Raw genomic sequence first — 1,153,433 nt, forward strand, 5'->3', positions numbered from 1 at the left:
TCGCTGGGGGCTCTGGCTACCATCATTTGGACTTTATCTGGGACCTCCCACTCCCATTTCCTAAGCATTTCCCCATGGTGCCCCTCCCATGGCCCGGGAGGCTGTCTTTGTCACCCTCACTTTGTTTTATTGTACAGGAGATGGAGGTGAGGCCCAGGAAGAGCGCCTGGCAGTGGGCTCATGGGGCAGCCGGTGTGCGTCCCCTCCGCTGGGGGGCCCTGTCCGTGTGCAGAGCCTCATGGTTGGCTCTGTCTCCACGACCTCATGTCATCCAGGCTCCCCTTAATCTGTTCACCTCAGCACTAAGCAGACTGAGGCAACAGTAAATCATGGGGTGGGGGGAGGAGGGAGTGGATGAGCCACAGGATGGTCTATGCCAATGGCTAGTCTTCAAGATGAAGGAAAGAAACTCCTTAGGAAAGAATCGCTTTACTAGATTGAAATACAAGGTGACTAGGCTAGTACTTAGTTTCTGAATAGGGATTCCAAAGATATCAAATCAGCTAACATGCTCCCACTTTAGGGTCCACGGTTACTTGAAGAGGCATTTGCACACACTACGGTGGGTCACTGCCCAGGTGCGTGGTAGAGGGACACAGGGAGCTTTGAAAAGCACCCATGGCCATCCCACTGCCCACCCAGCCAGCTGAGTTGGCTCCTTGGAGGGGGTCCTAGGCCTCAGGGTTCTTAAAATTTCCCTACAGTGCTTCTACCACTCAGGCCAAGACTGACAACCATGATTGAACATTGCCTTGTTTATGTTCTACAGAAATCTTTTGAGGAAGGTGTTATCAACAAGAGCTTGCTGGTTTGCAGATAAGAAGAGGCTACCCCAGCTGTTTAGCTGGTGTCCATGCTAGTTTTTCTGTCAGTAAAGCACATGTCCTACACCTTGGCATATATCATGCCACCTGGACAGCTTTGGAAAATCAGATACCCAACCTTGCCCCACACAGTCACAGAGAATCTCTGGGGGGGACTGAAACATCAGGAGCCTTGAAAGCTCCCCAGGTGAAGCCCCAACCCTATCTTCCTGCATGCTGGGCTGAATGGCGGGTCTATCCTCAGAGTCTTCTTTGTGTTCAGGACAGACCAAAAGTGAAGGAAGGTACAGCCCAGCAAGGCCACCAGGTGTAACTTACCAAGGTTCTTTCCCAGGAGAATAGTTGAGTTGAGGGAAGGCACAGAGTATGATGACATGGGCATTGGTTGGGGAGGAGACACCAGAAAGGACAAACAAGAAATGCTGAGGCCCTCACCCCTCTTGTAGGGCTCCTGGGACTGGCCAATTGGGGCTGTGCGGAATCACAGCATCACTGCAGCGTCACGGTGCTTAGGACATCTGTGTGTGTGTCTGTCTCTGTGCCCAAATTTCCCCTTTATATAAGGACACCAGCCATTTTGGATTTGCACCCACCCTAATGACCTCACTTTAACTTAATGAGCTCTGTAAAGACCCTATCTCCATATAAGCCACTGGGGGTTAGGGCTCTAACATGTCTTTTTGGAAGGAACACAATTCAACCCATAACAATTATAAACCAAGCTCACAGCTGGACTGATTAATTAAGGTCCCCAACCCAGGGCCTTCTCCACTGTCCAAGACAATTTAGAATAAGCGAGCTCTCTGAGGAATGCCCATGATAGCTGGGCCATTGAAGCAGGGCCTCTTCCCTCCATCTAGCCCCCTTGAGCATCGAGTGACCTGGAAGCTGGATTTTGTTTCTTTCAGCTCGAAAACACTCTAAAGTGGGCATGTAGGAGAGCCTTAGCCCCTGGCTAGTCTACATTCTTTTGGGCAAAACCTGCAAAGTACTACTCCACAATTCCCTGGGAGGGGCTGGGGTTGTCCCTGAAACTGTATTAGACATGGACCCTTCAAGGATCACACCTCCCAACAGAGAAAGAAGACCAGCAAAAAGATTTTTTTTTCTCCCTTTGTGAACTGGGGAAGAGCAGAATTATTAACACAGTATGATGAACACTGAGTGTTAAGAGAAGCAGCTTTCTGTGGGGTTACTGGATACTCAGGTTCTCTGCTAACTAGCATGCATAATGTAGAAATCCTTAAAATAGTCTTACAGCATTTGCACTATTACTAAGCCCATTTCCTAGATGAGCAAACTCATTCACCAGTGCACAGCTAGCAACTGGGAGGACTGAAACTCCAACCGAAATCCATCTGACTGCACACGTCTGAATTGGGCGACTGGGAAAAGATAGGATGGCAGCTACAGTGGGGGAGGTTTTGCTGAAGGACAGGGATGCCCAGAATTCCAGGGTTTCCCACAACGTCTACCCTAGCCATTCATGAGATGTCAGGGCATCTGTCCAGGAAGCTCATAAATCACACGAGGCACAGCCCACACCATAGTGGAGATCCCCCATCCTCATCCCACATGAAGAAACAGACCCCTGAGCAGGCCAGGCAAAGGCAGCGGGACTTCCAGGGCTCCTACCCTTTCCCTTAGGGCCAGGTGAGAACCCGCTACACGGAGACAGACCCCAGAGCTCACACCATTGATGGAAGCATGGTTCTCTGGGATCCCACACTGAGCAGTCTGATCTGCCCTCGGACCAACTTCCCACCCTGGGGGTATAAGCTGGTTCTGCCCAGAAGAAAGTAGGATTCCCAGTCCTGGAGAGAGGTGAGTTGGGAGTTGGGAGATGTGTCCCAGTCTGAAAAGGGACTTCAGGGAAGCATGGAGAAGAGGAGAGCCAGCCTTCAATGTCTAGGAGGAGTCTGAGCCAGACTGTGACATAAGGATTCAAAGTCTATTCCCACAGGCTCATTGCCACCAACATGTCCTCCAGCGAAATGAAAGGTCCCCTAAAGTCTTGGGGGACACAAGACCTGCCCTCAGAGGGAGCCCTGGGAGAGGGAGCATAGCCCAGTGCTTGCGGGGATGGCAGTTTCCTGTCCTCCCATCTGCCTTCTGAAGCCCAGATACTCTCTCAAGCTAGCTCTCCTGATGGTTCTTTGTTTCTCAGACCATAGCGGAGGCTGAGTCACTGAGGGATTTTAATTTGGAAAACAAGATTACAAAAGAAAGAAAGAAACCACGATTCTATTAACAATTATGTGCAGAACAAGACCAAAGTTACAACTTTCATTTTTTTTTCCCCTCCAAATTCAGTGCTGACATTAGATGAGGCTTTTCAGAATTTCAAAGCAGGCTCAATTCTCATGGAACAAGAGGTGACTGCAAGAGGAGCAGAAGGTTTGGTTCTAGGACTTTTATTTCCTTTAACGTCAAAGCCCAGATGAAAATGTGAAATTTGATTTAACTCTTGGGGGCAGGAGAGAGCAGGAGGAGGCTTTTTAGAAGGACCCGGGGCACAGGGATACTCTGCAAAAAAGGCACAGAAAACCTGAAAGCCAGTGTCTGTGTATGGGGCGGGGGGGGGGGGGGGGGGGGGGGAAGAACCTGATAGGCTTGTTCAAACCCTCAAGGCCACCCTGGCTTGTTATTTTGGACCCTGGAGGAAGGGTGGGAGATCGGGACCCTCATCCAACTGTGACTTGAAGACCACCCTGCATTCTTACCTCTGCAGTTTTTAAAAGCAGCCTCTGCATCTCAGGGCAGAAGCTCAGCACGGGGCAAGCTTTGTTGTCCTGTCTTCCTGCCAGTCCTCTTCCGAGCCATGGAGCTGCCTCTGTCACTGCCTTGTTTGATATTTTCAAATCCGGCCTGAGGCAGATGATGGGGCCACAGGAGGAGAATCCTTCAGGGTGTCTTGTTTGGTTTGGAAATATTTAAATGTCTGCTGCATTTCCTCAGAGAGGGGAAAAGTCAGGGCCTGTGGGAGAGCCTTGCACTCTGGCCGCAGCCCTGCAGGGACCCCAGCTCCTCTGCCCCTGACCTGGGACTGAAACCCCGGGGGCCCCCCCTCCCTACGCTCCCACCCTGAGCACCATGAGAAACTCAAGACCGTCCAGACATCCCCCACAACCTGTTTACAGTCAAGTGACTCAGCCCGTCACTCTTTTCAAGCCAATGTAGCAATTGTCCATGATTACAGAAACCTTCTCGGCTCCTGGAAAAATCGCCAACACATTATTAACCTCCGCAATGAGACACATGTTTTCCATAGATTTAACTGCTAGTGGCCACCGCAGATGAACAGAGCCTTTTAGAATGAAGAGCGTGTAATTAAGACATAATCTATTCTGCTTTGTAATATACGAAGCAGTAAATGGCTACGAAGATTGATTAAATTCTTCAGCTTCCCTTTGGCACATAAGCACCGTCAAAGCTGGTGGAACCCCGTGTGCTGTGAAGGCAGGGCTGTCTTTACAGCCTCTGGGGGTGAACTTCCAGCAACATGCCTGCCTCTTGCAGTTCTGGGAGCACAGTAGTGGTCCATCTGAGATTCATACGAACGCCCATCTCTGAACACAGCTAGATTGACAGAGGAACGTGGGAAAGCAGGATATGATACTGATTAACTGATACGGAGTGGGCTTTGCTCAGTCAAAATATTGATGGAGGCAAGGACTTGTGGTAAAAGGAGATTTGATTGTGTAAACACACAGCTCACCATCAAGGCTCCCTGCATTAGGCGCATTGCCTGCCTTTCAGGGATAAAAAAGCACAGCATGGTTTTTTTCATGTTGTCACGAGTCTACCAAGGCCTGCCTTTGACAGGTTAAAAAAACTGAACACTTTTTACTTTGTACCACTCCACATGAGGGAAAATCCAATCATTTCACGTGGCTCTGTGCAGGGATTTGACGTGGCCTGTGGCTGATTGTCCAGGTAGATGGGTCTGCCCAGCATGGGCAATGTAGAGTCTGCACCAAGGTTCTTGCCAGAGAATCTAACCTTAATCTCTGCTGTTCAAGTCTTATCGAAAGCTCTTTTTTAAGAAATAACATTCATGAGAGATTACCCAAAGATATGCAGTCCATCTGATCTACATTCCATCCTAAGTGCACCAGCCCAGCAGAGAGCTAAGGATTTAGGAAAGAACGTGGGACCCCCATTGAGTTGCCCCCGTGAATAGCGCTTGGGTGTTAGCCTGAAGCCCACAACGGGGGATGTTAGAGCAAACGACGATTTGCTTCTCACTGGTGTATTTACGGGGAGGGTTGTTAAGGACACGTTCTGTTCCTTCTGGGCATCCCATAAACACCCATTTGCTTCTAACCTATGGACTTCAAATCACGTAAGTGATCATATCTCACTCTTGGCTCTGGTCACAGAAAACTTTCCGAACTCAGCCCCCACCCCCTCACCCCACCATGACTCTAGAGCTCTCCTTGGTACGCTTCTTGCATACTGGCCCTGCATGCCTTCCCTCGCCCCCGACTTCCTCTTTTCTGTTAAATATATCTCTGCAAGCTGCCTCAACCTTTCTTTTTTTCCCTTCTTATCTTGGAATGCTTTTGATTCAATTTTTAGTTTTTTGGTTTGTTATTTTATATTTTAAATTTTACTCTATTTTTTAACGACCACATGCACATTTCAGACGTGCAATAAGGCCACTAGTCTAGAGACAGAAAACTAACCTCCCTCCTTCCACTGCCCGTCCATGGCAGAAGCAGTCTGTCTTCAGTCTCTGTGTGTCTCAGAGATAGATTACACATATACAAGCATGCATGTGTGAATGAATTTTTTTTTTTTTAGCCATGGAATTTTTTTAGTTTTTTTTTTTAATTTAATTTTATTATGTTATGTTAATCACCATACATTACATCATTAGTTTTTGATGTAGTGTTCCATGATTCATTGTTTGCGTATAAAACCCAGTGAATGAATTTAACATCTTCATTATAATTTTGATATGTACTGAAACTAAGCAAAATTTTCTTTAACTTCCCAATTGGTTATTTCCTTTTTATTGGTTGCATAAGCACTTCCTGATAAGACCTTAGAGGTCTTGCTGAAAAAAGCTGCAAATTTCCTTAAAAACACACACACATGTGCACACAAATTGCTTTTTTAGTGTGCAGAAATGGGTAAAAGAAATTTCTCCCTGAACTGTTACCAAGCAAGATTCAAAATCTAGAAGGAGAGGAGAGGACCATGAAGCCAGGGAATCCCAACAGCCGGTGTAGCCTACTGCAGGTGAAGGCAGATCACAAAGCAATTCCATCTCAGAAGGCTTAGTGAGGTTTCCAGCCCTGGCAGAGGAAGTACAAGGACCTTTGCAGCCTGGTGTGTCCCCTCGGGCTGCGGGCTCTCATCCTCAGGGACCCACCAAGAACAGTGCAGTGATCTGTATAGCTGCCTGCGTCCATGTGGTCCAGGGGGAATGCGCTATGGGAGGGAAACCTCAAGTCATTGGTTTTGGAACTTCAAACACAATCTTGTGGCTTTGGGTTTTCTTACAAGAATCAGAAAAGTAAATATACTTTATTTATATGTAGATGCAGAAACCATCGAACTGCATTATAAAATGGCAATCTTGGGAGGGTGTGTGTGTGTTGGGGGGTAACAACAAGCATCCTTCCTGTGCTGAGCGGCCGCTGGGGTTGAGCTCTGATTCATCACAGTGACCATTCAGGTGAGCCCAGGCAGCAGTCCTCTCTCTACCCTTATTTTTTATTTTATTATGTTATGTTAATCACCATACATTACATCATTAGTTTTTGATGTAGTGTTCCATGATTCATTGTTTGCATATAACACCCAGTGCTCCATTCAGTACGTGCCCTCCTTAATACCCATCACCAGGCTAACCCATCCCCTCACCCCCTTCCCCTCTAGAACCCTCAGTTTGTTTCTCAGAGTCCATAGTCTCTCATGGTTTGTCTCCCCCTCCAATATCCCCCTCTTCATTCTTCCCTTCCTGCTATCTTCTTTTTTTTTTTTAACATATAATGTATGATTTGTTTCAAAGGTACAGGTCTGTGATTCAACAGTCTTACACAATTCACAGTGCTCACAATAGCACATACCCTCCCCAATGTCTATCACCCAGCCACCCCATCCCTCCCACCCCCCACCACTCCAGCAACCCTCAGTTTGTTTCCTGAGATTAAAGAATTCCTCATATCAGTGAGATCATATGATACATGTCTTTCTCTGATTGACTTATTTCGCTCAGCATAATGCCTCCAGTTCCATCCATGGTGTTGCAAATGGCAAGATTTCATTCCTTTTGATGGCTGCATAATATTCCTATATATATATATATATATATATATATACTGCATCTTCTTTATCCATTCATCTGTCAATGGACATCTTGGCTCTTTCCACAGTTTGGCTATTGTGGACCTTGCTGCTATAAGCATCGGGGTGTGCATACCCCTTTGGATCCCTACATTTGTATCTTTGGGGTAAATACCCAGTAGTGCAAATGCTGGGTCGTATGGTAGCTCTATTTCCAACATTCTGAGGAACCTCTCTACCTTTTTAGAGAATAACAAACAAATCCTCCCAGGCTTGAGGAGAGAAGAGCCCCAGGGCCAACCAAGTAAGCCGAGGTCCCAGGCAAGTTGACTGCCTCCAAGTGGAGACAGGACACTGTTGTTCTAACTGTTGTGCTTTAGGTAAAACAGACGATCCTGTGCAGGAGCTGACCGAGGGTTGTGTAAGGGCAGTATGACAAGAGCCCAAGCACCTACGATATAGCAGTCAGTTCACATAGATTATCTCATTTGGCCCTCAGTTAGCCTTCGGAGACAGGCCTCCTGCTATTTTAATAAAAGGACATGAGGCTAACATGGATAAAGTGACCCATCTGAGGCCACAGGGCAGGACACTAGAGGAACAGAAGAGGAAACCAGGCCCTGTGCTTGGATTTTGAAAGTTGCCCATTGCCCTTCAGGCATCCAGAAAGGGAACACACTTTTCCCGACTTATGAGTCCCTTCTGAGATCTTTGAAGACAAAATCTGAACCCTCTGGCAAAATTCAGAGATCTTGGGAGGTCTACAGCAGTGGTTCTCAACCAGGAACAATTTGAGGCCCCAGGGCACAGTTGGCCATCTTTGAAGATGGTTTTGGTTGTCGGGATGCCTGGATGGCTTAGTCGGTTAAGGGTCTGCCTTAGGCTCAGGTCATGATCCCGGGGTCCTGGGGTTGAGTCTCAAGTTGGGCTTCCTGCTCAGCGGGGAGCCTGCTTCTCCATTTGCCTGCCACTCTCCCTGCTTGTGCTTATTCTCTCTCTCTGACAAATAAATAAAATCTTAAAAAAAAAAAAAGTTTGGTTGTCACCATGCAGGGGACGGTAGTTGCTACTGTTGTCTAGTAGGTAGAGGCCAGGGATGCTGCAAAATATCCTGTGTACGCAGGCCAGCCCCACAGCAAGGAATTATTTGCCCCAAGATATCATACAGATTGACAGAAGCTGAGAAATGCTGGTCTATTGGCATAAAAGAGTCAAACCTTGTAACTGACCCAACACTTTTTAAAAAGTGTTATAGATCTTTAAGGAGTGCATGCGTCTCTGTAGCCATATTGTATCCCCCTAATTAAATTTTTTGTGTCTTTAGCTCCTATCATTGAATAGTGTTAGCTCCTATCATTGAAGATCTTATTGCCCAATAAGTGTATTCCCAATAAAATCTACCTAAAGAAACATTCCATTTTGCTACAGATTTATACAATACAATGAAGATGAGGCTTCACATTAATCTGGATGCCAACTGGACGGGATCCACACTATACAGCAAGAGAAAGGATGGGATACTTAAGCAAGACAACAGGGCACTTTTTAAAAGTATAATTGACATGTAAGATTATATTAGTTTCAAGTATACAACATAATGATTTGATATTTGCATACCTTATGAAATGATCGCCACTATAAGTCTAGCTACCATCTATCACCATAGAAAATTTTTGCAGTATTTTGACTATATTCCCTATGCTGTACTTTACATCCCCATGTCTTATTTATTTTACAACTGGAAGATTGTACCTCTTAATCCCCTTCACGAATTTTGCCCATCCCCTCCACTCTGGAAACCACCCACCTTGTTTTCAGTATTTGTGAGTCTTTCTGTTTGGGGTTTTTTGTTCTTTCATTTTGCTTTTTAGATTCTACATATAAGTGAAATCATATGGTTATTTCTCTTTCTCTGTCAGACTTATTTCAATCAGCAATTATACTCTCTAGGTCTATCCATGTTGTCACAAATGGCAAGATTTGATTCTCTTATGGCTGAGTAATATTCCTGTGTGTGTGTGTGTGTATCGCATCTTCTTTATCCATTCATCTATAGATGAACACCTAGGTTGCTTCCATATCTTCACTATTGTAAATGATGCTGCAATGAACATAAGGTTACATGTATCTTTTCAAATTAGTGTTTTCATTTTCTTTGGATACATACCCAGAAATGGAATTGCTAGATCATACGGTAGTTCCATTTTAAGTTTTAAAGGAATCTCCATACCATTTTCCAGAGTGGCTGCACCAATTTACACTCCCACCAACAGTGCCCCAACATTCCCTTTTCTCCACATCCTTACCAACATTTGCTATTTTTTGTCTTTTTTTGGTAATAGCCATTCTTACAGGTGTGAGGTGACATCTCCTTGTGGTTTTCATTTGGTCCTCTCCTTATTTGGGTTTTTTAATAGTGGGTCATGTGATTTTTTATAGGTTTTGAATGTTAACCCTTATCAGATATATTATATCTTATATCTTCTACCATATTGCAATATCTTCTACCATTCAGTTGGTTGCTTTTCTGTTCTGTTGATGATTTCCTTCACTATTCAGAAGATTTTTAGTCAGGGCACTTCTTGTGCAGGAAGCATATTGACTTTGAATACATCAAAACCTCAAATGATAGCAGTTGTTAGGGACTCTTGGTGAAATGATTTTCCCAGAGTTCCCTGAGTCTACTGTGGATTTTAACATCACTTCCATGGCAGCTAGTTTATCGTCATTCCACATCTATCTCAGACACAGATGCAGCTCCAGCAAAACAACCCAACAGAGGAGCAAGAGGAGTCCCAGCACAGTGACGGCTCATCCTCCCCCAGATGAAAAAGGAGATGTTTGTAACGTGGCTGCTTCCCCGCCTCTTCACTCCAGGGCATTCTTACATCTGGCAGGACTAGAAACCACAAGTCAAACACAGAATAACTCAACTAACTAACAAAGAGATGATCAAGAAACCCTTTGGCAATCTCAATTGCTATCATTTCACTTCTATTCTTCCTTTTCCATTCTAAAATTTTTAGTAATTCTGGAAACACCATTTGACTAGAAAGAATATACATATACAGATTAATTCTTAGACCAATAACATAAGTTCCTCAAAAGCTATTTTTTTATATTCATTGTAACAAAAAAATGAAACAACTTTAACTAATATTTGAAAAAAAGAAAACAAATCATCTATAGTCCCACACTTCCAGAAATTTAAGCAATAGGCACAGAGGGAGCAAGGAAGGCAGAAGTGGACCCACAAACTGCAGTAGGCATGACCTATGAAAAGCCATATGCTGCTGTAGCCAGTTGTGAACAGAGAGGGTATGTTGATTTCCCACAAACCCAGATTATTATGTAAAATCTCTCAATTTTTAAATATTGACTCATATTTTTTTAAACATTGTGCCAGCTAAACAAAACACGTCTACAAGTTAAAATTCAAAGACAGGCCATCAGTTTGAAATCTTGGGTATATAATTTTGTATCCAAACAAGGGTGAATAGAAGAAACTAGTGTGAGTTTACATATTTTTATAATTTTAATAATCGTATTATTAAATGTACATGGAAGTATATTCTCAATAATATTAATGGGCTTTAGGCCTCTGAACTTGAGAAAATAATGAAATACTAATGTAGCAAAAGAAAGATGTTGACAAAACTTCTGATTTTTATCAGGAAAACATGTCTTGGTCCACCATAGTTGCACGCATATAACTTAGAACTAATCTTCACTGAGAGAAATCTACTAGTAATATGAATGTGTAGCAATTGAGGATGGAACTGAGAAGATTCTAGGACAAGCAATGAAGTCACTCTGAGACCAGTCACTCTGTGCCCAGCACAACTGGAAGGAACACCTTTGAAAGATTATTAAATTATTAAGAATATGAAAAAGTTCCTTCTCAATGCCCAATCCAAATGAGTTAATTTGTAGCCCATATCATAAGTGGATGTAAGTGTGGAGCATTGCACACCCACTTCTGCAAAGAGATTTCCATCTTTACAGGGTGGGAGGGGAATGTTGGCCATTTCAAGCACAGACATCAGAACGTATCTGCCATAACTTGGAATTAGAGTTTATTTATTCGTAAGTCAGGTTCACTCAGGTGCTAATGTTTATCTACTGATCACTCTTGGAGCATTCTAGACCCTGGGAATATAGAGATAAACAAAACTGATATCATCCCTGCCCTCATAGAGCACATGGACTGATGGAGGGGACATAAAATAAACACAAGTATCCAAATGCTCGTATAATTGTTAAAAAAGTGGCAAGTGCAATGAAGGCATTAAACAGCCTCTGGAGAAATGCCCATGTGTCTTGTCTTGTGTAAGCAATCTGAAAATCAATGAGGGGGGCAAGACAACCACCTATCGGGGCTGTGATGGGCACCCAATCCACAGCCCAGAATTCTCGCCAGAAGCTGTTAAAGGCATAACGGTTCTTCAGGGAGCAAACCTTGAAGGTATGGAGGTGAAAAGTATTATTTGAATTGCTTAGATGCTGTCATTAAACTCATAACCTTATGCCTTTGAAAGAAGTAACTCATTACCACAGGGACACAGAACTAGGGTACCCTAATCAGATCATATCAAGGACAATCATTTTTCATAGCAATAAGCTTGCACATCGAAGGCTGGAGGCAGAGTCACTCTTACGTTGGGTAAACCCAAATGTAGACTGGTATTTTACCACTGGTCCTTGAAGGAGACCTTAGAGACCATCCCCCACCCCTATACTCACTCCAGGATGAGGAAACCTCGATCCAACCCCCAGACGATTTATTAAGTATCTGCTCTTCTGAAGCAATTTCCTCTTGAGCTTATGACCCACCATCACCAAAAATGATTTGCTATTGAGGACATACAGACAACCAACCCTTGACTGTAAGACAGGAGCATCGCCAAACAAAGATTTATTTTTGTTTCCTGCTGTGCAAGCTTTAAGGAAGAGATTGCCAATGAAGTGCTGCAGAGTGTGGGACCAGTGAAGAGTCCCAACACTAACTCCAGTCATGAGAAGGACTAAAATTCAAACTTCTTTCTATAATTCCCTTCCATCTACTTTATGACTGGAGGTGAGAATCAGACTGTGTGGTTTTCACAGGCAACACGGATCTTAAATAAGAATCTGGCTATGCTTCCTCCCTCCACAGTTTGATTGCCAATCACAATATGGTTCTAGCAAGGCTGCCAGAAAACATGCAAATTACCACTTCTTGGTGCTCCTTCTCAAGACCCACAGTCCAGCTGATGGAGCAAGAGGGCTGAGCGTAAGAGTAAAACACTAACAGTTGCCATTGATGTGCATGCGTGTCTTGAACATCTACAGTGTGTGGGTCCTTTCCACGAAGCTGCATGGAGGTGGGTGTTGGAAACCAAAGACTCGAGTGTCCTTATTTCCTCATCAGTACAATGGGGGTAAGACAAGCTTTGTGAAGATTAAATAAGATCATTCAGGTCAAATGTTTCAAACAGATCCTGGCACATAGTAAATGCTAAATAAATTTAGCCCTGAGTATTATTTCCTGTTCACCTTCCACTGGCTGGTCATTTACCCCCTCCTCCTCAAAAACAGAAATTGGGCCAGGTGACCTAAATTTCTTCCTGGCTTTAAAACTCAGTAATATCAGAAAACAAGAGCCTATTTCAATGGTTTTCAGAACAGAAATCTCTTGAAATCCCAAGAAAGGATCTCAAGTTCCAGAATAAAAAGGGGGAGTGTGGTTCAAACAACCTCACATGAACGCCAAGATGTGTATAACCCCAGACTCCTGTGGAATCATAAAGTGTCTTGGCTGACGGAGATGACAAAAAGTGTCTGCTGGTCCTACATTCACCAGGGAAGAGAAAATGAACAATTCACAAGTTGTCACATTTATATAGAAAATATTTATATGTACTAGGTCCCATAGTAGGTGTTTTATATACATTTTCTTTGATCTTCCCATTGACCCCATCAGGTAGATTTTTATAAGTAAGAAAAATAAGTCTCAAAATGGGCAAGTAACCTGCTCAAGGACACAGAGCTATTATCTCCATTCTCAATGGTGCAACCTGGAATTGCACCCACGTGTATGAGGCTTTGAAGCCCACTCTCTTTTCACCATGTTATGCGCCCCAAGTAATTGCTGAATGTTTTTACAGGAGGAACTTTTATTAGTGTGCGTAAAACAACAGTACTCCGGCATGTTCATTGGCCGAACTTGGGGAATGCGTGTGGGTGAGGGGATGCTGCAGGAACAGCGTGAGCTGCACAGTCTCCCTGGACCAGGTCAGAGAGGCAGCCGGGGTCAGCAGGGACACGGCAGTTTTGGGGGTAGTTATTGTCCATTGCAGTAAACAGGAAGGCTGCTGATGCTGACTGTACAGTGAAGAAAAAGCCACTCTCAAATTTCTACCCCATGTGGCTTCTCATGGTTGGAAAAAACCAAGCCTGCCAATATCATCCACAACCAAAGAGAAAGGAGCCCCGAGGCCTGGGAAGATGGACCACCCGTGAGAAGTCTAATCAGGATCAGGCTTCCCAGCACTGAGGAGGACGGGGTGCATCTCGATGAGAAAGTCACCACCGTGAAATGCCTTCCAAACCTCCCCTCTATGTAAAGCCCAAGTCAGCCACTCGAGCAGGGAGAGGGCTGTCTGAGGGCATTCCACCCGGGTCTCACCCCAGTTACACTCAGGGAACCTCCACCCAAGACACAAAGCATTATGTCTTCTCTTCACTCAGAATACAGCTTTCCTTCTCAAACCCTCAGCTTCCAGCTCCGCACCACCATTACTCATTTTCCCAGCCCAGAGTCATCAGTCGACTCTTCTACAAACACCTAAACAACCATTAGAGAGCACCAAGTCTGTAGCTGACACTGTTTCCACACAGAGGCTAGTGTTAACAGCTGGTTTTTACAGATAACCTAAGTGACGTTCAGAGAAGTAACTAATCTGCACATGGCCACAGAGCAAGTCTGTGGTAGGATTAGGCTTCCAGGTCATGTTCTGCTGTCTCACTTTTATACCAAGGGAGAACAGATACAAACATGTGAAAAGCTAAGCAAACAAAAAAAGAATCCAAAAGTAAAGATATGCTGATGGTCTAACCCAGTGCTTCTCTGAAATGCCCATGAGGCTAAGCACCCAGTATCAGATGGGATCTGGGGACTGGGGTGGCAGCCGGGTCATTTCAAGGGTTTGCTTTTCAGAAAAGGGATCTTCATCTGCTCTTTGTTCTTTCTTATCCCCATTAGTCCTGTGGACAGCCTTCTAGGGCTCCTTCCAATACTGCCTACCCTGTCCACTCCCAGCAATGTCCTCCAATGCTCAAGGATCCAGCACCTCTGCCTTCTATGGGGGCCTCCATGGTTTCACTCTCTGCACCCCTGCTTTATCTTCTTATTGTCATTTCTCACCCTTTGCTCACCAGCTCCTCTCTTTCCTCAAGCTCCTCTCTACCTCCAACCTCACATGGATACTTCCCCTTGGATATTTCCCTCATGAGCCTCAAGCATCCATGTGGCAGTTAAGTTTTATTTTCTATGTGCCATGCATCACACAGGTTAGTGTGTGAATCCTCCCTAATGGTTTCTCCCATGACAATTTGGTCTCAGCTAGCCTGGTAAGCAAGTTGATTGCAGAAAACATATCTTACATTTTAAAGATGCTCCCTCTACAGCACTCAGTGCCTAATAACTACTCAAGCCATTGCATCAAACTACTTTAAACCAGCTTCTACCAAATTCTTTCCCCAACACAGCATTTATTAGCAAGTCTCTTTGAGTTTGCTCTAAGCTTGGTGAGGTTCCCACTGTCTGTCCTTTGGGATACCTAGGAAGCACACCGAATGGAAGGTGTGCTCTGAGACCAAGACAACAACACCCTGGTTACAAGTCAGCTCACTTTCTGGTGGTATCAGAAAACAGAATCCTCCATGGGTGTGGGGTTATGGGGACACAGGGCCACCCAGAGCCTAGAGCAAACGTGTCAGCCTCCGGGCTCACCTTATACTCATAGTCCTTTGCTGCATGCCTTATAGTCCTTCCAGTTAACACATATCTTGACCACCCTTCATTTATTCAAGAACCTCAATTTTAGCTTTTATTCCCCCTAAATACAAACTTTTGAGCACAGATTTAAATGGTATCATTTGAAGGGCTTGTCTGCTTCTAGAGCAAGGGTTGGCAAACTTTTTGTGTAAAGGGCCCAATAGTAAGTATTTTAGCTTTGCTAGACATATGGTCTCTGTCACAACTACCCAACTCTGCTACTGGAGAAGAAAAGCAGGCTTATATAATATGTAAATGAACAGCATGGCTGTGTTCCAGTAAAACTTTATTTACAAAAGTGAGCTGTAGTTCTCCTACCTCTGCTCAGGGGTGTAGATCCTTGATTGGGATCCTTCAGATGTGGATTGCTCATCAGGACACTTGCAATGTTAACTCACAGTCCATCAAGACATAGTTTTCAGGTGTACATACACATATTACAACATAGTGAAGTATATTAAGGATATAACAGATAGTATGACAATACTTAGGCTATTAAAAGCTAACATCTATTGAGCATTTGTCATATGCTAGGGAGAGCACTTTCGAGTATTTGTTGTTTTAAGCCACACAAGAACCATGTAAAATAAGCACTACTATTGTTACTCCTATTTTTTGGATGAGAAAGCTGAAGCTGAAGAGGGGACAACTAACTAACCCAGGGTTATAAGAGGGGTCACATTGGGTAGATGGGCTCCAGAACCCACACTTAGGCTGTCTCCAAATGGCAGATTAAAGACCGGGGTCTGACTCTCTGTCTCACTGCACAGCAGCTGTGTGACTCTGGGCACAGCACACTGAGCCTCAGTTTCCTTATCTTCAAAATTGGGATGATCATTGCTCCTTTGGGGGAGTTTTGAGTATATTTTTTTAAAGATTTTATTTATTTATTTGACAGAGAGAGAGCACAAGCAGGGGGAGCAGCAGAAGGAGAGGGAGAAACAGGCTCCCCACTGAGCAGAGAGCCTGCTATGGGGCTCCATCCCAGGACCCCAGGGTTCATGACCTGAGCCAAAGGCAGACGCTTAACTGAATGAGCCACCCAGGCGTCCCCTGGCTTTTGAGTGTATTATGTAATATATGTGAAAATGTCCATTACAGAGCCAGGCAGCTGGTGCAAAGTACAACCTAACTGAAATGAAATTAAGAGCTTTATTGAGATATAATTTACCTGCCACACAAAGTAAGCAACTCAATGGCTTTTAGTATATTCACAGAGTTGTGCAACCATCACTATAATCAATGTAGAACATTGTCATCACCCCAGATAGAAACCTTGTACCCATTAGCGGTCACTCCTTATTCTACCCCAATACCCCCACAATAGCCCGAGGTAACCACTAAGATACTTTCTGTCTCTATGAACTTGTCTATTCTAGACCATTTCACTTAAATGGAGTCATACAATATAAAGAATTTTGTGTCTGCCTTCTCTTAGTTAGCATAATATTTTCAAGACTCATCTATGTTGTCAACCTGTATCAGTACTTCATTTCTTTTATTGCTGAATAATATTTTATTATGTGTATTAATACTATATTAATTTACCCATTCATCAGTTAGACATTTGGGTTATTTCCACTTTATTGGCCAATGTGAATAATGCTGCTATGAATATTCATGCGTAGGGTTTTTTGTGGGCATACATTTTTATTTCTCTTGGGTATATGCCCAGGAGTGGAATTTCTGGGTCATGTGGTTATTCTGTGTTTAACCTTTTAGGGAACTGCCAAAGGTTTTTTTTCAAAAGACGCCACACCATGTTACATTCTCACCAGCAATGTATGAGGCACCAATTTCTCCACATCCTTGTCAACACTTGTCATGTGTATCTTGATTTATAGCCATCCTACTGGGTGTGAAGTATTATCTCATTGTGCTTTTGACTTGCATTTCCCTAATGGCTAATGATGTTGAGCATGTGCTTGTTGGATATTGGCATATCTTCTTTAGCAAGTACCTATTCAGGTCTTCTGTGCATTTTCAACTGAGTTATCTTTTTTTTTTTATTATGTTATGTTAATCACCATACAGTACATCATTAGTTTTGGATGCAGTGTTCCATGATTCATTGTTTGTGCATAACACCCAGTGCTCCACGCAGAACGTGCCCTCCTTAATACCCATCACCACGCTAGCCCATCCCCCACCCCCCTCCCCTCTAGAACCCTCAGTTTGTTTCTCAGAGTCCATCGTCTCTCATGGTTCGTCTCCCCCTCTGATTCCCCCCTTTCATTTTTCCCTTCCTGCTATCTTCTTCAACTGAGTAACCTTATTATTAAGTTGTTTTTTATATTTTCTGGTTATAAGATCCTTATTAGGTACATGGTTTGAAGATATTTTCTCCCATTCTGTGGATCGTCTTTTTACTTTCTTGAGGTTATCATTTGCAGCACAAAAGTTTTACATTTTAATGAAGTCTAATTATTTTACCTTTTCTCACTTGTGCTTTTGGTGTCATGTCTAAAAAGGGTTTGCCTAACCCCAAAATGAAAGGATTTTATAATTCTAATTCTTACGTTTAGCTCTTTGATCCATTTGGACTTTATTTTTGTATATGGTGTTAAGTAGGGGGGTCTAACTTCAATCTTCCGCACATTTAATGCAGGCTATTAAATGGCTATTATTATTATTTATTATTATTAAATTTATTTATTATTATTATTATTAAATATATTATTATTATTATTATTAAAAGGCTATTCTTTCCCTCATCGAACTATCTTGGTGCCCTTGTTGAAAATCAGTTGCCACAAATGTAAGGATTGGTTTCTGGATTCTCAGCTCTGTTCCATTGATCTACATGTTTGTCCTCCTACCAGTACCACATTGCTCTGATTATTGTAGCTTTCTACTAAGTTTTGAAATCAGGAAATGTGAATCCTCCAACTTTGTTCTTATTTTTCAAGAATGTTTGACCATCCAAAGTCAGTCCTTGTATTTCCATATGATGTTTAGGATCAGCTTGTCAATTTCTGTAACAAAACCAGCGGTATTTTGATACAGATTACATTTAAGGAGAGTATTATCACCTTAACAATATTAAGTCTTTCAACCCATGAACATGGGGTGACTTTCCAGATTTAGATCTTTTTAAATTTCTTTCAACAACGCATTGTAGTTTTCAGATGCAAATCTTGCATTTCTTTTGCTAAATTATTTCTAAGAATCATATTATTTGGATGTTCTTGTAAATGAAACTTTTATTAATCTCATTTTCAGAGTAATTGCTAGTACATAGAAATACAATTGACTTTTGCATACTGCTCTTGTACCCTACAATATTGTTTGAAATTTAGTTAAAAAAAAAAAGCCAAAGGTGGGGGGAAGATTGTCATACCAGAAGGCTAGGAACAATTTCATTTTTTTAAAAAATTTTATTTATGTATTTGTCAGGGAGAGAGGGAACACAAGCAGGGGGAGTGGCAGGCAGAGGAAGAAGCAGGCTCCCCTCTGAGCAAGGAGCCCGATGCAGGACTTGATCCCAGTTCTGTGGGATCATGACTTGAGCCGAGGGCAGACACTTAACCGACTGAGCCATGCAGGCGTCCCATAATTTCATTTTTATAAATGAAGAAAGAAGGGCTACTAGCACGGAGGTGGCCTGTACTGAGGGGGCCCTGCTGCAGCAGGACAATTAGGAAATTCATTCATTCATTCATTCAGTCATTTATTAAAGAGTACCATCTATGAGCCAATCTGCCTAGGTTTAATTTCCAGCTCTGTCGCTGGGCAGAGTTACTGAACCTGACCATGACTCCATTCCCTCAGCTATAAGATGGGTAGAATAGCACCTATTTCATAAGTTTTTTGTAAAGAGTAAGTGAAGCCCTTAAATAGTGCCTAGCTGAGTATAAGAACCTTGTAGGTCTCAGCTATTATTTTTATTATGACCAGACACTGGACATTAAAGTCAACAAAGACAAAAGCCCTACACTCATGGAGCTTACATTTTAATGGCTGGGAAGCGTGAGCAAGAGAGGAAACAGAGAGAGAAATAAAGCAATAATGATGTCAAGTGGTGATGAATACTATGGAGAAAAATAAAGCAGGGGAAGAGGAAGAGACAAGGGAGTCCATAGGGGAAGGGGGCCCAGTCATTTCAGGTGGAGGCAGGTTAGGCTCCTTGGGCAAAGTGACTGAGATCAGGGAAGTGTGAAGGGTGAGGGAGCCAGCCCAGGAGCAGGACATTCCAGAGGAAAGAGCAGACAGTGCAAAGCCCTGAACAAGGGCACACTTGCCTTGGGTCAGGGGTGGGGGCTTATGTATTCTAAGAACAGAGGTAGGGCCAGGGGAACTGAAGGGTAAAAGAGTGAGGCAAAGAGGGGGCCCTACTTAAACCACGTTGGACTTGCGGGGCAGGGAAACAACTTTACCTTTTATATACACTAAGCAGAGATTCTTATTAGGAAGGTGGGTCAGTTATCTTGATAGATAAACCGCAGTAAATGAAGTGGCTTACACCAAAAACCTATTATTCACCATGGCCAAGGCAGGCCTACTGTCCTTACTTCCTGGCTTAGGGCCTTGCGTTGGACCCCTTCTCCACAAGGGCTCTCATGACTCTGTCTAAGCCAGGGCTTCCTCTATGGTGGCAGGAGAATTCTGGGAGGGAAGTGCAGGGCCCCCAATTGCCTAGGCTTTAAAATTTACACATCACTTGTGCTACAATCCATCATCAAAGGAGGCCTCAGGGCCAGCCCAGATTCTGGAGGTGGGAGAACAGGAGGGGCTGCGATCTACCATAGAAGGTGTGTCAGACATTGGACAATCCGCAGTTGGAAGTGGTAGAATTACTGTTCTAGAGATCTTTAAGAGCAATCTGGGGGTAGATTAAATGTACCAGTGTGATCTGAATTCAGGCCATATTTTCACCTAGGGGTCAATCATTACCATGTGTCTTCTTATGGCAAATTCTACCCAGGACCTTTTTTTTTTTTTTTTTTAGCCTTTCATGGATTAAAAAGGCACTCTTTGGTTCTCCTTGAAGAACTGCTGTTTTCCTAAATCTACTCTGCAGGTTTTGACATCTTGCATTTTACTATTTTTCCCCTGAGTGTGGTGGCCTAAATTGTGACACAGAAATAATTCTGAATGTTTGAGTTGGAAGTCTAGAGACATCTTCACTCCTAAGACAGACATCTGGGTTGTGTGATTTCTGGAAGGCTTCGGCTACTTCCTAATGGACAGGATTCGCTGATACTTCTCTTTGATCTGCTTTAACACAGCCTACAAGGAGAACAGACCTGGTGTCTTGACTGCCATCTAGTGGTTGTGCCCATAGATGGTGGGATTAAATTTAGATTGGTATAATCCAAATTAGAATATGGAAATGGGGTTTAGAATTTTAATTTAGTTTTAATTTAGAGGTGGTAAAGAATAGTGGTTGAACAATTGTCAAAATATGGAAAGAGCCCAGATGTCCATAGACAGATGAATGGATAAAGAAGATGTGGTATGTGTATATGTGTGTGTGTGTGTGTGTGTGTGTGTGTGTGTGTGTAATGGAATATTACTCAGCCATCAAAAAGAATGAAATCTTTCCATTTGCAACAATGTGGATGGAATTAGAGGGTACTATGCTAAGCAAAATAAGTCAGTCAGAGAAAGACAAATATCATATGATCTCACTCATATGTGGAATTTTTTTTTTCAGTTGTGGAATTTAAGAAACAAAACAGATGAACATAGGGGACAGGAAGGAAAAATAAAATGAGATGAAAACAGAGAGGGAGACAAACATAAGAGACTCTTAACTATAGGAAAAAAACAGGGTTGCTGGAGGGGAGGTGGGTGGGGAGACAGGCTAAATGGGTGATGAGCATTAAGGAGGGCACTTGATGTAATGAGCATTGGGTGTTAAATGCAACTGATGAATCACTAAATTCTACCTCTGAAACTAAAAATACACTTTGAGATTAATTAAATTGAATTTAAATAAAAAAAATTTTTTTAAAGAATAGTGGTTGAGAACCTGGGTTCTAGAGTCTGAGTACTGGTTTGAGTCCCAGTTCTGGAACTTAACAGCTATATAACTTAACCTCACTGTGCCTCAGTATCCTCATCTATCAAGTGGGTTGGTAAGAGTACCTGCTTCATGGGTAGCTGTGCAGATTAATAACTTAATACACATTAAAGCACTTATGACCCTGTTGGCACAAAGTGCTATACAAGTGTTGGCAATTATTGTCAATGGTCTTGAAAGTCCAGAAAGAGCTTCTGGGTAAAATACAAAACTTTGACAGTCATATTCCAGAGATCGTCATCAAGGTGTGGTGCACATGGAAGGCATTTCAGTGCATAATAGCTGGAGTTAGGTCCAACAAATCTGGGGAAGCAAGGAGAGAAACAAAGACATTAGAATCACATAGGAAGAGTAAAAGTCATATTTTTATGTTTGTGGTCTTGAAAAACCATTTTATGTACATTATCACCATTAGTGAGGAGGGGGGAAAAGAAAAGTGGCTTATGACTAAGGCAGATCTGAGTTGAAGGGATGTCATTTTCCTGAGTGCCTTCCCTTCCTTTTAAGATTGTTGTATGTGAGCTAATGTATTTGTCAATTGTAATGGATGTGGGAGTAAATAATGGTGTTAGAGATCCTGTGTGGCCATGGACCCTTGTGTTCCCAGGGAAGACCAGATGATGTGTAATCCTGAATCCTTGAAACTAAGCAGAGTTGACATCTGTTAATCCATCCGATTCCCCCTTTTTCCTTACCTGCTCAAACGTCTACTTTTTGTAAACAAATGAAAAAACACAGTTTTAATTGTATATGGGTAGTTGTTGTTATGGTTTGGGGGATTATGTTTCTTCAAATGGTTGTAGATATAAGATTGGCTTTTCTCTTTTTGGCCAGAACACTAGTTCTACTACATAATTAAAGCAAAATAGAGTTCTTTAATATAGAAATAAGATACCTCCCTTGTGTCTCGACTAACCAGATCCACTCTTTTTTAAAATGTTTTTTAATTTTACTTTTTTTTTTTAGAGAGGGAGAGAGAAGCAGGGTGGAGAGGGGCAGAGGAAGAAGGAGAGACAGAATCTTAAGCAGGTTCCACGCCTAGCGCAGAGACCAATGCAGGGCTTGATCTCACAACCCTGAGATCATGACCTGAGCTGAAGTCAGGAGTCAAATGCTCAACCAACTGAGCCCCCCAGGCACCCCACCAACTTCATTCTTTAAAGCATTTGCATCTGCTATCTTAGATTTAACTGTTTTAATTTGTCTCTACCTTTTAAATGCCTATGTAATAAATCTGTAGGAAAACTGTCTTGAATCATTCACATCTATTGCTACAAATGTTTGCTACAGATTACTACAAAGAAGAGTTGTTCACTGCCCATTTGGCCAAGAACAAAAGGCCCTTGCTTACATCAATCTCAGTACATAAGATTGAATGTTGTTCTTTGCATGGAACCCACCCGAAAATGGATTCACTGCTTGTGAACAGTGAGGAAAATGTCTCAGACCCCTACCTGCCCTATGTAGCTCTTTCTTCAGAACATGCTAAGAAACAGACCCCCACAACTCTTCAGCAAGGACCCTTCTGGAAACTGCCAATGGTAGGGAGACAAGAGAATCTCTCCATTTCTTTCCCACCTGAGTAATAACACTTTAGGAATTAAGGAATGCCTGATGATCATGGACAACCACACTCTACTGCTATGGCCCACTCCCTCAGGATAGTAATACCCTTGCCCTCCAGGTAGAATATTAAGTACACTCTATCATCAAAGACTTTGCACACATTATTTCACGTAATCTTCACCTCACATCTCGGCTTAAAAATCACAGAAAGTAGAGGCAAATGTAAAGTTGCACAGTTGGTGAATGGAACGGCCAGAATTCCAAGCTTTTCACCATTTGAGAAAAGTCTCTGAAGAAAATTTTGAGGAAAAGTAGCTCAGACGTTCCTTCCAGGTAAAGGGAGGGCCTGTTACCTGAAAATATTCCTTTTTCTATCACGCATAATTTAGTGAGTGTAGAAAGGTACTTATACTCCTTTTGGCCATGCCTTTCTCAGCATGTCTTTACCAGAGCATGGAGTCTTGACTGTGGACACACAGCATTTCAAGAGTGAGATATGGAGAAACTGAGGGCCAGGACCATTTACCTGAATAAAAAATTCCTATTAACCTGCACATAGTCACACACAATTCACTGAAACATCTTTTATACATGCTGTGCCTATATGTGTGTATATATCATATAAATATATATGCACAGATAAAAGAGATGTACTTTAGAATTACAGATTTTAACTTAGGGCTTTTTTAATTTAAATTCAATTAGCCAACATACAGTAAGTACATCATTAGTTTCTGATGTAGTGTTCAATGATTCATCAGTTGCGTGTAACACCCAGTGCTCCTCACATCACATGCCCTCCTCAACACCCATCACCCAGTTACCCCATCCCCCCACCCACCTCCCCTTCTGTGACCCTCAGTTTGTTTCCCAGACTCAAGAGTCTTTCATAGTTTGTCTCCCTCTCTGATTTCTTCCCAGTTTTCACTCCTCTGCACTATTTCTTATGTTCCACATTTGAGTGAAACCATATGATCATTGACTTTCTCTGTTTGACTTATTTCACTTAGCATAATCTCCTCCAGTCCCCCATGATGTAAAAGTTGAGTATTCATCCTTTCTGATGGCTGAGTATATTCCATTGTATATATGGACCACATCTTCTTTATCCATTCATCTGTTGAAGGGCATCTCAGCTCCTTCCAGTTTGGCTATTGTAACTTAGGGCTTTAAAAAAGTGTTTTATAATACCCAGGACTTAGCATTTTATTCTTATGGACAAAACGGAAAGAGTTTATGCCAGTATGCATCTTATTTTTAAATAATGTGTCACTTGATGCCATCTCTGGGTGCTTGTATATAGAGAACAAGACGCCAAAAGAGTTTGTGGAGAGCAAGTGGCTGTGCCTTGAGCATGTGCACAGGAATGTGGGCCCAGCCAAGCACACTGGTGAAATACTTGCTCTAGACTAGAAGTCACCCATGTGAGGAGGCCTCATGAATCTTAAAGTAAGCAGCTGGCTAACTCTACAGTTGACACTGCACAAAACATTATTTCAGAAATGCTATTTGTCCCCCATAGAATTCTTGTAATGGGGGAAAAAAACAAAAGTAAAGTAAAAATTCAGAGCATTTTTTTTTTATATCATAGATGAAACACTGTCTATGTCAATCTTCTGTAATTCATATTTGGTACTTAACTAAAATTTAAGAAATGGAAGTTTGGGATAGATATCTGCATCTTAAATGTCAACTATGAATACTGGGTTGGGACCTTGGGGTCAGCCAGTGTGAGTTCAAACCCCATCTCCGCTTCCTCTACCTGTGAGACCACGCGCCTTAACCTCTCTGGACTTCCTTCTCTTTGTCAGAAAAACTGGAACTGTGATACTGACCTCACCATTTAGCTAGAGAATCAGTAAGATAACATTTTGAAGTTATTCCTTCATATACCTCATTTGCTTTCAAGAATAAATCTAAACAGCTCTACAGTATTTTCCTGAGAAGAAAAAGGTTAGTGTAATTTTATTTAAAATGACTTGTGGGGCGTGTGGGTGGCACAGTTGGTAGAGTGTCCAACTCTTGGTTTTGGTTCAGGTTGTGATCTCAGGGTTGTGAGTTCGAGCCCACATCCAGCTCCCCGCTCAGTGCAGAGTTACTTGAGTTTCTCTCTCCTGCTCCCTCTGCCCCTTCCCTCCAGGTGCTTCTGTGCTCATATGCTTTCTCTTTCTCTAAAATAAAGAAATAAATCTTTAATATGACCATCTTGCAAATCGGGAAGTGAAAGGAGAACTGATTAAGAGAAATAATCTGCAAGGTGTCTGGAAAATACAAGTGTCTGCAGGTATTCTATTAAGAAATACACATCACGGGCAGCCTGGGTGGCTCAGTTGGTTAAGCATCTGCCTTTGGCTCAGGTCACGATCTCAGGGTCCTGGGATCGAGTTCCTCGTTGGGCTCCTTGCTCAGCGGGGAGCCTGCTTCTCCCTCTCCCTCTGCTCCTCCCCCCTGCTCGTGCTTGTTCTCTCTCTCTCTCAATAAATAAATTAAAAATCTTAAAAAAAAGAAATACACATCACTAATTCTGAGTAAGGAACTGTTAGGTAACCAATTCTTCCATGTTAGGTTAGGTTTAAAAAAAAAAAAGAAGCACAGCAGTGCTTAAAAGAATGATCTGAATGAGTATTGGTGAGGATGTGGAGAAATTGGTACCGTCACGTATTGCCTGTGGGAGTGTAAAATGGTGCAGGAGCTGTGGAAAACTGCATGGTAATCACTCAAAAATTTAAAAATAGAATTACCATATTACCATCAATTCCACCCGAGCCCATAGCAACATTAGTCACAACAGTCAAAAGGTGGGAACAACCTGAGTGTCCATGACAGATGAATGTCTAAACAAAATGTGGCATGCACATACAATGGAATATCTACTCAGCCTTAAAAAAGAAGGAAATTTGGACATGTGCTACAACATGGATGAATCGTGAAGACATTATGCCAAAGTGAAATAAGCCAGCCACAAAAGGCCATATATTGTATGATTTCATTTATAATGAGGTAAATAGAGTAGTCAAATTCATAGACACAGAAAGTAGAATGACGGTTTTAAGGGTTAGGAGAAGGGAGTATGAAGAATTAGGGTTCATTGGGGACAGGGTTTCAGTCTGTAAGGATGAAAAGTTCTGGAGGTGGATGGAGGTGATGGTTCCACAGCAACATGACTATAGTTAAAGTCCCTGAACGGTACACTTAAAAATGGTTAAAATGATAAATTTTATAAAATATATTTTGCCACAATCAGAAAAGAAGAAGAGAAAGAAAGAAAAAGAAAGAAGAAAGAAAGAAAGAAAGAAAGAAAGAAAGAAAGAAAGAAAGAAAGAAAGAAAGAAAGAAAGAAAGAAAGAAATTTATCTGATCTGTGGAGCAGCAGAGGGAATGCCCCTCCTTCTCAGAGCCCTGCCATGAGAGAACTAGTTCTTCTTGCTCCTGCCTTGGCCAAGAGGACAACCTTCTCTGTTGTCAGCCAAATGGGCACTGAGGTTCAATGGAAGTCTGCAGCTCTAGATACTGTGGCAACACCCCTGTCCCCTCCCCATCATTCTAGAATTATTTTCATGAGGGCAGATAGACAAGATTAGCCTCAAAAACAAAACAGCCCCAGATAAGACATTGAGAAAATGGTAGGAACACACACTTTGCAAACAATTGGATTCAAGGGAATGTGTGCAGTATAAACGTTGGAAGAAAGCCATTTGCCTGCTCAAAACATAGAAGACAAAAGAAGCAGTCTCCTGATTTTATGGAAAAATAAGTGTGTTGTGGGAGGGGAAAGGGTGACCTCTCTTTTTTCTCCAGCTTTACTGAGATATAATTGACATATAACGTCGTGTAAGCTTAAGGTGTACACTGTGTTGATTTGATACACTTATATATTGTGAACTGATTGCCATAGTAGTGTGAGCTAATACTTCTATCACGTGACAGACTTACCATTTCTTTTTTGTGGTGAAAACATTTAAGATCTACTCTTTCAGCAACCCAAGTATATAATACAGTGTTGTTAACTATAATCACCACGCTGTACATTAGATCCCCAGAACCTAGTCATCTTACTGGCATTTCTCCTTTTTCAGAAGTGTTCTTAGGGTTTTCAGAGCTATAGGAAAAAGGGAGTTTCTTTTCGTAGCCCAACAGCGCCATCTCATGGACAAAACTTATATGACGCAAAGTTTCTCTACTCTTCAAGAGAACATTTCCTTAAAGTCTCTGCCAGGGGCTTCTTGCATTGATCCAAACAGTTCAACTCTCTAGTATTTTCAGAGGAAGTCCAGAGAGGATGGTTTCAGTTTTTCAAGTCAAGTATTTGAGGCAAAAATAAGAATCTCATATTATCTCCTCTTTGCTTTTAAGATTAAAAATCTTAAAAAAAATAATCTTTTCTGGGGAGTAAACCAGGAAGATGGAAGAGTAAGAGGACCCTAAGCTTACCTTGTCCCACAGATACAACTACACAACACTCACATCAGTGTAAATAACCCCAAAAATAATCCAAAGACTGACAGAACAAACTCCACAACTAAATGTAGAAAAAAGGCCACATTGAAGAGGGTAGGAAGGGTGGAAATGTGGTAGAGAGCTAAAGAGACCCACAGGAACTGCCCACAGGAGGGAGAGGCCCACAGGCATGGAAAGGCGGGAGAAACAGACTATCACACCTGGGAACCTGCCCAGGGAAGATGAATCCTCATACCATTTGCTTTCAAAACCAGAGGGGCCAAATTTCATGAGTTCTTACAATAAGTGGGGCTTAAAACCTAGAATTTTAAAAATAAATGGAATCAGCTCTGGGAGAGCTGAGAGGGCTAGAGGAAACAGTCCCTGCTTTTAAAGAGATAGCACAATGAACAGCCCACAGAAATACAGTTTAGAAGCAGCAGTTTGAAAAACATTTGGGGCATATAGGAGGGAAAGTTGTTTAACAATCTCAGAATGTCTCAGAGGGACAAAAGATCTAGGAACAAAGGAGATGGCAGGTGCTATTTCCCTTCCCCTACCCCTGGACACATGGAAACCTGCAGGAACCAGCTTGGTGCCAACACTTGCTACCTAACTTGCTAACACCACCACCCTCCCCCAGGGCTGTGCTTCGGCAGATCCACCCCTTCAAGCCAGGCCTGCCTCAGTCCCTGTGCTGCAGGTCTGCTCCCCCAGAGGACCAGGGCACAAACCTTTGTAAACCCTGTGCATCCCACCCCCACTCACATGGCAGATCTGCCCCCTCCAATATGCTTTTAGCCAAAGCCCATCCAAAGCATTGCCACAATCCTGGCAGTGTGCAAGCAGCCCCAACAGGAGCCAGCACCACTTCAAAGTGACCCTTACCCCACAGACAGAGAAGGATAACCACATATATGAGTCTGACTGTGGCCCTAGCAGTGGGCTGGGGGCAGACAACTTGTCTGACTACAGGCCCCAGCCACCATTGAAAGCTTCTCATAGCACAACACAGGGAAAACATGCTGCTGTTGGGTGCTACTGCATCTCTGGCAAATGCCTGGTCTGACTCAACTTAAGCCCCAGACAGCCCCATATTGGCCCACTAACACCACGGGAACCAAACACTGCCCACAACAGGTAAAGAGAACCATGGCAGATGACTGGATTGAAGGAAAAAGCAACATAGCCAAAATAGGAGGCAACACACAAAACACACAGGAGACACTCCTGAAATGCCAGGTTCTGGTGAAGAGGGAACAATGCACTGCAGCGTATTCAGGACCTCTTCTTCATAAATCCACTACTTTCAAAAGCAGGAGATATAGTTGACTTTCCCAACACAGAGAAACAGACACAGAGAGTGAGACAAATTGAGGAGACAGAGGAATATGTCCCAAATAAAAGAATAGAACAAAACCAAAGCAAGAGACTTAAGTGAAATGGAGATAAGTCATTTGCCTGACAGAGAATTTAAAGTAATAATCATAAAGATACTCATTGGACTTGAGAAAAGAGTGAAGAACATCAATGAAACACTTAACAGAGAGATAAAAAAAACAATCAGAGAGAAAGAACACAATAGGTGAAGTAAAAAATACACTACATGGAATAAATAGACTTGAGGAAGAAGAAGAACAATTCAGTGACCTGGAGGACAAAGTAATGGAAAGTAACCAAGTTGAGCAGGTGAGAGAGAAAAAAATATGCAAAATGAGAATAGACTTAGGGAACCCAGAGACATTATGAAGCATAATAACATTTGCATTATAAGAAACCCAGAAGGAGAAGAGAGAGTAAAGGGGGGTGGAAATTTATTTGAAGAAATAATAGCTAAAACCTTCCCAAATCTGGGGAAGGAAACAGAAAACCAGATACAGGAGGCACAGAGATCCCCCAACAAAATCAACTGAAGGAGGTCCACACCAAGACACAGAGTAATTAAAATGGCAAAAAGTAGTGATAAAAAGAGAATTTTAAAAGCAGCAAGAGAAAAACAACCAGTCACATACAAGGAAAACCCCAAAAGTCTATCAGGGGATTTTTCAGTAGAAACTTTGCAGGCCAAAAGGGAGAGGTAGGATATAATAAAAGTGCTGAAAGGGAAAAATCTGCAGCCAAGAATACTCCATCCAGCAAGGCTATCATTCAGAATAGAAAGAGAGATATAGTTTCCCAGACCAAAAAAAAAAAAGGGGGGGGGAATTCATGAAATTCATGACCACTAAACCAGCTTTACAAAGGACTTTTTGAGTAGAAACGAAAGACCTTAAGTAAGAGTGAGAAAAGTAGGAAGCACAAAAGCAGTAAAAATAAGCATATTTGTAAAAATCAGTCAAGGTACTCACAAAATATAAGGATGTAAAGTATGATACCATATACTTGAAACATGGTGGGGAGAGGAATAAAGAATGGGTTCAGGGGCGCCTGGGTGGCTCAGTCGTTAAGCGTCTGCCTTCAGCTCGGGTCCTGATCCCAGGGTCCTGGGATTGAGCCCCACATCAGGCCCCCTGCTCTGCACGAAGCCTGCTTCTCCCTCTCCCACTCCCTCTGCTCGTGTTCCCTCTCTCGCTGGGTCTCTCTGTCAAATAAATAAATAAAATCTTTTTTAAAAAATGCGTTCAAACCTAAGCAACTATCAACTTAATATACAGACTGCTACATGCAGAAGAAGTTAAGTACAAACCTAATTATAACCACAAATGAAAAACCAGTAATAGATATGCAAAAAATAAAGAGAAGGAATCCAAGTATATCACTACAGATAGCCAACTAATCATGACAGAAGAGAGCAAGGGAAGAAAGAAACAGAGAAGAAATACAAAAGCAACCACAAAACAGGTAACAAAAAGGCAATAAATACATACCTATCAATAATTACTTTGAATGTAAATGGACTAAATGCTCTAATCAAAAGACATAAAATCACAGAGGCGATTAAAAAAAAAAAAGACCCATCTATATGCTGCCTACAAGAGACTTGTTTTAGACCTAAAGACACCTGTAGATTGAAAGTAGAGGATGGAGAAGCATTTGTCATGCAAATGGATGTCAAAAGAAAGCCAGGGTAGCAACCAGACTTTAAAGATTGTAACAAGAGACAAAGAAGATCACTAAATAATAACAAAGGGAACAATCCAACAAGAAGATATAACAATTGTAAATATTTACACATCCACCATGAGAGCACCCAAATACATAAAACAGTTAATCACAAACATAAAGGAACTAATCAATAGTAATACAATAACAGTAGGGGTCTTTAACACCTCACTTATATGATGGACAGATGATCCAAACAGAAAATCAACAAAGAAAGAGTGGCTTTGAATGACACATTGTACCAGATGGATTTAACAAACATATTCAGAATATCCCATCCTAAAACAGTAGAACACATTCTTTTCAAGTACATTAGGAACATTATCCAGAATAGATCACATATTAGGCCACAAAACAAATCTCAACAAATTCAAAAAGATCAAAGTCATACCATGTATCTTTTCTGACCACAACACCATGAAACGAGAAATCAACCACAAGAAAAAAATCTGGGAAGACTATAAATACATGGAGGTTGAATAACATGCTACTAAACAATGAATGGGTCTATCAAGAAATCAAGGAGGAAATCAAAAAATACATGGAGACTAGTGAAAATGAAAATGCAATAGTCCAAAATCTTAGAGATGCATCAAAAGCTGTTCTCAGAGGGAATTTCATATCAGTACAGGCCTACCTCAAGAAGCAAGAAAAATCTCAAGTAAACAACCTAACCTTACACCTAAAGGAGCTAGAAAAAGAACAAAAAACAAAACCCAGTAGAAGGAAGAAAATAATAAAGATAAGAGCAAAAATAAACAAAACAGAAACTAAAAAACAGTAGAACAGATCAACGAAGCTAGGAACTGGTTCTTTGAAAAGATCGATAAAATTGATGAACCTTTAGCCAGAATTATTTAAAAAGAGGGAGAGAGAGGGAATGAAAGGGAGAGAACCCAAATAAACAAAATCAGAAATGAAAGAGGAAAAATAACAACCAGCACCACAGAAATACAAAGGATTATAAGAGAGTATTATGAAAAATATATGCCAACAAATTGGACAACCTAGAAAAATGGATAAATTCCTAGAAACATATAACCTACCAAAACTGAATCAGGAAGAAATAGAAAACTTGAACAGATAGATTTCCAGCAATGAAATTGAATCAGTAATCAAAAAATTCTCAATAAGCAAAAGTCCCGGACCAGATGGCTTCACAGGTGAATTCTACCAAACATATAAAGAAGAGTTACCTATTCTTCTCAAGCTATTCCAAAGAATAGAAGAGGAAAGTAAACTTCCTAATTCATTCTACGAGGACAGCATTACCCTGAAACTCACACCAGTTAAGGACACCACTAAAAAGAGAACTACAGACCAATATCTCTGATGAACATAGATGCAAAAATCCTCAACACAATACTAGCAAACAGAATTCAACAATACATTAAAAAATTATTCACCATGATCAAGTGGGATCTACTCCCAGGATACAAGGATGGTTTATATTCACAAATCAGTCACTGTGATAGATCACATCAATAAAACAAAGGATAAAAAAACATATGATAATTTCAATAGATGCAAAAAAACATTTGACAAAACATCATGATAAAAATCCTCAATGAAGTAGGTTTAGAGGGACCATACCACAACATAATAAAGGCCATATGTAAAAAACCCACAGCAAACATCATACTCAATGGGGAAAAGCTTGGAGATTTTCCCTTAAGGTCAGGAAGAAGACAAGGATGTCCACTCTCATGGCTTTTATTCAACATAGTATTTAACGTTCTACCACAGCAATCAGATAAGAAAAAGAAATAAAAGGCATCCAGATTGGTAAGAGAAGAAGTAAAGTAAATCTTTCACTATTTACAGATGACATGATACTATATATAGACCACCCAAAAGACTTCACCGAAAAGCTACTAGAACTGATAAATGAATTCAGTAAGGTCACAGATACAAAATCAATATATGGAAATCTGTTGCATTTATGTACACTAAAAATGAAGCAGCAGAAAGAGAAAATAGGAAAACAATCCCATTTACAATTGCACCAGAAACAATAAAATACCTAGGAATAAACTTAATTCAAAAAAGTGAAAGCCTTGTATTCTGAAAACAATAAACACTGATGAAAGAAATTGAAGATGACACAAAGAAATGGAAAGATATTCTATGTTCATGAATTGGAAGAACAAATGTTCTTAAAATGCCCATACTACTCAAAGTGATTTACAGATTTAATGCAATCCTCATCAAAATACCAACAGGGTTTTTCACAGAACTAGAACAATCCTAAAATTTGTATGGAACTACAAAAGACTCCGAACAGCCAAAGCAATGTTGAAAAAGAAAAACAAAGCTAGAGGTATCACAATTCCAGGTTTCAAGTCATACTACAAAGCTGTTACAAAACAGTATGGTACTGGCACAAAAATGAACACATAAATCAATGGAATGGAATAGAGATCCCAAAAATAAATGCACAGTTGTATGGTTAATTAATCTATGAAAAAGAAGACAAGAATATGCAATGGGAAAAAGACAGTCTTTCTAACAAATGGTGTTGCAGCTACATGCAAAAGAATGAAACTGGACCACTTTCTTACACCACACACAAAAATAAATTCAAAGTGGATTAAGAACCTAAATGTGAGACCTGAAACTGTAAAAATCCTAGAAGAGAGTACAGGCAGTAATTTCTCTGACATGGGCCATAGCAACATTTTTCTAAATCTGTCTCCTGAGGCAAGGGAAATAAAGGCAAAAATAAACTACTGGAACTACTACTAAAATAAAAATCTTCTGCACAGCAAAGGAAACTATCAACAAAACTAAGACAACCTACTAAATGGGAGAAGATATTTACAAATGATGTATATGATAAAGGATTAGTATCCAGAATATATAAAGAACTTAAACACTAAACAAACAAATAATCCAATTAAAATGGGCAGAAAAGATTAGTAGATATTTCTCCAAAGAAGACATCCAGATGACCAACAGACACATGAAAAGTTGTCAACTCACTAATCATCAGGGAAATGCAAATCAAAACCATAATGAGGTATCACCACACACCTGTCAAATGACTAAAATAAAAAACACAAAAACAATAAATGTTGGTGAGGATGTGGAGAAAAAGGAACCCTTATGCACAGTTGGTGGGACACAAACTGCTGCAGCCACTGTGGAAAAGAGTATGGAAGTTTCTCAAAAAATTAAAAATAGAACTACCATATGATCTAGCAATCTTTGGATATATACCCAAAGAATAGAAAAACACTAATTTGAAATGATATATGCACCCCTACATTTATTGAGGCATTATTTACAACAGTTAAATTATGGAAGCAGCCCAACTGTCCATCAACAGATGAGTGGGTAAAGAAGAAGTGATATATATATATATATGTATGTATGTATGTATTTCAGCCAAAAAAAGAATGAAATCTTTTGTCATTTGCAATAGAGAGTATAATGCTAAGTGAAATAAGTCATTCAGAGAAAGACAATGCCATATGATTTCACTCATATGGAGAATTTAAGAAACAAAAGAGCAAAGAAAAAGAAAAGACAAACCAAAAAACTGACTCTTAACTATAGAGAACAAACATATGGTTACTAGAGGGGAGGTGGATGGGGGATGGGGGAAATAGGTGAAGGGGATTAAGAGTACTCTTATCTTGATGAGCATTGAGTAATATATGAAATTGTTGAATCACTATATTGTACACCTGAAACTAATTTAATACTCTATGTTAACTACACTGTAATAAAATAAAATCTTTTTTTGGCATTTGAATTTCAGATGAGGGTCAATGCCTAGCTTTGGTTTCACATTGAAAACTCCCACTGAAGTATCCTCCACAGAAACAATCAGTCCTGTTGTTTATAGGAAAAAGCAAAGTAACCTGTACCACAGCCAGCAAGATGAAACACAGTGAAGAAAAAAATGCTCCTTCAGTCCTCATCACCCTTATACATCAAATAGGAGTTCTCTCATTTTCCAATTTAAATTTTTTTAGGTTTCCAGTAGGCTCTGGTGTGTCACCATGCTGTTGTTGTTCTGCACTTTATTTTTAAATATCTGAGAAAACTTATTTTGAAAGTGTGTGATATCCTGGTCGTATTTGTCCAAATCAAAGCTTAAATGGAGAAGGTATTTTTGTAATAAAAATTATATATATTTAAGGTGTACAACATAATGATTTGACATACATAACATTGTAAAATGATTACTACAGTCAAGCTAATTAACATATCTTTTCCTCACATAGCTATCCTTTTTGTGTGTGGTGAGAGTCCCTGAAATCAACCCTCTTAGCAGATTTCCAAAATTCAATACAGTATTATTAACTGTAGTCATAATGCTGTTCAGTAGATCTCTACACATAGTTATCCTGCAAAACTGCAACTTTGTACTTTTTGACCAACATATTCTCATTTCCCCCACCTCCCCATCCCTTGTAACCACTGTTCTACTCTCTGCTCACGGAGTAGTTGTCTTTCTGTGTCTGGCTTATTTCATTTACCACAATGTCCTCCAGATTCATCCATGTTGTCACAAATGGTAGGACTTCCTTTTATTTTAAGCTAGGTAATATTCTGTTACATGTATATCTGCATATATATATAACAGAGTATTAATATATATAAGGAAATATATATAATGGAATATTATGTAATTTATTATAAAAATTTATGTTTATTAAAATAAACATTTTAATTAAATATTTATTAAATAAATATTCATTTGTTATATAAATATAATTATATATATGTGTATCTCACAACACATTTTTTTTTTAATCTTTGGTGGACACTTAGGTTGTTTCCATGTCTTGGCTATTGTGAATAATGCTGCCAATAAACATGGAACCACAATCTCTCTTCAAGGTACTGATTTCATTTCCTTTGGATATATACCCAGAAATGGGATTGCTGGATCATAAGGTAGTTATATTTTAATTTTTTTGAGGAACTTCTACACTCTTTTCCAGAATGATTGCACCAATTCAGTCTTGGCATTCATTCAGCAAAGATTGTTGAATTCCTATCACAGACAGCACACTGTAAGCTACTAGAGATACAAATGTGAGCAAAAAACACAGACCTCTGTCTTGCCATTAGGAACAAGAATGTGAAAGATTTGCTTTATAAACTAAATCCACCCCATAATAATTTTCTTCTTAAATTGAAAGACGCGTCCAAGCTGGAAATGTAGTGTCCTGTAAAGATCTGGTCTTACAGGACCTCAGATATGCCGGGTCCCGGTGGACAGGGCAAAATTATCTGAGCTACTGGGGGATAACTTGATGTCTTTGAATTACTTCAGTGTTTCCCATATTCTAACTGGGTTTGTATCCAGTCTCTCACTCCATGCCTTCTTGGACCTAGAGAAGTGAGTACAGGTTGGAAAGAACCTTATTATTTCTGCCACTCCGGTGGCTGAAATAGTGAAGCATCAGGGCTCCCTTCAGGATCATCAGTCCCTCCTCTTTTGGAGATCATTCCCATCAACATACAAACATGCTATAATTTCTCTCATTAAAAAAAAAAAAAAGTCGGCTCTCTCTTCCCCATTTTCCTCATCACCTGTCACAATTCTCTGCTCATCTCTGCAGAATTCTCAGCTGAGCTGTTTATAATCTCTGTTCCTACTTCCTCTTTTGAAGTCCTTCACCACCCCCTGGGACGGCTCCTGTGAAGTCCCCCTGCCTTCCCAGTTCTCAGCAACTTCCCCTTCTCAGCAGCACCTGACACAACCATCAGTCACTCCCTTCCTGAAACCCTTTCCTCACTGGCCTCCAGGACTCAGCCTTCTTGCTTGGTTTCCCTCCCACCTCACTGGCTCCTTCTTCAGGACCTTCTTTGCTTTTCATCCTCCTAACTGAAATGTTGGAGTGGAGAACACCAAGGAGCAGGCTTCTCCCCTATCTCACTCAGACCTAGGTCTTTAAATATAAGCTACATGCTAATGACACCCAAACTTGTACCTCTTGCCCAGACAATCCCTCCTAAACACCAGCTGCCTCCATGCACCTCTATTCATCTGCCTAATAGACAACCCATAGTGTAGCTTGCCCAAAACTAAACTTCTGGTCTCCCCCACAACCCCTACTCAGAGTACAGCAACTCCACACTCCCACTTGGCCAGGCCAAATGCCTTGGAGTTGACTTCAACTGTTCTTTCTTTCACATGCCACATCTAATCCAGCAGAAAATTCTTTTGATTTTACTTTCAAAATAGATCTAAATCTAACCACTTTTCACCACCAACACCCTGGCCCAAGCACCGTGATCTCTCACCTGGATTACCACCAAGACCTTCCTCCTGGTCGCCCAATTTTTTACCATTCTATTCTCCATACGGCAGCCAGAGCCTATCTTCTCCCTGTAACAGCTTTCTTTGGAAGAGCCCCAAACTGCAAAAACAATGTAAATGTCTGTCAGTGGGTAGATGGATAAACCAAACATCACTTATTCATCCAGTAGGATACTACTTGGCAATAAAAAGGAATGAACTATTGATATTTGCTATAACATAGGTAAATCTCCAAATAGTTACAATAAGTGAGAAAAGCCAGACAAAAATAAAAAGAGTACATACTATTTGTTTCCATTAATACAAAATTTTAGAAAATGCAAACTAATCCACAGTGAAAGAAAGCAGATCAGTGGTTCCCTGGTATTGGGAGGAGAGTGAGGGGCTGGAAAGGAAGGATTAGAGATCACAAGGGGGCCCTGGCAGATGCTCGTTTGTCACCTAGATTGTGGTGATGGTTTCACTGGTATGTGCATGGGTCAGAAATGCTGAATTTTACACTTTAAACATATGCAGTTTATTGTATGTTGACTATACCTCAATAAAGCTGTTAAAAATAAAATAGTAATAGTAAATTAATAAAATGTGGGTGAAAAAATAAGTAAGAGAATTTTAAAATGTGTATCATATTGTCCTATATACTAGCAACTATAGCTCAAAAATTTAACTCTGAGGTTTCTAGCAGCAAAAGCAAAGAAGAAAACATGACGTTCTAGGCTTAGAAAATAAAATCATGCTAATTGCTTTAAAATACCACTTTTCTGAGATTCTAAGAAAGCTTTCAGAGAATTGCCCTACAGGTCCTCAGGGAGAATTCTATCATATTATGAGTAACAGCCTTGGTAACACTAACATTCCCCTCCCAAGCTCCTCTTTCTTACATCATTGCTCAGAGACATCAGAATGTGGGAACACAGTGCAGTCCAGCATCCACACGTCTTTGAGAGGTCTAATAGATGTAGCACAGATGTGCCCCTTCAGATTGCCAAGCTCCTTCAAGGGTGACCAGTTAGTGGAAGAAGGGATGTGCAATGGTGGCATGGTGGTGGATGACCGGAACACTCATCCCATAAATGGCAGTGCTTCAACAAATTTAAGGTAAAATGTGTCAGGACTTAAACCAGCATTTGAAGATCTCTGAGGAAGTCTCATGAAGGCTTGACTGGGAGATTCACACAGAAGGAATCCAAGCATGCTCTTCTTCCAGGAGCCAGCCCTAACCCACCAATGAAGTAGCCTTGCCCACTTGGACCTGCCCCAGGCTACAGTCACCTCCCCTCCCCACTCAGAACCCGGCTGCATCTCTGTTCACTGAGGCAATCCTTAACCAATGGTAACTTCAGCAGCCAAGCTTTTGGGAAGTGAGCAGCAGAGTTCAAGTTTCTAACCACTGGTGAGAATCTGAAGTTATCAAAATTTTATTAAGGTTTTGAGGATGAAAATCCCTGCTCTATCCCACGGTCCTTCAGGGGTGGATTTACTCTGTGCACAGCTCTCTGTAATCTTAAACATTCCCCAAAGCAGGATCAGCAGCTTCATGGGCAGGTCTCCCAGGGAACTCCACAGTGCCCGGCACCTCCACCTCATGCTCCATTCAAAGCTCTACTGTCATGTCTCCAAATTCTTAATATATTTTGAACATGCAAATTTTTATTTTGCGCTCCACACCACAAATTACATAGCTGGGGGCCTACCTCTAAGTGTGCACCACAGACCATCAGTTCATTTGTGTCAATTCGTGTTGTGAAAAAGGAATGATTTAGGAAATTGAATTAAACAAAGTAATAACTTTCTGCTCTGCAGGACAACTTGTAGCAACCGTTTAGATCAGAAACTCATATTTAGTCTTCTTACAGCCAATTGCAAAGTTCTATTCATTATTACACAGATTTGTACACACTGTAGATTAGACTCTGTCCCATAAAATAATGCTTCTCAAACATTGATATGCAGTGATTCACTTGGGGTATCTTGTTTAAGCACAAGTCCCATTTCAGTAAGTCAGGCCCCGACTCAGCATCTCTCAAGTGGTTGTGATGCTGCTGGTCAGCAGACCACACTTTGAGTAGCAAAGCTCAAAAATAGGCCTATGGACAGAGGAGGGTTGGTTCGTCCAGTTTATATGTTGCTCCATCATTTATTGACTGAGTGATCCAGGAGAGAGTTACTTCATCTCTCCGAGCCTCAAATTCTTCAAGGTACCCAACGTAACTTTTCCTAAAATTTTTTTTTTTTTTAAGAATTATTTATTTGAGAGAGAGTGGGGGGGGCGGTAGAGAGAGAGAGTGAGAGAGAGAGAATCCCAAGCAGACTCCCCACTGAGCACAGAGCCTGATTGGGCTTGATCTCACCACCCCGAGATCACAACCTGAGCCAAAATCAAAAGTGGGATGCTTAACAGACTGAGTCACTCAGGCACCCCAACGTTTCCTCAAGGATGAATCATTTGAGCTAAAAGCAAAAGAGGGGAGGTTTCCTTTGGTCAAATAGTTTTGAGAACTGTCTGTAGGTCACCTGAAGGTCACAGAGAACATTAGCATTTTAAAAGCTCATAAAACTGGCAGTGAAAAAAATTGACATTATAAACAATGCTGCAACAAGTATTTTGAAGTTATAAGTTTGTTTGTTTTTTAATAGTGTTAGTATTTTCTTAGGGAAATGAGGTATTCATATTGCCCTACCCAAAAGCTACAGGAATTTACACTCCCACAAATTGTTCATGAGAGCCCCATTTTCTAAACGCTACTGCTAATGGATTTTTTCAACCCCTTTGGCCTTCATTAATCTATACACAGACAAAATTAATTGTTTTTGTTTCTTTCTTTGATCATTAAGGAGGTTGAATACCTTTTCTTATGTTCATTAGTTAATTTGTAAATTGCTCGTTCCTGTTCTTTCAAATTTTTATTTGGGTTTCTTTTATTTTATTTTTCGTTTTTTGAGTTCTTTAATAAAAAAATAATCTGTTAATATGTGGGTTGCAAGTATTTTCACCAGTTTAGTTTTAAACATGCTTATTTTATTTCATTTTTTTTAATTTATGTAGTTTTAAATTTGTATACCATCACATACATAGGTTTGGGGAATTTCTGACATGACTATTTAAAAGACCTCTACCAATCAAGATTGTAAAAATATTCACCATGTTTTCTTGTAACATTTTATAATTTCTATATTCACAATGAAACTCTCAATCCACCTGGACTTTATTCTTATGTGAGCAGTAAGGAAAAGATCTACCCCAATTTTCTCTAAATCACTAGCCTATGACCACTTCCTAAATATTAGATATTTACTCATAGATGATTTTTTATTTAATTGTATTTGACATATAATACTGTATAAATTTAAGGTGTACATGTTAATTTAACACATTTATATATCATAAGATATATTGTAACATGATTGCCATTATAGTGAGAGCACCTCACATCACATAATTATCGTGTCTTTTTTATAGTTGGTATTATTAACATCTAGTCTCTTAGCAAAAAAAAAAAATCTAGTCTCTTGGCAAGTATGATGATTATAATATAATATTGTTGTTTATATTCCCCACACTGTGCACTGTCTTTTTAAATTTATTTTATATATATATGGGATGCCTCGGTGGCTCAGTCGGTTGAGTGTCTGTCTTCGGCCCAGGTCATGATCCCAGGGCCCTGGGATCAAGTCCTGCATAGGGCTCTGACCAGGGAGGCTGCTTCTCCCTCTCCCTCTGCTGCTCCCCCTGCTTATGTGTGTGCACTTGCTCTCTCTGACACATAAATAAATAAAATCTAAATTTATTTTATATTTTACATTCAGTAGCATTCACTTTTGGTGTGTAGTTGCATGAGTTTTGACAAATGTGTAGAGTTACACAATCACTATCACACACAAGATACAGAACAGTTCCAACACCCAGCAAAATTCCCTCACTGACCCTTTGTAGAGAAACCCCACCCCATCTCTAACCCTTGGTGACGCGCTGATCTTTTCTGAATCCCTATAGCTTTGCTTTTTCCAGAAGGCCATATAAAAGGGATTTTATACAGTTTGTAGCCTCTATGGCTTCTTTTATTTAGCATAATGCATTGGAGTTCCACCCATTTGTTGTGTGCTTATCAATAGTTCATTGCTTTTTATTACAGAGTAGTATTCTGTGTAGTATTCCGTAGTACCACAGTTTATCCATTTACCAGTTGAAGGACATTTGGGATGTTTTCCATTTTTTGTGATTATGAATAAAGTTGTTATGGACTGAATGCTCATACCCACCCCCCAAATTTATATATTAAAATTCTAACTCCCAATATGATGGTATAAGGAGGTGGGGTGTTTGGGTATAGTATTCTGTTACATTAACCCAGATGGACAAAGACAGTTGTTATGAAACTTTACCCACAGGTTTTTCTGAAAACATACATTTTCATTTCTCTTAGGTAAATACCTAGCAATGGGATTACTAGATCACGTGGTTAATGTTCCTTAACTTTATAAGAGACTGCCTCCCTGTTTTCCAAAGTGGCTATTGTGCCATTTTGCCTTCACTAACAGTGTGGGGGTCCTGGTGGTTCCGCATCCTCATCAGTACTTTCAGTTTTATTTTTTAATCCATTCCAATAGGTGTATAATGGCAGTCTCCTTGTGATTTTATTTTCAATTTTTCTAATGTTAATGATGTTGAGCATCTTTTTCATGTGTTTGCCATTTGTATATCTTCTTTGGTGAAATGCTTTCTTGAATTTTGTGCCAAGTTTTTTATTAGGTTGTTTATTTTCTTATTTTTGAGTTGACATGGTAACTTTCTTATGCACTGCCTTTTCATATCTATGTAAGTCTATTTCTGGACCCTCTATTCCAGTCCATTAATCTACCTGTCTGTTCCTGGGCCAGGACCACATTTTTTATTACTCTAACTGTTTTATTACTGTAAGAACGTATTTCATTCATATAAGACAAGTCCTGCTTTATTATTTTTTTCAAAATATTCTCAGTTATTTTCAAAATATTTATTACCAGATTAACTTTAGAATAATTTTGTCCGAGTTCTCCCCAAATTCTGTTGAGATGTTTACCTGAGATGATATTGAATAAAATAAAACAATTTAGGAAAAATAACCCTTTATAGCACTATCTTCCAAGCCAAAAAGAGACAGATCTTTTCCTTTATTAAAATCTTTATTTGTGCCTGATGGGTTGATTTTTTTCAGATATTTGTATTTAGTCTGCTTTCATATTCATCATGCACAGTCAGGAATAAAATCAGAAATGAAAACAGGACACAGAACACTTTTTGGCAGAGCTTTGGTTCAGTCCCAAACCGGACAGGCTTGAGTCTGGACCATGACAATGATGTTTTTTACATCTGTCCTATTTTAGCTATTTGTAAAACTTAGAGCATTAAATTTGAGGATTAGAAAAGCAAATAACCCCAGTTACAGTTAAGACGCCACCTCTTTATGCAGCCCATAACTCTTTTCAGTGAATGAAAACTCAGTTCTTTTTTCACCCAAGGGAAAGCTGACCTTTTACTGAGACATTCCAGAAGGAATCTACATTGCCACTGTGGATTGCAGCAACTCATATGTAGCTACACATTTGTGACATTAAAAATGCCACTTTCCTACTTTTTAGTATAAACATAATCCCATGTGAACACTTTTTAATTTTCTTTTGAAAAGAGCTATTTACCTGATGTACAAAAGAATTCTTATAGGGGCGCCTGGGTGGCTCAGTTGTTTAAGCATGACTCTTGATTTTGGCTCAGGTCATGATCTCAGGGTTGTGAGATCGAGCCCCACATCAGGTTCCACACTGGGCGAGGCCTGCTTAAGATTCTGTCTCTCCCTCTCACTTTGTCCCTACCCCCACTCTGTAAAATAAATAAATCTTTGAAAAAAAAAAAGATTCTGGATTGCCTAGGTGCCTCAGTCATTAAGCGTCTGCTTTCGGCTCAGGTTGTGATGCTGGGGTCCTGGGATCAAGCCCCACATCGGGCTCTCTGCTGAGTGGGGAGCCTGCTTCTCCCTCTCCCTCTGCTTGCCGCTCTGCCTACTTATGCTCTCGCTCTCTCTCTATCAAATAAATTTTAAAAGTCTTAAAAAAAAATTCTCTCTCCCGCTCCCTATTTCTCTGCCCCTCCCCCACTCAAAAAAGAATTCTTGTAAATAAGAATGCAAAACGTTGGCCTGCCTGCCAAGCTGCCTGAACTCTCCCTCTTAGTAATCAATTGATCAAAGTGGTCAATTCCATTCCCAGCTTCCTCTTGCTGACATTACTACATCTAACCTTTGCTTCATTTTCAAGAGACCAGTTTCTATAATCTATAATTCTGAAAAAAGAAAATGGCTGCTTTATATCTGACTTCAAGTTTCTTTTTATTATGTTCAGTTAGCCATCATATAATACATCATTAGTTTTTGGTGTAGTGTTCAATAATTCATTAGTTGTGTATAACACCCAGTGCTCATCACAACATGTGTCCTCCTTAATACCCATCACCAAGGGGCACCTGGTGACTCAGTGGGTTAAGCGTCTGCCTTCGGCTCCAGTCATGATCCAGGGTCCTGGGATCAAGCCCCACGTCAGGCTCCCTGCTCAGCGGGAGCCTGCTTCTCCCTCTCCTTCCCGCTTGTTCTCTCTCTCGTTATCTCTGTCACCATCTGTCTCTCTCTCTCAAATAAATAAATAAAATCTAAAAAAAAAAATACCCATCACCCAGCTACCCCATCCCCCACCCCCTCCCCTCTGCAACCCCTAGTTTGTTTCCCCGAGTCCATAGTCTCTCATGGTTTGTCTCCCTCTCTGATTTCCTCCCCTTCAGTTTTCCCTCCCTTCCTCTATGGTCTTCCGTGCTATTCTTTATGTTCCATGTATGAGTGAAACCATATGATAATTGTCTTTCTCTGCCTCACTTACTTCACTCAGCATAATCCCCTCCAGTTCCATCCATGTCGATGCGAATGGTGGATATTCACCCTTTCTGATGGCTGACTAATATTCCATTGTATATATGACCCACATCTTCTTTATCCATTTGTCTGTTGAAGGGCCTCTTGGCTCTTTCCACAGTTTGGCTATTGTGGACATTGCTGCTATGAACATTGGGGTCCATGTGCCCCTTCTTTTCATTACATCTGTATCTTTGGGGCAAATACCTAGTAGTGCAATTGCTGGGTGGTAGGTAGCTGACGTCAAGTTTCTTAATAAACTTGTAATAATATGACTGTTCCCAGCTTCTATAAACAAGTTTGGTCCCAAAACATTTTGCTTCCTGGAGCTTTCCCATTTTACAGAATTCAAGTAAACATTTTAGTTATGATAAAGGCTTAGCTTCCCTACAAGAGATCCCAAATTGCAATGGTTTCAATGAGAAAGAAGCTTGTTTATTTCTCTCTTATGTAAAAGTATGATCTAGTATGACTATTCATCTTCATGAAATTATCAGGGGTCCGGGCTCCTGCCTTACTGCTCTGTCATAGTTCAGGTATGCCTGTTATGTACATGGTCCAGTGACATTCCACAATAACATTCTAGCCATTAGGCAAACAAATATGGGGAAAAGGAGGTGTCCCTTCCCTTTAATGACATAAATATGGAGATTGCACATGCGACTTCCATGCATATCCCTTTGGCCAGTGTATTAGTTATCTGTTGTTGCATTAATAAATTGCCCCCAAAATGTAGTGGTTGAAACATCAAACATTTATTATTTTACAGTTTCTATGGGTTGAGAATCTAGATATGGCTTCCCTGGGTGTCTCTAGCTCAAGGGTTCTCATGAAGTTAAGCTGTCAACAGCGGTTGTGGTCTCCCCTAAAGCTTTGACTGGGGGAGAACCCTCTTCCAGCTCACTCACATTGTTGTGGGCAGGACTCAGTTCCTTGTGGGCTGTTGGACGTATGCCCCCAGTTCCTTACCACATTGACATCTCCAGACAGTAGCTCACAATATGGAAGTTGGCTTCCCTTGGAGAGAGTAAGTGAGAGAACAAAAGAGGGCACCCAGAATGGAAGACACTGTCTTTTTATAACCTAATCTTGGAAGTTAGAGTTCCTTTCTATTCTAACACAAGCAGAGTGCAAATGGGGACAGCCCAGTTTCCCCTAATCAGTTTGCTTTTTGCTCAATAAAACAATGAAGAAGAAGAAAGATAGAAACCTTGGTTATCTAGGACACAGCAGACCACCACAGCCAGGACTCAGTTACTCAGTCACATCCCAGCTATGAGGAAGATCAAGAAATTTTACTTCTATTTTATGCACCTGTATTCCCAGCTAAAAATTCTCTATTAATCTAAGAGGAAAAGATATTGAGGAATAAGTAGCAACCTCTGCCCCCATAAGCATTAAGAGACATTTTACAGGGCTCCATTAGCTTCAGTCAGAATGGGCAAGGTTAGGCAGTAACATAAGAACCTCGAAACCTCTGTGACCAACTAAACAAAAGGTGAGCTCTTACAAAGTTCATTGCAGGCTAGGGCATGTCCTCAGACAACAGCCTCCCTGGGGGCAACTCCGTATTCTAGGTTACTTCACTTACACCCATATGTGCTTCATCATTTCATTACCAGGGGAAGAGACAGCAGGACGAACAGGCACTGGCTCCTAAATGCTTCCACTCAGAGTGCCCAGTATGAGCATGTCTGCTCAGATTTCCCTGGCCAACATAAGTCATGGCCACACCTAACTTCAAAGGGGCAGGAAAGCACAATGCCCCTATGAACTTGGAAGGAGAAGAGAACCAAAAGAATGGTAAGCAAAACTATCTATGATATCTTGAGGGGTATCAAGTTAACCATGGTGCAAGAGACCAGTCTTAGAGAGGCCGAGGGACAGTTTGGTGCCTGCTGATGGCTACAGACCTGGGCTCCCATTCCAGCCTGCCACTCTGTGCCAGTGGGATCCCAGGTTTGGATGACAGAACATTAATTCATTTACAGCCAAGAACAGTTTTCAGTTTTAGCTCTGAATGAACTTGTGAACTTGGAACTCATTCCAACAGCAGGAACTAAAAAGACCACAGATAAATTATATTGTTTACTTGTCAAACATAGACCACCCACCTCTTAATTACTCGGGTGCTTTGGTGACTTATTAAGTAACTTAGTCAGAAAACATTACACACAATACATTTAACATGAAAAGTCCAAACAGTGGAAGCCAACATAAACATGAAATTTCTGTATTTTCTACAACAGCTGTTTGTTTATGAGAATGGGACCCATAGTTTTTCTAAATGAGAATCATTTACCCGTTTTCTGGTCCCAGATCATGTATCTTTCTTGTGGCATTATGTGGCTTTAGCATGAGCTTCCTCTCACCCCTAGAATCATATGGTAATTAATGAGGTATTTGGGTTACTTTACATCACCTTTTCCAGGCTACCCTAGAGTGCTCCGTGGCTAAAGAGAACAATACCTGACATTGCCGATGCTTCTGCTCTTTTTCTAGATGTGACCATCTGTCTCCCTTCATCCACTATGATTCTTCCTCCATTTGGGGAAGGTAATTCTAGCTGTTGTAATAAATAAACCTCAAAACCTCCATGGCTTCCTGGGGGGGCAGAGCAAGATGGCGGAGGAGTAGGAGACCTAGATTTCGTCTGGTCTCAGGAATTCAGCTGAATAGGGATCAAACCATTCTGAACACCTACGAACTCAACAGGAGATCAAAGAGGAGAGTAGCAAAAACTCTTTGAACAGAGAAGCGACCACTTATTGGAAGGCTTTTTCTGATTTGTATACAGTATATTTGCTGGGGACGTTGTAAACCTGTTAGCATTTTGTTCTCTCATTCATCTATTCTCCTCTGGACAAAATGACAAGACGAAAAAAATCACCTCAGCAAAAAGAACAAGAGGTAGTACCGTCAGCCAGAGACCTACTCAATACGGACATTAGTACGATGTCGGACCTAGAGTTCAGAATCATGACTTTAAAGATACTAGCTGGGCTTGAAAAAAGCGTGGAAGTTATTAGAGAAACCCTTTCTGGAGAAATAAAAGAACTAAAATCTAACCAAGTCGAAATCAAAAAGGCTATTGATGAGGTGCAATCAAAAATGGGGGCACCAATTGCTAGGATAAATGAGGCAGAAGAGAGAATCAGTGATATAGAAAACCAAATGACGGAAAGTAAAGAGGCTGAGAAAAAGAGGGAGAAACAACTACAGGATCACGAGGGCAGAATTCGAGAGATAAGTGATATGATAAGACGAAACAACATTAGAATAATTGGGATCCCAGAAGAAGAAGAAAGAGAGAGAGGGGCAGAAGGTATATTGGAGCAAATTATAGCAGAGAACTTCCCTAAAGTGAGGAAGGAAACAGGCATCAAAATCCAGGAGGCACACAGAACCCCTCTCAAAATCAATAAAAATAGGTCAAAACCCCGACATCTAATAGTAAAACTTACGAGTCTCAGAGACAAAGAGAAAATCCTGAAAGCAGCTCGGGAGAAGAGATATGTAACCTACAATGGTAAAAATATTAGATTGGCAACAGACCTATCCACAGAGACCTGGCAGGCCAGAAAGGACTGGCAAGATATCTTCAGAGCACTAAACGAGAAAAATATGCAGCCAAGAATACTATATCCAGCTAGGCTGTCATTGAAAATAGAAAGAGATAAAAAGCTTCCAGAACAAACAAAAACTAAAGGAATTTGCAAACACGAAACCAGCCCTCCAAGAAATATTGAAAGGGGTCCTCTAAGCAAAGAGAGAGCCTAAAAGCAGCAAAGATCAGAAAGGAACACAGACAACATACAGTCACAGTCACCTTACAGGCAATACAATGGCACTAAATTCATACCTTTCAATAGTTACCCTGAATGTAAATGGGCTCAATGCCCCAATCAAAAGACACAGGCTATCAGATTGGATTAAAAAACAAGACCCATCCATATGCTGTCTGCAAGAGACTCATTTGAGACCCAAAGACACCCCCACATTGAAAGTGAGGGGGTGGAAAACCATTTACCATGCTAATGGACACCAAAAGAAAGCTGGGGTGGCAATCCTTATATCAGACAAACTAGATTTTAAAACAAAGACTGTAATAAGAGATGAGGAAGGACACTATATCCTACTTAAAGGGTCTATCCAACAAGAAGATCTAACAATTGTAAATATCTATGCCCCGAACATGGGAGCAGCCAATTATATAAGGCAATTAATAACAAAAGCAAAGAAACACATTAACAACAATACAATAATAGTGGGGGACTTTAACACCCCCCTGACTGAAATGGACAGATCATCTAAGCAAAAGATCAACAAGGATATAAAGACTTTAAATGACACACTGGACCAAATGGACTTCACAGACATATTCAGAACATTCCATCCCAAAGCAACGGAATACACATTCTTCTCTAGTGCCCATGGAACATTCTCCAGAATTGATCACATCCTAGGTCACAAATCAGGTCTCAATCGGTACCAAAAGATTGGGATCATTCCCTGCATATTTTCAGACCACAATGCTTTGAAACTAGAACTCAATCACAAGAGGAAAGTCGGAAAGAACTCAAATACATGGAGGCTAAAGAGCATCCTACTAAAGAATGAATGGGTCAACCAGGAAATTAAAGAAGAATTAAAAAAATTCATGGAAACCAATGAAAATGAAAACACAACTGTCCAAAATCTTTGGGCTACAGCAAAGGCAGTCCTGAGAGGAAAGTATATAGCAATACAAGCCTTTCTCAAGAAACAAGAAAGGTCTCAAATACCCAATCTAACCCTACACCTAAAGGAGCTGGAGAAAGAACAGCAAATAAAGCCTAAACCCAGCAGGAGAAGAGAAATCATAAAGATCAGAGCAGAAATCAATGAAATAGAAACCAAAAGAACAGTAAAACAGATCAACGAAACTAGGAGCTGGTTCTTTGAAAGAATTAACAAGATTGATAAACCCCTGGCCAGACTGATCAAAAACAAAAGAGAAAGGACCCAAATCAACAAAATCATGAATGAAAGAGGAGAGATCACAACCAACACCAAAGAAATACAAACAATTATAAGAACATATTATGAGCAACTCTATGCCAGCAAATTAGATAACCTGGAAGAAATGGGTGCATTCCTAGAGATGGATCAACTACCAAAACTGAACCAGGAAGAAATAGAAAACCTGAACAGACCTATAACCACTAAGGAAATTGAAGCAGTCATCAAAAATCTCCCAACAAACAAAAGCCCAGGGCCAGATGGCTTCCCAGGGGAATTCTATCAGACATTTAAAGAAGAATTAATACCTATTCTCCTGAAACTGTTCCAAAAAAGAGAAATGGAAGGAACACTTCCAAATTCATTTTATGAGGCCACCATTACCTTGATCCCAAAACCAGACACAGATCCCATCAAAAAGGAGAATTACAGACCAATATCCTTGATGAACATGGATGCAAAAATTCTCACCAAAATACTAGCCAATAGGATCCAACAGTACATTAAAAGGATTATTCACCACGACCAAGTGGGATTTATCCCTGGGCTGCAAGGCTGGTTCAACATCCGCAAATCAATCAACGTGATACAATACATTAACAAAAGAAAGAACAAGAATCATATGATCCTCTCAATAGATGCAGAAAAAGCATTTGACAAAGTACAGCATCCTTTCTTGATCAAAACTCTTCAGAGTATAGGGATAGAGGGTACATACCTCAATATCATAAAAGCCATCTATGAAAAACCTACAGCGAATATCATTCTCAATGGGGAAAAGCTGAGAGCTTTTCCCCTAAGGTCAGGAACGCGGCAGGGATGTCCACTCTCACCACTGCTATTCAACATAGTATTAGAAGTCCTAGCCACAGCAATCAGACAACAAAAAGAAATCAAAAGCATCCAAATTGGCAACGAGGAAGTCAAACTCTCACTCTTTGCAGATGATATGATACTGTATGTGGAAAACCCAAAAGACTCCACCCCAAAACTGCTAGAACTCATACAGGAATTCAGTCAAGTAGCAGGCTATAAAATCAATGCACAGAAATCAGTGGCATTCCTATACACCAACAACAAGACAGAAGAGAGACAAATCAAGGAGTCGATCCCATTCACAATTGCACCCAAAACCATAAGATACCTAGGAATAAATTTAACCAAAGAGACAAAGGATCTGTACTCAGAAAACTATAAAATACTCAGGAAAGAAATTGAAGAAGACACAAAGAAATGGAAAAACATTCCATGCTCATGGATTGGAAGAACGAACATTGTGAAGATGTCAATGCTACCTAGAGCAATCTACACATTCAATGCAATCCCCATCAAAATACCATCCCCTTTTTTCAAAGAAATGGAACAAATAATCCTAAAATTTGTATGGAACCAGAAGAGACCCCGAATAGCCAGAGGAATATTGAAAAAGAAAAGCAAAGCTGGCGGCATCACAATTCCGGACTTCAGCTCTATTACAAAGCTGTCATCATCAAGACAGTATGGTACTGGCACAAAAACAGACACATCGATCAATGGAACAGAATCGAGAGCCCAGAAATGGACCCTCAACTCTATGGTCAACTTATCTTTGACAAAGCAGGAAAGAATGTCCAGTGGAAAAAAGACAGTCTCTTCAGCAAATGGTGTTGGGAAAATTGGACAGCCACATGCAGAAGAATGAAACTGGACCATTTCCTTACACCACACACAAAAATAGACTCCAAATGGTTGAAAGACCTAAACGTGAGACAGGAGTCCATCCAAATCCTAAAGGAGAACACAGGTAGCAACCTCTTCGACCTCAGCCACAGCAACTTCTTCCTAGAAACCTCACCAAAGGCACAGGAAGCCAGGGCAAAAATGAACTATTGGGATTTCATCAAGATAAAAAGCTTTTGCACAGCAAAAGAAACAGTCCACAAAACCAAAAGACAACCGACAGAATGGGAGAAAATATTTGCAAATGATGCATCAGATAAACGGCTAGTATCCAAAATCTATAAAGAACTTATCAAACTCAACACCCAAAGAACAAATAATCCAATCAAGAAATGGGCAGAATACATGCACAGACATTTTTCCAAAGAAGACATCCAAATGGCCAACAGACACATGAAAAAGTGTTCAACATCGCTTGGCATCAGGGAAATCCAAATCAAAACCTCTATGAGATACCACCTCACACCCGTCAGAATGGCTAAAATTAACAAGTCAGGGAACGACAGATGTTGGCGGGGATGTGGAGAAAGGGGAACCCTCCTACACTGTTGGTGGGAATGCAAGCTGTTGCAACGCCTCTGGAAAACAGTATGGAGGTTCCTCAAACAGTTGAAATTAGAGCTACCGTTCGATCCAGCAATTGCACTGCTGGGTATTTACCCCAAAGATACAAATGTAGGGACCCGAAGGGGTACGTGCACCCCAATGTTTATAGCAGCAATGTCCACAATAGCCAAACGGTGGAAAGAGCCAAGATGTCCATCGACAGATGAATGGATAAAGAAGAAGTGGTATATATACACAATGGAATATTATGCAGCCATCCAAAGGAATGAGATCTTGCCATTTGCAACGACGTGGATGGAACTGGAGGGTGTTATGCTGAGTGAAATAAGTCAATCAGAGAAAGACATGTATCATATGACCTCACTGATATGAGGAATTCTTAATCTCAGGAACAAACTGAGGGTTGCTGGAGTGGTCGGGGGTGGGAGGGATGGGGTGGCTGGGTGATGGACATTGGGGAAGATATGTGCTACAGTGAGCGCTGTGAATTGTGCAAGACTGTTGAATCACAGATCTGTACTTCTGAAACAAATAACGCAACATATTTTAAGAAAAAAGAAGATTGCAGGAGAGGAAGAATGAAGGGGAGTAAGTCAGAGGGGGAAACGAACCAGGAGAGATGATGGACTCTGAAAAACAAACTGAGGGTTCTAGAGGGGAGGCCATGGGGGGATGGGTTAGCCTGGTGATGGGTATTAAAGAGGGCACATTCTGCATGGAGCACTGGGTGTTATGAACAAACAATGAATCATGGAACACTACATCAAAACAAATTATGTAATATATGGTGATTAACATAACAATAAAAAATGAAAAAAAAAAACCCTCCATGGCTTCCTATAATACTAGTTTATTTCTCATTTACTTAAAATCTCAACTGGATATTCCTGATCATCACCAATAGCAGGCTCCAACTCACAGAGGTATTTGGAGACCAGACTAATAGAGAGCTCACCATCTTCAACAAGTCTTCCAAGTTTGCCCTAGGCACCCACATCCCACCCAGAGAAGATAGAAAGAAAGAAATCAGAGAAAACACATCCCATCTGTATTAGTCTTCTAGGGATGTCATAACTAACTATCACAGGCTGGATGGCTTAAACAACAGTTTTTTTCTTATAGCTCTGGAGACTGGAAATCCAAGATCAAGGTGTTAACAGGGTTGATTTCTTCTGAGGCTTCTTTCCTTGGCTTGGAGGCAGCCATGTTCTCCCTGTACCTTCATATGGTCATCTCTCTATGTGTCTGTGTCCTACGTTATCCCTCTTATAAGGACAGCAGTCATTTTTGATTAAAGTCTAGCCTTTCACCTCATTTAACCTTAATTACCTTCCAAAAGGCTCTTATCTCTAAATACAGTTACATTCTGAGGTACTGAGCATTAAGACTTCAACAGAAGAATTTTAGAGGGAGACAGTTCAGTTCATAACATATTATGAATCACATTAGACTAAGAAATGGTCTTGGTCAAAGTAACTGACCAAAGCCCATCACAGAGCCCCACCTGGAAGGAAGGGCAGTGGGGAAGTGCACTGTGTGCCTGACGGTGCTTCCCAGCAACTGCTCTCCACAATGGCCCAGGAAGCATGAGTCATAGGTGGACCACTAGCCAGCTCTTCCACAGCAGGAATGCTCTCCTGGGGGTCTCCTTCTCCTAACTGCCCCAAACATCATATTCAGATTGTCCAGCACAGGGAACCAAAGCTCCAGAGGATTCTCATAGAATGCTAAAGTCAGTCAGTTCACTGCATGCACTTCTACACTTATGTGATGAAGATGACAGTTTTTTTGCATTGCATACCTAATGCAGATTAGACTTTTTAAATTCTTAGTTACACACTGAGATAGTAATTACTATACTCACTGCCATCATCCAAAAAGAGTAAATGGTGTAGCTTAAAGGGAGAGAGAGATGGGAGAGCTAGGGATGCTGAAAAAGACCATCCATAATCCATAGTCAGTGCAAGAATGTTTCAGGTGCCTGTCATAATCTTAATCCTTATATTCCAAACCCTCAAAAATGTCATCCCTCACAGAATTCTGACTTTCCAGATGTCTATACAACACTAGCTGATGTCAAGATCCATCCTGATGAATCACAGCTTAACTATCAGTTGATAGGCCTCAGATATCTACAAGCTCCTATTCAAGCTAACAGCTAATAAATGGAGACTTTTGGAAGTTATACAATATATTCAAATGCATATATTGCATTCGTAAATGTAACAAAGCAAGCAGAGATTTCATCTTTCTACATGAACATTTTCCTTATTTTAGGGCATTACATTTCTACCCAAGGATTCCCTCAAATGCTGTAAATGTTGTGTCCTCTTGGACTATAATACTCCAACCATCCATATTATATCCTGAGCCATCACTGTTGTTTTGGGTTTTTTTTTGGTGGGGGGGAGGGCTGCCCTTTCTTTTGAATGTCTTCAAGCTTGTCAAGCTCTAAGCTTCCCAAATAAAATTCATTTTAACTTCTCTGATCCCAAAGATTTCCATTATTGAATTCTAATAAAATTGTTGCATTCCAAAAAGTATCTGGAACAGTAATTCTGAAATGAAATTGTGGGACTCTGGGAAAGTTTGTATTTTTCACAAAACAGACCCTTGAGGAAAGGGTAGGGGATTCATCAAAATCTTGGGTGCAGGAGGGGCAAAGACAACATGTACAATTTGAAAATGCTCTTAACTGAGAATGGACACCCAAGAACAACCAACATAAAAGTATGTTCCTTAGTTCATCTGTCTCCTTTCCACATGAAAAATGGGGAATGCCTTCACAGGTGGCCTTCTTTCTCCAGGGAGGGGGCAGTATTTCCCTCAATGCAGAGTGGTCTTCCCTGCCCATTTACAATGGGTTTAGCTGGAACTCATCACCACCAAGCTGCCAAATCACTTTCCCCAGTCACCCTGTTACTGCACGATGGGCTCATGAACAAAGTGGCCATTGGGGCCGGGATGGAAGTTATGCATGGTCTCAGCAACATGGACCTGTACTCGCCAAGGCTGATCTGGCTATGGCCACTGCTGAGCACCCAATCTTCTAACAACAGAGACTAACCCTGAGTCCCTCGTATGGCACAATTACCCGGGGTAATCTGCTAACTACTTGCTGGTAGGTTAATCACATTAGATTGCTCCTCTGGTGGAAGGGGCATTATTTATTGGAATAAACACTCACTCTGATATAGATTTGCCTTCCTTGCACGAAATGTATCTGTCCAAATACCTTATCTAATGTCATGGTATTCCACATAATATTGCTTCTGATCAAAGAATTCTCACAGCAAATGAAGTGTGTCAGTAGGCCAGTCCTCATGGAATTCACTTGTCTCACCATGTTCTCCATCAGCCTGAAGCAGCTGGCTTATTAGAAAGGTAAAATGACCTTTTGAAGACTCAGTTACCATGTTAGCTGGGTAGCAGTACTTGCAGGGCTGGGGCCAGGTTTTCCAGAATTCTGGCTACATATGCTCTGAATCAGTGTCCAATATATAGTACTGTTTCTCCCATAACCAGGATTCATGGATCCAGGAATTAAGGGGTGGAAATTGGAGTATTATTGTTCACTATTACATCTAGCGATTCACCAGCAAAATTTTTGCTTCCTGTTTCTGTGACCTTATGTCCTGCTGGCCTAGAGATCTTAATTACGTAGGGAGAAATGCTTCCACCAGGAGACACAACAACGATCCCATTGCACTGGAAGTTAAGACTGCCACCCAGCCACTGTAAGCTTCTTATGTCTCTGATTCAACAGGAAAAGAAAGTAGTTACTTGTGCTGGCTGGGGTGATTGATCCTAGCTAATACAGACTCTGATGTTTGGCTTCAGCCATTGGGTGAAAACCGGTGTCATTTACCACAGGAGGCACAAGTCTAGACAGAAGTTGGAATGGAATTAAGAATTCTCTCTTGAGGCCTGCCCTACCGAAGCCTGCGAGGGAGGGTGGTGACAGTTGCCCGGTCCCATTGTCCCAATGCCCAGCGCCAGCACCAGCTGCAAGAGTAAGAAGAAGCCGCAGGAGATCATGGATGTGGCAGAAGATTATGCTAAAGAAAGATATGGAGTATCTTCAATGATACCATCACAAGAAAAACCAGATCATGTTTTGGTTCGGATTAGTGACTTGACAGTACACAAAGCTGAAGAATTTGTTTGGGTGCGTGCAAGAGTTCATACAAGTACACCTAAAGGTAAGTAGTGTTTCTTAGTCCTACATCAGCAACAGTTTAATGTCCAGGCGCTCGTGGCGGTGGGAGACCATGCAAGCAAGCAGATGGTTAAATTTGCTGCCAACATTAACAAAGAGAGCATCGTAGATGTAGAAGGTGTAGTGAGAAAAGTGAATCAGAAAATTGGAAGCTGTACACGGCCAGACGCAGTTACATGTTCAAAAGATTTATATGATCAGTTTGAACCCTTCCTGCCCCTGCCGCTGGATGATGCTGTTCGGCCTGAAGCGGAAGGAGAAGAGGAAGGAAGAGCTACTGTTAAGTAGGATACAGGATTAGACAACAGAGTCATTGATCTTAGGACATCAGCTAGTCAGGCCGTCTTCCGTCTCCAGTCTGGCATCCGCCATCTTTTCTGAGAGAGTTTAATTAACAAGGATTTTGTGGAGATCCAAACTCCTAAAATTATCTCAGTTGCCAGTGAAGGAAGAGCCAATGTATTTACTGTGTCATATTTTAAAAATAATGCGTACCTGGCCCAGTCCCCACAGCTGTACAAGCAAATGTGTATTTGTGCTGATTTTGAGAAGGTTTTCTGTATTGGACCAGTATTCAGAGCTGAAGACTCGAATACCCACAGACATCTAACTGAATTTGTTGGTTTGGACATTGAAACGGCTTTTAATTACCATTACCATGACGTTGTGGAAGAAATTTGCTGGCACCTTAGTAAAGATATTCAAAGGACTCCAAGAAAGGTTTCAACCGAAATTCAGACAATAAATAAAACAATTCCTGTGTGAGTCATTCAAATTTTTGGAGCCAACTTTAAGACTCAAGTATTGTGAAGTATTGACTATGCTTAGGGAAGCTGGAATCGAAATGGGAGATTAAGAAGATCTGAGTACACCCAATGAAAACTGTTGGGTCGTTTGGTAAAAGAAAGGTATGATACAGACTTTTATATTCTTGATAAATATCCTGTAAGGCTGTAAGACCTTTTTATACCATGCCTGACCCAAGAAATCCTAAGTTTCTAACTTAGGATTTGTTCATGAGAAGAGAAGAAATACTATCAGGAACTCAAAGAATACATGATCCTCAGCTGCTAACAGAGCGATCCCTACATCATGGAATTGATTTGGAGAAAATTAAGGCATACATTGATTCCTTCCGCTTTGGAGCCCCTTCTCATGCCAGCAGAGGCATTGGGTTGGAATGAGTGACAATGTTTTTTTGGGGCTTGCACAATGTTCATGAGACCTCAATGTTCCCCGGTGATCCCAAATGACTCCCTCCTTAAAGAAAGCCATGCTTTTTAAATTCTTTCCAGTAACCGGCTATTGACCAGGCTATCCCTTAGCTACTTAAAATATACAGTGTAGTAAATGTTTTATCTAAAGTGCCACAATTACTTTGGATTAATTCACTATAGGTTACTTTAAAAGAGAGGATTTTTATAACTTTGGACATGCTTCAGTAGGAAATGATTGAACATTTTAATAATAATTCATATGGTTATGTTAAAAATTCATATTGCATTACTACAATAGATGTTAACAATTTTAAACAGTTCAAAAAAAAAAAAAAAAAGAAAGAAAGAAAGAACTCTCTCTCGGACATGTTATAACCCAGAAGAAATATCAAGTGTGGATGTGTGTTTGGAGTCCACAGATCAAGCTTCTAGATACAGTTCTGCAAGTCACTGACATACAGATGATTTTGAAAGCTGTGGGACTGGATGGGATCATGTAAGGAAAGAAAGATAGTAAGGATTACCCAGAACTAAGCCCCAGGACTCCAACATTCTGAGATAGAGGAAAGGAGGAGAAGGAGCCAGAGAAAGATAAAGAAACAGCAGGTATTATTGCAGAAAGAAAATGAAAGAAGTGTGGGACGTAGAAGTCGAAAGGGGAAAGAATTTTAGGAAGTAAAACTGTCACCCAAAGATGGATTCAGATAAGGAAAGAGAAGTGACTTGTAACTGGAGGACAAATTGGAGAACATTGCACACCTTGACAGGTGTGGGCTTAGCAGAGTGGTGGAGGCAGAAGATGAATTGGAGTGTATTAATTATTTCTTGCTGTGTAACGTACTGCCACAAATTGATCATTAAAACAATGCACATTTATTATCTCACAGTTTCCATGGTTTAGGAGTTGGTAGAGGCTGGCTGGGTTTTCTGCCCAGTGTCTCACCAAGTTGCATTCAGATGTCAGCCAGGGCTGTAACCTCATCCAGAGCTTAGTTCCTCTTCCAAACTCAAGGCTTGTAGGTAGAATTGCATTTCTTGCAATTGTAGGTCTGAGACTCAACTCCTAGAGTCTGCCCACTGTTCCCTACCATGCTGCATTCTTCACAACATGGACTTTGCTTCTTCTAGGCCAGCAGAAGATTCTGGCTTTGAATCTCTGACTTCAAGAAAGGCCCAGTCCTCCTTTACAGACCGCTCTTATTGGCCCAGACCCACCCTGAATAATCTTACCTTTTAATTAATTCGAAATCAATTGATTAGTGACCCAATCACAGGAGTGAAATACCACCATATTCACAGTTCCACCTACACTCGCAGGAAGGAACTATGAGGGTGTGTGCACCATGGGGTGGAATTTTGCTGGGCCATATTAGAACTCTGCCTAGGACAAAGAAGGATTGAGAGGTTTGGAAGACACTGATTTAATAAACTGATGATACCTCTGCTCCATCCTGAGTACCTTCCTTACCAAGCACCCAACCCTCATTATTGCTGATCTCTAGAACAACCCTATGGGGCAGGTCCTGTTGTTAGTCCCATTTTACAAATGAGGAATTTGGGATTCAGAGGATTTGATGACTTCCCAAGGTCATGCTACTATAAGAACATCAGGGTTCAAATTACATCCATCCTCCACCAAAGTTCCCTTGTATGGTGTTGTCTTATTGAAAACAGTTATTAATAAGGATAATGAAGTAAGTCTATGGCCAGGGCTCTTTAGGAATACAGTCACAAGTGACATGTAAGATCCTCCACATTCAAATATTGGCCTCAACTTTGCTCCACCCTCCTTCTTTGGTCCCCTCTTCATCCTTCACGGCTGTACCTCTCAGTTCTTCAACTCCTGCCACATCTCTGGGATCAGCCTCTCTTTGTCACCTCCCCACTAGCCTAGGCCCTCTCTCTCACACATGGGTTACTATGACAGCCATGAAAAGATTTCCCCTTTTTAAAAGGTCTTTTTAAAACCCAGCTGGACCAAAGAATCTTCTCTGAATACCATTTGGATTCCTTTTCCATCCTATCCAACATGCTTGCTCTGTCTGCCTCCAGAGCTACCATTCCTTCCTGCCTGGCTGCTCTGGGACATGTTTTATGCCTCAACCACCCACAGCCTTTGACCAGGTACCATTCCAGAACCTGAATAGAGTAATTGTTAGTTGACCAGACAAACTAAGGGGAGCTAAATCATTCTGAGAAGAATCTGTAAATGCTTGTGCTCAAGCTTCCAGGGCCAATGTAAATTCAGATCTGGGACCTCTGTCCCCCCCATTATGGCTCCATTCTGAGACTGCATTGAGAATGTTCTTTGCTCTTCTTCCCCATGAAGCCCCTTCATTTGAACCAGCTCAAGGGGGAATAAACACCTACTCCAGGTCTCCCAACACCCAGAAAGAGGACTCATGCTTAATTGTTAGCTCAAAACTAAACCTCTCTTGACTAAACCTCTCTTGATGGGGTAAGGAGAAATGGGGGGATATTGTTTAATAGGCACAGAGTTTCAGTATGGGGAGATAAAAAAGTCCTGGAGATGGATGGTAGTAATGGTTTCACAACAATATGAATGTATTTAATGCACTGACCTATACATTTAAAAATGGTTAAAATGATAAATTTTATGTTATGTATATTTTACACAGTTTATAAACAAACAAACAAACAAACAAACAAATGTTAATCCTTGCTTTTTACATCCTTTCTCAACCAGCCCCTTCCTATCCTGTGCCATTCCTTACCACTTGCTCACAGTGGCCCTCTCATCCCTGGCCTCCCCTCTAAACCTATGGGCCTTCAAGCCTTTTCTTCTGCTCCTTCATCCACCTTGAAGCCAGACACATTCTACTCTAATCACTAACATAGTCTTTAAGGCTCAGTTTAAGACATTTATTCCATGACACCCTCCTAAGCTGTTCCACCTTGAATAGTGACTTCCCTTACTTAGAATTATTACCTTAGCCTTCATGCAGAGCCTCTTTTACACTATCACACACTTTCTTCTGTCTCATCTTGGATTTACAGGTTCCACGCATATCTGTGTGTACGAGAAAACACTACAGTAAGAGTGTAAGCTTGCTGAGGGCAAGGATTTATTCCTGAATAATCTGCCAATACCCACTCACTGAAGGTTTGCATATGGCTCACTCTGAGGAAACCCAAAAAAACATGACCATGGTCTCAGCACTCAAGGAACTTAATAAAATTATTGTGATACAATCTACAAAACAAAATTTACCCTTTTAATCATTTTTAAGTGTACATTTCTATCGCATTAAGTAATTCACCACTATCTATCTCCAGAATTTATTCATCTTCCCAAACTGAAACTCTATACCCATCAAGCAAAAATTCTGCACCCCTTCTTCCTCATTCTATTTTCTGTCTCTATGAATTTGGCTAGGTACCTTATGTAAGTGGAGTCATACAATACTTGTCCTTTTGTGACTGGCTTATTTCATTTAGCATAATGTCCTCAAGGTTCAGCCATGTTGTAGCCTGTGTCAGAATTTTCTTTCTTTAAAAGGACAAATAATGTCCCAATGTATGGAAATACATTTCATTTTCCATTCATCACCAGTGGACATTGGATTCTTTCTACGTTGTCTTATTGTGAGTAATGCTGCTACAAATATGTACAAATATCTGTTAGAGTCCCTGCTTTCAATTCTTAGAAGTAGAATTGCTGGATCCTATGTTAATACTACAATTAGTTTTTTTGAGGTCAAGAATCCTCTAAGTACCCAAGGAGACAGAACCTGCATGTATGAAACCTTCAAAACTAAATAGCAGTCATTAAAAACTAATGATTTATTGTACGGTGACTAACGTAACATAATAAAATAAACTAAATTAAAAAACAACAACAACAACAACAACAAAAACTAAATAGCAGAAAGAGCTTTCTAATTGGTCCCAGAACCTAGTAGCCATGCCAACCCTGACTCTACCACAGGGGTGATCTTGAGCACATACCTTAAACATGAACCCATCATTACAAGTGCAGTCTATATAAAATATTCTTTTTTCCATTCCAAGATTCATATTGCCCTCACATTTCAGCATCTCTAAAATCAGCATGTGTTATATTTGGTGGTATACCATATTTTAATGGTAACATTTTTCCCTTAGTGGGACATAAAAGAACAGTGCATTCTTCTTACAAATGGTGGATCCTTAGGCTCCAAACACAGCACCAGAGAGATGAAAACAGAGAGTACCCTAAGCATGGATAACTTTTGCTTTCCTTCATTATGTTATACAGTAATGACTATATAAATGTAACCAAAGGTCAAGAAAAGAGAGACCATGAAGTGTTTGACCCACTAGGGAAGGTTTCTTGGAGGAGAAAGGATTTGAGCTAACCATTCAGGATGGATAACTCAGGATAAACTAAGGATAGAGGGGAAAGCATTTGTTAGAGGACAGCCTAGCAGATCAAAGGCAAGGAGAAAGAAACTATTAAACCCTAATTAAGGGTGAGTAGAGGAAGGAATATTTTTTTCATGGTTATTGGCTTAATCAGATTTCTGAAGTGAGATAAATGAAATAAGTCAAACAGAGAAAGGCAAATACTATATGATCTCTCTTATATGTAGAATTTTAAAAAAAGATGAAAATGAGCTCATAGATACCAAGACTAGATTGGTGATTATCAGAGGTGACAGATGGAGGTGGGTGAAATAGATGAAGGGGATCAAAAGTTACAAACTTCCAGTTATAAAATAAATAAGTCACAGGATGTAATGTACAGAATGTAAATATAATTAATAATAATGTCCTACACATTTGGAAATTGCTAAAAGAATAGATTTAAAAGTCCTCACCACAAGAAAAATAAATTTGCTGGGCGCCTGGGTGGCTCAGATGGTTAAGCGTCTGCCTTCGGCTCAGGTCATGATCCCGGGGTCCTGGGATCGAGTCCCGCATCGGGCTCCCTGCTCCTTGGGAGCCTGCTTCTCCCTCTGCTTCTCTCTCTCTCTCTCTCTCCCTCCCTCTCTCTCCTCCTCTGTCTCTCATGAATAAATAAATAAAATTTATTTATTTATTTAAAAAAAAAAAAGAAAAATAAATTTATTTATTTATTTAAAAAAAAAAAGAAAAATAAATTTGCAACTATATATGGCAGCAGATGTTAACTAGACTTTTGTGGCAATCATTTCACAATAAAACAAAAATTTTTTTCTTTCTTTTCTTTTTTTAGAGAGAGAGAGCTGGGGAGAGGGGCAGGGAGAGACAGAATCTTAAGCACACTACACTCTCAGCATGGAGCCCAAAGTGGGGCTTGATCTCATGATCCTGAGATCATGACCTGAGTGAAATCAAGAATCAGACACTTAACCAACTGAGCCACCCAGGTGCCCCAACAAAATTTATGAAAAAAAGAAAAAGGAATCAGCAGTAAATAAATAATTCAATTAGAAAATAGAAAAGACTTGAACAGACATTTCGCCAAAGAATATATATAGATGTATATAGATGACAAGTAAGTATGTGAAAAGTTGTTCAACATTATTAGTCATTCGGGAAATGCAAAATAAAACCACAATGAGATATTTGAGATAATACTATACATTAATTAAAACAACTAAAATTTAAAAAATAATGAAAATACAAAATGCTGGCAAGCAGGTGGAGATACTGGATCTCTCAGATATTTCTGGTAGAAATGTAGAATGGTGAAGCCTCTCTGGAAAACAACTTTGCACTTTCTTATAAAATAAAACTTACACTTACCATAGGGTTCAGCAACTGCACTCATCAGCATTTATCCCAGAGCAATGAAAACATGCCCACACACAAACCTGAACACAAATGTTCACAGTAACCTTATTTGTGATAACTAAACCTGGAAACAACCCAAATGTCCTTGGAAGCATGAATAGCTAGATTAAAGTACATCTGTACACTGGGACATTATTTGGCAATAAAAAGGAATGAGCAATTGATACATACTACAGCTTGAGTGAATCACATAGGCTTTATGCTAAATGAAAAAAAGCCAGTCTTAGATTACATTACATACTGCATGATTCCATTTATATAACCTTATGGAGATGACCAAAGTGTGTGTGTGTATATATATATATATATATATATATATATATATATATATATATATAGTGGTTTCTAGGGAACAAGGATAGGGAGGGTATGCAGGTAATATGACTATAAAGAGGTAGGATGAGAGAGTTGCTTTGTGGGGATAAAACAGTTCAGAATGTTCTTATGGTAGTGGTTACACGAATCTATACATGAGATAAAAATGCATAGAATTATACACACACACACACACACACACATGAACATACATAAATGAGTACAGGTGAAAATTGGTGACATCTGCTAAGATCTCTAGTCTAGTTAACCATATAATGTCAATTTCCTGGCTTTGTTATCACACTATAGTCATGCAAGATGTTTCTATTGGGGGAAGATAGGACAAGAGTACTAGGACTCTATGATTTTTGCAACTTCCTGTGAGTCTATAATTATTTCAAAATAAAGTTTTCTCTTTTTAATGATTTTATTTGTAAATAATCTCTACACTCCACACAACCTTAAGATCAAGAGTCGCATGCTTTACTGAGCCAGCCAGGCATCCCCAAAATAAAATTTTTTGAAAGAAAATCTAGAAGCTAATTACTAGATAATCAAGAATCTATAAAGTATACCAAGATCCTTTGAGTCAAGGACTATCTCATGAAGAAGTGATATCTTCTCTGAAACTCCAGAGAAAAGATTGCTCTTCATGTAAGCTCCATCAGTTTCTGCTGAAACAATGCCTTCTGAGTTGGTCCCAAAGTCCTCCCCCCGGAAGTAGGAACTTCCTACCTACCAATCCTAGTATTGGTAAGAGTCATTGACAATAGGCCTTGAGAGGCTAAAAGAAGAGAAAGTCAGGACCTGGAGATGTGTGGATGGGGATGTGGCTGTGTAAGTGTATGTGCATGTGTGTTCATGCATGAATCTGTGGAGGTTATGGGGGAGGGAGTTGCTGAGAAAGAAGTTACCAGTTACTTATCTTCCTCAGAGTTGGCTCCAGATAGATAATAGCTGGACTGATCCAAGATTACAAATTCAGTCCCTTGGAGCTGACTTAGTTTTTGTTCCAAAGCTATGAATATGCTCTCACCCCACTGGATCCAAAGGGGGCTGGGAATAGAATTAGAGTGGATCCATACAAGTCCTTTGATAACCCACAATATAGGTATGTGATCTACTATCACAGGGGAACATTCCTGGTAAGATGGAAAATTGGATTTCTGAGTCATATAGGACTAGACTTGAATTCTGGCCTTAATGCTCACTAGGGGGCCAGGAGCACTTGATTCAACTTCTCTGGGGTAGAGCATTATGCTAGTTAAAATCAGTTCATATTTTTTTAACACTTTCTATATGTAAGGCTCTAGGCAAAGCACTCATCTACCTCATAACTTTCTTGTTTTTTTTAAGATTTTATTTATTTATTTGACAGAGAGAGAGAGAGCACAAGCAGGGGGAGCAGCAGAGGGAGAGGGAAGAGCAGGCTCCCCACTGAGCAGGGAGCCATATGCAGGGTGCAGGGCTCGCTCCCAGAACCCTGGGATCATGATCTGAGCTGAAGGCAAATGCTTAACTGACTGAGCCACCCAGGTACCCCCTCATAACTTTCTTGAATAATGTAAATGACGTTATAAATCTTAAACTGCCTGGCAGAATACACATATCAAGAAAGCAATTGATAAACTCTGCACTTAAATATTATCTCTATTATTACAGTAACAAAGATGAAAAAGGAAGAACACATCTCATTTGAGATTAGTACAATCTCTGAAAATAGATTTTCACATGCTGATTTTCAAATGGTGAAACAAGCCCAACTAACACCGAGAATCATTAAGTGTGCTCTGCATTGGACATTAGTCATGATCCCTGAAAATTTCAGCACAAAGAATCCATGTGTTTTCTGGCACATGTATTAAAGTTGGATCTCTTCTTAAGATACTCAAAAGAAAAAGTGGTTCCCTTAGTGTTAGCAACTTAGAAAACACAGAGCTATTCCCTTTCATCTAACTATGCAATGATATATCAGTCAAAGTAAATACAAAGAATACAGTTAAGTAAAAATGCAAGGAACATCAGTGAGATGTAGACCTGAAATAAGTTAAATTACTTAAATAAAGGTTTGGCTGAATCATGGAGTAAAATGCCAAATAAGATCTGATGCTGATGCAGGATCTATGACATAGGAGGAGGGCTGATTTGGAGGAGTTTTGTAACAGATGGCTGTTAACTTAGGATTTTAATCCTCCTCAGACTTGGTAAATATGAATCCAGGGTATTCTGACTACTGCATGCTAATGTTTTGTCCTTGCTTTTAGCCTGGGGACTGGGGTGTGTCTTCAAACATTGAGGGGTGATGGTGTGTTGGTGAAGGTGATGGTGATGGTGATGGTGGTGGTGATGGTGATGGTGGTGGTGGTGATAGTGGCCTGTGTGTGTGTGTGTATGTGTGTGTGTATTAGTTATAACCAGCACCTTACATTGAGACAAATGACATGCTTAACTCTCATTAAAAAGGACTCCAATAGACAACTACAAAATACCAGTGTAAACAGACAAAATTCAGAGAGTTTCAAGAAGGTCTTCTCCTTCAAATGTTCTATCCCTTCCCCTACCATCTTCTTCCCTGGAGCTCAATGAAATCTTTGGATTTCCAAGCTTAATTTTGCATTATAGTTTTTATGAAATTCAACATATGTTTTCAAAGGCCATTTGCAGCCATCTTGACTTGGGCCTGACTGTTTCTCCATCTGGAGGGAAATAAGATAAATGCATAATTACATAAGGACCCCCATTTTCCACTTTGCCCCATATCACTTTATTCTGTGGAGGTACAGACATGGTTTTTTGGGAGAACATTTGAAATCAAATACATCTGTTTGAATTCATCTTGCATATAGAAGTTCTAAGCCTTAAGTAAAATGGAAAAACTAATTTTTTTGTGGTTTTCAAAGCAAGTAAAATGGCCCAAATCACTTATATTTCTTAATCCCTAGTGTGACCACTAGGTTTTCGATGTTCCATGGGAGTCTTTTCCAAATCAGTTACTTCCATAATTTGGTCTTTTAATCTTCTTCCTCAGCTTTTCCTTCAGCATAGTTGTTGGATCTCAGATGTCTGGATACATCTTAAATCTCTGATTCCAACTAACTCTATTGGCAAGTATCTGCTTCCCAATTTGTTTTTTAAGTTACATTTTAAACCCTTTAGCCCAAAGAGAAATACCTGGAAAGCAAGCAAGTCTTAGAAATTCATTGAGAGAAAAAAAAATTCATTGAGAAGCTTAAAAAATAATTCAAATGAGCTTTATTCCCGAGCTGAGGTTTAATTTACCAATGTTAATTCTCAAAAAAAAAAAATGCATTCCATCAATACAGGGTGCAAGTGCTCTGAGGTTTACATATCAAATGCTTGAAAGACACTTTGAATTACAACTGCTTTTCCCTCTCTGCTTTTAGGAAAGACAAAACAAACAAATAAACAAAAAACCCAGAGGAAAATTATGTAATTGTTGGGATTTTGTAAGGGGAATTAGGAAGAAAAAAATACACTTTCAGGGAATTTTCTATCATCCATACATGATAAGCCCAATCTCTTGTACCTTCTACTGTTTTATTCATAGAGCTTTATAAAGAGAGCCACTGATCAGAACAAGAACCACCAAGGAATCACAAAAATCTTCAAACATGAAAACAAAAGTCTACTGCTGTGTAGCAAATCAATCCTCATTGATTCATTTAATATATGACTCTTGAATGGCTCCTAAGTTCCAGGCCAAAGACTAGGTGCTCAGGATAGAGAGGTCCTTTTCTTTGGGGCCTGGTTCTGCGTAATACTGCTAAGCACTTGTCTGCTCTCAGGTCTAGTCCTGAGATGATTACTGGACAGCTCTATTTTGGTACTGCAAACTCAGGATGTTTTATTTATTTTTTATTATTATGCTATGTTGATCAGCATATATTACATCATTAGTTTTTGATGTAGTGTTCCATGATTCATTGTTGGCATATAACACCCAGTGCTCCATGAAGTACATGCCCTCTTTAATACCCATCACCAGGCTAACGCATCCCCCCACCCCCTCCCCTCTAAAACCCCCAGTTTGTTTTTCAGAGTTCATCGTCTCTCATGGTTTGTCTCCCACACTGATATCCCCCCCTTCATTCTTCCCTTCCTGCGATCTTCCTTTTTTTTTTAACATATAATGTATTATTTGTTTCAGAGATACAGGTCTGTGATTCAACAGTCTTACACAATTCACAGCGCTCACCATAGCACATACCCTCCCCAATGTCTATCACCCAGCCACCCCATCCCTCCCACCCCCCACCACTCCAGCAACCCTCAGTTTCTTTCCTGAGATTAAGAATTCCTCATATCAGTGAGGTCATATGATACATGTCTTTCTCTGATTGACTTATTTCACTCAGCATAATACCCTCCAGTTCCATCCACATCATTGCACATGGCAAGATTTCTTTCCTTTTGATGGGTGCATAATATTCCATTGTATATGTATACCACATCTTCTTTACCCATTCATGTGCCAATGGACATCTTGGCTCTTTCCACAGTTTGGCTACTGTGGACATTGCTGCTATAAACATTGGGATGAACATACCCCTACGGATCCCTACATTTGTATCTGTGGGGTAAATACCCAGTAGTGCAATTGCTGGATCGTATGGTAGCTCTATTTTCAACTTTTTGAAGAATCTCCATACTGTTTTCCAGAGTGACTGCACCAGCTTGCATTCCCACCAACAGTGTAGGAGGGTTCCCCTTTCTCCACATCCCCGCCAACATCTGTCATTTCCTGACTTGTTAATTTTAGGCATTCTGACTGGTGTGAGGTGGTATCTCATTGAGGTTTTGATTTGGATTACCCTGATCCTGAGCGATGTTGAGCACTTTTTCATGTGTCTGTTGGCCATTTGGATGTCTTCTTTGGAAAAATGTCTGTTCATGTCTTCTGTCCATTTCTTGATTGGATCATTTGTTCTTTGGGTGTTGAGTTTAAGAAGTTCTTTATAGATTTTGGATACTAGCCCTTTATCTGATATGTCATTTGCAAATATCTTCTCCCATTCTGTCGGTTGTCTTTTGGTTTTGTGGACTGTTTCTTTTGCTGTGCAAAGCTTTTTATCTTGATGAATTCCCAATAGTTCATTTTTGCCCTTGCTTCCCTTGCCTTTGGCGATGTTTCTTGGAAGAAGTTGCTGTGGCTGAGGTCAAAGAGGTTTCTACCTGTGTTCTCCTTTAGGATTCTGATAGACTCCTGTCTCACACTGAGATCTTTAAACCATTTGGAGTCTATTTTTGTGTGTGGTGTAAGGAAATGTTGAGTTTCATTCTTCTACATGTGGCTGTTCAATTTTCCCAGCACAATTTGTTGAAGAGACTGTCTTTTTCCATTGGATACTCTTTCCTGCTTTGTTGAAGATTAGTTGATCATAGAGTTGAGGGTCCATTTCTAGGCTTGCTATTCTGTTCCATTGATCTCTGTTTTTGTGCCAGGACCATACCGTCTTGATGATGACAGCTTTGTAATAGAGCTGGAAGTCCGGAATTGTGATGCCGCCAGCTTTGCTTTTCTTTTTCAACATTCCTCTGGCTATTCGGGGTCTTTTCCGGTTCCATACAAATTTTAGGATTATTTGTTTCATTTATTCGAAAAAAGTGGATGGTCTTTTGGTAGGGATTGCACTGAATGTGTAGATTGCTCTAGGTAGCATTGACATCTTCACAATATTTGTTCTTCCAATCCATTAGCATGGAATGTTTTTCCATTTCTTTGTGTCCTCCATAATTTCTTTCACGAATATTTTATAGTTTTCTGAGTACAGATTCTTTGCCTCTTTGCTTATATTTATTCCTAGGTATCTTATGGTTTTGGGTGCAATTACAAATGGGATCGACTCTTTAATTTCTCTTTCTTCTGTCTTGTTGTTGGTGTATAGGAATGCCACTGATTTCTGTGCATTGATTTTATATCCTGACGCTTGACTGAATTCCTGTATGAGTTCTAGCAATTTTGGGGTGGAGTCTTTTGGGTTTTGCACATAAAGTATTACATCATCTGCAAAGAGTGAGAGTTTGACTTCTTCTTTGCTGATTCGGATGCCTTTTATTTCTTTTTGTTGTCTGATTGCTTGGCTAGGACCTCTAATACCATGTTGAATAGCAGTGGTGATACTGGACATCACTGCCGTGTTCCTGACCTTAGAGGGAAGTTTCTCAGTTTTTCCCCATTGAGAATGATATTTGCTGTGGGTTTTTCATAGATGGCTTTTAGGATATTGAGATATGTACCCTCTATCCTTATACTCTGAAGAGTTTTAATCAAGAAAGGATGCTGTACTTTGTCAAATGCTTTTTCTGCATCTATTGAAAGGATCATATGGTTCTTGTTCTTTCTTTCATTAATGTATTGTATCACATTGATTGATTTGTGGATGTTGAACCAACCTTGTAGCCCAGCGATAAATCCCACTTGGTCGTGGTGAATAACCCTTTTAATGTACTGTTGGATCCTATTGGCTAGTATTTTGGTGAGAATTTTTGCATCCATGTTCATCAAGGGTATTGGTCTGTAATTCTCCTTTTTGATGGGGTCTTTGTCTGGTTTGTGGATCAAGGTAATGGTGGCCTCATAAAACGAGTTTGGAAGTTTTCCTTCCATTTCTATTTTTTGGAACAGTTTCAGAAGAATAGGTATTAAATCTTTTTGAAATGTTTGATAGAATTCCCCTGGGAAGCCATCTGGCGCTGGGCTTTGTTTTTTGGGAGATTTTTAATGACTGCTTCAACTTCCTTAGTGGTTATAGGTCTGTTCAGGTTTTCTATTTCTTCCTGGTTCAATTTTGGTAGTTGATACATCTCTAGGAATGCATCCATTTCTTCCAGGTTATCTAATTTGTTGGCATAGAGTTGCTTGCAATATGTTCTTAGAATTGTTTGTATTTCTTTGGTGTTGGTTGTGATCTCTCCTCTTTCATTCATGATTTTGTTGATTTGGGTCATTTCTCTTTTCTTTTTGATAAGTCTGGCCAGGGTTTATCAATCTTGTTAATTCTTTCAAAGAACGAGCTCCTAGTTTCGTTGATCTGTGCTACTATTCTTTTGGTTTCTACTTCATTGATTTCTGCTCTGATCTTTCTTATTTCTCTTCTCCTGCTGGGTTTAGGCTTTATTTGCAGTTCTCTCCAGCTCCTTTAGGTGTAGGGTTAGGTTGTGTATTTGAGACCTTTCTTGTTTCTTGAGAAAGGCTTGTATTGCTATATACTTTCCTTTTAGGACTGCCTTTGCTGCATTCCAAAGATTTTGAACAGTTGTGTTTTCATTTTCATTTGTTTCCATGAATTTTTAAAATTCTTCTTTAATTTCTTGGCTGACCCATTCATTCTTTAGTAGGATGCTCTTTAGCCTCTATGTATTTGAGTTCTTTCCGACTTTCCTCTTGTGATTGAGTTCTAGTTCCAAAGCATTGTGGTCTGAAAATACGCAGGGAATGATCCCAATCTTTTGGTACCAGTTGAGACCTGATTTGTGACCTAGGATGTGATCTATTCCGGAGAATGTTCCATGGGCACTAGAGAAGAATGTGTATTCTTTTGCCTTGGAATGGAATGTTCTGAATATATCTGTGAAGTCCATTTGGTTCAGTGTGTCCTTTAAAGTCTCTATTTTCTTGTTGATCTTTTGCTTAGGTGATCTGTCCATTTCAGTCAGGGGGTGTTAAATATTGTATTGTTGTCAATGTATTTCTTTGCTTTTGTTATTAATTGCCTTATATAATTGGCTGCTTCCATGTTAGGGGCATAGAGATTTACAATTGTTAGATATTCTTGTTGGATAGACCCTTTAAGTAGGATATGGTGTCCTTCCTCCTCTCTTATTATAGTCTTTGGTTTTAAAATCTAAATTTGTCTAATACAAGAATTGCCACCCCAGCTTTCTTTTGATCTCCATTAGCATGGTAAATAGTTTTCCACCCGTTCACTTTCAATCTGGGGGTGTCTTTGGGTCTAAAATGAGTCTCTTGCAGACAGCATATGGATAGGTCTTGTTTTTTAATCCAATCTGATAGCCTGTGTCTTTTGTTTGGGGCATTTAGCCCATTTACATTCAGGGTAACTATTGAAAGATATGAATTTAGTGCCATTGTATTGCCTGTAAGGTGACTGTTACTGTATGTTGTCTGTGTTCCTTTCTGATCTATGCTGCTTTAGGCTCTCTCTTTGCTTTGAGGACCCCATTCAATATTTCTTGGAGGGCTGGTTTCGTGTTTGCAAATTCCTTTAGTGTTTGTTTGTCCTGGTAGCTTTTTATCTCTCCTTCTATTTTCAATGACAGCCTAGCTGGATATAGTATTCTTGGCTGCATATTTTTCTCTTTCTGGCCTGCTAGGTCTTGTGGATAGGTCTGTTGCCAATCTAATATTTCTACCATTGTAGGTTACAGATCTCTCCTTCCGAGTTGCTTTCAGGATTTTCTCTTTGTCTCTGAGACTTGTAAGTTTTACTATTAGATGTTGGGGTGTTGACCTATTTTTATTGATTTTGAGAGGGGTTCTCTGTGCCTCCTGAATTTTGATGGCTGTTTCCTTCCCCAAATTAGGGAAGTTCTCTGCTATAATTTGCTCCAATATACCTTCTGCCCCTCTCTCTCTTTCTTCTTCTTCTGGGATCCCAATTATTCTAATGTTGTTTCATCTTATCATATCGCTTATCTCTCAAATTCTGCCCTCGTGATCCAGTAGTATATCTCTCTTTTTCTTAGCTTCTTTATTTTCCTTCATTTGGTCTTCTATATCACTAATTCTCTCTTCTGCCTCATTTATCCTAGCAGTTACAGCCTCTATTTTTTATTGCACCTCATTAATAGCCTTTTTTATTTCAACTTGGTTAGATTTTAGTTATTTTATTTCTCCAGAAAGGGTTTCTCCAATAACTTCCATGCGTTTTTCAAGCCCAGGTAGTATCTTTAAAATCATCATTCTGAACTCTAGTTCCAACATCTTACTAATGTCTGTATTGATTAGGTCCCTGGTAGTCGGTACTGCCGCTCGTTCTTTTTGTTGAGGTGATTTTTCCTGTCTTGTCATTTTGTCCAGAGGAGAATAGATGAATTAGAGAACAAAATGCTAACATGGTAACAATGTCCCCAGAAAATATACACTAAACAAATGAGAAAAGACCTAAAACTCGGGAAAAGAAAGGGAAAGAAAGAAAAAAGAAAAAGATAAAGATAAAAACAAACAAACAAAAAACAGAATATGATCAAATATGATCTGGCTGGTGCATAGATCAGTGCCACACCCTAGATTTTGGGTGTATTTTTGTATGTTAGAAGAAAGTGCCTCCCAAAATTTTAAAGAAAGAAAAATTTATATATGTACAAAAATAAGGGTTAATACGATGAAGGGATGGAATATGACTGTAAAGATGAAAATTATAAAAGACTTTATAAAAGGAATTGATAAGAAGTTGTTTGAAAGAAGAAAGAAGAGGATTTTAAAAAAGGGGGGGTAGAGAATGTGATCAGGCAGGAGACTAGAACAAAGCCATACACTAGAGATTTAGGGTATTATTCGATCTGTTAGAAGAAAGTGTATCTCAAAATTTTAAAGAGAAAAAACTTGTGTGTGTATATATATATATATATATATATATACCAAAAATAAGGTTAACTACTATGAAGGATAGAATATGACTCTAAAAATGAAAAATAAAAAAGATTTTTTAAAAAAGGAATTGATAAGATGTTGGTTGAAAAAGGGAAAAAATTCAAAAAAAGTTAAAAAAATTAACTTTTAAAGACTAAGGAATCATGGGGAAAAAGCCATGAATTCTATGTGCTATATTCCCCTAGCGCTGGAGTTCTGCCGTTCTCATTGATGAGTAAACTTGGTCTTGGCTGGGGCTTCTTGCTGATCTTCTGGGGGAAGGGCCTGTTGCCATGGCTTCCAAATGTCTTTGCCGAAGGTGGAATTGCCCTGCCCTTGCTGGTATGGGCTAAGTAATCAGCTCGGGTTTGCTCTCAGGAGCTTTTGTTCCCTGCAAGCTTTCCATACAGCTTTGGAGGACGAGAGTGAAAATGGCTGCCTCCCAATCTCTCCACCCCTGAGGAGCTGAGAATTCCGGGCCTCATTCCTCAGTGTGCCTCCAGAGAAAAGCAGTCAATCACTCCCCTATCCCCGTCTCTGCTGCACTCCATGCTCACCCGGCCTGTGACTGAACATTTCTATCTCTGGCACCCGACCCCACACAGAGTCTCCAAACCCAGCAGATCCCTGCGGTGCACTCCCACGCCGCTCCTCCCGGGGGAAGAAGGGGAGTCTCCCCAGATCCACCGCTTGTTGGGTCCCTGCTGGGAAAGCAGTGGCCTGACTGTGCTGCATATCACAGTTTATGGCAACCCCGAGCTGAGAGCCCACTCCTCAGCTCCATCTCTGCAGCCGGCTTCCCTGCTCCGATACCTGGGAGTTCTGTCACACTCAGGCACCCCCGGTCTTTCTGTGACCCCAAGGGTCCTGAGACCACACTGTCCCAGTGAGGGTTCCACCCCTCGCTTAGCCACTGGAGCGACGTCCCTCAGCGGAGCTGACTTCTAAAAATTCTGATTTTGTCCTCCGCTGCTCTATCACTTGCCAGAAGCGGCTGACGGAGGCCCCCTCCCCGCCATCTATCCTCCCAAATATCGCCTCGGATTCACTTCTCCGCACATCCTACCTTCCAGAAAGTGGTCGCTTTTCTGTTCAGAGAGTTGTTGCTATTCCTTTTTTCAATCTCCTGTTGAGTTCATAGGTGTTCAGAATGGTTTGATCCCTATCCAGCTGAATTCCTGGGACCAGATGAAATCCAGGTCTCCTACTTCTCTGTTATCTTGCTCCACCTCCCATAATTGATTATTTAAAGCAAAAAATAATAATGTATTGTGAGGTCTATAACATAATATGGCAGTAAAATATATGACAATAATAGCACAAAGAAATTAAGTGAAATTATTCTGTTATATGATTCCTATTTTATACTTGAAGTAGTATATATTATTTGAAACTAGACTGTGAAAAGTTAAAAATCCATCCTATAATCCATAAATAACCAAAAATATAGAGTTATAAAGCTAATAAAGGAGGCAGAACAAAATACTAAAAAATACTCAACTCAAAGGGGGAAAAAAGAGGAACAGAAAAGAACACAGGAGATAGATAGAAAACAAATAGTAACATGGTAGAATTAAACCCAAACATACCAATAATTTTATTAAATATAAACGGACTATGCATGCCGATTAAAAAGCACAGATTGCCACACAGGATAAGAATCAAGTACTGGGGTGCCTGGGTGGCTCAGTCGGTAAAACATCTGACTTCAGCTCAGTTCATGATCTAGATCCTGGGATCAAGCCCCTATCAAGCTCTGCATTCAGGGGGGAGTCTGCCTATCCCATTGCTTCCTGTGTGTTTCCCTTTAAGAATTAAAGAAATCTTTCCTAGAAATACCTCTGCAGATTTCTATTTATTCTGCATTGGCCAGAATTGCATCAAAGTCCATGCTTAAATCATGACTTGGACCAATCTTGGTTTTCCCCATGGAGCTAGGGCCTAGCTCCTTGCAAGCACAGAGAATGTGTGAAAACTAAACCAGATCAGTCTTTTAGTGAGGGAGAAGAGGAGGACCAACTTTTGGGTAGAAACCAACAATATCTGCTACTCTGTATTATACCATTAAATATTGCACCAGTCTGGAGCAGCTCAGAAATGTTACTTTTAAAGTATTTTATGTAATTGTATTGGATGGTGTGTCATAGGGTTTTAAGAAGTTGATGTGTGCATTAAGAAGGGATTTTTATTAGGTGGATGTTAGGGGTGAAGAAAGAAGAATCCAGGACAAGGAACAGTGTGTGTAAAGGCACAGAGACATAAAACAGAAAAGCATGTTCAGGGAATTTCAAGTATTATAATTTAGCATGCCTGCAGTAAAGAATGCAAGCAGAGAGCAGGGGTAGATATGGCTAGTTAGGTAGGCAGGGGCTAGATCACTCTGCTAAAGAGTTTGGACTTCGTTCTATGGGAATGAGAGTGCCATGTTGGATTGGTATTTTAGAAAACTCAACTGGTAGTCATGTGGAATAGGAGTGAGTCTGAAGGATGGGTGGTCAGTGAGGAAGCCCTCCCAACAGCCCAGGAAGGAGGTGGGGAGTGAAGTATTTGAGTAAAGAGGTGTGGACAGTTGAAGGATATCTAGTAGGTAGAATCAACAGAACTTAATGGCCAATGAAGTTAAAATGGCCTAGAGCTACCTGACGTGGGAAGCAGAGGTTTCATAAAAAAAAAAAAAGTAGTGGGATTTTATTTTAACTATATTTTTTATTCTAATAAGATGAACTAAAAGCATTTGTTTGAGTTTGTGCTCAGTAAAGGATTACATCATGACTGGCAGAGTTGACCTTAACATCATGGGACTGGGGACAAAACTCTTGACAAAATTGTGAAGTTTAACTTCCAATGTCTTTAATGTCCTTTTCCTGTTTTGTGGCATTCCCAGGAAGCACCTATATAACCAGCCAATTACTATTTTTTGAGCATTTATTCAGTGTCATCTTATAAAAGAGAACTTACCATAAAACACCAGTATCTCAAGTCGGGAGATATGGTACAGTATCTGCAAAGACCATGGCCCCAAATTCCCCCTACCTCTGATTGTACATGCCATTACTCCCATCAAGAGGGGGAGTCTATTTCCTGTCCTCTGGCATTATAACTTGTTATGACCAATAAAATGCAACAGAAATGGCACATGAGCTCTGAAGCCTAGACCTCCAGAAGCCTTACTCTCTTGGATTTCTGAGCTATTGTGTTAAGAAGTCTGATAAAACTGCTGGAGAGACCACATAGAGAGACAAAGTCCCAGCCAGGCCCAAGCTGTTCTAGCTATCCCACCAGAGGTACTAGCCATGGAGGTGAGACTAACTTGGATCATCCAACCCAGTCAACCCTCCAGATGACTGTTACTTATGAATAACCCCAAGTGAGACCAAAAAAAGTACTGTCCAGCTTAGCCAGGACCATATTTCAGAATTGTAAGTAAATAAATAGTGATTATTTTAAGGTACTAAATTTTGGTGTGGCTTATTAACTTCTATAAATAATTGATAAAGGAAGTAAAGAAATTAATTTTAAAGGTAACAAAGCTAAGATTTTAAGAACTAAATACAGATCTGGTCACTTTTTTTTCCTAAGGAGAATCAGAATGAGGGCTTTATCTATACAAATGAATTGGTCCATTAGCTAGCAGTAATCTCTCTGTTGCCAAGTATGTGATGGTTTCTACATGGAGCACAAAAAGTAGAAGGCATAGAGCTTGCAACTTAGTAAAAGAAACCATATTCATACAAGAAGATAGAACACCATATAATAATTTGTGATAGTGAAATCTAGGCATTGGAACAAGTCAGTGTGGTATATATCTCCGGGAAATACCCCCCAGTGTTTCAAGCAGGTAATCAGGGAAGACACAAAACTATTAGAGAGTTGAGGGATGAGCCTTCTGGGTTTTACTTTTTTTTTTAAGATTTATTTATTTATTTTTAAAGAGAGAAAGATAGAGAGCAAAGGAGGGGCAGAAGGGGAGGGAAAGAGAGAAACCTAAGCAGACGCCTGGCTGAGTGCAGAGCCCAAAGTGGGGTTTGATCTCACAACCCTGAGATCATGACTTGAGCCAAAATCAAGAGTCAGACACTCAACCAACTGAGCCACTCAGGCACCCATGGGTCTTACTTATTTAAACCACACTAGAATCAGATCTGGCCTGTGCCATCCTTTGTAAATGAAACTGTGGTGGACAGTGATTCCCCCAGAATGACTAAAATACATGGTTTGGAAGATCCTTGCCATTTTTCCTGGCAAGTTTCCTCTTCTATATACGAGTTTATCTAAGGTTAATGATTCTTATAAGGAAGTTTAAGCTTGAAGAAAGTAAGGCCATAAGTAACCTGTAGCTAGACTCAATTCCAGAGGGTGAGCAAAGGAGCATGAACAAATGTATCTCATCAAACAGAGCCTCTGCCTGTTTTCAAAAATATAAAGCTACAATTAATACAGTGATCAAGACAGTGTAAAATTAATGTAAGGATTCACATGCATCAATAAAACAGAATGGAAAGTCAAGAAATAAACTCTTACATTTTTGGGCAAAGTTGCCAAAGTAATTCAATGGTGAAAGGATACTTTTTCAACAAATATTGCTGGGACAGCTAGATATGTCTATGCCAAAAAATTAAATTAAACCCTTACACCATGCACAAACATCAACTCAAAATGGAATACTGACCTAAATGTAAAAGTTAAAAGTATAAAACTTCTAGAGAAAAACATAGGAGGAAATCTTTGTGACCTTGAGTTAGACAAAGACTACTTAGATATGACACAAAAGTATGATCACAATTTATTTCATATATTAAACTTTGTAAAAATTAATAACTTTTGCTTTCAAAAGACAGCATCAAGAAAATGAAAATATAAGACACGGACTGGGAGATGAGAATTACAAATCATATATATAATAAAAGACTTCTATCTGGAATATATAAAGAATCTTACAACTCAATAGTAAGAAAACAAACAACACAATTTTAAAATAGGTAACATACTTCAGTTGATATTTTACCAAAGAAGAAATATAAGTAGGAATAAACCCATGAAAAGACCTACAAGCCCACTAAAATGTTTATAATTTTAAAAGGAGAGCCAATACCATAGGTCCATAATACAACTTAGATGAATCTCAGAAACTTATGCTAAGTGAAAGAAAAGTCCAGATGGGGTGGTGCTACTGGTATGAAATATCTAGAAATGGCAAACCTATAAAGTCAGAAAGATTATCCATCGTCCAGGGCTGGGGCTGGAGCAAGCACTGACTGTAGATGAGCACAAGAGGACTTTGTGGAGTGATGGAAACATTCCAAAACTGGATTATAGTGACAGCTGCACAACTTTATAACTTTACAAAAATAAAACAAAACAAAACATTGAGTTGGGTGAATAATTGGGTCAATAATGCTATTTTTAAATAGGAAAAAATAATGATAAGAAGGGGAAAAAAAAGAAACTCTGAGCAATAGGTACATGAAATTTCATGAGATAGGCCATGTGAAAAGTGCACTGTGAAGTTTTAAGCCAGATGTGAATTGTAGCAATAATAATGAGGATGATATGGGATGTTGTGATTTCAGAAAACAAATTTTTAAGTGTATCAATTTGAGGTGAATTTAGCAACCAAAAGAATTTAAGTTAGACATAAAGAGGACATTAAAAAGTTTTTTACTTTTTAATAGTTGTTAAATCCTACAGAGTTTTAAAAAAATATCCCAATCACCATCTAGTGCCACCTTAAAATGGTTTTAACTTCATCTTGACTTCTCAGATTCCAGAGAGGATGAAAGAAGTGAGAGCCACCAAGTCTGTTTTCCTTCTTTATGATTTTAGAGTCCTTCAGCCATCATCAGAAACAGATGGCTTCAAATATGTTGCTTTTCCTTCCTCTTTGCACTTATTTCCATTTCCCAGATTTCTGCATTACTAGTGTATTTGGTGTGTTTTTTTATGCTTGTTATTCATTTTTATTTCTTGCTCAGCTAGTCTGGGGTGCAGTCTAATTGCAGAGGAAACTGATAAAGCTTCCTCTATATGGTGGGCATTCTGGAAAGCAGGAGGATGCAGTGCAGGGCAAGGAAAAGGCAGGAAGCAGGCAGGGAAATTCCCAAGCCCAGCTCCCAGCCCTTTTTCTGGGGTCTGGCTATTACCTTTCCCTGGGAAATTTACTTTTTTACCCAGAATCTTCTCCTCAGTCATCGTACTTAGAGACACTCAAGGATGACTGACAGAGGGACTTCAGTTGAATCCTTCACCTTCTGTCAAATGGAACAAGTATCTAAGGACAAAGAAAAATTGTTAGTGCCCATATATCACTTTTAAAATAAAATAGCAGACTGAATGCTTCCAGCTATATGGCATTTTGGAAAAGGTAAAACTATGGAGTCAGTAAAAAGATCAGTGGTTGCCAGGGTTGGGGGAGGGTGGAATGAATAGGTGGAGCACAGAGGATTTTCAAGGCAGTGAAACTGCTCTGTATGATATTATAATGAAGGATACATGTCATGATACATTTGTCCAAACCCATAGAAGGTACAATACCAAGAGTGAACTCTACTATGAACTATTGATTTTGGGTGATCATGATATGTCAATGTAGGTTCATCAATTATATCAAATGCACCACATGGTAGGGGATGTTGATAGTGAGGATGCTGTATATAGGCAAGGGCAAGGGGAACATAGGAAATTTTTGTACTTCCTTCTCAATTTTGTTGTAAGTAAAAATGAGTAAAACTACTTTAAAAACTACTACTAAACTACTCTAAAAAATAAAGCATATTAAAAACTTTTTAATAAAAGGAAAGAGCAGAATTGATAGGTGGAAAAAATACCAACATCCTGGGGCTGTCGTTTTGCTCCTGAATGGTAGTCACCAGAATTGTATGAGATCATTCTCTTGATCTAACCTGCAAAAGCAGGTGCTCAATGATGGTGACCATGGTTACTATTATTTGTGATTAGTCTTCACTGACTTCTTTGCTTACTGCATGCAACATCAGCCTACTCCACAGATGCACGGAGCAACCTCAAGACTGTATATCATTTTTAGAATTCAAAAAATTACTAGACCTACAAGTAGCCCACCACTGATACATTTGTTCCCCAACATCCATGCTCAGAATTCCTCCTGGATCCCAAAACAGACCTTTCATTCTCCTTGCCAGTTAGATTGGCAGAAGGCAGAAGTACAGCCACTTTGGAATAATGGCATTAAGACAGCTATTGACAAGAAAATGTTAAATTATATTATTTTGCTTTCTTGTTTGTGTATGAAACACTATATGGCAATATAATATAATAGAATTTGGGTTTTGTTCTCCCTGTATTTTTATCAAGACTCCACTGCAAGCAGGTCACCAAGGCCATATGCCTCCTTGCCTGGCAGAGGTCCGTATCAGAAGCTGAATGGTTTCCTGAAGACAACTTCTCTTCTTGCCTTTGTGTAAACATACTCTGGATGGTCAATTCAAAAAATTACAGGGGTGTTGGCATTAAGGAGGGCATGTACTGCATGGAGCACTGGGTGTTATAGGAAAACAGTGAATCATGGATCACTACATCAAAAACTAATGATGTATTGTATGGTGACTAACATAACATAATAAAATAAAATAAAAAAAACACAAATAATTACAGGGGTGATCTGTAATTTAAAAAAGGAAAAAAAGGAAGGAACTAGAAGACCTGGTCCATAGGGTGTAGAAGCTACCTAGCACCAACCAGCCAACTAGGGGTCATCAGCAAAGACAATGCAGGATGCTCAGCTGTCCCTTCATCTAACTTCTGGTTCATGGTTTACCTTTTACTGTAGAGAGATTTTAATTAAAACAAGAGCTAAATTCCATGTAAGCCAACCAAACATGTTGGTTAACTGCCTCCAGTCCCAGAGCCCAGTTTGTGACCTCTGGCCTGGACTCATTGAGGAAATTATGTGCCATGTCCAAGAAGAGCAAGGGAGAGCCCCCAACACCAAAAAGGGACCAGTTCTTTACATGACCATGCTTCAGGATGATAGCAGACCTTCTGGGATGGCTTCATGATATACTTAAAGAGGCCTCATGTTTCCAGTCCTTGGAGATATTCCCATGTTTTGATGGCAATAAGGCCACTGGACTCCCAGAACCCATGGCCCTCTGGTGTTGACCAGAACAGTCTCTCTGATGCTTTGAGGCTCTGTAAAATCCTGTCACCTTTGCAAAGTCCTTGGTGGTAGTCCCATTAATGACTGAGATGGATTTTCCACCAGTTAAGCAGAATAAGGGCCTATGGTCGTATTTTTTCAATTTGAAAGGAATAAATAAAGGTAACATTTTACTAGCTGCATTTATATTGTTAGTTCATACTTGTTACAAAAATAAAGCTCCCAATAGACATTCCTGATCTTGTACCCTTGACCTTGTACCCCTCCAGGGGTACCTGGTCTGAACCCACTCTCATCTTTACTCCCTAGGGGTGGGGCACATTGGCATAAGAGGCAGGAAGGGTAGAAGGATATCTTGTTCGTTCATTAAATGTAAAGTTTTTGTGAGGCTGATAGCTTAATGATTTGTTTTCTAGGTCACCCCACTATGTTCCCAAGTCATTACTGAAACTGTAATAAAGGTCATTCTTTTTACAAAGTATATTAGTTTACTAGGGCTGCTATAACAAAATACCACAGACTGGGTGGCTTAAACAGCAGAAATTAATTGTTTTGCAGTTCTGGAATCTAGAAGTTTGAGATCAAGGTGTTGATAGGTTGGTTTCTACTGAGGCCTCTCTCCTTGTCTTATAGGTGAACATCTCCTTGTGTCATTCCTCTGTGTATCTGTGTTCTAATCTCCTTATTTTATAAGGACTCCAGTCATATTGGATTAGGGTCTACCCTAAAGATCTCATTTTAACTTAATTACTGCTATAAAGATCCTATCTCAAATGTAGTCACATCTGAAGTACTGGGGGTTGAGACTTCCACAAATGGAAAGGAGGAGGGGGGAAGGCCACAATTTAGCCCATAACACAAAGAAAGGGGTCACGTTATCCAAGATCCTTAAAGTCTGTCACTTCACATAAATACAGATCTAATCATATCAAAACCCATACCAGCTAAGTCTTTCAAATTTTAGCCTTCTGAACTTACTCCCCAGACTTCTGCACAATGGAGGGAAATCTTCAAAACTTATGGCATATTCAAAACAAAACTCTTTCTAGTTTTCCCAGTGAAATTTTTATAGTTCTAAGGCTGATCTTATCAAAAGGCTTTGTCAGCACAAAGCCCTCTGGATTTACATACAGGACTCTTGAGAAAGCCACATGGTGTCAAGGAGAAGCTGGACTGTAGCTTTCTCTTTTGGTAACCAGATTGATATATAATACCCTTTATAGTCTTGTTTTGCAGCTTAAATTGTATATTCCCCAAGTCCCTGGCTGAATAAATAAATTGAATTAGAGGTGGGGGTGTTCAACTTTGAATAACGCTGGCTCTAGTCTGTGAAATTCTATATGGCTTTGTCTGAAACCTAGACCACTTGTTCTTGCCTGGCAATAATGATTTGATTCTCACGTTAAACTTATTAGTTTGATAAAAGGCCAAAAAGTGCAGACTCAAGAATCTGAAATGACCCATTTTCTAAGCAAGGCTCTGGCAAAGCCAACTGTCTGTGGGAGATGGGAAAGGGCCTTGGCTTCCATTTTTGTGGTCTCCCCAAGGAACAAATATTTCTTTCATGTATACTTTGATGTGGAAATAAAAGAGTACTTATATATCATTGATGCTTTAGTATGAACATTTTATAGGGAACATCTGCCCAGGTATTCCCAAACTTTGATGCTGTTACAAGTCAAGAAAATGGCTGATACAGTCAAGGAATTCCTGGGCAGGAATCTAACCTTTCTCTCATGGGCTGTACATATGGAGCCCACCACATCAGGTCCAGAGTACTTTTGCAGCAAAGTCTCACTAAATATAGAACTCCTTAGGCCATCATTCCACCAAGAGGCATTGTGAGAGCAGAGCCTGAGGCATAATCTCCAGGAAAACAGGAAGGATATCTTTCCTGTGAACTGCAGGCCTGAGCTTTCTCTGGGTCCATTCTCATGTGTTTCTGTGAATTAAGGTGGGACCTGGAGGAAAGGACAGAAAATCTATTCAGGCCAAGGGCCAAGACTGAGTAAGTATCTTTTGTTTGCAGGTTGAACAATGCCTTGTGAGGGGCCATGTCAACAACCACAAAGATGTCCATGCCTCCTAGCCTGTTCACCTGGGCCCTGGATGTAGTTCTTGTCAGATAACCACAATTTGGGGGAAGGGACAGAAGGCAGTGCAGTGCAGGCCAAGAGGTCAAAGACTGGGGTGAGGAAGCCTTGACCTTCTCACCTCCTCAGAGCCTTCTAGCCAGGTATTATTTTCCTTTCGTGTTCCTCCCTTCCTTGGGATTAGCCACAGCCCCCTAACCACAGGCAACTTCAAAATCCTCTAGACCTGAACTCAAATACTAACTCTGCCATTTACTAGCTGTGGGATCTTGGACAGCATGCAATATATTCACTTTCTTCATCTTTAAAACTGGACTCATCAAAACTTCCTCCCAGCATTGTTCTGTAGATTAGAAAAAGTACTAAAAAAGCCTGAGGCATAGAATTCTTATTATTGCACTTTCTGAGGCTGAGGTACTGCTCTTCTTGTGATAAGCTCATTGGAAAAGAAAAGCAAATGCCTTGAAGAGCAAACTCATCTTGTCTCTCCCTGAATGGCCTTAAGAACCTGGCCCACCTGAGGGCACTGCCCTGATGGCCATGCCTCAGAAAAGAGTGCCCAGAAGCCCTCTTGCCTCCTTCCCAGTGCATCTTACATGGCCACTGACCTCTGTCTGAACACAGGAACCACAAAAGAGGAGCATTTTGGCAAAAGGAGAGGGAGGAATCTTCCTGCACCATGCTTGTGTCCCAGAGAGAAGGGTGGGAGTTCTAAATTGGTGGCCCCAGAATTGGAGATTTTTCATTTAGTTTGTGGAAACTCAGCCAATGCCAATAGAACACTAATTTGTTCAACAAATGAAGGTCAGCTTTCCCAAAGTGATGTTCTGGAAACTGAGGGGGCGTCAGAGCAAGTATCCCCAGAATGTGCCACTTCAGCATGTGGACTATTTGGGGCTGAAGGCCATCAAGAACCTCTGGGCTCAAGAAAAACTTTTGTTCCTCCCTTAACTGCCTAGAAAGATCTAACTGGGGTTCTTTCCAAGAATGAGAGTTATTACCAGAGATAAATTTCATCTGACTGACCCACCTGTATGGCAGGTCAAACATCTGTTCTTCTTATTGTCCTGTGAATTGTCTTCCTACCCACTGAAACCCCAGTTCCCTATCCCATTCCTTAGCTCAGGATGACATGTATATTTCATTTTACCTTTCTGTCTTGGAACTTCTCATATAGGTGGGGTTCCTTTACATAAAAATTAAATTTGATTTTCTCCTGTTAATCTGTCTTATGTCAATTTAATTCTTAGACCAACCAGAAGAAACTTTTGAAGTGTAAAGAAAAAAATTTTCCTTTCCAATAGAACCCTAGGAAAAGAGTTTAATCTTGAATTGGTTCTCATCTCCGAGTCTGTAAGCTCCTTCAAGAGAGAGATTTGGGGATACAAATGTTTGTAGCCATAGAGTCTAGCAGTGTCTGGCACACAGTAACCACAGTAACGGTGACAGTGGGAAAAAAAAGTGTTTGTTGAATAAAATGCATAAATACATACAAAATACATAAATCTCAGCTTATTGGATCTCATTTCTCTCAGTAATATTGACAGCCTTGATAGCTTTTGGCAGGCTGATTAGAAGTCCCAAGACCTCCCTCCTTCTGTTCAGTTCAGACATAGTCAGGCCCAGGTTGTCACCTGTGCTTTTGACTAACTGGCTATAAGTCTGAGGTTCTAATGTTAGAGCAGCTCACTGAACCCAGGAAACATGTTACCCACCAAATTACCAGTTTATTAAAAAAGATATTAGAAAATAGAAATCAATAGCCAGATAAAAAGATACATAGGGCAAGATCCTGAACAAAGGAGTTCCTGTCCTCATGGAGTTTGGGGCCTGCCATGGTGGTAAATGGAAGCTCTGGTTTCCCATCCTGGAAGCTCTCTGAACCTTGTATACAACTCAGGACCATCCAGATGGAAGAAATGGACAAGATATGGGCAAAGGGCATGGGACTTCCATGCTCTCCTAGCACACCACTCTCCCCTACCCCCCATTTCCACATATTCACCGACACAAAAGTTCTCCAAACCCTGTTCTTTGGGGGTTTTATGAAGGCTTCATTTCATGGGTATGGCTGATTGAATCATTGGCCATTGGTGACTGATTCAACCTCCAGCCCCTCTCCCCTCCTTATATATCAGGGGGTGGGACTGAAAGTTCCAACCCTCTACTCATCGTTAGTTCCCCTGGCAAGCAACCTCCATTCTTAGGTGCTTTCCAAAATCATTTCATTCACATAAACCCAAGTTGTGTTGGAAAGGGGCTTGTTATGAATAACAAGACACCCATTTGACTTTGATGACTCTAAAGTGACTTCAGGAACTGAGGATAAGAGACCAAATATTATGACAAAAGATGCTCCCATTGCTCTTATTGTTCAGGAAATTCCAAGGGTTTTAGGAGCTGTGAGTCAGGAACCATGGACAAAGATCAAATATATATTTTTTATTATAAATCACAATATCATAACCTCTTTAAAAGGAAGAATGGTCTGTATACAATTTGCACCTCAAGCTCTCAGTTCTCACTGCTCTAATACTAATATAGACAAACTACATATTCTTGCCTAGATCACTCAATAATAATATGTCTGAAACTGAGGTTGAAATAATATACACAGACAAGAAGGAAAATCAGCTATGATTATGTGAGCTCTTTCCTTTGTACAGTGGGAAAACCAGAGCCTGCCTCCTATGATGGTGAGAACAGGAAAAGCCTCAGTACCATGATAACAACTGGTCAAGGAAGCTGGAGTCCTTGGTCACATCTGTGCTTTGTGGTCCCAGGGCCAGTGAGATCGAAAGCCAGGCCACTTCGGCAGAGTACTATGGGAGAGAGCTGAGTCTACTGGGGTTTTTTCAGGCACCAACACAAATAATTCCCCTGTGAGCCTGGCTCCAGCAATCAGGCTGTTAGGTTAGGCATGAGTCCTACCTGCTGCAAACACAGACAAACAGGACACTCAGTGTTCCATTAAGGAACTCATATTTTATTCACTGCTCTACAAGCTCTTGTCATTAATTATGTGTGATGCTGTGCCTGGGAGTGGGGTGGGTAGCAGATTGGTGTGCTAACCTTTCACCTCTCCAGAGTGTGGATTCAGGCCCTAGCTCCCAACTTCACATGCAAATATGGACTTGGCAAGCAGAACCCGAGTCTGGTTTATGTAGAGCAAGGACACCACTGGCAAGCGGCTCTCTTGGCCCAGGCTTCAGGACACAACCCAGGCCCAGATTGCAAATGTGTCCAGGATTAGCCATGAGGGATTCTACAGCAGCCTGCAGGAAGAGAGCCTTTCCTTGGAATAGGAATGAAGACAGTGTTCCTGTCAACAGAACTGAATTCTTCCCTTCCCTGGCTCATCTTTTTCTATAAAAGCTCTGCTTCCTCTGTCAGACCACCTCACAGCATCCTCCCTACCTACCTGGTTGTTTTCTTTTCTTTTTTTTGCTATGAGTAGTTTGTTTTTTAATGTTATGTTAATCACCATACATTATATCATTAGTTTTTGATGTAGTGTTCCATGATTCATTGTTTGCATATAACATCCAGTGCTCCATGCAGAACTTTAATACCCATCACCAGGCTAACCTAGCCTACCACCCCCTCCCCTCTAGAACCCTCAGTTTGTTTTTCAGAGTCCATCATCTCTCATGGTTCATCTCCCCCTCCCATTTCCCCACTTCATTCTTCCCCTCCTGCTATCTTCTTCTTTTTTTTTTTAATGTATAATGTATTATTTGTTTCAGAAGTACAGATCTGTGATTCAACAGTCTTGCACACTTCACAGTGCTCACCATAGCACATACCCTCCCCAATGTCTATCACCTAGTCACCACCTCCCTCCCACCCCCCACCACTCTGGCAACCCTCAGTTTGTTTCCTGAGATTAAGAATTCCTCATATCAGTGAGATCATATGATACATGTCTTTCTCTGACTGACTTATTTCGCTCAGCATAATACCCTCCAGTTCCATCCATGTCATTGGAAATGGCAAGATTTCATTCTTTTTGATTGCTGCATGATATTCCATTGTATATATATCCCACATCTTCTTTATCCATTCATGTGTCGATGGACATCTTGGCTCTTTCCAGTTTGGCTATTGTGGACATTGCTGCTATAAACATCGGGGTGCACTTTGGATCCTTACATTTGTATCTTTGGGGTAAATACCCAGTAGTGAAATTGCTGGATCATATGGTAGCTCTATTTTCAATTTTTTGAAGAATCTCCATACTGTTTTCCAGAGTGGCTGAACCAGCTTGCAATCCCACCAACAGTGTAGGAGGGTTCCTCTTTCTCTGCACCCCACCCAACATCTGTCATTTCCTGACTTCTTAATTTTAGCGATTCTGACTGGTGTGAGGTGGTATCTCATTGAGGTTTTGATTTGGATTTCCCTGATGCTGAGTGATGTTGAACACTTTTTCATGTGTCTGTTGGCTGTTTGGATGTCTTCTTTGGAAAAATGTCTGTTCATGTCTTCTGTCCATTTCTTGATTGGATCATTTGTTCTTTGGGTATTGAGTTTAAGAAGGTCTTTATAGATTTTGGATACTAGCCTTTTATCTGATATGTCATTTGCAAATATCTTCTCCCATTCTGTCGGTTGTCTTTTGGTTTTGTGGACTATTTCTTTTGCTGTGCAAAGCTTTTCATCTTGATGAAGTCCCAATAGTTCATTTTTGCCCTTGCTTCCCTTGCCTTTGGCGATGTTTCTAGGAAGAAGTTGCTGTGGCTGAGGTCGAAGAGGTTGCTGCCTGTGTTCTCCTTTAGGATTTTGATGAACTCCTATCTCACATTGAGGTCTTTCAACCATTTGGAGTCTATTTTTGTGTGTGGTGTAAGGAAATGGTCCAGTTTCATTCTTCTGCATGTGGCTGTCCAATTTTCCCAACACCATTTGTTGAAGAGACTGTTTTTTTTCCATTGGACATTCTTTCCTGCTTTGTCGAAGACGAGTTGACCATAGAGTTGAGGGTCCATTTCTGGGTTCTCTATTCTGTTCCATTGATCCATGGTGTCTGTTTCTGTGCCAGTCCCAGACTGTCTTGATGATGACAGCTTTGTAATAGAGCTTGAAGTCCGGAATTGTGATGCCACCAGCTTTGCTTTTCTTTTTCAACATTCCTCTGGCTATTCGGGGTCTTTTCTGATTCCATGCAAATTTTAGGAGTATTTGTTACATTTCTTTGAAAAAAGTGGATGGTCTTTCAATAGGGATTACATTAAATGTGTAGATTGGTCTAGGTAGCATTGACATCTTCACAATATTTGTTCTTCCAATCCATGAGCATGGAACGTTTTTCATTTTTCTTTGGGTCTTCCTCAATTTCTTTCATGAGTATTTTATAGTTTTCTGAGTGCAGATTCTTTGCCTCTTTGGTTAGATTTATTCCTAGGTATCTTATGATTTTGGGTGCAGTTGTAAATGGGATCGACTCCTTGATTTGTCTCTCTTCTGTCTTGTTGTTGGTGTATAGGAATGTCACTGATTTCTGTGCATTGATTTTATATGCTGCCACTTTACTGAATTCTTGTATGAGTTTTAGCAGTTTTGGGGTGGAGTCTTTTGGGTTTTCCACATAGAGTATCATATCATCTGCAAAAGTAAGAGTTTGACTTCTTCTTTGCCGATCTGGATGCCTTTTATTTCTTTTTGTTGTCTGATTGCTATGGCTAGGAATTTTAGTACTTCATTGAATAGCAGTGGTGAGAGTGGACATCCCTGCCATGTTCCTGACCTTAGGGGGAAAGCTCTCAGTTTTTCCCCATTGAGAATGATATTTGCTGTGGGTTTTTCATAGATGGCTTTTAGGATATTGAGATATGTACCCTCTATCCCTATACTCTGAAGAGTTTTAATCAAGAAAGGATGCTGTACTTTGTCAAATGCTTTTTCTGCATCTATTGAGAGGATCATATGGTTCTTGTTCTTTCTCTCATTAATGTATTGTATCACATTGATTGATTTGCGGTTGTTGAACCAACCTTTTAGCCCAGGGATAAATCCCACTTGGTCATGGTGAATAATCCTTTTAATGTACTGTTGGATCCTATTGGCTAGTATTTTGGTGAGAATTTTTGCATCCATGTTCATCAAGGACATTGGCCTGAAATTCTCCTTTTTCATGGGGTCTTTGTCTGGTTTGCGGATCAAGGTAATGGTGGCCTCATAAAATGAGTTTAGAAGTTTTCCTTCCATTTCTATTTTTGGAACAGTTTCAGAAGAATACATATTAATTCTTCTTGAAATGTTGGTAGAATTCCCCTGAGAAGCCATATGGCCCTGGGCTTTTGTTTGTTGGGAGATTTTTGATGACTGCTTCAATTTCCTTAGTGGTTATAGGTCTGTTCAGGTTTTCTATTTCTTCCTGGTTCAGCTTTGGTAGTTGATACATCTCTAGGAATGCACCCATTTCTTCCAGATTATCTAATTTGTTGGCATAGTGTTGCTTGCAATATGTTCTTAGAATTGTTTGTATTTCTTTGGTGTTGGTTGTGATCTCTCCTCTTTCATTCATGATTTTGTTGAATTGGGTCATTTCTCTTTTCTTTTTGATAAGTCTGACCAGGGGTTTATCAATCTTGTTAATTCTTTCAAAGAACCAGCTCCTTGTTTCGTTGATCTGTCCTACTGTTCTTTTGGTTTCTATTTCAATGATTTCTGCTCTGATCTTTATTATTTCTCTTCTCCTGCTGGGTTTAGGCTTTATTTGCTGTTCTATCTCCAGCTCCTTTAGGTGTAGGGTTAGGCTGTGTATTTGAGACCTTTCTTGTTTCTTGAGAAAGGCTTGTATTGCTCTATACTTTCCTCTTAGGACTGCCTTTGCTGTATTCCAAAGATTTTGAACAGTTGTGTTCTTATTTTCATTGGTTTCCATGAATTTTTTTAATTCTTCTTTAATTCCCTGGTTGACCCATTCATTCTTTAGTAGGATGATTTTTAGCCTCTATGTATTTGAGTTCTTTGCGACTTTCCTCTTCTGATTGAGTTATAGTTTCAAAGCATTGTGGTCTGAAAATATGCAGGGAATGATCCCAGTCTTTTGGTACCAGTTGAGACCTGATTTGCGACGTAGGATCTGATCTATTCTGGAGAATGTTCCATGGGCACTAGGGAAGAATGTGTATTCTTTTGCTTTGGGATGGAATGTTCTGAATATACCTATAAAGTCTATTTGGTCCAGTGTGTCCTTTAAAGTCTTTATTTCCTTGTTGATCTTTTGCTTAGATGATCTGTCCATTTCAGTCAGGGGGTGTTAAAGTCCCCCACTATTATTGTATTGTTGTTGATGTGTTTCTTTGCTTTTGTTATTAATTGTCTTATATAATTGGCTGCTCCCATGTTAGGGGCATAGAGATTTACAATTGTTAGATCTTCTTGTTGGATAGACCCTTTAAGTAGGATATAGTGTCCTTCCTCCTCTCTTATTATAGTCTTTGGTTTTAAAATCTATTTTGTCTGATATAAGGATTGCCACCCCAGCTTTCTTTTGATCTCCATTAGCATGGTAAATAGCTTTCCACCCGTTTACTTTCAACCTGGGGGTGTCTTTGGGTCTAAAATGAGTCTCTTGCAGACAGCATATGGATGGGTCTTGTTTTTTTATCCAATCTGATAGCCTGTGTCTTTTGATTGGGGCATTGAGCCCATTTACATTCAGGGTAACTATTGAAAGGTATGAATTTAGTGCCATTATATTGCCTGTAAGGTAACTGTTACTTTATATTATCTGTGTTCCTTTCTGGCTCTGTTACTTTTAGCTCTCTCTTTGCTTAGAGGACCCCGTTCAATATTTCTTGTAGGGCTGGTTTCGTGTTTGCAAATTCCTTTAGTTTTTGTTTGTCCTGGAAGCTTTTATCTCTCTTATTTTCAATGACAGCCTAGCTGGATATAGTATTCTTGGCTGCATATTTTTCTCATCTAGTGCTCTGAAGATATCATGCCAGTCTTTTCTGGCCTGCCAGGTCTCTGTGGATAGGTCTGTTGCCAATCTAATATTTCTACCACTGTAGATTACAGATTTCTTCTCCCGAGCTGCTTTCAGGATTTTCTTTTTGTCTCTGAGACTCATAAGTTTTACTATTAGATGTTGGGGTGTTGACCTATTTTTATTGATTTTGAGAGGGGTTCTCTGTGCCTCCTGAATTTTGATGCCTGTTTCCTTCCCCACATCAGGGAAGTTCTTTGCTATAATTTGCTCCAATATACCTTCTGGCCCTCTCTCTCTCTTTCTTCTTCTTCTGGGATCCCAATTATTCTAATGTTGTTTCATCTTATGGTATGGCTTATCTCTCAAATTCTGCCCTGGTGATCCAGTAGTTGTTTATCTCTCTTTTTCTCAGCTTCTTTATTTTCCTTCATTTGGTCTTCTATATCGCTAATTCTCTCTTCTGCCTCATTTATCCTTGCAGTTAGATCCCCCATTTTTTATTGTACCTCATTAATAGCCTTTTTGATTTTGACTTGGTTAGATTTTAGTTCTTTTATTTCTCCAGAAAGGGTTTCTCTAATATCTTCCACGCTTTTTTCCAGCCCAGGTATTATCTTTAAAATCATCACTCTGAACTCTAGTTTCGACATCGTACTAATGTCCATATTGTGTAGGTCCCTGGCAGGCGGTACTGCCTCTTGTTATTTTTGTTGAGGTGATTTTTTCCGTCTTGTCATTTTGTCCAGAGGAGAATAGATGAATGAGAGAACAAAATGCTAACAGGGTAACAATGTCCCCAGAAAATATACTCTAAACCAATCAGAAAAGACCTGAAACTGGGGATAAAGAAAGAGGAAGAAAGAAAAAGAAAAAGATAAAGATAAAAAGAAACAAAAACAGAAGAAAACAAAAAAAAAACCAGAATATGATCAAATATGATCAGGCTGGTGCATAGATCAGTGCCACACATCAGATTTTGGGTGTATTTTGGTCTGTTAGAAGAAAGTGCCTCCCAAAATTTTAAAGAAAGAAAAACTTATATATGTACAAAAATAAGTGTTAATATGAAGAAGGGATGGAATATGACTGTAAAGATGAAAATTATAAAAGACTTTATAAAAGGAATTGATAAGAAGTTGTTTGAAAGAAGAAAGAAGAGGATTTAAAAAAAAAAAAGGAAAAAAAGGGAGAGAATGTGATCAGGCAGGAGACTAGAACAAAGCCATACACCAGAGATTTAGGGTATATTTTGATCTGTTAGAAGAAACTGTATCTCAAAATTTTAAAGAGATAACAACTTATATATATATGCCAAAAATAAGGGTAACTACTATGAAAGGATAGAATATGACTCTAAAAATGAAAAATAAAAATGTTTTTTTAAAAAAGGGATTGATAAGATGTTGGTTGAAAAAGGGAAAAAGAAAAATTCAAAAAAAAAAAAGGCAGTTAAAAAAAATTTAACTTTGAAGGACTAAAGAACCATGGTAAAAAAGCCATGAAATCTAAGTGCAGTATTCCCCTAGCGCTGGAGTTCTGCCGTTCTCATTGATCAGTAAACTTGGTCTTGGCTGGGGGTACTTGCTGATCTTCTGGGGGAGGGGCCTGTTGCTGTGGTTCCAAATGCCTTTGCCGCAGGCGGATTGCCCGGCCCTTGCCTGTCCGGGCTAAGTGATCTGCTTGGGTTTGCTCTTGGGAGCTTTTGTTCCCTGCAAGCTTTCCGTTTGGCTTTGGAGGACGAGAGTGAAACTGGCGGCCTCCCAATATCCACCCCAGAGGAGCCGAGAACTTGGGGCCCCACTCTTCAGTGCGCCCCCAGAGAAAAGCCGTCAATCATTCCCATCTCCTTGGTCTCCACCGCAGTCTGTGCTCACCTGGCCTATGACCGAGCATTTCTATCTCTGGCGCATAACCCCATGTGGAGTCTCCAAACTCAGCAGATTCCTGTGGTGCTCTCCGGCGCCGCTCCTCCCGGGGGAGTAGGGAGAGTTTCCCTGGATCTGCCACTTGTTGGGTCCCTGCTGGAAGAGCAGTGGCCCGACTGTGCTGCAGATCACAGTTTATGGCAATCCCAAGCTGAGAGCCCACTCCTCAGCTCCTCTCTGTAGCCGGCTTCCCTGCTCTGATACCTGGGAGCTCTGCCACACTCAGGCACCCCCGGTCTTTCTGTGACCCCGAGGGTCCTGAGACCACACTGCCCCAGAGAGGGTTCCACCCCCTGCTTAGCCACTGGAACGACGTCCCTCAGCGGAGCCAACTTCTAAAAGTTCTGATTTTGTGCTCCGCAGCTCTATCACTTGCCAGAAGTGGCTGATGGAGGCCCCTTCCCCCGCCGTCTATCCTCCTGAGTATCGCCTCGGATTCACTTCTCCGCATGTCCTACTTTCCAGAAAGTGGTCGCTTTTCTCTTCAGAGTTGTTCCTATTCTTTTCTCAATCTGTTGAGTTCGTAGGTGTTCAGAATGGTCTGATCCCTATCAGCTGAATTCCTGGGACCAGATGAAATCCAGGTTTCTTACTCCTCTGCTATCTTGCTCCTCCCCCCCACCTGGTTGTTTTCAATACCCAACCCTCCCCACGTGGTTCCTTTGCCTCTGAGCTTTCTGCCATGCCTTCACCATGGTACCAAACTCTTCAAAAAGAAGTGAACTTGTTGACTCTATTCTCAACTCCATTTTCCATGCCATGGCTTCAGGCTCCTCCTGCCATATTGCTAGTCCCACCATGGGGGCCTGGAGACTTCCTTGTCATAGCTGTGGTTTGGATTGTACTTTATTTACTGTCAAGGACTCCAAGGCTGCTTCATTCAAAGTAGGCAAGATCTTGATTCCCGGTCTCTACCCTTCTCGAAGCCTGCATCCCTGCCAGGAATCTGTTAGGCACAGAGCAAGAATACTTTGGTGTACCTGGGAGAGTTCGAGTCATAAGGCACACATTATGACTGCTGCTATTTGCAGCAGTTTGGAGGGTATTTTACTAAATGAAATAAGTCATTCAGAGAAAGTCAGAGAAAGACAAATACCATATGATTTCACTCATATGTGGAATATAAGAAACAAAACAGATGAACATAGGGGAAGGGAAGAAAAAATAAAATAAGATGAAAATTGAGAAGGGGGCAAACCATAAGAGACTCTTAACTATAGGAAACAAACTGAGGGTTGCTGGAGGGGAGGTGGGTGGGGAAATGGGGTAACTGGGTGATGGGCATTAAGGAGGGCATGTGATATAATGAGCACTGGGTGTTGTATACAACTGATGAATCACTAAATTCTACTTCTGAAACTAATAAAATAAATGAAATTACTTTATTTAATATATTAAGGGTTTTTCTCTAACATAGGCTTTTCCTCAGAATCAGGAAGCCATCCATCAACACCAGCCACCCTAAAAAGAAGGCAGTAGTATACGAGTGGTAAACAATCAAAGGAGCAGCTCATACCTGCATATTCTTGCTATCTCATGTGACACTTATGGTTACCTGGGACTTAGGCAGAACAGAAGTTCTCCTCATTTTACAGAGGTCAAGTACTTGGCTACTCCAAAGTCATCAAGCTGGATGTGAGGTAGCCAGCATGAAGCAAGGGAGAATACATAATCCAGTATTCTTTCCCTAACATATGCCCCCAGAGGTCTGTAAGTCACATGACTCTCACTGACTGCCACGCTGGGGCAACTATGCCTCATGTTCCTTCCTGTGGATGTCTGCTCACCCCATATACTTCCCTCCTTCCCAGAGTATTCACAACTCAATATGACTTGGGCTTAGCAGAAAGCAGAGATAAGGGGCAACAGCAGGGATGTCATCATGGCATAACAAGTCACCTGTAAATCAAGCTACCTGTGATCACTGTCAATTTATCAAGAGCTCCAAATTCATTCTTCATGAATTGCCTATGTGAGGCTTTAGGGAGGTGGGCCTATTAAAGGTCTCCTTACCAGCTCACATAATGTCAAGCTTCCTCAGTAGAGGGCACTGAAGAACCACTGCAAGAAGGAACCTACTTCCTGGTTTCAGGATGCTCTCTTGTTAGGCTCCTGCAACACACATAGTTCCTACAGCACAGGTCTGGCAGCCCCCCATGGCTAGGAGTTCCCTGCCAGCCCCCATTTTGACAGAGCTTCTCTGTTGAGATGCCCCACTGTGAACAGCTTTCTCAGGCTGCTGGAGGGCAGATCTCCAGTAAGTTCTGAAGGATAGATTTCCAGGATGTTCTTTATGTGTGGTTCTGCCATTCAGGGAGCCATGTCCGTTACCTTCCCAACAGGGTCTAGCCCTCAGGTCAGGGACTAGGAGCCCTTTCACAGGTGTTCTATCTCAGCCCTAGGGGTGGTGGCCGTTCCTTAGAAATCTGTTATGTCTTCATTCTTTAGAATTCTCTCTACTTCTAACTAGCTAATCCTTCATGACTCCAATCCACTGTTATAGTTAATAATTCCTTATATTAAACATTCCCTGTTCAAATTACTAAGTGGTTTCTGTCTCCTAATTGGATCCTGGCTGATACATTGTCTAAGCAGTTATCTTTTGTCCCCTGAAAAACCACATTGGCTTTCTCCAGAAGAGGCAGACCAAACTAGTTAAGAATGTGGCAATCATGCCATATTAGGGTTAATCATGTAAAGTCAAGGGCAGTGGAAGGAAATGTTGGTCAATGTGATTTGCTGCCTTCAAATGCCTGATAAGCTGGCTGTGAAAATGGACTTGGGATTTGTTCTGTTGGACCCAGAAGTCAGATAGAGACAGTACCAACAGGGAGGGCTCTGGGAGTAGAGTGGAGACAGATTCCAACTCAACATAAGTAAGAACCTTCAATCGCACTAGCTGTTTAGACATGAAATGCACTGCTCCCACAAGCCCTGAGTCTACCATAGTACATGTGCTGAATGAGGGAGGTATAAATTGGACAGTCACTTGCGGAGGCATTAAGAGGGATTTGGGGTACAATAGAGAGGATTTCCAACAATTTCTGAGAGATTTTAACAAATAAAATGTAGAGCAGAGCACTGCAAAGAAAACAATAAGGAAAAGCTAAATAATAAAATTAGATATCTTTGACTTAAAACCTGGGTCTCCATGTCATTCTAACATGGTTGTAACTAATAAGGTCATTTAAAAAAAGTTTCTTGCCAGTTTTTAATATTTTGTTATGACACATCTATCTAGATAGATAAAGGCAATGTATCAATAATAGCACTAAAAACATACTTATGTTGAAACTCTAAATATATTTAATGATATGAGCAAAATACATTTTCAACTAAGGTAAAAATAGTATTGCCAGCATATATATATATTTATATATATATGTATGTATATATATATACACACACATATATATTGTTGAGTTCTATAATTTTAAATTTCAATTTGATCATAAAATCTCATTTGCTGTTTTTTTTTTATCTTAGGTACCCAAGGGCTGTTTAACTTAGACATTTATGATGTACTAAAGTTACTGTGAGACTATTTAAATAGTCAGCATTAAGTGCACATGAATTTATGGTTCTATAAATGCCCTCTTGAACTATATAAGATATAGTTCTCCTGGAAAACTTGCTGAGAAATTCAAACCTAATTTCGTCATTATTTCCCAATCAAGAAGCAATACTTTTATGTTCACCAATGTAAGTTATGAGCATGACCGTGACATAGAAAAGGTCTGACTCATCAATCTGGTAATTTAACAAATATTTTGCCAAGCACTCTGAATACATTGGTGGGAAAGACATATATGGCCGCTGCCCTCACAGAGTAAAGAAATCACGTTTCATTATATAAGTGGTACACAGTACTCCGAAAGTTCGTGGGGTGTGGGGTAACCTGCCCTAAGGCCTGTGAGGGAATGCATGTCAGGCAAGCCTCATTGATGAAGGGACATTTAGGCTGAGCCCTCAAGATTGGGGGCAAGAAGCAAGCAGGTGGTGAAGGGGATGGGTCTTTTTCTAGGGGGAAGAAACATTACCTACTTGTGTAAGAACATAGCAGGTTGAGGAATCTGAAAACTACCCAGATCTGCCTAGTGGGAGGCCAGAGCTGGGGAAGGGTCCAGGGAGGAAGACAGGAACCAGATCCCCAGGGGTCTCACAAGCTATGTTCTAGATGTGGAGCATTATTCTGTATTTTACTTACCTTTATCCTACCTATCTTTATTCTTGATCTTAGTGCCATAACCCACTAAAGTGTGTGTGTATCTATGTGTGTGTTATGCATGCACATGCACACATGCATGAGTGAGTATGTTTACTGGATCTAGATGTAACAAGTATTTCTTACCATTCATCCTAGCCAAAAAAAAGGTGGAAAATAGTAATATGTCATCATACACTGAGAAATCACTGAAGGCTTTTAGTCACAATGATATGACCAGATTACATTTTAGAAGTTCCACCCTGGCTGCAGAGAAGAAAACTGACTAGTGAGGAGTAAGACTAGAAGCAAGGGGGGAGGCAACTACATTTGAGAGAGTTATTGTTGCCATAGATCTGGGTAGTGCCAACAGAGATGGAGAGAAGTAGACAAATCTGATAAATATTTAGGAAAGAGAAACACTAAGATTTGGTGAGATGTTAAATGTGCAAAGTGAGGTAATGGGAAGAGTGGAGTCTGTCTTCCAGAATTATGGCTTGAATAACGGCTTGTACAGTGGGGCTATTTTCTACAAAAGGGAACCATGGAGAGGAAGCACATTGGCCTGGGGAATGAGGCTCCCTCTGGGAAATGTCAAGTTTGAAGTTTGTGCAGGACATCAACTTGGAGATGTTGAGTAAGTGATTGGAGACATGGGTGTGGGGATTAGGAGAGAGGTCAGCACGAGAAATACAGATTGATTCAGACATTTATTCAGTAGAGATTTCTTGAGCTCCTATCATGTACCAGGTGCCATACATGATGTCTTAGACCTTCATTGCTAAACAGACATTATCACTTAGAACTTAGAGCAATTGCCATCTAAATGAAATTTTAAGCCATGGGAGTGGATACATTTGCTGAGGGTAAGAATTTTAAATACGATGAATGGGTTTAGAACTTCAACATCTAAGACTGAAATACAAGAAGAGTAGAGTAGTTGGCAGAACAGACCAAACACAGAAAAACTAATAGTATTTTCTGCCCTAAAGGAAGAGTTGCAAAGAGGAGGATATGAGGGTCAGAGTCAATGCAAATCAAATTGAAATGACACAGATGTCTCCTGCTGGGCACTGGTGCTCTACTCTCTTACTCCCCACATACGCTCTTAGAATGAACAAAGGAATAGACAATAAAGGCCTTATGACTTCTAGGATGCAAAATTGCTTGTAAAATATGAGTTGTCATCATCATTATAACAGTAATGTCAAAGGCAAATGCCAGGAACCACAGAAGCAAAAATTCAAAGTGTCACCATCCAGAATTATCTCCATTTCAGAGATTAGAAACAGGACAAGGGCTTTACCACAAAAAAACACATAAAAAATAGTAAAATATGAAAAAGAGGAAACTAAAAAATAAAGTAGATGCATGTTTCTTGGCATTCCTAGTAAACTGTAGATATTTATTTGTTGATGTGTTTATTTGCTAATTTCCATATGAAAATGTACAGAATGCAATTGGTGCTTTTCTGATATTGAATAACTTCACAAATTGGAGAAATTCCACTCTCTCCTGATAATTGGCAAGCCTCACTAATATAGGGAAGTTATCAAAAGCTTCATGCCAGAAAGTTTACCTCTCAGAGCTTTGACTTCTGAGATGACCCACTGAAGCACTGTGAAAATGTAAAGTGTCATTACTGTCATTGAGAAATGGCAATGTGGGGGAGCCTGGATTGCATCCTGGAACAAAAAGGAAAAAGGACATTAATAGAAAAACAATTAAGTCTGTACTTTAGCTAACAGTATTGGATTGATGTTAAGTCCCTGGTTTTGATCATTAGAATATGGATGCGCCGGATGTTAACATTAGGGGAAGCTGAATGAAAGGTATACAGGAATTCTCTTTACTTTTTTTCCTGTAATTTTACTCTAAGTCTAAAATTATTTCAAAATGAGCAGCTTCTGCTCAAATTCAAACAAATATTTAAAACCACTCAGTAAAACCCTTATTACTTGAGACTCTCTTTGAATCCTCAAAGCAGGTTTTGGAATCTGCATTTCTTGTAACTGTTGTCTAATAGATTTTCTTTGTTTTGGTTCCTGTGATAAGCTTAGGTGAGAATAACTTCATGTCTCTGACATCAGCATTGAAGTCTTTGAAATATTTTGACACTTAATTGACTTTGTTTCTTCAAGTTTTTCTGCACCAAAGCATAACAAATCACCTTAATTAGACCCACCACTCTAGAAAACAATAGGACTCCACACAGAAGCTTATAACGGCAAGCAAAACAGCTTCAATTGCTCCTGAAAAAATGTGAATCTATCTTTCTTTAATTTTATTATTTTAAATGTAATGCCTATTAATCCAATAAAATATTTTTGTATGCTTGTTTTTTAATATCTTTATCAAACTATTCTCTGCATTTAACCACTTTCTTTCTATCAACTTTCAAATGGTCCAGTTTAGTGTATAAACCATCTTAATTCACAAAGCATTTATAAATGCAGACACCCACACCCATGTAACACCCATCCCCATGTGCTACTAATTCATTTGGCAAAAACATGTTATTGAAACAATGCACGGTGTGCAAAACATTGGATTATCTCTTATTGTGGTGGTATCTTAAACAATGAAATCTGACGATATCATCAGGAAACACTTGCTCTTCTGTCCCAATTCACTCTATTATTTGTAAATGCACTAAGTGTTATAAGTGGAGGAGTTTGCCAAAATCAGCAAAGTCAGCTTAAAAAAAAAAAAAAGCCTGGATATTTGGCTCTGAAAATCTTTTCTGGCTGGATCCTTACATCTCTTTCCCAACTCAGAACTTGAATGATAACCACAGAGGATCTGCGTGAAACTTGATGTCTGGGGATTCCAGGAGCAACAGTGGAGCCCCTCAGCAGCAGGGAGGCCCTTTTATCTAATCTCTCTTAATGTAAATGCAGTTGGTCAGTGCATAATACACTTCAACATCTCATTTAGATACAGTAAAATGAATTCCACAGGAAAAAGCATTATTCAGAGTGGCTTTGATTTACCAAGAATGGTTTCATTAAATAAGCACTGACCCATCCATCTAAAGGAAAATTTGCCCAAAGAACCCACAAGTGAAGGGCTGTTCCATTCAGAACACTAATGAAGTAAAAAGAGAGGACTGTGTCTTCTGGGACTATGAATGTGCCGAACTCTATAGCACTGCTGCTGGGAGACCACGCCTTCCATCTGAATCCCCGTTAGTGCTGACGCATGTGGCATTTATCAGCATGTCCAAGCCAGAAATGAAGACGGCCTCCAAGGAGGATATCAACTGACCTGTAAACTATAACATGTGGTTTTCTTTACAAGGCTTTCCGCTGCTGAATTCTCAGTTTTCTACTTAGCAGAAAGTGTCCATGCTGCATATTTTCCAGGGTGCACAGGGTGGGCTAATCCCACCCATTCACCAAAAACATGGAGTTTATTTTTCACTGAGACTAAGAGGAGAGAAACGTTCTCAGCAAGACCATTTTTAACAGCATGGCACCCCTCCGTGTACAGGTAAAGTACTCCAGGATCGTAGGGGAAAAGCATCGGTGAAGAAAGTGTTAGAAACTGAAAGATGGAATTGTGTTTAAGCATGTCATGGAGAAACTATTAAAGCCAGTAATTCATATTTGAGTTCCTGAAAGAATTTAGTTCTGCTAGCTCTATAAAGACAGTCTCTTTAGAATACAAGTGTGTTGCATTTGTCAAAAATATCAACTAATTACACTGTCAGAAATGGAAAATAGGGCGCTAACTTCATAATATCCCCTCCTAGACATCCAGCCTCGCTAGGTGTGGAAGAGCAATGTTACCTGGCTCTTTTGGATCAGACTTGGGGGACAGGAGAGCCCAAAAGGTCCCGGGCAGTGCTGGGACAGCAGGGGGCGATATTAGCTCATGCTGGTGAACTCCCCCAGCCACCTGCAGGCTGCTAAGGGAGTTTTCTGATCCTCTAGCCCCCATGACCTGGAAATGAGCAGACAGAACGACTAGAACAGAAACTGGACACACACACACAAAAAAAAGACAATAGAACAACATCTTTAGGGGCCTCTGGGTGGCTCAGTCATTAAACGTCTGCCTTTGGCTCAGGTCATGATCCCAGGGTCCTGGGACTGAGCCCTGCGTCAGGCTCCCTGTTCAGCAGGAAGCCTGCTTCTCCCTCTCCCACTCCCCCTGCTTGTGTTCCCTTTCTCACTGTCTCTCTCTGTCAAATAAATAAATAAAATCTTTAAAAAAAAAAAAAAACAGCAGGGGAGTTTCCCTTCTGTTCAGACACGAAGCAGGGAACAAGTGAGGACATATTCTATTTCCCCCAATCAGTTTGCTTTTGCTCAGATTAAAAAAAGAAGAAAGAAGTCACAGTTATCTAGGACAGATGCAGGTCACTCAGCAGTCCAAGGTCACGCATAGACACCCTCAGAGTGGTCAGTAACATGAGATTTAGGGACAAAGGAGGACATCCACCCCACACATCTATTCCTTTGCCTGCCAGAATCATAGCTTTTCTCCCTACTTTTTTTTTTTTTTAGGGATCTGGAATTCTGGTCTTCCAGATATTATCTGTTTTAATTAAGTGTCTCCCTCAGCCTCTACCAGCTAAAATTATATTTAATGGGTTTATTATTGTCTCTTTTGCTCAGTCCACCCCAGCCCTTCTATCCTTGCTACTCTTTGAACTTTCCAGGTATGGTCTCACCTCAGGGCCTTTGCACTTGCTGTTCCTTCTACCTATAAGGCTCTTCCCCAACATATTTTCATGGCTTATTCCTCAAGCTTCATGTTGGGCTCTGCACTCAATGTGAAGTCTGCTTAAGACTCTCTCTGCCCCCCCCAAATAAAATAAATAAATCTTTAAAAGTTTTTTGAGAAATAAAATGAAATGTTTTAAATTAGTGCAAGTTACATAAAATAACAATAAGTATTATTTTATGAACTTTAAGTTTCCAATGCTTGTGTGTGCATATGTGCTAGATTATTGCATTGGAAAATGTATCATTCATCATAAATCTCAGTCAAATAAGTTTGAAAACACTGTTACAGATAACACCCCCTAAGGGGCTAAATTAATCCTGTTTTATCAGTTATACAGAGAAAGATCTTCTACAGCCTTTTTGAAGCTCTCATTACATGCATGTTGGTGTGTGCTTACAAGTCCAACATTTTTCTGAGGCTCTATTCATTTTCTCTACTCTTTTTCTCTGTGTTCTTCAGGTTGCATAATTTCCATCAGTCTTCAGAGTTTGCTGGTTCTTTCTTCTGTCAACACAAATCTACTCTTGAATCTCTAGCGAACTTTCATTTTTATTTTTGCACTTTTCAAGTCCAAAATTCCCATTTGATTCTTTTTTTTTAAAGATTTGATTTATTATTTATTTGAGAGAGAGAAAGCATGAGCACGTGGAGGGAGAGGGAAAAGCAGGCTCCCCACTGAGCAGGGAGCCCGATGCAGGACTCGATCCCAGGACCCTAGGATCATGACCCGAGCCGAAGGCAGACGCCTAACCGACTTCTCTGTTTATGAGTCATTTTATCATACCCTCCTTTAATTCTTTAAATATGGTTTTCTAAGTTCTTTGAACATATTTATAATCCCTGCTTTGAAGTATTTACCTACTTAGTCCAAATCCATGGGCCTCCTCCATGGATTTTCTATTGCCTTTTTTTTCCCTATGTATCAGCCACACTTTCTGGTTGCTTTGTGTAGCTCAGAATTTTTTGTTGAAAATTGGACATTTAGATAGTATACTGTTCTAACTCTGGATACTGATTCCCCATTTGGGGGCTTGATTTTCTCGTTAATTTGTTTGTTAATTGTTTATTTGGCTGGGCTAAATTTGTGGAATTTATTTCTCTTGCAGGGTGCAGACTCATGTCCCTCCTCAGATATTTTTTCCTTGCTTATGTCTTTTAGGCTGATTTCCGAGGGGTCACCTGGGTCTGTCTAAACCACTTATTGATCAAAGGTTGTGCTTAAGGCCATTAGCCACTTAGATTTTTATCCTTTACCATTCGTTCTGTATATGGCTTGGGAATAAATGTGATTGTATTTTTACATCTGTCTTCCTAGAAGTCACTTCTTTTGTTAAGCCAGGGTCTGGTCAGATGTTGTGCTTAAGCCCCTTGCTAATGGGTCTGTTTGTGGTGTGGGGAATGTTTTCAGGTTCATCCCACAGCCCAGAGGGACACCTCCACACTATGAGCGGGCACTTGAGAGGGATGGTGGCCCCTGGTCTTCTCAGCTTACTTCTTCCTGTATGGAAGCTCTACTCCTCAAAGAAGCTGGAGTAGGGCAATGAGGCTCCAGTATTCTTGCCTGTTACACCTGGATAATACCCTCACCCTAAAAGCAGGGGCTGTGTAGGGAAGGGGACCCAGTCCTCCAGCCATGCCAACTTAAAGTAGCATGTGTACAACAGAGGCTAAAGGGAATGAGAAATGCAGATGACCTGTCCCATCCACTTTGCTTCACCTGCCATCACACAGTAGAGCTGACATCACACAGAGCTAGGGATGGGGGTTAGGGGAGCAAGCCATGGTTCAAATGCCACAGACTCTTGCTGTTCTTGTCAAGATTAGTAGATCTTTTCAAATGATTCTTCCTTTGCTGTGTGCCCTTCGAATAATAACTAGAGGCCTTAAATGGTTATTGGGTTGTGTTTTATCTTTTTAAATAATTTTCACCAGTTAAATGGTTGCTGAGGACAGAGATTTCCTAGTTCCTCACACTGCCATTCTAGATGTCCTGCCTCTGGACCCTTTGTGTAATCCACACCAAGACCTTCATCTAGGAAGGTAGCTTTATGAAATTCAAAGGCTCATGTGCATGGGACCATCCTGCTACCTTTCAGCTGGTACCCAGAGAATGGGATCCCTGCAATCTAAAATCTTTCAGGCCTGACTCAAAGAAGAGCCAGTGGAGAATAGGGAGGAATGTAGGCACAGAGCTCTTGCTGGAGTGATGGGGGTAATTCAGTTCAAGACAAGAAATATTTACTGATAGAGTTCTTACATTACAGTTCCCATGAAGTATTTGTTACTATCCACCAGAATGTGAGGACCAAGAGGGCTTGGATTTTTGTTTATCTTACCCAGGGCTATATCCCCACATCCTAAAACAGTACCTGTTACACCCATTGCAAGACACCTATTGTCTGGATGAAGTTTACGGCCACCATCCAGCTGTGTTTGGGACAAGATGGTGATAAGGCCAGGATTCTTCAAGAGTATCTTAAACTCACGTGATATGATGAGCACTGGGTGTTATACTCAACTAATGAATCATTGAACATTATATCAAAAACTAATGATGTACTATACCTTGGCTAATTGAATTTAAATTTAAAAAAAAGAATATCTTGAACTTCCAGAGACATAGCTGTTCAGCTCACTCTCTGATCCTATCATCCATCATAACCCCCAGCTGCAGACTAAGATGGCTTCCACCTAACCCCTGGGCAAGTGGGACTGAGTACTAGAGCTGTAGCTACATACATCACCAAAATCTGGCAAAGCTGCCGCTTGAGAAAGATGCTTCCTCATCCCTCTGCCACCCTTACCTTAGTGCCCCACCTCTAAGAGGAAAAAAGTTAGGTGGAGACTTCTGCTTTTATCCCAGGAGACAAGAGGACATGAACATGTCCACCATGTTCTTAAAAATAATCATTGGGAAATATATTTTGTTTCACATGCATTGGGTGAACTGTAGAAGAGCTCTTTATATTTAAGTTCATTTGGGCCTCACTGCTACCCCATAAAATAAGGAATATCAGACCATTTTTGAGACAAGGAAATGAACTTAGGGGGGAAATAATTTTAATGTCATATGACCAGGGAGTGACAGACCCAGGATTGGAATCCAGGTATATCTGACTGCAAAGCTCATATTCTACTACATATGCTATATCTTCCAGTTAGAAAAATGTTGAATAAAGTGTCCTAAAAGGTCTTCATAGCTGGAAAGGGACTGATGGGTAATCCAGAAGAAACCTCTGTCTTTTTGCATTAGATTATATAAAGTCTTAACTTTAACTGAATTAAGGCTGTATTGCGTTGACTGAACAAAATGACCCATTGTATGATCCAAGATGGTCATGGTGGTCCTTGCATCTTGCTGGGCTCAGCAGCAGACCTTTGCAGCCCCTCTCTCAACCCCAGAGCACCTCTAATCATCATATGGCTCATGAACTTCTTTTTACAAGTGTTAATTGTGTAGTCTCTCCTATGACTGATGTGCAAAAGCATTCATCAGAAGCAGCTGAAATTCATTATTATCATTTAGTACTAACAGTACAAAAGTTGGAAGCTGTTCTTTTTAATTCAGATGATTAGGATCTAAATGTCAGATCCCCTTTTGATCAAAACTCTGTTGAAACAAAGGTATTTCTAAATGACCATTGACCTGGCAATCCCTCTAGTCAAAGATGGTTTTGTAGTTTTTAATTATTTCAACATCTATGAAACATTTTGCCCAAAACAAGCTCCTCAGAGGCTTCTGAGTGCTGAGTTCCAACTGAGCAGGAGGAGATTTTAACAATTTGGCATGTTTTCTATGATCCTAGGAGCATCCCTTCAGCTCAGGGAAGAAAGTTAACTCCTTCTGCAGCCATACAAGGGGCCCACCAGCCTCATGGCACAGATGTGGCAAGAACATATTTATATGCTCAGGTCTGGTGCTTTGGCCAGAAGCAGAGGCTGCTAACGGTATGTACCATACTTAATTAAGTAGGAGTTTTATGAGGTGGACGGCAATACCCCAGGGGCCAACTCAAGGCCACAGGATTTATTGAGCTCTAACTGCAAACTGACAGCCCCCAGCATGCACATGACAGAGCCTATATTACAAGAAAGTTAATGTTGCAAGAGAACTCTTTAGAGGCAAAAAGCAAGGTATGCATTCTCTAGTCGGGGTCACTTCTCCATGACACCAGCACTTCTAGCAGGAGCTTAGGGTGCACACCCACACCCATGCAGAATATGGGGGGAGCTGTGACCCAAAAGCATGGTTAGGGCCTGCCCAAAGATCAAAGGCAACAGGTAGCAGAGTTCTGAAAGGTTGGGTTCCTTTTATCAGGAACACCAAGAGCAATGGAATTATAATTCAACCATTTTCTAGGGATAAGACAGGCCAAACGTGTATGATAAGAGGACCAGAGTCAGTCGCCTATTCCAAAGTATCATTGCAACTTCACCCCTCCATTGGCAGCATAAACAGAAGAAATCAGGAATGTGTAATGCAGTCAACTGAAGAGGGGCCTCTCACCTCAGGATCATCCATGTCTAGCTTTGATGAAAGTTTCTGAGTGTGGATTTTGAGACACTCAAAATACTCTGCTGAAAATAAAAAGAAACACACTGTAGACTTATAAGTCCACATGTTTTAGCCCATAAATGAGTCAGCAAGTACATTAGTTTTGGGGAGCATCTGCCTTTTGAGATTTTATACTTCATATTACATGCCATTGCCCTGAGCAGTCTGCAAGATCAGAGGAAGCAAGGGTAAACTTGAGGTAAGCATTTGTTTTCTTGGAACATTTGGTAAAACAAGATTTTGTATGTTCTTTTTATTAACCCATAACAATGCAAATTGATTCGAAGCAAACTTGTAAAAATCGGGGGGCCAGTATGTAAGGAAAAATCCTTAGAGAAGCTCACACAGTTAAGCCCATGTATCAGGGCAGATATTCTCAAGGCCATTCTGGGAACAGTAGTGTAGAGTAGGCTGACCATCCAACCTAGTTTTCCCACGGGAGTTTGATTGTATCCTGTTGCCCCAGGATAATCATTAATATTGTCCCCCCTTCATTCTGAAAGTCATCCCAGTTTGGACAATAAATTATGCAGTGACCTGGAATCCTAGAGCTCTGACAGCTTCTCATCCTTCAGGTGAAAATTCCCATAACTACTACAGAACTTGTGTCCTACTGGCTCTGGTTCCAAAGTGGGCAGTGGTGATTAATAAGGCACACCCAAGACGAGAAGTCAGTGCTCCCCTGGAGTAGCCAGTTTGCTCCTGCACTGATGGCCATGCTTCACCTTGTCTGATCTGCCCCAGGCCCAGTTCTAGGTTGATGGCATCATACTGACAGCAGGAAGCATTTCTCCAGCTTTGTGGTATGAAGTTGTCCATGAAAGTCCATGAAAGGAGAACTGTATGCAAAACAATCTCTAAAAGTGGAAGAAACTTTAAGACCAATGAAAAAGGCTGACAAGTCCAGTTTAATAAGAAATGCTTTATTGAGGGGACTTACAGACAGAATCATGTCTTGGGCCACCTCAAGATGAGTAGATCTCTCAACCCCACCTCTCATAAGACCTGCTTTTATAGCCCTAGAGACCACCCAGAAGGAAATGTTTGAAAATCATAGTCATATCTCCAGAACAAATCAAGATCCTTACACTTCAAGGGTATACTTAAGGGTGTGGTTAAACGAAAAGAAAACAAAGTGGGTTGGGGGGCAGGGAGCTGTGCTCAAGAAGGCTTTAGGTCACAGTGCAGTCCATATTGGCAGATTTGTCCAAGATGGTGTTAGTCTGGTTCACAGAGAATGTCAAGACGCTCTTTCCAGCCCAGGCAAGGAGTCCTTTTTAAATTCGTAACAGTTCTTTGCCTCTCTATTTAGTTGTCATGGAAACCAAAACCAAAGATCTTCTTTCTCATTGGGATTTCATAACATTTCAGACATCTTAAAGAGAGATTTTGGGAATCAAGTTCCCCAGAAATTCTGAAGAACTGAGTATGACTCATATGGAAGATGAAAGAGCTCACTGGCCATGACCCTTACCAGGTCTCCCTTCTATATGTAATATAGGCACAAAGCAACACAATTCCCACATTTCCTTTGTAGTTATGAGAAAGACCTCCATCTTTTCCACAAAGTTTCTCTGGGATATGAGTTGTACAAACCACATATTCTTCAATTTTCTCTACCAAATGGCAATATTTTCTGCTGGCTGTGCTCACTGACCTACCATAAGGCTGGCTCTGAACTGGGGACTCATATATATCCAAGCTCTAGTCTACTTCTCAATCTTTATTGGCCTGAGGTAATGAATGGCTCAAGGTATTGGAATTAGATGGAACAGTGTTAGGGTCCTAGCTCTGTGCACTTGGGTATCTTAATTTCTCCAAACATTCATAAAATGATCCTATTAGATGACAAAATAAACTGCTGTAACAGAGCAAAAAATTCAGGAGCTTAAAGAACAAAGGAGTTGATTGCTCTCATATAATAGTCCAAAGTGAGTATTCTAGTTTGGCAGGTGGCTCAGTCCTATGCAGTTATCCAGGAACCTGGCTGAGAACACCTCTGCCATCTTTAGCCCATGGCTTCCAAGGCAACTGTGGTCATCATCATTTTTGTCAGTAGAGAGGAGTTAGAGAGCATGGCTGATACACACCATTGTCTCATGTGCCCCAGTCTGAAAGTGACCCACATCATTTCTATTAACACTCTGTGGGAAGACCTTAATTATCTTGACCCATGTACTGCAAGGAGGGCTGGGAGATGTAGCACCTGGCTGGTATATAAACCCCAGCTAAAATTTATTTCTATGAATGAAGGGAAGCATGGATTTTGGCTTGTGACTAGCATTTTTCATCTCAATGGTAATATGGTAATACTACCTCCTTCTTAGGGTTGTTGCTACAAGTAAGTTAGTTTAAATGTGCCCAGTACTTGCCAATATTCAAGAAATGGGGGTTATTCCTACTTCTGTTATGCTCTTGACTGATCTTACATCTGTAAATAGCATCTATATGCTAGTAATTTCCAAAATTACTAGCTCCAAAATCTCCCCTGAATTTCAGATCCAAATATCCAACTGACCTTTTGTCACATCCACTTGTATACTTGATAGACATCTTATGATTCTGACATCAATATATTTCCCCAAAACCAAGCAATTCTCCAATACCAGCTGGGTGTCCTACCATTCAACTCAATTCTAACACTATTTACCTGGAGATAGTTTCAGATCCCACAGGTTAAGGGCTCAGTCCCACAGACTACCTCACTCCCCACTTTAGATGCCCATTACAAGTCCACATCGTCAAACCCTTCCTTGGGTTTGGTTAATTTGCTAAAACAGCTCACAGAACTCAGAGAAACATTTTACTTACAAGATTACCCATTTATTACAAAGTATATAAGTCAGGAACAGCCTGATGGTAGAGATGCATAGGTCAAGGTATGGAAAAAGGGTGCAGAGCTTCCATGCCCTCTCCAGGTGCATCTCTCTCGCTGAATTTCCACATGTTCACTAACCTGGAAGCTCTTCAAACTCTGTCGTTTTGTGGTTTAATGGAGGCTTCATTACGTAGGCATGGCTGATTAAATCATTGAGCATTGGTGATTAATTCAGCCCTCCAGAGATTGAGGAAAGATACTGACAGTTCCAATCCTCTATCACGTGGTTTGGTTCCCCAGGCAACCACCCCCATCCTAAGGTGTCTTCCAAAAGTCACCTCACCAACATTAAAAAAAAAAAAAAAACCTTTATCACTCTTACTTTGGGAAATTCCAAGGGTTTTAGGAGCTCTGTGCCAGGAAGCCAGGGAACAAAGACCAAATATATATTCTTATTATAAATTACAACATCACTCGTCTCAAATTTGGTATATACATATATCAAAACCTGTCAAATCATACATTTTATATATATGTCATTCATTGTGTGTCAATTATCCCTCATGAAGTGTTTTTTTTTAATAATGTCTATGTGTACCAAAAGAAACACTTGCTTTTTTCCTGAATATGTTCCTTCCCCAGTTGCCACCATTTTAGCAAATGGTACCACATAGTTCCCCAAATCAAAAACTTAGACGAGTCTTGTCCCTTCCTCACCCCCACATGTAATCCTCCCAATTCTGTGTCTCAAATCCATTCACTTTTCTGCTGTGCACTGAGCCATCATCATGTGCCTGCAGCAGCCTGCCCATTGGTTCCGGTTTCCACTCCTGCAGCTCTATAATCTTATCTTGCTCATATAGGTGTGGTCAAAAATATAATACATAAAATTTACCATTTCGACTGTTTTTAATGTGCTGTCCATTGGCATTAAGTACATTCACATTATTGTGCTCCCATAACCACCATCCATCTCAAGAAAATTGTTATCTTCCCAAACTGAAACCCTGTACCCAGTAAACAATAACTGCCCTCTTCACTGCAGGCCCTGACAACTTCCAATCTTCTATCTATCTCTATGAATTTGATTGTTCTATGTGCCTCATACAAGTGCAATCACAGTATTTTTCCTTTTGTGCCTGGCTTATTTTACTTAAGATAATGTTCAACATTCATCCATATTATAACATGACACAGGATTTCCTCTCTCTTTTTAAGGTTGACTGATAGTTTATGGTATAATGCCACATTTTATTTATCCATTCACCTGTTAACAGACACTGGAGTTGTTTCTACCTTTTAGCTATTGTGAATAATGTTGCTGCTATGCACATGGATGTGCAAATATCTGTTGGAGTGACTTCTTTCAATTATTTTGGATATAAATACCTAGAAGTGGAATTGTGGAATCAAATGGTAATTCAGCGTTTAATTTGTCAAGGACCCTCCATACTGTTTTCCACAGTGGTTGCACCATTTTACATTCCCATCAGCAGTGCACAAGAGTTCCAATTTCTGCCCATCCTTGCCAGTACTTGTTATTTTCCATTTTTTCTTTTCTTTTCTTTTCTTTTGGTAATAGCCATTCTAATGGCTATGAAGTAGCGTTTCATCATGGTTTTGATTTCCATTTTCCTAATGATTAGTGATAGTGAGGATCTTTCATATGCTTGATGGCTATCTATATATCTTCTTTGGAGAAATGTTTATTCACGTTCTTTTCCATTTTTTAATTGATAACTTTTGGGGGTTTTTTGTTTGTTTGCTTATTGAGTTTTAGGTCACTTTTTATTTATTTTTATTTATTTATTTATTTTTTTGCTGCATCATATGGTAGTTTTACTTTTAATTTTTTTGAGGAGCCTCCATACTGTTTTCTAAGTGGCTGTACCAATTTACATCCCCACCAACAGTGCATGAGGATTCCCTCTTCCCACATCCTCACCAACCCTTATTATTTCTTGCCTTTTTTTTACTTTAAATTTTTTATTATGTTAATCACCATACATTACATCATTAGTTTTTGATGTAGTGTTCCATGATTCATTGTTTGTGCATAACACCCAGTGCTCCACACAGAATGTGCCCTCTTTAATACCCTTCACCAGGCTAACCCATCCCCCCACTCCCCTCCCCTCTAGAAACCTCAGTTTGTTTTTCAGAGTCCATCATCTCTCATGGTTCATCTCCCCCTCCGATTTATTCCCCTTCATTCTTCCCCTCTTGCTATCTTCTTCTTCTTTTTTTTTTTCCCTTAACATATATTGCATTATTTGTTTCAGAGGTACAGATCTGTGATTCAACAGTTTTGCACAATTCACAGCGCTCACCATAGCACATACCCTCCCCAATGTCTATCACCCAGCCACCCTGTCCCTCCCACCCCCCACCACTCCAGCAACCCTCAGTTTGTTTCCTGAGATTAAGAATTCCTCATATCAGTGAGATCATATGATACATGTCTTTCTCTGATTGACTTATTTCACTCAGCATAACACCCTCCAGTTCCATCCACGTCATTGCAAATGGCAAGATCTCATTCCTTTTGATGGCTGCATAATATTCCATTGTGTATATATACCACATCTTCTTTATCCATTCATCTGTCGATGGACATCTTGGCTTTTTCCACAGTTTGGCTATTTAGGACACCTTTCAAAACATAGATCATGTCCTCTCCTACTTCAATCCCTTGTAACAAGTTTTCACTGCATTTAGAATAAAATCCAGACTCCTCTGGTTGCCGATTACTTCCAAACCATCTCAGACCACTTACCTGCTGGCTCACTGAACTGAAACCCTGGGGCCTTTTTTCTGTTCTCAAATACACCAAACTCTCCTTGATGTCTTCTCATCTCAGTTCAGAGAAGCCTTCCCTGACTGCCTCACCTGAGATAACTGCTTTGGGTTATTCTCAATGCATCATCTTGTTCATTACAACCTGAAGTTATCTTGCTTATTCATTTTGATTTTCCATATATCTCCTCCTTCACATAGCTTCCCAATGCATGGATCTCGTCCATGTTGCCTACAATATCCTTAACACCTAGGCTGGAGCCAGGTTCACAGCAAGCAACAGTAAGCATTTGTTAGATAAATAAATCTTCCAGTACTCTCTTGCTAGTATTACCTCTATTTCTACTTCTACCATTTCTACTATTTATTAAGAATCTATTATATGCCAGCACTGTGCCATGTACTTTAAATACATTAATACTCTCAAAAATCTGAAAATCAGGTATTACTATAACCATTGCATAGGACAGAAATTTGTGTCTCAAGTTAGTAAGAAATATGTCCAAGCTTACAAAGTATAAAATAGTAGACCTGGAATCACAATGCAGATCTTCACAACTTCAGAGCTCATGACATTTCTTGATACCACAGTTAAAACTGCCTTTCTGGGGTGCCTGGGTGGCTCAGTCGTTAAGCATCTGCTTCCAGCTCAGGTCATGATCCCAAGGTCCTGGGATCGAGTCCCACATAAGGCTCCCTTCTCAGCGGGAAGCCTGCTTCTCCCTCTCCCACTCCCACTAATTGTGTTCCTGCTCTCACTATGTCTGTCTCTGTCAAATAAATAAATAAAAATCTTTGCCTTTCTGCCATTCCATGTAAAAGTGAGGTAGCAGAAAGGTCACTTTGAAACTGCTTATTTCAGAAAGGTCTGAGAAATAAATACTCTTGCTTGCAAGGACAGCTTGGTGCCTCCCTCATGGCTGTTCTCTCCCCAACTACTCTTCAGATCCTCTTCCTCCAGCTTGAGCCCTGCTGCCTCCTCCAGGAAGCCCACCTGGCTCATGGCCTTGCCCTCAGCCCATGGTGCTTTATCCCTTCTTGGGATAAGCCTGAAGCCCTAATGGCCTGTCCTGCTTGCCTGGCATTATCCCATCCTGCCTACTTGCCACATAGGTGAGCTTCATTCCCCTGCCTAGATTATGGTCCTGAAAAGCAGAGAAGTGCAAAGCCAAGCAGAGACCAAAAAGCAGAAGTATCAGACAAGATTTGCCTGGCTGACTTCTCTAACAGATCCACAATATGCTAAAACTTCCTCAGTGATATCTTTACAATGGGATACTATTCCGCTTTAAAAAGGAAGGAAATTCTGATGTGTGTCACAACATGGATGAGCCTTGAGGACGTTTTGTTCAGCGAAATAAGCCAGTTACAAAAAGGACAAACACTGGATGATTCCACTTATATGAGCCACCTACAGTAGTCAAATTCACAGAGACGGAAAATAGAATGGCTATTGCTGGGGTGGAGGGAATGGAGAATTGGAGTTTAATGGGAACAGGGTTTCAGTTTTGCAAGGAAAAATGAGTTCTGAGACAGATGGTGGTGAGGGTGCACGACAATGGAATGTCCTTAATGCCAGTGAACCATACACCTAAAAGTGGTTAAAATGGTAAATTTTACCATGCAAAAGATATATATACTAAAAATAATAAATAAAATAAAATAAAATAATAAAATAATAAAATAAAATAAAATAATAAAATAAAACAAAGATAAAAACTTTCCGTGGTGAAGCAGGGCCCAGCTGGCCGAGACGTTTCCCTCCCTGCCTGTCATGATTTCAGGGTCTGAGCCAGGAGCAGAACAGGACACTTCTGTTGGGTCCTTTAAATTTGAGGCCTAAAGGACCTAACTGGTCCCCATGCAGGGCCCTGTCAGAGAGTCCCTTCCCAGGGGCATGGAGGCTCAGCCATGTGCGCTCAGGCCACACTGAGCCCCTACAGGAGCATGGCCTTCTCAGCAGAGTGCTCATACTGCATGCATTTCCAAGCACCAGCTTCCTGCCTGTTCTTCAGGAACAAATGAAAGTGTTCTTTCCCAAGATTATAGGCTCTAGGAGGAGACCTCACCTCCTCTTCCCCCAGTATCTTCCATATCAGGAATTGCACCCTCAGGCTTTATGCGTCTGTGAGTGCAGATAGGGAAATGGTCCTGGTTACCCCATTTCTCTTGCTTTTGACCTGTCTTGCAGCTAATTTAGGACTGGGAACCCTCCTTCCCCCTGCTCCCACCCAGGCCCATTTCTCTGACAGTTTCACTCAGTTATTTCTGGGAATCTCCGGACACACACAGTGTGTCTCATGTGAAAACGAAAAAAGGAATCTTCTGAATGGCCAGGCCAGGGTGCTCCCAGGCCAGCACTGGAAGCTGCCAGCACCACACACACCGCCTTTCTGCAGGGCCCTTTACCGTGCAGGCATCCTTGCGCCAGGCTGCACTAGCAAAGTCCAGCAGACAGACAAGCATTGTCAAATCCTGGCCTTAGGTGCCCATATAAAACTATTTTCTCTAAAATGCTTAATGTTAACTTATGAAAAACACAGAAAATATGTTTAAAGCCACACCAGATTTCTAAATCTTAGGGGAGGGTGTGAAAATCCCTACCCTCGGTAGCTTTTTCATTTCCCTATCCCAGAGGCTGTGTTCTCCTTCCTGCCCCAATACAGTAAAAGAAGAGAACTCCTGAGGGATCTCTGGCTAACCAACCCAGCGCAAGACTGCAGTCAAGGGCAAAGAGCTCCAGAAACCCAGCGCCAGGCAAGTAGAGAGAAAGCAGAAAGGTGGTTTCCAGCACCTGGGAGGTGGGGGTGATGGGGAGTTGTTAAAGGAGTACAGAGCCCCAGTTTTGATGAGAAGAGTTCTGGAGATGGATGGTGTGATGACTGTACTTGTCACTGAACTGTCCCCTTAACAGTGGTTAAAATGGTAAATTTTATGTTATGAGTATTTTACCACAATAACAAAATTTGAAGGTGGCTGATTCCCAGTCTCGCCTGCCCCATTTCAGAGTAACAGACAGGCCAAGACAAGGGAGGGGCTGCTCTCTGCCCTGCCTTGGCCCTGCTGCCTTCCAGAGCTTGGGTACCAGAGCTCTTTCTAGCCACAGTTCACAGGCCCATGCCTGGGCCCACCTGGACTGCCACAGGGGGAAACGGTTGTGGGGAGAGCCAGCACATGGGCAGGAGAACTCAGCACACAGAATGATGACCTGCCCTTTCTCCATTTCCCTCCAGTTTATCTCCCTTGCCTACAGTACGCAGTGTGTTTGCACGCAGTGTTTTATATTCACACTCTGTAGAGCACTTCACCCAACTCCTCAGTCTTGAGGACAGCCCTGACCTCCAGGACCTGCAGGGAGGTGGGGTAGAAAGAGCTCCACGGCCCAGCTCTCAGGTCCCTGTGTCGCCCTCGGCAAGTCTCTCAACCTCTCTGAACCTCAGTTTCCTCGTTGGTAAAATGAGGGAGTAAGAAAAGAGAATCCCCGAGAGCCCTCTCAGAAAGCAGCCTTCTGAGAATTGGCCTGGCACAGCCTGCCACTATTAGCACACACGAAACCAGAGGGGACTCTCCGAGGGAGGAGGAAAGCTGGCCCAGGACACAATTCTTAGAAAAGGATACAGTCAATGACAAGGGGCCCCATGACTTTCTGAAATGCCAAAAGGGCACAGAGTTCTGCAAACTCCTGCACTCTCATAGAACATCTCACTCTCCCCAGGAAGAATACTTAGGAAGTAGCTAAATATTCCAGACCTGGCCGGCTTCCTCAGCTCCTAACAGGATTCTAGCAGCTCCCATCGGCCTGGGGATGGCCAATCCCAGCCTGCAACACTGCAGCGGTCATCTGGGCCCAGCCCTCCCCTCTTTTCCTGGTGGCTTGGTAGGTGAAGGGGCAGGCCCATGGGGACTTTGCTTGCACTATCTTTGCCTACCTCCTCAGCTTGACCGTCAGGGCCGCTGTCGAACCGTGCAGGCCTCCAAGCCTGCAGGGCCGCCTACTCCGGAACTACTCTGCCTTTAATTAAGCAGCAATATTATGAGGTGGACGTGAGCGCCAGATTTATGGAGACCTCCCTCTGACCCAGGCCCAGCTGGCTTTCCCAGGGGTTCCCCCAACCCGGGAGACAGGAGCCCCAAGGCCTTTTTTAGCCTGCCCTGCCTCTCTGGGCTGAGACTGGCGTGATGAACACCTGAATTAGCTCACAAGGAGGAGGAGAGAACAAGAAGCAAGCAAACGGGCACCTGGAAGGCCCAGGACTCTAATTCTCCATGCCATTTTACCCATCATGGAATAAACCTTTAGAAACTGGAAACCTGTGAGCAGACTAATTCTGCTGGAAACTTTAAGGGCTTTGTCACGACTGGGCCCAAAATTCACTGCGGTTTCTAAATGAATGACAGTGGTCTTCATTTACCAACAGAATAAAAAAGGTAATTTGTTTTCTTAGAAGCTTCAAGCCTGTTGCCCTGCTCAGAACCAGTCCAAGCAGCCATTCCAAGTACAGCCTTTAGCCCATGCCAAACTTAGATCAAGTGCAGACTCATAGCTTTCTGAGGAGAGACTGGAAATATGTGTGCTGTGGGTAGCACTGCCTGTGTACCCGTATTGTGTAGGTATTTATATATACTCCAAATGCTCATGCACACACGTTTATTTGTGCCACCTACTAACACTTTGGGAGGTGGTAGGCTCTCCTGACTCACAGGATGGAAAAATCATCACATTTATTGTCTGCCCTTGTGTGGTATTCAAAATACAACTTTGAATGTGTGCAGATTTTTAAATGTTATTTGACCACTTGGGTTTTGTTGTTGGTTTTTTGTTGTTGTTGTTGTTGTTGTTTTTGAAACCAGGCTGACTCTGAGCCAGACTGCATCTGTCTACATTGAAAGGGACCATTCTTTCCTTCAAGCTCCCAGCCCTGGCCTCCGTCCTCACACACCCTCCTTCCAGTGAAACCTGAGCATTTCCTTTCCCGTAAGGCTCAGCCAGCCCGGCTTCTTCTAGAAGCCTGTGCTCAGCTCAGAGGCCAAGCCCTGCGGCTCAAGCAGACCCACGTGATTCTTGAACTGTGAACCCAAGTCCCAGGGTGGGAAACCGTTTGTCAACAGCCCGCTTATTTACGACCACAAGGCCAGGCCCGTCTCTGGGTGCAAAGCTAGTGTTCAGACCAACCAATCATGTCAAAGAGTTCCTAGATCTGTGGTTTTCTCCTCCAGAAGTCTCTCTTCAGCTTTGAAGAACATGATCTTTCCTCCATTCATGTTTTCAGTCTGATGATCATTCTGATTTGGGGATTCCAGTAAGGGGGAGGGCCACAGCATACGTTCTCTTGCTTGAAGAGGCATCCCTGAAGGCACCCAGAATTTTTCATGGTTCTCACGACTGTGATCCTAAGCTGGAGATATCTTTTTGGTAGATGGGTCTGTCCTCTATCTTCTCCATGGGCTGTATTTCCTAAAGCACACTTTTTCAATCTTTCATTTCACTGTAAAACAATTTAGCATCATATATAACCCAAAATACAACTCTGTCAGTGCTGTGATTTTCATCTGTTTATATACTTTTCGATCCTGATCATATGAATATTTTTTCGAGTTTCAACCAGACATCCCATGTTTTCATTTAGTATATTTTGGGTTTTTTTTTTATTTTTTTATTTTTTTATTATTTAAATTCAATTAGCCAACATATAGAACATCATTAATTTCAGATGTAGTGTTCAGTAATTTATCAGTTGCATATAACACCCAGTGCTCATCACATCACGTGCCCTCCTTAATGCCCATCACCCAATTACCCCATCCCCCCAACCATCTCCCCTCCAGCAACCCTCAGTTTGTTCCCTATAGTTAAGAGCCTCTCATGGTTTTTCTCCCTCTATGATGACTTCTCAATTAATGTATTATTTAAAGCCACTTACATTTGTGATATAGTCTACACAATTATAATTTCTCTTGCTTGGATACTTTTCCATTCAGTGAACACTGGGGTTTAGTCTGTCATTCCCCTATTCCTGGACATGTAGGTGCACAATGGTATAGACCAGTTGTTTCTTCCATTGAATTATTTCCTTAGGATGAATTTCCATGAGTGAAACATGAGTATATCCACTGGTATAATCATTTCCAGGACTCAGTGTATTCCAACTTGTTTCCTGAAAACTTTTAACAACTTAGAATGTCAGTTAGAACAAGTATAACTTTTTTTTAACTGCAACTTTGCCAGGTAGTAAATTAGTTTTTGCTGACTTAGCTAAAAATTGATAAACTCTAAAGGTGATTTTAATTCACATTTCTTTGATGATTAGTGAAGTTTTTCCCCCCACTAAACTCCATGCATTTTTTAAATAGCCTAAAGCTACACATTCATTCTTCTCTAGACTCCCTTCAAAGGAGAGGATGCAAATGAGGCCCAAAGGGGGAAAGGGAGCAGGGATCATTAGGATAGCCTGTATATTGAGTTTCCAGTACAAAGTACACACTTAGATCTTGCCAACTAGAACAGAATGGGAGATTGAGCTAGGAGACGGGAATGCAAAGAAGAAATTTCCAGGGAGAGGGACAGGTATGTGTCATTACCCTCCCTTTCCTGGGTGATGATGGACTTCCCTGTTGACATCTGCTGCCTCCCTGAGGCCTGTTCTCTTCTATGGGGTTCTGAAGGTGCCCTCAGCTTAGTTACCTTTCCTAACTGCATGACTCAGAACATAAGCTCGCTCTACACAGCTCTTTGGTACTCAAAGACAATACTTCTAGCAAAATACTCTCCCAGTGTTTATCCAGTAGAGGTGATAGGCATGCAAAGTCTTCTTTTCCCAGGGTTTACTGAGATATAATTAACATATAATATTGTGTAAGTTCAGATGCACAACGTGTTGATTTGAAACTGTTATACATTGCAATATGACGGCCACCATAGCATTAGATAATACCTCCATCACATTATACCATTTCTTTTTTGTGGTGAGAACATCTATTGCCTTAGCAATTTTCAGGTATATAGTACAGTATTTTCAGCTATATTCATAATGCTGTGTATTAGATCGCCAGGATCTATTCATCTGATAACTGGAGGTTTTACTCTTTGACCAACATCTGCTCATTTTCCTCACGTCCCACACTAGTAACCACAGTTCTACTCTCTGTTTCTATAAGTTCAGCTTTTTTAGTTCCATATATGAGATCATACAGTATTTGTCTTTCTCTGTGATTTATCTCACTTAGGATAATGCCCTCAAGGTCCATCTACATTGTCAATGGCAAGATTTCCTTCTTTCTCATGGCTGAATACTATTTTACTCTTTTTTTTTTTAAGATTTTATTTATTTTCTTGGGGCACCTGGGTGGCTCAGATGGTTAAGCATCTGCCTTCAGCTCAGGTCATGATCCCAGGGTCCTGGGATCTAGCCCCACATCGGGCTCCTTGCTCAGCGGGAAGCCTCCTTCTCCCTCTCCTTCTACTGCTCCCTCTGCTTATGCTCTCTTGCTCTCTCTGTCAAATAAATAAATAAATAAAATCTTTAAAAAAAAGATTTTATTTATTTTCTTGCTAGACACAACTCCAAAGACAGGGGCAACAAGAGCAAAAATGAACTACTGGGACTTCATCAAGATAAAAAAATTTTGCATAGCAAAGGAAACAGTCAACAAAACCAAAAGACAACCGACAGAATAGGAGAAGATATTTGCAAATGTCTTGTCAGATAAAGGGCTAGTATCCAAGATCTATAATGAACTTATCAAGCTCAACACCCAAAAACAAAATAATCCAAATAACAAATAATCCAGTCAAGAAATGGGCAGAAAGACATTTGTGTATCTAAAGAAGACACACAAATGGCCAACAGACACATGAAAAAATGCTCAACATCACTCGGCATCAGGGAAATACAGATAAAAACCACAGTGAGATACCACCTCACACCTGTCAGAATATCTAAAATTAACAAGTCAGGAAACGACAAATGTAGGCATGAATGCAGAGAAAGGGGAACCCTCTTACATTGCAAGCTGGTACAACCACTCTGGAAAACAGTATGGAGGTTCCTCAAAAAGTTAAAAATAGAGCTACCCTACGACCCAGCAATTGTACTACTAGGTATTTACCCAAAGGATTCAAACATAGTGATCTGAAGGAGCACCTGCACCCCAGTGTTTATAGCAGCAATGTCCACAATAGCCAAACTATGGAAAGAGCCCAGAAGCCCTTTGACAGGTGAATGGATAAAGAAGAAGTGGTATATATGTACAAAGGAATATTACTCAGCCATCAAAAAAGGAAATCTTATAATTTGCAATGACATGGATGGAACTAGAGGGTATTATGCTAAGCAAAATAAGTCAATCGGAGAAAGACTATTATCATATAATTTCACTCATATGTGGAATTTAAGAAACAAAACCGAGGATCATAGGGGAAGGGAGGGAAAAATAAAATAAGACAAAATCAGAGAAGGAGACAAACCATAAGACACTCTTAACTATAGGAAACAAACTGAGTGTTGCTGGAAGGGAGTTGGGTGGAAGGATGGGGTAACTGGGTGATGGGCATTAAAGAGGGCATGTGATGTAATGAGCACTGGGTGTTATATGCAACTGATGAATCACTGAACTCTACCTCTGAAACTAATAATACACTATATGTTAATTAATTGAATTTAAATGAAATAAAATAGAAAATAAAATAAAGATTTTATTTATTTATTTGAGAGTGAGAGAGAGCACAAACAGGGGGAGGGACAGAGGGAGAAGCAGACTCTCCACTGAGCAAGGAGCCTGATGTGGGGCTCGATCCCAGGACCCCGGGATCATGTCCTGAGTGGAAGGCAGCCGCTTAACTGGCTGAGCCACCCAGGAGCCCCCTATTTCATTCTTTTTTTTTTTTTAGATTTTATTTATTTATTTGAGAGAGAGAATGAGATAGAGAGAGAGCATGAGAGGGGAGAGGGTCAGAGGGAGAAGCAGACTCCCTGCTGAGCAGGGAGCCCGATGCGGGACTTCATCCTGGGACTCCAGGATCATGACCTGAGCCGAAGGCAGTTGCTTAACAAACTGAGCCACCGAGGCGCCCCCCCCATTTCATTCTTAATGTATACCGCATCCTTATCCATTCATCCACTGGAAGACACTTAGATTATTTCCATATCTTGGCTATTATGAATAGTGCTGCCATAAACATGGAAGTGCACATATAGTTTCAAGATCCTATTTTCATTTCCTCTGGATATATACTCAGAAGTGAGATTGCTGAATCATATGGTAGTTCTATTTTTAATTTTTTGAGGAACCTCCATACTGTTTTCCATAGTGACTGAATCAATTTACATTCCCACCAACAGTGCACAAGGGCTCCCTTTTCTCCATATCCTCACCAGCATTTGTTCTATCTTGTCTTTTTGATAATAGCTACTCTTACAGGTGTGTGGTGATATCTCTTCGTGGTTATGATTTGCATTTCCCTGATGATTAGTGATGCTGAGCATATTTTCATGTGCCTGCTAACAATTTATATGTCTTCTTCTTTGGAAAGTCTTTTCCTCAGGACCATGGACTGAAGATTCCCGGGGTTAAGCCAAATTAGCAGCTAGGAGCACTGCTTTTTTAAACCCAGGCCACTTTGTGAATCTGACAGAAACAGGGACTACAGCCTCACAAATTCATGACACATACCTACCATATCAGCAGTCTCAGAGCTCCTGCAACATCCACCAACTCCAGGTTAAGAATTAAGTCCCTCTTGAGCTACCAGACACTTCTGCAGGGCACTTCCATCTTGAGCTGGTATTTGACCATAGGCTCTTCCTCAGGCCATCAGAGACATGCTGTGATCGTTTGAAGAAGTTAAGGGGCAGTTTTGGGTGATAAGAAAGAGAAACTTGGGAAGAAATTAGGGCAAGGTATCTGGGCATTTGCCATGTTTCCCGATGTTGGGCATCTAAGACTTCTACTTGCAAGGATCAAGGCCTTATCTTGATTCAAACATTCAATACTCTCATTCTGATATTAAACAGCTCTCCCCAAAAAAGCTTTCTCACTGTCTTAGAAAGATATTTCTCTTTATAAACCATGAGATGTGGCTTCTGGGATAATCTCATTCCTGAACCTCCTGGTTTATCTGTCTCCCCCACTAGATAGTCCAGTTCTGAAAAACGACAGCATCTCTTTCTCTTATTCCCAGCATGTGTCACATGGTAAAAATGTTAAATAAATGAATGGCTTTGGGTAGGATGAACCTAAACCTGACCTTTCCTGAGTAAGCAGAAAAGGACTGGGACTTTATTAAAACAAGCTTCTCTGAGGATCCTAGCCCAGTCCTTCTATGTGGGTGTTGTGGGGGCTATCCATTTTTATTTGGTTTCAGGATTTGTTCATTTGTTTGTTTTTTACTATTCCTCCTTTTAACTATACACATCATTATCTGTACTCAGTGATTTGCTTCTGCTTTACCCAATTTGTGTGAGAGCCTACTCTGTGTTTACCAAACCCTCCACAAATTTTCAAGGTATTTTTTCACATATATAATATAGACATGTATATAGCTTTTATTTTTCACATGTGATAGCACAATATCACTTGCTCTTTTCACTTAGCATTATGAGTTTTTTCGTTGTAATATTTTAAAATTTTTATTAAGTTTTTAACTTTAATTCCAGTATAGTTAACATACAGTGCTATATTAGCATCCAATTCTATACATTACTCAGTGCTCATCATGATAAGTGTACTCTTTAATCCCCATCCCCTATTTCACTCATCCACCATGCCCTCACCTCCCCTCTGGTAACCATCAGTTTGTTCTCTACAGTTAAGTGTCTGTTTTTTGGTTTCTTTCTTTTTTCCTTTTGTTCATTTGTTTGTTTCTTAAATTCCATATAAGTGGCATCATATGGTATTTGTCTTTCTCTGACTGACTTATTTCACTAGCTTTATCCATGTCATCACAAATGGCAAGATTTCAATCTTTTTTATGACTGAATAACATTCCATTATATATATATATATATACCACATCTTTTTTATCCATTCATCTGTTGATGGACACTTGGACTGCTTCCATAAGTTGGCTATTGTAAATAATGCTGCAATAAACATAGGGGTGCATGAATTACTTTGAATTAGTTCTTTATATATGTTGGATAGTAACCCTTTATCAGATATGTCATTTGCAAATATCTTCTCCCATTCAGTACATTGTCTTTTAGTTTTATTGATTGTGAAGAAGTTTTTATTTTGATGTAGTCCTAATAGTTTATTTTTGCTTTTGTTTCCCTTGTCTCAGAAGGCATATCTAGAAAGAAGTTGCCATAGCCAATGTCAGAGAAATTACTGCTTGTCTCTCTTCTAGGATTTTTATGGTTTCATGTCTCACATTTAGGTCCTTAAACCATGTTGAGTTTATTTTTGTGTATGGTGTAAAAAGTGGTCCAGATTCATTCTTTTGAATGTTGTTGTCCAGCTTACCAACACCATTTGTTGAAGAGAATTTTCCCATTGCATACTCTTTCCTCCTTTGTCAAAGATTAATTGACCACATAATTGTGGGTTTATTTCTGGATTTTCTGTTCTGTTCTATTGATCTATGGGTCTCTCTTTGTGCCATTACTGTAGTGTTTTGATTACTACAGCTTTATAATATAACTTGAAGTCTGGAATTGTGATGCCTCCAGGTTTGCTTTTCTTTTTCAAGATTGTTTTGGTTATCTGGGGTCTTTTGTGCTTCCATAAAAATTTTAGGATTGTTTTAATTCTGTGAAAAATGTTGGTATTTTGATAAGGATTGCATCAAATGTGTAGATTGCTTTGGGTAATAGACATTTTAAAAATATTAATTCTTCCGATCCATAAGCATGAAATGTCTCCATTTCTTTGCGTCATCTTCAATTTATTTCATCAATGTTTTTTAGTTTTCAGAGTACAGGTCTTTCACTTCCTTGGTTAAGTTTATTCCTAGGCATTTTATCTGTTTTGGTTCAGTTGTAAATGGGATTGTTTGTTTAATTTCTCTTTCTGTCATCAGGGTATAGAAATGCAACAGGTTTCTGTACATTGATTTTGTATCCTAAGACTTTACTGAATTCATGTATCAGTTCTAATAGTATTTTGGGGAGTCTTCAGGGTTTTCTGTATAGAGTATGATGTCATCTGCAAATAGTGAAAATTTTACTTCTTCCTTATCAACTTGGAGCCTTTTATTTATTTTTGTTGTCTGATTACTGTGCTTAGGACTTCCAGTACTCTGTTGAATAAAAGTGGTGAGAATGTACATACTTGTCTTGCTCCTATCCTCAGCGGAAAAGCTCTCAGTTTTTCCCCATTGAGTATGATGTTAGTTGTGACATTTTCATGTAAGATCTATATTATGTTGAGTTATGTTCCCTCTAAAACTACTTTGTTGAGGGTTTTTATCATGAATGGATGTTGTACTTTGTCAAATGATTTTTCTGCATCTTTTGAGATGATCATATGGTTCTTATCCTTTCTCTTACTGATGTGATGTATCATGTTGATTGATCTGTTAATATTGAACCACACTTGCCTCCTGGGAATAAATCCCACTTGCCAGTGGTGAATGATTTTTTTAATGTATCGTTGGATTTGGTTTGCTAGTATTTTGTTGAGAATTTTTACATCTATGTTTATCAGAGATATTGGCGTGTAGTTCTCTTTTATTGTGGAGTCTATATCTGGTTTTGTATCAGGGTAATGCTAGCCTCATAGAATGAATTTAGATTTCCTTCCTCTTCTATTTTTTTGAATAAAATTTTTTTGAGAAAAGTAGGTATTAACTCTTTAAATGTTTAGTAAATTTGCCTGTGAAGCTATCTGGCCTGGGATTTCTATTTGTTGGCAGTTTTTTTATTACTGATGCAATTTCATTGCTGGTAATTGATCTCTTCAAATTTTTTATTTCTTCCTGTTTTGGTTTTAGTAGGTTATGTGTTTCTAGGAATTTATTCATTTTTCTAGGTTGTCCAATTTGTTGGCATATATTTTTATAATATTCTCTTATAATCTTTTGTATTTCTGTGGTGTCAGTTGTTATTTCTCCTCTTTCATTTTTCTGATTTTGTTTATTTGAATCCTCTCAATCTCTTTTTCTTGTTTTTTTTTTTTTTGGTGGGGGACTGACTAGAGGTTTACCAATTTTGTTGATCTTTTCAAAAAACCAGTTCCTGGTTTCACTGATCTGTTCAATTTTTTTTTTTTAGTTTCTCTTTTTTTCCCCTTGAGGTTTTTTTTTTTTACTTTTTAAATTTAATTTTATTTTATGGTATGTTACTCACCATACAATACATCATTAGTTTTTGATGTAGTGATCCATGATTCACTGTTTCCGTATAACACCCAGTCCTCCATGCAGCATGTGCCCTCCTTAGTACCCATCACTGGGCTAACCCATCCCCCCATGCCCCTCCCCTCTAAAACCCTCAGTTTGTTTCTCTGAGTCCATAGTCTCTCATGGTTTGTCTCCCCCTCCAATTCCCCACCTTCAATTTTCCCTTCCTTCTCCTAATGTCCTCCATGCTATTCCTTATGTTCCACAAATAAGTGAAACCATATGATAATTGATTTTCTCTGCTTGACTTATTTCACTCAGCATAATCCCCTCCAGTTCCATCCGTGTTGAAGCAAAATTTGGGTATTCATCCTTTCTGATGGCTGAGTAATATTCCATTGTATATATGGACCACCTCTTCTTTATCCATTCATCTCTTGAAGGGCATCTCAGCTCTTTCCACAGTTTGGCTATTGTGGACATTGCTGCCATGAACACTGGGGTTCATGTGCCCCTTCTTTTCAGTATATGTGTATCTTTGGGGTAAACACCCAGTAGTGCAATTGCTGGGTCATAAGGTAGCTTTATTTTTAATTTTTTGAGGAACCTCCACACTGTTTTCCAAAGTGGCTGTACCAACTTGCATTCCCACCAAGAGTGTAAGAGGGTTCCCCTTTTTCCACAACCTCTCCAACATTTGTTTTTTCTTGCCTTGTCAATTTTTGCCATTCTAACTGGTAGAAGTTGGTATCTCAATGTGGTTTTGATTTGTATTTCCCTGATGGCTAATGATGTTGAACATTTTTTCATGTGTCTGTTAGCCATTTGTATGTCTTCTTCCGAGAAGTGTCTGTTCATGTCTTCTGCCCATTTTTTTGACTGGATTATTTGATTTTTGGGGGTTGAGTTTGAGAAGTTCTTTATAGATCTTGGATACCAGCTTTTTATCTGTAGTGTTATTTGCAACTATCTTCTCCCATTCTGTGGGTTGCCTCTTAGTTTTGTGACTGTTTCCTTTGCTGTGCAGAAGCTTTTTATCTTGATGAAGTCCCAAAAATTCATTTTTTGCTTTTGCTTCCCTTGCCTTTGGAGACATGTCATGAAAGAAGTTGCTGTGTCCGATGTCGAAGAGGTTATTGCCTATGTTCTCCTCTAGGATTTTGATGGATTCCTGTCTCACATTGAGGTCTTTCAACCATTTTGAGTTTATCTTTGTGTATGGTGTTAGAGAATGGTTGAGTTTCATTCTTCTGCATGTGGCTGTCCAATTTTCCCAGCACCATTTATTGAAGAGACTGTCTTTTTTCCATTGCATATTTTTTCCTGATTTGTCAAAGATTAAGTGAACATATAGTTGAGGGTCCATTTTGGAGACTCTAATCTGTTCCAGTGATCTATGCCTCTGTTTTTGTGCCAATATCACACTGTCGTGGTGATCACAGTTTTTTAATATAGACTGAAATCAGGCACCGTGATGCCCCCAGCTTTGTTTTTCTTTTTCAACATTTCCTTGGAGATTTGGGGACTTTTCTGGTTCCATACAAATTTTAGGACTGTTTGTTCAATCTCTTTGAAAAAATGCCAATGGTATTTTGATAAGGATGGCGTTGAAAGTGTAGATTGCTCTGGACAGCATAGACATTTTAACAATGTTTATTCTTCCAATCCATGAATATGGAATGTTTTTCTTTTTATGTCTTATTTATTTTCTTTCATACGTGTTCTGTACTTCCTAGAGTATAGATCCTTTACCTCTTTTGTTAAGTTTATTCCTAGGTATCTTATAGTTTTTGGTGTTATTGTAAATGGAATTGATTCCCTAATTTCTCCTTCTACAGTTACATTGTTAGTATATAGAAAAACAACTGATTTCTGTGCACTGATTTTGTATCCTGCCACATTACTGAATTGCTGTATGAGTTCTATTAGTTTGGGGGTGGAGTCTTTTGGTTTTTCCACATAAAGTATAATGTCATGGGCAAAGGGAAAGAGTTTGACTTCTTTGCCAATTTGAATGCCTTTTATTTCTTTTTGTTGTCTGATTGCTGATTCTAGGACTTCTAGTACTATGTTGAACAATAGTGGCGAGAGTGGGCATCTTTGTAGTTTTCCTGATCTTAAGGGAAAAGCTCTCAGCTTTTCCCCATTGAGAATGATATTCATTGTAGGCTTTTCAAAGATGGATTTTATGAAATTGAGGACTGTTCCCTCTATCCCTACACTCTGAAGAGTTTTTTTTTTAAGATTTTATTTATTCATTTGACAGAGAAATAGAGAGCACAAGCAGGCAGAGCAGCAAGAAGAGGTAGAGGGAGAAGCAGACTTCCCACATAGCAGGGAACCAGACGTGGGGCTCAATCCCAGGACCCCGGGACCATGACCCAAGCCGAAGGCAGCCGCCCAACCGACTGAGCCACCCAGGCGCCCCTGAAGAGTTTTAATAGGAAAGGATGCTGTATTTTGTCAAAAGCTTTTTCTGCATCAATTGAGAGGATCATATGGTTCTCGTCTTTTCTTTTATTAATGTGTTCTATCACATTGATTGATTTGTGAATTTTGAAGCACCTGTGCATTCCAGAAATAAATCCCACTTGGTGTGGTAGGTGATCCTTTTAAAGATTTTATTTATTTATTTATTTATTTATTTATTTATTTATTTATTTGAGAGAGAGAATGAGAGACAGAGAGCATGAGAGGGAGGAGGGTGAGAAGGAGAAGCAGACTCTCTGCTGAGCAGGGAGCCCGATGTGGGACTCGATTCCGGGACTCCAGGATCATGACCTGAGCTGAAGGCAGTCGCTTAACCAACTGAGCCACCCAGGCGCCCTGGATGATCCTTTTAATGTACTGTTGGATCCTATTGGCTAGGATCTTGTTGAGTATTTTAGCATCCATATTTTTCAGGGATATTGGTTTGTAACTCTCCTTTTTGATGGGGTCTTTGCCTGGTTTGGGAATCATAGTAATGCTGGCTTCATAAAAAGAGTTTGGAAGTTTTCCTTCTGTTTCTATTTTTGAAATAGCTTCAGAAGAATAGGTATTATTTCTTCTTTAAATGTTTGGTAGAATTCCCCTGAGAAGCCATCTGGCCCTGGACTCTTGTTTTTTGGGAGGTTTTTGATAACTGCTTCAATTTCATTACTGGTTATTGGTCTATTCAGATTGTCTATTTCTTCCTGTTTCAGACTTAGTAGTTTATAAGTTTCCAGGAAGGCATCCATTTCTTCGAGGTTGCTTAATGTATTGGCATATAGTCACTGATAATAATTTCTCATAATTGTTTCTATTTCTTTGGTGTTAGTTGTGATCTCTCTCCTTTCATTCATAATTTATTAATTTGGGTCCTTTCTCTTTTCTTTTGGTTAAGTCTTGCCGGTCGTTTATCAATCTTATTAATTCTTTCAAAGAACCAGCTTCTAGTTTCCTTGATCTGCTCTACTGCTTTTCTGGTTTCTATGTCATTGACCTCTGCTCTAATCTTTATTATTTCTCTACTTCTGCTTGATTGAGGTTTTATTTGCTGTTCTTTCTCCAATTCCTTTAGGTATAAGTTTAGCTTGTGCATTTGGGATTTTTCTACTTTTTTTGCGTGAGGCTTGGATGGCTATGTATTTCCTCCTTAGGGCTGCCTTTGCAATATCCCATAGGTTTTGGACCGATGTGTTTTCACTTTCATTGGTTTCCATGAATTGTTTAAGTTCTTTAATTTCCTGGTTGACCCGAACATTCTTTAGCAGGATGGTCTTTAGCTTCCAAGTGTTTGAATTCCTTCCAAATTTTTTCTTGTGATTGAGTTCCAGTTTCAAAGTATTGTGGTCTGAGAATATGCAGGGAATAATCTCAATCTTTTGGTATCAGTTGAGATCTGATTTGTGACCTAGTATGTGGTCTATTCTGGAGACAGTTCCATGTGTGTTTGAGAAGAATGAGTATTTTATTGTTTTAGGGTAGAATATTCTGTATATATCTATGAAGTTCATCTGGTCCAATGTGACATTCAAAGCTCTTGTTTCTTTGTTGATCTTATGCTTAGATCATCTGTCTATTGCTGAGAGTGGAGTGTTGAGGTCTCCTACAATTAGTGTATTGTTATCTATATGTCTCTTTATTTTGGTTAACAGTTGGCTTATGTAGTTTGCTACTCCCATGTTGGGGACATAGATATTAACAATTGTTAGATCTTCTTGTTGGATAGACCCTTTAAGAATGATAAATTGTCCCTCTGTATCTCTTACTAGAGTCTTTAGCTTAAAATCTAATTTGTCTGATATGAGAATTGTTATTCCAGCTTTCTTTTGAGGTCCGTTGGCATGGGAAATGGTTCTCCATCCCCTCACTTTCAGTCTGGATGTATCTTTAGGTTCAAAATGAGTCTCTTGTAGACAGCATATGGATGGGTCCTGTCTTTTTATCCAGTCTGCAACCCTGTGATGTTTCATGGGAGCATTTAGGCCATTCACATTGAGAGTGACTATTGAAACATATGATTTTAGTGCCAACATGTTGCCTGTGAGGTCCCTGTTTCTATAGATTGTCTCTGTAAATTTCTGGTCTATATTACTCTTGGGGTCTTTCTTCTTTTATAGAACCCTCCTTAATATTTCTTGCAGGGCTGGCTTGGTGGTCACATAGTCTTTCAGTTTCTGCCAGTCCTGGAAGCTCTTGTCTCTCCATTCATTCTGAATGACTGCCTTGCAAGATAAAATATCCTTGGCTGCATGTTCTTCTCATTTAGTACCCTGAATATGTCTTACCAGACCTTTCTGGCTTGCCAGGTCTCTGTGGATAGGTCTGACATTATTCTGATGTTCTTCCCTCCATACATAAGAAATCTCTTCCCCCTAGCTGCTTTCAAGATTGCTTCCTTTGTTCTAAGATTTGCAAGTTGTACTATTATATGTTGGGGTGTTGATCTGTTCTCATTGATCTTGGGAGGGGTCCTCTCTGCCTCTTGGACCACAAATCAGCATTATGTTTTGAGGTTTATTATATATCAGTACATTTAGAATTGCCTTTTTTTTAAATGGCTGGATAGTATTCCCTTGTATAGATTTATCATGATTTGTTTAACCTGTCCCCAGCTGATGTGTATTTAAGTTATTCATGACCTTCTGCTATTATAGGTAATGTTACATATTCTTTTTTTTAACTTTATTATGTTATGTTAATCACCATAAAATACATCATTAGTTTTTGATGTGGTGATCCACGATCCATTGTTTTCGATAGCACCCAGCGCTGCATGCAATACGTGCCCTCCTTAATACCCATCCCTGGGCTAACCAATCCCCCCGCTCCACTCTAAAACCCTGTTTGTTTTTCAGAGTCCATAGTCTCTCATGGTTCATTTCTCCCTCCAATTCCTCCCCCCTTCATTTTTCCCTTCCTTCTCCTAAAGTCCTCCATGCTATTCCTTATGTTCCACAAATAAGTGAAACCATGTGATAATTGACTTTCTCTGCTTGACTTATTTCACTTAGCATAATCTCTTCCAGTCCCATCCAGTTGATGTATTCATCCTTTCTGATGGCTGAGTAATACTCCATTGTATATATGGACCACATCTTCTTTATCCATTCATCTGTTGAAGCGTATCCTGGCTCAAAAGAAAGCTGGGGTAGCAATTCTTATATCAGACAATTAGATTTTAAGCTAAAGACTGCAGTTAGAGATGCAGAAGGACACTATATCATTCTTAAAGGGTCTTATCCAACAAGAAGATTTAACAATTGTAAATATCTATGCCCCCAACATGGGAGCAGCCATCTACATAAGCCAACTGTTAACCAAAATAAAGAGTCATATTGATAACAATACGTTAATTGTAGGAGACCTCAATACTCCACTCTCAGCAATAGACAGATCATCTAAGCAGAAAATCAACAAAGAAACAAGAGCTTTGAATGACACACTGGACCAGATGGACTTCATAGATAGATACAGAACATTCCACCCTAAAACAACAGAATACTCATTCTTCTCGAGTGCACATGGAACTTTCTCCAAAATAGACCACATACTGGGTCACAAATCAGGTCTCAACCGATCCCAAAAGATTGAGATTATTCCCTGCATATTCTCAGACCATAGTGCTTTAAAACTGGAACTCAATCACAAGAAAAAATTTGGCAGAAATTCAAACACTTGGAAGCTAAAGACCACTCTGCTCAAGAATGTTTGGGTCAACCAGGAAATCAAAGAAGAACTTAAACAATTCATGGAAATCAATGAGAATGAAAACACATCAGTGCAAAACCTATGGGATACTGCAAAGGCGGTCCTAAGGGGGAAATACATAGCCATCCAAGCCTCACTCAAAAAAATAGAAAAATCCTGAATTCACCAACTAACTCTACACCTTAAAGAACTAGAGAAAAAGCAACAAACAATGCCTAAGCCACGCATTAGAAGAGAAATAATTAAAATTAGAGCAGAGATCAATGAATTAGAAACCAGAAACACAGTAGATCAGATCAATGAAACTAGAAGCTGGTTCTTTGAAAGAATTAATAAGGTCGATAAACCACTGGCCACACTTATCCAAAAGAAAAGAGAAAGGACCCAAATTAATAAAATTATGAATGGAAGGGGAGAGATCACAACTAACACCAAGGAAATAGAAACAATTATTAGAAATTATTATCAACAACTATATGCCAATAAACTGAGCAATCTGGATGAAATGGATGCCTTCCTGGAAACTTATAAGCTGCCAAGACTGAAAAAGGAAGAAATTGAAAACCTGAATAGGCCAATAACCAGTAGCGAGATTGAAGCAGTGATCAAAAACCTCCCAAAAAACAAGACTCCAGGGCCTGATGGATTCCCTGGGGAATTCTACCAAACATTCAAAGAAGAAATAATACATATTCTACTGAAGCTGTTTCAAAAAATAGAAACAGAAGGAAAATTTTCAAACTCATTCTATGAGGCCAGCATTACCTTAATCCCCAAACCAGGCAAAGACCCCATCAAAAAGGAGAATTTCAGACTGATATCCCTGATGAATATGGATTCCAAAATCCTCAACAAAATCCTAGCTAGTAAGATCCAACAATACATTAAAAGGATCATCCACCACGACCAACTGGACTTTATCCCTGGGATGGAAGGGTGATTCAACATTTGCAAATCAATCAATGTGATAGAACACATTAATAAGAGGAGGGAGAAGAACTATATGATCCTCTCAATTGATGCAGAAAAAGCATTTGACAAAATACAGCATCCTTTCCTGATTAAAACTCTTGAGAGTATAAGGATAGAGGGAACATTCCTCAAGTTCATAAAATCCATCTGTGAAAAACTAAAGCGAATATCATCCTCAATGGGGAAAAGCTGAGAGCCTTTCCCTTAAGATAAGGAACACGTCAAGGATGCCCACTCTTGCCACTATTGTTCAACATAGTACTAGAAGGCCTAGCAACAGCAATCAGACAACAAAAAGAAATAAAACGTATTCAAATTGACAAAGAAGAAGTCAAACTCTCTCTTTTCACAGACAACATGATACTTTATGTGGAAAACTCAAAAGACTCTACCCCCAAATTATTAGAACACATACAGCAATTCAGTAATGTGGCAGGATACAAAATCAATGCACAGAAATCAGTTGCTTTCTTATACACTAACAATGCAACTGTAGAAAGAGAAATTAGAGAAATGATTCCATTTACAATAGCACCAAAACCTATAAGATACCTCGGAATAAACCTAACCAAAGAGGTAAAGGATCTATACTCTAGGAACTACAGAACACTCATGAAAGAAATTGAAGAAGACACAAAAAGGTGGAAAAATATTCCATGCTCATGGATCAGAAGAATAAACATTGCTAAAATGTCTATGCTGCCTAGAGCAACCTATACCTTCAATGCCATCCCGATCAAAATTCCAATGACATTTTCAAAGTGCTGGAACAAACAATCCTAAAATTTGTATGGAATCAGAAAAGACCCCGAATTGCCAAGGAAATGTTGAAAAAGAAAAACAAAGCTGGGGGCATCACGTTGCCCGATTTCAAGATATATTACAAAGCTGTGATCACCAAGACAGCATGGTACTGGCACAAAAACAGACATATAGACCAATGGAACAAAATAGAGAACCCAGATATGGACCCTCAACTCTATGGTCAAATAATCTTTGACAAAGCAGGAAAAAACATGCAATGGAAAAAAGTCTCTTCAATAAATGGTGCTGGGAAAAATTGGACAGCCACATGCAGAAGAATGAAACTCAACCATTCTCTAACACCATACACAAAGATAAACTCAAAATGGATGAAAAACCTCAATGTGAGACAGGAATCCATCAAAATCCTAGAGGAGAACATAGGCAGTAAACTCTTTGACATCGCCCACAGCAACTTCTTTCAAGAGACATCTCCAAAAGCTAGTGAAACAAAAGGAAAAATTAATTTTTGGGACTTCATCAAGATAAAAAGCTTCTGCACAGCAAAGGAAACAGTCAACAAAACAAAGAGGCAACCCACAGAATGGGAGAAGATAGTTGCAAATAACACTACAGATAAAGGGCTGGTATCCAAGATCTATAAAGAACTTCTCAAAGCCAACACCCAAAAAACAAATAATTAAGTCAAAAAATGGGCAGAAGATATGAAAGACACTTCTCTGAAGAAGACATACAAATGGCTAACAGACACATGAAAAAATGTTCAACATCATTAGCCATCAGGGAAATTAAAATCAAAACCACATTGAGATGCCACCTTACACCAGTTAGAATGGCAAAAATGGACAGGGAAAGAAACAACAAATGTTGGAGAGGTTGTGAAGAAAGGGGAACCCTCTTACACTGTTGGTGGGAATGCAAGTTGGTACAGCCACTTTAAAAAACAGAGTGGAGGTTCCTCAAAAAATTAAAAATAGAGCTACCCTATGACCCAGCAATTGCACTCCTGGGTATTTACCCCAAAGACACAGATGTAGTGAAAAGAAGGGCCCAATGTTCATAGCAGCAATGTCTGCAATAGCCAAACTATGGAAAGAGCTGAGATGCCCTTCAACAGATGAATGGATAAAGAAGAGGTGGTCCATATATACAATGGAATATTACTCAGCCATCAGAAAGGATGAATACCCAACTTTTACATCAACATGGATGGGACTGGAGGAGATTATGCTAAGTGAAATTGTCAAGCAGAGAAAGTCAATTATCATATGGTTTCACTTATTTGTGGAACATAAGGAACAGCATGGAGGACATTAGGAGAAAGAAGGGGAAAATGCAGGGAGGGAAATTGGAGGGAGAGATGAACCATGAGAGACTATGGACTCTGAGAAACAAACAGCGTTTTAGAGGGGAGGGGGGTGGGGGGATAGGTTAGCCTGGTGATGGGTATTAAGGAGGGCACGTATTGCATGGAGCATTGGGTGTTATATGAAAACAATGGATCGTGGATCACTACATCAAAAACTAATGATGTATTGTATGGTGATTAACATAACATCATAAAATTTTTTTGAAAAGTTAATAGAACTATCCTACTACTCAGCAATTGCACTACTAAGTATTTACCCAAAAGATACAAAAATAGAGAATTAAATAGATACATGCACTCTGCTGTTTATAAAAGCATTATCAACAATAGTGAAACTATGGAAAGAGCCTAAGTGTCCATCGACTGATGAATGGATAAAGATGTGGTATGGACTATTACTCAGCCATTATAAAGAGTGAAATCTTGCCATTTGCAACAGCATGGATGGAGCTAGAGTATATTATGCTAAGTGAAATAAGTCAGTCAGAGAAACACAAATACCACACGATTTCACTCACATGTGGAATTTAGGAAACAAAACAAATGAACAAAGGGGAAGGGAAGGAAAAATAAAATAAGATAAAAACAGAGAGTGAGGCAAACCATAAGAGACTCTTTTTTTTAAAAGATTTTATTTATTTGTTTGACAGAGAGAGAGATAGCGAGAGAGGGAATACAAGCAGGGGGAGTGGGAGAAGGAGAAGCAGGCTTCCCGCTGAGCAGGGACCCCAATGTGGGACTCAATCCCAGGACCCTGGGATCATGACCTGAGCCGAAGGCAGACACTTAATGACTGAGCCACCCAGGTGCCCAAAACTATAAAAGACTCAACTATAGAAAACAAAATGGTTACCAGAGGGGAGGTGGGTAGGGGAATGGGGTAACTGGGTGATGGGTATTAAGGAGGGTACTTGTTGTGATGAGTACTGTGTATTATATGTAAGTGATGAATCACTAAATTCTACTTCTAAAACCAATACTACACTATATGTTAACTAACTTGAATTTAAATAAAAACTTGGGGGGAGCTTGGGTGGCTCAGTTGGTTAAGCATCCAACTCTTGATTTTGGCTCAGGTCATGATCTCAGGATCCTGAGATCAAGCCCCACATCAGGCTCTAAGCTCAGCATGCAGCCTTCGTAGGATTCTCTCTCTCTCTCCCTCTGCCCCTCCCCCTGACCACACTTTCTCTCTCTCTCTCCTTCTCTCTCTCTCAAAAAATATTTAAATAAAAACTTGGGGGAAAAGAGTAAAAGAAATTAAAATAAAAATAAATGTATCAGCAATAAATAAATAAATTAATTAATATAGTGGTTTCCCACAGGCAGTTGAAAGACTGGAGCTAATCCTCTTGTATTAGAATTTTATCCTGTTTACTAAAATTTCCAAAAATATAATCAGTTGGCCTTTAATACATCCATATCAGTAAAAAGTGTGCTATCATCTCATTGTGTTATTTTTTAGTTTTATTCAGTATTAGACCCAGATATTTTCCCATATTACCAGTATTTTCTAGCTTTATTCTTACTGCTTACCTTGTGATTTTGATCATGACTCTTTTAAAAATAAAAAGCAAAACTATCTAGGAAGTTTGAGATGAGCCAGGATCAGAGACCCCATTAGCTTTCACCATCTCCTCATGTATGACTCGTTTCTCCAGAGGCCGGCAGCCCAGGACTGCCTCTATGGACAAGTCTGATGTTCCCACAGGATCTCTCCTCAACACTGCTCACCTCCTGGGGCTCCATGCCTACTACTTGTTGCCCAAAGTTTCCAAAATACTCCTGTGTTAACACTGTCCACATGCATGCAGAAATATGCACACATACCCTATTACTTTGAAAGCTGTAAAATAGGTAGGCACAAGGACATTTGACCTTCCCTTGCAGTGCCATTGCAATCGTCATAAATAATTGACCAAAGAACTCTCCAACTTTTCAGATGCCTTGCTTTCAGAGAAACCAACTCTCTTTCCAGCTTCAACATTCCTAGCACAGGCAAGCTGTAAGTAAGGGCTCTTAGATTTATTTCCTACAGCTGCTTTTATTACATAGTGTGGACCCTACTCCCCAAAGACACCTCAAATAGATTGTGTCCGGTTTGTTTTAGTAACAGTGGTGTCAAGATCAAGTCCCAGAACTGCCTTATAACCTAGAGGGAGCCTAATCCTTCCAGGTAGGGGAAATCAGCCTATATAAGCCACTTACACAACACTTAAAAATAAATAAACCAAGAAATAGTAAATACTGCCAAATAAATAACCCTTTTTTAAAGAATAGCTTTCAGTGGTCTGAGAGGAATGAAAGCTTGCCTTAAAAAAGAAAGAAATGATATAATTTGGCTCTCCTCTCAGTACCAACTGTGCCATTTGTAAAAACAACAGAAACCTCAAAATTGTTCTGAGTTCATTCCTCTAAGCCACAGAGGCAGGATTCCAGACACTTGGGTGGTCAGAGTCCCATGAAGAGGAGTGAAGGAAACCAAGGGAAATCATGAGAGGAAGTACTTCATCCAGACCAAGGGAGTATTATTTGGGAACATTATTAGGGGTTACATGGTGATAATAGGTTGCATTTAAACCAGGGCATGTTTCTAGGGGAGTTCACGTATACTCCAAAGATCATGAGCTTGTATATGAAGCAAGTAAATGTTTTTGGGCCCATTTTACAGTAGAAATTACCAATTTTCCTATTGTCTGCAAATGCACAGAGTAGGTTTGACAATTACCTGTTTTACTCGATTAGTCTGTAGCTACAAGACTGTTCACTTGAACAAAATCTATTCGTGGTCTAATGGATCAAAATTATGGATCAAAAATGGTGATCTCTGCCAAGTTTTATTTTGTTTTTTGGTTTTTCTTTTATGCTCAGTGATCATGACTTTGGAAAATTGCATGTGCATGTGTGCGTCTGCTCCATGATAGAGCAAGAGTAATTTTTAAACCTAATAATAACACACCTTAGCAATTGCCTTAATTTGCAAAAGCAATGAATAAACAAAGAATAAAGGAAAATCAAGGGCCATGATGGGGAATGCACCTTGCACCCTGCCCTCACCTCTGTTGTCCTGCCTGCCTTGTCTTTCATGTGCTGATCTGGCCTCTGACTATAAATGCAGTCTCAATCGCCTGAGGGCAGAGACTGCTGCAGTATGTATGTTGTGTCTGATACCAGATGGGGCTTTTAGCAGGACCTTAGTAGACATCAGGGACTAATTTCTAAGATGAGTTTCCCTTTGTTGGTGGAACACTGAAGCAAATGCCCAAGATGATCTCCTCAGAGCCTCCATTGGCCAGATCCATCCCATGGCATCAACAATCCCACTGGACAGCATCTCCCAAAGTAATGTGGGCTTAAATCTTCTTTTTCCCAATTTCCAGCACCACTGGGACCTTTAATTTTTCTGATAGGGATGGCTAATTTCCATGCAGTTGGTGCTGTGTGGATCTGCTGTGGGAAATGCTGCTCTCAGCTGCGCTGCAACCTAGGAGCCATGTGGATGCAGGCTCTGAGCACAGGCATCTGGGCCAGCCTGGGGAAGTTTTTGTGCTGATGCACTTATTTTTGTACTCAGTGTTTTAGGGCCTCTGGATAAGATCCTTGCTGGATCCACACACTCAGAACCAAATAGTTGGAAGGCCCAACCATGGTCCCTTTTCCAGAATGATAGGCTGGGCTATAATGCGAACAGGTAACAAGCCCAGAACAGGCAGCCTGCTGTGTCTCAGCTTCCTGGCTGATGTCCATTGAACCAGAAAGATGGCCAAGCAAAAGCTCTGATCAGTCCATGGAGAAAGCAAGACTGCTTCAGTTTCTTTCATTCCCCCAATGTTGAAACCACCTGAATTTGAAGGTTTGAAGAGCTTCTAGACACCTAAATAAAAGACACATTCTCATCACTGTGTGCATCTGTTGATGTGTGCATGCACACAGGAGTGATCCCAGGTGCAGACAAATACACCACAGCCACACCAAAAGGTAAAGATATTTCCCTACTTGTCATACTGGAGTAAGAAATATTGCTCAAAGTCCTCAAGGCCACATGTTGTTCAGAGATCCCCTACTATTATTACAGGATCAACCCTAAAGAATTCACTTAACTTCTCTGAAGGTCAGTCTACACAGTGTCAAACTCTCCAGATATTCCCAAACATAAAGACTTAAACTATGTCAACACAGTGTACTCTCCATATCCAGATGTTTTACTATATTGAAAATATAGTGTTGAAAATATAACTTACAAAATGTTTTAATGGTTTCAGGTACTATTTGTTGAGGACCTACTAAATTCTAAGAACTATACTAGGTGGTTGGCTTAAGTATTATTTCTAATCTTTACAACAACCTTGTAAGGCAAACATGATTACCTCCATTTCACTTTTCCTTTCCTTATGCAATCTTATGGATTAAAGAGGTCACATACCATTTTATGGAGACAAAACTGAAGTCAGAAGGTCACGTTACCAGCCTTGGGTCACACATCTGATAATGGACAAGAGTGGGAATTGGAAAGAAAAGTTTGCCCCACTTCAACACCCACTCTGCCTTCCTCTCTCTGAACCTATTTCCTCATCAATAACATGGGAATAATGCTGTCTTTGGAAGGTTGTTAAGAAAATAAAATAGTATAGGTGGAGTAGGCCACAAACACAAGGCCTCTTGGCCAGTTTAGCAAGAATGTATTTAATTTGACCAACACAGTGCCTTAAAATTCTTTAATCTGAATGAAATAGACAGGGGATGTTCTCTTCAGTTAAGCACAAATCTATGTCCTGTTCTCCCCACCCAGCTGACTCACTAATTGGCTTTCCCCTACTGGCCCCTAAAATAATGTGAGTTTGTGACACCACTCCAGTTTGGAGGGCAAGGAGAAGTTGAGCGGTCACATTCTGTTGCAGTGATCCAAAAGGAGCGAGAAACACAGGTGGATGATGGTGACAAGGAAGAAATCCATTTCCAGATCCTCAGCCCACACGTGTTTTCCCCAAGAGCATCCCAGAGTTGAGAGTTCGCAACCACCCTCTTTCACTTCACAAAAGAGAACATCCTCCTCACCCTTCCCACAGGACTCGAGGGAGACAAAGCACAGGAGTCTTCATTAACAATAAAACAGGCCTAGGAGTTTTTATCTTTCCCAGGACTTCCCACGTGATGCTCCGTCTGTGAAGGTGAGGCTGGGGGTTTGACAAACAAAGTGTTTGGCCTGTGTAGGAAGGTTCTATATCCAGATATGTGATAGAGAGGGGTGAGAATTTTTGTTTAATAATGACTTCTTACATTTTGCAACTAGTGTTGACAATGTACCACTGTCAAGTGGAAGGGTTCTGGGACCCAAACTCCCAGGATGAGAGTCTGAGAAATAACAGTCTGAGATGGGAAAGGAGGAGAAAACAAATGGCAGGAAGCCCTACTCCATCATGTGGTGGGTTCACCATATTTTCTTATTTTCTGTATTTCTGATGATCTGACATCTGGGGCTTCACTGAAAGAGAGAGATTGTCTCTCCCAGAGTTAGCCAGTCTTTAGGAGATGGCAAAAGGTTTACCGGTGAGCATGCCTTTCAATACAAGCCAACTAATCCCTTGGATGTGGAGCTCTCATACTCCAGCCCTAATCCCCCTACCCTAAACACTTCAAGGCCAGGTATTAAATCTTCAGGGGCAGCCCCTGTGCCCCAGAGCCCACTGATATTATTCAAAATAGCCAATCCTAAACCTGCTTACTCTGCCTTGCCCATTCCTTCCTGTTGAAACCACAAGAAAGGCCCTGGCCTGTGCCTTCCTCGAACTCCGCCTGCCTTCTGACCAATGTTGCTGTTTCCCCTTATGGCCCTGCATGGCATGTCATTCCCTCCTCTTAGGATTTGTGGCTAATATACTATTTTCTCCATGGCAATTGTCTCCTGATCTCTTGGCTTCACCATACCTAAACCATAATAAAACTTACATTTTAAAACGCATGGAATCTAATCCATTTTTGATCATAGGGCAAAAATTCTCTATTTCTGGGTCCCCAATTAAATGATTATAGCCACCCAATTAATTAAGCACCAATTAGCAAATATATTGAGATTGCTTGCAGCATACAAGCAATATTCTAAGCAATACGTAGGGTAAAAAGAAATAGAAGACCTAGTCTCAGTCCTTAGAAGCTTACCACCTCATCATTTCTAATCATGTCGTTAGAAGAGGAACATTGAGATGTCCTCCCCAGGGCATTGTAATCTACAAGGGCATTTCAGAAAGTGTATTCCATGGAAGTGTAATTCCAAAGAATGCCCGGGTAGGGGCGGTGGGGGGAGGAAATCTCAGTTGTCAAATGATTTGGGGAACCATTCTTTCTGGAGAGTCACAACGCACGCTGGCATATTAAAGTCTTGGAGAAATCAGTTTAAACTTAATTTGTTGCTGAAACTTTTTCTCAAATTGTATTTATGACAACTATTGGCAACTATCGACAGCCCAGTTTATAATGAACAATCACTTAACAACTGTTCCTTATTTAAGTTATATGAGAAATTTCAGAATTTAGGGCCAATACAAAAATTTCTCAACTGATACTTTAGTATGTTTTACTATTTCTGAATCTATAACGGGTCTCAATAACCTTCTATTTCACAGACAAAAGATGGAAAAATAATGTGACAGAAACCATTAGTTGCCTCATAATAGCCGTTCTCCCCTTACTTAGTCACAGAACCCTGTTTTTATTGGGAGTAGCAACATGCCCAAATGACAGACTGTTTTTCGCAGCCTCCCTTACAGTTAGGGATTGCCAAGTAACTACTGTCAATGAGGCCATGATGGTGGGACTTCTGGAAAGATTTCTCTTTTTTTTATAATTTTTTATTCTTATGTTAATCACCATACATTACATCATTAGTTCTTGACGTAGTGTTCCATGATTCATTGTTTGTACATAACACCCAGTGCTCCACGCAGAACGTGCCCTCTTTAATACCCATCACCAGGCTAACCCATCCCCCCACCGCCCTCCCCTCTAGAACCCTCAGTTTGTTTTTCAGAGTCTATCGTCTCTCATGGTTCGTCTCCCCCTCCGACTTACTCCCCTTCATTCTTCCCCTCCTGCTAGCTTCTTCTTTTTTTTTCCCTTAACATACATTGCATTATTTGTTTCAGAGGTACAGATCTGTGATTCAACAGTCTTGCACAATTCACAGCGCTCACCATAGCACATACCCTACCCAATGTCTATCACCCAGCCACCCCATCCCTCCCACCCCTCACCACTCCAGCAACCCTCAGTTTGTTTCCTGAGATTAAGAATTCCTCATATCAGTGAGGTCATATGATACATGTCTTTCTCTGATTGACTTATTTCACTCAGCATAACACCCTCCAGTTCCATCCACGTCATTGCAAATGGCAAGATCTCATTCCTTTTGATGGCTGCATAATATTCCATTGTGTATATATACCACTTCTTCTTTATCCATTCATCTGTCGATGGACATCTTGTCTCTTTCCACAGTTTGGCTATTGTGGACATTTCTGCTATAAACATTGGGGTGCACGTACCCCTTTGGATCCCTACATTTATATCTTTGGGGTAAATACCCAGTAGTGCAATTGCTGGGTCATAGGGTAGCTCTATTTTCAACTGTTTGAGGAACCTCCATACTGTGTTCCAGAGTGGTTGCAACAGCTTGCATTCCCACCAACAGTGTAGGAGGGTTCCCCTTTCTCCACAACCCCGCCAACATCTGTCGTTTCCTGACTTGTTAATTCTAGCCATTCTGACTGGTGTGAGGTGGTATCTCATTGAGGTTTTGATTTGGATTTCCCTGATGCCGAGCGTTGTTGAGCACTTTTTCATGTGTCTGTTGGCCATTTGGATGTCTTCTTTGGAAAAATGTCTGTGCATGTATTCTGCCCATTTCTTGATTGGATTATTTGTTCTTTGGGTGTTGAGTTTGATAAGTTCTTTATAGATTTTGGATACTAGCCCTTTATCTGATATCTCATTTGCAAATATTTTCTCCCATTCTGTCGGTTGTCTTTTGGTTTTGTGGACTGTTTCTTTTGCTGTGCAAAAGCTTTTTATCTTGATGAAATCCCAATAGTTCATTTTTGCCCTGGCTTTCCTTGCCTTTGGCGATGTTTCTAGGAAGAAGTTGCTGCAGCTGAGGTCGAAGAGGTTGCTGCCTGTGTTCTCCTTTAGGATTTTGATAGACTCCTGTCTCACATTGAGGTCTTTCAACCATTTGGAGTCTATTTTTGTGTGTGGTGTAAGGAAATCATCCAGTTTCATTCTTCTGCATGTGGCTGTCCAATTTTCCCAACACCATTTGTGGAAGAGACTGTCTTTTTTCCATTGGACATTCTTTCCTGCTTTGTCAAAGATTAGTTGACCATAGAGTTGAGGGTCCATTTCTGGGCTCTCGATTCTGTTCCATTGATCTATGTGTCTGTTTTTGTGCCAGTACCATCCTGTCTTGATGATGACAGCTTTGTAATAGAGCTGGAAGTCCGGAATTGTGATGCCGCCAGCTTTGCTTTTCTTTTTCAACATTCCTCTGGCTATTCGGGGTCTCTTCTGGTTCCATACAAATTTTAGGATTATTTGTTCCATTTCTTTGAAAAAAGTGGATGGTATTTTGATGGGGATTACATTGAATGTGTAGATTGTTCTAGGTAGCATTGACATCTTCACAATGTTTGTTCTTCCAATCCATGAGCATGGAACGTTTTTCCATTTCTTTGTGTCTTCTTCAATTTCTTTCATGAGCATTTTATAGTTTTCTGAGTACAGATCCTTTGCCTCTGGTTAAATTTATTCCTAGGTATTTTATGGTTTTGGGTGCAATTGTAAATGGGATTGACTCCTTGATTTGTCTCTTTTCCTTCTTGTTGTTGGTGTATAGGAATGCCACTGATTTCTGTGCATTGATTTTATATCCTGCTATTTTACTTAATTCCTGTATGAGTTCTAGCAGTTTTGGGGTGGAGTCTTTTGGGTTTTCCGCATACAGTATCATATCATCTGCAAAGAGTGAGAGTTTGACTTCCTCTTTGCCGATTTGGATGCTTTTGATTTCTTTTTGTTGTCTGATTGCTGTGGCTAGGACTTTTAATACTATGTTGAACAGCAGTGGTGATAGTGTATATCCCTGCCGCGTTCCTGACCTTAGGGGAAAAGCTCTCAGCTTTTCCCCATTGAGAATTATATTCGCTGTGGGTTTTTCATAGATGGCTTTTAGGATATTGAGGTATGTATCCTCTATCCCTATACTCTGAAGAGTTTTGATCAAGAAAGGTTGCTGTACTTTGTCAAATGCTTTTTCTGCATCTATTGAGAGGATCATATGACTCTTGTTCTTTCTCTTGTTAATGTATTGTATCACGTTGATTGATTTGCGGATGTTGAACCAACCTTGCAGCCCAGGGATAAATCCCACTTGGTTGTGGTGAATAATCCTTTTAATTACTGTTGGATCCTATTGGCTAGTATTTTGGTGAGAATTTTTGCATCCATGTTCATCAAGGATATTGGTCTGTCATTCTCCTTTTTGATGGGGTCTTTGTCTGGTTTGGGGATCAAGGTAATGGTGGCCTCATAAAATGAGTTTGGAAGTTTTCCTTTCATTTCTATTTTTTGGAACAGTTTCAGGAGAATAGGTATTAATTCTTCTTTAAATGTTCGATAGAATTCCCCTGGGAAGCCGTCTGGCCCTGGCCTTTTGTTTGTTGGGAGATTTTTGATGACTGCTTCAATTTCCTTAGTGGTTATAGGTCTGTTCAGGTTTTCTATTTCTTCCTGCTTCGGTTTTGGTAGTTGATACATCCCTAGGAATGCACCCATTTCTTCCAGGTTATGTAATTTGCTGGCATAGAGTTGCTCATAATATGTTCTTAGAATTGTTTGTATTTCTTTGGTGTTGGTTGTGATCTCTCCTCTTTCATTCATGATTTTGTTGATTTGGGTCATTTCTCTTTTCTTTTTGATAAGTCTGGCCAGGGGTTTACCAATCTTGTTAATTCTTTCAAAGAACCAGCTCCCTGTTTCGTTGATCTGTTCTACTGTTTTTTTGGTTTCTATTTCATTGATTTCTGCTCTGATCTTTATTATTTCTCTTCTCCTGTGGGGTTTAGGCTTTATTTGCTGTTTTTTCTCTAGCTCCTTTAGGTGTAGGGTTAGGTTGTGAATTTGAGACCTTTCTTGTTTCTTGAGAAAACCTTGTATTGCTATATACTTTCCTCTTAGGACTGCCTTTGCTGTATCCCAAAGATTTTGAACAGTTGTGTTTTCATTTTCATTGGTTTCCATGAATTTTTTTAATTCTTCTTTAATTCCCTGGTTGACCCATTCATTCTTTGGTAGGATGCTCTTTAGCCTCCATGTATTTGAGTTCTTTCCGACTTTCCTCTTGTGATTGAGTTCTAGTTTCAAAGCATTGTGGTCTGAATATATGCAGGGAATAATCCCAACCTTTTGGTATTGGTTGAGACCTGATTTGTGACCTAGGATGTGATCAATTCTGGAGAATGTTCCATGGGCACTAGAGAAGAATGTGTATTCCGTTGCTTTGGGATGGAATGTTCTGAATATCTGTGAAGTCCATTTGGTCCGGTGTTTCATTTAAAGTCTTTATTTCCTTGTTGATCTTTTGCTAGATGATCTGTCCATTTCAGTGAGGGGGGTGTTAAAGTCCCCCACTATGATTGTATTGTTGTCAATGTGTTTCTTTGCTTTTGTTATTAATTGCCTTATATAAATGGCTGCTCCCATGTTAGGGGCATAGAGATTTACAATTGTTAGATCTTCTTGTTGGATAGACCCTTTAAGTAGGATATAGTGTCCTTCTTCATCTCTTATTACAGTCTTTGTTTTAAAATCTAGTTTGTCTGATATAAAGATTGCCACCCCAGCTTTCTTTTGGTGTCCATTAGCATGGTAAATCGTTTTCCACCCCATCACTTTCAATCTGGGGGTGTCTTTGGGTCTAAAATAAGTCTCTTGCAGATAGCATATGGATGGGTCTTGTTTTTTAATCCAATCTGATAGCCTGTGTCTTTTGATTGGGGCATTGAGCCCATTTACATTCAGGGTAACTATTGAAAGGTATGAATTCAGTGCCATTGTATTGCCTGTAAGGTGACTGTTACTGTATATTGTCTGTGTTCCTTTCTGATCTATGCTGCTTTAGGCTCTCTCTTTGCTCAGAGGCCCCCGTTCAATATTTCTTGTAGGGCTGGTTTCGTGTTTGCAAATTCCTTTAGTTTTTGTTTATCCTGGAAGCTTTTTATCTCTCCTTCTATTTTCAATGACAGCCTAGCTGGATATAGTGTTCTTGGCTGCATATTTTTCTCATTTAGTGCTCTGAAGATACCATGCCAGTCCTCTCTGGCCTGCCAGGTCTCTGTGGATAGGTCTGTTGCCAATCTAATGTTTCTACCATTGTAGGTTACATATCTCTTCTCCCGAGCTGCTTTCAGGATTTTCTCTTTGTCTCTGAGACTCGTAAGTTTTACTATTAGATGTCGGGGTGTTGGCCTATTTTTATTGATTTTGAGAGGGGTTCTGTGCCTCCTGGATTTTGATGCCTGTTTCCTTCCCCACATTAGGGAAGTTCTCTGCTATTATTTGCTCCAATATACCTTCTGCCCCTCTCTCTCTTTCTTCTTCTTCTGGGATCTCAATTATTCTAATGTTGTTTCGTCTTATCATATCGCTTATCTCTCGAATTCTGCCCTCGTGATCCTGTAGTTGTTTCTATTTTTCTCAGCCTCTTTATTTTCCATCATTTGGTCTTCTATATCGCTGATTCTCTCTTCTGCCTCACTTATCCTAGCAGTTAGTGCCCCCATTTTTGATTGCACTTCATTAATAGCCTTTTTGATTTCGACTTGGTTAGATTTTAGTTCTTTTATTTCTCCAGAAAGGGTTTCTCTAATAACTTCCACGCTTTTTTCAAGCCCAGCTAGTATCTTGAAAGTCATGATTCTGAACTCTAGGTCCGACATCGTACTAATGTCCATATTGAGTAGGTCCCTGGCTGACGGTACTACCTTTTGTTCTTTTTGCTGAGGTGATTTTTTTCGTCTTGTCATTTTGTCCAGAGGAGAACAGATGAATGAGAGAACAAAATGCTAACAGGTTAACAACGTCCCCAGCAAATATACTCTGTACAAGTCACAAAATACCTCAAACCAAGGGAAAAGAAAGGGAAAGAAAGAAAAAAGAAAGAGGAAAGAAAAACAAACAAGAAGAAAAAGAAAAAGATAAAAACAAACAAAAACAGAACAAAACAAAACAAAACAGAATATGATCAAATATGATCAGACTAGTGCATAGATCAGTGCCACACAGTAGATTTTGGGTATATTTTTGTCTGTTAGAAGAAAGTGCCTCCTAAAATTTTAAAGGAAGAAAGACTTATATATGTACAAAATAAGGGTTGATACAATGAAGGGATGGAAGATGACTGTAAAGATGAAAATTATAAAAGTTTTTATAAATGGAATTGATAAGTTGTTTGAAAAAAGAAAGAAAATTTAAAAAAAACAAAGAAAGAAAAGAAAAAAAAAGGGAGAGACTGTGATCAGGCAGGAGACTAGAACAAGGCCATACACTAGTGATTTAGGGTATATTTTGATCTGTTAGAAGAAACTGTCTCTCAAAATGTTAAAGAGAGAACAACTTATATATATATGCCAAAAATAAGGGTAACTACTATGAAGGGAAAAAAATATGACTCTAAAAATGAAAAATAAAAAATGTTTTTTAAAAAAGAGATTGATAAGATGTTGGTTGAAAAAGGGAAAAAGAAAAATTAAAAAAAAACAGTTAAAAAATTAACTTGAAAAGCTAATGAATCATGGTAAAAAAGCCATGAATTCTATGTGCCATATTCCCCTAGCGCTGGAGTTCTCCAGTTCTCCTTGATCGGTAAACTTGGTCTTGGCTTCCTGGCTGTTCCTGCTGACCTCCTGGGGGAGGGGCCTGTTGCCGTGGTTCCCAAATGTCTTTGCAGGAGGCGGAATTGCCCCGCCCTTGTCGGTCTCGGCTAAGCAAGCTGCTGGGGTTTGCTCTCGGGAGTTTTGTTCCCTGCAAGCTCTTGGTACAGCTTTGGAGGACCAGGGTGAAAATGGTGGCCTCCCAATCTCCGCCCAGAGGAGCTGAGAACTCAGGGCCTCACTCCTCAGTGCGCCCCCAGAGAAAAGCAGTCACTCCTGTCTCCCCGGTCTCTGGCCGCACTCCGTGCTCACCGGGCCTGTGACCGAGTGTTTCTATCTCTGGCACCTGACCCCGTGTGGAGTCTCCAAACCCAGCAGATCCCTGCGGTGTGCTCCTGCCCCACTCCTCCCGGGGGAGGAAGGGGAGCCTCCCCGGATCTTCCGCTTGTTGGATCCCTGCTGGAGGAGCAGTGGCTTGACTGCGCTGCGGATCACAGTTTATGGCAACCCCGAGCTGAGAGGCCGCGCCTTGGCTCCGTCTCTGCAGCCGGCTTCCCCGCTCCGATACCTGGGAGCTCTGCCACACTCAGGCACCCCCGGTCTTTCTGTGACCCCGAGGGTCCTGAAACCACACTGTCCCATGAGGGTTCCAACCCCGCTTAGCCACTGGAGCGACGTCCCTCAGCGGAGCCGACTTCTCAAAGTTCCAATTTTGTGCTCCGCGGCTCTAGCACTTGCCAGAAGCGGCCGACGGAGGCCCCCTCTCCCGCCGTCTATCCTCCCAAATATCGCCTCAGATTCACTTCTCCGCACATCCTACCTTCCAGTAAGTGGTCGCTTCTCTGTTCAGAGAGTTGTTGCTACTCTCTTCTTTGATCTCCTGTTGAGTTCGTAGGTGTTCAGAATGGTTTGCTCCCTATTCAGCTGAATTCCTGAGACCAGAGGAAATCCAGGTCTCCTACTCCTCCGCCATCTTGCTCCACCCCCTGGAAAGATTTCTTAAAGAGAACTAACTCTGGTAGTGAAACTAGTTTGCCCACTCATGGCTCTTTTTCCCTGCTGGCTGGAAAGCAGATGTAATTGCAGGAGCTCTATCTGCCATTTTGGACGACAAGGTTACCCTGAAAATGGGAGCTAAGCACTGATTTGAAAGTGGAAAGGCAGAAGAGGACTGTGTCCCTGCTGACATTGTGAAGCTACCACATCAGCCCCAAAATGTCTTTATCTGGACCTGCTTTACATGACAAAATAAACACTTATATGTTTAAATCACGTTATTTGAGGTTTTCTTCTATAAACAACAGAGCCAAATCTCAACCAAAGAAAAGAGAGTAACTATTTGGGGCGCCTGGGTGGCTCAGTCAGTTCAGCGTCTGCCTTCGGCTCAGGTCATGATCTCAGGGTCCTGAGATGGAGTCCCACGTTGGGCTTTCTGCTCAGTGGGGAGTCTGCTTCTCCCTCTCCCTCTGCTCTTCTGCCCCCCTGCTTGTGCTTTCTCTCTCTCTCTCTCTCAAATAAATAAATAAATAATCTTAAATTTAAAAAAAGAGAGAGTAACCATTTGAAAGAGTTTATTGATACTTCTGGTGCAGGAGTTTATTGACCAACTTTCCAATAAACTTCCACATTCCCAGCTGTTATTCCAAACAAAGCATGATCTATTACCTGATAACCAACAGTAAAGTTCTCCTTCCATCTAGGGATTCCTCCTCACCCTAGAATCTTAGCCTGTGGCCCTATGTCCTTTCTGCAGAATAGGAGTCATATTTTCCTTTCCAGATTCCTTACAGAGTTACACAACATGATTTTTCACTGATGGTTGCTTTTCACAATGTACATTTCTCCTGTAAATCTTATTCTCATTTTCTTGAGTGCATCTCCCTTTTGGATGGAGCCTCTCACCACAAGGTTGCCATGTCACTTGGTTGTGATATTTTCTCCAGGTTTTTACCTCTTTTCCTCCATTTGTCAGGAACTGAGTTTCCAGTAAGAGGAATTTTCTTCTTGATTCAGTAAATTGATGTAAAAAGAGGAGAAAACTATTTTGATTAGAATATGCTTGCTCAGATACCTTTTCCATCTGTCTAATCCAAATTCAAGGTTTCCTTATTTAATTCTGTGTGCAAAACAAAAGTGATGCGAGGCCTTGCAAAGAAACAAAAGCCTTTTCAGAGTGAAAATGTTTTTCTTCTTCATCTCAGAAATCATGTCATCTAAGGAAAAGTCAGGGACAAGGTTTAAGTTAACTTTTATATAGAATGGTAAGTGGAATATAAGAGTTGGATTTTGTGAAAATTATCTTAGTCCTTTTGAGCTCCTATAATAAGATACCACAAACTTGGTGTCTTATAAGTAACAGAAGCTTATTTCCCTCAGTTCTGGAGGTTAGAAGTCCAAGATTGGGTGCCACCATGCACGGGTCTCTTTTATAAGAACACTTGGGGCACCTGGGTGGCTCAGTCATTCAGCTCAGGTCATGATCCCAGCATCCTGGGATCGAGCCCCACATCAAGCCTCACATTGGGCTCCCTGCTCAGTGGGAAACCTGCTTCTCCCTCTCCCACTCCTCCTCTTGTGTTCCTGCTCTCGCTATCTCTCTCTCTCTCTCTGTCAAATAAATAAATAAATAAAATCTTAAAAAATAAAGAACACTAATCCCATTCATGTGGGCTCCACCTTCATGATGTAATCACCTCCCAAAAAGTGTCATTACCATTACCTTGGGCATTAGGTTTTCAACATGAATTTTAGAGGGACACAAATGTTCAGAGCAAAAATATCATGGTTTACTAAGTAATTAACTTTAGGCTCTAGAATAGGGTTAGATGGATGGGAAGAGAGGGAAAAAGAAGGAGAGAGAGAGGACAATTACAATAAGAAGATGACTTAGAGAAGATCTAGTTCAATTTGCTTTGTCTATTGATGAGGAAACTAAATCCCAGAGAACCTGAGCCCATGGTTTCCCCAGGGACACCTATAATCCAAGACCCCTGACTCCCAGTCTAGAGGTCTATTATTGCTACATTGCCTCATTCACAGTGGAATTAGTCAGTTTAAGTTATGCTACAATAAGAAGTAATCCTCAAGGGGCACCTGGGTGGCTCAGTTGTTTAAGTGTCTACCTTAGGATCAGGTCATGATCCCAGGGTCCTGGGATGGAGCCCAGCACCATCGGGCTCCCTGCTCAGTGGTGAGTCTGCTTCTCCCTCTCTTTCTGCCCCTCCCCCGAACCCCTCTCAGGCTCTCTCTCGCTATCTCTGCCTCTCTGTCTCTCTCAAATAAGTAAATAAAAAAAAAAAAAGAAGAAGACGCAACCCTCAAATCTCCATGGCTTGAAACAACAAAGGTTGATTTCTCTCTCATATCGCATGTCTGCAGCTGGTCTGCAGGATGGCTCTGCTCATCTTAGTTAGTCAGGCCATGGGCTGACAGAGTTCCACCATCCTAGGTCACAGCCTTTTTAGCAGGGCTCAAGTTCACTGCTTCAGGGAAAGACAGGGTCTTTCACCGGGGTGAAAGGGAGGGTCTCACACCAGCCCTTCCCAGCTCCATCTAGAAGTGCCCTGGGTCACTCTCTCTCACATTTCATTACCAGAGCAAGTCTTGTGGAGGATGGGGAATGGTCTATACCTGCCTTGCTGTGTTTTACAAAGGCCGGGCTAGGGGGCAGGGGGACAAAGGCAAGTTTAACCTGCCAAATCTTTTCAAGGTGACAGAATTGACCTCCAGTGGGCAGCGTGAAAAATTACAACCCAAAGACATGAGGAATGTTCTGTGTCTCAAATTCTGGCTATCTCCAAATCTGAGAACAGGGAAATGAAGATTTTAAGGCCTTAAGCACACCATATGGTGGCCATGAAGAAAACTTTTTAAAGCATGCTATTTTGCTAAGCTAAATATTCTTTGGAGAATGTTAGGCATGGATGGAACTGTTGGCTCCTTTAACTCTCCCCACACAGCTGTCTTGTAGATATTATTATTACTCTTTTGCAGATGATAAAACTGAGACTCGGGGGTGCTTGCGTGGCTCAGTCATTAAGCATCTGTCTTTGGCTCAGGTCATGATCCCAAGAGCCTGGGATCAAGCCCCATGTCAGGCTCCCTGCTCAGCGGGGAGTCTGCTTGTCCCTCTTGTTCTGCCCTTCCCCCTGCTCATACTCTTGCTCTCTCAAATAAATAAATTTTTTAAAAATCTTAAAAAAAAAAACTAACACTCGGGATGAAGGATTGTTGACCAAGAGTAATGGTCAGAATGAGCTGGGTTATCCCATGATAACAAACATCCTTAAAATCCCACGTGTGTTCTCACTCACAGGGTGTGTCCAACATGGGTGGTCAGGGGGCTCTGCTCTATAAAATCACTGGAATCAAGGGTGGTGGAAGCCCCGCCATGTTGCAGCTGCAGGACTGGGAACACACATCCTCTTTAGTCACAATGGCAGAAGAGAGAAACCAAAGATCGCAATGCTTCCACCAGCAACTGATACAAGTCATTTCTGCTCACCACTCATTGGTGGGGTTAGCCATAGGGCCCAATCTCACCAGCAATGGCTGGGAAGGATAGATCTGTGAGTGTGCAGGACAAGCATGAGGCTGTGATGTCCACCAAACCAAGGTACTCAGCAGCAGAATTGGGTCTGGAAGCAAGTCATGTAAGTTTCCCTTCAGTGTTCCTATTCAGAAAGCAGAGTAAATGGCTTCAAGTAAAAATTAGATTCTAAGCCAATGACCTTGGCTCAATTGCTTTATCTGAGACTCGGTTTGCTCATTTATAAATAGGAATAATAAACTTTATCTCGAGGGTGTATATGAGGACTGCATGAGATAACGAATATTAAGTACCTGGTAGATCATCTAGCTCTTAGTAAGCACTCATTAAATTGTTGCTGTTGAAGTTGTAGTTTTAAAGCCATATGATATGGGTGTGCCTTTTACTTTGACATCAGGATCAGATGGTGTTGGCCAGTTAATCCAGACACCTTACTCTGCTCTCTAGATCTGAGACTTGGTTAAAATGACCCTCCAATGCAAACTTTTATTGAAATTGGCAATTTGTTACTCAGACACTGAGAAAAACCTTTTCACAAACCTACTAATGAGTGTGGGCTTTTTCTGAACTCATTACTTTATCCATTAATTCAGTAAAATTCTATCAAGCACATCCTCTTTACAAGGTACTCTTTTATCTATGTGCCAGGAATACAGTGGTGGAAAAAACAAAAGTCCTGCCCTTCCAGTGCTTATAGTCTTTGAAGAAACATAAAGTTACACCACAGGGTCTTTGGAAATACAAAGGGAGAGAAAATACCCTTACATGTGAAGGGAATTGGAGGCTGTCAGGCACACACTGATACCATAGTCTGTATCCATACACATAGCTTTGGGCACATTGAATTTGCATTATCTTGATGGGTAAAAATGAGTATCCTGAGTCCTGGGGTGGCAGTTAACTGCCCACAGCCCTTAGGAAGCCTCACTCCCTCCTTCCTCTGATTGAGTTTCTTCCACAAACCAAGCAAGCCTCAAGACACTTACCCTTTTCTCTTAGTCCATCCTACTTACCACATTCACTTAATGTGATAAATCCAATAAATGTTATCAAAGTAATAAATCTTGGCGTCTTCTCAGAGGACTCAGCAAGTTGTGGCTGTCTGTTGCTGAGATTGGATTTCTTGGTTATGGCCCTGATGCCTTTTCCTTTCCTTCTCCACTAGGCAACTTTCCCCACCAACTCCATGTTATCACCATTTTGTTATTGTGCATATGCACTCTGGTGCTCCATCTCTTTCATCCTTTTCTTGAGCATGCCTTCTTTTATTCAGTGGCTAGAAATCTAAACCCCACCTGGTTCATGGCAATGGCCATATTGTTGGAGCAGCAGCTAATGCAGCAGCTTCCCAGAGTGTCAGACTGACAGCTCATGCTCTATGAAAGAGCCACAAGCCTCCTTGCTACATGGGACCATGGGAGTCATTTCTGAGAGTTTGGTCTAGAGCCTGTTTGTTCACCTTCCCTAGTGATTTTATGAGCCATTTAATATCCTGTAAGAAATCCCTTTCTGCTCAAACTACTGAGGGTAGATTCTGTTCTGTAACCAAACCCTAACCAATACAATGACTGGTACCAGGAGGGGTTGCAGAAACTATTGGGACCCTTAGGAATGAAAATCAAAGATCCCTTATCTCAGTGGTTTTCCAATCCCTGGGTCCAACTGGTACACAGATCATTTTAAAGGACTCTATTTCCATATCCTCATCTTTCATATATACACTTGCTCCAAGGACATGTTAAATGCACTATCATCCTTCACCCAGTTTATGACAAAAAATAATAGCCCTCAGCTCTCCCAGACTTAATCAGGTGATTGTCCTGGGCTTAGCAACCAAACACAAGGAAAGTCTTCCCTGATAACTCACCAAGGCACCAAAACCCTCCTGCCTTTCCATCTTCCCCTATCTTATGTTATCTTCTGTTAAGGGTGAGGCTTGGCTTTGGTAACTGAGTATTTTGACCTGTGCTGGAACATTTGGAATTCAGGTGTGTGATGAAGTGAAGCTGTGAGAGTAATGACAAGTTTTGTTTAATAACTTACCTCTTACATCTTTCAACTACTGTCAAAGAACACATCATTTTGGAGGGAGAGTCCTGTGAGAGAAAGGAAAGAGAACTTGGGTAAGAAATACTATGTGATTTTGGAAATACTGCTAGGAAGGAATTGGAAAAACTGATTGATTGATAGAACTATCACAAACCCTTCTCCATTCCTATCAGCATTATTTTGTGATCAGGCGTTTCTAGCAGTTACATCTATAAACACAAAAAGTGGAAAAGAATTGATGCAAAGAATAGATCTTAAGATCTTAAGCATTTTCACCACAAAAAGAAAAAAAAGTTAACTATCTGAAGTGATGGATATGTTAATTATGTTGATCTTGATACCATCTTTCCACAATGTATATGTATACAAAACTATCCCATTGCACATGTGGTCTATTTCTGGGTGTTCTTTCTTGTACTGAGATGTTGTCATCTTCCACTAACTTGCATGATTGGACAGACACACTCAGCTGTGATTTTCCTTGTGCTTCTGCGAGCACCATTAGTATCTTGATCTACTATTGACACTTCAAATACTATTAGACTTGTTGTAGGCCCAAGTGGTAGAGCTTCTTGCTCTTGGCCTGAATAATTTTCCCTGGATTCTTCTCAAATCCAGGGTGGTCTAATAGGTTATTCAGAAAATGAGTCAGAACTGTTCTCATATTTAGTAAATATTAATTCCCAAATCCAGAGTCCCATCAAGTTCTGTGGCTATTTAATAGCAGTAGGTATGCAAGGTAGAGCAAGTTGCCTTTTGCTTTGCAGAGAAATATCCCATCACTCTGCAGATCTAAATATATATATATAATCCTCCCTTCCATTTATCTGTTGATGAATATGTAAGTTGTTCCCATATCTTGACTTGTGAATAATGTTACAATGAATATGGGAATGCAGATATCTCACTAAGATCTTATATTCATTTTCTTTAGATATATACCCAGAAGTGAGGTTGCTGGATTGGATGGTAGTTCTAACTTTAATTTTTTGAGACTCTCCTTACTTGTTTTCCATAATGGTTGAATCAGCTTGCACTCCCACCAACAGAGCACAGGGTTCCCTTTTCTCCACATCCTCATCAACATTTATCTCCTGTGTTTTTCATGTTAGCTGTTCTAACAGGATGAGGTGATATCCCATTGTGATTTTGATTTGCATTTCCCTGATCATTAGTGATGTTGAGCACCTTTTCTTATACCTGTTGGCCATATGTACATCTTTTTTGGAAAAATATCTATTCAGTTCTTCTTTCCTTTTTTCAATCAGATTGCTTGTTTTGTTTTGTTTGTTTGTTTGGGTTTTTTTGGTGATGGTCCTGGTGGGTTTTCTTTTTTTTTGTTGACTTGTATGAGTTCTTTAGATATTTTGGTATTAACCCCTTATCAGATATGTGATTTGCAAATATTTTCTCCCACCCCATAAGTTGTCTTTTCATTTGGTCGATGGTTTCCTTTGTTGTGCAGAAGCTTTTTAATTTCATGTAATCCCATGTGTTTATTTTGCTTTTGTTGCTTTTGCCATTGGTCCTGAATCCAAAAAATCATTGCCAAGACAAATGTCAAGAAGTTTATCTACTATGTTTTCTTCTAGAAGTCTATGGTTTCAGTTCTTATGTTCAAGTCTTCAGACCATTTTGAATTGACTTTTGTGTATGGTGTAAAAGTCTACTTATTTATTTATTTATTTATTTATTTATTTATTTACTTGCATGTGGCTATCTAGTTTTCAGCTATACAAGACTAGTACTTTGTGCTAAGTTAATTACTGAAAATGCATGGGTTTGTTTCTAGGTTCTCTATTCTCTATTCTATGTGTCTGCTTTTATACCAATACCATACTGTTTTGATTAGTAAGATAGTTTGAAAACAGGAAATGTGATACCTACAACTTTGTTCTTATTTCTTAAGATCAATTTGGCTCTTTGGCATCTTTTGTGGATCCATACAAATTTTAGAATCTTTTTTTCCTGTAGAAAATGCCATTGGAATTTTGATAGGGTTTGCATTGGATCTGTAGATCATTTGGGGGTAGTTTGGAGGTTTTAATAATATTAATTCTTATAATCCACAAACATGGAATATTTTTTCATTTATTTGTGGCTTCTTCCATTTCGTTCATCAATGTCATAGCTTTTTGTGTATTGATCTTTCACCTCCTTGGTTAAATTTATTCCTAAGTATTTTATTCTTTTTGATGCTAGTGTAAATAAGACCATTTTACTATTTTCTCTTTCTTTATAGTTCATCTTTAGTGTATAGAAACACAACTGATTTTTGTTTATTGATTTTGTATCTTGCAATGTTAATGAATTTGTTTATTAGTTCTAACTGTTTGTTTTTGTTGAATCTTTAGGGAATTCTATATATAATATCATGTCATCTGCAAATGGAGACCATTTTTCTTCTTCCTTTCTGATTTGGATGTTTGGTCTTCCTTCCTTCTTTCTTTCCTTTCTTCCTTCTGTCGTTCCTTCCTTCCAGCTAATTCCTCCATCTAGGACTTAAGTGGTGAGAGTGGACATCCTTGTCTTCCTCCTGTACTTAGAGGAAAAGCTTTCAGTTTTTACCATTAAGTATGATGGTGGATGGGGGTTTGTCATATACAACCTTTATTATGTTGAGATACATTCACTGTATGCCCAGTTTGTTGAGAGTTTTATCATAAAAGATGTTGAATTTTGTCAAATGCTTTCTTGCATCTTTAGAAAAATATCATATGATTTTTATCCTTCCTTTTGTTAATGTGGTGTATCAGATTGATTTGCAAGTGTTAAACCATCTTTGCATCCCAGGGACAAATCCCACTTGATCATGATGTATGATCCCTTTAATGTATTGTTGAATTTGCTTTGCTAATATTTTGTTGAGGATATCTACATCTAAGTCCATTTGGGATATTGGCCCATAAATTTTTTTCTTGTAATGTCCTTTTCTGGTTTTGATAGAAGAGGAATGCTGGCTTCATAAAGTGATTTTGGAAGTGTTCCCTCCTCTTCTATTTTTTGGAATAGTTTGAGAAGTAGTGGTATTAATTTTTCTTTAAATGTTTGGTAGAATTCAGCAGTGAAATCATCTGGCCCTGAACTTTTGCTTGTTGGGAAGTTTCTGATTAATGATTCAACTTTTTTACTAGTATTCAGTCTGTTCAGATGTCCTATTTATTCATGATTCAGTCTTGCCTGGTTGTATGTTTCTAGGAATTTATCCACTTCTTCTGTCATACAACTTGTTGGTATATAATTGTTGATAGTAGTCTTTTATGAACTTTGTATTTTTGCAGTATCAATTGTAATATCTTCTCTTTTGTTTATAATTTTGAGTCCTCTATCTTTTTTTCTTGGTGAGTCCAACTAAAGTTGTGTCTATTTTGTTTACCTTTAAAAAAAAACAGCTCATAGTTTCACTGGTCTTTTCTATTGCCTTTTTAGTCTCTATTTCATTTATTTCTGCTCTTATCTTTGTTATTTCTGTCCTTCTGCTAATTTGGGGCTTAGCTTGTTCTTCTTTTCCAAATTCCTCAAGGTGTAAAGCTAGGCCATTTATGTGAGACTTTTATTTTTCTTAATGTAGACATTTATTCCTATAAATTTCCCATTTATATTTTAGGCATAGGGTGAGGAAGATGGCAGTGGAATAAGAGGACCCTAGGCTCACCTCATCCCACAAACACAACTAGATAACTATCAAGTCATCCTAAAGACACCAGAAATTGACCTGAAGACTGACATAAACTCCACAACTAAAGGGAGAGAAGAGGCCACATTGAAGAAGGTAAGAAGTACGGAGACATTGTTTAGGGGGGAAACAGATTGTGATTGTGGTAGAGGGGAGGGAGCCATGGTCTTGTGTATGTGTATGTGTGCTCTCTCTCTCTTTCTTTCTCAAATAAATAAAATCGAAAGAAAGAAAGAAAGAAGGAAAGAAAGAAAGAAAGAAAGAAAGAAAGAAAGAAAGAAAGAAAGAAAAAGAAAGAAAGAAAGAAAGAAAGAAAGAAAGAAAGAAAGAAAGAAAGAAAGAAACATATTCATGCAATGAACAGTAGGCTAGAAGAAGTAGAGGAATGAATTAGTGACCAAGAAGACAAAATAATGGAAAATAATGAATCTGAACAAAAGAGAGAAAGAAGAATTATGCAACACAAGAATATACTTAGGGAAGTCAGTGACTCCATCAACTCTAATAACATTTGTGTTTTAGGAGTCCCAAAAGAAGAAGAGAGAGAAAAAGGGGCAGAAAATATATTTGAAGAACTAATAGCTGAAAAAAAAATGAAAATGTCCCTAATCTGGGGAAGGAAACAGACATTCAGATCCAGGAAGCACAGAGAACTCCCATCAAAATCAAGAAAAACAGGCCAACACCAAGACATATTGTAATTAAATGTGCAAAATATACTGATAAAGAAAAAATTCATAAAAGCAGCAAGACAAAAGGAGTCCTGAACTTTCAAGGCAAAACCCATAGGCTATCTGGAGATTTCTCAACAGAAATTTTGATATGATATATTCAAAGTGCTGAATGGAGAAAATATGCAGCCCTAAATACTCTATCCAGCAAGGTTATCAGTCAGAATAGAAGGAGAGATAGTTTCCTAGAGAAACAAAAACTAAAGAGTTAGTGGCCACTAAACCAGCCCAGCAAAAAATATTAAAGGAGATTCTTTGAATTGAAAGGATAGACCAAGGGTGATAAAGACAAGAAAGGATCAGAGAAAATCTCCAGAAAAAAAAGACAAAACAAATAATAAAATGACTATAAATATGTATCTATCAATAATTACTTGGAATGTAAATGAACTAAATGTTCCAATCAAAAGACAAAAGGTGTCAGAATGGATAAGAAAACAAGACCCATCTATATGCTGCCTGCAAGAGACTCATTTTAGACCTAAAGACACCTGCAGGTTTAAAGTGAGGGGATGGAGAAATATTTATCATACCAATGGATGTCAAAAGAAAGCAGGAGTAGCAATACTTACATCAGACAAATTAGACTTTAAAACAAAGACTGTAACGAGAACACAGGAACAACAGATGTTGGCAAGAATGAAGAGAAAGGGGAACCCTCTTACACTGTTGGTGGGAATGCAAACTGGTGCAGCCACTCTAGAAAACAGTACGGAGGTTTCCCAAAAAGTTAAAAATAGAACTTCCCTATGATCCAGCAATTGCACTATTAGGTATTTACCCAAAGGGTACAAAAATATTGATTCAAAGGGGCACATGCACTCTGATGTTTATAGCAGCATTATCTAAAAAAGCCAAATTATGGAAAGAGCCCAAATGTCCATCAACTGATGAATGGATAAAGAAGTGGTATATAATGGAATATTAATCAGCCATAAAAAATAATGAAATCTTGCCATTTGCAATGACATGGATGGAGTTAGAGTGTATTATGTTAAGCAAATAAGTAGTCAGAGAAAGACAAATACTATATGATTTCACTCATATGTGGAATTTAAGAACCAAAAGAGATGAACATAGGGGAAGAGCAAAAAAAGACAGAGAGGGAAGCAAGCTATAGAAGATTCTTAACTATAGGGAACAAACTGAGGGTTGCTAGAAGGGAGTTGGGTGGGGGGATGGACTAAATGGGTGATGGGTATTAAGGACGGCACTTGTGATGAGCACTGGGTGTTATATGTAAGTGATGAATCACTAAATTCTACACTGAAATCAATATTATATTATATGTTAACTAACTAGAATTTAAATAAAAACTTGATAAATTAAATAAATAAATAAAGGAAGGAAGGACACTATATAATGAAAAAGGGGACAATCCAGGGGCTTAGATGGTTCAGTCAGTTGAGCAGCTGTCTTGGTTTAGGCTCAGGTCATGATTTTGCGGTCATGAGATCAAGCCCCATATGGGGCTCCATGCTCAGTGCAGAGTCTGCTTGTCCTTCTTCCAACCCCTCTCTCTCCTCTCTCACTCTCTCTCTCTCTAAAATAAATAAATAAAATCTTTTTTTAAAAAGGGGGGACAATCCAACAAGAAAATGTAACAATTGTAAATATTTATGCACCAAACATAAGAAAAATGAAAAATTAATAACAAACATAAAGGAACTAATAATACAACAATAGTAGGGTCTTTAAAAGCCCACTTATATCAATGAACAGATCATCTAAACAGAAATTAAACAAGGAAGCAATGGGGCTTTAAAAGACACACGGGACCAGATGGATTTAACAGATATATTCAGAACATAAAAAAAGAAAAATACTCCTTCTTTTCAAGGGCTCATGGGACATTCTCTAGAATAGATCACATATTAGGTCACAAAATAGGCCTCAACAAATGCAGAAAGAATGAAGTCATACCATGCACCTTTTCTGACGAGAAGATATTTGCAAATGACATATCTAATAAAGAGTTAGTACCCAAAACATATAAAGAACTTATATAACTCAACATCCAAAAAATGAATAATCCAATTAAAAGATGAACAGAAGACATGACTAGACATTTTTCCAAAGAAGACATCCAGATAGTCAACAGATACATGAAAAGATGCTCAACATTACTTATCATCAGGGAAATTCAAATCAGAACCACCATGAGAAATCACCTCATACCTGTCAGAAGGCTAAAATTGTTGGTGAGGATATGGAGAACAAGGAACCCCGGTGCACTATTGGTGAGAATGCAAACTGGTGTAGCCATTCTAGAAAGCAGTATGGAGGTTCCTTAAAAAGTTAAAAATACAACTACCCACAATCCAGCAATTACACTACCAGGTATTTACCCAAAGAACACAAAAACTCTAATTCAAAGGGACACGTGCACCCGATGTTTATAGCAGCATTATCTACAATAGTGAAATTATGGAAACAGGCCAAATGTCCATTAACAAAGAAGAAAAGAAGCTGTGGTGTATATATATATATATGTGTATATATGTGTGTGTGTACATACATATATGTATATACACACATGCATATACAGATGAATATTACTCAGCCATAAAAAGGAATGAGATCTTGTCATTTGCAAGGACATGGATGCTAAGTGAAATAAGTCAGTCAGAAAAAAGACAAATACCATATGATTTCACTCATATATGGAATTTAAGAAATAAAACAAATAAACAAAGGGAAAAAAGTGAGAAAGAGAGGCAAACCAAGAAACAGACTCTTAACTATAGCGACCAAACTGATAGTTACCAGAGTGGGGGATGGGCTAAATAGGTGATGGGGATTAAGAAATGCACTTGTTGTGATGAGTGGAACAGGTGTTATATGGAAATGTTAAATCACTATATTGTACACCTGAAACTAATATTACACTGTTGTTAACTAACTGCAATCTAAATAAAAACTTTAAAAAAATAAACTTCTCTTTTAGAATTGTTTCTGTGACATCCTCTAAGTTTTGGCATGTGTGTTTTCTAATTGTCTCAGAATAGTCTTTAATTTTCCCTTTGATTTCTTCTTTGACCATTGGTTGTTCAGGAGTATGTTCTTAATCTCAACATATTTGTGAATTTTTCAGGTTTCTTCCTGTAACTGATTTCTAGTTTCAAACCATTGTCATCAGAAAAGATGCTTGATATAATTTGTCTTTTTAAATTGATTAAAATTTGTTTTGTGGCCCAACATGTGATTTATCTTGGAGAATGTTCCATGTGCAGTTGAGAACAATGTACATATTGATATCTATCTTGTGCTGCTGTTGGATAGAATGGTCTGTAAATGTTTGTCAAATCCATCTGCTACAATGCTATGTTTAAGTCCACTGTTTCCTTCTTAATTTTCTGCCTGGATGATCTATCCATTATTGAAAGTGGGGTATTGAATTTCCCTACTACTAATGTATTGCTGTCTATTTCTCTCATCAGTTCTGTTAATATTTGTTTTATATATTTCAGTGCTCCTATGTTGAGTGTATAAATATTTACCAATGTTAGAAAACAGTGTAGGGGTTCCTCAAAAAAATAAAAACAGAAATACCATATGATTTAATAATTCCACTATTGGGTATTTACCCAAAGAATATGAAAAGATATGAAAGATAGATGCATCCTTATGCTTACTGCAGCATTATTTAAAATAGCCAAGATATGAAACCAACCTAAATGTCCATCAATAGACAAATGAAAAAAGAAAATGTGATATGTACACACACACAAACACAAACACACAGGAATATTATACAGCCATAAAAAATGATGAGTTTGTGTCATTTGAGATAATACAGATGGACTTACAGGGTATTATGTTAAGTGAGATAAGTCTGACTGAGACGACAAACACCATTGACTTTATATGTGGACTCTAAAATAAATAAATAAATAAATAAATAAATAAATAAATAAATAAATAAATAAATAAACGGGGCACCTGGGTGGCTCTGTTGGATAAGTGACTGCCTTTGGCTCAGGTCAGGATCCTGGAGTCCTGGGATCGAGTCCCACATCGGGCTCCCTGCTCAGCAGAGAGTCTGCTTCTCCCTCTGACCCTCTTCCCTCTTGTGCTCTCTATCTCTCATTCTTTCTCTCAAATAAATAAATAAAATCTTTTAAAAATAAATAAATAAATTAATTAATTAATTTAAAAAATAAAAAAATAAATAAACTAACAAAAGGCAGAATCAGACTTATAAATACAGAGAACAAACCGATGGTTGCCAGAGAGGAAGAATGGAGTGGAGGGTTGGGCAAAATGGGTGAAGAGGAGTGGGAGATGCAGACTTCAGTTATGGAATGACTAAATCGCAGGAATAAAAGCCACAGCATGAGGAATACAGTCAATGATATTGTAATAATGATGTATGAAGATAGATGGTAGGTCCACTTTTGGTGAGCATCATATGATGTATAGAATTTTCAAATAATTATGTTGTACACGTGAAACTAATGTAACATTGTGTGTCAGCTATACTAACAAAAAACATTACAAATGTTATATCCTCTTGATTAAGTGACCCCTTTATCATTATATAATAACCTTCTTTGTCTCTTGTGTCAGTCTTTGGCCTAAAGTCTATTTTGTCTCCTATAAATATAACTACTCCTGCTTTCTTTTGGTTTCCCTTTGCATAGAATATCTTTTTCCATCCTTTCATTTTCAGTCTTTGTGTGTCCTTAACAATATATGGTTGGGTCTTATTTTTTTTATCCATTCACCCACTCTATATGTTTTGATTGGGGAATTTAGTTTCTTTTCTCTTCTTGCTTTTAACATTCTTTTTCTTTAATTTTTTGATAATTTAATTATAACATATCTCAGCATAGGTCTTTTTAGATTTATCTTGATTGGAACACTATGGGCTTCCTGTATCTAGATTTCTGTTTCTTTCTTCAGGACAGAAAATTTTCAGCCATTACTTCTTCAAAAAGCTTTCTGCTCCTTTCTCTCTCTGTTCTCCTTGTAGGATCCCTATGATCTATACATTGGTCTATTTGTGGTGTCTCATAAGTCCTCTAAGCTATCTTCACTTTTTTCCTTTTTGCTTTTTGCTCCTTTGATTGAGTAAATTCCACTGCCTTGTCTTCAAGTTCATGGATCCTTTCTTCCACTTGATCTGGGTGCTGCTGAACACACTATTGAGTTTTTCAGTTCAATTATTGGATTTTTCATCTCTATGATTTATTTGGTACTTTTTAATATTTTCTGTCTCATTCTTGAAATTCTCACTCATGCATTGTTCTCCTGAATTTGTTGAGTATCTTCATAATCATTATATTGAGGGGGCAGAGAAAGATGGCGGAGGAGTAGGAGACCTGGATTTCGTCTGGTCTCAGGAATTCAGCTGAGTAGGGATCAAACCATTCTGAACATCTATGAACTCAACAGGAGATCGAAGAAGAGAGTAGCAACAACTCTCTGAACAGAGAAGTGACCACTTACTGGAAGGTAGGATGTGCGGAGAAGTGAATCCGAGGCAATATTCGGGAGGGTAGACGGCGGAGGAGGGGGCCTCCGTCGGCCACTTCTGGCAAGTGCTAGAGCCGTGGAGCACAAAATTAGAACTTTTAGAGGTCGGTTCCGCTGAGGGATATCACTCCAGTGGCTAAGCGGGAGGTGGAAACCTTGCGGGACAGTGCGGAATCAGGACCCTTGGGGTCACAGAAAGAAAGGGGGTGCCTGAGTGCAGCAGACATCCCAGGCATCGGAGCGGGGAAGCCGGCTGCAGAGACGGAGATGAAGCATGGGCTTTCAGATCGGGGTGGCCATAAACTGTGATCCATGGCCCAGTTGGGCCACTGCACCTGCAGCAGGGACCCAACAAGCAGCAGAGACGGGGAGACTCCCCTTCCTCCCCCAGGAGGAGTGGCGCGGGAGTGCACCGCAGGGATCTGCTGGGTTTGGAGACTCCACACGGGGTCGGGTGCCAGAGACAGAAATGCTCAGTCACAGGCCAGGTGAGCACGGAGTGCGGCCAAAGACCTGGGAGATGTGAGTGATTGACTGCTTTTCACTGGAGGCGCACTGAGGAGTGGGGCCCCGAGTTCTCAGCTCCTCCGGGCAGAGAGTGGGAGGCCACCATTTTCACCCTGGTCCTCCAAAGCTATACCAAGAGCTTGCAGGGAACAAAAGCTCCTGAGAGCTAACCCCAGCAGCTTGCTCAGCCAGGACCGACAAGGGCGGGGCAATTCCGCCTCCTGCAAAGACATTTGGGAACCACGGCAACAGACCGCTCCCCCAGAAGATCAGCACGAACAGCCAGGAAGCCAAGACCAAGTTTACCGATCAAGGAGAACGGGAGAACTCCAGCGCTAGGGGAATATGGCACATAGAATTCATGGCTTTTTTGCCATGATTCATTAGTTTTTCAAAGTTAATTTTTTTAACTGGTTTTTTTTTTTAATTTTTCTTTTTCCCTTTTTCAACCAACATCTTATCAATCTCTTTTTAAAAAAAAACATTTTTTATTTTTCATTTTTAGAGTCATATTTGATCCCTTCATAGTAGTTACCCTTATTTTGGGCATATATATATAAGTTCTTCTCTCTTTAACATTTTGAGATACAGTTTCTTCTAACAGATCAAAATATACCCGAAATCACTAGTGTATGGCTTTGTTCTAGTCTACTGCCTGATCACAGTCTCTCCCTTTTTTTTCTTTTCTTTTTTTTTAAATCTTCTTCTTTCTTCTTTCAAACAACTTCTTATCTTACCAATTCCGTTTATAAAACCTTTTATAATTTTCATCTTTATAATTATCTTCCATCCCTTCATTGTATCAACCCCTATTTTGTACATATATAAGTCTTTCTTCCTTTAAAATTTTAGAAGGCACTTTCTTCTAACAGACCAAAATACACCCAAAATCTACTGTGTGGCACTGATCTATGCACTAGCCTGATCATATTTGATCATATTCTGGTTTTTTTTTGTTTTGTTCTGTTCTGTTTTTGTTTGTTTTTATCTTTTTCTTTTTCTTTTTGTTTGTTTTTTTTTTTTCCTCTTTCTTTTTTCTTTCTTTCCCTTTCTTTTCCCCTGGTTTCAGGTATTTTCTGATTTGCATAGAGTATATTTGCTGGGGACGTTGTTAACCTGTTAGCATTTTGTTCTCTCATTCATCTATTCTCCTCTGGACAAAATGACAAGACGAAAAAAATCACCTCAGCAAAAAGAACAAAAGGTAGTACCATCTGCCAGGGACCTACTCAATACGGACATTAATACGATGTCGGACCTAGAGTTCAGAATTATGACTTTAAAGATACTAGCTAGCTTGAGACAAGCGTGGAAGTTATTAGAGAAACACTTTCTGGAGAAATAAAAGAACTAAAATCTAACCAAGTCGAAATCAAAAGGGTTATTAATGACGTGCAATCAAAAATGGGGGCACTAACTGCTAGGATAAGTGAGGCAGAAGAGAGAATCAGCGATATAGAAGACCAAATGATGGAAAATAAAGAGGCTGAGAAAAATAGAGAGAAACAACTACAGGATCACGAGGGCAGAATTCGAGAGATAAGCGATATGATAAGACGAAACAACATTAGAATAATTGGGATCCCAGAAGAAGAAGAAAGAGAGAGAGGGGCAGAAGGTATATTGGAGCAAATAATAGCAGAGAACTTCCCTAATGTGGGGAAGGAAACAGGCATCAAAATCCAGGAGGCACAGAACCCCTCTCAAAATCAATAAAAATAGGCCAACACCCCGACATCTAATAGTAAAACTACGAGTCTCAGAGACAAAGAGAAAATCCTGAAAGCAGCTCGGGAGAAGAGATATGTAACCTACAATGGTAGAAACATTAGATTGGCAACAGACCTATCCACAGAGACCTGGCAGGCCAGAAAGGACTGGCATGATATCTTCAGAGCACTAAATGAGAAAAATATGCAGCCAAGAACACTATATCCAGCTAGGCTGTCATTGAAAATAGAAGGAGAGATAAAAAGCTTCCAGGACAAACAAAAACTAAAGGAATTTGCAAACACGAAACCAGCCCTACAAGAAATATTGAACGGGGTCCTCTGAGCAAAGAGAGAGCCTAAAGCAGCATAGATCAGAAAGGAACACAGACAGTATACAGTAACAGTCACCTTACAGGCAATACAATGGCACTGAATTCATACCTTTCAATAGTTACCCTGAATGTAAATGGGCTCAATACCCCAATCAAAAGACACAGGCTATCAGATTGGATTAAAAAACAAGACCCATCCATATGCTGTCTGCAAGAGACTCATTTTAGACCCAAAGACACCCCCAGATTGAAAGTGATGGGGTGGAAAACGATTTACCATGCTAATGGACACCAAAAGAAAGCTGGGGTGGCAATCTTTATATCAGACAAACTAGATTTTAAAACAAAGACTGTAATAAGAGATGAAGAAGGACACTATATCCTACTTAAAGCGTCTATCCAACAAGAAGATCTAACAATTGTAAATCTCTATGCCCCTAACATGGGAGCAGCCAATTATATAAGGCAATTAATAACAAAAGCAAAGAAACACATTGACAACAACACAATCATAGTGGGGGAATTTAACAGCCCCCTCACTGAAATGGACAGATCATCTAAGCAAAAGATCAACAAGGAAATAAAGACTTTAAATGAAACACCAGACCAAATGGACTTCACAGACATATTCAGAACATTCCATCCCAAAGCAACGGAATACACATTCTTCTCTAGTGCCCATGGAACATTCTCCAGAATTGATCACATCCTAGGTCACAAATCAGGTCTCAACAGATACCAAAAGGTTGGGATTATTCCCTGCATATATTCAGACCACAATGCTTTGAAACTAGAACTCAATCACAAGAGAAAAGTCGGAAAGAACTCAAATACATGGAGGCTAAAGAGCATCCTACCAAAGAATGAATGGGTCAACCAGGGAATTAAAGAAGAATTAAAAAAATTCATGGAAACCAATGAAAATGAAAACACAACTGTTCAAAATCTTTGGGATACAGCAAAGGCAGTCCTAAGAGGAAAGTATATAGCAATACAAGGCTTTCTCAAGAAACAAGAAAGGTCTCAAATTCACAACCTAACCGTACACCTAAAGGAGCTAGAGAAAAAACAGCAAATAAAGCCTAAACCCCACAGGAGAAGAGAAATAATAAAGATCAGAGCAGAAATCAATGAAATAGAAACCAAAAAAACAGTAGAACAGATCAACGAAACAGGGAGCTGGTTCTTTGAAAGAATTAACAAGATTGGTAAACCCCTGGCCAGACTTATCAAAAAGAAAAGAGAAATGACCCAAATCAACAAAATCATGAATGAAAGAGGAGAGGTCACAACCAACACCAAAGAAATACAAACAATTCTAAGAACATATTATGAGCAACTCTATGCCAGCAAATTACATAACCTGGAAGAAATGGGTGCATTCCTAGAGATGTATCAACTACCAAAACTGAAGCAGGAAGAAATAGAAAACCTGAATAAACCTATAACCACTAAGGAAATTGAAGCAGTCATCAAAAATCTCCCAAGAAACAAAAGCCCAGGGCCAGACGGCTTCCCAGGGGAATTCTATCAGACATTTAAAGAAGAATTAATACCTATTCTCCTGAAACTGTTCCAAAAAATAGAAATGAAAGGAAAATTTCCAAACTCATTTTATGAGGCCACCATTACCTTGATCCCCAAACCAGACAAAGACCCCATCAAAAAGGAGAATGACAGACCAATATCCTTGATGAACATGGATGCAAAAATTCTCACCAAAATACTAGCCAATAGGATCCAACAGTAATTAAAAGGATTATTCACCACGACCAAGTGGGATTTATCCCTGGGCTGCAAGGTTGGTTCAACATCCGCAAATCAAACAACGTGATACAATACATTAATGAAAGAAAGAACATGAGTCATATGATCCTCTCAATAGATGCAGAAAAAGCATTTGACAAAGTACAGCATCCTTTCTTGATCAAAACTCTTCAGAGTATAGGGATAGAGGGTACATACCTCAATATCATAAAAGCCATCTATGAAAAACCTACAGCAAATATCATTCTCAATGGGGAAAAACTGAGAGCTTTTCCCCTAAGGTCAGGAAAGCGGCAGGGATGTCCACTATCACCACTGCTATTCAACATAGTATTAGAAGTCCTAGCCACAGCAATCAGACAACAAAAAGAAATCAAAGGCATCCAAATTGGCAAAGAAGTCAAACTCTCACTCTTTGCAGATGATATGATACTCTATGTGGAAAACCCAAAAGACTCCACCCCAAAACTGTTAGAACTCATACAGGAATTCAGTAAAGTGGCATGGTATAAAATCAATTCACAGAAATCAGTGGCATTCCTATACACCAACAACAAGACAGAAGAGAGACAAATCAAGGAGTCGATCCCATTTACAATTGCACCCAAAACCATAAAATACCTAGGAATAAGTTTAACCAAAGTGGCAAAGAATCTGTACTCAGAAAACTATAAAATACTCATGAAAGAAATTGAAGAAGACACAAAGAAATGGAAAAATGTTCCATGCTCATGGATTGGAAGAACAAACATTGTGAAGATGTCAATGCTACCTAGAGCAATCTACACATTCAATGCAATCCCCATCAAAATACCAACGACTTTTTTCAAAGAAATGGAACAAATAATCCTAAAATTTGTATGGAACCAGAAGAGACCCCGAATAGCCAGAGGAATGTTGAAAAAGAAAAGCAAAGCTGGCGGCATCACAATTCCGGACTTCCAGCTCTATTACAAAGCTGTCATCATCAAGACAGTATGGTACTGGCACAAAAACAGACACATAGATCAATGGAACAGAATCGAGAGTCCAGAAATGGATCCTCAACTCTATGGTCAACTCATCTTTGACAAAGCAGGAAAGAATGTCCAATGGAAAAAAGACAGTCCCTTCCACAAATGGTGTTGGGAAAATTGGACAGCCTCATGCAGAAGAATGAAACTGGACGATTTCCTTACACCACACACAAAAATAGACTCCAAATGGTTGAAAGACCTAAACGTGAGACAGGAGTCCATCAAAATCCTAAAGGAGAACACAGGTAGCAACCTCTTCGACCTCAGCCACAGCAACTTCTTCTTAGAAACATCACCAAAGGCAAGGAAAGCCAGGGCAAAAATGAACTATTGGGATTTCATCAAGATAAAAAGCTTTTGCACAGCAAAAGAAACAGTCCACAAAACCAAAAGACAACCGACAGAATGGGAGAAAATATTTGCAAATGACATATCAGATAAAGGGCTAGTATCCAAAATCTATAAATAACTTATCAGACTCAACACCCAAAGAACAAATAATCCAATCAAGAAATGGGCAGAAGACATGCACAGACATTTTTCCAAAGAAGACATCCAAATGGCCAACAGACACATGAAAAAGTGCTCAACATCACTCGGCATCAGGGAAATCCAAATCAAAACCTCAATGAGATACCACCTCACACCAATCAGAATGCCTAGAATTAACAAGTCAGGAAACGACAGATGTTGGCGGGGATGTGGAGAAAGGGGAACCCTCCTACACTGTTGGTGGGAATGCAAACTGTTGCAACCACTCTGGAACACAGTATGGAGGTTCCTCAAACAGTTGAAAATGATCCAGCAATTGCACTACTGGGTATTTACCCCAAAGGTACAAATGTAGGGATCCGAAGGGGTACGTGCACCCCAATGTTTATAGCAGCAATGTCCGCAATAGCCAAACTGTGGAAAGAGAGAAGACGTCCATCGACAGATGAATGGATAAAGAGGAAATGGTATATATACACAATGGAATATTATGCAGCCATCCAAAGGAATGAGATCTTGCCATTTGCAACGACATGGATGGAACTGGAGGGTGTTATGCTGAGTGAAATAAGTCAATCAGAGAAAGACATGTATCATATGACCTCGCTGATATGAGGAATTTTTAACTTCAGGAAACAAACTGAGCATTGCTGGAGTGGTGGGGGGTCAGAGGGATGGGGTGGCTGGGTAATAGACATTGGGGAGGGTATGTGCTATGGTGAGCACTGTGAATTGTGCAAGACTGTTGAATCACAGATCTGTACTTCTGAAACAAATAATGCAATATATGTTAAGAAAAAAAAAAGAAGAAGATAGCAGGAGGGGAAGAATGAAGGGGAATAAGTCGGAGGGGGAGACGAACCATGAGAGACGATGGACTCTGAAAAACAAACTGAGGTTTCTAGAGGGGAGGGAGGTTGGTGGATGTGTTAGCCTGGTGATGGGTATTAAAGAGGGCACGTTCTGCGTGGAGCACTGGGTGTTATGCACAAACAATGAATCATGGAACACTACATCAAAAACTAATGATGTAATGTATGGTGATTAACATAACAATAAAAAATTTAAAAAAACACAAAAAACAAAAAACATAATCATTATATTGAACTCTATCAGGTAAATCACCATATCCTTTCTATTAAGGTCTGTTTCTAGTTTCATCTTGTTCTTTTGTTTGGAGTATGTATTCCTCTATTTCTTCATTCTCCTTGCTTCTCTGTGTTGGTTTCTGTGCATTAGATATAACAGCCACCTCCTCCAGTCTTGTCAGACTGGTTTCAGGTAGGAAATGAAACTTATCAATCAGCCTGGCTTGAAGTCTTGGTTGTCTCTCAAACCTCTGTAATTGTCCAAGTTTCTTTCTTTGACCTTGGTGCCTCCCAGTAGTTGAGGGTATGCCAAAGGGGAAAATCACAATCAGCATCTAGATGTAGGTTGATTAGAAGTCATGCCCTCAGCTCAGCATTAGAATGAGGAACATCCCTAAGTCAAAGGAATCAGATAATAAGATGGTTCCAGAACTAATTTGTGAATCTACCACATGACAATCTTAACTGGGCAGCTTCAGGGACATACAGATGCCTATGGGAAGGGCAAGCATGTCTCTCAAATAAACCTTATATTTTGTAGTCCTACAATGTCTCCACTTCCCAGGATTTAGTAAAGGCCATGAGAAAAAAGTATTTTCACAACATGCTTCTTTTTGTTCTCTATACATAATGGTCTCTTTAATTGAAAGCAGGCTCATGGGTTTAACCTTCCAGTTAGCCAAGCAGAGAATGCCACAGGGGAGGGAAATGGTGAGGCTGCATGAGATTGCCGAGTGCTCAGCCCACAGCTTCCAGAGGGGAAAATGCTTCAACGGCAGGATTCAGGGGAACTTTGTCACTGTTTCCTTCAGCCCAGGGCCCAGGGCAATCGACACATGTGGATTAAAACAGCTTTGAAGTATCTTCCTTGTACAACTAAAGTAGCAAAAGGAAAGGAAACTATACCCATGTGAACACTAGCAATAACATGGATGGACCTTGAGGACATCCTAAATGAAAAAGTTAGACAGAAAAAGACAAATACAGTATGATATCATTTATATGCAAAATCTAAACAAACAAACAAAATAAAACTTATAGAGAAGGGGATCAAATTTTTGACTACCAGAAGCAGGGGTAAGGAGGAGGGGGAACTGGATAAAGATGGTCAGAAGGTACAAACTTCCAGTAATCAGATAAATAAGTAGTGGTGACAGATGGTAGCTATAATTCTGGTGAGCATAGCATAAATTATAAACTTGTTGAATCACTATGGTGTACACCTGAAACTGTTACATTGTATATCAAATATACTCAAATAAAAAAATAGATAAGTAGTGGGGATGTAATGTATAACATAATTACTAGCGTTAACACTGCTCTATGGTATATCTGAAAGCTATTAAGAGAATAGATCCTTAGAGTTTTCATCACAAGGAAAAAACTTTTTTTTTCTTTTTTTGTATATCTGTATGAGATGGTGGATGTTAACTAAACTTATTGTAATCATTTCACAATATATATAAGTCAAATCATTAAACCCATACAGTGCTATATGTCAATTATATCTTAATAAAACTAGAAAAAAAATTTTAAAGTCATGCCCTCAGACAGCAGCTGGGAAAGTATGTAATTAGGCCCTTTCCAGGGAAAAACTGGGAGATGGGTTTTTTCCTGCTCCTTCTGCATTTGGCTTAGGTGTCAAGTTTGGGGGAGAGGGGAATCCTGAGCCCATTAAAAACTTTTTCTTTGTTTGCTACACTCTTATGGGACTCATGAATGCAAGCCCCATGACTAAGAGCCAGGAGATCAGATCCAGGGAGCCATCCCCTGGGTGGCAGGTGCAAAAGCTAGGATGCCAGATGTATCTATAAGCTCCTTCTAGGAAGATATTGACAATTTGCAGCAGAGTATAGGAAAAAGTCAGTGGAGCTTCCCTGATCTCCAGGGAGGACCTCAGTCAGCCCCTACTTGCATGCCAAAGTAGAAGCTTAACTCTCAGGCAGCAGCTTTGACAGTATGCAAATAGACTTCTTTCAGGGAAAGACTGGGAGATGGGTGTTTCTTTTTGTTCCCTCTGTTCTGAGTCCTGGGAATATACTCAGTAAGTAACTGCTACTTTGTTTGCTACAGTGCGGTGGGACTCATGAACATAAGGTTCGTAGGCTATTAGAGCCATGTAATCCAGGGACCTGTCTCTTAGATGGCAGCAACCAAAGCCGGGGTGCTAACATGTGTATAATAAACTCCTTCCAGGAAGATACCAATTATTTGGAATGACCTAGAGGGAAAAGACTAAGGAAGTATCTCAGGGGAAGATGGCAGGATCCCTTAGATGCGTGCTAAATTAGAAGCCTGATCCTAAAATGGCAGCTCTTAACGTATGCAAATAGACCCTTTTTGGGGGAAGACTGGAAGGTGGGCATTGTGTCTGTTCCTTTTGTACTGAGCCTTGGGGCAAGAGCCATGCGGAGTCCTTGAGAGTCTGTTAAGAACTGTTTCTTTGTTTGCTATATAGTCTTGTGGGTCTTGTGGATACAAGGTCCATTAGCTTTCAGAGTTAGGTGTTTTGGGGGCCCATCTCTTAGGTGGGAGTTTTAAAAGTTAGGGTTCTAGATGTTGGGTCCAAATCTTTCACTTCTCAGGGAGAAGCTGGGAGTTAGCAGTTCCATCCCAATTGTATAGCCCTGTGCCAGGGGTGGGGTTTATAGCAAGAGTGTGTCTTAGCATTTCCTATCCATTTCCATGTGGGTATTTTCTCATTTTCCCAATTTGTAGGAGTCACTCAACTAGTTTCTGGATTTCTTTCAGAGGAAATTGCTTGGTGAATAGCTGCCCATTCAGGGTACCCATTGGAGTAGGGGAGTACAAGAGTCTTCTCTGTCACCATCTTGATGAATCCAAAATGAGTTCTAAAGTTTATTTCACAAGGAATTATTGAAGCGTTGAAGTTTAAATATGGGGAAAAGGGGAGAACTGCGACATGCACTGTGAACAGATTCAACCAGCATCCATGCCAATATCCTTCCAGTGTGCTTTTATGTATTTCAGAGACTAGAAAACTAGGGTTTTTACAGCAGTTTCTCAATTCTCTTGCATCTAGAGTTCTATAATGATTTAGATTTCACTATTTAGAAACATAAATGCAAGGGTTGGAAGGTATCTTTCTAATATTTCTGCTGAGAAGCACCATAACGGAGGCATCTGTTTCTCTGTGAAAACAGTGTCTATTTACTGGCTTCATTGGGTAACTAAAGGCACTGCCCACAGTAACTATTTTGTTGGTGTGTTTTCCATAAGGCTTAGCATGGTTTTGGAGTCAGCTGCTTTCTATGCCAACTACCTGTCAGGATAGCTTTCCTGATCGTGGTGGATGGTATGACTTTGGGGCTAGAAGCTGTGGCCACCATTTCCCAATGTGGTTGATGTCGGCTGAATTAGAGGAGAAGCAATAGCTTCTCTTGTTCTGAGGACGGCTGTAGGCAGTGCTCTTAAAAGACCAATCTGCAAGCTGTTTCTTCAGTCTTCCCAACAAGCATCCTGTAATAAATCCCTTCTGCTTAAACTAACTAGAAGAACTCTATTGCCTGTAAGCAAACATGGGCCATACACTCTCCTTGCTATTCCATTCCTTATGTATCCTTTTTTTTTCCCCCCAAACCAAGTCACCACACATGGATCTAGAATATATAATCCATTCTTTTTGGCCAAACCACAGACTTTCCCTTTTTTAAAATGCAACTTGAGATTTACCCTCCATGAAGCCATTTTAGATGGGTTCAAAAACACATCCCATTTCCTCTGAAACTGTAACTTAGACACTTAGTAATGGCTCTTCAGGGACACTAAGAGCATTAATCAGATTCAGACAGAGAGTCAGAGTACTTCCCCTGGGAAACATTTTTCACGTGAAGTAAAAAGTACTTTGACCTAGCAAGGCAGATGAAGACTTAAAAGAAAAGCTATAGTTTTAAGGCTGGGATGGTGAAAGATGTGAAAACTTAACTCCTCTAGTTGTTCAAGCTATTTTTCTTCCAGTTTCCTTATCTCTCCCCTTCCCACCACACCTGGGAGCTGCCAGCAAAACTAGATGGCAGTTAATCATGTCAATGACAACATTCTTTCCAGAAACAGTCCAAATCTGTCAGCAAAACATCATCACCTTTCAGGAGGCCCTGGAACCTAGATCCATCCTCCTGTGTGCTTGAATTTGCTAAAGTGCTGAGTGGAGGACACACACCACCTCCTGGAGACACGTCCTGGCACCGCTTCCTGCTTTCCCACCACATCTCTGTTCCACTTCTCACTGTAGTCTCACTGTAGACTTTTCAGTTGGCCCAGAGAAGTGGCAGAGAAAGACACAGAAATAAACTCCCTGTAAGTTTTAAAGACAAACACCAAAGGAAAATTAAACGAAGAGAGGTCATTTCCATTAATATAATGTGTGATGACTCAAATATGTGAGAAACCATTAGAAAATGCATAAATTGTATTTTTCATTAACTGTGATTCCTGACGTCACTACTTTTTGGGTTTTTTGTTTTGTTTTGTTTTTTTAACCTGTAAGTGCCTCATTCAGAAGTGGTATCATGAATCTTCAATTACCCATACTATCAGACTTTGGCAACAGCACCAAACAATTTAGAAAATCAAAAGAGATAGCAATTGGCAGTTAACAATGTCATCTACATTTTGATGTATTTTACAAAACTAAAAAATGCAAGGAAAGCTGATTAGTTAATCCTATGTGTTTGTGTATCACTTCCAAAACTCAATATTCTTTGAATAATAAAGTCAACACTTTCTCTAGCAACTCAAGAGGCAAAGTTGTAAAATGTCACTGAATCAACATTTAGGATTTAGAACTAAAACTTAAGTCAAAGAGATTCCCTCATTGGAAAGCTGGCTTCCTTGCTACAGACATTGGCCTGTTCCTATTTTAATTATTCTTTCATTTAATGAATGGATTATGTTACATGTTTTTTTGTTTACACATATATAAAATGCTTGTCTCACCAGGAATCAACCAGTTATTAAAAGAATTTAAATCTATCCTGGCCATAAGTCTCATTTGGGGACATTCTGAACATTTTTATTATTTGCCACCTGTCATGTTACAAACATTGAAGAACAGAAAGGCTCTAGGGCACCTTTGTGAATTCCCAAGTCCCCAACTACATGGAAAAGCTGATGAGCCCTAAAAAGTTGGAACATCATAGAAATTGACCCTCTGAGGTATCTGTAACTTCATCTTTAAAAAGTTTTCAGTTCCTGAAAACTCTTTAAAAGATATGCATAATTCTATATAAATGTCATATGGGATTAGGGAGCAGTGCTCTTGATTAGGTTTACTTAAAGGCGATGATCCAGATACATTTTTTTGTATCCTCTTTTTAAAAAGCTTAAGTCCTCTTTATTAAAAAGAAAATTTGGTAGCAAACACAAGTATATATTACTAAAAGTGTCTTAACTGCTTCCAAAAATGTGTGAGCACATACATGTTTGAAAACCTTCCTTTTCATCATTGTCAGAGACAAACTTTTAATTTCCTGCTCTGAAACATGTGGAATATCATTTTAAGCAGAAGTCTGCTTTGATGGGTGTTCAAGTTTGGTGTGGCTGTTCAGTGCTAGAGAACATCCAGGACGTGGTTTCTCTCATCACAAGAGGGAGACCAAACACAGCATCTCCATGCATAGTAATCACTTGCTTCTCAACCAGATGATAAGCCAGAGGACAGTGGCCCATGTCTTGCATAGTTTCTGTAACTGTTTCTGGTGCCTGTATTATATTTACTATACCCATAGGGATCCCAGGAATGAACTGTAAGAGCTAGTATTTGCAGGGCATATTCTATGTGCCAAGCATGCATTATCACATGGAAATCTCACACCTTCATTTTCTGCCTGAGCATACTGAGACTTAAAGATAATTATTAACATGTCCAAGGTAAAAGAGCCCAGGGTCCAACCCAGGTCTGTCTGGTGCCAGCACCTTGTACTTAAGCATCACATTGTTACTTTTTCATAACTGCCTTTACTTAATTAATCAGCCACATTATTCTTCCATTAGACCTATATGCAATCAGCATTTGGAAGATGCAAAATAAGAAGGCTGGCTACAAAGACAAGTAATACCAACATGCTAAAATAAAAGAGTTTTTAACATTTAGTTCATACTCAAGACTTCTATAGCGTTTTATCTCTAAAAAGCTCTATAATTAACTTATGAATGAAGACTATCTATCAACTTAACTAATAAACATTTCAACATTTATTTCAGGTTAAATTAAGTCTAAATGTGTCACGAAATATTTAAGCTTCCCCTACAAATGACAAAAAATTAATTTTACACTTGAATTATTGAAGCATATGCCATATAATAAAAAATCTCCCAGGCCAAGACAATATTGCCAGGAAAATTAGGCTTTCCTTTTTCCACCATAAGTATTTATTTAAAAAAACCCCACTAAATTCTGAAGAAAAAAAATATTTTAAAAAAAGGGGAAGAATGGATGAGTTCACACTTTATGTAACTGACATTACACAGAAAGGTTTCAAGCATCAGTGAGAAAATTGGATGAGATCATCTTTGTTGATTCCTCACTTTTTCTAGGTTTACTGAAAAGTATTTTAAATAGACACATAAAAGTAGAGAGAATATTGTAATGACCTTTCTGTATCCTTTGGTCAATTCAATAATTATCAATACATATCTTATTTATATATACCCACACCTAATACCTATTTCCTCCAATTACTTTGAAGTAATACTAGATATATTGTTTCATTTAAAAATATTTCCATAGGCATTTCAAAATAAAATTACTGTTTTGGGGAAAAATACACTATAATTATCACACATAAAAAAGTGTAACAGCAATTCTTTAATATCAAATATCCAATCAGAGTTCACATTTCTGTAACAATTTCATGATTTTTTTGTTGTTGTCTATTCAAATCAGATTGAAAGTCAATGCATCGTACTTGGCTGATATATCTTTCAGTTCCTTTTTAATCTATTTATTTATTTTTTTAATTAATTTATTTGACAGAGAGAGTGTACAAGCAGGGGGAGTGGCAGGCAGTGGGAGAAGCAGACTCCCTGCTGAGCAGGGAGTCTGACACAGGGCTCAATCCCAGAACCCTGGGATCATGACCTGAGCCGAAGGCAGAAGCTTAACCAACTGAGCCACCCAGGTGCCCCTGGTCCTTTTTAATCTATAGTTTTCCTCTCTTTTTCCCTGAAATATATTTGTTAAAGAAACCAGGTCATTTGTCCTACAGCATTTGAGCGTTTTCCATGTTCTGAATTTGCTGATTGCATACTGGTGTGTTATTTACACGTCCCTTATACTTTTTGTAAATTGGTAATTAGATCTAGATCCTTGAGGTTTAGTGTTGCCTCTTCTGGGATTGTTCTGCTTTGTGATTTCCTCTTCCCCTAAAAAAAAAAAATGTATATCATGACTTCAATTTTATACAGATCATAACTATTGTAGATGAGGACTTTTCTCTGTGGCATTCTTTTTTTTTCCTGTGAAATTCTTTGGTGGGGAGGATACATAATGTCTTGCATGGTCAAATGGAAAGAAAAAACCCTGGAGCCCAACAGACCTTAGTGGAGGACCCACCATCTACATGTTATGTGGTCTTGAGCAAGCTCTTTTAATTTCAGCTATTTCCTTTATAAAATAAGGACAATAACGACTTCCTTAAAAGGCTGTTGTAAAGATTAGAGAGAGCAACACATATAAAGCATCAAGCACATCATAAGTTTTTAATTGTAGGTGTTATTACCCTAACAGTCTAGAGGTCTTGAGGATGTCTCTGCTCTATGCCTGGAATGTTCTTTCCCACTGTATCCCCTACCCCTATATTGCTTTTCACCACTCCAATCAACCATTACCTTTCCAGGAGATGCTCCCAAAACCCTGGTCTGAGCTATCAGCTGCTCCTTTACATCCCCACTGTCTCTTAGGTTATGAGCATTCATCAAACCACTATTAGTTTCTTGTTTTGCTTCCTCACTAAACTGTTGAGCTACTATAGATAATTCCTCTGTGTTTTTTATTTAAATGTTGTTTTAATTATAAAACATGTCATACCATAAAATACAGATGAAACATATAATTGACAATTATTTACCTTCTACTAAAATTAAGCAAGGGTTAATGTTTTATCTAATTGGTTTCATATATCTCTCTTTAAAAAATAATAATGGTCTTACTGACCATTATTGGTCAGTAAAGCCTCACCCTTATACTTCTATTCTTTCCTTTCCAAAGGAAATGCCCATCTGAAGGATATTTTTATACATTGATTTCATATGTACAAGATATACTATTGCATACTTTGGGTCTGTAAGGTTTTACAAGTAGGATCAAGCTGTATGTATGCTTTTTGCTTACTAATTGTTACACTTTTGAGGTTTATCCATAGTATAATATGTACCATTTTTCATTAATTTGAATTACTGTATAGTATTCCATTGTATGAATGAATTAAAATTTATTTAACTATTTTCTTACTGAGAAACAGTTGGACTGGTTCCACCCTTTTGTTATTACAAACAGTGCTCCAATGGACAACCAGAAACATTTGTCCTTGTGCTCACATGTGAGTGCTTCTTGGGTGGGGGAGCACATGTAAGATGTCCCAAATCCTAAAATAGTGCCTGAAATATTAAGTGCTCAATCAGTGTCTATTGAAGAAAAGGAAGAAAATATGACATTTTTCATTCATTCAAAAATGAAATGCTGATGGGCATAAAACCAAGCTATCACTAGGGCCCAGTTATTAAAGATATGAAGTTATCCAGGAGGCTTTATAAATGTGAATGGGCTGCTATTACTTGCCTTAAGCCACAGAAATTCTGGTTCAAGTGAATTACAGGGGAAATAAAAACATAATGCCAAAGAAAATCAGTCATTCCCTGGGTTGACATTAGCTATGTATTCAGTTCAGTTTTAAGGACAGAGCTTCAGTTTTTACAATGGACAGAACTGAAATGCCAAGGCAACCACAGGGTTCTGATTTATGGCACCATGAGTTGCAAAATGATCTAACACCCCACATCACAATGAGGCCTTATTCACTTTCATGGGAATGATCAAACACTAGGTCGGAGTATGAAATAGATGCACTTTGCCCTTAAGAGCCTACTTGGGTCACATTCTGTCACATGCTGGAAACCAACATCAAAATCACTGAACTGTTTAAAGAGCTTGATAATTGATGCTCTTTGAGGGGGAGAAAACCCATTATTCAGTTTCTGATATTACTTTGGAGACTATATTAGAAAACCTCGTGTAACTCTCTCATTTTCCAAATTTCCCAGCTATAAACCTCCCACATGCAAAGGCAATGTCAAGGATCTATCTATCCAAACCGTGCAACCACCTATTTCTTCCTTAATCAAATCACTGGCAATAGAGATACAATTACCTCTAGACCAATTAGATCCACTCCCTGGAGCTGAGGATGGAATTAGCTTCCCTGAGGCATCAGTCGCACACAGGAAGGTAGATGCCTGAATGAACTTAAGGTCCTGTTAAGAAGAAAGAGGCAGGAAATAAATCCTGAGTAGACAACCAACAGTGTCAGCAACAGTCCACCCCTTTAACCTCCCAATATCCACCCACATTCCTCTTGCCGTGCAAGACACTGATGCCTACATGAAATATATTCACTCCAACTCCAAATCTATGATCTCTAAGTGATGCACAGGTTTTGTCTTCAAGCAGCTCCTCATGTTCAAGCAATGGACAGGAAAAAATAAAAAACCAAGAGAGTTGCAATTAAAAACAAAAGAGACTGGAAGCCGTATAGACTGGAAACCCACTAGTCACTGGCTAGTGCTAAGATGGTATAGAAGGTTGGGGAACTTGGCCAGAAAGCTAGAGTAAAATTCACCATCCCACCCCCAGTCTCACAGTGCTCTGAAGATAAAGTCCAGCTAAGAATGAGCCTAAAATGAACAACAGGTTTCCACCTCAAGATAGTTGTTAGATTTTGCAGCTGCTGTGTAGCAGCTGATTTAAAGAACTAAGCTAACACCTCTGAGTAGCAAAACATCCAAGACTGAAGAGACCAAGAATTCAAAGCCAAGAAGGGCCACACCCTGGGGACAGGGATAAACCAGAACCAAGCCAAATTTCACAGATACTGGAAACCAGCCCCTGTTCAGCCTGATCCTTGCTTTCATTGAAGAAATCGTCCCTTTACTCTATATGTTACTAGAAGAAAACGAAGACCCTTGCTGAGGAAGAATATTATTTGGAGTGCTATAGTTCTTTTTTTACATAGTGTCAGGCATATAACAACAGAGAGGCAGGAAGATGTGTCCAATAATCAAAATGAAAACAAATAATAAAAACAGATGAACAGAAAATCCAGATTTTGGAAATAGCAGAGAAGAATTAAATTAATTAATGCATTAAAGAAAATAGAGAAAAAGGTGGACAAATATCAATGAAAAAATGGTTAATTCAACATAGAATACAAAACAAATGGACATTATAAAACTGAAATACACAATGTAAAAATTAAGACTCCATTGGAGAGATATAAAAGCAGGCTGGAAACAAGAAAAGTGAAATTAAAGACAAGTCAGTAGAAAATATATAAACAGAAGCATAGAGAGAAAAAAGAATAGTATAGGAGACAGTAGGGCACATAGTCAAAAAACATATAGTGATCAAAGTCTTAGATGGAGAGGAAAGAGAGATTGGAGCAATATATGGGGAAGAGGAAATAATAGCCAAGAATGTTCCAAAATTGGTGAAAGACATCAAACCACTGTTTTGGAAATCTCAAGAACCCCAAACAGGATAAATCAAAGACAACCATACTTAACCATATTATAGTCAAACTACTGAGGAACCAGAGAAAACCTAAAAATCTGAGAAGTAGCCACAGGAAAAAAGACACACTATCTTCAAAGAAGCAACAATAAAAACCAATGGCTGACTTTTTGACAGAAACTTCGGAAACCAGAAAAATTACATATTTAAAATGCTGAAAACCAACCTAGAATTCTATATTCAGTAAAACTGTTCTTTGAAAATTAATGGAATAGAGACACCACAAAAAAAAGAAAAAAAGCTGGGGGAATTCATCACCAGCATACTGACACTATAAGAAATACTAAAGGAAGTTCTCTGGGTTGAAGGAAAATTGTCATAGATGGAAATATGAAACTGCAGAGTGAGCACTACAGGATTAGAACTACCTGCTGGAGACCAGCTTTGATGGAATAACCCTGGTGTACAAGCTATAAGCATGAAGAGGCACTTCACTGCTGATGAACTGAACTAACCTCTCAGGAAAACGGTGATTGTTTCCTCCCACCCCTCAGCCCCTCTGCATTCCAGAACCTTGAGCAAAAGCAGAATCAGACCTTTCTTTCCATCACAGGTCTCAGGAACCCTGCCGACATTGTCCCAGGAACTTTATCCAATGTACCAGATTATTTTCTTGGGGAAAAAAAATCATTTTAAGATTCCTAAGTGCACGCTCATTTTTTTAAGTTTATTTCTTAAAATTTAATATGGTAACTTCGTTGAGATATAATTTATATGCCACATAATTCATTCATTTAAAGTGTACAATTCAAAAGTTTCAGTTTATTAACAGTTCTAAAAACATCACCAAAAAAATGTTAGAACTTTTCATCACTCCAAAAAGAAACTCAATAGCCAATTAGCAGTCACTGCTTATTTTCCTGCTGTACTTCCTATCCCCAGCCTAAACACCACTACCAATCTGCTTTCTGTCTCCATAGATTTACCTCTAATGGACATTTCATATAAATGGAATCATACAATAGGTGTTATTTCATGACTGCCTTCTTACATTTAGCATAATGTTTTCAGGGTACCATGTACCAATAGTATTTTTTTTAATTGTGGTAAAATACATGTAACAAAATTCACAATGCTAATCATTTTGAAGTGTACCGTTCAGTAGAGTATTGCTTTGCAATCAATCTCCAGAACCTTTTCATCTTGCAATACTGAAACTCTACATCCATGATACAACCTCTCCGCATTGCCCTTTGCTAGCCCTTAGTAACCACCATTCTACTTCTTGTTTCCATGAATTTGACTATTCTGGATACCTCATATAAGTGTCATCACACAGTATTCATTTTTTTGTGACTGGTTTGTGTCACTTAGTATAATGTCCTCAAGGTCCATGCACATTATAGTATGTGTCAGAATTTTCTTTCTTCTTTTTTAAACCTGAATAATATTCCATTAAGTATTCATCTATCTGTTGATGGACACTTGGGTTATTTTCACCTTTTGGCTATTGTGAATAATGCTGCTATGCACATAGATGTACTAATATCTCTTTCAGACCTGCTTTCAGTTCTTTCAGACATATATCCAGAAGTGGAATTACTGGATCATGTGGTCTTGATTTTTAATTTTTTTGAGGAACTGCCATACAGTTTTCCATAGAGGCTGCGCCATTTTACATTCCCAACAAGAGTGCATAAAGATTCCAATTTCTCCTCATCCTCACCAACACTTGTCATTTTCTGTGTTGTTGTTTTTTTTTAAGAGTAGCCATTTTAACGTGTGTTAGGTGAATAAGGGGCCCAACTTCATCCTTCTGCTTGTGGATATCCAGTATTATCCCAGCACCACTTGTTCAAAAGACTATTCTTTCCTCCCTTGAATTGTCTTGACACTTGTTGAAAATCAATTCACTGTAAATGTGATGGTTTATTTCTAGATTCTCAATCCTATTCTATTGATCTATAGGTCTAGCCAAATGCCAACGCCACACTGTCTTGATTACTATAGTGTTGTAGTAAGTTTTGAAATCAAAAAGTGAGAGCTTTCAACTTTGTTCTTTTTGAAGAATGGTTTGGTTATTCTGGGTCCTTTGAATTTTCATATGAATTTGAGAATCAAATCGTCAGTTTCTTCAAACAAATCAGCTGGTGTTATGATATAAATTTCTTTGACTCTGTAGGTCAGTTGTTGGGGGGATGCTACCATTTGAACAATATTAAGCCTTCCAATCCATAAACATGGAATGTCTTTCCATTTATTCAGGTCTTTTTTAATTTCTTTCTTTCTTTTTAAGATTTATTTATTTATTTTTAGAGAGAGAGAGAGAAAGAGCATGAGCAGGGGGAGGGGAAAAGGGAGGGAAACTCAAGCAGATTCCCCATTGAGCACCAAGCCCAATGGGGCTAGATCTCATGACCCCAAGATCATGACCTGAGCCGAAATCAAGAGTTGGATGCTCAACCAACTGAGCCACCGAGGTACCCCACTTTAATTTTTTTCAGCAGTGTTTTATAGTTTCATCATGTAAGTTTTTCACTTCTTTTGTTAAATTTATTCCTAAGTATTTATTCTTTTTGAAGCTATTGTATGTGGAATTGTTTTTTTTTATGTTTTTATTTAAATTCCAGTTAGTTAACATACAATGTAATATTAGTTTCGGGTGTACAATATGGTGATTCAACATTTGGGGACTGTTTCTAGTGTACAGAAATACAATTGATTTTGTGTATTGATCTTGTATTTGGCAACTTGCTGAACTAGTTTATTAGTTCGAGCAGATTTTAGTGTAGTCCTTAGGATTTTTTTATATATATGATCATGTCACCCCCAAATAGGCATAGTTTCACTTTTTTTTTTCAATATGGATATCTTTCTTTCTTGTTTAATTTTCCAGATTAGAATTTCTAGCATAATTTTGAATAGAAGTGACGACAACAAACATCTTTGCCTTATTCCTGATCTTAGGGAAAAAACACTGTCTTTCACCATTAACTATGATTTGGCCTGTGGGTTTTTTTATAGATCTCCTTTATCAAATTGAGGAAGTTCCCTTCCATTACTAATTTTTGAGTATTTTTATCATGAAGGGGTTTTAGATTTTATCAAATGCTTTTTCTAAATTTATTGAGATGATGATGTGGTTTTTGTCCTCATTGCATTGATATGGTATACCATATTAATAGATTTTTTTTATGTTAAACCAAAATTTTTTGGATAAATCCACGTGTCATGCTGTGCAATCTTTTTTATATGTTGCTGAATTCAATTTCCAAGTATTTGTTAAGGATTTTCATATCTATATTCATAAGAGATGTTTTCTTTTATGTGTGTGTGTGTGTGTGCAATGACTGTCAAGTTTTGGTATCAGGGTAATAAAGACCTCATACAATGGGTTGGTAAATGTTCCTTCTTTTTTTTTTGGAAAAATTTATATTAACTCTATTTTATTTTATTCATTTCAATTCCAGTATAGTTAACATACAGTGTTATAGTTTCAGGTGTACAATATAGTGATTCAACAATTCTTTTTTTTATTTTTTTATTGTTATGTTAATCACCATACATTACATTAGTTTTTGATGTAGTGTTCCATGATTCATCGTTTGTGCATAACACCCAGTGCTCTATTCAGTACATGCCCTCTTTAATACCCATCACCAGGCTAACCCATTCCCCCACCCCCCTCCCCTCTAGAACCTTCAGTTTGTTTTCCAGAGTCCATCGTCTCTCATGGTTCATCTCCCCCTCCGATTTACTCCCCTTCATTCTTCTCCTCCTGCTATCTTCTTCTTCTTTTTTTTTTTTTAACATATATTGCATTATTTGTTTCAGAGGTACAGATCTGTGATTCAACAGTCTTGCATGATTCAACAATTCTATACATTACTCAGTGCTCATAATGATAAGTGTCCTCTTAATTCTCTCCACCTATTTCACCCATCCCCCCCACCCACCTCCCCTCTGGTAACCAATGTTTGTTCTCTTAGTTAAGAGTCTATTTCTTGGTTTGTCTCTTTTTTTGTTGTTGTTCATTTGTTTTGGTTCTTAAATTTCACATATGAATGAAATCATATGGTATTTTTCTTTCTCTGACTGACTTATTTCACTTAGCATTATATTCTCTAGATCCACCCATGTCATTACAAATGGCAAGATTTCATTATTTTTTATGGTTGAATAATATTCCTGTGTGTGTGTGTGTGTGTGTGTGTGTGTGTGTGTGTGTGTGTGTCTACCATATCTTTTTTATCCATTCATCTGTAGATGGACGCTTGGGTTGCTTCCATAATTTGGCTACTGTAAATAAGGCTGCACTAAACACAGAGACACATGTACCCCTTTGAATTGGTGTTTTTGTATTTTGGGGATAAATACCCATTAGTGTAATGACTGGATCATAGGATAGTTCTATTTTTAACTTTTTGAGGAACCTCCGTATTACTTTCCACAGTGGCTGCACCAGTTTGTATTCCTACCAACAGTGCACAAAAGTTCTTTTTTTTCCATCCTCACCAACACTTGTTGTTTCTTGTGTTTTTGGTATTAGCCATTCAGAGGTGTGAGGTTTTGATTTGCATTTCCCTGATGATGAGTGATGTTGAGCATCTTGTCATGTGTCTGTTGTCCATCTGTATGTCTTTGAAGAAATATCTGTTCATGTCTTCTGCCATTTTTTAATTGGACTATTTGGTTTTTGGTGGGCTTTTTTTGTTTGTTTGTTTTTTAGTTTTATGAGTTCTTTATATATTTTCGATACTAACCCTTTGTTGGATATGTTATTTGGAAATACCTTGTCTCATTCAGTAGGTTGCCTTCTAGTTTTCTTGATTGTTTCCTTTGTTGTGCAAAAGCTTTTTATTTTGATGTAGTTCCAATAGTTTATTTTTGCTTTTTTTCCCCTTGCCTCAGGAGACATATCTAGAAAAATGTTGCTATGGCTGATGTCAGAAAAATTACTGCCTGTGCTCTTTTCTAGGTTTTCTACGATTTCATGTGGCACATTTAAGTCCTTAATCCATTTTAAGTTGTTTTTGTGTGTGGTGTAAGAAGGTGGTAAAATTTCACTGTCTTACATGTTGCTATCCAGTTTTCCCAGCACCAAATGTTGAAGAGACTGTCTTTATCCCAGTGCATATTCTTGCCTCTATTAACTCTATTTTAAATGTTTAGACAGTTCAGGAGTAAAGTCTGGACCTGAGCTTTTCTTCGTGGGGAATTTCTAAATTACTAATTCAATCTTTTTGCTTTTTATAGGTCGGTTCAAATTTTTATTTCTTTTGAGTCCGTTTTAGTAGTTTGAGCCTCCTAGGAATTTGTCCATTTCATCTAGGTTATCAAATTTGTTGGCATACAATTGTTCATAGTATTCCCTTATAATCCCTTTTATTTCTGCAAGGTTGAGATATATATATCAAACCAAAGAATACATTGTTATAATTATTAGGTTATATAATGTCTTTTAAAGAAGTTGAGTGGAAAGGAAAGCAAGTTTTTATTTGTAGAGTCTGTTATATTAACTTTTTATTTGCCATTTATGGCTTTCTTCATGTGTTCCTATGGATTCCAGTTACCGTCTGGCATAATTTCGTTACACTAATGTAGCTTTTCTCACAATCACCTCCTTTGTGTGTTCTTGTCAGATATATCACATCTTTATATGTCATTAGCTCAGTAATACAATTACAGTTTACCCTAGAATAATGTGGGTTTGAACTGCACAGGTCCACTTATACATTTTCTTTAATAAATGCAATACAGTACTATGAATACTGTGAATTTTCTCTTATAACTTTCTTAAAAACATCTTTTCTCTAGCTTACTTTATTGTAAGAATACCGTATATAATATGTATCGCATACAAAATATGTGTTAATCAACTGTTTATGTTATTGGTGAGTCTTCAGGTCAACAGCTATTAGTAGTTAAGTTTCGGTGAAGTCAAAAGTTATACGTGAAATTTTTACTGTGTGGAGAGTCAGCTACCCTAACCTGTATGTTGTTCAAGGGTCAACTGTATATACATATTGTTTTATAAAATTTGTTTTTAAATAATGAAAAGAAAAATATGCATTGTTAGTGTCTTTTATGATTACTTAATTACCTTTACAAGTGCTTTTTGATTTCTCAGGTGAATTCAAAATCCCATGTGGGTCACTTGTTGTCTACCTAAAAAATTTCCTTTTAGTATTTTTTGTGAAGCAGGTCTGCTAGCAATAAGATCTCTTAATTTTTGTTTATCTGTATTCTTATCTTATCTTCTTTTCTGAGAGATAGTTTTGCTGGATATAAGATTTTTTAACTTTTTTCTTTTAGCACTTTGAATATGACATCCCATTGCCTTCTGGCGTCCACTGTTACTAGTGAGAAGTCAATTATTAATCCTTTTAGGGTTCAGCACTTTTAATATGATGTATCTAGGTGTGAATCTGTTTGTATTTGCTCTACTTGGAATTTATCAATGTTCTTGGATGTATAGATTAATGTTTTCTATCACCTCTGGGGAATTTCAGCCATTATTTTTTTGAATATTTTTTCTGCTCCTCTCCCTCCTCTCCTACTTGTACAATCATTACATGTGTGTTGGTGCACTTTATGGTGTCCTGTGTTTCTCTGATGCTCTGTTCATTTTTGTACATTTTTTGTCTGTTTTTCAGATTGCATAATCTTTATCTTCAAGTTTTCAGATTCTTTTTTCTGGCAGTTCAAATCTATGATTGAGCCCTTCTAGTGAATTAGTCATTTTAGTTATCATAATTTTCAACTCCAGAATTTCCATTTGGATCTTTTTTACAATTTCCATCTCTTTACTAATATTCTTTATTTGATGAGATTATCATCACACTCTTTTACTTCCTTTAGCATGGCTCCCTCTAGGTCTAGGAATATATTTGCAATGGCTGTATTGAAGTCTTTATTAAATCTAATGTCTAGGCTCTCTCACAAGCAATTTCTGTTTTTTCCTGCTTTCCCCCCATGCAGAAGTCTCACTGTCCCATTTTTTTGAATGGCTTGTTTGTTTTTTTTTTATTAAAAACTGGACATTTTAGATAATATAGCAACTCAGGATACTGATTACCCCCTCCCTCTGGGGTTTATTGTTGTTTTTGTTGTTGTCATTTGCTTGTGCATTCCTTTAGTGATTTGGCAGGTCTAAAACAGGAAAGTCCATTTCCCCTGTGCAGTCTGTGATACTGCAAAGCACAGCCTTGGGCATTTGAATAGTCACCCTGGGATGTCAGTGGTTTCAGTAGGTCTTTCTTTTACTGTTTCTCTCCTTGATCTATCCGTTAGGCTGTCTCTGTTAATACCACATTCAGCTGTTAGGCTCTGTTAATTGCCTGCTGATTGCTCTATTGTGAATAAATTGCTCCATAGTTTCAATGAAATACAGACCTCTTTCCAGGAGAAGTTTTTGAGTCTAGTCTTCAAGATTTGTTTTACTCCCCCAGAGCGCTCTTCTGAGCTGTTTCTTTCCCTGGTTGTCTCTGCTAAACTAGCTGTCCCACAGTTTAAGTCACTCTTATGGAGCTACCAGCCTTCTGTTAATTGCTTACCACCAGAATTTCCATTGTTTTTGAGAACTCTCTTAGAATTGAACTTCCCACACTCTGTCATAAATAAAGCCAATTCATTTGGGGAGAACTTTAGAACTCTCTGTTCTTAAGGCCCACCTCTCCTGTCTGCCAAAATCTCTCAAAATGCTCCAAAGCTGGCGGCAAGGATAATGACTTGCTTCTCTCTGAGCAGCATGCAGGGCAGGGACAGTAGCCTCTGCTCTTCTCACCGTGCGCCTCCCAGCATGAAAACTCCACCTATGAATAAGCTGAAATGAGGACAATTGGAGCCCCAGTACTCTTGGCCTGCCCCTTAGAACAGAGTTTCCATTCTATGACTAGAGTCTTTTCCCTCAATCCTCAACTTCAATCATCAACCTCAGCCACACTTATCTGGAATTCAGCCTATTTAACATAGAACCAGGGGAGATGAGAACTGCTGGCCATCCTCCCTGCCTAGAAACACAAAATAGCTCTTGATTGAAAGCTGGTGGGACAGGAAAGCTTATGTTCTTGGGCACATGCACATGAAGTGTAGCTTCCATCATGCTGAGCTGATAGAGTGAGCATGTTGTGGCTTGAATGCCACAGAATCTTCCTTTTCTTACCAAGATTTAGTAGATTTTCTTGAATTAATATTTCTTCACTGACTGTATGCTCTTAGGACAATTTCCAGAGAGTTTAAAGAGTTAGGAGCTTTAAAAAATAATTTTCACCAATTATGGTTTTTATGCTGAGAAACAGGTCCTCAGAGTTTCTCACACCACCTTTCCAGATGTGACTCAACTGTATGTGGTCATGTAAGCATAGTTACTGCTAGGGAAGAATATTGAAGAAATTGTGTGTAAAACGGTAAAGGGAAATATAAAATTACTTTCATTTAATACCAATCTGTATTGGAATATGTTATTTTTCTTTAAAAATAAACAATAAAAATAAGCAATTTCAAAGCTGGATCATCAGAGATTATGCAGATTCTGCCTTGTTCACTAAATACTTGCTCTAGGAGCCTTATGCCATCTTGTAGCCTTAACTATCCCAAGGCTGCCATGCTGTGAGGAAGCCCAAGCTACAGGGAAAGATGCTGGTGAACTCAGCCATCAAGTTATCTCAGTCCAGGTGCCAGCTTCAGTCATGTCATTCCCAGCTATTCAAATCTTCCCAAACAAGGCATCAGATATTGCAACAAATACAAGCTGTCCTTGCTCTGCCCTGTCCAAAATCTGACACATGGAATCTGACAGCATAATAAAATGACTGTTTTACACTACTAACTTTTGGGGTAGTTTATCACACAGTAATAAATAACTGGAACAAAAGAAAAACAATCAGGATGTGTTCCAACAATAGTCTCTACTTGGATTTATTTCTTTTTTTATACATCTTGATCAGCAGGTAGAAATTAACAAGAGCATTTTAAGATATAGGTAAGAATTGGGACCACCTGCCATCCTACTGGGGACTCTCCTGACCCAGTGAGATCACACAAGTCACAGCAGTTCTTTCCAATGGCCTCAGGTTGGGCCCCTGAATCCCTTGACAGTCACCAGCTTCTAGAGTTATGGACCCCAAAAAGCAGGGATACAATGAAGTAGAGCACTGAAGATTCCACCAGGTAGAGTTTATCTGGTTGAGTGCACCACGGTCCAAGAATTTGGTGCCCAGCTCAGCAGGTTCACAAACCTGACTTGTCAACACTCACCAAGCCCATTGAGATAGATCAATGATCAAAGGGCCATTTATTGACTTAAAATGAAAAACATCACTGTATGCTTTCTTTCATTCTAGGTGGTGTGATGTTGAAGCTGAAAAGTAATTAGAGGTTTGTTTGGTAACCAAAGGATCAAAGCAAAGGGTATTATTAAATAATACAAATATTTACCTGGGATTAGATTCAAATAGGCTGGCAGATCCACCTCACACAGAGGTAAAGGTGAGCAGAGTAGGGACAGGAATTTCTATGTGCTGCCCCCTTTCTGATGGACACATAATCTTTAGATGCGTTAAACCCTTCATTAGGTAATAGGAGCTTCCCACCACTGACTCTTTGGAAATGCAGGCACAGTTTTACCAGATCTTCTACCTTTTGGAAGAGAAGCAAGAAATTCAGATTTTATTTTTTTTAATTCCTGACTTCTTAAAATAATGACTCAGAATATTTGGAAACACCATATGGATCCAACAACACATCTGCAGAATGAATCTGACCTGCTGGCTGCCAGGTTACAATCTCTGGGTGGAAAAGTCAAGTCTCCTTACGGCACGTGGGCATGGCCAGGCCTGCTCATGGAAAGCCTCTTGTGGACATCAGAGGAGAACCCCTGGGCCCAGATAAAGGGAGACAGGCCTAGCCCTGGCACGCAGACATCTCAGCACCCCTCCTACCAGGCTTAAGAGGCATGCCCACTGAGGAGCTGAATTGTTGCCTCTCGTGGTCATACCTGCTGTTTCTGGTGCTGATGAGGCTGGGAATGTAAAAGGCAGTGAGCACACAGATCATTGTTCCCCCAAATTGGCAGATAACCCACACCAAGCAGCCTGCCAGGGCCAGGGAACTCTGTGCTGAGAGATATGCAGGGGCCAGGGAGAACCACAGCCACTGCCTGCATCCCAGTCTTGTTTATATTCTTTCCACTGCTTATTTCCTCCTTTGAGAGGAAACCAGAGTAAAGTAAACTTGGACTAACTAAGTCCTAGTCTCAATTATGGCTCATCCTCAAACTGAAGCCAAATTTCACAGCCTGGAACAGAAGAAAGAGAGTTGGCATAATCCTCACTCTGACTGTTTACCTCCCATCAAAGGCCCGTCACTGTGGCCCAGAGTGGCCCACTCCCAACATGACCCACCATGGGCCTTGCACACATAGGGGGCCCTCTACTTTACCCATAATCAGCTGATGACCACAGCCTTGGTTTTCTGGAGCTGTCTCAATTATGAATGATATTTCCTTCATTAGATCATGATAGATTTCCTATTCCAAAAGTTTCATCACTAGCTATAGGAAGGCAGTTCCTGGGGGAAGGAGCAAGATGGTGGAGGAGTAGGAGACCTAAATTTCATCTGGTCCCAGGAATTCAGCTAGATAGGGATCAAACCATTCTGAACACCTACAAACTCAACAGGAGATCAAAGAAAAGAATAGCAGCAACTCTCCAAACAGAAAAGGGACCACTTTCTGGAAGGTAGGACGTGCAGAGAAGTGAATCAGAGGCGATATTTGGGAGGATATACAGCGGAGGAGGGGGCCTCCGTCAGCCACTACCGACAAGTGATAGAGCAGCTGAGCACAAAATCGGACCTTTTAGAAGTCGGCTCCGCTGAGGGACGTCGCTCCAGTGGAAAAGCGGGGGGTGGAAACCTCGAGGGACAGTGTGGTCTCAGTACCCTCGGGGTCACAGAAAAACCGGGGGTGCCTGAGGGCGGCAGAGCTCCCAGGTATCAGAGCAGGGAGGCCGGCTGCAGAGAAGAAGCCGAGGCGCGGGCTCTCAGCTCGGGGTTGCCATAAACCATGATCTGCGGCGCAGTCGGGCCACTGCTCCTCCAGCAGGGACCCAACAAGTAGCAGATCCAGGGATACTCCCCTTCCTCCCAGAGGTCGGAAGGAGGAGGAGGAGGAACGGCGTGGAAGCACACTGCAGTGATCTGCTGGGATTGGAGACTCCACACCAAGTCGGGTGCCAGAGATAGAAATGCTCGGTCACAGGCCGGATGAGCATGGAATGCGGCCTGGGAGACCAGGAAGATGGGAGTGACTGACAGCTTTTCTCTGGGGGCTCACTGAGGACTGGAGCCCTGAGTTCTCTGCTTCTCTGGGGCGGAGATTGGGAGGCCACCATTTTCACTCTCGTCCTCCAAAGCTGTACAGAAAGCTCACAGGGAACAAAAGCTCCTGAGAGCAAACCCAATCAGATTACTTAGCCCAAACTGGCAAGGGAGGGGCAATTCTGCCTCAAGCAAAGACATTTGGGAAGCACGGCAACAGGACCCTCCCCCCAGAAGATCGGTAAGAACAGCCAGCCAAGACCAAATTTACCAATCAATGAGAACTGCAGAACTCCCATGCTGGGGGAATACTGCACATAGAATCCATGGCTTTTTTACCATGATTCTTTGGTCTTTCAAAGTTAATTTTTTTAACTTTCTTTTTCTGTTTTTTTTTTAATTTTTTTTGAATTTTTCTTTTTCCCTTTTTCAACCAACATCTTATCAATCCCTTTTTAAAAAAATCTTTTTTATTTTTCATTTTTAGAGATATATTCTATCCTTCATAGTAGTTAACCTTATTTTTGGTTCTCTCTCTCTATTGTTCTCTCTTCAAAATTTTGGGATACAGTTTCTTCTAACAGACCAAAATATACCCTAAATACTAGTGTACAGCTTTCTTCGAGTCTCCTGCCTGATCACATTCTCTCCTTTTTTTTTTGAATCCTCTTCTTTCTTTTTCTAACCTACTTCTTAATTCCTTTTATAAAATCTTTTATAATTTTCATCTTTACAGTCATTTTCCACCCCTTCATCATATTTACCCTTATTTTTGTACATATATAAGTTTTTCTTTTTAAAATTTTGGGAGACACTTTCATCTAACAGACCAAAATATGCCCAAAATCTACTGTGTTGCACTGATCTATGCACTAGCCTGATCATATTTGATCATATTCTGGTTTTTTGTTTGTTTGTTTTTATCTTTATCTTTTTCTTTCTTTCTTTTTCTTTCTTTTTTCTTTCTTTCCCTTTCTTTTCCCCCGGTTTCAGGCCTCTTCTGATTTGTTTAGTGTATATTTTTCTGGGGTCGTTGTTACCCTGTTAGCATTTTGTTCTCTCATTCATCTATTCTCCTCTGGACAAAATGACAAGATGGAAAAAAATCATCTCAGAAAAAAGAACAAGAGGCAGTACTGACTGCCAGGGGCCTAATCAATACAGACATTAGTAAGATGTCAGAACTAGAGTTCAGAATGGTGATTTTAAAGATACTAGTGGGCTTGAAAAAAGCATGGAAGATATTAGAGAAACCCTTTCTGGAGAAATAAAAGAACTAAAATCTAACCAAGTCAAAATCAAAAAGGCTATTAATGAGGTGCAATAAAAAATGGAGGCTCTAACTGCTAGGATAAATGAGGCAGAAGAGAAAATTAGTGGTATAGAAGACCAAATGATGGAAAAATAAAGAAGCTGAGAAAAGGAGAGATAAACAACTATGGATCACGAGGGCAGAATTCGAGAGATAAGTGATAGCATAAGATGAAACAATATTAGAATATTTGAGATCCCAAAAGAATAGAGAGAGGGGCAGAAGGTATATTGGAGCAAATTATAGCAGAGAACTTCCCTAATGTGGGGAAGGAAACAGGCATCAAAATCCAGGAGGCACAGAGAACCACTCTCAAAATCAATAAAAATAGATCAATACCCCAACATCTAAGAGTAAAACCTACGAGTCTCAGAGACAAAGAGAAAATCCTGAAAGCAGCTCGGGAGAAGAGATCTGTAACCTACAGTGGTAGAAACATTAGATTGGCAACAGACCTAACCACAGAGACCTGGCAGGCCAGAAAGGACTGACATGATAGCTTCGGAGCACTAAATGAGAAAAATAGGCAGCCAAGAATACTATATCCAGCTAGGCTGTCATTGAAAATAGGAGAGATAAAAAGCTTCCAGGACAAACAAAAACTAAAGGAATTTGCAAACACGAAACCAGCCCTACAAGAAATATTGAAAGGGGTCCTCTAAACAAAGAGAGAGCCTAAAAGTAACAGAGCCAGAAAGGAACACAGAGTATACAGAGTAATAGTAACAGAGTATATAGAGTAACAATCACCTTACGGGCAATACAATGGCACTAAATTCATATCTTTCAATAGTTACCCTGAATGTAAATGGGCTCAATGCTCCAAACAAAAGACACAGGCTATCAGATTGGATAAAAAAAAACAAGACCCATCGATATGCTGTCTGCAAGAGACTCATTTTAGACCTAAAGACACCTCCAGATTGAAAGTGAGGGGGTGGAAAACCATTTACCATGCAAATGGACACCAAAAGAAAGCTGGGGTGCTAATCCTTATATCAGACAAATTAGATTTCAAACAAAAGACTGTAATAAGAGATGAGGAAGGACACTATATCCTACTTAAAGGGTCTATCCAACAAGAAGATCTAACAATTATAAATATCTATGCCCCTAACATGGGAGCAGCCAATTATATAAGCCAGTTAATAACAAAGCAAAGAAACACATTGACAACAATACAATAATAGTGGGGGACTTTAACACCCCCCTCACTGAAATGGACACATCATCTAAGCAAAAGATCAACAAGGAAATAAAGACTTTAAAAGACACACTGGACCAAATGGACTTCACAGATATATTCAGAACATTCCATCCCAAAGCAACGCAATGCACATCCTTCTCTAGTGCCCATGGCACATTCTCCAGAATAGATCACATCCTAGGCCACAAATCAGGTCTCAACCGGTACCAAAAGATTAGGATCATTCCCTGCATATATTCAGACCACAGTGCTTTGAAACTAGAACTCAATCACAAGAGGAAAGTTGGAAGAACTCAAATACATGGAGGCTAAAGAGCATCCTACCAAAGAATGAATGGGTCAATCAGGAAATTAAAGAAGAATTTAAAAAATTCATGGAAACCAATGAAAATGAAAACACAACTGTTCAAAATTTTGGGATACAGCAAAGGCAGTCCTAAGAGGAAAGTATAGAGCAATACAAGGCTTTTTCAAGAAACAAGAAAGGTCTCAAATACACAACCTAACCCTACACCTAAAGGAGCTGGAGAAAGAACAGCAAATAAAGCCTAAACCCCGCAGGAGAAGAGAAATAATAAAGATCAGAGCAGAAATCAATGAAGCAGAAACCAAAAGAACAGTAGCACAGATCAATGAAACAAGGAGCTGGTTCTTTGAAAGAATTAACAAGATTGATAAACCCCTGGCCAGACTGATCAAAAAGAAAAGAGAAATGACCCAAATAAATAAAATCATGAATGAAAGAGGAGAGATGACAACCAACACAAAATACAAACAATTCTAAGAACATATTACAAGCAACTCTGCCAGCAAATTAGATAATCTGGAAGAGATGGATGCATTCCTAGAGATGCATCAACTACCAAAATTGAACCAGGAAGAAATAGAAAACCTGAACAGACATTTAACCATTAAGGAAATTGAAGCAGTCATCAAAAATCTCCCAACAAACAAAAGCTCAGGGCCAGATGGCTTCCCAGGGGAATTCTACCAAACATTGAAAGAAGAAATAATACCTATTCTTCTGAAACTGTTCCAAAAAATAGAAATGGAGGGAAAACTTCCAAACTCATTTTATGAGACCACCATTACCTTGATCCCTAAACCAGACAAAGGCCCTACCAAAAAGGAGAATGACAGACCAATATCCTTGATGAACATGGATGCAAAAATTCTCACCAAAATACTAGCCAATAGGATCCAACAGTACATTAAAATGTTTATTCACCATGGCCAAGTGGGATTTATCCCTGAGCTGCAAGGTTGGTTCAACATCCGCAAATCAATCAATGTGATACAATACATGAATAAAAGAAAGAACAAGAACCATATGATCCTCTCAATAGATGCAGAAAAAGCATTTGACAAAGTACAGCATCCTTTCTTGATCAAAACTCTTCAGAGTATAGGGATAGAGGGTACATATCTCAATATCATAAAAGCCATCTATGAAAAACCCACAGTGAATATCATTCTCAATGAGGAAAAATTGAGAGTTTTTCCCATAAGGTCAGGAACACAGCAGGGATGTCCACTATCGCCTCTGCTATTCAACACAGTATTAGAAGTCCTAGCCACAGCAATCAGACAACAAAAAGAAATCAAAGGCATCCAAATCGTCAAAGAAGAAGTCAAAATTTCACTCTTTGCTGATGATATGATACTGTATGTGGAAAACCCAAAAGACTCCACCCCAAAACTGCTAGAACTCATACAGGAATTCAGTAAAGTGGCAGCATATAAAATCAATGCACAGAAATCAGTGGCATTCCTATACACCAACAGGACAGAAGAAAGAGAAACTAAGGAGTCGATCCCATTTACAATTGCACCTAAAATCATAAGATACCTAGGAATAAATCTAACCAAAGAGGCAAAGAATCTGTACTCAGAAAACTATAAAATACTCATGAAAGAAATTAAGGAAGACAAAGAAATGGAAAAACGTTCCATGCTCATGGATTGGAAGACCAAATATTGTGGAGATGTCAATGCTATCTAGACCAATCTACACATTTAATGTAATCCCTATCGAAGGACCATCCACTTTTTTCAAAGAAATGGAACAAATAATCCTAAAATTTGTATGGAACCAGAAAAGACCCCGAATAGCCAGAGGAATGTTGAGAAAGAAAAGCAAAGCTGGTGTCATCACAATTCCGGACTTCAAGCTCTATTACAAAGCTGTCATCATCAAGACAGTATGGTACTGGCACAAAAACAGACACACAGATCAATGGAACAGAATCGAGAGCCCAGAAATGGACCCTCAACTCTATGGTCAACTCATCTTTGACAAAGCAGGAAAGACTGTCCAATGTAAAAAAGACAGTCTCTTCCACAAATGGTGTTGGGAAAATTGGACAGCCACATGCAGAAGAATGAAACTGGACCATTTCCTTATACCACACACAAAAATAGACTGCAAATGGTTGAAAGACCTCCATGTGAGACAGGAGTCCATCCAAATCCTAAAGGAGAACACAGGTAGCAACCTCTTCGACCTCAGCTGCAGCAACTTCTTCCTAGAAACATTGCCAAAGGCAAGGGAAGGAAGGGCAAAAATGAACCATTGGGACTTCATCAAGATAAAAAGCTTTTGCACAGCAAAAGAAACAGTCAACAAAACCAAAAGACAACCGACAGAATTGGAGAAGATATTTGCAAATGACATATCAGATAAAGGGCTAGTATCCAAAAATCTATAAAGAACTTCTTAAACTCAACACCCAAAGAACAAATGATCCAATCAAGAAATGGGCAGAAGACGTGAACAGACATTTTTCCAAAGAAGACATCCAAATGGCCAACAGACACATGAAAAAGTGCTCAACATCGCTCGGCATCAGGGAAATCCAGATCAAAACCTCAATGAGATACCACCTCACACCAGTCAGAATGGCTAAAATTAACAAGTCAGGAAACGACAGATGTTGGCAGGGATGCGGAGAAGGGGAAGCCTCCTACACTGTTGGTGGGAATGCAAGCTGGTGCAACCACTCTGGAAAACAGTATGGAAGTTCCTCAAAAAGTTGAAAATAGAGCTACCTTACGACCGAGAAATTGCACTACTGGGTATTTACCCCAAAGATACAAATGTGGGGATCCGAAGGGGTATGTGCACCCTGATGTTTATAGCAGCAATGTCCACAATAGCCAAACTGTGGAAAGAGCCAAGATGTCCATCAACAGATGAATGGATAAAGAAGATGTGATATAAATGTGGTATATATACACAATGGAATATTATGCAACCATCAAAAGGAATGAGATCTTGCCATTTGCAACAATGTGGATGGAACTGTAGGGTGTTATGCTGAGCGAAATAAGTCAATCAGAGAAAGACATGTATCATATGACCTCACTGATATGAGGAACTCTTAATCTCAGGAAACAAACTGAGGGTTGCTGGAGTGGTGGGGGGGTGGGATGGATGGGGTGGCTGGGTGATAGACATTGGGGGGGGTATGTGCTATGGTGAGCGCTGTGAATTGTGTAAGACTATTGAATCACAGAACTGTTCCTCTGAAACAAATAATACACTATACGTTAAAAAGAAGAAGAAGAAGAAGATAGCAGGAAGGGAAAAATGAAGGGGGATGAATCGGAGGGAAGACGAATCATGAGAGACTATGGACTCTGAAAAACAAACTGAGGGTTCTAGAGGGGAGGAGGATGGGGGAATGGTTTAGCCTGGTGATGGGTATTAAAGAGGGCATGAACTGAATGGAGCACTGGGTGTTATACGCAAACAATGAATCATGGAACACTACATCAAAAACTAATGATGTAATGTATGGTGATTAACATAACATTATTAAAAAAAGAAAAAGAAAGGCAGTTCCTAAGGCAGAAAACGTGGCCCACAAATGTGTGCCAAGTCCCAACCTTTACCAGCTGTGTCCTGCACTTCTCTTGAGTTTCAGGTTTCTCATCTGTGGAAAAGATAGCGCAATCTCTTCCCAGGGTCTTTTAAGTGTCTGGAAAATGCCAGGAGGGATGACTTAGCATTTGAGCTTGGTAGGTATCTTCTCTCTGTACCTTGAAGTGTTAATCATGGTCTCTGGTTAGGAACTCCAATAAACATGAGTTCCCTTCCTCCTAACCCCCATCACCAGATTTTTTGTCTCAACATGAACCCCCACTACTCACTCAAGGCAGAGCTTGTGTTAAGGCCCTGAGCTTGCCCTGTGGTGTCAGGGTGACAACCACCCACCCACACCAAGGAGCCTGGAGTCCTCTCTGGGGCTGCACGCCCCCTCTCTGAGCCCCCTCCCCTTGTCTGCCCCCTCGCTGTAGGTGTGGGAACCCAGGCCCTTAATAGACCCGAGGGTTTCAGGGAAGGAGCAGAACTGGGACTATAAAACTCACAACCTCCAAGTTCCCAGGCTCTTTGTCAACCCACCACACCATGTCACCTCACAGCTAATGCAGACTGTGGCCCAGCATTCCCCTGGGAAATGTTTAAAAGTACAAATCTGGTTTTTAGAAAACACAAGAAGCTGTCAGTTCCCCTACAGTTTAAAGCTGTGAGCAGCAAAGAGAAAGGAAAATGGGGAAAGAGCCCCTTGAGTGACATTCTCACAGGAGATATCATTTTTACCTGGGAAACTAGAAGATTCAGGCAATAATTTTGCTCTATCAGGAAGGGAGCCAAAATCCCCACAGCATCCCGAAGTTGGGACCTCAGCCCAGTCATAACACTGACTCCCCCACAGGCCCTCAGAGGCCACAGTCTCCGGGTTTCAGCCTTCATATTCTCGCTTTCAAAAAGCAAGGGATTCCAGAAGCACCAGAAGTTCTCTTTCCAAAAATGGTAAACCCGGATACCCTATTTTGAAACCTTTCTTCACACCCAGACCTCAGCCCATGGGGAGAAGACAGCACGGTCCAAGTCCAGCTCGTGATTGGGAATAAAATGGTAGCCTTGTTCTGGTGGGAAAGCCTGTTCAGGCTGTGGCTCCCCACAGTTGGAAAATGCAGTTCTGATGATTAACGTGTGCATTTCAACAGGCTTTGTGAAAGATGTTTCTGGGCGAGGCCTGAGAGGAGGCTGCCAGTGAACCATCTGCCAGCTTCGTATTCTCTGAACTCCTGGCCCCAGTGGGAAAGGAAATTAAAACTTCATTTTTAATTTTTAGTTATGATCCACAATGCTGAAGGGTCACAGCCTAGGGTTTAGGAACCCTAGCTATGAAAAAGATAGGAAATGCTATATTCAAAGTCAGTCTACCAGCCTATGATTCCTTCTACAGCAAATGCACCAAAGGCACAATCCAGGGATGGCAAAATTATTCTATATCATAGCAGCATCATACAGTTAGGAAAATCCTGTGAAACACCCCTAAAGTCTTGTGTTTCTATCAATTACCTAATTATTTGTACAACACTTTCACACCTGGACATTTAAGTCCTGACCTGATGAACTTCCATCTCTCAAATTCTTCCATGCTATTGCCTTAAGAACAAGCCTGGTGCTTTGCTGTGTATTTCTTTGAGGTCAGTTTATGAAATATATGCAGAACAACCAGTCCTGACAATAAATGAAAGAGGGGTAGTCGGAGAAACAGACAGCCAGGCTCAGAATCGATCATTTCTCAATGGGTAACTTAACTAGCAGTAACTTAAGAAAAAAAAAAAAAAAAACTCTCCAGGAATAAAAATCTACTCTGTCTCATTGGCACCATGGAGGGATTCTAGAGAGAACTGGCAAAAAACCAAACAGATCCCAAATGGTCTTGTTTCACTCTCAGAGCTTTTTTTTTTTTTTTTTTAATTTGAGTTACCACCTATATGAGGTAGCCAAATTCATAGTGACAGCAGAGTGGTGGTTTCCAGGGCCTGGGAAGAAAGGGTAAATGGGGAGTTGTTTAGTGGTACAAAGTTGCAGTTTTCCAAGGTGAAGAGTTCTGGAGATCTGTTGTACAACTATGAATACACGTTACACACCTGAACTGTACCCTTAAAAATAGTTAAGATGGTAGACCTTATGTTACGTATATTTTGCCCCAATAAAAAAAAATGAGAATAAAATTTTTTAAAAGGAGTTGAACTAGTTGCCAACATTTAAAAGTCAAGACATCACACTTACAAATCTCAGTTTCTTTTCTCCCATAACTGGAAGATGAAGCTACACTGGGCCCACCATCCAGCATGGCAACGGCCTGTTAGGCTGAGTGCAGCTCCCTCCTAGGTAAGCTGTATGGTCTCCACAGCCACCATGCCAGGCCTCCAGAAGCTCTGGGGTTTGGGAAACCCATGCTGGAGACAATGGAACATACACTACAGTTTTCCAGAGCAATTAAGATGCAAAAGTATTGGGCACCTGGGTGGCTCAGTCAGTTAGTCATCTGCCTTTGACTCAACTCACGATCTCAGGGTCCTGGGATCAAGTCCTGCATTGGGCTCCCTGCTTAGTGGGGAGTCTGCTTCCCCCTCTCCCTCTGCTCCTCCCCGCCACTCACGCTTGCTCTCTTTCTCTCTCTCTTTCTCAAATAAATAAATAAAATCTTTTTTTTAAAAGAGATGCAAAAGTGTTAAATATACTTGAGAGTCTTTGAGAAAATCCTTTAAAATGCATTTTTAGGAGACGCCTGGGTGGCTCAGTCATTAAGCGTCTGCCTTTGCTCAGGTCATGATCCTAGGGTCCTGGGATTGAGCCCCACATTGGGCTCCCTGCTCTGCGGGAAGCCTGCTTCTCCCTCTTCCACTCTCCCTGCTTATGTTCCCTCTCTCTTTGTGTCTCTCCCTGTCAAACAAATAAATAAAATCTTTTTAAAAATGCATTTTTAGCCATGCTTAACAAATTAGGCAAATGGCAAACAGAAGAGACAGGGTCCAGTGATGGGGATACACCTGATGACCCCCACCCCCACTCAGCGGCGCTCTGCTTTACTGCTTTGGCCCAGCATTCCCTCTAGCGCTGCTCTGAACCAGCTGTTCTACCAGTTTCCACCAAGTACTCAGTGCTATGGAACATCTCCTGAAGGGATGAAGGGTCACTCGACTCCTCCCAGGACACCCGCCACCCTGGCCTCCCCCAGCCTACAGACAGGGCCCTGAATGGGGACAGTGTATGATATCAGAGTGCCCATTTGTCCACTCCTGGACTGCAGGAACCCCTTACTACTGCAGGCCAAATTTGGGAAAGATTTGTGATGTGGAAATTTGTGCCCTGGAAATGAAGTTGAGCCCTTTGGCTAGTTGTGTGCCATTAATCATGGACTATCAAGCAGACTCACAGGGTGACAGCAATCTGAGGCAGCTAGTGCCCTACCCCAGACAGCCTTGCAACCAGGAGCTGCCACACACTCACTTCCTTCTCCTGGGTCTGGAGCCTTACCAACAGCATGCAGTGTTTGCAAGGATCCCCCCTGGATCAGGGGGAAATGTGTCAAATAAGGAAGAATATTTTAAAATAGGCACCAGAGGGAGAGAAACAAAAAGGTTATAAAATCGAGTATAGCTGTCAAAGCATTCGGAAACACCCCAAAATCTAACAGTTTTTCAAATTGTGGTCTTTAAAGTTAGAAACAACTGTACTAGAAAGGACAAAGAGAATCTTGGATACCATTTGTGTCAAGATGTCTCTGGAAAATAGGAGCAGTGAGTCCCAAGAGCAAATGCAGGAAAGAACACTCCAAGATTCTAGACCCAGACAAGTCTAGATGCTCCGCACCCAGCAATGATGTCCAGCTTTTAGAAGGGAATCCAGCACTTGGGCACAGAACAACCTAACTTTAAAAGCCATTGGTGGGATTTATTTTTACATTTATGTTTTATTAGTTTGTGTAGAAAAATCACAACTCAAGGAACCACAAAGAAAAAATGGGTGGGACGTGAGGAGGGCAGGAGGGATTAAAGCACCATCCAACATTTTCAAGAAGAAAACCTACCATTCTGTTTTCTGCATTTCTTTGCTGGAATTTATTACTCATCCAAGCACAACAGATAATTGAGTGGGGTATTCCATCATCTCTCCAAAAACAATAATTCCACATGTCCAAAATTCCACCATTTCAAAAACCTCATAGCCAACAAATTGTAGAGTCCCTCTATGGTAACCACCTCGTACCAAATAAATCCTGCTGTTCATGGCCACGATTCTTTCCATTTCCTACATGGGCTTTGAACAGACCATAAATCCATTGATGAATTAGTCAGATTTTGACCACAGTTCTTTCCACAAAGGCTAGGCAAGGTATGATGAATTCAAGCCTAGTAGCCATGCACAGGAAAAATCATACAAATTTCCCTCCCCATAAATTGAGAATGAGACTTGGGGAAAATACCCAGAGAGCTCCTGCTGACATCCAGACTCATTGGCCATTTATTCACCAGTTGGATAAACAGCAAGGAAAGCTCACCCTTCCTGGGCTCTGGTCAGTCTGCTTATAATTAACCATGATTGTGGTTGAGTTGCAACTCTTCTGGGGCTTAGGTGTCTGTTCCCTGAAATTAATCCCTATAGGCTTCCTGCTCTGAGACTCCATGATTTTACTTTGTAATCTGAAAGAGGCAGGGGAGAAAACTCAGATAATATATTGGAAGAAGTGGGCAAAATAGACAGAGGAAGAATTAATAATAAGGGTAGCATACAGCCCTATCACCCATAACTGGAGGGAGAGGGATCTCTCTTTGCTGTGAAATCAGAATTCAGTTTTTCTAACTTCTAGAGAGATGTTGCAGCCTGAATTTAGCAGCCCCGCTAGGCAAAGAGAACTTGGTCTGAAGTGCATCCATCCCCATGCTGAAAAGAGAGCCCATGTTAGACATGCCCTTACCTGAGAAGAGTGTATCTTATCACCACATTAAAGTCCTTGGAAAGAAGAGTGGCCACATTATTATTAGTTAATTTCTGCTCTTGTGACAGATACTATAGAGAAACAATAGAAAGATGATGTGGGAAAAGCAAAGATTCCAGGAAAGGTCTAGGTGTATCAATGAATAGTGAAGTACTTATAAATATATGATGTAATATAGTCACAAAAAGGACTTTAAAAAAAAAAAACTTATGATACACTGGGTGTATACAAAGAGGCCAGACACTGTGTGCCTGAGATGTAACAAGGCTTTCTTTATTCTGCAGATCCCAACCTTAGCTCAGCCTTTAAGAAGACCGCAGACAGTTTGGAGCACCCCAAGTTCAGAAGAGCATTGAGACATTGGAAGTCTTCCAGAAAAGAGCCACAAAGTTGAGTTACAGGCTGCTAAGGGTTGAGCAATGCAGGGAGGGTCAATAGCATGCAACATTGAGTAAGTGCAGCGGCTATAAGTCAACCAGGGCAAGAACAACCTAAAAATAATCACGAGGCCTCCCCCATGAAGAAGGTTTCCATTCTCCCCAGGAGTGGGACCTGGGCAGCTGCAGACCACACCCGGGCTCTTGGCCAATGAGCCAACAATATATTTATAACCTGCAGCTTCCAGGGACTGTGGTTGCTGGCCTGCCTGTACTGGGATTAACAAAGTCAGCTGTCAGGGAGATGGTCCCACAGAGGGTGACAAACTCAAGCAGAAGCAGCCCCAGGAACAGTGTGCAAGAGCTCCCACTAATGTGGGTGTGCTCTCTCCATCTCTCCTCTCTGAGCTCTTTTCCTCTCTTACTCCTCTTTTTCATCTTCCTTGCACCTTCCTTCCTCCTCTGCTCCCCACTGCACTGATCCTTAGTGACCTTTTGCTAGATTAGCATCTCCAGTCCAGGAAGAAAATGAGATGGCTGAACAAACCCTCTTGAGGTGTGAGTGATTCTGCAGATTAGTCTCTAAGACAAGAGGATCTGCAAAGATAGAAAGTACAGCAGAAAAAAAGGGGTCATGGATGACACCAGGGGGGTCCCTGAAGCTGTCCTCTCTCTTGGTGTTGCCCCACTAGAAGCTTCTCACCCAGCCTCAAGCTCTAAGAGCACTGCAGTCAGAGTCAAGGGCTGTACTCTTCAGGCATGGTATGTCTGTCCTCCTCTTCTACTCAACCAGCCTGAACCTATCCTTCCCTGAAACACATAACCTCTTATTCTAAATTAAAAAAAAAAAAGATGCAAGAATATATGGGAAAGTTACTTGCCATGTTCTATCTTTCAAATCAATGATCTGAGAAAAATAAATGATTTTTAGGTATACTAATATGACCATTACTTGGAGCAACTTAGAAATGGGTAATTCATGTTTCAGCTGGGAAAAGCTCTCCTCAGTCTCCTTTTTTTTTTTTTCTTTAATATATAGTACTATGTTGACTGAGAACAACAAGCTACAATTTTATATTAGGTGATGAAACCAGTGAAGAGAGAACTCCCTTATCCAGCATACTTGGAAGAAGAGGCTTTGGTGACATGGGGTTCTGCTTGGCTTGAAGTGTGCCCTTTAAGCACTGTCATGCTTTGTTGATAAAACCAGGGACCATTATAGGAATCTCACCCTGGTAAGCTAAGATTCTACCAGAATCTTGCTAACCAATGTCCACTTTTCTGCCTTAGAAAGAAATCTTCATAAACATGATAATTGTTCAATAATTCAGATTTGGTTAGGGTTGCATGTCCATCTGTGATTTGTGCTCATCTGTGATGTAAGGATGAAAGACACAGGACAAAATATCTGCTGACTCTCAGTCATGAAATGGAAATAAGTGAAAGATCAAGCACAATTCAATATTTAGTTGGACTGTGTGTGAGTCTGCTTTAGCAAAATTTAAGTTGCCTCTACTTCTTTGCTTTCTTCTATCTGTCCTGAAGCTCCCCGCAAAATTCCCAGAGTTCCTGTCCTCCTTTTGTCACCCAAGCCTCTTAATCGTATAGGCTCTGGGCCTGTAACGTGAGTCTTCACCAGGGCCTCCCACTCACCCTTGTGTTAAAGAAGCAGGGCAGACAATATTGGAGAAGTTTCTGGAGAAATTCAGGCACAGAGTGTGAAATTCAAGGCTAGTGTTCTATGAGATCATGGAAAGGAGATAAAGGACCCCCAAGGACCTAGAGAGGGCACTATCTGTCTGGAGGTGCCAGGACACCTGAGAAGGCAAAGTTCAGATAGACTAAAGACTCCAAGCAGAAGACTATGGGCAGTAAGCCTCCAGAGTGATCCCTCAATCAGGGGTTAATCCATCCCATGATACAGCCACATGGGGGCAGGGAGGGGTGGCAAAGCCTGACATGGAAAATACTTTAAAACAAATAAATAAACAATAAAGAAAAGCAAGCATTGCCCCAGCCTGGCTCAGTCTCCAAGCTCACTGAAAGTCTCCACAGACATCTTTACTGCTCTGGTCTTCTTAGACATATCCCACCTCAGTGACCACATTCTTCAAATGATGCTGCATGCCTAGGCCAATGGCTAAAGTGCTGCTGCCTCCCTGAGGATGTAGCTTTTTGGCTGATGGAAAGCATGAGGGTGTTTAGCACCCCAAACCAGAAGAGGGGTCATCTAAAGAAGGAGAAAGGATCCAGGAGATGGGAGCTGAGACCCACTTTGAGTCCAGGGAAACAGAGCTGTCACTTGAGAAGGATTTGGGCCATCGGAGCTCTCCCACACTGCCAGGGGTCATAGGCCACTAGGACTCAATCACTCCATACCTAGGGGTAATTTAACAGAAATTCATGCACATGGACATTGGGATTCACACACAGGAATTTCACAGAATACTGGTCCTAAGATTCACCAAGTGAAAACAACCTAGACATCCAGCAGTAATAAAATGAATCAGTAGTGAGCACAAAGGAGTATTATGGGAAATGAGAACAACAAACTACAACATATAAGAAGCATCAGTCTCATGAACATAATGTTGGAGAAGTGTGACCAAAGGAAATAGGCAATATAGTTGCATTTATATAAAATTCAAACACAGGCCAAAACCCACACACAATCTATATTGTTTAGGGGGTATATCCAGGTGGTAAAACTATGAAAAGAGAAAGAGAAATCTCCAGAGAAGTGGGACAAAGATGTAAGTGGAAGAGCCCATAGTACCCTCTCCCAGGGTTCTGGGGTGTTGGAATGTTTCATTTCTTGATCCTGGGAGTGGTTTCACCAAACTATACACACACAGGGAGGCATTTTCTGAATTTATGTTCTACTTCATCATAAAAGAAGTGGGGAGGAAAGAAAGATTATTGAACTTAGACACAAATCCATAGATTTTGTTCCCACCTTGCACTTATTAAACCCTTAAGCTGGTCATATAATCTTCCTAAGCCTCTATTTTCTTACCTATGCAATATACAAATGGCAAAATATGGGCTATAATTCTTACCTCAAAGGGCTATTGTGTAGCTAAAATGAGTATATTTTTGAGGAAAGAGAAAAGATGGCAGAGGAGTTGGGGAGACCCTATTCGAACCAGTCCCAGAATTGAGCTATCTACCAGACCACCCTAAACACCCACAAAATCAGCCTGAGATGTAAGAAGATAGATCAGGATCTCTACAAACAGAATATCACAGGCGGTTGGTTTCGAGGTATGAAGTGGGGAGCCGTGATTCTGCAGGGAGATATCAGAGGATAAATAGCAGCGGGAGGGAGCCTGGCTGTGCGGATCCTACACTGTGAGCGATAACCTCCTGTGCTGGGGACGGGGCACAAACTCGCAGACCAGTAGCAGCGGGGAAAGGACTTTAGGGCAGCCCCTTGGATGGAAACCCAGAGCGGCGGGGCCAGGCATGGAAACTGGGGGCCGCTGGCAGTTTTAGAAGCACAAAGGCAAAGATGAGACCAACCTGGAGGCAAGGACTGGGAGCACTGCTGAGGGGCGCACAACCCAGGACACTGCAGTTTACAGCAGCATAGACAGAAACGGAGATAGTGTGGCCTGGAGAGCTCACTGAAGAACAGACTGCAATCTCTCTGCTCTGAGGCAGAGGGTTGGAAATGGTCTCTTCTGCTCTGACTCTTGGAAGAGACGTGGAAAGCTGCCAGGGAAAGCAGCCAGAGAACAAAAGCCCCCCAAAAATGGTTTTCATTGAGCCCATCCCCACCCACGGGGGGCACAGCAACTCTGCCCAAACAGGGTTGCCTGAGTAACAGCGCGGCAGGCCCCTCCCCCCAGAAGACAGGCTGGAAGAACAAGAGGCCACAACTCTAAGGTCCCTATAAAACAGATACTTCTTGCTTGGGTTGTGGTCAATAATTTGTACTCTGTACATTCCCTCAACCACCCCTCAACAGAATGACTAAGAGGAAGAACCCCCAAAATAGGAAAGACTCAGAGACTGTGACTTCTGCCACAGATTTACAAAGGGATATAGATATAAGCAAGATGTTGGAAATAGATTTCAGAGTAACAATTATAAAGACAACAGCTAGAATGGAGAAATCAATTAATGGCAACATAGAGTCTCTAAGGGCAGAAATGAGAGCTGATCTGGCAGGATTTAAAAATGTTATGAGATCCAATCTAATCTAGATACTCCTAACAGCTAGAGTAAATGAGGCAGAAGAATGAATTAGTGACCTAGAAGACAAACTGATAGAAAAGAAGTAAAAGTGGGATGCCTGGAACAAACAACTTAAAATCCAAAAAACAGAATTAGAGAAATAAGTGACGCCATGAAACGTTCCAGTGTCAGAATTATTGGGATCCCTGAGGGGGTGGAAATAGAGAGAGGACTAGAAGATATATTTGAGCAAATCATAGCTGAGAACTTCCCTACACTGGGGAATTAAACAAATATTTGTGTGGTAGAGGCAGAGAGGACGCCTCCCAAGATCAAAGAAAACAGGTCAATGCCACGGCATGTAATAATAAAACTCGCAAACCTTAGAAGCAAGGAAACCATCTTAAGGGCAGTTAGGGGGAAGAGATTCCTTACCTACAGAGGGAGGAATGTCAGAATAACGTCAGACCTATCCACAGAGACCTGGCAAACCAGAAAGGGCTGGCAAGATATATTCAGGGTACTGAAGGAGAAGAACATGCAGCCAAGAATACTTTATCTGGCAAGGCTGTCATTTAGAATGGATGGAGAGATGCAGAGCTCCCAGGACCAGCAGAAACTGAAAGAATATGTGATCACTAAGCCAGCCCTGCAAGAAATATTAAGGGGGATTCGATGAAAGGAGAAAGACCCCAAGAGTGATATAGAACAGAAATTTAGAGAGACAATCTATAGAAACAAAGTCTTCACAGGCAACATGACAATAATAAATTCATATCTTTCAATTATCACTCTCAACGTGAACAGCCTAAATACTCTCATAAAACAGCACAGGGTTGCAGATTGGATTAAAGACAGGACCCATCCATATGCTGTCTACAAGAGACTCATTTTGAACCTAAATATACATCCAGACTGAAAGTGAAGGGAGATCATCTTCCATGCCAACGGATTTCAAAAGAAAGCTGGGGTAGCAATTTTCAAATCACACAAATCAGATTTTAAGCTAAAGACTGTATAGTTAGAGACACAGAAGGACACTATATCATTCTTAAAGGCTCTATCCAACAAGAAGATCTAACAATTGTAAATATCTATGCCCCCAACATGAAAGCAGCCATCTACATAAGCCAACTGTTAACCAAAATAAAGAGTCATAATGATAATAATACATTAATTGTACGAGACCTCAATACTCCACTCTCAGCAATAGACAGATCATCTAAGCAGAGAATCAACAAAGAAACAAGAGCTTTGAATGACACACTGGACCAGATGGACCTCATAGATATATACAGAACATTCCACCCTAAAACAACAGAATACTCATTCTTCTCGAGCGCACATGGAACTTTCTCCAGAATAGACCACATACTGGGTCACAAATCAGGTCTCAACCGATCCCAAAAGATTGAGATTATTCCCTGCATATTCTCAGACCATAGTGCTTTAAAACTGGAACTCAATCACAAGAAAAAATTTGGCAGAAATTCAAACACTTGGAAGCTAAAGACCACTCTGCTCAAGAATGTTTGGGTCAACCAGGAAATCAAAGAAGAACTTAAACAATTCATGGAAATCAATGAGAATGAAAACACATCAGTGCAAAACCTATGGGATACTGCAAAGGCGGTCCTAAGGGGAAATACATAGCCATCCAAGCCTCACTCAAATAAATAGAAAGATCCTGAATTCACCAACTAACTCTACACCTTAAAGAACTAGAGAAAAAGCAACAAACGATGCCTAAGCCACACATTAGAAGAGAAATAATTAAAATTAGAGCAGAGATCAATGAATTAGAAACCAGAAATACAGTAGAGCAGATCAACAAAACTAGAAGCTGGTTCTTTGAAAGAATTAATAAGATCGATAAACCACGGGCCAGACTTATCCAAAAGAAAAGAGAAAAGACCCAAATTAATAAAATTATGAATGAAAGGGGAGAGATCATGACTAACACCAAGGAAATAGAAACAATTATTAGAAATTATTATCAACAACTATATGCCAATAAATCAAGCAATCTGGAAGAAATGGATGCCTTTCTGGAAACATAAACTACCAAGACTGAAACAGGAAGAAATTGACAACATGAATAGACCAATAGAGATTGAAGCAGTGATCAAAAACCTCCCAAAAAACAAGAGTCCAGGGCCTGATGTATTCCCTGGGGAATTCTACCAAACATTCAAAGAAGAAATAATACCTATTCTTCTGAAGCTGTTTCAAAAATAGAAACAGAAGGAAAGCTTCCAGACTAATTCTATGAGGCCAGCATTACCTTGATCCCAAAACCAGGCAAAAACCCCATTATAAAGGAGAATTTCAGACTGATATCCCTGATGAATATGGATGCCAAAATTCTCAACAAACTCCTAGCTAATAGGATCCAACAGTACATTAAAAGGATCATCCACCACGACCAGGTGGGATTTATCCTTGGGATGCAAGCATGGTTCAAGATTCACAAATCAATCAATGTGATAGAACACATTAATAAGAGAAGAGAGAAGAACCATATGTCCTCTCAACTGATGCAGAAAAAGTTTTTGACAAAATATAGCATCCTGATTAAAACTCTTCAGAGTGTAGGGATAGAGGGAACATTCCTCAATTTCATAAAACCTATCTATGAAAAACTTACAGTGAATATCATTCTCAATGGGGAAAAGCTGAGAGCTTTTCCCTTAAGATCAGGAAAACTACAAAGATGCCCACTCTCACCACTATTGTTCAACATACTACTAGAAGTCCTAGCAACAGCAATCAGACAACAAAAAGAAATAAAATGTATTCAAATTGACAAAGAAAAAGTCAAACTCTCTTTGACTGGCCACAGCAGCTTCAAAACACATCTCCAAAGGCAAGAGAAACAAAAGTGAAAATGAACTTTTGGGACTTTATCAAGATAAAAACTTTTGCACAGGAAAGGAAACAGTCAACAAAACAAAGAGGCAACCCACGGAATGGGAGAAGATTTTTGCAAATGACACTACAGACAAAGGGCTGATATCCAAGATCTATAAAGATCTTCTCAAACTCAACACCCAAAAACAAATAATCAAGTCAAAAAATGGGCAGAAGACATGAACAGACACTTCTCTGAAGAAGACATACAAATGGCTAACAGACACATGAAAAAATGTTCATCATCATTAGCCATCAGGGAAATTCAAATCAAAACCACACTGAGATACCACCTTGCACCAGTTAGAATGGCAAAAATTGACAAGACAAGAAACAACAAATGTTGGAGGGTTGTGGAGAAAGGGGAACGCTCTTACACTGTTGGTAGGAATGCAAGTTGCTACAGCCACTTTGGAAAACAGTGTGGAGGTGCCACAAAAAATTAAAAATAGAGCTACCCTATGACCCAGCAAGTGCACCACTGGGTATTACCCCAAAGACACAGATGTAGTGAAAAGAAGGGCCATAGGCACCCCAATGTTGATAGCAGCAATGTCCACAATAGCCAGACTGTGGAAAGAGTCGAGGTGCCTTTCAACAGATGAATGGATAAAGAAGATGTGGTCCATATATACAATGGAATATTACTCAGCCATCAGAAAGGATGAATACTCAACTTTTACATCATGGGGGACTGGAGGAGATTATGCTAAGTGAAATGTCAAGCAGAGAAAGTCAATTATCATATGGTTTCACTTATTTGTGGAACATCAGGAATAGCATGGAGGACATTAGGAGAAGGAAGGGAAAAATGAAGGGGGGAAATCGGAGGGAGAGATGAACCATAAGAGACTATGGACTCTGAGAAACAAACTGAGGGTTTTAGAGGGGAGGGGGGTGGGGGGATGAGTTAGCCCGGTGACGCATATTAAGGAGGGCACATATTGCATGGAGCATCAGGTATTATATGCAAACAATGAATCATGGAATACTACTTCAAAAACTAATGATGTACTGTATGGTGACTAACATAACATAATAAATAATAAATAAATAAATAAATAAATAAATAAATAAATAAATAGAATGAGAATATTTTTTAAATGCTTTAAATCTCAAAAAGCAGCACACACATAGAAGAAGTAACTTTTATAAATTCCCATTTCATAATTTTATATTATGAAATATATATAAAATATATATATATAGCTGGATATTGATTTGCTATCTATTCACTCAGTAAACATCTATTTTGTGCTTGCTAGGCACCTGACACTGTGCTAGGTGCTGTGCAAACCACAGGTAGCAAGAGCAGACATTTCATTGAGGACATTTGCATCAATATTCAAAAGTGAAACTGGGGTTCCTTTAAGAATGAATAGCTAAAGAAAATGTGGTATATCCATACAATGGGATATGACTGAGCCATACAAGGAAGGGAGCTCTGACACATGCTATGACATGGATGTACCTGAATGACATTACACTGAGTGAAATAAGCCAGTCACAAAGGACGAATACTGACTGCATGGATCCACTCACATGAGGTTACTAGAGTACTCAGATTCATAGAGACAGAGAGTATAATGGTGGTTTCCAGAAGCTAGGGGAGAGAGAAAATGAGGAGTTAATATTTAATGGGTACAGAGTTTCAGATTTGCTAGATGAAAAAAGTTCCAGAGAGAGATATGGTGGTTATGGTTGCACAACAATACCTTGTACATTCATGTACTTAATGTTACTAAATAGTACACTTAAAAATGGTTAAAATGGGGGGGGTGGTGCCTGGGTAGCACAGTCGTTTAAGAGTCTGACTCTTGGTTTTGGCTTAGGTTATGATCTCAGGGTCATGAGATCAAGCCCCATGTCAGGCTCCATGCTCAGCACAGAGTCTGCTTGAAATTCTCTCTGCCCCTCCCATTTATGCTCTCATGGTCTCTCTCCCCCCTGCAAAAAAATAAACAAATAAATCTTTTTAAAAGTGGTTAAAATGATAAATTTTATGTTATGTGTAGTTTACCATATTTTTTTATTTTTATTTAAATTTTATTCAGTTAATATACAGTGAAATATTGGTTTCTGGATACTATCATTTTTTAAATGGTAAGATAGTTTGTTTTTTTTTTTAAGTGAACCTGGGGAGACACTAGAGGTATTCTTACTAACATCAGTAACAAAACAAAGATGTCCACCATCATCACAACCATTTATACTTGTGATGCTAGCCAAAGCAATTAGATATGGAAATCAGATATATAAAAATTGAGAGAGAGGTAAGACTATCACTGATAATGGATGGTATCACAGCAACCGGGAAATCATGAGAGAATCAACAAAAATTGCTACTACAAACAATAGTTCAGAAAGGTAGAAGCAAGATTGACATTAGACTTTTCCATGCCTTGTTCAGCTAAGGAAAATATGTCCCATCTGGGAAGATGTTTAGAAAAGTCACCTCTTTCTGGTGGTCATAGCCCCATGAGCATGCTGCCTGACCAGGAAAGGGCAAGCTGAGTTCAACTCTCACTTAACAGATAGCAGGAAAGGCAACATCATTTATAGAAGCAATAAAAAAGACAAAACATCTAGGAAAAACTTAACAAGAAATGTGTAAACCTTCAGAATAAAACTTCAAGATGCTCCTGAAGAATACAATGGTAGACTTTTTTAAATGGAAGGACATACCATGTTCCTGACAGGAAGACTCAACATCAGAAGATGTCAACTCTCTTTAAGTTCATTTAATTAAAGATGAATACCATCTCAAATTAAAAGAAGAGATTTTTCTGGAGAAATAATTCTAAATTCTATATGAAAAACAGGAAGAACCAAGAAATTATGGAAAGAAAGAAGAATGAGGAAGGGCCAACTTTAAGAGGTATTAAATGCACTCTAAAGATCCAATACTTAGACATCCAAAAATTAAAACTGAATGGAAGACACACTAGTGGAAAAGGGTTAGAAAACCCAGAAATAGAGTCAAATATATATGTGAAACAAATGTCTTACTAAAGCTACATCTTAAATCTGTAGCAACAAAGATGGACTTTATAATAAAGGAGGGTAGTGCAACCAGGTAGCCATCTGGAAAAAGATAAACTGGATCCATCCCTCACAGAAAATACCAGAATAACCTCCAAATGTGTCAGAGATTTAAATGTAAGAAAATGAAACCATCAAAAATACTAGAAAAATTCAAGAACAGAAAAAAATCCAAGGCTATTATAACATTGAATAGGAAGATCTTTCTTACGCAAAAGTTTTTTAAGACTCCAAAATTCAGTACCCATAAAAAAATTGAGAGATTAGTTCATCTAAAGATGTCAAAGTCAAAAACATTTGTATGACAAAGATATCATATGCAATATAGATATTACATGATATTAGGGAATTATGGTTAATTTTCTTAGATGTAATAATGGTATACTTGTGTAAGAAAATGTTCTTTTATGAGGCGCTTGCTGAAGGGCTTAGCTTTAAAGAGACGTGCTGTATGCACCTTATGTTTATATGCACAACTCACACATTTGTACACTCATGTCTGCATGTGCCCACACACATGCATTCACAGAGGCACACGTTCAAACACACAGTAAGGCAAAGGTGGTAACTGCTATCAATTGTTGAATTTAGAGGGTAGACATACAGGTGATTGTTACACTGTTCTTTTCATGATTTATTTATTCATAACAGAAAGTTGAAAAACATACATCCTAAACAAAGTCAAAAGACAAATGACAAACCATTTGTAACAAACATCATAAAGAAGGGTTAATCTTCCTAATGCATAAAGAAATTCTATAAGTCAAAAAGAAAAACTCCAATAACCCAACAGAAAAGGGGGTAAAGGAAGAAACAGGTCACAGGAAAGGAGATACAAAACATGAAAACGTGCTTGATCTCATTCAAAATAAATTCAGATCAAAACTAAACTGAGGTCACATGTCTCACTTTATCAGATAGGCAAAAATTCCAACATTTGACAACACGTGAGGATTCAAGGAAATGATGCTCTCAGACTTTGCTGGTAGGAGGGCAAAATGCCAAAATGACAGTGGGTAAGGATTTCATATCTATTAAGATTATAAATGCATTTTCTTTTCACCCAGCAATCTGACCTCTGGGAATTTCCCTATGGATACTCCTGCATACATATAGAACGTCAGATTTCCAAGTTGACTCTTTGAATCATTCTTTGTTATAGCAAAAGACTGACACCAACACAAGTATCCATTTATGTGGGGCTGGGTAAGTAAATCTTGGCACATCCACCCCAAAGAACACCAGGCGGTTCTAAGAGAGAAGCTTCCTATGTACTAAGGACAGATCTGCAGTATCCAGTGTTACGTGGAAAGAGCAAAAAGAAGAAAAATAAGTACACATATTTTTAATATATTTATATTTCCACAATAAACTACTAAAAGGACACAGCATATATATGCTTCCCCCCTATACACACACACACGCAACTAATAAAAGTAGTTACACTGGGAGCTGGGGTTTGGAAACAGCCACCTGGATGAAAGAAAGACTTGTCAATGTCTACCTTTCTATATCCTTTTTCTGTTTAAACCATGTTCTTGTACTGCCTGTTAAAACATTAAAATTTAAAAGAAAGAGGAAAAAGTCCTCAAACACTTCTGATTTTCAAACAAAAATTTCTTAAATGTTGGTGATACTTTGAAGATTATTCTATGAGCTTTTTAGTCAGCACTTTGATTTCAACATTCTGTATAACCTCTGTCATCTCTTTTAAATTGTGCAAAATAAAGATCCAACTGCTTACCTGGTGAGTTTGGTTCCTATAGATAACTAACCTCAACAGTTCAGAACAACAAAAAAAAAAAATTCCTTTCTTCAGTAACTAGAAACATGGGATTTGCTCTCAATTATCCCATAAGCTGTCTCACAGGGCTCTGCTTGTGTAGACACAGACTTTCTCCCAGGTGTCTCTAGGTACTATCCATCTCAATAAACTCAAACAATCTTCTTTCCAGATAATTCATAAACAAATACGGAGGTGAGAAAATCAGCAATGTGTAAGACAGTTGGTTGCTGCTCAAGGAGGGTGAGGAGAAGTACTGCTCCTCATGCGTCTCATCCAAAAAACCAACCCAAAACACATCCCCACCCTTCTGAGCCACCCAGATGCCAAAAGGCCACACCTACTGACTTTTTTCATTCTAGTCCATTCTTTAGACCAAATAGCCCGAGTGTTTGAACTGCCTGTACGTTGTGCAGGGAGCTCCAGGATCCTTTGAAGCCCACCCCCTTCCCCCAGAACCAGTGGCTCAGCATGAAAGAAGAATATGTTGCAGAATGTAGTGTCCGTTGAGAGGATGTTCCTGGTCTGCCATACTGCCCAGAGCGGTGATGCCATGGGACAGAGGCTCAGGCAATTTTGCATCTCTCAGCCTCCCTGCATCCTGACACCCTACTGTGTGCTCTTGTGCAGGTTAAATCAGCTTGGAAGAGAAATAAATATTCACTGAAAAACACATGCCGCCTGAAGCATGAGTAGAAAGGAGGGCGTACATTTCCTTGGGGACACAGTGGGTTCATAGGCTATTTATAGGATTTCATAGCTGCCAAAGCAAGTCAACACTGACAATGACCTTGGGCTTCTGCCCAGTGCCCACAGAAGAGGGCCTTCCAAGCACATTATTCCGGGCCAGAAGCCTGATTTGCCAACCCCCTGGCCAGCTTGGGGAAAGCCATCCTCTGCAGTCAGTTCCCAACCAGGGGCCAGAAAGGCACAGGCTCCCTGAGGGTGAGCACCTGCTCTTACAGCCACGTGTCTCCTGGAACAATCTCCAACTTACCTCCTACATCCTTTGGCATTTTCCCTCCTGTGGCTTTAGGTTTTTCTGTTTTCCTTTTGCAAAACAAAATTGCAGAGGGCAATAAAATATTCAAATACGTAAAATTAGAGACTTCAGTTTTTCCAAATCAGATAACGTCAAATTATCACTCAGAGCCTTTCTGAAGAGAGCTACGGCTAGTAAAAAGGCTGTCAAAAAAAAAAAAAAAAGTTGTTAGGTTTTTTTAAGATTTTATTTATTTATTTGAGAGAGAGAGAGAGAGTGCACAGGAGAGCGAGTGAGAGAGCACCAGCAGTGAGAGGGGCAGTGGGAGAGGGAGAAGCAGGCTCCCCGCTGAGTGCAGGGTTCGTCCCAGGACCCCAGGATCATGACCTGAGCTGAAGGCAGATGCTTAACTGACTGAGCCACTCAGGCGCCCCTAAAAAGTTGTTACTTCTGATTCTAGCTCTCCCAGAGCTAGAGCTCTCACTGACTGGTGGTCACTTACTGCATCAAAGCCAATCATTTTTTCCCCAAAAACTGGAGATTGCAATTGCTACCGACTATAGCTGTTGACAAGCAGTGTTAAACAAATGGAATATTGAATGTGTGCAGAAAACTGAGAGCAGTACCCAGGCAGGGTGTCGCTCCCCTTTGTGACTTTGTGTGGCCACAGCTATCTGCCTCCTTCCTTTTGTTTCCGGGAATGATGGCTTTCCCCCAATGTATGTAAACACTGGTTCTTTGTGACTAGAAAGGTCAGGATCAGGGAGACACGGGAAGGACATCATTCATGGTAAAGGAGCAAGCCCTGGTGGGTCAAGGGGTACATGCTTCTCCCCTCCACCAGCCATTGTGACAAAAATGTAGCATTAACAGGAGCGCCTACATTAGCAATGCCTGATTCATAGTTTACGCTCCTAATTCTGATGCGGCAGGCAAATGAGTGCATTTGTTTGTGCTTGTAAACTGCCAAGGTCTGGTGAGTCCGTCTGCGGCTCCGTCTTCCTTCCTTTCCTGTTACATAGAACCAGGCAGAGAGAGCCAGGGTCTTTGTTTCCCCCAAGGGAAAAAACGACCCCTTGGTTCAGGGTTTGTGTCAGCTAGACTGAGTGTGGTGTGTGTGGGTGTGTGTGTGTGTGTGTGTGTGTGTGTGTGTAGTGCCCGAGTATGCGTTGGGTGTGTGTGTGTGTTGGGTGGGTGAGTATGCATGTGAGTCAGTATGTGTGGGTATGTGGTGCATGGGTGTGAGTGTATGTTGGGTGTGTGTGGGTGTATGGGGGTGAGAAGGAGAGGGAGGACATCTCTTGTGTGACTGGGTTAAACTTCGAATTACTGGTGAACTGAAGCCAACCAATTGAAATGAAGAATTTCTTTTTTCATTGACTCAAGAAAGGCTTAATAGCTCTGGCAGAAACTCTCCAAAAAAATCTACCTTTGGGCAGACATGGCCCAGCACCAGGCAAGAGGTTTCAGCCCCAAAGAATTTGGCAGAAAGTTATGAGCAAGTGAATAAAGGAGCTGAGAAATGTGACTCCACCCTCCCTGTAACCAGCTTGCTCGCTCCTGTTAACACCAGGAAGGTACCTGGCAGCCTTTATCCAGGCCCAGTCCCTGGGGCAGCCCCGCTTGGCTCACCTGGCTTGGCAGCTGCAGAATTAAGTCCCATGAAGGCATTTGTGAGCTCATGTAAAGCGCGACCCTTATGGAAAGAGCAAACACTGTAGACTCTGCAGAAAAATCTACGTACATATCCTAAAGCCATTTCCTTTACAGAGAACCTTACATGCTCAGAATACCATGATAATCCTTCCTATAAAACACCAACACACCATATGAGAGAGCTTTTGTCATTAAGTTCGTGGTAAGAGTGTGTAATGTTCCAGAACGTCTGCCAATACCCAGTGTGAAATGGAGAGGTGAGGCCATTTTTCAGATACCACACAATCCCAAAATACTTGCTCCTGAATTATCTAGATAAAGCACAGAAATACATGCTACTGGCTCTATTAATCTGATGAATCAACTGAATTCTCCATGACAATTTAGTTCTCTGAATGATCAAAAAGGAAAATTCTTCTAAAACTAAGAGTACAAAGTGACCTCATATCTATCCTGTTTTGCTAAGTAGCCAGTTGTCATTTCGTCTTGAAATTGTCATCACTATTTGTTTAACAAACATCTACAGAGCAACAGTTATGAACCAGGCACTGAGGGGACAAAGGTGAATAAGAAGCAGCTGCTGTCCTGACAATTACAGAGCGCAACAGAGGCAACTTTTCCTACAGTCCCCGCTCTAGTCAGTGCCCTCGATGCTTTGCCATCGCTTCCAATTAATCCCCAACAACAATAGTCCATTCGATTTAAAAACTCTCTAGGAGTGTTCCAAACACCCCTAACAATATCACAGGTATTGTTCAGAGCAAACGTGGAAAATTCCAACCTTGGTCACAGACTGGGGACTTGAGAACTGGTAGCTGTAATTGTTACAATTTAATTATAAAGGCAAGACCTTCTTTCAGTAAGGACAGGAACTAAATCTCATTTATGCTGTTACCTAGTACCTAGCACAACACCTGTCACGTATTACTCAGTAATAATGCTTTTGTGCTTTTCTTACACACGGAGATGACCAATATCAAGCTTCAAATTATACAAAAGGGGAACATTGAGAACCCATGAGACTCCTCGATTGACTCTCCTTCAAAAGTCCACTTTGGGATGATTTTTTAAGGATATTGCCATTATCCAGTTGTTCTGCATGTCACACTGTCTACATGAGAAATGCAAAAGGAGAAAGAAAAGCCACAGTATATCAACCATAGTCATTACAAGGCTGGTATCAGTTCCACTGCGTTCAGTGGGGTTCAAAGAGCAGGAACACCTGAGCCTCCTCCTGAAATACTTGTATTTGGTAACTGAGGTTGAGATCATTATTAATTGAGCATGAAAAACAAGATCAAAGGCAAGTCACCATAGTTTCTCTCTTTGGGGCAACTCTATCGTCCCATTCATCTTTGCGATACCCGCACTTAGCACAGTGCTTGTTCATAGTCAGTGATCAATAGATGCTTCTTGCAAAATCACCTAGAGAGAGGAGTGTGTCCACTTGGGTACCTAAAAGCCAGGAAACAATCTCCCCAATAGTGAAAGGAAAAGGAGGGAGAGCATCACTTCATTTACCCAGGACAATGGGAGAGACTGTGTTCACGCCCCATCGTGGTCTACTTCCCACATGCTGCCATCTGTCCCTTGGAAGCTGCACCTAAACCCAAACACCAGCAGCAGCTCCACCACTGCAGACCTGCTCTGTCCGTGTTGTGCACCATCCAGCCTCTACAGTGTTTCCCAAGAGGGAACCCAGGGAGCAATGGTCTGGGAGAGAATTCCATGGTCAACACTGGGTGAGACACACTACGTATCTCACTGGAATTTCAAAATGCACATTAGCAGCTGAATGTTCTCAGAAGGCCTGCAATAGAAAAACAAGTTTGACTTTGCTCAGAATTTCTCAAATTTGTCCAATTGCATAATCCACATTACTAATGCTTCATGGAACACACTTCAGGGATAGCTTCGTAATCTGAAACTATCAGAAAACTGATAATCTGAAACTATCAGAAAACTGATAAGCCTTCCTTGTCATGAAAATGTGGGAAGGACACCTGAAAGAGATCTTTCACTTGAAATATTTTTCCCAGTATAGCCTCAAAAGGCAAAAGCATCATCTCCAAGTGAAAGAATTTACTCCTTCTAGTACACTGACACGCTCTCATACAATATTTCAACAATGATGAAATTCTGGTCTTTAAGACATCTCCAAGTTCTATCATTGATGACTGGCAAATGAGGCTAATAGCAAGGCCCAATCATACCCAGAAATGCAGAGGGTGTTTGATGAGCAATTTTTGATGGGTGTGGAAAGATGAGACAGAAGAAGGATTGTTGACTTCAAGGGGAGAAAAGGGTAAAGAGCTATTTTCAAAATCATGTCTTTATTAACAAAATGCTGTATAAATGCAGTTAATTTTTAAAATGTGAGTTATATTTGCTTTGACATTAAATAATACCAAAAATTAACTTACTAGATAGTAACCATTACCCAGAATCAACAGATCTTAAAAATGTATGTTGGTTTTATCAACATACAGTTGACCCTATTATTCACAGATTCTGTATTTGTAAATTCTCCTACTCACTAACATTTATTTGTAACCCCAGAATCAATGCTGTCAGTGTTTTCATGGTCATTCACGGACATGCACAGAACAGTAAAAAAATTCAGTTGCCCAACACATTCCCAGCTGAGGTCAAACAGTTGACTCTCCACCTCCTTGGTTCAGCTCTCACACTGTAAAGAAGTGTTCTTTTCCCAGTCTATTTAGTGCCCCTACTTTCACATTTTTGTGGCTTTCATTGGTGATTTTGCTGTTTAACATGGTCCCCAGAGTGTTTAAGTGCAGTCTAGTGTCTCTATGGGCAAGGAGGCTATGATGTGCCTCAAGGAGGAAGCACCTGTGATAGATGGGCTTCGTTCAGACTTGAGTTACAGTGCTGTGGGCCAAAGGTCCAGTGTCAATGAATCAACAATATAAAGACCTTCCTCAACTTACAATGGGGTTTCATCCCAATAAACCCATCATAAGTTGAAAATATTGTCAGTCGAAAATGCATTTAATACACCTAACCTACTGAACATCACAGCTTAGCCCAGCTTACTGTAAACATGCTCAGAACACTTGCATTAGCTTACCATTAGACAAAATCATCTAACAGAAAGTCTAGTTTACAATAAAGTTTCAATATCTCATAATCTATCAAATGCCGTACTGAAAGTGAAGACAGAATGGCTGTATGGGTACAGAATGGTTTTAAGTGTGTAGGTTGTTGAACCTTGCAATTGCATGGTGGCCTGGGGGCTGAGTCTTGCTGCTATGGCTGCCTAGCATCACAAGGGACCATCATCCTCCATATTGCTAGACCAGAAAAAGATTAAAATTGAAAGTACAATTTCTACTGAATCAAAAAGTTGAAAAATAATTCGAACCATTGTAAGTTGGGGACCATCTGTATGATAAATAAGAATGTCTTCGAACAGAAGCACACATAAAACAAGGTTATATCTTGACCAGTTGACAAAAGTGCTCTAACTCCAGAGGAACCCAACCCTGTGCTTCCCCCAGGAGCAATGGTCCAGTATTCATTAATTCAGAGCACATGGTAACGTTATAGAGCTTAACAACTGAGAGTTGTGAGAATTGACTGTATATTATATTTGGACAGCAATGCGCAGCTTCCTTCAAGAAAAAGTCTTGCAGAAGTTGGAGACTGCTTCAGGAAGGTGAACAAGCTGCCAGTGAGTGTGGATACTGCAGATGCCAAAACTTTGGGTGAAACTACTCAGTCAGCAACCGGGTGTTCGTGGTCCTTTCTGACAGAGTACGCAGATATTGTGCTGTTTAAATGAAATCTGCAGCCAGTTTGTTGACTCAGTCCTATGTGTGAGTCTCTTCTACTACAACCTTAAGCAAGATTTTCTTTCAACTCCTGGTTAAAACCACCAAATGATGCCCTAGAAGGCATAATTTTAGTCATGTCTCAAGTCTGCTGTGCTTATCTGGCTGGGCTCATTTTAAGTTGAGATCTTGACAGGGGCTCCTGGGTGGGTTAACTGTCTGCCTTCAACTCAGGTCATGATCCCAGGGTCCTGGGATCAAGTCCTGCATTGGGCTCCTGGCTCAACGGAGATCTTGCTACTCCCTCTCCCTCTGCTACTCCCCCTGCTTGTGTTTTCTCTCTCTCTCTGTCTCCCCTCTCCGCCCCGTCAAATACATAAATACATAAAATCTTTTACAAAATTAAAAAAGAAAACATCATGACAACCAAGTGCAACTGTAATTTCAAACAATCTCACGAAGATCTGCTGAGCTGACATCATCAAACATTTTTTTTTGTCAGACATTGTAACTTCACTTTTTCTCTAAAGAATCTAGAAGATTGGGGTGCCTGGGTGGCTCAGTCATTAAGTGTCTGCCTTTGGCTCAGGTCATGATCCCAGGGTCCTGGGATCGAGCCCCGCATCAGGGCTCCCTGCTCAGTGGGAAGCCTGCTTCTCCCTCTCCCACTCCCCCTGCTTATGTTCCCTCTCTTGCTGTGTCTCTCTGTCAAATAAATAAATAAAATCTTTAAAAAAATGATAAAGGAAGAAAAGTTCAAAATCCACACTCCTGCTTCCTTCTAACACACTCTCTTGTACCCCCTCTGCACCAACACACACACAAAACCCTCAGCAAAATTAATTTTGTTCAGTCTCAAAAAAAAAAATACATACTTCTAGACTCAGGCTATGAATGGAAGGTTAAAGCCAAATAAATCTCATTTTAAAGTGTATTTGGTGGAAAATATGCTACCAAAAAAAAAAAAGCCCTTAATGATCAGACATCCCACCCCCACCCCCAGGTGCAGCATGCTTACTCCATGACGTGATAGTTCTATAGCTATAAGGAGATATGCTCGTGGACTAAAATAGCACATTTTTCCTTTGAACTGATGAAAAGATCCTTGGGCGATTTTGAGAGCTACGCCGAACGTTTGTGAGCAGCAAAGTGATTCACAAGGGGTTTTGCTCAGCTTGTGCAAGCACACAATGGGCGCCAGGAAAACAGGGACAAAATCTGTCTCCTCAGCTTCATCAGTCTCCAAAGGAGCCTTTCCTTCTTGGATGTGTTTTCTAGAAGCCTGAGGAGGTTGCTCCTACCTTATGAACACATCTAATGAACCGGGTACCTGTGGTAAGCTGCTGTGTTTCTATACACCTTGTCACGAAACCAAAGGAAGCTAATCCCGTCATCTTTGTCCAGAGGAGCTGGTCTCTGAGAGCACGGAGGAGCCCAACTCCTGCTTCCCAGGAAGGACGCCCCAGGTAGGTGCATCACCAGCCCCTGTCAACCCTCCCTATCTGCCCACTTGCTGGCCAGGGACGCCGTGCTGGCTTTTTCTCCAGAGGACGAAAAGGGGACGATGGCAAAAAAAATGAAAAGTCTTTCCTTTGAGGAAGAAGCAAATAAGGCAGTTACCAAGTGGTTTTCTTTCTTCCTTTGAAGTTTTAACCAAAGCAGATTCCTGGGTACTGGGGTACAGTGGTAGGGGAAAAAAGCATCCCCTGAGTTGATTGGTCTTCATTTTGCCATCACTTGATCCTGCTTGGTAGCTGAGGGCCATAAAGTGTGTGTAGTTTCCATAGGTGAATCCAGTGTGTGCGTGTGTAATATATTTTTTTAAAGTTTTCATGTTGCTGTCTTCAAAAAAAGAAAAAAGCCAGACAAAGGCACAAAAAATGATTGTCTGGCCAAGAAAGAAATTGCTGGCAAGTGTAGGTTAACCCAGCTACTAGCTTTCTCGCAGCTGCTTAACTTGCTGCAGAACACTTAGCTAGTCCACAAGAGCTAGCCTTCTGGCAGAGGACTCTCCCCACTAAGATGTCAGCTGACCCTGCAAGTTACAAGTCTGTCAAGGTGAAAGCCACGAGGATGGAGTTGACAAAGTGCCCACATTTACGGGCTCTGTTCAAACACGACTGAACACTTCTGATCTGAAAATAGATTTTCAGGTTGTATTATGAATTCTGTATGACTCGAAATGGCAAGGAAACAAGGAAACTTGTCCAGAGTTAATCCTTAAGAAAACCCCTTTTTAAAAATCGTGGGAATGAGAGAAAGCCCTATTTTCTCTCTCACTGCTAAAGGACTAGAATTCTGTTTTCTAAAAACTGCCTCACTCACTGAAACCCGTGGAAAATTTGCCCATGGAAATGAGACAAAGTAGTGAGCATTCTTAATAGACAAATTGAGGGAGAGTAAGCCACAGCCGAAGGAAAACAATGAACTTTATGTTCTTCCAGAACAAATTACACACTTTCCCAGCTCATAAAGCCTTTTTATATAACTTCAGTCAGGCAATACCTGGGCAGGGAGAGTCTGCAGGAAGATAACCACGTCCCTGGGGCGGCAGATGCCCTTGGAGCCGGTTCACACTGCCTCACAATACCCAGGAGTGTCTCAGCCTGAGACGGCCACACCTCAGCGGCCGCTTCTCTTGTCCCAGAGGCTCCTTCCCACCAGCCTCGCCTCCAGCCGCTCTTCCCCATTTGTAATCAGACCTTAATGCCACTGGGGTCCATCAGGGCCACAGGCGGAGCAAGGAGAGAGGGGCAGCAGCCAGATACCTCGGCCTGATGGAACACAGTCTACAAGCCCACTAACCCCGTGAGAGGCTTCCTCACACAACACAGTTTAATAACCCACAGGTGCTTTTGTGACTAGGATAATTCGGTCACTGTGCCAACGGCATAGACAACTATAAGGGCTGAAGCAAGCTTTGGCACTTAGAAATTAAAATTCAAAATGTGTACCCTGAAAACCTTCCACCAGAAGTCCTTCTTTGTCCTCGGAGAGATAAATCAGTCACATTCTATCCTCAGTCAATGCAGAGATTTTCTTCACCATTACTACCGCCCCCTGCGAGCCCTTCCTGCTCACTGGCTGAATCATGAGGCAGAAAGTCTCTCTTCTCTCTCCCCTATAGTGTTTCTGCATTTGGCAAAGCAGAGGAGAAAAGGAAAGATGGTGCCATGCACAGTGGTGACCCACCAAGCCAGCACATTAGTGTGGAACCTTGAGAAGCATCATGAGGATGACGTGTCACATGAACCAATGGCCACCTCATAGATGAAGGTGAGCTCTAGATAATCCCAGGGGATCATTCAAGACAGTTACAAATGTCATGTTTTATTTAAGTTAATCATATTTTATGACTATATTAACATTAATCATTTATTATTATCAAATACTATTCATTATATTAAATATTTATATCAATCAACCTGGCCACCAGGGCCCATCATGTGAACCACAGTTAAGGTTTTCCCAAGGGCTAGATTTTTAGTTGGCACATCAGCTGCCAGGATGGTCAGAAACTTTCAGCCAGCTGTGTTGTGGGGATGCCCAAGGAGCACCCATCAGCCTGTGGCTCATTCCCAGGAGGGCTTGGGGCTGCCCTTGGGGGCGTGGTCGAGTCTCAGGCCTGCCCCCTCCACAGCAGAGCCTCCTGCCCCAGGTAGGCTTTGAATTCAGAAAGGTGAGATGCTAATGGCTGTGACCCCTCTCAGATACCCTCTCTGACAGCTTGATGTGGTGAGGGTTTGTTCTCCAAAGACTTTCCAGCAGATGCCTCGGGATGGAGAGTTTTAGGAAACACAACATCTGGCTCCTTCACCTCCATATATATTCTTCCCTTAAATGAATCTGTCTGGGACCACTCCTCAGAGCCCCAGCTCTCCTCCTCCCTCACCTCCTCTCCTGCCCTCCCTTTCCCCTACACATACAACACAGGGATAGCCTGGTTTAGGGAGTCTTCTTAAGGAGGGGCTGCAATGCTTTCAAAATCAGTTTAGGAAATAATGTGAGCAGGAGAGCAGGAGGCCCTCAGCTCTGTCAGCAGAGCTGTGTGACCAAGCATTCATTTTGAACCTTTCTGGGCCTCAGTTTACCTCTCATGGGTACATTTGGATTTGAAGACGGATGGACCAAAGTAGAAAGCAAACAAATTCCAGTTCGTTTGTGGCTTCTTTTTGCCCATGGTAGGGGAATAGCCACCAAAACAGACCCCAATTTGACACCATGAAATTCAGTCGCTCCTTCTCCCTAATGAGCTGAATGGAGCTTACTTAAAGCGCATGTGATATATTGCCATCCCAAATCCATTGTGAAGGCTCTTGACTTGCAAATATTTACCCATAAACCTCAAGGACTTTACTTGGTAAACTCATCTCCTCACCAGACTGGTGTGAAACTTCGTGGCTTTTCAGAGGCTCTGAAGTGCACTTCTCCATTGCTGACACTAGATGGCGGTAGAGCTCCATCACAGTCCCTGCAGACCCGCACGTTAAAAAGACCCACAGCCTGGACTCCAGGGGGAAAAAAGAAAAGAAAAGGAAAAGAAAGGGCCTGGGGGTGGGGTGGGAAATATCTTTTTTTTTTTTAGTACATTCTTATGGAGTCAAGAAATAACTAAAAACATCGGTTCCAGTCTTCAAAACTGAAGTCCCATTCTAATTTATTGAGATTCACACACAAGAGAACACTTAACATCAAAACATAAAAACCCAGAGCAACTAAATTCGCAACAAATAAGTGCAAAATATGGAACTTACCTCTAGTTTTACCTCTCTTCTGTTGAAGGCTGACATCACGTAAGAACTTGGGCTTTTTTTTCCCCCGGTAGCAGCACACAGGGTGAAGCTCCAATCGTTGGCTTGCCCAGAGACTGAGTCCTTGTGAAAATTTTTCTCTCGTGGGAAGCTAGAGCCATTTGCCCTGGAGGCCCCCAGGCACGCACGCTGGAGCAGCGCACTTGTGCATACACACACACACACACACACACACACACCCCACCCAGAAAAACCAGAAGAACAGCCCACAAGCCATCACGTCTCTCCCCCAGCAGCCCCCTCATCTTCCACAACACCCAGACTTCTCCCCCTTCCCTGCCTCCAGATAAAATTTGTGCAAAACAAGAGGGAAATCAGTGCTCCCCAAAGTTTCGTTCCCCCTGAACTGCCCTGCTCTCTCTTCATGTTAATTTGTAGCACCTTCATTTTGTGAATCAGCAATCCTTATATAAACGATTTACCATTTTAAGGTGAGATAACATCAGAGCAGAGGAAGATAAAGAGCTTTGTGTGAAACTCAATGCCCACGGTATTGGGAGTAGCTGCTGGCTTTCCTTCTTTGCCTTCCCAGAGGCTTTAGACCCCTTGTTTATCTCTTCCTCTCACCAGATTACTTGGGGCCATTTACACCTCTTCTTCCCCCACTTCTTTCTCTTCCCACACCTCCCCAGGAGGCCCTCTGCCTGTCCCACACTTGTTCACCAGGGAATTTCCAGTCCCAGCCACCAGCTGGAGGACTTTCCAGAGAAGCTTCTCTTGATATGATTGTGTATCTCCAATCACAAAAGGTGCTTTTCCAAATCCATTTTCCACTTTGTAATATAAAAACCCATATAACCATACATTAAAGAAATGTTTAGATGGGAGAAAGCATCATCCTTCTACCCTATCGATCATTTTCACTTGGCATTGTCTTTGATATTCTGTTATCCAAAGGAATCCATCTTGGGTTCACTTTCACACTTTGCAAGGTCCTCATAATTACCATTGTGTGTGAGCTCACCGAGTTGATTTCTCATTAATGGACATCTAGTTTGATTCAAAAAATTTCTTCAAAAAGGTTTTCCTTCAAAGTTTGCACTATCAAAAACCTCACTGTTTAACCCCCAATTCACCCTGGAGTAGACTGTGTCATTTATGTGTATTTACAAATAGAAATATCTGTTGCAATGCATACATGACTTTCCCCCTGGACCTCACATGGCCTCCTTTGTCTGGCGCTGTAACACACTTTCTTCTGCAGCTCGGTATGGCGGTTCGTACACAAACCATTGCTAGCAATAAAATCTGGGCAGGGCCTCTGAGGATAAGCCTCTGCTTGGGCCCCTCTGATCCGTCCTGCTCTTCCTGATGCTGTGACTTCCTTATTTGCAGCTTTCTTTCTCAGCGCGGTCAGACTTGAACACACAACTCCCGTCAGCATGCGCCGATCAGGGTAGAAACGTGCCTCCAGAGACGCTCGCTAACTGGAGCTTCAGAGGGCGAGTACACTCTTACGTTCACTATGTACAATCAGCGTTCTTTAATTTCCTGTATTTACAATTTCTTTTTCCAAAGGCATTCCAAAGGTTCTCTACCGAGATCATGTCATAAAAATCCCTCTTTTTAACTTGCAAGCTAAACCTTTTTCAGTTAAAACTTTTCAGTTAAAAGAGACAGAGATTATTCTCTCCTTTGAAACAAGGTAAACTGAGGCACCGCTCAGCACCTCGTGCTAGACGCCCCACGCCTGCTTGGAGCGGCTGGGCCTTGCGGGGTGTAGCCAAATGCTGTGGCAGCTGAGCCCCCAGCCCGTCCCTCCCGCCTCCACCCTGCGGCTAGTGCCTGGACCTGAATGGGGCAAGGTTTCATTTCTCTGTCAGATTTTGCTTGCCATGGCCCGACCATTCCGTTCCATTGAAATAATTGGGAGAAGTTATTTTTTTCCACAGGCGTCCTGCCTGCACTTCATCATGTGTATTATTTTGGATCTGCTTCAAAAAGAAAAATGGCCTTTCATGGTGTCTACCGAATGTGGGCAGAAATTGGACCAGGCAGACATAGAACTCCACATAGAGATGGAAAATATTCACGGAGAACACCCAGACTCCGTGCAGAGAGAGGGCGAGGGCAGCGGGCAGCACCGCTGGGCCCAGCAAACAGAATGCACAAGCGACCTCTCCCCCTGCTTCCAGCAGCTTCCAGATAGACCCCACCCCACCAGGAAGGGGAGGGCAAGGTAGGCCAGGCAGGAGGGCTCGAGGCTCCTGGCCCCACCTGGCTTCTCCCTGCCGGGACCACTGCTTTTCCCCCTCCCTTTGGGGGCCACAGTAAGAAGGCCCCCAGAGTTTCCTAACGTTGATACAAATACAGCTTCCTGTCAGATGTAAGCATTTGCTCTGTGAGCCTGTTTGGCAGAGCAGCTAGGTGCACGCACCTCCTGCCCTGTGATTCTCTTCTGCTCCTCGCAAGAAGTTCGGTTTCTCACTGCTTTCAACTTCTTGTAACACTTCCAGGGGTGTCCACCGCCAGGGCACTGATCTCTCAGGGGCCCCTCTGGGCTGGGACTGCGGTAGGAAAAGGGGGAGAGGGGAGGATCTCTCCAGTACTCCTCTCTCCATCTGTTCCTTCTCTTTGCCACCACCGCCCCCCCCCCATTTCCCTTTCCCTCCTCGGGGACACAATGGAGGAAAATGAATGATATAGAAGCAGTTTGCACTGAACTGTTAGAGAGTTCATGTACCTTAAAGAGAAAAAAAGGAGCTGTGCTTGAACGAAAATTACCCTCCTCCTGCAAATAATAATTATAATAATAAAATACAAAGCAAAACCCAGTCAGCAGACAGGGGACCCTATGTCTTCCTAGGCTATGGGCTCCCAGTGGGGTCTCAGACTGAATCACCAGACAAGAGGGCTCCCCTGCAGCATCCACATGACCCCATATGATGATTAACAAGCCCCTCAGAATTTGAGAGAATTCATAAGCACAGTCATTATGCTTCCTAAGAGAAGGTGGTATCAATAAAATACCCATCGAAATTTTTCTTCAAAATTTTGCTTCTTGGTTTGATCTCTCTTCTGACCTCACCTCCACTCTCTCCTCCCACGCCCCCACACCCAGCTAACTTCAAATTTTAAGTATAATATTAAATGGCCAGAAATGAAGCACAGTGGGGAGGGGAAATGAATTGAATTTCTCCAGACATACATTGGAGAGAGCTATTAAAAATTCAAACTCGTCCTAAGAGAAAGAACAAATTATGCATCCATCATTTTCTTTTTCCACCAAATGTACACACTTAAAATATTTGTCTGGTGGATAAAACTGAAAGTTATGCTAATATTGGAAAAGCAGATCTAGGCATATCAGAGAAATTTGTTTTTAAAAGGACATTGCCAAGAACTTTGAATCCAGCACTTGACCTGTATTTAATATTACTTCGATCTGCTAGGGGATGCTTTCTGGGTTCTAAATACCTACTTGGAAAAAGTTTAGCACAGTCAGAAAATAAAGTACAACTCTCTTTTTATGAGATTTACAACAGACTGTCAACACCATCTGATAATTGAATCTCCTTGAAATCAGCAAAGATATATAGATATATCATCAGGAACCACTGACGTACAAACCAGCAAGAGAAGGGAAAAAGTAAGAAAAACTTGTTTATGTTACTCCATTTAATCCATAATCGAGGGAAATTCAAAATTTGCCAACCTAAGGAGAAATCTGAAACACAGATTTTTCAAAATTCATTTGAAAATAAAAGGAAATGTTATTGCCGTGCATTAGCCCTCTCTTTTAAAATATCCAAAGACGGACCAGAACGGACAAAGCATCGTGATCTGAGTAAGTCAGACTGTTCCAGGAAAAAAAAAAAAAAAAAGTTGACATCAATGATAGTGATGTTTACTAGAAAACTAACCTACTTCCAGCAGATAGTAGACAGTGTGACTGATATTAAACAAAATATGTGACTGCCTTGATGTGAGGAGGGCGGGGCCCCGTTTGTTTTCCTATTATGTAAAACCCCTGCGCGACTCCTGCCAAAACATTTTCCCAGTGACACGTCTGCCTGCCTTTGGACGTGTTCCTTACTAAAACAAATACACCTAACAAATAATCTTTGATAGCAAATACTCATAAAGGCAAACAATGAAAACTACTATGGGGTGTTTCTTAAGATGGCACTGAGCACTATGAAGAATTACCACACACAAAAACAAAACAATCCTGCCTTGCTGACTGGGCCAGTTCCCAGAAGTCAGCAACGGGAGCAACTTGCTCTCTCTTGGCAAGGAGCTAATTTTCCCCCCTTGGGGCAGTGAGTGGTCCTCGCCCTAATAAGTCACAGTGTGTGTATATATGTTGTGTACTTGGGAATAGAGATAAGTATGAAAACAAACTGGTATTATAAGCGCACACTCACAAATAAAAGGAGAATGTCTCCCAAGACCGTACTGGCACCTTATAAAAGTGTAATTTAACCTTATCTAATCTGGAGCCTGTTTCATCATAAGGAGAGCCAATAATGTAAAGCTTTGTGTGAAAGGAAGGAGGAAAAGCACATGTGGGGTGGGTGGCGATCAGCGTCGCCTATGACAGCCTGCCGGTGGGACTCTGGGGCCGCCAGTGCCCGCCGCGTCCTGGAGACGCTAGGCGAGAAAATGACGGATGGGCCGGGGTACTGCGAAGGCAAAAATGGCCAAGAGAATCGTTTCCTCTTCCCATCTGTTCAGGAAGGACGTCAGCGAGATAGACTAAACACAGGCCCTGGTTCGGGATTACGTGCGTGCGCCTGTGTGAACACAACAGCCTGGCCTTTAAAAGAACCTTCCTCCGCTCTTCAGGGACAGACAAAGGGAGACCAGACGCCCACACTGGCTGGCCTTGAAGAGAAGCAGGGCAGTCGCAGACTGTCGTGGCAGCCGGCGGGGGCCGGGGCGGTCCCGGGGGAGTCTGGCCCTGGTGCCCAGCGCCTGCTGAGGCCACCAGATGATGGGGTGCACCCAGCAGTGCTGGACACACCAGCTGCTGGGGCTGGGCACGCCCCGCTCTTCCCGGGAAGACACGGGAAATCCTGGTGCAGAGGGGCCCTTGGGCACCGCTAGGTCCAGCACACAGTCGGCCTCATTCCCTGGGAGAGCAGAGCCCCTCACTCCCAGATGCTCCGGAGATGAGATGCCAGGGGCAGTGCTCTCCCCCTAAAGCCTAGCCGAGGTCTTGGGGCCTCCTCTGGCTCTGCTACAAGGTGAACCTCTTCCTACCCTCACTATTGGCCTTTGGATCAATCTTCCAGGCCCAGGCGAGGTCCAAGTTGGGCAGGAGAGGAATTCTTTCCCAGAAAGGGTAAAAAGGCCCTCTTGCCTATTTTTTCCCCTGCCCCCCACTTCTCAGGCTTTCCCTGCTGCTATCTCCACCCTGCCCCCTGAAGCCCCACATGGCCAAAGGCCTCCACTGTATTAGACTCCAGGGCCTGGTGCAACTTAAGGCTGGGGTGACGGGCTGAGGGAAGGCTGCCCTGGACTTTGCAAACACTGGGTAGGACCCCTGCCTCACCCACTTCAGAAGCATCTCTAGAACATCTGTGTGCAGACATGCTACCTCTGTGCAAGTCAAGTAAGCTTACACACATACAACAGATTCAAGCATGGATGTGGATCAACGTTTCCCCACAGTTATTACTATTTACCTTCACAAAGGTGTCCAGAAAAGGGTATTGTGTTATACATGAGCTGCTAGAATCATGCTGAACACAAAGAAAGCCTCCATATATCTGCTAATTAAATGGATCCGTCAATATATCCTTGATCTGAAATGCACATTTTAACATCCAAAATAGAGATGAGACTTAATCCACTGGTGATGGTCACTGGTTTAATTTTTCTTCTCTTAGTAGCACATAAAATGATGTACCTTCTCAGAAATGGCGTGTTAGATCCAAGGAGACACACAAAGTAAAATTGTGAGGGCGTTGTAATTTCGGCCAGGTAACTTACTCTCTCTGAGACTCAGTTCCCTCCCATATAAGATGCAGATAATAGCGTCCACATTCTTGCGAAGATTAAAGGAAAGGATTCCTTGAAGCCCTCAGCAGAATGACAACATAAGAAATGCTCTGTACATCTTACTATCGTTGTCTAAGGGTCTGTGGTTGAGACTAGAGAAGTGACACAGCAAACAAATTTACCCTTCGATAGTACCTACCCCCTCTGCCCCAAACCAAGTGTCTAAAGGAACAGTCAAACGTTGGGGAAAATGAAGAGCTGTCCCATTTTTTCCAGTTCTGACTGGGGTTGTTGCGACCCCAAGCCAAAAGGGACCTCAGTAAAAGCAAATTCTGGACTTCTTTTTCTGTTGCCCCTAACTTAGAGTTTAACCCTAGTCAACTACTGGCCTTAAAAAATACTAGGGCAAATTTAGGAGTAGCTAAATACTTGGGGCAAGTGCCTCTTTTCCTTTCATACATTTATTTTTATTTAATATTCTGTGGAAATTTGCCTCTTTATTTGCCATAGTTTATCTTTTCTTATATCTTTGCTTCCAAACTAAATAGCACTAATCCGAATGCATACTTCTCTGCAAGCCAGCGTCTAGCCTTGTGTCTGTGTCTACTGTGTATGTAAATACTGGCAAGTCTCTCCGTGGGTAAAGCTGCAGTGTGCATGGTCTGTGTTGTCATACGGTGTCTCTGGGGTGTGTAAATGTGTGTGGGGGTGTGAGACCGCACGAGTAGCCACTGTCACTGCCACTCACTAGTCCTGTTCTCTAAACAGGTTCTTTGGAGGTTCAATTTTTCATAATTAAGACTAAGGTGTGGTTAGAAAACAGAAGTACATTTTCCTGGAAACCAGCAGTCTTCATTTGCAACTTTTATTGGCAAACCTGGCTGCCAGTAAATACATTCCTTGGCATCTCCCAGAATGTAATTCATTTGATGTAGCGGCCTTGCTTTTTTTCTGTAACGTGCACATCAATTAAAAGTGGCCGCCTGGAAGGAATGTAGCCGGTGGCTGCAAGCCCCAGGACCAGGTCATCTCGGGCTCCAGGAACAAAAACCTCCCTGGTCCGTGCCTTGGAGTCTGAGATGTTCTCCTCATGGGACTTCAGACTACTCTCGCCTGGACCCTGGGTAGGTCTCAGGGTGAGAAAACAAGGAGCCCGACACCTCGCGGTCCCACTCCAGCAGCGTGGCCACCCCCAGGGACCCCTTCCTCAGGAGACCCTTTCCCCAGGAAAGGCTCCGGAAGTGATGGGCCCGAGCGGGGCAGTGGAGCCTCACGCCCGCGCGGCCGAAGCGCCGCGGAGACAAAGCTGCGGACCGCAGGGGGCGCTCGGAGCACGCTCAGTGCCCGGGTGAGGGAGCCCAGAGCGGTCGGCGAGTCCCGGGCCCCAGGCCGTGGGACTTGGCTGGGGACCTGCGCCGCCAGCTGGGGAGCCCCAGTCCAGTGCGACCGAGCGGCCTTGGGACTTCCCACACCTCTTCTTCCCTGCTCTGCATTCGCGGGGAAAAGGCGGGAAGCCTGTGCAGGGCGAAAGGGGACCCCGACCACCGGGTCACCTCTTCCAGCCGCAGGCGCTCGCGAGGACGGCTGCCCTTCGGGAGAGGCCTGTTGCACCTAGCCAGGTGTCGGCCGTGTCCCGGCCCTGAACGGTGCAAACAGCCGGCTCAGGTCGAGGGCCCCGCGGCTGCTCCCCGCAAGGTCTGGGGTTCGAAGCTGGCCGCGCTTTTCGCACACCAGGCCCAGCCTTGCGTCCGCGCGGTGGGACGCCCCAGGGGCAGCGTGAGGGACGTTGGGAGGGTAGTCCCAGAGCTCAGGCCCTCCAGGCAAGCGAAGGCCCCGGGGCGTCGAGGCTCAGGCTCTGCGACGGTCGCTTTCCGGCGGGAGGAAGGGTGGCAGCCCCGGCTCGAGGTCCGCCGCGGGGCGGTGCTGGAGACCCGGGAAGTACCCGCCGCCCGCGGGACACAGGCCCAGCCGCCAGCAAGGTACAACCGACCTCCCCCGGCCTGCGGCTCTGTGGGTCTGTCCGCGGATCCGTAGCCAGGGCGCGGCCGTGCAGGAGCGCGCACTTTTCACTCCAGCCCCCCGGAAGGCGCCTTCGCCCCGCGGTTTTCGGATCGCTGCGCCCCCCCGCACCCTGCAATCCCGGCGCTGCGCTACCGCCTCTGGGGCTGGAGGACCGCTGGGCCCTGCGCTGCGCGCGCCCCAAATGAGCCGGTGTCACGAAGCTGCGAGGAAGCGGGGCCTCTACCCTTTCAGGACCTGGCTTGCGGCAGCCGTCCTGAGTCTGCTGGGGACCAGGATGCGAGGCCACACAGGTGCGCGCATGCACCCGCGTGCACCTAGTCCTTTCCGATCACCCACCCCGTCACAGATTTTATTCTCGTCCTGGATTGTTAATGAAAGACGACAGTTCGGGTGTCCATCTATCTCTGCCTGGACGAAGGAAGCCCTCTGTCTTTCGGAGCCAGGCACTAAAGTTAAAGATTCACTTCCCTCAATGCTCCGTGCCTGCTATTCAACTCGGCTCTGAGGTTACAGGTGGGCCGACCCGACGGGGTAACCAAGAGCAGGTGTGGCACGCATTCTCCTGTGTAAGTAATTAGTGGGATGGCCCATCTTGGGGACTTGGGGTATGACATTAAATTGTCCCATCACATAAACTTCCTGTGGAGATCTGCTCCTACGAGGGCAACTATCCAATTAGTTCAATCGTGTAGACAGGCAATGTGGATCACTTTGTCTTTAAAACCTAATCGAAAAACAAACGCTCTTTTTATTTATTGTAGGAATTATTTTTCTGCTGAGGAGGGGACTGAATTACAGGAACTGCGTTAACAGAACCTCTACTCAGAAACCCCCCAACCTGCAGAGGGAAAGAGGAAAGAAGAAAGCAGCCCTCTGAGTCTCGGCCACCCAAACGTTGGGTCCCCGCCTCCTCGCTCCGCTGACAAGTCACACTGAAGACAAACTCTACCTTCCGGGCTGACGGTTTGATAACGAATAACGGTTATTGACACCGAAATACCCTCCCCTACCTTTGGGTTCCTGGTCTACCCAAACGAGGCCATATGTAGAACTACGGGCATTTATTTAAATAGCTCAAAGACACCCCCCCCACACACACACACACGGACTTTGCTGCGGTTGTTTGTGATTTCGGTCTAGTGGGGAGTTTCCAAATCTCATTGGCGGGATAATTGCCTTAATCTTCCAATTTGTCTCCTGGCAGCGGATGGAGATGGTAGGACGGCTGTAGACGTGCAGCCTCCCTCCTGGGTTTTCAGAACCCTCTGGATTCGACGCACCGTCTAGAGCAGAAGTCCCTTCCCTCATCTTCTAAGCCTGCCTTTCCTGTTTTCCCAGCTCCTGGACCAAGTGGGGGCCCCCCCGGGAACCCGCAGGAAGGCGGCCTAGACCCCCGACGGGCCGGCTTCCTGGGCATAACGGAGAGCCAAAAGCTGGATACGCCGGAACTGCGGACTGGGAGGGGGTCTGGGCAGGTCCTAGGGACGATTGGGCTGCTGGGGCTGGAAAGTTCCAGAGGGGTCTCTGACGCAGAGGACAATCTGTGTCCCCTGGGCTGGGCTCAAACCGCTGGAGAGTCATTTCTTGAACTCGGGGCTCTCCCCGACCCTTATTCCCTCTACTTGACTTGAATAAAAAGGAAAGAGAAAGAGCTCTTTCTGGCTCCTGGTGACCTGCGTTAGGGCACCATCTCCTCCCTCCCTCCCCCACCCTCCCCCCACTACCCCCAACACACACATTCCTGTGGTGTCACCACGTTCCTGAATCTAGGCATTTCCTGGAGTGCTCGCCACATCTCCCCGGTGCTTTTCTACAGTAGGGGCCCTGGGGAGGCCTTGTTTTAAATATCGCTGTGATGTCACGCCCCCTCCTCAGAGCTAAGAATCCCTCAGTGGGCCCTGGGAATTGTAACCCCACCTGGCAGGTCAAGGATGGGCTGGGGATTGCGGGGCGGGCCAAGCGACAGTTCCACCAAACATCCATTACCGCTGTCGCCTGCAGGACCTTCAGGCTGCAAGGACGGGAGGTGTCAGAAAAGAAGCCCAAGGTTTCCTGCGGGGGCATTTCTGCCAATTGAGTCAAGGGTTTTTCGAGAGACTGACAATTGAACTACCTCAAGGAGGAGGGGAAAAGGGCATCAAAAACTTTAAACTGAAAATAAAAACTGTAACCCATTCCCCCAAAAAACTTCATTTCTTTGCCTTAACGTTAAAATAACACCACTAACAACAATAATAAAATAAGCAAAGTACTTTAAATATGATCAAGCCGTTTACTGAAGGTTTGCTTCCGAATAAGCTTATAAAACACAAATGCAAATATCTTTTCCTGGCGAATATCCAGAACTAAACCAGTGGAAAGTTGATCTCTATAAAACTGCATCCCTCCATTTTTTCTCGCATGCCAGATACTAATTTCACAACGGTAACTTTTATATCCGAAGCGGGGAGCCCAGAACACCACCGCGATTCGATTTGCAATTTACATAACAAGCTTTTTACCCTTCTCTGGGCTGGCGGAGGAAGAAAGCGAGGGGAGGACAGGAGACGGTGTGCTGGGAAGAGATGACGGAGCACAACTGTCCATTGCAAAACCCGGGGGCCCGCTGGCGTTTCCCACATTAGGAAAACAAACGAGTCGCTATTGCTGCTTTCCTGTCCATGCACCGCGAGCGAACAGTGGAGATGCAGTTTAAAGTTCAAATTCACCAAATGCTGGGGTGTTTAGGGAGACCACTTAATTGGCCTCCAGGCTGAAGCCAGAGTGCTCCATTAAGCCTCAGCCAAAGGGGCTGATTATGTCAGCGTACAGGGATGGGGGCTGGACATGAATTCATTTTTCAGGTCGGGGGGTCTTCTCCCCCCTTCTTCCCTCTGCAAGTGTTTAGGAACCATCAAGTACTGAGCCTCCTGCTGATAAATCAAGGGTTTCTCCCAATCCGAGCCCCCGGCCTTGCAAACACCCTGGACAAGGAGTTTCAAGTGCCCCAAGAGCACAGCAGGCCAAGAGGCAGCTGCCTCAGGAATGGGAACTTCCGGGCAACCCCCCCACCCCCAGGCTAGTTCTAGAAGCAGCAGGTCCTCTTCTCTCCATGTAAATGTCCATTCTGAAACACGCTATTTTTTAAATGTTCAAGTGACACGGAGCTGAGCCTGTTACACAAGTCAGCTCCTTTGGTATCTAACAACTAAAGCGACAATGAGAATTTTTTGTGCAGTGAAAAAGCCGGGATTCCAGCTGGGAAGCCAAAAGGGGCTCCCAACACGTCCTTGCAGTTAAAGATTGTCAGAAATTGGGGGAGTGGAGGTGTTAAATGCGTCACACTACTCTTCCTCACAGTTTCCTAAGTTTGCCAGTGCCCCCCGCCCCCGGCTTCTGGTAAAGGATCTAGTGTTCAGTCTTCAGGAGGGTCTTTTCTAGAGTTGCCAAGATGCAGAATTGCGCTGCAGGCGGAGGGTGGCCAATTTTTTTCCTGCTTCTTCGTTTCTTTCCTTCTCTCCTCTTCCCATCCAATTCCAGTCGTTCAGAAACGCCTGAAACGTGTACAAGGATACGCCTTCTGCGCTTATCCCCCCAGAATCCTTGAGCCCTTCTGCAGGTGCGATTCTGAACAACCCGCCCCCCCCGCCCAACACACCCGTTATCTGCAAGCCGGCAGCCCCGCGCGTGTGGAGATGGAGGTTGAACTGAGGCGCGTTAAGTTCTTGGACGTGTTTATTTGCTTCTTGTCATCACACCTGCTAATGTCACTGAGCCCGAAGCGTGACCCCTCCTCTGAGCCGAAACATGCCTGACCAGGCAAAGACCCGGCGGCGTGTGGAGAACTTTAGGGATCACGTATGCCCCTCACCCTCCCCGCCACGGGGGAGCGCAGGGAAGCCTCCTGGCCTCTGCAGCTAGAGCCTCAAGCACCCTCAGGGCGCCAAGTGCCCTGGGGGGGGGGGGGGACGAGGAGCAAGGTGGCCTGAAACGGGGGGGCGGAGCCTACCTGGGCAGCGATCCCGGCAAGGCCCCATATCCCCTCTCCCTTATTTCTACTGTGTAGGGGTCACGAGGAAGCCGAGGTGGGGGCGACAACTCCTGCCCCACCGGGAAAAGCATGGCTGTGACTGAGCCTTTAAAACCCTGTCCTTTGTAATCCAGCCCCGTCCGGGCAAGCTCCGGGCAAGAGGATCTCCAGGTGGGGGGCGGGGGGCAAAAGAACACATCTGTGAACCGAGTGAGACTGGCGACGAGAGGGAAGGAAGAGGTGGAAAGAGAGGAAAGGTGAGGGGGAAAGGAGGGGAAGAGAGACCCAGGAAATCCCGGCACTGGAGTCAGCCAGATCGACCAGGGAATGGGAGAGAGCCAGACCGATTTGGGGTTCGCGGATTCGGTGACATCTGGGAGAGGTGGACGGAGGAAGGGTCTGCGTGGGGGCCCAGGAGGACCCAGGAAGTCTGCGAGAACAATGGACGTCTGTGCGGAGGGCCGGGGGTGGGAGACAGTGCGGGTGGCGACGGCGGGCGGCTGGGGCTCGGGGGCTGATCTTACTGCGGGTGCAGGCCTGGCACGGCCAGGGCAGGGGTAGGGGCGCCGGCTCCGAGCGGCCGGCGCGCGTGTGGTCAGCCCCGCGGTCCTCCCGCGGCTGGGCGCGGGCCGCCAGGGCTCGGCCTCCGGCTCATTCAGAGGCGGTTCTCGCCGACCATTGGCTGCTGCTGCTGTGGTGGGGCGGGGCTCCGCTGCCCGGAAAAAAATGTAACTGCGTAAAAAAGTCCTCGCCTGGGTGACGGATGCTCAAAAGTTCAGAAGTTTTCCCAATGCTTCCTTAAGCGGCCGGCGCGCGAGAGACTGAAAAAAAGGTGACGCGGGGCCCGGGAAGGCGGCCGGCGCGCTGCCCCCCGCCCCTGGTTATTTGGCCGCCTTCGCCGGCGGCTCAGGGCAGAGTCTTCTGGAAGGCGCAGGCAGTGTGGCGAGAAGGACGCCTTCTTGTTTTTTAGTTTTGGCTCTGTTCTGCCGTTCTCGCCTGGAAGTTGCTCCGCGGGTTCCTTCAAGGCCGTCTGCCGCGTCCTCGTCCGGTCCTCTCCCCTAGCACCGACCCCGAAGTGGCCCGAGGCGCCCCAAAAGCCCGAGCGAGCGCAGGGAGAGGCCGCGCGCGGCCGGCGGCTTCGGGAGGCGGCGGCGGCGGCCGAGCTGTACTCAGCGCGGCGGCCCGGCACCAGCTCTGTGGGGCCCGGACTCGGACTGGGCAGCCGGCGCGGCGTGGCCGGCCTAGGGAGGGTGGGGGGCGGTGGGAGGCGCGGGGCGGCGGCGGCGGCGGCGGCGAGCGGGGGCCATGCAGGCGCGCTACTCCGTGTCCAGCCCCAACTCCCTGGGAGTGGTGCCCTACCTCGGCGGAGAGCAGAGCTACTACCGCGCGGCGGCGGCGGCGGCCGGGGGCGGCTACACCGCCATGCCGGCCCCCATGAGCGTGTACTCGCACCCGGCGCACGCCGAGCAGTACCCGGGCGGCATGGCCCGCGCCTACGGGCCCTACACGCCGCAGCCGCAGCCCAAGGACATGGTGAAGCCTCCCTACAGCTACATCGCGCTCATCACCATGGCCATCCAGAACGCCCCGGACAAGAAGATCACCCTCAACGGCATCTACCAGTTCATCATGGACCGCTTCCCTTTCTATCGGGACAATAAACAAGGCTGGCAGAACAGTATCCGCCACAACCTCTCGCTGAACGAGTGCTTCGTCAAGGTGCCCCGCGACGACAAGAAACCGGGCAAGGGCAGCTACTGGACGCTGGACCCGGACTCGTACAACATGTTCGAGAACGGCAGCTTCCTGCGGCGGCGGCGGCGCTTCAAAAAGAAGGACGCGGTGAAGGACAAGGAGGAGAAGGACCGGCTGCACCTCAAGGAGCCGCCGCCGCCGCCGCCCGGCCGCCAGCCCCCGCCTGCGCCGCCGGAGCAGGCCGACGGCGCCGCGCCCGGACCGCAGCCGCCGCCAGTGCGCATCCAGGACATCAAAACCGAGAACGGTACGTGCCCCTCGCCGCCCCAGCCCCTGTCCCCGGCCGCCGCCCTGGGCAGCGGCAGCGCCGCCGCGGTGCCCAAAATCGAAAGCCCTGACAGCAGTAGCAGCAGCCTGTCGAGTGGGAGCAGCCCCCCGGGCAGCCTGCCTTCCGCGCGGCCGCTGAGCCTGGACGGCGCGGAGCCCGCGCAGCCGCCGCCGCCGACCGCCCAGCCCGCGCCGCCGCCGCCGCACCACAGCCAGGGCTTCAGCGTGGACAACATCATGACGTCGCTTCGGGGGTCGCCGCAGGGCGCGGCCGCGGAGCTCAGCTCAGGCCTCCTGGCCTCGGCGGCCGGGTCCTCGCGCTCGGGCATCGCACCCCCGCTGGCGCTCGGCGCCTACTCGCCTGGCCAGAGCTCTCTCTACAGCTCCCCCTGCAGCCAGAGCTCCAGCGCCGGCAGCTCGGGCGGGGGCAGCGGCGGAGGGGGCGGCGGCGGCGGCGGCGGCGCGGCGGGCGCCGGGACCTACCACTGCAACCTGCAGGCCATGAGTCTGTACGCGGCCGGAGAGCGCAGCGGCCACTTGCAGGGCGCGCCGGGGGGCGCGGGGGGCTCGGCGGTGGACGACCCCCTGCCCGACTACTCTCTGCCCCCAGTCACCAGCAGCAGCTCCTCGTCCCTGAGTCATGGCGGCGGTGGCCAGGAGACCGGCCACCACCCTGCGGCCCACCAAGGCCGCCTCACCTCGTGGTACCTGAACCAGGCGGGCGGAGACCTGGGCCACTTGGCGAGCGCGGCGGCGGCGGCGGCAGCCGCGGGCTACCCGGGCCAGCAGCAGAACTTCCACTCTGTGCGGGAGATGTTCGAGTCGCAGAGGATCGGCTTGAACAACTCTCCGGTGAACGGGAACAGTAGCTGTCAGATGGCCTTCCCTTCCAGCCAGTCTCTGTACCGCACGTCCGGGGCTTTCGTCTACGACTGTAGCAAGTTTTGACACCCCCGCCCCCCCCCAAAGTCGAACTGAATCGAACCCTAAAGCAGGAACAGAAAAGAACCATCAATGCAAAATCGAAACCAAAAAGAAAGAAAAAGAAATCCAATTAAAAAAAACAGAAAACCTCGAAAAACGTTCACCAAACCAGCGAACAGAATCCCTCCAAAAATTCAACTCACCAGCACAAAGAAAACTATTTTCTTAAAAGATTCAGAGCCACCTTCACTTTGCCTTATCTAAATAAACAAAACGGTAAACTATTTTGTACAGAGACAGCAAAATCATGGTTTATTAAAGGACAGTGTTACTCCAGATAACACGTAAGTTTCTTCTTGCTTTTCAGAGATCACGCTTTCCTCCTTTCTCTCCCATTCCCCTGCCCTTCTCTTTCCTCCACCTCTCACCTGTAAGATATTTTATCCTATGTTGAAAGGAGGGGGAAAGTCCCCGTATATGAAAATCGCTTTCTTTTTATTCATGGACTTGTTTTAAAATGTAAATTGCAATATAGTAATTTATTTTTAATTTGTAGTTGGATGTCGTGGACCAAACGCCAGAAAGTGTTTCCAAAACCTGACGTTAAATTGCCTGAAACTTTAAATTGTGCTTTTTTTCATTATAAAAAGGGAAACTGTATTAATCTTATTCTACCATCTTTTTTTTCTTTTTGTTGAACATATTCATTGTTTTGTTTATTAATAAATTACCATTCAGTTTGAATGAGATCTATATGTCTGGATACTTTAATACAACCTTAATTATTATAAAAAAAAGATTTCAGATTAAAACACGAGAAATGACCTATTCTCCTCCTAAATAGCTGAAAAATGGAGAAACCCTCCGACTATTCCTTGTCAAATTTCACATAAAAGTCTCTTTTTGTTTAGATTTTTTTTTTCCCTGCAGCATCTTCTGCAAAATGTACTATATAGTCAGCTTGCTTTATGGCTAGTCAAAAGATACTTTCCTAAACAGATCTGAGTTGGCATATACACAAATATATTTTTTTTCAGTAAGGACAGAACATGATCTGGAAATTCTAAGCCCATGAATCAGCAGCAGTGTTACCACAGTGATACCTGTGTGTAGAGATATGTGAATGTGCCTCCAGATATACACAAATGAATATTTGGCTTGTGTGTTACATTAAAAATCGTGATGTCTGTTATACATACATCCCTGTGAGCCAAATGCTGGATAGATATTTTGCCTATTAATTTCACTACTTTGTAAGAAGAAAAATAAACCAGTTTTTAAATGTATGTATATAACTCATCCACATTTACAATCCTTCATGTATTACATAGAAGGGTTGACTTAAAAAATATATATATATATATACTGTGGGTTGGAAAGGGATATTTAATCTCTGGGAAACTATTTTAGAAGATATGTTTGTAGAACAATTATTTTTTAAAAAAGATTTAAAGCAATAAGGAAGGAGAGAAGAGCAGAACATTTTAGTCTAGGGTGGTTTCTTTTCAATCCATTTTTTCTTGTTAATTTACAGTTAAACCTAGGGGGCAACCCAGATTGGCCCTCCCCCTTTGTAAATAACCCAGGAAATGTAATAAATTCATTATCTTAGGGTGATCTGCCCTGTCAATCAGACTTTGGAGAGATGGCGATTTGATTACAGACATTCAGGGCCTTTCAGTTTGTTTTCGAGATAATACAGTTTCCTGCTATCTGCCGCTCCTATCTAGAGGCAACACTTAGCAGTAATTGCTATTGCTTGTTGTCAAAATTTGATCATTGTTAAAGGATTGCTGCAAATAAATACACTCTAATTTCAGTCAAAAACTGCTTTACGTGGCCTCTGATTTGCTGGGTCTCCTCCCTGAGTCGTAACCTAATAGCTAGGGAAGATCGCAGGGGCCCAGGGCGCGGGTGTCTCTCCGGGTCAGGCCGGCTGGGACTCGCCTGACTGCCGCGTTTAAAACCTCTTGGCTGTTCTCAGCCCGTGGCCCTGGAGCTGCCTCGGGTTATCCCCCTTGGGGTGGGCGGTGAAGGGAATCCATTGCCAGACCTCGTAGTTTGTGCGTTGTTGGTCCACTTTTGGGAGCCGACCCTGGAGCCAGGACTTGCGGACAAAGGGTCCGGTGGCTGGAGCTGGGTTGTCTAGGCCCGGATGGGAAGCGGCAGCAGGTGACCAACGGAATGGCCCGGTCCGCTGGGACGGGTGACCTATCCCAAGGCCGGGCAGCTCCAGCAGCCAGAGACCGTATCTTTCTCGACTTGCCTGATGCAACGTTTTGGGATGGGGACTTGGCGAGGCTAGACCTGTGGCCCACTCGGGGCTTTCCTGCTGGGGCGTTTCTCTGCGGCCTGGGTCCTGTGGGTCGCTCCTGGCCGGACGCCGGCCTCCGGGACGCCGCTCCCGGACGGGAACGCTCTGCAGCTAATTAGCTGTAATTACCCGCCGCGGCCTGGCCCCGGCTTCTGTTTGTGTTTAGAGCTCCTTCCTCTAGCCCCCCCCACCCCCAACGCTTGCCCTCCCCACCCCTCCACCCCCGCCCCGCCGCCTCCCCTCCCCGGGTTCTCGCTTTCCTCGCCGCTGCCTGCCCCCCTCCGAAATCAGTTGTTTGGGGAGAAAAGAGTCCGAGGAGACCTCTTGTTAGGTGTGATGGATTAACCTCAGGTTGGGTCGTGGGTGCCGGAAAGACCAGGCTGAGCAGAAAATGGCAAAGAGCAGGGCTGTGTGTGGAGGGACGAGGGTCGCGGAGCCAGGAGGAGCGCTTTGGGGCCCTCGCCGCCTGGGCCGGCGGAGCCGCGGGAAAAGTAGCTTGTCCCGCTCCTATCCCGCACCTCCGCCTCGCGCCACCTGGCCCACGGTGCTCCCTTTTTATACACCTCGCGGGCCGCCTTTGTTTTGAAGACACAAGCGTGTTTAGGTGCTCAGCCGGGGTGGAAAGGTCACAGGCACTCCATTGCTTTCGGGTGACAACGCGAGCCGCGCCAGCCCGCAGCCTCGGCAGCCGCACGATTTGCAGGACAACCCCCAGCCCGCCCCGCCTGGGCCTGGTAGCGCCGGACCTGCCTGGGCCAGCGCGTGGGCCCCAGGCGGCCTCCCTGGCTGGGCTGCGTCCTCGCGCGGCGTGTGGGGTCGGTTTCCAGAGGCCACAAATCACTTGGAGGTGGTCGGCGCGGGGAGTCGCTCGGCCTAAGGGACGCGAGAGATATGCAAAGCGGGCAGGGGGTTTGGCGTGGTCGGGGTCCACGTGCTTGTACCCCTCTACCCCTCCCTGGGCCTGGGCTTTGCGGCTGGAGTACGTCGCGGCGGCTGCCAGCCCCGGGCCTACCCCAGCCTGGCTCTCGAGAGCTCGACTGCGCCGCTCCGAGAGGTGGGCTGCGGGACGGTGAGGCAGGCAATGTGGGCCGGAGGCGCGGCCCGGGGCTACCTCTGCCCTCGCACCCCGAGGGAGCGCACGCGGCCTGCTCTAGAGCGAGCGGCCTTGCAGGGGTGAGCGCGGCGGGGGAAAGAACCCGCTCGCTCCCGGCTGGGGACCCTTCCCGCCCACGCCAGAATTCGGCGTGGGCATTGGACACCCCCCGCTTTTCCTTCCTTGGGGCCCGAGTTCCTGAGGCTAGAGAAGGCGCCCTGCATAAGTGCTGTGCTGGGGCTTCTGCGGCCCGCAAAGAGCTCCTCTCCTAAACTCCTGGGAGTGTTTACACACTTGCCCGGGACAAACTTCTTAGCAATCATTCTTGCCCTCTTCTATTGCAACGTTTGAAAATTTAGGCATGGAAGACATGAGTCTAGGAAGGTGTTTGTGTTATTCATATATACTGATTTCTACATGAGTTGCCTAAGTAATAGTTCAGAAGCTATGTTTGAGTGGAAGGTCAGAAGTTCTGCTCATTATTCCGATTTTTAAAACCATATAGGTAACGTTTTCTACTCTCAATACATGTGCTTTTGGACTCATCCAATTTAAGAAAAAAACATCTACTGCTGACCTTATTGAATCTGGGAGAACCACTTATTCCTTAGTGGTTTGCACGTCTGATATGCACTTTTTCAGCAATAAGGCTATTTTTTCTGTAAAATATTCTAGGAGAAACTTCTTGCTATTTTAACTAACAGACAGTACATTTTGAAATTAGCCTTGGACACAAGGCAGGATCTAGTGGTCGGGACTTGGCTAATTTTGAAGTGAGCTTCTGTAGAAAGCTTTGGGATAGTAAGTATTTTGTCCTTTCTGTAGCACTGGGTGCATTTATTTGCTTAGCAATTTATACAGTGAGCAAGTAAATGCCAGCATGTTACATGCCATATAAAAACTTGCATTTTGGCATATTGCACGTGTGGTCGGAACGCCTGCTGTTTTCCAGGGCTATATAGTTAGCAGAGCTTTTTTCACCAGCCTGCATGCAAACAAGCATGCATTTTACAATTTATCATTCTGCACAGTTTGTGTCATTAATAATCGATGTTTGCAGAGGAATAAGGCTCAATTGTGCTGGTGGTCTGTAAGCTCTTGGCTATTTCCTGCGGGGGTCAGAAATAAGGGTCAGGAAACAAGAGTGCCTTATAGCCCTATCAGGCTCCCCTGAACTTTGATAGGTAAAGAAGAGACATAGTGGACCTTTTCTCTCCCACCCTGTTCTCTAGGAAGGGGGTCTCAGTTTTAGGATGGAGGGCCGTTAGTTTTGTTCTTCATGGTCCAAATTCCATAGAGGCCCTGAACCCTCCACAGGTCCAGGCTGCTTGGCCAGGCTGCCCAGGAGGGAGAGGAGGCATCCATTATGGAGCCAGGTCCCGGACACCCACATCCGTGTTCTCCCCAGCTGTTTGTGGTACTGGAAACAACGGTGGTGGGAGCAACCCTTTCTTTCTACCCGCACTCCACATCTTACAGCTCCTGGAGAGAGGCCCCCTTTGCTTCTGAGCCCAGTTCTCACTACTGGATCCCGCCTACTCTCTCAGGGCTTTCTCTTTAGACTCCTCTCAGCTTATTTCAGAGTGGGTTCATGAAGCCATTAGCCCTTCCCATCGGGTCATAAACAAATGTCGCGTTAAGGGCAAGATCGATAGTGGCCATGTAATAAAGCTGGCCAGGCAGGTTAGATTCTGTGCGGACATTCTTTAGCTAAGCAGGGAGCTTTGGAGGGAGTCAGGGAGAAAAGGAACCACGAGACAATGTCATAGTCCTCACCCCCCCCCAAGTTGTGGGGTGTGGGGGAGCAGAGAATGGAGAAGCCTTAAGCTCAGGAGAGCTCCCAAAAAGCAAGACCTAGTTTATTCAGACAGTGGTCACAACGCATGGGGGGAAACAAACAAACAAACAAACAAACTGCTGAGATTTGCTATGGGGCCCTAAATGTCATCTTCAGACACCTACTTTCCTGAAGGCTCCTATTTCAATTTATAAGGAGGTTAAGAGGTTCCTTGAAATGAGCTTTTATTAATGGCATTTTCACTCACACTTAAACAGAAAGTCTTCCTTTACTATTTGGGTTCTACATTCATAGCTGGACTTTTGTGACCTGATACCTCCTTTACTCTGTCTCTCCCTTTTTGAGTGTGATTCCAACGTAGTCACAACGTTCTATGTGTCTTCGTACCTCTGTCCCTCTATCCCTCTCTTCGTCACTTTCTTTCCCCCCCACCCTTCCTCCCAGGCCCTTTTAAAAGTCCTGGGGGCCCCAAAGTTTCTCCCAGATGTCTCCCAGCTTGAGCTACCTACCCAGTGGCAAGTATGCTCAGGCTCTGAGCCCTCTGGGTGATGGGCCACATGGGGTCCTGACCTGGAGGGTACACTCAGGCCTCAGACAGAGCTGAGGCCACATGTGAGCAGGACTGGCAGGTTCCAGGTCTGAGTCCAGTTGGAAAAGGAGCAATACTTAATTAAATGAATTCCAGCTCCAAAATCCATCCAGAAGAATGAAAGCCCCTTCTCCACGACATTCTCAACATGATTAGGAGTGGAAAATTGAGCAAAATGTACCATGTCCGCCTTATTGGAAACCAAAATACGGCACAGAGAGCATAAGGCCTGACTTAAGACCTTTGTTGTGCTCCTTTGCCATCTTACCATAGCTCCAAAGAAACCCTCTGTTTTATATTATTTTTTTATTGTTTACTTGATTTTTTCCCTCACTGATTTTAAATTTGTGGCATATTGAGCATATTATAGGAGATGCAGTAGGATCTGGAATTTCCTTGCATATAGGCCTGAGTCTGTCTTCAAGACAGGAGAGAGGGGTGGAGCGCCCATAGGGAGGCAGCCTGAGAAGAGAGACTGGTCTGAGTGGTCCTCAGAGAGGGCCTGACATTGCTTCCTGCTCAGAGTCTACCCACCTGGAGTCTGAAGGGTGACTCCGAAAACCTGAGGGGCTCTTCCATAGGCCTCTTTGCTCTTCCAGATGGCACCTGCCTCTGTTCTCCCAATGAACATCTTCTCTTTTCACTGGTCTGCCCTTGGGTTCCTCCAGGCCCACTGGTCAGCACTGCTGGTCACTTGTACTAAACTGCCCATCTTCATCCCTTAGCTGTCCCTGTTCCCAAGAAGGAGACTGGGTGGGCTGCTCATTTATCCCCTAAGTCAACACAGCTCAGTGCTACTTGGGTGGGCATGGAAGTGCAATTTGTGAGCCCATGGAGTGAGCAGCGGGCTGGCAGCCAGGGCCAGGTGGTGGGGCCTCTCCATTGACCTGGGTGGTGGGACCCCAGGCAGGGCCTAGGGACAGGGCTTGGAGGGGTCTCAGAACTCGAGGTTGGGGAATGAAGAGGTCAGAGGTAGGACTCTGAGGGTGATTTAGATTGAGAGATGAGAGACAGAGATATAGACAGATGGAAGGAGAGGGGAGAGGGAGAGAATAAGAAAGGGAAGACAGGCACCCTCCCTCCCCCATTACCTACCCTAGGGAAAGAGCAGGAAAACCAACACATTTAGCGCCATTAACTCTTAAGGACTCCGCGTTTCCTTCGGTATAAAATCAGGTCATTGGTCCCGGAGGTGTACCGGGGTCTTGTTAATGGTACAGATGTGCAAACAGGACAGAGTTGAGGAGCAAGTGTTTAGGTGGCAATGGGATTCTTAAAAACCTGCCATTGGAGGAAAAACGAAAACTGTCCTCTGAACTGAGCAAACTCTGCATCCCGGAAGGTGCTCAGGGCAGCTCCTTGTCCTCGGAGCCCGGTGCGCCAGGACCGTGTTGAGGGGTGCCATCGTCCCCCAAGTCGGGCTGGTTCCGAAGCGCCAGGGCTCGCGTTCCGGTCGGGCCGGCCACCGGGGCCTCTCTGCAGCACGGGCACCCCCGACAACAGAAGGGGGGCTTCCTTGCCGTTCCAAAGAGGATGTCTACTGTCACCCACGGAGGACTCACACGGACAGTGGACGACGGGCTTCGCAGCTGGCCGCTCGGGGAGTGCGGTGGGCTAACCTGGGGTGGAAGGGTGCCACCCGAGCCTCTGCCGGAAGTGTCCCGGGGAGAGCCCGAAGGGGGGCTGGGAGGGGAGGGAGGCCCCGTCGTTGTTCCCAGAGCCAGGGGCTGCCTAGGTGCTAGAAATTCCCTGAGGGAACTGGAGGGGCTGATGTCCTAGGTCACCTGTCCCGGGTCCTTAAGGGGGCTTCCTGCGCGTCCACTTCCACTCTGATTCCACGGAATATCCAGGAGGTGCAGGGCAGTTGTTTACAGTGCATTTGCCGACCGAGAAACAATGTGCCATTGCTCTGCGTTTGCGGGCCGCCTCCCGGGCCGGCCCATCCACCGGCTCAGTCCCCAGGAGAGGGTCCGTGGAGCCAGGGGCCCCAGGGTGCCGCCGGGATTAGGCCTCCCCTCTCCTTCCCTCCCTCCCTCCCGGGCGCTGCGGGGGGTGGTGTGTGTGTGTGTGTGTGTGTGTGTGTGTGTGTGTGTGTGTGTGTGTGTGGTGGTGGGGGGGAAAGTGGCACAACAGGAAAGCCTCGCCAGAAGGCCCTTCCCAGGCGGCTTCCTCGCCATAAAAAGCCAGACTCCAGCCGAGGTCCTGACCCCTTCCAAATATACATTCCCTTGCCCGCGGCCCGCCACTCCGGCCCAGGCCTCGGGCTGCGCGGCTTCCTCACAGGCTGGCCCACGCCCAGCTCCTCGCCTCAGAGTGGCGGGGTCAGCGGAGCCCCAATTTCGGTTGCCTCTCCCGGTTCACCAACCCGCGTGCTCTCGCCCTTTGGGTCTTAGGCTTCCGAGCGCCCGTCTCCGCGTGCACGCTGGCGCATTAGCGAAGCCAGGGCTGCGACGGGGAGGGTTTTCTTCTAAGGACAGCTCTCCCTCACCTCAGCTCCCACGGGTGCTCACGTGTTGGGGAGCGCGAGGTCGCGGGCCCCCGGACACGTGCGCGGAACCGAGCCCGCCGGGGTCTGGGCGGAGGGAGGCGGCCGGCGCATGCGCACGCGCGCGGCGCCATTTGGTCCCGAGGTCCGCCACCCCAGCAACCCGCCCGGCTCTGTCCTGGCCGAAGCTTGGAGGTCCGGAGTTAGAGCGTTGCCCGAGGTTGCAGAGCTAGTGAGCGGGGTACGCGGGCCAGCCTAGGCCTCAGCATCTGCCGTCGGGGTCCTTCAGTACCTTGCATACAGAGTGCGCACATAGACGGGCACATCGGCCCCGAATTCATAGATCAAAGGGGGCAGCTGAGACGGGGCGTCCGCTGTGTGTGATCCCTGACCCTGGAGGAAGGGCGGGAGCTGGGGAGTAGGCGGCGGGGCCGGGGTCAGGCCGCGGTCGTCGGCCTCCCAGCAGAGAGAGACACTCTAGCCGAGGAAACGGGTGAGGGTGGGGTGGGGCCGTGCCGTCGTATTTGTAACGGAGGCCTCAGAAAAGTCTCTGGGGACAGAGCGCACTCCGGGCGGGCCAGGCGGGGGCGAGGGTGAGCCCCAGGCGGCCGGCGGGAAGCATCGTGGGTCGGGCCTGGGGGAGGCAGTGGCAGCCTCACAGGCCGGGGAAAGCGACGTGACTAGAGACCCAGTGACGAGTAATAACACTGATGGCACAGCCCCCGAAAATGTGCTCGACACTCCCGGGGTGTTCGCGGGGCAGAGAGCGAGGCTGGGAGGTCGCTGGAAGCCCTGGCCTGGGGCCTGCTTGGGGCAGGGCAGTAGCGCCCCCTGTGTCTCCCCGAAGAAATCAGCTACCGGGTGAGCTCCAAAGGGACGCAGTGGATGGTGGGAAACCCCCCCGACTGCGAAGGGTGGGCCAACACCCACAGCAGCTTTGTGTCCCAGTTGTGAAGCTTCGTGGCACCACCAGTTATTAAAGCCCACGATTTTTGGAGAGGTGTAGGTGGCATGTTGGGACTTGTTGATCTGTTTGTAAGGCGCGTGCGCGCACACACGATCTTTTTGTAAAAGCCGGGTGGGAGTTCTCCACACCCCTTTCCCGCATACCATACACACAGATCGATCGCGCAAGGCTGCAGCACAGGTTGTGAAAAATAGATGACATGTGAGCTTGGATTTATGGGGATCCATGTTAAAACTGAGAGTACCCGGTTGGAATTCCCAAATACAAACAAGACGCTTTCTTGGGGTTTAGAAAGTTATTTGTAAACCGTCCGTTTAAGGTTAATTTGAAATGAAAATTTAAAGTGTTGCTTCCCGCTGGGAGCTTTAAGAACGCCAAGGAAAGTTTCATTTGTCAGCAGTCGACCAACCGGCGAGCAGGAGTTCTATGGAATCTTGGTGGTTGGTGTTGGTAAGGGGATTAAAGACCAAGAGGAGCCTGGTGCATTTTTGCGCTGGTTTACTGGCGCACAGTGGTAGACCTGAAATCGAGCTTTCTGAGGAGCCATCTTGCGGGGAACTTTATCTTCCCAAGCGTTTCAGCACTTCCCTTAGAGGTCCCACAGCCGGCACTGAAGGCCTTCACCCCTAAACAGCTGGAGGGGTGTGTCAGGTTAATATGCGGGGGCCCAGCTGCCTCCTAATTCCTTAAAGACCAAGGGCAGCCGACACAGCCCCCGGGAGAGCCTGGCAGGCTGGTCCGATGGAAAGGGAGGTCCTGGCTGGCCCAGGTATCCATGCACCTTGCTGTTCATCTGGGGCACAAATGTGGTGTTTGCGTTCGTATTATGTTTGTACTGAAAGTTTGACTTTCTTAGTTTTTACTAAAAAAAAAATCAAGGTGGAAGATACTTTATCACAAACTGAAAAGCCAAAGCTGGCAGAGCAGGAGAAAGGGGAGGAAAATAAGTTCAGTGAAATTGAATTGAGATTTAAGATGGAAGACACTTTTTAATGATTGTCTTGAAGGATGTCCAAGTGAAATTCAGAGCACAGAAAGAACAGAGGTACTCAAGCAAATCTGTTCTCTTGTTCACCTTTTAAACAGCAGGAGACCAGGAAGCCAAATGAGCAAATTCCCTCCCCCGCCCCAGTTGAGGATTCAGGAATAGAGAGAAGATTGCGACCAAAAATACTCTTGTGTTCTTCAAAAACTGATGCTCCAGGCCATTTTGAGAAGAATAATTTAACATTATAACTCTACCGCAGTCCCATTAAGCCCCTGCCTAGAATCTCTCATGATCCTTATTAAGGAGTTTATTATGGTTTTGGGCTAACAAGCCTCAAAATACTGAATTATATAGGGTCACTGCAAGCCGGAAGGAATGGCCTCTATGCCTGGGTGTGGGAGGAGGTGAAGGTTCAGGGGGTCAGAGGAGGAGAAGAGGGGGGTGCCTGTCCCTCAGGGTCAAGGCTAAGGGGAGTGTGTGCTAATGTGTTTATTTGTGAGATTTGTGAGTATGTGTGTGGCCGTGTGTTGGTGATAGCAGGTTTGTGTTGTGTTTTCAAGTGTTTGTGAGTGAATGCGTGTTTGTGAGACTGTTGTAGGTATCTGTATTTGTGTGCATGTGCGGGTTTGGATGTGTGGCAACATGTGTGACTGCGTACTAGTGTGTGTGTGCCCACCAGCCGTCTCAGTCCTGGAGCCCAGCCTTCCAGAGCCATCTGTTTCCAATTAGCAGCATCCCGATTGGGAGAAGGCCTGTCCTGGGGCAGCTTCTGAGAACCGGGTGGGCCGCTCAAGCCGCCCCAGTTCTGCTCCATCGAAGCCGAGGCTGCCCCTGGCCAGCATACTCTCGTAGCAACTCAGGCAGCCACACAAAGAGCCCTCTCTCCTGCCGCCAGCCGTTGGAGCCTGGGTCCTCCCCCAGATCATAAACCTGCGGGTGAAGACATTCAGAAATAGTTCACCCGCATTCACGCGAGCATGTGTAAAGGCTGGAATTCCATTCGCTATAAAGTTTTATTTTATTTTCCTTGGAGGGGGAGTGAGGGGGGAAAAGAAGAGTCCTGACCTAATTTATTCTAGGGCAAAATACTGTATTTCATGCAGAAGTATACACCTGTACCCAAATCTTTGCTTGCTGCTTGTGGGTTCCATACATTTGTGTGTCCACCTGCCTTAGCCTGCCTTAATACACTTAGTACAGCCATGAGTCCACGGCTCAGGAGTACATACCTGCAGTGAAAGCCAGGCCACCTAAATGATGCACTCAGTGAAAATGGATCCAGTGATCTGAGGCCCAGATTCAATCTCTTTATTATAATTTTTAATTAACACCGATGTAACTTCAAGTGTACAATGTCTGACATATATTAAGCACTTCATATAAATTGGTTCAGTGATTAAATCAAAATTAGACTTAAAAAAGTGATCTAGTACCGAGAAGTGGTTGGAAGTAAGTATTATGTGAAAGATTCTAGACCACAAGGAAAGGCATGGGCTCAGAGACCTCTGGGTAACTCAGGGGCTTTGGCATGGAATGTTCCAACAATATTTACTTACCTTCAAGTTTCTTCTTCTGGCCCCCCTCTATTTCTCAAGACTTCTTTTGAGATGGTGGGAGCCCCGTGGGTTCTAATTATAGTCAGCAGAGACCGGAGGGGGTGTGAATGCCTCCTTTCTTCAGGAACTGGGTTTCCAGATCGGCTGGATAGAGTGGCTTATTGTCACCGGAAGGGGGAAAGAAATGTCCCAGGCAGAGACTTAGGAGAAGGCTCGGCAAAAGCCAGGCTCAGGCCCAGCAGGGGTCTACCTGCAGGGGCTCCCTCAAAAGGGAGGAAGGCCTAAAGGAAGCTATTTCACTCCAAGGCAAGAATTTGGGTGTTTTTGTTTGGGGGCCCTTAGAGCTGCTTTTATACCTCAGGAAAAACACCGACATCGACTCTGTTAATGCTAGTTCATAGAAAGGCCATTTTTAATAAGAAAAGAGAAAAACAATTTGAAAGCCCCACAATTTCAGTTGTCTAATGACACAATTTCAAGTACAGTGAACATGTGATTAAAACATCTTGTTGATTTCACAAAACCGTTCAGAAAAGGCCTCGACAAAAGGAAATTGGGCCGAACCCCGGAGTGCTGCGTCCCGGCTGCTACAAACCTCAGCGGCCCCAGATCCTAACGGCGGGGACAAGGCGCAGTGGCAGCGAGGGTCCGCAGGGAACCCGCCGGATTCTCGCGCCCCTCCAGGGATCACACCTGCGACCCCGCACTAGCTGATTCCAAGCGGGGACCACAGGCCGGCAGGGGCGGCGCGGCCCTCCGCGGCAGCGCTCAAGCGTTGGGGTTGTTTCTCATGAGCTCCACGTCGGCGTCCACCATCTCCCTCACCAGCTCCTGGGACCCGAGACACAGGGAGTGGGCGGTGAGGGAGGAGTTTCTGCCACTCTCGCCGGGTGACACCCCCACCCCCTGTGGCGCGCCCGGAGAGGCCTCCGCCACCCTCTCTCCACCCCACCCGCCCCCACCCGCCCCCTCCTCGCCCTCCAGGCCTGGGGCACCTCGGGCGCCAAGCCGGGCCCAAGCGCTGCTGCTCCGGGCGCCTCGCTGCCTCGCCGGGCCGACCACCCCTCCCGCAGCGCGCGGGCCAGCGGATTCCACCCGTAGAGAAAGGCACTTACATCAAAAGCGACCCGGGGTTTCCAGCTCAGCTTCTGTTTCGCTTTGGTGCAATCTCCTTGCAGAAAGTCCTGCGGGGGGGTGGGGAGGGAAAGATAAAGCAGACGTGGGTCGGGGGCGGCGGGGGCCCGAGTCGCAGGGAACCCCCCGCCCCACCCCCTCCGCTGCTGTCGGCGGGCGAACTCTCGAGGCACAAGGCTCCCGTTTCCCTCCTTTTGGAACCCGCCAGGCACGCTCAGTCGCGGCTCCCTGAGCAGTAAATCTTGCGAAGGTCGCGTTTAAGAATGCGCCACACAGACCAGTGAGGACGGTGACAGCGGTGCCGTCTTCAGCTCACCCACTCACCTCCTCCTGTCCACCCCTCCCCTGCACCGCGTCCCACTGACGCTTAATGACTTTTTTTTTTTTTTTTTTTTAAATACTAAGTTGTCAGGGACGCTACTGTGAGAACTGTTTCGAGTTACCGCACTTCTCCGGCAAGGAGAGGAGTAAATGAGCAGACGCCCCCTGGCCGCCCCTGCGCTCCGCGCCGCCGCCGCGTCGCTCTCCCGCCGCGGGGCGGACGGCCGAGTGCCGGACGCTGGCGCGCTCCGACTCTCCCCGGAGGCTCCGCGATGCGGGGGTGCCGGGCCCGCAGCGTGCAGGCGAGCGGGGCTGGCGGACCCGGTCCTCCGCGGCGGGGAGCTGGGTGCCCCCTAACAGGGCCCTGGCTAACTCGGGGCCCGCAGAGCAGTTCTTTCCGGGCGGTGGCCTCGAGCTTTCCCGACCCACGGTAAAGACGGACGGCTCACACTGCCATCCAGCACACCCACATGCGCGTAAAACGAAACTGAACTTTCACGAAGCGATCCTCGCCCTTACTGTCCAGGGCCACGACATACCGTATTTTCTATTCTGTTCTGTTCCATCCCATTCCTTAGAAAATAATGATCTTGACCCGCTTACTTCACCTCACGATCCACTAATCCGTTGCAACCAGCAGTTTGAAAATACAGCTCCAAAGAGCAAGCACCCTGCAGCTTCTTCAGCTCGGTAGCATTCCTTGTCTGCCCAGTGTTCCCTAACCGCTCTGATGGAAGATCAAGTTAATTTTTAAACGAACCTCCAGCTCCTGTACAGGAAGCTCAAGCTGTCATTTGCTTGATCCTTGAGTTTCTCATCCCATCTGACAGGGCCTTTGTCAAAATATAAATATATATATCCCATTTGACAGGGCCTTTGTCAAAAATAAATATAAATCATATATATATATGACGCCAATGATTCAGGTAGAGTCTGCTCTGCTGCATGGAACTGCTTCAGAAGAGTTTCCATCCATTTTAAGAGACTTCCTTAAGAAGGAAACTGTCTAAAAGAAAAACTACAGGAGAATATTAACCCTGCACCTCAACCCTCACTAACCCATTTCTTATTACAGATCTCGGAAGCCTGATTTAGAAGAAAATTGAGATGAGAATTTCAAGATGATTTGAAGAAAGAAAGGGAGAAAGGAGGGAGAGAGGGAGGAAAAAAAGAAAGAAGAAAGGAAGGAAGAAAAAGGAAAGACACATACTTTGAAACAGACCATTTGGGGGGGTGAGATAAACATTTAGCTTTTCCCTGTACAAATGTATTCATCAAATAGTACCTAAGATGAGTCCTTAAAACGGAAGAAGGTGAAGGCAGTACGACAGACAGCTGAACTTTAAACACGATAAATACCCCATTGAGAAGCTATTCGAGTTACACACGATATTGAAGAACAACCTAAAACCAGTTACATCAAGTGAAAGGAACAGATAATGAAGCTACAGCTGAAAGCCTGCCCCAGTGATTTTCTTCAGATTCCCTGAAAGGTGGCAGGCGTAGGGGATTCATGCTGGGAAAGGCCATCAGGCGCTGGACAGGACCGGGTGCTCACCATCACTTTCATATCAAAGGGTGTCTGGGTGCTACTTCTGAATGAATGTCCAGTAGTCCTGCCTTATCCTCAGTGTGACTTCCCGAGGTTTCAGTTACAGGCGTTCCGCTGAGTCCAGAGCAGGCAACTGGTCAGAAGGTCAGCAGTAGCCTAACCCTAGGCCTACCTCGCGCACCTCACTTCCTCTCGTCACTAGGCATTTTATCATCTCACATCTTCACAAAGGAAAAGGGTGAGTACCGTACAGTAAGATATTTTGAGAGAGCGACACCACATAACTTTTATTATGGTATGTTGTTATAATTGTTCTATTTTATTATTAGTTATTGTTGTTAATCTCTTATGTGTCCAATTTATAAATCAAACCTTATCACAAGTATGTACATATAGGAAGAAACATAGTATATATAGGGTTGGGTGCTATGGTAGTTTCAGGCATCCACTGGAGGTGGGGCTTGGAATGGACCCGCCTCGAATTGAGGGGGGCTCCTGTACTGTATGCTTCGCGTCATTCTCTAACAGGGTGCATTCAACAGCCCTCATTCTCCATCATCCATCATTACTTTTGAGGCTTGACTAAATCAAACTCCCAAAGGCTTTGCATTTCACAATACACCGAAGTACTGATTTCCTCTCCAGGGTGTTAATAATAGTAAAACAAGTTATTTCTGTTGGTCTGAACAGTCCATATACAGATTCTTCTGGAAAAGTAGGATACAAAAATTAATAACTAGCAATTCAACATTGCATGGAGCTGGAAATAGAAGTGGAAAAACAAAATTAATTTACTTCTCTTTCCTTTCCCTAAATAAACTTGTATATACTTCCACAATACTTCTCTATTTTACTGTAAGAGTCACACAGAGATATTCATTCTTTTTCCCCAGAGAGCTGTGAAATGTGGCGTCATGAAGCAACACAGCCCTCCCTCAATTCTATAGCAGTTGCATAGCTCGAAGAAACGTGGTTATTGTTTAATCACACACTTGCTGTAAATCAACCAGCATTGCATAGGATGCAATTCATGGCTCTGAACTTATAGTTAGCAAAACCCTAAAACCCAGTTTGGCTTCAAGTGATCTCAGTAGGCTTGGGAAAGGGAGCTTTGTATTGTAATTATGTTTCCTGTATTTTTCTACAAGTAGCTCATAATATAAAAACAACTAGGGAACTACAATTAAGGAAGAAGAAAAATGGTTTTCAAAAGCTTAGAAACAGACATTGCTACCATACACTGTAAAAGTATTTCATTGAAACCAGAGACGCACCCAGTTAAACTTCCCAATTTAGTTTTGAGCCCAACTCCTACATTCCAGTCTAGCAGCTTACTTTAACCTTCTGCCAAGGCTCTGTCTCCCTGAAATTTAATTAGACCAAGAGACCTTGTGAAGGAAAAGGATGAGGTTCCATCAAAACAAAGCAGCTGCTCTCTACGTCAGCTGCTAGTGAGCTAACCTCTAGACTAGTCCATGTGCCTGTGCCCCAAGCAACTCTGAGGGAAAAATTGGGGACATCCCAGCTTGGTTTACACTTCACTTCTCCTGAAGGACTTTCTTACTTCTTTCTGTTGTGTCCTTTCAAGGAAAGAGACAATAAATGGTTTAGGCTGCAGGGTTTGGGGAGCACAGGGCGGACAGACTTCGAGGGTGGTGGGGGGAACGTGTGGCACGGGAGTACACAGGACCCTGGAATGACAGCAAGGACATGGGAACACTTCTTTAAATAAAGCTTCTGCCAGCATGAAGAGAAATGGGACTATGGAAGCTGGATTCTTACAAGGACATCAGGAATTAACTGCTCTGCTCACAGGACCTTGTAGAGCAATGGAAGGGGGCAGATAAGGTCACACTATAGTTTCCTTTTACATTTCACAAATCCTCTCCACTAGGGCGTGATCAGCTCCTAAGGATGAGAGAGAAGAATGATTCATCTATTTTGTTCTTTTCTTCCTTTTTGACAGTTCAGTTCCTTCTTTATTTATAGGCTTAAAGTCATAGTATGACAACAGGGGCAAGAACTGATTAAAGAGACGATTTTATGTACAGTTTCCAAAATGGACTTTGTGCACTGGGTGGTCTGGAGCTTTCCTTTAAAAAAAGAGACAATAAAGCTCTGGGAAAAATTTAAAGCATTTCTATGTGAATATGACATTTCCTGAACTCTGGCTTCTGGTGTCTTCACTGTTTCCATAGCTATTCCTTAGGTGAGCTATACAGTTTCAACATGTGATTTATTATTGTCAAATTCAATTAGGTTTAGCTGAGCATTTTACAGCAGCAAAACAGCATGAGCAAAGAGAAAACGTGCATGTCCGGATGCCTAGAGCCCCCTTAATTTTTCTCGGACTCCGTGACTACCGTTGACTGGTCAGACCTTTCAGAGTTGTCCTCTGACGGCGGCTCTGTCCAGGCATAAACCCTACAGGCCCAATGCCAATGGCCAGGGTTGCAAACAGCAGCACGGTAGGAGGGCATGTTTCGCTGCAGCAATTTTTCAGGCTTTCCTGGCTTATGTTCTCGTTATAGTGAACTGATAAAGGGCCAGACCAAATCCTGGAAAAGTCATTAAGCCAGTTCCTGAGCCCACAGTAGTTAACATAAAATCCAGAAAAGTAGAGACCATGCTGTGCCATTATCTGTTACTCTAACTATAGTTCCCTTTCCTCAAATCTCCCGGGTGCCTTTTTTTTTTTTTATCTCGATCAAGATAACAACACATCTTTAAATTACACTGCTTAGTCTTTCCTCCCCTCCCTGCACCCCAATCTTTTTTTAATTTTGGTCATTATTTAACACATTAAATGCCTTTAACACCCACCCACCTTCCCTAAAATCACCATGGGGAATGCTATTAAATATATTGATAGCATAGGATAACTTTTCAAAGGTCATAGAATCATGTTCTTTCTCTCCCCTTTTTCACTGTGGTTGTGTTGGGAAAATTTTAATATTTATTTCAAATTACGTGTTGGATACTGTGTTTCTCAACAGGTCAGCTGTGAGGTTTGCAAAGGACATCTGTTTAGGTGGCGAAACATTTTGAAAGTGTGAGCTCTTTTGGCAGGATGTTGTTAAATTTCTAATGTGCATATTGAAATAAACTGATTCTTGAGTGCTATAAATAAGGAGAAGATGTATGGACAGGGGATGTTAATAAGGAAAACTAAGACGGGTGAAAGCCCTGGTTAAACATCTTCAAGAATTTAAAATATGGAACTGTGAGTAACACTGGGTATTCATTTCTTTCCTTCTACTTTTCAAAAAAAAAAAAAAGTAAAATTGAGGAATAGCTCAGGTTCCAAGGGAATAAAAGAATGAAACAAATTTGGTTCTTGATCTAACTTTATGCTAATGTGGAGTGAGCAGGAAAACTTTACTCTTGGGGAAAAGCTTCTTTTTAGAGAGAAAGAAATGCTAAAAACAAAACAAAACAAAAAACCAAACCAAAACAAACCAAACTTCAGTAAAATGGAAAAGCTTTAAAGTTGCACAGAATATCCCAGTCAAGACTCAAGACGACGAGCAGTTGGGAATTGGTAAGAATGGGAAAAAACAGAAACCGAAGAGTTCCTCCAGAAAGTTTGCAATAGAGGATGTCTCTCCCAGGCAGTTTAAACTCTTACGTGCTCACAAATACATCATTTGGTTGAAACCTTCCCGGAGAGGGAGTGAATCTCAGAGCAGTAAGAAAGGCAACAAGCATTTCCCCCTCTCTTCCCTTTTACTGCTGTGTATCAGCACAAATTGAAGTTGAAGCCAGGCCTCTCCTTTAACGACAGGGGTGATAAGAGACAAGAAGAAAACAGCAGGCTGTCTCGTCTGCGCAGGAAGCTGGACTCAGTGGGACTGTCCATCAGCAGGGGCTGACAGAATGCCGTCAGACCCCAAACAATGCTCGGGCTCAACCTCGGGGAAATTGAGTCAGTCAGCACCGGCTCCGACAAGCGTCCTGACAGTGGAGATAAAGTGGCAAAGGGAGCAAAACAGTGTGAGCAGGCCCTGCATTGTGTCCCTGTCCTCAGTTACCCGGGCGGAGGCTGCTGGGAGGCACTTGGCACAGGGTGACACGTACGTACCCTGGACTGGAAGCCCTCACATCATCACCGCTGTCACCTCCACTGGTGGCCTGGCATGTGAGCCCTGCCTGTTAGTTATGGCTCAGGATGTGCTAGAGCGACCTCCTGGATGGGGCCTGAGGACGTCTCCAGGATCCTGCGACCCCTCACTGATCCCATTTTTCTGGGTTGGGGTCCCCTTATTTTCAATCAATAGCATTTGGCATTCGGAATCAGGAACTATTAGGAGCGACCAAACAAAGGGAAAGAAATACATCTGTCCACGTGTATGCCCCAGACACTACCGAAAAAGCCTACCTGGCATGGCAGAGTGAATGAGAACACTGTCTTCCTTAGGCGTCCTCTTGTATGTCAGTAAAGAAAGTATTCACTGTATTAAGGGAGAACCCAATTGATGGCATTTAGAGTGCAGCAGGTATGTATAGATGCATCTTTTCTACATGTACTCCAAAAATACGGTTAGCATAAAAAGAGAAATGTCGTGAGGCAGAAAGGGTTCTATAAGACACACTGACAACACAATCGTGTGGGGGAAATACAGGACTTACACACACCGATTTCCTTTTAAATACTTTTAAAAAATGCTGTGGAGAAAGTCCCTTCAGGCAGACATGCTTGAGATGTGTAGAGAAGAGGACAGAGGTCCATTCTTCATGGAATGGACACACGGATCCCTACAATTCACGCCACGCTGAGGCCCAGCTTCTCCTGTTGCCTCTGATGGGGTCCCAAGCACCGTCCAGCCGTCTGCACCCTCCGGCCCTGGGGGCCTGTGTGGCCTGTCCTGTTCAGTCAGGCTCTGAGTGAGCTGAGCAAAGGAAAGCATTTCTTAGAAGCTGTGCCTTGTAGTTTTGCGGGAGCTGTCTACTCATAGGTCGGTGTTTAATAGGTTGCTTTAAATAAAACAAGCAATATGATTTTGGGAATGTAGTCTTGCATCACACGCATTGGTGAGGTACTCTGGCTTTTTGTACCGGTTCTACATCTATAATTGTAATCTCAGAGTTCATTTTTGTTGTTGTTGTTAGCTTTATTTCTTGATCCCTGGTGCTTACAGGAGTATCAGGCTAGGGAAAGCTAGATTAAGAACTGTAACTGGAGCCCTCTTGGTTCCGATTTCTTCACTGATTTTCACTCTAAGCAGCTGATATGGGGGGCTGACTCACAGTTGTGATGCAGAGCCAGTTAATGAAAGGGAGATAAGATTGTTAGTGACCTCAGCATTCCAGGCTTCAAAGCCAGCACCATCTTCCCTGGAAATTACTGGTTACTGTTAATAACTGGATCTAGGGTGTAAAGATTTACCCATGCTGGTAGGAGGTGACACAAACCCTGAGGAAAGGAGATAAAGCACCTTTAAGTGGACCGATTAAAGATTGTTGTGGCCTAATTGGCAAGTGGCACTCTGGAGCACGAGAAGCAGGCTGCCTTGCTTTGGCCACTTAGTACTTTTTACCCTCAAAGCACTTTACACACATCAGCTAATTAAATCTCCAGACAATCACATTCAAAATGCAACTCAAGAGATCTTGTATCTGTTTCAGGTGGCTATTTCCTAGGGATGAAAGCACCGTACAAAGTATCTGTGGGGGTTAAACCCCAACTCTGTCCTGCAGCTTATCTTCAGCCTGCATGTGGAGAGGAGGCACCTTGTCACTCGGGGAAGGCCAACTAGGGCCACAGGAGACCCCGGATAGCACCAGGGGAAGGTGATTTTCCATCAGCTTGTTGTTATGTTATGTTTCCATCAGCTTCCAGTATGTTAGGAAATATGCCCCACCCCATAGAAAGGGCTCTGCCCTCCCTTGGAATATTAGTACTAAAGAATATGATAAGTAATACGAATGCCTCAATATAGATATTTTTTCCTTTGGGATTTTTCTCAATTTATATTGTACCACAGGTCACTCAAATTCAAGAAACTCACTTCAGTAATCCTTCCTTCCTTCTTTCAATTCATCCATCCATCCATTCATCGTTCTCTCAACCAAAATAAAAATTATATGACAGGGACATTCAAATGTACACCCCTAGATTCCTTCAAACATTCATTCCCTCAGTAACTTGTTAAGAAACTCTAGGACTAACCAGGCAGCTGACTACATCCAAGTTCTTGTTTTTTGGTTGTTTCTCTGGGGACTTTCATATTTGAGGAGAAATTAAGACAACTATGAGGACATTTGTTAATAATGTTTTTGAGAGGCATGGAGAAGAGTATTAAGACAAATATTTAGCTTTTCTATGATTTTTATCTATCCATTCATTTGGTTTCCTGTTATCATGGTTAATAGAGAGTTTACCATGCTGCTGGGTATCTATACTATATGTTACCTGGCAGTCTTTCTTTTGTATTTTTATAAGAGCAACAGAATCCTATACCTGAACACATCTATAGAGATATTTAAACAAATAACTTGATTAATGTCACAAAGCCATCTAGTGGTAGGGTTTTGGACTAAAAGCCAGGATTTCTGATTCTTAGTCCAGCACTCACAATGCTCAGTAGCACAAACTTTCCCTAAAAAGCACTATGAGCAATATACTTTATGCTGCATTAATTTGAGCGGCACAAAGGTCCCTGAAGAATAAATACTCTATCAACATATGGAAATATCAACATACTCCAATGCTCGATGAAAGAGATGAACAGAGAAGAGTAGATACAGTATGATTCAGTGTGTAGGAAATGCCGGTACCAGCAATGTAACTGACGGTGATAGATACTAGATCAGTGGTTATAGGGGACAGGGATCAACAGGGAAGGTGTGTGAAGAAACTCTTGGGTGATATTCTCTTTACTGATAGGAGCGTAGCACACATGAGTGCATGCATTTGTCAAAGTGGAACAAAATATATACTGAAGATCTGTGCATTTCACTGTATATAACTTATTATCTCACTAACAAAAGATTCTCAGGCACCCAACAACACACAGATATCTCTGGAGAGACCTGGCTTCATATCATAGCTCAACCACATAGCTGTGTGAACTTGGGGGCAAGTTTCTCAGTGTTTCTGAGCCTCAGGTTTTAAATTAGGTATAAAATGGGGAAAACATCACCTGTCTTGCAGGGTCGTGAGAGTTCAAGATGACACATGGAATGTAGCTAGTTCTATTTCTAATTTATTTTATACTGTTAAGGCTAACTATTGTTGCTTTTATCACTAAGGTATACGGAACACTATCCTTTTAATTTATTTTTTTAAAGATTTTTATTTATTTGACAGAGAAAGATACAGCGAGAAAGGGAACACAAGCAGGGGGAGTGGGAGAGGGAGAAGCAGGCTCCCCGCTGAGCAGGGAACCCATGGGGAGCCCTAAGTGGGGCTCAATCCCAGGACCCCAGGATCATGACCTGAGCCAAAGGCAGAGGTTTAACGACTGAGCCACCCAGGCGCCCTCATCCTTTTAATTTCTTTCTTAGTCACATCACAGATGAAAATGTAATCTTCTTTTAAAAGATTTAATTAATTAATTAATTTATTTATTTAGAGTGCATTGGGGGAGGGACAGAGGGAGATGGAGAGAGAGAATCCCAAGCAGACACTGTGCTGAGCGTGGAGCCCAATGCAGGGCTCGATCTCATGACCCTGAGATCATGACCTGAGCCAAAATCAAGAGTCTGACACTCAACTGATTGAGCCACCCAGGTGCCCCAAAAATGTAATCTTTTTAAGTGGGTTGTCTTCTAGTTTTTCTTTCATGCTTTTACGTTACTTTAACCTGGCATGTAACCTGACTTCTCCTATTTTTAGATCATTTTTTGAATATTTGTAACCAGAATATACAGGATTTGTAATCTACTTTTCCCCAATTATTGTAAACATTTCATATGCTCTTGGTTGTTTGCTGCCAAATGTTTATAGTGTTAGAGCTGGGGAAGTAGCTGTGGACAAGCTGTTGTCATGAGCTTATGTTCTAGTCGGGAGAGATGGTCTAGAGTACAGGAGATGTGAGTAAGACCATGTCTACTACTGAGAGTGCTAGACAAAGACCTAAGAGGAAGCCAGCTGGATAAAGAGTGGGGAGGCTGGGTGGGGAAGGCCTTCCCAAAGAGGTGACATATGATCCAAGATTTGAATGACAAGAAAAAGCCAGTCACAGAAGTTCTGAGGCAGGAGGGTCTCTCGGGGACACCACAGGTACACGGACCTTAGGGAACAACCCTCTGGTCTGAGGGGCAGAGAGAAGGTCACTGAGTATGGACAGAATGAATGAGGGGGATCAGAGCCCAATATGAAGTTGGAGGAGTAAAAAAGGCCAGACCATGCCTGGCCTGCTGGGTGATTCCTCCCATGAGGCCCAGGCCTTTCCCAGCAAAGTCATATTTTTGCAAGACTTTACTCTCTAGTCTTAGAGTATCTGCAGCCTGTCGGCCACAATTATATAGCTGGCTAACTCAACTAGTTCAGAAGTCTGATTTTCAGATGCCAGTGAAATTTTTCAAAGTGAGTACGGGACTTTTAGCTAAACGTTTAAAAGGGTGGCTGAGGGACTTTTGCCTGGCATGCTCCAACCCCTTTCCCTCCTAAAAAAGCTGCCACTCTGATGTGTTTGTGCCACCCAGCCTAGAAGCATCTGGCCACCCTTGAAGGGATTAGGTCCGGGCTACTGCAGTTAGGAGTCAGGACTCTGCCCCCTGGCCCTGTAGGACACAGGGCCCAAGGGACCTCCTGGGGCCAGGGGGCAGGAGCCTGGCCTGCTCTGCTGGCACCCAGGGGGGTGTGGTAGAAGGGCCGGACCTCTTCTGGCCGAAGGAGGGCATGTTCAAGCTCCCAAGGGCGGTGGAGATGGTGCCCCACCCTTCACTTCCTCCTGCGTGAGCAGAATCCTGGTCAGAGTGAAACTGTCACTACCAACTCCCCTTGTTGGAAGCTGCCTTCTTCTTCGTCACTAGTTCTCGAGAGAATGGGACACAGCGCTGAAATTTGCTGGAATTTTCAATTTTTTACCAAATTCTATGTATATAAAGGTTCACTCATCTACAGAGAAAGAACCTGGCTTCGCTTTAAAATGCATAGTCCTTTAGCAGCCTGCTACCTGCAATACGGAGTTTGGGTTGTGTTCTGAGCCACCAGAGGCTCCGGGCGCCGGGGGCACCTGCCCCGTGGGATGTTTTCACGGGCGCCATGCTAGACGGGAGCGGGCAGGAGGAGAGGCCGCGAGAGAGGCGAGCTCGCGGAGGCGAGCCGAAGGAAGACTCACCGAAGGACTGGATTTGGAGGAAAGAGGATTCACAGGGGACTCCTAAGATTTGGGCTTGAATGAGGACCTTTCCATGGCTTTCAGAGATCTTATATGAATTTACAAATGCTACCAGCAAAGTATGAGTGTAACTTTTTATCACAACCCCACCGGCATTAGATTTTATCTCCTTTTCAAGGAAACCTCTCATTTTCGTGATTATGAAACAGAGACTCTTTGAAAAGATTCCTTTTGTAAAATTACCTGTGTTCTCTAATATCATTCCATGGAACACACTGTCTTGTTTTGGATCTTGATTCGATGCCAAAGCCTCTCAGCTGAGGAAGTCTGGTTAACTCCGAGAAAGGAGCTCGGTTTCCACAGGCCCCAGCTGGGTTCGTGTGAAAGGAAGAAGAGGGGAAGGCAGCTCACCTTCCATGACCCCTAGCTAGCGGACAGCTTCAGCCATGCCTTAGGACGCGCAAGGAAAGGGTTAAGCCACCCTGTGTCTACTCTGCCCTACCAACACGGCCCTGCTTTTAATCTATGGCTTGTGGCAGGAGGAAGTCCGAGAGGTGGCCTTTCACATGACATCATAAAAGCCTGATTTATCGCCAGCCACCAAACATCTAGAAAATCATAACATCCTTTCAGGAAAATGCAGTGGAAAATAATCAGGTTGGCTTTGATGAAAGCTTTGGTGGGGACTCCAAGTGTGACATTCTGCACAGTAACCCTTGGCAGGTGCTCTGTTTGCAGTCTGAGCGGACTTCACGACAAAGCCCAGAGTCTGAGCTGCACGGCTGCCCACAGCAGAGCAGGGCTTTAAAGTCTGCAGATAAAACAAGAGTTTGGTTCGCACTCTGCCAGTTTGCCTAAAATAACACTTGAGTGTATGTGAAAATGCTTTGGAAATAACAGCTCTATCCAGATGTGAAGAATTCTTGATTATAGAAATATGAAGATCCTACCCCTTTCCCAAACCTGCTGCCACAGCAGCAATGCCAAACGATGCTGCTTCCTCTGCTGCTTCTGTTGATTTGCTCTTCTCTCCTTTCCTAGGACTGTCTTTAGGACGTGACTCTGCAGTAAGAACCTTTGCCTATGTAGTATTTCCAGAGCAGTGTCCACTGTGGTGTCATTCTTAATAACTAAGGGGGCTAAGTGATGACAGAGATGACACCCTCCAAAATGTCAGAGGAAATCAAGGGGTGAATTCCTCAAGCCACAAGGAATTGGTCCCAGGAATGTTTACATCTCTGTGTTGTTTCTCCTGCTCAGTAAGTTGATAAAAGCACCAAGCAGGAACCTCATTTTCTTTGGTGTACATGATGTACTCTGCAAATAAAGGAAAGAGGGACAAAGACTAGAGTATTGGATGGTTCTAGAATTCTGGCCACATCAAGTCTACAAAAGCTCATTGGCGTAGAAAGTAGGCCTATCTTTGCAGATTGACACCAACTGAGAAGGTCCCGGGATTCCTGAGCTGTGGGGAAGAGAGGTGTTCTAAAGATTGGGCCAGAACTGAAAAGGGGCTAGTCAGGGTTGGAAGGCTGGCAAAAATGAAGACTGGGACCCATTTCAAAGTTATGTTCACTTTGTTTTACTGCGATATCTCAATTGTGTCGTACGGAGACTTCATAGGATCAAAGACTCACATAAGTAGACAGAGCCCTGTGAAGGTTCCTAGAAGGTTGGTGCTTGGTGGAGGGAAGAGCCCCCAGTTTGGAGGAGCTCAGAGCCCGGGCCTCAACACTATCACCCTGAGAATGGGCTTCCGACTACCACATCAGGCAGCTCTCACCGCACCACTGTCAATTCCTTCGGAGTTTGATTTCGGAACTGGAAAGGCCTGCCCAAACCTGATCATCCCAGGATTTTGTACGGGGGAAGCAGGATGATGTGGGAGCGAGCAGAGCGGTGAGGCCTAGCCCTGGCCCAGCCACATGAGTTCCGTCACTCGAGCTTTCCTCAAATGTCAATGAGGGAAGGGAGGGACTGGAAGAATTTTCAAGGTCCCTTCTCTAAGCTCCTGCTTGCTCCTGGGCTTGGATTGCTGGTGCCTGCACAGCACTGCATTCCTTGCATCAATCCTTACGGACGCTGTGGGCATCTCCTTGCCTAACGACAGCTCACTGATGCACAATGGTCGTGGCAGCAGAAGGGGTGGCTCACAAGTTCTGCTCCAGCGGGGCTGGGTCTGGCTTAGCCTCAGCACTGCACTTCGTGTTTTGCTCCTGTAAAGCCAGGAGGTGGGGGGAGCTGGTGACTTAGTGCACAGTCAGGTGGCAGGGGCCTCTGCAGCCCAGGGAGGCTGGAAGGCTCCGCGTAGAGGGCACTGGTTTGGAGGCAAGTGACCCAAGGGTGGAGGCATGAGTTTGGGTGGTGGTGCGCGGCACGAGGCCCAGAGGGAACTAGGGCTTCAAAGTCTCCTCAGGAAAGCAGCCGTGGACATTTGGGGAGCTTTCCATATAACCTTGCCAGGCTACGTGCTTTCAGCTATCTTGTGGCTGTAAAGTGGACACGTGCAGTATCTTATTGCCTAGAGCTGTGCATGTCACTGCGGCACCTGCAGGATAGATAAATAGTGGGGAAAGTATGGGAATACATTTCCCACGGACGCAAATCATCATCAAATATATGGAGTGTTGCCGGGTCAGGAAGCCTCTACTCAGGGGGCTCTCAAGGGAGGTCCCCTCTTCAGTGGGCCAGGGAGCCGCCCCCGCTCCCCAGCCCCGGCCATTCGGGACTCAGATGTGGAGCGCTTCTGGCTGCCCTTCACTCCAGAATGGCTCTGGGCCCAGTGACTAGTTTAGGGCTGGGGGACTTGGGGAACCCTCTGAGCTGACAGTAACCCTCGTCCGAGCTATGCGCTAAGCACTTTACATACCTCGTACTGTTAAAGCTTCTAAGAGTCCTGTGAGCTCCATGAGGGAAGGGAGGCTCTGGTAGGTGAAGTGACATGCCCAGCGTCCATTTGTGGTAGAGCCTGGATTCAAAGCCCCGTCTCTCCGACTCCGGACCAGGTAATTAGCCCATTTTTCTAGACTCCCTCCCTTCTTCTCCATTTAGTAAGTGGGCTGACAGCTGATGTGTACCACAAGTCACACATTCCCATCAAGCAGAGGCCCTTGTTGGGGATGAAGTCGCACCCTGGAGAACTTGTTGAAGACATAACGGAAGGGGACTATACTTGCACTCGATAGAGGTCCAGAAACACTAAAACTGTTGGTTAGCCTGCCTCTGTAGGTTGTACATTAGAGCAGATTTGGGAGCGGAAACCCGGGTCAGAACAAAAAGGGGGCATATCAGGAGATACCACACTGCCATAAGCACATGGCACTTGAGGTCAAAACAGCACACTGTGAAAAGTTTGATGCAGCCATGGATTTTAGAGCAAAAGTGAATTCAGTGTTCTTTTCCAGCTGGGGGTGAAAGGTTTTATAAGAGGTTTGAAGATAAAGTATCTTGTTTTGGATCCTATGAAAAAATGTCATTTTCTAAAAAACACAACTCTGGGCTCCATCAAGCACCATCAGGAACGGTCAGGATCATGGACTTTGTAAGCAGCTGAAACACAGACCAGTGGGCAATTTGCCTGTGGAAGGATTCTTTCCACTCTGTGCCCCCCTGACATTACTAGGCTGTGAGACTCCCGGTGGACGTCCCCCGGTAGACCCAGGCTTTGGGGTGGAATCTTCTAGGAACTGTTGGCTTTCTAGGACCACAAGGAATAGTAAGAGACGCCTGACATGGGAACTCTGTGAGTTTGGGAAACTTCCAAATGGCCTTTGCTCAGTATCTGACCCCCTCAGAATACCCTTTTCTATGAAAAGACTTCAACTCACAGAATTCAAAAGAGTTGTCTGGTCTTATTTATGCCACCACCATGACCGTGACTAACAGAAATACAACTGTTCCTCAGGGTGCATACCTTTTCATTTTCAGGGTCTGGGTAGTGAAGGCGAGAGCGGGTCTGGAGAACACGTGTATCTAAAGACTTTATCCAAATTGACTTAGTTTTGGAGTTTGGACAGTGAGAGCTCAGAAAGAAAGGGGGGCGTCTAATTATCACCATCTTGGTAATAGTAATAACAACAGTAATATTTCTCACGAAACAACAGCTGTGTAGCGCTTTACTAGGACCTTTTGGTCTATTTTCTCATGTAATCCTGGCAGCATTCAGCCATCCATGCACTCAGTAGCCATAATCACCTGGCCTTCGAGAAGCTCAAGGCCCTGTGGTGGAGACCAGCGAGCTCGTGGCGTATCATCTGATGCGTGCCACAGCACAGAGTGGGTGACAGGGCAGGTGCACAGAGAGGGAGGCCACATGAGTGCAGGGAGTAGGGACAGGCTTGAGACCTGAAGAGGGACGAGAAAGGGGCGGACAATGAGCATAGTGGTGGCCTTAAAAGTGCCCTGGGGTAAGCCTGTCACTGAGGCACCTGCACAAATCAATAATGGGAGGGCTTGTCTTAGCATTGTCCCTCTGGAACCAGGATGAGCTACCTTCACAGTGGGCTAGAGGAGGGGGCCGCAGCCCTGCGCGGACCAAGAGTAAACAGGGTAAACAGAGTAACAGAGTAACAGAGTAAACAGAGTAACAGAGTAACAGAGTAAACAGGGTAAACAGAGTAACAGAGTAAACGCTCCCTGAGCTGGGTTGTGAACAATGAGTGGGAGGGAGGACAGCAAAGGGCAAAGGTAGACAGTGTAGGTGTTGGATCAGGAGCTGAGGGCGCAAAGGTGTTACAGAATCTTCTGCGACTTGCAGTTTGGGATGGCTGGGGGCATGTGGAATGGGGCTCCCACCTAGTGCTGGCTGTGGACCCCGGGCGCACAGTCGGCGGGGCTGGTTTAGCGTGACGTGTGGAGCTGGCCTCAGCTGAATCCCAGCACTGTCACTCAGTACCCGAGCCTCAGTTTTATAATTTATAAACCTGTTATATTCTATCTGCCAGTAATAAGGATTATACTTAAGTGCTTAGAACAGTGTCTGATGTTGAGCAGGCCCTCCACAAATTGTGGCTACTGTCAGGGTATAACTTGAAGGCTCCATCGGGGCCTAGAGGCTTAGCAAGATGCACTGGAGGCCATTCCAGGCCTCAGGGCTGGTTCTTTAAAGCCCCCACCGAAACCTCTAACTGGAGCGATGGGCTGCCCCCTTTCATCATACCGTTAGTTCCCCATAGCCTGTCAGATTCTTGCTCTTCCTCTTCATTTATTTAAACCATTACCCCTGTAAAAGCACATGGGACTTGGGGGCAGAAAGACTTAGGCTGAAAACCTAGATTCACCATTCGCTAGATGAGTCTCCGTCTCCTCATTTGTACCACACCCTGGAGCTGCGGTAAGGATGTGAGGGCTCGAATGCTTGTCACATAAGGCCCTCCACACGTGCTCATTCTCCTCCCCTCTTCAAGTCCCGGCTGCCTCCCTACGCCCCGAACTCATTCCCACCTTCTTCCCTGTTACCCCGAATCCACCTTTGTGTCCCCACAGCACCTCCCACAGCCGCCAACGAGATGGCCGGCAGCTCGGGCTCCACCATGGGGCTGCTGGCCGGGAGCAAACCAGCAGGGAGGAAAGTGGGACCAGGATGAAAATAATGTTGAGTAAGGGGGTCGGGGTGCTGACCAGGTGACGTTCCGGCAGAGCGCTGACTGGCAAGGGGGAGCCGGCTACGGGAGACCCCGGGGAAGCAATCCAAGTGGGGGAGGCAGCTCGGGCTGGGGCCCTGTGGTGGTAGGGAGCTGGCTGGTCAGAGACCCCTGAGGGTGGGGTGAGGGGAGCTGCTACACGTGGCAGTGGATCGGAGATGTAAGGATTTATAGCTTTGTCAAGAAAGATCCCTGGATACATTTCTTCCTCTGGGTACGTGTCAGACCCTCTGCCTGGGGGTGGCCTCAGGGATCCACTTGGGGAGTGTGTTGACCACCTAGGGGCTGGTGATCAGATTGGACTCATTTTAGGGCATCCTGGGAAAGGGCTGGAGGCCAGAGCAGCACAGACAGCCTCTGTCAGCAGTTCCGGAGCCCAGAGGCCATGGAGGAACCCCTGGGCTCCCTCGGGTCCTCATCCACTTGTAGTCACCCGGGAGTTTCTGAAGGACGAGAGTGGGACCAGATACAGTAAGTTCCCGCGGGATAACCTAAATCACTGTCACCAAGCTGGCAAAAATAAATGGAGGCCAATTAATGGCACACAGCAAGTGCCGCAGGGGCATGGAACAGAGGAGGTCTTTTAGGAGAGAAGATTTACCTTCTCCCTCTCAGAGGAGCTAGATACTTCACCCATGGTCAGGGCACCTCACAGCCCAATGAGTGCCTGCCTGACTCGAGCCTGTGGCAGAACCTGAAGGGCCACTTTGATGTTTATCAGGTTGACTCAGTGCTTCTTGCGCCACCATCCCTCTGACTGGAGCCCCGGCAAGGGCGTAGCATCCAAGGAGGCACAGAGGGTAGAGGAGGAAAAGACGCATTAGCCATCCTGGCAGATGAGCTCAGGCCTGAAGACTGAGAGCATCACGCTCCAGTGGCCCGGTGCTCACAGCTCATTTCTCCCAAACAGCTTCTCTCTCCTTTCCTTCTGAAGGAGCCACTCACAGCAAAGGCTTCTAAATATTGGCCAACCTTCTGTTTAATATTTTATATATGTCATGGGGGCTCCTTGCATTTCTCTGGCTTACCTTCATGAAGGGGAAATAGAAATGCTGCCAACAACCCAACATATCTTTCCCCCCCAAATGATGCAAAACACGTTAGAAAGTTCCTCAGCGCCCGCCCACAAGAAGGCCCTGACCCCGCCTACCCCTTTGGGATTTCCTGTCCTCTCTGGCTGGTTACCTGCTAAGGAGGGCCGGCCCTGGCGCTCTGCGCCCCGCTGCTCTCTGCGTGGCTACCGGCGGACAGCGGCAGGCTGCATGTCTCTGAATCTGGCTCATTTCAGCTTATTTCCTTGTCATCAGTTCTGTAACTGTTCTTCTGGCCTGTCTGAAATGCTTGGCTTTGTGGGGGAAGAAAATAACTTTCTCCTTTTATACCTTCAAAATACTCCCCTCTCCTCAGGTTAGGGCCAACCTGGCCTTGTGCTCTGGGCCGGAGAACTGGGTTTCCTGGCGACCATAATCTCGAGTTATAAATGAAGTGTGTTTATTCATCCTTATGAGGAGAAACACTGTAATATTTCGACTTCATAGAAGCTGCCTTCATGACCTGCTGGTGGTGTAACTGTGCCAGTCCCGTCAGGAGGTGGATGAGCAGGGGCCCGGCAGGGGCTGTCCCTAGAGCCCCATAGGAAGTCAGTGGCACTCGGTGGTGCTTGGACAGGATGACTCTGATCCTAATGCACACCTCAGGAACAGCCAGCCACACACAACCCCGCACCTTTGTTCCTCACAGAACACCCCTCCTCACTCTGAGCTTTTTCTTCTCTTTTTGTTATTTTTTTTTCCTGTTTTGGAATAGCTGCTTATGGGGACTCCTCAGGGGCTTTTAACCACCACCTCTGGCCCTGAAAGAGTGGGCACAGCTACATCCTCGGGGTGTCTGCTGAGGAGGCGGCATCAGGCAGATCAAGTCGGTAATTTCTTCCCTTTTCTTATCTGGTTACCTTTCTTGATCTTTGTCTCCTCAGAGAAATCAAGTGTTCCTCGGCAAATTTGTGGATTTTGTTAAAAGTGGAGTTGGCGGGATCCTTAATCAGGTCGAAGGAATCAGAATTTCTGAGGGGGGTCCTCAGAAAAGCTATCCTAGAATCACTCCCTCAGACTCATATGCATTTTGAAGTCTTCGTTTGGTGTCGCTGGGACCAAGCCCACTTCTGGGTACACAATAGGTATTATAAGGAAAAATGGCCTCTCTCCTTAAAATGCAGCCCTGCCTGTCCAGTTTAGCTGGACGCTTTCAGGTCTGCCCTTCCCCTTGAGGTTCTCTTGCTTCAATTACTCCCATCACCAAGTGGCTCCCAAGCTGTTTAAACGAGGCAAGTGGAGCCTGCAAAAGTCCTTTTAAAACCCTGAAGAGCACAAAGGAGAACCCCCTGAAGGTGAGCACTCCCTGGAGACCACCTCCGGATTCTGCCTCAGCGGCCCGCTCCCAGGGCTCACAGCCCCCCTCGAGCCCCCAGCTTCCCCGTAGGCCTATCCTCCCAGCCCCGAGGCCCAGCCCCATGGCAGGCATCCTGCTGGGTCCTGACTCCGTATTTCCTGCCTGCTCCCCTGGCAACCTCGAGCTCCTCCCTGGACACCCTCCAGCTGTGCAGGCCAGGCGTGGCAGGCTCACGCCCACAGCACCAACATTTAGCCTGCAGACTCTAGGCTGATGATATGCTGCCTTTCCCCCAGGGACCAGCTCCAGGAAGACCCTCACCTGCCACCTGGGACCCCTGGTCCCACCTTGAGGCAACATGCGAGTTACAGCATGCATCCACGTGTATGCTGTATTCGGCCCCAGGTGCCCCCACTATAGCTGTGACTGGGGGCCTGTCAGTGGCACTGGTAAATGACCACTGTGAGACCCCCTGCCTGGCTTCCAACTCTCCCCTCAACATGGCCCCCAAGCCTCCTGCTTCTCCTCTCAATTTCCAGAAAAGGGCCAAAGAGCAGCTAAGCTGAACTCCCCGATCAGCTCAAGACCTGTCACTGACTGCCCTTTGCTCCTGCTTTTCTCACCGCCTTGTACTTCATCGTCCCGCGCTCAGTGTGTTTTCAAGGTACCACTGCTGCGTCGGTGCAAGCCTCAGGGATGCTGCACCCACGTGTGGGCACGGCCCCCTGCACCGCTTGGCATGACAGCTGCCTCCGCGCCCTGGGCCACCACGTTCTCCGCAGCGACCACTCCTGCACACTCACTCTGTGGTTTCCATCCATTACAGCAGCTCATTCTTCCAGTCACTTCAGGGGCTAGATATGCTCTCCATTTTGCAGATGAGGAAACTGGGAGTCAGTAAGTGGCCTAAAGTCACAGAGGGGTGAGTGGGGGTGGAGGGCGGTGAGTTTCAACTTCCGGCCTGCTTTACTCCTAAGCCCTTTGCTTTTAACCATTGAGCTTCTTTCCCCCAGTGGAATCAGAGAAAGCTGCACGTGGGCAGAAAGTGTTCCTTGCCCGTTTGCAGGGACCCGTGCACTGTGAGGATGGCCTCCAGAGCACAGCCCCCCCTCCCGCCCCAGAAGTCGTCCCCTGCTTCTTGCCGTCACAGCGTCCCCTCTTGATGTCCCTCTTCACAGCTTTTTCACGGTCTGTACTTACTTTGTCAATTAGTTTCTTGTTCTGTCAGCCTCCCTAAAATGTAAGCTCCATGAGGGACACAAGTGTGCCTTTCTCAGCCGTCTCTATCTTCAGGATCTAGCACTGTGCCTGGCAGCTGCTGAATGGATACAGGAATGCTTAAAATGAAGTCAATATATGCCCCCTACTAAATACACCTGTTCCCTTTCCTCTTGTACCAGAACCATTATTAGCCTCTCCCGCCCTTAAAATTCTGGTCAACTTTAGTTCTTTCTTCTATATTTTGCCCACATCATTCATTTTCAAATCTTTTACTCTCAGATTTTCCTTCCACAGCCTTCACATCCCATGTACTTGGATGACGACAGTCCCCTCCTCCTTCAAAGACCAGTGTCTCCCAGGCTCATGTCCCTTCTCTCCCTGGGATGCTACTCATTCTTTCAGAAGCTCTTTGTGACATTCCCTCAGTTAGAGAACTCTATTAGTTGCCAAATAAAATCCAAATTCTTCCTCTGACTTCCAGTGTCTTTGACAGTTTGATTCCAACCTACTTCTCCAGGTTTATTCCCTGTATTCAGGAGAGGTTGGACCAACCAGGAAGCACACACATACTCAGGACTCCACCACCTTCCCGAATCTAGAAATCCAATGAAGAAGCATTAATCGTATGCCCACCACATTCCACATACGGCACACTGAACGTACACAGCTAAACGCCTCGAGGCTGGAGTGGGGAGGTTACTTCACAAGCTAGGTCAGCGAGAGCCTGTGGGTCTCAATCAGCCTGCCTCCCAAGCAGATCACTTTGATGGTTCCTGTGGGCATGGGAGGTCAGGCCTCCTGCCCCTTCCCTGGCCTGGCTAGGCAGGAGTTGAGTAAGAAAGGACTTTGCAGGGGCGCCTGGGTGGCTCAGTCGGTTGAACATCCGACTCTTGGTTTCGGCTCAGGTCATGATCTCCCAGTTGTGGGATCGAGCCCCAACTTGGGCTTTGTGCTCAGTGCGGGGTCTGTTTCAGTTTCTCTCTCCCTCTGCCTTTCACCCACACTCTCGCTCTCTCAAATAAATAAAATCTTTTTTTTTTAAAGACTTTGGGGGTGTCTGGGTGGCTCAGTCGTTAGGCATCTGCCTTTGGCTCAGGTCCATGGTCCCGGGGTCCTGGGATCAAGCCCCGCATCGGGCTCCCTGCTCGGCAGGAGGCCTGCTTCTCCCTCTCCCACTCCCCCTGCTTGTGTTCCCTCTCTCACTGTGTCTCTCACTGTCAAATAAATAAATAAAATCTTTTAAAAAATAAAAAATAAATAAAAAAAAGACTTTATATAAAGGTAACAAGACCTGGTCAGGGAGCTGAGCAGGTGCCAGAGGGACAGAAGCTTGATCCCTCTCCCGAGAGAACTAGTGTTCCACAGGGAGCAATGACCAGGGACTTGCGAGAACCAGCCTATCCAAGATACGATTTTAAACTGTCTTATTCATTAAGATAGAGCCTGTCTGCCACATCCCTGAAATTACAGATGTCTTATTTGCTATAGATGTGGGAAATGGCAGATGCAGGAGATCCAGACAAGGATGGAGAGCCCCGCGGAAGCATGAGATTCCCTGAAGCCAGGTAATTCACACAACTGCTCTGAGAAACACCAAGTTGCCTTCGGCATGCAGGGACAGGAATTTGAGCCGGTTTTTTTTTTTTTTTTTAATTTTAAAAACAGTCCCCAGTAGGCTGAAGGGTTTGGAAGCATCCATGTGGCTGAGACTCCGGTTATTGAGACAAACCGCAGTGCCTTTAGCTGCACACAGAATGGTTAGGGAGACAGGCCTGGAAGCCAATCACAGTAGATCAGTGACCGGGGTTGTTTGTGGGGACAGTGGAGGAAAAAAGGGAGGGGAGGTGGGTACCCACTCTTTCATGTCATGGGACAGACAGGCTTTGCAGAGGAGAGGGTGTCTGGGCTGAGTCCTGCAGAGTCATGGAAACCTTCTCAGGCCAGGGTGGGAAGGACAAGCCATTCCTTCTTCTTGGGATGTCCATCTGGACCTACTCACATCATCCCATTCCTCAGGAACCAGCTTAGATGCCATCTCTTCCCAGAGCATGCTGATCCTAAGTGACCCGGTCTTCCCTCGACCTCGGGCAGCTCTATGCTCTTCCCACTGACCCGGCTCCGTCCCCTGCACCCCTGATGCGCGGGGGCTCATTGCCACACTATCCATGCTGCACGTGAATGCCAAATATTCCGCCTACAGTGAGTGCTCAAGATCTATTTCCTGAAAGGGGGATTAGATTCCTTGTTTTAAGGAAGAAAAGACTGATTTGATGAGAACGGGCCCGGAGCTTGATAATTTGGGCAATGGTATCCTCTCTTCTCAGGATTTTCCTACTATTATTCTTTCAAAGTGACGATGTAAGCAATGTGGTTATTCTGTGTGAAAGGATATCACAGGAAGTCCCATCTCCTAACATACCTGCACATCTCAACATCTAGTTTGATCTGAAGAAAACCTTTCTCTCCAATGCCATGCTTTCCGAGTTCCTTACTTATTTGAAACTGTCTACGGAGCTGCATTCAGTAACATGGGAGGCTCTACGGCTTGTTTTTATATCACTGTTGAGGGCTGCTCCATAAGGTACGGCTCAATTTGGTAACTAGCAACACAATGTTACTGAATATATGTGAGAAAAACATACAAAAAGCATCACTTCTGCTAAACTCTTATACCTTGCTATTCTAGTTAAGAAAGTTTTGAACAAATGTTAAAAATATACAGTTTAACTTTCCTCTATACAAGGAAAAGTATGGTTCTTGCTTCCTCAACAAAAATGCAAAGCTGTTTTGCATAGAGAATTTTCAGATCTGTTAGTTTCATAATCCTTTAATGCACAGGTAGCTTAGCTAATTACCACTCCCAAATAATGAAACACTGCAACTCTGAACAATTTTAAATGAAATCATTCTTGTAACGTAGCTGCATTTTATTGGTCTAAATGTAAAAATATTGTGGTGATCACTGGCTGCTGCCTCCTGGTTCAATATTTCTGCTGGTTGAGGCAGAGTCCTTGCCGATAAAGGATCTAAAACATAGATGGTTTTCTCCCTAGAGCTCTTCTTTGAATTTATTGCTTTGAATTTATTTATTTCCAGATATAATGGCTATAAAGGCAACACTATACAGAATCAGAACTAGAGGGAACACGAGCTTTTTTTAAGACAAGCTTTTAAAATACACAAATGTAATTACAATTCCTGTTTTTAAAAGAAGTGTTAACTTAGGATATTGCTACAAAATACTATTCACATGCTAGGTTTCAGATTATGCTAAAAATCACTTGCCATAAAATTGGGCTTCACTGGCACAGGTGTGCACTAATCCTTTCTGGCCTTTAGGGTCCTGTTTTGGAATTCTGTGATGCAGCTCTCAGCAAATAAACCTGGGTACTAGGAAGAAATGACACTATCGCGCTGTGGGGTTTTTCTATAGTCTTGCTATGGCTAACCTCAACCCATGTTTCAAGTATGCATCATTCACTTCTTAACAATGAGAAAACTCAGTCTCAGAGGTCAGTTTGGGAGATCAGACTATCTGATAATTTCTCAGTCTCAGTTTAACACATTATACTCATGTGCCAACATTAAAAATGTTTGTTAACAGTGTACCTAGCTTCTTGTAGAGCACAAGTAACAATACATTTTAATTTTCCTAATAATGCATTCATTAAACTAAGATTCCTAGAGGAACTGAAATCCTCTATTATTGCACCTTGAAAGATGAAAGGGTGTTACACAAGGTACAAACGCAAGAGATCCAAATGTTCTTGCCCTAATTACTACATCTTGTTTATGTGCAGGCCAAAGGGCATTTTTTTTTCTCTTTTGCTACATTCCAACTCATTCTCAAACAAAAGGCCAGTTACCATAGTAGGTTCTTCTTTCCAAACCATCTCCTCTTTATTCCTAGAGGAAAGTTTATTGCATCCTTCTCTAATAAAGACATTTTTACTGTGCTTCAAAGGTACCTCTTAGATGTTACGGTCCTAATGCCTCTTTAAGAAAATAGTTCTAACGTGTTTTATTTCTTTATGTGGGTGACCAGTTCCTGGCTTCATCGTTCCCCAAATTCATCTTTCAGAGACCCCTAAAAAGAACACAGTGAACTTTCCAGCACACCTCCTGGCCAGCGAATCTGAACCTCACCTTATGAAAAAGGTCCGAAGTAAGTAACTGCCCAGTGGTCTGACGGGTGTGAGTAACGAAGCACTTATGTGTGGCCTCAGGGTCTTCAGCTGTGAAGGAGCAGGGGCTGGAGCTGGAGCCTGTAGCCTCTCTGGGCTCTCCAGCTCCAACACTGCAGCCTCTTCCTTCCCTTGCCTCAGTGTGTAGAGACGGCTGACGACTGCACTCGGAGCCCAAAGAGTTTTAACCGTCAGGGCAGCTGTGAGCCCACAAAAACGGGAAGGATGAACTTCCGCACTCGCCTCTAACACCTGCCTTTTGACAGCATTCTTAATGACCAAGCACCATGCCAGGAAAAAACAACTAGTAATTCTACGTTAATTTCTTTCTTTACAGATGGGAAGAGGCTCCTGGAAGTGCTGTCACACTCCCCCCATGGGCCGTGATGGCTGGGGACGGTGGCACCTATCTAAGAACATGTGAGGGGCACCCAGGTAGCTCAGTCGGTCAAGCATTGCCTTCGGCTCAGGTCATGATGTTGGGGTCCTGGGATTGAGTCCCGCATCGGGCTCCCTGCTCCGCGGGAAGCCTGCTTCTCCCTCTGCTGCTCCCCCTCCGCTTGTGCTCTTTTCCTTGTTCTCTCTCTCAAATAAATAAATAAAATCTTTAAAAAAAGAAAAAGAATATGTGAGATATCCATTAGTAACCAGGTAGAACCAGAAAGGCTCCAAGGAGCCTGCCAATTCTTATTTCATTTTAATCACCAAGCAGGATAAAATACAAGGACAGAGGGAAAAACCCCTCTGAACTCACTGCCTATTGATTACATGTTTTAGAGAATGATGGCAGTCTTGTTAGATTGGGAACAAAATGAACAAATGAAACAGAAAAGCAGCTGGCGACCTTGCCAGGCCCCCTGGGGAGGCAGGACCAGCTCCACTGCCTGTGACAGAACCAGATCGACCTTGAAAATTGGTGAGCGGCTTTCCTGGACCCTTCTTGGGATGAAAACAAGGCTTGGCATTCAACAGGTACATGTTTCCCTCTGAGCACCTTATCTCAATAATTACGGCCATGCTGGGTTTCACCACCATTAACAGTGTGCACACTCCCCTTAGATCTAATCAGGCAAGGAGCCACTTTGGGGCTGGCCGACTTGGGCCTGCCGTGGCACGTAGGCAGCAGTCCACACTCACCCCCATGGCTTGTTCTCATCATGTCCTAGCTCACTCCTGTCATGTGGGTTAGGAGCACTCAGTGACGAGTTCAAAGAGTCAGGCTGATCTAAGGGAGCGCTCTGGAGCTAACTGCTAAGGCCCGGTGTACTTTTCTCACGGGCTGTCCTTTGCTGTCCCGACGCTCAAGTTCTTGGGTTCGCATTTCTGATCTTTGGGGAAGAAGACATTCTCCTGGAACTAACTCCCTTCCAGGATGCTCCATGAGCCTCAATTTCTGGGCCTTATGTCACAAAGGCTCTGACTATGCTGTGTGCACAACCTCCTTTAAGTTAAACAGTAGCTGCTCATGTCTGTGATCGGGGATTAGAACACACGTGGGTCTCTTGCCCAGGAGATCTGAAGCCTAGGTTCCTCGGAGGCCAGACTTGTTACTCCTGCCCCATTTCTGACCTCAGAGAAAGTGGATGTGGCTGTGGCCTTTAGGTAGTGTTATACAGGTAGTGTTAGAGAGGTGTGACTGCTCAGCGCTCCATGTTTCTGGGACAGTCTCTCTGCACCTCCCTGTTCGTCTTTATTTGTTTAAAAGATTCTATTTATTTATTTTAGAGGAGAGAGAGAGACGGAGAGAGAGGGAAACTCAAGCAGATTCACCACTGAGTGCAGAGCCTGACTGGGGGGGGGGGGGTCTCGTCGTGGGGCTGGATCTCACAACCCTGCGATCGTGACCTGAGTCCAAACCAAGAGTCAGATGCTTAACCGACTGAGCCCCCCAGGTGCCCCAATCTCTGTTCGTCTTTAGAATGAAGCCATGATCTCTGCCCCACAGAGCTGTAAGGAGGACTAGATGAGATAACAGAAGAGAAAATCTGTAGAGCCGGGCACTTCATAATCATAAGGACAGAACCATTCCTCCTTCCTGTCCTAAACAAACAACTGCACAGATGCCTTTTTTCCAAGCCTGCATTGGCACAAAAACCCCATGAACTTCAACATCACATGCTCAACTCGCTATCCTCTGCACTGTACATGCCCAGAGCCAAAAGTTCCTTGGTTTATGTTCTTTTTACTAATAGTGATACAGAACTCTGAGACATTAATCTGAGCATATTCTTGGTCGAACTGGCAGATCTGAGATCAGTGGTAAGTTTCCTAAGAAACTGGTTTTTGTTTGTTTGCCAGCTCAGAAACGGTTTACGGTCTCCTTCTATCTCTATTTTGCTGTTTGTCCTTGCCCTGCTTGTCGGATGTGCAAAGGCTGCTTCACACACATACACACACAGGGTGCTGCTTTGGCCTTCTGCCCCATCTCTGCCAGGTTATCCATTTCTGCGTAAGCTTCCCCTTGATCTCTCAGGCTTGCTTACTTTTTATTTTACCTTTCCAGTCCACTTTTGATCATTCAGATCACCAACCCATTGGATCCCTGGCTTTACTGCTTCTTTCCTCAGTTTGTGCCACTCTTGTCAGTCGCCCAGGGGTCCTCATGCTGGTCAGTCTTTCCTCCTCTGACCTTCATGGCATCACCTTGATGCACTCAAATGGTGTCATTTCTCATCTATGCTCTTTTACTTTTTTAAAAAAATTTATTTAAATTCAATTAATCAACATACAGTGAGTGTATTATTAATTTCAGAGGTAGAGTCACTGATTCATTAGTTGCATATAATCTCCAGTGTTCATTACATCACATACCCCCCTTAATGCCCATCACCCAGTTACCCATTCCCTCCACCCACCTCCCCTCTAGCAGCCCTCAGTTTGTTTCCTAGAGTTAAGAGTCTCTTACGGTTTGTCTCCCTCTCTGATTTCGGTGCTCTTGACTTATTCTATCATTTGTCTTATTCAAATTGGACTGTAAGCTGCTCTAGGAAAAATATTAAGTTTTTCCTTTTCCCACGATCAAAGATGGTGCTGTGCTTATAATGGGACTTCAAAAACAAGTGCAAAAGACATAAATAAATGGAAAGACATCCCGTGTTCATTGATTGGAAGACTTAATATTGTTAAGATGACAACATTAGCCAAAGAAATCTATACATTTAATGCAATCCTTATTAAAATCCTAATGGGTTTTTTTTTTCAGAAATAGAAATCCATACTAAAATTCACATAGAATCTCAAGGGACTGAGAGTAGATAAAAGAATCTTTAAAAAGAGGAACAAAGCTGGAGGTCTCACACTTTCTGACTTCAAAACTTATTACTAAGCTATGGTAATCAAAACAGAGTGGTATTGGCATAAAGACACATGAACAGACCAAGGGAATAGAATAGAGATCCCAGAAAGAAACCTTCACATATATGGTCAAATGATTTTTGACAAGAGTATCAAGACCATTCAATAGGGGAAAGGATGGTCTTAAACAAATGATGTTGGGAAAGCTGGATATTCACACGCAAAAGAATGAAGTTACACCATGCACAAAAATTGACTCAAAATGGATGAAAGACCTAAACTTAAGAGCTAAGATTATAAAACCACCAGAAGAAAACAGGGGAAGAGTTTTAGACATCAGATCTGGTAATAATTTCTTGACTAGAACACCAAAAGCACAGGCAATAAAAATAAAAATAGATAAACTGGACTACATCAAAATTTAAGAATTTTGTGCATCAAAGGACACAGTAAACAGAGTGGAAAGGCAGCCTACAGAATGAGAGAAAATATTTGTAAATCATATATCTGATGTGGGATAATATTCAGAATGTATGAAGAACCCCTACAACTCAACAACAACAAAATAACCCAATTAAAAAAAATGGGCAAAAGACTTGAATAGACATTTCTTCAACAAAGATATACAAATAGCCAATAAGCTCTGAAAAGATACTCAACACTGCTAATCGTTATGGAAACACAAATCAAAACCATAATAAGATACTACCTCACACCCATTTAGGATGGCTACTACTTAAAACAACAACAACAACAACAAAACCCAGAAACTAACTGTTGGTGAGGATGTGGAGAGACTGGAATCCTTGAGCACTGCTGGTGGTAATGTCAAATGGCGCAGCTGCTATGGAAAACAGGAGGGAGGGTCCTCAAAAATTTAAAACAGAATTAGTACAGGTGTTGCCAAAGCGAGCACTTAAAAATAGAATTAATATAAGATTCATCAATTCTGCTTCTAGGTATCTTTTTTTTTTGAGATTTTATTTATTTATTTATTTGAGAGAGAGAGAATGAGAGAGAGAGCGCACATGAGGGGGGAGAGTCAGAGGGAGAAGCAGACTCCCCGCTGAGCAGGGAGCCCGATGTGGGACTCGATCCCGGGACTCCAGGATCATGACCTGAGCTGAAGGCAGTCGCTTAACCAACTGAGCCACCCAGGCGCCCTCTGCTTCTAGGTATCTATCCAAAAGAATTAAAAGCAGAGTCTCTAAGAGATATTTGCTTTTGTTTTAAATTTAAATTCCATTAATTAACATATAGTGTATTATTAGTTTCAGAGGTAGAGTTTAGTGATTCATCAGTTGCATATAACACCCAGTGCTCATCACATCACGTGCCCTTCCCAATGTCCATCACCCAGTTACCCCATCCCTCCACTGACCTCCCTTCCAGAAACCCTCTTTGTTTCCTATGGTTAAGAGTCTCTTGTTTTGTCTCCCTCTCTGTTTCCACCTTGTTTTATTTTTCCCTCACTTCCCCCATGATCCTGTTTTGTTTCTTAGATTCCACATATAAATGAGATCATACGATAATTCTTTCTCTGATGACTTATTTCACTTAGCATAATACCCTCTAGTTCCATCCACATTGTTGCAAACCGCAAGATTTCATTTTTTTGATGGCTGAGTAGTATTCCATTGTACATATATACCACATCTTCTCTATCCATTCATCTGTTGATGGACATCTGGGCTCTTTCCATAATTTGGTTATTGTGGACATTGCTGCTATAAACATTGGGGTGCAGGTGCCCCTTCGGATCACTACACTTGTATCTTTGGGGTAAATACCCAGTAGTGCAATTGCTGGGTCATAGGGTAGCTCTATTTGCAACTTTTTGAGGAACCTCCATACTGTCTTCCAGAGTGGCTGCACCAGCTTGCACTCCCACCGACAGTGTAAGAGGGTTCCCCTTTCTCTGCATCCTTGCCAACATCTGTCGTTTCCTGACTTACTAATTTTAGCCATTCAAAGAGATATTTGTACATCCATGTGCAAAACAGCATTATTCACAACTCCTAAAAAGTTGGTATCAACAGAAGTGTCCATTAACATATGAATGGATAAACAAATGTGGTAGGTGCATACAGTGGAATATTATTTAGCTTTAAAAAGAAAGGAAATTCTGACGCATGCTACATGGATGAACCTTGAAGATATTATGCTGAGTGAAATAAACTGGAAACAAAAAGACAAATATTGTAAGATTCCACTTGTATGAGGTACCCAGACTAGTAGTAAGATTCCCAGAGACAGAAAGTAGAAGGGTGCCTGCCAGGGACTGGGGGGCGGCAAGAATGGGGAATTATTATTTAATGGGGACAGAGTTTCAGTGCCGAGAGATGAAAGAGCTCCGGAGATGGATGGTGGTGATGGTTTCACAATAATGTGAATGTAGGCAATACCACTGATCTGTATACTGGAAAATGATTATCATAGTAAATTTTGTTATGTACATTTATCACAATTAAAAAATACTCCATTAATACTCAACTGAAAAATAGTCATTACTATACCAAATCTCTAACTCTCCTTTATCTTTCAAAAAGTGTCACACCAGAACTACTCCTTTAGGTGGTATCAGAGCTTTAATTTTTGTATCATTAGCACTTAGCACAGTGCTAGTTACATCATGGGAACTCAATACACTGGTTTAAAAAAAGTACAGGGGTGAATACATGGACTCTGATAATTTCTTTCCTAAATTTCTCTTTACAAAATTATTTAGTTATTTTAACGTATAGTGTTATATTAGTTTCAGGTGTACAATATAGTGATTCAACAATTCCATATATCACCCAGCCTTTCTTTAATTTCTAAAGATGCTCACTAAACTACTTCATGTTCAACTGACTTATATATATTATATAATATATATAAGTTGATATATATCATGTATATTTCTTTTTTTAGGTGAAGAATTTTCCATTTATATAAAATATTTATATTAGGTTTTTTTAAAAGTCAAAAGCCTTTAACATTTTTAACACAAAACTACAAAGAAGAATATAATGGATGTTCACACATATCACCCAGAATCCACAATTCAGAGCTTTGTTTTTGGCAATGATATATGTTACTATGGTAAAAGATAATGTCCTCAGAGTCAAGGTCACATCTTTTTGTCAAGTACATCCCCGTGCCCAGTGTACATGTGAGGAGACGGAGATAGAGAAGTGAAGTGACTGGCCAAGATCACACAGATGGTAAATGGTGGACGTAGGACGTCTAACTCCATAACCCCAGGTATACGACAACATCTGCCAAATCCATTAGGTTGAATCTCTTTATTTTCACTTATTTATGCTAAGTGAATTATCTTAACTAATAAGATTAATTTTCCAACATGACTTGGCCAATTTTTCAGATATGGTGAATTAAAATTTTCTTAAAAAGAAACAAATGTCAGTGTTTTCCTGTCACTGGTATTTGAGTTTTGGAAATGTCCTCACCACTCTCTCTAAGTGCTCAGTTTTGCTTCTTGAGCCCTGACTGTTGGAAGCACGTGCTTAGACCCGTGGGGTCCGATGGCAACAGGGCCTCACAGCTGCGCAATTCAGGAGAGAAAGTTACTACCTCCACAGTCAGTTACTACTTAAGTTGCTAAATTAGACCCAGATTTACCCTTTTTTTGTCAATGAGGAAGCAATTTATTCATTTCAGAAAAATGTTTTTTGCCCTACTCTTTTCTTTTCCTCTGTTCCCCAGGCAGATTTATCACCATGAATCACAAGTTCAGGCTCAAACGAGGTAGCATCTGCAAAGAGCTCTGTACGTGGTGAATCAGTACACACAGTAAGGTAGACTGACTTGATTGTTAGAAAATGTAACTTTATATTCTCCGATGCAGGTTTGGCTCCTGGCTGCACACCGTGGCCTTTTCCCTCTGTATAACTGAGCTGAGCGAAGGACTGAAGGTCTATGACATACAGTAGTCTGTGTTGCAGAAGGGCCGAGCGTTCCTTCCAGTGGTCCCTCACCAGGAAATAATCTACAATTATGTTCACAAGGCACAAAGAAAGACTGAGGTCTGGCCTCCCAGAAGACCATGCTGGAGGCTTTCTCAAGGGGGAAACAGGGGCAGGCGTGTGTGGCCAGACACATTTCACCAGGACCCTCTGCTCAAGCCAGCACCCCATCTCACTGAAGTCAAACTTCCGTTCTACACCAGTCCGATCACAGAGAAGAAACTTGTTCTGCTGGGGGTTATGAAAGACCCTGATCTATTATGGCCTATGGTCATGACCATGACATTGCAAGGGATCTGAATGATTAAAAATGCTGAATTAATTCTTTCATGCAATGATGTGTCACGGTAAGATGGTGGATTCGGCAGCATCGCCATCTCTCTCACGGAGCATGTGAGAAGTGTTTCAGCCTGCAGGGAGTGGCCATCGAACCCTTCATCGACCCAATTAGGTCCCGGGAAAGCGGCTCATCAATGGTGATGTGAGTCATCCAGCCACACCGCACTCCTTTGGTGAAGAGGACTCGAGAGGGTTTGCTTTGCCACAGGAGGGGAATCAGCAGCCTGACTCGCAGGGATCTGACATCTGAGCAGGATGCCATCAGATTCCTGATGAGATGTAGGCCAGATGATGCAGCTGTGAGCACGGTGGTGTCTCTGTCTCATGGCTGTTTTCTCCCACAGAGCTGAGAGTGAGGTGGGAAGGGAGACGGAGCCAGGACTGAGCTCGTCTGGCACAGCCCTGCAGACAGAGTCCATTAGGCTCTGTGCTGGAAGTGGTGCTCATGCACTTAGGCAGGTGCTGAAACGAGAGCCTGAGCCTGGAGATGCTGCTCAAGTCTTGATATGACAGCTACACCGCGGATCATAAAAACCAGATGAGCCAGCAGATAACTGCTATATGGTAACTTGTGTCACAATGAAAATGTCAGTTTTCTGTATTATTTTACAACATTGACTCGCTTAGGAATGCTTTCAAGCAGGACACTGATACCCTCCATTGTTAAAAACAGACCTAGGCATTTATTAACTGGTATTCACACGGCTCTTTCACTACCTGAGTTTGTGAAGCAAGACCCGATTTCCTGCCCCGAGTAGTCCTTCAGGAGCAGCATTTGGGTGCTGTAAAATGTTTCCATCAAAAGTGATAGTCCAGGGGCGCCTGGGTGGCTCAGTCGTTAAGTGTCTGCCTCCGGCTCAGGTCATGATCCCAGCGTCCTGGGATCGAGTCCCACGTCAGGCTCCCTGCTCAGCGGGAAGCCTGCTTCTCCCTCTCCCACTCCCCCTGCTTGTGTTCCTGCTCTCCCTGTGTCTGTCTCTTTCAAATAAATAAATAAAATCTTAAAAAAAAAAAGTGATAGTCCAGGACAGGCACCCTTGGCTCCTCGTTCCTACCCACTCACTTTCTCTCTCCTTTGAGAGTTAAGCAAAATTCTCTTTCATTAATTTTATTTTTTACTCCTTAAAAAGATTCCTGTAACAAAGAACTCAAGTGAAAAACCTGCATAATAGTTATAAGTAAATTCCACCCCCTGCTCCCAAGTATGAGATGAGCTCTGTGGATGTTGTCATGGTGGCCTGGGCCTAGAAACTGGGCTCCTCTTTTCAATTGTGCCTTACACAGCACTGGGGTCCAATACTTCTGGAGTGTTCTCATGGAACAATTCAAGGCTGGGAGTGGGGAGGGCATGTGTTTGCAAATAGATATCCAAATGATGATCTAGAAAACGTGGCCCTGAATTCTAAACTGAAAGACATTATTTTGAAGGTTGTCTTCTCTTCAAATGGGGTGGTTCATCATGAACTGACTTTATAAGTATTGCTATGCTTCATAACGAAGATTTACGTGACCCTATCTCTTTACAGGGGCTTAGGGGAAAATATCAGTTATTAGCCAACAGTTGTTTCTCTAATAAGCACATTTCAGCTCGTTCACTGTTTCAAAGCTGAAGTCACAATTCATGAAATCTCGTTTTATTTAGAGTTTTTCCACCTGGACTGAAGAGCATAGTTCTGCTGACTGCTGGCCAGGACACCCTCAGCCCTCTGGCAGAGCCCAGAGATATAATCTCCTTGTGTGAAGGTGGGAATCCGGCATAGGCATCATGCGTCAGGTAGACTTGCTTTCCATTTTTAAAAATTCTTTATTTAAATTCAATGTAGTTAACATATACTGTATTATTGGTTTCAGGGGTAGAATGTAGTGATTCATCAGTTGCATGTAACACCCAGTGCTCATTACATCACATGCCCTCCTTAATGCCCATCATCCAGTTACCCCATCCACCCACCTCCCCTCCAGCAACCCTCAATCTGTTTCCTAGAGTTCAGCATCTCTTATGGTTTGCTTCCCTCTCTGTTTTCACCTTATTTTATTTTTCGTTCCCTCCCCCATGTTCATCTGTTTTGTTTTTTAAATTCCACATATGAGTGAAATCATATGGTATTTGTCTCTCTGACTGATTTATTTCACTTATTTTTATTCCATGCTTCATGTACTTTATGAAATAATCATATCAAGTCCACTGATCATGAAGAAAAAAGTAATTTCTTTGATTAATTTTTTAAAGAATAAAAGAGATTAATTTTTTAAAGACTAGAAGAGCAAGATTTAAAAATCTAGCCTATATGTTCATAATACTTCATCTCAAAACCATAGAATCTGGAACACTTAAAGCACCTGAGAGATTACTTAGCTCAACTTCCCTCTGATAGAACAGCAACTGAGGCACCCTACCCACCCCGCCCCGCAGGGGAGGTCAATGTCTTGACCAAAGTCACCTTGGCAGCATGGTGGTGTTACCTAGCCACGTCTGTTGTTAAAAATGTCCAAGGAACGAGGAAGGTGAGGTGCAATTAGGGTTTGCTTAGAGACGAGAACTTCGGTCGGGAGTGAGGAAGGCCTGAGAGTTGTCCTCTAATATCTGAAAGACTCACATGGGTGAGGAATTGGCATTGTTTGGGGTAGATAAATATAGAAGTTATATAGAGGCAGGTTTTAGTTTAATAGTGAAAACAGCTTTAATGGAAAAAAAATAACAACAGCTTTCTGACAGTAGAAAGGGCCACCTCGTGAGCTAGTGACCAACTCTTCAGCACTGAGCAAAACAGACCCTGCCTGGCATCTGTGGGGATACGTGAGGATTTGTGCATCGGGTGGCAGAATGGAAAATCCTACTGCTGGTTAGGTAGGAACATGGGAAGTTGCATGCTGGGAGTAACTTTGGGGCAGGCTTTTTTTTTTTTATAACTTTATTGTCACATATTTTACATATCATATAATTCACCCATTTCAATTGTACAACTTACTGATCTTTGTTACTCGAACAGTTTAAGCAACCATTACCATACATCAGTATTAGAACATTGTCACCCCAAAAAGAAGATCTCACAGGGTTAGCTGTTTTAACTAAAGTGCCATCTCTTGGGGCAAGGCTATCTAGTGAGGGGCCGCCTCATCCACACCAAATCGTGGTGGCGTGCACCGCAATCTGAGCATCTTGCTGTGGGTGGATCAGAGGTTGCATCGAAGAACAAAGGCAGGAAGGAAGGGCTGGAAGGTGAGGAGGAGATTGGCAGGCAGGTGAGAGCCCTGGGGAGGTCAATGTCAGCTCATGGGGAACCAGAGGGCTAGTGTTGTGAGGTGGCCACAAGATAACAGCACGATCCTTTTCCACTGGTTCTCAACCCCTTCTAAGATCCTCATTATAATAAAGAATAAATCTGTTTAAAGTAGTGGACACTCTTACTCTGACAGTTTACCATAGCAAACTTTAGAGGACCTTCAAGAATAATCACTTGAGGGGCGCCTGGGTGGCTCAGTCGTTAAGCGTCTGCCTTAGGTTCAGGTCCTGATCCCAGGGTCCTGGGATCGAGCCCCGCATCAGGCTCCCTGCTCCGCGAGAAGCCTGCTTCTCCCTCTCCCACTCCCCCTGCTTGTGTTCCCTCTCTCGCTGTGTGTCTCTCTTTCAAATAGATAAATAAAATCTTTAAAAAAAAAGAATAATCACTTGAAAAAGACTTATTCAGGAAACTAAAGCTAGCTGCTAGCAAGAAGATGATAATTATAATGTCTATTTTTTTAAACAGCAACATCTATTTTCAACCCACTTTATATCCCTAACAAGTTAACATATGTTCATCAGAAAAAGGGAGTCCTCTTTAAACTCAGGCTCCTTGTGATGCACCCCCCCCCCCCCCCCCCCGCCGCCGCCAAAGTATCAACGGCTTGGACACAGACATTCTGTGAGAGCAGAGCATGCTTGGCCCCATGCCTTAACTGTGTGTCACATTGCTCCTCCATCCCAAAGGACCTGCTTGGGTTCTTAAAGCAGGTACTTAAGTAGCACCTTGAAGAAAATAACATGCATGCTGTTTTATGTACATGCTCACACTTCCTTGCTTAAGCGTGCCTGGAAAGGCCCTGATAATCATATCTGGAGCAATCATGAGAAGGGCAAAGTAAAGCCACCAATCCATGTGCAATTAAAATTCAAGGGGATAATTTTTTTTTTAAGGTAAAGCCTAGGATTTCAGCTTTAGGAGTTTTGAAGCTCTTGCGAGTTAATTCTTCATACAAAACTTGGAAGAGTGGGGCTCATAGTATCTTTAAGCTTATAGTGCCCAACATCTAAAAAAAAAGAGAGAGAGAGAGAAAAGAAAAGAAAAGAACACTGACTATCCAGAAAAACCAAGAAAGCCATTTCAGCTCTCGGAAATTTTGAAAATACTGCACACATAGCATGTATTGGTCTGGAAAGGATGATGCAGAAAAGAATGTAAGGGGTCATGAGTGGTACTTCTAGCAGAAGAAAATGAAGATGAATGTTAATTAATGAAAAATATGCAGGAATTACATTTTTTGTTAGAGTCATCAGGCACAGAGTGTGATCAAAGCTGTAAGTTGTGGGACATAGTCTGTTCTGTTCATGTCTTCGATCAGATGAATAAGAGCCACATCTCTAACAAGGCTGGGGATAGATTATTCTGATTATTAGTAGCCTAGTACCTGAATTCAAGCTACCTAATTGGTTTGTGATGCAATGGGGCATTACAGAAGATAGTGGCAAATCTAAAATCCAAATCCCACTATAAAAATTTTTAAAAATAGACATGACCACAAAAGAGGGGTGCAAAAAATATTCACGTGCAGCACCTGGAATCTTTCAGAGAGCTGCCTGGAAGACAAGTATATTAGGAACCCTCATTCCTTCCAGCACAGTTCCATGGATTTGTAAATAAATCAGTGCTGGCCACACCATATGGCCTCCATTTTCTCCCATCTTGACCTTGAGATATGGCCTGAGGAGACTGCAAGTCCCAGCAAAGAGTTTTCAATCTATATCTGAGCAGCACCACATAAAAGATGAAAGCAATTACAACAAGCACCATTTGCAGCAAATACCACGATGCAGTCCTCTTGGCTTCTGGAAAATTGCTAGGGAGCCCGGTAACTGGTCCAACATTTGGGCATAGGCCTCACTGACATCTTTTTCAAATTATAAATCCATTTGGGCTAAATTCTCATGGGTTGTGCCTTAGATCCCCCAGTGGATTGCACAGCAGGTGCTATTAGAACCTAGTCGTAATCAGTGAGTGATGGTCCAAGAACCTGGGAAGGTTCTAATAATAAGCAAGGACTATCATCAGAATACTTAAACACTTAACCAGCTTTGCATCTTCAAAGCACTTTACAAACATTAATTAATTAATATACACTATCCACCCCTGTGATGTAGTTAAGTATTATTATCTCCATTTGACATATAAGGAAACAGACAGGTTAAGTGGCTTGCTTGAGGCCACACAACAAGCCCAGAGTGGGTCTGGGAACGTAAATTAGAAGCACCTGATCCACACTCGCACCCAGGTGTGCTGGTGGTGTAGTCAGCCGGCTCACCGCACGCCTGAGCCCTTCCCGCCCAGGAGCAAAGAAGCGCCTCTGTCCGAGGGCGGGCACTTGCCGCAGAGCTGCTGACAAGCCGGCAGAGGAGGCAAGCCCACAGGCTGTCTGTGGGACCCTGTCCTCTCCACAAGCTGATGCCACCCCTTGATCACTTTCCGACCCAGACTAGAGTTTGCCCGAGAGAGCGGGCCAAGAGAGCGACAGCCACGCTCTGGCTGATCCACTGCTTTGTCCAGCGACAGCCGGCGGGCGGAGGCAGGGCCGTTGGCTTTCGCATGCCCTCCCGGCGTGGCTCTGGCTGGGGAAGGCGCAGGCAGGCCGGCTAGCTGGGGAAGGGAGCTGTGCTATCCTGAGGGTGGACTACCGAGGGAGGAAAAACTGGAGGTAAAGAGAAAGCAGGGGCAGGAAGAGCCTGTCATCTCACAGTCACCCAAGACAACAGCAACAACACAAACCGACACTGGGAACGTGGCGGAGGGGACCGCGAACCCAGTAAAATACTGCAGCAGGAGGAATCGGGAATCCTGAGTGGCCCGTGCCCCGGGCCGAAGGCAGAGGAATTGGGGGGAGGGGGTGCTGGGAAAGGAAGAGAGAGGACCAGCACTTCTGGCATGACTTCTGTGTGCCAGGAACTACGTTCACTTACTTAATCCTCAAATCGAAGCCATCACGTGAAAACAGCACTTGATTTTTAGCTCCAGTTTAGAAATGGGAGATCGAGGTACCGACAGTCAAATTTTCCGGCGGAGTTGTAATTCAAACCGGGTCTCGATAACAGTGATGACCCTGCACCGTCCCAGACAAGGAAGGACTCTGGGCACTTCAATGCGTGCAAGGGCCGGACGCCTCCCCGAACAACTGGGGAATGGTGGAGCCTGGGGAGCAACTGTAAAGGCCACCGTGGCATGGTGCTGGGGGCCCCAACTTTGAATTCTGCAATCCTGCAGCTGGGGGTGACTTGAGAACAGTCTGAGGGAAGTGGGGAGGGCCGGGGTAAGCTCTTTCGGGGTAACTCACCACCATATCTAGAGACTCATTCAAGTGGATGTCACATGGGCTGGCTTATGTTGACTTACACACACTGTCATGAAGGCCAAGGAAAATGCCTTGCCTTTTTAAGTGAATGAAGTCAATCCAACGTTTCTCTGGTTATTTGATGAAAATGTAAATTTGGGGATTACTCCAGAATAACATTTGTGTTGTCTCCTACCAAGGTGCTGAGGGCACTGTGGAATGCTACTTTGGGGATGAATGGCTGTTTGTGGAATGAATGACTGAACGAGGACTCAGAAGCAAAACTTCCACAGTCTACAAATCCTCACGAGACTGTCAGAATGAGGACGGAGGTTTGCATTTATTTATTTTACTAAAAACTTCCTACTTCCCCCCTTTCTGGATATTGTGAGAAGTCTGGCACTTTCCTCTCAAAAATGACATTTCCTTCTATGAACCCTTTCACGGAGATGTAAAATTTCTTATTTTCATAGAGCTCACTGCTCAAATATGGTATTGAAGGCCAGACTGTAGCTTTTCTTAGCATCTTACAGCTTTTCTAGAGGGTGCACTGGAAAAGGAAAGAAAGAGGAATTCAACTTGAGATGTCTTTGAAATCTTCGTGAGGGCTACTGGGAAATGATGGGAATCACGGGTGTGGAAACTGTGCAGGCAGAACACACCAAAGTAGAGTTGAGGGTGTTAGCTCAGAAAAGCTGGCCGCTGCTTCCCTTTATGAACCCAGCCCAAGCTATGGAACGCCCTCCGCCAAAGCACCCTCAAATTCCCTCGTTCTGACCTATTGAAACCCCCGTTTCCTAGAGCAGTAGAAAACGAAGTCACTTTCTCCCTGCTTCCACTAGTGCCTCCTACAGAGTTCTTCCCACAGCAACTAGATGTTTTCATGAACGTAAGCCGCACTGAGGCATTCCTCCTGCCAAAACAACCCCACGACTAGACACTAGAACCCCAAATGCTAACAGTGGCCTGCGTTGCCTTGTGTGACTGGCTCTTGGATATTTCCCTAACCTCCTCTCCTCCTCCAGCCCTTGCTCAGTCTCTCAGGAACGCTGGCCCCCCTGCTGTTCCTTCAACTGCCAAAACACACACCTGCCACAGGGCCTTTGCACTCACAGAGCACCCTTCCTCTGAAGATCTGTGTGGCTTGTTCCCTCACTTCCTTTATGGCTCTGCTCAAATGTCTTATTTTTAGGGAGGCCTTCTTTGATCACCGTTCACCCTGCTTTATTTTCTTCATAGCACATATCTCCCCTGACATATTCAATGATTTTTGGTCTGTGCCTCCCATTAGTATGTAAACATCCTATGAGTAGGTACCTTGCACCCCCAGGGCCTACAGCAATGCTTGGCACCCAGTAAGAATTTGTTGGATAAGTGTTTAATATCTGTATGTATCACCTATTATAGTTTCTTTGCAATAATTAGGCTAAAACTTGCTTACAAATAAAAAAAATCCATAAAATTTTGGGTTTTCTTCTTTGTTTTGTTCTTTACTTTGGTGATTCTTTCTCTCAAACTGATTCTAAAATGTTACTCCTAGGGACACCTGGATGGCTCAGTCGGTTAAGCGGCTGCCTTCGGCCTGGGTCATGGGTCCTGGGATTGAGTCCCACATCGGGCTCCTTGCTCAGCAGGGAGCCTGCTTTTCCCTCTCTCTCCCTCTGCTTGTGCTCTGTCAAATAAATAAAATCTTAAAAAAAAAATGTTACTCCTACTCCAAAAAAACAACTTTGGATCTTAATAATTGATTTTTGAGACCAAGAATCTGCTCTTTGTTTCTTGAATCTTGTATCAGCTTTCGGTCAAAACCAATAAAAGTTTGGGCCACCTCTGACCGCAGAGATTTCTGAGCCATGCATGCATCTCCTTTATCCCTCCAACCCACGCCTCACCTGCCGGCTCGCCCATCAAATCCCATTGCTCTGGGCCATCCAGAGTGATGTTGAGGTAAGCTCTTAAGACTTCACGGTTCACTCATATGGAAGACTCAGAGTTTTCTCCCCTGGTGAAGAGGCATCATTTGTCCTTAAAGGGGCCTTAGATGAATGAGGGTCCCATTCCCCTTAGAATTCTCACTCCACTATGTCTGGCCCTACTTTTGCATTTACAACACAGACAACCACATAAACCTGGAAGTGATGCTCTTTTGAGTGTAAGCCAGACGAATAAAAAGGAATTCAATATGTGACTCTGCCTGTATTGAAGGGTTCGAGCCTCATGTAAACTCTTCCCTGATTAGCTGCAGTTCTGGTCTAATAATTAAGAGGAAAAATGTTAATATTTAATATTTAAACATAATATTTAATTTGGAAAATCCCAGTACAGCAGTAAAGAGGCTGCACATATGGGTAGAGTTTTCTTTACCTTATTGATATCGAAGGAACAGGGCAGTAAAAACATTTTGAAATTGAAGTTAAAATGGTCCTAACTGCAGAATTAACATGTTTTAATTCAATAGTGTTCATCAGGCTCACTTACACATGACATATGTGCTGTGTAAATATATATATCCTTCTACATATACAGTTGGCTTTCCACATGTAGAACTCCCTTGGACAGAGCATGATTCATGGAATTGGCAGTTGGGAGTTTATCTTTTTCCTCTGTATTCAAAGGTGGCTTATGCTTTTAAGGGCCCAGAGTATATAATCACAATTACTTTAAAGGGTTTCAATTCTGTGTGTGAGAGAGGTAATGGGCCGGCCTAGGAATTGAAAGTGATAATGAAATATTAATATAAAAGGGAAAGGGAGGTAGACCCTTGGCTTGTTAGTGCAAAGAAGATAGAGACTTATCTCAGGCTCACTCTATACATTACTTTCTCCCATTTTTCTAGGGCAGAAATGAGTATCTGATAGGAATAAGTATGGTTTTGCTATTTCTTTCGGTCTGGGTTTTCCTCTTTTCCTGGAACTACAGCAGGCCTCCCTTCCTCTTTGGTGGCCGTATAGTCCTGTTTAGCATTTCGTCTGCAGATGTGCTTTGTCAATGGTTATTGAGTTTCAGCTGGAATAGAGCAAAATAAAGAAGGCAATGACAGGATGATGGAGAAGGGAGAGAAGAATATGCATGCGTCTTGTTTCACACAATGGCTACAGCACTAGAAAAATAGAACTTCTGTACATATACTCGTGTCTTTAATGAGGAAGGCTGCTCTCTGAAAAAGATGCCACTGAGCTAAAATGAAAACTGTTTTCTAAATATCATCCTTAATTTATTTGGTAATTTTGGATTTGTTATATCAAGCTGAGTCATGTAATAGGTAGAATATTTCCTTCTGGGGACCTTATTTCTAATTTCTAATGTGGCCCAGAGGAGTTAAACTTGACCTCTGGTCACATTAACAGGAATCAGCCATTTGGGAGGAAATGATAATGACACTTCCGTTCAGGTAGGACTTGGCGTCCCCAGAAGGGCTTTTGTGTATATCACTTTTGATTCTCATAAAGCCACAGGGGTAAGTATGTTGTAGGTTAAGTAGATTAGGCATCTGTCCCATATTATTGATAAAAAAACCAAAGGCTGCGTGAACCCCGCCTAAGGTCAGACAGCTATGAGGTCCTACAAGTGGGAATCACATGCTGGCCAAGGTCTTCTCACCTGCACCACAGGTATGCATTTCCTTTGCTACCCTCTTCATTTCATGCTGTGTGTCTGGTGGGCTAGGTCTCTTCTCCTAGTGGTCCTGAAGATGCATCAACACCAAGAACATTGCACATTTGTGGAGCACATATGGGAAATGCGAAGCATCAGAGAACAGCTCTTCCCACTCTCACAGCCTTATTGTACTACAGAGGTAAATCTCTGCCATCGTTTACTTAAGTTTTTGTCTAAATATTTGTTTATATTAAAAAAGTTCTTGCAAATTTGAAAAGTTATACACCCAATAATCCAAAGGTACAGTCAAGAAGACTTTAAAAGACCTTAAGCAACATGAATTTATACTTAATAAATAAGCTTTTATGTTATGGGGTTGTGATTGATAACAGAGTGATTTGGGTATCCTCAGAACACACAAGACCCTTGGGGTACTGGGGTACAATCTGAATCAGTACCTTGCTGGAGGACTTACGTAGTAGGTATCTCCTATAACATCTATAGCTGATTTATGACACATTTACATTTTTGGTCCCCAGTGTCATGGTGTCTTTGTAACCTAAGCACGAAGCAGCTAACTGGAACGATGGTGGAGATATGGACCTAACTTCACCTCTTCTTTGACAACATGAACTCGGCTAGGCCCCTTCTGTCTAGCAGTCGAATCTCCTAGCTGGTTAGCAGCCATTTATGGAGCACCGTCTAGGGGGAGGGTGCTGTGTTTTCTGTTGAGGCACAAGTACCCTTAGAGTCCTCACAGAACAAGAAGTCAAAGCCTGGCTAGATGAGCAACACCAAAGAGTCACCCTTGTTCACAGACTATCATGAGCCTATTTGCAGCAGTGCACACACTGGGCCTCTGCCATTGACTCAGCAAGGATGGTTGTCCTACAGGGGGCCAGAGGCGGGGTAGAGATGGAAGAAGCAAGTCTGCTCAACAAACTGCTAGATGGCTGGACTCAGATTGATCAAAGCCTGCCATTTTCCCTTGTCCATCTGGAACCATAATTCAAGAATGAAATTGCCCTAGGTTTTCTCCTCCCCACCATTAAATTCCATTCAATCATAGTAGGCAAAACGCAGTCACGCTCAAGCAGCCAGATGTTATCATTACAGACCTTTCTTTATAAACCGATGCTGAAACTTGAGTGGTTGATGAGACCAGCTAAGCAGTTGTACCTTTGACCCTGCTGCATTAAACTTGCCCTATCAATTTAAGCTTAGTATAAACACCATTTCCCAGAGCCCCTCATGAAGTCAGCGGTGAGAAGAAGCTGACTAAGCCTAAACATTTTTTAACAGCAATCTTGTCTTACAACACCAAGGGGATTTGCTGGGTATCTGGGGCTTTATAAAACCATATGAACATGCTGAAAGAATTAAAGTCCTTTAAAAATGAAAAATTGATGGTGACAGTCCTTTCTGAAGACCAGTTGGTATAATGGCAGCCTAGGAATGGGTAGAGAGTTGGTCTGAAATACCTCTGCATTTTTTTAAGTGACATATTTTTATGAGTTTTTCTTCTTTCCCAAAGGTTTACTCTAAGGTGACCATTCCAATAAAAAATGAAAAAGTGCGTCCCAGTTATCAGTAACCTGGACATTTTAAGAAACACTGAACATATTTATTGTCCTGGTTAAGTTTCTTTCTAATGAAGATTGGGACCCTCTTTCCATGCAAGCCTCATTAGGTCATGAGATCATAATTTTCCCCAAATCTGCATGCAGCTGACATTCTAGTCAAGTCACACCCATATCGATGTCCAGGAAGAATTAAAGTAGTGACCATTATTACATTGTTATTTATTTACTAATATATGAATGAAACTTAGATGTTCTATAAAATACAAGAATATGATCTGTAAATAAATAAAATTTGTAAATAAAGAATATATTTATTATTTGTAAATAAATACTCAAGGCTATTTCAAAAAAGATCAACCTTGGCAGTGTTTAATTTTTTTTTTTTTTTGGTATAAAAAGAGCATCTAGTCAGTTTATGGCATAGCTTCCAAATAAGTAGAATACCATCACGTTCTGTTAAAATGCTAAAATTGTACACTGACAAACAAAATACATGCATGATTCTAAGATTTATTATAAACACTAATGGAAATTACCTTGAAAAATGTTTTATCAATAAGATAAAAAATCTTGGAATTGTAAGTTTTAAAAAATAGGCAAGAAATGTAAATATTTTCAAAGGCACGGGAAAAAAGGAACCTAAACATCAAAACAGAACATTCTCAATTAAGGGGAAAAATACTATCACCTTAGAAATAGGGTGTTTTGGAGTAGGTGTTGCTTTGAGGAACACATCATGTGATTCTTGCTAAATCAAACAAGCAGCAGGGCATCAGCTCAGGACAACAAAGCCAGTGAGTTATCAAAAAGGATTGTCATGTGGACCTCATATACACCGGAATTAGTGAAGAGTCCCAGATTTGAAGGGAACATATGTCTAACTCAAATCCATACTATGAAGAGATCAAATAGTGAAGGAAGAACTCTTATACGGAGGTCAAAGAAAATTTTGTCAAATGTCTTGCTAGCTTGATTGAAAGAGTCATTATAATTATTTTCTTCAGAAGGAGAAGACAGAAGAGGCCTTTATTTCATGGGATAAAGGGATGAAGCACTGAAGTCGGCCTTGGGAGGGTTGGGATCTAGGCTTGGTGCGGTCACAGGCAGTTTTTGGAAATTTCACGGGCCTCTTAAGGACCTCACCTGCTCATCTGAGACTGTGCACTTCAGAGGAGATGGCATCTCGTCTTTCCCCAGGCTCTTCAATTCTATGCTTCCCAGGTACATGTTTCTCTGGGACACAATTCAGAATTCTGTGACCTTTTTTTTTTTTAAGATCTTATTTATTTATTTGCCAGAAAGATATGAGAGAGAGCGAGCACAAGCAGGGGGAGTGGCAGACAGAGGGAGAAGCAGACTCCTTGCTGAGCAAGGAGCCCGACGTGGGGCTTGATCCCAGGACCCCAGGATCATAACTTGAGCTGAAGGCAGATGCTTAACCGACTGAACCACACAGGTGTCCTAGAATTCTATGATCTTTAGGACTGTTCTCATCTTTAGGATTCAGCAAATGTACGAAATGTTTGTTTAGAGAGAAAAATGGGCTTCGTGAATAACACCTTCCTCCTCACTTAAATAAAAAGAAACAATATGCATTGTGTGTTTTGCTATTTAAATGGGGGTGTTGAAAAATGATGTCATCACCTTCCAGAGTACTCCACAGTGAATGCATGAGGCCTCCGCTTAGAAGCAGAGGATTGCCATCAGGAGCTGTCACGACCTGTCCAATGCTGGCGAGGTGATGGCAGAGACCACAAAAGCCCCCCCACAGAAGGCTTGGTGGGCTTCTCAGGAATATCCCCTCAGCTTTACAAAGGAGCGGAAAGATTGAATAGTGTTTTTAGACCCATCAAATCTTCAGGAAGAATCCAATGCACAATTTCAACCCCAGCTGAGCTGGGATGAGAATGAGGGAGCCTCGCTGTGGTGTTGGGCAGCCTTCTGGGGTTATAGGGCGAAAGGGTGACGTCTTGGAAAGGAGAGGGTGTGAAATGTTTGAAATGAGGACCAGAGGCAGGAAGGGATGCCTGTGCACAGGCGTTGTACACAGTTTTCAGACGCAACACTTCTTTTGCTTTGATTTAAAAGGGCCATTGCAGTACGAAGGGTTTCTGTTGGTTTGCTTTCTTCCCCTGCACTAAAAGTGAAAGGAGAATGCCTGGGGAAACTTTCTGGTCATTAGCAAGCCTTTCCCACTTAATGTATCATGGGCTGGAATGAGGGATTTATAAGTTTCTGAGGCATCATGACTGGTGACTGATGCTTAGTTTTTCTTAATTAATGAGCAGGTCAGATATTTAAATGGCATTGGTTTATCCATAGGGGGATAAGACAGAAAAAAGTACATTAACATGAAAAGCTAGAATATTTTCTAAGTTGGTTTGTAATTAAAAAGGACATTTAAAATGAAGAAAATTAAATAGATTTCTATTCTCTAAACATAATCTTCCTCAGGTAACAGTTCAGTAGTAAGAGAGATAATCATCTCTTGTGTCTTTTGTCTTCAGCTATATTTTTAGTTTTCATTCTGCATTCCATGATTCAAAAAGCTGAAGTCAGCTGCAGGTCAAACCATGGCCTGGGGTGAGTACCTAGTACTTCTTAAAAAAATGCATCTTCTTTCTGAAAACATGAAAACTCTTGCTCTGAGGCTGGATTCAATGAACCACGCCTCTTACAAGTTGTTCATCTTTCCTCGCTCAGCCAGGCGCACTTTTGTTCAGTTTTGCTGTCACCACATCGCTGCAGGGCTTTTCGAAATTTGAGGCAATGACGCTCATTCCCATGTTGCTCATCTCCCAGCAACTATGAGGGCCTCCCGAAGGCGTGAGTCTAAGGACGGCAGGGGGCGGGGGGTGGGGAAGATCTGATGGCAGTGTCCTGCACACCACAGTAACCCACAGAGGCCCCAGCACATAAAACTTGTCCAAGGTGTTAATCAGCCTCACGAAACTCACCCTTTCTAAGCAACCTGTGACCTACAAAGATGCCAGCCTGTCGGAGCCTGGTGGCAGGCTTATCACTCTCGTTTATGAGTTTTCAGACACATTCATGTTGGTACATGTGTTTAAAAGGCTGTCTCTCCACTCTCTGCCCTGTGCAGAGTAAGTAAGCGACTGAAAACAGCTTTTCTGTTAGGTTGCTCTTCTGTGAAGTGCCACAGTGACGAGGTGGATGGCTTGCCCCTGGGATCAGGCCAAAAGCAACACCACCAACACTCCACACCACCACAAAGACTGCTGATAAAGGGCATTATTATTTTCTAGGCTCATAGTCACCAATGTATAGACACGTCAACCACTGAGTAAATAGAGACACTGAATGAATGACCTCATTCTGATGATTTAAGAGGTAAGCATTTTGTGCATTCCTATGTATAAGATAAATTAAAAAAGGTGAAATCACAGATCCAACACCACTCATACTTCCTTATTGTATTTCTACAAAAGAGTGTTCTGTCCTGGATTGGACAATGCCTAGTAGTCACCCAGTAAAACCACACTTGGGTCTGGCTTCACAGGTGATGGGTGGGGGTTAATTTGAGAGGTCCGGGCAAATTTGAGGCCGTTGCTAAGTTGTGTTTTCCAAAATGATGAAGGTGGTTTGGTGCCCACATCATGATGAAAGGATGAGAGTAGATGGAATGGTGAGAGAATGGGAGAGCCCGGGGGGGCAGGGATGGTGGGTGGTTAGGATAAAAATGGAAGAGAGGGAGAGATTAGTGGAAAAGCAGGGTGATGTGATAGAACGTGAGGAATTCATTAGGTGGCTTGTGTGTGTGTGTGTGTGTGTGTGTGTGTAGGCATGCATAAATATAAAGAGACATAGAGTTTTAATTCCTGCAGCAGAGTGATAATTCTTAGAAACAGAAATCTCTCTGGAATTTCCAGTTTCATGTCAAACATTCTCTGTCATTATTTAAGTCTTTAAGATTAGTGTAAAAAGAGGCATTTCAGAATGCCTGGTCTCCTTAATAAGCAAATCAGATGCTGAGCGGTTAATTCTGAGATTGGTTAAGAGGATCCCAAGAAATGACAGACTGCAGAGGTTTCCCAGGCAGTGTAGAGAGAAGACCTATTTTGCCACTGGACTGAAAATCTTCCAGAAAGTGAAAAGAGCCTCAAGAGGATCTAAACACCTCACGAGGCAATGGAACTGCAGTGATGCAAATTTCTGGGGGGTTGGGGGGGTATTTATTTATGGGTTATGTGGCTTGTCTCATGCTGTACTCTTCTGACCCTGTCTTAGGAGGCTCTCTGAGCCCTGCTGGTCAGAAGCCAGAGACATCACTGGGCTGCAGAGAACTCTGTTCCCTAGTGTCCTTTCTGGGCATGTTGGGAAAGACAACTTATTGCTGGCTCTGCACTCCCCACCACGCCCAGCCAGACATTTCAGCAGGGATTCAGAACGTACCACCCAATTCCTAATTCCATATTTTTAAACACAGCATGAAACAAACCATCGATCGGCCAACAGCAGCGGGCAGAGGATCAAGCAGGCCCACCATGGTTTGAACTTTCGTGAAAACAAATGAGGTTTGGGATTTCAGAGGACCTCTCCAGTTTCAGGCCATCCCTAATACCGACTATTTTCTCTCTAACATCGCAGGCTGTCTGGTCTGCTCACCCTCGGCAGAATGATGCCTGTGCAAATCCACAGGCTGCCTGGTTGCCGGAAACTATAGCGCCAAGTGATCAGTGCATCGCCATATCCCATATTCCCTCCCACCACTTTTTGGGCACGATTAGCCTACAAGTTTCTCACGATGACCTCTCTTCAGTTGAGTTGTCAAAGGGGCTTCCTTTTTTTTTTTTAATAGTCTTTATTTTTTAGAACAGTTTTAGCTTTACAGAAAAAGTACACAGAAAGTATAGAGAGTTCCCATGTACCCTCTCCTCCTCCATTTCCTGCACCATTTCCCCTATTATTAATATACTGCATTAGAGTGGTATATTTATTACAACTGATGAACCAATATCGATGCATCGACTAAAGTCCATAGTCTGCACTAGGTTCCCTCTTTGTATCCTATAGTCTCTGGGTGCTGATGAACATAAAGTGGCATATATCTGCCTAGCATCACAGTGTGGTACAGAAGAATTTTGCTGGCTTAAAGAATCCCTGTACCCCACCTCTTTCCCCCCCCTCTCTCTCCCCTTCAGGCTGTGTCTTTTGCCTTTTAGCATATCTTATAGGTGAAAGGCAGATTTGGTGTATTGGATAAAAGAAACTAAGGTCAACAAGCCACTGGTGTGTGGTTTATATTTATCTGGATATGAGTTAGGCTGTGTTTGTTACTTGCTGTAACTGTGTCAGAAGCTAAAATTTCCTCCAGCGTCCTTGTTTTGGTTTCCCCTTCTGTCTTTGGGTTTCCCTAGAGACTCCTTCTTAAATGGAGTCTGACCCTTGTAGTTCTTTCAGTTGTAATCCCCCATTATTATACAGGAACCTGGTGATGTGGTGTTAAAATGTGGGAGAAGAGGAAACATCCTATAATCCTATGGTTAGTTCTCATTCTATTGCTGGGTCTGTGTCCCTGGGCTGTGACCTTCATAAGTTCTTCTCAGTTTTCCTCCTCCCCATCTTAAGTGATGCAAGAGGGCTAGAGGGGGCTGGAGGTGAGTATTTGCCTTTCCTCACATCAACTAGGCTCTGGTAAAATACTTTCCCTTGAGGGAAAGCCTTTGTTAAGGAGAACCAATCTCTCTGGGCATATTTCAAAATGGTTACTTTTCTCCTCCTCCTGACAAAAGCATGAGGGATTTTTCCTCCAATCTTTTTCCAATTCTCTGATCTTCACTCTGAGAACCAGTAAAACTCATGAGGTAAAACTCATGAAAGTGTGGGGTCTCCCTAATACTGGGGCCCCAAGAGTTTTGATCTCTCAAGCTAGTTCATACTCAACCTCCAATAATTAATCACCCTTGATGTGTTCCTACCTGATGCTGGCCCAATGGAAGTTCCTGCTCCTGATGAGCTTTGATTCTCTGTATTCACCTCTCTCTCCAAAATTTTGGGGCAGCACTTTGCCATGTGACCTCAATTCTCTGCATGATCTAAGAAGAACTGTTGATTTTTAGTTTGTTCAGTTTTCTTCTTGTTGTGAGGACAGGAATGATGACTTCTCCACTTCTTATATGTTGGAGTGGAGACCAGAAGTGAGTTCAATGGACTTTTCTTTTTCTCCTCAACTAAATGCAACTCAGATCAAATGTGAAAAGGCAACACATAAGGCAGGGGCAGTGGTAAAAACCAGACAGGTAGAACATTTTAACTTAAGACTCAGTCAGAGGTAACAGATTAAAATAGATTTTATAATTATTTTTCCATGTGACATATTTAAAAGTTCCTGTAAAGAGGGATTTCTCTGTGCCAAAATATATTTTCAGCATTTCTTTTGATTATTTAAAATTATCATAAAAATCACTTTAAATATTTTCGTTTACACAAGCGATGGAACAGAGCCCAGTCAGCAAAGTCACTCAACACTACGGGGATTTCATTATTTGTTTAAAACAAGCACCCACCACAGCACATTCTACGACCCAGAATATGATGCTGATAGCAAAGTAACACATAGCCTAAATGAGTGCTCTCCAGACTTGCTGATATTGACCTTGCAGGGTCAATACAGAACCTTAAGGTCCATGAATGGCCTATGGAGTAATGACTGAGCACTAAATGGATGTAGAAGAAGGCATACCTTTATTTGCTATGTGCTCCACTCATGCAAAACACTTGCAAGGAGAGTTTGGCTACTGCAAGTTGCTACAGTTCAGTGTGCGCCATATTTTGATAATGTACAGAGTGTTTTATTGCAATCAAATAATATCTTCAGCTCTCACAACAGCAAAATGCAGGAACTTCAAAGGGATTCCAGTCCAACTGGAACCATCATTACAAAACAAATTTTAGCTTTATTGTTAGCCAGACCACAAAAGGGCAGAGACCGTGCCAAAGTAAATGCTCTTGAAATCTCCTCTATATATTACCTTTGAACAATTAATTGGTCTCCTGGAGACAAGGGAAAAAAAAGGAAAGAAAACAAAATAAAAGGTTGACAATGGAATATATTGTTCTTGGATGTTGTACCATGGATAAACTATAGTCATATTGCACAAATACCTGCCAAATTGATCATTAATTTCAACTAGTCTGTAATTTTACACATTAGGCTAGGTGTTGTAAACTGAAATCATACTTGCTTTGTAGATTATATTTTCGGTTGGCCACAGAGAGGAGATTCTACTTCCTAAGAGAATCGATCATATTTAACATCCAGATGTTCAACAGACCATCGTCATTGTCACCAAGTTTCAGAGGTGACCTTCACTCACAAAGCCTTTCTCTGTAACTAACACAAATTTCTAACACGTGGGCCCTTCACTAATCTGACTTCTTCCAGAATCCTCCAGAGTGATAAGACATAGTTCTACGTAGCTGGGTTAGTGAGCAGGACAGGTAGGAGGTGAGTTACAGTGAATAAATGGGGGCCTGACCCAAATAAGGACTGAAATGTTTTGGGGCTCCAGTCAGACTCCCTTTGCCTATGATACTGATTTCTCTTCTTAAATCTTCTGTCTTCTGAAATACTGTACAACATAAAGCTCAGCTCAGATTTTAGCTCTAATTCTTTACTGTGGTTCAATCTTTTATGTTAGGAATGGTGCCTGTCTTTGGCTTCCTTCCCTTGGGAGCTGTATCAGAATGTGTAATGTCACGTTGATAATGTTCTTTTAGATCCTCATGTTAAAGGGAATTATAAAGGCAAAGTGTCATTGATGGCATATATTCTAGATGCAACATCTGAGCTATAAGAATCACAGAGCAGTTTCCCCTATGCCTTTGCTCAGAGTGTTCCCAACCAGGCAAACTACAGAACTAAGTCTGTGAGGACGTCTAACCAGGGTGAGTGCTCAAGAGTGCTTGTCATTTCTCAAACTGATAAAAGTGACCTAAAAGGCTGCTTTTCATGACAAATCACTCTGGAAGATGTTTCCTAAAGAAGAGGCACATAAGTGGGCCAAAGATAATATAACTTAATTCTTGGTCTTTTCCTTCTGACAGTTTACGCTTATTGCTACCTCCCTAGGAGGGTGGCTAAAAAGAAAGCAACACACACACACACACACACACACACACACACACACACACACACGTACACACATGCCCCAGAGAGGTGATGGGCACAGGGTGTATGTCAGGGCAGGGAGAGGTACGTGTCTGCTCAGTTGCCTCTTGGTGGTATCCTGCCACTTGGACGTGGTGGCACTTGTCTGAATGTGAAAAAGCCTCTGCTTGACTGACATGTATGACATCACATTGCAAATTCTGTCACATTGTTGGAGAAGTCACTTATTTTTCAGCTGGCTGTGTTGTAGCATGCATGGGAACGTTCCAAAATGGCACAGAAAAAAGTAGCCCTATAGTGTTCAGAATCTGAAGTTTGGGAAATTATAAAAGGCTCCCTGCTCAGCACGGAGTGTGGCAGACCTAGGTGCACAGCATGGGCTGCCTGACTGACAAAAAGGGCTTTCACCAAAGGCGGTTACCAATCAAATCCCACCAGCCCTCTGGTCTCCTTGAACACCCTAATAAAGTGCTGGAAGTTGCATAAAAAGATCGCTGTGGACCTGCAGTTAGCATATTCATATGGAAATTTCTCTGTTTTTTTTTTCAAGATTTTATTTTTAAGCAATCTCTACACCCAATGTGGGACTCGAACTTACAACCCCAAGATCAAGAGTTGCATGCTCTTCCAAAAGAAGTCAGCCAGGCACCTGACCTCCCTTTTTTTAATGGAAAGATGATGGGATTTAGACTTAGAAGATCTGGCTCCAAATTATGGACCTTTCACTTAACAAGTCTTTCAGCCTTCAGTATTTGATAATGTTCTAGGTTTGTGCAATGCTCTTTTCTTCCAAAATGTGGATGCTTTCTGAACACCTACATTTTACCTTCCCAATTGCAGATGTAACTGTGAGTGATCTGAGTGATTTTACAGTACTTCAGAAACTGTGAGTGAGATTTATTTACTATATTCTGTAACTTATTCTAGGGCAAATACAAAGAAAAGAGAAAAAGGAGTCTACACCCCTGTCCCCAAAGATTTAGCACACTTTAAACATGTCACACTTTTAGATAGGAAAAAGCCAGTATTGTCTTAAGCCCAAAGAAGTTCTCCTGGAGCTCCCCTCTCCAGCCCTCTACCCCCACCAAAGTGACAACCAACATTAGGCAAACTGTTAGCATTTCTCATCAGCTTCACAAAGACTCCCCAACTAAAGGGATTCAGGTTTTTGTTCCTTGACTATGCTGGTATTTTTGCCACTTGTGTGGACCAGGGTTGCAACATGCCCACTAGGCCCGGCCAGCAGGCAGACAACATCAGCGAGGGACCGTGCACCCAGGGTTCAAAGTCTTCTGACTTCTCAGACAGAGGAATCTGAATTTTCCTGCAAAATCTTCTGACATTTAAATTCAAATAAAGAAAGCACCATAGGACACCTGGGTGGCTCAGCCGGTGAAGCCTCTGCCTTCGGCTCAGGTCATGATCCCAGGGTCCTGGGATCAAGTCCTGCATCGGGCTCCTTGCTCATTGGGGAGCCTGCTTCTCTCTCTGCCTGCCACTTTCCCTGCTTCTGCTCTCTCTCCCTCTCACTGATAAATCAATCAATCTTAAAAAAAAAAAAGAAGAAAGCACCACTATTGGTCCGGTTGTTCCTTAGAGGTTCTCTGCATGCACAATGCAGAGGAGGGAAAGAAAACACATGTGCGACGAGTACATAGGAACCTCACCCTGCTGAGTTCACTAACTTCTTTTCCATTTGGGACTGGTTCCTAGAATATGCATTTTACCCCACTGATGGCTCTAGTTTTAAAGGTTTTAGGATATCAGCTTTAAGCCCTGTCACAAAGGACAAATTATTTTAACCCCCAAAACTGGCTGAAAGGCTGATGTTGGGAGACCCAGAAAGCCTGGCTTCAGTGCTCGCTTTTCTCTTAATTTCAGCAAATAGGATGTGAGCATTTACCCCCATGGGTTCCAACGAGTGGGTGGGTGGGTATCATTTAGAAATGACAGGATATGCCTATTTGGGGGAATAAAAGCTTTAGACATGAGAAGTGTTTTCATCTCACTTGTGTTTTCCCTAAATTTGTTTCTCAAATAGTTAAAAATTATTTGCACACCCTTAACTTTGTATTTAGGACTCATGAGATGAAGTAGTAGGCTCTTGACTTTTGACATGTAACTAACCATATTTCATCTGTCCTAAAATCCTGTAGATTACCAACACAAGTTTTTCTGAAATTAAGTAAAGTACATTTCGTAATTCAAAGAGAGGTGGTTTTTGGCATCAACAGACCCGGCTTCACATGCACGGGATCTGCCATCTCTTAGCTATGTACCTTACACAAGTCCCTTGGGCTCTTCAGGTCTGTTTCCTCATTTGTAAAATGGGAATAACAAAAATAATACTTAACTTCTAGTGTTGTTCTGGGGAGTAACTGAAATAATCTATAAATACGAGGATGTGGAGCAACTGGAACTCTCAGACATTACTGGTGGGAAGGCAAAAGGGCAGAGCAACTTTGGAAAACAGTTTGGTAGTATCCCATAAAGTTAAAAATATACTTCCCATATGAACCAGCGATCCCATTCACAAGTATTTACCCAAGAGAAATAAAAACACGTCTACACAAACCTTGTATGTGAATGTTCTTAGCAGCAACATTCCTATCATTCCAAAAGAAAACAACCCAGTGGCCCTCAGTGGCTGAATGGGTAAACTGTACGTAGCCACATTGTGGGATACTACTCAGCAATATCAAGGGATGGACTACTGACGTACTAAGAATGTGGGTGAATCTCATAGCCATTAGATTTGGTGAAAGAAGTCAAACAAAAGACTCCAAATGAATGGTTCCCCTTACATGACATCCTAAAGAGGAAAAACTACAGTGACAAAAAGTGGAGTGAGGGATTAGCTGCAAAGGATCAGGAGAGAACTTTCTGGGGACAGGTTCTCTATCTTGGCTGTAGTGATGGTTACACAACTGTATATATTGTCAAAACTCATCAAATTGTACATTGAAAGTGAATAATTTTTATTTTAAACAAATTATACCTCATTAAAGCTGGTGTGGGAGAAGGAAAAGCCAAGCCTGGTGCCTGACACCAAGTAAATACCCTGAGCAAATTGTTAATCCTCTTCCTGTTTAGTTGTCATTTAGAATGATAACCCTGCATCCGTCTGTGTTAATGTTGCCTTTCACCAAAGCCATGCTGATCTGAGGCTTAAGTGTTGCTTTTCCCCTTCAAGTACTTCTGACACAAAACTGCCTTTTCTCTCTCCCTTCCATTTCTTTCTTTCTTTTCTCTTTCTTTCTTTCTTTCTTTCTTTCTTTCTTTCTTTCTTTCTTTCTTTCTTCTTTCTTTCTTTCTTTTCTTTCTTTCTCTTTCTTTCCTTCCTTCCTTTTCTTCTCTTTCTTTCTTACTTTCTTTCTTTCTTCTTTCTCTCTTTCTTTCTTAACCTATCTTACAAAGAAGAAGGTAGTGAGGAGACCAAGCTTGATGTTTGCAAAGCACCTTGGGACATCTGGATAAAAAGTGGTATCGGAATGCCAAGTGTTGTTATTACTCTTCTGTTTTCAACTATACAGATAGTAAAGTTCTTTGTTTGCTAAGTGGTCTTATTAATAAAGTAAGAACAAAAAAAACACATACTTGTTTAACCTTAAAAGGTAATTAAAAGGTCAGTTGGTGATATATTCCTCATCTCCTCCTATGGTGACAGATCACTGACGTTCATGTTGCCAGGCTTATGTCGACAGGCTCCTGAATTCTGAGAGCGGGGGAGGCCTTGCAGGGGCCCATTCACCTTTACCCACAGCTCAATCTCACTGAGCTCTTGGGCTGGGCAGGTATGTAGTAGGAACATTCAACAGGAAGAGTAAGGAAGGTGAAAAGGGTCCAGAAGGGCACAGAATGGAAATTTTAGGCTTGGGTTGAAGGAAAAATTATGGCTGTTTCACTCAACATTTCTTGGCTTTACTAATTAATAATGTTGGTAGGTTTTTAAAAGCTGTTAGTGACAACCTTCTTAATCTTAGTAGTAAGTTCTTAAATATCACATATTGAAGGCTTCTTTTGGCACATACCTGAATCTTAACTTCCCCTGCCCATTCTGGGTAATCATGCCATAAAGCAGAGGAAAAAGAGCTATTCTCGGAGACAAATGTCACTCCAGGTTGGGGACTTCTTGATGGTTCTCGATGACTGTGGGTCTTGTCTCGAGGTGGCAGCAGAATAGGAGCCTGCAACTCTAATTACGAGCCCTTTCCTGGCTGGAGGCACATGGCTGTAAGGGGAGAGCAGAACCAAAGCGAGTTTCTCATACTCTGCACTCTGAAACCCGAGATGACGCGGTTCTTTCCTGCACAACAGCGTGGAGCGTTCAGTGGTGTTATGACTTGTCTGGTTCCCACAGAAGGAGGAATCCTGCCAAATATTTGTAATCTGCGCTGAAGTATGCAATCAGGGAAACCACACCCAGAAGCAAGTGCATGGCTGCGTAATTAAAATGATCTTGCTTGAAGACCAGATGGAAACATTGGTCAGGGGTGGAAGAAGCTGATGAATGAGTGTAAACGACATCTCTAACATGTTGACTATGGTTCTGTGAAAAACATTTTCTCCTTGGGCTCTAGTAGACACGGATCTTTCTCTATGCCTACTGATTCATCACAGTATATTCTCTGCACATGTGTCATCATTTAAGACAAAATTGTATCTATTTAAAATCTCTACATAGATCTCCCTCATTGGTTTGTATTTATGTCATAAGCCAAAATGGACTGCACTTCTGTGAAAATGATCTTCTCTTTTCCTCCAAGTAAGGCATTTTGTCATATTTTCTATGACACCACGGAGTAAAAGTGCATGATATATTAATGTAGGGCAACTTTGGGGACTGAACTATTCCATGTGTCGGGGCCGGCTTCACTATACAAAACGGTTAAAACTACTCATTTTTCTGAAGTATTGGTGAGATAAAAGGCTTAACAAATTAATGTATCTTCCCAGGATGCAATAAAATTTTTTAAAAAATGAGATTATTTAAGTTAGTAAAGCTGAAATCTATTTTTTATAGTCCTATAATAGCTATCAGCAGCGCCATCTGTTGAAATGTTGTAAAACTTCATTTCCTCTACCCCAAATAATACCCGCTTTAAGCAAAGGAAGACAAAAGTATTTGGTATCACAGGTAGAACTGGAAATTTATGGAGTTTTAGCCCACCCCCAGTTTTAGGCAAAATCACAACCGTGATACTTTCCAAGACAAGAGGGAAAGAGCTATTTGCAAAGCCCTTACCTACCTCAGTAACCTCCCCGGCGCTTACTAAACTCCTCACAGATTTTCTCCTAGAACACAAAGCTAAATAGCTCATGCTTCGACTCCCATGCATTTCCCGAGCCGTTCCCACAGGCAAGATGAGAGGATGGGAACAGTTGGGCAGCATACATTACACACAGTCTCTCTGACATGTCACAGGATAACTGGGGCTCAGAGCTGCAAGAGGCCCAGGCTTCCATTTTCCTGGGAAGAACAAGGCCCATGTTCTAGATCTAGGTCTTGTCCAAGGTCAGACAGGTGGTGAGTATCAAGGTCAGGACCTGAATTCAGGCCCCAGGTGTTCTGAATTTCAGCCCAGCACGCTTGCTATTGCATTCCTCTATTGGCTTAGGGGCCAGTATTACTCATCCATCCAACGAGTAGTCATGGAGCAGCTGTGTTCCATACACTGTCGTAGGCACTGGGCAGACAGCCGTGAGCACAAGGAGCGGGATCTCAGTCTCACAGGACATTCTAATGGGAAGAGAGATTCGACAAGGTAGAGGGTAGGCTGTGATAGGGGTTGCTGTTTTACAGAGGCTCCTCTGAGTGACATTTATACAGAGACAGAAGGAGGGAGGGAGCCCCTATGCTCTCTAGCTTTCTGGAGGAAGAGCAGGTCTGCGCACACTTAGGTGAAGGGTCACTGTGGTTGAAGAGAGGTGAGTGGTGGTGAGGGCAGGAGCTAAGCCCAGTGAGGTGGGGGGAGGGGCAGATCAGAGAGAGCCTGGTAGGTTGAGGGAGGAGTTAGGACTTCATTTTTTTTTTTAAGATTTTATTTATTTATTTGACAGAAAGAGACACAGCAAGAGAGGGAACACAAGCAAGGGGAGTGGGAGAGGGAGAAGCAGGCTTCCCGCCGAGCAGGGAGCCCAATGCGGGGCTCGATCTCAGGACCCTGGGATCATGACCTGAGCCAAAGGCAGACCCTTAACGACTGAGCCACCCAGGCGCCCCGGGACTTCATTTTGAGTGAGATGGAAAGCCACAGGAAGGGTTTTGAGGGCGAAGTAACATGATCTCTCTTCATTGTAAAAGTGTCAGGCTGGTGGTTGTCATGAGAATAAGCTGTAGGGGGATGCGGTGTAAGTTGTGAGGCCGCTCCTGGAAGAATTCATGGTGGAGAGCATGGTGGCTTAGTTGAAAGAGGTGGTGAGATGTGGTTGGGTTCTGGATGTGCATTTCCAAAGGAGAGGTCACAGTTTGCTGAAGGATAAGAGGGGTGGGGGGTAGGGGGGTGGGAGCACATAGGAGAAAGACAGGAGTCACAGGTGACTCAGAGGCTTTGGGAATCAGTAAAAATAACCACTGTATTTGTTGAGTACCTACTATGCGTATGGCATATCATCTCTACTAGTCTCAGAAACTCTGAAAGGTGGGTATTCTCCCCCCATACAGATGGGGAAAAAAGGCTTATAGAAATTCAGTAGCTTGCTAAGGCCACACAGGTGGGGCGTGCTGAATGGAGTATAGGTCTGACTCCAAAGCTCTTTTTTTTTCTTCCACTTAAATCCGCCTACAGCAATCAAGCAATTCCAGTTCCCTCTACCTTCTAAAATTATATGTGTTTCCACTTTAAATCCTCTCTGCGATTATTTCCTGAACCTGTCTACGATCTTCATGCCCATCTTTAGTTGCTGAGTCACAAATCTACCACAGCTCTTATAAGGTCTCCATTGTAAATACTAGCACAAATTAGAAAATTTATCTGAGGACTTTATACTCCTGTGTAGAGTTTAGTTTATTTTTAAGATATGGCCGTAGTAGTCTTCATTAGGGACATAGTTATCAAATAAAGCAGCAATTCTATAAAGATGGCTAATTAACTTTTTTGAGGCATAGGCAGGTTTTTGGGGGTAGTGCTTCTTCCAACTTTTGGCATCTATCAAGGCACATGCGTTTATGGGGGGGTCAGCTTTCCATATACAGATGTAAGCTTTAGAAGGGAAATAAATGATAGGACTTTAACATAATGTCATTTGCACTGGAGATCACCTAAAACCAGTTAGAAAATATGTATTTATATGGTCATTGTTGTAAAGATTACTTTCTTATAAAATGGTCTTGTTATGAGAGTTGTGTTGGAAAATGATGCGCTGAAACTATAACTTCTCTGCCATCACTGGCACTAGTAGCCTATTACATAGGCAAACAAGCACTTGGTTTTTACTTATTTATATTTATATCCATCCGTCCATCCGTCCGTCCGTCCATCCATCCATCCGTCCATCCATCCATCCATTTAACCACTTAAGAGATACAGGATGAATGACTTGTGTGGGATCTCATATTTCCGGGTAATCATGGAACGATTCATCTACCACTTCCTTCTTTCTCTTCATTTGACTTTGCCCCACACCCAAGACTGCAAACATTAGCCAAGAGAGCCCATAAAATTACTTTTAAGTGTAGGCTTTTAAAAGTACTTTGCAATGAGTGCTTAAAAGCTTTCACTAGCTATTATAAAGTAACTTTTTATTCTCTGAATGAAATGTCTCATAACTAATGTCATCTAGCAATGTAGCAATCTTGGGATACTCCCCCTGAGTCACAACTAGTGTAGAATTGAATAGAGGTATAATTTAACAAACTACACCCACATTTTTGAATCAGATACATTTGTATCTTCTGATATAGATACTGGATATTAGGAGTAAACATGTTCCCGGCAACCCTGTGCAGGTAAACTTGTAGCTCCCGCGTAGATTCCATCACTCACTGACACAGAAATCATCCTTTTCTTTTGTGTCCCCAGACAATTTAACATTCCCAGAGATTCTGTCTAAATTTCCTTTCCATTGACTATAAGACCAACTTGAGGGCCATCTCGGACTGTAAGCTACTGGAACATATATAGTGTCATGCAAATGAGGACTTCCTGAACGCTTCTGAAAAATTACAATGAAGTTCAAGAAGAGCCATGATTTCCTTAAGTCAAGTGGACCCCACCTAGCCTAATCTTAAGTAAACATTCAAATTGGCTTTCAACAGTACAGAAAGCAGATTGAAATACGTGGAATTATATACAAAACATGACCAAGTAATCAGATTGCTTTTGTTAAGCAAAATGAAACTGTTGTACATTTACATATACAAATAAACTGAGCATTGTTTCTTCTAAAGAAGGCATCTTGGAAGTCTAATACTACTTATATCAGTCTTGGTTCAAAATATTTCTGGAGTGTTTCTTTGGGAACTGCCCTAACAGTGAGTCTACAAGTCACATTGGAGAACCAGTTTCATGTGGTATAGTTACAGTATTTCAAATTTGTTTTGCTTTCACAGCTTTAAGGTTCATAATTAGCATGCACTGAAGAGCTGCCATCCTTGTCTTTGTTCCCATATGTGTCCTGTGTCCTCTTTTGGACATTTTCTCTTTGTCACTGGTTTTGTGCAATTTGATTCTGAGGCACCTCGGTGCCCGTTTCTTCCTGTTCCTTGTGCTTGGGGTTGGTTGAGCTTCTTGAATCTCTGTGTTTATAGTTTTCATGAAATTTGGAAAAAATTTTAGTCATTATTTCTTCAGATACCTCTATGTTCTCCCCTCTTTCCAGGGACTCCAGTGACACGTACATGAGGGCCCTTGAAGTTGTCCTCTGGAACTGATACTCTGTTCATCTTCTGGAAATTATTATTTTCTGTGTTTCATTTTAGATAGTTCTTTATTGCTATGTCTTTAAGGTCACCAATCTTTTCTTTTGCAGTGTCTAATATACCATTAATTCTATCCAATGTAATTTTCATGTCAGAGAGTATAGATTTCGTCTCTACAAGTTCAATTTGGATGTCTTCTTTCTATCTTCCTTCTGCCTAACTTTTTAAACTATGTGAGTACCATTCTAAACATTGGCTTAATGTCCCTGCCATCAATTTAAACATCTAGGTTGGTTTTGATTGATTCTTTTTTTTCTTCATTCTGGGACATATTTTCCTGCTTCTTTGCAAACTTGGTAATTTTTGATTAGACGCCATACATTGTGAAATTTACTTTGTGGGTGGTAGATATTTTTGTATTCTTATAAATAATCTTTAACTCTGTTCTGGGACACAGTTAACTTACTTGGAAAGAGTGTGGTCCGTTTGCGTCTTCCTTTTAAACTTTGCTAGGCAGGTCTAGAGCAGTGCCCAATCTAAGGCTAATGAATCCCCACTACAGAGGCAAGACCCTTCTAAACACTCCAACTAATGCTTCTGGATTGTGAACTTTTCCATTCTGGCCGGTGGGAACAGGCCAGCCTGTGTGAATGCTTGGTACTGTTCCCTGTAATCCTTCCAGGTTGTTCTTCCCCAGACTTAGTTTCCTCATATACATGAACTGATGGGTACTTTCCTAATTTCTCCGGGGGCCCCCTGCACTCTGCAGTCATCTGTGCAGTTCTCTCCTCTGTGGTACTCTGTCCTATGGACTCTTGCCAGGCTGGCCTCCCCGAACTCTCATCTCTGTCCTTTCAACTTAGGGAGTCTGCTGGGCTCTGGCTAACTCTTGTCCCGAGGCTAGACCTTGGAAACTCTTGCAAGGGCTCATTTCATTTGTTTCCCATTTTCAGGGATCACTATCCTCTGCTGCCTGATATCCAGAGAACTGAAAATCATTTCCCCATATATTTTGTCATTTTTGTTTTGTCTTGTTCTGGACAGGAGGGTAAATATGGTCCCTGTCACTCCATCTTGGTTGGAAGTGAATGTCCCCCATGCTCAATTTTTGCTGTCACTTGACATGCCCATCAACTTGACGAGGGTTGACTTCAGAAGACTTTTGCCTACCTCAGAAAAAAATCAAATAAAACTGCAAAGGATAAAGGTCTGTCACCAGCAAGCATGGTTACTAGTTTGTTTTCCCCTTCATCATTCACTGAGCATGTACTACATACCCCCAAGTATGCTGTATTTTAGGTACCTTATCTCATTTCAATCTTTAAAACAACTTCATAAAGTAAATACTATTGTTCCCATTTTAAATATGAGGAAACTGAGACTTGGAAGGTAAACAACTTGTCCAAGTTTACAGAGCTAGTAAGTGACAGGCTGAGAGCGGAAACCAAGTTTGTCTGATTCCAAAGTCTGTGCTTATTCACTGCACTTCTGAACACAGTAAAGGGAAGATCCTAGGCCACCACAATGTGGAACAAGGATAGCATTCTTAACACATCTAAGTGTCCAGCACCTTCCCTGATGACTTGAAAAAGCATAAGGATAACAATTACTCTGTTTCACTGGCTCTAAGATGCAACTGACTGTAAGAGGTACCATTATTTTATCTACGCCAAAGAGGAAACTCTGCCCATTAAACCATGACATAGTGTTTTAAATGCCATTAATTTTAGGATTCCAAAATGAAAATTTAAAAATTACATTTAGGTAAAATTTAGACCCAGATTTAATGTTTCCTTTTTTTTAAGATTTTATTTATTTATTTGACAAAGAGAGACACAGTGAGAGAGGGAACACAAGCAGGGGGAGTGGGAGAGGGAGAAGCAGGCTTCCCACTGAGCAGGGAGCCCGATGCGGGGCTTGATCCCAGGACCCTGGGATCATAACCTGAGCTGATGGCAGATGCTTAATGACTGAGCCACCCAGGCGCCCCTAGATTTAATGTTTCTAAGGGTCATTTGTACAGTCATATGGATCTCAATTTGAGAGCTGTTGAACTGAAAAAATATATATATGTTAAAATCCATACAATAGTATAGTTATCATTTACTGGTACCTCCTTTGAACAATTATTGTATTTGATTCAGCAAAATTTAAAGATAGACATTACACTCTGCATTTCATAGAAGTAGAAACTGAGGCTCAGATAAGTCAGTTAATATGTCCAAGGTCACATAGCTAGCAAGTGGTGGTGCTGGGCTTTTGCTATTTCTTATTATACTTGTTTTTTTTTTTTTAATCAACCTTATTGCATTATATGTTTTATAATGGCATGTTGATCCTGTGTATCTGTGTATACATGTGTCTGCATGCATATGTGTTCCTGAGAACATCCTGGGAATTAGATCTGCTGTAGCAGATGGTGAGAGGTGGAAATAGGATCAGTGAATGTTAGCAGAATGAAATTTCTCTTCTGCCCACAATCTAGTGATTGAACGATCATGCCATAAATGTACATAAACTTAGAAAAAGCTTAAAGATCACTTACGGTGGCAATAAATCAATTTGTAAATTAAAATATACATCTGTTCAAATGAAAAATATCAATCGCTTTTATAGATGCCTACTCTATAGTGGTACATTACAGCCTCAAGACAAACTCTTGTCTGGTGAGTCTGTCTAAAGCTCTTAGGTTAAGGACCGCCTCTTTACCATGCTACACAAGGAAGATTCTGCTCCAAGTAGAACTTCCTTTTGTTTCCTTGTTACTCCCGTCCCTGTCTGGTGTTACAATCAGAAAACAGATTCATTCATTTTCTACGAACACGTTCAAACAAACAAAACAAGCCTTCCTGAAGGTAAGAGTGACCCCTCAGGTGAGTCATTTACTGTGACTGACAAACATAGCCCACAATGAAACATCCAAAGACAGCTAATTTCCATGTCATCACTAATACAATATGCAATGTGGAGAATGCTAAAAAGCTAGGCTGCTGTTTGGAATCATCATTGCTGATATGGGTTATAAATCTCCACATTGAGTTAATATTAGAAATAAATGGGTGTCCGAGTCTTCAGTAAAAGTGTGAAACCAGGGGCGCCTCAGTGGCTCAGTCCAACTCTTGGTTTCGGCTCAGGTCATGATCTTGGGGTCGTGGAATCAAACCCTGTGAGAACAAGACAGTGCTCCTCTCCTGGCTCAAAGTCTGAGCTCAGCGGGGAGTTTGCTTGGGATTCTCTCTCGCCCTCTGCTCCTCCCCAGCTCATGCACTTGTGTTCTCTCTCTCTCTCTCAAATAAATAAATAAGTCTTCTAAAAAATGCTGAACCAATGAATGGTTTTGAAACAGTAGAACAAAATGTGACTCCCTTTGAGACTTCACATCAGTAATATTTCCTATGAAATTCTAGGTATGTTAATGCAAAGTCAGCCACAGTCCAGGCCTAGCAATTCAATACTTTAAATATGAACAATTTAAATGTTTCCTATTTCAGAAGAGTAAGGGGTGACAGTGACATACAGGAAACAGATGTTCTAAATGCTAGACACTAGTAATCATGGAGGGTTCTCTCATGAAGTAGTGGACAATGTCTAAGATGTCCATCCTTCCTCGAAGTCTACATCCACACATTTCGCCATGACAGATGGAGTGTGGAAGTAGCTCAACAGAACTCGCAGGGTTATGAGCAGTAGACACGTGCTTTTCCCTGGAAGGTCCCTGTGCTAGGGAACCTGCCCTGTCACTCTGAGATTCCCATGCCTCCCCTCAGGGTCCCATGTGCTCCTCTCCAGGTTCAAATCCAGTACCTGGCACCCAGTGACCCAAGAGTGCCGAGGAGAAGCCCATGACTCTGTAGGCAAGCTGAACCTGACCGAGAAACAATCATGCACCTTTTTTTGTTTTTTGTGTTTTTTTTTTTTTTTTCTGGAAAAAGACACCACCACCACCACCACCAATGCTGGAGGAAATGAGAGGACACAGTTTAACCCAGGTATATTAACTCAGATAACGAAGTGATAGGCAGCCACATCTACACACACAGAGAACCAGGAAAGAGAACAGAAAAGTAGGAGAGGCAGAAACAGACACATTGACAAAAGGATGATCCTATTCCACGATCTTGGTTCAGTGCTCTAGAGTTCTTTATGTTTTAAGCAAAAAAGAAAATAACCACAGTGAAATGTAACGAGATCCTTTAACCCTGAAGGAGTGATGACAGCTCATGCCTGGCCTACTTCTGCACACCTGTAATCTGCATCTTCAAAAGAATGTTTCACAAAGACAGCAGTCTGCCCCTCTCACTGTGCCCCTTCTGGCGTCCCCCCACTGGCCTGGGTGTCCCCGAATGGGGGCTCTGGAATGGGTCATATGAGTTGCTAATCCTTATAAAACCAGCTGAAGAACTATGCTCCCCCTGAGAATTTTCTTCTGTTCTTTGCTAACGATGGCTACTTTAGTTTGCTTTGTTTCTTCTTCGCTTAAGTAAATATTCCTCAAGTTGTTGCACTAAATCTTTCTTTAAGAACAACAGAAGGTTTAAGAAGTGTACACACATTTGTTTAGCACTTTGTTGGGTTACCAACAGCTTCCCAAACAGTATTTCTATGGCTTTTCAAGGCAAGTTAAGATGGAAGGCAAGGCAGGCCTTATTATCCCCATTTCACAGATAAGGAAAGTGGAGCTCAGAGGGGTTAAAAGGTGACTTGGTTCAAGTTATACAGCCAGTAGTAGAAGAAGCTGGACCCAAAGACCAGGCATCTTGATGCTAAGTCCAACGGCAGAATGGGTTTATCGCCAATAAAGTAAAAGAATGTGACTGGTTGGAAGGACGGCGGTTACTATAAAAAGACTTGGATTTAATGCTCTTTAAGGTCATGAGGTAAAAGAACAAGTGTTTGACCTGTGGCTTGGCCTCTTACGAGATCTGTGACCCTGGGGTAAAAATGGCCCCTTTAAGTATCCACTTTCGGAAGACAGAAATAATGACAGTTCCCTGCTAGGGCTGCAGTGAGAATGGAACAAGCAGCACGTAGGAGACATGTACTAGTGTGTCTGTCACACTACTAGTAGGTGCCCAGCAACACAGGTGTTGTTCATGACCATAATGGCTGTTTTGCTGTGTGAGCCTACAAGCCAACATATTTAAAGTGTCTGTCATTTCTGCAAAGTCCCCGTGAGGTTTAATGAATATCACTAAGAACATCACTGTGCTTTACGGTGGCGGGTGTCACTCAAGTTTTCTGTGTCATTAACTTCTGCCACCTTGCCCGTGAGATACCTGGGTGGCACATTCACAGCCCTCTCAGTGGGAGGAGGGACCCATTGGAAATGGACCTCTCTGTGTAAGTACCCTAGCCGAGGTGTTCTGGGAAGCATTTTGGGAAGCTGATCAGTCACTGAGATGGCCAACCTCTCCCAGTTTGCCCAGAACTTTCCCAGTTTCAGCATTACAAGTCCTGCGTCACAAGAACCCCCTCAGTTCTGCGCAAACTGCGGTAGCTGGTCATCTTATCAATCATGGAGACTGAACTATTAATGAAATTTAAAAAAAACCCCTAAAATCTACTTCTTATAAGACACTTCTAAACAGAGAACAGTGCAAAAGCCATAGACCTCTGTGACCCCATGTTCTAAACCAGTGGTTTCCAAAGTGTGGTCCCCAGACCAACATCAGTATCGCCCAAGAGCATGTTAGAAGAACAATTTCTGGGGCACCCTGCCAGAGCTAGTGTGTCACAAGCTTTGGGGATGAGGCCTAGGACTCTGAGTTTTAACACGCCTTCTGGGTGATTCTGATGGTCATTCAAGTTGGAAAACAACCACCGGTCTAGACCATAAGCAGGAGTGCAACTAGATGCTATGAAAAATGGAATCGATGGAAGCTCATGAGAGACAACTTTTTTCCTTTGCATGTTATCATTATTTCCATCTTTGATTATTCAAATTGAATGGGGAAAATACTGGGAAAGCACCTCCCGCTTCCTCGTTCCATAATAATCTAGCGTTACTTGGAGATTATCAAGTGGAAAGTATCTCCACAAAGTCACACACTGACAAGAAAGGCATCTTTAGGGACAAGTCATACCTATGACATCATCCGTGGCCACATGTGAACGCTATTTATGCATGTGTTCTAAAAAGAAAAGGGGAGACAAAGAGATACTCCTCCCAGGCCCTGCACACTAGAATCTAGTTTCCTCTCCTCAGCTGGTGCTCCAGGGCCTGACTCCAGGAATAACAGCCTCCTGGGGAGATTAAAGCCCTGGCAGCCACAGCTTATCTTGGTTAATGTATACTTTAGCTTTGTGTATATATGCGTAGATACATACGCTGCAGTATTTATAGACGATATACATGTGAAAGGTTACAGGAGATGAGGTGGGGGACAGGTGGGCAACACCTACGAAGTTAGGACGGAGATCTTTTCCATGCAAACTCGGTTTCCCTGAACTGCCCTCTGCCCCTGGGTGGTAAATACACACATGCGTCTGTATCAGGAAGAACATCCTCCTCCCTGCAAACAAGTTCAGCAGAGTCTTTCTTCTGTTTCCAGAAGGAGTTGAGTATTTTGTGGGGGGCCTCTTTTATCTCTGGGGATTTTGCTTATTAGAAAAATACAGGGAATCACCGATCTCCTGACGAAGGAAATGAGATGGTCAGGAGATGAGCTGACTCAGGACTGCTGCTTTAAGTCAGGTCCACAAAGTGGGGCGGAATTGGAAAAACAATTAGCACAAGAGCGCCTAGCACGGAGAAGGGCAGGATGCTGGCGCCTTGCAGGCCTCCTCTCTCCCCGTGTGCACGACCTGGGGACACGGGGAAGTGAGCTGGTGGAGGTGCGGCCTCTGTGGCAGCCTGGGGCCTGGTTTCCTTTTTTTGTGGTAGGGGTGCATATTTCCTCAGGAAGGAGCAGATAAATTACTCCTTAGGATTGTGAATGCTTTTTTGTCACCTGGCCAAATGGAAATTCCAAAAGTATTCTGAGTAGACAGTGCCACTAGGATTCCTGGGCATACATTGATAACAGCCTATAATCCCAGAATGACAAAAGTGCTCAATCCCCATTTTAATGCAAAACTAATTGGGACCTCAGAGTAAGGACCTTTAAAAACCTTCAACCCCATGTGCTCTATAACTATCTATTCTGCCTTTATCTCTATGTATTACTGAAAAGCACAGATCCAGAGTGTGTTAAGAGAAGTTGCCCTAAGTGTTAGAGAAGTGTAACATGCTCTGCTGCTCTTCTATTAAGAAGCTAGTCAAGGAAGAAACAGAAGAGAGAAAAGAAAGATTCCACATCAGGCTGGAAAAATAAGCCTGAGGGTTTGTATTTTGAGAATGGAAAGACCAGTGAAGAAAATGGGAGCTGGGAAAAGTAAAAGAAGTCAGCGGGGAGAGGCTGCAGAGGGACTCACAGGAGACAGGGCCCCGGCAGTGTATGTGGGGGGGCATTCAGAAAGGGCCGGACCCTGAGGGGTGTGCTGGGGGGCCCAGAAAGGCAATACTGCAGCCAGGGAAGTGCTATGCGCTTCCCAGGGCTGCCTAACAAATTCCCCCAGAGCAGGGGCTTGAAATGACACATCCTCTTCCAGTTCTGGGTGTGGGCAGCGCTGGTTCCTTCTGGAGGTTTCAGGGGAGAATTGGTTCCCTGGCCTCTTCTGGCTCCCAGAGGCCCCCTGCATTCCTTGGGCCACGGCCCCTTCCTCACGTCGCTCTGAGCCCTGCTTCTATCGTCACAGCTCCTTCCCTGCTCTGACCCCCATCTTCCCTCTTACAAGGACCTTGTGATTACAGTGAGTGCACCTGGATAATCCAGGATATGCTCCCCCATTCACGACACTTGACAGGATCACGTCTGCATGTGCCATGTAAGGTGGTACGGTCAGAGGTTCCAGAATGAGGACAGGACCTCTTTGGAAGGCGTGACTCTGGGAACCACACAGACCTCGGCACAGTGTGCATTCGCTGTGCCTCCTGTCCTCCCTGTAGCAGCTGAGGAGCACACGCACCTGCTTTAGGCACAGAACCAGGCTGGCCTGAGGCAACGAGGCCCGGGTGGGGTCCAGAACAGTACAGATGTGGTCCTACACATCTGCAGACAACTTCCAACAGTTAGTTATTTTTGCATTCTTTTCTACAAGGGAGGTCCCCACATGTATAAACTGCCACAAAAAATGGATCTGCCCCCATTTGTCTATTTTGTCCATATATTCAAAGACTCTCAATAGGAAGCTGTTTAATTTGAAATACAGCTGACCCTTGAACCATGCCTAACCAGGGGTTAGGGATGCCAAGCCCCCATGCAGTGGAAAATCCAAATGTAACCTTTGACTCTGCCCCAACTTACCTACTAATAGCCTACTGTTGACTGGAGGGTCTTACCAATAATATAAATAGTCGATTAACACCTATATTGTATGTTATATGTATTATAAACTGTATTCTTACAATAAAGTAAGCTAGACAAGAAAAAATGTTGTTAAGAAAGTCATAAAGAAGAGAAAGTACATTGACGATATTGGGCTCTCTTCATACAAAAAGATCTGTGCATAAGTGGACCTGCGCAGTTCAAACCCATGTTGTTCAAGGGTCAACTGTACCGTGTATTTAATAATGTGGCAGAAATTTTAGAATGTACAGAAATTCAGGAAAAGAAATATTTCTTTAAGGAAAAATCTTCATGCTCCTACTAATTTATCTGAGTATAATTTTTTTTTTTATTTTAAGGAAACTTCTCACTTTTATTCTCAACTACTCTTGGAAAGTTTTTATTTTTATTTCTGAATTTAATTATTACGCTTGCTGGAAGAACATCAGCAATTCCTTCGTTTCATTTTCATATACTCACAAGAGTCATCAAAAGAAAACTGAAAACTGAAAATCTGATGTTTAGATTAAATGAAATGGAGCTCCCTGGTACTTCTTAAAGCAGGAGGGAAAGGGAGAGCCTGGAGTAAGTTTCATTAACTCTAATTATTCGTTTTTCCCTGGGGGTAGGGGAAGAAAAAAAGCCTGTTTATAGTTTTTTTAGCTCCTAGTACTCTGAACAGTCAGAAGCTGTACAGGAAAGATTCTACATCACATTTTAAATTCCAATCGGTGGCTGAAAAAGGATGAATTAAAGACTGGATATCAGGGATGTTGATTCGAGGAGAAAGACAGCGACATCATAGGACAACAGTGTCTATTTTCGGGGTTTCACAGACCTGAGCTCTTTTGTCTGATGCATGTTCTATGGGACAGACGAAGGTGCTAGCACGGAACTCGCCGAGGCCACTCCTCTCCACCTATGGGCAGTGACCTGCAGGAGTCACTGTCTGTCAGTGGGCTCCAGGCACACATGTGCCCTGGACGCAAGCATCCACCCAGCCCCTCAGTTCTGGAAATCTGAGACTATTACTGTATTTTAAAAGATAATTGACAAACAGCGGCAGGAGTCAAGGAGAGGGGTCAGCCGTAACTTATCCTATTCATAAATCAGAATAGCAAAGTGCAGGGTCCGGGGTGGACTCTGGTGACACTCACTGCAGGGAAACTGACGGCAGCCCGTGAAAAGGAGGAGTGATGTCTAGCTTCAGGGAGCTTCAGCTGATCAAGTCTGCCATGACTAGAGATGCCCCTCCACACATTGCCGGTCCATTTTCCCTTCCTTTTCTCCCTCCCTCCCTCCGCATAGTGGAGTACATCATTCTGTCCAAAGGGATGAACTATGTTTGCTCAGCTTTGAGTTATAATGAACTAAGTGACCCCAATTCTTCACAGAAATTGTATTTATTATTCAAAAACACAGGGCACCCTTCTTTCATTGTGAATGTTTCAGGTATTTTCTTCCCATGGAAAATGAAATAAAAATGACAAAAGTCCTGTCTTTCAAGCCTGACTTCTCAATGAAGCACTCCTTCCCTGCTTGATTAAATACTCCCTGCTGATGGGCTTTCAGGTATAAAACCCACATCTACTTTGACAGTCTTTCCTTCATCGACAGAGCAACTTCTTCCCTTAACTAAGGTAATTTTTTGAATTAAAGACAAGTCTGTACAATTTAAAGGATATATATTCAAATTTATGAGAAATTAATCTTACTTTCTCTTATGCTCTTTGTGATGACAAAATAAAAAATAAAATAATTTATTTCCATTCCATTTTCTTACATTAGGCCAACAAATTTAAGGTCACTGGAGTAGAAGTCTTATTACTTCTACATTATATGTAAATTTATACAAATACTTATAAATAAGTTTCTTCCTTTCCACACCTCTATAAATATTTCTATAAGCTTAAAGCAATTCCTTAAAATGAATTAGTTTTACTTACCTATGATGGATAGGACAAATAATTTTATTTGAGCAAAACCTGTTCTGATTCAAAGAGAAACAGTTTTTCCAAAGTGGCTAAAAGCAGATTCACAACGTAGGAGTTTGACTTTTATAGGGAGACACGATGTTACGAAATGTCAGATATCCAAGACTTTTGAGATGGGGGTGTGAGAGATTCTTTTTAAATGACACATAGCTCTCTGGGGTATTACTGAACTTGAAATTGGACTCTCCCCTTTAAGACCAGATAGATACTGAAGAAAGGGACCACAACATGACATGGTCAGAGCTATTTCCTAAGCAATGCCTGACAAAACCTCATGTTTTAACCAGAGTAGTGGGCCCGACTCTCTGTAAAGGGATAAGTTAAGGCAGGTACTGCTGGAGGATCTTGGATAGAATCAAAGCCATGTAGGGCAGTAGGAACTCCTGGTCTGGCTCCTTGGTTTGACAGATGACACTGAGGCAGAGCAAAGTTAGAAAAACACACGCTTCGCTGGTAGCAGAGCCAGGACTAAAACATCATATACTTTCCACTCTTTTCCCAAAAGTTTGATTAAAAGCTTGACCCCATTCCTGACAACATTGGCCCTGGTGATGTTTTAAAATTATATGTGGGGGGTGGGCCAGTAGTAAGGAGCACTAGAAAGGGTAACAACACAGGATGTACTGAATCTCGCTCCTTAGGGAAGAAGACAAAAGTGCCTCTGAGAGAAGGCACAATGAAGACACACACCTGTGTGTTCACTGTCATTCCCTGTCCCCTCTCCCGGTCCCCGAGCCATGGTGTTAGTAAGGGCACTGTCAGTCAGGGTGGCATCAGCCTGTGGTGTGGGGAATGATGTTGAGAGCTTCCAGGGGTAAGTTTCTGCAGGTTTCCAGGCTGATGCCTTTAAGCCATAAGCACTTAGGGTCTTAGAGCTCAAGAACACTGAGCTGCAGATAACCACGCAGCCTCACTGTCCCACTCGTGACGCTGGGGGAAATCACTTCTCTATGAAGGATAATTTCTTCTCTGTGACAACACCAGCCCGATCCACACTGAGAAAAGATCAATTGTGTTGACTTATGACTGCTGGTTTTTGTGTTCGAGATCACTGTCCACGGAGGATTTCCTAATGCAGTTGGACAGGAGCCCACATATGCAAAGACAAGTAGAGCTGATGAACAAAATGCATGCCCCAAGTTACAGCTGCAGCAGCGTATTTTGGTTGAGAAAGCTGGAATCTTTCCTAAGCACAACAAGGATAATGTATGTGTCCTGGGTTCCTTCTGTGATAACTCCTCTTGAATGACAAAGCTGGTGCATGCGCAGGGCATGGCGGGGGGGGGGGGGGGGGGGGGGGGAGTGCAAGCAAGCACAGAGTACTGTTTACTTCGTTCAGTCTCCCCCCCCCCCCCCCGCCTCTTCCCCTCCCTCCCCCTCTCCCTCGGTCTCTCTCCAGCTCTCCCTCACTCTGCTCTCTCCCTCCCTCTCTCCCTCCCTCCCTCCCTCTCTCTTCCTTGGGGAGAGCAGATGTTTTAACTGAGTTTGTAAATAGACTTAAGGCAGGCAGTTGCTACCTGAGTTCACCTTTCTTATCTCCAGTTCCACCCTAAAGTGATAATGCAACATATCCAAACATGTCTGGTCATACCAAAGAGGAGTCTGCAGCTCAAGTATTTAGGAGCTCTCATTCAAAATTTTCTTAAAAGTTGCTTTGTATGTGACTTTTTCTGTACAGGGTAGAAGTCCATTAAAAGCTGTTCTGTATAAAGACACACAACCCCCTCTCCCACAACCAGTAAATCAGTGGGCAGCATGCCAGCCAGGCTCCCTGGGTGTGTCTGTCAGCACCTCAGTGGCTGTGCTCTGCCCCAGCAGGGAGAAGAACAGGGGACACCGAGGCTCCTCCTGAGCATCACACCACCACTGAAGTGGTCCAAGACACAGCTGCAGTTTTGAAGATCCCGTAACACTCCCTTGGTTCACACTGAGCACATGGACAGCTACAAGGCCAAGGCTTTTTTCATTTGTGGTGCCGTTCCGTTGTGACTCTTCCATAATTTGATATTTAGATCCAGGTTTAGGACTTGAGGTATCACATTTCTCTTCTCCTTTTTTAAAAAATATTTTATTTATTTGAGAGACAGAGTGAGCAAGAGAGAGAGAGAGAGCACACACAAACCAGGGAAGAGACATAGGGAATGGGAGAAGCAGGCTCCCCACTGAGCAGAGAGCCCGACATGGGGCTCGATCCCAGGACCCTCTTCTCCTTTTCTTTTCACCTCTGATATAGGCTTCTTGTAAAAACGAGTTTAAGAACATGGTTCTTAAACTGGGTGGCTCAGCCAGTTCAGCGTCTACCTTTGGCTCAGGTCATGATCTCGGGGTCCTGGGCTTGAGCCCTACATATGGCTCCCTGCCCAGCAGGGAGTCGCTTCTCCCTCTCCCTCTGCCCATTTGTGCTCTCTCTCTCTCTGTCAAATAAATAAACAAAATCTTAAAAAAAAAAAAAAGAAGAACATGGTTCTCCCATGTAAGAGATATTTCTGGATGTTGGCGCACCCTGATTTTCTAAGGCCCATCCCCCACAGTATTAATCACCATCGTTTGTCTGTCACAGTGGCAGGTGCTGTGGAAGATACAATAGCAAGACAAGACATGGTTCTTGACTCTAACAAGTTGACATTTTTGCTAAGGGGACAAGATCAACACTGATGATATAATCAGCCAACAACACAAGGCTGTCTACAAGGATTAAATTCTGTGCCTCTCCATCAAAAGGAGAATGAGCATTGCAGGGGAGAGGATGAGCCTGAGCCAAGGCACAGAAAGATTCCAGGAGGTGGCACGTGTGGGGAGTGGAGGGACCGCCCTGCCTGGCACAGAGGATATGTGTGCCAACAGGGCACTCTGACGGGGGCCGGAGCAGCACGGGTTCCGTGAGACCGGCGGTTGGGAACCACTGCAGGTGACAGGTAAGAATGTGCTTGTGAAGAAGGAACATCGATGTGGTGCTTCTATTCAAGATGGTTTGCTGAAGGAAGAGGGTGAGGCAGTGAGACGAGCTAGAAAGAGACTCAGGAAATCACAGGAACACCCCAGAGGGGCAAAGGGCCTGGACAGATGAATGGGCAGGATAAAAATATGTGCTCCATGATGTTCATGATGTTACTGAAGAGATTCCATGAGAAATGCACTAGGCGTGCTGGGCACCGTGCCTACTATATAGTATGTGCCCAGCAAACGCTACACTAGAACTATGGTCTTTGTTATTACTTCCATGTGTGAGAAGAGAAATAAACAAACAGAAAGTGAATAAATAAAACCCAGCCCTGCCTGCATGCTTTGTGCACTAATATTAGGGCTCTCTGGCTATGAGAACCATTCTTCTATTTTTTGAGAGTGGTTGATACACACATTTGTTCTGCCTAAAAATTATCTTTAAAACTGCATTATTAGGGGTGCCTGGTGGTTCAGTTGGTTAAGCGACTGCCTTCGGCTCAGTTCATGATCCTGGAGTCCCAGGATCAAGTCCTGCATTGGGCTCCTTGCTCAGCAGGGAGTCTGCTTCTCCCTCTGCCCCTCCCCCCGTCATGCTCTCTCTCTCTCTCTCTCAAATAAATAAATAAAATCTTAAAAAAAACCCTACATTATTAAATGGCTCTGGTATTAAAACACTTAATGATAAAACTCATGGTTAAAATGCTGAACAAAGCCCATGCAGAAGTTTTCTACAGCAATAGCTCAATGACTTGATAATGAGATGCTAGTTCTACAATTATCAAATACCATTAAAAGGCAAAGTGATGAATATTTAAATCCCATTCAACCAATAAGTATTGGTAGCTTATTATGTGTCTGGCAAGGCACTGGGGATACAAATGGAACAAAACACCTTCCCTATACTTACAGAGCTTAAAATACTGTGGCGGAAAGAGATGCAGAAACCAGCAATTAGGACCCAGGTGTGCAATCCCTTCAGCGAAAGCCTTGGAGAGCACTGTGGAATTGAGATTGTTTGGCTTCCAGAAAGACAATGTGACAGACTGTAGCACGCACAGGTGAGTATCTGCCCCGGTCAGTCTGGGCCAGCCCCCTTTATAGCTGTCCCGGTGTTGCATCTGGTCAGTGCCCCTTTCTTACTCCCAGAAGTTAGACGGTGAATGTGGTTACTCCAATTCCACCTTTCTAAACGCCCGCCAGCAATGTCTGGGCAGCATCCCATAATCAAATATACTCATGTTTCTTCAGCAAATTCAAAATTTCTTCAGCAAAAAAGGTGTGAAATTATGAATATTCACACCAAATGACATAAAGACAGACTGTAAATAGTCTGTGTCCCTTCAGGCCAGACTGTGCTGCCAGATGAGTTATGAGAAACATCTGATTTTTCCAGAGAATCCTGGGTAAGAGGCTGTGGACTGCTTAGGGTGGTAGGCAGCACCTGAGAAGTATAGGTGTTACAGGAGAATGGAAGAGGGAACACTTTGCTCAGTCTTGGGAATTTGGGGGAGCTTCTCAGAAGAACTTCCAGTGGACCTGAGAGCCGAGGGAGGAGGAGAGTTAGCTGAAGGAGAATTTGGGAATTAAGAATAAGAATAAATAAATACATTGGCTGGTGGAAGGAGCAAATGTCATGTCAGAGTCCTGGGAGGTGGCAAGGCATCCCCAGGCACCCCACGGCTGGGGCCAGACAGCAACAGAAGGGTGGGCAGTGAGGCAGGATGGCCACTGTGAGCAAACGGGTGCATCTGGAGGGCCTGAGGCTGGGAAGAGCACGGTCAGATTTGCACTTGCAAAAGAGGTTGATGACTCTGAGGAGGGGGTCAAGGGAAGGGATGCAAGTGGGAGGTAGGGCTGACTGCACTGCAGGGGATGATACCTGCAGGAACATTCAGGAAGCAGAATCAAAGGCTCGGGCACGGACTAGAGGTAGGGGGCCATGAAGAAAAGGGTGAAGCCCAGGGAAACATCTAGGTTTTTCTATCCACTGTTCTAAGCTGAGGCCTATGAAAAATACTTGTCTCTTTCCTCATGCTTTTCTTTATGTTAACTGATGAGAACAAATCTGAGATCTGTGACTAACATATTTTTTTCCTGTCCATTGTAAGGTAATATATGTTCATCAGCAAATGACATAAAGCCCCCTTATAGGTCCATCATCAAAACAAAATCAATGTTAACATTTGTGCTGGAATGCGGCCTGAACACAAGAGATGTCTATAGAATGTGGCTGAATGATCATTTCCTTCTAACTTTTTCTTATGTGTATGCAGGTTTTCCTATACGGTTGTGATCATACTGTTTGTACATTTTTTAATACAGCTTTTCTCACTCAACACTTTATGTCAAACATTTTCCTGAGTTACTCCATGGTCTGAATGAATACAACTTTTAAAAGCTTTGGTGCATTATGTCAACGTGAAGTATCTTGCACAATCACCTTTTATGATTGAACATTATGCTGTCCAACAGATCTCTAAGCCCTAAGGAAATTATTTTAAAGGCAAACTCTCAAGACAATATTTTAGGGAAGGTGAGGAAGCATTTGGCATCTCTTACTAGGTCCTAGCTTCTAACTTTCCAAATTCTCTTGCTGTCAGCTGAACCGGGCATGGAAACATTTATAACTGGTGGTTTGTGGATAACAGAGTAGTATTTTAGCAGTTAAGTGAATCTCAAGTTTCAGTACCTCTCAAATGTTGTTTACCCAAAATTTCAATATTATTATTGGTTGGGAATAGAAGGAATTAAAATTACATCTCCATTGTGCCCACCAGAACCACGTCTCTGCTAACCATACTTTTTATGTGACTTTAAGAAAGCAAAACCAACCCATAAGGTTTCGAGGTCAAAACATGGGCCAAAAAGATTGTGATTTTTAAAAATATCTATCTTTCCATCCATCTCTCTATCTACTGCTGAAAAATACTCTGGGTTTGGTAGAAGGGGGAGAAAAAGCTTTAAGGATAGACTGAACAGCCATTTGGTTGAGAAAAGGAGATGGCAACTTTCTCAAAGGCTCAGTTCTAGAGTGCTCTTACCTCATCCAGGAGGGAGGCACTGGATGGAAGGGGCCTTTGTGTCCCCCAGGGCAGCCCCCAAACAGAGTGACCACACCAAGCTCTGGCTAGAGAACCTCTGATGGGCATCATCCTTCCCTACCCACCCCACTCTTCCTGAAAGACTCCTGTTATTAGCACCCATGTTTGGAATTCAGAACGTGTGCCTCCATAGAAGAGACAATGTTATATATGGTAACTAGGCATGATTCAAATATTTTTATTAGTATTTTAGATACATTATTGGGAAAATAGGTTTTGTTGGGCAGGGCTGGGGCCCTAATATTTAAAACAGGCTTTATGGGAGAAAAATGCTTTTGAGGATGAACTTTGCTATTACACTGAAGCTTTCATAAAATAGGCTATGCCCTTAGTACTCACACAGATAATTATATTTTCTTAGACATTTTCTGGAATAAGATAAGGTATAAATAAGTGAAATAAGAATAAACAAACATATTGTCCATCCCATTTTAATGGCAGAGAGAGGAAACAACCAGGAGCACCAAGTGGGAAAGGTGCCCATCCATACCCTCCTAAGGCCTGAAGGGCCATAAAGAGGGAGCCATTTGTTCACCATTCACAGAAAGTGTGTGAAACACAACATGGCATCTTTATGTATCTCACAGGTAGGAAGGAAACAACTAGAAGGCCATAACTCTGTATATGCTGGAAATGTCACTCCTTTGCATTCCTAGCAAGCTGTGAGGCATGTTCAGAGAAGCAGAAAGGTGGAGGAAGGGGGAGGGGGCCTGAAGAGTGGGCTTACAGTCAGAACCCCTCTGGGGGCATTGTCAGTACGGTGACAGCCACAAGGACAAACATGCCACATGCGGTGGGTCCAAATCTGGACTGCTCAGGTATAAACAAGTAGCTGTGCAACAAAGTATGATATTCACAATAATACAGTTCAGATATGAAGAAGGTGTTGGGGAGAGAGTCCCACTGCATCTGATAAGTGGTCCATAAAATGGTTTAGATAGGGATCCCTGGCTCAGTCGGTTAAGCGGCTACCTTCGGCTCAGGTCCCACATCGGGCTCCCTGCTTAGCGGAGAGCCTGCTTCTCTCTCTGCCCCTCCCTCCTGCTCTGCTCTCTCTCTCAAATAAATAAGTAAAATCTTTAAAGAAAATGGTTTGGATATTGGTAAAAGCAGGCTTGGTTCCCCCCACCCCCAACCTGTGCCTATCATAAATGCTTTGGTAGAATAGTCCTTGTCAGTTAAAATCTAGTAGTCTACTTTAAGGATTCCAAGGGCACATGGAAGAAAGAACAGTGACTGCCAGGTAGGCCTCTGGGCCTTACTAACATCCCCTGCAGCCACAGGGGAAGAGTACTTGTTACCTGAAAAAGCAAAAAGCCACCAGGGTCACATCTTATTATGCTGTAGCTCGCTGGCTTTGATTTTTCTGTTCAACCTAAACCAGAAGTGCTCCTCAAAAAGACTTTTTTCTGTGCTAAGTAAAATGCCAGCCGGTCACACACTGAAAGGACAAAGAGCCATTGTCAGGTGATACGGTGATGCACTTGAGCTGGGCCACGGCCCCTCCCACTTCTCAATGACTCTTCCAGGACCATGGGGGCAAGCGGCCAATGAATCATGTCCTCTGACGGCCTGTGAGCCATTCACAGTGCTCAACCCTGTAGGTAGACAGGACAGGTTTATGTGCTCCAAACACATCACCGGACTCTGCCTGCTGGGTTTATAGTTTCAGACCATTAAGTAGGTGCAAACACACTCACTGCAACAAAGAAAAGCTGTGCTGAGAAAAGGCCAGGGAATATCTTCACAGAGTCACGGTGCCGGCCAGCCCTCCTGGTGCCACAGCTGATGGCACCTTGGCTGGAAACGGGTCGAGAGCAGGTGTCCCTGAAGGCCAAGGGGAAGAATGCAAAGTTTTTGGGTGACCTGGAACACATGATCCTGGAGGAAAGGGAGGGAGGCTTAATGGGGAACCACAGCCTGGAAACTGGCTGGGCCAGTACCACACGGCATGATCTTAGGCAAGTCACTCAGCCTCCTGGTGCCCTAGTTTCCCCATCTGAAATGATGATGGAGAAGATAATGCTTCCCCGGGCACCTGGAAGAAATAACAATGAGGTTCTGTGCTGGAGAAATCACAGAGATGCAAGGCAGCAGAGATCTGGCACACCTTCAAAATGGCAGCAAAGGCCAACACCAAGGCAAGGCGATTTGCTGCCTGCTTCCCGACCACCACCCCCTCCCCCCACCCCAGGACCTGCGGTTTTTAGCTGATTTTCACAAGAGCAGACAGAAATGAATGAGTGATGTGACTCCTCTCTGTTTCCTAAGGCGAGAACTTGATTCTCTGAGCTGCCCTTACACGGCTTTGAGACACCACTTATGTCAGAGAAGAATGGGAAAGAGAGGACTTTATCAGGAATTTATGCTCTAACTAGGATTTAAAGTTGGGACTGAGAGTTATGTTTCAAAACCAGAACCTGAAGTTTAGGGGGAAGGAAAATGTCTCTTCTCTCAATGAATAATCGTCTTTTAGTTCAACTGGGTCAGAGCACCCAAGAATGAAGAGTGCATCCCAAGCAACAGCTTGTGGCTTAACTGCAGAATTATTTCTGGAAATAGTCAATAAAAATTACATATATATAAAATGATAAAACCCCAACCCACATAAGGGTGCATCACCCAATTACATTAAGTGAGCTTAATGTAAATGATTTCAGATCTTAAAAAATTGTTTTTATAATTGCCTAAATCCCTGAAGTCTGAGCCCATGATGTAGCTGGAAGTTTCCCAAGACTCACTGCTTGTCAATACTGTTCCTGCAGAAGTCAGGCTGTTTACCTCCACCATGCCAGTCAAACTGACTTTGTTTCTAAATACTCCACTTTATATTCCCACCCTCCACCATAAGGGAAAAGCATTTGTATATGTGCATACTCCTGAGAAGCTGATCCACATTATGGCTGAGAATACCGTAGATATATTCATCAACTTGGTAAAGAAAATTGATTAAAAAGCCGGTCTGATTCTGCCAGTATAGACCCCTGTTGGCCACATGGGTTGAGTTGGGTAGAGGGACTGTTAATCTGGCATGATAAAGGCCACCATGAGCATTCAAAGCCAACGTGATGTGGTAGCCAGCAAGCACCTGATGGGTGGCTGGGCTGGATAGTCACCAGCAGAAGGTGGCTTGCAAACCTCGTCCAGTCCTTCACCTGAGTGTTTACTAATACCTGACACATTTCCTCTGTTTACAATTCCGTGACCATGATCTAGTCTCCAGTCCTCTCCTACACCTAGAAACAGACTCCAGGATCAAGAGAGAAAGCTCCAAGAGATCAGAGGTTTGGGACTTCGCAGCAGATACAGAGAGTGTTGATTAATTCAGCTAAACAAATCCAGACTCCTTGTTTGAGGAGTGTTCGTTGATAAAAACCACATCAATTTTCCCTAAGATGGTATCTTTGGTCATAAAAATCTCAACATGTTTCACAAACATTAACTTAGTCTCCCAGTACCTCTGTGTAGGTTAGCACAATCACCCTTCATTTAAGAGACAGGGAAACCGAGACGATGTGTCAAGTAGAAGATGTAGATAGCTAAACGTACCTAAACGTACAACCTTCTAATGATGCATTCTATCTTAACTCCCAATTATCTAATGGAAGTGTTTTTCCTTGTTCTTTCCTTTGGGCGAATAAACTAATATTGCCAGTGGTCTCCACAAACGACAGTAACTGCAAAAACCACATTCTAATCTATTGTTTAGAGTGAAAGTGGAAGCACAAAATGTCAGCCACACAAATAGAAGGTGCAGAAGAAATAATGAGTTATCAACTCATGTTTAAAAACAAATACATGCTTTCCTTTAAATCTGTGATGTAGATCACAAAGTATAAGCGAATCAGAAATGAAGTTCTGCTGCCTGGAAAAATTATAAAGATGAAGGAAGGAAAAAAAGAAAAGAGGTTGAATTATTTTTTAAAAAAGAGCAACATCATGAAAATGTAGAAAAAGAGAGGAGAGTATTTCTAGGAAGTGATAGGTGATTTAGTTTGGATTTCAATATTGGTTGGTAGCAGAACGATATAAACATTTAGCTGGGGGAGGGTTGAGGAGAGAATGATCTGAATCAAACAGACTGACAGATGTACATTCACATATGGGGACAATGTTGCAGATGTGTAAAGTTCTTTCTGTTGTAGAAAGCAATGACCATATTGTATCCATGGGACGAAACAGTAAACACAAGACTATGTAGAACCAAGTCACAAATGTAAAACTGATAAATAAGAAGACATATACCCATAGTGGATGCTCTAAATGGACAACCACCTAAATTTTGTTTTATATTTTGCCAGATAAACCCAAATGACAGGAGGTTAAGTGCCAACCTTTTCATAAATATGCTATGGAAAACCATGATTAAAACCATTCCCTTACCCACCACTATCCTTATGGGATAAGAAATATCCTAGTTTTACTAATGGACTCCAGCATTTTATCTTTTTTGTTTCCTTGCTGGATCAGTTGGTGGTTGCTCAGCAGCACATGTGCGCTGGGGTGCGAGTCCTTGCCGCTCCTGGGCCCCTACCACTCGCCCACATGAGGATCGGATGCATGGGCATTATTTGTCCAGTGTCTCCTCCCTTTGGCTGCACTGCTTCCCATTGCCCTCCCTCACCAGCTGAAAGAGGAGACAATGCATTGGTATCAACAGCCATCCCACCTTCAGGGCAAGTGGGAGGTGCTGATTCATGAAGAGAGTATTTCATATCACCCATAGAAAAACAGGCTTTAGATCCATGGACTTCCCTTCCCCCTACCCTCACACTACATTTTACAGATGTGCCAAACTGTGTACAAATGGCTTCTCTCTCATCTCAATTTGATGAATTGAGCACAAAACAAAGTCCTCAAAAAAAAAAATAGCAAATGTTTTGATCCACATTCTCCCTCTTTTCTTTTTCCTATTCATCTGATTCATGGATCCATTAGAATTATTTCTTCACATCCTCAGTATAACTTAATATTTTTAGCAAGAGAGCCATACTCAATCAGGCTACTTCTCTTCATTTGGGAAACACAATATTAAGAAAACTATATGGGGCGTGTATTTGTACACACACACACATGCATGTGTGTGCACAATGGAATATTACTCAGCCATCAAAAAGAATGAAATCTTGCCATATGCAGTGACGCGGATGGAGCTAGACTGTATTAAGCTAGGTGAAGTAAATCAGTCAGAGAAAGACACATACCATATGATTTCACTCATATGTGGAATTGAAGAAACAAAACAGATGAACATATGGGAAGGGGGGAAAAAGAGAGAGGGAAACAAGTATAAGAGTCTCTTAACAATAGAGAACGAACTGAGGGTTGATGGAGGGAGGGGGTGGAGGATGGGCATGAAAGAGGGCACTTGTTATGATGAGCACTGGATATTGTATGTAAGTGATGAATCACTAAATTCTACTCCTGAAACCAATATAAGACTGTATGTTAACTAGAATTTAAATAAAAATTAAAAAAAAACCCTATATTTTATTTTATTTTATTTTTTTGGGGGGGAAGGGCAGAGGGAGAGGGAGAATCTTAAGCAGGCTCCACCCCCAGCGTGGAGCCTGACCCGGGGCTCCATCTCACAACCAGGTCACAATCATGACCTGATCTCAGGGTTGTGAGATGGACGCTTAACCAACTGAGTCTACCCAGGATGCTTAACAAAGTCACCCAGGCACCCCCAAAACTGTGTTTTAGAAAGTAGGTCCAAAGCTTATTCCAGTGCATTTGACTGTATTTTTCACCAAAATAGCTGCACAAAGAGGAAGACATTACAAGCCTTACTAGGAAAATATTTTCTCCAAGTCTAACGCTTATTTCAGAAATTAAAAGAATATTGTCCTAAATGACTATCACTTTTCTTACATAATCATACATTTACATTTTAATCTGTACTTATAAAAAACAGAAGAAAAACACTGAAGATTCTAAGTGAGGAAAGGAAGCGATACCATGCCATTAGGTGCCTGGCAGACTTTGACTCTGCAGTAAAAATACCAGTCAGTGTAGCTATTCACAGATCTATACCCCTCACCTTTTTATTCAGAGTTTTGGAGATGAAGTAGCAGAGGAACATGTACAATGGACAAAGCAAAAGAACAATTAAGTGTCTCTTATGCTGTATGATACTTTGCTCCACAAATACAGTCTTAGGGTAGGTAAAAGAAAGATGGTAGCTGCCACCGGGACATTTCTTATTAGCAGCTCGAAGTTGAAAATGCCTCCGTTTGGCAGGTGTACTTTTCTTAGACAGAAGCAACCTCGCAGGCTTTTTGCATATGTGATGCTAACAGTGCACTCCTTCCAAGACTTCAGAGACAATGTAAGGATTCTCACATGGGCAGTGCACAACAGTGTACCCATTATACATCATGTGGATGCCAAAGGCACCTTGCTCTAGAGTCAGGATGTAATATCCCCGTGACCAGCTCTTCCTATACGGAGGCACCCATAAACGACTCTGGTGTGTCGTTATTGACTAAAAGCTTATTTGAGATGGTTGGAATCGCTTAAGAAAGAGTTGCACGGAGGGGAATGGGGAAACAATCAGAACCTGTGGAAAAAAGAATTTCAGAAAAGACGAAGAAAAAGAGAAGAGAATATCAACAAAAACATGAGAAGACAAGAAAGGGACAGAAAGGAAAAATAGAACTCATGAAAACGGGGTATACAGAGACAGAGGGATATAAATGGAATATGAATTTTGTTTAAAGGTTGGATGTACAGATGTAAGTTGTGAATAAACTCAATACTCATCTTGCAATAGAATTTCAAAAAGAAAGAAAAAGAGGAAAATATATATATTTTTTACTTCTTTGCTATCTGGAATTTAACTACAATTTATTAGAGTGGTTTGAGCAATTTTTTTTATGCCAGAGCTGGCTGTAAAGCAGAAGAATGATTCTTTGATGTGGCATACATACATTCATTAGTCATTAATCATTCATTAATCAATTCATTAATTGATCCCCTACTATATACCACGTACTCTCCAAGGCCATCAGATGTCATTCCTGCCTCCAAGGTCCCAGGTGGAAATGACACATCACAAAACAATGGGACAAGTGCTTCAAACGAGTTAAGTGCTAACTGCCTGAGGGAATAAAAGAAGGCTTCACCAATGGGCTGACATTTGTTCAGGGCCTTGAAACTAATAATTCATCAGTTTTTCAACATGCCCTTTGAGACTGTGGGAAAATATTCATTGTTTTGTTACAGTGGAACATAACATAAGGGTCTGGTTGGCAGAAGTAAAGAGAAGTTAGAAGCTTTAAGGTTTATAAAAGTCAGGGTTGGGAATAAAAAGTGTTGAGACTTACACTTTTTAAATTTATAATGCTGGCCAGTAGAACATGTTCAAATTACCACTACACTTTCTTTTAAATTTTAGAATATCAATAAGGTAATAGAGCACTCTCTAATCTTCCCACGCCAAAACTAATCAGAAACAGATTATTTCTCTTCAATATCTTGACTTAGAGAACAGGTGACGCGTTCCCAAAATTTCAACACGTGATTTTAGATAATCATTTAGGTGCGTTTTCTCTGCTAACCTTTTTTTCCAAAAATAATAGAAACAACTTGAATCTAAAATGTAGTGTCTGATACCACTTCCACATAGAATTAATTTCATTCTCAGGGCACCTGGGTGGCTCAGTTGGTTAAGCATCTGCCTTCAGCTCAGGTCATGGTCCTGGAGTCCTGGGATCAAGCCCCGCATGAGGCTCCCTGCTCAGTGGGGAGCCTGTGTCTCCCTCTCCCTTGGCCTGTTTGTGTTCTCTCTGTGTCAAATAAATAAAATCTTAAAAACAAAAAAAAAGACTCATGATAGCAAGAAAAGAGAAGGTGAAGTACAGGAAGAAAAATACAGGAAGGTAAAAATATAGGAAGAAACAAGACAGGCTGGAGACCCAGTGCCAGGGACCAGAGGATGCGGTGGAGAACAAGAGGAAGCTGGGAAGGAAAATCATTACAACCCTGCTGGACAGACTCGATCCACAGGACGGGTTCCTTGCCTTTTGTCTCTGCCGGCCCCACTCGTTCATTCCCAGGACACCTCCTGCCCCAACCTGGAATGCACTCTCTCTCTCTTAAACCACAAGTCTTTCCAAAACCTTAATCTAAAGCTCCCATTCCTTTCTTGTTCCTTTGCCTGGTGTTCCCTCAGATTTAAGGATGGTGTCTCCTCATTTACAGCTGTTCAAGTACATGTTAGTGGGTTTTTTTGAGTGTGTACATTATGAAACTTTAAACTGACAATGAACCAGAGTCCTCCATCTCTACTTCTTTTTTCCTCAAAGTGCTTAATAATGTGCTTTCCAAACAACAGAAAGCACTGTGATCCAGCAATGGTTCAAAGTGATTAAGTGTTCTCTGCCCATAGAATACCCCACAGCCCAAGAACCCTTGAGCCTCCAGAAGGGACACAGCTCCGTCAACACCTTGATTTTAATTCAGTGAAACTCAATTTAGACTTCTGATATTGAGAGCTATAAGATAATAAATACGTGTAGTTTTAAGCTGCTAAGTCTGTGATAATTTGTTATAGCAGTAATAGGAAACCAACACAGATTCTAGACCATAAAAGTGATATCTAGCTGGTTCTAAGAAGCAAGCACAAAGATAGGTTTTTGCAGGAAGATTTCTTGGGCGGAGTGAAGGCTCTGGTTGGCAGGTAAATATGAACATGAATGATGGCGTGATGTGTTCTCTTTGGTGGCTGCTCTCTAGCATGTTAGGGATCTGAGGGTCTGTTATGGCTTCTAGGAATTCACAATTTAGGCGGAGTCAGAAGTGAGGGTCACTAACTCAACTTCCTTACTCTCACTATGATCATTGTTTCTGCCATTGGATCAAGAAGTACAGCGCTGGCAAGGAGCAAATAACCTTTTCTGCATGAAGTTATAGATACAAAACAAAATAAATATTTAAATAAAAGAGAATCTCTGGAGTCGAAGAGCTCAAAGTGTCCTTTCAGATGTCTCTCGATAACTAATGACTTCACAGCAGTGGAAGATGATCATAATTAATGATGATGACAGTAATAAAACTGGTAATATGCAGCACAAAGTACCTTATACTTACACGAGCTCTTTCATCTTTCAGAATTCTAAAAGGCAACCTGACCTCTAGGACATATCAATTTGAAATTATATCTGAATTACATCTGCTTACACCTGAAATTCAGTTTTGCCTGGATTGAGATGTAGTAATCATCTGCCAGTTACTGTAAACTTGTTGGTATCAGCCCTTTAAATCCGTAGGGAGCCTCAAAGGCAGGGGATGCTTATCCAGGGTGGAAGACACTTTAGTCTGGCTCTGAGGCTTTTGGATACAAATGCTTGATTTGTGAATTCTGTGAATTCTTAACCCACTGTTTCAAAATATGCTTCTGAGACTGATCTCCTGGAATTCAAACTTGCCTGGCTTTGTGACTAGCTCCCCGTTCATGCTCTTCTTGCCTGCCACCTGCTGTGCTCTCTCAGGGCTTTAACTCTGACTTTTGCACAGCTAGCCCTAAACCTGACCTCTTTGCTTTCCACCAGGCCTCCAGCTCCAGCTTCTGCTTGATATGGCCATGGGGGTGTCCCCAGGGCAGCATGAATGTAACAGAACTCCTCAACACCTCCTCCTGCACACTCAGTCCTCTGGCTACGTCTCTGATGTGGGTTCTGGCATCATGGTCTCCCACCTGCCTTCACTGCTCAGCCTCTATGCCAGGAAGCCACCCTCAGTTCCTGTCTGTCATCCATATGTTACCATTCAATCCATACCTAGCCCTGTGGTCACCATCTCTGCAGTGCCCTGGCATCTGTCACTGCTTTTCTCACCTCTGTCCCAGCAGCTTCCTAGCTGCTCTCCCTCATCTGTCTGAGCATTACCATTGGACAGGCACCTTCTTTCATCCATCTTCATATTTCTCACAGTGCTGCTAGGACTCACCTCCATGGTAGAAATTCAATAAACATTCTTCTTGAATTGAATCTCTAAGACCTCAATCCTATAAGGATATTTTATTTTGTATATACTGATATATTTTGGAGATGCTAAAGGTAGATAGAGTTGTATTTTAAATGTACATGATGAGCATACAATTTTTAAAGGATTCCTGTAATAAATCCTAAAATTAGGGAATCATTTAGTACCTAGAATCCTATCTATTTCTAAGTTTAGAGATTCTTACACCTTTCCTTTAGAGATTTTGACACTCTTCTTTTCATGAAGCAGTGCACATCTGACTTATCCCAGGAACTAGCAACTTTATCACAGTAGTACAAAAGGTACAAACTGGATTTTGCTACTAAGGACAGTGCCTATACTGGACGGCAGCTGAATGGAACTAGGTATCTACCAGCAGACCAACCACATTAAGTATAATTGTCTAGGAGGTAGATCAGAGCTGCTGAGTTAGACCATCAGCTGTGGATATCAGCTTGGAGGTTTCTGACCAAAGCAGTCAAATGAGCTCTCAACTTTGCGAACAGATGTGACAGTGAGTGAAGAAACCAGTCTGCCACGAGCCAAGGGCATGGGGAGTGAGGCAACAGGATGCCTCTAGGGTAACATAAAGATAGACAGGAGCCCAAAGTAGATGTACACGGACTAAATTTTGGTAGACCTGGAATATTTGGTGTCTGCTAGTGAACAAAGTACTGGGGGGAAAAAATAACCAAACTTGATAAGGAATAATTAACCTTACTGGGAGGATAAAGCAGAACAGGGTGGAGGAATGAAACCACAGATAGTGCTATCTATGAAATCTCCATGAATAAAGATTTTTGAATTATAGTTATTTTAGAAGATAAATATGGCTTGAAAGAACAGGAGGAACAGTGTCAATTTGTTTAAAAAATAAACAAACAACAAATGGGGATTTCTAAAATTCCAGAATCCAGATCTTACCGGCTAGATGAAAATAAGGAGGGAACAGGTGATCGCATCAGTGATGGATGGGCCTCGTATAAGTAATTCTATGCTGTGAGTGAGCTATGTGCCAGCACTCAAGTGCTAATTGTTCTTCCTGAGACAAGGGACTGCAGAGGCTAAAGAGAAGTTCTGAGATTTTGGAATTTATTTTGTAGATGTCAAGAGATCAACAATGTAATTATAAAGGGGGTAGTCATTAGCTGGACAGCTTTTTTAGGGAAAAAAAGTACAGATTTTATAGGAATTCCTTACCGGTGCAGAGAATAAAACCATCTATGTAAGGATATGAGAACGTTTTCAGGACAAATACAAAAAATATTTTTAAATAAGAGAAAGTATATGGTCATGTCCTTCATATAGATTTTATGCATTTTAATTACATTCCTCTAATTAGGATCTAAGCATGAGAACTTTCAAGGAAAAATAGGGCATTGGGGGCATTATAAGTAAGTACACAATTACTATTTCATTAGATATGAAACGCTCTTGAGTGGGGTAGCAACCAAGGAAAGAGGAAGGCTTTAAGAGGAATGTTATATGCCCCTGGGGGTTCTGTATGGGATCCTATGAAGTATGGAAAACATACAGTGGAATATTTGAGAATCAACTGAAGAGACTGAAATTTAAAGCTCCTTTGGTTAAGTCCAAGGAAGGAAAAGGGCAGGAAAGGCCAATGTGATTAAGGAAGGATATAAAGATTAGTATGAGGAGCCTAAGAGGGAGGCTTAAAATATATAAACAGTGATTTAGAGATATAAACTATTTATAAAATACAAGTAGTAAGAAGTTGAGAGGAAACATTATGATGGGACATTACTGCTAGCGTCCCACTCCATTGTAGTAGTTGTAAAAGCAGAGAATGCTAGGATATGGAAATTGGAAGGGATCTTACAGAGCCGTCTTCCCTTTTACAGGTCCAGGAACACAGAAAGGGACTCACCCTTAATTTGCTCTCTCTGCACCTTCTTAGCCTGGCTCCCACCAGTCAAAACAAGGAACAAAGAAAAGGAGGAGTGGAGGGGTAGGATTAGAGCTCTGGAGGGCAGGGGATCAGGACAGGGGAAGATCAACTGGCTCTAACAGTGCCGGACAAAATGAAGGGCTGGAGTTGGGAGGGTCTAACTTCCTGCTCTCGGAGGGGAAGTGTGAGAAGGCGACAGTTTCAAGACACCCAGTACCCAGAGATGGGGCTGAGGGAGGCACCACATCCTCTGGTGACAGATCAGATTCCTGAGGTCTGGAAAGTGTTACGTAGCATTATTCTAAACAGGGCTATGAGATAGAGCAAGCAATTATGGGCCATTTAACTTAACATCATTTACAGAAAAATATTAGGAGAAGTTTGCAGAGGGGACAACTCGACAAGCATATGGTAATTTGATTAGAAACAGGCCACATGTTTTTACTGAAGGAAGGTGTTGTTTTAACTAGCTTGTTGGACTTCTTTGAAGTTACTGCTTTCTCAAATCTGGATTTTAACTCATGATTTTTCTAATATCTATAAAGAATGGGAATGAACATAAAGTATCTAAGTAAATAGAACAAAAAACAATCACAATCGAGGACATTAGAAATACAATGGTAAGGAAAATGAATGTTAAGACAAATAATATAGCAAGGAAAAACTTGAATTCACATCCTCTAGTAGTGTAAGATATTTCTCAGGAAAGATATGGAATTCGAATTTTGGTCTATGAATGTGTCTCCTATGCCATTTCCTAAAATGCTCTGCAGAAAAAAATGATTTTGGTTAGTTTCACCCCCACACACACAAAACCTAGCTTTTTTTTGTTTCCCCCCCTTAAGTGGACTGACCTTTTGGTGTGGTTAAAAATTTGTCACATTAGGATGAATTTCTCATTAATCCAACCTTTGCACATTTTCCAAGTGCAAAATTCTCAAACAAAACAAAGACATCTTCACGGTTATTTTAAATAAAGTAATAAATCAATATACATTTTCTCATATTTGCATATTTTCATATCACTGAATAACTACTGAATCTTCAGAAAGAGAATCAGAAAGAATGAAAATCAGGTTAAAGCAAGAATAAAAATATCAAAGTATTTATTAATGTTTGCCTGAAGCCTTTATTATACCTTCTTATCTGTTTTTTACTGGTTAATCTGTACAATTCACGATGTGTCATTCTACTTTTCAAAAGGTACTAGATTTAAGTAACTGATGCATACCTCTGTCTGTACAATCTCCACAAGGGGAGGGGGGTTGTGTCTGTTTTGTTCATACTGTATTCCCAGGGCCACAAAGTGTGTGGTAAATATTTGGTGAATGAATGAAGAAATAAATAACAATGACAGCATCGATACTGGGTATTTTACCGTGTGCCAGATACTGTGTTAATAAGCGTTTTATATAATTGACTGTTAATTCTTCAACACTTCTTTAAACTTCTTGCCCTTCTATTAATCCCATTTTTAAAGACAAGGAAACAGAGGCACTGAGAAGTTGAGTAACTTGCCTAAGGTCACGCAGCTACTCATTGACTGTTTTTGAACTCAGGCAGTCTGACCCTAGGGCCTGCATGTAAGCACTACACCACTACTTCTCTGCGATCGCAATGCCTGTGTATAAACGGCGGCATATATAGGAAATTACATACAAGATGGGAGTTTTCAGAGGCATGGAACTCAATTGTTAATGTCGCCATCACCAAATACTAGAATTCAGGGGGCAATGGGAGATTTAAAGTCTAATTTCCAGGATCAAGATCTTCACAGAAGCAAAACTCCTAAACATTTAAAGGAGACACAGAGATTTATAGGTAAAGAACCAAAAGAATGTGACTCCATTCAGCTCTAATTGGACGCTAAAGTCCTTAGCTCAGAACAAAAACTTTCAAGACTTTCCATGTTGGTAACAGAAGCAAGATTTAAGGTTTTGTGGTGGCTAAATCAATGAGGACAAAAATTACTGGTGTGTGTGGAAATATGTTCTCTATGGAATCATTGGTGGCCTCTTTTGGGTTAGTGCTGCCCCATGCTGGGTAAAGAGCCTTTTTAAAAACTACCCTGAATCTTATTAAAAACAACAACAACAACAACATAAAGTTCTATGTTCCTTTAATTGCATTAGGATATTGATGTTCTTATTACTTGATGGTATTTTTTCCCCCCTATCAATCATTCTGGAACCATTTCACTCTAAGATTTCGTTTATGCCTTTTGGCTTTGAAGTGCCTTGTGTGCTGAAAATCTTGGTGGGTACATGATTCAGGCTGATCAGGAGATCAGACTTATAAAAGAATTCAAGAAAGAAAGAAAAAAAGCCTCTGTCATTTGCAAGATAGATTTAAGACACTGAAATGGGAAGGATCTAATTAAGACATGGGAGAATTCCATGTCCATCCTACACTGAGTACTGACAAAACTCAGAGAAGCTGGGTGCTTTTCAGGACTCATGCTCAATGACTCTAGATGTGTTGGCCACACCTAAGTGAAAGCTCATTTACAAGTCGGTCTCCAGTTCTGGTCACCTTTCAACTGGGAGAGTACTATCCCCCTAAGGCAATTCAACATGAGTCTGTCAAGCTGGCCCAAGTTTTGGGAAAACTCGTTGTTCTGAGCAATGAGGTTGAAAGTTTAGTCTCACCATACAAGAAAAGCCTGTCCAACAGAATACTAAGTTGAAGTAGGTTGAACGAAAATAACGCAGCCTAAAGGCTTAGAAAGATGAAATGCAGTTAGAAATCCCAAATCAAGCCAGGAATTCCGAATCAAAAGGGAATCTGGGGTGAGAGCTCCAGCAGTGAAAAACTAAAGCAAGCATATGCAATAAGATGCCGCGCTGACGTTCAAACAACATCAGTGTAAACAGAATTGCAGAGCAGGTATGATGATGGCATTTGCATGAATAAAAGAAATGAGAGGAGGGATGCAGTGTTGGGGCAGGAAAGAGGGGTCGATACAGACTCCAAGAACCGTCTTGTTAGTCCAAGGGTCCTTTTCCTGTTCAGCAAATTCTTTTGTTCCGTGCCCTTATCAATCCCACACCTTGCCTAAGTAAGAAAGACAGACAAGCCATTCTTAATGACTTCCTAGCTTTTGAAACTATTTTGGTGTTGGAGAGAGAAAGAACCATGTTTAAATTGTTACAAGGATTGAGGTTTCTGTTGGCTCAGTAAATTTTCCACTCTGAGATGACAATGTTTGTCAGTGAGGACAGAAACAAATTTGTCCATTTATGTAATCTGTGCCATGCTGCAGAAAAATGACACCCTTGTGGCACCTCTTTGGGACAGGGGAGCGAAGGCAGGGTGGCTCGGGGGCTCCACAGACAGGCATCCCTGGCTGTGTCAGCAGGAGTGTGCTGGTATCTTCCTCCCCCAGAGACGAAGCACATCCTCTCCCTCGCACACCCACTCGCCAGTAGCACAGGGAGCCATTGTTCACTGTGTGTCAAAGACCCAGCCACACCCTGTGCCAGGACAATGCTCGGACTCTACAGCCCTAGTCTCTGAGCACTGCTGATTTCCTTTCCTTTTTATTTCCCCCTGTGTGGAAGAGTCCACAAAATGAAGTTTTTTCTTTTGTTTAAAACAGGACATTTTAAAGGGTGGTTACTGATGACACACTCACTTTCAGTCTCTCTTCACTGGGGTTTTCCTAGTCTCTGAAACGTTGTACAACAGATAGGAATTTGGTTCAAAGCACAGATAAAATGGGTTCTAATTTCACAGCAAATGTATATTTCATTAGGTAACATCTGAACATTTCTCTCTGAAGATGCTGCTTTCTCTTATCTTTAGATATATTTAACATGTTGGGTTTTGTCACCACAGTGTGAAAGTAGACCACATGAAAATGATTAAGACCAAGCTTGAAATTTTTATACATTTAGGAAAGGAGGATGTTATATCCTAACAACCTATAGGTCATTTCTTAATACAGACAACTTTTGTATTCATCCGCTCATCAGTCAATATTTATGAAGCACCTATGTTTTATAGCCTAAGATATTAAAAGAAAAGTCCTTATCGTCAAAGAATTTGCAGTTTGGTAAAGAGAAGGTCATGTAAACAAATGAGTACAATAACTTATAATAGGTGTTATAGCATAATTATGTATAGTGTATAACGTAGATACAAATGAAGGAGGAGAAATTTTAGTGGTAGCAGTATATTGACCAGAAAAGGATTCATAGACAGGACACTATGTGATCGAAATCTTAAAAAATGTACAGGGTATCCTTTATGGCTTAGGTTTGTGTGAGTGTGTGTGGGTGCCTATGAGTGTGTGTACATGTGTGAGTGCATGTGTGTAAGGAAAGGGAAACCGCCCTCCTGATCTCGAGGTCCTGCCGGTCATGGAGGGCCTTGTAAGTCAGCCATCCTGTCCTGGAGGTATCAGGGATCAGCTATCAAAGCTAATAATGTGAGGAGACCTGCCTTTGATAGAAGTCTCCATTTCTCAAATCAACTATTTCCTTGGCTTAGGAAAGAAGGACGTTATGTTCTAATGATCTATATGTCATTTCTTAATACTTTTGTGTTCATCCACTCATCAGTCAATATTTGTCTTCCTTTATAAAGCAATGGCTTATGTGGTGAGGATAACATCTCAAATTCAATTCACTGTATTCTGGTTTGGGAACTGCTCACTGAAGGATGTCAGAGAACCCAAGGGAAAGCTTTGAAAGCTGGCTGTGGATATTCAGTGAGAACATCTTCCCAGCCAGCCAGCCAGCCAAATGTGGCCATGCCCTGGGTGGCCAGGGAGTCCTTACCACTTCGGTTGGTCGGTAGTATTTGAGATCCACAGTCACGTGAACTTTGCCGGTCTCTTTACATCTGCCCACTTCATTTTCATTCTTTCCTTCCCACCTGTAAAGGAGATAAATACTTAATCAGGCTCTAATTGCTTGGGAGCATTTGTCACATTGTAGTCCCTCGGGAAGGCTCAGCCTTCTCCCTGCAGGAGTGTATAAGCTCATTAACTACAGGAATAAAAGCTGATGTGTAACCACATTATCCGGGCAACAGTGACTTTCAAAGCCTTTCCAGACCTGTTTCGAAAGGGCAGGTTTTATTTTCTTTCTTTTTAAGAAAATCATGATGGGTTCAGAAGTGAGACTTTAGAAATGAACAGATTAGCCAGAATAAGGAATTAGACAACAACTGTCTAATTTCGACAAAATTAGACAACAGGGAGTTCAAAGATCTGTACTCCTTTAGACTACTCTTGATAACTATCAATTATTATGAATTAATTAATGTCTTCTGTGTCCCCTTTATTTTTTTTTATTTTGTAGTTATGTTTTAGGGATATTTATTGTAACTTCAATGCATTCCAGTTTGGAATAAGTTTCACACCCTAAATTAACCATTCATCTCATCTTTGTATTATATATAAGTTCCCTGGCTCTACCCAGTCAGCAGTAGGCCTCATTAATAAATCTCAGATGATTAAACCTCCAAAAAGTTTATGCCTGTTAAAAGAGTGTGTATTAGCATCTCTGATTCAGCTACAATGTTCTTTGGACTTAGGTTTTTCTTCCTTAAACATCCACAGTTGGAAAGAGTACCCCCCTCAAGTCTATATGGTGAATTGTGCAGCATATGCTCATAAGCTTCAAGACCAGCTTGCTGGGATTCCATTTTATATTCTCATTTTTAAAGAAATGAAGGTACTGTTAACCTCTGGATCTCTACAATCTAATATCCAAGCAACAGATGATACACAATTAAAATTATTTTTACAAATGAATCTTTTCAGGAAAGAAAGAAAAGAAATTACAAAGTAATGTTTGACTTCAATGCTTATTTTAGAACTAGTTTGCTTTATCAGTTGGAAATGAATCCTATGACAACAGGACAATTTTGTGTGCTCCCTGGATCAGAGTCATAGTGGGGATCAAGGGAAAGAACAGAGCATTAAATTAGTTACTTGACTATGTCATTCACATGTGTTATTGAAGATGAACATTAACAGTTGATCATGGTTATACTTTGGACATAGGTTGGGTATTAGAGATATAAACTACCCTTATAAGCTTTATTCCCCCAAAATCATCTGAATGTTCTAGCCTCAGTTACTCTTTTATAGCAGAGGGATAATATTTCATTGTTGGAAAAAATCAGTTTAGAAGTACACTGAATTGGTCAATGGACTCAAGGCAAATACGAAGAACATCCCATAACACACAAAGAATTAACAGTGTACATTGAACAATGTAGAACTGTATAACTGGCATTTTTCTATGACTTTTATATTAATTAGTTGCCTCAAAAAGGGTGTTTGGTAATTTACTTATTTGGTTTAATTTCTTACTATTGATTAGACTAATTTGGCAGGATGAGAGCTATGTTTTTGGAAAAATCACCTGGAAATGGTATGTGGATGCTTTAGAGCACACAGACTAAAAATACTGTAAAATTAGAAAACCTAAATGGTGATAAACCCTGTACATCTCTTTTTTAAAAAGATTTATTTATTTTTAGAGAGAGAGAGAAAGAGGGTCTGAGCGTGTAAGAGCAGGGGAGGGGTATGGGGAGGGGCAGAGGGAGAGAGAGAAAGTCTCCAGCAGGCTCCCCGCTAAGCATGGAGACCCACGGGGGGCTCGATCTCACGACTCAATCCCACGACCCTGAGATCATGACCTGAGCCAAAATCAAGAGTCAGACACTCAACCAACTGAGCCACCCAGGCGCCCCATCCTTGTACATCTCTTAAGGAAAAGACCAAATCCTGGCAAATATCTACAGTAAGGGAAAATAACTGGTAAAATCATTTTTTTTTTTTTAAATTACCTATCTAATTCCGAAGTTAATAGTTTAAGTGGAGGCTTCTCTTTGGTTAGGCTTTCAGTAAATGAAAGGATATTTGTACCTCATAAGCATCTTTGTATTTTTGTTCCTATTTTATACTCATCCAAGAGAAACCAGTTCAGCCTATGTCTTCCTGACAGTTATCTCCCACTAAGCCAAAAGGGTTAACAAAATTACTGCTCATGGTTTTGCTGTTTTCCCCCAAGGCAGCTAGGCATGTAATCTATCACGGGTCAGGCTGACTCGTGTGCACACGTACATATTGGTAACACTGTCCTTCTTATTGATAAATCTACTCAGATGTCACAGACTTGAGAACTGGAGATTCAAATCTATTTTTAATTGTTTTCTGGAAACCACACATGAACACACACACATTTAAGTTGCTGAAGGCCTGGTAAAGACCTGGAGAGCTTTGCCTGACTGGGGAGGGAGCGCGCGGGGCAGGAAAGGAATGAGGCAGAGCCAGCTCTAGAGCAGGGGCTGACAAACTGTTTCGGTGAAGAAGCAGAAAGTAAATATTTTAGGCTTTACAGACACACACAGTCTCTGTTACATATTCCTCCCTTTTCTCCTCCCCCTTGTTTTGTTCCTCCTCCTTTTCTTCCTCATCATTTTTTTTTAAACTACCCTTTAAAAACTGTAAAAACATCCTTACAGGACAGTAGAAAACAGGTGGGGTTTTGGCCTATAGGCCATGGGTTGCTCACCCCTGCTTTAGGGGATGAGTTAATGGTATATCCTCACCCTCAACTAAAAGAAAACATTTAATTCCCTTTCATACCAACCAGTTGCATTGCTGGACCAGCTTGAATTTTCCTGTTTACCACTGATTCCCTTTGACTGCTCTGCAGCCATATGCTAACCTCTGGGATCGGTAAAGAGTAGCTGAAATGGGAAAAGACTGATGGAAGGAATCTGCAAGTTAGATTTGAGTTTGATGCCGCTTGGGCACCTGTGGGGACGAGCTGTGGGCACACAGGCCTTCTTGGTCTCTGTCTGAATACTGTCTGCTGGGCGGCCATCTTGCAAATGCTGTCTACAGTCCAAACCATCTGTAGGGGCACAGCATTGCCCCTACAATTAATCTAGTTGCATTGAATGATCAGCTGTAACCAGGAAATGGCTCAAAGCAGAACGGAGTTGGCAAAAAACACTTTGCAATTTGCACTAGGTCTGCATGAGGGCAGTAAGCAAAAGTTTCGGCCAAGGGCCAAAAAACTTTCAGTTACAACAATACACAAAACACTTGTATTAACAAGTAAAAGGTAACAGCTAACTTGTCCTAACAAGCAATGTTGTGACTCAAGGCAGAACTGGGATGTTAAGAAAGGAAGGTGGCTTGACAGGGAGTCAAGGATTCAGCTAATTAACAGGAATTGTTACCCTCCAATTTAGATCAGCAGCTCTCTGAGCAGAGGCCCTGTATAATCCAATTTTAAAAATACATTGTTGGTTCCTGATAAGCATTAAATTGCAATAGAAAGCATTCAAGAATAATGGAATCAAGCACAATAAGGCAAGATGAGGTGCTATTAAAATCTACTCCATTAGGGATTCCTTTAACGAACAATAAAAGCAAAGTCAGCTGTATAAAGTTTAGGAGACAGAGCTAAAGTAAGGGAGGGGACGATGGACTCCTTATAGCAACCTCAATATCACCAAAGCACTCAGGAATTATTTTTAAAACTACTATTTTATTAGGACACAGATATGGAAATAGGGGGCTGCCAGAGGCTACAATTTAGAAAATGACATAAATTTGTCCTAGAAGAATTATTAGGTTCTGGACAAAGGTGGTGGTTTGTACACTTTTGCTCCTTCCCCAGACCCCTTTCAAGAGGGGAATGAACTCACAAGGGCTAAAAGAACAAGAAAGAGACAAGAGAAACCAAATTCTGGAAGCTGGAAAGCCAGATGGATGAGTGTTAAAGGACTTAACAGAAGCCCTAGAAAACAGACTCCTAAGCCAGCAGTGGGGAAGCTGAGAATGAACCCAATTTACACTTGCAGAAGCCCTCAGATGTCAGGAAGTGAGGGCGGATTACTTACGACTCTCCCTGAGAAGCAGTGTGTTGCCTAGTCCCCTCCCAGATTCCACATCACTTGGCAACTGCCTCACCCTCCCTGGAGAACAAGGTCCCAGGACTGAAGGTCACTGGGCTTGCGAAGGGTGGGGTCACCATGCTGAAAAGAAGGAAAAATTCAGGGAAGTCTGTGTGCTGAATGCAGAGACTCCCCAGGGCTCTGGCAGTCAGGCGTATCTCCTTCCAGGCAGGAGATTCTCCTCTGGGCATCAGAGATTCTCCAACTAAATGGTCCTGTTACATCTCCCTATCGTGACACAGTCAGCAAGCTCTAACCATCTTCTCAAAAACTCCCAATTAGCCTCTTAGGCTCCCCCTTCAAAAAGAAAAATTATTTTACTTTTTTAATTTGAAGAGCTATTTATTTATCTATCTATTTATTTATTTAGTTTCAGGGGTAGAATTTAGTGATTCATCAGTTGCAAATAACACCAGTGCTCATTACATCAAATGCCCTCCTTAATGCCCATCACCCAGTTACCCCAACCCCCTCCCACCACCGCCTCCAGCAACCCTCAGTTTGTTTTCTAGTTGAGTCTCTTATGGTTTGCCTCCTTCTCTATTGTCATCTTCTTATCTTTTTCCTTCCCTTCTATGATCATCTGTTTTGTTTCTTAAATTCCACATATGAGTGAAATCATATGATGTTTGTCTTTCTCTGACTTATTTCACATAATACTCTCTAGTTTATCCACATTGTTGCAAATGGTAAGATTTCATTCTTTTTGATGGCTGAGTAATATTCCATTTTGTGTGTTTGTGTATATACACCCATACATATGTATACCACCTCTTCTTTATCCATTCATCCGTCAATGACATCTAGGCTCTTTCCATATTTTGGCAATTGTGGACATTGTTGCTATAAACATTGGGGTGCATGTGCCCCTTCGAATCACTATGTTTGTATCCTTTGGATAAATACCTATCAGTGTAATTTTTGGGTAGTAGGGTAGCTCTATTTTTAACTTTTTGAAGAACCTCCATACCGTTTTCTAGAGTGACTACACTAGTTTGCATTCCCACCAACAGTGTAGAAGGGTTCCCCTTTCTCTGCATCCTCGCCAACGTCTGTTGTTTCCTGTGTTGTTAATTTTAGCCATTCTGACCCATATGAGGTGGCATCTCATTGTGGTTTTGATTTGTATTTCCTTGATGCCGAGTGACGTGGAACATTTTTCATGTGTCTGATGGCCATTTCTATGTCTTCTTTGGAGAAATGTCTGTTCATGTCTTCTGCCCATTTCTTGACTGGATTATTTTTTCTTTGAGTGTTGAGTTAGATAAGTTCTTTATAGATTTTGGATACTAGCCCTTTATCTGATAAGACATTTGCAATTTTTTTCTCCCATTCCGTAGGTTGCCTTTTAGTTTTGTTGACTGTTTCCTTTGCCATGCAAAAGCTTTTTATCTTTTTTTAATAAAGATTTCATAAAAATAAAAAAAGATTTTATTTTTATTTATTTGACAGAGAGAGACAGCGAGAGAGGGAACACAAGCAGGGGGAGAGGGAGAGGGAGAAGCAGGTCTCCCGCTGAGCAGGGAGCCTGATGCGGGGCTCAATCCCAGAACCCTGGGATCATGACCTGAGCCGAAGGCAGACACTTAACGACTGAGCCACCCAGGCGCCCCCAAAAGTTTTTATCTTGATGAAGTCCCAATAGTTCATTTTTGCTTTTGTTTCTCTTGCCTCTGGAAATGTGTCTAGCAAGATATTTCTACAGCAGAGGTCACAGAGGTTGCTGCCTGTGTTCTTTAGGATTCTGATGGATTCCTGTCTCACATTAGGTCTTTCATCCATTCTGAGTTTATTTTTGTGTACGGTGTAAGAAAGTGGTCGAGTTTCATTCTTCTGCATGTGGCTGTCCAATTTTCCCAACACCATTTGTTGAAGAGACTGTCTTTTTTCCATTGGACATTCTTTCCTGCTTTGTCGAAGAGCAGTTGACTATAGAGTTGAGGGTCCATTTCTGTATTCTCTATTCAGTTCCATTGATCTATGTGTCTGTTTTTGTGCCAGTACCATACTGTCTTGATGATGACAGCTTTGTAATACAGCTTGAAGTCCAGAATTGTGATGACTCTGGCTTTGGTTTTCTTTTTCAACATTATTTTGGCTATTTGGGGTCTTTTTTGGTTCCATGCAAATTTTAGAGTTGTTTGTTCCAGCTCTGTGAAAAATGCTGATAAAATTTTGATAGGGATTGCACTGAATGTGTAGATTATTTTGGGTAGCATAGACATTTTAACAATATTTGTTCTTCTAATCCATGAGCATGGAATATTTTTCCACTTCTTTGTGTCATCCTGAATTTCTTTCATAAGTGTTGTACAGTTTTCAGAGTACAGATCTTACACCTCTTTAGTTAGGTTTATTCCTAGGTATCTTATGGCTGGATCAATTCCTTGATTTCTCTTTCTTTTTCTTCACTGTTAATATATAGAAATGCAACTGACTTCTGGCATTGATTTTATATCCTGCGACTGAATTTCTGTATCAGTTCTAGCAATTTTTTGGTGGAGTCTTTTGGGTTTTCTCCAGAGTGTCATGTCGTTTGCAAAGAGTGCAAGTTTGACTTCTTCTTTGCTGATTTGCATGCCTTTTATTTCTTTTTGTTGTCTGACTGCTGAGGCCTAGGACTTCCAGTACTATGTTGAATACAGTGGTGAGAGTGTAGGCCCCCACTTTTAAACATGAGCAGAAAACCAAGGACTACCAGATAGATGTGTGAGGAAAACCACATTTTTGAAAGAGAAATAATAACAAATGAATTGAAAAACAGCAACTTGGGGGAAATAGAACAAACAGGAAAGGTAACTGAAAAATAAAATAAGACAAACAAAACTCATATATTCCACCATTAATATCTTCAGAGATAAGAAAAGATACCGAAGAAACAAAAATAAGATACTATATAACAGAGGACAATCTGAAAAAAAGAAAAGAGATTTGAGAAATTGAAAGAAATTGAAAAGTTAAAAATTCAAGAGAAGATTTTAGAGATAAATTGAGGAAATCTCCCAGAAAGTAGAGCAAAAAGAGGGGATATGAAAAACTAGAAGGAAGATAAGAAAATCAGAAGATGGCCTCAAGAGGTCAGTATAATAGGATTTCCAGAAAAGTACAGGAAAAAAAAAAAAAAATGAAGCAGAGCAGAGCAGAGCAGATAATTAAGTTAAATCAAGAAAATTGATCAGAGCAGAAGAACATGCATTTCCAGACTGAAAGGACACAAGAGAGTGTCCCAAATAATGGATGGGACCCACGTCCCATGAAATTTCAGAAGATTAGGACAAAGAGAAAGACTGACAGACTTCGACAGAGAACACACAGGGACAGGGAGTAAGAATGGCCCTCAGCCTCCCACAGTAACACTGCAAATTAAAAGGTAAGAGGGCAAGGCCTTCAGAATTCTGAGGGAAAAGTATTTCCAACCGAAAAATATAGATCAGCTACCTTCTTAATTCTGAAGACAGAAAAAAGGTATTTTCAGATATACTTGGTCAAAAATATTTGCTTTCCATGCACTATTCTTACTAGATGTCAAGAATTGGAGAATTGAAATGGGTCCATTGGAGTTAGTACCATGCAGGTCTCTGGGAATGGTAGAAAGAGCTGCTCTGATGGTGTGATGGGGCAGAAGGTCGACTAAGGTGTAGTAGAGGGAAGGGAGGGAAGGAAAGAGGTGGCAAGAAGAGGCAACTCTTTGCTATCTTTTGATGGAGCAGGGAAAAGAAAGGAAGAGCAGAGTCTGAAGGGAATGCGTGTTTTCAGGGGTGCATTTTTTAAAGATGTAAGGATTCGAGAATGTCAAGATGTTGATGGGAAGGAGCCATGAAGAACAGCTGAAGGGAGAGATAACTGAGTTTCTTAAGGAGGCAAGATGGCTGAAGCCCCAGGCCAGGGGGAGGGACTGTTCCTGGAAAGGAGTAAGGGGCGACTGGTTAGTGGAACAGGAGAGGAAGACAGAGTATAATTTTTGTGTTCAGGGGACCATTGTTTTAATCACAAAATCTACTCTAATTTCTAAAAGACAACACTAGTGTAAAGGTTGTACCATGTATGAGAACTTAAGTTGTGCACAGAAAGACGACATTGCTATTGAAATGCAGACTCCATTCATGCTGTCTTATTCCATTTTATTTATATTAATAATGGTAATTGTTATTAAACAAGGAGGTTCCAGCTATTACATGCCATTAATGAATAATCAACTATACCAAAAAGTATGAAATTTAAATCCATTACACAGCTGTTCCTGTTACTTGTTAGAGTAATGACTACCTTTATTTTGTGCTTTCCATATCATGGGCCTCTTGTGAATGCCAACAGATGAATCCCCACACCGAGAGTCAGGCAGACAGTATAATCTGCAGTTTACATGTGGAGAGAAAGGAGTTTAGGGGGCTGAACAATTTCAGGAAGGCCATCAGACAACACCTCTATCTCACACAGTTGGAATAAGCAGACGGGTGTGGTGCCCTCTTAAAAGGTCACTGTCATTTTCCTGGGGATGCCCCTCCCAGGCATTATTACCAGTAAGAGTTGTTGATTGGTCAATGTTTTTCTTGCTTTCTTCTTTTTATCAGGATTACTGAGAGACTTAAATTGTACTTTCAAAGTGTCTTTCCTTATGCTTTATCTTTAAGAAATCACGTTGGTATGATTAACTCAATGAAAAAAAGGCTTTGTGTGGTCATGATGTCTAATGAAGGTAGCTCAAGAGATCAAATAGGAAAAAGCCCAGAGATTGTTCTTCTCAGCTGTAAAAATGGCAGTGAAGGGAAGTTCAAATGCGCAGCTAGTTTTTAAGTGAGCCTTGGTGTTTCTATGCTATCTTTGCCTGGATTGCTAACCAGGCTCTAAACCACCTGCTTTATTTTTTATTTATTTTAACTCAGCTGGGGCATCCTGTCTACCCCCAAAGAATGTAGGTGGAGTTTCTTCTGTTTTACAGGAGTAAGCAAAATTAATGGAGGTCTTACTAAGGGGCTGTGGTGAGAAGGTGCAATTTAAGGATGGCGGCTTGAGTTCTGTATGAATCTCAGCCATAGCTTAGGGCCTCTGTCATCTGTACCTCCTCTATTAGCCCAACCTTATCTATCCATCTCCTCTCCTCCCACCTCCTAACAATCTTTGCTGAATACCTATTAAGTGCCTACTAAGAGCACTTACTAAGCTAAGCCAGGTGCGAAAGACACAGGTAAGAGTAAGCTAGATGGGTCTTTGTCATGAAGGGGCTTGAAGCCTTGCTGTCACCATAATATAGTGTATGAATGATGGTAGAAGGTAAAGAGTGCTATTAGAGGACCGGGAGGGCACCTAGCAAGACCTGGTTGAGTGTAGGATGCTGGGCTAGGAAGGATGTCTAAGCTAAGACCTAGAGAATGAGTGGGAAGTGCAGTGAAGCAGAGGGAGTAGTAGGTGTGAGTATCTCTCAATATGCCCCAATGTGGTCAGGCTGGTCCAACCCAGTTTATCAGCTTGCCCATCGCCCACATACAATTTACTAACTCCTGCCTTCATGCCTTTTCTCATTCCATTCCACCCACTTGGAATGCTTTCCCTCTTCTTAACTACCATCCATATCTCCCACTTTGGCCAAGAGCCCGCTTAAATCCACCTTTCTGCAGACATTGCTCCAATTGTGATCATGGTGATACTACTTTAGTACTGATACTCTAAATTTGCACAATACCAACATCTATTTGTGTATATTTGTAAGTAACATGTTCTTATTGTCAGGCAATTAGAGCCTACACTACTCAAAGGCAAGGAAATGTCTTCTGATTCTCTGAGGTGAGTTTCACTTTGAGAGAAAATAAAGTAGAAGAAATGAGCACATTTATTGAGTATCTACTATGTTTTAGGAACTATGCTGGCCACTTAAGTAACTTACAGAGGAAGGAGTGATTTTGAGGAGCGCTTACGGTAGACAAACCAGTCACAGGGGTAAAAGATTCACACCCTACCCTCCATCCACAGGCCTTCCACTTTTTACAGGCCTCCTCACCCCTCATTCTCAAGGCCCAGGGGCCAGAAATCCCACCCACCAGGGAACAATTCCCAATTAGGGGAAGAATATGCATGAGCACAAAATGACTTGTTATCTCAGCCAGGAGGATTTTGGAAATGGGTTTCTTTTTAAATGTATAGAAAACAACCCCAACAACGCACCCTCCTCCAAATACACAAACACCCTGTAATGTTCTTGGAAGAACACATTTGTTGTCATAAGGGTGCCTTCTCAATACAAGTGACCAAATGTGAACTTAATTGCCCAACGCATTACCTGAAATTTTATCAGGATCGCACTTGGTACCGATCTGTTCCTGAGTGTCTTCTACTCACCCACACTGAAATGGATGTGCTATTTTCTAATAAATTCAAAGCAAAACTCACTCAAAATGATATCAAAAACACAAGAGTAAATATTGGTACCAAGTCTAAACATACAGATGGCAACACATTTTCCAAGCTTTTTCAGTGAAAATTACAAGATAATTTCAAAACAATAACAGAATTGGAGAGTGATAACAGATCTTAAAACAGCTAAAATGAGAACACTCCAGATACCGATTGGTGTGTCTGATATGACAGTCCTGTAATAAGGAGGTTAAAGAAAAATTTCAGTTTAGAGAAAATATCTGTAACTTTTCTTTAAGCACATAAAGCACAGCAGGTAAAAACTGTGAGCGGGCAGAAAGCTTTTTATCTTAACTGATGGCACCACTAATCAAGCTCTCCCTCACCTTCTATAGCTAGTTGTTCACCAAACCTTACTGATGCTGTCTTTCTCAGGTCAGCCCACATGCTCCATCTCCACACCCTTGTGTAAAGTAAGGTCCTTATCATCCCTCCTTAGTAGCTCCCGGGGGTAAGAAGCACAGTGGCTTCTCTATAGCTGTCACCACCATGAGCGACTGACCCATGACGAACCTAACTTGGGGAAGTCAGGGTGATAAGGAGCATTCTTGGAAGGCTTTTCTGGACAAGGTGGCTTTTGGATATCCATTTGGGCTCAAGTGAGAAGGTACCATAGAGTAACCTACTATAGGCCAGCTGTTGTAAGCACTGAGGACAATGGTGACTGAGACAGATGCCCGGCCTGTCTCATTCGCTTACAACTGCAGATCTCAAAGGACAGGATGTGCTCAAGGAACTACGAGCGGTGCTATAGGTTAGGGGAGATTTGCTTCTAGTGACAGAGCTTAGAAACAAAACTGCAGTGAAGTGAGTGAAGATTATCTTTGGAAGAGCCTTCAAATCTTGCTTTTTTCATCAGAACTTGGGTTCTTGAGGGCTCAAAAGCCAAGATTTAACTTCTTTGGCTCCCTTGGCATTCTGTTCGGGGCTTCCCTTTCAAAGAGGCATGTGGGCCTGGATCTGGTTTTTCAAGCTGTTTGCTTATGATGTGACTCCACTGTTAGCATGCAACCATCACATTTTAGAGTACTTTTGAAGGATGGAAATGAGTAGGAGGAAAAGTGCAATATAAAGAAAGGGCCTTTTGAGTCAGAAAATACTCAGCTTACACCGTGGTTCTACCCCTCACTTAGCTGGGTAACCTTTGGAGGATACTTAACTTCACTGTGCCTCAGTTTCCTTCTCAGTGAAAACAGTGCCCCCAGCCCTGGAAATAAACTGAGTAAGTGGGTAGCTCAGAGCACACTTTTGGGCTTATACTAAATGATCATTAAATGCTACGTGAACATGCTGTTTTTGTCTGCTTAGCACCATTTTCTGCCTTTCTTCTAGAAATAACATCCCCCTATTGGGGAAGGACCTTGATCCTCTCCCTGTTAGACCAGGGACTTCTATGGGGCTGCCAAGCACAGAATTCTCTCTCCCTAACAACAGGACAGGAACTAGGAACTGGCCCCATACTCTGGCTTCTGTGAATGGTCTGGAGGTTACCATGGGCCCACTGGGGCCAGGCAGATTCCTTCCTCAGGAGTTTTCTACCTGGGTAACTATCGAAAAGGTTCTATTCATCATTCACTGTTAGTCTATGTCCCCAGAAATGCAATCAGTGATGTCCTCTGCCCTAGGGGCATGCTGAGGGAATGAAGGAAGCATTCTAAGAAGCAGAGAGAGCCCTGATAGACTAGCCAGTCCTAGACCCAAGTGTCTCCAAGGATATTTTGAGTTCAGTTTCACTTCCTTAAAAACAAAAAAAATTCTGACTACTAAAAATGCTCATTCACTTGTCTCTCCTTCCTAGTATAAATACTTTCATTATGTTTAAAGCTTTATTAGCATGGATATTTAACACACCAAAAAAAAAAAGAATTTATTTTATATCATCCTTCATAACTTTTAGAGCTCAGTAGAACACCCCTAAAAATAAAATGTCATGTGTGATTCCTTAAGAAAACACGAACACAAAGTGCACATATTTTTACAGATTAAGATGTTAACTTGCCTCCACTGTATAGTGGAGGATATTGATTTCTTCTAAAGTATACATTATTAATAAAGCCTTCAGAGGGTTGTTTAAAAGCAACATGAATTCTATATTTAAAAGGTGCAAAAAACCCCCTCAATCCCAACATAAGTAATCCACAATACATTGTTAAGTCCACAAAAGAATATGGAAAATCTTCTTGAAACATGAAATATCTTCTGTAAAATAGGAAATTGAGGGCAAAAAGATAATCCATATGACAAAATTACACTGCAAAGGTACACATCTAATTTTTGTTTAAATTTTCAACTTGCAACATTGAATGTAAAACAAAAATGGCCGTATCTTTGCCTTCACCTTCTTTAATTTCTCTAACTAATATAAATTAGTTTCCTGCAAAATATTTTTTTATGGAAAACAAATTTATAAGTCAGCTGGCAAGTAAGGAAGAAAATGCAAGTGAATGAAAAATGATTTATCCAAAGTAATTCGAATTAAAATTTTTTGCTCTATATATTAAAATTCAGAAACAAAATTACCTTAAGAATACTAGAAACAAGGATGTTGGTCATGGGTTTAAGGACTTTCATGTACTCTTGGGATTTAAGCAATGTCAAATGCTTTAAAATATAAAATGTTATAGGAAAGCATGTTACATTTTTCCAGAAAGATAAGCTCTTGGACATTCTCCAATTTTCAGGTTATTTTTGACAGATTGCTACTATAATATTTTTGAAGTAAGCAAACTACTTTATAAAGTAAATGATTAGTTCATTTGTAAGAACTTGATTCATCAAGAACTGGTGGGATTGGGTATCTAATGATTAATAAATAAACCAAAGTTCCTTAGTTTCTGAGGTAACTTGTATTACAAAAGCGTAGCATCTCATCTCATATTAGGGCTTGGTTTAGTCAGGGTAGGACCAGAAGCAATTTCCAGAAACTTTGGCTTTATTCTTTGGAGGTTCCAGTCATCTCTTGGTCTACCTCTTTCAAGCCATATGAAGAAAAAGAGGTGTGTATGACTCTTGGGTTTTAGATTTCTTCATCTCATCTTAGCACATTCCTGAATTTAGTAATGGCAGAAATGGAAAGTCCAGAGAACTCTTTTTACCCTAATTTATCAGATGATAAATTCAATCCAATTGCAATTAAATTCAACTGACACTTAAGCAATCTCGTGAATACCAGATGCGAGGGACGGGATAGAAAAAGAAGGAACAAACCAGTTGCAGGTCCTCACTGAACCGTTCTCATGGAAAGCCTTGGAATTTTTAAGTCTTTCATTTTTAAGCAAGTACTCCTTCCCACCTCCAAAAAACCCTAAAGTCAAATCCCCCAATTTCCAAAAATTATTTTTCCATAATTGACCCATTAAAATGTTGATTTATTTACCAAATGCCTGACAGTATGCTGGGCAGAATGAAAGATACAGAAGGGAACTGGAATTAGATTATGCCCTGAAGGAGCCTACCATCTGGTCTACCAGGGAAGGCAGAGTCACAGATGACTAAAAACAAGGTAGAAAGTGATAAGGGATTGGACTCAATGATTATCAAGGTTCATGTCAAACCCGATATTCCATAATTCTCTCAGGCTTTGCTACTCAAAGCGTGCTCCGTGGACCAGCAGCACGGGCATCAGTTGGGATCTTGTTAGAGATTCAGAATCTCAGGCCCTGCCCTGACCTACTGATTCCAAATCTGCATTTTAAAAGAACTCCAAGGGATTCATAGAACGTTAAATTTTGAGAATCTCTGCTCTACAGGAGACAGATTCAGCAAAAAGGTGTCCCAATTCTGATAAATGGCCGATTACTTCTCAGAAGGGGTCAGGAGTTAGAAATGAAGAAGAGATGTCTCATTACATCCATAACCTCTATCCACCTACAAGTGGGCAAGCGTGTTCTTCCCTTGCAGTGGCCTTTCTCTGCTGAGTGTGCTCAGTTCTGTCTGGCCACACCAACATGAAACATTGCTTGACTCCAACATACAATCAGTTGCCTAATGTTACTGTTTCCACATTTTACTTATCCCTTGTTTTCACTGCTGACAAATGTTTTCAATGAATTACCCATTTATTAATCGCAAATACTTATATAGAGCTTCAAAGCATCAAGCACTGTTTTAGGGGCTTCACATATATTTAACCCATTTACTCTTTACGCCATCCCTGTGAGGTAGGTACTCTTATTTTCCCCACTTTACAGTTGGGAAATGGAGACACAGGGATGATAAATGACTCTCTTTGGAAGTTGCGGGGCCGGGATTCAAGCTCAGGGGATACGGCACCTGTACTGTGCCTTTACAACACAATAGTATGCCATGCTGTGTACACATTAAGGACAAATGTCTTAGGAATGAAAGCGAGCAAGTCTGAAATAAAGAAATTAAAACAGCATCCTTGGGAGAAAGAGGTCTGCACTTCTGAAGGGTCTAGAAAAGCACGTTTCCCCAAATTATAATAAAACTATGAGTTACTGAGGTACAATACTCTCCCTGGTCTTCCCAGCTTTGTTCAGATCTCAGTGTGTTTTCTTTGCTCCTTTCTGCCTGGTTTCTGACAGTGTGGACACCGTTCCCAAGAAGGACTTGCTGGCCCGTCGAAGCTCACAGCTGCACGGGGACTGTGAAGCCCAAGGAGCAGCCTTGGCCCTAGCACATGAAATTGCCTGTGGCTTCCCTGCTCTTCTTCCAGCTGAGATTGGTATGCTGATGCATGGGGCCAAAGAAGATCCAGAGGAAGGAAATTGAAAAAAAAAAACAAACAATAGAACATAACTTGCAGACAGCATTCACAAAGCCATCATGATTTTATTATCTAGCCCTGAGAAGGAATTTTATATTTTCAGACAAACTATGAAGAATATGCACTGTAAGCATTCTGTTCCCACAACTCCAGTGGTATGACACAGAAAGACGTGGAGCAGGTCCTGCGCGCTGGGCAGGTAGGTGCGGCCAGTGTGATGCGCAGCCACCCAGAAGACTCATCAAAACGACAAAGTGATTAGCACCTCACATCAATCTCTCTTTTCTGGAAGAATTTGGAAAAAGCTTTTTATTTTACCAAAATGTTATATACCACTCAGGTAATTTTTAATAACCACTAAAAGCTTGATTTGTGGTTAGTCTGCCTTTTGAAACAAAATGAAGGCCACTGCCTGAAATTTGAAATAGATTTTAGTGAAAGCGACTCAACTGCTTTACTGGGCCTTCTCGGAGAAACTGCCAATGGCAAGCACTACTTCTAAAGACAGGGAAGCAGTCAGACATAATAGGTATCTGCTATTCAGGTTTGAATGACAGAAGAACACTTCCCAGTGGGTGATCCACAGAACTCTTGTTTGTGTAAGCTTTTAATATAAACTTAAAAATTAAGCTTGGAAAATGTTGGGTTAAACAAAGTTAAACAGTTTCTTTACTGGCAATTCTCCATGGGGGGTTTATAATATTCAGTATTTTCTAAATGAACTAGACATGGAATGCTTTCATCAACATCTCCTGGAGCAGCATCCTACTTTGTGAGAGACCGTGCTAGGTCAGAAAATAGGCATTCAGCTCATGGGAGTACAGGTCAAAGAATGGCCTGGTGACGAAAACAACATTATCTCCAAGTTGGGAGAATGGCCAAGTCTCATCCACTTTTCAAAAGAGAGTCTTCTTTGGGGATTCATTTGTAATACTACCCTTAATTAAAAAAAAAAAATGGCGTAAGGTGATTTCTCACTAAAAAAGGATACAAGCTCCTCACAGACAATTTGGATACAGAGCAATATATACAGTAGAATTCCAAAGTTGCCTGTAATTCCACAACGTAAAAACTGCCATTGTTAAATTTTTGGCGTGTTTTCTTCTAATCTTTTGTAGGCATAGTTTTAGGGAGTTTAGATCATACAACAGATCTAAACTTGTATCCTCTTTTTAACTTAACATTGTCATAATCATCCTTCATGTTATTCAAAGTCCTCTTAAGGATTATTTTTAATAGTGTGATAACACTTGATTAAATTCACTTAAATATTCCTTGATGATCCTTGTTTTCGATTCCTTTTATTAAAAAATCAACTATATTGAGGTATAATTTACAAATACTAAAATATCTAACAAGTGTATCGTTTGATGAGGTTTGAAAAATGCATACGTTCACGCAGCCACCACACAGTCACGATATGAGACATTTCTACCACCTCAAAAGATTCCCTGTTCTTTTTCCCAGTCACCACCCCAAACTCAGCCCGTCATGCTCAAGCAACCACTGATCGGCTTTCTATCGGTCCACATTATTCCTTCCTAGAATATCAGGAAAATAGAATTGTACAGCATGTACTCTTCTGTGGCTGACTTCTTTCACCAAGCAATTATGCTTAGATTTTAAAATCACTAGATTTTAAGATTCATCCTAGTCCACTCCTTTCTGTAACTAAATAGCATTCCACTGTACAGATGCATAACATTTGTTTATTCATTTACTTGTTGATTGAATGTTAGGAAAGGCAATGCTTTATTAGGAATAAAGCCGTTATACATACTCATGTATAAGTCTCTATGTGGATATACATTTTCATTTTTCTTTGGTAAATGTCGAGGAAAATTGCTGGTCATACGCAAAATATAGATTTGATTTTATAAGAAAGCCAAACTGTTTTCCAAAGTGGTTGTACCATTTATACTTTCATCACTAATGTATGAGAGCTCTAGCTATTTCAACATCCTCGTCAATACCTGGGCAGCGTGGCATTATGGTCATTCTACTGAGGGTGTAGTGGTATTACTTTGTGCTTTTAATGAGCATTTCCCAGTTGACTAGTCTTGTTGAGCATCTTTTCATGTGCTAAATAAGCTATTTGTATATTTTCTTGTGTGAAGTAATCTGTTCAGATACTGAACCCATTTCTTTAATTGAGTCATTTATCTTCTTATTTTTGAGTTATAGGTGATCTTTGCATGTCCAGATAGAAGTCCTTTTTCCTATATAAGTATTACACTTATTTTCTCCCAGACCATGCTTGCCTTTTCATTTTCTTAATGGTCGCTTTCAAAGAGCCCGGGTTTTTAATTGTGATATTCAGTTTGTCAATTTTTTCCTTTTATGGCTCTTGTTTTTGGTGTCCTAAGAAATCCTTGGCTTCACCCCAAATTGATATAAACATTCACTGCAAACACACACAGAAACCAAAAAGCCATAAAGAATAATAAATTGCATTACACGAATCTGTAAAATTTTTGCTACTTGAAAGTCACTGTTGAGAAACTGAAAAGGCAGTCGTGGACTGAGAGAATATATTTGCAAAACATAAAAACTCTTATAACTCAACCTAGTAGAAAAACAACTTAAGATATCTTTGCCTACCTTGAAGTTGCAAAGCCATTCCCCTATGCTTTCATCTAATGGTTTTTTAGTTTTAACTCTTACATTTATAGCTATGATCCTTTTTCTTTCTTTTTTTTTTTTAAAGATTTTATTTATTCATTTGAGACACAGAGATACAGAGAAAGAGCATGAGCCGGGGGCGAGATAGAGGGAGAGGGAGAAGCAGGCTCCCCGCTGAGCCAGGAGCCTGATATGGGGCTCGATCTCAGGACCCTGGGATCAGGACCTGAGCCGAAGGCAGACGCTTAATGACTGAGCCACCCAGGCGCCCCGGCTATGATCCTTTTTCAATTAATTTCTGTGTGGGGTGATTTATGGATTGAGTTTCACTCCCCACCCCATATGGGATGACTATTCATGATTCCAGCACGATTTGTTAAAAAAACTATCCTGCCCCAATTAATTACCTTGACATCTTTGTAAAAATTCAATTGGTGGCACAAGTGTGAGTCTATTTCTGGGCTTTATATTCTGTTTCATTGATCTATAAATCTATCCTTATGTCAATATCATGCAGATTAAGTGTTTAAGGAAGTTTGATCTTCTTTTTCAAAATGATTCTAGATCCTTTGCAGTTCCATATAAATTTTAGAATCAGCCTGTCAATTTTTATCAAAAAAGACTGTGATTTTGATTGGGACTACACTGAATCTATAGATTCATTTGAAGAGAATCTACATCTTATCAACATTGAGTCCTCTAATCCAAGAACACGGTATATCCCTTTATTTATTTAGGGCTATTTTAGTTTCTCTCATCAATGTTTTTTTTCAGGTTGTAGTGTACAAATCTTTCATATAGTTTATTAAATTCATCTCTTAAGTATTTCATATTTTTCCGATTCTATTACAAGTGGTATTGTGCTTTTTAAAAAATTTCAGTTTCCAATTGTTCATTGGCAGTACATAGGAATAAAATTGATTTTTATGTATAGATTTTGTACCTTATGACATTGCTAAATACATCTGTTAGTTTCAGTAGTTGTTTCAATGGCAGAACACTTAAAGTTTTTTATGTACTCCATCATGCTATCAGTGAATAAAGACAGATATACTTCTTCCTTTCATTTATTTTTGTTTTATTTTTGGCTAGGATCTTCAAGACAATTTTGAAAAGGAATAATAAAAGGAGACATCCTTGCCTTGATCCTGATTTTTAGGAGAAAAGCATTCAGTCTGTCAACATTAAGTATGATGTTAATTGTGGGGTATTCTCAGAGGCTATTTATCAACTTGAGGAAATTTCCTTCAGTTCCTGGCGTGTTGAAAGTTATTTTTTCTTTAATAATAAATAGTCATTGAATTTTTTTCAAATGCTTTTTCTGCAACTATTGAAACAAATCACATGGTTTCTCTTTTCTGTTTTTAAAAATATAGTGAATTACATTGATTTTTAAATGTTAAACTCATTTTACATTCCTAGGATAAGTCCCACTTGGTCATGGTATATCAACTTTTTATATATTGTTAGATTAAATTTGCTAATATTAATGATTTTTTGTTTCGATGTTCATGTGGAATACTAGTCTGTACACTTCTTTTCTTGTAAACAGTTTCTGTTTCTAGTATTAGGGTAATGTTGGCCTCATAAAATGAGTTAGGAAGTATTCTCTCTTCTAAGTGTTTATAGGAAGGGTATTATTTTCTTCCTTAAATGCTCAAATGTAAGTTCTCTAACAGAGATAGAACCAAGATTTCTATTTTTTCTTGAGTCAGTTTTGGCAATGTGTCTTTTACAGAATTTGTCCATTCCTCTAGTTTGAAAAGGTCACTGGCAAAAGTTGTTCATAATATATCCTTATTATTCTGTTAATATCTGCAGGATCTGTAGTGATGTTCCTTCCTTTATTTCTAACATATATAATTTGTGTCTTCTCTTTTTTCCCTGATCAGTCTGGATAAAGGTTTATCCAGGTTGGGGTTGCGCTGATTTTCTCCACTGTTTTTCTGCTTTCTATTTCATCAATCTCTGTTCTTACATTTATGATTTCTTCTTTCTGTTTGTTTTGGGTTTAATTTGCTCTTCTTCTGGCTTCTTACAATGGAAGCTTCTTATTAGAATGGATAACTAGTTTGGGATCTTTCTTCTTCTTTTTTTAATACTAGTGTTCAAAGCCACAAACTTCTCTTTAAGCATTGCTTTAGCTGGATCCCACAAATTTTGGCATGCTGTTCCCATTTTCATTTAGTTTAAAATATATTCTAATTTTTCTTGTGATTTCTTTAGCCTGTGACTTATTTAGAAGTGTGTTGTTTATTTAGTTTCCAAATGTTTGGGGATCTTTGTTTTTGTTACTCATTTCTAATTGAATTTCATTTTGGTCAGAAAACATATTCTTGCAATTTTAATACTTTAAAATTTATAAACTTCTTTGTGGCACTGAATATGGTCTATATTGGTGAATGTTACAAGTGCATTTGCATATATATGTTTTCTGCTGCTCTGGGCTAGGTGGGTGGTATGTTCTACAAATGTCATTTGGTCAAATAGATTTATTATGTTGTTTTGGTCTTTTCTATCCTCAAAGATTTTCTGTTTACTTGTTCTGTCAATTATGGAGAGAAGAGTGTTGAAGTACTCAAATATAAGTTTTGTCTATTTTTCCTCAGTTCTGTCAGATTTTGAACTAACGGTAATGGGGTATATATACATTTAAAACTGTTATGTCTTCATGATGAATTGATCCTTTTAAAATTATGAAATGACTCATTCCTTCTAATTAAATGAAGTCTAATTTGTCACATATAAATATAGCCACTCCAGGTCTCTTATGATCAGTGTATTTTTTCTCTTTTCATCTTTTTACTTTTAACCTATATGTTTATATTTAATGCGTGTCTCTTGTAGATGGCATATTGCTTTTTTATCAAGTGCAATAAATCTCCCTTTAGAGCATTTAATGGATGTAATCATCAATACAGTTACTATTTGTTTTATATTTGTCCCAACTGTTATTTGTTCCCATTGTCTCTTCTCCTTCTTTATTTTAGACTAAACACTTTTTAGGATTCCATTTTAACTTCACTATTGCCTTATTGATATTTTTTATTTTGTTTGTAATAGTTTCTCTGGAGTTTGTAGTATGCACTTCAACTTACTGCAGACTATCTCTGAATAATTTTATATCAATTTGCATCTAGTATAAGAATCTTAAAAACAATATAATAATGAAATGCTTCCATCCTACCCCATACTTTATGCAACTGTTGTCATACAATTGATTTATGCATATTAGAAATTTCATTATATATTGTTATGATTTTTACTTGCAACCAATTTTTTTAAAGAGATTTTAAAATGAGGAAAAAAAACTTTTATGTTTTTCCACATACTTACTGTTTCTTTGATCTTCATTCCCCCCTAGAGATCCACACTTTGAATTAGTATCATTTTCCTCTTGTCTAAATGTCTGCTAACCATATACTATTTCAGCCTTTGTTTGTCTGAAAATAGTCTTTAATTCGCCTCCATTTTTGAAAAAGTTTCTCTGGGTATAGAATTCTAGGTTGTAGGTTTCCTTCAGCAGTTTAAAGATGTTACTGCATTGTCTTTTATCTTACATAGTTTTTGATAACAAAACTTTATTTTAATTTGTTCCTCTGTAAATAATTATCTTTTTTCTTTGGCTGCCTTTAAGATTTTCTCTTTAGCATTTATTTTCAGTAATTTGATTATGATGTATCCTGGTGAAATTTTCTTTGTGTTAATCCTGTTTGGTATATATTAAGTCTCTTAAGCATCTGTGATTTTATTGTTTTCACCAAATTTGGGGAAATTTTGGCCAACATTTAATTCTTTCTCTGTGTTCTACTCTCTCTTTCCCCTGGGACTCCAATTACACATGCTATGTTGTTTGATATTGTTCCACAGGTCACTGAGACTCTTTTTGTCTTTTCCTTCTCCAGTCTTTTTTTTTTTCTATGTTTCATCTTGGATCATTTCTATTATTATACTTCTATATACTTATAGTTCAACAATCCTTTCTTCTGCAGCATCTAATCTGTTCTTGATGCCAACAGTGAATTTTTCATTTCAGATATTTAATTTTCCATCTCTAGAAACTCCATCTAGCTATTTTTAAATATATATTTCCCTCTCTTCTCACTAAACCCATTTTTTTAAAGAGTTGAGCATAGTTATAATAGTTTTTTAATATCCCTGAGTGCTTATAACATCATCCCTATTATTCCTCAGACTGTTTTTACTAATTGATTTTTCTCTTGGTTATAGGTCATGTTTTCCTACTTCTTGACACTCTAATTTTTTATTGAATCCTGAATGTTAAGAATTTTATGTTGTTGAGTCTAAATTTTACAGTCTTCTTTTGAAGAACGTTGGGCTTTGTTATGGTAGGGATTTGTTCCTTGTGTCCAGTTTGATCCTTTTGAAGTTTGTACTTAAACTTTGTTAGCCTAAGTCTGGAGTAGCCATTATTTTCAGGATTAGCCACAATACTGAGACATAGCCCTCTAGAATCTGTATTACTTCTCTGAGTGGTGAATAAGGTCTCTCCATTGAGGCTGGCTGAAATGCAAATGCCTCCCAGACTTGAGTAAGCTCTGAGGAATGTCCATTTCCCAGGTAGTTCTTCATCTAAGCTTATGGAATTTCTTCTAGTACTTCTACATCTTATTATTCAATACAAACTGAATGGGGTCCTTATGCAGATTTCTGGAGTTCTTTTTTCTTTGTAGAGCCCACCTTTCTAGAACTCTGCCCCTTAATGTTAGGTGCCTCAGACTCTCTAAATTCTGACCTCTACCTCCTCAACTCAGCAAAAACAGTTGTTTTCTATTGGAGTGCCTCTTTCATGTTCCGTGGTTGAGACTGTGCCTCCAGGAAGAGGCCCAGAGTGATTGCAGGGCTCACCTCATTTGTTTCTTTTCAATCAGGGATCACATACCTGCACTACCTATTGCCAATGTCTAAAACAATTATTTCATATGTTTTATGTAGTTTAATTTTTTTAAAGATAGAAGGTTTAATCTGATTTTTATCATTCTATCATAGCTCAAAGTAGAAGTCCTTTCTTAAATTTCAAAAATGAATCTTGGAAAACAGTTTGGCAGCTCCTCAAAAAGTTAAACATAATCATATGACCCAGGAATTCTACTACTAAGAATATATTCAAAAGAATTGAAAGGAAGGACTCAAATGAATATTTGTATATCCATGTTCACAGTAGCATGATTTGCAATAGCCGAACTTTGGAAGGGACACAGTGTGCAACAAAAGATGAGTGGATAAACAAAATGTAGCATATACATATAATGGAATATTATTCAACCTTAAAAAGGAATGAAATGCTGAGACAGGCTACAACATGGATCAATCCTGAACATATTAAGTTTTGTGAAATAAGCCAAACACTAAGGACAGACACTGTATGATTCAATTTGTATGAGGTACCAAGAGTAGGCAAATTCTTTGAGACATAAAAGTAGAGGCTGGGGGAAGGGATGGATGGCAAGTTACTGTTTAATGAGTACAGAGTTTTACTTGGGGAAGATTAAAAAGTTCTGGAGATGGATGGTGGTGATGGTTACATAACATTTGACTATACCTAATGTCACTGAAATGTATACTTAAAAATGGTTAAGATAGCAAATTGCATGCGTGTGTGTGTGTGTGTGTGTATTTTGCCACAATAAAAAAATTACCAAAAAAGAAAAGTTTTCCATCTACAATAAAGGATTTCTGACAAATCTTTCAAACATTCCAATAAAAATCTGACTCCAACACAAAACATAAATGCAACACGTAATTATAAACTAGATCATTTTGCTATAAAGTATAGCATTGCCCAACTGGCAAAACTCAAAGGAGATCTGAGGATTAGACAGTAGTAACTTATCATTGTGAATTCCTGATTTTGATGATTGTACTGTGTTTATGAAGGAGAATATTTATAGGAAATATGCACAGAAGTCCAGACTGATGGGGCATCAGGTTGGCAACCTACTTTCATTTGTTCAAAGAAAACAAGACTGTTTATAATGGATTTGAAATTTTTCTCTTAAGTTTTTTGTGGTTTTAAAATTTTAAAACATAGATGAAAATATTAAAAACAATTGTATAATATTATCACATTGATCTGGTAAGAGCAGAATTACCTACAGTAAAATCACAGTAAACCATGTGTTAGCTATAGTAAAAAGTTTAAAATTAAAACAATTAAAAACCTTTAAAAAATAAAAAAAGGTAAAATATAACTGAGATTGGATTCAGTGAAGAACAAAGTCCCTGTTTCATACTGAAACTCCATATGTTGTTTTACAAGAGAGTAAAAGGGGAAAATGACAAAACCAAGGAGGAATAGCAAGCACATATACAAACTTGCCAGCAAATGTCTGATAAATGGCCAGAAACCAATTCATACTTACACGATGGTTTTTCCAATGTGCAAAAATGATTTCTCTACAAATTCCCGAACACTATGGACTTCCCCAGTAGCTATGACAAAATCCTCTGGCTCATCATTCTGCAACATCAGCCACATAGCCTAGAAAGAGAGAGAGGCAAATCCAAGTCAAAGTGCATCCAGCTGTCACTTGAGAAACATAATGGTATCAGAAACATGTAAGTGGAGGGGCGCTTGGGAGGCATGGTCGGTTAAGCGACCAACTCTTGGTTTTGGCTCAGGTCATGATCACAGGGTCTTGAGATCAAGTCCCATGTCGGGGCTCTGCTCTCAGAGTGCAGTCTGCTTAAATTCTCTCTCCCTCTCCCTCGCACGCCCTCCCCCACAACCACATGTGCACTCTCTCTGTCTAAAATGAATAAATAAATCTGTAAAAAAAAATAATTGGAGATGGACATTGCTAAAAGGAAAACTGAGGCACATTAAATTTTTTCTTTTTCTTTTCTTTTTTTTTGCCAAGAGTTTATTGGAGCATACATCAATTCGAATAAGGCAGCACTAAACCAAGGGTGATTAGGAGCACTACACCAACAGAAACTAGGAGCAGGGTTTTCATAGAGTAGACACTGAAGCAAAGTAAACAAATTTTGTGACTGACTATAGTTTACACAGTTGCCTTATTTGAAAATGCAGAGGTAGCTGTTTGTGACTCGTTGTTCTTAAGGTTCATTTTGTTGGATTTGAGTGCATTGACTCTGGCTTAGGTTTTGGTTCACCTACATAGACTGTTAAGGCATTAAAAGTCACCTCAATCTAAGGCCACCTTGTTTTAATACTCTGACATGCACAGCTAGAAAATGACCATGAATTTAACACACTATTCTCAACATCACAGTAGTGGTTCTCAAACTTTAATGTGCATCAGAATCATCAAGGGAACATCTTAGCACAGATGCCTGGGACACAGAAGTTCAGACTCAGACTGGAAGGACATGTTTTAGGCATCCTGATTCTCACACAGCAGGTCCTTGGGCTATAATTTAAAGGAACAAGATGTTCAAGGGCATTTGTGGCAAAGAAACTTTCTATAGTATATTTAAAGAAAAGAAGAGTTTAAAAAGAATCGCCCAATTTTCCTTGATATCATGGACAGAGGGTAAGAAAAAGTGATTTAAAGACAGATGAGCTTCCTCAAAAATGGAACCAAATTTCCTAACAATAAAGTTGGAAATTTTCCAGCGTGTTGACATCAAAAAGCCAAGTAAGTCAGGAATCATTAAAGGGAAAACAATTATGTAACGAACAGTACTGCCACTTCTAAAAAGTTATTTGAGTGGCAATAAGAATGCACCAGAGTTCAGGATTCATCAGGACATGTTTCAAGGTCAAGTGCTCAGTGCGTGCATCACACCGGTGTACTTTTTCAACAGGAACAAGAAGTCTAGTTGGGCAACAGTGCAGCGGTGCATCTCAGACACAAACTGGTAGCAACAGTCACGGCCCTGCTCCACTCGGTTATAACAACTTTTATCAGCCACACACAGGCCTATTGTTTTGACAGTTGGAACTGTACATTAATTTTAATGATTTTGTTACACAGATTGAAGGCGCAGATTAAAAAACACAAAAGTATAGCTCGTGTGTGACTGCAGTATGCCTCTTTAAGAAAATCCAAGCCAACAACAATGACAAATGTTTTTTTATCATTCTCACCCACTTTTCAAAATAAAATAGGTAAAAATAATAGACACTTCATTAGAACACAGTCCCCAATATTATGTGTATTACACTCTGGTTCTAACATTTAAAGGAAACTGTGCTGGTTGGTGTCTCCCTCATTGCTATTGGATAAGCTGAAAAATAAGTTGCTGAAGCCAATGGAGCAGCTTCTTTTTTCTCAGAGGATACAACCCAAAAAAGTTTAATTCCTCTTTATTCATTTGAATTTGTGGCATCCTTCTAAAAAATAAAAAAAATAGATATTTATCTTTTACTTGAAGTTATTTCTTGTGAATATTTTGTATTTTTGGTCTATTATAAGACTTTTCAATCCTATTTTTGTTCTACGGAGGATGAGACTTTTGGCGGTTTTATGTGCCTTGGAGGTGGGCACCACTGGGTGGGACAATGGCAGTAGCTTCAGGTCAGTGACACACTGAGAAGTAACCAATGAAAGTGTCTTGGCTAGGAGACAGTTTTGCTGGCATTCATGAAATACCTCCAAGTGTCATTTTGCATTAAGATATCACAGATGATGAATTTAGTCACTACACTTTAAAAATTCACACTAGTTAGATTAGTATTAATAATAAAACTTGATCCATTTTTAAAAGGCACAAAACGCAAGATGTTCTCTTTATTGGGATAGTCCACGCAGCACAGAGTCTCCAAAATCTTTGTACCTCTGAGACCTCAGGGCCATTTCACACTATTAAAAATGCTGTGGGCTGAGAGGAGGAGTGGGGTCTGAAATGCAGCCCAGCTCTGCTGGCCAAGCTCTGTGCCCAGCACCGTCTGTTGTTAAGGTCCCCACAGAGGTGTCTTTTGTTATGGGCACCGAGGCACATGTGCATTATCAGAGGCCCAGTGGGGGGGCTAGCTCCTTGTGTCTCTGTGTCTTGCACGTGCAGTTCCCGTGGCCTAGAATGCCCTCTTCTCTCCTCTGTCTGGAAACTCTGACCTCTCCTTCCAGATCCCACACAAGAGCCCCAGGTCTAGTCCTTGGAATGAATTCATATTATCTCACTGAGTTTCCATGTGACCAATGGCACACAGTATGGTTGACTTCACTGGGACTGAGCCTGCCCTTTGGCCACCCTTCCCCAGCTAAGCTGACCCTCCCACCTCCCCTGAGTGCATACACGCACACACATGCGCGCGCACACACACTTGTTTTGGCTTTCCTCAAAAATACTTTCAAAGTTTTTAGGAAAAACTAAATTATGCTTCTGGCTAGAATTCCTATTTGAACATTTTCCTGAGGGATTTGTGTATACACTTACATGTGTTGTACTCAAATTTCCATTCTAAAAATAACATTTAAAATAGGTCTTTCAGGACTGCTTAGCTTATTTTATTTCTTTTGAAACACTATGTTGTGCTAGAATGGTTTTGAAAAGAATTATATTTTTAGTCATGTGAAAGAAAGCAAGGGCTTGCTAAAAATAAAAGGAGAAAATATGATTACTGGTTAATGGTGGATTACTTTAAACACTGGGCAAGTTCCCTGGTACTTGTTTTGTTCCCTGACAGGAATCTTGGGATCAGTAGGAGCCTCTCACTTTCACTAAAGTGAGTGCCAAGAATCTGCTCTTTTCTTTTCCATCAGACTATCTGCGGCCTTTGACCTATCAATTTCTAGGCATTTCCTCTAAAGTTCATATTGTACCAGACTCCAGTCTGGGAATGGGAAGGGAAAGGATATACAACTCCAGATTTATTTGTTATTACTGAATAGTTTACTGGTTTTAACAGAGGGAAAGGGCTTTGTTTAAATTTCCACTGAGCATAATTAATGGTTATTGACTGGTAAATGAAGAACAGGTGACATTCTGGATTAGAAGATAAATGATCTTGTGTTCTGGTGTGATAATGGGTTAGTAATTTGCCACAAAGCCGAGGCCCAGTGCATCCCATCATAATGCTAGATCATGTCCAGGACACAAAGGCCCCTGTGTGAGAAGTACTCAGCCATTCACCTCCTTATACAGCTGCACACGTTGATTTGGTCCATTTATTCTCTGATGGATGGCACAACTGAGGCAAAAGCTCACCACTTCTCACCTTCCTGTTCACATGCTGAACATATGACCCATGACACAGCCAGGCCACAATCTGTGATCAAATCACCACTCGGCTTTGGCTTCCGACTATAGAAAAAATTTTGAGGTTACATGTTTTAGATGTCAATCCTCTCTCTTTGTCTCTCAAGGAATGAAGGAGAAAAAAGAGAGTCTTCCCACATTCTTTCAGTGCCCTTTAAGGATATGACTGACTTATCCACTTCCTCAGATACTTATTTACTTTCAGCCGTGACCTGATCACCAGTGCAAACAAAAAAAATCTCCTGCTTTTTAATCCATCCCACAGGGAGGAAAGACAATCAGTTAAGGAATGTACCAAGGCTTCAGATTCTTTGACATAAAAATGTCCCTTAACAGCAAATGAAGAGTGCAGTCTTCAAATCATGTCTCACATTCATTTTGCTTTTAAGGTACATGAAGTAGAAAAGAAATCTGATGCCATACCATTGACATCTGAAGGCAGAATGTAGATGATAAGCATTAGTTAAATTTGGACATGCGTTATCTTGTAGCTGTATAATTACAGATAGAAGCTATCAGTTCTGTAAATCTGACTTAGAGAAGTCAAAATAAAACTGTAGAAAATTTGAGCGAAAACACTGCCTCCCACAATCTACTCTTTGGCCATTCAAGTCATGAACGCGGAAGTAGGCAGTGAAGGATCATTCCTCTTTCCTTGATTTGGTAGCTCTGGAGGCTGTTCACAGCTGGACCAGTGAAGGAGAACACCCAAAGTACATCACCACAGCTGACTAACTACACCTGATTCCATGCATGCCTTTTGGGGTGTGATGTGTGTTTGTCTTAAAAATCTGGATTCTACAATTGCTTCCACCTCGCCATTAACCTCCGGTTCAGTATCCAAGCCACAAACACTTATTAACTGAGCTGTCATCCATGAATAACAAGATTTGTTAATCAAGGTTATGTTTAACTATATTTATTTGACTGCTGCTTTTTTAGTCCTGTGCTTTGTGCTTTATGTGCTACTGTCATAAAATAATCTTAAAACAGAACTAAATATATATATATATATATTTTTTTTTCCAGGGGAGAAAGTCTATGAAATAATGCTAATAAAAATCATAGGAATTTGAACAAATGGATATTTAAATTCCTAATTAAAAAAATGCCAACTGGGGCTCCATTCACATATATTTTGTCTTTAAACCTTGTTCAGTAGCTGTTTTCATGATAACAGCCTGGTATTCACAGTTTGGGTCAGGACTTCAAGTAGTCTTGTGCTAGGTCAGGCCTTATGCTTTGCGGTACTCACATCAGTAGGTCTGAGGGTTAGCATGGGAGATTCCCTCCTACTATGACATAGTTGGGAAACAGGTACTACATGATTATATAAATAAAATGATATCAAGAAAATCATCTAGTATAAAACCAGAGGCTGGCCTTAAGGACTTCTCAATCTATTAGTTTTCTTCATGGACAAAAATACTGTGGTTTGTGGATTCCTTTGATAAAGAGGCCTTCAGACATTTTTAAGATACTAAGTTACTGAAGAGGAAAAGAATCGTTAGATAATAAATAAAAACAACAAAAACAACAGAACACAATTTAGAAAGCAATAGAGCTCTTCTTACTTTTGCTGTGAACCTATTATTCTAGGTTGATGCACCACAAGAAAAAGGCTGTGTCAAAATCTGCCTTGCCCTTTCTGCTTTCATTCCAACCACTTACACCGATCTACAAATTCCAAGGCTGAGGGTTAGTTTTTCTCATCCCTGGATGAGAACTGAAAACGTAAAAGCTCCTAGTTTTGCGTTAATCATTCTGAAATCAATTTTTCTGGGATACCATATGCAGATTCAAGTTATGTATTTATTTCTTCTATGAATCTTTGAGTATTTTTCACTCTTATATTTGTTCCATTTCTTTTTCAGGCGCACCAATTATGCTCATGTTGTATCTCTTTTCTTCTGTCTTCTATGCCTATTATACCCTATCTAATCATTTTCACGCTTGGTCTTTTCCATATTATTTTATGTGGTTTCTTCCTGACACTGATTGTTTTCAGTAACATTTATTTTAAATTCCGTTGCTAAGGTGGCTTCAGTTTCTGGACTGATTTTCTTTTTCTCTTCCATATCTTTCCTGATTATTTCCAGCTTCACTCTTTCATTTATTTTCTTTAAGTCAGGGGTCAGCTAACTTTTTCTTAAAGGGCAAGGTAGTAAATATTTTAGGTTCCTGACACAAGTACTCAACACTGCTGTGTGGTGCAAGAAGAGCCACAGACAGAGCAGAAACAAATGGGCACGGATGTGTTTCAATAAAACATTATTTACAAGCACAGTCAACTGGCCCATGGACTGTAATAGTTTTTAGCAAACTGAACACAAACATGTTGCCTATAATTTTCTGAAATCTATGGAGGACAATGAACTGAGCTACTGTGATGTATTTTTCTTTGAATAATATTCTTTAGAATATGGGCTATTCATCTGTTTTGCTCCTTTTCTTCTCCTTGCAATCCTTTCTTCACTCCCACCTCTGGTATAGATCCTGGGATGGTGCCTTTCCAATTATTAATACTATTTGAACAAGGTGGGATAGTTGCTGAAGAATCGTATGAGGAGGCACAGGAAAACACACTGAGGGCGGCCTGCTGCTGCATTTCAAACTTCTCTCAAAACCCTCTCATCAAACCCCCTACATTCTCTGCCCCAGGACAAGGCTGCCTTCCTTTATCAGCCCTTGCATGTTCGTGTGGCTCACAGAATAGTCTGTCAATCACCAGGCTGCTATGGAGCTGTGTGCAGTACTACCTCCTCTCTGCCCCTCCCCCAGATCATAGCCTGCATTGTCTCTCAGTTAGGAGGCTATGGCACAGATGGTAAAACCGGCTCCTCCTTCAGCAGCATCTCCTTGCCACTCAGCAGTATGGACGCGGGTATCCATAAAGATGGTCTCCTTTCCTCTGTAATACCATTTTGTGGCCGTTTAGGACTGAAAATTAATTTGAGCAAAATCTACAGCTTGTATGTATGTTTAGCATAACATATTCTGAGTGAGTGCATAAGGAATTATTTTAAGCAATTATGTACATCCCAAAATTATGTGACCATATAATATATGAAAAGGCTTTAATGAAAAATCCACATATAAATAAATCCACTTGTCTAATGCTGCTTAATAAGCCATCCTAAAACTTAGTGGTTTAAACCTTTTTATTGCTCAGGATTCTGTGAGCTAGGAATTTAGGAGGGCTCGGGGCAGATGGCTCATCTCTGCTCCCTGTGGCTGAGGTGATCTGAATGGCCCCCCTCACAGGTCTGGGTCCCTTGGTGCTAAATGTACTTCAGTTCTCCTTCACGTGTCCCCCAACCCTGTGGTCTCTCATCATCTAGCTCAAGCTTATTTGCAGAAGCTGCAAGGGCAGAGTCACTTCCTCTACATATGGCTGGTTATAGGGTCAGCCCAAATTTCAACAAAGGGGAAAGAGACCTCCCCCTTTGTGAGAAGAGTGGTAGAGTCACGGAGCAAATGGGCCTGCCAAATGGGGGGGATTATTGCAGCCATCTCTAGAAAAAATCTATTGCAAAGGGCTATCTTGTGATGACTATAACATAAACTGATTGTTTCAATATAGTAATGAAATGACTATGTTTGCCTTTGATATAAGCATTACTGCATCAGCCTGTAGTTTCTATACAGAGAGCTCTGTCTATCTTTAACATCGTGCAGCATTAGGTTTATATGAGGGCAACAGTAATTCGCAGACTAACACCTGGAATATGGAAACTCACTTTCAGGTCACTGTAATTTAACAAATGCTCTAACTTGGCCCTCACACCATTACTGTCACAACATACTTCCCAGAAGTGGTTGTTTCCTGGAGCGTGCCCAGCCACCTACCTCAACCAGGTGTTTCCAATTACCTGTTCCCACTCGCATACCCAGGTAAGCCATTCTAGAATTAGTTCCTGGCTCGGCAGGAACAATATAAAAGCTGTGGGCATGCAGCAGGAAGTTACTTTATACTCATGACCACCTGATTGTCCATCTCCCTGCTCATGGTTCCTGGCCGAAACATGTTCTTGGGAAGCCAGCTCTGACTTTCCTGTGACCTTATCCCTCAAGCCCGTCCTGACCACCTGGTTCTGCCTCTCAGTCTGACTCTGACCTTTGGAATCCCACTTCTGGGCTGGTTCCGGGCTCCCTGAATAACAGGTCCTAGCATTGCCATAGCTCTCTCTCAGTTCCAGGTTTGATAATCATGGTTACCAGTAAATCAAAACTATAGACACACTATATTATATGAACTAAGGGAGATGTAGATAGGACTTTACAAGCTTAGTCTAAAACAATGTTGCCCAATAGAAATACAATGCAAGCCACCTATTGAATTTAAAAATTTCAAGTAGCCACATTAAAAAAGTAAAAAGGTAAAACTAATTTCAATGTTTTATTTAACCCAATATATAAAGTACGGTATCATTTCAATAGAAAATATCATCAAGATAGTCTACATTATTTTTCTGTGCACTAAGTCTTTGAAGTCCAGCGTGTAGTTTGCAATTATAGCCCATCTCAGTTCAGACTGAGCACCTTGTGAGTGCTCAGTAAACACATGCAGCTAGTGGACCCTGCATGGGACGGGTCAGGGCTGAAGAGTCAGTCGCCCTCTTGTAGGGAAGGAGAGTCCACATACTATGTGATGCACTGCCCTAATTCTGTTTGCTCTACCTGTCAAAGATTGTATTAGGGCTTCATGGAGGAGGCCTCCTCATCTCTGCAGCAGAGATGGAGGAATAATCTTCCTCTCCTCCCTCCTTTGTAATTGTCTCCACCGCCTGACTTTTCCTGTACTGATTTCATCAGTCATGGCAACTAGGAGACAGAGAACTTGAAAAGCAGTATAACTAGCTCCTAACTTATGATCACCTATATTTGAATGTATGCCTTGTCCACATACAAATGCACAACAATACCACATTTCTAGGTATTTATTCCCCAATTAGCATACCTGGGGAGTAAATACTTAGAGAACCACTTACAGGTATGTTGAAAGGCAGTGTTGAAGAGAAGAAGCAGGAACTCTCAAATTTTAGTGTGCATTAGAATCATCCGTAAGATTAAAACACAGATTGCTGGCTTCCTTCAGCCCAAGAGTTTCTCACTCAATAGCCCTGGGGTGGGACCTGAAGATTGTATTTCTAAGAAGTTCCAGGGCTAAGCTGAGGCTGCTTATCTGGGGACCACACTGAGAAACACTGCTTGTCGTGGCTGGAGCTCAAACTTGGAATTGGACCACCTGTGTTTAAACCCCAGCTCCAGGACTTAACCTGGTAACTTCTGGCAAGTTCCTTAATCTTCCAGTTCCTCAGACAAATGAGAACAGTAACAGTACTTACCTCACAGGGCAGTTTTTAGGATTAAATAGGTTAATATAGGTAAAGTGCCTGGAACAGTGCCTGGGATACAGTGAGTGTTTAAAGACTATTATTTATCATGATGATGATGATGACAACGATAATTATGTAGCCTGTGAAGGTTATTGGTGCCTGGGAGGATCTAGTTTCTCTCCATGATCAAATTCTTACTCCCATATATGGCATGGGGAGGGAAGACTGAAAGGGTGGAGTGAACTTAATCCTGATTCTGTTAGTCAGAGCCATAGAATTTTATAGCTGGAAGGGGCTGCAGAGATGTTCTCATCCAATTCAATTCATTTTAGAGGTGAAGCAACTGAAACCAGGGAGACCATGTGACTGGCTTAAAGTCACATACCTAGTTAGTACCAGAGCTGGGAGTAGACCCTCAGTTCCTCTTTTAGTATTCTTTTTAGTGCATTAGGCGAACATGCATTTTCATGTAAAAATTTTATTAGAAATGGTTGTTAGGAATAGCTGCATGGACTTCTGTGGGCTTACCTCATACTGTTAGTCAATATTCACGGAAAATTTGCGCGCCAGATGCCAGGCACTCTGCTAGACTCTGACTGTATATCAGGGAGGGATAAACAAGGTAGATGCTGTGCCTGACTTATGGATTGCCAACATTTATATACGAAAAGTGTTTTAAAAGTTCGACATTTGATTTAAGAAAGAACTTCTGAGACATAAACTCCAGGTAGTAGCCAGAAGACACTAGGCATGGAAACTTTCTAAAACCTTTCTCCTAAGCAAGATATCCTTACCCACAGCTCTTGTTGAGGGAGTGAATCAGGCAGCCATATTTAAGCCAGGTGACCTGTCTCTATACCTGCCCTCCTTTCCAACTCTCTTATCATGGATGGAGACCTGACATATTCTGGGTCAGTCAGTCTCAAAAGAGTCTGTATAAGAGACCCAGAGACTGAATGAGCAGTACAGCACTGAACACTGGGGCTGGATGACTGCCACACAGAGTCAGCCAGCCCCGCTGAAGCCAAGGGGAGGCCTACAGAAGAAGCAGAGCCGAGCACTGAGACATATTTGGGTAGAGGAGTGGGAAAAGACAGACTACAAGGCTTGGGGGGCAGTGAGGGGAGAGATGCACAGACAAACAGGAAAGCAGATTTCACTTCCCAGTTCCTGTAAAGTATCCCGACACTCTTCATGATAAATCCCTTTTTACTTGAATTTCTCTGAGTTGGTTCCTGCTCCTTGTGCCAATAAATTCAGATGATGACAGCTGCAGATGGAACAAGACTTTCAGAACTTTGCTGAGTCTGAGTTCGTGGGACCAATCATGTATCCGGCTCTGTACTCAGTGTGAGAAGGCAGTTCCAAAGGTGATAAGGCACCATTAGAGATCTTAGAATCCACACAGAAGACTGCCAAGTGCCCGACAGCAACCAAAATAACAAAAGGCCAATGAGATAAATGCTAGCAGGAAAGGAGGTATAGGAGCACAAAGAGGAGACAATTACTGCACAGGAGAGGAGTAGGAGAGATCCAGAGAATTCTTAGTCTGTTTTTTAATCCCAGCGAACACTGTTCACTGCTCAGGCTTGAGCTCCCCTAAAGACTGCAGGCTAGGACAGATGTACCATATTTCTAAATGGGAATTAGTGTCCCATTTAACTTGTTCATTTAAACTCATTTCAAATGTGTTTCCCCACAATGTCCTCATTCACAAAAATCAGGATTTCAAATTAAGTCACTCTCCCACTCAATACTCTTAAAACTATATTTGAATGGATTTAGACTTAATCATTATGCCTTTAATTTTTGGTTGCTAAATATAAAAATATCCCAACATCAACAATGTTGTTCTTCTGGGAGGTCAAATTACCCTTATGGACTTGGTCTTATCCATGAGCATAACGTTTCTGTTATCATAATTATTTCCTCGATGCTGACTCTGTAATGTCCTTGATTGAAAGAGAAGAAAAGGGAAGCATTACATTTAAGACAACATTTATTATAGCAGCAATATTGGAGCCTAGTGATATAGGAGGAAAGAAATTCTACTATATATAAGAAGCAATAATTTAGGGACAACTTCCCCTCCAAAAAGGTCCCCTCCACACTACTGAAAATTGAACAAAAAGCCTCTTTGTGTTCTCCAAATAAAAAAAAAAATCAAGAGAGCTCCTAAAAGTTCAATTATTTTGAAAACACCTAGATGGTGACAGGAGATTTTTTGGGGGAGTATTTATAAATCTAGATGAAATCTAGAAAAATAAGCCTTTAATACATTGAATTAACATTTTCAAAATATTTAACTTATCAAGTATTTGGAAATTCCAAACTGTCCAAAGAACATTTTTAAAAAATCTTTAACAAAGCTTACCTCAAATTACCACCCTGGAGAATAAACATTTATTTTTGGTGACTAAAATTTCCAGTAGCCTAACAAGTATCAGTGACTGCTCGAGATCCGTTATTAACAATAAAAAATTGTCTATTACTACACAACACCATAAGTAATGTCATTTAGCAAACACTAAAGGTCAAGAGCTGAGGAGCAATCTTTTCTGTTAATATAACACAACATTTTTCACATTCATTTCATATGAATGAACAATGTCTTCATTGTTTTCCTGAACACTAATTTAGTGTTGTATTTTTTGCTTGTGTCAATGAGTGTCAAAATATTGTTCTTTAAATACATGAAAGTATTTGCATAGAACTTTATTACTGATCTTTAGATGTTAGCCAGGGGCAAAATAAAACAGAGAAGCTCCAGTTGAGAAATCTCACTAGCAATGAAAAGCAAGAGTCTTTAACATATTCTGCTTTTCTGCCAATTTTTTTCCCCAAGTACACAATGGTTTATTTACCCCACAACTGGTGAAATTAAAAGTAATGTTGAGCACAATAAAACTATACTTCAACTACAAGATGTAAGGATTCCAGTTCCCTAAAAATGAAACAGAAAGTTTGCAAGGAAGAATACAAAAACTCTTAAGAGGAAGTTCTAAGATCCTGACATGAATTAAAATACAATACCATATAAACCAAATACAGAAAAGCCAAGAAACACAGTGTATTTCAACAAGGAATTGAGAAACGGATAATTTTTATTAAGTTATGTCTTTCTGCATCATCTCATCATTAAATGCTCAATTACCTGTAATGGTTTGCATTTATCCTAGTTATTAAAAAAAATAAAGCCACCACATTTTCTGTCTCTTCAAAGGTGGAGAGTCCACAACCAGGTATCTGATGCGGTTTTCGATTCTGTTTTTTCCCTCCCTCACACTAATTATCTTGCCTTCGTGGTACTGCCCTACAAGACAAAATGCCCTTTCACAGAAGTGCAGGTTCCAGCTGATAGGTTACTCACTACGAAACTGCAGGGCTGTACCCTGGTTGCGGTCAGGAAAGAGCAGTCCCAGAACTCGGTGCCAGGACAGGCTAGTAAAGGCCACGCTTGCACCGCGAGAAACCAGACCAGCCTTTCAAGTCAAGTGTTGGCTTGTAGACATATAAGTTAATCAGCTATGAAATAACCACCACAATGTTCTTATTGATCACGAAGGGCTTATGACGCAACTCTTGGCCTGGAGAGGATCTGTGCTTCATTCTTTCAGTCTCCAACTTTCAGAGAAAGAGCACTTTGGGAGCAGTGTTTACAAAAGCAGATGCTAACTTCACGATTTGAACCTTCCTAGGAAGATGTGCAATGTACTGGGTCTTCAAAATGGAATGTACCAAAACCCCTCACATTCACATTCCTATTACACTTTTTCAAAGAACATGATAGTGTTTCCATTTTGTTGCACTTACGAAGAGTTAAATGGTATTTAGAAAACCTCAAACTGATAACATTTCCAAACTAAATTTTAAATGTGTTCCTGGAAGTCTTTTTTCTTCACCAGGAGACACTAGGTAATATTGTAAATTTTGTTTTAAAAGCAATGTTATTGAACATTAATTTAAGAAGCTGGTAATTTTAAAGGACTAAGATGTGTGCAGGCAGAATATTTTGCAGCATACTTTGCTCTTGAAAATGAGCAAATGTTCAGTTCCCATTTCTACTAAATTCTTTCTAAAATCATAGAGGGAAAAACTAAAGTGGGTGAGGGTGATCTGTGCCATCAGAGCTTTAGGACATATTCTAAGACGTTGCTAACGGTGGGCCATTGGGTCATCCACAGACCTGACGATAAAATAAGGAGTCCTTTCCCATTAGGCCAGCTCCATCATTCAGGGGGTGTCTTCTGGAATAAATCCTCTTGCACAAAATTAAAAAAGAACAAACTCAGTACAAAGTCTAGTGAGAAGACTATGTAATAAGTGGGCTGAAGAATCAGTGAATTAAGTCTTTAAGAGAGACATTCAGTAAAGCAATTCTCCAAGGGCATGGAGATAAATTCCCAGTGTCTCCCTACAAGTAAACCGGCTGCCAAGTGATAAATCCTCTACTCCCAGTGCACTGTCCTCACTATCTGGTTAGGCCTCCAGAAGCATGTGTCCACAGACATTAAAGAGCTTGGTCAGTGAGAGAATGAACATGCTTGGCTGTAATGACAGTTACACAATTGTTCCTGCCTTTCTTTTTTCTTTCAGATAGGTTGCCTATGTGTGACTGACTCCAGAATAAACAGGGATGGAAAAAAAAAATCAAGCATTGTATTTCCAACAGTGAAATGGACTGCAGGTTTACCCTCGAGGGAACATCCCAGTCATCCTGCTGGCATGATGACCTACAAAGCAATGAGAACCAGTTTGTCAGTTTGCATGACTCACTTTTGTCTCCAACTCTATATCAGATTGGTTCAAAACTTTGCTAGGACCATTGAGAAAAAAGGACAAGTACTGGATATTTGCTAGTAACGGTGAACAGTGCCTCTTGGCTGGGGTGGGGGTGGGGGGGCATACATGTCCTGCTCGCTTGGAGGAAACAGCGCCACCTGCTGAAATTCCAATCTACTTTAGCTGAGACATCCACTCTTCCCCAGCACCCCACCTGCCAGTTTGGAGGGTCTGTAGGAGAACGAAACCAGGCATCACAGAACTGCCTGCTTCTCACCTGACTTAGCTCCTCATAGTGCTACTAGAGGTGGAGGTTAAGGCTGAAGGAATGAAAAAAAAAAGGTTTTGTTTTGTTTTTTAAATGATCTTACTCACAGCAGTAAACAGTGCTGGGATCTTAGGAACTCTTTCTCCGAGCACTTGTGTACTTTCATACAAGATAGGAGACAATTACTGAAAGTTGGGCCTGTGGTGTGAGACTGAATACAAAAAAACACACACTCCAAATGAAGCTCTGAACCTGAATGTGAGAGCCGAGAAAATCGCAGGGGCAAGGGATGAAGGCCTTATGTTTATTCGTCTTTGCAAATGAAGTGTTTTTACAGGAAAACAGGCAGTCATAAAGGACAGTCTTAATGTTATGTAGTGAAAAGAACTCGGACAGAAGTCCTAAGACTCTGGGCTTGTCACTTTAGGTAAGCCACTTATTTCACTCTCGATTTTCTTACACAGGTTACAGGGTTTTGGGTATCCTATTAGATAATCTATTGAAAGCACTTTGTGATCTACCCAATGTTATTGCTATTACAAACGATAATATTATTGGAGAAAATTCCTGGGTTAATGCCTAAGAGATCAGTGTTCCATAACGATCACTGAGATATGATGTGATAATTCCATAGACTGTTATTATACTTAAAACACAGCATTTTTCAGTGCACTAATTCTTTTAAAAAAATGTGTTTTAGAATGGAATCTGGGGTTTCAACATTTCCATTCTTAAGAATTTCTGATTCCTTGCCCAAAATAGGTCAGTTATATTCAAGTTTTGAAAGAGCACAAAAATCCTGGCCACTTATATATTTGTCTTATATGTGGGTTTCTGCTATTTCAAGAGAGTGGATTTGTGTTACAAAGGTAGATGTTTCAGAGGGGCTTTAATTTTTTTTTTCCTGAATAGTTAGCTTCATTAATTGTTGTTAGACAGTGTTTAAGTGTTCCTAAATAGTAAACAGCTGTTGATTGAAGTTTTTTCCAATATAATTCTCAATGAAGAAGAAAACCCATTAGTAGAGCCTAAAGGGAGGAGTGATCAGATGATTTAAATAAAAGAAATCTTTAAAGAAACAAAATAAGACCTTTTAAAAGAGATTAGTTAACTGGAGATTGTGCTTTCTGGAACTGGATTCTAACTTAAGCATAATAATAGGTCTAATGCCATCTTTTTATTCAACATCATTTCCCTAATTATCTTGGTCTAAGTGTTTCCAAACTTTATTGTTTGTTTTGGCATCAAGAGCTTCTACCTCCACTGGCTCTCTTCCTAGAGCGGGAGATGGTGTCAACATGAAGGTTAGGTGGGAACACAACCCATTAATAGGTAGCAAGAAGGCTGTGGTCTGAAAAATTCCTCCAAACGGATCAGAGGGCACTAGAGAAGAGTGAATTAAAGGATGGACGAAGGCAGGGCCTCCATGAAAAGCTTCCTTTGCCCATAGTTTCGATGAAAATCATCAGAAGAGCTTCCTAACATTCCTGATAAAGAACGTTCGTGTCATCGTCTTATTTTACAGATGGAGAAACTGAGACATGCTGGGGGAATGACCTGCAAACGGGTCACGCGGCGGCAGAATGAGGAACAGAAGGCAGATTTCCTGATCCCCGTGCCAGTTTTCCACCCAATCCACCCCGTCTAAATGAAACGGCAGAAGCTTAGTTTTGATAAGCAGTTCCATGAAAACACGTCCCGTGCCAGATCCTCTCCAGTGCCCAAGACACTCCCCGATGGTGGGTTAAGGCTCAGGGCCCTTTAACTCTTTCGGCACACCCTGGCTTAGGAAATGGCAAGACGGTGATGGGGCCTGGGGTAGGCATTTCCAAAACCCAACACGGGACCCTCCTCCCTTCCCCACTTTTCAGCCTTAACACCAAAGGATTTTGAAACCTTCAGCCTGGGTTCTTTGAACATCCCCGAGTCCAATTATTAAGAACTCTACTTCAGAGTAGAGGGCAAGGGTCCTCAGACTGGCCCTACAGCCTGACTGATTGCACTTTCAGAAAACTAGAGAGGTAAAATGGGAGGGGGATTATTGGAATGATTCTTATCTTTACGAAGGGATTCTCTGCACAGTGTGTTGTACATAATACTCCCTCAGAGCCCCGACATGTTTGAGTGGATGGTAAATTATTATTATGATTTTTTTGACAGAAAAAGTAAGGCAATTAGGAAACCTATGCTAATGTGTGCTGAATTACTGGAAACCGAACAGTGGCAAAGATTACGGAGCCCTGGAGAGTCGGCAGGTTCATTTGGGTTTTAGAGATAAGAAAACGGGTCCAACGAGGTACTGCAGATGCCCAAAGACAGACCTAGCCCTGGAACCCACACCTTCCATCTTCCAACCCTCTTTTTAGGTCACCGTGTAGGAGATAAAAGCATATGAGAATCATATTGTGAGCCAGTGAGGAAATGAGTATATTTATATATCAGCATTTATCCAAAAATTAGGAATAACTTTCCAGTGAACAAAATATTTTACTTTGAAAAATCATTTCTCTTTTTGACGGGGCACTGGAAAAGGGGTCTAAGACAGAGTCCCCAACTCCAATGCCTTCAAGTCCACCTAGCTGGGTCATCCCTGGTGTTCTGGAGAGTACTGCCTTCCTTCTAGAAAGGACAATAACTTCACTCCAGCAGACAGTTCCCATAAAGGGATGTAGAACCAGTCTTGCCAGATCTTCTGGTTACATAAAAGAAGTTGCAAATCTGAAATGCTAAAAACTGAGAGTTAAAAAAAAAAAAAACCCTCTCAAATTCTGTTAGCTTAAAAAATTTAATACATCACCTGGACTAAACAAGGCATACCAGTGAAGCCAGATCTGAGGTCTGCCTGTTGAGTAATCTGGCCTAAAGGAGTACCCCAATAAGGTTTTTGTTTGTTTATTTTTTCATTGAGAATCTGACTTGAGTGTGAAATCGAGCAAGGATCTCCAAACCTTCTTCTCACACCACTACTGCAGGGCACAATGAACTTTATTCAATTTATTAGAAAATAAAACTATCCCAGAAAATAAACTATAAGATGTAGCTCCTTAGTTTATATAGACACCACATTTAAGAATACTCTTCTTTTCCTACTTTTCTGAAATTCTTCATATAGGAAATATACGCCACAAAGAGAATATGATTTTAAAACTGGAAGCATATTTTCCAGTCCCCCCTTCACCCCAAATTTCATTAAATGCACAAGAGAAAACATCCTTTGTAAAATAGCTAATATAATAACAAAATAATCAGTTGCAGAGGTCCTATATAACAAAAACAACAACAACCCTTAAATTAAACTCCATTCATCAAAAATACCAGTTTACCTAAAGTAAATTTGGGGTTAAGAAGAAAGACAAAAAAAAAGAGCCAAGCAAAATTCAGCACAGTTCCATCCCCTTCTCTGTCCACCTTTTTGAATATACTTCAGATAACAACAAATGACCAAGACACAAAGTGCTATTGCTAGACCTCCCTTGAATTCTTCTCAGAGCTGCCACCTCTCCCGGTCCCCAGACTGACCTCTGAGTCAAGCCAGATGGGACTGAGAGAGACATCAAGCAAGCGCTGAAAAGGTGACTTGAGTATCTGGCAGCTGAGTCTGGAGCGAGTTTCTCTGCAAATTCTCTGGGGGTTGCTGTTTTCCAATTTCTCAGGAATGTTTAATTCTCCTCATCCCTTCACCGAATCTCTCTCTGGAGAGGTCAGGGAAGCCTGTGACATCCCCGGAGGGCACTGCCTGACTAAATTAGCATGAGATAACTTTGGACTCTCTTCCAAACATGAAAATACAAGGGAGAGAATTTCATTAAAAGCAGAAGACTAGGTGATCCAAGTTAATCCCAGCTCTAAGCTGCTGTAGAAATGCTCAGTGTTTATGTTTGACTCTCCTCTCTGTGATAGAGTTCACCAACTTTAATGTCAGTGATGCTAAGTGTCCAACTTGACCTCAGCTGACAAATCTTAGTTTCATACTAAAGGTAAAATGTGGGTTTGCTGGTGTTAAAATGAGTATTTAGCCTGTTTATGGGTTACTGTATGAAGCAGTAAGATCCCAAGGTCAAAAATAAACATTTCAGTACTTCGGTCTTTAAATATCTTTTAAATTAGGAAACAGGAAACTTTAATAGGTAACATGAGTCATTAACCATATGTAGGTGTGTAAACATGGGAATATCTAATGTCAATTCAGTAAGGCACATAATGTCATAGGGACATGCTTTCTATTCTATCTACAAATATTTGAGAGAACACATTGTAAATATTTAGAATGATAGTATAATTAATAAGATCTGTTCGAAAAGTGCAAGGATAGCCATTTTATCATTTGCTTCTTAAAAATTTAATTAGGAGAGTAGCTCTAAAAAGAGCTATCAATGCAGCCTGTCTATGAAATAGAACCAACACACTATTAAAGAATTCAGACTTGGATATATATCTTGGAGCACTTCTGCTTCAATCAAAGAAATACTATGTTTACCAATTCTTTGATGAATAAATGTTTCTTGTTAGCTACTACACCATCATGTTATTGTTTTGCTTTGATTTAAAAAAAATCTTTTGTGTCTTCTGAATATTCATAATTTATTCATCTATTGACATTTTGCAGAATAAAAGTGATTGATGCTGTACACTTTTGAATATTTTGTGCACGTACTTTTAGACATTTTTGACTTTGGATTACTTTTAATATTCCTTGACCATTGTAAGAGATAAAAGGTATAGAATAATATGGCCCTGGATGAGGGATAATGGCTTACTTTGTCTGATTATACTACTTTCTACTACAGACAGCAAAGTACTCACTGATAAAAATTATTTGCTAGTATATTATACTTTACATTAGGTTATCTACTGCTGTAATTTGTTCCTAGAAAAGTCCTCTGTTTTGACCTAGTGATTCTGTGTAATATGCCCCTAATTGTTTCACTAAAGCCTCACAACAATGACTGACGCTAACCGAATACATAGCCAAGGCATCTTATATTTACGGAGATAAAAAGGAAATGGCCTCTACCCTTAAGAAGCACCCACAGTAACAGAAGGTATATAATGTCTTATGAGGAAATAAGGTTCTTGAGTGTCAAAAGTTGGGTTAGGAAACTCTCTCAAAGCTGGGGGTAATTTTTTTTTTTTTAGCTTGTGTTTAGTCACTTCTCAGCTGAAGTACCAAGCTAAATTCGGACTGAAGCAATGCACATATGAATACAGGAAACAGGGATGGAATTGACTGGCACATGCCTGCCCTTTTTTAAATCCACCATGGGCATTTTCAAGATGGCTGATGTGACTCAGTGAAATCAGTGGCCATAGAACTATGCTGTTAATTAGGAAATAGGAAGACTGAAGCCCAAGCTTCAACCTCACTTGTTTTAAGCTGTAACAAACCAAAATCAATTAACTCAGACATAAAACGTTGACAGCCTTTAAGTCACACAAAGGTTAAACCTAACTTTCTGGTGATTTCAATCTTTTGTTACAAATGCTAAATAAAATCTTGAGATATTTTGTGGCTATCTGTTTAATTTTTTAAAGCAGTAATTATTAACATGACTCATTATTTGGGTCATGGAATCCTCTGAGAATTGAAAAATAAGATGGATTCTTCCTTCACTGAAAAACATGTATATGTGTGAGCCTACGAATGAGCACATTTTTGCCTAAGCTTTCAGGAGATTCACAGATTTTCCCTGAAGACCATCTCTGGACCCTAGGTTAGAAAACAATACAATTTCCACTGATTGTTCACTCATTCATGCTTCCACCTAGTACACATTTACTGAAGGTCAGGTTTAAGGCACTACACTAAAGCTGTGTAGGACACAAAGAAATTTAGCATACAGTCCTTGCAGTAGAGAATAGGACCATGAACCAGATATGGGATGAAACTGTAGACATTGTCAATACAACTGCTCGAAAGCATTCCTAGGATGGCAATTTCCTCATTTGTGATTTGGAGTCCTATGACTGTGACCCCCAGCACTGGGAGTGAGACAAAAGGAGTGAACAGTGCTTTCTTTGTAAATGGTAAACCACTGTGCAAATGTTAGTTGTTGGTTTTATGAAGTCAAACTTGCCTTCCTGTTCCGAGAGCCAACCACTGAATAGTAAAGCAAAAACTTATACCAGGAAAGTAGAAGTGAGGAGGAGGAGAATTCGTCAGAAGCATCCATAATGGTCTTCCTAACGAGGGCAGATCATTTAACCAAAAGCATACAGTCAACCGTTTTGAAAGGGTTTTTAAAATGATGATTCTTTAAAAAATAAAGCTGCCAACATAATAAATACAGAAGCATCTGCTAGAGTGTGTATAGTAGCAAAGGGCTCTGACTTAATGCATTCTTCATTTGGTTCATGAGATACATAAATTAGATAAATTAAACTAAAATTAAATAAGTATAGTAAGTAAAAGGTGTGTAAGACGGAGTCACTTTTGAAATTCACTTATTTCTCATACATTATATGCCAAAACACCTGCACCTCCTCCGGCACTCAAACATTATACTCTTTTGGAGCTAAGATACCTAAGCTTGAAAGTATGATTAACCTGGAGCATGTCAGCTGCAAGATATTCAAACAAATCATATTCACGTTCAACTATATTCCACTGAGGATGGCTTTGATGGTGACTTTTTTTGTCTCCCCTTCCTCCTAACTTAGAATTCAGAGAGAAACCATGAGGAAAGCCTGGGCATTGGACAGACCCTAGTTAGAATCCCAGCTCTGTTACTTAATGTCTAGGAGGCTCAGCAAGTCACTGCAACTCTAAAATAAGGGTAACAATACCTTTTGGGCAGGCTTTAAAAAAAAATAAATCGGAAAATGAGTGTAAAGTGCTTATAACAATGGCCAGTACACAGTAGTAGATCAATAAAATGGCCACTACCATTAATTAGCACAGTTATAATCCTAGTTATACAGCACTACATGTTTTATAAAACACCCTCAGAGTATGTAATTTGATCCTCACAACAAACTTGGAATTAAATAGGAGGCATTATTGTTTTTCTTTTACCCATGAGAAAACCATGGATGAGAGCTGTTAATTGATTTGCAAAGTTCCACAGCAGTAGAAGTAAGAAGTGGTCCGATTGAAAACCGACAGTTTTACAACATCTGATATGTCCAGCCAGGAGAACATCCTAGGTCACCAGCATCTATTGGTACGGTATGATATTTGAGCCCAGCTCTATTACTATCATAAATATTCAACAGAAGGAAAAAGAGAGGAGCTCTCTGGGAAGTGTGAACAAATAATATGGAGACAATCAGTCTCAAGAGAAACTTAAGAGTGTAGGAAAGAAAAGGGAGATCAGGCAAAGAGGCTTTTGCTGGCTTCCAAGAGCAACAGAAAGAACAGCCTTGCAAGCAGAAACCTGCACTTACTGAGGTTTACATTTTGATGGACTAGAAGAATGATATTTACGAAAACAGCACAACTGTGTGTCCAAGTACACACTGCCCTTTTGTAATCTCTAGAATCTCATGCTATTTTCAGTTACTGCTACAAGGAAATAAGGCAGAAGGAGACAATGAAGAACAAAATCAAAACCCAATGCTCTCTCTCTCTCTCTCTTTTAAATTCCTGAGGCTGGGGCAAGGAAGGAATATCCTAAGGAAAAAGGGAAACATGTTCTTTATAATTGCGAAGCACCTGTACGTTCATCTTTGAACAATGCAGGGCTTAGGGGTGCTGACCAACCATGCAGGTAAGAATCTGCATCTAACTTTTGACTCCTCGAGAACTTAACTATGAATAGTCTATTGTCCAGCAGAAGCCTTACTGATAACAAAAACAACACATATTCCGTATGCTATATATATTATACACTGTATTCTTATAATAAAGTAAGCTAAAGAAAATGTTAAGAAAAGCACAAGGAAAATACATTTACAGTGTGGTACTGTATTCAAAAAAAGTCCCTGTGTAAGTGGACCCACACAGTTCAAATTTATGTTGCTCAAGGGTCAAGTGTACTTATTTGCACTAAGCCATTTCACGAAGGGGTTCTGGGTGTTGGAGGACCACAATAACTAGAGCTGTGCAGATGAAAAAAGAGGGCTGCCACTGGGACAGGCGTGTGTGGCATCAGAGGAAAATCCAAGTGTCCGTGGTATGACGGCTTCACAGCATGGGCAACAGAAGAAAGCAATTCACTTTGAAAGAGATCAACTATCAGTTAAGAACTCACAGGAAGCAGTTCCAACTGCTACTGGATGGGCTGGCTCAGTTCTCAATTAGTAATGTCTAGCTAACATATGAATTCTACATGGTCAATTCCTCTTGACAGAATGTGGAGAAGAAACTCTATTGAAGGAGTCATATCTTATTCCAAGAATGAGTTAATCAAGACTTTAGTTTCCTTGGAAAGGATGGAGGAGATTTTAACATAAAAGGGTGCAGCTTGTTTTTAAAAAAAATATCAACTCCATTAACAGTTTATGAGTATCTTTGAGTTCAAATATTTATTATTGGGGTCATAAGTTCAAACCACTATACATGATACATTTTTGAAAATAGATTAGATTGAATTTTTGAATAGTAGCTTAAACTCAAAGCACAGGAATGACTACAACTATTTAAAATCAACAATACAATACCATTTAAAAATTAAAGAAAGTCGTGAAAGAGGAAGGACTTGACCATGGTTTTTTTTTTTGCAAAATTCTCAAAGAGCACTGAATACACTGGCGACAAGGCCTTATAAATAAATGAATTAAAAACATAAGTCTATTTCCCTCATCTCTCCTCTTAGCTACATTGTTAATATAAATATAGCTGCAGAATAAAGGACAGTATATTATCTGGTGTGGAGAGATATACTGTCTTCTTAATTCACTTGTGCCTCATCACTCCTGTGTCACAGGGTTTAGCCTCCCCCTCTTGTGGAAATAACATCCTTGTACAGCATCTATCATGTGGTCTTTCTGCATACATGGAGGATACACAGAGTAATAAGTTGATATGAGATATGGAGTAGATCCCACAAGTAAGAGAGGCAGGCTCTCAGATGAATTATGAGGGTTATTCCTTCACAGCTGCAGATAGTTTTCATATTTTCTAAAACAAAACATGATGCAATCTCTCACTAGGCTATTAAAGTGGATTAGGGCCCATCAGCATCCCAAAATGATGACCGTGTGTAAATGTGCAGACACAGACAAACACAGGCATAAACACACACTCTGTCCTGTCTCACCAAAAATCGAGGAAAGATGTTTCAAGCTATGGCTCACATTGAAAACATATGTGTGCAAGTTATAGCTCAGAAAAGCATGGTAACTCATGTCAGGGTAGAAATTATTCGACCCAGACTAAAAAAGGAATAGCTTCCAAAGTTTTCTTTTGTGCTTATAAACAAATTTTCATATTTAATTATTGCAGTAATCCTTACCAGCCACTCTGAATCATAGATGTATATAACGTTAGAGTATCACAAGACCTCAGATGACCTTAGATTAAGAAAAGGGAACTGAGCTTCAGAGAGTTGAAGGTGGAGGCAGGACAGACTAAGGAGAAATTTCTTTTGGACCCAGCAAATAATTGCCCATTCCAGGGGCAAGGGCAGGGGAGGGTACTGGGGATTTCCAAGATAAGGCCACTCAATGGCCCCTTGTCTTTGGCTTCCTCCAAAGGAACACCTCTGTTAGAGTAAACCACTTAATTGAAATCCATAACACCTAATGTGATTATTAAAAATAAATAAATAAAACTCAGGGATCCAGGAGCAAGGAGTAATACCGAGTCTTCGAGAGAAGAGCTGAATTCTGCTAGCAAGTTAATGCCCCAGCTGAAAGTAAGGAGTTTGACAGGCAATCGCAGTAAGACTCAGGAAGACCCCATGGCTCCTCTTTGCGTTTCCATTTTCTTGAGCATATGGAGAGAAATTCACTGACCAGACTGATGCCCTGCTCCAGAAATCCAGGGATGAGTGGAGGCAGAGCCTTGTCAAATATTCTTCCTATTGCCATCAAGTGGCTGGCCCATTTTTTAAAAAAATTTTATTTATTTATTTGAGAGAGAGAGTGAGAGAGAGAGAGCACATCAGAGGGGGAAGGGTCAGAGGGAGAAGCAGACTCCCCGCTGAGCAGGGAGCCCGATGCGGGACTCGATCCCAGGACTCCAGGATCATGACCTGAGCCGAAGGCAGTCGCTTAACCAACTGAGCCACCCAGGCGCCCTGGCCCATTTTTTTTCCCTCTAAAAACTTATGTTGCTTACAACTCAAAATATTGTTCTCCAGAATACAGAGAAATTATCCTATAATTTAAAAAAAAATGAGTGATAGGTGGTTGTTTCTAAGTGTCGGGTGTTTTTGTCCTTAAATTTTCTAAATTTTCTAAAATGGATGTTTCTTCTTCTCTGTCTTTATAACAAAAAGAACAGTTTGTTTTTAAGAAATAAAAAACGGGACCCAGGAGGTATGTGGGGGTTTATGGCCAGTATTCTACTGAGCAATCTACTGCATGTTTTGTCACCCCCTTTGCTAAGTGTGGACAGGCATTTGCATTGCCACAAGCCTGGAATCATGTGGGCAGCCAGAGAAGTAAATCTGCTAGGTTCAGAGACTCAGTACCTCCATCAGTCTGTGTACTGAAAACCATGCATAATGTGGAATTGACAATGCAACGTGATTAAGAAGATACTGACTTTTCTTAACCAGTCATGGGAAGACAGTGAATAAATACCATTTCTCTATTTCCTTTGAGTTTGGAGTCATGGGAGAGTGTTGCCTTTCTTTTAAACCGATTATGTTAAATTACACAGATTTACATTTAAATCTAAGGTAGCTGTTGTTACAAAGCCTTACATCCTACACAGCATTTGAGGAATCTTAGATCCCTGATACTCAAAGAATAGTCTGTGGCTTTAGCAGCAACTTGCACCGCCTGAGAGTCACATATATGGAGTCTCACTGAGATATGAGACACATATCTCAGTCACATATATGGATCCAGATTTACTGGATCGAAACCCACATTTAACCAAATCCCCAGAGCCCGCTTTAGCTCTTTTCTATCTGGGCACTCAACTGCCTACCCTGGAGAGCCTGTTAACACAGGAAATAATCAAATATAAGGGTGAAGATCAACACTCTACTCCATCAACATCTGCAAAGTCATGGGGGACGTGGCCCGAGGCTCATCAACCAAGGAAACAACAACACGGAACATTTGTAGGTGGCCATTGGACAAAGGGTCACAGATGATAGGTGTCAGACAGTCACTAGTGTGAAAACAAATGGTTTAGACACAAATTCTAGTCACCTCTTACTCTGGATAATTGGGCATAATAATAAAGCCCATGATGACCACCTTCCATGTGCCAGGCACCATACAAAGGCAAAAGTGACAACATAGGCCCCAATCCTCACAGCGCCTTTTAATTAGGGTGTGTTGCCCCTATTTGATGGCAGAAGAAACAGAGGTCAGATGTATTATTGTGCTCACCTCATACAACTCCTAATTAGTCTGAGACTTTGTCTACTGTCTGCTTGCTTCAAAGGCGATGTTCTTTTTCACTACTCTACACTGCTTCCTTAAAGTTCACGGGAAATGTGTGAAACTTAAAGAAAATTTTTTTTTGATGTGGCAATTCTAATAAGAAAAAGAAGTTTGTTTGCATTTTTATATTTTGATGTAGTTCAAAACAATGTAGTTCAAATGTGCTGTTGAAGGCTGAGTCATCTTGTTTTGAGAAATTTAAAAACAGATATAGACACACACATACATACATGTACAAAGACACACACCTATGCACACATATATGTTGTGTATACAAACATGCACACACACATGCATATCTACCTAGAAATATACAAATGCACACACATATATCCACTCCATCTGGGAGACCTGGCTCTGACAGTGGGTGTTATACCATCAGTCTTATAAGAGTTTGCTAAGATTATAGTAATATTAATATTTCTAGGAAAAAGGGGAATGTTGAGCGAGTCTCTGCTCCTGAAATGCAATCATACGCAGTCAGCTGCTATGGGTAGAGGATAGAACTGGAGTTTAATTAGATGTTTTTCTGGACGAAATTCACATTTGTAGAACACATTTTCTTTAGTGGGTGAGGAAGGGACAGCAAGAAGGTATAAAATGCCTTCCTCATTTTAAAACACAAACAGTTCTCTTCAGACTACTCACCGTGAATAATGAACCAGGGAATTAAAAGCTTTAAACCTGTTAAAGAAGCAATATTAAGTTTGGTATAAATATAGCTGAAATAATCCAGGCAGTTTTATGACCTTACACCCCAAATAAAGGTGAAATGCTGAATTCTTTCCCTAGAAATAGTGGTAAACACAGCTAACAGATGGAAGAGCTGAATGGAAATTTCAATAAAGAAGGCCACAAAGAAGCATTTGTAAGCTCAGGGGTGCACGCTTTAAAAAAAGAAGCTGAAAAATGGAACTTTGTTTTATTTTGATAGAGTGCCAAAACAGTACTGCATTCCTTAAAGAGCTGAATAAAGGATCGAGTTAGACTGGCCTTCTCAACACCTCTCAAAAAGCCCCCTTGGGTCTCATTTTGCTGGGATGACTATTTATATGACAGGTAAGGGAATAATTTTGCTGGATTCAGTTACACTTGGGCCCCTGTGACCCCTAGGTCAAAAGAGCAAAGGCAAAAGTGACAATGTAGATAATTGCCTGTTTAGGATAATGGAATACTGATTGAAGTCAATGATTATAACACCTGAAAGATAAATGAGCTGATGTGAAAGGTTCAGTGGAGATAGCAAAGTGGAACAGCATGCCCTGCACCAGGAGTGGCCGAGGAGCTGTGGAATTCAAGGGGAGGGGCAAGTTTCCTGACCTGGAACTCACTCCAGCCTGGAGTGTTCCAACATCTAAAATGGGTTAGTTTGTAAAACATGCCATAAAACAGAAATTTAGCCCAACACCCCAAACTGCAGGATTAGAGCAACATTAGCTAACGGGGCCCTCCATTAATTTTCACTGTAACCTCGGAAGGCCTCGATTTGCCCCAAATCCATTATTTTTGTCTGTCACTGGAGGGAACTTTCCCTTCCTGCCAGCCAGGAAAAAGCCTGCTGACGTTTGCAGTTCAGACCTCAAAGCGCGTCGACAGCAGAGGCCTGACCAGTGTGGGCCAGGGCTGTACCAGCTCCACCGTCAGAGCGCAGCCCCTTGGATTTTCTTTCTTTCTTTCTTTTCTTTTTTTTTTTTTTCTTTTCCTTTAAGGCAGAAGTATGCCTGAAAATGTTTTTCCAACCCCAACAGCCCCTCTGTCCTCCTGGTTCAGGTTTCTTATTGCTGTGCCTGCTCCTTCCAAGGGCTTGTCTTGTCACCTTCTAGGAGCCGGCATGCCCTCCCGGCTGCTCCCTGGGTCAGGCCTGGCTACAGAAAAACCCTCCACTCTGTTTACAAGTTAGGCCGGAGGTGGGTTGCCACAGTCCGCAGGCCTCCTCCGGATGCGGGGGTGGCCCTTCTCTGGCAGGTCTCTCTTGCGGTCAATGCCAGGCGCTTTTCTGCCCAGACCCAAGATGCCACTTGCTGAGAAACTTCAAAGATGGGCCTCTCTCATTCCCCTCAGTGCTCCTCTCTGACCTCTAGGCCCAGGTCTGTTCCTTCTGACACAGCCCCAATGACAGTCTCTTGACCAATGCTTTTGGAGCTGGATGTATTCTCTTGGCTTCTAGATGAATTCACTGAGGCCCAAAGTCATATATCTGGGGAGTTAACAGCCTGGAATTCTACCCAGGCTTTCTTCCTCCAAATCCTCTTCAAAAGTGACCAAAGAACCATGAGTGACTTGAGAAGCTTCTAGAGACTATGACTGTGGAAGGAAACTTCTGACCCAGCCTCCGATTTTCCAGTGAGAGACCGTGCATCTGACCCCAGTGGAGACATCCGTCTTCTTCTTGATGAGTACATGTCTGTGTAAATAGGAATGTCCTTTAACAGGAAATGTCCTGAAAATGCTCTTTTGTTGCTCTCCCCCACTGCCCTGAAGAATAGTATATAAGCAGCTGGAAAGCAGAATTCAATATTGTGTGTTAATCAGTCCCTCTAATCAATAGAGGTCAAAGAAAAACGCCACTGATCAATTTCTTTTTTCATTTATTGAGGGTCATGGATGAATTAAACAAAGTGTCTTTCTTTAATTGCTCAGGACTCTAAGAGGGAGCCAGCCCTCTAGCTGCAGGATCAGGTACATTTTAGTGAACAACAGGCACAAGCAGGCAATTATGGAACCCCCCTGACAGAATCACTTCTTCCTCAGTCTTGCCTCCATTGCTGAGTCCAGTTCTGAGTTTAGTCTTTTGAGGACACCTCCTACCACAGAGCTCCCTCAGGCCACACACAAATAACCATGCTTTCCAAAGAGCTGGTGAGGGACTCCAAGTATAAAAAGAGAAACATATTTAATCCAGGTTTTCCACCTGCAGCCTATTGTTCACAGATATGAAAAAAAAATACATTTTGGTAACTGCATTTGAGGATATAGGACTAAAAGTTTTATTTCTAAATAACTATTTCTCATCTTTTGGGCAAACTTACTTCTCAAGTCCCAGTTCCTCACCTGCACAATGATGGTGATAATATGTAGTAACACAGAGGTTCTTATGAGGACTAAATTATAGTACTTAGCATGGCGGAAGACACATGGAATATATTCCACAAATGGAAACAATGACCATTCTTTGAAGAGCTTGTACCGTGGCAAAGGTGGCCCTGAGGCTTCCTGAGGGTTCTCTCCATTGGTCTGTGAGAGGGGAGGGGCCGAAAGGTCTGCACACCTGTGTGTCAAAGCTCCCTGAGTAGTCCCTCCTTGGCACGAGGAGCCTGTAGCCATCAGACATAAACCATCTCCTTGTCCTCCCCGTTCCCCAGCCTGTGGGGCTGGATGTCCCGGTTAGGGAGGCCTCCCCACCTGCCTGCCTGGCAAGAGCCAGTGATGCCAGGCTGCCAGGCCCACGGAGTCAGGAGCTTCTCTGCTCTGTTTGCTCTTCTGTGAGGATCAACACTGTCCAGCTGTCTGTCACTTCCCAAGCCACATGTGTCACTCCTGTCACAACAGTAGCTCAAGTGCCTTTTGGGATGTGACTTAGAGAAAGACCTTGCTGTCCTGTTTTGCATTATTATACTTGACAGTGATTTTTCTTTTTAACCAGAGAGACTGAATTGCAACCAGAGATTTACAAGTGCAAAGTCCATGGAGAGATGTCACCTGCTATAGGCCTTATGATGCAGCATCAACTCGCCACATCATTTTTTTCACATATAAATTTAAAGCCATCATATCAAAGAACCCAACTTTAAATTTTAAAAATTAGAGCCAGATTTTTCTTTTTCTGTCATATCCCATGATGCACACAATTTGAGTTTGAAGAATTACCTGTGGGAAGTAAATTTCTCTCTGCAACTGTTACAACTGTTGAAGTCGGACAAAAACCCATCTGTGCTATATGATCACCAAGGTCATAGGTATGGACTTAGTGGGCAGTCCCTGATCCATGAAGATGCAGAAATCACTGAAGGCCCAGGACAAAGAGCCGGTTAGAGAAAGCTCTTTGCTAACTAAGCACAGTGAGAAAATGACCTTTGTTTAAGGGATATGAGGCAGGACCCCCACAAAGGAAGCCCCCGCCTTCCTGGTCTTCCAGGTGTCCCTGCTGCTGACTCCGGGTCCCCACTGAGGGACTGAAGCTGTGAGGGAGCTCTACTCCTGCTGCTGTCTTGTTGCTTGTTCTCTCTGGTGTGGGTTTCTGATACTGTATTTCTCTGAGCTGTGGTGTGAGCTCCCAGCCCCTTGCTGCTCAAGCTGACTCTGGAGCCTTCTGACTGCTTCCTTGATGGCCTCGCTCCGAATCAACCTTAGGTGGGTTTCAGCTCCCAAGTGTGGAGGTCAAGCTCTTGGGCCTGGTTCCCTCCACTGTCCTCTGCCACCTTTATTCCCAGGCTGGGCCACCTCGAGTGAGGGACAGTGGCAGCTCTACCACGTGGACTTGAGCCTTACTGCATTGTCAGTTTGGAGAATAATGTCCCACCGTGAATATCCTCTGGAATGAACCCTGCTGGTCATAACTTCCTTTCCTTTCAACTTCATACTGAAAGATGAGTCACCAGGTTCCAATATTCTTAATGGTTGTGGAGCCTTTTATAATTTTATAGTATTGTAGGAATAATAACTTAGAAGTAGCACAATCCTCTCAAACCAACTCCCCCTCCCCCCGTTTTTGGCAAAACTTGATTTTCGGAGAATCCCAGCTGTCCTGAAATATTGATGAGCAGGGGTACAATGGGCTAACTTCAAACACAAACCCCTGTCCCAACCTCACAGCCAAGTTCAACAGACTGCACAGCAACAGGCTGTTGTGCTTGGATCAAAAGGATCTGAGAGTCTGGAGGCAGGCTTGAAATACAACTGATTTTATTATGAGTAAAATTAATTCAATGGAATTCTATTGAAACTGCATGGGGGTGGGGGGGAAGAGAATTTGGCCGGGTTTAGTCCAGACTCACAGAATTTGGTCCAAATCTTTCATTTATTTCCTTACTCCAGCTTAGCCCCAAAGAAATTCCTAGCAAAAGACCTAGTTACATGCACTTAAAAAGCAAGAGGAAAAAACAAAACATCCAAACCAACCCACCCAAACCTAGGTGTGTTCTGAGAGTCACTCTTTCTAGATACACATAACCAAACACAATAATCTTCAATTCAAACTTTGTGAGCATTCATTTTTCTTAGTTATTTTGAGTAAGGGCAATTAGATAACTTAAAAAAAAAAATCTCACCAGAGGCCACAAAATGCTTCAAAACCTTAATCTTCTAATAATATCTTTCCAGGCCAAGCCTTAAGACAACTTTGTTAGGATGAATAAAAACCCGAATTTAGGAAAAACAAACAAACAACCTGAATTTACAGCAACTGGGACCATCATCAAATGCACAGAAGGATCAATGCTCTGTACTAAGGGCTTTGGATAAAAATGCCTCATGGCTAAATACCTCATTCTTAAAGCTTACTGATTTTATTTTTTTATTTTTTATTTTTTTTAAAGATTTTATTTATTTATTCATGAGAGACAGAGAGAGAGAGAGAGAGAGAGAGAGAAGCAGAGGGAGAAACAGGCCCCCAAGGAGCAGGGAGCCTGATGCGGGACTCGATCCCAGGACCCCGGGATCATGACCTGAGCCGAAGGCAGACGCTTAACCATCTGAGCCACCCAGGCGCCCCTAAAGCTTACTGATTTTAATCAGTCTTGGCAAAGAGAAATATTAGGAATTGCTAGGAAGGCATGAGTAAGGGTTAAATGGTAATATTCCTAAATGCCTACAATGTACCAGGCACCATGCATAGCCATGTTTTAACTTGGCTAATTCTCAGAACAACACTGAGAAGGCGGCACGACTATCTCCCTGTCAAAAACTGAGGATCGGAAAGGTTCAGAAAGTGGCTTTACTGGGGATAAACTGGGGACTTGATCACTCAACTCAAAGCATGTTATTAGCTCAGACACTCCTGACATCCCTTCTGTTGGAAAGTCCTGCTGAGGTCGGATGGGGTGCTGGCACATGGGGTGTAGAGTCTTTCTGGACTCTGATATTTTAACTGTGTGCTTGTGTGTTCCTCACAAAACGATACATGTCCCGAGGGTGCTTCCCTCACTACTGTATCCCTGGGACCTGACTTAATAAATGTCAGATGAATCTTAAATATTGCTCAGAATCCAAACGTCCAAAGAATCCAAAGGAGGGGCATAGTTCTCTTAGTCTTTGGAATATAAAATCTGAATAAAGTTGTGAACTGAAATAATGAAATGCATATTGCATAAAGTTAACTTTTCTTTTCTCCTTAAGAAGAACTGTGATGTTTTACACAGGTAATGATAATGCTGTTGGAATAAACACAGCTTTGCTATCTTAAGAAGTGGCAATTGAATTACTACTGCATATACTTAAAAGGGAGAAATGTGAAAACATCAGTACCAGCTCTCTGATAATGCAGCTTATTCATTCATATTAATGAACTTCAAATATGCACACGACAAGGACAGGAGGCATTCTGGTACTTAGTGACAGAAAAGATGTTAACATGTTAAGGTTAGTGTGGGTGGCTTATAAAGTCCTGCCCCTTTGCCCTGGGTCTATGGCTGGCCCGGGATATGTGATAATTGCATAGGTGGTCATGATAGATGGGCTGGTCTTAAAAAATATAAAAACATAAAAACTTTTCAACTTTAGTTGACACCAGTAAAATATTAGGAAGTTAAATCTGCTGTAACAAAAGTTACATTTCGGATGTTACAGGTAGGCTATTTTTGATTGCCAATTAAAAAGAAAAATTCTGAGTGTAATAGTACGTGACAAAGACCAGAAAAGTTCATTTGTAAGTTTTCACAAAACTTCTTCCTTTATTCCTGCCTGAGGATGTTCAGTGTTTGTTTGATCCTAGGACTATCTGGTGCTCGAAGGGATACCGGCTAAAGGGGACAATAAAGAGGCCAGAGACAGAAGGAAAGAGGAGAGTCAGATTCCGTGGAATTCTAGAGCAGAGAGTTTGGGGCAGAGAGAGGTTAGAAACCGGGCACATTTGGGTGGATGGGTGAAGAGGAACTTTAGACTCACTGCTTTGCAGAAAAGAATAAGACCACTTTTCAGTGCTTCTACAGAGTTGGATTTTTGCTTCTTTTGGATGTGACTGACCATACAGCAGCCTATTTTTTTTTTTTTTTTGCATTGGATTTATCAGAGCTGTGCCTCTGCAGATCTGAATAATCAATCACAGTAACATACCAACACAAATTAAAATTGTGCAACTATATTTCAAACATTATAATCCAGAAAGCACGCAGAGAGAAAAAGAGAGTCTCCCAGAGTAGTTTTGATAGAGAAGTAATCTATGTTATAGCATAAATTTTTTCTCTAAAAAAACATACAGGATGACTTAGTCTGATGAGACAAGTAAAATAAAAATGTGCTAGATAAAGGGGCAATAATACCTCAAAGTCCTAGGAAGTTGACCCATTATTTTCTAGCAGAGACTTGTATTAGCTAAACAGGATTAGGAGTATAATTCATGAAGTTCTTTGGCCATAACAAATCCAGATGGCTTATAATTGAAAAACAGGATTAAAAACATGTTTTTATGTGTACTCTTAATAAATCTTTGGAATGAAGTATAAAAAATAAGAAAAATTCTAACAATTAGCAAGAAAAAATAGTTTTATCAGATTAAAGTCATAATGATATATACAATTTTCATGTGTTATATTATTAGGCCTCATTTCCCTAAAGATAGTAATTTAACCATGATTATGGCAACTGAATGCCATGATGGTATTTTGTAGAACTCTCTTATTTCTAAATGACAGGACAGAAAAACAAGATTCTCAAGATAACTCTTACAAATTAAAAAATACTTAGTTTTAAGTTTTAAGAATGTGGATAACATCTCACTCTGGAGAAACCAATTTCTTTTTTTTTTTTTTTAAAGATTTATTTTTTTAATTGAGAAAGAGAGAGCGCACACAGAGGGAGAATTTTAATATGTTACTTAATCTAATATATCCAAAATATTGTCATTTCTACTTGTAATTCATATACAAACTGAGATATTTTATTTTTTTTGTACTTTGGAAATCTAGTATCTAGTTTACACGTAAAACAATCTTAGTTCAGACTAGCCTTGTTTCAAGGGCTTAACAGGAACATGTGGCTAGAAGCTATAGTACTGGATGGCAAAGTTTTAACACAAGAGAATCCCCTCTCCATCCATGCTGCCTTTGATTCATTTGGGTATTTAATGGTAGTCTTCTGTATATTGATTCAAGGACCAGTGTCCTTCCATCTTGTGGATGTCTCCATCCCCTTGGGGCTCAGAGCTTCACTTCTAGTCAGTATCAGGAGAAGAGAGGAAGAAGGCCCAGGAGTGACATGGCATTCTGCTCTGAAATAGTCACCTGACCCACCTGGGTGCAAGGGGGCATTAGGAGACGGCATTTTGGGCTGAGTGGCTGCTTTCCAGCAAGAACTCAAGAGAGGGAACATGGATCTACAGAAAACTGACAAAGTCTAAACCTCCATTTTGTTTTTTTTTCTCTCAAGCAGAGCAAACTGCATGCTCATTTTGAAGTTTCTTTATGTTCCTAACACTGAGACTGGCTGGCTTTATCAGAAAGGAGGAGATCACACTCTGGCTCAGTGTTCACATGGTGCAGGGTCAACAGTCTGGGTGGTTACAGAGGCAAGCACTTCCACTATTGGTGAGGAGCCGCGGGGCCTTGATGTGATGACCATGGAGGTGTGCCAAGGTATGAATCTGAACTATACTCTCTGAGGCTGGTCTGTCTGAACTAGTCCTCTAGTGAATGTTATGGTCACTATAGCTGAGTAACAAATTTTCCCAAAATTTAGTGTCCTAAAACAATGATTTATTATGCTTATGGATTCTTTGGGTCAGCAATCTGGACAGAGTTGTTGTCTGGGGCCCAGGCAGAAGATGCCCATGTTTGAACGATGGTTCCAGGGGAGAAAACTGAGGCTCCGCCTCTTGATAGGGGAGAGGTGAGGTTCTGGAAGAACATGTGGAACTGCAAATATTGCTATGGCCATTTCTAGAAATATAATTGGCCACACTGAGTGACCATGCTGAGCAGCTCTGTGAGTTTCAGAAGGGCTCTGGCCTCTGCTTACCATTCAATACGGAGTTACTCCCATGAAGAGGTGAAAACTTCCCTTGTGAGATATGTTCTTAGAAATTAAATGCTGGTGCTGGTGAAGGAAATGAAGAGGTCCAGCAGAGATGGTTCTCAGCCAGAAAGTTGAAATATTAGATAAAAGAGTGAGATGTTAAATAGAACAGTGGTTAAGGGGAAAAAAATCCACCTAACACGTGTGCTACTATTTCAGAATGAAGTTATATGTTGTCTGAGGATTTGGAGACTGTGAAGGTCTTGGAAAGTCTGTCTAGTGATGTTCAAGGTCAACTATTTATCCCATACAGAATGATGTTATTTCAGTAACTCTATGGAAATGGTGAAACAATGAAGCAATAGTGCAGTTAAATTCAGTTCACCAGAATTCATTAAATCACAGCCATCAATAAGGTTGATAACTATAATTCAGAAAGATGGAAATGACGAATAGCATGCAGTTGGTATAGAACCTCAGCTGAGGGTGAGGAGTATAGGGAGAGGAGTCCTCTGGGGGCAGGCACCAGTAAGAACCCTAGGCCAGCAGGATAGGGTAAAGAGCAGGGCGCTGGGCTCTGGGAAGGAGAATGCAAAGGTCCAAGACAGAGGCTCCATCACACAGCCTGGGCAAGCACAGTAGAGTCTAGAGGAAGACTATGGGTTCAAGGGCAGGAGGGAGACCTTAGTATCCCAGGCTCATGGTCCATGCACTGGGCTTTAGCAAACCGAGTCCTAGCCTGCTAGTGAGCATGCAAATTGCTTAGGTGTTGCTGGGATTGCGACTGCGCAGTCCTGTGCCTACACAATGAGCACACTGAGGCTGAAAGGCACTCAGAGCAATGCTACTCACCCTCACGAGAGATCGGTTTTTGTTGGAAGCACAAGAGGTCTGGCATCTCCCAAATAAAACAGTTACATATTTAAATTATTACAATTAAGGCAATTTATCAATAATTTGTGGCATGTTTATAATTCTGAAAATTATAATTATTTTGGAAAGAATGAAAAACCACTACTGATTACTAAAAAATAATAAATTGAGTCAACTGTCTTCTTATGACATATCAGTTATAGATACATTAAGATTAAATTATTTCATCTGCTCAAGGACCCACAGCAATGTGCCACCCCCCCCAGCAAATAACAATCTTGCAGTTATTCATGACTCTCCAAATTCATTTGTGTCAAAACAAAACTAAAGTTTCCCACTTAATAAAAATGAAAGGCTAATAGACTTGAACATTTACTGCATGTTTTTTGGGTATGCCTTAATCTCCCCCTTGGCTAAGTTGCCATCATATAAATCAGGTCCTTAAGTTATCATTGTTATAGTAGCAATAAAAATAATAATAAAAGTACTGTGAGGTCAGAAAATGTCAAGAACAGTCAGAAAAATGAGAAAGACATAAAACAAAGTATAAAAGACTAGCTAGGATTGGAAAAATTCAGGTACTGTACCTCCAAGTGTATTCCAGCAGGAGGTAGCTGCCACTGCTGTTTTATTTAATGAGCCTCCACATAAATCCCAGCTGCTAACCATGTGATAAGTCCATCTCTGCAAACAAGAGACCCCATTCTCTATCGGTGTTCAGTCCTGGCTGCCACTAATGGGAATTTCACTTACAATAAGGGAAAAAACAGATCTTGAAATGCTCCTTTGGATTTGTGTAGGTGTTTTTTTTTTTCTTTTTAAACATTTAAACATTAATTGGTTTGACACCATTTTTTTTTTTTTTGGAACAAAATTAATACTTAAAGTCTCTAGATCCAAACACATGAACACATGAAAAAAGCAAGAGAGCAGGCTCTGGATACTTGAAATATTTTTAACGTGAAGAAGGTATAAAGACATTTTCCTGGATTACCCAAAAGAGAATTTAGACTGTAAAGTAGAAATAAAGCCTAACTAAATTTCATAAGCTTCTGATAATGAGTGGATAGAGAAAAGAGAGGAAATGGTTTGGAATTTTTTCTGTAGGACATGCATACTTCTGTCACCTTCTTGACGCTAAGGTTTTGGGGCTGACCCACCGTTTTCAAAGAGGAGTGCCTGTAGGACATGGGGGCACACGCCTGGTAACGGAGGCTCAGCTGGTGGGGACCAGCGCGGGAGAATGGAGAACACAGCCCTCAGGCAGACAGGCTGTGAGCCCAGCCCTGCCACGTGCTCACCGTGCAGCCTTGGCAGGTGACCTACCCTCTCTGTCTCAGTCGCCCAGATGTCAAATTGGAATATTAATATCCAGAGGTTAGAGCAGGCAATGAGGAAAGGCTCGGCAAACCAGCCAGAAGCAGGCACGGAGAGGAAACCATGAGTCATGAGGCAGGGACCAGGAGACTACTACCACAGCACGGCAGTCAGAAGGGCGAGCCAGAGTTCAGCCCAGGGGGTGAAGGAACCGAGGGGATGAGAGGGAGACTCACAGGATCCAGGGAGAAATAGTATAGGTAAAGAATGCCTTTCACAGTGTACTCCTTGTCCACAAAATTAAAAAGGAGAGTGTGTGTGTGGGGGGGCAGAGCACACAAATGGATTTATTTGGGGGCTTTTGTAGTGGTTTCTAAGAGGCATGGATCAGTTAACTCAGGGGTATGGGGTGACGCTGTTGGGGTCTCTCGGCAGAAGTACCTGAGAAGGTTTCATGGGAACAGTAGAGGAAAGAAAGGGGCCATCTGTGATACTTAACCAGCAGCAATGGAGAAGGAATGATAAGGGCTGCAGGTGATGACATCATGACTTTAGGGAAGAGAGTAAGAGCTTCTGTCCGAACTCTACAGACCTCTCATTTTAGGCCAAACTTCACTTCAGCTAGTTAAGAAATATCAAAGCTCTATTTGGCTCAAATGCTGCTGATGTAACTTAGCACTCTATATTTTAGGTCAAATAATTTTAACTCTTTCAAAAGCCACATGTTTGATTTAATTAACTGTGTTGGATTTCTGGGTTTTCTTTCATTCTCCCTCAATCTATTGGTGCAATATTGCAACACAATGCTGACACTAAGCATTCGGAGTCAGACTCCACAGATCAAAGGGCGTAGCCCCCAACAAGAATGCCCTCACTTCTGAACACAGCCACAGTTTGGGGGTCCCCAAGCCACTGTACTTCTCACCAGCTGGCTATAAATTCAAGGTGTCTCCATGACTCCCTTTAGGTTCGATACTTTGTTGGACTGACTCACAGAACTCAGCAAAGTGCTACTCTGATACGTGTATGTAAAGGATACAAATTGAAACCAGCCAAATAAAGGGACACAGGGAATGGTCCAGGATAGTCCCAAACTTGAAGCTTCTGTGTCCTCATGACACGAAACCCTGCCAGCACATCACCAACCAAGAAGCTTCACTGAGCCTTGAGTCCAGAGTTTTTATTGGGTGTTCATTATGTGCACCCAACTGATTGATCAAATTACTGGCTGTGTGGTTGAACTTAATCTCTAGCCCCCTTTTTCCCAGAGTCCAGGAGGCTGGGCTGACCTCACATGGCCCAAAGCTTCTATCAATCATGTGGTTGGCCTTGGTCAGGCCCTGTCCTCAAGCTATCTGAGGGCCCACCACAAGTCATCTCATTAGCATAAACTCAGATGGTTCAAGGGGCCCATTATGAATAACAAAGATACTCTTATCACTCCAGAAAGTCCAAGGATTTAGTCTTCCTTCCAGGAACGAGGGAAAAGAGGCCAGTCAAATTCTTAAATATACAAGTTAGATATAACTGAACAACACATCTTATTTTATCTTACTGTTGGCACCATAGCTAAATATTACACTAGCATTCAAAAGAGTGGCATCTAATCTCACTCCTGTTTTAATAATATAATACTCACATTTATTAGCTTCTATAATTAAAATCCTTTGTAATCACTCTGATATATTTTATTTTTCTCCTTTTTATATCCATAAAGATACATTTTTTGTTCTTAAATATATGGTGTTACATTTATTGCTTTTGAAGTTCTTATTATTTTCATGAAATGCTTGTCCCATTTTCAAGGCCACACTGAAAACCTCACACTTTCTGTTAATAATCTTATTAATCCCATTCATTTGTTGATCAATCCAGACACAAACAGGATCACTCCAGTATGACAGCTCAGGAATAAACTTTCAGGGTTTAGGGTTTATTAGTTAGACAAGCCCCTTTTGTGAAGAAGAAGATAAACCAATGATTAATAATGAGACTTAACAAGAATTCATATTTACTGAAACTGAATGTCTTCAATGTGTTAGGCACAGCACTTTGTCAAAACTTATACAGAAAGTGATCAAGTTGGGTTTAAACTCAGTTGTTTGACTCAAGCATCTGATTACATATCTTGTTTTAATGGACACAATTTGATAATTCCACAAGGCAAATTCCCAAATTTGTCAAAATAGCAAGGTTTTCAATAGTTGCAGTTATAACTGAAATTAAATTTGAATTTTCATCTATACCTGAATATAAAAAGGAACATGTGGTTCTTAACAAATTTCAATTCACTAATAACAATCATGCTTTTTGGGGATTAAGTGTAAAGAAGTTCTGTTTGCTTATACCTGCTGGCTCCCTTTACCTCTTGTGTTAGGTTGAATACTAGTTCCCCAGAGAGTAAATACCTAAGTCCCCTAACTTGTGAATAGGTTACTTTACATGGCAAAAGTGATTTGAATATGTGATTAGGATCTTGAGTCTGGGAGATTATCCTGGTTATCTGGGTGAGCCCAATGTAATCACAAGGTCCTTAATAAGGTAGACAAGAGGCTGGGAAAAGGCAGAGATGGTGCTGTGAGGATGAAGCAGAGGTGGATGTGATATGCTGTGAAGACGAAGGAAGGGGGCACAAGCCAAGGAATACAGGCAGCCTGCAGAAGCTCCAAGAGACAAGGAACAGAATCTCCCCAGAGCCTCCAGAAAGCACACAGCTCTGTTGAAACCTTGATTTTAGTCCATCAGACCCATCCAGACTTCTGAACTCCAGAACTGTAAGATAATAAATGTGCGTTTTGTCTTAGTTGACTCAGGCTGCCCCAACAAAACACCATAGATTCAGTGGCTTAAACAATAGACAGTTATTTTCTTTTTGCCCAGGTCTGGAAGCGAGAAGTCTGAGATCAGCGTGGCATGTTCAGTTCCTGGTTCAGTTCTCTTCTTGGCTTGTAGCTGGTAGCCTTCTCACTGTGCCTTCACATGGTGGAGAGAGCTCGAGTGAACCCTGGTGTCTCTTCCTCTTCTTAACAGGGCACTAATCCTATCATGAGGGGCCCACCCTCATGACTTTATCTAAGTCTAATTATCTCCCCAAAGCCCCATCTCCAAATGTCATTACATTGGGGTTAGCTCCTTGAGCACATGAATTTTTGGAGGACACACGTCAGTCCACAGTAGAGTTGTTCTAAGCTACTAAGTGTGGTAACGTGTAACAATAGCAAAAGACATTAATACACTCCTTTTCCTTCTTTTTTGAGATAAATGAAACATTTTACTTTATTAGTTATAATTTTACATTGTTAATTATAATTAACTACAGTTAATTGTATATTTGAAAATTGCTTAAAAGTTCTCATCACAAGAAAAAAATTTGTGAGTATGTGCGGTCATGGATGTTAACTAGACATTCTGTGATCATTTCAAAATATATACAAATACTGAGTGACTGGACACCTGAAACTAATGTAATGGTATATGTCCATTATATCTCAATTCCTGTTCTTAGAATATTGTGTGTATTTTGGTATATTTAATAAAGATGGAAACTGAACATATTCTTTAATTTTAATACTATGTATAACATAGAGCCAAATTGTACTTTTTTAAAAATCAGTTTTTAAATGGATCAAAATATTACATGTAAACAATATAAAAGATAAATAGTGCTAAAAGACTTACATTAAAAAGCAGAATTCCCTTATTTCCTGCTTCTCCCAACTTGTCAGACCCTCCACAGCCCCTTTTAACACTTATAATAGTTTGCCAATAATGTGTCTGTTCTGTTATTTCCTGATTAATCCATTTAAGGCATTAACTTTTGACTTCCTATTATAGCTGCAGGAGATTTTAATATATTCACACACTTTTCCACCTTACTTTCCATCTATAATTAGTTGTCATTTTTTTGTTAAGTCTATATCCACATAGCCATTATTGATTTCTAAATAAATGTTACTTCTGAATGACCCAGTGGATTATGATTTCAACTCCTTTCTTAAAAACCCCTTCCCTCTCTCTACCATACTTATAGCTGGTTTTTTTTTTTTCATTTGATTGGTTTACTTTGATCGCTGAGTTTTCTCATACCCTTCAACTTTCTATAAAATACATCTCGATTTAATTTTCCATGCCCTCAAACCCGTCAGAGTACTTTTTAATTTTTTTCCTAGAGACATACTTCCTTGTGCCCTCCACCTTCAATTACTAATTGTTTGCTCTAGACCCGCTGCTGTTGTCTTCCTCGGACTTCCTTTGTTGTCATCTTGAGAACTCCCTACTCCCCTCTTTGTGTTAGATCCCCTACCTCCTGAATCCTATGCCCCTCTCTCTCTTGGTTTACTTCCTTATTTCAGTGGAGTATATCCTCCAGTAGTTTTCTCAAAAAAGTGCACAGAGGATAAATCTTTAAAAATGTTGCATATTTGAAAATGTCTATAATATTTTGACCAGATTTAGAATTTCAGATTAAAAATCATTTCCAAAATTTAAAAGGCTTTGCTTCATTGACTTCTCATTTCAATGTTGGAACATACATTCAGTGCCATTTTTACTCCTGATTTTACCCTTGATCATTTGTATGAAACCTGTTTGTACTGCCGGAAGCTTTAGGATCTTCTCTGATCCCAATGTTGAACGTTCACAGGAATGGTCTTTTGTGTGGGATCTTTCTTCATTCATTAAGCTTTTGCAATCTCAAAATTCACATTCTTCATTTCTGGGAAATTTTCTTCAAATAGTCATTTGATAATTCCCTTCTATTTTCCATCTTCTCTCAGCTTGAAATTCTTTTTTTTCTTAAGATTTTATTTATTTGAGAGAGAGAGAAAGAGAGTACAAGTGAGGAAGGGGGAGGGGCAGAGAGAGAGAGAGAAGCAGACTCCCCGCAGGGAGCCCAACACAAGGCTCAATCCAGGACCCCGAGATCATGACCTGAGCTGAAGGCAGGCGCCTAACCCACTGAACCACTTAGGTACCCCTGTCAGCTTGAAATTCTTATTAAATGCTTTCACTTTTCAATATATCCTTTAGTTCTCATATGTTTAATCTTCATGTGGGTATGTTCCAGGGCTTGGTTCTTGATCCCTCTCTCTATACTCACTCTAATAGTGATCTCTTCCATTCTCAACAAATGACTTCTTGAGGTTTCCTTGGGGCACTATGGGGTATTTTCTTGGGCCATTATAAATTCCCAGATGCCCCATCTTCTTTGGTAGTCTCAGAACCCATGATAAAATGACTATGAATTTATGATGCACTTCTCTACTCTAGAATGAGTTTAGGAATCTATGGGGTTGTTGTAGGGGTATACATATGGGTTAAGGTGAGTGAGCCTAAGAGCTCCAGCTAATTTCAGAACAGTTACAAGAAATTCCTATAAATTTTCTCATACCCTTCAACTCTTTATAGAATACATTTCAATTTAATTGATAAATTCCTATGTTCCTTTAAAGTAGGTCTGAAATCAGCATGGGAAATCATAAATGATCTCTTTCCAGAAATTCAAGAAATGAAAGCCTCATGTATGCCCTTAAGATGTCCATTTACTTGATGAGTTTGTCCTTGAGTTACGTGAATGTAGTCAATTCCAGGAAACCTGGATGCTTCTAAACCACCCCAGGTGAAGGCTGAGGGTACCTCACATGCAGTGGTGATATAGTATATTGTGAAGGCCGCTATCTTCCTCCATTAAAATGCCAAAGGAAGTTAAAAGCCCTTTGGGGTATAATTACTATTCTTTCCCATCCTGCACTGCAATTTTATGGTCACCTGGAATTGTGGGTACTCATTTTGCTTAGTATTCCTAAATGTACACAAATTCTCTGCCTCAAGGCTGAGAGCTTTTCCCAAATGTTCAAGACTTAACAGAAAGTTTGACAGTTCAGGGCCAAAAATGAAGAGATGTTTGTACTTAGCTTAAAGTACAGTATGCCTGGGTCTTGCAGGACAAGGAATCCACCAGGATGGCAGAAAGAGAAGTGATGGAAAGGTCTTTGTATGCTTATGTGGGAATGACTTATGTTTTAAATGGACAGATGGAGAAAAATACTGCTAAACAAAGGATGGGGAAATGATGTTCCCCAGGAGGGCATGTTTTAATAAGAAAGAAAATGAAACAAAACAACAACAAAACCAACAAAGAATGGTGTTTAGATCTATATGAGAAGTTTATTCTAACCTTCTGAAGTGAATTTCCAAGTCACTTTTCCAATGCCATAACCAACACTAGTGAGTTCTTTCTTCTTTTATGATAAACCCATGGAGATTCCCATAGTTAAATAACTACACTCCAAATCCTATTTCTTTGTCTCTACTCTATGGGTTTCTCAATCTAAAATATTCCCTAAAAAATATTGAGAAAAAAAACCTTGGAAAAATGTAGCATCACTCTGGTAGTGCAAACATGTGGATAAACACAGATACATGTATATCAGCAAAAATCACAGGGAAAGGAAATTGTGGCATTTTATGGAGAGCTTGGTGTTCGGTGGTTGAAACCATGGAATCACCAGTTACGAGGTTTTATGCCTAAGGTCAGGGTGAGAGTTAAGCTACTGGAAATATACTAGCCTTGGGAGAGCTTGTCCTCAGCTTGACTTCATGAAAAAGTAGAGTTAGTTGTCTCAGGATAAAGGAAAGATTAAATATCATTTTCAAAGCTTCCTATCAACTCTGAATATTAACAGTAGTACCCAAATAATTTTACAGATTGGTTAAAAGCTATGTGTATTTAATGAAAGGACTTTCATATGTGTATTATATAGGACATACTTTCATTCTTACCCTAGGGATATGAAATCCATTTGGAATCTTTGAAAAGAAGATAGAAATGTCCCATTCCAGACCAAATGTATTTAGATGTTAATAACATCCTAAACATTATTAGTGAATGTATTTTTATATAAAGATTTCTATATGCAAAGACTCTGAGGTAGTGACTTTTAAGATTTATTCACCTACTTTAGAGAGAGAGAGAGAGTGCACAGAGGGGCAGAGGGAGAGGGAGAAGGAGAGAAGCAGACTCCCCTCTGAGCGCAGAGCATGATGTGGGGCTTGATCCCACAACCCATGAAATCATGACCTGAGCAAAAATCAAGAGTTGAACGCCTAACCGACTGAGCCACCCAGGCTCCCTCTCCCCCCTTTTTTTAAGGAACTATCAGCTGTACCTAAAATCCACAAGGTATCAAACTTACACAAATGCATACAATGCCAATCTAACTGCTTAAATGATAGTGTGGAATTGAACTGATTTTCCTTCCAAATATTCCAATCTCTTTTTCCATATGAATATCTTTTAAATCAGCTATTAGAAAGACAATCTAGGTAATATAGTTCCTCATAGAGAACAATTAAAAGCTAAAAGAAAACTTTCAGATTTAAAAATAATAATCACACGGTGACAAATGGACACATTTGTAGAAATTATGCCTTGAATTCAAATAAAATTTGGAGATCAATTACTTCTAAACTTGAAGTCCACATGAAATGCATCAATAGTAGAATGGCCTTTGCAATATAAAGAACATGTAAATAGATGTTCTTTTCTGAAAACAGTTCATTCACATTAAAACAGTTATTCACATTTTATGACACTCAAGTTAAACAGCTCTTTGATTTAAAAATATGCAAGAAACATTTGCAACTTGACCCTACAGAAGCACTTGAAGGAGTTTTGATAATTTATCATAAGTATGCATAATCCATATTTACAATGACCCTCTTTCCAATAGCCAGTGGAGTGAAGGGGTGGGAAGAAGGTAGGGCCTGGCCAGTTCTCTTTTTTCTATGCCACATCAGCAAGATGCCTATAGCCAAAGAGAAAATGGTAACCAGAGCTGTGACCTCAGGCTGAGTTCCTTTCTGAGTATATGCACAGGGATGTGTGTATACCTCTCCATTAAGCACCGCAGGTCCCAAGAGGGCTCTGCAGCCAGGAACCATGGACAGGGCCCTGGGGAGAGATCCTGGCAATGTTAGTTCCAGAAATCAGCCCACCTTCAAATTTTCTCCTTGAGGCTTACAGGGAACTGGGGTCCTTCTATCTTAATTTAGGAAGACATGTAGAAAAAAATATATAAAATTTGTTGTTTTTCACTAAGATAGTACTCCAAAAACTAGGATGAAAAAACAAAGCTGGTTCAAGGTTATAAACTACGCTCTTACCATGTGTATTTCAAATCACTTGGGGTGCTTTAAAAAAATACAAATTCTCAGGCTTCACTCCTGCAGATTGCAATTAGGTAAGTTGGTGAGGGGCCTGGGAATTCTAATTTTATAAAGCTCCCCAAGTGCTCTTAACAATTAAGCCATGTTTGGAATCTCAAATTTGATGCTGTTTTGGAAATTTTCCTTGGGATATTAACTTATCAAATCATAACCCTCAAATTTTAGATAAATTTGGAATACTGAACTACTATATATATTTGCTCCTTTAGCAACACAAAAATTCACTGATTTATGTCCTCATTTCATTTAAAAACAACCACAAAATATTAATTTGCTGTATTTTCCATTGTTTGAGTAGCAAAAAGCTTGAGGAAGCAGGGAATAAGATTTTCCCTTCCTCAGTACTTACTAAACAGCTCATTCATCAAACTCTAATGATTTTTACTCATTTAACATGTTCATAGGGGTTCTTTTCCCATTCCCTAATAATCAGTCAGAGAAAAGTTATTTTGCCTCTGATGAGACATGGTTTATTCAAATGGCTCAAGAAAGTGAAAAGAATGGTGTTACTATACCCACATCACATGACCACTAGATGATAATTTTTTTGTGCTGAGGATAATTTACATTTTATAGCTGGCGTGATAAAAGCACAGGTGTACCTGGTAAAAGGAATTCTCACACTTTCTTCTTTAGGTAATAAATATATAATAGACTTGTTTCTATCTTTTAAAGATTTTATTATTTATTTATTTATTTGAGAGAGAGAGAGAGTGTGAGCAAGGGGAGAGGCAGAGGGAGAGAGAGAGAGTCTCAAGCAGACATCCTGCTGAGCACGGAGCCCAACGTGGGGCTCAATCTCACAACCCCAAGACTGTGACCTGAGCCAAAATCAAGACTCGGATGCCTAACCGACTGAGGCATCCAGGCACCCCTAGACTTGTTTCTATCTATGCCCACTTTCTATGAGATGGAAAAATTCCTCCTCAAGAAACATTTTTGATATCCTGATTTGTGTGATGCAAAACACAGTGGCAAGTGCATGTCAATACCATCATGACTATCAACATCATAGTTATTAACATTTTAAAATATTCAGTTTCATGGACTTTGCATTGTATTTAATCCCCTATCAGAGTCCTATGAAGGAAGGACTATTATTATGTTCCTTTTACAAATGGAAAAACTGAAGCACAAAGAACTTAAGAGATCCACCCAACATCTCACAGCTAGGCAGTGACAAAGCTGGTACCCTAACCCAGGAGGTCTGGCTCTGAACCGATGCCGGGGAATTAGGCTCCATGGGACATCGTTCACATAGAACATAGGATAAGTTGTGCACTTGTAGTTCCCAGTGGCTGCTGTCTCCAGGACCTGTCCATAATTATCAGACCCCAGGACTTTGGGGGTCTACCAGGATAGGCGTGGGAACATGTCAAAATGCATGTTCTTTGATGACAGGCAGGGCACTGTAGTTTTCTGTTTCAACTTTATCTCTGGCTCATTTTGGGGTATTGATGCCAGGAATGTCACACAGTTATTTCCTGGTTTTATACACTCAAAAGTACTCCTGGAAAACGCTGTCCTGCAATTCTTTCACAAAGAAGTCAGAGGACACAAAGTTTTCACATTTTTCCAGTTTTGGTTTTGATCTCAATTTATGCCACTTCAGAAAAGCACTCATTCCAGTCCATAGTTCTAGAAATTTCATCAACTATGATGGCATACTGAAGGAGGCCAATCTTGCCCAAATTCTGATCTAAGAGACACAGCATGAGACAAACACACATATACACACCTTAAGGGAAAAATTTTAAGGATTTCAAAAGCTACTATTGAAAATGCAACTCCATACAACCATGTTACAACTTTCAAGTAAGTGATTGTACTAGATCATTTTGAAAGAAACTGGATTTTAAAGGATGTATTCAGTAAACCTTCCTGTACTCAGTTCTTCTCAGGTAAGAGCAGAACCTGTAGAACCATGGAGTCTTGTGCAAACCCTTTGTGTGGGAGGCTCTGGAATAGCACCAGGCTTTCTGGAAGCTGGTATGTGAGTGAGGAGCATGTGGTGGGTAGTAATGAGAGTCTCTTTTTGATCAGAAGGGCTTTATAATTCTCCCTGCAGCCAGCAACCCACCGAATCTTCAAGAGAAAGCATTCCTCCTCTTGGCGCCTTACGTGTTTGGGAGTCCTCCAAGTGAATGTCCCTTAAATGTCAAACAGAACCAGGCACTATAAAGTTCTGTTTTGCCAGCGCCTTCCTTGCAACCAGATCCTACATTTTGGTTTTGGCACCACGTACCTTGGAGAGTAAGAGACAGCTTTGTTGACACCTACACTGGGAGTGTGAACTGCAGGCTATGACACATCGATGGCAGCACAAACCTGCATTTTGCTTGCTTCAAAACATGCTTCTTCCTTATGGGAAGTAGCCAAATAAATTTAGGAAGGCAGGAAGCTGGACACAAATAACATAGAAACCCCCAATTTTACTTCTGTTTCATGTATGGTGTTCTAGACTCAGTCTTCACGAGCCAGTAAAGAGGCATTTCAATCACCACTACTTATTTTTAAATACAAACTTTCTAAACCTTTATTCCTAACAATCCCCAGGATATCATTTAGCTCAAAGATGAGTGAGGGAAAGGCCTCAGAGCCGGGCAGCTGGAGCCAAGGAGGGGAATGAATGGGCACATGGAAGCAAGGGAGGGTAGGCTCCTTATGTTCGGTACACATCCTGAGCTTCCCACTGGCAGAAGAGTCAGCCATCCCCTCCTTATTGCCCTCAAATTCAGATAATAAAAAATAGGTTCTCTTTCAAATATCAAATTGCTCAGGATTTAATTTCCAATGATACAAGTGAGTGATCTGGATGTGTTGGATCAGACGGCATATACTGATAAGGCCAAAGCTTTAGCAAGGTGGTGTCTTTTAACAAAGCATGAGGTGTCTGTCTGTCCAGATGCACTTAAATTAAGTATCTTTGGTCTTGTTTTCATTTTCAAATTGTGATCTCTCTGATGGGTATACAGGAAAACCATGACCAAGATAACTTTCATTTTAAGTCTGAAGGTCTTCATTATTGTCAAAGGAGGCTGAGGAGAGCAAGAATATAGAGCTCAGGTTCACGTTCCATACTTGCTCACATTTTAGAATAAAGAGATGTCACATGACCCTAACATGGAAATGAAAAGGATCATGAAGGAGGGAAAGTCAAGAGAAATTGGCTAAGGAGCTGGGGAGTGAGGGAGAATTAAAATCAGAGAGAGACTCTGGAGAAGACAACTTGTAGATACATGCATCTGCTCTTCACTCAGTGTTGTACCTTATCATTACCATACAACTGACTCCAGAGTTACATCCTACCAAACAAACCCCATGGACTTCATTCCTAGATACAATAGTTTGGGGACTGCCTCTTTGAATAGAGAAGAAAATCCACCCACTACGTCAAATACCTCCCACACATTGATATCATTTAGAGATTTATTTGAATTAACAAACTCTGCAAGGGTTAAGCTAATAGATCATTCACACCTTAGTGTTGATTTTTCTTTCATAATTAAAATCACAGTGCGGTAAGATAGTCTCAGCAATTCAGAGTTTTGCTGTGTGGAAGGAGCAGGAGGTCAGGAGAATGCAGTAGAAACGGTCACATATTCACGTGCTCAGAGCTGGCCTTCACCTCTCTCCCCTGGCTGTGTGGCCCTCTCTCCCTTCCATCTTAACGAGGGCTGCTTGATGACGCCCATATGGGGGCTGACTTCTGGAAACCATTCCTTCTGAACAACATAGTCTCCTAACTAGGTTTTCAAAGTAAATAAGGTGTAGTTTAAGTAATATGATATATGGAAATAAAGAAATTTCTGATTCTGAGAACTCTGGGAGTGAATCCTAGCAACTCCACATACCAGTTGTACTGATATTGATAGAGTTTTGGTTTACGCATTTGTAAAAAGTGGATAATCTGTCCGGTCTATCTTAGAGGGGCCACTGTGAGGCCAAATGGCTATGGCATCTGTAAAGGGTTAGCACAGTGTGCTAACGGCTCCCATAAAGTTCATTTCTTTCTAGTACTGCACAATAATTATCAACTCCTGGGGACCTGGGTAAAGCAGACACAGCCTTGTCACAGAGCTGCCCTAGATGGATGTTACTTTGCATCTGAACGCACAGATGTGGGCTTGGGCCTCCAACAACAAGAGTCACACCAGAAGCTGTTGAAGTATGGGAGCAAACTTTTGGGGAGAACTTCTGCAGGAGGGAGCTCTGGAGACTGGTAATTCCTGAAAGGGTATGTCCTGGTTTAGGGCCATGGATCTGACAGATCTGAGCAGCAGGAAGACACCAGCTGATCCCTGCTCCTGAAAAAGTATGCTCCAAGGACACAGTGCCTGGAGCACTCTATAGAGTGCTCCAGGCACTCTTTAGAACACAGTCCCGACCATGACATCCTGCAGTCAGTACAGACTGCCTTAAGTTTAGAAACCAAAGTTCTCTGTAAAAATTTCCCCATTCTTCAAGACCCATGTTAAAATTACCTTTCAGAAGGAAGGAATACACTTTCTGTTTAAAAAGCTAAGCATGGTGGCCTTTATGGAGGGCACAAGTCTCCATTTCTGGTTTGTTCTTTTGAGTTTTAAAAATGCAAGCCATGCTATTTATGGGAAGGAGAATGTTCCCTTGTTGGGAGAATACTAAGTACGTAGATTATTGTTGTTGTTGTTCAAGTTGCCAATCCCAGTAGCTATTGAGTAGATAAGTAATTAGTAACAGTTTTGTTGGACCATGAATATCAGAGATTCATACCCTTTGAATAGAACCTTAATACAGCAGTAAAGGTTTATAGCTGTATAAAGCTGTCCAGCTGGAGTGGAAGCAACCCACAACATTTTCCATGCAAAACCCACTCACATGATGCATTCCCCACCTCCTCTTGCTCCTGTTGGAGATGCAGGACAGATGAAGCAGATGTTTGCACAGGGATTTTCCCAGGGCTTAATTCAAGAAGCTAAAACAGTGAGCACACCTGACCAAATGAGGCCTGAGTCCGGCAGGTAGCCCTGGGCCGTAGCTCCACATTTCTCTAAGACTATGGTTTACAAACACAGAGAGCCACAGAGTAGGAAAAACAAAGGCATTTTTGATGTGTAAGGTTGGAATTCTAGCCACTTGCTGTAGTAATGTTTAATCTTACCAGCTTTCCAGAGGGGACAGTGGAGGGCAATAGTATTTTTAGCTTGTTGAATTTTTCAGTGTGTTTAAATGTATCACAGAGAAAACACCTCATCTAATGCTATACCTCCTCCCCATATATAAATGACACAGGATACTCTAATGCTGAAATAGGCAGTGACCTTAAAAAGCAATGTCTCAAGCACTGCTGGTAACAAACTTTAGATATGGACATTTACCCAACTGTGTTAAATCAAAGGCCCATATTTGCTTGAATAAAAAAACTGAGATGTGAGGTAAGTGAAAAAAAAAATTGCAACGATTTCACTTCATTATTCCAATGTAAAATAAAATCTACTTCCCAAAATATTGTAACAAAAGTACAAGTCTTCATTTGAGAATCTGAATGGTACCTATGTTAATATCACCTTAATGAATGTTTAAGTATCAGAGACACCAGTTAGCTCAGGGCCTTGTATACAGTCGGTACTCGATTAACGTTACTTCACTTGAACTGAAGGACAAGACAGAATTCTGTGTGAGTGATTAAAAAGAAAAAAGAAAGTTTCTACAAAGCCAGCATTTTCTATAATAGGCATATCTCAAACTAATAGGCAGGAAGTATATTTAAAAAAATGTTTTTGCTTTAGGTCTAAAAGATTTTCCTTTCCAGCTATAAAACAGCTGAAATCATGTATCCTCAGCCCAGCGTAATTTCACGCCTAATTTATGGAAACAGAATACCAAAGGGCTCTGAAAGGGAGAGGGCAGGCAGGAGGGAAAGGATAGTGTGACATTAACACAGGGACCTGCTACTCTGTTGTTTGGCAGGGAGAGGCCTGGGCCATTCTACCCTACCGGGCGGCACAGTAAGATTCTAGCAAAAACATGTGTTATGAGGGGAGGAGGGGGGTACTCAGCTGAATGAACTTACTGTTACCTTTTTCCCCCCCTAACATAAGTCTTCTTTTTCCTGATACTGTCTGAATTTGAAACATCTAATTTAATCCGTTGGAGGGCCAGTCTTCCTTTTATTTCCTGTCTGTACTGAAGCAGTCGCCTGTTTCAATTACGACTTTCTCCAGCTCCTACATCGCTTGTGCTCCAGCTGGCTCAAAGTGCACTTCCTTGGAAGGTAAAATGCACTAACTGTGCTGATCGGAGACTGATAGCTGGAGAGCCACAATATTTAATAGCGGCACTGATAAGGAGGTTTAAAAAAATCCATTTTTGAGCCTAAACAAAAGGATATTATGTAGCTGTATGTTCAATTAAGATCTAGTTAAATTCTTTTTTCCCATTATGTGGAACTTCATGCAGGCAGCCGACATAATTCATAGTGTTATGGCAAATTTCATCGGCACTGTATGTTTGAGAAATGTTTCCCTCCTGCTTTTCAGTTAGTTACTGCTGATTTGGGACCAGCTTGGTGCAATTATTTCAAAGAACAGAACTGTGGGATTGATACGGCATTCTTGCAAAACCTTGGCTGGCTAAAAATAAGACTGTTTTGTAGTCGCAAAGGCAAAAAACGTCTCTGGGCTGTAAACACCAGTCAATGTATTTCTTTTCTGCTTTATGAAAACCACAGGTTTTTTTTTTTCTTTTTTCCGTCCCTCCTTACTCATAGTGCAGGTTAATTACAGTCTAATCTCTTTCAGTGAGGAGCTCTGGAGACCCTGTTGTTCAACCACAATATTATCGAGGCTACGGCTACAATTTATGGCAAAAGGTAGAGACTCCCCTTAGAAAATCCAAAATTCACCCCCTGAAATGAATGAATGAATGAATGAATGAATGAATAAATAAATAAAATAGTTACTTTATTACTAACTCACATTGCAAATTTTTATGAGGCTCTAGAGATGCCAGCCCAATAATTAAAGAAATACCTGAGAGGTGTTGATCAACACTTACCCTGTTTAACTCTGCTGGGTCAATAAATCTGAAGGAAAACTTTCAAGTTAACAAGATTGTTTGGGCCTCCAGTTGCTGAAAGTATTCGGTTACACTGAGGGAAAATGAGGTGGGAGAGAGTGGTGGAGAGGTTCAGAAGTAAAAAAAGGAACTCTCCACACTCGAGATACAGGAAGTATACAGTACAGCTTGCTGCAATTGGAGGGGTGAATAAGGACACTAAATTATTTGTGCTGCTTTAAGCTCACAGGTGTAATTTAGTGTCTGATTTTTAGTACGTATTTTTAAAGAGTTGCTACAATCCTAGCGGTTTCAATAAAAGGAAAGGTATATCTTGCCTTTCACCAGAACAGAACAGATGGCAAGGATAAGGCCACTCCTCAAGTTCGAGATGAAATCTGAACCATTGTCAGTTGCTTCCTTTACTGTCTTCATGCTTTAAAAGGTCAGTTTGATTCATAAATTTGTTTTCTCTAAAGAAGCAGGAACAATAAGAACCTTTTATTCAGTTTGCCAGTGCAAGCTGGCTACGTGGAGGGCTTTCACACATCAACTTGGTTCTAACAGAAGCCATTCCAACCACATGGCCTTCCCTTCAGTGGGGCTATGACATCCACAAGGCTGAAGTCAACTGTGCCCAGGGAAGGTCCCTGGCCTGGTGTGCCCGGGGTCACCTGAGCCACCACCAGTAATCGTCGCCTCTGCCACCTAGACTTCCACTGCCACTCTGCTTTTCTCTGTCACTTCTGGGATTTTGTGCCCGAAGTGCTGCTTTTGCTAACTGCCAATGAATCAGAACTTCGGGCTTGCTGGTCCTTTCCATTGATCACACTATGCTGACTAGTTGCCCTGCTACCAGAGAACACTTATACCTCTTATTTATCATGAATTGTACATACTACCATTTGAAATGATAGAAATTCATAATATGCTACACTTTGCTCCCCCAAAGAAGCCATTAACAGAAAATTCTGAAAACCTACTAGAAATTTACCTCTAATCCTTATCAATAGACACTTCTACATGGCAGAATTGTGTTTATTCTATTTTGTGTTTTTCTAAAACACTTCAACATCATATGTTCATTTTCATTGGTAGCTGAAATATACAGCTATTAATATTTTCTAGGCAAAAGTCATCTCTGCCAAACCTTAAGGTACAGAACTAGGATATCAATGGAATATTTTTCTAAGTGCTTCAACAAAATTAGAGCTTTCGTTTCAGAAAAAAATTGGCCTCCAAGTATCCTGTATCCATCCTTCTAAAGAAGTGGAGTGGCTTTCTGTTTCAAAGAGAAATTAAGACAGAATATGTCTATTAACAGTGTCAGCTTTCCTGCCTGTTTTATCTCATTTTTGGAAATGATGGGTCTCTCTTCTGTCACACAGAACTTGTAGTTCTAGCTGTCTATCCTTAGATTTCTGTAAGGTAACTTATTCGTTTTTTTGTTTTTTTTTTTTTTTTAGGTTTTTTGAGATGGTTCATTGTTAAGCTGTTTGATTTTATTAAGTACAATTGACCCTTGAACAACAAAGGTTTGAACTATGCAGGTCCACTTATATGTGGATTTTTTCCAATAAATACAGTATAGTACTCTAAATGTATTTTCTCTTTCTTACAATTTTCTTAACATTTTCTTTTCTCTGGCTTACTTCATTATAAGATTACTGTATATAATACATAGAACATATAAAATAGGTGTTAATCAACTATTTATGTTATTGGTAAGGTTTCCAGTCATCAGTAGGCTATTAGTTAAGGTTCTGGGTAGTCAAAAATTATATGCAATTTTTGACTATGTGATGGGTTGCCGCCCCTAACCTCTGTTGTTCCAGGATCAACTGTGCTGATACAAGAAGTGGTCTAAACTGTATGTTTTCTCTTTATTTTTCCTGTTGTGTTCTATATGCATTTAAATATTATAAAATACATTTTGTTTTCTAAGTGGGGGAGTACATATTATTAAAAATGTATCATTAAAAGTGGATTTAAAGCATCCACATGTGTGCCATTTTATAAGGCTATATGGTAGCCTGATGTACTGCTCTACTGTAGCTGCATAAACATTCCAATCACACAGGGCCTCACAGTTCTCAAAGTAGGGTCTGGGGACCCCTCCAGGTCCCTGGGACCCTTTCATTTGTTCTTAAGGGCAAAATTATTTTTCTAATAATACAAAGACATTTTATTATTTATTTCTATTATTTATATTACCATGTTACTTTTTAAAGAATTAATAAATATCTCTTAACTATCACAATTTTATTTTCTAATATGGTAAATGTTGGTAGATGTAACCCACATAAGCAAAAACAGCTTGAGGACTTCAATAATTTTTAAGACTGTAAAGAAGGCAGGTGAGATTCTGAGACAAAAAAAGTTCGAGAAACTCTGATATAGGGTATTTAGATTGTTTCCAATTTGGGGCTACTCTATTATGGAGCTTTAATTTATGTGGAAATATGGATATATACATATAATTGTGGTCTGTAGGTAAAAATGTGTTTAGATAACCAACCTCGCTCCAAGTCCAAATTAGTCCCTTCTTTTGAAGATGTATTTAACTATTCAAAAATCAACTTTAGAAACTGGAAGACAGTTATTCCCACTTATAAAATAGTTCCTGGATTTGTTTATTATGCCTACTTAAAATACCAAATATGACTAAAAGTCCTTAGAAATTTAGAACTCTGTTCTTATAAATTGTAACTTTAGGTTTGAATTCGAGAGGCAGATTCCTTTGGATTAGAGTGTATGTTGTCAATGTAATCCAAGTCAGAAAAAGGCTTTGAATTTGGGCATGGGCACTCCATCCATTGTTAAAAGAAACTACAAATGCATTTACTATCTTATTAAGACCTGAGTCTGGTAGGCCCAATTGTAACTTAACATATTAAGCCTTTGGAAACACTATTTCTAATGCTATCAATTTTATTTTTTGGTACTAAAGCCTTCTTCTATTATAGCCATTAATTTGTTAGTGATACATAATGGATTTGAATTTGTCTTGGTGAAAATTTAAGTATTCTTACATTTTAAAACAGGAAGAGTCTCTGTTGATATTTTCACACACTGGTATCTAGAATTGAAGCACAGGGCTTTATATAAGCAATAGTGATCTTTCAAAAATAGAACCATAAATACCACTGAGATTCACAAATCAGCTCATGATTCTCCACTGGAGTTGACAGCCAATGTTCAGTCTCTATGTATCTGTCAGGCTCAGGACAAAAGATAGCTCGTTGTTCAGCTCCTCAAGTTTTGTCAATTACTGATGTATTCAGTCATGATGTTATACATATAATCTGCATATTTGGTCTTTATTTAGACCAGTGAATCTCAATAGTGGGTGAGGGTAGAGGGGAGCAGAGGCAATTTGTGTGCTGTGGGAAAGTATTTTTAGCATTGTAATTGTTTCATTTTAGTCACAGTATTTTTAAAATTCAAAGAACAGGTTAGAGGAAATGGGATTTATTGACAAGGCTCTTGTGCTGACAATGACAGATTTTTAAATTTCCTATACAATCCTTTCCCTCTGCAATGTAAAGCAAAGGGTAGAACAATGGTCTGTGAACCCTGTGAGAGTAGGAACCATGTCTGTTTTTCACTCCTGTCATGACACTGGCCATAACATGAATTCATTTAAATTCACTGAAAGAAGCTATGGATGAAAGAATGAATATTTAAAAATCATTCTAATTTTTAACAAAGACACCAAAGCAAATTTTTAGCAAAGGCACCCAAACAATTCAATGGGAGAAGGGAAGATGTTTTCAACAGAGTTCCAGAGCAACCAGATATCCATCTCTAAAAGAATGAATCTGTACCCCTACCTCACACCATATACAAAATTAGGGGAACGTTGCCTAAATATAAAAGCTAGAACTGCAAAGCTTCTTGAGGAATCATAAAATATCTTCATGACCATGGAGAGAAGCAAAGATTTCTTAAGAAAGACACAAAAGCATTATCCATAAAAGAAAAAAAATGATAAACTGGACTTGATTCAAAAGAAATCACTAAAAAAGTGAAAAGGCAACCCATAGAGTGGGAAAAAATATTCATATTTTACATAACTGACAGGGGACTTTATTTCTAGAGTCTATAAGGAACTCCCACAAATTAATAAAGAAAAGCCAAGAGCCCAATAATTTTCCAAAGAACACCATCATTTGTCTGGGGAAGCAGGATCAAAACAACCAGTAGGGAGGTAATTTGTGTATTCATTCAAGCATGTTCCTGCTACTTGATCCTGTGTTAGAAATTGTACACACACACAGTTGATAAAATAAATGGCAATGGAATATTATGCAGCCATCAAAAGGAATGAGATCTTGCCATTTGCAACGACGTGGATGGAACTGGAGGGTGTTATGCTTAGTGAAATAAGTCAATCAGAGAAAGACATGTATCATATGACCCCACTGATATGAGGAAATCTTAATCTCAGGAACAAACTGAGTGTTACTGGAGTGGTTGGGGGTGGGAGGGATGGGGTGGCTGGGTGATAGACATTGGGGAGGGTATGTGCTACGGTGAGCGCTGTGAATTGTGCAAGACTGTTGAATCACAGATCTGTACTTCTGAAACAAATAACGCAACATATTTTAAGAAAAAAGAAAAAGAAGAAGATAGCAGGAGAGGAAGAATGAAGGGGAGTAAGTCAGAGGGGGAGACGAACCAGGAGAGATGATGGACTCTGAAAAACAAACTGAGGGTTCCAGAGGGGAGGGGGGTGGGGGGATGGGTTGGTCTGGTGATGGGTATTAAAGAGGGCACATTCTGCATGGAGCACTGGGTGTTACGAACAAACAGTGGATCATGGAACACTACACCAAAACAAATGATGTAATATATGGTGATTAACATAACAATAAAAAAATTAAAAAAAATGGCAAGAAGCTTTCAGTTTAATCAGGGAGGCAGAAAAGTGAACGGGAAATTATAACACAGTGTGAAATGGCAGTGAAAGCCTAGATGGTGCGTGGCTAAATTCAAGGGCAGCCCTGAAGGTCACATGACTGGTTTCATTTCCTTGTATTCCCATTTTATTAGTGCCTCTTCTACCATACATACTTAAGTCTCACTTGTCCATCTCTATTTTATACCAAGATATGAGGCAATGACCATGGTGAGGTTTAATTAATTACTTGCAGAACGGAAAGACAGATGCAAAATTTCAAATGGAGGGACATTCTTGGAATTTTCTTGTTGATCACTGTTGGGTGTGTGGCTTTAGACCCAACTTCTTGAGAGTGTTTCATGCCCTTAAGTATATAACTGAATCTCTCTAATCCTAGATGTGGTTGGATATACATGTCTAACAATTACACTAAAGGAAAGACATTTCCAGCTTAAAAATAAAAAAAAAATAGAAAGTAAGTACTGCTGAATGTCACTATTTAGAAAAAGATCAACTTACTTTGTTGAGGCTTTCAAGATTATACTTTTCTCCAAATGTATTTAAAGGCAAGGGTGGCAGGAATTACACTGAAGCCAACATTACACAATAACTACTGATATAAATGAATAATTTCAAAACACAAGCCCTAATCATGCTCACTGACACTTGTTTATGCTGGGGCACCCTCTCTCCCTGTCTGTGTGTCTGTGCGTCTGTACACGTACATACGTGTGTCTACCTATCTCTGTGTCTAGGTCTATGTATGTCTCTCCTTTAGGTATATTTAGTTAAGTTTAGGTCCCTGTCTTTTTTCTTTTTCCAAGATGATTTTACATCAGTAATTTTATGAACACATCTGGTGTTTCTTTACAGTCTAAATTTACTAAATGTTATATCTCATGAAGGAAGGATTTATGCTTTTTAAACATAAATTCATTTTATTTTCTCTAGGCTCCTCCCTCTCTACTCAAAGCTAACGATTTCTTAAACCAAAATGGTTGGTCAGAATCCAATCGAGAATATAACGGCAACTGAGTAAATAAAACCATGAAGTAAGTGTAAAATATTAGTGTCCAGACATCTGAGATGTATGTGGCTACTATGAACCTTCCACAGCTGTACCGACCTGGAGCTCACATGGTTCCCCAGATTTAACAGGACCCATTACCAGTAAGAGTTTTATTTGCTTAATAAATTATATTCTAAAGCACAATAGCCTAGGTTCATAGCTGTAAAATTGCCAAATATTGTCAATGACCACTCTCTGGTCATAAATAACAAAATAATCTATGACTCATTGGATTTTTGATTCCCAGGGCAATTCTTTCTCGCCATTACTCAAAAATGTAAAAAAGTGCCTCTGCGTGGCATTTTATGGAGGTTATAAATTACTCAAAGGAGATGACATAGGACAGATTTGTAGGCCGAGTAACAGGAACCAGCCAACCAAATGTGTAAATTAAAGAACTAGTGACAAAGAAGAGGGCTAGTGAAAGAATTCTGAAATCCTAATAGATCAGGATTAACTATGAAAAGAGAAGAGGAGAATGGAAGGAAAGTGATGCAAAAACCACTCATGGAACATTTGTGCTAATGGTTCGGGGCAATGCATTAAAATAATTGAACTGTCACCTGGTGACTTCAAAGGGTTTACCTTGAAATGTATTTTATATTTGCAGTCTTATGTGAATATATCAAGGGTAGTGATATCTAACAGGTGCCACACAGATCAATCTTGGAAGATTATTTTTAATAACTAATATCAATTTTCAAATGTGGTTAGTAGTTCCTTCATTTAGGCCTCTACCATGTACTGAACAGTTGCTGTGTGCTCTCCTCATGAGGCCAGTGGCTCAGGTATTGAAATTAACAAGGCACATCCCTGCCACCCCCTGGAAATCTAGTGGTTGGGGTAAGAGGGAGATGGTTAAATCAGCCATCACACATACAAGCCCTGAGGTGTCACACAGGAGGCCCCTGCATGGGATGGTGTAGACTAAGGGCACCTAACCTAACTGGGCTGGAGATGGGGAAGGCAGGCTCTGGAGAAGGTTGTGCGAGGAAGTTGGGGGGATAAGGACAGAGAAACGGTTTTCTGGCAGATGGAACAGGGTAAATAAAGAGGCATGAAGAGCCTGTCCAGGGAACAGACGGGGAGAAGTGAGGGGTGGGGAAGGTAAGGGGGCAATCACGATGGGATCTCCTCTGCCAAAGAGGAGGGCTGGCATTATCCTGCAGGCAAGCAGGGCAATGACAAGATCAGATCGGCATCTAGAAAGATTATTCTTTCAGCACCATGGCTAATTTCATTATAACACCATTTAATCAGTCAAGCATTTTTAGCTTTTAAACAGAACAATCTTGGAAACTAAAAATTCATCTTTGTGAAAATTAATTGTGAAAACCAGAACAGAACAGATTTGATTATATTCTTCTTATATGTACTGAACACATGTAGGAGGAGTCCAGTGATTTTCTGTGGAAATGGAAGGTGTCCATTTCACAATGATAGCTTAGGCACCCACAGAGATGTGTTGCTTTTTATATGTCTTGATTGCTCCCTCTCCTTTCATTATGTTTTTTACTTTTTTTCTCTCAGTATTCTACAGAATGATTTGTAATGGTTTTAGGAGGATTCTGACACATGAAGCAGAATCATGCTGCACAGTTTGTCTTGTGTTAAGAAGATATAGTTTTAAAATCTTTTTTTGGTCTCTTGATTACTTTGGCTACAAAGACATTGCTCTGCTGGGTAAACTCTCATGCCCCACTGAGGTTGAAATGATGAAGTAATTATTTAAAAACTGCCACCCTTGTCAAAGAGAAACATGTCCTATTTCATAGCAGCCATCTAAGCATATAGTCTTGAGGTCTTCTCTAATATTCAGCATGACGCTATGAAGGTCATGTAAACAATATCAGCTAAGTTTTATTCACATTTTTGTTTCTTACAACTTGGTGATATTTTACACATAGTAGATGATTCAAAACATCTTGAATAAATGAAGGAAATGAGTACTGCTCTTCCTTACAGATCATTACATTTTAATATAGCTTTAATGTAAATTTTTATGTGTATAATAATTGCCAATATTTTGATTATCTTTTAACTAAAGACCTCCATAATATTTTGGGGGCTTTAGTGGAAAGAGGTGTCTTGCCGCCTGTTACAATAAGCATGGGAACATCCACAGGCATAATCTTTGTGCCTCATTGTAAGATGCAATATTGCTAATCCTCCACTGTCACTATATATAGTAGGAAGTCAATGTTTGATGAGAGTGACATACTGGTTTATATTCCTATTCTGCTATCTGCCATTCTTTGAATACGTTTGATGGTCCATTAAACTAAGGGCTATGCCTAGAGGATTCGCTTTGAATATCTAATACAAACCCACTGGAAATTAGGTACCTAGCTATAAAATGCTTTGCTTCTGTAATTTTAATTAGAAGTTCTGATATTCATTCATCTTATTCATCCAACTAATGTTCACTAAGCACCTATGTTTCAGGTGCAATGTTGGATATATAAAAATAATGATACCTTCCTACTGTCATGGGAATTACAGTCAAGTAGGAGAAGAGAATTATAATTAAGATATGATAAATACTAAAATACAGGTCAGTACACCATGCTATGGAAGCACAATGGAGGAAGAAAGGATTCTGAATAGGATAAAAGGTGGGTTGGAGCAAAATTCAGAGAGGAAAAATTTTAGCTGAGGCCCTGGTAGAATGAAAAAGAGCTCAGGAGCCAGAGAGGCTGTGTTGCCCAGCACAGTAAAGGTACAAGGGACTGAAAGCGCAGAGAAGTTAAGGGAATGCTCAGTGCTCCTTGTGATGGAGGTAAAGAGCACATGAAAAGAAAGATTTGAGTCAATAAATTGGGCTCAGATGATTATTTACTGTGGACTTAAGAGAAGAGAAGAAGGAAAACAGGTCAGAGGGGAGCATAACTAGATTCCCAGTCCGTAGATCCAGGTGGGCCGACCCTGAAGCTAAAGGTGAGGGGCCCAGCCCTGCAGTTCTAATGTGGGTGAGCAGCCAGGTTTGGGATCCTGGTGTGAATTCTCAGACTCACTGGGAGGGAGGCAGGCACTATTTTTTTTTTAATCTGTTTCTGAAACAAATAAAGTTCCAGTTGGATATAAACTTCTTAGACTCCAGGGCAAAAAGAATGTACCCTGGGAAGGGAATTTTTTGGCTGGAGCTTTCCTTGCTTTATCTCTTTGATAATTCTCTGTAACTTTGTACTTCTAAAATGAGGTATCAAGTATCACTTTGTTTCCAAGAATCTCAAGAAAGAATAAAAACTAATATGTACCTAATAAATGATCATTTTAAAGGGTTCTTTACACAAAAGTTCATAAGAGAAACCCAGAACTCAACAGCCAAATGAAGTTATTTTAGGAACCACTATTCCTAAGTAATTCCTATCTATTGTCATCTGACTTGAGAAAAAGAAAGAACTCTTATGGGCTTCCTTTTTCATTTGAAAACTTTACATGATGTCCCAGGAGACAGACAGAATCATAAAATCCCTAAAGAGGGGCCTTGGGGGTAATTAGTTCTAGATAGCTAATAATGTATGCTTGAGAAAACAGAGACAGCTCCAGAGGTTTTAATAAGAGCATCTTTCCAAGGATTACAACATTCCCACAGGACACTTAAGATCCTTAAATAAGAGAGAAGAAGCAATTCACTGACTTTTTCTTTAGTCATGAAGTCTCTACTAACTTATGCTCTTCATGTATGATTTAAAACAGAGTCCTGGGGCGCCTGGGTGGCTCAGTCGTTAAGCGTCTGCCTTCAGTTCAGGTCATGGTCCCAGGGTCCTGGGATCGAGCCCCACATCGGGCTCCCTGCTCTGTGGGAAGCCTGCTTCTCCCTCTCCCTCTACCTACTTGTGTTCCTCTCTCCTTGTGTCTCTCTCTGTCAAATAAATAAATAAAATTAAAAAAAAAACAAAGAGTCCTTTTAAAATTTTTCTTAGCGCAATTCAACTAAATACAGAATTGTTCATCTTATTGTTTGATAACTGGAAACTGAAATATCAGGGGGAAAGACACAGAATCAATTCCATGCACTGTTTAATATAGACAGTAATATTCACCTTCATATAAAGCAATGTAGAGATGGAATAATAAAACACAACTGCTTCACATGAGCAAATTTTGAAAAGCCAGCGTAATGGACGCTGCACCCTACTCCAAAGGGAGCTGCGTGCCCGACAGCAACCTGAAACCCATTCATCCTTTTTGTGCTTCCATTTTCATTTCAGCAGGGTCCCATGTATTGATGAGAAAAACTAATACCGACCACATAATTTTATACCAAATTAGAGTATCAATTTAGCGTTAGAATCTGATTAAATCTACCTTGGCCGCCAAAGGGTTTTTAGCTAGCGTCACGACTGGGGAGGTGTTCATTCTTCTCAGTCATAGGACAGTCTGGAGCTTTTTCTTTCTACAAAGGAAAAGCATCCCACTTTCAAAGGACTGAGGCTAGAATGGCTTTTTCCTTTTTTTTCCTTTCTAGAAGTGTACATTTTGGGACTAGAGAGACTATTGGAGCATTATGAAAAGTCTTATAATGTTTTCAACATTAATACCCAAGATAAGGGTACCCAGAGAAAAAAAAAGTGCAGCTGCCTTTGGAACATTCAGGACCACCCAAGCTGTGTTCTCTAAGTTTGGTGATGTGCTATATGAGGCGAAAGAGCAATTTCAACATGAGGGATATTATGAAGACTTAAATACTGTAAGATTTAATAATATAAAGCAGCCACTTAATGTCCGTAGTTTTAAATAACTCTCAAGTGGAAGAAGAGCAGATTTAATTTGAAGGCATTTTATGTTTTTATAAAAAAACACGAGTGTGTATGGTGTGTACATGTTTATATATATATTCAGAGTTCACTTATATGAAACAACTCTGCTTTCCAATTCAGTCTCTACACTTGTTTATACAAAACCAATTAAACTACTGGCATTTATTTTATGATTCTGTAAAACTTCCTGATGTTTCAGTTTCTAATTAAAAAAATGATAGGATTAACAGTTCTGTACTTAGTTGAATTTTACTAAGAAAAGAAAAGTATTTATTTTAAATCCAATATGAGAAGAACACATCACATTTGGGGACAACAGAAGGCACGCAATAAAATATCATAAATTCTAAGACAAAACATACATGACTACGTCATGAAATAGCCCTCTACTGTGGGTCAAATCCCCCATGTACATAGTACATCTCACACATAAAAAGGTGGGACTTTTCTGTATGTTGGAATACTTTAGATAATTTCAGACAATTTTTTTCCAGTGCATGAATTGTCTGCAATAAAAAAGCAATTCATTTAACAACAAGAAAAATCAGCAATTTACCTTAGGTTAAAGTGTTAGTCAACACTATAAACACATTTCAACCCAACAAGTTATACATGCAAACAAGTACAGAATAAGGAATATTTTCACAAAGTCAACATTAGATAACTTAATTACTTTTGGTAGAAAATCTCAGTGTCTTTGTTTTTGCTATTAAATTCTAAATGAAGGCTGCCTGTGGTCCTGGCCTTATTGATCACACATGAAAAGGTGCCTGGACATAGGCAATAGCCCTATATACATATATGGGCTTGAAAGGAAACATTAATTCACCTTGGTGAATAAAGCCATGGAATAATCTATTTCTTGGAAAAGTAAGAGAAAATTAGTCTGATTTTTTGTTTTTCTCTTTTGTGATGGCCCACATGCTTTCAAACATCTTTTATTAAAAAGGTCAATAAAGACCTTTCAAGTGAGATTTAAAAATAAACCCATTCCCATTCACACAAGGCAAGGAATAAGCCTTTCAGTTCCTCAACTCCTCTATTTTCTTTCTTTCCTTCTTTTTTTTTTTAATAAATAAAAAGTACATGAGTAGTAAAAAGGCCAAGGTAAGTTCTACAGATAACTTACTATTTAGTTAGTGCAACTGTTTTTGATGGCCCTCTGCCTGTTTATACCTTACATTGATGTCCAGCTTTGTTTTTATTCTTCCAGATTTCTTTCCCAAAAAACCTCAGTCTGACAGAATATTGCAAAATAAAGAGGAAATGAAAACTTCAGCTGGAAAAAAAAGTCTTTGTTCATGACACCAAATACATCTCCTATCTCTAATATAGTAATAATGCTAATAATGCCGGCTACTTGCAATGAGCAATAAATGAGTAAGAGTGCTTACTGTCCCACAGGTGGGGGCACAGAACTGAGAGGGAGGCTTGCACCCCTGGCCTTGATCTAACATTGACTTGATGGGCAAGAGGAGAGAGAGTAAGTCAAAAAGTAATCATTTATTCATTTATCCATTTGTTCAGTATTTGTGAGAGCCTACCATGTGCTTGGCAATGCTCTAGATGGCATTTACGGAAGCTCTGCTCTGGGCTAGCAGTTTTATCTGCATTCATCTTTGTACCATCTTAACAGAAATAAATATTTTTATGATTTACTTTAGATGGGGAAACTGAGATTCAAAAAGCCTATTTAGCTATCTTAAATCACATCAACCAAGGACTGAGTTATGACTGCATCCCAATTTGGTCTCATTTCCAAGCCCAGGAGCTGCTGATGACCATACTGTGGTGATTCTACAAACCCCCACTGTTAGATGTATTCATGTACAATAACAGCACCCTCTTCTGAAATATAGGTATCATCTGGGGAGGTAATATGCCCAACTGCTATTGGTAATTCAGAGTATATTGTAAAACACGTTGTTGTGTCTTCTACTTTTCTATAAACTTCAATATAAAATACATTCTCATTGTAATAAATCAAAGGACACAGAAGTGTCTAAAGAGTTAACAGGCTTTTTCCTCTTCTCTCAAAGTTGAATTCAACTAATTAACCAATGTTCAAAGTTTGGTATTTTTCTGTTCATACCTTTTTCTCTGCTTATGCTAACTGCAACAAATAAACACAGACATGGTTTTTTATAAAGCAGTAACAATTTTTCTTTTTCTCTTTTGATCATAGATGCTGCTTCAATGGGAAATTCAATGGAGGGGTGGTGATAGAGTTTTGGAAGACCAGGGAAACTGCTAGAGGAAAGTAGGTCTGGGTGGAGTTATCAGAGTTTAACATTTCATCAAGAAAACATATTTTTCCTTTCTTCTCAGCATTATCTAGAAAATTAGTCATTAGTAAATTAGCAGTGACTATACATAATAGCAGCGTGACTATATATAAGCTGGTGTCTACACACATATATTTAATAAATTGCTCTCCCTCATATATAAATACACATGATGGTACTGATAGATTGCAATCTAGAACATGCCTTCCTGTTCCAATACAAATGGGTCTGCGTTTTCTTTTAACTTGGCAGGGTTAAAAAACAGACTCGTCATAAGTGTGTAATGTCTTGAACTAAAATAGACTTCCTTAATGATTTGTTTTCTCCAATTTCACCACAAAATGTAATGCAGCCAACAAAAGAACTATTCTTCCCCCACGTATAATAACATGTTATTCAACAATCATGTAAGAAAGCCTATACATAAGACTGCCAAGGATCTGAAATTGAGTTTCTAACTGAAATGTTTGGGAAGAAATTTTTTTTTTTTGAAGTTTCACTCCAAGTCCTTGAGTGAAGTGATGTAAATATCTAGGAATATACAGTTTGCTTTACTACTGTAACATGCTTACAGAAGTAGTTATGGTTTACTTTATAACATGGGTCACTGAAAACATTAACCATAAAAATATATAAAAATACAAACAAGTTCTTAGTAGCCCATTTACTTTGTAGCAGAACAAACAATTTAATTGCTCCTATCCCTGTAGGGGCGAACAGCTCCTGATGAAGGTGGGTCAGGCGCACCCCTTGGCTCTCATGGAGCTTATAATCTGCATGCCATTCACCCCGACTCTCTTAAGACATCAAAGGACCTGCAACTCAGCAAGTAGGTAAAACCCTGGGTAAGAGAAGAAAAGGCAACCCTGGCCCAGTATACCCTAAAGGAAATGATAATGAAATTAAGTATTTTCTTTCCTTCTTTCTTTTTTTTAAGGAGAACTGAAAAAGAAAGGAAGATCACAGTGTTATAAAAGCTAAGAAAAGAGAGAAAAAGTGAATCCACTAGTTAGTTTTCTAAAAGGTAGACTTAGTCTTATAATTTACCTGATAATCACAAGCCCAACAGAAAATCATAAAACTACAGAATTGAAGCATATAGATACATCATCTGAATGCACATCAACGCATGTTTATGGTATAAATATGACAATGGATATCAAAATTCCCAAAAATGTATGTATCTCCTGAATCTGTTATATATCTGGAAAACATAACTGGGTAAATTAAAATGTAACAGCCAAGAACATAGCTAATGAATTTTAAACTTGGAATATCAAGGACAGATTATTATAAAGACTGAAAGGCAGGTTTCTCTAAGTGAAAGTTTTCTCCCAAGTGGGGAAAAAAAATGCTACCCGGTGTGGTAGTGGTGGGGGGGGACTGGTACAACACACACACATTTATATCATATATGTAACGCACATATAATGGAGGTAGCACACATACACATACGCACTGGTCTAAAAAATAAGTGCATTTTGCATTTTGGAGTTAGGTGGGAGCCTGGGTTTAAATCTCAGATCCATTATTTACCACGTATATGGTCTTAGGTAAGTCACTTCACCCTTTGCCTCATGGAAGATGTCTGCTCCTTGAAAGATATTTCCTTATATTCATTTTACAGTCTGTACTTTGGGTTAGGTTTCTCACAGAGACAAGAACATGACAGGTAGAAGCTTTGGGGGTAATGTTAAAGAAAATAAAATAGCATGGTACAAATTAGGAATCCTCATGCTAAGTGAAAACTACTGCTGCAATTTTGAGTATTTATTTTGGCAATGTGCACAATAATAAATACATATGTCATACAAAAACTTCTGTCTGGTACTAATATAAAAGCCCTCTGATAATATAACCATTATTTGGTGAAATTGCATATTTCCTAATCTGTTGTTATAGTTTATTAGCTATGTACCTTTGACTCAGCATTGATGAGATGAAACTTATAAGCTTGAAAACATTTAGCATAAAGTGTAAATGGGCAAAAAGAACTTGGGGCAGTTACCTGCTATCCATGTGTTACTGAAAGACGAGGCATGAGATTTATTAGGAAAAAAATAAAATGTGGATAAAGAATCTTTCATAATAAAAACATACAGATAAAAAGTATTGGGTTTCACAATCAAAATCCAATGAGAATTCTCCCCCTTTGGCAGTCAATCAAAAATTCTAGGTTTAAAATAGTTTAAATTCCCTTCACAAAGTTCAAATGAAGCTATTAGTTATTAACTTGCAAATATAAGAACTAATACTTTGGTATAGATATCTGACCAATGCTTGCTTGCGTGCCTTATAAAACTCAGAATGCTTTTTGCATTTAATATAGTTAACATGCAATTATGATTAGAGCGTCTAACATCTATTTACTTAAAGTAATTTCATACAGATGTATTATAATCTCCTAGAATTCTATTTAAACTTTAATACAAACAATTCACCTAGAGTGATAAGTGGTATTCATGATTATTTTTGAGAGAAGAATGTTTTAAAGAAGGGGATAACTTGATAATGAATTAAAGAATAAGTCTATTTAATTTCTAAAATTCTGATAAGCATAACTTACATAATGCTTTATAATATAAAGTGTGCAGCTTTAAAAAAAATCGTGCATTCCCCAAATTCATATTTTAAAAATGTAAATGATCAATTAGGATTTGTCTGCCTGTAAGCCTTAAGAACCCTCCGTGGCTGGTCAATAGGTCGCTCTGCACATGTGGGTCGGGGCCTCAGCTGGGAACCTGACCCTGGGGTTCTAGCTCAGACCCCACTGTCATTAATCCGCTCTGTGACTTCAGTGAAGCTGCAGGGCCAATACCTGCCACGCATAAGTTTACAAAAACAGTCACGCAAAGTACTGAAGAATGTCACTTCATTGCATCTTACATACATGGATTCTATATACGGATGCGTATATTATAGCCAATTATAGCCATCCCAAAATGGAAAGATCTTTTGAGAAAGGCAATTATTAAAGCAAATGAAACAGGAAACATTCTTTTTCATTGCTCAAGGAAACACGGACATTTGTTTCTTGTCTCCTGGCAAAAATAGAAAAACTCTCCAGTATTTCAGAAGTTAGTGGGTCTCCCCAGAGGTTCTGAGAAGAGCCTACGCTGAATACTGCTAAGCTGAGGCAACCTTCCTGGTTCCTTCCTGGAGGCTCCATTCAGCCTGAGCCGAATGCACTGCCAGAAGTCGCTGCTGGTGGACAGCCGGGCGGGTGGGCACCACAGCGAGTGTGCCTGGCAAGGTCAGGATGGCTGGGGACGAGGAGGGGGAGGCTGACGTTTCTTTGGTAATAAAAATGCAATTTATATAAACTATAGGAGACTTGGTGAGAAAGTAAAAGAGGTGATTGTTCACATTCCAAACGTTCTAATATATAAACTGTGTAACCATCACTCATGAATAGTGCAGCTGCTAACAATTTCTGGGTTTTTTTTCCCCAGGATAAAAATGATGCTGAAGCCAAGAGATGTTTCTCTAGCAAATGGTATTTTGAAACTCTGGTCAAAACATAATTGTGACATAATAAATTTTTAAGAAGTCAGGAAAGCTTGTAGACTGAAATTTGAAAGAAGACCCAGTTTTTACCCCAATTAGGAAGGACCACATTTCAGCCTTCACTACAGTGGCAGGCTCAGTCTTTGGAGGGGGGAAAAAAGGCCAATTTTGCATGCACATCTGTTTCCAGTGTGATGCTGGTATGCAAACTATTGTCTATTGGAAGTGTGTTGTGGTAACGTTTGCCAGGGTTAAAGGCTGGGTCAATTTGATCAAGAAGCTAAAATTAGCTTCTGTGTGTTTTCCTGAAAAGAAAAAAAAAATACTGTAAAGCTCTTTGTTTTCCTTCAAGTGCCGTTCTCAGATTTCAGTTTCTGGTGTGTAAACTACCAGGAAACAGACGGCTATGACAAGTGACTTCTTGTTCATTGCATTCTGCATAATGAAATGGTGCAACACGTTACCTGAACTGAAGGACACAGGGAAAAAGCAAGCATTCGGACCCAATTCAAATTTTCCCGTTTAAAAATATTAATATTATATAATTATTTAAAGTGAATGCATTTGGAAATTCAAAACCATAGCTATATTTTAAAGTATGTGATGGTTTGGCAAAGCCCAAACACATTAAGAAACTCATCATTCTGAGAAGTATTGGGGTAAGTTTTAGGTCACATATTCCTGGTAGTCTTGACAGTGCTCCGATTATTTTCATAGGAAGTGAGTTTCTTAAGACTAAAAAGAGTGGGAAAATTTCATATAAAAACATCAAACCAGTAATAATTTGACAAATTCAAAGAGCAGAAAAGAATCACAGAAAAAAAATGCAGTCATGAGATGATTCAAGAAAAATATTAATATACTTCTAGATAAGCAAAATTACTTAGATAATTACTTAATAGTTAACATTCAGATAGATGAGAGAGAAGAAGAAAGGAGAAATAAAATGATCTGTTATGGTTTAAAACTGTGTGATGAGTGTACAAATAAACCAAAAACAGATGCATGTTTGAGACTTATTTATACTCTCAGAATATAAACTTTTTCTTACATTAGATGCTAAGATAGATTACAGTGATCTACTTTTACTTCAGTAAAATGCCTCTTTAATATTTTAACCACTTAAACATTGTTAATTTTCAAAATGACCTGACATAATGACAGATAATTTAAAAAGATTCTTAATGTAACAAGTATTTTTTAATTTTTCTGTTTTACTATAGTTAAATAGTGCCTAATAAAGAGCAGTCTGAGAGAAGAAATACATTATATGTTAAAAAAAAAAAGAAGAAGAAGAGAGCAGGAAGGGAAGAATGAAGGGGGGGAAACTGGAGGGGGAGATGAAACATGCGAGACTAGGGACTCTGAGACACAAACTGAGGGTTCTAGAGGGGAGGGGGGTGGGGGGATGGGTCAGCCTGGTGATGGGTATTAAAGAGGGCACATACTGCATGGAGCACTGGGTGTTATACGCAAACAATGAATCATGGAACACTACATCAAAAACCAATGATGTAATGTATGGTGATTAACATAACAATAAAAAAAGCTTTTCCTCAAAATAAAAAATGTGATAGCAAAGTATTTCAGCCTAGTTCCACCAACATGAAAATACTGTGTATTTGGGTCATTCATACCACAGGATTTCCTTTTTTCTAAACATCTTCTCAATTTCAGTGACAAATTCAGAGCTCTTTAAAAAGATTTTGTATGCATACTTGAAATATGTAAGGTATTTGGCAAAATTCTTTTACATATAACATCTAACTCATTTGTAAACAATTCACAAAATCACCTAATTTCTACATTTAAATGCATGCTTCAGCTTAACACAGAACAGTAGGTACTGACTAAATGTTTGATTATTTTTTCTTGGGTGAGAAATTACTGAAAATAATACCCATTATATATTTGGACATCAAATTAATAAAATTCTATATTATCTCTAATTTCTCACCACGCACCCTTCAGTTTAAAATCCACCCTCACTCACACAGTTGTTTCAAAAAATGGTAATAACACTATTAAAGAAAAATAACTGTCTATTCATCAAGTCTAAAGTTTTTCAGATATTATCTTCCTAATTGTATCTTCAACACAGCTGACTACCTTTTTTCTTTGAAGAGATTCCCTGGGGTTTTTAAGACACCCTATTAGCCAAGTGCTTTTCTCTCCCTCTCCTGCACACGCCCTGATCATCCCCTCCCTACTCCTCCTCTTCCTGGCACCTGAATTTAGGCACTTCCTAGAGTTGTGACCTTATCTTCCTTCCTTTTCCTTTAACGTACTGTTTTCCGGTAAATTCGTCCACCAATATGGCTTCAAATATCTCTGTTTCTAGCATAAGAATCTTTAACCTAGCTTCAGAAGGTCCAAGGATGGACTTCAGGGAGTCTGTTAGACTACTGAAATTATGATAGAATGTATGACTAAATATGTGCATTTTTGTTGACAATCTAAAAAATTTCATTGAAAGTTGTTCATGATTTAAAAACAAGACAAAACAAAGACTAAAAATAGCCTTTTCCAGACCAGCGTGGCCATTTCTAGTAGTCCAGCATCACCAATACTTCACATGTAAGCCCATCTCCCCGTCTGCCAGCTCCTGATCAAGTCGCTTCTCTGACGTCCCTTATTTGGCTATGGGACTGCCAAATGCTAACCTTCAGACTTCCTTTCTTTCTCCCACGCCCAACGACTTCAATCAGCTACAGGTCCACATGCTCTCTGCAATGTTCTGTTCGCAACACCACCCCATCAGTCTGTGACTCTTAAACTATGTGATGATTTTGCCTCCTGTCTCCCAGTCCAGGATGGCCAATGTTGCACAACTCCTGGGGGCTGCAACTCATGTTATAATCTGTGTAAATGCAATACATGCCCATGCAACATGAAGGGAGCCTCCTGGAGCTGGGCACATAGCCCAAAGAATCCAAGTATGCATTTCTATGCCCTCTGCACCATCTTTCTCACTTCCCTCTGCAGTCTTGTATTCTACTATACCTGCTTTTCCTTCCACAATTAACTAGTCACAGCCTCTGAATATGTCCACATTTTTTTTTTAAAGCCTTTGTGCCACAACCTCTGATTTCTCTGTTCTGGGAAAAAAAAACACCCAAATCTTCGCCTCTCAAAATGCCTGGCAACCTTGCTTCTGTGGGTCTGTCTCTTGAAGCTCTCAGGAAAGTATAGTGTTTGCAGTAATAAGGGTGTGGGCATCACATCATCTCCAAAACTCAGCTCCAGCAGAGGCTGTCCAAGTAGCCTTCTATCAACTACCTAAGCTCTCCACACTCAGAGCCTCATTCTAAAATGAAGATATTGGGGCGCCTGGGTGGCTCAGTCGTTAAGTGTCTGCCTTCAGCTCAGGTCGTGATCCCAGGATCCTGGGATCGAGTCCCACATTGGGCTCCCTGCTCAGTGGGAAGCCTGCTTCTCCCTCTCCCACTCCCCCTGCTTTGTTCCTGTTCTCGCTCTCTCTGTCAAATAAATAAATAAAATCTTAAAATAAATAAAGTGAAGATATTATTTAACATGCAGGATGTTGGAATGGAATAATGCATGCTATATGTCTGGTACCTTTTAAGTGCTCAATATTTTGTAGCTATTATTTTAATAGCCTCACTCCCAAGAAGTGATTTTGCTTTCTTCTATCCTCTTCCCTGGATCCTAGCACTGCACATTTGTTGTTTCCTTAGGTCCTAAATATTATTTTAGATGTTGAGGGCATGAATTATTACATTTAAATCACCTTGAGCACCTAGCATAGTGCTTTATGCATCACAGGTACTTACTAAATATTTGATTATTTTTATGAAATTTTTCCTATGCCAGAAATTACAGAAGTGGAGAAGGGGGGAGAGGAAGCACAGAAAGTTTTTTTAAACTTTCTTTTTTAACATCTAAATCCTTTACTTGCAAATAAATATGGAGTCAATCACCATTTCAAAGTTGCATATGGTGGGGCACCTGGGTGGCTCTGCCGGTTAAGCACCTGACTCTTGATTTCGGCTCAAGTCATGATCTCAAGGTTGTGAGATGGAGCCCAGGGTTGGGCTCCTTGCTGGGCATGGGGCCTGCTTCAGATTCTCTCTCTACCTCTCCCTCCACCCCTCCCCCTTCCCTCTCTAAAAAAAAAAAGGTTGCATATGGGACACAGTGCCTGACATTTACATGTAACAAGCATCAGGTGAGACTATTCCTGATGAAGTTTAACTTGTATAAGGTCCTTTAAAATATCTCACTCTTGTGAGAACATAGGAGATACAGAAAACTTAAAATTTCCATAAAACACACATTTTCTTAACTGTTAAAAAATGTACTAGACAAAATATATTACATAATTTCAGACTTGCAAAATAGCAGAAAAATAAATTAAAAGTTTGATTAATTAAGCTATGTCAAATAAATGAAGCCAGTCTAATTTGAAGAACTAGTTTGAATAACTGTAACAAGAGGATCATAGAATATTTCTAAGGAGAGAGTCTATGAAATCTACATACAAGATTTATATTAGCAATTTTTTTCATGTAAATAGAGGCTCCTAAAATTATGTTAAATGATTAAAACTTTTTTGTAGGTAGGCACCATTTTCACTCTGTTTAAGCTATTAATATGCTTCCCACAGATATTGTAAAGATATAGTTATAAACGCAAAATTAAAAGATTATGAGTCAATTTCTCATCCAAAATCTTGGAGGCCAGAAGGGCCACTGGTTGGTATATACAGAGTGCTGAGAGGAAAAACCTTGCCAACTAAGAATTCTATATCCAGCAAAACTGGCCTTCAAAGATGAGAGAGAAATTAAGACTTTTCCAGATAAACAAAAGCTAAGAAAGTTCATTACCACTAGACTTGTTCTGCAACACATGCTAAAGGAATGTCATCCAGTTTGAAATAAAAGGAAGCTTACACAGTAACTCAAAGTCATATGAAGACACAAAGATCCCCAGTAAAGGTATATACAGAGTCATTATAAAAGCTAGTATTGTAATTTTGGCTTGTAACGCTACTTTTATTTTTTACCTTATTTAAAAGGAAAGTACATAAAAATAATTATTAATCTATGTTACTGGACACAAAATGTATAAGGATGTAATCTGTGACATCACTGACAGAAAGGGGTAGTGATAAAGCTGTAGTGAAGTCAAATTGGTATGAATTCAATTAGACTGTTATAACTTTAGGATGTTAAATATAATCCCCATGATAACCACAAAGAAAATATCTATAGGCTATATACAAAAGGAAATGAAAAGGAAAAAGATAAATATTTAGTAGTAGCTCTGCCATTTACTAACCATGTAGTCCAAGGTTGGTCACTTAACCTTTTGGAATCTTGGTTTCCTTGTTTATAATTAGGGTTAATACCACCTGCCATGACTATTTCACAAAGGGAGAATAAAGACCAAGTGATCTAATATAAGTAAAATGCTTAGAAAACAGTAACTTTCCATAAAGAATTTGGGTGACGAGAAAATACACTTTATTTGAATTGACATTGTTCTACTTGAACCTGCATTTCTGATGTCTATAATATCTATGCTCACGCTCCTCCATTCTCTTCATACATATAAAAAGAGGATGGTATGTAAGCCTTAACCTCTTTTGCTCAATGCTACAAATAGTAGTATTCCATGAAGAGAAAATATTCTGGTGTTCTGAATTCAAAATGACATATTCCATTTTTAATTGTGTGGATCTCCTGGTACTAACTTAGGAATATCCATGTATTAGTACTAATAGTCTTTGAACATATATCTTAAAAAAAGATAAAGTATTAATTTACCTTTCTCTTAGTTACAGCCTTTGGCACAACAATGTCATATTGGAGTGCACCTCAGAAAAACCATTTTCAACCAAGGAGATATGTGCCTCCAGTGGGATCCAATTAGTTCTTAGATGACTCTGTTACCATTAATAGCACAAAAGCTTGCAAATGATTAAAAAACAAAGATCAAGAAATTGCAGCAATTCAGTCATATGTTCAGGATCCACTTCTAATTCTAGTTTTCCTGCTATTTCCACTACATCTTCAGTTACTTCCTCCAATGAAGTCCTGAACCCTTCAAAGTCATCCATGAGGGTTGGAATCAACTTCTTTCAAAGCCCTGTTGATGGTGATATTTTGATCTCTTTCCACGAATGTTCCTAATGGCATCTAGAATGGTGAATCCTTTCCAGAAGGTTTTCAATTTAGTTTGCCCCAATGCATCAGAGGAATCACTATCTATGGCAGCCACAGCCTCACGAAATGTATTTCTTAAATAATAAGACTTGAAAGTCAAAATGACTTGTTGAGCCATGGGGTGCAGAATGGATGTTGTGTTAGCAGGCATGAAAGTAACATTAATCTTGTACACCTTGATCTGAGCTCTTGGGTGACCAGGTGCACTGTCAATGAGCAGGAATATTTTGAAAGAAATCTTTTTTTCTAAGTAGGTCTCAAAGGTGGGCTTCAAGTATTCAGTAAACCATGTTGTAAACAGATGTGCAGTCATCCAGGCTTTGTTATTTTATTTAGAGAGCACATGCAGAATGGATTTAGCATAATTCTTAAGGGCTCTGGGATTTTAGGAATGGTAAATAAGCATTGGCTTCAACTTCAAGTCACCAGCTGCATTAGGCCCTACTAGGAGAGTCAGCCTGTCCTTTGAAGCTTAGAGGTCAGGCACTGACTTCTCTCTAGCTATGAAAGTCCTAGATGGCATCTTCTTCCAATAGAAGGCTGATTCCCCCACATTAAAAATCTGTTCTTAGGGGAAGCCACCTTCATTAATGACCTTAGCCAGATCTTCTGGATAGTTTGCTGAAGCTTCCACATTAGCACTTGCTGCTTCACCTTGCACTTTGATGTAACGGAGGTTCTTAAACCTCATGAACCAGCTTCTGCTAGCTTCACACATTTTTCCTGCAGCTTCTTTATCTCTCTCAATCTTCATAGAATTGAAGAGAGTTGGGGCGTTTCTCTGCAATAGGCTTTGTCTTAAGGGAACGTCGTGGTTTGATCTTCTACCCAGACCACTAAAACTTTCTAAATATCAACAATCAGGCTGTTTTGCTTTTGTATCATTCACGTGTTCACTGGAGTAGCACTTTTAAGAATTCAGGAACTTTTTCTTTGCATCACAACCTGGCTGTGTAGTGCTTTTGGCCTGTCTTGGCTTTCAACATGCATTCCTCCCTCAGCTTAATCATTTCTAGCTTATTTATAGTGAGAGATGTGCGACTTTTTCTTTCACTTAATACTCAGAAACCTCTACAGGGTGATAATTTGGCCTAATTTCAATAACATTGTGTCTCCAGGACTAGACAGGCCCGAGGAGAGGGAGAGAATGGTGAAGGGACAATCAGTGGACCAGTCAGGTACATAAAATACTAATCAGTTAAGTCTTCCGTCTTATCTGGGTGCAGTTTGTGGCATCCAAAAACAATCACAATAGCAACATCAAAGATTATTGACCACAGATCACCCTAACAAATAAAATAGTAATGAAAAAGTTTGAAATATTACCAAAATGTGACCCAGAGTCATGAAGTGAACAAATGTTTGAAAAAATGGCACTGGTAGATTTGCTCAACACAGGGTTGCCACATACATCCAATTTGTGAAAAACAAAACAAAACAAACAAACAAAAAAAACCACGGTGTCTACAAAGCATAACAAAGTAAAGCACAATAACACGAAGTCTCCCTGTACAGAACCTTAGTTAATCCCCCTGATTTCGGACCTGTAAGTGACTTTTGCCCTCCGTGATTTGTGTCAACTCCTACTGTAAAGTTTTTCTGGGTTTGCTGGGCAGATAGGCTCCCTCCCCAAGTCTTAGGGCCCTGGGTCCTCAATGTGTGGTCCCTCACAGCAGCAGCGTCTGTGTCACTGGGAGCCTTGTCAGCAATAGAGAATCTCAGCCCCAGGTGGGAGCCACCTAAGATGGGCTCAGGGCAATTCACATGCATGTTAAAGTTTGAGAAGTGCTATTCAGAAGAAGCTAACTTCTATTCTGCTTAGCTCATTAATATTCTCCAATCTGCTCTGTGTTCAGAAATTAGATGAGATCTCTCATCTGCTCCTTTTTTTGATGTTGTGAGCATACTGTCTTTTATTCTTTTACTATCTTTTTAAGGGGGCCTTCGGCAATAGAAGAAACAAGTACTTGTGTCAATTCCACTTTCTTGAACTGCAGTCCTACCTCTCACATTATGGGGCTTTCTCTCAGTCACTTTATTTGGAACACCAAGATACTCTTTCAGGAAGATTCAATAGCTTGAAAACGGCTCAGTCACTGTCACTTCTGAACGCCACTATAGAGGTTGACGGAGAGAAAAAATAACACAGGAGGCACATTTGATGATGATGTAGTTTGTATTCCTGAAGATAAGGCCTCATTATTGCAAATGGTAGATGTTCAAAACAAGCCTTTTAAAGATTGGCTTAAAAAGAAGTGCAGAAGTTAGTTATCTTGAGGATTTCAAGAATATACACATAAAGGATAAAAGGAAAAAAAAAACTAACCCAATGTTATGTAAGCAGGTACCTGTAATAGGAAATAAATTATCCAAGGGCAGATTTTTAAAGTGCTGTACACACAGATTTTATTTATTTGAGAGAGAGAGCGAGCAGGAGTGGGAAGGATGGGGAGAGGGAGAAGCAGACTCCCCACTGAGCAGGAAGCCTGGCATGGGACTTGACCCCAAGACCCCAGGATCATGGCCTGAGCTGAAGGTAGACATTTAACCGACTGAGCCACCCAGGCGCACCTGTACACACAGATTTTATAAGTGCTGTATCACAAACAGCTTGGATGGAAGTGAGACAGTGTGTTCTGGGACAATGTGTAGATAACACAGGGGCTCTAGCGATGAGTAGCAACTCTACAACAGAGATGAAACTGAAGAGCTGGAAAAAACAGTACTTCACAAAATGTGAAACTGGAAAAAAACATAGCATATATATTGCGAAGTATACTTCGCAATATACTGCGATATATATACCGCAACACATATATATCAACAGATATGTGTGTGTATATATATATCTGATTCTAAATGTTTATATAATGAAATGGAAAACCATTAGATTTTACAAGTAGACATTTTCCCCTAAAAAGTTATTCATGTTATCTCCCTAAACTATTTTTTAAGTGAATCTTCTCATTAGATAGATGGGAATATTACTTTATATTCAAGTCACTTTATATGTGGGCATGTTTCATACTTTTCAATTTTTCAACATTCAGTTTAAGAGAAAGTGACTCTTGCCCAGGTCTAACTCAGATTTCTTCCTTCCGTGTTCCCGTGACACCTCTTAGGAGCTTGGTTTTAAGAGTCATCTCACACAGAGCTGTCATCACCAGTTAATGCATTAATCTCTTCTTTTAGACTTTCACTGTCCAAGACAGTAGCCACTAGCCACAAGCAGCTTTTGCATCTAAATTTAAAAACAAAAAAATTAAATAAAATTTAAAATTCAGTTCCTCAGTCACACTGGTCACATTTCAAGTGCTCAGAATCCACATGTGGCTAGCGGCAACCGTACAGGACAGTGCGGATATAGAATAATTTCATCTTCTGAGGCAGTTCTGCTGAAGAGAGCTGCTCTGGATCAGGGTTTCTGAACCTCAGCACTCCCGACATTTTGTGTCAGCTATTGCTTTGTCTTGGGGGTCTGTCCTACGCATTATAGAATGCTTAGCAGCTTCCACCCACTAGGTGTCAACAGCATTCCCCCAGTAGTGACAACCAAAAATGTCTCCAGAAATGGCCCCTGATTGAGAACCAGTATTCTAGACTCAATGTCTTGACAAGAAGAAATCTGTTTGTTTAGCTTTGTGTTCCATGTAACTGAGCACAGTGCCTGGTGTAACACAGGACCTCAATGTATGTTTAAGCATGAAGAAAAGAAGGGAGAGAGAAAAAGTCTAAGACATGGGTGTTTTCTACTCTAACAATGGTAAAACACTTCTCTAGTTTAAAAGAAAAAAGCCAACAATAAATACATTTTGATATAGTTATCTTTGCCTAAAAGATAAATGAAGGATAACCTATGCCTGGCATCTGTTCAGAAATCTACACTTCATAATTATTATCAAAAAGATGTTAATGATGCCTGACACTGAAATAAAATTAAATCCCCTGCACTATAGCAAGGCATCTCAAAGACAACAAATGAAGATAACAATTAGAGCCTCTTTGAGACTATGCTTGGTCTTACACTGGCATGTGAAAATTTATGCAAGCACTCCAGAAAATGTAACCCCTTCACTCATATCTAGAAAATTATTTGTCAAAAGTATTTTTTTAAAGATTTTATTTATTTGAGAGAGAGAATGAGAGAGAGAGCACATGAGGGGGGGCGGTCAGAGGGAGAAGCAGACTCCCTGCTGAGCAGGGAGCCCGATGCGGGACTTGATCCCGGGACTCCAGGATCATGACCTGAGCCGAAGGCAGTTGCTTAACCAACTGAGCCACCCAGGTGCCATATTTGCCAAAAGTATTATAATTTTTTAAATTATTCTTCAACAGCAATTCCACAAACATGAATGTAGTGATCTTGTTGGCTTTATTTTGCTCATATAGATACAGGTTTAGTGTTTCCAAATCAGAACAAACCAGCAGAGTTATTGTGGCAAGGTAAGGCCTTTTGTAAACTGTTTCCTGACCAGCTACAAAGGTTACTACCACCACCACAGGATTAGAAGAAGTCAGATGGCTTTTTCCCCTGGCCACACTGGCCTCCTTACCATTAGGTCAAATCCCTCCCATTCTGAAACCAAAGGAGAAACCAGTGGCTGTGTCCTTGCTGCCATTTGTGACAGGCAATATGAGCAAGAAGGCCTTCACTCTAGCCCTGCCACTTAGCCAATGGCGCTAACCAGTTTCTTTAGTAAAATGATGAATCACAGTGATCCTGCTTTATGGGGTTGGGGGAAGGGAATGTCTTTATAAACTGCAAAGCACCAAACAGATGCCAGGTTCACTTTTATTTAAGTATTTTAGGAAAGGTGACAAAGTTTTTAGCAGAGGAACTAGGGAAGAGCACACACTGAAGAGAACTGTGAATCCCAGAGGCAGGTTTTAGGGGAAGCATGATTTAATAAAGTAAAAACAGTTTAGAATGGCATGTCACTCAGGGGACAGTTAGTCTTTTATTCTACCTTTCTGAGGATTCAACTGAACAAAGGTGTTCCTACTCTTTTTAGATTTTTGATGAAATCCTGAAAGCTCTTCAAGCACTGGTAGGGATTATTTATTTGAAGAGTTGAAACTCACTTCTGGAGGTATTTGTCAGGGCAAATTAGCATATTAAAAACATGAGATGTACCATAAGTGAAAGCGTAGTTCAGGTACATTCCATCCACTGGTCCTGGTTCTCTATGAAGCCAGGGAGCAAGCACCACAGTTAAGTTCTGGTGACTTATTCTCACCACGTCTATCTCTGTGCATGACAGTTTTTGTAAATTAATAATTCTAAGGATGAGCTTCTTTATGGTCACAGGTGATCTGTCCTAAAACACATAACCAGAAGGTGGTTTTGCAAATAACCTCAGAAATTTCATAAATTTGATTAAACTACTATGTTGCATGATTTGATTGGAGCTGAGCGAAGCCTGGGGTGCAGAAGAGAAAAACTCCTTAGAGGTTCATTTTTACTTGTAGCATTCTGATCCTTGGGTTGAAATGATGACTTTTTTTTGTCCGGAAGGACATACAAATGACAGCACTGCTTACCACACAGATAACACAAGCAACAAGTTGGCTGCCATGACTCCCTGGAAGCTCTGGAAGAAAAAGTGGCAAGTGGGAAAGGCAAGGCAAGGTAAGAGAGAGCCAGACACTTGGGTCTTAAAAATAGTCTGCCACGCGAATCATTAGCTTGACTGTAAACATTCAGTAAGAAAAGGAACTAACAAAGTGAGCCTTCGCATTTTAGAAAGCACATCTGCAAAAACCCTTTAGCATAAGAGTTAACTTTCCATTTCTCTCTTTTAAGTTGAACTTCATCTAATGCAGATCCCAAGAGCTCCAGGGAACGTGTGACGCCTACAATGAACTTTATCAGGTTGTGTCTCTGTGGCCACTTTCCAAATCACACATTCACCCAGCAAAACGTTCAGGCCACACGAGGAAGGAAGTCTTCGGCTACTGAAGATCATTAGTAGCACTGAGCGAAACCACTGTCAGTTTCTTGGGGTTGGCCTCTGATCACTCATACAAAGGACGGAAAATTGTTGGCGCCACTGGACCTCTGCCCAGCTCAGCCGGCAGCGGAGCATATGAAAGGCTCCTTCTTTAAAACCAACACGTTGGAAGGGGGCAAAGTGTGGCAGGGACCCTCAGGCACATTAATCAGCAGGGGAATCAGCCTGATGTCACCTCCTGCTGGGCTTCACTGCCCAAACTACATGTGTCAGCGACTCCCAGAAAAGGGGAGGCCCCAGAATAACACTGGAAGCATCAAATGTCCTCCCTTCTCTTCATATGGAAAGCTCATCTCAGAGGTGTCAGGATAAAACATGAGAACGACATTTGTCCTCAGAGACAAACACGAGTGATTCACTGTTTCACGACACAAGGAGAGGAGGACACTGTAGTAAAAACTTTATAAGGTGAAATCTAAATCCTGAATGCAGTACACATTTAAAAAACTTTTTTTTTTTTTTGAGTTTTCTTCCTTTCTCTTCTCCTCCCCTTCCTGAGGGAACATAACACAATGTAATTAAACGGTAAATTACTTGAGAGAGAAATGTTTAGACTCATGACAAATCTTTGTGCAGAAAACAAAACTTCACATCCCACACATATTTTGGATGACCCAGTTCTCCCAGCAAAATAGAAAACTATAACCAAGGTTGTTTAAAAAACAATTTTCAGATGGGAAGTGCAGTGAGTTGAAAATCTTCATTATTTAAAAGTAAGGTAATTTATGAAGGCAGAAATTAACACAAACTCAAGTTGCTCATTAAATAAATAAAGTAAATTAAGAGGTGGCTGATTAGCTTTTCTCTATTTCTAGTCAAGGTCTAAATGGGAAAATATGCTCTCCTTAAAATCACAATGTGCACATTCCTTCAAATCCTTAGAACAATTCCAGATTCCTGTTCATTAGAAAATGAACACTTGTATATACAAACATAATTGAATCATCAAGGCAGAACTTGGGTTTTGGCTAAAATTTATTTTAAAAAATTAAAGAAATTATTAAGGGTTAATATTTTAAAATCAAGTAGTTAAGATTGAAAAGGAAAGGTTACTGATTTGCAGGTTAACATGTTTGGCATGCTTTGAAATTAAACCAGCTGACATTAATTTTATCAAGTAGCAAGAAAATGAAAGATACTTTACAAGGTTTCATTAAGGGTCCACCAAAGGTTAAAAAACATTAAATCTAAGAGAGATTCCATTTAAAATGTTCTCAGTGGTGGAAAAAAAAAGTTGGTCTATTTTAAGATACTAATTTCCATCTGGCAGAACAGACCCAGACCTACAATGCTGCATTTCCCTGAGCAATTGCACTGAGGTCCTGGGGCTCCTGGGGGTTACTGAGTGTCAGAGGCACCATGATACATCTTCCCTCCGTTGTCCCCAGTTGGGATCCATCTTTTCTTAGCGCATGACATCTGTGTGGAGAGTCAGCAACTCCCTCTTTCGTTAAATAATAAAACACAGCAAAACCCTTTATTTACAATGTTTTTGTGAGGTTTGATTTAAGCACCAGCATTTGGTTTTTAATATACTTCTAATCTGAATACAGGATTATTCTGCTCTTATAGAAAAGGGATTGAAAAAGGTTTCTGATTAAGCTACATCATATGCGAGAATTCCAGAAAATTTAATTTTTAAAAAATCAGATATTGCATTCATATGGCTAAAATCTCAAAAATTAACAAGGGATATACTGTATTGTCTCCATTCAGTCCCTGAGCACTCTCCTGCCCAGTGCCCACCCCGCCACGGCCTCCCTCAACCAGGCAACCACAGTAACATTCAGATCTCCCTCACCCACCTTTTAAATACTACACAATACACGCTCTTCTGACCTTACTTTGTCATCTTATCCTATCTTAGACGTGTTCCTGTTTCATGAAGAATGTTCTTGTTCTCTCCTATGGCTGCAAGCAAATCATATTATAGAATTATCATAATTTATTTAACTGTTTTAATTTAGGCATTAATTAGTTCTCTATTAATGGACATAGATCCCCCCTTCCCTTAAAAAAAAAAAAGGAAAAAGATAAAACATCTGATTACTCAGGTTTAATTTTTTGGTCCTTGAGTTTCATCCAAAATTTAAGTCTGTCATCTGTCTGTTGTAAACAATACAGTGTTCTACCTTTAATTTTCACATTTTCAAGAAGTATTTATTAAACATCTACTATTATATGTCTAGCTCTTGATACCCCTAGGTAGCAAGTAGAGGTAGGGGTGGCGGTAGGGGGAGATGGTTTTAAAAAGTATCCAGCGTCCATTAGGGGTTCATAATGTTATTAATGAGACAAGTCATACAGACAACTCAAAAAGGGTCCAAAGCACTATATAATCAGGTGTCAAAGTAACAGCTGCATGAGTTTAGATATTCCTAGGTAAGTCAGTAAAAAATAATTTTTAGAAATTGTTTAAGATAGCAGGTGTTTTAGTCAGAAACCTTTGAATTCAAATGTATACTCTGCCATTTACTATCTGCATGATCTTGGGCAGGTTCTTTTCAACTTCTCTAATCCTCAGTGTCTCTGAGTCTGTGAAGGGGATTTTCCTCTTACTTCACAGGTTTCCTAAGGGGAGTGAATAAGATCACACATATCAACCTCCCAAAAGATAATGGTCCCCCAATATGTCACAGAGCCTTCCTGATCTCTGACAGTTAGATGACCTCTTACACACCAAGGATGAAAGTTCTTTTTGGCATATATCTTTCACTGATTGAGAGAGAGAGAATTACAAGTGTGAAGTGCTAAAATGAGATGATATATGACACAGGTGTGAGCAGGAGGAACATGGACCCTTGTTCTCCTCCCTAGGGGGAGACTGTCAGAGAAGCTTTCCCTGAGGACATGATGTCTAAACCTACTGAAGGAGATGAGGAGTCAGACCGGTACTGAGCACACAGGGACACACTGCTGGGGACAGGGTGGAAGTGGCAGATGCTGGAGCAGGTTCTGGGTCCGCACAATATTTTACCTTCTCTGTCCTTGCAGCAGTGCAAATGAAATTCCTACCTGAGAGTACAGTTCCATTCTTTGCGGGAAGCTGTTATGTCCAATTCGGGCATTTTTATCCTGCTTTTATAGAAATAATGTGTAACAAAGGTTAAGAAAAGGGAGCTATGTCACAGTGAAATGATAATAATCACCTGAGTAATATTCACACTTAAATCACTAAATTAAGTTTATGTCTATTTAGGTTTGATAAATCAACTATTTTATAAGTTCTCAGACTTTTTTGTATTTGTAACTCACATAGTAAGTGCAGGTAGGTGGGCATAAATATCAACTGCATAGTTGACTGTGCTTTTTGATTATATTTCTTTATGATAGCAATTTGGTTACATGGTAAAAAAAAAATCCCTGTTGTGACAAGGAAAGAAGAGGTTAATCAATTTAATGTTCCCAGAGAGTCATTAGGGAATTTTTTCATTTGCTTTTTTTTAATTTATTTTTTGATTCCCTAGTGTCTTGTCATCTCCAAGAGATACAAGTCTCTTTTCCCAGTGGTTCTGTTGTATCGTTAAAGAAAACTGCCTAAACGTGAACTCAGATTTTGACATATGAAAGCCAGTAGAGACCAAATTAAATGCTCACAAATTGGTGTGTGTATGTTACCACATCACCACCAACTTAATGACTATGACACCATTTCACTAAACTCAGAAAGGCATCGGCATTGCTTGCTCTAATTTGTGTTTATGGTTAGATGTCTGACGGTATTTTCTGTTACATTGCTTAAGTAAAGACATTTTAATGTTTCACTGAATCTGAAAGCATTTGGAGAATACTGCTGTGTATTTTATGATGAAGTAGCTAATGTTCTTGCATTAGTAGAATAAAATCTAGCTATTCCAGTTTGCAGAAAAATATTCTTATTATGCAAATAACCTATAAAAGAGAGTGTGGGTAAAGTGGTTGATGAACTGGTTATGTTAACATGTGTTTCTTCACTGAATTCTGTCAGGTTCTCCCTTTCTTTTTATAAAATTCTACGGATTTTTGCAAATCCCTTTTTTCTGCAGCCAAGCTCTCACTCAGAATAGAGGACACCTGAATTACATAAATCTCTATCACAAAGTTACATTTTCTGTGCAGAGCAAGAGCTTGTCAGGAAAAAGGTAATGAAGAAGAATAGCTTAGACAGGGGGATTTAATGATATCCAGCTGCTACTCTATGTTACTTGCTGATAAGACTTTGTTTTAAGTTTACAATAGAGAAAGTTTGGGAAAAGGCTAAAAATTCATATACAGGAAGTGGAAGTCTTTATATTTCATTTGTTCAATTTCCGCTAACTCTTGCAATTATGTTCAGACAAGGTTTAATTTTCAGAATGTTCAAATGTGTGATTGTAAGGCTTTAAAAATAAAATTTAAATTGCATCCAAAAGTGCAGAAATATTGCACCTTAGGGAAAAGACACTTAACCTATTTGGGCTCACCACATGTTTAGATGATAAGATAAACCTGAGAAAGCACAGATTGTTCAATGTTTACTATAATTGTATGTCATTATTGTGGTGATGTTTCTGCACTTAAAAAACAGCAGGGGGTGGGTGGAGGGGGGAGAGAGAGGGAGAGAGAGGGAGCTTTTCTCTACTGCAGGGGATGCAGTCATTGCTTCAAAACATATAGTAAGTTGCCATAAAATTAGACAAACGCAACCGTTGAAGAATGGGAAAATCCTAAACAAATCACACTTTACTGAAGATTCAAATTCTAATATAATCCGAATTTTAGATTCCCAATCTGTTACTTGAATACCTGCTGCTAAAATGGCATTGCTTACAGTGCTGACCAGTGTGACGGACCCCACTACCAAAGCCTGGACTTTCTATGGGCAGGAATGCATTATGATTAACTCTTGTCTGGTAAAGGAAATAACTAGGAAAAATCTCTGTGGGAGCAAAGCCATTATAATTCTCTCAAGAAAGAACTTCAATATCTAAAATGTGAATACTGCCCTCAACGGATTTACTGCCATAGGAGCCAAAGAGTTAAAACGAAGGAGCGATGTTCTTTCAGGCTAATGAAACCTTCCTGTCTGGAGTCCCTTTCCCAGTGAGTGGGAAAGGAACAGTTTGAATAGCTGGTGCTCTGTGCACTTTCCCACAGGTCTGGACAGGATCTCCAGCTCAGCATCTACTGCTCAGAGAGGAAGAGGCGCACGGAGGGCAGCCGCTGGAGACCCAGGCCTCCCAGGGAGGAGGAGACAGGAGGACTGCACAGACATAACTCAGGCGCTCCCATATGGCTCAGCTGCCCACCACAGGCTCTGAGAGGCTTGACAAAGAAAAGCACTGCTTCTTCTTTTTTCTTAAAGGGCAAAAGGTACATGAAGGTCAGTGGCAGGTACCTATCTGGAGGCATTTTATGCTATTGGTGCAAACCTCCCACAAGCTGAACTTAAAGGAATGTTCCATCCTTGCAGGAAGTCTCCAGATACAGGAAAAGCTAATAAAATGAAAAGGGAGGAGGCTCTGCTTCCCTTCCCAAACTCAGCTCCTACAACATCTCATGTTACAAATTTGCAAACTAATTACTTAGAGCCAGACATATTAAAAAATTTCCCCTTACAACTAAGTGAATATAGAGAGATTCAAAATAGAGGACTTGGCTCCAGACTTAGGGCTCTGAATTTAAAAGTCTAATTAAGGCGAATTGTGTTTGCTATGTAGTTCTCCCAAACACTAGCATTATTGAAATTACTCCTAACGACTTAATTGATTTAACCAATACCTCAAGTTAAAGATTAGGCAATAATTAGTTCAGCCTGCAGAAGCCGCAGTATTAGGAATGACAAGGTTTTCCATAATGGCTTTGGCTATTTTTTCTACAACATCAACTTATCTCTATGAAATTTTACATTAGATAATTTTACTTTAAACAGACATTTCAACGGAAGTCAATATGGAAAATAGCTGAAATACAAACGTAAATGGGATGATTTTTTGATTAGCATTAAGATTAGTATGGGGAGTGGAGGAATTCTTTTTCTCTTTCCCTTGGAGCTCTCTTTTGAAAGGAGAAAGGGGAAATGTCAGTATTTTGTGACTCATCCTTTGGAGCAGCATTCCAAGTGTGATTTACTTAATATAGCCCTATAAATCACCTAATGCAGAAATAATCTCAAGATCTGCATGTAAACATAGCTATTAAAATATTACAATTACTCTGTTTGCTTAGTGCTCAAGGTATAGCTCATCTTAAGGTAAACAGCTTTTTCCCAAGGTGGGGCATCTAAAGTAGCGTCCAAATTATACGCCCATCTAAGAATGCTGAATTTAAGTAAAATATCTTATCATCTAAGTGTAACAAGTGTGTGACCAGGAAAGGGACTATTATACCTTTGGCTGATATTTTTCTGCTTTCAATTTGCTGTACTGGTTTGGAAATCAAATTTGCTAATTCATAGCTGGCTATTGTACTGGCTGGTAATTACTAATCACAGAAAAAAATTTTCAGCTCAGAAAAAGAAAAAAAAGTGAGCATGTCTTTTGACTCCATTTGTTTTAGGGATTTGCTCTGAAACCGCCATAGGGCATTTATTTTTAAACAAAAAGTAAGCCAGGGGGCCTAGATATATCTGCCTTTTGGTAATACTTATTTTTGACTCACAAGACTTAACTTTGTTTAGTGTGGTAATCTGTAACTGTAAGCAATCATCCTCCCGATTACTATTGGGTTAAAAACTGTAAACCATCTACAATTACTAGCATGATCCCTAACCTCTGTAAGGTGGTAATCCAGTATTGGTTGTTAGCTGTCAAATTTATTTCCCTTTGGTGAAATATACCCTGGATTTAATTAGCAGTCATTCTTAATACTTTATGGAGCTGAGCCCAAGCTCTGTGGCTTTGACATTTAACCCCTGACCCTTAAATATTTACCAGCTTTTAAACTGGTTGTGTACAATTATCCCTTCAAGTATATCTCAGATCCATCATTTTGACCACTCTGGTCAATTCCAAGTCAGATGTACTATTCCAACTGATGTTGTAATTCTCGCCCAGAAACTGGAAATAAAATCTTGTTGTTCCACAATAAGCTCTGTCAGGCAAAGCCAAAAGCACTTGTCACTAGAAGCTACCTATGGAAGGAGCAGGATGGGCTACTGGTCACGCTGACAGTGTGACAAGCAGGCGGCAGCTGTGGGCAGATCTTTTGGCTCTTGTGAACGTTGAGCCTTTGTGGGGATGTTTTGGGATCAGTTGCATCTTTAACTCACAATCATGAGAGGAATACTTTGGGAACGGTTTTCGTTTGTTTGTGTGAACTCAACTTTATTGAGGTATGCTTTGGGAAGTATTATTTTTTAAACTCCTCCCACATTTGCGAGGCAGCAGACACCTGGCGGGAAGCACCCGTGAGGCAGGGACTGCATTTTTCCTCCCCTCATTTAAAGCCCTTGCAGCAACTAATATACAAAACAAGTGCTCTTCAGATGTTAGAATTTTAGGAACATATTTTAATCCAAAAGATTGGGAAAGGAAAAGCCCTCATTAGGCAATAGCAAATGTTAAAAGATAAAACGGATGTTGTTCTATGGAGACATTTCAAGATCTCACACCTGGAAGGTGCAGTTAGGCCATCACCTCAGGAATGACAACACTGCTCACATGTTCCACTTGCCTTAGACACACTTCCAGAACACACACATCGTGCCTGGCAGGTTCTCGATAGCAGGTTCTCAATAACTGGTTTGGAATGGGCATTAAATAAAGATGGCAGTCACAACAACAGCTTTGCCAAGGCAAAGGTGACAACCAGAAATGCCAAATAGGTTTGTGCAAGTAGAAAGAAGAAGGTTCCTGGAAGTGAGAGTTCAGCAAGAAAAATAGAAGCATGTATTACTGATCTCCTCTCCCCAACCCGGTGCCCCGTCCAAGTGAGAGAGGAAAGAGAGTGAGAGAAGTATTTGCTGCTGCTAGTGGGGAGCCCATAAGCTGAGTCTAAATTAGGGCCAGATGCTAGTTTTTGGCTACGTTAAGAAACCAAAGTCTGGGTCAGCCGCACTTCCAAGTAGAACATTGAGTAGAGACTCTAGGCTCTGGTGTCCAGCTGATCCAGAAGAAATGTTTTCTGTAAGGAGCCAAAACAGGCAAGTGAACAGGCTGGACTTTTAAAAGGTCTGTAGAATAGCCATAATGTGTGGTCTCCAGTATTGTCTCAGTAAACGGCGTTTGGGTTGGGTAAAATGCCTCAGTGGCAGTTTGGTGCTTACCGGATCTGGCAGCCACTAGCTTTGTGTGGGTGGACTGCTGCATAATCAAGCTCCACTGTATGCATAATACAAATTAAAAATAAATAGCACAGACTGAAATTTATGAGTCAAGCTTCTTTCATGTTTCCCCGATGTTGACACATGGACAAAGAGTATACAGAATTTAGGTATCAGAGACTGAACAAGCTGTACATTTTAAATTCTCTAGAAATTGTTTTCAAGTTTTGTTAACTAATGCTTTAGCAATGTAAAAAGATCCTAAGAATTAAAAGAATATGGCCAATAAGTGTTGGGCATTTATCTTTAGGGAGTGCCAAAGGGCTGGAAGTGCTAAAAATAAAATGGACGCCTTCTCTATAATCCCTTGCTTTCAGAACATCCCCAAGTATTTCAAGGCATTCCTTGTTTCCAGTTGGTCTTTAGTTCAAAGGTGAACTTTATTCAGGGAGGAGGTTGACTAAGCATATTTCAGTCATTTGTAAGAAACATGATACTGGAAAATAGTATGTTTCCTCCCAAACTCTAACTACATAATGAAACTTACATGTAACCCAGCAAATTCACAAGTAGCTCATAACCAAATACTGAGGGTTGAAATGACTGATTCTCTCTAAAAATCAGCTAATTAGAAATCACCAAATCTTTCTTAAAAGAATTACTTTTTGTATCCTCAAACAAATGAAATCATTCTGTTAAAATATTTCTAAAAACCGAGAAGGGGAAAGCCATTAATATTACAATGGGGAAGAGAACACATAAAAATTAATATTTTGTATGCATGTCCCTACTTCTCCTGTAATGTCACTGCCATAGAAATTTCTGTGTGTGTCTGTGTACGTCTGTGTGTGTGCATGTATGCAAAGAGACACTATCAGAAATGATGCTAAGGGCGCCTGGGTGGCTCAGTTGGTTAAGCGACTGCCTTCGGCTCAGGTCATGATCCTGGAGTCCCAGGATCGAGTCCCGCATCGGGCTCCCTGCTCGGCAGGGAGTCTGCTTCTCCCTCTGACCCTATCCCCTCTGATGTGCTCTCTCTCTCTCATTCTCTCTCTCTCAATAAATAAAATCTTAAAAAAAAAAAAAAGAAATGATGCTAATACGGGTGACTGTGGAGCCTGAAGGACCTGGGACTTGTCCCGTCCATCACTTGGCTCCTTTCTCTTCATTCTCTTATAGCCCACTGGCCAGGAACTCCTGCAACCCTACCTCTGAAGTATTTCTCTAAAGATCACTTCCTCTCCATTTCCCCAACCTTAGTCTTAGTGCAGAATCTTCCCCATATCTAGTCTGCATATCCTATAATTCGGAGTGGCATTCAAGCTTGACCATGATAAAAAGACCTCTCCCTCAGGCTCATATCTCATTATTCTCATTCTCTATAGTCATGTACTTATGGTTCCCTCCAAAACACCATGTTATTTCAGACATCTGAACTTTCTGTACGTGTTCTTCCCATCTACTTAAAATTTCTTCCTTATGTTCTAACACTATCTTTCAAAACTCAGCACAAAGATCCCCTCCTCCAGGAAGTATTCTGTGGTGGCTTTGTTGTAATGGTTTGAGTGATTTCCTACCTTCTCCCTTCCTAAGAGAACCCCAGTATAGTTTGGGTATCCTTGAACCTCAGGGAAGCAGATCACAGCTCTAGTATAAGATTTATCAGAGCAATCCCACTCATTTGACTAGCAGAGGGCCAGGAATGGTATATGATTCAGAGACACTAGCCAATGAGATAGGAGAGGTCTGCTGGGGAATTCTGGGAAAGCCATTGGACATCATCTCTGTTTCTCTAGATGGGAAAGAATGTGGTCCTCACTGCTATTGGCTGCTGGCCTATGGTCATCTTCAGGGACCAGCCTGGGGATGAAGCTTATACTATGGACAGCAGAGAGGACACAGCCTGGGTCCTGGGCAACTATGGATCAGCCAACAGTAAAGCCCAGCCCACTGGATGTCAGGTGATGTGTGACAATATATTTCCTTACAGTTAAGGCAAATTTGATTCGAATTGTTCTGCTACTTCTGAAGCTATAAGTATCCTAATTTGGGAGAAGGGGCTGGGTGGAAGAAGACAAACCGCCTTCAAAGGTTGTAATGAGATACAGAGGCTCAAATTGTATATTTTTAGTCAAAGAATATCAAACTCTGCTACATGGTTGGGTTCTGCCTAGGTGGAAGGTAATGGAAGGTACGGATTATGAGTCACATGCTGATGTGCCAGTGCCACCGCCCACCCAAGTGGGTGGCCTCAGAGTGGCAGGAGGTGCACGCTGAGCAGGCAGGCAGGTCCACTGAAGCCCCAAGCAGGCCATGACCATGTGGATCAAAAGGAGACACCCATCAATCCTTCTGGGTCTCCTGACCCCTATTTAGAAAAGAACCTACGTCAATGTACAGTTAAGGTGGAAAAACAACCAAACCACAATGACTGGGGCCCTATAGTGGCTCTCTCCAATGCAAGGCCCATGTTGTTAAAGCCTATCCTGGCTGAACATGGGGCAGGCCCTGACACTACTGTGCCCTACACCATCGGGCCCTTCCAAAAGAAGAATGGGTGGCGGGACAGATGCCACCATGCCCACACAGCCTGTCTGAGATGCTGGTGAGTGATGATGCCAGCCTTCTATTCAGACTTCCACTCCAGAGCCTTTTTCCTTATCTTGTTCATAGGTTTTACTTTCAACATAAATCTACAGGTGATCACAACAGTAACAAATATATTTATTGAATATCTACCACATGCTGGGCACCATATTAGTAGCTTTATATATGCTACCAGATTTAATTCTCACAATGATCCTACTCACATGGCTTATTACCCCCATGTTCACAACTGGTTAAGTGGTAGAGGTGGGGTTTAAACACAAGTTTGCCTCTAAACCTTACATTTTTCAAGTGTAGAAATTTGCCTAAATAAAAACATCCTTAAAAAAAAAAGAGAGACTCCAAGTAGAATGAATTTTTTTCAGTTCAAAAGACTAGGGTGAGTCCTTGCTGAATCCTTGCTGAATGGATTATGTGTACTTGAACCATATGATGATAAATGTTGCACATTGGTCTCTAAAACAGTTAACATCACAGCAAACCTACTCCGAAGAGTTTTTACCTATTTCAGGATTAAACTTAAAATTCTTGGCATACCATCCTTTTTGCATTTAACTTGCATCTTAAAACTTAAATGCTTGGCATATTTTTTACATTTAGTTTGAATTTTTCTGAAATCACTGATAGTCTTCCTTATCATAGAAAATTTTTCAAAACTTTACATCAAGAAATATAACAATCTACACCTTTTCTCTGGAGGGATCTGAAAAAAAAATCAGATTTGAGCAGTGTCTTTTTTGTTGTTTAAAATATTTTGGTTGGAAATTATGGCAAAGATAATGAATGTACATGCAGCCTATACTATATCCAACAACTTTTAGTAGCATTACTATATGAAAATACATTTCAAAATAACTTTTGGTCCAAGTCCAGATACATACTTTTTATGAACAGATTGACTTCCCTCTTAGATAACTTCATTTAATTAGGAATTAATAATAGAGAATTGCATTTGTAATCTTAAGGTAACATTTTTTTAATGTGAATGGATAATGACTAAATTAAATGGCTCTCTCTAAATGAAATGGAAATTTGGTCTTAGAAGAAATCTTTAGGTTTTACTGCACTGCTCAGTAAATGCTGCTATAGCTCAATGCATTTAAATCATGTATTCTTAATATTTTGCTCATGTTCAGACTGATTATGAAATTGACTCTGGTTACCGAGGAAAAGTAGGACATTTGAAATAATGGCAAGACAAATTGTTTTCACATTGCTTGGCATTTTAAATCTAAGATTGAGGTAATTTGTCAATATCATCATCTGACTCCCTAATGATTTCTATATTACACATTAAAAGTAAAATAAGTGGCTTAGACGGAGCTAATGGCAGAAAGTATGATGGATCTCATATTCACAGTTTATTATACCATGCTCAAGATTCTGTTTATGTTTTTCGTGGAAGAAAAGTATATCTAAATTCTCTTTACACCATTTATCAATGGTGAACATAGATGTACACACGTACACACACCACACACACACATATACAAACATAGTTCTCATATAAAATGCACATAGATTATATCAGAATAATATGCTGGCCCATAATTTTGTTTATTAGCCAGCCACTTCACTGCTTGCAAATTTTAACTGGGTATCTAACATAATTGAGACCTTCTCAGAATGCTCTTTATTATTTTGGTCTGTTCACAGGGCGCCCTTCTAAGTTCTCACAGCAATATTCATTCATGATAACACAGTGGGGCAGGTTTGAACCCCAGGCCTACAGCGTGGGCCTCTGAGAAAGCCACTCACCCTGTGGCTTCCTTGGTAATATACAGTGGGGAACTGAAGGAGGGGGCTAGACAACATGACTTCTACTGTCTTTTTATCTCTAAAATCCTCAAAGCCAATAAAAAGAAACAAAATTACTTCAACACTGGGTTAAAGTGAACCACAGTTTATTTAAAAAACAAAAATGACTGGGTTTTTCTTCAGAGAGAGCAGGAAAGATGGGAAAACTAAGAGTCTGGTTGGAATGGAGAAACCGAGTTTGGAAGGCATGGGAAACACAGAGAGAAGATATTCTTTACATCTTTTGAAATCCTGCATTACAAACTTCTATCTCCTACATTGGAGATTATCATATTGCAACCTATATTCTGGAAAACTAGGGTTGGGCCAAGGGAGCAGGTGATGAGAGTAAGTGAAAGGTGGAGATGTGGCCAGAGGCCGGGGCACATTTGCCACACGACAAAGCCCAAGGAGAGTGTCTGAGCAGATATTTTTTAACATTTAGAAGTTTTACAACCCATATCTTTCAGGATGTAGCAAATTTGACTCTACTGATCCAAGAAGGCAAAAACGCTGGCAAAACAAATGGTTATAGTGGAAAAGACTCTAGGGGAAAAAGAGTAGCTGACATCATTCCTGACCCGTTAGATGTACTTAATAAGCACTACTGTATATCTTTTATTGGAGAGAGGGTACGTGTTCCTGAAGAATTCTGGAAGATGCCAAGAAAGACAATGGGGGCAGTGGTGAAATTGCCATTCTGAGCAATGTTCAAAAGATCAAAATAGCAGAAGCCTACTCAGTCTGTCTCGGGTTTTGAAATGCCACTAATGTAACTCACTTTCACATCCGAACCTGCAAGCCCAGTTCTCTTCACATTTCCCATACCTGCTAAATCTCTCCACACTAACACTGACTCAGCTTGTGCAACATGGAACTAACCTTCTTTTCTGCTGGATGTGTGTCAACCCATTTGTTTCCTACCCCTATTAATGCACCACATGCCCCCTGTTAGGCCTGCTTAGAACCCTAGAGTCATCCTTGATTCATCCTTCTACTCTACCCCAATAGTGATTAGTTGGTAAAGTCTACCAGGTCGGCCTATGCAACATCTCTGTCAACCAGGGCTGAAATTCTGATCTGTGCTGGTCTGAGCATTTGGATAGACCAAGACAGACAAAGTCCCTGACTTGAGAGTTCACAGTCTAAGGGGACAATAAGCACCGTAGGAGGAGGAAAGAGAGTGACAAGATTTATACAAGACAAGTAGAAGATACCACGAGAGCGGGACAGCAAGGGCATTAAGCCAAGCCTTGGGAGCCAGGGAAGACTCTGAGGAAGTGACATTGAAACTGAAACTTGAAGGATGAGAGGTGAAAAGCAGTGGGTGGTCCAGGCACTGAGATTAGTTTAATCTTCCTGAAATCCGCCTCAAATCATGTCTATTTCCAATCTTCACGGCTCCACGCTGCCTACCGAGTATAGCAGACTTCTCAGCTTTGCATTTAAATTCTCCATGATCAGGCACCAACTAATCTTTCTATTTTCATTATCTAGTGCTTCCCTTCAGTATGCAATGCTCTAAACAGAGCATTCCATCACATATTCCTTGGTCACAGTCCTACTTTCTAGTCTCTATATCTTTGTTCATCTATTTCCTCCACCCAGAATGCCACCTTCCCTGTACAATATCCATGGATCTCTGCTCCACCAACTCCCCTCCAAGTCCTCACTGCCCTTAAAGCGGAAAGCACTTCATCTGTACCCTGAACTCTCACTGATACCTTCTCTTGACACTTACTACTCTCTGCCTTGGGCCACTCTTGCAGTTTGAATTAACAAAGCATTTTCTTTTTTGAGTGCCAACCATGTGCTTAGCAGAGTGCTGTAAGCAAATGTTTGGAGGGAAGATGGTGAATTGTCTAGAGGGCAGGCTGACCAGGGCTGGGTACAGGGAGAAATCTGGAGTGGAGACAAAACTTTGGAATTAGAGTGCACATGGCTGTTGAAACCCAAGGAATGGAAGAATCACCCTGGGAGGATGTGTCAAGTCTGGTGAAGAAGGCGGGCAGGTGGGAATGGCTGTGTGTATGTTTTCTCTTCTACTAGAACAGAGTTTTTCAGCTAGATAGTTCTTTGCTGGGGGGCTGCCCTGTGCACTGCAGGACATGCAGTGGCATTCCTGGCTTCTCCCCACTAGATGCTAGCAGTTCTGCCCCTCAGTTAAAACGATCAAAATTGTGTCCAGATACTGCAAGCCATCCTCTAGGGGACGCGATCACCACTGGTTGAGAAATACTAGCCTAGACCTGTAAGTGTACGCTCTAAGTACATTTCTTTCTTCCTGTGATTTAGTCACTTGATTAAATTGTTAAGCAAATACTGTGTATCTATTATGCATAAGGCATTTGTGAGAGCACTGAAAGCCTGTGCTAGATGCTCGATACATATTTAGTAAATAGATGAAAAATGCTACATTTCAGGAAAAAATCTAGCAAGGATTTTCATAAAGGAATATGACCACCAGAAGCATATAGATCAAATGGTTTAATGTTCATGCCTCCATGGGCTACATATTCTAATGAACAGACAACACAGGGAAGCAGGAATATAGTGACTTGATGTATATGATCTTTCTTAAAGCAGATAACATAGTAAAGAACCAAGATGACGTTCTTTTACTCTCCAGATGTAGAAAAGTTTGTCAACTTGTTAATAAGCACAAAATAGGCACAAAACAGGAAAGCTTCTTATTTGTGAATACCCAACAAATGTCCTCAGGTTATGCCGACTAAGATAATTTTGTCATTGCAAAACCAAATCCTAGAATTGCTGTTGCTGTAGCTTTTCCCTGAATCAGACTTTCCAAAATCTTTATCATAACCTCCTCATTCTAAAAATATACCATAAGAATTACCCTATTATTTCTAGAGAATCAGAAGTTCAGATTGAAGCTCTTTGTCATATTATATAAAACAGCAACACCGTTGCTATTATGATAGTTTTGCAATCCCTTCTTTCTATCTAACAAAGAACTTTTCAAAACCCTTTTCGTGGAGCCAGAATTGCTCAGAAAAAGTGAGTGTTCTTTGCAAAATATGAAGTTTGTTTTTCACAATAAGGAAGTTAGGTCTTAAAGAGCTTTTGTACCTGAAGACATTTGCTGCATATAAAATACCATTTGTTTCCCTGTAAGTGATCCTTACATGCTCCAGTGCAGAATATCAGAGACATCCTATTTCTCCTGGTGTGTTTTCTTCCTAATTCTCCGCATTTATACATATGCAGCTTCATGGTCCTTCTGCTCCCAATAAAGTATCTCCAAATAAAGGCACAAACTGGCAGCAAACAGGTGGCAAACTTCTGAATAGTTTCTTCCTTGCGCCAAGTTGCTATCGGATGTAAATACATTCCCAGACTGTGTTAAAAATGCCCCCTCCCTTTTGGTCCAGCTTCAGTTTCTATTACCCAAGTTCATTAGAAACTCCTTATTATGGACCTAAGTGTCAAAATACGTGTTGTCGTAAGGCTCTTCTGCACGCACATGGTAAAACTTTCATCTTGGCCTCTAAATAAGGCTTTTCATCTCTGTCAGTTTTCAATTAATTTACAATGCTGGTTTGTTTATCACAACTGGAATTGGGCCAGGCCCTCAGTGTATTTGATGAGTCCTACAATAACCCTGAATGCACCTGTTAATTTTGCCTCTGGGTAAATAGTTGAAAACTCCTCAGCTATTTCCTCAAATTGGGTGGAAACAAAGAAACATGAGATTAAAAAAAATGTCTAGATTAGGGAATTGGAGATGCATTAATTTAAAAAGGGAACAGGGTCAAACTAGGGGCTAGGAGGCTAATAAGCACAGAGCACACAGCAAAAAAGCTCCCAGCAGGGTAAGAGTTCACTTAATTTATCCAGGCGATCTATTCCAGACGCAGTCAATGATACATTATTGGATCCAGACCTGCAACTGCTTCCTAAGACCAACCTCACGTAAGTGTCATTGCCCTCCCTTTTAGAAATATCGCTATTACCCAAACCTGTTCACAGGGAGGGCTTTACTCAGCTGGCAACCCACTAACTTTTGTTCTTTATGATGCTCCCTCTAATTCCCTTCTCTGCTGTGGGAATTAGGCATAACAACCACCATGCAAACCGCAGAACACCCAAGTTGATCCTACTCTACGAGATTTTTAGTACTTTATTACACGGAAAGCCAATCCCAGGGATAACAGACTATAAACAACAGCAAATGCTCTATCAAGCAGGCTGCACAAGGTTAAGGACTTTGAGAGATTTACTGGAGGGGTTGTGGAAGGGGATGTTCCATCAATCAAACACTCTTTCTTACACGTTAGATTAAAAAAAGAAGAATGGATTATGAGACAGCCCAGTTAAGACATTTAGAAAACACTTGTTTGCTCCAAACAATGAGGGGAAAGGCTGAGTGATTACTGTAATTGAGACTGTCTTCTAACCTTTTAATTATTATTAATGTGGAGAGCTATAAGACTGAAAAAATATATTTTATTGCAACAGGAAATAAGTTTTAGGAGTTTGCTGATGTCATTTAAACATTTAAATATTTAAATGCATTTGGTGAACAATAATATAATCCTATACTCATATTAAAGGGGTTTACTAGAAATAACATACTTTATTAAACTTAGGAGCTTCAGGGCAGGAATTTGTTTCTTGCTTGTGCTATCTAATTGTTTCAGAACATACATACTATACAGCAGAGCCCCCAACTGAATGGCAGAATTTAATACGGGGAATGTGTTTGTAGGGCTATAAATACAGGCCAACTAATAAGGAAGTGATCACCAATAGTGAAGTGTTAGGGAGCTTTCCCTTACCCTGGTGTTTACCACTAAACACTGTATTTTTAAAAAGTGATAATGAAAAAAGCTGAAATTGAGAACTATCCACAGAAACATGAACTGCTTTTAATGACAGTCTGAGGTGACTCTTCTGTCATTTCTGTAGCAAGGGGATCTCCCTCTCCCAAGTGTCTCTTCTGTTTCTTATTCAGAACAAGATTAACCCTTTCAGCAGACACCGCTGTGCTGTTTCTGTAACAGACCCAGCCAGTGTCTCCTGCCCTTGCCAACAGCAGATGGGAAAGACGGAGAGAAGCTCCACAGACATGAAATCACACGGACTCTCAGAAAGGAGTGAGAGGGCGACACGGAGTACACGCTTCTCAATAGAAAGCAAAGTATCTTCTCTTCCCTGGCCACAGAGGATGCTCTGAAATACGTCTCTTCCATAACTGTCACTCCAATCACCATGATCTTGGAGGCAACTGGAATGCAAGTTACCCTTTGAAGCAGGAGCAGCTGATGGAAACTCAGGGGTATTTGCACTCCCTCAAGAGGTCGCAAACACCCGTGAATGAAGGCGTGGACACAAATGTGCAGTATGTGAGCCAAGAACTTAAAATCAAACACTAAATTAAATTTACTAGGGCTTCTTTTTGGTCAAAATCTTTCAAGTACTTTTTCTATAACAATAAAAGGTTTTTGCTTAATGACAACTCAAAAATGGAAGGCAACATGCATATTTTGAATCTTTAGTACCCTTTCCATTCTAGACACAGTGATACATTTTCTGCCCTGTGCTCTACAGCAAACCAGTTTAAGAGCATATTTCATTATGCTCTTAAATATTCCAGTATTTTCCACAAGTTTTCCCCTTCATTAAAAGACGTTTTTCCTCATAACTCACGCTTTGATAATTTTGCATTTTATCTTTCCCATTCTCACTTCTTTCTCTTGACTTTCATTATTAACTACCCTCAACTCTTTTTTCCATTCCTGGGGATGGTGAAAGGACAGTAAGAAGGGGCCATCAGTCATGAAGCCTGTGTATCACTTGGAGAATGTTCTCATTTCTGTCCTTGTTGAGAGGAAGAAGAAATGCAGGTGGGCCTTAGCTAGAAGTCCTTCCATTTCTTTTCTTCCCTCCCCCACCAAGTGCACATAGGAAACTTCTGAAAAGTATTCGGGAACTGCAATATTGCCAACACCAAGCACAAAGCATAGTCTTTTTGTAAAAAGTTGTCTCAAGATTACACAAGGAGATAAGAGGGGTGTGTGTGTGTGTGTGTGTGTGTGTGTGTGTGCGTGCACTTTGACAGTCATGTGTATGGAACAAGACAAAAAATATTATTTCAAGCTGTCCACATCTGCTATGTTTAGAGCTACAGAGTCTACCAGGAAATTAAAATATTAGGTTAGACTAAAGAGAAGTGAAGTCTATTAGACAGAATACTTATCATTGGGCAATCATCTTAGCAGGTTCAAGACTCAGTTAAGATAGTCTGAAAGATGGAACCAGAAGGCATTATCATCAGTTTGATATACCATGGGTGGTGAAATATACAAATCCTATGTGGATCAAGCCTAGTTATTCATTTTAGCAAATCCCCCGAGTTGAATGAATGAGTCATGCACGTAAAGTGTATTTTTTATTTTAAATTATTTCCCCCACTCTGATATCAGTGCCAAATCCTTCCCCTCCGTAGTCCTTTAGCACCATTCAGAGGCAGACAATGCCACCACTGTTTTCAGAGCACAGACATGGTCAGGAGTGGAATAATATAATGCTGCCATTCGAAGCAGGGCACCTAAGGTTGTGTCAGCATTTCCATTATAAAAATCTCTTTTCAAGGATTAATATCTCAGTTGTAAAAATACACACCCAGGTAAAATTTGGTAGCAGAAACAATTTCATTTTGTAAAATTGGAAAATTCACTTGCTCACAAAGTCATATTTTTAACACACACCAAATTCTCACATAAGGATATGTGAGCAGAGAACTTAAAGATGAATATATGTGTCTGTGTGTGGACGAGGCCACTGGCATTGAGGCCGACCTTGGTGGCTTTATTTTACTGAAATTAAGGGCAAAAATACTATGTACTGAATTGGCATTTCAGTTCTAGAAATTCAGATTTTGTTGTTATTTTTTTGAAGATTTTATTTATTTATTTGAGAGAGCAAGTGCATGAGCAGGGGTAGGGACAGAGGTGGGGAAGAAGCAGACTCCCTGCTGAGCAGGGAAGCCCGACTCAGGGCTTGATCCCAGGACCCTGGGATCATGACCCCAGTCGAACACTGACGCTTAACTGACTGAGCCACCCAGGCATCCCTCAGATTTTGTTGTTATAAATACCAAAACACACTAAGTCTGATGACAGATTTCTAATATTTTCTGTTAGTGCCATCCTCCAGCACTATCTAACCCCCATCCATCCTTACAGAACAGTGGTTCTCAACTGGGGGAGATTTTGCCCCCAAAGGGAATTTGGCAATGTCAGGAGATACTTGTGGTTATCACAATTGGGGTTGTGGGTGCTACTAATGGGTAGAAGCCAGGGATGTTGCTAAACACAAAAGACTGAATTATATGCCCTGAAATAACACCAGTGGCAGTGGCAAGGCTGAGACCATTCTGAAGTTATTGCCGAGAACCCTACTGGAGAGCCATCCTCTTTCAGTACATGAGCACATTAGGTGCGAAGCTGTCCACAGCTCCATTCCCTGCTCTTAGGAAACTCGATAATCTAATAGGGAAGTTGGCACCATTCACAAATAACCTTATTCCCAATGTCCTGAAATGATTGTTTATGTCTTTTCTTTTTCTTTTTTAAAGATTTATTTATTTATTTGAGAGTGAGAGAGAGCACGAGAGGGAGGAGGGGCAGAGGGAAAGAATCCTCAGACTCCTCGCTGAGCACGGAGACCGACATGGGGCTTGATCCTAGCACCCCGACCAAGATCATGATCTGAGCCGAAATCAAGAGTCAGACGCTTAACCAACTGAGCCACCCAGGCGCCCCTGTGTGTGTCCACTCCCTCAAAACACCATGGGCAGGACAGCGTATGATCTCTTTTCTCTGTTCTCTTGATAGTTGTCATGAGGGCGTGGCAAATGATCTCAAACAGCAGAGGAAAAAGAACTGAAGGGATAATATGTTAAGCAAAATATTCAACTGGACCAAGCAGTAAAAATATTACCTTTGTTAACCAAAATACAGTGTGCTAACAGGAGGCCAAATAGCAGATTGAAAGGAAACCAATATTTTTCAGGGGAAAATATACACAAGTTCACCATTCCAGAATTTGAAACATTTAAAAAGGAATTTAAATTTACCTTTCTAACAAATTTTAGGCATGGTACCATACATTCCTTTCCCTTCTCTCTCCTACTACGGTTACTACTACTGTAACACCCCCCCCCCCCCCCCGCACGTATCCATGTGTGGACACTGTGGGGAGAGTCTGGAGTTGTGAGAATGGATTTACAAACTAATATTCATAGACACTAGGTGTGTCTGAGTATCCAATCTCTCAACTCCAAAATTTCTCCACAATAGTTTCAACATCCCCCAGAATTCCGGACGGCTGAACAATGAACACTTGAACACTTACTGGAAATCCAAACCTCCCTGTAAGTGCACAGACAGCCACAGGGAATAAGGCTTGTATTTCGGAGTATGGTTAGTGAGGATCAAACATGTTAGTTGTTGGTGGTAGTGATAATGGTGGTATATGTGTGTTTAAAATACCTTAACTATTTTCATCCCTTGATTCTAGTGAATAAGGTTGCTGAAAATGAAAACCTTCTTGATAATTCACCTGGGCCTGCTGCCATGTCACAGAAAGCTGCCCTCTAACCCACCTGCTAAAGTTGCCTGTATCTATGCCTACTTACAACTCAGCACCTCCACTCTCTCCCTTTACTTCCATAAATCAGAAAACTCCTCCTGGCCCTAAAAACATTATTAGCTACCATATGGAGTGCCAAACTTTGCCACTGATGTAGACATTAGCTCTTCAAATGGCTGAGAGCGAACCTATCTGCACAATTTGCATTTTAATAGTCTGCAGCTGCAGCTGACTTGCTCACTTTATGATGGGGATGCCCCAGCTTTGCTCAAGACAGGCTACACTGGCACACTGCCCGGAGCATGACAGCTGTAGCTCATTTGGACACACACAACAGGGTAGAGCCTCTTATTTTCAGCAGGGTTCAACATGTAGGGGGCTCCACCCCAACAGCTAGCCTAAAAGATCTTCATCTAGAAGAGCTCCTTTTTGGCTCAGCAGTTTTGATATGCCCTTCCACACATCTCACCCTTGTGACCAACCACGTCATTCCTGACAGACCACGTGGAAGTGGACAGACTCATTCCTGATCTTGGAGATGAGCAATGGAGAGATGGAGCAAAAATATTAAATACTATTTATGAGTTTTTAATCACACTCATGGCCTGAGAAATGAAAGGAAATCAGTCCTAGAATGCATACAGTTGTCCCACATGCTAGTGAATCTGACACTCTCCAGAGTTCACCGTGCTTTTCAGAGGCAATGACCAGGCCATGCATACACACCGGCAGCACCAATGCTCAGCACTCAAATCTATCCTCTTGACTCATGCCTGAGGCTTTCGTCTTAGACAATACTGACTTCTCTAGTAAGTTATAAAGTATGAAAAGGACCAGGTCTTAGTAGGAGAAAACAGATACATGGCATTCACAGTAGCAAATGTGACTGGGTCTTGCTGTTTTGCATTTCGAGAACTCACATGACAGTCGTATGTGCTGAGTTTGGTTCCAGACATCATCATAGGAAGCACAGGGTTACTAACAACAGCTTCCAAAGCCCATGAACAATAAATAAGGCTTGGGGACACACACGGTAGCCGACTCTGCCATGTGCTTATGCTGTGGAGGGATGCCCATTCCAGTCTCTCCAGGTCTTCACACTCTGGAAATTGCGGTTTGGCCCTGGCTAATAGTTGGTTGTTTGGGGTTGGAGTACGGGCTAATTTGGAAAGTGATCCCAACCTTATTTTTTATCAGGAATAGCCTCTTAAGGTTGAATGCACTGGCTTCCCATTTGTGAGTATAAGAACTACCAAGCAGAATGCAAATGTCCCAAAGCCTTGAGAAGATGATGTCTCTACTTTTTTTTATATATATTACCAGGAATATAAAATATATTTGTATTATTCATTGTATTTTATAACAGGACTGAGCCACGCTCCATGTTCAGAACTCTTGCTTTTGCTTAAGTCACAAATATGGCTGCAATCATTTTGATAATCTAGAAGTTGCCACTGTTAGGAGTCACATATGTGTAATTACGAGATGGTACACTGAGGCAGTTGTCTATAAACATCTTGGAAAATTCAAGATATACCACCTCCACATCCGCCACAAGCCTGGGCTGTATTTATGAACATATGTCACACCATAAGGGTAAAGTGTGTATATTTATTAGAGTAAATTGTGTATTATATTTATGAAGATCTATGTCATACACATAGGAGTAAAGTTATAGAACTCAGAGTTGGGAGTCCTACATCTAATTAACCTATAACTCCAAATATCTCAGGATGTTGGATAAAACATATAAAAACAGACAAAAAGGAGGCATAATGTAAAATCTTCAAACCATAATGAAACCTAGAGAAAATTGCTTAGACGTTACCCCTCATTTCTTGCAAAGTAAGCTCATATTTAAGTTCAGATGGACCGGGTTAACAATCACTATTTTTACTGTTAAAATGCCCCAGGGAAGTTATAAACGCACCAAATATGCTGTTAACCTTCCTTTATATTGTGTGCAGCTGTATGGCTTCGTACCAGGGACCAAACTTCCTAACTGGGCCAGCAACGTGAAAGAGGCTTTTTTCCAAAACCTTTCAATAACAATGCTTTGCTTGTCACTAGATTTCCAATTCGTTTTCTCTACTACTTCATACTAGTATTTGGTTTAGATTTTACTTATTCCAACTACTTTCTTTGGTTGTCATTTTCACCGAGGAGTGTAATGTATATTACCAAACCGGGGTAAAAACAGGCAAAGAAACGCAATGCAGAGAGAGAAGAGTAAATTCAAGTGCTTATTTCTGACACCCAGAGTCAATACTTTTTTAACTCACAATCATTGTCACTGACAAGTTTTAAGATACATTTGTAACAATTCTGTTCCTTCCTGGGATCATTAATATTAAGGATTATCAATTGATCTTATGAGAATTTAATAAAGATGATGACTTTTATTCTTTTTTTTCCTTACTGTCTACATGGGAGGTTAAAATCTATTCAGCTTTTTAAAAGAGAATTTTAATGGTTTTAGATCATTTACAAGCTTTGGCAGGCTACATTAAAGGAGAAAATGTCAGCCATATTTCAGGGTTTTTTTTTTTTTTTCTTTTTAACATAGGACTAAGATGACATCAGAAGCACTGTGGAGATATTCTTTGGTCTTAGGAGACATATTCTGCTCTACTGGTTTATACTTTATGAACTTTGTACTCAGACCTATATAAAAAACAGTGATTCAGTTTGAGCCCTGGCAGTGATTAACTGACTAGGATACTGTCACATGATTGATTGATTTTGACATCTAGACCCAGCACTTCAGGAGATCAACAGTAAACACTGATACCTCATCAGAAAACAGAAATCCAACTAGGATCTCTTGTGCCACTTCAGCTCTATTGATGGAAATGCTTTCTTCAAATGCTTGCTTATACAAAGGCCATCTACAAACTACCAAAATGAATCTCATGACACACAGAAAAAACACAAACTTTCTTAGGTAGAAGGTCAAATTGGGCTAGGCTGTAGTATGTTGGATGAAAAAAATTAATACAATAAATGAATTCAATTTAGTTGAAAATCACATCTTAGCTACAACGGCCACCAAAAGTACAATGAAATGAGTCTAACTGCCTTAACATGTCCATACCTCACCATGATACTGAACTTCAAACTTTTGCTTTTTAAGTAAGGAAAAATTATCCTAAAGTCCTTATTTCTGAATGGTATGTCAAAAGACCACAAGCCTCAGAGGGAGAGTTGGGAGTACTGGAGTCCACCAACCCTGCCTTCCTACTGAGTGGACCCAGAACCTTCTGAGATTCCCTAGTGCAAAATCAGGGAGCCTGCCCAGATGATTTCTACAGCCCTTTTAATAGTCACATTTGAATTGTGAACTGTAACACTTGGTTGTATCCAAAGAGCAAACATCATAATTTATTTATTAAATGCCTTCAAATATATTCAACCTTTATTTTAAGAAAATACTATTTAAGTACAAATTTTAAGAGATTAGAAAATCTTGTTTAGAATGAAGTGGACGAGAAGCCTATAACATGGATTGACCTATACTGACCAGAAGATTGTCTTGTTCCCCACTGGTGTTCTAGACATCATATTCTAGTTAGAAGAGAGACTAAGTAAGCAAATAAAAGTTAAAAAAAAAAAAAGCACAAAAAAACATCTACCAGTAGTGGGTTAAAAAAAAGGAATACATGAATTCAACACAAATTGTTGGCCTCAGAATTTAATTATATATACTTAAAAATGTTGGGACTACATGTAATATAAATCTGATATAGAGTTAAAATGTTATCATGAAATTCTATAATTTTTTTCAGTTAAAAATAGGTGATCCATACAATGGACTACTACTCAGCAATAAAAAAGGAAAAACTATGGATATAAACAATAACAGGGATGAATCTCAAATGTATATGCCGAATAAAAGAATCTAGACTGCAAAGGCTATCTGCTGTAGAATTACATTTATATGGCATTCTGTAAAAGGAGAGACTACGGGGCAGACAACATATCTGTGATTACAAGTAGTTATGAGTGGGAGGAGAGGAGGAACAGTTTTTAGGTGATGGACTGTTCTGTATCTTGACTATCTTAATCTTGATTATGGCACTGGTTACATGATTATATGCAGTTTCAAAAATCACAGAATTACACTGAAGAGGGCATAAGTAAGTTACATCTCAACAAACTTGACTCAAAAGAAGCTGTTATTTTTCACTAATATATGTATATTGTCCCTCACCAAAAAGGGACAAGAAGAGTCTAAGATCTTACGTTGTAAAGCTGTAAAAAAGAGGTTGGATTTTTAGGAAGGTAAAATCCAACCGTACTTTCAGAAGGTTAAAGTTAAGCTCTTTAATTTGCTGAGTTACACAGCAACAAAACACTGATGGGAAGAAGATAAGAATCTTAATGTTTCTGCTTTTATTATGATTACACCACCTGGGCAAGGTGCTTTTCCTCATCCTGCCGGAGTAGCTGCTGGTCAGTGAGCAGCACACTGGCATTTATGCATCTTGGCTCAGAGCCCACCAGCAGGGCAATGAAATCTCAGGTCTCTCAATTCAAGAATGTAATTTACAGAAACAAGATCTGTCTTTCCTCTGCCTTCCAGTTAGTGTACTGTTAAACTAAATAAGACATCTGCTTTTGAGCTGGATTGCTGGAGGGAAGTTTTATGAAATACCTGCAGGGTTAAATGCACACAAGGTAAAAACACCCTCAGGATGTGAAGGACCATAAAACCAGACTGACATCTCTGAAGTTCTGGGCTCATCATTCATGTGTTGAGTTAATGTTCTTTCTAGGAGGATAGATACATGTGTATAAGAATGGGAAAAGATGAAACATATTTAAACAAAAGTTTGTATAATGAACAAATAGGACTGACAATTCAAGGGTTCTAGAACTAGAAGATTAGCACTAGGCCACTGCTTTCCCTGCACCTGAATTAGCCCTTGCCATTAGCAACAACTCCGGATGTTAAAAGTTTGCCTTACACACACACACACACACACACACACACACACACACACAAATGCACAATATTATTTTGATCTCTGGAACAATAAAGATGATTTCCATTTTCTCAAATAACAGCCTTTCAAATGTGAAAATGTAGCTTTCTGTTCCTACTTTCGGCCAAAGCACATATTGAAATAGTTTCCAAGCAATATTTAAAATTGCCAACTAAATGATGCTGATTCCTTGACCACAAGTGTCATTCTTTGTCCATGTCTCTCTGGTGGCCAGCAAATCAGGCTTGCATCATTCAAAAGCCCTAGGAGCTGAAAGGTTGAATGGTCTCACAAACAGATGCTAGAAGGCTCAGATTGTTATCCCAGGCAATGGTATTGTCCCATCTCAGAGATGTGCACTCCTCAGGGAATAGGAACCAGGAAAGACCACTCCAGTTTCGTGCACCTGGGGAACCTCCGGGAGACTTAATTTGGCCACATAGCCAGCGGGGTAAGCATCTTGGGCCTTGCATGAGGGAAATCAGGAGAACCTGGTTCCTGTGAAAAGAGCAGCCTACGGGGCTGGATTGCCAGCCCTAAACAGGCTGATCCAATTCCTCTGATTTCAGGGAATGAAGCAGAAATGTTAGTGGCTAAAGGTCATCACTGCAAACCTCCCCTCCCCCGAAAAAGTGAAAAAATCAAGAAGTACTCATAGGTCACAGGGAAACTGGCTAATGGGCTGTGAGTGGTCTGGCACTACATTAGCCCTCTGACTGGCTGCCATAGCCCTCTGTGAAAAGAATGGTGTGAGAGAATCTGGACAGAGGCTGTCTGTTGAGTCCCTGATCACAAGTAAGTCTAAGGGTTTATAAACACCCTTGGTCCCATTTGACTTTTCTTCTGAAAACATTAGTCTAGATTACAAGGACACAATACATTTTCCCTATTCTGCTGAAAATTATTTTTGTTAAAATTTAAACTGAAAAGCAGATATTGTTGAATGAATTTAAGAACAGAGAACGTAAAAATTACACAGACCTTAAAATAAGAGTAGCAGAGAGAACACTTGCTTCAAACACTTTCCCAGCAATTCAAATTTTAGTTCTACTTTAAACCTTTGAGTATTTTACTGGGATTTACAGAAAATAACTTGAAGGGGAAGGGAGATGATGATGAAAGAACAGATATTTCTACATTAGGACTTCTTCATAAACCAGATGATAAAAAGGTTTTGTTTGATGAGTTAAACTCATTTATTTATTTTAGAGGCTGCGGGTGATCCATTGGTATTGAAACAGAAGTAAAAGTTATTTTGTTTAATATTTCAAACTAAAATAGTGGTTCCCCCTTTACATAAACATACCTTGAACAGAAGACAATAGAAAAAAGAGTCCTGCTCTGAATGCAACGTCACTGACGTGCGTTAACAACACACACGGCTGCTGCACTAAGTGCTGGGTGCGATACACCAAGCTATTAAAAAGAATTTGCTGACTGTAACAAATGGTATCTCAGAAAAGTTCTTTGCATTATCTAGAACAAGGTTAACAAATATTGAAAGTTTTCATAAAAGGAGTTTATAATTAATACATTTCCACAAGTTGCTACAGCTTGTGCTGATTAGTTCTTGACAAACAATCCTTCCCAGCTGCACCCAACAAAATCCTCAAGTGACAACAATGTCAAATTAACGTGAGAACATCTAATGTTTTATTCATATGTATTTTCCTACATAAATAATTCTGGACTTAGGGTACAATAATGGGCATAATATAAAATCTACTGGAGAAGAGAGAATTCTTATGCATACAATGTTTATGATATTGTTAAGAATAAGTATTTCTAAGGAGCATTCTCTCTTCCAATATAAGACCTGCATAAACAACTTACACAAAACACTGGTAAGAGGAAACATCTCTCAAATTAGAGAAGTTAAATATTGAAGCTATAGGCAATTTATTATGAGTAGTAACTGCTTAGATGCTAGACTAATTACGTTATTCTACTTTTTTTTTAAAGATTTTATTTATTTATTTGAGAGAGAGAGAATGAGAGATAGAGAGCACGAGAGGGAAGAGGGTCAGAGGGAGAAGCAGACTCCCCGCCGAGCAGGGAGCCCAATGTGGGACTCGATTCCGGGACTCCAGGATCATGACCCGAGCTGAAGGCAGTCGCTTAACCAACTGAGCCACCCAGGCGCCCACGTTATTCTACTTTTTAACATATAGGAAATGATGCTTGTATATTGACTCTGCAGAATGGGAAGAAAAATGTTTTAGGGAATCTTATTTTAGACATTAAATTCCAAAGCTTCTTCCTGTTATCTGTTGCTTGACCTTTATTACCTGTATGATTGTAAAGGAGGTGGCACAGACCTCAGCAATGGGTTGAATATACCAGTGAGCTCTTATGAGGTGTTAGAATCACATATAAGTGTTAGGTTTTTGTTTTTTGTTTTTTTACATACTGAGGAAAACTCATGATAAGAAAAGTTCTAGCAAATCAACTAAAAAATGTTTTTAGAATTTTGCCTTAGAGGGAATATTTTGCCTATTTGGTTTAGTAGATTTTTGTGTATAAGGAGAGTGGGCTGGAAATAGGACCCATAAGCTCTTGACTATACAACTCTAAACTATCATGTAATGTGTCTACATATTAATTCCTTATCTAGTATTTCTAAAGACAGGAAAACATTTTGTGTGAGTGTGTGTGTGTGTGTGTGTGTGTGTGTGCATGTTTTCCAATATAAACAAGGGAGGGAGGGAAAAGCTTTTGGTAATTTTATTCAACACCTCTAAATTTACATAAAGTATCTGGATAGCTTTTTTTTTTTTACTTTTAAACAGCATGAGAATGGGCTATTTTATTAGTAGTAATTTAAAGGTTCTGACACCTCCTAAAATCTTTTAAATATTATAAATTAAATTCACTCTAAAGCTGCAGTCATGTTTACATATTTGCTTTAGCTTACATAATAAGAATATCTTAATATATATGTTTAAACTGTGCAGTAGCTTGATATCTATACACTTTATCTTTGTCATTATTGTAAAGTATATATTTATCAATAAAATGCAAGCATCCCACAACATGTACATTCCTTCATATCTGCACATTTTAACAACATCACAAATCACTAACCTGTGAGGTTATCACAAAATTTAAAAATGAGTTTGAGACCTTATTTTCTAGTTGTATCCTTTAAAAAGACATTAACCAATTTCAAACAAATTAGCCTATAAGCCAGCAGAAGAAAAAGGGGTCATTTTCAATTGATAAAAAATTAAGTTATCTAAGAAGGATAGATCATTATCCTCTATTTATAAAAATTTTAAGTCACTTTTTATGAAAATAAGAAATGTGCTTTTTACTTTATTGTCAATTCAAAAACAATCTGAGGATAAGACACATAGAAATCAGAGAAATCCTAAACTTTTCTTATTATTTATTGGTATTACTACATAGGAATGCTACTTGGAGTAATCTTTCAAAGCACGGATTTGAGAAGCTATTATTAATTTCTGTATTAGAAAAAAGATAGGGAATTTCAATACCATGTATTTTTACATAATATAGTTCCTCACAGCACTTTTAAAAATAGAAGTATAAATTTAAAGAACTATGATGAAGGAAAAATAATAAATTAATAAAATAGCATTCAATTCTTATTTTCAAACGTTAGAAGTAAATTATTTTTACTATAAATGAGAAATGTTAACTGAACATTTTAATTATTAGACTACTTAGTCAAAACTATGAAGCAATGGGTCAATGAGCAATGACACGAATTTTTCTTTTTATCTGGTGTATGTTAGCACATAACAGGGGTGGAAACAAATCTGTGATCCCCCTTCCTGGTTTTCATTCATTTAGTAGTGTGTACTAAATGTGGCAAAGGCAGATTTGCTGGTGATGAACTCAGGATAAAATGAAAAAAATGTGAACCTTGACCTTTTTAACACTACTTAAAAATCAGAACCAGACCCATCAGCACACAACCCCATTGCCTTCAGCCTAACAAACTGGAAACCTGATCTCCCCCTCATCCGCCGTAGAAAGTACCCTTGTCAAACTGAAGCTAAGCGGCAAACCCCTGATGCCTCTTTTGCCTGCTCCCTCCAGACCAAAAGCACAGAAAGATTCTAAGTCAAGTCAAACTTCACACGGTATCTAGAGTCTACAACAATGTTGTATGTAAGAAACATTTCTGAACTCACTATTTCCTTCGCCTTGTTTTCAAATTTCATTTGTAAGACAAAATATAAAGAATATAATTTTGACTGAACAAGAGAGAACGCTTAAATTTTTATTGCTGGACCACAGAAATGCCATCATCTGTGCTCACCACATCCACACTCTTCAGTACCTCTTTCTTCATAGTATTATCATGTGAAACTGACCGAAATATCTTAACTTAATCAACCTGTACTTACATTGACATAAATTTCTTTCTGTAAGAAATATTTCTCAACTATGGGTTTCTTTTTAACCTTTTCTTCCCTGTTTTGTCCTTGATTACAGAACCCTTCTTACTTCTCCAACCTGGTAGATTTGTAATAGTAGAAAAAGTAGTAGGAAGATGACAACTATTTGGTATAATGTCTAGTACACAACTGAGTTTGCATTTATTTCAAGGAGAAACAAAGATGACTGAAAATACCTGTTGTCCTCTATTTTTTCAAATCGGAAAACATGGAACCAGGCAAAAATGAGATGAAATTTTGCAACAAATTAAGCGAGGGTGATAAAATCCATGGGGGAAGAGGAGGAGATTAAATGACATTAAAAAATATCCAAGACTTCATTTGATTAACTGTAATCTAATTATAAAAAGTCACTGCTCAGTTCCCAACCAAACAAGGAGGACCTCAGAAGGTTTAAATAAGGAAAAAAAGAAAGAAAGAAAGAAAGAAAGAAAGAAAGAAAGAAAGAAAGAAAGAAAGAAAGAAAGAAAGAAAGAAAGAAAAAAGAAAAAAAAGGTTGGTTAGAGAAGCAAAAATAATGCTGAATTAAAGCACTTGGAGGCCAATGGCTTTGAACCTGGGCTTCACCAGTCATTCCAACCAGCGAGGCCGTCTGCAGAGGTTTGGGCTCTTGTTAACAGAGCCCTCATTGTTTCCAAGGCAGTTAGAAAAATGCTGCTTTATATCTCCTCACACCACAGGCTCCGTGCACAGCCCCAAGAAAAGGCGGCTGAGAGTGTACAATCCACAGGAAGAAAAAAAATGCATGGATATATACACAACCCCTAACCTCCTCACCACCACCCCCACCCATACAGAAAAACACATTTTTCTCCTATAAACTACCTCAAACTCAATTCCTGGCTCACAAACTGTGGTAAAGGATGTTATGGTGGTGCATAATTTATAACTGGAAATTTCTGATTCATGTGGGATTTGGGGCATTTCTTTGCCCTTTACCCACTGCCTCTCCGTTTCCACCTCAAGCATGGGGAGGTGAAAGCCATCAGGCAGTGAGGAGATAAACACTGCATTTTTGAGAGTGCAGTTATTCCACACCTGTTTAAAATGTTTATACAGTAATTAAAGATTAATGCTTATTCCAGACCAGATAAATATTAGACAGTGCATGTGTGTATATACATATATGAATCCGCAATGCTGCAGAGAACAAAGGTTTTATTGTATCAAGCTTACTTAGAGAAGGGTATACGCTTTAAAAAAAGCCTGAGCTTCACAGAGTTTACATTACAGAAGGGAAAAAAGGCTTAAAAATGTAAGTGGTTGGAGCTACTGAGTGCCATACAGAAAGCAGGTTGTTAGTCGTGAGTATGAGCTAATTCTGCTGCTAATCGTTCAGTTTTCTATTTATTAAAGAGGGGGCCTCAGTTTATTCCCGACCAGCTGTCAATTCAATGGGTCTACTCTAACTTGCTTACTAAAGTTCAACAATTAAAATCTGTTGAGACCATGACAAGGAAAACATTTTTTTTTTTAATTACTAACTCTATGATACAGGCTTTATTCTTAATTTTGAAAGAGCAAAGCAACAAACTGGTTTTGGTTAAGAGCTCTGGGCCACACTACAGCAGCATCATTCCCCAAAAAGAGCGGGAAGCCAGTATAAACAGAGACTGCAGAACCTGGTGTCCTTGGCCCCAGTGCCCCAAGTCCCTCTGGGTAGTACATATTGCATGGTTAGGATGGTGTGCTAATGTCCTTTTCAGGAAGAAAAAAGCACCCAGGACACCACCTCATGGAATGATAACATAAATATATTTTTTAGTTTTTAATACATTGATAGTTTTTGTTAACTTTTTAATTAACACCAAAAAAATTAGTAAAAAAAAAAAATCAGTGTTGTCTTTCAGTTTATGCCAAAATATGCTTCTGACAAATTGTATGGATGTACTCAGCCACATTTACGAATTTATTTGCAACAACTTTATAGAGACCCTATGTGTTTCCTTCTGATGATTTTCTGGTGAATCTTTAATGCATGGAAAAGTCACTTCGAACTCAAAAGAGTTGTAATTTGTGACAATTTTTTAAAGTTAAAATATTCACACATTGCATTTTCTTAAAGGGCACACTAATAGAGTCAAAATAAGGATTACATCAAAAAGTGGTTAAATAAGTCTCATAAAATAATCATAATGTTTCCTCTAAAAGAAAAAGGTTTTCTTCCCTCTGAAATGTTAACAAAGATACATTTTATTTATACTATAATAGGGTAATACAAGCAATTAGGCAAGATTTAAAGGTAATAATAGGATTATATCTGACAGATTTGGTAGACTGCGTGGGCAAATATAGACAGAAATAATTTTGACCAACCTAGAATCCATTCATCTGGATTTTACAACACTGTGCACTCAGACCACCAGAACACTGTGCATTCTAACACCAGCCAACTTACTGACACCCACCCCTCCTAAAAATGCAAACCTGAAAGGCTTCTCTAAGCACTGCACAAGAAGGTCCCTACCATAAAGATCCCTAGAAGCACATGGACACGTTTCTTGGAGAATAAAGAGATAAGAGGAAATTTCGCTCTATTGTTTGAGTAATTTTGAATTACAAAAAAGTATGGCTTTAAGATGTTTAATAAATATAAGTCAGCAAACCAAGGAGAATTCTGAGAAGACAAATTAGAATAAAAGCTAAAATTGGTTATGAAAATTTTAAGAAAACACACCTTTAGGAATACTGATAACGGAAGGCAGAATGGAGGTGGGAGAAACACGCTACCACCAATCAGCCACTGTTGTAGGCATCCCTGCACACCTGTGGGTAGGTGTTTTCTTCCCCCTGAGAAGGTAAAGGAAGTAGGGTCCTAAATATTAACTTTACCTCTCAATCGTTGTTCTGCAATCAGGAGATATTTACCCACAAATTGATTCACCCAACTCTTCTAAGTGGGTAATCAGGTAACCTGGGAAATAGTTTTCTATATTAATAAACATGAGGGCAATATACAGTTAACCCAAGGGAGACAGCAGTCATTTCAGTTGAATTAGTTTCATAAACTGAATATATTCATCGCAAGATTGTCTCAAACTCAGGGAACAAAAAAGGATGGAAGGAAATCTAGAACACTATTTTGCAGAGTACTGAGATAGGCATCGTTATAGTCCTTACTTCTTTTAATAATTTTAAAGATTCTTTGAGTAAGAGAATTTTCTAGATGATGAAATTTACCTCAGAGTTGTCAAAAGTGGCAGAGTTGGGATTCATTCCTAAATCTCTGAATTAATTTTAGGCCTCCTCTTTCTAGTACCCTCTGCTACAAAGGTTACCCAGAATCTTAAAAAGCAATATTTGTATGTTACTTGACATCAGGAGTACAAAGTGACAACCTTCCAGTTATAAGATAAATAAGTATAGGGATGAAATACACAACATGATGACTAGAGGTAACAGTGCTGCTTGGTATATTTGAAAGTTGTAAAGAAAAGTAAATCCTAAAAGTTCTCATCACACACACCCACATTTTTTTTCTTTTTTCTTTTAATGTCTATATGAAATAATAGATGTTAAATTTCTTGTGGTAATCATTTTGCAATATACAATATATATGACCCAAGTCATCATGCTGTACACCTTAAACCTACACAGTGCTGTATGTCAATTATATTTCAATAAAATAAAAAACAAAAAAGAAATAAGGAATAGGATCTTTATGTAATTTTAAGTTTAAAATGTTCACTTAAAATCAACAACTCATTGATTTTATCTACTTTCCTCCCAAAAATGTTTCAGACATCTTAAAATGCCTAAATTGAAATAATAACCTGAAAAGGAAATATTAAATTAGGGATCTGAAACCACACTGTGACAGTAGGAAGAAAACACAGGACGTCAAGCTTCCCTTAGTCTCTAAGCGGATAATGCGACTGAAGCAAGAAGGGAGCCCCACTGGGTTACATAGTTCATACTGTTTGAATAAAATACTACTTCTTCAGGAATGCTTTTCTCTGGCAAGAGGTGCATGAATTCTTATACACGGATACTGAGTAACACAACAGGGAATGTTTTCAAAGGTGTCTTTGGAGATGGTAAATTGTTTCTTTAGTTTTTGTCTTTCGTTTCTCTAAATAGCACCCTTAAATAAAAGGCAAAGGCATCCATACATCTTAACGTAGGGCAGGCCACTCAGGTGGAGGGAGAGAATGAAAATGTGGTTCAGGTATGTTTCTCTAGGGTGATCTAATTTGAGGCAGATAGAGGGTTTATAAAGCAAAAAAGAGGTTGGCATGGTGTCATGCTTTTAACAGCAATGATTTCAGACTTGCTTTTGGCAGAAGCTGGGGAGGGCTGTCAAGATCTTACTCCCTGGTGAATGTCTGGTATGTGGGTATTCTGAATTGTCGATCTGTGTGAGAGCCATAGCTTTTAGATGTTCACGCAGTAACATTTCTGACATGGCTAGGAATGCTGAAAAACCTGGGACCATCTTACCCGTTTGTTGGCAGGGCAGGAAAGTTGACTGAAATGCTTATAGGCAGAAAATAAATTTTAATGTTGGAAAAATAAAAAGCTGAGAATCTGCAGAAAAAGAAATCATAGGACCCAATGTTTAGAACCACACTGTGGGATAGAGACAATCTTCTCTTGGAACATTTAGTGGGCTATTTCCCCTTTCATACTCTGGAGGACACCTGCCAATGACAAGAGGGGTCTTCCCCCAACTACCTCCTGTGCTTCCTCCTGGTATGCTACCGTCATAAGCACAGGCAGACTGATTTCTTGGGGTGTTTCCATAAACCATGGCAGTCACTGGCACTTGTATGCCCTGGAGGAGGTCCTTCTACTACCAACCAGGTGCTGTAGGTTATGGTAGTCTCTGATTATGCTTGTCTACCATGGGCTGCCTCCAGAGGAAGTGGCGCCTACTCTCTCTTGCAGGTGGGGAGGAGCAGATCACACCTGGTGCTTGCTTTTCTGGGTAGAGGGGAGAACAAGGCCATGACAAGCAGCCAGACACCACTGTGTTGGCCAACATGCTGTCTTTGGCACTTGACTTGATTTAATTCAGGGGCCACTTTAGAGTGGTTTTTCTTTAGAAATAAGCAGTAAATCAATGCTCGTTTCTTTCAGCTCCTCTTTGCTCATTACCGGATGACAACCCTGTGACTGGTATGACAGACTTGTATATAAAGCCAAGACATACCTGCCATTGTACATGACTGAGAAGAGCTAAGGATGAGCACTGCATCCACCTTGTACTTTCAGCAGTGACTATGCACTCAACTCTTAGAAGCAGAACATACATCGGTGCTAATCAGTCCACAATCTCAATCTTCACCCCCCACCCCCATGTGTACACAGCACAGTTGCCAAGCAATCCAAGCCAAATCATCATTGTGGCTCTTTGCTTGTCAAAGGGGAAGCCTCAGATTGGCCTTGTGTGTACAACCTCAGCACCTTTTGTCTTTTAAGAGGAGGAAATACAGTCCAGTGCGTTACCTTGAGATAAATATTTTTAAATACCCCTTTTCTTACACATACTCCTTTTAATAGAATCATTATTTTTGTTATACCCAAGACATACCTACGAAATTTAGGAAGTCATTTAGGAATAGTATTCAAAACAAATGTGAAACATACATAATTAAATTAAGCTATATCGATAGTTTTATTTTCCTATATATCACTTCTCATGGAAGGCACACATGATAAAATTTACCAATGGATTTATGTAAGCAAAAATAAACATGAATAGGACTCGGGGAATTGATAATGTCACCTATGCCATATACTGCAATAATAAATGTCAGGGTCAGCCGCAGACATTTACTATTTTGCATACGAAACAAATCCAGGTTTGGGTGGCTTCCCCTTATGAGAGAGCGAATACCTAATCTTCTCCAAACTGAACACAGCCATTCATAACCCTATCCCCCACCCCCCATACTTAAACCATTATCTAATTACACTGTGAACATCCAGAAGGAGAGTCACCAATACCATGGGTTAAGAAAGGGCTGGCCAGGAAAGGGGTGGAGGGAAAGGGGAGAACAAACTGGAAATCCTCCAGCTGGGGCCTGTTTGTGACTTCTTGGCCTCACTGTTTGAGACTTTCTGGCATTTTTATTGCCTGTTGTCCCAGTGATAATGTGCAAGCATACAGATATATTAAAACCGTAAGTAAATATATTCAAAGAGAGAAAAAGAATAGGTCATTAGAGAAAAGAGCAGAAGAACGTTAATTTTGAAGTAACACATATAGAGAATGCAATATTTTAATTTTTAAAATTGCCATAAAAGTGTAAGTCAAGGCTATTATTATTTCAATTGAGGGCTTTGGGGAGCACAGGCAAGTAAATTATAAATGACATTCCATGAAATGAAATGCTGAAAGAAACCTTTGGTAAGCTGGACTTCTCTTATCCTTATTGCAGAAATTACTTCTTCATGAAATTGGGAAAGGACCAATCTACCAATTTTATAAAAGAAAAGCATAACTTCCCTCATTTCAGATATATTTGTTCTATGCTAAATACAACAAAATTGCTGTTCTAAGCTGCTGTTGCTAATAATAAGGAAAGCCAATTATGATGTATTCTTGTAAGGATTTTTAAAAAATAGTTACAAAACAGCTCAATTCTTTTCTTATTAGTCACATAATACTTTCTACAAGAACATAGTCCAGACTAAGATTAACAACATGGCAAGCTGCTTGCCCTTTTTTTCATTTTTTCCTGAATGGGAACAAATATATGATATTGTTATCACAGCCAGGCAGTCCAGATGTGCTGGCAATTTAGTCTGTCTGTGTGGTGCAGGGAGCACCTTTAGGTACCAGATTATTTATTGGGCAAAAGAAGTACTTAATTCTAACTGCTAGGTAGCAGAGCATACTCCCGCCCCTATGACTGGACAATTAATTATCTTCCCATATCCCCTTTTACAAAATAATCTTTCCCTTGCCCATCGTTCGATCTTTTCCACTTCTTACCCTCTGTCTTCTAACAGTGGACAACAATGTCCTTGGTGTGGCCCACAGCATCCAGCCCAACGTTTGCCCACAGCATAAATGCTGGCCTGAATGCAGTGTTGAGCTACTGAGGACATCCACTGGGCTGTTAGCAGGAATATCTTATTTTTACAAAAGCAATAGATTATATTTTAACTATAAAGATTCGATCCGTATGAATGATAATAATTCAATACTTTTATTTATATTCTTTCGCCTATGACTTGCATGATGTGTGATATATATGCCTAATAACCAGGAGAAGTGATGATTAATGCTTTATGGAAAGGCTGAAGATGAAATGAACACAGTGGTTTGTAACCAGACTCTTAAATTTTTTTTTTCCCCCATTGCTCTGTCAGAACTTACTCTTTATGCAGGGATATGATAGTCCTATGAATAAAACAGCCTGGCTATATGTGACAACATCCAAAAGGGATACAATATATCACCAAAACAGCTCACAAACTGGCTAGTCACATTATTTATTACGAGCCACACATGTGACAAATTATTTAACTCAGTTGATCCTAATAAGTCAAAGAGCAAGCAATTAGCTAACTCAGTCAGAGGGCTGTTTGTGGCAATTTATAGATGCGCTCAAGCTGTCCCAGCACTTCAAAGCCCCATTAAGGGGAAACCTTTTAATGACTCACTTGAGATGACAAGTATTACACAGCACATATGGCAGCCAAGAATTTGGCAGCCTATTCTGTTACACTCGGCCTCCCCGCTGGCCCGCCCCTAGCCCCCAACAGCTGTTTACGTGTTTTCAGGCTGTGCTTTTGCTGTTGTAAGCAGACATGGTGCTGCAGAATAGGGCAACAGTGTTTTCAAGAGCAAGCGGCATTGGATTATTGCATCACACAGGTTTCTGGGAACGGCTACTATCTCCACATTTCTATGGGTCTGGAGTGAGTTATTTCCAGGGGAGGAAGGACACAGAAACACGACCGACAGTGAGGGACAGCCCTGGTGACTTTAGGCAAGTCGCTTATTCCAACCCCGTGTCTTTATATGATAACTGGAGGTAATAAAACCCTACCTTCTGGAGGTGTGGGGGGAAGGAGCTAAGTGAAGGCTAGTATGGCGCTCTGAAGATGAAAGGGGCAGTTGTCAGGATGGTTCTTATCTATTGCCACGTGAACTGTGTGGGTCCGAGGGTGTTCTGTATCCTGACCCACTCACACCCCTTCTCCTTAAGACGGTGTTCACTTGGGCTACATCCACATCCGCATCCTTAACCCCATCACCAGGCCCCCCTTTGGAAGGAGAGTGCAATGCCACAACTCAACCGTTCAATAAAGGAATGGAATTTTGAGCCACAACTTCTCAGAGGGACGCCTGCATTGGGGCCGCTTGTTCCCTGGAAACGGGGCCCACAACAATTTTAGACAGTTAGAAACGAAATACCAACTGCCACTCTCACTATTCGGGCAGCACTGAAGAAACAAGCGCGGTGGGAACAAGACTGAAAAGGCTGAAGATGCTGACTATGTACAAAGCTGAGAGACCACAACACCGAAGCAGTGTACTTCTTTTTAACGTGATAAGGGTCCTACTTCTTTATCTGGTTTCAAGTACCTCCGTCAGGTCAGCCTGGTGGAGGACAAGCTGAATGCATCAGGGCAGCTAGTGAGCGCAGGAGAACACAACAGCCTCTCGTACCTGTGGAGGGGCCACAGGGTACGAAGAAAAGGCAAGCGTCAACCTCTTTGGAAGTACCGGCAGCCATGAGAACTCATGAAATCCTTTGACACCATACCCTCACTCTACCCCTAGGAAACAATCCACTGATTGTGCTTTCGTGCTCCCCACCGACCACAGCTGCATCGGAGCCATGCTGTAATTACAGCTTGCCGGAGGCAAGCGCGCCAACAGGAGGAAGGGGCACCATGCTCTTTCACAGGGCACAGAAGTGTGCCGCCCCACGGGGGACAGGACAGCCACCCGGCCTGTAGTGCTAGGACTCACTCTGTCCCTGACTCTAGTTGTTCACTTCGGCCTGCTGGGAGTTCAAGTTTGCTATTTTGGTTACATAGGAAAAGCTCAACAGAAGAAATGTGAAGTTTAAGAGGTGATACAGAAAGAATAGTGAGGAGGTGGACATTTCTTTCATAGTTGCAGTTTAAACTTTCCAATCTTCCTGCTAATACCCCTGAGCAAAATGGGAGTCACCTCGGGAGCACCTGGGTGGCTCACTGGGTTAAGCATCCAACTGGCTCTGGTCATGATCTCAAAGTCCGAGCTCAGAGAGGAGTCTGCTGAAGTTTTCCTCTGCCTCTCCCCGTGCTCTCTTGAATTCTCTCTAAAATAAATAAATCTTTAAAAAAAGGGGGGGGTCACCTCATACTTGAGTCCTAGCAAAACCTTGCTTATTATGGGGCAGCCTCTCAATTATATAATTTTGAACCACTAAGTACTGTGTTGGGGTGGCTGAGCGAGAGGGAAGACACATTAATTAAACATCAATCAATCCTAGTTGCCATGCTTCAAGGGGCCATGAAACAATCTGTTTTAAAAAAGAGGTTAAAAAAAATAGCTGTAATTATTGCGAGTATGATCTCATAATTATAAGAGTTTGATGTCAACAATACTTTAGAAAGCACTTTAGAAAGCAATATATTAGGGATGGAAGGCATGACTATATATATCCATGTGATGAATGAAATAGCAGATGTCCTCATGTTATGCACTGAAGACCTGTAGCTTTGGACAGACCTTCCTGTGGCAGCACCAGCAATGGATTCAAAAGCCCTGGATGAACATGATGTACTCTAAGAAACAGATGACTCAGGGAGGTATCAGAGATGTGTCTAAGGATATTGAATAAAAATTGTTTTATAAAATATGAGTAGAAAGAACCCCTACTATTTCTAAATATCCTAATGTTATTTAAAGTATGTACAGATACTTAATCTTGTAAATTAAACACTTACAATCATTTGACCATTTGTCCACATTCCTCAATGTTTAATTATTCAGTTGGCTTAGAACATTTTTGGTTTCTTTGCTTTGGAAAATATGTGATTACCTCATATCTGAGGTCCCTTATTCTTGAGCACATATAATCCAAAATAAAAAGAATATAAAAGTATAAGATAGTATAAGAAAAATCCAAAAAAATTCAATTGAAAGAGCTATTTCAAACTAATGAACTTGAAATAATTTAAAAGAATATCAATTTTGATGTTTGTGACTCAGATTTTAGTTACAGAAAATATTGGTATACCTTTTGTTTAACTATGTTTAGTTTCTTCTATTTGCATATGTATACATAAAGTCTAGAAGGATATGTACCAATGCAATCTCTGAGTGTCAGAATTAAAATAATTTTTAAATGTATATAAATGCCGTGAGATACATTATAAAAAAGATTTTAGTTAACACACACACACACACGTGTGCGCATGCACACGAAGTAAAACCCATGGCCCCCTGTTAGTGACTCAAAACTACTAAAAACCAGTACATTGGTATATTAGAAATCTTATGAATTTTTAAGAGTACAGATTTTTTAAGATTATTCTTAAAGTAACTATATTATATCACAAGATACTCAATGTATTGTTCCTTGCAGTATTGCCAAATATTTTCACAATTTCTATTTGCCAAATATTATGCCAAAGTAAACTTGACAAAGTAAAATTTGCTCAAAATAAGAATAACACACTGTTAATCTCATGTTTTAAAATATGTACTCAAAATAACCTTATGCAATCTTTTATTGTATCTTCATTTAAAAAAATAAAGATAATGTGGTGTTAGTAAGGCTGAAGATATGGTTTGACTGTGTTTTCTGTTATGCTCTGGAGCTGATGGTGATGAGAAAAAAAAAGAGGTTTTTGAAATGAAACATAAGAGATCATTTACTGATTTATATAATCTTTAAACTAAGGATGTAATCCTCAGGATGTAATAAATAGACTCTGAAAATGAGTGTGATAATTTGTTAAAGAAACAAAGCCATGCCCAGGGTAAGGGAAGTGTCAGGCTGGTAGAAAGCGGAGGTTGGGAGTAGAAGACCTATGTTAACACCTGGCTTTTGGACAATTCCTGAACTTCTGTGATCTTTATCTCTCTCACTTAACATGGGAATAATAGTACTAATGGAGCTATCTTCAGGACTGATGAAATGAGGTTACTCACAGGAGAGCTCTCCAAAAACTCTGACATAAAATATAAACATTAGGTATTAGTACTCTTATTCCTGTTTGTTTGTTCAACAAACTTTTACTTAGAATATACCATGAGATCAAAATTCTTCCCTTCCTTCTTTATTTCTGGTGAAAAATTAGCTCATTAATTCTCATATATACCGATGTTCTCTAATCATCTGTATTACCCCTTCCCATGGTTAGCAAACCAGGAAAAAGAGACCTTGTAGTAATGAACATGTTGGGGAACACCATGGCTAAAATGCCAGCGAAATACAATTTTCTGCTACTCCTCTGCAGCGGAGCCATGGTCCTCAGAATAACAGAAAAGAGTAGCTAGCCTCAAGCTTTGGTTTTCTGACATACTGATGACCAGCAGGGCGAGTCTTCTCTCTTCCCATCAGGGTCACCTCAGAGAGGTCCCACTGCTGGAACTGAATGCCGTCGACCCTGTGGTGGGAGGAACTGCATACACATAACTTCCCTGAAGTCTCACAGTCAGATCCACAGAAGAGTGGTCTCAGTTTGCAGCATATTCCCAGATGTTCAGCAGAACTGATGGGAAAAATTAAGGGGACTAAAAAAGGGTAAGGATTGAAGGCACACCTTCTTTTGTCAAGTTGTCCATTATCCTCTTTTGACTTTGGATATCTATAGAAAAGCACATTTTGGAGGGGAAGATGCATTTTAGACACATCCAACATGGGTATTCTGTAATATACTGAGATTGTGGCTGGCAGGTGCACTGTTCCGTTGGCCACCTGGCACAACAGATCTTTACCATGTAGACCCCAGGATGTGGATTTTAGAGCAATTTCACATTTTTTTGAGTAATGCTCCCCTAGGGAGTAAAATTATGCAAGCTATAAGATCTATATGCAAACTTTTTTGCTCTTTGAAGCAAACTTTCACAATTTAGAGGTCAGCCACACCTATTCGCACTCTCAGCTCACTGGATCATGTGACTGGCTCACGTCCTGTTCCCAATATCTGTACTACATAATTGTCTGCAGATTTATCATCTCTTTAAAAAGACCTCAGTTAGTCCTTAGTTAGTAAAACAATCTACATTAGTTTATTGCTCAGGGATATCCTTCCATTTTTACAATCATGGGTGTTCTAAGGGAGGTTGTGATGTGTTAACCCTCAAGAACGTAACCAGCAAGCATGGGGGAATTCTTGGCTCTGCAGAGGTATTCCGTTTTGTGTAGATGCGGACGTGTGACATCCAGTCCTGTGGGGCTATGCTCCAACATTTCTACTGGCCACACAGAGCATCATGTGAAAAAAGAAAGTTACACTCACAGAAGTGTGAGAAGGGTGAGATGAAAAAGGCCAATGTACATATTATTGCTCTTAACAGACATGATTTAACCCCTAGAAATGTGAATTGAAGTCTAAACAAACCCAGGGCACTTTCCACAGAATCTAGTGGAGAAACAGGTTAAATACTGAGATATGTGGAAAATAGCATTTAAAGATACAATTAATAAGACTCTAAAAGAGTGAATATTTTCCCAGTAGATCAGTATGCAAGAGTGCAAATGATAGAAAGTAGGGTATGAAACAGTTCTAACTTTTTCTCAACATCCCCAGGGCCAGGGCTGTCATCACACTCACCACCGCTTACTGTAACTGATCTCACTGAGCATGAACGGTGACTACGCAAGGTCAGAGGCCACACTCTATTCATTTCGTTACCCATCCCTGGCAAAACAATGAATTCTCAATAAATGGGTGGCATTCAGTAAACATTTGCTAAATAAAATATTACAAAAAGTTGTGAATAAAGAAAAAGGAAAAATGAATTCAAGGGTTTTTTTTAAGATTTATTTATTCATTTGAGAGAGAGAGAGAGAGAGACAGCATGAGCAGGAGGGGCAGAGGGAGAGGGAGACGGAATCCTAAGCAAACCCCACAACCAGAGCAGAGCCCGATGTGTGGCTCAATCCCAGGACCCCAAGGATCACGACCTAAGCCAAAACCAATAGTCGGATGCTCAACCGACTGTGCCACCCGGGTACCCCAAAGATTATTTCTAAAATCTAGTTATGGACATGGAAAAGATAATATTTCACTGGGTTTTTCTATTTACAAAGGTATTAGGTACAAAAACAGAAAATTATTTAGCTATAAGTATAGGGAAGGACCAACTTGACTGTAAGAGGGGCTAACCACTAAAAAGGTGACTAAGGAAAGTAGAGTTTCTCAGAGTTCTTAGAAATCTTTCAAATGCATACCTGCAGAGTTTGGATATTGACCTGATAATAAGGAAGCAAGCTGGCTGGGTAAGGAAACTTCAAGTGAACTTACAATTATGAATCAATATAGGCATTTTTATGTTAAATAAAAAACTAAGTATTTCTTGAAGACAGAAATTTATTCTTCTTTCTCATCATGTTACCCAAGTTTTTTATATTAGATAATATATTGAGATAATATAATATTGAACATTCCTTTCACTATAGATTTTCTCTCATTTTACTTGTTTGTGTTTAAGTAGCAGAAAACCCACTTTATGGAAAATACCCTGGCAGATTGATCCACTAACTTGCCAGGGTTCAGGTGGTCAATTTGGAGATGTGCTGTATTTCTAAGACATCTCAAAAACTTCCTTGATGTAGTGAGTTCTGATCTAGATGTTGTGCATGAGACACAGAAGAGTGTTCCGAGAGGGGGCAAGTTCTATAGGCGCTAGCAGGATAGTCCTCCTATAAGACAACACTGTTGACCCTGGTCTGTAACAAAAGGACCTCGGGAGGCACTATTCATTTTGCTTCATGAACATATGACCTCATTCCACATCGGTGATGTAGAAAGCTCTTTGATAAACATGAAGAGGGAGATAATGAATTAGTTTTATTATTCAACAAATATTTGAGCTGCTATGTGGGAAAGTGAACAACAATAAGTGATGATATATTTTCTTCAGTAGAGCTTGTATTATAGGGGTAGTAAGGCAAGCCTGAAAATGAAAAGGAAGGGAAGGAAAATTTATAAAAGTATTTTACTGTTACAAGAAAATTTTAAAAATTAACTGGGCTAAGTTGGGGCTTACTATTCTTGTTTTACCCAATATTGCTTAGTACTCTTGCTTTACCTAGTATTATAAGTACACTGTTTTGGATCCTAGCTATTTTGGTTAATGTCCAAACAGCTGCTATGGTTGGTTAATTCTGCCAGGGTAACTAGAAAGTAGGCATGGTAGATAATATATATATATATATAATACATGGTATTTTTCAAAGCAGATATTAAAGGCAATATGGTTGGGGCAGTATTTTCCTAATGACAACCAAATTCCATTAATATACTTTGACAATCATTAGAAACAAAGATAATTCCAGCAACAGAAACAATGCCCCACATCCAGTTGGAAATCTCAGTCACTGACTACCCATGACAAGGTCTTCGTCTGTATTCTGGTGGACAATGAAATTAAAAAAGTAAGTATATATCCCTATTAGACAGTGATAGTACGTGGTAGAAAAACTGAACTAGGGCATCTGGGTGGCTCAGTTGGTTAAATGTCTGCCTTCGGCTCAGGTCATGATCCAAGAGTCCTGGTACTGAGTCCCATGTTGGGCTCCCAGCTCAGTGAGGAGTCTTCTTCTCCCTCTCCCTCTGCCCTTCCCCCAAGCTCATGCTTCTCTTTCTCTCTCTGTCTCAAATGAATAGATAAAATCTTTAATAAAAACTGAACTAGTAAGGAAAGATAAAGATTGTTGATGAGATATGATAGTAGAAATCAAAGAGGAACAAAACAAGAACATCCTATTATCTTGGAAAATTTTAGACTGAACCAAAGGTAAAATAATTCCTGAAGTATATTTCCTAGATGTAAAATGATGAAATTTTGGAAATGGATGTTCCTCTCAGTAAAGAAGGCATTCATCTATTAAAGAGGAAACAGGCAGGAGGAAAAGAAGGGCATTGAGAAACCAAGTAGACTGAACATATTGGAGAAGCAGCCTTTTCCTGCGGAACTAGAACCAGCGATACAGGCAATAAACTTGGGACGTAGATCCAAAACATGAAAGAAATGAGTACGGAGATCAAACAAACAAACAAACAACAAAAAAAGGAGAAACTATACTATTCTACATTTTAACCTATTTGCAGCCAAGCCGCTGTTTTGGAAATCAAACTTGAAAGACCAGAAATTTAAAAAAATCATTAAGTGATTTAAAAAACCAAACAACTGAGATTGGAAATTAAGATGGCTTATACTTTCTAGGCAAAAAGCAGGCTGAATATAGGTTTAAGTAATTCTGAATACATTCCTAAAATGCATCATCATAAATCTCTGCCACACAGCCTTGCAAGGGCAACAGTGACTCGCCAAAAGAAGTGAATCTGAAGAAACGTGTTTTACTTAAAAACGCAAAAATGCGATTAAAGTAAGAGCAACGTAAATGAGACAAATTTATCTATCAAAAAATGCCTGTTCTGTTTTTCAGCAAACCTCTCATCTCTCATCTCAGTGTTTCAGTGGGACTGCTCCAACTCTCATCCCAGAAATCCTACTGAGTTTACTGGAAATAACAGGATTCAGATTACTCAAATGGTCAAGAGCATCTGCTTTCCTGCAAGACGCACAGCAGGATGAAGCAAAAGACATCACTCAAGATCTGGCAAGTCGACCAACAGTCAGACAGAGATCTGGCAAGGATTGTAAGTAGAAGGAAGCCTACATAACATTCGAGAATCACAGAGAAAGAGCAGTGTGATTCCAAGTCTTGCAGCCACAGAAAAAGTTAATAGAGTCTTTTCCCAGATAGGTCCTATGTCAAGGAACCTTCATCCACAAAAGATAATCCAAATGATTATTTTTGAACACACATATAAGTAGGTTTATTTATGGTGAGTATTTTATTTTTAGAACTTCTTTTCTAAATCAACCAAGGAAGGCACGAGTTTAAAAACATGGGGTGGCATTTTCAAACTGGAACATACAGTTTATGCTGTCTAAATAAAGCATATTTACCAGGCAGCAGGGGTCTGAGAATTCTTTACAGTTCTTGGTCCCTCAAAACTGGAGGAAGAGAAAATTCATGCACAGTTCTCTCACTGAGGTTGACCAAAGAGCTATTAAATTTTTGTTGTTGTTTTATAGAGATACAAGATTACTTAGAGATACAAATAATGGTTATAATATAAATAAAATCATCCCCCATTTATTCGAGCATGTATGAGGATGTACATATATGTGTGCACATGTGTCAAATATTAATAAAAGGCTGGAATGAAATAAACAAAAATGTAATCAGAAGTGCTCTTTTGGTGCTCTTACAAGAGGATGACTAGTTGACTAAAAAGTTTCATATTTTGCAATTACAATGATCGTGACTTAGGATCACTAAGAGAGAGAAACAGTGAAATGAAAAGGCTCCACATATGGACTTAGGAAAGAAATAAAAACTCTAAAATTCAATCTTAAACTCAATGCCATTAGCAACACCTGGCAAGTGACCCACAGTCAGCATCAGTGATCAAGAGAATCCTAACACAGTTTTTGTTGCTGATTATTTGGTAAGTGTGGCTTATAAACATAGCTACAGATAGGATCTTAAAATTCTGCGGCTCTTGAATTCATTACCTGATGATATTCAAGAATGGACTTATAAGGATAAGGCAATATGATGTAATAGAAAAAAGCATGGGTTATCCAATTCAGAATTCCCTTGTCTTTACAGTTATATACCTTTGGGCTTAGCTCCAGTTTTTTGATCTGTAAAAAACAGAGTTAATAACATATATCGTGCATGTAGTTGTGAGGATTAAACAAAATAGGATAATGTCACTGAGCCTGGTTCACAGTAGCTCATAAAATAGCAGTTATGCTATACCAGTAGCAGCACAAGCCATTACCAAGAGAAAAGGTCACTCTTTCTACACATATGCAATCTATGACATTAAAAATAAATACACATTAGGTCTTTTTAAAAAAAATTTATGGAATTAATCACAATTTTTCATTGGTCTCTTTTTAATACATTGATCAATGGATTTTTAAAAGTAATAAAAAGAAAAATGAAACAAATTAAATATCTTAAAGACTAATCTAAATAATAAAAAGATCTTTCTACATATATTACAAAATAGATTTTGAAAGCCAGAAAGGCTCTCAGATACATCATCTCTCTACTCTAAAACCCTGTCTTACTGAAAAAATTTAGGTGAGTCTTTAACTTGCATAGACACACACACAGATAAAGGAACAGAGATGCAACTAAAAGTCAGCATGCCTGGTACCTAGAGACTTTTCTTCCTACCTAACTATGTACAAATTATTTTGTATATTAAGCCAAGTGATTTAAAAAGTTCCATCATTAAAATATTAATATTTAAAGTTTAATGTTAATTTAATTTAGATATAAAATATACCGAAAAGCGATTTTGATCTCATGTTTTGTTGCCTTATTAACCAAATAAAATTTATAATACTCAAGTACATCATTGCATGTTTATTTATAAGTCAAAACCATTTTTCAATTATTAAAAACTGTTAATCGAGTTGTACTTGTAGTTCATTTAGAATTTATAAACGAGACAGTACCTATGTAATATTTACCATACAATTTTTAACTAAGGAAGATTTTGATATAATGGAATTATAATTAGAGCAAGAGCCTCAATTTAAGGAAAAGACCATGATCAACCTGCCCACGGGAACTTGAATTACTCAGTCATTGTCCTTCTACCCCCTGCATTTTACTTTTCTCACCAACTGGTCCCAAGTACCCAATCAAATATCTTTGTGAAAATCAGATCCAGTTGAGAGCTTCCTTTATGAGAATTATAAAGATCAAAAGAATACTGCCAGCAAAGGAAAATGTGATATAGGAGGGCGATTTATATATAACTCAAATCGTCAACATTTAATAAAAAGCACAAATCCCAGAGTAATAGGAAGGAAATGATGCAGCGTCAACCAGGGAAAGCCTACAAATAGGACTGGTAGTCAGTTATGTCTTCACCAAACTGGCATTTTTGCCAACAAGACTCTTGGCAGCCCTTAGGGGGCTAAGCTAGTACAATTTACCAAATATGGTGGGGAATGTGAAAACATCACAGATATTAGCATTTATTTTTGAGACTAACATAATGCAGTCCACAGGCTTGCCATCGGAGCCTGCAGCCACTAAGTGATAACTGAAGCAGTGGAATGCAAATAATCCATTGGTTCACATTAGTGTCACGCTCATTTGTAAATGTTCTCAGTCCCCTTCTGGCCCTTAGGGTACCTCACTTGCTTTTTAGGGGCATAACTCATGGGCAGTATATTTAAAAAGGAGTTAAATTGTGAGAGCACCAGTTAGCAATGATTTACTCATTAAAAAGTGCATTAGGCTGCAGTGCCCTGAGCTGCTCGACCTTGTAGCTGATCACTTCTAAATTGCTTGAATAGAAGTTAGTTATTTACCTACTGGCAGTGGCCCAAGATTTATCTATTTAAGCTACAAAGTTCTATCATTTATCTGTAAGCTCCCTACTCAATGTTAAATTCTGAAAAGCTGATTTAACTATAGGAGGAAACTATGTTGAAACAAGTGAAAAATGAATACAGAACTCTGATAAAACAGGAAATATTTAAGCAATCTGGCACCTCTCCTCAGAGAAGTTAAGGATGTTTCAGATAATTTATGGATTTAAGGGGATAAAGCCCTTGTTATAAAGAAATAGGGTCAGAAGGCCCAGAGCACTTGACCCAGAAACGCCATATTGGACTTCTGATTCTGGAAAAGAGCAAAACTCTGTAATTTATTAGAAAAACCTGCATGGAAATTAATTTACAGCCTAGTTATCTCCATACTACAGAGATAAATATAATTATTTCTCATTTTGAAGTTGAAAAAGGAAAGCTATCTTAGAATAAGTGGATTCTCCCACTCATTCTCTTTCTGCTTGTTTATCTTCGTCATATATCAAATTAATGTGTCCGCAAATCCAAGTAAAGAAGTCAAGTGTTTAATCTGAACTTTATGTCACTTTCTCATACCAAGGAAAAGTAGGAGAAATGGTGGAATATATCTAAACTGACACTGGCTAGAGACTACAAAGGCAAAGGGACAAAGCAGTGTTTTCATAGTATTAAAAACAACCTTGTGTTTTTAGTTTATAAAAATCACAGTGGAAAGTGACGAGGTAAAATCATGATTGTTTCTTGGCCTCTGGGCTCCCTAGGTGTCAAGGGGCAAGCAGAGTCCATTCTGCCAGTCTGTGGGCTGTCTGCTTCCTCTCCGACCTTTTCCATCCTCCTATGTTGCCGCCCACCTGCCATTCTCTAAGAGACACCCGTCCTTTGGTCTGGAGAAGGAAGGCCACAGACTTTGTTTAAACCACTCCAATGGTGGCCCAGCCAGGCCACTGCATGGCCATCCAGCCCCAAGCAGAGGGGCCAGCTTTGCCCTCTCCTCTTGTTCTACACCCCCAAACAGAGGAGACTTCTGAACTCCTGGGGCTACACTGACAAATCAGACTGTGCGTGGCTCCCATGCTGCTTTGATTACTGCTGTCTGCAGAAATGCAAAGGACAGGGTGAACCAAAGTGACTTAGCCGGGAATCACAGCATGCTATTCAAAGTGAATGTTTTTGTAATTTATAAAAAATTTCCTGCTTGGTCATTTGTCTGAGAAAAGAAGAAAAGTTATGATATTCCTCCTTCCCTCCTCCCAAAAGGTAAAAGCAATGCCAAGAATGTCCCCTAAAAATATAACATTAATTTCCAACTTCAAGAACTTAACATACTGCCATCAAGTTCAATCTCCATCAGAAATCCATTAGGGTATATACTTTTAGGGCCTATCAAATCATTCTTTCTCGGTTGTGTAATTCTGTTGGAATTTTACTGTAACAAGCACTAAAATATCAATGGAAAAAGGATAATGACCAGAAATGGCACAGATTTTATTCTGCAATAAATCAAAAAACTTCGTCACACATCAGAGACGAAAAGGTAAACATAAGTTAGAGACCCTGTTGTGAACACAAATAGGCTTTGTATTAAGACATTTCACTTACAGTGGCATATAAATCTGATAGGAGCTTCATTAATAGCATCCTAAGTAAGAAAATGTACTGTTAGGATGACTTGTCAGTGCTTCTTACTCTGACCCAGGAATTTCACAGTGAACAAGGACCATTTCACATTGGTGCCTTATCTACTTCATTACAATTAATTATGTTTTTTTTAAATCAAGAACAAAAACAGTATTTTTTATTACACTTATCAACACCAATGACAGGGGGAAAAGAAGACTAAAGTGTGCCTGTCAGAAGTAGTACTGTGTGGTTATTGTAATAAAAGATGAGATTTGACTCTTTTAGCAAATGGTAAACTTTATCACAGCAGCTTCAGACTTTAATTTGAATAAATGATTAAATCAGCAGAGTTCATTCTTATTAGCTCTCATTAACAACTGGAGAAAACTTTTCTTCTTTCTTCTGTTTGTTCTTAGATTTCCACTCTGAGTTGTGGTAATATCAGCAGCTGCTGCCCCCACTTTAAATGACTGAGCACTTAATGATGCCCCAGGCCCTGGACTTACATGCGTGTTCTCATTTTCTCATCGTAGCAACCACATGAGGTAAGTAGCCCTATCTTACCCATTTCACAGATGAAAAAACAGAGGCATGGTGAGACTGCCCTAGATTGGAACCCATGACAAGTCTATTCTAGGGCTTTATTCTTTACCAGTTATTTACCAGCTATATTTTTCAATAATACTTTTCCAATAATTCTATCAAAATCCTTGCAAGCAGACATTATTATTACCATTTTAGAACTGAGACCACATATTTAGAGACGTCTACAACATTGTGCCCAAGCTCTGAAGAGGCAGTGCTGGACCCTGAGTTTACCAAACCACCAGCCTCTAACTGGTAAGAGTCCAGCCACTGTTAGAAAGAGCACGGATTTTGGAAACATTTTACAAAATGACAGGCTATCAACAGCTGAGGTATATTTTTCATTCAGTTAAAAAAAAAAAAAAAGACACTATAGCTTATGCCTACCACCAAAATGGAAAGAAGGGGCTAGGGGGGTAGAGGTGGGGTACTAAGGGTTTATAGTGCTTAGATCCAGAGCTTTACTTTGTAATGAGTTTTTTTCTGTTTTGTACTAATTATCAGTCATTACCCTCTCTGGCTTCTTTCCCTCTACCTCTAAATCTTCTTAAGATTTTCCTTTTTAAACAATGTCATTATCATTATCAACAGCAGAACCTTCCTTTAACCTCAGTAATTTCTTCTTTCTTTTTCCACCCAAACTCCTTGAAAACCTACTCTATACTACCTTCTTTAAGCCTCATTCATTAAAACTTTGGATCTGGGTTTCACCTCCACTGCACTTAACTGTAAAATTACAATCTCCCCAACATCAAAGTCAATTGCATATCTGGTCATTCCAAACTTACCTTTGTAAACTACTTCCTCTGTGAATCCACCTCTCTCCTTGCCTTCAATTATTCTGTACTATTCACTGTTCCCTCATTATCTCTCAGACCATTCTTCTGACTTCTGTCCTTAAAAAAATAGCTGTGTCCCCGGGTTCTGCATCCCCACAACTGCACTATTTGTACTCCGTGTTCTCCCTGGGTACTTGATTCACTTCCCCAGCTTCATCCACTCCTCTACACAGAGCTAAATGTGTTTCTCTTTGGCCCAGACCTCTCTCCCAGGTTCCACTGGACTTCTCCCTTATATATACTTCTGGTTTCTTAAGATTAACATTTTTATTTCTTTTAAAAAAAACAGCTTCTGGGGGGCCTGGGTGGCTCAGTTGGTTAAGCAACTGCCTTCGGCTCAGGTCATGATCCTGGAGTCCCAGGATCGAATCCCGCATCGGGCTCCCTGCTCAGCAGGGAGTCTGCTTCTCCCTCTGACCTTCTTCCCTCTCATGCTCTCTCTCTACCATATTCTCTCTCTCAATAAATAAAAATCTTAAAAAAATAATAAATAAAACAGCTTCATTGAAAAATAATTCACCCACCACACAATCCACCCATTTAAAGTGTATAATTCAAGGGACTGGAGTATAATCCCAGAGCTGTACAACCACCACCACAATTCAAGTTCAGAACATTTATCATCCCCAAAGAAATCCCATACCTGTTAGCAGTCATTCTTTATCCTTGGTCCCTGTCCTAGGCAACCACTCACCTACTTTACATCTCTACAGCCTTGCCTCTTCCGGAAGTTCCATATAAACGGAATCCTACAACATGTTGCCTTTTAGGTCTCTCTTCTGTTACTCAGCATAATCTTTTCAAGGTTCACCCAGCTGTCACCTGTACCAGGGCTTCATTCTTTTTATGGCGGAATACTATGCTTTCACATAGAGGCACAGCAGTCCAGCATTATCCACAGTTTTCGCTTTCCACAATTTCCGTTAAGATGGCCCAGAAGATGACCCTCCTTCTGATGTCTAGCCAGAAGGTTAACAGTAGCCTAGTGCTACATCTCAGTGCCCATGTCATTCCTCCAGCTTCATCTCATCACGTGGGCATTTTACCATCTCATGTCATCACAAGAAGAAGGGCAAGTACAGTACAATAAGATATTTTGAAAGAGATGGAGACCACATTCACATGAGTTCTTTCACAGTACATTGTTATAATTATTCTAGTGTATTATTAGCTATTGTTAATTTCTTGTGTGCCCAATTTATAAAGTAAACTGTGTTTCATATTTTGAGGAACTGCCAAACTGTTTTAAAAAGTGGCTGAACCGGGGTGCCTGGGTGGCTCAGTCGTTAAGCGTCTGCCTTCAGCTCAGGTCATGATCCCGGGGTCCTGGGATGGAGCCCGGCATCAGGCTCTCTGCTCGGTGGAGAGCCTGCTTCTCCCTCTCCCACTCCCCCTGCTTGCGTTCCCTCTCTTGCTGTGTCTCTGTCAAATAAATAAATAAAATCTTAAAAAAAAAAGTGGCTGAACCATTCTACATTCCCACCAGTGATGAATGAGGGTTCTAATTTCTCTACATCCTCACTAACGCTTGTTATGGGTCTGTCATTTTGATTACAGCCATTCTAGTGGGTGTGAAGTGGTTTCTCACTGTGGTTTTGATTTGCATATCCTTAATGACTAATGATGCATCTTGTCATGTGCTTATAAGTCATGTGAATACCTTCTTTGGAGAACTTTTTAAATCCTTTATCTATTTTTAATTGGGTTATTTGCCTTTATTATTGAGTTATAAGAGTTATTTATATATTCTGGTTCCTTATCAGACATACGACTTGCAAGTATTTTCTCCCATTTGGTAGGTTGCTTTTTCACTTTCTTGACGGTGTCGTATGAAACATAAAAGCTTTTCATTTTGATGAGGTCCAATTTAACTACTTTTCCTTTCGTTGCTTGTGCTTTAGATGCCATATTTAAGAAGGCTCTGCCTGACTCAGGGTTGGAAAGATCTTCTCCTATGTTTTCTCCTAAGAATATGATAGTTTTGCACTTACATTTATGTCTACAATCCATTTTTGAGTTAATTTTTGTGTATGGTACAAGGTTCTTTCCACATGAATTGTCTTGGTACCCTTGTTGAAAACCAATTGATCATAAATGCATGGACTATTACTCTAGAAATCAAGCCTTGCTTTCTTTCCCAAAGCAAACACCTGACTTTACTTTTTTTTTTGTCAAGACACATAGTTTCTATTTTTGCAAGTCATTTTCATTTATTTATTCTTTTCTTTACATTCTCATATATTCCTAAATCAAGTGTTCAACTACTGTTGGCTTCTAGACAGTTGAGAAATAAATCCATACCTAACCTGGTATACTAACTGAGCTGTTCCAAATCAAAGCTATCACACCTTTGATGGTCAAAGCAGAGGAGTCTAATGTGCTGGGTTGTGGAATAAACTGGTGCTGTGAATGGCTGTGTCAGAGCAAGGGCCTACTCATGTTCTTAGCCTAACCCCCAAACTTCTAGAATAGATTATGCCTATTTAGAAAAATGTTAGGGGTTGTCCTGAATGACTAGAAAATGTCTGACCTATTTTAAAGCAGTTACTAACTTAATAAATATTTGAGCTCCTAATTTAGCCAGACAGGCTCATTTTTTTTTTCAGCTTTATATGACTACATCAATACCTCTTCTAGATGCTGAAATGGTAAGTGAGATCACAGATTTCCACAAATTCAAATGACTACCCACATTTAGTAGATATGTCAAAATGATATAACTAAATGTATAAATTGTTATAGTCAATGGTTAACTTCTGAAGGTATTAGACTTCTGAAATTATTCAAAATTAGTGTTCTCTGCAGGAAAAGTGATTGCTTATTTTTTTGATATCACAAATTCTTTATATATAGCATAAACGACATTAGTAGAGATCTAAATAGCACCTATTAAACGATGCTCATATTTAAATACGACATTTATTTTCTCTTGGAAGAGATGGAAGTATATACCCAAAGAGAAAAACAATAACACACACACAACTTTTACCTAGAAGAACATCCTTCCTAGGCTTGGAAATCAATCAGGCTTTGGAATCTACAATCTGCTTGTGTGAATTTCAATCACATACCTTTTTACCAAAGCCTACAATAAATCCACTTTTAATTAACCATTTAACATCCCATATGAATTACTTAAAAATAACTTTTGGATCTAATAGACAGACTCAAATTTAGCAGGGTGGCTGGCTTTAAGTTCAATGGTGTTTGTAAAAGGGAAGTGTTACTATTTTTTAACCCCAGCCGTGTAAATGTGAACATTTGATGCCTTGGCCTACTTTGATTAGATATGCATTCTCACTTACAGCTGCACACTGTTTCCCCTTCCTATGGCTGCTCCCAGATAAGACCATGCAATTTTGCCTGGGCTCTAAACCTCATCCTGGGTACTGCTGCCCATTCCCCTCCAGCTGCCAGTAGAGAGCCCCATGTTTATACCAGTGGTGCAATTAAACCAAAGTCAAGAAGAGAAGCCCCAAGGAGAGTGACAAAAGTGCAAGGCTCAAAACTGATTTTCAGCTTCAGCTGCCCCCCACCCCATCTCCTCCCCATCCTACCTCAATTGAAGAATATGGAACCAGAGGCCGGGTAGGGGAGAAGGAAGGAACACCAGGAAGAGAATTATAAGGGGTTCTCATCTCCTTGCTCTGACTGTCTACCCTTGTCCCAACATTCTCCGTCCTCTTCATTTTCATTAGCCATTTTGGGTTTTCTTCACAAATTGAATCCTGTTTTCTAAATTCGCCAGTGAAAAGTTTTTGCCATGTTGAAATCATTTCCAGAGCTAAATCGGGAAACCTGAGGCAGCCGGGCAATCTTACAGCTGGCTGGAATGTGGCTTGCAATAAAAGGCAGTGTGAATAAGGTGCATTGAAGCTAAATTGGATTCATGTGAAGGGCCGTTTATTCAGAGGGGGGTGGAGATGGAAGGAGAGGAATTAATGAATATACGAAATTAAATTAGCTCAAGCAACCCTTTAAAAAATATACTGAAAAATATCTGACCCGCCATGAACCTTTTTACAAACCTGGGACCTTTGGGTTTAGACCATGGGAGCTCAATGATATTCCTCCCCAAAGAAAGCCCTCTGGATGGAAGGTACTTCTGAGTTAGATAAGACGGAGCCTGAAGGTGGCTGAGCAGAATCTGATTTCTCCTGACTGCAATCAGAAGGATGGAAGGCACGGTTGTGAAAGTCAATACATAGCTGAGAGACAAGAGGTCACCCTAACCGATGAAAATATTTAATTAACTAATCACAGAATACCTAACACAAAAATAAACCTGTCTTTTCATCTTAGCTATCACATTTTTCTTCAATGAAATGAAAAGAAATCATGACCTATCATGTTCTTGAAAAATTATTGATCAATTTATGAGCCTAATGCTTTAATTGTTTGCAATAATATTTTACTCACACTTCTAATCTGATCTGACTGCCACTCTGAGAAAAGCCATGGGGAATTCCACTGGAAGAATGATAGTGCCATTACAAGCAAAAGGATTTACAGACATACATTAATATTGTCCTATGAAAATAATCTCGTTGCAGAAAAATTTTCCTTCCCTAAATAACCATCTGATTTTGATATTAAAACACTTAATAACATCAAAACATTAACAGAACAGGAGGGAATAATGATATTAAATATCTTAAAGACTGCTTAGTGTTTTCTTTATACTGAAACATACATTTATCTCATTTTCACTTAAATGTTATATAGAAAGTAAGATATTACATCTATTGTTTTATTTCCATAATGAGATATCTAGTAAGGGAAAAAACATACATAAAATACTACTACTCGGCTACTTTGCCAAAAGCATTAGAAAGAAATAGTATAGAAACAAACAAACAAAAAATCCTGTTTTTAGATATCAAATTTTTATGCAAAAGATTCTGAGCTCCATGGAGTTTGAGATTATAGCAATGGACATTCAAAATATATTTGCTGGTTGGGCTATGGGATTTCACTTATTTTATTCATTAATAAAAAACTTATTTTTTTAAAAATTACATCCTCTCAAAGTAAATTCCAAATAAAAAGCATTCTTTTCTCTCCATTAGGCTCTATAATTTATTAACAAATTTGATCTCTTCTAGAATTAATTTATATTCATCCCCATCTGAAGGTGGCACATTCTGAACCTGTACAAGGGTCAGAGAGGCTCTAGGAGTCCTTCCAGCACATCATGTGGTGCAGTTTGGCAGTGAGAATACTTTTATCCCATGGGCTCTGAATCTGGGAAGGTGTGAGGCTGGTGGTGCCTGGCTTGCCTGTCATGTTTTTTGACTCCTGACCAGCTGAGCCTGGCTTCCATTGGCCACACACTGAAGAAGTGACTCTAGAAAAATGGACTGTTTTCCCCCACTGTACTGTTTTTTCATTTTTTAGAACTTTGTGTCACTTATCATTCTTCCCTGCCCAAGATCAACCATACAATTAACAAAATGATCCCAAGACCACCCTGTGTGGTGGGCAGCCTCAAACAGATGTCAGAGCTGCATCGTCCATTACAGTAAGCACAGACCACAGGTGACATTTAAGTTTAATTAAAACGAACAGGATTGGAAAGTGAGCTCCTGGGTTGCAGTTGCCACACTTGAGGCTGGTGGCTATTGGACTGGACACTGCAGACAGAGAACATTTCTAACACTGCAGAACCCTCTATTGGGCAGCAGTGCTTTCCATTTTATTTCTTCCACCGTCTCCTATATGACTTCTAGCTAATACAGAGTAGAAATGACTATCAAAATGAGCCTGAGTGCCAATCACCTAGAGTTGTTTCGGCACTAGTGTCCTGGCCAGGGGGCTTCTGCATAGTTCACCATTCGCGCTCCACCTGGCCCCTCTCTGCATTTCCAGTCATAACCACCAGATACAGAGATGCACAGCTGGTGTAAATTTAAAATGCAGAGGCAAAATTGGCATTAGTATCTTTTACCATTCATTTCTCTCTTCATGCTAACTCAGTTATTATTTCCTCAGCCACGGGTCAGGCACTGAAGGCACAAAAGGTTCCCAGCCTCAAGGAACACAATCTAGGAAGGATATGGAAAAGTAAAGCCACAATCAGGGAGTAATTTCCTAAGAGCCACGACAAAACCCCAAGCAGAGGGGTGGGGGCGCATGGAGCTTGGCCTGGAAGGACAGCTCCCTAAGGGACAGAAGCTAAGGCAGAGTTTCTCAAATCGGCACTACTGACATGTTGGGTTAGATAACTTTTTGTTACCCCATGCGTGGTAGGATGTTTAGCAGCATCCCTGGCCTTGAGCCAGCAGAGGTAATAATCAAAAATGTCTCCAGACATTACCAAATATTCCCTAGGGGGACAAAATCACCCTCTTTTTGAGACCCACTCAGCTAAGGCCTTTAGGACACATTCACTATTCACCCCAACAAAATTCATTGGGCAACTACTGAAAACTAATTGGTGAGGATAAGATGAGAGGACAAAGTCTTTATATTAAGCAGCTTAAAGTCTAGTAGAAACTAGAGTGAACAGGCGGGGTGAATTTCAAATGGGGAAACCGCATGTATAGAAGTACAGAAGGATGGGGCACCTTAGAAGGTGGGGGTGGCTCAGTGGGTTAAGCATCTGCCTTCAGCTCAGGCCATAATCTCAGGGTCCTGGGATCAAGCCCTGCATCCGGCTCCACGTTCAGCAGGGAGTTTGCTTGCTCCTCTCTCCCTTCCCCCTGCTCATGCTCTCTCTCTCTCTCAAATAAATGAACAAAATCTTTAAAAATATATATATTTTTAAAATATATATTTAATGTAATATATATTAAAAATATATGTATTTGAAGTACAGAAGGATGACAAAACACAGGAACTTCACACAATGGGAAATAGGTTGGTGGTCTGAGGACACAGCAGTGTGAATGACAGGAGACAATGGGAAATAGGGAGGCAGGGCCGGATTGTAAAGGTGTCTGTATATTGCATGCACTTGCATCAAATTTAGGATTTATTTTCAGGCCATTTGAACAAGGGAATAACATGATCCAGATTATATTTTGAATGGTGGTAAAAACTTTGTGCCATCAGTGTAACATACAAACCACAAGTGCCATCAAATACCTACACTGCAGACGGGTTAAAAACCATTTTCTAAATAACAATAATGAAGTTCCAAATTATAGGTGACTCTAATAGGGATGGACATGGAAACAGGGATTTGACTGATGTCTCTGGAAGTGGAACAGCTAGTTCTAGACTCACTGTGGGGGTGGGGGCGAGGAGGAGGAGGAGGACGACGAGGGAAGATCTCGAGGATGACTTCCAGTTTGGGGTAAGGACAACTATATACATGGGAGGGAGGCGGTCCTGTGAACGAAGGCAGTAGATTCACGAGGAGGAGCAGGGTGGTGTGTGGGAGAGGCCTGTACCAGTCTGGACAGACGTAGGGCTCACTGGTACTGTGCTGGCTGAAGCCATGGGTTTGGGCTTTGTACAAGGAGAGTGGACAGGACAAGAAGGCTGTGTGAATTGGCTAAGGCCACCACAACAAAGTTCCACAGACAAGATGGCTTAAACAACAGACATTTATTCTCTTAAGATTCTGGAGGCCAGAAGTCCAAGACCAAGGTGTCAGCAGGGTTGGTTTCCGGCGAGGCCTCTGTCCTTGACTACCAGACCGCCATCTCCTCCCTGTGTCTTCCATGGACTATAGTATTCTCCTCCAAATTTACTTTGTCCCAGAAACTATGGCTTGTTTCCTATTCCTCAAATGAGTCAAGCCCATGCCTGTCTCATGACGTTTGCACTTGCAAACCTCTCTGCAAAGTGCTTGCCCTGGCTCTTTGCTTTGCTGGTTCTGTCTCACCATCCAGCTGTCAGCTCAGATGGCACCGCTTTCACTGTCCCAGCCACCCCCTCACAGCACTGTGCTTGGCTTCCTCCAAAGCTGGGACAGCACTTTGTCTTTGAGTACAAGTCTCCTTTCATTCAATGGTTAAGTTCATGGAAAGCAGCAACCTTGGCAACTCCTTCACTGCAGTGCCCCCAATACTGGAAGCAGAGCTTACACATTCTAGAGGCTCTAATGTACTTGTGGAAGGGAGGGAAGAGGGGAGGGAGGGAAAGAAGGAAGAGAGCGAGAGAGAGGAGAAAGGAAAGATAATGCATGAAAGGAGGGGTCCAATGCAAATAAGTAAGGTGAGTCCTAGGAAGTGTTCATGGATGTGGCACTTCGGACTCCACTGGTGACATTAATCTGAGCTGTGGTCAGGAAGTATTAGATGCTCAGTGAAGGTGGTAAGGAGGTGGAGGCTGCTCTCAAAGCAACACAGTCTAAAGAGAATGAGTGACCCAGAAGCAGGAGACAGAGGTTCAAGGAAACTTAATTTGAGACACTGGGCTTTAATTTCATCCCCACAGAAAATATCCACCTATCTTTGTCTCTTGCCTTAACCTGGGCCACCATCAGCTTTTTAAGTGAACTGCAATGGGTTTCTTCCACCTCCTCAAATGAGCTACAACCACAGGCCTCAAAACACAAGGCCTGAAAATCTCAATTCAGACACCCCCTTGGGGGATCCAAAAGGCTAGATCAGGCTGCCCAGGGACAAGCTGTAACTTCTCTTCAGGTGCTCACCACACCTCACCATTGTGCCTCTGATGTCTGACTGTTTTCCTTGGAATGTGGCCTCTCACCAAGAGGCCGAGACACCTCCTTTATTACGCTTTCCATGTGACTGGCACAGTGCTCAGGACCAGGTGTGGTGTGACTTCTGCCACAATTATGTATATCTTAAGGAAACATCATACATTGGAAGTCTATGACCAAATGGAGGGGTGACATTTTTGGAGAGCTGAATGAGCCCTGATGCCACTTTGGCCAAGGGAAAAAAGTAGGAGTGCCAGATAAATGCAAAGTGTCTGGTTAAATTTGAATTTCATGTAAACAATGAATAATGTCTTAGTATAAATATTTTCATGCAGTATTTCAGACACATTTAAACAAAAATTATTTGCCATTTATCTGAAATTAAACTTAACTGGATTCTATTTGCTGAATCTGGCAACATATACCATGAAGGGACTGCCTATCATTTTATACACACTTCAGGGCAGTTCTGATCATTCACCAGCAATAGGTAATTAATTAAGGCTGGAAGAGGACACACACAGCCACTCTTCAAACTCCACTAGGCATCACTGTGTACAAAAGCCTGGTAGGCACTATCAAGGCATATGATCGTTCTTCTAGAACCAAGCCTACAAGAGGACATAAAGCAAGCAAGTGAAAATGAGTACTTGTTGAAAATGGTAACTTGTTACACAAGCCTAGAAGAGGAAAACCCTGTCCTCAGGGATCACGATGTTCTCCTGGGCAAGAACCGAAATGAAGAGGCTAAGTAGTGAAGTTAGGGCAGGCCATACAGGGCCATGACATTCAGGCCAAGGAGTGTGGGCTTTATCTTACAGACCAGAAGCCAGTGCCCTGAGGTGGGGGTCTGCATCTTGCAGTTGTAGAACCATCACCAGGGCTGCAAAATCCTGATTTGACAAAGCTAGCCTGAGCCCACCTTCCCAGTCTGATATACCTCAGAGGTCCAAGCTCAAAATTCCCCACTGAAATCTTAGATTATTTGGTCACAAACCATACGTGTGCCATGGATTCAAGGTCCATTTGAACATGTGCCCTGTGCAAGCACATGAGCTTCCAAAATCTTAGGGTGACAACTTCTTGGATTCTGGAGAAGGAAGGCAAGCTAGGACCCAGCTGGGGGCAACATGGAGGAGAACACAAGCTCGGAGGCCTTTCTTGGCTTCTCATAGAATTCAGAAGATAATTATCTGAAGAGGGAGAAAAAACCCTCCTGGGGTGAACCATTATGAAAGAGAGGGGTATGAGAGAAACTCCAGAAAGTATTTCTTCAATCAGGGTTGACTAGGACTAGTAATGCAAATGCCCAAAGGTGTGCAATTATAATGCATTCACCCAACACTGTATCAAAGTCACTCCACAATTCCATCCACAGGACAGATGATAGTATATGTTGAATAAAAACTTTTAAGTCAATTTTAATTATGTTCTTTCAAATACTGCTGCATTTAAAATGCTCATGAAAGTAATCTGGCAGGAAAAACCCAAGTATACTTTCCCTACTCTTCCGTTAATAACTTACCTACTACTGAGATACTTGAAATTTGAAAGCTTTCTTATATGAATTCAAGTACCAAAAATCAAAAAGAAACTGAGAAACTGTTTTCATAGTTTAATTTTTAAATTGAGCTTGGACATTTTCTTTGCCTCTAGAGAAAATATTTATGCCACATATAGTATACATTAAAAAGGTATTATAAAAATTAACATAAAAATTACAAAGAGTTGTGAGTAGTTTAATTTTAAAAAACATGTATAGAAGATGATTTAGTAAAAAGTATCTTACTCTTTAACTTGACTTCTGAATTTTCACAAAACTGTATGCATTTCATCTAATGTATATGGCTTAGAATGGAATATGAATGTAATGTGCTTGACTTCAGACATAGTTATCCATATTAAATGTTTGAGGCTTTACAGGTATGATTAAAGTGCCTAAAAACACAGCATATATGGGCTCAAAGGGTAATTGTATTGTATCTAGAATACAATGAAAAAACATGCTCAAGTTGTTAAAATATATATATTATATATTTATATAACCAAACACCAGTATTAAAAATGGAAGTCTCAGAAAAACCTAACATCCAAAATCTCAAACATGAATGGGAAGCTGTTTGAATCATGTACAGGCACACCTCAATTTATTGCACTTTGCAGATATTGCAGGGTTTTTTTTTTTTTTACAAATTAAAGGTTTATGGCAACGCTGAGTCGAGCAAGTCTTTCAGTGCCATTTTTCCAACATTTGCTCACTTTGTGTCTCTGGGTCATATTTTGGTAATATTTGCAATATTTCAAAAGTTTTCATTTTCTATATTTCTTATGATGATCTGTGATCAGTGATCTTTGATGTTACTCTTGTAATTGTTTGAAACCCCATGAACTGCAACCATCTAAGACAGCTAACTTAATTGATAAATGTGTATGTTTGGACTCTTCCACTGACCAGGCAGTCTCTTCCTCTCTTGGAGCCTCTGTAGTCACTGAGACACAACAATATTGAAATTAGGCCACTTAGTAACCCTACAATGGCCTCTAGGTGTTCAAGTGAAAGGAAGAGTTAGTTACATGTCTCCCACTTTAAATCAAAAGCTAAAAATGATTAAGCTTAATGAGGAAGGCACATTGAATGCTAAGACAGGCAAAAGGCTAGGCCACTCGCACCAAACAGTTAGTCAAGCTGTGAATGCAAAGGAAAAATTCTTGAAGGAAATTAAAAGTGCTACTCCAGTGACTACATGAATGATAAGAAAGCAAAACAGCTTGATTGTTGATATTTAGAAAGTTTTAGTGGTCTGGGTAGAAGATCAAACCACAACCTTCCCTTAAGACAAAGCCTCATCCAGAGAAAGGCCCTAACTCTCTTCAATTCTAAGAAAACCGAGAGACATAAAGAAACTGCAGAAGAAAAGTGTGAAGCTAGCAGAGGCTGGTTCATGAGGTTTAAGAAAAGAAGCCATCTCCATTACGTAAAAGTACAAGGTGAAGCAGCAAGTGCTGATGTGGAAGCTTCAGCAAACTATCCAGAAGATCTGGCTAAGGTCATTAATGAAGGTGGCTACACTAAACAAAATTTTCAATGTAGTGGGAACCAGCCTTCTATTGGAAGAAGATGCTATCTAGGACTTTCATAGCTAAAGAGGAGAAGTCAATGTCTGACCTCAAAGTTTCAAAGGACAGGCTGACTCTCCTGGTAAAGGCTAATGCAGCTGGTGACTTGAAGTTGAAGCCAATGCCTTTTTTCCATTCTGAAAATCCCAGGGCCCTTAAAAATTATGCTGAACCCACTCTGCCTATGCTCTAAGAATGGAAAAACAAAGCCTGGATGGTAGCACATCTGTTGACAACATGGTTTATTGAATATTTGAAGCCTACCGTTGAGACCTACTGCTCAGAAAAAAAGATTCCTTTCAAAATATTCCTGCTTACTGACAGTGCACCAGGTCACCTAAGAGCTCTGATGGAGATGTCCAGTGAGATGAATGTTGTCTACATGCCTGCTAACACAGCACCCATTCTGCAGCTTATAGATCAAGATGTCATTTTGACTTTTAAGTCTTAGTATTTAAGAAATACATTTCGTGAGGCGGTGACTGCCATACGTAGTGATTCCTCTGATGGATCTGGACCAAGTAAATTGAAAATATTCTGCAAAGGATTCACCATAGACACCATTAAGAACACTTGATTCATGGAGAGAGGTCAAAATATCAACATGAACAGGACATTGGGAGAAGTTGATTCCCACCTCATGGATGACCTTGAGGGGTTCAGGACCTCAGTGGAGGAAGTAACTGCAGACGTGGTAGATATAATGAGAGGACTACGATTAGGAGTGCAGCCTGAAGATGTTACTGAACTCCTATAATCTCATGATAAAACTTGAATGGATAAGGAGTTGCTTGTCATGGATGGGCAGAGAAAGTGGTTTCTTGAGATGGAATCTACTCCTAGTGAAGACTGTTGAAATGACAACAAAGGATTTAGAATATTAGATAAACTTTGTTGATAAGGCAGCAGAAGATTGACTTTCAATTTTGAAAGAAGTTCTACTGTGGGTAAAATGCTATCAAACAGCATCACATGCTATTAGAGAAATTCTTTCTGAAAGGAAGAGTTAATTGATGCAGCAAACTTCATTGTTGTCTTAGTTTCAGGAATTGCCACAGCCCCCCCAATTCAGCCACCACTACCCTGATCAGTCAGCAGCCATCAACATCGAGCTAAGACCCTCCACCTCCATGACTTGCTGAATCATAGATGATGATTAGCATTTCTTAGCAATGAAGTATTTTTTAATTAAGGTATATGTGTGTGTGTATATATATGTATATATACACATAGGGTTTTTTAGACATAATGGTTTTTGTATACATATATAATATATACATATATAAAAATATATATAAATCCTATGTGTATATATATAGAGAGAGAAAGGATTTTTTAGACATAATGCTATTGCTAGTTAATCGATTTAAGTATAGTGTAAGCATTATTTTTATATACTTTGGGAAATCAAAAAATTCATTTAATTTGCTTTATTGCAATATTTGCTTTATTGTGGTAGTCTGGAACTGAACCTGTAATATCTCAGATGTATGCCTGTACGAAGTGCCTGTGCTACTGACTAAATTACCTTTAATGAAGGCCATGAGTGTATATGTATAAACTTTTTGTAACTATTGTGATTTATCAAAATCACTCATCTAAAAAAAGGTATATAACCAAACCTAGACTGATTACTGTATAATCTGTATATGTAAACACAACATAAAATTTGCCATAAATACCAATAAGACCTCCTTCATGGTCCCAGTTTTGCATCTTTAATGCTTATCTTCTGACAAGCATTAAAGAAACATACATTTTCAGAAATTCATTGGGCGGTATCTTTAGGTTGCTAGAATGAGGCTGCCTTCCTGGCCATATCATTATTTTTGGAATGAGAATTTAGATGCATTTTTGCTGTAGGACAAAAATGGCAAAAACAGGTTGCTAGTAGATGGCACAACTTTGGGAGACAAAGGTTCAAGAAGACAGCTGAGTTTCAGCTGAAGCTTTAAAACCACTAGCATAGGCAAAGAAGAAAAGAACATGTGTACTGCTGCAGAAGTAGAGCCCAGAGCCATCCACTGCCATGGGAAGCCAGGGCAGCACACAGCGTTGGTGTGCTGAAAAGTGCAGGGGAGTTTCATGTTCACAGAAGGCTTGATCACAGCTACACTGGAGTCTTTTCAGGGCAGTAAGTCCCTAATTACTGATGTGGGATGTTTTCTGCCAACTACCATATTAGAAGATATGTTTGGTAAGCCATAGGAATTCTATGGCCTGATGCTTTCTTTTTTTAGGCAACTACATGTTTTTACACCAAAATGGGGTGCTTTTCATTTCATAAAAGTCTGACACATCATATGAGGCACACAGAGAGGCAAAGGATGTGTACAAATCAAAAAGATATGGCTTTATATTTTTACTCTACTAGGAGATCTCATGACTCAAAGCAGCCTGTAGGGGGTCCTTTTGTGAAATGAACTTTTCCCTAGTTTAGAAGTACTCATTTTTGTAAATCAACTTGTTGCAAATCCTCCCCTTTCCCCCCACCTGGCTAGGACACAATTCTAAATCTATACAAATAATTCACACATCCTAAAAAGAAAGACGTTTTGAAGTTTTAACTCTAATGTGACTAAACAGTGCTGTCATATGACAATCTCAAGCTTCTTTCTGGAAAAACACTGATGAACTCATGAACCAAAAGTGCACAACTACCAGAGCTAGACAAGGACCCTGGCACTGATACCCCATTCTCTGGACCAGTGTTCTCCACCTGTCTAATACTGAATGATTCCCATACAGTTTTGCACCAAAAAGAAGCTCCTTAAAACCTGAGGATACCTGATACCTTGTGAAAGCTGGATTCCTATCAAGGCCACTCCCTGCTCACCCAAGGCACAGTATACTCTCTGATGCTTCCTTTATCTGTCAGGGCTCAGACTGGATAGCAGGTCCACCCCTCCCTCCCAACCCCCTGCTGCCGGAGATCCCAAAGGCCTTTCCTCTCACTTCTGCCCACAATAAAACTTGCTAAAGAAAAAAAACCTTCTGAATTAAATTATTTGGGTTTTAAAAAAAAATTAGAATTGCAAGATACTTTAGAAACTATCTAGTTCAGTCTCTGTACCGACACCATCAACAATTATCCTCCCAGATGCTAAGCTACTGAAGGTGGGAATTATTTTTTACAGAGTAGATCACCTATGAGTGGGGAATAAATGAATGAATGGATAACTATTGCTTGAAGGTTCCAGCGGTAGCTGTAGTATGGGTAAGCATAGCATGTTAATAAAAAGTCTCTTTTTTTTTCCAAGGAAGAATCACCTGACCATGTGACTATTTTCTGCAGGTGGTATTTACTGATCCTGAGGGATTATAACAGCCAGGGAGCACAATCCCTCCAGGAACTATGAGGAAGAAATCTTTTTCTGAGGTGGATGGATTTTGGGGTATGGGCATATGCCCCTAAATATTATGTCTATGCACAACAGCTTCACCTTAGGGAGAAAAGAAGAGACTGCCTTAGATTTCCTCAAGGAGGGTTTCATTAGAGAATTCCTGAAAGGAACCCAAGCCACCCTGGAAGTCCTAAGGGGAGGTGCACCTCCGTCTTACTGGAGACAACTGGGAGAGGCACGGCAGCCTGATCAGGCAAACTCACACTTGGTCCCTGAAGGAGATATGGAAGGCATCAGCCATTACTCCTAGACTTCATTTTCAGATCCCCTTCCTCGAGGCTGCAGCTGTGTCTCTCAGGACCTGGAAACTGTCTTCTTCAGAGAGCATCATGAGGTGGATTTCACACAAATGAGTCAGTGTGGTGCAGTGGAAAAACATGAGACATAAAGCCAGGAGACCAGCAAGTAATAGTTCCAGCACATACCATCTGACCCAAGTCAAGCCATTCACCCTCTCAGGTCCAACTCCCTTTTCTATAAAGCCCCAAAACAGTGGTGTCCACCCTCCCTATTTGGGGGTTCCTTATTGTTTATTCATTCAACAAACATGGACTAAGCATCAACACATGCTCAGCACTGTGCTAGGCCCTAGGGACTTGGCAATGAAGAATCACACACACGGGCCAAGCCCTCCTGAGCTTGACAGTCTAGCATGGAAGAAAAGTCTCTGAACAACTAACTACAAGTGTTCTGTGGTTTCAAAATAAAGAACAAGATGCACTGGGAGCTTGTGAACAGATTCTTAGACTGGGGGTTCAAAATAACCTCCTAGGGGAGTCACATTTAAGGTGAGGGTGCTCTAAGAATCCATTCATTTAGTCAATACTTCCGTCTAGACTATCATGGGCCAGGAAGTGGGCATGTGGCTGGGGATTTAGGAGTAAACAGGACAGACGCAGCCACGCCCTAATGGAGCATACAATACAGTGGAGGAGAAAGATCATCACAGGTTACACAAATAATGAATCAATTACTATTGTGATAAACGCCGTGAAAGAACTGAGATAAAGCATATAAAAGTGCTTTATGAACTGTCACATCCTTTATAAATGTTCCTCTCTGTTAAGAAGGCTGTAAGTGGCAATAGAAGAATAAAATTAGAAGGGAAGCTTCTTCTCTCCCTCTTTTCTTTTCTCTTTATTCCTTTTTTCTCCATCCATCCTCCCTGTTTATAGAGCTGGCAAGACAACTAGTGTGAATAACAATTAAAGTATCAGATTTAAATGTGACTAATGTTATTTCTTCTGAATTCTTTGATCTAATACTTATGAACTGGAATAATGAACACTAACTTTATTACCAGGAGAAAATTTAAAACCACTGTTTCCATGCATCATGGCTACATGGAGAAGGGGTAAAGTGCAGAGGGGTTATGATACTCTGTGGGCTAAAGTGGGATAAAGGTGATCTAAGATTTTTAAAGAGGAGTGTCCATTAAAGAGAGAAGACCTTCACTAGGAAAACCCAGTGCTCAGGCTGCACAGAACCAAGACAGAAAAAACCCTCAGGCCATTCCAGGAAATGATGGAAAAAAGCAGAACTTTTAATAAGTTTACTATAAAAAATATTAAATTTCAAAGCCAAAAAACAATCTCCTAAGGCTTCAGGAAAACCTTAGCTCAGACAATTTTGTAAACATGACCTAATCTTTATGGAAGACAGCATCAGTTGTGGTCTGACTGCAAAGAAGCTGGGCAAAAAGAACCCGGTCACCAGTGGCAGGACACCCTGTCGTCAGTCCCCAACGAAGGTCCACGTAGACACCCACACGTTTTTAGCGAATGTTTAAGTCACTTGATTTTCTACAAGAACTGTCCCTTCTCCAGGAAGGACAGCTTTGAGAAGCAGGAAGCCCAATTTGTGCCAAAGGAGTGGCTTAGAAGCCCTCCCCAGCAGTCAGGGCCTCCCACCGGGCCAAGCAGGAGAGAGAGTACAATTGTGGGGGTGACCTCCTTGGGGTCTAACACGGGGGGGGATGACCACCCAAGTGGAGGCGGTTCCCGAGCAGATACAGATAACCGCTGAAATGTAACAATCTAATACTTTTATCATGTGGAGTCTACAGCAAACACTGCCAACAATGCATGAAGGAAAAAGCTGTCTGATACTTTAGCACGGAGCACACAGCAGCCATCAAATTCATCTCTCTGTAACTATCCCCTCAACTTCAAGAGCTAAGCATACATTACCACTAAAAATATGTTCATAAAGACCTCATGCTGCTAAGTATGATGTCAGATTTCATAAATGATGACATTTTTAAGATAACATATTGAAGTAGAATATAAAATAAAAAAGTACATGCATGAGGAGCATATGGCTAGATGTATTTTCAGAAACTAGTCATGAAGCTTTATGGTCAACTTCCACCAATCTTTAAAATAATGTGACAATATGAGACAATAGTGGAGAGAAAAAAACAGGAGCCAAAAGGCTGAGAGGTTGTTTTATTCTTTCAGCTCTGGCTGTACAACACTGAATAAATCATTGACTTCTTTTGGTCTTCGTTTCCACATCTAATCAGAACAGACGGCTTCTAAGTGAACCTTCTAGTCTAAAATGTTATTCATTGAAAAAAGAAAGTTATACATTGAAAAAGTAGCCCACCCTAAATTCAAAAAAGTGCTTCTGGATGGTATCACTTCAAGAGTGTTTCAGGCAATTCATTTATCCCAATATGCTATACTAACATACTAATACACTAGGGAGGCAAGTTATGCTGTAACCTTTTCTTCCCTCACTAGACCAATTCCTCGTACATCTAACCAGCAAGAAACGTATGTCTTCAGCAACAATCAAAACTAGAGAGAGGCAGAGTGCTGGCAGCAGAGCCCAAGCAGACCTCTGGAACCATGTTTTCTGGAGGAGCTGAAGAATCAGAGCTGCAGGCTCCTTGATCCCTCTGTGCCTAGTCTTAGCCCCAGAGGGCAAGCAGGCCTGAATCACCCCCCAGGCCCAATACCTTGGGCTATGGACAGTCTGTGTTAATTAAGGTATATTTTCCACCTCAATGTATAACATAATTCTGACTTTTGACTACAGCAAGCTCTTAAAATCAGTCTTTTCTGAATAGTGTGTTAATACCATTAACACAACAGTGTGTTAATACTTGGGCTTGGTAATAAGATGTCCTTGCTGGCACAGGTAGTGTTATTTTTAAGTGTGCAAACGCTCACACTTATCAAAACTACATTAGGTCCATTAAGTCAGCTTTTCACCTCAATGTGATTAAAAACACATAAGGAAAAATATATAATGAAAAAGACTATTCTAGGAGCCAGGCCACTTTTTAGGGAATTGTAGTAACTTGAATCTGTTGAGGATCATATATTACTGTTTCTAGAAACTAAAAGTCCCTCAAATAGAAAAAGTTAATGCACCTTCTCCAAATACTTTATGTACTAAGAGATTTCTGTTGTTCTTTCTCTCAGAGCAGGAACATTTTTAGGTAGTAGTTTTGAAGGGCTGTCATAGCAATCTGCTGTGTCCTCTGGCATGCCATGGCAATGATGTATCAAAGTGCCCCTTCCTAGTCTCCTGTCTATTCAGTCATCAGCAGATACTGCGTTCATCCTATGTGCTTGTTCCTGAGTTTGACACTAAAGAAACCAAATCAAACACAGCACTGTTGCCCTCAAGGGATTTGTAATCTGTCTGGATAGACAAACACATAAACAACTAAGTAATAAATCACTACTATTTAGGAGGCTGCATGAACTAATAGGCTAGACAGTAGAGAAGGCCTATTGTAGGTGCTGGGAAGATTACTGTCCAAAGATAAAAGGGTACAATTTTATTTAAAGGTGAAAATACTTCAAACTGAAATATAAAACCTTAAGGGATTAGAAAAATCTGGAAGTTCCTTTACAGTACCACAGGTTACATCATATATCAATTGCCAATTGGCTCAAAGTTCTTGATGTGTGTAAATTAAGTTTGCTGAGAGTTGAGTATGCAAGAGTATTTAAAGTGGGCAGTAGGAAAGGTCTATTTCTCTAAATTTCCTGACTCTGAAAACCCAATCTTCACTCTAGAGACACACTGACCTGGGCTCTTCAGCTTCACATAGTGTTAGTGAAATTTAAATGTAGAATAAAAAGCAATGGTAAATATGAAATTTACTTATGGACTAAGCAATAAAGCATGAAATGGCAAAACTACTGAAAATATCAATTATCTGTACTAATGGAAATGTAAGTTTGCAGTAATTTTTTTTCTAGATAACTGACTAAAATAAGAGGACGCTCTTGAGAAAGGCCTTAGAAAGCCAAATACTGTGCCACTAGACCCTTAACAATCCCAAATGATCTACCAATCTTCAGTAATCTCAACAGAATATGCAGTTTGATCATCTGGAAAACAGCTGAAATTGTTATTTCTGATAAACTGCGAAGGTATGTTAAAAGTCTATTTAAATTGCTACTTTAACCACAAGATATTCAGATTATAGGACAAAAAAATTACTAAGAAGCTATATATAATCACTTATAATGTGGCTATTAAAAGTTGAGTAGTTTTAAAAAACCCTTACAACTGGATATGGTCATATATTTAAATTGCTGGGTCAAATAATAGATATAAAAACATTCAGATCACTTCAGTTGAAACCACAGTGTTTTTCTGAAATCTGTTGAATTTACATGCCATTTCATTATTTAAGTTCATAGGAAACAAAAGTTTCATGTCTAGAATGTGAACATCAACATAACAGTGAGAAAATATATCATTCTGGGAAAAACTGAAGTTTCCATTGATGAAAGCTTAATGTTCATATAAACACATGCTATATAAAATAGCAAACTCTCCTAGTCACAAATAGCCTTATTTTTTCCTATCAAAGTATTCTAATTATTAGCACCAACTGTCTACTATAGATTGTTTAGCAATCAGGAGATTCACTGTTTTATTTATAAAGTTTCTAAATAGCCGATTTTCAGATATTCGGTATACATATTACCACAGAAAAAGATTGCAGATGTATTTTTAATCTTTGATGGTGCCCCCTCTTTTTTTTTTTTAATCCAACTTCAGAATCAAATGTCTACAGTGGTAAATATTAAGTTTAAAGTTATGTAAAAACATGGCCACTATGTAAGGTTTTAAATTATATGTTATATTTTGTTTTCTGTTTCAAATGCAGTATTTTGTTTGTACATACAGAGAATTAGTCCATCTTGCATAGTCTCTTTCATATAAACATGTTCCATGGGAATTTAATCTACTGCCCTTTTTTGGATGGTTATGTGGAATCATGTAGAACTAAAGAAAAAACTGGGAGGAAATCCTAATCCAAAAGCTATCCCTGTCTAATTGAGCCTTCTGTGAAAAAAACCACCTCAAAAGTGTTTTATCTGCAGAGCTTCTTTGGGCTAAAAAATTTACAGGTTCACTATGAACTAGGCATTAATTTTATAACAATTTTTTTTTAAACTCCTTTACTTGGTTCATTTTGTCTCCTCAATTAAAACACAATTTCTGAGCTATTATATTTTCCTTCCGTTTAAATACTGTATACGCATAGGCTGACATAGATAGAATTTTTCCCTTGTTGGAGAGCTTGTTCTATTTCCTCCAAACTAGATAAAGTCCATTCAGATGCGTTGATGGGAGCCTCCCTCCCCCTTTGTGCCCTCCCAACCCTGGATGCCTTTCCTGTCCTCCTCCAGCATATTCTTGGGTGGGCAGAAACCTGGGGAGACGCAGCCACCAGGCAGCTTGCTACTCTCCTAAAGCACATCTGGGCTTTATATCAGGCCTTTAATTAATCCTCAGTGAAAGCCAAGCTATGACATTTTGACTGGGCAGGCTCCAGTTCTGGACAGGTCTTGATTTATTGCGACTGAGTCTCAACCAACTTTGATTTATTTCAGCTTTGGGGAGGAGGGCAAGCTCAGAACAGAAAAGTGCTGTTGAATGTAGAGCACGTGATGTCAGCACAGGCCCTCCAGACTTCCGAGGGCTGCAGGACAAATGGTTCAGAAGAGAATGGCCTCTGAGAAAGGCATTTAAAAAAAAGATTGAAGATTTAAATAACCTAAAATTGTACATAACAAAATAAATGCAATCATGGATGAGAGAAAATGGCTCCTGGCGTAGCTGGCTGATTGCACAGCAGGGTAGGAGCCTTGGCCTTATCTCTTCCAAAAGGACAAATCCCAGTGGGGCCTTAGTGTTAATCAGGGCTCTCATTTGCATGCAGCGAGCAGTGGCCCTGCCAAGCCTCTCCTTCCTAGCTGTGGGGAAAATTCTCCAGGACCCATTTCCTGGTTAACAACACCAAACATCTTTTGGCTGATTAAATAAGGTCAGATTTCCCATGCTGATTTTTTTTTCTTTTTAGACAGAACAAGCCAAAAGAAGTTATAGTTATTTGATCAAAGACAAGAGTAAAGTTAACTAATGAATTTGTTTCTGTCATGGGAAGGCTATCTGTAATACCCTTCCCTGACTTAAGCTTTGACAATGTGCTGAGCTCACTGCCAACTTGAGCAGAGCCATATCAGAATGGTGACCCCCAAGTGCCAAATGAGCATCCACAGATGGAAGTCCAGCTAATGCTTCTCTACAGTGTCACCTGGCCTAGCATGATGCCCAGCACACAGCAGGGGCTTCTACTGCAGGATCTTTGACTACTGACAAGCCCTCTCCCCTCCCTGGAGGGCAAAAGCTGGTGCACATGGTCCCGGCCTAGTGTCACAAGGTACACATGGGTGATAAAAGAAAAGTGTCAAAAATCACTGCAGGCAAAGTGAACAAGTTCCCCAAAGGGAGATAATGGTAGGAAAAATGTTTTGCAAAAAAGAAGAGGTGGAGTACAGGAAAGGGAATAAGGGCATCAGAGATAGAGAGAGGTGGCATGGCCTAAGAGTAGAAAGCACATTCAAACTCCATTAGAACTACTACCCACACATGCTCTGAGCAAGTTACTTCACCAAGCTGAGCCTCCTTTCTCCATGGGCAAAATGGGGATAAAAACACCTATTCAAGCAGAGGACAGGCTTGGAAAGCTCCTACCACCTTCGACATGGACACTCTAGTAGCTGACCACACAGGTACAGTGTTATGACAGGGACAGAAAAAAAAAGGTACTGGTGTTTACCTGTGTATCTGTCCATAGTACCAACATGCAGCTAGGGGCTTTGGCGGGTGAGCATGACCCTAAAGGGTGTCTGGGAACATGTGTGTAGGAGTCTCTGAGAAGGAATGCCCAGGTGGCTGTGAGTGTGTGCCACTCACCATACTGTAGTATTCATTGACTCTTTCTTCACAGAGCCACCCAAAAAGGCTGTTCCTAAAGATACAATCATCTTTACCTAAAACTACTGAATGAGTTGACGCTTGTGACAAGGATTAATAGAACTGTTGCTCTGTGATTAGACTTGAGGTTGAAGCTACTAAGCACAACTGTCAGGTAAGCCGCACATTAGAGACCTTTCGGAGGGCTATCACATTTCAGAGCTGGCTTTTCATAACAACATGCATATGTAGAGGAACCATCTTGTGGGTGGTCAGTCCGCCATTCCTGCGAGTGGGCAGTCACCAGCTCCGAGGCACAGCGTGCCAGGATTTAGTAGGTAAGTGCCTAGCATGGCATGAGACACTGCACTTTGATTGATATCCACTGAATGCCTGAGATTCTTAGGCACTATTCAGGCTACACCAACACACTAATTGCTGCAAATTAAATAACCAGGGTTGAAGTGAACACAGCACAATGAAGGGCAATTGTGTCACTGAAGCCAGGGTGTTGTAATTCTTACGGCCCTTCCTTTTTTTCACCTAAAGTGAAAGTTATCTGAATATAGTTATTCACTGATTTTGGAAATTAAACTCTTCACATCTCTGTGTTCTCTAGTTTCTCAAAGAGATTTTGAAGTTGGGAGGTTACAGAGCCTTGGCTGAGAAATGCTGTACATCTACAAAACCTATTTAATGTAGGGGACCTAGGTCTGCAAACCAGTCTTGCAGCTCCCAGAGCATTCTGTGCTACAGACGAGGGGGAGGGCTCTGTCCCTTGGGAGCTGCCTTCTTATCACAGTGAGCCAGTGGGGCTGAAGGGGTCTGCAGAGTGCTCCCTGTTCTCTGCAGGTCCAAGGCTACCTACACCACAGCTTGCAAGGTCCTTTTCACCAGTTATCGTCTGCCCAATAACACTGAGAGAGTAGGAAGGGGTAGTCCCAGATGCTGCAAGGAGGCAGGAGTCGGATGGCACTTGTCCCGTCTGCCTGACCACAGAGGGTGAGTGCTTAGGCACACAGAAAAGCTCCATCATTTCCTTTGTCAATTTGTGAACAGGATGATGAAGACTGAGGGTAATATTTCCATATGTTTGTACCTGCAATCTCACCCTTAACATCATTTCTTGTTTTCACATATGTGGTTTCTCTCCCATTTGATTCTTGGCTTCTAGGGGAAGATGGCCATACACGCATGGGTGTGAGTGTGCATTTGTGTGTTTGTGTGTGCATCTACATTAACTTTAACTCCCCCCCTACACACACTCAGATATTTTAAAACTCCATATAATGCAGAGGAAGAAGATGACAAACCAGTGGATAAGTCTCACAAATCAAGGGCCACACAGTTCTGTGTACCAATTTTCAGAGCAGAACTTTAGTAGAATTTAAACAAACAAACCTGGCACAAAGCAATAATTGTGACCTATGAATAGAGGTAACTTTCTAAAAGTATTTATAAAGAAGTTTCATTTAAGTAATCAAAGACCAGATACCTGCTTTGGGCCAGTACAATGAAATAAGAAAAGTAATATGAATACTCCTAGGAATGTCCTAACTTCAAGGGGGTCTTTTAACTGAAACAGGTGTACCCTTTTCTTATAGGACATAGTGTATTTATTTTCCCAGATAAGTAGGCCAATAATTTCATAAAGCAAATATCAGTGATTTGTTCACTGTAACAAAGCAAAGCTGTCATAGAACAAACATAAAAGCTTTTCTCACTCTGAGTGAGTTTGGCCTCTGTGAGGACACACGTTTTACAAAAACACAAAGAAAAATTTTAAGTTAATGTGCAGTTATAAATAAGACAGTGAATGGTTATATATTAGAGATAATACCTGATTAATAAATGAGCTATACCATTTGTTGTACATTCCTTTTCTTACATTTTTCACTTAAAAGCTTCACCTCAGGTTTCTCTTTGAAAAGGAGTTTTTGAGTATTGACCAGTTTTGTTCTGAACTTCTTTAGGGAAAAAATATTTATTGGAATCAAAAATTTTCTTTGAGATGCATATAATTTGGTTTGTGATATAAACCTCAATAAAGATGGTATCACTTTAATGTCATCCATCCCAACTAAGAGAACTATTCAGAAAGGAACAAAGAGGTCACGGAAAGTAAATCACTTCGTTCAGCCAAAGTTCTTTCCTCTTCTTCATTTACTTCTTCTGATCATCACTCTGATCCTCAAACAAACTCGTGGCAATCTAAAGCATAAATTGTTTACTCTCAGCTCAAAGACTAAAAAGAGAGACTGAGAAGTACAGACTTTGTTGTGGCTCTTTGCTCACACACAAGTGGACAAGTATTGGAATGGTCTCTAATACCATTTTCCTTCATGTTTTTAAATAACAATGACAGCAGAAGTCCAAGAATCAGGAGTCCCAGGCTAAAAATGGCAGGTTTGCCCCGGACCCATGGTTGACCCTAAAGGCAAGCCATTTTAGCCTCTAGGGGTGTTAAAACATCCATATCTCTGTAGTTAGGAAAGCTACACCAACTTGTTCAGAAAAAAATAGTTTGAAATCCTTGGGAAAGAAGTTGCTATGTAAATGGAAGAATAACAAGGATTCACCTGAAACCTTAGTATATTAGTCATACCGATAAAGTTATAGATGTTCAATTTATTTGTCTTGCTGTCCGTAAGAATAAAAAGAACACACCATGAGACTTGATGAAGTTCCTTTTAAACAAAGAGTTTTGGGTTTTTGTAACTAGTGAAGTTTGGCAGTCTTCAAAATTGAGTGGAATAAATCATACAGAAAGATGCAGCTAAATTGTTCCCCCAAATTAAATACATTCGTAGTCTGAAGTTAAAGCACTTAATTAAATTTAGTCCAGAATTCCACTTGAACCTGAGATTCTGTCTACCTCTGAATCACAACAGTCACAATGAATCTATCTAGTCTAAATCAGACACCCAAAGATATATACATACCCTGTCCTTCATGGTTAATCCTATGTTAACAACTACATGCTTTCTAAGGTCCTTTACTTTAAAAATTCTGGGATTCTCTGGATTGCAAAAGGATCTTGCTCTAAGGTTTAAGTTCCTTTCTTTAACTGGTATCCACTGACTCACAGTGATTCTTGTATGACTGCTTTTCCCCAAGGGTAAATCTGTATTCCAGACCATCGAAGATATCCACTTGAGCATGGTGCTGGCTACAGCCCTCCAAAACCTCCATGAAAACTCTCTCTGGGAAAAAACTGGGAAGAAAGTCTTCTGCCTGGTCCTTTGAGCATGCAGGGACAGCCAGGCTGTGGTCTTCATGCATTACTAGTGGGACAAGGGGAGGGCCACTGACATCAAGTCACATATTACGACAGAGAAAAATGACAAATTGCTTATCCAAAACATGGCATCATACAAGCATCCACAGATGAATCCATTTTCTTGCAGATGCCCTTCCCCAGGATCCCATAACTACATGTATGAATGCTGGTGTTAAAATATGCAACTCTGTACATAAAGAAAGCAAACTCAAAATCTACAAATATACAGAATTTCACTGCAGTGTTCACTATAGTAGGGGCTAGTTTGAAATGAGACTTGGAATGTGGCTAATCCTAATTAAGATTTGCTGTAAAGCATAAAATACATTATTACATAGATTGTAAAAACTTAGAGAAAAAAACAAAGAATACAAAATGTCTTCTTAATATTTTATATTTTTTACATACATTTTAGATATATAAATTCGGTTAAATAAAATATAATATTAAAACTAATTTCACCTGGTTCATTTTACTTTTTTAAAATGTGTCTCCTAGGAAATTTAAAATTATATAAAATTAAATCATTCGTTTATGTGGCTTGAATGAATATTTCTATTGGATAGTGATGTTCTATAGAACTTTTTAGCCTGATAAGGAAAAGGAAATAAATGTTAAAGCTTGTTAAGAGCAAAAGCTTAAATTATTCAGGAATAAGTGATGAAAATTGGAAAAAAAAAGATGACATTGGGCTGTATAAATGATTTGTTTCACTTAGGAATTTTACAGTGTCAAAACATGAAAGCATACTCTGCATCACTGAAAACAAAACATTTTATACTAGATGGTCAATAAGCCTTTTATGGAAAAAGTGTTTCTTAAACTAGAATCGTATTCTCAGATTATGACTCTTAACACTACGTAGGACTCTAGCTCCCTCACTTTGAAGAGGAGAAAGTTAAAATACAGGATGATAAAGTGATTTGCCTGAAGCTCCACAGCTAGTGGGCAGCAGAGCCTGAGGACCTGAAACGGCAGGAGGCACGCTCTTCACCATGGCATAGGCGTTTTTGTGTCAGGCCATGCAGTCAACTGTCTTCACCACAAAAATTTCTCAAGACGAGAAAACAGTAGGCACAAACCAGCAAGATTTCATGTCCTATTTGGAGAGAAGTTCCACAAACATGTATTTTATTCTAATAAAACCAGCTCATGAGGTTAATGCCCTCTAGGAAATACATGATAAAAGAATTTTCCTGGGTGAGTTGAGTATTAACTCTTAAAAATTGCTACTAAAAAGTTGGTTTTGTGCTTTTAAGAAAAATCACTGCTAACTCAGGAGAAAGGGCATTTAATTTTATCACAAAAAGTTCACTGCATTAACCATCACTTAGAATTGTTCTATAACATTTGTGACTGTTGCAATGATTTCTGCATGAAGACTGTCTGGCTTATTTATTCATCCTAATTACTGAAGTACCTGTTTCAAGGTGGGCTGATATGGGATAGGTTCCCATAGTCTGGACTCTGCAGTCAAGGATACAGTGAGGATCTAGTTCATTTCTAACATAAAGAAAACAGCAATATATACCATATATTTGATCTGAGTAACAGGGCCATCCAAGAGTAATGTTTCTGAAAGTAATAAGCTTTCTCTACATACTGATTCGAGTAACCAGAGCTAGGGAAACTGTCTCCAGGGACATGCTAATGTCTCCCAAAGAAGGCCAGTCAGAAAGTTCAGCTGTTCTATCTTTGGACCATTAATACTGGATGTTGAGTCAGGCTACATCCCAAAACACCTACAACTGAAAAGTAATTCTTCTCAAATGAAAACTGGCATATTAAGTGTACCCTCTGGGTTTGGGGAATGTTTCCCATCCCAAAATAAATTTTTAAGCACAAAGAGACAGTTAGAAATGGTCACTCCACTGATAACTATGTTTTATTCAGTAATCTGTGAAATAAGAGGAAAATGGCAAAAAAAGAGAAAAAACCCAAAAGCAGAACTTTATATTTTAATTTCCTTGTCCCTGTTCTTTCTCCCATTTAAAAAAATTATGGAGTTTGTCAAAAGAATGAACAGAAATCACAAGAGTATGATAGGCCTTCCATGTCGCATTGGCTCATTTTCAAGGGAAAAGAATTATAGCAGAGAAAGGATGTTGCCATATGTATACAATAATAGCATTAACCATTCTGACTTGCAACATAAAGTGAACCATTAAAGGATTTAAATGCTCCTCATTAACTTTTATTAGCCTCAATTTTTAACTTGTTCTCTTCCTCTTAAAATTAAAAATGAGCATTCCCTTCAATTTTGTACATCTTCAAGCAGCATTCAGGCTAAGCAAGGTCTTGGAGGGACAAAGACTAATATAGGAGGAAAAACACCACAAATAGCTGAATCCTCTGGTGCAGAGTGTTTTTCAGTGTCTCCCAACATAAAAAATAGTAAGTCTGAGCTCATAGTTTTTAAACTTCATGGAAGAATCAGAGATTTCATAGTCCTATACTTTTTAGCATTTATCATTCCTAATCACCAAAAAGATGTGACCTAATTAAGTAATTTTGGAGGGGGCTTTTTATTTTTTTTCTTAGTCCTTCCTATGTGTAGGTGTTAGGTTAAGCACTTTAATTTTATTATCTTATGTAGTAAAATTTGTCCCCAAATATAATGCCTACTGCTTGATGAACATGAAACCTATTTTAAAAAGAGAGAAAGAGAGAAAAAAATACCATGAGGGTCTTCCTCTCTCCATAGCTTATGTATCTGAGTTCCACATAATATCGGATGGATGGATGGATAGAAGGAAGGAAGGAAGGAAGGAAGGAAGGAAGGAAGGAAGGAAGGAAGGAAGGAAAGAAGGAAGGTAGGCAGGCAGTCACATACACAAATAAAAACCTTTTGATTCCATGTTACATTAAAAAGCAGCATTTCAGAAAAGAGAAAATAAGGGCATATATGGTGAGAAATTTTTCAAAATCTGTGGAATGTTACAACATAAAAATACACAGTTTCACCTCCTTATACACATACCTCTGTGGGAATATATCCAATTCTCAGATGATCTCTGAGTGCACTAAAAGGCCAAAGCAGCATTACAAATCACCTGTCAAAAGCAGATTTACCTTCCCTTCGGTCACACAAAATACAAAGTAGAGAGAATCCTTCAGTTACAAAATTGGCTTGCTGTTACTGCTAATTTGATCCTTTAAGAAAACTACAAAAACACACATACAAATACTATTTTGCAATAAAAAAAAGAAGGAAATCTTGCTGTTTGGGACAACATAAATGACCTTGAGGGCACTATGCTAAGTGAAATAAGTCAGAAAGAGAAAGACAAATACTGTATGATCTCACTTACATGTGGAATCTAAACAAAAACAAAAACAAAAACACTGAGCTCATAGATACAGAGAACAGATTGGTGGTTGCCAGAGGCAGGGGTTGGTGGCTGGTGAAATGGGTGAAGGTGGTCAAAAAGTTCCATTATAAAGTCATTATAACTTACAAGTAAGTCATGGGATGTCATGTATGGTATGGTGATTATAGTTTTAATGCTATATTGTATATTTCAAAGTTGCTAAGAGAGTACATCTTAAAAGTTCTCCCCAAAAGAAAAAAATTTGTAACTATATATATGGTAATGGATGTTAACTAAACTAGACTCACTGTCATGATCAATTTACAATATATACAAATATTGAAAAATTATGCTGTATACCTGACACTGACATACAGTGGACCCTTGAACAATGCAGGGGTTAGGGGCACTGATACCTCTGCACAGTCAAAGATTCATGTATAACTTTTGACTCGCCCAAAACTTAACTACTGACAGCTTACTGTTAACTAGAAGCCTTACCGATAACATATACAGTTGATTAACACATATTTTGTCTATATATTATATACTGTATTCTTACAATAAAGTAAGCGAGAGAAAAGAAAATGTTATTAAGAAAATCATAAGGAAGACACATTTATGGGTGCTGTACTGTATTTATTTAAAAAAAGAAAATCTCTGAAAAAGTGGATCCACACAGTTCCAACCTATGCTGTTTCAGGGTCAACTATAAGTTACATGTCAATTATATCTCAATTTAAGGAAAAAAAAAACTAGTTACTGTTAACTGACTCTTTAAGAAAACCTGCATATTATAAGCATGTCTCAATTATATTTTCAGTCACCTCAGCTTGCTGGCATGCAAATTTGGTAGCCCATTATCTAAAAGACATTTTAGAAGCATTTTCTTCCTCAAAGAATAGAATGGTGTAATTCTTTTTAAAAGACTATATTTCAGTCACAGAAAAAAAATAATGCTATGTCAAAATGACAATAATATGCATTTTTTTCCACCTTGGAAACTTTAGACTTGAAAGAAGCCTATAGTGTAACTTTTCCATCACTCCTGTTGAATTCTAAGACCACCAGTGTAACAGCACCACTCGGAAAACCACAGGGCTGGCCTTGTTAGAATACACATAGAGTTGCTGAGGAACAGGAAACGAAGCCAGATGGTTCTGCTGAGGGAAGCACTTTTTTTTCTTTATAAAACCAAAAAAGCATTAATAGGTCAAACTCAAACACAGATATGGTAAAATGGAAAGCTAACAGGGAGATTTATGTAAATAAGACAAGTACAGTTTTGCATTATGTTCCCATCCATAACAGTAAATAGATATTGTTGGGGGGGGGGAGGAAGGAAAACACAGTAGATCTATACCATAGATCTGAATGGTTTTCTTGATGGGGAGAAAAGCTACTAGCAATCTTTAAACAGGCACTGCTGCAAAAATTTGGAAGCCAATAGCATATGATTTGTGTTAGACTGAGCACCTATGAATTATCACAAAAATGATTTGAAAAAAATAAACCTTTAAATACAAAGTCTAAAGTAACTATAGTCTATACTCTGGCTTCTTGAACATCCAATTTAATGTGGTTGTTCACAATCACATGAAGGTCAACTGTGGTACAGCACTCAACACAAGCTTCTGGGGTGAGGCCAGGAGAAGAGCCTGGTGCTTCAGGTCCCCTTCTGTCCCTCACTCACCGTGGCTAGTGCAGAACCATACCATTTGCAAATGTACACTTGGACACAGGTAGGTGTCTCCTGCAGCACCCAGTCTCTTGTCTTCTTTGACCAGAAAGAGAGGCTGAGAGACTAAAAACGTGGCATCATGATCTCCCTTACCAAGCAGGTTGGTCATGGGCCATGGCTCTGGCTAACAGAATGCTAGAGCTGGTTACCCAGAGATTTGCAGCCTTCTCTTCCTTAACATAGTCCTAGGGGATTTATTTGCACAGGACAGCTGGGACTGCTGCCACCCTGGAGTCATGAGAGAAGGAATGATCAGAGATTTGGCCCTGCCATCTATGAATTGTGCAGCGGCTTGCACCCCCTCTGGACATTTCATGGTGAATAAAGTAACCCCTAGTAAGCCGCCACTTGTAATTGAGCTGTCACTTGTAACTGAGTGTAATTACACTGAGTGTAATTCCTAACTGATGCATGAACCACCTAGATGATGAGTCTCCACAACTATGACAAAATGCATCCTGTAGCCCTTTTGTTGGTCATGTGATCTGACAGACGCTATAGTGGAAAGAGCACAAAAGACTGCAGTTATGTTCAGACTCTGAACCAGCCGTGTTTTGTTTTTGTTTTTAAAGACTTTATTTATTTATTTGTCAGAGAGAAAGAGAGCATAAGCAGGGGGAGTGGCAGGCAGAGGGAGAAGCAGGCTCCCTGCAGAGCAGGGAGCTCAACACAGGGCTCGATCCCAGAACCCTGGGATCATGACCTGAGCCGAAGGCAGACACCTGAGCTGAAGGCAGACGCCTAACAGACTGAGCCACCCAGGTGTCCCTGAACCAGCTGTTTTATCTCAAGTCAGTGACTATCTCCGAAAAATGAGTTACTTCACCTGTTAGACGAGGGCACAGGATCAGAAGATGTATCAAGTTGTTTCAGTCTTTAAATTAAATGAATCAATGAAGTTAATCTGGTTTTAGGTCTATTCCTTCTCAGGTATTCATTCATTCCATAAAAACACACTGAGCACATCCTGTTTCAGATGCTCTGAAGGGCACTGGGGTCTACAAAAGAAGGTCAGCATGGGGATGAGACGTGGAGAGTTTTGTGTGTAAGAAGGCTGCCCAACCAACTTGGGATAAGGGCTCTGGCAGCAGGGACTCAGAGGGCTCTGAATAAAGGGTCACAGGACTACAGGGAAAATGGTCAATCCTTGTGGTTAAGCAGCTGGGGAAGAGTAAACAAAAGGAGGCAGCTCAGAGTGACCCCCAAAGTAGAGCAGAATTTTGAGAAGAAATGAGCAGACTGGTGAACCACCTCTCAAACATGCTACAAAGATGGAAATGGAAGGTAAGCTATACTTGAAGATGTTAAAATTCTTGCTGGTGTGATATCAGCAAGATAGCAGCATGATATCACAAAAACTCATGTGATATCATACAAACTCATGTGATAATCATGGTTTTCATGTAATTAGCCTTTTATTATCATGATGTTTTTGCTACTCTATTCTATATGGAAAACACAGCTGTAGGAAAAAGAGAGGAAGCCCACTAGTCACCTATTCACAATATAATGCTGTTCACACAGTGCCCAGTGCACAAATAAACGAGGGCGTGCCAGCTGTAGTTTATCAGGCTTTAAGAAAGCTTTCATTGAGCAAAGCTGGGTGGTTAATATTCAAAACTCTGAGCCCTATCAAAGATGCTCTGAAGTAAGAGTTTTTGACACCGTCTCCCCCAAACCCACAAAGAGAAAAAGAGAGAGAGAGAGAGAGAGAGAGAGAGAGCATGCGTGAGATGGAGGCAGGGGTGGGAGGATGGAGAGGAGAGGGACGGGAAGGAGGAGAAAAGGAGGGATGGGCACAAAAGGAAGGGGTGAGGGAAGGAGAGGGAGGGGGAGGGAGGGAATATCAGTGCAGTGTGAGTTAGGAAAGATCCTACTGACACGCTTAACTAAGCCAACACAATTTCTTTGAGTCTCACTAGACTTCTAACATCCTGGAGCCCTATATCACGTGCAATTAAATAAGCAAACCGGTAATTCATTAGGGATAATTTTAATAGATGACTCATTTGGCCCAGCCAGTCAATGATGCTTTGGTTTCCCAAAGGCTCTAGCAGATAGTTAACTACAATGAAGCTTTCAGCTGCCACTGACAAAAGGCAATGGAATTTAAACCGCCTATGCCATTTCTTCAAACTTCTTCAGTCTTTTTTGAAGATAAAGATCAAATGAAATGATTTCTGTTAAACCTGTATTTCCTGTACAGAGTTGATATCTTCTTCAAATTATATGATTGTACAACTATTAAGTTAACACTGCAGAGGAAGTCTCCCATTTAGAATACATGACCTGGCCCTTTAACTTTTGGCTCTTCATATGTTTTAGAGTTTCTTTCTAACTCAATTTCTCTTATTTGTGCTCTTTGTTTCACAGAATGGGTAGAAGGCCAGTAGTAAAAATGCTAGTTCATTTGTAATTCCTAGTGAGGTAATACTTGTTAGATGGTCAACTTCTGAAGTTAGTGAAAAAAAATGGTTTTAAAATCTCACAGGAATGACTCAATATATCAAGAATCAACCCAGAAACGCTGTGCTGTTTCACCCTAAGGGGCTGCGCTGAAGAGCCAGTGGGGCCAGGCTGGAACCCACTGTACAATACGAGGCCAGGGCATCTCTTTTCAAAGCCAGCTTTTTCATATGGAAAATGCAAATAATAATTCCTGCTCTCCTAATCACTGAGTAAGATTTGTTGGGAGAATCGAATCCAAAGATGTAAATGATAAAACACTACACAAATACAAGAGGATAACCTTCGGGGGGGTTTAAAAAAAAAGTCTGGTGAAAGCTCTTTGTATTTTGTTTTCAAACCTGAAATTTAAGATCCAGTGAAAATTAGCAAGTAATTCTTGACCTAAAGGAGATACTATAAGAAAAAACATATGAAACCGCGAAGCCTCTGGGAGTCTGATCTTTGCAAGGAGAAAGAAGCCAGTGCCACACCCAGGATGAGTATTTGTATTGTGTGGACATGGTGACAGAATGGCAAGAGGCAAGGGCCTCGGTCACCTTCCTGGAATGCAACCTGCCTCCTCCAGGCTCCACCCAGGCAACCCACACACCATTGCCCCTGGGGCGGAAGCACACCACTCCACTTCGTGAGTCAGAAGCTGGAGGATGGACCTGGGAACAGGGATCTGCAAGACCAGGGGAGGAAATGAAATTACACACTCAGAGAACCCAAAAAGATACTGTGGAATACTTCTCTTTTCTGCTAGCTGCACAGTTTATGTAGGTTTTCTACAGCTGCTATCATAGAACTCCATATAAGAATCTTTCATTTTTACATATATTTAAAAACAAAGTCCTATTATTAGAAAGTGACCTGCTGTGTGTGGGGGGGGGGTGGGGGGGGATACAATAGACTGGGAGGCAGGACAGGAAGGGAGAAGGAATGGAAAAGTGAAAGTTTTCCAAGACAATAGAATCTGTGATGGAAATCTTGCTTTATCTAGAAGAATCCTCTATCAAATGAGAGTCTTGAAAACTGAGAAGAAATACAGTGAGGACCACACAAGTAAAGAGGTTTCTGAATGAGCAGATGTCAGTGTTACCAGTCATGCTGGGGGGCACTTATCTTGTAAGCTAATGCCACTTTTGTGATTATTAAGATTCTGTTTGGTAAATCAGGACCAGTATATCATTCTTTCATTCTACTTTTTCCATCTGCTCATATATCCTTCTTTTACAAATAGGAATAGAGTCTAATGATAGTAGAGTCTGCAGATAATTGAGAAACCTACCACAGTATGAGAACATATGGGCACTATTCAGTTTTCCTTTACGGTCTGCATGCAGCAAGAGAGAAAACTGCTTGAAAACATTACTTCCTGGAGTCAAGTAAATCCATCACAACTGAAACCTAAATGTGGTAAGATCATATTCAGTAGGGAATATCTTCTGCTATGTTTAAAAAATAATCTTTTAATAATGAGAGGAATAAAACACATTTTATATATAGTCATTTTTATAAGTTGTATAAAGAAATGGTCAAATAGAGTATTTATTGGGCATCTGCCATTCTGTACCAAGCATGTTGGGAGGCACAATTATAATAATGAGGAATAATATCCAGTTCCTGCCTTCGAGGAGCTTCCTTGAGAGACTGATACTAGACAACTAACCACTTCGTATCCTATGTTTGTGGAGGAATGCTTTGGTTCTCAGAGATCTCAATCTACTTGGATTCTTCAGAAAGTAATAAACAGTAATGAGTTAAACACAATCATTCTCCTCATAACATGAGGAAAAAATAGCAGAAGTGATCTCAAATATTTTACATGACTTTGAAAGAAAGCTGGGGAAGCTATACTAAGGAGTAATTCCATCTCTTTCTTTAGGAGCTTGACTAATTATTTCCATGGGAGACTCAAATCAATAATGCATAGACAGTTTTGCAAGGGTTTCTCAATTTTGCCTTTAAGTAATACTGCTTTTATAAAACTACCCTTGTAAATTAACTAGGCATGGTGGAAGCCCCAGTCTATTTTTTCTAAAATGAAAAAGGGATCTCACTTAATGGTATCCCAAATTTGTCCATTTGGGGCATATTTTAGCTTACATGTGTGATACCTTCAGTTTCTGAAACAACTGTAAAAGCTACATGGGAAAACCCTTTGGAAATCTGACCGCAAGAGGATGGTGGTGGCTTTTGAATATTCTTGAACCACAAAAAGGCACAGAGTAAAGAACATAGAACAAAGCCAATCACCTATTTTAAAGCTATTTAACTGGCAAGTAAAAGTGGCAGATATTTCATTCCTGCACAGCATCTATTTCCAAAAAGAGTCCAAAAAGGTGTCTGTCTCTTGATCTTAAAATCGCTGCCCTGGGTGAACAATCCATGGGACAGATCAAGGTATCCAACACAGAGACTGCCCCTGAGTTCAGATCTAATTGCTCTATAAAGCCATCAGCTATCCCAGCTTTACTAAACTCAGTAGGTAGAAAAAGAAATAACTGATCTTACAAATGCAAATGATTCAATACTCACAGAGCGGATCAAAATTTTTTCCTTACCTAGAAAGAAAAGATGAGAATCTTTGAGACTTCACTGTTATGATTCTATGGCAGAAAATAAGCAGAGATGTCTTCTACATGATACACAGAAGCAGAAAATAAAATGCATGTCTTTGCCTTATAGAACATTCTATTTGGAAGAGGTTTTTTGCTCTGTGGCTTTGGATGTAAAGGCAAAATTAACACACTTGTATTAAAGGGTCCCCTAAGGCTAAGCCTGGGATCCTGGAGCCTAGGCTCCTGATGGCAGCAAGAGGCCCGTAAGTGGTCTGAGAAAGTCACAGAAAAGGGCCACAGGCCCAGGTTCTGTGAGGACAAAACATGTCATTTTAGTAAATGATTTCCTGTGAATAAAGCAGGTAAGTGGGATAAAACCAAACAGTACTTTAGAATGAATGTAAAAATGAGGGTTTTGACTCTGTGTGTGTGTGTAGTGGGGTATGTGTGTGTATGAGAGAGATAGTAATTTATGGGCGTTTCTGGGCATGGGACACACGAAAGTAGGAAATACTTGCAAATACTTTGTCCTTTCCAGAGACCACTAATGTAAAAATGAAGCATTTAATATTAAAGATATATACCTTCTACAGGCAAAATCATCATTAAATTTAGGTGATGTCATATTTTATAAGAGGCAATTACGTCTATATCACATGAATAGTCTTGTTATTGAAGTTAAAGAGTCAGTTTTCATTTGTGGGCAGAGGCAGATGTGAAGTGGGAGGCACCAAGGAAAGGAGAGACAACAGAGAGAAGCAGGAAGGACAGAGGACGCGTGAGGAAGGGCAGCTCAGCCAGGATGAGGAACAGCACACAGGCACTGGGCAGGCCCCACTGAGGGTAGAAGGAGAAAGCTCCCGAACCTCATGGTACACTTTAGACGTAGGTAAATGAGTGTGATCATCTAAGAGTAACAGGAGGCTTTTCACACGGTTTTCCTAAGACTATTCTCAAGAACAGAGCCATGACTTTCTTTGGTACAAGCAGTCATTTCATGATCTACAGTGGTATGATGACACTTAGCATCAGTGGGAGTGAGTAAAGGGTGGAGTACAAGCTTCTACCTTAATGTGGTTAATTGCTACCCATTAGAACTTAAATGGCATTTACACGAAGTTTCATAATCCGTTTCCACGGGCACTATATCTACTGAATATGCAACTCCACTCCATATTCATTTTCATTTTTTCTCTCCACGTAAATGCACTTATACACATTTGCCAAGAACTACTTTTCTAACTTAATGTCAGATGCTCAATTTTAAATTTTTTAAATACAACTGAAAATATGATCTAAAAATGCATCCACCTCCTTGTTTCTTAACTATCTGTGGATGAAAACTTGATGAATAATCCATCCTAGAAATTCCGCTGGTATAGTCTCCATTCACTGAGACAACAATTTAAACAGAGCCTAGTGTTCCTGGGATTTGGGGTCTTGGCCACTCCTGTGATGTCATCCCCAATCACTGAAGACCTGGCCAGTGGAAATAGGGCAACTATGACTTTCTGCATTTCTGTTAAGTGAGGCCTTACCTAAAGAACAGATTCTGGCTCCATGAACACTTCAGAGAATTCAAACACAACAAGAAATCAAGCTACTTTTCTGAACAAAAAAAAAAAAATAGAAGCAAACAGTTTGTTAACATTGTTGCAACAAGTAAGCGTTCCCTTAAATAAAATTTCAGAAAGTTTAAATGGCATCCTTTTCTTCCAGATTTGTGTGAATTAACACAGGATGCAAAATGAGAGCGGCAGACGGCCAGATAAGGAAGAAGGGAGGGGGAAACACTGGTTAATTCTCCCCAGCTCTGTCAACGGTCTACCTGCCCCCTGCCAGAGGCTCCCTGGCTTTGCCCCAGGTCTCTGGTATCAACGGAGAACTGAAAGCTGTAAGGAAAGTTAACTCATGTAGACTTTGGACAAGAGACAAGGGACAGCTAGGGAAGGACACCTAACTACCCATTTTCCCCAAACGTATCCTCTGCATCTTTGCCTAATACAGTCAATATAATGGGTTCAGCAAGATCTGATCGCTGCCTCAGCCACATGCTGTCCTCCAGATACTTCTCTTCCCCTTGGACTATAAATGGCATAAAGAGAAAAGGGAGAGAAGCTCAAGGTCTTGTCTCTCTGGGAAATGGAAAATTAGCCAGACCCCACTGCTTATGTCTCTGCTCCCCTCAAGTCAAAGTGAATCAGTGGTTATGAGAATGGCTGAGGTATCAGGCCTGGGCTGGAGTTTGGGGTTCATTCACCTCTTTTGGCCATGGCTTTGGGCAAATCATCCCCTGAACTCTCCAAACCTTAATTTCTTCATCTGTAAAGGACTGTTGTATGTATCATATAAGATAACATATGTAAAGTCCTAAGTAAAGTTTCTGACACATAATGAGTGTCCAACATTTGGCAATTTTTATTATTTTTTTTTTAAAGATTTTATTTATTTGACAGAGAGAGAGAGTGAGAGAGGGAACACAAGCGGGGGAGTGGGAGAGGGAGAAGCAGGCTTCCTGCTGAGCAGGGAGCCCGATGCGGGGCTCAATCCCAGGACTTTGGGATCATGACATGAGCCGAAGGCAGACACTTAATGACTGAGCCACCCAGGTGCCCCTATTATTTTTTTTCTAAAACTAGCTTTTTAAAAATTAATCTATGATCCCAGCCAAAAAAAAAAAAAAAAAAAACAGGAGGAGGGGAAAGAAAGGAAAGAAAGAAGAAAGAAAGAGGGGAGGGAGGGAGAAAAAGGTATGTGTGAGAGACCATTATATTAAAAATTCAGATGAATCTCAAAAATCCTCCCCTAATAATTTGAATGTGCCCTGGATTCCCTTTGGGCCAGGAGAACTCTTCAAGAGCACCTGTATGGTCAGTTGTTGGCAGTAAAACCTCATGATATTTTTTAAATGGCTTTTTGCTGAGTCTTGGAAAAAGCTCAGACTTAGGTCACTTGATTATCCATGTACCCCAAGAGCAAGGACCCTCTTGTGAGTGGTAAAAACTTAAAGATACTTCCAGTCCAGCCCTTGTCAATTAGCTCACCTCTCAATATTTTCCAGCTATAGTTGTGTTCTAACTAGCTTCATCAAGGTGGGATCACACTGGGACCTTGTTAACCAAACTGTTACCATTAATTTTAAACATATGGTGCCATTTTCTACCTCTGCACTGCTAGATGTTTATATTTTTTATTAAAAGGGTGGCAAAATTAAGTAAGTTTGAGAAACCTTTATTAATCTTAGCAGGCCACGGTGCATTCATATATCCTAAGTTTGGAGAAGTCAGTCCTACGATAAAGAAATCTGCTTACCTTTGTGCAATTTAGCATTGTGTAGGCTTATTGGGCTTTATACAAAGTTTAAAAGACTGTCATGTGTAGCAACTAGAACCATGACCATGGTAGGTACTGAACAGAAGATATGTGGAAAGACCAGTGCCCCCTAGAGAAGTTAGAGGTCCTCTCCTTTGCAGTTGACCATGCAGTTAAAATGTTGACCACCTGAATTTGCTTGGATGTGGTATACAACAGCCCCCAGTGTGTTCTCATGAATACAAGGAGTTACTTCAATGTATGTTGAGGGCAGCAGGCATGAAAACAGAGCGAGATGGTGTCATATAATTATGTAAGAAGATAAAAATATTTTAAAAGTTTGAATTGTCAACTGACTATATGCCATAAGAAGTGCAAATTCTTGGTAATCTGTTTGTGTAAACTGAGTATTTAGAGCTCTGACCCATCAAGCACTACAGAAGTCTTTAAACAGTAATATTTTTTCTCAAATTGCAACAATAATTGTTAGTTGTTAATTATAGAATCTGGGTGGAGGGTATATGGCTGCTCATGGTAAAATTAATTCAACAATCCTGTAAGTTTAGAATAAAATATTGGAAAAGATATAACTGCATATAACTTGTTTATCCTGAAGTACAATAAAATTTAATATAGGTTTTATATTCTTCACTTCAAGTTGAAATACTGCTTACCCACTCAAATTAAGTTTTAAATCATTTTGATCTAGGAAACAAGACTATAAATGGAGATTAATGAACCTGAATCAGCAACAGGAAATGGCTTTGTATAAACTGTTGCAAAAATGTTTATAAGACAGAGGTAGATTCTAATCATGAATGTACAGCACATTAATGCTAATTTTTTACAGGGTTATTATTATGCCCTTTTCACAGATGGGTAAACTGAGATATAAAACCCTAAGCAAATCACTGACACAGCTAGGATCCCTACACTCTTTGTCAAACGCTCTCTACTCCTCATCGTGGAAGTTCATCCATAACTAAAAAAGTACATCACTTAATCTAAAGATTCACCAGTACAATATGTTTGTGTATAAATGAGAAAGATTATATAATTAAAACGAGTGTAAATAAGATGCTATTATGACTTGCTTGATCTGTACTTGCCAAGGCTTCTTTATTCTAAAGCTGATTATAGCGCCAGGATGCAGATATACTCTAAACAAACAATGCTTCTCTTTTTTCATTCTTAATGCTTGTTGACTTTAATTCTGGCAACATCTACTTTTAGTCACAAGTCTGTGAAGTGACTTCATTTTAATACATTTAGAAATGCAAAGGATGGTGATATTTCTTAAAATGGAAATAGCAAACAATGAATTCTTAATAATGGCATTTTTTTTTAGAAATCAAGAAATTCAGACGTCTTTCAGGACCCATAAATGAGAACTATACAATGCTTCTTACATCATCAACATGTGTTACTGTCTGAATCCCAGGGGAATCCTTCATAGCAAAACCTATTTGTATTGTGGAACAAATCAGGTCTTGAATGCCAATGAGAATGACTTAATTTTGTCTCTTAATGTCTGTTTCTCCATAAAATCTGAAAATTTTACATTCTTACTGAAAGGTCAGAACATTTTACTTTTGCATGGATGGTTTGGCTTCTTGGGCTCACTCTACTGACACCATCCAGTCAAGGAATCTTCAAAACAGCATTTGGGAAGACCTTTTTGAAGTCTTTGAGCCAAAATGTATATAAAATGCTTTTATTTTAAATGAAAACAACTGTGGCCCCTTTGTTTCAAAGTTTGAGCTACACCCAGGACCAGTGCTAGGCTCGGCATTTTGGGAGTGAGATGATAGCACAGTTCTTCTTCCAGCTCCACCAAGCTCACAAAAGACTTACTCATTACTTACGTATTTATTTAATAGTGTTGTGCATTTTTTTTTCTGGCCTACTTTTAAAATGTCATTAATTTTTTTTTCTGACTGAAAAAGTTTACATTCATTTCAAATATATGGAAAATACAGAAATATAAAGAGGAAAATAAACATAACCAGTAATAAGCATTATTAACATTTGGTATGCTGTTTCACTATCAAAATCTATTTCTGAGACTCACCACTGAGCATGGAACCTGATGTGAGGATCGATCTCATGACCCTGAGACCATGACCTGAGCAGAAACCAAAAGTTGGATGCTCAGCTGACTGAGCCACCCAGGCACCCCTATTTCTGAGTTCTAAGAAAAACTTCATTTTTTACCCTGGTGCAAAAAAATAAAATTAAATGGAATGAAATTTGATCTATTTGGTTCTGATTTTGGAGAACAAGAGTTTGGAAAAGAAGGTACCTATATCGCTCTCTATCGCTCTAAGTATATACAGATAGCTAGAATGATATTTTTGAAAAAGTAATGTATTCATTTTTATAAAACTTACCTCATATTTTTAAGTAGGTTAGGCCATATAGGTTAGACAAAACAGTTTCAGCATCTATTGATAACCTCTCCTTTCTCCTACTTCTTAAAATTTCTGAAAGTGTGGCCTTATATATTTTTTAATGTAATGTTCTTAAAATGTATCTAATGTCTACTGTCATAAAATAAATGCCTCTTTGTAATGACAGCTTAGAAGAACATACTGAAATGATCTAAATGTTACACTGTTTAAAATTTAAAATTAGAGCTAATTTTTTGTCCATAATATAAATCAGTATTAGGTGTTCAAGTATACATTTTTAATTGTTATAAACAAAAATAATAACACTGCCGAGACTAACCTGTGTTAACAAATAAACTACTTGTTTGCTTTCTTTCGTAAATGTTCAAGTTTCTTTTTGAATCGCATCAATGAACAAGGAAGCCAAATCCGGTTTCCCAGAGAGGAATCATTAAGGACAGAAATAGTTTCCTGAACACAGGAAATCTGTAAGCACCTAAACAAGGACAAGCGGACTCCAGGGAAAAAGACAATGTTACCAACATGCTCCTTCATGTCTGGCCACAGAAACCACCACCGATATTTAAAAGCATACTGATCAGGGAAAGGTAAAATATAACCATTTGCTTAAAGAAAAATCACACTACTTATACATGTAACATATCTAACCCAAACCAAAATTTAATGTGTATCTAAGTCCCAAGAATGAAAATTTGAATTTTCCTTTAACTATATCCAGTATTATGCAATAACATCACTTTAGCAATTCTCTTTTTAATGAACAAAATTCACTGGTGTGCAAAGTCATACTTTAAGAAATGTGTAAGGTAATAACCAGAAACCAAAAGCTCCGTAAGAATATTACTCTTAGAGTACCTTAGTAGCATAATGTAAATCTGAAAGTCTTGGATTATACAAATTGAAATTAAGTAGTATTTCTTGAAGCTCTGAGAACTGCACCTTTATACCTAAAAATTCTTTCACAGTTAGTTATATGTATATTGGGCAGGCAGGAGGGAGAAGGTGCAAGAAACAAGGAGAAAGAAGCTTTAGAAAGAAAAGAATACTACTCAAACATTTTTTTCATCCATCATCCAGATGAATGCCCAACACCTTCATTTTAAATAACAAAAAGAACAATTGTGAGAGGTTTCCACATTCAAGAAACACTCAGTGCAATCTACAAGTAAAGTTGAACTGTGGGGCCTTAAATTGAAAGTAATAAGTTTACACATATCTGCATTAGCAAAATTTTATATGCTACCACCTCTTGTAGGTCACGCTTTTCCACTAGAGGCCCAGCATTGAAAACACCAACTGATGCAGGTATTTTTAAGAACATAATGAGTCAGTTCCTACCTCTACATAGTCCTTGGCATGGCCCCAATCTCTTTTGGCATCCAGATTTCCCAAGCTGAAACATTCCAGTTGTCCAAGGTAAATCTTAGCCACTGACCTGCTAATTTTTCGAGTAACAAAATTAGCTCCTAAAAAGAGATAAAAAGGTGTATTATCAGTATAGTACATTTGACATTTAACAGTTTGGTGAAGCAAACCCAATCTCAGCCTCTGGGCATTTCTTTCATTTTTATCCCCCCTTCTTTAAAATAAGAATAAAAGAAACCCATCATTAACTGTCATTTAGATAAGTTAAGAAGCTCTAATTCTAAGTGTCACATCAGCTCTACTTTCATAACAAACATTTTTCTTTGGGGGACGTCTTAACATTCCTAATTTGCTGCTGCTATATGTGACCCAGGCATTAGGCCAAAGAAAAGCTATTGGAATGCCAGTTTTTAAACAGAAAATTCAAAAGGGTTGTATAAAGGGAAATGCCAGAATGGAAGACAGACATCTAAGACCACCCTGATTTTTTTTAAGAACATAAACAGCATATGTTCCTATTAATAAAGCTGTTTTGGGCCTCATGGGGAACGGGAGAGGAGAGTAACTTAGTACACAGGGTATAACTAGTTAAAGGAAACAAACAAATGCATTTGGGTTGCCAATAAGTGGTGATCTTTTTTCTTTAGAAACCTGCAAAGCTATCCAATTATAAATTATGACACAGTTCCAAGTCAAAAGTTTCTCTGTACTATACTTACTGAAATGCCACCTTCCAAATTCACTTCAGTGCTACGTACAGAAATGGTCTCCTGAATTGTGCATAAATATTTTGAAACAATTGATGAAAGGCACCATAAATTGAAGAAAGAAGTGAAATTGTTTTATATTCTTGGGTCTTTAATGAAAGCCTCTACTTTTAAAAAGATTACAGAGAAGGACAAAATTAAAAGACACTTCTGAGATGATTTTACCCATGCCTCTGTTTCTAGGTAAGGTTATCACAAGCACCAGGTAATGCCAAATTCTCAAGGTAGTAACACACATAAAGTCAATAATGGCTGCATACAGTTTAGATAGATTACTATCATAATTTATCACATTTCAATAACTTTAGCTTTGTTCTTTTGCAGATTAAGCAGGGAGGTGAGTTATGATGAAAGCTTTTGGCTTCTAGAGAAACTGGCACAGGGATAAGGGGAATTTTTCTAAAGAGGTTTACTAAATTTTGGCAAGAACCACAGCCCAGGGCAAGTACAAACAGATACTAGATCACTTACTACAAAAATTTGGTATACTCATCTATACCAATGCCATCATTAAAAATGACAATGTGATTTCCATGGAAATCTAAAATTTTCAGTTTCTCTTAGCAGCTGATGGAGTATGCTCTGCTTCCTCCATGGCAGTTTATAAAACACAGAACTCCTTCAAAAAAAGAGCCTTTCGAAATGAAAAAAATATTTAATGAGAGCAATCCTTCTCAATCTGCTACCCATTAGCAATCTTTTATTCTCTACCAACTTGTAACAAATAAATTTAAATTTATAATTAAATGTAGATTTCTTGATGTCTATCTTTCTATTTTAATAACAGGACTATACTATCATTCCAAATATACTAGATAAATGAGCAATGCCATATAATTAGATGAAGTTCCCAACATAAAACAGTTCAGATTATTCTCTTTATTGGTAAGCAGATGCTTAGGGCTCCTATGGAAGCATGTGACCATGTTCCAACAATCTATCTAGGCCCTACCCTTACTGTTCAGTCCTTCAAACAGTATTAACTGAGCACCTACCAAGCACAGAGCCCTGAGCTGGGAAACTTGGGAGTGAGGCAGCAGCCCCTACTCTCAAGTAGCACCCAGACGGTAAGACAGACAAATAAATCAGGGCTGCCAGAAGTGAGATGACAGATTTGCAAGAACTGAAACAGTCAAGCCTGATAACTCAGTGGCTGGATGTGGTCAGTAAACACCCACCGGAGAAGCAGCCTGCCCTGCGGTCATGAAGGGTTTAATTAAACTGTGAGACAGGGACGGTGCTCCAGGCACATGCAAAAGCAGTGCCGGGGCTTATGAGCAGGCCTTTGTCTTTAAGTCTTTATCACAACCCTGCAATGATCATGACCTCAACACCTCTGACAATGGCTATCACTGTTAGCACTGTGCTAAGTGCTACTCCACTGATCTCTATATCCATCCTCATGAGAGTATCACACATTCTTGATTACTTAAGTTTTAAAATCAGGAAGTGTGAGTTTTCTGACTTTGCTCTTTTTTAAAGATTGTTTTAGCTATTCTCAGTCCCTCGAATTTCTGTATGATTTTTAGGTTCAGTTGGTTAACTTCTGCAAAAAAGCCAACTGTGATTTTGATAGGGATTGTGTTGAATCTGTAGGACAATATGAAGAATACTATCATCTTAACCATATCCTGTCTTCCAGTTTATGAACACAGGATGTCTTTCCATTTACTTAGGTCTTTTGAAATTTCTCTCAGCAATGTTTTGAAATTCCCAGAAAATAAGTTTTGCTTTTGTTTTGTTAAATTTGTTCCTAAGTACTTTATTCTCTTTGATGTTATTATAAATGGAATTGTTTTCCAAATTCCATTTTCAGATTAATTTTAAACATTATTGCTATCGTTTTTTTCACTAATTTTTCGAGAGGCTTAAAGTTACTATTTTTTAAAATTTGCTCCTTTCATTTTTAAACCTTATCACACAAGACTGAGGTTTTTAGGAGAGAACTATATAAAATCATTATATATTGGAGTGAGGCTTAGAGGCAACTTTGCCCAACCATCCCAAGTGTACAGGTGGAGAGAGAGAGGCAGAGAGGCTCAGCAAAACTGCCCAACAGTCAGGACCTGTAGGTGAGCCTGATCCAAGTCTGTCTTGCTTGCTTTCCCACCTGTGCTGTTTTCACTAAGCCACAGTGCAATGCAGGAGGTGTCCTTCCTCAGATTAGGTTTAAGTGGTTGTGCATTATTAACACATTGATAAATGGACCTCTCGCAATTATTTTAAATGCATACTTCATTTCTAAGAGCCTTAAACTAGAAGACCTTACCTAGGAAGAAAACCAAGAAATGAAAAGTTAGCCCAATGACCAAAGGCCAGCTCTGTTAGCTACTGGCTATAGTATTTTGCACCAACCATTTAAAAGTTCTGAAGTTAGAGTCTCTTCTATATAATAATACTTGCCATGTCAAATCACAGGATATGTTAATGTAGGTGAAACAATGCTGTAGAACATAAATCATTACTGAAATGTAAGGAATTAGTATCATCACATCCTCTTGTAAAACAGGATAGTAACAAGTACTTACCATGTAGATTTGATGTTTAAGTGAGAAAATCTAGGTAGTATGATTAACAAGTTCTCAGTAAATGTTAGCTATTATAATTATTACATTACAATGTTAATGGTATCTATAATCAAGCCTCAATGAAAAGTTCAGGCTTCTTAGTTCTTTTATGACTAGGTCTCTTAATTCTCTGATTTTGAAAATCTGAGGTTGAGAACAAATCTAAATAAAGAGTCAATTTCAAATGTACAGACTCACACACTGAAAGCACTAATCAACATTTCTTAAACCATTGCAGGTAAATTTTTCAATATAATCTCATTAACATAGAAAAAAAAAGAGTGGCCACATAAATATATATCCATAAGAAAAAGATAAATTACGATGAATTTTAATTCAAATCTTAGTTCTAAGACTGAGATCACGAGTTTTGCTAGGATTGACAGAATGAAAAAAACAGAATTTCCATTTTGACAAAACAGTATACAAGAAAAACTGCCACATTAAAAAACACCAAGATATGCTGTATAAAATATTTGTATTATTTATTTAAACTCAAAGCTGAGTCTCCAAGAAGTACTCAAGGGAGGGGAAAGCTCCAGAGCACAGGTCTGGGTGGGTACTGAGGGTTCTGAGCTAAGAACATGACTGGAGCACTGTCTCAGGACCTCGAAACAGGCTTCAGCTTTAATACTGAAGCTGAGGCAAAGGATATGGCCTTGGAGGTAGAACTCCAGAAGTAGGGTTATACACTATGTGAGTTATTAATAATTCTCTTCCTTTTATAAGTGCCATTATCTTAAATAAGCATTTTAACTTTTCAGTTGCCTTACCTATAAAATGGGATAATTCATAATAAGGACCTAATAAGATACTATAGTTCAAAGGCTGTAGAACACTCTATCATTGTAAAGTAATTCTATGAGTTACAAATGCTTATTGTCTTGGATATTTTTACTGTGATCAATCTTTTAAAACAGTAAGGCCTTTTTCTTTCACATTTGTCTTTATGTGACCTTCTCCACAGTTAGCCCAAGTCTGGGAAAAGATTAGGAGAGCTACTTCAGATAGTCAAAAATAAAGTTAATATTCACCCCTATCATTCAAAATAGGATTCTGTACCAAGATACTTAAGTTTGAAAACAAGTTTTCATGGAAAAGTAATTTTCCAAATAATTTTATTGTATCAAAAGCCAAGAGTGGTCACAACCCAAAGTTTCTCCCAGGTTCTGATGGGCAGGCATGTGGACTGCGGTTCTTGTGGAAAGGACCAGAAGAAGTGGCAGGAGGGGTTCCCAGGCCACCCTGGGCAGTGGAGAAGCACAGGAGCAGAGGCGGGAGAGGTGAGTCTTTGGTGTACCAACCCAGCTCCTTGGGATAACAAGTAAAGGATATTGAAGAAATCATTGAGAGGAGGAGCCTGCACTGTACTTCATGCTGGAGAGTCTGGAGAAATCTCCTTAGGATGCCCCCTGGGATCTGAGCTGGGGCAGCTGCATCATGATACACTGAGCAGGGCATGAGGTCTCTCATGCGGTATGAGTGGTGCTGTGAGGGCCAACAGACATATCCTGCAACCCTGAATGGGCTTGAGGTGGTGAGGGAGGATGCCCTGTAGTTGAGTCTTGGCGGTAAGACCATGTAGGCCATGGACTACATGTAGGATGAGACAGTGGGTCTATAGTCCGTAATGCCAAGGAGGGGTGGAGGGAGGCTAACTCACCCTAGGAGCCTACCGGAAAGAGAAACCCCTGAATTTGATTAGCAGCAGACACCAAACAGAGCCAAGCCTGGAGCTAGCACCACCTCCTTGGCCCATAGGCGAGGGAATAGCTTATACCAGCACCACTGCAGCTGAGATGAGCAGTGTGCAGAGAGTACCATTGGGTCTGAGGGTACCAGCTGCCTTCGTGCCAACGCCAAGTCAAATAAGCCACATCTGTGTCCCATATAACTCGATGTCATCTCAAAGAGAAACAAGGGAAGAAAATGGCATGCCTAGAGAAACCAGCTTCAACACGGTATTACAGCAGACACGTCATTACATTTTTTAATTGAATTTGGTTTGTTTTTGTTTTTGTTTTGAGAAAAGTATAAATTTAACCGTTAGGGACTGTATGAATTTCCTGTGGTCGCCATAACAAATTACTACAAACTAGGGGGCTTAAAACAACTGAAATTTATTCTCTCACAGTTCTGGAAACCACAAGTCTGAAATTCAACAGGGCCATGTTCCTTCTGGGAGGTCTAGGGGAGAAACCTTCCTTGAACCCCTCTTTCTGCATCTGACGGTCCCAGGCATTCCTGACTCTGACCTTACCACTGCATCACTCCCAGCTCTGCCTCCACCTTCACACCATCTTCTCTGTGTGCTTGTATCTCCACCCCTTCAGTTTCTCAGAAGGACACTTACCAACGTATTTAAGGTCTACCCTGGTAATCCACGATGATCTCTTCATCTCAAGATCCTTAATTACACCGGTAAAGACCCTTTTTCCAAATAAGGTCACATTCACAGATTCCCAGAATTAGGAAGTAGGCATATCTTTTGGTGGCCACTCAATCCACGAAAAGGATCAAGGATTAGAATATTTGAGAAAATATGATAAATCAAGCATTGTTATATTTTAGTATTGTCTTAAGGTAATGATGTATCTTTCATGAGCACAATAGAGTCTCCAGTTGTAAAAGATTAATTTAAAGTGATAAAATAAGTTTCCTCTCTATTTTAACTCTGCAAGTTTGCCTCAGTTAATCTGAATAGCTCCCTGGATCTCTCCTTCAGATAATACACATGTATTTATGGTTTTGGACTAGAAATTCTGTGCAAATTCTGTCCTTCTTGAGTCTTCTGGCATAATTTCCTTTCTTCTGAAAATGCATTCATTAGAAATTCCTTTAATGTGGAGAAATTGATTCGTATTTGAAAGATAATTTTGTTAATTACACAACTGCAGGGTGCAAATTGTTTTCTCTTAGCATGCTGAAGCTATTATTCCACTGTCTTCTGGTTTCCATTTTTTGCTACTGATAAGTGTGAGGCCATTCTGTTATTCCTTGGTAGGTCATTTTTCTTCCTCCTGTTAGTTTAAAGAGTCTCTCTTTGTCTTTGGTATTCTGGAGTTTCAATTCCATGCATCCAGATAGGGTTTTCTGCACAGTACACCTGGTGCTTCTCTATCAGTGTCTCGTACAGCACATCTGGAAATCTCCCAGTAACCATTTCTTCTAATACTGGCTCTTCTTCACTCTCTTTTGTTTTGTTTTCTCTTACTATTTCCTTCTGGAAAGGAATGTTAGACCTTCTCATTTCACCTTCCAATGTCTTAATTTCTTTCTTCCTTTCTTTCTCTCTCTCCTTCCTCCCTTTTTTTTTCATTTCTTTGCCCTTCTCTGCAATGTGCTGGGTAACCTCCTTAGATCCATCTAATTTTCCTTCAGCACTCTAATATTTTTAAGTCAGCCATTTAATTATTTTGAAAATTATTTTTTTATATCTAAAGTTCTCTTTGGTTCATTTTCAAATCTTCCTGGACATTTTTATATTCTGTTGTTGCTTATTTTTTTATGATTTATCATTTTATTTACGTAAAGATGTCTTAGTGATTTTATATTCTGCATTTGATTAATTCCAATATTTAAAGTTCTTGGGGACTAATTTCTTATTTTTTTTCCTGCTGACTTTGACTGATGGTAGTTTGTTTCCTTGTGCATTTGATGACACTAGGAGTTCATATTAGGCATCTTAATCTGCTGGAAACTAGAGGACATGTCTGAGAATGATTGTTTCCTCCTGAGAGTGTCTGCATTTGTTTCTGATGGAAGCCAGGAATACTAACCCCTGCAACCTTTCGTCCCCAGGTTAATACTGTTACGCTTTTCCACTTTGTTACTGTCTAAGGCCAAAATCTGAGCCTTCTAATTAAAGAGGCTGGGCATTACCTAAAGGTCTATTAAAATCACTGCATCAGGGGCACCTGGGTGGCTCAGTTGGTTAAGCATCTGACTCTTGGTTTCAGCTTGGGTCATGATCTTGGGGTCCTGAGATCAAGCCCCGAGTGGGGTTCTGCACTCAGTGTGGAGTCTGCTTCTCTCCCTCTCTCTCTCCCTCTGTCCCTCCCCCAACTCTTGCACATGCATGTGCTCTCTCTCAAATAAATAAATGAAATCACTGCATCACACTAAGTACGCAGGATTAGATACCACTTTGGGGTCCCTAGAGGTCCCCACCTACTGGTGGGAGGGAATTGCCAGGGAGATGAAGACAGATTTAGAGAAATAAAGATATTAAAAGAAATGATTCGCTCTGCATATATGGATTCAATGCAAATAATTGTGCCACCCCACACATATTTATTTTTATTTTCATACTAGACATTCAGAAAAATTCAATTTTTATGTTTTTTTCAATGGAATATGCCTATTCAATGTGTATGTGTATACACACATGCACGCACATATATGCATATGTATATATATGTATATAAACATCTAAACCTGAAATTTGTCTCACTGATTTGCTTGTACTCTTTCTCTGGCTCAAATACAATTACTTTTAATGATTTTTTTCACATACCAGGCAAATATACGTTTTTTTTTTCCTCATGAAATCCTGAACCAGAAGATCATCTTGTCTTGTGGTTCTTCCCCTTTACACTGGGCCTCACTTCCTGTGAGAACAGATGATTGTGGCCTGCTGTGAGATCATTCCAGCACCAACACACAGGAGGCAGCTCAGATAAACAACTAAAGCCAAATTCCTAATTTCCTGGCTTTGTTCTTACATCTAATCCTTACATCAATCTGTGTGTGCATATATATACATATTCCTTGTTAAACTTTCTAGTATAAATCATAAAATATACCAAGATAATATTCCCATAGTCAGGTATCTTCTAAAACAAAAATTTAAGAAAAAGAAGAACAAAATTTATAAAACTTACACCGCAAATTAACAGCATTTAACTTGAAGAAATGAATAGCAGCACGCTTATTAAAATTAAAGATTTAGATCATCTGTTAAATCACAATCTTTACCACAATGTATTACCCTTCAATAGAGGCTTTGTTTTTGTTTTACAACATACAAAATGCAAGAATGGACATCTTATAATGATCAAGTAGAACTAGGGGAAGAAACATGGGGGAGATACAGTAAGTCTTACTAGGGAGAATTCTGCTTATCACAGTAAACAAAATTGCTTCTTTTTCCAACATATATTTCATTATGGCCTTGTCGTTATACTAACTCCTAAGAAGCAAAGTAGCTAAGAGTGTGTGGTAATATTCATTGTAGGTATACATGTACACACAACTGTGTATGCGTGAACACATACATATAAAACATATGCAAAATGTATCCCTGTCAGCATCCAAATAGTATTTGAAGTAACCAAAATTTCTCTAAGAAAAGTTCTAGTTCATTGCTCAGTACTTCATCCAAAAGCTTTAGATTTAAAGATTTTTGGGAGTTAAAGTACAAAGCCAGTTTGGATGATATTCATTGCAAAACAGAAATCATTCCAATTTATCCTGAACCCCACGTGAACCTCCGCCCTGGGGCCCTGCATTCCCCCACTGTGGTAGTCTCTGGCCACCCCACTGGGAACTGCCTGGGCCATGGCTCGCTGCAGACAGGGTGTAGAAAGAAGAGACACTGGGAAGGTCATGGCTGACGGAGCAGACTGCAGAGATCAGAGAGCTCATACCTCATTTGCTCACCAAGTCCTGCCAAGAGCAACACTATTTAACTGCAGGTACTCAAAATCCAACAGGCATGCTTAAAGGAATCTCAGGCTTACAAGAGGACCATTCACAATGCGTATTTGTTGGGGATAGCTACCACCTTTTGGCAATTATTCATAAATATGTGTTTAAAAGAGAAAGATTCAAACTACTTTGCTCTTTGCATCAATGCTCAATGTCTTTTCTACTGAGAGTTAAGATGATTCAAATTCACAAATCCTTATTTCAAGGTTTCCCAGCTTTGGCACTATTGACATTTGGGGCTGTCCTGTGCATTGCAGAGGGTTAGCAGCATCCCTGGCTATCACCCAATAGATGCCAGTAGCACCCCCTCCACGGCACTGGCAACCAAAAATGTCTCCAGACATTGCCAAATTTCCCCTGGGGAAACTAACTGCCGCCCCGCCCCACCCCCCAACCACTGCCTTAGTCAAACAAACTAATGCTGACAAAGACAAAATCCCACAAAATTAAAACAAATTTATATATAAACGCTAACCTTACCCACAGATACACTGTGTTATTTTAAGTCTCTATTCATTTGATACACTGACGAAACTATCAGAGAACTAATAAACATGAAATATTTAAATCATGATGAGACAGGGTGAGTCTTCATCTAGAGTCAAAGTGAATATATGAGTCTGGCCTCCTGAGGAGGGTGTAGGTGAAAGCACACATTTGGGAACCATTGATGTCTGGATGGTATTTCAAGTCCTGAAACAGGCTGAGACCACCAAGAGAGGGAAGTGAGCAAGAAAACAGAAATGGTCCAAGAACCGAATCCACTGACACAACGTTTAGAGGTCAAACAGATGAGGAGGAAGCAGTGAGGCTAAAGGAAAACAAGAGCATGGAAGAATCCGGAAAGTCTGGAAAGCGCGTGCCCGGGAGGTTGTTAATCACCACGACTGTAGGTCAGGGAGGAAGACAGGGGACAGATGGAAAAACGACCACTGGGTATGGCAGAATCAAGGTGATTGGCGACCCTGATTGGAGCGCTTCAGAGGAATGTAGACAGAAGTCTGATGGGTGAGGGGGTACAAGAGACAATGGAGAAGAGACTGAGAAAATTTCATTTCAAGATGGGAGAAAAGGCAGCATCTTTGCGTGCTGGAGGGAGAGATCCAGTGATGAGGGAGAAATGATCCAGGAGAGAGGCGAAAATTGCTGGTGTCGTGTCTCTGAGTTGGTGATTATAAACAAGGCCTAGTGGACAACTGTTGAGCTCCCCAGACAGCTCATCCACGGGCACAGGAGAGAGGGTACAGAGAACAAAAATTCAGATAAAAAAATGTGCAGATGTTCCCGCTGAGGGCTTCTATTTCCCCCTCAGATCTTACGCAAACACTCCCCTCTGCTACATGATTTATCCTCCTGCCCATGATGTCCATCTCCACAGCGGCACTATACCTATTCTCCAAGCACACAGAACCCCCAGCCTCTTGCTCATGCAGATCCCCCAGTCTTTAGTTCCTTCCTTTTCGTATTATGATCCATCACTTTGACCATTTTCTTGCTAATGCCCTTAATTCCTTTGCTCTCCTAGCTGTTCCACTTCACATACTCTGCAAAACCTCAAATCAATATCAATGTCTTTCCCCCCGTGCTGCGGCCTGAGTGCTATGGGAGAATATACCTATTCTAATTAGGCTCCCCAACTCAAGCTAAGCTCCTGCTGCCTGGAAATCATTTTATATGACCTGCAAGTTCCCATCAGGTTTTCTTCCTGCTCACCCCAGGGGATATAACCTTTACCTTATTCATGTCTCCTTTACTTCAGCTGACATGACTTTTTCTATGTCACTGCTTGATGAATGGGTTTACCATTCTACGTAGCTGCCTGGAAGTCCCCTTTGACTCTTTCTCATTCACATCCTCAAGTCAACTGTCCAACACCTACTGCCGTGACTTCTCAGACATTCCTACAGAACTCCCAAATCCAGCCTCTACCAGGCCATGACAGTGGTGGCTGCCTACTTTATAGATTCCCCCAAAGGACATTTTTGTGTTCCTTCGTGCTTTGCGTGGTCCTAATAGCAAAAGCCCAAGTCTACCTTTCTGGCTGCACTGATTTATTCAAGAGCAGGAACCAAACCCACATTGACCCAAAGAAGCACAGTTATTGGTTAAGGGATGGACACCTGATCATGGCAGGCCAGTTAGAGCCCTTCCCCAGGTCTTCTCCTAGTGAGAAAACCTTCTTCCCTCAGCACAGTGAGACTTAAAGATGTTAGTGACGTTAGTTCCGGCTTCACATAAGAAAGCGGTTTAGGGCGCCTGGGTGGCTCAGTCGGTTAAGTGTCTGCCTTCGGCTCAGGTCAGGATCCCAGGGTCGTGGAATCGAGCCCCGCATCGGGCTCCCTGCTCGGCAGGGAGTATGCCTTTCCCTCTCGTCCCCGCTTGTGCTCTCTCTCGCCATCTCTGTTGCTATCTCTGTCTCTCTCTCTCGAATAAAATCTTAAAAAAAATAAAAATTGGTTTAAAAAGACACCAAGACAGAAAGAGGAAATGGAGACAAGAGAGAGAGAGAGAGGAGGGAGAGAGAGAGAGAGAGAGAGAGAGAGAGAGAGAGAGCGCACCCTCAAGATATCAGAGTTCTGGTTCCAGTTGTCACTCTGGTCAGGCCAGCTACATCTCTGTTATTCTCACACTTGAGTAACATCCATCCAAACTGCTCTCTAACTTTATTTCGCTGAAGCCTAGGGTAAGTTTTGACATTTCTAAACCTAGATTCCTCACGGATGCACAAGTCCAACTCAGTGAACGACTTCATTGGGTCCCTGCCCTATCATTTTTTCTTCTGGATTACTGTCACTGCTACCAGATGCTCTTCTCACTTTGAGAGAAATCTGGTCTAAAAACTAGGGTTTCTCAGTGCAAATCTGATGAAAACCCCCTGGAGAAAGTCTTCAGTGGTAGCAGTATTCCTGTGTGATTTGTCATCTGTCACCTTCCAGCTTCTCCTCCTTCCCCTCACCGTTCTCTCCAGCAACATCCAACTGTGTACAGGTTCCTCAGCAAGGTCCCTTCTCCTTTTCTGCATATCTCCTCCTCTGTGAGAAACATCTTTATCCACATTTTGCTCCCCAACTGTCATACTTCAAGTATCACCTCGATAAAAGGATTTCCTGAGTCCTCCCCTCACCGAGGGGTGAGCCGCCCCTCCTCCACACTCCTCAATCACCCCTTGCATATGCCCACCTGCTTGTATTACACTTCATCGTAATTTTAAGTTTACTTATCTCCACTGTGAGATTTTGAAAGACAAGTATTATATTGTTCATCTCTTTCACCAGAGTCTGGTGTAGGGCTTATCACATGATAGGTGTTCAATAAACATTTTCTGAACAGGAAAAGAAGGAAGTAGGGGTATTCAACAGTTTAAAGAGTAAGATATCTTTTCGTCGGTAAATTTGGTACATCATGAAGTTAGTTCTTTTATTTCTTTTGCCACAATTCCAGATTCTCAGGAATGATTAAACTTTTAAACCAGTATGTTTGTTTTACAGGGATATGTATACCAGTAAGCATAAAGATAGCATTACAGAGATCAGTAAATGATGAAGAAATTATCTGGTCATACTAGGCAATTTATCTCTCTTCTGACACATTGTAGTCATAGCTTCTTCTCACCCTCCATGTTTGTCAGAACCTCTCTAGACTACTTTTACCTCTATCTACAGGAATTGGCAGGGAGTGGGGAGAGGTATGGGATTGATGCGGAAGAATCAAATTTTCTGTTATGGGAAAATACATTCAATTTATATAAGAATGAAATAATAGACATGGATATCATTTTTTGAAATCAACTCATTTTTATAGAAATGACTTATTAACATTAAAAATGACTTATCCCACATCATTCTATATTATGTTTGAGCTGCATTTCAGAATTGACATACAGAGCTCTTTCACAGAAGGACAATGTTCGTACTTCTATTTGACATTGCTCATACTTGAACATCTTGGATTAAGTTTCTTCTTTGGCTTCCATCTTGACTCAGAATTGTAGTGACATTTGAGAAGTAAAGCAGGGCTGCTTCATATAAATTTCATGTTCAAAGTAGCTTTAAAAAAAACAGTATTGGCTTATAGCCATTCCAGTGTAGAGACTGCAAAGTAAGAAAATCTTCAAAAGGGCTTTGATTCAAATTCTTCATCTGATAGGAAATGGGGACAAGACAAATATCTATTAAGATGAAGCAATTATGTCTCCTTCCACAAGAATCTGATTTGGCACTCATGATTCAGTTTGTTATTCTCTCCTGACAGAGAAAAGTAAAGATACGCAGTGCCCTAGAAACAAATGAGTACAAATGATATTTTCTCACCCAAGGCAAGCTCATTTCCCAAATGAGCTTTATTCTAGTCACATCTCTTCCTCTGCATTAACTGTTGCTAATACTTGGTTTGGACTTCAGTTTATGAAATATTTTTCAGAAAAGGTCAGACTCCAAGGGCAAGACAATCAGAAATAAAGGATGAGTTCTAAGTATCAGTTACCAGTCAATAAATGCCACTTTAATTGTTGATATGGTATAAATGCATAATATTAAGGAATGAAAAACATAGGGAAGGGTATGACTTTCTTATTTGTTATATAGTCCCTCCCGACTACTACCATCTATGCTTTCTTGATATTTCCTGTGTATTTGGGGTTCTCAAGTAAAGGCCTAGGGAGTCTGATGAGCACATAGATGGCAGCAGCATATCTAAGGCACACCAGAGCAGTGACAGAAACTGTGTCTGAATGACTATAGAGATTTAAAAAAAAGAAAAAAAAAAAGCATTCAGTTAGTATGATGATAATGTGTCAACTTTACCAGACCAATGGGTGCCCAGATATTTGGCTAAACATTATTTCTGGGTGTGTCTGTGAGGCTGTTCCTCTTAGATTAGCATTTGATTGAATCCACAGACTGAGTAAAGCACATTGCCGTCTTTACTGATGGTGGGTCTCATTTCATCCCTCAGAGGCCTGAAGAGAACAAAAAGGTGGAGGAAAGGAGAATTCCTCCTCTCTGCCTGAATGCTTGAGCTGAGGCATTGGTCTTCTCCTGCCTTCTCCTCCAAACACTACAAGTCTAAGACCCAGTCCAAGGGCATTTGGACTCAGACTGGAACTACACCTGGATCTCCAACTTGCTGATGTCAGATAATGGGACTTCTCAGCCTCCATAATCATGAGCCAATTCCATATAAAAAATCTCATATATGTACAGATATCTCCTATTTGTTCTGTTTCTTTGGGGAACCTAATAATCAGTGTTAGTTAAGACATTTTAACACATGCTGACACTAGACAATAATGTGCAAAGACATAAACTGCTACACAATTTTTTTTTTTTTTTGGTTCATGGAGTCTTGCCTTGAATTTTCAAGTCTGCACATACTGCTCTTGAGGTCTAAAGATTTAGACCTCATTTGATTTGCATGAAAGCAATGTCTCTGAGCTACAAAACCCAATATTCTTCAAATCAGTTTTTAAGAATATTGTTATCAACAAAAAAGCAAATTTAATAATCATTTAGCAGTATATAAACAATATAAAGAATTCTAATAAATGAGGGTGGCTATCATTTAGCAGTATCATTGATTCCCTATTATAGAGACTATAAATTAAAACCCATGAAACATAGTTTTTGAAAGTTTAAATAGACTTAGTTTCAAAATAGCTAAGCTTAGTCTCATATTGCCCCAGTTTTTATGTCAACTACATGACAAAATTCAGGAAAAATAATTTGTTTCCATAACTTGTTTTATCATTCCACATTTTCACTAATTAAATTTAGGATTTTGCAAAACTAAATAAGAAAAACCAGGAAAGTGGGGCACCTGGGTGGCTCAGTCGTTAAGCGTCTGCCTTCGGTTCAGGGTATGATCCCAGAGTCCTGGGATCAGCAGGAAGCCTGCTTCTCCCTCTCCCATTCCCCCTGCTTGTGTTCCCTCTCTCGCTGTCTCTGTCTGTCAAATAGGTAATAAATATAGGTAAATAAATAAAATCTTAAGAAAAACCAGGAAAGTAAAGAAGAAACAAAATATTAAACAGGAATAAAGGTCCTGAGGAAAAACTTGAGGGTCAAAAAAAGGAGCTAACGTGACTAGAATAAAGCTCATTTGGGAAATGAAGTATGACTGAAGAGACAGGCCATTTTAGGAGCCAGCATAATATAATGGATAATCGCAGGGGTTCTGGAGTCAGGCTGCCTGGGTTCAAATCCTGGATCCTTTGCTTACTACAGGAAACTAATCCGTTTCTTCACCTATAAAATGGACAAAACCATACCTACTTAATAGTTTTATTATGAGGATTAAAAGAAGTGAAAAACACAGTACGGTCTACATGGTAAGGGCTAAGTGTTAGCTGCTATGTTACCATTATCATCATTAATATCACTAATAGTCCCCAAAGGTAAAACTTCTTGAAAATACAAGCTATTAGCTCAGGAGCCTTCCATAGTTCTCAAGAATGATTTGTGCTTAAAAATTCCAGTCTTAGAAGCACTTAGAATCCAGCCAAGGAAAAAGGGAATATGCTAAACACATCAAGCTAGAGTCAGAGACCTTGGGGGAAAGTGGCCACAGAGCGTGTTCATCCCATCAGCTGGAGGAAAGGAGTGTGCGGGAGGGCAGCCACCTTGGATGCTCACTAGGTAAGGCTTCAAAGTGAACAGTAACCACCCCTTTCCTCCTGATAGAGGTACCAGATCCTGAAGCACAGCTCATGTGGAGCACTCAACTCCTGCAATCCCCACCCCCAAATCCATTCTAGAGAAGCAATTCATTTTCATAACCACCAACTGTAATTAACACAGTAGTATTCAACTGTGTCTACAAAGTTCTATTTCTGTTAAAAGATACATATACATGTCATTTTTTTCATATATGGTACATTAGCTCATTTTAGTGCTGAGCGTAGAAGAATAGATTATATTCATTTTTTAAAATATTTTAATTCTCTTGCCTTCTATTTACTTCCTATAAGGAATATTTCCCTTTGTTTGCAGGTTAAGGAAACATCCCCAAATGCCTAGAACTTCAGATTAAATACTTATCATAGATTTCTGAGCGTATACAGTCCAATGGCCGTCTACATGAGAATATATTAGTATTAAGGTTCTTAACAATATTCATTTTATCTTCCTCCAATAAAATTAATCAGCGCTCCTCTGAGAAATTCCTTTCTCTTCTTTAAAAAAGGGTTTTGCTTCTTTTGTACAAATTCATTGTTAGGATTTTAAGAGGCACCTGGGCTAGGGTAGAGACATTTCCTGTGTACTTCAACCCAGCCTTCTTTAACATCTTGTGGGCACTGGGGCTTCCCCTATTCCATTGATAAAATTATGCTGCATGCCTACCTTTTTCATGGCCAGGAAGTGCCTCTTTGTGATCAGATTGTATTTTCACTTCCTTAATTGCATCGCATTATGGGCTACTTATCCTCATGTACATCCTGCTTTAGCACCTTTTAAGAAATCTTAAACATACTAGACATTTAAAAAGTTTTATTATAATGACCTGCCTATTCTGGCAGAAATAAGCCTTCTTTAACATAAATTTTGCTCACTCCAGGAATTTTTATTCTACTCATCATTAGGGTCTGTCCAGAGCAGGAATGTCTCTATAACAATACTGGAAGTGTTCATTAAACCAGGAGTGTATAAAGATGGCAAAAGGATTTGTTGAGAATGGTTGAGCCCACATGCTAATAAGATCCAACTACAATTTATTAAGTATATTTTGGCAACTGCATGCCCCAGGATTCCGTGAGCCTGTAACTATAAAGGAGGTCAGAGTAGCATTAGGGTCCAATTCTTGCTGAGTCAGTACCCCTACCTGCTGAATCCCCAGCAATTCTAGGAGTTCCTGGGATACTTCAAATATTCTCAAAACCAGTTGTTTAACGTTCTCACCCTTCTGGCATTAAACTAATTTAGGGAGGAATCACAGTCACCAGCATCCTCCATGAGAACTCTAGTTGCTACATGGTTCCCGATCCTCTGACAGTCCAGAGCTGCACAGGTCCTGAGGTTCCACAGGGCAATGCATCTCCCTCAACGAGCTGTGCTTCACATGGAAGTGGGGGAGATGCCACCTTCCTACCTCATGGCCTCAGTTCATAATCTGATCCCCAAAGGAGTATTTCTGGCATTCCTATGTCTCTAGTGTCACAAATTTCATTTCAAAAAAAACAAAAACAAAAACAAAATAAAAGGCTCTGCTGCCCTCTCTTTGTACCATATCTCCTTTCTCAGACCTAGTTATATGTCTCAACTTTGAGGGACTGCCTATCCCACTCTTAATCCTAGGTCAGGCTAAGTTTAGATTACGCTTGTTATAAGTGTATTTGTAAGTATCTAACAAACTATAGAAGATATTCAGTGGTTCTGGTAAAAATGTCCAATGCCTCCTCACCCCCCAACATAGACACACAATGATCCTGACCTAAGGAACTGTTCTGTTCCAGGCAGATTCTCTTTATCGTGCCTGTTGCAGGCTGGTTTGTCCTGCTGGGTTTGTTCCCAGAAGTTTATCATTATGTTTTAGTATTGGCTTATACACTGGCCAAACACTGTCTTTAAGCACTGAAGCATTATCAACTGGTTTTTATGCGAGGTTTCAGTTCCTCCATTGAGCTTCCCAGAATGCTGATTATGGATCTGGAGTGCTGTGTGACTCTTCTCTGATCTTTCTCTTTCTTTGCAACCAGTATTTTCTTATAGCACAAGTTTTCTTCGGCAAAGGTAAGCATAGGAAAGGAATATAGATTTTAAATCCTCTATCTAGAAGAATCTTTTCTGCTCAGAGTTTAGTCTTTAAATGTACTCTGGGAATTAAACATCCCATAAACAACAGAAGTTCAGAACTTATTCTTAACTTCATGTTCAATATTCTGTGGATTACATTATCATATCTTGTCTACCTTAATTACCAGTTACCAAGCTCTGAAAGCTTAACTTCTTTACTTGCTCAGAAAAGACAAGTTGTCTATCGCTTTATTAATTTCCTTTTTGCTATTCCTTTTTATTATTATTACATTTTAAATTGTGAGATGGTGCAGACTGACTCTCCTTCTCCAGATGCAACATTACTAGTAGTGGTGGAAATAATAATAATGTGCTAGTAACTTTACTTACATTATTTCCTTTAATGCTCACAACAATCCTAAGTGACAACTTTATTATCGCATTTTATGGATGAAAAAACTGAGGCTGAGAGAGACTTAGAAACTTGCCAAAAGTCACTCATTTAGTAAGTGATGGAACCTGGAGTGAAACAGTTGGATTCTTCTGTATCCTTCCCTGAGCCTGATTCAATTAGAAGGGAAAACAAAGTTCCATAATAAATAATGAAAAAGAAAGCTTTGATTCAAACTAAATTTGGGGGAAAATGCTATTTTGAAAAGAATTGCAATTTCTCTTATAATTGATAAAATTTAAATAATTATACTGATGTGTTTTTTCTTAGTACAGCCAAAAAGGAAAAAAAATAAAAACAAAAAACATCCTGGTTTGTAATTTTTTTTTTTTTTTTTTTACAAAACAGCATTTTGTATTTCATTTAAGATTCTCACAGGACCATTAATAAAAATGTCTGAATCATTTTAAAAAATACTTGAAGGTTTTACTAATTTTCCCAAGGGTCTTTCATAGGTGTTTGATGTTTACCATAATCCTTCCATATTCATCATCTTTTTTGACTTCCCTAATTTAAATGTTCACTGGTTTAACTGCCAGAATCTCATTTGAAAATGGCCTTTCCTGTGATTCCAGCAATTCTCCAATACTACTTAAAATTTTTTTCTTTTTGCAATTCATGGATGTCTCAGTGACTAATTCATCTGTAAACATCATTAATATATTCTGTTTTTGGTTCAAAACCATCTCTAATTTGCAGGCCCTGCGGGATTCATATTTCTTACTGTCTTAGTCTTATGCCAATAGCCACTAGAATCCCACAAACAAGTTTGGCTCCAACACAGTATTTCACCTTAGAAGGGGAGGAATAAAGAGATACTCTAGGCTCAGTACTGAAAATACACTAAGAAGGGAGAAGAGAGGAGGGAAAAAGAAATACACACATGTTCCAAATCTACCCGGCACTGTGTTAATCCTTTTCACATATGCTCTCTTAGCTTACCTTTATATGGGACCCACAGGTAAGTAACCAGTACGGCACCCTTGACCCTCACAGTGCACCCACCGATTAGGCAGGCCCTATTAGCAGTACAGAAGAGGAAACTGCGGTCTGAGTACGTAGTGCAGCCAGGCAGACTCCATCCAGGTCTGGCTCTGAGTGGCTTAATGCACTCTTAACCACTGTGTACCCTGCCTGCTTATACTGGGGGAGATACATTACGTGAGATCAGACAGTTGTTAGTTTGGTTTCCAATGTAAATGTCACAGAAATTACAAGACATTAAAAAAATCAATTTAACAGTCTCAGAAGTCTCACCTCAGTAGGTGGGAAGGACCTGACTTTGTTTAGTGGTAACAACCACCGCAGTTAGACCAACTGTTGCTTCAAAAGTCTTTCATGTTTAAGCAATTACACCTCATCTCCCCACAGAGAATAATATTGGCAGACAGCTCTGTGATCTCCAAGTACAGATGTCACCTGTGAAGTATCACAGTCTACAAATGTAATAGTAAGCTAGATGATGTCACTTTGTGCCCAACTGGAAAGGCCACCTAGAATCTGGTGGGTCCAAGATGAGTGGCCAACAATCTAACCATTTACACACAGACAAAATGGTATTGTGTGAAACCCATTAATGCTCTGCTGAACTTTAGCATGAGATTAATTCATCAACTCATTTCAGAATGGGCGGCCGAATTTTTTTTTTTAATACATTAAGGCTATGATGCTCATCTAAAAGAACCACAGAAGAGCTTTAATAGATAGAAATACAAATAAAATATTGGGCTGTTGGATATTGGTTTGCTTGTTTCTTGATATTTCTATAATTGTATGATTTAAATTGCTACTCAGGCAAATAACTTTGTAATTTTTAAAGACTGTTTTATTTACACACACACACACACACACACACACAAAGATGAAGGCTTTGGCATGTTGAAATTAAATAAAAACAAGTTCCAGTCATTTAAGTTATATCCTGCATTCTATTATTCCCTAAAGCACTAAAATATTTATGAATTCAAGTAATTTTTAAGGAAAATTTTCAAATAAAGTGAACATCTCACACTAATATTACTGTAATCCTATATATTGAGAAGTTATCTCGAATCCATTTTATTATCTTATATCAAAGCCAGAACAAGAATCTACAGCTTATTCCCAAAGGAAAGCTTTGTTCTTGTTATAATGTACAACAAAAGATAAATATGCTCATTTATTTTGAAGGTGGAAGGAAGGTCGTCATGGACCTACTTTGATGTGGTTCTGCAGACCAGTGGGTCACGAAAGTAAGAATTGAGCCCCAAATGATTAGGAGAGCCCTGCAATAACAACTGTGTTCTCTGGGCTTCCCTGACTGGCATTTGACCTGTAGTAGACCAGAATACTTAAGGCCTAAATGGTTTCACATGGAGCTACTTATTAAATCAGGGTTTTTGGTTTTTCTTTCTCCTGTGTTTAGGCAATTGCTTGCTAAAGCTCAAAGGATTTACTGCAAAATAAAAGTGATATGTAAAGAAAGAGAAGATCCCAGTCTTATAGATGACATTTATCTAGATTTGGTGATAACATTCAAGGGTGAAATTCTAGAGCAGGCTTTCTCACCCTTAGCACTATCAACATTTGGGGGCTGGATAATTCTTTGCTGTTGGGGTATTGTAGATGTTTAAGAACATCCCTGCAGCTACCCTCACCTCCAGTTGTGACAACCAAAAACACCTCCAGACATTGTCACAAGAACTCTGGGGGGTAAAGTCATACTCTCCCCACTCTCATTCCTTCACCCCTAATCCTTGAGAATTAGTTTATCTTCCATCAATGAATAAAGAGCAATCTTCAGAAAAAATGGCGAAAATTTTCCAAAATTTTACTGTGACTTAATCAGCTAATTTTTACAGGAATTACAGTTTAAAATATGAAGATGAATTTATAGTAATAAATATAGTTAGACATTTTAAAAAGCAAAACACTTGGCAGCTAAAAAAAACCAAAAAACAAAAACCTCAAGTTTAAGACTTGAAACCACAAGTTCATGAACCTTAAAAATGTCAGATTCTCTCAGTCATGTGAATACTGTGTTTAGACTGATATATATGATTTCTTATGAAGTCCATATTTAGAGGAATGTGCTAGATCATCTAAAAATGGCTCAATATCTAAACAGTAGTAGTACACCATCCATTTGTGGTAGCCTTAAACTGTTAATTACAGGTATATTTAAAGTACTTTATATCTTCTTATTGCCACACGATTTTTAACTTTGCATTACTCTGCATTAGTTCTATTTCCTCTCATTGCCAACTTCTTGGTGATACTCAAGATAAGTCATTGGCTTCATATCATATTTATATTTTAACATTATAAAACTAATGTTTTATTATTATTATTATTCTGCTAAATATCCGAAAGGAATATTGTCTTTAACCAAATTAATTAATGTCTTTTACAAAAGATAAGAGCAATTGAGATAAATTTCCAACTTCTTCACTTGCTTCTTTCCATAGTATAAGTCCCAGCTCTGCTTCATGGGGGTTGATTTGCTCACTTCTAACTCACAGTTCATATACATGCTATTTCTGCAAATATGAACAATGTTTATGTCATTCTCTCTTCAGGATTATTTCTAGCTTTAGTGTTGACAACATGTTAGTTTTGTCACCTTGGACAACTCAACATCATACTGCTTCAGTTTCTTCATTGATGAAATAAATGGGATGGAATGATCTTTAAATTCCTTTCTAGCTCATAAGTTCTGAGGGTTTTGGGGGGAGAATACATACAAGTGAATATCAACTGTTTGTTCCCTAAAAATAAAGAGTATTATCTAATGGGTTATTATACACTTTTAAATTAAAGAATTAGAAAAAACTAGGTGTATGAATTCCCACATACAAATAAAGAAATGTGTAAGTTAAACAAGGTTAGTCAAAATATCTCTAAAAGTACCTTTAGAGTATTAACTCACAATGTTAAATGCAACAAAACAGCTCATGAATATAATATTTTTCATTGTTATTATGTTTCACGATGATGTATGATGACGGCCAAACTACTCTGATTCCCTCAGCTGGGAAATGATAAAAAGTTCTTCTTAAGAAATACAGAAAAAAGTAAGAACATAAATGCACCCCATCTTCTTAGTCGTATTTATTAGGCTCTCTTGGAGTTCTGGAGAAAACAGGAGTCCAGCAACTGAAGAGCTCCTGGAGGGAGCAGTCTTTAGAAGGCTCCATGGTCACAGAGAAGGTAGCATAGTTATACACTATATGTGGAAGACAGCATTATTTAGGGGTCAAACATGGAAGGAGAAAGAAAAGGAGAATATCTACTGAGAAAAAGTTATACCTTCTGTAGAGCTGAGTAAATGTTCCAGTTTTAAACAGTTAAAAAAGAAGAAGAATGGGAAGAAAATGAAGAAATAGTACTGTTGACATGGACCATGATTTCAGGTTAAAGGGATCCAAGGGATGGATCCAATCACTGCATGTGACTCATTGCTAGTAAATTAATGGCGATGAGGTAGGTTCATTAGCCAAACTTGACTTCTTTAGTTGATTCTGGAAGTAGTAGTTACTGTATTGTCCAGACGGACCTGATGATCTATAGATTGAGATGAGTCAATATAAGAAAAATATCCTCATGAAAAGACTCGAACTATTTTTTTTTAATATTTTATTTATTTATTTGTCAGAGAGGGAGAGAGAGAGAGAGCACAAGTAGGGGGGAGTGGCAGGCAGAGCAAGAAGCAGGCTCCCCGCCAAGCAGGGAGCCCGATGTGGGACTCAATCCCAGGACCCTGGGATCATGACCTGAGCTGAAGGCAGATGCTTAACCAACTAAGCCACCCAGGTGTCCCAAAGACTGCAACTCTTAAACTGACCTCCTTCTGTAACACCAGTGGCATCCAAGTGAGAGTCAAAAATCCCTCTTCAGGATTATTTCTAGCTTTAGTGTTGACAACATGTTAGTTTTGTCACCTTGGACAACTCAACATCATACTGCTTCAGTTTCCCCCATAGGCCCCACTGTGAACCAGCAGACACTTGAGCCCCACCTGCGGATAGCAGACAGCAGAGAACTTTCGCCAACACACTCCTGGTGCGGGCTTTCACCTCAAGGACATAGCTCTGGGAAGTCTCTCAGAAACCTACACCATTACCTAGCTATAGGAGAGTAGACATTATTTCTACAGTCATACTGAAAATGGAAAAGTCACATGGTTACAGTCATTAAAGTCAGGAAATCAAGTTTAATCATTTGACTTTTTAATCTTCTGAAACTAGAAGATAGGATATCTCTCTTTGTTCATTCTTGATGATCACACAGAATATGAGGATTTTTTCAATATATTATTTTATATAAGATATTAATGTTATTTATAATTCTTAAAGGTCAGCAAATTTGTATTTGTGACATGCTAATATAAGAATAAAATATAATTAGTAAAATGGTTTAATTATCCAGGTGATGAAGAGCAGGAATTCCTGTTACTTTATCTTCTAAATTAATAAACTATCAATAGGGTGCCTGGGTGGCTCAGTGTGGTAAGCATCTGCTTTCAGCTCAGGTCATGATCCCGGGGTCCTGGGATCTAACCCCGAGTCGGGCTCACCCCTGAGCAGGGAGACCACTTCTCCCTCTCCCTATGCCCTTTCCCCCTACTTGTACTCACTCTCTCTCATGCTTTCTGTCTCTCTAAAATAAATAAATAAAATCTCTTTAAAAAATTAATTAATAAACAATCAAAACTACAAATATTATTTTTAGCTTTACAAATGGGCTTGTTTTAATGTTCTGGTTTGTAGAATAATCTTTAAGAGATTTTATAACTGATAAATGATATATTTGAAAAGAAACTCTGTCTTTATTCACAAAATACTTTAAAGCAATTAAAAAACTTCTCAATATTTTCCATAGTTTATATAGTCAATAGCTTTATAACATCAGTCTCATTAACTGATTACCCTTTCAAAAATACTTAGCAACAAAAGCTAAAAGATTTTCCACACATGACATTTTCCTCACAGAAATTTAATAGCTCTGGACAATAAACAGAGCCTTTATTTCCTAAATAGAAAATATGTGAATCTAGGAGCACCTGGGTGGCTCAGTCAATTAAAGCGTCTGCCTTGGGCTCCGGTCATGATCTCAGAGTCCTGGGATCGAGCCCCACATTAGGCTCCTTGCTCAGCAGGGAGCCTGCTTCTCCCTCTCCCTCTACCTGCCACTCACCCTGCTGTGCTCTCTCTCTCTCTCCCTGTCAAATAAATAAAATATAAAAAAAGAAAATATATAAATCTGTATTTCCAAAAGATAGGTGTCACTATAGCCACATTTGCCACATTTGTGGCAAACAGAACACTGTATTTATGTACATATAGCTATAGAGATATGTAAATGAAACATACAAAATTTCAAGTTTGAAGAAACTTGAAATATGAAAGGAAAAAGCTTTTCAGATATATGTGCAATTTTGTACAATTTACTCATAAAGCAACTATCACTTTAATTTAAAAAATAGTACATTTATTTAAAAAAGTTGAGTGCTTATGAATAAAAGCACCTTGGGAATATCGGTGAATATTGTTATATAATACATAGTATTCACAGAACATGATACACATCATACATTTTCATCCCTTTATGGACATGTAAGTCAAGAATTTTATTTTACTTATTTTTTAAATAATTTTTTATTATGTTATGTTAGTCACCATACAGTACATCATTAGTTTATGATGTAGTGTTCCATGATTCATTGTTTGCATTTAACATGCAGTGCTCCATGCAGTATGTGCCCTCTTTAATACCCATCACAGCAACTTCTTTCAAAACACGTCTCCAAAGGCAAGGGAAACAAAAGTGAAAATGAACTTTTGGGACTTCATCAAGATAAAAAGCTTCTACACAGGAAAGGAAACAGTCAACAAAACAGAGAGGCAACTCACGGAATGGGAGAAGATATTTGCAAATGACACTACAGATAAACGGCTGGTATCCAAGTTCTATAAAGAACTTCTCAAACTCAACACCCAAAAAACAAATAATCAAGTCAAAAATGGGCAGAAGACATGAACAGACACTTTTCCAAAGAAGACATACAAATGGCTAATGACACATGAAAAAATGTTCAACATCATTAGCCATCAGGGAAATTCAAATAAGTCAAGAATTTTAACTATTGTTCATTATTAATTTGTAGTAAATATTACTCAAGTGCCTCCATTTTATAAAAAAGCAAACCTAAGGCACGAGCATATCAACCATCTTGCCTTAACTGAAAGAATGACTGCATGGCTGAATGGGAAACAGCCCAAGTCTTTGGATTATTGGTTTTATTCTCTACAACAATAATCTCCAATGGTTAATTCTGTGCCAAACACAGGTGATCCCAACTATCTTTAGAGGCATTATAATCTCATAACAAAGCAAAATAAGTACACTTAAAAAGAAAACCATAAAGGGGAAGCGTGGGTGGCACAGTCAGTTGAGCGTCCGACTCTTAGTTTAGGCTCAGGTCATGATCTCAGGGTCATGAGATCGAGTCCCAAGTTGGGCTCCATGCTCAGTGGGAAGTCTGCTTGAGATTCTCTCTCTCCCTCTCTTTTTTCCTCTGCTCCTTCCCCTGCTCGCACATGCTCTCTCCCAAATAAAGAAAAAAAAAAAAGAAAACCATAAAGTATTTGGAATAGAGAAAAGACATATAATACAGTCAAAAATGTAATGAACAATGTCAAACTCAGGAGGTAGGGTTGCTGTAATGAACCATGCTCCTGATCTTCAGTCAGTTCCTAGTTTATTTGGTTCTATACCTCAGTCCTTCAATAGAGCATAACAGAACCCCAACGGACCCAAACACTTCAGAAATTCTGTTTATGGATGTCTTAACTATTGATTCTCCTTGACTTTAATATTTATTGGAAATCCCTTGCATAAGACTATCTTGCTACCCTGGGGGAAATATTAAACCTAACTGAAAGTTTCTTGATGTTGAGGAACTAATTATTCTATAGGTGAGGCTAGCAAATGTTTTCTTAAAGGGCCAGACAGAAAATATTTTAGGCTTTGCAGGCCACAGGACTCTACTGTGAAAGCAGCCGTAGACAATATGCAAACAGATGGATATGTCTGTGCTCCAATAAAATTTTATTTACAAAAATAGGCTGGTGGGTTGGATTTGGCCTATGAGCCACTATTTGTCAACCTCTGGTCTAGAATACCTTTATGTTGAAAAATCCTTCTTCCATACTTTTTAAAGTTAGAAATTCTCATGGAATGCTATTCCTGCAGTCAAAAGGGGCCTTGTCCAACATTTTTTTTAGAGAAAAAGTACACATCCCAAAAAGGCTGCATCATTGGGCTCTACTAATTGGACTTTTGTGATAATATACCTTAGAACTAGATTGAGGTTTATCACTGCACTATCTAAAAAGAGCATTTGCTCACTGTGATAACAGGGCAAAAGAAGACTGATGTATAAATGTTCGACCTACTTAAGAAAATAAACGAACTTAAAGTACCACAGCAATTATAGGTCTATAGACTAAGATTATTAATTTGAAATGCATTTTATCTATTTATTGAAGTATATCAGGGTGAATCTTTACTTCAAAATAGCTTGCCTTCAGCTACACCCTTATTCATGAAATCAGCAAAACAACATTTATTTAAAACTTTTATATAACTCCTAATTCAGACTGCCTACCTTTCAAGTCAGTAACATTTTACTAAACATGAGAGATACATTCATTCACTCATTTAAAAATATTTATTGAATGTTTATTAGCAGATAGGTATTGTTTTATAAGCTGACGATTCAAAAATATAATACAGACCTATCATTAAGGAATTCTCAGTCTGGCAGAGAATCTCTTTGGAAAATAGTAACTGTGACAAAACAATAGTATTATGGTAGGATTAAGTTAATATGAAAATTAATTTCCAACTTCCAAAAAATGCTCTATGTATTAAGTATTAGATATCTTAACAAATAAATATTACATCGTTTCCACATATACTATTATTTTTCATTATTCGATATTAAATGAAATAAAAAATTAAATATTGATTTTCAGATCTAAAAACAAAACAGAATGGTGTATGCTACAAGGTCAAGTTTTTTAACAAACATTTAACAAAAGCCCTTGATGTAGAATATTGTGTATAGAATAACCCTGTCTGTATGTTTAAGATAAAGACACTTGGAGTGTTTTTGAAGGAGTTTTAGTGGGTCTGAGGACAGAGCTGGGAGTAAGAGGGAGTGAGAGGGAAGAAAGAAGTATTAATTTTAAAATAATTATTTTATTTTTTTTAAAGATTTTATTTATTTGACAGAGAGAGCACAAGCAGAGGGAAAGAGAGGGAGAAGCAGGCTCCCTGCTGAGCAGAGAGCCCGATGTGGGACTCGATCCCAGGACCCTGGGATCAGGACCCAGGCCGAAGGCAGCCGCTTAACTGACTGAGCTACCAAGGCGTCCCTAAAATAATTTTTTAAAGAAGTGTTTAACACTGACAAAGACAAAAATTAGTCCTCATTACAACATATGCAAATAGAGGATTTTTTTTTTTGAGAGAAGGTCATATTTTAATGTATGTTTTCCTCCTGCAACTAAGAATGCTTTTCCCTATCCTAACCTGATCCAAAACAATTGACTTTTACTTATTTATTTTGTTTTGCAGGTAGAGAAGTTGAGAGGGGAAAAGCACAGAAACCCAAACAATGGGTATAAACATGTTTATGAGGAAAGAAGCAGAGACTATCATTCACTGAACAGGTGCCTTGAGCATCCTGCATACCAAATGCTGTGGGCAAGGAGAGCTAAGGTCTTGCTTTTTCCTTTTCCCTCTACTAAGGACACCCAGAACCACAAAATTAATTAAAGAAATCTTTCTGGCGGTTTGTTAAGTTGTTTTCTTTTGGGACAACAGGCATGACAGACTGGGTTCTTATGCTTTAACAGCGTATCATGGGAATTTTTAACTTATGCAATTATAAAATAAAAATGTATTGACATTAAAGATACCTTTATAAATCTGTCACTTTACTCTTTCCTCATGACTTGTAGGTTAATTATGTAGCTATATAGTCACATAAAATTTCATTGAAAAAGTTATAAGCATTACTAGTTGTTGGACATGAAACAACTTATAACATTGGACTTTTTATTGATTCTCCAGCTAAAAGGCTAAATGATAGTGAAATTTCATAAAACATCTTAGAATTAGGTTGTAGAGATAATTTTCATTTTGTGAAGAGTACACATGTTTTGGAAAGATTTCTCATGCTTCAACAAATCAGAAATAATGATAAGAATACATTTTCTTATTTGGAACAGAAAAGCTCACATGTTGCTAACAGTCTCAACAGCAACTCTGCAAAGCAAACAAGCCAATACAAACAAAATATGGTTTTCTGAAAAAAAAAAGTGATAATGATTCTAAATATAAGCACTGATTTCAAATTTAACATATACTCTAGAAGCACAGTAATATCTGGATGTCTCTTTAAATGGAATATAAAGAAAGAATACTGAATATCTAACAGAGTCAAAGTAAAAAAAAATATATAAATTCTACAAGTTGAGTCTACATGTATAAGAGTGACTTCTGGAAACGAGCATTAGTATACTACTTATTCCTTTCCATTCATTTGGAAACTTCCTAATACTTAGGTTGAAAACGTGCTTGATAAGACCTACCAATGAAAATGGTAAAATAAGAACAGTATTTAGTTTTCATGTTGGATAAAAAACCTAGCAAACATACTAATTAAATCTGGATTTACATTTCTTTGTTTACCACTTCTGACATTCATAATATAGCTGACCCTTGAACAATATGGATGGGTAAGAAGTGGTGACCCTCCATGCAGTAGAAAATATGCATATAACTTTGACTCCCCCAAATTTAACTACTAATAGCCTACTGTTGACTAGAAGCCTTACCGATAACATAGTTGATCAACACATATTTTGTATATGTATTATATACTGTATGCTCACAATAAACAGCTAGAAAAAAGAAAATATTAAAAAAATCGTAAGGGAAAATGCATGTATAGTACTGTACTAAAAAAATCCGTGTATAAGTGAACCTATGCAGTTCAAACTCCCGTTGTTCAAGGGCCAACTGTAGTTAAAAGTAGATGTGACGTTTTCCCCAGTCTATACAGTACATATGCAGAATGTAACATACAACTTTTTTAGTTATTGTTAAAGTCTAAATTGTCTTGTCCATTAACATATTTACTGACCTCTTCTGGGACTTTCATGATTGAAGAGAATGCCATTAACTGCAAAGAGATTATATGCCTCTCGGAAGTTCACCACAATCCAATAGGCATAGAGTTTAGCAGCCCCTGTTGGAATAATTTTTTTAAAAGCAAATAAAAGACAGTTATTATTATAAAAGGTGGTATCTTATTATAAAAGACAGTGATTTTCACTCATCTTAAACAATAACAACTTGCAAAAATTAATGTGTAATATATTAAGTTACAAAAAGATATGAGTCAAAGCCAAAGACTAAAGATTCCTTTGCCGTTAATCATGTGCACAAGAAAATATTTAAGATTATTTTTACTTTTGTAATACCCACAGTTCTGTCTTCCACAATCTAACTGATTTGATGATAGCATGTGCAATGTATCAAGTTGACCTAAGGTCTTATTTCCTTTTTCCTAGTTTTAAGGAACTAGAAAGTGAAAAAAAAATACGAAATCTTAAGATTCTAGATGCTTATAAGTTTGATCACTTAAGTCTTTCAAGAGTACTCTTTTTACAAATACATAAGATGTAATAGAACCCCCCCTTTTTTAAAAATATTTGAACCCAGAGAAACTTCCACTGGGGAAATAAAAAACATGAAACCTATCACTTCAGCAAATCTCACGACAGTTACATAAAAAAAGTCATGTGGGTCTAATTTTCCTTTCAAAGTGATGTGTATGGAAGGGCTGGATGAACATGGATCACTGAAGTGAAGTGGTAATTTCACCCTGGAGGCAATGGCAGCAAATATTTATAGAGTGAGCAGTGTATAACATTATGCTTCCCAATGTCTAGTCATTTTAGTCCAATCTTAATGTTAATCTCGCAGTCAAATGACTTTAGATGAGAGACAGGAATGGAATTAAAGCAGAAGTACATGAATGACCCATGCCAAGAGAACATGGCACATACACAAGGTTGTACCCATGCATTCTCACCGTACGGTGACCGAGGATAAAAAGGAGTAGTCTCCTTCTGGGGTATTTCTTGCACTTTCCCATAGAGTTCACTTGTTGAGGCTTGGTAGAACTTCACAGAGTTGATAAGGCCACAGGTTTTAACTGCATCCAAAAGCCGTAAAGTGCCAACTCCATCAACATCTGCAGTATATTCAGCGAGGTCAAAAGAAATCTGCAAATAACAGGTGAAGACAGTACCACATTAATGGGTAGCAGCAACAAAGATGCTGACAGTGGAAACAAACACATCTTACATTTCACATACTTAGAAATGTTATGCTTGTGACAAAATATTATTTTCTAATAGCAGAATAAGAGCGTGAATGTCATCTATTTCTAACATCAAATAGCCGAAAATATCTAAAGAAATACCTATTATCTATGTTAAAATGAAGACAATTCTTTTTTTAAAAAAAGGTTTTATTTATTTATTTGAGAGAGAGAGCGAGCAAGAGAGAACACAAGCGGGGTGAGGAGCAGAGGGAGAAGCAAATTCCTCTGAGCAAGGAGCCCGATGCAGGGCCCCATCCTGGGACTCCAGGATCATGACCTGAGCCGAAGGCAGATGCTTAACCAACTGAGCCACCCAGGTGCCCCAATGAAGAACAATTCTAGGCTGAAGTCTCTAAGGCAGTGTTTCTCAAAGTGCAAACCCTGCTCCTTAGAATCATCTGGGGGGTTTCTAAAAATTCAGATTGAACCAATCTCTTGGGGATGGAAGCCTAGAAAACCACATTTATAATGAGTCTCATTTGACTTTTACTCTTGGAGAAGTTTGAGAACATGTGCTTTAGACACAGTTGATTTTTTAAAAGATTGTTTTATTTTCTATTTATAACTAAAATACAAGAATTACTTTTTAGTATATGTATATATAATTGTTTAATTATGAGACACACTGAATATGTAAGATGCTAATGTATAAAACTGAATGATTTCCAAAAAGAAGGTGTTAAGGAATAATTCAGTATTTTGCAGTTTCTTAACATATTCCTTAAAAATAAATGTGACTGATATGTTTGTTTCTTAAATTATGTCTAAACATAATAAACAAGTTAACCTAATATTAAAATGTCCCAAAATAGTAAGGCTAAAAATCTTTGTTGCTGGTTTATTTATAGGCCAAATGCAGCTGGGCACAATGCAGAGATGCTTCCCTGCTGCCTGGTGAATGACCTCAATCCCCACCAGGAAAAACCTGGCTCTGGGGTGTGGAGGTTACTGGCCTACACTGCTGCTAGTCCTGAGTGTCACCTGTGCACAAGCTGCAGCCTTGTCTATGTACAGGGTATTTAGGGAACTTAGCTGACAGCTGACCATGGACCTGACTCAAGACCACTACACCCTTGTCATCTAAGCCTGTCAGTAAAACTCACAGCAGTTGTGAGATAAAACAGGATAGAAGTATGTTTCATCCCCTATCTTTTAAGCCAAGAACACAATTTGGGGTTACTTTATTCTTTTCAAATAATGGTTTACTGCAATAAAATTTACATACCATAAAATTCACCCTTTTAAAGTTTATGACTCACTGGCTTTTAGTATATTTACAGCATTGTGCAATCATCACCACCAACTAATTCCAGAATGTGTTCATCATCCCCAGAGGAAACTCGGTACCCATTAGCAGTCACTTGCTATCTTCCCATCAAACCCCTCAGCCACTAACCTACTTCCTGTATCTATGCAGTGACCTATTCTGGACATTTCATATTTATGGAATCATAATATGTGGCCTTTTGTGACTGATTTCATATTTTCATTTCTCTTGGACATGTACCTAGGAGAGTCATTTGTATAAAACATGTAACATTTTGAGGAACTGCCACACTCTTGAAAGTGGCTGGACCATTTCACATTCTCACCAGCAGTAAATAAGTGTTCTAACTGTTCCACCCCTACTCAATACTTACTGTGGTCTTTTTAATTTTAGACATCTGAGGGAGTGTGAAACTGTATATCACTGGGGTTTTCTTTTGTATTATTAAGGTATAATTGACATATAATATTATCTTTGTTTCAAGTGTATGTAATGATTTATGTATATATCATGAATGTATATATCATGTATATTTATGTATATATCATGAATCACCACAATAAGTCAAGTTAACATCCATCACGACACAGTTACAAAAATTTTTTTTAAAGATTTTATTTATTTGAGAGAGAGAGAATGAGAGACAGAGAGCACAAGAGGGAAGAGGGTCAGAGGGAGAAGCAGACTCCCCGCTGAGCAGGGAGCCTGATACGGGACTCGATCCCGGGACTCCAGGATCATGACCTGAGCTGAAGGCAGTCGCTTAACCAACTGAGCCACCCAGAAGATCTACTCTCTTAGCAACTTGCAAATAATACAATACAGTATTAACTACAGTCACCATACTATACATGTCCATGACTTAATCACTTTACAAGTTGTACCTTTTGACCACCTTCACCCATTTCACCTACTGTCCACCACCTCCACTCCCTTGTTTCTGGCAACTCTATCTATGAGCATGTTTGTTTCCTCCATTCCTTTTTCAGATTCCACATATAGGTAAAATCATACAATAACTGTCTTTCTCTGTCTGACCTTTTTCACTTATAATAATGCCCTCAAAATTCTTACATGTTGTTGCAAATGGCAGACCTTCTTTCTTCCCTATAACTAATATTCCATTGTGTATATATAAACAGTGGTACACACACACACACACACATATACATACCACATCTGCTTTGTCCCTTTAGCCATTGGTGGACACTTGGTTTGCTTGCGTATCTTGGCTACTATAAGTAATGCTGCCATGAACATGAGGATGCAGCTATCTTTTCCAGTTAGTGTTCTCATTTCCTTAGGAATTGCTGGATCTTATGGTAGTTCCATTTTTAATTTTTTGAGGACACTCCATACTGTTTTCCATAGTAGCTGCACCAGTGCATTCCTGTATTCCCACCAACAGTGCACAAGGGTCCCCTATTCTCTACATCCTCACCAACACTTGCTCTCTCTTGACTTTTTGATAATAGCTATCCTAACAGGTGTAAGGTTGTGGCTTTGGTTTGCATTTCCCGAATGGTTAATGATGTTGAGCACCTTTTTGTGTACCTCTTGGCCATGTGTATGTCCAACATACATTTGGAAAATGTCTATTCAGATCTTTTACCCATGTTTAAATTAGATTGATTTGGGGCTTTTTGTTTGTTTTGCTATTGAGTTGTATGAATTCTTTATATATTTTGGATATTAGCCCCTTGCGAGATATGTGATTTACAAATATTTTCTCCCACTGAGTAGGTTGTCTTTCCATTTTGTTTAGAGTTTCCTTCACTGTGCAGAAGCTTTTTAGTTTAATGTAGTCCCACTTGTTTATTTTTGCTCTTGTAGCCTTTGCTTTCGGTGTGAGATCCAAAAAATCATCACCAACGCCAATGTCAAGGACCTTACCACCTGTGTTTTCTTCCAGGAGTTTTATGGTTTCAGTTCTTGCATTTAAGTCTTTAATCTATTTTGGGTAAGTTTTTGTGTTTGGTGTAAGATAGTGGTCCAGTTTAATTCTTTTGCATCTGGCTGTCCAGTTTTCCCAATACCATTTATTGGAGAGACTGTCCTTTTGCCATTGTATATTCTTGAATCCTTTATCATAAATTATCAATCATCTATTTATGCGTTTATTTCAGTGGTCTCTATTCTGTTCATCTGGTCTATGTGTCTGTTTTTATGCTGATACCATACTGTTTTGATTGCTATAACTTTATAATACAGCCTGAAATCAGGAAGCATGATGCCTCCAGTTTTGTTCTTTCTCAAGATTTTGCTTTGGTTATTAGGATTCTTTCATGGTTCCACACAAATTTCTCATTGTGGTTTTGATTTGCATTTCCCTGATGACTAATGATGTTAAGCATATTTTCATGTGCTTATTGGCCATTGGTATATCTTATTTGGAAAGATGTCTATGCAGATGTTTTACCCATTTTTAAGATTGGTTATTTGTCTTTTTATTATTGAGTTATGAAAGTTCTTTATATATTCTGGATAAAAACCTCTTACCGGATACATGGCTTGCAATTTTCTCCTGTTACGAGAGTTGTCTTTTTATTTTTTCCCCCCAGCTTTATTGAGATATAACTAATATATAACATGGTATAAATTTAAGGTGTACAAACAGTTTTCACTTTCTTAATGGTGTCCTATGAAGTAAAAAAGTCCAATTCATCTAATTTTTTGTTTGTTGTTTATACTTTTGGTGCAATATTTTAGAATGCTTTGCTTAACTCAAGAACATGAAGATTTACTCCTATGTTTTATTCTAAGAGTTTTATAGGTTTATTTCTTATGTTTAGGTCTTCCATCCAGTTTTGGCTAATTTTTATGTATGTTATGGGTTAGAGGTCTGAATTAGTTGTTTGCACATGGATGTCAGGTTACCCCAGCACCACTTGTTGAAAAGGCTATGCTTTTTCCACTGAATGGTCTTGGTATGGGGCCATTTTGTTCTCAAAAAAAGCTGTGGCCCCTTATTGAGGGGCCAGTGCACTGAGTGGGCCTTGGGAGATGGGGGTGTCAGGGCTCTGCTGTCAGCTCTCAAGCAGACCACTCAAGCACCCTGCCTAGCTGCAGTTTTTTTACAGTTCAGTGCCACAGCTGTACATTTAGAGGACACTTTATGATCCAAAAGTGCTTTTGTTGGGGCTTTATAACAATTCTAGAAGAAATAAAAAGCAGGCCTGAGGTTCAGAGAGAAGGATTTGATAAAAGTCACACTAGAAGTCAGGAGCAGCAAATCTGGGGTTCTGTTCATGGAATGGTACTCACCACCAGCAGGGCTTGGCCTTTCTGAGACTCAGACTCTGTGAGGGTGTCATGAAAGCCTCAGACTCTCTGATAAGAAGCAGAAATACACATATGTGCAAGTGTACATGCACCCAGAGAATTGCCGTGTTGCTTACATTTTCTAAGGATTCATGAACTGCAGATGAGAAAACTTTGAACTAGATGACTCTGAAGATCCTTTCTAACACTAAGGATCTGCCAAGCCAGTATTTTAAATCTTTTTTATGTATAAATTCATATCCAATCACATTTGGAGTCTTTTTGATGGAATCAGTGAAGTTTCAACAGCAAGGAGAATGTTGGGTTTTCTTCCTTTTGTTCGGCTATTTTTTCATTTAGATACATAACTATCTAAAGAGCTACATGAAAAGAAAAGGTAGCATATGTTGAGTACTCAATATTGAGCAGATACCTTCTAAGCATTTTGCATATACATATTATTTAATCCCAACAACAATTAAGCACTAGAACTGAAGGCACAGAAGGCTGCAGGCAAGTGTTGAAGCCACATACTAAACTTATACTGAAAGTTACATATATTATACAATTGTATGTTATATTCACAGTGAAGCAAAAGTTCTTGTATAAATGCCCCATCATTTATACAAGCTGGAACACAGCATAAGAAGATTTTGCACAACTTGAAAGCTTTTACTTGTGCTAAAATATCCAATTTAGACAATTAATAGGTCCTTATTCAGAGGATATAAATCATGGAAAATAACTGAAAGCAGTTAGGCTGAAGAAAGTAAATGAGGCAGGGGAATGGGAATTGTAGGCCAGGATGGATGCATGTGTGCAGATTTTTAGGTAAGTTCATCAAGAATTAAGCATATGTTTGATGTTCAAAATGCTGGAGAACACGATTGGCTAATAAAATGTAATTGCTCACAAGGTTTTATAATATAGAGCAACAAATTCACAGACTTCCATTTAAAAAAAATCAGACTAGTACTCTGTAGCTTGATAAACTTAACATAGTTACAAATAGGATTCTGAACTACATCAAAACATCAGGTGTCTGGAAAGTTACAAACAGCCTATGGGCCAAATCTGTTCCCATGCCTGGTTTTGTAATAAAGTTTTATAAGAACACAGCCACACGCATTCATTTGTGTTTTCTATGATGGCATTCACGTTATAACAATAGAGTTGAGTAGTTGTGACACAGAATATATTTTCCACAAAAATGAAAATATTTACTATCTGGCCCTTTATGGAAAGAGCTTTCTGAGCCCTGAACTAAACCATAGTTTTATTCTGGAGCCAAGATTAAATAATTTTAAAAAGGTTTGTCATTTTTTTCTTCCATATTTTCTCACTATGACAGGATGAATATGGAGTATGTTTCTGATCATGAACAGAGCTGCTTTTACAGGGGCATGCAGACTCAGTTAACCATAAGGACTTATTACCTAAGAGGGAGAACAAAAAAATAAGACTGATAAAAAACCCACGCCTACACAATCATTCCCTATCTTCCCCTTCTAGAAATATTTTCTTCACCTGGCTTCTGGAACCCTACCTTCTTCTAATTCTCTTCCACTTCACTGGCAGCAACTTTCCAGGCTCTTATGCTATCCTGTCAACTCTACCCCAGCCCTGCAGCTCGGTGTTGGACCTTTTCTCCTTCCCATCCACCATGAGGTGTCTCACTCCAGGGCCTCGCATCAGTATCACTGTGCCTGTGACCACAAAGGTCCATCTCCAGGTCTGCCTTGCCCTGGGCAGCAGCCCCCCATTTCTTCTTATCTACTTGACATTCTTTATATCATTTCACACTGAATTGGCTCAAAACAGAATTCTGGATGTTGTCACCAAAGTTCTTCCCTTAGCTCTCCTTCTCTGTAAATGATCCCCATTTAACCTACTGTTCAAAACAAAAACGTGGGCTTTATGGCTGACTCCCCATCCTTCAGCATTCACAGAAATCACCCTTCTCCCCACTTTATCTGCAGCATCCTTATGTAAGCTGCCATCACCTTTCACCAGGCCTACAGCAGTAGCCTAGAGATTACTAGTTCAACTACAGTCCTCCTCCCACCCGGCCTCCAGGTACTTCTCCATCTCATCACCCACACTTTTTTCTCTCACTAATGACCCTACTTCTCTGGCCATTCTGCTGTCCCCAGACTAGTGACAACTCTTGCCTCAAGCTTTTACATTTGTGTCCCCTCTATTTTTGCACGCTCTTCCTGCTTCAACATCTCTCTTCTTCCTTCCCTATTTCTGTTCAAATATCACCCCTCAAAAAAGCATTCTTTGCCTTTCTCTCTATCTACAACACCAATGCTTTGTCATTACGTAGCATTTACGTAGCAGCTAGGACTCAGAGACCATATATTTTAATAGAGCCACATTAAGGGTTGGATCCAGAAGAACTGCAGATCAGTGGGCAGGAAGGGCTTCCTCAAGGGGATCTAGAGAGGGTGCATCCCTCTTTTAGAAGCACCTTCCCTAAGTAGCAGGGCATCATGTCCTGATTATAGGAAATACAAAGGTGAAAAGAAAGAGACCCCTGTCTCCCTCACCTGCTTTACAGGTAATAGATGCAGTCAGGTGGGGGGCAGGGACTAAAAGGAGGCAAGATGACAAGGACAAATCAAAGAAGGGATCAGGGAGGAGATGGCCTAGATAAGCAAGTGCAAATAGAGGGATGTGAAGCATTCTAATGGATGGGCCAGCACAAGCAAAGGGAGGGAAAATGCACTGGCCATGTTTGGGAAATAACAAATCTCCAGTTTCGATGGAGAAAAGGACAAGAAACAGAAGGTACTAATTTTGTACACATCAGTAGAGGCCTTTCTGGAATAGGCTTTCTATGTGGGTCTGTAGTTTGGTTAGCAGGCACTGAAGAGGGAACAATGGTTCCAGAACAGAAGAGCAGCATGATTTCTATCAGGGCTTCTCACTGTGCATGACGGTCCCAGTCTCAGCTCTATTTGCTCCCAGCCCAGCCAAGGCCCAGCTCACAAAGTTTTATTCCTCACATTTATAAACCTGATTTTATATGATTTTTCCTTATTCTACTGTACTTATATTTTTATTCAAAACCTTTTATAACTACAAATTGGAGCATCAAATAATCATAAGGTTATTACTTCACTGAAGTGATAAACTCCTGCCAGACTAAACAAATGTGACATCTTTGTTTACCTTTGTATGCTCAATGTAAATTAATATGTACTTTCCATTAATTTTTTTGAAATCCTCTGAGTAAGGACTCCCATAGGGAATCAGAACTTTCATTATACAGAACAAGGGAACAATCCCTAGACACACCATGCTCTGTAACAACTCTGATGAGAGTCAACTGCAACACCACACTGTTTTTGTCTGTGTCCACTTCCCACACTGTAGGGATCAGAGTTTTCCATATGTCATCCTTATTGCTTACTACCAAAGTAGGGTATGAAAAGATCTGTTGAACAAACGAATGACTAACGTTAATTTTTTTCATGTTAACATTTTTACCCATAAAGGCAAATTGAAACTTCCACTAATCAGAGTAGAAAAAATATATGGTACTCTACACTTGGAGTTTTCTTAAGTTTTTGCTTTCTTGAAGAGCACAACTCCTTTTGTGGAAGGTCAACCACACTGTAATGCCTTAATAAATCTTATAAATCCTCCCATTTACTAATACCAAAAGGAAGCTCAGCTATCCCAAGGTCATATCTTCAGTTTGAAAATCTTCATTTCTGAAACGGGTTTCTTCCCCCACTTCAGCAATAACACCTCAATCACAATGCTTTGCCATATTCTGTATCCTCTAAGAATATCTGGTCCCATTCCTTCAAACTTTTCTTGATTTCTCATTTAAGAAAGGCCACAACTTGATAAAAAGAAAACAATTAAACTAAATCTCTTAGTTTTGTAGAAATCTTAATTTAAAAATACTTTGTGACTCCAATTGTCACAAATCAGCTATATCAGACATCTTTTCTTTTCCAGTTTACAGAGTTTATCAGCTGGTGATAAACACAGAAAAACCTGTAGTGATTTTTATATGAGAAAACAGAATCAGAAATAATTATCCAATTTTTCAAGATCAAAACTTGCAGAGATTCTTTATAGATAAGCAAAATAAACAGCAAGCTTACTTCATGAAATTCGTTACATTGGGATGCTTAACCAAGGTCCACAAGGTCTATGGCTAGAATTCAAGGAGGCACATATTAACTTGGATAAAAAAAATACACACTATCATTTTTATCAAATTCTTTCTGAAATTTAGAATTTCTCTCAATTTTGAATAAGAAAAATCCTTGGTAGTAATAATAACACCACATGTGACTTTTTCACCAATGGATATGACAGATATTTTTATACTACAGCATAGTTGCTACAAAGGTCTAAAGTATCACTTGTGCCCACCACTGCTTTGAAGTCACACTGGTGACTTCAGGTCTTGTTATATAATGTATCACATCACATTATTACATCACAAGCCTGGCTTTTAAATATTATAATATTAATATATGAATATAATTAGTTTCCTTTGTTATCTTAAGTGTTTTGCTTTATACTTTTCAAAAACATTACTCTGAGAGTATCTGTAGGCTTCACCAGACTATTGAAGGAGTCATGGCATAAGAAAAGTTAAGAATGTCTGCTGTATACCCATTGGTATCACAGAGTATTACTATTTCAGAATGTGGTTAAAGAAGAAAAACTCCATCTAAGAGAGATCCTCTGCTAGGCCAGAAAACAAATTTAAGAGGACTGAAATCATATCAAACACCTTTTCTGACCACAAAGGAATGAAACTAGAAATTAATTACACCAAGAAAATTGAAAAATGTGGCAAATCAACAACATGCTACTGAATAACCAATGGGTAAAAGGAGATATTAAAAGAGAAACAAAAAATACCTGAGACAAACAAAAATGGAAATGTAACATACCAAAATTTATGGGATGCAGCAAAAACAGTTCTAAAAGGTAAGTTCATTTATCACTATTCATAGTGATAAATGCCTATCTCAGGAAATACGAAAAGTTTCAAAGAACCTAACTTCAGCCTTAAGGAACTAGAAAAAGAAGAGCAAACAAAAGACAAAGTTAGTAGAAGAAAGGAAATAACAAATATTAGAGTAGAAATAAATGAAATAGAGATTAAAAAGTCAAGAAGACAATATTAAAGATCAATGAAACTAAGGGCTGGTTCTTTGTTAAAGATAAACAAAATTGACAAACCTTTACCTGGATTCACCAAGAGAAAAAGAGAGGGCTCAAATAAATAAAATAAAAAATGAAAGAGATGTTAAAACTGAAACCACAGAAATGAAAAAGAATTGTAAGAGACTACTATCACTAATTAAACAACAACAAGCTAGACAACTTAGAAGAAATGAATAAATTCCTAAAAACATATAACCCACCAAGACTGAATCATGAAACAGAAAATCTGAACAAACTAATTATAAAAGGAAATTGAATCAGTAATCAAAAACCTCCTAAAACACAAAAGTCCAATACCAAATGGCTTCACTGGTTAATTCTGCCAAACACTCAAAGAAGAAAACCAGTATTCTCAAACATTTCCAGAAAACAGAAGCAGGGAAAACTTTTCCAAACACATTTTAGGAGGCCAGCATTACCCATACCAAAATCAGATAATGATGCCACCAAAATAAATAAATAAATAAAAGGCTAATGATGAACATAGATGCAAGCAAACCAAATTAGCAAACTGAATTGTAATGATCATTAAAAAAACATATACACCATGATCAAGTGGGATTTATTCCAGAGATGCAGAGACACAAGGATAATTCAACAGTGGCATATCAGTCAATGTGACACATCAAAGTAACAAAATGCAGGATAAAAATCATATGATCATCTCAAAAGATGTAGAGAATCAATTGACAAAATTCAACACCCATTTATGATAAAAACTCAACAAAGCGAGTAAAGAGGAAATGTACTTCAACAATAATAAAGACCATATATAACAAGCTTATAGCTAAAATCATAGTCAGTAGCGAAAGGCTGAAAGCATTTCTTCTAATATTAGGAATAATACAAAGATGACCACTTTCACCATTTTATACAACATAATATTAGAAGTCCTAGCCAGAGTAGTTAGGCAAGAAAAAAAAATAAAAGTCATCCAAATTGGAAAGGAAAAAGTAAAACTATCACTATTTGCAGATGATATGGTATTACCAAAAAAAAAAAAACTGTTAGAACTAATAAAGTCAGTAACGATGGAGGATATAAAATCAATACACAAAAATTTATTTTGTTTCTGTACACTAATAACATACTGTTAGAAAGAGTAATTAAGAAAACAATGTCATTTATAGTTGCATCAAAAAGAAGAAAAAAACCTAAAAATAAATTTGACCAAAGAGATGAAAGACCTATATATTGAAAATTACTAGTCATTGATGAAAGAAATTAAAGAAGACACAAATAAATAGAAAGATATTCCACGTTCATAGATTGGAAGAACTAATATTGTTAAAATGTCCACACTACCCAAAGCAATATACAAATCTAATATAATCCCTATCAAAATTACACTGGCATTTTTCACAGAAATAGAACAAACAATCCTAAAATCTGTATGTAATCACAAAAGACCCTGAATAAACAAAGCAAATTCTTGAGAAAGAACAAAACTGGAGGCATAATGCTTCCTGATTTCAAGCTGTATTATAAAGTTATAGCAATAAAAACAGTATGGTTATCACTTCCAGAGCAGCATAAAAACAGACACAGATCAGTGGAGCAGAACAGAAACCGCTGAAATAAATCAACACACATATGATGGATTAATTTATGATAAAGAATTCAAGAATATACAATGGCGAAAGGACAGTTATTGGGAAAAAAACTGGACAGCCAGATGCAAAAGAATTAAACTGGACCACTATCTTACACCAAACACAAAAACTTACCCAAAATAGATTAAAGACTTAAACACAAGAACTGAAACCATAAAACTCCTGGAAGAAAACACAGGTGGTAAGATCCTTGACATTGGTGTTGGTGATGATTTTTTGCATCTCACACCAAAAGCAAAGGCAACAAGAGCAAAAATAAACAAGTGGGACTACATTAAACTAAAAAGCTTCTGCACAGCAAAGGAAACCATCAACAAAATGGAAAGACAACCTACTCAGTGGGAGAAAATATTTGTAAATCACATATCTGGCAAGGGGCTAATATCCAAAATATATAAGAATTCATACAACTCAACAGCAAAACAAACAAACAAACAAATCCCAAATCAATCTAATTTAAACATGGGTAAAAGATCTGAATAAACATTTTTCCAAAGAAGACATACACATGGCCAAGAGGTACACAAAAAGGTGCTCAACATCATTAACCATCAGGGAAATACAAACCAAAACCACAATGAGATATCACCTCACACCTGTTAGAATAGCTATTATCAAAACGTCACGAGAGAGCAAGTGTTGGTGAGGATGTAGAGAATAGGGGACCCTTGTGCACTGTTGGTGGGAATACAGGAATGCACTGGTGCAGCTACTATGGAAAACAGTACGGAGTGTCCTCAAAAAATTAAAAACAGAACTACCACATGATCGAACAATTCCGCTCTGGGTATTTATCCAAAGAAAACAAAAACATAGGGGTGCCTGGGTGGCTCACTTGGTTAAGCAGCTGCCTCTGGCTCTGGTCATGATCCCGGGTTCCTGGGATCGAGCTCCAGGTAGGGCTCCTTGCTCAGGAGGGAGTCTGCTTCTCCCTCTCCCTCTGCCCCTCCCCCCCGCTCATGTGCTCGCTCACTCTCTCTCTCTCAAATAAATAAAATCTTTAAAAAAATAAAAAGAAAAAAAAGAAGACAAAAACACAATTTTAAAAACATCTATGCACTCCTAAGTCATTGCAGCATTACTTACAATAGCCAAGATATGGAAACAACCGAAGTATATATCAATGATTGAACAGATAAAGAAATTATGGTACATATACACAGAGGATTATTCAGCCATAAAAAAGAATGCAATCTTGCCATTTGTGACAATACGGATGGACCTCAAGGGCACTATGCTAAGTGAAATAACAGAAAGAGGAAGACAAATACTGTATGATCTCACTTATATGTGGAATCTAAAACAATAAAAATAGCAACAAAAACCAAGCTCATAGATATGGAAGACAGACAGGTGGCTGTAAGAGGACAGGGCAGGGAGGTGAGGGGATAGGGAGGGCTAGAGGGCGTTTGAGGGGCGGGAGAAATTGATGAATTGTTTGGGGGTATTTTGGTTAAATAAACTGAATTTCAAAAAACAAGAAGAAAAGCCCCTAAATCTCTCAGAATACCTATCTAGTCCATTAATAAGTTCTAATGAGCCATTCTGGATTCTAAATTCTAAAGCATTACTATTACATCCTTTTATCCTATGGTCTGAAATATTCAATAGATTCCTGACCTTGATGACTAAGTATCAAAACTATGTGAGTACACTAAGGTATTAATGCAACATTAGATTTGTAGATGCAAATCAAAATGACTAATCTAATTAGCATTGATATCTATTTTACAATTTTTATAACTTTAATCTTCTGAATTATTTGGATCACACATAAACAAAATGATCTAATGTTCCCCAAGCTCTCTGTTGACAAAAGGTGATGGCACAGGAGTGAATAGAGATATTATTTAAATCAGAGGTACTTAACCAAGAGCCTTAAAATATTAAACCAAGGGATTAAATATATTTGTTGAAGATAATCTAGAGATGACTAGTGTATTTAATGCTTGCTACTCATTGTTACTACTCAGATTGCAGTAACGGGGTGTTCTCCATACAGACAAAATAATGAATAGTTCTTCGTTGTGTATAAGGGGACTGAAGCACAGCAAATACCTTATAGTCTTCATTATTATTATAAAGCATTACTTGTTTTCTGACTACTATAATTACACTGGGAATGACCCTACTACTAACATTAAAGTAGGAACAAAGCATTTACCCTTATACCTAAACAGCTAATCATTCTTTAATTTATAGATCACCTGAACAAAAAAAAAAAAAAAAGGAGGCCTTGCTGAAGTGGTTAAGTGAGTCTGAGAACCTAGAACCTGGCCTTAGGTGGCAATAACAGAGGTCTCAATATCCACGGGAACAGTTCATTAAGACAAGAAGTACGGCTAAAGCTTCTAGAACAAATAACTAGGTAAGGAGGTTTTAACCTCACTTGCAACTGACAAATGCAATGTTTGTAAGTCACAATACAAGAGAGACCAAAGCAACATGCTATTTGGGTAAATAAACTGTTTTCTGTCCTTCCTTGTCTCCATTTCTCTTGTCTATTCTCTCTCCCATGAATAGCATATACTCTATCAGTTTTGGAAGGAATAAAACAAAAAAAAAAATCTAAGCCATGGGAGAAATGAACAAAAGTCTTGTTTTAATAAGTAACTCCTCATAAGAGACCTAGAGGTTTTGTTGAAAATATTTTATTGAAATTCCTGTGAAAATGAATTAGGAAATCAAAACAAACAAGAACTGGGTGGCAAACTGGCAAACAAAACAGAGAGAACAGGGGAAAAGATGCATTTGTTAAAACTAGAATAAAATAAAAATAATGCTCAAGAAAGAGATGAGGTTCAAAGAGAAGTCAAAAGAGGTGCACGAGGAGACAGAGAGGGCTGCTGGGAGATGCAGGCAAGGTAGGAATGCAGGGGTCCCAGGAAGAGACAGCTGAGGAAATTTTCTATTACTGTGGGAGACACAGGGTGGGTTCTGCTGTTTGAAGCCAGTAGGAAGGAACAATGTCAAATACTGAGCTGTTCTAGATCTAAGAGACAAACTAAAATGCCAGCAAATCACTAAGACTGCTGGCCATTCAAGAAGCCCTGAATGATCTTATAAAACTATATGCACTATGATGAAAATGCCAGTAGATTTCTAATAGGACTTTAATGCATAAAAAAGTTAACTTGATGGTCACACTGGAGGGGAACTCAAATCACCAGGCTGCTGGATGTTGTTTTCATAGTGAAATATCTAGCAAAGTGTATGGTAATGGGCAGAATCAATGAATAGTTAAAGATATGTCACAGCAGAAAATAACAGTGGCTTTGTGAGAGTAGATACTGCCTCATTAGTTTTGCAAAATTTTTTAAGGGAATAAATAACCACACAGGCAAGGAAGAGTATGGGGAGAAACTATGGATACAATCCACCTAGATTGTCAAAGGCCTTGACAAATAGCATAACAAAGTGCATTTAACAAAGAAATCACAATAACTCTGCCACTAGGAGAATATCCCAGTGTCTTTTAGGCACCAACAGTGAGCACAGTGCTCTATCCCCAGTACTCTGCACTCCCAATCAGGAGCTTCTAGACAGAACGGTAAAAGTAAGAATAGAAACATACAAGCAAGGGGCACGTGGGTGGCTCAGTGGGTTAAGCTGCTGCCTTCGACTCAGGTCATGATCCCCGTTCAGCAGGAACCCTGCTTCTCCCTTTCCCTCTGCTTGCCACTCCCCCTGGGAAATAAATAAATGAAATCTTAAAAAAAAATATGGAACCAAAAAAGACCCCAGATAGCCAGAAGAATGTTGAAAAAGAAAAGTAAAGCTGGTGGCATCACAATTCCAGACTTCAAGCTCTATTACAAAGCTGTAATCATCAAGACAGTATGGTATTGGCACAAAAACAGACACATTGATCAATGGAACAGAAGAGAGCCCAGAAATGGACCCTCAACTCTATGGTCAACTAATCTTTGACAAAGCAGGAAAGAATGTCCAATGGAAAAAAGTCTCTTCAACAAACGGTCTTGGGAAAATTGGACAGCTACATGCAGAAGAATGAAACTGGACCATTTCCTTATACCACACACAAAAGTAGACTCAAAATGGTTGAAAGACCTAAACATGAGACAGGAATCCATCAAAATCCTTGAGGAGAACATAGGCAGCAACCTCTTCAACCTCAGCCGCAGCAACTTCTTCCTAGAAACATCGCCAAAGGGAAGGGATGCAAGGGGAAAAATGAACTATTGAGACTTCATCAAGATAAAAAGCTTTTGCACAGACAAAGAAACAGAACAACAAAACCAAAAGACAACGGACAGAATGGGAGAAGGTATTTGCGAATGACATATCAGATAAAGGGCTAGTATCCAAAATCTATAAAGAACTTATCAAACTTAACACCCAAAGAACAAATAATTCAGTCAAGAAATGGGCAGAAGACATGAACAGACATTTTTCCAAAGAAGACATCCAAATGGACAACAGACACATGAAAAACTGCTCAACATCACTTGACATCAGGGAAATCCAAATCAAAACCTCAATGAGATACCACCTCACACCAGTCAGAATGGCTAAAATTAACAAGTCAGGAAATGACAGATGTTGGCAAGGATGTGGAGACAGGGGAACCCTCCTACACTGTTGGTGGGAATGCAAGCTGGTGCAGCCACTCTGGAACACAGTATGGAGGTTCCTCAAAAATAGAACTACCCTACAACCCAGCAACTGCACTCCTGGGTATTTACCCCAAAATACAAATGTAGTGATCCAAAGGGGCATGTGCACCCCAATGTTTATAGCAGCAATGTCCACGACAGCCAAACTATGGAAAGAGCCTAGATGTCCATCATCTGATGAATGGATAAAGAAGATGTGGGATATATACACAATGGAATATTATGCAGTCATCAAAAAATGAAATCTTGCCATTTGCAATGATGTGGATGGAACCAGAGGATACACAAAATAAGTCAGTCAGAGAAAGAAATTATATGATCTCACTGATATGAGGAATTTGAGAAACAAGACAGAAAATCATAGGGGAAAGGAGGGAAAAATGAAACAAGACGAAACCAGAGAGGAAGACAAACCATAAGAGACTCTTAATCTCAGGAAACAAACTGAGGGTTGCTGGAGTGGAGGGGGTGGGAGGGATGGGGTGGCTGGGTGATGGACACTGGGGAAGGTATGTACCCCTGAAACAAATAATACATTATATGTTAATAAAAAAATTAAGAAAAATAAAAGCAGGAAGAGCAAAAGATAAAAAGTAGATCCTTGTCAGTAGCTAGTTTAGGGACTGCCCTTATTTAATGTTTTGAAACAGTCTGGCAGAGGAGGTACACTATAAAAATCTCCAAAGCTTCTGTTGTTTTTCCAGAAAAGTGGAAAGTCACACTAGGAATAATAAATTGCAAGATTTCACGGGGCTGCCTAAAGGAGCTGAAAAATGGCAAAACACTTCAAAATGAACCATATGAAGATAATGCATTTAATACAGGAAGGAGAAAAAGAATGATTGGACCCATGTCCTCCAGAGTTCGAAGTATTTCCTGAAGACATGAGGCTTTGGTTTGACACTAAATGGTCAATAAAGTGTGGAGTCTCACTAAAAAAGAGCAGAGCCAACACAGTAGAAAGCAGTGTCCTTTGTTGAAGACCATGCTTCTTGCACCCCTGGGAGGCCATGAAGTCCTGGTAATCATATTTTACGAAAGTCCTCTGGAACTCAGAGAATATCTAGAGCACTAGGAAAATAATTAAAGGAAACAGAGCAGCTATCACATGAAGAGAGGGTTAAAAAAAAGTTAGAGTTCTTTGGTTTGTGAACTCTCAGCCAGGAAGTGGGTACAATGACTAAGGCTTTGTAGAATAAAGGATATGAATAGAAAGACCATAAACCAGCTCATTAGGAGTCCAGAAGGCTTGAATGAGGCACACCCTTCACTTAAGTCTGATTAAGCGCTAAATTAACAAAATAGAAGTCTGTCTTCAACTGAGTGATATTTGAAGAACAATTTACTTAATCTTCATTTGGAGCAACTCATTCTATTGAGAAGCATATTATGCATAAAAGAAACCACAAATTTTAGAGGCAAAGTTAGTAACAGTGATATGTGCCCAGCTTAGTGCTTTGCACATAATTGGCCTTCAGTGAATTTCTTGAGGGAATGAATAAATAAGAGCAGAGTATTTCCATTTCTTCAAATATGGCAGAGATGCTCAGAAAAGACAGTGATTTCAAAATTATTCCTTGCTCTGTAGATGCCTTTTTCTAAATTCATGTGTTCATTTCTTGTAAATTTTCTAAATTCATGAAGAATCATTTCCAGAATAACAAAATGATGAAACAAACCTGATGTAAGCATAAGAGTAAGGTAATTCAGTAAGATGTATTAAAGTATTCTCTGGGAGGAAAACATTATTAATACCAGTATTACCATTGTTAATGCTCTTAGTGTTTGCTTAGTGGTATTAAACATTATTTTTAAAGTAGTATCTTTCTAAAACAAAAAAGGCATACAAGAAGGTATTAGTCACATACTTTCAAAATGAGAAAAAAAAGTAAGTGTTGTGTTTTCAGGTTCTTTCCACACTGAAAATGCTGGGCCATACAAAATTTAGATTTTGCAGGAAAACAAAGGTTACACTGAACAGGATCTATGTCTCACTTGCTTCTGAACATTGTCCATGAGGATACTGGCTGCAGTGTGGGTGGACCTCCACATCACTGAGCTCCATAAACTGATACAAGAATAGCAGGGACACTGAGGCAGGAGAGAGAGAATGATGGAAGAGAATGGAAGAGAGTGAGGACTATACCTACAATACTTCAGGCAAAAAGAGGAAATGAGAACAAGAGGAAATGAAAACAAAAGGAAACGGACTACAAAGTAAAAGGGGAAAATAATCATTATTCAATTTATAGTTTCGTGAAAACAACAACAACAAAGTCAAAGAATTAGAACTTGTGAGTTCTCAGAGGCAGTGAAATACTAATTTGTGATGACAGTAATTCCCTTGTGTTTGAGTGATCGGTACAAGAGAAACCAGAAGAAAATGACACAAGAAGTTACTGATGACAATTAATTAAAATGCTAGGGCTTTAGTCCTTATTTTGTCAAGAACCAAATCAACCCCATTAAGCCTCAGTTTCCTTCTCCTAAATAAAGTCTTTTCTAGCCCTTTCTCTTTCATATAATTCAGGATACCAACACGTATCCAGCAAACATCAATTTGACTAATATGAAGATTAGAAGAAGCAAGGGAAAAGAATGTTCAAGCTTCTATTCCAAATAGCTGATGAGTAATGTAATCAGGAGACAAGGCTAGATCTGAAGGTCAGTGCCATCCAGGCACCACGCTATAGTGCTCACAATTCTATACATTACTCAGTGCTCATCACAGTAAGTATACTCTTATTCCCTTCACCTATTTCATTCTCTCCCCACACTAAGAAAGGAGTCTTAAGCCAAGCATGCTGCTTAAAACAAAGGACTGGGGTAGAATTTCTGGCCCATAAAAGGAAAATGAAAAATACTTGCTTCTGACAGCCTGAAACTATGAAGTTTTTTTTTTTTTTTTAATATAAAGCTAACTGTCTAAAAAGAGAGGCACATGGCAGCACACAAAGCTTGATGTGAGGATCTCCTGCAAGAGATGCCAAATAGGTTTGTCACTGAATAGACCTACTGAATTTCCAATATCAGAGCTGGATGGAAACTCTAAGCCACCAATATAGAAGTGGTTCTGCACTAGAATATTCTAGAGGCTGCGTGGTGGCCACCACAAAACCATTAACAATAAGGGATAAGGACAGAAAGAGAGGTCCTGTTTAATATGGACCAGCATAATAAGGTTAAAAGTACCACTAAGATCTAAAATTAAAGGAAGAATTAACTCTGGAGGAAATGAAAACAATATCACATTCTGAAAATGATTTTTAAATACATCTCTTTAAGGGTGCCAAGGTGGCTCCGTCGTTAAGCGGCTGCCTTCAGCTCAGGTCAGGATCCCAGCGTCCTGTATTGAGCCCCGCATCTGGCTCCCTGCTCAGCGGGGAGCCTGCTTCTCCCTCTGCCTTGCTGCAGCTTCCTCTACTTGTTCTCCCTCTCTCTGTGTCAAACAAATAAATAAAATCTTTAAAAAAAAATAAATATATTTCTTTAATATTTAACATTGACTTTAAAATATATCTTAAAGAGATGATAATAAAATAACATCAGCTAAAAACAAGAAATAATTTTTTAAAGCAGGCAAAATTAAACAAGAACAATTTGAAAAAGATGCCAAATCTGGAAATAAAACATATAGTCAGCAAAACCCAAAACATGAAGATTGAAGAAAGGAACAAGTCTTCAAAAAAAAATTATTTACTTATTTGAGAGAAGAGAGCAAGCAGGGGGAGGGGGAGAGCTAGAGCGAGAGAGAATCTCAAGCAGACTCCCTCCCTGACACGGGGCTCAATCCCATGACCCTGAGATCATGACCTCAGCCAAAATCAAGTTTTGGATGCTTAACTGACTCTGCCACCCAGGTGCCCCAGAAAGGAACGAATCTTTAGAAAATACACCTAGACGCATCACAGCAAGAAGAGATGACAAAAAAAATGGGTACATTTTTGTGAAGACTTAGCTTTCCTCAAACCTCAATATCCAGCACCAAGTCAGGAATGTAGCCAGAAAACATACAAGTTTCATCACAAGAGAGAGAGGTAAGGAAGGATGATCAATAATGACACAGGAAGAGTTGGATTACCAAGACTGGGATCTTCAAGAATGGAAAGGCAACAGAGGGTTTCCAGTTTTGAAACCTACCTTGGAGGAATGTGGGCAAGTCAGATTTTGCACATGGTAGAGGTGGTATTTGGGAAATGGTGTTCTTCTTTATAATAAGTAGAACCACTCTGTTCCTCCATGACTTCATGATGCACAAAGCTTATCTGGGGACAGTGGCATATTTATGATGATTTGACAATTGGACAACCTAGAACTAGGGAGTGCCAATTATTTCAAGTTTTAGCATTTCTTTTAGTCAAAAGAACATCACTTTCTTTTAAGATTTATTACAACAAGACAAGGTCTTAAACCACAGGTAATTCGTAAATGACATTCTTTGTGTTCTTAAAAATATCCCAGGAAAGGACCTTTGCTGGGAGTTCTCTAAGTTAAATGAGATATTGCCACCTACTTTACATACCTGAAATTATAATGGTTGCTTTCAAGATTAAGTACCCAGGGAAGCACAAATACAATCTGGAACAGGTGTACCTCCATCTATGCCAGACACTGGCACTGCTATGACACTCCTCAACTTACAACTGTCAATGGCTCAGAACTGTCACTTGTGAAAAGCTTCAACTACTTGTGTTAGTGTTCCCTATGAAACCTAGTCTTTCACTACCTTACAGAGAGCCGAAAATACAGTAAGAATTGAATAACAAAGAAAGATGCCCGAAGTTCCTAAAAATGAGGTGCTACATAACCACAAAGTCTTATTAATAGTTTGTTTACCTTCAAACTTCTATATGAAGGTAGGTTTTACATAAATGACTACTAATCTGAAAACAAAATGAGGGGTGAAGGAGTGACCTCATGAGACCATAAGAATCATGATGACTCTAAACCCCCATCACAAAACTTTAAACTTGCCGTTAGTTTTACTTATCTCTCCATTTGTTGCTAATATTTAAGAATCTGGGGGGCTGTCAGATATTTGGTAAAAGCAATTGGTCTTTCAAGATAACCTCAAACCCACTATTGAAGACTTTTTTAGCGTTAAACCACACAGTGTTTGAGAGTAAAGAGGGCAGCAATATGCCACACTTTTGCGAAGGAAATTGTTTAGGCCCTACTCTCTTTATTTCACACTGTAAAAGTGACCAACAGTGGAGCCCACAGTTTTGCTGTCTGAAGCAATGTTGTACCCGCCATGGTGAGTGACACAGCAATGCTCTGTGAGTTTGTGTACACAAGCCAGATCCAGCTGTGCTAGCAGCTTAACTGCTACTCAGAAGTTAAGGGGCAGACAAGGGACTTGAGAAATCACCAGAGAATATTACTATGAAGATGTAAAAAGATAGCCCATTCATTTTTCCTTATTTGTGTCAAGGGAAAAAAGAATGAGCCTAAATGTGGGAAAGGAATTTTTAAAACCGTTTTAAAACTATTTTCCCTTGTTTTCTATTTATAGACGTACATTTAAAATATACTCAAAATTTAAAATCCATCTAAAGTTTAGTGTCTCTTTGACATGGAAGTTTCTATTTTATTTTACTTTCATTTTTTGCTTCAGATACAGTGAGTCATAATACTTGTAAAATTATCATTTGATTGTTTTTAAATATTCTTGTTCATTGAGTAGGTATTTATAGAGCAACTCATGAGGCTCTGGCACTGTTCTAAGCACCAAGAATACAGTAGTGAACAGAACAAGCAAAAATACCTGTCTTTATACAGCTTACTTTCTAGTGAGAGGCAAAGAAAATAGACAATATAAAGAAGTAAAATCTATAGTAAGTTCAATGTTGAGAGGGGGTACAGAGAAAAAGAAAGCAGGGAATGGAGACAGGGAATGTTGGGTTGCATTTTTAAAGAAGGTGAGGCTTCACTGAGCAAAAGGGTAATGTAAATGTGGTGCCTACAGAAGTAGTAGTTGTAGTAGAAGTCATAGTAATAAGTGTTTGAAACTTGCCATGCGCCAGGCACGGAGCCAAGCATCTTACCAGCACTCTGTCATTTAGGCATCATGACAAATATATGAGTCAGGGACTACTATTATATCTATTTAACATCTGGAAAAAATGAAGCTTAGAGCAATTAACGAGCTTGCCTAAGTCACAGTCAATAAGTAGTGGAGGTGGGATTAACACTAGGGAAAAAAATATGAGGGAAACAACCAAACCACCACTACAACCACCACCATACACACACACACACACACACACACACACACACACACACACACACACACACACCAAGATACAGAGCATCAAAAACATACACACACATCCATGTATTCTTTTTTTTTTAATTTTTACTGTTATGTTAATAACCATACATTACATCATTAGCTTTTGATGTAGTGTTCCGTGATTCATTGTTTGTGCATAACACCCAGTGCTCCACGCAGAATGTGCCCTCTTTAATACCCATCACCAGGCTAACCCATTCCCCCACCCTCTCCCCTCTAAAACCCTCAGTTTGTTTTTCAGAGTCCATCGTCTCTCATGGTTCGTCTCCCCCTCCGACTTACTCACCTTCATTCTTCCCCTCCTGCTATCTTCTTCTTTTTTTTTTCTTAACATATATTGCATTACTACTTTCAGAGGTACAGATCTGTGATTCAACAGTCTTGCACAATTCACAATGCTCACCATAGCACATACCCTCCCCAATGTCTATCACCCAGCCACCCCATCCCTCCCACCCCCCACCACTCCAGCAACCCTCAGTTTGTGTCCTGAGATTAAGAATTCCTCGTATCAGTGAGGTCATATGATACATGTCTTTCTCTGACTGACTTATTTCACTCAGCATAACACCCCCCAGTTCCATCCATGCCGTTGCAAATGGCGAGATTTCATTCCTTTTGATGGATGCATAATATTCCATTGTGTAAATATACCACATCTTTCTATCCATTCATCTGTGGATGGACATCTTGACTCTTTCCACAGTTTGCCTATGGTGGACATTGCAGCTATAAACATTGGGATGCACGAACCCCTTCGGATCCCTACATTTGTATCTTTGGGGTACATACCCAGTAGTGCAATTGCTGGATCGTATGGTAGCTCTATTGTCAACTGTTTCAGGAACCTCCATACTGTTTTCCAGAGTGGCTGCACCAGCTTGCATTTCACCAACACTGTAGGAGGGTTCCCCTTTCTCCGCATCCCCGCCAACATCTGTCGTTTCCTGACTTGTTAATTTTAGCCATTCTGACTGGTGTGAGGTGGTATCTCATTGAGGTTTTGATTTGGATTTCCCTGATGCCGAGCGATGTTGAGCACATTTTCATGTGTCTCTTGGCCATTTGGATGTCTTCTCTGGAAAAATGTCTGTGCATGTCTTCTGCCCATTTCTTGATTGGATTATTTGTTCTTTGGGTATTGAGTTGGATAAGTTCTTTATAGATTTTGGATACTAGCCCTTTATCTGATATGTCATTTGCAAATATTTTCTCCAATTCTGTCAGTTGTGTTGTGGTTTTGTGAACCGTTTCTTTTGCTGTGCAAAAGCTTTTTATCTTGAGGAAATCCCAATAGTTCATTTTTGCCCTTGCTTCCCTTGACTTTGGTGATGTTTCTAGGAAGAAGTTGCTGTGGCGGGAGGTCGAAGAGGTTGCTTCCTGTGTTCTCCTTTAGGATTTTGATGGACTCCTGTCTCACGTTTGGGTCTTTCAACCATTTGGAGTCTATTTTTGTGTGTGGTGTAAGGAAATGGTCCAGTTTCATTCTTCTGCATGTGGCTGTCCCATTTGCCCAACACCATTTGTTGAAGAGACTGTCTTTTTTCCATTGGACATTCTTTCCTGCTTTGTCCAAGATGAGTTGACCATAGAGTTGAGGGTCCATTTCTGGGCTCTCTATTCTGTTCCACTGATCTATGTGTCTGTTTTTGTGACAGTACCATACTGTCTTGATGATGACAGCTTTGTAACAGAGCTGGAACTCCGGAATTGTGATGCTGCCAGCTTTCCTTTTTTTCAAGATTCCTCTCGCTATTCGGGGTCTCTTCTGGTTCCATACAAATTTTAGGATTCTTTGTTCCATTTCTTTGAAAAAAGGGGATGGTATTTTGATGGGGATTGCATTGAATGTGTAGACTGCTCTAGGTAGCATTGACATCTTCACAATGTCGGTTCTTCCAATCCATGAGCATGGAACGTTTTCCATTTCTTTGTGTCTTCTTCAATTTCTTTCCTGAGTATTTTATAGTTTTCTGAGTACAGATCCTTTGCCTCTTTGGTTAAATTTATTCCTAGGTATCTTATGGTTTTGGGTGCAATTGTAAATGGGATCGACTCCTTGATTTGTCTCTCTTCTCCCTTGTTGTTGGTGTATAGGAATGCCACTGATTTCTGTGCATTGATTTTATAGCCTGCTACTTGACTGAATTCCTGTATGAGTTCTAGCACTTTTGGGGTGGAGTCTTTTGGGTTTTCCACACACAGTATCATATCATCTGCAAAGAGTGAGAGTTTTACTTCCTCTTTGCCGATTTGGATGCCTTTGATTTCTTTTCGTTGTCTGATTGCTGTGGCTAGGACTCCTAATACTATGTTGAATAGCAGTGGTGATAGTGGACATCCCTGCCGTGTTCCTGACCTTAGGGGAAAAGCTCTCAGCTTTTCCCCATTGAGAATGATCTTCGCTGTAGGTTTTTCATAGATGGCTTTTAGGATATTGAGATATGTACCCTCTATCCCTATACTCTGAAGAGTTTTGATCAAGAAAGGATGCTGTACTTTGTCAAATGCTTTCTCTGCATCTATTGAGAGGATCCTATGATTCTTGTTCTTTCTTTTGTTAATGTATTGTTCCACGTTGATTGATTTGCGGATGTTGAACCAACCTTGCAGCCCAGGGATAAATCCCACTTGGTCATGGTGAATAATCCTTTTAATGTACTGTTGGATCCTACTGGCTAGTATTTTGGTGAGAATTTTTGCATCCATGTTCATCAAGGATATTGGTCTGTATTTCTCCTTTTTTTTTTTTTTAAGATTTATTTATTTATTTTGAGAGAGTGAGAATGAGAGAGAGAGAGAGAGAGCACAGGAGAGGAGGGAGGGCCAAAGGGAGAAGCAGGTTCCTCGCCGAGCATGGAGCCCGATGCGGAACTCGATCCCGGGACTCCAGGATCATGACCTCAGCAGAAGGCAGTCGCCCAAACAACTGAGCCACCCAGGCGCCCTGTAATTCTCCTTTTTGATGGGGTCTTTGTCTGGTTTTGGGATCAAGGTAATGGTGGCCTCCTAAAATGAGTTTGGAAGTTTTCCTTCCATTTCTATTTTTTGGAACAGTTTCAGGAGAATAGGTATTAATTCTTCTTTAAATGTTCGGTAGAATTCCCCTGGGAAGCCATCTGGCCCCAGGCTTTTGTTTCTTGGGAGATTTTTGATGACTGCTTCAATTTCCTTAGTGGTTATAGGTCTGTTCAGGTTTTCTATTTCTTCCTGGTTCAATTTTGGTAGTTGATACATCTCTAGGAATGCACCCATTTCTTCCAGGGTATCTAATTTGCTGGCATAGAGTTGCTCATAATATGTTCTTATAATTGTTTGTATTTCTTTGGTGTTGGTTGTGATCTCTCCTCTTTCATTCATGATTTTGTTGATTTGGGTCCTTTCTCTTTTCTTTTTGATAAGTCTGGCCAGGGGTTTATCAATCTTGTTAATTCTTTCAAAGAACCAGCTCCTAGTTTCGTTGATCTGTTCTACTGTTCTTTTGGTTTCTATTTCATTGATTTCTGCTCTGATCTTTATTATTTCTCTTCTCCTGTTGGGTTTAGGCTTTCTTTGTTGTTTTCTATCTAGCTCCTTTAGGTGTAGGGTTAGGTTGTGTATTTGAGACCTTTCTTGTTTCTTGAGAAAGACTTGTATTGCTATATACTTTCCTCTTAGGACTGCCTTTGCTGCATCCCAAAGATTTTGAACAGTTGTGTTTTCATTTTCATTGGTTTCCATGAATTTTTTTAATTCTTCTTTAATTTCCTGGTTGACCCATTCATTTTTTATAGAATGCTCTTTAGCCTCCATGTATTTGAGTGCTTTCCGACTTACCTCTTGTAATTGAGTTCTAGTTTCAAAGCATTGTGGTCTGAAAATATGCAAGGAATAATCCCAATCTTTTGGTACCAGTTGAGACCTGATTTGTGACCTAGGATGTGATCTATTCTGGAGAATGTTCCATGGGCACTAGAGAAGAATGTGTATTCTGTTGCTTTGGGATGGAATGTTCTGAATATGTCTGTGAAGTCCATTTGGTCCAGTGTGTCATTTAAAGTCTTTATTTCCTTGTTGATCTTTTGCTTAGATGATCTGTCCATTTCAGTCAGGGCGTTGTTAAAGTCCCGCACTATTATTGTATTGTTGTCAATGTGTTCCTTTGCTTTTGTTATTAATTTCCTTATAAAATTGGCTGCTCCCATGTTATGGGCATAGATATTTACAATTGTTAGATCTTCTTGTTGGATAGACCCTTTAAGTAGGATATAGTGTCCTTCCTCATCTCTTATTACAGTCTTTGTTTTAAAATCTAATTTGTCTGATATAAGGATTGCCACCCCAGCTTTCTTTTGGTGTCCATTAGCATGGTAAATGCTTTTCCACCCCCTCACTTTCAATCTGGGGGTGTCTTTGGTGCTAAAATGAGTCTCTTGCAGACAGCATATGGATGGTCTTGTTTTTTAATCCAATCTGATAGCCTGTGTCTATGATTGGGGCATTTAGCCAATTTACATTCAGGGTAACTATTGAAAGATATGAATTTAGTGCCATTGCCTGTAAGGTGACTGTTACTGTATATTGTCTGTGTTCCTTTCTGATCTATGCTGCTTTTAGGCTCTCTCTTTGCTTAGAGGACCCCTTTCAATATTTCTTGGAGGGCTGGTTTCGTGTTTGCAAATTCCTTTAGTTTTTGTTTCTCCTGGAAGCTTTTTATCTCTCCTTTTATCTTCAATGACAGCCTAGCTGGATATAGTATTCTTGGCTGCATATTTTTCTCGTTTAGTGCTCTAAAGATATCATGCCAGTCCTTTCTGGCCTGCCAGGTCTCTGTGGATAGGTCTGTTGCCAATCTAATGTTTCTATCATTGTAGGTTACATATCTCTTCTCCCGAGCTGCTTTCAGGATTTTCTCTTTGTCTCTGAGACTCGTAAGTTTTACTATTAGATGTCGGGGTGTTGACCTATTTTTATTGATTTTGAGAGGGGTTCTCTGTGCCTCCTGGATTTTGGTGCCTGTTTCCTTCCCCACATTAGGGAAGTTCTCTGCTATAATTTGCTCCAATATACCTTCTGCTCCTCTCTCTCTTTCTTCTTCTTCTCGGATCCCAATTATTCTAATGTTGTTTCATCTTATCGTATCGCTTATCTCTCGAATTCTGCCCTCGTGATCCGTAGTTGTTTCTCTTTTTCTCAGCGTCTTTATTTTCCATCATTTGGTCTTCTATATCACTGATTCTCTCTTCTGCCTCATTTATCCTAGCAATTAGTGCCCCCATTTTTGATTGCACCTCATTAATACTTTTTTGATTTCGACTTGGTTAGATTTTAGTTCTTTTATTTCTCCAGAAAGTGTTTCTCTAATAGCTTCCACTCTTTTTTCAAGCCCAGCTAGTATCTTTAAAGTCATGATTCTGAACTCTAGGTCTGACAGCATACTAATCTCTGTATTGAGGAGGTCCCTGGCAGACGGGACTACCTCTTGTTCTTTTTGCTGAGGTGATTTTTTTCATCTTGTCATTTTGTCCAGAGGAGAATAGATGAATGAGAGAACAAAATGCTAACAGGTTAACAACGTCCCCAGCAAATATACTCTATACAAATCAGAAAAGACCTGAAACCAGGGGAAAAGAAAGGGAAAGAAAGGAAAAAGAAAGAGGAAAAAAAAAAAAGATAAAAACAAACAAAAACAGAACAAAACAAAACAAAAAAAGAATATGATCAGATATGATCAGGCTAGTGCATAGATCAGTGCCACACACTAGATTTTGGGCGTATTTTGGTCTGTTAGAAGAAAGTGCCTCCTAAAATTTTAACGGAAGAGTGATTTATATATGTACAAAATAAAGGTTGATACAATGAAGGGATGGAAGATGACTGTAAAGATGAAAATTATAAAAGATTTTATAAAAGGAATTCATAAGTTGTTTGAACAAAGAAAGAAGAAGATTTAAAAAAAAAGAGAAAAGACAAAAAAAAGGGAGAAAATGTTATCAGGCAAGAGACTAGAACAAAGCCATACACTAGTGATTTAGGGTATATTTTGATCTGTTAGAAGAAACTGTACCTCAAAATGTTAAAGAGAGAACAACTTATATATATATGCCAAAAATAAGGGTAACTACTATGAAAGGATAAAATATGACTCTAAAAATGAAAAATAAAAAATGTTTTTTTTAAAAAAGGGATTGATAAGATGTTGGTTGAAAAAGGGAAAAAGAAAAATTAAAAAAAAAACAGTTAAAAAAATTAACTTTGAAAAACTAATGAATCATGGTAAAAAAGCTATGAATTGTATCTGCAGTATTCCCCTAGCACCGGAATTCTCCTGTTCTCCTTGATCGGTAAACTTGGTCTTGGCTTGCTGGCTGTTCGTGCTCATCTTCTGCGGGAGGGGTCTGTTGCCGTGGTTCCCAAATGTCTTTGCCTGAGGCGGAAATGCCCTGCCCTTGTCGTCCGGGCTAAGCAATCTGCTCGGGTTTGCTCTCAGGAGATTTTGTTCCCTGCAAGCTCTCGGTACAGCTTTGGAGGACCAGGGCAAAAATGGTGGCCTCCCAATCTCTGCCTGGAGGAGCCGAGAACTCGGGGCCCCGCTCCTCAGTGTGCCCCCAGAGAAAAGCAGTCACTCCCGTCTCCCCGGTCTCCGGCCGCAGTCCGTGCTCACCTGGCCTGTGACCGAGTGTTTCTATCTCTGGCTCCCGACCCCGCGTGGAGTCTCCAAACCCAGCCGATCCCTGCGGTGCGCTCATGCGCGGATCCTCCCCGGGGAGGAAGGGGAGTGTCCCCAGCTCTGCCACTTGTTGGGTCCCTGCTGGAGGAGCAGTGGCCCGACTGGGCCATGGATCACAGTTTATGGCAACCCTGAGCCAAGAGCCCGTGCCTCGGCTCCATCTCTGCAGCCAGCTTCCCCGCTCTGATACCTGGGAGCTCTGCTGCACTCAGGCAACCCCGGTCTTTCTGTGACCCCAAGGGTCCTGAGACCACACTGTCTCACAAGGGTTCCACCCCCGGCTTAGCCACTGGAGCGACGTCCCTCAGTGGAGCTGACTTCTAAATGTTCCGATTTTGTGCTCCGCGCTCTATCACTTGCCAGAAGCAGCCGACAGAGGCCCCCTCCCCCGCCGTCTATCCTCCTGAATATCGCCTCGGATTCACTTCTCCGCACGTCCTACCTTCCAGTAAGTGGTCGCTTCTCTGTTCAGAGAGTTGTTGCTACTCTCTTCTTTGGTCTCCTGTTGAGTTCATAGCTGTTCAGAATGGTCTGATCCCTATTCAGCTTAATTCCTGAGACCAGACAAAATCTAGGTCTGCTACTCCTCCACCATCTTGCTCCGCCACATCCATGGATTCTTTACATTAACATTTACCATAATACATAACATTTTCTATAATCACAAAGTAGACACATAGAATTAGTGACCTAACTTTTCTGTGCAATTCAATACTAGGTTGATGCTTCCCTTTTTCTAAAAGCAGGGTGGCTGTGACTGACAATCAGGTTGCCTATAATAGTATATTTTTAGGATTTTTTTCCCCCAGAGATTGATTGATTGATTGATTGATTATTTATCGGGAGTAGGGGGAGAGGCAGGCAGAGGGAGAAGGAGGCTCCCTACTGAGCAGGGAGCCCAATGTGGGACTCGATCCCAGGACCCTGGGATCATGACCTGAGCTGAAGGTAGATGCTTAACCAACTGAGCCATCCAGGCATTCCTAGGATGTTTTTATGTAATTCAGAATATACTTTCCCATAGATGCACTATTATAAACAGTGGACTGGTTTTCACATAAGCCTATTTGATTCAGCTTAAAGAAGAAATTCAATTTAAAAAAAAGAAAGGATGCAATTACCCAAAACCGTAAGATACCTAGGAATGAATCTAACCAAAGAGGCAAAGGATCTGTACTCAGAAAATTATAAAATACTCATGAAAGAAATTGAGGAAGACACAAAGAAATGGAAAAATGTTCCATGCTCATGGATTGGAAGAACAAATATTGTGAAGATGCCAATGCTACCTAGAGCAATCTACACATTCAAAGCAATCCCCATCAAAATACCATCAACTTAAATTAAAAAAAAAACAAACAAAAAAACAAAATACCATCAACTTTTTTCAAAGAGATGGAACAAATAATCCTAAAATTTGTATGGAACCAGAAAAGACCCCAAATAGCCAGAGGAATGTTGAAAAAGAAAAGCAAAGCTGGCAGCATCACAATTCTGGACTTCAAGGTCTACTACAAAGCTGTCATCATTAAGACAGTATGGTCCTGGCACAAAAACAGACACATAGATCAGTGGAACAGAATAGAGAGCCCAGAAATGGACCCTCAACTCTATGGTCAACTCATCTTGGACAAAGCAGGAAAGAATGTCCAATGGAAAAAAGACAGTCTCTTCAACAAATGGTGTTGGGCAAATGGGACAGCCACATGCAGAAGAATGAAACTGGACCATTTCCTTACACCACACACAAAAATAGACTCCAAATGGTTGAAAGACCCAAACGTGAGACAGGAGTCCATCAAAATCCTAAAGGAGAACACAGGAAGCAACCTCTTCGACCTCAGCCGCAGCAACTTCTTCCTAGAAACATCACCAAAGTCAAGGGAAGCAAGGGCAAAAATGAACTATTGGGATTTCCTCAAGATAAAAAGCTTTTGCACAGCAAAAGAAACAGTCCACAAAACCACAACACAACTGACAGAATGGGAGAAAATATTTGCAAATGACATATCAGATAAAGGGCTAGTATCCAAAATCTATAAAGAACTTATCCAACTCAATACCCAAAGAACAAATAATCCAATCAAGAAATGGGCAGAAGACATGAACAGACATTTTTCCAAAGAAGCCATTCAAACGGCCAACAGACAGATGAAAAAGTGCTCAACATCGCTCGGCATCAGGGAAATCCAAATCAAAACCTCAATGAGATACCACCTCACACCAGTTAGAATGGCTAAAATTAACAAGTCAGGAAATGACAGATGTTGGCGGGGATGTGGAGAAAGGGGAACCCTCCTACAGTGCTGGTGGGAATGCAAGTTGGTGCAACCACTCTGGAACAGTGTATGGAGGTTCCTCAAATAGTTGAAAATAGATCTACCATATGATCCAGCAATTGCACTACCGGGTATTTACCCCAAAGATACAAATGTAGGGATCCGAAGGGGTAAGTGCACCCCAATGTTTATAGCAGCAATGTCCACAATAGCCAAACTGTGGAAAGAGCCAAGATGTCCATCGACAGATGAAAGGATAAAGAAGATGTGGTATATATACACAATGGAATATTATGTAGGCATCAAAAGGAATGAGATCTTGCCATTTGCAACGACGTGGATGGAACTGGAGGGTGTTATGCTGAGTGAAATAAGTCAATCAGAGAAAGACATGTATCATATGACCTCACTGATATGAGGAATTCTTAATCTCAGGACACAAACTGAGGGTTGCTGGAGTGGTGGGGGGTGGGAGGGATGGGGTGGCTGGGTGATAGACATTGGGGAGGGTATGTGCTATGGTGAGTGCTGTGAATCGTGCAAGACTGTTGAATCACAGATCTGTACCTCTGAAACAAATAATGCAATATATGTTAAGAAAAAAAAAAGAAGATAGCAGGAGGGGAAGAATGAAGGGGGGAAAACTGGAGGGGGAGACAAACCATGAGAGATGATGGACTCTGAAAAACAAACTAAGGGTTCTAGAGGGGAGGGGGTGGGGGAATGGGTTAGCCTGGTGATGGGTATTAAGGAGGGCACGTTCTGCATGGAGCACTGGGTGTTATGCACAAACAATGAATCATGGAGTACTACATCAAAAATTAATGATGTAATATATGGTGATTAACATAAGAATAAAAATTTAAAGAAAAAAAAGAAAGGATGCAATTAATATGTCCTCACTGCAACTACTTCCCACTTCTTCCACCCAAACCTACCATTGCCACCTCTGTTTAGGGCTCTATCCCTTTGGGACAAAAGCCACTCCCTCTATGTGGGCTCCAAGCCAAAGGAGCAGAGTATGCTCCAATTTGGGCTCCCTATCCATCTCACCCTGAAAGCATGTTCTTCACTGGTGGAGCACCCCTTCATATGAATTTTAGGAGCACATATGCCATCTGCAACAATGAATTTAACAACAAAGAATTATCTCATACTTAGTGAATATGCAGAGTAAAATGACCGTAGTCATTCAGTGAAATTGTCAATGTTTAAAAACATATTACAATAAAACCAATGTTTTAAAATGAGGAATAGATCTTTAAATATTAAAAAAAATTAGATCTAGCTTTGAAGGAGGGATGGATGTAGATAAATGGCATGGAAAGGAAAAAATAATACATATGAAGAGAAACACAAAGCTTCAGGAAACTGCCAAGCAGACTCGGGCAAGCTGCACTTACACAGACAAGTTCTGCCTAAAGTAGAGTGATGCTGGCGTAGTGGGCAATGAGGATGGAAATGGTGGTCTTCCTACATCAGACTTCAGAATTTTCTTACAATAACATCCCTGAGAGTAGGAATGGAGAAAGTTTATGTGAGTTTATTCCACATGACAGAACTGGAGGATCAAGGGGGAAGGGGATCTTAGCAAAATCCTACAGGTTATAATCTAGTAGTTGAATGTAGTACATTTTAGGAATTCAAGCCAGAATCACCAGAAAAGGGCAAAAGAAGAAGTGGATAAAGCTGAATAATTAGAATCCTGGAGCTAAGAAATGGACATACTCTTGGTGTGGGGAGGGGTCAGAAACAGATAGAGAGGCTGTGAGGGAGAAAAAATGTGCAAATCCCTAGGGAACAGTGCTGCCTTATACCAGAATGGCCAGGCTGGTATGTGGTCAAGGTTAGGGAAAGAAGGAAGACACCAAGGGCTTGTACTACGGTAACCATGGAACCCAGAGACTCCCAAAGAAGAAAGGCTCTGCTTTCACACATGAGTATTTTTCACCCAGAGTGACAATTTAAGTTTAAATTAAAGAGAAAGAAAATTGACTCTGAAAACTTGAAAGGGTCCAAGAAACCTTGTCTAGTCTCTGAAAAATTATGCTCTGAGTGCCCAGAGCACTGTGGGCATTGGATGATGACTCACTTCTTCCCGTGGCCCCTGCCACAACAGACTGGGGAGGGAAGATGTGGTAGACAGAGGTCCAAGGGTACCCGCTTTCACAGAGGAAGAACAAAGGTGATCATGTTATGTGTGATGAAGAAAGGCTGCTCTTCATTCTCAGGCTTTCCTCCCCGTTTCTCTTAGAATATGTGTACAAGGGAGATTTCACAAAATAAGTTCTAGCTCTCCAACAATTAGAAACACTTATTTCAGCAGTAAGGTATTTTGTGAGGAAGTAAGTTTCTTTTCTGGAAAACCAAAGATTAGCAATACAAGTAAGTATCTTTTAATTCTTTATATTTCTAAAATGCTCCCCAGCATTTAAAACACACCAGAAAGAATATAATTTAACTGTTCTTAATATGCCAAAGCTAGGACTATAAACATAAATGACTCTTGAAAACTATAGGGCACTTATGAAAGTTTTCTTCTATACCAAGTACGCTTCATACTCTGTGCTGAACCAGGATAAAGCACAAACCTAGTAATAGCCCCTGTGTTCCTCTGCCTGTAGGCTGAACACCTGGCCTGCTGCCCTAACCTGTCCTCACAGACATAACAGGCCAAATGCTCAGACCCACTATGGGCTCAGAGCCTCCTGGGTGTGGCACACGGTTACAGGCACAGCAAATGTTTAGTGAATGAGAAATAAAGAAGACTGTTCGCAATGGACAAAGTACCACAAAAGAAAGTTACAGAAGGAATGATAAAGTTTTAAAGAACAAAAGGAAATAACAAAAAATAAATGGAACGACCCATAGTATGCTGTTTAGAAATCTATTCAAAGGTGTCCAAAGTTGATGCTATGCTGATTTTTAAACCAGAAATGGAGGTGTCAAGATTACTCAGAGAAACAAAACAAGCCTCCGTTTTGGAAGTTAGATACAAAATACTAATCCCAAACATTTCAGTGTATTTGAAGCTAACCCTTCCATATTGATACTGCTTGAATAGGCAAAATCAGAAACTTTAAAAACATATAACACATAGAGTTAAAATTGTTTATTATATTTTTAAGACAAATAAAGACCAGATATGAATTAAAATACCATACATGTTGTGTATACAATTATTCTTTCTCTCCGTTAATTAGTTTAGTCTTAAACCCAAAGTGGCAGGAAATGCCAAAGAGACCAATCAACATAGTATTCAAATAGTTATCCGTAATTTTTATTATTCACAAATTTTCTCCTTTGGGACTATTCTTTATTTTCCTATTACGTATAAATTAACAGCTCTTAAGAAGCTTTAAGGTTCTGAATATTTAAAAAATATGTTACCCTTTAGAAAGAATGCATAAATTCTGACAAGATAAAAAGAGCTTAAACGCAAAGTCCTGCACATGGAGTACATGCCTGTAAATGAGGGTGCACGCAGAAGGCTACGGTTCAGAAATAGGAACTCAAGTTTTCCCTGTACAGTAGAGACTCAATGGTTGGACTCTCTACACATCTGTGGTTCTATATCAGCAGGGAAAAGCGTGTTTGGAATTCATCCTTGCAGTGTTTTCCACCAAGTGGAGGAAGTGGGCCTTCGCAGTCACATGAGCACTGCTCTCCTTCCTCTGACAACAGTAATCCTCTATAAACTGTTAGGGTTCCAGGTGGGGCCCCTTACAAAACTGTATGCTAATGGAAGAATAAATGATTGTAAATGCACTTAATAATAAAAGGATTAGCTGAACATAGTGACTTCACACTAGAGTTGGAACGAAGTGTGATGGAGCCGTTTCTCCTTCGGACTTAACACCTCGATGTCATTTTTTCCTGCTGTAAAATGGGGCTAACAGCATTTTTCTGTCCTCTAAATCTGTATCAGAGCCTAACGACTTATGGAGGTATTTGAGATTTTTTATATAAGTACAGTAAGAATGAAAAGAAATAGTTTTTTCATACACATCTTATCTCGCACAATGTTACATGATAGTTAACTAGAGAGGAAAGTACACAAATCAAGTTTTCAGGAGTGAAACTGCTGCCATCCTAAAATTCATTGCCTCAGAACTAACTTAGGCAAAGGTCTCCTGAGTTTTCTCTTGGCACTCCATTTTTTCCCCATCCAATTAAAAATGTACCTTACCCACAAACTGTTGCTAAGTCACTGTTTTGTCTAAAAGCTACTAGAACCTTCATATAGATAGATTTCAAGATAAATTTTTATTCACCGTGAATTCCAAGGTTTTCCGTCATTTGACTCCATCCCACTTGTCGAATCTTACCTGTTCAGTGTTGGGATCATGCCTCATGGACAAGAGGTCAAAGGGGTGCCTCCAGTACTAGTCCATGGAGGGCAAGGAGTACACAGATAAACAGGCCTTACTTATCATATCTGGAAATCTGAAGAAATGAGTGTCTGTTTTTTTCACTCTCTTGGCAAAATCAACACAAAGTGCATTTGTTGATTTTAAGAGGTATCTTCCCCCCTTAAATTTAATTGGGATATATAAAAACTGTATCTAAAACTCATGTTTACCTAAGTAGTGGGCAACTATTTAAAGCTGATTCAGAAGTTGCATGACCAGAGATATGCCAGGCAGGACTCCAGCTACCAGGCAGAGCCTTAGGTTTCTCATGACACCTCTGATCTTACTGGAACATTCCCTTCACATCACTCTTCTCCTCAGCGCCTCAGTTTCTCATGATACACCTTTCTGGTCAGTTGCCCTTTCATATCCCTGTCCAGGCATGTCCTGCCTTCCATGGTCTGGAGAGGATAAGAGGTGGCAGACTGAGAATGCAGGGTGTGCCCATGGGGCCAGAATGCCTAATCTGGAGTCCCAGCTCTACTTTTTAGCAGTAGTGCAATTTTAGACATGTTGCCAAAACTTTTTGTGACTCAGTTTCCTCATCTGTCAAAGAAGGGATATTAACATTACCTACCCTGTGAGGCGACTGTGAAGATTCACAATAAGTACCAAGAAAAGTCAGTCACTCTTCTCACCATCCTGCCCTCCTGAGTCCCCTTCCCCTTTTGGCCTTCCACTGTGACCCCTGTAGGCCACATTCTGGGGTGAAGAAAATTCTCCATTGATCAACCTTTTGCTCACATGTTGTCTCTATTTCCTTTTGGAAATCTAGCTGGTTCCTCATTGGTCAACTAATTAATCTATATTCTTACTAATACTGGAATACACACACCCCTGACATCTCCCAATTTCTCCTTGTTTTTTGTTTGTTTGTTTGTTTTCTCTTTCTATTCTAACTCCTTGGCTGCCAAAGAACAGCGTAAGTGAACAGGGCACGAACACTGTAAACTTATGGATATCAATGTGAGCAATCATTCTATGCAGCCTGTAGTCAATTCACATGCTATGAATTAGGTCCCTTTTAGGTTCCCTACTACTCCTCTCAAAAGTCCTACCCTTTCCTGTTTCTCTCATTCTCCAGCACACTAGCTCTCTATTTTACCCAGAAAACAGAAGAGTCATTGGGGAATAAGTTTTTTCAAATATTTTACTCTAAGATGATAAACTTCATTAGTCTTTCCTTCTCTGATACTGTGGTTTATAATAGTTTATATTTGGATGTGGTTTATATATGGTTTTCAACACCGCCCCGCCCCCCCCCCCCCCCCCCCACTTTCTGGCACAGAGCTCCTAAGACCTTTGGATAATGGAACTGATAAAGACCTTTTGTTATGTTACTAAGGTGAGGAAGGATGGGGAGGACTAAGGAGAGCCAATGGTGTTCTTGGAGGGTTGGAGCTTTCAGTCCTACCCAGGGAGGGTGGGAAGCAGCCCAGAGGTTGAATCAGTCACTAATGGTCAATGATTTAATCAATCGTACCTCTATAATGAAGCCTCCATAAAAACACCAAAGGATGGGCTTCAGAGAACTTCCTGGGTTGGTGAAAACCTAGAGATTCTGGGATAGAGGCACATCAGGGGAGGGCACAAAAGCTCCATGCCCTTTCCCCATACCCTGCCCTATGCATCTCTTCCACCTAGCTGTTCCTGAGTTACATCCATTTATAATAAACCAGTGATCTAGTAATATGTTTCTCTGAGTCCTGCAAGCAGCTCTAGCAAATTAATCAAACCGGAGAAGGTGGTCTAATTAATTTATGATTAATCTGCTTTTACATACTAACTAATTTATAGCCAGTTGGTCAGAAGTACAGATACTGGACTTGTGACCAGCAACTATATAGTCCAAGGAGGGGGTCATTGGGACCCCCAATCTGTAGACAGTCAGTGGGAAGCATAGGTAACAAGCTGAGCTTGCAAATGGTATCTTAAGTGGGGGGGGGGGGGGGGCGGGGTGAGATTTCCATCTACCTTGAAGACCATCATTGACACTGCTTTCCTTTTCTGAAGCCTAAAATGGCATCTCCTTCCGGTTCCTGTTGCTATTTTCCCAGGCCAAGCCCACAACCATTCACCTACATTGGCCTCCATGCTACTCCTTGAATCTGTCATGGAAATTCCTGATTTAAGGGCTTTGCATTGCCTATTGCTTGTTACCTAAAATACTTTTCCTTTAGAAATCTGCATGGCTGAACCCTTCTACGTTATTCAAGTTTTTACTCAAATGTTACCTTCTAAATGAGGTCCCAATCACCCATGTTCCATTCTACCTCTGTCCCTAGTACTCCTGATTCCCTTGGCCCACAGTATTTATTGGTCACCTTCTAAAATAACATATAATCTGTTTGCCTTTCTGCTTATTTAGTATTCCTGTTTAGTATTACATTAACGTCCACCTCACTAGGGCTTACATTGTTCCCCCATGGGTCCCAAACACCTAGAACAGTGCCTGGCACAGAGAAGGTGCTCAATAATTGTCTGCTAAGTTACAATCTAAAGGAGACTAACAGGCTTCTTTAGAGCATCCAGTCTTCAGCTTCTGTCCCACCCAAAAGATCCCACATACCGCCCACAAAAACTAGAGATTTTTCAATAGACCTTTATCTGAAATAGTTCATGAATAAAAAAAGGAAGAACTATTAAAAGGAAAACAATCCAGCACCACAGATATAAGCAGATAATCCAACTGCTTTTCCTGCAGAATAAAGTCCAGATTCTCTCCCGGGACAGTCAGAGCCCCTTAACCTGGATGTCTACACTTGTTACCACTGTGACCTCTTTTCTTACCCTTGCCCAGACCCACACACTACTCACTGTACATTTAGTCACTAAACTACTCTTCATTTTCCAAATGGGCCATGGATATTCTCATTTCTAGGATTTTTGGTTTCTTTTGTTTGTTTCATTGCATAGAATGCTGCCTTACTTATACAATGAATTCCTGAGCATCTCATCCCTTTTTTGGTAATTCCTAAATCCCAGGAACTGAATTAGAGATTTCTTCCTCTATTACTTTTGATATTACATTATCAATTTAATATATGGCCCTACCACACTGATTTGCTGACTCCCTGAGGGCAGGGACCATTTTGTGTTCCAGCATCTCTGCAGAGGACCTGGCAAATAGATGTTCAATAAACTTTTGTTGTAGGCAGATGATGAAATAAAAAAGAAAATCTTACCACAAAGCAAAGGATTATCATCAAGAAAGAAACAAAAATATATTAAGAGATTTTCTTTATCTATCTCTTTTGAACTGTATTTCATTATTTATTTGTTCTTCATTCTCCAATGTTATCAGAGAACTCTATTTATTAAATGTTTACACAGTTTTAAGTTAAAGCTAACATTAGAAAATTTCTTTGAATTTATTCTCCAGACCTCAATCTTTAATGGCTCCTTCTCTAAAAGGAAAAGAGCAAAAAGGGAAAAGAGGTTTGTATAAGTTCAAAAGAATTTTTTTTTAAATACAGACAAAGACTTATCGTTAGTCATGTCTGGAATTTAAGTGGATTCTTTTTTAAAAAGCTAGCTCTAGCTGCCAATTTCCTGTGTTCTCCCCGTGCCAACAGGGCTGTGGTGACAAGAATCACTGCTCCATGAAACTCTGCCCACCTCTGATCACCCACACCATACTTTCCATACTGACCTGATACATGTCATGGTAACCCTTAGTTCTGGGCTTAAATCTTTTTTTTTTCTTTTTCTCTTTCTTTCTCTTTTTTTTTTTTTTTGTATTTGGAGGAAATGACGATAGTAATAAACTTTAGCATATTCCACTATAGCAATTGCTATTAGTGATATAAAGGGAATCTTATACAAAAGAAATATAATAACTGGTTTCATACGTATACATTACAGTTAGAATGTAAATAATTTTCTTATTCATTCAATTTGTACTTATATTCTTTGGCTCCCAAGACATATAAACCCATACTGTCGACTTTATTTGCTTGGTCTTTATACACTAAAAAACATTTGATTTATTCTCCCTACACACACACATACCTTTCCAACTATCACACCTCAACCAAAACAAATATGGATACAATCATGACACAAAGTTAGTACATAAAAGCAGAAGACTAAACTTGTAGGATAATTTACATCAGTTCTAAAATTCTTAGTGTTTCTTTCCCAGGAGGGAAAGAATATGCTATATTCCATAACCTGTAGCTTATTAATTTTCACAAAGCATCAAGAAGGCAAACCATAAATAACTCTTCAACAAATATGTGTGACATATTACTAGGGCCAGGCATGTGTACAGTTTGGGAACAGAAAGAGGAATGAAGAACAAACTCTGTCATTAAGGAACCCACGATGTAGGAGGGACACATATACGCAAATAAAGAATATATTAAAACCTACTTAATGCACAATCAGAATGATGGCAAGTGTTAATAGCACAGAAGAGGGAGGGAGCAAGTAAATATGCCCTGGGGAGTCTGGGCCTTGAGAGATTACAGGTCTTCACTGGACAATCTGGGGGAAAGGGCACAGAGAGCAAACGGAGTGCTCAAAGGCCCCCAAACCCCTTCTTCTTTTAAAGAAAATATCATATTGAAATCACCAAAGCAACCTAAAACTAAGAAAAATATCAATGGCAGTCTAGAACACAGAGAAGGGCACATTCAACAAACGAAAACTTAAGAATTGTTGAACACCATAAAGAAGGTATGATCAGAATTGATCGGGCAAAAGTAATCCATGTTGAGTTACAAGTACCAGGACAGAAAGAGACAAAAGCCTTTTAAGTCACCCCACAAACCAGAGAAACCTCTATGCCCATAAAAGCAGCAATATGACTTACAACACAGTTAGGAAAAATGGGGCCACAGAAACTGAATGGCCACCACTGTGATGACCCTAGGTTTCTCCTGGAGAGGACAACTCACTATATAATAGGGGACTGTGCCACAGAGAGTTCACAGTGAGAGACAGGGGACCACAGTGACAAAGAAAGAATGCAGAAATCCCCTTCTGCACCTACCTCCACATGCCTCTGGGCAGACTCCCCACTATCTACAGCTCTAGATGAGGCAGCCTGTAACCCCCACCGTATCCATAGATGCTACCAACACAGGAAAGGAAAGGGAACAGAAGGTGGGAACAAACAGACTAAGGGAATATCAGAACCCCCAAAGAGTGGCTTGCCAAGTGTTCCATTGTCATTTTGTCTTGAGAAAGATCAATCAATCAATCAACTCCCACCCCCACTAATATTTCTACAGGTACCTACATAACTAGTTTATTGTAGATTCTGCACTTGGGAAAATACAAACATGAAATGTTTAAAATTGTTCTCCCACCACTGTCCCCAACTGCACAACTTTAAATATTCTTTTCCTTAAGCAAAACTCTCAACCACATGTGGGCAGATCTTAGAACTTGATGGTTACTCTCAAATGTCATCATTCTATTTCCTAACTGCTCTTCCAATGCAGGCCAGTCTTGTGCCCAGCACACATGACTTAGCAAGACCATGCTCTGCTCTGATCCTTCCCCTTCCAATCCAGCACCTCTAACTGGAGAGAGGAACAATACCTGGTGCAGGGATACCTCTTCAGTCTGGCGTCACCACTTGGGGTTAGTTTTCCATTTTTTGGTAATCTCTGCTTCTTTGCCTAACACAGCTGCGTCATTGGGTGGTGGGTGCACATATGCTAGCTAATTCAGGCATAATTTGCTGGAGTGAATTCCTGCAGCAGGAAGTAGCTGCCCCACTACGCAGTTCCCTGAGGGATATATCTGGCTTTGGAACATCATTCTCTGATATGCTCTCCACCCCTAACAGCTGCCTCCAGTAGCACATCCTACAGACTCTCCTTGCTGGGGTTTCCTTCCTGAAGGTCCAGTATTCCAGACCAGCAAGAAGGTGGCTATTCCACTGTTTTCTTTCCTTTCTGCCCTACCATTTCTCTTTAATTCTCCTCTCCTCTGATCAAGTAGAATGCCTCTATTAGTTAGGGCTGGGCTCACATGAAAGTGATAGAAAAGCCAGAAAAGAGAAGCTTATATAAGATGAAGGTTTAATTCTTTTACTAACATAAGTCCACTAGTTGTTAGAAAAGATGAAGGATGCAATTTCTTTATATTGCTCCACTATCCACATCATATGACTTCCAATCTTGGGACCAAAATGGCTACAAGAATTCCTGTCATTACATCCACTTTCCCATCAAGAGGATTCTATCTCTTCCCCTTTATGGACTCATAAATACACACACACACACACACACACACACACACACACACACACACACACGATTATAGCATATTACATGTCATTTCTACATGAAAGCAATTTCTTGGAGTGTAGTCACATGTGCACACCTAGATATAAAGGGAGGTAGAAATGTCGTTATTATAGGACATGTACTCAGGATAAAAATTCAGGATTCTATGACTAAGAAGGGGAGAAAAGAAACTGGGGGACAACCTACAGCTTCTACCATACCACCTAAACAAAATTCCAACCAAGGAATGAGATATGAGTAATTTTCTTAGAGCATCACCAATTTTCCCAAGTAATTCTTTTGATGCCCATCCCCCTCTTAGCTTGGTCAGAAGAAGAAACAGCCACAGCATTCTCCATTAGGCCTAATGATTCTTTACCCTCTTCCTACTAAATCTATTTTGATGGATGGGGAGGAGGTTATGGGATTGACAAAGAAAGTTCTGGCAGACAAAAAAGCTGGTTCTGATGCAGCTTCTTAAGACCTGACAAAGGAATGAGGTCCCAACTGTTGATGGTTCTCTTAAAAATGTGAGGACTTCATGGCTCTAGGATCTCTAGAGACAAATCACCAGTTGTGCAGAAACAGAAAATGTCCCACTCAACATCCTGTGATGTCCTCCTAAAAGGGGCTGTGACCTTCTTGTCCGTTCCCAGGCGACACACCTGGAAGGGAAGGCCACCTTTTGGCCTGTGAACCCCCTGGAGCTCAACCCCACTGACCATTTGGTGGGAAGAGGCCCCTCGGAGAGAGCAAAAAGAGATTTCCACAACTGCTAAGGGGCGCTTGCCAACCACTGACACTGATCAGTTCACACCTTCCTTCATCAAAATGAGTAGGCAATGAAAAATCACACAGCACTGGGATAGGATCAGTATCCAAAAACAGGAGGGAGGGGGAGCAAGTGGAATAAGCAGAGGAAAAAAAGCCCTTAATCACGATCTTCAGGGAGATCTGAAGAAATGCCTTGTCAGAAGCAGGATAAGGCTGCTATGAAAAAATAAAGAACTAAGGACTAAGAAATAGTAGGAAATTAAAAACACAACAGCTTAGGTGAGATACTTGTTGGGGACTTCAGGTAACCAAATAAAATACTGAAGAAAACCGAATTCTTGATTTAGAATATGAACTCAGTAATCTTCCAGAAGGTAGAGGGAAGAATGATGAGAGAGTAAGAAACCTAAGTGTTGTATCAAGGAGATTCCATTGCTATGAAACTGAATGGGTGAAAGAGAAGAAATAATCCATGAAATGAAAAACTTCCCTGAGGATAAAGGACCTTTTAAGTGCTGGGCCAGAATATTGACAGATCACATACACCCGAACTCTTGGTGGAATTTCTAAAGATAAAGAGAAAATCACTCTGAGCTCCCTAGTAAGAAATAAGGAAGGAATGGGAAAAGGAGAAAATGGAAAAGAAGGGAAAGCTAGGAGGAGTGGGTAAGGGAGGAGAGAGGAAGGAAGAAGAAAGACAATTCTAAAGTCTAAACATAGTAGAGCAATAATTATACAAATCTGAAAGAAAGGACTATAATTCCAGAGTTGAAACGAGATATAATACTAAATGTGAAGATAAAAGAAAACCATTTTTGAAAATGATAAGTCTTGGGAAGTATACTACCAATGCATTCTTGAGGCCAAGTACTACTTGAGAAAGTACCTAAAAAAAAAAAATCCAGATAACTTAGTCAAGCAATGTGTGCCAAACAATAAAAATAATAAAGACTACAGTTAGCCCAAACCATGTGTTAATAATTAATGCTGTTGTGGAATTAACTGCAATTATTCAGAAAAATTAAAATAGAAAAGATATAACATAAAAAATCTGAATATTTTAAATATATATTATTTCTACAAACCTAGGATTCAAGTAGGAAAGAGTAGATAAACAAAAACCATTCACAAGATTTCCTTTTATCCTTGGCAAGGATGTAGAGAGATGCAGATACTATTAAATTCTTGGAATTCATAGTTTCAAATATTCTTATGAGAAACCACCAACAAAATATAGTTGGAATGTAGAACTTCAAAATAACTGGAGGTGGAATATAGCTTCAAGAAAAATTAGGTAAATATGAGAATCAGAAACAGAAGAAAATAAATAAAAAGCATAACAAGTTTTTAAAAACATAAAATACAATAGCAAGAATTAGGACAAACAGATCAACACTCAAAATAGATGTGAATGTCTTGAATTCTTCTATTAAGACTGAAAAGTTCTTTGAGTATTAAAAAAATTAATTAGATGCTATTTTCAAGATACACACCCAAAACAGGAAGAAGAAAGTCTGAAAACAAAAGGACAAAAAATGCTAATATAAAATAAAGTAGGGGCCCCTGGGTGGCTCAGTCCCTTAAGTGTCTGCCTTCAGCTCAGGGTCACGATCCTGAGGTCCTGGGATCCAGCCCTTTGTTGGGCTCCCTGCTCAGCAGGGGAGCCTGCTTCTCCCTCTCCCTCTGCCCCTCCCTGCTGCTTGTGCTCTCTCTCTCTCTCTCTCTCTCCTGCTCACTCTCTCTTGTGCTCTCTCAAATAAATAAAATCTTTTAAAAAAATAAAGTAAAAGTGGCAATACTAACATCAAATAAAGTGTAATTCCAGAAAACAGCGTTAATCAGGAAAAGATATTTTATTTAAATATAACACATATTTATATTTATATATGTTATATATAAATATAAAATATGAAAAAGATATTTAAGAATATATAGAAAGAATAAAACTTTTAGATCACAAATCAACATAATAGTTTCCAAATGTATAAAGCAAAAATAATCAGAAATTCAAGCAGAATTAGACAATAGAGTTTTATATGCAGGATTTCTATGTAAATCTTAGAATGTAAAAGATTAAGTAGTCAAAAATAAATAAATGAAAGGAGTTGAGGAGGAACAGAGAAAGGAATGAGAGAGCTGGAGAAGGTATTTTCAGGGCTTTCATTTTCCAATGTCCTATACTACGTATGTATGTTCTACCAGCATTAAAAAAGTGAGAAGCAAGCCAACTATATGTAGCTATGGAAGAGCAGCCATGATCAGGACATAGGGTGTCACTTGGCAAATCAAGAATAGAGACATCATGGCATGGAATGAGACACAAGGAGCTTAAAAGTTGGTTGGGACCAGATCAAAAAGCTTTGGATGTCAGGGTAGGTAGTTTGAGTCTCTGCTAATAAATGTGACACACCCAGATGTCTCTGTTGGATACACTCTGAAAGTGGGACCGAGAATGGAGTCATGTAGGAAAGCAGAAGAGTGGCAGGAAGGTGAGTAGGGAGACAATTGCAATTGCCCAGGAAAGCCAGGAGGACCAGATTCTGGGAAGAGCAAAACTAATGAGACACCGAGTTCTGCACTGGCATTCACTTCTGCTTACAAACTGAATGTGAAATCTCAAGCCTCCTAATCAAGTAACAGGAATACACATGCCATTTGTCTTAAATTACCTCAAGGCCACCACAAAGGCACACAGTTTTAGTTAAAGGACACAACAATGTTAGGAAGGGAAAATCCACTGTGTGTTTTTATATTTATACATGAAAATTAAATGCTTTCAGATATGCATTGATAATCTAGCACTTTTCATATGCATATTTTTATAAGCAGAAAAATTTATTTGTGTTTAATATTTGTTACTAAATTCCTATTATCTTTTGTTTTACTTCTCTTTGAGGTCTGCTTCCTACAGCCTCTGCCATCTCATTCCCTCCAGTCTAAACACAGGTCTTCCTAATGGTTATCTCTGCTTGGTCCATGTCTTCGCTCACTCAAAAACCCTCAAAGGCTTCCCATAGCCACTGAATGCACTTTAATGTACTAGTATAGTCATAGATATGTGTAGCCATCACCAGAGTCAATTCTAGGGGATTTTAGTAATCTCAAAAGAAGCCTGTACCCATTAGCAGTCACCTCCATAAAACAATTCCCCCACTTCAAATAACCACTAATCTATTTGATGTCTCTATTTCCTATTTTAAACATTTCCCACACAAATGTGATCTTGCTTCTTTCACTTAGTATGTTTTCAAGGTCCATCCATTGTAGCATGTATCACTTCATCCCTTTTTATGGACAAATAATATTCCATTGTTTGGCTACATCACATTTTATTTAGCATTCATTCACCAGTGGGGTAGACATTTGGGTTGTGGCTACTATAAACAGTGGTTGCTATAAACATTATTGTACAAGTTTTACATGGGCGTATGTTTCATTTCTCTTGGGTACATACTGAGGAGTGGAATTGCTGGATCATATGGTAACTGTTAAACCATTTGTGATCGCATACTATTTTCCAAAATAGCTACACCATTTTATGTTCCCACCAGTATAGTACAAGGTTCCCAATTCTCCAATTTCTGTACCAACATTTGTCATTATTTTTGATTCCAGACATCCTAATGAATATAAAGTGGTATCTCACCATGGTTTTTTTGTTTGTTTTTTCTTGTTATGGTTTTGAATTGCATTTGCATTTCCCTGATGGCTAATGACATCCAGTATCTTTCCATGTGCTTATTGGTCATTTGGGTTTTTTTTTTGTGTGTCTATTCAGATTCTTTCCCCATTTCTTAATTGGATTTTCATGTTTTTATTGTTGTGTTGTAAAAGTTTTTACATATTCTAAATATGCATGCCTTATTAGATAGATGATTTGCAAATATTTTCTCCCATTCTGTGGATTGCTCTTCACCTTCCTGAAGGTATCCTTTGAAGCATAAAAGTTAATTTTTATGAAGTCTGATTTATCAGTTTTTTCTTGTTATTTGTGCTTTGGTGTCATATCTAAAAATCCATTGACAAATTCAAGGTTATGAAGACTTATTCCTATGTTTTCTTCTAAAAGTTTTGTAGTTTTAGTTCTTGCCTTTAGGTGTTTGGAACTGACAAGGTGATTCTAAAATTCATACAGAATTACAAAGGATCCAGAAGAATAAAATAATCTTTAAAGAATAAAGAATAAATCAATCTTGAAAAATAACACAGTTGGAGAACTCAGACTTCCCAAGTCCTAAATGTATTATATAAGCAATAGTAATTAAGAAAACATTGTACTGGCATAAAGAGACATACAAATCAATGGAATGGAATTTAGACTCTAGAAATAAACTCAGGGGTCTATGATCAACTGATTTTCAAAAAGGGTGCCAAGACCATTCAATGAGGAAAGAACAAACTTTCCAACAAGTGGTACTGGGACAACTAGATAAACACATGCAGAGGAATGAAGTTGAACCTTTATTACATACCATATACAAAACTCTAAATGGATCAAAGACCTGAATGTAGTAGCCTTATTTTTATATTTAAATTGATTCACTCTTTACCACCAACTTCTTCTTCTTCTTTTTTTAAGATTTTACCTATTTATTTGAGAGAAAGAGAAAGCATGAGTGGGAGGAGGGGCAGGGAGAGAAGCAGGCTCCCCACTGAGCAGGGAGCCTGACCCAGGACTGGGTCCCAGGACCCTGAGATCGTGATTTGAGCCGAAGTCAGATACTTAACCAACTGAGACACCCAGACCTCCCCCACCAATTTCTTTTACTATGTTTTTTACCATTCCAATTTTCTTTATTTTGATTCATCAATTTGTTGGCTGAACTATATTCTCAAGTGGTTTTCCAAGAAAAGTCACTGGATGTTGTATAACCCATGTTCTGTTTAAAATTTGTTTTAAATGTTTGTTCTAAAATAGTCATGAAAGGAAAAATGGGTTTATACAAAGTTTTTGGATCGCACTTTTTTTGCTTCACCATCTTCTGGAACCAAGGGTTGGTTCATTCATTCAACGAGTACTGTCGAGTGCCTACCATATGTTAAATAGTAGTACGAAAAACAGAGAGTGTCCCTACCTTCATGACTTGTCCATCCTACTGGGGAGAGATAAACTATCAACAAAAATTCAATATTAGTTGGTGACAACACCATGGAGATAAGGCAGGAGAATGAGGGATATACATAGATATTGAATTAAAAACAAAACCATATTGTCAAAAAAATATTCCCACTTCAGTGTTTTTCATAATCTTTTTTTTAACTTTTAAGGGTTTTTTTAGGAACTGATGTTGAATATAATAAAAAAGCATTAATCTGAAGATGAACTGTTCTTTCAATTTCACTATTATTCCTTAAATTGAAAATGTCTTGTTATGAAATCCTATCCTATACTAATATGAGGGACTTAATGTCAAAGAAGGTTCTAGGCTATCAAGATCTATTTCATAACAATTTCAAAGTACATTAGAAACAAACATTAGAGACTTCTGGCTCCAAGGTCTATACAGGAAATTATTTTTAAACACTGTAACAGAAATCACAAATACTAATACAGCTGAACTCAACAACTACTTGTTACCTAGTTGTTAGTACCTTCGAGGCACTGCACCTAAACAAGGAATCCAAACTCAACAGTTTTCTTGTCTTCACAAATTAGATGGTACTTTAAAATAATTCCATAAAAATCGATTCATCTTACTTGGTTGTGGAAAAGCTCTTGGTATACAGGTTATTTTGAAAAGTTGGAATTCTTTTGAACCTACTTTACAACTAACAAAAGTCGTGAAAAAAAATAAAAATGCATGAAGAGTCCCTGTCTGAATATGTAAAAAATCATCTTCTGCACTAGCATTTGATAATAAAAACACGTATTTCCTCAGTTAACATACCCGTAAAGGAATACAAGAATAAAAATCCGAATCCATACACAGGATGACTTACTGGTTAGTCATAATTAATCTAAGTACAGAGAAAGCCATGTGATAATGTTGTTGATAGATGCTGATTATGATATCACACATTTATGTGGCATTAGGGCCCCACTGAGGTTTTAGGATGCTATCTCATGAATACCCCTTATATCCCTCTGAATATGGACAGAACACGTATTATTTCAATTTTGCAAACTGGGAAACTAAATAAAATAGTTTACTTAAAATTCCAAGGAGTCAAAGCACTGCCAAGCTAAATGACCAGCAAGCAAACTGTCCATTAAGCAATAAATTTAGGAAGCACTTATCACTTATACCCCACCCACTCCCCAAAAGAATCTGTGACAAAATTAGAGCAAAAATTTTCAAGTGGCAGCAGCAGCAAATTCTGAGAGCACTTCTAAGAGTAAGACTTGCTAGGAACGAGGAGCTACTTAGGACCTACTATTTCCCTCGATCTAAAATACTTGCCTTACAGTCTCAGAATAGTCAAACTGGAACACAAGAGAATTTAGCAACTTACTGATTTTGAAACCTGCCTTGCACTAAGCAGGGATAACATCATCTCAGGACTAAGTTGACACCTTTCAAGCTAAGGGAAAGCACTGCCCCAGATTAGTGCCCGAGCCCATTATTTTAAGTGGCTACTACACTAAGAATCCTGTTTATTATGAATTCTTTTCCAATACTATGTTTGCCTCAAAAGATTATTTTACCCTAAATTTCTGGTAAAGATGCAATGTAGGTTTTTTTATATTTTGACATTTAGACATCTACCACATGTTAAATTAAGATCCAGTGATACATTCATATAATACCCTGCACTATATACATTATTAAATCTTCTATTGTTACAATTCAGCTTGCAACAAAAAGGCCCTTCTCTTTGAAAGAGTACAAAGTGTTCAGAGGTCACTGAAATAAAAATTAATCTGGACGTATATCTCTACATTTTATTTGTTAGCCCTTTTTAGAGAATGTCCATTGCTAAAAGGCTACAGGGTAATCCCCTTCCATGAGATCAACAATTTGGAAAATATTTAATAGTCATACCACATCTACTCCCTAAAAGGATATAGATTTAAAGCAGCAAAATTTCCAAAGGACTTTTTCTTGGTATAGTGGAAATCAGGAACTATGGAGGCCATCAAGAAGCCACTATTCATTATCCATCACATAAAATAGCTACCTGTTATGACTTCAAAACAACTCAAATTTTAGTACAGAATTTAGCCATTTTTTAAATGTTACATAAACAGTAATTTACTATAATATTAGCTAATTTTAAAAATTAAGGTTTTTCTTAAGTCCTTCCAAATCATAACAGATTTTATATTAGGGAACTCTCATAGGCCATGAGCTGCTAGAACCAAGAATTGATATAAAGACTTCACTTCCTGGGGTTCGTCCAATATTGATATTGACCAAGGCTTTCTGAAATATCACTCGGCCTCAAGACTGTCACCAAAATTCTAAACTTCTGGTACTTCAATCACGAAACAGGAAAAGAAATCCTGAACACTTCGTCCATCGACATTTTGTAAAATTGTGCAGGGAAAGTGCAGGAGTGATGAAAATAGGACTGTGGGATAAAACAGCAAGGGTACAAAGACCCTAATTTTAAGCAACTTTTAAATGGGCTTTGGTGTTTGGATTTAATGCTACTCTTTAGAAAATTATTGAGCTAATGTTTGACATTAGCTGCTGAAAACTGTATAAAATACAGCAACTGGAATTAAACTAATAAAATCTTATATAGCATCAATCCATAGATTTAATAACTAGATAGGGTGATTTGCAATGAGTGTACAGATAGTTTATAAGCAAGTGAGAGCTTCTAAAGTATTTAAGAAGTACTTATAGGTGCTTATAAACAAAGTCCTGTTTTAAGTAGTTTGAACATTCTTGCTAAAATCTTGTTTGCACGATTAGTTTGCTTAGTGGAACTTTTTTCAGAGACTGTTACAGTGAGTTTTAATAAGCCTTGTGTCTGGAATGGCTCAAATCCTGACTCAATGGGGCCTGGATTAATAAGGTTTTAAATTACCTCAAAACACAAGGCCTGTGCAAGATGTTAAGTATCGTTAGGACTCAGGGAGTTCAACAGTATGGTCCAAGCTAGAGGCAAGAAAATTCTAGTCACTTCGTCTACCAGGGCCATTTACCCCACAGAAAACAATTAGCCCTCTATGATTCTAACACCATAAAGGAAAGAAAAGAGACAAATTTATATGGCTTGGAATACACAGCGACAGGAGATAATATCCTAAAATCAACTGGCATTTTGACATGTGATACTGAGTTTAACAGTTTTCATTTTTGTCAGCTTATTATCTATCAGAAATTTTGGTAAGAGTGAGGAAAGCCTAAATCCCATAGCCTGTCATTTCACTCTATCAGGACCCATACCTCACCTTCTTGATTTTCCATTAATCCAATTAAAACATAACCATTTGTCTTCTCCATTCCATGAACCAAAGTAGAGAGCTACACTTCCAACAGATGGCTTCCAAATTCAGCTGGATCCTCAACACATGGCAATCTTTCTGAATGCATTTCACTCAATGGAACTGTACCATGCCTCTTGAAATACACCACTTCCCTTGGTTTCTGAAACCACCAGCTCAAATTCTCCTCTTGCTTCTCTTAACACTCCTAACTAGGCTCCTACCATCTAAGACACGTCTATTTCTTGGTACCCCCAGAAGCCATCTTTTCATAGAGCTCACTTTTTCCAACTTTCTTCACAGTCAGTTACCACTCAATACGCTAACAACCTCTAAATCCTCACCTCTGATTCAACTATCTTCTGAGGTCCAGACAAGCATGTCCAAGCTGCCATCAGAATAGCTCTGCTTGGACTTCTTCTACCACCATTCACCCAGCTACACTGACAGAAATGTAGAAACCATCAAACCCATTCACTGGCTTCAGGGGCAAAAAAACGAAGAATTGGGTTCTAAATCTCTGCTTATAGCAATATATTTCTTAACAATTGCCACAAAATAAAATTTGTATTTATTAATAGGTAAACTTAAAAATGAGTACTTTATGTAGCATTTTATTGTTTTATTTATGTATATTCTCTGTATTATCTGAAAACATACTTTTCAACATCATTCCACTGTGACTACACACCAATAATTTTCCACCATCTTTTCCATTCTGTAACCAAAAAATTAGCAAGGTATTTAACTTTCCCTCAAATAAATCAATCATCACAAAATTACTTTACATCACTTTGACCTATAAATTCATTTACATGAATCCACAATACATGAAGTTTTCTGAGTGTTCAAAGCAGTTAGGAGAGCCATTTCCAGAGCATACTGCAAATATTGTACCTTCAAATATGCACATGTTTTGAGCAATATGCTTACTGCAAGTTCTGCTGTTATATAACTTCCTGGGGTTTATCCTAGGGATAAATAAAAAGTGACAAAAGATAAAAGAAAGTTTCACAAAGAGTATTCTTTGTACTCTTAAAAATATGATAGAAAATAAATAAATTACTTTAAAATTTAAAATTATTTTGAGCAAGTTTTTGTTGGGTGGAGTAATTATGTAAAAACCTCCCCCATTTATAGCTTCAAAGTATGGATATACACATTAGATAATATATGGTATTTTCCCCCTCAACCATCTGATTTTCCAAAAATCATCTTTAATTTTTTCATGAATTAAAAAATAAAACTGTTTCATTCTATAGTCCATAGTGACTTTAAAATCATCTCGGCTACAGAAACTGGCATTTCTAGTCAACTTGTCTATATATATATATATATAAACACAAAACATCACCATTAAAGAAAAAAGGTAATCACCAGACTCCAAAGATGAATAAGATATAGAAAAACAGAGTGCATCACCTCAGTAAGTTTTCAAATGTTCTGAATGATTTTAAGAAACATATTGGGGAATTTCATTGTATTAAGAAATGAGGTGAAGGTAAATGTATGTATTAGTCAGACCCTGCAGTAGAAGAAAATCATGAGCAGGACAATTCAAATCAGAGTAATTACCGGCCTATATCCAAATAATGACAACACATAGACATCCAGGTAGAAAGAGAGATGTGTCATTGAGTATAGGAAGTTTTATAGTTTGAAATAACAGCATGACAAGTTATTTTTCTACCTTTTACATTCAAGAAAAGGACAAACAGCTCACAGGTATGGAAGGTTCAAGGGAATTTCTGCTCTAATATTCCAAAAGCAATTCTAATTTTTGTATTCTTAAAAAAAGAACAATCAATGAAGGAAATAGGCCATATAGGGGCCCCTGGGTGGCTCAATCTGTTAAGCGTCTGCCTTAGCTCAGGTCATGATCTCAGGGTCCTGGGATCAAGCCCCATGTTGGGCAGCCTACTCAGTGGGGAGTCTGCTTCTCCCTCTCCCTCTGCCTCTTCCCCCTACTCATGCTCTCTCTCTCTCTCTCTCAGGCTCTCTCTCTCAAATAAATAAATAAAATCTTAAAAAAAGAAAAAAATAGGCCATATAAGATTTGAAAAGCAGAAAAAATAAATAAATAAAGTAAAAAATAAGTAACCAAAACTCTACCCAAAGCCTCTTCTTTCAATAAAAGTGTCAACTCTAAACCAACTGAAGGGATCCTAAGGAAAAGCAATGGAGGGAATAAGAATAGGAGAGGAGAGAAGAAATACAGTTTAATGGAATTTTAAAAGAACCAGAAGTTAAGCCTGGAAATCTTGGATTTAATTTGAAGAACACTGAAGTTCTTATAAAAGACACTGACACATTCAAAGCAGCAGATAGGTCAAGGTGGGATAAGGCAGGTCTAAGAGAGGGAGGGATAAATCTAGCAATGGAAACTTAATCTGTACCAAAAAAGTCAGAAATGAAGGGGATAAAAACTGGTAAAGAAAAGATACTACAAATGGAAAGAAAAAAATAAATATTAAAATGTGATCAAAGCCACTAATCTCAATTAGAAATAGAAAATTAAGAAAGCAGTTCTCATATCTTAATCAGCAAAATTCTACAAAGAATCGATCAAAAAATAAATGTTATGGTACTCACCAAAAGAGATGGCTTAGACTTATTTTGAACAGAGCCTCAGTGACAGATGGGAAAATATAAGTGGTCTAATATAGATGTTATTAAAATACAAGAACAATATTTCTAGATAAAATGGCTGAAAAATCATCACAGTTTAATTTGAATCTTTCAGATCCAAGAAACCTAATGAACCCCTAGCAGGATAACTACTTAGAAAAACCATACAGCACATTATAATAATATTATTGTAAACTGGTGATACAGAGAAAATTAAACTGATAAGAACAGATACTACACTTGATCTTAGCCAAAAGGCCGAGAAGCGATACAGAGAAAATTAAAGCAGAGAAAAGATTTGAAGGGAAGCAAAGACAAGAATGACTGGAGATTACTTGTCAGAAGATGTAAAATAGAATATAATGGAAAAAAGATCTTTAAAGTGTTGAAAGTCACTAGTATTTAACAGAATCTTAAAAGAATGATACACTGTGATCAGTGGGATTTATTCCAGAGATGAAAGAATGATCCAATATCTGCAAATGAATCAGTACACCACATTAACAAAAACAAAACACATGATAAAAATCATGATTGTCTCAAGAGATCCAGAAAAGGTTGCTGTGTAAAGGGTTCTAATTTCTCTACATTTTCACTAACACTTGGTATTTGTCTTTCTGATTGCAGACATTTTCTAGTGGGTGTAAAGTGGCATTTCACTGTGGTTTTGATTCGAATTTCCCTGATGGTTTAATGATGTTTTCATGTGCTTACTGGCCACTGACAAGGTATGGAAATACAAATGATTTCTGTATATCAATCTGATATCCTGTAACTTTCCTGAACTCACCTATTAGTGCTAATAATTTTTTCTTGTATTCCTTAGGATTATCTAATACAACATAACATCATATCATCTGCTAATAGAGAAGTATTACTTCTTTCTTTCCTATCTGGATACATTTTATTTCTTTTACCCGCCCAATTATTCTGTCTAGAACTTCCAGTGAAACACTGAACAGAAGTGAAGAGAGCCCACAATCTTCTCTTATCTCTTATCTTAAAGGGAAAGCATCCAGCCTTTCATATTAAGTACTATGTTAGCTGTGGGATTTTTGTAGATGCCCTTCTTCAGGTTGAGAAAGTTCTCTTCTACTCCTAAGTAGAATGAAAGAGAGCAGAATTTTTCAAATGTCACGTTTTCTGTTTGTCTTTTGAGGTGATTATGTGTTTCTTTGTCTTTATTGGATAGGTTGTATAACATTAGTCAAATTTTGTTAAACCAGGGGCGCCTGGGTGGCTCAGTCGGTTAAGCCACTGCCTTCAGCTCAGGTCATGATCCTGGAGTCCCGGGATCGAGTCCCGCATCGGGCTCCCTGCTCGGCAGGGAGTCTGCTTCTCCCTCTGACCCTCCCCTCTCTCATGTTCTCTCTCTCTATCTCATTCTCTCTCTCAAATAAATAAATAAATCTTTAAAAAAAAAAATTTTTGTTAAACCAATTTTGCATTCCTGTGATAAATCCCACTTGGTCATGATATAGAATCCTTTTTATACGTTGCTGGATTCAGTCTATGAGTATTTGTTCAGGATTTTTGCATCTATTCAAGAGATATTGGTATGTGTTTTCTTATGATGGCTTTATCTGGTTCTTGATATTTTAAAGTACATGTACACGTAAAATTTTAAACTGGCATTATGTCTAGAAAACTGCTATGAGTCTTAGGAATTTTTTTATCTAACTGATGCTGTACACATATTTATCCCAAGAAAATGGTATTTTGAGAAATATATATTGGGAATAATACATACTTAAAAATGATTTGTCATGTTTTATAGACAGTACATATGTGTGTGTATGTGTGTGTGTTTATATACATCAACACTCAATATGTATGCCTAAAGGTTATAATTTAGGGGTACATAAGTACAACATATATATATGACTTATCAGAGATGCAGATTATTAAATGGCAAGATTTAAAATAATATAAAAATAATCTTACCTTTTTAATACTTTTTCAATTCTACTATTTAAATTAGGATAGGTATAATGCTTCCAAGTTTTTTAAAATGCATTTTCTGGCAAGCAGAGTTTTACCTTAACTTTATAAAAACATTAAAATAACTACAGATAATATATTTTGCAATGCTTTCATAATCATGAGAAAATTCTACAGTGAATTCAGATGTATACATTTTTTTAAAAAATCAAAATCATCAGAGAGCTCCTTAATGAGAAAAATGCTTAGTAACACAGAAATTCAATGGGGAAAATCATTACTGTTTAATACACATGAAGCCAAGTGACTGTTTTCATAGCTAGAATAATGCCTAATGAGAAAACACGCAGGATTAGGATGATAAGAGAATTACCTGGAAATCACACATCTTGCACGGGAAGGAACCTTATTTAAACCATACCTAGATAGATTTGTTTTCCTTAAATTATAGATGGAATGTTAACTGAAAAAAAGCAAAGCCTGAGACTGAATCTGTGCTTATCTACTGAGCATATCTGAAAAAATAAAACAAATGTGGGAGGTTTTTGAAAAATAATTTTTCCTCTAAATTTCTTTAGCTCTCCGACCCCCAGCTGAGACGGTCTTGTGCTTCCTCCTTTGCCCAGCTGTTCCTTGTGCATTTGGCTTTAATCAGGTGCAGAGCAGGAACTCAACATCCTGTTGCCTTACTCTGATTAGGAGGAGTCAGATTCTACAAATTGGCAGGTTTCTGCTTTTAGTGATTCTATTTGATGAATCATTTGCTTTTAAGTATTTGAAAAGGGCCATTAGTGAAGCAGCAGCCCAGCCTGTTGCTATTTTCCGGTCTATTTATAACGAGCGACTCCAAGGATCCAAATGCTGACCCTCTTTATCCACTAAACCTAAAATTTAGGAATACAGCAAAAAAGAATGAATAAATGCCTACTATCTGAAATAATAACAGTAGTGATCAACAGCTGAGATGCTAGCTGTCGTGGTCTTAAAACAATTAAAATATTAAACTAGCAGACTAAGAGACCAAGGTGCCCTTTTCTTAAGAAGCAAGAGACATAAAATGAGTATGTAAAGGCTGAGTCCAAAAACTCAAGAATTTGGTCTAGAAATACAGTAAATATAAAATTATTTTTAAATGAGTTTAAAAATAATAAATATAGAATTAAAGATATAAAGAGAAAAAGAGCCAAAAATTAATATAAATAAAATATTTATGACTCTCTTAGTCTCCAGATCTTAACTTCAATTTCCAAAACTCTAGTCCTAGATATAAGATACTGAAGATACTACCATCTTGAAGGGATAGAACACTGTAGCTATATCCACAAATGACAATGTTCCAAGTCAGTTTCCCTCCCCACCCATTCATGGAAACAGCTCCCCACCACATCACACACCATACAGCCCGCACGCTGAAGCTCCAGTCAAGCTGTAAGGTGATACTAACAATGCATATACCACCCAGCTGGTAGGGTGGCAAGGAGCCAGACTTCCTCAGCTGTATGTCTTGATTTAGAGGTTGTGAAATAGCAAAGTCTCATTAAGACTTGGCCACTGTCTCTTTCTCAACATCATTAAATTGCTAACACAGCAGGCCTAACATCAAATGGCCTTTGTGTAATCCTATTAAGCCAAAGGATGAGAAAAGCTGGACTTGACGATGAGGGAATGCTTTTCATGGAAACCTGAGTTTCATATCTACTTTATAGCCTGGCAGCCTCCCTAAGCCTACCAAGGCAACAGGGTATGGAAAGACGACACAGATAACACATATAAGTTATGCCAAAACCAGGAAGAGGCAATGCCAAAAGGACAAGAAATGGGGTCTAAAGAAACCAAAGTGGAGCAATTTTTGTTTATTTAATGGCACGGCGGGGGGGTGGGGAGCGGAGAGGAAAAATATAAAGCAAATAGATCAGCCAGAGTATGAAGGGCAAAACCATTAAGGTACTAAATGTAAACGGGCGGATGGAAGACACATGCGCAGCAAGAGTAGTCCCTGATCCCTGATGAGCAGCAACTCATGTTTTGATAGCCAAGTGATAATTCTGTGGCATTTTTCTGGTATTCTTTTGCATTTGTGAGATTCATAAGATAAAAAGAAGTACAGTGATGCTACACATTACTTAAAACAATAGAGTTTAAATGAGTTTTGAAATTTAAATTTTAAGAGGAAAAAAATCACATATCAGATAACTTGTTAAATTTACTAGCAATTATGCAGATTACAAAATGAAAATCACCACCACATTTAACACAATATAAAACTGAACTTCTTAGGAACACAGTATCTGTTATTTATATGCCACTGATGCTGGTGCACAAAACACTTTAGACTGGAGTATGTGTTTTTGAATTTCACTGTGCGTTTGTTTTTTTTTTTTATAGTAAGAGGTGTTTTTTTTTTTAAGATTTTATTTATTTATTTGAGAGAGAGAGAATGAGAGAGAGCACAAGAGGGAAGAGGGTCAGAGGGAGAAGAAGACTCCCCGCTGAGCAGGGAGCCCGATGCGGGACTCAATCCCTGGACTCCAGGATCATGACCTGAGCCGAAGGCAGTCGCTTAACCAACTGAGCCACCCAGGCGCCCCTTCACTGTGCATTTGAAAATATATGGGAACATTGTTCCAAGAAAAGATAAGATTTTGCTAATATGTAAATAGTTTGGAAATCAGTCAATTAGAAAGGATTCCAGGCAAATATTTTTTTTTTAGAACACACTAGGCCGGTAGCTGAGAGAACCCCCTAAAACTAACCAGCTTTCCTTCTGAGGAATAACAGACCTATCCAGGCACTTGTCTTCCAAAAACTGTGTGTCCTTAACACACAATTAAGTGATTTTTAAAAAATTATTTATAATTGGCTTTGATCATTTATTTCTTTACACACACGGATCCTAGGTCGACATAGCAAACATCAGGCAACACTGATGGGGGTCCTAGAATCTAAGTGAATGACTGTAAAACTGTGTTCCCAGAGGTGTTTCAAATAGTCAATTTGAATTTCACTTAAATTATATTGAAAATTATACTCACATTTATATGTAAATTACATTAACATTTAAAATAGTGGCAACTACCTAAATATGTACTTATGTTGTCAAGTTAAACTCATTTTTAAAAGATTTATTTATTTGAGAGAGAAAGAGAGCACACACAGAGGGAGAGGGAGAAGCAGGCTCCCCGCTGAGCAGGGAGCCCAATGCGGGGCTCTGTCCCAGGACCCTGGGATCATGGCCTCAGCCGAAGGCAGATGCTTAACTGACTGAGCCACCCAGACGCCCCAAGTTAAACTCATTTTTATTTAGACTTCAGAATAAAGCTTCTCCTGTCTTTTATAAAGTGTCATTAACTGAGATGGTTAAAAGCAACAAAGGGATCACTCTGTCTCTTCCTCATAATAACCATTTGTTGGCTAAAACTCTGTGCTATCATTTTCAGAATTCAAACATGAAAACTTGGTTGAAACTGATGGAACCTGTAGAGCATGGCAGATGCAAAGGTGTCACCCCTCTTTCTGGGACCCCTTCCACAGGCCAGGTTACACAGACACTGCACAGAAAGCAAAGAGGTAACACCCAGAAGAATTTTCACTCCTAGAAGAAAATAAGAGAAAATTAAAGACTCTCCAAAGTAAGCATATTTAAAATATTCAAAGAGATAAGAGATGTAAGTAAAGCAACAAAATAAGAATTGAAGAAAACACCAAACGGAAATTCCATATAATTAGTAAAATAGCAACAAAAGTCAAAGGGTAGGTTGAATGGAAGACAAAACATTCAAGACTACAGGCAAAATCAAGATATTTTCAGACAAAGGCAGAGAGCATATACGTCATATGCCTTCACTAAAACTACCACTAAAGAACCCACTTTAACCAGAAGGAAATTAAACTCAAGAAGCAGGAGCAGGATGGAAGAAGTAAGGGTGAGCAAATAAACTGGTAAACATATGGATAAATATAAATTACAAGCTATATTTAAAAACAAGAAAAATAACAATGATTGATTTCAAAGATATACAAACTGGACAGCAAAAAATTAGAATATGGAAGGCATCAGATCAAAGTGTTTGGAGTACACAATGAGAACTATTATTCAGATTCGGATTTTATAAAGTACGTGTGTTAAAATTAAGCGTAACAGCAAAAAGAATACAAATGAAAAGTATAACTTCTGAACCAGTAGCTGAGGGAAAAAAAATTCAAAGATTCATCAAACTAACAAAAAGGAAGAAACATGAAAAAAGAAAAACAAAGAAAAAGTTGAAAATACATATTAACAAGATAAAAATAAGTACCTATACATCAGTAATAATAAATGTAAACACATTAAATACTCCATAAAAGTGACAAATAAAATTGAAGTTACAAAAGAGAAATGCCTAATTACTTTTCATAAACATATACTTAAATGGACACTGGATGGTTGAAAACATAAGGAACAGAAAAAGAAATCCCAAGCAACTACTTAGAAAAAAAAGTTGATTCAGTAATAGTAATCCATTTTGCTTTAAATCCCAGTATTAACAAGAATAATGAGGTATACTGTTCATACTGGTAAAACCATACACCAAGAAGATATAATAATCATAAACAAAGGAAAACAGATAAATCCACAATGATAGTAAGAGATTAATACTTTATGAGAATATTATAATCTTCAATGTAATCATTTAGGAAAAAAAACAGACTAAAATAAATGAGCTTGAATGTCAATGTAAGAAACAGAATAATGTACCCAAAGAAAGCAGAGGATATTAAAGTTGAATTTTTGTTGAGATTCTGAAATCTAATTTCTTTCCATTTGTGTTCACATGTTGCCGAAACCATAAACTAAGGTCTGACATATAAAGATACTACAGCCTACTAAAAATAAATATTTAGAACTCTTGATGTGTGCATATACCCATATACACACATAAACAAGGGTTTCTTTCTTTTGGTACTTGAATTATTTTCCAAATCAAGCATTTACTTAAATTTATATGTGCTGTTATTAATCGGGTAAATTCAACTAACATATTGCATGAATAATGACTATGCTGGCTCAAAACAAAGTACTTTCCACCTTATACTATAACCTTTGGATCTATAAATGAATGAATGAATGATCACTCAGAATGAATAAAGATGTATTCCATGCAGCTAGTTGCCAGATCAAGATGTTCTCTGGCAATGTGAACACACTTCAGGGTGAAGTCAGTATTTGGAAAACGCAAAATGAAGAAAATTAGGCATGTTCTTTCTTAATCCTTGACAAACCTACACAGAAAATAATTCTTGCTCAAATGAATAATCAGCTCTGTAAAGAAGATGACTTCACTGGTCACGTGTTAAATTATCAAGTCTCCCTTACTCTAAGATGTTATCTTTAAAAAAAAAAAAAAGTTTTTAAAACACTGCCTGGCCCTTAGAATTTTTCTGACACGACAAAATAAATTAAAATTAATTTTAAGATTGCTTAGAACATTTTGTTCAAATGCTCACATTTTACTATTATTTTTCAATGTAAAAGGTTTAACCCTCCTCAGAACAATCACTTTAGTTCAATTAGCACCATTTAGCTGCCAAATAAATAAACAAACAAACAAACCAACCAATGCTCAAAAGGCAAAGGGAGGTCAAAGGGCCACCACCTGGTCCTGGGCCACAGACCCCCCTGGGCTTTCTGGCCATGTGGCTCTCTTTATCTCAGCGTGTAGAAAACCTCCTGACTTCTCTCAGTTCAAACTCAGAAGGCTCCAGACTTGGTTCTCAAGCATGCACTTCACTCTCCATTCACTAGGCTCCATTTGTTCCTTTGCCGATCCCCGGCATCACTTGTCCAGCCCTAACACAAACATCTTCAGCATGCATCATGGGTTTAATGAAGTGGAAAATAAGGATCATAAGGACTTTTCAAACACAAAGGCGAGCAAAAAGACCTTTGCAAGTTATACATGAAACATGATAAGAAGGTTTAATATTAATGCATAGACCATTTCTGTTGGCAAATGAGAGTATGCTATTCAAAACCACCAGCATCTAGAGTAGTAACTTTTGTTTTTTTAACCTCCCTGGCTACAGGTACAACCTTGTCAGTTTTGTCCTTTGTAAGATTTCAACATGTTATCAGCAAAATGTATAATTTTAGCATTCACATGTCCTAAACTGCTTACAACCAATCTCAATTATTTCCTAGAAATTCTTCACAAGGACCGGTTTTATGATGACTATAGATACATCACAAAGCGAACTTCATGGAACCTAGTGTTGATGGATGAGGCCGTCAACTATCTGGCCACCAGATTAAGTGGGATGTTGGTATATATTAATCAAGCCTAAATTAAGCTACTTTATAAAATAAATGTAATATCTTCATTAATTTATTGAGTGTTGCCTATGGAAGAGCTTTGTACTAATCCTGAGATGTTATCAAAAAATAGGAAATGAGCCAATAAATTTTTCTAATGAATATACAGAACATATAAGAAATAAGACAATAGATAGCAGGAGGGGAAGAATGAAGGGGAGTAAGTCGGAGGGGGAGACGAACCATGAGAGACGATGGACTCTGAAAAACAAACTGAGGGTTCTAGAGGGGAGGGGGGTAGGGGGATGGGTAGCCTGGTGATGGGTATTAAAGAGGGCACGTTCTGCGTGGAGCACTGGGTGTTATGCACAGTGAACCATGGAACACTACATCAAAAACTAATGATGTAATGTATGGGGATTAACATAACAATAAAAAATTAAAAAAAAAGAAATAAGACAATAATAAAAAGAAATAAGACAATAATAAGGTCAAAGAAGAAGAGACAAAAATTAAATAAAAACTCCAGAAACTATGGAGTACATATTAACATGCATAGAAGCAAAAATATTGTAAACTAGAAGCTGAAACCAGAGAATATACAATAAGAGTATAAAACAAAAGAACTCTGTCTAAAATGGCTTCATGAAGAGATGATCCTTGCTGGTCCTTTTGAATTTGAGACTTTCTGATTAAATGAAGAGAAGGCGTGGTTTTCATGAGGAGAATGTGGGGCACTAGCCAAGGCTGAGACAGGAGTGGGCAAATTTTGCGCTAGGAGTTTATCTGGGGAGAGCAAGTGAAGGTGTAGGGAAAAACAAAAGGCAGTTCAGTATGGTGAGTTTCACAGGTAGAGAACTCTGAGACACAGGACTTACTCTTTTTTCTTTTCCTTTGATTTCCAGTATGCTCAGAAGGGGGCTTTGGTGATTTTTCTTAAAGTGGGAGATTGAGAAAGATGATTTTTATTTGGATATATATAAAATATGTGGAAATGGGGTGGGGGTGGAATTCTTTTAAGAAAAAGAATATCCAGGAGAAAAGTGTTAGGGTTTAGAGTAAGAAGGATCAACATAATGCCAATAAGATTGGGCTTATTAGTAAGAACAAATAACAGAATTTACTGATGTCTGAATGGCAAATAGAAGACAAAGGATACTTCCAGAAACAAAGGTAAGGAAATCCAGAGGACCAGTCGAGTACATGATAGTTACTGGAAAACAAGGTTAAAATGGTATGACATAATACAGACTTAACAAGAAGTTATAAATATATGTTTCATAAAGCTTATAAGAAGTCCTTTTAATAAAAAATAGATTTATAAATGAAATGTGAAAACTTGAAGAAATTATCTATGTAATTAATTGTACAATACTATTGTATCATACATATTTTATAAGTTCTGCAGTAAATCTCCATTTTACCTTCCTTTAACCAATATCTTTAAATGCAAAAAGACTACTCTCAGTAAAGCAGTCTTAGTCCGTTCAGCATAATCAGTAAGAATAAGTTAGCTCAGTACATGACAGGGATCTGAACGCCCTCACAAGCTGAAAGCAGCACAGACAAGAAGATGACTTAATTGAAGTTAAATGTTTCAGTTTTTCTGAGTGGAGAAAAGGCACACATATTTTTAAATCCTAAATCATTTACCCTCTGCAATTATCTCATCTACCAGAACTCCAAAATCAATTTTAGTGGACTTTCATTTATGCTTTATAATAGGAAAAAATGACACATTTCCAAATGTAATTAACCAAAACAAAAATTCCTAGGACACCCCATGTAATTCTGAGTGGACTAAACAATACATCTTAGTTGCTCAGGACAAAAGGTCATTTGGAAGGGATGTGCCTTTAAGGGTTTACAAAGGCTTGGTCTTCAGTCCTATAATAAAAGAGGAAGCACATCTCAGTAAAGGAAGGATGCCCACTTTAAATAAGGAAATGGGTTTGCAGGATGCACACATGCTGCTTTCTATTAATGATAAGCACAGTCTACAAAAAGAGCCTCAGACTGCTTTAACTTTCATGTAGAATACCTGCAGAGAATGCCTAACATAAACAAAATGACAAGTAATGTGTCCACTCACCATTTATTAAATGATTTATGTGTTCATAATAGAGGCTAGTAAATACTGATGACTATATTCCAGTTAAGAGCTGTAATTACTGGTGTGATGATTGTATACCAGGATCAACGCCAATAATGTTTTGGGAGAGAAGCATACTTTAGAGGTTTATGAGGATAATTATACAAGATAGATGGCTTTGCTTGGCGATTTTTTTTTTTTTAAGCCAGAGGGAATAAGAAGGCAGAGATTTCTTAGGACCTTTAACATAACTTTAAAAAATACTTTATTGTATATATTTAAGGAATGTAAAACATTGTTAAAGTTTGCGCTCCTTCAAGACAAAGTAAATCTAATCAAAATCCTAACAAATGTTAACATAAGTTTAATTTTTGGTCATCACTTTTGCTTCTCTCTCTCTCTCTGCCTCTGTCTCCTTCTGTCTCTCATGTGTGTGAGACACACACACTAATCAGACATTTTTCAACTACAATAAAATATGTTACAACCCTTATTTAATTACTCAGTTGGTGACTGTCCAACTTGTCAACTTGCCCTGCCTCTGATCCCCTCATATTCCTTCTCACCATCTACCGATAATCCTTGGGACATTTTCCTATTTCTCAGCACCTCAACTAAGAGGTATGCAATGGTAGATAAATTACCTACCTAGCCAAAACTCATTACAAGTTGCCTAGGGTATTGGTGACTTCCAAGAATTGCCTCGATGATGAAGGGAGACCAGATTACAAATTGCACCGACAATCCAGCCCAACCTCTCCATACAGTGTTAAGCGGCAAATTTTGTAAGACTGGGAGACTACTTGCTCATAAGTACTATAAGATCTGTATCAATCATCATTCTATTAGGAAATATACTTGAGTTGTGTTCTGGCAAAATCTGAGGCTGAATATGTATATGCTTGCGGATCCACATATCACCCCTAAATAGAAAAAGTTTATCTGCAGTAAAGTTATCTAGAATTTTGACATTGAAATATTTCTTTGAAATATTAAAAATAAAAAATTAAAATTGCTTCTTCAAAATACTTCTTTGAAATAAAAGAAGCAATTTTAATTTAAGCATGAATTTAAGTCTTGTGTCATGAGAATTATATATTGGGGTATGGAGAAGGCAGCATGAAATACTATTTTCCATGCTTCGGGTCCCTTCAGGATTTTAATCTGATCCTGGTCAAACCTCTATTATAAAACAGATTGCACACATTTTATCTAACTGTTGAGCTGTGTTTCTCCCCCTGAGATAAGAAGCACCATAAGTACAGTCCAGACAGGTGGACAGGTTGAAGGAGGAGGGAAATGCAGGGCCTCGACAGGGACCATGACACAGTCCAGGTCACTCTCCACAGTGCATTGTGTATATCAGGCCAGAGTTCTCTGTTACCGACTGGTTACTGTCCATCTCCTCCACAAAAGTTTGTGCTTTTGGTCAGGACTTTTTAAGATTATTTTAAAATAGAGAGTGAACAAGAGTAAATACATACCCACATTTTCTTAAAATGTTTGTGGACGTGGTACACGGGAATGCCTGTCAAGTTTCGTGAGGCTGGAGAGCTGAAAGATAACTGAGGCAAACCTTACTTTGGTGTTTGTAAAGCACCTAAATGATATTTTGCTATTCTTATTTCAGCATCTGAGAATTTCTAGGGAGAAGAGAGGACACACAACTTCAAATGTTGTCCCAGTTTCTATTTTACACAGACTTGCTTTATACAGCAATATAAAATGCTTTCTTATCTAAAATTTCCCCAAGGATCTGCAGTGAACAGAGTTTATACAACAGACTTGACCACAATAAGTCTCAAAGGCGCTAATACTCTCCAGGGATCAATGACATGTGTGCAGAGAAGAATTTATAAGACTCACTATAACAGTTCCCTTGGAACTATTACTTTCTGATGGAGGAAAGTAATAGATATTTTTAAAAAGTAACACACTTGCCAAAATACGTACTGGCTCCAAAGAAGGCTGTGTGCATTAAGCAAACATAGTAAAACCGTTGTAAAGTGCTAACACTAAAATGTGGATATGCTGCAGGTCAAAACATATTTCTGCAAACAGTAATATACAGCCCATGTTTCACTAAAATGTGAAAAGCCTAGAACATGAATATTATCCTTGTGACTCAGTATCAATACAATAAAAAGGCTTTTCTCCAATTCCTTTATTATAAACAAAATCAATTATTACCGTGTCAACTCTCTCATACGTAAAAATGATCATATTACTTTCTACAGCAGGGTCACAAATTCAAATGCCTAGAGGGGCAAACATGTAATATAAATAAGCGAAGCAGGGCAGGTGCAGGCTGTGGTAAACTCAGGCAATATTCCTCAAACGTGAATGTGCATAAAGGAATCACCTACCTTGTTTCAGTGTATAGCCTGATGTAGTAGTTCTGGGGTGATGCCCAAGATTCTGTATTTCTAATAAGCTCCTTGAGAAGCAATGAACTAGGAGGCTATTTTTCCTTTCTGCTAATTTGCCTCAGATGACAGTCTCCATGCAGGAATGCAACTGGGCTCAGTGCTGACCAATTTCTCAAAAGCAGCCAGAAATCCATTCATTCAACAAATATGCCAACCTCATCTGTGTTCCAGGTACTCTAGGCACTGAAGATACAATAATGAGCCAGACAGACAAAGCTGTATGCCCTCATAGTTAACTTGATAATAGGAGGAGAGAGACACCCAACAACATAAGTAAGTAAAATGTACAAATAGCAGCTTAGGAAAAATAAATAAAGTGGAAGAGGAAGCAGAAGAGGGATAGTGTGTTTGGGGAGTGGCAGTTACAGTTTTAGACAAACAGTAGACAAACATTTAGACAAACGTTTAGACAAACATTTCTGAGACCAGAAATGGTCTCACTGAAAACATGACATTTGAGTCCCTTAAAAAAGATGAAGAAAGCTATGAGGATATCTGGGGCAAGACAAAGCCAAGTTGTGAAAGCTGGAGCTAGAGCTTTCCTGGTGTGCTAAACTGAACTAGTATGGAAGCCAGGTGGCTGAGAAGCAAAGTGAGCATGGGAAAGGACTGGGAGGTCATCTAAAGCCTTTACATATTCTCCTCTAACTTTTAAATGCTAAAAACTAGAAAACATTAAGCCAATGACCATCACTTCTTAGCTTCTATAATTCCAAGACTTTGAAAACACAATTAACATTTTAGAACTATGCTTTATTAAGAATTACTTTATTGCCTAATTTCTTCTAAATTCTTCAACTATAATGAAAATATATAATTTAATAATCAGAATGTATTATTCAACATGTGTGTACACAAAGATTCACAAAGAATAAGTGCAGATGTTAGGATCTCTCAGTGATCAAAGGGTGAAATAAAATCCCAGCAAAAGACAATATTCAGTTGTCCTTCATCTATGAATTTGCTGCCTCTCTTCCATCATCTAGAAGACAGATACTCTGGTGGTGGTGGTAGGTTTGTACTGGAGACCTCCGTCTCTTCTTCAGCCTCTCTGTAATCAATGTCAAGTATTTGAAAGGAGAGCAGCCCAGGTCAGGGAGACAGTAAATCTAATTTGCCTTTTATCTTCCTGATATAGAATCCTGTACAGCTGGAAATCACAAAGCCAAATCTACAACCCTTCTCTGGGAAGTCTATAGAGTTTCATTATGTAATCTTTACACTAATCTTATTCTTGGTACTATCTTACTTTGTTACCTATCCTTTCCCATTGTCTCAGTTTCTTCCTACCAATATTAAATTCATTTTCTCTTGGCATATTGTATGTATCATCAAACTCCTTAAGTTTCCTTAAATCCTTTTCAAAATAAGATGTGGAATCCATCATTTATTAACTATTTATTGAGTGATAGATCTTATTTTGGGTGCTCAGCCTACATCAGAGAACAAAACAAAGATCCCTGCCCTTAGGGAGCTTACAAAAGTAAAAATATATATACAGGCAAACAAGAAAAAAGCAACTTGCTCACAAAGAGTCCAATTTAACCAACAACATAATTAGTAGTAGCATCTCCACTCTTCATTGTAAAACTGCTAATTCACTGCTAGTTAAAATGTCTTCCACAAGGTCACAGTAAAAACAGTGCCAGCATTTAGATTATAACCCATCTTGAGAAACATGAAATAGTTCCTCTTACTGATTTGCTATATAATTCACTGACTCCTAGAGGAAGAGAGTGCAAAGAAAATTTTTACACAAATTTGGGGTTCTTCAAATTTCATTTTTAAAAATTCTATATTAAAAGTCATAAAAATGGAAGTAAAAAAATGTAACGTGGTTAAACTAAGTTACTGGTATTTATTCAAAGGAAAGAATATATTAAATCTTGCAATCAGATGAATAAATAATCATGTAAGAAAAGAAAGATTCATGTCTTTGCAATTCAAGTCATTTCCATTACTAGATTTTTAATTGATATTCTCTTCATTTTTAATTTGAGCCAAATAATATGACCATGAAATAATAATCATTGAGTCAATGATTTATTTATGCTGAAAGAAACCATGAACCCAAGCATGAGATTAATAGTAAAGAACTCAGCGAGATATTCTCAAAGTATCACATTATACTGCTCTTAAACTGATAAACTAAAGCAATATTTATTTCCCTCAAAAATTATCAATAGGTTTGATGAGAAGTGGTGGGGTTGGGGGAAGTGGTGGGTGAAGGGAGCTCCATTATCTTTGTTCTGGGGCCCAAGGAAACCTTTACAGCCTTCCTAGAAAAGATGTACATTGAAACTGGTCAGGCGTGGAAAAAAATTCTTTATCACTGAACCAAATGTTATTCTCTTTCCTTAAACCTTCTTTAGAGTAATTCCCACAGAGCAAGTGGCAACGTTTGATTCATAAGAAGAAATTCATTTCCTGAAAGAATGGTCTCACAATATAAGGAGGTTTCTGGAAATTAATTTCTTAAGGGATTAAATTGTCAGATGTTGGCTGCCATTGTCTTTTATTGTACTGTTTGCCTCACAGTATGTCTGTACATGGTACCTTAGATCCTAAAGATACAGAGCAGTGGTACTTAAACCAGGTTGCACATGGTAATCAGCTGGGTGTACTTATTAAAATGCAGATCCTTGAATTCAACCTCTAAGGAATCTGTCTTAGTAGCTCTGAGGTGGAGGTCTAGATGCTGTATTTTTGATAAATGCCAAGATGCTTCTAATATAGCCTCCTTATAAATAAATATTTTCAAATCACTTATCCTCAGCAGAATGTGTACCCCTTGAGAGAGATATATAATGGCCACAGGGATACAGAAAAATATTAAAGCTTTTATATTTATTTTTACCTCTTTCAATTTTTGAGTTGAATAATTTATAACATACAAATATGTTAGTACAGGATTAAGAGTATACAATTTATATGTGCACATATAAATGCATATATGTGTATAAATAAGGGCTTCATGTTCAGAAATAACTTTCTGATCAAAAATATATATACTGATTCAAAAGGATACATACACCCTGATGTTTACAGCAGCATTATCAACAATAGCCAAACTATGGAAAGAGCCCAAATGTCCATCAACTGATGAATGGATAAAGAAGATGTGGTGTGTATGTGTGTGTGCGTGTATATATATATATATATATATATATATATATAAAATGGAGTATTATATTATAATATATATATAATGGAGTATTAGTCATAAAAAAAGAATGAAATCTTGCCATTTGCAATGATGGAGCTAAAGAATATTACTCTGAATGAAATAAATCAGTCAGAGAAAGACAAATACCAAATGATTTCACTCATGTGGAATTTAAGAAACAAAACAAATAAACATGGGGTGGGGGGAAGAGAGAAAAAAACAAGAAACAGAATCTTGGGGCATCTGGGTGGTTCAGTCAGTTAAGTGCCCGACTCTTCATTTTGGCTCAAGTCATGAGATCAAGCCCCATGTTGGGCTCTACACTTAGCGCAGAGTCTACTTGTCCCTCTCCTTCTGCTCCTCCCCCTGCTCTCTCTCTCTCTCAATCACACACACACACACACACACACACACACACACACACACACACACACAAATAAATAAAATTTAAAAAAAAAAGGAAAGAAAGAAACAGACTCTTAACTACAGAGAACAAACTGATGATTATCAGAGGGAAGGTCGGTGGGGAGATGAGTGAAAGAGGTGATGGGGATTAAGAAGGGCACTTGTAGTGATGAGCACCAGGTGCTGTACATAAGTGTTAGATCACTAACCTCTACACCTGAAACTAATACTACACTGAATGTTAACTGTTAAATTAAAAAGTAATAATAAAGAGTATTTAGAGATACACACACACAAAATGTACATTGATCTAAGGGTACAAACTTCCAGTTATAAGATGAATAAATTCTAGGAATCTAATGTAAAGAATGATGATTACAGTTAGTAATACTGTATCATACACTGGAAGTTGCTAAGAGAGTAGCAGATCGTCAATGTTCTTGCTACAAAAAAGAAATGGTACTTATGTGAGGGAACGGAGGTACTAGCAAATGCTATGGTAGAAATGATTTTGCAATATCAAAACAACACCTTTTACACCTTAAACTTACACAAAATTATATGGCAGTATCTCAATAAAGCTGGGGGAAAATTTTTAAAAATAAAAAGTACCAAAAAATGTACATTGATCTTCTATAATAGGAGTCAGCGACTTTCCTGCTAAGAATCAGATGGAAAATATTTTAAGCTTTGTAGGCCATATCCAATCTCTGTTGTATATTCTTTGTGTTTTTCTTTTACAACCTTTTTAAAGTATAATAACTGCCAGTTACAAAAGACTGCATATTTCATAATCCATTTGTTTGAAATGCCCAGAATAGGCAAATCTACAGAGACAGAAAGTACATTAGTAGTTGCCAGGGGTTGGAAGGGTTTGGAGAGAAATGAAGAGTGACAGCTAACAGGTATGGGGGTTCTTTTTGGGGTGATGATATTGTTCTAAAATTGATTATGATGATGGTTGCACAACTCTGAATTTTATACTTTAAATAAGTGAACTATATGGTATGTGAATTATATCTCAATAACGCTGTTATTAAAAAATATAACACCATTCTTATCTCAGGACTGCATTTGGCCACAGGGTCATAGTTTGCCCACTGTTGATCTATAGCAACAGTTCTCCAAGTGTGGTCTGGGAACCCCTGAGACTGCCCGAGACACTACAAAGGGAGCTGCAAGTCAAAAATATTATCAAAAAATACTAAGATGTTATTTGTCTTTTTCAGTCTTATATTCTCACATGTATACATCAGAGTCTTCCAGAGGCTACCTGACATGTGGTATCAAAACAGACCAAATGCAGAGGCAGATATGAGAATCCAACCAATCTTTCTTCCTGCCTGGAATGTAAGCATAATAATACCCAAGGTGAAGTCATCACCAGGAGACCATGAGGAAGAAAGTCCAGGTTAAGGATAGTTGAGAGGAAAACCGAAAAAGATGGCACCCTGATAGTGCTGCACAATGGCTATATCTTCTCTAGTCTACCTTCTTAAAACTTCCTGCTACATGGGGAAAATAAATTCATTTAAGCTATTTTCAAAGATTCTGTAACGTGAAGCTGAATAAATTCTTTATGTATACAGCATCATACCTCGCTAAAAGTCAGTATCTAGAACACTGTCTAGCCTCAGCAGGCCTCATGCCGGTCACTCACTGAGGAGGGCAGGTCTCACTGTGAAACAGCAAAGAGGTCAAATCAACTCTTCTGTCTTCAGATGCCATGCTTTCTTTTCCCAGTGCTCTGAATGCTTTGTTTGATCTGTGTGGATGCCCTTCTCCTCATCTTCCAAGTTTAAAGCTTATCCATTTTTCAAGGCTGAAACCCAACTAACAAGTCAGCTCCTCAAAAAGAGGTCTTCCTTGGGGCACCTGGGTGGCTCAGTCAGTTGGGCAGCCAACTCTTGATTTCGGCTCAGGACATGATTTCAGGTCCTACGACCCAGCTCCGTGGTCAGTCAGGTTCTGCGCTCAGCAGGGAGTCTGCCTGAAATTCTCTCTCCCTCTTCCCCTCCTCCCACTCACATACACATAAGCTTGCTCCTTCTCTAATAAATAAATCTTTAAAAAAAAAGTCTTCCTTCATTTCCCAAAGAATCACCCACTATTCTTACCTCCCACACCTGTGCCTCAAATGCATTTAACACTTTCTACTTTACATTATTCATTTCTCTTATAATTCCACTAAACCACCCTATTCACTTCTGTACCCCCACTTCTGTCATAATTAGCACAGGACTTTGCACTAAATAAAAGCTCAAATTAGTCAATTACATCAATGTTACTACTCCTAACCAAGTTTTTTAGGAAAGAGAAAACACACAGGACAAAGCAAAAAAGTATTCAAAAATCCCGTCTCCATGAGTAATCTCATGTCTTAGGCTAGTCTGGACTACTGGAGCATCTCAGCCTTCAATTTATTGTGCCATTAAGAGTTAAAGAACAGTGTTCTCCTTTCAGCCAACTTTAATTTAATATAAGTATTTTTGTGCTTAATGAAAATCAACTCAACCCTTAACTCCCTTTTAAAGTCAATGAAGGAAATCAGGGAGACTTAATTAAATGGTGAAATAAAGCCCTATTAAGGAGGATTTATGACCCTTCTGTGTAAAGTGTTTAAGATAACAAGGTGTTGGTAAATTAGGTTTTAGCTGGATAAAGATCTAAATATATCAGTGTAACAGATTATGAAGTTGTCTTTTATAAATGCACATCTCAGGAATAGACTAGCTTGTTGATTCTTTAATATGTTTGCTAACTGGAAACAAAATCATTGCTTTTCAGTGCCTTATTGCTAGATGTGAGGCTGGTTAGCTAGTGACACCTAGAAATCCAAAAAGCCATGTTCAACATGTGAGGGTCTGTCTCAGGGACCCCTTAGTATTTCTACTGCTCTAGGCTTTAGCTGTCCATACTAAGCATATAGATATTCCTGGCATCATCCATTATAGTACTTGTCTATTTCAAATAAGCAGGGCTCCAGGCAAAATGCCAAGAATTTTAAACAATAGAATCATATATGCTGATCAATGATAATTATCTTCCTATATATGTTAGGAAGTAAATATAGGATATACTGAGGGTAAGGAGTTATCCTCATGAAGATATTCTATAGGAAAAATAAACCCTCAAATAGGTTAAAAAAAAACTGCATCATGGAAAGACTTCAGAGCCTTTAGTATGCTAATGTATCCTGTCAAACTTGCAAGGGAAGTAGTATTCCCCCAAATTAATATGGCCACAGATCCCTTATGGCATCTTGAGCCATAAATTACACTTTCAGAAGTAAGGTTTAAAATAAATACTCAATAGATGCCTAATTTCCACTTCTGTTCTACCTGGAATTATTTTCTGGAGGCAAAAAGATACTGAGGTAAAAACATGAACTCATAAAATAAAAGGAAAGAACCATCAGTAGCATTATGATTAGCAACAACATTTCTCTAATGAAAGGCATCTCCACTTACAGAGCTGGGAAAATGGTTCAAACACACTGTCTGCTTATCAACACTTAATAGGCTTGGAGCTCTTATATTAACTGTGTCACTCCCAATCCCCTGCAATACACATCTTCTGAGTGCTATTTTTTTTTTTAAGATTTTATTTATTTGAGACAGAGAGCATGAGTAGTGAGGAAGAGCAGAGGGGGAGGGAGAAGCAGACTCCCCGCTGAGTAGGGAGGCCGATGCGGGGCTGGATCCCAGGACCCTGAGATCCTGACCTGAGCCTAAGGCAGACGTTTAACGGACTCACCTAGGTGCCCTGAGTGTTATGTTTTTTTTTTAAATAAGAAGGTAGGAGAGAGATGAAAATCCTAGGAGAGATCTATAAATGGCCCAAAAGGTAGGGAAACCAGATTTTTTTCTACAATCTGGAATCAGTCAAAATCTATGTTATGCTGCAGTAACAGGAGCCTTCAAATAAAACATTCCCCCTGAAATATGTACCTTCCCACCTCAAGGCCCTCACAAGTCAGCACACCACGAGGGCTCAGCTCTTCCAGGGACAAAGAGCCTGCATCCTGACAGTGCTTCCATAACAATGGGGGCCCAGGGGGGATGAGACAGCAAAGGAAACTGCCTTCAGAAAAGTCAGAAATCAGATGGGCTGAGAGGCTGGATCCTACCTTGTATCCAGAATGAGAAAACTGAACATCTGTCACAGCATCACTGTTCAACTACATTTTTAAGAAATTTCTAGAAATTAAGTTGTGAGGTGACAGAGTGCCTGGATTTCTTGACTAGGAGAATCTGATTGTCTTGGGATTTGGTTCTGCTGCTCTCTAGTGTTTACAAACACTAAAGCTGGTACTCCCTTACCACCAAGATCTAAAAGTTGCTAACTTGCACATTATTTTTAATGTAGTCTGAAATGAAGACAGAAAGATAACAAGTAAATGAAGACAGGGGAGAATGGGAAAGACAGAAGAGGGAAAAGAGTGGTGGTTAAAAGCTACCATAAGCAGTCCAACAGTGGTTACAAAAATAAATGTTTTAACCACTCCTTGCCACAATGTATCTACAGATTACCTGCCTTGGTAAACCATACTTTCAAAGTTAACCTTGAACCTTAAAATAAAGAGGAGGGAAAAAACTGGCTCACCAAAGAAACCCCTTATAAATTAAACCCTGAAGTTGGACTCAGCCACTTTTCACTGAAGATCAACCTCCTTCCCTCCCCCCACCTCCTGACACAATGATGTTTTTGTCCCCACTCCTGCATCAGCTGCGCAGTTCAGGGCGTACATGTTGAAAAGCAGCTGTTTGCTGACAGACTGTGAGCTGGGAAGCTAAAGCTAAGTGAAGTGGTTAACCCACATCCCTTCTCCACCGATAAAGTGCTTTGATAAGCAAGCTACATTGGCAAAAAGCTAGAAAGGCTGCCAGAACAGCCACTCTTAGGAATGAATGCTGGCTTGTTTGGTGGACGCTTGATGCTTTCACATCCTCAGCATTCACTTATGGTTCCCAACCTACACTAAGCTGGTATGCTTCACAGTGTTCTTTCAGCTGGCAGCAAGACCAAGTCTTTGATATGTCAGAGCAATATCCTGTTCATATGGGGAAAACACACACACACACACACACATACACCCTGCAAGAAAACACCTCCAGAAAACAAATATAGCTTTTTCTCAAAACTATTTTTCCTAATCCAAACTCCTAACTCAAACTCTTATTAGAAACACAGCATTAAAGAAAACATTCCCACAGAAATATGCTCATCAGGTCAATGACTGCTCAGTAACACAGGGCCATAAATTTTTCTCCAACTTTTATTATCAAAATGAAATTCAAAGTTAAAAAGTATGATTAATTTGTAATTCAACTACAAGTATCTTTGGACATACAGACTTGCTAATTAAACGCAGAAAGCACGGAAGATATGATTCCACACTAACCTTAATGAATAATCCCTTCAAAAATATGTCCCTCATTTAATTTTGTAGACTGGAGGGCTTTAATTCCATTCATGTACATTCTCTGAGTCAAATGGTTTCTTTCTACCTGAGTAAGAGGACACACTAGACCACAGTTCTCTCTCTCCACAGAGAAGAAGAAACCTAGATGATGGCAAGGCCTAGCCATCATGTCCATTGGAAAGGATTAAATTAAAGGCTCAATAGTGATGGCAGTCCGATATGGAAATTTATCAACATTAATTAATATCAAGTCATGTGCATTTCATCCATTAGGCTGAAATCCAGCTTATTAAGTAAACAGAATTTTACAAGCATGTTATTTAAAAACAGAATCAGTGCAGATGTGAAAATAGAAACTGGTTACCATTCAGAACACATACTAGGAAACAATTATATGATCTATTTGACTTACCTACTATCAGGAAGGACTGTTCTTTACAGCAAACATAATATTATCTTTGTATTCAGTACTACCACAGATGTACATTAATTTTTCAAGTAAAATAAATCCCCCTAAGAGCTGTAGAAGACTCCATGAACCAAAGGTAACAGGAGGCAACTTTACTTTCAGAATTCTGGCTCCCTGGATCTAAGGTGGAAAACTGACAAATGCTCAAAAGGATACTGTACTAGGTACAAATGCACATACACTTATATATAAAAAAGTACATATACATGTGTGCCTATACAGACAGAATTTCTAGTAACTGCAGAGCCTGTTATAAAAGGTGAAAAAAGTTAGAGAAATAAATGCTTAAGAGAGTGCTACAATGTATACCCCCCCACACAAAAGTCATGAATGAAAAAAAAATGAAGCATAAGAGAAAATGACTATTTCAGCTACTTGGAGAGTATGATATATTAAGAAAAGGACTACAGGTAAAAATAACAGTATCCATAACACTTATCTCAGACCATTTAATTAAGCTATCTTGCCTGGGACATTTTTACAGAGCCATTTTGACACCAAGGCCATTTTGACTGGGCTTAAAGAAAACAAACCATTGAACTTTCAACTTTTAAAACATTATCCGCTAGCATGTGCTACAGACAGTTGATCCAGTCCCTGATCCTCACCTTCCTATCCTTGGGCCTGAAGGACAGGTGGGAGCAGGGAGAGGTGGGGTCCAGAAGGACAAGTGGGGCTCAGGGGTATCTATTGAACACAGTAATGAATACATTTTTGTAAACATCAATTTTACATCTTAATAAGACTTTGTAAAAATATATAGATTTGGAAACTATTAGGAAAGTTTCAGGTAAGAAGGGTAAAAAGTATGCTACAACTAATAGTGGGGAGAGAGTGTAGACCAAGAAAGTAAAGAATACCTTTAAAAAAAAAAAGTGTCTATCCATTCATCTTGGCTAAAAAAAAAAAAAAGTGTCTAAAAGCAGAGGTTATCATGTCACCTGTAAATGTGATCATTTGTCCACATGGTACATCCACATATATCACACTTAGAATGTTTTATCCCAACCAAATCACTTTAATGGAAGAGAGAGTCCTGAAAATTTGGATGAAACATCCTGATCAACTAGTGAGATCTTTTTCTGACAGACATAACAGTAGAAATCATGCCAGAATGACTTTGAATTTTAGAAGCGGTAGTAGAAGGAAAATCAAAAAAGTTAACTTGTTTGAATGCCACATATGCTTACATTTAAGTGTTCCCATCTGTTCTACTTAACTTTAACAATCATTACCCTGATTAATAAACACTTTATTTAATAGTAAAGAAAATACGAAAATGTCAGTAATTATCTACAATGGATAGGGAATCATCCCAGACCCCTTTGTTCTTAACACCCAAAAGCTGACCTATCACGAGTCCTCTCGGTTATAGCTCCCCAATATCTTTCAAATCCACTCCTTCCTCCCTACCCTCCCCAATCTGAACACTTGCCGTCTCCCTCAATCCATCCGCCATACACAAAGGTAGCCAGTTACCTTTACAGGATGTACATCTCTTCCCTACAGCCTATAGCATAAGAATTACATGGGAAATTTGTTCCACTTTGTCTTCAGGCCACTCTTTTTCATCTGTGAGACTTGATCAAACCCAGAGAGCTCCAAAAATTCTATCCTCACCATAATACTATTCTTATTAGTACTTTAGTGAACCAAGAGAACTTTGGAAAGCATTATATGAGTGATTGATTTAGCAAAGTGAAGGATGATTACTATCTGAACGTTTTGGGGGGTGTGTATGTATGTGTTTGTGTGTATTCCCATCATTTGTATAGTGTCTTAATATAAGGAACACACTCCAAGTGAAAACAAATAATTAAAATTGCTCGCAGGCCTTATTGCCACTAGCTTTTAAGAAAATATAATAAATTCCCTATGTTTATGAGTTGTTTTGAACATGAGGAGGGATTTGAATCTCATAGGTGAGCACTTCTCAAAGTAGGTTCTGAGTACCACCTATTCAGAATTATCTGGGGTTCATATTCAAAATTTAGGTTCCTATATTCTAAAGCCCTAATAGAATCTAAATTGGCAAGCCGGTCTGGCAGTCCTCTTTAGATTATCTTGCATAGTGTGAATTGTATTAAAATTTGAGCACAAAGATCTTGCAGTATCCTTGTAAACTCAACCAATCTAGCTTTAAAAAACAATGAACTGGACGAATGGGGAAGAAGGCATGATTACTCAGGTCTCAGAGGAATCTTTGCCTTTGTAAAGCAAATTAAGAATGAAGTTCCGCTAGAATAGCAAACTGCCTGGTATGATTTTAACTGAATTATATCCAAGTCATCCACATAATTTTTAAGAATAAAATCACACAAAATAAGATTATACATATTAAAGATTTTAAAAACACATTGTCTTCCTGTAACGAATATTCCATCTGGCAAACTACATCTAGTTTTAGAAAACTAGGTATCAAGTTTGATAGCTGGACTTCCATTCCAGATACTTTTAGATAAAACTATATTAATGTTTCCTAAATGTTTCTACCATTGTGTTTATACTGAATAACAACACTAAATTTGTACAGTACAAAAACTCTTACAACTAGTATCCAAGAAGTCAGGGATCATTCTTCGGGTTTACATATTCTCCCTTACTAACATTCTCTGATGGCCAACATTGAAGAACTAATTCAAACTGCAAAGACCAAACAACTAATGTGGTAAGCTTTTTATGTCTTATACAAGAAATATTTCCCTAACTTGAGGTTATAAAAACCTTCTACTATATGATGTTCTAGAAGATTACTTATTTTGCCTTTCACATTCAGATCTATAATCCATCTACAATTGTTTCATGTGGTGTAAGGTTTTTTTCCCATATGACAGGCAATTGACAGACCATTTAGCAAAAAGATGAGTCAGTCCCCAGGGCACTGCACAAACTCTGTAATACTATGTTCCACTGATCTATTTGTTATACTCAGGCTAAGTGTTTAAATTGATGTGACTTAAATCTTAATAACCAACTAAGCAATTCCTCACACCATGCTGTTTTCTTTCAAGTAGTATTGGCTCTTCCTGTTCCTTTGCATTCCATATAAATTTTAGAATCATTTGCCAGTTTACACACACACACACACCCCTACTGGGATTATAAATCTGTCCATGAATTATGGGACAATCTACATTTTTATGACACTGCTTCATCCTACTTATGGTAGGGAGTATGGTATTATCTCCTTTTGATTAGTTAGGTCTTCTGTAATTTCCTCTCAAAAATGTTTTCTCCTGGTATGATATTATACATTTTTTACTGTATTTGATATTTTTCTACTATTATAAACAAAATATTTTTAATATTGTTTTCTGTTTGTTACTGTTGTATAGAAATTGATTTCATTCACTGTATTGACTTTCCATCAAGTAATATCCAGTTATAGACTGATTGCATACCCCCAAAATTCATGTGTTAAAGCCCTAACCACCAATATGGTGGTATTTGGAAGTGGTACCTTAGAAGGTAATTAGGTTTAGATGAGGTCATGTGGGATCCTCATGATGAGAGTAGTATCCTTATAAGAAGAGACACTAAGAGCTTGTTTTCTCTGTCACCTTGCCATGTGAGGAACTCAGCAAGAAGGCAGCTATCAGCAAGCCAGGAAGAGTCCTCACCAAGAACCACTTGTTCTTAGACTTGATCTTAGACTTCCCAGCCTCCAGAACTATGAGGAAAAGTATTTCTGTTGTTTAAGGCACTCAGTCTATAGTATTTTGTGATGGCAGCATGAACTGAGTAAGACAGGTTTGGGTACTAAAAGTGGAGTTCGGGGCGCCTGGGTGGCTCAGTCGTTAAGTGTCTGCCTTCGGCTCAGGTCATGATCCCAGGGTCCTGGGATCGAGCCCCGCATCGGGCTCCCTGCTCAGAGGGAAGCCTGCTTCTCCCTCTCCCACTCCCCCTGCTTGTGTACCCTCTCTCGCTGTGTCTCTCTCTGTCATATAAATAAATGAAATCTTTAAAAAAAAAAATAAAAGTGGAGTTCTGCTCTAACAAATCGCTAAACATATGTGAGTGGCTTTGTAACAGGTGGCTATTACAGGTAACAGGTAGGGGCAGGGTAACAGGCAGGATATCAGGTAGGAGCTAGAAGAGTTTTGAAATACATGCCAGAAATATGGACATTAAGGGTGAATCTGCTCAAGTCTCAGAAATGAGGATCATGCTATTGGAAATTGGAGAAAAGATGATCCTTGTTCTAAAACGGTAAAGAATTCATATAAAAAGTGTCCTGGTGCTTTCTGGGAGGTAGAATGTGCTAGTGATGAAATTTAATAATTAACAGTATATGTCGAAGCAAAGTGTTGAGGGAGCAACAAGGTTCTTCCTGACTGCTTATAATAAAATGCCAGAAGACAGAAATGAAGAAGAAATTGTTAAGCAAAAAAGAATCAGAATTTTAAGATTTGGAAAATTCTCAACTTATCCACATTGCAAACACTCAAAAAATTATGTTCTGAAGAGCTGGACTACATCTGATAGTTTATGGGATTATATAAGCAGAAACACTGCCAGTTTGAACTGAAGGGGATGGAGAGAGGACAAAATGAAGGCTGTGGGACTTTTGATTTGACAGAATAGGAAGATAGTGCTATTCGGTTGTTAATGTCTACTATTCTTGAAGGAGGAGGAAAAATGATACTGAAGGAGATTCAAAGATCATCAGGACCACCATGCTGGTTTCAACAGGCCTTAGGGACAGGGCCGCTCAAGAGCCAAGGGGGTGGAGCTGCCCAAAGCCTTGAGGGCGGGAACCAGGCCAAGCAGAGCTGTGACGGCAAGACCCCTCCTACAGCCTTCAGATGATACTGCCACCCCAGTGGACCCGGAGGACACACGGTCAAACAAAAAAGAATTATTCTTGAGCCTTCAGATCTATGGAACTTGCCTTGCTAGGTTTTGGACTTGCTTGGGACCCATCACCTCTTTCTTCTTCCAATTTCTTTTTTGGAACTGTAATGTCTATACTATACCTCTCCTACCACTGTATTTTGGAAGCACATAGTTTGTCTTGTTTCACTCATTCACAGCTGGAGAGGAAATGTGCCACAGGACGAATCATTCCTCAAGGCTCATTCATATCTGATTTCAATGATATTTAGAGGAAACTTTGGATTTTAGACTTTAACACTGACACTGAAATGAGTTAGTACTTTTGAGGCTGTCAAAATGGAATGAATGTATTTTGCAATGAGAAGCACATGAATTTGGGGGCATCAGGGACAGAATGTTATGGACTAAATGTTTGTGTCCTCCCAAAACTCATACACTGAAGTCTTAACCCCCAATGTGATGGTGTTTAGAGATGAAGCTTTTGGGAGTTAATTAGGGTTAGATGAGGTCATAGAGTGGGACACTCATGATGGGATTAGTGCCCTTACAAGAAGAGATAGCACAAAGACTGCTCTCTTCCTACTACGTGACACACAGTGAAAAATCAGTCACCTACAAGCCAAGAAGAGAACTCTCACCAAAAACTGACCAAGCTAGCACTTTAATCTTGGATTTCTAGCCTTCAGAACTTTGAGAAAATAAATCTCTGTTGTTTATTAAAGCCACCCAAACTATAGTATTTTGTTATGAGAAGCCAAGCTATTTTTTAAATTACTTTTTAAAATTTTTTAAATAATTTTTTAAAATTCCAATAATTTATAGATTCCTTTGGATTTTCCATTGTCCATGATTATATTCATCTGCAAATAATAAGGGAGATTTCTTGTTTTCCAAACTTACATTTTACTTGTTTGGTCTTTGTTTTTTGGTTTTGTTTATTTTACTTGTATGCCTAACTGCACCAGATATGTCTTCTATTACAATGTCAAATAGACATTGTGTTAGTGTCAGCCTTATCTCATTTCCTGTATCAGAAGGATTTTCATAATTAAGTATAATGTTATTTGTGTACATTTTTAGTTACACTATGCTAGGTAGACTAATGTCCCTCAGAATCCGAGAAGGAGATGCGACAGCAGAACCAGAGGTTGCAGTGATGCAGGGCCACAGGCCAAGGAATACAGGCTGTCTCTAGAAACTGGAAGGCATTAAAACAAATTCTGTCCTACAATTTCTCTCCTCCAGAAGAAACATAGCTTTGTTGACCCATTTTGGACTTCTGACCTCCAGAACCATAAGGTAATAAGTTTGTGTTGTTTAAAGTCATTCAGTTAATAATTGTTAAAGCAGTGGTAGAAAACTAATATATACTAAAACAGATTTTTAAAATTCTATTATCAAATAATTTTCTGCTCTTGTTAAGAAAATATATAATTTTTCTTCTTTATTTAAATAATGTGGTGACATACATCACTGATTGAAATATTAAATATTTGCATTCCTGGAATAAACTCAATTGGCTAATGTATCATCTTTACTATATATTGCCAGTTTTGGTGTGCAGTTATTTTGTTTACAAATTTTTGTATGAAAGTTCGCAAGTAAGATTGGTCTGTAATGTCCCTTTTTCTTAATATTCTTGTAAAATTATGTCTATTGAAGTTATGCTGCTTCATAAATTGGGGAATATTCCCTCTTTTTATATTCCCTGGAAGAGTATGTGTAAGACATATTACAAAACTTGACCTAAGTATATATCAAGCCACATGACATATTACTTAACTCAAATAAGTTAACCACATTGTTCAATTATTTGGTATTTATAGATATTTTTGTCTGCTTCTAGCAGTTATAAGGAAAGTGGGTTAAAATCTCCTACTATGATTATAATTTTTCTACTTCTCCTTTCATTTTGGTCAACTTCTGCTCTATAGAGTTTGATACTACATTGCTAAATGCAGACATATGCCCAGTTCTTCTGGGAATTAAACCTTCATTATTATAAAGCTAATGTATCTGCAGCAGTGCTTTTTGCCTTAAAGTCTCCTTTTTTTCTTATATTTAGAAAGACTTAAGTTACAGTTAAGCTGAGAGTTAAAGGATGAGAAGGAATCTGTTAGGTATAGAAGAAAATAATCCAGACAGCAATGAGAAGGTCCTAGAAAAAAGAGAGAATATGGCTCTTTCAAGGAACTGAAAAATCTTTGTTGTCTAAAGTCTGTTCATAAGAACAAGTTTCCATCCTACTCTCCTTCCTTGCTGGCAGCCATTCTGCTGTGTGGTATTCACTCTTCTATGTGATCAGGAAACACATGGTCTAGCCTGAGAAGGTAAATTATGATTGCTGCAAATCAATTATAATAATTCTATTCCCCTGGCCAAGAAGACATGAGGAAACACCAGGAAAAGGTTTTCTCCTCTAATAATACATTCCTAGAAGAAAACCTGGATGTCTGGAGCTATAGCAACTATTTTGTGATAATGAGGAAACTAACCCTAGAACCAAGCTAACACGATAATCCTACCAGGCCAAAAAGATGGAAGGAGCCTCTGCCCATGTTGACACCACTGACCTGGCCCTGTGCCCAGACTTCCTGTTATGCAAGTTTATAAACTATTCATTGTTTACAGGACTTTTACTTGGGTTTTCTGTTCCTTGCAGCTGATGCATCCTGTTATACCACTTCTTCATTTTCTTTTATCCCCAGTTTTAAAAGACAAGAGATTGCTGAAGAATAATTTCTAAAATGGAATAATCTCTGCAAGAAAATGTTTTTTACTTTTTCCCAAAACAATGATATACATATTTATTTTATGACAGTTCAAAACCTTAAGAAATTTAATTTTAAAAATATTATAAAAACATAATACTACTCTATAATGTTTAAAAAGTAATTGTCTAACAGGAAATTATTTTTGAAAATAAAGTTTCCACATCAGGTCATGATAAAGTAAAAATACAAAGAATTAAGAAACGATACATAAAAATGAATATAATTAAATCCCAGGAACACATATACATACACACACAAATGATGTAGGCTAGCATGAGGCATTTCATAAGAGTTAGGGCTTTTATGGACTTTTCTGTGATTTTCAACAATTAGCAAGTACAGAAACAAATCTAAGTTTAATTTTTTATGATAATTTTCCACATCCTCACTTACACCTATTAACTTTTTATACTTGTTCTATCAAATACTTGTATCATAATAGTTCAAATTTGAGAAAATTATAGAAAAGTGAGGCACACATTTCTAATTCAATAACATACTCAACAGACTAAAATTTCATGGCACATAATTTTAAGAAATAAGAGATTAAACACAGAGAAAATTTATTTTTTCAGTCCAATATGATAAACAAAAAAATCTTGATTTTGTAACTATAATCACAGAATAATTCAATATAAATATAATTAATTATAATATAAATATTCAAAATAAAATATTGATGAATATCATTGCTAATTATGTTAACATTATGTAAATCAAGTTAGGCAATTATCAAGGTGAATTAATCAGAGTTCTCTTCTCTTATAATTATATATACAATTTACACAAGAGTAAATTACTTATAAATATGTCCTTCCTCCATGGAATTGCCTGAATAATCAAAGCTTTTCACAACTTATTTGTGAAAACTAGTATCTTTTTATTTATTAGCAAATCAAATGTTTCCATATCTTAAAACATTTTAATTTCTACAACAAACACATCAAATGTACTCATTCATAATTCAGAATAAATTATACTCATAAAAGACGAAAGTGTCAAAAGAGTACATTCAGTTCTCATGAAAAATGAAATGAACTGTAAACCTCCATTCTAACATTCTGAGAAGCAGAAATTTCATGATCTTTCAACACAAAATGTAACCTTTAACATAGCTCTATCAGAAGAAACACTTGCAGGTTTTAAAAAGGAAGCAACCCAGAAGAATACTCTTCCAAAGGAAGAAAAAAATGCCTCTTTTTTTTTTTTTTAACTACCCACAGGTTATAACTATAAACTGTGGACAACATCAACAAAACAAAACAAACAAAAAACAACTGCTTAAAGGTATTTGAGAGTAAGGATATTCTGGAGGGGAGCTGACACCGGAAATAAAGATAAGGGAATGACTCCACATGAATTTCCTATTTTTCATGAATTTTAGCCTTAGGACAGGCTCTCATTTGCACCACAAAGAGTCAGTAAAACCTCCTACAGAAAACCCACTGCCTGACTTGAAGAACCAAAGGACAAAGTTTAGGGCAACCACAGCTACTGGAAATGAGGTTGGCAGGGACAGGCAATCCTAGTAAAGAGACATATAAGAAAATATACAATTCTGTGTACAAACTTTGCCCAAATCTCTGGCTGAACTATAACGCAGAATAAGACTAAAAGAAATTAACTGTGATTTTAATTACTGCCCAAAGACACAGTTTGCAGTTTGAGTCATCCAAATTAAATTCTTGTGAAAACAAAAACAAAATCAAAAACAAAAACAAAACAAAAACCAACACCGTTAGGAAGAATATAACAGAATCCAGAAAGGAAAATCTGGCCTATTCTCAAAGATAAGATAATCAACAAAGATTACCCCTGAGGGGCGCCTGGGTGGCTCAGTGGGTTAAGCGGCTGCCTTCGGCTCGGGTCATGATCCCAGGGTCCTGGGATCGAGCCCGGCGTCGGGCTCCCTGCTCGGCAGGCGGGGAGCCTGCTTCTCCCTCTCCCTCTGCCTGCCTCTCTGCCTACTTGTGCTCTCTCTCTCTCTGTCAAATAAATAAATAAAATCTTAAAAAAAAAAAAAAAAGATTACCCCTGAGATGATCCCAGATGTTGACACTAGCAGACAAGGGTTTTCAAGCAGCTAATTATCAAGATATATAGGAAAATAAACTCATTTTGAATGAAGAGAAACCTCAGCATAATAAATGAAAAATCATCATAAAAACAGAACTTATTTAAAAAAGGGAGAGAACCAAATAAAAATTCCATAATTAAAAAGCATCATATTGAAATGAAATGGAATTTGTTATGTAGCAAATGAGCTTAGCACGCAGATGGGTGAAGACAAAGGAAAAAGTAGGTAAAGTTGAAAGTAGAGCAAGAAACTATGGAATCTAGGAATGAAGTGAAAAAATACTGAACAAAATGAAAAGACTTGAGGTACCTGCAGGACAATATTGAAACAGCCCCATAATTGGGTTCCCAGAGAGAGAGGGAGAGAAAAAAGAGAGAGAGAGAGAATAGGACAAAAGAAAATTTTCCTCAGTAGGGTTAAAGTCATTAATTTACAGATTCATAAAGTATAGCAAACACCAAGCAGGATAAATACAAAGAAAACCACACCTAGGCATGTCAGTCTAAATATTAAAAACCAATGATAAAAAGATATTTACCTAATTGTCACTTGATTCACTGTTTATTATGATACTCACGGTCTTCCTACATGTTGTCATGTCTGAGTTTGATGACTCTAGTATTTGCACTGTCCAGAATCCTGCCTCAAGGATGTCAAATTATTTTCTCTCTTTCTCAACCATCTCATCCCTCAACCCCACAGATAATCACGTTAGTTAGCATGCAGCACTAAACAGCTGATGGAGTGGGAACATTAATTTGGATTTCCTTTAGTTCATATGTTTCTTGCCCCATTACCTAAAAAGAACCAACCAACTCTGAGGATTACACACAGATCTGTAGATTAAGTAAGAAGGAGTCAATACAGCACAGTGGTTAAGTTAATAGGCTGGACTTTGGAGTAAAACATGTGTTTGAGTCTTAGTTTTATAACTTTCTAGCCGCTGTGAAATCATCACCTAAAAAAACACCATTACTACTCTGTTATGCAGATCAAATGCTTATTAGCACCATCCCTGACACATAGAAAATGCCCAATAATTGTTTGAAATTATAATCATCACAATCAAGTGTAAAGAAGAGACCAAGATATTGTACTTTATTAAAACAAAAATTAACTTATCTAGTTATTTTCATTCATAAAGTAAATGTATCTAAGCCATCATCAATTGTAAGATACACTCTTATTTTATGTAGTACACAGAAAGAAGTAATGTTCCCAAGTAAACTAAAACATTATATTGCTTGTATGTCTCCTGATTTCAGAGATGATAATATGTACATCTTAGATACAATGAAATAAAGCACAAATATTAGCTTGTTTAAACCTTACAAAGTCCTACCAGATAAATACTATTATCCACATTCTTCAGATGAAGAAATTAAAGCCCACAAAATTAAGTCACTTGTCCAAAGTCACAGAGTTGGAAAATGGTGAGGTAAAATTCAAAGACTGGTAACCTGGCTTCAGACTTCTTGCTGTTAGCCACTGTATATTAATGCCCCTGTTTTCCTTGGATTCTGTCATTTTATTAACCTTAGATGTTCAACAATACAAAAGGGTTCAAATTTGCACAGGCAGAATGTCAGGTTATGACTGTGGAAGAAAAAAAAAAGGGCCATTCCATGTCACAGAAAGATACAATGTGGCATCTACTATTACAAAATTCCACACAAGACCAGTGGTTTTCAACCCTGGCTGCCCATGTGAATCACTTCAGGTCCTTAAAAAACCACAGGTGCCAAGAAATAACCTCAGACTGACTTGAGTCAGAATCTCCAGGATTGGAATACAGGGATCTGTACTTCTTTTGCTCCGAAAGTGACTCTGCTGTATGGCCAGCTTAAGGACCAGTCCACCTAATTTTGGTTATTTAATTTTTCCACCAACACATTCTCCATTACTCTTACCACCAGTGATCTACACCTAGGTAGGTGTAGGTAATAAAACATTAACTGTATACCAACCGAAAGTATTCTGATGTTAATATGATCTTAATTTAACCTCACTGTATTTTTAAAATGAAAAACGTATTCCATGTACATTTGGACCCACTGAGCATAGGAATCTCTGTTTCTGCATAAAGGCAGCATTACCTAGAACATTTACTATGTGTTGAGATGATGGAAATGCAGCAGTGCCTAGAGTGACTGGGAAAATGGAACAAAGTGCTTTTGAAGGAAACGACATCAGTGTCTTTGTCAAGCTTCCACCTCAAGTGGCAAATGCTGAACTTACCCACTGGGTAACACATTCCCAGACCAGTGGCCTTGCTTTCTAAGGACATCATGCCTAGCTCAACCACAGCACATAGCAAATTGCAGTGACCTGCTTCTGTTTGTGTCTCCCACACTGATCTGTGAGCCCCTACAGGGGAGAGACCTCATGATGGTATCCTCTCTATATAGGTCAGTGCCAGGACAAAGTAGGAACTCAACAATTGCTGACCAAATGAGTGAACAAATAAACATTCTTTTCCTCCAGTTCATACTTCATACTTAGGTCAGTGTTTGATATATGCAGTAGACCCTTGAACAATATGGGTGTGAACTGCACAGGAACACTTAGAGATTTTTTCCAAAAATACAGGACAGTATTGTAAATGTATTTTCTCTTATGATTTTAATATTTTTTTTCCAGCATATATATGACATACAAAATATGTGTTAATCAACTGTTTTATGTTCTCAGTAAGGCTTCCAGTCAACAGTACACTATTAGTAGTTAGGTTTTTGGGAGTCGAAAGTTGTATGTAGATTTTCAACTGTGAGAGGGAGGGTGATATTATGCCTCCTGAGCCCTGCATTGTTTAAGGGTCAACTGTATACACACATAGATATATTTATTTTTTACATATGTTAACATAATGTGATCATGCCCCCACAAATCTTAATCTCCAAGAATGTTGAACTATCCATGTCTATCTGTATTACCCAGTTTCCCCAAGAAACTAACAATTCCACTAATATCTACTCCCAAAATCATAGTCATCCTTTAAAATACAAATTGTATTAAATCTTTCATTAAAAAACCTGCCTGATGCCTTCAAATATAAAGTGCTATTTTATTAATCTATAATAGTAAAATTAAAGGCATCAGTGTGGGAAAATATGGAAACATGATTCATGGAATTATTCATAATTCATGAAAAATAATTCATAAAAAATAACAATTTTATGTTTCATGGTGTTTATTAATGGATCAATATCAGGGTAGAGAATCACCATCCAGGAGAACTTTCTATGATAATAAAAATATTCTGTATCATTGCTGTCCAACAGCCATATGTGGCAAGTGCAGCTTTGGAACTAAATTTCTAATTTCATTTAATATTTGCTAGAATTTAAATGTAAATAGTCATCATAGCTAACATATTAGGCAATGCAGGGTGAGAGGTATGCTGGGGTATACCTCAGTACCCCAGAACTGGCATTATCTTCAGCCTTATCCTGGTCAATCTTCATATTAAGCCCTCAGATCAAGTATGTCAGTGACAAACAGCTGGAAAGAAAGGTTAATTAGCTTAGGCAGAATAATATCCCTAAAAAAGAAATCAAAGCATTGGTACCAGTGTCTCTACCTAGCACATTTAATGAAAATGAATATTAAGAGACTAAAACACCAAACCAAAACCAGAAACAAAAAGCCTTACGAAGAGAGGATGACGATTAGATTCACTAGTATACAAGCAGGAAGAAGAAAGCAAAACAGATTTTAATTAACTGAAGCTCACCATCTCAACAGTATGACATTGACTATCCAAAGAAGCTAATGTCATCATAGCTATATATAGATGGAAGCAGTTTCCAAATGAGGGAGAATAGCCACTCCACCCTCTCCAGGCTGGCAAGTTGTGTCTGGTTTATGGATTAAGTCAGGGTGCCACACCAAAAGCCAGGCCTGCTACATCAAAAGCCAGGCCTGCTCCTACTACAGCAGGTCTCATGGAGAGTGACCATAGATCTTCCAACCCTTCATCCATTCTGTCCATGAGAAAAGGGGTAGTCACATATTTTAAAGTTGTTTTAAGAGTTCTTAATTTCATCTCAAACTGCTGATGTCCATTAAACACGTTCTCATGTCCAGAGTTTCTTTATGAGAATAGAGAGCTACCATTGAGAATACATAATTTAATAGAACTACTATATTCCTTTAAAGCAGATTGAAAATCAGATCATTAATAGATATAAAATATTTCATAATTTTATTTATAGAATTCATTATTCCCTTTCTTAAGTGATGTTCTAGAAAATTATTCATTTATTTATGAAACCTTAAAATGCACCACTGTTCAAATCCTAAAAAAACACTGGATTTCATCCTCGAATATTTTTTATCAACCTCAAGTACATAATTCTGAAAGAACAAAAGCTCAGAGGTATTGACCTGAAAATTTCTGTAGAGTAAAAAACATGAATTAAAAAAAAATGGAGGGGCGCCTGGGTGGCTCAGTTGTTAAGCATCTGCCTTCAGCTCAGGTCATGATCCTAAGGTCCTGGGATCGAGCCCTGCATCGGGCTCCCTGCTCTGCGGAAGCCTGCTTCTCCCTCTCCCACTCCCCCTGCTTATGTTCCCTCTTTCGCTGTGTCTCTCTCTGTCAAATAAATAAATAAAAATCTTAAAAAAAAAAATGGAAATAGAATGGCTCCATTTTCAACATTGATATTAGAGTCTGGCTCTTGATTTTTTAAAAATTTATAAAATAAGCTTTATAGCTGAAATGACAATGAATAATACAACCACATTTTCAAAATAAAAGAACAAAATAATGTATCAATAAATGTAAACCTCCCTCACTTTTTCAATAGACTATGCTCTTGATTTTTTTAAACTGTTCTTTCTACTCAATAAACCACAGAAGTGATTTTAGTAACAAAAACACCCTCTTTTTATTTTTTTATTTAGATTCGATTATTCAATTAACATATAGTGTATCATTAGTTTCAGAGGTAGAGTTTAGTGATTTATCAGTTGCATATAACACCCAGTGCTCATCACATCACATGCCCTCCTTAATGCCCATCACCCAGTTACCCCATCCCACTGACCTCCCCTCCAGAAACTCTCAGTTTGTTTCCTAGAGTTAAGAGTCTCTTATGGTTTGTTTCCCTTTTGATTTCATCTTATTTTTCCCTCCCTTCCCCTATAATCCTGTTTTGTTTCTTAAATTCCACATATGAGTGAAATCATATAATTATCTTTCTCTGATTGACTTATTTCGCTTAGCATAATACCCTCTAGTTCCATCCACATCCTTGCAAATGGTAAGATTTCAATTTTTTTGATGGCTGAGTAATAGTCCATTGTGTGTGTGTGCATATATATATATATATATATATCTTCTTTTTCCATTCATCTGTCAATGGACATCTTTATCCATTCATTTGTCAATGGACAAAGGGCTCTTTCCATAGTTTGGCTATTGTGGACATTGCTGCTACACCCAAGCAAGTGACACCCTTGCTTGGGGGGCTAGTTGGGTGACCTTCATTTTACAGATGAAAAACTGAGGTCACCCAACTAGCCCCCCAAGCAAGGGTGTCACTTGGCATCCCACCTCCCAGACCCCAAAACTCTCTGTCTCTCTGTTCCTTAGCTGTTCATCACAATTGCCCCAAACCTAGGTAGGAGGTTTCCACAATGATAAGTTTTTCCCTTAAATATCCAACAGAAAGCACATCTTAAATATTTTTATCTTATTTTCAGATTCTTAATAAATAGTGGTAAAAAATTAACAGCAAAATAAAGTTAAGTCAGTTTCTAAGTTCTGTGAATATATAAAAAATCTTCAGGGGCGCATGGGTGGCTCAGATGGTTAAGTGTTTGCCTTCGGCTCAAGTCATGATCCCAGGGTCCTGGGATTGAGCCCCACATGGGGCTCCCTGATGAGCTGGGAGTCTGCTTCTCCCTCTCCCTCTGCATCTCCCCCTGCTTGTGCTCTGTCTCTCTCTCTCAAATGAATAAAATCTTTAAAAAAAAATCTTCATATATTCATTCAAAAAATATCGATTGAAGGATGCCTCAGTGGGTTAAGCATCTGACTCTTGGTTTTGGCTCAGGTTGTGACTTTGGGTCATGGATTGGACTCTGCTCAGTGTGGAGCCTGCTTGAGATTCTCTCTCTCACTCTCCCTCTGCCCCACCCCCACCACTCGCATGTGCTCTCTCATGCTCTCACTCTCTCTCAAGGATAAATAAAATCTTTAAAAAAATTATTTTAGGGGCACCTGGGTGGCTCAGTCGTTAAGCGTCTGCCTTTGGCTCAGGTCATGATCCTGGGGTCTTGGGATCGAGCCCCATGTCCAGCTCCCTGCTTAGCGGACAGCCTGCTTCTCCCTCTCCATCTGTCTGCCACTCTGCCTACTTGTGCTTTCTCTCTGTCAAATAAATAAATAAAATCTTAAAAAAAATTACTTTAAAAAGTGTATTGATTGAGCACCCATAATGAGTCACCACCACTATAGGCTCCATTCTAGTATAATCCATCCTAGAAAGTGCTACAGAGACAAAATCTCTGTCTTCATGGATCTAATACTTTAGTGAGGGAAGGACAATAAACAAAATAAATATGTCAAATATATACAGTATGTTTTAAGTGACACGCGCTGTGAAAGAAAAACCAAAGGGAGCAAGGTATGGGAAGACTGTACATTGTAATCAAAGAAAGAGAACACTTCACCGAGATGATGACATCTAAGGAAGCCCCAAGAGAAGGAACAAGCCCTGAAGGCATTTGACAGCAGAAGGAACAGCAGGAGAAGCTTGACAGGCATGTCTATCTAGCATCAGCAAGGTCAGTGTAGCTGGCGCTGAGGGACTGAGGAGGAATGGCAGGAAATGAGGATAGAGCCAGGTCCTGTAGAACCTTGCTAGAACCAATCAACTGCCTGTCCACTGCCTTCCACATCTACTCACACCTTACTAGCTCCCATCCTGAACCTCACAACTTTGAGTCTAAAGGGTATCAAATAAGAAATGATCATGGCATTTTGAAAATTGAGGGGGAAAAAAAAATTAAGGGGGGGGGAAATGTTTCTGTGGATTGGCAGTTTCCCAAAATCTATCTTCAACTACAGTTATGTTGTTACTCTGGAGAATAAAAATGATGTTATTTATTGATCAGTATTACATATCACAGATCTTAGGTGGTTACCAACCCACATTATTAAAACTTCCTCTGTTGCAAATGCTTACTACCGATACTTATTGCAGCTCCAAATTCAACAACAGGAGACAAGAGGATAGAGGAAGAAATATGTGTTCATTTAAATTCTCTATCATTAGTCATTCTTTATCTTCACAGTACCTTAAAAGCTTTCAATGTTTTTATAGCTATGAATTTTGACTTTTAACACCTGGAACCCTAAGCCAGCACAAGGTGGTGGGCTTGGGCTATTTCCTAGTGCTAAGAATTTGGCAGCTGAATAAAATTGAGAATGTTAATCAATGTTAATCATTCACTCAATATTTTCTTGACCACAATATGCCTAGATCAGCACAAGAAACCAGAGAAAGCACTCTGCCAGGAACACTCCCTGCGGCTGGCCCTGAGGCAGTTTCACAAATGCAGTCACCTTAAGCACAGGATGCAAAAGAAGTATCACCAGAGCCCTGCAGAAGCACCCGCCTCATACCCTGCAAGGAACAGGAGCATGGTGGGCAGCCTGAGAGAACCAAATGAGCGTACACAGCAGAAATCCTTCTGGGTCAATTTTTTGCCTTCGGTAAATACAACCTATATATTAGAAAATCTCACAGGACCATACAAGTAGGTCCAATTCAAAAATAAAATGGCAAATACGCTGTGTGTTGTCTTGCATTGTTAGCCTAGAACACTTGTTGTTTTGGGCAAAAATTAGGAAGATCCTTATGCTTAGGGTCATGGGGATTCATGGATGTTCCCAAAGACCCAAAGAAGAACTGTGATATGTGATATGTGACATACTATGGGATAACCATATTATCAGTCTGCACTAAAACAAGAAAAAATATGTTTTTGCTTTAGTGGATTTACATAAAGCATATTTAAAACTATGTGGCTGGTAAAAATGTTAAGGCTAATCATCTGAAAACCAAAACCCAAAACTAAAAACCAAAAATGAAATTACAAAAATAGCAATTTTCTTTGTTAATGACCTAAATCACCAAGTTTTAAATTGCAATGCATTGATTTCATCTTTTTTTTTAAAGATTTTATTTATTTATTTGAGAGAGAGAGAATGAGAGCTAGAGAGCACGAGAGGGAAGAGGGTCAGAGGGAGAAGCAGACTCCCTGCTGAGCAAGGAGCCCGATGTGGGACTCGATCCCGGGACTCCAGGATCATGACCTGAGCCAAAGGCAGTCGCTTAACCAACTGAGCCACCCAGGCGCCCTTCATTGATTTCATCTTAAAAACAAGTTAGCAGCATTAGTCTAAAACCTATAATGAGAGATAATGAGACTTAATAGAAGGGATCATCTGGCAACAGATTATAGTTTTAAAATTACCAACACTGTGATGTGGAGCCAATTAATCAATCAATTTTTCTGAGTCTTACCTATGAAGTTTACTTCAATGAGTTCACTTAGCTATAATATGAAAATACTAATAGCTCCTTCTCAGTTGTAAGGATTAGAGATATAATATACAAAATCTGTAGCTCTGAATAAATTGTATTATTACTACTGGTTTGTTTTAGAATTTGTCTGTGGTCCGATCCTAGGAATAGCATTTGCCCCAATGAGCCATGGATGCAAGCTATTACACACAAGCCCAGGGCCAAAATCTCAGGATAAAGATTTTGTCTGTCTGATTCACTGCTATCTCCCCCATGCATAGTTCACAGGGCCTGGAATTTAAAGGGTCCTGAATATATATCTTTCTGATTAGAAAAAAAGGAAGAGTATTTTAATATACCTTAGAGTTGGAATCCCCTAAACTCTTGTACCACTTCCTGCTCTAATAATAGATTTTGATAATTCTGATATTCAAGATATCCAATAAATAAAAGGAAGAGCTATAATTTCTTAAGGAATTCATTTGTCTAAAGTCATAGAAATCTCATGTATTTTTTCAAATTGCAAATAAACACATGTCAAGACATTTCATACTTAAGACTTAAAAGACCAAGGAATCAGAAAGCACAAATTTGTATGGAACCAGAAAAGACCCCGAATAGCCAGAGGAATGTTGAAAACGAAAAGCAAAGCTGGTGGCATCACAATTCCAGACTTCAACCTCTATTACAAAGCTGTAATCATCAAGACAGTATGGTACTGGCACAAAAACAGACACACAGATCAATGGAACAGAATAGAGAGCCCAGAAATGGACCCTCAACTCTATGGTCAACTCATCTTTGACAAAGCAGGAAAGAATGTCCAATGGAAACAAGACAGTCTCTTCAACAAATGGTGTTGGGCAAATGGGACAGCCACATGCAGAAGAATGAAACTGGACCATTTCCTTACACCACACACAAAAATAGACTCCAAATGGTTGAAAGACCTAAATGTGAGACAGGAGTCCATCAAAATCCTAAAGAAGAACACAGGCAGCAATCTCTTCGACCTCAGCCACAGCAACTTCTTCCTAGAAACATCAACAAAGGCAAGGGAAGCAAGGGGAAAAACGAACTACTGGAATTGCATCAAGATAAAAAGCTTTTGCACAGCAAAAGAAACAGTCCACAAAACCAAAAGACAACCGACAGAATGGGAGAAGATATTTGCAAATGACATATCAGATAAAGGGCTAGTATCCAAAATCTATAAAGAACTTATCAAACTCAACACCCAAAGAACAAATGATCCAATCAAGAAATGGGCAGAAGACATGAACAGACATTTTTCCAAAGAAGACATCCAAATGGAAAACAGACACATGAAAAAGTGCTCACCATCGCTCGGCATCAGGGAAATCCAAATCAACACCTCAATGAGATACCACCTCACACCAGTCAGAATGGCTAAAATTAACAGGTCAGGAAATGACAGATGTTGGCGGGTATGTGGAGAAAGGGGAACCCTCCTACAGTGTTGGTGGGAATGCAAGATGGTGAAGGACTCTGGAAAACAGTATGGAGGTTCCTCAAAAAGTTGAAAATAGAGTTACCCTATGACCCAGCAATTGCACTACTGGGTATTTACCCCAAAGATACAAATGTAGGGATCCGAAGGGGTACGTGCACCCCGATGTTTATAGCAGCAATGTCCACAATAGCCAAACTGTGGAAAGAGCCAAGATGTCCATCGACAGATGAATGGATAAAGAAGAAGTGGTATATATATACAATGGAATATCATGCAGCCATCAAAAGGAATGAGATCTTGCCATTTGCAATGACGTGGATGGAACTGGAGGGTATTATGCTGAGCGAAATAAGTCAATCAGAGAAAGACATGTATCATATGACCTCACTGATATGAGAAATTCTTAGTCTCAGGAAACAAACTGAGGGTTGTTGGAGTAGTGGGGGGGTGGGACGGATGGGGTGGCTGAGTGATAGACATTGGGCAGGGTATGTGCTATGTTGAGTGCTGTGAATTGTGTAAGACTTGAATCACAGACCTGTACCTCTGAAACAAATAATACATTATATGTTAAAAAAATGAAGGTAGTAGGAAGGGAAAAATGAAGGGGGGAAATCAGAGGGGGAGATGAACCTTGAGAGATTATGGACTCTGAGAAACAAATTGAGGGTTCTAGAGGGGAGGTGGGTGGGGGATGGGTTAGCCTGGTGATGGGTATTAAAGAGGGCACATACTGAATGGAGCACTGGGTGTTATATGCAAACAATGAATCATGGAACACTGCATCAAAAACTAATGATGTAATGTATGGTGATTAACATAACATAAAAAAAGAAAAAAATAGGCTAACCTTCTACCATGTAATATTTACACTATTATAAGAAATTAAATTGCTTTTTTACTATCCTGGTTCATTCTGTTAACATTCTGTCCATAATAAAATTGTGGCTCTCAAAAAAATTATCAATATCTCATATCATTTATCACAAAGTTACAGGAAAGTGATTATCAAAAATGACTATGTTGGACCTTATGTAGGCATGCCCCTGTGCCTTGAACATTTCTTCTTTCTAACGTCTATCTCTGAAAGCCCATTTGCCTCTGTTGTATCTATTGATATTCTATATCCTTGTTTTGTAGGCAGAATAATGACCTCCAGAGATCTCCACATTTTAATCCCTGGAAACTGTGATAACGTTGCCTTCCATGGCAAAAGGGACTTGGAAGATATAATTAAGGGTACAGATCTGAATTAGGGAGATTATCTTGGATTATTCAGATGGATCCAGTGGAAAACCTTTCTGGGCTGTGGTTAGAGAGAGAGGTGACACCAGGAGGAAGGTCAGAGAGAAGCAACAGTTAGCGTTTTAAAAAGAGAGGAAAGGGAGATGGAAGATCAAACTAAGGAATGTAGACAGCCAGCCTGATGCTCAACATCACTCGGCATCAGGGAAATCCAAGTCAAAACCTCAACGAGATACCACCTCACACCAGTCAGAATGGCTAGAATTAACAAGTCAGGAAACGACAGATGTTGGCGGGGATGTGGAGAAAGGGGAACCCTCCTACACTGTTGGTGGGAATGCAAGCTGGTGCAGCCACTCTGGAAAACAGTATGGAGGTTCCTCAAAAAGTGAAAATAAGGCTACCATTCAACCCAGCAATCGCACTACTGGGTATTACCCCAAAGATATAAATGTAGGGATCCGAAGGGGTACATGCACCCTGATGTTTATAGTAGCAATGTCCACAATAGCCAAACTGTGGAAAGAGCCAAGATGTCCATCAACAGATGAATGGATAAAGATGTGGTATATATATACAATGGAATATTATGCAGCCATCAAAAGGAATGAGATCTTGCCATTTGCAATGACATGGATGGAACTAGAGGGTATTATGCTGAGCAAAATGAGTCAACCAGAGAAAGACATGTATCATATGACCTGAGTGTTATGAGGAATTCTTAATCTCAGGAAACAAACTGAGGGTTGCTGGAGTGGTGGGAGGTGGGAGGGATGGGGTGGCTGGGTGATAGACATTGGAAGAAAAAAAAAAGAAAGCACAAATATCCACAACCATAAACAATGCTTGTGTTTCCCATAATAGGAAACTATGTAAAAACAATCAAAACCAAACCATAAATGCTATGTATAATTCTAGTACTAATAAAATCAAACTATAATAAATACTAATGTATAAGACATTTAAGAAAATGCTAACTTTCTAGTTAAAACCTTTATAAGGCTGGCTCTTGCAGGCATGTTCCAAATTCAGTAAAGGAGGTTGATGCCACAAAGGCTGTCAGAAATATGCAAGTCAAAACACAATCCAGAGGGAACAAAGCACCCGTGGAACCCAATGTTTCAGCAGCCCTAAATAATATCCCACCTGTCGTCATGTCAAACAGTTTGGCCCACTTCCATAACAATACAAAAGTCACTTTTGTTGCATGTCAAATGTGCTGAGAGAACAAGTCGGGAAAAGCTGTTTGAAGGTTAGAAGTACTCTGAGCAGTTTAAAAAGAACAGCAATAAATAAAACTCGTTAATGCCCCTAACATTACTGGTCAAAAATAGTCATGAGTTAATAGATGTTACTAGTACAGCTACATGCCCAGGTGATAGACAAACTGAGTTATATAAATAGGTGACCTACAAATAAAGATATCAAGAATGAATAATTAATTACAGTCCATGTGGAAAAGATATCTCACAAATTTAAAAATCAACAAATGGTACCTAATGAAATGGTTTTCAAAACACAAAAAACAGAGCTCATATTTTCCATCACCTGAAAAGTAGACCTTGTCATAAATTATGTTTGCATACACCAAGCTGATACTGAAAGGTAATTCAATCTTAGGGAATGACATTAGTTTTCTGTTTAAAAAAATCAAATTGTTATTAGTTAATAATCACAACCGTATAAATGTAGTTACTTTATTTTTCAGTTTATAAAAATTTAGTCAAAGTATTTTTGAAAATGAGTAGAAGAAATACCAAGACCAAGAGAAGGTTTAAAAGCAACCTAAGAGTAGAGGAGGAGAGGGCAAAGGAGAGAGGGATGGAGAAAGAAAAAGAAAAACATATTTTGACGAACCACACTTACACACTCAAGCTGATTAACTCTTTGCTGCATACTTTCCCATTATTTTCCTCCCCAGGGCTAGCTGACAGAGAATTTTGTACACATGTCGGGGAACGTCTGTTTTTCCCCCCTTTCCTATGGTCCCGAGGACTCCTCCCACCCACCCTCTGCCCTCCCTTCGCCACAAACAATTTCTTCTAGCTTTATTATCCCTCCCCCTCCTGATGTAGGACTCTGGCCAAGTTGTTCAGGTTCCTCCAGTCTTGCTGCACACATTCACACTTCTTTACCATAAGTTCTGATACTGAAATGAGGGTACTAGGCTGGTCAGTGAAGCTGGTATGGGAAGAAAGAAGTAGTCTGGCCTCACCAGGTTTTAGAATAGCTAAGCTAGTTTCACATCAGGTAATTCTTTAGGAAATCCACAATATTCCATTTATAGAGTGGAATATTTGCAGGGGCGGGGAGGGGTGGTGAGGAGTCATCCTAAGCACTAATATTTCTATAAACTTCATAATAACCCTATGAAGTAAATACAATTATTATCTCTGTGTTAGAGATAAGAAAACAGGGGCACAGAATGATTAAATGATTTGTCCAAGGTCTAGCTCCAAACCCCAAGCTCTGACATACTACGCCTGATTACCCTGAAACTCTCTTCACTAAAATTCTATTTAGAGTACAGAAGCAGCAAACCAAAAAAGAAAGCATAACAAATACAATTTGGTGATAAATGATTTTCTATTAAAATTTTTATGATATTTAATTAGTTTGATACTGAGGGATGGCAGAATATATCACCCCAAAATATGCCATCTTAGCATAAGGATTACTTTCAGCTAGAGACACTTGAAAAACAACAGATATAAGAAGAGTACTCTGACCTCCCCTTTCCTTCCTGAAAGCAGGAGGAAAAGTCCCATATAAAAGATGCCCTCCCTATACTAGGAGGAAAGGAACATTCTTATCACCAGAGATGTAGAGTAGAGGCCAATGAACATCTGTATAAACAGACCTTGTTAAAATCACTCTTATCTTCCTTGAGTGTCCCCATATATTTTAGTTATTTTTCCACAAATGCCTCTCTCCATTCAGCCTCGCACAGAAACATTTAGGCCTAACCACTTCTTTGGGTCTTCATTTTCTATGGGGGCTCCTGTTTGCATGGAAAAATCTGTATGCTTCTCGTGTTAATCTGTCTTATGTCAATTTAATTCTCAGGCCCAGTCAGAGACCCTAAGGAGGTTGAGGGAAAGTTTTGCTTCTCCTATAATGCAAATCTTATAATAAATATATGACAGAAAAGCAAAACAAATCAAAATAAAATTATAAATGCATGAAAATCTAGGCTCTCGAGGAGAAGGTGGTTGTGATGTTGTTTTACCTCTTTGGGTTTCAGAGTAGGCAGGGAAACCAATCAATTAAACAATTTCCAATGCTTTTGGATCAAAACAAAAAAGTGAAAATATAACATCTGACATTCATAATTATATAAATTTCCATGTCTAGGAAAAGACAGACAAGATTTGATAGCAGTTAACCAGTTAATGTGTTAAAGACCAGAAAACTTGTCTTTTCAGGGTGGTATAAAAATTTCAAAAGCTAAAAAGATGTCAGGCCACACAAGTAGAGGAGTATTTGCTGGATTAGGGAAGGCAATGGCATTGCTGGGTCTTCAGAACCCATCCTGCCTAAGCACAAGTACATGAGCATGGCAAGAAGCAAGAGAAGCATGCTAGGTGAGGAGATTCTGCAACATGGTCAGAAACAGATGAAGGAAGGGGATATGTTTATATATGGGAGGAAGAAAGATTTATGTTAAAAGGAGAAAGTTTATTCTGTGTTACTCCAGAATTAAGACTATGAATAAGTGTCCCAGGCACACCTAAGTCTAAAACATGTAAAAAATTCCCACCAAATAAGAAATACCTAATAATATCAAAGGCTGCATGCAAAGCAGAAACCATGTAACTGGAAATATTCTATCATACAAAAATAATTCACTCAAAAGCTAATAAATGCCCTCCATATAAAAAGCACTGAAGGAACCTTTGAGGATAAAACTTTATCTCCCCAATTTACGTGTAACAAGAAGCTCACATTCTATCTTTTAAATTAATAATTTATAAACAATCATAATACAACATTTTAATTGCTATAATCATGGTATGAATAAAGTGTTACAGGTACTCAAAGCAAGACTTCTATAGAGGCCCTCATATATTAAGATACACCTTGAACTAGGTGAATGAGATTATATGTAAGGTCCTTTTAATGTTTCCCTTTCAATTACATAATCTCTGAAGAAAAAGATTATTATGAAGTATATCCTTATTTTAATAAGTGGTGAGCAATTTTTCCCAAGTTACCATCTCACACTTCTTCAAAATAAAGTTAGATCTTAGCAAGTCAATCCATTCAAGTTATGGTTTTAACTCTATTGTCAACAATTCAACAAGAGGCAGTCTTCTATATCTGACATACATTTTAAATGCTATAAAACTAAGAGATTTTATAGAGAAAACAGAGAGAAGTATTAATACAGATTCTTGCTCATAATGTGTCTACGATTTTTATATGCTTTTCTATTACCGTTCTATTTTACAGAAAATTTAAATCCAAAAATCTTGTCCAAGTACACTGATCGAGACAATAACAGAGTTAGGTTTTGAGTCTGCCAGTCTGGCTTGAGAGCCATGCTCCTCCCCCTACCCTACACTGCATTTCAAGGATAAAAAGAACCCAGAGCTAGGGAGATTCAGGTGGACCCCAGCTCAAACTGTCTACTCATTACTGGAATGAGACTGTAACTAGGAGAGTTGAAACTTAACTGTGTTACATCTTTCCTGTTGAAGAGGAAGGTTCTATGTGTTTATTCATACACCATTCCTTAGCTATTCATCAGATACCTATTTCGTAGCTACATGAAGCCACTGTGCTAGTGACTCAGACATTCAAGATGCACAGACAGTTTCCACGGCAGTGTCATTCACTGTTTTTGTGCCGTGGACCACTTTGACAATCTAGAATGCCTATGGACATTTTCTCAGCATAATGTTTTTAAAATACAAAATAAAACACAAAAGTTTACAAAGGAAGCAAATTATATTGAAATACCATTGTCAAAACATTTTGAAATGCAAATTTATGACCCAGTAATGTCTTTTATTTAAGATATAGCAATTTGATGGAGGAAGACACAGTGCTGAGGCTGGAAAGCTAATAAAATATACTAACCAACAATACATGTTGGTTAGTATATTTTATATAAACATTTAATATATGTTTATAAACATTTTTAATACTACAGATCTTTTACAATAAATTAACAAAAGGAAGACAAAATATATGCAAAATTTGGATGATCTCAAAAAGTCAGCACTAAGCACACCCCAATGGCTGTCTAATCTGAGCACTTTATTTAGTCCCAGTTTTCTTGACCTCATGGATCTTCAGGACTTCCTGGACCTGGGTTTCTAAGACCCCACACTTACCTGTATCTCCTCCTACCCATCTCAGTACTTCTTCTCTGCTCCTTCCACTAATTCATCTTCTAACTTCTGAACAGAGACATGTCCAAAGGTTTCTTATCAGAGTATGCTCATAGAAACAGTGCTTCATCAAACACCGTTTGGTAACTTCTTACTCAGCTTTCTTGATACTCCCACTACCACATACACTGTAGTTAGTCTTATGTAATGCTTCCTCACTCTTGCCTAGCCACAGAAGCCATGCCCTTGTTTCAGAAATGACTCCATTGGCCCCAAAATAACAGATTCCCAGAGAGCAGAGGCAAAGGTCACTCACCATCTTTTCCCAATGCCTTCCTCTTTTCATTGTCCACATATACAGAGCTGCTCTTAAGAATGTGATTTTCCAGCAAGGGTACCCCAACAACCCTACATCTCAGATATTAACTGGGTCAAATCAAAATTATAAACCTCAAATCCTAAATTCCCACTCAACTTCCTACAATAGCCAAATTGGAAATTTCTGAGATGTAGTGCACAGCAAATACGAGCTGTCTTTCTTTCCCTACATATATTTCTTAGGCTGATTAATTGAACTTAACTAAGAAATCTTAAGGGTCCCTTATCATTCCTTTAGCATAAGTGCAAGGAGAGTCAAGCCTGCGTGATGCACTCTGTGATTCCTTTCCCTGAATTCATCCGCCCTCATAATGAATTTCTTGAGGACAAAAACAATGCTTTATATTTATGTATCCCACACAGCTGCCTCGTACATAATAGAAGCTCACTAAATGTTGAATGAGTAAAAGAACGAAGTAAATAAGGAGACTACAGATGTGCCAGAGGCTGGATTTCTAACAAAGAATAAACATTCCATTTTCCTTAACAACTAAATTGAAGACTTAAAAAGCTGAGAAAAACAATGACACATGGGATAGTTTATTTTAAAAATAAAGAAGGGGGGCACCTGTATGGCTCAGTCGGTTAAGGGTATACCTTCAGCTCAGGTCATGATCTTAGGCTCCTGGGATCAAGCCCCTGCATCTGGCTCCCTGCTCAGTGGCGTGTCTGCTTCTCCCTCCCCCCTGTCCTTCCCTTCTGCTTGGACCCCACCCCTCAAGCTCTCTCTCAAATAAATAAATAAAACCTTAAAAAAAATAAAAATAAAGGAACTAAAATTCTAAACCCTCAAACCCCAAATTCCCATTCAGCCACCTACACTGCCATATTTGAAATTTCTAAAATAGTAAAACAGCAAGTGATATGATAAAGACTGAATATTAATCCCAAGACGGTTCAATTAAGCTATGCCTGTATTTCTTTTTTTTTTTTTTAGATTTTATTTATTTGACAGAGAGAGAGGTAAAGGGAACACAAGGAGAGGGAGAGGGAGAAGCAGACTCTCTGCTGAGCAGGGAGCCCAACATGGGGCTCGATCCCAGAACCCCAGGATCATGACCTAAGCTGAAGGCAGACACTTAACCAACTGGGCCACCCAGACACCCCTCTATGCCTGTATTTTGTATTTTTAATGTGATCTTGGGCAGTTCAAACCACAGACCTAGGCCTTATTTTCTTCATCTTTAAATGCAAACACTACCATTAAGGCCCCAAAGGGAAAAAAAATCGGTAAAAATGACAGTAAGGCCTTCTGTCAATTTGTAGAACAACCCTGTATTAATGAAGAAATCAACAGGTGAGTCGGAGGGTTCATGTCAGGCAGGGGGATATGTGCGGTGCGGGGGGTGGGGGAGGTCTTGGTGGGTGGATGGTGTGTGTGTGTGTGTGTGTGTGTGTGTGTGTACCTTCTCCAGGTTTAACTTTTCCTTTACACAATAGAAAATGCATGTCATAGGGGAAAGATGGTATTAATTTATTTAAAAAGCACAATTCAGAGCCCCTAAAATGTTTAAAATCTAAAAGAAGGAAAAAGCCTCCTCTATCCCTAAACCTCAACACCATAACTCTCCCAAGTTCCAGCAGTTGTTCTCCATGACACATTTGAAGAAAAGTAAGATATCCAGGAAATCTGGGAACGTCTAAAGGCCTAAACTTTTTTTTTTTTTAATAGAACTGATCAAACATGGAAGTGTTACTGCTCCAAAATAGGCTGGAATTTCCAATTCTCTCAAAGCTATTAAGCACGTGAGCTGTAAATTTTGGTTTCATAGTAGTGGGGAGTTGATTGTGGGAGTTATGGTTTTGTTTTTGAGTGACCAATTTCTGCAAACTGAAGTTTAAGGAAAGATACTGGAAGTCATCCAAAATCAATCTTCTCTCAATTTCATTATTTTAGGACAAGCAGCAGATCCTTCACACTGCATGGAACAAAATCAATAAAAGCCAAGAACAACAGGCATCACTCTTTCAAGATCATTTCATCAGGATTTAGCAGAGGCAAATACAATGAAGTATCTGTAAGCTTCTAGAATAACAACATTTTCACTTTGTTATTCACTGTGCTCTAATCTGAACCCTATCTTCCTGTTCCAAATGCCATTTCAATATTTGAAATCTCTATAGCTGGTAAAATCACAAACACATCTGTGAATTTCTATCCCTTTAAATTAGATGAGTGTGTGACCTTTCTCTATCTCAGGTTCAGATATTCTGCATTAACATACTGTTTTCTTTTTGCATATATTCTTTTTATCCATCTGAGGCTCAATGACCCTTCCCTAGAAATATCAACTGTCGGTTTTGTTTTCAACATTGGAATGTTTACATTAGACAGTCAGTGCACAGGGAAAATTAATACAGCTCCCACCTGCCACAATTCATGTTAACTTCTGCATATGCCACTTCTGTGCTGAATGCACAAGAGCATTCGGGAATAGCTCTGGGCTTGGGGGGAGGCATCTTTTCTAAACATATCCAGTTACTCTTCATCATCATGGCATCCTGGGAGGACAGAACGCCAATCTCTAGAACGTGAAGAAGTCACTCAGCAGATACATGGGAAAAGAATATATTTAGTATTGAAGAAATGGTATTCTGCTTCAGATTTCAAGCCTATAAATAAGCTCACCTTCAGTAAATAAATGAACTTAGAAATAATTATACCGGGAATCCTAAAATCGGCCTTCCCTGCAAAATCCTTAATAGTCACTTATGCAAAACAATAGCAGACAACCTGTCCCTTTTGATCTTCACTTTTCCATTTTCTGGTGCCAACCTAGAACATGCTCTCAGGCTTTTGCATCATGATGGGACAACATCTTCTGCTTTTTACACTATTTACTTGGTGAATTTTTAAAATGTGGAAAAGTCCAAATAAAAAGCGGTAAAGAATAGTGCAGAAAAATGAAGATGGGCTTTGAGATCATGAGAGCTGAATTAGAATGCTTCCTGGACATTTGATAATCTGTAAGTTATTAGGTTGAACAATCCAATACTGTTGATTTTTTAACTATTTGGGGGTGACAAAATGGCAGGTTCATATGGCTCAACTAATTAATAGGATCCTCAATTTTCTGTGAAATTGAGATAATATCCCTAATTTAATAGGATTATTATATAAGGAAGTATCAGAATGCTAACCAAAAAATTGCAATATTTTTACTAAAGCTTTGTTTAAAAGTATATTAGTAAATGTTAGATGTCAGATTCTCAATGAGAAACCCACATTTTTCTTTAAACTTCCGAAGGAAGAAAAGAAGATCATGGTAAAATCAAGACTTGTCAAGGAAAGGAGGAGGAGGAAGAAGGGGAGGAGAAGAAGGAAAAAAAAAAAAACTCAGGAGAAATGTGGCCTAGAAATTACATAAAGGCTCCCTCTGGCTACATGCAAAGTTTGCAGACTGATGAGGGCTTAGTTCCAGTGGGCTGCTAGGTGCCCTCTCTCTGCTGCAGCTCAGTAGAATGGCCCTGCCCTACCTGAATGCCCAGATAACCTTATGAAGCAAGCACTCCACAAAGAGCCCCCACAGGCATCAGCACTTCCTTCCCTGGATTCCTCCAGACCACCCCCTCTTTGTCTGTCCATCCATATCCCTCAGCCCCACCCTCCTAACCCCCAATCATTTGGATTTATCAATCATTTCTGCAGCTCACTCCTCGGCCCTTGGCAGTCCTCAAGGGCCAAAAATGTTAGTGTTTCATTGATAAAACTAACCACGATCTCAAACGGCACAGGCTACTACCTCCACACTTCCATGATGTACCCACTCAATCTTACAGGTCTCTTAAGAGTATACAAGTTGGAAGTGGAGCCCTCTTCTCTTTTTTAGAAGATATTTACCATGAACAATCCAGGTAGGGTAGTGACCACCCTCCCATTTCCTTCTGTTCTCATGAGATCTTTGGAAGTCCAGAACCAATGTGCTTGTTCCTAAAATCTCCTCTCTCCCTCCCCAGAGCAAAATGATATCCACATATCTAGAAAGGTGTGCTCTTGAACGTACTACCTAGTTCAAAAGTGTCTGACTCCCAGCAGAAGAACAACTGAGCAGGATATGGTATAACCACTAAACCAATACCCAGCTCCATCTCAACTCTGCCACAAATTTCAGATTTAGCCACAATAGGAAACCACCTCATTGTTCTAACATGATTGAAAACTCTTTCTATTGTTCATGCCACCTATGAAAAAGAATAACTATAGTAATAACATTCAGAATGTAATAACATTTAAAATGAAAAAAGAAGATCAAAAGACACAGGATACATGTGTTCCCTACTTTACACACACACAGGCAGACAGACTCTAGCAGAGAAAATACACATTCCAAAAACCCACTGCTTGAACAGCATTGACCACAGGATTCATTCACTTGCCACTTCTTCCGATGGACTTCAGATACTTTCTTTTCACAATCAGGGAAAGTAAGGTAGCACTAGTGTAAATGCTTCACACCTCTAATTTTGTCTCATTCATCTACTATTCAAATCTTGATTCCTAAGTGCTGACGACCTCTGATGACAATAAGGCACAACCACCACAAGAGGACAGAATGCAGAAGTCACGGATGCTGGCCCAGTCAGGGCCTGGACGCCCGGCATGACAGGTACCACAGCAATCCCAGAGAGCTCCTTCTATCTGCCAGTTCTGCTCACACAAACACAGGACACATTTTTCCCCACCACATCCCCTCCACAGTATGATGAGGAAGAGTCTGTCATTGCCAAAAACTCAACTCTCATTTTTGGTTGAAAAATTGTAAAATTGATTCCTACAATTCAATTTTGAATCCTAAAATTGAAAGGGCTAAGAGCATATAATCCAGTGTTCTTCCAAACTGAAAGTGATGATTGTGGGTCATGAAATCAGTTTAATGAATGGCATAAAAAAAAAAAAAAGAAAATACTGCTACTGGGAGGATATATGTATTTCCTATGTAACACTTTTGTTTTTAATACACACATATGTACTAGAATGCTTTATAAAATATATTTCTTACTGTGGGTTACAGTAAAAAAAAAGTTTGGAAACATTGATCTAACCCAACATCCTTATTTCACAAATAATAAAATTGAGCCCTAAAATGGTTAAAAGACTTATCCACAATTATACAATTTGTTACTAGCAAGTACTCAAACCTAATTATCCTTTATGCCTTTTTAAAAAGATCCCATTTTCTGTAATTTTTTAAGTCCCATTAAACTTCAGCATTTGTCTTAAACCTAAAATGCAGATATTCACAAATTTTTCAGATAATTGAGCATAAACAATTTAAACAATTTCTCCAAATCACTCAGCAAATCTGGACTCCAAAGATAACATCAGACTGATGTTAGAAACCAGACACTATGGTTTGTAATCAACACAAGATTAGATCTATTTAACATACAAAGTCTTCAACCCAACGTCAGGGACTTAACAAATGCCAATATCTTCCTTAGTAAGACCTACTTTACTTTTCCATTGCAGTTTGAACCTAGACTGAGCCCAGATCACCCAAGACACCCAGAATATCTCCCACGACATCTAAACTAACTGCCCAAAAGCCATAGCTGGCATTGCTAGACAACCTGGAACTCTTCAAGTCTCTGTGACAGCCCTAAGAAAACAAACAAACAAAACCGGAGAAACACCTTCAGTTGTTCTAATGAGCTATAAAATTAAATGAAATGGACAGAAAAAACACAATCCAAAACAACTATTTAGAAAGTAAGAATCCAATCATATATATTCAAACTGAAATGTTACTTCAGAGTATTAACTATTTATCTCTTCTGACACTTAGGTTAATTTTAACTGTTTTGAAATACTGGCCTCAACACCTTCTAGATTAGGAGTTCAAGGTCACGTCTATGCCCTCTGAAAGCTAACTTTGCCTTGATTTTACAAGAAGGTCTCAGATTTCTCATAAGTCTTCAGGCCATTTTGAGTATTCTTAAATATAACTACTGTTTCTTGGACAAGTCCATCATCAAGTAGTTTTTATATTATGGTATATTTATCATTTGCTTAGTGATTCTTGACAGATATACTCAAGTGGAGTTCTATTTTTACCAAAACATTCCAGTTAATTGAGGAGTAAGTATTACAATATGCCACATTAACAGAAATTATTTCAACTTGCATAGAAAGAAGCAACTAACACTAAAATAAACAATATTCAAGATATAATGAATCAGAAGTTAGTCAGTCAAAATTATGTCTCAAGGACATACATGCAGGTAACTCACTTTTTCTGACCAAAGTCACAAGTCAGATGATAAAGTTTTATACTTCATCATGTAACTTTAAAATTTTCCTTCATCCTCATGGGTTTCACATACACCTATGTATTTCCAAGGACTTCTACCTATAATGTAGAGGTTTGGGGGTATTTCTGGGTTTGGGAGTTTTGAGGGAGGGGAAAGGTTTTCTAAGTCATATAGGCCATAATAAACCAGTGAACAAGAGGCAGACCTGTGAATACACCATTTGGTTTTTTTTGTTTGTTTTTTTTAAGATTTTATTTATTTATTTGACAGAGAGAGAGACACAGCGAGAGAGGAAACACAAGCAAGGGGAGTGGGAGAGGGAGAAGCAGGCTTCCTGCGGAGCAGGGAGTCCAATGCGGGACTCGATCCCAGGACTCTGGGATCATGACCTGAGCTGAAGACAGATGCTTAATGACTGAGCCACCCAGGCGCCCCTGAATACACCATTTGAATAAGCTGGTTGGATGTACATTTGAGAAGCTGCTTATTTGTTCAAGCGGCAGATGGAGATCCAATTTTCCAATCTCTAAAATTGCTACCAGATCCTAGATTAGTCAATTACCCTTCATTTTACAGCAAGTAACTATAATAAAATAATCCAAATAAAATTCTTGAATTCAACTTTCCAGAAGTAAGAGGGTTGGTTTACATATAGTTTGAGCAAACCAGAGAGGGCCATTCCCTTCATCAGAAAACCTTCCCTAACACTACTAAAGTGAAAGAACCAGCATTGCAATTAGTCATATAAAACCATAACCAAATTCAGCAGTCAGTACAAAATCTAGCAATCCAATCATTTTTCAAGGTTACACCAGCTTTTACGAGGCAAAGCAAATAAAGCCTAGGAAAATATCCTGAACTAACACATTCACATTTAGAAAAGTTTGCCTCTTCTACAACAATGTTTAACCAACATCATGAGATCCTAAAATTTCTGAAAGTATTTTCTCTTTCTTGAAAGATGCAAAAATTATTTTTCTTGCCTTAAAAATCTTTAAGATAACCCAGGCTCACTCCCATATCTCCATCTTTTTCTCTTTCCCTTCTACCCATCTCCCCAGGTATCCATAATATGAATCATACTATTTTCATTTTTCTCTCACTTTTTTTCTTTCATCTATAGTTTCTTAACCTAGCAAATCAATCAAGCTCGTATTCTAAGTAAATAAAAGGATGATGTTCTTACTTCATGATGAGATCATAACATTTCATCATGGATTAACATCATCCTTCAATTAACTGTTTATGCATCTAGATTTTTAGCAGTCATATGTTCTTACTTCTAACTTCTCTTATTTTTTCACATGCTAATCTCATCAGAAGAGGAAAAAACTCTACCATGGAACTCAGACATTTTTGTAGTCAAACAGACACCTGTATTCAAATCTGGGATCTCTGCTACTTAACAGGCTTTGGTTGATCTACCCAGGTGAAAACCGATGTTGTCCCAAAGACATGCTTTCTTTTCTTCAAGGGTTGACACCCAGAAGAACACTACTGACAAAGGGTCTAACACTATCTGTGTAGGCCTATTTACCCAGCAATTGTGCATCTTGAAGCAAAAATGCTTTCTGTCTGAGCAATGACCCTCCTGCCTGCTGGCAGAAACTATAAAAACCCTACCTGAATTCCCTTTCCTCTTTGTACCCCTCTCCTAGAATCAACACTTCTTTTATTCTAAGATATAATTCAAAGAAGCATCTGGTCCCACACAACAGAAAATCACGCCTCACATGTCTTGGGTTCCCATCATACTAGAGTAAAGAGATTCTTTACTAAGAGCCAGACCTTTCAAGGCACACTGGCAAGGTAGTTCCTCCATTTACGTCACAAGAGAAAAACCAATCAAGAGTAATCACAGTAATGTGTTCCTCCCCAAAGCTGCTGTTCTTTAGCTACCTCAGGGACTTTGAAACTTCTTTTCAGTAGTGATGAGGGCTGCTTCCCAGCATTTACATACTTTTCAATTCATATAATAGACATTTTAAAGAAAGTTGTTGATAGACTTCATTCTGCTGGTGCACATCAGTTAAATGTGTTTTATTTCCCTTCTGGGCTGTGTGCTGGCAGAGAATAACACAATGAAGAGGTGGTAGTGTGCATTTCCAGGCTCTTTATGGTCAAGATTATGAAAGAAGGGCTTTGACAAAGAATGTTCAGGCTGACTATAATAGTTTTCCTTTTAGTACATTATTGTTGCCATGTGTTTGCTGCTGTCTGGAGCAATAAAAAAGCTCTGAAATATTTGTCTGTGTTCTTCATGTACTCAAGAGTTTCCATAAGAGAAATCACTTGGAAAATCACAATATTGCTCCAAATAAAATATTAACATAAAAAACTTGTTGAAATGTTGAGCTAAAATACTAAAGAATTATTACCACAGATGTAATTTATGAGGATCTGAGTGCCTTAGCCTCATAAAGCCTTTTCCATTCCCACTACAAGCACATGTTTGGTATTGTTCTTCATACAACACTGATGCCGCCAACCAGAATGATTTCGTTTAGGGGATCCTGGGAAGTTCTGACAGAACAGATGAGAATGACAAAGAAAGAGCGTTATATGATTCAATCCTGAATAAAAGCACATTTAATAAACCAATAGCCAGCCCTTATAATTTTATGTAAAGAAATTAAAATTATTTCTTTTGTGTATGAAAAATGTAGGCACTTTTTCCTTCTTTCCATCATAGATATTGACAGATAATTGTAGATTGATTTCCTCAAGTTGAAGGATTTGGCCTTGCAACTGTAACAAGTTACCAGTAGTAGTAATTACCTATAGGAGAGGAGGTTAGCTCAACATTGGTAAAATAAATAATCCTTTGGTATCCATGAATTCTCTCCAAACTTACTTAGCAGAAATCTTCTCACTAAGGAAATCTCCAATAGAAGAGACTGAATTTGATTTAGGGCCTATTTCATCTTCAGTTTTCAAATTTAAGCACAGATTGCTATACTAATCCTCAATTCCTGGAAATCACAGGAACTCAATAATAATAATTGTAACTATAATGAACTATATTCATTAACACTTAACCGCATGTGACTTTACATTGTTCCCTGAATGCTACTGCCTCTCATATGGAACTGAAAATAAGTTCTGTATCTTGAACTTTTAATGATCCCAAGACCTAATACAGTTTGACTCTTTGTTCTTAAATATCAACATCAAAGTTTTATTTTTGCCAAAATTTAGGTTGAGTGAAGTCTCTATAATCAAGGTGGATCATCTATATCATCCAGGTTCTGTGTCCTAAGATTCTTACTGGCATTATTATATATACTCTGTTGGCATATTTGTTTACTTAAGTAAGCTCTTTGTTCTTCCTAATCCCACAATGGCTGAAAAAGGAGCTATGGATTTAACAATTAATTCAGGGTTTATCTACTCTACGTGTCTGCAAAGAAATACAATCTACTCATACACTGGAGTGGAGAAAAGAAGATGATTAAAAAGAAGGTCAAAATGAGAAAGTTATAATTAAACACTCTGATATGGAGTACTAATTTTACAAATGATAATGCTATGGAAGAAAAAGGTCAAGCGTCTTGTCAAGGCTACAAGCCTAAATTAGTGATAGCAGGGATCAGGAAAAAAATGCAGCTGAGATCTGAAAAACAACAACAACAAAACACATAGTCAAGAACAGAGTGTGAGGAATATGCTAAGTGTTTCATTAATGCTTCTGGACTAATCTAAGTGACCCATTTGTAAAAGGGAAGGCTGGCTAGAAGTTAACTTTCCTGTAAAATGGCAATAATAGGAATCTGCTTTGCCTGTATCATAAGGTTGTCATAAAGATAAAAACAGATAGATAATACATGGGAAAATGTTCTACAAACCATAATGCACCAATGAAAGCAGTGTTCCTTCTATCATCCTTAACCTGCCTAGTTACTCACAATTACCTTCAGCAAAGTTACCTGCTTTCCCAGTCTTACTTCACTCAGACATCATTTATTGAACAACCATGATGTATAAATCTCTATATGAAGAGCCAGTGCAAATACTAAAACAAAATAAAAGAACCCTCATTCTTCAAAGAGCTTATAGCGTCATTTGTGATATAGCAATCTAGTATGGGAATGAATCATACGAGTAAATGACTCTCAACCATTTTCCAGGTCCCAATACCTCTGCCCTACATTTATTATCACAGGGAAATCAAATGGAATTTTCAGAGCAACCACTGAAGGATTGTGAGAAGGGTCTAAATTAGCCTGAAAATGATTTACTATTGGATTTGGAAAGAGAAGGTGAAATTAAAGTCAACTAGAAGGTTCTAACAATGGCCTCTTTGTAAGATGGTGAGGAAAGATTTAACCAGAGCAATAGCACCAGAAATGAAAAACTAATGCTTTGAGAATCCACCAAGCAGAGGATAATTTTCAGTGAAAATATTCTAAGCTGCTACAAAACTGAAGGGAAAGTAGATAGCAAGAAAGAGAGAAAAGAGGAGAAAGGAAAAGGGAAGCAATACATGATGCAGAAGAAAAATGAGAACATATGAGAAGAGGGGTTTCATTAGAAATTACTTTTTTTCCTTGAGTGCCTAGTTATTTTTTACTATGTGCTGCTCATTGCCTTTGTAAAATTATTTGTGAGGCTTATCTGTGGTAACTTCTTCCAGAAACGAATTCTGTTAGCTTCTGTCAGGAGCCTAAGGATTCTACAAGTTTACAAAACCCTAAACCTAAATCCTAGGCTTAAAGTTTTCTGAACCAGCCAGGTGATGTGATTTCAGATTCTCAGCAATCTCTCCTCACCTATGCTCTTCTTAGCACCAAAGCAATTTTCCTGTACAATCCCCTAGTGGTAAAGGCAGGGTTTATATTTAATTCATGGTAAACCTAAGGATGTAGTCCTTTGGTTTCTAGCTCTCTCATCACACACAAGACGGTCAAAACTAAGTTCCCATTTGCCAAATGGGCAAATGCTCAGGATTAAAACAGCCTGAATATGTGATTTACCCACCCTACTTTACCATAAGTATTAGCCTGACAATTACTTACTATCTTGTTTGTTCAATTATTTTAAGGGGATTTAAGACATATTTTAGCATATATTTTCTGTATATTTTACATAGAAGATTTGATCCAAATAATCTAGCCTACAATATCCCTGAATATTGAACAAAACAATTAATTCAAATCTCTATACACAAAAAATACTGTAGTAAACTAAAGAAATATCTGGTCCAAATCTGCTGGCAATTAGAAAGAAACAAATATATGAAATTCCTACACGTAGAAAAGAATAAGTATTTGCAAAACTGAGATTAACATATTCATTTGATAGTTACAAAGTTATTTACCACTAAAAACTAAATTATTTTAATAGGCCAACAACCAACAAATACAAAGAAAATACTCCTAATGATGTACATCCCAAATATCAACAAATCTCTTGAATTTTCAAAGCAACATTCAACCTGAATAAACAAGAATAGATTTTAAAAAATCATAAGTTTATAAAATAACCTGTTTTACTTTGCTTTCTAGGATTTCAGTCACAAGCTAGAACAACAAAACTGAAAAATCTTGTTTCTTAATCTTAATTACAGAGGTATAAAAACAAAAAGGTTTGGAATGGTACTTTGATTTATACTGATACTAGTTCAAATTAAAACAAATATTTTAAAATATTTGAACTCTTACTATGTTTATAATGGCATAAAATAATTTGAACTCCTCCACAACCAAAGTGGAATATACGCTTTAGAGCATCAAAGAAGGCTTTAGCTGAAGTTTCAAGGTCTCATCACTTATTAGTTCAAACTATCAGCCTAATAGAACTAAAAGGAAAATGACACTATATCCATTATGTGATTTAAGTATAAAACACTGCCATGATAAATATTTGGAAATTCCAACCTTTTATAAAGCATACTTTATGTACAATATCAGCATTCATCCCTTTAGGGTGTACGACGTGGACTGCCTCTGGGGGGAATTTATCTCATTTCATTTTCATTCTACATTCCACTTTGGAGTTGCCAACTAAATTGCTTCTTGGTTTATAGTATAGAAAACTTCATAATGTTTAGCTGGAATTGCTTACTTTTAAAGTATGCTGATAGAAAACCCAATGTGGTCTGAAATATCCTCACCAGATGTTTGGATGGATGTGAAACCAACACATATCAAAAGGAGATCCAAAATACCATTAGCTGTACAACACATAGCCTCATACATTTAACAAGTTCCACTGATCAAAACACATTAAAACGTTTTCAGTGAAACTGAAGTTAGTACATTTTCCATTGGAAGTATTCAAATTCTACCCGGTTTTTGTTTTTCTTTTGTTTGTTTGTTTGTTTGTTACTATCAGGATGTCTATAAATGTCAAGTGATAATGAGCTACAAGTACAATTTAAGTACATTTAATATGACTGGACAATGGGACAATCTAAAATAGGCTTTCCCAATCTTGGTCTGAAAAACAGAAATTTAGTCACTAGAACAAAGAAAATGATAGTCTTATTTCTTTCCACACCAGCCAAGCTATAATCTGGTATAAGGTATTTAATTCTGAGCATTATTATACGTTCAGAAAAATAAAGATAAATGGGGGGATGTACTAAGCAGACAAGAAAAAGGACAGTTATGGGAACTTGGACCCACATAAGAAGAAAAACTACAGGAAATAATATTTATGTCCATGAAAAGAGGTCAGGGCCTTAGTAGTGGGGAAGGGTGTCTACATGGAAAAACCCTTTCCAAATTAAGAGTAGAATTGTAACAAAATAATTGGATTTGTTTTGCATGAATTCCTAAGGAAAAATCTAAAAACAATGGATGTAAAATAGGCTACACGAGGAGAAGTTTTCAAATAGAATTGTCTGAGGATGAAATGGATTGCCATGACAAGTAGTAACAGTCAAGTAGTTACTCTCTCCGGCTGAACAACACAGGTTTGAACTGCTTGTGTCCATTTACCCACGGAATTTTTTCAATACAGTGCAGGAGTGTAAATGTATTTATTCTTCCTTGGTTTTCTTAATAACATTTTCTTTTCTCTAGCTTACTTTATTGTAAGAATACAGTATATAATACATACGATGTACAAACATGTGTTAATCAACTGTTTATGTTATTGGTAAGGCTTCTAGTCAACAGGTTATTAGTAGTTAAGATTTGGGGAAGTCAAAAGTTGCATGTCTATTTTTGGCTGCATGGGGGGTCAGTACCCCTATCCTCTGTGTTGTTGAAGGGTCAACAGTACTTGTTAATCTTACTGAATATCCCATGCATGCACCATCACACAATCAAGCTTCAACTTGTTCTGTTCTCCCTAAACCAGTTCCTTTCTTTGACTACCTGGCAAAATACAACTTCAATCATTCTAGCTTAAATGTGGCCTCCATTCTGCAATTTTCCCCGACATCACCCTTTCTACCAAAGCCCTCCCATCCTGAGAATTAATCATTCCCTCATCCAAGATCATGCAGCACTTTTTGTGTTCTTCTATTGCAATATCTGCCTATACTGAAGTGTGATAATAAAAGATAAGGACTACCACATTTATTTTCCTGGCACCTATGTAGTACCTGGTATAGTTTTAGCCTGTCATGCTGCAGGTAATAGATATGTTCTGAAATGCAGATAATAGTCAAATACCAGATATAGAGTCAGGCTAGATAACTTTTTAAGACACTGAGATTCTATAGTTCTAGGAAACATAGAGACATGTGTAGGCCTTTAACCAGTCATACAGATGATGTTCTATCACTGATACCCCTATCAGTGAGCATGGAAGAAAAAACTATTGTAAACATACCCTTAACAATGAAAGGGAGAGACTCAGAACTAACTGCATTCCTCCTGACAGTAAAAACAAAAAGCTCACCCAGAACTCCTAAGTAGAAGTTAGCACTTTAGACATCCCCGAAAAAAGAAAAACTTTATATATAAATTGATATCCTAAATAATGCAGAATGTTTGATGGATAAGGAAAGATAGTGAAAGGTTGTCAGGAAATATAGGGATATGTGTATTAAACCAATATTTATCAATTATACACAACTATATTATTTGTATTATTATTTCTTATTTCTTATCCTATATCTAGGCTACATCTTAAACTTGTTGACTGATATATGCCAAAACTATAAAAGTAAGGCAAAGCAGGAAAACTAGAGTCTCACCACCATCTCCAAAATGACCAATCTTTCCAAATGTAACTAAATGGACTGAAATTTAAGTTCAAACATATTTAGCCTATGCTATTCCTACTGGGCATTTATAAATCTCTATTTTAAAAGAAAAATGAGCCTACAAAGACCACAAAACATTCTTTAATATTTAAAAAAGACAAGGAAACACTGGGAAAAAAATAAAGACAAAAAAATGGGGGTTTTTTGCATTATATATTCTATTTTTTTGTAAAGTAAGTCAGAAAAAAAACAATGAAAAAATAAAAACATTGATTTGTCTTAAAAAGTAATATCCAAGGCATTTCAGATGGTCAACACAGATTCAACTTAATCCCACAACTAGAGCTAGTAGTTAATGAGCATAACAGTACCTACTATAGACATTCAGTGATAGGATCCAAATAATAAAAATGCATAAGAAACGATTTTAATTATAATGCTCAATATAAAGTTAAAAAAACCATTCTGCATGATTCTTAAAACTGAAAGACTCCTGTAAATTTATGCAGTCACTGAATGCTTACTGTGAAAAACAAAAAGGATCATTTTAGAAAGTTTTAATTCTAAGAAAGATGTGAGGTGCCTGGCAGTCTTAGTCAAAAGATCATGCTCTTGATCTCGGGGTCATGGGTTTGAGCCCCACCTTGGGTGTAAAGAGTACTAAAAAAAAAGCAAACTAACTTAAAAAATAATTAAAAAAATAAAAAAGTTAAAGAAATGCAAAATTGAATGCATATTATGATTCCATGTAAGTGAATTAAGAATAAAAACAGAAAAAAAAAAAAACCCACAAACAGCAAAATGTAGGTTCTAGTGTTAAGATTTTAGGTAACTTTTTCTGTTTTCCAAATTTGCTCTAAAGCTGTTACTTTTGTAACTTAAAAAGAATTTTTCATTCAAAAAAACTTAAAAGACCTGTATAATGGAAAAACAGTACTTAAGGTAGAAGACAGATTTCTCAGGAAACAATCCTGTGGTAATTCCCAACAATATTCAAGGCTCGATGAACTTCTTCATGATACTCAAGTAGACAGGATAATGAAAAGCAGGCCCTTGTTTTGAGAAAATAGGGCTATTCTAAACTGGCTGAGTACTCTCGGAGGCAGCTAAAGACCAACGTCAACATACATCTACACAGGGAGGATTCAGTGGGATGTAGCAAGGGCTCTCTGCTCGTGTCTGTTCAACATACACATCAGTGAGGTCACATGCTTAGAGAACATGCTGAGCACATTAGAGAATGACTGCTAGAAATGATCACAACTATAATGGACACTGTAAAACAGAATACGGCTTTTAATTTGGTTAATCACCATAGACCGGATAAATTTAACTTAGATCTACAAGATGGGAACTGAATAAAGACAAATCTGAAATCCTCCAATAGGTCCAAATATTAAAGTATAAAAATAAGGCAGAAGGAAACATGACCGAATGGGCCAAATATCTGAAACAAACTTGGCCATTTTAATTTGTGGCTCAACAGCACAATATGACTGCCAATAAAGCAAATATGATTCTAAACTGCATAAAAAGGGAAGGTGGTAGCCCCGGAGTGCCATATACTTTACTAAACCCACATTCTACAAGGGACATCAATAAACCAAACGCTAAGAGAAAAAGGGCAGTTTTAAAAGCTACATCCAAAATTTTAAGTGGAAGTTTATAAAAAGAGGGATAGACACTTTGATGTTGTTTGGGGTCACAAAGAACTAGAATCAATGGCATGGAGAATCAGCAAGAAGCACATTTGGGTTTAATATAGAGACTGTTCTGACAAGAAAGCAGTCCAAACATAGAGCAGGGTGCTGGTGAAGGCAGCCAGCTCCATGAATGGGAGTGTTCAGACAGAAGCATAAATGAGCTCATGTATAGTCAGGGAAGCTACAGAAAAGATACCTGCACTGTATAAAAGACAATAGACTACCTGTATAATCTCCTCCAACTGCTAGACTCCATGATTTGTTAAGCCAACGAAGATATGGTACCAGCACCACAACTATACCAACACTGAAAATAAGAGAATCCCACAAGGAATTTTTCTCATTAAAAATAAGACAAATGGTGATTTGCTCCAGTAATTTGGAAACTGTGAAACAGATGGCACACTCCCTCAAAGCACTGACCACATGCACCTAGCTTTACAACACAGCACAGAATGTCATACATTCTACAGAGGACATTTTTCACATTTTAATATCTCTACAACCAGGCTGCACCTTACAATCTAGGGCACGGGACAACTGTGGTAAGCCAGGTGCTGAGCCATAGCTGTCAGTGCCTAAATCCATGCACAGCTAGTCATCGCTGTTCATGCAGTCGTTACCTCAGTTAAACAGTGAGCACTGCAGGGATTATGTACCTTATCTTTAATTACACTATCATTCAGCATTAAAACAAAAAGTTATACATAGAAAGGAACTAAAATACGTATAGTGACAAAAATTTGGTACTAACTTAAGCAGACATTTTTGTCAATGGAGCAATGTCTACAATTCCATGGTTTTTTCAAAGTAATTTATTTTACTTATACTTTATTTTTGATACATGCACAAGAGTAAAATATGATACAAATCTGTCTCAATAAATCTGAATAAGCTTTGCAATGAGTGGAAGATAAAAGAATTTTAGGTGGTAAGAAAGAACTGTGTCATAGTTTAATTAGAAAAGCTTATCTTTTCCAATGGTACATAAAATAACGATACATTTCAAATCAGTAGTGTCTTAGATTCAATGAAATACAATGTGTTTCTTGCAAATTTGGTGTGTATTTTACACTACACAACCTTTTATTTTTAATCCATCTGTAATATAAATGAATTTTAGAATTGTAGAGTTGGAAGGAAACTTAGAAGTCCTTTGGTCTAACTCAATCGAGTGTATGAATCCTTTCAACATTATACTTAATGTAGTAGATGACAACTTTTAAAGATGCTGAAAATTTCCCGCATTCGACTTCAAAAACATTTAAGATTTATGTTCCGGGAAGGAACCACAAAGTTAGCATGGAAGTGACAAACTGGAAGAATGTATTTGCAACATACATAATTGATAAAAAGATCTGTAGGAATTCCTGTATATCAGCAATAAAAATGGTAGATAGACTGAAGGGACAAGAAAAGGCATTTCACAGAAAGAACACCAGAATATCTAATAACCATATAGAGAGTTTGACTCTATTATTAATCAGAGATATAGCCATATTATATATTCTCTCTTTACAGATTAAAAGGATACACTTTAGTATTTAGTAAAGTAATATAGCTTATTAAAAAGATCCCTGAAATAAATTATTTTGTAAAGTAAATACTCATTTTATAGTTAAAAAGGATAGTTGTAATCTGTTCTCTAAGTTAAGACTTTTACACATCAGGTTGTCTTGAAGCAGCGTAATATCTGTATAGAGAAAGAAAGTGTATTTTATGATTTCCAAATAAAAAAATATATATTTAACTTATTTTTCTTTTATTACTAGAATTTGCTTACATTTTAAGAAAACACAACATACTTGTAAACTTGAGCACGGTTTTAGCACAACCCAGTAAGGGAAACATTCACAGTGTCTGTTTCAGAAATAAAAATCTTAATGTTAACTGATGTAGCGGAAACCACTACATCAATGGTTTGCCATTTTATGGAAAAAGACAAGTTAGGGAACAGCTGTTACTAGGTCAAGTGCAATTCAAAATCATTAAGAGCAATGTATGGTTAGTTCTAAAATATACTTCAATGGGTTTTCTAGTTGTGAAGTCCACATGTTGCTCAATAATTCTAGAACTAATCAAAAGCAAAGGAAATAAAGAATTCTCACTAGCCTGGGAACAGTGAAAACCTATTTCAGATTCCCAATTCAAGCAGATGGGTAACAGTTCTAAAGTACACTTATCTCATGAAAATCCCAATCAAGTCACAATGAACACATGCCACAAAAAGCTAAAATCAAGTTTATATTCTATTTGGAGACCATTTAAATTAGTGACTGCAAGTTCCATATTTTAAAATGTCCATATATTTAAAAATCAAAAATAAGTTTGTCTTTTTTTAAAAAGCTAGTTACTAAAGACATACATAATTGTATGTACTGATAGACAATGTGGATCTATTTAACAAGTTTCATCTTAATGCTATCATGCTGTGTGAAAATAATGCTATCTGAAAGGAAAAGAAAAAAATAAACCATACAAGTTCACTAGTTCCAGTTCGTAAATGGACAAAAGAATTGCAAGAATATTCAGAAGTCCAAAAGAGGCTGTTCACAGATCACTAGATTTTTAGAATCTGAAAATTTTGTTATATTTTACATTGTGTTATTATAGATAAGTATACACATAAACCCCCCATGGAATAATGCCTCGTCTGCTGTGTTTCGGAGAAAGCAAAACAGATGGTTCTAGTCAAAGCACTTTAACAACCCCCAGCTTTCCCACCTATCTATGAAGGGGTGGCAGTGTGGGAGATGGCTAGGAGGAGGAGGAATGTTGCCTGGACGAGAAAGAGGGTGGCAGTTTAAATCAAAAATAGACAGGTAGAGCAGTGAGGGGTAAAACGGAATGTAAATTATGTTTGGCTTTAAATATAAGAGTTTTAATGTTTTATTAGTAATAAATCCACCTTTTCCCCCTTAAACTGCTGTCACAACATGTATTAGTGGCCCCTGACAAATGCTTGAAATCTTTGCCATCATTATTACACAGGAAAGGCTTTGAAAGAATTCCAAGCAATCCATCCATGTCATACTTTGACAAAGCAAGTGAGAGGCAATGGGTAGAGAAGATTTAGCTCTGAATAAGAAGTGAGAAAGCTTTAACTCTAGTCCCAGTTCTGCCCCACAAAAGCTAGCTGTATTTGACCTAGGGCAACTTAAGGCAAGGAGCTTCATTTCTCTGAGATTCCGTTGTCTAACATGTAAAATGAAGGTATTAGACTAGGATTCCAATTAGGAGAAGGCAGTCAGCAGTCTAGATGCTGAGGATAGTGACAACAAAAGAAATGTCAAATAAATAAATTGTTGCCATTAAGTATCAACTATAATTAATTTTTAGGTATATTTCTAAATTTTGTACCATAGCTAAAAAAAAAAAAAAAACATGCACACACACAAAAAAACTTCAATAAGCTACCAAAAGTACGAGAAAATACAGTATAAAGCTGATAAATATTTCCCTATATTAGTAAAAACAAAAAAGCTAGGACATTAAGAAAATTACAAAGAAGTCATTTTTGTAATTGTTCTTCAAATAACGGAAATTTAGTCACAAAGAAAGTATCCACTTGAAAATTTTTAAGCTTTTATTGTAAATAGCAAAAAAAGACCAATCTAAGAATTTGTATGTAATTTATAACTTCATTTAGAAACAAATTCTTAAATCCTCACGGTAATTGTATAGAAGAAAGGGGGGAAATCTAATTTTTACATGATTATTTGAGTTACACGTATAGCAATCACTGCACAAAACTTTTAAGACTTCCACTAGTCATATAAGGAAGCTAATAAAAAGCTCAGAGTAAATATTTTAGGAATGCCCTAATTGGGGTTAATATAAGATTGATAAAAGCTTGAAAAACCAACCTAAAAACAAGTCTGCCACCTTAAAGGCATAAAATGCCCGTAAGTGGAAAACAAATCTGGATAATTAAAACTAACTGAATCTATGCTAGTTAAAATGTTGGCATCTTTCACTTGGGAAGACAGTATTTAATACGATGATAGCTAAGAGAAGACCTGCTTTTATCAGTATGTAGTATTTTTCTCTGTATTTTATAAACCCTAGAAATAAATTCAAATAAAAATTAATAAAAAATGAACACCTTGGAAATTAAAACTTATTTTTTTCCGCCAGATGATGAATTTGGACTGTGCTACTGAAATTAGGTTATCTTTTAAAGATACTTTTTAAACTTTCACTTTTTGTTTTCTAAATTCATTGTCTAAATTTAACCACTACATTTTGCATTATAAACTCCCATTTACCATACATTTAGTAGAGCCCCAAATACTGATAAGTGGCAAACTCTATTATCCCAAAAACCAAACATACTTTAAACTTAACTACTCTAACCAAAATCCTTCCCCTCCCCCCAAAAGCAACAATTCATCAAATAGAAATTTATGGAAAGTTGTACTTTAATGAAATTTACTTATAATATTTTGAAGCTTAGCTTCCATAATCTGCATATTCAATAGAGTCAGGGCATGAAAATAGTTTGGTTGGTTTTTCCCTGATGAACAAATCTGGGGCACAACAGATTCTACTGCAATTGTCTAGAAATTTCAAGAAATAAAGCATAACTACTAAAGCTAAATATAGAAACAAATTAACAATGGCACCTAAATTTATTTATATAGCTCAGAATTAATTTATGGAAATGCACGCATTACATGTAAGAAAAATTAGCATGTGCTATTCAGAAAACTAACTTATTTTATTTACTCAAATTTCTATTTCACAGAAAATATTCACATACTAATTTTTTCACAATAGCATACACACAGACACACTGGTAAAAGTGTGATCAACGACTTACAGAGCATTCAACTTTAGTCTGTACTTTCCAACAAAATGGACTATAATGCTTTTTCCATCCTAGAGTTTCCACTATTCTGTATTAAATTTTTAAAAAGGCATAAGCCCATTTTAAATTATGTCAAGTATTTCTTGAGAAAACCATTATATACTAAAATCTGTCAATTGATTCTTCCCAAAACTACAGTTTTTAAAAGAGACTGAACTTTTCATCCTTAATTTTTATTAATGTTTACATTTATATTAACAAGACATAAAATTTATATCGATAAGTATAATACCACTGCAAAAGTAAATCATATAATCATAAGATTTTAGGGCTGAAAGACATCTTGGAGAGCACATAACCTAACTCTTTCCTACTTCCCAAAGTCTCACACCCCTTTTACAGATGAGGAAAATCGAGGTGCAGGGAATTTACATGTCTTGTTCAGAAGTTTTGCTTTTACACGACTAAAAACATTCTGACAAGTCTAATTCCTTTTACTTCTCTTCATAAAGAAAAAATACCCTGTACCAGTATTTAGAATGTTTTACATTTCAATATATCAATAACATATATGGTCAATGAGGCTTAAATCAGAGAATAATTATATAATTAAAATGAGGTAAATATATAATATCAATTGTCAATATAGTGAAATTCTAGTTCATGTGTCAACCATGTAATTATCTTTCAGATTTATTATAAATATCTAAGACAATTTGCAGACGTTAGTCGGGTTTAACTATGGGTTTTCTTAATGTCTTCAATGTTCCAACAATCAATATTTTCATCGTTGTAGTGATGTTTCATTAAGATATCTGTATATGAAAGAAACTATTTTATTTTTAATTTTGTGAAGTTCTATACGTGAAGGTCTGAAGTCACAACTCAATTTAAATAAACTACAAGACTATTCAGTGAGGGATATGGTATGTGGCAACAAACCTATGTCTTTACCTAATACAGATGGAAGACTGGAAATATAAACTAAATGACAGCCACAAATCTATATAACTGAGAAATCAAGATACCACATATAGCATCAGGTCACAGAGCTATTAAAAAAAAATACTCAAACAAACATGTGATTAGGACACTAACAAATGCCATGCTAACATCTGGAATTAAGATTACTACAGTAGAGAAAATCAAATGCCCCTAAAAAGTAAAGGCAAGCATTACATCTCTGAACTTGCTGTTTTACACAAAGAAATGTAAATCTTAACCAGAAAATTGATTTCACTAAAAGTTTTCAATGAATGTAAGGAAATGAGTAAGATGAGTCACTCTTTGTAAGCAACTATTTTACTATAAAAGAAGATAAAATTAAACTGCAATGTTTCTATTAAATATTTCATGAGCATATGAACTGACACGGGGACTTCTTTTTGAAAAAAGTAACAGTGTTCAATGTCAAAAAAATTCACTAACAAGTTTTTACTGAAAATACAAAGTGTAATTTATGTAATTCATTCAAAAGAATGAATTTTTACTGGTTTTCAATTTAAAATCTCCAACCAGATAACTGTGTAACTGTAATATTTATGTTGTCAGTTAAAATACATCTTTTCCCATATGACACATCTATAAATTCTTCCAGAATTAGTACGGCAGAAAACATACAAAACAAGAAAAAGAAAAATCAATGAAGCTTGTCAAAAGAGAAAACTCAAAATGACAAGTTAATATTTTACACTTTGGAGACTTGTGTAACTGTGTTTTATGGATTAGTCTCTGGATCTTATGCCAATAAAGTCGCACCACCAAGACTCATCATCATGAAAGATGTCCAATATGATAAGTAGAATCCTCAAGAAGAAACAGAAAGAAAGAAACAGGGGGGAGAGAGAACACTAGAGATATAAAAGAATCTTCCACAAAATGACAGAGCACATCACATCAATGTGAAATCATCCCTCAAAGAATACAAACTATGGGCAATACATTTATGAACTTAAGTGTTCAATCCAAAAATAAAGATGCAACCTATAAAAAAAGAAAAAGGAATTTTTAAAAGGATAAATTTGGTGCCAAAATTGGACTTTCGGGCATTTATATTAATTTTTCCACTGATTATTAATACTTCATAAAATATAATGGTTACATGAGAAAATATGCTTTGGGATTATAGTCTCATCTATCAATTTAAATAACTTTTTGAATATTTATAATACTTTAAAATATTTTATCAGATTTTTTTTTAAAAAGCACAATTTGGATATAATAAGAATGAGAAACTAAGAACTATAAACACAAATATTTTGACTGTATAATTTCAAATGATAGAGTGCACGTTTTTTGATCAACTTAAATCCTACTTAATTACAGTTAACACAATTAAGAAAAAGAAATCCTCAAGACAAGTATTACATAAGCTGTTGTTATTTGCAAGTATCTAAAATTTTATAGGATTTAGTTATTTTACAAATGTAAAGCCATCACAAATTATAATTGGTTATAAGATGCCATAAATTTTGAAAGACCTATATAACTCATATAAAGTCTATTTTTCTAGTTTAAAAAGTATATCAAAAATATTTATAAAGTACATCCTTTCTAAAATCCATTTAAAAGGTTATAAGCAAACTGAAAATTTTAATAATTTAACATTTAATTATTTATGAAAAATATTTATAACATTTTATAAAAAAATTGATGTGCCAATGCTAATATTAAAAAAAATCAATATATTGGTTTAAAAAAAGTTTTAAAACAATGTTCTTCTGTTAGATTTGCCTACTTTAGACATGATTCTTTGAAACCAAGCAGTTGAAGGAAGTGGTGTTGCAATACTGCCCTTTTTATGAAAACTGCAGCAGTGAAAAGGTCACATAAATAATCTGCATGATACTATCCCATTAAGAAAAAGCACACAGTCTAAATCTAATACTGCCAAAAAGGGACAAAAAGTATGAAAGAAAAAGTATGCTGTCACCTGCAAAACATATTATATTCTGGTTAAAAATTGTTTCCAAACAGCAGATGTCAGTCTAAAACAAATTATATTTATATCCAAATCTAAAACAAATATATTTGATATTTTGATAATGATTTATAAAGAAATTTACATATAATTGTGATTAATTTGAATATTCCTGACTTTGGTTTTAAGAACTGTATGACTGCGAAAGTTCATCTTATAAAATTCCATTTAATTAATTTGAAAGCCCACAAAATTATTAAAAAATTACCTTTAGAACCAAATTAATGCAAAATTTTTAGTTCTTGTATTTATACAACCCACAACTAAGAAAGAAATCAGAGTAACACAGACCTATCTGTGTATACAAATTGAAGTTAACAAAAAAGATTTTTTTTAAAAAAGAGACTATATATACAGGGCTATCTTCTTTTTCTACTGATATGACAGAATATAACCATTTAATCATTAATAAGTAACAAGCAGCAGCCGGAATATGTTTTATGCTTCATTAAAACAACATTGAGTCCCATTACAGTGCACAGCAAATGGGGCTGGAAACCACCGCACACCCTGGCAAACCACATTCCCTTCTAACCTCGTTTGCTTGAAGCAGCTAGAGAGTGAATGGCAATATACTCTCAAGTAAGCCTTTATTAAGTATGAGAAATAAATTATATTAAGTGTTATTTTTTGAACCCAGAAATAAGGGGAAGGGTTGTTAAGATATCAAATTTACTAAAAAAATAATTATGTGAGAAATAAGTTGCTGTCACAAGAGAGACTTGCCAGACACTGCATTTGAGCAAGTTGTTATACACACCTTTGGAATCAATTTTGTGACACAGAGATTAGTCTGTGGTACTAAATTGCATGAGAGTAGATCAGAAAAAAACTAAAGGGTACGGAAATGTTTTCTTGAACAACATTACCATTACATTAAAGGTATTAAGGAGCCCTTATTATGTTTATAACTAGTAAGATACTGACATGATTCGATAGTTCAGGACATGTTACAAATTGCTTTTTTATAACTTGCCTCCATATCTCAGGTTTCTAATAAATACGATTTTACTTCATTAGATCCTCATGTCTGTGATTTTACCAATTCAATTCTACAACTTGAAAATTACCTTGGAAATTTGTGGGAAGCCACAGAAAGGTCCTCAGCAACAGACACATATTAAATATTAATTATAATGATGACTGTCATCTTTTATAGTGATTATGTCATTATTTAGGAATGCTAATTAAGACATAAAATGACTTAATTGCAAACGCATTCTGAAGAAATATATATTTGCACTTGTGTGTTTAATAGCAAATCCAGCATGGGGACCAGACCATAACAGACTGCAGTTCTATTTTCTAAAATGCTGACATTTGAGCAAATGTTCCCATGGAATGTTTGTCTGATTCGTGGACTGACATTTCCTCTTTGTAACTTGCTTAACTAAGAAGGAGACATGCAGGCCAAACTCTACAGTACCCTCAGGCAGCAGGCCATTACTTGCCGCTGCAACTTGTGTATGGTTTCTCTTTTACTTCCCTCTTTCCCTACCGCCCCTCAGCCCTTAGCAGTCTCTTTATTTTGACATGCATATTATCTTAGCTGATTTCTATCATCTTACAGGAGTGGATGACATACCTTAAAAGATTAAGCCTTCCCACCTGGGATTTGTCCAGAAATTCAGTGTATTATAACTTCTCATAGCCTTCTTCATTCTCCTATATTCTTGTGTTATCAATAGTGGCTTTCTTTCTTATTTTATGTGTAACTACAGGACATAGGCAGCTACTTGATATAAGTCAGTTTATACTGTCATTCATCTTTCATTATAAGAACAAGGTTGACTTCCGCTGTCTGTAACACTTTGCTGCCATCTATGTGTAGAAAAGAGCACAACACTCTTCCATGCACCAGAAACCTCCTGTTCCAAAAAGAATCAGGGCTCTAATCTAGAGAGATGACAAGTGAAGCTTCAGGAATAATTTGCTTCCCCACAAAAATGCCGAAGCTTACCAGGAATTTCTATAAACAACTTTCTAACACTGAAAGAGTAAGTGAGGATGCATTATTTAACATAAACCAAAGCCAATAGTCTTTTTCATTATTGCTGTTGATAAATTTTAGCTAATATGGCAACTTCTACAGAGTTAGGTTTGGAAAAGAAACAGTGACAAGAAAAGGTGAAGTTTTGAGTCACTTAAATAATTACAATAAAATGAATTAATTTTTGCAAAAGTGTAATCTAAATAATATTGCCAAATATAATGAAAAAGATCATTTAGCCAAAACAATTTCACAATATTTAATATGAAGCAAATGTATGAAGCGACCAGAAAAAAAAGTATTTATTCAAATTATTTAAACTACCAATAACTCAAATACTGTGATCTAATAATTAACCACACTCAAATATTCTTTTCTAGAGAAGACAGAGAAATACATCAGAACACTGAAGAGCCTCTCAACCTCCCCCTCAGTAGTGCCTATATTGGTTCTGAATTGTCCTGACAAATGTCAGTTCAAAAAAACAAACGAAATCACTCCAGTGTGAGCCATACGGGAAACATAAGCAAAACAAACAAACAAGCAAAACTTTCCTCTACTAAATCATTTAACAACCCACACAGTTAAGGTAAAAATTGATATTTCCAATCAGGACTAACGATACGTGTTAATAGTCCTAAACAATGTTCCTTAAATGTTTGTCAATACTATTGATTTCTAAAAGACATTTTACTGTTAAAAAAAAAAAACAAACTGGTACAGATATGTAAGCATATGGGGGTGGGAGTAGAAAGGAGACTCAGGAAAAGGTTTTACCCTGATTTTACTATACAGAATGAAAAGTTGACCCTGACTGCCTCGCCTCAGCCAGTCTGCCATTTACAATAACTGCATAACTGCTATCGACACAATATTTGTCATCTGGAGAACACTTCATTTTAATCATCAACACATTTTATTTTAATCATCAACACTAGAATCATAGAGAAGTTGAGCTCATCATTTAAAATTCAACATTTTTTGAAGAATTTTTGGTCTAAGTTATTCTAATGACAAATTTAACAGAGTTTAGCAAGCCAAACCAAGCCTTTGTGCATATTTACCTGTAAATAAAGCAAATTTAAGCTCATCATGGATGATTTTTTAATAACATCCATAAATAATGTACATATTATGTGAATGTTACTAAAGAAGGTAACATAATGAAGTCTACTAATCTTTCATGTTAGACGTTTTTCAAAAAACTAAATTATGGCTATTTTCTTAGAATTTATTTCTCTTTGGCACTGGTATCTAATACTTAATAACTTAAGTAGAAATTACAAAAGAGATTTTATGCATTCAACTTATTGAAATACAAAAGTTTCATTTTATTTTATTATACCAATTTTAAGGATCTATCTTTAACAAAGAGAATTTTATAAACTCCACTTGTATTAAAAGAATATAGTAGGAATCATATTTGATACCAAGCCATATGAGGTGTTTAAAAGAGCAGTTAAGTTTAAATTCTTAAATTTACACACAAGTGTTTTGTGGGTTTTTTTTTTTTTTTTGGAGGGGTGACTACAGATACATCTAACTGTGATATTAAACAAAGCATAATCTATGTCTACATCTTAATTTATACAAATTACATATTCCAATCTAATTGGGAATCCAAAAAGTTTTCATCATTAAAAATCCAAAACAAAATGTTTCACTCATAGAACCTACAATGTTTACTATTTGTGTTTATAAATACATGTAGAAATTGATATTAAGATTTAGCTATTTGCATTAATTTTGGCTTAATTGTTGCAAAACTAAAAGAATACTTAAGATTTTATTTAATAGTAAGTGGATTAAGAGTGCAAAACCCAACAAACATACCTTTGTGTGGTCCACTAATTATAAGCAAAATTCCAAACGTTATTAGCTGTTATCAAAATTACAATACCACCTAGATCTAATAAAACAGAACAATCTGTTTGAACAGGGAGAGGAGAACTTTCATAGAGTGTTCTCTCTCATATAAATTCTTAATGGACTATAAAGGACTTTTTAAGTGGTTTTAGATTTGAATTCAATTGCTCAAATCCGTAACAGGCTTCCAAGAAGAATTTGAGCCAGATGACATACAGGGACCCACAAGCATTATAAAGTCCTGCTCTACCCTCATGAATGTAAGATTAAAAAAATGCTAAACTTCTTCCTAAGAACCATAGGAACTGATGAGCCATATTTACATTAGTGGAGTTGATGCATTGTAAGCATAAACGTTAAATTATAAAATGAAAAGGTTTTGTACTATAATTTCCTTGTAACAAACTAAAGTTGTTACCAAATTTATTAAAAATCATGGGGACTGTGCCCACACAGGTGATGAACCCTGAATCAATCAGAAAGAAATGGAGGCTTAGAGAAAAAAAACAAGCAAAACTGCAACTTTACTTGACCATAGAGGTTTATAATCACCCAAGCTATCTGTCTACGGAGAGTAAAAGCAACCAGTAGTTGCTCTATTCATCTGGCTCACTTCACTTGTAAGAGAGCTAATTTTTCCAGAAACAGACACACTGTAGTATGCGTGGATATTATATCTAATTGCAAACACACCTTATTAATACTCAGATTCTCAAAGTTGCACTCACTGCTGTTTACGAAGTAAAGCCTTCCGCCCATTAGCTACCTTCATAATTTCAATATTAATAACTTGCTAACAACTAGGGTGATTTTATGCTGCTCTGAGCACACACAAGAATTACATATAAAAAAAGAATTACATATGAAAATATAAGACTAATTTTAAGCCTCATAAAATACATAAGCCTATATCAATTTATTTATCTGCTAACAAAAGAAGTTCTCTTCAGAGACCAAACAAGGAGTTATAATTTGTGTATACGAGTATATGAACAAAAATAAATTAGCAATATTTAAAAGGAAACATTTACTTTTAAATCTTAAAAAACAGATTAATTGATAATCTAATAGTCAAATAACTGAGTTGGCAATTTATTTTTTTAAAAAGTACCCAAATAGGAAAGAATCATTCATTTTGGTTATCAAACTATTGATTCTTCTGCTTCTATAAGCAGCAAATATTATTAGCTTCCTATAGCTTTTAGGGAAACTTACACACCAGCACAGTATAGGCACTCAATATAAAAATTTTTATTGAACTATCCTAGCCAAAAAGATCGTAATTATTTCTGATGACTTAGTACTGTAGATATCTATTTTCCTTCTATACTAATTTTATTTTAGTATTACTTATTGCTAACATTTCACCTCGCATTGTTGTATTTAGGGATCTTCTTTGCTATGCAAACACTACTCATATGGTATTAATTACAACCAGTTTCCTCCATCAAGGAAGAAACAATGCTTTTAACTCAAACCTATTGCATCAAAACTTTGTTTCGTTGTAATAAGTGGTGGGAATAAGAAGAAAGGTGAAACTTCAAACATCAGAGTCTTATGTTCTCTTCCCCTGGTATTTCAGAGACACTTTCCCCACCTCAGTCTTCTTAGATTAGCTGTGTGACAAGAAAACCAAGTGGCCTCAGCTCTGAGTTCCACCCTAGACAGTTGGCTCTGATGCTCATCAAATGGAAGTCCCAAGCTGCGTTTTGTAAAATAAGGGCTTGAGCTGGCTCAGCGCCAAGATCTCTTCCACCTCAAAATACTATGGCCCATTTCATAAAAATCAAAGGGCCCAAAACATCACTTTCTCCTTTATAATATGGCATAACAAGTTAACATTTCAGTGGCAGGAACTACAGGCATCTGAGTGAGGAAAACATTCTTACATAAAATTTCAAACAGCCAGTGTGGCAAAGGGCAGGCCTCTATCACAAGCAGGTGAAACAATGAATGGTATGTAGATTCCCTGTGTTACCTTAGTGGGCTCATTTCTTTGAATAGTTTGCCTCATGTTAGCCTAAATTATGATAGCACACTGGGATTGGAGGTAGGGAAGCAGAATAGCCACTTTGCCTTTCCTGGCCCCTCTCCCTTGTTCCTACCACATTTATTTGGTAGCCTTCCCCCTCAGGATGGACTGTGCCACCATTCCCAGAAGTTACTACTGTAAACAGCATGGTCAGGAGGGCCTTGCTGAGAAGCTGACATTTGAGTAAAGGCTGAGAGTAGTTAAGGGAATGAGTAGGTAGGTATCTAGGAAAGACTATCACAATCCAAAGCAAGTGCGAAGGCCCATAGGTAGAAGCATGTCATAAGGATCCACAACCTAAGGTAGGTGCTCATTTTATAGATGAGTAAATGGAGGCTTAAAAATGCTGAGCACTCTGCCAAAGTCACATATCTAACACATACCATGGCCACAGTCTGAAGCCAGAGAAAACACTAAGGCCCAGGGTCTAGGGTAGGCCTGGATCTAAAGTTTTAGAATGTGTCCTGGGAATTCTATCTGCACCCCTGATTTGAGAACCCTTTCCTATATCACAGTGTCTCATGAAAACCTCGCTCCTTTCTGCCCCATGACAGTCATCTACAGGTTTCCCCCACTATCCAAAAGTAGACCATCTAGGAAAACTTTCATAAGCCAAAATGGCATAAAGCAAAGAAACAATTCCCATTAATTTATATGGAATAGTTTTGAGCATTCCCAGACCCAAAAAATAACTTCTCTTAGGCTTCCCTGATTCCTTAGGACACATCCTGCTTAACAGATGCACAAAAGTCGAGATAAAGCACAGATGCTCACAATCACTTTTCGAAGCTATGTTGTCTTGATGCTGAGCTACTGAATGTAGTTCCTGGGGAAGAAGCATGATGCGACCACTCTCCCTGCTCAGGGTGCATGCTGCTTCACTGCAAAACAAGCGCTGAACACTATTTTTGCTATTCACCTATTTTTTTTTTTAAAGATTTTATTTATTTGACAGAGAGAGACATAGCGAGAGAGGGAACACAAACAGGGGGAGTGGTAGAGGGAGAAGCAGGCCTCCCATGGAGCAGGGAGCCCAACGTGGGGCTTGATCCCAGGACCCTGGGATCATGACCTGAGCTGAAGGCAGACACTTAATGACTGAGCTACCCAGGTGCCCCGATATTCACCTATTTTCATAAAAGTGAAAATTTTCTTCAGATTTCTTTTGATTAGTGGTAACAGGTACTAATACAGGTCTTTCATAAAAGCAGAGTGGTAGAATGGGATCTTTCAAAAAGTGGGGTTGGGGGATGGGGATACTCGTTCTAACACTAACAATGGTTTGCATCTGTGAGCCTCGTCCTGCATCATCATGCTGGCATTGGGCCTGATAAAAGGCAGCAACCAGAAGAGGCGCTGAATATCTGTAGTCCACACAATTTGATTTAATGAAATCTAACATGCAGTTATGTGGGACATGGAGCTCTACCCTCACCCACAATTAAGGATGTTCTCACTGTTCCCTTCCTAACAGCAATAGTTATGCCCCCCTGCTTACTCCTCATTTTCCTGCTCTACTCACACCTCCTTGTCAGCCTCCTCAGGATCCCCTCCCCCCCAAAAAAGGAATGAATGATCAAGGACACAGAAGAACAGTGCTCTCTGCCCTTTGCTCTGGGTTTTTAATAGGCCACCTCTTACCCTTGCTATGATTACACAGCAAAAGGCCACACTGCTGCAATTTTATTTTGTTCTATAACTGGGTTAGTCAGGCAGTAACCAGATGTTCAACCTAGGCACCCGCCCTTTCCTATCATAATGCAATTCTCCAATGCATTTAGTCACCTGTCCCCCTCCCTCAGTGAGAGAAGCCACAAGAGGTTTAGGCTTCCTGGAGATAAATATGGGGGTCAGCTCTCCAGCTATAAATTTCAACTCCTAGGACCAGCCAGGAAAAAGCCACTGGAGATGACAGTCTTTACCTCGGGTAATTAAATTGCTCAGTCCCCTTCCCAGGGGCCACTTGTCTAATTCCTGTGCCTTTTTTTAATTCCCAGCTTCATTGCCAGGCCTGGTTTTTCTCTCATCTCTCCCTGATTCTAACTTGGTGCCTGGCTACTACACTAGCCACTTGGTTCACAATCAACTCTGCTTCTTGCCTAACTTCCTGGGCTAGAAGTCCACAATAAGGACAATTTAGATTCAGCCCTTTTGTGCTTCCATGTCCACAATCTGCTAACTGGTCCACACAACCAGACAAGGAAATTCCACTCCCACTCCTGCTCCCACTCACTCAGCCCTGCCCCAGTTTACCTTCTAGGCACTCAGGTCTCCCAGCTGTCATGAAACAAAATTAAACAAATAGCTTACAGAGAATTGAAAAGGAAAATAATAAAGGTCATTAAAGGGTTAGAAATTAATGAAAAGTATGGAGTTATTCAATTTGAATAAGACAAAATTAAAGAATAAGATAGAATTAAAGATAAAGAATTTTCTTAAATAAAAAAAAAAGACTTAATAAATGGTCTTCAACACTGAAAATCCTTCTCAAAACTGAAAAGAGAAAACAACTTTCTATCTCCACTGATGACACAAGGAAAAAAAAATAAGCTTAAGAAGAAACTTAGGTATGTGGGGAAAGAAAAATTTAAGGTGAGAACTATTTTACATTACAATTGCAATCATTCTCTTGAATGGTCTTTCAAATAAATTATAGAATACAAACATCTGAGTTCCAATCTTGGATTGGCCAGCGATTGGGTGGGTGACTTTGAGTAGATAATTTCATTTATAAAATGAAAATCATATGAAGTCATTTCTGAAGTTCCTTTTAGCTGTAACATTCCAAGACTGCATAATTTTCATTTCTTTGGGAAAAAAAAATAAAGGCAATTCCAACATAACACTGTGAGACAAAAGGGAGTAATGCTGGACTAGATTTACTGTAGAAAGATTTCGTCCAACACTATGGTTTCAAGAATGACATGAGATTACCAAAGAAGCTTGAGGAATGGTGGAAAAATCCAAAATCATGACAGTAATGAACACAGAACAGATAAGAAGCTGAAGACAGAAATTACTGAAAAACTATTATTTACACAGTTAAAAAAAAAAAAGAACAATAAAGCAGGCTCTTGAAACATTTTCCCCATCAAAATGGGCAGGACTAAATGTTGGATAATTTGTTCCTACTTGGATGATGTCATCATGCTAGGTTTAACTACTTTTAATAACTAGTACATTTCCGTCATCTCTCACTTTCTCCCACATAAGATCAAATCAGCCTCTCAATGACCCACACTTCATGAGTCATAATTTTTCTGTTTATGATTCAGAAAAATGTCTTCAGTCAGTATTTCCCAGACTGCTGTGGGTTTATTCCAAGAACCAATTTCATCTTCATTGGTTTCCTACAGGAAACCAGACCAACTTCCTATTATTTTATTTTCCTTACTTTTAGCATACCATAGCCCACAGCAAATTAACTGGAAGTGAGAGTGATAGAAGACTTTATCCTGCACAAAGAGAAGCCAACATAAACAACGCCCAGTCTAGAAGTCACGGATTCAAAATTAAATATAAAATGTGCTAATATTAGAACCTTCCTTCAAAAAAGCTCCAAACCAAATAATAAAAATGTATTTTAATTAACCTTACTGTAAGTATTCCACTGTCAGAAAGAACTTTTGTTTAAGAACTACTGTCTAAGAATACAATAAATCCTACAAAGCTGATTAACACTAAGAAACCAATTATATATATATATATATATATGCTTGTATGTGTTTTCCAACCTAATCCCCTAGCAAGCTGCTAAGAGAACAGGGAGACAACTAAAGCCCAATACAGAGCCTTGGAGTGGTCAGGAAACAGAGCAACATCCCCCTAGCAACATGGCAGTCTGTCATCCCCAGCTGCCATCACTCCAGCCCCTGCCCCACACCCACTCTTTCTATGATTAAGAATAAATCTGACACTAGATCACAGCAGAAATAGTGACATGGAACATGGATTTTTAAGGAACATTTTATCAGTGGTTTGTACTCATACTATTCCTCTAAAATACTAGTATTTCTCATGGACTACACAGAAAAAGATTTGTGAATGTGAAGAATTTTGGTATAAACATATATCAGATTCTCCTTAGACTCTTTCCATTCTCATCACTCCTGATAACAGGTATAGTTTTAGGCTTTAAAAGTTCACAAGGTCACTAACTGGCAAGGAGCAGGATAATTTTATATCAAATTCAAAAGTTGATACGTTAAAAAAAAAAGGCCTAAAAAGAATGCATTTAAGGCACATATTAAATATGGATAAGCCAAGGGACTTGAAACACTAAAGCAATGGTTCTCAAAGTGAAATTCCCAGACCAGAGTCAGCATTACCTGAACATGTCCTAAAATGGAAGTTCTCACCCTATTCTAGACCTAATGAATCAGAAATTCTGGGGAAGGGCCCTGCAACCTGCAGCTGATGCTAAAGTGAGTCTTATCTATCATATTCTTTCTTCCTTCTTACACCAGGAAATTTCTAGAAAAGAATCCACTCAGTTTGCATTTCCCTCATTAACCCCTCAACTTCTAAACCCTCTGTGCCCTGGCGAACTCCTCTATCATATGCTAAAACGCTCTTTTTAGAAGTATCTAGCACTGCTGATATTCCCTCCTGCTTGAAATGGCCTGATTTTTTACTTCCGTGACACAATTCCACTCTCCTGGCTGTCCCTCTCCTACTTTCCTGTCATCAGTGACTACTCTTCCTCCTCCCATTCTAAATGCACTCATGTCCTGTAGGTTCAAGCTTCAGTCCTCTACTCCTCTTTCTCTATCTGCCTCCTTGCTATCTCAAGAATTCCCAGAGCGGACTTTACATCTCTGCACCCCAAATCTCTCCGAAACCTCACAACATATTTTAAACTACCTTATGACCTACTTCACCTGAATGTACTTCAAGTACTGCCAGTAGAATATATCTAAGAGGGAATTTTTCATTTACCCTGCCTGACTCCAACAGTCCCTCCAGGAATGCCTGCTTCTACTATTGGTACCATTAGTCATCTGGTCCCCTGGGCACTGCATTGCTTCTCCTCTTCCCTGGCTCCCATATCTTATCAGCAGAGAGGTCAACCCTACCAGGCATCCCATGTCATCCACCCCATTCCCACCAACTTCCAACAGTTTCCTATATGTCTTCTGAGACCTACCACTAGAACTTACCTGTAAAACTCATCTCTCAATCTGTTTTCCCCATAGTCAAAAATATGCAGAGGCTGCCCAAAGGTAGCCCAACTTCCTACACAGCCTTACGTCACATTTCTTTTCAACAATTTTTTTGTTCAGCTAATCTAGAATGCTCATCATGTTACAGACATACCCAAAGTTTTCTCACTTCTGACTCTGGGCCTTACATCACTACCTCCATTTCAACTAGCAGTTCCCAGTGACTATGTCTGCAAATTTCTTCCATAAACCTCCTCCCTGACACCATCATAATGCCCTCAGACTGAAGTTCTCTCTCACCCTTCTCTAAAGACCCATAGATATTAGCGCCAGCCTCACTTGCCACAAATCATCCCTACACCAGTTCAGAACCTCCACAACAGAAGTGGGTTTTATACATCTTTGTGTCTTCCATTCCACCACACATGCAAATATTTGTTGGAGGGCTAAATGATCTTACAAGTCAAAATTCATATTCAATTAAGCACCATTTCTGCCAATTAGCTGGCCTTCAGGAGAAGGAGGCAAAACACAATAAAAACAGATAAACGTCACATACACAGCAACTTGAATGAAATGACTCAATTTCCTAAGCTTTCTACACTTACAGTGCAACCAGCCTAGAATGATACCCAGACAGTAATAGGCTCACTTCAAGTAAGATAAGTACAACAGACTTTTTGAATTACAAAAACTTTTTGGAAAAAGAAGAAGATTGGTTCATTTAACACTAAAGTGACAGGGGAGACCTTCTATAAATAAATCTTCATAAAATTTCCCACATCTTTCCCACCATGCCAGTTTATAGCTCCAGGGGTAGTAAACTATCTATAATCACAAAGGAAAGTTCTTAATCTAAAGGAAATTGAATAACAGAGCATTCATACCAAAACATTCAAATTTTGCCTGGAAGATACTCTCACGTTGATCAAGAAGACCAAGAAGTGACTAGATAAATTATAATGTGGAAGATGGACTGATTGCTCCAGTTAGGGATAAATAGTCTTTACACCTGGAGTAATAGAGTGACTACTTCTCTACAGAAAAGAGGTGGTAATCTCTCCTGGCATAGTATGCATAAGATACCCTATAAAATGAGAAAAGATATTCATAATCATTTAGAAAAACAGCTCTGCTCTAACTGAAAGACCCTGATAACTTTCACAGCCCAAAGGTTAACACTGGATACTGAACAGAATCATCACAGATTAAGAAAGGGGAAAAATTTTTTTCCAAGACAGCACAGATAAGAAGTATCTTTATTGATATGTAGCTATCCTTCAAGGATAACATTTTAGAGAAAAGTGTAAATTATGAGGATTTATATACTATTTTTAAATTTAATATTATAAGACTGGGTTAACCACTATATTTCTCTCACTATATTCCACACCTGGTTTCATTTTATTTAGTTTATAGTTTCTCCCTTAAACTAGCAGAGATAAAAAACAGGCATATAGATTCCATTCCTTCTAAAGTTGCGGATATGGAGGAATACAAATCACCTTAAGTATTTCTGAAATAACACTGCTGAATTCGTTCATTAAACAGCAAAAACAAAAAAACAAACAACAAAAAACTGATAGATTCTTCGGACTTTTTTTGGCAGGATGGCAGGGGACTCTTTTAACTTAGAGTTATTTGCTTTTATTTCTCAGCTCCACTATTCTGATTGAATAAGTGTCTAAATAGAACTTGTATCATTCCTGGCTTCAGGTTTCACTCACTCAAGTGAACACTGGGATATAGCAACAAAAATGGAAATTTGAAATAAGCAGATTGCTAGAGCCCTAGGGATGGGCTTCTCAGGTTTACTGCAATTTGTTCCAGAAAGAAAAACTAAAGAGAGGTAGGTGGACTACCAGAGTATCTGAATTAAGGGAAAGAAATCAACATTAGCTGTATCATACTGAGGAGAAAAGAAGCTAAAAACAGTTTTCCTTCCCATGATTTTTACTACTTACAATAAAAAGTTAATTCAGTTAATTTTAACATATTATTGAACTCAAAAAATATTATTTTTTCAGCCAATAATATAACCACTACCAAAAATTAATATTAAAGTAGAAGTTTTATTGCATTACATTTTCCAACATTTTAACAAAACACTTCATTCACAATATGATTTGAAATGGCAGAAAACAGACTACAAGATTAACCCAAAATAAATGAATACTGCTATTTTAATGTTAGCAGTAAGATTTTATATTGCTCAGTAACAGAGAATACACTTTTAAAAAGTATTAGTATTTCTATTAGATTCATTAATTAAACTCGAAGACCAGGAGTAGTGCCTATATTAAGAAACAACAACAACAAAAGGAACAGAAAAAAGTAAAATGCGGAACAACTCAGGAACACAGCCAGAGAAATCGGACCATAAAAATGGCTTACTTTAACGTGGCTCTGGGCTCCAAGGTTGTAGATCTCTGTAGGCTTTACTTCATTAATGATCTTCACAAGGCAGGTACTGTCAGTGAGGTCACCATAGTGCAACTTCATGTCTTTAGAATTCAAAAGCATACCATTAGATAGAAGAAAACATCAGCCCATTTTTTTAAAAATATCAAAATTGAAAGGCATATTTTCAAAGTCTGAAAACCACACTGGTTTCAGAGCAGCAGAGTATAACTGTCATCTTTAAAGAACCTAAATGGTAGAAAGATACATTTGTTGCCTGTGTCTGTTTACAAATGCTACAAAGAGGATTTGTAAAAACTCAAATGAACTTTTTTTTTTAAATCTTATCAAGACAGATGTTATACAGTTAATGTATCTTATGGTTCCCAGCTAGTTTGTAAGATGTGTTACATAACAGTGAGATTCAGACCCCCCCCCAAAAAAAAAACTCACAAAAATGCATATATTGTCTAAAGAACTCTGTAATACACCAGTAATAGTGAATCAGATACTTTTATCTAGCAATTTTAAAGTACTTCATAAACATCAATCCTTAAGCCAACCACGAAATGCCTGATGTAGAGACATAACTGATTAGGACAACTAGCCTATTCTAACCCTAAATCTCAGCATATCCTTACACTGATACATGTAGATAGGCAATTAGCTAGCTTGATATTTTGTTATTTTTACATAAAATTGATCTATGTCTAGACCCAATGGAACTACCATTCTGCACTTTGCACAAAAATGATAATAATTTTCAAGAAGGATGTACTGAATAACCTGAATATTAAGGTAAAGGGCCTTTAGTGGAGACAACTACATTAACCTGCAAATATTTGGTGCTCTGAAATGAATACAGAATGATTTATGCTTTACATGCTGACTGAATCATCCCTGCTAGCTGGAAAAACTGGACAAGCAAAGCAGGCTGAACTTAGGAGTTAAAAACCCAGGGTCCTGGTCCTAGCTCTGTCTTTTACATGGTATGTGACCTCAATAAAGTTACCACCTCTCTCTGCCTCTATTTCCTCATCTGTAAAATGGTTTCACTCACAAGCTTAGGAGCTGCTATAAAGGGCAAATGAGAAAACACTGTGACTGGGCTATGTAGACTATCTGGCTACATTCAGGCAACTTTATTAAAAATAACATGCAACTGCAAACACTGACAGTGATCTGTAAAGCAATTAAATATAGTTTTGATTGCCACCTGTTTTTGGACCTGTCTTCACAAATTATTTTAAAAATTAAATAAATGTACAAAGATCGCTTAGCTTGATTACATTAGACCAAACATAAAAAGCAAAGGAGTGTTCTGTGAATATGGACCTGATCTTACTTGAGGGGATAAGGACACCTGGAGAAGGGTGATCAAAGAGATGTCTACTCTTGGTTTCTTGAGCAGCATCACCTGACCAATAACCTGTAACAGCCTAACCAAGATGACACTGTGGCCCAGGGGCAGCAAGCAATGGAAAGGTTTTCAAAGCATGCAGATAGCATTCAATGTAGGCAATTCATGGGTAAATAATTGCAACTTGATGGGCTTTGAGAAAAATGACATTTGAAAATAACTTATCATAATATAGGAAGCTACAGAAAGAAATTTTAGTAAAGAAAATGACTTACTTCCTTCAATATGAGCCTGGGGGTTCTTATACAGATGTTCAATTCGACCTGTATTGAACGAACTGGATCGCCGCACAATTCCGTGGACCTGCATTTTTTATAATGTGGAAAGATAAGAAATTATAAATGTGCAATGAGGATTAATAAGCAACTCAGAGGTTCTTTTGTTAATGCTTACCTTGTGAAAAAATGACTATAACTTATAAGCCTATAACTTATGAACATTATCTTTAAATTATTAAAAATAGTTCCACTGCTTACTTTCTCCCCTACCACTGCCCACCAGCCACCAGCATTGTACCTCCATCTCTCTGCCATGTTTTCACTGCCAATCTCAACAAAAGTAACTAGATAATTATGTGACTTCACAGCAAATGCTTAGTTACAGATACTCAAATGTCTCCTTTTCCAAACACACACACACTTAGAGCCCTGCTGCTGACAAAATATCTCTTCAGTTTGAAACTGAAGACAGACCATGTGAGGCCATATCGGTAAAACTGCCTTGCAGCCTCTGTAACACAAAAGCATGAGGCCGAGAGGCTCTGATGCCACCACATCCTTCCAGTGTCCTCAGAGCTGTGCATCGTGCACCTATTACATATATATATAAATATACCTGCATCCACAAATATAAACAAACAGCAGCTGCTATTATCCAGCTTTGCAGAAAAGAAATAGCATAGATTAGGGACAAGACTTATACTCTACTAGATTTAAGATATCAAGAAAACTCAAATGAAGAAAGGATTTTTTATTTTTTCAATTTTTATCTTTATCTTAACCATTATTAGTATGAGGGGGAAGAAAGTCCTTGGAACAAGAATGCATACCTGTCTGATACCAAAGAAAAGACTATTTGTGTCTGACACATAAGAGAAATTGTTCAAGACCTGGTCTCACGTCCTCCTTATGTCAAGATTACTCCCTTTGTGTTGCCAATGCTAATACAAGTTTATGTCACCAGCTGCCCAAGTTCCAGTTCTACTGGGGGCAGTTTTAATCCTTCACTTATTTTAGAAGTGTTCCTTCGAATGTTGGGCAGTTTCATTTGCAGCTGAATACACTTCTATATTTTAACTCAATCGTTTTCTGTCTATTTCAAACCGAAATTAATCCTTGGCATGACTCAAATATTCCAAATGCTGGGGGGGGGGCAGAATTATAAGCACATAAGACTTTCTTTCAAATAGAAAGACATCTCATCGTCATTTTATATGGCATACATGAGAAATTAACTTCTGCAAAGGATACAACACACCCACAATTAGTAATTCTTTTGGTTAGCTGCTTTAGCAAAGAAAAAAGCACTCATCCACACTATGTTCCAAAAGAACTAAGCCCAAGAAAATGTGGTAAAAATGGAAATATTTTTAAGAAGGGAACATCACAAACTTCGTTAACTAAAATTTTAGGAGGCAAACTGTAAAATCTAGGAAATATTAAACTGAGATTTGAGTATACATCTCCATTCCTTAATTTAGAAGTGGATAAAATAACATATCAAGCTTAGAATTTATTCTACTTCATGGTCTCCAATTTTTTAAGTTCTTACTTAATTTTAAAGTTGAACTGCTCTACAAACAATAATTTTGTTTAACAATTTTTTGTTTAATAAAAACCAAGTTCACATACTTATATATAGCAAAATTGGTGTTTGCCACCAAGTTATTTCTGAAATATAGCTCTCTCAGATGTAAGCAGAGCTTTATTTCATTGGATATAAAGGAATCTCTATGTTCTAAAAAACAGATCATTTAATTTTGACAATGAAAATAATAATAATAATATGATTTAGTCTCTCTTTTCTCTTAATTGCTGGATTCCGGGTAAGTCACATATTCCAACAACCTGAAAAAAGAGAAACTCCATATACATACACCTTGCATATAAACATTAAAGGCTCTGATAAAAATATTAAATGATATTGATGGATTCAATTAAAATCAGACAACTACACAAAGTCACAGCAAATAAATAACGTAGGACTTTTTGTCACACTTATAACGAAAAGCATTAAGCCATAGGTTTTTTTTTTAATATGAAAAAATGTGTTTTAATTTCCCCTCACTCCCAACTTTTGGTATGTGTATACAGGGAAAGAAAGAACTGCCAAATGCTTAATCCATGACAGCAAGTATTATTCTAAGAACTAATGAAAGCTGGGTCTGTCTGCCTCAGAGACAGGTGAAATACAAACTTTAAGACAAGCCAAAATGTGTGCAAACTGGATAATCTAGTTAAGAATTTGAGATTAACAGCTTTCTCTTCACAGAAGGGATGTATGTAAGGTTACTGTTTGTTTTTATAAGGATTTGGTTGGGGGGGTAAAGAGATGAGTTAGGAAACCAAAGCGAAAAGATAAATGAGCTGAATATGACTCCATGTAAACTTAATCAAAATCACTATTATGTTGTAGCAGTTCAAAAAGAAAATATAATTCTGAAACACTGAAGTCTTAAACAGAAAGGAGTATTTTGACAAACAAATTTCATGTCCCATTTAACTAAGTTGATGAAAAGGAAAATTTCAAGTTCTCTCAACGTCAGAACAAAGTTTGATTTCAAAACCTAGAGTCAGATTAGGCAATATAACAGAGAAATGCTTGCTCATGTATTTGTTTACTTATTACAATCACGAAAACAGAAAATTGTTACCACTGGATTTCATATCCTTCAGTATCTGTTTGTTATTTCAATCAAGAAAGAAAATTATTACCACTAGATTTCAAATTCTTCAATGTCTAGATTTCTCTTGGAAGCAAGGATAACTCCCCAGGGATGTTTAATGCCACTTGCCTTTTGAAAAGCACAGATTATAGAGGTAACATCAATAGCTAACATGTACATGGCAATGACCATATGCTAGACACTGCTCTTCATAGACACTAAATCACTTATCCTCACAACACCCTTCCTTATATTACTCCCATTCTACAGGTGAGGACACTGCCTGAGATCACAAAGCCAGTGGAAGTGGTCAAGCTAAACTGTACACATGGTCCATCCTACCAACACTCAGTATGTTTCCAATGAAATACATAAAACTTTTGCCTTTTTTCACCAAGGCTTCTACGGTATTCGACAACCCAGAAAAAATATCTTCCAGATTCTCACAGATCATGAATGGATGCATGGGAACTCCAGGTTCTAACAAATAATCTCCCAGAGATAACTGGACAATCCTTATATGTCATTTCCTTTCTGTTCTCCTTATATTCCCTAGTCATAATTCCTCTCTTAGAAGAAAACCCACAATTTACCTATTCTTTATTTTAAATTCTGATATGCTGTGGTGTATTTGTTGCCATGTTATTTAATATTTAATATAAATTTTTCATTTATTCCCAGACATATTTTTGCTTTTTAAAAAAATTAGTCTTTTGTTTTTCTGGTTTCTGGTTTCTCTGTGTTTTAGGGTACAAAATGGGTACAAAAGTATGTGTTGTTGTCTTATCTGCTAACAGTGATGCTAGGAAGGCACTTTAAACTTTCATAAGAAGCTTCACTTCTATTAATGTTCCTTTTCCCCTCATGCCCAGAAGGAATGCACACAGGGCCAAGATCCTAGGAAATGTAACAGGTCTGCCTTTACTAATGCTAATTAATAAACTGGACTAAGGAGCCTTCTATAAAATCTATAGCCCTAGGCTTGTCAGCATCAAGTACTGTGTCATCTTGTCACTCTTGTATCAGTTAAAGCCCCACAAATCCTACAGAACTTCTCTGGACTGTTTTCCACATACTGTCTCACCTAATCTTCAAGACAACCTTAGGAAACAGGTACATTTATCATCCCCTTTTACCTGAGAAACTAAGTCTCAGAAAGGCCCAGCGACCTGCCCAAGGCCACAGAGCCAGCCAGTGGCAAAGGAGGATTAGAACACAGACTGTCTAGCACCCGAGCCTAGGGGTCTCCTTGCCACAGTGAGCTAGATGGCCTCTTTCACCTTTGTTGCTCTGAAGATGGTTGACGGGTGCTTAAGGGAGAATTATCCTTTGCACTTCAACAACTGTAGAATTAACTATTTGAAGTTTTAAAGGGCAATTTTTTAAAAAGATTTTATGTATTCATTTGCGTGAGAAAGACACAGAGAGCACAAACAGGGGGAGAGGCAGAGGAAGAAGCATATTCCCTGCTGAACCGGGAGCCCAGTGCAGGGCTTGATCTCAGGATCCCAGGATCATGACCTGAGCCGAAGGCAGACGCTTAACCGACTGAGCCACCCAGGCACCCCTAAAGGGCAATCTTTTTTAAAAAAATCTGATAATTCTTAGTTTTCCTCTTCATGAGATGACACCTATATTCTATAAATAATAAGTGTTAGATTTATTCTCTTTGTGCTCTCCTTAATGATTAATGTTAAGCAAAATTCAAGAAACAAGCAACATTAAAAACTATAACTTTAAACCTTTTAGAGTCTCTTCTCAGTGAGAACTGGACCAGGAATAAAGCAACCCTTCACTTTCTCATATTAAATAGTTCATTCAGGGATGCGTGGGTGGCTCAGCAGGGAGTCTGTTTCTCTCTCTCCCTCTGCCCCTCCCCACTGCTCATGCTCTGTCTCTGTCTCTCTCTCAAATAAATAATAAAATCTTTAAAAATAAATAGATAGATAGCTAGATCATTCAAAACACGACCAGATGCATGGATTTCAGTGGCCACATTAGAAGGCCCCACAGCTTCAGGAATCTAATGTGTAAGGTCATACAAAGTATTTAACCATAACTAATCGGTCTATTCATACATATGATATTCCTTTTCAAGTCATATGCAAATGTCTATTTTCGCTTTAAAGTTAGCCAAGCTTTTTATACCTTTACTCTGCTTTTTTGACTAAAGAAAAAGTAAAGGAATCTATGTAACTATGCTATGCTAATTCTGTAGAGAGTGTTTGTCTTTGCCTATGCGGCCACCTCATCACTACCCCACCAACCTATCTCTGCTCTTCAATTTGCGCCCCCAACTGACTACTGCTTGTCCGTACAGTCCATGCCTTCCCACCTTCACAATGAAAGGCTGACTTTGCCATTGCTAGACAATTAAAGTTTGCCCCTTTCTGTTCTAGGAAGAACTCAGCCTCATTATCAAGCCTATTCACAGAATCTGTAGCTCTTCTTCCCAGTGTTCATTTGTTCCTGGTTTGTACTCTGCTACCCCAAAGTATATTGTTTCCAGGTATTTCTTAGCCTAGTGATATTCCTTATACAAAGACTAAATCCAAAATAGTGTAAGAGCTCAGAGAAGGAAAACCCCACCAATTAAGATACCTTAAGAAATTCTGTTCATCTTCACCTTATGATTAAATGATCTTATTTGAACCTATAGTAGTACTGGCTCTCAAACTGTAAGATCCAGGAGAGTGGCATCAGCAACAACTGGGGGCTTGTTCGAAAGGCTGATTCCCAGACCCCAGAACCAGCCATCCTCATCTTTATGGGGCCTCTGGGTGGCTCTGATGCACACTGCAGGTTGAGAACCTGCTGAGTTCCTGATGTTGACCCTCTGGATTCAGGTACAGACAGGTGTCTCCTCTTACCCTACTGAATGCAATTTACTAACCCTATTATCTTCCTCATGGTCTTGAGCAACCAGGGACTGCTGGCTGATAATTCTGGAAAATTTCCAATATAGCCTCTTCAAAAAATTTATTTCAACTCAAGCTCAAAAAAGATGAAGTCCGTGCCACCATTATATTTCCCTTAATAGCTTATCCTCCAATTACAGCCATCTCTTAAAATGGAAGACAGCAGCCTATTAAAACTGAATACAATATGGATAAACACCTTTTCGCTCCCCTATTCCTACAAAGCTCATATTTCCTCTGGACTATGAGAAGGAATCATTTCTGATTATGCTTTGTAGTTCTATACCTTCCTCCTGTATTGTCTATATTATCTCCTTCTATCAATTTATGGATCTCACTCCTAAACCTCTCTTTGCTTGCCAATCATTGTTTCAATGATTCATTTCTCCCATTAACTGTGATTTGCCAAGTGGGCCTTCTGTTGTATTTATCAGAATCAAATCTGCTCTTATGATTTCAAATGCCAATGGAACAAAAACATTTGTAGCTCATCTGGCAGTCCTAGGTTCTCATTACATTTATTTCTAAGTCTGTCATCCATTTGGGAACATTACTACCCATCTTCTGAAGTCTGCTAGTTCCTTAACAAGCCACCCAAGTGGAGCTTTGAATGTCTCTGTGCATGCCTTCTTCCTAGCCATTCCAGTAACACTAAGAGCACCATCATGTTAACTGAGGCTATTCACCGTCTACCATATAGACATTAACCCTAGGCCCTATCACTAGTCCACCGCATTATCACAGTGACTACTCCACCTTATACCACCATACCTGCTCCGTTTTCCTCCGGACTAGCTGCAGACACTACTTGTTGCCACCATCCTCATCTCATGTCTTAGTCCCCCATGCCCTCCTTGGAAGTAAATTTCAACATCCATGCAGCTTAAGCACTCCTTCTGACATACCACCTCACTCTTCAAAACTGCAATGACCATGATGGGGTTCAGGACATGCTACCCCAAAATATGGCACCGTGGTGTATGGAATATTTTAAGCTGAAGGAATTTGACAAAACAATAGAACCAGGGAAGTCGCTCTAACTTTCCCCCTGCTCTTCTCCCTTAAAATAGTCATGAAATGCTCCAGTGAGAGGTGCCCTCCACCATAACTGGAAAAAAGGAACATCCATATCTCTGAAGACAAGGGGATGCCAAAAAGAATCCAAACAAACAGATCTTGTTAAGTTTCCCATACTTACCTCATACTCCTTGACCTGTCATATTTCTCCAAGACCATCCATTCTTCATTGAACCTAACATAAAAATACTTAGCCTTAATGGTTTCTTTGGATCTTCATTTCCTTATAAAGGTTCCCAGTCACATAAAACTTAATATTAAATAAACTTGTATGCTTTTCAGTTTAATTTTCAGACCCAGCCAGGGACCCTAAGAGGGTTGAGGAAAACTATTTTCCTCCTCCACATTAAACCAACAAAGATTAACAGGAGAAATTTCTACGGTTTTCTCAAACTCCTTCTATTTTCTCAAACTCCTTCAGCTTAAAATATCCAATACGCTAAAGTACCACTTCTTGGGGTGGCACGTCCTGAACCCCATCAGTTGTTGCTAAGTTCCTTCTCCACTAACTCCTCTCTAGCTACCAAACACCTCTCAGCCAGTGCCAACACCTGAAACAAAGTAATTTATCTGCCAATCCTTCCCTTTTAGATTTATTGAAGCACTAAATTAATGTAGTCTGAATAAATTATCAGTCTTTATCTAAAACCAACTCTTCTGTACTATATATGATCTACTCTAAAATTCTCTGCTCTGCAGAATATGAATGTATCACTCAATTATAGCAATCTGTATATGAACATAAGTGCACATGTATGCTTTCATAATTACATTTGTCTTATTTTCATATTTTTGCAAGATATAAAACTGGCTGGTTAGGTAAGGGAACAGAAGGTGCTAAACATATCTCCTATTCTTAAAGTCTAAAAGTCAAGGCTCTCAAAAGATTATGAGTTATAGTAAGAAAATTCATTTCCTTTTCTTCAAATCCTGTTGGCATTTAGATGCCAAATTCCTTGTTTTTCCATCTGCCCACAGTGCACATTTTTTTTAAACAGTATACCTGCAAACAGAATAATCCAGAGAATCCAAATTTATTAATATAAACACTCCCAAATCAGGCCAGAGCATATGGGTCACTGTATAGGTTTTTGTTCTCTGTACAGCATGAACTTATATACAGAAAACTATTCTTAAAAAAGGTAACATGCACACATGAAGTTACATCAAATTTAATATGAAAACCTGTTTCCTTTAAACAAAGCAGAAAATGTTCGAGGAGAGGACAAAAGAGGAGAAAAAGAAGACGACGGTGATGACGCCAGCAGCAAACCCAGAAGTTTCAGCTTCCATAAAATATATGGCTGCCTATTAGAACGAAAAAAATCTCTGAGTGTAAATGTTTCATTCAGGCTTGCCAAAGATCAGCTTAGTTTTTATTGCTCTGTGCAATTTCCGAATTAAGTGACTTCACTGTGAGTGGGACTTTTTTATGTAACACATTACATCATAAATTAACCCTAATAATGTTATAGCTTTTAGCTTACCCAGGCTGCTTTATCTGAGAATGTGGGAAGCGTGCAAAGCAGTTAAACACTAAGGAACAGGGGGAAGCCACCAGTGCTCACCAGCAGATAAATAGCACAATGAACTGGCATGGTTACAAGCCAAGCGGCACATTCTTCCCCTGATTTTGATTTGTTATCGGAGTTTCAGTGGAAAACACACACAGGAGGACGGCGGCAGAGGAAGCAGGAGGCCACTGTGTCCAAGTGATTCCACCAGCCTGTGCTTGCTCACTGAGTCACTCACCTCGTAGCCTTTCTCCAGCAGGAACTCAGCCAAGTATGAACCATCCTGGGAAGAGAAGGAAAATTGACAATTGTCAGATCCATCATGGCTAGCGTAGAAGGCAGCCAAGACTGAGAGCTTTGAGAAATGCACTGAAGGGGCTATATGAACATAAATTAAGGATCATGGCAACCAGAATAAAAATAATACAGCTAATGATGTTAAAAACAAAATAGTATTCCTCTTTCCACTGTTCACTAAGCATTTTCATAGACACTATTTCACTTGAGCACCACAGAAGTACGGCAAAGTGTTAGCATTGTCCAATTTACTGGGTAAGAAACAAAATCCAGGGACATAATATGGGGCAACAGAGAGAACATGACATTTCGACAGATGTGGGTTTGGTTAGGTTTTGCCACTTACTAGCTGTGTGAAATATGCAAAATATGTGTAGCAAAGCAGAAGGCCTTGGTACTACAGGAACATAAAACAGGAATCAGACTAATTCTGGGTGGTTGTGAAAAAGGAATCGCAGGTAAAGGAATGAGATGGGAGCTGTGAGGACTTGGGGAGAACACAGGTGAGTGTAAGCAGGAGGCAGGGAACACCAGAGCGTTATTAACATTGCTGAAAAAAGACACTATGGCAGAGAGGAGGTAGGTGAGCGCCTTTGTGGAGGAAGACCTTCTAGGCACTGGTGGGAGTTGGCTTCTAACTCAAGCGTTCTGGAAAGTCACTGAAAAAAGAGTTTTGGGGGTACGGGTGCTAAACACGATCAGATTTGTATTATTATCACTGAATATATATGCATAACACACACACTCATAAACTTTAAATAAAAGGATATTTATTTTTTGTAAAGTAGGAAGGATGCATCTTTTTTTCAAAGATTTTATTTATTTGAAAGCAAGAGAGAGCACAAGCAGGGTGAAGGGCAGAGAGAGAAGTAGACTCCCCACTGAGCAGGGAGCCTGATATGGGACTCAATCCTGGGACTCCAGAATCATGACCTGAGCCGAAGGCAGACACTTAACCAACTGAGCCACCCAGGTGCCCCGGAAGGATGCATCTTAAATTGTGCAGTTATTCCCTATATTAAGATGAAGGTATCTGACTAAACACAGATTCTCAAATGGCTTTTAATAACTCTTGTAAAAATTTATAGGGTACCTGGGTGGATCAGTCGTAAAGCATCTGCCTTCAGCTCAGGTCATGATCCCAGCGTCCTGGGATCAAGCCCCGCATCGGGCTCCCTGCTCAGCGGGAAGCCTGCTTCTCCCTCTCCCACTCCCCCTGCTTGTGTTCCCTCTCTTGCTGTGTCTCTCTCTGTCAAATAAATAAATAAAATCTTTAAAAAAAAATTCTACATGGGGGGAATGCTATTTAAACTAAAATATTTCATGTGCCACTTTTAGGGAAAGAAAGTATGAGAGTCATCTAATAAAACTATTAAGAGGCCAAAAGCTGAGAAATCACTGTTCTAGAGGAACTATAAAAGCTACCAGCCTTGCTCAAAATATGAATTGGGTAGACATTTTGCAATCAATCCTGTTAACTGCCCACCTGTTTTCAGCCCGGGTCGGTCCCCTCCATCCCATCCAGACTTAAACGTAAAAATGGGAGGCTCCAACTACTGGAAATTTGTGTATTCAAAAGTAGCTGGGACTATTTGGGAGTATCTGGGTTTTCTTTGGTTTCCTCAGTTTGAAAAAGTTTAAAATATCCCTCTGAGTTTCAAAAGTTCCTACCAGATATTCCAGGAAAAAGAAAAATGAAACAAGCCTTATTATTGTCACTAGTTGACTTAAACCTGGAAATGGAGACACCCTATGGGTCCTGAAAATGACAGGGCTGCCAAGAGAGTGTTTACTACATTAATGCAGAAGTCACACATAAATTCAGGCAGGATGACAAGGCAAGGTATACAAGGGACACATTTTGTGGTTCATTAAAACCTCCAACAGATTTTCTTCTGACTTCTTGACATAAATATTCTGGTTTATAGACTCATGTAGAGAAAAAGAGAAATGGTTTGGCATATTCCTTCTCCTCTCCATCTTATGATATACACACAATTGCATGGTTTTTAAAATATCCAACATGCAAACTAAATCAGATAAGAGGGCTGAGCAATACAGACTAGGACAGGGCAGGTCAGTCTACATGACCATCGGAAATGTGAGAATAATGGGTAGTCTTATAAATCAATCAGTGAGAAAGCAGCTTAATAGAAAAAGTATTTACAATCAGAAGAATAATTTTACAGCAGTTTGGAAAGCCCTAGAATGTATCAAGTTTTGTTTCATTGTTAGTATTAGTGTTGTCATTTTGAAGCAGGCAACACCATACTTTTCATGTTCCATAATTTCTCTTGGAATAAAAAGTTAAAATGCTTTGTGTTCTCCCATGGCTGCATACAATGTTTAAAAAAAAAAAAGGCAGAGGTGAAAGTGCTAGAGATCCATGGGGGCAGGGAAAGCTGTGATTATTCAGAAAGCTGATGTGAAACAGACCTGACCAGGCCTGAACCCTGTCAATAAGGTCTTGTTCTTCTCACCCAGGGCCCTTCTCAAACTTTCCAACCGCACTGGAACATTCTGAACCAGCAGGGCACTCACTTCCTCCTGACTTCCTTGCCAGGTCTCTCAAGTGATAGGGCCTGAGCTGCACAATGAGTGGGAAATGGCGCAGAGCGAAGGCTCCTGGTCTCTGGCCTAGGGAGCCCAGCTGGCCTCCCCTTGTCCTCTCCCTGAGCCCCTGAGGGGACTCCACAGGGAGACACAGTATCTAAGCAGGCAGGCGTCAGCCAAGCCAACAAGATCATTGTTTCTGCCTCCTCTAGAAGAACAGGGTTGTTGGAGAAAGCTTCAATCAGACTAATAACTGAAATGTCATGGCAACTGAGAACCTACAACTGACATTAAAAATTCTGATACTTAATTCCTTGGAACACAAGGAACTAAATGAACTTAAATTTCCAACTCATTTGCTATGAACACAATTAATCTGGTACAAATTCCAGCCTGGGTTCAATCCTTGTTACAGAAAACTTTTAACTGAGGAGATAATGTCCCAATTGTGACTCTTAAATTTAATTTTGTACATGGTTATTAAGGGTATCCATTTCATATTAAATGCTGTGCAGATTTAAGGAATCACCATGGCTGTAACATTTTCTATCTTATTCTTGCAAGAACTCGGCCCAGAAGGCAAGGAGCCACTGGCATCTGAGGTCAACAAGGCACACGACAGTAGCCAATTTGCATATTATCACACTTCAGGGGTAAAGCCAGAACTGGAATCCAAGTTGCACATTATTCTGACCTAGAAAATCAACCTCCTTCCTCACCCTCCTCCACCTGGGACCTACCAAAACATGTCAAAACTCAACAAAATAATAAAAAACCATAACAGATTTCATTTTTAAACCAAATTGACTTAGTCATTTCCCATTACGGAGTGTTTTGTGAATTAATCAGTGCTTCTAGTTTTAATTAAGTGACATCATGTAATTTTAGAACACTCCAGAGCTCAGAGGAAGGAGACAGTAAACAGCACCTGAGATTCCTCAGGTCGTGTTTGGGCCCTACTCAGGAAGCAGTACAGTATTGTTTGAAGGTGGACTTGGACTGACTGTGGCTGTATTATTTGGAGGCTCTAGAGCCAAGGAGGGCACTACCCAAGGACCAAAAGTGCCAGATTTAGGTATGCCGGATGCCTACAGTCCCTATATTTGGGTATCTCTATTTTTCACCTTCCATGAAATACTCAGAAATGTTCTAGATCAACACCCATAAAAATAAAGAATAATTCCAAAAATTAGTTCAATCATATCTTGACTATAGTATTAAAATTACGTAAAATTACACATCTATAAAAAGCTAAGGAAGTACAGAAAGTTTACCCTTCTCCCGATGACCACAGAAGGCTTTATTAAGCACTGACTGATCCTCCAGCCCACATCCAAATACATATGTGCCAGGGAGTCTACCTTCCTGCAGAGGAGACTAGCATTTCTCTTCTCCCTTCAAACATGGATGCACTTACAGCCCAGAAGGATAAATGAAAAGGACACTTTCTTATATGCAATTTGAGAACCTGGCTCCTCTGAAATGCATGCTAAATTATACTGTGTGTTTCTGCCTAAGCACCATTTGGCAGCTTCTTTGCATAAGATAAGTAGTATTGGGCTAAAGAAATCATGCCACTAATAAATGAATTTCTTTGTTTAGATCATCTCAAGCATCAGGAAATAGAATGTCCCTCCTGTAAGGAGAGAAAGCACCAATTTACACTGCCCTTTATGTTCTATAACTCTACAAATTCTAATTACTCTAAAATAAGCATCTTTTCAGCTAATAGCAATTACAGTATCAAAGTAATCTGTACCTCCCCATGAGAGAAATGCAAAAACCTCAATGACTAACACAGAATGCAGTTCTGAATTAGAATGAAAACCTCCAATGGGAAGACTGGCAATGTAGTGTGAAGAATACAGAAGCAGAATAATATTTGAAAAGTATTTTCACCTGGCTCATGTTTGTAACACAAAACACTACATAAAATCTTTTTTAAACTCACAGAATTCAAAAGACCATAGGGATTAATTAATCTAACCCTCTCATTTTATAGATCAGGAAATTGAGATTCAAAACAGTTAAATGTTTAGTGTACAGTCACACAGTTTGGAAGTAGCAGAATCTGCTCTCCCCCTCAAAAAAAGTCTTCAGACTCTCAGACCTCAGAATTTTTCACTATAAAATACTGCAAAAAAAAAATCCAAGATGAAGAGACTGGACTAATACCTACAGTTGACACATTAATGCATTACCAAGTGAAGAACAAGAATACAGCCAACAATTATCAGTGGAGTGAAAACTAGCTGACCAAGTGGTAGACAAGAAACCAGGATATCATCAATATTTAAAACATAAATAATTTCCAATTCCTGTAGTCTTTTAAAGTTAACAATTATTTCCCCATAAAAGCTGCTGCCGCGGAAAAACAGACTTTCACTTACTTTGATTTACTTCCTGGTAGAGAGGAGCACTGTAATCCAGAAATGTTATCAACAAACTCTGAATAATAAAGACTTAATTGTGCCCAGCAGCTAAGATATTCTTTCTGTAACCACCCCTTCCCTCTGACTATTTGCCAGGGAACAAGCCCTTCAAACAGGTGGAAGTGACAGGGGCTCTGTCACTAAACATAAGACTTTCTTTTTTTTTTAAGATTTTATTTATTTATTTGACAGAGAGAAACACAGCAAGAGAGGGAACACAAGCAGGGGGAGTGGGAGAGGGAGAAGCAGGCTTCCCGCCGAGCAGGGAGCCTGATGCGGGGCTTGATCCCAGGACTCTGGGATCATGACCTGAGCTGAAGGCAGACGCTTAACGACAGAGCCACCCAGGCGCCCCCAAACATAAGACTTTCCAGTAAATCATCATGAGTTGGAAGGTTGAAAGAAACATTTTAAAAAGAAGCCAGATACCTCCAGTCATCCTACATATGATTGTAATATTGAGTCTTGTGTCCATGGTAAATTTTTTTAAAAAGATTTACTTATGAAAAAATATCAGAGAGAAGCAATGACCTAAAAGGTTAATTTTAAAAAACTTTTTTTTCCAATTTTACAGGTTAAAAAATGATGTTTTTTTTTTTTTTCCATTTTTTGGCTGGTATTAAGACTGGAGAGTTTTTTGTTTGTGACCATATATACTATTTCTTCTAGGAATTATTTATTTTTATCTTTTCTATTTTTTGTCCACTTTTCTAGTATGCTGTATTTTGCCAACTGGCTTGTTCTTGTATCTAGAACATAAATAAAACTGATTGATTTTTCTAATATAAGCTACTCAAAAAATATTTTGAAACAGTTTAGCAGATTTTCAGTGGCACAACTCCCATAATTAGTTGGTTTAAAATACATGTTCCTTTCAAATTGCAAATGATTATTGTACATTCTTAGTTTAATGAGCAAGAAAGAATGCAAACACCAAAACTTGAATTCGAGCTACATTTGCTCAACCCAGCATTTGTAATATTGTTAATCTCAACAGAGTAAAATAAACTTCTGTAATTAGACAAATGCTTTAAGGAAAATGGGATTAAAGGGTTAACATAAGGGGGTAGAAAGGAAACAGTTATTAGTAAGGTGTAGAGAGACAATTTTTAATTATGTAATTAGAAAGGCAACACACACACATAACACTAACACAGCCCCAGAAATGCTTAAAAAGCCTCGAAAGGAAATCCAAAGGCATTTATTAACAGCCTGCAAGTGTGCTGGGCGTACATACTACATAGACACATCAAGGGTGAGCCAACCTTTCATGTCTTCATGCATATAAGTATGCCCAAAGAATACTGTATCACACTGATTTGCTTTCCTTTTTTTAATGTGTAAGGTCCTTTAGTTTGAACGTCTGTGTTTCTTTCTCTCCTGCTCTCCCATTCTTCACTCAGGCTGAAGCTTTTATTCTTCTGAGATTAAAAAAAAAAAAGTCTTCATATGATCTACTATTACTACAAATGATAATAGTATTAATAACAATAATAAGCATATATATAGCACTTACGGTATGCCAGGCATGTACTAAATGCTTCACATTCATTAACTGTAAATCTTCATAATAACCCTGTGTAGTAGACACTATTATCTCCATTTTACAAATGAGCAAACTGATGTGAACTGAGACCAAGTAACCTGCCCAAGATGTTGGTATGGTAAACAGAGCAAGGATGTGAAATACACACACACACACACACATACACACACACACACACACACACACAATTTATGTATATATATTTGTAACAAATTATTTATATGACAATTTGCTTTACTAATAGGATCAATCATTCCGTAATGATAGGCCTACCAATGTTTTAACATAAAATTTGGTCTCCGTAGAATTCATTAACAATACAAAGTGTCCCAGATTAGTGAATATCAAACATCCACTTGGGCCATAGGTGTTATGAAATAAAGGACAGGAAGGAAATAAGAGATTTAGTCCCTGCCCTATTGCTCTGAGAAGTATCTGGGAAGCCAGGCATTTCCTGGCCTAGATAGGATTATGCTCCAACACTGGCTCAGACCTCCACATTTCACACACATCAGCAAACCTACACGTGGACAGATTGAGAATAGTAACCAGGTAACCTGTCCAGCTAATCAAAATGTTCTGCTATCAGGAACACCAGTAGATGCATGAGTCATGGACAGAGGGTGGCAAGGCTGTGTAGATAAAAGAAAAGCTATGAAATACTACCATATTGACCTCTTCTATACTGGATGGCACAGTGCCCTGGAGAAATAAATCACCACACTTGAGCATGAAATCAAGGTGGAAAAAAACAGAGGAAATACAAGAAACATATCCCTGTCAAAATCCTTTTAAATATCTGCCTAACTGGCTAGTTCAGTGCTGGTGTGAATAACTCCTTTCAAGTTTAGAACAATATACTACCTCAAAGTTTTTATAACTCAGGGTTCCAGACACATTGATAAAGACTTGTATAGATCTGTAGGGAAGTTAATAATAAATTACCAGTAAACTTCATGCTTAAATAATAATCACTTTGTGGTAAATACATATATATACAAATTTTGAAAACAGAGTTCCTCTCTCTTTCCTTTTCCCTTTCTCATTATCTCTCAAAGTGACAGTCCATACAATTAAAGCCTGTTTCTTTGCAAAGTATATGCTTACGTAGTTCTATTCATCCAAGTGATTTATGCAGGAAATGATTTTTTACAGGTACTCAAAACTGAAACAGTGCTACACTTTGTCCAGTGTTCAAGGCCATGTTTAATGAAAAACTTCAAATTTAGAAGGAAAAAAAAAAACCTTTGTACTGAAAAAAGAAGAATTATGAAATTTTAGTATTTACCTGATTTATTAACTCTTCCTTGTACATTTTTTTATAATTTGTGTCCTGGCTAAGGGAGGAAGACAAAACAAATGTCCTTTTGTTTACACCTTTAAAAAGGTCATAAATAACAAAAGAATACACATATATTGATGACTCTATCTTTCCCCATCCACATTCATTTAACAGGTTGCCACTAAAATGTCACTGTTGGTAACAAACAGAGTTTAACTATTTACAAATGTTCTTTTAACCCAGTTTCTCTCAGGGATAAGTAATTGGTACAATCCAGTTGAGACTTTTTCTAAAATATGTGCATACTATGACAGAAATGTCACTTACAGGCTCCCTGATGCATTTCAAATCTGCTCTGCAATGTGGAATATCCATCACCCTGGAGACACTGTACATCACTGAAGAATGAAACAAAATAAGAACAGTGATTTACAGAACTTGAAATCACTGAAACAGATAAAACTCAAACATATATATGCAAGTGCAAACGGAGAAATTTGTAAGCAACTACCCAGAAAGCTGCTTATCATAAAACTAATAAAGCTAACTAACTTTTAGAGCCAGAGAACAAAGTGTTGTAGGAATGACTGTACATCACAGAGGCCCTAACGCAAATAATGTTGATTCTCCTGGAGTGCCCTGTCCGTGGGTAGGTTCAACTGATAAAACTCAATTTGTGGGCTAGGAAATCTCTCCAGTTATTTACTGTGTTATATTGTACATTTGGGTTCTACCACTCAGAGAAGTTTTCAAAAACCATTTTGGAGTGGGGGGAAATCACATATTTAAAAATAGGTGTCTCCATCATACTAGCAACTTTCTTTCCAGTGTCACTGCCTTTTAGGCCACACAATCCAGGTATGTTTCTAGATAGCTCAGCCCTAACATAGAAACAGAGGGAGTAAAAGGAGTTATTTGTGAGATACTTAGATGACAATTCGAACTTCTTATCATTTTGTTTTCTCTCACCAACAGCAAAGAAGCTTGGCTCTTATTCAACCCTACACTTTTAAAAATCTTGACTTACAGGACAAAACACTGTCAAGATCACACTCCACTGAAGACCAGAGTTTTGTAAGGGCACACGGGGGCGAGGGTGAGGAGGAGGGGTAAAGATTCTCCAAATGAAAATAATGTCCGCCCTAACAGGGATTGGACACAACTCCCCATCTTAGTCATAGCAGCACCAAAGTCTAAATTCCCAATTTTTCCAGAGTCTTAGACTGAAAACCAGGTGTCTCTAATTCAGTCTAACCTGATCATATGTACCTTTTAATCTAATCTTACAATACTGAAATATCTAACTACTGCTTTCATTCCCAGCTAGTCTCTCCCCTAATATTTATGACTTATTTGGGATATTTGACTACATTTTGTAGATTTAGGTCATACATGTGGAAAAATTGAGAGCATTTTTTATATACCACAGCACTATGCTTAAAATTCACATAAGCTATCACATTTTAATAGATATGGTTAACTCAGCCTTACATTATTTTCTTCAAAATATATTATTTTGATCAAAATAATAATAGTCTACATGTCTATAATTCCTATGGCTGCTAAGTACTCTAAGATATTTTTCCCATTTTTATCTCTCACAACATCCTGGTGAGGTAACTGATATTATCCCCATTCTTCCAGATTAGAAAACTGACATTCAGAAAGCTTAAATCCCTTGTTCAAGGTCATAGAGCTAGTTAGAGAACTTGGCAGTGTATGAAACCAATTTATCTAATCCTAACTGTAGTATTATTTCCATAATAATTCTCCTTCAATCAAAACAAAAGTGTTTCAACTAAAACAAGATGCCAGTGCCACAGTTTTTAAAACTTTTCAATTACCTAAAAAACATATATATAAAAACTCAAAGTTTACTGAAAAATAATTAAAATAAGTACCAATTACTTTTGCAATAATCCACTATTATGAATGCTTAAATAACCCCCCCTTCAAGTACACTAAACAAAATGCTCGTGTGTGTGTGTACATGCACATACGTGTACAGACTCAAAGGGATATCTATGCCATTATCCTGAGGATTAAAACAACAACAACAACACAGCTCTGCACATGGAATGTTAAAAGCAGATCCTGAGACAATCAATCCACTGATAACCTCTAAAATATAAAGGACTACAAAATGTGATATGGCAAATAAAAATAAGGATAAGATGTATTTCCTACTCTTATGGAATTTATAATCTAGTGAGAGGACAAGGAATCAATACATCATCATCATCATTTTAGTGATCATATTAATGTTAACATTCATTCACTGTACACCTATGATGTGTTAAAGATTTTTATTTATTTATTTATTTGAGAGAGAGAGAATGAGAGATAGAGAGCACGAGAGGGAAGAGGGTCAGAGGGAGAAGCAGACTCCCTGCTGAGCAGGGAGCCTGATGTGGGACTCGATCCCGGGACTCCAGGATCATGACCTGAGCCGAAGGCAGTTGCTTAACCAACTGAGCCACCCAGGCGCCCTACACCTATGATGTGTTAAGCCAGTGCTGGCCAAAAGAAATGTATTTGAGCCATATGTGTAATTTTAAATATTTTAGTAGCCAAGTTTTAAAAAGTTAAAAAGAAATAGGCAAAAGTTAATTTTAATAAATTTATTTAACCAAATTATCCAAAATGTTATATGTTAATAAAAATTATGAGATGTTGCACATTCTTTTTTGTATTAAAGTCTTCAAAATCTGTTATTTTACACTTACAACACATCTCAAATCAAACCTAAATTTTCTTCAGAAGCATCTGATCTGTATTTAGATTTCATAAAATTGATAACTGAAAAAGGAGATTTACATATCTAGGTTGTATCAAATATACTTAAAAGGCTTCCAAGAACTGAATACCAAAAAAAAAAAAAAAATCATTTCCTTTTAATATTCACTACATAGATAGGGGCACCTGGACGGCTCAGTCAGTTGAGCATCTGACTCTTGATTTCAGCTCAGGTCATGATCTCTTGGGGTCCTGGGATCAAGCCCCACACTGGGCTCCTCGCTCAGTGGGAAGTCTGCTTGAGGACTCTCTCTCCCTCTCCCTCTTCCTCTGCCCTTCCCCCTGCTCACATTCTCTCTCTCTCAAATAAATAAAAAATCTTTTAAAAAATAAAATAAAATATATTCATCATATACATTGGCACAACTGGTTCAATTTTTTTCTTTTTTTCTCAAGAAAAACTGATTTGACTTTGGAGCAAAAGGTTATTCGGTTAAAATCCATATATGTTCAAGTTAACTCACTCTTATGTCATGTATTAATAGTGAATCCAAATGAGTATTTGCATACACTGGAAAGCAACTCTACTAGTGTTCTTCAAATTTTTTTTCTAGTTTTTATAGCCAGTTTACATAATGCTATTGATAATTAAAACCTTCTTCATATTGATTCATGTTAATACATGTATAAAGTCATTATTATTGACTTAAGTATAAAGTGAATTCTCACACCTCCCTAGCTAGGTCACAAATAAACTTTTCCTTTCCTTAGAGCTTCAAATTTAGCTCATTCATAAGCAGTGTGATAAGACTGAGAAAACATAAATCACACTGCCATGTTTTCTTTATAATTACTGGATATTTGGCAAGCACCCCTTTTGTTTCAAGAAAGAAAAAAATCTTATATTGGAGTAAATATTATAGAAATCTTTGTAAAACTCATCCATGATTCCACGACGAGTGCTAGCAAAAAGCACAAGATCACTGCCTTCATTGTCTTCTACTTCCTTCAACAGGTCTATAAAACTGGCAATGATTCATATATTTGAATGTATAGACTGAAAAATTTTAACTATGGTAGGACAACTTTTAAGTCTACTTCAGAATATAGGGGAATGAAGCAATAAAAGAAACATCAGTCTTTTATTTTAAAATTCTAATAAATGCAAATATTTCACCTACCATAGCTGGAGTCCTACCTATTGTGATAGAAATTAAAATTTTTTCATATCCATCTGAAATTCATCTTTGATATATAGAACATTCAAAAATATCTATGTATCTATGTTACAAATTTGGTATTTCTCACCACAAATTTACATCATTTCTTTGTAAATTTTTAAATCCTTTGAGAAAAAGGATATCTAAAGTAGTAACTAGGCAGTAACTCATATATCATACAACTTGTCTAAAGACAAAGAAAAGCACTTGAAATTTTTCAAATTTCAAATCAATTGATCTTTCATACTATCAGAAAGACCTTGCACTCTATAGGCAACTGGTGATTTAATTAAATATCATGAAAGTTTTATATATATTTTTTGTCTTTCTCATAATTTTCTAATAAAACTTCTGTAATAATTTATTTTGTCATCTCTCCATCTAAAATTGGTTTCCTCTTTTGTGAATTAACCCAAGCCATTTTATAAGCATCCAAAGTGACAAGTTTACAGCCTGTTAAAATTTTAAATGTACTGGATATTTAATTCAGATTTCAGACAATATTAATTCTTTTTTGATCTTTGAGAGGAAACTTCAAATCTTCTATGGATTTTAGATATCTCTTTATATTATCCACTTTATTTTCTTTAAATTTTTTTACACAACAAACAGTTTTTCTGTTTTGCTCCAGTGGAGCATATTGCAAGTTAATCATGGAATTTCCAGTCTCTTTATGTCTTCATTGCTCTGATCATAGTACAAGTTTCTGTGTCTGCATTCAATTCTGTGGCAGTAATGTGCCTTTGTTTTAAATTCTAAAATTGGCCTATACTTATTTTAACTGGAAAAAAATTTTATTTTAGTTAAAAATTATAAACATTTCAACTTAATTACCAATGATGAGGTACATGTATCCCTGTAAGTCCTGCTGTCTGCATAAAATACTCCAATAAATGCACTACAATGTTAGATAGAGCACAGGAAAAAATCATTCTGAGTGAAAAATTAGTTGACATCAACAAAACCGGTGATATGTTTAAATGAGAAATACACCGGTTAAACTGAAATGTAATCCTACCAAAACAAGAGAGTTGTGTTTAATAGAAATGTTTTATATTGCTTCCATTTTAAAAATTAATTTCCTCAGTCCTGTTATCCACACCTTAATTGTTCAATAGCCACAGATGGCTTATGGCTACAATTTTGGACAGTATAGTGATAGGTTGTGTTTTCAGCAGTTTACATTTATTAACTTATGTAATTCCCACAACAACTCTTTAAAGTATTTACTCTAATTATCCCCCATTACAGACAATGAAACTCAAGCAGAAGCAATTAAGTAACTTACCCAAAGTCACACAGCTATTAACCAGGGAGCCTGAGATTTAGACCCAGACAGTCTGACTCCAGAGACTCTTGCCCACTATCCCACACTGTCCAAAGTTCAACAGAGGCACAGAATTTAATGAGAGATGACACAAGAGGTGCAAGGTGTTTTAAAAATACAAAGGAAACTACTTAGCAATTAGAAGTAGGGAGCCAAGACAGATAGGAAGGCACTGTGAACAGGAGAAAGACCTGAGCTTAAAGATACATATCGACAAAAAGGAAAAGCAATTTGGTGTAGGAGGTGTGGCTGAGAAGTGTGAGCATAAGGCTACTTGTCCTGAGTGGAGAAAAGATGAGCAACTGCAGTAGATCAACAATGACTCCCAAAGGCATAGCCCTGTCCTAATCACTGCAATCTAGGAATGTTAGTTACCTTCTATCAAAAAAGTCATGGCAAATGTGATTAAGGACCCCGAGATGGGAAGGTTATTTTGGATTATCTGGGTGGGCCCTAAGTCACAAGCATCCCTGTATGAGGCAGGCACAGAAAGATGTCACACAGACAGAAGAGGAGGAGGCCCTGTGACCAGAGGAACGGATTGAAATGATGCAGTCACAAGTCAAGGGATGCCAGCAGCTGCCAGAAGCTATAGCAGCAAGGAATGAATTCTCCTCTGTAGCCTCTGGAGGGAACACAGCCCTACCCACACCTGATTTTGGAATTCTGGCCTCCAAAACTATGAGAGGATAAATCTGTTGCTTTAAGCCACCCAGTTTGCAATATGCTACAGCAATCCCTAGGAAGTTACTTCAGGGTTTCTCAAAACCTGGAGCATGCAAAGGTACCTTATGAATCAGCAAGAAGGGAATCTAGGAAGCAGTATTTCCCAATTTATTCATGACAGAATCCCCACTCCCTCTGAGGGGAGGAATGGTGGTAAAAGAGAGAGAACCTGTTAACATTTGGCAGGCCTAGCATTCTACTAACAAGGTCTAGGAAATCCTGAGCCAAGACACATTCTAGAAGGCATGTAATTTAGGCAAGTAAGTATGAACTATAGTCAAGCAACAATACAAAAATTTAAAGGTTCTTGAGAAATGTTGCAAAAGCCAACCATTTAGGGTGAGGAAATCTAACACATTATGAACCTGGGTTACAGGTGACTTCAAGGTGGCTGAACACATGGCTTTGGGAGACAGAACAGGTAACCCAGCTGAGCTAACCGGCTCAGTTAACAATACAGTAAGCTGTATTGCACTCTACATGAAACCACCACCTCCAGGAAGTGTTTCAAGTCTTATGGGGGACACCAATAAGCTAAGGTAGCTTCAGAGGGTGATAAATGAGAAATGGCATTAAAGAACAAAAGAAGTGTTGTTCCCAGAAAACAACAGTCAAAGGAGAAGCAAAATAGCAGTAACTTCAAGTAACTAAAGGGCTAAAATGAACGAGAAAAAAATGCACCACAAAGGGGTCAGTAAAAGCCAAAAATCAAATACCCAAGAGGAGTGAGATCAGGCTCAGCATGAAGCCCTCCATGGATGCTGGCATTAAAAAGCTCCTGGTTGATCTGGATACTCTTGAAGAGACTGGATGGCTGGTTATTTGACTGCTGTAGGAGGACAAAATCCACAGGGGTAGGAAGTTGGCCCACAAAGTCGATAAGCTTCCTCCAACTCTAAGATTCTATGCCCCAAACTGGCCAAAGACCTGTTTGTCACACCCACAGGTATAGCTGGAATAATAAGTGAATTAAAAAAAAAATACTGTGTTAAGCTTGGGGTGAAATTCAAAGTATTTCATAACTTGCAGCACAGGCACTAACCCACCAGAATGGTTGCTAGCTTATGTGACTGTAAGTGAGTACCCATCAGATGAATTTTAGCCTTCATAAAACTTTGACTAATGCCCTAGAGTTGAATATGGATTTTGAACAGGCAGGATTGCAGAGGGAAGAGGAAAAAATTAACACAACTTAAAAACTGTTAATTTGAATTGACAATAGGATGGAATGGAAAGGTGACCAGGTAGGCTGGAAGCCACTCTCTATCTACTGGACATCTGACCACAAGCTCCCGGCAGCTGCACTCAGGACCCAGCAGCCACACACTTGGCACCACAGCCTCCAAGTGTCCTCTTGGCACCTTCTGCAAACTCTACTCCCATGCCAAGAAGTCTGGGTTTAGTTTTGGTTCCATTCTCTGTCTCCCTCTCTGTTCTTTTCCTCTACCCCCCCTAGCATAAATGTGGGTCCCACTGGGTTCAGGCTAATAATATCCACTCAGCAGCAACTGTCTAATAGGTTAACGCCCAACAATGGGCACTTGTATTTTCTTATAAGGTGGAGGTAAATTATGGCACTTGAACAAAGACCTTATTATCTAAATTTTACTGCATGTTTACTACAAACCAGTTTCAATTTTATGTTTTCGTCTCTAGGCCCTATGACAAAGGGGAGAGAAAGTTCATTTTCATATTTGAAGGAATTGTTTTCTAAATATATAACAACGTCAGGCTAAAAACAGGACTTGTTACAGTTTGAATTGTGTCCCCCTAAAAATTCACATATGAAAGTCCTCAACCCCTAGTACTTCAGAATGTGATTTTATTTGGAAACAGGGTCATTACAGATGAAATTAGTTAAGATAGGGTCACACCAGAGGAGGGTGGGCCCTAATCTGACTGGTGTTCTTTATAAAAAGGAGAATTTTAGACAGAGATGCACACAAGGAAAACATCATGTGAAGATGAAGGCAGAGGATCGGGGTGATGCTCACACAAGCCAAAGGATACCAAATATACCAAGAAACCACCAAAAGTAAGGAGAGAGGCCTGGAATAGATTCTCCCTCACGGTTCTCAGAAGGAACCAACTACCTTGCTGACACCTCAATCTTGGACGGCTAACTTCCGGAACTATGAGAAAATAAATTTCTGTTGTTTAAGTCATCTGACCTATGGTACTTTGTTATAACAGCCCTAGGAAACTAATCTAGGACTCAAAAGTATTAAGGAGTGCACACAAAAGATCAGGCAGGGCCAGGAGAAAAGGTCAGAGGAAAGTTTCTGCTCTTTGTGCTTCTAGCTGACTGTCAGGAACTACCAGGTTTGAAGCCAACGCAGTCCTCCCTCCCAGTGCTCTGCCTGCCACCCACACTGAACTTCCTTGGGCTCCATAAGCTGTACTTCCTGAGCTTCACAGACTGCTCCCTCTTCCTCAACTCCCCTGACTACCCTGTCGCTCATTGTCCACCGATTAGGACTCCCATAATTCTAGATGTCGGTTTGACCATTGTTTCTTCAGAAAATCCTTCCTGATGTGCTCCACCCTGACTGAATCAGAACCTCCACTGTTTGAAACACTCAAAGCTCACAGCTCTTTCCTTCATAGCTCCTGTCGCATGTCTCATTATATGTCAGTGACAATGGATTATGTGCCTTCCCCACTGGACTGCAGGATCCATGAAGACAGGACCACAACCACTTTGCTCATCATGACCCAGGATACTGATAGGTAGTTGGAACACAACTATTTGCTCAATAAAGTAAAATTCAACGTCCTTGGGTTTCTAATCCCACAGGATATGCCAATGCCCTGTCTGCAACTTACATATCAAAAGTTGTCTTATCCATCAGCCTGGACTTCTTGTCTTAAAACATGAAATACAAATACATTCTCAGCTCCCACACTGCCGTGGAGGAGCACTACTGACTATTTCTACAGTGCTGCATGAGCCCTCCCTCAGTGTATGTCTCAAATTCTCAGCTGCCATCCACTTCTCCCCAGCACATTGGGCACTGCTGTGGTCTTCCTAACCCCCAATTCCTAAGCCATCGTACACCCAGCACACCAAGGTAAAGGGGCTGTGCTACTCCCACAACTAAACTTTTCCAATGAAACCTAAGCAGAAATCCAATACATAACATGAAATGGATTACCACAAAACTATCTGGTTTCAAGATCAGGGGAGTTATGGAGGGATGTGGAAAAGGAGAGAGTCCCTCCATATACTTTGCCTCCCACTCCTCTCTGTGTCACACCCCCTACCTCCAGATAAACTTGAGGCACCTCCAGGCAACCTGAGTCTCTTCAAAACCAGTTTAGAAACCACTAGTCCATCTGATTAAACTTAAATTTTCTAAGAAGTCAAAGCTCTCAATTAACTATCACCTCCATTCCCAAAATTCTAACCAAATAGAAGTATATACTTTTAATGTGCGCATTTCATATCCTGGCTTCAATCTTCCTTGTCATATGTATTTTTTCATTCATTCATTCGTTCGTTCGTTCGTCAAGCATATGCTGATGTTCCAAAAGAAAGGTTATAGAGACCAGCCTTGCCTTTCAAGACATGAAAATATGGTATATGAGAGAGTTGGGTCTATCAATGCATGTCATAATAGTAACAGTAATAATAAAAATAACAGGTGATATTTATCATGGGGGCAGAATTGGTAGAAATATTCTATAAGCATTAGCCTTCTGAGCAACCCTATTGGTAGGGTCTGGTTATTACCCCAGTTTTAAGAATGAGGAAACTGAGTCTTGAGGAGGTGAGGTCAGGTCCTACAGCTAGAAAGAAGCAAAGTGTAGATTAAAAATCAGATATTTTTGACTATGTTGAAGAGGGATATCTGTATCCCCATGTTCATAGCAACATTATTTATCATAGCCATGACATGTAAACAACCTAAGTGTCCACGGACAGATGAATGGATAAAAAGTTGTGATATGTGAATATTATGAATATTGAATATTATTGATAGAAATGAATATTTCTATGAATAATATTGTGAATATATGAATATTATTCATAGAAAAGAAGGAAATCCTGCCATTGTGACAACATGAATGGACCTTAAGGGTACAGGCTAAGTGAAATAACTCGAACAGAAATATAAACACTGTATGATTTCAGTCATCTGTGGAATTAAAAAAAAAAAAAAGCTCATCAAGAAAGAGATGAGAGGGACACCTGGGTGGCTCAGTCAGTTAAGCATCTACCTTTAGCTCAGGTCATGATCCCAGGGTCCGGGGATCAAGTCCCACATCAGGCTCCTTGCTCATCAAGGAGCCTGCTTCTCCCTCTGCCTGCCACTCCCCCTTGCTTGCGTTCTCTCTCTCTGACAAATAAATAAATAAAATCAAGAAAGGAAAGAAAGGAAAGAAAAGGAAAGAAAAGGAAAGGAAAGGAAAGGAAAGGAAAGGAAAGGAAAGGAAAGGAAAGGAAAGGAGGAAGGAAGGAAGGAAGGAAGGAAGGAAGGAAGGAAGGAAGGAAGGAAGGAAGGAAGGAAGAAAGAAAGAAAGAAAGAAAGAAAGAAAGAAAGAAAGAAAGAGAACAGAAGGAAGGAAGGAAGGAAGGAAGGCAGGCAGGAAATGAGATTTATGGTTCCCAAAGGCGGGGGAGAGGAAATGATTAGAGGAAGGTGGTCAAAAGGTAGAAACTTCCAGTTATGAGATAAATAGGTACTAGGAATGTAATGTACAATATAATGACTATAGTTAACACCGCCACATGGTATATATAAAAGTTGTTAAGAAAATAAATCCTAAGGCTTCTCATCACAAAGGAAAAAAAACATTTTTGTATATATATGAGATGATGGATGTTAACTAAACTTATTGCAGTAATTACTTCACAATATAACTCAAATCATTATGTTGTACACTTTAAACTTATACAGTGCTGTATATGAATTATATCTCAATAAAATGGGAAAAAAATCAGATGTTTTGTAATCTTTTATGTGATGATCAGTTAGGTGCAACCATGGGAGAGGCTCAGAAAAAAAAGTTTATTATATTCACAAGTCCTAGAAACAAGGAGGCACAGCATACCACGTAAAGCCATAATGGGGAAACCTCAGGGTGGTAAGGTGGCAGAAACCAAAAGCAAGGGAAAAGACAAGGTCAGAGCCTTTACTGGGGTTTCCAAGGGAAAGGCAAGGCAGGAGGGCAGGGCAGTTTTAGTTTGGTAGTCTGAATAATTTGGGCAGGCTCTAAGCTATAGGAGTGGTCCCTAGATGTCTGACACCTAGCCCTGGGATGACTAAGGCAGAGGAATATTGTCTCCTGTGGTATAAGGGCCCAGATAGAGGAGGTATGGCTCTGGATTGGTTAGTATGATATCAAAGGTATGCTCCCAGCTGGGCCCTTTGCTATCTCTATTGGCTGGCCCCAGGAGAGGCAGCTTGTCCCAAGCCAGAAAGATTTTTAAGATACTGAAACATCATAACATACAGAAAATTCCAAATATGAACAATTAACCAAATTATGTGACTTCAAAACTTCCAACCCCTGTGCCTACTGCATCCCCAATGCAGCAATGGTGTGACACTAAGACCAGGGACAAAGTATAGGCCCTAGTAAGGAATATGATGACATACCTAGAAGGTTAGAAAAAGCTCCACAAAGAAGGCAGTGCTTAAAGTGGGTAGTAAAGGAGGAGCAGGAACTTGCAAGAGGATAAAAATGGAAGACAGGCTTTCTAATAAAAGGGACTAACCCATGAAAAGACAAGCTGGCCAATTCAGTCAGCTAAAAGTGCCTGGCTGTTTGTTGCTAGAGCAGGGTCCTCGGAAGAGCCCAGCAGGCAGAGGGTAGTGATGAGGGCAAGGACCTGTCTGAAAGGGCCACTAGCACCAGGGCAAGAATCCTCAATTTTCAACTAGGGGTATAATGATAAGAAATACGAGTAGATTTGCATTTTAGTTCAACTTCTCAAAAGTTTGTTAAGTACAATTATAGTCTAAGCACATATATAATAGAAAATTTTAATGCGTAGAATATATCAAGAAGTCCTAAATATCATATTAGAAAAGACAACCCAATAAAAATACTGGCAAATGCATGAACTAGTATATTCTAGAAGAAACACAAATTGCCAGTAATCACATGAAAGATGCTCAGTCTTCAATCGTAATCAGGGAAAAGCAAATTAAAACCATAATGAGATAATATTCTACACCCACTAGATTAGCCAAAATTTAAAAATTTACCAAAATCAATTATTAGCAAAGATATGTTAGCAAGACATATTTGTATACACTGCTAGTGGGAATAAAAATCAGTAAAACCCTTTACAAGATAGCAGGCAATTATATTCCAATGTTGGAATTGCTCATACTCTAAGATGTAGGATACACCCTAGAGAGAATCCTGTTCATGACACATAAAAAATCTTCACAGAAGCATTATTTGTAAAAGCAAGATATGGAAATAATTCAGATGACCAGTAACAGGAAAACTGATAATTGTGGCATACTCAGAAAAATGAATCTTACACAGTAGTGGAAATGAATCAAGTGTATTTATTCACCTCAAAGTTGATAAATCTTATAAACAATGTTGAATGAAAAATATATACAATATATAGCATGATATACTCTTTATAAATTAAAAAATACACAAAACTAAACAATATAATATTGTTTAGTTTTGGCATGTATGATAAAACCCTAAAGAAAAGCAAGAGATTAGGCAACTGTCATGATCCTGGTTACCTCTGCGGCTTAACAGAAAAGAACAGACAGGGAGCTTTCATTAGGATTCCACTATTTTTGTAAGTTAAGTGGTAGATTCATTTCCTTACTATGCTTCAAAAATTACTGAGATATTACATATTATTTTGCATAATATAAATGTTTCCTAATTAAAAATAAATAACAATAAAGTACATGGCATAGAACAGGCCCTTAAGAACTTATAAAGATTATTCCTTAGATGGAAGGGCTTAGAATATGTAAACAGGCTAAGGCAGGGAGCTAATGGAGAGAGATGGATGAATGAACAGAAAGGAAGAATAACTGGCATGCCCAGGAAGGGAACAGGCTCAAGAGCAAATAGAGAGGGTCTGGTCTAAACAGGAAGGACAATGGCTCCTTGGGTGAGGAAGGATGGGTGCAGATGGAGATAATTTAGTACTGGAAAGAGAAAGATCTTTCAAGAACTAAAAAGAGTCAAAGGCAGTATTTTAGAATAAAAAGAAAAGTAAGACACTCAAAAAAATCTTTAGATTTGATGAAACCTAATAAAAGTTACCAGTTGGCCAAACTGCAAAAGTGATGCTCTGAAACAAATCAAGAAGATAATCAAAAGAGTAATCCTTTAACCTCTGATAGAGCCGATTCTGCCAAGATTAGAAAACCAATCTCTCTCACACACACATTCAGAGTCCCTAATTCCAGGGGCACATGACACTGGTTGCTAGCCCAGAAGAGATGCATGAGATACTGAACCTAAAGTTTCCAATGACTTGGTCCAAAAGTATTAGGATATTTTGATAATATTCCAAAGAGAGGAGGAAAGACCTAGACATCAGATTGCTATAACTGTAAAACCCTAGAATTAATTATCTTAATCTTACGTTAAAACCGTGAAAACCTCTGCATCATTCTCAGGTAATCACTTTGGAGTCACCTACATTTATAAGTTATCCTTCCCCTCTCCACATAGATGCATGCTTTCACCATCTACGTAGTGAAGAATATCAAAGATCTGGTACTCTTCACAGACATTCAGTTCCTAACGAGATGCTTACAAAGAAGATCATGCTACAAAACACAGAACTTTCCTCTAAGATTTTCAAAAACTATAAAGACATATCCAAGCCTAGTAAATCTTCAGAGAAATTCCCCTGAGTATACTAGATAATTCAGCAACTTAGAAACTAAAAGTAGTTGCATTTCATGCATAATGAAATAGATGTGTTGCTGACAAGACGTCTTAACAAAATATTTATGTATTGACTCACATTTGGGAAATATGTTAGTAGTAGTCCCTATTTAAAAGAATCCTGTGCAAAAGCCTCTGTAAATGTTGTTGTAAATTAGACATTCTCAAAGTGGGGCACCCATACCATAGAACGAAGCTCCCTGTTTTGGTTCAGTGTTTTGAAACACATTTTTACTATTCCTGGAAGCACTTGCACATTTTTGTCAGATGTTGAGTGAGCAACAGGGTAAATAATGTTTCAAAGCATTTTTAGAGCAATAAAACCTTAAGTTCCTTGCTAAAGGGGCTGATCCAAAATAAATTAAATGCTGGTGTGACTAAGCCGAGTGTGGTAAATTCTGATTTGTAGTGTGAAAACCTCCAGTTAATAGATCTATTCAGTGACTCAACACACACTTCGAAGTCATAAGTAGGGCAGCAGAGTATAAATACAAGACTTAAAAGCATCCTCTGGGTCTGTGTTCACATCTAAGGAGCTGGTGGTTGAAAGCAGGGTTTCTCAAAGATCTGCTGTCACACTTTGGCATGCTGCATCAGTTTTGTGAAAGAGGAAGACTTTAGAGAGCTGTGCTTCACACAAAAAACCCAAAGCTGACTAAGTCCTGGGGGCGACATTCGTGGGTGTGTAGAAATACAGGGGAAAAGAAGGTAAGACATTACTCTTGTGGGTTACACCAAAACCCACAGATGCAACACGGAAGGTACTGCTGGCACACTGGCTCCCACAGCACCATCAAAACAGTTACAAATCATAAAATTAGACTTGGAGAGGGCCTTACTGATCAATTAAATCTAATTACTTCACATCAGTGAGGACCTTAATAATATAAAATACAGAAAGCTTTAAAAAACAAGAAAACAATACTGTTCTTTTGCTTGCCCAAGGTTGTCTCAGGCAGTTTAAGGAGGTAACCTGATTTTATCTTGGAGTAATTAACAGAGAAAGGGTAAATAATTATTTTCTTATTAATTGGGAGAAATCAGGGAAGAGCCAACCAGTGGTTTGGTTTGAAGAGATAATCAGTTTAGGTGACTTCATTAAAATGGATTAAGAACAAGAAACTGCTACCAAGTTTTGGATCACTTACGCGTTTCCTTCTGTTTGGAAATCTAATAGATGGACGACATAATCGCCACAAAACTCCGATGAAGAGGCATGCACAATGAATGTACATAAGGATTATGTAAGGTGTGTACCACAAAATGGCTTTTTCAGTCACCTGAATTTAGGTCCATTAAAGAAAATAGGGAGTGCAGAGTACAGCAGCTGTCCCAACACAAGCAGAAATGGAGCTGAAAATATTCCCACGCCAGTTCTCCTGAATCCAGTCTATTTTATGCTCTTGCGTGGATTCAAGGAAACAGAACTACTATTTAAGAGTACATTTACAAAGAAGCCTTTAAAAAGCGTCAAAATAAATTACTTTGAAGTGTTTTTCACCAACACGCCTCCAGCTTTCCCTTCTTTTCCTATTTGCCGTTCCACAGAACCCAACTGTGACTATATTTAACTGACTTTACAAGCTGTGGGGAGATTGAGTACACAAGGCAGGTCCCAACTGGAGCTGTGTGCATTAACTAGGTCTCAAGGTTTTTTGGCTTGGGAGTTTTCTTTTTCTTTTCTTTTTTTTTTTTTAGGTGTCTTAAAATTACCTTATATCCTGGAAACAAGAAGAAATACTTAGAAGACCCTCTTCTCGGTTTGCTATGTAGACCCAGCCCTGAAATTTATTTTTTAATAATAAGAACAAGATGCTCAAGGCACATGCTGTCACAACACAGTATTCCTCATTAAAAGTTTGTATTTTATTATTTCTGCCAGAAAAGCCCATTCCATCTAGTACATATCACTATCACTGGGGAGAATAAATACTTCTCAGATGATTTTCTTTTAGAAACAGGTATATAAAGATTAACAGTATTAGGAAGTACTAGGATGACAACAAAATCAAAACTTCCCACAGAGGTGAAGTAAATTAATAATTTCACTGAGTTGGATCCCTCTAGCTCTAAAGTCTACTTCTCCCAACAACACAAACGATCGCCACAGAATTCTAGACATGGATTCCAGCATGCAACTGCCTCTACCAGTTATTATATTGTCCTATGGGAAAATCACTTACTGCTTTTGGCTTTAGTATTATCTGTAAAATTAGAACTTGAACTTCAAAATAATCTCTGATGTTATTTCCACTTACAAGAAGTTTCAGGCTGTTTCTGCAAAATTGGTAGATATTTGGCCGTATCTTGAGTTCTAATCACTCAGTAAGTTTACAAGTACTATATTTAGTTGATACTTCTAAGTGTATCAATACCCCTTTAATTATTATGTGAAACCTAATATAAGTTATCTCCTTCCATTGCACAAAAATTATACAGACCACAGTTAAAGTTCACAGCTTCCAACTAGTTTGAATACTTAGCAGTTTTGAATATGAATATAATTGGACTACCTTTACACTGTCAAATTCCCCTGAGAGATGCCTGAATTATTAGTGATACATTATGATGTACTGAGACAATTTATTTTTATGTTTTTGTCTATAAGGAATATTTAGCTTAAAAATATTTAATTTTATTTTTATTGAAGATCCCCAAAGGGAAGTGTAACTTTTTTTTTTTAAGATTTTATTTATTTATTTGAGAGAGAGAATGAGAGAGAGAGAGAGAGAGCATGAGAGGGGGGAGGGTCAGAGGGAGAAGCAGACTCCCTGCTCAGCAGGGACCCCAATGCAGGACTCGATCCTGGAACTCCAGGATCATGACCTGAGCCGAAGGCAGTTGCTCAACCAACTGAGGCACCCAGGCGCCCCAAGGGAAGTGTAACTTTCAAAAATAGTTCTGTCATGTAAATATGAATGAGTCAGAGTGAATTGTGAGTAAAGAGAGTTTATAGTAAATGTACAGGATAACCTTTTGTTGGCTATATAACCTTGTGCAAGTAAGCTGCATTTGTTTGAGACTATAAAACTTGGAGGATGAATTCTTACAAACAATATATAAGATAATGTATAAAGCTCTTATTGTAATCTCTTGCTTACAATAATCTTCAGTATTATTACCTGTATTATTAATAAGAATTGCTAATAACAAAATACATAGAAAACCACTTGTGATCTATGAAAATGTATGTATATTATTAATCTAAAACTGAATTTTCCAAATATCAATCTCTCAATTCTTTAAAAGCTTCATGACATTTATGTACTGTTCTTTACTTTTTTCTGTAAATCATTTGATATGTCTTTTTTGTTTTCTGTTTTGTGCTTTTGTGCATTTTGCCGTGTCTTTAACCTCAATATAAGCAAATGTCAACAATGGAATCACATATTAGAAATGGGGTAAATAATTTTTTCCTAAGATAAATATAAACTATTCATTTCAAATGTACTCCTTAAAATATTTCATGTTATCTTACCAACAGTTTTGAGAAACACGGATCTAAACTGTCATTTATCTATGCTAGATTTCCAAATTAAAGTTTACATATTCTGATAGGAACTCCACCATTCTTAAGGGTCATACACAAGCTGACAGATCAATGTCATAAACATAGATGGTTCTCTAACACGAAAATATTAATGTTGTAAACAAATACCTAAGTTCCTATTTTTATCTCCTTAAAATTTGTCCTTATTTCTTTAAGAATGGTATTTAAAAGTCCCTTTATTAAACAGAAAACTCTATTTAAGAGTACCTTCCTAAAAATGCTGTTTTTAATCAAATTAAATGCATTACGAGATTTATTGGTCAATTTGCTTCCTGCTACTAGCGAATGCAACTAAATGAGAAAACAGATTAAAAATTATCATTTTGCAGATGATATAATTATATAACTAAAAAACAAGGATCTATTAAGCTACCTGGTTACAAAATTATTGTTCAAAATCAACAGTTTTCCAATTTAAAAATAATAGTATGTAAGAAAATTACACTAGGGAAATAAATCCTACTTACACTAGCAACAAAATTTAAATACCTAAAAACAGGATTAACAGAATATTAATAGAAATCACATAAAGAAAACTTTAAGCTATTCAAAGCTGTAAAAACAGAAGTATTTTAAAATACTAAAAGACAATCTTTGCTCTTGGATTAGAAGATTCAACCTTATGAAGACAATCCATTGTACCCTAATTAACCTTAAATTTGATTCAATGCCAAGTGACAGGGTTTTAGATAGAAGGTGACAAAGTTATATGCTACTCAAATAAATATGTAAGAATAACCTAGAAATCCTGCAAGAGACTAGTCAGAGGGATGGAATCCTGTTAGCCATTAAAATTATGTATTATGAAAACATGATAAAGCAGAGAGAAAGCGAAGATGCAACCAAAATCTAGACACAGTCCCAAATACATACAGAAATGTAACACAGGATAAACACAGCATATTTCAACCAATAGAAAAAAGATGGATTATTAAATAAATGGTGCTAGGAAACAGCATTTTATAAAAAATAAAGTTAAGCCCTATCTCATTCCTTAGACCAAAATAAATTTCAGACACAATAAACAAAAGTTAAAAATGAAATCTTAAAAGTACTAGAAAAAGTATGGGTAAATATATTTATAATCTTTGACCAGGGGATATATTAAGCAGGACACAAACTCAAGATCATGAAGAAAAAGACTGATAACTTAACTGACTACAGATTGATAACTTGACTGATTAAAAATTTCTGTAGCACCAAAAACTACCAAATAATTAAAAAGCAAATGAGAAACTGGAGGAAAAATTATCTTCAATATGGCAAAAAGTTAATGTCTGCATATACAAAGAAGATGTCTAAGAAGAAAAACAAACAGTCCAGTAGGAAAAAGACATAGTTATGAACAGGCAATCAGCAGATACCGTATGTATAAATTGACAACAAATATATATATACAAAGATGTTGACCCCTAATTAAAATGAAATAAATATAAACCAAAATGATATTAATATACTTTTTTATGTTACATTTATGTGCATAAATAAGAATGTATATTCCAGCAAAGGGCAGAATTGTAGGCAGAATATAACATTTATGCAAATTTTAAAAGAATATGTATTGACATGTACATAAAAATATTTCTGAAAAGATGCAACAAAAAACTCTGAGGGGAGAATAGAACAGTAAGGATAAATGTGATGACAGAGGCTTTCTATACGGTTTCTCGCCTTGTCCATAAAACACTTTTGTATAAAAAGTAAGAAAGCACTTATTAAGGATGCTTTTATTTTTATAACGTAAGTATTCTCTAACTATTCTTCCTAGTGACGCAGACAACTCCACATCACAATCCCACTTACTGAAAATTTAAATGAAAATATTCGGTATCTCAAGGTAGATTTTAGACACAAAAATGGAAAAAGCCATGAAGTATATTTAGTCTTTCTTCTTGAACAGTTGGCAAGTTCATATTTTTCTGGACTTAAAAGAAAAATGGCTTATGAATACATACAATGATCCTATTTGGAAAATCTTCACCTCTATTTCAGAAATTCTGTTCCACATCAAAATGGCACATTAAATAAATTTTCTTTTCTGTTCAGATTGTTGTTAATTTTCATTAACTAATACACAAAAATAATATGTAAAAGCACTCAGACTCAGAATTAAATTAAGATACTGGGAAGTGGTTAGAATCTATAATTCTGATTTTGGCACATAAAATAGGAAAGAAAGTCAGTGACCACAAGTATGCACCAACTCTTTTTCCAACTCAAATTCAGTAAAAGATTTTTTCCACCTAAACTTAGGCCACTCAACTTCCAGACATTCATTGTCTGGTGCCACCCAAAACTTGTTCTCTTGACTAATTCTGAGTTTATATTATTAGACTAATAATTATAACATATCAATAAATGTAGGCACTGAAATGCCATTATATGAATGATCAGAATAAAAAGCTGAATTTTTCAAACTACTTATCACTAAGAACCTGAACCTGAACTTCTGGCCAGACCCAACGCTGTGTTGAATTTTATCTGGCTAAAGGCAAATTCAATAAAAGCCTCTTACTGAGGAGATTTAAAACAACAACAACAACAACAAAAACACTTTAGCTAGCCCAAACCAGTCAATTCTAAAAGAGTACTGTAATAGGTAGAACCATATAAAATGTATTCAACAGTTTACCTATAGCTTTTTACCTATTTCATATGGTTCAATCTAATATTAAATCTTAAAGAGGCTGATTACTTTCACTGATTCTTTAATAGCTTTTATTTACTTTTTTCAACTCATAATACATGTAGCATACTTTATTTTTGAAATACGTTTCCCAAACCAGAAGTGAGGCTATTCCTTTTGGGATGCTTAGTCTTAAGTCCTTCCACAATACTGGCATGAGTTCATAAATGCTGAAAGCTTAAAAAAAAAAATCTTTACTTGAGACTTTATTTGTCCAATATGATACAATGCAGATGATTCAAATCATAAGGATACTTGTTATTACCAATTAAAAGTTTACATACAACCAGGGCGCCTGGGTGGCTCAGTCGGTTAGGCATCCGACTCTTGATTTCAGCTCAGGTCATGGCCTCAGGGTTGTGAGACTGAGGCCCACTTTGGGCTCCATGTTCAGCAGGAAGTCTGTTTGAGATTCCTTCCCTCTCCCTCTCCTGCTTGCAGTCTCTCTCTCCAAAATAAATAAATAAAACTTTAAAAAAAAAGGTCACATATAACCAAGTTTATCTTTACTATTTCCCAGTAACTGTATTTAATGGACAAACACAAAAAGAGATGAGAAAGTACAAAAAGGACAATGATTTTTTTCTAATTTGAAAATTAATAAAGAAATCAGAAAATTGGACAGTTCCCCAAAATTAAGCCAATTCATAGACTGATTTGAAAGGTAATTATCATTTGGGTGGATGTCTTTGTGGCGAAACCTTGTGACCAAATGCTCAAAATTTATTTTGGACCTCTATCATAAATGGTTCCCCCATTTAAAAGAAAACATTTGACTTCCTTACCACCAATATATGACAGCTTAACATTTCAACCTAATTGTATCTGACTGACAGGAGATGATTAGTGTGTCCCAAGCAGGAGATAAAAAGAACATAATTGTTTTAAATTTTTCAAATTCAGGCACCATGTTCATAGGAGCTTCCTATTAATGGAGCATTGGGGGATACCATATCTTTAAGAAAAATGAAGTGTGAGAAGAAAAGCCATAATGCCAATTTCCTCTTTAGCAAAAGCTCCATCAGTTGTTTTCTCTTCCTTGTAGTGGAGAGTGAGAACCAGTGTTTCTGCTGAAAGGTGTTTTTTAATCAGGTTATGAAGATTTTACAAATGTGAGTTGAAATTTATGTATATAAAACCAAACACAATGGCCATAAGTAGAAAAGTTCTGAAAAGATATTTTAAACCAACCAACTTACAAAATCAAACTAAACTATAAAGAAATAAATGAAACACAAAGGAAAAATTAAAATTATTTTTGGCATCTATGAGGAGTAAAAAAAAAAAGGAGTAGTAGGATTACTTTTTTTTTTTAAAGATTTAAGGAAGATAGGATACTTACAGGTTGTTAAATATTAAGAATCTAAATAGATGGTATAGTGTTTTCTTTCTTTAAATCTTTTCAGTCAATACTACTTTCAGCCCCAGGGCTTAGAAAATCAAATACATTATTTAGTACCTTAAAAACTGGTTCCCTCATATTTGTAAGCTGTGTGTCATAATTTCTAGGCAAAAGTATGAAGGATAAATACTAGGGGCAGAGAAATTTTCAATCACTTGAAAAACATCTTTCTGAAGTAATTCAACTATATGTCTGTTCCTTTTTTTGTGATTAATTTTTTTTATTATGTTCAACTAGCCAACATATAATACATCATTAGTTTTTGATGTAGTGTTCAACAATGCATTAGTTGCATCGAACACCCAGTGCTCATCACCACACATTTTCCTATTACTATAAATCTGAAGAAAAAAAGAGTCCTACTAAAAAAATTTATTTTTTTTAAATTAAGAAAACCTAATGAAAACTTCTAAATCCTAGAAGGGAGAGGGCCATGCTTTGTAGTGTCATTCCATAGCATATGCTCAATAAACAAATGAAATAAATGAATAAAATGAGAATTAGGCACATAACCAAAGACTGACTTTCACAACAAACTAAAAAGGATTTTTTTTTTGTGTGTGTGTGTGTGTGTGTGTGTGTGTGTGTGTGTGTGTTGTTTTTTGAAATATAGTCTTAGAGGAACACCTGGGTGGCTCAGTTGGTCAAACATCCAACCTTGATCTCGGCTCAGGTCATGGTCTCAGGGTCCTAAGATCAAGCCCTGAGTCAGGCTCTGCACTGAGTGTGGAGCCTGCTTGAGATTCTCTCTCTCTTCCTCTTCCCCTCCCCATGCTTTTTCACTCTCTCTCAAAAAAATAAAAATAAAAATATAAAATATAGACTTAGAACATGCCTTTGATACATATTCAAATAAGATTGTACTGATACGTTACGGGGTTTTTTCATCAAAAAATCTTTAATTTCATAATGTGACCAACAAAATAAGTAACTTTCTTCTTATAAGCCTAGTGTCAGGTAAGAAACAGAACGATTCAAAACATCATTGTTATAAAAAGATAAACACGTTTGAGGGTAGATACTAGTTTTGTCTCTGTGCATGAGAGCTTTCTAATTTCTACTTTGAATATGCTTCTATTTTCTTTGCACACACCAAATATCAACCCCAAACTTTGTTCAATGTCCTATTAAAAGGAGAAGAGAACAAAAAGCACCCAGGGTTTTAAGTATGAGGGCCAAGTACCACAGCTTCGAGCATGCTGCTAACCTTGTAGAAGAGAACATAAGACTATAACCAAGTTGTTATTATTAAAGAAAAAACAGAACTTACTCAGATTTTTTTCTCCATCTGTGCACACATTAAACTTTTATTTCTTCGTATTTCAGAGAAATTTAATTTTTGTGGAAAGTACAAAAATGAGTGATAAAACTACTAACAACTCCATTTGTAACAGCAGTACAGCATAGATTATCTTTATAGACTCAGTACATTCCAGAGTAGAGCTTCTCAAACTACTGTGCATCCAAAAAATGTGACATCTTGTTAAAATGCAAAGTCTGATTCCATCTAACTGGGGCAGGGCCAGAGACTGCATGTCTAACAGGCTCCCAGGGAAACTGCTCATCTGTGAACCACACTTTGGGCAGCAAGGTTCTAGAAAGACCTCCCCTAAGACAATTGCTCAAGTGGTCAAGTGCATTCAAATTTGTTGTCTTCTTTTTGAATGTGGACATTATGATGTGGTAATTTTTGTGGTGGAATGGGAGCTACCAGTCTCAGATACATTTTAAGTTGAGCTAGGAAACAAGCAAGTGGTAAGAGCTCTTTGTATGTCTCAATCCAATTGACCAAGGATGGCTAATCTGCTGCTTTGAATAAAAAAGAACACATCCTATGGAGAATCTCAGCACACTGATGTTGTTTCAACCAAAGATTCCAGTGCTCATCTTGTCATGTAGTAAATATTTTCACTGCCAAAAGGAAATCTACAGAGGACAGACTTGCCAAAGAAATTAGGGCTTCAGTAATTAGCAAACCACAAGCCACTATGCATCTTGCATCAGTCGGAGATGAATGGGCACAGTTGGAAAAGTATTTCACCATTTGCCTGTTCTGTGAAAAAGAACCACAGGGGTGGAGGGAACAGGAATTTTTAAATTCCTTTATTACCCAATACAATTATGTGTTTCAGCCTAAACTAATGTTGGCACTATTCAACAAGATTCTTTCATTCCACAAGGGTAAAATGAGAAGCAGAACAAATAGACTGTCTATGTTAGCTTTTCCCAGTGTATCTAAGAGAGACATCTCTGTTTGGAAATCGGCATTAAAACCTGCCTGCCTGATACAGTTTGATTCACTATTGTCTCTAAGATGGTAGCTGAAACAAAAACAAACCTGAGCCCCCAAACCACATCAATCCCTCCCTCCTCTTGAAAGCACCATTCTTTCATGTTCAACTTCCACAGTGGCCTTTTCATCACCTTGCTGGTTCCAAATTTTATTTTTCTCCATAGTACTAGTAATGTTAAAACACACACACACACACACACACATGGCTTATATGTACACAGAATGGAAATACAGACCAAAAGATTGTCTCATTCACATTCAAGTAATTCCTCCGATAGGTAGTCAACTTATAGTAAGAAAACACTGTCTAAAGTATGGTGAGACCAGAATACAAAAGTAAAGCATTAATATGTCCTATGATGTTTGTTTGTCTCCTGAAAAAATGGAGTGTAAAGCAACCTCAAATATATAATACCTAGATGCCAAAACAAAATGATGCTTCCCACATAATTACACTTCAGAGGACCCTAACAAAGGAACTTCCAACCTTGGTAAGAATCACAGATCACAACTGCTTGCTCCTTAGTAAAAATCCCCATTGGATACCAGCTGACCATTTGGTACTAAGATCACTGTTCTGACTTCCCTTCACTGCTGGGGGAAAAAGGCAGGGATGAATGCTTAGCAAAATCCCTTCTGATTACTCCTCCTAACTTTCACTCAAACCAGTACACCCAGATATGGTTACTATGGCTTTTCCTTCTCCAACGGCATTAATGGGTGCTTCTTTTCCTCACTGTGTCCATCTTAATTAATTCCCTATACTTCCAGAGGTAGTGAGGTGGTCCTTCCCAAGTCCTTAGTTGTTTGTGAAAATTCTAGCTGCTTATATCAAGAAACTTCAAAGCTAACTCTGCAGGAAAAGAAATCATCAAAAATAAGCATATGGGACAAGATCAAATATTACATGCTTTGGGTAAGCAATAACAAACATAGGTAACTTGGCCATAAAATTTTTTAAATGGATTGAGTTTTCCCTCAATATTTTAGAACTTTACAAAATCTCTCTACCACCTGTTAAGTTAAACCAAGCCCAACTTTGGGAATATGTATTAAATGTAGGGCAAAAAGTTATTTTAAAAATCTTTGTTAAGTAATATGCAAAAATATGCACTTTTATGGTCACAGATATATTAATATCGTGCATAGGAGTATATAAATGAACAAGGAAGCCAACAAAAAATTCTTTGACTACAAATATAATTAAATCCTTTTAGGAGACAACTATGAACTAGTTAAGCCTAAATAGTAACATATATTTAAATAAATTTTAAAAGACAAATGTAAACCTCTCCACCAATAAAAAACAAGTAGTAGCATATTTTCCAAGAGATTTTTACGGTAGTTTTTATCTTTATAATTTGCAACTTATGCCAAAATGCTGCATCTGAACTCTGAGTAAATTTAGGACACTGACTCTAAACCAGAAGAAAAATGACAATGGCAGCTGACATTTATGGACAGTGTCCAGTTACTGTGTGAGCATGTAATAAGCACAACTTCTTTCATTTAATCTTCATTAAGATGAGATGAGTGAGCACTATTATGATTCCTTTTAAAGAGGTGAAAACCATGCCAGAGAGAAAGAACTCAATCCAGGTCTGATGCCAAACTCCAAATTTATTAATTCTTTTACATATTTTTGAGATTAATTCTTTAAAAATAATTCAATTTACCAAACCAACACAGATTACAAATTTTCTAATAAATATCATTTCCCTAAATATATACTGCTAGTTATTCTTACAACCGGAATAAACAAAGACTACATCTTATGCTCTTTGAAACATTTTTAATAAACTTTGTTAAAAGTATTGTTATTTTTAGGGACACCTGGGTGGCTCAGTTGGTTAAGGGTCTACCTTCAGCTCAAGTCATGAGCTTGAGGTCCTGGGATCGAGTCCCACATCAGGCTCCCTGTTCAGCGGGGAGTCAGCTTCTTCCTCTCCCTCTGCTCCTCCCCCTGCTCGTTCTCTCTCTCTCTCTCAAATAAATAAATAATCTTTTTAAAAAGTGAATCCTTTAAAAAAACTATTATGCTAATTTTAGAGTATAATTAATCTTTAATTCTCTGTATACATTCATTTCACTTATGGACTGAAACAAGCTATTTAAATAGTAATGAATGACTGATAACAGATGCTCACAGAGCACATACTGTATCCACTATCCTTCACATTATGTATGAGTTCTGGGACAAAATTTATGAGTAGAGCAGAGGCTGGAATAGTATCCTCAGGGAACTAACATGTTTCTTTGAGGATTTTGTTTCCATTTGGGTGTACCTGAGGATCTGGAAATTCATTTTCAACATCAACAAAGTTGTGCTATGAAGCGCTGACCCAGAGGCAACTGGGAAGACCCCTGCTCCCCACCATGACCCTTGAGCACCAATTTTTCTAGGACAGAACAGGAACCCACCTCAGGCTGGTGAACAGAGGAAGGACCTCAATGAAGAAACCAAAGTATCCTTTTAAGCAGAGTTAGCATTTCCCAAACTCTCCCTGAAACACAAAGAAGGGCTAAGAGTTTGGTTTCAAAGAACTTCCTGGCTGTGACTCAGGCTGCTAAAAGTCAGAATAAGAAGAAAGCCAAGACCTCAACCAAGCAAGTCACTAATGACAGGAGTCACTGTCAATAAACTTAAAAGCAAGATTTGCCACAGATAAGCTACGATACAGCTAATTCATTCAGGAAAAATAGAGACCTGGCTCTGTGCGCATGTTTTACACCACAATATATTCACCAAGAAAAATAATATTCTGCCAAGGAACATCTTAATGACACAGGAAATTGTCTATGCCTGATAAGGTCACTGCCCTCAGAGGCAAAATCTCTTGAGACTAAGTTGGCCCCAGAGCCACACCAGGATATATAGTCTAGTGTCGATTAAAAAAAATAATAATAATAAATGAGGCCCATTTTCCAAGGGTGGAGAGCATACCTGACTAACAGTGTGGGTGCCTGGGCTCTAGTCATGATTCTGCCTGCAGCTATGTGCCCTTGAAATCTTGAGTAAGTCACAGTGTATAGAGGACAGTTTTTGCACTGGTAAAAAGGAACCGATTAGACAAGTTTAGTGGTTCTCAAATTTTCCTCCCATGGAACACCAGTATTCCACAATTTCAGAGTGTGGTTTTTCTGTAGCTCAAATAAAATAATAGGCCATCTGTCTGCAAAGTTCTTTCTCATGATTGTTATACTTCTGGGGTTTGAAACTACTGGTCAGTTATGAGCAAGCAGAAATTGATTACTAACAGAAAAGAGTACATTTGTTTTTGTTTTCCAGTCTCGTGTGTTAGGGGTTGGAATTTTGAACTTCATACTTAAAACAGTTTTTTCTATTGCTAATAAAAGTATTCCTGATACAAATGATAGAATCAAAGACACAAAGTTTTCATGTTCCAACACACACACACACACACACACACACACACACACACACACACACACACACACACCCCTTCCTGGTGCTTTGCTAGTGACCAGATTTGAGATTCACCAGATTAGTAACATCTAAAAAGTAGCCCTGGGTTGAAAGGAGAACATATATGTAATGTTAAGTGAGGTGCTGCATATGTCCTCCTCACTTGCATGCTTTCCAGGGGCATGGAGTTCCCTCTTAATGTCCAGGGTCCCTGCTGCCATCCTGTGTGCCTGCAGCCATCTTTCTCTAGGAATTCCTATATCTAGGAATAAAGAATTAGAGAAACAACAGCCCATCGATCTAGTCAACTCTTGTAACTTTCTCACTGATCACAGCACTACAATGCTGATGTGAAACTGTCGTAAGGAAAGTATGGGCAAGTTCTTAAGATGTCCAATCGGAATGATTCAGGCTAGGTTTATAATAACGAATGCTGATGAGTGTGTGGCCTAGATGACAATAGGAAACTATCCTAACAATTAACAGGAACTAGAAAAACCACCAGGAGAAGGATATGAAATCATATCATCTGCCTTCTCAGGTAGAAAAAGAATCACAAGTGAAAAGTCAGATTTCTAAACCTAACCAAGTAATGTAGAATTTTTAAGCCCCAGAGAAGCAAACACTAAATAGCTTATATCCGAGTTCTTCAGAGAAACAGAACCAATTGGATATATGTGTACGTACATGTAGACTTATTTAAAAAAACTGGCTCACATAATTACGGAGGCTGAGAAGTTCCAAAATCTATAATCAGAAAGCTGGAAACAGGAGAGTCAATGGTGTAGTTCTAGTCTAACAGCCTGTAGGTTTAAGACTCAAGAAGAGCTGATGTTTCAGTTTGAGTCCAAAGTTAGGGAAAGATTGCTGTTCCAGTTCAAGGCATTCAGGCAGGAGGAGGTCCCTCTTACTTACAGGAGGGTCAACTTTTTGTTCTATTCAGGACTTACACCCACCCTCATAAAGGAGGGCCACATTACTCAGTCTAGAGATTCAAATCTCATCCAGAAATACCCTCACAGATGCACCTAGAATGTTTGACCACATGTCTGAGCTTCCTGTAGCCCAGCTGAGTTTAACACATAAAATTTACCATCACAAGTGCAGTCCTTCTCAAGGTGGTACCCATATTCCTCATATCTCCTTAAATCTCCAAATAAATAATAACAAATACATAATTCAGCCTAACATGATACAACTATCCTATGTACAACTGAAAATGCATTAACTCCTTCCCCAGAAGAGGAGGTAAACTCCTTGAATGACGTTTGTTCTCCTTAATAACCCACTTAAGTTATTTAAGGTTATATAGAATAAATAATATTTAAATAAACATTATGATATAAAGTCAATACATCTTGAGTTACATGATAAGGGAATAAAAGAGGGAAGAAAACAGAGATATTTGCTGTATATACAATATAATATATATATAGTGTATGTGTGTGTATATATATACATACTGTGTGTGTATACACACATACACACAAACACATGTATATGCATAACAAAATAAAGAGGAAATTACTCGTAACAATTACAGTCCTTGTTTCTGTAAGGGTCATGTCACTATAGCTAGTATTTATAACTACCTTCTTTCATTATCCATTCTGTATTCTTTTGCCTTCAGCAAGCCTCTTAGCTCATCATGGTTTTTTACCAGGTGGGGTAACCCAAACCTTCATTCCTGCAGGTCCAGGCTATTTATAGTCTTGCCTGGACTGGGTTGTTGTCGTTTTCCAATGCCCTTAATACAGGGCATAGTAATACTAAGAAACACCCTGAGGGATCTCCTGTATTCAAGAGAAACTTCCTTGCCTCCACTGTGGAGCAATAGTATGATTTCCTCTTAGTAGTCAGGATCAATCAGTCCAGCTAACACTGTAACACCTTTCTTTGCCTGCTGAATCAGAGGCATGAAGAGCCTGAAGTGGCAGGTGGCAATCTTAACTTCCAGTTCAATGGGATCATTGTTGTGTCTCCTGGTGGAAACATTCTTCCTTCTGGAACTAAGATTTCTAGGCTGCAGAGCATAAAGTCATGGGAAGAGGAATTAAAAGTTTTCCTAGTAAGTCACTAGGGGTAATAGTGAGTGGTGCCACTCCCATTTCCATCTCTTGATTCCTGGACCTATGAATCCTAGCTATGGGAGAAACAACTGATTGAGCACATATACAGCCTTCTAGGGAACCCGGCTCCAATCCCACAAGGTAATGGCACCTAGCTGGCACTGTAACTGAGATTTCAAAAGACCATTCCACTGTTCAATCAACCAGCTGCTTCAGGGTGTTGGGAAACATGTTAAAATAGGTGAATTCTATTGACCCAATGATACACTTCATTTGCTGTGAAGGCAGTTCCTTGATCAGATGCAATGTAGTGTGGAATACCATGACAGCAGATAAGACATTCTATAACTCCATGGCGGGCAGCTTTGGAAGAAACATTGCATAGAGGAAATGCAAATCTATATCCAGTGTGTCTATTCCGGTAAATACTGCCTGCCCCTACCAAGAGGGAATCAGTCCAATGTAAATAACTTCAATCAACCTCAGTCTCTGGTAGCTGGCTAATGACCCTAAGGAGTGGTGCCATATAAAGGGGCTCAATGTTAGTCTCTGTTGCTGGCAAATTTGGGCGGTCAACAGCACCCATTTCCAGGTCAGTCTTGGTGAATACAAATCCATGTTACTAGGAACATGATGTATAACCCCACTGCTGCCACCACGGCCACTTTGTTCATGAGCCCACTGGGTGATGACAGGGGTGGCTGGGAAAGAGGCTGAATGGCATCCACAGAATAGATCATCCTAACCACTTGATATTAAAATCTTCCTCTGCTGAGGTCACCTTTGGTGAACATTCACATGGGACACAAATATCTTCATGATTTTTGCCCATCAGAGAGATCTACTCACACAACTCTTCCTGAAATTCCTTCATCACCAATTTTCCTATCATGTTCCCTCCAACTCCCTGACCATTGAGCCAAACCACTGGCCCGATGAATCGCACATCTGGCCATTTCTCCTTCCAAGCAAAGTGAACAACCAGATATACTGCTCAAAGTTCTGCTCATTGGGGTGATTTCCCTTCAGCAATGTCTTTCAGGTATATCCCAAAAAGGGGTTATAGTGCTGGAGCTGTCCACTTTCAGGTGGACTTACAGAACTCTCTCTAAAGGAGGCCCAAGTCTTCTCTTCCTCTATGAAGTAATCATAGAGAACTCCTTTCAAAACCATAGCTGCAAGCTAGGAGAGCGAAGGCAGTGTAATGAAAGTAGCGCCATGGGCACTAGGGTTACTTCTTCTTGTAACATTTTCTTTTCCTTTAAATTTTTTTATTGTTATCGTAATCACCATACATTACATCATTAGTTTTTGACGTAGTGTTCTATGATTCCTTGTTTCTGTATAACACCCAGTGCTCCATGCAGAATGTGCCCTCTTTAATACCCATCACCAGGCTAACCCATCCTACCACCCCCCTCCCCTCTAGAACCCTCAGTTTGTTTTTCAGAGTCCATTGTCTCTCATGGTTCGTCTCTCCCTCTGATTTTCCCCCCTTCATTCTTCCCATCCTGCTAACTTTTTTTTTCTTCACATATATTGCATTATTTGTTTCAGAGGTACAGATCTGTGATTCAACAGTCTTGCACAATTCACAACGCTCACCATAGCACATACCCTCCCCAATGTCTATCACCCAGCAAACCCATCCCTCCCAACCCACCCCCATTCCAGCAACCCTCAGTTTGTTTCTTGAGATTAAGATTTCCTCATATCACTGAGGTCATATGATATATGTCATTCTCTGATTGACTTATTTCGCTCAGCATAACACCCTCCAGTTCCATCCACGTCATCGCAAATGGCAAGATTTCATTGCTTTTGATGGCTGCATAATGTTCCATTGTATATATATACCACATCTTCTTTATCCATTCATCTGTCGACGGACATCTTGGCTCTTTCCACAGATTGGGTTTTGAGGACAATGCTGCTATAAACATCGGGGTGCGTGTCACCCGTCGGATCCCTACATTTGTATCTTTGGGGCAAATACCCAGTAGTGCAATTGCTGGGTTGTATGGTATCTCTATTTTGAACTTTTTGAGGAAACTCCATACTGTTTTCCAGAGGGGTTGCACAAGCTTGCATTCTCACCAACAGTGGAGGAGGGTTCCCCTTTCTCCCCATCCCTGCCAACATCTGTCATTTCCTGACTTGTTAATTTTAGCCATTCTGACTGGTGTGAGGTGGTATCTCATTGAGGTTTTGATTTGGATTTCCCTGATGCCGAGCGATGTTGAGCACTTTTTCATGTGCCTGTTGGCCATTTGGATGTCTTCTTTGGAAAAATGTCTGTTCACGTCTTCTGCCCACTTCCTGATTGGATTATTTGTTCTTTGGGTGTTGAGTTTGATAAGTTCTTTATAAATTTTGGATACTAGCCCTTTATCTGATGTCATTTGCAAATATCTTCTCCCATTCTGTTGGTTGTCTTTTGGTTTTGTTGACTGTTCCTTTGCTGTGCAAAAGCTTTTTATCTTGATGAAATCCCAATAGATCATTTTTGCCCTTGTTTCCCTTGCCTTTGGCGATGTTTCTAGGAAGAAGTTGCTCCGGCTGAGGTCGAAGAGGTTGCTGCCTGTGTTCTCCTATAGGAATTCGATGGACTCCTGTCTCACGTTTAGGTCTTTCAACCATTTGGAGTCTATTTTTGTGTGTGGTGTAAGGAAATGGTCCAGTTTCATTCTTCTGCATGTGGCTGTCCAATTTTCCCAACACCATTTGTTGAAGAGACTGTTTTTTTTCCATTGGACATTCTTTCCTGCTTTGTCAAAGATTAGTTGACCATAGAGTTGAGGGTCTATTTCTCGGCTCTCTATTCTGTTCCATTGATTGATGTGTCTGTTTTTGTGCCAGTACCAGACTGTCTTGATGATGACAGCTTTGTAATAGAGCTGGAAGTCTGGAATTGTGATGCCACCAGTTTTGCATTTCTTTTTTAACATTCCTCTGGCTACTCAGGGTCTTTTCTGGTTCCATACAAATTTTAGGATTAGTTCTTCCATTTCTTTAAAAAAGTGGATGGTCTTTTGATGGGGATTGCATGGAATGTGTAGATTGCTCAGGGTAGCATTGACATCTTCACAATATTTGTTCTTCCAATCCATGAGCATGGAACGTTTTTCCATTTCTTTGTGTCTTCCTCAATTTCTTTCATGAGTATTTTACAGTTTTCTGACTAAAGATCCTTTGCCTCTTTGGTTAGATTTATTCATAGGTATCTTATGGTTTTGGGTGCAATTGTAAATGGGATCAACTTCTTAATTTCTCTCTCTTCTGTCTTGTTGTTGGTGTATAGGAATGCCACTGATTTCTGTGCATTGATTTTATATCCTGACACTTTACTGAATTCCTATATGAGTTCTAGCAGTTTTGGGGTGGAGTCTTTTGGGGTTTTCGACATAAAGTATCAGATCATCTGCAAAGAGTGAGAGTTTGACTTTTTCTTTGCCGATTTGGATGCCTTTATTTTTGTTGTCTGATTGCTGTGGCTAGGCTTCTAATACTGTGTTGAATAGCAGTGGTGAGAGTGGACATCCCTGCCGCGTTCCTGACCTTAAGGAGAAAGCTCTCAGTTTTTCCCCATTGAGAATGATATTTGCTCTAGGTTCTTCATAGATGGCTTTTAAGATATTGAGGTATGTACCCTCTATCCCTATACTCTGAAGAGTTTTGATCAAGAGAGGATGCTGTACTTTGTCAGATGCTTTTTCTGCATCTATTGAGAGAATCCTATGGTTCTTGTTCTTTCTTTGATTAATGTATTGTATTACATTGATTGATTTCTAGATGTTGAACCAACCTTGCAGCCCAGGGATAAATCCCACTTGGTGGTGGTGAATAATCCTTTAACTGTACTGTTGGATCCTATTGGCTAGTATTTTGGTGAGAATTTTTGCATCCATGTTCATACAGGATATTGGTCTGCAATTCTCCTTTTTGATGGGGTCTTGGTCTGGTTTGGGGATCAAGGAAGTGGTGGCCTCATAAAATGACTTTGTAAGTTTTCTTTCCATTTCTATTTTTTGGAACAGTTTCAGGAGAATAGGTATTAATTCTTCTTTAAATGTTTGGTATAATTTGCCTGGGAAGACATTTGACCCTGGGCTTTTGTTTGTTAGGAGATTTTTGATGACTGCTTCAATTTCCTTAGTGGTTATAGGTCTGTTCAGGTTTTCTATTTCTTCCTGGTTCAGTTTTGGCAGTTGATACATCTCTAGGAATGCATCCATTTTTCCAGGTTATCTAATTTGTGGGCATATAGTTGCTCATAATATGTTCCTAGAATTGTTTGTATTTCTTTGGTGTTGGTTGTGATCTCTCCTCTTTCATTCATGATTTTGTTGATTTGGGTCCTTTCTCTTTTCTTTTTGATAAATCTGGCCAGGGGTTTATCAATCTTGTTAATTCCTTCGAAGAATCAGCTCCCAGTTTCGTTAATCTGTTCTACTGTTCTTTTGGTTTCTATTTCATTGATTTCTGATCTGATCTTTGTTATTTCTCTTCTCTTGCTGGGTTTAGGCTTTCTTTGCTGTTTTTTCTCTAGCTCCTTTAGGTGTAGGGTTAGGTTGTGTATTTGAGACCTTTCTTGTTTCTTGAGAAAGACTTGTATTACTATATACTTTCCTCTTAGGACTGCGTTTGCTGCAACCCAAAGATTTTGAAGAGTTGTGTTTTCATTTTCATTGGTTTCCATGAATTTTTAAAATTCTTCTTTAATTTCCTGGTTGACCCATTCATTCTCTAGTAGGATGCTCTTTACCCTCCATGTATTTGAGTTCCTTCCGACTTTCCTTTTGTGATTGAGTTCTAGTTTCAAAGCATTGTGGTCTGAAAATAGGCAGGGAATAATCCCAATCTTTTGGTACCAGTTGAGACCTGATTTGTGACCTAGGATGTGATCTATTCTGGAGAATGTTCCATGGGCACTAGAAAAGAATGTGTATTCTGTTGCTTTGGGATGGAATTTCTGAATATGTCTGTGAAGTCCATTTGGTGCAGTGTGTCATTTAAAGTCTTTATTTCCTTGTTGATCTTTTGCTTAGATGATCTGTCCATTTTAGTCAGGGGGGGTGTTAAAGTCCTCCACTATTATTGTATCGTTCTCAATGTGTTTCTTTGCTTTTGTTATTAATTGCCTTATATAACTCGTTGTTCCCATGTTAGGGGCATAGACATTTACAATTGTTAGATCTTCTTGTTGGATAGACCCTTTAAGTAGGATATTGTGTCCTTCCTCATCTCTTATTAGAGTCTTTGTTTTAAAATCTAATTTGTCTGATATAAGGATTGCCACCCCAGCTTTCTTTTGGTGTCCATTAGCATGGTAAATGCTTTTCCACCCCCTCACTTTCAATCTGGGGGTGTCTTTGGGGCTAAAATGAGTCTCTTGCAGACAGCATATGGATGGGTCTTGTTTTTAATCCAATCTGATAGCCTGTGTCTTTTGATTGGGGCATTTAGCCCATTTACATTCAGGGTAACTATTGAAAGATAGGAATTTAGTGCCATTGTATTGCTTGTAAGGTGACTGTTACTGTATACTGTCTGTGTTCCTTTCTGATCTATGCTGCTTTTAGGCTCTCTCTTTGCTTAGAGGACCCCTTTCAATATTTCTTGGAGGGCTGGTTTCGTGTTTGCAAATTCCTTTAGTTTTTGTTTCTCCTGGAAGCTTTTTATTTCTTCTTCTATTTTCAGTGACAGCCTAGCTGGATATAGTATTCTTGGCTGCATATTTTTCTCCTTTAGTGCTCTGAAGATATCATGCCAGTCCTTTCTGGCCTGCCAGGTCTCTGTGGATAGGTCTCTTGCCAATCTAATGTTTCTACCATTGTAGGTTACATATCTCTTCTCCCGAGCTGCTTTCAGGATTTTCTCTTTGTCTCTGAGACTCTTAAGTTTTACTATTAGATGTCGGGGTGTTGACATATTTTTATTGATTTTGAGGGGGGTTCTCTGTGCCTCCTGGATTTTGATGTGTTCCCTTCCATACATTAGGGAAGTTCTCTGCTATAATTTGTTTCAATATATCTTCTGCCACTCTCTCTTTCTTCTTCTGGGATCCCAATTATTCTAATATTGTTTCATCTTATGGTATCGCTTATCTCTCCAATTCTGCCCTCGTGATCCAGTAGTTGTTTATCTCTTTTTCTCAGCTTCTTTATTTTCCATCATTTGGTCTTCTATATTGCTGATTCTCTCTTCTGCCTCATTTATCCTAGCAGTTAGTGCCCCCATTTTTTATTGCATCTCATTAATATCCTTTTTGATTTCGACTTGGTTAGATTTTAGTTCTTTTATTTCTCCAGAAAGGGTTTCTCTAATAACTTCCATGCTTTTTTCAAGCCCAGCTAGTATCTTTAAAATCATGATTCTGAACTCTAGGTCCTACATCGTACTAATGTCCCTATTGAGTAGGTCCCTGGCAGTCAGGACTACCTCTTGTTCTTTTTGTTGAGGTGATTTTTTCCATCTTGTCATTTTGTCCAGAGGAGAATAGATGAATGAGAGAACAAAATGCTAACAGCATAACAACGTCCCCAGAAAATATACTCTAAACAAATCAGAAAAGACCTAAAACCAGGGGAAAAGAAAGGGAAAGAAAGAAAAAAGAAAGAGAAAAAAAAGATAAAAACAAACAAAAAGAGAACAAAACAAACAGAATATGATCAAATATGATCAGGCTGGTGCATAGATCAGTGCCACACACTAGATTTTGGGTGTATTTTGGTCTGTTAGAAGAAAGTGCCCCCCAAAATTTTAAAGAAAGACTTATATATGTACAAAATAAGGGTTGATACGATGAAGGGACAGAATATGACTGTAAAGATGAAAATTATAAAAAATTTTATAAATGGAATTGATAAGTTGTTTGAAATATGAAAGAAGAGGATTTAAAAAAAAAGAAAAAAAGGGGGGGAGAGAATGTGATTAGGCAGGAGAGTAAAACAAAGCCATACACTAGAGATTTAAGGTATATTTTGATCTGTTAGAAGAAACTGTATCTCAAATTTTTAAGGAGAGAACCACTTATATATATATATGGCAAAAATAAGGGTAACTACTATGAAGGGATAGAGTATGACTCTAAAAATGAAAAATAAAAAATTTTTTTAAGAAAAGGATTGATGTTGGTTGAAAAAGGGAAAAAGAAAAAGTAAAAAAAAATTAACTTTGAAAGACTAAAGAATCATGGTAGAAAAGCCATGAATTCTATGTGCAATATTCCCCTAGCACTGGAGTTCTGCCATTCTCATTGATCGGTAAACTTGGTCTTGGTTGGCTGTTCTTGCTGATCTGGGGGAGGGGCCTGTTGCCATGGTTCCCAAATGTCTTTGCAGGAGGCGGAATTGCCCTGTTCTGGTCGGTCTGGGCTAAGTAATCTGCTCAGTTTTGCTCTCGGGAGCTTTTGTTCCCTGCAAGCTTTCCGTACAGCTTTGGAGGACGAGAGTGAGAATGGTGGAGTCCCAATCTCCACCCCGGAGGAGCTGAGAACTCGGGGCCCTGCTCCTCAGTGCGCCCCAGAGAAAAGCAGTCAATCACTCTTGTCTCCCTGGTCTCCAGTCACACTCTGTGCTCCCCGGCCTGTGACCGAGCGTTTCTATCTCTGGCACCCAACTCAGTGTGGAGTCTCCAAACCCAGCAGATCCCTGTGGTGTGCTCCCGTGCCGCTCCTCCCAGGGGAGGAAGGGGTGTCTCCCCAGATCTGCCACTTGTTGGGTCCCTGCTGGAGGAGCAGTGGCCTGACTGTGTCACCGATCAGTTTATGGCAACCCCGAGCTGAGAGCCCGTGCCTCGGCTCCATCTCTGCAGCCGGCTTCCCCACTCTGATACCCAGGAGCTCTGCCGCACTCAGGCAACCCTGGTCTTTCTGTGACCCAGAGAGTCCTGAGACCACAGTGTCCCGTGAGGGTTCCACCCCCCGCTTAGCCACTGGAGCAACGTCCCTCAGCGGAGCCGACTTTTTTTTTTTTTTTTAAAGATTTTATTTATTTATTTGACAGAGAGAGACATAGCAAGAGAGGGAACACAAGCAGGGGGAGCTGGAGAAGCAGGCTTCCCACAGAGCAGGGAGCCCGATGCAGGGCTCAATCCCAGGACCCTGGGATCATGACCTGAGCCGAAGGCAGACGCTTAAGGACTGACCCACCCAGGTGCCCCAGCAGAGCCGACTTCTGAAGGTTCCGATTTTGTGCTCCGCTGCTCTATCACTTGCCAGAAGCGGCCAACGGAGGCCCCCTCCCCCACCATCTATCCTCCTGAATTTGGCCTCAGATTCCCTTCTCCGCACATCCTACCTTCCAGAAAGTGGTCACTTTTCCATTCAGAGAGTTGTTGCTCTTCTTTTCTTCGATCTCTTGTTGAGTTCATAGGTGTTCAGAATGGTTTGATCCCTATCCAGCTGAATTCCTGAGACCAGACGAAATCCAGGTCTCCTACTCCTCTGCCATCTTGCTCCGCCCCCCTCTTCTTGTAACTTCTTTGTGCCCTCTGGGCCTTCTCAAGCTGATCTTATATATTCTGCTTCCATCTGATGATAGGGTTTTGTTGAGTACACCCAACTTTATGGCTTGGTGGGTCAGATAACATCCAGCTCAGACTGCAAGGTTTATGGTTGTGTTCGGTCTCTACAGACCAAAAAAGCTGTTTCTCATGTTTCTCAAGAGGATGGTATTTATCAGCGGACAATGGCAGGGCTTTGCTCCAAAATCCTAAGTGCCTATGTTGCAATTTACCTATACATGTCAGCCAAAGGCTCCAGGCAGCATCCCTATCTTTCACTGATACTTCAAGTGCCATTGGATCCACTGGATCATATGGCCCACCTGGCAGAGCAGCCTGCATGAAAGCCTGGACCTGTTGCAGAGCCTTCTCTTTTTCTGGGCCCCACTCAAAACTAGCAACTTTTCCAGTCACTCAGTAAATGGGCCAGAGTAACACACCCAAATGAAGAATATGTTACCTACAAAATTCAAAGAGGTCCAATAGGTTGTAAGAGGGACCAGATGCAACAACTTACCCTTCACCATAGAAGGAATATCTTGACATGCCCCACACACCTCTGAAATTTCACTGAGGTAATAAAGGCCTCTGAATTTTATTTGGATTTAATTCCCACCCTCTGGCAAGCAAATATTGTATCAGTAAGTCCAAAGCAGTTGCCACTCCTTACTCACTAGGTCCAATCAACATAATATCTCAACATAATGGGCAGTGTGATATACTGTGGAAGGGAAAGGTGATCAAGATCCCTGCCAACTAAAATGTGTCATAGGACTGGAGAGCTGATATATCCCTGAGATAGGACAGTGAAGGTGTCTTGCTGGCCTTGCCAACTGAAAGCAAAATGCTTCTGGTGATCCTTATTCAAAGGTATGAAGAAAAAGCATTTGCCAGACTAATAGCAGAATACCAGGGAATGTGTTGATTTGCTCAAACAATGAAACTACACTTATACAGTAGCTGCAGTTAGACTCACCACTTGGTTAAGCCTACAATAATCCACTTCATTCTCCAAATCCATCTGTCTTCTGCACATGACAAAGAGGCAAACTGAATCACTAGCTCTGCATCTTTCAAGTTCTTGATAGTGGCACTAATCTATATAATCCCTCCAGGAATGCATTATTTGTTTTGGCTTACCATTTTCCTAGGTAGAAACAGTTCTAGTGGTTTCCACTAGATTTTTCCCACAATAGCCCTCACTCCAGAGGTCAAAGAACCAATGTGGGGATTCTACCAGCTGGTGAATATATCTACTCTAAGTATGCATTCTGAAACTGGGGAAACAGCCACAGGATAGGTTAAGGGACCCAATGGGCCCACTATGAGATGGACCAAAGATAAAATTCCATTGATCCTCTGACTTCTATAAGCCCCTACCCTGACTAAAGGACCACAGTGACATTTTGGGTCTCCCAGAATTAGTGTCAGTTCAGAGCCTGAAAATCTGATTATTTTCTTTTCCCCAATACACAGTTACCCTAGTAAAAGGCCATAGATCCCTTTGGGGAAGACTGGGAGAAAAATTAACAGTACAAAGTTTTGGCAGTGTACATGGGTTCTTCCTTAAGGGGTCTTAGCCTCTCTTTCATCTGAGGGGTTCAGGATGTGTAAACTGGTTCAAGTCTAGTAACTGATTAAGGGGATGTGACTCTCTATTACTATGATTCAGGTTAGACTTCTGTTCATTGACCTAGAACATTTCTGCTTATACAGACCAAGTAAGAATTTAGTAGGCTTCTTATCTATTTCACTTCTAGGAACACCACAATCAACTAGCCAATGCCACAGGTCTGCTTTAACTCTGCTGTCCATGACAGTAGTCATGCCCACCTTGCCTTTAGTGGCTGAGTGCTGCCACTTGGCCCCTGTTACCCCAGGATCCAGTTACTCCCACTGCAATTAGGTTCCCCTGTTCAGTGAACACAGTTCCCACTATAAGGTCTGGCCTACAAGAGAAGGGAGATTGCAAAGTTCTTCATGGTTTCTGGGGCTCCCCTCACAAACATATTTCTCACAGTAATGGTGAAAGGTATGTCTTCTGGACCCTCCCAGGGTGGGTGAGTAAGTCTTAAATGAAATATCTGTTCTACTATTTCAATCTCCCTAAGCTTTTTAATCCCTTCCTCTACACTAAACAAAGGCCAATCCAGCGTTTCAAACTCACTCACTGCGGGCCACTCTGGAAAACACAGAAATTCCAGAAATGAAAATAAATACTCATAAAGATTAAAAACTCAAAGATGGGTAGAACAGTAGACCTGACAAAGGTAAAAATATAATAATGATAATTAGCAAACTAGAAGGCATCCGCAATGATTCATAAAAAGACAGACTGAAAATATGTAAGACAAATTAAGAAACATTAATGATAGACTGGGTAACCCCAATAAACACTCAATAGGTATATTGAGAAATAGAAGTAAAGAAAAGAAGGAAATGAATATTCAAATAAACACTGCCATAACATTATCTAGAACTGAAGACAGACAGTCCTCAGACTGAAAACGCAGATCATGTATCAAGAAGAATAAATAAGGACAAGTCCATTTCTATACATATCTTACTGAAACTCCATAAAAGTAATACACAAATTCTCAGGGAAAGTCCCAACAGTTCCCAGTAAAATAATAACAGTAAATATAATAGCAACATTATTATTGTTTTAGCTGCCAATTTCTACGCTCTTACTCTGTGCCAGACCCTCTAAAAAAAAATTACAACTATTATTATTTTTTTTAGTTTTAACCTTCAAAACAGCCTGTGAGATAACTCATATTCTCATTTTACGGATGAAGAAACACTATATTATAACTAAATATATACAAATACATAAACTATACACATATATAATAAAATAGTAGTTTTCTTACTGATCTTTCCACCTATAGTCTCATTCCCTACTCTGATTCATTGTTCACCAGAATGTGACCTACTACAATGATCTTTTAAAATTCAAACCAGTCAGAATCAATCCCTCTTCAAATTTACCATCCAACTATACCAACAGAAAACTAATTCTATGGGAAGATATTCAAGATCCTTACTATTCCACCTAATCTCTTGCTATACCACCCTCCGGTACTCTCCACACACATATAATATGCACTTTCGTATCTTTGCATGATCCTCTACCTACTAGGTCCACTCCCAGCTAGCCAGCCTGGAATGACTAAGTCCAAGGCATTCTCCCTCTGAGAACTGGTAAATATTAGCCAATGGTGATGTAGGAAGTAAGTCTATAGCATGATTATACTTCCTGAGCATCATTTCACACCTCTGCCCTGAGCAAGTACAAACTTTTCTAAGGTGTCTCTCTCATCTTTGTTTTTTCTACATTTTTCCTCCTTTCTTTCCTTCCTCAGAAGGATAGATGTATTAGCAATATTGATGTTCCAATTCTTTCCATTTCCCCACTTCAGCTCTCTGAGGTTCTGCAAACTATAGAGATGGGAGAGTACAGAAGTTGTTATTTACCATAACAGTATCTAAGATCAAAACTACCTTCTTACTTGACAGCTTCACTTGTACCATTTCAAGTCTTAAGGTTTCTGAGTAGAAGAAACTGGGAGAGAGGCAAAGGCTCACTTCACTAGTTAACAAAATGTGAGCCTCAGAATGTGGAGCCAGAACATTTTACATAATTTGAATGTTTCATCTGCTGTCAGCTTTTAGCCTGTGAAAATACAAATAAGTGTTCAACAACTACCATGTTGTATTTGTATGTTGTTCAGAGAGAAGTCTCTGTAGAAAAAGCCCTAACTCTACTTTCATTTCATGTAGCACAAATTTAGATTTCTACTACACCTTGTCTTTTTTTCTTTGCTGTATTTTCTGAAGTTGAATGTATCAGTTATATTCTTCAAATACTAGCCAGAACACATCAACTACTTATTTCAAAGTAAAATAATGGGACAAAGTTGATGCCAAATAAAAACTTTATTTCTAAATATAAATGTAATGTAACCACTGTAAGCAAGATCAAAATTATGAAACTCTGCTGAATATGTAGAGGAATAATGTTCAATCTTGATTTTCATGGATTTATGGTCAATAAAGGAATAAAAATAATAATTGAAATTTTTAATTCTATATGAATATACTATGTTGGCAAGACATAATGGGACTATACCGTGTGAATACTGAATTTTTAAGTCATAGAGAGAAACAGTATTTGAAAAAGATACTAAGATTCAGAGAGAATTTGCAGATAACATTTTAGACTCCACAATCAACTTTCCAGGGAGAAAAAACTAAAAATCATTCACTTTCTTAATATCGGGGGCAATGCCAAACATAGGTAATCACCAGACATAAATCAGCTACAAGAAACTGGAAGGCACTTTAGGAAACGGAAGAGTGAAACTGAAGTTACCATTATTATAAAAATAGTTAACCAAAAGTCCAGTTGATATAAAAAACAGCTTAAAAATCCTCACAAGAAATAGCTCATTAAATAACAGTACACGTAAAAATTTAAAGCAACCAGGCAGCCAAAAAAAAGTCAATATAGTTTTAAATCTTCTGGGAAAACAGAGGCACCAAGTAATGATCACAACTGCAATTCAATGAGGCCATTAGGAGTAACTTATTTTTCCCTTTACTTTCATAAAATAGTTGCCAAGACCTGTGGTTCTTAACTTACACCATCCTGAAGCAGAACATCATCCTTAAATACAGACTTGGGAAACAGACTCAGAGAGAGCTGAGTCATGAGCACTTGGGTCAGCAACACAGTCTCCCAACTATAGCCTGGATAGTCCTCGGCTAGTTTAGAATGTGCTCTCTAGTGGAATAATAGAAAAACCCATTTCTCAATGTAATTGTAAGAAAATCTTGTCATTTCTAGACTGCTTTAAGTCCTTTATCCTGTTACAAGCCCTTTATCCTGTTACTGTATATTCTAAACTAAGTTAAAAAAAACACCATTTGTCCAGTTACCTTTTTGGGAAGACTTAAAACTCTAAAAACCAATACATATCAGACTGACAAAAATTACTACTATTAAGTATCTATCAATCAAAATGACAACATTAAAAATTACAAATACACATTGGTAAGGAAATTCAGAAACTCATGAACCTGCTTTAAGGAGTCTGTCTTTTCAATCTGAGGAGTAAAGTATATGACTGTCACATAACTTTCAAGGGTCTCATGAGCTTCATAAAATGGGGCGATGAGCAGGTGAATTCTACCAAATATTTAAAGAAGAGTTAATACCTGTTCTCTTCAAACTATTCCAAAAAATAGAAGGAAAGCTTCCAAATACGTTCTACAAGACCCACAGACCCAATATCTCTAATGAACACAAGAGGAGAAATCCTCAACAAAATACTAGCAAGCTGCATTTAACAATACAGTAAAAGGATCATTCACCACAATCAAGTGGAATTCTTTTCAGGGATGCTTGGATGATTCAATACTTGCAAATCGATCGAAGTGATACACCATTTTAACAAAACAAAGGATAAAAGTCACACGACCACCTCAATAGATCCAGAAAAAGCATTTGACAAAATTCAACATCCATTCATGGTAAAAACTCTGAACACAGTAGGTGTAGAGGGAACATACCTCAACATAACAAAGGTCTTATATGAAAAATCCATAACTCACACACCATACTCATTGGGGAAAAATTGAGAGCGTTTCCTCTAAGTTCAGGAACAACACAAAGATATCCACCCTCACCACTTTTATTCAACACAGTACTGGAAGTTCCAGCCACAGTAATAAGACAACAAAAGGAAATAAAAGGCACCCATTTGGTAAGGAAGAAATTAAGCAGTCACTATTTACAGTTGACAAGATACTATACAGAGAAATCCGAAAAGAGGGGGAGGAGCAAGATGGCGGAGGAGTAGGCGACCTAAATTTCGTGTGGTCCCAGCAATTCAGCCAGATAGGAATCAAACCATTCTAAGCACCTATGACCTCAATAGGAGATCAAAGAAAAGAATAGCAGCAACTCTCTGAATAGAAAAGTAACCACTTTCTGGAAGGTAGGATGTGCTGAGAAGTGAATCCAAGGGGATATTCGGGAGGATAGATGGTGGGGGAGGGGGCCTCCGTCAGCCGCTTCTGGCAAGTGATAAAGGAGTGGAGCACAAAATCGGAACTTTTAGAAGTCTGCTCCTCTGAGAGACGTCGCTCCAGTGGCTGGGGGGGGGGGGGGGTGGAACCCTTGCGGGGACAGGGTGGTCTCAGGACCCTCGGGGTCACAGGAAGGTGACTCCGGGGGTGCCTGAGTGCGGCAGAGCTCCCAGGAAATGAAGCAGGGAAGCTGGCTGCAAAGACAGCCGAGGTGGGCTCTCAGCTCGGGGTTGTCACAAACCGTGATCCGTGGCACAGTCAGGCCACTGTGCTTCCAGTAGGGACCCAACAAACGGCAGATCCGGGAAGTCTCCCCTTCCTCCCCGGGGAGGAGCAGCGCGGGAGCGCACCACAGGAATCTGCTAGGATTGGAAACTCCAGACAGAATCGGGTGCCAGAGATAGAAACGCTTGGATCACTCCAGGGAGACAGGAGTGATTGCTTTTTTCTGGGGGCACACTGAAGAGTGTGGCCCCAAGTTCTTGGCTCTTCCGGGGTGGAGACTGGGAGGCTGCCATTCTCACTCTCGTCCTCCAAAGCTGTACGGAAAGCTTGCAGGGAACAAAAGTTCCTGAGAGCAAACCTGAGCAGATTACTTAGTCCGGACAGGGCAGGGGTGGCGCAATTCTGCCTCCCACAAAGACATTTGGGAACCATGGCAAGAGGCCCCTCCCCCAAAAGATCAGCAAGAACAGCCAGCCAAGACCAAGTTTATCGATCAATGAGAACGGCAGAACGCTAGCACTAGGGGAATACAGCACATAGAATTCATGGCTTTTTTTCCCCCTGATTCTTTAGTCTTTCAAAGTTAATTTTTTTAAGTTTTTTTTTAACTGAATTTTTCTTTTTCCCTTTTTCAAACACCATCTTATCAATCCCTTATTTAAAAATCTTTTATATTTTTCATTTTTAGAGTCATACTCTATCCCTTCATAGTAGTTAACATTATTTTTGATATATATAAAAGTTGTTCCCTCTTTAAAATTTTGGGATACAGTTTCTTCTAACATACCAAAATGTACCCTAAATCTCTATGGTATGGCTTTGTTCTAGTCTCCTGCCTGATCACATTCCTTCTTTTTTCTTTTTTTTTATTAATTTCTCTTTCTTTTTTCAACCAACTTCTTATCAATTCCTTTTATAAAATCTTTTATAATTTTCATCGTTACACTCATATTCCATCCCTTCATCGTATTTACCCTTATTTTTATACATATATAAGCTTTTCTTTCATTAAAATTTTCGAAGGCAGTTTCTTCTAACAGACCATACTACGCCCAAAATCTAGTGTGTGACATTGATCTACTCACCAACCTGATCATATTTGATCACATTCTTTTTTACCTTTTTCTTTTTTTTTCTTTCCTTTCCTTTTCCCCCGGTTTCAGGTCTCTTCTGATTTGTTTAGTGCATATTTTTGGGGGGTCGTTGTTACCTGTTAGCATTTTGTTCTCTCATTCATCTATTCTCCTCTGGACAAAATGACAAGATGGAAAAAATCACCTCAAAAAGAAAAGAACAAGAGCCAGTACTGATTGCCAGGGACCTAATCAAAATGGACATTAGTAAGATGTTGGAACTGGAGTTCAGAATGATGATTATAAAGATACTAGCTGGGCTTGAAAGAACCATGGAATATACTAGAGAAACCCTTTCTGGAGAACAAAAAGAACTAAAATTAACCAAGACAAAATCAAAAAGGCTATTAATGATGTGCAATAAAAAATGGAGGCTCTAACTGCTAGGATAAATGAGGCAGAAGAGAAAATTAGTGATATAGAAGACCAAATGATAGAAAATAAAGAAGCTGAGAAAAAGAGAGATAAACAACTACTGGATCACGAGGGCAGAATTTGAGACATAAGGGATACCATGAGACGAAACAATATTAGAATAATTGGGATCCCAGAAGGAGGAGAGACAGGGGCAGAAGGTATATTGGAGCAAATTATAGGAAAGAACATCCCTAATTTGGAGAAGAAAACGGGTATCAAAATCCAGGAGGCACAGAGAAACCCCCTCAAAATCAATAAAAATAGGTCAACACCCCAACATCTAAGGGTAAAACTTACAAGTCTCAGAGACAAAGAGAAAGTCCTGAAAGCACCTCGGGACAAGAGATCTGTAAGCTACAATGGCAGAAAAATTAGATTGGCAACAGACCTATCCACAGAGACCTGGCAGGCGAGAAAGGACTGGCACGATATCTTCAGAGCACTAAATGAGAAAAATATGCAGCCAAGAACACTATATCCAGCTAGGTTTTCACTGAAAATAGGAGAAATAAAAAGCTTCCAGGACAAACAAAAACTAAAGGAATGTGCAAACATGAAACCATACCTACAAGAAATATTGAAAGGGGTCCTCTAAGCAGAGAGAGAGCCTAAAAGTAACATAGACCAAAAAGGAACACAGACAATATACAATAACAGTCACCTTACAGGCAATACAATGGCACTAAATCCATATCATTCAATACTTACTCTGAATGTAAATGGCATAAATGCCCCAATCAAAAGACACAGGTTATGAGACTGGATAAAAAAACAAGACCCATCGATATGCTGTGTGCAAGAGACTCATTTTAGACCCAAAGACGCCTCCAGATTGAAAGTGGGCAGGAGAAAACGATTTACCATGCTAATGGACACCAAAAGAAAGCTGGGGGGGGATCCTTATATCAGACAAATTAGATTTAAAACAAAGACTATAATAAGAGATGAGGAAGGAGACTATATATATTAAAGGGTCTATCCAACAAGACGATCTAACAATTGTAAATATCTATACCCCTAACATGGGAGCAGAAAATTATATGAGCCAATTAATAACAAAAGCAAAGAAACACATCAACAATACAATAATAGTAGGGGACTTTAACACCCCCCACCCACTGAAATGGACAGATCATCTAAGCAATATATCAACAAGGAAATAAAGACATTAAATGACACACTGAACCAAATAGACTTCACAGATATAGTCAGAACATTTCATCCCAAAGCAACAGAATACACACTCTTCTCTAGTGCCCATGGAATATTCTCCAGAATAGATCACATCCTAGGTCACAAATCAGGTCACAACCAGTACCAAAAGACTGGGATCATTCCCTGCATATTTCTGGACCACAATGCTCTGAAAATAGAACTCAATCACAAGAGGAAAGTCAGAAAGAACTCAAATACATGGAGGCTAAAGAGCATCCTACTAAAGAATGAATGGGTCAACCAGGAAATTAAGGAAGAATTTTAAAAAATCATGGAAACAAATGAAATTGAAAACACAACTGTTCAAAATCTTTGGGATGCAATAAAGGTGGTCCTAAGAGTATATAACAATAAGCCTTTCTGAAGAAAAAAGAAAGGTCTCAAATACACAACCTAACCCTAAACGTAAAGGAGCTGGAGAAAGAACATCAAATAAAGCCTAAACCCAACAGGAGAAGAGAAATAACAAAGATCAGAGCAGAAATCAATGAAACAGAAACCAAAAGAACAGTAGAACCTATCAACAAAACTAGGAGCTCGTTGTTTGAAAGAATTAATAAGACTGATAAACCCCTGGCCAGACTTATCAAAAAGAAAAGAGAAAGAACCCAAATAAATAAAAACATGAATGAAAGAGGAGAGATCACAACCAACACCAAAGAAATACAAACAGTTATAAGAACATATTATGAGCAACTCTATGCCAGCAAATTAGATAACCTGGAAGAAATGGATGCATTCCTAGAGATGCATCAACTACCAAAACTGAACCAGGAAGAAACAGAAAACCTGAACAGACCTATAACCACAAGGAAATTGAAGCAGTCATCAAAAATCTCCCAACAAGAGCCCAGGGCCAGATGGCTTCCCAGGGGAATTCTACCAAACATTTAAAGAATTAATACCTATTTTTCTGAAACTGTTCCAAAAAATAGAAATGGAAGGAAAACTTCCAAACTCATTTTATGAGGCCACCACTTCCTTGATCCCCAAACCAGACCAAGACCCCATCAAAAAGGAGAATTGCAGACCAATATCCTGGATGAACATGGATGCAAAAATTCTCACCAAAATACTAGCCAATAGGATCCAACAGTATATTAAAAGGATTATTCACCATGACCAAGTGGAATTTATCCCTGGGCTGCAAGGTTGGTTCAACATCCAGAAATCAATGTAATACAATACATGAATCAAAGAAAGAACAAGAACCATAGGATCCTCTCAATAGATGCAGAAAAAGCATCTGACAAAGTACTGCATCCTCTCTTGATCAAAACTCTTCAGAGTGTAGGGAGAGGGTACATACCTCAATATCATAAAAGCCATCTATGAAAAACCTAGAGCAAATATCATTCTCAATGGGGAAAAACTGAGAGCTTTCCCCCTAAGGTCAGGAATGCGGCAGGGATGTCCACTATCACCACTGCTATTCAACATAGTATTAGAAGTCCTAGCCATAGCAATCAGACAACAAAGAAATCAAATGCATCCAAATCAGCAAAGAAGTCAAATTCTCACTCTTTGCAGATGATCTGATACTTTATGTGGAAAACCCAAAAGATTCCACCCCAAAACTGCTAGAACTCATATAGGAATTCAGTAAAGTGGCAGGATATAAAATCAATGCACAGAAATCAGTGGCATTCCTATACACCAACAACAAGACAGATGACAGAGAAATTAAGGAGTCGATCCCATTTACAATTGCACCCAAAACCATAAGATACCTAGGAATAAATCTAACCAAAGAGGCAAAGGATCTGTACTCAGAAAACTATAAAATACTCATGAAAGAAATTGAGGAAGACACAAAGAAATAGGAAAACGTTCCATGCTCATGGATTAGAAGAACAAATATTGTGAAGATGTCAATGCTATCTAGAGCAATCTACACATTCAAAGCAATCCCCATCAAAATACCATCCACTTTTTCCAAAGAAATGGAACAAATAATCCTAAAATTTGTATGGAACCAGAAAAGACCCCAAAAGGCCAGAGGAATGTTGAAAAAGAAAAGCAAAGCTGGTGACATCACAATTCCGGACTTCCAGCTCTATTACAAAGCTGTCATCATCAAGACAGTCTGGTACTGGCACAAAAACAGACACATCGATCAATGGAACAGAAGAGAGAGCCCAGAAATGGACCCTCAACTCTATGGTCAACTAATCTTTGACAAAGCAGGAAAGAATGTCCAATGGAAACAAGACAGTCTCTTCAACAAATGGTGTCGGAAAAACTGGACAGCCACATGCAGAAAAATGAAACTGGACCATTTCCTTACACTGCACACAAAAATAGACTCAAAATTGATGAAAGACCTAAATGTGAGACAGGAATCCTTCAAAATCCTTGAGGAAAACAGAGGCAGCAACCTCTTCAACCTCAGTCGCAGCAACTTCTTCCTAGAAACATTACCAAAGGCAAGGGAAGCAAGGGCAAAAATGAACTATTGGGACTTCATCAAGATAAAAAGCTTTTGCACAGCAAAAGAAACAGTCCACAAAACCAAAAGACAACTGATAGAATGGGAGAAGATATTTGCAAATGACATATCAGATATAGGGCTAGTATCCAAAATCTATAAAGAACTTATCAAACTCAACACCCAAAGAACAAATAATCCAATCAAGAAATGGGCAGAAGACATGCACAGACATTTTTCCAGAGAAGACATCCAAATGACCAACAGACAGATGAAAAAGTGCTCAACATCGCTCGGCATCAGGGAAATCCAAATCAAAACCTCAATGAGATACCACCTCACACCAGTCAGAATGGCTAAAATTAACAAGTCAGGAAACGATAGATGTTGGTGGTGATTTGGAGAAAGGGGAACCCTCCTACACTGTTGGTAGGAATGCAAGCTGGTGCAGCGACTCTGGAAAACAGTATGGAGGTTCCTCAAAAAGTTGAAAATAGAGATACCATACGACCCAGCAATTGCACTACTGGGTATTTACCCCAAAGACACAAATGTAGGGATCTGAAAGGGTACGTGCACCCTGATGTTTATAGCAGAAATGTCCACAAGAGCCAAACTGTGGAAAGAGCCAAGACGTCCATCAACAGATGAATGGATAAAGAAGAGGTGGTATATATATACAATGGAATATTATGCAGCCATCAAAAGCAATGAAATCTTGCCATTTGCAACGATGTGGATGGAACTGGAGGGTGTTATGCTGAGCGAAATAAGTCAATCAGAGAATGACATGTATCATATGACCTGAGTGTTATGAGGAATTCTTAATCTCAGGAAACAAACTGAGGGTTGCTGGAATGGTGGAGGGTGGGAGGGATGGGTTGGCTGGGTGATAGACATTGGGGAGCGTATGTGCTATGGTGAGCCACTGTGAATTGTGTAAGACTGTTGAATCACAGACCTGTACCTCTGAAGCAAATAATACGTTATATGTTTAAAAAAAAAAGAAGAGAGCAGGAAGGTAAAAATGAAGGGGGGGGAATCGGAGGGGCAGTCGAACCATGGGAGAATATGGACTCTGAGAAACAAACCGAGGGTTCTAGAGGGGAGGGGGATGGGGGGATGGGTTAGCCTGGTGATGGGTATTAAAGAGGGCACATATTGAATGGAGCACTGGGTGTTATACACAAACAATGAATAATGGAACACTACATCCAAAACTAATGATGTAATGTATGGTGATTAACATAACAATAAAAGAAAAAGAAAACCCTAAAGACTCCACCAAAAAACTATTAGAAGTAATAAGTGAATGAAGTTATAAATGAATGCGATGAATTGCAGGATACAAGATTAATATGCAGAAACTGCTTGCTTTTCCCTACACTAATAACAAAGTAGCAGAAAGAGAAATTAAGAACACAATTTCATTTAGGGGCACCTGGATGGCTCAGTCCTTAAGCATCCAACTCTTGATTTCAGCTCAGGTCATGATTTCGGTGTGGTGAAATAGAGCCCTGTTTCGGGCTCTGAGCTGCGTATGGATCCTGCTTAATATTCTCTCTCTCTCCCTCTCCCTCAGTCCCTCCTCCCCCTCACCCCACACTCACTCTAAAACAAACAAACAAAAAACAACAAACTAAATAAAAAGAAAGAAAATTTCATTTACAATTGCACCAAAAAGAATAAAATACCTAGGAATAAACTTAACAAAGGAGGTGAAAGACCTGTACTCTGAAAACTGTAAAACATTGATGAAAGAAATTGAACATGACACATATAAGTGGAAAAATATTCCATGCTCATGGATTGGGGAACAAATATTATTAGAATGTCCATGTTACCCAAAGCAATGTAAAGATTCGATGCAATCCCTATCAGAATACCAACAGCATTTTTCACAGAACTAGAACAATACTAAAATTTGTATGGAACCACAAAAGACCCCAAAATGGCCAAAGCAATCTAAGAAGAATAAAGCTGGAGGTATCACAACTCCAAATTTCAAGATGTACTACAAAGTTGTAGTAATCAAAACAGTATGGTATTGGCACAAAAACAGACACACAGATCAATACAACAGAAGAGAGAACCCAGAAAGAAACCCATAAATATATGGTCAATTAATCTATAACAAAAGAGCCAATATAGAATATACAATAGCGAAAGGACAGTCTCTTAAATAAACGGTTCTGGGGAAATTGGACAGCCACATGCTGAACCACTTTGTTACACCTTGTACAAAAATAAACTCAAAATAAATTAAAGACCTAAATGTGAGACCTGAATCCATAAAACTCATGGAAGAAAATACAGCCAGAAATTAATTTGACAAAAGTCATAGCAATATTTTTCCAATGTCATATATCTACTAAGTTAAGGGAAGCAAACATTAACTATTGAGACTTCATCAAAATAAAAAGCTTTTGCACAGCAAAAGAAATCATCAACAAAATAAAAAGGCAACCTACTGAATGGGAGAAGATATTTGCAAATGACATACCCAATAAGGTGTTAATATCCCAAATATATTAAAAAAAAAAAACTTATAGAACACCAAAAAAACAATCATTAAAAAGTGGTCAGAGTAGGGGCACCTGGTTGGCTCAGTCAATTAAGAGCCTCACTCTTGATTTTGACTCAAGTCATGATCTCACGGTAGTGAGATCAAGCCCCACATCAGACCTGTGCTCAGCGTGGAGTTGGCTGGGATTTTCTCTCTCCTGCTCCCTCTGCCCCTCCCCCTACTCACACTCTTGCAATCAATCTTTTTTTAAAAAACATAAGCAGAGTTACCTGAATTGCCATTTTTTAAGAAGACATACAGATGGCAGACACATGAAAAAATGCTCAATATCACTAATCATCAGGGAAATGCAAATCAAAATCACAATGAGGTATCACCTTACACTTACAGAAAGGCTAGAGTTTTAAAAAAAGCAAGAAATAACGAATATTGGGACACCTGGGTGGCTCAGTGGGTTAAGCATCTGCCTTCAGCTCAGGTCATGCATGATCCCAGGATTGTGGGATCGATCTCAGCATATGGTTCCCTGCTCAGAGGGTAGTCTGCTTCTCCCTCTCCCTTTGCCCCTCCCCCCACCACTCAGGCTCTCTCACTCTGCTCTCTCTCTCTCAAATAAATAACAGCTTTTTAAAAACAAAGAAATAACAAGTATTGGCAAGGATATAATGAAAAAGGGGCACTTGTGCACTGTTGACGGGAATGTAAATTGGTATAGCCACTGTGCAAAACAGTATGGAGATTCCTCAAAAAGCTAAAAATAGAAATACCATAGGATCCAGTAATTCCACTACTGGGTATTTACCCAAAGGGGAAAAAAAAACACTGATTCAAAAAGATATATGTATATGCACCCCTATGTTTACTGCAGTATTACAATAGCCAAGATATGGAAGGAACCCAAGTGTTCATGGATAGATGAATGGATAAAGAAGATGTCGTACATATGTACAATGGAATATTACTCAGCCATAAAAAAAGAATGAGCTCTTGCCATTTGCAATAACATGAATGGACCTAGAGGGTATAATGCTAAATGAAACAGGTCAGAGAAAGACAAATACCATGTGATTTCACTTATATGTGTAATCTAAAAAACAAAACAAAGAACAGAAAAAGACCCATAAATACAGAGAATAAATTGATGATTGCGGGGGGAGGGCAGAGATACAGGGGTGGGGGCTGGGCAAAATAGGTGAAGGGGAGTGGAAAATATAGGCTTCCAGTTATGGAATAAATAAATCATAGGAATAAAAGGTACAGACAGGGGGCGCCTGGGTGGCTCAGTTGTTAAGCATCTGCCTTCAGCTCAGGTCATGGTCCCAGGGTCCTGGGATCGAGCCACGCATCAGGGCTCCCTGCTCCGCGGGAAGCTGCTTCTCCTTCTCCCACTCCCCCTGCTTGTGTTCCCTCTCTTGTGTCTCTCTCTGTCAAATAAATAAATAAAATCTTAAAAAAAAAAAAAGGTACAGACAGCATAGGGAATTCAGTCAGTGATATTATAATAGCATTATATGATGACAGATGGTAGCCACATTTGTGGAAAAGACAGTATAATCTTGTCAAATTGTTACAGAACCTGGACTAGATCGCCCAACGGAAGAAGTGAGCGGCACTTGGAGATCTTGGAGGATATGAGGTTTATTTAATGCCGGCGGGCTCAGAGGAGAGTGGTCTCCAAAGGTCTGAGCCCCAAGCACAAACAAAGAGGGCAATTTATACACTTCTACTTCTGCATACTTGGCACTTTAGGCGTGTGCACGAAGCAGGGCAGGGAGAAGAACCCGGATGAGACCCGGGGCAAGGACTGGGACTCTCTCGCTGGCTCAGTTAGCCATCTTAGGACACAGATTTTCCTTATCATCCCCCCCCCCCTTTGATGCCCCTTTAAACACCTAGTATAGAGGGCATCATTTTCATCTTCTAAGCAATGGGAGGGGGCTGACGAGGGGGGCGAACCAAGGGAACCATTGTGAAAGGGTATCCTACCAAGTTGTCTGCTGGAGTGATTCCCACTGGCGATGTATACAGTGATTGTTAGGGCAAGAGGATGGGGTGGCGCTGCGTGACAAGAAAATCCAGATGTCACTGTGCTGTTTGAGGCTCTACCACCAATTAGACCATTGTTTCATTCCCAGCCAAGCTGCCCCCCAGGACTCACATCCCCAGGCTTGTGAGCAGAACTGAGGGCAGGTGTTTGGCTGTTGAGGTATAGGGCCCCCACAGATGTAGATATCTACCAGCCAGTAACTTGAATGAGGGCCATGGTAGGAACACCATCTATGAGGTTCCCAGGAGGTATCAAGAAGCTGGCATCCATCAAAACAGAGGTCAACCTTTGGTGGTGTCCATCCCAGGTGGAAGAAGTCAGTGGGGCACCAGTGTGAGATTGAGGGGGATAAGCTGGAAAGTCCATTTGTCAGTAACGGTGATACGAGAGTTTGCCCCCTTGCCTGGCCGGGCAGCTAGAGGCAGTGAGAAGGAACAGCACATCAGGCAGCAGAAGACCGAGACTGACTGGGGCCAGGAAAACCATGGTGAAATGCGCTCAGGAGTAGAGAACAGAAGGCCAGTAAAAGTGGGATCTATGACCTTAGGGAGAGGGAGACATTGTGGCTAACCCATCAGCAGATGAAACCTGTGGACAAGTAAATGCAGTAATATACCCTAGGGACACCAATAAGCAATGACAATAGTAAGCCTCTGGGGGAAAGTCCAGTCAGGAGGGGCAACAGTGTACAGTCCGACTCCCAAGATGAGGGAAATCATGCCGATGAGAACCAGGGACCATGGTGAGCAGGTGTCCATCAGTTGGTGGGGTCTCGTCGAAGGTGAAGCCGGAATGGGTTCATGAAGTCTGGCTGGACTCTCCACTGGCGCGGCTTCTCGTCCGAATGATGAGCTTTCTTCACTCTGAAGTGGTGGAGCCACGGAGTGACAACTGAGACCTTAAGGGCAGTAGGTGTGGTTAGAACAACAGTGTGGGGCCCTGTCCACTGCAGTTTGAGGGGGTCTTTCTTCCAATCTTTCACCCAAACTGAGTCCCCTGTCTGGAAGGAATGTACCTGAGACCCTAAGGAGATTGGGGCCCTCTCAATGGTGTACTTTTGTAATTTACTTAGGGTGGCCCCCAGAGCCTGAAGCTGCTCCTTTATCCCTTTATCTCCAACCTCATGCAAGTTTCCTGGAAGGCTTCCCAAACACAAGGGTGGCCATCCATATATTAATTCAAATGGGGAGAAACCTGATGTTCCGGGCATACAGCGAGCACGCAGGAGAGCTAGGCGTAGCAGATCCAGCCATGGGAGGTTAGTCTCCTGACAAAACTTTGCTAAGTTTCCCTTGAGGGTAGGATTCATTTGCTCTACTTTCCCTGAACTTTGGGGCCAGTAAGCGGTGTTAAGTTTTCCGCTGATGTTGAGAGATTTGGTCAAGACCTGTACAATGTCTGCCGCAAATGCGGGTCCATTGTCACTATGGATTGTTAATGGCCGGCTGAACCTGGGCACGATCTCCCGCAAGAGGACTTTAGCTACTTCCCGGCTTTGCTCCGTCCTGGTCAGGAAGGCTTCGACCCACCCAGAGTATGTGCATACTATTACTAGGAGATATCTAAACCCCCTGCTCCGTTGCACATCTGTGAAGTCTACCTCTAGATCCTCGAAGGGGGTTGCTCCCACTTTCTGGACATCTGGTGGGGGCCACAGTGCAGTCCGAGCATTATTTTTTGTTCGGCATAGTGCTGGCAGCTGATGTTTTCCCAGATGAGTGAGTTGGTGGTATTCCTTGACTAGACGCCCTCCAGTTGCTGCTGGAACAAAGATGCGCCCATCTGGCATCATCCACCATTCCTTTTCAGTCAGGGTGGCCCCCTCAGCCATGGCCCATTCCTTTTCCTTTTTTAGTGTAACTGGGCGGAGGGACTTCTTCCGGGGGTGTTAGGGCCATGGTGAGGGAAGGGGCTCTGTCTATGTCCTCACTGGGCCTCATCTGCCAGACGATTTCCCTGCGCTATGAGGTCGTCTCCCTTCTGGTGTCCCTTACAATGCAGGATTGCTACTTCCTTTGGAAGCCAGACAGCTTCGAGGAGTCTCAGCATCTCCTCTTTGTTCTTGATAGCTTTTCCTGCGGCGGTTAGGAGGCCCCTTTCCTTGTAGATGGCTCCATGTATATGTACAGTAGCAAAGGCATACGGAAAGTCAGTATAGATGTTGACTCGCTTGCCTTCACTGAGGGTGAGGGCTCGGACTAAGGCATATAATTCAGCCCATTGAGCTGACCATCCAGCCGGTAATGCCTTAGCTTCTAGGACTTCATTGGTTGTGGTTACTGCATAACCCACTTTCCGGGCACCCTCCTGTAGGTAACTGCTGCCATTGCTGAACAGCGTGAGCTCTGGATTCTTTATTCCTCTCTGGCCCTAGTTCTCTTTTCCCTTGGGTGAGGAGGAAACCAAGGTATCGGACCTGTTGTTGGCAGATCTGTGCCTTTTTCCATAAGGCTCGGTATCCCGAGTCTGACAGGAGCTGTGGGAGGGCCTTTGTGCCTTTTGTGCAGTTTTCTTGTGTGTCACTGGCGAGGAGGAGGTCAACCACATACTGGAGGAGGGTACATCACATGGCCTCTCTTGGGAAGCTGGTGAGGTCCGTGGCCAGCGCTTCCCCAAAGAAGGTTGGTGAGTTTTTAAACCCCTGAGGGAGGTGCATCCAAGTCAGTTGCATCTGGCGCCCTATATCAGGTTCAGTCCATTCAAAGGCAAACAGTGGCGGACTCTGGGGAGCTGCATGGAGGCAGAAGAAGGCATCTTTCAAATCTAGGCAAGTGGACCATCTGGCTGACCCTGGGATTTGGCCGAGGAGGGTGTATGGATTCGGGACCACTGGGTGCAGAGAGATGGTCACCTTGTTGACAGCCCACAGGTCTTGAACTGGTCGGTATCCCCCTCCTGGCTTCCTGACTGGCAGGAGTCGGGTATTCCAGGCCGACTGGCACTCGACTAGCATACCTGCTTCTTTCAGTTTGGTCAGATGTTCTCAGATGCCTATCTTAGCTTGTTGCCTTTGCCTCTGAGGTTGGGCTCCTGGGATCAGTTCAACAATGATAGGGGCCCAATTCTGGGCTAGTCCAGGTGGGTTGTTTTCAGCCCATACTGAAGGGAAGGTGAGTCTGAACTCCAGCGGGCTGCTCGGTTGGGCCTGGGCACAGAATAGCCTCCATTCTTCCCTTGGCGTGGTAATTGCTGGTACTAGAGACCCTGTCTCCTCTTGCTTTGGGTTCAGTCACAGGCTAGTGTGTCCACTGGCCTCAAAGATTATCTGAGCCCTAAGCTTGGAGAGTATGTCTCAGCCCAGGAGAGGGATGGGGCAATCAGGCAGATAAAGGAATTCATGTCAGACCTTGTGGCCCCCGAGTTCGCACTGGCAACCCTGGCAAAAGGGCTGCTGTATCACCCACATCCTGGTGGCCCCAAGGATGATCACAGTCTTTTTGCTGAAAGGGGCCACTGGGGAGGTGACAACAGAGTGCTCGGCCCCAGTATCAACCATAAAAGTCAGTGGTTGGCCCCCCCTCCTTCATTCTGACCATGGGCTCATGGGGGCCAAAGAGGAAAGAGCCTGGTCCCCCCAGGTCTGAGTCCATTTCTGCAAGGTCTATGAGGTCCTCCTCTCAAGGTTATTCCTTGTAGTGGCCAGGCTTTTGAGCCTTTCCCCGGTTGGGACACTTGTTTTTCCAATGCCCTTTCTCTTTACAGTATGCACATTGATCCCTTGCCAAGGGGGTTCTGGGCTTCCCCCCTTTCAGTGGTTGGGGTCTCCCTGTCTTTGTGTTGTCCTTTTCTTTCAGGGCGGTGGCAAGGAGGCTGACTTTCGTTTTCATCTTGTCGGCTTCCCGTTGGGCTGCGATCTCCCTGTTCATGTAGACCTTACTGGCAATCTCTATTAGCTGGGTGATGTTCATCCCAGCGAAACCCTCTAATTTCTGAAGTTTTTTTTCTGATGTCTGGGGCACCCTGACCCACAAAGGAGGTGTTTGCAACCTGTTGGCTTTCCTGTGCCTCAGGGTCAAATGGAGTGTATATCCTGTAGGCTTCACATAGTCTTTTGTAGTAGTCCCCGGGGGACTCCCCTGGTTGTTGAGTGACTGAAGATACCTTAGTCATGTTCATGGGTTTCTTAGCTCCTGCCCAGATTCCCCGGAGGGCCTCCTGGTACCGGGGGATGTGGGCCTTTCCCTCAGTTGTGGTGATGGGTGCTCTTTGGGTCTGGCTGTATTAGCTCAGGCAGCAGGGTCAAAGACTCCCGCTGGTGCGCACTCTTCCAGGTACTGCCATGCACCTTTCATTATTCTCCTCCTTTCCTCTTGTGTTAAACAGGGTGCGGAATAACTGTTGGCAGTCTTCCCAGGTTGGTCAATGAGTCTGGAAGTGGGATTCCATGAGGTCTACCATGGCCTGTGGTTTCTCAGAGTAGAATGGGGTGTTATATTTCCAGTTGAGGACGTTGGTGGTATAGAAGGGCTGATAATACATCATGGAAGGCAAGGTTGGACCGTCCCATCTTCATCATGCCTCTCGGGTTCCCGCGTCTCTCGTACCAGCATTTGGAAGGTGCTTGCGCCCAGCCTGGGGCGCAGCCTGGCTGCTCCTCCTGGAGAAAGTGAATCTTTGGGACTGGGGGCACCAGTGAAACTGATGGCAGCGGAGTATCTGGAGCTGAAGGGCCAGGTGTAGGTGGTCTTGGGGGTATATAGGTGGGGGCAGGATCGGTTCGTCCTCGGGATCTCCAGCTAGGATTTGTGGAGACTGGAGCTTTTGCTGATTTTCTTTAGGTCGCTTGGATGAGGCAATTAAGACCCTGGCCTGTCCCTGCCTATTGCAAGCAAATCGCACCCAGAGGGGGAGGGTCTGAGCAATTCCTAGCCAGGAGTCAATGTACAGAAACTGGTCAGGGTGTCCTGGTTCTCCTGTTATGACTTGCCATACTTGACGAATCGTTGGGACATCCAATGTCCCTTCTGAAGGCCACCCAACATCAAAGGTGGGCCATTCCAATTCACATAGGGTTCTCAACTTGCCAGGGTTTGTCCTGACTCCATAGTCTCCTGAAAACCCCTTCCTGAAATTTTTGATCATGGTCTCTAGAACCGTAGGTTTACTCTGCCCTGACCCCATGGTGATGTCCCTGTGTGTGGTGGCACAGAGACAGACAAAGGGGGGATGCCTCCTGAGGTGAGGAGACCAATCAGATGCCCATCTGGCCGTGTCCTGAAGGAACTTAGGTGAAGCTTAGCCATAGTGGTCTCAGCGTTGTGACTTACAATCGGAAACTATTTCGATGCTGCCAGACTGTATGCCGTTCACCATAGAACCAGAGATGGGCCCAGTCAGACTCTGTAGGCTTCTGGGGACCTTAAGGGTGCCCGCCCATGGAGTCAAAGAATCAGTCCACTTGAGCAAGCCAAGTCGGACTGTACATTCACTCACACATTCACACTCCAGAAGTTATTACATTCCCTCCCTGGGAATTCCTACCCATGAGACCTCTAAGAGATCTCTGGAAGGTGATCAGGCTCCCCTTCCACCCCAAAGAGGGTGGGCCTGTCTGGGTCCTGAGGCCCCAGGCCTTACCAGAATCCGACATCGGGACCAGGTCTTCACCTGCCAAGTCTCCTCGAGTCTGGGGGGAACAGCAGAGAGGGGCCCAGCCTGAGGCAACTGGGGCAGGAAAATTAGGCAGGGCGCACCTTCTCCCTTGCGATCCCTCGTTCCATCACTACCCCGCCATTGCCCCCAAACCGGTGGCAACAATGGGCCGGCGTGGTTGGGTTTCTCGGTCAGGGAACCAAATGTTATGGAACCTGGACTGGATCGCCCGATGGAAGAACCAAGCAGCACTCAGAGATCTTGGAGGATAGGAGCTTTATTTAACACTGGCGGGCTCGGAGGAGAGTGGTCTCCAAAGGTCTGAGCCCTGAGGACAAAGGGGGCAATTTATACACTTCTACTTCTGCATACTTGGCACTTTTGGCATGAAACAGGGCAGGGAGAAGAACCCGGATGAGCCCCGAGGCAAGGACTGGGACTCTTTCGCTGGCTCGTTCAGCCATCTTAGGACACAGATTTTCCTTATCAAAATCACTATGTTGTATACCTGAAACTAATGTAACAATGTGTATCAACCATACTGCGATAAAAAATTAAAATAAATAAAAAATAAGACTGATGAGCTCTTATACATATTCAAAAGATAATAACAACAAAAGGGAAAGAGGAGATGGAAAGAATTTAAGTAATTTGTTCGATATGGAGCCCCCCTGGCAAGATAAAATTACATTTCTAATACAATCTACCAATCAGATAATTCCACTACAACCTTGTAAGAAAGAAAGAAATGTAGGTATGTAGAAAGATGACATGCTCAGCCATACCCAAACAAGACCAAAAATATAATACAGAGAGGATTACTATAAAAGGCCATGATTTTTAAAAACACAACAACAACAAAACAGAAACAAAAACAGCTTAAAATAAGCAATCAAAATTAACAAATAAAATTATGGTGAATGTATCAGAAATCACATAATACCCTTCCCGGAGTCTTGCAATGGAAGATGAAAGACAAGGATTAAATAAGGATTAGATTAAGGCAGCAAGAAGAAACCTTATGTTCAAGTTGGGAAATGAACATAAGGCAATCACCAGCAATACCATCATGGTCAGTATATACTGACTACCTATATCAAAGCTATTTGTTGGGAAACACAGATTAAATAAGGATTAGATTAAGGTAATAAGGAGAAACCTTATGTTCAGGTTGGGAAATGAGCATAAGGAAATCATCAACAATATCATCATGACCACTATTTACTGACTACATATAGCAATGCTATTTGTTGGGAAACAAGGATTAAATAAGGATCAGGTTAAGGAGGCAAGAAAAAAATCTTATCTTCAGGTTGGAAAATGAGAGAAGGTAATCATCACCAATAGTATCATGATCAATTATACTGACTACATCTATCAATGCTATTTGTTGAAAAACAACTGTCCATGGGTCTCTCATGTTTCTGCACATCTTATAAGCAGAGGTATTTGAAAGTCCTCTTGTCCCATACTATCTTTTCGTCTGTATAGTGAACAGCTTAAAAAGATAAAGTGTCTTCTTCCAGAACATGTTTGCCACTGTCCATCATAAAAGATTCAGGTTCCCTAAAATCAGGGTTTCTCTCCTGTAACATAGCCCATTGTATATACAGATCTCACCTTGCCATCTTCATATCATCCCGTAAAAACTAGGGCCCAGTAAATGAGAGCAAGAAAATGTGACACTTTGGTTACCGCTATGGCTATGAGTGATAAAGCCCTTTGTCTCCAACCCAAGAGTTTTATGTCTTCTGTCAGTACCCATGAAACTGGCAGGGTAACTTGTTGGCTTGCAAATAGGACCTTTCACAGTTCTTGACAACCATAAGCATTTTATAAATATTATCCCCTAAGTATCCCATTATCCTATAAGGAGAGTATTCCTACCATTTTCATTTCATAGATATATTCATTGAACAAATGTTGATCAAGTGCCAATTATGTGCCAGGTACTATTTGAGGTACTGAAGATAGAGCTGTGAAAAATAGAGAAAATCATTGTCTTTGTGGAGCTTTACAGATGATGAAATGAGTATGATGATGAAATTAAGACCCAGAAAAGTATGTCCTTTGGTCTGTGTTTATTCCCTAATGCCTTCTTAAAAGGACACAAGTCATATTGGGTTAGGACTCACCCATATGACCTCATTTAACCTTAATTACCTTTCTAAAGATGCTGTCTCCAAATACACAATCCTGGGATACTGGGCTTCAACATATGAATGCTGAGGTCTGATAAGTTTATTAGGTCTGATTAACTGATAATGCAGTTCATCCCTTTAAACTTAGCATTCTGAAAATGGAATTTTTTTTAAAGTATCATAATGAATATATTTTTAAAGTATTATAATGAACACATTTCATATGTTTCATATATACAAGACACATTTCATATGTTTCATATATACAAGACCCCTTGCCTAGGGTCAAGTAAGTAATACTTTTAAGTAATGCAGCCAGGTTGCATCTGAGCAATAGGACTCTCTGAGCCTGAACTCTTAACCACTATACTATAATGCCTCCCACACTGTGGTGATAAAAAGGCCTAGTCATGAGATTCCAAAGATTACTGTACTTAGAATTATCTGGCACTATATTCCACTAAAAGAAACCAGGACTCCCAGAAGAAATATCCTTGCAAGTCTGGAGCAGTAAAAAAGGCCTAGCACATTTTGCTCTAGAAAAATACAAAAAAGTCAGAAAGCTAAGCAAGAATACTGGGATTATATCTAAGGAACAACCTGAGTCTTGCTCAGGCTTCCAAGAGCCCAAATTTGAGCATTACTGAAGGTAACTGCAATGGATTGAAACATATGAAATGTGTTCATTATAATACTTTAAAAATATATTCATTATGATACTTTAAAAAAAATTCCATTTTCAGAATGCTAAGTTTAAAGGGATGAACTGCATTATCAGTTAATCAGACCTAATAAACTTATCAGACCTCAGCATTCATATGTTGAAGCCCAGTATCCCAGGATTGTGTATTTGGAGACAGCATCTTTAGAAAGGTAATTAAGGTTAAATGAGGTCATATGGGTGAGTCCTAACCCAATATGACTTGTGTCCTTTTAAGAAGGCATTAGGGAATAAACACAGACCAAAGGACAACTATGTAAAGACAAAAAGAAAAGACAGCCATCTAAAAGCCAAGGAGAGAATCCTCAGAATGAAATTAACCCTGCCAACACCTTGATCTCAGACTTCTAGTCACCAGAACTGTGAGACAATAAATCTTAATCTATGTTATTTGTTATGACAGCTCTAGCAAACTAATGCACTAGGAAACCACCTCCTTAATTTGAAGGCTGGTAAGTAAAGAATCAAGCCATTATTCTATCTTTCCTATATGATCTGTGATTTAGAGTAACCAAACAGTTGATAAGGTAAGTTCCTTTTTGTTTTTTGTTTTTTTTAAAGATTTTATGTATTTGAAAGAGAGAGAGAGCGAGAGGGAGAACACAAGCAGGGGGAGTGGGAGAGGGAGAAGCAGGCTTCCTGCGGAGCAGGGAGCCCGACATGGGACTCGATCCCAGGACCCTGAGATCATGACCTGAGCCGAAGGCAGACACTTAACAACTGAGCCACCCAGGCGCCCTCCTTTTTGTTTTTATAAAAGAATTATAGCTAATCAAGAAAGACGGAATAACAGAACTAGAATATCACCATTTGTAACACTTAATGAATAGATTTAGACAGTGAACATCAATGGGTGAAAAAATGACACAAAGAGAAAAGACTAAACATTATGTACCTTTCTGATAGAAGTATAAAACACTACCTTTGAAGTTTCTTGGATGGGGGGAAGAACCCAAATCTGATCAAGCCTCTAGATTTAACTAGCAATGTATAGGAAATACAGGAACACGTTAGATGACACTGTAGGTCCGCAATCAGTGCAATCCAGATGTAGAAAACCCTTTAAGACAATAGATCTGATTTCTGCAACAACAACAAAATCCTCAAGAGACAAAACAACAAACAAAAAGAAATGGAGGGAAAACCAATCTCAGTGCACAGATCTTATTTAGACACAAAATTCAAACAAGCTGTCGCAGAGATAGAGATAATTGGAAAAATGCAAACACTGACTGGATATTTGATATTAAGGAATTTTTATTCTTTTTAATTTTTTAATTTTTAGTTTTTAATTTTTTAGGCATGACAAATGATATTGGGTTTTTTTTTAGAGCCATTATCTTTTAGAGATATATATTGAGTATTTACAAATGAAATAAATGACATGATGCCTGAGATTATTTTCAAAATTATCAGGATAAAGAAACAGGAGTAGGGCGCCTGGGTGGCTCAGTTGGTTAAGCAACTACCTTCGGCTCAGGTCATGATCCTGGAGTCCCGGGATCGAGTCCCACATCGGGCTCCCTGCTCAGCAGGGAGTCTGCATCTCCCTCTGACCCAACTCCCTCTCATGCTCTCTCTCTCTCTCTCATTCTTTCAAATAAATAAATAAAATTAAAAAAAAGAAAAGAAACAGGAGTAGATACAGATGAAATAAGATTAGCCATATACTGATAATTAACGAAGCTCCATAGATAATCGATATGAGGAGTTCATAATGCTGTTCTCTCTACTTTTATATATCCATAACTTCCATTATGAAAAGATAAAAAGATCTGGGGTGCTTGTTAAGAATACAAAGTATAGGCCCTCCCACTTCCCAAGATTCTTATTGTGGGTTTAGGCCTAGTTATGTGGATGATAACCAACTTATCTAGTCATTTTAACACAGGTGTGGAAGAAACACCAGCCTAGAGGTTTACACACTTGAGAGCAAGAAGGCTCTAGGTACTAGGAAATGCTTACACCAAAAGCACACACAGGCTCCTTGGCCCCCCAACAGCAATGAGGATCGTCTACAATAGCCAACACTGATCCATTTTGTCCTCTCCAGGAAAAGGACCAAGGATTGGATTGACCAACAACCCACTGAAATTAGCCTGAAAGGATTAATCCAGTTTTCTTTCACAACACACCACACATGTCTACTGTCTTTTCGGGGGTGTCTTTTCAGGACAAAATGTGGTCCCAGAGACACAGTCCCCCAGCTTTCCATGATCTCTGAAGATAAAAGAAAATGACAAAAACTTACAACTACTCAGACAGACAAGCAAATGCCAGAAAATGGCAGACATGTAAGAAAACAGATGGAAGTAGCTAGATTGAGAAAAACCAAAATCCAGGCTTTAACTCAGAGAAGAGTCTAATTTATCTCTGCATCTCCAGCAGGCACTCAATAAATGCACTGGGTTAATGAAAAAAATTAATAAAACTAATGAAACAGTGCTCCCACAATGGGTAGGGGGGAGGGATATGACTAACACAGGAAAGGAAAATATGATCATCATCCTAAAGACTTAGAAATATAGCATCTACAACCTACCAGAGGAGTCAGCAGAAAGTACTGAAAAACTCTTTAATATTCTCATTAGAATGCAACAAGACTTTTATGAAAAAGGTACAAAAAGCCATAATGAAAGAAGCAGCTAAGTGAAAAATGAGATAAAGTAAAAAGGAAGGTGAATGAAATAAGGAAGGAAACTAAAATTGCAAAAAGAGAACTTAAATCCCCACTAAAAGCAGTGAAGGGCAAACGTGAAGTAAAAATAGATTCCAAACTGTAGAAGACACCAAAGAAAAGATGGTATATATAATAAAAACAAGTCTTCCAACTCCATGCAAGGCATGAATACATTAAAAATAAAAAACAAGAAGGCAGAAATATGTCCAAACTTATCTGTTATGATGATTGTTATAAATGAATTTAACTCCCCTTTATTAAAGATAAAGTCTCTCAGATTAAGGGAAAAAAATAGGATACTACCTGTCAAAATAACCAGATCAAGTATATATCAAGCAGATGAAAATAAAAAAAAGAGGGCAGCTGGCTGGCTCAGTCAGCAAAGCAGGAGACTCTTGATCTCAGGGTCATGAGTTCCAGCCCCACATTAGGTGCAGAGATTACATAAGGAAAAAAAATTTAATAAATAAAAATAAATAGAAGAAAAAGGGAAGGGCAATTTTAACATAAGACAAAGTAGATTTCAAGGCAACAGCACTAAGCAGAACAGTGATTAAGATTCAACAGTCATGAATTTCTATGTGTAAAATACCACTGCATTGAAAAAAATAGAAAGAATGAAAAGAATAAAAAGCAAAAGTTATTACAAGCACAAGGGAAGTTGAGCCTACAAAATCTAACACCATTAAAAGAGCACACACCTCTCAATCTGATGTAATCTGTAGAAAAAAATTAAAAGCACAGAGGGCTGGAATAACGTAATTGATAAAGTTAATGGGTTTGTATCAGACTTTGTAACTCACCTAAAATACATCTTCCTGTTAAGCATCAATGGAACTTTTATTAAAAATGATAATGCAACTGGGGCGGAGCAAGATGGCGGAGGAGTAGGAGACCTAGATTTCGTCTGGTCTCAGGAATTCAGCTGAATAGGGATCAAACCATTCTGAACACCTACAAACTCAACAGGAGATCGAAGAAAAGAAGAGCAACAACGCTCTGAACAGAGAAGCGACCACTTACTGGAAGGTAAGACGTGCGGAGAAGTGAATCCGAGGAGATATTCGGGAGGATAGACGGCGGGGGAGGGGCCTCCACCGGCCGCGGCTGGCAAGTGCTAGAGCTGCGGAGCACAAAATCGGACCTTTTAGAAGTCGGCTCCGCTGAGGGACGTCGCTCCAGTGGCTAAGCGGGGGTGGAACCCTCACGGGACAGTGGGGTCTCAGGACCCTTGGGGTCACAGAAAGACGGGGGAGCCTGAGTGCGCCAGAGCTCCCAGGTTTCGGAGCGGGCAAGCCGACTGCAGAGACGGAGCTGAGGCGCGGGCTCTGAGCTCAGGGTGGCCATAAACTGTGATCCGCGACCCAGTCGGGCCACTGCTCCTGCAGCAGGGACCCAACAAGCGGCAAATCCGGGGAGACTCCCCTTCCTTCCCGGGGAGGAGCGGCGCGGGAACGTACCGCAGGGATCTGCTGGGTTTGGAGACTCCACACGGGGTCGGGTGCCAGAGATATAAACGCTCGGTCACAGGCCGGGTGAGCACGGAGACCGGCCAGAGACCAGGGACAAGGGAGTGACTGCTTTTCTCTGGGGGCGCACTGAGGAGCGGGGCCCGAGTTCTCAGCTCCTCCAGGCGGAGATTGGGAGGCCACCATTTTTGCCCTGGTCCTCCAAGGCTGTACGGAGAGCTTGCAGGGAACAAAAGCTCCTGAGATCAAACCCGAGCAGCTTGCTTAGCCCGGACCGACAAGGGCGGGGCAATTCAGCCTCCGCAAAGACATCTGGAAACCACAGCAACAAGCCCCTCCCCCAGAAGATCAGCACGAACAGTCAGCAAGCCAAGACCAAGTTTACCGATCAAGGAGAACGGGAGAACTCCAGCGCTAGGGGAATACTGCACATAGAATTCATGGCTTTTTTTTACCATGATTCATTAGTTCATCAAAGTTAATTTTTGTTAACTGTTTTTTTTTCTTTTTCTTTTTCCCTTTTTCAACCAACATCTTATCAATCTCTTTTTAAAAAAAAAAAAAACATTTTTTATTTTTCATTTCTAGAGTCATATTTTATCCCTTCATAGAAGTTACCCTTATTTTTGGCATATATATATATATATATATATATATATATATAAGTTGTTCTCTCTTTAAAATTTTGAGATACAGTTTCTTCTAACAGATAAAAATATACCCTAAATCACTAGTGTATGGTTCTGTTCTAGTCTCCTGCCTGATCATATTCTCTCCCTTTTTTCTTTTCTTTTTTTTTAAATCTTCTTTCTTTTTTCAAACAACTTCTTATCTTATCAAGTCCTTTTATAAAATCTTTTACAATTTTCATCTTTACAGTCATCTTCTATCCCTTCATTGTATCAACCCTTATTTTGTACATATATGTCTTTCTTCCTTTAAAATTTTAGGAGGCACTTTTTTCTAACAGACCAAAATACGCCCAAAATCTAGTGTGTGACACTGATCTATGCACTAGCCTGATCATATTTGATCACATTCTGCTTTTTTTGTATTGTTCTGTTTTTGTTTTTATCTTTTTTTTTTCTTTTCCTTTTTTTTTTCTCTTTCTTTTTTCTTTCTTTCCCTTTCTTTTCCCCTGGTTTCAGGTCTTTTCTGATTTGTATACAGTATATTTGCTGGGGACGTTGTAAACCTGTTAGCATTTTGTCCTCTCATTCATCTATTCTCCTCTGGACAAAATGACAAGACGAAAAAAATCACCTCAGCAAAAAGAACAAGAGGTAGTCCCGACTGCCAGGGACCTACTCAATAGGGACATTAGTACAATGTCGGACCTAGAGTTCAGAATCATGACTTTAAAGATACTAGCTGGGCTTGAAAAAAGCGTGGAAGTTATTAGAGAAACCCTTTCTAGAGAAATAAAAGAACTAAAATCTAACCAAGTCGAAATCAAAAAGGCTACTGATGAGGTGCAATCAAAAATGGGGGCACTAACTGCTAGGATAAATGAGGCAGAAGAGAGAATCAGTGATATAGAAGACCAAATGATGGAAAGTAAAGAGGCTGAGAAAAAGAGGGAGAAACAACTACAGGATCACGAGGGCAGAATTCGAGAGATAAGTGATTCGATAAGACAAAACAACATTAGAATCATTGGGATCCCAGAAGAAGAAGAAAGAGACAGAGGGGCAGAAGGTATATTGGAGCAAATAATAGCAGAGAACTTCCCTAAAGTGAGAAAGGAAACAGGCATCAAAATCCAGGAGGCACACAGAACCCCTCTCAAAATCAATAAAAATAGGTCAACACCCCGACATCTAATAGTAAAACTTACGAGTCTCAGAGACAAAGAGAAAATCCTGAAAGCAGCTCCGGAGAAGAGATAGGTAACAGAAACATTAGATTGGCAACAGACCTATCCACAGAGACCTGGCAGGCCAGAAAGGACTGGCAAGATATCTTCAGAGCACTAAACGAGAAAAATATGCAGCCAAGAATACTATATCCAGCTAGGCTGTCATTGAAAATTGAAGGAGAGATAAAAAGCTTCCAGAACAAACAAAAACTAAAGGAATTTGCAAACACGAAACAAGCCTTACAAGAAATATTGAAAGGGGTCCTCTAAGCAAAGAGAGAGCCTAAAAGCAGCAAAGATCAGAAAGGAACACAGACAACATACAGTAACAGTCACCCTACAGGCAATACAATGGCACTAAATTCATACCTTTCAATAGTTACCCTGAATGTAAATGGGCTAAATGCCCCAATCAAAAGACACAGGCTATCAGATTGGATTAAAAAACAAGACCCATCCATATGCTGTCTGCAAGAGACTCATTTGAGACCCAAAGACACGCCCAGATTGAAAGTGAGGGGGTGGAAAACCATTTACCATGCTAATGGACACCAAAAGAAAGCTGGGGTGGCAATCCTTATATCAGACAAACTAGATTTTAAAACAAAGACTGTAATAAGAGATGAGGAAGGACACTATATCCTACTTAAAGGGTCTATCCAACAAGAAGATCTCACAATTGTAAATATCTATGCCCCGAACATGGGAGCAGCCAATTATATAAGGCAATTAATAACAAAAGCAAAGAAACACATTGACAACGATACAATAATAGTGGGGGACTTTAACACCCCCCTCACTGAAATGGACAGATCATCTAAGCAAAAGATCAACAAGGAAATAAAGACTTTAAATGACACACTGCACCAAATGGACTTCACAGACATATTCAGAACATTCCATCCCAAAGCAACGGAATACACATTCTTCTCTAGTGCCCATGGAACATTGATCACATCCTAGGTCACAAATCAGGTCTCAACTGGTACCAAAAGATTGGTATTATTCCCTGCATATTTTCAGACCACAATGCTTTGAAACTAGAACTCAATCACAAGAGGAAAGTCGGAAAGAACTCAAATACATGGAGGCTAAAGAGCATCCTACTAAAGAATGAATGGGTCAACCAGGAAATTAAAGAAGAATTTTAAAAATTCATGGAAACCAATGAAAATGAAAACACAACTCTTCAAAATCTTTGGGATACAGCAAAGGCAGTCCTGAGAGGAAAGTATATAGCAATACAAGCCTTTCTCAAGAAACAAGAAAGGTCTCAAATACACAACCTAACCCTACACCTAAAGGAGCTGGAGAAAGAACAGCAAATAAAGCCTAAACTCAGCAGGAGAAGAGAAATAATAAAGATCAGAGCGGAAATCAATGAAATAGAAACCAAAAGAACAGTAGAACAGATCAACGAAACTAGGAGCTGGTTCTTTTAAAGAATTAACAAGATTGATAAACCCCTGGCCAGAATGATCAAAAAGAAAAGAGAAATGACGCAAATCAACAAAATCATGAATGAAAGAGGAGAGATCACAACCAACACCAAAGAAATACAAACAATTATAAGAACATATTATGAGCAACTCTATGCCAGCAAATTAGATAACCTGGAAGAAATGCGTGCATTCCTAGAGATGTATCAACTACCAAAACTGAACCAGGAGGAAATAGAAAACCTGAACAGACCTATAACCACTAAGGAAATTGAAGCAGTCATCAAAAATCTCCCAACAAACAAAAGCCCAGGGCCAGATGACTTCCCAGGGAATTCTATCAGACATTTAAAGAATTAATACCTATTCTCCTGAAACTGTTCCAAAAAATAGAAATGGAAAGAAAACTTCCAAATTCATTTTATGAAGCCACCATTACCTTGATCCCAAAACCAGACAAAGATCCCATCAAAAAGGAGAATTACAGACCAATACCCTTGATGAACATGGATGCAAAAATTCTCACCAAAATACTATCCAATAGGATCCAACAGTACATTAAAAGGATTATTCACCACGACCAAGTGGGATTTATCCCTGGGCTGCAAGGCTGGTTCAACATCCGCAAATCAATCAACGTGATACAATACATTAACAAAAGAAAGAACAAGAATCATATGATCCTCTCAATAGATGCAGAAAAAGCATTTGACAAAGTACAGCATCCTTTCTTGATCAAAACTCTTCAGAGTATAGGGATAGAGGGTACATACCTCAATATCATAAAAGCCATCTACGAAAAACCTACAGCGAATATCATTCTCAATGGGGAAAAGCTGAGAGCTTTTCCCCTAAGGTCAGGAACGCAGCAGGGATGTCCACTATCACCACTGCTATTCAACATAGTATTAGAAGTCCTAGCCACAGCAATCAGACAACAAAAAGAAATCAAAGGCATCCAAATCGGCAAAGAGGAAGTCAAACTCTCACTCTTTGCAGATGATATGATACTTTATGTGGAAAACCCAAAAGACTCCACCCCAAAACTGCTAGAACTCATACAGGAATTCAGTCAAGTAGCAGGCTATAAAATCAATGCACAGAAATCAGTGGCATTCCTACACACCAACAACAAGACAGAAGAGAGACAAATCAAGGAGTCGATCCCATTCACAATTGCACCCAAAACCATAAGATACCTAGGAATAAATTTAACCAAAGAGGCAAAGGATCTGTACTCAGAAAACTATAAAATACTCATGAAAGAAATTGAAGAAGACACAAAGAAATGGAAAAACGTTCCATGCTCATGGATTGGAAGAACCAACATTGTGAAGATGTCAATGCTACCTAGAGCAATCTACACATTCAATGCAATCCCCATCAAAATACCATCCACTTTTTTCAAAGAAATGGAACAAATAATCCTAAAATTTGTATGGAACCAGAAGAGACCCCGAATAGCCAGAGGAATATTGAAAAAGAAAAGCAAAGCTGGCGGCATCACAATTCCGGACTTCCAGCTCTATTACAAAGCTGTCAGTCATCATCAAGACAGTATGGTACTGGCACAAAAACAGACACATAGATCAATGGAACAGAATCGAGAGCCCAGAAATGGACCCTCAACTCTATGGTCAACTTATCTTTGACAAAGCAGGAAAGAATGTCCAGTGGAAAAAAGACAGTCTCTTCAACAAATGGTGTTGGGAAAATTGGACAGCCACATGCAGAAGAATGAAACTGGACCATTTCCTTACACCACACACAAAAATAGACTCCAAATGGTTGAAAGACCTAAACGTGAGACAGGAGTCCATCCAAATCCTAAAGGAGAACACAGGTAGCAACCTCTTCGACCTCAGCCACAGCAACTTCTTCCTAGAAACATCACCAAAGGCACAGGAAGCCAGGGCAAAAATGAACTATTGGGATTTCATCAAGATAAAAAGCTTTTGCACAGCAAAAGAAACAGTCCACAAAACCAAAAGACAACCGACAGAATGGGAAAAAATATTTGCAAATGACATATCAGATAAAGGGCTAGTATCCAAAATCTATAAAGAACTTATCAAACTCAACACCCAAAGAACAAATAATCCAATCAAGAAATGGGCAGAAGACATGAACAGACATTTTTCCAGAGAAGACATCCAAATGGCCAACAGGCACATGAAAAAGTGCTCAACATCGCTCGGCATCAGGGAAATCCAAATCAAAACCTCAATGAGATACCACCTCACACCCGTCAGAATGGCTAGAATTAACAAGTCAGGGAATGACAGATGTTGGCGGGGATGTGGAGAAAGGGGAACCCTCCTACACTGTTGGTGGGAATGCAAGCTGGTGCAACCCCTCTGGAAAACAGTATGGAGGTTCCTCAAACAGTTGAAATTAGAGCTACCGTTCGATCCAGCAATTGCACTACTGGGTATTTACCCCAAAGATACAAATGTAGGGACCCAAAGGGGTACGGGCACCCCAGTGTTTATAGCAGCAATGTCCACAATAGCCAAACTGTGGAAAGAGCCAAGATGTCCATTGACAGATGAATGGATAAAGAAGATGTGGTATATATACACAATGGAATATTATACAGCCATCAAAAGGAATGAGATCTTGCCATTTGCAACGACATGGATGGAACTGGAGGGTGTTATGCTGAGTGAAATAAGTCAATCAGAGAAAGACATGTATCATATGACCTCACTGATATGAGGAATTCTTAATCTCAGGAACAAACTGAGGGTTGCTGGAGTGGTTGGGGGTGGGAGGGATGGGGTGGCTGGGTGATAGACATTGGGGAAGATATGTGCTACAGTGAGCGCTGTGAACTGTGTAAGACTGTTGAATCATAGATCTGTACTTCTGAAACAAATAACGCAACATATTTTGAGAAAAAAAAAAGAAAAAGAAGAAGATAACAGGAGAGGAAGAATGAAGGGGAGTAAGTCAGAGGGGGAGACGAACCAGGAGAGATGATGGACTCTGAAAAACAAACAGGTTTCTAGAGGGGAGGAGGGTAGGGGGATGGGTTAGCCTGGTGATGGGTATTAAAGAGGGCACATTCTGCATGGTGCACTGGGTGTTATGAACAAACAATGAATCATGGAACACTACACCAAAACAAATTATGTAATATATGGTGATTAACATAACAATAAAAAAATTTTAAAAAATGATAATGCAACTAATGATGTACTGTATGGTGACTAACATAACATAATAAAATTTTAAAAAGAAACAAAAAAATAAAAAAATAATAAAAATAAAAATGATAATGCATCAGGGCACAAAGAAAACCTCAGAAAGTTAAGTATAAATGACACAAAGCCATAGTCTTGGTTCCCAAAGCAATAAAATTTTAAACAATAAAAAATACTAGAAATTTTAAAATATTATACTAAGTAATGCATAGGACAAAAAAAAAAAAAATCTGCCATTACAGGTTAAGTTTAAAAATAACAGGACTACCACTTATAAATACTTAGGAAATAAAATCAGGTATACTCCAAAGAACATATATAGCGTTAAAGCCTTTCAGTATTAGACAAACAAACATCCTCCTGTTTACTTACGGATACCTACAGTTTCTTCCCAAAAAAGTGTGTGGGGGGGGAGGAATGGAAATTTTTCATTTACAGTAAGAAATTAAAGTCCATAGTTTAAGATAACACACTTCAAAATGAACCAGTTTTAGGCCACCTGCACCCAGCTGATGGGTTGATAAAATATAACTAATACCAGATGCTTCCATGTTTTTATAGGGCATAGAGGTAAAGAGAGCTGGAAGGCAGAGAGAGTCACAAGTTTAGAAGGGTTCAAAAAGTAGACACTGAGGACACAGAGAAGAGTTTAATATGTATCCATTTTTCTTAGTGTAAGTGCTTTAATTCTAACATAAATTGAATCTATACAGACAAGTAGTGCAAGCAGGAAGTTCTATTTTACATCAGTTATGTTGAGAAAATGAACTGACTTGATTGCATATAAAGGTTGCAGTTGCAAATAGTTCCAATAATCAAGAATAAAGGATAATATCTAGGTTTGTGAACTACTGCAGTAACAGCTTTCATTAGGGAAATAAACCCTGTATTCTGATTACAAAATGGACAGTTTCCATATCTGCTGAGTATTAGGCTAACATTTCATTACATTAGTTTTAGGAATAGCTACATTCCTCAAGCACCTGAGTGTGTGAGGAACTGTGTAACACTTCCTGTCAACCTAAACACCAAAAGAGACAGGTTGGCATCACCAATTTACCTCGGAGCCAACCAAGTTCCATAAGGGCCAAAGACCATATAACTAGCAAAGGTGCAAGCCGGGAATCCAACCTCAGAGCTCAATACATTATAATTATTAAACAGAACTATGTGGCTTAGTATCAGGTTATAGACAAATTATAGGCTCCCAGCTAACACAAATTAGTCACGTGACCTTGGACACTCTCAGTTATTCAATAAATATTTACTGGGCATCTTCTGTGTACAAGTTTCTGTGTTTAGATATGAAGGCTCAAAGTTCTCAAATCTCAAAAACTGTGAATATACTATCCACCTCATAAAAGTCCTTTTTTGTAAATAGAGAAGTTTCTCTCCATTCAACTATAGCACACCCAAGCATCTCATTCATTATCACAGTCACCTGGGGGCTAGTAATGTGAAAAACAACACAATACGATCATTTCGAAGACCTCCCCCAGCATTCCCATGGTTGGACAGATTTAGGAACCTGAAAAATAACTGCGTTTTTGCTTCTTAAAAAAGATGTACTACTTATTAACATAAGTTAATTTAAAAAGCGTGAACTCAAAAAGAGAACATTACATCTTAAGTAGTATTAGTATAGCACATTTAGAGTGACTAAAATATTATTAACCTTTAGAAAAGCTCAGCAAATTTAAGCAGTTTAAGAATAACAAAAACATGGTTTCTGAGCTTGGGAGAACTAAATCAAAGCACTGTTGAATACAAAGAGAAAATTCTTTGCCATAGAGACATGCCACCTTGGCCTTGAGGAAGAAGATCGGTTTCCATGTAAAGAATGTTAAGCAAGAGACATCAGATCCACTCTTCTGCAAATATTCCTGAAGGAAACAGCATGGATAGAAAAAAAAAGAGGGAGGCATTACCATACAACAGCTCCATGAAAAACTGAAGACAGTGGCTGCATCATTTCCCTCAATGAACTGCCCACTCAAAAGCAACCTCCCTATCACACTCACACAGTAATTACCCAACCCTGGAGAATAGAACTCCTGAGAAATGAAACAGATGCTCCTGAGAATTGAACCTACTTTTGTTTTAACACACACAGTCAGGCACACTGCCCTCAAAAGGCCATAAACAAAATATCCAGTAACAGTCTCTATTAACAATAATAGTAATGATTACATTTTATCTAAAACTTATAGAGCCCTTAAAATGCTTTCTAAGCACTTTATACTTACTAGCTCACAAGTCCATATGAACAACCTTGTAAGGTTTGTAGTACTATTCTCTCCATCTAACAGGGTAGTCGCGTCTTTACCCCATTTTACAGATGAGGAAATAGAGGCAACAGCCATGTTTCCACCAAGCTGCCTATGTAGATAACAATTATACAACGATCATACAAAAGTGCCTTTACAAGCAAAGATGCTGCTTCCATTTGTCCTTAAGCAGCTGAAGGCAATAGATAGGACTCCAGGCAGAATGTGACATTAGCAACTTTTGAGTCCAGTGTCACAGGCCTCCCCAGCGACTACCTCCCCACATCAGCCACCTAGGATAAAATTCTATTTCTGCTAATTAACAAAAAGTATCAAAACAGAGTAGATTCTGATTCACTATATTTGTTCACAAATTACATATTGACAGTTTTCCTAAGCATACTATCCAAATTTTTGGTTATAATTTTATCTCACATCAAGTGAATTTTAGCTGTTAGCTAGAATTTTAGCTTTTTCATCCTCCCTTCTTCCAGCCACATGCTCCCCAGTGCCCCTCCATAGCCATGCCTTGCAGAATGGACAAAATCAAGGACTTCTTGCTCTCAGCCAGGTGAAAGGATGCAAATCCATCAAGATCAAGAAAAAGAAGGATAATATGAGGTAAGTTCGATGCAGCAGATACCTTTATACCCTGGGCTTCACAGACAAAGAGAAGGCAGAGACACTGAAAGCAGTCCCTGCCCCCAGGTTTGGCAGTAAAGGAGGTGAAATGAACCTGGCACACTCATTTGAACTGTATTAAAATTTTAAAAATTAAAAAAATAAAAAAGAATTTTAAACACTAGAAAGCTACAATAAGGTAATGCAACAATGGTTAAAAACACACACTCAGTCAGAAGTTTGGGCTCTTACTAGCTGTGTGACTTAAGCTAAGTCATCTCACTTTTCTACACTTCATCTGTGAAATGGGTACAGGCCTTCATGAAGTGGGGCCAAAATTAAAGCATGAAGTTTCCTAAAGAGTGTCAGGTAGAACAACTTAGTTTAGAGGAAATGAGGGTGTGGGGTGGTAGGGAACAGACCAGGGAGGAAATAGGGGAACATTCACAGAAACCATATAATGGCTTACCTTAGGGCCAGGTGTAGAGATAACCCTGATCTGCCTCGTTTAGGATGGGGAGAGGGGACACTGAGAGTGCCAATGGAGGCAAGACAGATGGAAGAGAATTATCTTAAGGAAATTCTTCTTCTCTTACCCTCCCTCCTCAGAAGTCCACCTCCTGCAATCTAGGGAGTAAAGTGGGAGATGGCCTGGAAGCAATTGCCAAAGTCCCTTCCCCAGGACTGGTACAACCCAGCACTAGGGCTTCATGCAGCTCTGTGCACAGGCTATAGCACATACACGGTTCAGGAGTAAGGGATGTCCAGGAGAAAGGCCAACCACAGAGGGGATATCTTAAAAAGGTATGGCCATCAAGGTAAGCAGAGGAGCAGAAAAGCAACATAAGAAGAGATTTTATTTTAGAAGATGGACAATCTCAGAAAGCTTGTAGACAGGTGGGGAAAAGAGCAACAGGAAAGAGTGCAAAATAAGTGGAGCCAGACTCAGAGAGAACAGTATTTGGTAGAAATAAAACAGCTAGTAGGGCCAACCTTGGTAAAGAAGAGGAATGTCTTCCTCTTCTAAGACCAGAGAAGAGCGGGACGATCAAACTACAATAAGATTTTAAAGGGATGAGTGTGATTCGCCTAAGGATGGGCTTGATCTCAATAAAGTAGGAAAAAGATACTTTGCTAAAAGGGATGGGTCTGTGGTAAAACCTGGAGAGATCAGGAAATGGGTTTGGAGTACTGGCTATGAAGAATAACTCTGGACAATGACAGGGACAAAAGCACAGCTGGCTCTGTAAGTCAAGATTTAATACAATTTTTCTATAATTCCCCTTTCCAATGTCTGAACATCCATATGCCCTGACATCCCCCTGCCCTGATAATGATGTTCTGTGGCAAAACATAACCTTGGAAATATAGTCTTTGTTAAAAATCTATACCATGACTACATATAGAAAAACAGAGATGCCATTATCATAACAGCATAATTTGAAATCTCCAAATTCTTTCCCTGAATAACTACTTTGTACAACAATTTACTCTTTAAAATGTAACAATGAATAAAAATGCCTTCAAGAACACTACCATCTAATCCCAGAGATGAGAAATGCAAACCACCACAGTACACATAGAAAACTGAACAACTCGAGCTTACGTCCAAGATAACTCACTTGTAAAAAGAGGCAGTCGGTCTTCATAAGAAATTTAAAGGTATCTTTAAAACGTGATTTCAAGAAATTGCAGTATCAAAGTCCACAGACAGTACAAAAGGTTTACGCCAAGAAAAAAAAAGACATATATATTTCTTTTTTATTTTAAGGTTCTCTATTTTGAAACTGATTAAATGCCAAAGTAAATAAATTAAGTTCTTACTTAAAAACAGAAATGAAGTTTAAGGTGATACACTCATCTGATCGTACTGAAAGATGCAATACAACAGTGGCACAATTTCTTGACAAGGGCCAGTCATGAAGTATAGGTTAAATGCAGGTAGATTAAGCAATTCTTCTCATTCTGTGGTCTGAATGACAGCAACCACAGCACTCCAGGACTGCTGAGAGGTGCAGGACTGAATCAATGAAAGCCAGAGAATTGGCAAAACTGGTGACCAACAGAAGCAGAGATGCCAGAGGTTGGGCAATGTCAAGGCATATTTCAAAATATCAAAGAAACTCTCTCAGGGAAATAAAAGAAGAATAATGTCAGAATCTCACCTTACAGAGCCCAGACCAAATAAAAAACACCTGGATCTTTCTGGCGAGACTCTAATGCTTCAGAGAAAGGTATATAGCAGAACTAATCTGTTTTCTCAGTTGTTCTTCTGGCCAGGGGCTAGGTCCAATACAGTAACCCCAAATTTGGTAATAAATCTTGATCTTTTCATCATTTAAATTTTCGAAGAAAAAAAGGTATCAGCAAACACAAAAATGGCTTGGCAAAGTTCAGGACTCAAAAGCTAATGTGAAAGTCTAATTTTTTCACTTTTTTCTCATTGCCTTAAAAAAGGCAACTGTGCGATAAAGCTATATGACTGGACTGTGACAGTGTCTTTACTTCACTGAGTAACTTGTTCCTTATAAACATAAACATAAACAAATACCAATTAAATAAATACAGAGCAGGATGCCACTTTGGAATAAATAAAAGCCAGTGTGGACAAATCCTCCCAGTAATTCCTAAGAATTTTTTTGAGATTTCCAAAATATTTGATAAACAAAAAGATTTCTTTCTCCAATGTTTTTAGACCATTAGAACCACTAGAGACTCCAACAAGCATACTTCATTAGGTATTTCCTCTCCAAGACATGTGTAACAATACTATGCAAGACAGATCTATGAAATTCCACTTTTATTTATTTTTGTGAGATAGAGAGCACGCATCCATGAGTGGGGAGGGGGGAGCAGAGGGAAGAAGCAGACTCCCCGCTGAGCAGGGAGCCCAATGCGGGACTTGATCCCAGGACCCTGGGATCATGACCTGAGCTGAAGGCAGATGCTTAACCGAATGAGCCACCCCGGTGCCCTGAAATTCCACTTTTTAAAAGGATTTGTAAAAAAGGTACATATCAACAAGGATGATAACTATCACTTCTCAGTTCTTAATTCCCACCTCACTTCTCTCCAAAAAAGTATCTTTCCATTCAATAAGTGGAATCTCTCTATTCATCCAAATGATCAAGAAAAACACTTTGGATTCATCCTTGACTCTTCCCCTTCTTTTCATTCCCCAAATCTAATCCATCAGTAAATCCTATCAGTTCAACTTCAAAATATCACACAGATTAGTCTACTTTTCTCCATCTCCCCTGCCAGTACTCCTATCCAACCCACCAGCACCTCTTGCCTAGACTACTATACCAGACTTCTAACTGGTACATTCTTTTCCATGCTTGACCATTGTAATCCATGTTGCAAAAGTGATAATGAACCATAAATGAGTTCACACCACTTTCTTGACAAAAACCATCCAACAACTGGCACTCAGAATAAAACCCAACCTTATTATCAAGGTCAAGAAGCCCTGAGAGGATCTGACCCTTGCCCACCTCCTAACTACCCTCATCACTCTCTAACTCATTATGCTCCTGGCCTCTTTATGTTCCTAAACATACTAACTAGGCTTCTTGCACCTTGGGGCCTTTGCATTTCTGCTTGTTCTGTCTAGAAGGATATTCTCCAATATCTTTAGAATTCAACACAATTCTCATTTTCAGAGAGACCATCCCTGACCTAAACCATCTTGTTAACTCTCCAGCACAGTGCTTCTCAAACTAACTGTGAGGAAAGGAGGCTTTCTTTTTTTTTTTTTTTTAATTTCTGATCTATCATGTAACTATTCTTTTTTTTTAAGATTTTATTTATTTGAGATAGAGAGAGACAGAGAGAAAGAGAGAGAGCACAAGCAGGGGGAAAAGCAGGCAAAGGGAGAGGGAGAAGCCGACTCCCCGCTGAGCAGAAAGCCAGAAGCAGGACTCGATCCCAGGACCCTGGGATCATGACCCGAACTGAAGGCAGCCCAGCCAAAGGCAGTCAGCTTAACCGACTGAGCCACCCAAGCAACCCTATCATGTAACTATTCTTTTGTAAAATACAGTAAAAATTATTTTCTTTTTTAAATTGATTTTAAAAAGTCATAAAACAGTTTAAATTTTCAATTATTAATAGTGTCGATGGTCAAAAATTTTCTCTATCACATTACGATGAGTCTCTCTCTCTCACTTTCCGTGCTTATCCCATTGTGAACTGGCACAACTGTGAGCAGGTTAGACTATGATGCTTTTCCACCACTTAGCACACTCTAGAACCATTTACTTGTGTGTCTGTCTGTACGAGCCACTATTCTCAGCACTGGAGTTGCAGCAACGAAAGAAAGAGACAAGATCCCTGCTTTCTCAGACCTTATGTTCTATGGGGAGGCCCAGGGAGGGTTACTGGTCAAGACCACAAGGCAAAAATCTGATTTGAACTCGGGCCTGCCTCCATGGTTTTTCCTGGGTTCCGAAAAATGCTCAGCACGCAGCTAAGCAGTGAAGCGTGCAAGTTCATATGCATCATCATCTGTTCTTGAAAATATTACACTTATAATTGTATATTCTTCACATTACTTCTAAATAAGTGTCCATTCAGATATCAACTTTTGGACCCATCAATGTAGAAGAATTAAACTACATCTTCAATCAGTGTCTGGAGACAATAATGATACTCTAACAGTCACTTTAGTCATTTCCATGACTTAACTATAAAGATTTGTACTATCTCTCCTGCTAGTGTTCTTCCACCCTACATGCAAGTTTCTTCACCCACTTCCCAGATCAGTAGTAATGATATTTAGGATTTCTCACAAAACATAATCAGTGCCTCAGCAGAAAATTCCAGCTGCCACCCTAGGGCCATTTTTAGAGAACTGGGGCCATGATGATGTTATACCTATTAAATATATAACTCAATTTTCTTAGACTTCACTGGCTTGCAATTAAAAATAAAGTCCGTCCAAAACACATTGGCCAATATCTATATAATGAGCAGATCCTGAAACATGGAGGAGTATCTCCTATGCTCACATTCTTGCCACTCCTGTTCAACCAACCTACCATCTCCCCAAAACTCTCTATATTGTTATTATTCCCAATTTTCAGATGAGAAAACTGAGAACTAGATATATTTAGTAAATCTGTCAAAAAATAATTACTGTATATTTGTTAAAACTTTATTCTATTAAATACAATGTTATATCCTTACAAATAATTCCCAAAATTGCCTAGGCTTCAAATCACCCCAAAGCTACCATTATCAAAGCTGCCAGTGTGGTTCTAATACAGCCCAATTAGCACTGAGAACCAATGTACTTCACCATGAAAAACCAAGAGCCTAGGGACAAAAACTTTTAAAAGAAATAGGAAAATCAAAGGTGTTCGTTCTTGATATTTAAGGGACTGTTGTAATGTTTTATGTACCATGTTATTAGAATATTATTTGCATAGCAATTAAAAATCACTTGTTTATGTTGTTGCCATGTAGGACTGAGCCTATCCCTAAAAATACAAAGTGCCAATTAATGGATCCTGGCATAAGTCTACCTATTCAGTTTAGTTGATTTCCAAAATAAAGCCAAGGGCACTATTTAAAGATTTCCATTAAAGCATCTGAATATCTAGAACAACCTGGATGGAGGGGATCTGTAACAAACCCCAACAGTTACTTCTGCATAAACAATGTGCTAGCTAGCCTGCCTATAATAAACATTCTAGAAAAACTTCTGCTCTATATTTGGTGTCCCCTCCAGCTGCCTTCAAGCATTTACTCTAAGACCAGTCTACACATTGAAGACCATTGTTTAATTTTGTTCACTAATTTAAAGGAAAAAAAATCCATTCCATCAAGCAAGGACTAGAAACCACACAACCGCCTACATATATTCACTTATCAAGATCTGACTAATCAAGGTGTGGGGCTTAAATCACTAGTGGCTATGTACTAATATTCACTAACTGCTGGTGTTCTAAAGCAAATGGGCACCTAAAAAAAGTCTTTACTTAGGTATCTGCTACAATTCACAAATAAATATATATACCTGTATATATTTATTATATATGTAATGTTATATTTGTGATAAATTTGAAACCTTCAACTAAAAGTGAAGGCTACTATTAACCATTACTGATACTCTATGTTTAAAAACAATGCCTTAAAAACTTGCCAGATGATTAGATTATCCTAAAATATTCTTGCTCTTTGGGTAATCACACTTTATATCTTACTACATATCATGTCTGCTTTATTGATTTTGTACGGCATCATTTAAGACCTGGATGTTCTTCATTCACAAGTCAAGTTCACAAAACAAACAAGTAAGTTGGTTTCACCAGTCCTTTCTGCACTGGGGCAGGAGAGAAGGTGCCACCAGTTGGTAAAGCACTCCTGACACAGGCCAAGGACAGACCTGTACATGGACCTTCAGATTCTGCTTCAGCTCCCACCATATTGGTCTGGGACAAAGTCACAGAGACCAGCAAGACCTATAACATGCTGGGAAACAAATTTCATTCTTCTATTCATCACCAAACAAGCATTCACAGTTCTCTGGATTTGATTTACCTGTGGCCCCATTAGTCACAACCACAAGACTGACTTTCATCCAAGCAGACCTAAGCTACTCCTCGGAGAGGTACCAAGCTCTTAGACAAAATACAAAATGGAAGAAGCACAAAAATGCCTCACAGTCTTCCACGATGAAAACATTCATATCATGAGAGATACAGTGCTAAGTGCTTATGATTCATCATTTCATTTAATCCACCCACAAGCCCAGGAGAACAGTACCATCACTATTTCCATTTTTCAGAAGAGAATATTAAGGTCTAAAATGAAGCTAAGAAGCTTTTGCCTAAAATAACATGTCAAGCAAGTAAAGCAGTGAAGATGTGAATCCTGGGCTGTGACTTTTTTCTATCTTTCTTTCACTATAATAGATAATATAAAATGGCATCCATATTAGGAGGGAACAAGTAATGATTTTCGAGCTGAAATTACTTTATTCAAAGGGATTGTCACTTACAAATGTTTTCAATATAGTCAATTACTAAAGAGCAGAAAATTACAGATTTAAACCAGCACTCTCATTTCAGAATCAGCGAATTGAATTCTTGCCACTAAAACATAGAAAACAATACTCACAAGTAACTTGCCCAGGAAAGCAGAGCAGGCTCCTTGCAGAGCTTCCAGCTTAGTATCGACACGATCAGCACTTCTAGTCCAGACCCATTAATAACTGATAAATTAACTACCTATACACTCAAGCTGGTTTCTCTTCAGGCTGACAGCTTGCCACATTCTTAGAGGAAACACACCCACTTCCACAGAGGAGGGAGGGCTTAAAATAAGGGGGTAATTAGGGTGCACAAGGGCTCCTACACTGCACACAACTGGAATATGGATTTTATTATCTTCCCTAAATGGTCAGAATTCTCTTAGACATAAAGTCCAATTTAGCTAAATTCATCAATGGTCAAATAGAAGTAATTTTAGCTTTTCCATATTTAATACTTCTATATTCAAAGGTAATTTAAAGCTGCCTATAAAAACAGTATCAAGAACCTTCTTTTAGTCTCTCCAGCTGCCTCATTGAAATGTCTGAAACTATTCTGTAATGGTCACATAACCAACCTCCCCCTTGAATTCCAAAATAAAATGCTCTATGTGGATACAGATTGAGTTCATTACTGAGGTAGGAAAAGGTAGTAAGAGGTTTTAATTCTTATTCTTTGCAGCAATGAGGTATTTTCCAGGTAACTTCAATTCTAAAGAATTCAACAAATAGTTATTGCCTCATCTACAATGACTGAGGTTCTTTACTAAGTGCCGCAGGGGTATCAAGATAAGTAAGCCTCAGTTCTCAGGCAGCTTAATGTCCAATAATAAGGATAAGCCAATAATCAATGAACTGTAACATGCTGCAGAGGATTCAGAGGCAGCTGAGGGCACATCTGGTAAAGGAGGGGCCAGGAAGCCTTCCTCAAGTACCTGACACTTGAGCTGGGTCATGATGAACAGCAGGAAAGCAACAGAGCAAGACCCCACACAGGAGGATGCCATTCCCAGAAGCAATAATGTGGGTACATGCGAAAGGTGAGGCAGGGTAAAAAAACAGTCAATCATCCATTACGGCCAAACTTGTGATACACGTAAGAGATAAAATTGTGATGATTTGTGAAAAGGCTAGAAAGCTAGTCTAAAGCATTTAAGTTAATTCACAGTATCAGTACAGAAGAAAATGGACCTCGTATTTATACAAACTGGTAGGGAAGCCTGAACACAGCACAATCAATGAGACTGCAAAATCCCAGATGAGAGTTAATGAAAACACAGACAGGGGCAGTGGTAATGAGAAGGGACAAGGATAGATCAGAAAAATAAAAGAGAACACACAGTGATAAAGTGGTATGAAGGGAAAAAACGTAGCAGAAAACTATTCAAAGGGAACTGGTATTCTGAGCCTGGGTAACAGGAGACAAATCAAGCTAATAACAACTAGGAGTTGAAGTGAATGGGGGAGGAAGGGGTATGGAGGTCAGGAGTGTGGATTTTTTTTTAACCTGTGTCCATTTTGAGATTTAGGGAGAACATCCAGGTAGAGATATCAAATGGACAAGAAACTCAGGCTGATTTAATCTTTGGAAGGTTAATTTTCCAATCCATAATGATGATTCCCAAATCTATATGATTTGTCAGAATCAACTGGGGAGCCTATTCAAAGCAAAGACCCCAGGCCCCACCTTAAAAAAATCCTGACTAAACAGATCTCCATGGGGCCCAGGAATACACAGTGTTCAAAAGCCAAGAATGGAGCCATTGCTCCACATGACTCTGCTCACTCTGCTGTTCATAATCTCCTGCTTTATGGTTCTGAATATACGTCCAGAACACACTCACTTGGATGGCATTTGCAGAATGTGAAACTAGTACACCTCTCTGGAGGATTGGAAACATACTTTCACATCTGAAAATAATTATTTCTCAGTCTGTATCCCACTGGTTATGGGGAATGGCTTTGATATTATACTACATAACTGATGGTTTAGGTCTAGAAGTACCAACCACTACAACACAAAGATCAATTCTGCTCAAACTTTCTGTGACCAAGATAACTAATGATTCCATGACCACTAGATTAATGACACATACAGCAAGCAGTTCTCTCTTTAAATGATGGACGAAAGGATAATTTGCATAATCCAACATAAATCTTTCATAGATTTCAATAACTTTCCTTCATATTTCAACAGCTTTCTCACTCTGAATCCTCTCAATACTCCTATCTCCTTTTCTCCTCAGGTTCAAGACAGAAGTGAGGTCACTAAGCTTAAGGAGGCAACTCAGCCAACTGAAAACATTCAACCTACCACTTTTACCAAAAGTAGAAAATGTTTTGTTATATTTTGTTTCTAAAAAAATAATCAGGGAGGGGGGGGAAAAGATCAAGTATGGAATGAAAATCTGATATTACCAACCACGGGAATTTTTTTTAATGTTTGTAATAAAAGAGCAAACATAGTTTAGTAATAGAATAACCCTAACCCAATTTATTGCCTGTTTTCTCCCTTTTGTTAAAAAAAAAAAATAGTAAAAGGGGCGCCTGGGTGGCTCAATCAATTAAGCATCTGACTCTTGATTTCGGCTCAGGTCATGATCTCAGGGTTGTGAGATCGAGCCCTGTGTCTGGCTCCGCACTCAGCGTGGAGTCTGCTTGTCCCTCTCCCTCTGCTCCTCCCCACCACTTGCACTCTCTCTCTCTCTCTCTGCCTCCCTCTCTCTCTCAAATATATAAATAAAATCTTTTTAAAAAAATAGTAAGAGACAACCTTTTTTACACACTCATTACCGATAACTGTGCTACCTTTACACGACATTTCTTCTATAATTCTTACAGTTGTCTCATGTAGATAATCTCATTATCCTCATTCTGAGGAGAAAGCCACACTTGGGCGAGTTGTTTCTGTTCAAGGTCTCACTTCTTTTAAGGGGCTCAGCTAGAATTCCCACCCAGTGCTTCCTAATGGCAGTGTCCTTTTGGCTATGATCCTAAGGGCCTACCACAATACAGGAGAGAATGTAAAGTGGAAGGAAAACAGCTTATCTTTGAAATGCTCCATTCATGATTTTTTTCTGGATCCCACCTGTGATTAAATTACCTCACTTTCCCTCACACGATATATATGTGTGTTTTCTCACACACAAGACTGAGCTCTCTCAGGAAGGAAAACAAGTGTCATTCACCCTGGACGCTACAGCATGTATCACTGCCTGACAAAGAAGATTCTTAACAGTGTTGTTGAATGAACATGACCAAGTAATTTGCTAGGGCTTTACCACTGGCTCTCACAGCCCACATTCCCATAGCCCTAAAGGACTGAAATCAATGACTGTATATTCCAAACCAATCTAAAAGGCTCTTTCCTTTTGGTGTGGGTTGGGTTTTGTTATTAATTTTGAAATACACTTTTGAACACTGGGATCTCTGGAACTACTAGGTCTCTAGAACTGTTATTGAAAATGGAACTTGCTTATGGCTTTAACAATGAGAAACTCTCCCCAAATAAAACCTGTCTTCAAGTGTGGAAAAAAAGGAAAGAAGGGGGCTGGAAATCACTGGGGGATGCTACTGGTTTAGAGGATGGAGATCAGGAATGTTAGTGGTACTGCAATGCCTAAAACAGTCCTGCACAGCCAAAGATCATGCTATGTCCCTCACAACTTTCAAAAGTCCTGTGCATTAAAAAAAAAAAAAAAACTGTTTTCTAATTATCTGAGCATAGATCCTAACTAGGTTTTTACGTGGGCACACAGAGTACATGTTAAGGAAAAGTACTATTTTATTCCAAATTTACCCAAATTGGACTATTTTTAAAAATGAGGATACCATGCCACGGCCACTAGTGCTTGTAGAGCTGCCACTGCCATTCACAGGTGCCACAGTTTGGATTTATAGTCATCACATCTGGGATTCTATGTTAGGTACACACATCTGAGCATGTCATCAAATGTTCTAATGCAACGGCATCTACATATTTATATACAGAAACACAAATTCTCCTTACACACTACTTTCATTTCTCTTTTTAGTTGTAGTAAAAACATTATATAGATGTTTTTTAATGTGTGTAGTTATGTTATCCATGAATTTAAGATTGTAAAGGCACCAAATACACATGAAATGGCCCCATAGACCCCTGAAATAGTGGAAGCTTAGTAAAAGTGCTATTTAAAAAATGGCATATAAATATTACCTGTCTTTCTCAATTCAACATGATGGAAGTCAAGCTAGGTAGTTCCCAAGCCTCAGGAAATCCTGACTTAATCTCAGCTTTGTCAGCAGTTTGGACTATGTATGTACGAGGAGAGGCACCACCTGATCAAGGCAATTTTGTATTGTATACTAAAGTTCCTTTCATATCGAAGCTTAATTTTTAAATTTATTGTCATTTCTGAAGCAATATACAAGTAAAACTAATTTAAAAGAATTTTAAGCCAGGAGGAATGGCATTAAAATATTCAAAATGCAAAAAATTTTTAAAGCCTTGTAAAGAAATATGAAAAATAAAGTTACGAGAAAATATGCTTCACTATTCTTTTTTTTGCTTATTTTTTATTTTTATTTAAATTCAATTCATTAACATATAGTGTATTATTAGCTTCACTAATAATGAAACTATTATTTCATAATTTAATATGAACTATGAACTCTAGTGTTCAGTGATTCATCAGTTGCATATAACACCCATTCATTATGCTTCACTATTCCTAAAGGTCAATTCCTCATGCGATACACATATATAGTTGCTTAAACCCAGTAAATAAGTATTATGTCTAGAACTATTACAACACTATATATTTAAGCATCTTCTACCAATTTTACTTCCTTATCAATCAACTTGCTTTACATCTCTAATTCCTTTATCATTATGACAAAAAAGATTCCATTTTTATACTAAGTCACCAGCATAAATAAGAGACAAGTAGGATTAAAAAGTGCCACACACACACACATACACTTTTTTGTTGTTTTATTTTCCTAATCATGGGGGAGGAGGAAATGCAAACAGCTTCCTCTACACTGTTCCCATACAGTGACGGTTTTTAAAAACCACATCAGGGGTACCTGGTGGCTCAGTCGCTTAAATGTCTGCCTTCAGCTCAGGTAATGATCTTAGGGTCCTGGTATCCAGCCCTCCCCAGTCCCTGCTCAGCAGGGAGCCTGCTAGTCCCTCTCCCTCTGCCCCTGCCCCCCACTTGTGCTCCAGCGACCCCACGCGCGCACATGTGCTCCTCTCTCTCTCTAATAAAAAATTAAAATCTTTAAAAAACAACACACACATCAATTTCTTTGACAAAAATTAATACCTTAACAAAAATGCACTGTTTAAGATTCTTGATTCTTGATTACCACATGGCTAGTGTGTATAAAAGGGGAAAATTAGTATAGTCAATAGAACATAAATCAAGAGTTTCAGACACAGTAACACTGCCTCTGAGCAGTTACAGTAGAGCAATGTTCAATAAATGCTATTTTGTTAGTCACATTCACTCCTTCAACTATCCTTGGAATTATCGGCCTTCACTTCACTAAATAGAACACGAAAACATTATGTTTATTAATATCAATAAATATTTTGGTTTCTTTTCTGAAGTAATTATACTACATGGAGTTAACAAAAGTAAATAAAATCACGGCAATTTTATAACATGTTTTTAAAAACTTATTGCATCTTTTCAACAGCAAAAGCTGTAACGAGAGGGACACCTGGGTGGCTCAGTCGGTTAAGCGTCTGCCTTCGGCTCAGGTCATGATCCCGGGGTCCTGGGGTCGAGCCCCACATCGGGCTCCTTGCTCAGCGGAAGCATCCTTCTCCCTCTCCCTCTGCTTCTCACCCTGCTTATGTGCGCTCTCTCTCTGACAAATAAATAAAATCTTTAAAAAAAAGTTGTAACCAGAATTAGTACAAAGGAAAAAAAAACCTGATCTGAATTTCACCTCCTTTTCCCTTTTCCTATTTTATAATAAAGTAATAGTCTAATGATTGCCCAAAAATTCTGAAGTAAAAGACCTAGATAAAACAGGAAACTGGACATTAAATCTTTAAAGAAGTGTTTTATTTTCTAATATGCCTTAAACTTATCAGAAAAAAAAAACTTAATTCCAGGAAATCTGTGATTGAAAAATAAAAAGCATGGGTGCCTGGGTGGCTCAGTCGGTTAAGCGTCTGCCTTCAGCTCAGGTCATGATCCCAGGGTCTAGGGATCAAGCCCACATGGGGCTCCGGGCTCAGTGGAGAGCCTGCTTCTCCCTCTCCCTCTACCTGCCACTCTGCCTGCTTGTGTGTGCTCTCTGTCAAATAAATAAATAAAATCTTTAAAAAAATATATCTAAAAAGTAGTAAGAACCAAAATTAAGACGCTATGTCTTGGACTGCTAAAAAAAAGGCAGAATCTCAAGGGTTAATTTTACTTTAACTTTATTGTATATATATATTCTAAAAGTAAGCAAATATTTTGGCATTTTAAATCCTTTTCATCTATATTGGTGGGAACTTATAAAGCAACTTCTCATGTAATAAAATTGGTTTCTTTAATTCTTCTTGTGCAATAAATCCATAAAAATTATGTGTTGATTTCTTAGGTTTTGTGTCTCTTCATTTTCTAAAGAATGGAAGCATAAAATAAGACAATATAAACTGCTAACAGTTTAAATTTCAAAAGTGAAATTATATATCTACTAATTTTATTTGCAACTCTGGAAAGTATATGTAAAAATAAATAGATAAACAAATTATCATACCATTCTAAGATGACAATATGGGAGCACTTACTTTGGGAGCCAAAAAGAAATAATGTTCAAACTTTTCCATAAATCTAAGCAAAATATAGTGTTTGGGTCCAAAAACTTATAAATCCTAGTCAGTGGCACAATTCAAAAAAGCAAACTTCTGCTTCAACATTTTAAGATTGTGTGAAAAAAATCAATTCTCACAACGGTTTTTTATTAAATGCAGTCTCTGAAGTGCAAAGCAACTGCAAAACTTTAAGTATAGGATCAGGGACTAAGAAGTGAAGATGCTATCTACTTGAGCCACCTGGTGGTTTATTTCCTTCACTGCATGGATAAACACCTTGTGCTATGCGCACAACCTTGAATCGCATACTACATTATGTTTTACTTTTGGTGCCAAGACCAAAAAGAATTTACACTTACCAAAATTTAGTAACAGTGTAGGTCACAAGGCACAATTCCACTCAGAAGCACTTAAAAAAATTCACAAGGCTAAGCATAGAATCCACACCTGAAAATTTACCATAGCAGACGTCTATAATTGTTTTTGTCTTCTCAACGGTGTTTGACGCCTACACTAAGTGTTGAATCCAAAACAAATTCAAAGTAACTGTAGATCACACAGCAGGCTTGCCTGTGGTTTATTTACCTCTTGCCCAGGTCTGGGCAGTTCAGAACACAGCAAATTTAACTTCTAACAGGGCACTGTCCTAACTATCAGCAAGGTGGCAATAGGTGCTCAGAGACAACATTTAAAAAACAGAGAAAAAAGTTAAACAAGGTATACTCCGTCAACAAGAGGAAAGTTGCAGAATGCCAATCTTTACAACTCTCTGTTTGACATCAAGTTATGTCAACCAAAAGAATTCCCAAAGAGATTCTTCTGGTGCTCAAATTTTTTAAGAGCAGAGTATGTCCAAGTATCCCTTTATCTTAAAATATAATAGCCTAGCAGCTAGAGTGCATAAGACAATAGCCATGACAATCCTAATGATGAGGATTACATAAAACTTGACTCTAAATGGATACATGGGGGGGAGGGGGAAACAGTAACAATTTGAGTCTTTCAATTACGTCAGTGAGGTGAACTGGGTACAGCAGCAGTCCCACACCCTTCCTTGGAGAGGTAACTTCCTCACTCTAAGTTTCAGTGATCTCTTCAATGGAGAACCAATAAAACTCAGCAGTAAAGAAGAGCTATTAGCAAACTCACACATACATTATAACCACTACTCTCCATTACTGATTTTATTGGGAGGTTACTAAGCACAGCTGCACCCTCTTGTCAAAGTGCTCTGCGCTCCTGACTCATCTCAGTGATTCAAGGCCGCACAACTTGCCCAGTGGAAACACTGACTGGATAGGAAGCTCTCAAACGATGGCTCTATTCATCTTCCAGCCCAGGTTCTTGGTGGAGGCTAGGCTGCTATTGAAAGACTAGTTTCCTGAGGAAGGCAGATAGTTTTAGGAAAAGACCACTTGGCTGCAAGGCAGACACTCCTTGGCCAGCTGTTTCTCCAGCTCTCTGTGTGGTCTTGAGCTAAGTTGCTAAACCTGACCACGTCAATGCCAGGTCTACAAAAATGACCATGTTTCCCGTAAAAAGGCCTCCCTGGTTCTGTACCATTCGCCTTCATGGGCGAGCACCACAGCTTGAGAAGCTCTGGCTCTGCTGTGAGCACATCAAAAAGTGAGACACACGCTCAGGACATTGTCATGGGGCACTTCCCTCAGTGCCAATCGAAGGGTCTCATTTCCTTGAAATGCTCTAACACGATAATATGGCTTTAATTTTCAAAACTTCCTAATTCTAGGTGCTACTATGAAATACACAGCATTGTGCAAAAAACAATGGCACCTCTGATGTAAGGTCTGCAGCAAAGCAGGAATGACAAAGGAAAAATTTTCCTTAAAGAAGCAGTCCTACTCGGGGCACCTGGATGGCTCAGTCGGTTGGGCAGCAGCCTTTGGCTCGGGTCATGATCCCAGGATCCTGGGATCGAGTCCCGCATCGGGCTCCCTGCTCAGCGGGGAGCCTGCTTCTCCCTCTCCCTCTGCCTGCCTCTCTGCCTGCCTGTGCTCTCTATCTCTCTGGCAAATAAATAAATAAAATCTTTAAAAAAAAAAAAAGAAGAAGAAGCAATCCTACTCTTAGTCTCTTCTCCATCTGCAGGGCCAAAAGGCAGATTTGTTTCAGTCTTTCATTCCTTCAAGAAATCATTATTAAGAAACAACAAGGGTATCAGTGGAAAGACATGAGCTTTAGAGTCAGAAGGCCTGGGCTCAAATCCCAGCTGTCATCTACCATCGGGGGGATGCTACACAATTATTCTTGTCTCCATCTACACCAAGGAAATAATGCACATCGTCCCACAGGCTCATCACCCCATAGCAAGTGTGTGGAATTCGCTAAATTAAGCAGCCACTGGAAGCTGAGAATAAAACTAGCTGATAAAAGAAGGAACAAAGAATGCAGAACGTGCACCAAGAGCGAGAGGGTTAATTTCCTTCATCATGATGAGAAATCTGGATCTGTACATGTATATGTAATATACATATATAATATACATATACACATATATGTAATTCCTAAGGGATTATGTATTTCCTGAAAAAGGTCTTGTTAACAGGTGTCTCATCACTGCCTGCCTAATAAAAGAAAAACTCAGTTGTTAGAAAATGAAATATGTCCAAAATACTAAGAGAGGCTTTGAGGGCCCTGCCATTAACTAACACACTTTGTTTCTCCTTTGGTGACACAGCTTTCCATCTGTTTATTTTTCTTTTCTACAATGTGAAAGCATGCTAGGACTCTTCAATGACTAGAAGGTCCAAGGTTATATCAATTGTTAATCAGGTCCCAGAAATCACTGGATTAGAAACAAAGAATGAGGAAAGCGAGCATGAAAACAAGTGGAGCTACAAAAAATAATTTTATTTTACTGATACAAGGTATTTTACAGAATCAGAAAATTATGATTGACCTTGTGAAAGTAGCAAAGATTAGAACTGTTTATGAAGCTGATAATTCAGGTGAGGCGAACGTTTGCCACTGCTACTTTAGGGAGAGAATATAGTATTCTATTTCATAAAGTTAAGTCTCTGATTTCTAACCATCTATTCATTTGGAAGTTAATTTGAATATTTTAAATATTCAGAAATGCAATTTCAAAATGTAACTTCCTATAATATATAAAAGACTTCATAATCCAATATTGTTTATTTCTTACCTGGTGGTAATGGTATAAATATTTAATCTAATTTAGTTTGTGTTTTTAGCTTTCATATCCACAATACATGATGTTGTTTATTTAATAATTGAGATTTTCCTAGAACTCATTTAATAAAAAAATTCTAGTTCTAGGGGCGCCTGGGTGGCTCAGTCGGTTAAGTGTCTGCCTTCGGCTCAGGTCGTGACCCCACGGTCCTGGGATCGAGCCCCACGTCGGACTCCCTGCTCAGCGGGGAGCCTGCTCCTCTCTCTTGCTCTCTCTCACTCCCTCTCGCTATCTCTCTCTCTCTCAAATAAGTAAAATCTTAAAAAAAATTCTAGGTCTATGAATGCAAATAAAAATGAAGATTTATACAGAAAGCCCACTGGGAACCCCAAAAAAGTTAACTGACATAACTCACCAGCAGCTAGAAATCTTTATAAAATGTAAATCAGATATCTTTCCATTGGCTTCCCATTTCAACCGGAATATAATGTAAACTTGATACTATGGCCTACAAACTGCATCCAACCCAATCCATCCCCCTCTTCCTTCCTGCCTCCACAGGGCCCCCTTCTCTCTCCCGCTTCCACGGGTCCTACTCCCTGCCCCCTCCCTAACACCTCCTCCAAGCTGCTGGCTCCTTCTCTCCATTTTCAGCTCCTGTGATACCTCTTCAAAAGATCTTCTTACAACAATCTAATGCAGTACCTCAGCCACAGCCCAATTCATTTTCTATTCCTAAAATAGTTTTCATGGTATTTATCATTTGGGGAAATTATCTTCATTTATTTCAGTCTGCTTCATTCAAGCATAAACTCCTTAACAACAGGACTCTTATCTGCCTGTTAACTACTTTTCAGCAGTACCTAGACACAGTACAGAGCAGATCCAGGAAATATTTGTGGAAGAAAAAAAAAAAGTAGAAAGTCTGAGAATTAAGGAGTTCTAAAAGATAAAGGGTAAAAAAAATCCCAAGCAATATACTAAAGGCTATTCCAGCTCAACAGATTAGAAATATTATGCACTTGAATCCTATACATATGAATGTTGTCATTGGGAAACCTTACTCCAGGTATAAATAGCACTAGAATACATTCAAATTTATTAAGCAAATATTTATTGCACACCTACCATGTGTCAGACAGTATTCTAGGCAGTAGGGATTCCAGCAGGAAATATAATCAAAGTGCCTGAACTTAGAAAGTTTACAATCTAAACAAGGGAGATGGACGATCAACAAATGCACACATCAGGTGATGGAAAGTAGAGAGAAAAATAAAGCAAAGTAAAGGAGTAAGGAAGCAGGGGACTGATAATTAAAATAGAATTTAGGAATGTCTTCACGAGAAAATGGCACTAAGAAAGAGAACAAACCATATGGATATCTGTGGTAGAATGATCGAGGGAGTGCAAAGAGCAAGTGCAAAGGCCCTGAGCTGGGGGTGTGCTTAATGTACCCAAAGAACAGCAAGGATGTCAGTGTGACTGAGGCCTGCAGGGGAAAAGTGGTAGAAAATAAAGTCAAAGAAGTAGCAGGAAATATTTCCTAAAAGGCTTTAACAGACCACACCAAGGCCTTTGGCTTTTTCTGAGTAAGATGAGAAGACCCTGGAGGGTTTTGGGGAGAGGATGACATGGCCTGACTTAAAGGGTCACTGATCCCTACACTGAAGACAGATTACAGAGAGCAGGGGTGGGAGCAGGGAGGCCAGTAACGAATCACTTCAGAAGAAGTAAGGGTCTTTGCCGAGGACTAAGTGCTTGGGACTTACGACGCTTATTTTAATGACTCAAAAAGTTTTGTTTTTTCTAAAAACAAAAGCTATTTTCCAAATAACTAAGATTTCCAGGAGTATAACCTCTAAATAAACAGAGTAGGTTATTAGTGTGTATTAATCTCAACAATAAACATTCTTAGATACACAATACAAACACTAACCATAAGAAAACTGAGTAGCTAATTAATATTAGACAAAGTAGACTTCAAAACAAGGAATATTACCAGGGATAAAGATGGATATTTCAAAATGATGAGCAGGGACTTCATCAAAAAAACATAGCAATCTTTCATAAAGCTTTGAGTATGAACCCAATGACAGGGCTTCAAAAACACTAAGAAAAAAAATTGCATGAATTCATGCATGATATATAAATGTGGGAATAGGAACATTCCTCTCAAAGGCACCCCTGTAGTATGTCTGTCAGTGTAGCCTATTTGGGGTAAGAACCCCCTATTTGGAGGAACCCAGAGGCACAGGCTATTGCTTGTTATATTCTAAGCTGGGGAGGGACCACTTCAAGACTCACAGGTCTGCTGCCTTATTCAGATTCCATGAGGCTCTGCAGTTAAATACTTCTATGTTCTATGTGTTTAGCTTGTTCTCAGGCCAGTGGCAGGCCTGGCCATGGCACACCTCAGCATACTGAATTAAAGGATGGGCAAATTCTTAAATGACTGAACATAAGAGCAACCACCTGCAATCTTGAAACTAAATTTTATCTTGAGCCATACAAAATTTGTTTTTTGGGTCAAAATGGTTGAATGTTGGTAATTTTGTATGGCTTAACCCAGTTTGTTGAAAAGAACAACATAAATCATCTCAATGGTCACGACTTCATTTTTACCTGCAAATACTCAGCCTAACGTTTGGTGTAACAATTTAGCAGTACTGATCTCACATAACTATTCCTCAGGAGAGGGGTGCCTGCCTTTGGCTCAGGTCATGATCCCAGGGTCCTGGGATCGAGCCCTACATCAGGGAGCCCCGCATCTTCTCCCTCTCCCTCTGCCTGCCACTCCCCCCTGCTTGTGGGCTCTCTCACTCTCTGTCAAATAAATAGTCTTAAAAAAAAAAAAAAAAAAAAAAACTATTCCTCAGGAGATGTCCTTAGCTTCATGTAGTCTGTGCATGGGGCCCAAGCTTTTTTTGTGTATTCTTTAAGTTTCAGGTTAACCTTTTGTGTAGATGTTCATTGCTGTAACTAGAAAAATGTCAGACTAGTGCACGGGTGCCTGGGTGGCTCAGTCGGTTAAGTGTCTGCCGTCGGCTCAGGTCATGATCTTGGGGTCATGGGATCGAGCCCTGGGTCAGGCTCCCTGCTTAGCAGGGAGTCTGCTTCTCCCTCTTCCTCTGCCCCTCCTGACCACTCGTGCTCTCTCTCTCAAATAAATAAATAAAACCTTGAAAAAAAAATGTTAGGCTAGTACAGAAAATAAAGTATTCTGAGTATGAGAAAGATGTAATTTTTTTAAACTATTAAGCCTTATAGAGTATTTTAGGGGGAAAAAAACTTTTAAAAATAGCAGTATTTGTTTGCACTTACTCAGTAGCTATTACAGAGTATTTTCCAGTGCCATTTATGTCAGCCATTATTATTGTTGTTAACTAACATAACCTATAGTAGATAATCACAATATGGCAAAATGGGAGTTGTACCTGGCTGGCTGTGGGCAACTTAAATGTGGACTTCACACACATGTAAGACTACTGCCATAATCTCAGTTTCTCTCTCTTTGACAGATACAATTTCCTCTGATACTGGTGTGCTTTGAATGTCTGGTTTCAACTCAAATGTTTGTTTGACTACCTCCTAATTCTCTCTGTGCCCTTTGGCTGGGAGGAGGGGCCTAGCTGTATGCATGGTAATGGAGTTAACTGATGAAAACCAGGTAAGGCAGGAACAGTTGTGATAGCCTACAGGCTCAGAGACTAGACTTGGGACCTGAATCCTGGCAAAGAAAGGGAGGCCCAGAAGGAGCTATTGAATTGAACATGGCGCCAAGTTTATCTCAAGAGCATATATGACTTCTAACGTGAAATTCCTCTTACTCTAATAAAGGTGAACTGTGCCCTTGGTTCTGGACCACAGTATATAGAATGGTTGCAGCAGAGGAGGAAATAAAGAAGGTCCCCCAGATCATGTGCATGGTCCTAAAGCCTTTTTACACTTGACAAGTTCTGCAGAAAGTCAGCATGAGTCAAGTAGCAAAGGCACCTTGATAGAAGCTGTGCACCCCGTTTTGCCATGAGTATTCCGCTGTATTTTCATTTGAAAGGTTTCTAAGAACTTTTCTTGGTGTGTCTTGAATGGTTCATACTTGTTAACTTTATAGGAATGTGTGTGCATAGGAAGCCTGTTAATCAAACTGCCAACATGAATTACTTTTCCTCATTTCTGAAGGCTTGGCCAATTAATAAAAGGCTGATGCTTATGTACTGAAGTTATTTGAGGCCACTGGGGGAGGGAGGGAGTTACGTCTATTGATTCAATGTAGTCTTTCCTGTCACTTTGAGAACATTTATTCAATTTTGAAATGAATAACGATGGTAAAATTGGAAAAGAATATGTAAGAAAAGAAATTTATGAAAAACAATTCCCCAATTTAAAAATAATACTGCCTTCCCTGTCAGGCTTTGCTGCCAGCTCTTATTTAAACTTGTGTGCTCCTGCCCAGTGCAAGTCAGCAGCAGAGCGTCCTATATTAGCAGGAAACCGGCGCATTTATGATTGAGTTCCTGTTATTGACTTGTTCTTAGACAAAATGCCAAGTTTCTTCAGACATACTACAGTAGGCCCACTGTGGAAGCCCTGGGTAAATGCTATTGTGACATTTAAGCTGCAATTTTTGTTTTATGTGTCAATATTTTTTTTAATGACTTTAAAAACACTCCTACAATGTTTTTGGTAATGATTTGGAGAAAGTGTTGGACTCCAGAATGAATTTTTTTGTGTCTTTAAAATAGCATCTAAATGGTACACCAAAGAAATGTAAGTAGTTTAGGTTGATCCCAATGCTTCTGCCATGTTTTTCATCCTAGGTGGTGCATTTCGATAGAAAACACTGTAGTGGCCCTTTTAGGTAGAAGGAGGAAGTGTGGAAGGTTGAGAGGGAGGGTGGGGAAACATCTTCACAATAGTAGAAGAAACGGAGATCTTAAACAGTTACATAATATCTTAGGAAAACAAATTCATTTTGTAAGAATAAAAATTATCAGTAAGATAAAATTAGTGTGGACCAACACATACAAGCATTTAATATTTTTCTTAAGGGAGGGGGGTGAGGGTGGTGTAATCTCCCTTGAAGTGAAGAGATATCGCTAAACAACATGCCTTTCAAACTTCCTTAATTTGGGTGACATGCATTCTTAAAGTTTTTTCAGGAAACAACAAAGCTAGTACTTTAGGTTGCCTTTCTTTCAATAGGCTTATCCTTCCTAGCATTTTCTCTAAGTGCCCAGCATGCTTCATGTATTAAATTCCTATCACTACAGCTGTGGACTCGCCTATAACAAAGGTCATTTTCTTGTTGTCTTTATGTTAGCCTTTCTGCAAGTGCAGGTAATTTCTGTATTGATGGTTTGGGATCAAGTTAGAAAACCAGGGATCATCATATAATCCGTCTCATTATACTACTGCCAAAATGTGATGAACTACTTAGACCATTCTACAACTTGACTGGAGCACTCTTCCTTAGCTCATGCTCATGTCAGGGGCTGTCTGTTATCTCCTACATAGTTAGTACAAGACCTAAAACCATCATGACCATTTGTTTCGATGACAAAAAACAATCTACAGTATGTGTATTTTGACAAAGAGCTTTTTCTAATATTGACATTTTTGTGTGTAAATTTTACAAAGGAAAACAATAATGACTATTATATATTGACCATTTACTATGAGACAGGTATTGTTCTAAATATTCTAACATACTTTTTCTCATTTAATTCTCCCAAAGATCTCCAAGGATCTCCATTTTGTAAATGAGGAAGTTGAAGATACAGCATACCTTGACCAAAGTCACTCTGATAAAAAGTGACAGAGCTAAAGCAACCAACTCGGAGTTGTATATTTGATGGTCTAAAACACTGTATTGTTCATCCTCTGCCTAAGTCACCATCAGTTGCATATAAAATGCCCTCACTGAAAAGTTTATCTCCTAATGTCCAATCCTGTAGCAAATTCCATGTATCCTGCCTCTAAAATATACAGATCTACCTTGTTTTATTGTGTTTCACTTTATTGCCTTCAAAGACATTGAGTTTTTTACAAATTGAAGGTTTGTGGCAACTCTGCATTGAGCAGGTCTATCAGCACCATTTTTCCAACAGCATTTACTCACTTCCTGTCTCTGGGTCACATTTTGGTAATTCTCGCAATATTTCAAATTTTTTCAGTATTGTTATATTTATTATGGTGATCAGTGATCACCATCAGTTTTGGGGCACCATGAACCATGCCCATATAAGATGGTGAACTTAATAAGTAAATGTTATGTAAGTCCTGGCTGCTCCATTGACCAGCCATTCCCCCATTACTCTCCTTCTCCTCAGGCCTGCCAATTCCCTGAGACACAACAATATTGAAATTAGGCCAATTAATAACCCTACATGGCCTCTAAATATTGAATTCAAGTGAAAGGAAGAGTCACATGTCTCTCACTTTAAATCAAAAGCTAGAAATGATTAAGCTTAGTGGGGAAGGCATGTCAAAAGCTGAGACAGGCCAAAAGCTAGGCCTCTTGCACCAAAGAGCCAAGCTGTGAAAACAAAGGAAAAGTTCTTGAAGGAAATTAAAAGTGCTACTTCAGTGATCACACAAATGATAAGAAAGCAAAAGAGCCTTATACTGCTGATATGGAGAAAGTTCTAATAGTCTGAATAGAAGATCAAACCAGATACAATATTCCCTTAAGACAAAGCCTAATCCAGGGAAGGCCCTAATTCTATTTCTATGATGGCTGAGAGAGGTGTGGACGCTGCAGAAGAAAAGTGTGAAGCTAGCAGATGCTGCTTCATAAGGTTTAAGAAGCCACAAAAGTGCAAGGTGAAGAAGCAAGTGCTGATGTAGAAGCTACAACAAGTTATCTAAAAGAACTAGCAAAGATTGTTAATGAAGGTGGCTACACTAAAGAACAGATTTTCAGTGTAGATGGAAACAGGCTTCTGTTGGAAGATGCCATCTCAGACTCTCACAGCTAGAGAGGAGAGTCAATGCCTGACCTCAAAGCTTCAAAGGACAGGCTGACTCTCTTGTCAGGGGCTAATACTGCTGGCAACTTAAAATTGGAGCCAATGCTCACTTAACCATTCCTAAAATCCTAGAGCCTTTAAAAATTATGCTAAATCTATTCTGCCTATACTCTATAAATAGAACAACAAGGCCTGCATGACAGCACATCTGTTGACAACATAGTTTACTGAGTATTTTAAGCCTACTACTGAGACCTACTGCTCAGAAAAAAAGATTTCTTTCAAAATATTCCTGCTCACTGACAGTGCACCTGGCCACCCAAGAGCTCTGATGGAGAGGTACAATGTGATTAATGTTGTTTTCATGCCTGCTAACACAACATCTATTCTATAGCCCATGGATCAGGAGTCATTTTGACTGTCAAGTCTTATTATTTAAGAAACACATTTCGTAAGGCTGTAACTGCCATAGTGATTCTTCTGATGGAGCTGAGCAAAGTAAATTGAAAATACTCTGTAAAGGATTCACCAATCTAGACGTCATTAAGAACATTCATGATTCATGGGAAAAGTCAAAATATCAACATGAATCAGACTTTGTAAAAAGTTGATTCCAACCCTCATAGATGACTTTGAAGGGTTCAAGACTTCAGTGGAGGAAGTAACTGCAGATGTAGCAGAAACAGCAAAAGAACTAGGATTAGAAGTGGAGCCTGAAGATGTGACTGAATTGCCACAATATCATCATAAAACCTGAATCGATAAATTGTTTCTTCTGGATGAGCAAAGTGGTTTGCTACAGATAGAATCTACTCCTGGTGAAGATGCCATTGACACCACAGGATTTAGAATGTTACATAAACTTAGATGATAAAGCAGCAGCAGGCCTGGAGAGGACTGACTCCAGTTTTGAAAGAAGTTCTACGGTGGGTAAAATGCTAGCAAACAGCATTGCATGCTACAGTAAAATTGCTTGTGAAAGGAGGACTCAAAGTGGCAAACTTCATTATTGTCTTATTTTAAGAAATTGCCACAGCCACCCCACCTTCAGCAGCCACCACCCTGATCAGTCAGCAGCCACCAACATCAAGGCAAGACCCTCCACCAAATTACAACTCACTGAAAGCTCAGATGATAGTTAGCATTTTTCAGTAATAAAGTACTTTTAAATTAAGGTATGTACAGCACACTTAACAGACTATAGTACAGCATAAACCTAACTTTTATATGCACTGGGAAAACAAAAAATTCATGTGACTCTTATTACAATATACCTCTATTGTAGTGGTCTGGAACTAAACCTACAATATCTCTGAACCATGACTGTCTTCCAAATCTGACCTCTTCCCACCATGCCCCCTAGTTTAAGTCACAATTTTCTTGCGTCCACGTTTTTCTAACAGCATGCTAACTGCTCTCCCTTCTTCCACTGTGGCCCTCTATAGCCTATCTTCCATGCAGCAGCCAGAACAAACTTATCAAATCTCAAATCAGATCATAAGTCTTTTAGGTAATACCTTCCATTTATTCCCAATTTCAATTAGAAGAAAACCCAAACGTTCTGTCAAGTTCTTACAGGTCCTGAATGATGTGGTCCTTGTACATATCAGAAACCTCACCTAAGAAGTTCTTAGATTGGTGCCTCTGCTCTTGCCGATCCTTCCTCCTGCGGACTGCACCCCCAGAACACTTCATGGCTTGCTCCTTTTCACCGTTCAGCCTAAGCTTTCAGGGTTTTGGTTTGGGAGGGCTTTTGCATTGTGAGTGAGAGAGAAGGATTTTGGTAATGATACCAATTTCCTTAATAAACATACTACTATGCACATCTCGGTTTCCTCTGAGTCAGTTTTGGTAGGTTGTCTTTTCTAAGTAATTTATCCATTTTTCACTGAATAGTTTGATGGTGTAATAGGGAACATAAAAAGCACAGATATCCAAATCTGAAACCAGATTTCTCACTCAAAGAAAGTTATCTTTCTCTCTGCTATTGGATGGCTCTACATTCTTACCTCAGGTGGGCTACACTGACTGGCAAACTCCAGGGGTGACTCTGGAAGCACCTGAAAGTACTAGAGCAGTGCTGACTCCTTCAAAGAGTATACTTATCTCTTGCATTAATTCATGCATCTTTTTAAGTGCTCGTTTGTCAGTTCCCCATAGTTAAATAAGGGAAAACAAAAGTTGAGTGGAGTCCAAATGGTCATTTTCAACAATTTCAAACCCAACTAGCCCACTGTTGCCTGGCCAACCTCATCTGGAAACATCTGAGCGACAAGGTGCATAAAATCATAAAGCAGTGGTTCTCAAAGTTTAGCCTGTATCAGTCACCCATTAAAATAGACTGTTGGGTCTCATCCTCCGGAATTCTATTCACAAGTCTAGGGTGTGGCCTTGAGATTATAAACGAAGTCCCAGGTTGCTACCAGTGTTGCTGATCTGGAGAGCATACTTTAAGAACATCTGTTTATTTTTCCAGGCATATCTGTTCAGGAACAGTGCAGTTGATATTCCTTAATCTGAGGATTTCCTTACTTGCAACCTGGAATGACTTGTCAGCAGCAGCCGTGAAGGGAGGATAAGCACACTGGTGAACCCCCAGAAGTCTGCTCAGTGATAGGGGTGTTGTAATTATAATCACGCTGCTAAAGTAGAAAATGACCATGAAAACATGAGTTACTCAATAAGGATTAGGTACAGCTGCATACAAGTTTAAACCTAACACATGTGTATCAGCTAAAAGAAGCCTGGTGGTTGTCAGTCCTTGGTTGATGTAGCTACTGATTATCAGGTCAACAATAAAGAGGGACCTAGGCTCCTTCTATCTTTCCTCAAGTTTACCTCATCATCCAAAAATTGCTGTCGGAGCTCCATACATCACATCCACATACCAGGTAGCAGGAAAGAGGAAGGTAAATGCTAAGGGGGCCCAACTCTCTTTAACCAGCCATTCCAGAAGACCCATAGGACTTCCTCTTATATTCAACGGCCAGAACTCAGTCAAAGAATCAGTGACTGCTAAGGAAGCTGGAAAATGTCATCCTTTAACTAAGTAGAGAGCTGAATCCAAATAATACAGTGATTGTGTCTGTAAGGAAGAAGAAAAGAATGGTAAACAACTAACTGGTTGTCTATGCCACAATGAGAATGAAATATTGAGCTTATAATGACAGAGTTTGGAATTACAGAGTTACAAAATTTGTATCAGATTCAAGTTGCCTATTAGCTTATCTGCATTGTTCCTAGAACTATTTCACTCCTAGCAGATGTACAATAAATATTTGTTGAAGGAATGAATATTATCTATAAGAGCAATTTATATGCCATCATTAAATAAAAAGTGGTTCTCATATTAGATCCTTCCTTCTCTTCTGTGATGAAAGGCCTTCCCTTTGAAGATTCTCCTGGGAAGACTGCAATATTAACATTGCCAGAAACCATTTTCTTAAGTACTAAGGGGAATTACACAAGTAAATTCCTCTGGGTAGCAGCAAAAAAAAAAAAAAAAAAAAAAAAAAATTGAGAACATTTCTCTAAAATGAGATCTTGAGAACCAAGAAGCACATATACATTTACCAATTTAGTAGCATTTTTCCAGGGCTGGGGGAAAGGGAGGGGGAGATGAGCTGGTAAAGGTGGACAAGTATTCCCTTTCCCAGATTAGAAAGAATCCATCCATCATCTTAAAAATATGGCCTGTTCTGTGTCCAGCTGTATCACAACTGACCAGTGTGGCTAATTTATCAGCATTCACTATTCCCAGCTTTATGGATGACAAACTTGCCACAAAGAAAGGCTGAGCAACTCACCCAGGGATAAATATTAAACTCACAGCAAAGCTGAAAAGGGAAGCTACTATTCCTGAACCCCAGTCCATATACCTTGCAGGCACAGAATAACTACCTAGAGTGTCATACAGAGGATATACATACTACCTTCCCACTGCGTTACAGGGCCACAAAGAGGCAGTACCGATCGCAGTCCACATCTTAGATGCTTACAGGAAACTGTCTACATGATTACTCAAAACATTTTCCCATAGGCTGATGGCAGCCAGACTGTAGAAGAGCTCAGTGTAGCTGAAATACCTAACGGGAAGTAAAAGTACTGTAGAAAATAGCATGCCCAAAATATGGTAATTTGAAAACCCATAATTTTAGAAAGACCATTCTTTTACTATTTTCTTCAAATAATATCTGTACATGTTTGTTAAATAACTATCACTAACTGAATTATAAGGCCTGCCGAGTGAAATACTATTAAGAAAGCTGTGAAACATCCATCTGAACACTATCACCATCCTCATTTAAGGAAAAATAATGGTGTCTTGGGTCAAAGTGACCTAACTTCCTCAATAGCACTGGTAATAAACATCCCTTCCATCACTTCAAGATTACCATCACTTTTGGACCTCCTTCTTTACCGTGCAGATCCCTAAGGATTCACCAAGCTATCACAAAGCAAAGCAAAGCAAAGCAGAGCAAAGCAAGAAAGCAAGCAAGCAAGAAAACAAGAAAGCAAGCAAGCAAGAAAGCAAGAAAGAAAAGAAAGAAATGAGATGTCAGACAAGCCCACAGCTCAATATCCAAACTTCTTATAAAATCTTCTGTCCTTGAGATTACTTCCTAACTATTCCATTGTTAAAATATCCTTTATTTTATTTTTTTTAAGATTTTATTTGTTTATTTGAGAGAGTGAGAGAGCATGAGAGGGGGGAGGGTCAGAAGGAGAAGCAGACTCCCCGTTGAGTAGGGGGCCTGATGCGGGGCTTGATCCCAGGACCCTGGGGCCATGACCTGAGCCAAAGGCAGATGCTTAACCGACTGAGCCACCCAGGTACCCCAAAATATCCTTCATTTTAAATGATGCCAATATTTAGTATGAGTATATGGGAGGGTTTTTGGTTTTGGTTTTATTTTAAATATCCTGGGTGACAAAATAAGAGCACTGGCTGATCCATATTAAACCCAGAATAATATTTATTGCAGGGTGGATGCTGTTAACCGTTCCCTTCCAGATGTAATGTTCCACATTTCCTCAGCTCAATGACTAATTACTGAATTTCTTCCTCCTCTAGGGGGAGCAGTGCCTACACAACAGGCTGGCATCCTTAGCCAACACCTCTTCAGTAACAGGCAGGCACCCACACACCTGTAGCCTGAGACTTTACAACTGCCAAGTAAAAAGATAAAAGCCATACTCAAATCCTAAAGTATACTGTATCTCTAACACACACAAACACACACACACACACACACACACTCTCTCTCTCTCTCTCTCTCTCTCAAAGAACAGAAGGGGAGAAAAACTTATACTGCTTATATTTAGCATTATCCCAAACGTGCATTTATTAAAACCTCTAAAAATCAGATAAGTGGTCCTAAAAAAAAAAAGACAAAGTAAGATAAAATAATTTTAACATTAAGGGCAAACTCTCTCTTGGGAATTTTAACACATGACTTATCATAATGTTTAACATGAGGCTTAAGGCAGATTCTTAAGCTGTTTCAGTAAAATAAGGGCTCAATGAGCTAAGTGCCTAGCTCAGCACTATGGTGTGAGTTACACACAGACAGACAGAATATATGCTCCTTACCCATGAGGACCCAAAAATCTAGCTGATGTACGTGAAAGGGTTCCTGAATATGATAGTCTGAACATACACAAAGGTGACATATTATGTTATATACACAGTTAGTGAAGAAAAAAAAAAACAGTAATTGTTCCACATTGCAAAGAAACAAAAAGCTTCATATAAATGAGTTTTCTAGCTGCTGAAGGTTAACCAATTCAGATTCTCAATTATTTTTTATTATAATTAACAGATCTGTGTGGAATATTTCAAAAACATACCTCCTACTTTCCACAGATGGCATTTTGAGAATGCTGGATCTGGGACTGGGGTGCTCAGTTATTATCCCAGTTCTACAATGCAACACTGCCCAAGTTTATCTCATACACCTCAGTTTCTGCACCTACCTTAGCATACTGGTAAAAGAACTAAATGAAATAATGCATATAAAGTATTGAGGACATACAGCCTGGCACACAGTAAGTGCTCAATACATTTTAGCTATTATTAAGCAAAACTGTAGTGGTTGGTGTTTATTAACTACCAAGTTTTCTAATGAAATCCCAAAAGTATTTAGTCATCCCTTCCCAGTTCAACTCAGCTCCAGAAGTGAGCCAATGGATGAATGGACGGGTTAGGAGTACACGTGCGTTTCAGTAGACACCAATGAGATAGAAAAGAAAATCAGCTGGGGGCTTCAGGGAAAGGTTTTCTTATTCCTAAGAGAGAAAGAGACAGAAAGTGACAGGGACAAAGGAATCTCCTTCTTCTAAACCTTCATCTCTAGACACAGCACCTGGAAATGCTGTAACCACTTTGCAATCTCTCATACCACATGGGGTTAATCACTGTCATGGTACTTAATGACTACCTAAAATAGTTCTGTTTACTTGTTTATTGTATGTCTACCCTCCCTGCACCATCCCAGAAGTGAAAGGAAAGCTGTCTTTTGGGATGCATATGTAATGCCCCTTGCTAGAGTACTTACTTATTAAGGCCAGCAGTCTCCCACTGGCTCCCACCTCCAGTCCTTAGCACTAGGCCTGAACGTGGGGACTGTTCCACAAATATTTGTTGAAGAAGTAATTAAAATAATCTTATTCCATGGCAAGGTATCTTTGACAAAGTATGTGTTTTTCAAATAACATCTGATTGTTTATCATTCTTTCTCCTACAATTCTGTAATTTGCATTTTAAACTTCAGACAAGACCAATTCAGTAGTAATACCTGTCCTACACGTTTTTTAAATAGGGCTTATGTCCCAAAATGCTTTTTCAGTGAAAGCCCTCTCCTCAAAAAAGCAGTAGGCAATTTTTTAAAAAATTCCCAAAGGACATGTAAGATGCACACACACAAAAAAAGTTTCACGTTAATATTCTTAAAATCATCTGTCCTATAGAATCAGGATCAGTAGTAATGAGGAGTCCAGAAAATTGCTACAGAATTCTAAATTCCCATTAAATAGTTATTCCCTTTGAAAATAAGATTACCAAGTTAACGACTTCTAATTTTTTCAGTAAGTCCAAGTAGGAACTAAAATCAAGTACTCTTATAAGATAGAACACAGAAGCAGTCCGAAAGTACAACTTTCCTATCATTTTTTCCAGTTTAATCATCTAAAAATTTAATTAAACTTTTAACAATTGATCATTTAACCCATCCCTTTTGAATTATAGTTTGTGCAATTAAACAAATATAGAATTGTGTAGGGAATTTAGTGTTGTTTTTCATTTAGAACCTATTTCATTTCTCTGTAATTCAACTGATTAAAAAGCCAACTAGATGTGACATTTTGTGATGTGATAAAGAAAAGTTATACTACCTCTGACATGAACTTTTTTTAGCATCTGAATTCAATTACAAAATAGCAATACCTCAACTAACTCCTTAAGTGGTTCAAATGTTATTTTCTACTTGGGAAAGTTAGAGTTCAAGAATGTCTTTCTCAGGGGTGCCTGGGTGGCTCAGTTGGTTGGGCGTCTGCCTTCGGCTCTGGTCGTGATCTTGGGGGCCTGGGATTGAGCCCCACATGGGGTTCCAGCCCCACATTGGACTCCCTGCTCTGTGGAGAGTCTGCTTCTCCTTCTCCCTCTGCCTGACATTCCCCTTGTTTGTTCTCTCAATCTCTCTCTCTCTCTCAAATAAATAAAAACTGTTGAAAAAAAAATGTCTTTCTCAATGACTTAGTAGGACAGCATATAAACATGTTCACAATTTGTAATGTTCCCAAACCTAGGCAAAATATTGCTTTAGCAGCAAGTATTTGCAGGACTACCATTTCAAAGAGTTTTGCCTAACAGAAAAAGAAATGAAAATCAAGGGAACAAAATTTCAAAAACGTTACAACAATTTTTAGATAATAATACAAGTTATAGGATACTCCCTATTACACTTAAAATTTACACTTAAACATACATAGTCTGTGAAAATTGCGCAGCCCCAAACTCATGCTTGGCAAGGGAATAAAAATGATAAAATTGCTATAAAGATAATCACTAGAGAAAAATATCGCTGGTAGTCTTTGCATCAGAAAGATGCACCTTTTAGTTGTCACCTTTTTCATCATACTGAAGTTATATTAACCTTTTGAAAAACTAAATTAGAAACACTCAGTTTACCACTTGAGAATAATCTTAAAATAATTTTGTATTCATACAGCCTGACATGGACTCTAATCTCAGATCATAAGAGCACACTGTCCTCTTCTTGAAAAGTAAAAAAGGGCAGTTATTTTCTGAATTGTTGTTTTTTAAAAAAATCACTGTTTAAAAGGTTTTTTTTAAGGATTACTTCTTATAATATCTTCTGTATGCTCACAGCATTTTTTACTTAACGTCTCTTCCCAAAGGTTATTCTCTCTCCACGTGACTTAAGGGACAGGGAAGTAAAAAGTCCTCTTTACTGTCCATTATTTCTCAACATTTTTGAACTCAGTAAAGGGAACATGATCTTCCACTGCAAAGTTCTGTTCACTACTTTAGAAACCAGAAAAGTAAAATAAAATGCAAAGTAAAAGTTCATCATAATGGGGCAAATTTCACTCAGGAAAGCCATTTTAGACCATCTTAACTCAAGAATGCCTCAAAGGATTTTGCAAGGAGTCCCTTGATTTATGGTAGCCCATGAAGCATAGTGAAAAACCTCTATAGCTCTAAATTCTAATTCCAGCTGCCCATTAATCTGTCATTTACTAATGGTGGCATCTTAGACCCAACAAGATTTGGGCTTCCATTTCTTTACTCATAAAATGAAAATAATACAGACTCAGTAGTCCTAACAGGGCAGTTGTAGGAATTAAATGAGATACTTAATGTGAACTCACTTTGAAAAAAGAAAGCAAATAAAATACAAATTAATTTTGTCATTAAGGTACACAAAAATGTTCTATTATGTTGAGTGAAGGTACAGGGGCTAGGGCACATGCAGAGTGAAAAAAACAAAGCAAAACAATGACAGGCCTACCAGAGATTGCTGGGCCACACTCAAGCAGGGTCACAGTGCAGGGGAAAAGCACCATTTAATAAGCAACCCTAAGAAGCTGCACCTCAGAAGACTACTTACTGGTCAGAGAGAGTTAGGAAAGAGGAATGAGGCTTCCTGGAGGCCACAGGAAGACTAAATGCAAGGGGCTATCTCCGAGTTTGTTTTCATACATATGGGAGCAATCCCATCAGCTGGGACACGGAGTAAGGAGTATTAGGCCAGGATCAGGGATAGTTTCAAAAGCTGTACAAAATGCAGATATGAAAGCATTCTGAGATGAAGGAGAAGCCGCTAGATGTGGGAGCTCTAATAGGCTCAGCAATCTCAGATAAGGCATGTGGGTCATCACTGAGAATAAAGATGCGAGAGACTAAAACTCAAGCTTAAAGGGGAAGAAAGACTAAACTACTACTACTCAGTTTTTGGTCAAATAAAACAATCCATACAATGATTTGGCAAATATTTATTAAGCTCCTACTATGTCTAAAACACTGCTTTAAATGTCCTGACAAAGAGGTGAACAGATAATGTTCCCTACACTGCAAAGCTTCAACCAAAATTAGTGCTTTAGCAGCTGCAGCATCATAAACAAAGTATTGTTATTTTTTATTTAAAGACTTTCAAAATTAAAATAAACCTGCTCCTGAGGTCCTTGAAAAAATACTGATTCCAGATTTGAAGCAGGAAAAATATATGGATCATCTTTTTCAACCAAAAAGCAATGAGGCAAAGACTACCAAGGCTGCATCGAAAGGATGCAGAGGCCAAATGAAAAGGTTTCCCACAGCCATGGATGAGGCAATTATGAGGATCAACAAGTTTCAATGGACTGAAACACAAAATACAATTCCATGAGTTTATGACACCAAAAGAAAAAAAAAAAAATGGTCACCATTGTAGGTTGGTAAAGACCAACTCATAAATATGGGTAAAGAAAAGACATCATTTATTTTGCCTTTCCTATATCCCAAGGTAACCAAATACAAGATTCTCCTTTTAGAATTATTTCAGCTAATCAATGCAGAAGGAATTACAGAATTCAGTTATCACCCCTTTGCAACACCTAATGAAATAATGGATCCTAACCACGGATATTCAATGGCTGCTATTACAAGATATTATATGCCTCCTAGTGGAAAAACACAAGATCAATTATGGGGTACTCTTAGCCTCACCACCCCGCTCAGAAAAACCAAGACTGAACATGATCAAGCCTTAAACCTAAATACCAATTTACAGGAAATGCAAGGGATGAAAAAACACTTCAGGAATAAAATTAGCCTGAGTCAAACTATGGAAACAAGACTGCAAATGGTCCAGTGTCTTCAAGAAATACATTATAACAGAGAAACAGAAAGAGGCAGAGAGAGAGAGAGAGAGAGAGAGAAAGAGGAGAGAGAGCAGGGACGGGAAAAGGACAGAGGAAGGGGGAGGGGAGAAGAGGGAAAGGGAGAAAGAGAGGGAGAAAGAAAAGAAGAAAGGACAGAAAGGGAACGAGGGAGGGAGGAAGGAAGGAAGGAAGAGGGAAAAGTGGGGGAAAGAGGAAATTAAAAGACTTAAGGGACATCAGCCAATTGTATTTGGACCCTGATTCCAACAAACAAACAATTATGAGGCAACTGGGGAAACTTAAAGACAGGTAGATATCTGATTATATTAATTATTAACTTATTAAGTACAATAATGGCAGTATAGTTATTTAAGAGAATTATTTAGAGACATATAATACATATATATGTAATGATATGATGCCCACAATCTACTGTAAAAAACTTGGGGAGAGGGGATCATGGAAAAATATAGAGCTACACATGAAATAAATTTTGCTACAACTTAATAATTGTAGCACCTGATAGTATGTAGAGACTCCTTATACAATGATTTCTATATATTTGAAAACTTCCTTTATAAAAAGTTTAAACTAATACACAAAACTGCCTTGAATTATTTTTGGGATAAGACAGAATATAAATAAAAATTTTAAAGATTTAGGATTATTAAAATGCTTTTTTAAAGAAGACAATATATGCTACTTTAGAGAACTCATATCATGAAATAATTTTAATTTCTAATTTTATAGGATTTAAGGTTCAGAAATATGTGGGTAATTCTGTTGTGGGTAATGTTTTTAAAGTCTGTAAAGCAAATAATAGACAATCTCTTTTCATAATTCCTAAATTTATGATAAATTATTTTGAACATTTTAAGAAAAATAATCTCCATTGGCTCAAGTTAGCATAAAATGGGTTCTAATTTAATCGGAGTAATATGCACATACTTTAGTAAGAGAACTGTGAACCTCCAGGATTATATGAAGGGGTACATGAGTATGTGTGCATCTTTGTGTGGACGTGTTTATGTATAAGCATGCACCTGCATGGACATTATTACACTCATGCTTTCTGTGAGTAAAGATCCAGGCTTTAGTCAAAAAGGTCTGTAACTCAAGAAGAGTTTAAAAAAAAAAACAAAACTGGCTCACTTAGAACTGCTGTCAATGCTCATACATAAAACCTTTATTTCTAAAAATAAAACAGAATCAATAAAATCGCAGATATCCTCCCACAAGAGGCCTTTTCACACTGTATTTAACACATGCTCCAAATACACTTAAAAGTGCTTTAAGTTGAACAAACCACAGCTGTTTCTTAGCTCGTCTGTCCTTTCCTCATGCAGGTGTGTCTATCTGGCATGACCCCCAACCATTCCCTCCTCCTGGTCATCTAATTCCTACTCCTCTTTAAAGAAACTGAACTCAGCTATTACCTGCTCCAGAATGCCCGCCCTTCCTACCACTGTGCCCAAGGCCCAAGTTCGGTATTCACCACCAATCTTACTGTGCACAAGGACCTACACAGTGTGGCTCCCCTACGAGACTGGAGGACCCAAAGGACACACCTGTCTTTGGTTGTTCACTGAGTCCTGAGGGCCAGGCAGTGCCCCCACCCACTGCAGAGGGATGTGGATTAGAGCTGTCACTCTTGTCCCACTTGGAGGGCGCCTCTGAGTAAGTAGTAAGTAGGTAAGCAGCTCAACCAGAGAGAGGGATTAAAGATCATTAGAAAGGCAGTTTCTCTGAAGCCCAAGCTGTGACACCTCTTAATCTGCTTAAAAGGCTTCTAAGTCTCTCTGCTTCACCCCCCTCCCACCTGACTCTACCCTTTGCTTCCATCCCATTTTGCCAACCACCCCAATCCCGTTAGGAAACATGCCCTTAACCAGCCCCCCTGCTTTTTCCCCTCTTTGGGTTTTTCCCCCCCTCACCTTAAACTCTACTGCACCAAGAGCTGTGGAGTGTTGTTACTTGTGCCATCTCATAATATAGGCCTGTGGTACATTTCTAATATACTGTAATGTTTTTATAGTATAATATAATATTCATATAATAAAACATAATAGTGTATTGTATGTAATATAATATTTTAATATTAAGTGAAGGTATGTATTTGTGGTTTCTTAATTTTAAAGGGGCTATATATAATTTCACTAACTTGCTTTTGAACTAAGCCTTTTTACGGGGGTAAGGTAGGAGAAAGTTCTCCCAACTCTGTTTTAAATAGTAAACATCAAACTATGCTCATAATAATTTTGCAAATGGCTAATACAGTGACGGTACCCTAGTGAGGATTAAACATGTGAAGATCCTGACACACGCAGGGTCTGGCACATAGAAGCACTCAGTACGTTTTAGCTGCTGTTATTATTCCTAATGATAGTTAAATTATAAGCAAAATGGCTTTCGGTGTTAATAACTGACATTTCAGGGCATTTTAATACAAATAAGTGAGCTCCTGCAGGGCAAAGTAGCTCTTAACTCTTCTCAGAACTCCCCAGCCCCACCAGGGCCCTGGACACCTAGGCTGCTGGGGAACATTTACTTCATGAATGGAGTCACCTGGAGCCAAAGTCTACCAAGAAACAAGAGCTCTGCATGTCCTTCTTTGAAAAGAGGGAAGACATAATTAGCTTTATTCCAGAAAATAAAAAGCCAAGCAATATATTCAAGTTCACTTAGACTGCAATTAGTCTAGCTGTATCTGAAAGACAAGCTGACTGAAAGCAAATGCTCTCAGGTTCCAAAGGACCTGAGAAATGGTTTGTAAAACAGTATTTATTTACATCAGGGCAAGTAGCCTTAATTTTAAAGGCAAGTAGCCTGTGGGCATGCCCCTAAGTCTCCTCACCAACCTTTTCCTAGAACACCCTTCTCAATGGCCCTACAATCACACCATCCCAAGCCTGATAAGTCATTTTCCTCACTTACCCCTTGTCTTTAAAAAAAAATCTGCAGAGTTGGAATAAAACCCTCAAGGAAAAACAAGAAGAGAAAGTTACAGGGTTAGAAGGAATTTATCTGAATAGCAAGATATCCAGAACCCATCCTCAGGAAATTTGGAGGTTACATGACAAAAAACAAATCCCACCTTTCTGTAAATCGATGTAAGTTCCCTCTCCTCACAGATATAATGAGGAAAAACAGGGGATGGAAAAGTCTTCACCCACAGGAAGTGCAGGATAAGGGCAAACTAGTTAGGTCAGACATTCAGGAATTACAAGATATTCAAGTTTATACACTGTTTCTTAGATTAAGAGTCCGTCTTTGCCAGAAATTAATGATTCACTTTTGCACCATACTTTCACATCCTGGAATGAAAAATAGGGGCTTTTTTTATCTACCTCAGAGAGTACAGGACATTAACATTACCTTAATTTTTATCCTTCCCACATGATAATCTTCAGTATATTTAAATATGTCATTTATAATTTTGAATCTTTTATATATATTTAATGTGTGTATATCTTAAAGTGTTTCAGATTACAACTGTCCTACCATTTATTACTATGTGTCAATAACCCTGCCAATAAAGTGTTAACTATCCTCATTCAATAGACTGAGAAACTAAGGTTCACAGAGGGTAAAGTTTATTGAAGGTCACAAGGTCCCAAACTTGGATCTAAAGCCTGTGCTCTTTATACCATACCATGCTGCTTTCCATTCCATTTTCTCTATCTGTACACTCTTCATTTGCACAGATTTTCTGTTAACCAATCACCACAGTTCTTAGAATAACTACCTTGTTTTTAAAAGAAGGTTTAACTCCCCTATATAACAAGTCCATGCCCTTGGGTACACAGGCTACATACTGGGACATTCTGGGACACAGCTAAGAAGATGAACAAATACTTAAATTGCTCAGAATTAAATGCTCTTTGGGTGTTTGCTGAGATTATTTTATAGCCAAGATTATGTAATGTCCACTTTAATACTCCTCTAGACTAAAATTACTATAGCTATATGAGGTAAAAGAGCTTTTGAGACCAGTTTTTCCCTTGCCACAGTGGAGCCTCCCTGAGAACCTCGGACTGACCTTAAATCCAACTCCATGCAGAGGGGAGATGCCCTCCTACTCTGTTGCTTGCCCCTGGCAGCCTGGCATCTTTAAGGGTCTCCATGCTCACCTCTAGGGTAAGTCAGTAAACATAAAAGACTGTACTTTCTTTCTTCTCATCACTTACTTAAAAGACAGCTGTTTATTGAAAGCAAAAGAAAATGTTCTGCACCTAATCAGCAACATAGAAAAGCTGACTCTGGGTCTATACTGCTGCCATATTTATCCAGAACTTAAAAATTCTCACAGAGGATTATCTGAAGGAAGTGGAGTAATTCACTCTGACACTGAAAGACGATTAACAGGAGACACAGGCTACAGGTGGCTCCCCTGAGAAGAGGAAATGGCCAGGTGAGGGGTAGGGGTGGGAAGGAGACTCACTTGAAAATCCATTTGCATTTTTTGTATTTTAAATTAAAGTATTACCTACTCAAAGAAAAAAAAGTAAAAATTCTTAATAAAGCAAAATTTCACTAAAAGCCAGACTATCAGAGAGCTGCAAACTTGAGTCCCTACAGAACTGCTTTAACTACAGAGCATGCGAACCATGCCAACAGCATAGTATGTCCTGTGAGAAGGCCGCGTTGCAAAGCCCCTGACACAGGCTCCCCTAAACCAGTGCCTCTCAACTAGCTGCAGTGAAGACTGTCATCTAGCCATCGTTTTAAATTTCTAGTCCATTATGAACTGGTTCTTTTGTAAATACATTCAAAGAGAATTAAGAGGAAAATGACCATACATGTGAATGTCAAAGGAATGTCAACTTGCTATACAAGCTTCTAAAGTTACTATCCTCTTCTGTATTTATCTTAGTCACACACACTAACAGCTCAAGGACCACACCTGTGGACAGACCACACCCCCTGGACACTGACTTAACCAGGGAACTATAAAAAAAATTCACTCTGATTTCTGAACAATGAATACTGCTCCTAAGCAGCCCAGTTGCTTTCTTTTCTTTTTTTTTTTTTTTAGATATGTTAACATAAGTTATAGAAGTAATTATATTTCCTTCTGTGTTTTGGTTACAGTAATGCCTCAAGATAAAACTATGGCCTTCTTTCTAAGAACAGATGTACAGAATTGTGGCACACAGTTAATCTCCCAGCTTTATGTCTGGCTTCACTTTAGAATTCTGGTTCCCACTTTTAATGTCACAATTACCCAACCATTTGACTTCAATTGCATTGTATCTTGTTATATTCATCAGGCTCGCTTAAATACAGTATTACATTATTTCAAAAAGCATCACCTAAAATGTTATTTTAACAAAATAACCTTAGTGAATTTTACAACACAAGTAAAAGAATTAGTTGGAAACTCTTACTCAACATTATAGTCCCAAATAAAAACAAAACAAAAAATTACATCAGAATGTGCCATAGAGTATAAGAGGAAAAAAAAGAAACCACAATGAGTGGCTACTGCCAACAGGGCAAGCAGGAAATTGGTTCTGCCCCTTTAAGAGGCAGCCAGGTCATTATGAAGAAAAAAAAGAAAATGAACATTAAAGGCTATAAAAGGATAGGCTTTCTTATATAAAAAATAAAATATTATGCAGTAATTCCACCTAAATTATTCTCCAAGATAATGAAAAACAAAGGCATTTTTCCAACAGGGCTCAGTTGCTGGGAGTTGATGAGCAAGAAGCATATAATAAATACGCTGAAGTTTGATAAAGGACTGCTCTTGGTGGTTGTCACAGAGTCCTAGTATGGGAGCTGTAGATTCTCAGGAAATCATCCGACCAGCACTGACTGAAGTCCTGTCTGTATTACTGAAGTAATGCTCTGGTATTGAGTTTTGCAGTTTCTCAGAGTTTCACTCTAATCCTCTTTTAATTTGACTGCAGACCTAATTTCCCTTGGCACCTTTAACAGCTCCCCTGGGGGTTATGGATCTCACCCTAGTGTTGTGACTAATGATTCCTGAATTTCAAGATGGTTCCAAAACCAATGACAAGTGCTTCCATTATCACTGCTTATCTCAGATCCTTTGGCCCAAACTTCCTCCATTTATTCACTGAGTCATTACACCATTACTAGGCACACACACCAGCAGTTTAAGCCATGGAGTGTGTGTGAAGAGAACAGAGGCTTAGTCCTTGAGGCATTTTCATTGTGTTAGGGAAGACAAGCAAGTAAAGAGGACACACTGCAAGGGAATGGTACTGTAAAAGAGGTGATTACCAGCCAATTAGGAACAAAAAGAGGAAATGCTGTACTGCTTGGGAGAGTCAGAGCAGGCAGAAAGTTGAGTACATGAGTAGTAGAAGTTTTCTTCCTGATCAGTGGGCACCACAGTGGGTGTAGGGAGCAATCTGGACAGAGATAAGAACATGAGAGAAGTTGATAAAGATACTGTGATGGTTAATTCTTTGTGTCAACTTAGCTAGGCGAAGGTACTCAGATATAGTCAAACACCAGTCTACATATTGCCATGAAGGTATTTTTTTAATGAGATCAACACTCAAATCAGTAGACTTTATTAAATTATCCTCCATAATGTGGACTGGCTCCACCCACTCAAACAGGAAGAAGGAATTCTGCTTCGAAACAACCTTCAGACTCAAACTGCAACAACTGCTCCCTTAGGTCTACAGCCTGCCTGCCCTGCAAAGTTCAGATTTACCAGACTCCACAATCACGTGAGTCAGCCAATTCCTTAAAATACATCTCTCTTTCTGTATACATGCAAGTAAACAGTTCTGTTTTTCTGGATACCCTGACTAATACAGATAGACTGAGTTCCCATATGTCAGCATACAAAATGAATGGATTACAAGGTGAACAGACAGAGAGGAGGGGCATTGTTACAAAGGCAGGAAAGTCCTGGTCACAAAAATCCTGGACACTGGGAGTTCATACTACCCCTTGGGGCAAGAGAGAGCCACAGAAGGTTTTAAGCAGAGGCGTGACATGATCAGATGGTCATTTCGGCCAGCCAATGAATGGAAAAGGGATAGACCAGAGGTCAAAAGACCAGGTAGGAGGTGACAATAGCCCAGGCAGGACAAGGTGACCTACCTGGGCAGTAAGAGGACCAGAGGAAGTAACTACAAAAGTTATGTTAATGGGATAAAACCAACAGGACCTGCTGGTAAAGACAGGAGCAGTGAAGGAAGAGAACAGGATGACTGCACAATTTCTGACTGACTCCTAAATGAACTGTGGTGCTGCTCTGGATTAGGATGGGAACAAACAGAGAAATGAGTAGGAGGAAGTAAGGGGATGAATTCATCTTTGGACCATATGGAGTATTTCCATGAAATACCTACATGGAAATGTTGAGGCATCTGGAATTAAGGGTCTAGAACTCAGGAAATCAATCTGAGTTCGAGAAAGCAGGCACAGAAAGTGGGCAGAGTAGAAAAGCCAGAAATGGGATCTTAAAATGCACCAACCTTCAAAGGTGGGGGGAAGACAAGGAGGAGAAGGAGGAGGAGGAGGAGGAGGAGGAGGAGGAGGAGGAGGAGGAGGAGGAGGAGGAGGAGGAGACACCAAAAGTGAGGTAAAAGGAAAGCCAGCAGAAGGGAAAAGGTCAAGAGAAAGAGTCTCAAAATCACAGCAGGTGCCATGAAAACAAGTAAGACAAGGAATGAAGTTACACCGGTTTAGCAATGAAAAGGTCTTTGATGACCTTAGATCATAGTAATAATGTTTTGGGGTATGATGGGAAAGTGACCAAATACGGAGAGTTGAACAGTACTTACAAGAGACAAAAGTGAACCTAGGTGACAGAAGACACTTAGCTATGAAACAAGCGCTATGGGAATAGTCACAGGGGTAGCTTTCCTGACAGCCCCTTGTGGAACTTGTAGAAATTGTCTGTTCCTGCCGACACAGGTGCTGGATTATGTATTTCATCCTCATGCAGCTCTCACTGCAGGGGTCTCTGAGGCAGACCACTGACCACAGGGCAACAACAACCTCTGGCCATTAGACAACCAGGCATTTTCGGCTGAGGTATGATGTTGGAAACCCTGGCAATATGCCAAAAACTTGGAAACTATTTTCAATATGCAACCAATTGCTTTTTTTTTTTTAATTTTATTTATTTGACAGAGAGAGCACAAGCAGGCAGAAGGAAAGGGAGAAGGAAAAGCAGGCTCCACAATGAGCAGGGAGCCTGACGTGGACTCGATCCCAGGGCCCTGGGATCATGACCTGAGCAGAAGGCAGATGCTTAACGACTGAGCCACCCAGGTGCTCCAACCAATTGCTTCCTGATGAAAAGATCTCAATGATGCTTCTTATAGAAGAAATACATTTAGTAAAAGCGATCAATGAACAGAAATATTTTGTGTACAAGTTTGGTATTGTGTCTCAGAATGATACTGATAAAGACAAAATCATGAGTACAGCATTTGTTGACTAATATCTAGTACCTTTATAAAAACATGTTTATTTGGGGGTACCTGGGGGGCTCAGCTGGTTAAACGTCTGCCTTCGGCTCAGATCATGATCTGGGGGTCTTGGTATCAAGACCCAGATCAGGCTCCCTGCTCACTGGAGAGTCTACTTCTCCCTCTCCTACTCCCCCTGCTTGTGTGCTTGCTCTCACTCTGTCACTCTCTCTCTCAATCTCTCAAATAAAATAAATAAAATCTTAAAAAAAAAAGTCTATTTGGTCATGAAGAGTTGGTGGAGTATTCCTGTCAAAATTATAGCATATCTTCAGGAAAAGAATTCTGGGGCAAGGTAGACTATTGTTCAGGATGGTTAATAGTAAAAAATTCATGCCTACTTATTATATGCCAGGCACTGTGTCCTTAACACGCATTATCTCATCTACCCCTCACTATATGAGATAGGTGGTGTTATTATTCCCATTTTACAAAAGAGAAAACAGAGGCGCAGAGAGAATGAATAACTACCTCAAAGCCACAGAACTAAAAATTAAGAAAGAGGCCATCTGCTGTGTCTGCACAATTTCAGATACTGGCTGAGGTTAACTATGAGCCTTTATCCTACTGACTTTATGAAAGACAGAGGGGTAGAGCAAACCGCCCCTCTAACTTATACTTTCTCCTATTCCTGAAGGCCCTGCTCCTATACCACCGCTCTCTTCTGCAGTTCATTCTGATTCGTTCCACGTCACTCTGTGTGAATAATGACTCATTTGCTAACCCTTAGATTTTCCAGCCTGGCATCTGGATCACTGTGTTTGCTATAAATCAACACTCATGATCAATATCACAGCAAAAAGGAAGCAGAAAAGCATCTGTAATTACATATCAAGCTAGGGATCAGAAGAGAGTGATTGCAAAATCCCCAACATGGAATAGAATAAGGAAATGCTTCAAGGATAAAATGAGAGGGGTAGATTCAGAAAAGTGCCAGCTTCCGTCTGGACCATGACTTGCAAACATCATTAATGCTCCTTCCAGAAATATTTAAGTAAGAGTCTACTGTTTGTTTCCAAAACTCTCCTAGAGCACAATTACCAACCAGAAGGCAATCAGTTGAGTCCACAGGAAGACAAGGGCTGCCATTACAGCTCTCCTGCCATTTTTACTTCCTGCCATGTGAACTCTGTCCCCACATGATAAGCTATCACTAGAAGGCCTAATGTGAAGAAGGGGGGAAAAGTAGGGGGAGTGGGGCAGAATAGAGGGAAAAAACACAACTGTAAACAGGAAGAAATAGGAGGAGAAAAAACAAATAATTATGCAAGGGGGCTAGTTTCTAAAAGATGACACTCCGCCAGGTTAGCAGTCAAGATTTACACACTGTGCTTTTATTTAACTGGTATTTTACAACATTTCACCATGCCTACATAACACAAGACCAACTGTCAAAAAGAAAACCAACTAAGAAAATCCAGATAGAACCTCGCCCTCTGGGATGCCTGGGTGGCTCAGTCGGTTAAGCATCTGCCTTCAGCTCAGGTCATGATCCTTGGGATCCAGTCCCACATGGAGCTCCTTGCTCAGCAGGGAACCTGCTTCTCCCTCTGCCCGCCGCTCCCCCTGCTTGTGCTCATACTCTCTCTCTCTCTGACAAATAAATAAATAAAATCTTAAAAAAAAAAAAGTACCCTGTCTTCTAGCCATGTGAGGACTCTTTGTCTCCATTCACCTAGGATAAGGAGCCATCCCAGTGTGACCCTGTTCTGGACACTCACCAAAGACATACTTGACTTTTCTCAAAACTAGCCTTGGATGCAGAATCCTGCTTCTTGGGTAGAAATGATATAAAATCTGTGAAGTTAGAGTCTCCTCTACAGTAGTGGCCAAAAACACAGTCCACAAACTCGGGAAGAAAATGTCAGAGCAGTTAGGAGGCCTATGGGATGGTGGTCATTATCTGGATCTAAGAGGAGGATTTATATATGATAACTGTCCATGAGAATAAAAGTATAAGCAAATTGTGGCATTCCTGCATGTTATAATAAATTTAAACATTAATAAGTCACATTATTAAAGTGCTTTCACACAGTATGTCATTAACAAAAATTAACTAAAAAATACACAAAGAGCAATATTCCCAAACAACAAAGGTATCATAACCATCCTATCAAGCATCAACAGTAATGGAATATGAATATCTGTAATTGTAATCTTCAATAAACAGAACAGGATTCTTTTTTAATTGTTGCATATACCATGTCAAAAATTAATGAAACTCTGAATCTATTTGCATTTATTCCCCTAAATCACATCATCTCATTCAAAATATAAAACCAATAAAAACAACTAACACTTGAGCTAAAATACACAAGCAGATATCTGTGACAACTGTAATAGAGGCCAAGGAAGTATGATGTGGATTACATGAGAAATCCTGAAGATGGGATTTTTCTCATCCCTGAACCCCCAGGTGTGCTCCACAGTCTGCTACAGGCCCTTACACTCCATCAGTACTTGCTGACTCCTAAAGAAGTATTCGGGAAAGAGTCCACATCCACTATAAGATCCATATTCTATTCTAGGCCAATAGAATTTGCTGAAAAGCACTGAAGCAAATCAGAAACAGTTTAGTCAAAACAGTGAAAAAAAGATAATAATAGTATTACCAATGATTACTTCTGGCCAGTATGATTATAGGAGTTGGTGGTGGTGGTTGTTTTTTTTTCTGACATTTTATACCCTCCCATACTTTTCTAATTTTCTATACTAAAATGCATTTTTTTAATAATTGGGAAAATGTTAAGGAAAAAAATCAGTTAATCTTCAAGTCACTATCACAATCACCTTAGATGAGGGCTTCTCTGCCCAAGCTCACTTTTTTTTCCCCCAAGTTCACTTTTGAATCACTGGGAATGTCTTTTAAAATAGCCAAGTTGTAGTCCCACCCTAACCCCACCAAACTGAAGAGGGGAAGAGCCAAGATTTTTCAAGGTTATGTAGTGATTCAACTGTGCCACCAACAACTATGCTTTATAGATGGTTCCTACTTCATCTACAAAAGGTGAATTTCTTTGGAGAGGATTGAAATTGAGGAATAAAACATCAAAAAGAAAAATTATTCTTTTGGAATGAATTCCAAATCTAGAGACACAGCTGATTCTAGGGAGAATTTCAGTAATTCCTAGAGAGTGAATGGGGAAAAACGAAACCTCAGCAGGAAATACCAAGATGGATACAGTGAATGAGGTAACAGATTAATCATGGCTGGAGCTAAAGAACTGAGTCAACAGCGCAGGGCTTGTTTCTTTGGGATTCCATAATAAAGAGCTGTTCTGCACAGGTGAACCATGGGTCACAATGGCAGCTGGATTTCAGTGGCCACACAAGTGAGAAAAAGGCAGGGCCTGATCCCTCTGGACATGGCCGTATGTATATGGATGCTCAGAATCTGCCCGCAGCTCCCCAAACACGGGTCTGTTTCCATCTTCTCAGTTCTGGACAGCATTTCCAGGCAACTTGGGAAATCAACACACTCCTATAGCCAAGGCATTGCCATGCAAACCCTTCTCTCCAGCACATGGGCTAGGTTTGTGCAGTGCCCACACTGGGTAGACAACATAAAAGGAAAGCAAGCAGCAACTTAAACCTGCCAGAGCTGAATGTGGATAAATGTACCCCACTTAGCAGCAGAGGCACAATTCACCTTTAACAACTTTCCCTAAAGAAACAAGGGCAAAATATAAAGACTGAAATCTTGCCATTGGCAACAATATGGATGGAACTAAAGGGTATTATATAAGCAAAATAAGTCAGAGAAAGGCATACTATATGATTTCACTCATATGTGGAATTTAAGAAACAAAACAGATGAACATAGCAGGGGGGAAAAAAGAGAGGCAAACCAAGAAACAGACTCTTAACTACAAACTGATGGCTACTGGAGGGGAGGTGGGCAGGGAGGAATGGGTTAAACAGGTGATGGGTATTAAGGAGGGCACCTGCAATGAGCACTGGGTGTTACAAGTGATGAGTCACTAAATTCTACATTTGAAATTAATATTGCAATGTATGTTCACTAGATGAAATTAAAAAAAAACAGTAAAATAAAAATAAACATAAGTGTAAATACAAAAAAAAGAAACTACACTATGTACATTGCATCCTTCAAATAACATCTTCCTTCATTAAGATGTAAGAGTTTCCACATATATGTGTAGAAGCATGTGGGAATAGCTGTATGCTTACCTCACTGAAATGACAGTTATGTACAAACTGTTGCTCAAGTAATATTCTTTTACTGATATATATGTTTTTGTAAATGTATGTGTAGAAGCATGTGGGAATAGACCTTTGCTTACTTAAAAGAAAAGAAAAAGAAACAAGAGCAGATACCTGCCGGAATGTACTTGGCTTTTCTTGGATATAAACAGCAAGGCTTTATCACTGTGAATGTCCCTCAGCATTAAATGTTTATGATATCTCATCACTGATTTAAATGATCTATTCACAGTGGGAAATGACTTAAAAGTTGAGAGGCTCAGAACGAAAAGCCACTACTACCCTCCTTTGCTTCTCAGCAATTCTATGGCCCACTGCCTCTCCCCTTCCCCTCTTCTACTTTATAAGCTCTCCCTGTTTCTTCACTATCCGGTCCAACCCCTCTCCACCCCCATGTTAAATGGTGTGCCTTGAGCAGAAAAAATAAAGCCATTTTGAACAGAGAAAGGAACCACTTGTTGCAGAGTGCAATCAGGAAAGTAGCCTTTCCCATCCCCACAGCTGTCATGTTTCAACCTGTTTGGCTTTTAGACTGGTAGTACCAACTGGCCAAAAGGGTATGCTTTAACAATTCCTTACAAAAATACACTTACTATGTGAAACATAAACCCCAGTTCTCCATAGGAAGAGCACTAAGCTGGGACGCCTGGGTGGCTCAGTCTGCCTTCGTTCGGCTCAAGTCATGATCCCATGACCCTGGGATCAAGCCCCGTCGGGCTCCTTGCTCAGCGGGGAGCCTGCTTCTCCCCCTGCTTGCGCTCACTTGCTCTCTCTCTGGCATATAAATAAATAAAATATTTTTAAAAAACTTATTTTTAAAAAAAGAAAAAGGGAAGAACACTAAGGTGAACACAAATTTAGTTTCTGAAGCTCATAATACATAGTATTGAGTAACCCTCAATAATGCTTTTTCTACACAGAATGGCTTTCTTGGTTCCAACTGGATAGTGTTGCAGAGCTCCCTCTCTGCCCCACACTCTCTGTTGACATCTTCATCATGTGGGAGTCCAGGTATGATGTCTAAGAAATGGGGTAAAAATGAGGCTCCAGGCAACAATGAGGACTGGATGGGGGCAGCCAGGCTCTTGGCAGCAACAACAACCTGAGGCTCCTGAGGAAAAGTCTACAGCTCTGTGCATTAGGGGAGGAGGAGGCAAGGAGAACAGTGGCGGGACTCTCTGAAGCCGACTGCCAATCCCCCTCTCCTTCGGGTGGCTCCACCCCCACCCAGGGCTCCGCTGCAAAGGGTGTGGGGAAGCAGAAGGGGGTGGGGGAGACATGGAGCAGTGTCAATCCAGAGCCTGGAGATAAGGGACTACCTGAATCCTCTCTGGCATACAGGGAAAACCAAAATGATCCTCTAGGATAACAATGCTCCCATCTCCTGAATGCCACTGTGCAAAGCACTTTCTTACAATTCAATCCTCATAGCTCTCAGAGGTAGGTGTACTACTTCTTAGCACAGGTAAGGATGATAAACAGAGAGATGTGGAAATTTGCCCATGGCACCCAGTAAATACTGAGGTCAGGATTTAAACCCATGTTCATCTGGCTCTCCTCTTCCTTTAGGAACAGATTTCTCTCAATTCCAAGGCCAGAAATGGGAACTTTGCCAAAATCATTCCTGACAAAAATATTTGCATATTAACACAATCTTACTGCAACTAAATAAGGAAAAAAAAAACAAAAACCTGTCGAGTTACAAAGAGAAATTAAACTTTCAAAGCACACTTCGTTGTTCTATCTGAAGAAGGCAAAACTGCAACCCAGTGGGTCCTACATATGTCTCTACCTCGTAAACCTCGAGGGCTCAATCCTTCCCAGAGTCCCGAGGAACAGCCTCTGCCACTACATTTACTGTGGCCAAGTTCCAAGGCTGCCTCTTCCATGACAGCCTCTGTGACACTGCAAGACGCCTCTGAAGAGCCGAAGCTGACTTCCTCTACAGGGTCCTGCAGTGGGCTAATTCCTAAATTCCTTCCCAAACTCAAAATTAAAATCATCCACATTAATGTCCTACTAAGTTCTAGTTTCCATTATATATGCTGTAAATGTTAATCTAGGAAAGCAAAAAGTAAATTTAGATGTCCTTATATGTATACTTACATCTATTTCCTGAAATGTATATTTAAAGAGAAGAAAAGCCAAAGCCCATAAAGGTTAAGTGATTCTGCACTGTTCAAAGAGCTAAGTAGTAATTTCAGGTTTCCTGAACCCTACCCTAAGCCCTCCACAGCAGTTCTGTGCCTTACACAGAGAATCTTCTAAGATTTCCTGTTGGGATCCCAATGATTTGCCTTTTAAAAGAATTCCTTTCAAAATAATTCCTTTTAAAACACTCCCTTGTTTTTAGCCATTATCAAAATTCCCACAGTAACAGTATGGCAGTAGTATAAACTTTTAATTATGCTTAAATATTTAAAAATCTATATGTTCAAAAAAATAAAAAATAAAGTTTATATGTTCAAACATCAGTAAACAAAAAGACAAAAGAAAATACTATATATGTTAAAATAACTCAAAACTTTCTAAACTAGTCAAAATAGAAAAATGGGTGGGAGTGAAATAAAAAGCCACAATAGGCCACAAAAAGCTGAGAGAAAAAAGAAACAATACAGGCAGTTCAATATTTATTCCAATTTCTATGCCTCTGTTTCAAGGTTTACATTTAAATGGAGAAAAGCAAAACTCTCTGAAAAATCCATTATGTATTATGTATTACCATTTCCCCTCAAAAACAACCCCTAAAATCTTTCCATTCACCCTTGAGAAATTCACTCAATACTTTTTTTCCCCAATATACCTGGGGTTGACCAACCTCAAAAACAAAGTCGAAAGGACTCAGAAGCTCCCCAAAACTTGATTTCAGTTTCAGGTCCCCAAGTTAAAGTAGAAACAACACAACAATAATTTGAATATTCTTCCCAAGCACAATGAGAAACTTGAGACAGCCGCAAACACAGCTGTGGGGGTTAACTGGGGATCCTGACTCTACTGTAGCTGCTGCTGGTATTCTTTATGAAGTAGGAAAATTGCCTAAGGAGTCTGCCCAGAATGCCAAAGGAAATGTTAAAAAATGAAATCTCAATCAACCAACTAACAATGCTTACCAAGCACCTCTTATGGTGCTCAATATCAAATGGGTACCAGGAAGGAAAAGTATTATAAAGTACAGTAACTCCATATTCTCCCAGACAGCCCTAATTTCCAATATTCAGCCCCACTCTAAATCATATAGGCATGAGATCATGTGTCCTACTCTGGAGTCCAGAAAAAAATGATCACTGCAAGCCAGGAAATTTATATTTGAGTTGAGAATCAGACAAGTGAATTTTTTTTTTTTTAATAAAACAGTATTCCAGGGCGCCTGGGTGGCTCAGTCGTTAAGCATCTGCCTTCGGCTCAGGTCATGGTCCCAGGGTCCTGGGATCTAGTCCTACATAGGGCTCTCTGCTTGGCGGGAAGCCTGCTTCTCCCTCTCCCACTCCCCCTGCTTGTGTTCCCTCTTTCACTGTTTCTCTGTCAAATAAATAAATAAAAAACCTTAAAAAAAAAAAACAAACAAGCCAGTATTCAATGGTAGTTCCCAAATGCAGTCAACAGACTAATGCTAATCCATGGCACATTTTTAACCCTTTCTTTGACAAAATGAGCAAGATGATCATACTAAAGTAGGTCACATAGCCAATAATCTATAATTTGATGACTGTTCTTTATTCTGACAGCATACCCTTCTTACATTTTAGTGTGTAAAATGTCTTTTTTAATTAAATGACTGGTGGCAAGTAGGAATTTGCTATTCTTGAGGTTCTTACTTTTAAAATAAAAACCTGGCCACCATATATCAATCTCAAGTTTTTATCAGTCTATAAAATCTTAAAATCTGGAAGCTGCTGACATTCAGGACTCTAGTCACTCATTCCTCTAGATGCAAAAGAGGATAAAACACCTTATCCTTGATTCCTGATGCCACTTCTGAAACAAACCACAACATTCTCTTCACTTCTCAGCACTTCTCACGAAGAAATGTACTTACACCACCCTAATCAACCCACAGCGACCTCACTGGAGTGATCTACTCACATGCATTCTTGTGTTCTTAGAGGACTTCAAAACCTGGTTGTTCTTTTCCAGTCCACACCCTCACCCACCATCATATACTATCACTTTCCACCCCGGAATCATTTATGGATCTTACTGGACACCATACATATAAACCATTCGGCAGCCAACCGAATCAGAAATATACTAAGGCTACTGCACAGACCAAAGTTGCTGAGAAGCTTCACAACCCAAACACCACCGAAAATCACATTGCAGAACAGGTCCCACAAGGACAGCACTGCTGCAGGCAGAGAGGGCAGCCTGGGCCACTAGCACCCTGTGCAGGACGACCTCCTGCTCTTACCACTCAGGCCTGTCTGTGCCTGGCACCCACCTTGCTCTAGCTTCTTCCATAACCACACTCTCTTTTACTCCACTGGCTCCACTCTGACTGAAAAGAACCTGTTTCCCTTCTATCAGAAAAAAAACAAAAACCTTCACTGACCTGGATGCCCTCAATAGGTAAGAAACTATGTCTAGTTCTTCTCAGACAAATCTAACAAACATGTAACCTACACCTGCAGTCCCCACCTCCAACCCCACCTTGCAGTAACTCCTGTAATGTGATTGCTGCTGGCTTCTTAACTCTATTGAAAATTGCAAAATGACTTCTTGTTACTAAAATCAAAAAGCCCTTTCTCAGCCTTAATTCTTCCTGACCTCCTTTGAAGCTTTTGCAATACTAAGCCTCCTTATTCAAAATTGAGCTCTGCAAGCTCACTCCACGAAATACACCCAAGAGAATTAACAATAGGTGCCCAAGAGATCTTGTCCATGAATGTTCAATGCAGCATTATTTGCAGAAGCCACCTGTTTTCAAAAGGTGAAAACAGTCCAAATGTCCTAGAATAGATGAGCGGATAAACAATATATAGTGTATCCATATAATGGAATATTACCCAGCCATAAAAAAGAATGGCATTCTGATTCATGCTACAACATGGATGAACTGTAAAAACACCATGCCAAGTCAAAGAAGCCAAATACAAAAGGACACAAGTTGTATGATCCATTAATATGCAATATCCAGAGTAGGAAACCCACAGAGACAGAATGGAGGGCTGGAGAAAGAGAGAAAATAATTAATGGGTACTGGGTTTCCTTCTGGGGTGATAAAAATGTGGTACTAGTGGTAATGGTTGCACAGCACTGTGAATGTACTGAATGTCACTAATGGTAAATTTTATGATATCTGTGTTTTACCACCACCAACAAACACCTCTGTCCTTCCCCCAGTTTCATCCTATGACTCTGTACCTGCTCTCTGTCCTCTCTCCCTCAGTACCTCTTCCCCATCTTCTAATCCTGAGGTGTAAACATTTCTCCACCATACCCTCATTCCTTCTGTCTCCACATTCTCCCATTTAGGAGACCATATCTATAGCCATAGCAATTCAACTGTCTACTCTAAGAAAATAACGACAGCAAGGTTGGCAAACTTCTTCAGAATAAAGCCAGACAGTAAACATCTTAGGCTCTGCAAGCCACACAGTCTCTGTTGCAGCTATTCAACTCTATGTGGAAGCAACCACAGACAGTAAGTAAAGAAATAGATGTGGTAGTGTTCCAGTGAAACTTTATTTACAAAAACAGGCAGCACCTGCCCTTGGCCCACAGACTGTCCTTTGTCAACCCTCACTCTACAGTATGACATACTGAACCCCCACATTCCCAGCACTCCTTTTATGCAGTAAATATTTCATATTTACAAAAGAGATGTTAACTCCAGACATCGCTCAATAAATATTTACTGAGAGCCCATCATGTTCCAGGCACTGTGCTAGGGACATGGCAGTGAAATATAGTCCTCCTTATGGACACAGACTAATTGAATGTCACTGGCACCAACCCCAGAAACAATTGCTTCTCCCCGGTCCCCCCAATCCAACAACCCAATCAGTAGCTAAGTCCTTTGATTCTCCTCTCACAATCTTTCTTACTGTCTCCTTACTATCTATTGCATGCTGGCTTCATGTTAAGTGCTCAGTTAATATTTCTTGAGTGAATGAATAACTATTACTTTAGTTCAGATTCTTATCTCCCCACACCTGTACTAAGAAAATAAGTGGTCCTTCTTCTTCTAGCTACATTTCCAACTGTTTGTCTACCACCTCCTACCCCAATCAATATCCTAAAACAAATTCTGTAATATCACTTCTCTATTCAAAAACTTTTTATGGCTTCTTACTACTTAATGGATGAAGATCAAATCCTAGGGTTTAACCTACAAGGTTCACCATAATCTCATCCATCCAATCTTGGTAGACTATCATCCACTATTTTCACATGACCTCTATATGTCAGTCAAATAATGTGATCAACATACCTGGGACAAGTTTATGCCTTCCTCCCGACACCTTTGACCATGTCCCTCTGTCCAGAAAAGTCTATCATCTCAAAGTCCTGCCATATTGTAGAGGTTCAGAAGCACCTCCTCAATGAGATTCCCCTTTATTTCCCCAACCATAGTCATGCCCCCTGGATAAACATAACACATATTTACACTGCTCATGTGGCTTTTATGCTACACTTTTTTTAAAAAGATTTTATTTATTTATTTGACAGAGAGAGAGAGAGAGAGAGAACACACAAGCAGGGCTAGCAGCAGGAGAGGGAGAAGCACTGAGCAGGGAGCCCTATGCGGGGCTCAGTCCCAGCACCCTGGGATTATGACCCAAGCTGAAGGCAGACGCTTACCCAACTGAGCCACCCAGGTGCCCCTATGCTACCCTGTCTTATAGCTATTTCAGCATGTGCTGTGCCAATATGTTAGTTCTTCTCATTTTAGTTATCTAATGCTGCTTAACAATTTTATCAAAAATTCAGTGCCTTAAAGCACCACATATTAGCTGACATTTTCTATGGGTCTAAAGCCTGGCACATTTAGCTGGGTCCTCTGCAAGGCTACAAGCCAGGTCTCAGTCCCATCTAAAGCCTGAGTGGATCTAAGGATCTGCTCCATCTGTGGCAGAATTCAATTATGGGCAGAACTCTAGGATCAAAGGTTTTAGATTTCTTGCTGGCTATCACACAGAGACTCCCCTTATCTAGATGTCACCCACAGTTCCCTGACAACATGGCTACTTGCATCATCAAAGCCAACAAAGGACAATTCTGTTTTTATATAATAATAATGATGATGATAGAACAGCTTTATCATTAGGAACATATTAGTATAAATTTCATACACATCCTTACCACAAAGCGCAGTACTCAAATATTTGCTGAAATGATACATTAATGCTCCTTGTTAGATTAAGTTCCTTGAAAACAGGGACATTTTGTATTTTCCATAATACCAAAGGACAGAATATCATACTTACCAGCAGAAGACACTCAAATATATTTGTTGGAGGAACAAAACAGGGACGTCTACTCTCACCATTGTTATTTAACATAGTACTGGAAGTTCTAACACCTCAGCAATCAGACAACAAAAATAAATAAAAGGCATCCAAATCAGCAAGGATGAAGTCAAACTTTCACTATTCACAGACATGATAATCTATGTAGAAAACCTGAAAGACTCCACCAAAACATTGCTAGAACTGATACACGAATTCAGTAAAGTGGCAGGATACAAAATCAACCTACAGCAATCTGTCGCATTTTTATACACCATAATGAAGCAGCAGAAAGAGAAATCAAGGAATCCATCCCATTTATAACTGCAACAAAAACCATAAGATACCTAAGGAATAAACCTAATCAAAGAGGTAAAAGATCTGTGATCTGAAAACTATAGAACACTTATGAAACTGAAGATGACACAAAGAAATGGAAGATGACACAAAGAAATGGAAAAATATTTCACACTCATGGATTGGAAGAATAAACATTGTTAAAATGTCTATACTACCCAAAGCAATCTACACATTTAATGCAATTCCTACCAAAATACCACCAGCATTTTTCACAGAGCTAGAACAAACACTCCTAAAATTTGTATGGAACCACAAAGGACCCCAAACAGCCAAAGCAATCTTGAAAAAAAAAAGCAAAGCTGGAAGCATCACAATTCCAGACTTCAAGCTACATTACAAAGCTGTAGTCATCAAGACAGCATGGTACTGGCACAAAAACAGACACATAGTCCAATGGAACAGAATAGAGAACCCAGAAACGGACCCTAAACTCTATGGTCAACTAATCTTCGACAAAGCAGGAAAGAATACCCAATAAGAAAAAGACAGTCTCTTCAACAAATGGTGTTGGGAAAACTGGACAGCTACATGCAGAAGAATGAAACTGGACCACTTTCTTATACCATACACAAAAATAAATTCAAAATGGATGAAAGACCTAGATGTAATACAGGAAACCATCAAAATCCTAGAGAACACAGGCAGCAACCTCTTTAACCTTAGCTATAGCACCTTCTAACTAGACATGTCTCCAGAGGCAAGGGAAACAAAAGCAAAAATGAACTTTTGGGACTTCATCAAGGTAAAAAGTTTCTGCACAGCAAAGGAAACAGTCGACAAAACCAAAAGACAACCGACAGAATGGGAGAAGATATTTGCAAATGACATATCTGATACAGGGTTAGAATCCAAAACCTATAAAGAACTTATCAGACTCAACAGCCAAAAAACAAATAATCCAGTTAAGAAATGGACAGAAGACATGAATAGGCATTTTTCCGAAGACATACAGATGGCTAACAGACACATGAAAAGATGGTCAATGTCACACATCATCAGGGAAATACAAATCAAAACCACAATGAGATACCACCTCACACCTGTCAGAATGGCTAAAATCAACAGAGGAAACAACAGGTATTGGTGAGGATGTGGAGAAATGGGAACCCTATTGCACTGTTGGTGGGAATGCAAACGTGTGTGTCACTCTGGGAAACAGTATGGCTGTTCTTCAAGAAGTAAAAACAGAACTATCCTAGGATCCAGTAATCATACTACTGGGTATTTACCCAAAGAATAAAGAAACACTAATTCAAAGGGATACATGCACCCCTATGTTTATAGCAGCATTATTTACAATAGCCAAGATATGGAAACAGCCCAAGTGTCCATTACTTGATGAATGGATAAAGAAGATGTGATGAGAGAGGCGGAGCAAGATGGCGGAGGAGTAGGAGAACTGGATTTCGTCTGGTCTCAGGAATTCAGCTGAATAGGGATCAAACCATTCTGAACACCTACGAACTCAACAGGAGATCGAAGAATAGAGTAGCAACAACTCTCTGAGCAGAGAAGCGACCACTTATTGGAAGGTAGGACGTGCAGAGAAGTGAATCCAAGGCAATATTCGGGAGGATAGACGGCGGGGGAGGGGGCCTCCGCCGCTTCTGGCAAGTGATAGAGCAACGGAGCACAAAATCGGAACTTTTAGAAGTCGGCTCCGCTGAGGGACGTCACTCCAGTGACTAAGTGGGAGGTGGAACCCTCACAGGACAGTGTAGTCTCAGGACCCTCGGGGTCACAGAAAGACCGGGGGTGCCTGAGTGCAGCAGAGCTCCCAGGTATCGGAGCGGGGAAGCCAGCTGAAGAGACGGAGCTGAGGCGCGAGCTCTCAGCTCGGGGTGGCCATAAACTGTGATCCACGGCACAGTCGGGCCACTGCTTCTCCAGCAGGAACCCAACAAGCAGCAGAGCCGGGGACACTCCCCTTCCTCCCCCGGGAGGAGTGGCATAGGAGCGAACCGTAGGGATCTGCTGGGTTTGGAGACTCCACACGGGGTCGGGTGCCAGAGATAGAAACACTCGGTCACAGGCCGGGTGAGCACTGAGTGCGGCCAGAGACCGGGGAGACGGGAGTGATTGACTGCTTTTCTCTGGGGGCGCACTGAGGAGCGGGGCCCCGAGCACTAGGCTCCTCCGGGAAGAGGAGTCTCCTCCGTCTCTTCAGGTGGCTTCCCTGCTCATCCTCCAAAGCTGTACCGAGAGCTGGCAGGGAACAAAAGCTCCGAGAGCAAACTCAAGCAGATTGCTTAGCCTGGACTCACAAGGGTGGGGCAATTCCACCTCCAACAAAGACATTTGGAAACCAAGGCAACAGTCCCCTCCCCCAGAAGATCAGCCGAACAGCCAGCCAAGACGAAGTTTACCATCAAGGAGAATGTGAGAACTCCAGAGCTAGGGGAATACTGCACATAGAATTCATGGCTTTTTTACCATGATTCATTAGTTTTTGAAAGTTAATTTTTTTAATTTTTTTTTAATTTTTTTTTCCCTTTTTCAACCAACATCTTATCAATCCCTTTAAAAAAATTTTTTTATTTTTCATTTTTAGAGTCATGTTCTATCCCTTCATATTAGTTACCCTGATTTTTGGCATATATATATATATATAAGTTGTTCTCTCTTTAAAATTTTGAGATACAGTTTCTTCTAAGAGATCAAAATATACCCTAAATGTCTAGTGTATGGCTCTGTTCTAGTCTCCTGCCTGAGCACACTCTCTCCTTTTTTTTTAAAATCTTCTTCTTTCTTTTTTCAAACAACTTCTTATCAATTCCTTTTATAAAATCTTTTATAATTTTCATCTTTACAATCATCTTCCATCCCTTCATTGTGTCAACCCTTATTTTGTACATACATAAGTCTTTCTTTCTTTAAAATTTTAGCAGGCACTATCGTCTCACAGACCAAAATACACCCAGAATCTAGTGTGTGGCAGTGATCTATGCACTAGCCTGATCATATTTGATCATATTCTGGGTTTTTTTGTTTTGTTCTGTTTTTGTTTGTTTTTATCTTTTTCTTTTTCTTTTTTCTTTCTTTCCCTTTCTTTTCCCCTGGTTTCAGGTCTTTTCTGATTTGTTTAGAGTATATTTTCTGGGGACATTGTTAACCTGTAAGCATTTTGTTCTCTCATTCATCTATTCTCCTCTGGACAAAATGACAAGACAAAAGAAATGACCTCAACAAAAAGAACAAGAGGTAGTACCGTGTGCCAGGGACCTACTCAATATGGACATTAGTACAATGTCGGAACTAGAGTTCAGAATCATGATTTTAAAGATACTAGCTGGGCTTGAAAAAAGCATGGAAGTTATTAGAGACACACTTCCTAGAGAAATAAAAGAACTAAAATCTAACCAAGTCAAAATGAAAAAGGCTATTAATGAGGTGCAATCAAAAATGGGGGCACTAACTGCTAGGATAAATGAGGCAGAAGAGAGAATGAGCGATATAGACCAAATGATGGAAAATAAAGAAGCTGAGAAAAAGAGAGATAAATAACTACAGGATCACAAGGGCAGAATTTGAGAGATAAGCGATACCATAAGACGAAACATTAGAATAATTGGGATCCCAGAAGAAGAAGAAAGAGAGAGAGGGGCAGAATGTATATGCGAGCAATTACAGCAGAGAACTTCCCTAATGTGGGGAAGGAAACAGGCATCAAAATCCAGGAGGCACAGAGCACCCATCTCAAAATAAATAATAATAGGTCAACACCCCGACATCTAATAGTAAAACTTATGAGTCTCAGAGACAAAGAGAAAATCTTGAAAGTAGCTCCGGAGAAGAGATATGCAACCTATAATGGTGGAAACATTAGATTGGCAACAGACCTATCCACAGAGACAAGGTAGGCCAGAAAGGTCTGGCATGATATCTTCAGAGCACTAAACTAGAAAATATGCAGCCAAGAACACTATATCCAGCTAGGCTGTCATTGAAAACTGAAGGAGAGATAAAAAGCTTCCAGGACAAACAAAAACTAAAGGAATTTGCAAACACGAAACCAGCCCTCCAAGAAATATTGAAAGGGGTCCTCTAAGCAAAGAGAGAGCTTAAAGCAGCATAGACCAAAAAGGAACACAGACATATACAGTAACAGTCACCTTACAGGCAATACAAGGGCACTAAATTCATATCCTTCAATAGTAACCCTGAATGTAAATGGGCTCAATGCCCCAATCAAAAGACACAGGCTCTCAGACTGGATTAAAAAACAAGACCCATCGATATGCTGTCTGCAAGAGACTCATTTTAGACCCAAAGACAGCCCCACATTGAAAGTGAGGGGGTGGAAAACCATTTACCATGCTAATGGAAACCAAAAGAAAGCTGGGGTGGCAATCCTTATATCAGACAAATTAGATTTTAAAACAAAGACTGTAATAAGAGATGAGGAAGGACACTATATCCTACTTAAAGGGTCTATCCAACAAGAAGATCTAACAATTGTAAATATCTATGCCCCTAACATGGGAACAGCCAGTTATATAAGGCAATTAATAAGAAAAGTAAAGAAACACACTGACAACAATACAATAATAGTGGGGGACTTTAACACCCCCCTCACTGAAATGGACAGATCATCTAAGCAAAAGATCAACAAGGAAATAAAGACTTTAAATGACACACTGGACCAAATGGACTTCACAGTCATATTAAGAACATTCGATCCCAAAGCAACAGAATACACATTTCTCTCTAGTGCCCATGGAACATTCTCCAGAATACATCACATCCTAGGTTACAAATCAGGTCTCAACCGCTACCAAAAGATTGGGATTATTCCCTGCATATTTTTGGACCACAATGCTTTGAAACTAGAACTCAATCAACAAGAGGAAAGTCGGAAAAAACTCAAATACATGGAGGCTAAGGAGCATCCTACTAAAGAATGAATGGGTCAACCAGGAAATTAAAGAATTAAAAAAATTCATGGAAACCAATGAAAATGAAAACACAACTCTTCAAAATCTTTGGGATACAGCAAAGGCAGTCCTAAGAGGAAAGTATATAGCAATACAAGCCTTTCTCAAGAAACAAGAAAGATCTCAAATACACAACCTAACCCTACACCTAAAGGAGCTAGAGAAAAAACAGCAAAGAAAGCCTAAACCCAGCAGGAGAAGAGAAATAATAAAGAACAGAGCAGAAATCAATGAAATAGAAACCAAAAGAACCGTAGAACAGATCAATGCAACTAGGAGCTGGTTCTTTGAAAGAATTAACAAGATTGATAAACTCCTGACCAGACTTATCAAAAAGAAAAGAGAAATGACGCAAATCAACAAAATCATGAATGAAAGAGGAGAGATCACAACCAACACCAAAGAAATACAATTATAAGAACATATTATGAGCAACTCTATGCCAGCAAATTAGATAACCTGGAAGAAATGGATGCACTCCTAGAGTTGTATCAACTACCAAAATTGAACGAGGAAGCAATAGAAAACCACTAAGGAAATTGAAGCAGTCATCAAAAATCTCCCAACAAACAAAATCCCAGGGCCAGACGGCTTCCCAGGGGATTTCTACCAAACATTTAAAGAAGAATTAATACCTATTCTCCAGAAACTGTTCCAAAAAATAGAAACGGAAGGAAAACTTCCAAACTCATTTTATGAGGCCACCATTACCTTGATCCCAAAACCAGACAAACATCCCATCAAAAAGAATTACAGAACAATATCCTTGATGAACATGGATGCAAAAATTCTCACCAAAATACTAGCCAAGAGGATCCAACAGTACAGTTAAAGGATTATTCATCATGACCAAGTGGGATTTATCCCTGGGCTGCAAGGTTGGTTCAACATCTGTAAATCAATCAATGTAATATAATACATTAATCAAAGAAAGAACAAGAACCATAGGATCCTCTCAATAGATGCAGAAAAAGCATTTGACAAAGTACAGCATCCTTTCTTAATCAAAACTCTTCAGAGTATAGGGATAGAGGGTACATACCTCAATATCATAAAAGCCATCTATGAAAAACCTACAGCGAATATCATTCTTAATGGGGAAAAGCTGAGAGCTTTCCCCCTAAGATCAAGAACATGGCGGGGATGTCCACTATCACCACTGGTATTCAACATAGTATTAGAAGTCCTAGCCACAGCAATCAGACAACAAAACGAAATCAAAGGCATCCAAATCGGCAAAGAGGAAGTCAAACTCTCACTCTTTGCAGATGATCTAATACTTTATGTGGAAAACCCAAAAGACTCCACCCCAAAACTGCTAGAACTCATAAAGAAATTCAGTAAATTGGCAGGATATAAAATCAATGCACAGAAATCAGTGGCATTCCTATACATCAACAAGACAGAAGAGAGACAAATTAAGGAGTTGATCCCATTTATAACTGCACCCAAAACCATAAGATACCTAGGAATAAATTTAACCAGAGGCAAAGGATCTGTACTCAGAAAACTATAAAATACTCAGGAAAGAAATTGAAGAAGACACAAAGAAATGGAAAAACATTCCAAGCTCATGGATTAGAAGAACAAATATTGTGAAGATGTCAATGCTACCTAGAGCAATCTACAAATTCAATGCAATCCCCATCAAAATACCAACCACTTTTTTCAAAGAAATGGAACAAATAATCCTAAAATTTGTATGGAACCAGAAGAGACCCCGAAGAGCCAGAGGAATGTTGAAAAAGAAAAGCAAAGCTGGCGGCATCACAATTCCGGACTTCCAGCTCTATTACAAAGCTGTCATCATCAAGACAGTATGGTACTGGCACAAAAACAGACACATAGATCAATGCAACAGAACAGAGAGCCCAGAAATGGACCCTCAACTCTATGGTCAAATAATCTTGGACAAAGCAGGAAAGAATGTCCAATGGAAACAAGACAGTCTCTTCAACAAATGGTGTTGGGCAAATGGGACAGCCACATGCAGAAGAATGAAACTGGACAATTTCCTTACACCACACACAAAAATAGACTCCAAATGGTTGAAAGACCCAAACGTGAGACAGGAGTCCATCAAAATCCTAAAGGAGAACACAGGTAGCAACCTCTTCGACCTCAGCCGCAGCAACTTCTTCCTAGAAACATCACCAAAGGCACGGGAAGCCAGGGCAAAAATGAACTATTGGGATTTCATCAAGATAAAAAGCTTTTGCATAGCAAAAGAAACAGTCCACAAAACCAAAAGACAACCGACAGAATGGGAGAAAATATTTGCAAATGACATATCAGATAAAGGGCTAGTATCCAAAATCTATAAAGAACTTATCAAACTCAACACCCAAAGAACAAATAATCCAATCAAGAAATGGGCAGAAGACATGAACAGACATTTTTCCAGAGAAGACATCCAAATGGCCAACAGGCACATGAAAAAGTGCTCAACATCGCTCGGCATCAGGGAAATCCAAATCAAAACCTCAATGAGATACCACCTCACACCCGTCAGAATGGCTAAAATTAACAAGTCAGGGAACGACAGATGTTGGCGGGGATGTGGAGAAAGGGGAACCCTCCTACACTGTTGGTTGGAATGCAAGCTGGTGCAACCCCTCTGGAAAACAGTATGGAGGTTCCTCAAAAAGTTGAAATTAGAGCTACCATTCGATCCAGCAATTGCACTACTGGGTATTTACCCCAAAGATACAAATGTAGGGACCCGAAGGGGTATGTGCACCCCAATGTTTATAGCAGCAATGTCCACAATAGCCAAACTGTGGAAAGAGCCAAGATGCCCATCGACAGATGAATGGATAAAGAAGATGTGGTATATATACACAATGGAATATTATGCAGCCATCAAAATAATCTTGCCATTTGCAACAACTTGGATGGAACTAGAGGGTATTATGCTAAGCAAAATAAGTCAATCAGTGAAAGACGTGTATCATACGATCTCACTGATATGAGGAATTCTTAATCTCAGGAAACAAACTGAGGGTTGCTAGAGTGGTGGGGGGTGGGAGGGATGGGGTGGCTGGGTGATGGACAATGGGGAGGGTATGTGCTATGGTGAGCGTATGAATTGTGTAGGACTAATGAATTACAGCCCCGTACCTCGGAAACAAATAATACATTCTATGTTTAAAAAAAAAAAAAAAAAGAAGATAGCAGGAAGGGAAAAAATGAAGGTTGGGAAATTGGAAGGGGAGACGAACCATGAGAAACAAACTGAGGGTTCTAGAGGGGAGGGGGGTGGGGGAATGAATTAGCCTGGTGATGGCTATTAAAAAGGGCACACATTGAATAGAGCACTGGGTGTTATACGCAGAAAATGAATCATGGAACACTACATCCAAAACTAATGATGTAATGTATGGTGATTAACATGACATAATAAAATAAAATTCAAAAAAAATTGAGGAAGACACAAATGGAAAAACGTTCCATGCTCATGGAATGGAAAAACAAATATTGTTAAATTGTCCATGCAACCTAAAGCAATCTACACATTCAATGCAATCCCTATCAAAATACCATCAGTAGTTTTCACAGAACTGGAACAAATAATCCTAAAATTTGTATGGAACCACAAAGACACCAAAGAGCCAAAGGAATGTTGAAAAAGAAAACCAAAGCAGGGGCATCACAATTCCAGACTTGAAGCTCTATTACAAAGCTGTGATCATCAAGACTATATGGTACTGGCACAAAAACAGACATACAGTCCAACGGAACAGAATAGAGAGCCCAGAAATGGACCCTCTACTACTCTTCGACAAAGCAGGAACAAATATCCAAAGGAAAAAAGACAGTCTCTTCAAGAAATGGTGTTCGGAAAATTGGACAGCTACATGCAGAAGAATGAAACTGGACCATTTCCTTATACCATACACAAAAACAGATTCAAAATGGATGAACGACCTAAATGTAAGACAGGAACCCATCAAAATCCTTGAGGAGAACACAGGCAGCAACCTCTTGACCTCAGCCGCAGCAACTTCTTGCTAGACACGTCTCCAAAGGCAAGGGAAACAAAGGCAAAAATGAACGATTGGGACTTCATCAAGATAAAAAGCTTTTGCACAGCAAAGGAAACAGTCAACAAAACCAGAAGACAACTGACAGAATGGGAGAAGATATTTGCAAATGACTTACCAGATAAAGGGCTAGTATCCAAAATCTATAAAGAACTTATCAAACTCAACACCCAAAGAATAATCTAATCAAGAAATGGACAGAAGACATGAACAGACATTTCTGCGAAGAAGACATACAAATGGCCAACAGAGACATGAATAAAAATGCCCCACATCACTTAGCATCACGGAAATACAAATCAAAACCACAGTGAGGGGTGCGTGGGTGGCTCAGTCGATTGAGCAACTGCCTTCAGGTCAGGTCATGATCCTGGGGTCCTGGGATGGAGCCCCGCATCAGGCTCCCTGCTCAGTGGGAAGCCTGTTTCTCCCTCTGCCTGCCACTCCCCTGGCTTACGTGCTTTCTCTCTGACAGATAAATAAATAAAATCTTTAAAAAAAAGACCACAATGAGATACCACCTCACACCAGTCAGAATGGCTAAAATTAACAAGTCAGGAAATGACAGATTTTAGCAAAGATGCGGAGAAAGCAGAACTCTCCTACACTGTTAGTGGGAATGTAAGCTGGTGCAGCCACTCTGGATAACAGTATGGAGGTTCCTCAAAAAGTTGAAAATAGAGCTACCCTACAACCCAGCAATTGCACTACTGGGTATTTACCCCAAAGATACAAATGTAGTGATCCGAAGGGGCACCTGCACCCCAATGTTTATAGAGCAGTGTCCACAATAGCCAAACTATGGAAAAGAGCCCAGATGTCCACTGACAGATGAATGGATAAAGATGTGGTATACATACATACACACACACACACTGGAATATTACACAGCCATCAGAAAAATGAAATCTTGCCATTTGCAACACCACGGATAGAACTAGAAGGTATTATGCTAAGCAAAATAAGTCAATCAGAGAAAGACAATTATCTCACTGTAATTTTCTAAAAAGTGACAATGATCTCACTGATATGTGGAATTTTAGACACAAGGCAGAGGATCATAGCTAAGAGGAATAAATGAAACAAAAAGAAACCAGAGAGGGAAACAAACCATAAGAGACTCTTAATCTTAGGAAACAAACTGAGGGTTGCTGGAGGGGAGGGCGGTAGTTAGATGGGGTGACTGGGTGATGGACACTGGGGAGGGTATGTGTTGTAATGAGCACTGGATATTATATAAAACTGATGAATCACAGATCTGGACCCCTGAAACAAATAATACGTTATATGTTAATTAAAAATAATAATAATTAAAAAGAAAAGACTGCTAGAGGTACAAATGCAAGGCTTTTTCACTCTGCATTAAGGAACATGCTTCCATTATATGTGACTGAGCAATTCACTTCAGCATTATAATCAAATCCAATATTCAAGCATATAAACATATAACTAAGCTCTCATGGCACAATTTTCAAGTATAATTATGAAGTGTAAACACTTTCTATAAATAATAAATCCTTATTTTCTTCATCCTTGAAGTTAAAAATAAATCATATGAAAGTCAGAGAAAGGATCCTCTAAAATTTACATGTAGTGAAAATCTTAAAAGGCACAGCATGAACAGTCTGATAAAGGCAAACACACCCCTCAGCAAAATCCCTTCATATAAAAATTATCTAACTTCAATTCCATGTAACACGGTTCTATGTAACTGAACACCAAAACAACATCCTAAAAGCAGTCATTTCAGTGAATGGATTTCTATACACAATTGTGTTACTACTTATGGTAAGTCACAAGATTTGGCAGGAAAACCACTTACTGGCTTGCCAAAAGCTAAGTTTGGCACACTGGTGCCCCACTGCCAAGAACACTACCGATAATTGGCTTTCTATCCCACATAATTATCTTCCAAGTATGCTTCACTCAGTCACTCCCCACGTACTAAGCTCCTATGGAAATGGTTAATGGAACTGAGCACCTTGTTTCCAATTCATCTGGAAGCATGGGATTCCCAAAGTTCTTTATAGAAGGAATAAAGGGACAAGCTGAAAGTTGGAGGAATCTTGCATAAGAACATGACATTGGGGAGGGTATGTACTGTGGTGAGCGCTGTGAACTGTGTAAGACTGATGAATCAGACCTGTACCCCTGAAACAAATAACAGATTATATGTTAATAAAAAAAAAGATAAAAAGCTTCTGCACAGTGGAGGAAACAATCAACAAAACTAAAAGGTAACCTACAGAATGGGAAGAGATTTTTGCAAAAGTCATATCTGAAAAGGGTTAGTATCCAAAATCTATAAGGAACTTATCAAACTCAACACCCAAAAAACAAATAATCCAGCTAAGAAATGGGCAGACAACATGAATAGACATTTTTCTATAGAAGACATACAGATGGCCAACAGACACATGAAAAGATGCTCAACATCACGCATCATCAGGGAAACACAAATCAAAACCATGGTGAGATATCACCTCACACCTGTCAGAATGGCTCAAATTAACAACACAAGAAACAACCGATGTTGGCAAGGATTTGGAGAGAGGGACCCTCGTGCACAGTTGGTGGGAATGCAAACTGGTGCAGCCACTGTGGAAAACAGTGTGGAGGTTCCTCAAAAAGTTAAAAATATAACTACACTATGATCCAGCAATTGCACTACTAGGTATTTACTGAAAGGACACAAAAATACTGATTCGAAGAGATACATGCACCTTGATGTTTATAGCAGCATTATCAATAAAGCCAAACTATGGAGAGGGCCCAAATGTCCATCAACTGATAAATGGGTAAAGAAGATGTGGTGTATATACACACAGTGGAATATTACTTAGCCATCAGAATGATATCTTGCCATTTTCAACAACATGGATAGAGCTAGAGTGTATTATGCTAGGCAAAATGAGTCAGAGAAAGAAAAAACCATATGGTTTCACTCATGCGGAATTTGAGAAATGAAACAGGTGAACATGGGGGGAATAAAAGAGAGATGCAAACCATAAAACGGACTGAGAACAGACTGAGGGCTGCTGGAGGAGAGGTTGGTGGGGGTATGGGTTAAATAGGTGATGGGTATTAAGGACAGTACTTGTGATGAGCACTGGGTGTTGTATGTAAGTGATGAATCACTAAATTCTACTCCTGAAACTAATATTATACTATGTGTTAACTGGAATTTAAATAAAAACTTGAAACAAAAAATGAACAAAAAAATAACATGACATTAGTAAAATTTAAATAGTAAGATAAAGAGGGAGGGAGAGCTGAAGTATACTGGGATAACCTACTTCAATCATGAAACTAAAAGGACAAATGTTAGTTTTGATACCAGATAAGTGGGAGCCACAGAAAATTCTGGGGGATGAGCAAGAGGACTGGTGATGAGCACCGTACAGCAGCATGGACACACCTAGGGCTTTCCCACTCCACAGCTGCTGTCCAGGTTGTTACAAGAGACTATGTGGCCATGATCTTTCACCTGCATCCCAAGCTTATATTTTAAATAGATTACAGATTATTTGAATTTGAATGTCATGCTCTCACCTCAAATTCAAAAGGAGGAAAACTGAATTTAGTATCTTCCCCAGAAAACTGGCTTTCTTTCCCAATGACTGCATTTCTGGCCATGGTAATTCCATCCAGCCAGTCTCCAAAATTAAAATAGCCTTGAGATTTCTAACCCCTGCCCTGTCGCATTCCCTACACCTAACTGATCACAAAGTCCCGTTGTCCCTTTGATTACCTTTCCTTCTCCACAACCAATACTGTTTGCATCTGTATCTTCATAATTACAAGAGGCTCCTAGCAGGTCTTCCTGCCTCTGTTGTTTTGCTACTCAAATTCATTCTGTATTACCTACACCAAACTGCATTCTCAGAACACTTCTCTATCCTTCTCTCACACCTCCCAATCTTGAGACGTTATTACACATAATTTATTATATATAGTGAATTATTTATTATACATAATAAATAGCACTATCATTTCAGAAAATGTGTGTGGGGTATTGTGTGAGGTATTATTATAATCATAATATGTAATCCACATATCAATTTGTAATGTGAGTATAATTAATTGCATTTTAAAGAGGAAACTAAGGTTCAAGTTTATTAAGTAACTCACTTAGGGACACTCAGCCAGTAAATGGCAGACACTGAAGAGAAGGTCCATTCTAGTAATGGGGCAAAGGTCCCTATTATGTACCAGAATTATTTTCTACTTGGTAAAATTACTCTTCCAACCTGACAGCAAAGGTAAATAACTTGCCCAAAGTCATGCAGCTCATGCAGCTCCTAAGTAACTAATCAGTAATTCAAACCTAAATCGGGCTAAAAATCTAACTCATTCTCCTCCACTTGTGCTAACACAGAGCCCCAGCCTTCAGAGTTTGCAAGATTAGTCGTCAATATAAGCCCGCCAATGAACTAATTAAAGATATGACCCACATGACACAGCTAATAAAATGAGAGGCATTTAATGTAGTGATTAGTACAAGCTTATTTCACTACTATAATCCACCTCTCCACAACTGCAAAAAACTCTTGAATATGCTGTTTTTGAAACTTAATAATTTATTTATCTCTCCTTAGAATTTATTTGTTGATACTAATTACAAACTTCATAGAAAATTAATGGGATTTACATTTCAGATCTGACTTTGCAAACAATGACTGGAGTGACCTTTGGATGACAATATATTTAACCTCCATATTCCTTGAGGATAATAAGAAAACTGCATCACAGAAGGCTCTTTTGCTTCAGTAATGAGCATAAACCCTTTGAACAGTGCCCAGCACAAAGTAAATGCTCAGTACGTGTTAATTATTGTAACTACCATAATTATCATCACCATCATCACTACCTAGAACATTAATGTTATAATGTTACCAGAACATGATGTTACCAGAACATCAAAATTATAAGGATGGTCATTTTTGTCATTATGTTCACTGTTGTATCCCCAGCGCCTGACACATAACTGGCACTCAAACATTTCTTAAGTGCATTATGATTACTAGTACTTCTATTACTAAGTAGAGGATGACTCACACCAAAATATAATTCCCTCTGTGAGAAAAGATAAATTAAGCATGAAAAAAATTGCTACCTGGAAATTTAGAAGAGGTATGAAATAGAGAATTGCTAGTAGCCCAAATACAGTGCTATTGGAAGAGAGAAGAGGGGAGGCTACTCTCAAGTCAAGGAAGCATCTATTCAGATTAAACTGGCCCACCAGAATAAAAGTCGAGTCAAAAGTACTTGGTAAGATCATTTTGAAGGCCAAAACATTTTCAGGCTTAGACCAGGCTTCCCTGTTCATTACAGGGTACGAGAACCTAGAATAGAGGACTTCTGAGTCTCCTAAGGAGAATCTAATTAGACCTTGACAGCAAGGACAAACCCCACCATATAGAAAGGAAAAGTAGCATTAGAGAAAGATAAAAAAAATGTCCCTAAGGGCACAGCACACAAACGGGGAGCTCTAAGTCTCGATCCACTCACCGGTGGAAGGATCCTGGGAACGAGGACCCTTACAAGCAGCTATACAAGCAACAGCGCAGCCTCTCACCTGCCCCTCTCTACCACACTGAAAACGCAGACTATCCATGTGCTCATTAGAGCTTATGGGCAACCTCTCCAGGCACAATTTTCATCTAGACAACCCATCACCCAAGCTGCAGGCCCAGGGACCTACCCACATCTGAGTATCCTATTAATTGGCTCTTGGCTCCTGGTCCTCCACTAGAAGGTTTATGGGCAGGGAGAAGCAAAGTTTTCATCTTTTACTGAAAAATCCCTTGGAGAACTGAAAAAAACAGTGGGGAAAGGAGCCACCAGAAGCTTTCAAAAGGTCTCAGAGAACGTAGTGCTCTACCTCCATTCCCCACCCCATTCCAGACTTCTACTAAGACACACAAACGTACATGTTAACATCACCTAATGGGCATGGTAAGGTACCAATCAAAATATGTAACAGCCTTTAAAAACAACTTCTTGAGAGCTGTGAACTTCTGCAGTTTGTTGACAAACTGTCCAAGTAAGCTAGTCTGACGAGACAGGAGAGAAGGTCCTGAGAAAAAAACTAGTGCATTAAGACTTCTTAGGCAAGTCTGAAATTCTCCAAGTCTCAGTTTCCTTGTTTGATATAAAGTGGACAGTAAAAATTTGTACCACCTGGGGTGAAATGAGATAATTTGGTGTGGTTTTTTTTTTTTAAAGATGTATTTATTTATTTTAGAGGTGGGAAGGGGCAGAGGGAGAGGGAGAGAGAAATTTAAGCAGACTCACGCTGAGCACAGAGCCCAGAGTGGGGCTGGATCTCATGACCCTGAGATCACCACCTGAGCCAAAACCAACAGGCAGACACTTAACCAACTGCAGCACTTAGGAGCCCCAAAATGAGATAATTTATAGAGGGTGTTTGGTACATTGCATGGCACACAGTAATCATTCTATCAATGTCAGTAATTTTTTTCTGTACCCTCGCCCCATATAATTATCTACTAAGTATCCAGAAGGCAAACATTTTGCCTCACTCCTTAAACCTGATTCATAGCCAAATAATTCTCGTTTAGTGGTAACTTTTACTTAACAAAAGTTCAGGAGAGGATGCTTCAAAGGACAGGCAAATTGAGAACTCTATACCTCCAAGAACCATTCAGGATCACAAGAACAATTAAGAGTACTTTCAGTTCATCTAGAAATCAAGTCAGTAACTAACAAAAGTCACTCTCAATTTCAGCCTTGGGGTCCTGAAGCCAAACATGGAGACGTGCAGCACTGGCTTTTCCCATGTTGTGAGTAGATAAGGTAGCACTCAATAAGTCTGGGGGCACTGGAGGCAAACTACCAACTCAGGACAGTATACGACCCTGAACGAACAGTGAATGTCTAAGGTCTCTAAAGAATGTGTTGTCTAACATGAAAAGATGCTCAGCATCTCTCATCATAGGGGAAATGCAAATCAAAACCACAATGAGATATCAACTCATACCTGTGAGAATGCCTAAAATCAAAAAGACAAGAAATAGCAAGTGTTGGCAAGGATGTGGAGAAAAAAGAACTCTTATGCACTGTTGGTGCAAACGTAAATTGGTACAGCCACTGTGAAAAACAGTGTGGAGGTTCTTCAAAAGAGAAATACCATATGATCCAATAATTCCACTAATGGGTATTTACCAAAGAAAACAAAGACACTAATTTGAAAAGATATATGCACCCTATGTTTATTGCAGCATTGTTTACAATAGCCAAGATATGGAAGCAACCTAGTATCCATAAATAGACAAATGGATAAGGAAGATGTAGTGTACACACACACACACACACAGGAATATTATGCAGCTATTAAAAAGGATGAGCTTACCATTTACGACAACATGAATGGACCTAGAGGGTATAATGCTAAGTGAAATAAGTCAGAGAAAGACAAATTCCATATGACTTCACTCATATGTGGAATCTGAAAAACAGGACAAATGAAAAAACAAAAAGTAGAATCAGACCTATAAATATAGGGAACTAAATGATGGTTGCTAGAGGGAAGGGGGTAGGAGGATGAGCAAAATGGTTGAAGGGGATACAGATACAGGCTTCCAGTTATGAAATGAGTAAGTCACAGGAATAAAAGGCACAGCATAGGGAATATAGTCAAAGGTACTGTAACAGTTGTTCTGTAGTGACAGATGGCAGCTACCCTTGTGGTGAACACAGCATAAAGTAGAGAGAAGTTTAATCACTAAGTTGTACACCTGAAACTAATGTAACACTGTGTGTCAATTACACTCAAATAAAAAAATTGAAAGAATGTGTTGTCTAAAGTTAACCTTTCTTTAGTCCCTACAATCTTAATTTTCCTTTATAGATCCAATACTAAAGATTCCTATTTAATTACCCTAAGCCTCTCAATCTTTGCAGAGTGCAAATATTTTGTTAAAATAAGATGTTAAATGTTACACAAAATTACTTTTACCTTACATATTGAAACAGATTTGATTACTTATTATGTTTATTATTATTCAACTTTCTAGAACACTACAATATACATTACTACATATAGTTTTTACTCCAATTGTCCTGTCTTAAAGCAGTCTCTCTTTCTTGTTAAGGGAAAAGACTGTTGACAAGTCCTAAGTCAATGATGGAAAGAGAAGAGTCTGGGGTTCTATCCCTAACACTACCATTAATTTGCTGTGTGACCTGGGGAAATCACACTTTCTCAATCTTCTTTCCTCCTCTACATTATAATGTTAATTTAACTCCAGTTCTAAAATCCCAACATGTATGCCAAAGGAATATGTTTCAAATTTAGTGGTAAATATGAATACAAAAACAGTAGGAAATCTATCACACAAAACTGGACATGTTACCTTTTTTCCCTGAAATGAATATATTCATATCCTTTAAATCTTAAGTTATAACAAATCATTTCATCTCTTAAACTGCAATTTGTCTGTCAAGTATATACAGTCCAATTCTGCCCAGTACCCTGCTGATGTCTTACTTCTACCCAACCAAAAAGGAACGCATCATAACATTTTATTCTCATTTCTACAGTCAGCTGCAAGACAATAAACATCAGTAACTGAAGATTAATTTGTTTATCAAACATTTTGAGTACCTAACCTGTACCAGTTATACCAGACATAGGGGATAAATGATTAAGATACTTTTTCCTATCCTCATGGAGTCACAATCCTGTAAAGACATAACACACGTGCCATCACTCCCTTTCCCAGGCAGATATCACTAACCAATCATGGGCCTCTCCCTTGAACTGGAAAAAGCCTTGGCTCCAGGATTCCATGTAGCCATTACCAATCAAATGGGCTAGTTTTAATAGAACACATCACATTTCACTAAATCTCCATCTACATAAGTGATGATTCTGATACCTACATTGGAATGTAGAAGTTTGTAGGAAACTGAATATGGATTAGAAAGTAAAACCAAAAGAGGTAATGAGCCAGTTATCTATTATAAATCAATTGAAGCATAATTTAAAAGGGGATAAGGAAAACTGTGGGAAGAATGGTACTTCCTGCCAATTCTCAATTACCATTTTCTTATATGTTAAATTAACTCTTAAATGAAGAACATGAAGCCTGCAAGAGCCACCTGAGTCTAGGGAATTAGGTCATCCATTTTACATGTTTTCTTTAAAGACCAGAAACTAATAAAGTAGTGAAAATTAAAAATAAGACCATAAAAACAAAATTCTGAAACAAAATAATATGACTTAAAGAATCTGACCTTGATAACTCAAAGTGTCCATCTCTTTCATCTTTGCAAGACTTAGCAAAAGTTTGTTGTCTTCCAACCACAGACAAGTTAAGTCTTCTTGACTGTAACTATTTAAAGATAAATGCTTTGTCTTCCATGTGTCATGAAGCAGAAATCTGGAGCACTGGATTGGTACTTGCTTAAATGTTTGGCCAGATCTAAACCACTTCCCAAGGAAAATCTAGGCCAACTTACAGGTAAGAAGGACCTCACCCTGTCAAACACTTCCACTTTTAAAACACCAATATTAACCTTAAAATCAACACACCTGACAAAGTAATCTACAGTTCAAACCTGCCTACTCTCTCGGCAGTGACCAGCCTGAAATAACAGATATTAGAAAAACATCTGTTTAACAAAGGAAAAAATCCACAAACACTAACCATTCAATTATCTGTCTCTATCTACCAAAAAGTGTGCTTTTGCCATCCATTAGGGAATAATAAAAGTGTCCTAAGGAGATGACTGTCTTCTTTAAAAAACTACTATCAAGCATATTGTGCATGATGTTGTTTTGTTGTTTAAAGTTATTTCTCTAAGAGTGTAGTACTAATAAAAAGTCTGACTTACCTTTCCACTTTGTCTTGACTCACAGGAAAGTCAAAGCTGAATTTTATGTCCACCTTGACAGCAGCTATCCTTAACTTTGGGTTTTGTTTGGTACACTACCTCCACCTTTCTACTGCCTTCACTGCAGACCCCTGTTTTTTTGGTTTGGAGTTGTTGGTTGGTTTGTTGTTGTTGTTTTTCATTCTTTTTAAGACGGTCCAATGATGTTTTTTATTGATGCCACTTCAGAAACTTTTTGGAAATGAGCAAGAGGTATAAATAATTTATTAAATTCCCTCCATTATTATTACAGTGTCCTCACTGTCCCCAAAACTGTCCCCTCTCTTCACTCTTGTACATGCTGTTCAACCCAATACAGTCCCTGCTATTTCTAGAATTCAGTGACTTATCCAAGAGTCCTGGATGTTGGATAAACCATTCATTTGGCCTCTAACATACTTTTACAATACTACTTCACTACTTAACAATACTATACTACTACTTCACTACTTGTACAAGACTACAATACTACGTCACTTGTACAATACAAGTTTCCTACTTCACTACCATGCTTGAACAATACTACTTTTTTCATGTGCGTGGTCTTAAGTTCCTCAAAGACTGTAAGATCCTAGTGGGCAATGAGTACATCTTACATATCGTTATATTCCCACCAGCATCAAAACAGCCTTGTACCCTGCAGAAACAGAGTAAAGCTGTGTTGTTAATGAGAAAAGTCAACATTTTTGAAAGCCCACTAAGCAAAACTATGTGGGAGATAATATGCTGAAAGGTTTCTATCTTAAAGCAGTTTACAAACCAAAGAACTAAGACGTGCAAATTACCTATATAGCCAACAGAGATTGCATATATGTAAATACAAAGAAAGTTCCTGGAATGGCTGCATTTGGCAGGATTAGTTGTAGTAATACAGAGGCTTTAGTTGAGTGAAAAGGAGTAAGACCTGTGAGGGCATTCAGCCACAAAATGACTCCAATGGGGGTACAAAGAGATAGTATTCAAAGAAAAGCAAGAACAGTTCCATATGTGTAGTAAAGAACCACAAGCACATTAAGACAGTGGAGGTGAGCTCTGGGGATGGCTGGTAGAGGGCCTAGAGGCAGCAAAGCCAAGCCTGAGCGTGGTTTTCTTTAAGGTGATTTCATAAGGTAAAAACTTTAGAAAACGATTCACAATTACTGTATCAAGAACAGACAGGAGGGAGGGACGCCTGGGTGGCTCAGTCGTTAAGCATCTGCCTTCGGCTCAGGTCATGATCCCAGGGTCCTGGGATCGAGTCCCACATCGGGCTCCTTGCTCAGTGAGGAGCCTGCTTCTCCCTCTCCCTCTGCTGCTCCTCCTGCTTGTGCTCTCTCTGACAAATAAATAAAAATCTTAAAAAAAAAAAAGAATAGACAGGAGGGAGAAAGCTAGTATATGAAACCTGACAGTAAGTACTAGAGATGCATAGCAGACAGGGCACCAGGGCTATCTGCATGCATTCTCAAGTGGGAATTAGGGACAACCCATTTAAGAGCCCATCATAGCACAATTGCCATGAATACCCTAAGGGCAATGGTGTCTACCTCACCTTCTTGAATCTGAGATCTCTTCTTAGAGTAAAACAGGCACGCGCTCTCTCTCTCTCTCTCTCTCTCTCTCTCTCTCACACACACACACACACACACACACACACACACACACACACAAAGCTGTATTGTAATGTGTATAGCTTACCACAGAAGCAGCATTAACAAAATTGCTCTAAGCAACTCCTTGGTTCAGATCTCAGCTCTGACACTCACTGGGTGTGCACTCCCAGGGAACATACTTAACCTTACTTAGCCACGTATAAATTGGGAATAAAAATTGTACCTGCCTCTAAGGTAGGGATATATAAAGTGTTTAGCAGAGTGAGTAGTTCAGTAAGCTCTCACCAAATATTATTTTAAAAATGGACAATAATGTATGGATTTTCAGATCTCTTGTATTAACTTCAGAGTCCTCTGAAGATCCTTGATACTCAGGTTAGAAGTCACTGTCCTAGAAGATAAATGCAAAGCATAGCAGAGCAGTAAATTCCATAAGCAAGGATTTATGTGCAGCTACAGAGTTTAGCACTCTGCCAGGGGTATAGAAGCCAACACAAGAACCCAACATGGAAAAGGACAATGCAAAGGGTGAATGTGGGAGGAAAGAGGAAAATATTGGTGCTGAAAGTAAAAGGAGACTGAAACTCAAGGAGTTTAAAGTTGGAAGTGAAGTGGTGAGCCAAAATGAAGTGGTGAGCCAAAAATGTCTGGTTAGGGCATAGCACGCTGAACATGTGCTTAAAGAAGACTCCCTGCAGCAGCCTATTGGACAAACTACAATGGGGGCCACTTCTGCACCTTCCTTGCCACTCAGTACCAAACAAATGACTGTGTTCAAAGCTCTAAACAAGGTCCCATGTCTAATCTGCGCTAATTGATAGTGCTAGTCACTTAAATTGGTATAAGCCATACCAACAGTTACATTAACAGCTTAACTAATTTCTTAAAGGTACTTAAAAAAATCTCTATCTTCAAGAGTTCATAGAAGCTTAGTAAACGTTTGAGCTTCAGATCCAGTCTAAGAAATTGGAAAAGGGGAAACCATCTACAGAAGAGTCCTCAGCATTAGGGAAAAACAAAAAAAGTATGTAGGCCATGACCTGAAAGCATATAGGCCCTTCCTTAAATTTAATGGTTCACTTCCTCAATCTCAAATCCTTGTCCTATCCACCTCTTCCACCAGTTTTCAAACAGTTTTTTATTGTAATAACCTTAAACAAAGTAAGATGAAGAACCAGAAACTAATTTGATATCTAGTAGTTAAAACCATCTAATATTCTTGCACTGTACATCGGGCCAGTTCCAATTTCTTTTCTCATGCTAGAGTGCTATGAGAGCAGAGTTTGAATCCCAACTGGACACTTCTAGTTGTTTGACTTCAGACAAATCAAACTCCCGTGCCTCACTTTCCACATCTGTAAAGTGGAGGTAAAAAAAAAAAAAAAAAAAAAGTAACCCTTCAAAGAGTACTTGTAAAAACTAAATGAGTTAATATTAGTCAAGTGACCAATACACAACATTCATTAGCTATCATCTCCATTAGAGTAATATTAGCCACAACCAAGAGATCTCCAGAAGCACACATACAACACTTTGTCTACAAAAATAATGAGCAAAGTCATTCCATCATCAATGAATCTAAAGCAGCACAGCTTGGTTAGATCCAGTGGTGAGGTCCTACCTGTTCCAATGTCTCTTAAGAGGTGACTGTCAGGAAAGAGCCATGCTCAGTCTGCACATGGGGTTCCAACATGCAGGACAGCTCCTCAGGATTATATCACTTAAGGAACTCCTTTTGTTTGGAAATAGAACCGTAGCCTAACTTCGGACCAGTCTGTTAGATACACTTCCAATGTATTAACATGAATTTCAGGAGTTTGTGTGTTTAAAAAGTTTTTGTGAGGTGTGCTTTTTTAAGCAAAAAATATTTCCTGGTCTATGACTCCTTGGCACTACTTTCTTTTGTTTTTTCTGTCTGGAAATCTGGTGAGGGGGAACCAAAACAGCAAAAATTCCCCTGCGTCCCAAGCATTAGCAGGTAAGTGGCCTTGGCCCTTACACGGAAATACAGCAAGCTGACTATACACACACACACACACACACGCTTACACGGAAATACAGCAAGTTGACTCCACACACACACACACACACACACACACACACACACACACACACACACACACACACACACTCACAGAAAACCAGTCGTTTTTCCCTCCCCCAGCACTAGGATCTGCAAAGAACTAAATTGAAGTGCACCCTAGAGGGCTTGGAGAAACAAGCACTGCAGTCGCCGGCTGGACAGGTGAGAGAGTCTTACTCAGGTGTGAGGACCACAATCCAAGTAGAACACACGCTCCCACGCCCCAAGGGAAGCCTAGAAACATTCCATGCATTCAGCACACTCCCCACAAGGCACATCTTGTCATCGACCTCTACAACAAGCCACATCGGAAACCTTCCGGGATGCCCAGAAGGCTGTTCCTGGTAACGCAGGCAGCCCCGAGCGCGGGGCGCACACGTGCCCCAGCAGCAGCAGGCCCGGCTCGAACCCCCACCTCGGCACTCACCTGGCCCGTGATGCCAGTGATGAGCGCCACTTTTCTGGGCTTGCCCATCTCTCCGTCCCCGGAGCCCCGAGCGCTGGGGCAGCGTACCGCCGCGTGTGCCATGTCGCTACCGGCGTGTGGCGGAGGGCTGGGTGGAGCGGAGGCCAGTGGAGCAGAGGCAGCGGCGCCGAAGGGACGTGGGGGTGTGCCTGAACACAAGCCTCCTCGCCCAGGCAGTAGGGAAGGAGCGCACCGCGCGGCCAGCCGCCACAATCTGACAGGGGCGCTCGGGAGGCCGGGCCGGGAGGGCCGGGGGCGGGCCGAGGCGGGCCCCACTGCGGGGCGGCGGGGCTGCGGCCTGGCGGGCGCCGCGTCATTCGCGTCAGCCCGCGACGCTCTCGTGGCGCCCGCGGCAGGCCCCGCCCCCCGCCGACGATCGCCCCGCCACGCCACGCCTCCTCCGCCGCTGGCCGCGAGGGCAGGGCGGAGCGCCGGAGGGGCGCGTGCCGCCGGGCTCTGCTGCCTCTGGCCCGGGCTGTTACGCAGCTTCAGGAAGGGAAATGTTACCCGGTCTTTATGCCCAGCCAGTCCTTTGGCAAGGCCTGGTGTGGAGGGGGCGGGCCGTCGGCGGCCTGGACTTCACCATCTTACCCTCCTTGGAACCCCTGTCTCCTGTCCTCCGCCCCTCTGGATTTCCCAGGAATGCTAATAGTACCTGAAGATGCTGAGAGGAAGTATGGCCTGACCTTTTCATTAAGAGAAAGCTTTGAGTGCCAAATCTAGGCGTCACGGGGCCTGGGTCATCAGCTTTGATAATAATTCCTGGAAACCTATCGCAGTGCCTTTTGATGAGTTTGGTTTTATGTTTCCTGAGGGGCACTAGCGTTACAAGGCCCCTAAATGGGGTCACAGATGTGGAGAATAACCAACCTCACCTGTAGCCTGGCTTAATGGCTCTTCTCACATTTCCCTGAAGCTTGGAACCAGGCACAAGGTTCCAGGTAACTAGATTCAAAGTATCCTAGTTCAGAGGAGTGGCAGAGTACAAGAAAGCCTGGCCCCACTCACGTGCAACTTAAGGAAATGTTGAAAAGACTGCACAGTCGGATAAACCTGGACATGGCCAACTTCAAAAAAAGTAAATCAAATGCAAGGTGGGGTCGGGGTCCTAAACTGACGTCTCCTGAGCTGGCTTCCATGTGGCAGCTGCACATTGGGCAGAGAGAAGGCCAGGGGTGACTCACTGGGAGGATGACAGATGTGTGTACCTAAGGAGTTGGCCAGAATCCATGGAAGAGACAAAAAATCCCTATTTCCACTCCTCTATCAATCTGTACATTTTCCTCTCTGGAGTAGATCACCTCAGATCATCACTTCAAGTCACAAATTGAGTGACTAGGAGAGTGCCCAACCTATCATGCAAGTTGTTACAGACCTCAAATCCCCGAATCAGAAAAACTCAGTATTAAGTTAAAAATCTTTTTGTCCCCTAAGCTTCTCAGGAATACTCCTTAGCTTTATATATATATATAGACTTGTCTTTGGTTTCACACCTTGGCTCTCATTGTCCATTCAGAGAATGACTGAATAAATGCAGTAACAGAAGGCTCTGGGCACCTGGGTGGCTCAGTTCGTGAAGCATCCGCCTTCAGCTCAGGTCATGATCTCAGCTTCCTGGGATAGAGCCAGGCATCAGGCTCCCAGCTCAGTGGGGAGTCTGCTTCTCCCTCTGCCTCTGCTCCTCTCCCCGCCCCCAACTCATGCTCTCATGCTGTCTCTCAAATAAATAAATAATGTTTAAATAAATAAATAAAAATTTTTTAAAGTAGCAGAAGGCTACCTCTGAATGGTAAATGAAGAGGCCCTAATGCAGAGGATGGTGGGAACACTTTTATTTAGGGGAACTCACTATAAGCAAGAAATGTCTTTGAAATCTACTAGATTATATTAAAAACTTATGTTTGTTTTAACATAAATATGATTTGAATTAATTTTCAAATACATTATTTAACATTTTCCCAAAAATTCTGGGAAACTGATTACTGGGAGAGGACATACCAAGTTTATCCTGCAGCTGTGAGACCTCCTATCACACTACTGAATACTGGACATTTGCCTTTCCTAGTAAGAAATATGACAGTAGAAGACCCATAGAAAGAAAACTGATGAGGGGTGCCTGGGTGGCTCAGTCGGTTAAGCATCTGCCTTCAGCTCAGGTCATGACCCCAGGGTCCTGGGATTGAGCCCCGTATCGGATTCCCTGCTCAGCAGAGAGCCTGCTTCTCCCTCTCCCTCTACCTGCCGCTCTGCCTACTTGTGCTATCTCTCTGTCAAATAAATAAATAAAATCTTTAAAAAAAAAACTGATGATATTGTAGGGCCTGTAAATGAAATAATTACAAAATGTTGAGAGAAATGGTAGTTCTGAAACAGAGTGGAAGGTTGAGAAAAAATGAAGGCTATTTTTCTAGAAAACTTCTCTGAAGAAAGGCGGTAGGGCCATATATTGGTTTGCTAGGGCTGCCACAACAAAGTACCACAGACTGGGTGGCTCAAACAATAGAAACTTATTTCCTCACAGTTCTGAAAATCCAAAATCAAGGTGTTGTCATGGTTAGTTTCCTCTGCAGGCTCTCTTTTTGACTTATAATGGCCATCTTCATGTTCACATAGCATTCTCCCTCTACCTGTATCTCAGCCTGAATTTCCTCTTCTTATAAGGACACCACTCATATTGGATTAGGGCCCACTCACTATGACCTCATGTTGGCTTAACTACCTCTGCTATGACCCTATTTCTAAATAAAGTCATATGCTAAATTACTGGTGGGGGAGTTGACTTCAACATAGGAATTTTGGGGGGTGGGGACACAATCAACCCATAACAGGTCCAGTAAACTCAAAACAAGCCTTGAGAAGGATGTGCTACTTGGCCAATGCTAATATCCCTGAGTTCAAAGGAAGTGTCCATTGGCTTATTTGGTTCCTTGTGAGAGCTCTCTATCTGGGTTACAGAGGGCCATCTTGTGTGTCCTTACATGGTGAAGAGAGAAGACATCTCTTCTCATAAGAGTAATAATCTGGGTGCCTGGGTGGCTCAGTTGGTTAAGTGTCTGCCTTCAGCTCAGGTCATGGTCCCAGGGTCCTGGGATCAAGCCCCAAGTCGAGCTCCCTGCTCAGTGGGGAGCCTGCTTCTCCCTCTCCCTCTGCCTGCTCCTCCCCCTGCTTGTGCTCTCTCTCTCTCTCTTTCTCTCTCTCTGTGTCAAATAAGTAAATAAAATCTTAAAACAAATAAGGGTAATAATCTCTGCCCTCATGATCTCATTACCTCCCAAAGGCCCCCATCTTCACATACCATCATATGATGGGTTAGGGCTTCAACATATGAATTTGGGGAGGATACAATTCAGTTCACAGCATCAACCATTCTATACAATACTCAATATGTTGAGTAAGTTTTTTCACATCCTTATTTCTTGACATTGATTAGATACCAAGTATTCAAGAATAATGCCTCTGTTTTTCCCTCCAAATTTTCTCTTCTCTTCATTTTTAATCTTTCTTTCCTTTGCTTTTAATATGGAACATTTGTAATACTCTTTCGCTGTACATCAGTTTAAGAAAACAATAATGACTAGCATGTATTAAGTGAGCAAGTAAGGTGTGCCAAGCACTATGCCATATCTCATTTAATTCTACGAGGTAATTATAATGATGATCTCTATTTAGTAGAAACTGGGGACCAGAAAGGTTAATAAACTTGCCTAAGGTCACATAGCTAGTGGCTACTTATGGTAGATATCATGATTGGCTCTTTCAATTCCCATTCCATATTCTATTTGTAAAAATTGAAGTGCTAAAACCCACATTTTCCAGATCATTTTGCAGCTAATGTTTTGGAAGCAAATTGAGTTCTGCCAGTCAGATGTGTCCCTCCTCCTTCTGGTAGGTAGAAGTGAAACAAAAGCCACCTTTCTACTCCTGGTCAGACTAACCCGAGAGTTGTGGCAACTAGACTCCAAGTTTGGGTCTAGTCACCCAAGTTTCATGAGTACAACAGCCAGTTGGGGTGGGGGCAGCAGCAGTTTCCTAAATTCTGGTTTAGAGCTATGCTGGCCCAGCAATGGCCCTCTGGCTTCTGTTCTTCCATCCCTTACAAAAAAATTTTTAACTGAAGTTTCTACTGAGATAATTGTAGAATTCACATGTATTTGTAAGAAATAGTACAGTGATATCCCATGTACCCTTTACCCAATTTCTCCCTTGGTCACATCCTCAGAAATTACAGTGCTGTATTACAAGCAGGATATTGACATTTATACAATTCACTGATCTTATTCAGATTTCCCCCTTTTCACTTCTACTCATTTGTGTGTGTGTGTGTGTGTGTTAGTGTGTGTGTGTTTATACAATGCCTTTTATCATACATGAGGGTTCATTCATCTACCACCAAAGTAAAAATACTGAGTAGTTCTGACATGGATGCCTCATGTTACCCTTTTACACAGCACCCCTAACCCCTGAAAACTACTCTGTCCTCCACTTCCAAAATTTTGTCATTTCAAGAAACATTATAAGTGGAATCATACATCTTGTAATCATTAGGGATTGGCTTTTTTCACTCAGTTTAAGTCTCCTGGAGGTGCATCCAAGCTGTGTGGATCAATAGTTGGTTCGGTGTTTTATTATTTCATGGCGTGGAGTATTATTTCATGGTGTGGATGTACCATAGCTTGTTTAGCCATTTACCTATTGAAGGATATCTGGGCTATTTCCAGTGTGGGGCTGCTACATATAAAGCTGCTGTGAACATTCATGTACAGGTTTCTGTGTGAATATAGTTTCCATTTTGCCTAAGAGTGCAATTGCTGGGCTGTATGATAATTGCATGTTTACTTTTTCTATAAGGTGTCAAACTGTTTTTTTGCAAAGAGTTTGTAAACAGAATTTCTTGCACTAAATCTTTTTCTGCTCAGAATGTCTATGGTGGTTTCCATGTCCCACTCCACACCCTGGCTGACACAGCAGTAAAGACAAGACACTAACTCCAGGCTCAGGGCTTTTAACCATAACTGAAAGGCCAATGAAATGGTTACTTGTGTGTGTGAGTATGATTGAGAGGAAGCATTGTATTAGGGAAAACACATACAAGGGGGAAGTAGACACCATTTCCTTTTTACTTTACCTCCGCTTCAGGATTTATACCAGTTTTCCAGTTCAGGAAATAAGCAGGATAGAAGAAGCGACTTTGTGACCAACTCTATTGAAGATGGGATAACTTAGATCCCTGTTTTTTACTACGTTTCTCTTGGAATAATACTAAATTGGGTGAGTCTCCTTTCTTAGAATTCATGGCAAAAGCAGCAGAGTTTTAGAAACAGAATTGGAAGGTGACAAGGTAACTCTGAAACTTGTAAGGACTTCCTGAAATCTGTCACCTCAGCTTTGGGCTATCCCCATTCTACTAATGAGATCACACCATGGCAAGTTTTTAGACTATGTTCTTAGGAAAGAGAAAGTGTTCAAAATAATTGAAGATGTGTATTTCTCATATCCTCATTCATGAAATTTTCTGTCGGACAGTTCTCTGTCTTCAGGCAAATGAGCATTAGAAGTATGAGTTCTGGGCCCCATATATACCTCTATCTCTAGTAGAGCATGTGTGCTTAAAGTCATGCTGCCTCTCCATCTTCTGATTTTTAATTTCCAATTTTTTTAGCTGGACTAATAGTTTTCAACCTAGAAGAGCTATTTTATTGAGAAAGTTTTCCACTCTGGTAATCTGAGTTTCCTAATTCACAAAACCTCAGGGATCAGAGCATTGGGATCATTGCTGTGCTGTCTAATTAGAATCTCCACTTGATGCCTACAACATTGTTTTTCCATTAGAGGCATCAAACCCCAGGGAGGAAAGTACGTGAAGCTTTAAGTCTTCTTTGGCTCCTATTTTCAGCATTCTCCTTTCTGGATTTGAGAATGCAAACATGTTCACTCCTCTCTTTGTGATATTTCCTAAAGACTTGCTCAATACAAAGTGAATCTCAAAACACTAAAGATGAAATAATACATTATTCTTTAAATTAGATCAGTTAATAAAACACCTTTGCTGGCCTATGGAAAATTTCCAGTTCCTGGCTACGAATCTGATCCTTATGTCAAAATTACTTCAAGGTTAAGACATAGGTCTGATTTTTAATTCTAAACATTCTAATTCTAGAGAAACTTTACCGTTTTGTACTAACATGTTTAACATATTCAAGATGCTGTTATAAATATCAAACTCCTTCAGGCAGAGGCCACTTCAACTAGTAATGACTTCTCATCTTCCTTCTACTACCTGTATGCCTAGTAAAGTTCCTGGCTATATGCCTAATATATATAGGTAACAGAGGAATGCTAGGATTATAAAGGCAAGCACCACAAATCCTGTGCATTAGAGAATTTGCTATACCTCCTTAGAGAAATGGCAAAGAGAATTTTGATCCTAATGAATTTTTTAAATGGCCCTCTCTTTCCCACCAAGAGAGAAATTCCTTCAACCTCTGGGAGGCAAGCCTTAAGGATACCTCACTCTAGGATAGAAGGAGAGTTGAAGAATATCTGCACTCTATCCCACACTGTGTCCTAATAATTATTGAGAAGACTCATTTTGATGTTATCGTAGATGAAACCATTAAATAATCCTCAGATACAGCTCAGGGGTAATTTGTCCCAAGTTCTTAAGCTCCCCAAAGGTCAGCTGCGCCTCACTGAAGATCAGTAAGCACTGGTGGGGATGGAGTATTCAGCTGCCAGCAAGCGGTGAGATAGTAGAGGCAAAATCAGGGTCAGCCGAGCTCCTGGCATGATGATGACAGTGACAGCAGATTATCATCATGGCAGATACTATGGCTTGACTTCAAACACAAGAGGTATTCAACAAGTGTTCAGGGAAAGGAGCACCAGGGGGTGCATGTTGACTAATCTGAACTTATCAAAATCCCATTCTCCTTGTTAGTTAAGGACTGACACAGACAAGTGATAAAACTCCATCCAACGAGATGTGACGGGTGAAATTGTTCTGCTGTTGAGTCCCCCTCCCTCCACCATCCATGGGAGATATCCTCAGGTTGGTATTGATGGTATTCTGCCTTTCCTGGAAGAGTGGAAGAGACCCAACCAAATCCTGCCTGATTACTCTGTGTAACAAACTGCTCATGGTTCTATGGGTCAGTAATTTGAGCAGGGTTCTTCTGGGCAGTCCTTCTGCTTTTCATGACATCATCTGGGATTACTCTCTAGTGTTCAGATGATGGCTGGCTAGTATGGGCTAAAGAGTCCAAAAGTCTTCACCAACAGTCTGGTGCCTTAGCAGGGAAGGTTGGAAGGCTGAGCTCAGCTGAGAGTTCAGATGGTCATCCCTCTCTCTCCATCTGGTCTCTCTATGTAATCTCTATACATGGTCCTTCCAGCATGGTAAACAACCCTCACAGTGGGTCAGGACTACCAAGTGTAAGGGCTCTAAAGACCTAGGAAGAAACCTCAAGACTCATTATGATAGCCTTAAAGTCTCAGAACATCACTTCCATCACATTCTATTGGCCAAAGCAAAAAACTGAGTAAGACCAGCCCAGAGTCAAGAGGAGGGAGTTAGATTCCACCTTTGATATGAGGAGCAGCATGAATGTGGAAAGAGGAATTCATGGTGGACCTCTTTGGAGACTGTCTACCTCAGGTCATCCCTGAGCCATTCAATTCACATCCCTTCCTCATGCAAAATATACTCACCCTGTATGTTAGTTTTCTAATGCTGTGTAGCAAATTACCACAAATGTAGCAGCTGAAAACACACATTTACCATCTCACAGATTCTGTGCATAGGAGTCTGGGGACAGCTTGACTGGGGTCCTCTGCTCCCCTTTAGCAGAGTCCAGTGTTCTCATCTGGAGAACAGGGGAAGAATCTGCTTCCAAATGTATTGTGTGGGTAGCAGAATTCACTTACTTGTGGATGAATGACTGACAACCCTGGCATTTTGCTGGCTGTCAGCCCTAGAGATGTCCTACAGTTCCTTGCTTTGTGGGCTTCCTCAGTGTGGACTCCTCACTTCATTAAGCCAGCAAGAAGAAATCTCTCACTCCAATATGCCAAGATGGAGTCTTATTTAAATATAATCTAAACAAGGTAGTGACATCTCATCACCTTTGCCATAGTCTGTTGATTAGAAGCAAGTCACAGATCCCATCCTCACTCAAGGGGAGGAAATCCCATGAAGACATAAATATCAGGGGATAGAAATTATTGACCCTAGGGGCTGTTCACAACCCTTCTTCTTTGGAGGTCTCCAAATTTGGTGGCTTAAACAAAAATAAAAGTTATTATACTGCTTATATTTCTATGTATTGACTGGGCTCAGATAGAAAGTTTTTACTTAAGATCACTTTTCTTGTTGTAGTCAAATGGGACCTGGGGCTGGAATCATCTGAAGGCCTAACTGGTCTAGAAGTCCAAGATGCTTCTTCGATCACGTTTCATGCCTGCATTGGGGTAACTAGCATGCTAGAGCCTGGCTGGGCATTTCTGTCTCTCCATGCAGCCTCTCTATGTGGCTAGCTTGAGCTTCCTCTGAGTGTGGGAGTCTCAGAATAGTCAGACTTATTGCATGGTAGCTGGCTTCACAAAAATCAACATTTCAAAAGTCCCAGTTAGAAGTTTCAAGGCTTTGTATGACCTAGGCTCATGCAGGAGTCATGCAGTGTGACTTTCGTCACATTTTATTGATGAAAAGCAAGTTATAAGAGTTATAAGGCCAGTCCAGATTCAAGGCATAGGGACTACACCAGAGCATGAATACTCCAGAGTCATGGCTCAGTGGGGGAGCCATTTGTGGAGATTAACTATTAAAACCTAAAATATGGCAACCTGGAAAATCAGCATAATTATGTCATAGTGTTTCAAAAACTTTATTTCACAGGCATATTACCTAGATCCGTATCCAGATTCCAGATGTAATTTTGACTAAGCAAATACTGTTATGTTGGTGCATTATCCACTAGTTATTTAATAACCAGGCATCAAACACACCTAGTCACCCTGAAACTGTATAACTATGGCAAGCCATGCACATGCATCACCCATTATCTCGGATAGCTTGACAGGGCCTTACACAAGACTAAGAAGTCAGGACTTACCACAAAAAGGTCTGCTGAGAACTTCTGGAAAGGGTTTTCCTCCCTGAAAGAAATAGGCAAGGAAAAACTCATCTTTCTGTTTCTTGGTGTTGTTATGTGAAGGTCTCATGCCTGGAGTTGCAGTAACCATCTTGTGATGATGAGAGGAAGTCAAAAATTGTAGAGAAGTAGGTGCCTGTGTGGCTCAGTCAGTTAAGCATCCAACTCTTGATTTCAGCTCAGGTCATGATCTCAGGTTTGTAAGATTGAGCCCTGTGTCAGGCTCCAAGCTCAGTGCGAAGTCTGCTTGTCCCTCTCCCTCTGTTCTCTCTTTCTCTCAAATAAATGAATGAATAAATAAATAAATAAATAAACAAACAAATAAATAAATAAAATCTTTTAAAAAATTGTAGAGAAGCAACTGAAAACTGCTGAGCAGCTATAGTAACCAATCCTGAAACTTCTTACCTCCAAATTTATTATGTGAGATAGTAAGTTCCTTATTTTGTAAACTGTTTTAACTGAGTGTTCTGTTACTTACAACTTAATATATTCTCATTGATACATATCTCCAGACCACCAAGCTGTGGAAAGAAAAGGAACGTGGCACAGAGGGACTTTAATGGCCACTAGGAACATATAATCATCTGGCATACTGCCAAGGAAAGTTGAGGCCTTTGGGACTCACTGGCTGGGAATCACCCCCTTAACTATTCTTTCTGAGGCCAGGTGTCCTGAGACAACGAGTTTGTTGTTTTGTTTCCTTAGAGATTGTTTTAAACCCTTTCTAATCCTTAAATATTCTCCCCCTTTTCTAAGGCTGGTTTCATGTTGGAAAACCAAGATTATATTTTATGGAATTTATCCATAATTATAAAAAATCCTGGTGTTGCCTCCATCTCTTCCACAGATTATTACTAAACCCAGAATTAAAGTCAAATGACCTTTTGTGGGGCAGTATATCTCCTAGTGCCTTAACCAAGTACCACAAACTTAGTGACTTAATACAAATTTATTTTCTCATAGTTCTAGAGGCTAGAAGTCTGAACCTAAGATGTCATCAGGGCCATGCTCACTCTGAAGGCTCTAGAAGAGGATCTTTCCTTGTTTCTCCCTAGCTTCTGGTAGTCACTAGCAGTCCTTGGGGGTCCTTGGCTTGAAGATGCCTTACCCCAGTATCTGCCTCCATGATCACATGATGTTCTTCCCATGTGTGTCTGTGTCCAAATTTCTTTTTTTTTTATAAGGACACCAGTTATATCAGATTTAAGGCCCATTCTATTCCAGTTCGACCTCCTCTTAACTAGATTATATCTGCAAAGACCCTATTCCAAATAAGGTCACATGCACTTTTTGGGGGGCTACAATTCAATCCACAAAAGGCACTGGTGATGAGTGTATTAAAGGACTCATGTGATACTGAATATCATCCTTAATTGGAAGATTCTAATGAACTCTTGGCAGCAAAAAAGGTAAGAGCTTAAGAGCAGATTTGGACAGGCTGAATTTAAATAGAGAGGTGACTGGATGGTAAGGAAGGAGAACGTAGAAGAGCCTGGATAAAGTTAACTCTAGAAATAGAATTCTCTTGGGTAGCCAGAAAAATTATGTGGGAGCAAATAAAGTCTTTCATTTATCCAGCACTTACAACTTGGAAGCCATGGCTAAAACACTACATGTATTGTTTCATTATTTCTCACAACTCTAAAAAGTAAGAAGTATCTCCATTTTCTAGAAAAGGAAGTTGGAACATAAGGAAGTTAAATAAATTGCTTAAAGTTTACTTAGTAAATAAGTGGCAGGGCCAGGAATAAAATTCAGTTTTGTTTGACAGCCAAGTCCATGCTCTTTCCATTCACAAAAGTCATCCTGCATTAAGTCAACAAATACTTACTGCATGCCTACCATATGCCATATACTGGACCAGAGAGTACATGTCAACAGATGCTGCCAAACTGCCTTCAATGAAAGTAATCATAGTTTACATTTCCACTCACAGAGCATAAAGTACCTGATTCTCCAGCTCATTTCCCAAATGGAATATTCAATCTGGAATTCTTCAAAATTTGATAGTATAAGTGGTACCTTATTTTAATTGGCATGTTATTGAGTATTAGTGAAGTTGAACATCTCTTCAAATGATTGTTTTACCATTTTTATTCATTTTTCTCTAAATTGCTTTGTCACACATTTTGTCTTTTGTCCATCCATTTTCTTCTTTTTTATTTTTTCTTTTGTTTTTCTTCCTCTTTTTTTTTTTTAAGAAAGAGAGAGGGCGAGAGAGAGCATGCAAGGGGTGAGGAAAGGCAGAGGGAGAGGGGGAGGGAGAATCTTAAGCAGGCTCCGCACCCAGCTCACGGAGCCCTATGCGGGAGGTCAATCTCACAACCCTGAGACCATGACCTGAGCTGAAATCAAGAGTCTGACGCTTAACTGACTAAGCCATCCAGGTGCCCCTTGTCCATCCATTTTCTGTTGGGTTTATGTTCTTACAGATTTATGAAAGATTTTGATGTATGATAGATTTTAACACTCTGTTATTTTACATGTTACAAATATATTACTTTCATGACATTGCTTTTCATTTCCCTTTGTTTTCAGTGAGTTATTTACAAAATTATTCTTCACAGTAAGATTATGGAACTGTTCCCCTATTTTTTTCTGTGTTTATACTGTTATGTAAAATGTAATAAAATACATTTTTTCTCAAATAGCCTACTATCTCAAAGCCATCTATTGATTATTCTATTTTTCCTTTATTATATCTTAAATTACAATTTATATATGAATCTTATACTAGAATCTCATTTGTTTCATTGATTTAATTATCAATTACTTTGTCAATGCCAAACTCTTTTAATATAATAGCTTTATATTTGACATAATATTTTTCTCTTTATGAGTCCTTATTTACAAAATTTATTTCTTATTCCTACACATTTTCTCTTCTGAAAAATATCAGAATTATCTTGTCAAATTCTTTCCACTGAGACTTCTGGGGGGAATAACATTAAATTTATAGATTAATATAAAATATTTATATCTTTACAAAATTTTTTCCCACCCTTTAATTTAGGACTTTAAATTTAAAGTTTTATGGTTTTTGTCACATAGTTCAGATACTTCTCTTGTTAGATTTATACCAAGATTTTATACTTTTATATTGGGAGTGGGAGTTTATTTTTCCCTATATTTCCTAATTGGATACTGCTAGAAAATAGAAAACCAACACACAATTTCTATATCTTGATTTTTGTTTTTCTTCATACTTTAAGGTTTTGCCACAATCTGCATAGTCATACATTTATATGAAAATAAGAAAAACAAATGCAGGGCGCCTGGGTGGCTCAGTTGGTTAAGTGACTGCCTTCAGCTCAGGTTATGATCCTAGAGTCCTGGGATCGAGTCCCTCATCAGGCTCCCAGCTCAGTGGGGAGCCTGTTTCTCCCTCTGACCCTCTCCCCTCTCATGCTGTTTCTCTCTCTCTCTCTCTAATAAATAAATAAATAAAATCTTAAAAAAAAAAAAAGAAGAGCAAATGCAAATGTCAAGGGATCATGAAAGGGAAGAAGTCCAAGTTATCTGGACTGAGCTCTAATAGCGCCATTAGGCCTTGAATGCTAATGTAGACAAACATCTACCATATTAAAGCAGTTTTATGATTAAGAGCTTTGGTAAAGCAGGCATGCCAGCCATGTAATGAAGCCTGTAAGGTACATATATCTGCAATGTTCTCACTCTTATAAGAAGTTGACTATATGTAGGTAGAACAAAGAGACAGATTCCCCACTAGTGATTAAGGAACCAGTGTGCTTTAGGGAGGTATGAAGGTGGTGGAAGAGCTTGAATCTTGGGATTCTAGAAATCCTTATGTAAATGATTGGAGTCCAGGGGCGCATGGGTGGCTCAGATGATTAAGCATCTGCCTTTGGCTCAGGTCATGATCTCCAGGTCCTGGGATCAAGCCCTGCGTCAGACTCTTAGCTCAGTGAGGAGTCCGTTTCTCCCTCTCTCTCTGCCTCTACCCCTGCTTGTGCTTGCTCTCTTTCTCTCTCCTCTCTCTCAAATGAATAAATAAAATCTTAAAATAAAATAATAAATAAATAAATAAATAAATAAATAAATACAGTCCAAATGAAAAGGTTAGAGCCCCCACTCATGCATGGGATCTATGCACAAGAGAACATGAAGTATAGAGTCTTTATCTGCTAATAGGCCTACCCTTCACACCTGTCTGAACATGGTTAGAGCTTGGATAAGACTATCCTGAGAAAGTCCAGGAAGAAAACTGTCCCTACTGAACTGAAACTGGGATTGATGGAAACTATGAGTTGGTCAAGATATTTCTGTGCCAAACACTTACTCACTGTGTGCCAAACTAATGGTGAATAAAACCACACCCGAGGAGGCTTGGTAAAGACTCTGGAGGTAGGACCATTTATCTAGCTCATGAATCTTCAAGCCAACTTCTCTCCCCCAAGGCAGTATAAGAGTAGGGCCTTTAGGAGGATGACAAAAGTCCTGTACTTTCTCTTTTTTAATACCCCGTGTGTTGTTAAAGGTAACTTTAGCTAGGCCTAGTAACCAGAGGGAAAAGAATCTCAAGATGGTGAAGGAAGCAGGCAGACATGGAAGGGGTACAGAGGTGGGAGGTGGATTGAGGTGAGTGGAAGATGGAGGTGGGAGGAAGGAAATCATGTCCCCAAAATGGAAAAAAAGCAATCCATCTCATAACTCAGTGAAATATATTGTATCTTTTTCTGGAGGAAATATAAGATGCACATACAGTCACCATTTTGGACCTATTTCTTCCAAGTCTTAGGAGATACTGGGTTCTTTTTTTGCAGACTTAAGATGTTACCATAATTGGGATAAGAGTGCTGACTTAGCAAGGGCTACATACAGAAGGATCTTGTGTCTGCCCCAAGAATAAGACATTGATTTGCTTTAGGATTGTAGATCATGTTTCATTTAAGACATCAGAAGTAAGATACTTGAAATAAGAGGGGACACAAAGGCAGTCACTACCCTTACCTCTGAGGGAAGTGCCCCAGGTGAATGAGGTGTCATATGGGAAAAAGCAGAGATATCCACTACTGGTCCTGGCACTGGCTCATCATTGGCAAGGAGGAACACTTCTAAGTGTGAGAGTTGGTGAAGCTATTCAAATATGTCCTCACCCTGCCTCCTCATCAGTTCTCTCCCAAGTTCAAAGAAAAAGGGGGCAATAAGAATTCAAAGAACAATACCAATCCAAGGGATCCAAATAAAAAAAAAATACCTCATAGGGGAGCCTGGGTGGCTCAGTTGGTTAAACAACTGCCTTCAGCTCAAGTCAGGATCTCAGGGTCCTGGGTTTGAGCCCCACATGGGGCTCCCTGCTCATGGAGGGTCTGCTTCTCCCTCTCCTCTGCCCCCTCCCCTGCTCATGCTCTCTCTCTCTCAAATAAATAAATAAAATCTTTTTTTAAGGCAGCAGAAGAGATGATTTATTGTAAACATGTTACATTCAGCCACAAATGAAAACAGAATTATTCCTGAAAGTCACAGGTCCAGGGCAAAGGACCAAAAGGGACTGTTTTGGTATGAACAAAGTGGGTGTCTCAAAGGTGGCTGCTGTGATCAGATGGCAATGGATGTTCTAGATCCATTGAATCAAGCTCTAGAAAGTAGGCATGCAGTCCAACAATTGGTACCAACATCCTTGGCCTCTGGCTTTCCTTATTTCTGCTCCTGTGGCTCCATGGGTGCACAAGCTATCTGTTTACTTGGACCTCTGCCACATCTTTCTTCTTTTACGCTTCAGCCTGTGCATTTGCTTCTTCCTCAACTGCGCTGTCATGGCACAGAGCTTTCCAAGAAGATGGCACTAAGGCCAAGAGAGCCAAATAAATAAAATCTTAAAAAAAAAGGATACCTCACAAATCTAAAAAATAATAATAAATAAATAAAAATAACAAGTTTAAAAAAGGAGCCTCATACTGAAGCTAGAATAGTGCATTCACAAGAACAGCAGTGACCACAGTGAGATTAGCAATAGCAACATCAATTACAGCAACAATAATGACAAAAAGTCATTATTGGTAACCTCTATCAGAAATGACAGATCCAGCAAGCAGAAAATCAGTAAGGACATAGTTGACCTCACCAGCACCATCAATTAACTGCATATAATTGACATCTATAGACTACTTTATCCAACAACAGCAGAATGCACATTCTTTTCCAGGTCACTTGAAACATTCACCAATATAGACTATATTGTGTGTCATAAAATACACCTTAACAAATGTGAAAGAGTAGAAATCATACAATACCTGCTCTCAGACCACAATAGAATTAAACAAGAGATCAGTAACAGAAAAATAACTGGAAAATCCCAAAACATGTAGAGATTAAACAACACACTTCTAAATAACAAGTGAGTCACAGACGAAATCTCAAAGGAAATTTTTAAATATTTTAAACTAAATGAAAATGAAAGCACAATTTATCAAAATTTGTAAGATGAGGCAAAAGCAGTGCTTAGAAGGAAATGTATAGCATTGAATGCATATATTAGGAAAGAAGAGATCTAAAAATCAAAAATCTAAATTTCTTCCTTAGGAAACTAGAAAAAGAATAAGAAATTAAATCCAAAGTAAGCAGAAGAAAAAGTAATAAGAATTAGAGAAGAAATAAATGAAATTGAAACAGGAAATCAGTAGAGAAAATCAATGAAACCAAAAGTTGGTTCTTTGAAAAGGTGAATAAAATTGATAAGCCTGTAGCCAGGTTAACTAAGAGAAGAAAAAGAAAGGACACAAAGTACTAATATCGGAAATGAAAGAAAGAACATCACTACAGATTCCATGGTTATTAAAAGCATAATAAAGGAGTACTATATACAACTCTATTTCAACAGATTTGATAACCTAGATGAAATGGATCGATTCCTTGTAAGTCAAAATCTGTCAAAAGTTACACAATAAAAGATAGATATTTTGGATAGCTTCATATCTATTAAAGAAATTGAATCAATAATTAATAATCTTCCCAAACAGATAGCACCAAGCTCAGATGGGTTCATTGGTGAATTCTACCAAACATTTAAGGAAGAAATTATACTGATTCTCTACAATCTCTTTCAGAGGACAGAAGCAGAAGGAATACTTCCTAACTCATTCTATGAGGCCAACATTATTCTAACAATAGTATGAAAAGAATTATATGCCACAATCAAGTATGATTTATCTTAGGTATGCAAGGCTGACTCAACACTTGAAAATCAATTAACATAATCCATCACCTCAGCAGGCTAAAAAAGAAAAATCACATGATTATATCAATAGGTACAGAAAAAGCATTTGCAATAAAGTAAGCTAATGCAATAGGAGAAGGAAAAGAAATAAAATGTATACAGATTGGGAAAGAAGACATAAAACTGTCCTCATTCATAGATGACATGATTATGTAGAAAATCCAAAAAAAAATTTGACAAAAAGCAAAAAAACAAAAGCAAAAACAAAAAAGCAATTATAGAAAGATTACAGAACACAAAACTAATATGCAAAATGTAGGAAATAGAAATATCTTTCCTAAATACCATCTATGAATGAGTGGAATTTGAAGTTAAAACATGATACCTTTTACATTAGCACCCCCTAAAATAAAATACTTAGGTACAAATCTATCCAAATGTATATAAGAACTATACAGGAAAACTATATAACTCTGATGAAAGAAGTCAAGGAAGAACTAAATAAATGAGATATATCCCATAATAATGGAATAGAAGACTCAATATTGCCAACATGTCTGTTCTCCCTAACTTGGTCCATAGATTCAATGCAATACCAATCAAAATCCCAGCAAGTTGCATTGTTGATATTGACAAATCAATCCTAAAGTTTATATGGAGAAGTAAAATACACCAAATTGCCAACACAATATTGAAAAAGAAAAACAAAGTTGGAAGACTAACACTACCTAACTTCAAGACATACTATAAATCTATAGTAATCAAGACAGTGTGGTATTGGCAAAAGAAGAATCAGATCAATGGAACAGAATAGAAAGCCCAGAAATCAATGACATTAATAGAGTCAACTCATCTTTCACAAAGAAGAAAAGACAAGACAACTTGTCTTTTCAACAAATAGTGCTGGAATAGTCACATGCAAAAAAAAAAAAAAAGTCTAAATCTAAACACAGTCCTTATACCTTTCCCCCAAATTAACTCAAAATGGATCATAGACCCCTAAATCTAAAATACAAAACTATAAACCTCCTAGATGATAGAGAAAACCTAGATAGCCCTGGGCATGGTGATGACTTTTTACATACAATACTAAAGGCACAATCCACGAAAGAAATAATTGATAAGCTGGACTTCATTAATATTAAAAAAAAAAACTTCTGCTCTGTGAAAGATAATGTCAAGAGAATGAGAACACAAGCCACAGACTGGTAGAAAATATTTACAAAAGACATATCTGATTGAGGACTGTTTTCCAAAATATACAAAGAATGCTTTAGACTTCAGCAATAAGGAAACAAACAACCCACTTAAAGAATAAGCCAAAGATCTTAACAGAAAGGTCACCAAAAAGGACATACAAATCACAATAAACATATGAAAATATGTTCCACATTATAGGTCACTAGGGAAATGCAAATTAAAACAGTGAGATGCCACTACACATCTGTTAGAATAGCCCAAATTCAGAACACTGACAACACCAAATGCTGATGAGGATGTGGAGCAACAGGAGCTCTCATTCACTGCTGATGGGAATGCAAAATAGTACAACCACTTTGGAAGACCGTTTGGCAGTTTCTTACAAAACTATATGTACTCCTACTGTATAATCCACAAGTCACACTCCTTGCTGTTTACCCAAATGAGTCGAAAACTTATGTCCACACAAAAACTGTACATGGATGTTTACAGCAACTTTATTCACAACTTCCAAAGCTTAGAAGTGACTGAGATGTCCCGTGGTAGGTGAATGGGTAAATAAACTGTGGTATATACAGAAAATATAATCTTGTATGATTCCAACCATATGACATTCTGGGAAAAGCAAAACTATGGTGATAATAAAAAGATCAGCGTTGCCAGGGGTTGTAAAGAGATGGGTGAATAGACAGAACACAGATTTTTGGGACAGTGAAACCACTCTATATGATACTGTAATGGTGGATACATGTCATTATACATTTGTCTAACCCCATAGAATATACAACACCAAGAGTGAACCCTAATGTAAATTATGGACTTGGGGTGATTATGATATGTCAATGTAGGTTCTCATCGATTATGACAACTATACCACTCTGGTGGGGGATATTAGTAATGTGGTAAGCCATGCATGTGAGGGCAGGAAGTATATGGGAAATCTCTGTACTTTTCTCTCAATTTTGCTGTGAACCTAAAAAATTGTCTTTAACAAAAAGCCTATACTGATACAAATAGCAGCAGAGACAGCAACTGCCCCTCAAGGTCTCAAAGTGGCAGAAGAACATCTCTGACCATGGTAAGAAAAATATAGAGAATGACAAAAACAATGCATGAATCACCCAGAACCCTCTCAGAGCAAGGAGAGTGACAAGGAAGGCTTGGGATCTCCTTGCTGCTATTGGATGGGAGCCAAGGGGAACAAGAGTCACACTGATGTTATTATTGTCTCGTTGTTATTGTTAACCCCAAGTGTTAACTACCATCCATCCCTGGCTGTGTGGCCTCAGAAAGTAAAAGCTACATGCAGGGAGCACTTGTCATTTAGGAAAAAGATTTCAGTGGATTAACAGATGTAGAAGTTATTGACTGTGAGTGCATAGTTGTTGGGGTTGGTGAATGAGTACATGGGAATTTATTAAAACGATTCTGTCTGCTTTTGTAGATGGTGAAATTCTCCGCACTACATAGTTAAAAACAACAACAACAATAAACAACTCTTCTGACATGGTGAGAACTTTTATGTTGGAGTGGCCCATCTCTGCCTTCTGATCTTCCAGGCTTTGCTACTGACAGAGCACTCAAACAAGGATAACAACTGACTGAAAGTCCAATGCAGTGCATCACATTTGTATTGGTGCACAGCACAACCCCTTTTCAGGTAACTGTTAGAGAACTTGGCTCACTTCTGAAACCTAGTGGTTTCCTACTACCTTCCTCCTTATTTGGAGACACCTGGCCTAAAATGGAGACCTGTCCGACTTAATGCAGCCAGGGATTGGCGACAAAGCTGGAACCAAGAAGTGATGGTGGAGCCCTCTGCTGCCCTGAGAAGTTGTATTTATCACCTTCTTTGCCAGGTGAACTCATCATATGGGAGCTGGAAACAGGCAAGACCCTGAAGAGCCCAAGCATGGAGTGAAAGAAGTAAGAAGCCTCGTTCCTGCTTTTCGGCACAATAACCCAGCAACTCATCACCAATCATGATCAGATTTATCACACTTCCTCCCTTGGCATGGACTGAAGAAAAAGGTAGAGGTATAAGTCAAAAGTTTCCTTCAAATATTTCCCCAAGGAAGAAAAAGGAAGAAGACAGAGGGTTGGACTAAATCTCTGTTCATCCCTTGGACAGAGGCAGAAACGTGGGACAATTAGTTTGCCTAAGAAGAAATACTACCAGAAAAAAACATGGTCCTAGTAGTAAGCAGCTTAACAGAGCAAAATGTGTTTTATGAGGATGCAGAAAATCTGAGATTGCAACCCTGCCTGGTTATATAATCTGAGGAAATTTCCTGGTCCTCAATTGCTTTACAATTAAATAAAGAGTTCCCTTCTCCTTCCACTCCTTCCTCTTTATTTTGCAAGCACATAGAGACTAAGACACAGGCCTTTCCCTCAAGGAGCTAAAGTCTTAGGGGGCTGGGGAAAAATCACTGCTTTTCGTCTGTTCTAAAATCTGAAATCTGTGATTATTAAGAAATATGACCTACCTCCTGATAAAGCCAGCTTTCCCTTTCAGTTATAATGAGTGTTGGGGAGGAAGAATTTCCTGGCCCCTTCAAGGTCCTTCTAGTCTAAATAAGAACCAAACTGACATGAGAAAGGTGAATCAGAGAAAATCAAATGTAATTTCATACATAGAGGGAATCCACACTTGGAAATTCCATAGACAGTCTGGCAAAATGAGGTATATCCATTATCCTGAATTAAGGAGAAGGGGGTTGGGGTCTGGGACTTCCAAGGCAAGAAATGCAAGTCACAGGGAAATGTAAAAGAGTAAATGTTTGATAAACAAATGTTTGCAGGGCCACTCAGAAACAATAGGACATAGGGTTCAAACAGGCCATGCTAGGTTCCTCCCTGTCTACCATATGTAGTACATAGTATAATCTAGTTATCTCTGGTGATAGCTCTCTTCCTAGAGCTGGTCCTCTATCTAAATTCTTTTTAGGCAGTTGTGGAGGACATAAAAAGCTTTTCCTGAATCTGCTGGGTTTTGATGGTTTTTTTAATTCAAAATAATCTTTATGTCAAAGTGGTCCCTACATTAGCATGAATTTAAATCGACCAAGGCATAAATTGTACCAAACATTACTACTATTTGTTGATAATTATATATCTTCCAAGTCAGTGCTCAATCCTGTATTTAAACAACAGAATTTCAAATAAACAATATTATTGAATGAATAACAGTAGCTAGTAATAAATCTGATCTAAAATATGAAAAATGGATACTTTAATAATGTCTTTATTTTATGTTTCTGGTTAAATGTGTCAATTTTGTGATTAATAATAAATACAAATTTGGTCATTGACCAAAATATATTTCTCATATGTATTTGGTCTTGGTTCCATGGTTTCCTGGCACAGAGCTCCCAAAACCATTGGAATTTTTTGAGCAACAAGAGCAATGGGAGTACCTATTGAAATCCACTTCAGAGCCATAAAAATGAAACGGGTGCCATATTATTCATAACCACAGCAGGGCTTATATTAATGAGGTGACTTTGGAAATCACCTATGGATGAAGGCTGGGCCAGCAGAACCAACTTGAATAGAGGTTGGAACTTTCAGTCCCACCCCTTGATTTCCAGGGAGAGGAGCAGGGCTGGAGATTAAATCAGTCACCAATGGTGAATCAATTGTGCCTGTGTAATGAAGCTTCCATAAAAACCCAAAAGGACAAATTTGGAGATCTTCCAGTTTGGTGAATACATGGAAATTCAGAGAGAGTGATGCACTTGAAGAGAGCATGAAAGGTCCCCATACCTTGCCCTACGCATCTCTTCCATCAGGCTGTTCCTGAGTTATACCTTTTTATAACAAACCAGTAATCTAATAAATAAAATGTTTTCCTGAGTTCTGTGAGCTGCTCTAGCAAATTGATCAAACCCAAGGTGGGGATCGCAGGAACCCTCAATCTAAAGCAGGTTGGTCAAAAGCATAAGTGACAACTTGGACTGGTGACTGGTATCTGAAGTCCTTAGAGAGTGTGCCCAAGTTGCTTGGTGGTGTGGGAAAAACCCTCCACGTCCACACTTTGGAATTGGTGACCAGAACCTTTTGTTGGTGTCAGAGAAATGGGATTTGCTAGAACAGCCCTGGTTCACAGAAACATGTGGTTTGTTGAGAGAAAAGATAAAATGTGGTGGGATGAGGAACCTTTGATCCCTGGATGGTTACCCTATGGTATGAACACCCATGGTATAAAAACTGCTGCTATTGCTTACTAATCCAGTAAGTAAATAGGTTTCCTGAGTTCTGTGAGCCATTCTAGCAAACTAATCAAACCCAAGGAAGGTTTGGTAACCTCCAATCTGTAGTCAGTCAATCAGAAGCAGGGCTTACATTTGGCATCTGAAGTGGAGGGCAGTCTTGTGGACTAAGCCCTTAGACTGTGGAATCTGATGCTATCTCTGGATTATTAGTGTCAGAATTGAGTTGAATTGCAGGACCACCAGTTGGTGTCAGAGAGTTGCTCCATAAAGGTGTGGGAAACCCCCCAACATCCCCATGCCCACCTCACACACATTGAAATTGGGTCCAGACCTTTTAAAGTCTCCTCTAAGAGAGACAGTGCTTGAAGCAGTGGGTGTGCCAACATGTTCCGTGGTTCCAGCGCTGGTTTTGACCACCACATTACCATTTTTTCACCCGAGGGCCGGCTCTACCAAGTAGAATATGATTTTAAGGCTATTAACCAGGGTGGCCTTACATTGGTAGCTGTCAGAGGGAAAGACTGTGCAGTAATTGTCACACAGAAGAAAGTACCTGACAAATTATTGGATTCTAGCACAGTGACTCACTTATTCAAGATAACTGAAAACATTGGCTGTGTGATGACAGGAATGACAGCTGACAGCAGATCCCAGGTACAGAGGGCATGCTATGAGGCAGCTAACTGGAAATACAAGTATGGCTATGAGATTCCTGTGGACATGCTGTGCAAAAGAATTGCTGATATTTCTCAGGTCTACACACAGAATGCTGAAATGAGGCCTCTTGGTTGTTGTATGATTTTAATTGGTATCGATGAAGAACAAGGCCCTCAGGTGTACAAGTGTGATCCTGCAGGTTACTACTGTGGGTTTAAAGCCACTGCAGCAGGAGTTAAACAAACGGAGTCAACCAGCTTCCTTGAAAAAAAAGTGAAGAAGAAATTTGATTGGACATTTGAACAGAGAGTGGAAACTGCAATTACATGCCTATCTACTGTTCTATCAATTGATTTCAAACCTTCAGAAATAGAAGTTGGAGTAGTTACAGTTGAAAATCCTAAATTCAGGATTCTTTCAGAAGCAGAGATTGATGCTCACCTTGTTGCTCTAGCCAAGAGAGACTAAACATTGTAGTTAGTTTACCAAATCCATGACGCCACTTGCCTGTGTGTTTGGTAGCAACAGACCAACATTATGGAGGCCCCTGGATTGAAAAAGGAACCTCTCCCAATCCTGCCCTGCTGCCGAAGTGGTTAGGACTCTGTATAAATAAAAACAGTGCTTTTGGAAATAAATAAATAAATAAATAAATAAACAAACATCTAAGAATGGTTATTACAACTTGTAAAAAGCTGCTGCCTGTCTTTTTAAAAATCCTTGCAAAAAAAATTCACATAAAGGGCTAATTCATGGGTGTAAAGGGCAAAGAGAATAAGTAAAAGGAAAATGTTATAAAACATTTACTCTCACTAGCATACATTCCACTCTGTTATGCAGGGAATTCCTTGTATGCAAAGTTCATATGAACTTTGGAATCCAGCATAAACCTTTGATAGTGTTCAGAAAAAAAGAGGGGGGAAAAAAACATGAAATAACGAAATGGAGAGAATCAAAGTGAATGGAAACTCTTGGTCAGTTAAAAAATTTCACACCTCCCTGTCTTTTTCTGACTCTTGATTCAAAGCTCTAAGGCATGTAAACACTAGAAATTAGTGTTTCCTGCAAAAGCCTTCTTGGATTATACTAAATCAAAACAGGGTTCTTAATGAACTAAGAAACTGTTGAGAAAGTAGAGCACCTCTGAAGTTACCAGCTCTTCAAAAGCAGGACTGCACATTCTACTTTTTTGAACACACCCAAAATACACTGAACGGATATTCAATAAATGCTTACTGAATTGAATCTTGATGACAAACAGACAATGCTGTTCTTCTATTCTATTTTATGGGGGTAGCTTAAAAATTAATCCAATTATATTATGACATTCCAGGTCAAGAATGTTCTCCTTCCTTCTTTCTCACTCTATTTGTGGAAGCCTAAGCTTACTGTTTTCAGTATTCCACTCTGCACAAAATACAGAGACTAGCAACCAGAACTACCATAAAAAATTAAAAGCAAAAACAAGTGCTCCTATTAAAAGTTTTAAAAACTCCTTTTGTCAAGAGGAAAGGCTTTTTTAGTGTTCTCTTCAAGTCCAATAAAGGGCTTTGAGAAAAATGTTGAGCTGTTTTCTTTTTGCTGAAGTCCAAGACCTAACTTTAAACTTTGATTAAACATCTTATTTATTCAATATTCACTCAGAAAATATTTATAAGTGCATATAGCATACCAGGCACTGTGATAACTAGTGTTAATGCTGGCTTAGCTGCTGGAGTGAGCTACTAAAGGAAGTAACATAATATGAATCATTGCAGATATTTGATAAGAAGTGATATGCTCTCTATCTTGGAAGATTAACAGGAAAACAGGAAATGGAGCTAGGTAAAACTCAAGGTGCCCCCATCTCTCTCTCTCTCTTTCTCTCTCTCTCTTTTTTTTTTTTTTTTTTTTTTTGAGGTAGGGGAAAGGCAGAGGGAGAGGGACAGAGAGAATCTTAAGAGGCTCCATGCCCAATGCAGATCCCCACCTGGGGCTCGATCTCACGACCCTGAGATCGAAATCAAGACTCGGATGCTTAATGGACTGAGCTAACCAGGCGCCCAGGTTCTGATTTATAAGCTATTAAAAGATAATAAAATTTGATAGTGCCAAATAAAGCTACGGGCACCATTTTGTTATCTAACCTTCCAATAATGTAAATAAGTGAAATAAAACCAAGCATTTAGTGAAGAATAACATAATTTGGTTTAGTGAATCAGCAATTAGCTGTAACTCCACATCATAATGAACTTAATGGTGAAACTTTTCTACCACTTAAAAACGTGTGATGTAGATTAAGTGCAATCCATTGTAGAGCAACTATGACAGTCTGATTGAGAGGCATAGCTAGACGCTAGACGTTTCTTTAAGGATCTCTAGATGTTTAGATTCTTTCAGAGACCCCATGTAGATCACCAGAGTGGATGTAAAGGACCATTCTCAGGAATGGCTTTAGGAATTATACTAGGTAGGTATAAATATTCTTTATCCTTTCTGCCATTCTGAATTGGAATGGCACAATTAAGAGCTAAAAACAAACAAAAATGACATCCAAAAGTAAAACAAGGAATTAAACCAAACAAGGCAAGTTGGGAATGAGAGTGGAGAGAAAATTTGAAAATAGACAGTGATATGTCTTATTTCCCATAATAAGGAAACAGACTGTGTTATTGACATTTTTGGGAGAGACAATTTATCATTGCGTTGTACTGTCCATGCATTTTAAGACACAAAGCACATCTGGCTTCCCGATCCCTGGTTGCTGTGACACCAATACCCTGTTTGGGTTAGGATTTTTTTGTAAGCAGATATTGACACAGGATTTGAATGTAAGTATTATTTGGGAGGTGCAGGAAATACTAGTAGGGGAATGAGAAAATGATATAAACAATGGAGGACAACCAGAAAGGGTGTGTTATTAAGCTAGCTACTGCTGTGGATGACTGAGCATCATCATGTAAGATAACTTGGAAGTAGTATAGAATGCACTTTGTAGTATCTCCCCAGGAAAGGGAGCAGAGGTATTTATACTCCAACTTCTGTCAGTCTTGTTTGAAATCTACTGCTATGTTTGGGGTGTGTAGAATATTTCTTCAAAATATTAAAAAATAGATGGACTTGGAAGGGCCGGGGCATACTGAAGTGTTAAGTCCCAAAGGATATATGGGCAGAGAACCAACATAATCTGCTACAACCCATTGATTTCTAAATGTCTTTCTGGAGGTCAGTACCAAACCTAGCCTAGTCTTGTCCCGACAAGGTAACTGCCTCAGGCTATCAAGTGTCACTGAAGAATTTTAGCCTATGAAGCAATAATTATTAGATTTGCCTTGTTACTAGAATACTCATTTGGTTATAGAAGAAATTCGTGATTAAAGCCAAAATGCCAGTTAAGATAATGTTGCTGTGGTGAGAGGAGTTAGAAAACAAGCTAAATAAATAAATAAATAAAACATGTTAGATAACAATAAGAAAAACAGAAAAATAGAGAAAGTGGTCGAGGGCTGTGATTCTAAATTGTATGGTTAGAGAAGATCTCATTGTGAAGGTGACATTTCAACAGAAATCTTAAGCAAGTGAGGGAGTAAGTCATGAGAATATCTGGTGGGGAAGTGCTCAAGGCAGAGGGAAAGCAAAGGCAAAAGCTCTGAGCTGAGCACATGCTTGGATTCCTAGAGAACAGAAAAGAAACCAGAGAGATTGGAGCACTGTGAGCTGGTGAGGGGAAGGGGAGCATGAATATTACTGTGGTGGGCAGTCTCCAAGGTGGCCTCAAAAATCCCCAACTCCTGGGGTTCCCTTTTTTGTGTGATTGTTCCCTTTGAGAGTGGCTACACTTACTAACTTGCTTCTACCAAATAGGAAATGGTACAAGTGATGGGATGTGACTTCTGAGACTGCAGCTTCCATCTTGTACATTATGTGTGTGTGTGTGTGTGTGTGTGTGTGTGTGTGTGTATCTTGAATCATTTGTACTCTAGGAAACCAACTTCCATGCTAGGAGTTGTCCCTATGGAGAGGACCACATGGCATGACTGGGAGCTGAGGCCGTTAGTCCAGCATCTTGTAAGGAACTGTAACCTGTCAATAATTACATGAGTGGCCTTGGAAGTGGATCCTTTAGCCCTAGTAGAGGTTTGAGATGATTCTTAAATCACCAGGTCATGTTGGAATGATAGACAGGAATGAGGATGCGTGACCTGGGGGTTTAGTGAATGACAGCAATAATGAGAGCAAGTGTATGGTAGAATCTGCTGACATGAGATCCAAAGCTATGAGAGCTTAGTGAGGTGGGAAGAAGAATGGCCACAAGGGGCAAAGAGGAAGAGAGAGGACATCCATCCCGCCTAAAGGCCCATGGTACAAAGGCGTGGCAGAGAAAACAGGAACCACCTGTGAGAGCCACAGGGGAAGCAGTGCCCACAGGTCAAAGCTAACTTTCAGGAAGGCCAGGTAGATGGAAGGTATGGGGGATTTTACTGAGGACTTACTGTGTCTTCCAAACCAGAGTTTCTCAAACTTTCATGTGCAACTATATCATCTGGGGTCTTATTAAAATGCAGCTTTCAATTCAATAAGCCTTGAACAGACTCAGAGATTCTCTATTTCTAGCAAGGTCTCAGGTGACACTGCCACTGCTGGTCTGTGGACCACACTTTGAGTACAGAGGTTCTGGGGCTAATCTGTTCTGTCCAATAGGGTAGTCACTAACCATATACGGCTATTGAGCACTTGAGATGTGCTGTAAGAGTAAAATAAACATAAAATTTTGAGGACTTAGTATTAAAAAAAGAATATAACACATCTCAAGAATTTCTATGTTGATTACATAGTAAAATGATGAAATTATGGATATATCAAATTAAATATACATATATATTTTTTAAATTTATTTTTTGACAGAGATAGAGACAGTGAGAAAGGGAACACAGGAGGGGGAATGGGAGAGGGAGAAGCAGGTTCCCCACTGAGCAGAGTGGGGAGCCCGATGTGGGGCTTAATCCCAGGACCCCGGGATCATAACCTGAGCCGAAGGCAGACACTTAATGACTAAGCCACCCAGGTGCCCCTCAAATCTAAATATATTAAAAGTAATTTTACCTGTTTCTTTTTACTTTTTTAATGTGGAGACTGGAAAATTTGAAGTTACTTATATGACTCCAATATCTTTCTCTTGCATAGTACTGCTCTAGAAAGAACATGGGAAAAGTTGGAGGAGCTGGAAGGAAGGAGAATCACAGTCAGATGAAAGGATGTGTAGGGAAGGATGGAGACCAGATTCCAAGGGAGTTCTGGGCCTGGTGACATTAGACTTGATCTCAAGGCTCATGGTAGAGTGAAGCCTGTAAAGCTGGGGGCAGAGACAAAAGGTAATGCCTAGGAACATGTACACATTTTAATACCAAAATAACTAGAAATAGTTACACATTTCAACACCAAATACTTAGATATTTCAATACCAAAATAACTAGAATTTAAGAATAGCCACGGTTTGCAGAATTTGCTTGGAGCTTACCATGTACCTTAGGTCTCATGGAGAGAGCACTTTCTCAATTAGAAGTAGTATGATTGACTGAGAAGGTCAACTGAAGGAGTCAAAAAGCTCTCAAAAGTGTTAACCACAAAATGTCACTTTGAAGAAGGGTACAAGCAACTTTTGTGAAAAAATAATTAATAATAATAATACCAAATGAAACTCTTCACAGAAATATCATTGGCCAGTAGTATTAGAGACAGTTATAGCTAAGAAACTGATCAAAATGTGTGAAAACATACCAAGATATATACCAAGATATTTTGCTTATATTATTTTTATGCACAGATAATTCACACAAATGAAAATACATTCTTCTTCTTCTCCTTTTCCTCCGCCTCCTCCTCCTCCTCCTCCTTCTTCTTCTTCTCCTTTCAAGCTCTTGGTTGCAAATTCTCTGCTTTGTTTCATATGTCAACTTCAGGGTCTCCCAAATTTGGCAGTTATTTCCCAATAATCTGACCAAATCTTTTCCCAACATTTAGGACCTCATGGTTCCTGCCTGGATCTTGTCTTTGCCTCCTACGTTGGTATTTGCCTCGACTGCCCTCAGTTATGGTAAAGCTCCAGACTGGTGCTCCAGAGAGCCTTACCCTGGCCCTTCCTTCCTTCCTAAAAATGGGCAAAAAAAAAAAAAAAATAGAATGTGCCCCCCAAAAGATGAGTTAAGTTTAAAATAAACAGAGCTACACATGACTACTAAGAGAAGCTGTGATTTACCCAATTTTTAATGTTGGTATAAAGAGATTAAGTTTGCTGTTATGAGAAAGATCTCAGATGAAGTTTATGCTAGCAGCAAAATCACAGATTAGCTGAACAAGTCTTAAATAATACATGTATTTTTGTTTTCCTGCTGCTTCTATAATTTTCTTCAAAAGTTTTTCAGCCTGTGTTAGTGGCTGTGGCATAACCCATGCAATGGAATGTGACAAGACCATTTTCAGCTAAGACCCGAAGACCCTTGACACTAAATCCCAGAGTGGATCATGAGACATACAGATGCAGAAGACATGCAGAAAAGAGGGGACAGAAAGCCAGTTAAATGACTTCTCAATCCCTCACCCTATACCAAGGGCACAAAGGGACTAAGAGTGGAGACTGAAAGAAAATTTGAGGTATTTTTGAGAAAGAATTTCTGGTGTCTTGAAGTCACACCCTTTTTCTGAGGGGAAATCTCATTCCCAGGGTGGTGATATTGTTTAAATTATCCTGAAACCCAGAAAGGGGTTTCACTGGGACAAGAGATGCTTGGAAGACACAGAGAACTGGCATCTGCCTCTTGTCTGGATAATGGGAGAGATGGGAGCTGAGTTGGTAAGCTGCTCCTTAGGGAAAGGAAGTCAAAGAAAGATTTCTAGTGAAATGGGATGTGCCTGCACTCCCAGATTTGTTCGGGACAAAGCATGCATGTATGGACTCCACAGACCAGATGTGGGTCTTGTGCAAGAGTGAAATAGAGAACCTGATGTAATACCCAAAGATTGCCAGAGGGACGAAAGGAACTCAGCAGAAGAAGCCTGGAAGTGAACCACCAAAGACTCAGGGCCTGAGGTAATATCTTAATGTTTTATCACCCACAACAAGGGAAATATAGTTGAGAAAACCCCAGCTTTAAATATCTGCCAGATCCAGAGATTAATGCAACTTGGACAGTAGCATGCAAGGTATCATTTTCCTATCCTTACTTTTCTTTCTTCTACCTTCATTTCAGAGAGGGTTCAGAAACCAGAGTTGGCAAGATGAGAGAGGAAGAATAGAAGCCAAACTGCAAAGGGAGAGAAGAAACCAACTACCTCTTGCCTTTCCCAGATGGACTTCCCATCTACAACAGGCCTGACCTGTCACAGGTGAGAAAAGAATGGGAAGCATCAGGCTCCAGATGCAAAAGTAGTTCAAAGTTGTGGCTTATAAGGACAGAAAAATTATAAGGGCTATGTGAAAATATATATTACCATCTACTGATAAAATTTAAGGAAACAAAGCAAAATTTCAACCTTCAAAAAATGAGGTACAATGAAGTTCACTAATGATGTTTAGTGATATTATAGTTTCAATCCTTCAACAAAAATATTGAAGGTAATACAGTGACAGATATAATAGAGAGTATGCTTCAAGAAAAGTCATTATTATTTTGTAAAACTTGATATAAAAAGGTTTAAGTGGAATGGAAACCCACTATATTATGATTTAACATTTGAATTTTTAATAATAGATTCAAACTCAGAAGAAGAGAAGCTAGACTGAAGAAGTATATGATTTAAAGGGACTGAATTATCTGAATTCTAGATAATGACAGAAAAGGGATTTCCCTCAATTGCAGAAGAATACTCTTCCATGGTGACAGGGTGTTGAAAGCAACCCAATATATCCATCCTTGAGAAAGTGGGTGAGTGAAAGGGGTATATGCACTCCATGGACCACCGGACAGCAATTAGAAGCAATGGGTTAAAAATATACAGAACAATATGGGTAGGGCTTAGAAAAGAGTGGTTACTGAAAACAAAGAAAGGAAATAAAATTTTATATATAATATAATGCCATTTACAGAAGTTAAAAGTACATCATACAAAGCAACAAAGCACATTTTTAAGAGCACACAGAAAAATATTCTTTAAACAGAACAAAGTTATGAGAGGGGAGGAGGAGCAGGGCAGAGTGTATGAAAGTGGCATAAGGGAAAAACACCCCTTGCAGGGACCAATCATATAACTGAAGGGTATATAAAACCCACTGGTGTTCAAAGAGAAATGAATTATGCTGAAGAAACCATTTCAATTCTCTCATTAAAACTTTAATGAAATTTTTATTTGGAAATTTTAAATAAATTGAATATTCAGTATTTTCTTGCATACTTAGCATTTTATTTTTCTTTTAGTCATATGATACAAAGAAAATGTAGCAATGTTTTCATTAGGTCCAATACAAATGCCTTCTTATCCATCCCCTCCAGTTTACCCAGTGTATGGATAATTATACAACTTTCCATTACCACCATGAAGTGAAAAGGTTGAGGACCGCTGATGACCTTTGGTTGTTAGATAGAAACTTGACAGGCACATTCTGCTCCCAACACTTCCAAAAGCCAGGCCCCAACTCTAAATTGGAAATACAATATATGGAGGTCTTCTGGTTACATATTTTTAAAGGTATAATGGTTATTTTTGCCTATAAGCAAAATACAGTCCCTGCCCTTCTGGTCATTTCTCAAGTGATTGAGCTGCCCATCCTCATGGCTTCTCCCTGGGAACAACCTGAAGCAATTGGGCTTGCATGAGTCTTACTATTGATGTGATTCCTGCCTGGCAGCTGCTGACCTACTCTTCTAGTTCTAAGAGTAAGGGCCCGGCTTTCTGGAAACCTGTAGCTCTTGGAAAAAAAACATTCTTTTTCATGGTGCACACATGCCCTACTTTGCCAGGAGTAGTGAAAAACTAATACCACTAATTCTCCTCTTTGCTTAGGAATTTCCTCTTTCCTTTCCCACTGAGTCTCTGGAGGGAGAGGAGGTGGCAGTAAATTCGCTTGTGTATTTATCATTGGTTGTGAGGCTGAGTCTCTGTGTAAAGACCATTCATCTAGCAGTGATGACTACACATTAAAATCACATGGGGAACTTTAAAAACATACCAGTGCCTGGGCTGAACCCCAGATAAATGGAATTAGAATATCTCAGGGTGGAGCCTGGGCATCAGGAGATTTTAAAAGCTCTCCTGATACTTCTAATATACAGCCAAGGGTGAGATCCATGGCTCTAAGCTCTACGTTTGAAATTAGAAAATTAGTCTTTAGTTGACAATATGGGACCTAACTTAGAAAAATCAAAATTTCAATCTCCACATCAGTGGCTTGAGATTATACTCTAGAATCCTAATAAAAATTTTTCAAAGGACCCCCCCTTCTTGCCCACTGTTTCTTTTTCTTCAGCTCTAAATCTTGTAGGTTTCCGTGGGGACTTTTTTGCATGCCTTCCTTACCACATTTTTACAAGATAGATGTAGTAAATATAACTAACCTAAGTTAATACCAGGATAGTGTCAGAAAGTTAAAGACATTCACTTTTCCAATTTGATTCATTCCTTTTTTCAAATTTGTCATCAGTTCATCCCATGAATATCTATTGACTGCTGATTATGTGCAAGTAAATATTCTCACATATTGTGTGATAAAAAAAATACTTGGGACATTGCTGTCATCTTCAAGATGCTTTTGGTCTGGCTTTCCACAATTAACTAAACCTAAGACAGTGTATAATACCTTGAGAGAGTTTCAAAAGTTTTATACTTCAGGAATGGTGGAGAAGAAGCTGAAAATAGCCTGGGGCCATCCTGGGGAAGGTGTTATATTGGCAGCTTGCACGTCACAGGCAATGGGGAATTTATGAAATGAGTGGATGCTGTTGTGACATGACAAAGTGTGCTTCAGGAGATTATTTTAGCTTCTGGGTAAGCAGTGAACTGTGATAGGTAAAGAGTAATTGTAGTTGAGGCAAGGAACCAATTAGAAGACTATTTAATAGCTTAGGTTGGTGTGAGTTAAAAAGAGCCTAAAAAACTCATCTATGGTGCAAAAAAATCAAAACAGTGGTTGCTTTGGGGAGGAAAAACGGGGGATGATTAGGAAGGGGCATGAGGAAACTCTTCAGGGTGATAGTAGTATTCTCTATCTTGATAGAGATTTGGGTTAAAAAGGTATATTCATTTGTAAAAATCAGTGAATGTACACATAAGATTTGTACATTACATCATATGTAAGTTTTATCGCAGAAGAAAAACTGTCAACAAATATAAAACTCTGGTTAATGACATGCATACTTGAAGTACTTAGAGGGAAGTGTACTGATATCTGTAACTTATTTGGACATGTATCAAAAATTAATATAAATTGATGGATGGAGAGATATGTAATAAAGCAAGTATAGTAACATGTTCACAGTAGAAGCTAGATGGTAGACATAAGGATGCTTGCTATAAAATTCTTTCAACTTTGCTATAAGTTTAAAATTTTTCATAATAAAATGTGGGAGAAAAAAGGGTCTGAAGCAGAGAATGAGGCCAGATATTGCTATGATGCAATCCCCATTGCTGTCTCATGGTCAAAATTGTAGTGGCATTGCTCATCATTCAGCAGATCACATCCAGGTATATTTTGACCATTTACCCTTTGAATTCTCTTTCATTCCCACACAATTTAATATAAAGGAAGTGGAGGTAAAAGAGTGCCAGAATGGTGTATTGTCACAAGTTGAGGGAAGAGATTTAAAGAATATGAAGATCAGCAGTCTTAGCTCATACAAAGGAGCCATAGAGGGAAGGTACTGAAGTAAGACCTTTAAGGATGGCCTTTATTTGTTGTCTTACTAAGTGTAAGACCTTCTGATATAAATATCTACAAAATTTCAACTAGGAGTTTTTAACAGTCTATCAGAGAAACAAAGTATATACAAATGATTTTTTAATTGATTTTAATTGAGATATAATTGACATATATCACATTATGATTTGATATATGTATATATTATGAGATGATTACCACAATGTTTAGTTAACATCTGTAACTACACATAGTTACAAATTTTTTCTTGTAATGAGAACTTTTAAGATTTACTCTCTTGGCAGCTTTAAAATATATAATATAGTATTATTAACTATAGTCACCATGTTGTACATTACACCCCCATGTGTGTTCCTTTTGACCACCTTTACTCATTTTGCCCACCTGCATCTAGCAACCATCAATCTGTTCTCTGTATCTATGAGTTTGATTTTTTAAAAAATTCTCCATCTAAGTGAGATCATACAGTATTTGTCTTTAATTGTTTGACTTATATCACTTAGCATAACACCTTCAGGGTCCATCCATGTTCTTACAAATGGCAGAATTTCCATATGCTTGAAATATACATACACACACACATACACACAACTTCTTTATCCATTTATCCACCAACAGACAATTAGTTTGTTTATATGTCTTGACTGTTGTAAATGATGCTGCAATGAAGAGAGTGGTACAGATATTTTTTTGAGTTAGCGATTTCATTTTCCTTTGGATAAATACCCAGAAGTAGAATAGCTAGATAATATGGTAGTTATATTTTTAATTTTTTTGAGGAAACTTCATACTGTTTTCCATATAGGCTGCATCAATTTACATTCCCACCAACTGCGTCTAAGTGTTCCCTTCCTTGGCAACACTTGTTATATTTTTCTCTCTTTGATAATAGTCATTCTTATAGGTGAGAAGTGATATCTCATTGTGATTTTGATTATCATTTCTCCAATGATTAGTGATGTTGGACAACTTTTTGGGTACCTGTTAGCCATTTGTATATCTCTCACACAAATTATTTTAAAACAAGATATGTAATAAGAGGGAAAATTATTGGGGGTTTCAAGAGTGTCATTTCTGTAAAGTAGTGAAAGCATTCCAGATTTTGGTAGAAGAGGAAATATTGGATGATGGAGAAATTAAGGTAATTACTATGGAGTTGTAGGCCATTGTGGAGAAAGTTTGGCTGTGATAGGCAAGAGGGTAAATAGAATGGTTAGAATGATAGATATTAAAAAGATCAAGGGCTTTTGGTGAAAAAATATTAAACAAAGTCTCCTAAACCTAAGTTTATTATAATGCGAACCACTACACTAGTCATTGAAGATTCAAGCAATCATATCACACACTTGCCTTCAAGTTTCTCAAGTCTGTTGGATAAGATAGAAAAGATAGACACATTAACAGATATTATTTTTAAAAAGAGTATTTAAATGGAAACATCAACATGAGTATATAAAGGAAGGAACATCTAACTTTGTCTTGCAGCATTGGCAAAGGCTTCACAGAGGAAGTGGCATTTAAGATGAGCCTTAATTATCAGTAGTAACTTAAGAAGAGTTATGAAGGGAAACTAAATTTATAGCAAGAGATACAGCACATGAAAAGGTTTAAAAAATGTGGAAGAGCATCACGTATGTGATGAGTGATGAACAGCTCAATCTGACTGAGTTATAGGGTGAATAAAAGGGAACACCAGGATATGAGGCTAGAACAATACACTAGCACCAGATGGTGAGAATAAACTTGTCCAACCCGGTAAGAAGTTTGAATTTTATGCTATAGGCAATAAGGAACTCAAGCTGAGGAGAATATAATAAAACTTGTGTTTAAAAAAGATAACCGGCTTCCAGGATGACAGAATAGATTAGATCAAACAATACTTCCTCTAAGAATAGTTAGAAAAATCAATTAAATATGTAGTTTAGAAATACATTTGAAAGCATGAAAGTGCTGCTGAGGAAAATAGGAATTAAAGGGACAAAATCTGGGGAAGGAGGAACTGTGTAGAGAATTGAGCTGACAGTACACTTTTTTCTTCAGGGCATTTGTTGACTCTGGGTGTAGAGCAACAGGTCAAGAATTCAGGCAGAAGGATTAAGGAAGGGGCACCTGGGTGACTCAGTTGGTTAAGCATCTGCCTTCGGCTTGGGTCATGATCCTGGGGTCCTGGGATCGAGTCCCGCGTCGGGCTCCCTGCTCAGCCAGAAGCCTGCTTCTCCCTCTCCCTCTGCCTGCTACTCCCCCTGCTTGTGCTTTCTCTCTCTGTCAAATAAATAAAATCTTTAAAAAAAAAAAGATTAAGGGAATGATTGCTAGTAAGAATAGAAAAATCAATAGAGTGTTTCACAGTCTATACTAAAGAAACAGAATTAGAGACTTAGAAGCTAGATTTTTATGAGAGAAGAGAGGTAGGCAACTAATCTTCATAGTCTATTGGATTTTACTGAAGGCATTTGCTAAATTTTGAAGTTGAGAAGAGAGGTAGGCAACTAATCTTCATAGTCTATTGGATTTTACTGAAGGTATTGGCTAAATTTTGAAGTTGAGAAGAGAGGTAGGCAACTAATCTTCAAAGTCTATTGGATTTTACTGAAGGCATTTGCTAAATTTTGAAGTTGTGCTAGGATGGAGGCTAGAGGCCAGATAAAAATATCTGAAAGTAGAGCAAATGTTTTGGCAATATCTCAGTGCTAAGAAAAGAAGTGTTAGAGTTCAGGCCCCCACAGGTTCTCAGATGGAACACGTGGAAGCTATGACTAAACAGCACCAGTTGAACTAGAAGTAGATTGAGCCTAATTAGAACAGAATATTAATTGCCCATTTTATCTGCCAGCAAAGGAAAGACTAAATATTCTTCGAAGAAAGATAACATATTTTCAAACCTTAAAAAATTTTCATACACAATGCCCAACATTTGATAAAAAATAATTAGGTATGACATACCATATGATTAAAAACAAGAGGAAAAAAGGACAAAAAAAACAATCCCAAGGAAACTCAGATATTGGAATTATTGGAAAAGGAATTTAAGATAGCTATGGTTAATATGTCAAGATACTGAAGAAAAAATGGAGAATTTGACAAGAAAATTTGAATTCATAAAAAAGAAAGCAAATAGAAATACTAGAACAAAAACATACAATATCTGCAATTAAGAACTCAATAAACCGGTTTAAAGCAGATTAGCTACACAAGATCAAAAGTTTAGTGAACTAGAAGAAAGGTCAACAAAATATGCAGATGGAAGCATAGTGAATAACAAAGGATGGGTAATACAGAAAAGAGTATTATGTATTATTGAAATTGAAGTATTCAAAAGAGAAAAGTACAAGAATGGGTCAGAAAGAATATTTTAATAAACAATGGCTGCAAATTATCTGAAACTAATGAAAGATAAAGACAACAAAGAAATCTCAGATGCAAGTTTACAAACACAAGGCAGAATATTAATTAAAATACACCTAACCATGTTATAGTCAAACTGCTAAAACCAAAGACCAAATGAAAATCTTTAAAGCAACTAGATGAAAAAAAGCACTATAATGGCAAGAGCAACAAAAAGACTGATAACTGATTTCTCAGTTGAAATGAGAGAAGTTGGAAGACTTGTGGGATGACATTTAAAAGTACTGAAAGAAATCAGGGCACCTGGGTGGCTCAGTCAGTTGAGTATCCAACTCTTGATTTGGGCATTGGGCTCTGTGCTGGGCATGGAGCCTGCTTAAGATTCTTTCTCTCCTTCTCCCTTGCACCCTCTGCCCTGCTCATAATCTCTCTCTCTCTCTCTCTCCCTAAAGGAAAAAAAAATTAAAAGTGCTGAAAGAAAATAATTGCTCATCTAGAACTTCACCAAATAAAAATATTCTTCAAAAATGAGGGCAAACTGAGTATATTTTCAAACAAAATGAAAACATTTATCACTAGCGGATGTGCACTAAAAGAAATACTAAAGGGAATTCTGCAGAAAGAAGAAAAATAGTCTCATATAGAAGCATGGAAACACCGGACAGTAATTAAAGAAAATGGAAAAAGATAATATGAGAGTAAATGTAATTAAGTATTGGACATATAAAGCAATAATTTATTATCTTATGAAGATAAAATATATGCGGAATTAAAAATGCTGAAATAAATAAAAGAGCAGAGATTTATAAAACAGAAAACAAATGTTTGATAGAGAAAATAAGCAAAACAAAAAGTATTATTTGAAAAGAATGATATAATTGGCAGAGCTTTTTGCATGCTCTCATGAATTGCCAATATGAAGAGAAAAAAAATGGGACATCCCTGAAATTCTGCAGATACTGAAAAGATGATAAGGAACATAGTGAATAATTATATGTTATTAAAAATTTTGGTGAAATTTAAAAATCCCTAGGAATGCATAGTTTACCAAATTGGATACAAGAAGAAATTAAAAATTCATATAACTATTCTAAAATCTGAATCTAGGGTGCCTGGGTGGCTCAGATGGTTAAGTGTCTGCCTTTGGCTCAGGTCATGATTCCAGGGTCCTGGGATTGAATCCCACATCGGGCTCCCTGCTCCTTGGGAACCTGCTTCTCCCTCTGCCTCTCTCTCTCTCTCTCTCTCTCTGTCTCTCATGAATAAATAAAATCTTAAAAAAATAAAATAAAATCTGAATCTATCACATTGAAACTCAGTGGTTTCACTGATGAATTCTAATCATCTAATAAAGAAACAGCAGCGATCTTTTATAAACCCTTTCAAAGAATAGAGAAAGAGAGAATACTTCCCAACTCTTTTTTAAGGTCAGTATGATCCTAATTCCAAAACATACAAGAAAAGAAAATTACAGGCCAATTTCTACAAAAAAATTCTAAAAAAATAGAGCAAATAGAAAAAACAAATATACCATAAACAAGTGGGGTTGACTTCAGGAATGCAAGGTTAGTTCACCACTTGAGTATCAATCAACATAATTTGCCACATTAACAGAGAAAAGGTGAAAGAAATCTTCACTCAACAAGATGTTGTACTTATAATATGCAAAAGACTCCAAAGAAAAACTATTAGAATTCATAAATAAATCTCACAAGTTCTTGAAATTAGGCCAACAAAAATGAATTGTACTTTTTTATGGTAGCAACAAAACAAAAAAATGAATTTTAAAAGATGATGGCTCACAACTTCAAAAAAAATGGAAAAAAACTCTTGCAATAAATCTAACAAAAAATGTATAAGAACTGTACATCAAAAACTACAAAATATTATTGAAGGAAATTAAAGTGGCTCTGAACAAATTGTGGTGGGGGTGTTGTAGCATGCTAATGGATTGGAAGACTCAATATTGTAATAATTTGAGTTCTCCCTAAATTGATAAGTAGATTTAACTTCAGCCCAATCAAAAATCCCACCTGGTTTTAGAGAAATAGTTAAGCTAATTCTAAAAAATATATGAGAACAAATGGACCAAGTATAGCAAAGTTGTTCTTTAAGAAGAACAAAGTTGGTGGATATTGCTACTAGACACCAAGACTTAGATAGTAATTAAGATGTGCTATTGGTACAAGGATAGAAAATGGACCAACTGAACAGAATAGAAAGTCCAGAAACAGACTACCTTTGATTTATTATAAAGATGGTATAAGGGGGTTTAGATGGCCTTTTTAATAAATGCTATTGTGTCAACTGGATATCTGTAAATAAAATAAATATGTCTAGAACCCCTATTCATGTTCTGTGCAAAAATAAATTCAGGAAAGATTATAGATCTAAATGTAAAAATTTAAAGTAACAAAGCTTTTGCTTTGAGATACAATTGACATACATCACTATGAATTTCAGGTGTATAGCTAAAGGTTTGGCTTATGTATATTGTGAAATAACTGCTGTAATAAGCTTAGTTAACAACCATCATTTACATAGATAACAATAAAAAGAAATTGGAAAAAAAATTTCTCCTTGTAATGAGAACTCTTAGGATTTACTCTCTTATACATCACATAGCAGTGTTTGTTATAGTCATCATGTTGTACCCCTACTATTTATTTATAACTGGAAGTTTGTACCTTTTGACCATCTTCCTCTAATTCTACTTCCCCTTATCTCCTGCCACTGGTAACCAAAGTCTGACTTCTTTTTCTGTTTGTTTTGTTGTTTTAATATTCCACATCTAAGGTCATACAGTATTTGTCTTTTCCTGTCTGACTTATTTCACTTAGATAGCACTCTCAAAGCCCATCCGTGTTGTCACAAATGGTTGGATTTCCTCATTTTTTATGGCTGAATAATATGAATAGTATTCATATTATACATATATATATCACATGTATCACAAACTACTCTGTCCATTTATCCATCAATGCACACTTTGGTTGTTTGCACATCTTGGCTATTGTAAATAATGCTGCTATAAACATGGCAGTGCAGATATCTCCCTGAGTTAGTGTTTTTTGTTTCCTAACAAAGCTGATAGAAGAAAGCATGTGAGAATATCTTCCTGACGTTGAGGTTGGCAAAGACTTCATAAAAAAACACTAACCATAAAGGAAAAAAGTGATACATTGATAAGTTGGGCTATATTAAAAGTACGAGCTTCAGTCCCTCAGAAGATACCAATACAAGAGTGAAAGGCAAGACACAGACTTGATGTAGATATTTGCAGAGTATATACCTGGCAACGGACTTGTTAACTGTAAGAGATATAAAGATTCATAAAATCAATAAGGTAGGGGCACCTGGATGGCTCAGTCGTTAAGCGTCTGCCTTTGGCTCAGGTCATGATCCCAGGGTCCTGGGATCAAGCCTTGCATCGGGCTCCCTGCTTAGCGGGAAGCCTGCTTCTCCCTCTTCCATTCCCCCTGCTTGTGTTCCTGATGTCACTATCTCTCTCTCTGTCAAATAAATAAATAAAATCTTTTTAAAAAATCAATAAGGTAATGTAATGAAAAGTTCAAATGAAAGCTGAGGGCAAAGCTGATTTTGAAAGCTGTTGAAATAAATTTGTTGAAAGCCCTAGATGGAGCTACTTCTGCTTGGGGTGCTACGTCAACAAACTAAAATTTAGATAATTTCCATGTCCCTGAAAATGCTCCCCTTGACTAGAAATGTACTCTATTTAGTCAGCCATTCCCCAAAGCCAAGACAGCTCTGGGCCTTCTCCCCCTAAACAAGGTTGACAATATGGCCCCAGCCAATCAGGTATTTTCTTTGTCTTTTTCTTGTTCTTTATTCTGTTAAAAAGAAAGCCACGGGCACCAAATGGCCTCACTTAGATTGAGTTTCCAAACTGAGGTTTAATACCTAAACTAAGTGCAGTTTCAACATCCCCCAGAAACCTATCCTTAACCAGTCAGTCGGGAAATTTTTCTATCCACCAGCACCAATGAATCTGTTACCTGGTCCTCTCCATCCACTGAAGGAAGATGAGGTAAGCTGTGTGAGGAGATATCCTGCTCTTCCCCCTAGCAAACAGCCTCTTCTGGAACACTCCTTTTCTTTGCTAATAACTTTCTTGCCACCCTCCCACCTATAAAAACCTTCCATTTTGTAGAATGCCTCAGAGTGTCCCTCTACATGCTAGCTGGGGTGCCGCCCCATTCATGAGTCATTTAATAAAGATGATACCAAAACATCTTTATTATTAGATGGAAAGGGAAAGAAGCCCTGGTTCTTTTCACTGCCACAGTAAAGAATTACAATAAGCTTTAGCTAACATCCATCATTTATATAGATACAATAAAAAGAAATTGGAAAATGAAAGTAAAGTGAGCAAAGTATGCTCTGATGGAGGAGTGGGCCAATCATGAGAGACAAAGGCCCTGGAAACTCTTGGGTTGGGTTTATATCAATTTTTTTCTTTTGCATGAGTCCTAAGGTGGCAACATTTGAATGACAGGCTTAGATTTATACAATAACTAGCCAACGATGCACATCCTTTCCCAAGATGTTTTCAAAATGTGGCTCGGGGTAAGAAACTGCAATATTATTTCTATTCTAGAGACATAGGTCAAAGAAGGACAAGGGGCTGTTTTCGGCAGGAGCACAACAAGCACAATAAACTTCAGTCTTCCTCTGTTGTAACCACAAACCAAACCACCTGCTAGATGGGTGGCATGGGGTTGACCCCAGGTGGTCCTCTGTTGGGGCTCTCCATCAGGATGTCTAAGGTCCATCCTTCTGTTGCTCATGACTAGCTCCCTGCCTAACAAAGCCAATTAGAACTTCAAGTTGATTTGGTCAAATTTTGTTTTTCAATAATTCCTTATCCTATAAAAACTTACTGCCTTTGCCCCATTTTGCAATTCTCTAAAAAGAGACTGTCCACTTCATGAAGTGTTAAATAAAGTTTTGCTTGTATCACCTAAATTATTTTCTTGAATCATTTGTTAACACAGCCAAGGGCCTGGGACCACAGAGAACAGAGGAGCTGATGAGAAGCCTGGAAAGGGTCCCTGGGGCACCAGTGGGAGGGGAGGAGCCATTTACTTCAGGGAATCTGTTCAGGATTTGGAGCTGGCTAGAAGAGGAACTTCAATTTAGTGTAATCAAGTGTCAGGCTTGATGTAGGAAAGATGTTAGTGTTCGAAGCCTACGGCCAAGAAAGAATTCTTGAGACGTCTTTGGTGCCAAAAGGTGGTTTTATTAAAGCACAGGGACAGGCCCCGTGGGCAGAAAGAGCTGCACCGGGGTCATGAGGAGTGGCCCGTTATTATAGACTTTCAAGTTGGGAGGGGGTTAGGGATAATGTAAGCCTGCCAGGTATTTTGGAAACAAGGTTTCCAGAATCCTGAGGGGACTAGCTATTGTTAGGAAAGTCATTTATTGCTGTTAAGTAAAAACTCAGTCATGAGACACTTCAGATGTAAATTGGTGGGTCATATGCTTGGGGGATGTTTGCCAATGTATCTTGGGAAGTAGAGATAAAGGAAGTTTCCAAAGGAATTTTTATATGTGAAAGTAGACTTACAGTGTCCTGGGGGTTGGGCTAAGATTGCCTTTTGCCCTTAGCAAAGTATTAACATCCAGGCAGCTGAGTCCCTAGAGGCAAAGGTCCCTCTGCCAGTTTCAAGGACTTGTCAGTGAGCTGTAGGTAGTAAGGAAATTTAATAATTTTTCCTTTGACTTTGTTTCCCACATCAAGGCTCTCAAACAACTCCAGCTGGCCTGGTCTATGTGGGCCCACTGTACATTAATGTGACGTGAGATTGGACGGAGCTCCATCTCCACACTCGCGGGAAGTCTCCTGGTCATTGCCCTTTGTTCCTTGAGCCTCTCCAAAACTCTCCACCTCTCCCGTCTTCCCTCCTGTGTCCAGACTTCTTCCCCACGAATGTGGAACACAGCCGGTTTGGGTGCTGTTGTCACTGTTTACAAACTATGATGGATGCAGGGCAGATGGGTAGAGCAGCCTTTTACCACAGGTCTTTTCTGGGCAATGGGTGGTGGAGGTAACAAGGGGAATTATCGTCAATGCTACTCAAACTCCTCATTCTTCAGTTATTTGACTCTTATCTCTCCAGCCCCCATTCTCCAGGAGGGTTCCAGCCTTCTGGGCTGCAAGATCCTAGGTTTTCTCTGAAGGTTTTCTCAGAAACTCCAGATTCTTTATGAGGTAGACTAGACCATTTAGCTCTTCCTGTATCACTCCTCTGCCCTTCCAATCATACCCTGGGGCTTGTCTGTCAAACTCAACTGAAGTGTTTTCCCAGGCAAAAGAGAGTCTTCTGGGGCAAGCTTAAAAGAATTCTTTAAAATCCCAAACTGAACTCATTAATGTAGGACACATCCTCCTCTCTTCCCAGCCCAGTTCTCACACCAAGTTCTGTGTTTCCTTCTTCCTTAAAATTTCTCCAGGGAGCTTACATTGCATTGCCTAGGCTCAAGCTCTCTTGGTTAGTTTCCCCTAATGAGTCTCTGCCCCTTCAGTAATGCATTTCTACCTGTGAGGGAAGAGCAGAGGGCATGGGTTTAACGGTTGAGGACAGAGTGGAAATTTAAGCAGAAGGTAGTAGTAGGGAGGCTGAATGAAGGCCGACACCACAACTCTAGTCCACTGCTCTGAATGCTGCCGAGGCTGCTCCTAGAGAGAGTAGCCACCCACCAGGACTTAGAGTCAACCATGCTGGTAGGGCCCACCCATGGTGATAATTTGTGCACTGAAACTGCAGTAGATGACTGATGGCAGCCTCCTGTGACTGTCTCAAGTGACCTCAAGGAGAAACCAAAAACAAGAAGAATGGAAAAAAGCAGTTAAATGGAAGCATGCAAGCAATATTTTAAACAATCAGATAAGATAGAGACGTGACATATTAAGATGATCTAAGGTCTTTCACATGCTATGTGGAAATCAGTAAACCTTGATTCTTATAACTGAACAAATTCTACCTGGGACATGCAATTATACCTTGGAGAGCTGCTTGCAAGCATGTGTACCCCTTCCCCTTTTTATATATAATCCCCTGCATACTGACAAGCTTTAGAGCCGTTCTTTCAGAGCAATCTGAACTACTATCTCTCAGGCTATAGTCCTCAGTAAGACAACAGATAAAGCATTTACTAACCTATTTTGAAGTTGGCTTTTTTTTTTCCCCAGTAGACACGTTCCTCTCCTTCCTCTAAAATGCTTACGATGAGATGAAGCTCTCTTTGTGACTATTATACAGCAGTTGCCTTGCTCACCAGCCCATCGAGTCACTGCAGGGGAGGCAAGGAGCACAGGAGAAAATGGAAAAAATTTTCCACATCAGGCCAAAGCTGTTAGCCAGATACGTAACTTACTCTGTAAGCATGAACAAATGCATTTTATACTTTCAAGTCTACATTTTTTTGTCCCCATTTTTTTTGTCAACATGTGTCTTTGTAAGTAGAATAACCTTAGAACTTTGGGTGGTGTTGGGACGAAGTCCTTTCTTCTACCATCTTAGATTTGAATGGCTGGGGGTGGTGATAATAAGAAGATTAATAAAAGACAAAGTTCGGGTACACACGCACTTGATAGTTTCTTAGCAATAAGTAACTCACTGAATAGCCAGAATAAAGGTTTATATACCAACGTAACAAGAGGGCATTGAAGGCTTCGGGGGAAAAGTAGAGAAGGTTCTGTTGGGCTTTTCAATGCTCACAAAAATGGGGAGTCTGTCTCCATGGAAATCTGAATTTGCAGGAACTCCCTCAAAGGGAGATTTGTGAGAGTTGTATTTTTTGGAGGCTCTGCTTTAGCCAGATATGGGAAGTTCAGACAAGATTTCTTTCTGCATCTTCTGTAACTCAAATATTTTCACTTTAAAATAATCTTTATACCAACTTTTGGGGTCTTAATGAGTCCCCACAATAGTAAGGTAAGTGTGGCTTAGTCACATCTTACAACCTACACATTCAAATTATTAAGGAAAGAAAATGATTTTATTTCATGTCTCTCTAAAAAGTAAAACAGGATATATTCTCCACAAGTATAATATTCCATTCTTTATAAGCATACATTTTATTACTTGTCTGAAATTCAGATAAAAGCTTTTTACAGCTGTATGTCTCATTTTTGCCTCGAATAATGAGGTATGCATCACCAGACAGGATTGGAATGTCTTTTACTTCTTTCTTTATAATTCCTTGTAGCCTACCTATCATCAAGTTGTTGATGGTTGAGAATCACTACTGGATCAGGGACTAGATTATCCTTAATAATCTAATCATCAGCCTGTTTAAAAAGTTTTAGTTTTACTCACTAGGGAGGGAGCTCTTAGAGATCCCCAGACTATTGTGAGAAAATCTTTTCCTTGAGTACTAATCCTAATGCTTGTGAGATAGGATATCATCCTGGGCATCTAAAAAATGTTTCTTTCAATTTTACTGTTTTAAAGATTTATTGAGTGCCATCGAAGCAGAGACCTCTGGAAAGGTCTATTACAAAAAGAGCCTCAGGGCGGAGTAAGCCTTTCCCAGGATCCAGAAAATTAAGGATGATGAGAATTCAAGAAAAAGTATACATGAGTATACATACAAACATCAGCCCACTTTTATTTCAGTCCCAAGCTGGTACCACTGAAACATCTTACTGACATTTATGCAAAATATCATTTATCTTTGGTCTTTGAAAATTCGATTTTAATATTTCCACTCCATTTTTAATGATGTAAGGGCTCCTTCGGGGTTCTTATACCAATATTATATTGGTTTTGAAGTTTTATGGCATAAGGCTTGCCATTTTCCATACCAGAAGTCACTTTATTTGAATACCATGGTGTATTTCTGTTTGCGTACTGGCAAAGACAGTTGGAAAAAAAAAGTGTGGTATTTTATTTTATTGCTACCAGAAAATAGTAGCCATAAGGTGGAAATGTGAGGAGCCTCCCACTTTGTAAGAGGAATCCTTTGTACCAGGACTCTGGGCTCTATTGAAATGCGTGATGAATTTTTAGAACTTTACACCTAATGCAGAAAATCATTTAGCTAGTTACTATCATGACAAGAGAGAGGTATGCTGTTCATCCTTTCCTCCTCTCTGTTGGCTGGAATGTGGCTATCATGGCTGGACTCAAGGAGCAAGCAGGAATGATGAGGTGGAAAGCCATGTGTTGAAGATAGCAGAGCGAAAAGGTGGAAGGACTCTGGATCCTTAATGGTCACGGTTCTGCCAATCTAGCCCAGGACTAAGTGAGAGGGAAAGAAAGAAATTTCTAATTTTTTTTTATTATGTTATGTTGGTCACCATACAATACATCATTAGTTTTTGATGTGGTGATCCACGATTCATTGTTTTCATATAACACCCAGTGCTCCATGCAGTATGTGCCCTCCTTAATACCCATCAATTTTTTTAAGCCAGGTGGCTCTTATACTGAGGAAGACATTGAAGGGGATCAGAATATGCGACCTGAAAATATGCCATTTTGACATGACTACTTTGAAGTGAAAGCAATTGAGAAAATGCAGACACACCTCTCTCTCCTTGTCTGCCTAAAAGCAGGACACACATTTCCCCTGTGAAGGTATTCTCTCTTTTTCCAGGAAGAGAAGAGCAGTCTTTATCACAGAAGATGGAGATAGGATTGAGTTGCATCTGCATAAACAAACCTTACTAACTCATCTTTATATTCCATTAGTTTCTCCCATATATTTACCTTCCCTAATGTACTGCCCCTAAAATCCTCAAACCCTTTTCCTTTGTCTTATAACTTCTGTGCAAATTTTTTTGTTTGTTTCAAGTTCTTATTTAAATTCTAGTTAGTTAACATATAGTGTAATACTGGTTTCAGGAGTAGAATTTAGTGATTCATCACTTACATATAACACCCAGTGCTCATCACAAATGCCCTCCTTAATACCCATTACCCATCTAGCCCATCCCCCTGCCCACTTCCCCTCCAGCAACCCGCAGTTTGTTCTCTATAGTTAGTCATTTACAGTTTGTCTCCCTTGTTTTTTCCCCCCCCTTCTCCTATGTTCATCTGTTTTGTTTGTTCAATTCCACATAGGAGTGAAATCATATGGTATTTGTCTTTCTCCGACTGACTTACTTTGCTTAGCATAATACACTCTATTTCTGTAAAAATTTATTACCCTTTGTTAAAATGGCTAAAATTAACAAGTCAGGAAATGACAGATGTTGGCAGGGATGCGGAGAAAGGGGAACCCTCCTACACTGTTGGTGGGAATGCAAGCTGGTGCAGCCACAATGGAAAACAGTATGGAGGTTCCTCAAAAAGTTGAAAATAGAGATACCATATGACCCAGCAATTGCACTACTGGGTATGTACCCCAAAGATACAAATGTAGGGATCCAAAGGGGTACATGCACCCCGATGTTTATAGCAGCAATGTCCACAATAGCCAAACGATGGAAAGAGCCAAGATGCCCATCGACAGATGAATGGATAAAGAAGATGTTGTATATATATACAATGGAATATTATGCAGCCATAAAAAGGAATGAAATCTTGCCATTTGCAATGACATGGATGGAACTGGAGGGTATTATGCTGAGCGAAATAAGTCAATCAGAGAAAGGCATGTAGCATATGATCTCACTGATATGAGGAATTCTTAATCTCAGGAAACAAACTGAGGGTTGCTGGAGTGGTGGGAGGTGGGAGGGATGGGGTGGCTGGGTGATAGACGTTGGGGAGGGTATGTGCTATGGTGAGCGCTGTGAATTGTGCAAGACTGTTGAATCACAGATCTGTACCTCTGAAACAAATAATGCAACATATGTTAAAAAAAAAAAAAAAGAAGATAGCAGGAAGGGAAAAATGAAGGCGGGGAAATCGGAGGGGGAGATGAACCAGGAGAGACTATGGACTCTGAGAAACAAACTGAGGGTTCTAGAGGGGAGAGGGGTTGGGGGGATGGGTTAGCCTGGTGGTGGGTATTAAAGAGGGCACGTTCTGCGTGGAGCACTGGGTGTTATATGCAAACAATGAATCATGGAACACTACATCAAAAACTAATGATGTAATGTATGGTGATTAACATAATAAAATAAAAAAAATAAAAAATAAATTAAATAAAATACTATATAAGCCTCTGGGTCTGACCTCCTCTTTGGGATTTTCATTTCATTTCTGTGAGGGTCCCCATAAGCATATACGATAAACCTATTTCTTCTACTAATCTGTCTTTGTCAGTTTGGTTCACAAACCCCAGCCACTGAATTTGAAAAGGTAGAAGAAAATGGTTTTTTTCCTCTGCCAAAACATCAGGGGAACCAAGGTACATGAATTTGCTTATTCTTTGGAAGACTGTGCTAGGTAATCTTCTTCTTATGTACAAAGATAAGTAGATTAGTATAATGAACTCAGTTTCAATGATCACCCATGGCTAACCTTGTATCATCTGTACCCTTGCTTATTCCTTCCCCTCTGTATTTTTTGAAGAAAACCCAAGATACTCTATTATTGCTTCCATAAATGTTTTAGTATGTATCTCTAGATATCCTCTTTTTATAAGGATAGTAAATCCCATCATGGGGTCCCACCCTCATGACCTTATCTAAACCTAATTATCTCCCCAAAGAGATACCATACTGAGGTTTAGTGTTGCAACTATGAATTCCAGGGGGCACAAATGTTCAGTCCATATTCAGCCCATAACAATGGAGATATTTCTCACTCCTTTTTAATGCTGCATGGTACTTTATTATGTTTTTGATATTAGTATTACAAATAGCCTTACACAGAATAGGTTTTTTTTAAAGATTTTATTCATTTATTTGACAGAGAGACAGCCCGAGAGAGGAAACACAAGCAGTGGGGAGTGGGAGAGGGAGACGCAGGCTTCCCGCAGAGCAGGGAGCCAGATGCTGGACTGGATCCCAGGACCCTGGGATCATGACCTGAGCCAAAAGCAGACACTTAACTACTGAGCCACCCAGGTGCCCTTGCACAGAATAGTTTTGCGCATTTATCTTATTATATCTTTGCCAGCGTATCTGTGGGACAGATTCTTAGAATTAGGATTGCCAGGTCAAAGGATTTCTGGAGGACATTCAGATGTAATATTGTCAAATAACGCCAAGCTCCATAAAGGTTGTTTAATTTTGCATTCCTATCAGCAATGTATGAGAGTATTTATTTCCCCATAGCCTTGTCAACAGTTAGTCGTAGTTTTGAATGTTTGCCATTAAAATAGTTAAATTATTAATTAATTAATTTATTTATTTATTTATTTTTATTTTTTAAGTAGGCTCCATGCCCACTGTGGGGCTTGAACTCACGACCCTGAGATGAGTCACATGCTCTACTGACTGAGCCAGCCAGGTACCCCTAAATTATTTTTTATTGTGGTAAAAAAACACACGAGATCTATCCTCTTAACAAATTTTTAAGTGAATAGTACAGTATTGTTAACCATATGCACATTGTAACAGCAGATCTCTAGAGCTTTTTCATCTTGCACTACTGAAACTCAATAGCCATTGAACAACACCTCCCTGTTTCCCTTAGCCAGTGGCTGGGGAACAGCCATTCTTCCTTCTGCCTCTATGAATGTGACCATTTTAGATACTTTATTTAAGTGAAATCATGCAGTATTTGTCCTGCTATAATGGTTTATCTCACTTAGTATAATGTCCTCTTCGTTCACCCATGTTATATGACAGAATTTCCTTCTTTTGTAGGGCTGGATAATATTCTATTATATATATATATCACATTTCCTTATCCATTCGTAAATTGATGGACATTTAGATTGTTTCCTCATCTTGGCTATTGTGAATAATGCTGTAATGAACCTGGGAGTGCAAGTATCTTTTTGAGATCCTGTTTTCAATTCTTTTGGACAAGTAACTGGAAGTGGGAGTGTTGGATCATATGATAGTTCTATTCTTAATTTTTTGAAGAAACGCCACACCATTTTCCATATTCCATTGTCATCTTTGGCCTCTGAATCTGTCTTCTGGGGTGCTATGGTCTATTGTCATCTACATCACACCTCAAGTACAGGTGATAGAGAAACACATTAAATCCTACCACAGGGATGTAACCAAGATGTTTATTGTCTAAGCCCATGTTGTCTGTTGGAATATCAGCAACTCTGCTCCTCAAGGTGTCCATCTGCTTTGTGAGTTACACTTTTAGAGTGGTCCCATGTGTCAACACCATCAGAGGTCCTGATACTTCCTGGGGGCACTGTGAGAAGCAGTGCTTTCATCTTTATCCCTCACAGTTTGTACTAGCCTTAAATTAACATTCTTTCACTGGGATTTGGGTTTTCTCCCCACATTCTTTCAAACTAATGAATTCCTTCATAGAACAATGAAGTACTTTTTCTCCTATTAGTGTGTTAGCTTTCTGGGGATGCTATAACAAAGTACCACAAACTCGGTGGCTTAAAATAGCAGAAATTTAGGGTGCCTGGGTGGCGCAATAGGCTAAGCATCCAACTCTTGGCTTCAACTCAGGTTGTGATCTCAGGGTCGTGAGATTGAGCCCTGCATTGGGCTCTGTGTTCAGTGGGGAGTCTGCTTAGGACTCTCTCTCTCTCCCTTTGCCCCTCCCCCACAACGCTTGTGAGCTGTCTCTCAAATTATTAAATAATCTTAAAAAAAAAAAAAAACAGCAGAAATTTATTCTCTGACCGTTCTGGAGGTAAGAAGTCCAAGATCAAGCTTCGTTGGTTCTTTCTGAGATACCTAAGGGAGTATCTAGTGTGGGATCTTACCTAGCTTCTGGTGGTTGCTGGCAATATCTGGTGTCTCTTGGCTTGTAGATGCATCACTCCAATCTTTGCCTCCATCTTCACATGGTGCTCTCCCCGTGTGTCTCTGTCTCTATTTCCTCTTCTTATAAGGACATCAATAATAATGAATTAGGGCCCACCCTACTCCAGGACGACTTCATCTTAATTACATCTGCAAGACCCTATTTCCAAATAGGGTCACATTCTGAGGTATAAAGAATTAGGATCAATGTACACTTTGGAGGATACAACTCAACCCATAACAACTAGTCTGGTATTGTGTATGCTACCCTGAGTAACCCATCTCTGCCCTCACCCCACCTCCAATTTCAAGACACAAACCTTTGCTTGCTTTTCTAAAGAAATAAAGAAAATACTTCTCATTTTCCATTATGAGCATGCAGGAAAATAAGGCATAGCTTATTTTCAGAAAAATTTATAGATAACCACTACTAGATTTTTTTCAAACTGAAAATATATTTATTATTTTTTATGATTGTAAGTGGAACACATAATCATTATAAAAATTCACTTTAGAAACAATAGTAGAATATAAAACAGATTTGTCTTCTGATATAATAGAGGAGATAAAAGGAAAGAAAAAATTGTTGATGTGGCCTAGTTTATCAGAACCAAACCTCCCCTAAAAACACCTAAAATTTTGGATAAAATCTAAAAGATTCTTCATCGACGTCATCAAAATTTGCCAAGATGTCAGGAATTGGCTATCCAAAATCTAAAGGAAAATGGGACCCCAGGAAGGTAAGCAGAGCACAGAGGCCTCTTGGGTTCTCAGGGCATTCGCTGAGGCTGGTAAACTTGGATCTTTGGCTTTGATGGCCTCAGAAGGCAACAAAAAGCAAATCTTGTGGTCAGCCTGAGAAAGGGAAATTGTCCTCAGGTTAAGATGGGGATGAAAATGGCTAGGTCATAAGGTAAAGTGAATCAGAAGTGAACTTTCACCAAGTATCTGTAATAAAAGTTGTCCCAAAGCTGAACAGAGGGGCATAAAGGGCAGGAAATATATCCCAGAAATGGTGATGGATTTGCAGCATAAATTCATTTCTCTTGCAAGGTCAAAATTATTCAAGCCTTGAGTTTATTTAAAAGTTATTGTGTACAATCACTTTGGAAGACTCTTTGGTAGTTTCTTTTTATTTATTTTTAAATTTATTTTATTTTTTATTTTTTTTAAATATTTTATTTATTTATTTGACAGAGAGAGAGAGAGCGAGAACAGGAACACAAGCAGGGGGAGTGGGAGAGGGAGAAGAGGGCTTCCCACCAAGCAGGGAGCCTGATGCGGGGCTCAATTCCAGGACCCTGGGACCATGACCTGAGCCGAAGGCAGATGTTTAAAGACTGAGCCCCCCAGGCACCCCTCTTCTTATTTTTTCAAGATTTATTTATTTATTTGAGAGAGAGAGAGTGTAAGTACATGTGCACAAACAGGGGGAGGGGCAGAGGGAAAGGGAGAGAAATCTTCAAGCAGACTCCCTGCTGAGCACAGGGCCTGACCTGGGGCTTGATCCCAGGACCCTGAGATCATGACCCGGGTGGAAATAAAGAGTCAGACACTTAACTGACTGAGCCATCGAGGTGCCCCACTTCAGTAGTTTCTTAGAAAATTACTCTTGTACTATCATACCATCTAGAAACCCTACCCCCAAGAAAAACAAAAATGTATTCACAAAAATATTTGTAAATAACTGTTTGTAGCAAACTTATTTGTAATGACTCAAATCTGGAAACACTTCAAATAGCCATGAACTGGAGAATGGATAAAGAAATTATGATAAATTTATATCATGAATTACTAGTCAGAAACTAAAAAAAATTAGCAATACACATGGATGAGTCTCAGAAATATTATATGGGAGCAGGCAGATACAAAAGAGTACATATTATATACTATTTATATGAAATTCTAAAATAGGCTAAACTAATACATAATGACAGAAAGCAGATTAGTGGTTCCTTAGGGTTAATAGTGGAAAAGATAGACTGCAAAGGGACACAGGAAAATTTTTTGTGGAAAAATGTTCTATAACTTGATGTTGGTAGTGGTCATACAGTTGTAAACATTTGTCAAAAGTCACTGTTATGTATATAATTAAAGTATTCAAGTTTTATTTTATGTAGTTTATATCTCAACAACATTGTTTAAATGTTAAAAAATGATTTATTTATTTATTTTTAAAAGCCATTTGATTTATTTATTTACTTGAGAGAGAGACAGAGTGAGAGAGAGAGAGCACAAGCAGGGGGAGGGACAGAGGCTCAATCCCAGGAGCCTGGGATCATGACCTGAGCCTAAGGGGGACGCTTAACTGAGCCACCCAGGCATCCCTAAAAAATTATTTTTTAAATGTGATGCTGGACTGAGAGCCACTAGGTACCTGACACTAGGTACTGGGTAGAAATATCTTTATCTTAGGCCTCAAAAAGATGACCACAAATAATTTTTCATGGACAGCACCTAGCACACAATAAAAAAAAAGTGTCATAGATAAGCTATATCATGGGCAGAATTGTAAGTTTGTAGAAACAAACTTGCAAAGACTTTAGGTAGTGAGGTTATCATAGATTATAAAATAGTCATGTTCACTATGTTTAAAGAAAAAAAATGTGGGGAATAGAACACTATGAAAAGTGACCTGGTGAATATAAAGAAAAACCAAATAGAAAATAGAAATGGAAAATAGAAAAACTGAACTTTAAAAATTTGTTGAATATGTTTAACAGAAGACTCAACTCTATTGGAGAGAAAATTAGTAAACTGAAAGATCAGAATAAATGATTCAGAATGTAGAATGAAAAAACAAAAAGGTACAAAAGGTGAAAGAAGAGTTAGAAAGTGAGCTCTCAGATGTCTAACTGGAGTTTCAAAAAAGAAAAAAAAACAGAGAGAGAATGAGAGAGGTAATATTTGAGATAATGGCTGAAGCTTTTCTAGAACTAATAAAAGACCAATTCACAAATTCAAGAAGTCTACCAAGTAAAAAGAAATCCTCATCTAGCTTCATATAAATAACACAATAAAATAACAAAATCCTAACTAATGAAAGAGAAAGACAAAAGGAAAATTGCAAAAGCAAATATATTCAAATTACAGAGTGAAAGCAGATTTCTCAACAAAATCAATGTGGAAATCAGAAGACAAAGTGCTGAAAGATTATAGTTGTCATTCTCGACTCTAATGAACAAAAGATAGCTTTTCAAAAATGAGTTTGTAAAAAAAGGCATTTTCTGATGATGAAAACAGGTCCTCACTAAAATAAAACTAAAATATTTTAATGAATACATTTCAAGCAAAAGAAAATAATCCTAATGGAAGATCTGATGTGCGAGAAAGAATACAGTGGTAAACATCTGTTAAGCCTAAATAACCAATAAACAAATAATGACAATGCCTTGTGGGATTGGAAAAACAAGATAGAGTTAATACAACAATAACATAAGTCAAGAAGAAAGCAAATGGAATGATAAAAAAATTCTAAAAGGACAAAAGCAAAAAACATTTAATAGATATTTCTATATTGAATTTGCCAATTCTAGGTACATCATATAAGTGGAATTGTACAATATTTGTTCTTTTAATCTGGTTTATTTTGCTTAGCATAATATTTCCAAGGTTCATCCATATTGCAAAATGCATTGGGTTTTCTCTCCTGTTGAATAATATTCCATTATGGGTATATACACATTACGTTTATACATTTAACCATTGGTGGACATTTTTTATTGTTAGCTATTATTAATATTGTGCATCTCATTTTTAAATTGAAATATATTTGAGATATAACTGTGTAGATTTAAGATGTACAACATGTTAATTTGGTACATGTATATATTATATGATCACCATTTTAGCAATAATTAGCACCTCTATTACATTACATAATTATTTCTTTCTAGTGGTTGGAATAATTAAGTTCTAGTCTCTTAGCAAGTTTGGTGATTACAATACAATATTGTTGTCTATAGTTACTACACTGTGCATTAGATTTCTTGGACTTATTTACTAGTTGTTGCAAGTTTATACCCTTAACATCTGTCGAACATCTCTACCGCTACATCCTGGTAATGACTATTATACTCTGTTTTTATGAGTTTGGCCTTTTTAGATTCCACAAATAAGTGTTATCATATAGCATTTGTCTTTCTCTGTCTGACTCACTTCACTTAGCATAATGTCCTCAAGATTTTTTCAGATGTTAAATTATTAGTGTACAGAAATGTAATTTCTGTATGTTGATTTATATCCTGCAACTGAAATAGTTGATTAGTTCCAACAGCTTTGTGGCTGAGTCTTTGGGGTTTTCTATATACAAAATCATATCATTTGTAAATAGCAATAATTTTCTTCTTTTTTGATTTATATGCCTTTTATTTCTTTTTCTTGTCTAATTTCTCTAGCTAGGACTTCCAGCACTATACTGAATAAGAATGGTGAGAGTGGGCATCCTATCTTATTCCTGATCTTAGAAGGAACACTTCGAATTTTGAGTATAATGTTAGCTGTGGGTTTGTCATAAACGGCCTTTATTATGTTGAGGCATGTTCCTTCTGTATCCAAACTATTGAGGGTTTTTATCATGAAAAGACGTTTTATTTTGTCAAATGCTTTTCCTGCATTTTTTTGTGATATTTATGTGATTTTTATCTTTTATCCTATTAATGTGATGCATTACATTTATTGATTTGCACAAGTTGAACAGTACTTGCATCCCAGGGATCAATCCTGCTTGGTCATGGTGTGTCATCTTTTTAATGTGTTTTTTAATTTGGTTTGCTAATATTTTGTTGAGAATGTTTGCATATATTTTCTTCAGGGATATTGGTCTATAGTTTTCTTGTAGTGGCCTTATCTGCCTTTGGTATCAGGTAATGCTGGCCTTGTAGAATGAGTTTGGAAATTTTCCCAACTCTTCAATTTTTTGGAAATGTTTGCAAAGGATTGGTGTTAGTTTTTCTTTAAATGTTTGGTGGAAATCACTAGTGAAACCATCTGGTCCTAGGGTTTTCCATGTTGGTAGGCTTTTGATTACTGATTCAGTCTCTTTACTCATTACTGGTCGGTTCAGATTTTCTATTTCTTCTAATTCAGTGTTGGTAGGTTGTGTGTCTTTAGGAATTTATCTGTATCTTCCAGGCTATCTAATGTGTTGGCATATAATTTTCCTAGTAGTCTCACAATCTTATGTATTTTTGTACTATCAGTTGTAATGTCTTTTCTTTCATTTCTAATTTGAGTCTTTTTCTTTCTTAGTCTAGCTAAAAGTTTGTCAATTTTGTGTTTATCTTTTCAAAAAAATCAGTACTTAGTTTTGTTTATCCTTTCTATTATTATTCTGGTCTCCAGTTCATTTATCTCTGCTCTGATCTTTATTATTTTCTTCTTCCTGCTAACTTTGGGCTAATTTATTTTTTTTCCTTAGTTTCTTGAGGTATAAAGTTAGAATGTTCATTTGAATCTTTCTAATTTCTTAAACTTTTTTTTCTCTTTTGGTGAGAGAGACAGAGACCGTAAGTGAGAGTGTGAGTGGGAGAAGGGGCAGAGGGAGAGGGAGTGAGAGAATCTTAAGCAGGCTTCATACCCAGCACGAAGCCTGATGCAGGGTTTGATCTCAGGACCCTGAGATCATGACCTGAGCTGAAATCAAGAGTTGGATGCTTAACCGACTGAGCTACCCAGGCACCTCTCTAATTCCTTTCTTTCTTTTTTTCTTCATCTTTCTTTTTTTTTTAAGATTTTATTTATTTGAGAGGGAGAGAGAGAGAGAATGTGTGAGCAGGTAAGGAGAGGCAGAGAAGCAGGGAGCAGGATGCAGGGCTCTATCCCAGGACCCTGAGATCACGACCTGAGCCAAAGGCAGGAAGTTAATGACTGAGCTACCCAGGTGCCCCCAAAAGAGTCTATTTTTGATTGAATGTACCACCCATATACACACTCAATAGTTTTTTGGCCCCCTGAGGAAACAAAATTTACCTCAGGTTTTTGAGAGTCAGATTTTTGACTATGCTTATTATTGTAGTTCCTCATAGTGGTCTTGGACATATACTTTTTTTAATTAACAAGAAAATATTATTTAAAAGAATTGAAATGCTCCTTGTCCTTTTTTTTTTAAGATTTTATTTATTCATTTGAGACACAGAGATTCAGAGAGAGAGAGCATGAGCAGTGAGAGAGGCAGAGGGAGAGGGAGAAGTGGGCTCCCTGCTGAGCCAGGAGCCTGAAATGGGGCTCGATCCCAGGACCCTGGGATCATGACCTGAGTCGAAGGCAGATGCTTAACCATCTGAGCCACCCAGGTGCCCCTGCTCCCAGTGTTTTCAAAGTTTTTCTTCCGTTGGCAAGTCCCATTCTTTTAGTCAGATTGGGTATAAGTATCCAGAGAACTTGAAGACTTTCATGTATTCATGTGTTAGAATTTACATGTGGCTGATAACTGGCATGATTTCTGTGGTCGTATACCCCATTAGTTTCCTAATCTTCTTTTCTCCTCCCTATAAGTGATGATGGCTCCTCCTTTATTTATTTATTTATTTAGAAGTGAACATAACATCAAGATTTTATTGTCATCGGGGCGCCTGGGTGGCTCAAACGGTTAAGCGTCTGCCTTCGGCTCAGGTCATGATCCCAGGGTCCTGGGATCGAGCCCCACATGAGGCTCCTGGCTCAGCATGGAGCCCACTTCTCCCTCTTCCTCTGCCTCTCTCTGCTCGTGCTCTCTCTCTCTCTCTGTATCTCTGTGTCTGAAATGAATAAATAAAATCTTAAAAAAAAAGCTTTCCCTTAAAAAAAAGATTTTATTGTCATCATAATATAACAAAATATGAATCTTAGAACTGGATCGCTTGGCCCTTTCTCTTCTTATCTCTTCCCGGTTCAAAATGCTTGCATCTCTTAATAGCCAGCATTCTCTTAGATCTGCAGTTGCACTCAACACATTCAAGCCTTGGCACAATCTTCTTTGTAGTTTTAGCCTTTTTCCGGAAAATCAGCTTAGTCTGCCCACCATAGCCACTCTGCTTCCTGTCATAATGCCTGGCATGAAAGGGAACTTTGCCTTTCTTGCACTGTGTCACTTTGTGGGCTTGGTGCTTCTCACACTTCTTGCAGAAAGTCCATGTTTGCAAGAGCGCTATCTGTGCAGAAACTCCTCCATTATTTAGAACTTTCTCCTCGAGCTAATACAGTCTTACCTTTAGGATGGACACAGACTTCAGACTGTGGAGCAGTTGGGGGGGAGGAGGGCTCTTCCAATGTCAGCTGTGTGTGGTCTGGACTTTGCCAAGTTATAACAGGTGTAACTACAAGAACCTTGGTGGGGGGTTGCTCATAATTATAACTCATATTGTTTGTTTATTCATTCATTTAAAAAATACTGGGCGCCTCGGTGGTTCAGTTGGTTCAGTGTCTGCCTTCAGCTCAGGTCATGATCCCAGGGTCCTGGCATCAAGTCCCGCATTAGACTCCAGGCTCAGCCGGGAGTCTGCTTCTCCCTCTGCCCCTCCCCCCACACTCTCTCCCTCTGTCTCTGTCTCTCTGTCTCTCTCTTGCAAAAATAAATAAATAAAATCTTCAAAAAAATATGTACTGAGCTCTTACTAAGAGCCCAGCTTTGTGCTAGGTGCTGTGAATAACAATAGCAAGTGCTCAGACTTGAGACTTGTATAGCACAGGTTATGTGCCAGGTACTGTTCTAAGTGCTTGACATAAACGAACTCAGTGAATAAGCTGTTCTTTGATGCCAGGGGAAATACATACGTATGGTGTGATAAGGACAATGAGAAGAACTGGCATAAGTTAACAGCCTTCAGGAAGGCAATTAAACCAAACTGACACCAACATCTGACTCCACCAAAAAAAGGATGGAGAACCAACTTGATCAAGAGCAAAAAGAGGTAAATGAAGGTGGATGGCAAACAAGGACATAGGATATTGTGCTGCACCTGGGCACCGGGTGAGCAGAGTGCTCTGTTTCATTCCCTACGGCTTGTACCAAGGCTATGCGAAAATGCTGCCTTTGGCCCACCTGGACTTTCTGAGCACAGATAGCCTGACTAGGGGCAAAATACCAGTCCTCCCACTCTCCTGGGAACACCAGGTTTTCTGGTATCCACGAATGCCTCCATCTCCTACATAGAACATTGCAAGAGGGTCCAGCTCAAGGCCATTCTCTCCTAGAGGAACCCCAGCTGGAGCCTGCGGCTTTGCAAGGCCAAGGCCAATAGATGGACAAGCTGGTGAGTCCATGGGTGGGCCTCACACCTGGTACAGCCATTCCTCCTGGGGCGGCACCGGCCATAAGACATCCTTGCCAGTTTCGGTAGTCTATTCATGGCGGTGGGTTGTGGGGGCTTGATCCAGCTGTGGAAGGACAGAGAAGACGAGGAAAGGAAGCCTTTTTCAGACACTGTGGAGGCCAGCCAGCAACAACTGCCACCAACATCCAAGCCAGAGGGTGACGGGCAGGAGGAACTCCGGCAGCACGATGAGCGGGAGTAGACAGATGATGCAAGTCCTCGGGAAAGGACGCACAAAGAGATGCCACCAGTCCGCTCAGAAAGTTCAACGTCTGGGTTTTGAAACCAAAATATGGTATTTTCACCGTAAAATTTATAAAACCAGATGGGAGAGTGCTTACTTGTGGTGCATTTCTGGAACAAAGTTTATTTCAAACAACTCTGTTGCAAATGCCAAATGAATTTTGACATTTATTGAGTAGAAACAATCCATGTCAGACCTATTCAAAGTCTCATTGCTCCCATCCTTGAAAGAAAAGACACATCGAACTAAGGAAGCCCCTTGACAGAAGCTGCGTGGTCCCCGCAAAGACAACAGATTCTCCTGTGGCAAAATTCACAGCCCCAAATACATCATGTGACAGACGGTGTGACTTGTACAGGGCACCCAAATTCTTCTTGTAACTTACTACACCGTTTTCCTTTCTTGCCACTTAACTCTGAACAGGCATTGGAAAATGGTTAAGCTTTTGTACTTTTTGTAGGTTGTGTAACAACTGTACAATGTGAATAGAATAAAATAAATGCATAGAAAAATAGGGGAAAAAAAGGATGGCATCTCAAACTGTCGTGGAGCCTACGGCCCCTAAAGATTGACTGAACTGGTCCCACAAGTCATGCAGGTTGTCACCATATTCCATTGTGGTCCATGGCAGGTCAGCAGCCTTGGGGACCAGGGCTCACCTCAGGGAGGGGCACAGTGGGTCTCAGTTCAAAAGGGGATCACACTCCTAGATTCCTGCTGTATTCTTGTTCCGGAGCTGCTCCTTAGGGCATGCTACTGGTTTGACAACATTTTCTTCTTTTTGTCCTCCATGTTGGGTGGACTGAAATTTCAGTGTGACATCTACAAATTGCCAGATACACTGGCAGCTAAGAAAAGAATCAATGCCTAAAGAATTTGCAGTCACAAGCAGAGATTACTGACAGAGCCAAGGAAAGATTGCACAAAATAAGGATCTTGGAGGCTTTCATTTAGTGATTCTACCTCTGTAGCAGTGGTTCTCAGTGTGGCCTTGCACAAGAAACATTAATGTCACTTGGCAACTTGGGCCAACAGCAATCTAGATTTTTTTTTTAAGATTTTTTTATTTATTTGACCAAGAGAGACACAGCGAGAGAAGGAACACGAGCAGGGGGAGCAGGAGAGGGAGAAGCAGTCTTCCCGAGGAGTAGGGAACATGATGCGGGGCTTGATCCCAGGACCCTGGGATCATGACCTGAGCCGAAGGCAGACACTTAACGACTGAGCCAACCAGGCACCCCTGCAGTCCTCCATGTGATTCTGATTCTAAAGTTCCAGAAGTCATTTCAATCTCTGTATTGTTTCTTTGCCTGAAGAAGTCCATTTTATACCCTTCCACTGATATTTGGATAGTCATACTTAGATCTTTCTCCAAAATGCTCTCTTAAAAATAGAAAGAAATTAGTAAACGTTGGTTTTTAGACAGGGATCTGTGGACCTCAAATCCAGTTTATGTCTTATACATGCAGCTGTTGAAATAAGGAAGGTTTTACATTTTTAAAACATTGTTGGGGTGCCTGGGTGGCTCAGTCGTTGGGTGTCTGCCTTCGGCTCAGGTCATGATCCCAGGGTCCTGGGCTCAAGCCCCACATCGGGCTCCCTGCTCCGCAGGAAGCCTGCTTCTTCCTCTCCCATTCCCCCTGCTTGTGTTCCTTCTCTCGCTGTGTCTCTCTCTGTCAAATAAATAAATAAATGAATAACATCTTTAAAAAAATAAAAATAAAACATGGTTAAAAGGAGGGGCGCCTGGGTGGCTCAGTCAGTTGAGCATCCAACTCTTGATTTCAGTTCAGGTCATGGTCTCCAGGTGATGGGGTCAAGCCCTGTGTCAACTCTATGCTCTGCACGGAGTCTGCTTGAGATTCTCTCTTTCTCTCCCTCTGCCCCTCCACAACCGTGTGCTCTCTAAATAAATAAATATATATATAAATAAAAACAAAGAAAACAAGAATAGGTGACAGATGCAATATGGCCCTCAAAGCCTAAAATATTTGCTATCTGACCCTTTAGAGAAAAAGGTTTGCTGACCCCTTCTTTTAGATTTCTCCAAAATCTTATTTACTTTGAATTAAACAGTCAAATTGCTTCTGCAAATATGTTCTGACATCCAAAGTCAGGGTAGAATAAACTTGTTAAACAATGCTTTAAAATTTAGAACTGTGTTTTCCTATTAGTGAAATTTAAACTCTGCACTGTTTCTTTATCACTGCCTACCCTCTCGTTGGAAAGGAATAGGACCCTGTATTTCACTCTCAATTGACAAATATTTACTGAGAGGACACAAAAGTTAATAAAGTTAAATTTTGCCTTGAGTCCTTAAGAATGTATTAGAGTGGTCTGACATGTGAATGGATACCATTTGAGCTCTGTGATCAAAGCCTGTACAATGGACTTTGGGAACACAAAAGGACACTTATTTAGTATTCCGTTACAGGGTGACACCCTCACTAATTTGTCTTGTGTCCTGATGATAGACATTTTGTTTATTTTCAATCTTTTCTTTTTTCTATCAAAACAACGTTACCATGTATAACCTTGTACGCAGCTCATTTCATCGATGTAAGACCAATTTCCTGGAGTGAAATTGCTGGGTTGAAGACTCTGTGCCGAGAGACTAAACATACCAATGACAATGGCCAGACCATTGTCTGTATAATAATAGAGTTCTGACCCATAACCTGTAGCAACCAGCCCAGGAAACCAACTCATTGTCTGTTGTAATCAGTCTAGAAAGCCAAACCATTATCTGCAGCAACCAGTTCAGAAAGCCAAACAATAACTTCTCTATTAATTGGCCAAAAGCAGCCAGGACTTGCTTAATAACTGATAGATTCCCCAGTTTTTGCCCCTGTTTCCAACTTCGGACCAACTGGAGAAATCCAAATATGCACCCCTAACCAATGACATGGATGCCCAGGGTCTAGTTTGTCCACCTATAGCTCCCCCATTCCAACAACCTCCAAACAGAGCACATCTGAAGTCTTCCATTTATTCCACTATAAGCCCTTCCTACTCTTCTGCCTGCCTTTGAGTCTCTGCTAAACACAGTGATGGTGGCTGACTCCCTCACTATAGCAAGCTCTGAATAAATAGGCTTTGCTCTTCTCATTTGGTTGGTCTTTGCTTATTTCCACAATTAAAGTGGAGGTCCCAATTAGATATGGTCTGTGCTGCTTATTGCCTTCAGGCAGATGTGGAACCCTTAAAGGTTCCGTGTGTCTTGCTGCTGACAGTGCTGACATGGTAAGTCAGCACTGCGTCTCAACTTCTCTCTCTCTGCATTGAGTTCCTTGGCGTTTATTCTGTTCAGTATCTAGGTTTTGTTACTGGTTCCCAAATCTGGGCATCTTTGCGGGAGTCAGGCCATTCTTTTTAATCCCTTTTTGCTATCTTTGTGTCATTGTTTTGTGTTGTGCTGTCCTAAGAAGAAGAATCACAAGGTAGAACACAGGCATAGGGCCTAGAAGCCTGTGACTTGAGCTGACCTCACAGACTAGTGCATTTGAGTTCTCACTTAACCACTGTCACTTGGACAAACTTTGCTGTCACAAATAAATCTGGCTGAGATTCTCCTTCTGTCTTGATTTTGTGTCTTGAGAGTTTAGCTTTGGTCCAGAGAGAGTGTTCTCCATGTTTTTTTTTTTTTTTTCTGCCTTCTGGGGGTAGATTGGGGAGTTTGCTTTTGGAGATGACTAACTCTGGCAGGGGACCTGAGAAATGGGTGCATAAGCAATACATTCCAATGACTGTTGCAAGCTCTCATAGGGTCATCTAAGTTTAAATCCTCTCTTTTATCTGGAAAAACTCCTGCTTCTTATATGTACTCTCTTCACAACACTAATTCTTGTGCCTATCCTTCTAAATGACATAACTTCACCAAGGATGATTTGGGCCTTTAGTAACCACTCTGGGGGAACATTGGATTTGAGCACAGTTATTTATTTGAGAAGAAAAAGGGAATAATATTTATTTGGCCTAATGGGCAGCATTTTTCAACTGGTATGCAGAGGTCTCCAAATGAAATTCTTAGTAAAAAGTGTCTTCACTAAAAGATTCTTTGATCAAAGCTAATGAGTAATTCAGCAAACTTAAGCAAGAGTGAACTAGACTAATTTTGATATCCAGCTTTACCTTTTTCCCTTTACCTTTCTGATGTTCCCCTTTATGCCTCTATCAAATCCCTTGTCCAAACACCCTACCTTTTCCAAGCAACTCTCCTAACATCCAAAATTTCAGTTTCCTCTAATATCCATCCCTCCCATGAGTTGGATATGCAGACAACTGTAGAATTTAAACCATGGACCTGAGCTGAATTAAGAACTGCCTGGGTGGCTCAGATGGTTACGCATTTGCCTTCGGCTCAGGTCATGATCCCAGGTTCCTGGAATCGAGTCCCACATCAGGCTCCCTGCTCCATGGGAAGCCTGCTTCTCCCTCTGCCTCTGCCTCTCTCTCTCTCTCTCTCTGACTCTCATGAATAAATAAATAAAACATTTTTAAAAAAAAGAACCATAATGGGGGCACCTGGGTGGCTCAGTCAGTTAAGTTTCCAACTCTTGATTTTGGCCGAGGTCATGATCTCAGTGCTGTGAGATCAAGTCCCATGTCAGGCTCCACACTCAGCAGGGAGTCTGCTTGAGATTTTTTTCCTCTTTCTCTCTCCCTCTGCACCCCCTCTCAAATAAATAAATAAAAATTTTAAAAAAGGAATTACCATGAAAGATTTCCTTAAACCCAAATAAGACCAGCAAATATCCATGTAAGAATTTAGAATTCTTTTGGGGCCATATGACAAAATTACTTGACCTATATCAACTTCTACATATGTTGATCAGAATCTCAGATGTTGATTTTTGGATGAGAAAAGCTGATTATCCTGGAAAAGGACCTACAGGATCCCTCCTTTTTCAATAAAACTGAAGGTCAAAAAAGGCCCAAAAATGTAGGCCTAAGTCTCTGAAAAGTCATATCCAAAACATTTCCAGTAAAAATCTATTGGACCATAATTTAATCATGCAAACAAACAAAAAAAGATGAAATTTCAAATTTGTGGAGATTAAAAACCATGCTACTGAACAACTAATGGATCAAAAAAGAAATCAAAAGAGAAATAAAATAATACCTTGAGACAAATTGAAAGGGAAATACAACATACTGAAACTTAAGAGATGCAGCAAAAGCAGTTCTAAAAGGAAAGTCCAGAAAATCTCAAATAAGCAACTTAAGTATATACCTCAAGTAATTAGAAAAACAACACACAAGCCCAAAGTTAGTAGAAGAAAGGAAATAACAAAGATCAGAGTGGAAAAAATGAAATAGAGACTAAAAGATGAATAGAAAATATCATTGAAACTAAGCTGGTTCTTTGAAAAGATAAACACTATTGACAAACTTTTAGATAGAATCACCAAGAAAGAAAGAGGACTCAAATAAATAACATCAGAAGTGAAAGAAGAGACATTACAACTGATACCACAAAAATATGAAGGATCATAAGAGATTACTATGAGCAATTATATGCCAACAACTTGGACAAACTAGAAGAAGTGGAGAAATTCCTGGAAACATACAACCTATCAAAACTGAATTATGAAGAAATAGAAAACCTGAATAGACTGATTGCTAGTAAGAAGATTGATTGAATCAGCCTCCCAACAAACAAATGTCCAACCAGATGGCTTCAATGGTAGATTTTACTAAGCCTGCAACAAAGAATTAATACCAATTCTCTTCAAATTATTCCAGAAAATAGAAGTGTAAAGAGTGCTTCCAAACTCATTTTATGAGGCCAGCATTACCCTGATACGAAAACCAAAGATGTCACAAGAAAAGAAAGTTATGGGCCAATATCTTGATGAACATAAATGCAAAAATCCTCAACAGAGTATTAGAAAATCAAATTTATCAATGCATTAAAGGAATCATATACTATGATCAAGTGGAATTTATTTCAGAGACTCAAGGATGGCTCAACATCAACATCCACAAATCAAACAATGTGACATACCACATTAACAAAATGAAGGATAAAAATCATATGATCACCTCAATATATGCAGAAAAAGCATTTGACAAAGTCAGCATCAATTTATGATAAAAATTCTTAATAAAGTGGGTATAGAGGGGATGTACCTCAATATAATAAAGGCCATCCTTTATGACCACAATCCCTAGCTAACATCATACTCAATGGTGAAAAGCTGAAAGGATTTCCTCTAAGATCAGGAGCAGTTCAAGGATGCCCACTTTCACCACTTATTTGATATAGTGCTAAAAATCCTAACCAGAACAATTAAGCAAGAAAAAGAAGTAAAGGGCATCCAAATTGAAAAAAAAAAGTAAAATTTTCACTATTTGCAGATAACATATTATATATAGCAAGCCCTGAAGACTCCACCATAACATTGTTATAACTAATAAATTCAGCAACATTGCAGGATACAAAATCAATATACAAAAATCTGTTGTGTTTTTATACATGAATAATGAACTATCAGAAAAAGAAATTAAGAAAAAACCCATTTATAATGACACCAAAAGGAATAAGCTACCTAAGAATGAATTTCACCAAGGAGGAGAAAGATCTGCATACTGAAAACTGACATTGATGAAAGAAATTGAAGAAGCCACAAATAAATGGAAAGATATACCATGCTCTTGGATTGGAAGAATTAATATTGTTAAAGTGTCCATACTATGGGGGTGCCTGGGTGGCTCAGTCAGTTAAGTGGCTGACTTCAGCTCAGGCCATGATCCCAGGGCCCTGGGATTGAGCCTGCCTCAGGCTCTGTGCTCAGCGGGGAGTCTGTTTTTCCCTCTCCCTCTCCTTCTGCCCCCCTCCATGCTCATGTTCTCTCTCTCTCTCTCAAATAAATAAATAAAATCTTAAAAAAAAATAAAGTGTCTATACTACCCAAAGCAATATACAGATTCAATGTAATGCCTATCAAAATCCCAATGGCATTTTTTACAGAAATAGAACAAAAAAAAATCCTAAAATTTGTATGGAACCACAGGAGACCCTACATGGCCAAAACAATTTTGAGAAAGAAGAACAAAGCAGGAGGTATCACACTGTCTGATATCAAGCTATATTCCAATGTCATGGTAGTTAAAACAGTATGGTATTGGCATAAAAACAGACACATAGAGGGGCACCTGGGTGGCTCAGTTGGTTAAGCGACTGCCTTCGGCTCAGGTCATGATCCTGGAGTCCCGGGGTCGAGTCCTGCATTGGGCTCCCTGCTCAGCAGGGAGTCTGCTTCTCCCTCTGACCCTCCCCTGTCTCATGCTCTCTCTCTCTATCTCATTCTCTCTCTCAAATAAATAAATAAAATCTTTAAAAAAAAAAAACAGACACATAGATCAAGAAAACAATAGAAAGCCGGGGCACCTGGGTGGCTCAGTCATTAAGCGTCTGCCTTCAGCTCAAGTCTTGATTCCAGGGTCCTGGGATCGAGCCCCACACGGGGCCCCTTGCTTGGCGGGGACCCTGCTTCTCCCTCTCCCTCTGCCTGCAGTTCCCCCCGCTTATGCTCTCTCTGTGTCAAATAAATAAATAAAATCTTTATAAAAAAAGAAAACAATAGAAAGCCAAGAAATAAACCCATGAAATATGATCAATTAATTTATGACAAAAGAGACAAGAATATATAGTGGGGAAAGGACAGCCTCCCCAATAAATGGCATTGGACAAACTGGACAGTTATATGCAAAAGAATGAAACTGGTTCACTATCTTACACCAAATATAAAAATCAACTCAAAACACATTGAGTCAAAAGACTTAACTCTAAGACCCAAAACCATAAAACTCCTAGAAGAAAGCAGGGGGTGAGCTCCTTGACTTGGTCTTGGTAATGATTTTTATTTTTATTTTATTTTATTTTTTAAAAAGATTTTTATTTATTTATTGAGAGAGAGAGAGAGAAAGGTAGAGAGAGAGCATGAGAGAGAAGAAGGTCAGAGGGAGAGGCAGACTCCCTGCTGAGCAGGGAGCCCGATGCGGGACTCGATCCTGGGACTCCAGGATCATGACCTGAGCCAAAGGCAGTCACTTAACCAACTGAGCCACCCAGGCACCCGGTAATGATTTTTTAAATCTGACACCAAAAATTAAGGCAATAAGAGCTAAATGAACATTTGGGATTATATCAAACTAAAAAGCTTCTACACCAGCAAAGGAAACTGACAAAATGAAAAGGGAACTTATTGAATGGGAAAAAATATTTGTAAATCATATATTTCATAAGCAGTTAATATCCAAAATATATAAAGAACTCATACAACTCAATAGAAAAACAAAGCAAAAACCCACACAGTTCAATGAAAAAATGGGCAGAAGATCTGAATAGACATCTTTCCAAAGAAGACATACAGATGGCCAACAAGTACATGAGAAGGTGCTCATCATCATTAATCGTCGGGGAAATGAGGTATCACCTACACATGTTGGAATGCCTATTATTAAAAAAGAAGAAATAGAAGTATTAGCAAAAAATGTGCAGGAAAATGAGCCCTTGTGCACTGTTGGTGGGAATGTAAATTGGTGCAGCCACTATTGAAAACAGTATGGAAGTTCCTGAACAAATGAGAAATAGAACAACCAAATGATTGAGCAATTTTACTTCTGGGTATTTATTTGAAGAAAATAAAAATACTAACTCGAAAAGATATATGTTCCCCTATGTTCATTGCAGCATTATTTACAATAACCAAGACATGGAAATATCCTAAATGTCCATCAGTGAATGAATGAATAAGAAGATGTGATACACATACACACACGTACACACAATGGAATATTATTCAGCCATAAAAAATGGAATCTTGTCATTTGTGACAACATGGATGGACCTTGAGGGCATTACGCTAAGTGAAATAAGTCAGATTGAGGAGGATAAATACTGTATGATCTCACTTGTATATGGAATTTAAAAAGCAAACAAATGCACACCAAGCTCATAGATACAGAGAACAGATTGGTGGTTACCAGAGATGGGGGGTTGAGAGGTGGGTAAAATGGACAAAGGGAGTCAAAAGTACAACCTTCCAGTTATAAAAAAGTAATTAAGTTATGGGAATGTAATGTACAGCATGGTGACTGCAGTTAGTAACACTGTATTGCGTATTTGAAAGTTGCTAAGAGAGTAGATCTTATAAGTTCTCACCACAAGGAAAAAAACTTTTTTACCTATGTATGTGGTGACGGATGTTAACTAGAACTTATGTGGTGATAATTTTGCAATGTATACAAATATAGAATCATGATGTTGTATGCCTGAAACTAATATAATGTTACATGTCAATTATACCTCAACAAGAAAAAACCCAAAACAAAAGAGAGAGAATTACAGGAGATTTTCAGAATAGATTAGAAAATATCTTTGGACAAATTTGGGAGGTAAAGAAAATGCTGATGGAACATCATCTCATTTTGTTTATGAAGTTGAGTCTAAAAGTGGAGACCTATTTTGAAAACAGAAATTGGAGTGGGAACTAGCCCCTTTATCCAGCCTACATTATCTGGCAGAACATTTTGAAGAGGGCTCTAGAACAAAAATGAGACAGAACCCAAGGTAAAGTGCAGCCTAGCAGATCAAACAGCTAGTTGACCCATTCCCCAACAACCCACTGATGAGGATGCTTGTAGATCTCCTAGACTGGAAGGAAAATCATCCCATCATACACACACACACACACACACACACACACGTACACATGCTTGCACACACACAATCACTGAAGGCAAAGAAAAATCCCTCAATTCAGATCAGTGAGGGTGCTCCAAAGAAGGAAATAGGGACAAATATCCTGACATACTCTTCAACAATCAAGGTGAATTATCCATAAATATAGATGGTCATCCTCATCAATTGTGAGTAGATACTCTTACTACATTAAACCCGGCCACCTTTGATCAATGTCTTTCTTAGAATAAACAGACCACACAGGTGGTAGGAATTTCAAATAGCCCAGAATTTTCCCTATCTCCCAGCCATGAAACAATCCTTTCTGCCCTATGATACCACCTCTGCGAATTTATTAGAGACTTACTCGCTGATGGAAATTTGATATTAAATGAACCCCAGAGGGACTATTTCTTGAGTTCCCAGAGGACCCCTGTATTATAATCAAGTTGTGTCTGTTCTGACTATAACTTTGTCCCTTGCATTATAGTTGATGTGGACTCCAGATCACAAACAATGTAGGCTTAGGGTTAACTTTGCTTTGGGATTTAATAGAACACTTTGAACTTTCTGGAGAAAAGTTACTTATAATAGTTATTTAAAAACAGTATAGTATATATTCCCAATATAAATATTTCTAAATATTTGGCATCATTAGTTTAAAACAAAAACACTTTGGGAAGTCATTTAAGAAAATGTCCTAACCTTGAATTTTGAGAAAGATTTATATTTCCATTAGATGATCATTACAAGAACAATCTTTTTTGTTTGTTTTTTGTTTTTTCCAGGATTGATTACAGCAAGGTTGGTTTTTCTCCTGTCTTTATGATGCTGTGGGGCAAGATGGCCACATCTAACACATACAGGAAGCATTCAGGTAGAGCATTGGGCCTGCCTCGTCTGATGGGTTCAGTACTGACTCCCCAGCCCAGTTGATTGTTGCCAGTGAAGAAGGCAGGTCCAGTTCTGTGCCCTCCACACACTCACTGAGAGACCAGGATCCAGGTTTGACATATAAAAGGTTGATTTGTAAATGCTGGTAACTGATTCATTGAAACAACAAACTGACACTGTGCAGGCAACATAAAAAATGTGGGCAGGCAATATTCAAGCCCTAGCCTTCCAGTGTATTACTCTGTGCACACCAGAGTGTCCACACCAGCTCCCAGTTCACAGCACCACCTTCGACCCAGTCCCAGTGTATTACTCTGTCCACACCAGCTCCCAGTTCACAGCACCACCTTCTACCCAGTCCCTCAGGGTGAGGAAACTGTGCAATACTCTGAGTCTCTTCCATCTTCCCCCTGATACCATCAGTCACCAAGTCTTACCCATTTTATAGCCTAAATATTTTTTCCAAATCTGTCCTGCATCCCTAGGACCACTGTTTTAGTTCAAAAGAGGACCCTTATCATTTGTCGGACCAATTGCAGCCACCTTATGCGTTGGTCTTCCCACACCTGCTCTTGTCCCATGCAAGTTTATCCTCCACACAGGTCCATAATGATGTAACGGATACATAAACCTGACCGATCTCTCCCCCATATAAAGCCTCTGGAATGACAACAGGAGCAAGTTCATGATAGGCCCCCTACTTTTCTTAATAAGCCTTTCCTCCTGGCCACCTCCTCTTCCTAACTCACATTTTTATGTGGAAAGCTCCCCAGGTGCCCATGCATCACATGTCATCCCTCTACCTAAAGTGTCAGTCCATCTCTTTTCTTGTCTCACCTGTGCCTCCTGAAGTATAAAGGGCCCTCCCCTGGGTTCTGTAAGCACCTTTGAACACTCATCAATCTGATTATTTGTTGTATTACAACAAATCTATTTCCTGGCTGATTACTCCTTCGTCAGAAATCTCCTTGAGGGCAGGGAATGTAGCTTATCCATTTTTTCCCCATCACTTCTTGGTAGCATTTTGTATATCTTGAAATTCACTTTTTTATTTAAGGCACAGAAAACACCTAGGGCAATGTGACAGAGACCAAGTCCCATGGTTGATACTAGACAGACTGTGATCCACAAGCCAGCTCTGTGACTTCCCAGCCGGTGACCACACAGACCTCAGTTTCCACCTCTGTGAAGAGGGAGTACTCTGCCTATGCCAGGGCCTATGTAGCTTACTCATTTTTATTTCCTGGTGCTAGCACCGGTCCTGGTATATAACAACGAACTGATGAAAGTTTTTTGAATAAAACTGGTCAAGAATGGTTGATCTGATCTCTGTGCTTCCCTTCCCCAGCACCTGCTACCATTCTGGCCTATGTGCTTCTGAAAGTGTCCTTCCCTCAGATAAGGAATGTTATGGACTGAGTGTTTATGTCCCTCTAAAATTCATATGTTGAAGATTTAACCCCCAATGTGACTGTATTTGGAGATGAGGCCTTAGTGGGGGTAATTAAGGTTAAATAAAGGTCATAAAGGTGGTACCCTGATACAATAGGATTAGTGTAATTCTGAGAGACCAGGGGGCTTGGAGTCTCTCTCTCTTTGTCCACATGTGAAGACACAGCAGGAAGGAGGGTGGCCATCTACAAATCAGGAAGAGCGCTCTCACCAGGAACTGAACCCTGCCAGAACTTTGATCTGGTACATTCCAGCCTCCAGATCTGGGTGAAATAAATTTCTGTATTTAAACCACTCAGTCTACAGTATCCTTTTTTTTTTTTAAATAGCAGCCCAAGGGGATCAATATAGTAATCCACAAGGAAAAACCAGCAAGTGACCAAACTTGTCTCTCCTTCCAATGCCAGTAGCTGAGATGACTTCTAAAGATAGAAAGTGTAAAGAGATAAAGTACATTCTCTTATTTGGTTTGAGAGTAATACTCCTGTCTTTTAAACTACATGATAACATGTGCCTGCATCACAGCAGTAGGTGGACTGGCTCCTGTAGTGGTTTCTATTTCAGTCAGGATTCTTTGGCTGCAAGTGACTGAATTTGAACTCACATTCACTTAAGCAAAATAGGAGATTCATCATTTTACTTAGCTGGGTAGGATAAGGGCAAAGCCAGAGGTGATAAGAATCAGGGATGTTGAGGCACCTGGGTGGCTCAGTCGTTAAGTGTCTGCCTTCGGCTCAGGTCATGATCCTAGGGTCCTGGGATCAAGCCCCGCATCGGGATCCCTGCTCGGCGGAGAGTCTGCTTCTCCCTCTCCCACCCCCCCTGCTTGTCTTCCCTCTCTCGCTGTGTCTCTCTGTCAAATAAATAAATAAATCTTTAAAAAAAAAAAGAATCAGGGATGTTGAGCTGTTAGCCCTGACTCTCCCCTCTCTCCCAGTTTTCTCTCTGATTTTACATGTCTCTTCTACTCCAGATAGGCTTTATCACAGAACCAGGGCCAGGGCCACAGGGGATTCAGGCTCACTTCTTTAAGACTTTGTGACCAAAGAAGAAAAAGCTCTTTCAGGCCATGTACAGCTAAAAAAAGTTCTAGGATGGGCTGGGACAGCCAATGTCTAGGAGTACATTGGGGTACTGTGATGGCACCCCCTCGAGGCCATATGCTTTGAACAGACATTTTCTGGTCATACAGGAAAATGGAAATTCACATTAGGGGGCACTACTGACTGTTCACATATGGTGTCTGCAGTAGTTTCTCTTGCCTATAGAAGAGAAGAGGGACATCACCTGGGGCCAGGACCAAGGAATATTTCCATGTTTGCCTGTGCAAGCCAGTTTGCATGTTGCATTTGGCATTATTTTGGCATTTGTCTGGTTTCATATTGGAAAAAAAAATTTTTAAGTAAGGCAAAATTTTAAAATATCATCCTCCTAGGAAGGGAAAATGATGGCAGAGTAGGAGGATCCTAGGCTTGCCTCGTCCCACAAATACAACTAGATAGTTATCAAATCACCCTAAATACCCCAGAAATCAACCTGAGACCTGGCAGAACAATCTCCACAACTAATGGTAGAGAAGAGGCCACATTGAAGAAGGTAGGAAGTATGGAGACTTGGTTTGGGAAAGAAACAGATCATGGTTGCTGCAGTGGGGAGGGAGTCGTGGTTGAGTAAAAGGGCCAGAGACAGAATAACACACAAGGGAGTGCATGGGTGAGATGAATCCTCATAGCAATTGGCTTGGAAAGCAAGAGAGACTGAATTTCATGACTTCTGGCAACCAGCAGGCTTAAAGCCTGGAGTTCTAAAGGTCAGTGGACTTTGCTTAGGAACAACCCAGAGGTACTGGAGCTGCTTTGGGAGAGAAGGCAGGGCAAACAACCCTCAGACATATAACATGGAAACAGTGATCTGAAGAGTACCTGGGGCCCACAGTGGGGGGTTACTTGCTCATCTTGGAGTGCATCACAGAGGCAGCATACATAGAGAAATCCCACTGGGAACAAAGGAACTGGCAGGGCCATTTCCCTCCCCTGCCCCCTCAGCATAAACATAGAGCCACCTGGGGGAATCAGCACAGCAACAGCTCTTGCTACCTAACTTGCTTACACCAACCACCACCGCCCCCTCCCCGGCCATGTTCCAGTGGTACTGCTCTTCCCGGTCATACCTGCCTCAGTCCCAGCACAGAGAAGACCATTCCCCAGAAGTCCAGCCCAAACCCCTATTCACACTGCATCTCTTGACCCCGGAGTCCTGCAGGGCCTCAGTTCCGGCAGCAGTAGCAACATGTCTCATTTCATGAGCAGACCATAGAACACCTAGTAAAAACTCTCCACATTCAGGTCAGGGACCCAACACTGCCCACAATAGGCAAGAACCTCTGCAGATGTCTGGCCTGAAGGTAGCTAAGACACAAGAGCATACACAGCACACATTGGAGACATCCCCTAAAATGCGAGGCCCTGGGAAACAGGGGACACTACACTGCAGGGCACTACAGGACCTCCTCTTCATAGGCCATTACCCTCAAGAATGAGAGAAGTAGCTGACTTTCCTAATACATAGAAATAGGCACAAAGAGTTAAACAAAATGAGAGGACAGAGAAATGTATCCCAGATGAAAGAACAGGACAAGGCCACGGCCAGAGATCTAAGCAAAATAGATAAAGTAACATGCCTGATGGAGTATTTAAAGCAATGATCATAAGGATACTCACTGGACTTGAGAAAAGTGTAGAAGACATGAGTGAGACCCTTAACACAGATTTAAAAATAACATAGCAGAGATAAAGGGCTGAATGCATGAAATGAGAAACATGCTTGATGGATTGACAGCAGGCTGGTAGAAGCAGAAGAACGAATTAATGACCTAGAAGACAGTACTGGAAAGTAATCAAGCTGAACAGGAGAGAGAAAAAATTATGCAAAATGAGAATAGACTTAAGAAACTCAGTGACTTCACCAGACTTCACCAATGTAATAACATTCACATTGTAGGCATCCCAGAAGAAGAAGAAAAGGGGGCAGAAAATTTGTTTGAAGAAATAGTGGCTGAAAATTTCCCAAATCTGGGGAAATAAATAGATATCCAGATCCAGGAGGCACGGAGAACGCCCAAGAAAATCAACAAAAGCAGATCAACACCAAGGCATCTTATAATTAAAACGGCAAAGTATAGTGACAAAGAAAAAAAAATTAAAAGCAGCAAGACAAAAGAAGACAGTTATATGCAAGGGAAACCCCATAAAGCTATCAGGGGATTTTTTTCAGCAGAAACTTGGCAAGACAGAAGACAGTGGCATGATATAGTCAAAGTGCTGAATGGGAAAAATCTGCAGCCAAAGATTTTTTTGGCTTTATCCAGCAAAGCTTTATTCAGAATAGAGGGAGAGATAGTTTCCCAGGCAAAGAAAAGCTAAAGGAGTTTGTGGTCACTAAACCAGCCCTGCAAGAAATATTAAAGGGGACTCTTTGAGTGGAGAGAGACCAAAAGTGACAGTATGAAGATAAGAAACATAAAAGCAATGAAAATGAGCATTTTTATAAAATATCAGTCAGAGAACTCACAAAATGAAAGGATGTAAAATATGGCACCATATACCTAAAACATGGGTAGGAGAAGAATAAAGAATGCGTTCGAATGTAAACAGCCATCAACTTACTATAGACTGCTATATGCACAAGATGTTATATACAAACCTAAAGGTAATCATGTCAAAAACCACTAATAGATACACAAAGAATAAAGAGAAAGAAATCCAAATATATCACTAAAGAAAATCAGCAAATCATGAAAGAGAGAAAGACAAGAAAGGATCCAAGAAAATCTTCAGAAACAACCACAAGACAGGTAAAAAAAAAATGATAATAAAATACATATCTATTGATAATTACTTTGAATGTAAATGGACTAAATGCTCCAATCAACACATAGCGTGTCAGATAGATTAAAAAAATAAGATCTGTCTAGATGCTGCCTCCAAGAGACTCATTTTAGACCCAAAGACACCTGCAGTTTGAAAGTGAAGGAATGTAGAAATATTTATCATGCAAATGGATGTCAAAAGAAAGCTGGAGTAGCAATATTTATATTGGACAGAATAGATTTTATTTTATTTTATTTATCCATTTGAGACACAGAGATACAAAGAGAGAGAGAGCATGAGCAGTGGGAGAGGCAGAGGGAGAGGGAGAAGCAGAATCCCCCCTGAGCCAGGAGCCCAATGTGGGGCTCGATCCCAGGACCCTGGGATCATGACCTGAGCCGAAGGCAGATGCTTAACCATCTGAGCCACCCAGGAGCCCCTGGACAAAATAGATTTTAAAACAAAGACTGTAACAAGAGATACAGAAGGACACTATATAATAACAAAGGGGACAATCCAACAAGAAGGTAACAATTGTAAATATTTATGCACCCAATATGGGAGCACCCAAATACATAAAATAGTTAATAACAAACATAAAGAAACTCATTGATAATAATACAATAATAGTAGGGTGCTTTAGCACCCCACTTATATCAATGGACAGATCATCTAAACAGAAAATCAACAAGGAAAAAATGGCTTTGAATGACATACTGGAAAAGATGGATTTAAGAGACATATTCAGAGCATTCCATCCTAAAACAACAGAATACACATTCTTTTCAAGTGTATATGGAACATTCTCCAGAACAGATCACATATTAGGCCACAAAACAAGCCCTGACAAATTAAAAAAGATCAAAGTCATACCATGCATCTTTTCAGAACACGACACTATGAAATGTGAGGTCAACCACAATAAAAAAGCTGGCAAGAATACAAATACATGGAGATTAAATAATATGCTATTAAACAATGAAAGGGTCAACCAAGAAATCAAAGACGGAATAAAAAAGTATATGGAAAGAACTGAAAATGAAAACACAATGGCCCAAAACCTTTGGGATGCAACAAAAGCGGTTCTAAGAGGAAGTTTATAGCAATACAGACCTACTTCAGTAAGCAACAAAAATCTCGAATAAACAACCTAAACTTAGTGCTAAAGAAGTTAGAGAAAGAACAAAAAATTAAACCTAAAGCCAGTAGAAGGGAGGAAATAATAAAGACTAGAGCAGAGATAAATGATATAGAAACCAAAAAAGCAATAGAACAGATCAATGAAACCAGGAGCTCATTCTTTGAAAAAATCAATAAAATTGATAAACCTTTAATCAGACTTATCAAGAAAAAAAGAGAAAGGACTCAAATAAAATCACAAATGAGAGAGGAGAAATAACAAACAGCACTGCAGAAATACAAACCGTTCTAAGAGAATATTCTCAAACTATTCCACAAGATTGCCAAAGGAAGTAAAACTTCCAAATTCATTCTATGAGGACAGCATTACCCTGTACCAAAACTGGATAAAGACACCACAAAAAAAGAGAACACAGGCCAATATCTCTGATTAACAGAGATGCAAAAATCCTAAACAAAATACTAACAAACCAAATCCAACAATACATTTAAAAAGTCATTTACCACAGTCAAGTGGAATTTATTCCTGGGATGCAAGGATGGCTCAATATTCACAAATCAATCAGCATGATACATCACATCAATAAAAGAAAGGATAAAAATTATATGATCATTTCAATAGACACAGAAAAAGCATTTGACAACGTATAACATCCATTCAAATAAAAACTCTCAACTAAGTGGATTTAGAAGGGACAGACCTCAACATAATAAAGGCCTTACATGGAAAACCCACAGCTAACATCATCCTTTAGGGGGAAAAGCTCTCAGTCTAAGGACAGGAACAAGATAAGGATGTTACCTTTCACTAGTTTTATTCAACATACTACTGGAAGTCCTAGCCACAACAATCAGACAACAAAAAGAAATAAAAGGCATCCAAATTGGTAAGGAAGAAGTTAAACTGTCATTATTTGCAGATGACATATAGTCTGTATGGAAAACCTGAAAGACTTCATCAAAAACCTGCTAGAAGTGGGGCGCCCGGGTGGCTCAGTCAGTTAAGCATCTGACTCTTGGTTTTGGCTCAGGTCATCATCTCAGGATTATGAGATCGAGCCCTGTGTGGGGCTCCATGCTGCTGAGCATGGAGCCTGCTTGGGATTCTCTCTCTCCCTCTCCCTCTGCCCCTCCCCTGCTCTCGTTCTCCCTCTCTCTTTCTCTTTTTTTCTCTCTCTCTCTCAAAAAAAAAAAAAAAAAACCTGCCAGAACTGATAAATTCAGTAAAGTCGTTGGATATAAAATCAATGTACTGAAATCTGTTGCATTTCTTTACACCAACATTGGAGCAGCAGAAAGAGAAATTAAGAAAACTATCCCAATTACAATTGCACCCCAAATAACAAGATACCTAGGAATAAACTTAATCAAAAAGGTGAAAGACTTGTACTCTAAAAAAGTATAAAACATATCAGAAAGTAATAGAAGATGATACATAGAAATGGAAAGATATTTCATGCTCATGGGTTGGAAGAACAAATATTGTTAAAACATCTGTACTACCCAGAGCAATTTACATATTTAATGTAATCCCTATCAAAATACCAAGAGCATTTTTCACAGAACTAGTACAAACAATCCTAAAATTTGTATGGAACCTCAAATACCCTGAATAGCCAGGGCAATCTTTTTTTTTTTAAGATTTTATTTACTTATTTGAGAGAGAGAGAGAGAGAGCGAGAGAGCATGAGCTGGGGGAGCAGCAGATGGAGAGAGAGAGGCAGACTCCCCACTGAGCAGGGAGCCCAATGTGGGGCTAGATCCTAGGACCCTGGGATCATGACCTGAGTCAAAGGCAGGCGCTTAACTGATGGAGCCACCCAGGTGCCCCCTAGCCAAAGCAGTCTTGAAAAAGAAAAGCAAAGCTGGAGACATCACAATTCCAGACTTCAAGTTATATTGCAAAGCTGTAGATAACAAAACTGTGTGGTACTGGCACAAAAATAGACACATAGAACAATAGAACAGAATAGAAACCCCAGAAATAAACACACAACTATATGGTCAATTAATCTTTGACAGAGCAGGAAAGAACATCCAATGGGAAAAAGTCTCTTCAACAAATGATGTTGGGAAAACTGGACAGCATCATGCAGAAGAATCAAACTGGAGCACTTTTTTACACCATACACAAAAATACTCTCAAAATGGATTAAGGACCTAATGTGAGATCTGAAATCATAAAAATCCTAGAAGAGAGCAGGAATGTCTCTGACATTGGGCATAGCAACTTTTTTTTTTTAGGTATGTTTCCCAAGACAAGGGAAACAAAAGCAAAATTAAACTCTTGGGACTACATCAAAATTAAAGCTTATGCACAGCGAAGGAAATAATCAACAAAACTAAAAGGCAACCTGCTGAATGAGAGAAGATATTTGCAAATGACATGTCCTGGAAAGGGCTAGTATCCAAAATATATAAAGAACTTATACAATTCAACACTAAAAACCCACAACTAATCAAATTTAAAAATGGGAAGAAGACAGGAACAGATACTTCTCCAAAGAAGACAACCAGATGGCCAACAGACACATGAAAAGATATTCAACATTACTCATCATCAGAGAAATGCAAACCAAAACTATAAGATATCACCTCACACCTGTCAGAATGCCTGAAATCAACAGCACAAGAAACTACAAGTGTTGGTGAGGATGTGGAGGAAAAGGAACCCTCTTGCACTGTTGGTGGGAACACAAACTGGTGCAGCCACTCTGGAAAACAGTGTGGAGTTTCCTCAAAAAGCTAAAAATAGAACTACCTTACCATTCAGCAATCACACTACTGAGTATTTACTGAAAGAATACAAAAAACACTAATTCAAAGGATACATGAACCCCTACATTTATAACAACATTATTTACAATAGCCAAGATAAGAAGCAGTCCCAGTGTCCATTGATTAATGAATAAAGAAGATGTGATTTATATGTGTGTGTGTGTGTGTGTGTGTGTGTGTGTTATGGAGTATTATTCAGCCACAAAAAAGAATGAGATCTTTCCATTTGCACTGACATGGATAGAGCTAGAGAGTATTATGCTAAAGGAAAAGAGTCAGAGAAAGGCAAATACCATATGATTTCACTCATATTTGGAATTTAAGAAACAAAACATATGAGCCAAGAGGAAAAAAAGAGAGAGAGGGAAACTCTAGAGAACAAAGTGATGGTTACCAGAGGGGAGGTGGGGGAGGATGGGTGTAACAGGTGAAGGGGATTAAGGAGGGTACTTGTCATGATGAGTACCGGGTGATGAATGGAAGTGTTGAACCACTATATCGTACACCTGAAATTAATATAACACCGTATGTCAACTAACTGGAATTAAAATAAAAACCTAAAAAAATATCGTCCTCCTATTTCTTTCTGGAATAGATCAGAAGATGAGTAGAGAGGCTGAATGGTAACGAGGTTATGGGTTAGAAGGCGGCATGATTTAGTAGAATGCAAATGTGCTAGTCAATGTGGAATCCAGACGTTTAGACCATCTTGTTAGGGGGTCCAAAGGTAATCCACTTTAGACACTGGGAACCCGCCCTGAGCAAATACTAGTTTGTGATAAAAACTTACTTTATGGGTCACAGAGTATCCCATAAAGTAAAAGCCTTAAATCTAAAAACAACACTGGCTGATGTGAATTGATTATAATAGAGCAGTTTGATGTGTTTATATGGAAAGGTGTGAGAGTCTTTTTTTATTTTATGTTTCAGGAGTTGGTGTGTTGTTTGTGTTTAGAAAGCCCAGCCTTGAAATGCCTGGTCTCTTTGGACGTTTTCCTTTGATTCCAGAAAATGTAGGGTCCAGTACCTTTCTGTCTGGAGTTTCCTGAGCAAATGATACGTTTTGCTGGTCTGTACCATGATCAGAGACTTTCCAGCATAGTAGCGCTGGTCCCCACCTGGAGGAGGCTGACTTCAGTTCCTGGGCATGTCCAGGCTGGCCACGTAAGTCTACTGCTCCCACAACTCCCTACAATTTGCACCAGAGCCAGCCTGGAGCGGTCAAAGTTGTACCCTTTAATTTCCCATTTTTACTGGGTCTCTGGACAATGCCAAGAGGCATTCAAATTTAACTTTCATTTCCCCCTATCTTGTGAGTCTAAGTAAAGACCTATTAATTGAAAGAAAAATAGCTTGCTTTTAGCTCTACCCTTGAACTCTACCATTTGTCTTAAGCAGACTATATATAACATGCCCAGCCAGTTCCTTGCTCTGTGACTTTGGATAAGCCACACAATTTCTCTGGGTCATCATTGGCCATCGTTTACTCAGCTAAAAAAAGAAGGTGGGGTTGAATGATAATTGAAGTCCCCTCCCAGCTCTAAGTCGGCCCAGCACACAGGCACACTTATTAAAGTTTCTTTTTTTTTTAATTTCTATAAAGCAAGCTTCTGAGACCACCTCTGACTCTACTGCAAAGTCAAAGATAAAATAATTATTGAACGAGTCTGTTATTTTATGTTATTCCTTTCCTACTAGCTAATCCACTTTGCAAAACAGCCTATGATCCTGGTGAAAGGGAAGAAAGAGAAACTTGGAATCTGAAACTCACGTTTCATTCTAAGTTAGTTCTACAGATTAGTTCATTAGCCCTCAAATCTCCACGGAGGATAAACACCAATACCAGCCCACCTCCTAATGCTCTTCGGTCTTGGCTGCAGGAGAGCTCACTGTGCAGATCAGTCTGCAAGAAGGGGAATCTTTTCTTTTAAAAGCCAACAGTGCCATGTGTTATAATGAGCACTGGGTGTTATATAAGACTGATGAATCACAGACCTGTACCCCTGAAACCAATAATGCATTATATGCTAATTAATTGAATTTAAATTTAAAAAGCCAACAGTGCTAATGATTTTTAAAAATTAGACATTTTAAATTTAAATATAAAGACTTTTTAATTTAAATGAAAACTCATCAACACAGAGTGCTTAAAGGTCCTCACTGCAGAGCATACCCTGTAGTTGTGTGTGTGTGTGTGTGTGTGTGTGTGTGTACAGACTTATGGTTTCTGCTTGTTTTCACTCTAGCACTTCTGTTCCTCACTCCCCTCACCACACCCAGCCCACTGGGCAGCATCATGGCGTCATTTGGGCCAAATTTTCTGATCTCAGGTTCAGGATTTTCTATTTCCTAGTGAAAATAAATATATCTTAAAAATGTTAAAGATTAGTGTCAAATTCTACTACATAACTCTAAGCAGGCAACATTTTTAAATAGAAAAGAATTTAACATAATAGGGCTAGCGTCTATCTTCCTGGGAGTATTCCTGGGCTTTGCTTGAAAAATATACATACACCCCTCGAAAGGGTTTATCGCCTAGAAACTAGTTGGCAAACTACAGCCTGCAGGCAAATCTGGCCTGTTTCTGGGTATTGTACTGTTCTTGAGTTAAGAGCATTCTTTTCCATTCTTAAATGGTTGTGTAAGTACCCACATAGTATCCTCAATTTTGCCTCTTGGCCCTCAAAGACTAAAATATTTACTCTCTGGCCCCTTAAGAGAAGTTTGTCAACCTCTAATTGAAAGGGATAAATAACTCATTTAGGGTTTCAGTAATGCCCACTGAAAGGTGTATGAGTGTAGCACAAACCTGAAAGCTTTGGTAAAAAAACAATGAGAACGTTTTATTCACGCAATGCACTAGTACTTAAATTTATAAGTGTGTCTTTGATGATATGCCCAGTTAGTGTTATTTCGTTAATGTGATTCAGAGTCCTGATGTCAGAGATTGTTGCATTTAGCAGACAAATAATAACACCCGTCCCCCACACACAGATAAGGTTAGATCAAATAAAAATACAATAAAAATACAATCAAAGAGTTGTCAGAAGATCCTGTCTTGAATGAGTGCAGTAGGTATATAATTATTCCAAGAACAGCCTGGACTATTTTAATGTTTCTAACTCCAATTATAAACTTGTTTTTCTCTCATGCACATTGTTGCTCTTTATGTTTATAGGAAAATTCCCATGTATTTCCAAAGCTCTGTCCTGAGCAAGGTAAACAGCGGTGCTTTTTTAACCATGAAATAGATAAAGTGTATATCCATTGGTTAACTAAGACTCGGAAAATGAAAGGCCATCTCTTTTAATGCTAAACACCGAGCCAAGAGAAATAGATGGATCATCAGGCTTTACAAAGGGAGTTCACAGTAGTCTCTGATAGGACGGAATAATATCTTTGAACGTTTCAAAACACAGATAAGATTAACTCATTTGTATTTCTTGGGAATTACTCTTTTGAAACAATGACAAGTTCCAGCCAGGTTTAGGCTCTTCCGGCATACGGTCAATACCGCCATCTGCTGGCCTAACTGAGGCAGGCTATTTGTGTGAGCATTTCTTTCACAAAGTATGTGATAAAAATAAATCGTGGTGAAAAGCTCTATTATTTTAAAATTCAGTCCCTTTCCTTCTCTTTGACAATGGTTTTAACAGAAATGTGCATTTATATGTAAGTTTTTTTTTTATCTTAGTGGATATGTATTGGAATCACATTTGGCTACAAATCATTTTCGACTTATAAAAGTTACAGGGGTATTATACATCTTTGTGGTGTTATTAATTCCTTTTGTAAATACCCCTGATTCCAACTTTTGTCTTTTAATTTATAAAATATATCCATAGTGGAGACAAATTAAGCAAAAGAGGGTGAAACTTACATCAGTGAGTTGTGTCTCATGTTGGCAGCATTTATTAAACATTTGGTAGAGGAGAAGTTTAAAATTGCTGGTTAAAGTGATGGTCTGTGGTTACTAGTTCACTGTACTTTAAATCCATTCTTCAGGGGCGACTGGGTGGCTCAGTAGGTTAAGCATCTGCCGTTGGCTCAGGTCATGATCCCAGAGTGGCTCAGGGTCTGAGATCAGCCCCACATCTGGCTCCCTGCTCAGCAGGGAGTCGGCTTCTCCCTCTCCCTCTGCCCCTGAGTCCTGCTTTGTCTCTCTCTCTCTCAAATAAATAAATACTTTAAAAAAATCCGTTCTTCACAGATACAGAATGCTATTATTTTAATGACGTTCCACTGATTTTGTCATAATGGTCCTGACGTTTAAATCCCTATCACCCTTTTACTGCAAACATTTACTTACCAATAAATATGTTGGGCACCCCAGATTTGATTTTGGAAACTAACTTGGCCAAACATTTTTGCCACTATCTCTGAAATATGGCTGTATTTGACATTATTTTTGTTAGTTTTTGAATAGAGTACTTGCAAACAACAGGAGCTGCATGGGAGAAACACAAATAAGCAGCATTTGTGCAGTTAAAATGAGGCAAATAATTTACAAAGGAGGAAGGAGCAGTGTTGGTTTAGGGAAATCTCCATAAAAGCTCGTATCAGCTAAAATATCGAAATCTGCACAAAATGATAATACCACTCTTAAGTGTTCCAATGTATGTAAATTGGAGAGCAGAATACATGTCCCAAATAGGGAAGTCTTTATTCCTAGGCAAGATTTTAGCATTGCAAGCTAAAAAACAAACAAATAAAACCTGGAAAACTATTAATTATAGGCTTAGACTTTAAAATACCTTTTATGATATTGGAAGTTGGGCGTAGATAAGTAATGTCTGAATGAGCACATAAATAAAATATTTTGGTTGAAAACATATTTTGGTTTGTATCCATACGGCAACACAACAGTTTTCAACAATTTTGTCTCCTTGGACTCTAAGGAAGTTTTAAGATTCTTGGAGAATAGCCCAGAGTTTCTTATTTAGTGGTTAAAATCTAGTTGGAGTACTTGGCATTTATACCTCTATACACATTAGTTCAAACTACTACTTACTAAAAGATGGTTTTTCAACTCAGTTTTTGAACAGAGAGATACAGTAACAGTACCCGATTCAACCCTCTTGTCAGGGAAATGGAGCTCTTAAATGGCCAAGTTAAGTCATCTAAAGTACCAAAACATGTTTCTAACCGAGTCAGGACTAGGATGTAGGTTTAAATAAGGAGTGGGTGTTTGCACCCCACTTCCTAATCGGATGAGTAAACTTACGTAGCACTAACTGAACCTTTTATTTTTTGACTGTTGTTCACACGTTAATTAGTCCACTCTGTTTCCATCACATTTTAAAACAATCTTTTGGATTTATAAATCTTTTTTATTTACATTTTGTGTTGATGCATGAAATGTACAACATAAAAACCCAAGAGAGTCCATGTAATTTCAAAATTACAGTCTTATGTTAAAAGCTGAGTCCACAGACTAGCACTCCTTACAACCATCAGATCTACTGAAGGATAAGGAGGATGTATGGCTGCTGCTGAATGAGGAAGAGGGGGTAAATTATTGAAAATGATCATGCTCCTGAATAATCATGTTCATACTGTCTTTTCTACCCTCCATAGAAATGGTCCCAAATGATGAGCCTTCCTAGTCAACTGTTCATCCATCCATCCATCCACCCATCCTGTATATGCTGTCTTTATAGAGAGCCGATTTTGTAACCCCCGTGTTAAATAATATGAGGAAAGAGGAGATTTTTTAAAGGTGTTATTGTATTTTTCCTGCTTCCCATTTTTCTTCTTGCAGATATTTTTAATCTCCTTTTCAAACAGACCAACTCTAAGTTTCCTTGCCTTTTTCTTCTTTTTAGCCCCATTCCCCAGGGCTTCTTTCTGTTTAGAAGCAACATAATGTTTTATTAGTAAGAACTCCTGAGATATCTAGTTTAGATGCATATTTAGAAAAAGCTGGCACACTATATTTTCAGGTTAAATTAATATGGATTAGCCCATGTATGACCAGCTGCATTTTTACTTCAACCTTTTAAATATATACAGCAAATTTTTCTTCCTTCTCAAAAATATCCTTCAATAATGAAGATTAATTGAAAATGCTGCAAGTAGTGATTTTAATTTGGTAGATTATCTACAGGCAAGTGTTTTCCCCCTTGTTTATCTGGGATTTTTACTGTAGCCCACTTGAATTTTTAGTCTGGTTACTTTGGCGATCACAAGTATAAATTTGGTTGAGAAGTATCAACTGGATAAAACCATGTATCATGATGATGTTGTCAATATCAGTTGGAAAACAACAATGTAAACTGATATAATGCTTAAAAATTTTGTTTTTGCTTAAACAATTTGGAAATGTATGATTTCATATAGTAAGAAATCCAGAGGGGTGCCTGGATGGCTCAGTTGGTTAAGCGTCTGTCTTGGGCTCAGGTCATGATCCCAGGGTCCTGGCATCCAGTCCCGCATCTGGCTCCCAGCTCAGCAGGGAATCTGCTTCTCCCTCTGACCCTCTCCCCTCCCATGCTCTCTCTCTCACTCTCTCTGTCTCTCAAATAAATAAAGAAAATCTTAAAAAAAAAAAAAGAAAGAAATCCAGAGGTAAGAGATTTCAGGTTTAGCAGCTGAGTACCATCACAAAGAGCTCGAGTTCTTTTCATTTTTCCTGCTTCTGAAATGTAGTAGACATTAAATTTTTGGACTCGCCAAAGACATCTACACCCTAATCCCTGGAACTTGTGAACATGGCAAGTAACACTCATTATAAGAAATAACCTTAAAAAGGGGGCACCCAGGTGGCTCAGTCCGTTAAACGTCCCACTCTTGATTTTGGCTCAGGTCATGAACTCAGGGTTGTGAGATCAAGCCCCACACAGGGCTCTGCACTGGGCATGGAGCCTGTTTAAGATTCTCTCTCTCTCTCTTCCTTTACCCCTCACCCCACCCCACCCCTCCACTTGCACACGTGTGTGCTCTCCCTTCAAAAAAAAAAAAAAAAACAAGAAAAAGCTTTAAAAGAATAGCCTTATTTTCTATTACAAATTTTTCTCTGCTTTTTTTATTTTAAACAAATGTATTCGTTGCTATGTGTTATTGGCCACGGCTCACAGTGAACAAATGTTTATGTTGTTGCCTACAAACCAAATTAACATGTGACATAAAATAATCACATCATTTGGAAACCAGAGAACAATGTGTTAAACATTTTACATCCTAACATTATATATTACTTATATAGAGCCATTTCACCTTGTTGCAGTTATGTTTTAGGAAATTGGGTGGGGTTTGGGGTTGCCATGCAGTGTAGTATAACTCTTTTTTCCATTTACAAACAGTGGGGAAAGGCTCTTAGTGCTTTTGCACAGAACTTCTGATTTTCAGGAGCAAATGGGAACGCGGGGGTGTCCTGAATGCACCCCTGCACCACTGCCATTCTGATCTGAGCCACTGGTTCTCATCTCAACTACAGTCACCTCCTATCTGGTCTTTCTGCTTCCACTCCTGCCTTCCCAGTGTCTGCTCCACAAGGCAACCAGGGTGATTTTTAAAAATTAGAGTAAAATATACATAAGATTCATTATTTTAATCATTTTTAACTGTACCGTTCAGTGGCATTATGGACATTCACTTTACTGTGCAAACTTGTCTCCATCTATTTCCAGAACTTCAGTGCAAGCCTTATGTTTATGTCCTGCCCGGTCCCATCCCTCCCCAGTGCCTCTCTCTGCAATGCTCCCAGGAGCCCACAGCAGGGCATGCGTGGGAACGCTCTGAACTCCCTAGGGCTCTAGGGACCCAAAGAGATGATGCACTTAGAACGCTTTGGAAGAACTAATTGGTGGGGGGGAGGGGATTGACAACCTATTATTTGTCATCTTTAAAGTATAACATAGAGAATAAGCATATTTCCAAATTTCTTACCAAGGCATAGGTTCATGACCAAGACAGATGATAAATGACGAGAGCCCAGTGTCACCAACAGTCCAGCTCTAGAGATAGTAGTAATGGAAACTACTTCAGACCCATCAGAATGGCAACAATTAGAAGGATGGATGACTCAAGGCTTGACAGGGATGTGGGGAGACAGGGCGTTGCTAACAACAGTGCAAACCGGTACAGTCATTCTGGAACACTGTCAGTTCCTTTGTGAAATTAAGCGTGCATCTGTCCTCTGACCCAGCAAGCCCACTCTTGGTGTTGTGCAATGTGCCGCTTTCACAACCATAAGCTGTGGCCCTGATTCAAGACCACAAAATGAGCTGCCAGAATATCTGGGAATAGGTCCTCCTGCTTGCCAGGTAGACCAAAGATCTAGGTCTGTCACAGCAACGGTGCCTGAATAAGAAAAGACACAAAACCAGTGTATTTGCAGGACTGAAAAGGAAAGCAGCCCTGCCACTGGGGGAACCCTCAAGTCACTGTGGACTCTAGAAGGGCCTGAAGCTGGGTGCCTCCTGGACATGAGACTTGGGAAGAGAATGCAGGAAGGATGTGTGGAGGGACTGAAGACTTGGAGCCTCAGCCCTGGGAGACTGGGTGATGGGGTCCCATGTGGACTTAGCTGAGAGGGAGTGTAGGATGCTGCAGAGCATCACCCCTGGAAGGACCTGGTGGCTGCAGCAGGGGCCAGCAGTGTTGACAAGTGAGGAGCCGGCTCCGAGGCAGTGCAGAAGGGCAGTGAGGGCCAGCCTAGAAGTGGAGGTGGTGGGCTGGGTGATGACGGGGCTTTCCCTTACTTGGAAGAAGACTGTGGTGGAGCCTTCCAGGATGCCCAGATAATCCAGAAGAGGACAGGAAAGTGCATGTTTGTGATTCTGAAATTCCTGCCAGTCTGTAGGTGGAGGCTTGAGCTGGTTCTGATGAAATCTGGGAAAAGTAAAGTAAATGAGGCAGTACTTGCAGTCCTCCAAATGTTATGGAGCAGTTCCTATGTGCTGCCCTCATGTAAATATCCATTTTTCTTACTGGACAGTAACATGCGAAAGAACGAAATCTGGACCACTTTCTTACAACACACACAAAAACACACTCAAAATGGATTAAGGACCTAAACATGAGATCCAAAACCATAAAAAGTGGAGAGCACAAGCTGGAATGTCTCTGATATCAGCATAACAGCGTCTTTCTAGATACGTCTCTTGAGGCAAGGGAAACAAAAACAAAATTAAATTATTGGGACTACATAAAAATAAAAAGCTTCTACACAGCGAAGGAAACAACCAAGAAAACTAAAAGACAACCTACTGAATTGGAGAAGATATTTGCAAATGACATATCTGCTAAGGGGTTAGTATCCAAAATATATAAAGAACCTGTATAACACCAAAACCCCCACAAATAATCCAGTTAAAAAATGGGCAGAAGACATAACCAGACATTCTCCAAAGAAGACATCCAGATGACCAACAGACACATGAAAAGGTGCTCAACATCACTCATCATCAGGGAAATGCACATCAGAACCTCAATGACATACCACCTCACATCTGTCAAAATGGCTAAAATAAAAAAATAGAAGAAACAAGTATTGGTGAGAATGTGGAGAAAAAGGGACACTTGTGAACTGTTGGTGGGAATGCTAACTGGTGCAGCCACTGTGGAAGACATTATGGAGGTTCCTTAAAAAATTAAAAATAGAACTATGCTATGATCCAGTAATTGCACTACTGGGTATTTACCCAAAGAATACAAAAACACTAAATTGAAGGGATATATGCACCCCTATGTTTATTGCAGCATTATTTACAATAGCCAAAGTATGGAAGCAGCCCAAGTGTCCATCAACTGATGAATGGATAAAGAAGAGGTGGTATATAATGGACTATTATTCAGCCATAAAAAGGAATGAAATCTTGCCATTTGCAACAACATGGATCAATCTAGAGAGTATAATGTTAAGTGAAGTAAGCCAGCCAGCAAAAGACAAATACCATATGATGTGATTCACATGTGGAATTTAAGAAACAAAATAAATGAACAACAACAAAAAAAAGAGTGACAAACCAAGAAACAGACTCAAAATTATAGAGAACAAACTGATGGTTACCAGAGGGAAGGTGGATGAGGGATGGGTGAAATAGGTGAAGGAGATTAAAAGTACAATTTTTAAAAAAAAAATACAACCCTGAGATCAAGAGTAGGATTCTCTATTGACTGAGCCAGCCACGCACCCCAGGAATATACTTATCTTGATGAGCACATATATGGAATTGATGAATCACTATATTGTACACCTGAAACTAATACAGTAGCTGTATCTTAACTACACTAGAATTAAATTTTTAAAAAAAGATGCATCAATATAAACTCATTTTTGTAGAGGCCAACTTGTAATAGGATTGTATATTGCCAGCATAAAAATAGGAAAATGCCTCTGAAATTTAAAAAATATATAAATAAATATCCATTTTAAAAATTAGATTGTGACTTTCTCAAAAGTAGAGCCCAACTTTTATTCTGCCTTGTGTCTCCATGACTTGGCACAGAATCTGGGACACAGTGGGTCTCTGTATATGTTAGCTAAAGGGGCACATAAGGGGACAAGGCAGACTGAAAACACAGGAGGACCTTGTGGAGGCCAGACTAAGAAGGGGAGTAAATGGAGTCCCAGGCATTCAGGGGAATTCCCCAAACCTCTCCTATCCCCTTTGCTCTTTCTCTTTAACAGAAGGGCCTACAGCTTAGCCCAGATCATTTGCTCAAACACTTGGTCAGGGTAGAGTCACTGTTTCTAAATACCATTCCTAAAGAACCAAAATGTGGGGAATGGATATTGATTAACAGGTGATAATTATTCAATAATGTACCCACTATGCTTACTTTTTAAAAAATCTTGGAAGATTATCTATTCCAAATTGCACTTTTAACTCAGGTTTCGTAGTGACTTATTCTGATCTATCCAACCACCAGTACAGCTTAGGTTAGAAACTTATTGGAAATGGAAAAGCAAATCACTCACATTCTAAGAGCTTTTGCACGTAGTAGGAATTTAATTCACATTTCTCGGTTGACTTCTTTCCCTGGAATATATATGCTTTCTTGTTATCTGTTTTGCCTGGCTGTCCATAAAGAAAAGAGGGGTAATTTGTTTCTAAAACTGGGAGGAGAAGAACTAATTGAAAATTTAAAGCTTAAGACATATTTTGTTTTGTATTTACATTCCACAGATCTTTGCTGACAGGGTTTAGTTTTGGCCTTTCTATGGTATTTGACAGATTCCAACTGAACTAAAGGCTTTAGCCACAGAAAATGTTAGTCCCTGGAATGGAGACTGTGGAATGGGTTAGTCCAGTCCATTAAAGTTGATTTACCCATTAAAAAAAAAATGCATATACACTCTTTTTAGATAGGCTCTGTTGAGTTTAGTGGCTAATGGTATTGATATAGACCCAAGTAGACGAAGGTTTTGGCGATTTCTTAAATACTTTATCCTATCTTTGGAGTGAGGTGCATTTCAGTGTTTTCCAACTATTGGTAATACATGAAAACACTTACAGATTATGTGTGAGATAGGCTTTGGAACACTGATCCGTAGTTTCATACACACTGAGTGGGGCAGGCATTTCCACAAGTGACCTATATATGGTTTACCTCTTACATCCAAGTACATAGGAGAACTTCATTTCCCTGTCCCAGCATTTAGTCATGGCATGTGCCTAGCTTTGGTCAACAAAATGTAGTGCCTGATTTTCTAGCCTTTTGTTCGCCTACCGCTAGTATCATACAAGCATGTTTCACTTGGTCTCTCCATCAGTCTGGGTCCCTGAATACCTGGGATGAACAGAACCACTCCTTTGACCTGTGCTGGCCATATGGATTTTTGGTGAGACATAAGCTGAGATATTTAGGTTGTCTATTACTGCAGCATAACCTAGCCAGGCCTGACTGATATAGAAAACTACATATTTATACACATAGAAGTACATATATGGACAAACATGCAGAAGTAAACAGTAAATAACAGGAATAATGGACAAAGCAATGCAGTCACCAAATTGTTTCCTTTCCTTCTTTGTGAAGTTGGGCACAAAGATAGGCAGCATTATTCAGCTTCTCTTGAAGGTAGGAGTTCTTGTCAATGAAATGTGGAAAGAAGAGCTATCAGCCATTTCTAGGCCTGACCCATAGGACATCTCCCATACAGTTTCCTACATGTTCTCTCCTGTTTTCTGCCATCCAGATGCAGGGACTTCAAGGAGGCCTGTGAGGCTCTGAGAAATGGTGGCAGCAGCAGATGGAAGGAGCATGGGTCCCTAAGTGACGGCAGAGAGCAGAACTCTCAGACTAAATGTCCCATGATCCAAGGTGGACTGTGACTTGTGTGATTTGAGTGATAAACAAGCAAACCAAAACCATCTTTATTTGTTTGAGCCACTGAGACTTTAGAATTGGAATTGGTGATAGTTGGATACTTTAGTTTGAAATGAGCAATAATTGGATATTTCCTTAAAATAAAAGATACCTATTTTCAATCTCAAACCAGCATCATGCTTTATGGGGAAGTACAAATACTCTCACTAAAGTTAGGAACCAGACGGGGATGTCCACAATCACCGTTATTTGTTAGCATTGTTCTGGTGGTACTAGCCAATTCAACTAGATAAGAGAAAGAAATCATGGGTTTTAGCTCTACCAGAAAAATTACAGGAGGCAGGCCCATGAATAGGCAGGCCCTAAAACTTTCAGAGATTTCAGGTCTCAGTATTTGATAAAGGGGACATAAAATCCACATAGAATAAATGGGTCACATAATAAATGATGCTAGGACAACAGAACAAATATCTGAATAAATCTGGATCCCTATCTTAAATATTAGCTCCCTATAAATTCTAGGCCCACTGATGCTTTAAATGTTAAACAAATGGAGCAATGAAAATACTATAAGAGAACATGAATTTAAAAAAATAATCTTTGAAGGGGAAAGGTCTTTCTGGTTATGATACAACACTCAGAAGTCATAAACCAAAGATTGTTAATTGCAAATATATATAAACATTCTGAAAGTTCAAAAGTAAAAGGAGAGAGTAGGAAAAATCTTTAGAAACCGTTTCATAAGCAAAGGGCTAATTTTTTAAATATTGAAAATACTTCTTACAAATCAATTAAAAGCACTTTCAACAATTTAATAGAAAAATGGGAAAAGGATATAAATAGGTAAATCTTGAAAAAGTAAATACCAGTGGGTGTGTCTTTTACCAAGCTTTTTACTGGAAGACTTCAAACCTATGCTAAAATAGGTAGAATAGTACAATGAGCTCCCCGTCTGTACCCATCACCAAGCTTCAACATTTATGACGGCCAGGCTTATTTTGTCCTCCATCCATTTCCCTCAGAAATACCATTTTCTACTTATCAGGAAGACAGAGATTTAAAAAAAATCAACAGATTTTGTCAGAAAAAAAGTAAGAAAAGAAAAAGAAATCTCATATATTGTTGGAAGGAATATAAGTCTTTTATAATCTCTAGGATTGGGGGGGTGAATTTGTTTTTATCTATAAAAACACTAAACACTTTGACCCACCAATTTTTTATGCAACTCTACTCACCCATGTGCAAAATGACATGTCTACCAAGTTATAAATTATAATAGCCAATGATTGGAAATAACTTAAACGCTAATACTTTGTAGGTATGGGGAAAAAAAAGGAGGAAATTGCCTGATATGGAGTGATCTCCAAGATGTATTGGGAAATGAAATGCAAGGTGCAGAACCGTGTAATAGTGTAAGCTCCCACTTATGTAAAAAGAGGAAAAAACAAAAAAAAAATTTGCTAACAGTGAGTGCCTAGGGGCCTCTGCAGGAGGAAACTTGGTAGCTCAGGTATAAGGACAGAGGAGAGAAATTCACTTTTCCTCTATATATGCTTTTGAATTACAGATCATTTCCAAGCACTAACAATTCAAACACAAATTTAAGTTAAAAATGAAAAAAACAAGGTCTGGCAGCCACCACACTCTAAGTTCAAGCAGAGCACACGACTTGTCTCCTGTCAGCCAACAGATAGCCTGCTGATGACTCTTCTTTTGAAATTAAAAAAAAAAAAATGACTCATTTAAAAAATAGTAATCTTTCCATTAAAAAAGAAACTAGTGACCCCTGATCTTGGTTTGTAATTGTAATTATAATTTTAAAGGACCATAATTCTGTGGAGAACATATACTTGAACTAAGAAAAACAATAAAAATGAAAAAGTGTTGACTTGTGCTTTAACCGGGAAATAAATACAAAATACAAATACAGAAAAAAAAAAACCACACACACACTCCTATCTTGGCAACTTGGTCTCTTCCCAAGTAGAAGGAAATAACACACGCATGCCTACGTAGTAGTGTTAGGTCCCTTGGCCGAGTCTTGGAGCCTGAGAGGAGGCTCTGTTTGATCAAATACCATGTGTTCTGAACTGCATTTTATTTTACAGCTTTCCAAAGAGCTGTCCAAACTGCTCCCCACCCCCTTTCCACAGAGGAACCCCAGCCATCTCAGTGTGTGCTTCTCTCACCCAGCTGGCCCGACTGGAAGGCCTGTGCTGGGTGCCAGGAGGCCCCTCGTCCCTCAAGGAAGGGTTGATGTTGGAGGTGTTTTCTGTCTCATTCCATCACTGAGCATTGCTGTCCACTGCCCCTCCCCACACGCTCTTAAGAGGAGCCTGGCACCAGCATTGAGATGCCTTTGCAAGTGGGTGGTTATGCTGCTTAAAATGGACATTATACATTTGTAAAATTTCACAACTCTTAAAAGAAATAAGGAATCCACACACTTTAGTAGTGGAGAATTTCTACACAGATAACCCAACAGAGAACCCTGGAATGATACTGACACTCACTATAATCAGTGTCTCAGCATTTGTGAGGCAACGCTTGCTTGTCTCAGTGCTAAGTGACCGATACATTTTTGCTGAGCCCCTCCCACGTGCAAGGCTCTGTTCTGGGTGCTAGGGATATGATGATAAGTAGAAAGACAAGATCCAGGCCCTCCTGAAGCTGATAATCTAGTGATGTAAGACTTCTATTTCACATTAAACATTCAGTTGAGCCTTGGAGTGGATGCTGTCCTACTTGGATCAGCCCGTCAGACCAGTGGACCCATGCCACTCAGCTTCCATAGGGCTGGCAGATACTTGCAGATGCATTAGTACTGACAGCTGCCAGCCCTCAGCTGAGCCCCTTTGAGTCCTGCTCTTGGCAGAGGACAACGGCTTAGGTCCAAGGTCTCATCCCTCTCTGGGAGGGATCTGCATCCCATCACTGGGACTGGTCTTCCCTCTGGCTCCTGGGACTGATGTTTGTTCTTGCCCTTTTCCTTCAAATGACCTAATTCTTTTGCTACGAATGAGGACATAATAACTTTGCTCATTTCTTAATCTTACTCTTCCTTCTGTATGGATGCCTTATTTCCTTGAAATTTGTGGCCCAATGCATTTAGACTAACTTTTCAAACTTGGTGGCTCTTTTTCCAACCATATTTGATACTTAAACCAGGTCAGTATTTTAAAGATGGCCTTCCAAACTAAAAACTTTTCTTGCATTTAGAACCTTATAAATGAAAGTAAGCTTTAAGTTTATTTAAAGTAAATGGTTCAAGGGATACTTGGATGGCTCAGTAAGTTAAGCACCTGCCTTCAGCTCAGGTCATAATCCCAGGCTCCTGGGATCGAGCCCCTCATCGGGCTCCTTGCTCCAAGGGGAGCCTGCTTCTCCCTCTACCTGCTCTCTCTCTCTCTTTCTGACAAATAAAACAAAATTTTAAGTAAATGGTTTAAAAACAAGCAAACATGAGGTTTACTGGTGGAATCGAATTTATATTATCCTGATTTAAAGTATTTTTAAGAGATGATCAAAGGATATCATTCACATGTGCTGTAACAGCTTTCTGTTTGTAGCAAATGACAGAAAACTTTGCTGGAATTGGCTTTAACATAAACCAGTGGTTCTCAACTTGGTTGATTTAGCCCCACAGGAGACATCTGGCAATGTCTAGAGACATTTTTGGTTGTCATAACTGAGAATGTGTACCTAGTGAGTAGAGGTCAGGGATGCTCCTCAACATCCTTCATCGCACAGGATGGTCCCCACCACCAAGAATCATCTCATCCAAATGTTAATAAGAGCCAAGGTTGAGAGTCCCTGATGTAAATGACAGTGGCATCTCCAGGATTCACACCCTCACTGCCTACCCTTCAGATGAAGAAAGGAATTCACTTCTGGTAGCCCCTCTGAAGGGAGAGAATGTTCTTGTTTCCCACAAGTTCCAGCAAACAGGTGCCCCAGCCTTACTGCCCCAGGTGGTTGTGCTCTCGTCGCCAACCCGCAGAGTAGGGCATGTGGACAGGTTAACTCAGTCAGGGCCTGACGCTGGAGCTTGGCAGAGGGTGGGGGTCCCCAGAAGGAGACTGACATATCGTTTCATCAAAAGAAAATTGAATGGACAGATAGTAGCAGGAATGGGGGGAGTGAGATGTCCCTTCTACTGATTCTACTGACTAAAGACCAGGACTTAGATGCAGTACTCAGCAGAGTGTATTTTGGGTGTTTTCTTTCCATAAGCAATGAAATACAGCTAAAGAAAGTCAAAGCCATGCTTCCCCACTGGAATCAGATTGTTCTAGCACCTCCAAAATATGGTTCTCTGATAAACAGCCTGAGACAAGGGGGATCTGGGGCCTCAGGCAATTCTGGGCCTAGACCGTTTTCCCATCGGAACCAGGTAGATTCAGAAGGGCAATCCGGCCGGAAGAATCCTTCTGTAGCACCCAAGTTCTGTATGTGTAGGTGTTTGCATATGTGTGTGCGGCGCATGTATGTTGGGCTGGTGATTGTGGGAAGTGTTGTTTCACTTAAAACTCCAAAACCTTCAGAATAGTATTTTTCCATTTCCTACCTTCTCCACCCTCATTAAGAATTATTGCACACAATGAGAACTAACAGTGTTGAGTGCTTACTATGGGCCTAGTACAGTGCATCTTAAATACACATCATCAAGAATGCCCATGGGCAACATATTTATTTCTTTAGAAGAAGAAGCAGTTGGTTCAAGAGGTTAGACAACTTGTCCAAGACTAAGGGCACGGGGAGAGTGTGGGGCAGGAAGGCTATGGAGAACGAGTGCTCTAAATCTGGTCGGAGCACTGTTGTTTTTTTCACAAATGTATCCCTACCCTGCTGGGCTCTGTTTGGATGGGCCCTGTTTTGGTTAGTGGAATGAATGTAATTGGGAGTGACACCCGCTACTTTGGAGGGTAGCTTTGGCAGCCGGCACAGGGTTTTCTTGCTCTTTCCCTAGGCTCCAATGAGAGCCATGCTCCAGGTAGAACCTGCTCCATTAGCCTGGCTCCCCGAGGGCTCCAGAGCACAGCTAGAGTGACCTGAAATGGTCATGTGCTGTGATCAAGTGAAAAAAACCTCCGATGGAATGAGTCCCTTAGATTCTGGGGTTATTTGTTATCCTAGCATAATATGATTCATTTTGACAGATTCAAGGGCCCTTGGAACTTTTAGTTTTACAAGGTTTGGATCCCTAGAGGACAAAGCTGAGAGGGAAGCATGTCAAACAGTATTTTGGTAACCGTCCCACTGGCCTATGGTTCCTCATTGTGAGGTGGAGGTGTGCTGGAGGATTTACAACAATGAAGCTGTGGGGGTGTTGGGTCCCATGATCCTACACATCCTGGGGACAAGAGCGAGGGGGAGAGTAGTGGGTGTTGGGAGGGACAGCGCGGGAGGTACTCCGAGATTCATAATCCGATTTCTATGTAGACATTTTCCTATTATGAAAAAATGAAGTAAGGATTTGTAGGATCTTTTATATGAGATAAAATTAGGGCCAGATGTTTCACTGGTCAACTCTTCCAAACACTTAAGGATGAAACAATAATGATGTTTCAGTAACTTTTCCAGAACTTAGGAAAAAGGGAATACTTTCTCTTTTTATGATGCCAGTCCACTGTGAATATCAATACCTGCAAAGGACATCACAAGAATGGAAAATTATAAGATGTTAAGTTTTCTAACAAAAGATTAGCAAACTGAATCCAGCGATATATAAAAAGGATAATACATCATGTTCAAGTGTGGTTTATTCCAGGAATCAGAGTGCTTTAACATTTGAGACTCAATCAATGTAATTCATCAGATTACTAGAAAAAAGGGGAAACCATATGACCATCTTGATGGATGAAGAAAAAAAGGAAACTGGACTAAATTCAACAGTCCTTCACGATAAAAACTCCCCCAGCAAGCTAGGAATGGAAACTTTCCTAATCTGATTAAGAATATTTACAAAAACCTCACAGCAGCAAAATTCATACTCGACGGTGAAACACGGAGCATTGTGGGGAAGCTGAGGCCTTGAACAAGCCGTCTTCCGACACGCGCCAGAGTCCCCGCAAACGCCAGTTTGCTTGAGCACGTGTGCGCGTGCACGTGGGCGGACACCCACATATACACCAGCTTCATAAACTTTTAACACTTTCTCTCCAGAAAGACCCTAAAGCTTGAGTGCTTTCTCACTTCCATGTTGACTGTTTGAAGTGTTCAAACCTGATGAAACAAACAAAAGCAAACGGGCCAAAAAGACACCAGACATGGGATCGAGACTCTATGTATTGTGAAGCTGTTGTGGGTTGATAGAGCTTAACTTTCATCTAGACCAGTGGTTCTTAACCTTGGTAAATGTCCAAACTCCTTTTAGAGAAAAATAAATTTCTCACAGGATTTCCTAGTGTATAAATTATCTTTGTTTTTAACACTTAAGTATGCACTGTCGTAAAACTATGTATAAACTTTGTTATAAATTCTACATCTTATAACATTTTATAAGTTTATATTTATAATGATTCATATATTAATCAATTCTATAAGTGATTCTATACCAAATCATGGGCTTTCAATGTGAATACGGTATTGACAGCTAAGGTTTAGTTTTTTTTTCCATTTTTAATCTGGTATGACCACCGCATCACCTGCTACTCTCGCAGCGTTTCTCTCTGCTCAAATCACTGGCAAGTTTCCCTGTAACACTCTGCTATGTTGTCTGGCCCTCACTTGGCTCCAAACATGCTCTAGATCAGGGGTGGGACAAACAAAACCTGCAAACTGTTTTTGTAAATAAAGTTTTATTGGAACCCAGCCAGGCCCATGTACTTATGCATTGTTTATGGCTGCTTTCATACTACATCGACCAAACTGAGCAAATGCAACAGAAATGGAAAGACCTGTAAGACCTGACATATTTTCTACCTGGCCCTTTACAGAAAGAGTTTGCATGCCCCTTATTTATATGATAAATCTGTTACTTTAAGAGCTCGTTGAAATTAAGGTAATATTCTTTGGCACTAATGCCCTCATAAAGCCCAGCGCAGAAGTGAGACTTGTATCAAGAGGCAAAGCTAAGTTATGCGGGTGGGTATTTAGATAATTCAGAATATATGCACAGATTATTGTTTCCAGGGTAATTTAGACCACTTCACACTACCAGATGCTAGGCTTTTAGCACTGGCATAAAATTAGAGGGAACAATTTATCGGCTAAGGCAAACTCATTTACAATTTATCTAATATACTCCGCTACATAAAGGTGTTTTCTTGGTCTATGTGAAAAATGGGCATTATCCAACAAACTTATATTGAAAATCTACTAGGAAACCAAAAATGAATCAGATGCAATTCTTTTTTTTAAATTTTTTTATTGTTATGTTTTTTTAAATAATTTTTTATTGTTATGTTAATCACCATACATTACATCATTAGTTTTTGATGTAGTGTTCCATGATTCATTGTTTGTGCACAACACCCAGTGCTCCAGGCAGAATGCGCCCTCCTTAATACCCATCGCCAGGCCAACCCATCCCCCACCCCCTCCCCTCTAGAACCCTCAGTTTGTTTTTCAGAGTCCATCATCTCTAATGGTTCGTCTCCCCCTCCGACTTTCTCCCCTTCATTCTTCCCCTCCTGCTATCTTCTTCTTCTTTTTTCTTAACATATATTGCATTATTTGTTTCAGAAGTACAGATCCGTGATTCAACAGTCTTGTACAATTCACAGTGCTCACCATAGCACATACCCTCCCCAATGTCTATCACCCAGCCACCCCATCCCTCCCACCCCCCACCACTCCAGCAACCCTCAGTTTGTTTCCTGAGGTTAAGAATTCCTCATATCAGCGAGGTCATATGATACATGTCTTTCTCTGACTGACTTATTTCACTCAGCATAACACCCTCCAGCTCCATCCACATCATTGCAAATGGCAAGATCTCATTCCTTTTGATGGCTGCATAATATTCCATTGTGTATATATACCACATCTTCTTTATCCATTCATCTGTCGATGGACATCTTAGCTCTTTCCACAGTTTGGCTACTGCGGACATTGCTGCTATAAACATTGGGGTGCACGGTACCCCTTGGGATCCCTACATTTGTATCTTTGGGGTAAATACCCAGTAGTGCAATTGCTGGATCGTATGGTAGCTCTATTTTCAACTGTTTGAGGAAACTCCATACTGTTTTCCAGAGTGGTTGCACGAGCTTGCATTCCCACCAACAGTGTAGGAGGGTTCCTCTTTCTCCACATCCCCGCCAACATCTGTCGTTTCCTGACTTGTTAATTTTAGCCATTCTGACGGGTGTGAGGTGGTACCTCATTGAGGTTTTGATTTGGATTTCCCTGATGCCGAGCGATGTTGAGCACTTTTTCATGTGTCTGTTGGCCATTTGGATGTCTTCTTTGGGAAAATGTCTGTTCATGTCTTCTGCCCATTTCTTGATTGGATTATTTGCTCTATGGGTGTTGAGTTTCAAAAGTTCTTTATAGATTTTGGATACTAGCCCTTTATCTGATATGTCATTTGCAAATATTTTTTCCCATTCTGTCGGTTGTCTTTTGGTTTTGTGGACTGTTTCTTTTGCTGTGCAAAAGCTTTTTATCTTGATGAAATCCCAATAGTTCATTTTTGCCCTGGCTTCCCTTGTCTTTAGCGATGTTCCTATGAAGAAGTTGCTGTGGCTGAGGTCGAAGAGGTTGCTGCCTGTGTTCTCCTTTAGGATTTGGATGGACTCCTGTCTCACATTTAGGTCTTTCAACCATTTGGAGTCTATTTTTGTGTGTGGTGTAAGGAAATGGTCCAGTTTCATTCTTCTGCATGTGGCTGTCTAATTTTCCCAACACCATTTGTTGAAGAGACTGTCTTTTTTCCATTGGACATTCTTTCCTGCTTTGTCAAAGATGAGTTGACCATAGAGTTGAGGGTCCATTTCTGGGCTCTCTATTCTGTTCCATTGATCTATGTGTCTGTTTTTGTGCCAGTACCATACTGTCTTGATGATGACAGCTTTGTAATAGAGCTGGAAATCCGGAATTGTGATGCCGCCAGCTTTGCTTTTCTTCTTCAATATTCCTCTGGCTCTTCGGGGTCTCTTCTGGTTCCATACAAATTTTAGGATTATTTGTTCCATTTCTTTGAAAAAAGTGGATGGTATTTTGATGGGGATTGCATTGAATGTGTAGATTGCTCTAGGTAGCATTGACATCTTCACAATATTTGTTCTTCCAATCCATGAGCATGGAACGTTTTTCCATTTCTTTGTGTCTTCTTCAATTTCTTTCATGAGTATTTTATAGTTTTCTGAGTACAGACCCTTTGCCTCTTTGGTTAAATTTATTCCTAGGTATCTTATGGTTTTGGGTGCAATTGTAAATGGGATCGACTCCTTGATTTGTCTCTCTTCTGTCTTGTTGTTGGTGTATAGGAATGCCACTGATTTCTGTGCATTGATTTTATATCCTGCTACTTTACTGAATTCCTGTATGAGTTCTAGCAGTTTTGGGGTGAAGTCTTTTGGGTTTTCCACATACAGTATCATATCATCTGCAAAGAGTGAGAGTTTGACTTCCTCTTTGCCGATTTGGATGCCTTTGATTTCTTTTTGTTGTCTGATTGCTGTGGCTAGGACTTCTAATACTATGTTGAGTAGCAGTGGTGATAGTGGACATCCCTGCTGCATTCCTGACCTTAGGGGGAAAGCTCTCAGTTTTTCCCCATTGAGAAATGATATTCGCTGCAGGTTTTTCATAGATGGCTTTTAGGATATTGACGTATGTACCCTCTATCCCTATACTCTGAAGAGTTTTGATCAAGAAAGGATGCTGTACTTTGTCAAATGCTTTTTCTGCATCTATTGAGAGGATCATATGATTCTTGTTCTTTCTTTTGTTAATGTATTGTATCACGTTGATTGATTTGCGGATGTTGAACCAACCTTGCAGCCCAGGGATAAATCCCACTTGGTCATGGTGATTAATCCTTTTAATGTATTGTTGGATCCTATTGGCTAGTATTTTGGTGAGAATTTTTGCATCCATGTTCATCAAGGATATTGGTCTGTAATTCTCCTTTTTGATGGGGTCTTTGTCTGGTTTGGGGATCAAGGTAATGCTGGACTCATAAAATGAGTTTGGAAGTTTTCCTTCCATTTCTATTTTTTGGAACAGTTTCAGGAGAATAGGTATTAATTCTTCTTTAAAAGTTTGGTAGAATTCCCCTGGGAAGCCATCTGGCCCTGGGCTTTTGTTTGTTGAGAGATTTTTGATGACTGCTTCAATTTCCTTAGTGGTTATCAGTCTGTTCAGGTTTTCTATTTCTTCCTGGTTCAGTTTTGGTAGTTGATACATCTCTAGGAATGCACGCATTTCTTCCAGGCTATCTAATTTGCTGGCATAGAGTTGCTCATAATATGTTCTTATAATTGTATTTCTTTGGTGTTGGTTGTGATCTCTCCTCTTTCATTCATGATTTTGTTGACTTGGGTCCTTTCTCTTTTCTTTTTGATCAGTCTGGCCAGGGGTTTATCAATCTTGTTAATTCTTTCAAAGAACCAGCTCCTAGTTTCGTTGATCTGTTCTACTGTTCTTTTGGTTTCTAGTTCATTGATTTCTGCTCTGATCTTTATTATTTCTCTTCTCCTGTTGGGTTTAGGCTTTCTTTGCTGTTTTTTCTCTAGCTCCTTTAGGTGTAGGGTTAGGTTGTGTATTTGAGACCTTTCTTGTTCTTGAGAAAGGCTTGTATTGCTATATACTTTCCTCTCAGACTGCCTTTGCTGTATCCCAGAGATTTTGAAGAGTTGTGTTTTCATTTTCATTGGTTTGCATGAATTTTTTTAATTCTTCTTTAATTTCCTGGTTGACCCATTCATTCCTTAGTAGGATGCTCTTTAGCCTCCATGTATTTGAGTTCTTTCCGACTTTCCTCTTGTGATTGAGTTCTAGTTTCAAAGCACTGTGGTCTGAAAATAGGCAGGGAATAATCCCAATCTTTTGGTAGCAGTTGAGACCTGATTTGTGACCTAGGATGTGATCAATTCTGGAGAATGTTCCATGGGCACTAAAGAAGAATGTGTATTCCATTGCTATGGGATGGAATGTTCTGAATATGTCTGTGAAGTCCATTTGGTCCAGTGTTTCATTTAAAGTCTTTATTTCTTTGTTGATCTTTTGCTTAGATGATCTGTCCATTTCAGTCAGGGGGTGTTAAAGTCCCCCACTATTATTGTATTGTTGTCAATGTGTTTCTTTGCTTTTGTTATGAATTGACTTATATAATTGGCTGCTCCCATGTTCGGGGCATAGATATTTACAATTGTTAAATCTTCTTGTTGGATAGACCCTTTAAGTAGGATATAGTGTCCTTCCTCATCTCTTATTACAGTCTTTGTTTTAAAATCTAATTTGTCTGATATAAGGATTGCCACCCCAGCTTTCTTTTGGTGCCCATTAGCATGGTAAATGGTTTTCCACCCCCTCACTTTCAATGTGGGGGTGTCTTTGGGTCCTAAATGAGTCTCTTGCAGACAGCATATTGATGGGTCTTGTTTTTTAATCCAATCTGATAGCCTGTGTCTTTTGATTGGGGCATTTAGCCCATTTACATTCAGGGTAACTATTGAAAGATAGGAATTTAGTGCCATTGTATTGCCTGTAAGGTGACTGTCACTGTTTATTGTCTGTATTCCTTTCTGGTCTATGCTGCTTTTAGGCTCTCTCTTTGCTTAGAGGACCCCTTTCAATATTTCTTGTAAGGCTTGTTTCGTGTTTGCAAATTCCTTTAGTTTTTGTTTGTTCTGGAAGCTTTTTATCTCTCTTTCAATTTTCAATGACAGCCTAGCTGGATATAGTATTCTTGGCTGCATATTTTTCTTGTTTAGTGCTCTGAAGATATCATGCCAGTCCTTTCTGGCCTGCCAGGTCTCTGTGGATAGGTCTGTTGCCAATCTAATGTTTCTACCATTGTAGGTTACATATCTCTTCTCCTGAGCTGCTTTCAGGATTTTCTCTTTGTCTCTGACACTCCTAAGTTTTACTATTAGATGTCGGGGTGTTGACCTATTTTTATTGATTTTGAGAGGTTTTCTCTGTGCCTCCTAGATTTTGATGCCTGTTTCCTTCCTCACATTAGGGAAGTTCTCTGCTATAATTTGCTCCAATATACCTCCTGCCCCTCTCTCTCTTCTTCTTCTAAGATCCCAATTATTCTAATGTTGTTTCGTCTTATCGTATCGCTTATCTCTCGAATTCTGCCCTCGTGATCCTGTAGTTGTTTCTCTCTCTTTTTCTCAGCCTCTTTATTTTCCATCATTTGGTCTTGTATATCGCTGATTCTCTCTTCTGCCTCATTTATCCTAGCAGTTAGTGGCCCCATTTTTTATTGCACCTCATTAATATCCTTTTTGATTTTGACTTGGTTAGTGCTTTTATTTCTCCAAAAAGAGTTTCTCTAATAACTTCCACGTTTTTTTCAAGCCCAGCTAGTATCTTTAAAGTCATGATTCTGAACTCTAGGTCCGACATCATACTAATGTCCGTATTGAGTAGGTCCCTGGCTGACGGTACTACCTCTTGTTCTTTTTGCTGAGGTGATTTTTTTCATCTTGTCATTTTGTCCAGAGGAGAATAGATGAATGAGAGAACAAAATGCTAACAGGTTAACAACGTCCCCAGCAAATATACTCTATACAAATCAGAAAAGACCTGAAACCAGGGGAAAAGAAAGGGAAAGAAAGAAAAAAGAAAGAGAGAGAAAAAAAGAAAAAGATAAAGATAAAAACAAACAAAAACAGATCAAAACAGAAAAACCAGAATATGATCAAATATGATCAGGCTAGTGCATAGATCAGTGCCACACACTAGATTTTGCGCGTATTTTGGTCTGTTAGAAGAAAGTCCCTCCTAAAATTTTAAAGGAAGAAAGACATATATGTACAAAATAAGGGTTGATACAATGAAGTGATGGAAGATGATTGTAAAGATGAAAATTATAGAAGATTTTATGAAAGGAATTAATAAGATAAAAAGTTGTTTGAAAAAAGAAAGAAGAAGATTTAAAAAAAAAGAAAAGAAAAAAAGGGAGAGAGTGTGATCAGGCAGGAGACTAGAACAAAGCCATATACTAGTGATTTAGGGTATATTTTGATCTGTTAGAAGAAACTGTATCTCAAAATTTTAAAGAGAGAACAACTTATATATATATGCCAAAAATAAGGGTAACTACTATGAAGGGATAAATTTTTTAAAAATGAAAAATAAAAAATGTTTTTTTAAAAAAGGGATTGCTAAGATGTTGGTTGAAAAAGGGAAAAAGAAAAATTCAAAAAGAAAAGAAAAAAACAGTTAAAAAATTAACTTTGAAAAACTAATGAATCATGGTAAAAAAAAAGCCATGAATTCTATGTGCAGTATTCCCCTAGCGCTGGAGTTCTCCCGTTCTCCTTGATCGGTAAACTTGGTCTTGGCTTGCTGGCTGTTAGGGCTGATCTTCTGGGGGAGGGGCCTGTTGCCATGGTTCCCAAATGTCTTTGCCAGAGGCGGAATTGCCCCGCCCTTGTTGGTCCGGGCTAAGCAATCTGCATGGGTTTGCTCTCAGGAGCTTTTGTTCCCTGCAAGCTCTCGGTACAGCTTTGGAGGACCAGAGTGAAAATGGTGGCCTCCCAGTCTCTGCCCGGAGGAGCCGAGAACTCGGGGCCCCGCTGCTCAGTGCGCCCCCAGAGAAAAGCAGTCACTCCCGTCTCCCCGGTCTCCGGCCGCACTCCATGCTCACCCGGCCTGTGACCGAGCATTTCTATCTCTGGCACCCGACCCCGTGTGGAGTCTCCAAACCCAGCAGACCCCTGTGGTGCACTCCCGCGCTGCTCCTCCCCGGGAAGGAAGGGGAGTCTTCCTGGATCTGCTGCTTGTTGGGTCCCTGCTGGAGGAGCAGTGGCCCGACTGGGCCGCGGATCACAGTTTATGGCCACCCCGAGCTGAGAGCCCACGCCTCGGCTCCGTCTCTGCAGCCGGCTTCCCTGCTCCGATACCTGGGAGCTCTGGCGCACTCAGGCACCCCCGGTCTTTCTGTGACCCCGAGGGTCCTGAGACCACACTGTCCCGCGAGGGTTCCACCCCCAGCTTAGCCACTGGAGCGACGTGCCTCAGCGGAGCCAGCTTCTAAAAGTTCTGATTTTGTGCTCAGCGGCTCTATCACTTGCCAGAAGCAGCCACGGAGGTCCCCTCCCCCGCCGTCTATCCTCCCGAATATCGCCTCGGATTCACTTCTCCACACGTCCTACCTTCCAGTAAGTGGTGGTTTCTCTGTTCAGAGAGTTGTTGCTACGCTCTTCTTTGGTCTCCTCTTGAGTTCGTAGGTGTTCAGAATGGTTTGATCCCTATTCAGCTGAATTCCTGAGACCAGACGAAATCCAGGTCTCCTACTCCTCTGCCAACTTGCTCCGCCCCCCCCCATGCAATTCTTGACTCAAAAGTTGTGTGGAGCTAGAATTTAGAGGTCTACTTTATTTCAACACTTGGAATTCAAAGTGTCCCTAACTCTCCATGAACTAACTTTTCATAGGAATCTTTGATTTTTGGCCAGCGTAAATGACAGTTAGTTTGGCTTATCTTCCACACTCCTATGTTTCTATTTAAAACTACAGTTCCTTGAATAACATTGAACCACATGGGTTCATTTATAGGTATATTTTTTTCCGATAAATATAGTACTGTAAATGCACAGCATATAATACATATAACATACAAAATATGTGGTTATTGACTGTTCATGTTATTGGTAAGGTTTCTGGTCAACAATAGATTATTAATAATTAAGTTTTGGAGGAGTCAAAGTTATATGTGGATTTTTGACTGTGTTGGGGGTTGGTGCCCCTAGCCCCCACATATCCAAGAGTCAGTCATATTTCACTGGAGGAAAGTGGTCAAGAAAATAGGGATCGAAGGCGCCTGGGTGGCTCAGATGGTTAAGCGTCTGCCTTCGGCTCAGGTCATGATCCCAGGGTCCTGGGATCGAGTCCCGCATCGGGCTCCCTGCTCCTTGGGAGCCTGCTTCTCCCTCTGCTTCTCTCTCTCTCTCTCTCTCTCTCTCACCCTCCCTCTGTCTCTCATGAATAAATAAATAAAATCTTTAAAAAAAAATAGGGATCGAGAAAAAGAACGTGTTTTCCTTCTGTAGTTTGAAAAGAGTTATTTTGTATACAGCGTTTGAATCTAGAAAGGGCATGTATCGATCCATCTTTCCAACCAACAAATACCCGCTGAGTTTTTCTATAGCCAAGCATTCTGCTAGGCACCGAGGAGACAGTTGTGAACAGGAAGACACGCTTCCTATCCTCAGATAACTTCCAGCCTAGCACAGCACACAGCTTTTTGCAAGTGTGGGGAGATACACCCAAGCACCATGGGATCCTGCAGGAGGGGGAAAGTAGGTTAAATCAGGAGGCAGGAAAAGCATCTTGAAAGAAATCAGACTTGAGCTGAGACTTGAAGTATGTAGGAGTTAGATAAGCCAAGAGGACAGGAAATTTGCAGGCAGGATAGAGAGCCTGTGGCCAGGTATGTTATTGGAAACTTTTGAGGAATGAAAAAACGAAGATGTCTATGGATATGATGATCATATGTCACTGAGATATTTGCAAACTCTGCCTTACAGCTTTTTTCTTTTTTGGCCTGGGGTCCATGTCAAAAAATTTAGACATCATCTTTGTGATAGCTCATTGCTTGAGGTCAATTGACATTCAATTCTACATCTTTTTTTTTTTTAAGTCAGCACAGGAGGAAGTCATACTTTCCCACCCACCTAGTTTCCACATAGTCTCAAAAGTAATAAAACAGACAGACCAGTCTCTATTTGCCAAACTCTCTTATGCACTGAGCTTGTAATATATTGGCCTCTTTCTCCTTCCCTCAAAGAAGGAAACTTTGCTCTCATATTTCTTTCTATGAGCAAGACAAATGCATACACACACATTTCACAGGAATTTAAAAATGCCTCATTTCACTTTCGAGAATGTTCCTTCATGATACTTTCTCTGCTTTCCTCATTCAGGTCAATTAGATAACAGATGTCCTCAAATGAGAGTAGGAAGGGAATCTTCTACTGCGAAAGATTTATTTTAAAGGAAACACATTATGAGTGAGGTCTGCTTGGACAGACCCTACTTGATGTCTGGGTGTCCTTACTCATGACAAACCATGCCCAACCTCTTTCCTGGAGCTGGCACGACAAGGTGCTGGGGCGCGGTGTAGTTTGCAAACAGATTTGCTTAAAAACACCTCTTTGAATGAAGTCTGTGGTAAAGGCCCCTTGCTCCCTTGAAAAAACAGCCCCAAGCCAGCTTGCTCTCCATCGCATGTGCACTCATATTCTTGATGGGTGTATGTGGGAGCTGGGTGCAGAGAGCACGCTTTCAGTTCCCAACCTGGTTCTCTCTGCAAAGTTGCTAAGGCCCCTTGGGCAAGTCATTTTATACATTTGGACCTCAGTTTCTCATCCGAAAATGAGGTGTTTGCACCAGATGACTGCTAAAGTCCCCTCTAGCTGGAACATTGTGTGAATGAATCTATTGAACATGTTTAAAATCCCTAGATAGATGGAAATGGAGGTTAGAAGTTTATTTAGTACAACATTTTATGGGGAAACTAACATAATCACAAAAGCCCTTGCATTGCTTGCTACTGTCATCTATGCCAATCAATAGGTTTGGCAATACTAATAATTTGATTTGGTTTCATCTCCAGGACAATTGGGATTGAGGGAAAGTTACGAATTTGGGTGCAATGTCTAACAGATGACATCCCACAGGTGTGTCCTCTCCACCCCCAAAAGTTCTTATCTGAAAGACCACTGTTCCAGAACACCTGGGGCCGCTTTACACGAGCATCACATTATTCTCAAGTGCAAGAACATGCACAATTATGTAAAAGTGTGCATGCATGTGGGGAAAATTCAGCACATTTCACAAGGGAATGGGTACACAAAGCCAGCTTTGAACCCGTAAACGCGGGCTGGCCGACATGCCCCAGGTGAGAACGTGCTAGTGGGGGGGTGTCCACAGGGTCGGAGCCATTAATTCATTTATCCTCAGAGACACTTGGGCGATTGTTCGGATTTTCTGGTGCTTGGAGTGCGGCCCTCCTCCGTGGCATGTGCAGACGATGCCAGCCAAAAAGTGTCTCCTTTGCTTACTCCCGGTTGCGTGTCTTAAATCTTTCTCTTTTTTTTATAACCTTTCCATTTTATCTCCCTTACTTCCTACTTTTCCTTTCATCTCAACTTCTTTCTCTTTTGTTCCAAGGCAACAAACACAGGCAAATGAGAAAGATTAGTAAAAAAAAAGATGTACTCATTTAATATTTGATAGTCACTGACGTAGCCAGCATCCTATAAAATGCAGAAAAGCCAGTTGGGAACTGTCAGTTGATCTGTATACTTGTATTGCCTTCCCAAGTGTGTGCCCGCAGGATGGTAGGTATCTTCTGCCCACGTTCTGTGAGAAGTGTACAGCTTTGGCCCTGGCAGTGACCATGGAGGATGGCATAAGAACGAGTTACCAGTTCTTTGTTTGGGGTAGAAATCCCTCCTGTTTGTGCTGGGAGCATCTGCCCTTGTTATACACACACCCCACACTTGCACACATGTACCACGCACATACACACAGGCACACACCTGCACACGCTCACCCGGCTACCACACACATGCACCTCACGCACACTGCACCCCCAACATATCACAACACATCCCCCCACCCAACAGACACACCGTATGCATGTACACATGTGCACACACATGGACACACATCACACACATTCTCTCCACACCCAATGCACACACACACACCATACACATTGTGCTCACCCACCCCAGAGCCAACACACACACACACACACACACACACACCCTGCATACACATACACCCAGTGAGCATGCCCAGAGCTGGATGAGGAAAGCGGGCATCTGTAGCCAGACACAGCCAGGGACAGGATGAGAAGCTGAAGAACAGTGAGGTGACAGGGCAGCGGGAAGGGACAGGCTTAAGGAGCAGGAGGCTCCCTTCAAATGGAGTTTTCCCAATCCACCTTTTCCATATTCTAAAGCTTGGTAGCTTTTACACTGATGAAAAGGGGCATATTTGCCCGAAATCTTTTATTTAGCTATTTCCTTGGTTTCAAGATCTCATAATTTTAAACAAAGCAAAACACGCTCCCTCCCCCCCAGTCCAGGCACAGGCAGTTCGATGGCTGTTATCGACGGCCATGGTGGGGCACAGACTTAGGCTTCAGGCTTTGTAGCAATGCAGGAAGGAGAACTTCTTTCCTCCCCAGCTGAGAATGCCTTTCTTTCTAGGACCAACCTGTTTTCTGGCCACACTGGTAAAGAATGAAGAAGCTCAAGTGAGAAAAGCAACGTTCTCCACACTCCCGAGCTCCTCCCCACTGCCTGCCCTCCCTGCCCACACTGGGCAGTATGTTTAAAGAATTACCAGGGTAATGATCATTTACGAGTATGAGTCCCTTTTCTGTTTTTCAGGGAGCTCTCGCTCTGCCATCTCTTTTAGCACATTTCCACTGGGTGTGGTTTGGCTGCCAAGTGCAACGTGGCAGCAAGTTCCTTGAAAACATTTCACAAAAAGCCAGATTCCCCAACCCTGGCTTACCTGTGGACCACATATGCGGCTATAATTGCAAACAGCTGCCCACCCACCAAGTAACAGTAAGAGAGGTCATTTTAAAAATGGTTAAAAATAGCAAGCCCTGGGAGCAGCCAGTTCATTTGTTGATTCAAAAATGTTTGCCACCAAGAAGAGTGTTCTGAACATATACCTCAGTTAATTCAAAGAAGGTGCACTCAGGGCTGGCCCGATGGTTAACCTCAGAAATTAATAGTAATAATCATAGCTCATATTTATTATTTACGGTGTGTGGCCCTTCTGCTCTAAGCATTGTACATGTACTAACTCAGCAAATCCTCATAACTCTGTGAGGAGAGTACTGTCCTGTTTCAAGGAAGAGAAAGCGGTCATCTGCACGATGATCTTTCTGAGAGATGCTTGGCCCCTGTCCATTTGACAAAGGGCTCTCTTCTTTTTGTGTTGTAAGTCGTTCAGTGAGACTAGAGATCTATAAAGAATTCAACTAGTCTCGTGGGGTGCTCTGAAAAATAGGAGGGAAGAAAGGAAGGAAAGAAGAAAGGAAAGGGTGAAAGGGGGAGGGAATGAAGATAAGAAAGAAGGAAGGAGGGAGGGAGAGAGAGGACCAGAGGAAAGGGGGAAGAAAGCTAAGGCCCACAGCTCCAGGTTTCCGGGCTATTGCCCGGGGTTGTGACTGGAAACTTCTCAGAGCCCTTACTGTTTCTCAGAGGAGCTCGGCATATGCAACATTTCCCAAACTTGACACCAGAACTGTTATTTCCAGAACAGGTCTTGTCAGTGCTATGTTAGAGTTGTCCCCGAGGATTTTCAACAATGCCCTCATGAGGAAGGCCTCTTTTATTTTTATTTGTTTATTTATTTTCAAGATTTTATTTATTTGAGAGAGAGTGAGAGGGAGAGGGCACATGAGCAGGGTGGGGAGGGGCAGAGGGAGAAGCAGACTCCCCATTGAGCAGGGAGCTGAATGGGGTACTGGATCCTAGGACCCCGGGATCATGACCCCAGCCCGAGGCAGATACTTAACCGACTCAGCCACCGGGGAGCCCCAGGAAGGCCTCTTTTACATGCATATAATCCCAGAGGCCTTGACACATTTGAAGTAACTAGTTCCTCGAATATTTTACTTTACAACAGTGATACCTAAGATGGTTATGTAAAATTGTCCACTCCTTCTTGTGATATTTATTGAGCACTGCCATATGCTAAAAGAAACATTTAGCTTTGGGGAAGATATACCTTACTAAAGTTTTTGGGGGTGTGGAGGTGCTGAGAAGTGGGCAAAGTTATGAAAAAGAAATATAAAGGCATTCTGGGTCTTAGTGGATTTTTGTAAACAGGTGCAAACTAACCAGCAGTTTAATAAACTATAAATCTTTGTCAACCTAAAAAGAATTGGTATCACCAAGACATACAAAATTTCATATAAAAACATTAAATGATCAATGATAACAGTGTCATTGCTTATTAAATTATTGATGATGATGATGATGATAACTAAAGACAAATGATAGATATAAATATATAATTTCATTTCCCCAGTCGCCTTCTGAGGTAGGACAGGTAGTAAACTCATTTGACAAGTGACCCATCACAAAGTTATTTCCAATGAGAAGCATGTAGGATAGAACCTGTAGAATGTTAAAGGAGCATTGCAAAATCAGCTCATACAATCTGTGCGTGTAGGAGAATTATAGCTTTTCTTACTACATTTTCTCAACGCTGAACAGTGTTTTGACATGTGATGTACAGGTACACATAACTAGAGCCCAGTGGGTCCAAGTGTCCAAGCCCATCTTATTCCTCTTCGTTGACATACATCATTGTACTGACACTAATTTGACTGGGTTATTTGAGATAATTGCATTCAATCTCAATCTCACTTTCTGCCTCAGGACATGCATTGGAGATGGAATTTAGGAATCAAGGCAGGAAGACGTCTTGGGGACTCAATCGCATGTCCCGTAGTGCTCCCTGTAACAAAACAAAAAGCTGCCTCATGCAGCTAAACTCCTAACTAAATTATTATGAATTGTGGGAGGAAATGGACTGATGTGAACTTGCTTATAGTGTTATAGATATAAAGAATGTATATTCATGGAGGGGACAAGGTGTCGATCTCCACCCCACCTCACCCCACCCAGCCCCATCAGGTGATGTAAAAAATTTGTGTTTAAATGTTTGCAACTTGTTTATTCGGCAGTCTTTTCTTGCACAACCTCATTAAAAACAAGGGAAGAAGAAAGAATGATTGTTACCTACTGGTCAAGTTATGCCAACATGTAGTCAGTCACCCTACTAAAACCTAATGTACGAATCAAGTAGAAATGTGACTGCCATGGCGGGAAGACCCCCTTGTCCCAACCTCCTGGCTGTATAGACCTGAGCCAGTCACCTCATCTAGAAATTTTCATTTTCTTATCTATACAATAATCAATCAATCAAATATAAATGAAATAATCTATAAGACACTGTAGGGCCCTATCTGCCTCACTGGATGGTTATGAAGACCAAATGAATAATTTATTAGCTGGTTAATATCCTGCTTTGTTGCCAAAAGTACAAACAGGGATGTAAAGCAACTGACCCAGCATGTGGGAGTGCTTGGAAACTAGCTCACTGCAGGTACGGTAAACATTATTACTGATCAAGCCAGGGAAAGGACAGAATTCTCAACGAGACTAGAAGTTAATACATAGAACTTAGCTACTGGGGGAGGAGAAAAACACAGTTAGAAGCAGTTCCCAGTCCTGCTCACTGTCTCAGTCGTTTCTCCAGTATACCAGCAACTTCCGGTAGAATAGTTTGCTTCTTAGGTGACAGGAGGGTTTTAGGATTTAGCCTGGGGGAGAGCCATAGAATGCCCAACATGTTATTCACCTTTACCTTGTGCCTTTACAATGATAGTTTATCAATGAGTTGATTGTAATATTTGCTTCATCTTTGTCTCCCCCATTGAAATATGGGAGTCATGAAGGCAGGGTCTATGTCTGTTTGGCTCACTGTGGTGTCCCTAGAGCCTACTGTGTCTGGCACATAGTATGCCCTTAAGCATGCCACTTGAATAAAGGAATAAATGGAATGACCATGTGAATCCACCCTCTCATGCTTCTTAATTAGCTAAGCTGGAGTAAGGCAGGCAAGCTCCATCAAGGAAAAACTGCGGCCAAAGGGAGGGAAGGATAGGCCCCAAAAAGGTGCCCGGGCAAGTAGAAAGAGCTCCCTGTCTCTATGCATATGCTTCTCCTGGCCAAGTGCCCTTCCTGCACTCTGGGTAATGTACATATGTTCTGGCCATGCTCTGTTGAACTCAAATTATAGTATTTTGTTCCCCTCTCCACAGAGCCAATATGAATGGCTTTCCCGATAGCTTTAGTCAGTGGAAAGACTGAGCAAAGTAACCCAGCCTGTGGCCAGCGAACCTTCCGGACAGGCAAATCAAATAGGTAAAGCCCAGATTTTGTCTACATGGCAAAAATACATGAAGATATACATATCCTGCACATACGTATATGTTTCCATCTGTGAACGGTTGAGTTGTATTAAGGAATCAATAAGGGCATAGCTGATGGAGTAAATAGTGTTCAGACACACACACTCACACACACACAGAGTCAAAAAGTGGTGACTGGATCTCCCACATGTGTGATTAATGCATGAATTACGCATCATCCTTGATTTAGGAAATTATGAATATGAAATGTGAAGGAGATGAGCCGGGGGAGGTAATATCATGATGATATTTCTCTCTGAGTAAGAAAAAGCTCCTAATTTCACTAAATTTTTTCAGCACCAATAATATCGAGTAATTATATATAAATAGATATGTCTGTCTAATTTTGGTAGGAAACATTTCCCCAAATTGAAGGAGAAGTTGATATTAAAATGTTTTGAATAAGGAACTCATTCTTTGGACACTCTGCACTTTCCAAAACCAAGATAAAAATGTCACTAAGGAAAGTAATCCAATTGGATGAGTAAAGTGGCCGTTACCTAATTATTACCGATCCTTTCAGAAGGCACATTTAATCTTTAGATGATTATTCTAAATTTGACATCTGATTCCTTGCTGAAGTCATAAGCTTATTGCCTGTTGTTCCCTACTATGCTTTCTTTTAGAAATAAAAGCACTAATTCTCTGAAGGAGTATACTGTACTGAAATTAAGCGGGCATAAAGAACCCAAGAGTTACTGTCTTTGATCAGAGTGCAGAATATTGCTTTATGCTAAAATGAGAAGTTTAAGATGTCTTTACTTATGTGAATTAAGAAATGAGGGCTGTGTTGAATATCATAACGTAAATAAAAGACATTCTTGGATCATATTGGGAATGCCTTGTTGCAGGCAAATGTCAAGTGCCGGAAAAATGAAGATAGATTGAACGGTCCAGGAAGTGAGCCAGCACGGGGCTGATGAAGGACAAAGCTAGCCACCCTAATTTGCTCCTGGCCTCCTTCTCTCTAACATCCTCCCCACCCTTCCCCCATCCTGGTGCCTTAAGAGAGAGACATATTTTAACATGTGGCCAGTCTCCTATTTAGTTCCTGGCTTCCTTAAAAAAAAATTTTTCCCCCCACAAAACCATTATCCCAATTACTTCTGTCTGTCCTGACTAGTCAGGGGTAGATAATTGAGGCTGCATAGAAACCTTTCTCTCTTGCATCCTACTCAAACATCTATCCACACGACAGGGCAGCAACATCTCATTACCTAGAGTGGAATGTCGGGAAACCAGGTACTGGTCGTCAAGACAGCCTTGTCTAGGAAGTGACTAGCAGCCCAAGTCTGAATTACTTTTGGCAAACTTTGCAAAACTGTTCTGTTCCAGGAATAGGGAGATGATGACCATGAAACTTGGAAAAATTGGTTTGGGGCAAATGATATGATACATGATACATTTTCCTGCTCTGGAGAATGGCATGAACAGAGGAGGGAAAGGTAATCCAAGTGGTCTTTGGTTAAGAATGTGTTAGGCTCTGAGAGTCTGTGAAGGTATGCGCTCAGGGTCTGAAATTCACATGCACACGGCAGATGTTTCAATTTCTGTATTCATTTCAGGAATGCAAGACTGAAAACAAAACTGCTTAAAAATTATCTTTGCGATTTTATGGTAGGAGTACTTACTATGCTGTGACATTTTATGGGAGGAAATTTTTAAAAATACGTGAAAGTGGAACTTAGAGAAAAAGAACCCTTAACTTCTTTTGCCCCAGAAGAACGATTTCTTTTTCTTTCTCTCTTACCACTTTGGCTTTTATCATCATTATTATAATTTTCTTGTAGTTTTGGCAGTTGGCATTGCAAGCTCCTGGGTAAAGATGTTTCAGTTTAAAATTATAAAATATCTCAGAGTAGCAATTTCACAGCCATCTAGCCCACACTCGGTTCATCTTCTATTTCCAACCAGGACACTTGCTTGGGCCAGCTTTTTGGGATCAGTTTTCCATAGTATGTTAGGTTGTCCAGAGTCCCTCAAAATGCTTTTCAAACACGGATGGTTGCTGCTTCATTATAGTTGCTGGATGCCATCAACTCCAGTCTCACGCAGGACTCTGACATGAAATATAATAAATATAATTTATATATCCTTGATGAATAAATTCTCTTTTCACCCACGAATCCCCTTTTTTTCCCAGACAGAAGGCTTATTTTTTTACATGTATTTATATCACAACCAGTTCTTCAGTATGATTCCTGTTTGTTTGTAATGGTATGTTCAGTATGGTTTCTGTTCATTCCTGATTCTCAAAGAACTCAACCGTGCATTGGCTTATCAGCCAGACAGGCTATGCGCTAATTTTTCTGTTATCTGAAGAGGGCAAGCACAAATTTCATCTTCTGAAATATGTAAGTCATAGAGGCAATTGTGAAAAGAGATTCAGATACAAATAGGTGTTAATGTTCTCTCCACTTTTGTGTATGTTTGAACATTTTCACATTAAAAAGTTTAAAAATGTCCGACAGTCTCATATGTAATTGATCCTCATTATTTGCTACTCTATACTTGTGAATTCATCTATTTGGTAAAAAAAAAAAAATTTAAGATTTTATTTATTTATTTGAGAGAGAAAGAGAGTGAGGGCGCATGCGAAAGAGCAGAAGCCAGAGGGGAGGGGCAGAGGCAGAAGCAGACTCCCTGCTTGGCAAGGAGCCTGACACCTGGCTCGATCCCAGGACCCCGGGATCATGACCTGAGCCCAAAGCAGACGCTTAACAGACTGAGCCACCCAGGTGCCCCTACTTGGTAAAATTTATTTGTAACCCCCAAATCAATACATGCAGGACTTTTGTGGTCATTCATGGACATGCACAGAGCATCAAAAAATTTGAGTCAACTAATGGACATGGTCCCAGGTGACGTTGAGCAAGATGACTCTCTGCCTCCTTGGTTCAGCTCTCACGCTGTAAACAAGTGTCATTTTCACGGTCTATTTAGTGCCCCAGTTTCTGCATTTTTGTGCTTTGTATTGGTGATTTCGCTGTTTAAAGTGACCCCCAAGCAGAGTGCTGAAGTGTTTGCTGTCTAGTCTTCCTAAGTGTAAGAAGCCTGTGATGTGCCTCAAGGAGAAAATACATGTTTTAGATGCACTTCATACAGGCAAGAATTATAATGCTCTCCATGATAAATTCAATAGTAATGAACCAACACTACATATTAAAGAAGCTATCTTTAAACAGCAATGCATATAAAAGATCATGTGTTGATCTGTTGATAAAAAGGTGACCAGAGGCTTGAAAGGAACCAGACCCTGGATTTCTCCTGGAAGCATTGGTTTAGTATTGGCTAATTCAGGGCCCTTCAAATAAAGAAACTCAACTGTATTTGCATATAAATATAAACCATCTGCATCTAAGTAGTACTGGAAAGAGCTGATTCTGTCATTTAGCCTAGGAAACCACTCTGAGGGGCACCTGCATGGCTCAGTTGCTTAAGCATCTGACTCTTGTTTTCTGCTCAGGTCATGATCTCAGAGTTGAGAGATTGAGCCCAGGGTCAGCTCTGTGCTGGGTGTGGCGCCTGCTTAAGCGTCTCTCTTCACCCTCTGCCCCTTCCATGCATGTGCTCTCTCTCAAAAAAAAAAGGAAGGAAGGAAGGAAAGAAAGAAAGAAGAAAAAGAAAAAAGAAAGAAAAAGAAGAAAGAAAGAAAGAAAGAAAGAAAGAAAGAAAGAAAGAAAGAAAGAAAGAAAGAAAGAAAGAAAGAAAGAAAGAAAGAAAGAAAGAAAAAGAAAGGAAGAAAGAAAGAGAAAATAAAAAAAAGTAAACCACTCTGAGATGTTTGGCTTTGTATGCAGGTTAGGCTCCTAATGGTCCCTCCCACCTCCTATTTACTTGGTCCATTGTAGACATCACCTGATTCTGTTCCTCAGATTGGACAGTTATCCGTGATGTTATTAAAATATTATTATTATTTTATTCTAACGGTTACCTTCTTTTTGCTTGATAATTGTCTTGTAAACTCCCCGGTAAAGAGCTTCTGTTTAAAATTATGATTTCAGAAAAAGCTGGAAGGTACATCCTCGTTGCCCTTTCTCAGAGTTTCAGTGTCTGATAGACCACACCATCTAGAAGATCAGGGAACTTGAGCCCGCCTGCACTGGTAGATCTTATTTCTCCCACAGACCTGACATGGAACCTGGCACCTAGTAGGTGCCCGATTGGGTGAGTGGAGTTCTAATTAAGTGTGGAGTTATACCATGTATTAATTTTAGAAACCTCACAAAACAGGTAGTGACTTACATTTAATGTAACAGCTGGGAAACAGTGCCCTTAGGGCAGAAGCTGTCTTAGATGTTTAGAGACTTAGTATTGTCTACAGAACCTATAAAAGGCACAAAAATTTTACCATAAATGTCTATAAAACACACATGTTTCTTGTGATAAATAATAGAGCTTAAGTATTTTATTGGTTTGGCAACTGACATCAATAACTGTCGATAGACAACTGAGATAAACTTTACTAGTTAGACACAGAATAGTGAAATATTGCCCAGGGAACAGAAAAGCACATTTAAATGGTGACATCCTGGCTTGGGAATGATTTCACAATGAAGGTAACTTCTATCAAGAGGGCAGTATTTTCCTGTTCTTACCTGCAACCTTTACCATTTACATTGTACGTTTTATTCTTGTTGAGTAATGGAGGCAATTCATTCTAAACATTATAGTTTATTCTGTATTTGGGCATTATGCTTCTCAAGAGCTGATTTTTTTTTAAACCTGGCCAGTTGAACAGGATATAAATGTCACTTTAATAATAGGAACTGAAAATTTAATAATATGGTATTAATCCGTAAGTATAAGTGAATAATACTAGTCCTCGCTTACTTTACTTCCTACATAATTCTGGCCTATTAATGGATTTTTTTTTCAAGAGAGTGCTGTATTGCAAGATTTTTTTATTAAGTAAAGAAGTTTTCAACAGAAACACAACGAAAAAAATATAAATGTTGAGATACTTATATGGATATGGAGGTATTTATATGACTACATATATGACTAAATTGCTTGAAATATCCAGGAAAAAAAAAAACAGAGAAGTAAAGGTGGTTTTTACTTGATTGGAACATTTCCTTATTTCTTCAACTACTTGAGGCATATATATGTATGTATATATATACTGAAGAATATGTTTGAAAAACCAAAAAATTTGCATAACGTGAAAAATAAAGTGAAACAGAAGCTCTCACCACCAAACAGAAGTAAGGCAGATGCTAGTCTCACACATGAGAATTGTCACTGAGGGCTTGGGTTCAAACCTGTGCTAATGTTTGCTAAGGAGATGTTATACAATGGCTTAAATTAATTCTTTAAAAAACAATAATGATAGTTTCCCTATGTTTTACTGTGGCACATTGATGGAAATGTGGCTAATTTATGGCAGTAAAAAGCACTATTAACTCTTTTATAGTCTGAGTCAAAGAATTTTCACTTCTGAAGTGAAGAAAAACAAACTGTTATAAATGAACAGAGATGTTTGATCCATTAAAATGAGAAAATATACTTATTATACCTAGCTACTGTATATTTAAATATTTTCTTGCTAAAAACTTCTCTTCTTGGGGAGCCTGGGTGGCTCAGTCTGTTAAGTGGCTGACTCTTGATTTCGGTGCAGGTCATGATCTCAGGGTCCTGGATCGAGCTCTGCGTTGGGCCCACGCTCTGTGGGGAGTCTGCTTGAGATTCTCTCTCTCTCCCTCTTCCTCTGCCCCTGTCCCCACTCCCGTGTGTGTGCAGGTGCACGCACTCTCTCTCTCTCTCAAATAAAAAAATAAATCTTTAAAACAAACAAACAAAAAACACTGCTTTTCTTTCTTTTGGCCTTTCTAATCCTTTTTACAAGTCTCCCTCTCTTCTGGGCATGCTGCCTTATGCCACCTGGGTCACTATCCAATATGTTTTCATTGATAGCCGTGCAACAAACTTCGACCCTGACCTATCTAGGATGCAGAGAAAAATCAAAGTTTTCTTTTAGTTGTTTGCATTTTGCAAATTAAAGAGAAATAAGCCCCAGTCTTCCTCTTCCAATGGCCCAAACAAATTACTTTTTTTTTTTTGGAGTTCTTTCAGCACTGAGGAATGAAAGATTAAAGAAATGGGATACTCTTTAAAAAAAAAGATCTTTTTTTCCATAGACACGCCTTATACAACAGGCTATGTCCCTGGAACCTGTTGGTCTAGGGGCCGTGGGCATGGTGACTATTTCTTGGCTAAAAGACAGATTTCAAGCAAGTACTTGCTCTGTATTCACCCAACAGGCTCCAGAATCTTGCCTGCTCACAGGTGATGGGGCTTTTGTGCCACTAGCTTCTGGAAGGCCAAGAGGAAGTACACACAGTATTTTTATTATAGGACTGTCCTTCTTAAAACATAGCCTGAGGAGCCTGTGGTTTGAATTATAGAGTGTCTCAGGAGAACTTCTGGCATCTGGTTCGACAATCATCTTTTTTAAAAATGTAGTCTTTTGTGAGCTTGTGACCCAAAATGATATGGTAAAACTAATGCTGGAGACTCACAGGGGCTTAAGTTGCAATAGTTATGCAACTAAGAGAAGAGAATAAAGAAGCCTGAACACTGGATGGAATTTAATAAAATGTATTATAAAATGGAAGCCCCATCTATTGTCTACCACTTAATTCCCAGAACCTGTGAATGTGAACTTAGTTGAGAAAAGGGTCTTTGCAGATGTAATTTGAGTTAAGGATCTCGAGATGTGGAGATAATCCTGGATTATCTGGTAAATCCTAAATCCAGTCTTATAAGACACACCTAGAGGAGACACAGATGGAAGAAGAAGAAGCGATAAGGCTGTGGAGAGATTAGAGGGATGCGGCCACAAGCCGAGGAACACCAGGAGCTGCCAGGAGCTAGAAAGGACGAGGAACAGATTTGCCCCTGGAGCCTCTGGGGAGAGGTTGGCCCTGTTGAAACCTTGATTTTGGACTTCTGGCCTCCAGAACTGTGAGTGAATATGTTTGTTATTTGAAGCCACACAGGCTGGGATGATTTGTTATGGTAGCTACAGGAAACTAATTGTCTGTCTGTCGGTATCCTCTTAATATCCTCACTGTATTCCTGGTTTTGCCAAGTTAGTCTTACTTCTTTAGTGTATGTATTTAATTATCCCATGAACTCCAAAAATAGCTTACCCATTAGCTGAAAGAAATCATACATTCTAACTCTTCTCCATTTGAAGGAATATTTGATTTCTGTACTCACGTTTATTGCATACATACACATATGTATTAAAATATATACATCTATGTTAAAAATGAACTTTATTTTGTGTCTATGCCATCTCAGGATGTTCTTTAATGTTGTCTGAATTAGATCTCAAGCCTCAAAGAAAAGGAAACGATACACCTTAGAATCCTTTATAGCAGCCCTGATGACAGTGTCTGTTATTGGTTACAATTTTCAGGCATGTCCTTTTGACTTTAAACTGCGGGTTGCTGGTGGGGGGAAGGGATGGGGTAACTGGGTGATGGGCATTAAGGAAGGCATGTGATGGAATGAGCACTGGGTGTTATATAAGACTGATGAATCACTGAACTCGACCTCTGAAACTAATAATACACTATATGTTAATTAATTGAATTTAAATAAAAAAATAAGTCTGAATATGTGTTAAGAGACTAACAAAACCAGGAAACCAAAGCCATCCCACAAAACCTGCTTCTGTTCCATTATTTCTTTTTCAGTCAATGACATGGGGACACATCAAGTTTCCCAGGCCAGCACCCCAAGAGTTTCTTATCCTACCTCGCACTAGGTGCTTCCCACCCCCTCTCACGTCCCCCACCCATATCCTCTCCACCTTTGGTGTGCCGAGCCAGGTCAGGCCGAGCCATCATTTTGTCCATCTCTGATACCTCCCCTTTTGCCTTCCTGCTCTTTCCATTCTTCTGTCAGCACACGCACACACCCATGCACACACACATACATGTGCACAAAAGTACACCCCACATGTGAGCACACACGTGCACACATACCTACCCATTCATGGGATCCTGGAGGCCCCTCCCTGACTTAGACCAGCCGAGTCCCGGTTTTCCTGGGAGAGTATAATTAAAATTAATAAGTAATAAGTCAGGAAAGAGTATAATTAAAATTAATAAGTAAGATATTGGGTATGTGCAAAGACTTAATCACAGAATCATACTTTGTGTCCCAGCAGTTCTACTGCCAACAGCGGGCTGTTCGTCACGGATTATCAGCACCTGGACAGGGTAGGGTCTCTCGAGCAAGTTTGTGGATGAACTGTACAACCCAAATGTACCAAGTTGCCCCAGGCCGTTCCTGACCTGGTCGCTTCACTCAGAGAAACCTAGGAATTTTGTTAGGCTTTGGCTGAAGATCTGTGGCTTGCCTATCACACAGCAAGACTCCTGCAGTCATCTCTAAAGTCTCTGGCTCCTTCTCCCTTTCTCTCCATTACCGGACCGACTCCCACTCTCACTCTGCCTTTGGTCTCAGTCCCCTTCTCCCAGCGCAGGCTCACCTCACCCCCCGCCCCCGCACCTCATCTTTCCCAGCTGCCTGAGTGAGCCCACTCCACATCTGACAGCTCCCCTCCATCTCCTAACTCAGCCGCGGCACAAAACTGGAAACTTAACCTGCCTCAGCAGTATCCTTTCTCCTTAAAAGATGAGGCGGGAAATGATTACAAGTAACTTGCTGTAATAACTGGTTTCCTTTTATTCTCATCACTTATGAATGAATGCTGTTATATGGTTCTTAACGTGGGATGGAAAAATCTATTTCACATCCCTGTGTGTCTGCACCTGCTGTTTGCTCTGCTTGGAAATCTCTTCTCTTCCCCTCTGTCCCAAGCTACTGCTCGTTTGTCAAGATCCCTTTCCTGGGGCCCATTCCTCAGTGAAGTATTTCCCTCAGTGAAGGCGGAGCTGGAGGCAATGTCATACCAAAGGGAAACTCTCATGAATTTGAAACAAGACGGGCCTAGGTCTGAATCTCAATCTCACCTCTTATGAGCTGTGACACTTTGAACAAATTTCTTAAATTAATGCATCCATATTTTCCCCACTTGTAGAGTTGTGAGGTTTCAATGATGCATTGGATGCATTCCTGCTTGGCTCTCCAGCATCGTGAGGCCCCCGAGAAAGGGTTAGGTGGTGTTGAGATGTGGCTTCTCACAGCCTCTCGCGGGCCAGAGCCTGGACTGATGGCCTCCAGAGAGGAGTAGTCTCCTAGTTTACCCGAGTGTGTTACCCGGCTGTTCTCATTTTTCAGATGAACAATGATGTAGAAAGATTGGGAAGCAGTGAAAGGATGTTGTCAAGTACCAGGCACATAGTAGGTGCTCAACAAGTATAGGTGCTCTTTCCCCTTGTTCCCTTCCACTTGTGAGCAAGCCTCTATTACAGCATCTGAAAGCCCAGCCCCGCACACAGAACGGGAAGTAAGTCAGGGGCTCGTGCCTTATCATCAGGATTTGTTTGCATGTCTGCTCTCCTATACTCTAAATTCTTCAAGCCCAGGGACTGTGTTGCACTCAGGGATGGAGCCCCAGGGTCTAGTGCATACTAGACACTCAGTGGGTATTTGTTGAATGAATGGATCAATGGACGACAATTTCATGGAAGAATCACTCCCTGAAATTTCCAGCCACAGACTTATGAAAGTTGGGATGGAAACACATCATGTTTCTTGCCCAGCCCTCACCACACTCTTTAGGGGTGGTCACAGCACTGCATATTTTCTCCAGGAAGGATGAGCTCTGCCAAGAATGAAGCTGTAGGTCTGTGCCGGGCACTTTGTGATTCTGCGCTCAGGGTGTGGGGAGGACAGAGGATGCCCCACAAGTGAGAGGGGGAGCCAAATGGGACAACAGAAGCCCAGAGGGGCAATGTTTGCCCTAGTCCGGCCCAGGCACATCCCTGTGCTCCCGAGCTACTTCCAGTGCTGTGTGCAGGCCTGGAGTTTCAGATGCTTGCCGATGTCTCTGGAGTGTTCCTCCATGTCCTCAACTTGCTCTCAAGAATCACCCCTGATGCTCTGAATGAAAATAAAACTCTCTTCCATGAAGTGTCCCCAGAAAGCTCCATGAGGAAGGAAGTGTCATTGAGAAGTGTCCTTGGCACCACTTCTAGCTGAGAGGCCAGTCTCCATGACCTTGCGTGACTTTGAGGTGTCCCTGAAGGGAAGCAGCTTTCACTTTCCCACAGTGCAAGTGGAAGGACACTTGCAAGTTTTTGGGCTTACTCGATTGTAACTGGACCTAGTCCTCAGGTTTCTTCTTGGGGGAAGGAGTTTCATCAGTTATTATTCCCACAGGCTGATTTTTTAAAATGCGAAATTGGGGCCCAAGTGTTGCAGAAAAGATCTGTGACATAGATACACGGGGCCTGCATTTAGTTCCTAGTTAAGAGATTTCATGGAATAAACTTACTGACTCTGTGGGTGTCTTAATTGTCATATATGTCTTATGGGACAGGACAACATTTTGCAAAAGGAAAGCTTGCTCCCTTCTTGCTTCTTCCTTCTCTGCACCCCTCCCTCTTCCACTTGTGGGTACCCTTTTCAGACATACAGGAGGGAGTAGTGTGTAGAACCTCAGGTCTCGAAGTGGTGTTCAAGACGGGTGGTACCCGCACTACCCGGGTGCCTGTTAGAAATGTCACGTCTCAGGTTTGCCCCTGACTTCTAGAATCAAAATCTGCAGTTTGACAACATTCTCCACGTGACTTGAATGCACATTCAAGTTGGAGATGCATTGATAGAGTCGTTAAGATGGGAGCTTTATGATATATGCAAAATACTGTATGTCAGACAGTCCTGGCTCTGATTTTGATCCCAAATCCTGCAACATAGTAACTGGGTAACTGGGGCAAGTTACTCTGTGTCTCTTTAAGCCTTGGAATCCTCACTTGTAAAATGTGCACAGAAGTATCTATTCTTTTCGGTTGGTGCTGGGATAAACCAGTGACTGGATATAAAGCTCTTAGCACCCAGGGTTTGGTAATGGTAGCTATGAAGATGGTAACCATTCTCCTTTGCCCTCCTTTGCCATCCTGGCACCCAGGACCCAGGCTAGTGATCTTAGCAGGAGGGATTGAAGAGCTTTGGCCTGAGCTCTTGGTGCTCAGGACAGGTAGCACTAAGCAGGCCTTCTTATCGATTTTGTATCTGAAGCACCTCACTCATGGATGTTGATAGCAGTGGGTACAACTGAGTAATATCTGCTTCTATTATATCAATAGATATTTTTATTAATACTGCTGTTTCCATGCCATTGAAAGAATTCATGAGTTTTTAACCCATAAATGCAGCAAAATTTTTGAAATGCAGTCTTTAGAAGTTATGGTTGTAAGTTTTAGGTCCTCTGGATTAGTATTGCCTGGAGCCAAAGTCCCTTTTGCCCTAGGTATCTGGGTAGGAGACCACAGGTGCCACAAAGGCTGTATCTTGTCGTGGGGCAGAGTAGGACTGGAGGGCATAACTGTCCCCCTGGGCACAGCAGGTGTTGGCAAGACGCTGGTCTGACAGCAGAACTGGGAACTGGCAGGCTGAATGTGATGGGGAGGACTGGGAGCACCTTAGCCCAGGGGGCATAATGTTTGTTCATCCACAAATCCTCTGTGGTTCGTTTTATAACTTGCAGTCCGTTTTCATGGGTCTCTTTGCCTTGAAGAAAATTTTCCATCTTTTCTGCTAGGATCTTCAAAGTCTTTGGCACATGGCTCTGACCTACTGGTAAACCCTTGACACTTATCAGGACAGATGTATTTTCTCAATATGCACTCCTAATCCAGTCCCTCTGGGTCCACTTATGTCACTTATATTGAGGGAGCTCAATAAAAATACATGTTGGACAAATGCCTGGATCCTTGTTATTGGTTTCATGGTCAGGGCAGATGTAGGAAAGGGAACAAAGTCAAGAAATGTGAATATAACAAGGATATTTCATGAAGGAGGCAGGAAGTCAAGGGGCACAGGTGAATGGATAGGGATGATTTTTTTTTTTCACAAAAAAAAATGGCTTGAAAATAAAGAATTCTAAGGCTACTCCATGAATTGTCATTGTGGTAGCCACTAAATTTTTCTTGGACAAAGGCAACTGTCACACATCTTGGATAACTATTAGGAATAATATCAGAAAGGTCAAAATGATATCTTTATGTGTTTTTGAATATCACAGTTGGCTTTGTTCCAACCAGTCAGGCCATGCCAACACTGTCTTGTGGCATCACCATGAAGCCAAATGACCGCTGCTTTCTCCAGTGAGCCCTGTGAGCTGGTAACTCCCAACTCGGGAACACTTCCCTCCTGTCTTACCAGTTCAGTCTTTCATAAACTGGTTGTGATTGCATCTGTGCGCTTCCTTATGGATTATATGCTATAGGAAAGTCATTCCACTGTCTGGAGACTCTGGGAGCCTGAAGCATTTTTCCAGATAATTCAACCCATAAAAAGCCTTCACTTTTTCCTCACTGATTGGAATATTTCAAACGAACATGCTCTCTTCAGCCAAAGTTGTATTTCAGTTTCCATTTTTCAGGTCACATATCCAAAGAGACTTAGTGTTCCTTATACATGGGCTTGAGCATCCACATGCTATGCAATTCACTGGGAAAATCTCCCAGGGCTTAACCTCGTCTACCTGTGTCCTAATATAAGAATGCCATGAGTCTAAGTTAGAAAACAGTCATCCAGCTGGGTATTAATTTCATACTTTTTCTTTTTTTTTTAATGGAGAGGATATGGAAGATTTGGAAAAGTGGTCAGAGAATAATAGCAAGAGTTGCACTTACTGAGTACATACTATGTGTTAAGTGTGTGAAATAGTTTTCACTTAAACCCTTTGGCGATCTAAGGCGAACAGCATGGAAGTTTGAGAATTTACCTTCCCTGCCCCGGGGTTTCTTAACTAGAAAGCAACAGAGTCAAGATTCTAAGAGTCTAAGTCCAGTGGATGCTAGAGCTTCTGGTCTATTTGCCTTACCTATAAGTAACGGGCAACATATTTATTAGTAGTAAAAATGATGCTGGAAACAATAGAAAAATTATAGGTCCCAACTATGCATTCCTTTTCATGTTGCAAAGAAAGATGCTGAGGGACTGGCATGTCTTCTATCCTATTTTGACCCATTCACTGGCCTCCATAATTTCCTCTCCTCTTGACTCCCCAATTCTCTGTGTCTCTTTCCAGAAGAACACAAACTCCTCCAGGACCCTTACTGAAAATTCACAAACTTTCCACAAGTTTCAATAACTAGCTGTGGCTTCTTTTTTTAATACTCATGGGTAGGCAGGTCCTGGAGTGCTTTAAAAGCCCCCTAATTTTGCCAGCAGACTGAAGAAGGGAAACTCAAGTCACTGGAGACAAAGGGGCAAAGCCACAGGTTTGGCGGCAGAGGGAAAGAAATGGTGTGTGACCAGGACTTAAGCCGTCTGTGTTGGCTCTGGATGACAGTATACTCTTGCTCCAAGGCCTTTAATTGGCTGATAGTGTGATTGCTTTGGCCAAGGGTCCAATTAATACCCAACATTTGAGGATTGGTTTTCCAACCCCAGTTGGATGAGTTTCTTGGCAAAAAAGGGTAACCACTGTAAATTCAATTCACTTCCTTAACTGTGCACCCACTCTATAATGTAAGGATATCACTCTGTCTGGTTAATTCCAGACATGGCTCTGTGAACAGATGGGGAATTTGGATTTTCAAATTTGAAAAAAAAAAAAAAAAAGCATAAGTGAGTGTGAGTTTTGTGCAGTTACCTTGATACTCCATCTTGTGGAAAATATACTAAATCCCAATATGGTAGAAGGCAGGACTGCAAAAGTCAGGCAGTGCTTAGCCTGAAGTTTGTGCTTGCTGAGAATGCTCTGATCAATCGCCTGCTATGATTGGCTATGGATCTGCTGAAATCTCCTCTAACCAGAAAATGAAGTCACTCAGCTCCCTTGTGTTGCAAGTGATCGAAGATGCCAATGCAGCAGTCTTAGCCTAGAGGGGCTACTGTACACTCTAGAACATGGGAACGGCAGACTTGGAGCCGTGGGTTCAGATCCTGGCTCTGAAATTTACTTAGTTGCATGCACCTGATTCAGTTGCTTAATTTAATTTATAAACCAAGGATGGTAACTATCCTTTCAGCTTGGTTGCAAGGATTACATTAAAGGATAAACATAAAAGCATAAAGATGTTCAATTAGTGCTAACTCCCTTCCCTAAATACCAGGGGCGGCAGCCACTGCTCAGTCTGAGACACTCCATGTGCCTTGATATGTGACGCTGCCTTGGAGAAGCACATATAGCCTAACCCTTGGCTTCTAAATAGCAGCCACATAATAGCAAATTTCTAGTAAAACAAGCTTATGAGATGTTTAGCATCGTAGCAAATGAGCTGTCTTAGAGCCCGAATTTCAATGTTCTTACTCACCTCAAATGTATTGGGGGCTTCCCACTCATTACTCCTTCTCTTTACAAGGTTTTGCCTTGACTTTTTTTTTCTCTTGTTTACCCAATGGAATGAAGTCTGTTTGTCAAAACATCCTGCCCCTCTATTTACTTTGACCTGATTTTGAAAGCAGCAGTCATTTTATTTGGGCTGCTGGAAAGAGCACTAAACCAGATGTTGAGGTGACTGGGATTTCTGGAAGACATTCTTTTCTCTGATGAGACACATGGTGCATGAGGTAGGGGCCTCTGGCAGGAAGCCACAGACCCTACTGCAGCACACGTGCTCACTCACGTTCATTGACCTCACATTTCCCATCTTTGTCCAGAGGGCCAGCTACTTCAGGATCTGCCTGCTAATCATTCTTTTGTGTGCTACCCAGACTAACCTGGCTTCTCTTGGTTGTGTCTGTGGGTGGGTAATTCAGTAGCTGAGGGCAGAAGTTCCTGATTATAGGGAATCTACCAAGCACTGGAGTTTGTCAAATGGTCCAGTCCAGGTCTGTGTCATTTGAGAAGGGAAGGAAAAATAAAATAAGATAAAAACAGAGAGGGAGGCAAACCATAAGAGACTCTTAACTGCAGACGACAAACTGAGGGTTGCTGGAAGGGAGGTGGGTGGGGGATGGAGTAACTGTGTGATGGACATTAAGGAGGGCACATGATGTGATGAACACTGGGTGTTATACATAACTGATGAATCACTAAACTCTACCCCTGAAACTAATAATATGCTATATGTTAACCAACTTGAATTTAAATAAAATTTTAAAAAGAAAACTCACTGAAGACTCTTTACTTTTATTCTTGACTTCTTAAATGATCAGTGTAGAGAGAGATCAGGATGTTCTTCAAAAGTCATTACAAACCTGGACTTGTCTTCAGACAGGCGCTCTCTGTTGTAAAGTGTCGTCAGTAGACATCCATCTCTGGGCATCCTGTACAAGTGATGAGCCTTGCAGTGTTTGCTTCTCCTCCCTTCATTGGCTGATTAGCTGGAGAAAACCGTGACTCCTCAGGGAGCAAAAGGAGCATTTTACTTTGTGTCCCGGATGTTGGTCTTCATAAAATTGAGCCAGGTGGAATGAAGGGCATATATTCATGCTTTGATGCATTTAATTAACGATTATTTGCTGAGCGTCTATTATGTGCCAGATACTGTGGGCAGTAAGGAGAGAAGGGTGAATAAGACACAGTCCTTACTGGGGCGTGGGCAGGGACAGACAAAGGGGCAACTACAGTAGAACTTGTAGTGCAGTATGTCAGGGTAAGCACTGGGTGCCATAATAGCTCCCTGGGATTTGGGGGAACTTCCCAAGAAAAAGGAGTACTTTGGCATAGACCTGAAGGATGACAGGAAGCTGGTTGTCTAAGGGGTGGGTCGGGGGGGATGTGCATAGTGCAAGGGGGTTTACAGGTGAGAACTCCAGACAGAACAGAGACTCTGAGGAGCCTGGGAGATGCTTGAGGCTTCTGTAGAGGCCAACTCAGGGCAGGATATGGACTCTGTCTGGTAAGAACCTCTGTGGTCGGATTTGACCCTGGGCTCTAGAGCAACCATTTCTAGCATTAGTGGAGTTGCATTTCCCTGTCATTATCCCCAAATTTCAAAAGGGTCTGAAGCAGTGAGGTGTTCTAGATTAGTCTTTTGATGGTGTGGATTCAGCCCTGTTCCATTCTTCAGAAAGAGTAGTCTTCTCCATAGAAGACCCAGAGGCTCCCTGGTAAGACCAGAGTTATGGAGACAGCCGAGCTCCCAGCAGACCAGACATCTCTGGGGTCACTGCAGAACTTCTAAGAAAGGAAGCCTGATTTTATAGCCCTGTCCTGGTCTCACAGAGTGATGCAATCTCATCGTTGGAATCTGTCTTTATGTGAATAGGGTGTGGGCTAGTCTACCTGATGCTTCTAGATTTTCTTGCTTGCTATATACCGCTGACACTTTTTACCTTTAACCAATTTTCAGTGAATGTTAGGGTGACCAACTATTTCAATTTGCCTGGGGTTGAGGGAGTTCTCCAGGTGCCAGATGTTCACTGCTAAAATCAAGAAAGTTCTGAGGAAGCCAGAATAAATTAGTCCCCCTAAGAATGCTGACTTTGTACCAAGATCTTCTGTGTTATGTGATCACATTTACTCTCTAAAGCAATGCTTTGAGGCAGATGCTATTATTTCAATTTTAAAGAATTTGTAAATAAGAGATGAAGCAAGTTTCCCAAGGCTACTTATCTAGTGATAGAGTTTGGATTTAATTTAGATTGCTTGCTTTAAAGCCAGTGCTTTAGTTATCTATCGCTGCATAAGAAATCATTCCAACGCTTGCTGGCTTGAGTCAACACTAAAGGGTTGTTAATTCATAGTTTCTCTGCATCAGAAATTCAAGAGCATCTTAGCTGGATGTTTCTGGCGCAGGGTCTTCCATGAGGCTGCAGTCCAGATGTTAGCAGGGGCTGCATGATCTGAAAGCTTGACTGGAGCGGGAAGGCCTGCTTCCAAGCTGGCTGCCTCACATGACTGCTGGCAGGAGACCTTGGTTTCTCTCCATGTGGCTCTGCTGTTGGGCGGCTTGAGTGTCTTCATGACATGGTAGTTGATTTCCCTCAATGTGAGTCACCCAAAGAGAGAAAGGAAGAAGCCACAATGCCTTTTGTTGCCTTGCCTTTGGAATCATGTACTCTCATTTCTGGAAGATCCTATATAGTTTTACAGGTCAGCCCCGCTGAGTATGGCAGGGACCACACAGAAGGTAAGGACCTAGGGCATCCTAGAAGCTGGCTATCACAGCCAGTGTCTGTTTCATATTTCCACAGCTGCCTCCACCTAATGTGGACATTTGAGAGAAGTTTGTAGGATGAGAAACTGAAAACGTATACCTATATGCACACGCACACACATACACACATGCAAAAACGTTCATTTTATATATATATATATATATATATACATATACCATTATTTCTATACTTGAATGAGTGTACTTTCAAGATAATCAGCACCTTGGTAGGCTAAATATTTATCCTAATGATGTTTCCTTTAGACTAAATATTTTTTAGTCTGTCACTAATAGACACAATTATATATGGAATTTATATATTCCAGGGTAATTACAAATATATATACCATTACCTAGAATTCAAATCAGGGAAACAGTGGGGAAGGTAGGAAGGCCAAGAGCCCGGGGATGCCAACAACAATGCTGGATGGCAGGTTCATGGGGAATACTTGGAGCAAATTTTGCCCAGTCCCAGCACAGTGCTGCTGGGTGGTCTGTATTAATTTAAAGGGGCTGGAAACCCATACTTTTAGAACCTTAGTTACTTCATTTGTAAAACAGAGGAAGATAGCAGCCCTTGTGCTTTTAACTCTATAGAGCTGTTGTAGAACACAAACATGAGAAACCAAGGAAGGTTCTACCGTCACCAACATTTGCGCTGTTATCTCTGGAAGTGTGCCAAGACCCCCCCACAGGACAGGGTAGGCACTCCCAGAACCACGCACGACTGCTGCTTTGCAGCCCCTGGGAGCCCTTCTTTGAGGAGCATTAGCCACACGTCTTGCTCCAGTTGTCAGACACCTTAGCCACTGTGTTTTCTTAAGCTCTGCTTCCATGTGCTGCCTGGAAGGGCACACAGTTCTGTGGGGGAAGCCAGTCGGCGGGCGGGGCTCCGTCCTCATGTCTGCTTGCTCATGCCTGGATGTCAGGGCAGGTGAAGCGAGGTGTGCCCGAGGCCCGCCACCGAGTGCCGGCGTGCACATGGCTGGCACCGGGCCACAGAGACCCCTAAGGAAGCAAGGACAGACGCTTCCAAATGGAACATGCACATAAACCTCTGACACCATTTTCACATTCTTTGCCACATTACCAAGGCCAAAACAGGAAGAGAAGTGGGTTTCTTTGACAAACATTTCTTTTTTACCCCTTTTCTTATAAAATTATCCCCAACCTGTCCGAAGAGTCTGGCAGCCATTCATGTGTCAACAGCACACAGTTTTATGGGGATGGCATGAACGAATTCCCTGCTAAGCTTCTCAGCTATGTGTGAAAAACAAGTTGCTGCTTAGTGAAGCACAGCTGAGAACCTCCTGCTGCCTTCCGAGGACTCCCACTTTTTGTATCTCGATACCAGACTACTCCCCTGTAATCCAAAGAGTTGTGTGCTGGGAAAGGTTTAACAACCAATTCTCCAAAGGGGGGTGGGGAACCCACCTTGAAGTGTAGCATTTGCCCATTTCCATGGTGTAAATATTCTAACCGGAGCCAATCCCAAGCTACTGACTTGGTATCACTGAACGATGGAGAGCTTGTGTGAGCTGGTGGCTCCAGGACCCCTCTGGATCCAAAAATACACAGCAAATGCATCCTTCATGTACTTACTTGGAGGCAAAATGAGTATGTCAAAATTGACATGTGCAAAATGGAACCAATAATCTCTCTCTCTGGCCCATACTCAGCCTTGTCTTCTTCCAGGGTTTGCTATCTGAGTGTGTGGCACCACCTCATCACCATCTCCAGGCCATCACCAACGTCCCAGTCTGTCTACTTCTCCTTGGCCTCTGTTATCATTCTTAATCATCTGGATTATTGCCAAAGGCTGCTGAGTGGTTTCCTTGCTTCCACTCATGCACACACATACACTCAACCCATCTCCTCGATCGATCAGCATGACCTTTGAGAAATACTGTTCTTAGAACATCACTCTTCTGCCTAAACCTTTTAATGGCCTCCCATCACTCGGGATTACCATCAAAATCTTTACAGTGGCCCGCAAAGGCATGGAGGAGTCTTGCCTTGTCTGTTTAGCCGAATCCTGGAGCTTTTCTGGCCCCGTGCTCCTTGCTCTGTCTGCCCTGGCCACACTGGCTGACTTTCCATTCCTCAACCGTGCCAAGCCCTTTACCAATTCAGGACTTTGGACAAAGTGTTCTTTTTGCCTGGAATTACTTGGTCTGACCAACTTTTTATTCTATAATCTCAGCTAAAGGTTTGTAAAAAGACCATCTCAAATCTTCCAATTTGAAAATATCCCTAGATTTTTCTCTTCCCTAACATCTGGTTCTTGGTTGACACTCCCAACAGCAGTGTATGAAAGTCCCATTTGCTTCACATCCGAGCCAACCCTTGATATTATCAAACTTCCAAAATTTTTGACAATGTGCTGTAATGGTATCTCATTGTAAATTTAGGCATTTAAAAATATGTTCATTGACCATTTGGATTTCCTGCTGTGTGCAATGCCAGTTCAAGTTGGTTGCCTATTTTTGTATTGGGTTATCTTACTTTTATTAATTGTTAGTAGGATCATTTTATATATGATGGATAGTAGAATTTGTGGGTTAAATGTGTTGCAAGTATTTTTTTGCATTCTTTGCCTTATTTTCTCACTCTTGTCAAGGTGCCTTTTGATGAAAATAAATTTTTGGATTTGAGGTTATCAAATATTTTATATTTCTTTTCATTGCTAGAACTTTTTGTAATTTTAAGAAATTCTGCTCATTTAAGGGTCTGTTGAGCTAAACTCTCAGGTTTTTTTCTGAAAAGGTAATTATTTTCTGTTTATTCCTGAAAAAATAATTTGACTAGGTAAAGAATTTTAGTATGATAGCAATTTCCTTTTAGTATAGTGAAAACAATTTTCACTCTTTTTTTGCTTTTATTATTGCTGATAAGAAGTCAGGCTTCAATATCCCCTTCCTTCAAAAGTTTCTTTTTTCCCTGGCTTACATGTAAAATCTTCTCTTTGTCTGCTGTTTCATGGTTTTACCATGACATGTCTATCTTTGGATTTCTTTTTGTTTATCCCACAATCGATTGGGCTCCCTTAATCTGAGGGTTTGGTCTTTCAACAAGTCTGGAAATGTCTCATTCATTGTCTTTTGGATATTATCTCTTCTTCTTTCTCTTTTATCTCCTACACAACTCCAATAAAACAGAAGTGACAGCTTTTCATTCTCTCTTCCATCTCTTCGTTTCTCTGAGTTCCATTTTGAATAATTTCTTCATACCTTTCTCTCATTTAGTAATTATTTGTTTTGTTCTGCTTAATCTGCTGTTTAACATGCTGACCGAATTCTTAAACTGAGTTATTAGAATTTTCATTTTTAGAAGTTCTACTTTAAAATTTGATTCTCTTTACAAATGTGCTTGGTCTTTTTAGAAACTCTAAAAAATAAAGCATTTACCAAAACATTGAAATGCCTGTTCTAAATTCTCTTTGATAATTTCCGTATTTAAAACCTTTACCTGACCTATTCTGATACCTATCTGACGCGGAGATGTGCCACCTACACTGGTCTTCAAGGAAAGAGTTGATGCCCCACTGTGGGAAGAAACGAGGTCAGTAGGCAGACTCTATTTGTGGAGAGCTATCTCACCGATGGCCATGCCCTATCCCAAAGTAGCCTATGTCTGGAGACTGACTGAGGGTATCGAGGTTTGGCCATTTTGGCCCAGTATAGGATGACTCTGATGGACAATATTCTCACCAGTGCTTTCTGCTGAGGTTGGACCAGGTTTTGTCAGAGCTACACAGCAGTTCAACTTTCTCCTTTTGCTTAATCTTGGGTTCTTTCTCTCTTTTTCATAAACATTTTGTATCTGAAGTTCTGACCTGGCATCTGCTTTCATAAAACCCAAACTACAATATATGTGTGTGTGTGTGTGTGTGTGTGTGTGTGTGTGTGTGTGTTCTGCTGCTTCTTACTCATGGTACCTTGTCTCCATCTGTGTTTATGTTTCTTGAAACTTTATTGGTTGGAATTCTTTGAGATTTGTTTTGAGTTTAAGTTCCTTTTGCGAATATACATGATTTCTTCTATCAGTTGCCCAAGGGCATGACCAACTTGGGACCAGTTTAAGTTAAATTGTCTGTCTGTGTTTTTTTTAAACTACAAATATAGTATGTATTGTTTGCTAACCCATGTGAGTGGAAATGACAGTTATGAATTAAATAATAGGCCTGTTCAAAATGGGCATGTTTCTTACTTTCCCTTTCCATGCTGGGTTTGTTTCCCATTTACTCATATACTAAGTAGACATTACAGGCCCCACCTTATGTAGTATTTCTCCACCTTGGGTGGGCTGAAGTCTTAATTTCCTGTTTCTCATGCCACTGTGTAGCTCACCAGTGGAAATGAAAGGTCATCAGAGTTCAGTACATAGTTTCAGGGTGAAGGCTGGTTTGGATCTTGCTTACTTTCCATGGTTCCAGGCTCAGTGTTTCACTTTGGAACTGGAAACTCATGGTTCCAAGTTTCAAAGTAAGATAGACTCCTCACTTTACTGCCAGGAGGCTGATTCATTAAATTGTTATTTTCTTTTGTTTCATATTTATCCAGACTTCACTTATTTCCTTTTCTGAACAGGGAGGCTGAGTCATTTAGGATTTCTAGTCCACCATACAGATGGAAATAAATGTCTGGAGTCATGTTCTAAAAGGACCTTACATAAGAGGGCTGCCAGTAGGGTCAACGAGACCCCACCAGAGAGAGTTTGCATTGACTGGATCATCAGAAACAAAGGGAAGTTGTAAGTGGCTAAACAGAGGAAGTAGGAGGTTATTTGCAAGAGATCCACAGTCATGAAGAATGTCTCCAAAGAATCCACAAATGGCTTCCTAGAAAAATAGTTTTGAATGTACCCAAAGACCAGTGGTAGTATGAGAAGATGAAGGCACTCTCTGTTAAATAAGATCTCCCCCAGCTCTGCCTTTCCTCTTCCCTTTATGGTTTATTTGATGAGGGAGCAGAAGTGGAAGCATTAAGCTTGGAAATAGAGAAAAGAGACCCCTCACCCCAAGGCCTCAGGACACAGCTGGGAGAGGGGGGCAAGTTTAAATGAAACCCATGATTATTACAGGAACAAATAAAACACAATTGTTAAAAGGTGACTATTCTTGTTTATTTCTTACAATTCAATGTGAGCAGATAAACTATGGTATTTGCCCAATATTCCACACAAGCAAGGACACTAACAAACCACAGAACACGTTGGACTGAAGGGGATGGAGAATAAAGATATTTTCTGGCAGAACCTGGTGAGTCTGCTCTTTTAACATAGAAACTACCTAAAATTCATCCTAGAAAACCAAGTAGTTGGAAGGAAAGTGGGGTTAAGGTGTTGTTGTTGTTTAGGTAAGAGGGGTCTGAATGCACATATATGTTGTTGGGATTGAGCCAATATAGAAGGAGGTATTGAAGAGAAAGCAGGGAGGGGGGATGATTATGAGGGACGGGGAATCAGATCTACAGCGCAGGTGAAGATATTAACCTTCGATGAAGAAGAGGGTCATCTTCTAATTTTATAAGGAAGGAATAGGAGGGATGAATATGCTTGTAAGTTGATTCTGTATGTTCCATGGCAGAAATTTGAGGGATTTCTAATTTGATGACTTCTTTTCTCTCTGAAGTGGGGGCAGGGATGCTTTTTGGGAGTGAATGAAGGGGTGATGAGTTTTAGGCAAGTGTGAGAAAAGACAAATAGGATGGCAGAATCCACTCCTGGCCCAACAAAGCCTGGAAATCACGAATTATAGTGAACTCATCTGTGCCATGGCCCGATATCCTCCAACAGCATAACCAGCGTGGATGCAGGGCAGGAAGGGCGCAACTGAACAGTCCCTTTCTAGGGTCCAGAATGCTCAGCCTTTTGCATAGACTCTCTTTCTCCTTGCATAAGGAAAGCACTCTTGTGTTTCTCTACACTCACAATATTACATGACTTTCACACTTTATCTTTGACACAAAATGTGTGGATTTTCCACACATCATGTAATTCCTGATACCAGCGGGGTGTCTCACAATTTAATTCTGACACTATCCACCTGGAGTTAGCATCGCATCTCACAAGTGGTTAAGGGCTCAGTCCCATAGAACTGCCCCCTGCCCCCAGCATTTCAGGTGCCAGTCTCAAGGCCCCTGTACTTCTGACCAACCAGCTATAAACTGGGGCTCCCAGACCCTTCATTGGGTTCGATAATTTGCTAGAGTGGCTCACAGAACCCAGGGAAACACATATATTTACCGGCATATTATAAAAAGTATGATAAAGGATGCAGATGGAAGAGATGTGTAGGACAAGGTATGGGGGAAGAGGGAAGGGTAGGTGTGCCCTCTCCAGGCATGCCACCTTCCCAGTACCTCTGCATGTTCAGCAGCCTGGAAGCTCTCAGAACCTTGTACTTTTGGAATGTCTATGGAGGCTTCATTATGTAGGCATGATCCATCATTAACTTAGTATCTAACCCCTCTTCCTTTCCCAGAGAATAGGGGGTAGGGCCGAAAGCTTCTAATCATGGTTGGGTCTTTCTGGTGACCAGCCCCCATCCTGAAGCTACTCAGGAGCCCGCCAGTAGTTGCTTCATTAGAACAAAAGATGCTCCTATCACCCAGGAAATACCAAGGGATTTAGAAACTCTGTGTCAGGAACCAGGGACAGAGACCAATGTATATATTTTCTATTATTTCACATCCCCCCCTTCCCTCTTTCCTTACACAGTTTCTTGATTTTGAGACTTGTTCTTCTGATTTAAGTTTTATTTCAATCAAATATTTGTTTTTCTTAATGACATTCCGGTACTGTGACTTGATGGAGCATGTTTCTCAGTCCTTCTCTCTAAGACGTATACATAACACTTCTTAGAATGCGTGATTTCTGAGTGACAAAACTTCCAGTAAGTAATCATTCCTGCTAATTTCATCCTCAAAGAATTAGTAATCTTAAAATTCAGGGAACATCCCACAATAACCTTCTATTTGTTGACTATAGATGTAAGGAAACAAAAAGACTAAATGTTCGATGGTAAAACCATAGCATGGATTTATGAGAACCCAGACTGCTGGATCCTGTTCTTAGAGTTTCTTATTCAGCTGTTCTGGGACAGAGCCAGAGAATATGAATTTCTCCCAAGTTCCCAGGTGGTGCTGTTAGTCTGGGGATCATACTGTATGAAATAATGAGACAGGTGATAATAAATCTTCACAATAATAATCAGGTAGTACTTGTCTTTGACCTAAACACAGGTACTCAAAGGCAAGCTTATTTTTTATTTTTTTAAGATTTTATTTATTTATTTGGGAGAGAGCACACGAGCTGGGGGAGGGGCAGAGGGAGAAGTAGACTCCCTGCTGAGCAGGGAGCCTGACTTTGGGGCTCAGTCCCAGGACCCTGAGATCATGACCTGAGCCAAAGTCAGATGCTTAATCGACCGAGCCACCCAGGTGCCCCTCAAAGGCAAGTTTAAAAAAGGAACTTTTTCCAAAGGAGGTCATTTTTCTGGATCCTTCAATTTCTTGAAGAAGTATTCTGCTCACTCATTTATACGTTGCACTTATTTAATTAAGTCTATAAGAAAAGAACGAAGGCGGAAACAAGGGGATCTGGGACCCTAAAGGTGTGAAGGATGCTCTCAGAATTGTGCCATCTCAGCCTCCTGCACACAAAGGTAGATGAAGAATGGCTAATGCATTTTTGCTGGCATCTCTTTGTCAATATTATGGATTTTAATGTTTGAAGAAAATAAATGTTACAATATCTTAGTGACCCAAATCAACCAAACACATGTCAAATAAGGGCCATTTTGATATTGACAGTAAAATGATTAAGATCACAAAAAATCAAAACACATAAAAATTTCCAAAGCCAATGATGCAGAGAATTTCTGAAGTAATGGACTAAGCACAACTGTAACAAGGTATCTAGGCAGGTAATTTGGCTACAAGTTCCTTGGAACTGCCTATATTTTGTCTTTGGTCTCAAAACTCACATTTGCAATCACAGGTATTCTAAGAAGGTGACCCTAGCTTTTTTTGCTAAATGAGTGAAATATGTATTCTAGAAGGAAATTAGAATACAAATAAGAATAAAAATAGAGAGGAAAATAACTGCATGGAATTAAGTCTTTGCTAAACTATTTTGCGTGTGAAAGCATTGATCTGTTTTATATTCATTGTAATAATGTGTCCCTTTTTATGTGCTTAAAGGGTTGAAAAGACTTATACCCATGAAATCTTTGGAAGATTCTGATTAATTTTTGATATCAATCATTTGTTTAAATGTTCGTGTTCAGAGGAGTCAAATTTGTTAAATTTATAGCTTTATATTTAATATTTGATAATTCAGTTTTTTATTTAGTAGTTCAGTTTATGGAAATAGTACGTAAAATAGAGCAGTGTTGTTCAAAAAATAATCGATAGACAATAAAAAAGTACAAATAGTGATGAGAGTATATTCCTTTCCACATATAAGAGCCACTGAGATATAGGAGAATTTTCAGCGTCGAACAGATTGGCCAGTTGAGGAGCCAATTAATTTCTTCTATAGAGAAAAGGGTGTTATTTATTGAATAAAGAATATAGTACACTTTTTATTTATCAAGAGATTTCTTTCTCTCTTGACAAATTTTTATTGCTGGGATTACTCTGCAGATTCTGCCTTGTCTATACTTTTGATATAGCTCACTGCTGAATTTGTAATTCTTTTCTTTTTGCAAAAGGGCATTATTACTTATTACCTGTGAGCATTTTTCAATTCCATAAGAGAATAAATGAGCTGCATGGTCCCTGGAATCTTGTAAAGGCATTTGGCCTGGAAGATGCTCCTTGGCTGTGTGCCAATAACAATGGATTATAGGGACAACTTTCAGTTAGTCCAAAATGAGCAACTTGAACCTTTACTGTTTAATTTCTGCTCAATTATTCAAAATTGGCTCAATTTTAGTCACAAGATGAAGTTTATGAAAAGGAATTTCCATGTCCAAGAAAGGAACTGTGAGCACTAAAAGGTTCACAGTATAAAAACTGAAAAGGAAAAAAAATTCTATGTTAAAACAGATTTTATTAATTGTCGATTATTATTTTAAAATATGTAATATAGTCTCCTACCTTATCAACCTGTATCAAGTCACTGAATTCACACACTCATTCTGGGAAGCCAGTTGGCAGGCAAGTGTGGAAATTGCTGGCTCGTAGCATGGTGAGAAAACCAACAGATAGATGGTAATTTTCTTCTGTTTTATTTTCCTCTTTCTCCTCTCCTTTTTCTTGCCTCTTGCCTTTCTCTCCATTTACCCACTTTCTTTTTTGGCTATTGAAGATTTATTGCCTTTCAGTACTTACAGATGATGTTTTCATAGGCTCTAATGAGGTCCCAGCAGTTTTTAACAATAACAGGACATTACTGTTTCTAAGATATATTATGTGTTTTCCCTCATCTTTCTCCCTTGAATGAAAAGCTTAGAAGTATGTTAACCCCCAATTCCCTTTCCTTTACTATGATAAATGGTCTAGTTACTTAATAGGGCTAAATACTTTGCTATGACTTTTATAATACTCATTTGAATAAAATCTTAAAAAGAAGAGCATTTGTGTGCTTTTAATGTACTTTCTGGTTGAGTACCTGAGCATGTGCAGAACACCTGTTTCTTAGGGGCCTTGGAAGTCCTCTCTAAAGCCATCTTTGCTAGTTATGCATCCTGGTGGTGATTTTCTGCGACAGTTCCTGATCTTCAGGATGATGATCCTGTACCCCCCCCACCCCCACCCCATTGCGATTCTGGCTCCAACCCCGTCTGACCCCATGTGAGTCTGCGGTGGACTCACTCCCTCCGCCGAGCTGGCTGGGCAAGTCAGCTGGATTTCCAACAGCTGCCTCAGTGCGACGCTCGACCATGAAGATATTTTTTTAAGAGGAAACAACAGGACAATGAACAAGTGCTTCGACGTTGCCTAACTTAGCTTGGCCGCTCCTAACACTGGTTTTTCTGCGGTGACAGGGTTGGGAGCCAAGTCTAGAGGTATTTTTTCTCCTTAAAGGTCAGACAGATTACAAGTCAGCAACAAAGAAAGGAACCACGCTGCGTCCCATGATGTAACACACAGGGACTTCGACACAAGCAGGCATTTTCCTTTGAGGAGTCAAGCTTTTGGGAATGCCTTCGAGCCAGAAGGGGCTTTGCTGGGGGAAAGCTCCAGCAGGTCCTGGAGCAGTGGATTCTATTTTGGTTCTGGGCTAGCTTTGGGTCAGTGGCTTTCGCTCTGCCCTGAAATTAGCATGTTATAAACAGACGGTTTGGGTCCCGGATCCAGCTAAGAAGCCAGCTTCTGGGACATGCACTGAATCATTTGTTCCAGACACAGACAAGCCACTGCGCCCTGAGAAGCGGGCTGGCGGCAGAGTCCCCAGACAGCGCCCCAGATCTGCGGTGCCCCCTTCTTTCCAGGCTTTCCTTCTCCTGCAGCACGTCACTACTCAGGTTATGCAGGGCTCGATTGCTGCTAATAGGTTCTCTTTAGAGACCTTCTGGAGACAGCTTTTCAAGAGCCTCCCCTTTCTGGATTCCTGTGGGACAGAAACCACGGAGCTATTTAATACAGTCTGTGATAACCCGCATTTTCCATCCTCTGTTTTCTGGGCCATTGCCTTTGCTCTGCGCGCACGCACGTAATGACTGGAAATGAATTCCAGGCCAGAGCAGCCACCCGCTGGCCGTGCCGTCAGCCCCACGGGGCCTGGTACCGGTTCGGCCCGCCGGCGCCACCCTCCGCGCCCCTTGAGAGCCTGGCACCCCAGTGCTGCCCGAGACCCCACTCCTCGCGCCCGGGGGCCGGGGCGGTGCCGGGGACGCTGGTCATCGCTCCCGTGCCGGTCGCCTCGGTATTCACGGGTGTCCCTCCGTTTCTCCCCCTCCAGACAAGCAGTCTGTCCCAAAAGAGGATCAAATGGAAAACTTTATAAATACTTCAAATGGTGGAAACAGGAAGTGGAATAAAAATGATGCAGCTATTCACAGAAAACATGCTGTCATTTTTCCTCCATAAATATATGCTATTCATTTTCAGAAGAAGCTATGCCTAAAGCTGAACACACACACACACACACACACACACACATACACACACACACACACACACACAACTTCACAGTGTCTCCTGACTTTGGAGACTGTTAAGAGAAGGTCCCTGGTGGCTGGTGGATGTCCTCAGGGTGGGCAGGGCATGGCTAACAGGCCGTGGAAACCTCAGAAAAAATCAGGTATGGTGTGTAGTATGGAAATGCAAAGTGATGCCTTGTTGGGGTGTGCAGGTCCCGGTGGTCTGTGCCCTAACAGGTACTTCATCAGTATCAATCATACAATGGGAGCAATCCCAATTCCAGTGATCTAATCCCTAAGCCATACCCAATTTCTGTTAACCCTAGTCATATAATAATACAGTGTTTACTACATTCTAGGCAATATCCTAAGTACTTTACATGTTTTCTGTGTCTGCAAATCTCTTTCCTTTCTATCTTGATGGAAGGTAGTTGGCTTCTCTTATGTGCTTTGCTTTCAGTGTATTGTAATATGTTGTTTTGGTTGAAATGTATGAATAAAATTGGGCTCACATAGATAGGTTGTTGCAAAAGGAGTAATGTTTTAATAGCCTTTGGGGTAGTTATAAATATTCTTCCTGTGTCTTCATAAAAATTAAATGATAACTTTTAGAAGTTAGTTGTAATGTAGAATCTGAAACTATTTCCAGTGAACTTTTGGTATCATCTTACATTGGAGTATACTGGTATATTTTGTACTTTTGGTTGGATATTTTACCCATGATTGATTTCTATTTACTTATTTGTTTATTATGCTATCATGCTTCCCTGGTTTTCCTTCCCCCTTACTGATTGCTCATTTGAAGACTTTGCTGGCTGCTATTCTGTCCTCTAATGGTGCAGTATACCAGGGTCTTGATCCTGGGTCCTCCATGTCTCTAGATTTTCTTTCTATGTAGGTGATTTCATCCAGTTTTATGGTTTTAGATGCCACCTGTAGGCCAATTATTTGTCTATCATCTATCATCTATCTATCTATCTATCTATCTATCTATCTATTATCTATCTATCTATCTATCTATCTATCTATCTATCTATCTATCATCTACCTACCATCCATCATTTCCGCCATTCCAATAAGCTCCAACTCTGTAGGGGACAGCTCCACTTGGGAACCATATAGGTGTCTACAGCTAAATGTGACCACAGTAGAATTCTTGATTTTGTTCCCCCAATCCATTCCTCCTCCATCTCAGTTAAATGACACCACCATCTTAGCCCAAAGTTAATATCATGTTTTGTTACTGGAGTATTTCAAATTCCTGGGAGAGAATTCCTGGTCCAACCAAAGGGCCAGGAATCTCCTCATGGCCAAAGGGCTGCAGTTACATAGAATTTCCATGGATATTTGGGAGAGGATAAGTGGTCAACAAAAAAAACTATCAATTATTTTCTTTAAGATTTTATTTTTAAGTAATCTCAACACCCATCATGGATGCCAAACTCACAACCCCAAGATCAAGAGTCACACACTCCAGTGACTGAGCCAGCCAGGTACTCCAAGACGGTATTTTTTTGCATGTATTTTCTTTTTTCAGGCTAAAAGAGTAGAAACAGAAGAAAGACAGAGGTAGAAGTTACAATAGATGGACATTCCAGAGGAGAAGGGTGGAGATAGACTAAGCGGATGGGAGGGTATTATCGTAAAAGAAAGTGAAAACATCTCTTCTGAAACATTGACTGTAAAGATATTAATAATGTCAATATAAGAGTGGAGGGAAATTGCAGGAGGGCATCTGTTTTCTCTGTCAACTCAGAAGCAAATATCTACTAAGAAGTACAAAGGAGTTGTCATTTTGAAGACTGTAGGCAGGGCTAGGAGAAGGGAAGGGAAGGGGGACTGACCCGAGATGAGTGAGAGCATTTCTGGGCAAGACTGTGGTTCCAGGTGAGATTGAAAAACACGAATTTGCAGTGGAACCAGTCAAATACTTCTTTAGCAGTATTTGGAGAAAGTTTTTGAGGAATTGAGGAAGAAGAATGGCGAAAAGAGATTATCAGGATAATCCAGGGTTGGAATTAGCAAAGGCCAATGAAGCAGAAGGTCAGTGTGGTGAGAGGTTGGCTTCAGGAGAGAGGGAAGGAGGGACTGAAGTCCTGCTCAGGTGAAGTGAGGTTGTGTTCACAGAGAGGAAAATTCTACGCTTTAGCATCTTCAAGGTAGAGTCATTTTGAATGTTAGTGGAGTCTAGTTTAATGAGAAGTGGTTGAGTTAGTATAAGGTTAATGTTAATAACAATTTCCTAAAAGAAATAGGTCTTGAGTTGTACCTTTACACCAGAGACCTTTCCATCCTTGGAAAGGGGAGGGAGGAAGGCACTGGGGAGGTCTGCCCGGCCCTGTCAGAGGCCTCTGCAAGGAGACAGGGTTCCCAAGGACTCACCTCTGTCTGCTTAAGTCTGAGTTTCTTTGGGTTCATCTGTCTCATCTATTAGGAAATTGAAGGCTGATAATTTGAAGAAAAGTTCAAAAGTTAAAACATTTGAAAACCACTTAAAGGTTTAGAGCATGGTTGTCATGGATATGTGCAGATATAAATTACCTGGAGAGCTGCTTAAAAGTGCAGATTCTTCATTCTCACTGCTGGAGTGTCTGATTTCCTGGTTCTGGTGAGCCTCAGAAATCTGTATATACATACATATATTTAAAGACTTCACATTTTTTAAGATCAGTTTTAGGTTCATAGCAAAATTGAAAGGAAGCTACAGAGATTTTCCATATGCCCCTGTTCCCACACATGTCAGCTTACTGCATTATCAATATCCATCACCACAGTGGTACCTTTGGTTACAACTGATGACCCTATACTGTCACATCACAATCACCCAGAGTTCACAGTTAACATTATGGTTCATTCTTGGTGTTGTACATGCTATACATTTGGACAAATGTATAATGGCATGTAGCCACCATTATTGTATCATACAGAGTAGTTTTGCTGCTTTAAAAATCCTGTGTTCCAGTTTTTCATCCTTCCCTTGGTCATCCCTTGGCAACCACTGATCTTTTTACAATCTCTTCAGTTTTACTTTTGCCAGAAGGTCCTATAGATGGAAAATACAGCATGTTGCCTTTTCAGAGTGGCTTTCACTTAGTAATATGCACTTAAGTTCCTCCATCTCTTTTTGTGACTTGATAACTCATTTGATTTTAGCATTGAAAATATTCCATTGTCTGGATCGACTACAGCTTATTTATCCATTCACCTACTGAAGGACATCTTGGTCGCTTCCGAGTTTTGGCACTTACGAATAAAGCTGCTATAAACTTCCATGTGCAGGTATTTGTGTGGATATAGTTTCATCTCCTTTGGGTAAATACCAAGAAGGATGACTGCTGAATGTCATAGTCAGAGTATGAAGTAAGTGAAGTAGAATTAAGTTTCTTGAGAGTTGGACATAATTGAGATTATGTTTTAAGGAAGCATGAGCAAGCCAGAAAGAACCAAAGGAGTTGGGGATATGTGCATATTCACTACTGAATTTAAACTGAATAAACATAAAGGGTCTCACTTGAGTGTGAAGCCCATGAAGAGGCTGGATCAATAGATTCAATGTACTGGTGAGATGAAAGCATTATTGCCGCTTGGAGTTAGAGGAATTGAGCAAGAAAGAGAAGATGGTGGTTAGAGATCAAAGTTCTTAATGCTATTAGAAAGGGTGTTTTCTTTAAGAATAGGCAAATTCTTCAGAAAAACAGACATTTGGCGTATCTAACTGGAGATAATAAAAAAGAAAGGGGGGCACTGTCAAGTCAAACATGAAATTATTTATTGATCATTTACTTTATATGCTGTTGTGTGTTTGCCTTTGGGAAACTTCTAATTTAGTAAGATGTACATTTTCTAAAATTTCTAGTCAAGAACTAAACCATAGTGTATTGACCATTAGAATTTCCAGTGTATAGAGAAGGGAGGATGGCATTGGCAAAAGGAATGTATAAGTGGTGATTCTTCTATGAGTTATGTTTCTTTGGGGTTAGTTCTCATGGCTTTTGTGGCCACCTCCTTCCCCTTCGCTCCATCTGGTATGTTCATATTTTGTGTGTGTGTGACTCTTGAACAACATGGGGCTTTGGGGTGCTGAACCCCTGCACAGTTGAAAATCCATGTATGACTTTTGACTTCCCAAAAGCTTAACTACTAATAGCCTACTGTTGACCAGAAGCCTTACTGATAAACAGTCGATTAACACATATTTTGTATGTTATATATATTATATTCTGTACTCTTACAATAAAGTAAGCTAGAGAAAAGAAAATACTAAGAAAATTATAAGGAAAATACATTTATAGTACTGTATGTGTATTTATTGAAAAAAAAAATCCATGTATAAGAGGTCCTATGAAGTTCAAACCCAGTTGTTCAAGGATCAACTGTATATTCAAACTGCAGAATACGGGACTTGTGATCCTGGCACTTTCGAGTAAATTTGCCAAGACAACAAAATATCTAATTTAAAATTCAGCAGTGTCCTGGATATTTCATGACACGTGGCCAGTGTTTAATAAAGAAATAAATCCCTGTGGCAACATTCATTTCTATTCTGTTCCCTAGTGACATCCAATATAAATGGTTTCCCCGGAGTTGTAAACACAGTGGCCCTTTGGCTCCTCAGAAGTACTGACCAGCATTTCTGAACTGTCCAGGGGCAGGCATCACAGGGAGCTAGCATCCCCAACACAGGCAAGCAGACTGCTCATTCCCCTTGTCTGTCCCAGTATCACCAGTTCTGCATAGCCTTGTGCCACAGGTGAAAACAACGTCATTGTTTCCCATAAAGTTTTTATTTTTAGGCTCTTTTCTACTCAAGCCCTCATATATTATAAATGTGTGAGACCACAGAGCAAATGAAAATATCATTGTGTTTAACCCGATGACTGAATGAATGGAATTGAGTGTTGAGAGGAGACTCTCATTTGCTACCTCTGGGGCAGACCCAGCCAGAAAAGGCCTATCCTCTCTTTGTGTTCATTCCTTTTTCAACTTTTCCTGCATTTCTTATCAGTGCCTTCTAGCCACAGAAGATTAATGACCTTGAATTCACCCTCAGCATCACCTTCTGCCTATATTATGTATTTAATCATTTTGTATTGATAGTCGAAGCTGGATAGGCAGGAGGTCATTTTTCCCCCTCTTGGAAAGATTTCCAAGGGGATGGAAGGAGACCTAGAAAAACACCAATAAATTCTATTGACTTCATGTTTGCACTTGAGTCATGCCTTAGGGCAGTGGGTTGGGCAGGGGGCCCGGAGGAGGGAGTGAGATGCAATGAAGACAAAGGCTTGAGTCCAAACCAGCAGTCATATTATCTTGCAGTTCCTTTCATCTTTTCTTTAAGGTAAGACTTCACTTCTTTTCATACAAACTCAGGCCAAGCTTGTGGTCAGACTCTGCCCATCAAAGAGAGTAGGAAGAGAAGGAGGGGACAGGCAGTCTCCTGGCATTGTCCGGGTATGGTTCTCATGTGAGAAAAAGTCCATTTCTTATGGCTCGTTGGCTTTCCCATGGTATTTACTTCTTCTAACCAGTAAAAACTGAAGCAGATACTTGCAAAAAACTCCACCAATTTGGTTCCTTGATTGGTGAGGTTCTTCTCTTGTCATGTTATTCCTGGGGCATTTGTTGAGGCACCCGCTGAGACCCTGTTCCTGCCTGAACGTATTTCTTGTGCAAAAATGGTTGCATTGACCTAGAGCTCCTTCCAACCTAGAGTTAGAATATGTGTCTCATTCCTTCCCTTGGCAAAACAGCAGATCTTCCTGAGTCCTCCTGAAACCAGTTTTTCATACAGTGTCTTAATTATTTCAAAGGCTATTTATTTATTTCTTGAAATTATATAGTTTTTAAAAAATTGAGGTAGTGTTATGAGCTCTTTAAGGAGAGGGGCTTCTGTCTTCTGCTAATTGAACTTTTGGCCAGTTCTTTAGATTTTGATACACTTCTTTGGAAATTCATCTAAGAATATCTGGTGATAATACCACAAAGACAACAGTAAATGGCATTAAATTTAACTTCTTACAAGAGATTTGTTGAAAAATTGTTTATGATTTCAAGAGCATTTTGTACTTATTTGGTGTCTACTCTATTGGTCTATCACATAGGATGAAGCGATAGGTGCTGAGAAAAAAAGATCAAAGGACAGACCCAGGATTTCCACTTCTGGGCAAATGCCTCAAAAAATGAATACTATGTCCACAAAGACATGTGCCAAAATGCCCATAGCAGCATTGTTCTTTTTTTTTATTAAGAGAGGTAGAGAGGGGAGGGAGGGGCAGAGAGTGAGAGAGAATCTTAAGCAGGCTCCAAGCCCAGTGCAGAGCCTGACCTAGGGATCGATCGCACAACCCTGAGATCACGGCCTGAGCCCAAATCAAGAGTCAGATGCTTAACCTTAACTGACTGAGCTACCCAGGACCCCCAGCAGCATTGTTCTTAACACCCACAACCTGGAAACGATTCAAATGTCCCATAACAGAAGAGTAAATACATACATTGTGGTATATCCATTCAATATACAGCACTGTAAAGGAGCAGATTATAGTTGTATGTAACAAGCTGGGTGAGCAAACATGCTGAGCAAAAGTAGACATCTCGCAAGACCACATACTCCATAGTTCCATTCATATTAAGTTCAAAATAGCAAAAGTAATCTATGGTGACAGAGGTCAGAATGGTGCTTAATTTGGGGGTATTGACCGGGACAGGCCACGGGGTAGGCGTCTGGGGTAGCAGAAATGTATACAGTGGGATCTGGCTGGGCATACACAGTATGTACACTTTGTAAAAATTGGTGGTTGAGTTGTATGCTTAAGATGCTTACATTTTGATATATATAAATTATGCTTAACTAAATATCTTAAAAGAAAATGATGACTAATACAAAATCCCTGGCCTCAAGGAGCGAATAGTCTAGTGAGAGAGGAAAGTATAAAAAGGAGTTATTTCTTTGCTTGTGCTGAGTGCTACCATGGAAGTGTGCAGGAAGAGGAGAAAAACATGGGTAGAGGCATGGGGAAGGAGAGAGGATAGAGACACAAACTGGTTCTCTTGGACAAAGGCAGAGGGACAATTCAGGAGAGGGACAGCACAAGCACGTCTAGAGGAGACCACCCCCAAGATCACCAAATCCAGCATGTATTTCCCAGCTTTCCTATTTTTTGGCCTTTCTATGGCATTTGGTTTTGCCAGTTGTTTTCATTTTTAGGAATATTTTCTTGCTTAGCTTTGGTGACAATGTTTCCTACTGATTTCCTTTCTCCTTCTAGGCCATTCTTTTTCTTTTCCTTCCTGGTTCCTTCTCCCTAGTCTTGCCTTTTAAATGCTATCATCCTGCAAGAAACATGGTCATGTTTCTCTTCTCATACTTGTCTCTGAGCACTCTCATTAATCTGAGCTCATGGTTTTAGCTACCTCCCCACCCATGGTGTTGACTCCAAACTTGGTGTCTCCAACCTACATTTCCATCCTTGCCTCAAGAATCATATATGAATGTCAACTGGACACTATCACTCAGTTGTCCTGATAGTTCAAAATTTAATTTCCTAAAACTGAGCTCTTCATTTCCCTCTCCTCCCCAGTCTGCATCTCCTATTATTTTCCCTCATCTAGCAAATGGCCCTTGAATGCAGTCTTGTCTTTTCTCCCAGGCTCAGTTAGATTATCTTTGTCTATGCTTCCATCATACTTTGCATATACTCCCACCATAGCACGATTGACTCTCAGGTCAAAGTATTAAACAAAAAGGCGCCATCGTGGTGGTATATTTTTACCTTCAAGAAGCCCACCTGAACTGATGGTTAGTGGAAATGATGAAGCCTACATTCCTTATTCTTTTGACAGGACTTGCAGTTGCTTCACAATGTGCCTGCTCTTCCTCACAGCTCTGTGTGAACGCTGGTGTGATGAACCCTGTATTTGCTTCATCAAGCGACAGAACTGCAACTGCTGACAAGCAAAAAGAGAATGCACTGAAAATCCTGGGATTTGACCTTGGACATCACTGCATCCAGGGGCTCCAATGGTGTCATTTAGATTTGCTCTCTCCCCTTCCCCTTCCTCTCTGGCTCTCAGATCTGCTCTTATACCTATTGGCTCAGCTCTCAGGTGGGTCACTGAAAGCTGTGGAGTTACATGACCCTAATGATTGGCAATTCCAGCAGAAACAGAATGCTTTTCTCTGTGTCTTTCCAACAAACTTCCCCAGACAGAGTCTCCTTGGCCTGACTTGACTCATGAGCTCAGCCCAGAGCTGATCACTGAGGCCGGTGGTGGCGGGGTATAGGATGAATGCCCCAGTGAGCCAGGCCTGAGCCCCGTGCCTACCTCAGGAGTTGGGTGTTGAGACTGGGGTAGGGTGGGACCTCATAGGAAAATGGAGGTGCTGTTACCAGAAGAATGAATAAAAGCTGGCCAGGCAGAAAGAAAGAAAGAAAGAAAGAAAGAAAGAAAGAAAGAAAGAAAGAAAGAAAGAAAGAAAGAAAGGAAGAAAGAAAGAAAGAAGAAAAGACTACTTGTCTGTGAGGAGGAGTTGGTGACACTGCAGGCTCGGGGCAGGGCTCTAAGTTGTCAACAACACTGTGATCCCCTGGGCCAACGCTTCTTTCTTGATTGTGGTTTAGCCTCTGATTCACTCCATCTGTCAGCTTGTCTCTCCTGTCAGTCACACACTTCCTAGGACAGGTCACTGTCAGGGGAACAAGAATCAAAGAAAGGGAGCCTTTTAGTCTGTATTTTCAATTTACTCTCTGTCTCTACCTGCCATGCCCTGTCCTGTGTCATGGGAATGAGGAAGGGTGATGCAACCAGCCAGTTCTAGCCAGTCTGTTTGAATCAGCTATAAGTCATGCAGAACGATGATATCAAGGGGTCAGATTTCCAGGAACTGCACCTCATGCATCTTTCTTATTCCACAGTACCTGACATAGGACTCTGGCTTCCATCCCTCTGCTGCTCACCCACCCCTCAAACATTGCTCAGACTATAAACTGAAGGTCTGATTGGAGGAAAGAAAGAGTTACTCCCTAAACCCAAAGCCAAGAGAAGTTGCCGACATTGACAGAGCACTGGCGTGGCTGGGTAACTGAGGTATTTGACCAGTGTGCACTGGGATGACCACATTGGCTCTGTGTGCCTCTATGTTCTTATTGGTTGGTGCTTGGTCTCACTGAGTCTCATCCATGTTTCTAGTCCTGGCTCTGTCACCAAATTAACTTGTCTTCTCATGTGTTCATTGACCCCTCTCTCACCCTCAACTTTCTATCAGTAGAACGAGAATCTGGGACACAAACCCCCATTTTAACTCAAAACGTTTCTATGATTCTGAGATATTTAATTTACGAGAAAATCCACCACACACACACACACAAATACAAATCCTATATTCTGGAGTTGATTTGATAAAAATCACCATAAACCATTTAAAGTATCCAGTAATTTACTATTAATGCATTTCCTGATGAGGGGATGGAAGGCCGTGGTTTCTCTCTCTCCTACTGATTCAATATATGCTGTTCCTTAAAATAAAAATCAACTTCATATAAAGCTGCTGAAAGTTTTATGTAGTCTTAGCACACACCACACCTAAACTCAGCAGGACATTGTTTCCTTGTTAGAGGACACATAGCACAGAGTTCCAAATAATAGCTCAGTTGTCCAATGTATACTTAATGGATTAGCAAAGTTAACAAATGATATCTTATTCCTGGCTCCTTCTGCTGAAATGTAATACTTCCAAAGGCGAATAAACTGTTCCCACTTGGTGACCTTCCTTCTTTCAGGGAATGAACACATTTGCTTCTCTCAACCTAGGCCTTTTCCCCTCCCCACAGAATAACCCAAAACATCTGGAGATACTGTGGGGTCTCTTTCAAGAAGACTGCACGTTCTTTTTCGGCTCTTACTTTTCTGGGAGATGAATCTTGACAACTCGAAATTAGAAACTGGTGTTACAGCCACATGTGAGACCAGTCTAACTGTCCCAAGGGGTCTTCAGTCCTCCCTTCTCCCTGTTTTTCCCCTTCTCCCTTCATTCTTGTCTCTTCTTAGGTCTTTCCTTGCGATGTCTCACTGAACCTCCAGAATACAAGGCACAAGAAGCTTCCCTCTTCTCTCCCATTTCCAGCCAGAAAGAGGACACCTGGAATGAGAATGCAGCATTGCTGGTACCAACTACCTTTCCTTCGGGCTTAGCCTCAGGCCAGGGCTGTGGTTAATGGGCCAGCGTTGACCTCACTACTAGAGATCCCCAAAGGCCCCTGAGCTCTTACCTCTGGGTGGGTATAAGTTACAGCTTGGAGACTCTGAAGCCAGATGGAACTGACTGGTTGGTCCCTTCCGTGACGAGGGGCTTTGCGAATGCTGCTGTGGGTGTCATTTCTAATCACTCATTTATTTCCCCACCACACTGACCTTCCTCTAGTCAAGGAGAGGGACCGGGTGCGTGTCTACCGTGTGACAGGTAGGGGGCTCTTTGCCAACCAAAGGTCTAGAACCATTCAGGCTGAGATAAAAGGAAAAAGGCCAGCTGTAGGACACCCATAGAAAGGAGGTGGGTGACTTCTCAGGGAGCTCTCCTCCCCAGCTCCCAACAGAAAGGTGGGAGCTAGATACTTGAGGTTCAGGTTTCACTGATGTTTGGTTAGAGAGAAGGGTGAGTCAAATCGTCGCTTAGGTGCCGATGGGTAAGAGCATTCTAATTGCTCTGTAGAGCCAGGGCGCCCCGGGGGGAGAAGTCAGTGAGTCATAGGACACTGTAAGGATGAAATATTCTAGGAAAAGATACTTTCCCTTGGGATACGGACAGTGGTGAAGATATGCGTGTGTGTTTGGTGAAAAGCGGGGTGACGGAGAATAAAAAGCATGATGGGAAGACACTAATAATTGAGGTGGAGAAAGGTCTAAAGAGCCTCCCTTGTCTGCTTTGGCTGATTTTGCTACAGGTGGAATGTGAAATATGAACTGTTTACACAGCTCATATTTCCATGTACTAAGAAAAACAGAGAAAGCTGGGCACGGAGCTATAACTGAGCTCCCTTCTTCTCAGCTCCAAACCACTTCTTTAAAATGGACTGTTAGATTTTGGAGGAAGCTGTTTTCCACTAGGACCTAGTGGTGCTGGAGCAGAGCATGTGCCACCAGCTGAGAAAACAAACCCGAGAAAGAGAAAGTATACTCGGGTTAACGGGCTCGAGGCAAGAAAGCCTCCTTTCCCTCCCCTTCCTGGTGGGCCCCGGTCCCTCGGGGCTGGGATCGCGGGCTTTGGCAGGAGAGGTCCTTAGGTAGGGAATGAGGGCTGGCTGCCCCACAGCCACGTAGAGAACACGAAGAGATTTACAGCCTTCTACTCCTGACTTTTATTTAATGGAAACCAGAGGTATAAAAACGAGGCAGCAAATAACACCATAACAGGAAATAAAAAGGGGAGAAGGGGGAGAAAAGTCCGCACTTTGAAAGGAGTGCACATTTGCGACACAGGTACTCCCAAGTACAATTTTTATCAGCCCCACTCTGTGCAGGTGATGTGACAACCTTGGGCGCGGTGGGTGCTCAGGGGTCACCACGTCTAGAACTCACGGGGAAAAGTTTCACCTTTGCTGAAATCCTCAACGGGCTGGAAATCTTTTTTTGAAGATTTTATTTATTTATTTGACAGAGAGGAAGAGACAGAGAGCACAAGCAGGGGGAGCAGCCAAGGGAGAGAGAGAAGCAGGCTCCCCACTGAGCAGGAATCTAGGATCAGGACCTGAGCTGAAGGCAGACGCTCAACCAACTGAGCCACCCAGGGGCCCCTTAGAAATCTTTGTTTCATACCTCTGTTTCTGGTTTGTTTTATACTTCTCTGGAACTAGTGGATTAAAAATTACTGGTGACCCGCAAACACTTTATGGAGTGTGCGTGTGAAATAGAAAATGTTCATACTTTTTTCTTTCCAGTAGCTGGCAATCTGAGCGAAATCTGACATTCTGAACCCTTGTCTGTAGTTTCCAAGTGGGCATCGTTTTTTGGCAGCCCATGGTCCTTTTTAGTATATCAGATATACTAAAGATAAGTATACTAAAGATATACTAAAAAGATATACAGATATCTCATCTGACAGAACAGTTCCTTGTACTGAAGAGTAAATTCTGTTTTTAGAGCCACAAGTATTTCTTCTTCTTTTTCCAAACTCATACCTGGGCTCTGATTCATCAGCTAAATTCAGGTGGAAGAAATCAGATGCTTATAAAAATATTCTGAAAAGCCATGTCTAACCTTTAAGGGGAAAGGTCTAGATGTTTCATTAAATATTTATCACTTTTTTTGAGGGGGGAGAAACTCTATTTTTCTCTCTTGGGGAATTACCCAGAAGCAATAAAATGCTGTGTTATAACTGAATATCCCAGTTTACCTCTCGTGGAGCGAAGAAAAATAAATAAAAACTTTAAAAATATGGTCACGGCCCATATGTTTTAAAAAGTGTTGTCACCACGGACCAACGCAGCTCAACTATGTTTCTTTCATGTTTAATTGTATGGCATGGATAGATCTTTTTCCCCACTATAAGTCTCGTTTCTCTACTAAGTGTCCGATTTCTGCTGTAGTGTTTGGTTAGAAAAAAAGAAGGGGTAATGGAATCCTATGTCTTATTTAAAAAGTAAAATATTATCAAAATTTAAGTATAGTTTTAAGGAACAAATTCCTTTTTCCCCTTCCCCACTTGGCTTTTCAAATTTTTCTTCAGTGGCTTTACTTTTGTTTGTTTTCAGGTTTTACTTTCCCATGGAATTTATACATACCTTCTCTGTGCAGAATTTATCCTAGTTTAAAAGCCTTCTCCCTACATATTGAAGTATTATTAAGGAAATGGTGTGAGGTCTGGGATTTGCTTCAAAACAATCCAGTGGGGTGAGGTGATGGAGGGAAATGGGTGAGGGTATAGGTGAAGCCAGCTGGGGTGTGAGCTAATCATCATTGAAGCTGTATGTTGGGCACAGGGAGGTTTATGACATTATTCTGATTTAGAATATGTTTGAAATTTTCTGTAAAAAAATGTTTTCCTCAGTTCTCTTCAGGATTCACTTTTCTCTTTTACTGGACTCTGGCTTGTCAATCCACATTTTTTTTTCTTCTAGACCCCGAACTTTTATTCTGGAAAGGACATCCTTCTGCTCAGTTCAGCATCTCTGACCATGGCATTTTTGGAGCTCTGTCTGAAGATATCTCAACCTGCAGGGACACTGCTTATCTCCCTCTGTGTCTGTGTCTTCTTATTGTAACTTCTATCAGCAGGTGTAGCAGAGGGTAGCCCCACCCAGAGCACAGGCTGAGGTGAGCAAGGGTGGGCTCTGTGGAACCCAAAGCTTTCTCCTTTTGGGTCCAGTTTTGCTTCCTTCTCTTCCGTCTTTTCCCCTTCTCTTTGTCTCCCTTCACTATTATTTTTTCCCATCCTTTCTCTTTTCTCCTTTCTTTCAGCACCAGGTCAACTCCAGTTCTGATATCCTGTGTGGAAAAGCCGTCCTATTGCTCTGCTCAGATCCAAGCTCCTCCAGGCAGGTGCGCCAGAGTACCTGCTGCTGCGGGGCGTCCACCTGCTCCACTCTAAGGATCTACTCAAATGCTTAACATGTTGAAACAGGTGTCTAGAGATGGGCCCGTTTGACATGGGGTAGAGAAACTCCAAGGGAAAAAAATCTGATCTCTGTCTAAAATTGGGGATTAGATACGTTCAGGCAAAACCAATGGGGTGTGTCGGGGTGGCGGGGGGAACTAGCACCTGAAGTCAGGATGCAGAGATGAACGGTAACTTCGGAAAGTCTTTCCACTTGACCGGCTTCCTCAGAACATAATAAAACCCCCCTTGTGTTCTCTTTACACCAGACTAGGATAAATAATTAATAAAATAATAGATATAGAATAATATCCGAATTCCAAATTACTTCAATAGGCAAGAACCGATGACTAGACCCAATAAGGTAAAATATAATGTTAACAGCCCTAAATTCCTTCATTTGGCTGAAAAGGAACAATGGCAGTAGATAGTAAAGACCTGACATTATGCATAGGCATAAGTCCTGGGATTAAAAAAAAAAAATGTAAAAAAAAAAAATGTAGTCTAAGCCAATAATGAGATGCCATTACTGAAAAAGCTAACACACTTTAAAGTGCATGATTATATTTACAGTATCCAGATCGAGGGAAGTAATAGTTTCATATTATGGGCACCACATCTTAAGAGCGATATTAACAACTTCGGGAAACTCCAGTGGCTTGTGAGTGAGAGGTAAAGAGTCCAGCAATGATAAATTATAAGAACTCATGAAAGAAAACAGGGATATTTCTCCCAAAGAGAAACAGGGGAATCGATGGAAGATTCTCGTGGAGGGCAGATTGCAAGTGGGTTGGCAGAAGCTGTGGGGAGGTTTCTGATATAATGGAGGATACTCACTCCTGCCTGGGTCTCCCACTGCGTGTAGCTACAGAACCTGGAGAGAATGTGTGGAGCAGCGACTCTGGGGCTCTGAAAAGTAGGTAAGAGAAGGTGGGTTGCCGGAGCCCAGAATTCAAAGTACCACTGAACTGGCAGCAAGATTCCCACCCATTCCCTCCAGGTCTCTCACCGTTTGGTGCAGGATGTGGGTGAAGCTACGGGAGGGTAAATGAAGTCTAGTTACTGAAGCTCCATCTAGCTTTCTAGATGGAGGACAAAGAGGGAGGTGCCGGGAAACTGGGAAGTACTCACAAGGGCACAAAGAGAGAGGGGTTTGGGAAAGCAGCCCTTGTAAAGTTGTATATGAAATCCTGGGCTCACCTCGAAGTTACACATGGATGAATCTGATTCTAATCAGCACATAATGGACTTTGAGAACTGAATGAGCAGATAGGCCACCATCCAGGTCGCAGACTAGTCACTGTGCAGCATGTATGCAGGGCAGATCCAAATAACGCTGCGAAGGCTTTGAAAATGGAAACCACGAAGCCAAGATGGCAGGTGGGAACTTGCAGCCTGAACCTACACAGGCTAACTATCTGCTAAACATAAATGTCAAGTCTCCATATATTGAAACAAGACCCAGAGTCTTATGACATAATAGTCAAAATGTCTAGGATACAATTCAGAATTACTTGGCATAAAAGGGATTTGAAAAATCTCAACTTTTGGGGCACCTGGGAGGCTCAGTCAGTTAGGCATCTGCCTTTGGTTCAAATCATGATCCCAGGGTCCTGAGATCAAGCCTTAAGTCAGGCTCCCTGCTCAGTAGGGAGCTTGCTTCTCCCTCTCCCTCTGCCTGCCCCTTCCCTTGCTTGTGCTCTCTCTCTCTCTGTCAAATAAATAAATGTTTTCAGTTTTGTTCAATAATACTCAAAAATTTAATGTTCATATTCTCTCACCATACAATGACCAGAAGTTATTGAAAATCTTGTTTAATTCTGAATCTACATTTCACTTGCCTTATTTAGAAATAAATCAATAAAATTTGCCAAAAAATAAAACCTAAAGAAAAAAAGAAAAATCTCCACTTTTGTGGCAAAAGACGATCAACAGACACTAATGAGATGACACAAATGCTGGAATTATATGACAAAAGTATCAGAAACTATTATGAAAATTTCCAAAAGGAAATTGTGCACGTACTTGAAATGGAAAGCTAGAATGGAAAAATATAACTGAAATTAAAAAAAAAATCACCAAATGGGCTTTTACCTTTGTTTTAAAGATAATTTATTTAATTGTAAATGCATATAATTTATTTTTTTAAACAATGGCTCTCTTAAAAAACCCATTTGCAAATTCTTAAAAATTAACAATCAGCTCTCAGGAGATGTCACAACTGACATCTACTATTAACAGTCTGTTTCAGTGAGCAGTAAAATACCCTGTGCTGAGAATTTCTTCTAGAAGTAGGTATTGTAAACACCAAGTGAGAGATGGATATGCATTTCTACCCATAGTTGACTTGTGGTCCAGGGGATATACTTTGGGAACTGCTGGTCTAAACAGTTTACCCCCAAGATGCTCTTATTGTTTGGATCACATTCTAATTTCTTGCTACCCTTCTGCTAACATCCACTTTAATTCTAGGTCTTTAATCTTTTTGTTGTCTTTGCCCTCTTCCTGTAACTCCCCTCTCTTGGCATAAAGCAAGCCCTTGTTACTTTTTCTTTTTCATAGACAGTAGCCAAGTTTAAAATCTCAACTTACTGGGTAAAAATCTTGGAAAGGCTGTACTTTCTTCCTGAGTCAGCTGAAAGAGGCTTTTCCCATTGCTTTCCCCCAGATTTAACAATACTTACATGGACACCCTCAAAATCATCTCTCACAATATCCATACTCTTTGCAGCTATTAAATCACAGAAAAGATGAAGACTATCTTGTAAGCTTGGCAACGTGAACTTCTGGGAAAATGTTAGACATCAGTTCCCTATCTGGTGGCCTCCAATCTCCATCTGTGTTGACTTCCCTCCCACCATTTAATTGCTAGAGCCCCATACCCACATTAACAAGAGTGGGAAGAGCCAAATAGTTGGAAATGATGTGATTTCCCCCCTTCATTCTCAGATGGACAATAGATCACAGATACACTATCATCGGTGTCCCTGGATCTCATTTGGGAAACACTACTTTTTATTACTTTGGAATATGTTTATGTCAATGAATATCATCCCTGAACTAGAGGAATTTGACTCAATAGCTAATTTCTCTTAATTTGCACACAGCTGTTTCACCTGTGTTGACAATTTTCCTGAAGAAAAATGTTGCCCCTTGCGGAGTTAGAGCCTCTTTCAATTTTGCCAGCATTTCAGAAATAAATGGTGTACTAGTGCAAAGTTGCTTTTCAGTGAACCATATGCTTGCCAAAGCTGCAAGGACTCCCACTACATCATGGATGTGAAAGTGAACTCTGAAAGCAAATGGTGTCTGAGGTTTAAGTCTGGCTGCAGAGAAAAATGAATGAAGGAGGCAACTGGTTTAAAAAACTAAAAATATGCCTGTCCCTCTTTGGGAAACCAGTGTTTGAACTTCAAATAGTTGAACTAATTAAATTCAAAGCAGAAGCTGACCACCACAAGATGCCATCTCTCCATTCCCTTTATGGGCACTTTAAAGTTGTAATTTAAACTTTGGCAAATTGGTTTTAAGGCAGATTTATTAGCACACTTGTGGATTGCCAAAATTAGGTTGTTGGTTTGTTTTCTGCATGCTTATTCAAGAGAATGGAATTGTCTATATACACAGTGTAATTGGGCTGTGATTCATAATCATTGTCTCTTCCTTATAAATAGTAATACACTTTCTTTAGACATTCTAGGTGTTTCAGAATATGTAGATTTATTTACTTTTTAAATTACTACTTCCAAAACTTGTGGTCTCATCAGTGGGATGAATAAATTCAAGCTGAGTGTTATTCATTTTTGCCTCTTTTACTGCTGAGATAGAGCTTGCTGGGCAAACAAGTCAGTAAGTGAATTAATGAATGATAATGAGCAAATGGGTGGAGTGATCATATTTACAGCTAAGCACCAAAGTCAACATTTCTTTCAGGCAGTAATAGACTCACTGTTCGTAGATTAAAAACTATTTTTTTTCAGGGAAAATAATCAGCTTAAAATTGAAGATTTCTCTTTCCCCATCCACACCCGCAAAAATGATTTTGGATTTCGTCTACTTTAGGCCCATTCCTCAGGCTCTGATTCAAGAAAAGTAGGACAAACCTCATTCCAAGTGCGAATTTGGCAGTTGCTATCTTTCTCTACACTTTAAAAAATTTCTGGCTGGCTCAGTTGGTAGAGCATGCAGACACTTGATCCCCAGGTTGTGAGTTTGAGCCCCACATTGGGTGTAGAGATTACTTAAAAAAATAAAATCTTAAAAAAAATTTCAAAATCGGCAGAGGTAATATTGCCCTCAAGGGAGTGAAAATTGGTTCTTTAGTTGGGGTTGGGGGGAAGATTGTGAAAAAAATCTTCCTCTTTTTATGTATAAGTCAAAGATGTATACATTTAGTCCATAAACACTATATCTGTGGTATGAAATTTCATGGGTATTGATTAGGAAAAATGGTCTACAAAGCCTCCTTAGAGGGTGACAATGAAAAAATTTTGAGAAACGCTGTTCTAAGACGTCACATTTTTGATAACTTGCTATTCATAACACTAATCATAGCTCAAAATCTATGACTCCATTTAGTCCTAAAGAGATCCTCTAGGATAGAGAGCCTGAGTGGCTCAGTAGGTTAAGCGTCGGACTCTTGGTTTCAGCTCAGGTCATGATCTTGGGGTTGTGAGATGGAGCCCCGCATTGGGCCCCAAGTGGGGCTCCGCCCTCGGCTCGACACTTGGCTCGGATGGAGTCTGCTGGAGTGCCTCTCTCCCTCTCCTTCTGCCCCTCCCCCTGCTTGTGCACACACACGCGTTCTCTCTCTCTTTCAAATAAATAAGTACATAAAAAATCTTTAAGCGATCCTCTAGGCTAGAAACGGTAGAAATTATAGGTGTATCAGCTGTTGTAATTATTTGCCAATCTTGATGGGCAAAATATAACTATTTTTATTTCAACTAGTTTCAGTGTCATTAGTAGTTTACAAATATATGTCACTCCTGTGTTCACATTAATATATCAGCTATGTAAATAAAGTTTAGCCCCACTAAAATGAATTCAGTCAATATAATCTTTGTAAAAAGAAAGAAAGGTAAATCCTGTCCCATTTATTTTAGGCAATATTTGGTCTAACACAGTAATAGGTATATAATTTGTTATCAGTTAAAAATGATGTTGTCATCTTTATTATAAAAATATCATGGTGAAATATATTATTAAAGCTTCTGGTTTTATTGCTGTTATTGTTAAGAATTAAGGGTAATCTTCCCTTTCATGGTTAGAGAATTATATCCCCTTTTAATCCGTGGTATCAACATTTGTCCAAAAGCAGTTCTGTTTTTGAGAGAGGATTGTCCAGGCGAGGCATAAGGAAAACAGAAAATTCTATTAAAAAGAAATATGAATCTGAGCTGTGTATTTAAGACAAAGAAAATAGCACTTTCCAAGGTAAATGAAAAAGAGTTTATCTTATTTTTCTCAGAAAGGGAAGGTTTGAAAGTGAACCCATTTATGATCTCAAAGTCATGAAAGGATTGATAAAATAGTGATAGATCCAGTGTATATTTTATAGTAGCATGGAATTTGAAAAATAGGAACTCCTACAATATTATTTCATCCAAAGCATAATAAATATAGGGAGCAAGGTCAGTGGAGTTGATGATTTAAATAAATACTGTAGTTCAAGAGACATCTAACGTTGTGAGGAAAAGTTGAAAAATGGCATTCTGCTCAGTGTTTTAAACACACTCCTCCATCATGATTAACAAGAAGATAAACCAACTAAGGCCAGCGTTGCATTTTTCTTTTGGGTCAAGGAAGTCACTGAGATATAATTTCATGTCCTACTTTGAAAATTTGGGACTTAGTGTTATCATGATTTAGACCATGTTTTTGATGGATTATGCTGGAAAGAAAAGTTGCTACAGTGCTCAGCCCATTTAATTCCTTAGGAAAGTAACGTGATCGTTTCTCACGCCTCACATGCAGTGTTCGATGGGGAAAGGAAATGTTCTGAGCACAAAGCTGGGCGTGAGGTGCCGGGTTTTAAGGAGTCAGTAGCATTCATCTTAGAAGTAGGTAGAGAGAGAGAGTAGACACGGAGCTAGCTTGTTAAAATAATAAATCACACCGTGAACTTCTCTTGGGGAGGGACTGAGTTTTTCTTAATCGGAAGGGTCATCAGAAAGGAAGAAAAGATTCTAGATAGAGGTCGGAGGAAAGGAACTTCACATTTTCAGCAGGATCCAAGAGTCATTCCAGAGGGCTGCAGACTTTGGCCAAAACTTTTAAACTTGCCTCAGTTTCTGTTTCTGTCAGATAAGAAATGCTTTGCTATCTTTTTCTTCAGATAATGATTGATCCAGAAGGATTTTGCAAGTTTGTATCTTTTAGACTTGTTCCCTTGTCGATAAATGGGGATACCAATATCTACGTTTACATAGAAAAGCAGGTAGGAAGTACTTGGCATTTAGTAGGTGTTCATTACGCAGTAATTCTGTCTCAGGGCTCAACTGAAACCGAAGGTTGCTGTGGGAGGACAGACCAGAGACTGCTCATATCAACATGATTTGGCTGGTTGTTCCAGGGAAATTTACCCAGGAAAGAATAGGCTGTAAATCAAAAATTAAGTTCACTGTTTGTGATCGATTTCTCGCAAATAGTCTGCTCACCTGGGCAAAGAACTCGCTTATTAAAGCAACAATTTACTTATCAAGACTCACTTCAAGACACTCATTTCACTGCATCCACTGATCCTAAACTCGTATGGCAGACAGGTTTCAGGTCCTCGCCTCGAAGACCGGCGTCAAAGGGCCCAGAGCCCTATGTAAGTTCCCCTCCAAGCTCGCCTTCTGAGACGACCTGTCCCCGTCGTGGTGACACTCTTACTGCAGTGGGCTCAGATCAACTCACTGGTGCTTAATTAACAGTTTAGTTCCTGGTGAGATTTCAGGGACTTCAACAATCATCATTACATAATGGGTTTTGATTTCTTCAGCTTCTGCTTCACTTGTGCTGATGAGTCATTGCCGCCGAGGTAGGCTTTATTCCGCTCACTTAGCGACTCCTGTGGCATTAAGTTGGGTTTCTAAGGCAGGAGAGATAGCCAGCAGCTTAGGGAGTGTAATGCATTTTAAATTGCCTCTTGTTTGCTTCCCTAGGTCTGAAAGCCTTATTTATGGAGCATCCTGAAATGCCTAACTCACTTGGCTGCTGGGGACGACAGCCTGCCTCATTGTCCCTTTCCATTGCAGGCACCTCTGTTGGCTCAGTATTCCACAACACCTGCTTAGTTTTGTCCCTGGGGGGGAAAAAAAAACAGGAAGCAGCTCGAGCTAGCTACTCTGCTCAGATGACCAAGATGGAAGCAAAGTTAATGAGTAACAGGTGCCAAGTCAGGGATTATACTGTAGTAGGCTGGTCGCTCAGACCCTCAGGTTTATACCTGGGTTTGGCAGAAGAGCAGTTAAACCTTCCATTCTCTTTTGGTGTGTCTTGGGCGGGATCCTGTTGTTCGCTGTCAGCCTGGCTTCACAAAAACATTATTCCCTAAGCTGAGTTTTCTGTCAAACAGAATATTAAACCAAGCCAAGTTATCTCCATCTGGCTTTTGGCAGCACACTAGGTTAGGAGAGGAAAGAAACCTGTCTCCTATCTTCTCCAAAAGCTGTAGAACTGGCATGTTTTTAAGTGTTTGTAAACTCATATTTTCATGCAGCATAGACAAACAGGATTTTAAATTTGAGGTTCCATAGCGACTATATAATATGGTCGTTCTCAGCTTAAGTGCCCTGGTTATCTAAGGGTAAGGGTTGCCAGATTTAGCAAATAAAAGTAGAGGAAGCACAGTTAAATTGGAATTTCAGATAAACAATGAATAATTTCTTTAGTATAAGTAGATCCCAAATATAGCGTGGGGGTATACTTATACCAAAGAATTATCTGTTGTTTATCCGAAATTCAAATTTAACCGAGTGTCCTATATTTTATCTGGCAACACTTCTGGGCGTTCGTGAAAATGTGCTTGAACTAAAAGTCAGACTTCTGGGGCCCCTGGGTGGCTCAGTCGTTAAGCATCTGCCTTCAGCTCAGGTCATGATCCCAGGGTTCTGGGATCGAGCCCCGCATTGGGCTCCCTGCTACACGGGAAGCCTGCTTCTCCCTCTCCCATTCCCCCTGCTTGTGTTCCCTCTCTCACTGTGTCTCTCTCTGTCAAATAAATAAAATCTTTGAAAAAGTCAGATCTCCTTGCTTGTAGTTCTAGAGTCTTTTGAGCATGCTATAAGCATGCTTATGCTTCTTAAATTGATTTATTGAGTTACTTATGTGACACAGAACAGTATCTGATAAGTGAGAAACTACACAAAAATATTGCCATGTAGAAGCAGAAGTTTACTGTGGGAAAGAAAAAGGGTCTTTGGCATTCAGGCTTCAGGGAGGGAAATGGAGAAGTGCCTTGCCCAGATCTTAAGTGTAGTGGTTGAAAATAATATTCAGCTGTCACAACTCGGTTGAAAAGTGTGTCTTTCTATCATTCTTGCCAGGCTCATGCCCCGTGAAACTCGGGCGGGGAGTATATTCTATGACACCAGCCTGATTGTGGCCAAATGTTAATCTTGCTGTTCGCTCCATTTTATTGTCGTTATATTATCTTTATATGCTGAACAATGACATGTAATGAAACTCCTAATATACAGTAGTCAAAATCGTCAAATTACAAGGTCTGGGAAGCTCATGTTCGTCTTGAAAATATGTTTCAATACCTCCCACCCTTTTCTAAAGTCAATTCATTTGTCTTAGTATCTTATAACTGAGAGCCCTACATTCACACTCTGAAAAAAAGTCCTCAACTTCTGGGGAAAATATGTTGGTTATTATTGTTTTCATTATCGTACATCATGTTCATATTACGATGAGAAAGAGGCCTTTTCCCTCAGAAAGGAAAAATTTCCCGAGTATGTGGGAACACATCAAATACAACAGCGCCCTCCACTGGTGATTATGGGGAAGTGTGTGCTTTTGTGACGTTGACAGGAAGCCTGAGGAAGTCTTTTTAATTAGAGGCAGTCTGTCACTGTTGGAAGCACAGGCATTAGGGTATCAGAACTTATGTAAGTAAGTGATAGGCATTGGGCCGTTTGTTTTCTGTTTTTAAATAGCAAGAACGGCATAAAGAAGTGTCCACTGACTCTAGGTGTAAATAAGAACAGAACTCTAAGTCATCTACAGTGAGTATTTCACTCTGACGTCTTTGCAAACAAAGTATGTAAAGCCCCTTACTGTGATTATATTTTCCCTCTCCTTTGCATTGGAATAGATTCTGACAGACAAAAGAAAATTAAAATCAGATGCAGTTCTCAAAAGACTAAAGAGGAAGCTGGATTTGTGTGCTGACCCTGTAACCACAGGCTTTGTGAATTTCAGTTTGCTTTGGAGCCGAGGGACAGACCCAGCACCTTAATGTCAAGTGCTTCTTGTCGCAGCCCACCTGGAAGGGTGGAAGCGTCTGTTCTACAGTGAAAGCACCCTGTGAGCAATGCCTTCTAGACACATGACTACCACTTTGGCCCATCTCTCCTCAGTCTAGAATTCCCACCTTGTCTTAGATGTCCCGGTGTTAGAGGTGTGGGGACCTTTTAAGGGCATCTAGTTCACCTCTTTGTTTTATACTTTGTAAGTCTGAGGTGACCTGTCTAAAGCCACTGAGTCATCTATATTTAAATATTTCATTTCAACTAGCTGTAGTGTTGCTGTGTTGCTAATAACTTATTCTGACTTTAAACTTCTCAGTTTTGGAGGCAAAATTAATTCTCAAAGGAGATGTGAAACAAAGGACTGATTGTTGTAGAGGCATTTAGAAGGTGGTTACTCAGGTACCTCGCTAAGGCTACTGAGACACTTGGCATTATGCTTTCAGGGTCTGCTTTATTCATGGAAATGCATGAGGTTGCAGCCCAAACAGATGAATGGTTAGTTTTGGTCTGTTGGTGAATTATTCTTCCATAACACTGGTATGTGAAGTGGGAGGTAAACCATTATACTCAAGGAGGGTCTAGAACAAGTTTGGAGGTCTTTACTGGCTTGTATAAGTACTACTGAATCAAAGTAACTTCATGGCCAAATTAATATGCTTAATAAAATGGAACAATGTTTTAGTGTAATTAAACAATAGGAGAGATAAGCTAATACTATCTCAGATACTTTATTTTTCTTTCATAGACCAGAGAATTCTACTAAACCTGTAAATTTAGTTCTTTTGAGTCTTAGGTGTATAAAATTGAAGAACATGAAAAAAAAATACCCCCCCAAAAGACCACCCAAAACAAAAAACAAACTTGAGTTGACTCTCTTTAAAAGGTGAAGGGTCCTTAAGGCATCTTCATAATTTCAGCCATGCTGTCAAACTTTTTAAATAAATTATGGTAAACAGAGGTAAAGAAACTAATTGCGTATGGAGGATAGTCTTTCAGAAATCTAGTCAGGAAATCTAGTTAGAAATTCGTTGCAAAACCATCCTTTTTCACCCAGATTGTTGGGTTTATTTTGTTGCTATTGTTACTGTGAAGCGTATCCGCGGGGCAATTTAGCCTCTGGTTTTCTAAAAGGTGCCGCATAGACTTCTTCTGTGACCAATTTCCATAAAGTCCGTTTAGCAGTTCAAACTTTATTAAGACTCTTGACAAAAACAGCTGCTAGAATTGCAAAGGAATGTAATAAAAAACATAGGGTCAGAAACAACTAGAGTCTATAAAAGCAATATCCACAGTGGCCAAGCCCCTGTGGGGGTGCAAGCGGATCACCATCCGCCTGTGCCGTGGGGACCTTCAAATGGGCAGACAGCAGGACACCCAGGCTCAGCACCAGCTCTGCAACTTGAGGCTTCCTGCCATCACCCGGCTGATAACCTAGTTAAGGTCTGGGCAAGATGCCAACCAAAGACTAGCACGAGCAGGGGGGAGCATGGTAGTTTTAAAGAGTGAGGAAGCACTGGAGCAAATTCATTTTATGTTGGTTTTATTATGCAATAAAAAATCTCCAACACATACTCATTTACTAAAAAGAAAACAATAAATGTTCCGTTGATTGTAGTTTCCATATTAGCCTGAAGGGAGACACATGGGAGTTAGCCAAAGACTCTGGGGTGCATTTGGAAATCTTAGGGAAAAATTCAGGTTTGAGTAGAAATATGCAGGAGGAATTAGCATTGACAATCCACTATGGTTAAGTTTCTTTGATGTGTGGGAGAATCTTTGATATAGACGTCATACACTATACTAAACTGACAGCTAGATATTTCAGGGAAAAATGAGAATACAACATCTGATATTGCTTTCCATAAAAAATATAATTTCCAGAAAGTAGAAAATTAGAAGATGGAGTTTATTTTTGTGGGTTTCTTTTTTAGATTTTATTTATTTATTTATTTATTTATTTATTTATTTATTTATTTAATTTATCTGGAGTGTGAGCAGTGGGAGGGGCAGAGGGGGAGAGAGAGATTCTCCAGCAGGCTCCCTACTGAGCGTGGAGCCTGATGTGGGACTCGATCTCACCACCCTGAGAACATGACCTGAGCCAACATCAAGAGTTGGATGAATAGCTGACCGAGCCACCCTGGTGCCTTTATTTTTGTGGCGTTGACTAAAATCACAAACTACAACATTTGAAGAGGCTAGTGCATTAAAGGTGAAGTGTGAATGAAAAACTCTCTACCTCAGTACCTCCGTGTTGCTGCCATTGCCCGCCGGCAGCCCTCCCGGCCTCTCAACACCCACGGAGTGAGGGAGGGAGTCCTTTCTGAGAATCTTGGAGCCCAGAGTCCAGGCTGTAGCCTCCAAAGTAGGACATGGGAACAGTATGATCAAGAGTGGTCAGTGGTTACTTATGAACAATCATTTCTGGGGGGCTTGGGCAAGTCGCTTTCTTTGTCTGAAAATTGGGGGCACTCACACCCTATACTGTCTGAGGGGGTTTGAGCCTACTTGGGGAGATGTTAACTTTCCAGGAATATGGAATGGTAGTCATTCAAGCTGTTGCCCAGCTCCAGAGCCCACTCACATCTTATTCCGTGGGACTTCGATCACCTGCTCCACCGCCTCAGTGTGGGTGTTGGCCCCTGGGTTGTCCATTGCTGTGGCAATTCCACGCCATTCGTTTATTCATTCAGAAAGCACATGAGAGCTTATTATGTGCCAGCCACCATGCCAGGCAGTGGGCAAGGACTTCATGGTTCAAAGAGAGGCAGGGAGGCATGGTTTAAGTTCTTGGTACAGATGGGAACACAGAGCAAGGCCAACCAACCCAGATTTGGAGGGTCTTGAAAGGGTTCCAAGATGAGGCAACAGTGAACTGAGGTCCAGAAACAAAGTCAGAGTTAGCCACGGGAGAAGGAAGCAGAGGATGATTCCAGGCTGAAAAAGCTCTTGAACAGTCCTGAGGCATAGGAGGCTCAGTGTCACGTGAGAGAGAAGCAGCCGGGGTGGTGTGGCTGGAGGTTTGGACGTGGCATGGCCCTGCTTGATCAGGGTGAGGTGATATTCTTTTTCAAAGGGGGGCTTCTGGTGTGTTCCCTGCTCAGCCTGCCTTGCCCGAGGAGGACCAGGGCCTTGCCCTTCTCCAAAATCACTTTTTGATGGTGGTGTCTGCTGTCCCCCACAGTTGCTGAATCTTGTTTAAGGACAAGCGAGTGACCTAATTGTCCAAGTTTACCGGGAGGGTCACAAACTGACTTTTCTACATGCTGGTCTGTGTCCTTGGCAGAGCACGTTCCCCTGGATGGGATACTAGAAGACATGAAGACACAAGATTGGCCCTCCAGTCAGGCTCTGCCAGCATCAGCAGTATGAGCACGGACCAAGTCTAGCTCACACACATTGTGAGGAGATGCTGTGAGCTTGGAGGGCATCTGGAGACAGACCCTTGAGGCTGAGGTCACGTCGCTTTAACACAGCCTGGTGGCTCTGTCTTCTGCAGCACCCACATCTTTGGCGGACGTCGGCATAGATGGGGAGTTGCAACATTTTTTGGTGTGTGTGTGTGATTTATTTTTTTACACTTTTATTTAGATAAAATTCATATACTATTCTACTCACCCGTTTAAGTATACAATTCAATGCTTTTTGGTATATTATTAATTTTTAAAAATTGTGGTAAGATAGATATAACATGAAATTTGCCATTTTAACCATTTTTTAAATTTTATTATGTTATGTTAGTCACCATACATTTTTAAGTGTATAATTCAGTAACGTTGGCGACATTCACAATGTTGTGCAGCCATCACCATATCTATTTCCAAAACTTTTTCATCACCTCAAGCAGAAGCGCCGCTGAAAAACAGAAACTTCCACGGAAGTTATTAAAGTGATGACTCCGCAGTCCCCCTCCCCCAGGCCCTGGTAACCTCTAATTTATTTCCGTGTCTTTGAATTTGCCCATTTTAGATATTTCGTGTCAGTGGGATCATACAATACTTGTTCTTTCATGCATGGCTTGTTTCACTTAGCTTAATGTTTTCAAGGTTTACCCATGTTGCAGGGAGTGTGAGCATTTCCTTCCCTTTTGTGGCGGAATAATATTCTATTGTACATATATGCCACATTCTGTTTATTCATTCACCTGTTGATAGACACTTGGATTGTTTGCACTTTGGGGGCTCTTGTAAAGAATGCTGTATGAATATTGATGTGTAAGTATTTGTTCGAGTCTCTGCTTTCAGTTCTTTGGGGTATATCCCTAAGAGTGGAATTGCTGGGCCATGTGGTAATTTATGGTTAGTTTTTTGAGGAACCACCAAAATGTTTTCCATAACTGTTTTCCAATCCCACCAGCAATGTAAGGGAGTCCTAGCTCCTCCCCATCCTTGCCAGTACTTATTTTCTGTTTTTTTAAGAAATTATTATTAAAGCCATTCTGAGGGGCATGAAGTGGTATCTCGTTGTGGTTTTGGTTTGTATTTCCCTAATAGCTGAAGAGGTCAAGCATCTTTTCATGTGCTTTTTGGCCATTTGTATATCTTCTTTGGAGAAATAACTGTTTCAAGTTGAATTGTTTGTCTTTTTGATGTTAAGTTGTAGGAGATCTTTATATATCCCGGACATTAAACTCTTGCCAGATAGGTGATTTCCAGATATTTTCTCGCATTCTGTAGGTTGTCTTTTCACTTTCTTAATAATGTCCTTTGATGATTTTCACTGTTTCAAAACAGGTAAAAGGGACTCTGTCCCTTCTTCCCACCCTCTCTCTGTGATGCCTCTTGGCTCTCTGAAGGTCCACAGTCAAGCCAGTGTCATAGGGGAAGGGACCAATGGAGACCTCCTCAGTCTGGTTTTCTCAAAAGAGGCCCTTTCTTTCCAGAGGGTATCACCCTGTAGGATAAAACATTCCTCATGGTGAATTAATCATTTCCCATTTACGGAGGCCACTTTTCAAAGTAAATATTCCAATCATGTCCTCACTCCTAGGCAAAGTCCTAAGCCCTGCTTAGTAGCATCTGCTTTCAGCATCACATGTGTCAGGCTGCCCACATTCCAGGGCAAAACCACCACCCATGCAATCACAGAGAAAGGCTGCTTTTAAAACCTTCATCTCTGTACTTCTTCATAATGGGGAAGAGATGTGCGTGAGTGTTTTGAATTAAGTCAGGGTGTGGGAACCTAGTCCTGCAATAAAATGACAGGAACCTCAAAGCTGGGGTCATTGAGAAGGAGGCCGTTCATGTTTTCCATCTGAGTCCAAGACTGAACTTGGCATCTGCAAAGAGTAGTCAAATTTCATGAACAGGGTCAGGGCCACTCCAACTCCCTGAGAGCCCTTTCTCAGCCTGGTCTGTGCCCACCCCTGCCACCAGCCCTCTCCATCAGCTCTACCCAACTCAATAGGTTCAGAGGGTGGCAAGATAAGATTGGTTCCTTCAGGACTGTGCCAGTGAAATTTGGGCAAGGTTTTCTGCTTTTATAAAAAAAAAATTGTATTATGGAAAATTCTAAGCACACGCAAAAGAAAACCTCCAGGTACCCATCACCCAGCTTTAGTAATTATCAAAGTGTGGCTAGTCTTCTTTCAATTTTACTCCCACCCACTGTTCCCTGCCCAGCACCATTCTGAAGCAAATTCCAGGCTTCATATAGTTTCATTCATAAAGGTTTCAGATGATAGTTCTAAAAGATAAGAACTCATAAATCTACTATCACATGTCAACAATGTTAATAGTGATCCTTATTGTCATCTGCTAACCAGTCCTTGCTCACATTTCTAATTGTGTCATCAATGTTTTTAAATTATTCTGCTATTAGTTTGTTTGAATCATGGATCCAAAGAAGTTCACACATTGTGTTGTGTCAAGATGTTTTTTTTAGGGGCATCTGGGTGGCTCAGTCATTAAGCGTCTGCCTTTGGCTCAGGTCATGATCCCAGGGTCCTGGGATCGAGCCCCACATCAGGGCTCCCTGCTCTGCGGGAAGCCTGCTTCTCCCTCTCCCATTCCCCCTGCTTGTGTTCCCTCTCTTGCTGTGCCTCTTTCTGTCAAATAAATAAATAAAATCTTTAAAAAATATTTGTTTTTTAATCTGTGGATTTCCCCACCCCATCTCTCTCTCTCTCTCTTTCCCCCCTCTAGAAATGTATTTGTTGAAGAAACTGAGTTTCTCCAAACTGTCCTATAGAGTTTCCCATTGCCTCAATTTTGTTAATTGCATCATAAAAGTTAACATATTTCTCTGTTAAATTGGTGGCTGAATCAGCCAGTGCCTTTGTAAGTAGAAAGATATCTGGAAGCTCAAACCCAGAGGTGTAGATATGCTGGGTTTTAAATAAGCCAAGTTTGGTTCTGTGAAAGAAGCAGCACGTGGATTGTTCTGGAAAGGTGTGCCTCATTGCAGTGGAGGCTTTGGAAGTTGGCCTTGAGAGTGATGGTTCTCAGAGAAAAATGTTGGAATTAGGAGGATGGGGGTAATTCAGATGGGACATCCACTTTGTAGCATTTGAAATTTTTATAATGAGAATATATTTAAACATTATTTGTGAGGCACAAAAATGAGTATAAAAATAAATAAGGGGTAAAAATGAAGACAGTCTATCAGACAGCTTGGCAAACACTAGATGTACACGGGTTGGAGACAGGGATTTGAACATAAGACACAATAAGAGAAACGGAGAGGCCCTAAGCAATGGAAAAAAACAGAAGTTTTCCCCATTAGCCTCCACTTCCTCCTTGGGCTAGAGGACCAGGGAGGAGGACCTGGGCATTCTTTGTTCCTTCCCCTCTGGCCAGATCTCTCCTCTCCTATGACTCAAAGGAGAAACAAAGCCTTTTAAATGCCTCCTCTCAAGCACCACACTACACTACCATATGGTTACTTGGGGGCAACTCAGAAGTGCATGGTCTATGCCATGTACAGATGCTGCCCTTCGGGTATTGAGATCTGGTAGGGGACCTCAAGGTGAATAACATAAATGTATATGAGAGCTTGTGTGTGCATCAATAATGATGTACTAAAAAAGTTCACTGGAAGCTAGTAGAAAACCCCGAATCTGGATGTTCTGATCTGATTCAAATGCGTATTTCTAAGGCAAGTCATCTTTGAATGGAAGACCCAGTACTGTTCTGTTGCATCTGGACAATGAGATATTAAATCTACAGCTGTGTGATCTAGATCTACATAGATCCCATTGCACATTCTGGGCAGTAACTCCCTAAGGTGAAGCTTCCCGACACGTCTACTCTAGGTTGTGGGGGATGAGGACTCTAAGCCTGAGAATTAGGGGTGCCCAGAGGACCTGCTAGTGTATTATGTCATCTCATCAGGACTCCAGGTGCTCAATTTTTAGATGAGGAAAATACAGTCTGGTCACACGGTTGCAGCTGAGGAGCATACCATACATTTCTTCAAATCAAGTGTGAGTGGTGATCAATCAGAAATTGAGATGAAAAATCCCATTCACTATGATTTTCAACATTTTTCAAAGTATTAAAACTATACTTCATAATAGTTCAAATACAATTTAAAACAAATCCAAACTATATCTGTGTATATCTGTTCATTCATACCTGTGTCTCTTAACCCTTGAATCTGTTACAGACTTGAAGATGGATTAGATTGAACCTAACCCTTTTTCTTCACTGGACATTTCTTTATCACCCTGAAGGCCTTTATAAGATGTAGTTGTCTACTGGGCCTCACTCCCCTTCTCATCTTCTAAATTCGATGGACATTTTTATTTACTCAATCAGTTGGCTCTTCAGGTCCTTGGTTTTTCACTGCTTGGCGTCTTTCATGTCTTCCAGACCACAAGGGCTCTTGAGTTTCCATCTTTAGACCTCTGAGAATTTCCAGGTCCAGAGGTCCCATTTTTGTCCCTTTCTGAGCCTGCAATTGTACCCCCTTCCTTTGTCTCATTAACTGCCAATAAATTGTCAGTTAATTTATTCATGTAAATAAAAGAATCTCAAAAGAAATACATACCAACTAAATCAGCAGAGAAGAGAAATAAAGGAGGAGTTTATGATAATGTTATGGTAATATCATTTTGATTGTTCAAAGAACATTATTTTTCCCCCAAGGCTATGAACAAAGACTGATGATTTGTATAGATGGGCAGTACACTGTTGGAATATTGTTATTTATTTTAATTTTATGATTGCAACTTCTTGGGTTAAGTCATCTGAAGGCACAAGTACAGAGGAATAACAATTAGTTAATTGAAATACATGACTGGTGTAAAATTACCAGTTTAAAAATCAGTAAAACATATGAAGATCTTTCTTATTTATACAAATTAGGATTGAAAGGTTATGTTGTCTTGGCCAAGGACCCAGTTGCAAAAGTAGAGAGTAATTCAACCTCGTGTAATTCCCCAGTTCAAGCTGTGATGATGGATGTCCACTACACTTATTTTATTTTGACATAGAGTGGTTAACCTAAGAACAAATGTTTGATAATAGCAGTGTATGTAGCAGGCCTGGAAATACATGAGGCTTGTTCACTACCTCAGAATTAATGTTTTGTAGCGATAAAAGCCAGCAAAGGAGGGAGAGAAGAAGAAAGAGAAGCAGAAGGAGGAGAAGAAAAGGAAAAAATGCTTGGCATAAATTGTTTATGGGCAGGCAATTTTTATTAAAACAAGACTTGGATCAACTCTGGAAAGCTTGATAAATCCCCGATAAGGTGCCCAGATGTTCTAATGAACTTTCTAGAGGGTTTTGTCATTTCAAGTTTATGTGTTTTGCCTGAGGGCCAAAGACTGGGACATTTTCAGCATCTGCTATTGATTCTTCAAAGAAGCCCCCTTCTCACCTCTGGACATTGAATGCCTGCTGGGGAGGCTGCAAATTGGATCAGCCTGATAGAAACTATAGTCAAGCCTGGAAGCAGTATTCCTGCTCACTTTTCCAGGAACAGTGTTCCAAGAAAAAAAGGATTCTTGGAGTCCTTCCACTGCCTAAAGGTGATGGACATGTGTGCAGAGAGAGCACTAGCTGCCTTCTAAAATCTCCATACATTTTTAAGTCTGCTCCCTGAAGTCCTGAGCAATGGGAAGATTCACTCAAAAAGCATTCGTCCATGACTGGCTGGTTGATGTCCCAGGCTTTAGGGATTAATAGAGCAGGGTGTCTGTCCTCGAGGAGCTTACCAGCATGTAGAGATGTACGTAAACTGAAAAAGACTATGGCATTCCAGAAGCACAATTAGGGCATTATCTTCCTAAGGACCCCAGATCCTCAGCCTGAAGTTCCTATCATTAGGTTTGATGGTTTCTGACACCTGGGATTTCATTCTCCTTTCTTGTATGTAGGTGGACTACGAGATCAACTTAATTCATTTCACTGAAGAAAGATTTGTCATTAGTCAATTGTCGTTATCTGATTGCTCTAAATTTTGTAAAATGTACAAGTGCACAGAAGAAAATAATTTAGATAATATAACTGGATATCAGTCATCTGACGTATGGAATGGTTTTTTAAAAAGCTGGTTCTTGATTGGGAATGGGTTAAAATATACCAAAGAAATTCTGTTGTCCTACCCAACAAGCATCAAGTTTCATTACTGAATTTAGAGATAATTTACTTCAGGTGAAGGCATGTGCTGTTTTAAAAAGTTAGATCAGCCTTGATTAAATGTCAACTACAGAAAGGTGTATTTTCATCAGAATTAGTTGGTCTAGCCCATTGTTCTTAATGCTATATTGCTGTTACATTAATTTAATGCAGTAATAGACTGCTAGATTGCAAGAAAGCTTAACTCTAAGATGGTAAATCATTTTTTATTTCCAAAGCCAACACTCGTTGGTTGGTAGTGGCTGCTCGGAGTCCTGGATTGAGAAGGATTCAGAATTCATGTTGGAACTTAGCATCAACTTTGATTTCTGATGTCTGCCATGGTCGTGGACATGGGGAAGGGTGGCAAGATCTCATATTTGTCCATTTCCTTTTGTTATGGATCAGGAAACATACTCCTAGAATTCGTTGACTTACACAAAGTCCCAGTGTGAGGTAGTTGCAGAGCTTGGAATAAAACTTATTTTCACCTGAAAGGAAGGGCCAGATAGAGGCCCCAGCCGTTGGCGTGAGTATACACATCAATCAGCCCCAGCTGTGCAGAGGCCCATGGTGGGTGCAAAGAGAGGTGTCCTGGCTCCAGTTGAATGTACTGCCTGTTGGAGGCATCATCTTGGAGGTGAATAGAGTCAGGGAGAACAGAACTTGACCTGAAGTGTGGAGAATGAGGGGAGGGATGTGCTCTGGCATATGGCAGGGGTGAAAGTATTCCTTGCACGAGTGACTGGTGATTAGTCACACTTGGTTCCAACCTGGTTCCAGACCTGGCTTATCTTTAACACCCAGTCTACCTCAAGACAAACAATATAAAAGAGAGAAAACATTTTGGGGTCATTTGGAAATACGTCACAGCTCGAATGACAAAGGCAGAAAGGAGCACCGGAGCCAGGAGAGGGACCTGGGCACCAGGCCTGCTCAGCCGAGGCCTCCAGGGCTCTCTCCCTGGTGCAAAAGTGCTCTTGCTACATATTCCTTGTCAGGATTTGGAGACTGAGGTTTTGTTCTAGAAGTTCTTTATCCTGCAATATCGCCAGACTAGGTAGTTTGTCTCAAAATGTCAAAAAACATTCAGAATTCCAACATCTGAATTGAACTGAAAAGAATTGCATATTTGGGAAGAAGAAAGCATTCCATTGTGGGGTTTTCTCCCCTAAGTAGCAAAATTTGAGGTCTAGAAAAATAAAAAAAAAAAAAACAAAATTGGATTCTAATAGAACAACAGACCAAACTATGAGAAAGGCAAAGCCCACACCAACAAACACTGAGTATAAATTGCCAGTATTATAATCTGCCTGATTGAAATGATATTCCCAAATTCTGTTCTGAATTTTTTTAAATAAATTTGACATGTAACATTGTTTAAGTTTAAGGTGTACAGGGTGTTACTTTGATATATTTATAGATTATAAGATTGCAGATGCAATTGCAGATACAGTGATATTTGTCACATTAAGAATTATAGTACAATATCAGTCTTTATTCATTATACTGTGCATGAGATCTCTATTGCTTATTGACTACTTGTTGTAAGTTGGTACCCTTGAACACCTCAATCCCCTCATAACCACCATTTTACTGTTTTGAAATAATTTTTTATTTGTTATATTAATTAATTATATATATATATAGAGAGAGAGAGAGAGAGCGCGCGCGCATGTGAGCAGGGGTGGGGTGTTGGAGGGGCAGAGGGAGAGGGAGAGAGAGAATCCCAAGCAGGATCCATGCCGAATGTGGAGCCCAATGTGGGGTTTGATCTCACGACCCTGAGATCATGACCTGAGCTGAAATCAAGAGTCAGATGCTTAACTGACTGAGCCACCCGGGCACCCCTGTTTTGAAATAAATTTTTAAAAAGATACAGAATATGGTTTCTCATATTTCAGTTCACTCCTGTCCAAACGTGGGGGCTTTCAGGTGTGGATAGCCACCTGTGTTCTGATAAGATGCTCCTCTCTGTGACTGAGTTCTCGTTTACATCTTAGTTGCCCTTGTCCACCACCCTGCATGCCCAAACTTTACCAATCACTTCAGGCCCTCATTGAGGTCTGTCTCTTGCATGGAGTCTTGCCTCATAATCTCACTTGCTGAAGCTCTCTTTCCTTGTTTTGAATAGCCAACACATTTGCCCTGCGCCTAGTTTTAATGCCACCTACCACTTGTATAATATAGTTATTTTGGCCACAGATCTGTGGAGCAAAGAGCAGATTGGTCTTAAAGTGCTCATGAGGCTAACTCTGTGCTGTCTGATTGATAAACTCTGGTACCAGGAGAACCCCATATTTCTGCAGGAGGATCTTCCCTAACTTTGTACCCTCAGGACTGGTGATGTTACCCCTTGCAGGGGAGACTTCAATTACCTGCAGACCCCTAAAGTCTCCAGGTTCTAGGTGGCTGATATTCTGCAACAGGTGTTTAATTCTGTAAATAGCTGATACCCAAACCGAGACTTTCTGGCACTGAACAGCCTGCCTGTTCCCCTATTGATAGGAAAGCTTTGCCATGGTGGATCTTTATAAAGGGAGGCTTGTGCCATGGAGGGGTCCTCCACTATAGACCTATGATGCACGTCTGGGTATGCCCTGGTTCTGGCATATCTTTCTGTGAAATTTCAGGAAGTTCAGGGGGGACCTCTGCCTTCTCTTCTCTTTTTGACCCTTGGCTAAATAATGTTTTCTAGTAAAGCCTATTCCTTATCTTATATTGTGTAACTTGTGTACTTTCCCCTGAAGTTCCATGCATGACCAGTGGAGACTCAGATAGGATCCCAACCTGCACAACAGTGTCTCATCTTCCCTCGTGGGAGCAAAGTAGTTAGCAGGATGGAGCCTTAGTAGCTCCTCTCGCATAGTGAGGAATCTGAGGGAGGGAAATGTGAGGAGACCCCAGGAGAGCACAGAATTGCTGTGGCAATAACAGCCCTGGCCAGATGAAACGGAAGAGTCACATAAGAATACTTAGATGGCCCCAGAGCTGAGAGCTGGTCTTGACCCTGGATGACTTAAACAAAGACACAGTCTCCAAGTAGCATCAAGATTATGGAAATACATTTTTTTCCTGCCTGCTGTGATGTAAAGTTCTTAGGTCCTCTCAATCTGTTTGTTGGGTTGACCCTTTTCCTTCAACATTCTCTTTCCCTTTGGCATCCATGGACGTACCCTAGTTTAATTTTGCCCACACTCTGAACACTCTGTTTTTCCTTCCCCATTTGCTGCTTTTGACCTCTTCTCCCCTTCCTAGATGGCCTTGTGTGCCTTGCTGTGCTGGCCAGACCCACTTCAGACTGCATTTCATCAACTTTTTGGATTGACCAGTGTAGTGCCTGGATCCCAGCCGGTATTTGCTGAAATTAGCCAAGGAGAAAACAAGGGCATGCATTGAAAATTATGAAGTGCCATGATAAAGTAATGTTAAAATCTTGTGGTATCTCCTGGTACTCTAGTGATATATGAGGGTGAAGTTACAAATTTGTGAACATTTGCAGAATGAGGTGTTGCCCTCAATGTAGGTGGCCATGAGAATGTGCCTCACAGGCCTCCAGCTCCAGGGCGCAGCTGCTGGCTCTGAAATCCATATACCTTTGCTCTGAGCCTATGCTTCTATAGGCTGCTCCCAGCCAAAGACTAAGCCGTGGGGAGACTGCGGCAGGTCTGTCCCTGGGAGACCCAGGACTGCTCTGATGGGCAGCGTTGGCTGGAGGACTCCTTGGTGGCCTTGTGGAAGCATCCTCAGACTGAGGAGCAGTCCAGGACAGTGCCGCCAACTTCTGCTCCCTCCTTCCTCAAAGCAAGCATTGTCTTGCATCACACTCTGAGGGTGCTCCCAGACTTACCTTGCTCTCCCCATTTTTATAGGTGTTTCCCCTACAAAGTCTTTGCAAGTCTCACCCTTGGACAGGAACTTAAATGGGTGGCCAATGTCTGTAGAGCTAGAAGATAAACCAAGTTTGTAAGACAATTAAAAACTCTTTAAATATGCACCAGAAAATGGAATGGAAAACAGGTGAAGACATATGAAAAGCATGTCACAAAATTTTCTTTCAGCTAACTCAAGCAATTCTACTTTATAAAATCATAGTGGGGTAATTCTTAGGAAATTCAGGTGATCACATGAGGACTGTCTAGAACTCTGCACAGATGCTACTGCTGGACATCCACTAGGTGTTCTTGGAACTGTTATTGATTAAAATAATGATTTTAGGTTATATGGTGAGAAGGCTGAGTCAGCTAAGAAGAGCGTTGGACTGTTCGAACAGGTGCTAACCATTTGTTCAGTATGGTGAGGAAAGGTTCATAGAAATGGGAAAAGGAGAACTCACCTGCCACCTCATACATGTGATTTTTCACAGCATCTCCGTGAAGCATTTATTATTATCCCCATTATGCATATATGAAAACTGAATCTCAGGGTTGTTAACTTACACACCAGTTGGTAGAATTTGACTCCATGGCTGTTTTGCCTCCACCTCTCTGCATTCACACCACCAGGGACCTTTGTAATCTCCCCCTCTGACCTGGTGTCTGGGCATTTGCCAGATGTTTTTGGGAAGAGCAGCTCACCAGGTGAGAAGATGCTCAACTGTCCTGCATTGGACAGACAGAATCTGTGTCCCAGTCACTTCTCTGCCTTCAGCATCCACCCCCTCCCTGGCACAGATGAGATCCTCCATAATGTTGCTGAGTTGGAATGATTTGAGTGAAAATTTAATGCAGTTTGCTTATTCATTTTTTCTTCTTTGTTTGGGTTTGTTTGTTTTTGGCTTGATTTTCCTAGAAGCCTTGAACTTGTGAGTCTTTGCTGTTTTCAAAGGCTGGACTAGTCCAGCAATTACATGATTGCCATGCTCTGGGATGGTCTTCCAAAAGCAGGCATGTTTGCTAAACTATATGCCCTGTTCTTTGGCTTGGAAAATATAATCACTCTGCAAATCAGGTTGTCAGTCCTTGTGGTCTGATTTGTACCCAACTGACCTGAAGAAATCCTGATAGTCCTAAATATGGTACAATTTATTTTGTTGGGTGAGGTATGTCAATACTTCTTTAAACTTGACCCTTTTGTCCATACCCTAAGAAAGGTTGTTTTAAAAATGTTTAAAAAGCATATTTTTTCTTAGTACAAATGAGATATGTTCATTGTAGAAGCACTAGATACACAGATAAGCAAAATGAAAAGAATTTAAAAGCACCCATGATTTCATCATCCAGGGACAACTATTATTTATACCTTGAGCATACTTTTCCAGTCCTTTGATATGTCCCTAGCATTTCAATACCATAGCACTGACCTTTCTTTCCATAACACATGGGTGATTTGTAATTTTAAAATATTCAGAGGGTATAACACCCAGTGCTCATCAAAAACCAATGATGTACTATGTGCTGGCTAATTGAACATAAAAAAAAAACATAAAGGGGCAAAAAACATAGAGCAAATATTGATTAATATCTGTTTACTTGTTAGGCATAAGCTGATAAATTCTTCATATCTTTAATTGAGGTATTCTGTATTTAGATGTAGTTATTTAAATTTTTTAGCAGTTTATACACACTACTATGTAATATCTTTTTTTACTTAAAATCATGTGAACATTTTTTTAAAAGATCGATTTATTTATTTATTTATTTAGTGCACAAGCGTGAGGGGCAGAGGAGAGGGAGAGAGAATCTCAAGCAGACTCCTCGTTGAGCATGTAGTCCTACATGGGGCTGGATCTCATGATCCTGAGATCATGACCTGAGCCAAAACCAAGAGTCAGATAATTAACCAGCTGCGCCTCCCAAGTGCCGCTTTGTTGTGAACATTTTTCTGGTAGAATGGTAGAATGTACTATTACTTTATTTAATCAGTCATCTGTTACTGGGTATTTAGTTGTAGATTCACCCCCCTCAACCCCACCATACTCTTTGCAATTATGAACAATGCTTCTAGGAAAATCATTTCATTAAATCTTTAGGTTTTTTCCCCCCTAAGATATAGTCATCAAAATAGAATTTCTGGGTCAAAGAGTAAGCACATTTCTAAGGCTTTAAATAGTTTTGCCAATAGCCTCACAGAAAAGTTATTCTTACTAACAGTCCCACAATTTATGAGAGTTCCCATTTTTCTCTAACACATTCCAGCAAATATATATTTTTTAAATTCCCAATTTGAAAGAAATTATTTTATTTAAAAAAATTAAACATTAAAGAGGGCATGTATTGAATGGAGCACTGGGTGTTATATGCAAACAATGAATCATGGAACACTACATCAAAAACTAATGATGTAATGTACGGTGATTAACATAATAAAATAAAATTTAAAAAAAATTAAGAATGCTATTGTTCCTTGTTACTTTTTTTCATGGTTGGTTTGCTAAAAAATGAACCTGCTCTTCTTAAGAAGGAATTCCTGAATCTTTGATGTCTCCGGCTGGAAATGCTACTTTAAAATATAGGTTTTATTCATATTCAAGTATGGCAAGGTCAACAGATTAGATGTTAACTGCCAAACACTACATCAAAAACTAATGAGGTACTTTGTGGTGACATAACATAATAAAAAAAATGAAAAGATAGTTTGTTGCTCACAGTCCCCAAAGGGTGGGGGTCATGCTGCACTGCCCAGAGCCACACCAGAAAGCACCAGGGTCAGTCAGGAGGCAGAGGGGAACGTGGCAAGAGAATTTATGTGCTTTCTGGGGGAAGAAGTGGATGAGACAGGGTAAAGCAGACTCAGGATTGACTAGGTTGAAAAATTTCAGTGGGTTCTGGGGCATAGAGACTGTCCCTTGTTGTCTGGTACCTGGCCCTGGAGTGATTAGGTGGGTGGGTAGTGGCCCAGAGTGTGAGTCCCAAAGAGGAGGGTGGGAGTTCTGGATTGGTTAGCTTGCAATGCACAGCTCATGCCTTTACTATCTCTAGGAACTGGCTAACCCTGAGAGGGCCAGTCCTTCCAGAGTCAGCAAGGCCCCAAGATGTTAAAGTATCGGCATACAGACAATAAAAGGCATGGCTAATATAGCCTATCACTGGCTCATAGAAAGTGTGTGTTGGCAGATTGCATGAATGTATAAAACAATCTGGAATCAAGTGGGATGGCTTAGGCTGTAACCCCCTCCTTTACTGTACCGGGACAGCAAGGCCTATTGTCATCACTGCTACATATCCAGGTTGGAAAATGAATGGCGACTTGTCAGGATCCCCTGGGCACCACTGTGCACCTCCGTGGAACCGGGGAAATGCCCTACCTCCCGTCACAGGGATCACCAGTGATAATGAGACAGAGCCTCAGAATCCATTTCTTAAAATGTGAGCAATGGTATTGAATTCCTAACTATTATTTACCATGGGAATGCTCAAAATCTCAAAAAACAGGAGGGTGAAGTCCTGTTATTTAGAGTTCATTTTTTCCTCACTACATATTCTATTTTCGAGTCATTTCTTATACATTCTATTTAGCCCCGGCTCTTTGCCAAGGAGTGTCCATTCACTCTACTGCTATTTGAGGCCATGATTGCCATGAGCTTAGCTTTTTTTTTTTTATTCCTCTCCCACTTTACCCACTCTCCTCTGAAAAACGCAGTTAATTGATGGTGAATTAGACCACAGAAGCCTATTATTGGAAGTGATGGAATACAGAAGGATTTATGGGCTAGATTTTTTTTCTTCTTCAAGAATTACAAGTTAACCCCAAATTATAGCAAGAATTCTTAAGGTTCAATAATTAAAAGCAAAAGGCAGTCCCCTTGGAAAAAAAAAAAAACAGTGTGGTCTGGAAGATATCTTTCAAATTAAAGCAGACTGTGTAACTCCCAAATATTATGGATACAAATTAGCTGTATTTGATCACTGGATCTTACTTACCCTAATTGTCTTCATTTCTGTGGTTTCCTTGTACATTTTGTTTAGAGCACACTTGGTTTGGTAGCTCAATGTTGGGGTCTGTGGTGCTGGTGAGGGCAGGCTTCAGATTACGAGAGAGGGAGGCCTTTGTCAGGAGATACGTGTTTTTCCTCAAAGACATAGAAGTCTTATAAATTCAGACCAAAGATATGTTAAAAACCAACAAATTTTGTATGTGAAATGTTTTGCTTGTTTCTTGGAATGATTGATGTGAACCTGAGAATTTGAAATTTGAGGAGCCAAGCAGCCAGGAATTAGGACCTTATCTAAAATTTAGGCACAAACTCCAGACCACTATAGTTGAGAAACCGAGTTAGAAATCTCCTGAGAAGTGGCTTTCCCACAAGATTTCTGATGCTTCTTAGTTCTGAATGGATGAGAAATATGGCAAGAATGTACCATTGCTTTTAGGATCTTTTGTCCCCTTTTCTGGTTTGGGGTAAAAGTAGGAAACCAAGGGATGCAAACAGACGGATAAACAAGTGTCCCTCAAGGGAACTATTTTGGGGGTTGGGGGCCATGCTGGTTTGGACTGTGGGGAATATTGAAGGCCAGTTCTCTTCTCCAAGCTTTTTTTCCCCTGTTCCCAGAACTGCCTGTAGTGGATGTGGCACCAATTATCACAGTAGATGTCTTGGCAAGCTCTCCCCTCTGGAGACCCGTATTCAAGTTCTGGCTTGTTTCAGAAGGGAAAAAAGACCGGTGGTCTTGACCCAGACTCCTGTGGGCATCTGTCCACATAACCCTTATACACACACACACACACACACACACACACACACACACACATTCCACTCTGTTGAGTTGGTGGACATCCCTAGGAAAGTCCCAGAACAGAAATGGGAGAAGTGCTATGTGGGAGATCCTTTCATCACATTTGCCTCTAGCCAGAAATCAGTCCTCTGTGTTTGGTGAGCACCATGCCTCAACCAAACACCCCGAGTACATTGGCAAGAATAAATGCTGTAGGATGTGTGAGCTGCATATGCAGCACCACATCCAGACAATGGAGAGGAAGCAGAGCAATTTAAGTGCCTAGGAGCCAATGTGTGTGTGAGTGCGTGTGCACATGAGTGTGTGCATGGATGAGTATATATGTACCTATAAGTGTGTGTGTGTGTGTGTGTGTGTGTGTGTGTGTGTGATGTGATTGTGGTGATTTTAGAGGGATTTTTTTTTAAAGATTTTATTTTATTTATTTGAGAGAGAGACAGAGAGAGTGAGAGCAGGAGTTGGGAGGAGAGGGTGAGGTAGAAGCAGGCACCCCGCTGAGCAGGGAGCCCCATGCGGGGCTCCATCCCAGGACCCTGGGATCATGACCCGAGCTGAAGGCAGACACTTAACCATCTGAGCCACACAGGCGCCCCTGATTTTAGAGGGATTATTGACTTCATGATGAATCACAAAAAGCTGGTTGAGTATCTCTGACAAGCTAAGAATCCTTGCACCAATCTTTCTATGACAAATCAGATTTGCTCTGAAATATTCGATTCCTGGGGAAATGCATTTCATTTCCTTGTCTTTGGACAAAGGACACAGTGACCACAGACTTGCATGCATCCATCTTCAAGGCCTGCCCCAGCCCAAATGTGCACACCTGACTCCTGGTGTGGCCATGTTGGACATGGATGGATCAGCCCGAAGATGAGGCCTCGTGTCTTCTTGCAGTGGCGTGCCCCTGGGAGAAGGTGAGGCTGTTGGTGGTCAGCTGGCTCATTATTTCCCTAGAATTCGAAGCTTGTTTTCTTTTCTCTCTCTAGAACAAAACTCATAAGGTCAAGGAAGAGTTTTTAATTATTTGTTTTTTTCTCTCCATGTAGGTCAGCTGGATCTCACAAGCTTTTTTGACTGGATTTTGAGACAAATTCTGTCAATTCTAATGAGGTTTATTTTGTTGTCTCTTGCAGGAGACAAAGGGATGAGGGGAGAGTTTGGCTGGGAGAAGGGAAGTGAGGATTGCTAAAACTGGTTAAGAAAATGTCCATCCAAGTGTTTGGTTCTCCCGTGGCCATTTGGGGGCAGAGAATTCTATAAAGAGCATTAGGCTTTCCAACTGTTTCCATGAGGAATTTGTTTAAAATCTTTCCAACTGCTTCCATGAGGAATTTGTTTAAAATCATACATAATTTAACAATATTTTGCTTTAAGATGGTAGTATTTTTAAATAAATGTAGTTATCACTATGCCTTCTATTCTTTTAATTTTATTTTTATGTGCTAGGAAACTTTGCTGTACTTCCTCCATTGATTATAATTTATTATTATTTATTTGGTAAATGAAAATAATCTTTGTTAAAATAAAGTATATCTGAGCTTATTATATAGCCCAGTATCCAGTAATAAAAATTAATAGGTGCCTCATTCTTTCTCTCCCTATTACTTGCTTAGTTACCTTATTTTAAGCTGATGACACTTATTTATTTAGTTCTTACTTGTCTTCAATTTGCAGTAATGTAATATTTCATAAAACATATCTTAAAAAGTTTATAGTTTATAGCCTGTAGATTTAGAGCCTCACAAAATCAGTGATTTATTTAAGTTCGTTAATTTTAACTCTGAACGTGTGTCTGCCACTAAGAAGCTTATTAAACCAATAACCATAAGTGGATCTGTTTATTCATTTTTGATGAAACCCCCAGATTCAGCATATGTGGGTGCGGGAAACACATAGGCCTTTCTGCATCACCATTCAGAAGTGAATGTCTGTTTGAAATACCACATCGAAATTACATCTCACTTCAGTGAATTCAAGTATGAGTTTAGCAAAAGAAAAAAAATTGACCATGGCTCAGTTACCCCCACGACTGAGTGTGTACCCCAGAGTGAGCCGCCATGGGTGAGTCTGGGTGCCCGTGCCCTCAGTTGTGACAGACCACGTGTGTCTCTCACCGGATCAATATCCCACTAGCGGAGTGCGACTTCTAGGGAAATGCCCTGCAAACCTACACACAACATCTCTGTCCAACAAGGAAAGAGATGCCAGAAGAGATGCCCCATGTGGGACTTTCTGAGGATTGTTCAAGGTGATAACCTGTTTCTCTCTTGAGTATTGATTTTAGAAGTGAACAGTGGGTGAGATGCAGCTCTACTACAGAATCATTGACGGACGGTATTTTAAGCACAATTTGAATTTCCTGCTTAGTTTCTTTCTCACAGTTTCTTCCATGATGTTCCTGTGATCCTTTTCTGAACTTCAGCTTGCACTCAGCGTGTGCCCCTCACCAGCTGAGAAATCCCAAGGTGAAGAGATTAGTGTGTTAAAAAGACCAGAAGTCAGAAGAACGCGACAGTTCTAGTGTGGTTCAGGGCAGTACCTCAGTGAAAGCTGTTCTTGAAAAAGAAAATACTTCAGTTCTCTTACGTGTACAGTTGTCACAGAAACTTCTGCCTGGAAGGTCCCTGTTCCTTTTTTTTTTTCTTTTAAGATATATTTATTTATTTGAGAGAGAAGGTGGGAGGGGCAGAGGGAGAGGGAGACCGGCAGACTCTCCGCTGAACACGGAGCCCGTTGGGCTTGATCAGAGGACCAGGAGATCATGACCTGAGCCAACACCAAGAGTCAGACACTTAGCTGGCTGAGCCACCCAGGTGCCCTGAAGGTCCCCATTCTAAGAGTTTCTAAGGAGTAGCCACATTCTACTCAGACATCCTGCCTAACCTGACTGCCACTTTTCTGTTTCTGCTTTCAAAGGAACTATTTTGTGAAAGTGCACCCTGGACTGAAGTGCGCTGGGCTGTGAATGTCACCATTAGCTGTAGCCATTATACCTTCGAGCTTGCTGCCTGCAGCATTTCTTCAGCTTATTAGTCATGAACTAAATGTTAAAAATAGAGCATTCAAAATTATAGGGTGAATTTGGGCATTTCTGAGTACCCATGATAATGCATTTCTTTTGGGCTGAATGATCTGAGTTGCCTGTTTATGGACTACAAATATATGTGATAGCTTGAGACTACCAGTGTTTTCTTTTTTGGCAATTATTCAGCAGTCGCCTGAAAATGGAAAGCCCACTTGCTTCATGGCTGACCGGAAGAGTAACACAAATGTCACTTGGCCTTTCCGATTCAGGTGTACTAGGGTCATTCTGACAGGGAGGCCAGAGGAGGAGCAGAGACAGTGGTGGAGGTCCTCATGGTAGCCAGATCCCTCCCCAGCTCTCCAGAGATTTCCCCACAGCCACCTTGGCCTGACCTGTTCCTGCTCAGCACCATTGGGAGCACCATGTATGGAAGAGGACGGCCTTCCCCCACTTTCCATCCACAGGCTGCCCTGCCATTGTGTCAGGAGAGGCCATGCTGTATGCATCCTACAACAAAGAGAAATTTATAGAGGAAATGCACAACAGACAGAAACTTGGCATCACAGATTAAAGCCAAAAGTCTTACACAATTTCAATCGATATGTGTCTGTGTATCTTCATGGGAGCTCTACTCTTCTGGAAGCTGGGTGCTCTGGGCTGTCTGGAATTAGGCCATTCGTAAGCATTAATCAATTAATATTTTCTTTGTTTCTCCTAAAACATAGAAAATCCCTGTTCCTTCCTGGTTATGAGTAGGTTGCTTTTCCCCTTTTCTGGGCATTTCTCATTCCTTGTTTATAAGCTAGTTTGCTGTGCTGGAAAACCTTGGCCAAATTTGTAGAAGCTGTCCTTTGTGCCTCCTCCCCCAATTCTCCTGTCTCCTCAGTTATGACAAAAGAGCTTCATGTATCACAGAAGGGTCAAGAGGCTCTTCTCTCCTCCCAATTCACATTCCTGCTCCAACTCAAGGCTCATTATATACATCTGGGTTCCCTCCACAATAGCAAGAATTATGCTCCTGAACAGTCTATGTGGGAGGGAAATTCATACTTAAGGTCATGGGAAAAAAATCATGTAGGCATGTAGGGGTGTACTGGATTGAAAAGTGTTCCCTCAAAATTCATGTCCCCTTGGAACCTGTGAATGTAACCTGATTTAGACATAGGATCTTTGCAGATGTAATCAAGTAAAGATGAGGTCACACAAGAGAAGGGTATTCCCTACATCCAGTGTGACTAGTGTTCTTATGACAAGGGCAAATTTGGACACAGACATGCACAAGCAGAAGGCCATGTGAGGATGGAGGCAGTCTTTGGGTGACATGCCGAGAAGCCAAGGACTGCCAAGGATTCCCGGCAACACCGGAGACCAGAGGGGAGGCATGGGACAGATTCTGCCTCAGAGTTCCCAGAAGGAACCAACCATGCTGACACCTGGATTTCAGACTTGCAGCCTCCAGAGCTGAGAGAGAATAAGTCAGTGTGGATTTAAGCCCCTCAGCCGAGGGCATTTGTTATGGCGGCCCTAGGACACAACACAGTGAGTTAGGACTGGGAGTGCATCGTGAATAGCCCTTATTAAGTTGTCTGTACTCTCAGATGAAAAAATAGAGATACAACATCAGCTAGGGATATTATCAGTAGCATTTTAATGCATCCAAAATTGGTAGTCTTGGGAACTTTGTGATTGTTTGACGCCTACCATTCCTTGTTAGATAGAGACTTTTCAGGATTTCCCTCTCCAGCCATTTCAGTAAGATACCTGTGCCTTTATTTTTCTTTGTGTCAGATAATGCAAAGTAAGAGGCATTTTCTTCTGGGTCTACTTGATATGGAGAACGCTCATCCACCCATCCCCCTGCCCCCACACACATGGTGTACAAAGCTGTACACGTAAGGAACAGGACAGTTTTAAGGTGTGGATTAACTGCCCCTGCATCTTCGATTAATCTCAGACTCACTCTTGGAAATTTACACCACAGCTTCGCTGTATGCTTTGTCTCCCATTCTCTTCCCAAACCTCAGTTTCCTCTTTTTCTGTCTGCCCTGAGTGGTGCTAATTAGGACAGGGCATGGGTTGAAAATGTGGTGAGAAGCTAGTACAAATCCTAGCACTCAGACCCTGAACACACATGTGTGCAGTATGTTCACCAAAAGGCATGTGTAAGTATGTTCACAGCGGCACTAGTTTTAATAGCCCCCAAAGCAGAAACAACCCAAATATTCTTCTCAAATAGAACAGATAAATATACTGTGATGTGTTCATAAAATGGAAAACTACACAGCAATGAGAACGCCATATGCAAAAACAGATGAATCTCACAAACATAATGTAAAGCAAAAAAAAAAGTAGACACAGAAAACATGCTTAAGATCATATTTACACAAAGCTCAAAAACAGAAAAGCTGGAACTCTGGTGTTAAAAGTCAGTGTGAAGGCTGCCGTTGCAGGTGGGGTGACCGGGAACGTGAGGGAGCCTGGACACATGAGGGAGCTGGTGACATCGGTTTCTTGATCTGGGTGCTCTTGATACTGGTGCGTTCCTTTTTTAAGAATTCATCAATCTGTTCACTTTTGAGTGGTGCATATTCGACAATATTTGTTGGGGACTCATCATATGTCAGCCCTCCTTCTTCCAGTCTTCCAGTGAGGAGGTCAGCAGTGCTCAGCAGTAGAGTGGAGACCACCAAGAACAAGGAGATAGACCACCAGAGACTCTGACAAAAACTTCCCAGGAAAATCCCTCAGGTGTGCGGACTCCAGTGGACCGCACTGTGGGGAGCGCACGTTCTTTCTTTTCTGCAGCCATAAACAGCCTCCGACAGCCCAATATATAGTGGTGGCTCTGTTCTGTGCTTGACCATAGGCTCCCTTTAGATCCCATATCAAGTCGGGGTCTTTATGGGAAACATATGGCATCTTCAAATTACAAGATTTTAATGAGGATTTTATGAAAGGACTATTTGCAATGTTAAACCGGGGTCCAGGGAAATGACAGGCAATAGTAACAGTTAGGACTATCATCATTCCTCAGCCAGAAGAGTGAGGGCAGCTGGTAAGTATAGGGTCCTGTGCAGAGGGCCACCTTGAGAAGAGCTATCACTTTCGTTCAAGAGACTTTGCATGTCAGAAGCAACTCCTCAGGAAGGGTGGTGGGAGAACAAATAATACTGAAGGGTACCCGCTGCTTTCTCTCAAACCCAACACGCCCACCCCACAGTCCCAGAGTCGTGGTGCACCCCGGAGGGCTTTTCATTTATTTGTTTTTCACTTACCTTAGCCTTGATAATATAGAAGGGTCAGGGAGGACCCTTCCATGGTCGTGGTTTATGTACCTTTAAAACTTGAGTTATTTTGCTGAGGTACGACATATACTTAGAGAGGTGCTCATGTAAGCAAATCCCTCACTGAATTTTCATACCACAGTCGTTGCTGTGCAGACATCAGACTTGTGAACGTTGGCTGACATGTCAGGCTGAGGGACACACGAGGTGGTCCAGGACAGCTACCATGAGGGTGAATGTGCCATAAATCAGACCAGGCTCCTTGTTTCTGGTGTTCTCAGAAAATTATGGATTTTCCTGAGTAGAAAAATTATCAGAGGAAGATGCTTGCTTAAAGTTCTGGATAGGAAAGAAAAACAAGATAGTTAAGTGGGATGGAATGAATTGAAGATTATACAGGAAGTGTCACGCCATATTTTATAGAAAGAGCGGCGTATCAGTTGTGTCCAACTTCCTTTACTTATCTGAAAGAAGCATGAACCATTAAAAATGTCATGAGTAAACGTTGTTAATCCCAAGGCATGACTTGCTTGAGAGCAGAGATGTTAACATTTGGGATGGCTTTAGTGTAAAAAGATGTGTTTATAGAAACTTCATTGAAATCTTGAGGCCGACAATGGGCTTAATAAAAATGTCTAGCTCTATTTTTGCTACTTTATCGCCTGAAGTTCGGTACAATGAGTCAGAAGAAAAGTACCCTAATATATATTGCCACTCCATCGAATTCACTGTTGCAGTGGGCCAGGGACTTAATGATACTGACCAGACTTTACAAGTATTGGATTCTTTTAGTCCATTAATAATATTTAGGGTGTGTGGTAACCACAAATGAAGTTATGGTGGTGAGGCCTGTAATAATGAGCCTCCGTGTCTTGGGCTTATCCTACTTTCTGGTTATGTTTTCCATATAGGATTACATAATTGGCTAGTGAATGCGTAATGGTTTGGATGTCATAATGGCATGGTCTGACTTCCTAGCGGGCCTTCACTTTCTGAAAATCAGATTCATCCAAAAATTTAAAAACCAAATAAATATTCCTTCAAGTGATTGCTGCATTCCAGTTGTCATCTGGCTTGTAATGACTGGTTTTCAGTGTTCGGTGATGGCCCAAGCCTAGAATAAATCTTGTCCCAATCCTCCATGTCAGCAGAGGCATTAAAGGCCATAAACCATGCTCTGCCTCGTCTGTCAGTTGCTACCATGCTCCGAGTGCCGGCTAAAGTAAACCTGCCTCACCGGCCCACACAGTCACCCAACAGACATTTTATGGCTGCTTTTCCCTAAACCAGATGAAAATGATTATCAACTACAAGGGCTCTTTTGCTATGACCTATTAATAGCCACGCTATTTTTTTAACGGGGGTGGGGAGGGGGCAGGGGTGTTGGCATGGGACGGCTAAAAAGCGGGCACTGCCGCCCGCCCTCCCTGAGCAGGCCGTGGCATTGGAAGCCCGTCACCCTCCCCAGTCCCCAGGGTGCATGTTTGTCTGCCTGGCCTGGGTCTCCCACACTGCTGGTGTGCCGCTGTCCATCCTTTCTCTGGGAAAGAATGTTCGACATTCAAGCTATTCCAAGCAGCATCCTTGATGTCTCGTTTCATGGGTCCGTTTCACACCGCAGTGATCGTTAGCTGTTAACTTTCATACCTCGGCTGTTTGTCTTGGCAACTCCCCCTGTTTTGCTAACTGGACGGAATCAGGCAAAGGCAGCCTCCCCTACACACACGGGAAGGGGCGCCATCTATCATCCCTCTGCCAGCCAGCAGGACGCCCGGCTGAGGCCCAGGGCAGGGCCAGAGGGCCAGTGTCCTCCATCTGTCTCTTTCTCCCTCCCTGAGCTGTGAGGAAAATGCTGAGGCAAAGATTTCACTCACAACCTTTTGGACAAACTTTGAAGCAAAATATATGAGGAGAACTGGTAGGGTTGAGTCAGCAGAGAGTAATGGGGTCAGGAGAGGAGGAGAAGCAGGGCTGATACCTGCCATGCTGGGCATCTCTTCTATGAGGAAGTACTTTTCACAGCATTCATAACATGGAAAGTGCCTGTGTGGGAGGTGGTGTGTTTTCTACTTGTACTCGCTCAAGAGGGTCGGGAGCATTAGCCCATGCAAACCTTTTCATAAGTTCAGATCTCAAGGCTCATCAAAATTGATGAACACTATCCCATGCTGAAGGGAAGAAGAACAGGCAAGGAGAAGTACAGCTTTATTGTGGAAATTTCCTTGAATTAGGGATAAAATTGAATATTCGATGCCTGAAAGACATCAAACCTGAAAGACAGAACATAGAGTACAGAAAGATGGTCACATTTGGATAATGGGTTAGAGTTAAATGTCAGACAGGATTCTCCCTCTGCTGAGGGAAACAGGAACGATAAATCTACTTCACCCAAGATTGACTGCCATATTTCTCTGGCTCATGGTCTGTGTCTGGCACTAGTCTTCAAGAAATGTTTGCTAATCGCTCCCAGTTTGGTTTCTTCATCAATTTTTACTTAAGGATTCCATATTTGACCACATATTCACTTAAACATCATCCAGACTAACAGAGAGCCTTTGGACAACTTTCAAAGAATCTAACCAAGATGGTGTTCCTTGGGAACTGCCTCTGTGAACCCCTCATGTCTATGGTGTCTAGCTGGAGAGCTTGGCTTGAGCATGGCCTAAGCAAGAGTTAGAATCAACCTAGAGGGATAGCTGAGACAGGCACTGGAAGAGGAAGAGGGGAAGAAAAAGTGTTAGCTTGGAGTGTTTATCTCTGAGGACTGGAATTGAAGGAGCCCTCTTAGGCACTCACATGATGACATGGTTAGAGATTTCAACCCAAATACTTATCTCCATGGAAGAAAACGCCAGCAGGGGTCCTAACAAGAGAGAATTGAAAGGTAGGGAAAGTCTTATTCTGGAAACCTGGTCTTAATAAGGAAAAATTAATTTTGTTTTAAAAAAAATCACGAAGTGACAATGTACATGTGACCCACATGGAGTTGCTTTCTGGCTGAGTTCTGGGGCTTCCTTTATTTCAGGGCACCTTTCCACATTTTCTCTCTCATCTGATCATTTTGGAGCCATTTCTCACTGGCTCAGAGTCATTTGCAAATAGACTATTTGCTCTTTGGTTGCCTGGTTGGGGGCCATGGGAGAGCTATTTAGCCTCAGTGAGTCTCTGTTGATTCATCTGTGAGTGAGAGGAATATTAATTACCTCTTGGAATTCCTATAATAAATAAATGCAATGATATCTAGATAAAATATGCACAATTGAATTTTGCGTTTTGTATCAGACTCTTACTTTTCTATTTAGGGAAACAGGAAAGTGCTTGCCCAGAAAGGCCATTTTGTGCCTCTTTGTCTCTTATTCTTAATTTTTAGAAGCCAACACTCTACATTTTCCCCAGTAGCATATTTCAGTATCTTATATCATGGACAGCCACAAATGTTAAGCTATTTGGTGGAAGCAAGCAACATAGTTCTACAGTCCAAAGAGCATAACTGGATGGGGGAGAAGCCTGGGACTGGGGACAGAGGACACACGAGGTGACACGAGAGAACAGGAGAGATCGGAAAGACACTGCCGTGGAAGAAAGAAAACCCAGACCACAATGGACACAGTGTGAGGGTCATCAGTGCCCTGAGTCCTAACCCTGGAGCATCACTGTCTTTTCATGTGCCTGGGACTTAGCCCTGGTTCCAGGTCTGAATCATGGAGACGCCCAGCTGAGGCCACCCTCACGCTGTTCCTGTTCGTACTGCTCATCTTCCCTCCCCGCAGTGTCGTTCAAGGATGGCCTGTTGGCTCTCTAGCACAAGAATGGACATTTCTTCCTCCTGTCACTTTTCCACTTGTGGTGCTCTCCCTCACACAGGAAGCCACCCCACCCTCACAGTGCTTAAAACATTGTTTTTGGCACATTCTGGGCCAAGCTATGAAGAAAGGGCTGACTGACTGAATAAACCGTTAAATTGGAGCTATCATGTATCGCCGAGGACACCACGGAAGAACCAGGGCCTCCAGAGCAGAGCGCTGGCTGAGAATCAGAACTGAGGTCCAAGAAGGAGTCTGTTCCCATAACTACCAACTCCTTCACTGCTAGAGCCCTGGGAAGTCTTCTCCTTGGGAGCAGGAATAGCAGTGAACCTCTTCTTGGGGTGCAGTGCTGTGGGGAAGCATTGGAAACAAGACTGCTGGGAGCCTCAGGGTCGCTTTGGGAAAAGACTTTCTGCTGGAGGGTTGAACCTCTCACAAAAGGGACATCTGCCAGTAAGAAGGAACTAAGTTCTGCACAGACATAAAAATAATTGAAACCATCTCCCCAGGGCCATGCTAAGTGCTTTCAATGTGTTAGCCCCTGAATGTTAACAGGAGCCCTAGGAGACAGGACCACCATTGCCCCATTTCACATTTGAGGACACTGAGGCACGGGGACAAAGCGATTTGCCCAAAGCTGCCCACTGTTTAGGGGAGACCCAGGATTCCAATTCCAGTCCAAACTCTACACTACACCAGTGGGCTAAGAATGGTTCTTGGTTGTCAAAAATTAAAAGGCTGATTTCATGGCACATGAACATTACATGAAATTCAATTTTCGGTGTTCACAAATACAGTTTTATCAGCACACGGCCACACTCGTTCTATTAGGTCCTGCCTGTGGCAGCCTTTGTGCTCCAATGGGGGACCCAAGCAGCTGTGACAGAGACCACATAGCCCACAAGCCTAAAATATTTATTACCTGACCCTGTATAGGAAAAGTTGACCAGACTCTGCTCCACACCAGTGGTTGTCAAAGGTCAGCATGCATCAGAATCTCCTGGAGGGCTTGTAAAGATGCAGATTGCTGGGCCCCACCCGAGTTGCTGATTCAGTGGGTCTGGGTAGGGCTGGAGAACTTGCATTTCTAGGAGAACTCACCACCATGCTCTGCTGCCCACGCAAGGTCGCTGGATGGGATGAAAAAGGACTCAGGAAGTCCTTAGTGATGCCCAGTATATAGCCACCTTTGGAGAAAGTGTCCCCACTGACCTTTTCCCAGTTGAGTGTTGTGGCTCAGGCAGCAGGCTTATCAGGGATCAGGCTTATCAGACCTGTCTTCAAAGTGAACCACTGCTCATGCTCCATGTAACTATGGAGGGGCCATAATCAAGGGGTGTAGAGTGGAGGTGCACCATACTCAGGGATGCCAAATGGTGCAACCAGATCCCTCTGTTTAGTAAGTATTAAATCCCAGGAGAACAACAGGATAGGTGAGTTTGCTGTCTATAGCAATGCTACCCCAGCTGTCTTGCCAATCACTGAAATTTGGACAGGACACTGAATCAGCTGCTGGGACCATTTACCCCCCTCTGCATATTCGCACGTTCCTTTGCAATCACTGTTCACTGCAGTAAGTTAGTTATTCACGTCATTTGTTGTGATCTTGAGGAATCCAACTGGCAGGACTAGAACTTATGGGCGATGGCCCAGGGTCCTAATTTGGCATCCCTGGAAGTGGACCTTGAGATTAGCATGCCGAGTGTTTATTGGGGCATCCTCTCAAGAGTATCCCTTTCGTGGCAGGAGGGGTTGGGGTGGGTGGAGAGGGAAGTTGGGCTGTTGCAGTTTCAGAAGCTCCAGGCTGCCCCCTTTCCCCCCAGTAACCAAGGCTAGGATGACTCTTGCAGGTCGTACTGAGCAGAGATGAGGTTGGTCCTTTAGGCCGCTGTTCCCCTACCTGCCTCATTGGTCATCGGTGCAGGCTGCACCACTGCATCGCTCATGCCCTCCGCGTTCTGTGGAGGCTCGTGGCCACGTGGCTCACTCACAGTTCTTAAGGTTTGCACGGAGGTTCCACGGCAGTGTGTAAGGGGAATGTTTGGCAGAGGGTTGCCTGAGTAGAGATTAAATCTGAGTTCTCTCTTTAGCCAGAGAGATGCCAACCTTTCTGTAGTAGAAGCCTCAGTGGAGAATCACCTTGCCATCCCCGAGGGTTTGCTCCGTGTGACGGGAGGTCTGGAGGACCCTGGGGCCCTCAGAGCTTCTTCAACATGGAGACCTGGGTGTCAGGGAGGATCTCTGGGATGGTGTCAAAGAAAATCTGCCCCGCCTCTTCTAAGCCGGCCGGTATGGAGAAAGAGGATGCCCGATCTCTGTGAACTGCTGCGTGTTAGAACTGGGCCTGGGCCGTCTGGTGTTCTGGAAAGTACCTGTCTCTGTGAATAGCAAGATTATATCTTTAAGAGCTGCAACTCTGGGGCTCAAATATAGAACACTTCAGAGCAAGTAACACTTAGGAAGGGGCCTTTCCTCTCTTGAAGACCTCTTGTGGCCCGGGAAGGCCGCTCCTGGTGGGATCAGGTTGTGCAAGAACAAGCTTCAACAGCACCACCATGTGGCAGTGGAAGCAACTGTAGCGGTGATGCCTTGGGGTTTCTCTCCAGCTGCGTTGCAAGAGGAGTCCTCACGTCTTCCCTCCATCTTGGACCACCTACATTTTTGAAGCTTATAGGCATTTCCAGGAAGGGGATGCTTAAGAGAGCAATGTTAAAATTTCATGTTTTGATTTACCACGTGAGAAAATCAGAGAGATTTGACAGGATCTGTGCTTTGGTTTGTGGGTCATGTCAATTTACATAGGTTTGAAATACTGATATGACCATCATGGTTTTTTGTTTTTTTTTTCTGGTTTCTCAAATGCCAGAGTCAAAGCGATGCCTCCATAAGCACTGCATTCACAGCTTCTAGACCTATGCCTGTCACAGAATCTTTACTTATCTCTGGGAAAAACAATTATGAGGTAAATATTCATAAAGTTAAATTAATAAATTTCAAGTACTGTTTTTTATTCCAATAATATATATCATTATATCTTTTCATACTTTCTTGGTATAAAGTTTTTCTTTCTCTCATGAAACGTTCATGGTGGTAGATGGTGGGATTTAAAAAAAGTTTCTACTTGGCAAAATAAGGATTTGGCAGCCCAATATCAGTCTTTCAAAATGTTTCCAAATTTTACTTATCTGTGAAATCTAAGGATCTGATGACCTTTTTATCTCCAAATGTAACCCAAACTAAAATTTAGAAAACACGGTATAGCTTTTATAACATTTCTGTATCTAATGTTTTTAAAGCATTAAGTTAAAAGAGCAGAACTTAATGACAACCATATAATAATTTTATTATATTAATAATATAATAGCTTTCTCATGACTGCCCCTGCAAACCAGCTATGCTGGCTTCTCCTTTACCCCAGATAAGATCTGGAATAAATCCTGTGATTTTTCTAATCACACTATGTTAAAAAAAAATTCTCCTTTGGTCACTTCTAGTTAAACAGTTTAATTTTAATAATTAAAAGATTTACTTTAATGCAAAAATGGTAACGCCAAACTTCTGGTTTGTGGGGAAAGAAAACGCAGCAGAACTTTCAAAGCTCTGTCCAAATAAATTCTCCCTTCTTTTTTCTTCAGTGCTAACCACTGGTGCGGGGTTGAAATTTGCAAAGCTGGCCTTGGCAACGTCCCCTGCAAGTCCTGCCCAGGTGTCCCAGGACCTTGCCTGGCATGTGGACACACCAGCCACTGCGGCATTGTCCTCACCCTCCTGTTTTTCTCTGTTGTTCTTTCCAGGAGTTCTGAGGTTTTCTGTGTGCTTTGTCTTTTCTGGGTCATTTTTTTTTCTCCAACTGTCAAACGAGGACATGTAAATCTTACCAGCTCGCAAAGTGAGCAAATTGTCACTAAAGCTCTTGCCTCTACAATTCACAGCATCACAGGGCCCCTGTCTGCAGAGCTATGACAGACCTTAGACGTTTTGGGCCGATTTCTTCATTTTACAAATGACTAAGCAGAAATCCACAGAATTTAAGCGGCACAATGAGAGCCAAGAATATCTTCTCTAATGGCCACAGAAAGAAGCTTTTATAATACACGCAGTGGTACAAACCCAGGTTGAGAGGGACCTGAAGTTTAAGCAGTTTGAGAGTCCTCTTTCAGAAAGAATAAATACAAAATCAAATGTAAAAGTGTTATCATTTAGAAAGAAAAGAAATCACAATGGTTTACAAATTTTCAAAACTTGCAAAATAATACCAACAGCATAAAATCCAGGAAAATAATATCTTTATGACTTGAACTGTCCAACCCATCTCTGTAATTCTTCTTTCCTTATATTTTTCGGCATATAATTACCATTTCCCCAACACTCATTTTGTAATATCAGTTCTGTAGAGAGACGAGTGATCTATTTCAGTCTTTTTTCTAGCACAAGTGATTGAAATGTGTTTCTTAAGGATAGTTTAGAAATTTGTCTTTCAGCTTTGCAGCTCACTATTGATATCATCATGTAAATTCCGGTGGTGTTGTCAAATTTTGAGTAACTTTTATCAACTTTTTTTCATATGTGAGCTGTAAGGTTTGAAAAACTTTTCCACAGACTGGCTTCTGACTCCCTATTTTTCAAACCTTGTTTCTCCTCCCCTTCTCAAGTATTCCAGTGCCAGGCATTATAAGACATATTTAGATTGTCAGATGACCTCTGACCCTGGACCTTCAGGTCACCCCATTGGGTGTATCAGCCAAATGGGCTCTGAGCATTCCTAGAAGCCATGTCTAGATCGGGATGCAGCAACAATCTAACTGTTCCTTGAAATAAGTGATTGTGAACCCCTTAAATACAACCCATTAGACCCAAACTAAGGGTACCCCTACCCCTCACTGACTTTGATTTGGGCCCCTGAATGGCTGTGTTGTACACACACACATGCACACACACACACACACACACACACACACACCCTGGCAGCCTGTACTACAGGGCTATCTTCTGGCCCCACAAGGCAGTCAATGCCATCACTCAGACTCTCAGCTCTTCTGACAGGAACATGCAGGTGCATTCATGGAAAAGCACCTGAGACACAAATTATTTCTACAAATAATTTTGGGTTACTGTATCTAGCATACAATAAAAAATAACCAGCCTTCTTAGGAGACAAGACAGCAGGTACAAATAACTGCTGAAACAACTAATAGTAGCAACAGAGCCCCTAGAAACTCCAGATAGCAGAATTACAAATTTTAATAGCAATGGAGAACTAAATTTAATAGAAATAGAAAGATAAAAATTAGATGGAAATACACACTTTACCGTACCTATTCTTACTGTGTTCAAGGAGATAGGAGACAATATTAAGAATTTTGGCAGAAAGCAGATTATGCCACAAAATCAAAAGCAAATTCCAAAACTGAAAAATTCAGTCACCAAAATTAAGAACTCATGGATGGAATTCATAGTAGATTAGTCACAACTGAGGAGAGATACAGTAAACTGGAAGTTAGATCAGAAAATAATATTCAGAATAAAGCATGGTGAGACACAGACTGGAAAAATACAAGAGGGTTGGTAAGAGACAGAGGACAGAGTAATCAAGTTTAAACTGGCAGAAGAGGAGAGAGAACATACAAAAGAAATTTTGGAAGTAATATGACTGAAATCTTTCCAAACAAGTTACAAATGTAAAAATTCTGGAACATACCTTAAACCTCACAAAATCTAGAAGAATAACATGTATTACTTATAAACATACCTCTAAAAAACTTTTTCCCTGTTTTAGCTATATCCTCTTTGATGACCTCTTTAAAAGGCAGCTTTGTAGTACCATTTTCTAAGAGATAACAGAAAGATAATCCACACTTTATTTTAGCATGGTTCATTAAATTTTAATTTTTGTTATTGAAGATTTAGAAAAATTTCTTTTAATTTTCCACTCACTTTTGGTTGTATTCAGTAAAGTTTAGGATTTTTGTCAAAATTTGGGAAAACTATTATCATATGTGAACTGTGAGATTTCAGGGCATTTCAGACTTCCTTCTACACTGACTAATCATAAATACTTTTTGAACTGATGATATATATTCACTAGTTTCATCAATGGCTAGTAATAGCAACCTGTGAGTTTTATGCTATCTTCATCTATCTATTTTGTTTCAAATCAAGAAAACATTTAAATCTTATCTCTCTGGGGGCACCTGGGTGGTTCAGTTGATCAAGAGGCATCCAACTCTTGATTTCGGCTCAGGTCATGAACTCAGGTTGTGAGATCGAGCCCCGTGTCGGGCTCTTTGCTGAGTATGGAGCCTACCTGGAATTCTTTCTCTCTCCCTCTCCCCCTGCCCCCACCCTCTAAAATATAAATTAAAAAAAAAAATAGATCTATTCCTGTGTGTTTTATATGGTTCTTGCATCTTCATTGAGATTTTTCCTATAATCCAATCCTATTCATTGGGGGAGTCTGCTTCTCCCTCTCCCTCTCCTGCCCCTCCCCTTGTTTGTGCTCTCTCTCTCTCTCATGTGCATGCGCATGCTCTCTCTCTCAAATAAATAAATTATTTAAAAAATTAAAACCACATTTAATAAAAGAAGTACTGTTTAGTTGTTTCTTATTCTAACAATAAGTTGTTTACATCTATAGATACATAAATCCAATGAAAAATTACATATATACACATACATGAACATTTTTGAAAAGTATGAAATGGACAGAAATTACTGGGTATCCTTTGTAGCCTACTGTTCTAGATTATCTCGGACTTCCCTGTGTTTCAGCTATTTTAGAACTCTAAGTTGAGGAAGTTGCATGCTAATGCAAATGATTCTTGTGTCTAGTGGAGATGCAATTAATTATTGTCCTGTGGATATGGCATTTATTTGTAAATTCATTTCAACATCTCTAAGTGTGTGTGTGTGTGTGTGTGTGTGTGTGTGTGTGTGTGTGTTGAATTGTATTTTGAACTCGTTATAATTAATACCTTACTGGTTCCCTCATTGGTTAGCAATATATAAAAATAAAATCTCTCATGTGTTCATTTTATATTTGTATGAGAGTCATGATGATTTTTACCTTTTAAAAAGTTTGGTATGTAATTATATTATGACAAAAATACCTTACTTGTATGATTTCTACTTTGGAATTTATTGAGATTTTATTTTTGCCTAATAAATGCTAGTTTGGAGGTTATGATTTTTCCATCATAACATGGTATTTCCTTCTAAGATCCCGGGTGAATAACATTATGTGTTACTTCAAATTTTTTCTTAAAATCCTGACTAAATAACTTCAATCTCAAGGGCTATGTGGATGAAAACATGTTTCTAAAAGTCACCTGAGAAGGTGCCTATGACACTGGGGGTATATGAAGACACTCTCAGAACCATCCAGTTGTCACTCTCCATTACTATTTTTGCTAAATGTAAACATAAGTGAGTTTTTTAGTATTGATCAGCGGATCCACCCAAGATCTCCCTGAGCCATGATTTAATGTCCCCATAATCATGATGTTTGAAGATGGTGCTTTCTGATAGCCTCTTACCAAGGAATTTTTCTGAACAGAAATGGTCCAAATCATACCTCTTATTCTATACTTCTCATTTTATTTTTCTCTTTTTAAACTTCTAATATTTTTTTGAGTGAAACTCTTCCCCAATAATCATCTCCATCCCATCCCCCTTGCTGCCAACCCTAACCACTCAGAAAAAAGACAACAAACTCATAATTTACAAAAATCAGACTCAGAGGAGTGTTTGGTTTTGTCTGGAGCCAATTGATTGTATCCACAAAATAACCAGAAAATTCCTCACCATATGTCCACTCCACAGCTAGGCAGAGGAAGCAAAACTCAGACATGCTGATGTATAGTAACTTAGACTCTTCAGGAGATGAGATTCACCAGAGTCATGGTTCCTGCAGCTTAGGTATATTAGATACACAACTCCTCTGATCTCGTATGGCTGGGCTGAGATGGATAAGGAAGGAATGGCAAAGGACATTAGATCCTTCTTCTGGGAGTGGGTTTTAATGTAGAGTTGGGAGAGAGCAGAGAGCATTTTGGGATTGGCAGGAAATATTTGTCCCAAATAAATGTGTGCCCATGGGAGGTAAAGAGTCAGAAAGCAAAAAGGAAAGAAGAGTGCAGAGAGGAGCCTTAGGGTGGCCACAGAGCACAACTCCCTGGGATCCAGGCCACAGCCCAGGTGGTTGGAATGTCCTCAAGTCTTCTTCTTGGGTTGGGAGAATATATAGCATATATAATGTCAATATTTTTCAGTGTAATATCTGCCCCAGGACGCATGCTTCTAATCTCATTATACATGGGTTTACCTCATCTCCCCGGGCTGCAGTTTGGGTCTCTGTGAGCTCAAGGTCCAGCCCCTTAACACATTTTTCCCAACTCTGAATCTTTTCATCTGCTTCCCACCATGTACTGGAGACTTCCAGGTGTTAATTGAAATGGCTGTGTAGGCACCATGTTCAGGTGGAGCATGCTGATCATAATCTGGTTGGCTAAAAACTTATTGGCAGTTTCTTTCTTAACTCCCTCATGCCAATGGAAAACAAGCCCACTGCCAAACCCCATTCAGTAAGAGAATACTAATGAACTTCCAGCATTCATGCCATTTATGTCAGAACTGTTAGTTGGAGCCAAAGTTTGTTAGCTTTAATTTCTAGCCAGTTTTCATACATAACGCACACACAGGCACACACATATTTGTCATCATCTTCACTTTCCTGTTACCCATCTATTTATGAATGTGCCTTTTTACCAACCATCTAAAGATCTTTTACCTACATCTAGAAAAGGTGAAAGTCCTAGTGTATATCCTCAGTCTTCTGATAACAGAGAAGAAGAATCTAATATTCAAAACACAGCTACAATTTATGTGAGGTTTTAACAATAAGACTCTTCTACCGTATATGCCTTAATATGCAAACTTTGGGCACATCTATGTGAAGAGGGTGTCTGCTCACCCTCTGGCATATATTTAATAACTTGTTCTCCAGGATTAAAAAGTTCTGGTCTGTAGCATTTGTCTACACCTGAAGTGTAAATATACCCTCCACGGCTGATTTCAAGCTATCAACATAAGGGTACTCAACATGGAGTTGTGAAGAGATACATATGTCTCTCAAAACTTGGTGTCTCTGAATCTACTATGACTCTAAGTACCAATCAATGAGACAAAAGAGTAACAGAGTTTATGAAGTAATTGGGATCAGATTTGGGGGCTGGGTGGGGAGGATCTGAAAGTGATATTTTACATTCAGATTTCTCCTAAATTATCTTTGGCAAAGTAAGAGGATGGTCTGGTAGCAGAGACACACACCAGAATGATGAGTCTCCTGATCAAATAATTGCCATTGAGTGTCTTCTCGTGTAATACATTTAAGGAAAAGAGCAAATGGAAAGGGGCCAACCTGTGCCATCTACGAATCTATAGAACTCTGGAAGTAGCTCACCTGTTTAGAACTTATGAATTGATATTCTTTATACAATAGTGAAGTGGTTTTGCAAAATTTTAGAATTTGGAAAAGACATCATAGATTATCTAATCTAGTTGCTCTCACCTCTATCAGACCCAAAAACCCCTCTTTTCCCAACTCTATGGGGTATAATGGAAGTACACTAGATGATACAGACTTTGAGTGCACACTTTGATCAGGATTGTATATGTATACCTGTGAAACCATCACCACCATCATTTCCTTTTTTTAAAAGTAAATTATTCTGTAATACCTTATGAAAGAAATTCATAGATAAATATAACCTACCTACAAACATATTTTTTAAAATCAATATAATGATCTATTACTAAGTGCTCAGCTAGTTTTGCATCAGGAAACACAGTGAGGAAGTCATATGGGTATATTTATATAGAGAATCATCAGGAATGCCACAGCATACATGCAAACAAATATGAGTGTCAGAGCCAATGAGCAGCTTTGTGATCTGTGAGATGATTTTCCAAAATAGCACACAAGTATCTTTACAGCTCCAAACAAAAGAAAAAGAAGCCCTCAGATATATACAATAGCTGCATGTTAACTCCGTGCAAAAATACTTTGTGTTTATATGAGAACAGAGTGAGAATCTAGGCATATTTAATGTGATCATGGCTGTACAACAGAACATCCTCCAGTCTTGTGGAATGTGAAATGATGATTCTGTGTACCTGTCCTATGCATCGCAGGACACCTAACATCCCTGCTCCTGCCCAATAAATGCTCAAGGTGCTCCCCTCTGATTATTGTGGTAAACCCTGAATACTCTCTCTACTCCTGCCAACAACACTGTTATCATCTAATACATATTTTGCAGAAAGAATTCTTATGCTCTGGGTGTATTAGTCAAGCTGCTTTCGGTCATAAATAACATAAAGCCCCCTCCCCCCACACAAACTGGCTTGGATAACCCAATAATTTGTTATTTCACAGAACAGCAGCTCAATGATGGCTCAGGGGACCCAGGTTCTTGCTCCTGCCTGTTTCTCCATCCTCTGGCCTAACTGCAGGATGGCTGCACAGTCCAAGCACCTGTGCAGACGCAGGTACCACCAGAGGAGAAGGAAATGACTCAGAGATGCCCCCTCTGCAGGATTCCCTCTGGGGGGGGGGATCCCTCTTGGGGGTAGGAATGGGGCAATCGTGATTGGTTAAGATAGGTTAGGATGTACCCTAGGGCAGGAGATGAAGTCATTGTGAGAGGGGCAGATGCCTGAATAAAATGGGAAAAGAAAGGGGGGATTTTGGATGCAACTTAAGCAATTAACAGTGTCTAGCATGTTGAGAGTCTGGTAGAGTGTGGACCGACGGCTCATGGGGCAGAGATAGGAAATGGAGATGAATACTAGTGTAGAGGCTAGGATCTTGCAATCTCTGTACATTTTTAGAACGTACAACAGAAGAGGCCAGTGCAAAGGGGTAAAACCATAGCTCTGATGGCCCTGATATTTTGTCAGCCACTCTTTCCCAGTGATCACATGAGAAGCTGGTATCTCAGACTTGTGGAAGAGGGCTGTGTTTCCTGTCTACCTTCCTCTGGGCAGGGAGGTGAGCAGAATCTTTGTTCTGTCATAGGCTCAGCTCTTATCCTTGATCATTACACAGTAAGTGCTTTTGGTATTTTGAGAACCAGCTGAAGGTGGCTGTGTCCCTGTCTGGTCTTGCCATCTATCCATTTAAGCTACTGTTGATCCACAGCCAAATAGCCAGCCATATGTCACCCTACATCCACCCTTCCCCACCTTACTCCTCTTCCTCTCTTTTGATACCAGGGTCATTATAACTCCTACTGGGAAAGGCTGGGGGAAATTGTTACTTTAAGAACTGACCTCAGACTTCCCCTCTTGGAGAGAACTGAACTTGAGTAGGAAAACATTGAAATGGGCATGTTTTTTTATAGAGATGAAGGCACAGCTGATAAGGGCCAAGAAATGACAAAGAGATGGAGGAACTTCATGGCATTAAAAAAGAACAGGAGTGTGATGGGTGCAGAGCAACAGCAACAAGAAGACTACACAAAGACAAGGTAGGGAAATGTTGAAAGAGTATTTCCACCAGGTTGGGAGACCACAGACAATGGGGGAAAGTCAGCCAATGAGACGTTCACTGGAGCAGGTATATGGAAGAGGGACACCTAACCCTCCATCTGAAATCATTTGCTATCATCCTCCTATTCTTTAATTTTGAGTAAAACTTTCCCTGTACCCCCTGACTTGTGGGAGTGGCACTTGGTGAAATCACAGGTGAAACCTGTGGCCAGGTTTGGGTTCACATAAGGCAGAGAGAAGGAAGCAGTTAGTGGAGGTGAGCTGTGAATGAGGTTGAGAGGTCAGCAAGACAGGAAATTGGAACAAGAGGTGACCATGGGAATGTTACTCCCATGGAATTTGTAGGAATCTTGAGTAGGGCCCTGGACTTCCCACAGGATGTGGGAAGGAGGCTTAGGCAATTCTATTTGAATCCTAGAGGACCTGGTGAGCCCAACTGACTCCTAAATTACACAATCTCCACCCTTCATTCTTCTGGCCAAAAGTTGACACAAAGGATAAAGAAACCCACCAAACCTTACTTTCGCTATAGATGCACATACTATAGATGTGACAAGCACCTCTATTCACATTTATGCATGTATTATTCATCCCATCCTTAGTATTTATAATGCTAGAGACTGCCAGGCACCAGGAATACAAAGATGCATGGGTTCTAGTCTCCTCCTTTGATTTCTTACATTAGACCCACTCCCTAATACCTCTCACTATCTTTGTTACAGACAGTTTGTTATTCTGTCTCCTTGTGACTGGTCAGCTGACTTGGCCTTGGGAGTCTGGAAGCTTATCTAGAGGAAAAGGCGTTTGAGTTGAGACCCAAAGGATGACTTGGTGTCAGCCAGGCAAAGAAAGGACAGGAGTGGACACTGGTTTGATGAGTAACAAGCATCCCAAAAGTTGCCTCAGCTCTGCCGAGGTCTACCGCCGTTGTGACTAGATCAGAGTTGAGGTGTCCTATAACGTAGAATAATCTGCACAATGATGTGGATACCAGGTCTTTACATTTTCAGCTCCTTAAAGAAATCCATATGCATGCAGGCACACACGCCCAGAATTGCACAAAACATTCTTCATCCTCCCAGGGGTAGGAAACTCCAGTGATTGCGTGTGTGTGTGTGTGTGTGTGTGTGTGTGTGACACTTATCTTGCTTCCTTGGTGTGCAAAGAATGAAGATAGAGTGGGGAGGATGAGTAGAAGATACTCTGATAATTACATGCATGAGAGATTTTGACTGCTTATGAAATAACTGTCTGAATAGAAACTTGGGTACCGTAGTGGTCAACACACACTCTGTCATTGTCTGTGTTAAAAGTCTGACTCTGTCAGGTTCAAGCAATGTGGGCCACCTCACCTCTCCATGGCTCCTATTTTCTGTTCCCAAAAGTACCTATCTGATCACAACCATCACATAAGATGGTCGTGAGGATGAATGAGTCAATGCACGTGAAGCATGTTAGCACAGCACTGGGTACATACCAATTGCTCAGTTAAAATCAGTGATTGTTACTATTTTTGCTAAGGGAGGTGCTTTGGCGAAAGCGCTCTAGTTTCTGCTCTCGCCGAGAGGCCAGAGGCAGTGAGCATCTGCCTCTGGCTCAAAGAGCAAAGCCCTCTTCCTTCTGCTTCTCCTCTCACCGTATGCAAAACCTAAAAGTTGGATGGTTTCTTGTGTCAGAGGCTGAATCAAGAGTTGCCTGGGAAAGTTCAACCGGCCCTGAGAAATTGCAGGTTAATAAAGCCTCCTGGGTGCCTTTCAAAGCATGTATCTGAGCAAACATTGAGTTAAAAGATGGAAATTTTGGTTATAATCCTCATCCTTCAGGGACTTCATTTTTTTCATTGTTCAAATAGGTATAATTTGCTCTGCTCTTGTTATTTCTGCAGTTCAGATGGGAAAGCCTAAATAAAATTGCCTGTGAACGTGTGATCCATTGCATAGGTAAAACTGATGCTTGCATTCCCTGCTCACTTGGTGCTATTCTGTTAGGAAGCAAACATTTCTTCAGGAATTTCTTAAGCCACATGAAGGAAAAGCGGTTGATAAAAATTTCTCTGTGACTGCCAAACACTTGGGGGTGTGAGGGGGTTTGTAAATAAAATATATGACTGTTGTTGTCTGTGGTGATTGACAGTCTCAATCGGCCACAATTCAAAAGCAAGACAGTGAGTTCTGGGCGTGCCATTAAGAGTTCCAGAACCAAGGGAAAATGCACAGCATTGCCTTTCACTGGTGTGATTTTCTCTCCCAACGGCCCCGAGACAACTCCTGTTGGGGTGATTGAGAGGGGTACTTAAAGAAGGCAGCGCCCAGGTTGAGTTTCTCCATAAAACGTCCCTAGTGGAAAGTTAGCTGTACGTCTTTCAAACTAGCCACTCTGAATGACTCTGTCATTAGGAAAGAATTTAGTGGCTTTGCATTTAATATAAGCTAATGGTTTCTGGAGGATTTTGAGCAGCATATAATAAGTTTAAGCAGCCTCCTGAGAAGTTTGAATGACGTACATGGTGCTAAAGCGCCCAAGAGCAGTATGTCTACCATCTCCAGGAGCACAGCATTCCTCACTGGGCTCGGATACTTATATCCGTCTGCAAAACGCTCCCACCATTCCTTCACATGTATGCCTATTGTCGCCTTTCTTTCATCTCCTTGGATGATTCCTGTTCTCATTTCACAACGTCCACTACAGTCATGTGAGTGTTTCTGTGTGTAGGAACAAGATAGAGAGGCATCCATAGAGAGCTCAATTTTCATGGATGCATATACGGCAGAGAAAACACTTGATATCAAACCAGACTGTGCAGTAAATCGTAGCAGAGGTATCACAGGAGGGATCTGAAAGACTGTCATTTAATTTTTTTTCCTGATACTAAGATATTCTGGGTTCTACATCAGTGGCGTATGGACAACCATAATCTAACAAGATTTTCTCCCTTCCTTCCTTCCTTCTTTCTTTGTTTCTCTTTCCTTCCTCCCTTCCTTCTTTCGTCTTCCTTCCTTTCTTCTTTCTTTCTTTCTTCTTCCTTTTTAAAAAAGATTTTATTTATTTATGTGATAGAGAGAGACGCAGTGAGAGAGGAAACACAAGCAGGGGGAGTGGGAGAGGGAGACGTAGGCTTCCCGCGGAGCAGGGAGACTGATGTGGGGCTCGATCCCAGGACCCTGGGATCATGACCGGAGCCGAAGCGGATGCACAACGACTGAACCACCCAGGTGCCCCTCTTTCTTTCTTTCATGGTAAAACACATGTAACATAAAATTTACTATTCTAACCATTTTTAAGTGTACAGTTCAGTAGCATTAAGTCAATTTATATTGTTGTACAACCATCTCGAGAACTTTTTCATCTTCCCAAATGAAACTCTGTAGCCGTGAAATAGCTTTCATTTTTATTGAAAAGCAGGGAGAACGTTGAGACAACAGATCATAGTGACACATTGAAATGCATGGGCAATCCTTTTGGAGGAATACCATTCTCGGTCATGTCCCTAAGGGAAGGTCAGCCATCAAGGCAAGCTATTTGGGAACCCTGGCAGGGAATAATGGGAGCTCAGACTATTGATTCCCCCCCACATCAAGAAGGCCTGCACTATGTCCTCTTTGATTTTGCATTTCCTGCAATAACAGTGTGAAGGAGGACAGCTCAGTGTCCCCAGTGGTGCTAGCAACTTTCTTTCCTCCAAGCTGATCTACTTGGAGGAAACTGTGGAATATACCAACACAGTTCTCACTTATGGTTCAATGCTGGTACTTAAAAAAAGTCATCTAAAAATTTGTCTAGTGCCAAATTGGCCCAAAGAAATTATCTGTGAGCAAAGGGAAAAGTATTTGTCACTCTTAGCATGGTGAGTTTTCTCCAAAGTAAACAGCAGTGCTCTTCCAAAAATAACCAACCTGCCCATTGGATCATACATACTTACATTTGGTCAGAGCCATAAGAGCCAGGATTTAAGCCAACAACACTGTGGAAAGGGCATTTCATGGATGAGGCCTCTTGTTCTGTTCTCCGGAAAAGCTTCCAGGAGAAAGGATGGAGCCTCCCAGAGAGGAGAAAGGAAACAAGTGACTGATCCCACGGCAAGGATGAGACAAGAGGGCCGTGCCAATGGCTTTGCACCCCCCCTCACCCAGGCGTCTGGGCACTGTCTGGTGTAGGATGGCAGCCCCCAGCAGCTGTGGGTCTGTTGGCATTGCTCTGGGGGAGGAAGGTATGCAGCAAGGGTGGATTATTTCTGGGGAGTTAAAAACATTTAGAAATTATTTTCTGAAATATAACTCTAATGTTTCATGTTTTGATGATCTCGAATTGCCTTGGGAGCCTTTTAGGGTTAGTGAACTCCCTAAGGGCATTTAACAGCACTATGTGTAGAAATTGTGGTTTGCTGTCAGAATGCTTACACGTCAGCAGTGCCCACCCCCGGCTGCTGCCCTCCCCGGCGGCCACCGGCATTGTGAAACAGCTCTCTCTGAAGGGTGACGCTCACATGGGTTAGGAGGGCTTTGGGGGGGGGAAAGGAGGAGAAACGAGAAAGGCACTAGTGTTAATGGAAAGTCTGCCATATGCCAGTCAGTTTCCTCTATTGGTAAAGTTTTAGGAGATTAGGTTACTGTAAGGAAAGTGTGGCTCCAAGATTTTAGATATCTTGTTTAATGACACTGGGCTTATGAGAATGTCCATGTGCCTATGTCCTTGACACCACAGACCGCATTCTTTCAATCACATGGTTTTGCAAAAACAGGTCAGGCACTCCAACCACATCCAACTAGAAGAAGGAGTATGTATTAGTTGGGGTCCTCTAGAGAAAGAGAACCAGTGGTATATCTATTAATCTATCTCTATCTACATATCTATCTGTATGTATGTATGTATCTATCTATCCAAGAGAGAATTACTATAAGGAATTGGCTGGTGTGATTATGGAGGCCAACAAGCCAAGAACTGTGGTTGACAAGCTGGAAACCCAGGAGAGCTGGTGATATAGTTCTAGTCTAAGTCCAAAGCCCTGAGAACCAGGAGAACTGATGCTGCAAATTCTGGTCCAAGTCCTAGTCTGAAGGCAGGAAGAGACTGGAGTCCCAGCTTGAAGACAGTCAGGCAGAGAGAATGAATTCTCTCTTATTCAACCTTTTTGTTTTATTCAGCCCTTCAGTGGATCGGATGAAGCCCACACATTGGGAAGGGCAATCTGCTTACCTCAGTTTGATTCAAATGTTAATCTCAACCAAAAACATTCTCATAGATATACTTGGGATAACGTTTAACAAGATATCTGGCACCCAGTGGCCCAGTTAAGTTGACACATAAATCACAGAGTGCTAGTTACAAAAGGATTTTTGATAAATCATTTTCAAGAAGAAATAGACATTAACAAAGTTACAGGAAAAGTATTTTTGAAAGTTTTAGCAATAATATTGTACAGTCATATAATAATAAATGATAGATTTTATCGGCAAAGTTAAAAGAGTTTATATAAATATGTAGTTTTTAAAAACCATCCTTTGAAGTCAGGTACTAATGTTTCCATTTTACAGATGAAGACCCTGAGGTCCAAAGAGACTGAATGGCTTCCATAAGGTCATAAATAAAGAAAGAGGAAGAACTAGCACTAGAGCCAGGTCTTATGATGGTTAAGCTCTTTCTGTAACAGCTACTCCCTTTGAGTAGATCAGGATAATGCATATTAAATTCAGATTGATCAAAAGGTAGTTAAATTATAGTTTTCTTTGTTTAAAAACCCCTTGTAAACCTTTTTTTAAAAAATGTTTATTACTTGATAAACTTAGATTTCAAAATGCCTAACTCTTTCCAGAATAGTCTTTGTGAGTGTCAGATGCTCTGACCAATTTTTACAATGTTAAATGTATAATACATGACATGCAGTTAAACTATTCACCACCCATTAGGCAAGAGCACGGAAAACTGTCATTTTACTGGAAAAGAACATTTCCGGTTTTATGCTATTCAATAAATATGGTATCCCTTTTAAGCATTTTCTCTTGTTCACACTGTGCCAGCACTCGAAGAGATAAGAGAAATTCTCTGAGTGGAGGGTAGCTCAAGGTCTTAGGGGGCATAGAAGTAGGCTGTGGAAGAGACCCGCATACTAGAGCTTTTGCTGAGCTGAGTAGCCCTTGCTGTCCCAGCCAGGGAGCAAGACAATGATTTTAACATGTGAAACCCAGAGGCAAATAGATTTCCCAGAAGAACCCCAACTGTAAGATGAAGGGTCTGGAGGAGTTAAAATGAAGTGTCAACTCTAGAGGTGAGGGAAGGAGAGGGAGAACTGTGTTGAGAGTGATTGATAACAGTTAGAGGTATCCAGATGTTTTTATTACTTTAAATTTTGCTCCCAGCATTGTGTTTGCAAATAGATTAGTGATGCCAGTCATGCTTATGCCTGACCTTTAACGTGTTATATAACTCATCATGTCTACCTCCGGCCTCACCTCCCTCTGAGACTCAGGCCTGTGTATCCCACTGCCCACTTGACATTTCCTCTGAGATATCACAGAGCAGCTCAATCCTGATGGGTCTAAAACCAAAGTTGGGTTTTCCCTTGAAAGCTTAGTGCTTGGCTAGCTTGTTATCCTGATGAATGGCACCACCAACTCCCCAGAGTGCAAACAGGCAAACAGGGAGCCATCTCTGGCTCTTTCCTCTCCTCACCCCATACCCACTGCCTCCCCATCCCTATCTCCACCTCTCCCATCCAGGCCATCCAAGTCTTTCCTTCGGACCACTTGGAATAGTCTTTTCTATTCCCATCCTCTGTTGCCCATCTGAGTTTAGTTCCCACCCTGCAGCCAGAATGGTCTTGTTAAAAATGAAACTTATGGTTCATCTCCCCCTCCACTTTCCCCCCCTTCATTTTTCCCTTCCTTCTCCTAATGTCCTCCATGCAGACTATGGACTCTGAGAAACAAACTGAGGGTTTTTGGGGGGGTGGGGGATGGGTTAGCCTGGTGATGGGTATTGAGTAGGGCACGTACTGCGTGGAGCACTGGATGTTATACACAAACAATGAATCGTGGATCACTACATCAAAAACTAATGATGTACTGTATGGTGACTAACATAACATAAGAAAATAAAATAAAAATGAAACTTAAACCACATCATTGCCTTTCCCCTGCCTTTAAGAGAATACGCTCTTCATGTGGTCTCCGAGATCCTGGCATGGCTTGGCCATGGCCTATTTTTCCAGGACTGCCTCATACAATCTTCTTCCTCTGGCATTCTGTCATACTCCAGGCCCACAGCAGATCCCCACACCATGGCAGGCCCACCCCAGCCTCTGATCTGCTGACATGAACCTCCTTTATATACGTACTCGTTTCTCTGCTTTAATGGTTCCTTCCTTCCTGCTAGTTAACTCTCATTTTTCCTTCTTCATACCTCAGTCCAGTCCATGCTTCCTTCAGGAGTCCTTTCCCGATGTCCCCATTGAGTTAAATCTCAGAGCTCCCCGAAGCTCTCCTTTTAACATATATTTGTGTGATCATTGAATGACTGTCCTTGGCCCCCACACAGGCAGAGACAGTTTCTGGATTTGCTCTTTATACTTTTGGACTGAAAGGATAAATAATAAGTGAACTCCTACCTGAGCAGGAAATTGCTGGTGGCTTTTGTTGTGGCCTCCATGCCTATGAACGGCCTGGCTGCTCACTCCCTGAGTGTAACTCGATCACTATGGTTCATTTTTGCTCTAATTTAAACAGGATAAGAAAGAGGGGAATGGTTGTGCTAAGAATATCCTTGGAAGTACAAACCCAACAGATTATGCTAAAAAGTCATCTGGCGAATGGATCTATAATATCATTAATAAAATTTGATTCTGCAGAAATTGATTCTGAAAATATTCAACCAGACTTCTTAATGTCCCCTTTTCCATCATTTTAAGAAAAGGACAGATGGAAGGGCATTCATTATGTATACAATAACTTCCTAATTTTCTAGTGACCCACCCTCTTTCTTACTTTTTCTCTTGCCCCGTGTGTGTGTGTGTGTGTGTTTGTGTGTGTGTGTGTGTGTGTGTGTGTGTGTGTGTGTGTGTGGCTAGCTCGGTATAATTAGACCTATTCTGGGACCTCTCTGAGACAAAATAATTCTCATAAATTTGAAGAGCACCAAGTCTGAGGAGGATGTTGAAATATCTTGAAATCCATAGTAATTCAGCTCAGTGTGTATCATGTCCCTTTCAGATGGTTCCTCACAACTTCTGTTGGTTTTCACCAAAATGTTTTCACATTACACACCTGAAGTTTTGTGAAGAAATTTAGTAAATTAAACTAATAGGTCAGCAAATCTATCACTTTCCCAACTTGCTAGAGGTAAAAATTAACTTCTGTCCAGAGGCATTTAGCAAGAGGAAGTTTGAGTTTTGGGTAGAGCTTCTTGATTTGTGAGTATTTGCCGGCACTTCATACCTTATCTGCATTAACATTCTTAAATTACACAAAATTTACAAAGGCAATGGAAACAAGAAGTGATCACACAGCCATAGGGACTTTGGTGATATTGTAAATCAGCCACTCTGGCTCTGAGGAGTGACCAGACCTCTTGGCCTTTGGATTTTCGGAACATAATTCAGTCTCAGCCCAGGGTTCATCTATGTGTCTTCTTCCCAAAAGAGCAGGAAGAACATCCTGAGAGTTTTCAGATTACAGTTTATTAAAATTCTTAAATCATCTCAAAAAAGGAACTATGACCTGAGTAAAACAAGTAATTTTTCAAAAAATGACCACCAGAACAAAGCCTGGTGTCTTAAACTAAACAATTAATTGTAAAGTAGGTTGGAAAAAGCCACCCCTATAAAATAATAAGTGTATTATGCTTCAGAAACATGTCTGCTCATTTTCCATATAATGCAATATTAAGAAACTTGAGGCCAGCTTTCAACAGCTGAAGCAGAAGTTTCAACAATTTTCTTGTGAATTAGAATCATTCTGAATTAGCAGCTTGCTTCGACAGCCAATTTGGACAATTTGAACCTTAAATGATGTCTTAGGTCTGATATATTTGTTTTGGCTGTCTAGATAATTCTAAGTCACTAGACAATCACTCATGGAGAAATTGGGGAAATGCCCTTCTTCCATGTATGTCTTCTTTCTGGGCAAGCATTTAAATGTTAGATGAAAGAATTTGCCTTTCCTGTGATTGAGGGGATGACTTCAGAAGGTCTAACATTTTTCCTCTTCATTCTTGAAATCCAGACAGCAATAGGAATCTCGTGAGCCCTGGAAAGCCCCTAATGGCAATCATGGGATAAAATGTTTTAATTGACAAAAGAGCCCCTTGGCTAAATTCTTGTCTTTGTAGAACTTGTCAAAAGTATTCAGTTTCAAGCCAAAAACCTGCCAGAATGAAGGCCAATCATTAATGACAGAAAGATTGGGAGAGTGGAGATCCGCTGACCGCACAACAGCACATAATGAGACAAAATATGATGGAGTCAACCAAGGGCAATTGACCCATGGTGAATGCTTAATAAGAGGGACCCTCAATATCAGATGCCCCCCGCTCCAGGCTGGCATTTCTCACACACTAGCAATGATTTGTCTCCGTCATAAGAAACTAAAAATATGATACTCCAAGGATCTCATAACTCAATTTTGTGTTTTTAATCATGTATCTATACTGCTCCAGGCATAGGAGAAACTGGAAGAGTAAATGAGGCAAATGATACCTAAGTTACTTGCTGAGTAAACCTTCCTGGGTGGGTCCTGTATATTCCAGTGGCAAACACACATGCATGTGTATGTGTGCACACACACATGCCCACACTCTGTGGTAGACCCTGTACAACTCATAGTAGATTTTCTATAGGCTGTGGATTATCTCCAAGAAAAGTCCTTGCTTTTCTGAGTTATACATAGGACTATAAATAAGCTATTTTAGTTCAGTGGATGCAAGATTTCACCAAAAGGCAGAGTTAAGACAGATATATGTGAATGGACCTGAAAACAATCTGCCCAAACCTTAGTGATTGCGGTTATTCCTTTGTTCTTGACTCTTGAAGACAGTAGCTTTTTGTTAGATATAGAGGGAGTAGGGAAGATGTTCCCATTTACTCTCAGACACCCACCCCTTGTGTAGCACAAGGGTAGAAGAGTAAACTGGATGAAGGAACTGGATTCAAATCTACCAATCTTGAGATTTACTATTAGTTCTGATTCCCTAGAAAAGAGAGTGGAATTTGTCTAACGAGGTATTCCGAATGTTTATATATTCCCATCACTATCTCCCGCCCCCTTGTCCTACTCTGCTCTGCTTCAGAGCCCCCTACCGGGCAGGGGTAGAGTAATGATGGAGTAGCAGAAGTAGAGAGTCTGGGTAGAGTTCACTCGTTCTCAGAAAGTTTAGGAGAGGAGAAAGGGAGAGATGGGCAGAGAGAAAGGCAATCTTCTGTTTAGATGGACTTGAAGGAGTCTTTCTGATGAGCTTGGAGAGAAGTAAGAGAGAGGTTTTAGGAGAAGTCGACATGTGACTGAGACATGAAGCGAAAAAAAGAACAATTGGGAAAAAAAGAGTTTCTGGAGCTCTGTATGTGTTTGTATGTCCGTTTGTTTTTAATTAAGAGAATCCCCTTTTGCATTTAAAAAGCCCCCAGTAAAATATATTTGAATTGCTTTTCTAATTAAAATCTTGGACTTCAGACAGTGTTTCTTTGTGTCTAACACCTCACTGAGAATGGGTGGCCAAGCATCCGGGTGATGTGGATGACCTGTGTGACTGAAGGCCCATCTGCAGGATGCTGAGCACCAGTGCTGAGGGGGGAACTGTGTCAAAGACCCAAATGCCCAGATGTTTGCTTCCTGCTGCACTAAGCTGCTCACATGTGAGTCCAGTGTGTCAGGTGTGTAAATACCTCAAACCACGAGAGTCAAGGCTCCAATAATAGTGGGAACGATTAAATCAGAGACATAAATATGACCATGTCCACTTGTGCCTGTTGCAGATAGGTACACTCCCTGAAATGAAATGGCTTCTTTTGAACCTGTGTGTGTAGCCAAGGCAAGGCAGGAACTTTAATACTGGCAAATGTATTTTTTTAATTAAAAAAAAAAAGTCACTATTTTCAAAAACAAACGAGAACAAAATAATCACCACGAAGTGAAACAGTCAGTGTTTGCCTGGTAATTTTTCATCTGTGCCATTGCAATTTTCACTATCAATTTAAAAAAATCCTGTCATAAGCAGAAAACAGGTTTGGCCATGAAAGTAAACTCCCTTTCTTGCTAGTGATTGAATGTGACTTCCAGATTTATAAACTCACAGGCCACTCACATCGTGTTAGTTGTTGGAGTGGGGCAAGGCTTGGCTTTGAAAGATGTTTACAATATTTTTTAAGTTTGGTAATAAGCGAGTGTCCAGTGAAATTGGCCATGTGGACCTCAGGAGCGACACAGCCCAACAGTTCTCTGCTTGTGTTCCCGTCCTTAGCTGCCTGCATTATGGGCTCCATGCTGCTGCCTTGCTTGAAAGTGATGCCTTACACAGTCTCAGAATGACATGGAGATGCCGAGCCTCAGACGCTGAAAGCCCTTATCTAAAGTGTCCTACATACCATTGCTAAGTGAAATCATCCTTTCTAAAAATTTAGCAGATTAAACTTTTACATAGGCCATGGGCAGGAAGCCAGCCGTTTCTGGAAACATAAGAAAGGTACAGATCTGTATCTCCTTTATGTTTTCTTGTCATGTGAATTCATTCTCTGCAGATTATTATGCTATTTAAACCTGCTCTGAGGACCTGGGGTTGGCAAGTAGCAACAATGTCTGTGTTATAACTCAGGTCCCCTAGTTTACTGTATCCTGGTGACTCCCAGCCTTCAATTCAGTTGGGACTCACTCCCCACCACTATCACCAAGATGACCCTGGACTTGGTATTTCATGGTAGTTGCCCTTGGCCCCTGGCATTTGAAAGTCCACATGGCTTTGGCTCTGAGACAGAGCTATCTGCTGGGAATGGCGGGCTGTTGTTAGAAGGTGGGACAAAGAATCACCTGGGGTCCTCAATATACTCAAACACACAACTGGTGTAACCCTAGGGCTAGCTCTTCGGCAACAATTTCCCTTGTTCTTTCTGCAACCCCTCCCAGAATGCTGTATCATGCCCTCTGGGACAGCTTCTCTTCATATGAAGCCTGTCTTTTTTTTTTTTTTAAACAAATTCAGTACAAAAATGTTAAGTATGGTAGAAGAAGAACAGGAAGACATACTGATTTGCTCTCAGTCCCCCATACACCTGGCTTTCATGACCCTCTCTGTTTGTTTTAGTTGTGTGGAATTCCCCTTTCTTCCTTCCTAGTCAAAGTTTTTAGCACAATGTATTCATTGCTCAAGTTAATGTGAATCAAAGCAATACCTTTTCAAGAGCTAATCTAAGATACCCTGAATATATTGAATGTGATAGAAAACCTGAAGATGTTTTTAAAAATAAGGAATTTAATTGAGTCAGGTAACAAGAAATCTTAGTGTAGCTGACACAAGGCTAATTATTCAGGCTCCATTTATCCTCCTGCTCTGCTGTCCTTGGTGTGTGGGTTGTTATCTTCATGGCAGCAAGACGGCTGCCACATCTCCAGGCACTGTATTCTAGGCAGGAAGAAAGATGATGAATGAAGGAAAAAGGACAAAAGGCTGAATCGGGCAGGCCTAATGAGACTTTCTGCTTTAAAAAGCTTTCTGGGACACTCTGCCCTTACATCCACTCATATCTCACAGCCCAGAACTGTCTCTCATATATGCTTTTTGCTGCACAAATTAAAAGATTTCTATACATTTTATGTTAGAGGAGGGGGACTGTGTGACTTTTCAGTAGCTTTGTGAGGACTTTAACACTGTTTAAGATGATCCAGAGGGCATACATGTCTTGACTCGGACCCAAGGAGTATTTAAATTAAAACTCAAGAATACCTATACGTGGGGTGACCATTTGTCTGAGCTTGGCTGAACCGGTTCCAACCTCTGCCTGTGTTTCTGGCCTAATTGTTAATAGAACCTCCTTTCACCTTTTCCCCAACTGGTTATTATGAGAACCCTCATATTATTATCAAAAGGTTAGCAGGATTTTACAGGAATACCTCTATACCCACCACCTAGATCCTACCATTACTCATTTCCTAGTCTCCTCCTTGTTTTATCTCTCTATTCATCAATCTGTCTTATTTTTTGGATGAATTTCAGAGTAAATTATGGGCATCAGTATACTTATTTACTACATCATTAACCAAAATTCTATATTTGTTTACAATGTGTTTTTTTCTTTTGAGGTAAAATTAACATAAAGTGAAATGTACATCTAAGTGTGTATTTGCTGAATTTTGGCAAATAAATGTGTAACTCAAACCCCATATCAAGATATAAAACACTACTTTCACCTTAAGAAAGTTCCCTTGTACCCTCTCCCAGTTGATCTCCTTTCACCCAGACAACCACCATTCTGTTTTTCTTTTTCAATATAGATTATTTTGCCTGTTCTAGAACTTCAGATAAATGAAGTCATACAGTAGATCATACTCTTTTGGGAGAGGTCTTCGGGTTAGCCGAAAACTCTGAAATAATACTCTTGAGAATCACCTAAGTTGTCATGTGTTTCATTCCAGAAGTTTATTTATTTCATTTTTTTTTTGAAGAACTAAACAAACTTTTGAACCCAATTGGGTCAAAATCATCTATTTTCAAGGCTGATTTTTAAAAATATCTACCAGGAGCGAAGGCCTTTAAAACTATCAAAGCAATGCTGCTCCCTCCCTATGGCAAAGGATGTAAACTCCTCAAAAAAAAGATCTTTATTTCACAAAAAAGGAATGTGGGTTTGGGAACTTCTAAATGGCTCACTTTAAATTTAATGTCTCTCTAAGAGATATAAATTAGCGGCAGCAAAATATTATGGCCTTTTGAATGCTTCAGCCCGTGAATTGTAAATTAAAGTTTGTTTAGCCATTCGGTGGGGCTTAACCATACTAGAAAGAGCTGTTAAATATTTTATGGTATCTAAATGTACTTGCATGGGCACCGTTCCTGTCCCCTGACATATTTTTGTTCAAGTGAGAAAGGGAATGACTGAGAATGCACATAAAAATATTCCCAGTTAACAGAAGTTTAAATGAATTAAAGAAATAAAGAACACACATGTTTGCATTTAGACATGGTAGATGGCCAATTTTTTCATGAAGAGTGCCTTATTACTTTTGCTCTAAGCGGTACTCTAAATGTTCAACAGTTGACAAGGGGAATTTCCCTTCCCTTCTCTCCTTTCCCTGCAGTATATATTAAACTAATTGCTTTATTTTAACAAGGGGGACCCTGTTTCCCCCAACCATCTTCCTGACCCCCAGCTTGAACTTCAACTCCAAGGATCTTTGCTGAGAGATAATTGCACTACCAATGTGATTTAATGCACTTTGGCTTTAGTGCATCAAGTCTTCTCTGTCTTTAGAAACATTTTTAACTCTCAAAGGGTCAGATTCCCATCCTATATAATTCTTGGAGAGTCGCGTAAAAAATTTGGCCCAGAGTTTCCTTATCATTTATAATTTTCATAATAGTCTCAGAGTCACAAAACTATCTAGTGTTTCAGAAATGAACAATTTGCTGTTTTTCACGAATAAAAATTCTCTGAAGGATAATGTAAGGAATGCCAATAGGATTAAAACTGTCACAGGGAAACTGTAAATAAAACTTATGCCATAACCCTATAGTGCCCTCATTTTAGATCTACATTTATAAACACCCATTGCTTCAGCTTCTTCTAAAAAATTCCTCATGCTTGAACTGAACACATACGAAAAACTGACGAGATGAGGGATTGGCCTTCCTGTCATGGATGGAGAGGCTGCATAGCTCTGAACCCCCATTCTTCAGGACTCAAGATTCTCCTTTTCTGAAAAGTTCTGCCTGATCCATCTGCTCTGAATTCCTAGGGCACTGAATTCTATGCTTAGTGTAACATGTTTTTCCTTCCCGCTCCCCCTTTTTTTCTTGGTATATTGCTTTGTGCACTTGTGTACTTACACACACTCAAACACCTAGATGCCCCCTCCACACACCCACATCTGACTCCTACATGCAGACACATGCACACTTTCAAAATCAGCAGAATTATATTTCATTTATTCACGATCTAGTCCTTACTCCTTAAAGAAGAATCTTGCTCTCTGGGATGGGCTTTAAAAATACCTCTAATATTAACTCTTTTGGCAGCTGTTGGGTTCAGTCAATGATTTTAAACATAGTGCATCTCCAAGCAGCTTCCGCTAATGCAATAATGAGGACTTGGCCTTTAAAAATCTGGCTCCAGCTAAAGCATCTTGCCTTCCTCGGCTTCAGTTTTCTCCTCAGTAAAGTGGGAATAAAATGACCAGGCCACAACATTGCAATGAGGCTATAGGAAATGTAAGCATTGTCAATCTGTAGAATTCCATAGAAGAGTTCTCCATGTGCTCCCAGATAGCCAGCTCCTCTTAGACAAGGACCCGTCTGAGCAAAGTTTCTTTACCATCCCCAGCAAAGTGCCATGGATCCTGAAGAACATAAGACGCAATTTTTGTGAGGATGAAAATGAACGTATCTTCCAGAAAACAGAAATGGAGTTGCTATCTGTGCCAAGATTCCTGTAGCTCTTTGTTATCATATGACTTGGAAAGATGGACTAAAAGACCCTGGCTGTTGGTGTGGGGGACAGGGGCTAGGCCACTTTACAACTGGCCAGCTACGGGGTCAGGAACTTAGTCCTCGGCCAGGTACCCAGACAGCGGAAAGGCTGCCAGAGCTCAAGAAGAAGATGGGGCTTTTCCAACTACTTGGGGTCTTTTATGATTGAACCTGCCAGAGATGTGGGGGCTGCCACTCACACTTTCCAGGTGACTCCACATCCTCTCTGCACAAGTCATTCCCTCCCTGCGGTTCTTCTTTGGGAATTCTTCCAGATTCCAGCAGGGGACGCTGTTTCTAACCAACATCAGTCACCATTGTGCACTGCAAGCCCAAGACCAAGGCTTGTGGCTCTTAACGCGTGCAAGGAAGCAGAAGCAAGAGGGACACTCAACCAGTGTCAAAGGCTCTCGTAAAATAACTTACTTCAAGTAAGTCAGTGGCATGGCCCCCTTCTGTCATTTCATTTTTGGAATTGGGGAGAGGAACTGAATTTCTGTATCAGTCTGCCACATGAGGCTATGTGCTCTGATGTGTTATTTTCCTAAGATGCTCCCTTGCAGCTTGCTCTTGGGGGCATGCAGTTTATCAGGGCCTATTGTTCTTGACTCCCTTTGATGGTTTATTTTAGCTTCTTGCTCTGTCCTTCAGTCAGTGCTGTGGTTTCTCACAGAGTTATCCTTTCACTTATGGATCCTGGCTTTCAACCCAATCTTTTCATTATTTTTTCTTTGAATCATTTGCAACCACAAATTCCCATTCGTCTCTGTGTTAGTGGAGTTGGTGGAAATACAGTGCAATAAGGCCTTATCACTTAATTAATCATTTAATTACTTAATTAAGGTCGGCATGGCTTTAATTTCTGAGTGAGTCAGTTATACCATGGCCAGATATAGTATCTCTAAAATGTCCAGGCATCGGTCAATCTAGCAGTCTAGCAAGTGCTTGGCATTGGTCACCAAGGGAAAAGGACAAACGTTTGTGGGGACCTGTATAAATCCACCACCAGCATTGGAAAAACAATTTCTGGAGGAAGTCCTGCTGATGGTGATGGGTACATTCATCATTATTGTATGGATAGTAAAATTTGCTCTTAAATGGTCAACCTCACGTCCTTCATAAAGCCTCCCTGGCTCCCCTTGCTCTAAGATATAATCTTTTCCTACTTTTTGCCCTGACTTCACCCTTATATACTTGACTTGAACTTGTTGTAGTTATTTGTTTGTAGATCCGTCTTCTGCTAGACCAGGGATCAGCAACATTTTTCTGTAAAGGGCCAGATAATAACTACTTTAGACTTTGCGGGCTACACAGTCTCTGTCTCAACAACTCAACTCTGTGGTTATAGTGAGAAGCTGCCATAGTCGATGTGTAAACAAATGGTGTGGCCATGTTCCAATAAAACTTTATTTATGGACATTAAAATTTGCATTTCTTATAATTTTTTACCTGAAATATTATTCTTCTTTTGATTTTTAAAAACGACTCTTAGCTCACAGGCTATAAATAAACAGGCAGTGGGCTGGACTAGGCCCATGGACTGCAATTTGCTGACCCCTGTACTTACTAGAGGATAAATTCTTTGAGGGCTGAGACTTTTTAAGTTAATGCACTCTAGAGCCTTGGCCCATGGCAGGTACTTAATAAATACTTTTTAAGTAAAAGAATAAAAAATTTCTTCTGAATCTATAATATAATGTATGTTTATTTTTACATAATATAATATTAAATAACATTATAATAATATATAAATGTAATAATTTAAACTTATTTTTACCTAGTTCTTTACAAATACTTTCACAAACATAATTTTATTTTGTCTTTATGCCTGTGATATCTGCAGGGAATACAACAATCCTGTTTTCTTAGATGATGGAATTTATCTTAGAGTGTATTTTGTCTTTTGCAAACACATCACATGAACACTGATTTTCAGTGGTGTCCAAATAATTACCCTCTTAGAAAATACCCTCCTGGTTTTTTGTTTTGAAAAAATTTTCAATTTACTTCTGGAGATGTTTTAGGTGATTTCATTGACTTAATAATGTACCGGCTCTCTGTGTTTCAGCTTCTGAGTGACTTTAATTTATACCCTGACAAGAGAGTCAATCCTGTCAGTTCTCATGAACATGAAGTAAGTGTGAACTCTGGAAATTCTACTGTAAGTAGTATAATCTCTGAAGAAAAAGACGCTATCTGTGAGGGTCAGATGAGCTGTAGGTACAGATGGTAGCTATGTTGGCTTTTCTCCACTGGCCCCAGAGCCTGGGATTTATTCTCCACACCTCTCCATGGGCCCTGTTCCCAGGGAGGCTGGCATCCAGTTGGGCTGGACTAGTGGACAACACTGGTGGTATATCAGAAGATGGGACAGAATGTGGTTGACCGTTATCCGCCTGCTCTGGCTTCGCACTGCCTGTGTCTCCCATTGGGAGCACTGCTCCTGCTTATCCTGGGTCTGCAGTGGCCATGGATGTCCTCCATGAAGAGCACTCCCTGCTTTACCATTTATGTGGGGGTGGTTTCCCATTCCTGGAGTACCTGACTACTCTCTAACCAGTCCAAACCTCTGGAAAGAATCTCTTCATTAAAAACTCTCCAGTTAAACCCTTTGAATTGCCATCTGCTTCCTGTGTGGACCTGAGCTAACCTAGCCATCTATAAGATAGGACTGGTGGACACTGGGCACTGGTTGGTTGGAGGACCCAACTAGTAGCCATGACTACTGAAATTCTCCTGCTAAGGACTTCCTCTTTGGGTTACAACTCTAGACATTTTCTTTTATTTTGCAAAGAATCTTTGCCTACATTACATGTTAAGGAGCTATCAATCATTTATCCTACATCATAGGTGTTAGCGACGAGGTTTGTCATATCACTCTCTTCTGTGATCTAGTTGCCTCTGGCCACTGAGGGGATTTCTGCTTATCTGAGCAATTGGAGCAGGGGCTTAGTAAGAAAAGAAAACTGGGACAGTGCTTACTGAAGTCAGACCTAGTAGGGCCTTCAAGGGCCAGGATGAGGGTGTGGGGACACTCATGGGTAGAAGTGAAGGGGCTGAATGAGGAGCCGAAAAATGGGAAGTTGAAAAAACTAAGGAGAATTTTGTCTTTTTTTTTGTTTTTATATTTTCCCTAACATGTATGAACATATAGTCAGCAAGATAAAAAAAAAAAAAGAAGAAGAAGACTGCATTCAGGTAAGCAAAGAAAATATTCTTCATTTTTCTATAACTGCTTTTATCTTCCTTATGAGACTTTTATAGATGGCAGAGAAAAAAGCAAACTTTTGTCCAATTCTTATTTAAATTTATTTCAATTCAACAAGTTAAAAAGGATTTTTTTTTTTATTTTTTTTTTTTTTGGTTAAATGCTCAGGTTTTCAAATTCCTACCCTTGGTCTCTCCAGGATGTTGTCTGGGTATTTGGGAAAGGGGTTATATGGCTCCAGAGTGACAAAGAAGGCTTGCACCCACATGTGAGGTCCTTGTGCTGTCCTGTGGCTCTTCCGCAAGGTGGTCTTCATCAGCCTGCTCAATACGTGAACTGCTGGCCTCCAAGGCTGAAATTCAGGACTGCAAGCCTATGGAGCCTGTGGCATTGCCTTGGTCCAAGCAGGAATCCCACTGGTTCTGGAAGCATTAGCCATTTCCTTTTGTTTGCAATGGTCCTGGCTTCAGATCCCCTCACAGGTAGCTCTAGGCAGTCCACGTTCCAACGCTCAGCCGGGGGCCATTCTGCCTCCACCACAGTAAACCCCCTCTAGACAGTTCTCTTGCCAGTCCCTTAGTCCCCTTCTTCTTCACTCAGTGGGGCCCATGGGAACTGTTAGAGGCCCTGTACATCAGTGGGAGCCAAAAGAGAATTGGGCATCTATGCTTAGTCTGTTCATCTTACCTGGCACGACTTGCTACCAATTTTACTTGAATCAAGTGACCTAGAGTTGGCACTGGTGACTCCTCTCAGAGCTCCAACAGTGGAGCAAGGACAGATTCTCTCTATTCTCAACATCCTCTTCATCTATTTGGATGTTTGTAAGCCCCTCTCCTCACGCCCTCCTCTCCCCAACATTTAGCCCTTAGGGTGGAGGAAAAGGGCTTTGGTGACCAAAACTATCACTCCATCCCAATCTCCTTCTTTCCGTTCTTTAGTTTCTAGGGCTGGCCTTCCATTTTCTCTAGGTGCCTACTCCTTATTGTGGCTTGCTAGCCTCATGGCCTCTTCCCCATGTATAGAATGGGTTTCCTTCCCACCCCATTGAAAAACGGTCTGATCTGGGGCCTTTAGATTTGTTCAATGATGTATTAAAAGGATAGGTAAGGGGTTAGAAATTCCTCATTTCCCTTGACAAATCTATATTTTGCTCTGGACAGGAAAAAATATATATTGTATGTCACAAGTGGAATATTAAAACTTTCTTTTTAATTCCCGCTGTAAGAGCCCCAATTCCTGTTGTGACAAATAAATTCTAAAATGCCAAAGGGGGAAAAAGCACATTAATATATTGCAGAAACTATTACACTTCCTCTACTCATAAGTAAACAATAACAAATATCTAGATATTCCACAAGACAACTTTAAAAATGTGGATGAGATTCCTGGGTGACCCAGGCAGTTAAACATCCAACTTTTTTTTTAAATTTTTTATTGTTATGTTAATCACCATACATTACATCATTAGTTTTTGATGTAGTGTTCCATGATTCATTGTTTGTGCATAACACCCAGTGCTCCACGCAGAACGTGCCCTCTTTAATACACATAACCAGGCTAACCCATCCCCCCACCCCCTTCCCTCTAGAACCCTCAGTTTGTTTTTCAGAGTCCATCATCTCTCATGGTTCGTCTCCCCCTCCAATTTACTCCCCTTCATTCTTCACCTCCTGCTATCTTCTTCTTCTTTTTTTTTTCTTAACATAGATTGCATTATTTGTTTCAGAGGTACAGATCTGTGATTCAACAGTCTTGCACAATTCACAGCACTCACCATAGCACATACCCTCCCCAATGTCTGTCACCCAGCCACCCCACTCCTCCCACCCCCCCCCACAACTCCAGCAACCTTCAGTTTGTTTCCTGAGATTAAGAATTCCTCATATCAGTGAGGTCATATGATACATGTCTTTCTCTGATTGACTTATTTCACTCAGCATAACACCCTCCAGTTCCATCCACATCATTGCAAATGGCAAGATCTCATTCCTTTTGATGGCTGCATAATATTCCGTTGTGTATATATACCACATCTTCTTTCTCCATTCATCTGTCAATGGACATCTTGGTTCTTTCCACAGTTTGGCTATTGTGGACATTGCTGCTATAAACATTGGTGCATGTACCCCTTCGGATACCTACATTTGTATTTGTAGTAAATACCCAGTAGTGCAATTGCTGGATCATATGGTAGCTCTATTTTCAACAGTTTGAGGAACCTCTGTACTGTTTTCCAGAGTGGTTGCACCAGCTTGCATTCCCACCAACAGTGTAGGAGGGTGCCCCTTTCTCCACATCCCCGCGAACATCTGTCGTTTCCTGACTTGTTAATTTTCACCATTCTGACGGGTGTGAGGTGGTATCTCATTGAGGTTTTGAATTGGATTTCCCTGATGCCGAGCGATGTTGAGCACTTTTTCATGTGTCTGTTGGCCAATTGGACGTCTTCTTTGGAAAAATGTCTGTTCATGTCTTCTGCCCATTCCTTGATTGGATCATTTGTTATTTGGGTGTTGAGTTTGATGAGTTCTTTATAGATTTTGGATACTAGCCCTTTATCTGATATGTCATTTGCAAATATTTTCTCCCATTCTTTCGGTTGTCTTTTGGTTTTGTTGACTGTTTCTTTTGCTGTGCAAAAGGTTTTTATCTTGATGAAATCCCAATAATTCTGGTCAAAGAGGATGCTGCCTGTGTTCTCCTTTAGGATTTTGATGGACTCCTGTCTCACATTTAGCTCTTTCAACCATTTGGAGTCTATTTTTGTGTGTGGTGTCAGGACATGGTCCAGTTTCATTCTTCTGCATGTGGCTGTCCAATTTTCCCAACACCATTTGTTGAAGAGACTGTCTTTTTTCCATTGGACATTCTTTCCTGCTTTGTCGAAGATTAGTTGACTATAGAGTTGAGGGTCCATTTGTAGGCTCTCTATTCTGTTCCACTGATCTATGTGTCTGTTTTTATGCCAGTACCATACTGTCTTGATGATGACAGCTTTGTAATAGAGCTGGAAGTCCGGATTTGTGATGCTGCCAGCTTTGCTTTTCTTTTTCAACATTCCTCTGGCTATTCGGGGTCTCTTCTGGTTCCATACAAATTTTAGGATTTTTTGTTCCATTTCTTTGAAAAAAGTGGATGGTATTTTGATGGGGATTGCATTGGATGTGTAGATTACTCTAGGTAGCATTGACATCTTCACAAGGTTTGTTCTTCCAATCCATGAGCATGGAAAGTTTTTCCATTTCATTATGTCTTCTTCAATTTCTTTCATGAGTATTTTATAGTTTTCTGAGTACAGATCCTTTGCCTCTTTGGTTACACTTATTCCTAGGTATCTTATGGTTTTGGGTGCAACTGTAAATGGGATCGACTCCTTAATTTCTCTCTCTTCTGTCTTGTTGTTGGTGTATAGGAATGCCACTGATTTCTGTGCATTGATTTTATATCCTGCCACTTGACTGAATTCCTGTATGAGTTCTAGCAGTTTTGGGGTGAAGTCTTTTGGGTTTTCCACATACAGTATCATATCATGTTCAAAGAGTGAGAGTTTGACTTCCTCTTTGCCTATTTGGATGCCTTTGATTTCCTTTTGTTGTCTGATTGCTGTGGCTAGGACTTCTAATACTATGTTGAATAGCAGTGGTGATAGTGGACATCCCTGCCGCGTTCCTGACCTTAGGGGAAAAGCTCTCAGCTTTTCCCCATTGAGAATGATATTCGCTGTAGGTTTTTCAGAGATGGCTTTTAGGATATTGAGGTATGTACCCTCTATCCCTACACTCCGAAGAGTTTTGATCAAGAAAGGATGCTGTACTTTGTCAAATGCTTTTTCTGCTTCTATTGAGAGGATCATAAGGTTCTTGTTCTTTCTTTTGTTAATGTACTGTATCACGTTGATTGATTTGCAGATGTTGAAACAACCTTGCAGCCGAGAGATAAATCCCACTTGGTCATGGTGAGTAATCCTTTTAATGTATTGTTGGATCCTATTGGCTAGTATTTTGGTGAGAATTTTTGAATTCATGTTCATCAAGGATATTGGTCTGTAATTCTCCTTTTTGATGGGGTCTTTGTCTGGTTTGGGGATCAAGGTAATGGTGGCTTCATAAAATGAGTTTGGAAGTTTTCCTTCCATTTCTATTTTTTGGAACAGTTTCAGAAGAAAAGGTATTAATTCTTCTTTAAATGTCTGATAGGATTCCCCTGGGAAGCCATCTGGCCCTGGGCTTTTGTTTTTGGGAGATTTTTGATGACTGCTTCAATTTCATTAGTGGTTATAGGTCTATTTAGGTTTTCTATTTCTTCCTGGTTCAGTTTTGGTAGTTGATATATCTCTAGGAATGCATCCATTTCTTCCAGGTTATCTAATTTGCTGGCATAGAGTTGCTCATAATATGTTCTTATAATTGTTTGTATTTCTTTGGTGTTGGTTGTGATCTCTCCTCTTTCATTCATGATTTTGTTGATTTGGGTCCTTTCTCTTTTCTTTTTGATAAGTCTGGCCAGGGGTTTATCAATCTTGTTAATTCTTTCAAAGAACCAGCTCCTTGTTTCGTTGATCTGTTCTACTGTTCTTTTGGTTTCTATTTCATTGCTTTCTGCTCTGATCTTTATTATTTCTCTTCTCCTGCTGGGTTTAGGCTTTCTTTGCTGTTTTTTCTATAGCTCCTTTAGGTGTAGGGTTAGGTTGTGTATTTGAGACCTTTCTTGTTTCTTGAGAAAGGCTTGTATTGCTATACACTTTCCTCTTAGGACTGCCTTTGCTGTATCCCAAAGATTTTGAACAGTTGTGTTTTCATTTTCATTGGTTTCCATGAATTTTTTTAATTCTTCTTTAATTTTCTGGTTGACCTATTCATTCTTTAGTAGGATGGTCTTTAGCCTCCATGTATTTGAGTTCTTTCCGACTTTCCTCGTGATTGAGTTCTAGTTTCAAAGCATTGTGGTCTGAAAATATGCAGGGAATAATCCCAATCTTGGTACCAGTTGAGACCTGATTTGTGACCTAGGATGTGATCAATTCTGGAGAATGTTCCATGGGCACTAGAGAAGAATGTGTATTCCGTTGCTCTGGGATGGAATGTTCTGAACATATCTGTGAAGTCCATTTGGTCCAGTGTGTCATTTAAAGTCTTTATATCCTTGTTGATCTTTTGCTTAGATGATCTGTCCATTTTAGTCGGGGGGGGAGTGTTAAAATCCCCCACTATTATTGTATTTTTGTCAATGTGTTTCTTTGCTTTTGTTATTAATTGGCTTATATAATTGGCTGCTCCCATGTTAGGGGCATAGATATTTACAATTTTAGATCTTCTTGTTGGATAGACCCTTTAAGTAGGATATAGTGTCCTTCTCCATCTCTTATTACAGTCTTTGTTTTGAAATCTAATTTGTCTGATATAAGCATTGCCACCCAGCTTACTTTTGATGTCCATTAGCATGGTAAATGGTTTTCTACCCCCTCACTTTCAATTTGGGGGTGTCTTTGGGTCTAAAATGAGTATCTTGCAGACAGCATATTGATGGGTCTTGTTTTTTAATCCAATCTGATAGCCTGTGTCTTTTGATTGGGGCATTTAGCCAATTTACATTCAGGGTAACTATTGAAAGATATGAATTTAGTGCCATTGTGTTACCTGTAAGGTGACTGTTACTGAGTATTGTCTGTGTTCCTTTCTGGTCTATGCTGCTTTTAGGCTCTCTCTTTGCTTAGAGGACCCCTTTCAATATTTCTTGGAGGGCTGGTTTCGTGTTTGCAAATTCCTTTAGTTTTTATTTGTCCTGGAAGCTTTTTATCTCTCCTTCTATTTTCAATGACAGCCTAGCTGAATATAGTATTCTTGGCTGCATATTTTTCTCGTTTAGTGCTCTGAAGCTATCATGCCAGTCCTTTCTGGCCTGCCAGGTCTCTGTGGATAGGTCTGCTGCCAATCTAATATTTCTACCATTATAGGTTACATATCTCTTCTCCCGAGCTGCTTTCAGGATTTTCTCTTTGTCTCTGAGACTCATAAGTTTTACTATTAGATGTCCGGGTGTTGACTTATTTTTATTGATTTTGAGAGGGGTTCTCTGTGCCACCTGGATTTTGATGCCTGTTTCATTCCCCACATTAGGGAAGTTCTCTGCTATAATTTGCTCCAATATACCTTCTGCCCCCTCTCTCTTTCTTCTTTTTCTGGGATCCCAATTATTCTAATGTTGTTTCATCTTATGGTATCACTTATCTCTCGAATTCTGCCTTCGTGATCCAGTAGTTGTTTATCTCTCTTTTTCTCAGCTTCTTTATTTTCCATCATTTGGTCTTCTGTATCCCTAATTCTCTCTTCTGCCTCATTTATCCTAGCAGTTAGTGCCCCCATTTTTGATTACACCTCCTTAATAGCCTTTTTGATTTCGATTTGGTTAGATTTTAGTTCTTTTATTTCTCCAGGAAGGGTTTCTCTAATAACTTCCATGCTTTTTTCAAGCCCAGCTAGTATCTTTGAAATCATGATTCTAAACTCTAGGTCCAACATCGTACTAATGTCCATATTGAGTAGGTCCCTAGCAGACGATACTACCTCTTGTTCTTTTTGCTGAGGTGAGTTTTTTCATCTTGTCATTTTGTCCAGAGGAGAACAGATGAATGAGAGAACAAAATAGTAACAGGTTAACAATGTCCCCAGCAAATACACTCTAAACAAATCAGAAAAGACCCGAAACCAGGGGAAAAGACAGGGAAAGAACAAAAAAAGAAAGAGAAAAAGAAAGAAAAAGATAAAAAACAGACAAAAACAGAACAAAACAAAAAACAGAATATGACCAAATATGATCAGGCTAGTGCATAGATCAGTGCCACACACTAGATTTGGGGTGTATTTTGGTCTGTGAGAAGAAAGTGCTTCCTAAAATTTTAAGGAAAGAATGACTTATATATGTACAAAATGAGGGTTGATACAATGAAGGGATGGAAGATGACTGTAAAGATGGAAATTATAAAAGATTTTATAAAAGGAATTGATAAGATAAGAAGTTGTTTGAAAAAAGAAAGAAGATTTAAAAAACAAGAAAAAAAAAGGGAGAGAATGTGATGAGGCAGGAGACTAGAACAAAGTCATACACTAGAGATTTAGGATATATTTTGATCTGTTAGAAGAAACTGTATCTCAAAATTTTAAAGAGAGAACAACTTATATATATGCCAAAAATAAGGGTAACTACTATGAAAGGGATAGAATATGTCTCTAAAAATGAAAAATAAAAAAAAATTTTTTAAAAAGGTGTTGATAAGATGTTGTTTGAACCGGGAAAAAGAAAAATTCAAAAAAAAAGTTAAAAAAATTAACTTTGAAAAACTAATGAATCATGGTAAAAAAGCCATGAATTCTATGTGCAGTATTCCCCTAGAACTGGAGTTCTCCCATTCTCCTTGATTAGTAAACTTGGTCTTGGCTGGCTGTTCATCCTGATCTTCTGGGGGAGGGGCCTGTTGCCATGGTTCCCAAATGTCTTTGCCGGACGCGGAATTGCCCCGCCCTTGTGGGTCCGGGCTAAGCAATCTGCTCGGGTTTCCTCTCAGGAGATTTTGTTCCCTGCAAGCTCTTGGTACAGCTTTGGAGGACCAGGGTGAAAATGGCGGCCTCCCAATCTCCACCAAGAGGAGCTGAGAACTCGGGGCCCTGCTCCTCAGTGCGCCCCCAGAGAAAAGCAGTCACTCCCGTCTCCCCGGTCCCCGGCCGCACTCCGTGCTCACCTGGACTGTGACCGAGTGTTTCTATCTCTGGCACCCGACCCCATGTGGAGTCTCCAAACCCAGCAGATCCCTGTGGTGCGCTCCCGCGCCACTCCTCCCGGGGAGGAAGGGGAGTCTCCCCGGCTCTGCCGCTTGTTGGGTCCCTGCTGGAGGAGCAGTGGCCCGACTGGGCCGCGGATCACAGTTTATGGCAACCCCGAGCTGAGAGCCCGCCCCCGGCTCTGTCTCTGCAGCTGGCTTCCCCGCTCTGATACCTGGGAGCTCTGCCACACTCAGGCACCCCCGGTCTTTCTGTGACCCCAAGGGTCCTGAGACCACACTGTCCCGCGAGGGTTCCACCCCCTCTTAGCCACTGGAGCGACATCCCTCAGCGGAGCCGACTTCTAAAAGTTCCGATTTTGTGCTCCGCGGCTCTATCACTTGCCAGAAGCGGCCGACAGAGGCCCCCTCCCCCGCCGTCTATCCTCCCGAATATCGCCTTGGATTCACTTCTCCGCACGTCCTACCTCTCAGTAAGTGGTCGCTTCTCTGTTCAGAGCGTTGTTGCTCTTCTTTTCTTCGATCTCCTGTTGAGTTTGTAGGTGTTCAGAATGGTTTGATCCCTATCCAGCTGAATTCCTGAGACCAGACAAAATCTAGGTCTCCTACTCCTCCGCCATCTTGCTCCGCCCCCCTTTAAACATCCAACTTTTGATCTTAGCTCAGGTCTTGATCTCAAGGTCATGAGTTCAAGCCCCACTTTGGGCTCCACTGTAGGGCTGGAGCCTACTTGAAAACAAAACCCCCACAAAAACATGGAAAGAGGATGATTGAACTATTCCAGATGAAAAGAGTCAAAAGAGATAATCAGCTGAATGAAATGTATGAAACTTGATTGGAGCCTGAAGTAAAGAAAAACAAAAGTAGATATAGAAATGTGTTTTGAAACAATTCAAGAAATTTGTAAATGGACTATTTAGTAAATGGTATTATGAACTTACTGCTAATACACTTATGTGTAAAATTGGAGTTGTGATTACATGGAAAAATGCATGCAAGTACTTCAGGGTAAAGTAGTATGATGGCTATGATGTATTTTCCAATGTTTCAGCACAAAACAAAACAACATATACATAAACCATTACGAATATTTTGAAAGGAATCTTTTTATCTTAGTAGTAATTCTCAAAAATGGGCTTAAAATATTCAGTAAATCATGTTCTAAACAGATGTGCTGTCATGCAGGCCTTGTTGTTCCATTTATAGATTACAGGCAGAGTAGACTTAGCATAATTCTTAAAGCTTCTTAAGGGCCTTGGATTTTTGGAACGGCAAATGAGCATTGTCTTCAACTTCAAGTCACCAGGTGCATTAGCCCCTAATAAGAGAGTCAGCCTGTCCTCTGGAACTTTAAAAGCAGGCATTGACTTCTCTTTTCTAGTTCTGCAAGTCCTAGATGGCATCTTCGTCCAGTAGAAGACTGTTTGATCTACAATGAAATTTGTGCACCCACCTTCTTTAGTGACCTTAGCTAGGTCTTCTGGATGGTTTGCTGCAGCTTCTACATCAGCACTTGCTGCTTCACCTTATACTTCACTGTCATGGAGATGGCTTCTTGCCTTAAACTTCATGAACCAACCTCTGCTAGCTTCAGACATTCCTTCTGCAACTTCCTCCCCTCACTCAGCCTTCACAGTATTGAAGAGAGGGCTTTACTCTGGATGAACCTTTGGCTTAAGGGAATGTTGTGGCTGGTTTCATCTTCCATCCAGACCATTGAAATTTTCTCCACATTAGCAATAAGGCTGTTTTCTTGTTGTTTTTTTTTAATTGATGTATAATTAACAGTGTTAAATTAGTTTCAGGCGTACAATATAATGATTCAGAAACTCTATACTTTAGTAAGTGCTCATCACAATAAGTGTATTCTTAATCCCCTTTATCTATGCTGCCCACTCCCAAGCCACCTCCCTTCTGCCAACTACCAGTTCTCTGTATTTCTTTTTTTCTTCTTTCCTTTTTATTATATTATGTTAATCACCATACATTACATCATTAGTTTTTGATGTAGTGTTCAATGATTGTTTGTGTATAATAACCAGTGCTCTATTCAGTACGTGCCCTCTTTAATATGCATCACCAGGCTAACCCATCCCCCCACCACCCTCCCGTCTAGAACCCTCAGTTTGTTTCTCAGAGTCCATAGTCTCTCATGGTTTTTCTCCCCCTCCGATTTCCACCCTTCATTTTTCCCTTCCTACTATCTTCTTCATCTTTTTTTTTTTTAACATATAACATATTATTTGTTTCAGAGGTACGGGTCTGTGATTCAACGGTCTTACACAATTCACAGTGCTCACCATAGCACATACCCTCCCCAATGACCATCACCCAGCCACCCATCCCTCCCACCCCCACCACTCCAGCAACACTCACTTTGTTTCCTGAGATGAAGAACTCCTCATATCAGTGAGGTCATATGATACGTGTCTTTCTCTGATTGACTTGTTTCACTCAGCATAATACCCTACAGTTCCATCCATGTCGTTGCAAATGGGAAAATCTCATTCCTTTTGATGGCTGCATAATATTCCATTGTGTATATATACCACATCTTCTTTATCCATTCATCTATCGATGGATATCTTGGCTCTTTCCATAGTTTGGCTATTGTGGACATTGCTGTTCTAGACATTGGGGTGCACGTACCCCTTCAGATCCCTACATTTGTATCTTTGGGATAAATACCCAGTAGTGCGATTGCTGGGTCATATGGTAGCTCTATTTTCAACATTTTGAGGAACCTCCATATACTGTTTTCCAGAGTGACTGCACCAGCTTGCATTCCCACCAACAGTGTAGGAGGGTTCCCCTTTCTCTGCATCCCTGCCAACATCTGTCGTTTCCTGACTTGTTAATTTTCACCATTCTGACGGGTGTGAGGTGGTATCTCATTGAAGTTTTGATTTGGATTTCCCTGATGCCCAGTGATGTTGAGGACGTTTTCATGTGACTATTGGCCATTTGGATCTCTTCTCTGGAAAAATGTCTGTTCATGTCTTCTGCCCATTTCTTGATTGGATCATTTGTTCTTTGGGTATTGAGTTTAAGAAGTTCTTTATAGACTTTGGATACTAGCCCTTTATCTGTTATGTCATTTGCAAATATCTTCTCCCATTCTGTCAGTTGTCTTTTGGTTTTGTTGACAGTTTCCTTTGCTGTGCAAAAGGTTTTTATCTTGATGAGGTCCCAACAGTTCATTTTTGCCCTTGCTTCCCTTGTCTTTGGCGATGTGTCTAGGAAGAAGTTGCTGCAGCTGAGGTTGAAGAGGTTGCTGCCTGTTCTCTCCCTTAAGATTTTGATGGACTCCTGTCTCACATTTAGGTCTTTCAACCATTTGGAGTCTATTTTTGTGTGTGGTGTCAGGACATGGTCCAGTTTCATTCTTCTGCATGTGGCTGTCCAATTTTCCCAACACCATTTGTTGAAGAGACTGTCTTTTTTCCATTGGACATTCTTTCCTGCTTTGTCGAAGATTAGTTGACCATAGAGTTGAAGGTCCATTTGTAGGCTCTCTATTCTGTTCCACTGATCTATGTGTCTGTTTTTATGCAAGTACCATACTGTCTGATGATGACAGCTTTGTAATAGAGCTGGAAGTCCGGATTTGTGATGCTGCCAGCTTTGCTTTTCTTTTTCAACATTCCTCTGGCTATTCGGGGTCTCTTCTGGTTCCATACAAATTTTAGGATTTTTTGTTCCATTTCTTTGAAAAAAGTGGATGGTATTTTGATGGGGATTGCATTGAATGTGTAGATTCCTCTAGGTAGCATTGACATCTTCACAATGTTTGTTCTTCCAATCCATGAGCATGGAAAGTTTTTCCATTTCATTATGTCTTCTTCAATTTCTTTCATGAGTATTTTATAGTTTTCTGAGTACAGATCCTTTGCCTCTTTGGTTACACTTATTCCTAGGTATCTTATGGTTTTGGGTGCAATTGTAAATGGGATCGACTCCTTAATTTCTCTCTCTTCTGTCTTGTTGTTGGTGTATAGGAATGCCACTGATTTCTGTGCATTGATTTTATATCCTGCCACTTGACTGAATTCCTGTATGAGTTCTAGCAGTTTTGGGGTGGAGCCTTTTGGGTTTTCCACATAAAGTATCATATCATCTGCAAAGAGTGAGAGTTTGACTTCTTCTTTGCTGATTTGGTTGCCTTTTATTTCTTTTTGTTGTCTGATTGCTGTGGCTAGGACTTCTAGTACTATGTTGAATAGCAGTGGTGATAGTGGACATCCCTGCCGCGTTCCTGACCTTAGGGGGAAAGCTCTCAGTTTTTCCCCATTGAGAATGATATTCGCTGTGGGTTTTTCAGAGATGGCTTTTAGGATATTGAGGTATGTACCCTCTATGCCTATACTCTGAAGAGTTCTGATCAAGAAAGGATGCTGTACTTTGTCAAATGCTATTTCTGATTCTATTGAGAGGATTATGTGGTTCTTTTTCTTTCTTTTATTCATGTATTGTATCACATTGATTGTTTTGCCGATGTTGTACCAACCTTGCAGCCCAGGAATAAATCCCACTTGGTCGTGGTGAACAATCCTTTAAATGTACTGTTGAATCCTATTGGCTAGAATTTTGGTGAGAATTTTTGCATCCGTGTTCTTCAAGGATATTTGTCTGTAATTCTTCTTTTCAGTACGGTTTTTGTCTGATTTTGGGATTAAGGTAATGGTGGCTTCATAAAACGAGTTTGGGAGTTTTCCTTCTATTTCTATTTTTTGGAACAGTTTCAGAAGAATAGGTATTAATTCTTCTTTAAATGTTTGGTAGAATTCCCCTGGGAAGCCGTCTGGCCCTGGGCTTTCATTTGTTGGAAGATTTTTGACTACTTCAATTTCCTTAGTGGTTATAGGTCTGTTCAGGTTTTCTATTTCTTCCTGGTTCAGTTTTGGTAGTTGATACATCTCTAGGAATGCCTCCATTTCTTCCAAATTATTTAATTTGCTGGCATAGAGTTCCTCATAACATGTTCTTAGAATTGTTTGTATTTCTTTGGTGTTGGTTGTGATCTCTCCTCTTTCATTCATGATTTTATTTATTTGGGTTATTTCTCTTTTCTTTTTGATAAGTCTGGCCGGGGTTTATCAATCTTGTTAATTCTTTCAAAGAATCAGCTCCTAGTTTCATTGATCTGTTCTACTGTTCTTTTGGTTTCTAGTTCATTGATTTCTGATCTGATCTTTATTATTTCTCTTCTCCTGCTGGGTTTAGGCCTTATTTGCTGCTCTTTCTCCAGCTCCTTTAGGTGTAGGGTTGTGCATTTGAGACCTTTCTTGTTTCCTGAGAAAAGCTTGTATTGCTATGTACTTTCCTCTTAGGACTGCCTTTGCTGCATCCCAAAGATTTTGAACAGTTATGTTTTCATTTTCATTAGTTTCCATGAATTTTTTAAATTCTTCTCTAATTTCCTGGTTGACCCATTCATTCTTTAGTAGGATGCTCTTTAGCCTCCATGTATTTGATTTCTTTCTGACTTTCCTTTTGTGATTTAGTTGTAGTTTCAAGGCACTGTGGTCAGAAAATATGCAGGGAATGATCACAATCTTTTGGTACCAGTTGAGACCTGATTTGTGACCTTAGATGTGATCTATTCTGGAGAATGTTCCATGGGCACTAGAGAAGAATGCGTATTCTGTTGCTTTGGGATGGAATGTTCTGAATATATCTTTGAAGTCCATTTGGTCCAGTGTGTCATTTACCGTCTATATTTCCTTGTTGATCTTTTGCTTAGATGATCTGTCCATTTCAGTCAGGGGGTTGTTAAAGTCCCCCACTATTATTGTATTGTTGTCAATGTGTTTCTTTGCTTTTGTTTTTAATTGGCTTATATAATTGGCTGCTCCCATGTTAGGGGCATAGATATTTACCATTGTTAGATCTTCTTGTTGATAGACCCTTTAAGTAGGATATAGTGTCCTTCCTCATCTCTCATTATAGTCTTTGGTTTAACATCTAATTTGTCTGATATAAGGATTGCCACCCCAGCTTTCTTTTGGTGTCCATTAGCATAGTAAATTGTTTTCCACCCCATCACTTTCAATCTGGAGGTGTCTTTGATTCTAAAATGAGTCTCTTGCAGACAGCATATCGATGGGTCTTCTTTTTTTTTTTATCCAATCTGGATACCCTGTCTTTTGTTTGGGGCATTTAGCCAATTTACATTCAGGGTAACTATTGAAAGATATGAATTTAGTGCCATTGTGTTGCCTGTAAGGTGACTGTTACTGTATATTGTCTGTGTTCCTTTCTGGTCTATGTTACTTTTAGGCTCTCTCTTTGCTTAGAGGACCCCTTTCAATATTTCTTGTAAGGCTGGTTTCGTGTTTGCAAATTCCTTTAGTTTTTATTTGTCCTGGAAGCTTTTTATCTCTCCTTCTATTTTCAATGACAACCTAGCTGGATATAGTATTCTTGGCTGCACATTTTTCTCATTTAGTGCTCTGAAGATATCATGCCAGTCCTTTCTGGCCTGCCAGGTCTCTATGGATAGGTCTGTTGCCAATCTAATGTTTCTACTATTGTAGGTTATAGATCTCTTCTCCTGAGCTGCTTTCAGGATTTTCTCTTTGTCTCTGAGACTCATAAGTTTTACCCTTAGATGTCAGGGTGCTGACCTATTTTTATTGATTTTGAGAGGGGTTCTCTGTGCCTCCTGGATTTTGATGCCTGTTTCCTTCCCCAAATTAGGGAAGTTCTGTTATAATTTGCGCCAATATACCTTCTGCCCCTCTCTCTCTTCTTCTGGGATCCCAATTATTCTAATATTGTTTTGTCTTATTGTAGCGCTTATCTCTTGAATTCTGCCCTCATGATCTAGTAGTTGTTTATCTCTCTTTTTCTCAGCTTCTTTATTTTACATCATTTGGTCTTCTATATCCTCTCTTCTGCCTCATTTATCCTAGCAGTTAGAGCCTCCATTTTTTATTGCACCTCATTAATATCCTTATTGATTTCAACTTGGTTAGATTTTAGTTCTTTTATTTCTCCAGAGAGTATTTCTCTAATATCTTCCATGCTTCCTTCAAGCCCAGCAAGTATCTTTATGATCATCATTCTGAACTCTAGTTCCAACATCTTACTAATGTCCGTATTGATTAGGTCCCTGGCAGTCAGTACTGCCTCTTGTTCTTTTTTTTGAGGTGATTTTTTCCATCCTGTCATTTTGTCCAGAGGAGAATAGATGAATGAGAGAACAAAATGCTAACAAGGTAACAACAACACCAGAAAAATATACACTAAACAAATCAGAACAGACCTGAAACCAGGGGAAAATAAAGGGAAAGAAAGAAAAAGGTGGAAAAAAAAGGAAAAAGATTAAAAAAAGAGAATATGATCAAATATGATCAGGCTGGTGCATAGATCAGTGCCACACACTAGATTTTGGGTGTATTTTGGTCTGTTAGAAGAAACTGCCTCCCGGGCACCTGGGTGGCTTGGTTGGTTAAGCGACTGCCTTCGGCTCAGGTCATGATTCTGGAGTCCCGGGATCAAGTCCTGCCTTCAGGCTCACTGCTCGGCAGGGAGTCTGCTTCTCCCTCTGACCCTCTTCCCTCTCGTGCTCTCTATCTCTCATTCTCTCTCTCTCAAATAAATAAATAAAATCTTTAAAAAAAAATGAAACTGCCTCCCAAAATTTTAAAGAAAGAAAAACTTATATATGTACTAAAATAAGGTTAAATACGATGATTGGATGGAATATGACTATAACGATGAAAATTATAAAAGATTTTATAAAAGGAATTGATAAGGAGTTGGTTGAAGAAAGAAAGAAGAGGAATTAAAAAAAAAGAGGGGCGAGAATGTGATCAGGCAGGAGACTAGAATACAGCCATACATTAGAGATTCAGAGTATATTTTGGTCTGTTAGAAGAAACTTTATCCCAAACTTTAAATAGAGAATAACTTATACATATATACCAAAAATAAGGTTATCTAAGGGATAGAATATGACTCTAAAAATGAAAAATAAAAGATTTTTAAAAAAGGGATTGATAAGATGTTGGTTGAAAAAGGGAAAAAGAAAAACTCAAAAAAAGAAAAAGAGCAAAAAGAAAATTAAAAAAATCAAGTTTGAAAAACTAAAGAATCGGGGGGGAAAGCCATGAATTCTATGTTCTGTATTCCCCTAGCGCTGGCATTCTGTCATTCTCATTGATGGGTAAACTTGGTCTTGGTGGGCAGTTCTTGCTGATCTTCTGGGGGAGGGGCCTGTTGCCATGGTTCCCAAATGTCTTTGCCGGAGGCGGAATTGCCCCGCCCTTGTCAGTCTGGGCTAAGCAAGCTGCTCAGGTTTGCTCTTGGGAGCTTTTGTTCCCTGCAAGCTTTCCGTACAGCTTTGGACGAGAGTGAGAATGGCGGCCTCTCAGTCTCCGCCATGGAGGACCCGCGAACTCAGGGCCCTGCTCCTCAGTGTGCCCCCAGAGAGAAGGAGTCACTCCCGTCTCCCTGGTCTCCGACCGCACTCCATGCTCACCCGGCCTGTGACCGAGCGTTTCTATCTCTGGCACCCGACCCCATGTGGAGTCTCCAAACCCAGCAGATCTCTGCGGTGCACTCCTGCGCCGCTCCTCCCGGGGGAGGAAGGGGAGTCTCCCCGGCTCTGCCGCTTGTTGGGTCCCTGCTGGAGGAGCAGTGGCCCGACTGGGCCGCGGATCACAGTTTATGGCCACCCCGAGCTGAGAGCCCACGCCTCGGCTCCGTCTCTGCAGCCGGCATCCCCGCTCCGATACCTGGGAGCTCTGGCGCACTCAGGCACCCCCGGTCTCTCTGTGACCCAGAGGGTCCTGAGTCCACACTGTCCCCGTGAGGGTTCCACTCCCTGCTTAGCCACTGGAATGACGTCCCTTAGTGGAGCCGACTTCTAAAATTCCGATTTTGTGCTCCGCAGCTCTATCACTTGCCAGAAGCTGCCAATGGAGGCCCCCTCCCCCACTGTCTATCCTCCTGAATATCGCCTCAGATTCACTTCTCGGCCTGTCCTACCTTCTAGAAAGTGGTTGCTTTTCCATTCAGAGAGTTGTCGCTATTCTTTTCTTCGATCTCCTGTTGAGTTCGTAGGTGTTCAGAATGGTTTGATTTCTATCCAACTGAATTCCTGAGACCAGACGAAATTTAGGTCGCCTACTCCTCCACCATCTTGCTCCTGTGTTTCTTTTTTTAATCTCTTTTTTTTCTCTGTTGATTTGTTTCTTAAATTCCACATATGAGTGAAGTCATATGGTATTTGTCTTTCTCTGACTTATTTGACTTAGCATTATACCTTCCAGGTCTATCCATGTTGTTGCAAATGGAAAAATTTCATTTTTTTTTTGTGCCTGAGTGTGTGTGTGTATGTGTGTGTGTGTGTGTGTGTGTGTGTGTGTGTAATGTCTTCTTTATCCATTCATCTAATGATGGACACTTCGGTTGCCTTTATATCTTAGCTATTGTAAATAATGCTGCAATAAACAGAGGGATGTATATATTTTTTTGAATTAGTGTTTCCATTTTCTTTGGATAAATACCCAGTGGTAGAACTACTAGATTATATGGTAACTCTATTTTTAATTTTTTTAGGAACCTCGACACTGTTTTCCAGAGTGGCTAACACCAATTTGCATTCCTACCGATAGTACACAAGGCATCATTTTTCTCCACATCTTTGCCAGCACTTGTTATTTCTTGTTTTTTTTCTTTTAATTCTAGCCATTCTGACATGTATAAGGTCATAACTCATATGGTTTTGATTGGCATTTCCCTGATGATAAGTGATGTGGAGCATCTTTTCCTGTGCCTGTTGGCCATCTGTATGTCTTCTCTGGAATAATGTCTATTCAGGTCCTCTGCCCATTTTTAATTGGATTATTTTTTTTTTGGTGTTGAGTTTTTTATGTTTTTAATATTTTGGATGTTAACCTCTTATCAGTTATATCATTTGCAAATATCTTCTTCCATTCGGTGGGTCGCCTTTTTGTTTTATTGATGGTTTTCTTCACCACACAAAAGCTTTTTTTTGTTTTTATTTTGGTATCATCCCAATAGTTAATTTGTGCTTTTGATACTTTGCTTGAGGAAACATATCTAAAAAAATGTTTCTATGGCCTATGTCAAAGAAATCTCTGCCTGTATTTTCTTCTTGGAGTTTTATGGTTTTGGTCTCACATTTGCATCTTTCATCCATTTTGAGCTGAATTTGTGTATGGCATAAGAAAGTGGTCTGGTTTCATTTTTTTGCAGGTAGCTGTCCTGTTTATCCAGCCATTTTTGTTGAAGAGAGTCTTTTGCCCACTGTATATTCTTGCCTCCTTTGTCATAGATTAATTGACCATATAAACATAGGTTTATTTCTGGGCACTGTTTTGCTTTCTTATTCATACATTCACTGGAGTAGCACTATCAATTTCCCTCAAGAATTTTTCTTTTGTGTCCACAACTTGGTAACCGTTTGGTGTAAGACATCTAGCTTTGGGCCCATGTCCACTTATGCCTTCCTCACTAAGCTTAATCATTTCTACATTCTGATTTAAAGTGAGAGATGTGTGACTCTTCCTTTCACTTGAACATACAGAGGCTGATGTGGGGTTATTCATTGGCCCAATTTCAATATTGCTGTGTCTCAGTGACTATGGAGGCCTGAGGAAGGGGAGAGGGATGGGAGAAGAGCTGCTCAGTGGAGCAGCTGAAACACATGCAACCTTTATCAGTTAAGTTCACTTTTACAAGGGTGCAGTTCATGGTGCCCCAAAATGATTACAATAGTGACAACAAAGATCACTGATCACAGATCACCCTAACAAATGTAATAATAATGAAACAGTTTGCAATATTGTGAGAATTACCAAGATCTGACCCAGAGACATGAAGTGAGCAAATGCTGTTGGAAAAATGGCACTGAGAGACTTGCTTGCCTCAGGGTTGCCACAAACCTTCAATTTGTACAAAATGTAATATCTGTGAAGAGTAATAAAACAAAGAGCAAGAGAACAATGTATGCTTGTTACAGCTACACCAACAGTTAGGGCTTTAACATATGAATTTATCGGGGGGATACAAACATTTAGTTCATAACAGCGTCTCAGGGCTCGTTCTGCCTGGCCTTCCCCGAGCCCTTGGGCTATGAAGGCTGAGCAGTGTTTATGGCTCTGTGGGTTGTCCACACCCCACTGGTCTTTGCTCATCATCCAGGCCTCTCAGGCTGCTCTCCCTGTACTCTTGGTCTCCTGATGTCCATCTCTTCGAGGATGAACTAGCTTACAGGAGTAGGCACCAGGCCATTAGTCTCATTATGTGCATCTCTCATTGTGTCTCTCCACCTGGGCTCCTTCCATGCATACCAACTTGTGCAAACCGCCATGTTGGAGAAGAGAGAGGCAAGGTGGGCCACAGCTCACCTCAGGCCTCTCCACTCCAAAGGAAAGTGCTGTGAGTAAGGAGAACACAGGGTTGTGTGACCACTAAAGGAAATGATGTATATGAAATACTGGTGAACTTAAAGTGCTGAATAAATACATGAAGAGTAGGAGAATATTTGGCTAAATTAATGAATGTGTTTTCCACTGACCCCCCCCCCCATATTTCCCATCACCTGTGGCATCTCTTCCCACACTCCCTCTCCCAACATCCCTGCTAAAGCTTTTTTCCTCATTCATATAGCAGAGAAAAAGAAGAAAAGAGGCAAATGCTTCATTCTTTTCTCTCTTAAGAAATGTATCCATTTGTTTAAAATATTCATACACTACAAAAACACATTTACCGTGAAAAATAAGTCTCTCCCGCCCCTGTCCTCCAGCCACCCAGCTTTCCGACCCAGGAGCTCTGTTACTAGCCTGTTACTTGAAGTGTTCTAGAGATAGGCCACAGATGGAGAAGCCAATGTGGGTGCATTTTTTCCTCTTGTGCTAAATTGTTAGCACATCAGACATATTATTGGTCAGCACCTTGCTTTTTCTTTTTTAACCTAAGATTATGTTTCTAAGATTGTTTATGTCAGTACACAGACAGATGCCTTTTTTAAGTGGTACAACCATGAATCAAATTAATTTAACCAGTCTTCTCTTGAGCTGGCTACATTATTTTGCTATTACAAACAATCTGCCATTATCTTTGTACGTACTTAACTTTACATGTGCTTGACTCTATATGTAGAATAAATATCTGATATGGAATTGCTGAGTCAAAAAGATTATGCATTTTTAACTTTCCCAGATATATCCAGATGTCCCCTCTTGAAGCTCTGTCTGTATGAATTGATACTAACAGCAGCAACATATGAGAATTTCTCTTCACCTACATTCTCACCAAACAGGGTGTTATCTAGGATTTTTATCTTTGCCACATTCGTAAGCAAAACATTGAATCTTGGTGTAGTTTTAATTTTCATTTGTCTTGCTTTGAGTGAGATTGGGCATCTTTTTGTATGTTTAAGAGCCACTTATACACACATTTTAGGTGAATTCTGTTAGTAATAGTCTTTGCCTGTTTTTTTCATTGGTCTGTTGATCTTTTCTAATTCTTTTGTGGGAGCTCTTTACATATTAGGGAAATTAATCCTTGTGTTAGGAGTTACAAATGTTTCCCCCAGATTGTTGTTCAAAATTTTTATTTTGTTTGTGAAAGGTTTTTTTCTGGGCATAAACATTTTGTATTTAATAAAATTTATCAATCTTTTCATTTTTGGCTTTTGGGTTTGGGGGATATTTAAATAAGACTTTCTTATTCTGAGATACTTTAAAAACAATTTATCCTATGCATTTTTCTAGTATTTTTGGCATGATTTTTTTTCATATTTAAATTTATAATTTGCCTAAAATAATTTTGCTATAATGTATAAGATAGTTATTTAACCTTATGGTTTTAACAAGTGATTGTCTAGTTGTTCTGTCAATGAATAATCCATCTTTACTCCACTGATTCTAAGGGCTACATTTTCCAAACACTGTATTTCTGTATTCATTTTGCTCTAGTTTTGGATATTCTATTGTTTCATTAATCTGTATATTTATGCACCATATTATAATTAATATGCTTCAATGTCAAGTCATGCTAATTCTTGCTTATAAATTCTTGGCTATACTTGTTTTTCACACGAATTTTAAAAATTAATTTATTTAGTATAAAGTATCCCATTGGTATTTTTACTGAGACCATGTTAAATTTATAGATTAATTTAGGGAAAATGACTTTTTATTTGTTCAGGTCCTTGTTTCTGTCTTTCAGTAGCATTTAGGTCTTGCAAATTTCTTATACATTATATTCTTGATTTTTTTATTACTTTCACAAATGAGGCCTTTTTTTCATCATATTTTAAAGATTGCTTATTATAGAAATTTTCTACTCAGTCATTTTGCTGAATTCTATTATTGTTTGTAATAATTTTAGATTGACTCTCTTAGGTTCCTGATAAAATAACAATGTCATCTGCAAATGATAATTATACTTTCCATTTTTCCAATTTTTATGTCTTTATTTCTTTTTCTTATCTAATTGAATTTCTAATGCCTATAGAACAATTCTAAATAATAATGATGATAAAGGACATCTATTGTTTCTGTATCTTCTTACAAAGGAATCTCCTTATCAAAGAATTCATCTCTTCCTAAACTACTAATTTTTTTTAATTTATTTGAGAGGGAGGGAGAGAGAGAATGAGTGGGGGGAAGGGCAGAAGGAGAGGGAGAGAGGGAATCTCAAGCAGACTCTCTGCCGAGTGTGTATCCTGAGGCAGGGTTTGCTCTCACCACCCTGAGACCATGACCTGAGCAGAAACCAAGAGTCAGATGCTCAACTGACTGAGCCACCCATGCACCCCCTAAATTATTATTTTTAAAATCAAGAATGGATTTAGAGTTTTACCAATTTTTAAGTTTTCTATGGAGACCATATAATTTTTTTCTTTTGGCATTTTTGTGGTGAATAATATTAATAGATTTCCTATTATTGAACCATCCTTAAATTCTTGGGGTAAGCCTACTTGGTTGTGTTACATTATTCTTTCAAGATTTTTTTGGATTCTATTTAGTATTTGAGAAGTAAGGATTAATTTTTCCAAGATTGATGTCCAGAAACCTGGCCTCTAAAGAAAGAGTTTCTCTTTCAAGCTACCTGAAAAGTAACTACAGTACAGTGTATAAGGCATAAATTCTGGTCAACTGCAAGGCCCAGATCCTGCCTCCTGATCATAGGGGCTGGCATTTCTCCATTCACCTGAATGCTGATATGGCATACCCTGCTGTTAACCTTGTTCCTTCAAATAGTTCTAGCTGCAGGGTTTGAACTCCAATTCCTTTCTCACCAGAGGAGGGTCTGATGCTTCACCTTTCCAGTTCGTGAAACTTGACAGGTTACAACTGAAGGCAAGGTTCTATTGCACCATACCAATATTGCATCTTGGTCCCGATCACACCCAGCAAGGACTGGTGCTTGTTTAGTAATGTGGCATATAAGCCCCTCAGATCAGGAGTCAAGATTCCTGCCCTGGAGGGTCACCTCTGGCTCTGCCAGAAAGCCAGACAGTACTTCAGAGTGTGATGGACAACAAAGGACCACACAGTCACCACTGATGCTATCTCAGTGTCTCCAGACCACACTGGTTCAGCAAGGCCATTTGCCCTGTTTGTATAGCTTTGTGTCGAGTTTCTCCATTGATATTCATACGTGAAACAGGCCTGTAGTTTTCTGTTATGTGATAATGTTTGGGAAGTTTCCTTATCAATGTTATGCTACTTGTATAAAAAGAATATGAATGCTCTGAAAACAGATTATATAGGTTTGGTGGAATTATGTGAAACTGTCCAGATTTGGTGCATTTTAGGGAACAGATGTGCACTAATTTTGTCTTCTATGTTAACTGATCTGAGTGGATTTTTCAGTTTTGGGGTCATTTTTGATAATACATATTTGTTTTTATGAAGTTTTAAAATTAGTTTCTTATAATTTAAAAAATTTGGGGTGCCTGGCTGGCTTACTCGATAGAGTGTCCCTCTTGATCTCAGGGTCATGAGTATGAGCTCCACATTGAGTGTAGAGATCACTTAAAATTTTTTAAAAAATTACTCTGTATTTGCATTTGCATTTCCAATTTTTCATATTTGTATTTCTCCCCTCAAATGTATTTTGATTTGAGTCAAATCAATCAACATGGTTTTTATCAAACCAACCTGTGGGTCATTTATTGGTATTACTGCTTTCTGGTTTTTAATTTATCCTTTGTTTTTATTTGTACAAATTCCTTCTTTCTGCTTTCCCTAAATTCACTCTGTTGTTTTTTCCACATTCTTCCTCTGTATCTTGAATTTGCTTATCTTCCATGTTCTCTGTTTATTAATATAAGTATCTAAAGCTACTATTTTCCTCTGGGCACTGCTTTCATTGTGCCCCATAGGACTGATACATGTTGCCTTATAAATATTCTGCTATTTTTATTTTTCAGTGACTGAAGAATTAAGACTTTAAAAAAATACTTATCTATAGATAGTAGTTTTATTTTTTCTAGTTTCTACTTTTATTATGAATTTCTCATTTTATTGTATTATGATCAGAAAGTACTATTTTTACTTTTTAATTTAGAAATATGTCTTGAGGTCTTTCTGGCTGACTAGATAGAGTCAATTTTAATGATGACTACTAAGTTATTTGGAAAAAAGTTGTTCTCTGATTTTAGGGTACAGAGTTTGATACATAGTAATTACTTCACTGTTGTTTAGATCTGTGTGTGTGTGTGTGCACGCATTTGTCCTTTTGATCTAAAATGAATGGAACCTTCAGTGAGTTTCTGCGTATTTCTCTAGCATTTCCTGTGGGTTTTATTCTGTGAATATTAATGCTTTGCTATACAGTGCATATTCATAACCATCGGGGATTGCAAATTCAATCATTATAAAGTGTGTTTCTTTGTAAATTCTATGATCCTACCACTTTAGAGCATATGTGTTTGAGGGCATAATTTTATATCGCAGCTGTTCAATTACAGACCAACCAAGGCCAAGTAAATACAAGACCTTGATTCTTTTGGATTTATGATAGAACTAAAATTCCTGCTATAAAATAGTGTCCTTCACCAGGCCTCCAAAAATGACTTTAGTTTATATAGCAGTACCTTTTAAAAAAATTTTGTATTTGAACCTCCCTCGACACAACAAACAAAATAAGGGGGCTTAAAGAGGATATTACTCACCACTGATGAAACCACAGCTGGAACTTCATTTTCTTCCTTCCTTCTTCCACTACCCCCCCTTTTCCTCTTAATCCTCACCCCTTCTGCCTTCTCTCTCTCATCTTCTGACATACTGCTTGAAGGAATATGCTCTTTCTGAGGAAGCTATCCTAGGCTCCTGCTCTCTCACAACTAAGAGCCATTTGAAATGAGGGGAACTGTTGTATTACCACAACTGAATCCCCTGATTATTCAGTGTGAGCTCCCAGAACTGGGTAAGAGCCAAATGCCAGGCATGAGCTCTTTAAACCCTGCCACTTGACATATTCAACTTTTCACCCTTCAGAGTTTTTTACTTATTAAATTTTTTTTAAACTCTCACCGGTGCCACTCATTCCTATACACACATTTTATAAAGGCAGCAAAATCCAAAATCTGACAGGTTATCTTATCTTTCCAGATCAGATGAGCTCAGAGCAACTTCTTGGCCCTGACATGTTATGCAAAGGCACAAAGCCAACTTTTGAAAGCACAAATGGGGGAAATTTGGAAAAGAAAGGATGATGTGTCATAACTGCTAATATAACTTAGATTAATACATCTTTGGCTTGGGACCTGGTGGTTGAATTTTCTTATATGGCAGGCATGTATCAACATAAGGTCTCAGAACACTTACCTGCACAGGGCAGGCAGTGGTCAGGAAGGGCCAGGTACCACTGGCTGATTTTAGTCTTATTTTCACCTTTCTGTTTCATAGAAAAATGTGAGGACTCACAGGGCACACAAATATTAGAGCAAGAGCACAAAAATTCTAGATTGCCCCAGATCAGGTCAGCTCACTATGGATTTTAAGCAAAATTAGTATTTTGGAGTTGATTATTGGAGTTTATGATTACTTGGCACCTATAAGGAAAATAACCTAATGTTTTCTAAACCATAAGTAATTGAGGATTATAGATGTTTTAGTATTTTATATGGGGCATTACATATTGGAGTTTTCATTTCAGAAATTTTAGCAAGCTATTAAATTAAGAGTGGATGAACTTCCAGGTTATTTATTTTAAAAACGCTGAAATATGATTTCAGAGTCATTTTGTTATGTTAACTCATGGAGAATTATAGCAGTGTTACCAGGGGAAAGAAGAGGGCAAAGATCCTGTTTGTTTACTTAAGTATAAAGGCTGAATTTTGGAAATTATGAAACTGCAAGCTTGAAATCAATCCCCAGCAATGTTCTAGAACAGATCACTAAATTAATATTTGCCAATAGAGATCACCCATGGAAAGAGCAGACCCCATCATTTCTTTTTCTGTTGGGGTTGCACCAAAGAACTTACAGATGGGGACAAAGAGTGAACACCTAACATCAGAATTGCCACAAAACATTGACACTCTCTTTTGATAACTGTCAAAGCCCAACCTGAATGAGGAAGGTAGATGATTCCAAAATTGTTAAATATTTTTGCCTAAATAATATTGGTAATGGCTCTTGTCAACTGGAAGAGATAGCCTATCCTACTATTTGAGGGCCTGATGCAATTGGGAAGCAGCACTCATTTCTTCATTCTTTTGCATGTGGATATCCAATTTTCCTAACATCATTTACTAAAAGGACTGTATTTTTTCCATTATGTTGTCTTGACACTCTTGTTGAAAGTCATTTGACCATATACGGAAGAGTTTATTTATGGGTTCTCTCTATTCTGTTCCAATGGTCTATATGTCTGTCTTCATGCCATTACTGCACTGCTTTGATTACTGTGGCTTTGTAATATGTTTTGAAATCAGGAAGTATGATGCCTCCAACATTGTTATTTTTCAATATTGTTTTGGCTATTTGGAGTCCCTTGAGCTTCCATATCAATTTTAGGATTTTTTTCTATTCCTGCAAAAAAACAACCATTGGCATTTTATAGGAATTGCATTGAATCTGTAGATTGCTTTTATTTAATAGGCATTTTAACAATTTAAGTCTTAAGTCTAATTTCAACATATAAAGTCTTCCAGTCCATGAACACGGGATGTCTTTTAATTTATTTTGCTCTTCTTTAATTTATTTCAGTGATGTTTGCAGCATTCAGTGTACCAGTCTCTAATCTCTAATGCTAAACTTATTATTAAGTATTTCATTTTTTTGATGTTATTATAAATGGGATTGTTTTCTTGATTTCCTTTTCAGAATGTTCATTGTTAGTGTATAGAAATTTAACTGATTTTTTTCATACAGTTTTTTTGAACAGGGAAATTTAAAAATCATTAACTAGTGAAAGGGGAATTACCTGCTAAGATGTAGAGAGAACTCTAAAGGATATGTGGATAGCAGATGTAAGGAGTGCCACCATCTATAGGGCTGAATCATAGTACGCAGGGAATGGATAAACATGGATGATATTCCCCCTTCTCCAACAAAGGCACAGATTCAGATGTCAATGAGAAAGTATGACACAGTCCCATAGATAACAGAGAAATTCACTGATAAATTTCAGATGGAGCAGAAGACATACACAGGGATGCCAGGAAAACACTATGGAGGGTGGGCATCTCTGGGTCTTCTGCACAACATTGGCAGCTGAGTTGTGAGAGCAAGATCAAATACCACAACCAAAAAGAGAAACCCCTTTCTCCTGTAGTGCCCTCTGCTAACCAAGCAGGGCATTGTGCCAGGGGAAAATCTACACAGACTGCTCCAGTACTGCAAGGCAGGCTAAGAATGCATTTATATTTGAGGGGCACACAGTGATACCTGGCACAGGAAGTGCTGGAAGGCTGCTTTCATCAGACCTCATAGACAATTACAAGGATTTTTATTTACTAAGAGCAAGATAGGGAGCCTTTAGAGAGTTTTGAGCAGAAAAGTGACATGGTCTTTTTTATGCTTTTAGTAGGGTGATTCTGTTTTACTAGATTGAAAATGAACTGAAGGAAGGTCAAGTGGAAGCACATTAGGAAACTATTGTAATAACGTTGCAATGAAAATTTAGCATGTTGTTTAAACATTTATGTAATGAAGTTATTCTTATTGGGACTATTATGATATCTTGGCTAATTCTATCTATCACTGCTAACTGTAGGTCTAAATACGGAATTAAAAGTATTTTTAAAGAACGTTTTTAAAAAATCAAGCACCATGAAATACATGCCGATTTTTATAATTATATTGTAATATAAACTCAGACTGAACCAAATGAGAGGGTTGGAAGATGGCAGTGGAGTAGGAGGACACTAGGTTTGCTTCATCCCATGAATACAACTAGATAACCATCAAATCATCTTAAATACCCCCCCCAAACTGACCTAAAGACTGGCAAGACACTTCCACAATGAAAGGTAGAAAAGGGGCTACATCAAAGAGAAGGTAGGAGACGCACTTTGGTAGAGAAATGGATCATGGCAGCTGTGATGGGGAAGGGGTTGTGGTCACAGAGAAGGGCACCCTGCAGGAACCAGGGCAACATCTACACTCACTACTTACCTTGCTTACACCAAGCCCCATCAACCCCCTCCATGCTCTAGTAGAACTGTCCTTCCCAGTATTGTTTGCCTCAGTCCCAGCCTGGCAGGCCCCTTCCCCCGGAAGACCAGCCCAAACCCCTACTCAACTGTGTCTCCCAATTTGGGAGTTTTGCAGAGCCTTGGTTCTGGTGGTGGTGGCAACAGATTTTATTTCACAAGCAAATCAGAGCACACCTAGTTAAAATTCTCCATATTGAGGCCAGGGCCCAAACACTGCACACAACAGGCATGGAGAGCCTCTGAAGACAAGTAGACTGAAGGATAAAGCATCCACAACAAAACAGCAGAGCACATACAGAAACATTGGAGAAACTCCCAGAAGTGCCAGGCCCTGGGGAACAGGGGATACTACACAGCAAGTCACCACAGGACCTCTTCTTCATTATAATAACCTAATGGTTATAACCTAATGGTTATAGAATAACCTAATGGTAATAACACCCTCAAGAATAGGAGACATAGCTGACTTTCCTAACACAGAGGAAGAGGCACAGAAACTTAGACAAAATGAGAAGACAAAGAACTATATCCCAAATGGAAGAACAAGACAAGGCCAGGGCCAGAGATCTAAGGAAAACAGATAAAAGTAACATGCTTGATGGAGTATTTAAAGCAATGATCATAGGGGCACCTGGGTGGCTCAGTTGGTTAAGTGTCTGACTCTTGGTTTTGGCTCAGGTCATGATCTCAGGGTCATGAAATTGAGCCCTCCACTGGGCTCTGTGCTCAGCAGGGAGTCTGCTTGAGATTCTCTACCTCTGTCCCTCCCCATGCTTGTGCTCTATCTCTCTAAAATAAATAAATAAATCTAAAAAAAAACAAAGATATGATCATAAGGATACTCACTGGACTTGAGAAAAGAGTGGAAGACATGGGTGAGGCCCTTAACACAAAGATAAGGAATAACATGGCAGAGATAAAGGGCTCAATAAGCAAAATGAGAAACACACTTGATAGAATGAACAGCAGGCTGGAAGAAGCAGAGGAATGAATTAATGACCTAGGAGACAGTAATTGAAATTAATCAAGCTGAACAGAAGAGAGAAAAAAGAATTATGCAAAATGAGAATAGACTTAAGGAACTCAGTGACTCCATCAAATGGAGTAACAATCACATTATGAGAGTCCCAGAATAAGAAGAGAAAAGGGGGTAGAAAATTTATTTGAAGAAGTAATGGCTGAAAACTTCCCTAAACTTGGGAAGGAAACAGACATCCAGATCCAGGATGCACACAGAACGCCTATCAAAATCAACAAAAGAAGACCAACACCAAGACATATTGTAATTAAATTGGCAAAAGTTAGTGATAAAGAAAAACTTTAAAAGCAGCAAAACAAAAGAAGACAGTGACATATAAGAGAAATCCATAAGGCTTTCAGGGGATTTTTCAGCCAGAACTTTCTTTGCCATAGAGTCGCATGATATATTCAAAGTACTGACTGGGAAAAATCTGCAGCCAACAATATTCTATCCAGCAAGCCTATCATTCAGAATACAAGGAGAGATAAAGAGGTTCTCAGAAAAACAAAAACTAAAGGAGTTTATGACCACTAAACCAGCCCTACAAGAAATAGTTAAGGAGATTCTTTGAGTGGAAGGAGAGACCAAAAATGACAGTATGAAGTTAGGAGACACAAAAGCAGTAAAAATTAGTATTTCTGTAAAAAAATCAGTCAAGGAACTCACAAAATAAAAGAATTGACATATGACACCATATACCTAAAATATGGGGGAGGAGAGGAGGAAAGAATGAGTTCAAACTTAAACAACCATCAACTTAATATAAAATGCTATATGCACAAGATGTTATATACAAACCTAATGGTAACCACAAACCAAAAACCACTAATAAATATGCGAAGAATAAAGAGAAAGAAATCCATATATATTACTAAAGAACACCAGCAAACCATGAAAGAAAGACAAGAAAGGATCAGAGGAAATCTTCAGAAACAAGCACAAAACAAATAATACAATGACAATTAATGCATATCTATCAATAATTACTTTGAATGTAAATGAACTAAACACACCAATCAAAAGACATAGGGTGACAGAAAGGATTAAAGAAAAACAAAGTCCATCTATAAGCTACCTACAAGAGATTCATTTTATTTATTTTTTAAAAAGATATTATTTATTTATTTGACAGAGAGAGAGATAGTGAGAGCAGGAACACACGCAGGGGGAGTGGGAGAGGGAGTAGCAGGCTTCCCACCGAGCAGGGAGCCCGATGTGGGGCTCAATCCCAGGACCCTGGGATCATGACCTGAGCCAAAGGCAGATGCTTAACAACTGAGCCACCCAGGTGTCCCAAGAGATTCATTTTAGACCTAAAGATACCTGCAGATTGAAAGTGAGGGAACATCTATCATGCAAATGGATGTCAAAAGAAAGCCAGAGTAGTAATACTTATACTGGGAAAAATAGATTTTAAAACGAAGACTGTAACAAGTGACACAGGACACTATATAATAATAAAGGGGACAATTCAACAAGAAAATATAACAACTGTAAATATTTATGCACCCAACATAAAAGCAACCAAATATATAAAACAATTTATAACAAACTTAAAGGAACTAATCAATAATAATACAATAATAGTAGGGGACTTTAACATCCCACTTACATCAATGGACAGATCATCTAAACAGAAAATCAACAGGTAAACAATGACTTTGAATGACACACTGGACCAGATGGATTTAATTGATATATTCAGAACATTCCATCCTAAAACAGCAGAATACACATTCTTTTCAAGTGCACATGGGACATTTTCCAGAATAGATCACATATTAGGCCACAAAATAAGCCTCAACAAATTCAAAAAGATCAAAATTATACTATTCGTCTTTTCTGACCACAATGCTATGAAACTAGATGTCAACCACAATGAAAAATCTCCAAAGACCACAAATATATGGAGGTTAAATAATATGTTACCAAACAATGAATGGGTCAACCAGGAAATCAAAGAAGAAAGAAAAAAGTACATGAAAACAAATGAACATGAAAACACGATGGTTCAAAACTTTTGGGATGAAGGAAAAGTTGTTCTAAGAAGGAAGCTTATAGCAATACAGACCTACCTCAAGAAGCAAGAAAAATCTCAAATAAACAACTTAATCTTACACTGAAAGGAGCTAGAAAAAGAACAACAAATGAAACCTAAAACCAGCAGAACAAAGGAAATAATAAAGACTAGAACAGAAATAAATGATATAGAAAGTAGAAGAATAGAACAGATCAGTGAAACCAGGAGCTGGTTCTTTGAAAAAAAAAATCAATAAAATTGATAAATCTTTTGCCAGACCTATCAAGAAAAAAAGAGGAAGTACTCAAATGAATAAAATCACAAATGAGAGACCAAGAACTAAGAACCAATACCACAGAGATACAAACAATTATAGGAGAATATTATGAAAAACAATATGCCAACAAATTGGACAACCAAGAAGAAATGGATAAATTCCTAGAAACATATAAACTACCAAAACTGAAACAGGAAGAAATAGAAATTTTGAACAGATGATAACCAGCAAAGAAATTGAATCAGTAATCAAAAAACTTCAACAAACAAAAGTCCAGGATCAGATGGCCAGTTCTACCAAACATTTAAAGAAGAGTTAAAATCTATTCTTCTCTAACTATTCCAAAAAATAGAAGAGGAAGGAAAACTTCCAAATTCATTCTATGAGGCCAGCATTACCCTGATACCAAAACCAGATAAAGACACCATAGGAAAAGAGAACAGGCCAATAGCCCTGATGAACATAGATGCAAAAATCCTCAACAAAATACTAGTAAGCCAAATCCAACAATACATTAAACAAATTATTCGCTATGATCAAGTGGGATTTATCCCTGGGTTGCAAGAGTGGTTCAATATTAGCAAATCAATCAACATGATACATCACTTCAATAAGAGAAAGGATAAAAACCATATGATCATTTTAATAGATGCAAAAAAAATCATTTGACAAAGAACAACATCCATTCATGATAAAAACCTTCAACAAACTTGGTTTAGAGGGAACATACCTCAACATAATAAAGGCCATATATGAAAAACCCACAGCTAACATCCTCAAGGGGGAAAAACTGAGAACTTTTTCCCTAAGATCAGGAACAAGGCAAGGGTGTCCACTCTCACCACATTTATTCAGCCTGTTCCTGGAAGTCCTAGCCTCAGCAATCAGACAACAAAAAGAAATAAAAGGCATCCAAATCAGTAAGGAAGAAGTAAAACTCACTATTTGCAGATGACATGATACTATACACAGAAGTGGATAATAAAAGACTCCACCAAAAAACTTCTAGAACTGATAAATCAATTCAATAAAGTTGCAGGATACAAAATCAATATACAGAAATCTGTTGATTTTTGTACACCAATAATGAAACAGCAGAAAGAGAAATTAAGAAAACAATCCCATTTACAGTTGCACCTGATATAAGATACCTAGAAATAAACCTAACCAAAGAGGTGAAAGACCTGTACTCTAAAAACTGTAAAACACTGATGAAAGAAATTGAAGACAACACAAAGAAACAGGACATTCCATGCTCATGGATTGGAAGAAAAATATTGTTAAAATATCTATACTACCCAAAATTATCTCACATTTTATGCAATTCCTATCAAAATACCAGCAGCATTTGTTAGAGAATTAGAACAAACAACCCTAAAATTTGTATGGAACCACAAAAGACCCCGAATAGCCAAACCAATCTTGAAAAAGAGAAGCAAAGCTAGAGGCATCACAATTCCAGAGCTCATGTTATATTACAAAGTTATAGTACTCAAAATAGTTTCATACTGGCACAAAAATAGATAGGTCAATGGAACAGAATAGAAAGCCCAGAAATAAACCCACAACTATATGGTCAATTAATCTTCAACAAAGCAAAAAAGAATATCCAACGGGAAAAAGACAGTCTCTTCAACAAATCGTGTTGGGAAATCTGGACAGCAACATGCAAAAGAAGGAAACCGGGCCACTTTATTACACCATACACAAAAATAAATTCAAAATGGATTAAAGACCTAAATGTGAAACTGGAAACCATAAAAATTCTAGAGGAGAATACAAGCAGTAACTTCTTTTACATTGGCTATAACAACTTCTTTCTAGATATGTCTCTTGAAACAAGGAAAACAAAATAAAAAATAAATTATTGGGACTTCATCAAAATAAAAATCTTATAACTCTTAACTATAGAGAACAAACTGATGGTTACCAGAGGGGAGGTGGGGGGGGGGGATGGGTGAAATAGGCGATGGGGATTCAGAAGGGCACTTGTTGTGATGAGCATTGGGTGATGTATGGAATTGTTGAATCCCTATATTGTTCACCTGAAACTAATACAACCCTGTATGTTAACTGGAATTAAAATTAAAACTTAAAAAACACATTTACTAAAATGAAAAAAAATAGAACCAAATGAAACATGTACTCAGAGCTTTGATTTTTTTTGGGGGGGGGCTAAGTGACTCCTTAATATAATCATTTTGATTAATAACAAAATCACATGGCTTTCAAAATCAAAGAAATGAAAATATTTAGCAACAAAAGAAAATTAAATAAGTGGTTGATATCAAACCAAAAAATTCTGCATAATGAAAGAAGCCATCAACAAAATGAAAAGGCAACCTATGGAGTGGAAGAAAATATTTGCAAACCACATATCTGATAAGGGGTTAATATCCAAAAAATATAAGGAACTCGTGTAACTGAATAGCAATAAAATAAGAAATTCAGTTAAAAACTGGGCAAAGGGCCTGGATAGACATTTTTTCCAAAGATGATATTCAAATGACCAACTGGTACATGAAAAAGTGTTCAACAACACTAAGCATCAGGGAAATACAACTCAAAGCCACAATGAAATAACATCTCACACCTGTTAGAATAGGTACGATCCAAAAGACAAGAGATAACAAATGCTGGCAAGGATGCTGAGAAAAGGGAACCCTGTGCACTGTTGGTAGGAATGTAAATTGGTATAGTCACTATGGGAAACAGTATGGAGCTTCCTTAAAAAATTGAAAATATAATTTTCCTATGATCTGACAATCTCACTCTGGGCATATATCTGAAGGGAATGAAATCACCATCTTGAAGAGATACCTGCATGCACATGCTCATTGCAGCATTATTTGTAATAGTCACAAACTGGAAACAACCTAAGTGTCCACTGATGAATGAATGGTAAGAAATGGTAAAAAAAAAAAAAAATGTGGTAGGAAATACAGACACACACACACACACACAATGGTATATTATTCAGCCATAAAAAAAGAACTCCTGCCATTTGTGACCATATGGATAAACCTTGAGAACATTATGTATTATTCCCAGTCAGAGAAAAACAAATACTGTATGATCTCACTCATAAGTAGAAACTAAAAAAACCCAAATTCTTAGAAACCAAAAACAGATTGGTGGCTGCCAGAGGTGGGGGAGGCAGTGTGGTGTATAAGAATGGGTGAGAGAACTCAAAGGGTACAAAATTCCAGCTGTAAGATGAATAAGTTCTGGGGATGTAATGTACAGTGTGGTGACTACAATGAACAATACTGTGTTGTATACTTGAATGTTGCCAAGAGTAGATTTTAAAAGTTCTCACCACATACACAACAAAAAATTGTAACTATGGGAGAGGATGGATGTGATAAGTAACCTTATTGTGGTAACCATTTCACAATATATACATATTTCAATGTATGTCCTAGACTTACACAATGTTGTATGTCAAATTATATCTCAATAAAGTTGGAAGAAAATAAAAAGAAATGAAAAGATATATAGTAAAAAGTCTCCCTCCTATAATTTTTTGCTATTCGTCCCATTCCTATAAAGCTTTTAAGTTTCTTGTGCAACTTTCCAGAGTTTTTAATTATAAATACTAGCAAATGCAAATATATATTCTTCTTTCTCCTTCTATTCCTACACAAAAGGGACATACTATACATTCAGCTTTTTCACCTGTTCTTTCACAAAATTATATATCTGGAGATTTTTCCATATCAGTATATAGAAATCCTCCTCACTTTTTTCAAATAACTGCATACTCCATTTTTTTTTAAATAGTCCCATTAGGCAATGGAAATTTGGGGTGTTTCCAATTTTTTGTTATTATAAACAATGCTGCAATGGAATACTTGTAAATATGTCATTTTGCACATGAGCAAGTATATCTGTAGGATAAAATTAGAGGAAGTTAATGGGTTAAAGGGTAATATGCATTTATAATTTTGATAGCTATTGCCAAATAGCTCATCACTGGGTCTGTAGCAATTTACACTCCCATCAGCAATGTAAGGGGGGGGGGCCTGTTTCCCCTCAGCTTCACCAATGGGAAGTATTAATAATTTTTGGATTTTTGCCAATGTGATTGATTAAAATACGACATCTCAATAGATTTTAATTTGCATTTCTCTTATCCCTAGTGCAGTGAACATCTTTTCATATTTATAAGAGATAATTATTTTTCCTTTTCTGTGATTGTCTGTTCCTACTCTTTGCCCATTTTTCTACTGGATTTGTTGGTCTTGGCTCTGTGTTTTTTAACCCAACTGAGAAATGTTAAGCACTATAAATTATTTTGGGTCTAAAAAATACCATTGCATTTTTAATGTTGTAAAACTTACAATAAGCCTGCCATTTAAATACTAGTAAATATATCTTATTATACTACAAAATAGTTTCTTTGTTCAGAGGCTGAAATTAGAAATTTCAAACATGGCTCATATGTATGTGTGTGTGCATATAATGATGCCCTTCTTATAAAGTCACATGAGGCCATAAAACCTTACTCCAAAAAGGGAAACCAAACTCAAATGAGGTCTCTGGAATACAGCTATTCTGAGGCTTAAAAATAAGGTCTCAGATTAGTCTAAGCATTGCTCACACTGAAGGGGATAACATTTCTAATTATTTTAAGCCCATAATGTTGAACAATTTCCATTCTAAATCATTAATATCAAACCAGATTCCTGCACCAGCTCTTTGGATGGTGTACAGTGCATTATATCTATATTAAACTCCATTTTATTAATAATTTTTACACACATAATAGACATCATGAAATAGAATGTGAGAGCTGTCATCTTGTCTAATCCTCTCATTCTACATGGGCCATTAAAATGGGCTTTAATTTTTACCCCTCCCTCTGTTTTTCTTCACTTTTTAAGTGCTTTCAGTGCTTTTCTTCATATCTGGTTGTAAGATAAGTCCACCCAATTTTGTGTTGCATGTTGCTATACAAACCTAAGTATACACAGTCTTTCTTGCCTAGTTCTTGGCTACTCCAAATTTTAATTTTTTAAGTTGATAGGATTCAATTTTCCCATGGGTCAATTAAGGATTTTTGATTAGAAGTCCTTTACAGTTCCCAAAGACCCCACCATCTGTGACTTTGTGAGAGAATAGGAAGGTGGGATGATGGATTCCTCCATTTTCCCCAAGGAAAGGGCTGCCCTGCTTTGGGGCAAAGTTAATATTTCTGCATAGCTTTGTTATGTTCTATTTCCTGAGGTCATAACAGTCTGGGTTCCAATTACATTCCTAGAATAATGAGCCTATTACAGTAAATGAACATTTTCAAGTGCAACTGAATAACAATCTATTGAATGTGCCGGCACCTAATAATTTTCCCTTGGCAGAAGGAAAGAAGTAGGCAATTGGGTGACAGGAAGTAGTCTGTGAAACATGATAGAAAAAGAGGGATGAGAGTTTAAGGCAGCTCTAGCATCTCTCATGGCCTCTATTTAATCAAGGCTGCCGGGGGATAAAGGCTATGGGTCCTTTTGGCAAATGTAGAGGCTCCAGACTGCATCAGGGTTGGCTCTAACCTGACTCCAGAAGTCACCTAATCTATTTGTCTCCTTTCTCCTTTTTTAAAGTTAATTGATATTAAATGACAACTCAGTATCCTGACTTTATTGGATTGGAGCTATCAGAAAGAATGGGGTTTGATCAAGTAGCCAATGTTGAGAGAGTAAGTTTTAGGAATGGGATTTTTTTAAATGTTAAAAACATAGTTCTTTTTGGGGCGCCTGGGTGGCTCAGTTGGTTAAGCGACTGCCTTCGGCTCAGGTCATGATCCTGGAGTCCCGGGATCGAGTCCCACATCGGGCTCCCTGCTCAGCAGGGAGTCTGCTTCTCCCTCTGACCCTCTTCCCTCTCATGCTCTCTATCTCTCGTTCTCTCTCTCTCAAATAGATAAATAAAATCTTTAAAAAAAAAAAAAAACATAGTTCTTTTTAACAAAATGTGTTCTATGTAAACATATTGCTTTTTGACTTCATGGTATTTTCATGTAGTTTTTATCAAGGCAACTTTGTGACCAGAAGTACACATGGCAGGTGTTCCCATTAAAAAGGCAAAGAAAAAACTCCAGGAACCGTCTGGTAGGAGGTCCCGATGGAGAAATCCTTTCAGTAAGATATAGAAGAATGCCTCAGACCAAGGATGGGAAAGAGGAACAGTGTTAAGACATTATTATCTACAAGTCTGCTTTTTTTAACCAAATACTTGCTAACTACAAACTTTCACATATTGGAAAGAACAATATCTCAGAGTGGGATTCTGTGTCCATTTCTAACCCCACAATTTTTTATATGAATTTGTACCAATTTCCTACCTTTTCTGCAACTGTGTAGACTACCAAGTTCAAGGAAGTAATAATTCCATTTGCAAATACCATGTTGGAGGCTGGATGTACTATTGTTGCTAGAGCAGATTCTACTGATTTGATAGATGTGCTCCTTTCTACTTCCATCAGAACAAGCCTCAGAAACTTTTTTATTCATGTGAAATAGACAATAGCATTCTTTATAATTTTTTCCCAGGACTATCCCAGCTTTTCTGCCCTCTATGTCAGTCCAAGAAAATATGGATCCCTTGACATCTTACAAAATGTTACATTAATTCATTAAATTGGTGACATCAAACTGACTGAACAGGACAAGCAAGCAGTGGTTAGTATTTTGGAGGCATTGGTAAGATATGTGAATTTCCAAAGGTGGGGGGCATAAATCATACCAAAATCCAGAGGGCTGCTATTCGAGTAAAGTTTTTAGGGGTCCAGTGGTCAAGATGATGCTCAGAGATCCCCTCCAAAGTAGCAGATAAAGTGCTATATTTTGCATCCATACCATAAATAAGGAAGCACATTGCCTAGTCAGCCTCCTCGGGTTCTGCTGGCCACATTACACACCTAGGATGTGCTCTGGCCTATGTATCAGCTGACATGGAAGGCTATCAACTTTAAGTGAAGCCTGGAGTGGGAAAGAACTCTACAGTGAGTCATGCTGCAATCAGTTCTGCCTTTGGGACCATGCAATGTGACAGACCCTATGCTGTCAGTGATGCCTGTAGGGCTGAATACTGTGTGAATTTGTGTTAAATCCCAGTGGGGGAGTCAGAATGTCATCTCTGGAGTCTTGGAGCCATGCAGAGTTGCACTTTTTGAGAAAAAAAACCTCCTGAAATGTTACTAGGCTCTGTTAGTGTTGGAACACTTGACCATGGGAGAACTTCCCATTATTAGCTTGGTTTATCAGACCCACCACATCATAATATTGGGTGGACCCAACAGCAGCCCATCACTGGATGGAGATGGTACATTGGGTACAACAAGCTCATGAGCAAGTAGCCCAGACCTGCATGTCGTCAACTACAATTGTCTACATCTTCCCCTCAGATCCTACATATGGCTGATGGGGATCCTCTATGACCAGCAGAAAGAAGAGGAAAAAGTCTGAGCTCTGTTATAGATGTCCAACTTGGTATGGGGCAGCGAGCTGAAAATGGATAATGGTTGAATTGCAATCACATCAGGGATGGCCATGAAGACAGTAGAGAGGAAAAAGCTTCTCAGTGGGTGGAGTTGTAAGTGGTGAACCTGGTCATCCACTTTATGTGAAAAGAGAAGTGGCCCGAAGTGGGAATATGTAGTTTTCTGGGAAGTGACAAATGGTTTCATGACCAGTAAGGGGCATTGGAGGAGAAGAAAGGTAAGATCAAAGACAAGCAGGCCTGGAGCAGAGACATGCAGTTGGGGAATGGGCACAAAGAATTAAGATTTTGTATCACATGTTGATGACCATCATAAATCAGACCCTCAGAAGTAGACAGAAGACTCACTCAGTGCAGATCATCACTGGTTTCTTCAAAGCTGGTACAATGGCCACAGGGGGCTCAAGTGCTTAAATTCTTACCTCAAAAGGCCACTTAATGAAAGCTTCTAAAGCCGTACCAACCCAGC

The 1,153,433-nt window shown here is 39.9% G+C and overlaps 2 protein-coding genes and 4 pseudogenes across 2 annotated transcripts; 4 read left to right on the forward strand and 2 right to left on the reverse strand.

Annotated features, from left to right (window-relative positions):
- The first annotated feature begins 54,776 nt into the window (after nucleotides 1–54,776).
- LOC114199262 (aspartate--tRNA ligase, cytoplasmic pseudogene) lies at nucleotides 54,777–56,263 on the forward strand (annotated as a pseudogene).
- Nucleotides 56,264–240,206: 183,943 nt separating this feature from the next.
- Nucleotides 240,207–242,514, forward strand: FOXC1 (forkhead box C1). Its single transcript, XM_028091115.2, has one exon. It carries the CDS (start codon nucleotides 240,207–240,209, stop codon nucleotides 241,869–241,871), a length of 1,665 nt encoding a protein of 554 aa, XP_027946916.1. The 3' UTR covers nucleotides 241,872–242,514.
- Nucleotides 242,515–254,025: 11,511 nt separating this feature from the next.
- GMDS (GDP-mannose 4,6-dehydratase) lies at nucleotides 254,026–891,563 on the reverse strand. Its single transcript, XM_088024103.1, has 11 exons — nucleotides 891,403–891,563; nucleotides 729,802–729,846; nucleotides 721,386–721,473; nucleotides 719,745–719,854; nucleotides 579,532–579,724; nucleotides 578,578–578,682; nucleotides 549,137–549,264; nucleotides 373,088–373,206; nucleotides 348,799–348,895; nucleotides 254,753–254,821; nucleotides 254,026–254,468 (listed from the first exon to the last, which is right to left on the reverse strand). The coding sequence occupies exons 1-11, from the start codon at nucleotides 891,502–891,504 to the stop codon at nucleotides 254,406–254,408; spliced, it is 1,119 nt and encodes a 372-aa protein (XP_087880229.1). The 5' UTR covers nucleotides 891,505–891,563; the 3' UTR covers nucleotides 254,026–254,405.
- LOC114223927 (U2 spliceosomal RNA) lies at nucleotides 633,621–633,794 on the reverse strand (annotated as a pseudogene).
- LOC148164156 (large ribosomal subunit protein eL38 pseudogene) lies at nucleotides 813,487–813,696 on the forward strand (annotated as a pseudogene).
- A 22,008-nt stretch (nucleotides 891,564–913,571) lies between the features above and the next one.
- On the forward strand, nucleotides 913,572–914,422 carry LOC114223894 (proteasome subunit alpha type-6 pseudogene; annotated as a pseudogene).
- The last annotated feature ends 239,011 nt before the right edge of the window (nucleotides 914,423–1,153,433 follow it).

This window comes from Eumetopias jubatus, unplaced genomic scaffold (assembly GCF_037043125.1).
Source record: "Eumetopias jubatus isolate StellerSeaLion01/CBP00866 unplaced genomic scaffold, mEumJub1_p1.0 scaffold_6, whole genome shotgun sequence".
In the NCBI taxonomy this organism is placed as follows: Eukaryota; Metazoa; Chordata; class Mammalia; order Carnivora; family Otariidae; genus Eumetopias; species Eumetopias jubatus.

Coding starts and splice junctions, on each gene's coding strand:
- FOXC1 (XM_028091115.2), top strand. CDS start 240,207: ATGCAGGCGCGCTACTCCGTGTCCAGCCCCAACTCCCTGGGAGTGGTG.
- GMDS (XM_088024103.1), bottom strand. CDS start 891,504: ATGGCACACGCGGCGGTACGCTGCCCCAGCGCTCGGGGCTCCGGGGAC. Junction 719,855..721,385: donor CCAGGCTCATATTGAAGGAA/GTAAGTCATTTT, acceptor TGAATTCTAAAG/ACATGAAGTTGCACTATGGT. Junction 348,896..373,087: donor CACATTGGAAAAACCATCGT/GTAAGTATGAAT, acceptor TCTCCTTTACAG/GTGGGAAGGAAAGAATGAAA.